At 41.7% G+C, this 1,094,518-nt stretch overlaps 9 protein-coding genes and 1 long non-coding RNA gene across 15 annotated transcripts; 4 read left to right on the forward strand and 6 right to left on the reverse strand.

The window, feature by feature from the left end:
- Window positions 1-3,319: 3,319 nt before the first annotated feature.
- On the reverse strand, window positions 3,320-79,182 carry blk (BLK proto-oncogene, Src family tyrosine kinase). Its single transcript, XM_059981644.1, has 13 exons — window positions 78,380-79,182; window positions 47,928-48,016; window positions 47,393-47,435; window positions 40,646-40,736; window positions 37,460-37,558; window positions 35,486-35,589; window positions 34,191-34,340; window positions 33,951-34,103; window positions 22,629-22,808; window positions 21,561-21,637; window positions 13,206-13,356; window positions 5,523-5,654; window positions 3,320-4,542 (listed from the first exon to the last, which is right to left on the reverse strand). The coding sequence occupies exons 2-13, from the start codon at window positions 48,009-48,011 to the stop codon at window positions 4,343-4,345; spliced, it is 1,464 nt and encodes a 487-aa protein (XP_059837627.1). The 5' UTR covers window positions 48,012-48,016; window positions 78,380-79,182; the 3' UTR covers window positions 3,320-4,342.
- Window positions 79,183-85,007: 5,825 nt separating this feature from the next.
- On the forward strand, window positions 85,008-88,978 carry mpg (N-methylpurine DNA glycosylase). Its single transcript, XM_059981645.1, has one exon. It carries the CDS (start codon window positions 85,897-85,899, stop codon window positions 86,680-86,682), a length of 786 nt encoding a protein of 261 aa, XP_059837628.1. The 5' UTR covers window positions 85,008-85,896; the 3' UTR covers window positions 86,683-88,978.
- A 16,626-nt stretch (window positions 88,979-105,604) lies between these two features.
- Window positions 105,605-120,751, forward strand: fam167ab (family with sequence similarity 167 member Ab). Of its 3 annotated transcripts, XM_059981647.1 has the most exons (4): window positions 105,605-105,815; window positions 105,970-106,184; window positions 111,241-111,631; window positions 114,022-120,751. In XM_059981647.1, exons 3-4 carry the CDS (start codon window positions 111,269-111,271, stop codon window positions 114,283-114,285), a joined length of 627 nt encoding a protein of 208 aa, XP_059837630.1. In that variant the 5' UTR covers window positions 105,605-105,815; window positions 105,970-106,184; window positions 111,241-111,268; the 3' UTR covers window positions 114,286-120,751. The 3 variants fall into 3 exon arrangements, with proteins under 3 accessions (XP_059837630.1, XP_059837631.1, XP_059837632.1); XM_059981648.1 differs by lacking the exon at window positions 105,970-106,184; XM_059981649.1 differs by lacking the exons at window positions 105,605-105,815; window positions 105,970-106,184 and adding an exon at window positions 110,672-110,690.
- Window positions 120,752-197,813: 77,062 nt separating this feature from the next.
- ccm2 (CCM2 scaffold protein) lies at window positions 197,814-292,583 on the reverse strand. Of its 3 annotated transcripts, XM_059981650.1 has the most exons (11): window positions 292,264-292,583; window positions 272,223-272,270; window positions 248,508-248,684; window positions 245,023-245,106; window positions 243,906-244,089; window positions 241,631-241,752; window positions 234,035-234,170; window positions 231,762-231,816; window positions 208,369-208,498; window positions 206,737-206,875; window positions 197,814-201,723 (listed from the first exon to the last, which is right to left on the reverse strand). In XM_059981650.1, the coding sequence occupies exons 1-11, from the start codon at window positions 292,291-292,293 to the stop codon at window positions 201,443-201,445; spliced, it is 1,386 nt and encodes a 461-aa protein (XP_059837633.1). In that variant the 5' UTR covers window positions 292,294-292,583; the 3' UTR covers window positions 197,814-201,442. The 3 variants fall into 3 exon arrangements, with proteins under 3 accessions (XP_059837633.1, XP_059837635.1, XP_059837634.1); XM_059981652.1 differs by lacking the exon at window positions 272,223-272,270 and having other exon boundaries at window positions 292,272-292,582; XM_059981651.1 differs by lacking the exon at window positions 272,223-272,270 and having other exon boundaries at window positions 292,264-292,581.
- Window positions 292,584-310,741: 18,158 nt separating this feature from the next.
- LOC132400275 (uncharacterized) lies at window positions 310,742-314,371 on the reverse strand. Its single transcript, XM_059981244.1, has 2 exons — window positions 314,068-314,371; window positions 310,742-313,972 (listed from the first exon to the last, which is right to left on the reverse strand). Exons 1-2 carry the CDS (start codon window positions 314,317-314,319, stop codon window positions 313,562-313,564), a joined length of 663 nt encoding a protein of 220 aa, XP_059837227.1. The 5' UTR covers window positions 314,320-314,371; the 3' UTR covers window positions 310,742-313,561.
- A 59,695-nt stretch (window positions 314,372-374,066) lies between these two features.
- Window positions 374,067-872,336, reverse strand: xkr6b (XK, Kell blood group complex subunit-related family, member 6b). Its single transcript, XM_059981653.1, has 3 exons — window positions 871,634-872,336; window positions 440,943-441,139; window positions 374,067-375,031 (listed from the first exon to the last, which is right to left on the reverse strand). Exons 1-3 carry the CDS (start codon window positions 872,185-872,187, stop codon window positions 374,067-374,069), a joined length of 1,716 nt encoding a protein of 571 aa, XP_059837636.1. The 5' UTR covers window positions 872,188-872,336.
- Window positions 819,047-828,725, reverse strand: LOC132400571 (uncharacterized). The gene is made up of 2 exons (XR_009514293.1): window positions 824,646-828,725; window positions 819,047-823,695 (listed from the first exon to the last, which is right to left on the reverse strand). It is a non-coding gene; the product is annotated as an uncharacterized LOC132400571 (long non-coding RNA).
- A 37,949-nt stretch (window positions 872,337-910,285) lies between the features above and the next one.
- Window positions 910,286-920,456, reverse strand: LOC132400422 (repulsive guidance molecule A-like). The gene is made up of 3 exons (XM_059981360.1): window positions 920,365-920,456; window positions 913,417-913,916; window positions 910,286-910,918 (listed from the first exon to the last, which is right to left on the reverse strand). The coding sequence occupies exons 1-3, from the start codon at window positions 920,444-920,446 to the stop codon at window positions 910,286-910,288; spliced, it is 1,215 nt and encodes a 404-aa protein (XP_059837343.1). The 5' UTR covers window positions 920,447-920,456.
- A 25,130-nt stretch (window positions 920,457-945,586) lies between these two features.
- On the forward strand, window positions 945,587-1,034,911 carry mtmr9 (myotubularin related protein 9). The gene is made up of 10 exons (XM_059981654.1): window positions 945,587-945,854; window positions 950,138-950,246; window positions 987,093-987,218; window positions 989,664-989,837; window positions 1,006,221-1,006,438; window positions 1,015,884-1,016,045; window positions 1,021,237-1,021,378; window positions 1,024,532-1,024,752; window positions 1,029,228-1,029,379; window positions 1,032,053-1,034,911. Exons 1-10 carry the CDS (start codon window positions 945,673-945,675, stop codon window positions 1,032,214-1,032,216), a joined length of 1,650 nt encoding a protein of 549 aa, XP_059837637.1. The 5' UTR covers window positions 945,587-945,672; the 3' UTR covers window positions 1,032,217-1,034,911.
- A 13,962-nt stretch (window positions 1,034,912-1,048,873) lies between these two features.
- tdh (L-threonine dehydrogenase) lies at window positions 1,048,874-1,066,131 on the forward strand. 2 transcript variants are annotated; one of them, XM_059981657.1, is made up of 10 exons: window positions 1,048,953-1,048,972; window positions 1,051,363-1,051,449; window positions 1,052,083-1,052,275; window positions 1,053,712-1,053,754; window positions 1,054,114-1,054,184; window positions 1,054,267-1,054,416; window positions 1,054,615-1,054,787; window positions 1,058,156-1,058,246; window positions 1,063,800-1,064,069; window positions 1,064,615-1,066,131. In XM_059981657.1, the coding sequence occupies exons 3-10, from the start codon at window positions 1,052,089-1,052,091 to the stop codon at window positions 1,064,752-1,064,754; spliced, it is 1,125 nt and encodes a 374-aa protein (XP_059837640.1). In that variant the 5' UTR covers window positions 1,048,953-1,048,972; window positions 1,051,363-1,051,449; window positions 1,052,083-1,052,088; the 3' UTR covers window positions 1,064,755-1,066,131. The 2 variants fall into 2 exon arrangements, with proteins under 2 accessions (XP_059837639.1, XP_059837640.1); XM_059981656.1 differs by lacking the exon at window positions 1,051,363-1,051,449 and having other exon boundaries at window positions 1,048,874-1,048,972.
- Window positions 1,066,132-1,094,518: the final 28,387 nt, after the last annotated feature.

Below are 1,094,518 nucleotides of genomic sequence, written 5' to 3' on the forward strand. Positions count from 1 at the left end.
CCAGGCTTGGGCTGACAAGTGGCAAATAACATTCAAGCCATCTAAGTGCCAGACAATGACCATCTTCAACAAGAGAGGTTCGGACCATCATCCCCTGACACTCAGTGGCATCATCATCACTGAATCTCCTACTATCAACATCCTGGGTGTTACCATCAACAGGAAACTGAACTGGTCTAGCCATAAAAATACCGTGGCTTCCAGATCAAGTCAAAGGCTAGGAATCCTGCAGTGTGTAACTCACCTCCTGACTCCCCAAAGCCTGTCCACCATCTACAGGGCTCAGGTCAGGAGTGTAATGGAATACTCACCACTCACCCGGATGACAGCAGCTCCATCAACACTCAGGAACTTGACATCATCCAGTACAAGGCAGCCCACTTGACAGGTACCCCTTCCACAAGCACCCAATCCCCTCCACCATTGACAAATAGGTACAGCAGTGTGTACTATCTACAAGATGCACTGCAACAACACACCGAAGTTCCTAAGGCAGCACCTTCCAGACCCACAACCACTACTGTCTAGAAAGACAAGAACAGGTACCTGGGAACACCACCACTTGGAAGTCCTTGTCCAAGTCACTCCCCATCCTGACCTTGAAACAAATCACTGTTCCTTCATTGTCGTTGAGCCAATTATGGAATCCCCTCCCTAACATCACTGTGGTTATAACTACAGCTCAGAGACTGCAGTGGTTCAAGAGGGCAGCTCATCACCACCTTCTCAAGGGCAGCTAGGGATGGTCAATAAATGCTAGCTCAGCTGGTGATGCCCACATCCCATAAATGAATAAATTGAAAAAGAGCTACTGAGAGCTTTAAGATTAGTCAGCTCCATCATGGGTGCTGGACTCCGTAGTATCCAAGACATCTTAGGAAGGCGGCATTCATCATTAAGGAGCCCCACCACCCAGGACATGCCCTCCTCTCATTGTTACCATCAGGATGGAGGTACACATTCAATGATTCAGGAACAGCTTCTTCCCCTCTGCATAAGAAATAGGAGCAGGAGTAGGCCATTCAGCCCATTCCATAAGATCATGGCTGATCTGTCAGTAAACTTAGCTCCATCTACCTGCCTTTCCCCCATAACCCTTAATCCCCTTACTATGTAAAATTCTATCTAACTGTTTCTTAAATATATTTAGTGAGAAAGCCTCAACTACCTCCCTGGGCAGAGTATTTCACAGATTCATCACTCTCTGGGAATAAGTTTCTCCTCATATCCGTCCTAAATCTTTTCATCTTTTCCCCTGAATCCTGAGGCAAAGTTCCTTAGTTCTAGTCTCACCTGCCAATGAAAACAACTTTCCTAATTCTATCTTATCTATCCTTTTCAAAATGTTGTATGTTTCTATAAGATCCCCTCTCATTTTTCTGAATTCCAGAGAGTATAGTCCCAAGGGACTCAATCTCCCCTGATAGGTTAACCCCTTCATCTCTGGAATCAACCTGGTGAACCTCCTCTGCACTGCCTCCAAAGCCAGTATATTTTTCCTCAAGTATGGAGACCAGAACCGCACACAGTACTCCAGGTGCAGCCTCATCAGTACCCTGCATAGTTGCAGCATGACCTCCCTGCTCTTGAATTCAATCCCTCTAGCAATGGCCAACATTCCGTTTACCTTCTTAATAACCTGTTGTACCTGCAAGCCAACTTTTTGTGATTCATGTACAAGCACTCCCAAGTCCCTCTGCACAACAGCATGCAGCAGTCTTTCACCATTTAAATAACAATCTGCTCTTCTATTATTCCTTCCAAAGTGGATGATCTCACATTTACCAACATTGTATTCCATCTTCCAGACCTTGCCCCACTCACTTAACCTATCTATATCCCTCTGCAGACTCTCCACATCCTCTGTACAATTTGCTTTTCCACTCAGTTTAGTGTCATCAGCAAATTTTGCTACACTACACTCAGCCCTCTTCCAAATCATCAATGTAAATTTTAAACAGCTGCAGGCCCAGCACCAACCCCTGCGGCATCCCACTCACAACTGACTGCCAACCAGGGAAACACCCATTTATACAAACTCTCTGCCTTCTATCAGTTAACCAATCCACCATCCATGCCAATACACTTCTTCCGACTCCATGCATCCATATCTTATTTATAAGTCTCTTGTGCGGCACCTTATCGAACACCTTCTGGAAATCCAAGTATACGACATCCACCTGTATCCTCTACATTCATTTTGTCCTCAAAGAACTCCAGTAAGTTTGTAAAACAGGACCTGCCCTTTCTGAATCTGTGCTGAGTCTATCTAATGGAACCACTCCTTTCTAAATGTTTCGCTATTTCTTCCTTAATGAGAGCTTCAAGCATTTTCATTACTATAGACGTTGTTAACTGGCCTATAGTTACCTGTCTTTTGCCTACATCCTTTTTTAAAAAGTGGCATGACATTTGCTGTCTTCCAATCTGCCAGAACCTCGCAGAGTCTAGAGAGTTTTGATAAATGATTACCAACGCATCTACTATAACCTCCGCCAATTCTCTGCCATTCAATTTTCTCATCACTGAACCATGAACACAACCTCACTACTTTTTACTTCTGTTTTTACACTCCTTATTTAATATGACCATTATACATTTTTCTATATTGTAAAGTATTGCATTGTACTGCTGCCACCAAGTTTACAAATTTCACAACATAATATCAAACCTGATTCTATATGTGAACTTACATTTGATCATATTTGAAAGAACCCTTTAAAGAAAGGTGTATCATACATAAATGCTGATTCAGCCACAAATGAGGAAAGACAGGTTGCTATCCTTGCCCTGCAAAGATACCTCCTTGCCACTATCCTTGGAATTACCATCCAATTGTCTTCCATCAGTACTGGCTTTAACTGTCTGCAAAGAGAAGTACTGATGCCAAATCTGGAAAAGAGAGACTTTATTTCATCAACCAACAATATTTAAATGAAGTAATGAAAATGCCTCCGATGAACAAGGTACAATCTGACACCACTTGATTTGACTTCTTGCAGCAAGCATATTTCACCAATCAGTAACTTCGGACATGTGACACGTAGGAATGTGCAAACTACCTTGCAAAGATTGCAAACGCCAGTTTGAAATGGAAAGAGTGCCCAGCTCAGGTGAGTACATCACTGTATTTCTCAGTCCTAAATGTGTTGCTTCCACTGATCTTCAGTCAAGTAAAGAAATGCAGACACTGGAAATCTGAAGTAAAAAGAGAAAATGCTGGAAAAACCAGCAGATCAGATAGTTTCTGTGGAAAAAGGAACAGTTAATTTTGAAGTTTGAAAACACTTCTTCAATAAATTCTTTATTTATAGCAGGACAATAATTTCAAATCACGTGGTTCCTTCTTATCATACATGAACTGCAAAATACCAAACCACAAGTCTTTTAAAAGGATGAATCCTCAACCCTTACTGCAAATCATATTTTGGTTCAATGTTGAACGAAAGTTCTTAAATAAACTTCTGCTCTGTAAACTGATGGTAATCAAAGAGCTTGAGCTAGAGTCAAGGTTAAGCTCTCATGATCTGCATCACTCAACAGTTGGAAAATCAGCAAACCACTGAATTGGAATTGCACCGTACAGTCTCTAAGCAATATGTTTAGATGTGAACAATTGTGCATATTCAAGTAAAAAGCAAGATCATTTTAACATGAGTTCAATGATGATTTAAACTTCAGAAAAATCTGTAGCTTTGAAAAATTTTGGCTTACATCTTGTAATACATTAACAAGCCAGAACAGCCAATATAGCTTCAGGAAAACTTCCAGCATAAGCAATAATGGTTTCATATGAAATTGTTCAGATACTCTCTATAAAATATAGAACATAATAAAAATGAAATTTAAAAAACTCTCAATGTTTCTAGCATTCAGTCAGTGAACTGACATAGCTAGACAGCTACAAAACATAATGTGAAGGTTTCAAGATGACAAGCTTGGAATGAGTTTCCCAAGTCAGCATGAAAAGTGTACACAAATTTTATCTAAACCAGCCAAAGATCCCAAGGAGAAGGAGCTGTCAAAAATGCTGGCAAGGTACTTAATCAGGAACGACATTTTTCTATGCTCACAAGAGTTTGTGGAAGGCACTTCCAATGAAACGTGCTCAATAGTTTCTTCTGCAGGCACATGTTTCTATTAACACTGAGTCTTCAGAACATCAGCCCAAAATGTGGCTTGTTTACGGTTAAAACCAAACGATTATGGCAAACCAATTAGGACAAAACACATAAGAAGCTGGTTTTCTTTGAATTGTTTTCAGCAACACATGAATGAAAACAAAGTGTTTAATTTGAGGTCTGGTGGCAAAGCACCTGCTTCTTTCACTAGGTGCCTGGAGCTAAGCAGAATGATAGAGCCCTTCTGTGGCTGTGAAGAAGTCCTCCAGAATACTCTGTAAGTATTCAAATGTGGGTCTGTCGTCTGGAGCAGTTTTCCAGCAGTTCAACATGATATCATAGAGTTCATTTGAGCAGTTGTCGGGGCGAGGCATTCGATACCCGCGTTCTAGACTCCGGATTACTTCAGGGTTACTCATCCCTGCAGAACACAAGTGGTAACCAACAAATAATCAGCAAAGTTACTTGTCTATGATTTCACATGAGAAATAGTCAATTACATGAAATTCACATATACCTACAGGAGAAATTCGTGTGGAGGTTTTCAGCCTCTACCTGCCTACTGAACGTCATCTTAATCCTTACTCTTACCATTGCATCAAGTTACTTGAATATCAGCAGCTAATACCTTGCTGAGGCAAATAGGTTCAGGGCAAGGGTCAGGGGATTTTTTTTCTTGAGTGACGGCAGGGGATACCAGAACATGAGGGAAGCAGCCATGCCAAATTGCCCTAGGCCTCTAATCTCACAACTCTGAAGCTCAATACAAACAAGTCTCCAGAAGTGTCAATTAGGATAACTGAAACCTTGGTAATATAGAAGTCATAATAGAAGATGTTGAAGACTCTTATCCAATCATATTTTGTGTGAATCATGATCCACCTAGTGGTTCTTTTTCCCCTCCCTCCACCTTTTAAATCACCTCCTCAGCTTTTTTTCTCTCCAGTCCTACCAAAGAGTTCCAGCCCAAAACATCAGCTGTTCTTTTTTCCATTGATGATGCCTGGTCTGATGAGTTCCTCCAGCATTTTGTGTGTGTTACTCAGAGCTCCAGCAAGCTTGGTGTGTTGCAAAATGTTATATGCATTCAGTAATACACTACGTCAAGCACTATTTACTTGGCATTTCACATTTGCCAATATAGCCAGAGGATACAATCCAGTTTCTCACTTTGGCCCATGGCCTAAGGGATCATGGTAAAATTACCATCATATCAAATTATGCACATATTCTAAGGGAGGAGTGGGGTCATGTTAAGTTAACTATTTCACTGCTACAACATTGTGTCACTGATTTAATGGGTCCTTCTTGGAGTGTCATGGGACTGCCTTTAATATCAACTATATGAAATTATTCTACAGACTATGAGTAAAAGAGCATAAATTTCTCGATCCATATTACCTGGATATGGTACTCTCCCATACGTTGTAATTTCCGTTAAAAGTACACCAAAGGACCAGACATCAGACTTGATTGTGAAGGTACCGTAATTAATAGCCTCTGGAGCTGTCCATTTGATAGGGAATTTAGCACCTGCAAAGAAAAATAACAAAAAAACCTATTATTTTCCTTCCAATTTCCCCACTTTTTCCTTCTGAATGCCTTGATTTATTAGATATTCAATATCTGTGGATCCGGAAAGCTAGTTCTGAGAGCTTGTAACATGCAAATATTGTGGTACTGTGCAGAGAGTGAAGGTCATTGCCTCTTTATCAGGTTGTCCAATGTAGTTGAGTGTAATTAATACAGCACCAACCTGGAACATGGAACCCAGCTGGACTACACAGATCCATGATGAACAGAGCCACTGAAACATTGAGCAGCTGATCTTTCAGTTAACGAAGACTGATAGCCAAATAACAATCTGCTTTTAGGAATGTAAAATAGCAATCTTCTTTTTAACGATACATACTTTTCTTTGATTAGAATTAGAATCCAAAAACCCTGTTGACTCATTACCCAGAGCAAAGCATTAAAGCTATTGAAGATTTATCTATATTAAGAACAGCCTACATTTTTCACATCTGTCCCAATCCTAGAATGATTATGAGTGGTTAATTATTTATTATAATAATACAGTAATCTTCTGAAAATAGTTATTATACTCTGTCTTTTAAGCTTCATTTCAGAGGATAAATTTTAGGGAAATGCTCTTTCAATGAAAGGTTCTGCTCCGTGATTGAAGGATAGAATATGTTCACCACACACAGTTGTATTTATCATTCATTTAACATGACACTGGAGGCCAATCAGACATGTCAACTCCAAGAAAAGTAGTCTCATCAGTTCAGATCTCCTTCCTGTTATTGCTCAGCACTCAGCAATATTCGTTAACGTGCCCACCAACTTGCCTTTTTAATGTTTTTGCCACTTGTCCTCACTAAGAAGTAATTGATAGTGGCCATCCACAGTATTTTTTGTTAGATTGGGTAGGATTTCTAAAGATTAATTCAAACTGTTGGTCTTTACTACATCTCAGATCTGAAGGAAAGTTGCACTGGAGTCAGCTGAACTATTCCTGACCATTTTCCTACTGAAAAATACAATTAACCCCCAGGCCTGAATAATGTCATTTCTCCCTACAGTAGATGTATTTATACCCTCTCAGTGCATTATGAATTGCCTTTCAAATTCATTTAAACCATCAAGAACTTATTCTTATCTACTTTTACCAATGTTTAAAAATGGCATCATGCTACTCAATGTTCTGAAGAAGGGTCTCAGCCTAAAACATTGACTGTTTATTCATTTCCATAGTTGCTGCCTGATTTGCTGTTGCGTTCCTCCAGCACCTTGAGTGTGTTGTTCTGGATTTCCAGCACCCGCAGAATTTCTCGTGTTTATAATGTTATATTCCCACTATTGAAACAATCAGGGCTTATGCTTTCACTTAAGAACAAGTGGCCAATGCTGGGCAATTTTGTGCCTAAATCCAGAACCAAATAATGACATCCGCCATATAGGACCCTCAATGACTATTAACAATTATGTATTCAACCATGATGTTGTAAAGGAAATTGCACTATTTTTCCCTGCATTATGCAGGCATATAGATGAATGCATCCCTTTCTCACATTAAAACCCTAAATCTGAGCCACAACCTCAATGGAGCCAGCTAAGGTCCACACCATCTTGGAATACAGGTGAAGATTAATGCAGATATAGTCTAATGCATCCTATCTTACATTAGGTGGTATCTTTGGTGATTTCTGTCCCTTAAATTCAGTTCTATTTTCTCAATCCAATCAATCTTACGTGATTGGACAGCACGTGTCCCAGGTTCACCATGAAACATTGAACCTGATTCAAATGTCTTCTCCTTAATCTGCCCCTCAGAGATGAGGATGACTCACTTCCACTCCAGGTTCATAGGCTCTGAGAGATCTGATGAGACCAATATAGCTTTTCCAGACTCCCACACAACAGGTATAGGAGCTGCTTGACAGAAATGTTGGATGTGTTAGTTGGAATGTTTAGGACTACTGCTATTTTTCACTGCAATGCTTTCCCAGATACTCCTTTTCCATATTGACCAGCCACAGGCAAAATATTCCCATGAGTTGATATGGATGGTACCCTTTAACCAAGTAGGTTTTGAGAAGAACCACTTTTTTGTGTTCCAGGGAATTCCCTGTGTGACAGGGTGCCTATCTCATGAGTCTGGTGTTGGGAAAACTAACCTGTGGCTCATCCGGCAGTAAAAATTAGTTTTATTTGCCACACCTCGTGTGTCCACAACTGAATAGCAGATGAATTGAATAAGTATTTTGCATCAGTCTTCACTATGGAAGATACTAGCAGTATGGCGAAAGTTCCAGAGTGTCAGGGGCATGAAGTTTGTTAAGTTACCATAACTAGAGAGAAGGAAATTAGAAGGCCTGAAGTTGGATAAGTCACCTGGATCAAATGGTATACACACCAGAGTTCTGAAAGTGGTAGCTGAAGAGATTGTGGCGGCATTAGCAATGATCTTTCAAGAATCATTAGATTCTGGAATAATTCCGGAAGACTGGAAACCTGCAAATGTCACTCCACTCTTCAAGAAGAGAGAAAGATAGACAAAAGGAAATTATGGCCAGTTGGTCTCACCTCAGTGGTTGGGAAGATGTTGGAGTCAATTATTATGGATCAGATCTCAGGGTACTTGGAGGCCCATGATAAAAGAGACTACAGTCAGCATGGTTTCCTCAAGGGAAAATCTTGCCTGTGTGGTAAGCCATGTATATAGGTTGTAACTGGGTTATCTGCCTGGACAAGCCTGGACAGGCCCCTCTGTGACTGCTCCTGTGCCTCCTTCCACAGACCCCTGGATAAAGACGATTATGTCACTGCTCCTCCCACAGTCCAGGACAGACATACAGCATGGACGTGGATCCATTTTACTGTTAATAAAAGCCTTTCAGTATTTACTCTACTTACAGTCTTTTGGAGTAATTGATAGTGCACCAGCCTGACAAATCTGTTGGAATTCTTTGAAGAAATAACAACGAAGATAGACAAAGGAGAATCAGTTGATATTGTACACTTGGATTTTCAGAAGGCCTTTGACAAGGTGCCACACATGAGGCTGCTTAACAAGCTATGAGCCCATAATATTACTGGAAATATTCTAGCATGGACAAAGCAGTGACAGACTGGCAGGGGGTAAAGAGTGGGAATAAAGGGAGTCTTTCCTGCTTTGCTACTGGTGACTAGTGGTGTTCCACAGGGGACTGACCCTTTTTATTATATGTCAATGATTTGGATGATGGAATTGATGGCTTTGTTGCAAAGTTTGCAGATGAGATGAAGATAGGTGGAGGGGAAGGTAGTTTTGAGGAAGTAGAGAAGCAACAGAATGACTTAGATAATAGGAGAATGGGTAAAGAAATGGCAGATGGGAAGTATATGGCATTGTTGGAAAGTGTATGTTCAACACTTTGATGGAAGAAATGAAAGGGTTTTGACCTTTTTCTAAATGGAGAGAAAATACAAAAATCTGAAGTGCAATGGATCTTGGGAGTCCTTGTGCAGGATTCCCTAAAGGATGGTTTGCAAGTTGAGTCTGCGATGAGGAAGGCAAATGCAGTGTTCGTATTCATTTCAAGAGGACTAGAATACTGGATAAAAGCAAAGGTACAATGTTAAGACTTTATAAATCACTGATGATGCCTCAGTTGGAGTATTGTGAGCAGTTTTGTGACCCTTATCTTAGAAAGGATGTGCTAAAACTGAAGAGGGTTCAAAGGAGGTTCACGAAAATGATTCCAGGATTGAACAGCTTGTCAAATGAGGAGTGCTTGGTAGCTCTAAGGCTGTATTCACTAGAATTCAGAAGAATGAGGGATGACCTTATTGAAACCTTTTGAATGGTGAAAGGCCTTGATAGAGTGGATGTGCAGTGAATATTTCCTAAGATGAGAGAATCTAAGACCAGAGGACACAGTCTCAGAATTTCTTTGGCCAGAGAGTGGTGAATCTGTAGAGCTGTTTGCCACAGGCAACGGTGAATGCCAAGTCTTTATGTGTAATTAAGGCAGAGATTGGTAGATTCTTGACTGATCAGAAAATGAAGGAACACAGAGAGAAGGCAGGAGACTGGGGCTGAGAGGAAAATTGGATCATGATGAAATGGCAGAGCAGGCTCAATGAGCCACATGGCCTAATTCTACTCCTGTATTTTATGGCCTTATGGGCTAGCTCAGTAACAACAACCCATACATCCTTGGAATGTGGAGGAGACTGGAGAAGCAGTGGGAAACTCACTTAGTAATGGGGAGAACGCTACAAATTCCAAACAGACATCGGTAGGAATCGAAGCCCATTAGTGACAGTTGGCGCTGTAATAGTGTTATGCTGTTATACTACCATGCACAATTACAGCCTCAGTACGGAGGATGTTGGGCTAGGAGTCCGGCAGTTTGGTTACACTGCTAGTATATGTGGAGGATTTCGTGAATACAATCGCTATTGCTCTGATGTGCCTAAGCTGGCTAGTCAAAATATTAAAAGCATACAAGAGGTTGGCAATCATTATTGTCTATTGACTGTGACCTTTGCTCCAGGCCTGAGGTCTGTCATCATAGGATGGCAGTGTGCACAGTCACAGTGGCCTCTCCAGCTCCAATCAACGGTGAAATTTCTTGTCCTGTTCATCTTTTCTATGATTATAAAACACAGCTGACCATGAAGAATACTATAATCTGCAGGTCTACTGCACTAGGGAGTGGGATAACGAGAGAGTTGCACAGTTACAGCCTAGAGAGTGCAGCAGGCTCTCGCTGCACATTAGGGCCTACTACAGCTACTCAGGAAAGCAGACATCAGAAGTGGTGCGCAGGTACAAAATGATAAAATTTTGCGGTGGAGAATAGAACTCTCCACCTACAACTATGACATCCTGTACTAGCCTGGCAGACTCAATGAGCCCCCTGATGCCCTATCCCGGGGAGCGTGTGCCAGCGCACAGCTCGACCAGCTATACACCCTCCATGCACATCTTTGCCATCAGGGGGTCACACGATTTTACCATTTCGTGAAAGCCCAGAGCCTGCCGTACTCCCTGGAGGACATCAGGACGATGACCAGGGACTGCCAAATCTGCGCTGAGAGCAAACCGCACTTCTACCATCCTGAAACGGCGCAACTTGTGAAAGCCACCCGCCCTTTTGAGCGACTGAGTGTCGACTTTAAGGGCCCCCTTCCCTCCAACGACCGCAATGTCTATTTTCTCAATATTATCGACGAGTACTCGCGGTTCCCCTTTGCCATCCCCTACCCCGACACCACTACTACGTCCGTCATAAAAGCCCTGCGCCAGCTCTTCACTCTGTTCGGATATCCCTGCTATATCCACAGTGATAGAGGGTCCTCCTTTATGAGTGACGAGCTGCGCCGGTACCTGCTAGCTAGGGGCATTGCTACTGGTAGGACTACGAGTTATAATCCCCAGGGAAATGGACAGGTGGAGAGGGAGAATGCCACAGTGTGGAAGGCCACACTTTTAGCCCTCAAGTCAAAAGGGTTGCCGGTCTGTCGATGGCAGGAGGTCCTCACTGAGGCACTCCACTCTATCCGCTCCCTGTTATGTACGTCCACCAATGCCACCCCTCACGAGCGCCTATTCTCTTTTCCCAGGAAGTCTGTCACTGGGACCACCCTACCGGCTTGGCTGACGTCCCCAGGGCCAGTGCTGCTCCGGAAACATGTGAGGAGCAATAAATACTCCCCGCTGGTCGAGAGGGTTCACCTTCTACATGTGAACCCCCAGTATGCCTACGTGGTTTTACCTGATGGGCGGGAGGACACGGTCTCTGTCCGCGACCTGGCGCCTTCAGGAGCAGCAGACCACTACCCCGAACACTCCACGGTAACTATGAACCCTGCACCCGAAGTGAGACCGCGCACACCGAGCCCTTCACAGACTCCTCACGACACTCCTATACTGGGCGTCTCGTACGCGTATATACCAGGCGCCTCGCACAGGCATGAGGGATCACTGACGCCTAGGGGCTGACACCTCCAGTTAGGCCGGAACCAGCACAACCTCCGACTCCGGTGCAAGCACCACCGGCATCTGTGCAATCCCAGCCGGTGCTACGTAGATCGCAGCAACAGATTCGACCAACTGATAGACTTAACCTGTAAATGTAAGAAACTTTGCCACATGGGGACTTTTTTTTTAAAAAACAAAGGGGGGTGAATGTGGTGAACTACATATACCTGTCTGGACAAGCCCCCTGCTGACTGCTCCTGTGGCTCCTCCCACAGACCCCTGTATAAAGGCGATTGAGGCCTGAGCCCGGCTTCTCAGTCTCCAGGATGTAGTATGGTGGTCAACCACTGCTTGTTCCTTCTTCCAGTCAATAAAAGCCGATATCTCGCCTTTACGTCTCAGAGAGAGTTATTGATGGTGCATCACACAGAAACGCAGTATTCAAGTGAAAGTGATTCCCATTCTCCCAACAAGCGTGCAAGACTCATCTGTGCACAGTGATTCAATGGCTGATGTAGGAGTGACTGCATTTCTGGAACAAGCTTCCTGCTTATCCTGTAGATTCACTCCCCCAGCACTGTGACATAATGCTGATACTGCAATGCACCCATTGGCTAGAAATATAATTTGTTTGCTTGCTTGTTATCATGTAGAAGCCACAGAAATGGAGATGATTGCCTCAGGGTGCAGAGAAATTCATAATATCTCTATTGACAGAATCAAAGACTCTGTGAGATATTGTGTTGATACTGTTCCTCATCATTCTATGCTCTGGTCCCATTCTGATGCAGCCTGTGTGGAACTTGCCTATTCTCCCACAAACTCATGGGTTTCCCTCAGCTGCTCTGGTTTTCTCCTGCATCCCAAACACCTTCTAATTTGGTTCACTGACTACTGCAAATCATGACTTTGTACAGGCAAGTGCCCAAAGAAGCAAAGGGAGGTTGTTTGTAGATCATTGTGTGAAGATAATCAACTTCAGGGTTAAGGTGGAGAAGAGAGGGAGGAGAGCGATAGATTGTTTTGTTGGGAGGAGGCGGAGGTCCACCGTCCTGAATGGTATTCTTCTGTGCCAGAATAATAAGTAACTAATGAAAATGATTTCTCCTGGATTTATATCATAGTGAAGAATGTGCTCATTATCCCTCTAGACTAGGGGCTCCCAACCTGGGGCCCATGGATCCCTTGCTTAATGATATTGATCATGGCATAAAAAAGTTAGGAACCCCTGCTCTAGACAATGTGAATCCATAGAGTGATTCTGGCTACACCTCTTCAGCCACCGTGAGGAAGCAGCCCAGGACGTTTGGAAAGGAGAGACTCTTCCATTCTCATAGCAATCAGATTCGTCTCCTTTGTTGGTGATAGTTGCAATTACAGAATTTTGCAGGATCCCGGAATGGTCCTTCTTCCCAGATAAGAGAATTGAGAAATACATTTACTCTATTGGAAAGTAGCAAATGGCTCAACGTCAAAATGAAACAGCTTGGTCATCCTTGCACAGCCTTTTGACTTAATGGAAATGAGGCCGCAGGGCTAAAGTATTTAAAAAAAAAAAAATGTGTCAGGTATGTCTTGGCGCTCAAAGCAAGAGCTTAGCAAAGGCTTACCTTCACGTGCTGTGTATTCATGATCTATAAGTCGGGCAAGACCAAAATCTGCAATCTTGCAGACCAACGAATCAGATACCAATATATTGGCAGCTCGCAGATCCCTGTGGATGTATTTTTTCTGTTCAATATACGCCATGCCCTCTGCCACCTGAAAAAAAAATACATTCCATATATAAAATTTGCCAGTATGTGGTTATTTAAATAATTTGCTGTTCATCTTTTTCATGATAAACTGTTAGACTTGCATATGCAGTTGATTCCTTTCCCTGAGCCAGGTACATCCTCATCCTATTTCACTCGGTATTTAGAAACAAGAACCACAGCAGTATGCTAAACACTATATTCCAATTCTATTAAAGCTAAGTACTTCCTTCACAGGGAAGTCTGATCAAAATTCAGTTCTCAACATTACTCAAGGACAATTCCTGCTGCATTTATGTGAGATGTTATCGGAAATATTCCTACTCTTGCAGAAATATGGCTATAGGACATCATCACATGCACTATCAACTTTCAGGTCGTGCCAATAAGGGACCTGTGGCAACACACATACACGCACACACCAGGCAGCAGCTATGGAAAAAAGTACAGTCAAGTTTTCGGGCCAAAAACCTTCGGCAGTCCTTCCTGGCCTGCTGAATTCCTCCAGCATTTTGTGTGTGTGTTGCTCGGATTTCCAGCATCTGCAGATTTTCTCGTTTGTGACTTATGGTAACATTATTTTTGCGACTGTATGTGCTGCGTTTTGCACCTTGGCCCTGGAGGAGTGTTGTTTTGTTTGACTGTATACATGTGAATTGTTGAATGACAATCAAATATAATAAAGGTGTATTTTATTCTACAAATTCTTCTATATAAATTTGTAAAATCCTTCTGTAACTTCTTCCAGAGATTTTCATACAAGCTGACTTAGGTGGTCAAGTCTACAGTCTCTCACTGTGCCTTGATGATCCGAACCACTTCCTCCACTACAAAATCCTTTATTGTTCTGTTTCACCAGCTTTTAACTAATTATTAATAATAACTTCAGTATGTCACGTTCAGCCCTTTCAAGGGCAACTTTTTTTCCCTGAAACTAGCCCAGACAAGCTACAGGAATTCCGACAGACCTATCTCCTCTTTCAACTTCATTGATGACCATCTTTCTGCAGGGTGTGTTCTTGTATCCAGACTCAACTCTGTACTTCTGCAAATGCTATGGAAGTATATAGTTATCCCAACATCCACAAATAAGCAAAATAACTCTTAAAAGAATACTTAGATCTAGATAGAACATAGAAAACCTACAGCACAATACAGGCCCTTTGGCCCACAAAGTTGTGCCAAACATGTCCCTACCTTAGAAATTACTAGGCTTACCTATAGCCCTCTGTTTTACTAAGCTCCATGTACCTATCCAAAAGTCTCTTAAAAGACCCTATTGTTTCTCCCTGCACCACTAGTCACTTCTCATCCTCCTTCACTCCAAGGAGAAAAGGCCAAGCTCACTCAACCTATTCTCGTAAGGCATGCTCCCCAATCCAGGCAACTTCCTTGTAAATCTCCTTTGCACCTTTTCTATGGCTTCCACATCCTTCCTGTAGTGAGGAGACCAGAACTGAGCACAGTACTCCAAGTGGGGTCTGACCAGGGTCCTATATAGCTGCAACATTACCACTCGGCTCCTAAATTCAATTCTACGATTGATGAAGGCCAATACACCGTACGCCTTCTTAACCACAGAATCAATCTGCGCAGCTGCTTTGAGTGTCCTATGGACTCAGACCCCAAGATCCCTCTGATCCTCCACACTGCCAAGAGTCTTACCATATTCTGCCATCATATTTGACCTACCAAAATGAACCACTTCACACTTATCTAGGTTAAACTCCATCTGCCACTTCTCAGCCCAGTTTTGCATCTTATCAATGTTCTGCTGTAACCTCTGGCAGCCCTCCACACTATCCAAAACACCTCCAACCTTTGTGTCATCAGCAGACTTACTAACCCATCCCTCCACTTCCTCATTCAGGTCATTTATAAAAATCATGAAGAGTCAGGGTCCCAGAACAGATCCCTGAGGCACACCACTGGTGACTGACCTCCATGCAGAATATGACCCGTCTACAACCCCTCTTTGCCTTCTGTGGGCAACCCAGTTCTGGATCCACAAAGCAATGTCCCCATGGATCCCATGCCTCCTTACTTTCTCAATAAGCCTTGCATGGGGTACCTTGTCAAATGCCTTGCTGAAATCCATATACACTACATCTACTGCCCTTCCTTCATCAATGTGTTTAGTCATATCCTCCAAAAATTTAATCAGGCTATAAGGCACAACCTGCCCTTGACAAAGTCATGCTGACCTCTCCAAATGTTCATAAATCCTGCATCTCAGGATCTTCTCCATCAACTTACCAACCACTGAGGTAAGACTCACTGGTCTATAAATTCCTGGGCTATCTCTACTCCCTTTCCTGAATAAAGGAACAACATCTGCAATTCTCCAATCCTCCGTAACCTCTCCCGTCCCCATTGATGATACAAAGATCATTGCTAGAGGCTCAGCAATCTCCTCCCTCGCCTCCCACAGTAGCCTGGGGTACATCTCATCTGGTCCTGGCAACTTATTCAACTTGATGCTTTCCAAAAGCTCCAGTACATCCTCTTCCTTAATATCTACATGCTCAAGCTTTTCAGTCTGCTGCAAGTCATCACTACAATCAACAAGATCCTTTTCCAAAGTGAATACTGAAGTAAAGTATTAATTAAGTAGCTCTGCTATTTCCTCCAGTTCCATACACATTTTCCCACTGTCACACTTGATAGGTCCTATTCTTTCACATCTTATCCTCTTGCTCTTCACATACATGTAGAATGTCTTGGGGTTTTCCTTAATCCTGCCCAACAAGGCATTCTCACGGCCCCTTCTGGCTCTCCTAATTTCCTTCTTAAGCTCCTTCCTATTAGCCTTATATTCCTCTAGATCTCTAACATTACCTAGCTCTCTGAACCTTTCGTAAGCTTTTCTTTACTTCTTGACTAGATTTATTACAGCCTTTGTACACCACGGTTCCTGTACCCTACTATAATTTCCCTGTCTCATTGGAATGTAACTATGCAGAACTCCACACAAATATTCCCTGAACTTTTGCCACATTTCTTCCATACTTTTCCTTGAGAACATCTGTGTCCAATTTAAGCTTCCAATTTTCTACCTGAGAGCCTCATAATTCCCCTTACTCCAATTAAACATTTTTCAAACTTGTCTGTTCCTATCTCTCTCTAATGCTATTGTAAAGGAGATAGAATTGTGAACATTATCTCCAAAATGCTCTCCCACAGAGAGATCTGACAACTGACCAGGTTCATTTCCGAGTACCAAATCAAGTACAGTCTCTTCTCTTGTAAGCTTATCTACATATTGTGTTGAGAAACCTTCCTGTTGTTTTAAAGATGTTGCTTTAAAGGGGCTGCTTTAAAATCTTTTCTTCCCAAGAGGGAGATGTCTAGCTGCCACACAACATCGCGAAGCCAATACATCAAAGAATAATGTATTACGTTGGTGCTCAAAAGAACAGGGCACCTTAGGAGTTTAAAGAGAGGATGCCAGACAGCAAGTTCTTAAGCTGGTAATGATCAAAGAGGGAAAAAAAGAGAGAAAGTATAAAAGGCCGGTGTTCATAAAAAAAAGATCCCAGGATAACATTCACTGAATTTATCAGGTTATAGAGGTCTGGATGAAAATGAGTACAGTTATGGCCAGCCAGAAAAACAAATAACTCAAAGATGGACAGAGGGCTCAGTGGAAAATTACCAAAAGCAAGAGAAAAGAAGTCAGCGATGCAAGGGGTGTACAGTTAGAGGCTCTCGATGAAGGCTGAATGATATACCTGAGCCAAGTACTGCTAATTACGTCAGACTGAGGTCACTCTATATTGACACAAACTGGTTTTTTCCCTTGGTGAGGGGATTTCAAAACCACTAAAATCAAATGAACTGGACCTTTACTTCAGCACAGTTTGTGAAAATGAGGCACTGTGGTATCTTTGCCTAGATTGTTATTTCTCCTTCTAATTAAGGCTTTTTTGTGTTGTTGTTCGAGCCTCACTGTGGTCTTTTCTAACAGCATCCTGTAAGATTGGCTGCCTTTTAACTTCTTTCTGTAGATTTGGAGCAAACATTACATTTGCCAGTTAAATCCAAAACTCGCGGTAACTTATAACATTTTCCTGTCTCCCATGGTCCCACTGTCTTCTCCTATCAGATTCCTTCTTCAAAGTTTTAAGTAAAGTTACATATATGTCAACCCTGGGATTCTTTTTCTTCTTCAGCCCTTTGTCTTTTTCACCCATTACCTCTCTGCTTCTCACTTTATCCCCCCCCCTTCCCCTTTTCATAGCTTCACCTACTTCTTCACCTTGCCCCACCTTCTTATTCTGGCTTCTTCTCCCTTCCTTTCCTCACCAGATGAACAGTCTAGCCCCAAAAAGGTTGATTCTTTGTTCCTCTCCATAGATGCTCCCTGACCTGCTGATTCCATCCTGCATTTTTTGTGTATTGCTTTGCAGCAACTCTTCTTGGATTGTAAAATCTTGGCCTGAGCTCTCCAGGTTTTGTTTTGCTGTCACAATAAACAATTTTGACAGCACAATGGAGCTACACTTTTTGAACTGTCATCTCTAAGAAGTCTGCCACTCAACACAAATAAAACAAACTATTCCAATCTATAATGGACAGATGTCTGCTGTATTTCATTTCCTCAATTCGGGCCAATTTTTTTTAAAAAAAAACCTGCTTATCACAGTGGAAAATAGAGGCAATGAAATCATTTCCTCTACTGATCTCAAAGTTGATAAGAAGTAAAAGTAAAGCAACAACAGGTTTCTCTGATAGGCCACCTATCTTCCTAAATTAGCATTTTCTCCTGCTAAGAGCATGTGTCTCTAATTTTAGCAACATTGAAGACTATACACAGGTTAACTCTCTTTTTGTATCTGTTTCAGAAAACGATTGAAATTAATCAACTTTGTATTTTGCAGACCAGGCAGTATCTATGGGAAAGTGCACACTCAACCTTCCAGGCCAAGAGCCTTTATCAGCACTCAGAAAAAAAATATGAGCAGTTACTCTGACTGCTCATCGTTTTCCCCAGTCCTGATGAAGGACCTCGGACCGAAACGTAGACTGTACTCTTTTCCATAGATGCAGCCTGGTCTGCTGAGTTCCTCCACCATTTTGTGTGTGTTGCTAGGATTTTCAGCATCTGCAGATTTTCTCTTGTCTGGGATTCAGCTTTGTAGTTTAGTAGATTCAGGGGGGAAAAAACAGTAGAAATGTTTTTCTTTAAGATTTCAAACTAAATTATCTTGTTTGATTCTACCAATTGTAGAGGTCTACCATACTCTGAGCCTCTGTCATCTGCGATTACTGACAGCTGTAAAAGATCATTGATACTAACAGATACTCAACCCACCGCCCCCAGAAACTGGCAACAGCTGTAACATGTTGCAAATGTGAGCTGTATTGAATGTGTTGAGTTAAAGGTATGGCTGACTTATAGCTGCAGCAAATGTTTACAAATGCAAATTAAGTATCTTATCACAGATTACACCAGTGATTCAGGAGAGCAGCCATGAAAAAATAGGCTAGGAGACTAACCTAAATTTTAAGATCTATCAAAACCATCTCTAAAACCTGTCAAAACATTTCCTTCTAGCTTTTTGTTATTTGTACTTTGTTGAAATGGCTATTTGCCATTTGGCCACATTGATTTTAACTCATTATCTTCTGAACACATGTTCCCCGTTGTGTTTAGTTGCATTTACTTCACATTTAGTGGGATGTTGGACCCAGTACCGCAACCTAACCATCTAATTGTTTTTCTTGCAATCACCCCATACTTTATAAGCACCTTCATTGGTAACAAACTATTCTGGTTAGTGTTTCCATTACATCAACACACAGGACTAGAGTACCAGCACACCGAACACATGCAGCATCTGGCCACATGAAAAGATTCTGGGCTTATTCTTTTAACTGGTCAGTATTTCACATTTCCGTATGGAGATCCATATCATTTTTGTCAAAAACTGAGTTTTTAACTAACTTCAACAAAGTTCAACAACTCCCACAACTGACAAGCCAGACTCGAGTCTGCCCAGGTGCTGCCTGACCCGCTGAGTGATTTCCCACCTATTTGGTATTTCTTGTGCTCTTGGATTTTAATTTATTTATTTTTAAGTATAATTTCAGTCACAGGGCACAGGTTTCCCTCATAAATAGTGAAAAACCAATTCTTTTGTGCACAGGTTACCAGGAAAATGGATGAAGACAAGACAATGGATGTTATCTACATGGACGGTAGCAAGGCATTTGACAAGGTCCCACATGGGAGGTTGATCAAGAAGGTTCAGTCGCTTGGTATTCGTGATGAGGTAGCAAATTGGATTAGATGTTGGCTTTGTGGGAGAAGCCATAGAGTGGTAGTAAACAGTTGCCCCTCTGACTGAAGCCCTGTGACTAGTGGTGTGCCACGGGGATTACTGCTATTGTTGTTTGTCGACTATATTAACGACCTAGATAATGTGATTAACTGGATCAACAAATTTGTGGATGACACCAAGACCGGAGGAGGAGTGGACAACAAGGAAGATTATCATGGCTTGCTGAGAGATCTGCATAAGCCAAAAAAAATGGGCTGAAAAACGGCAGATGGAATTTAAGGCAGACAGGTGCGAGGGTTTGTACTTCTGTAGAAGGGTAAATCTTACACAGTGAACGGTAGGGCACTGAGGAGTATGGTAGAACAAAGGAATCTGGGAATACAGGTCCATAATTCATTGAATGTGGCATCACAGATAGATAGGATCATAAAGAAAGCTTCTGGCACGTTGGCCTTCATTAATCAATGTAATGGGTATAGAAGATGGGATGTTATGTTGAAGTTGTATAAGACATTGATAAGGCCTAACTTGGAGTAGTGTGTGCAGGTTTGGTCACCTACCTCCAGGAAAAATGTAAATAAGATTGAAAGTGCATAGAAAACGTACATTGGGTAAATACAAGCAGGCTTTTTCCACCGAGGTTGGGTAGGACTACAACCAGAGGTCATGGCTTAAGATGAAAGGTGAAAAGTTTACAGGAAACATGAGGAGAACTTCTTCAATCAGAGGTCCATTGAGAGTGTGGAATGAGCTCTCAGCACAAGTGGTGCATGTAAACTCAATTTCAGCATTCAAGAGAATTTTTGGATAGGTATATGGATGGCAGTTTAAATGTTTTTGGCATTGGCTAGATGGGCCAAAGGGCCTGTTTCTGTGCTGTACTTCTCTATGACTCTCTGCCACCTCAGCTTTGAGCCAACCTGTCCCACAATTAGGCCCCACTTCTGCCAAGGGTCGGAGTGCCGCTGCTCGTTAGAAAAGCAGGAGGAAATGAAAGGTAATTTGCAGATTCTGGAAATGCAAAACAAAAAGAGGAAATCCTGGGAACTCTCAGCAGGTCAGGCAGCATCTGCAGAAAGAGACCTGAAACATTGACTCTGTTTCTATTTAACCAAGATATGGCAATTCCAACCAACAGGGGTGACCATCGTAGACCGTATCTTCCAGACAATAAAATTGCTTAATCTCTCCTCTACAGAATAAGCAACTTCATACTTATCTTGATGTATCTGGTCACACCAAGTTCATGAAACGTTCACCTGAAAGGTGAAATTGTTCACCCTTGTCTGTTTTGCTTCCGTTTCACACTTAGTCATCATCATAACTCTGTCTGCTCTCAGTGGTAATCATTATGGGCAAAAGATTACTGGTTTGTAAAGAAGCACAGCTGTCATGCAAGAAATAAAAATAATAAGAATGGCCACAAGACCATGCTGTTTATTTGGAATTTCTGCCAAATTCATGGCAGATAACTATAGACTCTGCACAGAAATCCAAAAGAAACGGCAGGAATTTGTATTTTTTGCCCCAGTGCAGGATCAGTATAAACTCTGTTTCCTAGTTTGGGATTTGCGTCAACAATGCAATTAGAGTTGCCATTTAGGAGAACACCAATTAAGAATGAAATGGTATTTATTTCACTCAGATCCATTTCCGGTGACATTGATAATGAGAAGGGATGAAATTTTGTCAGAGCTCTGGGGAAGGACAAGGGCATTCATTGCAGAGAGCTGAACAGTCTCATTCAGTCTGCATGATTTTAACCCAGTCATTCCTCCTAAAACTTAGTTTCCTTCAGAATCGTTCCAGGCAACACACTGAAATGTCAGCAAAAACTTAAAGCATCCCAGTCCAGTCCGAGGGAGTCAGTTCACAGTGAACCGAAGGAAACAGGAAAAGGAATTTAAATCAATCCCAGAAGACCAACCTGAGCCGACATGTCAATTAATTTTGTTAGCTCTAACTTCCCTCCTTCGTTGGTCTTTAGAAAATCCAGCAAACTACCTGAAAAAAGAAGAAATGAACAGTCAAATCACCTTAAACCCACAACCACTAATGAAAAATAAAAACAGAGAAGAGTAGCACTGTGCAGACCCATTGGCCCACAATATTGTGCTGACCTATATAAACCTAACCCACAATCATTCTAACCCCTCCCTCCTACACAACTCATAATCCTCTATTTTACTTTCCGCCACATGCCTATATATGAACCTCCTAAAGGTCCGGTTGTATTGCTCTCAGCAATGTATTCTAGGCACCTACCACTTCCTGTGTAAAAGTACTCTCTCTGACATCTCCCCTGAACTCCTGTCCACCTGCCTCAAACGCATGTTTTCTAGTATTTGCCTTTGCCACCATATGACAAGGTGCTGGTTATCCGCTCTATTTATGTCTCTCATAATCTTGTACACCTCTATCAAGTCACTCCTCATCCTTCTTCACTCCAAAGAGAAAAGCCCTAGCTTGCTCAACCTTTCCACACAAGGTATGTCCACGCAGGATCTCTAAAACTTCTACATCCTTCCCATAACGATGCAACTAGAACTGATCACAATACTCCAAGTGTGGCCTCATCAGAGATTTATAGAACTGCAACTGTAACTCACTGCTCTAGAACTCAATCCCCCTGACTAATAAAGGTCATTATATAAACATTATATAAACCCCTCCCTCCTACACAACCCATAATCCTCCATGTCTTCTTAACCACCCTACAAACTTATGTGACAACTTGAGAGATTAATGGGCTTGGACTCCATTTGTTCCTCCACAGTGCTAAGAATCCTGCTATTAATCTTGTATTCTGTCTTCAATTTCAATCTCCCAAAGTGCATCTCTTCACACTTTTCTGGAGTAAACTCCATCTGGCTCTTCTCTGCTAGCTTTGCAACCTGTCTGTAACTCTTTGTAACCTATGACTACCCTCTTCACTACAACACCACCAACGTTCATGTTATCTGCGAACTTACAATCCACACCTTAATTACTGTACCTTTTGCCATAAATTCAGTCACTATGTATATGGGCTCCTTTGTCACAACTGCATACAGCTGCACCAGCTTGTCATGTTGAAGTGTCTTCATAAGGTTGGCTTCTTCCAGAAAAGCCTGTGGAGACATGCTGCCCTCCTTCAACATTTTAATGGCAACTTTGGTATTGTTCTTATAGTAACCTGCATGGAGAATTAAATGAGACAGCACTGAAAATCAAATCCCGTATTGTAACACTATTTATTTCATCCCCAAGGATTTTCAAATCATCTCCTTTAAACATTACACAAACAGAAACAGATCTTGTCAAAATAGTGCACAGCATTTGTGATGGAGTTAAAGCAGTACAGCGCCGCCACTAGATGCCAGGTTTGAATGTGATCCCAACCAGATGGAATATTGGTGCCGTATGCTCCTGCAAGAGACTCAGGCAAAACAGGAGTGCAGTCCCAATATGCTCCAACTCATTGGGAGTCCAGAGATTGTTCAGAGATTATACAAAGTTTTAAAAAACCTTGGGGGCTGTTCAAAGTTCAAAATAAGTTTATTATCAACGTACACATAGGTCACCATGTGTATTCCTGAGATTCATTTTCTTCTGGATATACTCGATAAATCCATAATTGAATGATAACCGTAGTAGAGTCAACAATGAAAGACTGCACCAATTAGGTGTTCAACCAGTGTACAAAAGACAACAAACTGTGCAAATACAAAAAAGGAAGAAATAATAGTAATAAATAAACAAGCAATAAATATTGAGAACACGAGATGAAGAGTCTTTGAAAGTGAGCCCATAGGTTGTGGGAACATTTCAGTAATGGGACAAGTGAAGTTATCCCCTTTGATTTGAGGGGAAATAATGCTTCCTGAACCTGGTGGTTTGAGTCATGAGGCTCTTTTACCACCTTCCTGATGGCAGCAGCAAGAGCAGAACATGACCTGAACAGTGGGGGTCCTTGATGATGGATGCTGTCTTCCTGCGACAGCGCTCAATGGTGAGGAGAGCTTTACCCATGGTGGACTGGGCTGTTTCCACAACATTTTGTGGTGAAACGTGAAGTAGGAGATTGTAAGGTTTGTGAAAAGCAATAAGTTCATTGTATAGATTAGAATAGAGCACAGAGTGGTTCAACAGGAAAAATGGAGAGCTCTGTAAGAGGGAAGGATTAGATTGATCTCAGAGTGCGCTTGTAAGGCTACATCATGGGCCAAGTGGCCTGCACTCAGCTGAAATGTTCAATGTCCTATGTTCTTGAGTCTAATCAATACTGAATCTGATCTGTGGCAACAGAGCATTTTTATGAGGCAGAAAGAGCTAACAAACTAATGACAAGTGAAACTTACAGAACTATTTAAAATTACACAGAATATACAGCACATTACAGGCTATTGGTATCTTATAGCTTTACTTCCATTTCAGTTTTTCAACAGTTTTTTTTTTCCATTTCTTTGTCTCTCCAACAATTACAGGAACATCTTTCTCAAAGTATCAATGTATCTGAAACTTTTCATGACAGTACCAAGGTCCATAACTTAGCAGCAATTGAAAGTCAACAACTATGATGTCAGAAGTATGAAATAAAAGACCAAAAATATAGGGAAGATTCAGTATGCCAGGCAGCATCTATGGAAAGAGAAACAGACTGAATGTTTCAGTTCCATCACTTCGCACCAAAAGCATCGAGCCAGATTAAAGCATTGAGTCCTGAGAATGGGAAACAAGCCAATGTTCAGCTCTGTCTGCTGGTAGTTTGACCCATCTCCCTCTCTTCTCTCTACTACCGTTGGGTGGGAGGTGCAGGAGTCTTGGGTCTCAAACCCCAGGTTTGGGCACAGTTATTGCCCTGCAGCTCTTGGGCTCCTAGACTGGTTTCCCTTGCCTCAGTGCTGAACTGACTTTGCAGCTCATGTTCTACATGTTAATTGCTTAGCATTTCTTCCCTCCACCCTTCCTGCAAACCTAAGGAGACAAACTGTTAGACAACATATTCTATAAACCTATTGATTCCCATGACAATTCCTCTTCCCATACTGTCTCCTGCAAACATGGTAATCCCTTTTCTCAGTTCCTTCATCCCTGCCACAAATATCGATTGGCATCTCCCAAGGGGTTTAGATGGGGTGGAGCTTGTTAGGTGTGTTCAGGAAAGTTTCCTGACACAGTATGTAGATAAGCCTACAAGAGGAGAGGCTGTACTTGATCTGGTATTGGGAAATGAACCTGGTCAAGTGTCAGGTCTCTCAGTGGGAGAGCATTTTGGAGATAGTGATCACAATGCTATCTCCTTTACCATAGCATTGGAGAGGGATAGGAACAGACAAGTTAGGAAAGTGTTTAATTGATGTTAGGGGAATATGAAGCTATCAGGCAGGAACTTGGAAGCATAAATTGGGAACAGATGTTCTCAGGGAAATGTACAGCAGAAACGTGGCAAACGTTCAAGGGATATTTGCATGGTGTTCTGCATAGGTACATTCCAATGAGACAGAGAAAGAATGGTAGGGTACAGGAACCGTGGTGCACAAAGGTTGTTGAAAATCTAGTCAAGAAGAAAAGCTTACAAAAGGTTCAAAAAACTAGGTAATGATAGAGATCAAGAAGATTACAAGGATAGCAGGAAGGAGCTTAAGAATGAAACTACGAGAGCCAGAAGGGACCATGAGAAAGCCTTGGCGAGCAGAATGAAGGAAAACCCCAAGGCATTCTATAAGTATGTGAAGAGCAAGAGGATCAGACGTGACAGAATAAGACCAATCAAGTGTGACAGTGGAAAACTGTGTATGGAACCAAAGGAGATAGCAGAGATACTTAATGAAATCTTTGCTTCAGTTTTCACTACAGAAAAGGATCTTGGCAATTGTAGGGATGACTTACAGTGGATTGAAAAGTTTAAGCATGTAGATATTAAGAAAGAACCCACCTCACATTTATCTGGGTTGAATTCCATCTGCCACTTCTCAGCCCAGTTTTGCATCTTATCAATGTCCCGCTGTAACCTCTGACAGCCCTCCACACTATCCACAACACCCCCAACCTTTGTGTCATCAGCAAATTTACTAACTCATCCTTCCACTTCCTCATCCAGGTCGTTTATAAAAATCATGAAGAGAAGGGGTCCCTGAACAGATCCCTGAGGCACTCCACTGGTGACCGACCTCCATGCAGAATATGACCCGTTTACAACCACTCTGCCTTCTGTGAGCAAGCCAGTTCTGGATCCACAAAGCTATGTCCCCTTGGATCCCATGTCTCCTTACTTTCTCAATAATCCTTGCATGGGGTACCTTTTCAAATGCCTTACTGAAATCCATAGACACTACATCTACGGCTCTACCTTCATCAATGTATTCAGTCACATCCTCAAAAAATTCAATCAGGCTTGATCTGCCTTTGACAAAGCCATGCTGACTATTCTGAAACATATTATACCTCTCCAAATGTTCATAAATCCTGCCTCTCAGGATCTTTTCCATCAACTTACTTACCACTGAGGTAAGACTCACTGGTCTATTATTTCCCAGGTTATCTCTACTTCCTTTCTTGAATAAGGGAACAACGTCTGCAACCCTCCAATCCTCTGGAACTTCTCCTGTCCCCAATAAAGATGCAAACATCATTGCCAGAGGCTCAGCAATCTCCTCCCTCACTGCCCACACTAGCCTGGGTGCATCTCTTAGCCTGGGAGACTTATCCAACTTGATGCTTTCCAAAACTCCAGCACATCCTCTTTCTTAATATCTACACGCTCAAGCTTTTCAATCCACTGTAAGTCATCCCTACAATCGCCAAGATCCTTTTTCCGTAGTGAATAATGAAGCCAAGCATCTCTCCTATCTCAAAGTATCTTTCTCAGCTGTTTATTTAGTTTGCTTGGTATTCGTACATCTGTACCCTAAAATTAACTGAAATATTGGAATTAAATCTGCTCACCAGTTTTGACACCCAGAAGAACCCCAAGGATCGGTAAATAAACAGGGATCTAACAGAGGTAACACTGTTAATTGCTTAGGCTTGGTTTTCCCCACATAGTTAAAAGGGTTAGATTCACAGGCATGATGAGAAAGTTAAAACATTGATAAAAATTGTTTAGAATCACCAAAGAGATTTTAAAAAAGATATTAATCTCTGGACTCAACCATTTCAAGTCTACATTTGCAAATCCAGCCAAGTAAACATTTCATTTTAACTGTCACTCACTGGCGATAACAACAAACTTTGTGCTGCATCCTGTCCATCAAAAGTGCCAGGCAGCCGAGCACTTCCTTTGCTTTCCATCGTGGAAATACTTGAATCAACTACCACATAGGCGAGGTAAATATCTGGCACTCGGGCCAAGACACCACAAATGATACTCATTCATTTGTGACAGAGATGTGGTTTTTGAGATCTCAAATTTCCAGGCACATGCTTAAAAAAAAGACACACCACACTGTTGAGCACAGGAAATAATATCAGACACAAAAGGATAAAGGGTGGTATTTGATTTTAAAAATGGTCAAAGCTATAACTACGTAAGTAGTTATATAGAGCTCTTTCTCCTCTCAGTTGTTTACTAGCTGGTTATAATGTCCCCCTCAGCAGGACAACAGCAGCAGCCTAAGAGTATTTATGTCACAAGAAGTGTTGTAAGGTAGGTATGAAGTGCATCTTGATCTTTCCTTACTGCAACCAAATCAGCTTGAAATTTCTTATTATGACCATCAGCTGTGTGTACGGTTTCCCCCGTTTGGTGTTATAGACCATCATTGCTCGGGCAGCAAGGTTTGGTATTCGGCTCTTCAGATCATCCACCTTAGCTCTGGCAGAGTCCAAAGCCAAGCCTTCAAAGGCCACTTACACTGGGTGAAACAAGGCTGGCAGTTTTAAAAGGAACTAGCAGAATTCAGTGTGCTTGCCAGTAGGTACTGGACTGAGGTGTACTTCTGTATATCCAGGACAAACAGTGTGACAGGCGCATGTGACACTTCATCTGGTATTTAACTCCCTCACTTGTTCCACACAATGATGAACAACAGAACCTGAACGTACTTGGATTCTCAGATTGAAATAGTGATTGGAAGTATGATTCCCAACATGGAAATCAGGAAGTCCAGGTGAGTGTAGAGGTGGGAGCCACGGATAGTGAGTCCAGGCAACTTACCAATTCAGCCCCTCAGTCTTTGCTGACCTACTGCACCCTGTTTTTTTTTTTAATTTCTGATTTCCAGAATCTGTGTTATTTTGCATTTCGACCAGATGAATTTTTCCAATGGTGGGGAGGGCATTTCCTGTGATGGACTGGGTTGTGCCCAACATCTTTTGTAGGCTTTTTCCATTTTGGAGCATTGGTGTTCCATACTAGGCTGTGATGCAATCAGTCGATATACTCTCCACTGTGTGCCTTTGTCAAAATTTTAGATGAGGACGAATCCGTGGAAGCTTCTAAGAAAGTAGAGTTCATTTGACATCTCCATTTTGCCCTTCAGTGTCTTTTATCATCACCCGTCATACAGGTTATTCTGATATCTGCCCCTTGTTTTTTGCCCTCTCTGCCATCTTGCAGCTTAAAACTTAAGTCTCATTTTCCAGATCTGATGAAAATTTCGCCAGCCCGAAAATGCATTGTTTCTTTTTCCACAGATTCTATCTAACCTATAAAGTATATTCAACATTTTCTTTTATTAACAGTAATTTCTTGATCTGAAAAAGATAATTCCAATCTTTCTACCCAGGTCTAGTGTATAAATAAGGAATGCAGACTTCTCTTTCAATATCTATTAAATAAAGCTTTTATCAAATGTACCAATTGTAATTACTTATTAGATTTGATGATCCCTCTGGACAAATAATTTTAAATATTCATTATCCTTTTTGAAAATCTAGTTACAGTATATCGAACTCATCATTAATCAAACTAATGTGATTTTTTAGGTAAATTAATAAATAATAACTTATGGGCTAAAGGAAAAAAAATTGGAAACTTTAAAATAGAACATCCATGTAAGCATAGATTCATCAAAATTCGTGCTCTAGTTTATTTTTTCATAATATGCTGCAAAAATAATAGCTTGTGGAAATACTGTACATGGCAACATCAGAGTGGCAAAATGTCCCAAGATTTTTGGATAACGCACAACAGTACATTATCCAATGAAATGTGATATTGAACCACAAAGAAATACTGGAATGAGTAAAAGTGTTTGGATATTAAGAATGTCTAATATGAGACAGAGTAGCAAGGGGTGAGGTTTAGAAGGGAATCACAAAACTCCTGGTTGTTATCAGCTAATCTCAGCTGCCAGTGATGGAGAAATGAAAACTGGGAAGGTGCAAGAGGGCAGTGTTGGAAGAGTGTACAGACCCTTGGGGGTTATATTACTGAGAAGATTCCCAATTTCGAGAGGGGCAAGGATTTGAAGGAACTCACAGATAAAGATGAGGATCTTAATGCTGAGATAATACTAGGTTTGGTGCCAATGTAGTTAAATTAGCATGGGTTTTATGAGCAGCAGAGTTCTGGGTGGGAGGGCAGCCAAAAGAGCATTAAAATACTTGAACATAGAGGTAGACAGACATAGATGGACATTTCAGCAGCAAAGCTGCTTCAGAGTTAGTGTTGCTCGCAGACACTTAATTTTTCTAACGAATTGAAATAACTTTGAATAAAAACTGTCATGTCAAAAACCATGATTTTAATTACCTAAATAATATTTTAAGCATAGTGCAATTCACACTTTTAAGAGTTAGTAATCAAACATGTTTCTTGAAGTTAAGTGAGTGGACAAAGATCTGTCAGTTGGGGTATGATGTGGAGAGGATGCTTCCTCTTGTGAAAGAGTGCAGAACCAGGGGAAACTGTTCCAAAGTCTGAGTTATCAATTAAGATAACATTTTTCATGCAAAATCAGCGGGTTATTTTTCTTTCAATGGGAGACTTTGGAACTTTGTCTTCAAACGGTGGTAGAAACAGTTTTTGAACTATTTGTCAGACACAGATAAATAGATTCTTGATATTCAAGGGGGTGAAAACTTATGTGGGTAGTCAGAATCACTACGATCTTATTAAATGGAAGAACAATGTGAATGGCTAACTGGTATAACCCTGCTTCCAATTCACATGCTTCTATGTCTAGATAATTCCATTTAGCTCACAATGAGTTTTCCAACTGCTGCTACATCCTATAAACTGCATACTTTAACCTAGACACAAGAGGTACTGCAGATGCTGGAAATCTAGAGAGATGCACACAATGTTCTGGAGGAGCTCAGCTGACCAGGCAGCATCTATGGATGGGAATAAACAGTTGACGTTTTGAGCCAAGGCCTTTCATCAGGACTGGAAAGGATGGGGAGAATTCAGAGTAAGAGGGCAGAGGGAAGAAGTACAAGGTGTCAGGTGATAGGTTGAACTGGAAGATGGGAGGGGTGAAGTAATGAGCTGGAAATTTGAATGGTGAAAGAGATAAAGGGCTGGAGAAGAGAGGATCTGATAGGCGATGACAGAAGACCATGAAAGGGAAGGGGAGGAGATGGGCAGGTAAGAAGAGAAGCTGTGAGAGGGGAACAAGGATGGGGAGTGGTGAAAGAGAGGTGTGTGGGGTGGGGGGGGACAATTACCTGAAGTTCAAAAACTCATGTAGGATACATGGTGTTACTTCTCCAACCAGAGTGAGGCCTCATCATGGCAGTAAAGCAGACCATGGGCTGACATAGCGGAATGGAAATGGGAAGTAGAATTGAAATTGGTGGCCACTGGGAAATCCCGCTTTTTTGTGGTGGGCAGAGTGAAGGTGCTCGACGAAGCTATCTCCCAATCCACTTCGAGTCTCACTTACATTGAGAGCACCGAATACAGTACGCGACTCCAACAGACTCATAAGTGAAGTGTCACTCACCTGGAAGGACTGTTTAGGATCCTGAGTGGTAGTGAGGGAGGAGGTGTAGGGGCAGGTGTGGCACTTGGTCCACTTGCAAGGATAAATGCCAGGAGGGAGATCAGTGGGGAGGGACGAGTGGGCAAGGGAGTTGCGCAGGGAGCAACCACTGTGGAAATTGGAATGTGGGGGGAGGGAAAGATGTGCTTGGTGGTGGGATCCCATTGGAGATGACAGAAGTTATGGAGAATTATGTGCCAATGCAGAGGCTGTGGGTGATAGGTGAGGACAAGATGAACCCTATCCCTGATGTGACAGCAGGAGGATGGGATGAAGGCAGATGAGCACAAAATGAAAGAGATGTGGGTGAGGCCAGTGTTGGTGGTGGAGGAAGCAAAGCCTTTTTCTTTAAAGTAGAACACAGTTGTTCTGGAATGAGAAGCCTCATCCAGAGAACAGATGTAGCGGAGACGGAGGGACTGAGGAAAAGGAATGGCATTTTTGCAAATGACTGGGTGGGAGGAAGTATATTCAAGACAACTGTGACAGTCAGTGGATTTATAAAAGATATCAGTAGATAGACTGTCTCCAAAGAGAGCTTGAGAGGGAACTTTATCAGTTTGCAGATCACACATATGGCTGTCTGTAACCAATATATTACATATTACACGTGACTGAAAGTCATTAGTCAACAGCATCAAAGATTGTGAGATTGTTTGTGAAACATCTGCAACTCTCAGCCCTTGTCAAAGACCATCTGATTTCTCCCTGGTCTAGTATGTTTAGTAACAACTGCTATGTTAAAATTCTGCCTCTACAATTTCTCCCATTGACTATGGAATGAATTTCAAAGTTAGACTGCAATGAAATTCAGTAGTCCTTAGCGCTATTGACTTTGAATGAGTTTATAGACAATTTTTTTTAAACACTCCTTGCAGTTATAAGCCCACTGTTACCTCATTCCTTTTTTCCTTGCTGGTCAGTTTCCAATATTGTGTTCCTTTTAGAAAGCTTCTTGGAGCAGGGAAATCACAAGAGAGCATACGGGGACAAGGGGTCCACAGCCCCAGTGAGTACTCCCAGAAGCTGCAACTTCCCAGCCACAACTGCACTTTAATGAGATCATCCCCATTACATGCTGAAGCGTAAGTTGATCTATCATTAATCAGAAAGTTTAATCAAAACTATTATCTGCTGACTACAATTATCACTACTACCCTTGTCAATTATTCCACAAGTTGACCAGAAACAGAATTGGATTCGGGTTTATACTCAGATACATGTCGTGAAATTTCTTGTTTAGTGGCTGCGGTACAGCACCATACATTTTTAAAAAATTACTGCAAGTTACAGTTAGATAGATATAAATTTTAAAAATTGATAAATAGTACAACAAGAAAACAAAATAGTGAGGCAGCATTCATGAACCTTTCAAAATATGATGGCGGAGGGGTAGAAGTTGTTCCAGATTAAAGATATATCAATTTATCTATTTGCTGTTCCTAAAACTTTGTGAGTGGGCCTACAAGCTCCTGTACCTCCTTCCTGATGGGTAGCAATGAGAAGACCCAAATGTTGAGGGTCCTTAATGATGGCTGTCAGCTTCTGGAGACACCGCCTCTTGAAGGTGTCCTTAATGGTTGGGATGCTGGTGCTCATGGTGGAGTTGTCCAAGTCTGCAATCCTCTGCAGCTTTTTTCATATCTTTTTGTTTATGATAGATAGATAGATAAAAATGAAAATGTATTTAGATGACTGTTTCTGTCCTGTTCAGAGGAACAGCAAGGTTCCATTCCTGGGGATTTGGTATGCTGAGCCATTCTTCAGATCGAATGGGTTGCAAAATATTGGAGACAAATACACTCCTCGTGTGATCTGCACCACTGATTTTGCATGAAAAATGTTATCTTAATTGATAACTCAGACTTTGGAACAGTTTCCCCTGGTTCTGCACTCTTTCACAAGAGGAAGCATCCTCTCCACATCATACCCCAACTGACAGATCTTTGTCCACTCACTGAACTTCGAGAAACATGCTTGATTACTAACTCTTAAAAGTATGAATTGCACTATGCTTAAAATATTATTTAGGTAATTAAAATCATGGTTTTTGACATGACAGTTTTTATTCCAAATTATTTCAATTCGTTAGAAAAATTAAGTGTCTGTGAGCAACGCTAACTCTGAAGCTGCTTTGCTGCTGAGATGGTTTTATCCAGACAGCTTTGGTGATACCTCTCCAGTGATCTGGGATTCTGCTGGGGCTAGCTGAAGCCTCAGAAGCAGATAATGGGCTTTCTACTTGTTTGAACGTGAAACGTAGACCAGTACAGCACTGGGACAGGCCATTCGGCCCACAATGTTGTGGCGAACCAGGTAAAAAGCAAAAACACCCAAACACAAACCCACTACCTACACAATGTCCATATGCCTTCATCTTCCTCACATCCATGCGTCTATTCAAACATCTCTTAAAAGCCTCTAAAGTATTTACCTCTACCACCATACTGGGCAATGCATTCCAGCCATCCACCATTCTCTGAATAAAAACCATACCACTCACATCCCCCTTGAACCTACACCCCTCACCTTCAATGCGTGTCCTTTGGTATTAGGCATTTCATCCCTGGGAAACAGATACTCCCTGTCTACTCTTATAAACCTCTGTCAGATCTCCCCTCAGCCTCAGTAGCACCAGAGAAAACAACCCAAGTTTACCTAGCCTCTCGTGATAGCACAGGCCCTCTAAGCCAGGCAGCCTCTCCAAAGGGCGCAGGAAAAGCATCATGTTCAAGTGCTAATTCCCTCAGAGGGCTGAAGGCTCTGGTGGTTTTCTGCAGTTGATGTGATTATAGTTATGGTGTGCAAGGTTGATCCTAAATACCGTTTCCACTATACATCCAGTCTCAATGCAGATTAGTGTCCAGCACAACAATCTAGCACCATCCAGGCTCTCTTCTCAAGAAGGCCCAACACCACCAGGTTCAGGCACAGTTATTACCCCTCAACCATCAGGTTCACTCACCTCAACTCTGACCTGATTCCACAACCAATGGACTCACTTTCAACAACTCTACAACTCATTTTCTCAATATGTATTGCTTTTTTTTTGCATTTGCTTAATTTGTCATCTTTTGCACATTGGTTGTTTGTCCATTTTTGTTGTGCAGTTTTTCATTGACTCTATCGTGTTTCTTTGCAGTTAATGCAAATGTCTGCAAGAATTGAATCTCAGGGTTATATACGGTGACATATATTTACTTTGATAATAAACTTACTTTGAATTTTGTCCCAATGCTTGTATCAATCTTTACCATCACATTGCTGCAGGCCTCTGATAGCTATTGGCAGAATAGAACGAGAGGGACTCCTACCCACTGAATCTGAAAACAGCACTCTTCAACACTAGAAGCCAGTGAGGAGCTGAAGTTTTGTCACCAAATAATCTTGCTGATTTCAGTACTCACCCATCCAAACTTCCCCAAACTGCCCAGCTCCAAGTTTAGCTCCAAGCTTGAGGGCGTCTCTTGGGATTTCCCATTCATCCGGCCACCAGGGCTTTCGAGGAACCTGCATGGGGCATGGCTTAGTCAGACGCTGGCACAGTCCATCTGAACTTTCTGAAGACATAATGTAAAATTACAAACATATACGGCAATCAATTATGACTAAAATGGAATTCTTTTACTAATGTTGCTCATACTTACTTGAATAATGATGAACCAATTTCTGTAAATTGGGGAATGTGGCTCTCGGAGTGATATAATGACCCCCATCATCAAGTAGTCTTATCTTGTAGTGCTTCACTACAGAACCATATTTAGGGTCATTGTCCTTCACAGACAGCGAAAAGGAACCTCAAAAAAAGAGTAAAAGAAACTGTTAAAGGTCACAGATAGGCAGCAAAGCTTTAGAAACTGAAGGAGCTAGAGCTTGCCCACACTGTATACAGTAATCCACTTTCTGTCAGCTGACGGCACCCAGATATCATTGGTGGGAGAGACCCTGCCTGAGCTGTCGAAGTGTTTGGGATGGACAGTAGATTTTTTGGAAACACAGAAAGCCTACAGCACAATACAGGCCCTTCGGCCCAAAAAGCTGTGCCGAACAATTCTTTTGATGGACTCTAGATCATGGTCTCCTTGGGGGCTTTGCTGTTGCTTGCATGGCGGCATGGGGGCTTGGCGCTTGTATTGGGGCAAGTGGGTGGAGGGTTGTACCTTAGCTGCTGCTTGTGTGTGGGAGGGGGAGCAGGTGGGTCTTTGGGATTCTAATATTTCTCTCATTCATTCTCTGAGTTTTTTTTTCTGTTTTGTGGATGTCTGCAAAGATCAAGAATTTCAGGTTGTATACTATATACGTTCTCTGCTATTAAATTGAAGCATTTGAACCAGAGCATTTGAAACTACTTTTCAACTATATTAACACTGAAATTTTGCACTTAGTCAAACCAGCACAAGTGACCTGAATTACCAACTCATGTCACTGGAATGTTTCAAACCAACAAGCTACACATTTCAGTTCTACAACTTTTAAATAAAGTTGACTGTGCACAACCATGGTTAACGGACATTCATAAAAACTTTTGTGACTATTTGTTTCCATCCATAAGAAAGACGCAGTAAATTGCTTAGTTTCCCGTAATCTCTTTAACGATTCTAATTCAAGAGGTTTGAAAAGATTCCTTTTTAATAATTTCAAAGAAAATCACCAAGTAGTTTAATTTTATAATAGGAGAAAAGAAATTGTAATTCTGTAAAAATAGAATGACAGAAAGGTAAAAGATCCCAAACAATTACATATCTTTCATTCTCAAGGAGTTAAAGCTTTTTCATTTTATTCTTCAGCATCTAATCAGCATGATCTAGTATGACAGAATTCATAAGCTCCCTTTTTCAGCTGCATCCTGTAAAACAAAATTCACCCTGTGGCACTCTTTCTGAAGTAAATCTCACATCAAAGGGTCACCTGTTAATCTCCGAAGACAGATTCGTACACCAACCTTTACTAGTTTCACTCTCCCGGATTAGGAACGTTCCCGATTTATTGCCTGAAGCCAACAACTGCCTCTCAGCATCCTTCCGGCTTATTCCTTTGAAGAACCAACTGCAAGTTTGTAAATAATAAAAAATATTAGTAGCTGTTTAATTTGCCTCATCTGGGCCAGTACCTACATTCTGCAATGGAAAACGTTCAGCTTGATCACCAGTATTCATATAGGTAACTGCTTGCATTAACAATCTCTGCAGACAACAGGAGTTTTCACAAAGGTTATGAACAGCCTGGGCTTGGCATTTGCCAGAAGGCATATGAAAAGGTGCCACATCAAAGATCACTACAGGAAACAAAACCCCATGGTGTAGGAGGTAAAACGTTGGTATGGATAGGTGTTTGCCTGGCTAGCAGGAGAAGAGTGTAGGCGCAAACCAAGCTTTTTTAGTCGCCAAGATATAATGAGAGGTGCGCCAAAACAATCAGTGTTAGTGCCTCAGCTTTTTACAACTTGTATAAAAAACTTGGATGAAAGGCGTTAAGGGGTACAAAAGCAGGTAGGAAAGCAAATTGCAAAGAAGTCATAAAGTGGTTGTAAAGGGATCTAGACAGTGGGAGAAGTTTGAGTGAAAGGAGAATGATTTGGGAAATGTGGAACAGTCCATTTTGGTGTAAAAGTTAAAAAAGACCATATTACACAAGTGATGAGAGACTGCAGAGATCTGATGTGCAGAGAGCTCCATGTGACCCTGAACACATTTTACAAAAGGCTTGCTTGTGTACGTGTGCAGCAAGAAGTTAGAAAAGGGCGAGAGGAGATCTTATAGAAACATAAAATTATGAAAGGGATAAATAAGATAGAGGCAGGAAAGTTGTTTCCACTGGTATGTGAGACTAGAGCTAGAGGGCTACTTGCCACAAAGCTTGGGCAAGTAAATTTAGGATGGAGTTGAAGAGGAGCTGCTTTTCCCAGAGTGTGGTGAATCTGTGAAATTCTCTGCCCAATGGGGCAGTGGAGGCTACCTCAGTAAACATACTTAAGACAAGGTTGGATAGATTTTTGCATAGTAGGGGAATTAAGGCTTATGGGGGAAAGCAGGTAGGTGGAGATGAGTCCATGGTCAGATTAGTCATGATTTTATTGAAGGGCTGAGCAGGCTCGATGGGTTAGATGGCCTACACATGCTCCTATTTCTTATGTTCTTATGTTAAAGACTGATGCTACTGATTGCTGGGGGAATACAAAAGGTCCACTTCTTGTCAGTGACCATGACTGAGGCATAACCTCAGTTGAAAAGATTATGGAGACATTAATAGTCATCTTTCAAGAAGCACCGTGATTCTGGAAAACTGGAAAATTGCAACTATCATTCCACTCTTTAAGAAGGGAGGGAGGCAAAGGATAGAAAATTATAGGCAGTTAGCCTGATTTCAATATTGAGAAGCTGTTAGAGTCCATTATTAAGGATGAGGTTTTGCGATACTTGGAGGCACATGAAAAATAAGGCCGAAGTCAGCATGGGTTCCTTAAGGGGATATTGTGCCTTACATATCTGTTGGAATTCTCCAAAGAAATGGACAATGGAGAGTCCATGGATGTTGTTTACTTGGATTTTCAGAAAGCCTTTGACAAGATGCTGCACACCAGGCTACTAAACAAGATAAGAATCTATGGCATTACAGTAAAGATACTAGCACAGTCAGAAGATTGGCTGACTGACAGGAGACAAAGAATGGGAATAAAGGGTGTCTTTTCTGTTTGGTTGCCAGTAAAAAGTGGTGTTCTGAAGGGGTTGGTGTTGGTGTTGGGACTGCTTCTTTACAAATTATATGTCAGTGATCTGGATGATAGAATTGATCGTTTTATGGCCAAGCTTATGGACAGTACAAAGATAGGTGGAGGGTCAGGTAGTTTTGTGAAAGCACGGAATAAACATGAAGAACTAAAAGTCTGGAATATGAATATTAATAAAATTTGAATTACCTTTCAACTTCTATTGTGTCCACTCTTGCCATGAAGTTACCGGGAACATAACCTTCTTTGCCAGAGACCAAGGACTTTGCCTTCCACCATTCTCCTTTTCTAGAAATTAAATGTTATTTAATTGAATTAAATAATTCAATAAGAACCGGTCAGTTATCAGGCAACTGTAAAAATACTGACAGTTATTACTAGATTATCTATCAACATACAATCACTGTGTGCTGCTCTTACACTTGCTACAGAAGAACTTTCTGTAGATGGCTGTGGTTGTGCGAAAATAACCCAGCGGCATCATTTTCAAACACTTTAAGTGTCTGACACAGGCTATATTTGGAACATTAAATCAACTCTGTTGTACAAAATTCTCCTTATAAGGCAATTTTCCCTTCCACTGGACTGAATTGTGAGCTGCTCTGTAAACTGTTGTTTTGTAAACTTCCTCACACAAGGCAAGTTCATGCTCATGTAAATTTCAAGTTAGGTGTGAAATTTCATGTCTTTCTTCCTCCATTTATTATTTCAAGTCCAGTCACAGTTTACAATTTTATATGTATGATCTCAGAAGTTAGGTTTTCTTTGTACTTATTCTACATAAGGAAATAATGTATTAAAGTACAGTAAAATGAATCATCATTGATTTACATTTTCACATCAGCCATTACTGTCTGGTTTGGTACAGCATCCTTTTCCAATATATGAAAACGACAGCAATCTGTCAAGTCAGCAGAAAAGGACATTAGTGTAGTTTAACCACCACTGCAGGACTTGTATGTGTCCAGGACAAAGAAACAGGCAGGAAAAATCACTGCAGATACCAGTGGTGATGATGATGGAGGTGACAATGACTGGTTCGTTGCTTGTGAAGATCAGGAGGAAAGAAGAGTCTTCAGGAGCGACGGCACAATTGTTGGTGACTATAGAGGCCCCCCTCCTCCAATGCTGTAAGATATTTGTGTCTTCCTGGCTGCGCTGCCTAGATTTATCAGTGTGCCAGAACCGATTCCACTCTTTAAGCCAGAGGATGTTTCACAACGGCATAGCGAGCTGTGATGACTGCAAGGCTGTAGGTCGAATATTGGAGCTTTTTTTCCTAGACAGTCTGCCTGGCAAGGCTAATGAGTCCCATCTAACCAGATTTGGAATCAGAGTCGTCCTTCTCCTAGGCTGACTGCCAACCAAGGCTGATGAGCCCAACCTACCCACCCAGTTATACTGCTGGACACTCGGTCACACCATGACATAGCAAACTCAGTAAGAACAGGCACACCATGTTAAGGCGTTGCCATGGGCACAGTAGTGTAGGAGAGGCCATATGCAAGTGACCTCCTGAAAGAAAAGCCAAACAATGGTCCTGTGGTGATCACTACACCCGGAAAGGAGAGGCTATGGGAGAAGCTTCACCTTCCTTAAGTGAGCAGGGCATCCAGACCAGGATACTACATTAAGTTTTCCAAAAGCTCTCTTCTGGGAAGTGGTATAGAGGTTTAAAAACAAAACAAAAAACTTAATGCCATCTTAAGAATTTCTACCCCTGCCAGTTAATCTGATCAACCATTCTAGTTAGCAACCCCCCCCCCCATTCCTGTCTACACTGCACTGTAACACTGTAAACACTTTAAGCCACTCCTTATAATGCTGCTTACATTGTAAATGCATGCTGGTATTTCCATATTTGGTTCCTTAAGGTTGTTATAGCCAGGGGTAGTGATGCGGAGAAGCTCCCACTGCCTATTAAATGCTCCCAATGCCCTGAGCCCTAAATCGCCTCTGACAACCAAGACGAGCTCCTGGCCTTTATGTGTGGCTTAGCTACTAAGCCCAGTGGAACCATTTCTACTGACAGGTCAAGGATGGGTTACTGGCGACTTCAAACTAGTCGCTTCAGGCCACTGGGGCTTATCAGCTGTGGCTGGCAGCTCATCTAGGAGATTTCAAACCTCCTCTGCCTTGTGGCTATACCCACTCATAAGGGAGGCTTAAGGAGTAAACCCTGAGGGAAAAAGCTGGAGCTGGAGTCCCTAAGATACTCCTACATTGACTGGCAACTCCTGCAACGCTGCTGGTACCAAACTGTATGGGTCTCTGTCGTTCCTTTGGGTTCATCAGATGTGTGGAGAGGGGGAGCTTGCTACATGGGCAACAGCTTGCTCACCATATCGTACTACCCAGGCTTGCGTATCTAGACAGCTAGGATGCAATAACCATGACCAATGGAAGCCTCAGACCCAGGTGTGTCCTTATTTAAGCATATTTTATTCCAGCTGTACTTCAGCCTCCAACTTCATTTTTATATAATTTTTTTATTCTTTATAATTGTTGAATTGTTGACCGTTGGTGATTTTGTTGCATGTTGCACCCGAACCAACACACCACAGCAAATACTTGGCATACGTAGCAATTCTGTGTACTTCCTCCATGTATCGGGAATACATGACGGAAATGGCGAATCAAGTTGATCATTAACAGAAATAAAACTAACTACAAGTACTCAACTTTGAAAAGTTTTACTGACTACAACTTGATGTAGCAAGGGATTAAGCTACTAGTCCAGTGGTTCAGACCACCGGTCTAGACCAGAGACATGAGAGCAATCCTACGAGAGAATTTACATTCAAGTACAGGTAATTAAATAGAAGCGGAATTAAAGTAATGATCAGCATGACACTGCTGGACCTTCCGGTTCACTAATGACCTGGTCTTCCTTTTATGAGGTTTCAGACTCACCAATATGATTGACTTGAATCTATCTTCTAAGTGGATGGATAATAAGTGATTTGATCCCTAGCAATGTCCACATTTCAAAGATAAATAAATAAAAATGGAATAACATCTGTTGACATAGTGAATTAAAGCAGCATCAAACATGTGTATAGGAGGCAGGGGTTCCCACCTGGGGTCCACAGACCCCTTGTCTAAAGGCATTGGTCCATGGCATATGGAACCCCTGACGTAAGGTGACCACTATGAAATCAGCAGTTCTATACTGGCACAGACTGCCCACATCAGGCTTCATGCACAATGTTGTAACTGAGTTTGAGGGCATTATCACAGGCTTGAATTTTCTGTAACTAAGTCTACTTAGCTAATGTCAATAAAAGTGAATAAGAAATATAACTTTAATACTGAGTGCATATCTGGAAGCAGATGCTTCAAGTTAATGTGAAAGAGCAATTGGTATTTACTTACTCTGATATCACAATAAGGCGTTCACCTTTCTTAAATCCCAGATCACGTTCGCTTGCTGGTTCATAGTCATATAATGCAACAAATGTCTTTGCTGCTGGAAGAAAAGGCATTACATAATGAGTTAAAGTAAGTATTTGGAAAATTAGCCCAGCTTGTAGTTAGCAGCTCTAGTTTCTAGTTTACTAAAAAGGCAGCCTCATCTTAGTTGTTTGCCTGCATATGGAGACAGCTCCACAGTCAGCCCGTGAGAGATAATCGGTTATTGTCACCCATGCTTGGTATCCAAACCGCTGAGGCAGGTTTTTGGGAAGTAATTTATATAAACTATCCTTCATTCACCGCAAGTTTTCTAGAAAATTGACCATGTTTCAATGAGGAAAACTTTAATTTCAGTTTCCTTTGCTTACTAAAACAGAACTTTTAATTGTGTGAATTGATTTTATTTGGTAAACATTAATCCTCATGAAACATTCATCCTCATGAAACAGCCAGTTCATTGGTTGAAACAAGTGTTGACAATATTGACAATAAATTCACTGTTAGACTAGATTGTCCTGGGTTTAGGCCTCTGCAGTGCCGGCCCGCTTGTCTGCACTCAGTTTTGGATGTGGAAAATTGTGCATGAGGTGTCCTGTAAGGCAGGATAGGCCACTAAAAGAAACTAGGCCTCAGACTCCAGATTCCAAGCCTCCACTTCAGAATGACTAGAAGGCCTTTGACAGCTCAGAGCTATTAAAGGCTGCTGGAACTCTTTTTACCAATCACAGATGATCAGAGAGAAATGAAAAAAACAGTTCAAATAGATTTAAATCTATGTTTAGTACAGAACTTTTAAAAACATTACAATACTTCATTGTGACCAAAAACTAAAATAATGTTAAAACAAAGATGTGGTCACCTCATTGTAGAAAGAATGTGGAGACTTTAGAAAGGTACAGAGGAGACTTAGCAGGATTGGAAAGCATGTCTTATGAGGATAGGTTGGGCTTTTCTCTTTGGAACGAAGGAGGTTCAGCGGGACCTGATAGAGCTGTACAAGACCTGATAGGCATAGATTGAGTGGACAGCCAGAGACTTTTCCCAGGGCAGGAATTAGGCTTAAAATCGCTAGCATTTGTCATGAAATTTATTGTTTTGCAACATCTGTAAATTGTAATACCTGATCTTAAAATTCACAAATTACAATAAATATTTATAAAAATATTAAATTATATAATCCATGCAAAAAGAGAGGAAAAAATAGTGAGGCAGTGTTCATGGATTCATTGTCCATTCAGAAATCTGACGGCGGAGGGGAAGACGCTATTCTTAAAACATTAAGTGTGATCCTTCAGGCTCCAGTAACACCTCCTTGATGGTAGCAATGAGAAAAGGCCACATCCTAGGTGATAGGAGTCCTTAATGATGGGTGCTGTCTTTTTGAGGCATTGCTTTTTGAAGGTCCTTCAATACTGGGGAGGCAAGTGCCCATGATGGAGCTGGCTGAGTCTACAACTTCCTCATCCTGCGCAGTGGCCCCTCCATACAAGATGGTGATGCAACCAGAACGCTCTCCAAGGTACACCTGTAGAAATTTGCACTTGTCTTTGATTCTCCCCAATCTCCAAATGAAATAAAGCTGCTGTTGTTTCTTCTTTGTAATTGCATCAATATGTTTGACCCAGGATGGAGCTTTAGCGATGTTGACACTCAGGAACCTGAAGGTGCTCGCTCCTTCCACTGCTGATTGCTTGATGAAGACAGGTGTGTGTTCCCTTGACTTCCCCCACCTGAAGACCACAATTAATTCCTTGGCCTTACTGACATTGACTGCAAGTTTGTTGTTGCAATATCACTCAACCAGCTGATCTACCTCACTCCTGTACGCCTCCTCATCACCAGCTGAAATTCTGCCAACAATAGTTGTGTTGTTGGCATTTATTTATTTATTTGTGGTCCTGTGCAAAAGTCTTAGACACATGTATATAGCTAGGGCACCTAGAACTTTTACATAGTACTGTAGTAATTTTATGTATTGCACTGTACTGCTGCCATTAAAAAAAACAAACTTCATGACATGTGAGTGATGATAAACTTGAATCTGATGCGTCTCTATTGAGGGCTGAGAGTGAGAAGGGGGCAGGGAGAGGGGGATCATGGTTGGGAAAAGGGGGAGGGAGTGGGAAGCACTGGAAACATTCTGTAATGATCAATACACCAACTGTTTGGAATCAAATGACGTTGCCTGGTGTCTCAGGGTGGGGTGTGTCTGCCACCACACTCCCCCCTCCACTCCTGGCACTCCTTCTCTGCCACTGCCACATGTCCCACACCCCTCCTACGCTTGCTATTCCCAATATCCCATCAGATTTACAAACTCACTCTCTGCTCCACACTGACAAATAAAGTACTGTGCAGAAGTCTTAGTTACCTCTCCATGACTTTTGCACAGTACTGTACTTATTTAGCAATACAGTGCGGAGGAGGCCCTTCAGGCCCTTGGAGCCACATCGCCACGTTAACCCCATAACTCTGATTAACTCTAGCTAATCCACAGGACAATCAACCTACCCAGCATACCTTTGGACTGTGAGGGGAAAACCGGAGCACCCAGGGAAAACACATGCATTCCAGAGGGAACATGTACAGAGACTCCCTACAGAACAGCGCTGGAACTGAACTCTAAACTCTGGAACACCTGAACTGTAGTGGCATCACATTAACTGCCACGCCACCTTGGCAACGTCAGTATCATAACAGCTATAGATGGTTCGAACTGGGCCTAGCCGCAGAATCGTGGGTGTAGAGAGAGTACAGCAGTGGGCTAAGCATGCTTCCTTGAGGAGTGCCAGTGTTGATTGTCAGCGAGGAGGAGACGTTATTTCCAATCCATGTAATTTAAAAGTGATTGTAGGAAAGTACAGGTGGATATAAGAGGTAAGTTTTTTTCTTGCCCAGAGTGGGGAGTGCATGGGGTGGTGGCAGAGGCAGATACGTTCGGGACATTTAAAAGACTCTTAGATAGGCACGTGGATGACAGCAAAAGAGAAGGGTGTGTGGGAAGGGTTAGAATGATCTGAGAGTACGTTAAAAGGTCAGCAGAGCATTGTGGGTTGAAGGGCTTGCAATGTGCTGTGATGTTCTATGTGACTCTGTTCAACTCTATGGTGTTGAGTCTATTTTACCATCATGTGAAGAGCAAGCAGCTCCTGTACTTACACGCAGGGAAGCCCTAGACATGTTAAGCTGAAGGCTGCAGGCCTATGGAACCACTGGTTGACGGAAAGTGCAAACCCAGCCAGAACTTTTAACCTCTTTCTGTATCCTTTAGATTGGACTCTGGATGTGTACAGTTACATGGGAAAAATTGTATCTGGATTAACAACATGAAGATGTGATAGTGTTAGATTAACAAAAGTATCAGTCACAAAAGTCTAACTTGAAATACATATTATTTCAAATGAACAGAACGTTTAGTTTAAAAAGAAGAATGCATAGCAGGGAAGTACAACTGACATCCAGACAATCTGGTATGTTATTAAGATGAAGTGTGAAAAGACTTTCTTTGAACCAGTATTTTTATGATGTTCATAAAATTAAGTTTATTGTCAATTCTCCTCATAGACCATTAAGAATCTTCCTCACTTTTGACAATTTATTTGTTATATTTGCCCACAACCCAAAGATTATGATTCATTGTATTGCTAATGGATTGTGAGGGCATGTTCTCTCTGATGGTATCAAGACTATTCTGAGCGTAGTGCTTACCCACATTTTTGCAAAGGGTTTATGACAAAAATTATGCAGAATCAGAATCAAAATCAGGTTTAACATCACTGACATATGCTGTGAAATTTGTTGTTCCATGGCAAATTACTTAATAATAAAAAACTAATGAGAGAGAGAGAGAGAGAGACAGACACACACAGAGACAGAGACAGAGAGAAAAAAACACTGAGGTAGTGTTCATGGGTTCATTGTCCATTCAGAAATCTCATAGCAGAGAGGAAGAAGCTGCTCCTGAAATGTTGAGGGTGTATCTTCAGGTTCCTGTACCTCCTCCTAGATGGCAGCAATGAGAAGAGGGCAATGTCCTGGGTGAATGGGTCCTTAATAATGGACGCCGTCTTTTTGAGGCATCACCTTGTGAAGGTGCCCTGGATGCTGGCTGAGTTTAAAACTTCCTGCAGCTTTTTCCAATCCTGTGCAGTGGCCCCTCCATACTAGACAGTGATGCAAGCAGTTAGAACGCTCTCCATGGTATATTTGTAGACATTTGCAAATGTCCTTGACATTATATGAATTCTTCTCAAACTCCTAATGAAATATAACTGCTGTCAGACCTTCTGTGTAATTGCAACAACATATTCAGCATGGGATAGATTTTCAAAGACGTTCCCACCCAGGAACTTAAAACTGCTCACCCTTTTCAATAAGTTCAGTCTTCCCCCTGTAACTACTTTACTGTATATCACCGAAAATTACTTTTAAAATAGCCACAAATTATTTCTTAGCTTAACTTATTTCATAATATATTAACAATGTATTGACAAGAATAAACTTTGAAAATGTTTTCCTAATAAATTAGATCATGCTGAAAAGCTTGCCAAAAATAAAACTACCTTTAAGTAGTAGATTCATTTAACCTCAATCTGGCTGTGTACTCAGTTTTGTAAAGGGCACAACTTGAGCAAACTGTGAAAGCCTTGAACTATATATATGCACAGGTGGCTTTGCCCACGTTTTAAATACCACAATTATTTGCAAACTTTTTGCCTAGTTATGATTGATAGGAACCTGAGAGAAGTGAATTCTATAATGTGTAACGCTGCCAGTCAGTTTGCACACTTCAAACGAATTCAAACATCTCTAGTGCCCGCATTTATCACTTTGTCCCTCTGTATCTTTCTCCACCCCCCACCCTCCACAACCACTAGCTCCATATAGCCCATTTTTAATGTTTTTTTTTCATTACTTATCCATTTCTATCACCCCAATCTCCCACGTTCAGCCCTCCCCATCGTACACCTGGCTCCACCTGTCCATCGTGCCCCTCCACACCTGGTTCCACCTATCACCTGCCAGTCACAGCCCTCTCACCAGTTTATACTGGCCTTCTTTCCTCTGCACTCTCAATCTTGACCTAAAATATTCACTTTCCCTTTGCCTCCACAGATACGTCCTGAGCATTCCTCCGGCAGTTTGTAATTTTGCAAAGGAATTCCATTAGTTGGAACTAAGTAAGCTGGATCGTAGCATAGTGTAGGAGATCACCCATCGTATAGTAGAAGATAAGATGGATGTGGGTCACCAACATCACAGTCATGGCATTACCCGACAGGCTGCTAAGTGGGAAAGGAAACCCAGTTGAAAGTACTGCATGTACCCTTGTTTCAACAGAAGCCCTGAGGAGGTGCCTCCAGGTGTCTTCAGTATCTGATTCCTTGCACTGTCACTCCTTGGGCAACATAGACTCACAGACAGTAACTTCTGGCAGCATCAGAAATGTCGGTTCCAGGTTTTCACCCTGGGACTTACATTTTACATCGCACACGTGAATATTTTATGTCACATTTCAATTTTTATTAAGGGTAGATCAGACAAAAAGTAACAAACCAGAAAAAGCCAAAGGCTGGCAAAATAAACATGGAAAGAAGAACCTGGGACCAAATGGTGGAGCCTCACATCAACCAACAATACCCTCCCACCTTATTTCTAAGCATTTATTTGGCAGATAAAAATCCAGAAGCTTTAACATAACACTATCAATAGTTATTACATACTAAACATTATGGCATCCTGTAATTTCCCTCTATTTTTACAGTGTTGGTAAAATTGATTTTATTGTTAAATTTCTTCACAAACCATTAACAAATGCCCTCACTTTGACAACTTATTTGTAAAGTTTGCGCGTTTTGATTCATAGGAAGAGAAACCCTACAGCACAATACAGGCCTTTCGGCCCACAATGCTGTGCCAAACATGTACTTACTTTTAGAAATTACCCATAACCCTCTATTTTTCCAAGCTATCCAGGAGCCTCTTAAAAGACCCTATTGTATGCTGTGCTAGTGGATTCTGCAGGTTTGTTCTCTCTGGCAATATCAAAGTTAAACTGGACACGGTGATTGCTCACATTTTTGCAAAGGGTTTACTACAAAAAATTATGTATTTTAAATGTTTTGTCTTCCATCTGGACATTAATTTTAAATCACTGAAAATTACTTCTAAAATAGCCGTTTTGTTGATTTCACTCATTAACCTTCTTCACTGCTACATTTTCTAATTCAATTAAATACACAAGTATACACTATGTAAAACAGAAAACTGCCTCATCAGTTAAAGAAAGATCTGTAGGAAAATATTAGCAAACAACTTTATGCAATCTATCCTTCTCTAATGAAAACTCACTAATTGCTTCGGGAACAAAGTACATTTCTGAGATGGGTCTTTGCCAGGGTTGCAGCGGGTTCCACTGAGGTAACATAATACCAACATCATCAGAAAACACAAGCCCGACACTTACGTTAGCCCACAAAGTTAAAAAGTCAGAAAAAAAAGAGCAATAGACATAGGAAATTATTTAACACCTGTGTAAAGTGTATTTGTATATTTAAGTTCAATATGTTTGGATGGGAAAACACTGACAATTAATTTAAAGCATAATCTTAAAAGCAATGCTTATTCATCAAGGTTAGAGTTCACTATTGTGAAGTACGTGGGAATGCCAAAGCCATGGTAAGAAAGAAAAACAGAAGAATTGCTTACCCTGGGAGTGTTCAAATGATGTCGCTTGATCTTCAAAATGAACCTACAAAATAAGGGGAAGTAGTATTATGGTAAACTAATTTCATAACTAACAGATGACACCGGGCTATTCCCTCTGAGAAGCTGAAATATGAAGACTGGTGCTTTAAAGATTTTGGGCAACCCATAATAATCTAGAAGCAGCCATCAGAGTTGAAATCTAACAACTAATGCTGAAAAGTGTATGTGTAAGGAGTAACCTAGCTATCAGAAAGAAAAGGAACTTACACTTAGTATGTTATCTTAATGGTACAAAAATACTTTCTAAGTCCTTTACACCTAATGAAGAACTTTTGACATTTAGCTCTTCATCACAACTATCCAAGTTAAACTTTAGTTTGTTTTTCGAACATTTGTTGGCCAGGCTATTAATTACTTCCAGGATATCATGCGTTATTATTATTTTTAAAAATCAGTCATTAGTATTAAGTGCCCAGATAAAAGGATAACGTGAGTAACCTTCAGCTGTACTCACCAGGCAAGGGAAAAGACTAACCTGTTGCCCAGCTTCAACGCCATTGGCCCGGTTCCGATGGACAAGACTGTTTACTCTCGGTTTGGTGCTTATTGCACAGCCCATCCTTGCTGAAAAAGGAAGAAATTAATTAATTCAGAAAGGAATGTTTGATATCTGCCTCAGATCACCATGGAACCCAGTAGGTCAGGCAGCATCTATGGAGGGAAATGGATAGTCAATGTTTCAGGCCAAGACCCTTCATCTGGATTCATGAAGCATCGTGTGTGTGTTGCTCCAGATTACCAGCTTCTGCAGTCTCTCTCTTGTGCCTCTAATCATGGGTCAGATTCTTTAATTAAACAAAATTATCTATTTTCTGCAAGCACATTGCGTGCGGACATCTGTGGGCAACATTCCTTCTGCCAGCTGTGAATGTGACGAGTGAAAAATCAACCAAACCAAACTACATTCTGAATACCGCACCGAGACCAATTTAAACTGGTACCAGATCGATGAGTGTGTCATTTGTCATCGTGGCTAAACTGAGTCACAATCCAGCAGAGGATGTTACCCATTAACTGCACTCTTGCGATGAGACAGACCAGATCACACAAGCCAGCATGCACTATTTTTAGTGAATGGAGTGTAGTCTCTTTCTTCACCTCAGTTTCTCCTCCCTTCTCGTGTCTGATTAAGGTAACTCCATGCACGAGCATTAACATAAACAGTGCAGCACAGGGAATGGCCCACAATATCTGTGCTGATCATGATGCTAATCTAAACTAATCTCATCTACCTGTACTTGCTCTATATTCCTTCATTCCTTGCTTGTTCACAAGCCTGTCCAAATCCCTTTTGAACACTGATGGTATCTCTTCTCCAACCACTTCCCTGGCAGTATTTTCTAGCCCAACCACACTTTGAATCAATCATGACCCTTGCCAGGCTACGTGATCATATCGGTGATCATAGCTGGCTTTTATCATCTGAAGCCAACACCCAGAGCCAAGACTAAATGAGGGAAATCAAATAGGAAGACTGCTCATATTTCCTATCACCAAACAGGCTGCTGAGGCCATCTTACAGCATCAGTTTCACTTCAGCATAGTCCACTGTTTACCAACAGGATTTTCCTAGACTATAAAACAGAGTTATTCCTGGGTGGCATGGTAGTGTAGTGGTTAGCAGTACAGTTTATGGTACCAGCGACCCAGGTTCAATTCCCACCACCGTCTGTAAGAAGTGGTGACCGCGTGGGCTTCCTCCAGTTTCCTCACAGTCCACAGGTAGGTTAATTGCTCATTGTAAGATTGTCCCATGTTTCGGCTAGGGTTAATTTGGGAGCTGCTGGGTGACACAACTTTTCTGTGTTGTAACACAGCGAACAGATAGAAGTGACAGTGCTGTAACTAGATAGATGGATGGATGGATAGATGTGACAGGACTGCACAGCGAGCCTTTGGATTCACCTTCACACCCTTATTGTCCAAATATTGTGGATTCCTATACTCGCTGATTGAAAGCTGGAGGAAAAACTGCCTCACTGAAAAGGCGGGGAATCTTTGGGATTTTCTACCCTGAGGGGGAGCGAAGGCTCAGTCATGGATGAAATCAAAGATCAATCGATGTCCAAACACAAGTAGAATCTAGGAATAGTGCAGGAAAACAATGTTGAGGTGAAAGGTCAGCCGTGAAATTGAAGAATAGCAGATATGGCTCGGGTAGAATGGCCCCTTTTACTTGTGGTTTTATTAATGGTGCCATTTTCTGAAAGTTACGCAGTTAGGAGGCAGGGCTACAAAACTGTGAACACTGAATCACTGAATTTATGTTGGTACCCAAACCTGTCAGGTAATTGGTCTTAAGTAAAGGTGTATGTTTTCTAAAATTACAATACCCAGAGCTCACCAAGAGCTGGAACTCACCACCTACAAGGGAGGAGAAGACAAAGACAACAAGTGATTTGAAAAGGAAGGTAATCAGACCCCTTGATAGAAACTTGTAGGGTTACTGGAAGAGTGAAACAACCTAGGCTTTTCAAGAATGCATGGAAAATGGCCTCTTCCTAAGCTGTGATAAACCTTTAACATAGAGATTTTCATTTTACAACAAACTACCCCAGACCAAAAAAAATTCTTGCACTAAACCAAGCCCCAGTCTGTGCTAATCTCAGGCATGGTGGTATAAGAGATGTGATAACATACCTCAAGAACCCTAGTGATGGAAGAGAAACTTGTTGCTCATGGACAACATGCAATGGAACTGGCCTTGCAAAATGGAGGAGAGGTCAACCTCAGGCACGAGCCCTCTTCCCAATGCTGCTTGATGATTATAAAACATGTTAATTCAGAAAATGTGGCAAAGCGATCACAGTCCACTGTAAACCCAAGCGGGTCAGAAATTAAAGAAAACCTGCAGATGCTGGAGATCTGAGCAACACACACAAAATGCTGGAGAAACTCAGCAGGCCAGGCACCATTTGTGGAAAAGAGTACAGCCGACACTTCAGGCCAAGATCCTTCATCAGAACCGGCAGGGTAGAAGGAAAATTGGAGTGGAAAAAGACTGAGACTGAATTGGTAAGTAATCTGCTTTCCATTCAAGTACTCATTTCCTGACTTTTGATTCCACTGTAGTCCATCATATCTACGGAATTGCACTGCACATCTGAAGGTGGTTATAGTCAGCATCAGACACACACCTACACATCTAGTGTTACCAATGATGATGAATTTCTTCCTCCACATCACTTGTATGATATTAGTATTGCCAAAAAATACTGAACATAAAGATATATCACTAAATATTCCTTTAATATAGTTGATAACGTGGCTTTCACAGCCATCTATGGCAATGAATTCCTATAGAGGTCACCACTCTCTAGCTAGGGAAATTTTTCAAAATCTCTATTCTAAATTGACAACCCTCTATTCTGATGCTGTGCTCTCTATAGGAAACATCCTCTCCAATTCCACTCTATCTAGGCCTTTCAATATTTGATAGGATTCAATGAGAGTTCTAATTCTTCTAAACTCCAGTAAGTACAGGCTCAGAGCTATTAAACATTTCTCATACATCAACTCTTTCATTCTCAGAATAATTCTTGTGAATCTCCTCTGGATCTTCTCTAATGCTAGCATATCATCCCTTAGACAAGGGGCCCAAAACTGCTCACGATAGTCCAAGTGTGCTCTAACCAATCACTTATAAAGCCTTGTTCTTATATTCTAGTCCTCTCAAAATGAATGCTAACATTGCATTTGCCTTCCTCACCATCGATTCAAACTGCAAGTTAACCTTTAGGAAACCCAGCACAAGGACTCCCAAGTCCCTTTGCACCTCAGTTTTTTTCTTTCTGCTAAAGTGCATGAACATACAATTCCTTACACTAAGTTCCCATTTGCCACTATTTTGCCCATTCTCATAATCTAAGTTTTTCTGCAGACTCCTTGCTTCCACAAGACCACCTGCCCCTGAACCTATCACTTTATCTGCAAAACTGGCCACAAGGCCATCAATTCCATCATTCAAATCATTGGCATATATTGGAAACACCACTAGTCACCAGCAGTCAACCAGAAAAGGCTCCTTTTATTCCCATTCTTTGACTCCCGCCAGTCAGTTGACCTTATATTTATACTACTATCATTACAGTAACACCATGGGCTTTTATCTTGTTAAGCAGCCTCATGTGCGATATTTTGTCAAAGACTTTCTGAAAATCCAAGTAAACAACATCCACTGACTCTCCTGAAACATCATCTGTACTTTTTCCATAGATGCTGCCTGGCCTTCTGAGTTCCTCCAGCATTTTGTGCGTGTTGCTCAGATTTCCAGCTTTTCTCTTGTTTGTGTCCACTGACGCTCCAATATCTCTTCTGCCTGTTATTTCCTCAAAGAATTTCAACAGAAACCATGATAGCTTTGGCATATTTTATCATCTGCCTCCAAGTACCCCAAAATCTTATCCTTAATAATGGACTCCAACATTTTCCCAACCACTGAAGTCAGGCTAAGTGGTCTATAATTTCCTTCCTGATGCACCTCCCCCTTCTTAAATTATGAAGTGAAATTTGCCATTTTCTAGTCCTCCAGAACCATTCCTGAATCTAGTGATACCACAAAGATCATTACTAATGTCTGCACAATCTCTTCAGCTACCTGTTTCAAAAAACTGAGGTGAAGTCCATCTGGTCCAGGTGACTTACTATATCTACCTTCAGACTTTTCGGTTTCACAAGCATCTTCTCCTTAGTAATAGTAACTACACTCACTTCTGTCACCAACACCCCCGACACTCTGGAATTTCTGGCATTCTGCTAGGGCTTTCCACAGTGAAGACTTACAAAAAATACTCATTAAGTTCATCTGCCATTTCCTTGTCCCCACTACTACCTCTCTGGCATCATTATCCAGCAGCCTAATATTCACTCTCACCTCTATTTTACTATATATACACACACACACACATCAGAAAAAAAAATCTTTTGGTATCCTCTTTTATATTATTGGCTAGTTTACTCTCATATTTCATCTATTCTCTCCTTATGGCCGTTTAGTTGTCTTCTGTTATTTTTAAAAGCTTCTAGATCCTCTAACTTCCCACTAAGTTTTGTTATACTATATGCCTTCTCGTTTCCTTTTCTGCTATCTTTGACTTCCCTTGTCAGCCACGGTTGCCTCATCATCCCTTAGAATATTTCTTCACCTTTGGGGTGTATCTATGCTGCACCTTCCGATTTGCCCCCAGAAACTCCAGCTGTTGTCATTCTGCCATCATCACTGCTAGTGCCCCCAATCCAGTCAACTTTGGCCAGCTTTTCTCTCAATCCTTTGTGGCTACCCTTACTCCATTCTAATATTGATGGATCTGCCTTCATCTCCTCCCTCTCAAAATGCTGGGTGAATTCTATCATATTAGGGTCACTCTCTCCTATGGATTCCTTTACCTAAGCTCACTAATTAACTCTGGTTCACTAAACAGCACCCAACGCAGAATTGCTTTTTCCATAGTAGGCTCAACCACAAGCTGCCCAAAGAAGCAAATTTCCTGTCTTGGGATCTAGCACCAAGCCGATTTCCCCAAACTATCTATTGAATCCCCCATGACTATAATATTGTCCTTTACACATGCCTTTTCACTCGCCTGTCCTAATTTGTATCCCACAACATAACTACTGTTTGGAGGCTAGTATATAACTTCCATTAGTGTCTTTTTACCCTTGCAGTTTCTTAACTTTACCTACATGGACACAACATCTTCCAATCCTACGTCACCTCTAAGGATTTGATTTCATTTTTTAACAACAAGAGCCACTCCACCCCATCTGTCTACCTGCATGTCCTTTCTACACAATGTGCATCCTAGGATATTAAGGTCCCAACTATGATCTTCTTTCAGCCACGACTACTGAGTGCCCACAATGCCCACAATGTCATACCTGCCAATCTCTAACAGCACTACAAGATCATTCCCTTATTCTGTACACTGAGTGCATTCAAATATAACACCTTCAGTCCTGTCCTCATCACCTTTTTCAATTTTCTCTCATGTTACACTTCAACTCATCCCACTGACTGTGACTTTTCTCTGTCATCTGCCTGTCCTTCCTTGCAGTGTCACTACCAACTGCCCCATTCTGACTCTGGTTTCCATTCCCCTACCAAATTATTTTAAACCCTTGCCAACAGCTCTAGCAGACTTGCCCACAAGGATCGTAGTCAGCTCAGGGTCAGGTGCAACTCATCCATTTTATATGGTCATACCTTCCCTGGAAGAGATCCCAATGATCCAGAAATCCAAAACTTTGCCCCTGCACCAATTCACCTGCTAAATCATCCTATTCTTATCTTCACCAGCAGCAATCCTGGAGATCCCGCTTTTCAACTTTCTACCTAACTCCCTATAGTCTCTCTTAAGGACAACCTCCCTGGCTAAAGAAATTCCTCCTCATCTCCTTTCTAAATGAACATCCCTCATTCTGAAGCTGAATTCTCTAGTCATCGGCTCCCCCAGCAGAGGAAACATCCTCTCCACATCCACTCTATTGAGACCTTTCAACATTCAAAAAGTTTCAATGAAATCCACCCCCATCATTCTTCTGAATTCCAGTGAGAACAGGCCCAGAGCCAATAAACGTTCCTCATTCGATAAAGCCTTTCAATCCTGGAATCTTCGTGAACTTCCTTCGAATGCTCTTCAATGTCAGCACATCCTTTTTTGGATTATTTTTATCCCATTCCAAATGTACTTCATAACATACTTTAAAATATGAATCATCACAATCAAGTGTGATCTAATGTAGACTAAGTCTATCCTGAATACTGAATGACTAACAAGGTGGTCTAAATTGCCTTTTTTTTATCATTCAGGACACTTCCTACTTGTCCCAATGAATTTACTGCTCTAAATCCTCAAACCTATCCATTTTAACTGACAGATGGTGTTATAATATGAATTTATCATCAGACTAAAACTCTGAAACTATTGAGTATTTAAATTTGCCTTGAATTGTTTCTTTACAATGGGAATACATAAGAGACTAAGAAAACAGAAACCAATTCAATAACGAATCTCTGCAACTCGATTCACAATTTACCCTTTAACTTAAATCACTTAAGGATCTAAAATAGCTTGGTCACAGGCAGTTGTGATTCTCAATTATCCACATTTCAGAGCTATGCTCTTGTTTTATTTTCTATTTCAGCCTCTGGCCAACAAGCTGTTTTTTTTTAAGGTTGGTTTCCTGTTTTGTTCGTAATATTTATAAAATGCTTGTTGTGCTCTGCATGACAGAAAGACCTTAGGTAGACCTTGCCTGAAAGAAAGTTTCCATTTCAGTGACTATTTTTATCAAATGACAGTAGTGAAAAGTTTACACCAAGTAAACTTTTCCTCTTGTTCTTTAGGAAACCAAGCATCCTTGCAGTAAGGTGGATTGATGTGATTTCTCAGTTGAGGAGTTCTCAGTCGATATGTCATGTTTTGGGGAAAAATAACTGAAAGAAAACATTCATTAAAATAGTCGCTTGTCGAGCATCTAAAATTCACATTAAAGGAACAGCTGCACCACAGCAAAATGGGCTGACTTTCCGGTATAACCTTTCCTCAGATCATTTCAAACCAAAACTAAGCCAGTTTCACTGCTGAAAAGTTCATCCTCAGTACAGTAAGTGGAGAATATCTCCCTCAGACATTCCACAACAACAACGTGCTCTCGGCCATTTTGATGAAAGCCTGTGCATTGAGGTCTACGGCCCACCCCTGAAATCATGTGAAACTAGGACACCTCTGACTAAGTACACCCTCAGTAATGTACTGAATACACAGCCTCGTTCATGTGCTCCTTTTTCTGGGGAAGCTACCAATTACTTCCCCAGCCGCAGTAATAATATCCCCATACACCCTAGTATTATTAATAAAGGTAATATTATTTCATTTAATTGTTCTTTATAATAATTGACAAGTTTATTAATACCCCACACTTAACTCAAAATATTTCAAAATGAGAGAAGAATTCACGCAAATGAAGTAACAGTAAATCAATCAGAAAATATCAGGCTCTCTCCCTTCCCCCATAAATTAAGGTTGCAAAGGAGATCTAAAAAGCATTTCAGTCAGTTTTTCACAGACCTGAAGTTTTGCTTTCGTATAGCAAAGAAAGGAGAGTCACAGTATGGTGGCCTTGAATGAGATATTTCTACATAATTGGAAGAGTTGCAGACAGTGAAGGAAGCCAAAAAGAACACAGCAGGGCAGAGATAAATTACAGATATGCATATGAGGAATGACAAATAAAGTTTAATCTGGGCAAGTGCTGCACCTTCGGAGATTAAATGCAAGGCAAAGTACACAGTTAATGGCAGGACCAATGTACAGAGGGTTCTTGGGATCCAAGTCAATACTTCCCTGAACGTGGCAATGCAAGCATTTCGAGTGGTAAAGAAGACACGTGGCATGCTTGTCTTCATGCTACGCAAATCAGAAAGTCATGACAGAGTTATATAAAGCGTTGGTTATGCCACACAAAGTATCACATGCAATTCTGGTCACCCTGTTACAGGAAGGATGTGGAGGTTTCAGAGAGGGTCCAGATTAAAGATAATGAGAATCTTTTTCTCAGGGTGAAAATGCCAAGGTAAGGGAAAATATGTAAAAGGGAGGGGCAGGACAAGAGTTGGCTGCTTTGAACACACTACCGGGGAGGAACTGGAAGCAGATACAATTGTGATATTCAAGATACTTTAAGATAAACACCTGAATACACAGGGAATAGAGTGATATAGATCATGCTCTGGCAAAAGGGATTAGTTTAGTTTTGTGTCATGCTCAACACAGAAATCGAGGACCAAAGGGCCCACAATGAGCAGATTTTTGTAGATTTAAAGAGGTTCAGAATACAAATTAAAGAAAGGCAGATTTACAACCTTGACAACAGAGATGAATAAGATTCAGTCTTTGCAGGTGTGTCAGAAGAGCGCCAAGCAAACAAAAATTAAAACCAGAAGCAGAATGATTTCTATCAAGTACAAGAGCAGATGGCATGATCAGTGCCAAGAGAACAAGCTGAAGGCACTGAAGAGAATCTCAACAATAAAACCTTTTTAAATCCAACAGAATAAATATCGACAATGAACCTATAATTTTCTCTGGTGGTATTTGGTTATAAGTTGTGTGCTAAGAATATTCCATGGCTAAAGGACTGATAATCCTCTGGGTTGTCTCAATACAGTGGCAGTGATACTCAGAGACAACTCAGCGTATATTGTTTGATGTTCAGTGGTTGAAAATTACAAGAGTGACTACACAGCAACAGCAATTCATTAACTATTAAGTGAATATTGTGTTAAAGGCATCATGTTTGGTAAGCCTTTCTTATATATACAGTGGATTCCGGTTAATTGGGACACGTTGAGACCAATACATTTTGGCCCAGTTGTGCAGTTGCCCCAATTAAATGAAGTTTCATGAAAATGGTCTAAAAGGTATATTTTAGGGTCAGAGTCAATACTGCTTATTGAAAAAAAGCACACAACTGACGCCATTTTAAAAACCATTTGCTTTAAGCACAGTATGATGTCTAAAGGTCATGCACACATGTATGCATAACTGACACAAGTTAGAAACTATCTGGCAACAGTCTCCTATCCCAATTAAGCAGCATAGTGTCCCAAACAAACAGAAATTCCAGCTATTTTGTCGATTAGTTTTGTTCTTTGTAACCTGTCCCAAATAAGAGGCTGCCCAAGTACCAGTTAACCAGAATCCACTATTTCATAAAATATTAAACTCACCCTTACAGTACAAATATCCACAGTGTCAGAATGCAGTTTATTGACCATAACTCAGCATTTAACACCATCATTCCTACAGTCCTGATTGAAAAACTACAGAATCTAGGCTTCTGTACTTCCCTCTGCAACTGGATGCTGGACTTCCTAACCAGAAGACCACAATCTGTGCAGATTGGAAATACCATCTCCACTTCACTGACAATCACTGGCGCACCACAGGGATGTGTGCTTAGCCCACTGATCTACTCTCCACACCCACATGGCTAGGTGCAGCTCAAATGCCATTTATAAATTTGCTGATGATACAACCATTGTTGGCAGAATTTCAGATGGTGGTGAAAGGATGTACAGGAGTGAGATATGCCAGTTAGTTGAGTGGTGTCACGGCAACAACCTAGCAGTCAACATCAGCAAGACTTCAGGAAGGGTAAAATGAGGGAACTCATACCAATCATCGTAGAGGGATCATAAGTGAAGAGAGTGAGCAGTTTCAAGTTCCTGGGTGTCAATATCTCTGAGGACCCCTAACCTGGGTGCAACATATTGATGCAGTTATAAAGAAAGTGTTTAAGGAGATTTGGTTTGTCAACCAAAACCCTCAAGGACTTTGACAAATGGACCATGGAGAGCATTCTGACTGGCTGTGTCACCGTGTGGTATGGAGCGTTGAGGGTGGGGGGGCTACTGCACAAGGTCAAAATAATTTGCAGAAACCTGTAAAATTAGATCCATCATGGATACTAGCCTCCATAGTATCCCAGACATCTTCAAGTACCAGTGCCTAAGGAAGGCAGCGTGCATCATTCAGGATCCCCAGCACCCAGGACATGCCCTCTTCACACTGATACCTCTGGGAAGGAGGTTCAAAAGCCTGAAGGCACACACTCAACAATAACAGCTCCTTCCCCTCTGCCATCTGATTTCTAAATAGACATTGAACCCATGAACACTACCTCACTACTTTTATTTCTTTTTTTTTTGGCACTACTTCATTTAACTTAACAATTTAATAGACATTTATAAACTTAATGTAACTGAGCTTTTCTGTATATTTATTATGTATTTCATTGTACTGCTATTGTAAAGTTAACAAATTTCACGACAGATGCCAGTGACATTGAGTCTGATTCCAATTCTGAAATAGAAACAGGGAAACTATTCAACACTTAACTTTTCACATCTTAGCACCAATTACTTTTCAAAGAACACAAGTAATATCTAAGCAATAACTAATTAATTCTGTCCCCAGTGTATGGGTAGATTAGATGCCCATTTGTGAGATGTCCAGATGTTGTGGTACAGATGTACCTGAGCAACTAAATCAATAAATAATTTAAAAACTGGTTCTGCAAAGCATTACTGACAAATACTTTGTGTTATTAAGCACTAGTTATCATCTCAAGATCTGTGTAATGCTTGAAAAGAAATAGTTTTCAGGATTATTTTGCAGACAAGCCAGTTGTAGTAGACTAACATGCTATAAATATTAAATTACCATTGAAAAGTAATTTCCCTTAAAAAGATATTTATATTTAAAACAGCACTTACATTTATGTTGCTCAAGAAAAGCTAAGTCAGTTCTATTCATATTAGATGCAGAAATATCCTTTCCATGCCATCAAATTATTTTTTTAAAACAAAGTTTGAATTGATCATCACAATAATCGCATGATTTTTTCTATACCCAATATACTGGTCATAGAGGTTAAAATCAACTATCCCAGAAATGAAGAATGGACAGTGTTCACAGTTTGAACCAACATTTGGAGGTTACCACATACAAGGATGCTTAATGGTTCGTGATGTTCTCTAGAAAGTTAAAGGAGATATTAACAAGGAGATTGATAACAATGTAACTGAAGGAGTGAACTTCCAGGACAAATTAACCTAAGTAAGGGACTATAGTCAGCTTCACTAAGTCGTAATGATGAGTTTGCAAGTGACTTGCTTTACTAAGATTCAAGGTCTCAGAGGATAACCAGATGTTTGAAGTGGGATAAAAAACAATACATCCACCTCAAGGCATCTCTGACAGCATCTAAGGCCTCAAGATGGGCAGAAGAGCTGGCTGTTACTATGACAGTAAGAGATAATTAGATGCCTCAAGAAAATAAAATACCTGTTTGGTGAGACATGGTCATGAGTTCCACATGGTGAATGAAGGAAAAACAGACAGCAGATGCAGGAATCCGATACAAAATACAGACCTCTAGAAAAATTTGGTGGGCCAAGCAGCCATCGTGGAAAGAAGAGCAAAAGCTGGTGTTTCACCTCAGGACTTGAGAAGAAACAGGAATGATTGCCAGTGCATAACAGTATGAAAGGGTTGTGGTGTTTGGAATGAAAGCTAGCAGATGAAAGGTAGAACCAGCAACATATACTTTCACCAACACAAGAGGTTCTGCAGATACTTTCACCAATGGTCAATAGTTTGTCTCTAACATAACTACAAGTTCAGGACAACAGCAGAGATATGAAATGCATTTTCTCTACTGACACTTTCTTAATTAATGTCAACCTTGGCTGTAATTTTGATATTAGAAGTAATAAGTTAGAAGGAATAAAAAATACAGTTAGATACCCCTCCCTCTCCCTGAGTCTTCTCCTTTAACTTAATAGACTTTTAAATTGTAGGCTTGGTTCACTATTTTTTTGATTTACCTTGTAAGTTATTCAATTTCACAAAGGCAAAATGGCAAAAACCCCACAAGAAAATGGAACATGACAGATATCAAAGCAGTTTATCCATATTTTAATTCATTGTGACTGACAACCTAGTGCATTTAATTTCCCATTATTTTCACATCAGCAAGCCTTGAAGAATGGCCTAGCTGTTGCACATCATTTAAATAGAGGAAAAAATAATTTTATTGTTTATGATGTAATAGGTATCATAGGAATAAATTTTAAGGATTAAAATTGACTCTTTTATTGCACACTTTGAAACATTCAATTGCTTATCCCTGAGCTTGCCCTTCATGTACCTACCAACTGCTTCTTAAATTATATTACAACAACTGCCTCAACAACTTCCTCTGGTAGTTCATTCCATATACTCACCACCCTCTGTGTGAAAAAGCTGTCCCACAAGGTCCTTTTTAAATCTTTCCCTTCTCACCCTAAATCTAGACCTCTTAGTTTTGGACTCCTCTACCTTTGGGAAAAGACAGCTAACATCCACTTAATCTATGGCTCTCATAGTTTGAAACATTTTTATTAAAATCATCCCTCATTCTTCAAGTTATAATGATCTAGCCTGGCCAATCCCTCCCTATAACTCAGACCCTCTAGTCCTGGCAACATCCTCATAACTCTTCTCTGCACCGTTTCCAATTTAACCACATCTTTCCAAGAAAGGAGTGACCAAAACTGCGTGGAGCCTCACCAATGAGTTATACTGTCTATCTGAATGTACTGTCCCAGCTACAACACTTAGCATGCTGGCCTTAATCAGAGTACTATGTGCTTTATTCACCACCTTGTCTACCTTTGATGCCAGTTTCAAGAACTACGTACCTGCATTCCTCAGTTCCTCTGTTTTATTACACTCCCCCATGCCTTGCTATCTATTGTACAAGTCCTACACTGGCTGGCTGAACTGTAAAAAGTTAATCACCTCATACATATCTGTATGGAAATCCATTTTCCTCTCCTTGACCCCCGTAACCGATGATAAACTTCCTCACTATCAACATTTCTTAATTTTGTGTCATCCACAAAAGTACTGATCAAGTCTTATGCATTTTCATCCAAATCATTTCTATAAATAAATAATAACAAAGGTCCCAACACCACTAGTCACCAACCAGCCTTCTTTCTGAGAAACAACTTTTGACCAGTACTTTCTGCTTCTGTAAATCTAAATGCTGGCACTTTTCCTGTTCTTCAGAATTCTCTCCAGTAGCTTCCCCACCACAAATGTCAGGCTAACCAGTCTGTAATTCCCTGGCTTGTCCTTGCTACCCTTCTTAAACTACATAATAATTTAGCCACCTTCCAGTCTTAGGGAACTTCACCTATAGCTAATGGTGAAGCATTATCTCGACACGGGCCTCCAGAAATTTCTCCATTAGCCTCCCACAAAGTCTGAGGATACACTCAGTCAGTCCTAGAGATTTATCCACCTTAAAACACTGCAAGACTGCAAATGCCTCCCACTGAGTAAAATGAATGTTATCCAGAATAATTCCACTTGTTTCCCTCATCTCTTCCACAGTAAAAAAAAAACAGAATTAATATTTTTGAAAAATCCCACCTTTGGCTGAAGACCTAAGGGGACCTATTCTTTCCCTAGGCACCTTTTAACCCCAGAACTATAGAACCTTTTGAGATTTTCCTTAACCTTAGCTGCCATATCCATCTCATACCCTTTCTTTGCCCTCCTGATTTCCCTCCTAAGGGTATTCATCATCTTTATAGTCATCAAGGAAATTACTCATCCCCAATCTTCTAAACCCAATGTATGCTTCCTTCTTTTTCTTTACCAGAACCTCAAAATCTCTCATCAGCTAAGATTCTCTAAACTTGCCGGGTTTACCCTTCTCTCTTACAGGAACATGCTGCTGCTGGAATCTTGATATCATACCCTTAAAAGCCTTCAATCAGGTCTGCCCAATTGATGTCTGGTAGACCCTCCCTAATTTTCCCAAAATTAACTCAGTTCCAGTGCAGAAATCTAACCTGTGGATATGTCCTACCCTTTCCAATCACTATGTATGCAGGTGTTTCCAACAAGTGGACAGTCGCAAGGCAGCGGGACTGGATGGTGTCCCAGGGGAGTACTCAGAGTGTGCGCAGCACAACTGGCAGGTGTGTTTCCAGACATTTTTAATCTCTCCCTCTCCCAGTGTAGAGTACCCTCCTGCTTCAAAACATCCATCATTGTTCCCGTACCTGAAAGGACCAAGGTAACATGTCTGAACAACTGGCGTCCTGTCGCATTCGCTTCAATAATAAGCAAATGCTTTGAGAGGCTGGTCAAGGACTAGATCTACAGCATAATACCTACAAGTCGTCTACCGACACAACCAATTGACTGACAACACAATAGCTACAGCTCTACACATCGTCCTTACTCATCTGGAGAAGAAGGATGCTTATGTGAAAATGCTGTTAGAAACAGAGAAAACCTACAGCACAATACAGGCCCTTCGGCCCACCAAGTTGTGCCAAACATGTCCTTACCTTAGAATTACCTAGAGTTACCCATAGCCCTCTATTTTTCTAAGCTCCATGTACCTGTCCAGGAGTCTCTTAAAAGACCCTATCGTTTCTGCCTCCACCACTGCTGCCAGCAGCCCATTCCACACACTCACCACTCTCTGCATAAAAAACTTACCCCTGACATCTCCTCTGTACCTACTTCCAAACACCTTAAAACTGTGCCCTCCCATGCTAGCCATTTCAGCCCCAGGAAAAAGCCTCTGACTATCCACACAATCAATGCCTCTCATTACCTTATACACCTCTATCAGGTCACCTCTCATCCTTTGCTGCTCCAAGGAGAAAATGCTGAGTTCACTCGAACTATTCTCTTAAGGCATGCTCCCCAATCCAGGTAACTAGAACTGAGCACAGTACTCCAAGTGGGGTCTGAACAGGGTTCTATATAGCTGCCACATTACCTCTCAGCTCATAAAATCCCACGACTGATGAAGGCCAATGCACTGTATGACTTCTTAATCACAGAGTCAACCAGTGCAGCAGCTTTGACTGTCCTATGGACTCGGACCCCAAGATCCCTCTGATCCTCCACACTGCCAAGAGTCTTACCATTCTATACTATATTCTATACTATACCATACTATATTCTGCCATCATATTTGACCTACAATAATTAACCACCTCACTTATCTGGGTTGAACTCCATCTGCCACTTCTCAGCCCAGTTTTACATCCTATCAATGTCCTGCTGTAACCTCTGACACCCCTTCACACTATCCACAACACCCCCAATCTTTGTGTCATCAGCAAATTTACTAACCCATCCCTTCACTTCCTCATCCAGGTCATTTATAAAAATTACAAAGAGCAGGGATCCCAGAACAGATCCCTGAGGCACACCACTGTTGTCCGACCTCCATGCAGAATTTGATCCATCTACAACCATTCTTTGCCTTCTGTGGGCAAGCCAGTTCTGGATCTACAAAGCAATGTCCCCTTGGACTCCGTGCCTCCTTACTTTCTCAATAAGCCTTGCTGAATGTTCTTGGACTACAGTTCAGCATTCAACACCATAATTCCCTTCAGGCTTAACAAGAATCTCAGTGACCTCGGCCTTCACCCTGCCTTGTGCAGCTGGATCGTGGACTTCCTGTCAGATTGCCAACAGGTGATAAGAGTGGGCTCCCTCACCTCTGTCCCTCTGACCCTCAACATAGGTGCCCCTCAGGGCTGTGTATTTAGTCCCCCCTTTCCTCTCTGTATACCCATGACTGTGTTGTCACACACAGCTCCAATCTGCTGATTAAATTTGCTGATGACACTACACTTATTGGCCTAATCTCAAATAATGATGAGACAGCCTTTAGAGAGGAAGTCATCACCCTGACACAGTGGTGTCAAGAAAACAACCTCTCCCTCAATGTTGCAAAAACAAAGGAGCTGGTTGTTGACTACAGGAGGAATGGAGACAGGCTAACCCCTATTAACATCAATGGATCTGGGGTTAAGAAAGTTAACAGCTTTAAGTTCCTTAGCATAAACATCACCGAAGATCTCACGTGGTCTTTCACCTCAGACTGTTGAACAATTTGATATGGCTCCCCAAATCCTAAGAACTTTCTATAGACAGACAGACAAACATACTTTATTGATCCCGAGGTAAATCGGGTTTCATTACAGCCACACCAACCAAGAATAGTGTAGAAATATAGCAATATAAACCATAAATAATTAAATAATAATAAGTAAATTATGCCAAGTGGAAAATAAGTCCAGGACCAGCCTATTGGCTCAGGGTGTCTGACACTCTGAGGGAGGAGTTGTAAAGTTTGATGGCCACAGGCAGGAATGACTTACTATGACGCTCAGTGTTACATCTCGGTGGAATGAGTCTCTGGCTGAATGTACTCCTGTACCTAACCAGTACATTATGGAGTGGATGGGAGTCATTGTCCAAGATGGCATGCAACTTGGACAGCATCCTCTTTTCAGACACCACCGTCAGAGAGTCCAGTTCCACCCCCGCAACATCACTGGCCTTACGAATGAGTTTGTTGATTCTGTTGGTGTCTGCTACCCTCAGCCTGCTGCCCCGGCACACAACAGTGAACATGATAGCACTGGCCACCACAGACTCGTAGAACATCCTCAGCATTGTCCGGCAGATGTTACAGGACCTCAGTCTCCTCAGGAAATAGAGATGCAATTGAGAGCATCCTGACTGGCTGCATCACTACCTGGTATGGGAACTGTACTTCCCTCAGTCGCAGGACTCTGCAGAGAGTGGTGTGGACAGCCCAGCACATCTGTAGATGTGAACTTCCCACTACTCAAGACAGGTGTGTAAAAAGGGCCCAAAGGATCATTGGGGACCTGAGTCACCCCAACCACAAACTGTTCCAGCTGCAACCAACCAGGAAACAGTAACGCAGCATAAAAGCCAGGACCAACAGGCTCCAGGAGGGCTTCTTCCGCCAGGCCATCAGACTGATTAATTCATGCTGATACAATTGTATTTCTATGCTATATTGACTGTACTGTTGTACATACTATTTATTCTAAATTACTATCAATTGCACATTTAGACAGAGACGTAATGTAAAGATTTTTACTTCACATATATGAAGGATGTAAGTAATAAAGTCAATTTAATTCAATGTAAAAACTAATAGAATTATGGCCACCAGAGCCAAAGTGCTCTGTGTCTGCACCATCAGTTACTTGTCCTGCCTCGATCTCTAACAGAAGGTCGCTTTCGTACTCCCGAGTAGGACCCTCTCCCTTACTCAAGTACAACCTGGCCCTCTTGTACAGGTTGCATCTTCCCCAGAAGAGATCCCCAGTCATCCAAGAACCCAAGTCCCTGCCCTTTGTACCAACTCCTCATCCACAAATTCATTTGGCCTTTCTATTTCTGACCTTGTTTACACATAGTACTACTCCGGAGGTCCTGCTTCTTAATGTTTCACCTCACTCCCTATATTCATTCTGCAAGACCTCATCCCTTCTTCTACCCAAGTCATAATTTCCTCCCCCCTCACTAATCTCCTTCAGCCACTCAAAGAGATCCTTGACCCTAGCACCTGGGAGGCAGCATCTCCTGTCTCAGTTTCCTGAGACCGATTTTCTAAGTAGATTACATTTGCGGTACAAGTTGCTTTGACATTGTTTATTGCAGATATCTGGTCATCATGTTGCACTTTTAAGAGCTCAGATGACAAATTTGGAGATGGCAGTGAAAACCGCAGTGGACAGAGCAGCGTAACTACGGATTCAGAAAATAATAACTATTTCTCCATTTTGAAATCTGATTTATAAAATTAGAAATGTTGTGTTTAGCTGATATCTGGAAGCAGCCACTGAAGCTTGAAATCAGAATTTGTCAGAATGCTAACTAACTATTACAATTTGTGACCATGATGTTTTCGTGGAGTTTAAGTTAAAAATGGTGTAGGTTAGTTGCAACCCTGATTTTTATGCAGTGTTTTGAAGAAACAAACCAGCGATCTTTGATTTATTGAGGAAAAATAAGACAGGCAGCTGCGGAGTATCTTGGTAAATAAGCAATTCACTGTTCTAAACATCTAATTTTCCAAGACAGGAGGGCTTTTATGAAAATTGAAAGTAAGCTGTTCAAATGCTCTAGCGATTGGTTAAATTGGTCCCAGATTCTAGCGAGCACATACATCATGAAACAGTATTGTGATGAACAGAAACAGGTTTAGGATTTTTTTCTCCCACACAGGGAGAAAAACTTTACATGGTAGGTGCTTCTTGCTTCACATTGCTTCAAGGGCCATTTGTTGCAAAGATCCTTCACATGCTAGGGTTCAGGTACAAACCGCATTTCCAGAAAAGTTGGGATATTTTCCAAAGTGCAATAAAGACAAAACTCTGTGATATGTTAATTCATGTGAACCTTTATTTAACTGACAAGAGTACAAAGAAAAGATTTTCAATAGTTTTACTGACCAACTTAATTGTATTTTGTAAATATACACAAATTTAGAATTTGATGGCTACAACACACTCAACAAAAGTTGGGACAGAGGCATGTTTACCATTGTGTTACATCACCTTTCCTTTTAATAACACTTTTTAATCGTTTTGGAACTGAGGATACTAATTGTAGTAGATTTGCAATTGGAAATTTTGTCCATTCTTGCTTGATATAAGACTTCAGCTGCTCAACAGTCCGTGGTCTCCGTTGTCTGATTCTCCTCTTCATGATGCGCCATACATTTTCAATAGAAGATAGATCTGGACTGGCAGCAGGCCAGTCAGGCACATGCACTCTGTGTCTACAAAGCCACGCTGTTGTAGCCCGTGCAGAATGTGGTCTGGCATTGTCCTGCTGAAATAAGCATGGACGTCCCGGGAAGAGACGTTGCCTTGATGGCAACATATGTCTCTGTAAAATCGTAATATACTCCTCCCAGTCAATGGTACCTTCACATACATGCAACTCACCCATGCCGTAGGCACTGATGCACCCCCATACCACCACAGATGCTGGCTTTTGCACCTTTCACTGTTAACAATCAGGATGGGCGTTTTCATCTTTGGCACGGAGAACTCGACGCCCGTTTTTTCCAAAAACTAGCTGAAATGTGGACTCATCTGACCACAGCACACGGTTCCACAGTCTTTCGGTCCATCTGAGATGAGCTCGGACCCAGAGAACTTGCTGGCTTTTCTGCATAGAGTTGATGTATGTCTTCCTCCTTGCGTAATACAGTTTCAATTTGCATTTCTGGATGCAGCGACAGACTGTGTTAAGTGGCAATGATTTTCCAAAGTACTCCCAAGCCCAGGTGGCTATAATTGTCACAGTAGCATGACGGTTTCTTAGGCAGTGCCGCCTGAGGGCTCGAAGATCACGCGCATTCAATAGTGGTTTCCGACCTTGTCCTTTACGCACTGAGATGTCTCTGAGTTCTCTGAATCTTTTCACAATATTATGTACTGTAGATGTTGAAAGACCTAAATTCTCTGCAATCTTGCATTGGGAGATGTTCCTTTTGAACTGACTAACAATTCTCTCACGAATTTTGGCACAAAGGGGTGAGTCACGACCCATCCTTGTTTGCAAAGATTGAGCCTTTGATGGACGCTACTTTTATACCCAGTCATGATACCTCACCTGCTACCAATTAGCCTGCTTAATGTGGAGTCTTCCAAACCGGGTGTTACTTGAATATTCTGGGCACTTTTCAATCTTATTTTAAAAGTCCCAACTTTTGTTGAGTGTGTTGCAGCCATCAAATTCTAAGTTTGTGTATATTTACAAAATACAATTAAGTTGGTCAGTAAAACTATTGAAAATCTTTTCTTTGTACTTTTGTCAGTTAAATAAGGGTTCATGTGAATTAACATATCACAGATTTTTGTCTTTATTGCATTTTGGAAAATATCCCAACTTTTCTGGAAATGGGGTTTGTACAATAGAGCACAGTCTGTTCATGTTTAACTTGCAGTAAGACCTTGAAGCCACTCACTCCACTACTGCAGACTAGAGGTATTGTCAGAAAGATAGACAGAGGCTTCCCTATCACATGTCACAGTGAAGGTGGGACGTGGTGGAAGCAGGTATCGGCACTGTGAGCTTCGTATGGTGGGTGGGGTCATGGTGAGAAGAGCAAGCCAGTGAAGCTGGGACACCTACAGAAAGTAGCATGTTTTACCAAAAAAGGCAGCAAATTGTAACAAGCCCTAAACAAGAGACTCCGTGATTTGGGATCTGGTCGGGCAAGACACCTTTCAGCGTCACCAAGATGTACTTCAAATTCAAGTTTATTGTTAAAATTCCACACAGGAATGTCGTACTACATGATAAATTTCTAGGATAAGCAGTTTGGATTGTCAGTCATTGAGGTAATTCCATTTTACTAGACCTATTCCAGTCCAATGAGTTTCATGTCCTATTGAAAAACTGATAATTATCTTCATCATGGAAAAAGAATAATTCCCCAGTTTTCTCCCGTGTGCTCAGGTTTCCTCCCACAGTCCAAAGGTGTACCGGGAAGGTTAATTAGTCATTGTGAATTGTTCTATCATTAGGTGGGTTGATCGGAGTTGTGGGGTTGCTGCGGTGGTGTGGTTTGAAGGGATCCACACTGTATTGCTAAATAAATAAAAATCACTTATTGCTCTCAGACTGAGCTAGCTCTTTAACTGAGCAAAGAATCCTTTGGCTTCAGACTATGACATTTCCATCTACTTTTGATTGGGACATCATTTGAAAGCAATATTGCTGAATTTGTCTCAGCCAGAATTCAGTTAGCAATTTCACACCCAGATAGCATATTACAGAACAACAGCTATCATAAGCAGAAAAAGCGCAGTTTGCATTTAAAGTTAGACCAGTATAAGACTGACACTGTCAATGGAGGGGCACGGGGAGCATAAGAACAAAGGGACTTAACAGTACAAGCACATAGTTCATTGAAAGCAGTCAAGAGAGGTCATTAGAAATGGAAGTTCAAGTTGAAGTTTAATCATCATTCAACTACTCATGAATACAGCCGAACGAAGTAGCGTTCCTCCGGGGCAAAAGTGAAAACATGCGCAGCACATGGCACTCATAACACATTCAAGATCGGAAGCAAACATACAATCATGCAAAAAAAATGTACACACACATACACACATACATATACACACACACACTCTCACACTCTTCTTCGGTTGTCCATCGGAATCCAATGACGACGTCCACTCCTTTAACGGTGAGATCTTTCATGACTATACAGTCCTATCCTGGACCCACAAGTTCTATTGCAGGTGGGACATGTATATGTGGTAGTGCTGGGGGTAGTGATGGCAACCATGGCTGCATTTCTTCCTGCTCTCTTCTGCTGTCTTCTGGTTGTTCTTTCCATGTCCAGAATACAAACCTCATCCCAACGCAGCTGTCGCCAAGTGTTATGGACAGCAGCAACATCCTCCAGGTCCTCAGGTCTGATCTTGCACTTCCTTAAAGGATTCTTTATACACACACACACCTTTGGCTTTCCCTCAAGAGGATGCTGAGTAGGAGCACGCTGCCATGTTACAGCAAGTCTTATATGACTTGACAATACCAATTTCAAATAAAAACTATTTTTATTGCAATTTGAATGAAGGGTCCCGATGAAGGGTCTCGGCCCGAAACGTCGACAGTGCTTCTCCTTATAGATGCTGCCTGACCTGCTATGTTCCACCAGCATTTTGTGTGTATGTTTGTTTGTTTATTGCAATTTACCAGTTTGTGTGTCTGGTGTTCAATAAATTCTTGCCTGACAAACCTGTTGGAATTTTTTGAAGAAATAACAAGCAGGATAGACAAAGGAGAATCAGTTGATGTTGTGTACTTGGATTTTCAGAAGGCCTTTGACAAGGTGCCACACATGCGGTCCATGCTATTGCAGGAAAGATTCTGGCATGGATAATGCAGTGGCTGATTGGCAGGAAGCAAAGAGTGGGAATAAACGGAGCCTTCTCTGGCTGGCTGCCAGTGACTAGTGGTGTTCCACAGGTGTCTGTACTGGGACTGATTCCTTTTACATTATATGTTAATGATTGGGATGATGGAATTGATGGCTTTGTTGCAAAGTTTGCAGACAATATGGAGATAGTTGGAGGGACAGGTAGTTTTGAGGAAGTAGAGAGGCTAGAGATGGACAGACAAATTAGGAGAATGGGCAAAGAAATGACAGATGGGATATAATGTCAGGATGTGTATGATCATGCAGCTTGGTAGAAGAAATGAAAAGGTTGAATTTTTTCTAACTGCAGACAAGTTACCAAAAACTGAGGCACAAAGAGACTGGGAGTCCTTGTGCAGGATTCCCTAAAGGTTATTTTGCAGGTTGAATCTGTGGTGAAGACGGCAAATGCAATGTTAGCATTCATGTCAAGAGGACTAGAATACAAAAGCAAGGATGTAATGTCGAGACTTCATAAAGCACTGGTGAGGCCTCACTTGGAGTATTGTGAGCAGTTTGGGGCCATTTATCTTAGAAAGGATGTGCTGATACTGTTGGGGGCTCAAAGGAGTTTCATGAAAATGATTTCACGTTTGAACGTCTTGTCATATGAAGAGTGTCTGATGGCTCTGGGCCTGTATTGGTTATAATTCAGAAGAATGAGAGGTGACCTCATTGAAACCTGTCAATGGTGAAAGGCCTTGATAGATTGAAAGTGGAGTGGATGTTTCCTGTGGTGGGAGAGTCTAAGACCAGAGGACATAGTCTCAAAATAGAGGGGTGTCCTCTTAGAACGAAGACGAGATGGAATTTCATGAGCTTCAGAGTGGTGAATCTGTGGAATTCTTTGCCACAGGCAGCTGTGGAGGCCCAGTCTGTATGTTATTTAAGGCAGAAGTTTATTCTTGATTGGTCAGGGCATGAAGGGATATGGGGAGAAAGCAGGAGATTGGGGCTGAGAGGAAAAATGGGTCAGCCATAATGAAATAGTGGAGCAGACTCGATGGGCCAAATGGCTTAAATCTGCTCCTATATCTTACGGTCTTATCCATCATACAAAATAGGAAGGTAGTAAGCCATTGAGCCCCTTGAGCCTGCTTCTCCGTTCAACAAGATCAAAACTAATCTAATAATACATCTATTCTTCATTCCAATCTACCCCGGTAGCCTTCACTTAACAATTCATCTAGTTGAGCTAAAAGACTTTAAGAAGAAAATTCCAAACAGTTGCAAGTATCTGAGAGGGAAAAAATCTTATCTCCATCTAAAATGGGCAACCACTCATTGTAAAACTGTGACCTTTAGTTCTAGGTCCCCACATGGGAAAGCATTCTTGCAAACATTCATGAAGAAACCTCTCAGAATCTTTTATATTTTAATCCAATCCCCTTTCACTCTTCTAAAGATACAATGGTAAATGAAAGTCAGAAAGATTGCAGAAGCTGGAAATCTCTCATAAAAACAGAAAATTTTAGAAACAAAAGTTCTGATGAAGAGTCGTCTACATAAACATCATACATGTCTCCCTCCACAAATGTTTCCTGAGCCTGGTGAGAGCTTCCGACATTTTACGCTTTTACTTCATCATTGTTAACTGATCCTTACAGCTAAGATAACCCACTTATTCCAAATACTGGTTCAGTAAAGCTTCTCTAAAATGCCTCCAGCGTGTTAGCATACTTACCTAAAAAAGGCGAATACTGTGCTCAATACTCTAAATATGGTTTTACCATAGCCCAATACAATGGAAGTACAACTTCTCTAATTTTATACCCATAACATTTAAGTACTTTAAAAATCAGATTAATACTTTAACTGAAATGTGACAAGGCCCCACAATGTAAGCTAAGAATAATCTCTTTTATGATTTTTAAAACGTACCACTCAAATAAGGGCTATCTGCAGATAACAGCAGTTGCTGTCAATAGTGATCTTCCAGATTAGAGGGCGAGGTCCATAGTTTCCTAACTTCTAAAGGAAAGGCTGAAATTAATAGAAACCACTTCGAATTCCACAACATTCATACCTATATTGTGAATATTCTGTGTTACTTTATCAGGTCCAAACAAAGAATATGTTTAAACCAAACTTCCATGAAGTCACTCTTTGCTCATAAACAGAGAAAAAAATAAATCTCCCAGATGCACCACAGCTTGGTACGACAACAGTTCTGCGCGAGACCGCAAGAAATTGCAGAGTTGAAAACATAGCCTATTTTATCATGCAAATCAGCCTCCCACTATTAACTCTGTTTACATTTCTTCCTGCCTCAGGAAAGTGGCCAACATCATCAAGGATCGTTCGCAGCCTGGTCATTCTCTCTTCACACACCCAATCAGGCAGAGGACGCAAAAGCTTGAACACATGTACCATCAGGCTCAAGGACAATTTATCCTGCTATCATAAGACTCTGGGATGGCTGTGATCTCTCAATCAGCTTCATCGTGGCCCTTGCACTTTATTTGCCTACTTGCACCTTTTCTGGGACTCCGCGATATATTCTGTCTTCCTTAGGTACTGCCTCGATGCATCCATGGATAGAATGATCTGTCTGGATGGTACGCAAACAAAGCTTTTCATCTTAACTCAGTACATCTGACAACAATAAACTGATGATCAATCACCAATGCGTTTCAAAATATTAAGCATTCATTTTGATGTCCTCCTTGAATCTATTAAGGTGTTTTAAGAGCAAAGTTTGAAAAAGTTAATGCTTAATAAGTTGTTAAACTGCCTATTTTTAAACAAATAAACTTTATTCATAATTTTTAAATTATTTACAAGAATAACCATTCAATGGCTTTTCATTCTTTACGCTCCTTTCCGTATGCATTCCGTATTCCTCTATTACATTGATATAGATCTCTGCTGCCATTCATGTGGGACTCTGGGGTAGTATACCATCTATTAAAATAATTGAGGGGAAAACACAAGGAAATCTGCAGATGCTGGAAATTCAAGCAACACACACAAAATGCTGGTGGAACGCAGCAGGCCAGGCAGCATCTATAGGGAGAAGTGCTGTCGACGTTTCGGGCCGAGACCCTTCGTCAGGACTAACTGAAAGGAAAGATAGTAAGAGATTTGAAAGTAGGAGGGGGAGGGGAAAAATAATTGAGGGGCTTCCTTTCCCCAACCAGACCCTTTCCTCTCCGGGAGAAAAAACCTACACTGTGGTCCTTCTTCACCGAGCCCTTGCGGTGGCTACAGTGCGTTCCGCAGCAGGTCCTGCTGTAGTCTGGAATGAGCCAGTTGGCTGCATTCCTCCACGGACATCTGAACGTGCTGACAGACCAACAACTTTCAGGTAGACGAAAGGGTTGATGATCTGTCAACAGCATTTGATGCTCGTCTCCACATGCGAACTGCCCACAGATAATAAAACCAACAAATATATGTTTCCTCAGACATTAAAGCGGAGCATGTTCACCTAAAAGTACAATAACAGGAATACAACATAAATCAGTCTAGGTGGCCAAGCCAAACTTCTTTATCAAAATTAACAAATTAGTTTGCAGGTGAGTGGTCAAGAAACTAAAAGAGATAAAAGCTGTAAATGGATCTACCTCAATCTACACGATAAATAGATCTTCAGCATTGTGTTTCCCTTCTAGCCACTGACATATTCTCTAGCTTTTCTAAAATTTTTGAGATTTCCCATACTCTTGAATTTGTTTCCTCATCTCCATGTGAAAATATATTTTCCTTTATACAAAGTTAATTGCCAGTGCAACTAACGTAAGTATGCACTTAGCAATGGACTTGGCCACTGCGACATTTTCAGCAAAATCCTGAAAACGGCTATTAGTGAAATGGAGAGGTGATAAATGGCTGCACATAAAATACAAAATGCATTTACTTTGATCTCTCACACTTTTGGTCTGAGACTTAATGAAACTGGCGACCTTATTAAGATGTTATGCTTGCCGAGTGTTGTCAGCTGCTCATTAATCTGAAAGGCCAAATCAGTATTTTAGTGAGTTACAGTATTTTTTATTGGGCTACTTGCCCAAGAGAAATAGAATATATCATGTCAGAAGTGTGATCAAATGGTAAGTAAACTGCAGTTTGAAAAATTTTATAATAATGAAAGATTGAGTTTATTTGTGCCACATGTGACACTGGTTTGAAGTTTTTATCGTCCACATCTAGTCACCTCGAACTTATTAAGAGACAAATTGTTAAGAGATTCTGTGGTGTCACACAGATCATACCAGAAATGTAGGCGGATTTCTTCCTTAAGTGTTAGTAAAACATATATGACAGGTGGTCATAGGGTGTAAATGGAAAGGGTAATTCTTCCTGAGGGCACCATCTGAAAATAAAGTGCTCTCCATTTCACAAACTGTTGAGGGTTCCTGTTATTTCGCTCTGAGGGTCATGAGTCGTTGCACCTCGCAACCTCAAAGGACATGGGAAGCAGTCTTTTTAAATATGTTTAAGGCAGGGTAGATTGATTTTTGATAAGTAAGGGGGTAGAAAGAAATACAAAATTTGTGTTTTGTGTTTTGATCCACCAAGGGCTCATAGACTGGTGAAACATGTCTGACGGGCTTAACAACCAGCTCCTGTTTCTGATTTTGCTCAATAACAATCTTCAGGAGCATTACAAAGGGTTTCTTGTAAGAATATGACAAAACCCGTCTTCATTTTTATTTGCTGCAAAAATCAGCACACAAATATGAACGTTCACACAGAGGATTGCAGATTTGATAAATATTACTAACAATAATAATCAGTTTTATTAATAAAGCACATTTACAGCCCAGATTCCAAATTATTTTTAAAGAGTTCTGCTCTTAAACTCAGTTCAAACAGCTGCCAAAAAACAACTCTGTGGAATACCGATATTTCTAAAGATTAATTACAAACAAGACACTTTTCTCCTTGAGATATCACAGCATTCTGTTTCTACTTCCTACCATTAGCAGAATTTAGTATTATATTTTGTCCTCTTAAAAATCCCAATTACTTATATTATGTCATCAGCATTCTTTAGTTTAAATATATTTATTTAAATTGCTCAAACTTAAATGGTCAGCCACCCCAAATACCCTGCAAAACCATTTGCAATCTTTGCATCTTATCACTGAAGATAAATATTAAACATTCAAAGCTTTGGGATGCAAATGATGTGAGTTCAGGAACAGATTTTAGTTCTAGAAATAGATTTAGAAACAACCTATGAAAAGTTGTTCTTCAAAGCTTCACTGACTTTAAAACCTTCTGTTATTCTGAAGACATAGTGTTCAATGAATCAATCTTCTAGAATATTACATTGAGAAAACTTCCACTTAAGTTGGCTAGAGCTTATTTACTGCTGAATAGTCTAACTCCATAGCACAGATCAAGGTCTGAGAGATCTTGTATGTGCATCACTTGAAGCTAATACGCAAGCATATCAATTAGGAAGATACATAGTATATTGTCCTTTATTTAAAGAAGAGTTGAGTACAAGAATAAAGATGTCTTAATACAGATTCATGAAGGGTGATTGCTCCTTCAATACTGTGTACAGTTCTATGTTTGATATTCAGCAAGAATGGGTGTGTAATAGAGGGAATGCTGCACAGTTTCACTGGATTAATTCCTGTGATAATACATTTATTATATGAGGAGAGATTATATAATCTGTGGCTGTGTACTCTAGAGTAGAGAAGAATGAGAAATGATCTTAATTCTGGGCTTGATAATGCAGGCATGATCATCTATTGGTTGGGATATCCAGAAAAAGGGGAGGCAATTACATAATAAAGGATCAGCCATTCAGGGACTTCTTCACCCAGAATGTAAGTTATGTTTAGTTACAGCATTAGTACAGGAAAGTGATGCTAAGATAATGTGTCAGTATCTTGTTGCTGGTTTGAGGCACTGAATGATCTGATCTTGTCCTACTTCAGCCTCAGAATAGAAGGATGTCTCGTTAGAACAGAGATAGGGAGGAAGTTCTTTAGCCAGAGGGTGGTAAATCTGTGGAATTCATTGCCACAGATGGCCATGGAGGTCAAGTCGTTGGGTATATTTAAAGCGGAGGTGGATAGGTTCCTGATTAGTAAAGGCATCAAAGGTGACAGGGAGAAGGCAGGAGATGAGCTTGAGAAGGAAAATAAATCAGATGAAGAAGACTCAATAAGCCAAATGGTCTAATTCTGCTCCTATGTCTTATCTTCATAAGGCTCATTGTGCCTGTGTGTCCTGTTGGATGAGCAATCCAATTAACCCTGTAACTTTGTCCTCTTCATGGGGCCCTACAAAAATCTCTTCTCTAAGTAGTTGCCCAGTTTCTTGGTAACATGAATTTGTCAGAAAATTCTGTGTGAAAACAAACCATACATCTCAATTCAATTATACCTAGATACCACCTCTCCAAAATTCCCTCTGTATTTTTTTACAGCTGCGAGAAAAACCAACCACTTCTCTGAGCTGGAATTTTTTTTTAAAAAACACAGACTGAAAAATACGCAGCACTTTAAATCTTTTTGTAATTTGCATACTATGAATATTTAGAATGAAAATTTTAAAATCACATATGCTCTATTTTATTTATTAATTGCAGGGTATAATGAAATACAGTGCAACAAAGAAAATCTTTCATGTTTCATAAACTTTTTCTAGCTGAGTCCAATTTCAGCTGTGTGGTTACAAATGCAATCTGCTCGGGAGCATTTCAGTTACTGCCTGTACCTCCCTGTCCTTTTCTAATGCTTTCATCAAATCCCCTGTATTCCTTTCTCTCATGTGTTTGTCTAGCCCAGTTCTGTGATAAGATACAGGTACATTGCACTTACCATAGTACTGTTGTTTCCAGTACTAATGGAATGCAAAGCAACATAAAATAAATGTGCTCTTGCTATTTTGATCCTATAATTAAATATATAAATAGGAGCAAGGCACAGAATTCCACTATGGGCTGGGAATGACCAGAGCCTGGGTACATTCATATAGAGACATAGAAAACCTACAGCACAATACAGGCCCGTCAGCCCACAAAGCTGTGCGGAACATGTCCTTACCTTAGAACTACCTCGGCTTTACCCATAGCCCTCTAGTTTTCTAAGCTCCATGTAGCCTTCCAGGAGTCTCTTAAAAGACCCTATCATTTCCCCCTGCACCACCACTGCCGGCAGCCCATTCCATGCACTCACCACTCTCTGTGTAAAAAAACTTACCTCTGACATCTCCTCTGTACCGACTTCCAAGCGCTTTAAAACTATGACCTCTCATGCTAGGCATTTCAGCCCTGGGGAAAAGCCTCTGACTATCCACACGATCAATGCCTCTCATTATCTTGTACACCCCTATCAGGTCACCTCTCGTCCTCCATCACTCCAAGGAGAAAAGGCCAAGATCATTCAATCTAGAAGGCATGCTCCCCAATCCAGGCAACATCCCTGTAAATCTCCTCTGCACCCTTTCTATGGTTTCCACGTCCTTCCTATAGTGAGGCGACCAGAATTGAGCACAGTACTCCAAGTGGGATCTGACAACATTACCTCGCGGCTCTTAAACTCAATCCCACGATTGATGAAGACCAATGCACTGTACACCTTCTTAACCACAGAGTCAACTTGCACAGTTGATTTGAGTGTCCTATGGACTCAGACCCCAAGATCCCTCCGATCCTCCACACTGCCAAGAGTCTTAACATTCTGCAAAATATTTGACCAACCAAAATGAACCACCTCACATTTATCTGGGTTGAACTCCATCTGCCATTAGTCCACAAACTTACTTCCAGGCTTTGCAATGCAAGTTGCAGAAGGCTGCAGCCACTGCAGGACACCTGTGGCAAGCAGGCAAAACTACTTTACCAAATGAACTTCAGAACCGTGTTGAAAAGCAGGAAGTGCCTGTGAGAATACCGGTTTTAATTTCAGAGCAGGAATAGAAAGCGAAATAAAAGCCAAAAGATCCAAGTAGGAGTGAAAAAGGAAAAAAAAATTAAATTAAAATCACTTATCATAAATGAAATCTGAAAGAGTGGGAATCGGCAATTGCTGCTGCTAATTTTCAGTACCAAAGAGATTGTTCGGAAGTAATTACCAATTATTATGTCTTTAAGGTTAATTTGAAATTAATTGACTTTGTGCCTTTGTGTAATCCAGCGATTCATGATGTTCCGAGTATTTGAGGGGTGGGGGGGGGGGGGGGTGCAGGTGGCTTTAGTTGAATTAAAAAGTGAGGGACGAGGGCTTCGGGGTTTTCGCTGTTGGCAATATCCCATCTAACAGTAATAATAAACGACAGTTGTAAAACACGGCGAGCGATCTGAGAAAGTTCACCTCACTTAAGTACAAAGTTAACTCTATCATGGCGATATCCCGTCCCCGTACTGATGTTAAACGATATTATCATCCTGTCACCCTCGGAAAGATTTGACTTTCTCCTGGTTGGATTCCATTCATCTTCTGAAAGACTGTACCCCTCACTTTAAATATTGGCGATTACAAATAGACAACCTTTATCATACAGATACATCTCACTGATCGTCTTAATCTTTTCCTTTGAAAAGAACTATTTTACTTAACTGAATCTTTATACGAAAGTTCAACTTCATTGTATAGTTACCTGAAATGTAGTCTATTTACATTAAGTCTCAATCGGTAAAAATGGCAACGGCTTCATCTGATTCTGCGGAAGGTAACATGAGGGGACGTCCTTTACAACCCGGCTGAGAGGCGCAAGTTTGTTCTATTTTCCTGGCTGTCTAATCAAGTTGGACATCGAGAATAATCGGAAACCATCGGATCGGAAATGGCCACAACACACCTTGTTTTGTTTTGGTCTAGTTTCCACAGAAAATGATCGGCGGTAATACAGCCCTTCGACCACGCTGGCCCGGCACCAGAGAGGATGCAGGCGAAGAATTGGGGTGCCTCAGCGCTGAGGGGAACTCAGGTCAGTCAGTCACATCAGCCGCATGAAAGGCTTGCATTGCGCGCTGCTTCCTCGACGCAGGGGCTTCGGCTGCGGGTACGCCGAGCCGAGTCCGACCTCCCTCCCTTCAGCTCGCGTCCGCTCTCGTCTGGCACCCCTGTCCACCCTACGCCGTGGGTTGGACGGACTTCTCAGCTGGACTAGCCACGGGTGGAGTCAAGCCTTGGCTCTTCCGTGTCATTTTGTTTATTAGTTATTTCTCCAACAAAAAGGAAGCGTCGCTCTGAGATGCCAGGAGCAAATTTTATGAATCAAGGGGTGTTGCTGCACCGCATGCGAGCTGCTGAGCGGCTAAATGGGAACTGCCTTCTGGACTCACCATGGTCCCACACTGTCGGTAAAATTTAACCCTTTGTAAACCCAGGTGACATTGAAGTCCAGCCGCGGTAGATAAGTAACGTTTACTTAAGTAAATTTACAAGAGCCTCAAGACCCACACCATCAGGCTCTTGAACCAGAGGCCATAACTTCCCTCCACAATCATTCAAGGACTCTTCATCTCACCTTCTCGATATTTATTACATTATTAGTGTTATATTTTTCTCTGGTAAAACTGAGGTCCAAGCATAGCCATGCATACATATTTCTCAATTGCTAGGAACTTTGCAACTATTCTAGTCGAGTTTATTATCGTGACTTTCTGGAGATTTATATAAATATTGCTGTATAGGCTTAATTGGTTAATACTACTGTGCATTAACCTGTCGTAGTTATTGCTATTGGGACAATGTTCATGTTCCATAGTCTTTCAATTTCATCTTTTAATTTCTAATATGCCTGGTGTTTTTTTCACGTTATATGTGTATGTTACGTTTGTTTGGAATGGCTATATCTATTAACTAAGTTGTTGTTCCTTGTTTGGAGTCATAGAAAAGTACAGCACAGAAACAGGCCGTTCTGCCCATCTAGTGTGTGCCGAGCTAAGTAAACTGCCTACTCCCATTGACCTGCACCAGCATCATAGCCTTCCATACCTGTACCATCAACGTACCTACGCAAACTTCTCTTAAGCGTTCAAATGGAGCTCGCATGAACCACTTGCGCTGGCAGTTCATTCCACACTCTCACGACCCTCTGAGTGAAGATGTTTCCCCTATGTTTTCCTTAAAATTTTCGCCTTTCACCCTTAACCCATGACCTCTAGTTGTAGTCCCACCAAACCTCAATGGGAAAAGCCATTTTATAAAAAACATTATCTATACACCTCATAATTTTGTATACCTCTATCTCATCTCCTCTCAATCTTCAGCATTACAAGGAGTAAATTCCTAAACTATTTAATCTTTCCTTATAACTCAGGTCCTCCAGATCTGGCAACATCCTGGTAATTTTTCTCTGTACGTTTTCAACCTTATTTATATCTTTCCTGTAGGAAGGTGACCAAACCTGCACACAATACTCCAAAACAGGCCTCAACAACATCTTATACAACTTCAACATAACATCCCATCTCCTATACTCAATACTTTGATTTATGAAGGCCAATGTGACAAAAGCTTTCTGTATGACCCTCTCTATCTTTGACCCCATTTTTAATGAATTATGGACCTGTATTCCCAAATCCCTTTGATCTGCCACACTGAACAGAAATGTACTAGAAAGCTGGTATCTTGAATTCTTAACAGGAATTCGCAATTTTTATGCAGTCACATGTAACTTCTGTCAGTGATTACGGAACCTGGAAATAGTGAGCAAGGACCATGAACAGAGCCATACTGACTACCCTTAATGAATCCATGTCTCTCCAAATACTTATATATCCAGTCACTTAGATCCCTTCCAATAAGTTTCCCACTACCGATGTCAGGCTCACCAGCCTATAATTTCCTGGGTTATCTTTAGAACTTTTCTTAAACAGTGGAATAACATTAGCTATCCTCTAATCCTCTGCTACCTCTCCTGTCACCAAGGATGATTTAAATATCTCTGCTAGGGCTCTGGCAATTACTGTTCTTGCCTCCCCCAGTGTCTGAGGGAACACCATGTCAGGCCCAAGCAAGCTATCCACACTAATTTGCCTCAAGACGAAGAACAGCTCCTCCTCTGTGATCTGTGTAGGGTTCATAAAGTTGCTGCCTCTTTGCCTCACTTCAATACACTCTGTGTCCTGTAATATGATATGTGGATGGTTATTATGGATTGAAGTAATGTAATTTGTGGGACTCAAAAACTGGATCAGGCTTGTATTTATAGTAAAGTATGGAGTTTGTATTCTAAAGCAAGATTTTGATGAATGATATTTGCCATTTTGATTGTGCCTGTGTCAGTAATCAGATTGAGTTAAAATGGTGCAGGATTCTGTAATATGCTGGATTGTTTCTGGTTTCTTTTGATATTTTCTGCTTTTATTGTCTTCAATCTGTTGGCCTTTTATTGTGTTTTTTTATATTTTTGTATTAACCACCTGGTCCTGTGTTGCCACAAGGAGCCCGTCCGTTTCTGGGAAGAGGAGTCCCAATCTGAGCCAGGAGTTCAACACTTCCTTGTCAACATCTAGTCTGCTCAGATTGTGGGGATGTCTTCCATGAAGGGTCAGGTTCTTCCATTGGTTAACTTTTTCTTCTGCAGTGATAATTTCTTAATTTGGGGGTGGGGGGGGGAGTTGTGGTTTCATTTAGGTTTACTGGCATGTACCACTAAGGATCAGAATTACATATGCTTGCAGGAGGTACTAAATCCTGTCCTCGTTGATGAAAATATATGTTTTTATATGACTGTTATGTAATTATTTCTGCCTGTTTTTCTTTTCCTCTTTCTGTCCCGGGTAGTGCTATTCTAAATGTTTTCTAAAATTTGTCATTTCAGTTCTTATTTTTCTTTGTAAATTTTCCAGGTCAGTTTCAGACCAAGATATTTTGCCAAAAGAATACGTTAATATGGGTACAGGGAAAGTATTTATTGCCTTTGTTATATTTTTACTATTGAGTTCTATTTGGCAGATCTTCTTAAGCCTTGAAACAAATCCCTTTATTGCACTATGTAGTTTATCTGGGATAAATATCCAAGATATTTATGTTTCGCATTCTATCCTGTATACATAGTATACTGCTGCTCTATTTTATATTCCACTAGCTCTGCTGCACCTTCCTTTATGTTTAATGTTTTGCACTTATCTAGTCCAAAGTTCATATTTTCGTCTTTAGAATATAGCTCTACTATTTGAATTTGCTTTAGCGTTACCGATTAATATTAATTATGGGTTTTTTTTATTCTATTTGTATCGTTTGTTGTCTTTTGTTTGACTAATCTGCAGATGCTGGAAATCCGAGCGACACACAAAAAATACTGGAGGAACTCAGCAGGCCAGGCAGCATCAGTGGAAAATAGTAAAGAATCGACGATTCGGGCTGAGATCCTTCATCATTTAATCCTGGTGAAAGGCCTCGGTTCGAAATGCCGGCTGTTCACTCTTTTCCCCCGCACGTTAAATTGCTGGGTGACATCTTCTGACTGTTCCTCCCGCACTTTGTGCGTGTTGTCCTTTGTGTGTCCGTTTTCATTGATTCTATTATGTTCCTTTGTATTTACTGTGCATGCTCGCAAGAAAATGCCTCTCAGGTGACATATGTACTTTGATAATAAATTTAGTTTAAACTTTCTGAAGGCTGCAGGTGAAACTGTGACATTTTTCCATGAAATTGTATCAAATCAAACCTGCCATTTAGCCTACAATAACGAAATGATAATATTACATAGTGGCCCCGAGAGAGGGATCTAGTGTTCGTCTCCAAAAGGACATATATAAGTATAAAAAGTCCAGCAAACACTGAACAAATGAATGGTAAAGAAAAAGCATGGAAAAACACCAAGTAAATACGTCTATTTTAACGAGTAAATATTTCCCGCAGAGCCGATCGACAGTATTCCCAGTCACTCGGATTGTTAGACTGTCTTCAGATTTGATGGGAAGAAATTCTACATTATTCAAAAGGTTTTTTTTGGATCACTGAACTCGCTGCATTATCGGGCTTTTTGGCAGTCTATGTGGCTGCTACTCCAATCATGATGGCGCTACGCGACCTCCACGCCCGAATTCCGCCGGGTGAGCATCAGAAGAATCTCTCACTTGGGCTGTCCAAGTTTCTGTGGAGGCTTTCAACCCAGCTACCCCTCAGCATTTCGTCATCCACACCTGAACCTGGCGTTTCTTGGAATTCACTGCCGTCAAAGACTTGGCAAAATACAGGCAGCGCAAAATAAAAACATTCCAATTTTGCTGTCGCCGTCAAAACGTGCCTGCATTAAATACAGTAAAAGTAAGACATTAAAATCAATCGTTTGCTTCCGAATACTTGGTGTTATTTATAATAGAGCACATTCTTCAATTTTAAGTATGTGAAGATATCGGGGCATCCTCGCTTTCTGATTAACAGCAAACAAAAAGATAGATCCAGTTATAAGCAAACATGCTGTGCAGTTGAGTGTAGCGTACATCTGAGATCTGCAAAAACATTCTGAGAAACCGAATCAGAATGAGGTTTATTATCACTGATATATGGAGTGAAATTGCGTGTTGGCAGCAAAGTGTAAGACATAAAATTATTACTTACAGTAAGTTGCTACATGACTAAAACTTTCAAATAATGTGCGAGGTGGCACTCATGGGCTCGAGGACTATTCAAAAATCTGATGGCAGAGGGGACGAATCTGATCCTAACAGGTAAAGTGTGGGTTTTCGGGCTCCTGTACCTCCTCCCCAATGGCAGTAATGAGAAGAGGGCAAGCACCCGTTCAGCAATGAGGATCGTATTAAGCACGCTTTCTCATGCTGACCGCTGTCATTTATGGCACAATACTGTTACAATGGTAATTTATTGACGATCAGCTACACATTTCATTGTACAGAGTATTCCATACATAAAAGAGTGGCAATTTACGGGACATCGTGATGTCACTCAGCAATTCATTATTTTCAGTGTGGTTACAAAGTAGGATTCTTTCTACAGTTTTCAATAAAAGCAAACTGCTGGAGAAACTCAGCGGGACGGGCAGCATCTGGATAGTCGAGGTTCTCTGCAGACTGTTCCTGGCGCTCTCAGTTGCTCTGGTAAATTGCGCTTCTTTTGCTTCCGATACCAGCATCTGCAGCCTTTTATGGATTCCTTTTTATTTTGTCGTGACTGTGGATTTTAATTCAGATTTAATGGATCGCAGATAGGAACACGTTCTAATCAAACTCCCCGGCTAACTTCGGGCCATAGCCACTACATTGTCCACCGCACGCCGACCCTGCAGTTACGTCATTGAATGTTTACAGGAGTCTGTGATGATAGGTATTTTTATACAGCACTGTATTTTGTTGCAGTGAAGTAATGGCGATTTCTTCCATTCCGTCTCTTCCCTGCTTCCAGCTTGCTACCCACCACCCATTTACATGACAGAAAGAAGTCGTTGCGATGATCCATCTACTCGCGGTGGTGGTGATGCCCATTTAGCGGGCGCCGCGGCCGTCCGCCAATGTAAAGACTTGGAGCTGGTGACTCCAGTGGAACACCGGACTTTCTACAGACAGGCATCCTCCGACGTGATGAACCAGCCAGTGTAGGAGGGTACTGCCAGCTCTGCCTCATGCCTCAGCGCCTCTTTTACATCTCACCACTCCTACGCAAAGGCCCAGTCATGACTGGGTGTTCAGCAGGGCCCTCTCTCCCCGGAATAACAAACCCACTGAAGTAAAGCGTGGCTTTGGGAACAAGGGATTCATTCCATCCATCCAAATTTAACATCCCCATGGAGGGAAAGGGTCAGCCGGTGAATTGAATCAGTCGCCTTGCCAGGGTGGGCAGGTGCTGAGTGACGATATGATGCCAAGCACTGCAGAGCCTTTAACACTGAGGATGGAAAAAACAAAGCCCTGAGCTTAGAGTTCGAGGTTGCTTTGGAAAAAAACTGAACAGAAATTTACTAGGAAGCTGGCATCTTGAATTCTTAACAGGAATTCGCAATTTTTATGCAGGCACGTGTAACTTCTGTCAGTGATTACGGAACCTGGAAATAGTGAGCAAGGACACTTAAATCTGAAAACATACAGAACTTTCCTGTATGTCATGAGCTGTTTTGTCGCGGTTTCCATCGTTGAAGAGCCGGTTGTCCCAAGAGCTGACTTTTCCTAGTGATTTCCTCAGATACTCCTGAGTTGTCTCGGTTCTGCCCAACGTCATTCCCAGATGTGCGGACTACGTCGTGCTTTAACCTTAGACGAGGTATATAGATATTAATTTCTGATTTAGTATTGGCATTGAAAGAGGCGGAGTGAATCTATGTGGTTCACCCATTCGTAATTATTCAATATACTTTATACCATTTAAAAATACCACAGTGAGTAACATCAAATGAACAAAATTGATGCCTTGTTTTTTTTCCCGACCGACTTGAAGCTCTCGGCGTTGGGACGCTCGGGGTAGATTGATGTGAGAGTAGTCAGGATCAGCATTTACTTGAGGTGAATTGGCCAGATGATATAGAAAAACCCGAGAAGCAGCTTTGGATTTGGACTGGCTGAAAAACCTAACTGGTAATGATGAGGATTCAGGGGGCGTAATGTGAGGAATTGAGATCATCTATATTAATGTAATCGCTTGGGTTCGGGAAACCTTCGGAGCGAGTAACTTGATCTTTCTTTTGAATGTACTACCGAAGATCTGTGAGACACTGACTGGAATTTATTGCCGATTCCAAATTCAGAGCCAATCATGCTGCTGGGTCTGGACTCACACCTAATGGCAGATTTCCTCCCCTAGGGGCATCAGTGAACAGGATTCTTTTTACAATCCAGTACTGTAGTCAGGAGATTTTGATTCTTAATAGTTAGTTGCTCTTTAATTTTGAAACCGTGGATTGCTGAATTTAATTTCCATCACGGCCGCGGGGGGATTTGAATTTCTAAAAGAGTCTCTTGACAAAGAAGGGCACACAGACTGTAGGTAAATTAACAGGGTTAAATAGCGAGAACGTTGTAGCTCTTTTAACTTGCTCGGCTGAAGGCAAAACCGCTAAAGTGTGCTGTGGCAGCAGAGTGTTTGAATTGGGACACACCAGCCAAGGTGCTGGGGGTGACCCCGGACGCCCGGAGTGGTCGTCTGTCGGGACTGGCTCCTACTTCCTGTTCCGCGGGTGAGGAGCGGCAGCGGCGGCGGCTTCTGCTTGGAATGGCATCGAGGAGAAGGGGGCTGGTGCACACCGCAAGCCCGGGGCCATCCAGCCTACTGCAGGCGGCTGCTGAAAAGGCAGAGGAGACCCGGGAGGGCGGCGCGGCCTGCACCGAGCAACGTCCCGCTGGCCTGTCGCACCCTGGCAGGCTTCTGTGGGACTTCTTCGACCGGCCCTGCGTGGCTTTGGCCCGGCAGTTCCTGGGGCAGGTGATGGTGCGCAAGCTGGCCGACGGCACCGAGCTGAGGGGCAGGATCGTGGAGACCGAAGCTTACCTGGGCGGGGAGGATGAGGCCTCGCACTCCCGCGGCGGCAGGCGGAGCCTCAGGAATGAGGCGATGTTCATGAGCCCGGGCACGCTGTACGTTTACCAGATCTACGGCGTTTACTTCTGCCTCAACGTGTCGAGCCAGGGCGATGGAGCAGCCGTGCTGGTGCGCTCGCTGGAGCCTCTGCAAGGGCTGGACGCAATGAGGGGGCTCCGCGGCCAGCGGAGGAGGGCAGGGGGCAAACCCCTCAAAGACCACCAGCTGTGTAACGGCCCCTCCAAACTGTGCCAAGCGCTGGACATCACCAAGAGCTTCAACAAGGAGCACTTAGCCACGGACACGGGTCTCTGGATGGAACGAGGTCCCGCAGCCATTGTCGGAGCTGATATAATCTCCACGAGCCGAATTGGTATAGGGTATGCAGGGGAGTGGGTTAGCAAACCTCTCCGGTTTTACATCAAAGGCAACAAGTGTGTCAGCGTTATAGATAGGAAAGCAGAGACGTTGAACGACTGATCGTGCTGGGGTTGTGTCCATAAAATCTCATCCTTTTCGATGCCCTCGTTATACTGTTAGTGGTTCTGTAATGTAATTTTGTGTGTGACATTCCAGGAATTGAAGTGTTCTGATTCCGTCCTTATAATGGCCATATTGAAATAGCGCATAGCTTGACAAAAAAGAAAGGAAACACAATTTTAAATCTCTGAAGTAATGTAAAACGATTATTTACTAAAATACAAGAAAATCAGTATTAAGGTGTAATAGATGTAAGATGGTCTCAGCGTTTTAAAATTGCACAGGTACAGGTAGATAAGTACCTTAAGTACACCATAAACATGTTTGTATAATGTACATTTCAATTAACTGTTCACAATAAATTTTTTATATTTGTTATAGTAGGTTATAAATACCATATAATACAGAAACCAATCAGTCATTGGGTCCGGACCAGCTGTTTATCTAACATTTAACAAAAATCCCACAGCTCTGGTCCTCCACAAAACATAGCGTTCTCCTTGGTTTATAGACACAATTCCATTTGAGATGTGTGCTTTTGCCTAAAGATGAGTGATTGTAATCTATGTCATTATACATATTCCTCCCAATTTTTCTCCTCATTCCCTGTGTGGTAATTTTTAACATTTTAGTTGCTGACTTCTCCAAATGAGAAACATTTCCTCCCTCACTATCAAAATACTTAATCATTTTAAACATTTCTCAGTTTATCAGTTCCAGTATCTCAACTCTCTTCACATAATTAGAACCATCCACATCTAGAGATATCCTATACATATATGCCACGGACAACGTATCCAAAAGAGGTAGAGGAACATAGGGTTCAGAGGCACAGATACATTGTGTTAATGGTGTATTGTAATATGACACATCCTACGACTTGGACCGTAAGACAGAGAAGCAGAATTGGGACATTCGGCTCATTGAGTCTGCTTCACCATTCCTCATGGCTGCTCTATTATTCTTCTCAACCCCATTCTCCTGCTTCTTCCTGTAACATTTACGCCTTGATGAATCAAGAATCTATCATCCTCAGCTTTAAATATACACAATGACTTGTCTCCACAGCCATCTGTGGCAATGAATTCCACAAATTCAGTAACATTTGACCAAACAAATTCATCTTAGTGTTTGTGCTAAATGGAGGTCCCTCTAGTCTGAGGCCATGCCCCTTGATCCTTGACTCACTCACTATAGGAAATATCCTCTCCACTTCCACTTTATTTCTGGCTTTACAATATTCAATAGGTTTCAATAAGATCCCCTCTCAGTCTTCTAAATGCCAGTGTGTACAGGCTCTGAGCCATCAAATGCTCCTCATACATTAACCATTTCATCCCTGGAATAATTCTCTTGAACCTCCTCCTGAACCTATCCAATTCCAGCACACATTTTCTTAAATAAGGGGCCCAAAAGTGCTCATAATATTTAAAGTGTAGTCTGACCAATGCCTTATAAAGCCTCAGTATTACATTGTTGCTCTTATATTCTAGTCTTCTCAAAATGAATGCTAACATTCCATTTGCCTTCCTTAGCACCAACTCAATCTGCAAGTTAATCTTTAGGGAATCCTACACAAGAACTCCCATGTCCCTTTCACCTCTAATTTTTGAATTTTCTCCCTGTTTAGAAAATAGTCTACACCTTTATTGCATGCACCATGACCACGCACTTCACTACACTATATTCCATCTGCCACTTCTTTGCCCATTCTCCCAATCTGTAATGTCCTTCTGCAAACTCTCTGCTTATTCAACACTACCTACCCCTCCACCTATCTTTGTGTCACCCAAAAAGCCATCAATTCTGTCATCCAAATCATTGACATATAACTTGTCCTGACACTGCAGTCCTGACACTGACCCTTGTAAGACACCACCAATTACTAATAGCTAGTATCTTCCCTGTAACATCATGAGCTCTTATCTTGTTAAGCTGCCAAAGGCCTTCTGAAAATCCAAGTAAACAAGATTACTGACTCTCCTTTGTTTATCCTGCCTGTTATTTCCTCAAAGAATTCAACAGACAAGGATTCCCCTAAAGCGGGGGTCGGCAACCCGCGGCTCCAGAGCCACATGTGGCTCTTTTACGTCTGTGCTGCGGCTCCCTGTTGCTTTGGGAAATAATTGGTTGTGGCGACCCTTTTCCTGGCACATCCGAACCGACTCACAAATTAGATAGCCTACGGGGGTTTGCGAGCACAGAGCTTTGGAGCCTCTGCGCCATGGGGGGCAGGTTGAGGGAGGCTTAAAAGTGAGGCTGAAGATTTCGAATAAAGTTTTTTCCTTCGACTGCAGTTACCGACTCCGTGTCGTAATTTTAGCGCTGCGTGTAGCACACCGCTACATGGTCAGTATTTAATTAAAATGTATTTTATGTTAGTTTGTTAGTTTTTGAAATGTAAATCTAAATTTGAAGATTATGGTGATCTTGTACAATCTAAATAAGACGTTGTGGCGACCCATTTCCTGACACATCCGAACCGGCTCACAATTAGCCAGCGTTCAGGCTAAGGGAGATAGCCTACGGGGGTTTGTGAGTACGTGTCTTTTGCAGCATCCGCGCCCATGGGGGGGCGGGTTGAGGGAGGCTTAAAAGCAAGGCTGTTTAGTTCGAATAAAGCTATCTTTGACTGCAGTTTACTGACTGCGTGTAGCACACTGCTACAACGTGTTTTTATCGCTGGCTGTCCAGAGGGAAGGTGCTGAAACGCTTTGTCGCGTGTCTGGAAGAAGTGAAAACTTTCCTGGGCAGCAAAGGGCTCACCTTTCCTGAGCTGGAACAGCCAGAGTGGCTGGAAAAGCTACACTTCATGGTAGACATGACAGCGCACCTGAACACGCTGAACACAGCTCTTCAACGGGGTAAGGACGTACAGCCCTGCACATGTTGGAGGATGTTTTGGCATTCGAGCGCAACTTGACGTTGCTTGCCAGAGATTTACAGAAAAGCACATTGTCTCACTTCCCCAATTTGAGAGAGTTCAAACAAGGTCACGACATGATAAATTCGGAGTATTTACATTCTGCAATCATCGCAATGCAAACATCGTTTGGGAAACGCTTCTGTGAGTTCAGAGAGGAAAAAAACACATTATCCTTCCCGGTCACTCCCCTAAGCATCGATCCATCCCTACTGAATACGACTGCATTGTCAGGTGTGAGTCAACCTGACCAAGTATGATAAATATTTTAATTGCCTATTATTTTACGTATATGAATATGTTTTCATTGTTCAGTGAAATAGTCCTTTTATTTTTCAGGTTGACAGCTGGCTGACGTTATTTTTGCTGCTGGCGGCAAATTTAAGTTTGGCATTTTTCATAAATACAAGGAGGACTCAAATAGACGTTGAGTATTTTACTTAAAAGTAACCTTCAACCCAACGTCTTTTTTTCTGAGTTCAAAATGTTTTTGTTGCATGCAGAAATGTAATTTTGTTTTCTCTGCAGGAGTTCATCAATTTCATAAATGCAACACATTATAGTTTGTTTATACATAGCATAAAGGCAAAACAAAACGTTGTATGCAGTGTTATTTCATTTTAAATGTCAAACGGGTTTTGCGGCTCCCAGTGTTTTCTTTTCTGTGGGAAACGGGTCCAAGTGGCTCTTTCAGTGGTAAAGGTTGCTGACCCCTGCCCTAAAGGAACCCATTCTGATTTTCACTACTTTATCATGTATTTCTGAGTACCCTGAAACATCATATATAATGGACTCAACTTTTAGGCCAGACTAACTGGCCTATAATTTCCTTTCTTTTGGCTCCTTCCTTTCATAACAAGGGGAGTGACATTTACAGTTCTCCAGTCCTCAGGAGCCATTCTGGAATCCAGTGATTCTTGAACGATCATCACTAATGCCTGCACAATTTCTCCTGCTATCTCTTTCAGAGAACCCTGAGGGTTCATCTGGTCCAGGTAACTTACCTACTTTCAAACCTTTCAGCTTCCCAAGAATTTTCTTTGTTACAGCAACTACAATCACTTCTGCCCCCGACACACTCAAATTTCTGGCATACTGCGAGTGTCTTTCACAGTAAAGATTGATACAAAATACATATTGTTCATTCTCCATTTCTTTTCTCCCATTACCACCTCTCCAATGGCCCAATATCCACTCCCATCTCTTACTGTAGATCTGCAAAACAGTTTTTGTATCGTCTTTGATATTATTGGCCAGCTAACCATATTTCATCTTTTCTCTCCTTATGACATTTTTATTTAGTTGCCTTCTGTTGGTTTTTAAAAAGCATCCAGATCCACTAACCTCCCACCAAATTTTGCTCTGTTATATGCCTTCTCATTTCCTTTCATGCTGCCTTTGACTTCCCTTGTCAACTACAGTTAACTCACCCTCTCTTTGGAATACCTCTTCATGTTTGGGATGCATCTATCCTGCATTTTTCGAATCTCCCCAAGAAACTCCAGCCATTGCTGTTCTCCCATCATCCCCACTAGTGTCCCCTTCCAAATCAACTTTGACCAGCTACTCTCTCATGCCTCTATAATTCTCTTTACTACACTGTAATATTGATGCACCTGACTTTATTTTCTCTATCATAAACTGCAGAGTGGTTTTTATCATATTATGATCACTGCTACCTAAGAGTTCGTTAACCTTTATCAAATCTGGTTCGTTACACAAAACCCAAGCCAGAATTACCTTTCCCCTAGTGGGCTCAACCAAATGCTATCTCGTATGCATTCTACAAATCCCCCATGACTTTTGTAATATTGTTTTTTTTACATGCCTTTTCTACTTCCCTTATAATTTGGGTTCCACATCCTAGCAACTGTTCAGAGGCCTGTATATAATTCCCATTTGGTTCCCTTGCAGTTTCTTAACTCAACCCAGAAGTATTCTATATCTTCCAATTCTATGTCACTTCTTTCTACAAATTTGATTTCATGTTTTGTTTTTAACCAGCAGAGCCACCCTTCCTCCTTTGCCTACCTGCCTGTCTTTTCAATACAATGTTTATCCTTGGCTCCCAATTATGATCTTCTTTCAGCCACAACTCAGTAATGCCCACAACGTCATCCCTGCAATTCTACAATTGTGCTACAAGATCATCTACCTTATTCTGTATACTGCGTGCATTCATATATACCACCTACAGTCGAGTATTCATCACCTTTTTCGATTTTGCCCTCATGTTACAATTCAACTCATCCCGCTGACTGCAATTGTGCCTGCCCTTCCTCACAGTCTCAATGCACATTACATTATCTTGTATAGTTTCTGCCCCATCCTCAGCTTTATCACTCTGGTTCTCATCCCCATGCCAAGTTAGTTTAAACCCTGCAAACAGTGCGAGGAAATTGCCCACGAGGATATTGGTCTCCCTTGGGTTCAGGTGCAACTCGTTCCTTTTGTATTTGTCATAACTCACCCAGAAGAGGTCTCAATGATCTAGAAATCTGAAACCCTGCTCCCTGCACCAATTCCTCAGCCACGCACTCACATGCCAAATCACCCCATTCTTACCCTCACTGGCAGCAATCCAGTGATTACTACCCTAGTGGACTGCTTTTCAGCTTTCTACCTAAATCCCTATACTCTCTCTTCGGGACCATCCCCTTTTCCTACCTATGTCTTTTGAACCAATATGTACCACAACTTCTGGCTGCTCTCCATTCCTCTTTAGAATGTCCCTAGAGACTCAGTTGCTGCAGTTTCCTTCTGATAGGTTGTCTCCCCCTAAAAGTATCAAATCAGATCAAGTTTAATTATCATTCAAACTATACATATAGTTGAACGAGACAGTGTTCCTCTGGAGCCAAGGTGCAAAACATTCAAAATAGCAAGCAAACATTAAAAAAAACAAGTAACATAATTAAAAATATTGAGCAAAGAAGTATGTTCACTTGAAAAATAACATATATGGTCCAAGACCTAAGCGACAATGCCCAGCAGTCAATGGTGCAGTCTCCCAGTAGTGCAAAGACGCATGGAGTTCAGCCTGTTATTCCACTTCTGGAACATAAGAGGATACTTCCAATGAGAGAGGCCAGGCCCCAGCCAAACTCACAACACTAGTGCTTTTGTGTCATTCACCTGGTCTGTAACTGCAAGCAAGCCCAAGGCTTGAAGCGTGGTCTTCACTACATCTGAGGCTACTAGCTCCCACGTCACTCCAACAGATGAAGGTATAACGTGCCTTAGGCAACTTACATCCAGAGTCTTGGCATTGCAAGTGCAATATCTGAGACAATCTCCCAGTATCCAAAGCAATATACCTATTGAGCAGACACAAAAGTACTCTGCATTTGCTGCCTATTCCGTTCCCCAATCCTGAATTATCATACTTGCCTCCTGCAAATTATTGGCGACTATCTACCTGTATCACCTCATTCTCCTGTAGGGCCCAAAGGTCAATGACCTGCAGCTCTCGTTAACACAAGAGGTTCTGCATTTGTCAGAAATCTTGCCAACACGTGTAAAATGATGGAGGAACTCAGCAAGTCAGGGAGCATCTGTGGGCCAAGAAGAGAAGGTATGACAGAATAACCAGGGTGGAGAATAGAAAAGAGGGAAGGGGGAGAGATTTCCAGAAGTTGGAGATATCGAAATTAACAGGCTGGAGGAGCAATATCTTGTATTCTGTCTGGGTAACTCCAATTTGTTGGAATGAACATCGATTTTTTCAACTTATGGTCATCTCTCCTCTCCCTCCCCTCTCTTTCTAATTTCCATTCTGATTCTCCTCTCACCCCTTTTCCTCTTCTCTGGTGTCCATTACCTCCACACGGTTCCCCTCCTCGTTACCTTTCTTCCATGGTCCACTGTCTCCTATCAGGTTCCTTTTTCTTCAGGCCTTTATCTTTCTACCTATCTTCTCCCAGTATCTTACAACATTTCATTCCCCATCTTCCACCCAGCTACCTTTCCCCTCACCTACTCCCATCTATTACCTGCCAGCTTGTATTCCTTCCCCTCACCACCCCCCCAAACTTTGATCTTTTAGTTCTGATGAAGGATCTCAGTCTAAAACGCCAACTGTCTATTCCTCTCCGCAGAAGCTGCCTGACTTGCTGAGTCCTTCAGCATTTTGTGTGTGTTGCAAAAATTAATTTATTGAGAACATAACTGATGTAGCACTGCCTATCAATCCTTCTCCCAATTCAATGAATGTAGGCAGCACTAACTAACTCTAATTTGTTTCTGATTAGTGACCAAATTTCTACTCAGGGTGCTATATTTAATCTTCATCATTCTAAACTACCTACAACATTTCAAACAATTTATCAACCCTTATTATATCCTCTTCACATGATTATTTATCATCTCTCTAAAATGGTGACTAATTTGACAAATGCTAATGCCAAACATGTATTCTAATCTTTCTTTTGAGAGCTTTTGCTGTAACTGCTCTGTTTAGTTTTTCTATTCATCTGCCATTTTCTGGAAATGGAGCACAATTACTCTGTAAGCTTACACTTAATTGTATTGATCTGGGAAGACCTCGAATTTTCTGCTGTGGATCTCAGCAGTCCCACCGAAGGGTTTCGGCTCGAAATGTCAACTGTACTTTTTTCCATGGATGCTACCTGGCCTGATGAGTTGCTCCAGCATTTTGTGTGTGTTGCTCGGATTTCCAGCATCTGCAGATTTTCTCTTGTTAGTCATTTAATCTGCTCTGGCAGTCCCTCAGGGTGTGAATGAAGGGCACTGAGCCAAGAAAATCACAGGCTGCAAAGGAATTTGACCTAATATCCATGCTCATATTCAGTGGCAAAGTAGACCAGTGTTAAATATCAAGGCTGCTGCCAAGAAATTAGCCATTCACCTGCAATATTGCATGTATTCAGCTCCAAGTAAAATGGACTTTAATGAAATGAAACCTCTTTCGTTAAAGAATGACCACAAAGCCATAAAACATAGGAGCAGAATTAGGCCATTCAGCTCATCAAGTCTGCTCCACCATACTGTCATGGCTGAATCCTAGGATAATAAATCAACCATGAGAGATTGGCAGATTGGAACTGATGAGCCAAATAGCCTGATTATGAAACTTAGTCGGCCAGGCAGCATCTATGGAAACAAGTATAGTCAATGTTTCAATACACTCTTAGTTCCTCCAGCATTTTGTCTGTGTTTTATAGTCTTTATTATCCCTCTCAACCCCATATTCCTGCCTTCTCCCCAGAACATTTGACAGCCATGCTGATCAAAAACCTGTCATCCTCCATTTTAAATATATCCAACGGCTTGCATTCCATGGCCATCTGTGGCGATGAATTCCACAGATTCACCATCCTCTGACAAAAGAATTTCTCCTTCCTCTCTTTTCTATAGGGGCTCCCTTGTATTCTGAGGCTGTGGCCTCTGCTCCTAAATTTCCGCCCACTCTCAGAAGTGTCCTCACCACACCCATTCAATAGGTTTCTGCGAGATCCCCTCATTCTCCTAAAGCCCAGCGAGTACAGGCCCAGAGCCACCAAATGATCCACATACATTAACCTTTTCGTTGCGGGATCAGTCTCATGAACCTCCTCTGGACCCTCTCCAATGGGGTATTCCCGTGTGTAAGACCAAATAGTGACACATTGGAGCTCTTTGGGGAATATAGTTATTTTATAACATTTCAGGATTTCATTTTGCTCTCTCACTCACAGGACAGATGATACTTCTGCTTCTATAAACGAAGCACAGCTAAGTTGCATTATTTGCAAATATATTAGTGCCAAAAAATGGATGTTGTTTGTGCTCCCAGCTTCTTGACTCAGGCAAAAAGAATCAACAACTTCCCTGAGCACAGGCTGGGATCTTCTTACTGCAGCTTACTCAACTCACCCGACATCTCTTGTGAATCAGAACTTGATGATATGGGTCATGGAATTCTGCTTTACTGAGTTGCTCTCGAAGCAATAGTCAATTTGTGGGACTCTGGAGCAGGAACATTGCCCTCCCTAAATACATGCAGAGATCCTGACAATATTTATTCTACTCAAGTGCTCAAGGACAAAAAAAATGTCATCTGTTAGGGAAAGGAGAGGATGAAGGAGAGCAAACATAGAAAATCTACAGCACAATACAGGCCCCTCAGCCCACAAAGCTGTGCCGAACATGTCCTTACCTGAGAAATTACCTCGGGTTACCCATAGCCCTCTATTTTTCTAGGCTCCGTGTACCTATCCAGGAGTCTCTTAAGAAACCCTATTATTTCTGCCTCCATCATCGTGTCAGGCAGCCCATTCCACTCTCACCACTCACCACTTGTACCTCTTCCAAGCTGCTTAAACCTGTGCCCTCTCGTGCCAGCCATTTCAGCCCTGGGGAAAAGCCCCTGACTATCCACAAATATTCAATGCCTCTCTTCATATATAAGAGAAAATAATAAATCGAGTAAACCATTCGGTCCCACCCACCTGCCTAATCAATTAATGATTGGATGCAGAGAATGTGAGTGAGGTACTTAATGAGTACTTGCCTCAGGATTTACCAAGGGAAAGGACATGGATCAGTGCTGAGTGATAGGGCATTTTGAGGTCAAGGAGGAGGATACTTGTTAGGCTTCCTAATAAGTATTAAGATGGATAATTCCCCAGGGCCAGATGGGATTTATTCTAGTTTATGGAGAGAGGTAAGAGGTGAGATTGCTGGGGCCTTGACCAGTATCTTCATATCCCCTCTTAAGCACAGGTGAGGCCCCGGAGAACTGGCAAGTGGCTAATGTTGAACCTCTATTTAAGAAGAAAACCAGGGAAAATCCTGGGAACGTTGGGCCAATGAGTCTCACATCAGTTGAAGGGAAATTGCTGGAGAAAATTCACAGGGATAGGATATTGGAGCATTTGGAAATCTATGGTCTAATTAGGAAGGACCAGCATGGCTTAATGCAGGCCAGGTCGTGTCTGATCAATGTGATTGAGTTTTTTGAAAAGGTGATGACAGAGATTGATAAAGGTAAGGATGTTGTCTATATGGGTTTTAGTGAGGCATTTGACAAGGTCCCTCATGGGAGGCCAATCTAGAAGATTAAGATGCATTGAGTCGACGGTGAATTGACTGCTTGGATTCTGAACTGGCTTGTAATGAGGGTAATGGCCAAAGGGACTTAGTCAAGCTGGAGATCTGCAATCAGTGGAGTGCTGCAGGGATCTCTCCTGGGACCTCTGCTGTTTTGACGTATATCAATGACCTGAATGAAAATGTAGATGGGTGGGTTAGTAAGTTTGCAAATGATACCACAGTTGTGGGAGTTGTGGATAGTGTAGAAGACTGACAATGAATAGAGCGTAATAAAGATCATTGCAGGTATGGGCAGATGGAAATAAATGTGAGGTGCTGCACCTTGGTAGGGCAAATGTTGCTGAGCAGAGAGATTTTGGTGTCCAATTTCATAGCTCCTTGAAAGTGGGTACACAAGTCAATAGGGTGGTTAAAAAGTCTTATAGAATGCTTATTTTTATTTGTCAAGGCACTGAAGTCAAAAGTCAAGAGGTTATGTTGCAACTTTATAAAAATCTGGTGAGGCCACATCTGGAGTATTGCATACAGTTCTGGTCACCACACCACAGGAAGGATGTCGAGGCTTTGGAGAGGCTGCAGAAGAGGTTCACCAGTATACTCTCTGGTTTGAAGGGCATGTGCTATCATGAGAGGCTGGACAAACTTGGGCTGTTTTCTATGGAATGGTGGAGGCTGAGGGGAGATCTGATAGATTATGAGAGGCATAGATACAGGGAGTATCTTTTCCCTGGGATAGAAATGTCTAATACCAGAGAGCATGCATTGAAGATTAGACGGAGTGGAGACCTGGGATGTGCTGCCTGCTACGGTGATACAGGCTAATACATTAGAGGCGTTTAAGGGACATTTAGATAGGCACATGAATGTGAGGAGGATGGAGGGATATGGACATTGTGCAGTTGGAAGATAGTAGTTTTAGATTTTTTAGTTGGTTCAGCACAACATTGAGGGCCGAAGGGCCTGTTCTTGTGCAGTACTGTTCTATATTCTATCAAACTGGGCCTCTTGTACCTCAGTGCCACTTTCCTGCGCTAATTCTTCACCCTCTGACTCCTCGAATATCTAGGATTATAACCATCAGCTGCAGCCTCCAGCTCACTCACATAGAGAATTTTAAGGACATGTCAAAGAAATTTCATCTCAGTTCTGCCATGAATGGTCAGTTTACTCATTCTGAAACATGATTTCTAGACACCCCAACCAAGGTAAGCGTCAACTCTATCTACGTCTATCCTTTCTAATGTTGTACATTTCTGATAGATGAGATCACTTCCCTTTCTAAGCTTTTGAAAGATCCAATGTCCTGTCATTCGACAAACCTAACATTGGAGGCATCAATCTGGCAAACCTCGTTTTGGGGTATGCAGACCAGACCAGTACACAGTCTTCCACTTGCAACCTCTGCACAGCCAAATATCCTTTATTATCAAATTATCTGCATAAAGGCCAACAAACCATTTGCCTGCCTGATTGCTTGCAGAACCTGCATGATAATTTTCAATACTTTCTATGTAAAGACACCTGGTTACATCTGAATACCTTTCAATATCTCACCATTTTTCCTTTCCTCTGTCTTCCTTTTTTACCAAAAATTCATGATCTTATTTTTTTACATATTTAACTACATCTTGGAGCATCAGTAGAACCAAAGACAAAAGGCATAAGGTCGCAGATTAAACTTTACACAGGCCGATGATAGTACATTCTCAAATAGTTCATGCCTTTTATAATTTGCTTTATGCAGGTTTATGATGATAGAATCAGATTGAATGAAAAAAATTCCAATATTTATATACATGTTATGATCAATATTCCCTTAAAGGCTTCATAACTACCAGATTATTGATTAAATATTTCTCTTTACTCAATGCGAGAGCTAAAATAGCCCATTCTCTGCTTGGTGCCTTGTTAGATTTATCCAGAGAGCCAGCATTTAGAAATTAATCATTGAGATTATTAATGCTTATTTGTCCATCAAACAGATAGGGTTACCCTAATGATGGCTCTTATCCTTTATTTAATATATTTGTATATTAGTTTTGTCACCATAGTGCCATACTCCTGTAAAATCTCATTAACCAATCAGATCCAGAACTTCCAAATACAACAGACAGTGGTAACCAATCTACTTAAAACCATAAACAATAATATGAAATGCCAATTAGCACAATCTAAGTTACTTAGATTTTTTAGATGGTCAACAGTAATTAACACGTTAGTTGACATTTACAAAAAGTAAAGTTGCAATCTGAATAAACTTGTTTTTTCTCCAGCAAGAATTTATTGGCATAGAAATTAATGGTGAAAATATCAACTCAGAGTATATATCTATGTTGAATCTTATCTAATATATTGTGAAGTAAAGTGCATTCATTAGTGATGTTATAGTGATGTCATAAGCAGAGAGCCCAAGTTAAAAGAGAGCAAATTCCAGTATATAGAAATGCTGGCACCTTGAGGACTGTTAAGTATATTATTCTAACACAGTTAAATACTTTCAACAAATCAGTTGTGTAACACTGAGTTTTTCCTGCAAATGCGATAATCAGCAGTTTAGATACGTAACACACAACTTCACAGCAATCGTACTCTGTATTTGCTTAGTTATAGTTATAATATCACTGTGAACAAAATAACAAATCAGAAACAGTGGGGTCATTTATTCAGTGTGCATTTGATTGGCCCGCTGAATGGAATGTGCAGAGCGTTTGCAAGGAGGTCCTTCTCATCTCTGAGTTGGTTCAAACCTGAAGGAACTCTTCAGAGATAAGCAGCATAACATTGCTCCTGGAAAATAGATTCATAACCAATGAAATTGTGAGTGAATCTTCCACATGATTCAAAAGTAGAGTGTTCTGTTGTGATTGGGCTCACTGGCAGAAAACAAGGTCAAGGAAACTCTCTAAATAGGCTAACTTAGGAGCAAATTCCACTTCTGCCCATATGAGTCTGGAATTAGGTTATTGGTAAATCAATTGAATTTTTACAGCTATCCAGCATTGTCCTGGATTTGTTTACGGATATTGGCTCTTTATTTCAGATTCAGATTTACAAACTACCATGATGCAAATTGAATGTCTTTGTGGCTGCCTCAAGATTATTAGCCCAACAATATAACCATCCCACTCCCTTTATATCCAAAATATAAGCTATTGATCATAAGTCATGGTAGTTGGCTGGCAAGTCACCTGGAACTTTCAGCAGCATACCCATACCTCCTTCAGCTTGCGTCAGTGACCTGCTGGTGTAAAGGTAGCTCGAAGTATCGATGAAGGTGGCATCCAATATGCCAAAGGCAATTTCTACCAGCAACCTGGTAAAACCTTGGGAGCGCTTTGGGGGCATTGAGGGTGATAGGTTCTTGAATCTATTTTGAAACGATTAATTTTTTTTTTTGGAAAATTATGTTCTAGTCAAATGGTTTCCACAGAATAAAATTTGTGCTGCAGATGTTAGTGTGATCCTACCATAGGACTTGCTGTCATAAATGGGTAAGTTACAATGCTGGAAGAGGAAGACATCACATTCATACATGGAGCTTAGAAAAATAGAGGGCTATGGGTAAGCCTAGTAATTTCTAAGGTAGGGACATGTTCAGCACAACTTTGTGGGCTGAAGGGCCTGTATTGTGCTGTAGGTTTTTTCTATTACTGTAATCAAGTTTTAGGATCTGTTGGGCCAATGTTAACCATACCATTTTAGTGATAGGTCCACGGGCCTCCAGAGGAGGGTGTTAAATCCAGATTGCAGTATATTTACTGCCTTCGCAATTGACATTCTTAAATCGCCACTTGGTGGCAGTAGGATTAACTGGGTTTTCCATGTGAGGTCAGGTTGTTTGACTGATCATTTTCACCAAGTGGCAGTCTCCTCCATTTAAACATTCAAAAAGAAACCCATTGGCTTTGTTCTTCACCAAAAGTTCTCTAGTCAGAGAGTCATAGAGCACAAAACCGTGCCCTCCACGTCAACTTTTTCATGCCAACCAAGCTTCCTGAGCTAATCACATCTGTCTACATTTGGCCCATAACCCTCTAAACCTTTCCCATCCACGAACCTGTCCAACTTCCTTTTTAACGCCGTAACTATAACCAACTCTATCACTTGCACTGGCTCTCTTCAACCTTACCAGTACTTATTTCAGTTTGAAGCTGGTTATACAAAACCTCAACATTCCATCCAGCCATCAAGTTCATATTCTCATACTGTTACAAAAACTTACAGTGGTGTTCAGCTGTTCATGTCCTCGGCTGTCAAAGCAGATTGTGTTCATCGTCCAGCCTTTGGTCCTTGGTCCTTGGTCCTGTGCTCATCCATGAACTTTGAAAATGTGGGCAGGATTTCAGCAGTAGTTTTCCATTGCCCTGCCACTCACATAGCTTCCCCCCCATCCCCACTTCTAATTTTGCAACACCACCCGACTCTGTCTATGGCTCAGCCCCTCTGTTTCTCTGAGCACCCCCAGATTCTAGAAGTCTCCTGATCCTCCTTTATAAGCCACACTTGCCAATGTGATCACCCACTTCCATCAGCTTGTCTGCACTGAACTGACCAGGTCTACAAGATAAGTTATCCAACATGTGAAGCTTTCAGTTATAATGTTTTGTTCAGTTCTCTGACCCTTAATCTTTATACTCATTCTTCAGATGAGAAGGATAGTCTTGCAGCTCTTACCTGGACTACCTCCAATGTGTGAGAATATCTCTTGCTTTTGATGGTTAATAATAGACATCATACTTAAGATATGCATCAAATGAATTCTCCTTCCTTGAACAGTGACTACCTCAAAGATAAAATATGGGCGGCAGCAAATGGCTTAAGATGGAGTTTATTTAATAAAATGATTATAATACTTCCCAGGAGAGCATTGTAATAGTCAAATTTTGAGTGACAGGACTCAGGATGATAGTTATAATGGCTAATGAGCTGACATAAAGTTGAGTTGTAACATATATGAATGTAAATGGTTTGCTGTGATGGAAAATGCATCAGACTGGAAGTTCACCTCATGTTTTAAAAATAAGATGATAAGAATGCAAATACGCCAAGCAGAGTAATGGAACTGTTGCAAGAGCTTAATGAAGGATTTCATCAAGGAAATTGTTACAGCCCATTTGAGACTCAATATCCAAAATCACATACAAAATGCTGGAGGAACTCAGCAAGTGAGGCAGCATCTATGGAAATGAATAAATAGTTGGCATTTTGGGCCGAGTCCCTTCATCAGGGCAAAAAGAAGAAGCCAAATTAAGAAGGAGTATAAGCTGGAAGCCAGGTGGGTCGGGGGAGGAAGGGGATGAAGTACGATGCTGGCAGGTGATAGGTGGAAAAGGCGAAGGGCTGGAGAAGTAGGAATCTGATAGAAAGGGAGAGTGAACCATGGGAGAAAGGGAAGTGGAAGGACTCCAGGGGTAGATGACAGGCAGGTGAGGCGAAGAGAAGAGGTATGAGTGGGGAATTTGCCATTGGGATTCAAGAGGAGTGTCAGAGAAAATGAGCCAGATATTTTCAGCATACATGAGGAACAGGGCTTCCCGGCTTTTTTTTCATGCTATGGACAAATGCCATTAAGCAAGGGGCCTGTGGTTCCTAGCTTGGAAACCCCTGATGAAGCAGATGACCCCCATGGCTGCAGATGATGCCTGGTTTTGCATTACATCCTTGTTATTAAACAGCAAAATTGGTAACAACCTTTGTAGTACATTTTACATGGTTAATCATGGTAATCCAGACAGTACTAATACTGATTTGCTGCTTCTCAATAGGAAATCCTATTTTGCAATCTATACCACTTTGATTTTCCAAATTCCAGAATCTGATGAAAATCTAAGGTATTTATTGCTACTGTAAAAGTATTAAACTTTGTTGCATGGGATTTTAATAGTACACTGGTTATAATCACTGCTTAATAGTTTTCTGGTGCTCAAATGTTAGTTTTATATTTGTGGATTTTTATTCCGTCACACTAAATATTACAGCATTCAACAGGTTCTTCTGAATTTGTGGTTTATTTAAAAAGTTAATTATATTGCAATATCACTTTAACATTGTAATTACGAATCAATTGTCATTTCCTTTTATTTTTCTATGTACAAAGTGTTTCTTTAAAATTGTGCCTTTTACTCCCAGGTTTACAGCTTGTGAGAATATTTCCATGTGATGTCGTCTATGCAGTTTGACACAAAGAATACAATGGGCGGCGGAGCCCATTGACGGGAAGAGCGAAATCCAGACCAAGCTGATTCCATATTTATGGGTGGCTGTTTTCGTGGTTCAGCCCAGGCAATTAACTGCAAGGTCTCAGCCAGTGTCACCAATGGGGAATGTGAAATAGGAAGCAAAGAGAGAGAGAGAGATCATCTGGCTGCAGTGTTCACTAAGATCTTTAACCTCTCACTTCAGCAATCTGAGGTACCCATCTGCTTCAAGCAGGCTTCAATTATATCATTGCCGAAGAAGAATGTGGTAACTTGCCTCAATGATTATCATCCAGTAGCACTTACATCCAGAGTGGTGAAGTGTTTTGAGAGGTTGATGATGAAACATATCAACTCCTGCCCAAGAAGTAACTTGGATCTGTCAAATTTGCCTACCAGAGTAACAGGTCCATAGCAGATGTCATCTTACTGGTTCTCTTCTCAAACCTAGAACATGTAGACAAAAAAGATGAATACATCAGGATGACTACAGCTCAGCATTCAATACCATCATCCCCTCAAAGCTAATCAATAAGCTTCAAGACCTTGGCCTCAATACAGCCTTGCGCAATTCAATCCTCAATTTTCTCACCTGCAGACCCCAGTCAGTGTGGATTAGTAACAACATCTCCTGCACAATCTCCATCAACACAGGTGCACTACAAGGCTGTATGCTTAGCTTCCTGCTCTACTCACTTTACACTTACGACAGTGTGGCTAAGCACAGTTCCAGTGCCATATTCAAATTTGCTGACAACACTTCTGTCAATGGCTGACTCGAAGGTGGTGACACATCAGCATACAGGAAGGAGGTTGAAAATCTAGCTGAGTGATGCCATTACAACAATCTCTTACTCCTTTTCAACAAGACCAAGGAGCTGATTATTGGCTTCAGGAGGAGGAAACCAGAGATCTATTATTAACTTTAAGTGCCTCAGTGTTATTATTTTGGAGGACCTGTCCTGGGCCCAGCATGTAAGTGCAGTTATGAAGAAAACATCTCAGTGTCTCTACTTCCTTAGGAGTTTGCAAAGATTTGCTATGAGATCTAAAACTCTGACAAACGCCTGTAGATGTGCAGTGGGGAGTATATTGACTGGCTGCATCACAGCCTGGCAGGGGAACACCAATGCCCTTGAATGGAAAATCCTACAAGAAGTGGTGGATATGCTACAGTCCATCACAGGTAAAGCCCTCCCCAACATTGAGCACATCTACATGATATGTTTTCACAGAAAAGCAGCATCCATCATCAGGAACACTATCACCCAGGACATGTTCTCTTCTCATTGTGCCACCAGGAAGAAGGTACAGGAGCCTCAGGATTCACACCACCAGCTTCAGGAGTAGTTATTACCCCTCAACCATCAAACTCCTGATTCTATTATAATCATTATTCCATTGTGGATTATTGAGTATGCCCACAAGAAAATGAATCTCAGGTTTATATATGGTGTGATATATGAACTTAGATAATTATTTTACTTTGTACTTCGGAATAGTTAAAAATAGGAATCAAGCAAACTGATCCTAGGCAGCTGCAGAGATACAACATTTGTAATGAACCATAGAATATTATTACAGCACAAAAACAGGCCTTTTGGCCTTTCTTGGCTGTGCTGAACCATTTTTCTGCCTAGTTTCACTGACCTGCACCTGGACCATACCCCTCCATACACCTCTCATCCATGTACCTGTCCAAGTTTTTCTGAAATGTTAAAAGTGAGTCCACATTTACCACTTCATCTGGCAGCTCATTCCACACTCCCACCACTCTCTGCGTGAAGCAGCCCCCCCCCCTCCCCCATGTTCCCTTTAAACTTTTCCCTCTTCACCCTTAACCCATGTCCTCTGGGTTTTTTTTCTCCCCTAACCTCAGTGGAAAAAGCCTGCTTGCATTCACTCTATCTATACCCATCATAATTTTATATACCTCTAACAAATCACCCCTCATTCTCCTACGCTCCAGGGAATAATGCCACGTCAAGCATCCAAGAGCAAGGTTTAACTTTAACGAAACATTCATTATTTTGAGCAACAAATTCAGTTTATTTCCAGGTGTGTAGCTATCCCTTCATTATCGGCTCCATCCACTGGTAAATTAGTGCTTTCTGCAGGATGGTGTTGAATTACATTACAGAACATATTCCATCCATTAAAAGAACGTGTCATTTAGAAAAAGAAGATAAACATTCCCACTACAGTTAAGCGAATGATCCAGACACTTAGGCTTATTCTCAGAAAGTACAGTACGGTATTCGTTAACGTTAGGCAGGGCAGCAATTCGGGAACTTCATCAGATTCAGATCCAACTTGGGATAAGTCAGGGTCACGGTTCCACTTCCTTCTGTATAAATCTGTGAAAGTGGGAAATGGAGGTGATTGTATAAATTGTTACCTACTTAATATCGTCCATTTCACTCTTCCGCCAAGCCGCTTATAAAGGACGAAAACATGGCAAAATTTCAGAGCAGAACCGGACAGAAATTTGTATGGAAATATATAGGTCCAAGTGAATAGGATGAAAACTTAAGGAAGATAAAAAGAAAATCGGGAACTAAATTTAACTAATTTAACAAGGCATTAAAATCAAGAATCTAAGCTGTTCTTTATTGCCTGCCGAGACCTGCCCTGAAAACCGTTCTTGTGCGCACTGACTCGCCACAACTGGGACAGGCAGTAACATGAAGGCGCTAGGACCTGGGCAGCTGGTGCTGCAATCCCTGCCGGAGTGAGACAGATAGGAGTCTGCACCGCACACACGCAGACGAGGAGCTGAGGAATAACTGGAGCTAAATACCCTCTGCGGTCTCCCGGCAACGGCCCTGACGCAGAAATCCCGGCTCTTTCCCAGGGACTCGTGCTGAGAAGAAGCTCTGGCCGCCGGCTGCAGGTAGTTGGTGCAATCAGAAAGGGGCAACATGGACCCTGGGCACCTCTCCTTCCCTCAGTAAAAGCAGGTGAGCACACCTTCTGTCTCAGTGCATTCGGAGGGACGCCGGCTTTCTGGCTCTTGTGAACAGAATGGTAAATGTGAGAAATGAAGGGGTAGTCCGTTTGTTTCCGTATGCTTTTGTTTTAACCTGCCTAAACAAAACCTTTCCCGTTTTACAGGATCTAAAGGAGGGGGCAGAGTGAAGGAGTGAGAATTTGCGGGCAGTTTCACCCATGAAACTGTCATACCACCAGATTCTGACATTTCTGATCCATGCCATGTGGGGGCTCACTACAAAGGATTGCCTCCCGCTTTTGCAATAATTGAATCTTAATATCAACCAGCACTCAAAACGAAATATATCTTTGCCAACCGTTTAAGATAGTATTAGCATGTGAGTACAAATATTTCCATGTTAAAGAAAACGAACAAGGACGATTCATGCCAGTCCTAAATCTTAATAATCTATTTGTACCTAGTTATAGATGTCTGATTGTAAAATTAGATTTAAGTACGTATACCATTCTGGAGGTAGAACATTCTGTACTTTAAGATTAGAAGAAAATGGCTAAAACGTTAAACAAAGATTTTGTTTTGCTTCATGGTAGAAGACACAATACAATAAACCAAAAATAGAGAGAAGCCAATGAACTTAATTGAGAAACTTGAAGTAATTAACATTAGCAAAGTGCAAATAAATGCTCTGTAACTCATGATTTCTAAAAATCGCTGTATAAATTGGTGATGATCTTCAGGGGAAAAAAAATTCTGGGATTCTTGAATGATTCCAGTAGAATGAAAATCAGTAAACATAATGATGCTTTTCCGGAAAGAAAATAAACCAGAGTCTGACATCGGTTATCGGAAAGTGCTAGAAATCGCTATACACAAGTGGTCACGGCTGTTTTAGAGCATTTTACTGTGTTTGGGTGGAGAAGGCATATTTCATAAAATGAAAATATTTTCATGTTTTGCTGCATCTGGCACCTTTAACGAGGAGGCCAATAAGTGCTGGGTGTTGTTCAAAAGTATTTAACAAATAAGGCTTGTGATTTGGAGTAGTAAGACCAGTGGACTGATTGGTAGAAAACAAAAGTATGAATAATGCATCATCCTTCGGTTGGCCCATTTTTGCCATATGAATCAGTCTACATGGAATTGGCCACAGTGAAAATCTGAAAAATGAAAGATAAGTAAGTTTGAGATTAACCCAGCTGTGAGAAAGATGTAGAGCTTGACGAACAAACTAGACAGAAACTTCTGTGGGAAGAAGATGGCATTTGGTGTATAATGTGATGAAAAGTAAGATTGTTCTTTTTAGAAAGAAGATTAGAAAAAAACATATTTTAGAAATCATGACAAGCTGTTAAATTGTTTAAAGAGGGATCTGAATGTGTTTACAAATGTATAGATAGGTAGGTGCCACAACAGCTGGGAAGGATGCTGGAACTCTGATGCAATGTTAGAACCTTGCTGTTTTTGTACAAAGCTTTACATGGAATCTTGTGTGCGGTTTCTTCTCTTACCCATGGAAAGATGTTGTTCCTTGTTGATGATACACTATAGATTAATTACTGAGATGGAAAGGTTGTTCTGAGGGGAGCAAAAGTGTGGGAATGCCCTTCACTCACTTGAATATAGACAAATAAGTAATGATCTCTGTTAAAAAAAATTCATTAAGTGGAATACAGAGATTTATAAGCAGAAAATTGTTTTCATATACTGTATACCTTATTTCAAAAACAATCAATCAGTATTAGTGACTGTACCAGAAAATATTTAAAGTGATTACTTCTGTAGTGTATAAAATCGCGTAGAGGTCATTCAGTCCTTCTTACTTATACTAACCCCCCCCCCCCAGCTGGAACAATTTGACTATTTTTCTGCCTTTTCACTCTTTCTTTTCATACTATTTAAATGTAAATCCTTGTCTAATTGCCTTTTGAGAATCATTCTATTTTACCATTTGTGAAAATGGAATTAAAAATGTTCCAGGGTCTTTTTCTGTCTGTTATATATGATGTTGATTGAAGCGCCTGGCTAATTCAGGTCTAGACACACATTATGAATGAAGGTGAGGAACTGAAGCAATGTGAAGCACAGATTGCAGATCCCTTCGGGAAACAAATTGGCGAGAAACCTCAATTTATTATTTGAGAGCAAAATTGACACATGTTGGAACTCTGAAGTAAAAGCAAGAAGTGCTGAAAATACTCAGGAGTGTTCCTGTCTGCACATATGGCATTCTTGCCTTCATTGGTCAGGCTTTTAAGCATAAGAATAATAGAGTTATTCTGCAGCTATATAAACTTTAGTCAGACTTCACTTGGAGTGTACTGTTAATTCTGGTCATAGGAAAGATGTGGAGAGGGTGCAGAAGAGTCTGTCTGGTATAACTGGTCAGAGCTACGGGTATAAGGAATGATAGGACAGACTCCCTAGATCTTCAGAGGTTGATGGGAGACCTAACAGAGGTTTTTTTTTTACGAATTACGAGAGGCATGAATAATGTAGACAGAATTCTCCCCCCCCCCCCCCGGATGGAAATGGCAAAACTAGAGGGCGTACTTTTAATGTTAGAGGAGGGAAGTTTAAAGGTGATGTGCGGGGTAAGTTTTTAAGCAGAGAATGGTAGATGTTTAGAGTGGGTTTCCAAGTTTAGAAGTGAAATTGGGAAGTTTTGGTTGAATTTAAGAGACTTTTAGATAGTCGTAAGAATATGAAGGGCCTGGAGGAATATGAATGATACACAGGAAGAGGATATGTAATATAAGTTGGCATCAAGATAGGCTGTAGGTAGTTTGAAAGAGGGGATAAAGAAGCCATATATGTCAATCTGGAAAACCCATCCCTGAACAGAGGGGGTGGGGTACGACACCAGCTATCAGCTACTTACAATGCAGTTCTAACATCTCTACACCAGCGTCTCCACAACAGTTCACACCTCCTTTCATGCAAAGATGAGACTAATGACCCTCTCATTACCTCTACGACTCTTAACACAACCCTCATGTGATTGCTGTACCATTAAACAAGTCACAGAGTTTATAAGCCAGAAAACTACCCGCCATGGATCAGAGCTGAAGGAGCCTCTCAGATGAGTGGCGAAACATCTTCTAGACAACCAGCAAGTCCAGTTATCTTGATTTACTGCTGAATGACCTGGATGACTGAGAACTTTCATAGACAAGTGAGGACATAATTAGTGCATTAGACTGGTAGGAGTGGATGCCATTCAATATGCAAAAGCATGAAATAACATTTTTCAGATCAAAAATATTAAAAATGATACTGTAAAGGGTAATACCCCCAACAGAGGACAGACTAAATAAATCAAAGATAAATGTTTACAAATTTTAAACTGATTAAGCCACTAAAATTCAACAAACCAAGGTCTATCAGCAAATCATAAGCACAAGAAAGTCTGCTGAGGCTGGAAATCCTGAATAACACACAAAATGCTGGAGGAACTCAGCAGGTCAGGAAATGAATAAATAGTTTTGGGCCGAGACCCCTCTTCAGGACTGAAAAGGAAGGGGGAAGATGGCAGAATGAAAGGTGGGGGGAGGGGAAGGAGGCTAGCTAGAAGGTGATGGGTGAAGGCAGGTATAATCAACCTCTTAACCAGTGACCTCCAATCCTAACCTGAGCACCTCTGTTTTCAGTGGACTAATGGAAGCCTATTAAAAGCCTACTTAAAACTGAACCTGCGCTAAGTACAGGAGTATCTGAAGCAAAGGGGCTATCTTCAGCCGATTTCAGGCGTGGGTTGACAGCAGACAGTCCCGCAAGTCTCATTCCAGATAATGGATAATATTTAATTGCAGAACAAAGAATTATATGGCAGGCAAACTAGATAGTCAAATAGTGGCCATCTGTTAGAAAAGTAATCAAAAGTGAATGATGCTTTTGTTCTCCAAGGAGCTTGGTCGTTGCAACACCCAATTCTGTAACTCTGACTGCATGATTCCTCCAATCACTAACAGGGTTCGGGGAGCTATTGCCAATGGAAAGCTGATATTGAAGCAGCATTATCAGAACAGGTTTGAAAGATAATTCGGCTGCCCTAGAAAATATGGGATTCCACTTTAGGGAGAGGCTCAGGACCAACCCCACCACAACCGCTAAAAACTGTTGCTGAAGTTTATCTGCCAGTCATTCACAAATCATTCCTCACCCTCAAATTTATTGAAGCTATGCTCAAGAGATTCAGTGGCAGATTAATTATCTATGCACGCTAAGCATTTAAAACTTTCTCTGTACTTTGTCACCTTGCCTTAAGCTACCAGGTGAATGTATTGTTCACAACCTTACAGGTGGAATATTATTACAAATCACCGTTCAGCAAGAAAGGAATCTAGAAGATGTTGGCCACCTTTAGTTGTCGAGTATTAAATCTGCTTTATGCTTCCTCATGAGTTTTCTTGCTAACAGGTAAATGATGAAAAACCCCAGCTGAGATGAAAGGTCTTTTTCTCAATCCTACATCGAAGTTACATCAGCTAATTAACAAAACACCCCAATAAGTCCCAGTGATGATCTTGTTAATGTATTCTTCTCTTTACATGATTTAAAATAAAACTTCATTTATTTCTAAATTCCGCCAACTTGTTCTCTTTTAAGTATTCCTACATTTGTCACTGGAAATTTCCTTGGCGACTCTCAATTGTCCAGCAAGTCCGGATAGTCATTAATCAGAGCTTCTGTTGACCTTTAGATAAAGTCAGTGTGCTTAATGGGAGGGTGCTCAAGTAAATTCCTGGCATCCATAAACGTCCTGGTGTTTTTTATTCCAACGTAATGGCATCACAGCTTCCTGGCAGGAATACTCAGCCACATGGAAGGCATTTGCTGCCCGTAGAGCCCAGGTTTGCTATTGCAATCACATCAACAATGACAGGTGGTAAACAAGTGTGCTGAGTCAAACAACAGAATATTCAGTTTACTGTTAGGACTATTACAATGATGAATGAATTCTGTCCACGGTGGATTTTGTTGTTCGGTTAAGACAGGCAACCTGCAGCTGAGTGTTTGTGTGCTGAGTCTGTGGCCTGCTGGGCACTAAAGGAAGCAGGCAGAAACAGCAGCCATCTGTGTGTAGGTTCAAAAATTGGAATGTGTTTCCATTACTCATGACTATCAGAACTTGATGTCAGAAAACAATCTTCAAAAACGGAAAGGTGTCACTATAAAAAAGGTTATGTTATTTAACATCTTTAGATTTTTTGAGTTTTCTTTATATTGAGCATTATAAAAATATTTATACACTGAATGATCATTATTAATGCTATATTTTATGATTCTTTACAATCCAATTAAAATTAGTTCTTAAGGTAATCTTGCTTACTTCAATAATAATCCCATAAATTGAGGAATTTTAACGTTGGAACTTCTGAAATGTCTTAATGAGTTAGTTTTTTAAAAAAGTGAGGTTCTGTTCTCTGTTACAGATAACAGCTACGCTGTAAATAAGGCACAATGGCCTCCTGGTCTGTGCCAAAACTTGAAGTAAGTCTTTTCGAAGACGAACAGGACAACCCAGAGAGTCAGACTGATGATCACCTGAGGAGTTTAAAAGCACTGACCCAGAAACTGAGGCTTGAAACCAGGAGGCCTTCTTACCTAGAGTGGAAAGCCAATCTGGAAGGGAAAGACTGGAAAAGCACAAAGCCATTGGATGACCCAGATGACCCAAAGAAGCCCAGTGAGGACCCCAGCAACTTCAAGCAAGCACAAAAGCAACTCAGTGAGAATTCTGACAAGGATAGGAGCTTGACTCCAGGGAAATTCAGTGACTTTGAAAATATTGACCAGGCATTGAACTGGCTCAGGAAGGAATTGGTAAGCTTAAATACATTCTCTTTCATTTTCCTTTTCTGTTTCTCCTCAAGGTTATTTATTACTGAAATTTGAATAATACTTGGGCAAATTGATTTTCTTACTTTTTTTTTGTAAATGGCAAACTCCAAATGTTGGCAGTTTAAATTTTTACCTGAACAACTTGTTTACTGTGAGATCAACTGTAAAGCAGGCTTCTGTGTCTTGGGCATAATGCACGTGCCTTAAGCCAGCTCAGGATTCAATCCCCGCTTTAAAATAAAGCTCACTTTGCCGAAGAGATATCACATCAAAGGTGCTTATCCAGTGGCATCATGGAAGGGATGATAGTTTTAACAGAGTGTCACCACACACTCTCACACACCTTGTGATCAAGAGCAGTTCTTTTCACAGCAATTGATTGCTACTGGCAATAGCCATTTCTTTAAAGCACAATACTGTCAATTACCAAAAGGGGAAGTGGATAAAGTTTTAACCCACGGGGAAATAGAGTTACAGGATTACAGGAAGGCAATATGAGGCCAGTGATGAGAACAGCTGTGATCATACTGAATGGGTGAAGACTCCAGGGCCATCTAACCTGATCCTCCTCTTTATTTACCTGAAAATTTACACAATAAATGCAAACCATTTAGTAGAAAGAAGGTGTCTTTCTCCCGGACAGAGCTGTGATCTTTTATTTGCTGATATTAGCTATCTTATTTTATTGCAGTTGTGGGGGCTGAATTATTTTTATATTCAGTTTTTAGTCACCTTCATTTTCTTCAACCACCCCCTTTGTCATCTTGTTTATTTCAATAATAATCTCATAAACTGAAGAATTTTAATATTGGAACTTCTGAAACGTCTTAACAAATTAGTTTTTTCAAAAAACTACTATCTCTTCATATCTTTGACTGGTGCTAGGGAAAGTTGAGAGAGAAGCTGCAATTATGATGCTTGTGAAGGGGAAAAACAGAATAATATTTGAAAGCTAGAACTTGGGGCAGCACAGTCACGTAGTGATTAACATAACGCTCTAACAGCGCCAACGATGCTGGTTCATTTCATCCTGCTGTTTGTGAGGAGTTTGCACACGCTCACTGTGACTGTGTGGATTTCCTCCCACATCCCAAAGACATATGGGGTTAGGGGGTTTATTTTTCACACAGGCGTAATTGGGCAGCATGGGCTCGTTCAACTGTAAGGGCCTGACATTGTGCTGTATCCCTGAATGAAAATAAAAGCTGGTGGTAGGTGACAAGAGTAGCAATGGCTAACTCTGACAAGTGAAAAATCAAAAATGAAGAAAGAAAAAAGTATTGAGAGCGAAGAAAGTATCCGTAAAGCACATAGAAGTACACCATTTAGAATCGCAGCCTTCTGTACAGTATACCGGAGCATTGACCATTAACATCACATCTGTCGGTTACAATCAGATATCAACAAACGACTGAAATGGGTAGCAATATAACTGAGTTTGCATATTATACTGATGCAAATTTTAGTCTAAAGTAATACATCCTATTTAATGACATCGTTAATTTGACATTGTAATTAGTTTCTGTGGAATTCTTTGCCACAGGCAGCTGCGGAAGCCAAGTCTTTGTGAATATTTAAGGGAGAGGTTAATAGATTCTTGATTGGTTGGGGCATGAGAGGACAAAGGGAGAAGGTAGGAGATTGGGACTGAGAGGTAAAATGGATCAGCCATAATGAAATGGCAGAGCAGACTCGATGGGCCAAATGGCCTAATTCTGTTCCAATATCTTATTGTTTATGGTCTTATTTGATTACATTTTTGGTAATAGACAGTAAATACAATTGCAATTCAGTTACATTCCTAAAGTTAAATATCTAAAAAGATAAGTTGTTGATCTGTGAAACTTAGTTATCTTCACCAACAAGAAGTCAGCTAGACAGAGAGGCATGGAACAAGAAATCAATGCTTTTAAGAAGGTATTTGCTACGAAGCAATTGTTTGCTGAGTGAATAATATCGGTGGGCTAGGCAAGAAGGTTTCACGTTGTTATAATTACTCCGGCTTCAATTCCATCTGTCCTTAAATTTGACATAAGAAAATATACAAAGGCCATCAGCCTTTTTTTGATGACATATTTATTAAGAGTGAAAAGTTAAATTATTTCTGGGCATACTTACCAATTTTTTTTGTCAGTTACTGCATGTAAACTAGAATTTACTATGTAAATTATGGAAAATCTTCAACCCCCCTCAGACCTGTCTTCAGTGATGTAGTGTAACTATGCTATCGTGGCAGCTAACATTGTAATGACTGTTTTGCCAAGTACACCAAGCCAGAAAATGTGCCTGTTTCCTAATGCAGTATTGATGTGTTTTTGCTGCTTGTTACAATAATAATCCACAGAGTTTTTGTTTAAAACAAAAAAAAACAGACAGAAATGCGTCTGCAAGACCAACAGCTGGCCAGGCAACTGATGCGCCTTCGCAATGAAATCAGCAAGCTGAAGATTGAGCAGACCTGCCACTTGCATCAGCGGATGCTTAACGATGCCACCTATGAGCTGGAGGAGCGGGATGAACTGTCGGATCTGCTCTGTGACTTCCCAGTGACCAATGCCTTCTCTCTGTCGGCTCCTCTCAAGCTCATCGGCGTGACTAAAATGAACATCAATTCTAGGCGGTTTTCTTTGTGCTAAGAGCACCGTGTATTGTTTAACTGTGTTTAACAGCTGAATAAGACTGAATAGTTTTACCTTTTCTGATTCTTTCCCCAATGTTTTGCTTTCCCCTTTACTCTATTTCCCCGTTTCCTCCAAGCTTCTCCCGATGACAGCAATTCTTGGTGTGGTATTTCTCCGTGAGTAACAGGAATGACCTTTGCAGGGTGAGTATCAGCAGGTTACGTGGTTCAGTCCTCTCCTTGTAATCGAGGTGCAGATCAGAAACATGGGGAGCTCAAAAAGATTATCATACTCTTTTTATCCAGGCATGCTACAGAAAGTCACTTTGCCTTATTTGGGGATCCCTTGATCAAACACAGGACTCTGTTGGTCATCAGACCTGACGAGAGTTTCCCAACCTAAGGTTCATGGACCCCTTGCTGAATGGGATTGGTCAATGGCATAAAAAAGGGTTGCGAACCCCTGGTCTAAAAGCACTTTGACTTCAATGGGGCACCACCGAGGATTCTTCTCAACTTCAGCAACTTAGGAAATCATGTGTTATACTTCCTCCCTTTAGTTGTTACCAATTCCTGTCAGCTGGAAAGGTTACCTGCCGTGACCAATGCTGTGCCACTACCACTGGAAAATAATTCACCCAACCTGAGACTGTCAATCCAGTTACAAAAACAGAACATTCTGGAGCCACTCTGTGCATCAGGCAGCATCTGCGGAAAGATACTCTTCAAATCAGACCCGGGAAGAGGGAAAAACAAATTTGCTTTAATTTGCAGAGAAGGCAAGGAGAGCGGGGTAAATGGAGTAAAATAAGTATCTGTGATTGGCTGACACTGGAAAACTCAAATGCAGATTCGGTGAACACTCTGTGGAATATCTGTATTCGGTCCACAGGCGTAATCCTCGGTTTCCTGTTGTGTGGCACTATTGCCTGTGGTTTTCTGCACTATTTGGAGCAAGGCCCACTGGAAAATTAGAACAACACCTCAGCTCTGGAACGTGCACACTGGGTAGCCTTTCACACTCAGTATCGAATTGCTTAATTGTAGGTAGCTTGCTTTCACTGTCCACATCAGAACCGCTATTTCTGTTCTAAGTCATCAATCAGTGACAATGGCTCCATTTCTCCTCTCTCCATGGTCACCTCCTGACTTGCTGAGCATGTCCAACAAACCTGCAACATTTTATTCTCCATTGCTTGTCCTGTCACTGTCTGACTACTGCCATTAACTGACTGGCCATTACTCATCTCCATGGCAACCCTGACCTCACCCTTTCACAATTATTCTCTTACTTCTATCTATTCCCACCCCCATGTGCCACTGCAACTTCAGACCTGTGTTTCTCTATTTCCTGGTCCTCGGGTAGGGCATTGGACCTGAAATGTTAATCCTGTTCATAATTTCACCGATTCTGCCTGACTTTTCGAGTGATTCAGCAGTTTCTGTTTTTATTTTAGATTCCCCATATTTGCATTTTTCCATTATCCAGTTTGTTATTGTTTCAGCTACATTTGCCTCTCAATTAAGGTATAGGACACCTAAAGGCAGCTGAAGCGCCACCAGTGCCTTATGAAGCCTTACTTTTATAAGGCCTTACCAGTGCTGAAGCTTTATAACGTACTGGTGAAGCTTCACGAAGCGTTGTTAGCAGTTTTGGACCCCTTATTAAAAAAGGATGTGCTGACAGTGGAGACGGTTCAGAGGAGGTCACGAGAATGATTCTGGTTTATCGTATGAGGAGCCATTCATGGCTCTGGGCCTTTACTTGCTGGAATTAAGAAGAATGAAGGGGGATCCCATTGAATCCTATCATGCTGAAAGGTCTGGATAGAGTGGATGTGGAGAGGATGTTTCCTTTGGTGGGGGGTTTAAGACCAGAGGGCACAGCATTAGCATAGAGAGGGGCATCCATTTAGAACAGAGATGAGGAGGAATTTCTGTACCAGAAGATGGAGAATCTGTGGAATTTGTTGCCTCAGGTGGCTGTGGAGGCCAGGTCACTGGGTGTATTTCAGACAGAGGTTGATAGGTTCTTGATTAGTCATGGCGTGAAAGGTTACAGGGAGGAGGCAGGAGAATAGGGTTGAGAGGGAAATGGATCAGCCATGATAAACAGGGGAGCAGACTCAATGGGCAGAATGGTCTAATTTTGCTGCAATGTCTTGATATCCATGAAGAGTTAGGCTTTTAGTGAGCATGTAGCCAGTGGGACAAATCCTAATGAATTGTTGCATTTTGAAGATTCTGATGCCCCATCCTATATGAGTCTCCTTTGAAATTCTTGCAGAGTTGTTCATATCTCTCCTCCACTGATAGGAGAAACACGGCTTGGAAACTGGGTAACATAGTGCTTTATTTTCCACCGGTATTCAAACCGAGGTTTGAATCAGTTCAAAGTTCCAAACATTTCCAGGTTAAGTCATGGCAGTTCATGAACATGGATTCAACACTTCTTGTTGTTAAGTCAACCTTACAACCCCAACGCAAGTTCCACACCATGTCCCCGTGACCTATTGAAATGGCAGGCAAACCCTGGACTTCTTGTCTTGAGTGAGCTTGTCATAGGGGTACACAGACCCAGGGGGCCTTGAGTTAAAATATATAACCCACTCCTCAGATTACCCTCAAAGCCTACAATGTTAGCCCAGTGCTTAATGTAATGGTTTACAGTCACCCCCAGGTTCAGTTCCGCTACAATCTGTAAGGAGTCTGCACATTCTCCTCATGGCCGTGTGTGTTTCCTCTGGGTGCTCTGGTTTCCTTCCGCATTCCAAAGATGTACAGGTTAGTAGTTTAATTGGTCATATGTGTGCAATTGAGCAGAGTGGGCTCATTGCCATATCCCTAAGTAAATAAACTCCTCCAAATGCTGCCGTCACTCCCTGAACCCTACATCTCTACCCAAACCCTTGCTGAAATGCCCCCTTTCTCTTCCCCACTTCTACTACTGCTGCCGTCACTCCCTCTCCAAGAACATGTAGTCTCCCTGGTCTCAGCAGCCCTTCCCAAACACCAAGTCGACCTCCTCCCCATCCCCCACCCAGTCCCCATAAACAGATGGAAGGGGCAATGGAGCACCATTGGCAGTGGAGAATGCCAGCCTCCCCGCTCCTCCTCCCTGTGCGCCTGTAGCCAACCTCCAAAGAACAGACTATCAGCTTGCACAAATACAAATTCAGTCCAAAATAGTCAATAGTAATTTGCATGGTGAACAAGGTAAAGTCCCTTGACAGTTCGCTGAAAATCCTCCACACGCTTTTAAAAGCCTGGTAAGAAACAGCAGCATGACATACAACACTTTGGACCAATCGTGTGATAGGTCACTGCTCCGTTCAGCTACCACAATCCTGCGCAGTGAGTTCCTGATTGCCAGTATGGCAACCCTGGGAAGACTGCAAGTTGAGATTTTAATTTTTTTTCAACTATTCATTTTTGGTGATGTGGGGTATCACTGGCAAAGCCAATTTTTATTGCCCATCCTTCATTGCTCGGGAGAAGGTGGTGGCGTGTTGCCTCCTTGATGGACTGCAGTCCTGAGGAAATTGCTGTTGTGGAGGGAATTCTGGGACTTAGACCCAGCAATGACATCGGAACTCCTACATTTCCAAGTCAGAATGGTGTGTAAATTGGAGAGGGAAGTAGATTTGCTGCCGTTTCTATGTGGTTGATGTTCCTGTCCTTCTTGTTGGTAGGGGTCAGAGAAAACCATGGGAAATCCTAGGATATAGTCATATGACTGCTGGTATGAATTTTGTAGTCATGTGACTGCTGGTATGTTATTTAAGACCATGTTTAATCAATGACTAGAAGTCATTTGCTTATCCTAAAGTAATCTCTGATTACACATAGTAAAACTGTCATGGGGAGTCCAATAATGGGGCAACTACTTTTATACATGTCCCATCCCCAACAACCTTATTAGCTTTAACCCTTTAAAGACAATCACATTCAATTTCAAAGTAAACATTTTTTTTAATTGAAATTTAACAAAGTTGATGCACTACAATTATTTAAAAAGGAATACTGTATATGTAAACTTCTGAGCTGCTGGAAAATGATCCCAGGAGATATGCAGTCAGGAAGAGGTTACAGCCTAAATACAGCACTATGAAATAGTGGGTTCATGCTCCCAATTCCCCAAAGAGAGAGATTCTCAAACTGATCACGTCTTTGATATCAGATGCTAGGTGGAAGGAAGACATAGCTATCTGAACAGAGTGAAAATCAGAGGTGGATTATTCAACAATTGCATTTGTTTTAATTAATACTTCTGCCTCTCTTACTGTTCCCACATCTGCTGATTGAAAACAATGCCCGCTGCAATCTGAGGGAACTTCAGTGTGCTAAAATGCTATGGCCACTGTGTCTAAATGTAAATATTAAAGCTATTGTTGTGGGACATTGTAAAACCCATAATGACAACTAAAGTACTTATTTATAGTTTTAATATTGCTGCAAAACAAGATGGGGAGCGATTTGTGCACTGTTCTTGTGACAATCACCCTCCCTGAGTCAGAAGGCAAAGCCCAAAACAATAGCTGGAGACAAGACAACATCGGCCAAGGCTAAGAGGGTTTATGTGATACTTTAAATCGCCTGTAGAATGGGATTTAGATTTGATATGAAGGTGGGAAGGAAAGGAAACATGAAGTACTTTAAGACCAAACATTGGTCCTTTGACTTAGTTGATATTCTCTGAACCGTTAAAGGACCTCGATGTGGTTAGAATTTTCACTTTCACCTGCCAGGGTTAGGGAAATAAATTTGCCTGGAAAAATGGACCCATTGTTCTGAAATCTATCTTTAGGATATTGTAATCAAAGATATGGGAACAGTGTTTGTCAGTAACACCAAAAGAAAACAACCCTCACAGATCCTTCAGTGGGTCTCCTCTGTTTGATACTATTTGACAACAAGGAAGACATCAGGCAAGCTGATTAACCAATTATATAGTGGGTTTCTCAGATGCAATGAAGCAAAATCATTGCAGCAGTCACAAACTAAATAATACAATGCCTGTCTGAATGGAAGAGTAGGAAATCTGACCGAAGTTTTACAAGACCAGGGAGAATGGGAATCAGATTCTTCAATAGCTAAAACAGAAAAAAGAAATCTGTAAAATAATTAGAGTATTTGCATATCAATCCTGAAAGAACAAGTCACCACTTTAGTTAATCACTATTGTTTTGTTGTTTTGCTGATAAGGCCATCTGTAATTTCTCTTCCTGGGATATTGAACATGTTCTTTTAAAATTTAGGGAAATATGTTTAATTCCATTTAGGATCCACCCCCACTCCACCTATAGTTTTCTCCCTGCTTCTAACAACAGCCAGTTATCCCAGAAGTGGTTCCATTGTTGCCAACAGCCATCCATTCCCTTACAACCAGCTTTGCATCATCCATTGACCTTGGCAGACTACTGAGCAATCTAGGCAAGTCCAATCCTCTTGTGCAATATCAATCAGAACTTCCAGCAGCAGCATTTAAAGCTTATTAGAAAACAATGAGATTTTAAAAGAATTCTGTCTTTCCTGAAGTTTATGGCTTGGTACCACACCACTGAAACCCTGGCAGAAAGAACTCACACACTGAATTCTGGAGAAACTCTACAGGGCAGGCAATGGAGAGAAATGAGCAGTCGATGCTTTAGGGCTGAGATCCTTCATCAGGTCTTGGCCTGGAATGTTAACTGCTCTTTTCCTTCTGTAGATGCTGCCTGACCTGTTCAGTTCCTCCAGCATTTTGTGGGAGTGTGTTGCCCCAGAATTCCAGTATTTGCAGAATCTCTTGTGTCTCCATGGTAGAAACAAAACTGAATAGCTGCTGATTAATGCTTGCCTTCTGCAGTCAATCTAGTTTTGTGCCTTTGCATTCTTTTATTGTCAGGATGAAAGTGGACAGACGCACAGATGGTCTTTTTCCAAGTTGGAAGAAGCTGATGCCAGCCTTATCTGTCATTGCCAAAGAGGAGAAAGTGTGAGTGAATGAAGCCAACTAGATTTCTCCCACTCCTTTGGAAGGGATGCCTTGTGTATATAACTATTCCTGGAACTAGACTGGGGTGGGAGGGGCTTCCTCTGAATTACAGATTTTAAAAAATCCAAAGGAACTCAGCAAGTCAGTGCAGGTATTACAGAAATAATGTAATTCAAAGAAATTCAAAGGACTGGTGTTGTTTTAACAGAAGAATGTCAAGAAGTGCCCAATAGCAAACACAGTCTGACTGATCATGTTGTAGCATTATACCAAGCTGCTGGGTGTGTGCAGCTGCAATATTATATGAGAGATGGTATTTGTTTGCTTGAAGACTGGATAGATGCCCAGCAGCATTGTCTCACAGCTGCTTCTGTTTTTCTGATAACACTAATAACCATTGGCTGTGTGTCGGAAGAATATGAATGTGGATTAGGCAGAATATGATCATGTTATTAATTTCTGAATGGGAGCAGGATACTGCCCTTGACAGTAGCTATTGCTTTGTTGTGGCAGTTTCAAAATTAATAAAAATGTAAAAAGGGAAAACCGAGGAGTTGTCTTCATTGATTTAAGAACACTAGTGATCATGTTCTTCATAAATGGGGAAAAACGAGGGGTGATGTCAGCGGATTGCTGTCCCTTGTTGGACACTTCACAAGATCCAGGGTCGAACCAGCAGTTGCTCTCGCACTGCTTGTTGGTCCTGCTGGAGTTATCAGAGGAACATCGACAGTACTCTTGGTTCACTCACCCGGCACCTTCAACATGTTCCCCAATCCATAGAGTCTTCCTGAATGCAAGTTCTTCAGGATCTCTCTGTTGGAGATTTTGTGGATTCACGTTCCCACCTTAGTTTTCATTACTCAGGTATTGAGATTGTTCAAAGGTTCATTTATTATCAAAGTATGCAACTCTGAAATTCTTCTTCTCCAGATAGCCATGAAACCAAGAAAGAAAAGAATGGCAGCATTGTCATCAACCCCCAAATCCCTCCTCCCTGCACAAAAAAACAAACAAAAATGCAACAGGCACATCAATCCCCAAACCCCCCTCCCCCGCACACAAAATCCCTCCTCCCCGCAGGTGAAAAATACAGAATATAAAAAAACTATAAGACTGGAAAAAAACGTCTATAGTCCGAGTCCACATCCAAAACACAGAAAACCTGGGTAACATTCTCCGGGCACAGCAGCAGGCCTTTCCTTCTCCAATAGTGATTGATCCCACCAATGACCAAAAGACAGTTTCTCCTCTCCGTAGCAGATTGATCCCAGCAGCAATCAAAAGGCAGTCTCCCCTCTCTGTAGTAGAGCAATCTCTCCCCTCTCTGCAACTTCTGAGCTGTGTTCCACAAGAAAAAGGTCATTGTAATGGGTCATTGCAGCAATAGGTCATTGTACTAATTGTTTAGCTCATCTCCACATTCCCACACTCAGACCATACTTGCATTAATATTAAAAAATCTATGAGTTCCAAAGATTCACAATTCTCTGGGTGAGGAAACTTCTTTGTCCTGAATGCCCAACCCTTATTTTAACTTTATGACCCCATGCCCTTGGTTCTTAGATCCTCAGCCAAAGGAAATATCATTTGCGTATCTACATCCTTGCCAATACGAATTTTTTTGTTTAACTTGGCTGCATTTCATGTCAAAGATTAACACCAATTCACTGAAAACAATGCCAAAAGCATAAACTAAAGTCTTTTGTGAGAGGTTTCAAGGAGGGTTCTGGGAGAAAAAGAGGTTGCTGGAGGGACAGAAACTTAGTGAGAACATTTTGGAGCTCAGGCCAAGGGCCTAGTTGCCATAGCTACAGTGGTCACTATTGAAATGAAGGACTCGGAGGATACCAATAGGAAGAATGAAATTGTTTAACAACCTTTTCAATCTGCCAAAATATTGTGCAGAATTGACCCCAGATCAGGCCACCCCCATCCTTCCCCCCAACACACATAAGATGACGCAAGTAGCTGAAGTCAGAGTGTAATAGCTCCAGTGTAGCTTCTACCTGAAGAGATTGTTTCAGGCAGCAGTGTTTGCAGTTTATTGCAAGAAACACATTTAATCCATAAGCAGGAAGGATATCCTGGGCGTCAGCCTGGTGAGGTGCTGACCCAGAGAGGTCAACCAGCCAGGCCAGGTTCATCCTCCATCACCAGTTCACAGAAACATGAAAAAGACACCCACCCTTAAAAATTGACTCCCCGTGACAGATTTATAAAATTCTTCCACTGAGAACAAAAACCTCCACTCTTAGCAGGGAAGTTCAAAAGCTTTTCTAAATGTTCTCTTCGGCCTTCTCACACCAGTTGTTAACGTCTGTCGAAGCAGGGGAAGACTGGAATGGATGTGGGGAAAGCATTAAGTTTCTTGAGAGGAATAAAATAAATCCCAGAAGGGGGAAACCATCATGCTATGGAACAATGCCAGAAAAAAATGTTATGTTTTTGCAAGGTAACTCAAGATAACCTCTCCATAATGATAAATATCCACTCCTCAATGCTGGTACACACCCCCCTACATTCACCCCTTCCACAACCCCACTGACTGTTACCAGCCCCATTCTCCAACAGCATCCACACAGATCAAGCGTAAAACCTTTTTACTACACGCAATTCACTTCATCTCCTCCAGTGGGCTGGCGAGTTGTCCTCTCGGGGTCAGGCTGACACTGAGGATATACTTCCTGCTTATGGATAACGTACACTGAATTAAATGAGTTTTACTTGTTAAATTCTCCAAAAAGCACACTACTGGTCTGAGCACTTTGGTAGATGGGTTGACAGCCTCCTGTGAGCCTAGACCATCAGGTGCAGTGAGATTGTGCCCTTAGTGGCCACACAAGTGACACCTAACTGATGGGCTCTGGGTAATGCTCTGCATTTTGTACGACGGCCTCATGGCAGCCACGCACTGGGAAGGACTTAAATTACAGTTCAGGCTGAGTTAATCATTAGGTGCACATCTGGCAAGGAAGGAAGTGTCTGGCCCATTTGTGAGGATCCCCACCAGAACTGTTTGATCTGGTTTGGAGATTGGTGCAAATTTACATGGAAATGATTGTTAATATGATTTAATCCAGATTACGGCTCTTAGGTTGCACAGCTCTGAAAAAAAACTAAGAGTACGTGAGAAAGAAGAATATGCATTCCCAGGGTGACATGCACAAAAATTTTGTTGGCATGTAGTCCTATCCCTCAATTCTTGAAACCACTCCCATAATAACAAGATACATAATCCTTACTGCTAAATAAAACAGCATTTTGCTTTACAACCCGAGAGCAGTGAGTTGGGAGATACATATTAAAATTCACACAGACCTGGAGTACACATCAGTATCTGAAGAGTAAGCAGTTACAATAACAGTACTATTTAGAAATTGTTATTTTTCATTTGTTCTTTTATAAGTCTAATATTAATATTTTTTGAAAATGATTAATTTATTTCCAACCTGTCTCTATTATACATACTTTAATTAATAGGTAAAACAATGATGCAACAAATGCACAAATATGCAACATGACTCAACATGTTTCCTTAAAGTTCATAATTATTGTTACTAGTTTATTAATCAATGATAATCTCTGCTGAAATCTACGTTTGTACAATGGCATGCAAGAGAATATTTTTAGAAGATTATTGTCAATCTGGGCACATGCTGTCTGAAAGGTTTGCCACCCCTGTATCTAGGTGATCGTGTAACATTTCTTCGTGCAGCTTGGTGGGACAAACTCACAAGCATTAATACAAAATGCAAATACAAACACGATCCTTGACTTCCTGAAGATTGATGTGCGCCCATGACAATGAATGGAGTGGAAACGTGGGCCTGATCTTCCATGGCATGTTAACATGGAGTCATTACACTGCTCTCTCTGCTTTGTCAGTCCTTAAGATGTGAGTTCTGTCGGGGTAATGTCAAGTGTCACTAATCAATTCAAGTCACTTTTTATTGTCACTTCATCCATAACTGCAGGTACAGTACACAGTAAAAACAAGACAATGTTTTTCAGGACCTTGGTGCTACATGAAACAATACAAAAACTACGTAAAACAACATAAAAACTACACTAGGCTACAGACCTACACATGGCTGCATAAAGTGCACAAAACAGTACAGGCAGTACAATAAATAATAGGCAGTCCAATGAAGCCAATAGGCACTGTAGAGAGCAGTAGATTGGTGTCAGTCCAGGCTCTGGGTATTGAGGAGTCTGATAGCTTGGGGGAAGAAACTGTTAGACAGTCTGGTTGTGAGAGCCTGAATGCTTCGGAGCCTTTTCCCAAACGGCGGGAGGGAGAAGAGTTTGTATGAGGGGTGCATGGGGTCCTTCACAATGCTGTTTGCGGATGCATTTACTGCAGGTTACATTGATTTGGGATTACATGGTATTAAAATAAGATGTGTTTATGCATTTTATTCCTAGACAGCAGTTCTTGGGGGGGGGGGGGGGGGGGTAAAATTCTTGTGAGGAAGGATTGAGCAAAGGAGGAATTTAAAAACCATAACACATAGGACATTAGGCTACTCAGCTCATCCAGTCTGCTCCATCGTTTCATCATGGCTGATTTATTATCCCTCTCAACCCCATTCTCCAGCCTTCTCCCTGTAATCCTTGGATGCCCTGACCAATCAAGATCTTATCAACCTCTGCTTTAAATATATTCAATGACGTGGCCTCCACAGCCATCCATGGCAATGAATTCCACAAATTCATTAGTCACTGGCTGAAGGAATTCTTCCTCATCTCTGTTCTAAATGGATGTCCCTATATTCTGAGGCTGTGCCCTCTGGTCCTAGTCTCTTACACAAGAGGAAAATGTCCTCTTCACATTCACCCTGTCTGAACCTTTCAATATTCGATAGGTTTCCAATGAGATTCCATTCACCCTCCCTCCAGTGAGTACAAGCCCAGAGCCATCAAATGCACCTCATATGTTAACCCCTTCATTCCCAGAATCATTCTCGTGGAACTCCTCTGGACCCTCTCCAATGTCAGCACATCTTTTCTTAAATAAGGGGCCCAAAACAGCTCACAATACTCCAAGCGTAATCTGACCAATGCCTTACAAAGTCCCAGCATCTCATCCTTACTCTTACATTTTAGTCCTCTTGCAATGAATGTTAACATTGCATTTGCCTCCCTTTCCATTGACTCAACTTGCAAGATAACCTTTAGGGAATCCTGCACAAAGACTCCTAAGTCCCTTTGCATCTCTAATTTTTGAATTTTCTCCCTGTTTAGAAAATAGTTCAAGCCTTTACTCCAAAAAGCTGCATGACCAAGAACTTCCCTATACTATAGTCCATCTGCCACTTTGCCCATTCTCACAACATGTCCTAGTTCTTCTGCAGACACCCTGCTTCCTCAACACTACCTGCCCCTCCACCTATCTTTGTATTGTATGAAAACGTAGCCACAAAGCCATTAATTCTGTTATCAAATCGTTGACATACAGCCTCTTCCTTTCCCCGTAAGGAAACGATGTTGGCTTTGGCCTACTTTGTCATCTGCCTCCAAGTACTCTGTAACCTCATCCTTAATAATGGATTCTCACATGTTCCCATTAACTGAAGCCAGGCTAACCGGCTTACAATTCCCTTTCCTCTGTCTCCTTCCCTTCTCTCAGTTACAAAGAAGACATGACAGCACTATACTTGATTAGGAGATTGAGGAGATTTGGTATGTCACTTGCAAATCTCTACAGATGTACCATGGAATGGATGGTACCATTGGAATAAGCTGCAGAAAATTGTAAACTCAGTCAGCTCCATCATGGGCACTTAAATACTCAGCATTTGGGACATCTTCAAGTAGCAAAGCCGCAAAAAGGCAGCATCCATCATTAAGGACCCCCACCACCTAGGACATACCCTCTTCTCATAGTTACCATCAGGAAGGAGGTACAGGAGCCGCCTGCAGGCACACCCTCAACAATTCAGAAACAGCTTCTTTCCCTCTGCCATCAGATTTCTTAAACCCATGAACACTACCTCAGTACATTTTTTCTCTTTTTTGCACTACTTATTTAATTTAACATTTTTAATATATATACTTCTTACTGTAATTTAGTTTTATTATTACATTTTGCAATGTACTGTTGCTGCATAACATTAAATTTAATGATATATGTCAGTGATATTTTTTTAACTTTTTTTTTACACTATTGAACAAACACATATCTATAAACAAGCATCGGCTATCCTCAATTCACTGCACAATGGTAAATACTTATATTAACAATACCAGGGGTGGAAGAGAGTAGGAGCAAGAAGAAATAAAAAGCAATTACCTGCAATTACATCTTCTTTGGCTGTCCATCGATTTTCGATGATGACTGAGGCCTGGGCAAGGTTATATGGATGACCGGCAGTTTCCCACGTCACCGATGTTGTCCAAGGGAAGGGCATTAGGACTCATACAGCTTGGCACCGGTGTCGTCGCAGAGCAATGTGTGGTTAAGTGCCTTGCTCAAGGACACAACACACTGCCTCAGCTAAGTCTTGAACTAGCAACCTTCACGATCGCTAGACCGACGCCTTAACCACTTGGCCACGTGCCACACTACAATTACATACATACACAAACATACACATGATCTACATACTTTACAACACCCCTCAATGTAGATTTACATCTATTTTAAATAAAATCACAGTCCTCAGTAAATCAACTCAAGTCCCACATTTTGCAAGGCCTATATGGGCCAAGTCAGTGATGTTAAACCTGAATCTGATCCTAGTCCTCCAGAACCATACCAGAATCTAGGGATTCCTGAAAGATCATTACTAATGCCTCCACTATTTCTTTGGCTACCTCTTTCAGAACCCTGGGGTGTAGCCCAACTGGTCCAGGTGACTTATCTACCTTCAGACCTTTCAACTTCCCAAGCACCTTCTCTATATCAATGACAACTACACTCACTTCAGCCCCCTGACACTCTTAGTGATGGATATTTTAAATAGGAGCCACTTAGTAGCTAGAAGTCAATGTATTTCTCTATGCACAGAATTATCTTTGAGCATAGTGGGATATGTGGAGAAGGCTGGACAAGATTACATGTAACCCTCTCAATGTGGCACACAACAAACTAGGCTCGTTAGCTAACTCAGTCTAACAGCCACGTGACTCAACATTGCATGGGTAATAGTGGGAAGCCATCTTCAATCAGCAACACACATCTTGGGTCGGAATGATTCTGATTCAACCAAACAGGAGGGTTGGAACATTCCAATAAGGGGACAGAAGTTATGGTGAATCCTGTATAAGTGCTGCTCCATGCAGTTATCGCTCACCAGGAACTAATGGACTTTACAGCAGCAGAAACTTAAAGTCAAAGTATATTTGCAGATATTACAGCTTTAACAAACAGTTATTAGAAAAATAAAAGGGCCCATTACAGTAAAACCAGATGAAATGTGCGCATAAACATTGGAGCTCGTTTCTGGCTAGTCCGCTTTAATTACTCACACACTGAACCCATGTCACCAACCCGGTTTGAACTTCCCTCAAAGACCATTATGAACGAAATGGCTAACTCAGGAGTATTGGCACTTCCTCCTTGGAAGCATCCGGCTGCACAAAGCACTTCTTACAACAGGGTCTCTCCCTGGGGCAGGATTCTGTGAGCATCTTCCCTTGTGCTCTTCTCTGCCTTCTCCTTCCCACCTGCCAACAGAAGACCCACCGTCTCCTAGGAAACTGATGCTGCCAAGCTCTCTCGAATGTTGTATGGCATCCCACTGGACAGAATGGTACCAAGACACACCCGATTGGCTGACACAACATTCCGAAACTGAGCAAACAACTCCTGATTTTAGCAACAGCCAAAATACTGAGCTGTGAAGCTTAATTAACAGAACATACTGTGTTTTACAGAAAAGCTGCAGAAAATAAAACACATAACAGCATGACAGTAGTAATAGTAACCAGGGCATTACATATGGTTCAATCCTAAACATCAGGCAAGCAATCCAACCACACCCAGAGTAAGTATATTTTAGCAAACGTTACTGGATTGGTGCCAGGAGTGGAACTAATCCTTACCTGGCTCAGAATAGTCAGCAATGCCAGTGGATCCCACATCGCTATGACTGAATTGGCAACGTTACCATTTCCTTTTTGCTAATGATGTGCATCCCATATGCTGAATAAAACTGTTGTTTATATTTCTGCCAGTGATACGCTAGGGTAAGTCACAAGCTGCAAGTGTAGAAAGTGTAATCTCTGCATTTCATTGTAATGGCATTCACTCTAGTGCTTAATCCAGAAATTAAACCACCCCTCAATTTAACTTGAGAATTTAGTTTAAGTTCATATAATTATCCTCAAGTGACAATGCCCTTTCTGTTAAAAACTACAGTACGCGTGAATAGTAATCCTGTTGGTTGGTCATTCAAGTGCCCCAGCTCTCAAAGTTTTTCTTGTTAAGGGATGTTACCATGCATTCCTACCCACTACAAAGCTTGCTTCTGCCTTCAGACCGCAGTGGTTATGCCTTTTGGGTGTGGATCTAAATCAGAGGGATTTGAAAGCGGGGATAGGAAACTGTCTGCATTTGCTTTATCAAATCTTCACCCTGTCTCAGTGCGGTAAGCATAGGTGTTTATCATTGTAAAGAAAACTACTTCATTATCAAGACAAAACATACTGGAAATACTTTGCAAGTCATGTCACTTTTGTGGGAAGAGAGAAACTTTACAGGTTGAAGACCTTTCATTGCAATCAGGAAGGAGAGAAAAGAACCTCATGAAACTCCTGGGCGATGTGGGGAGGGAGTGTATGACTGGTAGGATAAAACTGGGACGACCATGGGGATAAGGTGGAAGGTTAGTGAGTCAATGGGAACAGTTAGGGAGTGAGAACTTTGAAAAGAATGCAGGAGTTGCAAAATGTGAAGCAGGACAATCCCAGTATATCAGGGCAGGGTACACCCTCCACACCCAGAGGGAAGAAGGGGAAAAACAAGCAAGTTGAGCTAATAAACTATCACCTTGCTTCTTCCATCTATTTTCACGTTTTCTTTCCACCCAATTTCCAGCCTAAATGGGTCATGTAATCCAGCTATATAGGTTCTGGCGATACCTTGGAATTTACTTTCAGGTTCCATTCATAGAACATAGAAGATAGAAATTACAGCACATTACAGGCCCTTTGGCCCACAATGTTGTGCCGACCATGTAACCTACTCTAGAAACAGCCTAGAATCTCCCTAGTGCACTGTCCTCTATTTTTCTAAGCTCCATGTACTTCTCAAAGAAGCTGTTAATAGACCCTATTGTATCCACTTCCACCACCACTGCCGGCAGTGCATTCTACACACCCACCACTCTCTGCGTGAAAAACCTACCCCTGACATCCCCTCGGTACCTATTTCCAAGCACCTTAAAATTATGCCCCCTCGTGTTAGCCATTTCAGCCCTGGGAAAAAGCCTTGGGCTATCCACACGATTCATTGGCATCAACAGATTTCCACGGCCGCACTCCCTGTATTAAAGGAAGAGAGCAGAGACTGCCTGATGGAGTTTTCTTGCAGTGCCACGATTATCAGCACAATGTCTGTCTGTGACAGTGCTTGGGCTAAATCAGAAATTTCAACTGGAAACTGGTAAGAAAATCTGCTGATTACCAGGATTTATTTCAGCTTTCTTCGTATGCTGCGCTTATAGCAGGTCTGTCATTGTAGAGAATTGTACATAAGCGTATTCCTTAATGCTAAGAACTGAAGCTGAAAATCAAATAAAGATGCATATGCTAGAAAACACTCAGTAGGTCAGACTGCATCTCATAGAGTCAGAATAGCACAGAGTTAGAAAGCAAGCTTCCCAAGTTTGTCACACTTGTCTATATCTGGCCCTTTCCCCTCTTATCCTTTCCTATCCATGAACCTGTCCAGCTTTAGGTGCACTAAACACTAAGAATTAGTGGAGAACGAATGGACCAGCACAAATGAGGCAATAAAACATATGATTATTAATAAAGTAACACTACTAGAGAAGTCAATAAGCTGGACAACTGATAACCCCGATGACCTAAAGCAGGCATTTCCAACCTTTCTATATACCATGGACCAATACCAATAAACAAGGAGCCTGTGGACCCCAGGTAGGGAACCCCTGAAATACATTAATTTTTTAAATGGCTAGAGATAATGAATTCTCCTGCAAAATTCAATAAATTCTAGAATGGTTTACTGCAGTTTGGAGAGTACTTACCTGGGGAGAGAGAAAGCAAAGAAGAGAATAACTGAGCTGCAAACCTAGCATACAGAAACATAGAAAACCTACAACACAAGACAGGCCCTTCAGCCCACAAAGTTGTGCCAAACATGTCCTACTTTAGGCTTACCCATAGCTCTCTAATTTTCTAAGCTCCATGTACCTATCTAAAAGTCTCTTAAAAGACCTCCACCACTGTTGCCGGCAGCCCATTCCATGCACTCGCCACTCGCTGAGTAAAATACTTACCCCTGACATCTCCTCTGCTCCTACTCCCCAATACCTTAAACCTGTGACCTCTTGTGGCAACGATTTCAGCCATGGGAAAAAGCCTCTGACTATCCACACAATCAATGCCTCTCATCATCTTATACACCTCTATCAGGTCACCTCCATGTGAAAGGAAAATGGCTGGAATCTATAATAAAAGATGTGATATCAAGACAGAAAAATAATTTGGTTGAGCAGAGGCAATGTTGATTTATGAAAGGGTCATGTTCATCTAGTCTAGTATAGTTGCCTGGTGAAGCTCCAGAGGAGTAAGTGACGGGGAAATGGTGGATCTGAGATACGTATTTGGATTTCTAGAAGGTTGAACTCAGGACAGAATGATGTTAGAGCAAATGGCCTGGGAATAATATATCAATGTTGATTGAAAGTAGGTTAGAGTTAATAAAGCACAGTAGAACTCAAAGCATCCTTCTCAGCTGGTAGGAAGTGACTCGCTGCTTGGGCCGCAGTTATTCACAATCTATTTCAATGATTTTCCTGGGAGAACCAAGCAGAATGTTTCTAAGTTTGCAGGTGACATGAAACTATGTGGGAATGTGAACAGTGATGAGAATGTGAGGTGGTTGCCAGGGGATACAGACCAGCCTAGTGAGCAACAGCACTGGAATAGCATATGGAGTACAGTGAGACTATCTACTTTAGTAACAAAAGACAGGAATAGGGAGTATTGTTTAAATGATGAAAGACTGGGAACCCCTACTGATCAAGGGGACCAGAATCCTTATAGACAAGCCACTGAAAACTAACATGCAAGTTTAGCAGGCTAGTTAGGAGAGAAATAGTCTATTGCCATTCATTACAAGAGGATTTGATACAAGGGTAAAAATTTTTACCTCATTTAGACTTGTATTCTAGAGATTTTAAACCTCATTGAAATGTACAAGATTCCATTTGAGCTTGACAGAGTGGATGGAGGAAGGAGATTTCCGACTAAGGCTACGTCCACACTAGACCGGATAATCATGAAAATGCTGGTTCCGCGTAAAAACAATAGGCGTCCACATCAAGCATTTTTGAAAATACCTCCATCCACATTAAAACAGGTATTTGGGTGAATCTCCTCCTACTGGGCATGCGTAGGACACATCTACAGAAAACAAGTAACATGTTTGATGTCGAATCTCACTGTGAAAGTGCGCGTTTGTGCATTTTCAGACTAAAAAAACTTAAAAGGATATTGTCAAACGACAGACAGCTGTTGGCTCTCACGCAGGAGGACTTAAAACTAAAAAAACGGATACTGGAGCATATGGAGGCAAATGTCAGGGAGTTCATGGGCCGTATGACCCAGCCTATGACGAACATTGAAAAACTGACTCTGTTGCATTAATAAAGCACCTTGTTAAATCTATAAAACATGTCTACATTAGTGTTATCTTGTATTTCCATACAACGTTACATTAGACTGTTACACATCTATTGTCAGAGAAGTATTTGCATAAATAATTAAACCACCTTCATACAAGCAAGGACAGAAAACAGGGCAAAGTGAGTATACTTATTTATTCAGTAAGTTATGGGTCAAAGTATTTGGTGAGTACATTTCTAACTCTTCTGGCTTCAGTCCTGTTGCCATCTGTTCTGAAATTGTTAGGTTGTATGGGGGGTTGCGTTCAAGAAAAGGATGAAATACCACCATCTGTTCCAGCATGTCACAACAGCGTTTCTAGATATTTCCAGTTACCCTGTCCACACTGCTCTTGCCCAAGTGGCATTTTCAAGTTTACACACTCTGGAAGGCATTTTAGAAAAGCTTTGTTTTTGGGGGAGGAAAACGTTATTTCAGTGGAGAGAAAAAACTTCAGTTACAGATTTATCTGGTCTTGTGCGGATGTAGCCTAAGGAGTCTAGAATCAGTGTCATAATCTCAGTCTACATCCACAGTAGATGGGATAATTTTGAAAACGTCGGTTTCACATAAAAACAATAAGTGACCACACTATGCGTTTTTGAAAATATCTCTACCCACGTTGAAACGGAGATTTCGGCGAATCTCCTCCTACTGGGCATGTACAGGACAAATCTACCGAAAGCAAGCAACATGTTTGGTGTTGAATCTTGCCGTAAAAGTGCGTGTTTGTGTAGTTATAGACTAGAAAAACTTAAAACGACAGGCAGCTGTTGGCTCTCATGCAGGAGAAATTAAAACTAAAAAAAAACAAATACTGGAGCGTACAGAGGCAATTGACGGGGAGTTCATGGGCAGATTGACCCGGCTGACAATGAGCATTGAAAAACTGACGAATTCTGTTGCATTAATAAAGTACCTTGTTAAATGTATAAAACATGTCTGCATCAGTGTTAACTTGTATTTCCATACAATGTTACATTAGGCTGTTACACATCTATTGTCAGAGAAGTACTTGCATGAATAGGTAAACCACCTTCATACGAGCAAGGACAGAAAACAGGACAAAGTGAGTATACTTACTTATTCAGTGAGTTATGGGTCAAAGTATTTGGTGAGTACATTTCTAACTCTTCTGGCTTCAGTCTTGTTGCCGTCTGTTCTGAAATTGTTAGGCTGCGTTCAAGAAAACAATGAAATGGCGCGCTGCCGTCTGACAGCGTTTTCAGAAGTTCTCCGGCTACCCCATCCACACTGATCTGCCCGAGCAGCATTTTCAAAAATACCCACCCTGGAAAGCATTTCTGAAAAGCTCTGGTTTCAGGGGACAAAAACGCCGTTTTAGTGTGGACGGAGGGTAAAAACGAAGAGAAAAAGCTTCAGTTACGGATTTATCTGGTGTAGTGTGGACACAGTTTCAGAATAAAGGTAAGTCATTTAGGATTGAAGTGGGGAGAAATTTCTTCATTGAGATGCAGATAGTCTTGTTTCCTGGCCGGGCAAGAAGCTCAGTCATCAATTGTACTCAAAGCAGAGACTGTATATTTAGAGAAGCAAACAATGAAACAGGTAAATGGTGTTTAAACTGGAAGATCAGCCATGATGTTGTAAAGAGACCAAGAGGCTTCAGGCCTATTCCTGCTTCTGTTTCTTATGCTCCTGTGTTCCATTTCTTCAGACTAGATCACTTGTTGAATTTTTATTCTTCAAGAAAATGCATAATTATTAAAAATTATGCACTGGTTGTTATCATATTGTCTAGATTAAACTGGCCTGTTTTAAATCATACTATTATTTATTACTATTTGTTATTTAAATAGTAGAAAAATCACTACTATAATTTGCTTTGTTTAGATTCACTACCCTAGAATTAGAAAGCCGACAGCCATCATGTTTTCAAACTTAGGGAATTATATTACATTATAAAAGTGATATATACCAGAAATTCTCAGGAGTTTAGGCAGCATCTGCAGAGAAAGAAACGTGAGTTAACGTTTTCATGTCACCAGCACATTCAAAAAATTTTAATGCAAGACTTTTTACCCTTCCCTTCTAAATGTCAAAAAATATCAGCCTAATTGTAGTCATTGACTTAGAGTGTTAACAGTAGTTCAGTAGTTAAGTTACTGGCAAGGCTATTGGATCAATGATCCAGAGAAGCAAGTTCAAATCCTACAGTGGTAACTGGGATATTTTAATTCAAGTGATTCAATAAATCTGGAATCACTTTTTCTTTAGCAAAGAAAAAGAAACAACTGGATTCATTAATTATAAACCTGAAACTACAAGATGGCAAATAGTCCTCCTTTATCCTTCAAGGAAGGACTGCTGTCATTCTGACTCTAGACCAATCAATGTGTTGGATCCATATTTACCTTCTCGGTTCAGAGGCAAGTATGGCTGAATAATAAATGTTGGCTTTACCAGGAATGTCCAAATTGGGAGGATAAAACAAAAAATTAAAAAAAGGAATAAAAAACACAAAATGCTGGCAGAACTCAGCAGGCCAGACAGCATCTATGGGAGGAGGTAGTTCAGGAGTTAATAAAAACGGATGCTTGCTTAATTTTTTCCAGTATTTTGTTTCAAATTCCCAACATTTGCAGTATTTTCTTTTTGAATCACTGTTAAATTACTGGCTCTTCTTTTCCAGGAATTCCTACATATTCTCTAAATATACAGTCTCTGCTTTGAGTACAATTGATGACTGAGCTTCTTGCCCGGCCAGGAAACAAGACTATCTGCATCTCAATGAAGAAATTTCTCCCCACTTCATTCCTCTATCGCATGCAATTTGCGTTTCTCTCTTATTAATGCTCGCTTTCCATTGGTTTCTGTTTTCTCCCTTGTTGTTGATAAGATATTTACTAAACTTGATTCCGTTGATGCATCTCTTGTCTTACTGAATGCCTCACTGAATTTTTCCACTTAGATTCCAGCTGAAGTTGCAGCCTCATGAAGCCCACACTCAGAGTCATGCATCGGTACACACAGGCTGTTGCACTCTCTCTACGGCAGCAGTGACATAGCCTGTCTCAGAGCTAAATCCTCAGAGTCTTTCATCCTTCGTCACATCCATCATTTCAACAAAAGACCATTTCCTTAACATTCATGTGTCAAAAGTAATATGAAAGGTCATTTACGACCATAAAAACATAGAAGCAGAATTAGGCCACTCAATAAATCTGGAGTTAGCAATAAAAATCAACTGGGTTCATTAATTATAAACATGAAACTACCAAAAGGCTAGTAGTTCACGTTTATTCTTCAAGGAGGGCATGCTGGTGATGCACCATCAATAACTCACTCCGAGACGTAAAGGCGAGGTATCGGCTTTTATTGACTGGAAGAAGGAACCAGCAGTGCGTGACCACCATACTACATCCTGGAGACTGAGAGGCCGGGCTCAGGCCTTGATCGCCTTTATACAGGGGTCTGTGGGAGGAGCCACAGGAGCAGTCAGCGGGGGGGGGCGTGTCCAGACAGGTATATGTAGTTCACCACATTGTCCTTCTGGCCTGTCTGACTCCAGACCAATCAATGTGCTGGACTCATAATTACCCTCTCAGGACAAATAATAAACTCAAGCTTCAGCAGGAATGTCCAAATCAGGAGGATAAAACAAAATTTAAAAAAGGATGCTTGCTGAGTACTTCCGGGTTCATCCCTCCCCCTCCCAGTTTCACCTATCAGCTTGCGTTCCTCTCTCCCCTCCCCCGACCTTTTAAATCTATTCCTCATCTCTTTTTCTCCAGTCCTGACTAAGGTTCTCAGCCTGAAACGTTGACTGTACTTTTTCCCCATAAATGCTGCCTGGCCTGCTGAGGTCCTCCAGCATTTTGTTTCAAATTCCCAAGTCTGTTCTGTATTCCACCGTGTGATTTATTATCCCTCTCAATGCCATTCTTCACCCTTCTCCCCATAACCTTTGATGCCCTGACTAATCAAGAACCCATCAACCTCTGCTTTAAATATACCTAGTGACCTGGCCACAACAGATGTTTGTGGCAATGAATTCCACCCTCTGGCTAAGTAAACTCCCCCTCATCTCTGCTCTAAGTGGATGTCTCTCTATTCTGAGTATGTGCACTCTGGTCCTGGGTTCCCCCACTATAGAAAACCTCCTCCCCACATTCACTCTATTCAGGCCTTTCAAAATTCGATAGGTTTCAATGAGACCTCATTCTTCTAAACTCCAGCATGTAAAGCCCTGGAGCCATCAAACACTACACATACGTAAACCTTTCACTCTCAGAATCATTCTCATAAACCTCTGCATAAGGACTCCCAAGTCCCTTTGCACCTCTCACTTCTGATATTTCTCATATATAAATATATTCCATTTGCCACTTTTCCCCCATTCTCCCAATCTGTTTAAATCCTTTTGCAGACTCCCTGCTATCTCAATACTACGTACCCCTCCATCTATCCCTGTATCATCTGCAAACTTGGCCACAAAGCTATCAAATCCATTATTGAATCATTAACCTACTGTAAAAGAAGCGGTCCTGACACTGACTCCTGCAGAACACTGAAAGCCAACAAGTAAAGACCCCCTTTATTCTCACATTTTGGCTCCTGCCAGTCAGCCAAACTTCTGTCCATGCCAGTTCCTTTCCTGTAATACCACGGGCTCTTATCTTGTTAAGGAGCCTCACGTGTCAAAGGCTTTCAGAAAATCCACCAATTCTCCTTTGTCCATCTTGCCTGTTAATTCCTCAAAGATTTCCAGCTGACTTGTCAGGCAAAATATCCATCTAAGACCCAATTTATTGTGTGCCTCCAAATATTCTGAGACTTTGTCCTTAAAAATGGACTCCAATACCTTCCCTAACTGGCCTGTGATTTCTTTTTTTTCTGTCTCTTAAAGCACGGAGTGACATTTGCAATTTTCCAGTCCTCTCATAGTATGGTTACTGCTTCCTAAGCTTCTGAATCAAAACTGGGCTATTACATAAGACACATTGCCATTCCCCTAGTGAGCTCAACCGCAAGCTGCTCTGAAAAGCCGTCTTGTCGGCACTCTACAAACTCCCTCTCTTGGGATCCAGCACCAACCTGATTTACCCAGTCTACCTGCATATTGAAAGCCCCCATGACTATTGCCCTTTTTATATGCCTTTTCTATGTCCCGTTGTAATTTGTATTCCACATCCTGGCTACTGTTTGGAGGCCTGTATATAATCCCATCAGGGTCATTTTCCCTTTGCAGTTTCTTAACTCAACCCACAGGGATTTGACACCTTCCGATCCTATGTCACCTCCTTCTTAGGATTTGATTTCATTTTTTAACAAACAAAGCCACCCCACTCCCTCTGCCTGTCCTTTTGATATAATGTGTATCCTTGGACATAAAGCTCCCAACTAGGATCTTTCAGCCATGACTCAGCGATACTCAAACATTATCGTATCTACCAATCTCTAATAGTGCTACAAGATCATTACCTTACTCCGTATTTTGTGTGCATTCAAATATAACACCTTCAGTCCTGTATTTGTCACTTTTTCAATTTTGCCTCCAAGTTACGCTTCAACTGATTCCACCGACTGCAATTTTGACTGCAATATGTCTATTACTGGGCTTCGGCCCTCTCTTCCCCACCATTCCTGATGAAGGGTCTCGGCCCGAAACGTTGGCTACTCTTTTCTCATGGATGCTGCCTGACCTGCTGAGTTCTTCCAGCGTTGTGTACGTATTCTTTGATCCACAGCATCTGCAGTTGTATTTTTGTGCAATTTTGACCTGTTCTTCCTCACAGTCTCACTACACACTGCATCTGCTTTTACCTATACCAACTACCCTCACAGCCCTATCATTCCAGTTCCTATTCTCCTGCCAGATTAATTTAAACCCTTCCCATCAGTTCTAACAAATCTGCCCATGAGGATATTGGTCTTCCCCACCCCCCCCCCCCCCCCACCGGTTCAGGTGTAACCAATCCTTTTCATACAGATCATACCTTCCCTAGAAGAGATCCCAATGATCCCAAAATTTGAAACCCTGCCCGCCCCCCAAACTAGTTCCACAAACACACATTCATCTTTCAAATCATCCTCTTCTTCCCTCACTGGGGTCTGCACAAACAGTAATCCAGAGATTCCGACCCTGGAGGACCTGATTTTCAGTTTTCTACCTAACTCCCTATGTTCTGTCTTCAGGATTTCCTCCCTGAAGAGGTAACCTCCATTTCTCTCCCCACAGAGATTGGTTTTCCTGATGAGTTTTCACAACATTTGCAGTTTTTATGTCTAGTTTCCAACATCTACCGTATTTTGACTTTAAATTGTATTATGTTTTGACTTCCACAGATAAAGTATAAAATTACTAACCAACCCTGATATTACATAGTACCACAGTCAGTGGCCACCTTATTCGCTACACCTGAACAGCTGCTTATTAATGCAAATATCTAGTCAGCCAGTCATGTAGCAGCAACTAATGCATAAAAGCATGCAGACATGGTCAAGAGGTTCAGTTGCTGTTAAGACCAAACATCAGAATGGGGAAGAAATGTGATTGAAGTGACTTTGACCGTTGAATGATTGTTGGTGCCAAGCAGAGTTGCCTGAGGAGCTCAGAAATTGTAGACCTAGCACTACCTTCCACTTAATTTCAAAATATCCTTTCACATTAGCATGCCCCAGTTCGACTTCACTGTCCTCCAAATCCTTCTCCAATACACACAAAGTACTCATTTAGTACCTCGCCCATTAGCTCTGACCCAAAGTATAAATTTATTATCCTTGAGTGAACCAATCCCCTTCTTACTTAGCCTCTCTTTCTTACTAAGTCCAAAATGCCTTGGTATTCTCTTTGACCCTGCTTTTCAAGAACATCTCTTGACCTACTTTGACATTCCTAATTGCCTGCTTGAGCACTTCACTGCTAACTTTTATTCCACAAGAGCCCAATCTGACTTTAGCTAACGTATGCTTCCTTTTCTCTTCAGGACATCCCCGATCGTGTGAGGTTTCATTACCTTCCCGTCCTTGCCCTATCTCCTCACTGGAATCCTTAACTCCCACATGTCAGATATGGACTTGGCAGACAGCAAGTCTCCCAATCAACACCCCTTAGCTCCTGTGTTATCCTGTCATAATTTGTTCCACACAAATTTAGTACCTTCCCTCAAGTTCCAATTTTATCCTTACTCATAACTAACTGTCTTATTTGTATTTCACCAACTAATCAACATATTAAGGAACTCAATGCACATAAAAACTACAGGGTTTAATCATTATTCACTGTGTAGAACTAAACCAAATAAACCACAAAGGTGAGAAACATGGGGCATCATGGTAGTGTAGTGGTTAGCACGATGCTATTACATTGCAGGGTGTTGGAGTTCGGCATTCATTTCTGGCGCTGTCTGTACGCAGTTTGTACTTTCTCACCGTGACCGCACAGGTTTCCTCCAGCTACTCTGGGTTCCTCCCCCAGTCCAAGGAAGGAGTGATTAGTTGGCTAATTTGTCATTGTAAATTGCCTTGTGTTTATGTTAGGGTTAAATAGGTAAATCGCTGAATGGCATGGCTTGTTAGGCCTGTTCCACGCCTTATTTCTAAATACTGTAAATAAAAAGAGATAAATAGAACAGCTTGTGGTAATTTCCAGTAGTAGTTATGAAGCTGCTGATCATGCACAGTGATAATACAGGATCTAAGACCAGTCTGATAGCCCTCCATTGCCTAAAATAACAGACTCGGTTATTGGATATTGCCAGCTTCATTTTCTCATTTTATTTACTCACACCAATCGTTAAGGCTACACTATTACCCTGAAACCCAATCCTAAGTGTCCCTGTTTAATGCTGTTGCTGGCATAGATGATGATAGCACAATTGCTGACAGTTAACTTTGATTAATGACTTTTCAAATTCTATTATTAATAATTAATTATAGAACTTAAAGGGGTCAAATGATCAGAAATACAGAAATAACGCCTTCAATGAAGGTTTCACAGGAAGATTTTATGGGATAAGCGCAGATGAGTCTCAAATTTACAAAGGAATATTGATCAAAAGATCTTATGTTGAGATTTTTGTCTGCAACATTAATTATTAAAAATTATGGCAAATATTTTCGATTAAAGGTAACATCAGAAACAAGAAACCTTGCATTATTTTTATCAAGATATTACCTGTTTCTAGTATCTTTTATCCAAAAATTCCAATGAAAATTCACTAATATGAAATATTATCTTTGCTCCCTGAGCTGCTGAATGTTCTGTTATGTTCTGAATTAATTCCAACACGTTTAAGGTTGATTTTGTACAATATACAACCGTGGACAAAATGTAGCTAGTTTGATAATCCTGTCTTGGCTGTTCCAAAGTCTTTGATGTAGATTAGACAGTAGCACATTCAGCTAACTTAAACATTCACCCATCAAACCCCAACAAGCCAATATTACTGAACTCTTCACTGAACTTTATCCAGAAATTCTTACCGAGGGCTGAGCTGCACAGTGTGGAGGATGAGGCTTCATGGGTTATCAAAAATTGCCAGACTTTGTTTTTTGGCAAGTTATGGTCACCTATTATCACTCATTAAGTGACATAACTTAGAAATTAAGACTGGCACATTTTTGATAACCCAATCCAATCCAGTGTGTTCTGCTGTTGTCTATTGGATCTATGGATTTTGGCAATGACGCTGACTCCTTTGCTCATCCTCAACATCTTTTAATTCCTCTTGAGAGGCCAGACAAAGTAATGCTTTCCATTTCCACTCATGCATAGGTGTATGAGTCCTGCATTGTTATATGAGATTACAAAAATGATTCCTGGATTGAAAGGCTTGGCACACAAAGAGTGCTTGATGGCTCTGGGCCTGTACTCCCCGCAATTCAGAAGAACGAGGGATAGTCTTATTGAAACCTATGGAATGTTGACAGGCCTCAATAAAGTGGATGTGGAGAAGATGTTTCCTGTGGTGGGAGAGTCTATGGTGGGACACAGTCTCAGAATAGAGGGGTGTCCTTTTAGAATGGAGATGAGAAGGAATTTCCTTAGCCAGAGGTGATGAATCTATGGAAATCATTGCCACAGTAAGCTGTGGAGGCCACGTCTTTATGTATATTTAAGGCAGAAGTTGATAGATTCTTGGTCAGTCAAGGCATGAAGAGATACGGGGACAAGGTAAGAGATTGGGGCTGAGAGGAAAATAGTATCAGCCATGACAAAATGCCAGAGCAGACTCGATGGGTCAAATGGCCTAATTTTTCTCCTGTATCTTATGTCTTATGGTCTATGGTCTTATTGATCTTCTAGACTATGGAATACAGCTTGAAACTGTGTCCTTCTGATTCAGAAGCAACTGTCTCCAACAGATTGATAAAATAAAATTAATACACAGGAAAAAAGCTTTGTTAATGTCTCTCACATTGGTTGAAGATCTAAATAACAAGCATAACCAAAGGAGCTAGGTTAATTAACCACACTATTTCCAAGCTGGTTATCACTCAGTTAGTAGAATGTACAATAACTGGTAACCTTAGATCACAAGAACATAAGACATAGGCCATTTGGCCCATTGAGTCTGTTCTGCCAATTCAGCATCACTGATCTATTTTTTCCCTTTCAGCCCCTACCTCCTTGCTTCTCCCCATATCTCTTCATGGCCTGACTGATCAAGAATCTATCAACCTCTGCCCTCCATGGCTGCCTTTGGCAAAGATTTCCACAGATTCATCACTCTTGCAAGCAGAAAGTGATTATTTCCCAATGCTGCACTTCTATGACCATACTTGCAATCTTGTCTTACGTCGGCAATAGAGCAAGAAAGACAAGGGCAACAGCTGTATGGGAGCACCACCATCACTACACCAGGGACTCCTCTTACATAACCTCCATTCTGACTTGGAATATATATTGCTATCCTCTCACTGGGGCTGAGTCCTGAGCTAGCACTCCAGCAGTTCTATGTGAGTACCGTCACCAGAGGGAGTGCAGGTGATTCAACGAGATAGCTCACTACCACCAACATTAAATAGATGAGGGAAATTAATACCAGCCTTGTCAACAAAATCTGTATTCCCTAACTGAACAAATAAAGACACTTGCTTTCTACAAAAGAATGGACCTACCGTACATATCAGGGCTGTGACAATCACACTTAAATATACTATTGTGTGGACGGTGGTTCGTTGGCTTTGGAGGAGGCAGACGGATTAGAGGAAGAATCAGAAGTTACTGCACACATATTATAGATACAGTGCCTATAAAAATATTCACCCCCCCCCCCACCCCCGGAAGTTTCCGTGTTCCAACACAACACCTGCAGTAATGAATTCCACAAATACACTACCATTTGGCTTAAGAAATTCCTCCTCATCTCTGTACTAAATGGACATCCCTATTTTCTGAGGCTGTGCTCTCTGATCCTAGACTCCCTCACCATAGGAAACATTCTCTCCAAATCCACTCTACCTGGGTCTTTAATACTGATACATCTGCTTTAGCTTCTCCTGAATTTTATCATATTATGAACACTGTCTCCTAAGTGGCCACACATGTTAATTCCACATCCCATTCCCATTCTGATATGTCTATCCATGGCGTCCACTACTGTCAAGATGAAGCCACACTCAGGTTGGAAGAACAAAACCTTATATACCGGCTGGATAGCCTCCAACCTGATGGCATGAACATTATGAACATTGACTTCTCTAACTTCCGTTAATGCCCCTCCTCCCCTTCTTATCCCATCCCTGATATATTTAGGTTTTTTTTCTCTCTCTGCCCATCACTCTGCCTGTTCTCCATCTCCCTCTGGTGCTCCCCTCCCCCTTTCTTTCTCCGTAGGCCTCCCGTCACATGATCCTTTCCCTTCTCCAGCTCTGTATCCCTTTTGCCAATCACCTGTCTGGCTCTCAGCTTCACCCCATCCCCTCCGGTCTTCTCCTATCTTTCGCATTTCTTCCCCCCCACCCCTCCACTTTCAAATCTCTTACTATCTTTCCTTTCAGTTAGTCCTGACGAAGGGTCTCAGCCCAAAAGTCGACAGTGCTTCTCCCTATAGATGCTGCCTGGCCTGCTACGTTCCACCAGCATTTTGTGTGTGTTACTGTCTCCTAAGTGTTTCTTTCCCTTAAGCTCTCTAATCAAATCTGGTTCACTACAAAACACCCAATCCAGAACTGCCATTCCTCCAGTAGACTCAACCAAAAGCTGCTCTAAAAAGCCTTCTCATTGGCATTCTACAAATTGCATCTCTCAGGATCCAGCACCAACCTCATTAACCCAATCTACCTGCGTATTGATATCCCTATCACCATCCTAACATCACCCACTTTACGTGTGTTTTCTAACTCCCTTTGTAATTTGTACCCCACACCCTGGCTACTGTTCAGAAGCCTGTATGTAATACCCATCATGGTCTTTTTTGCTTTGCTCTTTCTTAACTCAACCCACAAAGATTCTACATCTTCTGATTCTGCGTCACCTCTTCCTAAGGATTTAATTTCATTTTTTACCAACAGAGACACCTTACCTCTCCGCCTACTTCCTGTTCCCTTTTCTCAGTTGCTTCATTTCCACTGCATCTATTCCCAGGATCTGGCTTTCCTTTCAGGACATCAGAGATGTTGTCCTCCTTCAAACAATAGAGTTTCTTTTCCTCTGCACTGATTATGTCCTCACCCACATCTCCTCCATTTTCCAGACATCCACTCTTACTCCATCTTTCCTCTGCCTTAACAGGGATAAAGTTCCTCTTGTCCTTACCAACCAGCCCATGAGATTCCACATCCAACACATCATTCACCGCAACTTCCACCATCTCCAAAGGGATCCTCCCACCAAACACGTCCTTACCTCCCTCCGACTCTCCATTTTCCACAGGGATCACTCCTTCCATGATTCCCTTGTTCATTCATCCCTCCCCACTAATCTCCCTCCCAGCACTTATCCCTGCAAGTGATTAGACAGCTATTCCTGCCCCTCCACCTCCTCCCTCAGCTCCATTCAGGGCCCTAAACAGTCCTTCCAAGTGAGGCAATACATCACCTGCGAATCTGCAGGGGCTGTCTGTTGTATCTGGTGCTCCCAATGAAGCAACCTCTACATTGGTGAGACACTTTGTAAATTAAGGGACCGTTTCATTAAGCACCACCGTTCCATCTGCCAAAAACAGAACTTCACGTGGCTCAACATTTTAATTCAGATTCTCATTCCTGTTCTGACATGTCAGTCCGTGGCCTCCTCTTGTGCCACAATGAGATAATCCTCAGGCGTGACACCTTATATTCTGCCTGGGAAGCCTCCATCCTAATGGCATGAACATTGATTTCACCTTCCAGTAAAAAAATTTCTCTCACCATCCCCTCTTCTTCTATTCCCAACTCATGCCTCTTACCTCTTCCTATGTGCCTATCACATCTCCCCTGGCTTGTCTCCTCCTTCCCTTTCTCCTATGGTCCACTTTCATAGAATCATAGAGAGGTACAGCACAGAAACTGGCCCTTCAACCCATCTGGTCCATGTCAAAAACATTTATAATGCCTACTCCCATCGACCTGCGCTGGGACTATAGCCGCCATATCCCGATAATCCATGTGCTGATTCAGAGATCTCTTAAATGATGAAATCAAGCTCGCCTGCACTACTTGTGCTGACAGCTCATTCCACATCCTCACAACCCTCTGAGTGAAGAGGATTCCCCTCATGTTCCCCTTAAACTTCTGACCTTTCACCCTTAACCCATGACCTCTGGTTGTAGTCCCACCAAACCTCAGTGGAAAAACCCTGCTTGCATTAACCCTATCTATACCCCTTGCAATCCCTTTGTTCTCAACATATCTGTAGAATCCCATAGGATTTTCCATTACCTTGACTGCTAGGGCAACCTCATGTCTTCTTTTAGCCTTCCTGATTTCTTTCTTAAGTATTCTCTTGCATTTTTATACTCCATAAGCACCTCTTGTGTTCCTTCCTGCTTATACCTGCTATGCACGTCCTTTTTTCTCTTAACTAGGGCTTCAATATTTCTTGAAAACTAAGGTTCCCTGCACTTGTATATCTTTACCTTTTATTCTGACAGACACATACAAGCTTTGTACTCTCAAAGTTTTACCTTTGAAGGCACTTCTCCAATTTGGAATATCAATCTGTAGACCAGACCTATCTCTTTGCAGAGTTACTTTGAAATTAATGGCATTGTGATCACTGGATCAAAGTGCTCCCTACACAAACTTCTGTCAACTGGTCTCTCTCATTCGCAAATACCAGATTCCAGTATTACACACTCTCCCATTGGGACAACTACATACTGATGAAGTAAACTTTCCTGAACACATTTGACAAGCTCTAGACGTTTCAAAGCATGGGATTTCCAATCAATATGTGGAAAGTTAAAATCATCTACTAAAACAACCTTATGTTTCTTGAAAATAAAAATACAAAATGCTGGCAGAACTCAGCAGGCCAGACAGCATCTATGGGAGGAGGTAGTGACGATGTTTCAGGCCGAAACCCTTCATCAGGCCTGCTGAGTTCTGCCAGCATTTTGTGTTTTTATTTATTTCCAGCATCTGCAGATTCACTCGTGTTGCCTTATGTTTCTTGAAACAGTTTGCAATCTCTCTACAAATTTGTTCTTCTAAATCCCATGGACTGTAACAGAGCTCCATTAACGTAACGTCAAGACAAGTCAAGTCACTTTTTATTGCCATTTTGACCATAACTGCTGGTACTGTACACAATAAAAACAAGACAATGTTTTTCAGGACCATGGTGCTACATGAAACAGTACAAAAACTGCACTGAACTAAGTAAACACAATACAGAAAAAAACCTACACTAGACTACAGACCTACCCAGGACTGCATAAAGTGAACAAAACAGTGCAGGCATTACATTAAATAATAAACAAGACAATAGGCACAGTAGAGGGTAGTAAGTTGGTGTCAGTCCAGGCTCTGGGTATTGAGGGGTCTGATGGCTTGGAGGAAGAAACTGTTACATAGTCTGGTTGTGAGAGCCGGAATGCTTCGATGCCTTTTCCCAGATGGCAGGAGGGAGAAAAGTTTGTATGAGGGGTGCGTGGGGTCCTTCACAATACTGTTTCCTTTGTGAATGCAGCATGTAGTGTAAATGTCCTTGATGGCGGGAAGAGAGACCCCGATGATCTTTTCAGTTGACCTCACTATCCGCTGCAGGGTCTTGCGATCCGAGATGGTGCAATTTCCAAACCAGACAGTGATGCAGTTGCTCAGGATGCTCTCAATACAACCCCTGTAGAATGTGGTGAGGATGGGGGGTGGGAGATGGACTTTCCTCAGCCTTCGCAGAAAGTAGAGACGCTGCTGGGCTTTCTTTGTTATGGACCTGGTGTTGAGGGACCAGGTGAGATTCTCTGCCAGGTGAACACCAAGAAATTTGATGCTCTTAATGATCTCTACCGAGGAGCCGTCGATGTTCAGCGGGGAGTGTTTGCTCCGTGCCCACCTGAAGTCAACAACCATCTCTTTTGTTTTGTTCACTTTCAGAGACAGGTTGTTGGCTCTGCACCAGTTCGTTAGTGGCTGCACCTCCTCTCTGTATGCTGACTCGTTGTTCTTGCTGATGAGACCCGCCACAGTCATGTCATCCGCGAACTTTATGATATGGTTCAAGTTGTGTGTTGCAGCACAGTTGTGGGTCAGCAGAGTGAACAACAGTGGACTGAGCTCACAGCCCTGGGTGGCCTCCGTGCTCAGTGTGATGGTGTTGGAGATGCTGCCTGCAGTTCAGACTGACTGAGGTCTCCCAGCCAGTACAGAGTACACACGTGGCTATCCCCCTCGTGTCTAGGATCCAGTTCCAGAGGGAGGTGTTGCCCAGTAGGCTCAGCTTTCCAATCAGTTTCTGAGGGATGATTGTGTTGAATGCTGAACTGAAGTCTATGAACAGCATTCGAACGTATGTGTCTTTTTTGTTCAGGTGGGTTAGGGCTAGGTGGAGGGTGATGGGAATGGTATTATCTGTTGAACGGTTGGGATGGTACGCGAATTGCAGGGGGTCCAGTGAGGGGGGCAGCAGGGTCTTGATGTATGATGGTCATACCTTTCTTATTTCTCAATTCCACCCACAATATGTCACTAAGCAATTTCTAGGTCCTGTCCCTCCAGCAACCAAGTCTCACTACTGGCTACTAACGGGTCAATTCGAGGTGTTGATCTGAGCCCATCAACCTTTCCCACAATACTTCTTGCATTGAAGTATATGTAGTTCAGGACACTAGTTCACACCAGGCTCACCCTTTTGATTCCTGACTTTGTGTAGGGTCTTACAAACATCTGCCTCCACAACCTTTCCAGTAACCATTCCTGCACTCTCCCCCTGCAACTCTAATTTAAACCCCACTGTACAGCACTAACAAACCTTCCCGTAGGATGTTGGTCCCTCTCCAGTTCAGGTGCAATCTGTCTCTTCTGTACAACCCCAATCTTCCCTGAAAGAGAGCCAACAAACCTTACACCCTTACTCCTAACTAACAAATCCCCTATCACCACAGCTCACCTCTTCTTCCCCCTTCCCTTCTGAATCACAGTGCCAGAGACCCAGCTGTTGTGACTTTCCTCCTCTTGGTTATTCCCCACTCCCCCCTGCCAACCATATCCAAACACCTGTCATTGAGGGGGATGGCCACAGGGGTACTCTGTACTGGCCGTATAACCCCTTTTCCCTTCCTGACTGTCACTTAGTTTCCTGTGTCCTGTACCTTGGGTGTAACTACCCCTCTATATGTCCCATCTATCACCTTCTAAGCCTCTCAAATGATCCGAAGTCCTCCAATTCTAAATCAAACTCCTTAACACAGGGTGTTAGAAGTTGCAGCTGGATGAGTTTCTTGTGGCTGTAGTTGTCAGGGGCACTGGATGTCTCTGCTTTCCCACATCCTGTACATGGAGCATTCCACTGTCCTGCCTGGCATGTCTACTGTCCTAAATGCAGAGAAAGAGGTGAGCCAATCACTCCCAAATGTGAATTGGTCACTAGTCAAACCTCCAAAAAATTGCTGTGAGTGGCAGCCTTTAATACTCAGTCAGCAAACCTGAGTGAAATTCCATAAGACATAGGAGCAGACTAGGCCATTTGGCCCATCAAGTCTGCTCCACCATTCAGTCATATGGCTGATCCTTTTTTTACCCCTCCTCAGCCCTACTCCCTGGACTTGTCCCCATAACCTTTGATGGTGTGGCCGATCAAGAACCTATCAATCTGCGCCTTAAATACACCCAACGACCTGGCCTCCATAGCTGCATGTGATAACAAATCCCACAAATTAACCACCCTCTGTTTAAAGAAAGTTCCCCACATCTCTGTTCTGAATGGACACCTCTCTATCCTGAGGCTGTGCCCTCTTGTCCTAGGCTCTCCCACAATAGGAAACATCCTTTCCACATCTACTCTGTCTAGGCCTTTCAACATACGAAAGTTTTCAATTAAATCCCCCTCATCCTTCTGAACTCCAGCGAGTACAAACCATCAAACGTTCCGTGTATGAAAACCCTTTCATTCCTGGAATCATCTTTGTAAGCCTCCTCGGGAACCTCCCCAATGCCAACACATCTCTTCTAAGATAATGAGCCCAAAACTGTTCACAACACTCAAGGTGAGGCCTCACCACTGCCTTATAAAGCCTCAGCATCACATCATTGCTCTTGTATTCAAGACCTTTTGAAATAAATACATATTTGCTTTTTCCTTGCTCACCACCGACTCTACCTGCAAGTTAACCTTTAGGGTGTTCTGCACAAGGACTCCCAAGTGCCTTTGCATCTTGGGTTTTTGGAATTTCTCCATGTTTAGAAAATAGCCCGTACATTTATTTCTTCTAACATTGTATTTCATTTACCAGTTTATTTTCCATTCTCCTAATCTGTCTAAGTTCCTCTGCAGCCTTTATGTTTCCTCAGCACTACCTGCCCCTCCAACAATCTTTGTATCATTTGCAAACCTGGCAACAAAGCCATCTATTCCATCATCTACATCATGTATGTAAAAGAAGTGGTCCCAACACCAACCCCAGCAGAACACCACTAGTCACTGGCAGCTAGCCAGAAAAATATCCTTTTATTCCCACTCACTGCCTCCTACCATTCAGCCAATGCTCTAACCATGCCAGTAACTTTCCTGTTATATCATGGGCTCTTAACTTTGTAAGCAGACTCATGTGTGGCACCTTGTCAAACACTTTCTGAAAATCCAGATATACAACATCCACTACACCCCCTTTATCTATCCTACTTGTAATTTCCTCAAAGAATTCCAACAAGTTCGTCAGGCAGGATTTTTTCTTAAGGAAACTATGCTGACTTTGTCCTATCTTGGCCTATGTCACCAAGTACTCCATCACCTCATCCTTAACAATTGACCCCAACATCTTCCCAACCACTGAGGTCAGGCTAATTAGTCTATAACTTCCTTTCTGCTGCTTCCTTCCTTTCTTAAAGAGTGGAGTGACATTTGCAACGTTCCTGTCCTCCAAAATCATGGCAGAGTCCAATGATTCTTGAAAGATCATTTCTACTGTCTCCACAATCTCTACCACTGCCTCTTTCAGAACCCTAGGGTGCAGTTCATCTGGTCCGGGTGACTTGTGTACCCTTAGGTCTTTCAGCTTTATGAGCACCTTCTCCCCTGTAATAGTAACTGTAATCACTTCTCTTCCTTCACACTCTTCCACATATGACCCACTGCTAATGTATTTCACGGTGAGGACTGATGCAAAATGCTCATCTAGTTCATCTGCCATCCCTTTGTCTACCGTCATTATTTCTCCAGCCTCAATTTCTAGCGGAATTACATCCACTCTCATCTCTCTTTTATATAATTGAATAAGCTATTTTTATCCATCTTGATGTTGTTTGCAAGCTTGCTTTCATATTTCACCTTCTCCTTCCTAATGATTCTTGTAGTTGCTTTCTGTAGGTTTTTAAAAGCTTCCCAATATCTTCCCATTAATTTTTGCTTTGCTGTATGTCCTCTCTTTTGTTTTTATATTCGCTTTGACTTCCCTTGCACTAATTTTCCATTTGACTTCTCTCACATTATTTTTCCATTAGACTATTTCTTCATTTTTGGAACACATCTATCCTATCCTTCCTCATTTATCCCAGATGCTCTTAGTAGGGCCTGTATTGTGCTGTAGCTTTTCTATGTTTCTTTAAGCTCAAGTCATTGCTGCTCTGCTCTCATTCTTGCCAGCATCTCCTTCCAATTTACTTTAGCCAACTCCTCTCTCGTACTACTGTAATTTCCTTTACTCCACAGAAATACTGCTCCATCAATCTTTACTTTCTCCCTGTCAAATTTCAAGTTGAACTCAATCATATTGTGATCATTGTCTCCTAGGGGTTCCTTTACCTTAAGCTCCCTAATCACCTCCATTTCATTACCTAGCACCCAATCCAGTATAGCTGATCCCCTAGTAGACTCAATGACAAACTGCTCTAAAAAGCCACCTCGTAAGCATTCAACAAATTCACAGTCTTGAGATCCATTTCCAGCCTGATTTTCCCAACTGACCTGTATGTTGAAAACTCTGATGACTATCATAACATTGCCCATTTGGCTTTTTTATTTCCCATTGTAATCCGTGGTCCACATCCCAGGCTGTTGGGAGGTCTGTATATAATTGCCATGAGTTTCTTATCTCAACCCAGAAGGATTCAACATCTTCCGATCTTATGTCAAATCTTTCTGATGATTTGATGCCAGTCTTTACCAGTAGGGCCACACCACCCCTCTGCCGACCTTCCTATACCTCCAATACAATGTGTAACCTTGGACATTCAGCTCCCAACTGCAACCATCCTTCAGCCATGATTCAGTGATGGCCACAACATTATACCTGACGATCTTTATAAGTGCCACAAGATCAACCACCTTATTTCTTATACTCCCTGCACTGAGATATAAAACTTTGAGAACTGTATTTGCTACCTTTTTTGATTCTGCATCCCAAATAACTGATACTCATGCTGCTGGTTGCAATTTTGTCCTATCATCTGCTTGCCTTTCCTAACAGTCTGACTTTACCTTATCTTTGCTTTTTCAACATCCTTCCTACCCACCCTGAGTCCCTTTACTCTGGTTCCCACCCCCTGCCGAATTAGTTTCAACACTCCCCTACAGCTCTAACAAACCTGCCTTTGAGAATATTGGTCCCCCCTCGGGTTCAGGTGCAACCCATCGCTTTTGAACAGGTTATACCTCCCCCAGAAGAGATCCCAATAATCCAAGAACCTGAAGCCCTGCCCCCTGCACCATCTTCTCAGCCACACATTTATCTGCCAAATCATCCTGTTTCTACCTTCACTAGTGTGTGGCACAGGCAGCAATCCAGAAATTCTATCCTCTCAAGCTTCTGTTCTCTCAATTGGTTGCTGGTAAAAACTCCTCTCCAAACAGATTCCTTCAACTCCAGCTCTTTACCTTTCCCACCCACCTGGCTTCACCTATCACCTTCCAGCTATCCTTCTTCCCCTCCCCCCCACCTTTTTATTCTGAAGTCCTTCCCTTGTTTTCCAGTCCTGAAGAAGGATCTCAGCCCAAAATATCTTTTTGCTCATTTCCATGGATGCTGCCTCACCTGCTGAGTTCCTCAAGCATTTTGTGTGTGATGTTCTCTGCCTGTCCTTTCATTAAAAGGTGTATCCTTGGATGTTAAGCTTCCAACGCTGATCTTCTTTCAGCCATGACTCAGTAATGCCCACAATATCATACCTCTAAAATTGCAAGATCATCTACCTTATTCTGTATCCTGTGTGCATTCAAATATAGCACCTACCGTCCCATATTCATCACCCTTCTTGATTTTGCTTCCATGTTACATCTTCATCTTCTCCATCTACACATTCATCTTGCAGATCATTCTGTTCTTACCCCTACTGGTGTGTGGCACAGGCAAGAGTCCAGAGATTGTTACGCTAGAGCACTTGCATTTCTGCTTTCTACTATATTTTATCTTCAGGACCTTCTCCCTTTTCCTACCTATGGAATTGGTACCAATATATACCATGACTTCCAGCTGCTCACTCTCCCCCTTTAGCATGCTATGGACCCAATCTGAGACATCCCACGTGTCTCTCTACGTGCACATTATCTCCTTTCTGCTCCTCTAACTATGAAATCCATCATTTCTAAAGTTTGGCACAGCATTGTGGGCCAAAGGGCCTGTATTGTTCTGCAGTTTCTCTATGTTTCTATGTGACTTCTACTGCAATCCTCTTCTCTTCCTCCCCTTTTGAGCCACAGAGCCAGACTCCATCAGAGCTGACTACCGTGGCTTTGTTATGCTAGGTCATCCCTTCAACCGTATTCAAACCTGCTGTTGAGGGGTTCTCTGCATTGACTGCCTATCCCCTTTCCCCCTCCTGATGGTCACCCAGTTACCTGTGTCCTGCACCTAGGGTGAAACTACCTTCCTGCACGTCCTGATAATCAGCCCTTCAGTCTCCCAAATAATCAGGAGTTCATCCAGTTTCAGCTCCAAATCCTTAACACGACCTGTAAGAAGCTGCAGCTGGATTCATGTCATGCAGGTGTAGTTGTTAGGGACCCTGGAGGCTTTCCTGCCTTCCTAAGTCCCGCAAGAGGACCATTCTGCTATCCTGCCCGGCACCCCACTGCTTGAAGAAAGAAGGAACAAAAAATAAAATGAAAACTCCACCTACAGCCTTTGCCTTTCCTTGCCAAAGCCTGAGCTCCCCCACTGGGATACTCACATAATGGCTGCTCCACTTAAACCCAATTTCTTTTTATTGATCCTTGCCAAGTGCCTAATTATGCACATTCCAATGTCTCCTCGGGAACTCTGATGCACACAATGTCCCCTACTCGCTTCTTTTGAACTCACTCTGCTGCTACACAACCCAGCCTTTCCTTGGGAGCTGTGGTGTGCAGAATGTGAAGCTGGGAGGTGCCACCACCCCCACATGCATTCAATTGTCACCTGCCAGCTTCTACTCCTTCCTCTTCTCCCTACTTCTTATTGTGACTTCTGCCCCCCTCCTGTCCAATCCTGATGAAGGGTCTTGGCCCAAACCATCAGGGGTTTATTCACCTCCATATTTGCTGCCTGACCTGCTCAGTTCCTCCAGATTTTGAGTGTGTTGCTCTGGATTTGGAGCATCTGCAGAATCTTTTGTGTTTACCAACTCATTTTTGTGAGACCTTGCAGATGCAGTATCGTCTACAGGTCGAAATTAACAAATTCCACAACACATGCCAGTGAAAATTAACCTGATTCTGAGCCTCTGTGCATAGAGAAAGATATACTTGGGATAGAGGGAACGCAATGAAAGCTTACTGTGTTATAATAATAATAAAGTCTTTGAGCATAGAAAGAGGTCCCTGAGCCCAACTGGTCAATGCCAATTATCTCGTAATGGGTTTTGTTGTAAATGAAGCAAACTGACTCTAAACTCTCAATAGTTCAGAAGAATGAGAGGTAGAGGCACAACATTTTTAAGGAACTGGACAGCAGAGACGCAGTGCTGATGTTTTCTCAAGATGTTTAGATGATGTTGTCAATAGGTGATGGTGTCAAAATGGCATTGTCAATATTGTGGAAGGTTCAAAGTTCACATTTACTATCAAAGTATGTAGCTTGAGATTTGGCTTTCAGCAGGCAGCCACAAAACAAAGAAACACAAAATACGCCATCTGACAAAGATTATCAAACATCTAATATGCAAAAAAAGAACAAATCGTGCAATCAATGAAAAGAATAAACAAATAACACACAGAAGATTAACGGCAGAGCCCCCGAGAGTGAGGGTACAGCCACGGAGACAGCTTGATGCACCATCAATAACTCACACTGAGACGTAGGCGAGATATCGGCTTTTATTGACTGGAAGAAGGAACCAGGAGTGAGTGTCTATCATACAAGGTCCTGGAGACTGACGCCGATCTTCAGGCCGCAGGTCTCCTTTATACAGGGGCCTGTGGGAGGAGCCACAGGAGCAGTCAGCAGGGGCGTGTCCCGACAGGCACATAGTTCACCACACAGCTCAGCACTGAGATGAGTGCAGCTGGTTCAGGAATCGATGGCTGTGAGCGCCAACAGTTGCAAGCTGCAGCCGCAGAGTCAGTTCAGCTCTGAAACCAGCAAACTTCATGGAGTAGTGAGCGGAACGCCGGTTCGCTGTTTTCCCTCGGCCTTGATGCCTTTATCAGGTTGCATAGGTAGTAAAAACTAGTAAAGAAAAACGCACGGAGCATGAACAGCGGAGTGAAGCCCCTCCAGGAGCCCCATGGCTACAGGGCAACAACTACTCCTGAACCTGGCGGTGTGGGACTCAAGATTGCTGTACCTCCCGCCCAACGGTAGTAGTGAGGAGAGAGGGAGACCGGTCAAACACAGGCATGTCTATTTTTACACTTTAATCCTCGACGCTTTAATTGGCACAGAGTAATGGAGCCAGCCACAGGTTCGCCTTCTGCCATCAGGTCTTGACGTAGGGAGTTATGTTGCAGTTATACAAGACATTGGTGAGGCTACTGTTGGAGTAGTGTGAATAGTTTTGGTCACCCAGTTAAAGGGAAAATCTTATTAACTTAGAAAAGAATTGCAGAATAGATTTACCAGGACATTGTCTGAACTTGGGGGCTGAGTTACAGGGAGAGTAACTAAGACTTTATTCCCTGGATCATAGGGGATTGAAAAGTGATCTGACAGAGGTAGCTAAGAGGGGTGTAGATAGGGTGAAAGCACGAAATCCTTTTTTCCATGGAGTGGGTGCCAGAAACCAGAGGGCTTAGATCAGAGTCATTAGTTTTAAAAGGAGATCAGGGACATGCAAAAGGTGTGGGGTACAGTATTTGGAATAACCAGCCAGAAATAGTAGCTGAGGCAGATACATTGAACAGCCATCTGGATAAGTACATGGATCAGAATCAGGTTTAGTATCACCACAGATGTTGTGAAAACTGTTGCCTTTGCAGCAGCGGTACAATGCAATACATAACTAAAGAAAAAAAGTGAATTACAGTAAATATATATAAAATAGCTCAATTAAATAAGTAGTGCAAAAATAGAAATTTAAAAAGTAGTGTAGTAATGTTCATGGGTTCAATATCCATTCAGAGATCGGGTAACAGGGGAAGAAGCTTTTTCTGAATCACCGAGTGTGTGTCTTAAGGCTTCTGTACCTCCTTCCTGATGGTAGCAATGAGAACAAGGTATGATCTGGGGGTCCTTAATGTTGGATGCCAACTTTTTGAGACATCACTCTTTGAAAATGTCCTGGATACTATAGGGTCCAGTGCCCACGATGGAGCTTATTTCGATCCTCCACGGTAGCCCTGCCCCACCATAGTAGAGGGCGTTGCAGCCATTAGAACGCTCTGCATGGTACACCTGTAGAAATCTGCAAGTGTCTTTGGTGATCTAACAAATCTCTTCAAGCACCTAATAAAACATAGCCACTATCATGCCTTCTTTGTAGCTGCATTAATACATTGGGTACAGTTTCGATCTTCAGAGATATTGACACCCAGGAACTTGAAATTCCTCACTCTTTCCACTTCCGATCCCTCCTTGAGGACTGGTGTGAGTTCCCTTATCTTACCCTTTCTGAAGTCCACAGTCAGTTTGTTCTTTGGTCTTACTGATGTTGAGTGCAAGGTTGTTGCTGCGACACCACTCAGCTAGCTGATCTGTCTCACTCCAGCACGCCTTCCCGTCACCATCGGAAATTCTGCCATAAGTAGTTGTGTCATCAGCAAAGTTATAGATGGCATTTGAGCTGTGCCGAGCCACACAGTCACAGGTGTAGAGTGAGTAGAGCAGTGGGCTAAGCATACATCCTTAAGGTGTGGCAATGTTTATTGTCAGCAAGGTGGAGATGTTATTTACGATCAACACAGACTGTAGTCTTCCAGTGAGGAAGTTGAAGATCCAGTTGCAGAGGGAGGTACAGAGGCCCAGGTTCTGGAGTTTTTTGATCAGAACTGATGGAATGATTGTGTTAAGCACTGAGCTATAGTCAATAGACAGTATCCTGAGATAGGCATTTGTATCGTCCAGATGATCCAAGGCTGCATGAAGAGCCAATGAGATCACATCTGCCATAGACCTATTGGAGCAATAGGCAAATCGCAGTGGTTCCAGGTCCTTGCCGAGACAGGAGTTAATTCAAGCTTTATCTTCCCCAAATCTTGGTGTCATCCACAAATTTGCTGATCCTGTTTACCACATTATCTAGAAGATCATTGATGTAGATTAGTGGTCACCAACCTGTTTGAGCCCAAGATCCCCTACCTCAGCCTTAGTGCAAGGCGAGATCGAATCCAAATTGATTAGTTACACGTATGTGCACTGGGGCAGAAAAGACCAGAAGTAAAACCTGCAGCCTGGAAGTAGAAATAATGCATAAACACCAGGGGTACCCACCCTTCTTTGCATTGCAGACCGGTTTAATATTGACAATATTATTGCGGACCGGCCGATGGGGGGAGGCCGGTGTTAAACACGATGGGAATACAGTGATACTTGAAGTAGGTTCCTTATGTCCAGTCTATTCCACAATTTAGTCTTCACGGCTCTCGGCACTTAGCTTCTGTCCCCTGCTGCTCATGCTCTTTCTGCTGAAAAAACTCAGTAGATTCGTCTTTAAGTGCAGGGTGCTTGGATTCAAGGTACCGAAGTAGTTTTGAGGGCTTCATTGCCTCATCAGACAGCCTCTGGGCCTGAGCTCCAGACTCCCCCCCTCACCCCCCCCGCCCGTCGCCAGACACCTTGGCCAGGTGTGGCTGGTTGTGGGTGGGGTGAGAGGACAAGATCAGGGCCGGAGGTCCCCGTCCTGGGGCCGCAGTGGTCGCAGTCCGGAGAGAGCGACCGAGCGAGGAAGACGACAGGCCCGCGCCCGCACCCCTTGTAGGATCTATCAGCCAACAGAAATATTTTTGCTATTAATATACCTTTAGAGGTCTTTAGGATTTTCCTTCACCTTGTCTACTAGAACAGTCACATGCCTTCTTTTAACTCCCCTGATTTCCTTCTTAAGTGTTTCCTTGCTTTTGTTATACTCCTCAAGTACCTCATTTGTTCCTACCTACCTATTCCTGCTATGCTTCTCCTTCATTTTCTCAACCAGGGTCTCAAAACTATACCTCTCAAAACCAAGGCTCCCTAATCCTGTTGTTCCTGCCTTTTATTCTGACGGGCACAAACAAACTCAATACTTTGAAAATTTCACTTTTGAAGGCCTCCCACTTAGCTTCGCCAGAAAACCACCTGTCTAAACCTGTACTTGCCAGCTCCTGTCTGATACTATCAAAATTGGCCCTTCTCCAATGAAGAATCTCACTCAAGGACCAGACCTAACCTTTTCCATAATTACCTCGAATCTAATGGCATTATGATCACCAGGTGCAAAGCGTGTCCTTACACAAACATCTGTCACACGCCCTGTCTCATTCCATAATGGGAGATCGAGTATTGCGCTCTCTGTAGTTTGAACTTCTATGTACTGAATAAGGAAACTTGCTTGAACACATTTAACAAACTCTTCCCCATCCAGCCCTTTTACAGTATGGGAGTCCCAGTCAATATGTGGAAAGTTAAAATGAACTACTATCACAACCTTCTGTTTGTACAAATTTGCTCCTCTAAATCCCGTGGGCTATAGGGTGGTCTATAGTATATTCTCTATAACGTGGTCATACCTTTCTTATTCCTCAGTTCTACCCACAAAGCCTCACCAAATGTGCTCTCCAGTCTGCCCTGACTGAGCACTGCCGTGACATTTTCCCTGTCTAGTAATGCTACCTCTCCCTCTTTAATCCCTCCCACTCAATCACGCTATTAGTGTTGGTGCGTGGCCTAGTGGATAAGGCATCGATCTAGTGATCTGAAGGTCACTGGTTCGAGCCTCAGTTGAGGCAGCGTGTTGTGTCCTTGAGCAAGGCACTTAACTCTGTGACAACACCGGTGCCAAGCTGCTTGAATCCTAGTGCCCTTCCCTTGGACAACATCGGTGGTGTGGAGAGGGGAAGGCTTGCAGCTTGGGCAACTGCCGGTCTCCCATACAACCCTGCCCAGGCCTGCGCCCTGGAAAAACCTTTCAAGATGCAAATCCATGGTCTCACGAGACTAATGGATGCCTATACTCTATCATGCCTAAAACAACAGAACCTCGGAATATTGAGCTGTCAATCCTGCCCCTCCCATAACCAAGTCTCACTAATGGCTACAATGTTATAAATCCACATGCTGATCCATCTTTTCCTTGTAATGAAATATACGCATCTCAGAACATGCAAGTTGCACCATGCTGAACCTTTTGATTTCTGACTTTGTACGTAGGCTTAACAACATCTTTCTCCACAACCACTCCACTATCTGTTCTGACACTCTGGTTGCCATACCCCTACAAATCTAGTTTAAACACTCCAGTGCAGCATTTGCAAACTTTCCTGCTCGGATATTAGTCCCCCTCTAGTTCAGGAGTAAACCATCCCTTCTGTACGAAATCCCCTCTTCTCTCCCTTCCCCTCTGAACCACAGAGCCAGACTCAGTGCCAGAAACCTGACCACTCTGGGTTTCCTCTGCTAATCTTCCCCCCACCCCATCAGTAAACCTGTTGTTGAGAGGAACAGCCACAGGGGTACTCTGTGCAGACTGCTTATCACCTTTCCCCCTCCCAATGGTCACCCAGTTAACTGTGTCCTGTTCATTTTGTCTATCAACCCCTCAGCTTCCGGAATGATCCGGAGTTCATCCAGTTCCAGCTCCAACTCCTTAACTGCTTAGAAACTTCAGCTGGATGCACTTTGTCACTGTGTATTTGTCAGGGCCACTGGAGGTCTCCCAATCTTCCCACATCCCACAAGAGGAGCATTCCAGTATCCTGTCTGGCATTCCCACTGTTCTAAATGTCCAATAAAGAATAAATAATGAAGAAAACCTATCGACGGCTTATGCCTCTACTTGGGGAAGCCACGACGAGCCAAAGCCTTAACTCCCCATTCTAACACTAGGCCACTCACACATGTCGTTAGACATATATTCACGTGTCTGTACATTGCAACAGAGCCATAACACGAAGATTTTTACATGCTTACGCTGTGGGATGGATGTAAGATTTAAATAAATTGAATGACCACTCTCACATTGGCTGCTCTGCTCAGTTCTAACTTCTTTTTATTGGACTTTGCCAAGTGTCTAATTACATGCTTGCAAGGTGACAGGACCAGGCAGGATAATAGAAACATAGAAAATAGATGCAGGAGAAGGCCATTCAGCCCTTCGAGCCTGCACCGCCATTCAGTATGATCATGGCTGATCATCCAACTCAGAACCCTGTACCTGCTTTAATAATAGCTCGGCATGGACTAGATAGGCCGAAAAGCCTGCCTCTGTACTCTTATGCCCCATGACTCTTTGAGCTCTTTTACCCAAACTCCCCTTGGGAACTGTGGTGTGCAAAATGTGCCAACTACTCCTTCTTGCTTCTTTTAAACTGTCTTCCCTTCTACACAGAACAGCAGCATGCAAAATGTGCCCATTATCCCGCATTCTTCTTCTAAACTCACCCTGCCTCTAAGCAATCCTCTGGCGAGTCTCAGTCCAAAGACTCGAAATGATCCTGCCTCTGTCATTCCTCTGCCTCCCGCAGCCACCTCTTTGTTGTCCTTACCTCTGATCGTGATCATTTCTTCTATTTCCCAAGGGTGAATTGTGATTATAAATATCTTACTCTGTATAATTTGTTCTTAAAGAATTATGAATGACTCCTCAAAAACCATCTTCAACTGGACATAACTGAATGAAACCATATCTGTGAATACACAAATTACTCTTTCAATAGGGTTTGCAAGACAGAAAGCTCAAACAGCAACCTTGCATGTTCCTGATCACCATGTAGAGAACGTCACCCAGGAGAAATTATGCTGCCATAACACTCTGGACGTTGAACTAATCCAACATTCTCAAATGCACCAATGTGCCATATAGCAAAATACCTTGAAGTATAGACTACAAAAATACTGGATAAACAGGAAATCCGAGCATATTGTTCCACACAATATAGTGTTTATGTGTTGAACTGAATTTTCTCTTACCCATTACTGGTGAAATGGATGCCAGCTGGAAGTCCACATTATATTGCACAAAGCTGATTAGTCCATAAAGAAAGATTGCTTTCCTGGAATTTGTGACTTGCTGCAGTGCTACAGAGAGAAATTACAAATTAGCTGGTTACTCAGTGAGCAAAATGGACACACATTTTCCCAATGTAGGATGGTTGACCTGTGACATACTGTAATTACTGAGGACTATAGAATTAATCACAAGGATGTTGCCACAGATTTTGATGTAGAGATGACAAAGAGAGTTTATTCATAATAATTCCAAAAGAACATTAGTGCCTTGGCCGAGCAACACCAGGACCCTACGATTAGTGTGAATTGGGCATCCACTTAAACAATACAAGTAACACAGAACCCCCGAGCCTATCAAAATAAAGTTAACAAGCTTCAACAGAAGGAACAGGAGGCTGCATTACAAAGGGTGAGTCACTCCAGAAAAACACAAGGAACTATGAACGGTTAACAACTCTTGTTAAAAAACAAACCAATTCAGGTGCTCTAAAAGCCTTGGAGTCCATTGCTCCCTGGTGCCCTGCACAAGCCTGAAAACTCATTACACCTGAGTTACAGGGAAAGGTTGACTAGGTTCAGACTTTATTCCCTGGAGTGTAGGAGAATGAGGGGAGATTTGTGAGGGACAGAGATAGAGTAAATGCAATCAGTCTTTTTCCATTGAGACTGGGTGAGACTAGAGCTAGAGGTCATGGGATTAAGGGTGAAAGGTGAAAAGCTTACAGGGAATATGATGGGGAATCTCTTTACGCAGAAGGTGGTGGGAGTGCAGAAGTGGTAGATGCAGGTCCAACTCCAAAATTTAAGAGAAGTTTGGATAAGTACATGGATGGGATTAGTGTAGAGGGCTATGGTCCAGGTGCAGGTTGATGGGAGCAAATGGAATAACAGTATGGTATGGACTAGATGGGCCAAAGAGCCTGCTTTTGCACTCCCAATTTCTATGACTTTTTGAGCTCTTGTTCCCAATAATATTAATTTGTAAAATAATTCATTAAATGTCATAAAAACAATTGAAGGACTTTTTAATGAATTGTGTTATAAATCAATAAATTTGGGAGCAAGAGCTCTGTGATTATAGAAGACTATTTTATAGGTCAACAATCCTACTTTGGGAAAGTCTGTGACCACTTTGTTCATCGAGGCTCTCTGTGACAGCTGAGGTGTTTGTCAGGATTGCTGAAAATGCCATTCAATAACTGACTTGACAGAGCAACTAATGCCACGACCTGATATTAACCTTCAATGCAGTTCTCCCATTAACTGGTCAAAAAGTGATTTTCTCATCAGTATGGATAGTAACCATATAATGGGCACTCTCTTCTCCAGTCTATCCACTCCACAGAATCAGAAACGGCCTATTACTCTCATGAATAGATGGTGGATTACAGTACTGAATTGTTGATTTTCATAAATAAGTTTTACCAATGGTCATAAAAAATAGCGAGACTTGTGGAATAATCAGGCTTTGATTATTGGTTTAAGATTTGATATAGCTGCACTTCTTTCCAATCAGCCAATTCTATTTAAATACTTAATAAGTGATTTTTTATGAGAATAGAATAGAAATTGGTACAGTAGTCATTGCAGCTAATAGATGTAGTTCATTTTTTAGCATTTTGCACATTTTTATTTCTCTTTCGAATCCCCATACCATGCTGTTGCAATTGGTCCTTCATTAGATTCAAGAATGGCTTGATTTATAAGTCATAATCTGGCTAAAATTACCCTTCCTTAAATGTGTACCATAAGTATTAAGATCTTTCAGCAATTGTCAATAGAAATCATTGGCATATCAATAGAAAGACTAAAATCACAGTTCCAGAAACCTGAAACAGGCAGATTTAGCAGAGCAGGATTTCACTTACAAGGTTACTTTGCTGCACCATGTGGTGCCGTTGCTCTGGGTAACTGCACATTTTTTCTAGGCTGTTGGCACACAACTCAATCAAATTTTCAAACAAGTGGGAAGAAAATCTGCCTCTTTTCTCAAAGTATTGCATAGTTCTCAAGTAAAGCTTGACTTTACAAGGATGTAAGATTGTACAGTACTTTTCAAGATGTAATCGCTGACTTGAAGTGTGCAACAGGATATCAGATACCTTGGTGCCCTGCTGGAAATGTTACATTATGAGGTCTTTTCAGGGGTTTCTGGGGCAGTAAAATACAAATTTCTGCACAATCATGTCACTATATTTTAAACTATCACAAACGTAACTCAGCACAATTTTCCCAGGGCACTCTGACAGAACTAAGAATAGTACTGTCAGTATGAATGAGTAATTGAAGCTAATTTAAGAGCTGATTGACTGAACGGGAGAAAGGGTGGCAAAGGAAACATTGGAGTCTTGACCTAATGTCGCTCTCCATTTTATCCTCAGCTTGTGGTGAATCATTCTCATTGTGAATGCCTTTCATACTCTGTTATGTTCCTGTTTACCACCCCAGCCCCTTCCCCCAACACTACATTTGCTCTCATTTATATGTGTCGCTGATTCCATTTCTTTCTATTGACTGTCCTCCAACATCAAAAGCAAAATACAGTAGACAGCGGAAATTTGAAGCACAACATTAAAGTGCAGTCTGCAAGTGCATGAATTGCTAATGGTCTTGTTGCTTCTTTCCAGCATTTTCTGTTTCAGGTTTCTACAACGCTGAAATTCATTCGGTTGGCTCTGCATCAAACTGTTTTTGTTTTGCTTTTCACGGCACAAGCCTTTTGCAGTGAAGACCTGGAGGGATTTACCACATCGCATTGGTTTTATGAAGACAGATAAGACTTCGGTTCTTTGAAGGCTTTGTTAATAATGTTTAACATGACAATGCTTTCCCCAATGACATGAATCATTATTGGCTAACAACTTAAAAGAAAAATAATGCTCTAAAAACAGTATGTGACATTAATCTTATATTACTGAAGGCTATTGGCTCAATTTGGTCTTGCCATTTCTTCTACAATAATATAGGAATGAAGATTGCAGATATCAAATTGCAGAGCTCTAGAAACTATTTAAGAAATCTTGTAAGTTATTTTATTCAGCAATAAGGTACAGAATAAGCTCTGGTCATCATGTGCGTTGAAACTTACTTAGTGTCATTGTACAGTAATAAGGATGATCTCACTCTCCCTGGTGCTATTATCCACAAAGCATCCTCAGCTAACAGAAAGAGCCCCAGTCTTCCACCACTAACCAATTTTTGCAGGAACACCACTGACAGTGTCCTGCCCAGCTGCATCACTGTCAGGGACATCTGACCTACAAAGGATTGTGAAGACTGCTGGGGGGGATCATCTCTCGCTCCCACTTGAGTTATTTATCAGGAGCGCCGTATTCGCAGGGCCCTTAGCATTGTGAGTGATGCCTCCTATTCCACTCAACAATCTCTTTGACCCCCCCTACTATAAGGCAAGAGGCACTGTAGCAATAGAGAAGAACCATTAGGAAGGGAAATAGCTTTTATCCCCAGGCTGTAAGACTACTGAACTCCCTACCACCGTGCATGAAACTCATCGTACAGTATCATCGTGTATGAAGTGCCAGTAGCATGATACAGTATTATTACATTTTAATTTGTATCATATATTCACCTTATTATTTATTAATTTATTTGTGGTAATATTATTTTATGTGCTATGTGTGTGAGTTATATGTACAGTGTTGTGCACCTTGGTCCGGAGGAATGTTGTTTCATTTAGTGGTATATATGTGCACAGTTGAATGACAATAAACTTGAACTTGTAAAACCAATCACCCAGCTCTCCAACCCCAGCGAACACTTAGAGCAAAACTCAGCAAATAAGAAATGGATACATTGATTTCAAAAGAAAGTTCACTGATTAAGCTACAATAGAATTAGGCCAACACAACATTCTAATGAATTACAAAGGTTAATAGCTCTTACAAAATTCAGGATAAGAAAACCCATCTTACAAACAATGTTAAATATTTAAAACAACCACATAAAATCTCTTGACATCTATCTCATTACCAATATGTTCAAAGGCTAAAAACTACAGCAAAAATGAATAGCTAACAAATGCCTAATAAAGAGCACTGGACAAAAATTATAATTATATTTGTCATTGGATGCATACCACATCTGTATGATATCCACATTATGGATTCTGTTACCTAAGAGATACAATTCATCAACAGATAAAATTAAAAATTGTAGAGGCATGCAGGAAGTGAAATATCCTTGGATAGAAACGACCACAATAATTCTTCCACAAAACATAAGTAACACAGAAAATTCTAAACAATTTGATGAGTGAAATGAATAAATGGGCTAAGAGCATTTTGAGTTTCTACACTCACTTACTTCAATTTAAACAATTCCACACATGCATTCTTACTAAATGCAAACCTCAGATTTAGAGAAACAAAGAGCCCGGACTTCAAAAGTGCTGGATTTTCCTAAGCATACCACTTACAACAGTACTTGGTTCTGTCTCTCAGAGTGAGATAATTTGCTATCTGATAGTGCTTGTTCTGCAGGAGTGCTTATTCCAGTTACAACAGAAGGGAAGAAAAAGCAGGGATGATTTGAAAATCACAATGGTGTTATCTTCTGTAGAATGTCAAGGAAAAATGTCCATCAAAAATTGCAGATGGTGTAAACCTGAAATCAGATTGAACACACTTCATCAAATCTACATCTTGCATCCTGCTTAATGCTTGGTGTACATCACACAAAAGGTGTATGAAGGTTCTGATATAAAATAATTTTGAATCAATTCATCAGAAGGAGTTGACATTGACTTTTAAGGCAACAAGAGTGAATCTGCAGATGCTGGAAATTAAAAAACACAAAATGCTGGCAGAACTCAGCAGGCCAGACCGCATCAATGGGAGGAGGTAATAACAACGTTTCGGGCCAAAACCCTTCATCAAGAGTGAAGTAACATGGGATGGTCAAGGGGGGATAAGAAGTGGGGGGAGGGATAAAGTAGAGAGCTGGGAAGTGATAGGCTGGAGGGAAATGGGCTAGGGGGAAGGTGGAGAATTATGGGAAATAAAAGAGAAAGAAAGGTAGGGCTGGGGGGAGAGATTATAGTGAGGGGGGAAAAGAGAGAGAAAGAGAACCAGACTGAAATAATAGATAGGGATGGGGGTAAGGGGGGTCAGGGGTATCAACGGAGGTCAGTGAGTTGGATGTTCATGCCGGCAGGAAGGAAGCTACCTAGGCGGGAGATAAGGTATTGCTCCATCAACCTGCGCGTGGCCTCAACTTGATGGTAGAGGAGGCCATGGACAGACATGTCGGAGTGGGAGTGGTATGTGGAATTGAAGTGTGTGGCCACAGGGAGATCCAGCCACTGCTGGAAGACCAAGCGCTGGTGTTCAGTGAAACGATCTCCCAGTCTGTGGCGGGTCTCCCCAATGTATAAATGGCCCATTGGGAGCACCGGATACAGTATATCACCCCAGCTGACTCGCAGGTGAAGTGATGCCTCACCTGTAAGGACTGTCCACCACTGGGATGGTGGTGAGGGAAGAAGTGTGGGGGCAGGTGTAGCACTTCTTCTGTTTGCAGGGATGAGTGCCCGGAGGGAGGTCCGTGGGGAGGGACGGGGGGGGGGGGGGATGAATGGACAAGGAAGTCACGTAGGGAGCGATCCCTGCGGAAAGCCGAGAGTGGGGGGGAGGGGAAGATGTGGCTGGTGGTGGGATCACGTAGGAGGTGGCGGAAGTTACGGAGGATTATACGTTGGATCTGTAGGCTGGTAGGGTGATAGGTGAGGACCAGGGGGACTCTATCCCTGGTGGGCTGGCTGGGGGGGATGGGGTGAGGGCAGAGGTGTGTGAAATATGGGAGACGCGATGGAGGGCAGAGTTGATAGTGGATAGTTTACTCTGGGAGTTTATTAATGAGATGCAAACCTTTAAAAGGTATAACTATAACTACTATTAGAAATAAAACCAGACTACAAGATGTGATACAGAACAAATTTCCTTTAATCTTGATGACATATAATTTGATATTAAAAATCTCCTCACCTAGTGTCTACCAATGTTACAAAAGATGTAAAGAGTGAAAGCAAACATAGCTTCAAAATTTAGATGAGCAGCCTACAAGGTTGGTCTGCAAGGGATGACTCCAATCATGCTATAGGAGAAATCTGCACCGTTACTCCCTTCATTGTCATTATTACTCATGTGAAGGTGACATAATAACAAACATGTTGGGTGATAGAGTTCAAGTGCTGTGAGGTAATGTTACAGCTTGATAAAACCCTGGTTAGACCACACTTGGAATATTGTGTTCGGTTCTGGTCACCTCATTATAGGAAGGGTGTAGAAGTTTTAGAGAGGATACAGAAGAGATTTACCAGGATGCTGTCTGGATTAGAGAGCATAATTTATGAGGATAGGTTGAGCAAGCTAGGGCTTTTCTCTTTGGAACAAAGAAGGATGAGAGATGACTTTCTAGAGATGTAAAAGATGATAAGAGGCATACGGTAGACCAAGCAGATAGCAAGGGACTTCAGGCCAGTGCAGAAATAACTAACATGAGGGAGCATAATTTTAAGGTTATTGCAGGAAAGTGTAAAAGAGCACTCAGAGATAAGTTTTCTACGTGGAGAGTGGTGAGTGCGTGGAATATCCTGGTGGTAGAGGCAGGTACATTTAGGGCATTTTCTAGACTCTTAGATAAGCACAAGGAGGGCTATGTAGGAGGCAAAGGTTAGATTGACCTTAAAGTAGGTCAGCACAAGGTCACGGGAAAAGGTGCATGTCTTGTTTTATGTTTATGCCCTAGTGAGTCCACAGCTCAATTTTGTTAATATTGGCAGATTTGTTCAACATAACCTCTAGAATGATAGGAAAGAATAAAATACATGGACTTCACGGTATCTAATATACTTGGCTTAATGCTAATGATGACCTGATCTGCAGAATGTTTCTAGCATTTTCTCTTTTTATTTCAGATTTACAACATCAGTAGTACTTTTTTCACATGGCAAGAACACAGTAATACCAATTACAGTAAAATGGAAGGGATACATGAGTGGATGATCAGTAAAAGGGTAGATGACTGGGAAGAAGGAAGGCTTACAGGATGTAAAACCAAGCTGGGTGGAACATGTCACCTTGCTCTATCATCCCCTTGGTCATTTAATTTCTCATCCTTGCCACCATCTCGGATCTTTCCCTCTTATATACTTTTCCTTCTCTATCTTTTTTATTGTACTTATTTATTTTTTACTTACCCTCCATCTTATAAATAGTTTTATTCTAATTTTTTGCTTCAGATCATTGACCTGAACCATCAACTCTATTTCCTTGTCCACAGGTACAACCTAGCCAGGTAGGTATCTTTAGTATTTGCTGCTTTATTTGATAATGAGCACAATTTCAGACTTCACTAGTGGTGTAAAAGTCCAGTGTACCAGTGAGAATACACAAGGCTGTAGATCGACATGGTATGAGCAGCTGTAAGTTAGATTAAGCCTTAGGAGAATTAATAATTAATAAAACAAGAAACAGTATAATCTAAATTGCACAATTTTAACTGTGATTGAGATAGAGGAACCAGTGTGCACATATGAGGACAAGTTGAGAAAAGGCTTTATTTCATTACAAGAAACAGAGAGTTCAAGAGCAAGTTAGTTGTAGAAATATTTATAAGACACTTGGTGAGTATTACGTTCAGCTCTGGGCACTACATTTTATTGAAGATAAAAAGGATATGAAAAGAATGAAGAAGGGAATTGGAGAATGAGGTCAAGAATGAGGGGCTTCAGATATCAGAATCAGATTTAATATCACTGTCACTAAATTGGTTGCTGTGCAACAATGAAGTGTAAAAACAAAAATTACTATAAATTACAAAATAAGTATTGCAAAAATCGGAATAATGGTAGATTTCATGGACCATTCAGAAATCTGATAGCAGAGGGGAAGAAGTTGTTCCTAAGTCATTGATGAGGGTCTTCAGGGTTCTCAAAGTCCTCCGCTAATGTAGCAACAAGAAGGTGATATGATGATGCGCGTCCTAAATGATAGCTGCTGCCTTCTTGGGGCACTGAGACTTGAAGATATCCTCGATAGTGGAGAGGAATGTGCCTTTTCTGGAGCTGGTTGCCTACAACCCTTTGTAGCCTCTTTAAATCCTGTGCATTAGAGGCTCCATACCGAACAGTAAGAGCGTTCTCCACCATACATCTATAGAAATGTTCTGGGGTCTTTGGTGACATACCAAATCACCTCAAAATTCAGATTCAGATTCAGTTTATTGTCATTTAGAAACCACAAATGCAATGCAGTTAAAAAATGAGACAACATTCCTCCAGAATGATATCACAAAAGCATATGACAAACCAGACTATACTAGGAAATCCACATAACGTTTGGCAATCCCCAATCCAGAGTCCGGAGAGGCTGCAGCATATTAATATCGCGCTACCGTCTTAGCGCGTTCCCCGGAAAGGAGCTCCAAATCCACCAGACAAACAAGCCCAAAAACTAAAGCTACAAGACCTGCACAAAACCACATAGTTACAACATATAGTTACAACAACAACAATAGCATAATTGATAAAAAACAGACTATGGAGACAGTAAAAATAATCCAAAGATGTTAAAGGACTATAAGTTGAAAAGAAATCACCACACAGTTTCCACAAGTCCCCAGGGTCCCGACAGACTCACCATCCCTCGCAGGCGGCAGAAGGGAATACCCCCGCTATGGACTTCCACGACACCGCCCGACTCAGCCTCTCAGACGCAGCACACAACGAAAGCAACCTGACCACAGCGGATTCCGAGTCCGTTGAACCTCCGACACAGTTTCTCTGAGCACCATCCTCTGCTGAGCGTATTAAGACGGCCCCGCCAACAGCCATCAGCAATGCGACCCCGAGGACTGGGGGCCTGTTCTTCCCAGCAGAGTCTCAGACCTCACAGCAGCAGCAGCAACAAAGGTCTTCCTGGAGATTTCCAGATGTTCCTCCGTGCTCCCACATCCGTTTTCAATCAATTATGATTGCGCACGGCACCCCGCTTCACAAATAACAGATAATCAGCTCTGGAGTGGCCGCTGTAAGCTGCGTTGCATCGCCATCTTGGATCAGAATTTTTCCAAGTATCTTAATGAAGTGGAGCAATTGGTGTGCTTTCTTTATGATTGCATCAAGGATAGACCTTCCAAGACGTTGATGCTCAAGACCTTGAAGCTGCTCACCCTTTCCACTGCTGAACCCTGGTGTGTTTTCTCCTGCCTTCCCCTTCCTGAAGTCCACAATACATTTATTGGTCTTGCTGATGTTGAGGGCAAGGTTGTTGTTGTGACTCCACTCAACCAACTGATCTATCTCACTCTTGTATGCCTTCTTTCACCATCACTAACAGTGGTGTCATCTGCAAAAGGGGGAGGGGGAGGGGGAGGGGGAGAGACCAAAGAAGCTGTAACTTAGAATTTTAAAAAGATGTTTGATAAAAATGTTCAAAATCAGGAATGGAATTGGTAATTATTGACCCAGTGTATACATAAGGGAATTTTTCTTAACCCCATTCTCCTGCCTTCTCCCCATAATCTTTGACATCCTTTCTAATCAAGAACCTATCCATCTTGGTTTTAATTATACCCAATGACCTGGCCTCCACGGTGAATTCCCCACATTGATGACCCCTTCCCCCATCTTCAACCCTCCTCCTCTTCCTGGACACCCCACCCTGGTCTTCTGTCTGCTCTGGACCTCTTATTGCCAACTGCCAATGTGACATCAACCATCTCGACTTCAACACTCCTCTCTCCAATTCCAACCTCACTCCTTCCGAATGCGCTGCTCTCCACTCCCTCCGTACTAATCCTCACCATCAAACTTGTAGTAGTCTGGCATACTGACCTCTAACTTGCTGAGGGTCAGCGACAACTCTCAGACACCTCCTCTTACTTACTGCTCGAACAGGCCCCACAAGGGAGCACCTGGCCATTGTCTCCCACACCATCACTGACCTTATTAGCTCTGGGTATCTCCCAACCTCACAATTGCTGCACCCCGCATCTCCCATTTCTACCTTCCACCTGAGGTCCACAAACCTGCTTATCCAGACAGACCTACTGTTTCAGCTTGTTCCTGCCCCACTGCACTCATATCTGCATACCTCAACTCTGTCTAGCCCCCCAGTTCAGTCCCTTCCCACCTACCTCTTCACACTTCACACTTCACACAATCTTGATCTTTCAATGATTTCAAGTTCCCTGGCCCCATCATCTTATTTTTACCATCGATGGCCAGTGCCAATACAGCTCCATCCCCCACCAGGAAGGCCTTAAAGCTCTCCATTTCTTTTTGGACACCAGACCCAACCAGTTCCCCTCCACCACCACTCTCTTCCATCTGGCAGAACTTGGCCTCACTCTTAATAATTTCACCATTGGCTCCTCCCACTTCCTTGAAACAAAAGGTGTGGCCATGGGCACTCACATGGGTCCAAGTTGTGCCATCCTGTTTGGTGGCTATGTGGAACAGTCTATGTTCCAAGACTATCCTGGTGTCTGAACCCCACTTTTCGTATGCTACATCAAAAACTGCTTTCTGCACCCATGTGGAGCTTGTCGACTTCATCCACTTTGCCTCCAATTTCCACCCTGCCCTCAAATCCACCTGGTCCATTTCTGACTCCTTCCCTCCCTTTTTTCGCTCTCACTGTCTCAGTCTCTGGAGACAGTTTATCTACTGATGGCTATTATAAACCCACGGACTCTCACAACTACCTGGACTATACCTCTTCCCACTCCGTTACTTGTAAAAACGTCATCCCCTTCTGTCAATTCCTCCGTCTCCACTGCATTTGCTCTCAGGATGAAGCTTTTCATTTCCATGTCCAACTCATAATTCCCCAGAATTTCTGTCATCACCAATGGGATCCCACCACCAAGCATATCTTTCCCTCTCCCCATTTTCTGCTTTCCACAAGGATCGCTCCCTACATGACTCCCTTGTCCATTCGTCCTTCCCCACTGATCTCCCTCTTGCCACTTATCCCTGAAAGTGGAACAAATGCCACACCTGCCCCTACACCTCCTCCCTCACTACCAGTCAGGGCCCCAAACAGTCTTTCCAGGTGAGGCAACACTTCGCCTGTGAGACTGTTGGGCTCATATACTATATACATTGCTCCTGGTGTGGCCACCTGGATATTGGTGAGACCCAACTAGATTGGGAGACCACTTCACCAGATATCCATCCACCAAAAAAAGTGGGTTTTCCCAGTGGGCACCCATTTCAATTCCACTTCCCATTCCCATTCCAATATGTTAATCCATGGTCTCCTCTGTATCACAATGAGGCCACATTTAGGTTGGAGGAACAACACCTCATATTTCGTCTGGGTAGCCTCCAAACTGATGGCACGAGCATCGATTTCTTGAACTTCCAGTAATGTTCCTCCCACCCCACCATACCCCATCACCTTTTCCCTTTCTCATCTCATCTCCTTGCTTCTGGTACTCCTCTCCCCCTTTTCTTTCTTCCATGGCCTTCTTACATTTCCTCTTCTCCAGCCCAGTATCTCTTTCACCAATCGACTTCCCAGCTCTTTACTTCACCCCCTTCTCTTTCCGGTTTCACCCAACATCTTGAGTTTCTCTCTCCTCTCCCCCTACCTTTTAAATCTACTCCTTGTCTTGTTTTTCTCCAGTCCTGCTGAAGGGTCTCAGTCCGAATTGTCGACTGTTTACTCTTTTTCATAGATGCTGCCTGGCCTGCTGAGTTCCTCCAGCATTTTGTGTGCGTTCCACAAATTTATCACCCCCTTGCTAAAGAAATTCCTCCTCATCTGTATTCTAAAAGGGTGTCCTTCTATTCCGAGGCTGTGCCCTCTGGTCCTAGACTCCCCCACTATGGGAAACATCCTTTCAACATTCAGTCTATCGAGGCCTTCATTAATAGGCTTCAATGAGATCTTTCTTTTCTTCTCTCACTACAGTCGTCTCTTGGTATCTGCAGGGGATTGGTTCCTGGACCCCCCACGGATACCAAAATCCGCGGATGCTCAAGTCCCTTATATAAAATGGCGTAGTATTTGCATATAACTTACTCACATCCTCCCGTATATTTAAAATCAACTCTAGATTACTTATAATACCTAATACAATGTAAATGTTATGTAAATAGTTGTTATACTGTATTGTTTAGGGAATAATGACAAGAAAACAAAGTCTGTACACGTTAAGTACAGACGCAACCATTGTAGCATCAGCTGATGCCGATTCTCCCGTGATCTTTAAGTTCATGAGGCTGTAGTGCTTTACATAGCTAGCCAGCCATCCCTTACTAGCCTTAAACTCCATCCTCTCACTCACAACACAAGTAGCGAACGAACGAGACGTGAGGTGAACAATGCTCAAACGAGTGCTAGAGAGAGACTGAGGATCTGTGAAATGGTGGGAGGCTACAGCAGGGTATGCTTACACATCACTTCATTTGCGTGGATTCAGCGTAGTGCTCGGCGCGCAGCAAATTCAAGTTTTGCTTTTTGGAACTTTCTGGAATTTTTTTTTCAAATACTTTCGATCCACAGTTGGTTGAATCCGTGGATGCGGAGCCCACTGATACAGAGGGCCGACTGTATAATAATCTTCATTGTTACCTAAATCAAAATGTTAGGAGTTTTATACATCAGTCCAAGTGTAAAATTGATCACAGTTGGAAGTAAACTTAAAATCTTTGCATATTATATAAAAATGTTCATGTATCTGTGTCCTAAATGCAGTTAATTATTATTGGGGAGAGAACTCGACTCGAGTGCATACACACAGACCTTTTTATTTTACCCTATTTATTCAGAGATACTGTGCAGAAGGCCCTTACAACTCAGTGAGCCATGCCAGCCAGCAACCCACCTATTTAATCCTCGCCTAATCACAGGACAATTTGCAATGACTAATTAAGTACTAATTAGTACATGTTTAGACTGTGGGAGGAAGCCAAAGCACCAAGGAAAATGAGGTGAGAGAATGTACAGTACAAGCTCCTTACAGATAGTGCCAGAACTGAACTCTGAACTCTGACACCCTGACCTGTGATAGTGTCAGTCTAATGCTTCTGTGGAGCCTTATCGGTCTCATTCCAAACCTAAATATATGATCAAGTTAGGCAGGGCTGCATTGCTTTGCATTAAAAAGAAGCCTTTGTTATTTACTGACCTGTTCTATAAAATCTTTTACGCGACCTCTTTGTAAAGATAAGACTCCTTTCCTGAAGTCTAGGCCAATTTGTCTTTCAAAGTCAACAAATATGATAAGATCCATTTGTTTGAGAGCCCTGTGCGTGTAAATTAATTAGCTCACTTAACAATGGTATCTTTTATGCCATGAGAAATACTCTAATTGACATAGAAATTCAGACCTGTAGAAGCACCCAGCCCTGTCAAATAGCCATCTAGTGTTCAGTTTAAGGATTTCCAAATCCCTCAATTATGGCTGTATTTCAGAAAATCCTTTAATATGTAAAAATGCTTAATAGATTTATTATTAAAAGTGAATTTTCAATTAAGATCAGAACTCAAATAAATCTAGAAATAATATGGAATATATACAGGATTTTTGAAGTCAGTAAGCATGCGTACGAATACATGAAAACCTCTTGTAATTTCCATTTACAGTTTTAGCTTAACTGAAAATAATTAAATCCATGTAAAATTCTACATCTTAAAATAAATAGAGGCAATTCACCTGAATTTACAGCAATTGAAATAAGAAAAAGATCAGAAACAAAATTTTACATTGATCTAGAATTTCAAAAATTCTGAATGAAAAGCTAAGAAAAACCTTCTTAGGCATAGAGAACCTCTGTAGTTACCCCTCTTTAGTTTGACTTTTCCACGATTACCTTGATTTAAGGAAAATTCTTTTAGATTGGGAAAAAAAGGTAACTGTAACTCCTTTATCCAAAAATAAGAGAGAATAGAAGGCACGAAAAAATAGGACAGTTAGCCTGACATCTGACATGGGGAATGTTAGTCCATTATTTGTGAGGTGATGGCAGAGTTCAAAAATTCAAGGTGATTATGCAAAGTCAGCACGTCTTTATAAAAGGGAATAATATTTGATCAATTTATTGAGGTTCTTTGCAGAAGTAACATGAATAAGTTAAAGGGGAACATTTGGATTTATTTTATTCAGATTTACAGAAGGCATTTGACAAGATGCCACATTGAAGGTTATTGCAGAACAAATCAGCATCAATAGTAATCAAAGAATGGGCATTAGTAGGTCTTTTTCTGCTTGGCAAGGTGGAATGAGTCATGTGCTAACAAGGCCATCAAAGGAAAACATGCCAGATTTGCAGATCACACAAAATTCGGTTGGGAAGTAAGATGTGTAGAGGACAGAAGAATATGATAATGGAATACAGATCGGTTAGTTGGCAGAGATCTGGTAAGCATAAAATAACGCAGGAAAACGTGAAATTGTCCCTGTTGGAAGTGAAAACAAAGTGCATACATACTGTTTCAGTGGGAAGAATCTGAGATGCAGAGGAAGCTGAGTTCCATTACATACCTTGCAAATGTCTGGCATCTGAAATAACTATTAATTAAGAAATCTACAGGGGATGTGCAGTGAGACTAAATGACACCACATACTACAATGTCATTAGCACAAAATATATTTCTTTGTTCAATGCCTCCGAGTGATTTTGCCAATGAGCAGTAAAGCTGGTTTTAAACGAGAGGACTATTGGCAGTTCCACCACCGGTGAAAGGGACTATGCCCATCTGTCCACTGTTAGCAAATAGGTTTACCTTTCATTTATTATAGAATTCACACCTCCCATCTCCTCAGCTCACTGCTGAATGATGTTTTGACTGCATTTGGGTGCAGGGAAGTCAGGCATATAATTGTGTTTTGTGGAGATAAATCAGACTCTCCAGTGGGCATTAGTGGCATTTGGACAGAAGCAGTGAAGTCAGAGCCAAAGTAAAAGCAAAAGAGAGAGCATACATGGAAACTAAGCTAGTGGGAAGGTAGAGGATAAGGAAGCTTTTAAAAATGCAGAAGGAAACTAAGAAGGTCATTAAGAAGGAAAAGATGAATTATGAAAGGAAGCTGGTGACTAATATCAAAGAAGATACTAAAAGCTTTCTTAAGTATATAAAGGGTAAAAGGGAGTTGAGGGTAGATATAGGACCAACAGAAAATGACACTGGAGATATTGTAAAGAGACATGCAGAGATGGCAGAGGAACTGAATGTGTATTTTGCATCAGTCGTCACAGTGGAAGACATCTGCAGTATACTGGATATTCAAGAGTGTCAGGGAAGTGCAGTATGTGCAGTGAAAATTATGACTGAGAAGGTGCTCAGGAAGCTTAACAGTCTGAGGTTGGATAAATCTCCTGGACCTGAAGGAATGCACCCTCAGGTTCTGAAGGAAGTAGCTGGAGAGATTGCGGAGGCATTAACAATGATCTTTCAAGAGTCGATAGATTCTGGCATTGTACCAGATGACTGGAAAATTGCAAATGTTACTCTGCTATTTAAGAAGGGTGGGAGGCAACAGAAAGGAAACAATAGACCTGTTAGCCTGACATCAGTGGTTGGGAAGTCGTTGGAATCGATTGTTAGGGATGAGATTACAGAATACCTGGAGGCACATGACAAGATAGACCAAAGCCAGCATGGTTTCCTGATAGGAAAACCCTGCCTGGCTAACCTACTGCAATTCTTTGAGGAAATTGGAAGCAGGGTAGACAAAGGAAATGCAGTAGACATGGTATACTTGGATTTTCAGAAGGTCTTTGACAAGGTGCAGCACATAAGGCTGCTTAGCAAGTTAAAAGACCATGGAGTCACAGGAAAGTTACTAGCATGGGTGGAGTATCATATGATCGGCAGAAAACAGAGAGTGGGAATAAAGGGATCCTATTCTGGCTGGCTGCCGGTTACCAGTGGAGTTCCACAGGGATCGGCGTTGGGACTGCTGCTTTTTACGCTGTATGTCAATGATTTGGACTATGGGATTAACGGATTTGTGGCTAAATTTGCTGATGATACAAAGATAGGTGGAGGAGCAGGTAGCGTTGAGGAAACAGAGAACCTGCAGAGAGAATTAGGTAGCTTAGGAGAATGGGCAAAGACGTGGCAAATGAAATACAATGTTGGAAAGTGTATGGTCATGCACTTTGGTGGAAGAAATAAACAGGCAGACTATTATTTAGATGGGGAGAGAATTCAAAATGCAGAGGTGCAAAGGGACTTGGGAGTCCTTGTGCAGGACACCCTAAAGGTTAATCTCCAGGTTGAGTCGGTGGTGAAGAAGGCAAATGCAATGTTGGCATTCATTTCTAGAGGTATAAAATATAAGAGCAGGGATGTGATGTTGAGGCTCTATAAGGCACTCGTGAGACCACACTTGGATTATTGTGGGCAGTTTTGGGCTGCTTATTTTAGAAAGGTTACACCGACATTGGAGAGGGTTCAGAGAAGATTCACAAGTAAGATTCCAGGAGTGAGAGAGTTACCATATGAGGAACATCTGGCAGCTCTTGGGCTGTTTTCCCTGGAGTTCAGGAGAATGGGGGGGTGGGGGGGGATCTCATAAAAGCATTCTAAATGTTAACAGGCCTGAACAGATAAGATATAGCAAAGTTATTTCCCATCCTAAGGGATCTAGGACAAGAGGGCAAAACTTCAGGATTGAAGGACATCCATTTAGAACAGAGATGTGGAGAAATTACTTTAGTCAGAGTGTGTTAAATCTATGGAATTTGTTGCCACGAGTGGCTGTGGAGGCCAAGTCATTGGGTGTATCTAAAGCAGAGATAGATAGGTTGTTGATTAGCCAGGGCATCAAAGGGTATGGGGAGAAGGCAGGGGAGTGGAGATGTCCGGAAGAATTGGATCAGCCCATGATTGAATGGAGGAGCAGGCTCGATGGGCCAAATGGCCTACTTCTGCTCTTCTGTCTTGAGGTGTTATGGAAATTTGAGAAGGAGAAGCTAAAGTCAGATGTATCAGTACTACTGTGGAGTGAAGAGAATTACAGAGGCAGGAGAGAGGAGTCCGCCAGAATTGATTGGAAAAGAAAACTGGCAGGGATGATAGCAGAGCAGTAATGGCTTGAATTTCTGGAGGATAGATACATCCCATAGAGAGAGAAGTATGACTGGAAGAATTGGATCAGCCCATGATTGAATGGCAGATCAGACACGATGGGCCAAATGGCCTACATCTGCTCTTATATCTTCTATTTGGAAATGTCAGAGATATGATTAGGCATTCTAGGGAGATGTGCTTTAGCATTGAGTAGATGGGTCAATTGGCCTCCTTCTATGTTGTATTAAAATACAGAAAATGCCAATGGGTCAGACACTCAAATAGGTGTTATACACAACTCTGTGATGGAGTTGATAAGACTCTCAGTTGGGGTTTGGAGGTCAGATAACCAATTAGGTCTTGGGAACTATTAGACATGTGATTCTGTGTTGTAGGACATGGCAGCCTGGAGCATTGCACACACATTGTGAGAGTTGACTGTTCAGGGCTGGAGTACTGAACACAACACTGAGCATTTCAGGGAATCAGACTGTAACTGGATGCCAAAAGGAAGGATTGGACCTGTGATTGGGGTATCAACAAGGACAAGCATGATGAGGTGGAACGGTCACACACTCAATGTCAAAGTCACAAGCAGATGTCAGCAGTGCAGTATTGTGGTGAACTACATATACCTGTCTGGACACGCTCCCCCCCCCCCACCCGGCTGACTGCTCCTGTGGCTCCTCCCACAGACCCCTGTATAAGGGCGATTGGAGGCACTGCTCCTCCCTCAGTCTCCAGGATGCTGTGGTCACTTTTGCTGCTAATAAAAGCCTATCGTTCGCCTCCCATCTCCGAGAGTTATTGATGGTGCATCAATTTTATTAGCAGCAATTTTAAAACATGGGGAGCATTTTACGACCAGACAGGTTGGATATTGACTCTCAATCTCCAGAAGCCAGCATTGCTTTTGAACTCTGGCTTGCACGCTTCCAATCGTACCTGGAGGAGATTCGTGCGACCGAGCCGGCAACGATACACAAAATTCTCCTCTCCAGGGTCAGTCCGCGGGTCTACTCCCTGATCAGGGACCTGCCAACCTACCAAGGGGTACTGGACGCCCTCAAAAGACAATATCTGCGTCCAGTGAACACCGTCTACGCAAGACATCGCTTAGCGACACAGCGGCAGTGGGCTGGAGAGTTGAGCACTGAGTTTGTCCGGGCCCTACGGACACTCGTGTGGGCCTGCGACTGCAGGGGACTGACGGCGGAGCAGCATTCAGAGTTCCTGGTAAGAGACGCCCTCGTTTTGGGCATCAGGTCAATGTACGTGCACCAGCGACTGCTGGAACACACCGTTCTTACCTTACATTTGGCGATCGAGCTGGCTGACATGCTGGAGGCCGCTCTGCACGATGCTGACGCTGTCCAGGCATGCGTTCTCCTGCCAGCCCTGTGGACGCTGCAGACCCCGCAACCCGCCAGCGAATCAACCTCGGCTGCTGCCAGTCACGAGTCCGTGCAGTGTTACTTCTGAGGACTCGAAAAGCACCCCCGAAAACGCTGCCCGGCCTGAAAAGCTACCTGCTCCAGCTGCAGAAAGAAGGGCCACTTCGCCAAGGCCTGTAAGTCCAAACCACGAGCAGGGTCGAGCGCCGCGTGTGAGGCATGGGGGCAGCCATCTTTGTCAGCGCCACCTTGCCCCGCCTCCGACCCATGGGTGCTTACCGGGCACCAAGACACCGTGACCCTCGACCAAAGCACCCCACACCAGCTTGCAAAGTCAATGATGGACATCCTGGTGGAGGGGCACAGGACTAGCTGCCTGTTTGACACGGGCAGCACTGAGAGTTTTATTCACCCAGACACAGTGCAATGCTGCGGACTCGTGACACAGCCAGTAAGCCAGAAGGTCACCATGGCTTCTGGGTCGCATTCCACAGACATCCAGGAAGGGGTTGTGTCGCGACACTGGTGGTGCAGGGCACAGAATATCGGGACTTTGCATTACTGGTCATGCCTCAACTGTGCGCGCCTGTGCTATTGGAGCTCGAGTTCCAGAGCCACCTGAAAAGTGTGACTGTCAGAAATCCTCAGTTTTCTGGGACTTTATCATATACCCCGCTACTGACCACACACACGCCGACCCACACATCCCACCCAGCACCATGCCAATGGCCGCGCTACTGACACCACTTGCAGCCTCTCCACCCTCAAGATCCCTCCCCCACTGCTTTTCGCCAAACTGACCCCCGACTGTAAACCCGTGGCAACTAAAAGCAGGAGGTACAGCGCGGGGGACAGGGCCTTCATTCAGTCAGAGGTACAGCAGCTGCTCGGGGAGGGGATCATTGAGTCAAGCACAAGTCCTTGGAGGGCCCAGGTGGTCGTTATTCAGACCGGGCAGAAAAATAGGATGGTCGTGGACTATAGCCAGACCATCAATAGGTTCACGCAGCTTGACGCATACCCCCTACTCCGCATCGTGAATATGGTCAACCAGATAGCTCAGTACAAGGTGTACTCGACAATAGATCTGAAATCCGCTTATCACCAGCTCCCCATCCGCCCCTACACCGCCTTCGAAGCGGGCGGCAGGCTCTATCACTTCCTGCGCATCCCCTTCGGTGTCACGAATGGTGTCTCTGTCTTCCAGAGGGAAATGGACCGGATAGTGGACCAGTGCCAACTGAAGGCCACATTCCCATATTTGGATAACATCACCATCTGCGGTCACGACTGGCAGGATCACGACGCCAACCTCCAATGATTTTTCCAAGCAGCCAAAGCTCTTAACCTCACCTATAACAGGGACAAGTGTGTGTTCGGAACCACCCGACTTGCTATCCTTGGGTATGTCGTGGAAAACGGGGTTATTGGTCCTGATCCCGAACGTATGCGCCCCCTGTTGGAACTCCCTCTTCTCAACACACTCAGAGCCCTCAGACGGTGCCTGGGCTTCTTTTCCTATTACACCCAATGGGTCCCTCACTACGCAGACAAGGCCCGCCCCCAGTCAAGTCTACCACTTTTCCCCTCTCTGCCGAGGACTGCACGGCCTTCAGCTGCATTAAAGGGGACATTGCCAAAGCAACGATGCATGCGGTGGACGAGACCATTCCCTTTCAAGTAGAGAGTGATGCCTCCATCTTCGCACTGGTTGCTACCCTCAATCAGGCAGGCAGGCCAGTAGCATTCTTTTCTCGTACCCTTCAGGGCCCTGAAATTTGGCACTCTGCGGTGGAGAAAGAAGCCCAGGCCATAGTGGAAGCTATTAGGCACTGGAGGAACTATCTCGCCAGCAAAAGGTTCACCTTGCTGACTGACCAGTGCTCAGTTGCGTTCATGTTCAGCAACCAACAGCAGGGCAAAATCAAAAATTATAAAATTTTGAGGTGGAGAATCGAACTCTCCACCTACAACTATGATATCCTGTACCGGCCTGGAAGGCTCAATGAGCCCCCTGATGCCCTATCCTGGGGAGCATGTGCCAGCGTGCAGCTCGACCGGCTATACGCCCTCCATGCACATCTTTGCCACCTGGGGGTCACCTGACTTTACCATTTCGTGAAAGCCCGGAACCTGCCTTACTCCCTTGAGGAAATCAGGACGATGACCAGGGACTGTCAAGTCTGTGCTGAGTAGAAACCGCACTTCTAGCGTCCTGAAAAGGCACAACTTATCAAGGCCACCCGCCCCTTTGAGCGACTGAGTGTCGATTTTAAGGGCCCCCTTCCCTCCACTGACTGCAATGTCTACTTTCTCAACATAATCGACGAGTACTCGCAGTTCCCCTTTGCCATCCCCTGCCCCGATACCACTGCCATGTTCGTCATAAAAGCCCTGCGCCAGCTCTTCACTCTGTTCGGATATCCCTGCTATATCCACAGTGATAGAGGGTCCTCCTTTATGAGTGATGAGCTGCACTAATACCTGCTGGCTAGGGGCATTGCTACTAGTAGGACCACGAGCTATAATCCCCGGGGGAATGGACAGGTGAAGAGGGGGAATGCCACAGTGTGGAAGGCCACACTCTTAGCCCTTAGGTCAAAGGGATTGCCGGTCTCCCGCTGGCAGGAGGTCCTCCCCGAGGCACTCCACTCCATCTGCTCCCTGTTATGTACGTCCACCAATGCCACCCCTCATGAGCACCTCTTTTCTTTTCCCCAGGAAGTCTGCCACTGGGACCACCCTACCGGCTTGGCTGACATCCCCAGGGCCAGTGCTGCTCTGGAAACATGCGAGGAGCAATAAATACTCGTTATTGTCAAGAGGGTTCACCTACTTCATGCGAACCCCCAGTATGCCTATGTGGTCTTACCTGATGGGCGGAAGGACACGGTCTCCATCCGCGACCTGGCGCCCGCAGGAGCACCAGACCCCTACCCCGAACACTCCACGGTGACTATGAACCCCATACCCACCGATGTATATACCCACAAGACACCATGCACACCAAGCCCTACACAGACTCCTCATAACACTCCCATACCGGGCGCTAGGCACACGCCTGAGGGATTACTGACGCTTAACTGGCACCTCAAGTCAGGCCAGAGACAGCACAACCACTAGTGCTAGGTAGATCACAGTGACAGACCCGACCACCTGATAAACTTAACCTGTAAATATACTTGTGAGAAACTTCGCCACATGGGGACCCTCTTTTAAAACAAAGGAGGGGTGAATGTGGTAAACTATGTGTATACCTGTCTGGACACGCCCCTCTGCTGACTGCTCCTGTGGCTCCTCCCACAGACTCCTGGATAAAGGCGATTGGAGGCACTGCTCCTCCCTCAGTCTCCGAGATGTTGTGGTCACTTTTGCTGCTAATAAAAGCCCATCGTTCACCTCCCGTCTCCGAGAGTTATCGATGGTGCATCAAGTATGTAATGTGAAACATTGTGTTTCAGACAGAGGCCACATGTTTAACACATGAAATTTTTTAATTGTTCAAAGAATTGTGGAAGAGAATTGCTGGTTGCTTTAATTATCTTTATCACTTTTATATTTTAATTTAATTCATTGCTTCTTGGGCTGTAGATGTGATGGATCTACATGTGGAACAGTATTCGTGAAAAATTCTGTAGATTATCTTTGAAATCCAGTTCTAATGTATGATTTGTTTGTCCTTCCATATAATACAGGCACAGCTTTATTGTAGAAACATGAAAGCAGCTGCTGCCAGTGCTGAATACTAATGGCCAGTGCGTCTTTCTGTTCCTCACATGGGTTAAGTTGACATAGTAACCTATTCATCCTGAATGAACACCCACTGAAAGAGAGTGACAACTAAACCAGTAGGAAGTTCCTCTTCACAGCCCTGTCTGAATGGAGATAATCTGGATAAAATGAAGCACAATAAGATATGCTTTGGTTTACATATTAGAAAGATACTCGACATCATGGGTCCTCAAGCTTCTGTTGGACTAGCAGTACTTCATCTAACAAAACTCATACATTTGAGTTCCCTTCACTCAACCAGTTCAATCATTTAGAATCAGTACAACCTGAAATAAAATTGCAATTTCCTTTCTGTTTAGGTTAAGAATTTTTCTACTCATCAATATTCTTATGAATATTGCACCTACGATTTTAAAATTTTCTCTCCTTTAGAAAATAGTCTTATGATTTTATTCCTTCTACCAAAGTGCATGACCATACACTTCCCCACATTGCATTCCATCTGCCTCTTCTTGCCATCTCCTAATCTGTGCAAGTCCTTCCACAGCCTTTCTGCTTCGTCAACACTACCTGCTCCTCTACCTATCTTTGTATCTTCCTCTAACTTAGCCATAAAGCCAAGTTGTCTCAACGTTGACGCCTGTGGATCAACACTGGCTACCAAAAGCCAATCAGTAAGGGCTCCCTTTATTCCCACTCTTTGCCCCCCCCCCCCCCGCCAATCAGCCAGTGCTCTATCTATACTGTAATATCATGCACTCTTGCTAAGTAGCCTCATGTGTACCACTTTGTCAAAAGCCTTCTGAAAATCCAAGTAAGCAACACCCACCGATACTCTTATCATTCCTGCTCGTTATTTCCTCAAAAATACCAAAACTCCAGCTATTGCTGTCCTGCTGTCATCTCAGCTAGTGTCGCCTTCCAATCAACTTTGGCCAGCTCCTCGCTGTGCCTCTGATTCCCTTTACTCCACTGTAATACTGATAAATCTGACTTTATCTTCTCTCTCTCAAACTGCAGAGTGATTTCTGTCATATTATTTTAATGCCCTGCTAAAGATTTTACTACCAATGTTGTAGGGTTTTTCGTGGAATGGTTTTCTGTAAAAGCAGTGTGTTGCGCTGGCCGTGTTTGGGTTACTGTTAAAAGATAAGGGATGCTTAGGAATGTTGTGTCATCCAATCAGGATGGTGGAACTGGGAGAAGGTTCTAGACAATGCTGAGGGAGAGGTTTTTTGACAGACACTGAGGTGGGTCGAGGTCTTTTTCAGCAGGAGGTGGAGAGAGAAGAGATTGAGAGAACCGGCAGGAAATAGGATTTGATCTGGAGGGAATGCACGATTTGGTAGTGCCCAAGAGGCGGAAGTCTAGTGGAGATTTGTAAATATGGAGTTGGCGCTGTGAGTACGTCTAACTTATCGGCTTTTGGAAGATTTGAGCTCCACCCTGTACAGATTTGACAGTTTTAATTATAACGGGCCCTTTTGTTTCTTTTCTTTCTTTTCTTTAATAACTGTTAACATTCATAAATGTACTTTCTTTATAATTATATGCAGTGTACAGTCTGTTATTCCTTGCAGATGGGTGATTACATGGGACAGAAATGATACAGTATTCACTCGGATCAGGGTTTGGGTGGGTAAGATATCCTAACCTCCTGGGTTTGGTGGGACCCAAATCATATCTACCCTAGACACACGGAGTCTGGTGAAAGTAGTTTTCACACCACTGAATCCGGTAGCTGTTGGCAAGGGGCTAAAAGGCACATCTCTAGAAATATCCAGTAAAAAGGGAGTTCATTATGATCACTGCCTCCTAAGAGTCTTTTACCTTAAACTCCCTAAGCGAAACTGGTTCATTACACTGCACCCAATCCAGAATTGCTTTTCCCCATGTGAGATCAACCATAAGCTGCTCTAAAAATCCATCTCAGACTTTCTACAAATTCCCTCCCTTGGGATCCGGCACTGGTAATAAGGAAGATGCAGGATAGATGTATTCCAAAAACAAAGCAATTCTCAAATAGTAAAATATTAGAAGGGAAGTCAAAGCTAAAGTAAAAGCAAAAGAGAGGGCATACAACAGAACAAAAATCAGCGGAAAAATAGAGGGTTGGGAAGCTTTTAAAAACCTACAGAGAGCAAATAAAAGAATCATCAAGAGGGAAAAACTGAAATATGAAATCAAGTCAGCAAACAATATGAAAGCAGATAGTAAAAGCTTTTTCTAGTATGTAAAAATTAAAGGAGAGGTGAGAATGGATATAGGACCGCTAGAAAATGAGGATGGATACATGATAATGGGGGACAGGGGGCAAAGAGATGGCAGATGAATGAAATGAGTATATTGTATCATTCTTCACTGTGGAATACACTAGCAGTGTGCCAGGAGTTGAAGGGTGTGAGGGAAGAGAAGCGAGTGCAGTTACTATTACAAGGGAGAAAATGCTCAAAAAGCTGAAAGACTTAAGGGTACATAAGTCACCAGACCAGATGAACCGGCCCCTAGGGTTCTGAAAGAGGTAGAAGTTGCGATTGAAGAGGCATTTGTAATGATGTCTCAAGAATCATTAGACACTGGTATGGTGCCAGAGGACTGGAAAATTGCAAATGTCACTCCATTATTTAAGAAAGGAGGAAGGCAGCAGAAAAGAAATTATTTGTTGGAATTCTTTGAGTTGATCATAAGTAGAATAGAAAAAGGGGATGCAGTGGATGCTGTATATTTGGATTTTCAGAAGGCCTTTGACAAGGTGCACACGAGGCTGCTTACAAAGTTAAGAGGTATTGCAGGAAAGTTACTGGCATGGTTAGATCACTGGCTGATTGGTAGGAGGCAGTGAGTAGGAATAAAAGGATCCTTTTCTGGTTGGCTGCCGGTGACCTGCGATGTTCCGAAGGGGTTGGTGTTGGGACCACTTCTTTTTATGATGTATATCGAAGATTTAGGTGATGGAATAGATGGCTTTATTGCCAAATTTGCAGATCATATGAAGATTGGTGGAGGGGCAGGTAGTGTTGAGGAAACAGGTAGGCTTCAGAAGGACTTAGACAGATTATGTAAATGGGCAAGAAAATGGCACAGTGTTGGAAATTGCATGGTCATGTGCTTAGGTAGTAGAAATAAATGTGCAGACTATTTTCTAAACAGGAAGAAAATCCAAAATTCTGAGATGCAAAGGCACTTGGTAGTCTTTGTGCAGAACATCCTGAAGGTTAACTTGCGGTTTGAGTTGGTTGTGAGGAAGGCAAATGCAATGTTAGCATTCATTTCAAGAGGTCTAGAATACAAGAGCAGGGATGTGATGCTGAGGCTTTATGAGGCACTGGTGAGGCTTCACCTTGTACTGTGAACCGTTTTGGGCTCTTCATCTCAGAAAAGATGTGCTGGCATTGGAGAGGGTCCAGAGGTTGACAAGGAATGATTCCAGGAATGAAAAGGTTATCGTATGAGGTACGTTTGATGTCTCTGGGTCAGCGCTAGATAGAATTTAGAAGTATGCGGGGGGATCTGATTGAAACCCTTTGAATGTTGAAAGGCCTAGACAGAGCAGATGTGGAAAGGATGATTCCCATGGTGGGGGAGTCTAGGACAAGTGGGCACAGCCTCAGGAGAAAGGAGCATCCATTTGAAACAGAGACGTGGGGAAATTTCTTAAACCAGAGGGTAGTGAATTTGTGGCATTTGTTACCAGAGGCAGCTGTGGAGGCCAGGTCATTGGGTGTATTTAATGCAGATTGATAGGTTCTTGATTGAACATGGCATCAAAGGTTACGGGGAGAAGAACAGGGGGTGGGGAAGAAAAGGGGAAAAAAGGATCAGTTGTGGCTGAATGGCAGAACAGACTCGATTGGACCAATGGCCTGATTCTGCTCTTCTCTCTTATGGTCTAAACTAACCTCATGTGTTGCATCTTGTCAAAGGCCTTCTGAAAATGTAAGTAGACAATATCCACCGATACTCCCTTATCTATCCTGCTTGTAATTCCCTCAAAAAAAAAACAAATTCCAGTTATTGCTGCACTGTTGTCATCTCTGCTAGCGTCCCCTTCTGATCAACCCTGGCCAGCTCCTCGCTTTACCTCTCTGATTCCCTTTATTAATCATTGTAATACTGATAAATTGGACTTTATCTTCACGCTCTCAAACTGCAGGGTGAATTCTATCACATTATGATCACTACCTCTTCAGAGTCTTTTACCTTAAATTCCCTAAGCAAATCTGGTACGTTACAGCACACTCAATCCAGGATTGCTTTTCCCCAAGTGGGCTCAACCACAAGTTGCTCTAAAAATCAGATAACCATATAATAATTACAGCACTGAAACAGGCCATCTCAGCCCTTCTACTCCGTGCCGAACGCTTACAGATCGCAGCCGTTCTACAAATTCCTTCTCTTGGGATCCTGCACCAAACCAACCTGATTTTTTCAACCTACCTGCTCATTGAGATTCCCCATGACTATTGTAATGTTGCCCTTTTTACATGCTGTTTTTATCTCCTGCTGTAATTTATATCCCACGTCCTGGCTATCATTTGGATGCCTGAATATAACTCCAATAAAGTATTATTTTTACCCTTGCAGTTTCTTAACTCTACCCACAAGGATTCTACATCTTCTAATCCCATGTCACCTCTAAAGATTTGATGTCATTTACCAACCATTGGAGCCATCCCACCCCCTCTGCCTACTGGCATATCTTTTCATACAATATGCATCCTTGGATGTTATAATCTCCTTTCTGGCTAAACTCTGATGCCCACGATATCACACCTGCCAATCTCTAACTACACTACAAGATCACCCACTGTATTCTGTATGCTGCGCACTTGAAATCTATCACATTCAATCCTGTATTTATCACCCTTTTTGATTTTCCCTCCATGTTACACTTCAACTAACTGCAAGTTTGTCCTGTCACCTGCCTGCCTTTCCTCCATCTCACTTCACACTGCATCTACTTGTGTATCAACTGCCCTATCATCAGTCCTATTACATCGTTTCCCATCCCCTGGCAAATTAGTTTAAATCTTCTCCAACTGCTCAAGCAAACCTACCCACAAGGATTTTGGACCCCCTTGGGTTCAGGTGTAACCTATTCTTCTATTACAGATCAAACCTTACCCAGAAGAGATCCAATGATCCAGAAATATGCCCCCTGCACCAATTTCTCAACCACACATCCACCTGCCAAATTATCCTCTGTCTACCCTCACTGGTGTGTGGCACAGGAAGCAGTTCAGAGTTTACTGACTGGGGGGTCCTGCTTTTTTCAGCTTTCTACATGACCCTCTACCTGTCCTCATATTGTCTGCAAAATTCGAACTTGAGTGTATGGAACATAAGGAATCTCTGATTATGGGACAGGGCAAACTAAAAAGTCAGGACTATACAACAGTGCTGCACAACAATTATCCAATCTATATACATTTGGAGTCTTCAATGCAGAGGAGACCAGATTTGTGAACACAATGCAGTAGGCTAGACTAAAAGTGCAAGAAAATTGTTGCTTTACCCTTAAAGGCTATTTGGGTCCCTGGATTGTAGAAAGAAATGAAGGAGTAGGTACTGTAAGTCCTATGCCTATTTTCCAAATAAATCCTGGGCACATTTCTTCCTAGTGCAGAATGGTAACAGGCACTTCCAGCTCAATGAGCATGCGGTCACCAATTACACAAGACCAATTAACTTACTAACCAGTATGTCTTTGGAGTGTAGGAAGAAACCAGAGCACTCAAAGGAAGTCCACGTGGTCATAGTGAACACACACAAATTCCTTACAGACAGCAGCAGGCATTGAACACCAGTGGCTGGCAGTATAAAGCAATGTTCTAAACACTATTCTGCCATGCCAGAAGTTTTAAGTTAGATAAGCTTCCCCTATGACATCCTTAATTGGGATCAATTCACTAACCATGGTTTGTTTTGGGAGCTGTCACACAAGATGTGACACTTCTCTATTGAACTAGAGTGGTGGAGTTGCACTAGGTGTAGAGAATTAAAAACTTTAATTTACACATTGCAAAACTAATATACAGTAGGAAATAGTTTTTACTGTATGTATATTTTTTCTTTGAAGAGAAAGGAGAGGATAAAAATTTGAGTGGATTTTAAGTATATGGATCTTCAGAATACTACAAGAATACTATTAATAAGAGACGTAGAGATAATGGTAGATATAATTCTGCCACAACTGCTGAGGTTAAATGTTCTACTTCAGCACCCTTACTTATGTTTTTTTTAAAACAACTCATAGTGGAGGTCTGATCATACTCTGATCACAATTAGAATCAGAGTTAAGTTTATTGTCATTGGGACGTGACGTGAAATTTGTTAACTTAGCAGCAGCAGTTCAATGCAATACATAATCTAGCAGAGAGAGAAAAAATAAAATAAAATAAACAAATTACAAATGTTTGTAATTACTTACATTGAATAGATTAAAAACATATGCAAATCTGAAATACTGTACAGTATATTTAAAAAAAGTGATGTAGTTTCCAAAACTTCAATGTCCAGAGGGAAAGAAGCTGTTCCTGAACCTGAATCGCTGAGTGTGTGCCTTCAGGCTTCTGTACCTGCTACCTGATGGTAACAGTGAGAAAAGGGCATGCCCTGGGTGCTGAAGGTCCCTAACAATGTATGCTGCCTTTCTGAGACACCACTCCCTAAAGGTGTCCTGTGTACTTTGTAGACTAGTGCCCAAGATGGAGCTGATTTTAGAAGATTATGAGTGCATTTGTTGACATGCCTAATTTCTTCAAATTCCTAATAAAGTATAAGCTGCTGTCTTGCCTTCTTTATAACTACATCGATATGTTGGGACCAGGTTAGATCCTCAAAGATCTTGACACCCAGGAACACAAATGACAATAATTACTGTTATTCAATAGCAGCACAGGCTACTGATACTGGGACATGGTGATATTTTAATGTTTTGATTTTTCAGAAATATAAAGCATGCACCATACACCAACAATTAAAAAGCAAAACCTGACTTCAAAATATCCTCATGAAAGCTGCCAAGGACCCTCAGTGGTGCCAATATGTTTGTGTACCCTGTAGATTTTCTCTACTTCTGCATAAATATGAACTGAGACCAGATCTTCACATAAATTCTAGAACTAGAGAAAGAGATCCCAATTAAATAACTTACCTGAAAACATTAACTTGTTTATTTATTTATTGAAAAAAATGATCCAATATTATTTGTATTTGTTGGAAAAAGTATGTGAATGTTTGCTTTCAGTAACTGGTGTGATCCCCCTGTGCAGCAATAACTTCAACCGAATGTTTTCAGTAACTGTGAATTGGTCCTGCACATTGGCTTGGAAGAATTTTAGGCCACTCCACCTTATAAAATTGCTTCAACTTTGGGATTTTGGTGGGCTTCTTTACATGAACTGCTTGTTTCAGGTCCTACCACAACATTTCTATAGGATTAAGGATTTAGCCATTCCAAAGCACAAATTTTCTTCTTTTTAAACCATTTTGTTATTGACTTACGCTTGTTTTTCTGATCACTGTCTTGTTGCATTTTCCAATTTATATTAAGCTTCAGGAGACAGACTGCTGTCCTGACATTCTCCTCTAAAATGACTTGATACAATTTTCAATTCATTGTTCTCTCAGTGATTGCAAGCTGTCCAGGCCCTGAGGCAGTAAAGAAGCCACAACGAGGCTCCCACCATGCTTCACAATTGGGATGAGGTTTTGGTGCTGGTGTGTAATGCCCTTTTTCCTCCAAACATAGCAACTTGCATTTCTGCCAGTAAGTTCAATTTTTGGCTCATCTGTGCACAGAACATTGTCCCAGAAGTGTGGTAGAATATCCAGGTGGTCTTTTGCAAACTTGAGACTTGCAGCAATGTTTTATTTGGAGGCAGTGGTTTCCTCCGTGGTGTCCTTCCGTGAACACCATCCTTGTTCAGTGTTTTTCTTATAGTGGACACATGAACAGAGACTTTAGCAAGTTCTAGAGATTTCTGCAGCTCTTTTTCACCTCCTTCAACACTGCATGTTGTGCTCTTGGCATGATCTTTGCAGGATGCCCATTCGTGGGAAGAGCAGCAACAGTACTGAGTTTCCTCCATGTGTAGCCAATTTCTCTTATTGTGGACTGATGAACACTCAGGTCTTTAGAAGTGTTCTTGTAACCTTTTCCAGTTTCATGCATCTCTATAATACTTCTAAAGTCCTATGAAAGTTGCTTTGATCAAGGCAAGGTGCCCATAAACAGAGCAGGCTCTGTCAGTATCCTGACTCCACAACCCACACCTCCAATCCCATCTCACTGATTGGTACAGCTGACTGCAAATAACTTTTGTAGAAGGCATTATCTGAGGTTCACATACTTTTTCCAGCAATAGTGGATCATTTTTCTCAATAAATAAATGAACAAGTATAATTTTTTGTGTTATTTATTTAATTGAATTCTCTATCTAGCTTTGGGACCAACATGAAGATCTCATCACATTTTAGGTCATATTTATGCAGAAATAGAGAAAATTCTTCAGTGTTCACAAACTTTCTAGCACCACTGTATATGACCTGTAAAAATACAAACTTGCCAATAAAGGTTAGATAACATTAAATTTCTGTTCTTATATATACAGTAGCTACAGAAGGTGATTATTGGTTTCAACTTTACTGGATATTTTAAACACATATTATGGAGAATGCCTCATTTTCAATTGTTATACCACTGAACATTAAAGAATTCCAGCCTATAATCACAATTCAGCTGCTTCTCTGCTGCACTCAACTGGATGTGCCCTTACACTGCAACCTATTCTTAAAGTCTGTTGACCAGCCTTTGTAATATTCCCTCAAAAGGAAAATATTCAAAGTTCATAGTTTTACAATAAGAATGTTCATAATGGAAATGCTCATCATAAATTATTCTTCTAAAGATCTTCAAGATATCATCTTTGAGTTCTATGGAAACTGTCGTTCTTTGGGGAATTGTGGAATTTGTGGCATGGTTAGATGCTCATCAAGTCTTTGCTAACGACTGAAGTCGTGCCTATCCAATTTCCAGCTCTGTCCGCAAACGTAGCACACAGTCACACACTTCAAATTATGAAAGAGCAACAGAACCTTAGGATTTAAGGTTGAAGTATTTGATTTAAGCTAAGATGATGCAGAGGGAATTTGTAGAATGGGAGGTTGGGATGCAGAAAAATAAATTAACTGGGAAAACTAGAGGTTGCGCGAGTATCAGCCACACTGCAGGAAGAAGTATAAATCAAGGGAAAATATGGCATGCAAAAAAGTGAAGTGTTTCAATCAGAAACAATTTAAATCTTCAAGGATATTCTGTTAATCAAATTGGAAATGAGATCCACGAGAATGCATTTGAAGTAGTTGCCCAGAGAAATTCAAGGTTTAAAGTTTAAAGTAAATTTATTATCAAAGTACATATATGTCACCATACAAAATCCTGAGATTCCTTTTCTTGTGGGCATTCTCAATAAATCCATTATAGGCAATGATAATATAATCAATGAAAGGCTGCAGCAATTTGAGTGTTCAACCAGTGTGCAAATACAAGAAAAATAATAATACTACAAATAAATAAACAAAGAATAACTATTGAGAATGATGAAGAGTCCTTGAAAGTGAGTCCAAAGGATGTGGGAACAGTTCAATGACAGGGCAAGTGAAGTTATCCCTTTTGATTCAGAAGCCTGATGTTTGAGGGGTTATAACTGAGTCCTGAGGCTCTTGTACTTTCTTCCTTATGGCAGCAGCAAGAAGAGAGCATGTCCTGGGTGGTGGGGGTCCCTGATGATGGATGTTATAGTGGAGAGGGCTTTAGCTATGATGGACTGGACCATATCTACTACTTTTTGTAAGATTTTCCATTCAAGGGCAATGGTGTTTCCATACCAGGCTGTGATGCAGCCAGTCAATACATACACTTACACTACTGTCAAAGTTTTGTATGTCATGCTGATCTTCATAAACTCCTAGAAAGTAGAGGAGCTGCTATGCTTTCTTGGTAACTGTAGTTACATTCTGGGCTCAGGACAGGTGCTCTGAAATAGCAACACTGAGGACTTCAAGACTGCTAATCCTCTTCACCTCTGATGAGCATTGGCTCATGGTCCTCTGGTTTCCTCCACACAAAGTCAATAATCAGCTCCTTGGTCTTGCTGAGATTGGAAAAGAGGTTGTTGTTATGGCACCACTCAGCCAGATTTTCAAACTCACTCCTATATGCTGATTCGTTACCATTTTTGATTCGGCCATGACAGTGGTGTCGTCAGCAAACTTGAATATGTCTTTGGATCTGTGCTTAGCGACACAGTCATAAGTGTAAGTAGAGCAGAGGGCTAAGCACACAGCCTTGCAGTGCACCTGTGCTGACAGAGACCACAGAGGAAATGTTGTTCCCAATCCGAACGGATTGGGCTTGCAAGTTAGGAAATCGAGGATCCAAATTGCACAAGGAGGTATTGAGGCCAAGGTCTTAAAGGTTATTGACTAGCTTTCAGAGGATGATGGTATTGAATGCTGAGTTTTGGTCAATAGAGAGCACCCTACTATATGCATTTTTGCTGTGCAGATGTTCCATGATTGAGATAAGGGCCAATCAGATAGCATCTACTATGGACCTGTTGTGCTAGTAGGCAAATTGGAACAGATCAAAGTTGCTTCTCAAGCAGTTTTTGATGTATTTCATCACCAACCTCTCAAAGCACTTTATCAATGAGGACGCAAGTACTATTGGATGATAGTCATTAAGTCAAGTTCCCACATTCTTCTGAGGCAGCAGTATAATTGAAGCCTGCTTGAAGCAGGTGGGTAACTCAGACTGCTCAAAGGAGAGATTCAGGATCTCAGTGAGCACTCCAGCAGTTAATCAGCAGCACAGGCTTTTAGTACTTGGCCAGGTACTTAGTCTGGGTTGGATGCTTTCCGTGGTTTGACCCTCCTGAAGGCTGCTCATATGCTGGCCTCAGAGACTGAAATCACAGGATTATCAGAGGCTGTTGGAGTTCCTGATGGTTCCACCATGTTTCGATGGTCAAAGCAAGCATAATACAGCCAAGCGGAGAACAGATTCTTTTGGATCTGGTAACGTGCAACCAGCAGGTTTAATAAATTATCTCCAAGTTAAAACATACCTGAAGTAGTGACCACAGCGTGATATAATTTAGCATTCAGACTGAGTGTCAAAATCTTGGATATAAAGCAATTGCATTAAGAGGAATTTCAAGAATAAAGACAGGGTAGTGTAAAGTGAGCTGACCAAGAAGACCATCAGGTAGCTAGCTGAAAACAGATCGGGATAAGAGGCTAATGTCCAAGCTGGAAACCTGTTAGCAACATAATACAGCAAGGAAACAAACTAGTGTAAAAGCAAAAGAGAGGACATACAACAATGCAAAAATTAGCAGGATGATAGAGTATTGGGAAGCTTTTAAAACCTACAGAAAGCAACTAAAAGAATCATTAGGAGGGAAAAGATGAAATATGAAAACAAGCTAGCAATCAATATCAAAGTAGATAGCAAAAGTTCTTTCAATTAAGTAAAAAAAAAGATGAGTGGATATAGGACTCCTTGAAAATAAGGCCAGAGAAATAATAACAGGGTTCAAGGAGATGGCTGATGAACTAAATTAGTATTTTGCATCAGTCTTCACTGTGGAAGACACTAGCAGTATGTCAGATGTTGGAAGGTGTGAGGGGAGAGAAGTGAGTGCAGTTACTATTACAGGGGAGAAAGTGCTCAAAAAGCTGAAAGACCTAATGGCACATAAGTCACCCTGAACAGATGAACTGCACCCTGGGGTTCTGAAAGACGTAGCAGTAGAGATTGTGAAGGCATCAGTAATGATCTTTCAAAAATTATTGGACTCCGGTATGGTGCCAGAGGACTATAAAATTGCAAATGCTACTGCACTCTTTAAAGAGGAAGGCAGCAGAAAGATTAGCCCGACCTCAGTCATTGGGAAGTGTTGGAGTGAATTGTTAAGGAGGTGGTTATGGAGTATTGATGACAAAGGACAAGCTCAGCATAAGGGGAACCTATTGGAATTTTTTGAGGAGATTATAAGTAGGATAAAGGGGATGCAGTGGATGCTGTATATTTTGACTTTCAGAAGGCCTTTGACAAGGTGCAACACATGAGACTGCTTACCAAGTTAAGAGCCCATTACTAACATGGTTAGAGCATTGTCTGATTGGTAGGAAGCAGTGAGTGGAATGAAAGGATCCTTTTCTGGCTGGCTGCCAGTGACTTGTGGTGTTCCGCAGGGATTGATGTTGGGACCGCTTCCTTTTATCCTGTATATCAATGGTTTGCTTTGTTGCCAAGTTTGCAGATAATACAAAGATTGCTGGAGGGGTAGGTAGTGTTGAGGAAACATGTAGGGTGCAGAAGGACTTAAGACAGATTAGGAGAATGGGCAAGAATGTGGCAAGTGAAATACAATGTTGGAAAAAGCATGGTCATGCACTTTGGTGGTAGAATTAAATGGGCAGACTATTTTCTAAAATGGGGAGAAAATCCAAAAATCTGAGATGTGAAGGGACTTAGGAGTCCTTGTGCAGAACACCTTAAAGGTTAACTTGCAGGTTGAGTCAGTGGTGAGGAAGGCAAATGCTATATTAGCATTCATTTCAAGAGGTCCAGAATACAAGAGCAGGAATGTGATGCTGAGTCTTTATAAGGTACTGATGAGGCCTCACTTTGAATATTGTTAACAGTTTGGGCTCCTCATCTAAGAAAGGATGTGCTATCATTGGAGAGGGCTCAGAGTAGGTTCACAAGGATGATTCTAGAAATGAAAGAGCTATCATATGAGGAACATTTGATGGCTCTGGGTCTGTACTCATTGACATTTAGAAGGATGAGCAGATATCTCATTGAAAGCTTTTGAATGTTTTAAGGCCTGAACAGAGTAGATGTGGAAAGGATGTTTCCCATGGTGGGAGAGTGCACAGCCTCATTTTTGAGGGGCATCCATTTAAAACAGAAATGTGGAGAAATTTATTTGGCTAGAGGATGGTGAATGTTACTACAAGCTGCTCTGGAAGCTAGGTCATTGGGTGTATTGATAGGTTCTTGACTGGACATGGCATCAAAGGTTACAGGGAGAAGGCCAAGGAGTGAGGCTGAGACATTGATTGACTGCTAGCATAATCCTTGGGTGCGTTGGTTGTTAAAGCAAATGGCGCATTTTAATGTATGAATCTAAATCTAACGTCACCAAGTTTGCAGAAGATACAAAAAGTAGACAGAAAGGCAGACTGTGAGTAGGATATGGTTTATGGAGAAAGTAGGTTGAGCAAGTAGTCATAAAGTTGACAAATTGAGTACGACACTGGAAAAAGTGCAGTTGATTACTTCAAAAAGAATGAGAAACATTGATATTTAAATGGCCAAAGACTGCATGAAATTAAAAAATGATTTGGAAGATCTTTGTACTGTACATGAAAGTCTTCGCAGAAGTGCAGCAGGTAATCAGGAAATGTAATGGAATGCTTGCCTTTAGTTCATGGAAACTTGGGAGTATGAAGGAACTAGTGAGACATCTACTGTTCTAGTCTCTTTCATGATCAGAGTCAGTTCACTCAGACAATCCTAGGTATGGAATGACTAACTTCAGATCGGTTAAACATATTTGATCTATGTTCAATGGAGTTTAGAAAAATGGAAGGAGCTCTTTTGAATAATTATTAATGGTCTGGACTAAATGTTCAAAGGATGTTTCCAGAACCACAAAGAGGGTGCCCATTTCAGAATGAGATGAAGAAGAACTTCTTCTCTCAAAGCTAAATCCTTAGAAACATTTGACATATCAAATGCAACACACAAAATGAGGAACTCAGCAGACCAAGCAGCATCTATGGAAAAGAGAATAGTCGACATTTCGAGCCAAAACCCTTCAGCAGGAGGGTTGATTCCTCCAGCATTTTGTACATTGCTTGGATTTTCAGCATCTGCAGATTTTCTTTTCATTGTGACCTGTCAAATGATTCCCTGAAGTGAAAAAAATAATTTTGAAATTACAAGGATCATGTTTCATTACTTTCTTGCTGATTTTGCCAACAATTATGTTAACTCATTTGTAACTTTCCATTTTCCCTTACCGATTTTGTTTTGCAGTATTACACATTTTCCAATAGAACCATGGAAGATTTTAATTCTAGTTCTATCATGAGAACTATATGATTTGATCTACCAGGTCAATTTGTCTGCTTATAATCTCTTTAAGGTTCTCCAGTATTTACCCATTATTAAAAATGATGGAAACATTTCTACCATTGTTGTGTTCTCAGTTCCCTTCCATTTCTGCTATATTGAGTCTTCTGGAATAAGGCAAACCATATCATGCCAATATTTCTTTACTGAATTAACATTCCAGGACTGCTCTGAAAATTGCTTTAAAATCTGCAAAATATTTCAAACAGGGAGTGGAGTTAAAAAGTACAGAATAATGGCAATTTCTAGTTTTTAAATTTGTCAAAGAGGAGCAAGACAAAGGTAATGGAATAAAAGATCCGTCTGGATAAAATACTGGAAACACTAAAATCAGGATTGTTGGTCGAAAACATTAATGCAAAATCGTTACCAGCAGCTACCACCCAAAAAAAACTTGGACTAATGGTAAACCAAAATTTAAATTACATCCCATTACTTCACTTTCAAGGACTCTACATCTCATGTTTACTGTATTGCTTATTTTTCTCTTTTTGCATTTGTATTGGTGTTTTTTTTTTAAACATACATGGCTGTTGTCTGTCCTGTTGGTTGTGATCGTTCATTGATTCTATTGTTTCTTGTATTTTCTGTGTATTCCTGCAAGGAAATGGGTATCAGGATTGCAAATGGTGACATATATGTACTTTGATGATAAACTTAATTTGAAGATATTCTGCAGATCTTGAGTAACAGTAAAGATGAAAACCTGTTCCAAGAGTGTCTATTCAGCTTTCATGAAGTGACAGAGAAAGGACACATCAGACTAGGATGTGGGTAAAACAAAATGATTTTCAATTGAAAGCTCAGAGCTACAGTATGCCTGCATTATGAACATTCATTCAAAAGGCTGGATATGCATTTCCTGCTCTTGCAATGGGAAGGCGAGTGGGTATTGGGTGATCTGCAACATCCAGGGGTACAGGCCCTTAAAGAATATTGAGAAGAGGTCAATGAAGGTTTGATGGGAGTGTTACACAAACTAAAATAAATAGAACGCAAAGACAAGCATACCCTTAGTAACGTGACACAAGGAAAGCAGTGAGCATCCAGAATTGAATTTATCAATTGAAGGGAATCCTTGGCTAATCATGTTAGAAACTATTTCAAAGACGGCTATAAATATTGCTGATAATATGGTAATGTCAGAGAAAACAGAAGTTGAAAATTGTTAAGAGGCCAAAGATGGTTGAAGCTAGTCAATGTGTACACTCTAGCCAGGAAGTAGCAGCACAGATAATGTATTCAAAAACATAATTAAGACAAGACTGAGGCAAAATGTTCCATGTATTCCATGAAAAAAGAAACAGGTATAGGAGGGGCCACAACTTGTTTGCACAGAAATATCTTAATTTGGAAATGGGGAATAGAGTTCAGACAATTTATCAGTAGAATGGATCCAACTATCAAGATGGATTTTGTTTAGCTGCAGATAATTTTTGGACAGCTCAGATGCAAAATAACTATTCTCATAAAATTGCATATCACAAATTGCAAAGTGAAATCTTTTTAATCTTTGTCAGTGTACATGATATATTTGATTTATGACAACCTTCATCTCAGTTGTGAATGTGTGCAATTAATATCTGAACTGAAATGTAAAGCAATTACTGCAAAAACATCACACCAAAAACTATGCTATGGATGTACAATACACATCAATACTGACCATTAACACAAACTAAATCATGAGACAGAAAATTTAGAGGTAAGAATTCTTCTTTAAAATGGAGCAATGTTAACAACATGGATTAAAAATGTTTTAATAAAAGGCAAAATATGCAGTTGAAACAATTCCTACACAGGAATACTGCAAAGATGAAAAATTTATTAAAATAATTTGACATAAATAGACCCCAAAATAAATATGCATTCGACCTAAACTAGAATATAGCATTGCTATATGCTGAAAGGAATTATGCTCTCCATGGTCAGATAATTTTTTTTTACCTGAATATTGTGCTAAATGGATAATGGATGTTGCAGCTAAATGCATAGGAAATAAAAGTTTGAATTAAGACATATTTGTATGCATCACTGACCAAAGTGTACATTTCAAAACAACTTAGTTTCTGGTGTCATCCAAAGGACATACCTTGCAATGACTGCAACTATAATACTGCTAATCTTGGAAACATCAAGAAAACTCAACTTCAGTTGCCAAGTCGTCATACTTCTCTACAGTGGTTCCATTTCTAACTGGTAAGAAGTAAAATTACACGTAAAGCATCGCTTTGTAGCACATATTTCAAAACAAAAATTTGTGACATGGCTTTTATTTCTTCCTTGCCCACCAATTAATTGAATTGGGACATGTGTAGTAGATGTTTGCTGGAAAAATAAAAGAAAGCAAGTGAATTACTGTAGCCCATGCAAAAGGACTAAAACTGGCATGGAAGTAGATGTATGATCAAGCTATAATACAAATACCATGAGTGACTACAGAAAGGAGGTTTTGGTGAGTGCTATTATACTGCATTTCCATGATGCATATCTGGGTCAGAATCCTGAACTTAACTTTAAATTTCAGTACCATCAGACAATTCAGCTGACAGTGCACAAATAGACCAAATGTTTGATCCATGTAACTAATAACAGATTGCAGCACTTTTCACTCAAATGGCCAATCATTCCCTCTATCATAGTTCAGTCTACAGATTGAAAACAATGGCTAAAACTTCATAAAACTACATGGGATTTGTTTAGTGCCTCATCAAGCTTAAAATTTAAACACAATGTATAAAAGATCATAACTTTTTAAATACAGTTCTTATACATAAAGGACCAGTTTCTGTGACAGCAAATGATGGGCCAACTCCTCAGAACTGGCATTTTGGAATTTCTACCTATTTTTGATTGAGAATGCAAACCTCCAATGCAGCTGCCAATAATCAAGTACATTTTTACAGACTTCAATAATGTATCTATGAGATAATTTGGCTGCTTACTTATCAGAAGGTTTTAGGTCAGGTCTTGCTGCAAAATTCTGGCCAATATAATTTGGCAAGTATTGTGCAAGTTTAAGATTACAAGTGATTTCAACCTCAATGTAGCCAAAGTAGTATCTCAATGTCATTTGATGAGGACAAAAACTAACTCTAATATTCTTAGAGTGGGCTATGTGCTTGATTACTCCTGTCACATCCCACAACATTCCCTACATTTCCCTATATTTGATATCTTTCACTAAGACACAGCTGTACTTCCCCAATTCCCTTTCAAAATTTAATAGAAGGTGATTGCTGCAATTATACTGTACACCCCCCTCCACACACACACACCTCAGACTTCCACTATCTTGGGTACATGCAATTAATGTTTAACATCTAGACTGGGAACCAAAAATACAGTTTACCAGAACAAATGTCACTGGCATTGAACTCAAAATTTTAAACATGACACTAATTATAGGACAATAACTCCAAAAACAATTATACTGATATAGTAGCATATTGCAATTGAGCTTACAACTCAGGAATACAATTAAAATACTACTAAATGACTTCATGCCAAAACAACAGATGGGCTATTGAAACATCCACAACCAGTCCTTACAAGAAAGCAAGTGGCTCCAAGGACCATTATACTGGTTTTACTTGTAAAACCCATTAATTCAGATTGAGGTTTACTGGGATTACATGCTACACAAAGATTTCACACAGTCTGTCCACTGCACAATGTCACATACAATTAACAATACAATACATGCAATGGTATAAAATCCTGGAGGATTCCAATAAATAAATTTGCAGAATTAAAATGGGTGAAGGCATCATTCATATGCAATCTATATACAGCACCCAAAAGGACAACTATCCAAGTTTTAAAGTTATTTGCTGTAGTTTCATGACAAATTTATTCTTCACTTCAGTTTTCATTAGATGACAACAAAGCAGCATGTAACAGATCAGTCATGATTGAATAGTCGTTTTTAGAATGTCATTTTGACTTTTAAAAATATTTGCATTGGGTGTGCATAAATATACAGGACAGTTTAAAAAAGTATCAATATGCAGACACACCACTGTGGTGTACCCTATTATTTTTGTGTTGAAGAAAATGAGTCCTAATGTAATATCACAATAACAATTTCCTTTTAAAAATCGGGAGATAAATATTGATATTGAAGGAAAATACACTTTTGCAGAAATTCTTAAAGCACCTGACTAGCAGCAGAATGCCAAGTCTACTGCAACATCCTGGCACCTCCCAAAAAAACTTAGCTAATTGAAGATTTTAAAAAAAGTCGTACGCACTAATGATAATGCATTGCAGCAGTGTGCAAGTACAAATCATTTTTCCCTTAATGGTACGCCAACTCTCTTGCATCTTCCCCAAGGAAATAATACATTGCCTATTTTGGTCACACTCAGACAAATTTATAGTTACGTTTTATGTGCAGTCATATGCAGATGAAGTGTACAGTTTAAAAGCTGACACAGGGAGCATCAAGCTGCATATATGCTATAAAGTAGGGACATTCAAATTGTTAGAGTGACAGAAGAAAAACTGGAATTCTGTTCAGAATGGTATTGAATCATCCCTGACATCACAGTATACTGTACTATGTAACCTTGTGCAGATGGGGTACAAAACCGTGTGATAGGACCAGGAAGGTCTTGCCCACTAGTGGAACAATCAAGCCTAACAACTACTGTTACAAAAAGGTTTGAATACAAATATGCAATATTATCTACAATAAAAAAGTTATATGGCATGATTTCATGTTCTTCATTTTGTAGAAATGTTTTAACAATTCATTTAAATATTCACATTGTAGTAAACTTCATTAACACATCTGTATAAGAAAGAAGTCTTGAAGGCCATTAACAGGATGTGCAAATATTTCATTTTTCAAGATGAATCATGATCCATACTGCAACCAAGGGCCTCAATATCATGGCTAATGTCAGAGATCATTTTGTCCCATTCATCACCTTCGGAAGGCACTGATTGATCATCTGAGCCTGCAGTTGCTCCATTGCCATTGGTGGTTGAATTGGATGCATTACTTAAAGTCCTTCTGCATCGGCCAAAACTGTCTGTAATAATGCCCCGTCCATCTTTGACACCAATGGTTTCTAGAAAGTTTTCAAAGTGTAAGCTGTCTTTTTCTGGAATGAAAGGTCGGAGCCCTAGAAAACATAATGTGAGTATTTAAAAATAATTAAAATGCTGCCATCAGAAATTAAAACAATTTAGAGTAAATCAGAGCCTAATAACCAGATGCTTGGATATTCTAAATACACCTGATTTACGGGAATTGATGGTTGTTCATAGTTTTTAATCATAAATAAATAAGTAATAAATATCTAGAACATGAGATAAAGAGTCCTTGAAAGTGAATCCATAGGTTGTGGGCACATTTCAATGATGGGGCAAATGAAATTGAGTAATGTTATCCCTTTTGGTTCAAGAGCCTGATGATCAAAGGGGTAATAACTGTTCCTGAATGTAGTGGTGTGAGTCCTGAAGCTCCTGGACTGTCTTACTGATGGTAGTACTGAGAAGAGACCATGTCCTGGGTGGTGGTGGGGGGGTGGGGTCACTGATGATGTATGCTGCTTTCCTGCAACATTTCATGTAGATGTGCTCAATAGTAGGGAGGGCTTTACTGTAATAGACTGAGCTGTATCTATTACTTTTTGTAGAATTTTCTGTTTAAGGGCAATGGTGTTTCCCTACCAGGCTGCAATGCAGTCAGTCAATATACTCTCCACTACACATCTATAGAAGTTTATCAAGGTTTTAGATGTCATGCCAAATCGAAGTAGAAATGTTGCTGTGCTTTCTTCATAATTGCACTTACGCACTAGGCCCAGGACTGGTCCTGCAAAGTAATAACACCAAGGTATCTGAAGTGCTGACTTCCTTCACCTCTAATCTTCTGATGAGAACTGTCTCATGGACCTCTGGTTTCTTTTTCCCGAAGTCAATAATCGGTTCCTTGGTCTTGCTGACATTGAGTAAGAGATTGTCGCTGTTATGGTACCACAGCCAGATTTTCAATCTCCTTCCTATATTCCTGACTTTTCACCACCTTTGTTTCAGCCTGCAACAGTGGGGCCATCAGCAAACTTGAATACAGTACTGGAGCTCTGCTTAACCACAGTCTTAAGTGTAAAGCAAGTAAAGCAAGGGTTGAAGCACACAGTTTTGTGGTGCACATCTGTGCTGATAGGAGATCGTGGAGATGTTGTTGTTAATCCAAACTGATTGGGGTTTGCAAGCGAGGAAATCAAGGATCAACTGCACAGGGACATATTGAGACCAATGTCTTGGAGCCTATTGATTAGTTTTGAGGGGATGATGGTATTGAATACTAAACTGTAGTGGATAAAGAGCATCCTGATGCATCTTGGCTTTGCAAGTGTTCCAGCGTTGAATGAAGAGCCAATAAGACAAAGGAGCAGAAGTTGGCCATTCAGCCCATTGAGTCTGATCTGCCATTTCATCATGAGCTGATCCAATCTCCCCCTTAGTCCCATTCCCCCGCCTTCTCACCATAACCTTTCATGCCATGACTACTCAGATACCTATTAATCTCTGCCTTAAATACACCCAATGACTTGACCTCCACTGCCGCCCGTGGCAATAAATTCCATAGATTTACCACCCTCTGGCTAAAAAATTTTTTCGCATCTCTGTTCTGAATGGGTGCCCTGCAATCCTCAAGTCATGTCCGCTCATACTAGACTCCCCCATCATGGGAAACAACTTGGCCACATCCACTCTGTCCATGCCTTTCAACATTCGAAATGTTTCTGAGGTCCTTTCACATTCTTCTAAACTCCAAGTACAATCCAAGAGCGGTCAAACATTCCTCATATGTTAACCCTCTCATTCCTGGAATCATTCTAGTGAATCTTCTCTGAACCCACTCCAATGTCAGCACATCTTTTCTTAAATAAGGAGCCCAAAACTGCACACAAGTATTCCAAGTGTATTCCAAGTGAGGTCTTAACAGTGCCTTATAGAGCCTCAACATCACATCCCTGCTCCTATATTCTATTCCTCTAGAAATGAATGCCAACATGGCATTCACCTTCTTCACCACCAACTCAACCAGAAGGTTAACCTTAAGGGTATCCTGCACGAGGACTCCCATGTCCCGTTACATCTCAGAATTTTGAATTCTCTCTCCATTTAAATAATAGTCTGCCCATTTATCTCTTCTACCAAAGTGCATGACCGTACACTTTCCAACACTGTAATTCATTTGCCACTTCTTTGCCCATTCCCCCAATCTATCCAAGTCTCTCTGCAGACTCTGTTTCCTCAGCACTACCGGCCCCTCCACCTATCTTTGTATCATCAGCAAACTTAGCCACAAAGCCATCTATTCCATAATCCAAATCGTTCATATACAACGTAAAAAGCGGCCCTAAAACGGACCCCTGTGGAACACCACTGGTAACCGGCAGTCAACCAGAATGGGATCCCTTTAGTCCCACTCTCTGTTTCCTGCCAATCAGCCAACGTTCTATCCACGTATGTAACTTTCCCGTAATTCCATGGGTTCTTATCTTGTTTCGCAGCCTCATGTGTGGAACCTTGTCAAAGGCCTTCTGAAAATCCAAATACACAACATCCACTGCATCTCTCTTGTCTAGCCAACTTGTAATTTCCTCAAAAAATTGCACTAGATTTGTCAGGCAGGATTTTCCTGTAAGGAAACCATGCTGAGTTCTACCTATCTTGTCATATGCCTCCAGGTACTTCATAACCTCATCCTTGACAATCGACTCCAACAACTTCCCAACCTCCGATGTCAAGCTCACAGGTCCATAATTTCCTTTTTGCTTCCTTGCCCCCTTTTTAAATAGCAGAGTGACATTTGCAATCTTCCAATCCACCGGAACCAGGCCAGAATCTATAGACTTTTGAAAGATCATTGCTAAAGTCTCCGCAATCTCCGCTGCTACTTCCTTCAGAACATGAAGGTGCATTCCATCTGGTCCAGGAGATTTATCTACCTTTAGACTATTCAGCTTCCTGAGTACTTTCTCTGTCGTAATTGTGACTGCACATATTTCCCTTCCCTGACATCCTTGCTGATGTCTTCCTCAGTAAAGACTGATGCAAAATACTCATTCAGCTCCTCCGCCATCTCCTTATCTCTTGTTACAATTTCTCCAGCATAATTTTCTATCGGTCCTATATCTACTCTCACCTGTCTTTTACTCCTTTATATACTTGAAAAAGCTTTTAATATCCTCTTTGCTAGCTTCCTTTCATAGTAGGCAGGTGAGAAGTGGAAGTTCAGAATGGGGAATGGGGCGGGGGGAGGAGAATCATGTTCACTGGAAGAAGAAATCGATATTTATACCATCAAGTGGAATATAAAGTGTAGCTCCTCCACTCTGAGGGTGGCCTTGACTTGGCGTAAGAGGAGGCCATAGAATCAACAGTGGAGCAGGAATGGGAACTAAAATATTTTGCCATAATCTGCTTGTGGCAGATGGTGCAGAAGTGTTTGATGAAGCAGTCACCCAATTTACGGCGAGTCTCACCTATGTAAAAGAGGCAGCCTTGGGAGCACTGGACACAATAGACAACGCCAACCGTTTCACAGGTGAAGTGTAGCCTCACTGCAAGGTCCATTTGAGGCCCTGAATGGAGGTGAGGGAGTTGGTGTACGGGCAGGTATAGAACTTTGCCACTTGCAGGGATAAGTGCCTGGAGGGAAATTAGTGGAGAGGGATGAATGGACACAGGAATCATGGAGGAAGCTATCCCTGCAGAAAGCAGAGGGTGGGGCGAGGTAAAGATAAGTTTAGTGGTAGGATCCCTTTGGAGATGGTGGATCTGTATGGGAAATTTATGGGAAATGGAGGCAAGGGCAGCATCAATAGCTCTGTTCTTTAAAGGAGGGGGACACCTCTGATGCCCTGAAGTGGAAAGGCACGTCCTGAGAACAGATGCAATAGAGATGAAGAAACTGGGAAAGGGGAATATCATTTTAACAGGAGATAGGGTAGGAAGAGGTAGAATCCAGATAACTATGGTTTATAAAAGATATCGGTTGACAGTTTGCACCCTAGTGAATTTAAGGGCAGGGTTGAAATTAGAGGCAAAATTGATGAAATTGACGAGCTCAGCATGGGTGCATGAGGCAGTGCCAATGCAGATGTCAATGTAGCGGAGGAACAGGTGGGTAGCATACCCAGGGAAGTTTTTGAACACAGAATGTTTTACATAGCTGAAGAGGCAGGCATAGCTGGGCCCCATGTGTATACCCGTCAGGTTTGGAGAAAGTGGGAGGAGCCAAAGGAAAAATTGTTCACGGTGATCACCTTCAAAAGGCGATGCTTCAAAAAGGTAGCATCCATCATTAAGAACCCACAGCACCCAGAACATGCTGCCTTCTCAATGCTACCATCAAGGTGGTGGTGCTGGAGTCTGAAGAGACACATTCAATATTTCAGGAACAGCTTCTTTTGCTCCACCATCAGATTTCTAAATGGATAATGAACTCATATGCACCTCCTCACCTTTCCTTCTCTTTCTGTGCTACTTATTTTATATTGCAATTTATAGTTTTTATCATCATGTATAGTAATACCACGGCTGCAAAATAACAAATTTCACAATATTTGCCAGTGATATTAAACCTGATTCTGATTGTGTTTCCATTGAAAAAAATACTAATGCCAGTCTTAGGTAGTAACAGAAAAGTGGGGACTCTTTCCAGTAACAGAGGGCCCAAAATCAAAATCAATTTAAGACAAATCAATAAATAAGCACAGTTAACAGATAATATGGCAGTTCTAAGTTAGAAATGTAGTGCATTGTTAAAATCATTAAGATGCAATTTATAAAAATTTGAAGGCATAGGAATTAGTTAATCTTCATAATCAAGCAACATATTCAGTATCAGTTTAAAGGTTAGTTTTGCAGAAAAGCTCCTTCATAGATCAAAAACAATATACCCACCAAAAGTATATTTGCAATATCTGATCATAGTCTAACCCCCTCATCTCTGGAATCAACCTGGTGAACCTCCTTTGCGAGGCCCTTTAAGAGCTAAATCAGAAAACTACTGACAAAAGGCTGTGGAAATTTGTAACATAATAGATGCTACATCAACTGAAACTTTCAAGCTTTAGAAAACCTCAAATAATCCTGGAATTTAATCGGTAACCTACCAAGTAATAGAAATTTTCTACCGTCACCGTACAATTGTCGAAGACTAATGCAAAATTCATGAATTGAAGCACCATTTCGATATTCATGCAGAAGCGTAGCAAACTTTTGGATTTCTTCAGAAGTCAGCTTTGTTCTCAACTACAAAAACACAGTTCACAATTATTACAGTAATGGATTAGAGTTAACAATCAGAAGCAATCTGAATAAATGCTATTCTAATACTATACAATACATCTTCAAAGAATTAGGCAATAAAGAGGTTTTACATAATTCACAGCAACTTAATTCTCAAGTACATAATCATATATGCAGGTAACTATCAGATTGTTCCTGAACATATTACTTGAATCTGCTGTATTTCTTACCAAGCTGTCAAATTTTTAAATTCAGAATTTAATAAAAGAATGACAGCTGATCTAGTGTCACCCTTGAACATTCACCAGATCATCTGTTTCCCCTTTACTACAAAATTGTGCAGCTAACAGTTTAGGATAGCAACAGAAATGAAATCCAGACTACGCCGTGCTGTTGGAGCTACAATTAAAACTCTGTACATCTATTTACATCGATATTTTCAAACATTTGTAAATTCCACACAATGTTAAATATTTCAAGTAAATTTTACAAGATAAAACAGTATTTTGGGTAGTGAATAAAACTATGAATGCCTTTCAACCTGGAGTTTACAGAGTGGAGATCTGCTATCAAATGGTACTTTCCTATAATTATAAAATTAGAGAAAATATGGGTGTGGGTAGTGATATTTTTCAATCTAGAAAACCAAGGACTTTAAAACTTATAATTTGCTTCAATGTTGATTGAAAGAACAATCAAGCTTCTGAGCTACTGCCAAAGGTCAAATTTATCAATTAGCAGCAGCGTAAATTCTGGAATATCTGTGGTTGTTTGGTCACTATTTCAAAAGGTTGTGTATTTCCAAACTTTCTGCATTCCTACCCTCAAACTACCACCACCCTATGCACATCAACCCAAAAGAAAATTAGTGCACATGGAATTCTTTAAATTAAATGTTCACCATGTTTTGCAAGTACAATAGCAGAACATGTAACAAATATTTGTACATAGTTACAGCCATTTGGTCAATATATCAAGAAAATTAATAATTTAAAAGTTTTGTTTTGTCAATGAAATTGCATTTTCAGTACATTTATGTGTACCCAATTGATAATTACAAATTGAACGCTGTGGTTATACTCATGCTGTCAATAAAATGATTGTTAAAAAAAGTTTTAAAGGGCTCAGATCACTTACGATTCATATCAATTTCTAGGATTATAATGTCTAGACAGCACTAGAAGTCAGAATTGAACCCAGATTGCAGGAGCTAAGCCAACAACTCAAATAGCTACGCCACTTTTCTGCACCCTGCTTACCTATACATATTCAAGACAAGCATTCCATGTTTATTTCTGTAAGGTATATTCCAGGGATGATGTTCAATTTTAAGCATTTCTACTGGCCTTAACAGAGGTCAAGCACGAATAGAACAGAACTGAATAGAACTTTATTATCATTGCTGAAGACAATGAGATTATGGATTACAAAGTGAGATTACTATGAAAAAACACCATTACAAAGCCTGTGTTCTGATGCTTCGAACAGTAACTTACTGTCATCATATAATCCTGCAGGAGTTCAGCTGCAGAAGCACTCAGTTCACTTTCACTGACATTTTTTATCTGAGGAGATGGTAGAGTTGAAGATGGTGAATTTCCTCCAGTATCAGATCCCTGAAAAGACCTGCAGGAATAAAAGAAAATAGTTTAATTCTATGCAAGTTGCAACAGCCAAAAGTAATCAACTCAGAAATTAATTTATATATTGAATGTTACATTTGATAATGCAAAGTGAATGTTATCAATTTCTTCATTTATTTTCAACAAGGTGCATACAATTGCATGGCTAGTATTTATTGCCTGTTCTTAATTGCACATAGGACCCCAAGACAGGAGCAGGATTAGGCCAAGGCCATTCAACCCATCAAAACTGCTCTGCTCTTGATCATGGCTGATTTAGTTACTTTCTCAATCCCATTTTCCCGCCTTCTCTCCATAACCTTTGACGTTCTTATCAAAAACCTATCAAACTTCACCTTAGATACACCCAACAATTTGGCCTCAACAGCCATTTATAGCAATGAATTCCACAGACTTGCTACTCTCAAGCGAGAAAGTCCTCATCGCTCTACAGTGATGTTCTTCCATTCTAAGGCTGTGCCCTCTAGTGCTTTTATAAGGTAATGTAATGGGTGACAGAAAACGCACATTATTTATAGAAACTATTCTACATAATTCACAAACACCTACACTGAGTCGTTGTGTTTACTTTAAGAAACTGTGTCTGATGTAATGACGTCCATATAAGACAAGTGCTTTTGGTTTGTTCGTAATGGAAGGAAAGGGCTGCAGCTTTTGCTGAACACATAAAATGACTCTCACGTTTTATTCACAAAAAGTTACTACAAAGGCATATGGTGTGTTGGCCTTCATTAACCGTGGGATTGAGTTCAAGAGCTGTGAGGTAATGTTACAGCTATACAAGACCTTAGTTAGACGCCTTTTGGAGGACTGTGTTCAGTTCTGGTCACATTAAAGGAAGAATGTGGATACTATACAGACAGTGCAGAGAAGATTTACAAGGATGTTGCCTGGATTGGGGAGCATACCTCATGAAAATAGGTCGAGTGAACTTAGCCTTTTCTCCTTGGATCGACACAGGATGAAAGGTGACCTGATAGAGGTGTATAAGATGATGAAAGGCATTGATTGTGTGGGATAGTTAGAGGCTTTTTCCCCAGGGCTGAGATGGCTAACATGAGGGGAGGGTCATAATGTTAAGGTGCTTGGAAGTAGGTACAAGGGGGATATCAGATGTAAGTTTTCCCCACACAGAGAGTGGTGTGTGCATGGAATACACTATAAGAGACTTTTAGATCACTACATGGAGCTTAGTAAAGTAGAGGGCTATGCAGTAAGGAAATTCAAGGCAGTTTCTAGAGTAGGTTACATGGCCAGCACAATATTGTGGGCCAAAGGGCCTGGAACGCTCTGAGATTTCTACGTTTCTAAAATCCTACACCAGACTCTCCTACAATTGGAAACATCCTCTGCACATGTACTCTTATCTAGTCCTTTTGATATTTGGTAGGGATCAATGAGATCCCCCTCATTCTTCTAAACTCCAGCAAGTACAGGCCAAGAGCCGTCAAATGCATGTTATACTCTCATTCTCGACTCTTGTGAACCTCCTCTGGACTTTCCCCAGTGCCAGCATATCTTCTTGGACAGGGGGCCAAAAACCACTCAATGCTCCAATTCTGGTGTGACCACAATTAAGCATTATTACGTCTTTGCTTTTATATTATAATACACTTGAAATGCATGCCAACATTGCATTTGCCTTCCTGACTACCGACTCAACCTGCAAGTAAACCTTTATGGAATCTTGCACTAGGATTCTGATGTCTCTCTGTACCTCTCAGAGTTCACTCCCCACTTAGAAAATAGTCTATGCATTCTTTCTAGCAAAGTGCACAACCATATTCCTCCCTACAAAGCATTCCATTTGCCACTTCTTTGCCCATTCTCCTAATCTGTCAATACTCTCTGCAGACTCAGCTTCCTTACCACGGTCTGCCTCTCCACCTTTGTATCGTCCATAAACTTGGCCACACAGACATTAGCTAGATTATTAACCTATATGAAAAGTAGCACAACAAAACCAAACCCTGCGGAACACCATTTATCACTCAAGGCCAAACAGAAATAGGCCCCTATATTCCTACTCTTTGTTTTCTGTCAGCCAATTTTCTATCTATGCTAGGATCTTTCCTGAAATACCATGAGCTCTTATCTTGTTTAGCAGCCTCATGATCAGCACCTTGTCAAGAGCCTTCTGAAAATCCAAGTAAATCCACTGATTTACCTTTGACTATCCTACCTGTTATTTCCTCAAATAATCCCAACAGCTCTGTCAGGCAAGATTTCCCCTTACGGAAACCATGCTGACTTCAGCCTATTTTATTGTTTGACTCTTAGTACCCCGAAACCCCATCCTTAATAATCAACTCTAAAATCTTGGCAACCACTGAGGTCAGGATGACTGATCTTTAATTTCCTGCCTTTTGCTTCCCTCCCTTCTTAAGACTGGAGTGTCATTTGCAATTTTCCAATTCTCCAGAACCATTCCAGGATCTAGTGGTTTTTGAAAATCACTAATAATGTCTCCACAATCTTTACAGCCACTTCTTTCGGAACCCTGGGTGTGCCGGCCATCAGCTGTCAGCACAAGGAGCTGCAGCTAAGCTGTCAAGGTAAACTGCTGTGGTCCTTTTTGTGAAGGAGCTCCCACAGAACTGCTAAGGAATTCTAGGTTTTAGCAAAAATATTTTAACACTTCACTAGATTTAAGTTATGGTGTGTGGAAAGCAGCAGGTGGCAGTATTTTCATGCTCCTCTTTCACTTCTCATTTTTAAGTAAAAGATTTGAGAGTGTTTGATAATTTAGTATACTTTATGAATGTACAGATTTTAGCCAACGGCGTACCAATACAGGAAGAAACAAATGAGGCGTGTAACAGCATGCCTTGGACTATGTTAGCTTTCAGTCAACGCATTTTATACCGTAAGACAGAGCAGAATTAGGCCATTTAGCCCAATGAGTCTGCTCCACCATTCCACCATTGCTGATTTATTATCCCTGTCAACCCCCATTCTCCTGCCTTCTCTCTGTAACCTTTGATACCCTGACTAATCAAGAACCTATCAACCTCCACTTGAAATATATTTAATGATTTGGCCTCCACAGCCATCCGTGGCAATAAATTCCACAGATTCACTACTCTCTGGCTAAAGAAATTCCTACTCATCTCTGGTCTAAATGGATGCCCCTCTATTCAGAGGCTCTACACTCTGGTCCTAGACTCACCCACTATAGGAAACATTCACTCCATATCCACTCTATCTAGGCTGTTCAATACTTGATAAGTTTCAATAAGATCCCACCTCATCCTTCAGAACTCCAGTGAGTAGAGGCCCAGAGCCAAACACTGCTCCCACATTAACCCTTTCATTCCCGGAACCATTCCTGTGAACCTCCCCTGGACCCTCTCCAATGGCCGCACATCTTTTCTTGGATAAAAGGCCCAAAACGGCTCACAATACTCCAAGTGCAGTCTACCATTGTCTTTTATAAAGCCTCAGCATTACATCCTTGCTCTTATATTCTAGTCCTCAAAATGAATGCTAATCAAGCAGCATAGGTGACAACAAGGCTTCAATGCTCGCTTTGACTGTCGAAACATGGTGGTACCTTCACGAACTCCCACAGTCCCCGATGACCCTGTGACTTCAGTCTCTGAGGCTGACCTGAGAGCATCCTTCAGGAGGGTGTACCCACAGAAAGCATCAGGCCCAGATGGGATACCTGGCTGAATACTAAAGACTTGTACTGAACAAGTGGCCGGATTGTTCAGCAACTTCTTTAACCTCTTGCTTCGGCTGTTTGAGGCACACACCCACCTGCTTCAAGCAGGTTTCAATTATATCATTGCCAAAGAAAATGGTAATCTGCCTCAATTACTATAGCCCAGTAGCATAGACATCCACTGTGATGAAGTGCTTTGAGGGGTTGGTGATGAAACATTAACTCTTCCCTGAGAAGTGATTTGGATCCACTCCATTTTGACTACCGTCATAACAGTCCCACAGGAGATGCCATTTCCTTGGCTCTTAACTGAACCCTTAAACATAGAGAACATTTGGACAGTGAAGGTGCATATATCAGTATGCTCTTCATCAACTACAGTTCAGCATTTAATACTATCACCCGCTCAAAGCTAATCAATAGGTTTCAAGACCTTGGCCTCAATACCTCCTTGAGCAACTGGATCCTCAATGTCATGACTAGCCAACCTTGGCCAGTCTGGACTGGCAAAAGTATCTCCATCAGCACAGGAGCATCCCAAGGCGGTGTGCTTAGCCCTCTGCTCTACTTGCTTTACATTTATGACTGTTGATTAAGGACAGCCCCAATGCCATATTTAAGTTTGCTGACACCACTGGTATTGGTCGACTCAAAGGTGGTAATTCATGGGAGGGGGATTGAAAATCTGGGTGAGTGGTGCCACAACAACCACCTCTCACTCAATGTCAACAAGACTAAAGAGCTGATTATTGACTTCAGGAGGAAACCGGAGGCCCATGAACCAGTCCTCATTGGAGTATCAGAGCTGGATAAGGTCAAGAACTTTAAACTCTTCAGGGCTATCATCTCAGAGGATCTGTCCTGGGCCCAGCAAGTGCCATTTCTAAGAAAGCAATGCAGGACCTCTACCTTGTTAGTATGCTGAATCTTTGCAAACCTATCTAAAACTTTGAAATATTTCCATAGATATGTAGAGTATATTGATTGGTTGAATGGAAAATCCAACAAATAGTAGTAGATACAGCCCGGTTTATCACAGATAAAGTCATCCCTACTACTGAGCACATCTACACAGAGTGCTGCTGTAGGAAAGCACCATTCATTATCAAGGACTCCCACTATCCAGGCTCTGCTCTCTTCTTCTCTGCTGCCATCAGAAAGGTTATATTGGATCCTCAGGACCCACACCAGGTTCAGGAACAGTAAATACCTCAACTTTAAAAACTATGGGGATAACTTCACAGACCTACAACCTATAGAAGCCCTTTTAAGGGCTCTTCATCTCATGATCCTGATATTTATTGCTTATTTATTGTTTTATTTTTTTTCCTTGGGGCGAGCTATTAAAACCTGAGGTACAGGCTTAATCAAGCACATTCATTTAAAAAAACTGCAAGGAGTCTTTGGGCTATTTAGTGGTATTTAGTATCACATACACACAAGACTGGAGAAACTCAACAGGTCAGGCAGCACCTATGGAAAAGCATAAACAATTGACCTAATGGGCCAAGACCATTCATCAGGACTGTACAGTGGCAAGTTGACTGTTTACACTTTTCCACATATGCTGCCTGGCCCGCTGAGTTCCTCCAGCATTGTGTACATGTTGCTTTGGATTCCAATATCTGTAGATTTTCTCATGTCTGTGGTGTTTAGCATTATGGCTTTCTGGAGATTTACATAAATATTTCTGTGTCAGCCTAGTTGTTTAATGCTATTGTGTAGTGACTTTTGGGTGATACCAGTGGTAGATATTACTGCTGGAAGATGTTTATGTTCTATAATCTTTCAAACTCCTCCTAATTCAGCATATTTCCGGTGATTTCACTTATTGATTTTTGTATGTAATGTGCATTTGGATAGTTATAGCTATCAAGTTGTCTTGCTTACTTATCCTGTAATATTATATCCAGATAGTTATGACAGATCATCTTATATGTAATAATGAAATCAGTTGTAGTCCGATTTGTGGGACTCTAACCCTAAAACTGGATCAGGCTTGTATTTACAGTAAGATATGATGTATTTTATAAGTTTGTATTTTAAAGCAAGGTTTTTCTTTCTTTCTAAATCTTTTTATTAATATTAGTAATATGGACAGAATACAAATGATATATTGATAAAGAAATTACCAACATACAAATTCCATTACAGATGAAAAAAAACATACATAATAGTTACAAAATAAATGAGTTTACCAAGACGTAAGCCATACAATATATGTATGAACATGGTAAGTCTAAATATTTCGTAATATATGATATAAAGAAAACAGAAAAAAGAAAAAAATATATAATGCAAAACTAGCTAATCTAATAACTAATATAGAAGAAAAAAGAAGCAAAAAAAAGAAAGAGAGAAAAAAAAGGGGCTGTTTATAATATCTCACAAAAATAAATATTCATCAATGCCGTCACTTCCGGTCCTCTCAACATACATAAGCTAAAAGCTGGGAAATCAAATGAACTTGGCACAGGGTCATATTACATCATATGAAAATGTTGAATAAATGGTCTCCATAACTTTTCAAATTTAATAGAAGTCTCAAAAGTACCACTTCTAATTTTTTCTAAATTTAAACATAACATAGTTTGAGAGAACCAATTAAATACAGTGGGAGGATTAATTTCCTTCCAATTCAACAATATAGATCTTCTAGCCATCAGAGTTAGAAATGCAATCATTCGACGGGCAGAAGATAAATGCAGTGAGTCTAACATTGGTAAACCAAAAATTGAGGTAATAGGATGAGGTTGTAAATCAATATTCAAAACCGCAGAAATAATATCAAAAATATCTTTCCAATATTTCTCCAAAAATGAACAAGACCAAAACATACGAGTTAAAGACACAATTTCAGAATGACATCTATCACAAATAGGACTAATATGAGAGTAAAAATGAGCTAATTTATCCTTGGACATATGGGCCCTATGTACGACCTTAAATTGTATTAATGAATGCTTGGCACATAACGATGATGTATTAACTAATTGAAGAATTCTATCCCAATTCTCACTAGAAATACTAAGACTAAGCTCTCTTTCCCAATCCTTTTTAGTCTTATAAAAAGGCTCTGAACGTATCTTCATAATTATATTATAAAGTTTTGAAATAAGCCCTTCTTGAAAAGGGTCTAATTCAAATAAACTCTCCAAAATATCTGAAGGCACAAAATTTGGAAACGTAGGGAGTACAGAACTTAAAAAATGTCTAATCTGTAAGTATCTAAACAAATGAAATCTAGGCAAGTTATATTTGTTGGATAATTGCTCAAAAGACATGAAACAATTGTCTAAAAATAAATCAGAAAATCTTAGTAATCCCTTAGTTTTCCAAGCCGAATAAGCTTGATCTATAATGGAAGGGTGGAAAAAACAATTAAATACAATAGGACTATTTAAAACGAATTGAGTCAACCCAAAAAATCTCCGAAATTGAAACCATATACGCAAAGTATGTTTAACTATCGAGTTGTCAATTCGTTTTGGCAATTTAGAAAGAGCAAAAGGGAGAGAAGTCCCTAAAATAGAACCCAGTTTCCTCTGAATAAATGGGTCCCAATTTATGGAAATTTACCTTTTAAATTAGTTAATGATTCTTTTACTTATTTAGGGATCAAAATCACAAAAAACCATAAAGATTTATTTAGATTTAATTTTTTACCCTTAATTGATCAGATTAAAGGTTTGTTTACTAAGTGGTCACCTTTATCTTTATCCCTAATAGGTAGGATTAATGCTATTAAGATGGTTATTTTACCTAAGTTTTTATATATTTTTCAAGCGAAACCAATTTTTATCCCGAAATCTTTTTTTTTTACTAATGTTGACTCTAAAATTTCTTCATATATATGGCAGAATAAAAATCCCAGGTTAGGTAAAATATATTTACAGAAGACAAAAAAGGAAGGCGGGTTAGCATTACCTAATTTCAGATTTTACTATTGGGCAGTTAATATTAGATATTTGTTATGTTGGTTGAAAGATGGGGTGGATCTTTCGGCCCTTGTTGGGTCAGTTTAGAAACTAAATCGGTATCAGCTTAAGCAAGGTTTTGATGAATGATGTTTGCCATTTCATTGCACCTGTGTAAATAATCAGATTGAGTTAAAACTGCTGCAGGATCCTGCAATGCGTTGGATTGTTCCTTGATTCTCTTGGCATATTCTGCATTTATTGTCTTGAATTTGTTGATCTTTTATCATGTATTTCTGATTTTTTTTGTGTTAACCACCGGTTCCTGTATTGCCATAAGGAACCTCTGTTTATGGGAGGAAATCTCCAACTCTGAGCCAGGTATTTGATGCTTCCTTATCAACAAATAGTCTGCTCAGATTGTGGGGATGTCATCTATGGAGGGTCATGTCCTTCTTCTAGAAGAACTTCTCTTCTAGTGTGATAATTTCTTCATTTTTCTGGGTTGTATATTCATTTACATTTAGTAGTGAGTACTTGTTAGAATTGCATATGCTCACATGGAGTGCTGAATCTTTTTTTCTCTTTGATGAAAATGTAACCTTAGAAGTGCTATCTGACTGTGGTGTAAACTTATGTCTGTAATTCCTCTTCCTACTGCTGTCCTAGGTAGTGTTAATCTAAGTGTGTTTGAGTGTACACTCTGTCTTCTAAAATCTGTCATTTCAGTTCTTAATTTTCTTTGTAAGTTTTCAAGATTGGTTTTGGACCAAGATATTATACCAAAAGAATACGGAAATATGGTATAGCAAAATTGTTTATTGTACTTGTTGTAGATTTTACTATTGAGCTCTGCTTGGCAGATTTTTTAAAAGTTTTTTTGAAGTAAATTCTGCTGCAAGTTTTCCCTTTATCACACAGATCTATTTTCTTTGTTTTGCTGACATCCCAAATACTTGTTTCATATTTATCCACTGCTTGTCATATCCTGCTGCTGTTTTATATTCTACTAGCTCTATTGCACTTTCATGTTTAATGTTCTGCACTTATCTAGTCCAAAGTTATTATTTTCTTTAGTACTTGCAGCTCGTCATCTTTTGCACATTGGTTGTTCATCCATCCTGCTGAGTGCAGTCTTTCATGGATTCTATTCTGTTACTTGGATTTACTGTGTCTGCCCGCAAAAAAATCACAAGGTTGTATACAGTGACATATGTACTTGATAATAAATTTACTTTGAACATGGTATTTGCTCTCCTAACCACCAACTCAACCTGTAAGTTAACTTGTAGAGAATCCTGCATGAGTACTCCCAAGCACCTATGCACATCTGATTTTTGAGTTTTCTCCCTATCTACACAGTTACTGCTTCTACCAAAGTGCATGACTACACATTTCCCTACACTATATTCCATCTGCTACTTCTTTGCCCATTCTCCCAATCCAAGTCCTTCTGCAGTCTACCCTTCCCTCCATCCATCTTCATATCATCCACAAAATTGGCCACAAAGCCATCAATTCTGTCATTCAGGTCAACTAACTTAAGGTGAAAAGAAGCTGTCCCGACATCGACCCCTGTGGAACACTACTAGTCACTGGTAGCCAACCAGAAAAGTACCCCCTTTATTCCCACTCTGCCTCCTGCCAGTCAGCTAATCTTCTCTACATGAGTATTTTTTCCATGGGCTCTCATTAAGCAGCCTCATGTTTAGCGCCTTGTCAAAGGCCTGAAAATACAAGTAAAAATATCCAATGACTTAATCTACCCTGCCTGGTATTTCCCCAATAGAATTCCAACAGTTTATCAGTCAGGATTTCCCTTTAAGGAAACGATGCTGACTTTGTCCTATTTTATCATGTGCCTCCAATTACCCCGAAACCTAATCCTTAGTTATGGACTCCCAACATCTTCCCAATCATTGGTCAGGCTAACTGGCCTACAATTTCCTTTTTTCTACCTCTCACCCTTCTTAATGAGTGGAGAGGCATCTGTAAACTAATTTGCAAGGGGGATGGGACCCAGAGCAATAGAGCAGTGCAAGTAGTGCATGGAGTAAAGCCAGATCTAACATATAGAGAGGCTTTGAGGAAAGAGAAGCAGAATAAAGGGTATAAAGGTAGTAAGGTAGAAGGGCTAAAGTGTGTGTACTTCAATGCAAGAAGCATCAGGAACAAAAGTGATGAACTGAGAGCTTGGATACATACATGGAATTATGATGCAGTGGCCATTACAGAGACTTGGCTGACACCAAGGCAGGAATGGATTCTCAAAATTCTTCGATTTCAGTGCTTTAAAAGGGATAGGGAGGGGGGAGAAAGGGGAGGAGGGGTGGCATTACTGGTCAGGGATACTACTAGAGCTAATGTAGCAGCATCCTCTTTTGAGTCAGTATGGGTGGAAGTCAGGAACAGGAAAGGAGCAGTTACTCTACTGGGGGTATTCTATAGGCTCCCTGGCAGCAGCAGAGATACCAAGGAGCAGATTGGGAGGCAGATTTTGGAAAGGTGCAAAAATAACAGGGTTGTTATCATGGGTGACATTAACTTTCCTAATATTGATTGGCACCTGATTAGTTCTAAGGGTTTGGATGGGACAGTGTTTGTTAAGTGCTTCCAGGACGGATTCCTGTCACAGTATGTTGACGGGCTGACTAGGGAGAATGCCATGCTAGATCTAGTATTAGGTAACGAACCGGGTCAGGTCACAGATCTCTCAGTGGGTGAGTATCTGGGGGACAGTGATCACTGCTCCCTGGCCTTTAGCATTATCATGGAAAAGGATAGAATCAGAAAGGACAGGAACATTTTCAACTGGGGAAGGGCAAATTATGAGGCTATAAGGCTAGAACTTGCGGGTGTGAATTAGGATGATGTTTTTGCAGGGAAATGTACTAAGGACAAGTGGTCAATGTTTAAGGATCTCTTGCAGGATGTTAGAGATAAATTTGTCCCGGTGAGGAAGATAAAGAAAGGTAGGGTGAAGGAACCATGGGTGACAAGTGAGGTGGAAAATCTAGTCAGGTGGAAGAAGACAGTATACATGAGGTTTAGGAAGCAAGGATCAGATGGGTCTATTGAGGAATATAGGGTAGCAAGAAAGGAGCTTAAGGGGCTAGGAAGAGCAAGAAGGGGGCATAAGAAGGCTTTGGCGAGTAGGGTAAAGGAAAACCCTAAGGCATTCTTCAATTATGTGAAGGACAAAGGGATGACAGGAGTGAAGGTAGGACCGATTAGAAATAAAAGTGGGAAGATGTGCCTGGAGGCTCTGGAAGTGAGTGAGGTCCTCAATGAATACTTCTCTTCGGTATTCACCAATGAGAGGGAACTTGATGACGGTGAGGACGATATGAGTGAGGTTGATGTTCTGGAGCATGTTGATTTTAAGGGAGAGGAGGTGTTGGAGCTGTTAAAATATATTAGGATGAATAAGTCCCCGGGGCCTGACGGTATATTCCCCAAGCTGTTCCACGAGGCAAGGGAAAAGATTGCTGAACCTCTGGCTAGGATCCTTATGTCCTCGTTATCCACGGGAATGGTACCGGAGGATTGGAGGGAGGCGAATGTTGTCCCCTTGTTCAAAAAAAGGTAGTAGGGATATTCCAGGTAATTACAGACCAGTGAGCCTTAGGTCTGTGGTGGGAAAGCTGTTGGAAATGATTCTTAGAGATAGGATCTATGGGCATTTGGAGAATCATGGTCTGATCAGGGATAGTCAGCATGGCTTTGTAAAGGGCAGATCGCGTCTAACAAGCCTGATAGAGCTCTTTGAGGAGGTGACCAGGCATATAGCTGAGGGTAGTGAAGTGGACGTGATCTACATGGATTTTAGCAAGGCATTTGACAAGGTTCCACATGGTAGGCTTATTCAGAATGCCAGAAGGCATGGAATCCAGGGAAGATGGCCAGGTGGATTCAGAATTGGCTTGCCTGCAGAAGGCAGAGGGTCGTGCTGAAGGGAGTACATTCAGATTGGAGAGCTATGACTAGTGGTGTCCCACAAGGATCTGTTCTGGGACCTCTACTTCTCACTATTTTTATTAACAACCTAGATGTGGGGGTAGAAGGGTGGGTTGGCAAGTTTGCAGATGATACAAAGGTTGGTGATGTTGTAGATAGTGTAGAGGATTGTCAGATTGCAGAGAAACATTGATAGGATGCAGAAGTGGGCTGAGAAATGGCAGATGGAGATCAACCCGGAGAAATGTGAGGTGGTACACCTAGAAAGGACAAACTCCAAGGCAAAGTACAAAGTAAATGGTAGGATACTTGTGAGTGTGGAGCACAGGGATCTGGGGGTACATGTCCACAGATCCCTGAAAGTTGCCTCACAGGTAGATAGGGTAGCTAAGAAAGCTTATGGGGTGTTAGTTTTCATAAGTCGAGGGATAGAGTTTAAGAGTCGCGATGTAATGATGCAACTCTATAAAACACTAGTTAGGCCACACTTGGGAGTACTGTGTCCAGTTCTGGTCGCCTCACTATAGGAAGGATGTGGAAGCATTGGAAAGGGTACAGAGGAGATTTACCAGGATGCTGCCTGGTTTAGAGAGTATGAATTATGATCAGAGATTAAGGCAGCAATGGCTTTACTTTGGAGAGAAGGAGGATGACAGGAGACATGATAAAGGTGCACAAGATATTAAGAGGAATAGATAGGGTGGATAGCCAGTGCCTCTTCCCCAGGGCACCACTGCTAAGTACAACAGGACATGGCTTTAAGGTAAGGGGAGGGAAGTTCGAAGGGATTATTAGAGGAAGGTTTTTCACTCAAGAGAGTGGTTGGTGCGTGGAATGCACTGCCTGAGTCAGTGGTGAAGGCAGATACACTAGTGAAGTTTAAGAGACTACTAGACAGGTATATATATGGAGGAATTTAAGGTGGGGGTTATATGGGAGGCAGGGTTTGAGGGTTGGCACATTGTGGGCCGAAGGGCCTGTAATGTGCTGTACTATTCTATGTTCTGTGTAATTCACCAGTACTCCAGAACCATTCAAGAATCTAGAGGCTCTTGAAAGATATTACTAATACCTCCAGAATCTCTTCAGCTAAACACTTCAGAACAATGAGGAGCAGTTCATCTAGGCCAGGTGATATATCTATCTTCAGACCTTTCAGCTTCCCAAATGCCTTGTCCTTAGTAATAGCAACTACACTCACTTTGGCTTCCTGACACTCCGGAATTTCTGGCATACTACTAGACTCCTCCACCGTGATACCGATGAAAAACACAAGTTCATCCGCCATTTCTTTGTTCCCCATTACTACTTCTCCAGCATCATTTTCCAGTGGTCCAATATAGACTCTCATCTCTCTTTATAGATCTAAAAAACTTTTTGGTATCCTCTTACTTTATTGGTCAGCTTACCTTCCTATTTCATCTTTTCTCTCCTTAATGCCTTTTTAGTTGCCATCTGTTAGTTTTTAAAAGCTTCCCAATCTTCTAAGTTCCCAATTTATTTTGCTATATTATATGCCTTCTCTTCTGCTTTTATGTTGTCTTTGACTTCCCTTGTGATCCACAGTTGCCTCAACCTCCCATTAGCATACTTCATCTTTGGGATGGACCTGTCCTGTCTTCCAAAATGCCCCCAGAAACACCAACCACTGCAGTACTGACATCATCCCTGTTAGTGTCCCTTCCAATCAACTTTGACTAGCTTCTCTCTCATACCTCTAATTCCATTTACTCCTCGGTATTATTGATACATCTGACTAGCTTTTAACTTTTAAACTCCAGGGTGAATTCTAACATATGATCATTGCCACCCAAGGGTTCTTTTACTTAAACTCCCTAATTGAATCTTTTCATTACAGAACAATCCAGAATTGCCTTACCTCTAGTGGGCTCAATCATAATCTGCTCTCAGATAAGATTTTTGCTATTATTTTATAATCGGTGTTTAATAAAGAAATAGGTCTATATGATGCTGGTTTTAAAAGGTCTCTGTCTTTTTTTGGCAATACTATTAAAATAGCTGTTGAAAAAGATTCTGGAAGTTTATGCGTTCTTTCCGCTTGATATATTAACTCCATAAAAGGAGGAATTAATAAATCTTTAAACTTTTTATAAAATTCAGGTGGAAAACCATCTTCTCCTGGCGATTTATTACTTTGAAGTGATCCCAAAGCTTCTTCAACTTCTTTCAATGTAAAAGGCGTACCTAATCCCTTCTGTTCTTCTGTATTTAATTTTGGAAGAGTTATTTGTGATAAAAATTCTTCTATCTTAACGTCATCATTCTTTGATTCTGATTTATACAACTCAGAATAAAAATTCTTAAAAGCCTCATTAATTTCTAGAGGTTTATAAGTAATTTCATTCACTTTTGTTCGAATTGCATTTATTGTTTTAAAAATCTGATCAGTTTTTAACTGCCATGCAAGAACTTTGTGATCTTTCACCTAATTCATAATATCTCTGTTTAGTTCTCATAATTGCTTTTTCTGTTCGATATGTCTGGATTTCAACTTCTTATTAATAAGTTGTCTTCGTTTTTCTTCTGTCATATTTCTTTGAGATTCTTTTTCTAATTTTATAATCTCTTTTTCCAATTGATCTATTTCTATCATATATTCCTTCTTAATTTTAGAAGTATAACTTATTATCTGGCCTCTCAAATATGCTTTCATTGCTTCCCACAATATGAATTTATCATCAACTGATTGTGAATTTGTATCTAAAAAGAACTGAATCTGCTTTTTCATAAAATCACAAAAATCTTGACGTTTTAGTAACATTGAATTAAATCTCCATCTATAAATTGATTCCTCTTTATCTGTCATTATCATTGTCATTAGCAAAGGAGAATGATCTGACAATATTCTTGCTTTATATTCCACATTTTTCACTCTATCTTGAATATTTGTTGATAATAGGAAAAAATCTATCCTTGAATATGTTTTATGTCTATTTGAATAAAATGAGTAATCTCTTTCTTTTGGATTAATTCTTCTCCATATATCAATCAAATTTAAATCTTTCATCAATGATAGTTAATTTTGCTACTTTTGATTTTGTAATAGCCTTTAAAATTGGATCTAAACAAAAATTAAAATCTCCACCTATTAATATTTTATCATGTGCATTAGCCAAATTCAAAAAACCTCCTGTATAAATTTTACATCATTTTCATTTGGTGCATAAATATTCATAAGAGTCCATAGTTCTGAAAAAATTTTACAATGTATAATTAAATATCTTCCTGCCGAATCAATTAATACATTTTGTATTTTAATTGGTAAATTTTTATTAACCAAAATTGCAACTCCTCTTGCCTTTGAGTTAAACGAAGCTGCAATAACATTTCCAACCCAGTTTCTTTTTAATTTCTGATGTTCTATATCCGTTAAATGAGTTTCTTGTAAGAAAGCTATATCTATTTTCATTTTTTTAATATATGTTAAAATTCTTTTTCTTTTTATTGGTCTATTAAGCCCATTAACATTAAAACTTAAAAAATCCAATAAATTAGTCATTATTTTTATTTATGTTACTCCAATCTATAATAATACCTAATCTTTCAACTTTCATTGTATCCTGGGAAATCTTTTTAAAAGTCTCCATGTTGCTATGTGTGTCCCCACCAATCATCCAGGCAAAAGAATAGAAGAAAAATAGAAAATAGAGAATATATGGATCAAACAGGATTTATCAAAAATAGACAATCGGCAGATAATGTAACTTGCTTATTTAGTATAATCCATTTAGCACAAAAGAGGGAGGAAATGAGTGTGGCAGTTGCTTTAGATGCAGAAAAAGCATTTGATAGATTGGAATGGGATTTTTTATTTAAGGTATTGGAAAAATATGGACTAGGAACATCATTTATAAAATGGATTAAAACCTTAAATACTAATCCCAAAGCTAAAGTAGTGACAAATGGTCAAATTTCAACATCATTTCAGTTAACAAGATCAACTCGGCAAGGTTGCCCACTATCACCTGCTTTATTTGTGTTGGCAATAGAACCACTAGCTGAATTAATTAGAATGGACCCAGATATTAAGGGTTTCAGAGTTAATCAGGAAGAATACAAGATTAACTTATTTGCTGATAATGTTTTACTTTATTTAACAGATCCATTACATTCACTACGCAAATTATCTTATAGACGAAGAATATGGGAAAATATCGGGTTATAAAATAAATTGGGATAAAAGTGAAATTTTACCTCTTACTAAAGGAGATTATAATCAATGTCGATTAATAACTCAATTTAGATGGCCAGCAAATGGTATAAAATATTTAGGTATAAGAGTTGATAATGATATAAAAAACTTATACAAATTAAATTACTTACCACTTTTGAAAAAAATTCAGGAAGATCTTGAAAAATGGATGGCATTACCAATAACATTAGTAGGTAGAGTAAATACTATAAAAATGAATATATTCCCTAGATTACAATATTTATTTCAATCATTACCAATACAATTACTCCAGAAGTTTTTTCAAGAGTTAAACAAATATGTGAGGAAATTCCTTTGGAAAGGTAAGATGTCAAGAATATCGTTGGAAAAATTGACATGGAAATTTGATCTAGGAGGATTACAACTTCCAAATTTTAAGAATTATTATAAAGCAAATCAACTTAGATTTATTGCATCTTTTTTCGAGAAAGATAAACCGGCATGGATTAGAATAGAATTAGATAAAATAGGAGAAAACGTACCAGAAGATTTTATATACAAATGGGAATCTAAATGGATACGGGAAAAGAAAGAATCTCCTATATTAAAACATTTGATTGATTTATGGAATAAGATAAATGTTGATGATGAGACAAAAAAATCTTTATTAGCAAAGAGATCTTTAATTCAAAATAGACTTATTCCTTTCACTATGGACAATCAACTTTTATATAATTGGATTCAAAATGGGATTAGATATATAGGGAATTGTTTTGAAGGAGGTATATTAATGTCATTTGATCAATTAAAGAATAAATATAAAATATCAAACAACACTTTATTTTGTTACTTTCAATTAAGGGCTTATTTAAGAGAAAAATTAGGTCAAACAATGTTATTGCCGATATCTAATGAAATAGAAATTTTAATTCAAAAAAGAAATATCAAAAAATTTATATCTTGCATGTATAACGTGATTCAAAGACAGGTAATTAAACAAGGAGTCCATAAGTCAAGACAAAAATGGGAAAGTGATTTGAATATTAAAATTGAAGAAACAAATTGGTCAAGACTATGTCTTGATAGTATGACAAATACAATAAATGTTCGGTTAAGATTAGTGCAGTATAATTTTCTACATCAATTATATATTACACCACAAAAAATAAAAAAATTAAATCCAAATTTATCAGATCAGTGTTTCCGATGTAACCAGGAAACTGGTACTTTTTTACATTCGACATGGTCTTGCTCTAAAATTCAACCTTTTTGGACAAATTTAAGACTTTTACTGGAACAAATTACAGGAACGCAATTTCCTCATAATCCAATATTATTTTTACTAGGTGATATTGAAGGGATAAAACCGAAACTCAAACTAAATAAGTATCAGAAAGAATTTATAAAAATTGCACTGGCAGTAGCCAAAAAAGCTATTGCAGTTACTTGGAAATCGGATACACATTTAAGTATAGATTCTTGGAAGAAAGAAATCTATGGTTGTATTCCATTAGAAAAAATTACATAATTTAAGAGATAAATATGAAACATTTCTGAAAATTTGGAGACCTTATTTACAAAAGACAGGATTAAATATATAGATGCTCTGAAGATGAAACAATTGGTTATTAGGGGAAAGAAATAAATATACATATTAAAGTTATTACGAATTCCATGGAGCATGTGGAGATCTTCCAACAACCAGGCATTCTTTCTTTCTTTCTTTTTTTTCTATAGGGCAGTTAGGGGGGAGGGGTTAAGGGGAGGGGGTAAGGGTTATATACATTGTTTTTTCATACTTTGTAACCATTTAAAAATGTAATAAAAAAAGTTTTAAAAAAAATCATAATCTGCTCTCAAAAGCCACCTCACAGGCATTCTACAAATTCCCTCTCTTGGGATCTATCAACCTGATTTTCCCATCATTATTTCCATCTACCTTCATATTGAAATCCCCATGACTATTGTCACAATGCCTTTTTTTATCCCCAATTTTAATTTATTTCCCATAACCTGGCTATTGTTCAGAGGCCTGCATGCAATTCTCATCAGGGTCTTTTTAACCTTTCTGATCCTTAACTCTACCTATAAGGATCTTCCAATGCTTGTTACCTATATCTAAGGATTTGATTGCATTTTTAAACTAACAGAACCACCCCACCTCCTCTGCCTTCCTGCTTGTCCTTTTGATACAAGGTATATCCTTGGATATTAAGGTCCCAACTACAATCATCTTTCAGCCATGACTCAGTGATGCCTACATTATACTTGCCAACCTTTAACTGCACAGCAAGATCATCTTATTCTGTATACTGTGTACAGTCAAGTGTAACATCTTCAATCCTATATTCACCCTTTTCAATTTTGTCCCCATATTACACTTCAATTCATCCCAATGACTAAATCTGACCAAACACCTGCCTGTCCTTTCTTATAGTTTCACTACACACTGCATCTACTCGTCATTTTCAGCCCCATCACTCCAGCTCCCTCCTCCTTGCCAAATTAGTTTAAATAGTCCCCAACACCTCTAACTAACCTGCCCGCAAGGATGTTGGTCCCCACAGGTTGAAGTGTAACTCATTTTCGCACAGGTCATACCTTCCTCAGAAGAGATCCCAATAATCCAGAAATCTAAAAGCTTGCCCCAAATCAGATCCTCAGCCACGTATTCACCTGTATTATCATCCTATTTCTGTCCTGACCAGCACGTGGCATTGGGAATAATCCAGGTATTACTACCTTGGAGGTCCTACTCTTCACTTTCTTCCCTATAACCCCCTACACTTACTGTGCAGCTCTTCTGCTTTTGGCTGCTCACTCTCCCTCTTGAGAATATCCTGTAGCCACTGAGCCATCCTTGACCGTAGCACCTGGGAGGCAACACACCACCCTGGCATCTTTTTGGCTGCCACAATATCTCCTGTCCACTCCCTAATTATCCAGTCTTCTATCACTATCACAGTACCTGACTTTATCTTTTTCTTCAGAGTCAGTGCTGTTCCTTCTGTGCCCTGATAGGACACTTCCACTAGCAGTATCCCAAGGCATATAATTGTTGAAGAAAATGGCCATAGGGAGACACTACACTAACTACTTACTCCCTTTACTTCTCCTGGTGGTGACACATTTGCTAACAGAAGTTTGGACCCTGGGTGTGACCACCTCAGTAAGAATCTCATCTAAGGTTTTCAGCTTCACAGATGGTGATGAATACATTCAGCTCCAGTTCCTTGACCTTGTAGGTCAGGAGCTGAAGCTGGATGCACTTCCTGCAGGAGTAGTCATCAGGGAGACTGTTGGGTACTCTGCAATCTCGCATCTTACAGGAGGCACATTCCACTGCCTTAACTAACATCCTGCCTACTTGTTACAACTTTTGGCTCTAACTTCTTAAGTTTAAGTTCCACAATCAACTAAATTACTCCAAGTGACTCAGCACCTTTAGCCTACACCTAAGTTTGAGCCAAGCCTTGCCACTTCCATGCTGAGCTGCTTTGTTTACACCTCCTTTCTTTTTTCTCAAATTGGCCACTCTCACTCTTGACCAGTGTTTGATGGCTCTGGGCCTGTACTCAATGGAATTCAGATGAGAGATGACCTCATTGAAACCTATTGACAGAGTGGATGTGGAGAGTATGTTTCCCATGGTGGGGGAGTCTAGTCTAGTCTCACAGAACACAGAATAGAGGGACATCTTTTAGAACAGAGATGAGGAGGAATCCCTTTAGCAAGAGAGTGGTGAATCAGTGGAATTCATAGCCACAGGCGGCTAGGGAGGCCAAATTATTGGGTATATTTAAGGGAAAGGTTGATAGTCAGGGAGAAGGATACATGGAGAAGGCTGGAGATTGGGGCTGAGAGGGAAAATGGATCAGCCACGATGAATTAGCAGTGCAGACTCGAAGGCCAAATTGCCTAATTCTGCTCCTATATCTTATAGCTTTATGGAGACTTGCAGTTTTCAAATGGCCCTAGCCCTGCAAGATGTCGCTCTTACTCACTCCTGAGTTCTGCAATATAGGTGAAATGGTTTTGCAGAGTTAAAAAGGTGAGTTATTACTGCAGAAAACAAATCTCTGACACATACACAACTGGTCCAGTAAAGTTTCAGTTCTACAGTGATGTCCATAATGCTGCTGGTATGATAAGAATATCTTACTACAATTAAACAAGGTAATGGCGAGGTCGCACTTCAAGTAGTGTATAAAATTGATTTTTGTACAGAAATGTCCATGACGAAAAGTTATTAGGAAAGGGCCTGCATTCCCTTGTCATGTTACACAGGTATTTTTGTTTTTAAATAAAGGACACAAGGAGCACCTTCATGATGGTGAGTATTTGGAATGAGCTGCAAAAAGAGAGGTTTAGGTACACAGATAAGCAATGTTTAAAAGCCATCTAGGTAAGTACAACCACACACAAGATGCTGCAAATGCAAGCAACATACACAAAATGCCGGAGGAACTCATCAGGCTGAGCAGCATCTATGGAAAAGACATTTCAGGCCTAGACTCATCAACTACATTGATAAGAGAGGTTTAAAAGGCTACGGGCCGAACATAGCTAGCAAAGAGTAGCTCACTCAGCAACAGTCTGTATGGATGAATTGAGCTGAAGGCCTGTTTCCATTCTGCAAGTTGCTAAGACTATGACAAGTCATATGATACAAAAATTCTGAAGGAGGTTACTAGGGTTTGTCTGAGGAAGTAATTCCCCTTGGCTAGACAATCAAAAATTAAGAAACAAAGCCCTAGGACAAGGAGTACGAAATTTACAGTTTGGAGAAAGTTCCTCACTCAGAATTGCAATGATCCTCAACTCCATGTCCTGAAATACTGTGGAATGTTCTTTGTTTTTTTTTTAAACTTCCTTGATACTTTGTTTTTACTAGTCAATGGTTTTAAATGAGATGTTGCAGAACGCTTCAAAAGAAAGCTTTCAAAACTAGTTTTGCTGTCTTTTAAGGAACCATAATTTCTGAATTTCAAAGAATATGAATACTGTACCAGACATTACTGTTGTGCAAGAGGGCTGCAGCCGTATAGGCTGTTGTTTTGAAGACAACAATGGATTGCTAGGAGCTACCCATCTTAAGATCAACAACACCTGTCACCCAGAAACTACTATCAAGGATGATTGCAACGTTGCCACATTACGCTTTTAAAAAAAAAGTTTTTTCTTTTTAGCATAGAAATCTCCAGCACATTACAGGTCCTTCAGTCCACAATGTTCTGCCAACCTTGTAACCTACTCTAGAAACTGCCTAGAATTACCCTACCGCATAGACCACTATTTTTCTAAGTTCCATGTACCTATCCAAGTCTTGTGATTTATAACAATCACAATGAGGAGGGGGTCCCAGAACAGATCCCTGTGAACCACCACTGGTCATTGACCTCCATGCAGAATACTAACCATCTACAACCACCCTTTGCTTTCTGTGGGCAAGCTAATTCTGGATCCACAAAGCAAGGTCTCCTTGGATCCCATGTCTCATTACTTTCTGAACGAGCCTTGTACAGGAAACCTTATCAAATGCCTTACTGAAATCCATATACACGACATCCACTGCTCCACCTTCATCATTGTATTTTGTTACATCCTCAAAGAATTCATTCAGGCTCGTAAAGCATGACCTGCCCTTGACAAAGCCATGCCGACTATCCCTAATCAGATTACGTCCCTCCAAATGCTCATAAATCCTGCCTCTCAGGATCTTCAATAACTTACCCACCACTGAAGTAAGACTCACTAGTCTATAATTTCCAGGGTCATCTCTACTCCCTTTCTTGAACAATGGAACAATATTTGCAACCCTCCAATCCTCCCCGTCCTAAAGCTGGGTACATTCAACAGCCATTCCTGCCCGAGACATCCAAGCCTCTAATGGCTACAACGTAACAGTTCCACGCTCTAAGTTCATCCATCTTTTTTTGTGATACTCCTTGTATTAAAATATACACATCTCAAACCATCAGGCCGAGTGTATCTTTGCTCTATCATCTGCCTATTCTTCTTCACAAACTCCCTACAAGCTGTCTCTGCTTGTGCGCTAACCGCCCCATCCTCTGCCTCTTCACTTCAGTTCCCACCTTCCTGCAAATCTACTTTAAACTTTCTCCAATTGCACTAGCAAATCTCTTCGCCAGGATATTGCTCCCACTCAGATTCAAGTGCAATCCATCATCCTTTTTGTACAGGTCAAATCTGCCACAGAAGAGGTGCCAATAATCCAGAAATCTGAATCCCTGCCCTTTGCTCCACTCCAAAAGTGGGGATAATTCACAGTCAACTACAGAATGACTGGTTTCCTTCTCAACTCCATAACCACATACAGCTAAGATCTCAGAAAGAATTCAGACAGATTGATGTGGAACAATCTGACATCAGATAAATGCAGGACAATGACCATTTTCAAATAGAGTTCAAACACCTGTCACTAATATTCAAAGGGATTTCTATGAATGAACCTTCCACTACCATTATCTAACAGGTTGCCGAAAACCCAGAAACTTACAGGGTTACAATAAATAGCTTTGCCACAAGAACTGGTCAAAGAATGAGTATTGTCCACCTAATGATGATCTGCACACCTCCCAAAGGCTTCCTAAAATCTGCATGGGATAGAACTGTAGCAAAGTCATGATGTTACCGTCACCTACTTCAAATCATCTATCATCCCAACTAAGAAATATTACGTTGAAATCCTAAAATTGCTTGCTTCATACAAAATGGGGGTGGACTGCTTCTCAAGATAGCTTCTCACTAATCCTTTGAAAAGGCAGATACAAGCAAATATTTAATCACAAACTATACTGCAAAGTCACAGAATTTAAAAAGTGCAGAAATCATCAGTTAATTTGAAATCGGAAGCAAAACAGCCGAGGATCTTATTACCTTATTCCTCAAAGTACAAGCAGCACAATTTTCTTTTAAAATTGTCAGAGTGACAAACACATTACTTAGGATAAAACAACTTGACAATTTAAATAATTAATGTAATTTTAATGGGATGGCAGCATCCATTATCAAGGACCCACACCACCTAGGACATGCTCTCTTCTCACTGCTATCAGAAAAATGGTACAAGAGTTTAGGACTTGCACCATCAGGTTCAGGAAGAGCTACCCTCAACCATCAGGCTCTTGAACAAAGAGGATAACTTCACTCAACTTCACTTGCCTCATCACTGAAATGTTCCTACAACCAGTGGACTCAATTTCAAGGACACTCTTTCTCATGTTCTTGATATTCATTGATTATGTTATTGTTTTTCCTTTTGGACTTGCACAGTTTATCTTCTGCACTCTGGTTAAAAGCTTTGGCGATCATTGGTTCTGTTAGTTACTATTCTATAGATTTGTTGAGTCTGTCCACAAAAGAAAAATAATCTCAGGGATGTATATAGTGATGCGTATGTACTTTGAAAATAAAATTTACTTTGAACTTTTGATTTTAAATGCAGAAACATGAAATTACACTTATTTCTCATGTTATTAAAAAGTTGAAAGCCAAAGCAAATACTTACAAATTACTAATTTCTGCATCATACGGCTCTTTAACATCTGCTTTACTTGAATCATCTGTTCCAAAAGAAATATTAAACTGAATGCAAGGAAGTTGAAACTTTTAAATTAGAGCTTCGTAAACTGCAGTTATGAGTACTAAAACAAACCTTATGACTGACCGAAGTAGTAAATTTACAAATGATAAAATACAAAATTGAAAAAAGTAACATCCTTACAAAATAATAACATTTGGTTTGATCTGCCAGATAAGACAAAGATATTTGAAGTACAGCTACAACTTGCTATGTTGAAAATGTTTGCTGGATTATAGCCAGTAACAAGCCACACACAAAATGCTGGGGGAACGCAGCAGGCCAGGCAGCATCTATAGGAAGAAGCACTGTCAACGTTTCCGGCCGAGACCCTTCGTCAGGACTAACTGAAAGGAAAGATAGTAAGAGATTTGAAAGTGGGAGGGGGAAATCCGAAATGATAGAAGACAGGAGGGGGTGGGGTGAAGCTAAGAGCTGGAAAGATGATTGGCAAAAGGGATACAGAGCTGGAGAAGGGAAAGGATCATGGGATAAGAGGCCTAGGGAGAAAGAAAGGGGGAGGGGAGCACCAGAGGGAGATGAAGAACAGGCAAAGAGTGATGGGCAGAGAGAAAAAAAAGGGGAGGGGGAAAATAAAGGGGAGGGTAAGAAGGGGAGGAGGAGCATTAACTGAAGTTAGAGAATTCAACCTGAGTGTGGCTTCATCTTGACAGTAGAGGCAGTCATGGATAGACATATCAGAATGGGAATGGGACGTGGAATTAAAATGCGTGGCCACTGGGAGATCCGGCTTTCTCTGAGACGGACAGAGCGTAGGTGTTCAGTGAAACGGTCTCCCAGTCTGCGTCGGGTCTCACCAATATATAAAAGGCCGCACCGGGAGCACCAGACACAGTATACCACACCAGCCGACTCACAGGTGAAGTGTCCCCTCACCTGGAAGAACTGTCTGGAGCCCTGAATGGTGGTAAGGAAGGAAGTGTAAGGGCAGATGTAGCACTTGTTCCACCACACTCAGGTTGGAGGAACAACACCTTATATTTCGTCTGGGTAGCCTCCAAACTGATGGCATGAATATTGATTTCTCTAACTTCCTTTAATGCCCCTCATTCCCCCTTCTTTCCCCATCCCTGATTTATTTTCCGCCCCCTTTTTTTTTCTCAGCCCATCACCCTTTGCCTGTTCTCCAGCTCCCTCTGGTGCTCTCCTCCCCCTTTCTTTCTCCCTAGGCCTCCCATCCCATGATCCTTTCCCTTCTCCAGCTCTGTATCCCCTTTGCCAATCACCTTTCCAGCTCTTAGCTTCACCCCACCCCCTCCGGTCTTCTCCTATCATTTCAGATTTCCCCCTCCCACTTTCAAATCTCTTACTATCTTTTCTTTCATTTGGTCCTGACGAAGGGTCTCTGTCTGAAACGTTGACAGTGCTTCTCCCTATAGATGCTGCCTGGCCTGCTGCGTTCCACCAGCATTTTGTGTGTGTTGCCTGAATTTCCAGCATCTGCAGATTTCCTTGTGTGAAGCCAGTAACAAGTTACTTTTCTTTGTCATTGCAGTGATCTTTTTGCTTTACAAAGTGGCTCTATGAAGGCTCACCAAGGGTTAGGAGATTAATTTTTGTCTCATTGTTGATTTTCTACCAGGTTCTGATCTGGTCCACACAATGCATAAGCTATCAATCAAGAGAAATACTTCTCAGCTGTAGGACAAGCTGGCAAGCAGAGATAAAATAAATAGGGATAGATTCAAAGAGCATTGAATTGCTCATTAACTACTTACTTTGCAAACTAGGAGAAAACAAAGGTTTAGTTTCAAGACGTTGGAGAGACCTGACTTCACTATAAAGGTAAGACAGGACAGAACACACTGAATGCTAATGAAATGGGAAGGAACCATTTTGCAAGGATGCCAAGTCAACCAGATAGTCATCAGTTGAGAATAAAGGCAGAGTTGGCAGACTTTATACTTAAACTAACCAGCTTCTCACATTTGTTACACAATAGTTCCCAAAAATTATGCCCCATTAAGAGTTAGGGCTCTTAGAAACTGATACTTGAAAGTGATTCTACACAAGTCAAAACATCTTTCTTAGCTTTCATCATCCAATTACATTTGCTTTCAATGGATTAAGCTTGGGTAAAATCGAAATTTCAATCAAGCAGGTAGAATTACATTGAAAAAGATCAGAATAAAAAGCCTGAAGTTACTACCACCTTCCCCCAATGAAGCAATGTTACCTACCACTGTATATGGACATGGGCTTAGTTGGTGTAGAAGCACCATCGAATATTGCTCTATCCAAAAAGTCTATTGTGGACTCTGTGTAAACAACTTGGAAGACTTGACTAAGAAGAGAACAGAGTTCTTCGGCAGCTGCCTACAAGAAAAATTCTGAGTTAATTCAAAAGCAGGGGTGTTGAAAGGTTGTAGAATATTACTCTCCTCCCACATCCCATGATGCAAACTTATTCTTTATTCTAGCATGGAGGAAAATAACGTGCTGAGAGAATGATTTTATCTAAAGTTCTAGGAATGAGTAGATATAAAAGGTGTTTTGCTTCATCATCAAAAGGAGCCTATTCAGCTATCAGAAACTAGTTTCAGGCTCCCAAGTTTAATTTCATACAAAATTCTTCAGCAAAATTTAAGTGTTGTATACATTCACTGGATTTAAACCCAAATCCCAAGATAATGGCACAATCTAGTAAGGTTTTATGGGTAGACTGAGAAATAAGAACTATATGACCACCTTAATGCGATTATATTATAGACCACTCAATAGTTTGTGGGATATAGAGGAGCAAATGTGTAGAGATTGTACACTGTTGCAAGAAACACAAGGTTGCAACAGCAGACAATCTTAACTTTCCACATATTGACTAGAATTCCCATATTGTAAATGGATTGGATGGGAAAGAGTTTGTCAAACATGTTCAGGAAAGGACTCTTAATCAGTATAAGTCTGAAAGAGAGAGAATGTGATACCAGATCTCCTATTAGGGAATGAGACAGTGCAGGTGACAGAAGGCTGTGTAGGGGAACACTTTGTATCTAGTGATCGTAATGTCAATATTTTCAAAGTATTTATGGAAAGGAATCTGGCAGTATGGATTGAGATAGGTTGTTTTCTGGCAAAGGGAGGCCTTGAAAAGTGACATTTTGCGACTACAGTGTTTGTATGTTACTTTCAGAATAAAAGTTAGGGATAACAGGTTTAAAAACCTTGGTTTTCAAGATATTGAGATCCTGGTTAAGAAAAAGGAGGTGCATAGCAGGTATAGACAGGTTGGAACAAATGAGATAACTTGAGTACAAGAAATGCAAGAGAACACTTGAGGAGAAAATCAGGACAGCTAATATAAGAACAACGCACACAAAATGCTGGTGGAACACAGCAGGCCAGGCAGCATCTATAGGGAGAAGCACTGTCGACGTTTCGGGCCGAGACCCTTCGTCAGGATCAGGTCAAGTTCTTCATCAGAACCGGCGACCCCAATGTCCACAGTCTGGGTCGGACTCTGTTTGGGAGGTCTGCCTCTGCGCCACGATGCCTGAATCTCGACTGGCTGTGCCAAGTCCACACAGGCCAGTCTGAGTCAGTCCACCGTGAAAACCTCCTCTCTCCCCCCAATGTCCAGCACGAATGTGGACCCATTGTTTCTGATCACCGTAAACTGCAGCTGTAGTGGTGCCCGATGTCCGCCCTGTCGTACAAAAACGAACTTAGTTTTGCAGGTCTTTGGGTAGGCAGGTCGGGTTCTGCCCATGCTGTGAAGTAGGTATGGGGGCCAGGTCACTGAGCCTCTCGTGTAGTCTTCCCAGGACTGCTGTGGGTTCTTCCTCTTGCCCCCTTGCTGGTATGAACTCTCCTGGGACAACCAGGGGTGCGCCGTACACCAACTCGGCCAACGAGGTGTGCAGATCCTCTTTGGGCGCCGTGTGGATTCCGAGCAGGACCCAAGGAAGCTCGTCCACCCAGTTAGGCCCTTTGAGGCGGGCCATGAGAGCCGACTTCAGGTGACAATGGAAACACTCCACTACTCCGTTCAACTGTGGGTGGTAGGCAGTTGTGTGGTGCAGCTGTGTCCCAAAAAGGCTGGCCACAGCTGACCACAGGCTGGAGGTGAATTGGGCGCCTCCGTCGGAGGTAATGTGGGCCGGTACACCAAAGCGAGATACCCAGGTGGCAATCAGTGCCCAGGCGCAAGATTCGGAAGTGGTGTCGGTGAGCCGGACCGCCTCTGGCCATCTTGTGAACCGGTCCAGGAGAGTCAGAAGGTGCCACGCTCCTTGTGACACTGGCAGGGGGCCCATGATATCCACATGAATGTGGTCGAAACGCCGGCAGGTGGGGTGGAACTGCTGCGGCAGAACTTTGATGTGCTGCTGCACCTTGGCTGTTTGGCAGTGCATGCACGTTTTGGCCCATTCACTGACCTGCTTGCGGAGTCTGTGCCAAACGAACCTGTTGGCTACCATCCGGACGGTTGTCCTGATGGAGGGGTGCGCTAAGTTGTGAATGGAGTTGAAAATGCGCCGCCACCAGGCTGCTGGAACGACGGGGCGGGGTTGGCCAGTGGTGACATCATAGAGTAGGGACTACTCACCTGGGCTTACTGGGAGGTTCTGGAGCTGCAAACTGGAGACTGCTTTATAGTCTAGCCCCGGGACAGGGCTTGGATGTTAGGGCGGGAGAGGGCGTCCACCACGACATTGTCCTTTCCCGAGACATGCCGGACATCCGTCGTGTATTCGGAGATGTAGGACAGATGTCGCTGCTGGCGGGAAGACCAGTGGTCCGATGCTTTCGTGAACGCAAAGGTGAGCAGTTTATGGTCCGTGAACGCGGTGAAGTACCTGAAATGCCGGATTGCCAGGTATAGCGCCAACAGTTCCCGGTCGAAAGCATTGTATTTGAGCTCGGGTGTCGTAGGTGCTTGCTGAAAAACGCCAGGAGTTTCCAGCGACCCTCGATGAGTTGTTCCAGCACTCCACCGACTGCTGTGTTGGATGCGTCCACTGTGAGGGTGGTAGGGACGTCCCTTCTGGGGTGCATTAGCATTGTGGCGTTTGCCAAGGCTTCTTTGGTTTTAATGAAAGTGGCAGCGGACTCCTCGTCCCAGGTAATGTCCTTGCCCTTACCTGACATCAGAGCGAACAGGGGGCACATGATTTGGGCAGTTGAAGGGAGGAAGCTGTGGTAGAAATTCACCATACCCACGAATTCCTGAAGGCCTTTGATTGTGTTAGGTCGGGGGAAATGGCGGACTGCGTCTACCTTAGCGGGCAGAGGGGTTGCCCCGTCTTTAGTGATCCTGTGGCCCAGGAAGTCGATGGTGTCGAGCCCAAACTGGCATTTGGTCAGGTTGATTGTCAGGCCGTATTCACTCAGTCGGGTGTAGAGTTGACGGAGGTGGGACAGATGCTCCTGATGATTGCTGCTGGCTATGAGGATGTCGTTCAAATAGATGAAAATGAAGTCCAGGTCACATCCCACCGCGTCCATTAACCGCTGAAACATCTGTGCTGCATTCTTTAGGCCAAACGGCATGTGGAGGAACTCGAAAAGGCCGAAAGGGGTGATGAATGCCATTTTGGGGACGTCATCCAAATGCATCGGGATTTGATGGTATCCCTGGACGAGGTCTACCTTGGAGAAGATCCGTGCGCCATGCAGGTTTGCTGCAAAGTCCTGGATGTGTGGCACAGGGTAGCTGTCTGGTGTTGTAGCCTTGTTCAGCCTGCGATAGTCATCGCATGGTCTTCAGCCCCCTGTTGCTTTGGGCACCATGTGCAGGGGGGAGGCCCATGGGCTGTCAGACCGCCATATGATCCCCAATTCCTCCATCCTCTTGAACTCCTCCTTCGCCAGCCGGAACTCGTCCAGGGGAAGCCTTCGAGCACGGGCGTGGAGGGGTGGTCCTTGTGTCAGGATGTGGTGCTGTACGCCGTGTCTGGGCATGGCTGCCGTGAACTGCAGTGTCAGAACCGATGGGAAATCCGCCAGGACTCTGGTGAAGTCATTGTCAGACAGCGTGATGGAGTCTAGGTGTGGGGCCAGCAACTGGGCTTCACCCAGTGAGAACGTTTGAAAGGTCTCGGTGCAGACCAGTCTCTTCCTGGGCAGGTCAACCAGTAGGCTGTGAGCTCGCAAAAAATCCACTCCCAGGAGCAGTTGGGCTACGGCAGCCAGTGTGAAGTCCCACGTGAACCGGCTGGAGCCGAACTGTAGCCGCACCGTACAGGTGCTGTAGGTCCTTACTGTGCTGCCGTTCGTGGCCCTCAGGGTGGGACCTGGTTCTCTGTTGTGGGTGTCGTAACTCGTCGGTGGTAAGATGCTGATCTCAGCTACGGTGTTGACCAAAAAGCGGCGTCCTGACTGCTTGTCCCAGACATACAGGAAGCTATCCCGATGGCCAGCCGCCATAGCCATCAGCGGCGGCTGGCCCTGGCGCTTCCCGGGAACTTGCAGGGCGGGCTACAGTGGCGGGTTTCTACGCCCCACTGCTGGTGGCAGAAGCACCATTGTTCGTTGGTTTCCTCACCCCTGCATCTGGGGTTAGCAGGCTCTGCGGCCGGGCCTGGTCTGGTTTGCTGCTGGGAGCGTGGCCTGGTGATCTGTGCGATGGATGCCCCACTCTCCTTCTTGGCGTTCCACAGCGCGTCCGCCCGGGCCGCCACCTTCCGGGCGTATGTCCTCGGGTAGCAACTCCAGTAACGCCTGCTCAAACATGAGGCAGGGCTTGTGACCTCCGGCCAGGGACAGCACCTCATTCATCAAAGCCGACGGTGGCCTGTCCCCCAAACCATCCAGGTGCAGTAAGTAGGCAGCTTGCTTGCACCGTGAGAGTCCGAAAGTCCTTATGAGCAAGGCTTTGAATTCTGTGTATTTGCCATCCGCTGGGGGCGATTGTATGAACTCCTCAACCTGGGCGGCTCTCTCCTGGTGGAGGGAGCTCACCACGTAGTAGTAACGTGTGGCATCCGAGGTTATCTGCTGAATGTGGAATTGGGCTTCTGTTTGCTGGAACCATAGGTGAGGTCGTAGCGTCCAGAAGCTTGGCAGTTTTAACGAAACTGCATGAACAGATGCAGCGTCGTTCATCTCCAGTCCAAATATCGTTTGGGCCATCGGGGTCACCAATTGTTGCGGTGTGCTACACGCAGCACTGCAATAACAACACAGAGTCGATAAGCTGCAGCTGCAAAAGAGGTTTATTATTCAAACTTCGTGTCCTTGCTTTAAAGCCTTCCTGATCCCACCCTCCCCGGGCGGGAATGCAGTAGGTGGCGTGTATTCACAGTCCCATCCCGCGCACAGGCTTTTCCTGGTGAAGCAGGCTTGGCGCCCTCTTTGGGACCTGCCTCAATGCTGGCGCGCGCCACTTTGTGAGCCGGTTCGAGTGCGCTGGGGAGTGGGTCGCCACAGCATCTGCATTTACTCAAGAGATGGACACTCTCTATGGAAGTGAGGCAAAGCAGCAGCAGGGTCATGGACCCTACACAGATTAAGGAGGTGGTGTTTGGTGTCTTGAAGCAAAGTAGGGTGGATAAAATCCACTGGGCCTGACAAGGTTCTCTCCAACCCTGTGAGAGGCTAGTACAGAAATTTCAGGGGCCCTAACAGGGATGTTAAAACATCTTCAGCCAGAAGACTGGAAGTTAGCTAATATTGTTTCATTGTTTAGGAATGGCTAAGAATAGGCCAGAAAACTATAGGCTGATGAGCATGACATCAGCAGTGGGAAAGGTACTGGAAGGTATTCTAAGGGACCAGATATGTAAATATTGGAGAGACAGGGACTGGTTAGGGACAGTCAACCTGGCTTGGTAAATCGTATCTATCGAATCTTACCAAATTTTTCGTGGAAATTACCAAGGAAGTTGATGTAGGCAAGGATGTTGCCTATATGGACTTTAACAAGGCCTTTGACTTTAACAAGGCCTTTGACTTTAACAAGGCCTTTGACTTTAACAAGGCCTTTGACTTTAACAAGGCCTTTGACTTTAACAAGGCCTTTGACTTTAACAAGGCCTTTGACTTTAACAAGATCCAGCAAGGGAGGTTGCTCGAGGTGGTTCAGTCATTTGGCATTAAGGATGAAGTAGCTTCTGGGGAGCAGCCAGAGATTGGTAGTAAACGGTTGCCTCTCTGACTGGAAGCCTGTAACCAAGGGTGTGCTGCAGGAGTTAGTGCTAAATCCATTGTGTTTGTTATCTATAACAATCTGGATGATAATGTGATAAACTGGATTAGCAAATTTGCAGATGACACCAAGAATGGGGATGTGGTGGACCGTGAGGAAGACCAAAGATTGCAGCGGGATCTGGACCAGCTAGAAAAATAACTTATTAATGTAATCCCAATCTCTAAGTACCATTATCAATATTGATATGTTTATTAATTTGAAATTTAATAAAGATTGAAAAAGAAAAATGGGCTGGAAAAAAAAATAGCAGTTGGAAGCTAATAAAGACAAGTATGAGGGGCTGCACTTGGGTGCACCAAACAGGGTAGGTCTAACACGGTGAGCAGTAGGGCACTGAGAAGTGTAGTAGAACAGAGGGATCTGGGAATACAGATCCATAATTCCTTGAAAGTGGTGTCCCAGGTAGATAGAGTGATAACAAAAGCTTTGGCACACTGGCCTTTATAATACAATGTATTAAGTACAAGAGTTGGGATGTTATGTTGAAATTGTACAATATCCTGGTGAGGTGTTATTTGGAATAGTGTCCACTTTAGGTCACCTACCTACAGGAAAGATTTAAATCATTGACTTGAGGACCTGAGTTTATAGGGAAATGTTGAATAGGTTAAGAGTTTATTCCCTAGAACGTAGATGACTAAGGGGAGATTTGATAGAAGTATACAAAATTATGAAGGGCACAGATAGGGTAAATACAAGCAGGTTTTTTCCAGAGATTGGGTGGGATTCTGAAAGGTGAAATGCTCAAGTGGAACATGAGGGGTAGTGTCTTCAAAGAGTCATGAGAGTGAGGAACAAGCTGCTAGCACGTGGTGGATGCAGCATCAATATCAACATTTAAAGAGAAATTTGGATAGGTAACGTGGATGATAGGGTCATGGCTGGCTATGGTCTGGGTGCAGTTTGATGGGTATGTTTGTGCTGTAGTGTTCTATGACTGTACACTAATGTTATAAGTCATGGCAGATTTATTAGGGACATCAAAAAAACAGATAGACACATGGATGATAGAAAAAATGAGAACTATGTAGGAGGTAAATGTTAGATTAATCTTATAGTTAAAAGTTTGGTACAACATTGTGGGCCAAAGGGACTGTGCTGTGCTGTATTGTCCTATGTTATAAATCAAGAACTTCAACACAGTTTGCATGGCCTGATGAACCAGACCCAAATCAGCAGTTTTCTTAGGACTAGCCAAGTACCAAATGGGCTTACAACCTTCAAATGATTAAGAGTAAGTGTCCACGAAATAATCTCCCAATTGTGAGATGCAAACCTCTTCAGGAATCTACTATAACTGATCTTTTTGCTTTCTATGGACTGCTGGTTAGAATGCATGCAGCCTTTTAAACAAGAGGAAACTTTACAAATAAAAATGTCCTCTTTTCTCCTCTCTTTGAGACGGGTATGTTTGTAAAGACTGAATGAAATAAATCGATTATAATTTCAGAAAATTATAATAAATAGTTGGCCATGGAACAAAGCTGAATTACCAACCACTGTGAACCAAAATTGTACCAGCCATTTTTTTTTTAAAAGAGTGTATTACTGCAGAGTTTAAGTGTTATTTAATCATTAACTCATTTCCATGCAATTCATCAGGTTCATTAAACTGAAAACTTCTTACTTTGTTCTCTACGACAACAACGATTAGACTACATGCTTCCATGGTTCCAGCTCTACTTTCTGATGTCTGTATTTTAGTGAAACCTTCAGTGCTCTGATTGGTTGAATTTCCGGAGTCGCTGGCTGAAAGAAAACATCAACAATGAAATAGTTTTATGTCTGTCCCAGCCTTAAGATGTTGGAATGCAACTGAATTGCAGTATATATTGAACAGGATCACTGTTACTTTTAAGACAAGGAATTCACAGCTTGGACTAATGATACAGAGACTGGAGTACAAATCTTTCGATGGCATTTGAAATTTAAATTCATGAACCTTGACAGAAAAGTCAACATTCATTGGTGACCATGAAACTACATTTCGTTAAATATTCTTCAATACTTTTACTTAAAGTGTCTACCAATGACCTCAAATCCACAGCAAAAAGGTCAGCTCTTAACGCACTACAAAATAGCCCAGCAAGTTCTTCTAGTTCAAGACAATTAAAATAAATGCTGTTCTTGCCAGAAACATGCAATTAATTTGCAAAGACAGTATGGTGACAATAGTTTGATATCACTTTCCTTTAAAAATTACACTGATAGAGAAATGTTGACAAAGTCACCAGAACTCTGAGTTTTTGAAAAGTGCAAGAGAATGTGAAAGATAAGAAGGTAGAAAGAATCTCTGTTCAACACCTAGATCTGAAAAGTAGATCTTTTGATTCAACACTACAGAATTCTCTGGATTTTTGACTCAAGTCCCTGTGTAGAGTTGATATCTATACTCCCGATGAGGTTATGCATATTAATATCTTGCCTCCAAATCAGAAAGTTCTACTTTTGGAGGGTCAGGGTGGGAATGTGAGCTCACCTGGAGAGCACAGTCCAGGCTGGCACTCTATTACAGTACTCAGTGAACATTTCACTTGCTCACTATGTGCCATGTCATATGATGTGGGTAATCATGGTCCTTACATGATTCTTTGCAAATTTTCCTACAGAAATGGCTTGCCTTTGCATTCTTCTGGGCAGTATCTGTACAAAATGAGCAACCGCAGCCATTATCAATACTCTTCAGGGATTGCCTGCCTGGCATCAGTGGACGCATAACCAGGACTTGTGATATGCACCAGCTGCTCATACAATCATCCACCACCTGCTCCCTTGGCTTGGTGGGGGGGAGGGGGCAACAGGTGCTACACCTTGCCTCAGGGTGATCTGCAAGCTAATGGAGGGAAGGACCGCCTTACACCTCCTTAGGCAAAGACACATCTCTACCCCACCACTCTCGGTGAACATTAGTCTTGAGTAAAACCAGATCAGACAGTATCTATGGAAACAGCAACAATTCAAGACAATGACCCTTGTACAGGCATTGTATCCAGACATAAAGACAAAATTACAGAGCTTAAATGAGAAAGCATCAATGGACACAAATCAATGTCTGAGTTGTTTATGCGATCAGCATTTTTAAGGCTTACATATTAATTTTCTATTCACAGACACAGTTTCAATTAAAGCTTGTCTAAATGGTGGAATATATTCTGTCCACTTATTCATATTCTGTTCAAGATCCAATACTCATTTCATCTAAAATAAACATGTCATTTATCACCAATTAATACACAGTAGTTTGATTATTTCTTCTACTATTAAAATCTTGGAGACTGAGATGAGTACACAACTTAAGTGCCCCTCTCCAAATTAGTGCCACTTAACCCTTTCTGCACCCATTGACTACCACCAAAATCAACCTTTGCTGAACGATTAGACAAATCTAAATCTAATGCTCTGAAGAATATCTACTCTAATCAATAGTTCTTGGCCTTTAGAAAATGTGTGAAGTTTCAAGTATTTCTTATTCCAGAAAAAAAAAACAAATCAACCCTATTCATTTGCACATATCAATAACTTGTTCACTGATGTTTTTGCTTAATCCGTACTATTACAGACAAAAAGGTGAGAATAACTTGACAAATGCTGCCTTGATGCCAGTATCACAAATTGGCTCTTTTAAAAACTCATTTGGGTCCAGTAGAAAACTTTGATGATGGAATTAAACAATCAGGAAAACATATATAGTATTGAATTAGGTCAAAAATTGTTAACAAGAATGCTAAGTGAGGTTTCCTTAAAATGCTCGTTCCATTTACTTTTACTATTTGACTCACCACAACAAACCTTAAGCTATACATGAAAAAACAAAACAAACCTTGACATTTTATTATGCTACGTTACAAAAGCTGTACCAAACAGTTTGAACCGAGGATTTCATCCAAAAACATAGGACTTACCGGTTTTAAAAATAACCAGATGAAGGGAATCATCTCGAATATAAGAGACTGCTGCAATATCATGGATTGGAACTCTAAGGATGATATCTTCTCCATCCCGCCATACCAATTTAATATTGTATGCAGACACAGTAATTACTGCATCTTGTTCTTGTGTTAGTGGTCCTGGGATTTGATGTGCCCTCTAAATGAAATTGTAAATGAAGGTTGTTTTTTTTTAAACTTGCAGCTATTTTCTTAGTAGGTATACAAAAACTTGAGTGATTTTTCACAGTTAAGCACAGACATTTATAAAATCTGACTTTAATACAAATTTAAACCAGCCTAATTTTAAAACCACATAACACTGAAACTCCAATAAATGGCAAATGTGGATTTCAATGGATAGCCACAATAAAAATTACACCTTTTATAATCAGTGCCTAAAACAGTTAACAGGCAATGAAGTACAATTCATAGGAAGTAATATTGAGGTGAAATACATGAACAGTGCTCATTAAGGCCTTGAAAGTAGCTGAAAGAAACAAAAGGAAATCCAGTGGAAACTCTACAGATACAAGGAGTATGGAAAGATAAAAGCTTCTGACAGAGGATACTGACAGGGCTACAGTCTGTAATATTACAAGACTGGCAGTGTGGTATCAGAATGCATGCACAGGAATCAAACATGCATCAGAAATAGCACAGGAAGGTTTCATTTTCATAATGGAAACAGAATTGACCAGCGTAAAGAAATGTTTTTAATCTTCACAAATTAATTTTGACATTTTAATGCATTAAGTAAATTTTTTAAGTGGCTGCTCCCCTTCTGAAGAAAACTTGGACAGCAGCTAATTTTCACAACTTTGGGATGTTTCATGATCTTCCTTAATTCACTAAGAAAAAATATACCATTTTTAAAAAATCAGCATTCTATCTGCTATTTAAAGAATTTTTACTACTTTTACAACATCCCTGTTCATGTTACTTCTGGATTGTATTAGTTTTGATTACTTGATAGAGAAGTTGTAAATTTGACCATGAGCTCACTCAGCATTAAATATTCCAAGTCTCAGTTTTATGAAAAAAATTTAAATAAAAACCTCCTCAAACATATCATGAAAACAGCATTACTCACCCTTGCATTATCTAACAAGTGCAATATTTCGGTTCGACTAGATGGATTCAGATACCCAGGCACTGATGTGAGCTGTCCTAAATACTAAAATTTAATGGATGTAACTGTTAGGATATTGAACTAGACAAGAATTACAAAATAAACACATTTTATAGATGTTAACAAAGATTTTACACTAAAATCTAATATATTCAATTAACTACAAGATATTCATCAAAAACAAAATCTTACCTAATTTTCTACATGGCAACAACTCTCAGAAGACCTTGCTTTGGCAAAATGATTTCTGATGCGGCAAACCAAAGAAGCAAACTTGTTGAATATGGATCATGAAAATTAAGAGCTGCAGATGCTGAACAGTCCAGAATCTGAAACTTTCCACAAATGCTACCTGACTAGTTGACTGTTCCGGCATTCTGTTTTCACATCTGCTGAACACAGACTACAATGTGCTGGGTATCTACCATTCATTAATTGTCCTTGAAGCTTCAGCACTAACACTAACCTCCTGAAAGTGCAAGCTGATGTCAAGGAACTGAAAGCACAAAGGGAAGATGGAACAACGAGGTAATTTTCTATTTGTAAAATACAGAGATTGGAAAGTAACATGGGAATCTGAGGTAGATGATTTGGAGGTTAAATGGCATATCAGCTAGAACTGACGGAGGCAAAGAGATTTGATTCAGACACAGCAAACAAAATATCCATATACTAGAACAACTTAAAACTAGTAGTGGAACTCCAAACTGGTTAGTCAACTACAATCCCTGGAATTCAGATGAGCAAATGAAAATAGCTGTTAAAAGGATCCCTATATCCATAGTATTGGCCTTCAAATGCAGAGCAGAGGCCTGGACTTAAGCATGACTTCCAGTTCATCCACAACCCTATCCCTGAACCCTAACCTGATCCCCAACTCCTGTCCACCCCCAAATCCATCCCTAGGAACCTAAACAACAACTAAGACCGTAAGATCATAACACATCAGACTCTTCCAATTAGTTCAAGTCTTTCTGCAATCACATTGCTTCCTCAGCACTACCTATCCCCCCACCTATCTTTGTATCATCCACAAACTTTGCCATAAAACCATTAATTCCATTATCTAAATCATTAACAATGTGAAAAGCAGCAGTCCTAATACTGACCCCTGAGGAACACCACTAGTCACTGGCAGCCAATTCCATTATCTAAATCATTGACAAACAATGTGAAAATGTACATGCAGGTCAACTCTTTGAGTGATTATGCAGAAAGTTTTAATTAATAAAGCATCTCCTTCTATCATAGGGTGATTGATAAGTTCGTGGCCTGAGTTATTAACTTCAAGCTTTCTGCATAATCACTCAGAGTTGACCTGCATGTGCATGTAACGAGAGCTGTATAACTCATCTCCTTCTACCTTAGGCCACAAATTTATCAATCACCCCTGCTGTGGACACTTTCTGGAAGTCCAAGATCCGTATGCTCCACGACTGCTGGACTAAGTGTGTAAATGTAGGAGGGGATTATGTTGAAAAATAAATGAGCTAGGTTTTTAAAAATTGACTTTCTATTTTAGGCCACAAACTTATCACCCCTCGTACTTTGATAATAAATTTACTCCAAAACTTCGGAAGGAACAAAATGTTTAAAGTAGTGCATAAGGTACCAATCAAGCCTAGAAGCTACCTAGATTTTTTTTTAAAGATGAAGTTGTTGGAGTTGCAATCAGACAAATAGATCTCCTTAATTGTGCCTTGAAGAGGGTGGAAAGGCATGGGGCATCATCAGCAAATCATAGGCTTCTCACTTGCACTTCCAAAATATTTCATTCAGCCTCTTGAACAAGTTGTTCTACAAGTACAAGTATCAGTTTTTTCATCATTTTTTCCTTTCATTCAATTCCATTTTTGTAGTAAATCTTCAGGGCATGGAAATTCAGCAGTCACTCTTAGTACAACTTAATGCCACTTCCAAGAAAAATGCCAACTAAGAGCATCTCCATTGCCCAATGTACATGAATTGCTGATTTGTATTCATGAAATATCTGCCTGCTGACCCACGATTTTCATTAAAAATAAAAGTAGCTAACGAGATTGTCCTCCACAAACAAGAGAAAATCTGCAGATGCTGGAAATCCAAGCCACACACAAAATGCTGGAGGAGAGTAAGCAGACTATGTTTTTTGGCCAAGAGCCAACTCATGAAGGGTCTTGGCCCAAAATGTCAACTGTTTACTCTTTTCCACAGACACTGCCTGGCCTATTGAGTTCCTCCAGCATTTTTGTGTGTTGTTCCCCCTAAGTTGAAATTATAAAGAGCCAGGATCACAAAGGATCAACATTTTTAATACAAACTCAGCCTAAGAATCAAACATTCAAAATTCTCCATACTTTCAATCTTCCTGTGTTAACACTGCTGTGTAGGGAGTATATTTATCCCATAACTATGCATCACAGTGTAGTCTTCAATATCGTTTAGAAACCAGAATTAGCAGAAGGGCACAGCTAAGAATGTGCCAACATCTTCCAAGTCACTGATGCTCATTAAAATAAAAAATTCATCTGAAAATAATCCATATTCACATAGTTCCATTCCCTAAAAGATCCACAGGCAGTAGAAAAAATACTGTTAATTACACAAGCTGAAAACTATTTAAGAGACAGCATATGCCCCAATAAGCTGTTCTTTAGTTCCCAAAGCTAAATAAAAGGGGGAAATCCACAAGATTACATGATTTATTGTGCCCTCTCTTAGAGATATTGCACACTTCTTTCCAAGCTTTATCCCTGCTTCCAACTTACTATGTCTACTGGGTTGCTGCTCGGTCAATTGCACTTGTCACCTCAAAAGTTTACAGAATCACCTTATCCGAACGCTTCCAATTTATGTAGTGACCCACACATCAACTGTGGTCAGATCTCATCAATGCAGACAAAAAGATACCATCAAAGAAAAATAAGTGGTTATCCATATGGTTAAAAACTGCAATTAGTTGAATTTAGTGTGTGCAAATGTGATCTACAATTTAATGCAGAGTTTTATCCTGCTGTAGAGGTTTTTGTTTGGAGAATTCTACAATTTGCTTCAATTGCCCAGGTCATGGAGGGGAGAAACTGAAAACCATCCAAAGTCAAATCTCCATTCACTGTAGTAATCTGTTCTAGGCGATGAACAAAAACATAGTACTGCTGATAAATACATTCGAAAATGGCCACCCATACTGGACAACAAATATGCAACCATAATAAAGATTCAAACATGTTGAAAGAAGGCAAGAAAAATTACCTTGAAAGATCAGCAAATTCAAAAATCTATACATTTAGTGATTACAGTAGATCTAAAACAACCATCAAAACTATTGATTATGAAATGTTCCACCATTGTTGTAAGTTAGAATAACGTTATTACATCCTTTAAATGCATATGCATCAAATGCAATTTCAACTAATGCAAAAATCACAGATACAAATCCATAAAAATTATAGTAAAAATAAAAATACCTTTACTTCCTTTTCAATGTAATCATTCAAAAGAATCTCTGGGTCAACTCTATGATCTGGCAAGGCCAGTGTAACTGTATGCAAGGGTCTTCGCTCAGTGACCTTTTCTTGTGCCTTCTTATCACGCCCTTTCTCTCCTTTCAGGAATACCCGCTTAAATGGTGACACGATTCCAGGCTACAAATAAAAAACAGATTTAGATAAATCCAACTTTTGGAAAAAAAAATACTCTGCCAACCATGTAAAAATTTTATTGATGACTAAATAAAAAGCAAATAAGACCAGTAGACAGCAACTAGATTATTTTGGCTCCTTATGCAATTGAGTGATTTTGATCTAACACGAGTTTTAAAATGATAAAGAATCAAAATGCTGGTGGAACTCAGCAGGCCAGGCCACATCTATGGAAAAGAGCAAAAATCAATGCTTCCGGCAGAGACCCTTCATCAGGACCTAGTATCCTGATGAAGGATCTCAGCCCCAAATATCGACTATTTACTCTTTTCCATAATAAGCACGCTGCACACGCTGTGGTCAAAGCAACACGTACAACACGCTGGAGGAACTCAGGTGGTCAGGCAGCATCCGTGGAAACAAGCAGGCAATGTTTCAGGCCAAGACCCTTCGTCAGGACTGAAGAGGGAGGGGGCAGGGGCCCTATAAAGAAGGTGGGAGGAGAGTGGGAAGAAGGGTGGTAGGTGCAAGGTGAAAAACCAGTTAAGAGGAAAGATAGAGGGGATAGGCAGGAAAGGTGAAGGAGGAATGGAAAGGGAAAGCACTAGGTGTAGTAGAAGGCAAAATCATGAGAGAGGTGATAGGCAGCTAGAAGAGGAGGCAGAGTGAAACTGGGATGGGGGAAGGGAGAGGGAGGGAATTACTGGAAGTTGGAGAATTTGAAGTTCATACCAAGGGGCTGGACACTACCCAGATGGTATATGAGGTGTTGCTCCTTCAACCTGAGATTGGCCTCATCATGGCAGTAGAGGAGGCCATGTATGGACATATTCGAATGGGAATGTGAAGCAGAGTTGAAGTGGGTGACAACCAGGAGATCCTGTCTGTTGTTTTGGATGAAGCGGAGGTGCTCAACGAAGTGGTCCCTCAATCTGCGTCGGGTCTCGCTGATGTAGAGGAGGCCGCATTGGGAGCATTGGATGCAATAGACAACCCCAACAGACTCACAAATGCTGCCTCACCTGCAAGGACTGTTTGGGGCCCTGAATGGTGGTGAGAGAGGAGGTGTAGGGACAGGTGTAGCACTTACACTTGCAGGCTTAAGTACCAGTTGGGAGATCTGTGGGGAGGGACGTGTGGACCAGGCAGTCGCAGATGGAACGATCCCTGCGGAAAGCAGAGAGGGGTAGAGAGGGAAAGATGTGCTTAGTGGTGGGGTCCTGTTGAAGGTGGCGGAAGTTGTGGAGGATAATATGCTGGATCTGGAGACTGGGGGGGTGGTAGGTGAGGACAAAGGGAACTCAGTCCCTGCTGTGGTGATGGGAGGATGGGGTGAGGGCCAAAGTGCGGGAAATGGAAGAGATGTGGGTGAAGGCATCATTGATGGCTGCAAATTAAATCACTACCACAAAATGGAATCCGTAGCCAGAAATTTGAGTAATATGCCTTGTCAAAAGGAGCACTAAATACCAGATGACATCCATCTGTTGTAAGCACTGGAAAATAGAGCTTCAAAATGTGAAAGCACAGGGAAAACAAATAAAACAAGCAGCTATGTAGCATTTCTTGTACTAGTCAGGCAGATTCTTCAAGCAAGACAGAGCCTACAGCTGGAGTAAAAGGTGAAGATTAATAATCAGTCAATCCACATTAACAGATGCATACATTTTCATAAGGAAGCTACCTTCAAAGTTCAGGTCTAGACCCAAAATTAATCTCCAAGTATGGCAACATAGGAAGAAAAACAAGTCCTTTACCTAATCAAAATTTTGATACTAGGCATCTTAAAATCAGAGCACTTATGTCAGACACTACCTGTCAAGAGCGAAAAGTCATGGACCCAAAAATGTAACCAACATCCATCTTGATCCTCTGCAGAGCTTGATTTGAATACATCAAATGCTTGGCTTGATTTGATGTCCAGACAAATGAAAAATACTGTTGTGATTTATTTAATTGGACCACCCTCAAGGACAACCAGAGCAGTCAATGTTCAAAAGCAAGCTGGAATGCAATGATATTGCTGGCAGACTTAAACATCAGATAACTTCCAGAGCAGAGCACATTCACGAATGTGAAGGAGCCCATTTGGTGGTAACATCGAGAGGAAGGGCAGCACATTGTAATGGACATTACCAGTAGCAAAGTTTAAACCATATAGATCAATAAACTGAATGCTGTGAAGGGGCATCAAGAAGATATTGGAAGTTATAATGGATACTGGACAGGAAAAATACGTGGCAAAATTGGCTTTGACTTGAGAATTTCTAAGTGGAATTTGCTTGAAAGCTGCAAGCCTAGCCTTTAACGGGAGAGAGAATGGCATCCAGTTTATATACGCAGACACAAAAAAGTTTGTAACATCTTTGCCAATGTCTTTCTGCTTATCATATCCAGAAAATTGATTAAGGTCAACAGCTCAAGTTGGCAGACCCTTTATTCTTACATTATCAGTATATTTTGTTTCCTCCTTCAACTGTTCCCTCAGATATCTTTTCCTACTCTCTAAACATCTGTCTAGTTGCATTGTTCTCAATTGAAGACCATTTCCCAATTATGCACTCCACCCACTAACTTGTTTTTCAACAAAGTACAAATGTATATTGAATGGCAATGTTATTCAAATGATTCATTTCAAAAGGACTATCTTCTAAATTGGCTGAGGGGAAAATAGGAATTAATCAGCAAAATCATTCATGAACTTGTCAAAATAGTTCTTCAGTAAACTAGCTTCATTAGCAGATAAAGAACCAATGCAAGTGTTTCCCTTAAACTTGGAGTCATTAACATTAACAAGAAACAGGCTGCACAATAAAATGTAAAACCTCCTTGGTTTGGAGTTAATTGTCTTGCACTGTAGATTAAATGAGAATCAGGAATACCTCTGAGCTCCCATGGCAGTAAAGAACAAGAAATTTTGCCACCAGTTTCCTTCTCTCACTGGTAATAGAACCATCCTACATTTTGATATACTGTAATATGCACTTCACACATAAGAAAAATCAGCATGATCACCAAAGGAATGCATTTTTATATTGTTAAAGCTCCATGTTCAAGGTGTGAAAACATTTCCTAAAAGTTTGGACAATGTTAGCGCTGTTGAATTTATTTCAGTGAAAGAATAAAGTGAAATACTTTATTACAGTTGACTGGTAAACTTTTCATAGTTCATTTGTCTATCATATTGTTGATTCAATTCTTTAAAAACTGCTATAAACTTTCACCTGTATCAACTGAATTATACTACTGATGACAGTGAATGACTTATGCTCAAATATCCAATGTGCAAGTCATTAGGTTTAAAACGTGTGTTCCATTCCACATCACACGTTATAGGTGGTTCAATTAATTGGCAGAAACATCAGGTTTTATCACTAATAAAAGAGATTCTGCAGGTGCTAGAAATGTATTTATTTAGAGATACAGTACAGAATAGGCCCTTCAAGCTACACTGCCCAGCAACCCCAAAATTTAATCCTTGCCTAATCACAGGACAATTTACAATGACCAATTAACCTACCAACCAGTACATCTTTGGACTGTGGAAGGAAACAAGAGCACACAGAAGAAACACACACTGTCACAGGAAGAAAGTAGAAACTCCCCTCAGTGATGGGAAATGAAGCTAGATCCCCTGTACTGTGAAGTATTATACTAACCCCCATGCTACCATAGCATCCTATCTTGAGAAACACAAAATGCTGGAGGAACTCAGGTCAGGACACATACGCATATGCAGGGGAATACCAGGTGAAGGGGATGTGGCAGCATAAGTTACTGAACTGACATCCAGACACTTAGTTCACAGATATAAACAACACATTAACAGTTGCTCATATACAAGAGGCTAATTTCTGTCACGCACACAAAATGAAGGAGCTCAGCAGGTCAGGCAGCATCTTTGTAAATGAATAAACAGGCAACATTTTGGGCCGAGACCCTTCATCTGTACTTATTTTCCAGTACAGATGCCAGAACAAAAAGGTGGGGAGAGGGGGAGGACAGCTAAAAAGTAATAGATGAACAGGAAAGATAGAAGGGCTGGAAATGAAGGAATCTGATTGGAGAGGAGAGTGGATCAATCGTAGGAGAAAGGGAAGGAGGGGTAGACCCAGGGGAGTCAAAAGGCAGGTGAGAAGATGTAAAAGGCTAGCATGGGGAATAGAAGAGGTGAGGGGAAGAGCATTTTTTAAAAACCGGAATGAAATCGATATTCGTGCCATCAGGTTGGTGGCTACCCAAACACAAGAAAAGGTGTTCCTCCTTCATCCTTAAGAATGAAAAAGAATTAAAATGTTTGGCCACCGGGAAGTTCCACTTTTGGTGGATGGAGTGGAGGTACTTGACTAAGCTGTCCTAATTTAGGACGGGTCTCACCAATGTAGAGCAGGCCACATCTGGAGCACTGGAAACAATGGATGACCCCAGTAGATTTTCAGGTTAAGTGTTGCCTTACCTGGAAGAACAGTTTGAGCCCTGAATAGAGGTGAGGGAAGAAATCGATAAGCAGGTATAAGTGCCGGGAAGGAGATTAGTAAGGATGGACGATTAGACAAGGTAATTGCAGAAAAAGCGATCCCTGCCTGCAGAAAGTGGAGGTGGGGGGGGGGGGGAAGAGGAACTAAAGATATATTTGACGGTAGGATCTCTTTGGAGATGGCAGGAGTTGCGGAGGATGTTGAGTTGTTGCAGACTCAACAACTGTCACTGTTAAGGCAGCAGGAAGATGGAATGAGTGCAGATATTCAGGAAATGAAGATGCAGGTGAGGGCAGCATAAATGATGGGGGAAAGTAAACCCTATTATTTGAAGCAGGAGAACATCTCTGATGTCCTGGAAAGAAAAGCTGCATCCTGGGAACAGATGTGGTGGAGATGAAGGAACTGATAAAAGTGAATAGCATTTTTACATGTGACAGGGTGGGAAGAGGTACAGTGAGAATCAGCAGGTATGTAAAAGTAGTTTACAATGTCTCCACAGATGGAGACAGATGAGAAAGGAGAGGGAAGTGTCAAAAGTGGACCAAGGGAATCTAAGGGCAGGGTGGAATCAGTTCAAAGTTGATTAAACTGAGTGCATGAAGCAGCAGCAACACAGTTGTCAACATAGTGGAGGAAGAGTTTAAGAGCACTACCAGGGAAGACTTGGAACATGGACTGTTCTATGTAACCAATGAAGAGGCAGGCACAGCTGGGACCCATGCAGGTGCCCATGGAAAAATGAGAGGAGCTGAAGGAAAAATTGTTGAGGGTGAGGACCAGTTCTACCAGATGGAGGAGGGTGGTGGTGGAAGGAAACTGGATGGTTTGTTTGTAGAGAAAGAAGCAGAGAGCTTTAAGGACTTCTTGATGGGGGATAGGGGCGTATAGGGACCGGACATCCATGGTGAAAATGAAGCTGTCAGGGCCAGGGAATTAAAAGTTACTGAGGAGACAGTGAGCATGAGATGTGTTGTGGATGAGGTGGGAAGGGAATGAACCAAGGGGATCAGAATGGAGTTGAGGTACAAAGACACGAGTTCAGAGGGCAGGAGCAGCCAGAGACAACATGCCTACCCGGAGAGCCAGGTTTGTGGATCTTGGGTAGGAGGTAGAAGCAAGCAGTGCAGGATAAAGGAAAGTTTGGTGACAATGGATGGGAGTTCTCCAGAGTTAAGGAGGTCAGTAATGGTACTGGGAGACAATTTTCTGATGGTTTATAGAGTTGAGTCCTCTTCAAAGGGATGGTATGAGGTGTCTGAGAGTTGCCGCCTGGCCTCAGCAAGGTAGTGGTCAATCCACCACACTACAACAGCACCCCCTTTGATGGTAAATTTGGGATGAATGGAGAATAATTTCTGTAATTTTTATCTCAAACTACCCGACTCTTGCTAAAAAGACATCTGGTTCACTAATGCTCTTCTGGGAAGGAAATGCCAAGATTCACTAATATGGCTTACATGCATCTTCAAATCCATCAATATGGTGACTACTGGCTCAATTCATGGCTAATTAGAGATGACAAATGTATACCAGCCACCAGTGACATCACACAAACAAATTTCCTTAAGATAAAAGGCCATTAATTCAACTATATAGTGGTAAGAAACTACTCTCTCAAGCGATCCATTCCTTTTTTTCATAGACTTAAGCACATTTGATGATTCTAGCAGCACTGTGTAATGAAGCCCTCAATGTGTAATCACTGACAATGCAGGAAATTGAAGCAACTTCCACACAGCAAGCTCCCCAAGGTATAATTTTGGTCAAGACACCAGGAACAATACCCTGGGGTTTCCAAAAAAAAAACAAGATGGTATCTTTTTACAACTACCAGAACAACAGTTAAGCCATTTAGTTTGTTCCATCCAAATCAAGTCAGGCCACAGGAGAAACCAGACTGGGTTCAAAAGAGCTGATCTGGCTGCAGACTATGGCGATGCTTGCTACTCGAAGGTGGTGCCTTTCTGTTGGCACAAAGGTACCATTTAATGACTATCTTGGATGTTTCTTCTGCGATCGCATGACCCTGTTGGACACCTATTGCCACAGGTCTGCTTCCCTTGGCTGGTGACAAGACAGACAGTGAGGCAGACAGCAAGGCAGCAGTGTCGCCTCAGTTAGGGGGTGGCTGCTCCCACTGGTGCTGCCCCCAGTGTTCAATTGGTAGAATTACAGGCTGGACTGCCAGGAACCAACAATTTGCGGGACTTGCCGCTCAGGGTCTTGGACTAAAAATGTGTTTCCATACATGACTATGCTCTTTTGCTTTTTTCCTTTTTTGTTATTTTGAATGTGTATATATTTCTGCATCTTGGCAGAGGAACACCATCTCATTCAGCTGTATCCATACATGGTTTGAATGACAATTAAACTTTATTTGATTTGATTTTATTCTATCCAAAACCTACAGGTCTAACATGAGAATGCCAACTGAAATAATTCACAAAATTTCTTATCCTAATGCAAGTGCTAAAACTGAGCCACCTTGGATTACATTTTATACAGTCTAGGTACAATGAGAGAAATTCCAAGCAACAATTTAAAAGACTGTCTTCACTGTTGGAAATGACCAAGAACCAACATGAAAACAACGTAAAATCAAAAATGCATATGATGCAAATCTAAAAGCAGAATATGCTGGAAACACAAGATCAGGCAGCATCAGCGAAGAGAAACAATGCCTAGGTTAACAACCTTTTATTGGAATTAAACAGTCCCCCTCTATTTAACATGGAATGTGGGAGGGAACCAGAGCACCCGCAGGTAACCCATACAGTCACAGAGAAAACGTACTAATTCCTTACAGACAGTGTGAGAATTAAACCCTGTTCACACAGCAGAGCTCTGTAAAGCAGTACTCTAACCACTATGCTACCATGCTTTTACACGAGTAACACACATATAGGAATGATTTTTATTTTCTAACAGTAGATCAACAGCTGATTTAAAAAGGTACCAGAAAGGAAAAATACAAATTTTGCTGAAGAGTACAAGTTCAGACTCGAGTTCTAAGGAAGGTCTTCTAGGAGACAGAACCAAAAGGAAAATTTTCTACTTTTTCTTCAAAATTCTTTAGCTTTTCGGAATTTTAGACAAACAATTAATCCATACTAACTTCACATTTCACTTTGTAGTAGCCCTCTCTCAAATACTCAAATATGGATGGGAAAGATATGAAAGAAAGAAATTTACTACATGCTAACACAATCTGAGGTAGAATCTATGTCCCCAGATCCAGAGGAATCTCTTTCCCAAGTATTTTTTCAAACACTCTCACTGAAGGTCTCTTGTACTAATCAGTGGAAATACAATTAATGACGTAACACAAGGTATATGTTGTTTAGGATTTTTTGTGCACTTTTAATCAATGGATAGGCACACTTCTTGGAGCCTATACAATATTAAAATGTGTTATGCAACATTTTAGATACGTGCTTTAGAATAAAGCCAAAGAGACTTTTAATACTTTTACTGAAGTAGTAATACAGATTTTTTTGATTGGTGTACAGGTTGAGTGCTGGAATACAGATGATAGATTAGGGGAATGGCAAATTCACACACAATCTATATCAAGAAAATAACATGGTTAATAAGATTATACCAATTAGTGAAAAATTAAGAGCCTTCATCTTAGATACTGGCAAGGATTTAAAGCACATTAAATGTAATCAATTCGAGAGACTGAGAATGTTCAAGTTCTGTATTAGATTTTGTATTAGAGTTTGCAACCAATGAAAAGTAGAATATTTTGGAAAAACAGTTCAGCTGCACAATTACCAATTCTGATCTTAGCATTCTGCACTGACTAAAACCCAAGCTAATGTATAAATAATGAAAACAAATGTAAGTAAAAATAACAGTTTTCTTACAATGAAATTGAAGGTGTATACTTACAACTTAAGTGAAACTAATCATAGCTGAAAAAACTCTAGGGCTGCTACATTTTCATATCCAATCTTTAGTACAGGTAGCCCCGAGTTACGAACATCCGACTTACGGACAACTCGCATTTGCGAACCAAGGGAGAAGAACGCCGTCCGCCATTTTAAGTCATTGCCGTTGACACTGCGTTGAGTGTTTAACTTTGTATTTGGCTTAAATTTTTTCTTAGTAAGATTCACCCTGACTCCACTCCCCCCCCCCCCCCCCCACCATTCCGGTCTGCTGGTGACGCAGTGAGATCAGTGCCGGGCTCAAGAACGGAGTTTCCCCAAGTTTGATGCAGTGACAGACCGCTTCCGCGCCTGGTTGATGTCAATCCAGTGACACCCATACCATCCGTGCCAGGTTGATATCAAGCTCGCAACTCGACCTCGTAAAAAAAGAACACTGCCACCTCCAGTTGAAATTCCCACATGGAACATTGTGGAGGATCAAATACCCAAACTCAGCACATTGTCCCATTTAGCCTACCTCAGTGTGGTGTTCCTTAGGACCCAGCGGACCTTGGGACCCGCCACCCGCAGTGTTTCTGTGATTGCAGACGGGAAGTGATTGCAATTGAAAATATAGTGGAAATAATAAACCGTTTGGAAAGAGGTGAATCGCCATCGGTCATTGGAAAAGCGTTAGGCTACAGTCGGTTAATGATTGGAACAATTTTAAAGGATAATGGATGAAGTGAGAATAATGGAGCATGTGAAAGGCCCTGCCCCAATGAAAGCTACAATTATTACTAAGTAACACAGTGGTTTAATTATTGGAATACATACGTTTCTTAAATGTTTTATATGCATGGAAAGGTAAAATATATACCATATACTAAGACAAACGTTTGACTGACGCTAAATAATACCAGATGTACTTGTTCTGACTTACGTACAAATCCAACTTAAAGACGGACTCAGGAATGGAACTCGTACGTAACCCGGGGACTGTCTGTATTGAAATAACATCTAAAGCTGCACCACTAAAATGATGCAAGACTTCTCAGAGAAATCACTTGAAATGAACATTTGCAGAAATTCAGCAAACTGTATTCAATTCTTTCTACGTAGGCTGCAGAAGGAACAAGCCTTTGCTTTGCATGTCTCATGAACAATTTGTGCACCCCATGGTTTAAATACAAGATATTACATCTACAGTGGATTAACCATTTTAAATCTGATCAAATTTCAAGAATAAGTTTAGCAAAGTGAATAAGTGAGGAAGCTATCCAAAGCTCTCTCAATAACATGTCAGTGTTCCTATTGACAGTTTCCCAACAGATGCTCATAAATGGGCATCAAACATGTTGTGGAATGCATCTGACTGGCTGCTGGTGTTTCACAGGGGTTGGTATTAGAACTCATTTTCACGCACATCAATGACAGAATTGGTGGCTTTGTGGCCAAGCTTGCAGACAATACGAAGGCAGGTGGAGGGAAAGAATGTTGAGTAATCAGGGAGTCTGCAGGATTTAGAGATTAAGAGAACGGGTAAAGAAGTGAAAGATGGAATATAGTATAGGGAAGCGTAAGGTCATGCACTTTGGTAGTAGAAATAAAGGAATAGACAGGGAGAAAATTTAAAAATCAGATGTGCAAATGCACTTGGGAGACCTTGTGTAGGATTCCCTAAAAGTTAACATGCCGGTTGAGTTAGTGGTAAGCAAGGCTCAGTGAAAAAAAGCATGATCTTCATGGTAGGTAGGGGTCCTTGATAAAACTGCATTCCTGCGACAGTGCTCCATCTAGATGTCCTCAATGGCAGGGCAGGCTTTATCCATGATGGATTGAGCAATATCCACTCTTTTTTGTAGTGCAGAAGAACAGAGTTAAAAGGGAATAATAGATCAGCCAAAATCAAATGGTAGAGCAGCCAAAAAGCCCAATTCTGATCAGCACAAATGGCTTTCCCATAGGAGTTAGGGTCAAGTATTAAAAAAAATACTCTATTGACTTTCATCATACTGTATTCCAAAACAATATACACACATTAATATGTACTCCAAGTCAATATATAACCAGGATATATAACACAAGACCCTCTGTTGGTCAGAGGTCGACCATAGATGTTGCGTCCCAGTTGTCTAAATGATATACAAACCAGTATGCAGGCTAGGACAGTATGATAAGGAGAGCAAGCTGTTGCCCATGCAACACACACAAAATGCTGGAGGAAATCAGCAGGCCAGGCAACATCTATAGAAAAAAGTAAATAATCAACGTTTCAGGCAGAGACTTCACCATAACTGGATAAAAAGATCAAGATGGGGAGGGGAGGAAATAATACAAGGTGATAGGTAAAACTGGGAGAGGGACAGGGGTGAAGTAAAGAGATGGGAAGTTGATAGGTGAAAGAGATAAAGGGCTGAAGAGGCAATCTGATAGGGGAGGGTAGAAGACTATGGAAGGGAAGGGGAGGAGCACCAGAGGGAGGTGTTGCCCATGTAGATGCTCCCCCCACCACACAGCTGATGAATCAAAGAGACTAGCATGCCTTCAGGGCGCTAGATTTTCATGGCTCTGGAAGCAAGGTTGTTGCCGCCGCGGATGACTGGTGCGTCACGGGAGAACAAGGAAGATTGAAAGCAGTGGGCTTGCTGTTGGCAAAACAGGAAAAGCAAAGCAACAGACCTTTAACACCACAGATCAGTGAGTTGTTTTGTTATGTCTCCCTTGTCATTATGAAAACGGGGATACCTCTCTTTCCCAGTAAGTCAAATACCGGGTGAATGAGTAGTCTTTGGGGTTTTGCCAGTCTGTGTCCTTATTGATGGTTTGCTGCATGCTTGAGTGCTCGGTGAGGGGCACTGATGCTTTTTCCCTGGTTTGGGGGGGGGGGTCATTGTCTTACTGCTGCTTGTGACTAGGTGGGGGTTGTTGGGGGGCTTTGGGGTTCTGTCATTCATTCTTTGGGGCACTCCCTTGTTTAAGTGGATGTTTGTGAAGAACAAGAATTTCAGGATGTATACTGTATATATTTCTCTGACATTAAATGTACCTATTGAGACCAATACAGTTTGACACCAAAGTGTTGCAGACTTCCCATTCAGTGTTGCACTACCAAAGGAATTCCATCTCCAGGTTTTTCCTCAGGGTTTACGCCCACAGCCTTTCCGATGAGTGAGTATAGCTGCAAGGAAGCAGTGGTTTCAGACCACAGTTTTCCTTCTCCTAAATGAGCTGCCAGCCACAGCTGACGAGCCCTACGTGGCTGAAGCAACTGGTTTTACATGCTAGAAACCCGACTTTGCCATTTCTCCTGTCAGTAGAAACTCTTCTAAAGGGCTTAGTAGCTAAGCCACACATGAAGGCCAAGTGCTGGACTTGGTTGTCAGAGGCTATTTCAGACATATGCCTAGCAGACAGCAATTTTTAAACAAAATATCCTAATGCTTCACTGAAGTGTTACCGTAATTTGGTTATCTTACATGACCTCATATCAAAAGAGATAATTAATGGTCAAAAAGCTGTTTTAAGGAGACAGCTGGAGGTGCAGGAGGATACATAGATGAAATTCCCACAAAGTGATCAGAGGCAAATTAGGTAGAGCAATATCAATCATACTTATAAACACTAAACTTTAAAATCAAAGTACCAGTTAGACTACAGGCAATTGAAGACAATACACATAGCAGCAATGGGTACAAGTGTCCCCCGTTTTTCGAACGTTCACTTTACGACACCTTGCTGTTATGAAAGACGTACTTTAGTTACCCGTTTTCACTAACAGGTGTTTTCACTGTTACGAAAGAAAACAGCGCACGCCCCAAACAGCCAGCCGGCATTGCTTAAACACATGCCTGTGAGCATCTGTGCTTTATGTCGATTTATTTTGTGCATCCATTAGCAAGATGAGCTCTAAGGTATTGGAAAAGCCTAAAAGGGCTCGTAAGGGTGTCACACTTAGTGCAAAACTAGACATAATTAAGCGTTTCGATTGTGGTGAACGATGTAAGGACATAGTGAGTTTGGCTAAGGAGGCTGGGTTTGTGGAAGCTGATGAAGATGGTGTTGGAGGTTTTGGCATCCCATGACCAAGAACTGACAGCCGAAGAGTTGATGAAGAGGAAAGGATAACAATTGAAACCGAACGTAGTAGCAAACGGCCCGAAAGTGAAGTCGTCCAAGAAGTGAACGTGAACCAATTGCATGAGATTTTTGCTGCGATTGACAACACTGCAATGATTACAGAAAAGAATGACTTTAATTTTGAAAGGGTACATAGGTTTAGGGCATATTTGCAGGATGGTTTGAGTGCTTATAAAGAACTGTACGGCAGAAAAATGCGCGAGGCTAAGCAATCAAGCATACTGTCGTTTTTCAAGCCTTCCATATCAGCCACAACAGCCGACGAACCTCGACCTTTGACATTGAGGCAGGCAGACATAGAAGGTGACCTGCCTGCCCTGATGGAAACAGACGACGATGACGAGGTGACACCTCAGTCTCCTCTACCTCCCACCACCCCAACCTCCGACGACTCAGCCTAACACATCATCAGTGTGCAAACTGTCTTCCCCATTCCGTTATGTGAAACTATACTGTACATACATTTCTACTTTATGTAGGCTGTGTATTTTTATGTGTTATTTGGTATAATTTGGCAGCTTCCTAGCTTAAAGCTTACTGGAAAGAGTGCTTCTGCCAAGAGCGCTTGCACTGAGTGCTTCTGTCGAGAGCGCTTGCTTGACATTTTCGCTATGGTGAACAGTGCTGCAATGATTGCAGAAAAGTATTTCTATTTTATATAGGCTGTGTATTTATCATATTCTGCTTTTGCTATATGTTAGTGTTATTTTAGGTTTCATGTGTTATTTGACATGATTTGGTAGGTTATTTTGTTGGATCTGCGAACGTTCACAAATTTTTTCCCATATAAAATAATGGTAATTGCTTCTTCACTTTACAACATTCCCGCTTACGAACCATTTCATAGGAGCGCTCTACTTTCAGGTAGCAGGGGAAACCTGTATATGGAACTTGGGAAGATTGGAAATTGAGCAGAATCCTGGAAGAGATTGTAAAAGTTAACCAAGAGTGCCAGAAGTCTAATGGTTACAATTCAAGCCCAACTATGAGGAATTCAGAAGGCTTAGAAAATACACTCAGTAGCCACTAAGTATCTTTGTGGTCTTCAGCTGCTGTAGCCAATCCACTTCAAGGCTTGACACGTTGTATGCTTCGAGACACAACTGTGGTAACACAGTTATTTGAGCTACTGACCCCTTCCGGTCAGCTTGAACCAGTCTGGCCATTCTCCTCTGACCTCTCTCATTAGAAAGGCATTTTTGCCTCAGTGGATTTTTTTTGTTTTTTTTTTAAACACCCTTCTTTATACAGTCCAGAGACCGGTGTGTGAAAATCTCAGATCAGCAGTTTGAGATACTCAAACCACCCCATCCAGCACCAACAATCATTCCGCGGTCAAAGTCACATAGATCATAGTTTTTCCTGATTTTGATGCTTAGTCCCATGAGGCGGCGCGGCACGGCAGCAGCGGCCTTTCAGACTTGGTGTTACTTTAATTTAATTTTCTATCTTAAGTTTGATACACAATTTTCCATTAGGGCACATGGATAACAGAGCGGCTAACTACCATCGCCAGATACTACTACAATACAGAGATCGCCTAAAAACAAACCTCCACAAAGACCTGCTGGCTGAATTATGCAACGTCAGCTTGCTGAGGGGAATGGGCCTATAATCCTCGGATTTGCCTGATGCTGGGAGCCGGAGATGGAGACATTGAAAGCGATGTGCAAGGAAGCAGAAGCGAGGCAAACAGGCAAGGGTCCATGCCAGGCTAAAAGCAAACCCTAGCCGGTCAGCTCTCCCTCCCATTCTGCTCTCCAATGTCCACTCCCTGGACAATAAAATGGACTACATTCGGCGGGAGTACAGAGTTTGCTCCGCACATGTCTTCACAGAGACATGGCTCACTGATGGGATTTCGGACGCTGCCATCCAGCTAGACGGGCTAGCTTTGTTTTGTTCGGACAGAGATGCAGCTGTCTCCGGTAAGGTTCGCGGTGGCGGTGTCTGTGTTTACGACGACACAGAATGGTGTAAGAACTCTGTGCTGGTTTCCAGACACTGCTCATTGTTAGTGGAGTTTGTGGCAGTACTGTATGGGGCTTTTAGCAAACTGCAGAACACACATCCTGATGGTCTGTTTATTGTCGCCGGTGATTTTAACCACGCGAACCTTAAGTCAGTGCTCCCCAATTTCCATCAGTATGTGGACTTTGCAACGAGGGGGGAGAACGCATTGAACCTGGTTTACACAAACATTTCCGACACATACCGGGCAGAGCCCCACCCCCACCTCAGATACTCAGACCACATCTCTTCCTGACTGGGAGATCTCTGTCAGTCCGGATCGGATGCAGCATCTCCAACATCAACACACTGAGCACAGGGGCCCCCCGGGACTGTGTGCTCAGTCCACTGCTGTTCACTCTGCTGACCCACGACTGTGCTGCAACACACAACTCGAACCATATCATCAAGTTCGCCAATGACACCACCGTGGTGTGTCTCATCAGCAAGAACAACGAGTCAGCTTACAGAGAGGAGGTGCAGCGGCTAACGGATTGGTGCAGAGCCAACAACCTGTCTCTTAATGTGAACAAAACAAAAGAGATGGTTGTTGACTTCAGGAGGGCACGGAGCGACCACTCCCTGCTGAACATTGACGGCTCCTTGGTAGAGCTCGTAAACAGCACCAAATTTCTTGATGTTCACCTGACAGAGAATCTCACCTGGCCCCTCAACACCAGCTCCATAGCAAAGAAAGCCCAGCAGCGTCTCTACTTTCTGCGAAGGCTGAGGAAAGTCCATCTCCCACCCCCCATCTTCATCACATTCTACAGGGGTTGTATTGAGAGCGTCTGAGCAACTGCATTACTATCTGGTTCGGAAATTGCACAATCTCGAATCGCAAGACCCTGCAGCAGATAGTGCGGTCAGCTGAGAAGATCATCGGGGTCTCTCTTCCCACCATCATGGACATTTACACTACATCCACAAAGGTAACAGCATTATGTAGGACCCCATGCACCCCTCATACAATCTCTTCTCCCTCCTGCCATCTGGGAAAAGGCTCCAAAGCATTCGGGCTCTCACAACCAGACTATGTAACAGTTTCTTCCCCCAAGCTATCAGACTCCTCAATACTCGAAGCCTGGACCGACACATTGCCCTACAGTCCTCTTTATTATTTATTGTAATGCCTGCACTGTTTTTGTGCACTTTATGCAGTCCAGTGTAGGTCTGTAGTCTAGTGTAGCTTTCTCTGTTTTTTTTTTAAATTGCGTAGTTCAGTCTAGTTTTTTGTAAACCATGGTCCTGAAAAACGTTCTCATTTTTGCTATGCACTGTACCAGCAGTTATGGTCAAAATGACAATAAAAGTTGACTTGATTTAGTCTGAACAGTCTGACTCTCCCTTGATCAGCCAGCAGGCAAAGATTTACAAGTGGGAAAACAAGATACGTTTACAGAGAGGCAAACACAAGGAAATCTGCAGATGCTGGAAACTCAAGTAACACACAAAATGCTGTGGAATGCAGCAGGCCAGGCAGCATCTAACGTCGACAGCGCTTCTTCCCATAAATGCTGCCTGGCCTGCTACATTCCACCAGCATTTTGTGTGTGTTGCTTACATTTACACAGCATTTGTTTGGAAGAAATTTTTGATTTTCACTAATTTGAAGTAGTCTAATTATAGACATTGCAAAGTTAAAATAATGTCACCTAGTTGAAAAATTGGTAATCACGGACAGCTGAAGTGGCAATGTTCAGACAAGAGAAGCTATTGCTGATACTTCTTTAGCTGTACCAGATAAATGCATATCAACCAACAAATTTTTTGAGGGCTGTCAAAGATTGCAGTAATCAGAACCTTGTCATGTTTAACCAGTTTAGATGAATAATGTTGACAATTTCAAAGACCCCTTGAAATGGCTCAGAAAGCCAGTTGTATCAGGCCACTGGCATTTAAACTCATATCAAAAGTTCACACATTACACCTAGATATGGAAAAAGGTACTTCTCAGCTCATTGAAATTCTCAGACATCAGTGGCTGATCCCAGATATGTTCCAAATGATAGTCAAGCAAAAGCCCAATAGTTATGCTCATAAAAATCACCTGTTTCAGACAGTACCCTAATCACATGATTGACATTGAACACACTATCAGAAGAGAATCCTCAACCTTAACTTCTGAGTCCTTGAAGTTTCATGGTATCAGAGCTAACACATACAAGGAAAAACAAAGAAACTGCCTACTAGTCATTAATCAGCTGTCCTCCACGTTGAGTAACACTTGGAAGAGAAAAGCAAGGGCACCATGTACATTATAAACACAAGAGATTCTGCAGATGCTCGGAATCTAAAGTAACACAGAAAATGCTGAAGGAACTCAGCAAGTCAAGCAGTACTGAAGGAGGAGAATAAACAGTCAATATTTTGGACTGAGACACTTTATCAGGTCTCAGTTTGTGCTGTGTTTTCATGATTGGCAAGGAGAGGAAATAAAAATTCAAAATTCATGAATGGCTCAGTAGCACCAGCACCATAAAAAAGGTTGATACTGAAGGTGATACCTGCCAGATTCTTCCATCAGAGCTAAATCTCTTGTTCAGAAAGGGAGTAGTGATAACCCAGGAAACTATAGACCAGTGAGTCTGACTTCAATGGTGAGTAAGTTGTTGAAGATCCCGAGAGGTAGTATTTATGGCATTTGGAGAGACATATTCTGATTAGGGATAATCAACGTGGCTTTGTCAAGGGTAGGTCATGCCTTACGAGCATGACTGAATTCTTTGAGGACGTAAAAATCACATTGATGAAGACAGAGCAGTGGTTGTAGTGTATATGGATTTCAGTAAGGCATTTGATAAGGCTCCCCATACAAAGCCCCTCAGAAAGTAAGGAGGCATGGGATCCAACAGAAGGCAAAGGGTGGTTGTAGATGGTTCATATTTTGCATGGAGGTCAGTGACCACTGGTGTTCTGCAGTGATCTGTTCTGGGACACCTCCTCGTTGTGATTTTTATAAATGACCTGGATGAAGTTGAAGGGTGAGTTAGTAAGTTTGCTGATGACACAAAGGTTGGGGGTGTTGTGAATAGTCTGGAGGGTTGTCAGAGGTTACAGCAGGGCATCAATAAGATGCAGAACTGAGCTGAGAAGTGACAGATGGACTTCAACCCAGATTAAGTGTGAAATGGCTCATTTTGGTAGGTCAAATTTGAAGACAAAATATAACATAACCGGTAAGACTCTTGGCAGTGTGGAGGATCTCAGAGATCTTGGGGTCCTTGTCCATCAGACACTCAAAGCTGCTGCACAGGTTTACAGCTTTGTTAAGAAGGTGTATGGCGTGTTGGCATTCATCAACCGTGGGACAGAGTTCAAGAATCGTGAGCTAATGTTACAGCTATACAAGGCCTTGGTTAGACCCCTCTTGGAGTACTGTGTTCAGTTCTGGTCACCTCACTACAGGAAGGATGTGGATACTATAGAGAGTGCAGAAGAGATTTACAAGGATATTGCATGGATTGGAGGGAGTACCTTAAGAGAATAGGTTGAGTGTACCTGGCTTTTTCCTCCTTGGAGCGATTGGAGGATGAGAGGTGACCTGACAGAGGTGTATAATATCCTGAGGAGCACTGATCATGTATATAATCAGAGGCTGTTTCCCATGGCTGAAATGGGTAACATGAGGAGGCAAAGCTTAAAGGTACTGGAAATGGGTACCGAGGGGATGTCACACAAGTTTTTCCACAGAGTGGTGGGTGCGCGGAATACACTGCCAGCAACAGTGGTGGTGGTGGTGGATACAATAGGGTCTTTTAAGAGACTTAGATAGGTACATGGAGCTTAGAAAAAGAGAGGGCTATGTGCTAGGGAAATCCTACTAGGCAGTTTCTAGAGTAGGTTACATGGCCGGCACAACATTGTGGGCCGAAGGGCCTGTCATGTGCTGTAGACTTCTATGTTCCAAGTTCTCAGAAGACCAACGTTTCCCTCACCATTTTCAAGCTGGAGTCCAATACGTGTAATGAGAATTGGGAGTCACACCAAGCATTGCTAAAAATGGAAAAGCCAGGGCAAGTGGCAGAGGACTACATGTTTAAATAGTAAGGCAACATAAAACGTAGAGCAAGATAATCACATGACCAGTAGAACAGAAAATAGCTTGGGAACATATAGTCTTGAATTGCCGTGGATAATTAATCAAATAGAAAGCAGGCACTTTCCAGTCTTCCACAGGAAAGCCTAGCATGAGCCAAACATAAATGAAAAGAATTTGCAACCATCCTTAACCAGAGATTTCAAGTCAATAATACACATTTCATCATGGCATCTCTACTATCACAAAAATTGGCCTTCAGCTAATTTGATTCATGCTACTGAGTAATGACTGAGAAATCCATTCTAATGTCTCAGCACCTTCAAGAGCAATATACAGTCGGCCCTCCTTATCCACGGGTTCTGCATGCGTGGATTCAACCAACTGCGGATCGGGAAAACCCAGAAGTTCTCTCTCCAGCACTTGTTGTTTGAGCATGTACAGACTTTTTTCTTGTCATTATTCCCTAAACAATACAGTATAACAACCATTTACACAGCAATTACATTGTATTAGGTATTATAAGTAATCTAGAGATGATTTAAAGTATGCAGGAGGATGTGCGTAGGTTACCACGGATTGGGAATATAAAAAACAGAAGTTCTCTAAGTCGGAACAGGTACATCTAGTATTATTTAGCGTCAGTTAGTCAAACGTTTGTCTTAGTATATAGTATAATAATTAAATCACTGTGTTGCTTAGTAATAATTGTAGCTTTCATTGGGGCAGGGACTGCAAATGCTCCATTATTCTCACTTTATCCTTTAAAATTGTTCCGATCGTTGACTGACTGCAGCCTAACACTTTTCCAGTGACCAATGACATTTTATCTTTCCAATCGCTTTATTATTTCCACTTTATTTTCGATTGTGATCATTTTCCAGAACAGAAACAATGCGGGTGGTGGGTCCCAAGCTCCGCCAGGTCCTAAAGTCCACTGCACCGAGACAGGTTAAATAAGCTCCTGTGTTCCGCTGGGTCCTAAAGTTTACCAACTTAAGCATCTGTGTTTTTTGGTATCCGACAGGGTTCCTGGAACAAATCCCCGCGAATAACGAGGGCTGACAGTATAGCAGTCTTGCTAGCAATGTCTAAACCATAATTACATGAGCATTTTGTTAAACAAGTTTGATCTATTTAAACACTGATTCTACATCGTTGCTCTTCTGAATACAAAGAGTGTGTGTATATACTTGGGATATGTTCTGTTTCTTTGAAATTGTTATGTTCAGTTGGTGACAAAGGTTCTAATAGTTCTTTTCTGCAAAGAGGGGTAGATTCAATGGCTTATTAATCTTTCACAAAATTGAAGGTGGAAGCAGGGAAAAAGAAAGAGATCATCTTCCGTACCAGCTGTATGAGGTAAATGCAAAGTAATGAGAACAGACTTCCAAAGAGTAGTCAAAAGGCTGCCTGTAAGATGAATCTCAATTGTATATAGTATACATACTTGGATAATAAATGTACTTTAAACTTTGAAATACCCGAACATACTCTAAAGAATGCTTAGAATCAGCCAATAAACCTCATCACCTTCAAATTACTCTATTAGAATAGAGACAGCTGAAATCTAGATTCTCAGTGTATCAATGTAAGAAGCATTTCTAACAATAGTCATATGCTTGTGACCCACAATACATGACAGTGCACAATTCAATAACATTCACAATACCGGCATTTACTCATGCAAGTGCAAGGTATTGACATCACTTCAAACATCTTATAACCATAAAGGTCTATGATGAACCCTGGAAAATACAAATCATTTCCCCTATCTCAGCATCTGTCAGAGGCAGACATGATCATGAGGTTGACCAGTCGCTCCACCAGCACAACCTCCAGCCATCTGACACAGAGGATGTTTGAAGATCTCAAAATGGGCACAAAGCTCATGATAGAAAGCAATGACCCCCTTCCACCTGTACAGTTGAGTCAAGATGATGACAGCAAGCACCAGAGTGATAACATCAATTTTAACTCTGCAAAATTTTCCAAACCTTACACACTATTCTGAGCTCTTTTGTGGCAAGGTTACCAGCTGGAAAAGGTTTGTATAATCCCAAAGCCTCCTTTCAAAAAGCTAACATTCCCATCAATTCCTGGGAAATGTTGGCATGACTGCTCAAAATATGTAACATCTGGGTTGGCATTGCATGAGCTCATCAGGAATATACAGAAGCCCAGCACAGTTGGAAAAAGTGCTGGAGAACTACCCAAATGCCTCACATGACAGAATGTGTCAGCCTGCAAACTGCCTCCAGCTACCACAGAAGAGAAACAAATCATCCGGTCCTGAAGTACTGCCTTTAGAAAGAAATCAAATGCATTGGCTGCTTCATTTGCTGAGAAGATTCTAATTGAACAGCATGCAGTCAACAGGCATCTTCATTTTGTGCACAACTGATCACTGGAGTACTTTCACTTTGGACAGCCACTTAGTTTTACAAGGCTACAAAAAGCTGAACAACATGTGATGTCATTTTAATTTTTGTTTAGGATCCTTGGAAAAGTTTGAAAGGCCAAACATGCCCAAGTTTGGCTAAACAATGCATTTGAGAAAAGAACAAACGTCAAATAGATTAGTAATCTACTCTGTGATCAGTCAGTCCAAAGCAGGGCCACACCACTAAACAGGAAATGAGCTGGGGATTATCCCTCTGGCAATATGCATTTTTCCTTGTGGAATCAGATTGGAAGGTTACTGCAAATGGACCAATCATGATCAAGGGGAGTCTTGATTAAAGGTTGAGGAATTAAGTTTGTAATAGAAAAACAAAAACAGCAAATACTGAAAGAAACAACATAACAAATGAGATACTAAGCATTTGTGAAAGGGAAAATAGTTAATGTTTCAGATCAATAACTTAACAACAGAAATAGAAAAGTATAAAAGTACAACATGTTTTAAGGCATAGAGGAAAGAGCAGAGGCAAGAACAGAGGGAATGTCTATGAAAGAATGGAGAAAAAGATTACACAGTGACAAATATAGTTAATGATTTGGAAATGAGGCAAGTAACACAAGAAAGAAATCAAAACCTACTGGAAAACAGAGCACAGCAGAAAATATGAAATAAAAAGAAATCTTGAAATTCTAATAATTGAAATTGTTGAGTATGTACATAGCATAGTTAAGTTTACCAACAACTCTAAACTAACTGGCATTAACACTGAAGTTCAAAGAAAACTTATTATCAAAGTATATACAAGTCACCATATACAACCTGAGATTAATTTTCTTGCAGGCATACTCAATAAAACCATAATAGAAACCAGCCTGGGCATTCCACCAAGGTGCAAATGACAACAGACTGCAAATATAGAAAGAAAAATAATAAATGTCAAGAATAGGAGATTATAGAGGCCTTGAAATTGAGTTCATAGGTTGTGGGAACCTTTCATTGATGGGGCAAGTGAAGTTGAGTGAAATTATCCCCTTTTGGTTCTAAAGCTTGATGGTTGACTGTTCCTAAATTTGGTGGTATGAGTCCCGAGGCTCCTGTACCACCTTTTTGATGGCAGCAGCAAGAAGAGAGCACATGTGGTGGTGGGAGTCCCTGATGATGAATGCTGCTCTGATAACAGTAAAGTTTATCAAAAGTTATGAGTGCACATTGATGAGGCAGACAAGTGGTCTGAGCAATGACAAAAAGAGTTTAGATACATTTTGAAAAGTCAAATCTAAGAAGGAATAGCAAGATTCCGAGGTGTATTGTAGATCAGAGGGACCTTAAGAGTTCAGGTACATGGTTCCCTGAATCTGGAGTCATGAGCAGACTCCAATTTCAGGAAACATCTTGTTCTCATCACCTCTTCAATTTAAATGATGCAAATACTCTAACCTTTCCAATTTTAAGTGTTATTGACCTGAACCTGAACTCTCCATTGCATTTTACCTTCACCATTTCTCATTTTAATGTTCTTTACCTGGATGCAAGCAGATAGAAATTTCACTCTAGTGATAGAACACAGGTATGCACAGCCAGAGAGCTGTCATATTTTTCATGGAACTTGCATCGCAGTGGATCATACAACTGAGCTGAGATAGTGAAGTTAAAAAAAAAGATCTCTTTAATGCAAGTATATAGTACAGGAGTTCCCCCCCCCCCTTTTTACAAAGGTACAGCGTTCCAATGAAACCTTTCTTAAGCCGAAATGGTGTAAAGTGAAGAACCATTAATTTATATGGGAAAATTTTTTGTAAAAGTGAAAATCCTCTTTGTAATGCGAAAACAGGTTACTAACAGGTCTTTTGTAAAAGCGAAGTGGCGTAAAGCGAACATTAGTAAAGCGGAGGTCACCTGTAGCTCCAAATGGCAAAATAAATACTAGATGGAACTGTACAGAATTTAGCCTTGAAAGTATTATTTTAATTACCATTTTTATACATGAAAGGCTTTAGAGAGTGTTGCACGAAAATGACATGCATGTGAGCCCTAACAAATCCATCCACACTGAAGGCAACATGAAAGAAAAAGGAGACCAGAACTTTAGAAACAAATAATTAGGGCAAGAAGATCATATCACCCTTCCAGAAAGGAGCTTGTGAATCTTTCATGTGAAGGTTTTCAAACTTTCATGAATTTAGGTAGAACATACAATGGAAAACTGTATATAATCAAGACTGAGACAAGTAAGAATGAGTGTATTCATCCATGTATGATTCTTGCTCCAGGGCCCTTATAGAAAGGAAAAAAAACTTCCTAAATGTTTTTGTGCTCAACACTAGAAACAACAGCATGAACAGCATGAACCTTCCACTAATCTGCAGACTATATAAAATTGCTTGCACCTCATCTCCAAAAACCACACTACCATGGAATAGAATTTTGTGAGCTTTTAATTTGAACCAACCTGATCTACAAAATTGACAAGCTCTGCACCAAAGTTATTTTGAGCGTCAGGCAAGTCTTCTTTAACCACTCAATGAGGTCAAAATTTGATCAATCACAAGCAATCAAGACTCAAACTAAAGATACTAAAATAATACGACTCACTTGCTGGAGGCAGTTCTTTCCATTAAAATGACTGGACCCACTCCTTTTCTAATTGAAATAAAACCAATGTTAACTGACATTTCGAGCCTTTTATCTGAATTTCATTACAAGTTAATTTACTACTGAAAATTTTACTAACAGGAACTAAACAATAAAAAACCAAAAATACCGAGGATTAAAACCAATCTTTCCTGTTAACAATACAACCTCAAATAATGCTGTGAACATCCGTTTCTTTTTCATGCCCTATAGATCTGATGCACTTACATATGGTCACCATGTCACTTTCTCTTACATAACCTAATGCTCATTAAGGCAGCAGCTATACTACTGTTCTCAATCTGATTGTAAAAAGACTCAATCTAGACAAAGGGGGGAAATAAGAATATGACGGTGTTATCCAAATTTGCTGCATATCCAGAAGGGGAGGACATCAGTTTTCTACGCAGATCAAAATTCAATGTAACTAACACAGAAGTGCACAAATATGAAAAACAAAAACTTGACAGTACTTCCCTAGAGCAATAAAACTTAAATGATCCACTATCAGACTATTTGGAAGTTGCAGGTACTGTAGGTTATATCCCTTTTCCTTTCACCAAGTTTCTGATTCTCATGCTCCCTTAAAATTACCCGGTTCACTAGAAAAATACAACACCACCTATTACACAGAAAAAGAGGAATTTAAAATAGAACATCCAATAGTCCAGGAAATCTGCTAATGCAGCAAAGCTTAGAATTTACAGGACTGTGGCGACCCATTTCCTAGGTTATGTGGTGACCCATTTCCTAGCGTATCCGAACCGACTCACAATTAGATAGCCTACGGGGGTTTGCGAGCACAGAGCTTTGGAGCCTCCGCGCCATGGGGGGCCGGTTGACAGAGGCTTAAAAGTGAGGCTGAAGTTTTCGAATAAAGTTTTTTCCTTCGACTGCAGTTACCGACTCCGTGTCGTAATTTTAGCGCTGCGTGTAGCACACCGCTACAGGACTAAGTTTTCCTGTGACTCCCCAATACGCTCTATTTTGACAGAGTAGTATTATATTGCTAACTGCTGATAGGAAAATAATTTGCAGTAGATAGATTCAGAATTCAGCAGGGAAACCAATATCCATTACCAGGGACAATAGATTTCCAGAACCAAATAAGCATCTGCAACTTTGTTCTTAGTATTTTATACTCCATGCCCAAATATATTTAAAGATCTTACTGCCAGTATGAATACTGCTTAAAAAGAGACTTGCTTAAACACAACCAGGGTCCACTGACTAAATTCTGAATATAACTAGAAGCTCAAACAATAAATGGAAGAATACCTGAAATTATTCATCACAGCTTTCCTTTCAGAGCTACTGCAAATTGAATTCCCCCAGTTCCTCCACCTGCTTTGCATTCAGTCCGATGATGAGAAGTCACTGATATACACCTTCTGGTTCCTGAATTGTACCTTCAGAGCTCTTTGTCGCAACTCATCTGAAGTCCCACAAGTATCAGTGTCTGTCATCATGGGCAGAGCAAGAACAGAGCTCCCCTGCTCCTCACCTTCCACCCCACCAGTCTCCACATACATCTTTAGTAAATTTGCCAGGTCCAACAAGATACAACTTCCAGCCATGTAGACTCTTCCCTTTGGGATTTTGATGGGATCACAAGCATTACACCTTCCAAGTTCATTCCCCTGCCCTTAATCATTCCCCATCTTACTGCACTTTCCCATGAAACTCCTGCCATCCTTTTAACTCTTCCCTTTATCATACAGGAAGCTAAACAATCCTTCAGGTGAATTTCCAATCTATATGCACTTCTCCCAATCTACTGTCGAAGTTGCCCCAAGCTACAACGGTCCAATCCAGTGAATAGTTTGGAAATATGGTCATGAACCGAGTTCACATGCAGCGGATGTCTGCAGTCTCAACAGCTAAAAATTCCATCCTGCCGATCTCCCAAACACTTCCCTGTATGTACAGTCTGTACACTAATCAAGCTTTCACAAGCTGGAGTTGGGGGCGGGGGGGGGAGGGAGAACCTGTACTGCATTCGGCATTTGTTTGTGATCTCCTCTATAACAAGGATCCAAAAATAGTTTGGGTGATTACTTTGCTGAGTATTTCCATTCAACCCACCTGACCAATCAAAAACTCCTTCACATTTGCCACCAATTCCCAAGAAATCAAGGAATGACTGCGCAAGTGCGTGGACATCAGCGAGGTAGAACAGCAGGGAGAGTTTAAAAAAGACAGCTTTATAGAGCGGGTGACAGTGTAGATGTAGACAGAGTAGGAGGGTTTTGTTTCAATGGGGCTTAGGCGATAGCAGGTCGAGGCGAAGTCAGTTACTTGTGAAGAATAGAAACAGGAAGTACATGTGCAAGGCCAGTGCTCTGTACTGGGTGTAAGATGTGCGAAGTCCAGGAGACTCCCAGCCTCCAGAACAGCCAGATCTGCACCAGGTGCGTCAAGCTGCAGCTTCTTAGGGACTGCATTAGGACTGGAGATGCAGCTTGATGACCTTCATCCGGTCAGGGAGAGTGAGGAGGTGATAGAGAGGAGCTATAGACAACTAGTCACACCGGGACCTCAGGAGACAGATAAGTGGGTAACAGGAGAGGGAAGGGCAAGAGCCAGATATTGAGAGCACCCCTGTGTCTATCCCCCTTAACAATAAGGACAACTGTTTGAGTACTGTTGGGTGGGGGGAGTGGGGAGAAAACAGCCTATCTGGGGGAAGCAACAGTGGGCATGCCTCTGGCGCAGAGTCTGGCCCTGCAGCTCATAAGGGTAGGTAAAGGAGGAGGATGGCAGCAGTGATAGGGGACTCTGTAGTTAGGGAGTCAGACAGGCAACTCTGTGGACACAGGAAAGAAACACAGATGGTAGTTTGCCTCCCAGGTGCCAGGGTCCGGGATGTTTCTGATCACGTCCATGATATACTGAAGTGGGAAGGAGAACAGACAGAGGTCATGGTTAATACTGGTACCAACAACATAAGTAGGAAAAGGGAGAGGACCTGAAAACACATCACAGGGAGTTATGAAGGAAGTTGAGAAGCTGGACCTCAAAGGTAGTAATCTCAGAATTACTGCCTGTGCCACATGACAGTAAATATAGGAATAGAATGAGGTGGAGGATAAATGTATGGCTGAGGGATTAGACCAGGGTGCAGGGATTCAGATTTCTGGATTATTGGGACCTCTTTTGGGGCAGGCGTGACCTGCACAAAAAGGACAGGTTGCACTTGAATCCGAGGGGACCAATATCCTGGCAGGGAGGCTTGCAAAAGCTATTGGGAAGAGCTTAAACTAGATTTGCTGGGGTGTGGGGGGGGGGGGGGGGGCGGTGGGAACCGAACTGAAGAGAGAGTAAGGGGCGGTTGGCTCACAAATAGAGAAAGCTTGTTGACAGTGCAAGAGGGAGGATAGGCAGGTAATAGAGACAGGATGTGCTCAGTCCAATGGTTTGAGACTTGAGTATTTTAATGCAAGGAGTATTATGAACAAAGCGGATCAGTACTTGGAGCTATAATGCTACGGCCATTACAGAGACTTGGATGGCCCAGGGGCAGGAATGGTTATTTTGAGTGCCAGGCTTTAGATGTTTCAGAAAGGACAGGCAGGGAGGCAAAAGAGGTGGGGGCACATCACAGCTGCAGAAGAGGAAGTCATGAAGTGATTGTCTACGGTGTCTCTGTGGGTGAAAGTTAGGAGCAGAAAGGGGTCAATATCTCTAATGGGTGTTTTTTTTTTATATTGACTGCCCAATAGTAACAGGGACATCGAGCAGCAGATAGGGAGACAGATTCTGTAAACGTAATAATAACAACAGGGTTGTTGTGGTGGGTGATTTTAATTTCCTAAATATTGATTGGCATCTCCCTAGAGCAAGGGGTTTAGATGAGGTGGAGTTTGTTAGGTGTGTTCAGGAAGGTTTCTTGACACAATATATAGATAAGCCTACAAGGAGAGGCTGTACCTGATCCGGTACTGGGAAATGAACCTGGTCAGGTCTCTCAGTGGCAGAGCATTTTAGAGATAGTGATGATAGTTCTATCTCCTTTACCATAGCATTGGAGAAGGATTGGAGCAGACAAGTTAGGAAAGTGTTTAAATGGAGTAAGGGGAACTATGAGGCTATCAGGCAGGAACTTGGAAGCATAAATTGGGACCAGATGTTCTCAGGGAAACGTACAGCAGAAATATGGCAAATGTTCAGGGGATATTTGCGTGGAGTTCTACATAGGAATGTAACAATGAGACAGGGAAAGGGCGGTAGGGTACAGGAACTGTGGTGTACAAAGACTGCTGAAAATCTAGTCAAGAAGAAAAGCTTATGAAAGGTTCAAAAAACTAGGTAATGATAGAGATCTATAAGATTATAAGGCTAGCAGAAAGGAGCTTAAGAATGAAATTAGGAGAGCAGACAGGATTAAGGAAAACCCTAAGGCATTCTACAAATATGTGAAGAGCAAGAGGATAAGACGTAAGAGAATAGGACCAATCAAGTGTGACAGTGGAGACGTGTATGGAACTGGGGGAGATAGCAGAGGTACTTAATGAACACTTGGCTTCAGTATTCACTACAGAAAAGGATCTGTGTCCATAGGAAACTGCTGCACAGGTTGACACTGTGGTTAAGAAGTCAGACAGTGCATAGGCCTTCATCAACCGTGGGATTGAGTTTAGGAGCTGAGAGGTAATGTTGCAGCTATATAGGACCCTGGTCAGACACCACTTGGAGTACTGTGCTCAGTTCTGGTCGTCTCACTACAGGAAGGATGTGGAAACCACAAAGGGTGCAGAGGAGATTTACAAGGATGTTGCCAGGATTAGGGAGCAGGCCTTATGAGGATAGGTTGAGTGAACTCTGCTTTTTCTCTTCGGAGTGACAGAGGATGAGAGGTGACCTAATAGAGGTGTACAAAATGATGAGAGGCATTGATCATGTGGATAGTCAGAGGCTTTTTCCCCAGGGCTAAAATGGCTAGCACAAGAGGGCATAGTTTTATGATGCTTGGAAGTAGGCACAGAGGAGATGTCAGGGGTAGTGTTTTTTCTTAAAAAAAAAGTGGTGGAGGCGGATTCGATAGGGTCTTTTAAGAGACTCCTGGATAGGTACATGGAGCTCAGAAAAATAGAGCACTATGGGTAACCTTAGGTAATTTCTGAAGTACATGTTTGGCACAGCATTGTGGGCCAAAGGGCCTGTATTGTGCTGCAGGGTTTCTGTGTTTTTATGTTCTACGTTAAAATAACAAATGATTTATTATGCTAAATGCTTTGTGGACTTGGTTATCAACATATTTTTAAGAATAGGTTACCTGTAAATAGCTGATGAGCCCTCATCTACAGCTTGTCACAAGTTACCCTTAACAATTAGCTTCAAAGACAGTCAACAGGAGGAATTAGTACCATCTTTTAAAATGGTTACTGTTACCTTGTAACCTGGATACCTCTGATGGATTTTTGCTTTAAAGCAATGTACAAGAACAGCATTGCCAATTTCTTTGCCAAGCAGATTACTACAGCTATATGGTCCAAATTTTGTAAAAGTACTAATACTAAATAATGAAAGAGTCAATGGTTTGTATTGCAATCCTGTTGACATATAGCACTGTCATAAAGTGCACTGTTTGCAGACTTCTCCATAGCACTAAAGGAAACCACAAACTGACCTGAATTTCCTGCACTTATCACCACCTTAAGATATCTTCAAAACACAAGAACTGAGTATTTAAATGGCACATAATACTCCTTCACCACTTATTGAATAATTAAATTTTACCAATCCAGTAACAACCTTCATCATACCTTTATGTTCTGAACTTTACGTGGATGAACCTAGCACATTTATTTTTGAGTGATTATGCAGAAAGTTTGAAGTTAATAAATCAGTTAATAACTCATTGGAGTGATTGATAAGTTTGTGGCCTAAGGTAGAAGGAGATGAGTTATTAACTTCAAACTTTCTGCATAATCACTCAAAGAGTTGAACTGCATGTGCATGTAACGAGAGCTGTATAACTCATCTCCTTCTACCTTAGGCCACGAACTTATCAATCACCCCTGCTATGGACACTTTCTGGAGATCCAAGATCCATATGCTCCACGACCGCTAGACTAAGTGTGTAAATATAGGAGAGGATGATGTTGAAAAATAAATGTGCTAGGTTTTCTAAAATTGACTCCTTCTACCTTAGGCCACAAACTTATCAATCACCTCTCGTATTCCACTTAAGTGCTTGGAAAAGTGATTAAGAACTTCATGCCAAGTGATAACTTCTGTTCTTCGCTGCTGACCAATTTTGACCCAATATTCACTAACTGCATTACCATGCTGAAGCAAGCACTGGAAGATGGTAGAGTGCAACGCATTCCAAAAGCACTTCCCTACTTTGGTCTCCTCCAGAGTAGAAGCATCAAGAACAGTACAGCTCTAGGACCATCATTAGCATAAAACAACAAACATGGCCTTGACAGTATTGTTCATATGCTTGATAAAGGTCACCAAGCTGATTTATGGCATTGAGCAATACTGTCTCAAAACAAGTGACTGACCCAGAACTTTGTGTATACCAAACTAGTTGGAGAGTGGGGGTGAGGGGGGAAAGTTTTAAAAGTGGACTGGCCAACAATGATTGCCAAAGACCAAAGAAAGATGAAACAAAAATACACTAGTCAAAAATGCAACTTGATGTGGTCTTAAGGCAGAGGTTTGACATGGGCAGACTACTTGATGAAAATGCTTTAATATTGAGATTATGGAGAAAACAAATATAGAAACTGAGTATTGAAATTACCAAGGTCAGGAGAGATGTGGGATAAAATTGAGGAAATAACCTGGGATTAGAGTTTTTGGAACAAGTTCGAGCAATGGTGTCAACAGAATTGCACTTTCAGACTCCCCAAGCGATTCCTGGACAAGAAGGGTTAAATTCTGTTACTGTAAAATAAAAATCAGAGCTTAAAGGAAATGAGTTTCAAGTCATACACTTTCTACTCCCATCAGTCTGTGCGAATAGCTCTCTCAAGGCGTCAGAACCTGATGGTGTACCTGGTAGGGCTTTGTCAACCAACTTGGGGGGGGGGGGGGGTAGAAAAGTATTCAGGGATATCTTCAATCTCTCTCTACTGAGATAGAGGTTCCACCTGATGCAAAAGGCTGCCAATCATAGCAGTGCCCAACAGAAAGGTAAGCTGTCTCAATGACCATCACCCAATGACACTCATATCTACTGTGAAGTGCTTTGAGAAGTTGGTCATAGACTTCAACTTCTGCCTAAGAATCTGGACCGCTACAATTTGTCTCTTGCCACATTAGCTCTACAGCGGATGAAATCACACTGGCTCTCCTTTCAGCCTTGGGTCACCCGGACAATAATGACACCACTGTTTATTGACCACAGCTCAGCAGTCAACACAATTATACCTTCCACTCCAATCAACAAGCTCAAAACCTAGGCCTCTGTACCTTCCTTTGCAATTGGATTCTTGACGTCCTCACCTGGAGACCAGAGTCAGTGTGGATCGGAAATAACTTCTCTGCCTGACAATCAATACTGCTGCACCTCAAGGATGCGTACTTAGCCCACTGCTCTACCTTCCCTACACCCACAATCGTGTTGCTAGGCACAACTCAAACACAATCTATAAATTTGACGATGACACAACTATTATTGGCAGAATTCCAGATGGTGACGAGAAGCTGCACAGGAGCAAGATAGATCAGCTGGTTGAATGGTATCATAGTAACAACCTGGCACTCGTCATCAGTAAGAACAAGGAACTGATTGTGGACTTCAGGAAGGGGAAGTCTACGGAACACACATCAATCCTCGAGGGAACAGAAATGGAAAGGCTGAGCAGTTTCAAGTTCCTGGGTGTCAGCATATCAGAATCTATCCTGGGCCCAACATATTGATGCAGTTACAAAGAAAGCACAACAGCTGCTGGATTTCATTAGGAGTTTGAGAAGAAATGGTACATCACCAAAGACACTCGTAAATTTCTAGATATACCATGGAGGGCATCACCATCTGGTATGGAAGGATGGGAAAAGCTCCAGAAAGTCGTAAGTTCATCCAGCTCCATTATGGGAACTAGCTTTCTCAGCATCCAGAACACCTTCAAAAGATGCTGCCTTTACTATACTTTATCGTTACCAAACAATTAATACAATCATCAGAGTGATATTTGATCTTGCACTTCGCGCTCCCTAAAGTACAAATCAAAGTAAATATAATAAAAATTTAAATTATAAATCATAATTAGAAAATAGAAAAGGGAAAGTAAGGTAGTGCAAGTCAGGTCTGGATATTTGGAAGGTACGGCCCAGATCCAGGTCAGGATCTGTTCATCAGTCCTATCACAGTTGGAAAGAAGCTGTTCCCAAATATGGCCATATGAATCTTCATGCTCCTGAACCTTCTCCTGGAGGGAAGTGGGACAAAAGTTGTGTTGGCTGGGTGGGTTGTGTCCTTGATTATCCTGGCAGCACTGCTCCGACAGCGTGCGGTGTAAAGTGAGTCCAAGGATGGAAGATTGGTTTGTGTGATGTGCTGGGCTATGTTCACGATCTTCTGCAGCTTCTTTTGGTCTTGGACAGGACAATTTCCATACCAGGTTGTGATGCACCCTAGAAGAATGCTTTCTACAGTGCACCTATAAAAATTAGTGAGGGTTTTAGGGGACAGGCCAAATTTCTTCAGCTTTCTCAGGAAGTAAAGGCGCTAGTGGGCCTTCTTGGCAGTGGACTCTGCTTGGTTAAACCAAGTCAGGTCATTTGTGATATTCACCCCGAGGAACTTAAAGCTCAAAGATGCAACATCATTAAGGACCCATTCACCCTCTTCACATTGCTATCACCTAGGTTGTTATGCAGAAGCATGAAGACATGTATTTATTTCAAAACTCATGAACACTACCTCAGTTTTTTCCACTCTCTTTCTGCAATACTAACTTTATCTCTCTCTCTATATCTATACACTTACAAACTTATTGTAATTCTAGTATAGTTTTAATCATTGTTTACTGCTGTCGCAAATCAACAAATTTCACGAAATGCTAGTGATATTAAACCCAATTCTATGAGACAGCATTTTCATAAGAGTTAATTTGCATTCATGCACAAGTTCCCCAGTTTAGGGCTACCACAGTACTGCACCTTCTCATTCTAAATGTTTCTGGTCACCAAACCAAACTAAATTGGTTACTTTGTGCTTTTCTGAAAGTATCTGTCGTTTGAAGAGGAGTGCAACCTGGCAGGTGATAGGTGAGGAGGAAGACAACAGAGGTGATAGGTGGAAGACTGAAGAAGGAATTTAATAGGAAAGGACAGTAGAGAAGGGGAGGTGGGAAACTGGAGCTAGGTGATGGGCAGGTCATAAGGGCAGGCAGGAAAATGAGGGAGAGGGCACAGGAATGGAGGGAGAAAACAAAATTTTACGGGAAGAAAATAGAGGAGAGTTGTTATGAGAAATTAGCCTAATCAACAGTAAACAACAGGTTGGAGACTACCTAGATGGAAGGAGGTGGTGCTCCTCCAAAATGTCCTTAGCTTCCAGATGACAATAGAGGCTATGGACCAACACATCAGTGTGGGAATACAAAGTCGAATAGAAATGATCCTGTCTTTTACAGTGCACAGAGTGACAAAACAATTCCTCAATCTTCGTCAGGTCTCACTGGGAGCACTGGATGCAATAGAAGACTCTGGCAGATTCACTTGTGCTGTGCCACCTCACCTAGAAAGACAGTTTAGGACACTAATTTGGTGAGGGAAGAGGTGCAGGCCTCCCTCAGACCTTGACTGCATTTTATCAACTTTGGTTCAGTCCCTTCCCACATATATCCGTGACGGTTCACATGCTCTCTATCCCTTCAACAACTTCCAGTTCCCTGGTCCTGACTTTCGTATTTTCACTATGAATGCCCAGTCCCTGTACACTTCCATCCCCCAAGAAGGAAGGCCTTAAGACTCTCAGATTCTTCCTGGACAACAGACATAACCAGTTCCCCTCCAATACCACTCTCCTCTGTCTGGCGGAACTGCTACTTACCCTCAACAATTTCTCTTTTGGCTCCTCCCACTTTCTGCAAACCAAAAGGTGTTGCCATGGGCATCAGATAAGTTTGCCTTTTCGACGGCTACGTGGTACAGTCCATGCTCCAAGCCTACACTGGTAATGTTCTAAACTCTTCCTCCCTAAATTGACAGCTGTATTGGTGCTGCTTCTTGCACCCATCCTGAGCTTATTAATTTCATCAACTTTGCCTCCAACTTCCACCCAACCCTCAAATTTACTTGGCCCATTTCTTGACACCTCTCACCCCGTTTCTTCATCTGTCTCCATCTCCAAAGACAGATTATCTGCAGATTTTTTTTTTTGGAAACAACCCCATTAACTCGCAAGTATTTTGTCTATTTTGTCAAATAAAATTGCTATTCCCTTCTGTTACACCAGTTCCACTATATCGGTTCTCAGAACGGGGCTTTTCAGTCTAGAACATTCAAGGTGCCCTATTCTTTCAGAAAACAGGGTTTCCTTTCAACTAGTATTAATAATGCCCTCACCCCATCTCCTCCACTTTCTGTATGGCTGCACGATGCATACTTCAGGGTGCTATCATCAACTACAGCTCAACATTCAATACTATCATCCCCTCAAAACTAATCAATAAGCTTCCACGATCTTGACCTTAAAACCTCCTTGTACAATTGGATTCTTGATTTCTTCATTTGGAGACCTCAGTCAATCTGGATTGGCAACAGCATCTTCTTCACGATCTCCATCAGTATAGGTGCTCAAGGTTGTGCGCTTAGTCCCCTGCCCTTCTCTTTATACTAATGACTGCTAGACTAAACACAGCTCCAAAACCATATTTAAGTTTGCTAATGACACCACTGTTTTTAGCCAAATCAAAAGTGCAGATGAATCAGCATGTAGGAGGGAGACTGGAAATCTGGCTGACCACTGAGGCCATGCTCTCTTCTCGCTGCTGCCATCAGAAAGGTGGTACAGGAGCCTCAGGATCCACACCACCAGGTTCAGGAACAGTTATTACTCCTCAGCCATCAGGCTCTTGAACCAGTGGGGATAACCTCACTCAATTTCAATAGCCCCATCACTGAACTGTTTTCACAAACTTTCAAGTGACTCACTTTCAAGCACTCTTTATCTAATCTTCCTGATATTTATTGCTTATTATCTTTCCTTTGTATTGCACTGTTTGTCTTCATTTGCACATCGGCTATTTGTCTGTCCTGTTGGGTACAGCCTTTCATTAATTCCATCATATTTCTTGTATTTACTGAGTGTGCCTGCAAGAAAACAAATCTCTGGGTTGTATGTGATGATATATGTACTTCGATTAAAAAGAATTACTTTTAACTTGCCCCTTTCCCACTTCGTCATTACAGGGATAGGATTCCCCTTGGCCTCACCCAACACCCCCTCGAGCCTCCATATCCAGCACATAATTCACTGCAACTTCTGCCATATCCAAATGGATCCTACCACCATATACATCTCTCACTCAACCCCCACCCCCCAAACTTTCCACAGGGATCAGTTTCTACATGACCCCCTGTTCACTCATTTCTCCCCACAGATCTCCCTCCAGCACTTACCCCTGCAACTAAGTCCTACACATGCCCCTACATGCATATTGGGGGACCGCTCAATCGAGCACTTTCACTCCATTGTGCTGAGAAAAAGAAGCATTGCCTAGAGACCTCCCATTCAATTTGACTTCTGTCTTCTTCTCTACTGCCACGATGAGGCCAAAGGCAAGTTGGGAATAGAAGCACCTCATTTCATCTGGATAATCTCCAAGCTGATGGCATGAACATCAGCTTCGCTAACATTAGCTTCCATAACAACCACTTATTTATCTGCTTGAGGGATTTTTCACCCACATTCTCCTCTTCTGCCCTTATCTCCATCCCTTTACTCCACTGTTCTCTCCCATCATATTCCTCCTCCTTTAGCCCTTTTCCACCTCTTACCTTTGGCTCTTCACATCATTCTAACACCCACCCCACCCACCTTAGCCTACACCTATACCTGACAGCTTGTACTACTCTCCCTCCCATTAAGGGGACAAGGAGATGGCAAATGAACTAAATGAGTACTTTGCATTAGTCTTCACTGTGGAAGACACTAGCAGTGTGCCAGATGCTGAAGAGTGTGAGGAAAGTACTGAGTGCAGTTACTGTTACAAGGGAAAAGGTGCTCAAACAGCTGAAAGACCTGAGGGTACACAAGTCACCCTGATCAGATGAACTGCACCCTACGGATCTGAAAGAGTTAGCAGTAGAGATTGTGGAGGCATTGGTAATCTTTCAAAAATCATTGGACTCTGGCATGGTGCCAGAGGACTGGAAAATTGCAAATGTCACTTCACTCTTTAAGAAAGGAGAAAGGCAGCAGAAAGGAAATTATAGACCAGTTAGCCTCACCCCAGTGGGTGGGAAGATGTTGGAGTCAATTGCTAACGATGAGGTGATGGCATTAAGGAGATTACAAGTAGGATAGATAAAGGGGATGCAGTGGATGTTGCATACTTGGCCTTTCAGAAGGCCCTTGAAAAGATGCCACACGAGGCTGCTTAACAAGTTAAAAACCCGTGGCATTACAGGAAAGTTACTGGCAAGGTTAGAGGATTGCTGATTGGTAGAGGTAGAGAGTGGGAACAGAGGGTCCTTCTTCTGATTGGCTGCCTCATGGTGCACTTGTGGTCTGCAGGGAGTCTTTTTATGCTGTATATCATAGATTTAGATGAGGGAACAGATAGCTTTATTGCCAAGTTTGCCAGTGATACGAAGATTGATGGAGGGGCAGATAGTGTTGAGGAAACAGGTAGGCTGCAGAAGGACTTACTTAGGACAACAGGTAAGAGAGTGGCAAATGAAATACAATATTGGAAAATGCATGGACATGCACTTTGGTAGTAGAAATAAATGTGCAGACTATTTTTTAAAATGGGAAGAAAATCTAAAAATCTGAGTTGCAAAGGGACTTTGGGAGTCCTTGTGCAGAACACCCTGAAGGTTAACTTGTAGGTAGAGTCAGTGGCAAGGAAAGCAAATGCAACGTTAGCATCCATTTCAAGAGGTCTAGAATACAAGAGCAGGGATGTGATGCTGAGGTTTTACAAGACACTGGTAAGGCCTCACCTTGAGTACTGTGAACAGTTTTGGGCTCCTCATCTAAAGTGTTCAAAAAGCTGGCTTTGGAGAGGGCTCAGAGGAGGTTCACAAGAATGATTCCAGGAACGAAAGGGTTATCATATGAGGAACGTTTGATAGCCTGGAAATTTAAAATGATAAGTGAGGATCTCATTGAAACCTTTCAAATGTTGAAAGACCTGGACAGAGTAGATGTGGAAATGATTTTCACATGATGGTGGATTCTAGGACAAGAAGGCACAGCCTCAGGATAGAGGGGTGTCCATTTAAAACAGATGTGGAGTAATTTATTTTGCAATGGCAGTAAAGTGGTGGAATTTGTTACCACAGGCACTTGTGGAGGTCAGGTCATTAGGCGTATTTAAGGCAGAGTTTGACAGGTTTTTGATTGAACATGGTATCAAAGGTTATGGGCAGAAGGCTGGGGAGAGCGGTTGAGGAAGGGAAAAAAGCATCGGCCATGAGTGAATTGTGGAACAGACTCAGTAGGCCCAATATCCTAACTCTGCTCCTATGCTTTATGGTCTCCCCGTGTTCTTAATCTCCCTTCCTTTCCAGCTCTGATGAAGGGTCTTGGCCTAGAACATTGACTGCTAATTCACTTCCACATCTGCTGAGTTCTAGCATTTTGTGCATGGTGCTCAATTTTCAGCATCTGCAGAATCTCGTGCAACCACCCTACAAGTTAGCATGGGGAAAAGTAACCCAAGTGCAGTCATTTTAACTTGTTTTAATTTATGTTGTGTTCATATTTTTTTGTGACCTAGATTTTGAATATCAAACATTTAAACAGTCTTAAAACTTTGGCAGATTTAGTTAGACAAGGATCCAAACTTAATATGCAGAGGCCTATTCACCAAGCTTAGGTACATTAGGGAACAGTTTAAACATACCTGGGCTTGAGTCTTTGCAGTCTTAAAGGATGAAAAAAGGGGCTTTCAATTTAATAGGGGATTGAAAACATAAGATATACCGTTAGGATGAGGAGCTAAAGTGCAGTCAAATATAATATCAAAACCAAGTAAATCCGGCCATTTCTACAGATGCTGGAGAACATTCTGATTAGTTGCATCACTGCCTGATTGAGGCTCAAATGAGCCAGATTGAAAGATTGCAATTTATAGACTCAGCAAGCTCCATAGGCGCAACCCTCCCTGCTGTCGAGGACATCTTCAAAAGTGTGCCTCAAAGTAGTGGCATCCATTATTAAAGACCTTCACCATCTGGGAAATGTCCTCTCCATTACTATCATAAGGGAAGAGGTACAAAAGCCTGCAGACCCACACAACATTTTAGGAACAGCTTTTCCCCCCCTCTCTGCCATCTGATTCCTGAATGGCCCACAAACTACCTCATTATTCCTTATTTACACTATTTTGTAACTTATATAGATTTTGCATCTCTGCACTTTGCTTCTGAAAAACAAATTTCACAGGGATCAGCCATAAACTGACATGGACACGATGAGGCATATAGGAATGTATGGTTAAACTGTATATGTTTTAATACAAGAAGCCCAAATGGTGAAGCACTATTCCTTAGACAGCATGCTTTAAGCTCCCACCAGCTAGAAGAATAAGGGCAAAAGCAGAGGAACACCACCATATGGAGGTTGTCCTACCAGCCACACACTTTCCGGACTTATAAAATACTGCTGTTGCTTCACGACTAGGTCAAAATCCCAGAACTGTCTTCCAAGCATACACACATCTCAAGGACTACAGTAGTTCAAAGCAATTTATCACCATTTTCTCGATAGCTCAGCTTGCGAATCCCAGACTCCTTAAATGAACTTGTATGTAAATAATGAACTCTAATCTCCACATGGAATTACTGACAAACAAGAGAAAACCTGCAGATGCTGGAAATCCAAGCAATACACACAAAGGCCCAGAGGAACTCAGCAAGCCAGATGGCATCTATGTACAGCCGATGTTTCGGGCTGAGTTTACTTATCAACAACAACCCAAGTGCGGCCTGATTAGTGTCTTATAAAGCTTCAGCATCATCTCCTTGTTTTTATATTCTATTCTCCTTGAAATAAATGCCAACATTGCATTTGCCTTCTTTACCACAGACTCAACATGTGAATTAACCTTCTTGGAGTCTTGCACCTCTGATATCTGAATTTTCTCCTCATTTAGATAATTGTTCCTTTTACCAAAATGCATTATCATATATTTCCAGCACTGTTCTTACAATTTGTCTAAGTCCTGCTCCAATCACATTACATCCTCAGCACTACCTATCTTCATCAGCAAACTTTGCCACAAAGCCATCAACTCCATTATTGAAATCATTGACAAACAACGAGAAAAGTAGTGGCGCCAATACTTACCCCTGACGAACATCAGCCAGCCAGAAGAGGCCCCCTTTATTCCCACTCACTGACTCCAGCCTGTAAGCCATTCCTCTAACCATGCCAGTACATTTCCCATAATGCCATAGGATTTTATTTTGTTAATAAGCCTTACGTGAGGCATCTTATCAAATGCCTTCTGAAAATCTTAGTAAATCACATCCACTGCCTCTCTTTGGTTCACCCTGCTTGTTACTTCTTCAAAGAACTCTAACAGATTTGTCAGGCAAGTTTTCCTTTTACAGAAACCATGCTGACCTTGACTTATTTTATCATTAGTCTCCAAGTACCCTGAAACCTCATCCTTAGTAGTGGACTCCAAAACATTCCCAACCACTAAGGTTAGGCTAACTGGCCTATAATTTCCTCTCTTTTTTTCTTCCTCCCTTCTTAAAGAGTGGATTGGTATTTGCAATTTTCCAGTCCGCCGGGATAATGCCAGAATCAAGTAACTGTTGAAAAATAATGACCAATGCATCTGATATCTCGTCAGCAAACTCTCTCAGGACTCTGGGATGTAGTCCAACTGGTTCAGGTGACTTATCCACCTTAAGACCTTTCAGTTTGCCTAGCACTTTTTCCTTTGTAATAGCAATGGCAATCACCCCTGCTCCCTGACACTCAGACCTCTGGCATACTGCTAGTATTTACCACAGTAAAGACTGAAACAAAGTACTTAACTTCATCTGCCATTTCTTTGTCCCCATTACTACCTCACCAGCAACATTTTTCAGTGGTCCAATATCAACTTTTATCTCCGTTTTACTTTTTAAATAATGAAAAAAAAACTTTCAGTATCCATTATCGGCTAGTTTGCCCTCAAATTTTATCTTTTCCCTTCTTATAGCTTTTTTAGTTGCCTTTTGTCAGATTTTCAAAGCCTCCCAATCATCCAATAGGGAATATTGGAGGAAAATAGGTAATTACAACTTTCTGAATATTAACTGGGATTCCTTCAGTGTGGAAAGGATAGGGCAAAAAGAAATTCTTTAAGAAGTGTATCAGAGGACTTTTGTGAGCCAGTACAGTTAGCCCTGGAGGGAAGGGACAATACCAAACCTAACTTTAGGAAACAAAGCCAAGCACATGTTTGAAATATTAGTGGCAGAAAGACTTTGACTAGAACCAAGTTTCCAAGTAAATGATAATTTTAATCTGTAGAAATTGGAATTTTGAAACATGCTGAAAAACTCATATCAGGCAAACTCTGAAGGTAAAACATTCAATTCAGATCCTAAGTTCTGTCAGAACTAGGTAAGAGAAATCAAGTTAATTTTTAAATAGCAAAAGGATGGGGGAAGAATGGGTTGAACAAAGGGACTGCTCCAGAGCAAGATGAAATGAGATAAATGTAGAAGTACAGTGGTCACGGTAACAAACAGAAGGACTTAATACCTGTTTGCTTATGCAATGCATTAACAGCAAAACTGAAATATATGCAACAGGTCAAAATGAAGTTCAGAAAAAAAAAATCTTAAAATTATGACAAGTGAAATGTCCAGCTGGGAAACAAAGAAATAATGAAGTTCAGAGTACATTTACATTCAAGTGTGTATACTTTGTAACAACCTTGAAACTAGTCTCTTTAAAGGCAGCCACAAAACAAAGAAACCCAACATAACACATAAAAAACCTGTGAAAGTGAGCGAGTAACATTCAGAACTGAGGCTCATGGAAGTGAAGCCAACTATCACTGCAGCCAATTCAGGAGCCCATTAGTTGCAGGCCACAGACTCAGAGCAGCAAGCTGAACATCATCTACCCCTCTCCTCTGGTCTTGACACCTCTGACCTTTTCAATCTGGCCTGACACTTAAAATCGGTCATTTCTCATTCTCACTGCTTTGATCCCAGACCCCACTGCCATGATTCAGCTGATACCCAACTTTTCCAATTCCGCCTGGTGCTTAAATTGGTCAAACCTCATGCCTTTCCTAACTCTCGAGCCCAGGCCCTGTCACCCCAACTCTGTTCTACCACTTCGAATCACCTCCAAGTCTTCTCCAGCAACAGCCAAGCATTGGCTCATTCCCCAGTCTAAGGCACTAGTGTGGGGAAAAAAAACCAAGTAAGCACTAATCTGCCATTGCAGAAAAGAGATGGTGTGCACTGAATGCAATCACTAGAGGGGAACTGCAGATGAACTGTGACTTCATCTGGAGTGTTTGGATCCCTGGATGGCAGAAGGAAGAAATGAGTAAGTTGCATGGGAAAGCACAAAGTGAGTGGTTGCTGGGGACAGAAGAGCAAGTCAGGAAGTCTTGATGACAGCAATCCCTTCAAAATACTGAAATGGGGAGGGGAAAATAAAGTGGTGGAATCGTGAAAGAGCTGGCAAAAACTGCAAAGCTTGATCTGTTGACATGAAAATTGTTAGTGCTATTTTCATAGTGAAAAGGACAGTTTTTGCTGTAGGATGATCAATAGGCAAGAATGTCAGGTGGAAATTAATCTTGATAAGTATGAGGTAATACACTTTGAGAACTGCCAAGTGTAGGACATGCAATAAATGGTAGGTTCATAGACTTGTGGAAGAGAGATCTTAGTGGGCAAAGATCGCAGAAGGTAGTCACACAGGTAGACAAGGTCCTTGTTTTTGTCAGCCAGTGCACACACAAAAAAAGAGCTGTCTGTTTATATTACAACTTGATGGAACATTAATTGGGCTATGCTATGCAATTCATTCAGATCATTACATGAGAGAACAGTAGATTGCCTGCAGTAGAGCATGGAGAGAATGCTTGTTTGCCGTTATTGCAGGAAAGACAAGTGAAGGGGGTAATTGATGGAGATATACAAAATTTGAGCGGCAAAGGTTAATCATCACAAAATATTTCTCCATGGGGGTGGGGGGGGCAATGTTAGTAGGCATAACTTACAGGATAAAGGACATGAGATTTCCTCCCTCCCAGACTCAGAGGTTAGTTGGAATCTACATCACACTGAAAAGATGGCAAACACTAGAACAGAATCACAAAGGCATAGAACGCCATTAATCAAATGCTGATAAATGGAATAAGTACAGATGGGTACTTATCTATCCAGAATAAATAGAAGTATCCTTAGTATTTGTTCTGCGATATGATTTTGATTTAAAGGGCAAAAGCAAAACCATGCATACACAATCCCTACAAGAATTCTGACAACTGGCAGGATATTGCTGTAGTTTTGGGCACCCAACTATGGGAAGTAGGGCAAAAACATGTTGTAGATTGATACCGATCAGATGGTATTCAAAGATATACGGAGATCATTAAATTAGAACACTTTTTTGTTAATCACCTGGAGTTAAACACCAAAGATTTATGAGAGGTAGCATTATTGGCAGGACTATAAAAGTAGAAATAAAAGGATACAAGAAAAGCTTTAAAATGGGTGTGGTTAGAATGAGCTTCTTTGTCAACGCCAGAATTCTGTTAAACAGGAATTTAAGAACTGGCCAAAACTAAGCCTTTTAAACTGGCCAGCAAACAGTATGTTAAGATTGGGCCATGAAACTGACGTGTTGTAGGAGTCTATGCGTATACTGAATACTGTATTACAGAAATTCGCTGAAACTGAAACCTATTTACCGTTCGTACATGCCACGCTTCATGAAACAGCAGATAAAATTTGACAATTGGAGATTACCAAATATCGGGTATGTGTCTAACCAACTTGCCTGTAAAAGATTAAAGTAGCTTTTATAAGCATCCCACTTTTAAATAAACAAGAACAAATAATTTCCGAGCAAAACATCTCACTATTAGATTTATGCGCCGTATTTACGTTAATGGACCAACGAAATGCCAAGTATGAAGCAAAACACTGCAGCCTCTGAAAATAATGCAGAATGTACTGAAAACTACACGTTTACATTTCGAGTACGAACCCTTCTTTAACTAGGATGGCAGCATAAGGGTCAGAAGACTTGCAGTCATCACCCACTGAAGTACCCACGCCTAAAGCTCCTGAACGGACGTTAAGAAAATCTCAATTGAAAACAACTCAACCCAAAACAAGCGACAGAAACGCCCTTCAGTGCACAGCACGTTTTAAGTTTACCCAACTGTGTCTGGTACTTAAAAAAAAAATCTCGTTTCTATTTTCGGTACATCCTCTCAGCTCCAAACAATCTGCATTACAGCCGCGCACATCGTCCCTCCGAAGTACGATCATTTTCGGTGCAAAGACAAGTTTCCAGAAACAGGTTTAATCTTTTTTTCGTTTTTAAAAGAACCCAACCTGTACACCCGCCCACCCCCCCCCCCCCGAACCACTCCCAGGTCAGTAACTACACATCATCCACCTTCCTCCATCCCTACACACTCCGAGCTCCCTATAGTCAGGCTGACGGCCGGAGGGAGGGTAAAGGTACCTACGGACACACACACATACACACACCCAGCGGTCGGGGGTGAGGGTGGTGGGGGGTGGTGGGGGGTGGGGGGGGGGGGTAGGGCGACAGTTACTGAACAACCATCACTTGCTCACAGTAGATTACGCCCAACCCAGAGCTCACCTTTTTACCTTTCTTCGCATCATCCTCCATCTCTAGCGACAACTCCTCGCAACCCGGGCAACGACGGCGACAGACCCCCCGACTCCTGCCCACAATGACATTACTGCAACGACAGCCGACGGATGTCTCAACAGACGGCTGCGAGAGCGGGCGGCAGCCGCCAGCCGGTCGGCCGCTCCCCAACGGACGGACGGACAGACAGATGGTTGGTTGGTCGGTCGGTCACCTACCCACCCACCGGCCGGCCGCTCACAGCACTCTCCTCCGAGCGCAACTTTTCAATCCTGCCGCCATCTTGGGCGTGTCTTCCCAACTCGCACCGGGCTGGCTGCCGGAACCTCCTCCTAGCCGACAGGGGGCAGCACCTGCAGGAGCTGACGGGTTGCTGCAGCCGCCACTGCGTCTGCCGTCCCCAGCGGCCCTGGGCGACTGCAGCAGCAGGTGGGAAGGACCTCCCGGCAAACTTCGTGCTCTTGAGCGCCATCTCCAGGAGGACCTTTACTTCCATTCATTCTGCCCGCAGACCAAAACCGCTAATCACGAAAGTCTGTCCTAGACAGCAGGAACCCGCACTGTTTTGGAACAAAATATCACCGAGAAGAGGCTGAAAAAGACGCAGAGAGTACAAAAGTTTCGACTAGATTTTAGGTTTTATATTTTTTATCTATCTCAAAGGGCTTATATATAGCTTCAGTTTCTCAAAGTCTTAATCAATAACCTCCAACTGCTCTCTACCTTTCTCGTCACAACTCTGATCCCCTGACGTGCTCATGCTCCGAATATAATGCCTTCCCTCATTAACGAGAAAGCTCTTAAAGTGATAGCAACCCTGCCACCCTTGAAGTGAACATCACCTTTACAGCTTTTGGGTATATACCAACCACACTGCTTCCCCCTTTAATAAGAAAAAAAAGTTAACAAGGCTCTCTGTATAAGCAGATAATGTGATCGTATAGCAGATGTGGTAAATTAAACAGATCATTGGAAACTTTACTTTTAGTTAGAGTCAAAGACATCAATTTGCAAATCTATTCACTTTCCAGAAAATAAGTGCATGGTAACAACTCTTGAACACACGGAATGTTTCAGGAAGTTATGTTGCTGATTACAATACTGTATTTAGGTGGATAGACTCTTCTCTAAATGGGCACTGCATATGTGACTCTCATTTCTTAGGCCACCACTGGAGAAATCAGCTTTCCCAAGGCAGTTACTGCACTCTCTCTGCTTACCAATATTGCTGCTATGCTCAGTCTGGCATGGACTAGATAGGTCTGTTTCTGCGTGGCATTACTCTATGACTCTACTACAATTGTTTACTCCTTTTTCTACTCTTCCACACCTGTGCTCTCACTGTTTCCTGTTTGAAGCTTTTATTTGCAACCTACATTGCTTTTCGTTTCAGTGATCTTCTACTGAGTTGGTTTTAAAAAAAAATAAAGAAAGCCAACTGGGTCATTGGCAGATTGAGCTGACATTATCAGTGTTCAACCAGTCTCCAACTCATTGTAATGATACTGCTTATATCCCAGTGCTGTTGTTATGGTGCTACGTATTCTTCTTTCATTTGATCCGTGCACCATCTGCAACCGGTTAATCCATATTGGAAGGTTCATTATTAATTAATTAATTACATGCTGGCTGAGATCAAGTCTCTTTCAATAGTACTGTACCTGTACCTGTTTCAGGACTTACTCAGACCATGCTCTCACTTCAGGCTTCAAGAATGCTTTCAGTCAGTCATGGAACTTGAATTCACATAGGTGATGCAGGAAATTTACATCTGTTAAGCATTTCAGGCAGTATTGACGGAGAGCATAACGAACTAATATTTCAATTGGGCAACCTTTCTTCAGAACTGAGCTCAGTTCAGGTAAAGCTTCTCCTAATGATACAGTTTCTCAGTGTTGGTTCTGACGCCAATGTTCATAAAATAAAATCTGTATTTCCCGTATTGCTACTTCAACAACATGTCTATCATTACTCTTGGTCAGTGGGGCACAATATTTTGTAAGGAGGACCAGAACAAGGACAAATTCATTTCTCAGGGCCACTCACATGACCTCAGAAGATGCAAATATTCTAGTAGCTCCATTCAGACGGCCCTTTTATTTATTCTAGTGAACTGGATTGGCTAGGATGAGTGGCAAGTTTCAGATAATTTACAGCTTTTGGAATTATTTGAATTACTATGGTTAACTTACTGTACTTGTAGTTAACAAATTAAAATGCTTTTCAACATTTTGGTACTTTTGTTCAGAATGAATACTTTTTAACATTACTAGTAATTTTCAGATCGAGTTAATGGTTTATTAATTTTTAATAGTTTTTTGGATATTTTTCATTGTGTCTGAGAAAAGGACTTTGGCAATTTCAAAAGGCAGTAAGATTTAGACTATAATATAACATGGTGACAAAGTATTTCTGGGGCCAATCAGGAGCTTGCTTCTGTTGCCATAGAAAACCCACTTCTGATAAGTGATTTGGGAAACAACAAGCATATCTAGTTTGCCATTCGCTGAGGTAAGCTTTTAGTCCATTAGTATCCTATGCTGATTTGCACTTGGGCCAGGTAGGAATCCAGAGATTACGGCCTAGAAGTTCAGTCTCAAAGCTTGTGTTCTTTATGATTGGCTCATTCTGTAAAATCAACGGTTAAATACAATTGATAGCTCATAGGAAACTCATCTGTGTGGTTCTGTGTGCATTACATACAGAAACCTGAAGCAAACTGGGCATGTGTTTGTAGAATCATACAGCCTAGAAACAGGGCCCAATGTCAAGCATCTAATCCACATCCTGTACTTCTCTCATGTGACCCCATCAACTCCTGCCATTCATGTACCCAATCAATCTGCCAGCCAGCATGGGTATGGCTTGTGAGAGGAAACCAGAGCACACAGACCTTCACAGGGAGGACATGCAAACTCCACATCAACTGCATCCAAGGTCAAGTGTCTGGAACTGAGGCACCGTTATTAACCATTGTGCCATTGTGCCACAGTAATGACAATTGTCACCAAGTGTTCTCTTAAAGTGCTTCTAACATTAAGAGGCCTGCTCTGAATGTGAGAGGGGGCAAGATTTATTTTTGCACTGAGTGGTAGGTGTTTGCAATGCCAGTGGAGGCAAATGTGACAGGGACATTTAAAAGACCCTTAGATAGGCATGTGAATGTGCGGAGAATGGAGGGATATGGGCATTGTGTAGCAGAAGGGATTAGCTTATTTATGTAACACACACAAAATGCTGGTGGAACACAGCAGGCCAGGCAGCATCTACAGGAAGAAGTACAGTTGATGTTTCGGGCTGAGACCCTTCGTCAGGACTAACTGAAAGAAGAGATTTGAAAGTGGGAGGGGGAGAGGGAAATCTGAAATGATAGGAGAAGACAGGAGGGGGAGGGATGAAGCCTAGAGCTGGGAAGTTGATTGGCAAAAGGGATAGAGAGCTGGAGAAGGGAGAGGATCATGGGACGGGAGGCCTAGGGAGAAAGAAAGGGGGAGGGGAGCACCAGAGGGAGATGGAGAGCAGGCAAGGAGTGATTGTGAGAGGGACAGAGAGAGAGAAAAAAAGAAAAAGGGGGTGGGTAAATAAATAGATAGACAGGTAGGTAGGTAAATAAATAAATAAGGGATAGGGTAAGAAGGGGAGGAGGGGCATTAACAGCATTAAATCAATGTTCATGCCATCAGGTTGGAGGCTAATTGTTCCTCCAACCTAAGTGTGGCTTTGTGTTGACAATAGAGGAGGCCATGGATAGACAATTAAAATGTGTGGCCACTGGGAGATCCTGGTTTCTCTGGCAGACCGAGCGTAGGTGTTCAGCGAAACGGTCTCCCAGTCTGCGTCGGGTCTCACCAATATATAGAAGGCCACACCGGGAGCACCGGACGTAGTATACCACACCAGCCGACTCACAGGTGAAGTGTCGCCTCACCTGGAAGGACATTTATGTGCTTAATTAGTTTGGGCCAAAGTGATTCTCTCTCTCTCTCTGTCTCACACACACACACACTTTCTGTGGACGTACAGTAAAGCATGTTTGGTCTTGACAGAAAAGTATTGTTATAGTTGTTAACTCCAAAACATAAAAACTAATTGAAAGCAAAAAAAAAGCTGGGAATAGCATGATCTAGTTTTAATTTTACTTTAAGCAAGGCACACGCTCTTATAACATAATAGTGTAATAACGTATGCCATTCATAAACTTTTATGTATAACCCATAATGAATTATGTAAACAACAAAGAATGCTTAATTAAACAATATGTTTACAATATTATTCAAATATTATTGAAATATTAAATATGAACAGAACAAAACAATGCCACTCAGATATTTACGGTATCATTACATGCATCACCTATACCAGAGGTCGGCAACCTGCGGCTCCAGAGCCACATGCGGCTCTTTGATCTCTGTGATGCGGCTCCCCGTGGTTTGTTAGCTTTTGAAATGTAATTCGAAATTTGAAGATTATGGTGATCTTGTACAATCTGAAAACTTTGCGGAGACACCGTTTCCTGGCACATCCGAACCGGCTCACAATTAGCCACCGTTCCGACTAAGGGAGATAGCCTACGGGGGTTTGTGAGTACGTGTCTTTTGGAGCATCCGCGCCCACGGGGACGGGTTGAGGGAGGCTTTAAAGCAAGGCTGTTTAGTTCGAATAAAGTTACCTTTGACTGCAGTGTCTTTATTTTAGCGCTGCGTGTAGCACACCGCTACAACGTGTTTTTTATCGCTATTAATATACATCACCACTGCCAATGCCTGACACCCGCCAGTGCGCGCATTCTTTTAATTCTTCGATCCAAGGTAGGCTACCTACGGAGTAACCTTCAACCCAACGTCTTTTTTTCGGAGTTCAAAATGTCTTTGTTGCATGCAGAAATGTAATTTTGTTTTCTCTGCAGGAGTTCATCAATTTCATAAATGCAACACATTATAGTTTGTTTATACATAGCATAAAGGCAAAAAAAACCCGTTGTATGCAGTGTTATTTCATTTTGTGGCTCCCAGTGTTTTCTTTTCTGTGGGAAATGGGTCCATATTGGCTCTTTCAGTGGTAAACGTTGCCGACCCCTGACCTATACACATGAATCCTTGTTGGAAAGTTCTTTAGACTGACAAAGATAGTCAATTGAGCTGCAAAGATAAAAAGGACTTCTGCTCATTAATGAGTTTTGGCCATCAGCCTGCTCTGTAACTTTGCTATTACATTCTCAAAGTCATTGTCGGAAAACAGGGAAGATTGTTCTTTGTTTGTCTTGGCACTCTTCCAACTAATACACCCAAAACTGCCCGGTTATTTAGATGGTAACTAAAGTTGAACACATCTGCTTTAAGAGATTTGGGGTTTATTTCAAATAGGAACTGTCTGTTGTGTTGTGCATAATACGATTAATGTACTGAATCATGCCATTCACCTAGCTGATGGCTCTGTGGGTTTTCACAAGTAAAACAAATTGAGGCATTTTATGCTTAAGGAAAACCATAAAACATTTTATTGAACTTCAAGACCTGAACACAAAAGCATGCTAAAAAACCTTTGTGTAATTACGTCATCATGTCAGACCAGCCTCTTAAAGTGAAACCCCACCTCAATGTCAGTGGCTGTGAGTTACCACCAACTGCGTTACCCTGCAGCCCTGGAAACAAGCATTGGCTAACTGCAGTGCATTGCTTGGCTTGTTTCTTGGTTTCTTTACCCATTATTGAAAGACTGAGCCGGGCAGATGTTGGTGCCAGACGATCTCCTCCTTTTCTGTGAGGTCAGCATTTTATTCTGGAGGCAGAATTCACCAGTGCTGAACTGCAGGGTCAGATGCCAGGGCTCATAATTGTAGCATCATGGTTGGCAAGTGGGTGTTCTCATAATAATTTTTGCTTAAATTAATTTTAATTATTACAGGCATTTTAAAGTAATTTTGTTATATTTGTTTAACTTTTGAACTATTTAAATCTATTTAACTGCCTTTGAATGTCTCTGACCAATAGAGTTAAAAACTGTTAAATAATTAAAAAGACCTTTGAAACAGGGAGTCCCAGGATTCATTAGTGCTCTGATCTGCTCCGCTTTGCAGGGAAGGCTCAACAGTCATTCTTGGAGTTCAATTGGACCCACAGAATCACAATAAGTAAATACAGCTGCAGAAATATTGGACTTGAGCCCAAGGGGCACATTAGATTGGGCATGACCTAATGTAAAATATACAGCTACAGAGAGAGTTACACCAGTTGTTTCAGATTCAGAATAGTTTATAGAGTATAATGAACTTCTTTTCTTGCGTGAAGTTCGCAGAGTAACTTGTCGACATGGCCATAATAAGTGCAGCCACAAATGCAAAACAATGGTCTGGTGCAAAGCATCACTCACAGAATGATGGAGGAACTAAGCAGGTTAGGCAGCATCTGTGAAAATGAATGAAGAGTTGATACTTCAGGCCGGGGCCCTTCTTCAGGTCCAGAAAGGCAGGGGGAATGCTAGAATGCAGTTAGAGGAGGGGAAAGCTAGCTGGGAGGTGATAGGTGAAGAGGGCAAAGGCTGGAGAGGAAGGAATCTGAAAGGAGAGGAGAATGGGATGGAGGAGGGGACCGAGGGGAAGTAATAGTCAGGTGAGAAGGAGTGAAAGGTCAGAGTGGGGAAAAGAGGAAGGGGGAAATGGGGATGAGTGGAATTGGTTTACCAGAAGGAGAAATTGATATTCATGCCATTGGGTTGGAGAGTATAATATAAGGTGTTATACAGACAGAATATAAGGTGTTGCTCCTCCACCCTGATGGTTGCCTCATCTTGGCACAAGAGGAGGCCATGGATTGACATGTCTGAGTGGGAATTAAACTGTTCAGTCACTGGGAAGTCACACTTGGTATAGTAGTGCAAATTAAAGAAATGCCAAGTGACAGTGTAGATAGAATTAAGGGTTCGAGAACATGACAGCAACTGTGAAGGAAATTCAAGGTTTGAAGTTAATTGTAAAAGTTTGCATACGTTACCATTTACAAACCATGATTCATTTTATTTCAAGCATTTGCAGGAAAAAGGAAATGGAATAGATTTTTTTGGTAAATTATACATAAACAAAGACTGACAAATACCAATGTTCAATGCGCAAAAAGAAGACAAGTAAAAATAATACTGAGAACAGGAGTTGTAAAGAGCCCTTGAAACTGTACCTGTGGGTTGTAGTCTCCGCCCTGAGTAGCGGGGAATCAAGCTTCGCGCCTGATGGTTGTAATGTAATAACTGTTAATAGGTGAATGTGAAATAGGAAATTGGTTCAGAAGGTTGATTACAGTGGGGAAGAAGCTGTACTTGAGCCTGGTCCTCCAGGCTTTTTCCTGTATCTTCTGCTGGAAGTCTGAAGAGAGAAAAGGTAATGGCCAAGATGGCAGGCATCCTTAATGATACCGTCACCTTCCCTAAATTAACACGCCTGGAGAATGGATTGGATGGATTGACCACTGCACAAGATCAGAAAAAAGCTGCAGCAAGTTGGAAACTTAGTCAACTCTATCATGGGTACGAGCCTCATTATCTATCTTCAAAAAGTGATACCTCAAAAAGGCAGCAAATCATGAAGGACCCCCATGCCTTCTTCTCATTACTACCATCAGGGAGCAGGTACAGGAGTCTGAAGGCACACACTCAATGCTTCAGGAACAGATTCCTGAATGGACTGTGATTCCATGAACACTACCTCACTATTTTGCATTACTTATTTAACTTAATTGTTTTATATACTTCTTATTGTTATTCCTCTTTACTGTTGCTGCAAATTTCTCCACATATGCCAGTGATATCAAACCTGATTCTACGGATGAAATGAGACTGTGAAGGATTGGACAATATTTTCCACTCTCTGCGGGTTCTGATGGCCCCGAGCAGAAGTGGTACCAACCCAGACTGGCCAAGATACTTTATGTAGTGATGCACACAAAATGCTAGAAGAACTCAGCAGGTCAGGCAGCATCTATAGAAAAGATTACAGTTGACATTTCGGGCCGAGACCCTTCAACAGGACTGCTGAAGCTTCTCGGCCCAAAACATCAACTGTACTCTTTTCCACAGATGTTGACTGACCTGCTCAGTCCTTCCAACATGTTGTGTGTGTTGCTTGGATTTCCAGCATCTGCAGATTTTCTTCACTTTATATAGTGCATCCGTTTGAGAGAACCCTCCTGGATCGGCTGATTCTTCCCAGCTGCCAAAGAAAGTAAATTCACTGATGTACTTCCTTGATCATCATATAAATATGGAGGGTGCAGGAGAGCTTGCGAGTAATATCGATGCTGAGAAACTTGAAGCTGTCAACCATACCTAAAGCAGCTTCACTCCCACCAGTGTTTCTTCAGGTCAACAGCCTGCTCTCTTATCTTGCTGGTGTTAAGGGCTAGGTTTAAGAGTTTTATTGGAACAAATTATTGGAATACTACTTCCACATAATCCAATATTATTTTTACTAGGTGATATTGAAGGGATAAAACCGATACCCAAATTGAATAAATATCAGAAAGAATTTATAAAAATTGCATTGGCAGTAGCCAAAAAGGCTATTGGTTACTTGGAAATCGGATACATATTTAAGTATAGATAGTTGGAAGAAAGAAATTTATAGCTGTATTCCACTTGAAAAAAATACATAATTTGAGAGATAAATATGAAACATTTTTGAAAATTTGGCGCCCTTATTTACAAAAGACAGGATTAAATATATAGGTGCTCCGAAGATGAAATAATTGGTTATTTGAGGAAAGAAATAACTAAAGTTATTACGAACTCCATGGAGCATGTGGGGATCTTCCAATATCCAGGCACTCTTTCTTTCTTTTTTTTTCTTTCTTTCTCTTTTTTTTCTATAGGGATGCTAGGGGGGAGGGGTTAAGGGGAGGGGGGATGGGTAATATACATTTTTTTACACACTTTTATTTTGTAACTACTTGAAATACAATTTAAAAAAGTTTTTAAAAAAGGGCTAGGTTGTTGTTCTAGCACCAAGGCACAAGGTTCGCAATCTCTTTTGCTGTACTCTTATCTAATCATTATTGGTGATCTGGTCTATAGCTGTGGTGTCATTAGTGAACGAGCATCAGGTTAGCACTATATTTGGCTATATAGTCAAGAGGATGCAGCACATAGAGGCAGGGTCTGAACACACAAAATCTGAAGAACAACAGTGTTGAGGTGTAAGTGAGTGAAATGGTATGACTAACTATAACTGACTGTCATCTACTGACCAGAAAGACTATAAGATAGAGGGCTGCAAAGCTAAGTACCAAGAGCTTATTGATGAGCTTATTAAGTACTATGGTATTGAAGGCTGAGCTGTAACCAATTAATAATATCCAGACAACATTTGTGATCTTATCATCTATGTGATCCAGAGCTGAATAGTTAACATATGGATGAAACCTTGGACAGAGTGGGCTGATTAAAATCCTTCAGCCTGTACATCAGAGGAAATCAGTGCTGATCCCTGCTCAGTGCCATTTTCATGCATGTTCTCATAAATTTGTGTCTATAATACTCCGAGTACCCTGCTCTTTAGATTCCAGCATCTGTTATTCTTCAAAGAAGCTACTATCTCCTCTTCTTCATTGCTTGCAACATGCACCATGATGGACTCCCCCTCTCCCTCTACAATATATTTTAAAAGTCATTCAAGAAGTCTCTTGTGCCTGGCATCAGGAATGAAATGTACTATGTAAGAATATAGATTTTGCTATGTATTTAATATTTCAGTAATATTGTAAATATATTGTTTGGTTAAGCATTCTGTGCTGTTTGCATAAATGGTTATATGTAAAAGTACGTGAATGGCATGTGGCATTATGACACCGTATCATATGGGTTTGCCTCACTAAAGAAAATATAAGTAAAGAACAAGATAGACCCATTATTGTTACATTTTGCAACTCCAAAATATAAAACTAACTGGCAGAAAAATAAGACTGCCCAAAATGTGAGCCACTTCGACTTTAAGTGAGACAGGCACGTATCACAAGGTAACGCAGAATGCCTTTACATGCACTTACATATAACATGTAATTAATTATGTAAGAACAAAGAATGCTTAATCAAACAATATAATTACAATATTAGTTAAATATTACTGACATACAGTTAAATATGCTTACCTATAATCTCTAACTTTATATAGAATGCATTTCAACTTATACACACACATATATCTGTGTGTGTGTATGTATGTATACAGTACAATATATAATATGACTACTGTATAGTTATCCACAGCATAGTAAATATTAAATTGGCCCACTCAGGCCTAAAGATTTAATTGCTGTGGAGGATTTCTTTTTTCAGTAAGCAGGATCATGACAAGAAGATACATTTTCACTTAGATTTGCTGCTGAGGATAAAAACGACAGTGCTTTGTGGTATTTTTTCAGAGTTTGACTGCAAACAGGATGCATTAGAGTGAATAAAAATAAGGCAGGGGCAAGCAGAGTGGTCATTGTTGGAGTGGATTTGGCTCAACAGGCTTCCGTTAGGTAAGTATCTGGTAAGTTTCTTCATCATCTTCTTTATTCCTCATTCCTCATCTGTTAGGGCATAGTTGGCGCAGTGAGAATGGCTCCAGGCGTAGAGTTGTGTTCTGTATGTGTCACAGTCCAGACTGTGATGTCTGCATTCTGGTTCATGGTCAAGTCCGTGGATTCCATATTTGGCTTTTTTTTTCCTTGTTCCGTTGGGCACCTTAATTGAGACACCTGATTCTTGTTTCGGGCTGGCAACATAAATAGCTCTGGGGTCCAGTGATTCCTTGCCAGACGGTCCTCATCAGTATCCTTGTCAGCAACCCCATCAGAATCCCCGTCAAGTTAACCCACCAGAGTGTGACTAGAGCCGCTGTCTGTAGTAGCTGGGGCGTGTCAAGGACTTGCTGCTACTTGGAGCCTTTTCATGTCAAGATAAAGAACAGTCTATCATTGTGTGGTTTTGTCTCTCTGTGGTCTCTCCTCCGCTGGGTAGATCTGGCCGTTTGCCACTACCCTGAGTGGGGAATGGTCTCAGTGTTCCGTGTCCTGGGTCTAAGAAGAGTCTTGGCTCTATGTCCTGTGTCCAAGGAGGAGCCCTGGCTCAGTGTTCTGTTTCCTGTGTCTAAGTCATGTCTATTCCAACTCCAGAGTCAAGTTCCAAGTCCGGTTCGAGTCAAGTCCAAGCCAGGTCCGAGTTCTAGTCAAGAGCCAAGTCTAGACCCAGGAACCGAGTCCCCGCCAAGAACAGAGTTCCGATTCATGACCTGAATTCCCTGTCAAGTTCAAGTCCAGGTTTTCCGGTTTGTCACTCTACATCTACGTTCTTGTTATCATTTTGTCCTCGCTCCTTGGCTTCCCTAATAAACATAGTCCAGTTCCTAGTACTTCAGTGTCTGGGTCTGCCGCCAACACCCCCACGTGACAGTATGTGAGATGTGGAAATTCTGGGAGACATCTAGATGTCTGCACCAGGTCACCAAGCTGTAGCTCTTCAGAGAATGCGTTAAGGACCTGGAGCTGCAGCCTGATAGCCTTTAGCTCATACAGGGAGGAACTCAACCCCAAGTTGGCAGGAGGCAGGTAACTAGGTGACTCTCAGGAGAAGGAAGGGGAATGCACAGCCTGTGCAGAGTACCCCAGTGGCCATTCCCCTCGATAGGACTTTGAATACTGTTGGGGGAGGAAGACTTAGCGGGGGGAGCCACAGTGGTTGAGTCTCTGGCACTGAGTCCGGTGCTGTGGCTGAGAAGCAAAGAGAGGTGAAGAGGACAGCAGTGGTGACAGGAGATTCCACTGTCAGAGGAACAGAGAAGAGATTCTGTAGGCGTGATAGATGTCCAGATGGTACATTGCCTCTCAGGTGCCAGGGACAGGGATGTCTTTAATTAAACCCAAAGTTGTAATGTTAGAAAGTTCTACCTGCGGAGGGATGAAAATGGGTTTTACCAATTAAAAAGAAGAATTTGAAAAAAATGCTATGCGAGGGAAGGGTAGGCTGGACACAGGACAGACAAGGAGAGAAACGCAGCAACGATTAGAAGCTGAAGTCATGAATTGTTAAGAGTGGAATTAGTAGTGAGTATCTTTACCCTACTAACCTGAAAACCTCAGGGTGAAACCTCCGGAGGAGAGACAATAGTGATAAAAGATTTATTGAAGCTACAGCTGGAATGAGGCAATATCGGCAGAGACCAGTGTCCAAAATCCCTACCGTGCAGTCAGGAATCAGTTCTGCAAAATCATACCAAGGCATTTGGTCAAGTTTTGTACAAGTTTGTGAATTGACTTACTGTGGATGATCAACTATTTCATCCAAGATGGCGAGCCACGCAGATGAGGAACCAGCGCGGGAACGAAATGTGTAATGACGCAGAGGATTTAACACAGTTAGCTGTATAAGTATTATTTTCATACGAAGTATCCGAATTTGATTTTCTGCGAGAACTGATTATTTTTGCACAGACTTTGATAAGTTACTGAATGAGGTTTACTTTGTTTAAGAGTTGTGATGTTGGAGAATTGTAGTTAAAGATGTTAAACCTTGTATATATAATTTTTGAATTTGAATTTAAACTTGTAGATATACTGCCTGGAACTGAAACTGAAGTTAACTATAATAGTTGAGAATAGGAATTATATTTGGTTTTCTAACTAACTGGGGATGTAAAGAGGAAAGTTTAGCCTGTAAGCTTCTAAATAGGGAATAACACTAAATCTAATTAGTTAGAGAAACTGGCGTGACAAAGGTTATTCTAATGAATATCACTGATTCTAACCAAACAAGAATTTGTCTTTTGTTGAAATCTAAGATTTGGAATGTAAACAGAATGTTTGAATTTTGAATTGTTCTTGCTCATGTAAATATTTTGTACATATATATTTTTTAATAAACAAAACTTTATTTCCAGAAGAGTGTGTTTCTATTCACTACCTCTTTCCAATACCTGGAAACTTCTGATGGCCTATTAGCATCTAGTGAAATTTGATTTTCTCTGAAGAGTGAGACAACTAGTCACACATAATAAGACTGGCGCTACACAGGTGTTACATCTTGCATTGTGTCCATAGCATTCTTAAGGGGGAGGGGGAGCGTCCAGAAGACTTGGTACATAGTGGAAACAATGACATAGGTAGGAAAGGTGAAGCAGTCCTGAAGAAAATTTTTAGGAAGCTTGGTAGAAAGCTGAAAAACAGGACCTCCAGGGTATAATTTCTGGACTGCTGCCTGTGTGATGTGCCAGTGGGGGCAAGAATAGGATGATTTAGCAGATGAATGTGTAGCTGAGGAACTGGTGCAGGATTTCAGATTTATGGATCACTGGGATCACTTCTGGGGAAGGTACAACCTATACAAATGAGGGAATATTCTTGTGGGCAGGTTTGCTAGAGCTGGTCAGGAGGGTTTAAACTAATTTGGCAGGGGGATGGGGACCAGAGCGATAGTGCTGAGGATGGGGTGTAATGAGACTGCTTGCAAGAAGAGGCTGATGTTGGACAAAATTGCAGTCCAATGATGAGTTGCAATGTAAAAAGCAGATCAAATTGAAATGAGTAAGTACAGGACTGAAGGTGTTATATTTGAATGTGTACAGTATAAGCAATAACGTAAATGAATTTGTAGCACAATTATAGATTGGCATTTATGATATTGTGGACATCACTGAATCATGGCTGAAAGAAGATTATAGCTGGGAACAATGTACAAAGATACGTATTGTATTGAAAGGACAGGCAGGTGGGGGGGATGTGGCTCTGTTGGTAAAAATTGAAATCAAATCATGAGAAAGAGGTGACACAGGATTGGTAGGTGTAAACTCATTGTGGGTGGAGCAAAGGAACTGCAGGGGTAAAAAGTCTGATGGGAGTTATATACAGACCTCCAAACAGTAGTAATGATGTTGTGTACAAATTACAATGGGAGATAGAAAATGCATGTCAAAAGGGCAATGTCTGGTGTAAACGATATTGCTTGTTAATTTTCGTATGGTTAATCTCAAGGCTACCTCCTGCGTCTCTCTCAACATTATCAGATTTCTCGACAGCAGCATTCAGTGCTCCCAAATCTCAAGAGAGTGTCAAAGGGTTTAGAAGGTTATGGGCTCAGAGCACAACACCACAAGTGTGAATTCTTTAAACCAAGCATTACTTACTGTAGTCACACCAATTACACAAGTGCACTGAGAAAAATAAAGCAGTGGTGGATGCCCCAAGGTCATAAGACGTGTCACAGTTTTGGTCCTTTTTAGGATTTGTCAATTAATATAACAGGTTCCTGCCAAACTCTGGGTACCCTTGAACTGATTACTACACATCCAGAAGAAATGTAGTTGTGGTACTTGTAGGTGCCAATGGCATGGCTAGGATAAGAGACAAGGTTCTGCAGAGGGATTTCAGGGAGATAGGTGCTAAGTTAAAAGGCAGGACCTCCAGGGTTGTGATCTCAGGATTGCTACCTGTGCCACGTGCTAGTGAGGCCAGAACTAGGAAAATTATACAGTTTAACAAGTGGCTAAGGAGTTGGTGTCAGAGGGAGGGCATAAGATTTTTGGATCATTGAGCTCTCTTCCAGGGAAGGTGGACCTGTGCAGAAGGAACCGTTCGCACCTGAACTGGAGAGGGACTAATATCCTAGCAGGAAGATTTGTTAATGCAAAACTAGAGTTGCAGGGCGATGGGAACCAGAGTGCCAGAAGAGTTGGTGGAGAGGTTGTGGCGGCAGATGTTGGTAGGACCTCAGTTAGGAATCAAAAGGTTGAACATGGTGCAACTAGTGTCCTGTACTTCAATGCAAGAAGTATCGTAGGAAAGGCAGATAATGTTGCTGAAGGTGAGGGAGCTGGTTTACAGACAGAGGCAATGTATAGTGAGTAGGGGCTGCTGATAGGGCAAAGATACACTCTGTATTGAAAGGACAGGCAGGATGGCAGAGGGGGCAGTGCTGCTCTGTTGGTAAAAGATGAAATTAAATCATTAGAAAGAGGTGACAAAGGATCTGAAGGTGTTGAAACATTGTGGATAGAGCTAAGGAACTGAAAGGGTAAAAAGACCCTGTTGAGAGTTGTACACAGACCCTTAAACAGTAGTAAGGATGTGGCCTACAAATTACAATGGAGATTAAAAAATGCATGTCAAAAGGGCAATGTTACAATGTCAAGGAGGGCTTCAATATGCAGGTAGATTGGGAAAACTGGGTTGGTGCTGGATTACGGGGGGGGGGGGAGGAATTTCTATAGTGCCTATGAGATGGCTTGTTAGAGCAGCTCGTGGCTGAGCCCCCAGAGGATCAGCTATTCTGGATTGGGTGTTGTCCAATGAACCATAATTGATAAGTGAGCTTAAGGTAAAAGAACCCTTAGGGGAAATGATCATAATATCAATTTCATCCTGAAATTCATCCTGATGCCAACAGACTTGTGAGTCCTTGTGCAGTATATCCTAAAGGTTAACCTCCAGGTTGAGCTGGTCGTAAAGAAAGCAAATCCAATGTTGGCATTCATTTCTAGAGGTATGAACTATAAGAGCAGGGATGTGATGTTGAGGCTCTATAAGGCACTCCTGAGACCACACTTGGAGTATTGTGTGCAGTTTTGGACTCCTTATTTTAGAAAGGATATACTGACATTGAAGAAGATTCAGAGAAGAGTCACGAGAATGATTCCAGGAATGAAAGGGTTACTGTATGAGGAACATCTGGCAGCTCGTGGGCTGTATTCCCTGGAGTTCAGGAGAATGAGGGAGGCTCTCCAAATGTTAAAAGACCTGAACAGATCAGATATGGCAAAGTTATTCCCCAAGGTAGGGGAGTCTAGAACAAGAGAGATCAACTTCAGGATTGAAGGACATCCATTTAGAACAGAGATGCAGAGAAATGACTTCAGTCAGAGCATGGTAAATCTGTGGAATTTGTTGCCACGAGCAGCTGTGGAGGCCAAGTCATTGGGTACATTTAAGGCAGAGATAAGTTACATAGGTTCTTGATTAGCCAGGGTATCAAAGGGTATGGGGAGAAGGCAGGGGAATGGGGATGACTGGAAGAATTGGATCAGCCCATGATTAAATGGCAGAGCAGACTTGATAGGCTGAATGGCCTACTTCTGCTCCTCTATTTTATGGTCTCATGGAAATTTGATAAGAGGCTAAAGTCAGGTGTATCAGTAGTACAGTGGAGTAAAGAGAATTACAGAGGCAGGAGAGAGGAGTTGGCCAGAATTGATTGGAAAAGAACACTGGCAGGGATGATGGCAGAGTAGTAATGGCTAGAATTTCTGGAAGCAATTCGGAAGGCAGAGGATAGATACCATCCCATAGAGAGAGAAATATTCTAAAGGAAAGGTGATACAACCATGGCTTACAAAAGAAGTCAAAGCCAACATATGAGCCAAAGGGAAGGCATATAATAGAGCAAAGATTGGTGGATAGTTAAGGGATTGGAAATCTTTTACAAACTAACAGAAGGCAACTAAAACGTCATTAAGATGGCAAAGATGGAGTACAAAGGTATGCTGGTCAATAATATTAAAGAGGACACCAAAAGTTTCTTCAGATACACAGAGTATAAAAAAGAGGCTAGAATGGATACTGAACAGCTGGAAAATGATGCTGGAGAGGTAGTAATGGGGGACAATAAAATGGTGGATGATCTGAATAAATATCTTCCATCAGTGTTCATTGTGGAAGGCACTAGCAGTATGGTGGAAGCTCCAGGTGTCAGGGGCATGAAGTATGTGAAGTTACCATAACTAGAGAGAATGTTCTTAGGAAACTGAAAGGTCTGAAGGTAGATAATTCTCCTGGACAACATGGTGTTAACCCAAGAGTTCTGAAAGAGGAGGCTGAAGAAATCGAGGAAGCATTAGTAATGACCTTTCAGGAATGACTACATACTGGAATGATTCCAAAAGACTGGAAAATTGCAAATGTCACTCCATTCTTCAAGAAGGGAGAGAGACAAAAGAAAGGAAACTATAAGCCAGTTAGTCTGACCTCAGTGGTTGGGAAGATGTTGGAGTCGATTATTAAGGATGAGGTCTCAGGGTACTTGGAGGCACATGATAAAATAGGCTGTAGTCAGCATGGTTTCCTCAAGGGAAAACCTTCCCTGACATTCTGTTGGAATTCTTGGAAGAAATAACAAGCAGGATAAACAAAGGAGAATCGGTTGATGGATTTTCAGAAGGCCTTTGACAAGGTGCCACACATGAGGCCACTTAACAAGCTACAAGCCCATGGTATTACAGGAAAGAGCCTAGCATAGATAAAGATGTGGCTGATTGGCAGGAGGCAAGGAATGGGAATAAAGGGAGCCTTTTCTTACAGGCTGCCAGTAACTAATGATGTTTCACGGGAGTCTGTGTTAGGAGCAATTCTTTTTATGTTGTGTCAGTGATTTGGAGGATGAAATTGATGGCTTTGTGGAAAAGTTTGCAACAAATTTCTTGTAGCAGTAGATACAAAGTGACCAGAAGTGTTGTCAACAGCCTCTACTACAGCCTCGGACACTGTTGAGAAGCCTCTTCTCAAAAGCTGGTGTTCTAGAACACTTGGTCAGTAACAATGGACAACTGTTTATTGTGGAACAGTTTCAGTAATCCCTGGAAATAAGTGGAATAAGACATATCTGAACAGTACCAGTTAGCTACAAATGCTTTTGTGGAAGGGTTCTGATGAATGTTGAGGGTTGTCTAATGTTTTATGTGGGGATTGCGAGTTGTTGTACAATCCAAGCAAAGAGCCTTTCCAGAGTCTGAAGAATGCACTGTGAACAATGCCAGCAAAACACACTGCACTGATATTGAATCAGAAAGTGCCAATTTCCTCCCTGAATATCAGAATGCAGCACACTGCACAACCAACAACTCACCAGCTATGCTGCGCTCACACTTGGATCTCCTCAAACCCCATCTCAGCAGGACCAACGGCTGAGACAAATTGAGGTCTCCTCCAACGAGAAGGTTTGATACTCCTGGACAGGCAGACAGGCAGTCTTGGTGAAGGATGCAGTAGTGACGAGAAGTTGCTGTGTGGGCGTCCAGAGCAGTCAAAACCACTTCCTGCAGTCTCAGAGTCAACCACCATGGAGGAGGCACCAGAACCTGAGATAGTTTCACAGCCACCAGATTCTCCTGCCTAGCAGAGTGACCACCCTCCCCTGTCAGGAAAGATGCTATTCCACGAGACTAAGAAATCCTCCACAGTGATTAAATCTTTAGGCCTAAATGGGACAATTTAAAATATACTATGCAGAGGATGTCTGCATAGTAGTTGCATTATATAATACACTCTGTGTGTGTGTGTGTGTGTGTGTGTGTGTGTGTGTGTGTGTATATATTGTAATATATTATAATTATGTATATATGTACATTCTATATTGAGTTGGTGTTGAAGTTTATAGCTACACAGGGAGGAGTATAGTGTATTCAATATTTGAGTAATATTGTAAATTTTTTGTTTTATTAAGCATTCTGTGTTGTTTTCATAATTCATTACATGGGTTATATGTAAAGGATGGGTATGGTACACATCATTATGCCGCCACGTCATATGTGCACGCCTGACTAAGGTAAATTAAAGTAAAGAATGAAGTAGACATGTTATCCCCAGCTCCACGTTTTTCTTTTGATTAGTTTTATGTTTTGAAGTTACAAAGCATAACAGACTCAACTTTCAAAAGATGGCCTCCGTTCTCTAATTATTCAAACCTCCAAAATGATCAGTTATGCTTCCAATCCTCATTCACAGAGTTTCCTGCTTCAAAGTCCCATAATTAGCCTTCCGATTAATCCAGGTTTACACAAGTAGCACAGACATTACCCTCCTTTTCCCTCTAAACATCTCACTTTCTTTCCTCATTTGTCCTATCTTACACCCGTTTCTGCCATAATAAAACTTGCAGTGTTCGGCAGATGCATCTCTTATAGCTATTTTTTTTAGTCCTGGCAAGTTCTAAATGTACTACATGATTCTGTCTCTGGGAATGTTTTGCAGTTGTAGATTGTTTGCTGAGCATATACTGTGAGCTGTGTGGTATGCGCCGCAGCATGAACATTGACTTGAGATACTGACCTCAGAGGAAGCCGTCCTCAAACCTCGAACAATTACACTGACATGGATTTCCCTTTGCATAACTCTGGTTACGGAGAATTATACGTTGGATCCGAAGGCTGGTGGGGTGATAGGTGAGGACAAGTGGAACCCTACCCCAAGTGGGGTGGTGGGCGGATGGGGTGAGGGCAGATGTGTGGGAAATGGGAGAGATGCATTTGAGAGCAGAGTTGATGGTAGACGAAAGGAAGCCCCTTTGTTTAAAAAAGGAAGACATCTCCTTCATCCTGGAATAAAAAGCCTCAATGAAAAGAGCAGATGAGGTAAATTTGAGGGCTGGGTGAAAGTAGGAGTCAAAGTTAATGAAGTCAGTTAGCTCAGCATACGTGCAGGAGGCAGCGCCAATGCAGTCGTTGATGTAGTGAAGGAAAAGAGGGGGACGGATACCCATATAGGCTTGGAACATGGACTGTTCCACAAAGCCAATAAAAAGGCAGGCATAACTGGACCCATGCAGGTGCCCATGGCTACACCTTTGGTTTGGAGGAAGAGGGAGAAGCCAAAGGAGAAATTATTGAGAGTAAGAACCAATTTGGCTAGACAGAGGAGAGTTGTGGTAGAGGGGAATTGGTTAGGTCTGGAATCCAAAAAGAAGCTGAGAGCTTTGAGACCTTCCAGGTGGGGGATGGAGGTATATACGGACTGGACATTCATGGTGAAAATAAAGCAGTGGGGGCCAGGGAACTTAAAATCATTGAAAAAATTCAAAGTGTGAGAAGTGTCATGAACATAGGTGGGAAGGGATTCAACAAAGGGAAATAAAACAGAGTCGAGATAGGCAGAAATGAGTTCGGTGGGGCAGGAGCAAGCTGAGACAATGGGTCTACCTGGACAGGCAGGTTTGTGGATCTTGGGTAGGAGGTAGAAACGGGAAGTGCGGGGTGTGGGATCTTGAGTAGGATCTTGGGTAGGAGGACAAGACGTCGCTACCAGACGAGGAGAGGCACAGGACTGGACGTGAGACTCCTGGACCGGACAAGGGAACCCCAGCACCAGGCTGGGTAAGGTACTCCTGGGCTAGGCGAAGCACATCAACAAGACGAGAACACAGAGCCTTGGTCAAGGGAGAACAGGAACTTGGAACACCGAGCCGGGACCCCTCCTTGGATACAGGACGTAGGGTCAGGACTCATGACACAGAACACTGAACACGACAAGAAGTTCCCAACACTAGGTAGCGGCAAAACGGCTGGACCCACCTAGCAACGGCAAGGCCAGGCCCTGGGCCAAGGCAGAGTGAGGTGAGGCTCCAAGCAAGGCTCCAGTCACAGATTGCAGGGCAGTGCTTCAGGGTAGGTTGCAGGCAGGGCTTTGGAGGGAAGGAAGGGAACAGTCCTGCCTCAGAGTAATGGCAATGATAGCCTGACTTACCCCACAGAGGTAAGGACAGGACAAACCCACACAGAGGCAAGGACATGATACTGACAAGACCCAGGGCCACTTATATTCCTGCCCCAAGATGAGAATCAGGTGCCTACGATTAAGCCCAAATTGAGACAAGAGAACACCGGAAGACCCAGAGCCTGGAGTCCATAGACCGGACCGTGAGCTGGAACGCGGACTTCACAGACCGGACCATGACAAGGTTAGATTCTCAGAGATCTTGACACCCAGGAACTTGAAGCTGCTCACTCTCTCTACTTCTGATCCCTCTATGAAAATTGGTATGTGTTCCTTCGTCTTACGCTTCCTGAATCAGCTCTTTCGTCTTACTGATGTTGAGTGCCAGGTTGTTGCTGCGGCACCATTCCACTAGTTGGCATATCTCACTCCTGTACACCCTCTCATCTCCATCTGAGATTCTACCAACAATGGTTGTATCATCAGCAAATTTGTAGATGGTATTTGAGCTATGCCTAGCCTCACTCATGTGTTTAGAGAATAGAGCAGTGGGCTAAGCACACACCCCTGAGGTGCACCAGTGTTGATCGTTAGCAATCAGGATATGTTATCACCAATCCACACAGATTGTGGTCTTCCAGTTAGGAAGTCAAGGATCCAATTGCAAAAGGAGGTACAGAGGCCCAGGTTCTGCAACTTCTCAGTCAGGATTGTGGGAATGATGGTATTAAGTGCTGAGCTGTAGTCGATGAACTGCGTCCTGACGTGGGTGTTTGTGTTGTCCAGGTGGTCTAGACGTGTGGAGCCATTAAGACTGTGTCTGCCATTGACCTGTTGTAATGATAGGCAACTTAAAATAGGTCCAGGTCCTTGCTGAGACAGGAGTTCAGTCTGGTCATGATCAACCTCTCAAAGCGTTTCATCACTGCTGGTGTGAGTGCTACCGGGCGGCAGTCATTAAGGCAGCTCACGTTATTCTTCTTAGGCACTGGTGTAATTGTTGCCTTTTTGAGGCAAGTGGGAACTTCTGCCCGTAGCAGTGAGAGGTTGAAAATGTCCTTGAATACTCCCACCAGTTGGTTGGCACAGGTTTTCAGAGCCTTACCAGGTACTCCATCAGGACCTTCCGGGTTGCGAGTGTTCACTCTCGTTAAAGACAGCCTAACATCAGCCTCTGAGTCAGAGATCACAGGGTCATCAGGTGCAGCAGGGATCTTCACAGCTGTAGTTGTGTTCTCCCTTTCAAAGTGGGCATAAACAATCTACAGAAACCAAAATAAACATTAGTATAATCATATTAAACTTACATAAAAATAAATCTTACAAGGCCAAAGAGATTGTTCTTTACTCTCCTTACATATCTCAGTATGTCAGCACTGCTTGCAAGACCAGCATTTAATGGCCTCCTTATTTGTCCTTGGACAGGTGGTGATGAGGCATCTTCTTTTACTGTTGGGATCCATTTGATGAACATGCTCTCACAATGCTGTTTGTCAAGGCTGAGAAAGGAAGTGGTTTCCAGCATTTCGATCTTGGAATAATGAAGGAATGCTGATATACAATATTTCCAGATCAGGATTGTGTGTGACTTGGAGGGGATTTGGAGCATGTTAATGTTAACAAGCTCCTACTGTGCTCATTCTTCTTGGTGAAGTTGCAGGTTTGTGAATTCTGGGTGAATAACCACAGTGCTCAGTAAACACAGCAGAGTAACTGCGATTTAATAATTAGTAAGCCATTAAATATTCACTCCACCTCCCATGCAATATGAGGTAAACATTCAGAATACTTTGTAACAAGAAATATTGGTCCATTCCAATTCCAATTCAAATTAATTTTCTGAATTCTACTGAAGAAAGCTGTAAACACCCACAATCACAAAAATCAGTTTGGGATTCATGAGTTAAACTATAAATGCATTAAACATTTTCAAGTCAGTATCATGTGATGCCAGATATTCTATCTTTACAACCATTCTGGACCTTTTTTTTGTGAAAGTGCCACTATATTTTAAGAAGTACTTTATTAATTGTGAATTATTTTGGAACACATGAAAGTGGTATGCAAATCACCATTATTCCCGTTAAATTAAGTTAAGAATTTATTTTAGAAAGAGATCAGGAAAGCACCTTTTTATAACCTGTAAGATGATGGATACATTGCTACCTCTGCTGGCTGTGTAAGACATTTGGTTTCTGAATACTGTCATGTTCTGTGTTTTTCAGCATCTTGTTTTCACCTCTTACTGCAGCCTGCACAGATTTGTGCAGATTTCTTTTGCTGCTGCTCTTCCTTCTCGAATGGCAGGTCCAAACAAAGCCCCAGTAGCAAACCCACCTTGCGCAGTTTGGCCAAACCCAGTGTCAGCAGAGATTGAAGTGTTTCCTGAAGTGGGGGAATGACTGCCCCCACTATCCCCTTAAAACCCATAAGTACACTTTGTGACCTTGCTATGAATAACAGGGACGATTGCCAAGTTTTGTAATTGAAAGGGGAAAAGGTCTGGATAAGCGTGTTTAACTGTTTCCTGTGTTTAACAAAATCATCATAAACCAGCAAGCTTTATTTTCAATAACCTGAAATCAATGGCTAGGTTTTAGGTAAAGATAAAGTGGACATTAATAGTCTCAAAGTGGGGTCGGTTGACTTCTGCTGATTCTAGTTTTTACAGCATTTATTGTTTATCCCAACTTCAAGGTCATTTAAGGGGTAGTTAAGAATCAACCACATTCATGTGTCACGGGCCAGAGCAACTATAAATGATAAGATTACTTCCTTGACGTTTAGCAAACCAGTTAATTTTTTTTTAGAAAAACTGAGTCATTTCATGGTTACTATTTTTGATATAAGTTTTCTAATATCAGATTTATAGTTAGTTGACTAGGTTTATATGTTTAACTATTATACGTAGGATATTAATTGGCATTTTTATACAGAACTAGCAACACTGTGCACACTGCTTCTAATATAGAGTACTGATAGCATATAAAACAACTCCCGTTAAGGTCAATTTTAACTTCCATTGGAGTGTTCAAAATGTAGTCATTTCCTTTATGATTGTAAACAGCTTTCCCAAGGTCTACTCTGCTTCTGTTGATACAACCATGGGTCGTTTCATCTGCATGGAGTTGACAATGTGCAATTGGTTTTACAACGTTTGCCATTTCTGTTTAGATCCAGATCTTGCAAGGAACCTGGGCACCTCACTGTTAGAACAAATGTCAGCAAAAAAAATATTGACACCCAGGATCCGTAGCTTCCATTCATTCTTTATGTCATAGTTAACAAGATTATTGACACTATTGTAAATGCTCAATTATAAAGAATTGGTACATTAGTAATCATACAATATTTGTACGCTATCTTAGAATGGAAGGCAGACTACTGAAATAAAGTGACTTATTGTTATGAGTAATGTGCAATCTAACTTTGCAAGAGAATATGCGGGTGAGACTGCTAAACAAAAAAATTCAGATAGATTTTTGAAACTCTGGATACAATGGGATTATAAGAGGCATAGGTAGTGTAGGTCATCTGTATCATTCTCCATTGCGTTTTTACACAGAGGGTGGTTGATATCTGGAATATGATGCCAGAGGAGGAGGTGGAATCAATCCCCTTTTAAGTGGTATTTGGAGAGGCACCTGAATAGGCAAGGCATAAAGGGATAGAGTTAATGCAGATTGGTGAAGGTGTGCAAAAGGCTTGGCATGGACATGGTGATGTGCTGCATGACTTTGTAAATCTATGGCTTTCGTGGGAGGCTGCCTTTCATTGCCAGGAAAGTCATCCCTAAACCGCTCAACACTTCCCTTTGCAACCAGATCTTTGACACCCTGACCAACAGATTGCAATCAATAAGGGTAAGCAGCAAGACTCTGCCACGATTATCCTCAACACTGGTGCTCCACAAGTAGAGCTCCCTTCTCCACTACCATACTCATAACTGTATGGTCATATCCTGCTCTATCTCCAACAACAGGTCTGCAGTCGCTGCCAGTATAGTGGGCCATATCTCAAATAATGATGAGTTGGAGTACAGGAAGGAGATACAGAGCTTACAGACATGGTGTTACAACATTTCCCACTATTTCAGTCACACTTCAGCATGGGAGATGGTGCACATGTCCCTGTTTACATCAGTGGTGCTGAGGTTGAGTGGTTTGAGAGTTTCAAGTTCCTAGGAGAGAAGAATACCAATAGGTTGTCCTAGTCCAGCCATGCTGACACCACAGCCACGATAGATCAACAGTGCCTCTACTTCCTCAGGAAGCTAAAGGAATTTGGCATGTCCCCTTTGACCCTCACTAATTTTTATCAATGCATCATATCCGTGATCCATATCTGAATGCATCACAGCTTGGTATAACAATTGCATTGCTGATGTCTGCAAGAAACTGCGGAGAGTTGCAGACAAATCTCAATACATCATAGCCTGCACTCCAGAGGCTCACTGGGGACTGTGGGAGTTCATGAAGGTGCCACCATGTTTTGTCAATCAAGGCGAGCATAAAAGGCATTGAGTTCACTTGGGAGTGAAGCCTTGTTGCCACCTATGTCGCTTGGTTTTACTTTATAGGAGGTGATAGCATTGAAACCCTGTCACAGCGGTCAAGCATCCTCTGTGATTCACGTTTGTTCTGGAATTGCCATTTCACATGTGTGATATCTTTCTGGAGATCGTATCTGGTACTCTGGTATTTCACTTGATCGCCAGACTTGAACACCACTGATGTAGTCCTTGGCAGATTGCAGATCTCTTTGTTTATCCAGGATTTCCTGCTGGAGAAGACTCTGAATGATTTTGTGACGACACACTCGTTCACGACTGACTTTATAAAGCCTGTGACGTCATGGCGTATTCATTCAGGTATACTGATGAGTCCTAGTAATGGGCAGCCCTGATGGTAGTGTAGCAGTGGTCAAGTATATTGGGATCCCTGGTGCTGCAGGTCATATTTTGATGATAATTGGACAACGATTTCTTCAAGCTAGCTTGATTGAAGTTTTTGGCAGACTTGAAAGACATTGGGTTCAGTTGTTTTTTACTTTGCTAATGGTGGCAAACAGTACATCGAGTACTTGCTTGCCATCTGCCTTTGGCATTATGTAAACTTCAGTCAGGATCATGGCAGAAAACTCCCTTAGTAAGCAGAACGAATGGTACTTAATCATTAGATGGTCCAATTCGGGAGAATAAGAGTGTGATAAGACCATGACATCCAAGCATCTCTTGCCTTGCCCAAATATTCTGTGGATTGATCCATCTGGAAGATAGTGAACCCCTTGGACATAATCACTATATCCAGCATGTCTTGAGTGAACCAAGTCCCAGTGAAGCAGAAACTGCAGCAATTCCTCATTTCTCTTTGATCCAGTAATCTTGCCCTTGGATCCTCTATCTTGTTCTCCGGTGCCTGTAAACTTGTAATCAAGATACTGTACTGGGTATAAGAAGTTTTACACCCCACCATTTTAGTCTGGATTGGAGTTCTCCCGCCAAACTCTCTTCTGGCCATGTTGATGTACCTTCATACACTTAAAGCTGCTGTACCTACCTAATTCCTAAGAGTTGAGTCCACTGAATCCATCAGAAGATTGTAAAGTCACCACTTCATTTAGCCGGTTTAAAATTATGTTACTTAAAAAGAAATTACATGCTTCAGACTGCAATGGTCGTCATTCAAAAGAATCATATCTAGAAGTTTTGTTAGGTGTCCACAAAATATCGCCATGTTTCTCCTGCACCATCTTGGAGAACAGCAAGTCATTTGGAGGTAGCAAAATAAAGTGACAAAGTACATTCTGGCTTTCTGCTGTTCATCCATATGCAGATAAATAGTAAAAAAAAACAGGCTTCTAATAAAATTTGCTGTAAATATGAGATAAGGGATATAAGCAGGTATAAGCGAAAAGCATCCAACCTAATTCACCAGAATGCTACGGGAATGACAAATGTATTTCAATACAGTGTAAGTATTTTATTAAATTTGAATATGTGTGGGGTCAGAAAGCAACATTATGCACAAGATGATTTGACGAACAGTAAAGCTGGACATGGAAAATAATTTAAGAGTGATGAATGTGCAATCACTTACATTTTCAATCCATGTAAAGCAGTTGTGAACAGAGCCAAGTAAATCATGCAATGCACATCACGTATCTTTACGATAAGATGAAGAATGGTATCGTGGATGTCTATAGATCATCAAGCAATACCAATGTATCACCTGGTTTAATATTGGATTGCTCAGAGGAGACACATACCATACACGTACACACTTCCTTGAGGATTCTGGGAGAGGTGGGTAGCGTGGATTGATGGTTAGAGTTTGAATGCAAAAAAGGTTTGTTAGTTTTGTTAGCCTTTTTTCTGTTTCTCTCCAAAACACATCTCCTTAAATCTTGAGACTTTGGAATTGTTATGTATTTGGTTGTTTGACTCTGTTTATTGTTGGTTCTATATAACTAGTTCTGCATTACATCCAGTCCTCTTTAACTGGTGCATTCTCAACAAGGTGATCATTCAGCACAGAACTGACCCAAGATGGTTTCTGACAACAACTGCAAAGCATGAGCACTCCATTGACTCATGCTATCTGTAAATCTTAAATAAATCAATTTAAATGCTTTATTTACCTTTCTACAGGCAGCTGATTTCTCACATTCTTCGCAATGGGCTTCCTGTAACTGTGCCAAGTGAACTAAGGTCTGGGAGATCCATGGAAGTTGATCTTGCTCTCTAAGACTCCATGAAGAGTCCAGAGTATCCTATGGCTAGCTCTCTATGATCTCATTTACTTCGAGAGACAGTGCAGTAGGCCCTTTTGAACCCCTTACACGCATGTGGTCAATTAACCTACTAAATCATCTGTATGTCTTTTGGAATTCTCCCACCAGAATAATGAAAACAGAGTCTATTATTAAGTTATAAGCTGTGAAGCAGGGAAATGGACGCTTTGGCCTAACTAATGTAAGCCAACCATGATATCTATCTATCCCCCCTAATCTCAATTCCCTGCCCACAACCTTCTGCTCCTTTCATATCCCAGTACCTATCCAATTGGCTTTTGAACGTCGTAAATGTATCTGTTCTGCCATCTCAATTGGCAGCTCGTTTCATATCTTCATACCTTCTGTGTGAAGAATCTGCTCCTCTGCTGAAGAGAAGGCTGGGATCCAGCCTCTCGCCAGGAAGAGCCCAGTGGTTCCTTGTGGGTCAAAACAATAAAAAAGATCACATCATTGAACCTATGTCGACAAGGCATGGGAATGCTGGAAATGAGCTTTTAGTACACATCAGACTGGTTTTCGAAGCACCATGGAGTGCTGCAAAATACACAATATTGTGCAGGAGGTAGAAGTGGATATAGTGGAGGAATAAGACTCATCACGAGGAATAAGACCTCCTCAGGCATTGATAAAGAAATGAAAGAGAAAGTTGATCCAGGAGAAGCAGTGCATATTGCTGACCAAGATAAACCGGATCCATCGTTGTTGTAAGATTCCATCAGTCCATCCTTCGGAATTGTAACCCACCCTCTTGCCGTTTCAGCATTCCACGTGCTAATAAGCTACTTACCAAGATTCAAAGGTTCAAAATAAATTTATTATCAAAGTACATATATGCCACTATATGCAGCCCTGAGATTCATTTTCTTTTGGACATAATCAATAAATCTGTAGAATAATAACTATAACAGAATCAGTGAAAGATCGCACCAACTTGGGCGTTCAACCAGTGTGCAGAAGATAAATTGTACAAGTACAGAAAGAAAGAAATAATGATACTAAATAAATAAGCAATAAATCCTGAGAGAATGAGATGAAGAGTCCTTCAAAGGGCTTGTGGGAACATTTCAATGATGAGGCAACTGAAGTTGAGTGGAGTTATCCCCATTGGTTCAAGAGCCTGATGGTTGAGGGATAGTGACTGTTCCTGAACACGGTGGAGTGAATCCTTCTTCCTGATGGCAGGAACGAGAAGTGAACATGATCTGGATGGTGGGGGACCGTGATGATGGATACTGCTTTCCTCAGACAACGCTCTGTGTAGATGTGCTCAATGGTGGGGAGGGCTTTACCCGTGAAGGTCTGAGCCATATCTGTTTCTCTTCGTATGATTTTCTATTCAAGGGGATTGGTGTTTCCAAACCAGGCTGTGATGCAGCCAGTCAATACACCCTCCACCACATATCTACAGATGTTTGTCAAAGCTTTGAGTTCTTGGAGCTCTGGTTTCTTTTTTCTGATGGCAATAATTAGCTCCTTGGTCTTGCTGACGTTGAGTAAAAGGTTATTGTTATGGCATCACTCAGCCAGATTTTCAATCTCCCTCCTAAATGCTGTTTCTTCACCACCTTTGATTCTGCCTACAACAGTGGTGTCGTCAGCAAATTTGAATGTGGCATTGGAGCTGTGCTTAGCCTCACGGTTATGAGTGTCAAGTTAAGCCAGAATTGCCTCTTTGCCCATGGGATGGCTTTTTGGAGATCGTACCTAGACCACTTGTAACGTTCTTGGTCACCAGACTTGAATGACTCTGACCTGGTCCTCAGCAGACAGCAGACTGCAGATCTCATGGTTTGTCCACTTCTTCTGGTTGGAGAAGACGCTGAACGATTTTGTGGGGAACACAGTTGTCTACAGCTGTTTTAATGAAGTCCATGACAACCATTCAGATCCACAGATGTGTCTTTAAACACAGCTCTGTTCACTGACTTGAAGCAATCTCACAGTCGCTTCTCTGTCTCCAGCAGCCACACCTTTGTTGTCCTAACCTAACTTATTTTCTCTTTAGCCTCTGCCTGTATGCAGGTAGGAGAAGGACAGCCAGGTGATTTGATTTACCGAAAGTGGTCTTGGCATAGAATGGCGGGCATTCCTTACCAGTACAGGAGACCAGGAAATGCAGTTAATAAATATATTTTATGGAACATTACAATACTGAGCAGAATATTTGTATGCCAGAAATCATTACTCACCTTCTTTCTCTCATATATTCTTGGTTGAAATTCTCTGCCAAAATCTTCAAGAGAGCTTCTTTGTCATCGAACACAAAGCAATGTGCTGTTTACTGAAAGGGAGGGAACAGGAACAGTTGACAAAGGGAAGTGCTTTCAATGTTAACTTTCACCTCTCCTTTTGTCTCTCCTTTGTCTCTCCTGTGGTTCCCTTACAGTGAAGAGCTGCAGAGTACTTCACTGCAGATCAATGGGCTACTCAAAGACTAAAACTCCAGGATATCAAGTAGCATAATCAAGCTAGTATTGACGGTGTGCAACCCTTTGTCAATCTGCATGCACTTACTTAATTGTCATTTTTAAGGCTGTGGTCACAAATTTTATGGATCAAGGCCTGGAATATCAGGGTTAACATGCTTATGATACATTCTCCAATTGTAAGCAATACAGTGCAATTAGCAAGCCCATTAATATACCCATTGACTCTTCTTGCTGCTCCCAAAATAACCTGCTCTCTGATTACCTCAGCGTCATCTGCAGTATTCAAACTGCTGTACATCTGGGAGTTTTTTTGTAATTTCAGAAGCCTTATTTCATGCCAATGTCTTTTTTTCCCCATTTATGAATAGATCATTTTAAGTGAGTAAGCCACTTATCTGAGTAAGTATGGTAAGTATGATGGTATATGGTCAGATAAAGAGTCCAGAAGAAGATGATGCCAGCAAACAGCGCTACTGAAGGCGACATCCTCAAGGAAGGACATGAAGCAATTCCCTTCACTTCTTTTCCATCATTTTATTTCAGATGTGGTTCTGCTACTGTTGGAGACTGTATTCTGGCAGTGTGATTATGGGCTGATCAGGCAATTTGGTGTTTTACTGTCTCCGAGAGGGCACCACAAGACAGTGAACAAAGCGTGCGGAGTGGAGGCCAAGAAGCCTGGAGTTGGGCAACTCCATGCCTTGCGGATCTCCCCAATTAAACTATTTATTAACTATTATTTAATTTCTCTTACATTGGTTTTTTTCTCTTAAATGTGTCTCTGGAACTGTTAGACCCTGCGACTTACAGTTTGGAGATCGATTGGGAGACTCAGTGCTTTGCTGTCTCTGGGAAGATTCTGGGAAGCAGCAAGCATGAGCCTCAGGGCGAGGGAACGACGAGACGGGATGCAAGCTGATGTTCCACTCCATTTCATATATCAAAGCTTCCAGTCTTTGCTGCTTAAAGCAACAAGGAAGACTGAATCATCGAGATGAATGTGGTAGGCGAGCATCGACAAGCTGCCTTCTGTTTGCTGATGGAGGAGAAGGAGAAGGAGTCTGTGATACCTATCGCCACTCTTCCACCAGAAAGGAGCCTGTCTGGCCTATTGCTATGCCTAGAGGGTAGGCCTCTGCATAATCTCTCTGTTTTGTTGATGTTGCAGGATGTTACCGATGTTCTGGTATTCTGCGTTTATGAATATGGACTATAGACTTTTTCGGTGTTATGTTTTTCATATTGTATGTTTTCACCCGTTCTTTCTCATTTTTTTGTGCAGGGGGTGGGGGATTTTTGGAGCCAATGTACCTGTTGCATTTTGTATGGAGGGAAGGGGTCTTGGTGTTAATGTTCTTGTTGTATTTTTGCTTTTTTGTGTGAACTGAGGAGATGCAGGGTGCAATTGTGTTTTGTGCAAGGGGAGGGGAAGTTGTGGGCCAATGTTCATGCTGCATTTCATGTGAGGGGAGGTGGGTTTGGGGGGAGGCATTGATGGTCGTGTTGCCGTTCTTTATTTGTGTGTTGGGGGAGGGTGGATTTGCTGTCTCTCTTCGAACTGACTTCTAAGGTTTTCTTTGTTTCGTGGCTATCCGGAGGAGAAGAATCTCAGAGTTGTATACTTTGAGGATAAATGAACCTTTGAACCTTTAAAGGACCAGGGAAGATTGAAATCCTTGAGCAGGGTGTGGAGGCGAGTGAATGTTCAGTGGTGTCTACCAGCCTCTTGCTCGCTGCTGCTGGAGGAGGTGTCTGCATGTGGCAGTCTCTCGCTCGCTGTTCCCGAGGGAAGGAACCTGCATTCGAATTATCTCTCTCTCCCTCAACGCTGTTAGCAGGTGGTGCTGGTGCAAGGTCCACTCAATGCAGATTGTAGATTTTATGATGTGTTCCAGTTCAAGTTCTAGTTAACTCGCTTTTCTGGGCGAGTTTTGAATTGATTAACCAAAAGAGCCTGCAGATGACGAACACTGAGCTGAATTGCACTGAAATGTGGTGGTTCCTTTCTGCATCTTGTGGTGCATCGGGCGGCAACCTTGTCATTTCTTTAGCGTTTTTTTGTCTGTTTTTTACAAGGCCGAGTTGCCAGCTCGATGCTCAACCCAGCTTGGATGGAAAGCGTGCAGGGAGCCAGCTGGATTTGAACCTGGGACCACTCGCCTTGGAGTCCTGTGCAGATGCCGCTACTCTACCGCCCAGCTATGCTTTTTTCATTTTGTGTTTTTATATTCTGTGCCTCAAACTGATTACTGCTTGCCACTTACATTTTAGGAACTGATGACTGGCTCCCATTTACAGCCTGAAGCTAAACAAAGAAATATTAATTGGAAGATTTCTGACAACTCTTTGTGATCTTACATGTAGCAGCTGCTGTGTCTAGAAAACAGGCTCAGCACACAACTAAAAGAAAGAGGCCACTGGCCTAGGAAGTGAGTATCCATCACACACTCCCCTTGCTAAGTGAAGGTTTCTAACCCAGCTTCTTCCTACAGACATCAGCTTCGAGATGAAGACTCCTCTTGGGAAAAGAATATCACACCTCCAATTGTTTCAGTAGTTTATCAGTGCTAAAAAGGCTCTCTTCACTCCAATGCTCAGAGAACTCAGCAAGTACTTCCCAATGTAGGGCTTTCTGTGTGATTTTCTCTCTAATGTCAGCTGCACATATTTCCCAAATCTCAAAGGAATATCTCCATTATAATTTTCCATAAACACACAACTTTGACACATTAATCTCCATATTATAAGTCCATTTTAGTCCATTTTTTAAATCTTCCCACAAAACAGTTCTTGACACTTCTTGGTGCAAGTTTGAATCACTGTCTCTGTCGCCATTAGTTCATCAGGTCAGCTGGCAATGCCTCTCATTGAGCTGGAGATAGTTCATGTCTTTCACAGGGTTTTGGCATCGATTTCAATGTGGTACATGACTCATATCTTTTGAAAACGAGTCGTGTAAACAAGTTACTGATTGTGTATTGCTGTCTCCTTTCATGGAAGGATTAGTAATCTCACATCTTAGTTATAGAAAATTATATTCATTGGCTGCACGATTTCACACCAATGCCCTCTGTTAGTCAGGGTCAACGGCAGATGTTGTGTCCCGGCTGTCTACATGATATGTAAGCCTGGGCAGTGCGATATGGAGTGCAAGCTGGTGGCCATGTGAGAAGCTCCCCTACTCCATGCTGCTTCTGAATCCAAAGTAATGGCAGAGTCCAATGCAGTTTGGCACCAACACCTTCACAGGAGTTGCCAGTCAGTGTTGAACTCAATGTAGACTGCCTTAGGAAATCCAGCTCCAGATTTTTCCTGAGTTTACTCCTGAAGCCTTCCCTATGAGTAGGTATAGCCACAAGGGAGCGAAGGTTTGAGGTCAGAATTTTGTTCATCGAGATGAGCTGCCAATCGTGGCTGATCCATCTGCATGAAGAAGCTGGATTTAAGGCACCAGTAACCCACCTTCTCCCCTTCTCCTGTCATTTGCAGCAGGTGAAAAGTTTTTTTGTCTATTGTTTCAGTTAGGGGAAACTTGTGAAAGTAGATGCTTCACTTATCTATTTATGTTGGATCAGTTACCTTCGTAATAGAGAAATATTTTTTAATTTGATTAAGTTTCTTCTATTCATTGTTGATGAATACCAAGTCCTTCTAGAGCATTCTTTGTTGAATTTAGGTGATATTATTGATGCTGAGCTAAATTTCAAATCACATTTTAACCATATTACTAAGATTGCATTGTTTCATTTTAGGAACACTGCGAGGGTTCAATTTCTTAAAACCTCTCTAGATACAAAAAAAATGATACATGCTGTTGCTTTTTAGCCAATTAGGCTACTGTAATGCACTCTTTTCAGGACTGCCTAAGAAAAATATAGACTGGCTGCAGCTTGTTTAAAATGCAACAGCATGAATCTTAATCAAATAGAGAAAATCTGTGCATATTTCACCTGTTTTGTTATCATTACACTGGCTGGCTGTGTCCTTCAGGATCAATTTTAAAATACTTTCAATTGTATGTAAGGCCTTAAATAATTTAGCTTCTTCATATATTTTGGGGTATCTATCTCCTTACATCCCCAATTGTAATCTTCAATTCATTAATATTGGTTTTCATAGTGTTCCTAGAGCTAAGCATGGGTGAACTGGTGATATGGACTTTTGCTCTTATGCACGAAAAATCTGGAGTGCTCTACGGACTGAGATACTCCAGACTAGTACTGTAGAACTTTTCAAAACACTTAGAAAACCTACTTTTAAAATCTGGCCTACTTGTGGGATTACTTAATACCTAATGCCTGTTGATATTGAATATAATAATCTAGCATATTTGATTACACTGTTTGTCTTTATGATTTTTAATTTTGTTTCATAATTTTATGACTATTGATTTATCTTTACAATCTATGTAACACACTTTGAGCATGCATCTTAATGTATGAAATGTGCTGTATAAATGAAGTTATTATTATTAATATTAAAATTAATATTATTACCATCAGAAATTTCTACTTTTTGAGTGAGCTAAGGGATCACATCAGTGCAATTATGAGAGTGTGCACTGTCAAATCATGGCTTTAAAGGCAGTTTTACTCCAATATATTTCTGTTAAAAATCATGAAAATTGTTTAGGTTCAAAAGGTATTTTTTCTCTTCCAGTTGGTGACAACACCATGTGACTGGATATACAGCAATAACACCGGACAAAGAAGATTTTGCTTCCTGAATACTTTTGGGTGTATCTTATAGATTTCGAGCTGCTGATTGCAAAAATCATCATGAAATTTCTCAATCCGGCACTTTTTTTTAATCGACGATATTTATTATTTCAATTCATAATTCAAGTCAATAAAAATGTTGTAAGCAGAAACCATGAAGTGAAACATGCCATTAAAAATTCATTCTGCATCCCATTTCAAATTCTTCCCTGCAAATCTTAGTGCTGTCAGTGACAAGTATGGTGAAAGTTTTCACCAGGCCATTGCGGTCATGGAGGAATGGTATCAGGGCAACTGTGTTGGCTGATTATTGTTGGACGTTTAAGGAAGACACTGAGGGCAAATGAAAATTATCAACAAAACATTTTTAGCTTAGCTGAACTATTGCAAAGTGTCAGCACCGTTTTGCAATTAAATTCATTATATTCAAGAAAAGTTAATTTCTTGTTTCTACAAATTCCTACATGATACAAGTAGTCTGAAATTATATTTTTGTTCAGCTTCAAGCAGTCTATCATAAACAAAAAATAATTCTGAGGAAGCAAAACTTCTGAAAAAATTGTTGTCCAGTGTAATTGGAGACTTGTCTATATATGTAACATTGTCTATTGGAAGTAATGTTGTCAGTTTAAGACCAAAATTTAATATTATCGATTGGTCTCCAACAGTAAAATTTAGTATTGGCTTGTTTTCCCATTTTTCAGCTTGTAGCAATTGAAATATAATTGAATTTGTAAGGACACCAGTAATTCTGAACTAATTTTCATTGTAAGGTATTATTCACACCACAGGATCAACTATTCATTACTCTTTGATTAAGAGCAAATAGAAAATCTGGGTAGATATTCTAGTCTATGGGACTAAAATCTCAAAAAATCTTATTGGATTTATCAGTTTCAGTTGATCATGGTGGAAAATGCTTTGTTTTATCTTAACTTCTGCTTCAGTGCATTTTTCCATCTTATCTTCCCATACAAAAACCTGAATCAAGGACTTCACTGAACAAATCAAGAACATGACCCAGAAATGCAGAAAATTGTCATGTTACTTCAATGTTTAACAATGGAGTGGAACAGTAGCCATAATCAGAGATACGTAAACTTTTAAAATCTTTGTTGTAAGTATGTTCATATACTTGTCGGCCATAAAGGGGAAGTGAGATAAGATATCTGTCTAATGGAGAAGTCTTCATTAAAAACATTGGGTATACTCAAAGTGTTCTAGTCTAACGGTTTCAGTATCATAATCCCATGAATGGGGGCATCCAATGACATAACAACGTCTACTTTTCTTTAAGTGTAGAGGTTTCCATGTCAAGGGATTCCTCTATTAGCTTACCTTCAATATCTGGGCTGGTCATATCTATGTTTATTCCACCTGCAATGTGCTCAGAGTGAATGTTTACATGAATGGAAGCAATTACTTTACAGAACCATGTACCAGTATAAAACAAGGGTTTCAATAATTCTAGTGGAATAAATCCTGCTGGGGCAGATTTCATGTCATTTATTGAGCTAGGTTTACCTACTGTCTTGTTTCCCCTCCTGGTCTCGATTACCACAGTCCTATCACTGATAAACTGGGTAATGAGATAAGAATGTTCCATCTAGGACAGAAACTAGGGTCAAAATAATTTTCACGGAATTTATTTTCTTGGGAACCCCCCCCCCGTCCTCTCCATGTGATCACCAAATTGTCTTGTCAGGTCATTTTGCCTTTTTCTTGAATTCCCATAAATCTCTCCATTCCTTGAAGACAGTTGTATTGGGTGGAGGTGATGGTTAGCCTGTGTTAGTGATCAGTGGTGGATTTAGGTGGACATGAGTGGTACCACATCAACAAATTCTTACTCAATGCCAGCAACACCAAGGAGCTGATTATTGACTTCAGGAGGAGGAAACCAAAGGTCCATGAACTTACCTTCATTGGAGGATCAGAACTGGAGAGGGTCAGCAACTTTAAATTCCTTGGTGTTTTTATTTCAGAAGACCTGTCCTTGGACCAGAAGTGCAATTATGAAGAAAGCACAACAGCACCTCTACTTCTTTAGAAGTTTGTGAAGATTCAGCATGACATCTAAAACTATTACAAACTTCTATAGATGTGTAATGGAGTGTATTTTGGATTGTAATGGAGTGGTTAAGGCATCGATCTAGAGATCTGAAGGTTGCTAGTTTGAGCCTCAGCTAAGGTAGTGTGTTGTGTCTTTGAGCAAGGCACTTAACCACACATTACTCTGCAACGACACCAGTGCCAAGCTGTATCGGACTTTGCCCTTCCCTTGGACAATATCGGTGTGGAGGAGGAGACCTGCAGCATGGGCAACTGCTGGTCTCCATACAACCCTGTCCTGGCGCAAATCCATGGTCTCTTGAGACTAACGGATGCCTATATATATAACAGGTTATCTTGTGATTGCTCTTTTATTATAGGCCAGACATTCTTTACTATTTGCAATGAATCGCTTACGATCACTCAACATGTAAGGCTACCAATAAAACATGGCTAATTTTGCTTGAGTGGCTTGTCTGCCACCATGATTGTGTCAGAATTTTTGTTGGGCTTCATCAATCAGTGCATCATGTAGGGGGCAGGTAGAATTTGCTTCTTGTCTTTTACTTAGGATGGCATACCCAAACCTTACCTTCATCATCAACTTCATATTTGCACTGCTTTGGAATTGGTTTTAGTATTGTAGGAGAATTATCCAAACATCACCTGGTTATTTTTATTTGTTGGTTAGTTACTACCAAGACCCTGGTCTTTCTTAATCATAGTTAGGTCCATCCCAACAAATTGTTTTGCTTATTTATTACCATCGCTGTGTAAAAGGCTTGCAGTATGTCCTGGGTTGTGTAACTCCTGTATTAATAGTCTGGTCAAGAATAATTCTTAAATATTCTTCCACATGGGTATATGTGGAAGTGATCTACCAGTGATGTGTGTTTCAGAGAGAGATGAATCTTCCATTTTACTCCAGGTCCCTGATCCAATGGACTTGTTAAATCACATACAGCATTGAGGGATGGACTTCTCTTCCTCACTTCCAATCTTCATAGTCTTGCAGTGGGTCTTTTGTTCTTCATTTCTCTACTCTGGTGGCTTTGATAAAAATAACTCCATAGTGCTGCCTGTGTTCCACACAGTGGAAATGAAATTGAATCATGCACAAAGTACCTGTTTGGTTGGGAACCCAGGAGTGGTGAGCGCCAATGCTGACCATGTCTTTAGCTACTCCATTCAGCAACATCAGTGCAGGATTGTTGAGTACAATAGCATATTCACCCACATCCCACATGTAAAAAAGGCACCTGTACTTAATTAGGAGTTTGAGGAGATGTCACCAAAGATTAGCAATTTTCTATTAGATGTACAGTGGAGAGCTTTCTACCTGGTTTCATCATTGTCTAACACAACAGCTCCAGAGGCCACAGAGGGTTATAAATTCAGCAAGTCCATCATGGGCCAAATCCTTCCCATCATTGAGGACATCTTCAAAAGTTGGCTTCTCCATCATTAAGGAGTCTCCCCATCTGGGGCATGTCCTCTTCTCATCACTACCATCAGGAGACTGAAGATCCACACTCACTTTAAGAATGCTTTAAGAATCACTTCTTCCCCTCTGCCATCAGATGTCTGAACAGTCCATGAACCCACTTGCTCTTCCTCTTTCACACTTATTTATGTGAATGTATTCAATTACTTCTTTACCGCAACTTATAGCGATTTTTATGCCTTGCACCGTACTGTTACCATGAAACAAACAAATTTCATGGTATATGTTAGTGATAATAAATGATTCTAAAGCTGTAAACACATCTGAAAACAAAATTTTAAAATGTCATTAAAAATTTTTAAAAGTCAGAGAAGTTAGATGCTGGCATTACTCAGAATAATCTGTCATTAAATTAATGCAGTTGCTGCTTTAAAAAGACCTCCGATAAAATGGTGTCTTTACATGCATTACTAGCGTTCTTACACCCTCAGTTTGCTGAAATATTAGAAATCACCCCTCCCTCTGCCCAGCACCAGCACATCAGTTCTGCTGGTCCTGAAGATATCTGATTTGGCTGAATGTGCTTTATGAGTGAGGCTAGTATTGAAAATCCAACTAGTGATGAGATTTTATCTTAATGATCACTGCATTGTACTTCTAGATAATTATATAATTTAATGCAACCATTAGTGACATTTGCAACATTTGTCAATCACTATCCTACAGTGCTTCAGGGAGTAGGCCTGTTATTCAAGGAAATGGGATTTGTGAAAGAGAAAATATAGTTACTCTTTTCCACAGACGCTGTCTGGCCTGCTGAGTTCCTCCAGCATTTTGTGTGTGTTGCTTGGATTTCCAGCATCTGCAGATTTTCTCTTATTTGTGACAAATCATTGGATTTCTTTTTTAACCATAACCATATAACCATATAACAATTACAGCATGGAAACAGGCCATCTCGGCCCTTCTAGTCCATACCGAACGCTTACTTCACCTAATCCCACCGACCGGCACTCAGCCCATAACCCTCCATTCCTTTCCTGTCCATATACCTATCCAATTTTTTTTTAAATGACAAAATCAAACCTGCCTCTACCACTTCTACTGGCTCGTTCCACACAGCTACCACTCTCTGAGTAAAGAAGCTCCCCCTCGTGTTACCCCTAAACTTTTGCCCCTTAACTCTCAACTCATGTCCAATTGTTTGAATCTCCCCTACTCTCAATGGAAAAAGCCTATCCACATCAACTCTATCTATCCCCTTCATAATTTTAAATACCTCACTCAAGTCCCCCCTCAACCTTCTACGCTCGAAAGAATAAAGACCTAACTTGTTCAACCTTTCTCTGTAACTTAGGTGCTGAAACCCAGGTAACACTCTAGTAAATCTCCTTTGTACTGTCTCTATTTTGTTGACATCTTTCCTATAATTCAGTGACCAGAACTGTACTATACTCCAAATTTGGCCTCACCAATGCCTTGCACAATTTTAACATTACATCCCAACTCCTATACTCAATGCTCTGATTTATAAAGGCCAGCATACCAAAAGCTTTCTTCACCACCCTATCCACATAAGATTCCACCTTCAGGGAACTATGCAACATTATTCCTAGATCACTCTGTTCTACTGCATTCTTCAATGCCCTACTATTTGCCATGTATGTCCTATTTTGATTAGTCCTACCAAAATGTAGCACCTCACACTAATCAGCATTAAACTCCATCTGCCATCTTTTAGCCCACTCTTCTAACTGGCCTAAATCTCTCTGCAAGCTTTGAAAACCTTCTTCATTATCCACAACGCCACCTATCTTTTGAAATTTTTTCAAATTTCAATTAAGTGAACAATTTAAGGGGGAATCAGTGATTGTGCCTTTGATAAAGTACTGCACAAAAAGTACCAAACAGAAGTTAAGCATATGAGCTTGGGTTTAATATACTAGTATAGATTGAGGATTGATTAACTGACAGAAAATCAAGAGTAAGAATAAAACATCCATTTTGGGATTGAGAATCTGTGACTAGTGAGCTGCTATTTCCCAGATCCTAGTCAATTGTAATCTATATCAATCACTTGATTGGAGAAAAACAAGTTTGTTTAACCGATTTTGCTGTTAATATTAAATTGGGTGACAGTTCAACATGTCAGAAGGGTGCAATGAGCCTTTAAGATTATAAAAATAGGCTGGGTGAGTAGATGGAATATAATGTAGAGAAAAAGTGAGGTTGTCCACATAAGGAAGGGAGGTATAGAAGGGAGATTGAAAATCTGACTGTGTGGTGCCATAACCACAATCTCTTACTCAATGTCAGCAAGACCCACGGGCTTCAGGAGGAGAAAACCAGAGGTCGGTGAGCCAGTCCTCATCGGAGGGTCAGCAGCTTTAAATTCCTCGGTGTTATTATTTCAGAGGACCTGTCCTGGGCCCAGCATGTAAGTGTAATTACAAAGAAAATTACAACGGCGCCTCTGCTTCCTAAGAAAGTGGAATATATTACTGGCTGCATCACAGCCTTGTATAGAAATACAAAAGCTCCTTAACGGAAAGTCCTACAAAAAGTAGTGGATATGGCCCAGTCTATCATGGGTAAAGACTTCTCCACCATTGAGCGCATCTACATGGTGCATTGTTGCAGGAAGGCAGCATCCATCTTCAGAAAACCCCACCACCTAGGTCATGCTCTCTTCTCACTACTGTCATCAGGACAAAGATATAGGAGTCTAAGGACTCACACCACCAGGTTCAGGAACAGTCATTACCCCTCAACCATCAGGCTCTTGAACCAAAGGGGATAATTTCATTCAACTTCACTCACCCATCACTGAACTGTTCCCACAACCGATGGATTCACTTTCGAGGACTCTTCATCTCATGTTCTCAATTTTTTTTGCTTATTTATTATTATTATTATCATTATTTCTTTTTGTATCTGCACCATTTTGCACACTGGCTGAACACACAAGTAGGTGCAGTCTTATATGCCCACAAGAAAATGAAACTCAGAGTCATCTATGGTGATATATCTGTACTTTGATAAGTTTACTTTTGAACTTCTTTGAACTTTTTTAAGTAGAGAAAACAGTAAGTCAATGTTTTTAATATATTGGGAGATTGAGTCATCGGTGTTCAGAGGGACCAAGGTGAAATGAATTTAATATGTTGGTCAGCAAGAAGAAGATTTCAATATAGGATTAAAAACATGTCACTGCATTATAAGCCAGAATATTGTGTAAAGGTCTGGACAAGGATATACTTGTGATTAAGAGAGCGCAACAGTCATTCTCTTTGACTCTTAGACTAGAAAATTAATTACAGGTGAAGTAATTAACCCAGAGTGGACCTGTAGTATCTTGAATTTAGAAAAACTGTAAGTGATCTCATTATTAATTTCACAGGGACTAATGAGGTAGACGCAGGCATAATACTTCTCTAACTCAGGTATCAAGAACAGGGATGGTGGTGGTGGCAGTCATACATTTAGCATTATGACCAACATTGCACAATAACGATATAAAAATGCCTTGAGTATGCATCCCCAAATCCTGCTATATAAGTCCATCTGCACAGAATAAAATATGAATAAGACCTAGCTGGTTATTTTTTAGCATGCTAACAGGCTCTTCTGTTCTGTCCTAATGAGACTGTGGTGTTCATTTACACCATGGGACTAATTAACTTACTAACACATACGTCTTTGGAGAGTGGGAGGAAACTGGTGCATGTAGAGGAAACCCTCATAGTCAGAATATAGGCAGAATATGCAGACTCCTTGGTGACAGCCATGCAATTTAACCCAGGTCACTGGTGCAGGAACAGCAGTGCATTCACCACTACCCTGCCATGCTTCCATATATACCGTAGAAACGACCCTTCAAGTTTGACGACTTGAAGCATCATTTCTATATCCCAATGAATAGCACCTTGCTAAAAGAACTCAGACCTCCTTACACTAATCGGTGTGCTCAAAAGTGAGCAGATCATTTTATGAGATATTGAAATTTCTCTCAACATTGCACCATTGCATGAAAATTCCTACTCCTAGCAGAGACTCTTATAACCATGTCTTACCAGGTGTTTACAGTCAGTCTTCAGGTCCCTTGGCACACAGGGCCTTCCTGCTGGTGTGTTATTGACTCAGATTTGTATGGATAAATCTATTGTGTTGAGAGATGAGCTGGCTCTCCCTTTCCTTTAGTCTCTGTATTCTACAAGACAGCCACAGTGTGTTGCTGCTGTGTGGCTGCCATCCTGTGCACGTGTTCAATGGAGGGTGATGCTCTTTTATGAATCCTGCACATTGTTTGAAGGTGCACAATATTGGGTGAGATCCTGTCAAGAAATGCTCTGGGAGCTAACCACCATAATTTTGGCATAATTTTCTTTGCAAGGAATCCAGTTAGATGTTTTTGCCAAACAAAGCCATGTTGTGAAGTAGGTGCAGTTTCACTTCTGCACAACAAAACACAGGATTACACCAGGATGTTGAGGGCCGTGAGGATTAGCTTCTTTCCTTCATAATCTGAGAAGGAAGGATAGAGCCAAGAGTTGTTTCGGCCTTCCAATTTAAGAGTAAAAGAACATCTTCAATAAGTCCAAGTAATGGCTGTGAGAGAGCTATCTGTTGCTGAATGGGGAAGAATTACATCATTTTGCTTGTTCAAATTTCATTCATTTTTGTAGGTTTTTCCCTGATAACATTTTCTGTTATAAATCTTGTTGTCTGTTATTGAATTAGCAACTTTAATAACAAAAAGTAGACAACTGAGCATCTCAAATGAACCCCCTCAAATCCTCAAATCTCAATAAAGTTTATGATAGAGAACTAAGCAAACTGCACAAGTCCTGAAGGGGAAGAACTCCCTGGGCACTCTTTCAGTACCCACTCATACTCAGACTTTGTAGACCTTCTTGGTCAGATTTCAGCAAACAAGCCTACAAAGTGTCTCTTCCTTCCAGAGGGTGCTGTAAATTTACATCCAGGGACATCCTCTGTCTTAAATATACATGAAGACTTGGATTCCACAGATTCACCACTCTCTAGCTAAAGAAATTCCTCTCATCTCCTCTGTAAAAGGTCACCCCTCTATTCTGAGGCTGTGTCCTCTGGTCTGAGGCTCTCCCAGCAAAGGAAACATCCTCTCCACATCCACTCTACCTAGGCCTTTCACCATTCAATACATTTCAATGAGGTCACTCCTTATTCTTCTGAATTCTAGTGAATACAGGCCCAGAGCCATCAAACACTCTTCATATGACAAGGCATTTGATCCTGGATTCATTTTCCTGAACCTTCTTTGACCCTTCTCCAGTTTCATCACATCCTTTCAAAGAACAGGGACCCAAAACTTCTTACAATACTGCAAGTGATGCCTCGCCTGTGCTTTATAAAGTCTCAACATTACATTCTTGCTTTTATATTCTAGTTTGCTTGAAATGAATGCCAACATTGCAATTACTTTCCTCACCACAGACTCAACTGACAAATTATCCTTTAGGGAATCCTGCACAAGGACTCCCAAGTCCCTTTGCACCTCAGTTTTTTTTTGTATTTTCTCTCTATTTAGAAAATAGTCAACCCTTTCATTTCTTCTACCAAAGTGCATGACCTTTCTAGACACTGTATTCCATCTGCCATTTCTTAGTCCTTTCTCCTTGTAATGCCTCGATCAAGATTTCTACTGCTATACTGTGAGATATGTTATTTTAATATTTTTCTGTGAAAGCAGTTTGTCCTGCTGGAAAAATGTCTTGGTTTTGGCTTCGGCTAAAGATAGGAGCCACCTTATTCTACTTAGGAATGCTGTGTCAGCCAAACAGGTTGGTGGGTTCGGGAGAAGTTTCCACAGAGAGCTCGGCAGAGAGTAATCTATGATGGACAGTTCCGGGTTCATCGTCTCTTGGCAGGAGATGCAGAGAGGAGAGGGTCCGAGAGGAGACCTGGAGGATTTGATCCAAGTTGGAGACTCTAGTACAAGCAGTGCTTCACGACATGATGGAGTTAAGCAGGGAAGTTCTACCTGCGATTGGTGATAAGAATTCAGTGCTATGAGTAAATGGTATAACCGACCATTACAGATGCGGTATGTTTTTGTGTACATGCAGACTGGTTTAACTGTGATGGGCCCTTTTATTATTTTTCATTTATTTTTCCTATTAACTGTTCAATACAGCTGAAATTGGTAAATATACATTCTTTATCATTTTATACAGTGTACGATATGTTATTTTGTGCCAATAAGTTGTTGTGTATGGGCAGTTGTTACGTACTCGTGACACGTGACAGTGGTACTTGTCATGTGACTGGGGTTGAAACTGTACTGGACTTGAGGTGATGGTCCTGTGATGGTGGAGTGACGTCATTTTCCCGCCAGTAGAGGTCATGTGACAGGTTTTTTTTTTACAGGGTATAAAAGGAGGACCCCTCCCTGTGAGGAGGGGCAGTTCGTGGCTGGATTTGCCATGTTGACTTCATGCCACTGCGTGATTTAATGTGATGACGCAGTTTAGTTGAAAGATGAAGTTTTATCTAATGCCTAAAGTTTAAAAGGTCATTTCCAGCAGTTTCTTTACAATGCTGCTAGTTAAGAATCAGTGGAGAGTGAAGATTGGAATTCGGGAGATAGAAGATCGAGGAGAATCGATTTCGACGGTGGAACGGGTTCGACCTTGTTTGATCCTTATTCGGAAGGAATTTGTTGACTGTTCTCATGTTAACCTCTGTGAAATAGCAGAAAGGATTGAGAAAGGTTCTGTAAAGGAAAGGTCAGTGCCTTTAAGCCGTTTCATTTCGTAAATTCTTCGTGGGAAAAAGTTCGATTTGGGAACCAAAGCAATACGACGTGAAAGAGAATTTAAATCGTCTTAAAAAGTCTCTCTCTTAAATGGACTGTGAGCATTTTGAACTTTTGGCAATACTACTTTGAAGAACTGTTTTTGCAACATCACTTTAAGAACTGTTTAAGCTTCATCGCTTTAAGAACTGTTTAAGCTGCCGCACAGCAACTGATTTCCGGTTACGTTAGTGATTTGTTTACTTTTGGGGGGTTTGTTTTCAGTGTTTAATAAACGTGTTATTTGTTATAAAAACCCTTGCCTAACTCATTATATTTATTGTTGCCTGAATCCATAACACAGTATTTACACAGAATTCACTCAGAGGTTTCTGTAATCAGAATTCCCAATGTTCCTATTGGTTGAATCCCAAATCATACCAACACTAGACATATCTTGTTTATGAAAGGTGGCCTTCTCTCCACTGAATTACGTGGCTGTTAGCATAGTTAGCTACTGAGCCGAGTTTGTATACTAGCCCCAATGAGAGGGTTACACCTTTTGGGGGGCTTGGTCCAGGTTTTCTGATGCTTTGTGAATACTGTTTTAGGATTGATTAAGTGGTTTATGTGTTTAAGCTACCAGTTAAACTAGTGTTGGAGAAAGTGACTCAGGTGTTTTATTATGGATGCCTCACCGATTAACACTTGGTGCGATTCGAAGTGGTTATCCACACATAATGGTATTTGAAGTCCTGATGAACTGTTACTCAGAGTGCTGAGTACTGTAAAAGTATTGGGTAAAGTTACGCTGGTTGATCAGTATTTTAATCAATCAGATGATAAGGATGTCATTGCACAGACTAGCAATGACATAACTGCAGTTGCACAGACAGTTACGTTGGGAGGACGTGGAGAGGTGGGGCCATGTGCATCCATATTTTGAGAGAAGTGGAGAATGTAGTTGAGAGTGAAGTCAGAATACAAAACTTGGGCTGAGCAGACATCTCAGTAACGAGATGAATGGCAGTGCTCAGATGATGTGAAAAAGTCTAAAAGCTGAGGTGAAGGCAGGGAACCCGTTGGTCACGTTCATGAACTACATGCAAACATGCAAACTTCTTTGGCTCGAGAGACAGCCCAGCTGAGCTCATGCTGAGGTTGAGGCACACATTCCAGTAGAAAGGGGAGACACTCTCTGCCTACATTTTAAGGCTAGGGAGTCTGCTGAATTGCTTGTGGCGTACAGGGGCCACTCAACTGGCTGAGATAAATTGGTTAAGGTTGGGGCAAGTGGTGAAGGGCACCAACGTGATTGCCCTAAACCTTTGAATGATTCAAAAGACATGCCCCCTCCCTTGTTTATTGAACTGATCAGAAAAGTGAGAGGAGAGGCATGGGAGGCCTACACCAGTAGGGCAAAGTCCTCTGTAGTAGGCTCTTGATAAAGCAACCCCTGACGTCACAGATGCAGAGATTTTGCAGGATACAGTGAAAGACCTGCAAGACGAGGTATCTCAGTTGGTGTCGGCCACTGCTGCCACCAAGCGTGACAAGTCTGACAGGACACCGGACCCACCGGTAGGACATACTAAGCAGAGTGCTGCTTGCTGCTAACAGAGGTCTTTTGACAAGGGAAGGGACCGGTATCTTCAGTTACAACTGTGGTAAGGCTGGACGTTTCGATCAGGAGTGTGAAGGACAGTAAAACCTTCAGGAACTAACCCAACAGTTATTTGAACAAAGAAGGAAATCAGAAAACTTTGGAGGGAGTCAGTAAGGGAACAGCTTGGCTTCTCGGAAAGAACATGGGAAACACTAAAGTGCAAAACCCTATTTCTGAAGGCTTTTTGGGACCGTTTGGGTGTATCCATATGGATACTTTCAAGATGCTTTCAAGAAGGAGCTAGATAGGTATCTTATGGATAGGGAAATCAAGGGATATGGGGACAAGGCAGGAACCGGGTATTGATAGTAGATGATCAGCCATGATCTCAAAATGGCGGTGCAGGCGCGAAAGGCCGAATGGTCTACTTCTGCACCTATTGTCTATTGTCTATTGACTGAGGGTACTTAGCCAGAGGCATACTTGACACAGGTTCTCAGGTTACTCTACTCTACAGATTGTTTTATAACTGGTATTTGATGCATTTAGCATTGATGCCACTCAGTGCCCTAGAAATTTGGAGCTTGATACCATAACAAGACCGTAAGACATAGGAGCAGAATTAGGCCATCTGGCCCATCGAGTCTGCTCCACCATTCAATCAAGGCTGATCCTTTTTTTTCTCATCCTCAACCCCAGGTCCCTGTAATCCTGTTACAGGTTCTCCCTGTAACCTTTAATGTCACAAACAATCAATAAATACACCCAATGACCTGGCCTCCACAGCTGAACGTGGCAACCAATTCCACAAATTTACCACCTTTTTGCTGAAGAAATTTCTCAGCATCTCTGTTTTGAAAGGGTGCCCCTCTATCCTGAGGCAGTGCCCTCTTGTCCTAAACTCTCCCACCATGGGAAACATCCTTTCTACATCTACTCTGTCTAGGTCTTTCAACATTCGAAAGGTTTCAATGAGATCTCCCCTCATCCTTCTGAATTCAGCAAGTACAGACCCTGAGCTATCAAATGTCCCTCATTATGACAACCTTTTCATTCCTGGAATCATCCTTGTGAGCTCCTCTGGACCCTCTCCAATGCCAGCACATCTCTTCTAAAATAAGGGGCCCAAAACTGTTCACAACACTCAAGCTGAGACCTCACCGGTGCCTTATAAAGCCTCAGTATCACATCCTTGCTCTTATATTCTAGACCTCTTGAAATGAATGCTAACATTGCATTTGCCTTCCTTACCATCGACTCAACCTGCAAGTTAACCTTTAGGGTGTTCTACACAAGGATCTGCATCACAGATTTTTAGATTTTCTCCCCGTTTAGAAAATAGTCCTCGCATTTATTTCTACTACCAAAGTTTATGATCATGCATTTTCCAACTTGTATTTCATTTGCCACTTTCTTGCCCATTCTCCTAATCTGTATAAATTGTTCTGCACCCTACCTGTTTCCTCAACACTACCTGCCCCACTGGTACAACTACCAGTATGATGGTTAGTTGTCATTGAAGTCGGAATTTTCGGAAGCAGACGTTGGAGTAGCTGAGACCCTTGATAGACCAGTGTTGGTCTGTCTGGATCCAATTGAAAGTGGTGAAGCTTCCATTATCGAGGGAACAAATACTCCCACTGTGAGTTGGGAGTATGCAAAGAGAGAATTGGAGAGAATTTTCTAAAAACCTTGTCCATTCACACAGTGTTTCAGATCTAATTTTGAGAAGGTATAAATTCCTCCTAAGCAGGATGATGAGCAGAAATGAGGAACTGTGTGGTACACCCAGGATGTCGTTTTACATCCTGGACAGACAGCTGGAGTGACTGGAAACCCCAAATTCCCTGGAATGCCCAATGCTGAGGTCCTCCTGGTGAATGCAATGGAGGATCTTGACGAAGAGCCTTGCTTACCTGCTGGAGTGCTGGTGAGGCCTGAACTGCAGAAATCTTTGGTGATAGTGATAGTCAGGAGAGAGAGGTCACCCTCAGAAGTGGAATGCCAATGGCACATCTTTTCCCAGTGACTATAATGTCTAGTATTCTTTCATTTTTTTAAAAAAAAATTATTGAATTTTCAAATAGGTTACAGAAAGAAAAAAACTATCAACCCTTCCCCCCTCCCCTTAAACCCTCCCCCCTAACATATCCCTATAGAAAAAAAAACGAAGAAAAAAGAAAGAAAAAAAGAAAGAAAGAAAGAATGCCTGGATACTGGAAGATCCCCACATGCTCCATAGAGTTCATAGTAGCTTTAATATGTATATTTATTTCTTTCCCCAGATAACCAATAATTTTATCTTCGGAGCACCTATATATTTAATCCTATTTTTGTAAATAAGGGCACCAAATTTTCAGAAATATTTCATATTTATCTCTTAAATTATAAGTAATTTTTTCAAGTGGAATGCAGTTTCATTCTTCCAATGATCTATACTTAAGTATGAATCTGATTTCCAAGTAACTGCAATAGCCTTTTTGGCTACTGTCAATGCAATTTTTATGAACTCTTTCTGATATTTATTCAATTTGGATTTCAATTTTATCCCTTCAATATCGCTTAGTAAAAATAATATTGGATTACATGGAAATTGTATTCCAATAATTTGTTCCAGTAAAACTCTTAAATTTGTCCAAAAAGGTTGAATTTTAAAACAAGACCAAGTAGAGTGTAAAAAAGTACCAATTTCTTGATTACATTGATCAGATAAATTTGAGTTTAATCTATTTATTTTTTGTGGTGTAATATATATTTGATGTAAAAGGTTATATTGTACTAATCTTAGTCGAACATTTATTGTATTCGTCATACTGTCAAGACATAATCTTGACTAACTTGTTTCATCAATTTTAATATTCAAATCAGTTTCCCATTTTTGTCTTGACTTATGAATTCCTTGTTTAATTGCCTGTTTTTGAATCAAATTATACATACCAGAAATAATTTTCTAAATTTTTCCTTTATGAATTAAAGTTTCGATTTCATTAGGTTTCGGCAATAACATTGTTCGACCCATTTTATCTCTTAAATAAGCCCATAATTGGAAATAACAGAAAAGAGTGTTATTTGATATTTTATATTTATTCTTTAATTGGTCAAATGACATTAATATACCTCCTTCAAAACAGTCTCCTATATATCTAATCCCTTTGTGAAGCCAGTTATATAAAAGTTGATTATCCATTGTAAAAGGGATAAGTTTATTTTGAATTAAAGGTCTCTTTGCTAATAAAGATTTATTTATCTCATCATCAACATTTATCTTATTCCATAAATCAATCAAATGTTTTAGTATAGGAGATTCTTTCTTTTCCCGTATCCATTTAGATTCCCATTTATATATAAAATCTTCTGGTATATTTTCTCCTATTTTATCTAATTCTATTCTAATCCATGCCGGTTTATCATCAAAAAAAGATGCAATTAATCTAAGTTGATTTGCTTTATAATAATTCTTAAAATTAGGTAATTATAACCCTCCTAGGTCAAATTTCCATGTCAATTTTTCCAAAGATATTCTTGACATCTTACCTTTCCAAAGGAATTTCCTCACACATTTATTTAACTCTTGAAAAAACTTCTGCTGTAATTGTATTGGTAGTGTTTGGAATAAATATTGTAATCTAGAGAATATATTCATTTTTACAGCATTGACTCTACCTATTAATGTTATTGGTAACATCATCCATTTATCAACATCCTCTTGAATTTTTTTCAATAATGGCAAATAATTTAATTTATATAAATTCTTTATATAATTATCAACTATTATACCTAAATACTTTATACCATTTATCGGCCATCTAAATTGAGTTATTAATCGACATTGACTATAATCTCCTTTAGTAAGGGATAGAATTTCACTCTTATCCCAATTTATTTTATACCCTGATATTTTCCCATATTCTTCTAAACTAGAAGATAATTTACACAACAAATGCAATGGATTAGTTAGATAAATCAGAACATCACCAGCAAATAAGTTAATCTAATATACCTCCTGATTAACTCTGAAACCCATAATATCTAAATCAGTTCTAATTAATTCAGCTAATGGTTCTATCGCCAACACAAATAAAGCAGGTGATAATGGACAACCTTGTCTAGTTGACCTTGTTAACTGAAATGATGTTGAAATTTGGCCATTTGTCACCACTTTAGCTTTGGGGTTAGTATTTATGATTTTAATCCATTTTATAAAAGATACTCCTAATCCATATTTTTCCAATACCTTAAATAAAAAATCCTATTCCAATCTATCAAATGCTTTTTCTGCATCCAAAGCAACTGCCATACTCATTTCTTCCCTCTTTTGTGCCAAATGAATTATGCTAAGTAACCAAGTTACATTATCTGCCAATTGTCCATTTTTAATAAATCCTGTTTGGTCTATGTGTATTAACTTTGGTAAGTATTTAGATAATCTATTAGATAAAATATTTGCTATTATTTTGCAGTCCATGTTCAATAAAGAAATAGGTCTATATGATGTTGGCTTTAAAAGATCTCTGTCTTTTTTTGGCAGTACTATTAAAATAGCTGTCAAAAAAGATTCTGGAAGTTTAAGCGTTCTTTCCGCTTGGTATATTAGCTCCATAAAAGGAGGAATTAATAAATCTTTAAACTTTCTGTAAAATTCAGGCGGAAAACCATCTTCTCCTGGAGATTTATTACTCTGAAGTGATCCTAGAGCTTCTGCGACCTCTTTTAATGTAAAAGCCACATCTAATCCCTTCTGTTCTTCCAAATTCAATTTTGGGAGAGTTATTAATAAAAGAAAGTCTAGTATGTCTAGTATTCTTGTGAGAAAACTGAGAGAGAGACAATTTCCTGGCTCAGGAGAGTTAACAGTAGAGCCATTCAACTTTGGTGACTCCCCAGTAGCTGAGGAATGGAAAAAGAGACCAATTTGGAAGATTTGAACCTCGAAGGTGTCTTTTCATCTGCCAAGTTCGATGTTGGTTGCTCCAAGAGTACTCACCACACTATTCAAATGACAGAGGACACTCCTTTGCGAGAGACGTCTCGACGATTACCACCACTGAAGGCAGAAGATGTTCCTGCTGAAAGTGAAGAAACTAGAATTATCACTGAGTTAAGGAGTCCTTATGCATCACCCATAGTGGTGGTGAGGAAGAAGAATGGGAAGGTACAAATGTCTGTTGATTATCGGGCTCTGAAGAGGGGTACAGTCCCGACAAATATACTGTTCAATGGATTGAGGTGCTCCGGCCAGTCTGCATGGAGCAAAATGGTTTAGTGTGTTGGATCTAAGGAGCAGGTTTTATCAGGTACCCATGAGCGAAGCCAATAAAATGAAGACAGTATTTATGTGTCCACTTGGATCCTTTCAGTTTGAAAGACTGCCCCATGGCATATCAGAGCACCGGCTACTTTTTAATGTGTCATGGAGAAGATTGTTGGTGTCATAAACTTGCTTGAGGTGCTGAGGCACTTGGATGATCTCATGGTGTTTGGGTCTACACTGGAGGAGCAGGTGGAAAGACCACTGAAGGTGCTAGACCGGCTGAAAGCTAAAGGGTTAAAACTGTCACTGGACAAGTGCCAGTTCTGTAAGACATTGGTCAGCTATGTCAGACACACAGTCTCATTATTGGGGTAGCTACCGATACATCCAAGATAGAGGCAGTGACCATATGGCCAAGGCTCAAGAATGGAGTACTCTACGCTCATTCCTTGGATTCTATGGGTAATACTGGAGATTTGTGAAGGAGTACGCTGGAGAAAGCCACCCTTTAAATCAACTTCTGTGTGGTTACCACCCCCCAACCCCCTTGGGGATGAGAGGGAGGAGAACAAAAGAAGAAGGCAAGCCTTATCTCAGTCCTTCGAAGCCTTTTGGAGAATGATGGGATGCAAAATGTGAAGAGGCCTTTCAGCTGCTGAAAGAGTTGCTGACACCTGTGCTGGCCTTTGCAAATCCCCATTTGTCATATATTCTGCATACTGATACCAACCGTGAGGGTTTACGTTATCAGGACCAAGGTAAAGGGTTGCTTTCCTCAGCTGGAGTCTATCAAGCTCTGAATGAAATTACCCTACACACAAATTGGAGTTTCTGGCATTGAAATGGAGAGTAGTGGATAAGTTAAATGACTATCTATAAGGTGCCAAGTTTGAGGTGAGGACTGACAACAATCCACTGACTTATATTCTGACCTCAGCAAAGTTGGATACAACTGGGCATTGCTGGTTAGTAGCATTGTCCTCTTATGAATTCAGCCTGAAACATCAGCTGGTAAGACGGAACGTTGATATGGATGTGTTCTCCTGACAATCGCATGAGGTGCTGGAAATGGAAGTGGGAGGACGTTCTTGCTTCTGGTGTTAAAGCGATGTGCCAATTTTTTGCAGCAGGGAAATCAGAGGCAAGTCTATGACCTGATAGAGCTATGGATCATTTTGGAGCTTCTAGTCATGCCATTCCACAAGCATATTGCTACTTGATTGCTCTGGATGCAAGTCAGTTACCTGGCTTGAGTCATGCAGAAAGGGCAGCAGCCTAGTGAGCTGACTCTTGTGTAAGTGCCCTTTGATCATCCATTGGAAAGGGGTAATGCCCAAGTTGAGAAGACAAAACACCCTACCATACTCCTACTGATGAGGGAATGGAACAAACTGGAGCTGAGGGACATAGTTTTATACAGGGTATGTCTCCTCCAGTCAGACCTTGGCATTTCCAGTTGGTTTTACCTGAGAAGTACCGGAGGATGTTACTAAAATTATTTCATGATGATGCAGGTTATTTGGGATTTAACAAGACCTACGGATTAGTCAAAGATCGGTACTACTTGCCCCAAATGAAACCTAAGGTTAAAGAGTTGTGCATCAGATATATTCAGAGGAAGGTACTGCCTATGAGAGTTGCTCCATTATCTCACTTACAAAGTACATGATCACCTGATTAGTGTGTATGGATTTCCTTCGATAGATTCTGATTCCAGCAACACTGCAAATGACTTGGTCATCACTGATCACTGCACCAGATATGCTCGAGCCTTCCCCACAAAGGATCAGAGAGCATCCACAGTCGCCAAAGCATTATGGGAGCATAGCCTCCTAAGAAGAATGCACAGTAATCAGGGAGGGGATTTTGGAGAGTCAGCTCATACATGAGTTATTGGACATGCTTGGAGTTGAGAAGTCAAGGGCTATGCCATATCCCCCCTCTGGGTGATGCTCAGCCTGTAAGGTTCAACCAGACATTGCCAGACATGCTTGGAGCCCTGGATGCCAATAAAAAGAACAAATGGACTCAATATATTGAGCATTTGGTCCACTGTACACAGAATGGATCTACTAGATATTCGCCATACTATTCGAGGTTCAGATGCAAAGTGATATTACCTGTAGATCTGTGTTTTCAAGTTGACGGTGACGACTTGCCACAGAAGACGTATCTCAAGTCTGACACGAGGAAGGAACAGCAAAAAGCTTCTGAACTAGCAGTGGCTTCTGCTACCAAGCAAGGCCAAGGAAACAAGAGGAGATACAATATGATCAGAAGACTAGGTTTCTCAACTGATGACTGGAGACAGAGTTTTAGTAAGACATTTTTGCAGGGAAGGATAATTTGGCCTAACACTAGGTATCTACACCCTACATAGTAGAGAGCCAGATGCTGGTGATGGTCCTGTCAACATTCCCCATTTGAATCACCTTCTACCCCAAGGGCAGGAAGTACAAGCTGACCCAGAGCCTGACACAGAACTTACACTGAGTAGGAGAACTCTGTGCAGAAGAACAGAAAGGCAATCAGCTGACAGCAGTGCAATTTCAGTGGAAAGACCTGAAGAGTGATCAACCCACTGAGTGGTACACAGACTCTGAGGATGAGGAAATGGGAGCATGGTATGGTTTACCTTACGTGAACTCCCCGAGAATTGATGAAGAGATTTCTGAATCTCCGAGTCCTGAGTAACAGGGAGGACTACCAGTGGGCAGGCAAATGTGATAATAGGTGGCGAGGGGAAACTGGGCTCCAATATAATTGGGGATGAAGCTGTGTTCAGTCAGGTGGCCAGGCACAAGGGATTTACAGAGGGTAGCATCCCCTAGTAAACAGGAACACATGAAGTGCCTGAGGCTGAAGAAGCCGATGATGAGATAGAAGGTCTCAGAGAGTCAGAAAACCCCAGATAGGCTGGCATATGAAGCAACAGGGAAACAGTGTGTTACTGTTGCACAAAGCGACTGAGGAGAACCCAAGTGCAGGACATAGGCACAGAGATTGAGTTGGGATGCTTGCGCAGACGTGAACGTTGAACAGCAAACAGGAGGAATCTTGACATGGAGCTCTGATATGGAGTCTTGACATGGAGACGGGGCTTTCATGGAATATCTTGAAACTGGAGCTGAACTTAGAACTAATGGTTCTAAGCAGTTGGGAAAGGAAGTTATCACACGGGAAAACCGACGAACTGGCAACCAGTGGTTGTGACGATAGGGTTCTTATACTGCAGTTCTTGATGGAGACCAGCTGTGCTGTCATCAAGCGAATTAGCAGTAAATGGGAAATTAACGATTGGAATTAAGGCATAATCAAAGGAGATTAGGGGCAAAATAGGGGATTAACAATCAGGACTATGACAGTTACGTCTATCCCAATAGTGAGATATGTTACTGCCATTTCCAAATGGATTGGGTGGGGGGGGGGGTCCTGAAATCACAAAATTTATTTTAATATGGTGTCATTAAAATTAGTTTAATAAGTTCCAAGGTCATGAGGACATGACTATTTTTGGTGGAGAAAAAATGTAATGCTCTGCTATGCTGTGAAGTATTTCATTTTAACAGTTTTCTGTGCATCCTGCTAGTAGAATGTTTTGGTTTTGACTAAAAATAAGGAGCCATGTTGTTCAATTTAGGAATGTATTGTCAGCCAATCAGGATGGTGGAATTGAGAGAAGGTTCTAGAGACAGCTGGGTAAAGAGAGATTTCTGACGGACCGTAGTCAGGTCTGTGGTCTTTTGCCGGGAGATTCAGAGAGGAGAGGATCCGGGAGGACACCTGGAGGATTCGATCTAAAGGGGAGACTCCAATGCAAGGAGTGCTTTACAGGACAAGGGAGGCCAAGAAGGGAAGCTCCACCTGTGATTGGTGATGAGAATTCTGCGCCGTGAGTAACCAACCATTATAGGCACGATACGTTTTTGTGTACATATAGACTAGTTTAACTGTAGTGGGCCCTTTTATTATCTTTCATTTATTTTTCTTATTAACTGATACAGCTGAAATTGGTAAATATATTTTCTTTATAATTTTATACTGAGTATGATCTGTTATTTCTTGCCAATTGATTATTGTGTATGGACAGTATACAGCATTTACTCAATTCATGGTTTCTGTAATTGGAATCCCCAATGTTCCTTTTGATTGAACCCCAGATCATACTGACCCTAAACGTATATTGCTTATGAAAGATGGCCTTCTCACCTCTGAGTCATGTGACATCAGTAGAATTAGCTAACGAGACAAGTTTGTATATGAGCCCCAGTGAGGGGGTTACATCCTAATCTGTCTGAGTCCTTCTGTAGCCTCTCTACTTCCCCATAACTACCTGCCCCTCCACCTGTCTTCCTATCATCTCCAAACTTTACAATAAAGCCATCAATTCCATTATCCAAATCATTGACATATAACATTAAAAGAATTGGTGCCAACACAGACAATCCCTGTGGAGCACCACTAGTCACCAGCAGTCAACTATAAAAGACTCCCTTTATTCCCACTCTTTGCCTCCTGCCAATCAGCACTGCTTTATCTATGCTAGAATCTTTCCCATAACACCATGGTTCTGAAAGAGGCGGATGAAGGCATCAGTTGTTTGTAGGCAGCCTCATGTGTGACACCTTGTCAAACTGCTTGTTATTTCTTCAAAGAATTCCAACAGATTTGTTAAGCAAGATATTTCCTTGAGAAAACCATGCTGACTTTGGCCTATTTTATCATGTGCCTCATGAGACCTCATCTTTAATAATCAACTTTAACATCTTCCCAACCACTGAGGTCAGACGAACTGGCCTATGGTATCCTTTCTTCTGCCTTTCTCCCTTCTTGAAGAGTGGAGTGACATTTGCAATTTTCTAGTCTTCTGGAACTATTCCAGAAACCAGTGATTCTTGTAAGATCATTACTGATGCCTTCATGATCTTTTTATCCGCCTCTTTCAGAACCCTGGGGTGTCCACCATCTGGTCCAGGTAACCTATCTACCTTCACTGTTCAGTTTCCCAAGAACCTTCTCTCTAGTTATGATAACTTCACACACTTCATGACCCCTGACACCTGGAACTTCCACCATACTGCTGGTGTCATCCACAGTGAAGACTGATGCAAAGTTGTTATTCAGTTCATCCACCATTTTGTTGTCCCCCATTCCTACCACTCCAGCATCATTTTCCAGTAGTCCGATATCCACTCTCATCTCTCTTTTACACTTTATGTATCTGAAGAAACTTTTGGTATCTTTTTTAATATTATTGGTTAGCTTGCTTTCGTATTCCATCTTTACCCTAATGACTTTTTTAGTTGCTTTCCTAATCCTCTAACTTCCCACTAATATTTGTTCTATTAATTGCCTTTTCTTTAGTTTTTATGTTGCCTTTGACTTCTCTTGTTAGCCATGGTTGTATTATTTTTTCTTTAGAATATTTCTTCCTCTTTGGGATGTATATTTCCTGTGCCTTCCGAACTGCTTCCAGAAATTCCAACCATTGCTGCTCTGCCATCATCCCTGCCAGTGTTCTTTTCCAATCAACTCTGGAGCACCACACAACACAGGAGGAAAACTATGCTGCACAGATGACCAATGACTGCTGCTCATTTTAGTGATTCATCACTGAACGTCATGCTCGGGAGTGTTAAGCCTACAGGAGATACTGTTGTCTGCTGACATGTGAAAGAGACCTGTCAGTAATATTTAAAAAATGGCTGTAGATATCTGCAAAAGTTACTAGAAAGAGCCTTGTGTTAAATTCTTGGATTCACCACTAAATTGATTTTCAACATCTGCAGACTTTCCTGTGTTTGTAAAATGATGAAATGTTACCATAAATAGAGAGAAGGTGAGAAAGTGGCATGTTTTTATATTCCAATTTGCTCCCACTTAACATTGTATGCAAACTTACCTTCACATGTTGTTTCACCTCCTATTGTTATTAAACTTCATCATCGTCTGTCCTCAATCTAATCTTCATGCAATGTTTTATCTTTTCCTTGTAGTCAATAGAGAAAAGCAGAAGTGGTTGTTCCAGATATCAGTTCTTACCTCTACAGTGGAGGGATCTTAGAGATAACTGAAATGTCTGAATGCAAAGTCAATATGGTCTTATGGTTACCTGGTGACAAATTTCAATATCATCCAGCTGCACCGCTTTGCCCCATTCAATCAAGGGGTTGAAGCCAGTTGTTGAAAATGAATAAATACATAATGAGAAATAATTTTGCTGCTCAAACGAAGTCATTCACTGTGAAGATGGGCTGTCACAGGAATTATCCAGACCATGCACCGGATCAGACACTTACACTTCAGAGGGACTAGTGAAATCATTGATTTTCTTCTGGTGACTTGCACGTCACAGTTGATCTAGAACTGAAAGTAGAGGAAGGAATAGTGGTGAAGGGTTAATATCAGAGATTGCAGCAATATAGGTATAGCTGATAAAGCCAATCCATCACAGTGTACAGATGCAGAGAGCTAAGCCTCTGGAGCTTGTGCTTTCTTGATGTGGCCATGTGGGTTTCCTCCAAGTGCTCTGCTTTATTCCTGAAGGAGCTGGTAAGTTGATTGGCCACTGTCAATGCCCCCCCCCCCCATTACGTCGGTAAGTGTGGAATCTGGGGAGAACTTATGTGAATTAGAAGAGCATAAACGTGGGATTAATGTAAATAGGGTGGCTGATACATCTGTTTCTGTGCTGTATAAATCTGTGAGTCCCAAGCTCAGCTCAGCTTTAAACAAATGTTGTAATGTGGGGCTATTGACAGACAGGATTGGTCTGGGACTAGAGCAGTGGTTGTTGGATGGACTGGCAGGTATCCCAGCTGCACAGGAAGAATTCATTGCAAGCACAAACAGAATAAGGTCATCTTCCTTCAGAGAATGAGTGGCCAATTATATGGGAATCAAACATGAAAGCAAGCTTTCCCTTTCCCTCCACTAATCCATGGCGAAATCTTCACTGACTCATTGCTGTCAAGGGCCAGCTTATGACTAAAATGTAGAAATGTGGTCTCTTATTAAATTATTCTTACTCTTACCCTCCTACGTCGGTCAATACTCCACTTACTATCTTTCCTTTCAGTTTCTCTTACTATCTTTCCTTTCAGTTAGTCCTGACGAAGGGTCTTGGCCTGAAACATTGACAGTACTTCTCCCTATAGATGCTGCCTGGCCTGCTGCGTTCCACCAGCATTTTGTGTGTGTTGCTTGAATTTCCAGCATCTGCGGATTTCCTCATGTCTCCACATACCATGCTGTGACTCTTTGTCTCAGTCTGTCTCTGCAGGGTATAGAAGTAGCAGTCTATTGGACTTGCTTCACAAGCTCTAGAACCGGAGCATTTATGCAGAAAACTCAATAGTTTACCATTGTCTTTTCTGGTGACAGAGGAGTTGCAACACAAGAAGTTCTATATAGAGATAGAGGTATACAAAATTACGAGGGGTATAGATAAAATAGATACAAGCAGGCTTTTTTCATGAAATTTGGGTGGAACTACAACTCGAGGTCATGGGTTAATGGCGCACAGTGAAAAGTTTAAGAGGAACATGAGGGGCAACTTCTTCATGATAGGCAATCATCTTCTCATTTTATTTGGGATATCTCTTGTATTCAAAAAGTCAGTCAACAAGGCTGTTCCAGTGGGGCTGACCTGGCACCAGAGAAAGGCATCATGCTAAGTCCCTGTGATTCCTGTGTACATCTGCATGATGATTTTTTTGTAACTACACACCAGTCACGCGTTGAGAGACTGGAAATATTTGCAACTAATATTTATTTCTGGGTGAATTAAAAGTGTTTTTATTGCCTGATTCACCTTACATCTGTGGGAAGCTGGTGAAACCTTCAGATCAAATTACCTTCTAGTACTGGTTAGCTTCATAGCTGTCAAAGTTGATGCAACTTCCAGCTTTGTCAAGGAGCCCATCGGTCTTTTGCATTTATGTAAGACTAATTGGAAGAAGCTGCAAAAGTCTTCAGCATAATTTTGGAAGGGGTAATGATTTTGCAAACCACCAACAAATAATGGCAATGAAATTGCTGATTCATCTTGAGTTCTTGGACGTTTCCTAAAATGAATCAGCTGGGTATTAGCATTTATAACTTCGGGAGCTAACTAGAGTGCAAAGAATTGTGCCTAGAAATTGGAGCCATTATGCCTGTTTGTTTTCAATAACTCTCTCACACCCTCTTTCCCTCTCCTGCTGAAGGTGAATCAAATGGGTTAGCTTCTATTACCTTTAAAGGGAGCCAGCAAAATTATTTCTTGAAGCAGGTACGTTACATTTTGTGATATTTTTGTGACTTTGGACAAGATGCTAAATCCACATGCCACATTTATTTAACATGCCATAATACCTAAATTCCAGTTTCCTGACATGAAAGGAGGCACAAGAGACCACAGATGCTGGATTTGCCCACACATTCCTCCCACTGGTTCCTTTCTTCCACCAGTCCCTCGTTTCCTGGTCCACCTTCCTATCCTATCAGAATACATTATTGTCAACTCTGTAACGTCCACCTCCCAGCTTCTGACTTTCCCACTCTCCCCTCCCCATCTACCTGTCAACCCTCCTCACCCATGTCTGCATAATGCCTGCCAGCACTTGCTCCACCCCCTTTCCAGATAAAGGGTTTTAGCCTGAGATGTCAACTGTCAACTTTCCTCCTCCGATACTGCCTGACCTGCAGAGTTTTTCCACACTTGCTGAGCATTGATGTTCACTGTGAGGAGGAGCTTAGGAGGATTAATGGCACCTAACGGTGACTCCTTTGCTTGAATCTTCAGAAACAGCTCTAGTTCCATCTTTAATGTCTCTATTTTTGCCTTTCAGGGTTCTTTTGACGATCCTAACCTGGAGTTACACGCTGACTACTGTTCTTTGCGGGAATGGGACCTGCTCTCAGGATTTCACGACTGGTTGTTATTCGGCACGGCCAAGGCGCGGCTTAAGAGCTCTGCTCGCCTTCGGAGGACTGAGAGTTCGTGGCTCTGGAGACGGGGGGATCGAAGGTCAGTGCCTCTGCAGGGGATCGGTGTGTCATCGGAGATGGAAGATCTCTAGCTGTGTGCTCAGGGACCCGAGATCTTTGGGCACAGAGCTCGGAAAAAGCGACGCAGCAGACTTTTGACATCGTAAGTCAGAGAGTTGTTTGTTATGTCTCCCCTCTCACTGTGAAACAGAGAGACCTCTTTCACCTTTATTAGGGAGAGCGAGAGCCTGTGGTATGTCGAATGCTGGGTGAACGAGTGGTCTTCGGGTTACTGCAAGTCTGTGTCTTTGCTGTTGCTTTGCTCACGCTTGAGCGCTCGGTGGCGGGTACTGGTGGTTTGCCAGTGGTGGGAAGGGTTTCGTTCTTGCTGCCGCTTAGGTGCAGGAGGGAGGGAAGCTGGAGGGGGGTAGCTTTGGGGTTCTAACATTTAACTGTCATTAATTCTTTGAGGGCACTCCTCCGTTTTTGTGGATGTTTGCGAAGGAAAAGCATTTCAGGATGTATATGTATACACTTCACTGACATTAAATGTACTTTTGAAACCCTTGAAACTTTGATCATTGGCTACAGGTACTTGAATTTGCTTGATTGAGAATGGCATTGTTAGACAAACCTCCACTTTTCACTAATTTTATGCTTGCATGTGACCATTCTTCATTCAATGATGAAAAGCAAGTGTTTGTGAAAACGAAGGGTTTCGGCCCGAAACGTCAACTGTGGTTTTTTTCCATGGATGCTGCCTGGCCTGCTGAGCTCCTCCAGCATGTTATGTTTGTTTGTAGAAATGTTATATCAGGCTACCTTTGTTGTTTACCACGCAAATTTGCCTGATGTAACATCAAATTTGGTGCTTCATTCTCTGATATTCCCAATATTGCTTCTTGCTTATCATTTGAGGAAATCTGACAGAAGGTATAATAGGCAATCGTGTTTGTATTTATTACTGCCAGCGTTACTGGTCCATTGTGCCTCAAGAATATCATTTTGGGCTGTAAACTCTGTGTTTACTCTTTTGCACACCATAAAAGTGTGTTCACTGTGACAACATTCTTAACATTTCCAGGCTTAAGGTAGTTACATCAATCGTGAAAAAAACAGGCTTGCAAAACATAAATTAGTAAAGCCAATTTTAATGTTGATTCCTCATCACTGGTCAATAACCTGTGGTGCCTGTCAGGGCCATTACAATCGACATAGACATTGTTGCACCAGAGGTAAATCCAGTTGCTGACTCGTATGTTAGGTCATTCCCAACAGAAGACTAAGTGAATTCAGAACTTCCTAACTGGTTTATTGGGAAAGTTACATTGATCACCTTTCAAAGATGGAAGTTGATTTTTCATACTGTTAATACTCAATAGAATATAGATTGTGTTTTGGTACGGATAAGGTTAGAGCATAGCAGACAACTATGATGTAAATTGTTATTGTGCAGTTTCTATTCCAGATAATGACAAAATGTAAAAAATGTAAAAAAAAATGTAAAAATGTAAAAAAGACAGTTGCAGCATGAATCGAGTGCACCCTTGTGTTTCACCACACTGCACCTTCCTGTAAATAGTCTGAGACTTGAATGCAAAAGCAGAGTGGTGAAAGGACAATATCTAAGCACTTGATTATTACTTAAGAAAGCAACTAATTTGCTACATATTCCAAGGGAAGTAATATTGTATTGTGGACGGGGACTGAACATCCTTAGTGTATATAAAATATCAGCAACAAAAAATTGAGACGATCATGGTTGTCCTAATTGGTAATTTTTCAGAGGTCTCTTTCTTTGGATTGGAAAATGGTATGTATCAGTTTGCTATAAAGAAGGTAAGAGGGATAAACCAGGTGTAGAAGAACTAGTTAGCCTTACAACTGCTAACAAATTCGCAAGAGTTTGAACAGCATGACTAAATGCATTAAACTTTTGATAAGGCAGAATTAATATGGATTTGTAAAGAACGGATTGTTTCCTATTCTGTTTTTGTGTACTCTGAAGATGTGACTAAAGTAATTAATTTCTATGAGGCTTTCAATGAAAAACCTTATAAAAATCTGTTAACTGAAGTTAGAGCTCATGCAACTTGTGGCTTTTTAAAACTTTATCAACAAGTACTTGTTTGCAAAGTAAGTCAGAAGCTTATGCCGCCGTGAGCCAGCCATACTCAATGTTGACATACATTGGACATATGTACCTTCCATTCTGCAGATGTAATCATGCAACTTGCACTCCTCAGCCAGGCCTTGTTGCCAAATGTTTGTTTTTCAGTTTGTGGTTGTGGGTCTGTGTGGTGGGGAGTGGGGTTTGGAGGTTAGTCCAGAAGAAGCCCCACCCATGTAAATATCTTTGGCATTCCACTAAACCATGACCCTGGCTTAGCTGGTTGTCAAATTTTCCAGAAACAAGGGGTTTCTGAGCCCTCTTAAGTGAAAAAAAGTGAAACGTTAAGAGCCAACTCTCAAAACATGGAAGGAATAATTGTTGGCTTGGCACAGCTTACACAGGAAGACTGCCCTCTGCAACTGAACTCCACTAGCAGTTTGATGTCAGAGAACAATTGGAAAATGACAGGCATGAAGTGGCCAGCAAATATGGGACTTGGGTGTTAACAGAGGTGTCCCGTAGTTGGTGATTCTGCTGAAAAATATGCAGATAGTTTGGTGCAGAATTGTTGGTAATTCACTTCAAGAATCTGCCAAATATTAGATAAAGCTAAAGGGTAGAATTGTACACATGGATTTTCACATGAGCAAGTGTGGGGCTATTTAATTAGGAGCTAGAAAAGATAGAACTGTGGCTTCTGTGTTCTGGGAGAATCATTAAAATGTCATTGATGGGCAATTAAAATAGCCATTGGAATCGTGGATCCAGTATATCTTCTGTGGGGATAGAATTTGTGCAGCAGCCTCCTGATCTCTCCTGAGATCGAACCATGGAGCAACTGTCGATGCCACCTCTGAGGAGAGATGCATATTGGCCTTGAAGTGAATACAGAACACGTTTGATGGAATGATATCCATATTCCAAAGGGCAGGTCACAAATAGAGATTATATAAACAAAGGTTGTACTCCATTGAATTTAGAAGATTGGCTATGGGACATTTGATCAAAGATGGAGGGCCTGTACTGAGCTGTACTGCTCTGTATAATAGTCACTTTGCTCTATCAAAAGGTCAAACAGCAATAAAGGACGTTAATGACCTATTGCTAGCCACATGTTTCCATAATCAGCGCACTTGTTAAAGCGTCAAAGTTCCAAGATTGTTATATTCGTGTAGGAAAAGGCACAAGAACAAGTTGATATAAAATGAAAACTGTTTATATATATTTTTCATTTCAATCAATACATCATATAATGTATTAAAATGGAAAGGTACAAAATTTGAAATAAATATTTTCTGATTCATGTATAAACCTTTTGTCCCGATGATTTTATCTGTTCATGTTACAATAAAACATTTTAAATGGCATTTCACTTTTTGTTTTAAATGTGCTCTGCGAAAACAGAACATTAACAAATACAACAAAAAAAATTGTTTTGGCGTGATGTCTTGACACACTACGTTCCCCAAAACCATGTAAATAGTGGTGAAAACAGTAGAATTTGAATTTGTTAAATAAATATATTTTTAAAACTGCAATTTCCAATCAGTCTAAATAAGCAAGCCATGTTCTGCACTTAGGATACATACATTCATTAATGTCCAAGGGAAGACAGCCACAGAGATTGAAAGTGTTGGTGAAGGTCAAAAGACTTTTTGTTATGGCTGCAGTAACTTTACACACAAAGAAGAACATTTTTAAGGTGAATAATTAAAAAAAGCTTAAAAATATTGAATTAAACCAAATCTGAAAGGTCACTTGCCTACTTATACTGATACTTGGGCTTGATCAGAATACAGATTGCACTATGGGTGACCGGGAATTTAGATGATGGCATTCTCAATTCTGGTTATTAAAAATCAAAACTTGTATATTGGCATACCTAATATATGTGAACTCATACCATGCTAAATTTGAGGGGGTTTTTTTATGGTTGGCACCACAGACACTAGATCCTATTTATTGTGGTTACCAAAAGACTGCAAATTTCATTTACTTTTAAACTGTTTATATAGGACCAGTAGGAGCAGAGGTACTTCACTACAGGAACTGCAGTAGCCCATACCTCCACCTTTCCCTGCAGCCAATTCTAATCTGTACACCTGGCTGCACAAGGCAAATTAAATATTACTCTTTTGGCTAGTTTTGAATGTGAGGCCCAATCAGTTTAAATTGCTTCAGAACAATGTTATCCACTGATTAGTGTGTTCTAAGAACAACAGGTGAACACGGAGCCCAAAAAGTTGTAATCTGGATAAGAAATTGTCTCTAATGATATTAGGGGACAAATACTGAACACATTCAAATAATACTCTTCTGCCCACTATTTGTAGCACATCATTAACAGTTTATTTTAAATAAATTAACATCTCCAGCAGAATAATGTAAGAAAAATGGAACTGGAACATGTTAAGTGTTTATCCGCTAATATTGGCAACAGTAATTTTAGGGTTTAGAAAACTAGGATACAGGATATGGAGTGATCAAATGATTAGTAAAACATACCTCAAATAAAAAAGTTTGTGATGTCAGAACACAATACATGAAGAGTATTATCACACTACATAATTTTATAACATTATTACCTCGTTTTGTAAAATTATACTATAGAAATGTGATGCCATGCAAAACTTTTTTAAAGAAGGCAATTTTAAAATGCAATTCTTACTTTTGCAAACCATTTCTCCAAAACGAAACTCTTTACAGATCTGCATGGTCTGCTGAATGACTACAATGACCTCTAATCCAAGATGACCCTTGCATGCTTGATTAGAATTATCTTTAAATAATTCACCATCTTCCAAGGGATAATCCAGTGTTTTTTTTTAGTCAAAATATCCTGTAGGATAGTGTGGAAATTTATCCTTGGGCACCTGTATTAATTGTAAACAGTATTTTGGAAAATGTGTGTAATGTGGAGCCATTACCGTAAATGAACTTGTGAAATCAAGGAATTAATTCTAATTCAATAATTTCTCTGTGTGTTATACGCATGTCTCCTTTTTGCTGTATACGGTGTGGTACCTTTACATTTCAATTAAATAAAAGACCTTTTTAAAATTTGGTTTAACTCAGTTTACCAGTCATTAAAAAATGTTGCTATTGAACACAACAGAAAAAAATACTGTGGTTCTTGGACAATAATTTGCCAAAGACCGCTTTAATTTCCACAACCTGGTTTTAAGGAACAGTATTAAAGTACAGTGAACTTAAGAAAAATCCTAGTTGGAAACAAGATGCAATTAAACAATAAAAGAGTTATTTTCTGATCAACAACCAATCACCATTATAGTCAAAATGAAACCGTCCTGTGCACTGAAGACCTCAACAACATTTCTCAACATTTCACTAAGTACATCTGACCATGCAAGATTACACAAACATCTTAACTAGTTTTAAACTTTTAAACACTGACATTATGCAATTCTTCATAATTATACTGGTTAAAGTAACAGCCAACAGCTGTCAGATATCAGATACATCATATACATATATTTTTTGTTTTTTGTATATAGAATCTGGACAACACAACATTACATATATTATAGAAAACACTTCTTTCTCAAAGAATAGGAAAAGTATTTACTATCAACTTAAGTTTACATGAAATTATACAAAATACAGTACAATAAGGATCAACTTGCTCAAAACAATATACATCCACATTGCTTAGTGGCTTTTAAAAAGCTAATAAAGGACTGGACAATGACACAGCACATATAAGGCATATTCTCAAAATATAGAAGCATTAACATCATGCTGTCTGATTCCTATTAACATTTCTGACTTTTGAGGGCAAGTTATTAACATGGAGCCTGTTCATCATGATGCATTGTTCACTAATATCACCCTGGGCAATACCAATCAGCACAGTATAAAACACTATCAGTCCTTTTAAGTATTTGGGCATTTTATTTGGATTTACTTTTCCCACACCGCAAGATTTGGAGAGAACAAATTGTATAACATGACAGTTGGTAAACTCTGGAATATTTTCTAAAAAGATTTCCTTTTTGTGTTTCAAGTTTAAAGTTTTCAATTTGATCTCAGTAAATCCAGAGATTGGTATTAAGTTTGGTTCATGTTCATTAACTGACAACCTTACAGTTGGTTTGCTCCAGATGTCTTCCTGAAACTATTTTCAAACCAAACTTGAATCAGACCTGCATGCCACTGTTTGATGCTGAGATAAAACCAATGCCAAAGTAGATGCCAGTCATAAATTTGCCAATCAGGTTAATTTTGGAAGGATCTTGAAAAGCAGATATAATTTTTATAGCCAGTCTGAAATATGAATTCGTTTTTCTACAATATTAATATTTTCAATTAACTTTTATGAGAAATAATTAAATGGATTAAATTGAGCTTGCAGTCAAAATAAAAGCCATTTTAATTCTTTTATATTAGTAGCCCACTTTAATAGATAACTTTAGAACTTCATGATCAATATTCATACACATAATCCCATGTTGTCTCAGTTTTTTTACATATTATAATTAAACATGAGTGTTGCCCAGACTGACAATACTTGAAACAATGCTCATGGTTATTGTGAATACAAAATCCTTTTCGAATGTATTATTCTTTTATTTAAACAGGGTCTGTTCCCGCTGTTTCCAAAGCTGTAGATACTGGGGTCAAATTACTGTACACCATACAAATATTTTCTTTGAAGATTACTGAAAAGTAACTTTACAGTCAATAGACAGGCTTTACATTTTAACCATTATTATGCAGTTACCATCTTATTAGATTGAAGGAAAGTTTCACATAATCCATCTGCTGTTGTAAATGTTATACAGAATATCTCTAACATATGCACCAATTATTGAGAAATTCAGCACAATAAAGGTTTGAAGAACAAATGCATTGTTTTACATTTATAAAATGATACATTACAATTACTTTTTACAAACATCTTGTTAATTAATATAGTAATTTCTAAATACAAAGAAAGGAGATAAAAAATCACATATTAGCCAAATACCCCATTTAATTAAAGCTTTGTATTTCTCCATTGTGCGCCACTACTTTAAATCATTGATCCAGAACCTTCATTAAACCTTATTAAGAGTTTATTAAATTATGGGACAGTTTATTAGAAATAGATAGTGTACTCTTTAATGACGATTAGCTTGTACCAGAATAATCAACAAACAATAAACAGGAAATCCAGATAACCGAATCACCTACACTTGGATACAGCTGCACTAATATACTTAACATATTGAATGCAATTTCAGATAATGTTTGGTATTAATGTTCAAATAATTTTGATACACTGCTTCCCTTTTTTTCTATAACTTCTGTTTAGTTGGAAAGAACAGATGCACTAATTAGTATTGCCAGATGATGAAGAATGCTTCTAATAGAAACTAGGAATGGTATCATTCCATCTTCATTGTGCTATTATCAATAAATCAAAAAGCTTTTAAGTAAGTCAATTAGAAGGTTTTTGTTAAAACCAGTTTGGTTCTGCGCATACTTCCACATTTAATTTTACTCACAGGTTCGTATTCTGTAATTGCGGTCAATTAGGGCTACAAATTGGTATATGTATTATTGAAAGCATCAGTATGTATTTTTCTTTGAATTATTGGAAACAAAATGCTTTTTTAAGTTTGCAATTTCCATTCTAAATTCCACTCTAAATTTTCACGATTCATAAATAATAGAACATTAACCTCTTTGCAGGCACATTTTAAATATGCAAGCTATTAAAAGGGAAATGGATATGACAAAGCATATACAGTATTATGTTTTATTTGTGATTAGGAAACTGTCGAGTCCTTTTACAGTTGTCATTACAAACACATTTCCCTTTTGCAATTTGAGTATATCCTAGACTATTTTGTTACAACAGCAGTCTTAGAAAATTGAACAATTCCTTAAGGAAGTTCAAATAATTGCAGGTGGGTGGCAACTTTTGAAAACTAGCCCATACTATTTGGAGTAGTTATCAGGAGTAAAACAGCAACAATTAACAGTTTTTAAGCACTAGCCCTTGTTAAAATAGCACTTTAACCTAAAGAAAAGTATATCCAGGGATAGCTCTGTGGATATTTTCTCACACGTTAAAATACGCATAGAGCATTTGCCTGATAACTGGTTGTACCTGAGTTAGTCCAACTCATCATACTTTCTGTGGTGGAAATGCATAACTTAGAGTAAGCAGAAGGGTGTACACGTCTCTGCGCACGTGACCTAGCCATCTCAATGAAACATTTGCAATTTATTATCTCAAATGAGTTCCTTCCTAGCATCAATAGCATATCCATTATGACTTTACTTTGAAACATGTAGAAGTCTAAATATAGACATACAGATTGAACTTTAATTTAGCTCTGTGTTTTTTTTTTGTGATGCTGCTAAGGCAATTGACTTCACAACTGATTTTGGTAATTTGGTTACTGCTGGTTTGCAGAGTACACTTTGGTTAGATTCTGATTTAAACTGCAACCATTTTAGGAGTTATATTAGAGGACAGTAAAAATAGAGTAAATATGGAAAATTCAATGGATATATGAACACTCCAGCCCAGAAGACATGGCTACAAAGCCTTTCACTGTTTTAAATACCCTGGTGAATTGCACATGACTGAAAGAATAATATTTTCATGTTATATACAGTAGGCAGTCCGGGTAAATGTAATTAGAAGGATGTGTCGCAAATTAGCTGGATGAAAAAGTATTTTTAAGTATTTTGTTCATATGCATTTCTATGATCGCTTTAATCACACTTGTGTAAAATGTAATTTAAATTTAATTCACGTTTCAGGTATGAAGATGTTATAAATCAAAAGGGAATCCTTTGGATGCCCAACTTTGCTTGTGGAGTCAGCAGCACCAGTGGCTAGGTCAGTGATTCAAGCTTTTTTAGGAAAATTCATTCATTTTGTGGCTTATATGCAAAAGCATCGTTCAACAAGAATCAAAGAGTTAAAAAATACTTTTCATCTTTTCTTTATGATAAATCTTTATCATGAACTTTCTTTCTTTTGGAAAAGAAAGGGCAGAATGAGCTGAGAATATCTTAATAATTTCTGATGGCATTAACTGATATGATTATAGATAATTTTAGCAAACTAAAACATTTATTAGAGCATCATACTGCTGGATTCAATGAACTCCATAACTGGTCCCTAATTCAAACTGTTATTTAAACTGGGTCTGTTTAGTGATATTTGGTTTGCAGAATGAAAGAAAAAACAAAATCAAACCAACAATTCAGAACAATGTTGAAGGAATCCAAAAAATGTGTATGCTAGTAAATTAATTGTTGCTTGTATAATTATCCTAATGTGTAACTGAATTGTAGAATCTGAGAGTGTTGAGAACAATGTGGGGAAAATAAACAGATTAGGATGATTTTATTTTATTTAGAGACACAGTGCAGACTCGGCCCTTCCACCCCACAATAACTCCACAATTTATCTCTAGCCTAATCAAAGGAATGATCAATTATCTTGCTAATGATTACATCTTTAGACGGTGGGAGGAAACCCATGAACCTGGAGAAAACCCACCCATTCCCTGGGGAGGACGTGGAGACTCCTGACAGATGAAGTTGGAATTGAGCACTGAACTCCGACCCCGGAGCTGTAATAAAGTCATGCTAAATGTTATACTACGATGGCACCCCCCAGTTAGTGTAAATAGTGCTTGACAGTTTGCAAGGAAGCAATGGGCCAAGCAGTGTGGATGACTTTATGACCCAATGAATGCAATACCATCTGTTATGCCATCTTCTGTTCCTATGACTTACGGTCTTTTGTCAAAACCGGGTCTGCTTTCCTTTGTATAACATTACTTTGAAGAGAAAGGAGTTACTTCAGTACTATTCCAACAGTTGCTTCCTCCAATGACATGACAAAAACAAATTATCAGGATATTTTCATATCACTGATATTCTGATGGGCAGAAATTGGCTGGCTTGCTCTCAACGACAGCCATTACAATTCATTAGCTGTCAAATGATTTGATGTCATGAAAAGACAAATACATAAAATTCTATAAGTTTCCTTTTTAGATTATGCTGGATGCAAGATCAGGTAAAGTATTATCATATCATGGAGCTCTGTTTGTCAACTAGGTCTCGTTGATCTGTATTAATCTGCAAGCAGGATGTAACCGAATCATAGTCTGTGATACTTGTTATTTTAATAAGAGTGAAGTGCAAACTGCAGTGAGCATTAAAAAAATTGTCATTATTAGTTAAATTATCCTTTCAAATGATTGTTCTGGAAAGTAGTTTTAAAATATTATTTATTTCTTTTGAAAGCTTATGAATAATCAATTGAAAGTTAAATAAATTAAATAAGTTAAAGAAAACATCGGGAATTTTATGAATTTCTCAGATTAATTTTCAGACTTGTAAAATTATTATATAAAAGGTCATAACATGCTCATCTGCCTTGTCAAAGATTTCTGTTTCTCTGCGGCTGAACAAGAATCCACATAAATTGAGGGACTTGGTAAATCTAAAGTGAAGTTAAATCTTGATTTCCAGCCCTGAATTGTACATTCTGTTGCTCATTATCCCATAAACAATAACAATTAAAATGGGGTTGGATTTTGAACATACTTTAATGATTATCTATACTTGGCCATTTTTCTAAATTATTTTAAACACAGAGATATATAAGCAGTCACATGCTGGTGGTGCAATGGTTAAATCACCAGACTGATAATTCTGAGATTTGAGTTCAAATCCCACCAGGGATACGACAGTGGAATTTGAATATAGTTAATAATATGGAATCTTAAAAACATGACAGAAAACCTACTGGATTGTTGCAAAAACTCACTGGTTCATTAGTCCTTACAGAAATGAAAATCCACAAACTTTAACCAGTCTGGCCGATAAGTGACTACAAATCCATCAGTCTAGTTGGCTTTTAAACAGAGCATGCCAGTCAGCTGAAGGACAATTAGGAATTGACAATAAACGTTGTCCTTACTATTGATGCCCAATATACCCCAAAAATGAATAGCTCACTTTTCATTTAATTCATAATAACTAGTTTTTGCAGCACTTCCATTTTGATATACAGTGATCTATATTATTTGCATACGTATCATGATTGGATTGTAGCAGCCTGAAGTTTGTGTTATTTTGGTTATAATATTTCTCTCCCTACTGTTGAAAACATACACACAAATGCTCCTTAACTAAAATTCCTTCAGGGAATGATCGGTAAAGTTAATTTTGAGCACAACAGGAATTTATTAAAATACGAAGCCAAATCAATTGTAAAGGTGCCGATCTCAGACGTAAGCACTTGAGAGAGATTAAACCTAAGCAGTTTAAATTTGTTACCTCAATTAGAAAATGATCTAATAAAAAATGCCTTTTACTTTTATGATGTTTTGAATTAAATTTGTCATGTTTCAGTTACAATAATGCAATGGTAGAAAAGTGTATATTTTATCAGCAATGTTCCTTGTACTGAAAGGGAGCATATTAAATTAAACATCTCATTAAACATCACAAAAATTTAAAAAAATTCTAATATTAATTTAATCCTGTGAGTAGTGCACAAGGGAGTGACATTGCTTCAATTAAATGAAATATTTGGAAGCTTATTTTCAAGTATTCACAACTTTTTCAGATATCTTTTTGATTCCAGGTTCCATCTACAATCTACTACCTGATTCACAATTCTACCTTCTGCAGACAGTTAATGTAGTACACAAGAAGAACTGACAAAAAAACTTCATTTGTCCACAGTAATAGAGATCACTTACTTAATTTATTGATACCACATCCCAATACAAGTTCTTTGTGAAAAACACTAACATTGCTTAACTTTGTTTTGGATGTTACTCTATATGCTATTATAGTTATATATTACTGTATATACTGATTGGATTGTTGAGTTTAAGGACATGAAATATGACATTCCAAAAGACATTTCAAAATTATTTAACACTATAATGTACTGTTAGTAATGTAATTTTTTATAGAACATACTGGACAATGTGCTTCAAGAAAAAATAAAGTAGGCAAAACGGTTTCAGCATATATAATGTAAAGGACGCCACAGAAGAAAATGTGGTATAGGCTACAGGATTTTTTTTCTATATAGTAAGTATCTAGGTGATTGGAGCTGCCTACACGAAACAGCCCATCAAAACATGAATAACTGGTGCAGTTACTTGGCGCCATTTGTCTTTTCCTAGCACACACTAGAAAACTGATGCAAAATTGCAGTTATTTAAAGCAGGAACATAATTTCTTGTTTCTAATACTAATAATTCTGGTCATCTTTTCTATACAGAGCTGTAATATTCATATAATTGATCATAATTATAGCAGGGACTAGTCAAGGCTGTGATCAGTGATTATTAAACAAAAAGCAATTTTATTTGCCTACTATCTACCATTGAACAAATTTTGAAATCTAAAGAAAATGCTAAATCCACAGGAAATCAGAGAAATTATAATGAGGTAGATACTACTACAGTAAGATAAAACTGAAGCAATATTAATTTGGAAAGAAATCTGGTTTTGTTAGAAGATGCCATTTTATTTTTCAAGATCACATTAATTCACCATAACTATGTATTTAAAGAAGTGTTTTCACCTTGTTGATACGAAGTATTGTAAGAAAAACTGCTTGAGAATGGGAAAAACTATTTTGAATTTGGAAATTGGAGTAGCTGGAAGTTTGCATAGTTGGGATCTGTGCTTCGTATCAAGGTGAAAAGAGCACTGCCGGAAAAAAAAAACATCCTTTGAAAATTATTTCTGTTTATTTTTTTCACTGATTAATTTTAACTGTATATCTCACACAGGAAATGTATGTACAGTACACACATGCTCACAAACTCCTAACATTTATAGCCTTATAAATATCCTTCCTTAATTACTTCATGCACATCTTTTAAATAAATTTGTTATCATTTTTAAGTCTATGAATTTAACTCACAGACACATCTCTTCCTCAGAAAGAAGGGAAAAGCACCTGGGCAAAGTTCAGCTTCAAATGGATTGCTGCAACTTGAAAAAGGAAACAAAATAACTACAAACTTCTCAACTGTCTTGAGGTAAGAGTAGTTCACTAACCAAACATACATTTGAACATATACATTACATTATAGGAGATAGCAAAGTTTTTCTTCGGTACATTATTTACAGATTCTTTGTGTTGTTTTTGGATAAACAGCTATATCATTCTACAGTAAGGCTTCACAGGAAGTATTCGGTTTATTTTTTGTTTTCTTAAAAACCACACTATAAAATTGAGGTTCGATGTTAGCACCTTTGATTATTGATGTTGCTCCCATTAACACAGTAACTATTTCCTGTTTAGAACCTTATCTTTTGAAACAATTTTGTTACTACAGGAGAAAATTTCTCCATGCAGCTGAATGAGAACCTCACAAGTTGTATATATTATATACATTATACTTATATAAATATATATTATATATATTTATATATAATATATATACATACATACATATAATATATATAATACAGTGATTATTTTGTATTTTACTGCACTGGCACATAAATGTAAAGGTACTGGCATTGTTGTTTGCTGTGTGGCTGCCTTGATAGGAGTACCATAAGCACCTAGAAAAAAGGCACCACAAGGTTGAGAAGCAGTGTTTTTCTTTCATTCATTTACAATTTCCTTCTAAGCTAAGATCATTTAAGAATATAGGGCTTTCACGGTCAGCGGAATAAATAATAGTTTACTTTCATCGACATAGATATGACTTCCAAAGACTTCAACACTTAATGGTGAATCCACAGTTTGAAAGAGGGAGTTTTAAGGTCAAGGCTTTTTCAAAACAACGGGATTTTAGTTTCAACCATTTTCATGGTAATCTCCTTAATAAGAAATACTTCACTCAGGGTTTCCCCAGTAGAACAAAACAGGTAAAAATGATGAAGAGGTTAAAGAGGATTGAAAATTATTATATATTAGTTCATGCAAGCTGAATGTATTTGCTTAAAATGTATTTTATAATGATTAATTAAAGTAAGATAATGCTTTTTACTGAATTTAGACTCTTAGCCCAATTTAATTGATTAGAACTACCGTTCCTTTCAGATAATGACACAAAAGTTCTAGGATTCCTTTCTTTTTTACTATTGTTAATTCTTGATATTTATTACACTTGCATTAAAACGCACTGGTCCAAATTTGATGATTGGAAGAAGACCAGCCAGTGTAACTTTAATTACCACATAATCTGTGTCATTAACTGATATAGAAAGGCAGCTACCCATCAGAAGGATTTTGATCTGTGAGACAGTGTTATTGAATGCTGTCAGTGCTACTGAAGATATATATTTTGTTTAGAAATACAGGCGACCCCAGTCTTATGGGGAAAGGTTTTGCCTGTGTTCTTAGTAAACATTGCAATTCTCTGTAATGCGAAGCTATGTCTACTGCACATGCAAGTTGAAACTAAAATTGTGTTTATTTATTTGCCTTTTTTCACATAAAGTTGAAGAGAGCAAATTGAATTTTCAATCTCAGACTTTTGGGTAATGAATTGTAAACTCTGTAAGGACAAATTTCTGTTACCCAAAAGGGCGTGACACAATGGCTGCCTATAAAAGGAACTTGCTAAACTATAAACACAAGCTTCGACTGTATTTCTGTTAGTCCTGTAGTAATCAATGACTTATTTAAAGGAACAAAATAACTGGTGGGCATCTTGTACCTTTCCAATTCAGATTTTCACATTGACGGTTTAACACATTAGTTTATCTGATGACAAGTTCTTGTTACCATAGATTGTAAAATACAACCTGCAAATTTGCAAGTCGCTAGCACCAGTGTGAAATGTTTTGCTTTGGCCCACTGCTGTTAAAAAGATTTCCAGCTTGTTGTCATTGAAAAACTCAAAACCTGATTGACTGTCTACTTCAAGAAATCACTCTCAAATGCTTATTTCCTGGGAAGACCAACCTAAGCAATTACTATCTGTATGTCGATTAAAATAGCAAATATATTTATTAATATTTTATGATGAATATAGTCCAGAGAGTTAAACTAGAAAACTAGCTAACCTTGAAAGCCCTTTAGGTGATTCATGGTGTACTAACTAGGTCCTCTCAGTGGTGTAAAATTACAATTGCTTGCGTCTTTTACATCATGCAAATGCTGCAGCACATTTTCTTATATGTATAAAGGTACAATGGTATTACATATGATGAAATACAATGACACAAAATACTAATTTGCTTCAGTGATAAGGAACAGAAATCTGGTGATTATCAGATGGTAATGTGTGCCAGAGTTAGATTATCTTAAAGTGCAAATTACCAACCAATAATACATACCATATTGTTCATTACCACTATTATATAACGCCTCAAAGCATTAAACGTCAGTTTATAAAAATAAATCATACTATTTCTGTTATTAAAAAAGTACATCAATTTAGTGTGTTTGGAAATTTAGCACCCTTACAATTTGTTGTTTCAGGGAAGGTATGCTTTTTTTTTGTTTGCTAATACATACCTATCAGCCAATCACACTAGGCGACATAGACGTTGGCATTATATAATGAAATTAAATTATTGTAACCCTTTGAGTGCTGAAGAGACATTTACTGTATCATCTAACTGATAGATTACTTTCAATATGGCATCAATACTTCGGCTTCTTTTTACAGTCACGAGATACCACAGTCTTTTGTGGCATGTAGTCTAAGAAGAAGTGAATCTATCTTCTCAGTACACAAAGGGTTCATTGACTAACATTGAGTAAAGATATAATACTAAGTATTCTAGTATAACAAATAATGACTATTGTGCTAGGCAGTCCAGAAATTAAAAGGCAGATTTTTTTTTCGTTGTTAGCAATAAGCTTCATCTAGCTTGAGTTCATTAGACTCCCCAGCAAACAACAGTGCACCACAGTCTGAATTAAAAAAATATTCCTTAGTAATGTGGATAGGTATTTCACTATACTTACACAATGATGTAGCAGAACATTTAGAAATTCCTATAAGCTATGCCTTCTATAATGGATATTTCCTACCAGAAGAGAAGATACAGCTATCTGAGACAGAAGAGTTGTTGAATCTTATTGTTCTGGCATGCTAGCACCTTTTATTGGCTGGAACAATGATACTATTTTAAAAGAAAATGCAGAAAGTTTATTGACTTAATCTGTCTCATTTCATGTGCTTTTTATAAGGATTGTAGTTGTGGTCAATGACCCCAGAATTACTGCAATTTGAAAAATATATTTTTTCAATATATAATGATTACACAATTAAGGTACTCTGTGTTTTACTGATTCTTGCATTCTTTAGAAGGATGAAATGATACAAAGCTCTTGAATCAACATTCAAAATTGCATTTCTCACTGAATTCACTGAACACTTTAAAGAAAACACAGAACAGAAACAGGTTATTTAACATAAACAGTCAATACAGGCTCTCTTCCAAACTTCTCCTACTCGTCCTCATCTAACTTCAGCATGAATAGTTCATCATTGAAAATATGCATCTGCAAGGTGGAGATAAATAGATTTCTACTCAGTAAGGGAATCAAGAGTTATAAGGATAGGGTGAAAAGTGGACTTGAGGAAAGTCAGATCATTTGTGATCTTATTGAAAAATGGAGCACAGTTGAAGAGCTAAATAGCTACAGCTGCTCGGTATTTCTATGGTTACGGTCTTATGATAGTCTAATTTGCTGAGGAAAAATATACTCTCGGATACGACTTCATGGGCTTCTGTTGCCTTAGTCATCACATTGGTTTGGATTAAACTTTATCACCCAATGCATTTTGAGCTCTTTTGGGCAAAGGTCCAATGATATAAAAGTGAATGTGAAGATTGGTTATACTTAAGTACCTAACCCCTTTTCTATGTGCAACTATGAAAGGGAAAAAGTAAAGAGCAGGGAATAAATAGATAAGTGCACAGATTAGTAAGATATGAGAAGCTGTTTCCCGAAGAATCAATGCTGGACCATCTGTTGCTTAAACAATTTGTATGTAGGCATGAGGGAGTAGACATGAGGCCTAAGCTTGAGGGGCATTTCTAATTTCCAGCATGTCCAGCATTCCCGTGCAAGTGCATGTACTTTGTGTTGTTTGTAGCTATTTACCAGCTTCAGATTGACATCAGGCTCTTCAATGAGCACCTACCAGGTAAAGAACAGTATATTCAGTGCGCTTTTGAAAAGGACCATGAAAACATAAATGGAATTGAGTTGTTGTATATAATGTTGCATGATTGATTAGAGGGTATTTGAGGTATGAGAAACAGATCATTGGAATAATATCAGGTGGAAAAAGGCTCATAAAACAGAGAGTGAAAAGGTTTAATTACAAAAGAGATTTAAAATAGTGAAAGACAACGTGTTTATGACTCTAAAACATTGAATGGTGAAAGATAGCATCTACTTGTAGGTATATCAGTAATGACACCACACTTTCATTATCAGAATGATGCAGGTCAAACAATCGCTTATTCCAGACAAATGGTTATTAGTACTGAGAGTTATACACTACAATTAGCTGTACGAGCGGACCATATCAAAATTTAAAATTAACTGGGAAATATTTAGCTTAAAGGGGTTGCATTAATGTAGGCTGATGTCGATTGAAGAGATTAAGAAAGGTCAGAGGACAAACTGATTTCTTCAAAGTTGCAACTTTTTTTTATTGTGCACAGCAGGTGACAAGAGTCTTCCCATGCCAACTATCATGAAAAAAAGAAGAATCTTTCAGGAATAAAACTACAAGTATTTTTTACTTTTGTATAACAAGAATAGCTCATTATTAATGGTGTCTTAGAATGGTGGGTGAGAAAATGAGTTGTCTCCTTCTCGGAATCAATAGGAACTGGAATAGAAGCTCTAAAGTAGAAGTTTAGGTCATCGGGTGAACCTCCTCACTGAATTACATTTCTTTCTTGCTAAACATCACTAACTACTTCACCTGAAATGTGCAATGCAGTAACTGATGACTGCCAAGAATTACAAACAATGCCAGGAGAAATAGGAAGAGATGGCCTTGCATAAAATAATCTCTGGAAAATGTGTTATGCAATAATACGTGTGCTGTGCAATCAATATATGAAGCACCAACGATCATTTCAGTCAAAGGTTTGCTAAATAATGCCCAAGGCCTTACCCTGAGCTCTCAAAGACATTTTCCTATGTAGCTAAAGAGTTGATGAAGCTTATATTCTGGCATGCTAGCTAGTTTTATTTGCTATAACAATGAATCTGTTTTAAAAGCCTATAGTGGAGGTTTATTGACTTAATCTGTCTCATTTAATGAGCTCAAAAATGGCCATAGCTATGGTCGATGAGTGTCAGGGCTGGTGGTGCTTAAAGCATGCCATTGGCAGTAGGTGATGAAGCAATCAGCCTTTGCAGAATCAGGATCTTACTGGAGACTGTGTGAGTTGGAGAATTTAAGGCTTGGAGCCATCAGGTAGTTAGAGGCTGGAGCAAATGGCACATGGGAATCATGTTATGAGATTAGTGTTGATGAGAGTTCAAAGAACTCTAGGGACAATTGAGACTTACCTTAGTGATGAGTGAAAACAGTCAGTATGATCATTCCCCAGAACTAGTAGTCTCATTGCCCAAGCAATGTTCCACCAAAAATAACTTAACTGAGGAGAGCATGACATGGAAAGCGAAATGGTGATTCACACAGGAAAGTTGCATGTAAAATGTTTAATGTGAGGGGAAACAACCCAGAAATGGTTGATCAATCACAGACAAGAGAAAATCTGCAGGTGCTGGAAATCTAGTTAAAATCTGGAATGGCTGTTAACCCATATCACTCTGAGAAGATGAATAGCTACATGAGTTCTTGGCCAATTAATTCATTTTTCGCTGCCTGTATTCAAATTGATTACTTAACTGCTGCACTAGTGGATTGGGAATGTAGGTAAATATATTTGTCCCATAGAATCTGCTAAGACATTCCTTGTAACAAAAATTTAGGGGTAACATGAGGGGCAACTTCTTTACTCAGAGCGTGGTAGCTGTGTGGAACGAGCCAGTGGAAGTGGTAGAGGCAGGTTCGGTATTGCCATTTAAAGTAAAATTGGATAGGTATATGGACAGGAAAGGAATGGAGGGTTATGGGCTGAGTGCGGGTCAGTGGGACTGGGTGAGAGTAAGCGTTCGGTGCAGACTAGAAGGGCTGAGATGGCCTGTTTCTGTGCTGTAATTGTTGTATGGTTATATAAATACAAAATAACTTACTTGGTCATTAATTGATCTGGCTTATTAAATGACAAAACACAGAACAGGCATTTGAAGCTTAAAGCAATGCAATCTATTAAGTATTGCTCACTTTTATGCAGACAGTTTTGTACCATTGATCATCGGTGGCTGAGTCTGCATATTATTTCTCAGTAGGTGATTACTGTCTGACTCATGGATAAGGGCATTGTTTGATTTTGAAGGAAGGCAAATTCTGAATTATTTGCAAGTTTCTGACAGGCCAGTAGATTATAAGGCATAAAACATCATCTGCTTGATAAAAGCATAAATAGTGGATGAATTGTTTTGGAAGAAATTTACAAACCTGTTGTTAGGACCTAGGAGTTTTAGCTATGTGGAAAGAATGGAAGAGCAGGTTGCATTAATGTTTTTGGAGCAGTGGTGACTGAAATTGAATTTAGCCGAGGTGTTAAAACAATGAGAGGCCTGGTTGGAGAAGATTGGAAGAATCAGTTATCCTTAGTAATGGATTTTAGGTAAAAATACTAGCAGGGAAGTGAAGGTAGTGGGAACTCACTGCCTGAAAGGCTGGAAGACAAATAAACCATCATCATATTTTTAAAAAGGACAATGTGTTCAATGATTGGGTAATTATGTAAGCTTTACATGAAGCAAAGATTCAAATGGGTTGGAGATTTACAATGTCTGACAATATGAACATACTTTTACTAAATGTTCACACTAAGTTAAAACAAATTTGCCTTATGGATAAGTTAACCTATTTTGATACATACAGTTTGAGTTACACTTGGCTACAAACTGTAAAAAAATCAAATACCCAAGTTGTATCTTTCCTGCACAGTGAAAAATATTAGCAATAGTTAGATAACTGATCATTGTCTCCTAACAGTAAAATCTCTATCCACATTATTCAAGGAAGCCTTTAGTCTCCTAACTCAAAGCTTTCTGGAAATCTCTGCACCAGAATACACCTGAGCTGCACCAGGAAGTCAAAAGGTTAACCCTTTTTTCAGTGGTCTGCACGTGTTTGTCACGCAAAGGCCTGATTAGGCACACAAGTGCTAAAAAGAAAGCTATTCTGTGGGTAGGTTGTAAATTGGCTTATTGAATTGCACCAGATGGCTTTGGCCAGAGTACTTTGGCCTCTCCCTGTATGGCAGACAGAGTTGATGGATCTATCAAGGATACAAACCTCCTGTATAACACCGTTATTATAACCACTTAAAATTCAGGTATATTCAGGTAAAGAAAAACTCCAGTTTTTTTTTCCCATGCTGCAAGTTATAAAATTGATACTTTTTCTGCAACTATTTAAATTAAAAAAGAACTCTGTAAATTACAAAATCAAACAGTAATATTCCATTTTAAAAAAACTATATGTCAAGAATCTGATGTGGTGTGCTTGACATATGGTTGCACCTTGAACTGTAATAACAGATTGTTATTACTTGAATAAAAAGCTCACACAGACAAAGAAACACACAGTATATACTTAGAAACATTTTTTTTGCCAAGGATGGGATTGTGGAACTGAAAAAACCCCACATGCTCACAAAACCCTGAAAGGGATTTAAAATTGCACCACTTTGAAGTTTTCTAGTTAATTGATGTTGTATGACTTGCTTTTTCAGTCCCACTTATCATCAGTCCTTTAATGCTCTGCATACAGATAAACTGAGTGAATGTATATGTGTATTTTGTCTGTGATATCTGTGTTTGCATGTGAATGAATATGCACCTCTATTTGTGATTCCTTGTAATAACAATTGGAAATTCTCAATGAAATTTTCTGCCATTTAATATACAGTATAAGCACTGTATTTTGCTGTGTAAAAAGATTTTTTTTCACTTTTTTGTTACGTACAAAACATATAGAATATCTTTATATACAGACAGCTACCAGGAAAACAAAAACATATCTGTGAGTTTTGTGTTTTGAGAGTTGCGTGACAGTGTCTGAGTGCCTGACGTAAACATAATTACTTCTTTTGTCAGTGTCAATGGGTGAAGCTTTAAAGTGAAGATTCATACTGTAGCAGCTCATATACAAGTGGTCCATCTCTATACCTTATACCGACAGACGTGGGAGTTACATACTGTAATATATTAACAGTTCTCCTCAGCCTTCTGTCTACAAAGTGGGCATCCCAGGCAGGGTATCGTTTCCTTGGCATGTCAATCTTGATGAATGGTCCCTCTGGTATGTAGGGTCGGCCGGATGGTGTAAGTGGCACTGTGGATCGCACTTGGAAAACAGGCAGGCAGGTCTCGGCTGCATCCTCCTCCTCCTGATCGCCTGCTACTCTGGTCGGGGTAGTCTGGGATCCTCGAGGTGCCGCTGGCGTAGCTGCCATAGCCTCGAGCTCTGGGGGCAGAGGGATCCCCCAGAGCAGTTCAGCACAGCAAGAACTGGCAAGGATCTTTGTCCTTGGTCCCATGGGATGAAGTAAACCATAATACAAGAACATAAATGCTGCCCCAGCAATAAAACAAATAAAAACTGTACATAGTGCTGTAATGGCATAAAAGTCAGTGGTTGTGGGATCTCTGTAAAGATACCAAAGAAAAGTCAAGGCAGCATTTTCTGTCAAAATTACAGTATAATAGGCAAACATTCGATATCGTGTCCGTCCTTCTTTGACATTAAACCAGCAGAATATGTACACGATTCCTATCACCATATTGAACAGAATTTCCTCCCACTTGGACATGCAGAAATCTGTTCCTCCATGAATAATCCAAAATGCCATGGCACACCAGTGCACAACCACAAATATTCCAAAATATAACTGAAAAATAGATGCAAATAATGCAAACGAAATGACTCTGGATGATATGGTAAACAAACGCCAAAAGATGTGGATTAGGGCACCTCTGTAGCTCATGCTTTTTTTGTCGTCCCTGGAGTCCCGCAGCAGTTTGTGATATGAGGCTAGCACCCAGGCAAGGGACATCAGAGAGGCCACAGAAGACAAACCTGGTGTGACAGAGAGAGAAATACAGTAAGAGTAGTAATTACAATATCACGTTACATTAGCTCAAGCAGGCCTCAGGACAAAGGAAGGAACTATAATAAAAATCTGGACTCAAGTAGCCCATCGCTGGCCAATGTGTTGTGCTTTTGGTTAATGCAGATTCTCAATGTAATATAATTTCAAGATTACGTTATGAACCTGCCTGTTTCTTAGTAGATTCAAAGTTTCTTAACAAGATAGGTAAAAATGCACTACTTTGACATTTTGTTAAATTAAGTTCTAAGATTTGTTTTTTCTATCCCAACTAACTTCAGTCCTTAATACAGAAAGTATGCTTATCTGCATATGGGCTACATTTCTGGTATCAATTTAATATTTCAATCAGTAAATATGTCTTATTATTTGCCTTCCACAGCAATTGCACAAAAATAGTAAACTGGATAAATATAAACATCATTTATAAAACATTTTTTTCATTGAAATATATTCTATAATTCATAAGACAGAGCGGCAGAATTAGGCCATTCAGCCTATCGAATCTGCTTGGCCACTCCATCATGGCTGATCCCGGATTCCACTCAACCCCCTACCCTTTTCTTCTTGCCATATCCTTTGGTGCCCTGATTATGTGAACTTCTTGCTAAATTGACTTGGGGAAAGAGATTATAAAGTAATGACATATATAAAACAGCATCATGAACCTATATTTTGTAACTTAGATACTTCTTATACCTTATATAAGTTTACTAGATAAATGATTAAAAATAAACATCTTCTTTACCATCCTGAGCAAAGCAAGAGTGAAAACTATAATCCGTTTTAAGAAATGTAGAGAAGGTGTTGCCAGTATAAAAGATAATAATTTTCAAAAAATTAGGAGTAGTTCAACAAAGTTTAAGAAAACTAAGTACTACTAGAAAACTTTATTATCCTTGATGTCTCAAAATGTTTCATACTGTAACCAAGTAATACATTTAAATTCTTTGCTTGTTAACCATCTAGTTATGAATTTTATCAGAAAGCTCCTATAGTCCATTTTTTTCCTCAAAGACTTGCTCACCCATCAAAGTATTTAACAATAATAGCCTTGCTGGGTAGTCATTAAAAAACAAACTTGTTCAAACAAACACAGACTGGTTACTTACCATCCTTGAGAAATGACAACTAAAGAACTGGCAAGACATCCACCCAATGTTTTGTTCACACAATGTTCTTTTAACTAAGTAACCTGAACAGAGAGCACATTATATTTTCCACAAAAGAAAAAATGCAGCTGGGACGTGGATTTGTGCAAATAAGTGTCCAAAACTATTTGTTTAAAAATTCTCTTTTATTTTTTGATATATAAGTCCAGAAGAAGTAGGATTGACATGTGGAAAGTTTTGTGTTTCTGAAATAGTCTACAGTTGGGATGTATATGAGGCTGTGCAATTAAAATAATCATTCTGGATATCACTTCACTGACTCTGAGTGAATATTTGATTTTGTGGGTTTGAAATCAGTGGTGTGAAAGATACAAGTTCGAGCTCATAGGTCTAAATGTTTCAATCCCTTTGATAAGCAGATCCTAACTCAGGTCACAGCATAAAGATCTTGAGGTGGGGCTTGGTGGGTGGCAAATGTTTTCCAAGGGTCATCAGGTGGGCACCCCTTTCTTAGATGTTTTATCAATTTAAGCCCACTACATCTCCAGAGGGCCCAGGTGCACCCCTCTTCACATTTTTTGGCCCAGCTGTCGTCACTCCTCTTCATCCATATCCAGAGGCTGCTTCATTCGGCTGCCTCCGAGGGCTCTTTTATAGTTCGTCGCTGGCCCTGGACTTCCAATCCCTTCAGCAATCTGCCATGGAAGCAGCCAGACGCTACTGGGAAGATCCACACCTTCCATCCACGCAGCTTAGCGTCTGTGGCCAGCTCAGTGTCTCCTGCATGTTTCCATTCATATGTCTCGCAGACGGCATCTTCCCAGGGCACTGTGAGCTCTGAGATTACAACAGGCTTCAGACTGTGGGACCACAGGACCAAGGGTGATAGTTGCTATCTCCGGAGGGAACACCGGCCCATCGTCACGTTCGACAGCGATGTTCCAGTCGTGAGCAGGCTCCAATGTGCCTGACACCAAGCATGTCACTGAGTGTAGCACTGTCTATCCTTGCTGGTGGTTCTTCCACCCACATGAGCTTTAGAGTTATCATTCAGCCTTTGCAAGATGAGAGGATGTTCTTGAAGTTTGCTGTTCTTCCACAGAGAGGACAAACCACAGGTTCAGATTTTTGGGTGTTGGGAGAGCATCATAAACTGCTCTGATAAGGAAGCTAATCTTTCTTCCTTCCTTTTCCCATGTCTTTCCAGCTCAATTTTCTCTTCTCAATGTTTTCCCACCTTGTCCTCTGACCCTGTTTTGCCTGAGATACAGCTCTGGCACACCTCATCCGCTCCTCCTGTTGCTGTACTCCCTCCACCACCACAGCTCGCCTTTGCTTTTGTGTTGTGCCAAGGCCCCTCTTCCAGATTGCACCTGGCCCACCATGACTGCAAACCTGAGTGCTGCTCTTGCCTGTTTCACTGACTCTGCGGGACACCACTTTCTCCCTGTTCAGGTCCTGGGTGCAGTATCCTGGACAACACTGGCATGAGATCCTCATCTCAAGCCTCACCTCGGCACACTTGAACTCTCCAGTGACAGACAACTCCAGATCTCCTTTGCCATACAGGTAGATGTTACTTAGCCATCTTGGTAGGCCTGTCCACTTCTTAATGAAGGAACTAACTGTCCTCTCCATCTTTTCAACATGAGTGATCAGGACTTCATACAGAGTCAGTGGCCACAACACCTGAGGGAGCAATCCAAGCTGAAGGCGCCAGAGCTTGAGGTTTCCTGGCAGCAAGGTTTTATCGATGGCTTTAAGCTCTTTGATGATTTCTTCTTTCAGCAGTTTCACTTACTTTGTATCACTGAGGTTTACATCATACAACACCCCAAGCTTTTAACATGCTTTTCTGACACAGTAGGAATTACTTTCCCATTCACACAGAACTTATAGTGCACCAGCCCACCCCTGACTATAGAAATGCTCTGAAATTTCTTTGTTTTAATTGTCATTTGAGCCTATTGGATGTTTGAATGGAGTTACTCAAGCAACTGTTTGGTACATGGGATGGTGGTTGTCGGGATAGTCAAATCATCCATCAATGCCTGGATTGGTGGTAGACGTAGTCCTGACTTCAGTCGTTCTCCTCCTACTACTCATTTAGAAGCTCTAATGATTACCTCCATTGCCACAGTAAAGGCCAGCGGGGAGATGGTGCAGCCTGCCATTACGCTTATGTTGACATATCCAATCTCTTGCCCGTTCTTTGTGAATTAGACCAACTCCAAAACCACTGCATGAAATAATCATTAAGGAAGCATGAGAATATGAAACTTTGGTACAGTTTTTTATTGTACTTTAAAAGGTTACAATTAATTTTAAAATTCAATCAACTAAGAAAGAAACTGTGTAAAGTTCCAAATGATTTGAAGTTGTTGATAGGGATACTGGTAAGACCTCATGGAAGAACATTTTGTATTGATGTGTAAATAATACTTCATTCACAATAGTAATAAATAGCAAGCTTTCTCGTGGAGTGTGTTAGTCTGTCATTGTGTAATGCTGAACCCCCAGCTTGGGGCCGGATCTGTGGGGGGGCACAGGTTACTAAATAAATCAAAGCCCAGTCACATTTGTGCCAGATTGTGATCTGTTCAGGCAGGCTCCCTTTAACACAAGGGAATGTTCCATAACAAAACAAAAGAAAGGAGACTCTCCATTTAACACTAGTTCACACATTCTAGTGTCCATGGTCCTACAGACTGAATATTCGATGATACACACTGCCATACTTCAGAAAAGAAACATCAGCCTTAGCAGAGAGTTAAACCCAGGTTGAGTTTATTACCGTATGTACCAGCACAAGCCTGAACAGGTGAAATGAGAAGCTTACTTGCAGCAACAACACAGGCACATTGCATCAGATAAGCAACGTTCACAAGAGAAACATAAACCAAGCACAGATTATGCACAACTTTTTCACGTAAACACAATTAAAACTAAATATTAAGTCTGTTTTAGTCGGATGTTGTAATCCTTGCCTTCTACTGGTGCTCTCATGAAACTGAATCTCTTGGTGAATTTGGTGTGGAGGAGATTTGTGATGGTTGGTGCGGCCAGGTCAGGGCCAGCAGTGCAGCCTCTCAGGCTGGGACATGGGTCTCAGGGCTACATCCTGGACGAGGCCATTGGTGTGGACTGCCAGCACCAGGACAGGTCTGTGTTCAATGGTTTCTCTCTGCACGTCCAACTGGATGTAATGGAAGCTGCTGCCTGCTGCCTTGTGAGTTCATACCCCCGTCTGGGCATTTATTTTTGACAACAAGGTTAATGGTGGTCACATCTAACAGGAGATGGTGAGATCATAGGATTCAGGCAGTCTCTTACCACCGTTGCCAGTTGCCTGTGCTGAACAACACTCGCATTCCGGCCAGGTTATCATTCTGAACCCTATACCTCTCACCCTTAGCATCCACATTGCTTATCCCTGACCTGTCTCTCACAATCAGCCTCTCCACACTGAGCCACAGTCGTCCATAACTGCTGGAGAGCAAGTGGAGGCCAGAGAATTGCACCTGCTTTGCATCACAACATTGCTGCCAGTAACAAATCAGTATAGTTTATGCCGTAATGATTTTATTGATGCTGGTTCCATCAGAGCACAGTGACCCTTGTAATGATTTTGGGACTTTGTAATATGAGGCAATATCCTTGTGAAAAATTATTTTAAAACAAATTAAATTAGTTATAATAAACTAAAAATATAAAAACAGTGTGTAAAATACAAAAGTCATAATTAAGGTTTCCTTTTAAATAATGAAGATTCACGGCTTTACGAAGCTGGTGTGTTACTGATGAACCTGACATTACAGAGCATTGAAATGTCTGCACTCATTTCACACCCAGCTCATTACGTGCTTTGGCACTGCAGAAGGCAGGCTGCGAAGACTGTAATGCTCTGATTACACATTGCAGCTCATTGTCATGGTCTTGTCTGTTAGTCTTCTTGCTCATCAGCAGTATCTAGCCCATTAACTCTCCTTCGATCACACCAGGTGCTGCCAGAGCTGCAGATTTTTTCTGATATTTATCACACTATTAAATCCTTCCTGTTCTGAGAATGCCCAGAAAAGCATGACAAAAGTTGCCAACAATATTCGGGCAACATTGCAAAGATAATAATGCCATTAGATATACAAAAATATATATATTGGCAGCTCAAAAGCAATTCAGGACTATAAACACCAGGTCAAATTTCTGAATTGGGTCGTTCTTCCTTAAAACAGTACAAATTTCATTACAAATTTCAAACACTCCACATACCTTAACTATTCCATTCATGTATTCATTCTCATGAACCTCCTCTGGACCCTCACCAATACCAGCACATCTTTTCTTAGATAAGAGCTCGCAATGCTCCAAGTGCAGACTGACCAATATCTTAACAAGTCTCAGCATTATATCCTTGCTTTTATATTCTAGTCCTCTTGAAATGAATGCTAACATTGTATTTGCCTTCCTTACCACAGACTCAAACTACAAGTTAATCTTTAGGGACTCACAAGTTCCCTTCCTTTGACTTCTGAAAATGCTCCACATTTAGAAGATAGTCTACACCTTCATTCATTCTACCAAAGTGTATGACCATACACTTCACTATACTATATTTCATCTGCCACTTCTTTACTCATTCTCCCAATCTGTCTCGGTGCTTCTGCAGTCTCCCTGTTTCCTAAACACTACCTGCCCCTCCACCTATACTTGCATTGTCTGCAAACTTTGCCACAAAGGCAATAATTCCAACATCCAAGTCATTGGCATATAATGTGAGAAGTGGTTCAAACAAACTCCTGCAGAACACCACTAGTCACCAGCAGTTCTCTCACTCTTTGCATTCTGCCAGTCAGCCAATCGTCTCTCCCTGCTAGTGAATTTCCTTTAATACCAGGGGTTTTATCTTGTTAAGCAGCCTCATGTGTGGCATGTTGTCAAAAGCCCTCTGAAAATCTAAGTAAACAACATCCTTCGACTCTCCTTTGTCCACCATGCTTGTTATTTTCTCAAAGAATTCCAACAAATTTGTCAGGCAAGATTTTGCCTTAAGAAAACATGCTGACTTTGGTCTACTTTAATCATGTGCCTCTAAATATCCCAAAACCCCATTCTTAATAATGGACTTCAACATATTTCCAACCATTGAGGTCTTGATAACCGGCCTAAAATTTCATTTCTTCTGCGTCCCTCCCGTCTTAAAGAGTGGAGTGACATTTGCAATTTTCCAGTCTTCTGGAACAATTCTGGAATCTAGTGATTCTTGAAAGATCATTACTAATGCCTCCATAATCTCTTCAGCCACCTCTTTCAGATCCCTGGTATGTAGTCGAGGTGACTTACTTACCTTCAGACCTTTCAGTTTCCCAAGCACTTGCTCTTTAGTAATAGCAACTGCATTCACTTCTGCCCATGGGTTGAATATATAGCTTACTGCTAGTGCCCTACAGTGAAGATTCATCCAAAGTACTTAACAAATTCATCCAATATTCCTTTTCCCTCTATTACCACTTCTCCAATGTCATCTTCCAGTGATCTGAAATTCACTCTCACTTCTCTTTTCACTCTTTATATATTTGAAAAATTATTTTGGTATCCTCTTTTATATTATGGACTAGCTTACCTTCATATTTCATCTTTTTGCTTTTTATGACTTTTGTAGTTGCTTCTGTTGGGTTTTAAAAGCTTCCAAATCCTCCAACCTCCCACAAATTTTTGCTATATCATATGCCCTCTCTTTCCTTCTATGGTGTTTTTGACTTCCCTTAACAACCACAGTTCGGTTATCCTACCTTTAGAATAATTCTTCATCTTTGGGATGTATCTATCTTGTGCCTCTGAATTGCTTCCAGAGGCTTCTGTCATTGTTTTCTGTTCTGTCGTCAGCACTACTAGTGTCTCCTTCCAATCAGCTCCTCTCTCATGCCTCTGTAATTCCGTTTACACTGTAATACTGACTTCAGCTTCTCCCTCTCAAACTGAAGGCTGAATTCTACCATATTATAATCATTGCTTCCTAAGGGTTCCTTTACCTTTAGCTCCGTAATCAAATCTGGCTCATTACACAACACTTAATCCAGAATTGCTCTTCCCCTAGTGGGCTCGACCCGACATATTACATTTCAGATTTATTGAAGTTAATTCTCTGGTAAGTCTCAAATCTTTCTAACTAATTAGATTAAGGCTAATGGGCTCGGTCAACAAGTAGCTAACAACATTGTTGTTTCACTTTCACTGAACATCCATTATGTCATCTAGATTCCTTTTACCAAAATGTAAACCCCTTGACTATAGGAAGTATATAGAGTCAGGTTTTGAGCTAGCCTATTTAGTTTAACCCAATAGAATTGATAGCCACTACCAAGGAGCCATTTGTTGATTATATCCCAAGTTTTTTAATGTAGTTGTTAATCTATTTGCCCCCATTGGGTTTCTGGCAGAAACAAAGTAGTTGTTAAATGCTGGAAATCCAAGCAACACACACAAAATGCTGGAGGAAGTCAGCAGGCCAAACAACTCTTTAACATAGATGCTGCCTGACCTGTTGACTTCCTCCAGCATTTTGTGTGTGAGGTTTGTTATACGTTGAATCTGGATGCTTTCAGGAATGCAGATTGAATGAGTGGCTGAGCTAACAGCATCACATTTAGTTCTTGTGGAGGAAATGGAAGGCAAATACGCAGTTCCTGGCACCAGAAGACAAAGCTTTAGCTCTAGACCACCTCCATCTGGCCAAGAAGCTTATTGCAGCCAGACAGAAGGGGTGACCTTAAAGCTGGCATCAATCAGATTGGTATAAATTCATGTTTTTCAAGTCAGGCAGGTGACTCTGTCATCCAGCTTGAAGATAACCACAGGACAGAAAAAGACCAGCACTTGGACTTGTTACGCCCGTGGCCCCCTCCTTTTTGAGAATCGCAAGATCACTATTGAGTCAGTTCAGGAGACCCAGGAAATGAGAGAAAGACATGCAGAATCCACAAAGAGTTTGGAATGTGTCCTGGCCTCCGAAAGGTGGAACCATTGATACCGGCTATTGTCTCTTGGAGACGGAGTTGTGTATTGAATCCGGTACGATGCATCGAAGCCCCCAGGCAATGAACTGAGGGGGAGGTTGGTGGAGAGATTGCATCATCCCAACATGATTGACATCTGAGACCCTGTGAGTCAGGATAAAAGAGGGTCTGTGGGAACAGCCCCTTCAGACGCACCAGAAGAAACGCTAGCGATCCCGTAATAGTGAAAGCCGGTGGGAAGGCCACATGCGTCCATTTCCATTTGCCCCGGAATCGGTGGTCCTTTACCATGGAAGAACGGTTTGTAGCTAACAACGGGGAAATCAACTCCCAACGACTCTCAAAGTATTGACATCATAAAAGGAATGGGCAAGTTTTAACCCACCTTTCTCTCCAACCAAAAAAAGCTGCGGCTTGAATGAACTAAAGTGACTTCTATATTTCCATCGGACAATACATTATCCCCTAGACAATGACAGAGCTATTTCTTATTGATTATTATTATACTCACGCTTTTAGATTTAGTATTGACGATGTATATTATCTGTATGTTTGCATTGATATTATTTTTGTGTATTTTTATCAATAAGTACTGTTAAAAATAGTACCATCAGACTTCAACGGACCTCTCTATCTTTGCTGGTAAGTGACCCAGTTACGGGGTACGTAACAATTGGGGTTCTTGTCTCGGGATTTGACACCAAATTGGGAGGCCAGTGAATCGGGCTTGTAAGTCCAAACTTGGATCTGGTTACGCGGGTAGCCAGACGGGAAACCAGCAAAGATGGGCGTGGGTGAATTTATAGAAAACCCGACTCTGGAGGCGCTAGAGGTGGCCACCAAATCAGACCTGATAAATTTGGCGAAGGGGTTAAACCTCGCAGAGGTGAGGTTGTCAATGAAAAAGCGGAAGGTGTGAAGGGCAATAACTCAGTATTATATTGGGAAGAATGTGTTTGCAGCTGAGGTATTGGAAAATATTCCTGAAAAGGTACCAGCTAATGGGACAGCTCAGTTAGAGTTGGAGAAATTATGGTTGGAACATGCAATTAAGTTAAAGCAGCTGAAAGCAGCTGAGAAGGAGAATGAAAGAGCCGAGAGAGAGAGAGAGAGAGAGAGAGAGAGAGAGAGAGAGAGAGAGAGAGAGAGAGAGAGAGAGAGAGAGAGAGAGAGAGAGAGAGAGAGAGAGAGAGAGAGAGAGAGAGAGAGAGAGAGAGAGAGAGAGAGAGAGAGAGAGAGAGAGGGAGAAAGAAAGGGCCGAGAGAGAAAGGAAGCATGCGCTCCAGCTAAAGGAGTTAGAGGTGAAATGGGAGCAGGAAAGAGCTGAGAAACAAAGAGAGCATGAAATTCAGTTAAAACAGCTGGAAGCAGCTGAGAAAGAGAAAAAGAGAGAGAGAGCCGAGAAGGAGAGAGAGTAAGGGGAGGCAGAGAAACAAAGGAAACATGACTTGGAGATGGAGAAGTTAAAGCAAGGGCGAAGAGATCAAGGGTCAGACCGAGAGGAGCGGTTTAATGTTAGTTGGGAGTTGAGGTTAGTACCTCCGTTCGAGGAGACGGATGTTGATAGTTATTTCTTGCTTTTTGAAAAAGTGGCAGTGAATCAGAAGTGGCCCAGAGATCAGTGGGTGGCACTGTTACAAAGTGTGTTAAAAGGGAAGGCACAACGAGCATATACGGCGTTGTCCATGGAGGAGGAAGAGGAGGAGAGTTATGACAAAGTAAAAGCGGCCATTCTCCGGAGTTACGAGTTAGTACCTGAAGCGTATAGACAACAGTTCAGAAATTTAAAGAAAGGGAGGAATCAGACGTATACTGAGTTTGCCTATGAGAAGGGTGTGCTTTTGGACTGTTGGTGCACAGCAGAGATAGTGGAAGAGGATTATTGGTGTCTCAGGGAGTTAATTCTGATTGAGGAATTTAAAGGTTGTGTTTCGGAGGATATCTGGATGTATTTGAACGAGAAGCCGAATAAGTCCATCTCAGAATTTGCTAGGTTCGCAGATGAATATGCCCTAACCCACAAGAATAAAAGAATAAAAGTTCCCAGAGAGACCATGGGAACGATCGAGAAAGCCCGCCGGCTGAGGCAGGACCCGCCGGGAACTAGTGGTAAGATTGAGGGGGAAAGGCCAGTCGGCCAGAGATTTCTGGGATTGACCTGTTTTAATTGTGGAAAGGGGGGGCATATTGCATCTAGGTGCTTTGCTCTGAGGAAAGAGACAGGAAAAGGGAAAGCAGCAGTCCCTATTGGATGTGCCGTGGTAATCAGTAAATCGACAAGAGAGCCCCAGGTAGTCAGAGTACGAGAAGGATCTGAGACTTGTATGTCAAACTGAACCGTGTCTGTGAGGGAGGGAGACACCCCAGTTCCAGTACGGATCTGGAGAGACACGGGGGCTGAACTATCATTGATCAGCAGTAAGGTACTAGATTTTGGTCGCAAGATGGGAATGGTAGCTGTGAAAGGAATAGGCAAAGGGGTAGAAATGGTTGACTTGCATAGGGTCATTATGAATTGTGAGCTAGTCTCTGGACCAGTTGAAATGGGGGGGGGGGTGCAGTCAGAATTCCCAAGAACTGACGCGGACGTCCTTCTGGGTAATGATTTAGTCGGTGGTAAGGTTTGGGCAGCAATGACGCTGACAAAATAGCCTGTGAGTGTTGAGGCTCCGTCCCTAGATTCCCAGATATATCCCACATGCGCGATCACTCACAGCATGTCGAAAAAGCCAACTGAGACAGAGAGCAGTTTAAATCAGGCCAGTATCGATTTGGCTGAGACGTTCTTACCGACCCTGTACCAGGAGGGTTTAGAGGGTGGTAAAACGAAGAGTAGTAAAGTGAAAGAGAGTAAGGGAGAGGAGGTAGACCTGCCCTTAGCGAGGAGAAAAATTCTAGAGGCAGGAGATAAAGTTGAGAAACAGATAGAGCTGTTAAAAGGTCCAGAGTTGGACATGGATGATCTGTCTGGTTTGGCAGAACTGTTTGAAGAAGCTGAAAATTCTAAAGGTGTTCCCGATAATGAAATCAGGGCAGTCCTAGATGAAAAGGGTGCCCTTACCTTGAAGAAGTCTGTTGGGTTGGCAGATGAGGTTGTTTCAGCCCGTGGGGTTGAGTTTACTCCAGAAGGGAGTTGCCCAGAGAGTAGCTGGGAGAATCAGGGGAATTTAGAATTTGGACTGGGTACGGGTATTAAAAGCCTGGAAGAGGCAAATGTCTCGTTTGAGTGTGTCCAAGAAGTGGAAGCACGTGGTACTGAACCTAGTAATGGAGCTCAGAAAAAGTCTGAGGTATTTGATTCAGTTGAAAAGGAAGGCAGTCCTTGTGGGTCAGATAGACTTGGTTCAATGAAGAAAGGGTTAACCTTGGTAATAGTGGGAAGTGAGAGTTCTCAGGTGTTTGTGCTCGAAGGTGTGTTAAAAGTTAATGCGGAGATCAAAAGTGGGGAGAAGAATATTATTATTGAAGGAAAAGGGAAATATGTAGTTCCCAAATCGAATGAAGAAAATTTAAAGGCTGGATTAATATCAAATGCAGCAACCAGGCTCCAGTCATTTCAATGGCGTGGTACCACAAAGCCTGTGGATCACTTACAGGTTGAGTTGGAAGGTGACGGGGTCCCACACGCTATTGTTATTCCAGAGTGTGGTGCGAAAAGGCAGAATTTGAAATGCTGCTTGAACAAAGAGTTCGAACTGAAAACTAATAGCTTGAAGGGTCCTGAAGAGAAAACTAGCAACTTGCGTAAAATTAAAGAATTGGGTGGAAATTCAGAAGATGGTCTAAGTTTGGGACACAGTGTTGATAAAACAACTCCTATGGAAGGAGCGGACGAAAGCCTATTTCGCCAGGTGCCCAAGCTCCCCACGTGGGAATTAACTGGAAAAGAGGCGAGGGTTAATGGGGACGCCATTTTTAAATAGCAAAAGCCGGTTTTACGGGATTTCGTCAAAGCATGTGAATAATAAAGACAACCCCATGGAAGCATGCCTGTTAAGTTTGAAAGCAACATTAAGATTAGTATTTGCATGAACTTTTGTAGTATACATGTAAGCTAAGATCACAACTCTTTAGTTTTTGTTTGCTGAAGGAAAGAAATAAAAATAGGTGGTTATTAAATTGAAGTCTGATGCTACAAGACTTTAGTAAGGTACAAGACGTTAAGATATTAAAGGAAGTTACACTGTAATTGTTAATTGTTTAGATGCTGAATTGAATGTATACCTGTATTACTCTGTAGAAAAACTTTGGTGTTGTGTTAGACTCTAAAATCCTATAAGACTCTGTATTACTCCGTTTTTACTGATGGTAAAAACGCGTTGAAGAAAGGGGGCGTTACACCCATGGCCCCCTCCTTTTTGAGAATCGCAAGATCACTACTAAGTCAGTTCAGGAGACCCAGGAAATGAGAGAAAGACATGCAGAATCCACAAAGAGTTTGGAATGTGTCCTGGCTTCCGAAAAGGCGGAACCATTGATACCGGCTATTGTCTCTTGGAGACAGAATTGTGTATTGAATCCGGTACGATGCATCGAAGCCCCCAGGTAATGAACTGAGGGGGAGGTTGGTGGAGGGATTGCATCATCCCAACATGATTGACATCTGAGACCCTGTGAGTCAGGATAAAAGAGGGTCGGGGGAACAGCCCCTTCAGACACACCAGAAGAAACGCTAGCGATCCTGTAATAGCGAAAGCCAGTGGGAAGGCCACGTGCGTCCATTTCCATTTGCCCCGGAATCGGTGGGCCTTTACCACGGAAGAACGGTTTGTAGCTAACAACGGGGAAATCAACTCCCAACGACTCTCAAAGTATTGACATCATAAAAGGAATGGGCAAGTTTTAACCCATCTTTCTCTCCAACCAAAAAAAGCTGCGGCTTGAATGAACTAAAGTGACTTCTATATTTCCATCGGACAATACATTATCCCCTAGACAAAGACAGAGCTTTTCCTTATTGATTATTATTATACCCGCACTTTTAGATTTAGTATTGACGACATATATTATCTGTATGTTTGCATTGATATTATTTTTGTGTATTTTTATCAATAAATACTGTTAAAAATAGTACCATCAGACTTCAACGGACTTCTCTATCTTTGCTGGTAAGTGACCCAGTTACGGGGTACGTAACAGACTGCTTCGCTTTTAGTATAGGAGATTTCTCTAGGATAACAGGGACTAAAGATTCACAATCCTAGTACCAACAGTAACTCACAATATTCTCTGAAAAATATCTGTTGATCTTGTTATTTCACAGTACACTAGTAACAAAAAGTTCCAGAATTATTTATAAAGTTAAAGAATTTCAGATTTCCAGCAGCTCCAATATTTTCTTTTAGTGTCAGTTGATGAGTTTTGTGTATAAAATGACTTGTCAAAAATATGACTCAGAAATTAAAACAAATGCACAGTAGCTTTTACATCACTTAATGATAAGCTCACCCCTGGTTTTCTTTTCACTTACATACTAACCTTCAGCTGCTGATTTGCAGTAATTGCAAAGATATATGCTAAGATTTTCTCAGATGTTATCAGAATTGAAAAGCATGAAAAGCATCCAGTCTACAAAACCACAGAGGCCACAATTGTGTAATATAAGAAAATAATTACTTTGCATTCTAATCCTTTCTTTTGAGTGATCATTATGTTTTTACAATGACAAATATAAAAGATGGCATTTCCAATGAGATGAAATCTTGCAGCAATTTCATTCATTGTAGGGAATAGGCTAAATAAAAATAATATTTTTATAATAGCAGATAGATAACCTTGAACTGCTAGTACAGATGGTAATAGGAAAAGGTCTATTAAAGAGCTTGTTAAGATAATGAAGTATCCATTTTTGTTGCAGAAAAAGAATCTTCTGGTAAGATGGTGGAGCAGTGGCTTCTATAGAGTCAACGAAGATTGCTACTGTCATTTTTAAACGTACTGTTAATGATCGCAAGACCATGCTAGAAATTATGGAGTTGAAGTACTGCAGGTCTACCCGTTGCTGGTTGGCAGAGAAAGTGAAGGCGCTGCACTTGGTGCAGACAGTGCTCCTGCTTCCCGCAGAGCGCAGAAGGCATGCAGTCCAGTAGCGAGTCCTGGTCACTTTCCTTGTGATTGCGAGACCCTTTTGGATGTTGTTAATGTGGAGTGCTGCAAGCCCGATGCACCGACTTATTGGTGGACAGCAGGGGAACTGCATGGCCTCAGTCATAGCGAGGAGTAGGCCTCAAACCACGGTGTATCTTGTTTACAGCGGTCAGGAGAGAGGCATCAGAGAGGGTGTGCTCCACCGGGGTGATGTGGTGCCGCCCCCCAGTGTTCACTTGGCAGAAGATAAGCTGTATTGTGGTCGACTGCAAGTTTCTGTGGCATTAACGCACTCAGGGTCTGGACTTCTTTTTCTATGGCTGTATTTAACTTAAGTGTGCTTCCTACCTTGTATGAACTATGTGTGCTTTGTGCTGTGTAAGTGTTGGTACTGTGTTTTGCAGCTTGGCCCTGGAATAACGCTGTCCAGTTTGGCTGTCTTCACGGGTACTCACGTATGATTGATTGACAATTAAACTTGAATTAGTACAATTGAATCTTCCAGTTCTGAAGAAGAATCTCGGCCTGAAACATTGACTGTATATCCATTTTCGTGGATGCTGAGTTCCTCCAGCTTTTCTCTGTGTGTTGCTTTCGATTTCCAGCTTCTGCAGAATTTCTTGTGTTTAGAAGTTCTTGCAGCAGATTTTCATAAGATTCATGGCAGATGAAAAGTAACTGTCCTGCTACAGAATTCAACAACTGAAATGTGAAACATCTCACAGCATTCATATCATCATACAAGTTGAGTATATCACATTACCGTTAAATCTAAAAGCATAAGAACTAAAAGCATGAGAGGCATTATATGATTAGGAATAGTCAGCATGGCTTTGTCAAAGGCAGGTCATGCCTTATGAGCCTGATTGAATTTTTTGAGGATGTGACTAAACGCATTGATGAAGGAAGAGCAGTAGTGTATCTGGATTTCAGCAAGGCATTTGATAAGGTACCCCATGCAAGGCTTATTGAGAAAGTAAGGAACTATGGGATCCAAGGGGACATTGCTTTGTGGATTCAGAACTGGCTTGCCCACAGAAGGTAAAGAGTGGTTGTAGACGGGTCATATTCTGCATGGAGGTCGGTCACCAGTGGTGTGCTTCAGGGATCTGTTCTGGGACCCCGCCTCTTGGTGATTTTTATAAATGACCTGGATGAGGAAGTGAAGGGATGGGTTCGTAGATTTGCTGATGACACAAAGGTTGGGGGTGTTATTTATAGCGTGAAGGGCTGTCAGAGGTTACAGCGAGACATTGGTAGGATGCAAAACTGGGCTGAGAAGTGGCAGATGGAGTTCAACCCAGATAAGTGTGAAGTGGTTCATTTTGGTAGGTCAAATATGATGGCAGAATATAGTATTAATGGTAAGACTCTTGGCAGTATGGAGGATCAGAGGGACCTTGGGGTCCAAGTCCATAGGATACTCAAAGCTGCTGTGCAGGTTGACTCAATACATATGGTTTATTGGCCTTCATCAACCATGGGATTGAGTTAGGAGCCAAGAGGTAATGTTGCAGCTATATAGGACCCTGGTCAGACCCCGCTTGGGGTACTGTGCTCATTTCTGGATGCCTCACTACAGGAAGGATATAGAACCCATAGAAAGGGTGCAGAGAAGATTTACAAGGATGTTGTCTAGATTGGGGAGCATGCCTTACGAGAATAGGTTGAGTGAACTTGGCCTTTTCTCCTTGAAGCGACAGAGGATGAGAGATGACCTGATAGAGGTGTATAAGATGATGAGGGGCATTGATTGTGTGGATAATCAGAGGCTTTTTCCCAGGGCTGAAATGGCTAGCATGAGAGGGCATAGTTTTAAGGTGCCTGGAAGTAGGTACAGAGGAGATGTCAGGGGCAAGTTTTTATGCAGAAAGTGGTGAGAGTGTGGAATGGACTGCCGGCGACGGTGGTGGAGGCAGATACGATAGGGTATTTAAAGAGACGAGTACACGGAGCTTAGAAAAATAGAGGGCTATGGGTAACCCTAGGTAATTTCTAAGAAAGGACATGTTCGGCACAGCATTGTGGGCCGAAGGGCCTTTATTGTGCTGGATGTTTTCTACGTTTCTATGTGACTTCACAGCTAAAGACCTCTATGTGATAAATGAAATTCAATACGAAGTGGAACACAGCAGGCCAGGCAGCATCTACAGGGAGAAGCACTGTCGACGTATAGGGAGAAGGACTGACGAAGCATCTCAGCTGGAAATGTCAACAGTGCTTCTCCCTATAGATGCTGCCTGGCCTGCTGTGTTCCACCAGCATTTTGTGCGTGTTGTTTGAATTTCCAGCATCTGCAGATTTCCTCGTGTTTGCTCTTCAATACAAGGTGACGCATTTCGGAAAGTCAAACCAGCGTAGGACTTTTATTATAAATGGTATGGCATCATGGTGTGTAATAGAACAGAGGGATGGAAGATTACAAATGCATAGTTTATTAGAAGCTTCATTACTGGTGAAAATATTGTTTAGCATGCTGGTATTAGTTGCAGCATTGAGTATAAGAAATGGGGCATCATATTGCTGTTGTATACTTCTGGAAAGATACAAGCAATGGTTTCTCAGGAGCCAACCAAAGGTGCTTTTTAACTTGTTAAATGTGTTTTTATATAGAGTAAGATTATTCTTGACTCCAATAACTACCTGTACAGTAGGTCCATCTCTGGTCATTGTTCAGAATAGCCGGCCAGCAGTTTGAAGAAGGTGAGTCGGCGCTTTGGGCCAGGGAGGTCAAATCAGCCCATTGGGCTGGGGACCACAAGGCAAGCAGTCAGGCCGGTGATGATGAAATGGGCTATTGGGCCAATGATGACATGGTGGGCCATCAGGCCTTGAGATTTGTGCCGAGTTGTCGGGCCTGGGGATTCAATCCTGGAAATTCGGGCTGTCTCATGGGGCTGGGAGATTCAAGTGGGCCGTCGGGCCGCAGGAGAAGCCGGATTGGGTTCAGATGAGCTGTCCTGGGTGCAGACCATGCTGCTGCTTGCCACTCGGAGTCACTGGAGTTGGTGCCTTCAAATTAGTGTGAAGGCAGCGTGCAGTAAAACCATGAGATTCTTGGACATTTCTTTTGCAATCGCAAGACTCTGTTGGACATTGATTGCCACAGGCCTGCTTCCCTTACTTGGTGGCAAGGCAGCAGTATGGCCTCAGATGTAGCTTTGGCTAGGCCTCAATCCTCGAGCTCAAGTTGTAATGTGGCATCTGGGCTGGGTCAAGGGTGGCCTCTCCTGTCGGTGCTGCCCTCCACTGTTAGATTGGTGGAATTACAGGCCAGACTGCCAGCAACCATCAATTTGCAGAACTTGTCACTCAGGGACTTCAACCAAAACTTTGTTTTCTTATGTCACTACATCCTTTTCTCCCCCTTCTCAATACTTTGAATGCGTGTGTATATTTTTTCACCTTGGCCTCAGTGGAATGCTGTCTCATTCCGCTGTGTCCATCTATCGTTTGAATGACAATTAAACTTGAATGGTCACCCTGTTATACGAAAGATGTGGTTAAACTGGAAAGGGTGCAAAAATGATTTACAAGGAAGTTACCAGGACAAGATGGCTTGTGTAACAGCTTGGTTGGCTAGGCTAGGTTGTAATTCCTTGGAGCATAAGAGAATAAGGGGCAACCTTATAGAAATGTTCAAAAATATGAGAGGCCTAGATAAGCCTGGTAAGGATAGTAACAATGTTTTCCCCAGGGTAGGGGAGACCAGTGTTAGGGGACATTGATTATGCATGACAAGGGAAAGATTTAAAAGGGGCCTGCGGGGCAATCTCCTCACACAGAAGATAGTGAGTATATGGAATGAGCTGCTAGAAGAAATGGTTGAGGCAGGTACAATATTATCATTTAAGAAGCACTTAGAAAGATAAGAGCATTGATCATGTGGATAGTCAGAGGTTTCGTCCCAGGGCTGAAATGGTTGCCACAAGAGGACACAGGTGCTGAGGAGTGGGTACAGAGGAGATGTCAGGGATAAGTTTTTTACTCAGAGAGTGGTGAGTGTGTGGAATGGGCTGCCAGCAATGGTGGTGGAGGCGGATACGATAGGGTCTTTTAAGAGACTTTTAGATACAGCAATTCATATTTAAAGCATGAACAGCAGGTGCATTCACTTGCATGTCTCTGATTCACGTTTTAGACTGAGGTCTCCAGGGGCGGAATGGATGAAATTTAGGACCATTCTGAAGTGGGTCACTCATTTTATAGGGTACGGACAAGAAAGTGGAATCCATTACTAAATCTGAATCAGACGCTAGACTCCTGTCCATTCCATTCAGATGAGTAATCCCACTAACAGGGCTCTGCTGAAACAAGGGCTCTCCCTAATGTAACTAATGCAACAAATATTGTTCACATTCAAATATTATATTCCTTACCATAATGGCCATTTTGAATACCGTTACCATTGGACCCAAAATCCTGTTTTTCAATGTTTTTCTTATTATGCAATATTTCTAATTTTTCATTAGTGAATGTGCTTTAAATATATTTAATTGGCCTTAAAGTGGCTTGGCGTTATTTGATAGTAGTAATAATGGCATAACAATATGACTTTTTTTTCCAAGAAGTGTGATTTGGGTAGATTTTGTTGTAGACAGAAGATGTCAATGTAAGTAATGAGAGTGCAAGCAAAGCCGCCGATGCAGAAATTCCGTAATTCTTGATCTGAATTATAAAGCCGCTTTTTCAGAAATGTGTAACTCATTCACCAGCTTTGAATGAAACAGCTATTCTTAGGCGTGCAAAGATCTTTTTGCCGCAAACTGCTGCAAGAGAAATTTGAAAAAATTAATCCGCAGATGCTGGGAATCTGAAGTAAAAACAGAAAATGCTGCAGCTCCTCAGGGAGTGTGGCGGCATTTGTGGAACAGAAGAGGAAGCTGACGTTTCAGGATTGATGGATTTCGAGAGCCACCATTTAACAGAATGCCGGAAGAGGAATCTTGCAACACGTACAACAAGCTGGGGGAACTCAGCAGGTCGGGCAGTGACCGTGGAAACGAGCAGTCAATGTTTTGGACCCTTCGTCAGGAAGAGGAATCTGTTCCTTCCATCATGGACACATTATTAGACACTCTCTGGTCTCAATTCGTGCAATGACTGACCAGGAAGAGGAGGAAAATGAGAAGAGAGTATGAGAATCATATAGCAATAGCAAAAGAAAAGATAACCATTCTGACCTTCCATGAGAATCAATGCCAAATGGCACCCTTTTCTTGTGCTTCAGAAACGTTCACTTGAGGAGCTGACGTTTGTTAATTAGCCATGCAAGGAGTACTTGTCTGGAGATTGAATCACATGATGCTGTTTCTTTCAGTAGCACTCTGTTGATCTTGGCAGGCTCACTCTAATTTAACTGGAGGCTTCTGAATGTGACACATGCTCGTGCCAATGATGCATTTTGCACATTAAAACTGTTCCTAATTACATCAATCCTTGCGTAAATACTGATAGAAGTTAGATGATGTTGGTCCAACATGTTACTGGTGTTGGGCAGACAGAGATCAGCCATATTTCATAGAACATAGAACATAGAACACTACAGCACAGTACAGGCCCTTCAGCCCTCCATGTTGTGCTGACCCATATAATCCTTAAAAAAAAGTACTAAACCCACACTACCCCATAAGCCTCCATTTTTCTTTCATCCATGTGCTTGTCCAAGAGGCTCTTAAATACCCCTAATGTTTTAGCCTCCGCCACCATCCCTGGCAAGTCATTCCAGGCACTCACAACCCTCTGTGTAAAAAACTTTCCCCTGATGTCTCCCATAAACTTCCCTCCCTTAATTTTGTACATATGCCCTCTGGTGTTTGCAACTGAGCTCAATTTTCATTGAGCTCCGTATGCACACTCTCATTATGGCCTCTTCAAGGAGCTATTACTCTGTGATAAGGTAAGCTCTAGAATCAGAGTTCCATGATGGCATGAGGAATGAGTTTGATGTCCCCCAGGGTTCACGAATTGATGAGGCTGGAGTTCAAGGCCTAACGTCTGGTATGCTGCCATTGGTGATTCTGGATTTTGAGGCCTGATGTTCGGTGATCAACGTGTCATGGGTTTGATGACAAGGACTGAGGCCCAAGGATGAATTGGCCAGAGACGAATCTTTGTGAGTCCGCTGGGAAGGTCAAAACTCGAGGTCATGTCTCCTGGAGGCTGGAGCGAGAGGCCTGTCCTGGGGTCAAAGGACTGTGTTTGTGCACAGCTAGGAGAAAGAGCAAGGCTTGTTTTTGCTTTTGATGTTTGTTGCAAGTTGATGCACCATCAATAACTCTCTGAGACGTGAGGCAAGATATCTGCTTTTATTGACTGGAAGAAAGAACAAGCAGCAAATGACCACCATACTACATCCTGGAGACTGAGGGCAGGGCTCAGGCCCCAGTCGCCTTTATACCAGGGTCAGTGGGAGGAGCCACAGGAGCAGTCAGCAGGGGGGTGGGGGGGGCGTGTCCAGACAGGTATATGTAGTTCACCACACAAGTTGTGTATTGTGTAGTTATGCTGAGCATTGTGGGCATGCTACATTGGCTCTGGATCAGTAACAGGCCTTCCACAGAACCCCCTCCTAATAGTTTGCTAATGCTAACAGCGTATTTTATTTTATGTTTCCATGTACACGTGACAAACAATCTCGAATCTTGAAAACTTAAACCTTTATAAATTAAATAAATCTGAACTGCGATTCAACAGAGCACCACCTTCAATCCGTGGCCTTTTTCATTGATATTCTACATTCTATGGGTAATTCTCCAACGATGCATCCAGGTTGGATTTTTTTTAGCTTAAATATCAAGGTCACCAGCCAATTCAATTTTCTTTTTATCCATTCCCAATAACTAATCAATGCAGCGGGACCCCACCACCAAGCACATCTTCCCCTCTCCCTCACTTTCTGCTTTCTGCAGGGATCGCTCCCTACGTGACTCCCTTGTCCACTCATCCCTCCCCACTGATCTCCCACCTGGCACTTATCCTTGCAAGCGGAACAAGTGCTACACCTTCTCCCTTGCTACTATTCAGGGCCCCAAACAGTCCTTCCAGCTGAGGCGACATTTCACCTGCAAGTCTGCTGGGGTCATCCACTGTATTTGCTGTTCCTGGTGTGGCTCCTGTGAGACTCGACATAGACTGGGAGACCGCTTCGCTGAGCACCTCTGCTCCATCCACCAGAACAAGCCGGATCTCCCAGTGGCCACCCATTTTAATTCCACTTCCCATTCCCTTTCCAATATGCCCATCCATGGCCTCCTGTACTGTTGTGATGAGGCCACACTCAGGTTGGAGGAACAACACCTTATGTTCCATCTGGGTAGCCTCCAACATGATTGCACGAACATTGATTTATCGAACTTTTGGTAATGCCCCTCTCCTCACCATTCTCCATTCCCATTTCCCTCTTTCACCTTATCTCTTTACCTGCTTGGAACCTCCATCTGGTGCTTTGCCAGATTTCTTCATGGCCTTCTGTCCTCTCCCATCTGATTCCCTCTTCTCCACCCCTTTCACTAATCACCTCCCCAGCTCTTTACTTCACCCCTCTCCCCGGTTTCACCTATCACCTTGAGGTTCTTCCTCCCCTCCTACTTTCTTACTCTGACTCTTTTTCTCCAGCACGATGAAGGGCCTTGGCCCGAAACATTGACTGTACTCTTTTTCATGGAAGCTGCCTGTCCTGCAGAGTTCCTCCAGCATCTTGTGTGTGTTCCCAAGAAACTCATGCGAGTTCCACTTTGCCAGATATCTTCTGGTCCCAGCACTGGCTCAATATCCAAAGCTTGGGAGATAAGGGCTAGCCCCTCTTTGGCTTGCCATCTTTATTGATGCGCCACCAATTCCAGCAAAACGATACTCCAGTGAAAGCCATGGCATCAATCTATTGGGCAATTCCATCAACCTAATCAAAGTGAGATCCCTGGTCCTGCACCAGAACACACCTGACAGGTCTTGATAGCGTGTCATCATCAGCTGTCACATAATCAACAGGAGAGCTCAGAACCTGTCTAGAGGACCAGATGTGAAGCCAAAAGACAAGGAGAACATGTTTAATGAGAGGAGAAGGATTAATATAACGAGGTGATTCCCAAACTTTGTCGAGTTACCGCCTCCTTGGCTCACAGACCACACCCCATTACATAAAAAATACTAAAAGTTTTGATTTACAATGCACAGTAAAAGAAAATAGCAACTGCAACTTTAAAGCATTGACAAATAATAGCAAAATTATTCAAATCTATTTAAGCTACAAATAAAATTATTCCTTTATTACAGTAAAAACGATTTTCATCAACAATCTTAGAGCATACATAAGTAGTCCAAATATTCACTACTCCATTGCTTTTTCACCTTTCAGTGAGATGGTGCTGTGATATCAGCTTCTCGACATCAGGCTGAATGTCACTCAGAAGGAGTCTCAGATCCCCACGTTCAGTAACTTGCAGTCTGTACAATTTCTTTGAAAGAAGTTGGGCGACTGCACTGAAACTGCCTGCCACTAAATATGATGTTGGAAAGGCAATAAAGGACATAAAACATAAAACCAAAGGTCATAGGAGTAGAATTAGGTCATTCAGCCCATCAAGTCTACTCTGCCATTCCATCGTTGCTGATTTATTCTCCCTCACAATCCCATTCTCCTGCCTTCTCACTGTAACTTTTGATAGCCTGGCTAACTGTGAACCTATCAACCTCTGCTTTAACTATACTTAATGACTTGGCCTCCACCGCCATCTTTGGCAATGAATTCCAGAGATTCAGCACCCTCTGGCTAAAGGAATCCCTCCATATCTCTGTTGTAAATTTATGTCCCTCTATTCTGAGCTGTGCCCTCTGGTCCAGGACTGACCCACTACAGGAAACACCGTCACCACATCCACTCTATCTAGACCTTTCAATAAGTTTAGTGAAATCCCGTTCATTCTTCTGAACCTCAGCAAGTACAGGCCCAGAGCCATCAAACAGTCCTCATATGTTAACCCTTTCATTCCTGGAATCATTATCAAAAAGCTCCCTGGACTCTCTCCAATACTAGCACATCTTTTCTTAGATAAGGGGCCCAAAAGGGGGACTTCTTTTCAGAGCGGGCAGCGGAGTCCGTGGAAGCAGAGTCCTGGGCTTTGGCTAAGTGGGCTTTGGTGTAAGGGGACTTCGGTAAGCCTGTGTGATTGCTCGCTGAGGGGAAGAAGGTAAGGTCGCTAGGAGCTTTTTAGACATTCTATTAATCCAGTTCAGGTATGGGGGAGACTGTCAGAGCAGTGGTGTGCTCCGTATGCAGTATGTGGGAAGTCAGGGTCAACACAGTTGTCCCTGATGACCACACCTGCAAAAGGTGCATCCAGCTGCAGCTCCTATCAGCCCGAGTTAGGGAGTTGGAGCGGGAGCTGGATGAACTACGGATCATTTGGGAGGCAGAGGCAGAGATAGATAGGAGTTATCAGGAGGTAGTCACACTAAAAAACCTAGAAGTAGGCAGATGGGTGACGGTCCAGAGAGGCAGGGGGAGCAGGCAGAGAGAGCAGAGCACCCCTGCGGCCATTCCCATTAACAATAAGTATACCGTACTGGATACTGTTGATGGCGATGACCTACCAGGAATGAGTTGTAGTGGTCCTGCCTCTGGGACAGAGGTTGAACCCTCAACTAGAAAGGGGAGGAGGGAAGAGAAGAGAGCAATAGTTTTAGGGGATTCTATAGTCAGGGGGGCAGATAGGAGATTTTGTGGGGCAGATCGGGAGTCTCGGATGGTATGTTGCCTCCCTGGTGCCAGGGTCCGGGACATCTCAGATCGGGTGCAGGCTATTCTTGAGAACGAGGGCATGAACCCAGATGCAGTGGACCATGTAGGGACCAACGATGTAGGTAAGGTGAGTGAGGGGGTCCTACTTAGAGAGTTCAGGGAGTGAGGAGTGAAGCTGAAAGGCAGGACCTCCAGGGTGACAATCTCAGGATTGCTACCTGTGCCACGTGCGAGTGAGGTGAAGAATAGAATGATTATGCACATTAATACGAGGCTGAGAGCATGGTGCAGGAAGGAAGGGTTCAGGTTTTTGGATAATTGGTCTTTGTTCCAGGGACACTGGGATCTGTTTCGAAGGGATGGTCTACATCTGAACCGGAGGGGTACTAACATTCTTGCAGGAGTGTTTGCCAGTGCTGCTTGGGGGGGGGTTTAAACTAGATGTGCAGGGGGCAGGGATCCAGATCCAGAGGGTTGGTCAGAAGGTTCATGGGGTTAAATGTGTAGAAGGTTTGGGTGATCTTGAGAAGGTCATCAAAATTCAAGGTGCAATTAGCCAGATGGAAGTTCAAGGAGTTGGGTTAGGTACAATAGACAGTGTTTTAAGCAAAGAGAGGAGGAATGGGCTAAGAATTCTATACTTGAATGCGCGTAGTGTCAGAAATAAGACAGATGAGCTTGAAGCTCAGATGAAAATGGGGAACTACGATATTGTTGGGATAATGTAGACATGGCTGCAAGGGGATCAGGCCTGGGAATTGAGTGTACCAGGGTATACATGCTATCGTAGAGACAGAAATATGGGAAGAGGGGGTGGGGTGGCCCTGTTGGTGAGGAATGAGATTCAGTCCTTAGCAAGAGGTGACTTGGGAACAGGGGAAGTAGAGTCTGTGTGGATTGAGCTGAGGAACAGTAAGGGTAAAAAGACCCTAATGGGTGTTGTGTACAGGCCCCCAAACAGTAGCGTGGATATTGGGTACAAGTTGATTAGGGAGTTAACATTGGCATGTGCTAAAGGTAATGCAGTCGTTATGGGAGATTTCAACATGCAGGTGAACTGGGAGAATCAGGTAGGTGCTGGACCCCAGGATAGGGAGTTTGTGGAGTGTCTAAGGGATGTATTTTTAGAACAGCTTGTGCTTGAGCCAACCAGGAACGAGGCTATTTTGGACTTGGTGATGTGTAATGAACAGGAATTGATAAGTGATCTTGAAGTAAAGGAGCCATTAGGAAGTAGTGATCATAACATGATAAGTTTTTATCTACAATTTGAGAGGGATAGGGGCAGATCAGAGGTGTCAGTTTTGCAATTAAATAAAGGAGACTACGGAGCCATGAGGGAAGAGCTGGCCAAAGTTAAATGGGCGGATGCCCTGGCAGGAAAGACAGTGGATCAGCAGTGGCAGATATTCTTGGGCATAATACAAAAGATGCAAATGCAGTTCATTCCATTGAGAAGGAAGGATTCAAAGAGGGGAAAGGGGCCACAGTGGTTGACAAAGGAAGTCAGAGATTGTATAGCATTAAAGAAAAAGAAGTATGACAGGGCTAAGATGAGTGGGAATACAGATGATTGGGAAAGTTTTAAGGAACAGCAGATCTTAACTAAAAAAACAATACGGAGAGAAAAAAATCAGGAATGAGCTCAGTCTAGCCAGGAATATAAAAGGGGATAGCAAAAGCTTTTTTAGCTATGTGAAGAGAAAGAAGATAGTTAAGAACAATGTTGGCCCCTTGAAGAATGAATTGGGAGAAATTGTTATGGGAAACAGGGAAATAGCAACAGAATTTAATGCGTACTTTAGATCTGTCTTCACCAGGGAGGACACAAGCAATCTCCCAGATGTATGGATGGGCCAGGGTCATAAGATATCAGAGGAATTGAGACAGATTGACATTAGGAAAGAAACTGTGATGAGTAGACTGGTAGGACTGAAGGCTAATAAAACCCCGGGTCCAGATGGTCTGCATCCGAGGGTTCTAAAAGAGGTGGCTCAGGAAATTGCGGATGCATTGGTAATCATTTTCCAATGTTCCTTAGATTCAGGATCAGTTCCTGAAGATTGGAGAGTGGCTAATGTTATCCCACTTTTCAAGAAGGGAGGGAAGGAGAAAACGGAGAACTATCGTCAGTCGTGGGGAAGATGCTTGAGTCCATTATTAAGGACAAAATAGTGGCACATCTTGATGGCAGTAATAGGATTAGGCCGAGCCAGCATGGATTTACCAAGGGTAAATCATGCTTGACTAATCTGTTGGAGTTTTTTGAGGGTGTAGCAGGGATGTTAGACGAGGGTAAGCCAGTGGATGTTGTGTACCTAGATTTTCAGAAGGCATTCGATAAGGTGCCACATAGGAGATTGGTGAGTAAAATCAGAGCTCATGGCATTGGGGGCAGGGTTTCAACATGGATAGAAAACTGGTTGGCAGATAGAAAGCAAAGGGTAGCAGTGAATGGGTGTTTCTCGGACTGGCTGGAGGTGACTAGTGGGGTACCACAGGGCTCTGTATTGGGACCACAGCTCTTTACGATTTATGTCAACGATTTAGATGAGGGCATTGAAAACTATATCAGCAAGTTTGCTGACGATACTAAACTGGGTGGCAGTGTGACATGCGAAGAGGACATTAGGAGAATACAGGGAGACTTGGATAGGCTGGGTGAGTGGGCAGATACTTGGCAGATGTCATTCAATGTGAATAAATGTGAAGTTATCCACTTTGGAAGCAGGAACAAGAGGGCAGAGTATTGTCTGAACGGTGTAGAGTTAGGTAAGGGAGAAATGCAAAGAGACCTAGGAGTCCTAGTTCATCAGTCAATGAAGGTGAATGAGCAAGTGCAACAGGCAGTGAAGAGGGCAAATGGAATGTTGGCCTTTGTTACATGGGGAATTCAGTACAAGAGCAAGGATGTCCTTTTGCATTTGTACAGGGCCCTGGTGAGACCACACCTGGAATATTGTGTACAGTTTTGGTCTCCAGGTTTAAGGAAGGACATTCTGGCAATTGAGGAAGTGCAGCGTAGATTCACTAGGTTGGTTCCTGGGATGGCAGGGCTGTCTTACGCAGAGAGATTGGAGAGATTGGGCTTGTACACACTGGAATTGAGGAGATTGAGAGGGGATCTGATTGAAATGTTTAAGATAATTAAAGGATTTGATAGGATTGAGGCAGGAAATATGTTCCAGATGTTGGGAGAGTCCAGTACCAGAGGGCATGGATTGAGAATAAGAGGTCAGTTATTTAAAACAGAGTTGAGGAAGAGCTTCTTCTCCCAGAGAGTTGTGGAGGTGTGGAATGCACTGCCTCGGAAGACGGTGGAGGCCAATTCTCTGGATGCTTTCAAGAAGGAGCTGGATAGATATCTGATGGATAGGGGAATCAAGGGATATGGGGACAAGGCAGGGACTGGGTATTGATAGTGAATGATCAGCCATGATCTCAGAATGGTGGTGCAGACTCGAGGGGCCGAATGGTCTACTTCTGAACCTATTGTCTATTGTCTATTGTCTATTGTCAAACCACTCACACAACTCCAAGTGCAGTCTGACCAATTACTTACAAAGCCTCAGCATTACATTCCTGCACTTGTATTCTAGTCCTCTTGAAATGAATGTTGGCATTGTATTTGCCTTCCTCACCACTGACTCAACCTTCAAGTTATCTTTAGGAAATCCTGCAGAAGGTGTTTTGTTATTTCACTTCTGCAACTGGAGGAACAAAAAGAATGGGACAAATATCAAAGCATGCAATTATTGCTTCAAATCGTGAATTCTGGCATGTTCCTGGGATCAAAGTGCACTGTTTATTACAATGAATCTTGCAAAGTTCAAAGTTGAAAGTAAAATAAATATCGAAGTACGTGTATGTCACGACATTCAGCCCTGAGATTAATCACAGTAAATATAAGAATTACAAAAGAACCATTGAAGGACACACTCAACAGACCAAGCAAACAATCAGCATGCAAAAAAAAACACAACACAGTGTGCAAATACAAAAAGAAAGAGAAAAAAGAAATCACAATCATAATAAATAAATAAGCAATAAATATCCAGAACAAGAGAAGAAGAGCCCATAGGTTGAGGGAACAGTTCAGTGGAGGGGTGAGTAAAGTTGAATGAAGTTGTCCACTTTTCTTCTCGAATTTCTTCCACAGTGCAGGTAGCAATCAGAGGTTTCTTTCTGCAGTCAGAAGTTTTTTTTGATCCTTGGTTTTAGCTCAAAGGTATTTTGTAACAAAATCAGTTCTTCTTCCATCCTTCCTGTTAAGTCCTCATTACAAATGCTCAAAAATGGATTTATTACCCAATCTGGAATTTGGATCAAGTGAAGAAACTGAAGTCTCTCTGGCACATCTTTATGCAGCCTACCCAGGTGGACACAGTAAACTTAAAAATCAACATTCTTTCTCTTTCGGAAATTGGAAAGAGTTGCGATGGTCAATGTTATGCTTAAATGGAGTAAACTTGGACAGAAGTGTATAAGTTTTGTTTATTGCTTATTCATTTATTTAGTATTACTATTATTAACAAACAACAGTTTGTTGTCTTTTGTGCACTGGTTGTCTGCCCTGTTGGGTTCAATCTTTCATTGATTCTATCATGGTTATTTGATTTATTAACTATACCCCCAGGAAAACGAATCTCAGGGTTGTATATGGTGACATATCTGTACTTTGAACTTTGCTAACATTCACATCGTTTCCTTGCAATTAAAGACTGATTTCATTGAACTTTGCAAGTAATTATGACAAATAAGCAATGTCATTCCTAACATTCTTGAGTTGATTACAGAATGAAGCATTCGAGTCCTTAAAGAATTTTATCACAGTTTCGAAAAGTGCATAAACGCATCTCAAGCAGTTTCCTTTTGAGGACCATCTGACTTCTTGTGTGAACAGCAATCATTCAAATTATTCATCAATCTCAGTACAAAGCTCTCTAAATAGTCAAGAATTGAGAGCATGAGACTTAGGTTTTTTGTGACAAGATGGTGCCTGTGAATTACACAATGAATAGTAAATATGTTAGGAATAGTTTTTTTTTCAAGAAAGCAACAACCCCCATGATGTCGTCCTGTCATTGATGGTGCTCCATCTGTTGCACAAGCAAGAATGTTAGTGAAAATAATGTCCTTCTCTGAAAAATTGCTCAATAACCTGAAATATTAACTCTCCCTTCATATCTGTTTCTAGTCCCCTTGCAAATAACAACTCTTAAACCATGCATTCATCTTTTATGAAGTGAACATAACCAAGAAGCAAAGATTCATTGCCTGATTCAGTGATTCATCCAAATCCAGAGTAAAGTCTATTGTCTTAAGTTTGTTGCACAATGTGTCTTCTACATTCATAGACAGTTCATCTATTCATCTTTGAACAAAGTTGTTGTTGGTGGAATTGCTTTAATTATTTGGGCTGGAGAATTATGCAAAACCTTACTCAACCTCCTTACTGCTGGCAGAATCAGTCCTTCTCCAATTGAAAGGAGAGGACAGAACATAGATGTCATACCAGACTACATAAGGTTGGGAGCAAAGCCAATGAAGTTCCCGAACATTTTAATGAACCAAACAAACCTTGAGTCAAAAGTGCTACATGTAGCAAGTGTCTTAGATGGGATGATCCTTAAAAAGATCATCAAAAGGCGATGATCAAATGGGATGTTCAAAAGGCGACTGTGATTATTGATACTGTATTGTTCTACATGGAAGGAATATTACCTCATATAAGTACGACATTGCCTGTAAGATTTTTTTACCATTTAAATCATCCATTTCACTAATTAGTTCTAGAGTTAACTCAACAGATGGATGTTCATCATGCAACCTTTGCAACAACCTATTCTTTATAAAGTATATTGTGAAATTAACTTCAGATAATTGTTTGAGTTAGTAGCAAGTCTAAATATAATGTGTAACAATCTTTTGTTTAACTGCATAATCCATGCAATGATTACACTTCTCAAATCAGCCAGGAGAGGCCAGTTTTCTAAAATTGTTATGCCTTAAGGGGTGAAATGTACCAAGAAGGAAGATGAGATGCTCTTCCTTAAATTTCCATTGGGCTTCTTGGGAGCAGTGCAGCGGACAAATCTCACTGAATCTCATTGAAGAGTTGGTGTGACTTGCAGAAATAAATTGGTCAGAGTTGCCTTTGTGTATTGAATGGAGGTCCAATGCAAAGCAGACATGTAACCTGCATTTAATTTCCTTAATGGGGACAAGAATATATCACAAGCTCTAATATGGTACTCTAAATTGGAAAAGTTATAAGTGTGTTTTGACCTTATCTTCTTCACCCAACTTCCTGTAGAGCCTCCCAATCTCCCAGTTTCACTGGCTTCGCCACTTCTAATTATGAAACATTCCACTCTGGAGTCTTCCAAGATACTTGCTATTTTTCTTAATCATGCTTCTCCCCAGCATTATTGATGAGGGTGAAGTGCTGGAAGACTGGAGGATGGCCAATGTTGTGCCTTTATTTGAGAAGGACTGCAAAGAAATACCTGGGAAATATAGACAAGTGGGCTTTACTTCTGTGGTAGGTAAGTTACTAGTAGAGATTCTGAGGGTTAAGCTACACAGGCATTTCGAAAGACAGGGTTTGCTTGGGGATAGTCAGCCTGTCATTGTGCACAGAAGATTATGTCTCAAGGATTTGATTGAATTTTTTGAAGAAGTAACCAGAAAAGTCAAAGAGGGTGGGGCGGCAGACGTGGTCTGTATGGACTTCAGTAGAGTCTTTGATAAGGTTCTGCATGATAAACTGTGTAACCCTCAGGGTTAGCCGGCGGTGTTAGTCTGGGGAAGACAGTCTCTGGCCCCACCAAAATGTGTGAAATCTGAAGTGGAAAACCTCTTGTCTGGATACTGTGTGATGTGTTCCCCTGTTACAGATCAGTACCATGAAATAACAGATAGTGCACCATATGCAATTAAATGATTTAGCTCTATAATTCTTAATTTGACCAGAGGGTCAGTAAAGAAAAACAAAAAGAAAAGGGGCCCATTTTAATGAACCAGTCTACTGTGAATGTTGGGGCTCATGGTTTCCAGTGCATTAATCCTCCATCGATTTCCCCCCTGGGTATCGTCGACTCCCAGCCCCACTCCAGTCAGGCATCTTCTCTCTATCTCCCGCTGAACAAAATACCCAGATCACCTCGGCACGCAATAAGAAAAAATACTCCCTTCATTGGACAGCTCACATTCCAAAGTCCCCGTTATCTCTAACCATACTCAAACACTGCTGCTACGGAACAACCATTACATCAGCAGTGAAACCTTTCCCAGGGTATTACACTCTCCCCCCATCAAATTTAGACATGTCCTCATGACTTTGAGATAACTTGCCAACCCTTTCTGCATGGCACAAAGTCCAACCCAGATGTAAAAGGCAGTGTCATAGCTCCCCAAAGCAGTAGGCCACACTCATTTCCCCCGGCGCTACATAGGCCAGCCTATCCGCTGGTCTCCTAATTCTTTGAGACCTCCATACCCCAATCTACCTCTTCATGTTCCGACACTACTGGGGATATTTCTGGTCTACTTGGCGAGGCCTCCCCAGCCTATCACTCGTGCCCACCTGCAACTTGAACCCCTCTGTCCCTTGGCCAAGCCCCGCTTCATCTTGTGCAGGGTCCCGCTGCAACCCAGGCTGTCCCCCCACTTCACCTGACTCAGCGTGAGAAAGGTTGGGAGTTTCTTCCTCTGTCAGTGGGGAATTAGCGAAAGGCAGCATATACCACACCCTCATCTTCTGAATCAGTATCCCATTCAGAGGCAGGGGCCGGTCCAATCTCTCCTGCCGTTGGTCCTTCAATTGCCCCACATCGCTGCAGTCCCCTTACTAGGTGTAGGCTCCAGGTTGGGCTCTGGGTCAACCCGCAGCTCTTGTCCCAGAGGCAGAAGGTGGTTCCATTGGAGAATCTTCACAGACCCATTCCCATCCTCTGGTTTCACCCACAAAACTGCATCTGACTCTCCACTACATAGGGCATAGCCACCCAGCCATTGGCCAACTTCTGCTTCCCTGGTAGCCCCAAATTCCTTGCTGGAGTTGGGAGAACCTCACCTTTTGATCATTCCTCCTCTCATTCCTTGATTCTGCTTGGCAGCCGCAACCTCGAGTGATTCATAAGCCATTTTCAGCTCCTACTCATATCAGACACATACTTGAGATAAGTCTTCGGTGGTAGATCACCTTTGTCAGTCCCAAAACAAAGGTAGATGCATAACCTCGCCTCACGCCCAAACATCAGATAATACCCAGTAGTTTCATTTCAGGTACAGTTGTAGCAGTGGACCAGATGTTCAATATGTTGTCTCCACCGGCTCTTCTTGCTGATCTCCAAGGTCCCAAGCATGTCTAGCAAGGTCCAATTAATCCTCCCAGGCTGGGGATCACCCTGCGGGTGATAGGGCGTGGTCCTCGACTTCTCGACTTCAAATGTGCTCAGTAACTCATGGATGAACCTACTCTCAAAATCCCATCCTTGATCACTATGTATCTGCCTGGGAAGGCCATAATAAATGAAATACTTCTCCTATAACACTTCGGCCACCATATACGCCCTCTGGTCCTTGGTAGGGAAAGCCTGTGCATATCTGGTGTCGTGGTCCGTGATGACTAAGACATTCACCATGTTGCTGGCATCTGGCTTTATTGACAGAATATCCATACACACCAGGTCAAGGGGTCCTGCACTTTGCAAGTGGGATGAGGAGCTGCCCTCATAGGCAGAATCTTCCGCTGTATGCATAGATTGCACAACTTGCAGTATTCTTTGAACTCCGGCTTCATTCAGGACCAGTAGAACTGGTCTCTGAGAAATCCATAGGTCTTCTCAACCCCCAGATGTCCAGAATCATCATGAAGTGACTTCAATACAATCCTCCGATACTTCTCAGGCAGAACTGACTGGGAACACTGAGGTCAGTCTGGAGGCGATGTGACCCGGTATAGAATCTGGTTCCTCAACTCCAGCCAAGGCCATTCTCTCAGTAGCAGAGGCACAACAGCGTATTTCATCTTCTCCGCCTGAGCCATGTCTCCCTTTTCGACCGCTGACCAAATGGTATCAATGCCTGGAGCAGCTGCCACTTCCCCAGAACTCAATTCCAGTAATTGGTTTGTCTTCAGAGCAGTCAGATTACAGTAAACTTGTGGAATGGCATCATCAGAAGCTCCCAATTCATCTACTGCTCGATCCTGCCCTTGCCTTCCATCAGCCTTCATCGTGGTGGCAAACTGGCACATTGTTTTCATTCCCGGAGCAGGAACACTCTCCCACTCTTCGTCCCTGTCCAGCACGTCGGGACGTAGTATCAGCATCAATGTTCCTACTTCCCGACCGGTACTTCAGGCTAAAATCATAGGCAATCAACACCGCCAACCACCGATGGCCTGTGGCATCCAATTTCGCCAAGATCAGGATATAACTTAGGTTATTGTTGTCCCTCCTCACCTCAAACTTGGCACTATAGAGGTAGTCACTCAACCTATCCATTACAGCCCATTTCAACATCAGAAATTCCAACTTGTGTGTGGGATAGTTTTTCTCACAGAGCGACAGACTCCAGCTGACAAACACAATGGGTCTCAACCCAGTGCTCTGATCCTGATACAGGATACCCCCTAAGCCTTCTGAACTGGCATCCATATGCAATACGTATGGCAAAAGCCAGCACAGATGCCTGGGTCAGCAGCTCCTTCAATGACTGAAAGGCCTCTTCACAGTTTGCATCCCACTTCAGTTCAAAAAGCTCTGAAGGGCTAAGATACTCTCTACCCTCCCTCTCCTTTTGTCCTCCTACCTTTCTTCCCCAAGGGAACCTGATCTAAGAGTGACACTGTTGCATAGCCCTTCACGAACCTCTGATAGTAACCACAGAACCCGAGGAACGAGCGCAAAGTGCTTACAGTCTGAGGCCTTGGCCATGTGGTCACCGCCTCTATCTCAGACAGATCTGATACTACTCCATACAGTGAGACTATGTGCCGAACGTAGCTGACAGATGTCTTGCAGAACTGGCCCTTGTCCTGGGAAAGTTTTAACCCTTCAGCTTTCAGGCATCCCAGCACCCAACACTTCATGCTCTTCCAAACTCTATGAGGTCATCCAGATACACCAATACCTCAAGCAAGTTCATATCCTCCACCATTTTCTCCATGACCCTCTGAAAGGTTGCAGGAGCTTCGGATATGCCCTGGGGCATCCTTTCAAACCAGAGGAATCTCAATGGACATATAAATGTCGTCTTCTCTTTGTCAGCCTCACTCATGGGGATCCGGTAATATCCAGTCCTCAAATCCAGCACACTGAACCACTTTACACCACTGAGACAGGCCAGCACATCTTTGATCCTTGAGACCATATACTGGTCAGGGACAATACACCCATCCAGAGTCTTATAGTCCACACATCTGTATCTTCCCATGCTTCTTTCTGGCTACTACTATTGGGGACGCAGAGGGGCTTCTGGACTCAGTGATGATCTCAGCTTTCTTCAACTTGCACAGATGTTGCTGAACGTCCTCCACCTCTGTGGGGGTCAGTTGCCGTGACCTCTTTCTGAACGGGGTGTCCTTGGTCACCCGGATAGTGTGACGAGTGCTCTTGGAACAACCCACATCAAACTAGTCAGTGGAAAAGACACCGTCCAGCTTCAACATCTTCTCTACAACCTCCTCTTCCAACCTGCAGGTACTGGGGAGTCAACTGGATTCAACTGGTCTCAGTGGTCAACTTTCCCCTTCTCAGATAGTTTCTCCCTGGCTTGTCTCACAGGGACATTAAACATTACTGGCACTGGGAAAAGATGCACCGGGGCACCCCCCACTTGAAGGTGACCTCCCTCTTTGTAGCGTTCTGGACAATCACTGCCATCCTGTTCGCCTGTACAGCCCAGGGCTTCTGCAGTTCGGGCCTCACCAGTACCCCAGCAGAAAATCCCAACTCCTCTTTGGAGCATCCGGAGCATCCACTCAGAGGACCTTGCCCTCAGGCATTCTGGGAAATTTGGGGGTCCCCATCACTCTCTCTACTTCCCTGGGCCGTACCACCATTGGCTTCGACGGGATGAACCACACAGTCCCTCGTCTAAACTCGGTATCCAGCCCAGTGCAGCCACGCACTTCCTCAAAAGCAGCTCGAAACACCGTGTGAACGGAAATGTTCTCAGGAAGCTCCCTCCAGCTTTCACCTTGTAAGCTCCCATTTTAAAGGTGGGGGGGGTGGTCACACCCACTGATAACAACCAGGCCGTCTCACTTCTGAACTCTGCCACAGTCTCCTCTACCGCTCCCGGGGCAGGCTATCCGTGGTCATTTCACTGCAGGGGACCACTACTGAGGACTATACCCTGCTGACAGTGGCCTCCCATGCCTCCGATGCATTCTCTTCCTCTTGTACTTCTCTGATCAGCTCGACAAGTGAGGGAGGGGGACACGTCTTACAAGACAGTCGGAGACCCCAAGCAATCAGGTCCTGGGACTGGGTACCCTTTGTTTTCTGGTCCATTTTAACTGATCCACCTCAGCCGCCTGAATGGCCCCTCTGCACCACAAGAAATTTAGCTGCTTCTCTAGCCGAAAGATGTAGGCAGACAGCTTCTCCCCCTTCTCCTGACACATGTTCTGAGACCCCATCATGAGCTCCATTGGGCTTCCTGTCGTGCCAAATGCATTTTCCAGTGCTCGCATGTAAGCGGTAGTAGTGGTAAGCGGGTACTGCGACTTTACGGCTCTCACAATGTCAGCAGCCTGCCCCCTCAAACTTTCAACCAATCTCTGTCATTTTACATCATTGGAGCACTGTCTGCTCTGCCCAAGTCTTCCGTAACGATACCCCATAATTGTAACTCTCAGGTACAGCCAGCAGTGTTATTCGAGGGAAGACAGTCTCTGGCCCCACCAGACAATAGACAATAGGAGCAGGAGTAGGCCATTCGGCCCTTCTAGCCAGCACCACCATTCACTGTGATCATGGATGATCATACACAATCAGTACCCCGTTCCTGCCCTCTCCCCATGTCCCTTGACCCTGCTATCTGTAAGAGCTCTATCTAACTCTAACCTGTGAAATCTGAGGTGCACAGCCTCTTGTTTGTGTGGATGTTGCGTGATGTGTTCCCCTGTTACAAATCAGTACCATGAAATAACAGACAGCATACCGCATGCAATTAAATGATTTAGCTTTATAATTCTTAATTTGACTAGAGGGTTAGTGAAGCAAAACAAAAAGAAAAGGGCCAATTTTAATGAAACAATCTAATGTGCACATTGGGTCCATTTCCCCCTCCCCCCCCATCCTCATCACATTCTACAGGGGTTGTATTGAGAGCATCCTGAGCAGCTGCATCACTGTCTGGTTCGGAAATTGCACCATCTTGGATTTCGCGACCCTGCAGCGGATAGTGAGGTCAGCTGAGAAGATCATCAGGGTCTCTCTTCCCGCCTTCATGGACATTTACACTACACGCTGCATCCATAAAGGAAACAGCATTATGAAGGACCCCATGCACCTCTCATGCAATCTCTTCTCCCTCCTGCCGTCTGGGAAAAGGCTCCGAAGCATTCGGGCTCTCACAACCAGACTATGTAACAGTTTCTTCCCCCAAGCTATCAGACTCCTCAATACCCAGTGCCTGGCCTGAAACCTTGCCCTATTGTCCTGTTTATTATTTATTGTAATGCCTGCACTGTTTTGTGCACTTTATGCAGTCCTGGTCTGTAGTCTAGTGTATTTGTTGTGTGTTTTTTTTACTCTGTGTTGTTTTTTTTACGTAGTTTAGCCTAGTTTTTGTACTGTGTCATGTGACACCATGGTTCTGAAAAACGTTGTCTCATTTTTATTATGTACTGTACCAGCAGTTATGGTCGAAATGACAATAAAACTGACTTGACTTGAGCTCACAGTTTTCCTGTCCATTCATTCTCAATCAACTTCCCCCGGGCGCCATCAACTCCCGGCCCCATTCTATGTTCACTCCATCCTGCGGTCTATGAACTCTCACTTCTGGCGTCTTCTCTCTCCACCTTCTGCCAAACAAAAGTCCACGAATCACTCGCTCTCGGACACATAAGAAAGACTTAGCACTGAACCCAGATGACAGGTCTCCAGTCCAAAAAATAACCTGTCACCAGCACCCTGTTTCCTACCATCATGCCAATTCTATATAGTCAGTTAGCCAGTTCTCCCTGAATCTGATGCAATCTAATTTTCTGTGACACTGTCGTGCCCTGGGAAAGGTTTCACTGCTAACGTAATGTTTTTTCTGTAGTGCAATGTTTGGGTTATGACTATAGATAACGAGGGCTTTGGAATGTGTGCTGATGAGTGGCTGTGTTTGATTTCTCCAAATCTAGAGGAGGCCATGTTCTGAATACCAAATACAATATACTAGCTCAGAAGAAGTGTGAGTGAACCTGAAAAGACTATTTGGGAAAGAAGAAACAAAAGGGCAGATATTATTACATCTCCTGGCGTTGCATTGGAAAGTACAATGTGGAGCAGTAGTTGCAGACTGAAAAGATAAATCTGTTTGAAATGCTTAAAGGGGAAAGGGAGTGGAATCATGTTTTGACTGATGGAAATCTTGAAGGATGATTCTTTGATTGCAGTGGCTGGTGGGGTAGAAGATGAGGACAAGGGAAACTGTTCTTGCACTGTCGAGGAGGAGAAGGGGTGAAAGTAGAGTTGCAGGAGTGGGATGACTGAAGATGCTGGAGAGCTAAAACATAAATGGAAAATTCTGGAAATATTAATAGGTTAATTAATACTAATATTAATGTAACATCTGTGGGAAATCAAACAGAGTTAATATTTCAGAGTGAGAGCTCTGTACAATGTGATAGAGAGGAGCACTACAGTTAAGAAAGAAGGATGGCATTTCAAAAGCACCTTTGTGGAATATCTCATCATCGAAGCAAATATGATGGAGATAGAGGAATCAAAATAATATGAAAAAGTACTACATGTAGTTTTGTTTGCCTTAAGTTAAATTTGTACCACAGTATTGGAGGCAGTCTAAAAAACTGGGATAAGGGTATTGTCCTACCAAGAGAGGATAAATATGTTGGGTCTATATTCTTTTGACTTCTGAAAAAAAAAATTATCTTATTGAGACGTAAGATTCTAAGGTGATATGATAGATTGGTCATCCTCTTCCTTTCTATAACTGGATGTTGACAGCCATAAGGTGATGTGCTAACAGATCCTTCCACATCAGTCACAGGGATTAATGAAAGAAATCATTGGCTGAGAAAAGATCAATGACATAAATTCCCTCTGCAGCACACAAAACATTTAATTTACCATGCTATACCATGCACTTTTATTCAGTAACTTGACAAAAACACAGGGAAGACCAAATTCCAGCTCTTGGAAGTATATTTAAAATCCTAATGGTTAGGAAAATAGCATTTGATACAGAAGATACACAAATTTCTCCCTCAGAACCTGCAAGAGAAATATAGACAACACACACAAAGTGCTGGTGGAATGCAGCAGGCCAGGCAGCATCTATAGGGAGAAGCACTGTCGACAGTGACACTGTCAGCTTCTCCCTATAGATGCTGCCTGGCCTGCTGCATTCCACCAGCATTTTGTGTATTTTGCCTGAATTTCCAGCATCTGCAGATTTCCTCGTGTTTGCGAGAGAAATATAGAGGAAATTTTTCCTGTGTTTGTACATAGCCACAGTGGGTCCTCTAAATATTGGAACTTTGAGCAGTTTGTAATGTGATTCTGATCTCTCTTCAACCTCATGCAGTGATCTTAGTTGGGTTTTCCTCAAGCAATCTTGTTTAAGGAATTAAGAAATGGTTTTTGTTTCTGTGCAGATTGGCTGCTATGTTTTTCAGAGTTTCATGAGCTGATTCTTTCTGACTGCCAGTCCTTCGTGGCTGGAGACTGACTTCTGCTCCAGGAATATGGGTTCTGAGCTGGCTGATGAATCTGCTGAATGGGTGTCAGGAGGTACACACCTTCCACCGATTTCACTCAGCTTTTCCTTTCTCCTGTAAAGGGACTACACGCTTCTTCTCCATGGTCCACAGATTTCCATGAGTTAGTGAGGATATTACAGTTTTTCTCAGAAGCAATTACTTAGGAAGAAACTTGTAGAGACATCACAGACTGTTGCAAGAAACATAAGGTTGTTGATTTCAAATTTCCACATATTGACTAGGTCACCCATACTGTAAAAGGACAGGATGGGATAGAGTTTGTTAAATGTGTTCAGGCAAGTTTCCATAATCACTACATAGAAGTCCCAAGGAGATGGTATGTAACACTAGATCTCCGGTTATGGAGTGAGACAGGGCAGGTGACAGAAGTTTGTGTAGGGGAACACTTTGCATCCAGTGATCATAATGCCAGTAGTTTCAAAGTAAATATGGAAAAAATATGTCTGGCACACGGGTTGGGATTCTAAATTGGAGAAAGGCCAACTTTAATGGTATCATAGAAACATAGAAAACCTACTGCACAATACAGGCCCTTTGGCCCGCAAAGCTGTGCCGAACATGTCTTTGCCTTAGAAGTTACCTAGGGTCACCTATAGCTGTCTATTTTTTTGAGCTCCATGTACCTGTCCAGGAGTCTCTTAAAAGACCCTATCGTACCCGCCGCCACACAGTTGCCAGCAGCCCATTTCACGCACTCACCACTCTCTGCGTAAAAAGCTTACCCCAACATCTCCTCTGTACCTTCCTCCAAACACCTTAAAACTATGTCCTCCCATGCAAGCCATTTCAGCCCTGGGAAAAAACCTCTGATTATCCACACGATCAATGCCTCTCATCATCTTATAGACCTCTATCAGGTCACCTCTCATCCTCCATCGCTCCAAGGAAAAAAGGCCGAGTTCAGTCAACCTATTCTCATGAGACATGCTCCCCAATCCTTGTAAATCTCATCCGCATCCTTTCTATGGTTTCCACATCCTTCCTGTAGTGAGGCGACTAGAACTGAGCACAGTACTCCAAGTGGGGTCTGACCAGGGTCCTATATAGCTGCAACATTACCTCTCGGCTCTTAAACTCAATCCCACGATTGATGAAGCCCAATGCACCGTATGCCTTCATAACCACAGAGTAAACCTGTGCAGCAGCTTTGAGTGTCCTATGGACTCAGACCCCAAGATCCCTCTGATCCTCCACACTGCCAAGAGTCTTACCATTAATTCAATATTCCGCCATCAAATTTGACCTACCAAAATAAACCACCTCATACTTATCTGGGTTGAACTCCATCTGCCACTTCTCAGCCCAGTTTTGCATCCTATTGATGTCCTGCTGTCACCTCTGACAGCCCTCCACACTATCCACAACAGCCCCAACCTTTGTGTCATCAGCAGACTTACTAACCCATCCCTCCACTTCCTCATCCAGGTCATTTATAAAAATCACGAAGAGTAAGGGTCCCAGAACAGATCCAGAAAGAATATTTTCCAAAATATTCTTCAGTGCCAGGCTTTAGATGTTTCAGAAAGAACAGGGAGGGAGGCAAAAGAGGTGGGAGCATGGCACTGTTGATCAGAAATTGTGTCATGGCTGCTGGAAAGGAGGAAGACATGGACGGATTATTTACGGAGTCCCTGTGGGGGAAATTAGGAACAGGAAGGGGTCAATAACTATACTGGCCGTTTTTTATAGACCACCCAATAGTAACAGGGACTTCGAGGAGCAAATAGGGAGACAGATTCTGGAAAGTTGTAATAATAACAGGGTTATTGTGGTAGGAGATTTTTAATTTCCCAAATATCAATTGGCATGTCCCTAGATCGAGGGGTTTAGATGGGTTGGAGTTTGTTAGGTGTGTTCAGGGAGGTATATTGACACAATATGTAGATAAGCCTACAAGAGGAGAGGCTGTACTTGATCTGGTATTGGGAAATGAACCTGGTCAGGTGTCAGGTCTTTCAGTGGGAGAACATTTTGGAGATAGTGATCACAATTCTATCTGCTTTAGCATAGCACTGGAGAGGGACAGGAACAGACAAGTTTGGAAAGCAATGTTTAAGAGAAGTTTGTGTAGATACGTGGATGGTAGGGATGTTCCCGGTCCTGGTCAATGGGTGTAGGCAGTTTAAATGGTTTGGCATGGACTAGATGGGCTGAAGGGCCTGTTTCTGTGCTGTACTTTTCTATGGCTCTGGGAATTGTGAATTTTTGTGTATTTGCAACGGTTGCCCACTTAATTGTGGTGGTATTGGTCAACTGAAATGAACCTTCTTACAAATGCATACCCAAGTATGACTGCATTATGGCTAGCATGACGTTTAATGGGTCGTGATAATGACCATGCTACCCTTCTGGATTAATAACTGAAATCTAATTTGTAGCAGAAATTCCGGTGATTGAAACCATTTCAGATTAGGAAGACCACTTTAGTATATATTAACTCCAAATCTACAAAGGAATCCTCATAGTATATCACACACAAAATGCTGGTGGAACACAGCAGGCCAGGCAGCATCTATAAGGAGAAGCACTATTGACGTTTTGGGCCAAGACCCTTTGTCAGGACTAACTGAAAGGAAAGAAAGTAAGAGAAATTGAAAGGAAAGATAGTAAGTGGAGTATTGACCAAGGTAGGGGGGTAAGAGTAAGAATAATTTAACTTACTATCTTTCCTTTCAGTTAGTCCTGACGAAGGGTCTCGGCCCAAAACGTCGACAGCGCTTCTCCTTACAGATGCTGCCTGGCCTGCTGTGTTCCACCAGCATTTTGTGTGTATTGTTTGAATTTCCAGCGTCTGCAGGTTTCCTCGTGTTTCCTCATAGTATATACTTTCTAACAACTGTAATGTTAGCTAGAATATATCCATAGCTCTAGGAGATTAATCGAAGTCAGGAGATTGATGACTAGGAATTCTAGTGGTCTGGAAAGGTGAATATACAGTCTTTCAGTTGTTGCTGCACATCATGGAACTTCAGTTGGAGCCTCGGGTTAGGGTTCAGAAAATGCATACTTACCTGCGATGAAATGTTTCACATGGACTTCCTCATCTGAGGCTGAGGGATCAAAGGCTTAGGGATTGAAGGTGAACAGGGGATCACAAACTGCCATATTCTAGTGGGGGAGAAGGATGGGTGGACATTGTTCAGAGGTCAACATTCAAGCTAATATTGTCTTGTTTACAGAAGTCTTTGAGAGAGCAGGTCATGCACCAACCAAGTGCCAAACAGAGGTCCTTTACCAGCCTAACACATGGCAAAACACTGTTGAAGGTCATAGCTGTCTATCTTGGATTTCAAGAGACCACTCCGATATTTATTTAGTGATGATAATAGGCCTTTCCAGAACAAACAGGTCTCCCGTTGGACTGTAACCTACGATGGGTTCTCCCCAGCATCTTCTCCCTTCGTCTCCTGCTGAACCAAACCACTCCCACCCTTCTGAAACCAACCTTAGTGCCTCTCGCCAAGAAAGCCTCCCCCTAATTCTACCATCCTAATTGTATGGCGTACATTCCTCATCATCCATTACCTTTAACAATAACCCAAACAGGCTGACAGCAGAACAGACCACTCTTACAGAACTGCTAAATGAAATACACACAGCATAACAGTAAAAGTATGAACCAGGGCTTTGCATCTGTATTTGCAGTTTGCTGTCCGTTGATCCTATTTACAGTTACTGTTCTATAGATTTACTAAGAATGCCTGCAGAAAAGGAATATCAGGGTTGTCTGTGGTGACATGTGATGTACTCTGGATGACATGCAGCGGACTGAAACACTTGAGTGTATAAACATTATGAAGGAGGATGCACTGGAGCTTTTGAAAGATAATAAGTTAGCTAAGTCACTATTTTCTATTTTCTCAGTGCCCTAACTTATACAGTAATTTCACCTGCATCTCCGGAGACAAATGCACAGAAATCCAAGCAACACACACAAAATGCTGGAGAAACTCAGCAGGCTAGGCACCATCTACGGAAAAGAGTACAGTTGACATTTTTGGCCAAGACCCTTCGGCAGGACTGAAGAAAAAAGGCTGTGGAGTAGAATTAAAAGGTGGGGGGAGGGGAGAGAGAAACACAAGGTGTTAGGTGAAACCTGGAAGGGGAGGGATGAAGTAATGAGCTAGGAAGTTGATTGGTGAAAGATACAGAAGGCCATGGAAGAAAGAAAATGGGGAAGGAGCACCAGATGGAGGTGATGGAGGGAGGCAAGGAGATAAGGTGAGGGAGGGAAAACAGGATGGGAAATAGTGAAGGAGGGCAGCACTGAGAGTTGGATGCTCATAGCATTAGGTTGGAAGCTACCGAAACAGAATATAAGGTGTTGTTCCTCCAACCTAAGTGTGGCCTTATCACGACAGTGGGGAAGGCCATGGATGGACATATCGAAATAGGAATATGAAGTATAATTGAAATGGGTGGCCACTGGGAGAACCTGCTTTTTCTGGTGGATGGAGTATAGGTGCTCGATGAAGCGGCCTCCCAATTTACATCAGGTCTAACCAATATACAGGAGGCCACACTGGGAGCACTGGATACAGTATATGACATCAACACACTCACAGGTGAATTGTCACCTCAGCTGGAAGGACTGTTTAAGACCCTGAATGGTGGTGAGGGATGAAGTGTAGGGGCAGGTGTAGCACTTGTTCTGCTTGCAAAGATAAGTGCCAGGTGGGAGATCAGCGGGGAGGGACAGATTGACAAGGAAATCACGTAGGGAGTGATCTCTGTGGAAAACAGAAGTGTGAGGGGAAGGAAAAGATGTGCTTGGTTGTGGGATTCCTTTGGAGGTGGCGGTAGTTTCAGAGAATTACGTGCTAGGCATGAAGGCTGGTGGAGTGGTAGGTGAAGACAAGAGCAACCCTATCCCTGGTGGGGTGGCCAGAGGATGGGTAAGACCAGACGTGTGTGAAATGGAAGAGATGCATTTGGGGGCAGAGTTGATGGTGTTGAAAGCGAAGCCCCTTTCTTTGAAAAAGGAGGACATCTCCTTCTTCTAGCATGAGAAACCTCATCCTGAGAGTAGATGCGGTGGAGACAGAGGAATTGAGAGAAGAGGATGGGATATCCAGTGCAATATTGAGGAAGCGATACATTCCAATGAATGTTGTCTTTCCAATGGGGCATTGAATGATAGCCTGTTCTGCCTATCAATTAAAATCTTTATTATGTTTCTGCATAACGTTTTGTGATCTCAGGATATCCCAGCTATTAAGTACTTCACATCTATTACCTAATGGCTGGGATGATTTGAGATCATGAAAAGTGTTGCAGAAACACAATAAAGATGTTTAAAGATTAGCTTTTATTTGTTGCACGTCCATCAAAATATTGTGTGTGTGTGTGTGTGTGTGTGTGTGTGTGTGTGTGTGTGTGTGTGTGTGTGTGTGTGTGTGAGAGAGAGAGAGAGATAGTCTCTATTCTCATTCATATTCTTGCAAATTACTAGGCAAAGAAGAACATTTATTTTTTGAAATGATTGGCTCTTTGTACTGGCATACATTTTCATCAGTTTTCTATAGGAAATGGTTGTTGCAGAATGTGATTGCATCATGTAAAGTTTCTTTATACTAAGCATCTCAATTTAAATACAGTTAAGATTTTAACAGAAACTGTGAGAAATATTTAGCAGATGAGCATTAGAGTTCCAGCAAGCAGTATTTTGTACCTCACAATTCTATACTGTACATTCTTAATTCACTCTCATCCGTGCTGAATCACCGTCTATTTTCATTTCTTCCAGACAGATCAGTGTGATTCATCAGCATCAACACTGGAATCATTAATTCCCCTCTGGCCTCCCCTGACATCAAGTTTTCTCAACCCTGTTGCTACTTCCTGCAAATTAGAACATCTTTGATATCTGATTTTTCCTGGTTTTCATGAATGGCCACTGACCTAAAGCAATTGCAATTCAAAAAACTGCACTTATTGAAAATCTGAAATGAAACAGAATGTGCTGGTAACACTGATTTCTGATGAAGGGTCACAGACTTCAAATATCAATTATATCTATTTCTTCAGATGCTGCCTGACCAGCTGAGTGTTTCAGCATTTTTGGTTTTTATTTTATACCTGAAGAATAACTTTGTTTCCCTCTCCACAGATGCCGCCTGATGTGTTGGGCATTCTCAGCATTTTCTATTTAGATTTCAGATTTCCAGCTTCTTGCATTTTTTGCATTTTGATTCAAGTGAAGATTTGCTGCTACGATTTCTGGAATGTGGGAATTCATTTATGGAAATGTACAGAGAACCTTCCCTCAGTCCTTCCTGCTGAATACCTTTGTTTTCCTCCAGCATAAAATTTGAGAGGGGATTTGAAAGTGGTATAGGGAGCAATTGTTTGCATTGGTGAAAAGGTCAAAGAGCATCTTTCAGAGATTTGAAAGGATTGCCAAATAATTTCAGAGTGATATACTGAAAATCTTTTTGTGCGCAGTGAATGGTTATGATCTAGATTGCACGGTCAGATGCTGCATAAATTCAACCTTTGAAAAGGAATTAAATAAATATTTGATGCCCTGGAGAGTAGAACCATTCAGATTGCCTTCCACTTGACTTATATAGAGTTGCTAACTGAGCTGTCACCTGTATCGTATTAACTCTATGATCCCTCCCAAGTCCTCTGCATACCTCAAGGCCACTTCTGTGATGTTATTTGACCCCTTTGTGGTCCACGAAAGGTTGAAAAGCCTGCTTCATCATAACCAAGAAAAGATCAGCTTGAACAGGTACCAGAAAAATCTTGGGAGACCAATCTTTTAAATAGGTCTTCTAAATAAAAGCCATTATTATTGTGGTATCTTCCCCTGGTGCCACCAACAAACCTCAACCCTCAACATTCACACTCTTCTACTTATCTCCCAAAATGAACCTTACTCCCCACAAATCCAACTACCAAATCCACTTGCTCACCCAACCCTCTACCAATCGCTGACCCCAGCATGCCAATCAAAATTCAACCCTAATACCCAAATATTTTTGCAGCTCCCAACACCCACACCAACATAATCTAAGCATTACATCCATCTGAAGATCTAAATCCTGTTTATTATTTCCTCTGAAATATGTTTTTTTAAACAACATTCTGAACATTTTTTATATATAGAATATGTTACTATTCATTACTTTTATGTTTTGGTGCTTTTTAATTTACTACATGTGCGTAAATAGAATTACCAAGAATAGTAACAGCCATCAATTAAAAACAAAATCAAGAAATAAAGTGAATTAAATCCAACTGGTGGGCCAGAGAGAGCAAAGTATTTGCTAGCACTTTTGGTTCTTATTCTATTAGGAAAAGGCTTCCAAAAGCTTCTAATTCTAGTTATTAGAAGAAAAAGGTTTCCTTACAGAGATCGCTGCCGAGAAGTGGGAAGAAAAACTCCCAAGCTGCAACAGGCTTTATGTGACCTGAAATTCTGTATTTGGGTTTATACGACAAGCCTTCCAGTTTAGTGTCCGAATATCCCTACATGGGGTATAAGGACAAAGCAGTAGAAAATGGGGTCTCATGTGCCAACCTGCTGCTTATAGACTAGTTTGGTGTCCAACCCCAGCAAATGGTGGGGAAACTGTCCTTGCTGGGTCTCAACACCTCCCTCTAAAATTAGACACTGGATTCTTCACAGTCAGTTTTGTACGGCCAGCAATGTCTCTCCTCCCATTTCACTGAGCTCTAATGCTCTCCAGGGCTGTGAACTCAGCCGGCTGCTGACGCATGAACTGTGTCGCAGGATCCAGCTCAAACCGTGTCATTGAGTTTGCAGATGACACAGTAGTGGTTGGACTTATCAAGAAGGAAGACGAGGCAGAGTATAGAGAGACAGTGGAGCAGCTTGTGGACAACCTGAGCCTGAACGTGGAGAAGACAAAGGAAACCACGGTGGACTTCAGGAAGGTGCAGATGAACCATCCCCCTCTGCGAATACATGACACCTCTGTAGAGAGAGTTAAGTGCTCCAAGTTCCTGGGAGTTCACATCATGTGTGACCTCACCTGGTCCTTTAATATCACGTTCCTGAACAAGAAGGCACAGCAGCACCTCCACTTCCTAAGAAGATTGAGGCAAGCAAGGCTTCCCACCCCCTCCCCATCTTAACTGCATCTTAGCACTATTGAGAGCATTCTGACAGGTTGCATCTCCATCTGGTAGGGGAGCAGTCGAGCATCGGACCTGAACATCCTACAAAGGACTGTGAGAACAGCTGAGAGGATCATAGGGGGTCTCACTACCTTCCATTGGAGACATTTATCAGGAGCACTGTATACGCAGGGCCCTTAATGTTATTAAGTATCCCACACAACCATCCAGCATCCTCTTTGACTTTCTACCATCAGGCTTAATAAAAGAACGGTCAGGATGGGAAACAGTTTCTTCCCGCAGGCTTATGAACCCCTGGCCACATCGTATTCAAAACATCACTGGTTAATTTATTCTGTAGCTTACAACATTTAATATTAATGCACTTTAGTTTGTTATTTATGTGTGATTCCTCTAAAGGTTTTGTCCTTAACTTCATAGGTTATCATGTTTATGTGTGTTAAGTCCTTTACACCCGGGTTTGAAGAAACATTGTCTCATTTCTCTATACATTATATACATTATTTACATATATGCAGTTAAATGGCAATGAACTTGACGAGTCCTAGAGCATGTCCAAAAATGCCCTGTGTGAACATAAAGTGATGTATGAAGTCATCATTCCATCTTCCCTTCACCACATTAGTCTGAAATGATGTGGATGTGAGGACAGCTCTTTGTTACTATGCAGTCTAAATTCAAAATGACAGAATCTGAACATCTACTCAGCTTTCTAGATAAAGCTTTGGGTAAACTTGTTATCAAGTAAAGCATGTTTATTTTTTGGAATGAATTTCACCCTGCATCAAGATAGCAGGGAGCTTTTTTTCTGTCTAAACAAAGTAATTCTCCAGATAAGATATCACCTTGTTCTAAGTGTGCTCATTTTAACTGTGCTAGTTGTAAGTGTGCTAGCATTAAGTGTGTTCCTTGTGAATGAGCATTCCTCTTATTATGAACAACCAGCATCATTACAATTGGCTATGAAAAATAGACAAGCAATTTGCAGAGTTAAATTTATCTTTGCTTTTTATTCTGAACCAACATCTCCTGCCAAAAAGATATTGCTTCAGGAAAATGGCCCTTGCAAATAGAAATCTGGAAAAATGTAAATAGCATCATGGATTAATCTTCTTTACTTGAAATATTTCTTTTTCTTCAAATGGTTATCCTCCATTAAGCAAATTTAATACCTGTATCCCATCTGAATGCAGCCGAAATTCAAACTTGTTTCCAGTTTTTATTTCTGCATTATGATTAAATGCTCATGCCACTTACTAAAAACGTGAGAATTCTGATCTCACCAATGTTACTGTACTCTTTAAAACTTCTGTTAGACCATAGGTAAAGAAAAGTTGAAGTGTTACATACTATATTAGAAAGCCAGAACATAATACCAGTATTTTCCCAATAGATATGCTTAATGTAAAATATGTCAACCAATCTCCAAATCTATGGATTAAAAGCAGGACCTCGAAGGTAATCAGTTCTTGATTAATCCAGGTCAAGGCAGAAATCAAAAGTCAGAACAGGTACATTGGTGTCTAAGGAGTTGGTGCATGGGGCAAGGTTTCAGGTTCTTTGATCACTGGAACTTCTTTGGGCAACCTTCACAAGACAGACAGGTCACACCTTAACAGGAGGGGAACCAATATCCTGCCTGAAAGTTCGCTAGTGCTACGCAGGAGGATTTAAACTAGCTTGGCAGGGGAGTAAGAACCAGAACACCAGGGCAGAAAGAGGAAGAACTGGGAGGAAGGTGGATGACCGGTAGGTCTGTAAGGAAGGACAAGTAGCAGCATGGTGGTAGACACAATGGGATGGACGGTTGAAGTGTAAAAGTAATAGATGAGCTTAGAGTATAGATCAGTATGTGGAACTATGACAGAGACTTGGTATGGAGAGGAACAGGACTAATTGCTTAATATTCCAGTGCTTCGATATTTTGGAAAGGATAAAGAGGGAGTTGGGGGCGGGGATGAAAGAGTTACATGATTAATCAGGAACAATATCATAGCTGCACTCAGAGGTGATGTGATGGAGAGCTCCTCTACTGAGTTTATATGGGTAAAACTCGAAACCAAGAAAGGTGAAATTACTCTGATGGTGTCATGGTACAAACCCCCAAATAGCTACTGAGACTTTCAGCAACAGGCGCGCAGGCAGATCAGGGAAAGGTGTAAAAACAATACCATGCCATGAATGACATCAATCTCCCCAGTATAGACTGGGACCTCCTTAGCGCAAGAGGGTTAGATGGGACAGAATTTGTTACATGCATCTAGGAAGGTTTCTTAAATCAGTATGCAAGTAATCCAGTGAGACGGCAGGTCCATACTAGACCAAGTATTGGGAAATGACCTTTCAGTGTTAGAACATTAGGGAAAAGTGGTCACAACTCCATAAGTTTTAAGACAGCTATAAATAAGTGTAAGTGTGGAACTTGGAAGAGAGTATTGAATTGGTGCAGGACAAATTATGAGTAGATTAGACAGGAACTAGATAAAGTTAATTGGAACAGCTGTTCTTAGGCAAGTCTACATCTGACCTGTGTAGGGTGTTTAAAGACCAACTGCACAGAATTCAAGGCAGATAAGTTCCAGTAAGAAGGAAGGAAAAGGGTGGCAAGGTAGGGGAACTTTGGTAGTCAAGAGAGGTAATGGATCTGGTCCAGAAGAAGAAGGAAATATATGTAAGGAAGCAAAAATCAAATACACCCTTGAAGAAGAACTCTTCAAGGATTAGGAGACACAGGAAAGACCATGTAAAGAAAATGGCAAGTAAGATTAAAGAAAATCCCAAGGTATTCTGTACATACATCATTACACTCTTTTGCAATATCCTCAGTACATAGTGATGGTATCCAGGCATCTAATGGACCTGGAAATGGGCAGGCAGGTGATGGGACTTAGTTGTAGTGAACAGGCTAAGTATCAAATCATTAGGGATGCAGAATTAAAAAGGATAGCAAATATGGTACTCAAAGTTTTGTACCTAAATGGGCGTAGTATAAGTAATAAGGTGACTGATCTCATTGCAATATAACAGATTGCCAGTTATGATGTTGTGGCCATCACTGAACCATGGCTGAAGGATGGTTGTAGTTGGGAGCTGAATGTCCAAGATTACATGTTGTATTGGAGTGATAGGAAGGTAGGCAGAGGGGGTGGTGTGGCTGTACTGGTAAAGAATGGTTTCAAATTAGTAGAAAGATGTGACATAGGATCAGAAGATGTTGAATCCTTGTGGGTTGAGTTAAGAAACTGCAAGGGTAAAAGGACATTGATGACAGTTATATACAGGCCTCCCAACAGTGGCTGGGAGGTGGACCACAGGCTACAACAGGAAATAGAAAAGGCGAGTCAAAAGGGTGATGTTATAGTAGTCATGAGAAATGTTAACACGCAAGTCGTTTGGAAAAATCAGGTTGGTCATGGATCTCAAGAGAGTGAGTTTGTTGAATGCCTAAGACATAGCTTTTTAGAACAGTTTGTCATTGAGCCTACCAGGGGATCAGCTATATCGGATTGGGTGTTATGTAATGGTGATTAGGGAGCTTAAGGTAAAAGAACCTTTAGGAACCAGTGATCACAATATGATTGTGTTCAACTTGAAGTTTGATATGGGAGAAAATAAAGTCTGATGTAGCAGTATTTCAGTGGAGTAAGGGAAATCACAGTGGTATGAGAGATCAGTTGACCAAAGTAAATTGGAAGGAGCTGCTTGGGGGGACCGCTTCGTCGAGCACCTACGCTCTATCCGCCACAACAGACAGGATCTCCCGGTTGCCACTCGCTTCAACTCTCCTTCACATTCCCATTTGGATATGTCCATACATGGCCTCCTCCACTGCCATGATGAGGCCAAACTCAGGTTGGAGGAACAACATCTCATATACTGTCTGGGTAGTCTCCAGCATCTTGGTATGAACATCAAATTCTCCATCTTCCAGTAATTCCCTCCCTTTCCCTTCCCCCATCCCACCTTCACTGTCTCCTCTTCCAGCTGCCTTCTTCCACTACCCATAGTGCTTTCCCCTTAGATTCCTTCTTCACCTCTCCTGCCCATCCCCTCCCTGTTTCAACCTCCCTCACCCCTTGATCTTTCCTCTGATTGGTTTTCCACTCTCCCCGCACCTTCTTTATAGGGCCCCTGCCCCCTCCTTCTTTGGTCCTGACGAAGGGTCTCGACCCGAAAGGATACTGCTCAACCTGCTGAGTTCAAAGAGTGGTTGTAGATGGATCATATTCTGCATGGCAGCCGGTGACCGGTGGTATGCCTCAGGGATCTGTTCTGGGATCCCTACTCTTGGTGATTTTTATAAATGACCTGGACGAGGAAGTGGAGGGATGGATTAGTAAATTTGCTGATGACACAAACGTTGGGGGTATTGTAGATAGTGTGGAGGGCTGTCAGAGGTTACAGCAGGGCATTGATAGGATGCAAAACTGGGCTGAGAAGTGGCAGATGGAGTTCAACCCAGGTAAGTGTGATGTGGTTCATTTTGCTAGGTCAAATCTGATGGCAGAATATAGTATTAATGGTAAGACTCTTGTCAGTGTGGTCAGACTTCACTTGGAGTACTGTGCTCATTTCTGGTCACCTCATTACAGGAAGGATGTGGAAACCATAGAAAGGGTACAGAGGAGATTTACAAGGATGTTGCCTGGATTGGGGAGCATGCCTAATGAGAATAGCTTGAGTGAACTTGGCCTTTTTTCCTTGGAGCGACAGAGGATGAGAGGTGACCTGATAGAGGTGCACAAGACGATGAGAGGCATTGATCTTGTGGATAGTCAGAGGCTTTTTCCCAGGGTTGAAATGGTTAGTACGAGAGGGTACAGTTTTAAAGTGCTTGGAAGTAGGTCCAGAGGAGATGTCAGGGGTAAGTTTTTTACACAGAGACTGGTGAGTGTGTGGAATGGGCTGCCAGTGACAGTGGTGGAGGCAGATATGATAGGGTATTTTAAGAGATTCCTGGATAGATACATGCAGCTTAGAAAAACAGAGAGCTATGGGTAACCCTGGGTAATTTCTAAGGTAAGGACATGTTCGGCACAGCTTTGTGGACCGAAGAGCCTATATTGTGCTGTAGGTTTTCAATGTTTCTATAACATGTAACCTTGGACATACAGCTCCCAACTACAACCATCTTTCAGCCAGCTCCTACTGCCATCTACTACTTGACATTTCCACCCTGGGAGCAAGACTCTATCAGGATCAGCATTAGGTTTATTTTTACTGACATACAGCACGTCACAAAATTTGTTTTGCTGAAGCAGTGTAGTCCATTACCCGAAAAAAATTACTACAGGTTAGAATAAGAAATATAAATGTACGTATATATAAATAGTGCAAAATATTGAGGTAGTGTTCATGGGTCATGGATGATGATACCAGAGGGGACGAAGCATTACTGTTACTGAAGCATTGAGTGAGCATCTTCAGGCCCTCATTCCTCTGCCTTGATGGTAGTAATAAGAAGCGCACATGTCTGGGATGGTGATGGTCCTTAATGATGGATGATATTTTGCACCGATCTTTTGAAGATCTTTTTGAAGATATCCTCAGTTGTGGGGAGGATAGTGTGGAGCTGACTGTGTCTACAATCCTCTGTAGCTTTTTTCAATCCTGTTAATTAGAGCCTCAGTTAGTGATGTAACCAGTCATAATGCTCTCCGTGATACCTCTGTAGAATTTGCTAGAGACTTTGATGACATACCAAATCTCCTCAAACTCTTAATAAAGTAGAGACACTAGAGAGCCTTCTTCATGATTCCATCAATAGGTTGGGCCTAGGATAGAACCTCTGAGATGTTGACATCCAGGAACTTGAAGCTGCTCACCCTTTCTACTGCTAACCCATCATTAAGGATCATATGTGTTCTCCCGGCTCTCCCTTCCTAAAGTCCACAGTCAATTCCTTGGTCTTACCTGTGCTGGATGTACAGTTGTTCAAAGTTCAAACTTGAAAGTAAATTTATTATCAAAGTACATATATGTCCGGCTGGTGGCATAGTGGCATCAGTGGAGTTCAGGGTGAGAGGTCCTGAGTTCGAATCTGGCCGGCTCTCTTGCTCTCCATCTGTGCCTGTGTTGGGTGTCTACCTCATAAAAAAAAACCTGGAGAGGGATGGGCTCCGCCAGGTTTCAGATGCACAATCACCAAAAAGATCGGTGCAAAATGCTTGTTGTGATGTCACCCCGACGACTCCACCAGGAGTTAAGGTCACACACACACACACACACACACACACACACACACACACAACCCCGAGATTTTCTTGCAAACATTCACAGTAAGTACAAGAAATACAATAGAATCAATGAAATATCACCACCCAACCAATGTGTGAAAGACAACAAACTGTGCATGTACAAACAAGAAAAAAAGATGAAATCATAATGATAGTAATTAATAAATAAGCAATAAATATTGAGAACCTGAGATGTAGAGTCCTTGAAAGTGAGTCCATAGGTTGTGGAAACTGTTCAGTGATGAAGTGAGTGAAGTTGATCCTTTCTGGTTTAAGGGCCTGGTGGTTGAGGGGTAATAATGTTTGCTGAACCTGATGTAATGGGTCCTGAGGCTCCTGTACCTCTTCTCAGCAGTAATAAGACAGCATAGCCTGCATGTTGGGTGTCCTTGATCATGGATGCTGCTTTCCTACAATAGCACTACATTTGAATTCTGTTGGAATTCTTTGAGGAAATAACAGGCAAGATAGACAAAGGAGAGTCAGTTCATGTTGTTTATTTGGATTTTCAGAAGGCCTTTGACAAAGTCTGCACATGAGGCCACTTAACAAGATAAGAGCCTATGGTGTTAAAGGAATGATACTAGCATGGGTAGGAGATTAGCTGACTGTTGGAATAAAGGGGGCCTATTCTAGTTGTCTGCTAGTGACTAATGGTATTCCACAGGTGTCGATGTTGGGACTGCTTCTTAGTATGTTAGATTTCTATGATTTGAATAATGTAATTAATAGTTTTTGGCCAAGTTTGCAGATGATACGAAGATAGGTGGAGGGGCAGGTGGTGTTGAGGAACCAGAGAGTCTACAGAAAGACCTGGACAAATGAGAAGAATGTCAAAGAAGTAGCAGGTGGAATGTAGTGCAAGTAAATGTATGGTCAGGCACTTTGGTAGAAGTAAGAAAGAGATAGACTATTTTCTAAATGGGGAGAAAATTCAAAAGTCAGAAGTGCAAAGGTTCTTCGGTGACTTGTGCAGGGTATAACCATATAACAATTACAGCATGTAAACAGGCCATCTCAGCCCTTCTAGTCCATGCCGAACGCTTACTCTCACCTAATCCCACTGGCCCACACTCAGCCCATAAACCTCCATTCCTTTCCTGTCCATATACCTATCCAATTTTACTTTAAATGACAATACCAAACCTGCCTCTACCACTTCTACTGGAAGCTCGTTCCACACAGCTACCACTCTCTGAGTAAAGAAATTCCCTCTCATGTTACCCTTAAACTTTTGCCCCCTAACTCTCAACTCATGTCCTCTTGTTTGAATCTCCCCTACTCTCAATGGAAAAAGCCTATCCATGTCAACTCTATCTATCCCCCTCATAATTTAAAATACCTCTATCAAGTTCCCCCTCAACCTTCTATGCTCCAAAGAATAAAGACCTAACTTGTTCAACCTTTCCCTGTAACTTAGGTGCTGAAACCCAGGTAACATTCTAGTATATCTTCTCTGTACTCTCTCTATTTTGTTGACATCTTTCCTATAATTCGGTGACCAGAACTTTACACAATACTCCAAATTCGGCCTCACCAATGCCTTGCACAATTTAACATTACATCCCAACTCCTGTACTCAATGCTCTGATTTATAAAGGCCAGCATACCAAAAGCTTTCTTCTCCACCCTATCCACATGAGATTCCACCTTCAGGGAACTATGCACCATTATTCCTATACCACTCTGTTCTACTGCATTCTTCAATGCCCTACCATTTACCATGCATGTCCTATTTGGATTATTCCTACTTCACAGTTAACAGCATTAAACTCCATCTGCCATCGTTCAGCCCACTAAATCTACTTCATTATCCACAACGTCACCTACCTTAGTATCATCTGCATACTTACTAATCCAATTTACCACCCCATCATCCAGATCATTAATGTATATGACAAACAACTTTGGACCCAGTACAGATCCCTGAGGCACACCACTAGTCACTGGCCTCCAACCTGATAAACAGTTATCCACCACTACTCTCTGGCATCTCCCATCCAGCCACTGTTGAATCCATTTTACTACTTCAATATTAATAACTAACTACTGAACCTTCATAATTAACCTTCCATGCGAAACCTTGTCAAAGGCCTTACTGAAGTCCATATAGACAACATCCACTGCTTTACTCTCGTCAACTTTCCTTGTAACCTCTTCAAAAAATTCAATAAGATTTGTCAAACATGGCCTTCCACGCACAAATTCATGCTGACTGTTCCTAATCTACCCTGTCTACACCATCTCAAAGAATACTTTCCATTAATTTACCCACCACTGACGTCAAACTGACAGGCCTATAATTGCTAGGTTTACTCTTAGAACCCTTTTTAAACAATGGAACCACATGAGCAATACGCCAATCCTCCAGCACTATCCCTGTTTCTAATGACGTTTGAAATATTTCTGTTAGAGCCCCTGCTATTTCTACACTAACTTCCCTGAAGGTCCTAGGGAATATCCTGTCAGGGTATTTATCCACTTTTATATTCCTTAAAAGTGCCAGTACTTCCTCCTCTTTAATCGTCATAGTTTCCATAACTTCCCTACTTGTTTCCCTTACCTTACACAATTCAATATCCTTCTCCTTAGTGAATACCGAAGAAAATAAATTTTTCAAAATCTCCCCTATCTCTTTCAGCTCCACACATACCTGTCCACTCTGATTCTCTAAGGGTCCAATTTTATCCCTCACTATCCTTTTGCTATTAATATAACTGTAGAAGCCCTTTGGATTTATTTTCACCTTACTTGCCAAAGCAACTTTGTATCTTATTTTAGCTTTTCTAATTTCTTTCTTAAGATTCTTCTTTCATTCTTTATATTCCTCGAGCACCTCATTTACTCCATGCTGCCTATATTTATTGTAGATATCTCTCTTTTTCCTAACCAAGTTTCCAATATCCCTTGAAAACCATGGCTCTCTCAAACTTTTAATCTTTCCTTTCAACCTAACAGGAACATAAAGATTCTGTACCCTCAAAATTTCACCTTTAAATGACCTCCATTTCTCTATTACATCCTTCCCATAAAACAATTGTCCCAATCCACTCCTTCTAAATCCTTTCTCATCTCCTCAAAGTTAGCCTTTCTCCAATCAAAAATTTCAACCCTGGGTCCAGTCCGATCCTTCTCCATAATTATATTGAAACTAATGGCATTGTGATCACTGGGCCTGACGTGTTCCCCAACCCATACCTCCGTCACCTGACCAATTTCATTCCCTAACAGAAGATCCAATACTGCCCCTTCTCTAGTCGGTATGTTACGTACCCCGTAACTGGGTAACTTACCAGCAAAGATAGAGAGGTCTGTTAAAGTCTGATGGTACTATTTTAACAGTATTTATTGGTAAAAATACATAAAAATAATATCAATGCAAACATACAGATACTATACGTCATCAATACTAAATCTAAAAGCACGGATATAATAATAATCAATAAGGAAAAGCTCTATCGTTGTCTAGGGGAAAATGTATTGTCCGATGGAAATATAGAAGTCACTTTAGTTCATTCAAGCTGCAGCTTTTTAGGTTGGAGAGAAAGGTGGGTTAAAACTTGCCCATTCCTTTTATGATGTCAATCCTTTGAGAGTCGCTGGGAGTTGATTTCCCCGTTGTTAGCTAAAAACCATTCTTCCGTGGTAAAGGCCCACCGATTCCGGGGCAAATGGAAACGGATGCACGTGGCCTTCCCACCGGCTTTCGCTATTACGGGATCGCTAGCGTTTCTTCTGGTGCATCTGAGGGGCTGTTCCCCCGACCCTCTTTTATCCTTACTCACGGGGTCTCAGATGTCAATCAGGTTGGGATGATGCAATCCCTCAACCAGCCCCCTCTGATCATTCTCTGAGGGCTTCCATGAAGTACAGTACTCAATACACAATTCCGTCTCCAAGAGACAATGGCCGTTATCCGTGGCTTTGTATCGCAGAGGCCAGGACACATTCCAAACGTCTCTCTCTCATTTCCTGGGTCTCCTGACCTGAATTAATAGCGATCTTGCGATTCTCAAAAAGGAGGGGGCTACTTTGTACCCTTCGGCCCCTCAGAGTTGGGGCACAGTCGTAACAGGTACCTCTATGTATTGCTGCAATAAACTATCCTGCACACATTTTACAAACTCCAAACCATCCTGCCCTTTTACAGAATGGACTTCCCAGTCTATGTGTGGAAAATTAAAATCTCCCACAATCACAACCCTGTGCTTACTACAAATATCTGCTATCTCCTTGCAAATTTGCTCCTTCAATTCTCACTCCCCATTAGGTGGTGTATAATACAGCCCTATAAGTGTTACTACACCTTTCCCATTCCTCAATTCCACCCAAATAATCTCCCTAGACGAGCCCTCTAATCTATCCTGCCAGAGCACCACTGTAATATTTTCTCTGACTAGCAATGCAACACCTCCCCCTCTTGTCCCTCTGATTCTATCACACCTGAAGCAACAAAATCCAGGAATATTTAGTTGCCAATCATACCCCTCCTACAACCATGTTTCAATAATAGCTACAATCTTAAAGGTTAACTTGTAGGTTGGGTTGGTGGTAAGGAAGACAAATGCAAGGTTAGCATTCATTTCAAGAGGGCCGTATTGTCTACTTTTTGTAGGCTTTTCTGTGCAAGGGCATTGGTGTTTCCATACCAGGCTATGATGCGACAAGTCAATAAACCCTCCACCAAGCATCTGTTGAGATTTGTCAAAGTTTTTGATGACATGCTGAATCTTTCCTAACCTAATAAATTAGAGGCACTGCTGTGCTTTCTTCGTAATGGCACTTATGTGTAGGACCCAGGACAGGTCCTCTAAAATGATAATACTGAGAAATGCAAAGTTGCTGATCATCTCCACCTCTGATTCCCCAATGAGGACTGGCTCATGGATCTCCGGTTTCCTTCTCCTTAAGTCAACACTCAGCTCCTTTGTCTTGCTGACATTGAATGAGAAGCTGTTGTGGCACCACTCTGCCGGATTTTCAATCTCCCTCCTAAATGCTGATTCTTCACCACCTTTGATTCAACCAATGGCAGTGGTGTCAGCAAACTTAAATATGGCATTGGAATTGTGCTTAGCCTCACAGTCATAAGTGTAAAGAGAGTAGTGCAAGGGGCTAAACACACAGCCCTGTGGTGCCCCTGTACTGATGGAGATCGTGGAGGAGATGTTGTTGCCGATCAGAACTGACTGGGGTCTGCAAGTGAGGAAATTGAGGAGTCAGTTGTACAAGGAAGTATTAAGGCTTATTGATTAGTTTTGGGGGATGATAGTATTAAAATGATATCTCTTGTTGACCTGTTGTGGCAGTGGGCAAATTGGAGTGGATCATAGGGAGGAATTGATAAGTTTTATTACCAGCTTCTCAGAGCACTTCATCACAGTGAATGTAAATGCTACTGGACGATAGTCATTGAGGCACGTCACCATCTTCTTCTTAGGCACTGGCATAACGGAAGCCTGCTTCAAGTAGGTGGTTATCCCAAACTGCCAAAGCAGCAGGTTAAAGGTATTGGAGACCATTTGATCATCTTCGGATTTTAGTACTAGGGCAGGTATCCGGTCTGGGCCAGATGTGTTCCATGGCTTTACCCTCCTAAAGGATGCTCTCATGCCAGCCTCAAAGATTGAAATCACAGGGTCATTGTAGAGTGTGGGAGTTTGTGAAGGCTCCACCATGTTTTGACAGTCAGAGTGAGCATAAAAGGCACTGAGCTCTCTGGAAGTGAAGTTTTGTTGTCACATATGTCACTTGGTTTTACTTTATATCAGGTGTTAGCATTCAAGCCTGCTCACAGCTGTTGAGCATCCCCCTGTGATTCAAGTTTGGTCCAGCATGTGAGATGGCTTTCAGGGAATGGTAGGTAGACTTGTTGTATTTTATTTGGTTGCCAGATCTGAAAGCCACAGACCTTATGGTTGTGGATTGTGGATCTTATGGTTTAACCAGGGCTTCTGGTTGGGGACACTGGGATGATTATGTGGGAGCACACTCATCTATGATTGTCCTTATCAAGTCTGTGACAACTTTTGTCCCACTTCCCTCCGGGAGAAGGTTCAGGAGCATGAAGATTCGTATGGCCAGATTTGGAAACAGCTTCTTTCCAACTGTGATAAGACTGATGAACAGATCTTGACCCGGATCTGGGCTGTAACTTCCAAATATCGGGACCTGACTTGCACTACATTACTTTCCCTTTTCTATTTTCTAATTATGAATTATAATTTAAATTTTTATTATATCTACTTTGATTTGTACTTTAGGGAGCGCAAAGCACAGAATCAAATATCGCTGTGATGATTGTATGCTCTAGTATCAATTGTTTGGTGACAATAAAGTAAAGTAACTGTGACGTATTCATTCAGATCCTATGAACCCTTGAAGCTGAGCCAGTTCACCTACTTAAAGCAATCCCTTAGCCGCTCCTCTGTCTCCTTCCTGTTGTCCTTGTCTCTGAAGCCTTTGCCTGTATGCAAGTAGGAGGAGAACAGCCAAGCGATCAGATTTTCCAAAATGTGGTCTAGGAATGGCATGGTAGGCATTCCTCATTATAGTTAACAGTGGTCAAGTGAGCTGGGACCCCTGGTGCTGCAGGTAATATGTTGGTAACTGGGCAGAAATTTCTGTGAACAGGTCTGATTGAAGTCCCTGACAATGATTTGAATGGTGTCCAGGTAGGCTGTTTCTAGTTTGCTGATGGTGGCACTCAGTACTTCGAGGGCTCACTTAATGTCCGCCTTTAACAGTATGCAAGCTGCAGTCAGGATCACAGAGGACAACTTTCTTGGTAGGTAGATTGATTGGAACTTAATCATGAGATGCTCCAGGCTAGGGGAGCAAGGGTGTGCCAAAACCGCTGCGTCTGAACACCACAAAGAGTTTATCATGAAACGCACACACCCACCTTTTGCTTTATCAGAATCAGTAGTTCAGTCCATCCTGTGTATTGAGAAGCCCTCAGATTTTACCAACTTATCCAGCATATCTGGAGTGAGCTATGTCTCCATGAAACAGAGAATGCAGCAATTCCTAAGTTGCCTCTAATACAGCAAACTTTCTGTTAGGTAGCCAGTCTTGTTCTCTAACAACTGTATATTTGCTAACAAGGTGCTGGGCAGAGGAACTGTCATACCTCAGTGTTCCAGTCTGACTTCCTCTTCTTTGGCCATGGCAATGTACCTTTGTCCACTTAAGGGTGCTGTATCTGCATACCAAAGAGTTAAGTCCACTGAGTCCTTCAGAAGATCATGAAATCACTACTTTATTAAAACAGTTCAAAATTGCATCACTTAAAGGGAAATTACAAGCTGCAGATTGCAGTGAGAGTAGTTCAGAAGAAGTATATTTGGAAGTTTTGGATGATGCCCGCAACACGTTGCCCTAGTTCACTTTGTGATACCACTCAACCAGCTGATCTGTCTCACTCCTGTATGCCTCCTCGTTACCATCTGAGATTCTGCCAACAACAGTTGGGTCATCAGCCAAACGTATAGATGGTACTTGAGCTGTGCCTGGCCACAGCCGGGGGAGTAGAGAGAGCAGAGTCATGAGCTTTAGCACACGTTGCTGAGGTGCTCTGGTGTTGATTGTCAGTGAGGTGGAGGCAAGGAAAACAAAGAAAATGGTTGGTGCCTTGTTTGATCCTGTCTTCACTGAGATCAACTGGTGAGAATCACAGCTTGCAAATCATCATGGAGCAGAGAGACAGAGAGTGTAACAAATTTGTGGGGACAGCTAAAAAAGCAGCCTTTGGAATGGATACTCCATAAACCTTCTTGGCTTATAGTACTAAACACTTTTGAGAGGTTAAAGAAGACAACTTTCGATGGTTGATGCCATGCCCTGCACACCTCTTTATGGACTGTTCTAAGATGAAAATCATGTCATTGAACCTCTTGATATGTGTAATGCTCAGTAAAACTATGAGAAGATTCTTCACTACTGTAAGGACGAGGTTCTGGATGGAAAAATGATGAATTTCCCTGAGGCAGACAAAGTGGATCACACATCTAAAAGATGCGCTTGCCCTCACAGAGGCTCTACCCTGCTAATTCAACATGGATCTCTTCCGATAACTTGGAAGTAACCCTGTTAGCAAGAGAAAACCCCAAACGAAAAACGTCCATCTCCACCTACAGTGCACTATCAAAGTCTTTGACCACCTGCAGAAAAAACATTGGAAGATCAAGACCTCAAAGCTGGCACCTAACCCATGATTTACTGAGCAGCAGAGATCCATTTCTTGCTGTAAGCATCAGAGCCATGAGCAAATCATAACAGACATCTCAAAGCATTTGGAAAATATCACCAATTCTGCCTCGGTAAAACACTCCAATACTGCTGGCAGCTTATGCATCCTCTCTCAAGCTTAAGTCGCCAGACTGAGTTAAAAATAAGTCTCAAAAAGCTTGGCTACATCATGCCAAACTACCAAAGAAAGTACTTTACTCTAACGTTAGTCACGAAAATGATGCTCAGGAAGACTTAGAAAATTCTCCTTGGACTCTGGCTGTCAGAGTGTGGGTGGGAAACGGCTTCCAATTTTCATTGTGGGAAGTAAGAGGATGTAACTGCAGAGAAGTCAAAGAACTCCTTCAGTGACTTGAAAGAAGCCCTTTTGATCTTCTCAGCTCACTAAATCCATAGAAAAACAAAGTTTTCAATTGCACACAGGCCTCTTTTGCAGCTGCCTGCCAACAGATATCAAGAGATGCCCTTTTCATGGACTTTATAAATTCAGTGGCATGCAAAAAGTCTGGGCACCCCTGGTCAAAACTTTTGTTACTGTGAATAGCTAAGTGAGTAAAAGATGACCTCATTTCCGAAAGGTATAAAGTTAAAGATGACAAATTTCTTTAAATATTTTAAGCAAGATTACGTTTTTATTTCTATCTTTTACAGTTACAAAGTAACAAAAAAGGAAAAGGGCCTGAAGCAAAAGTTTGGGCACCCTGCATGGTCAGTACTTAGTAACACCCCCTCTGGCAAGTATCACACCTTGTAAATGCTTTCTGCAGCCTTTCAATTCTCGTTTGGGGGATCTTCACCCATTCTTCCTTGCAAAAGGCTTCTAGTTCTGTGAGATTCTTGGGCCATCTTGCATGCACTGCTCTTTTGAGGTCTATCCACAGATTTTCGATGATGTTTAGGTCGGGGGACTGTGAGGGCCATGGCAAAACCTTCAGCTTGCACCTCTTGAGGTGGTCCATTGTGGATTTTGAGGTGTGTTTAGGATCATTATCCTGTTGTAGAAGCCATCCTCTTTTCACCTTCAGCTTTTTTACAGACAGTATAATGTTATTTGCTGGTATTTAATCAAATTCATTCTTCCCTCTACCAGTGAAATGTTCCCCGTGCCACTGGCTGCAACACAAGCCCAAAGCATGATCAATCTACTCCCATGCTTAACAATTGGAGAGGTGTTCTTTTCATGAAATTCTGCACCCTTTTTTCTCCTAACATACCTTTGCTCATTGTGGCCAAAAAGTTCTATTTTAACTTCATCAGTCCAGAGGACTTGTTTCCAAAATGCATCAGGCTTGTTTAGATGTTCCTTTGCAAACTACTGATGCTGAATTTTGTGATGTGGATGCAGGAAAGGTTTTCTTCTGATGACTCTTCCATGAAGGTCATATTTGTGCAGGTGTCGCTGCACAGTACAACAGTGCACCAGCACTCCAGAGTCTGCTAAATCTTCCTGAAGGTCTTTTGCAGTCAAACGGGGATTCTGATTTGCCTTTCTAGCAATCCTGCAAGCAGTTCTCTGGGAAAGTTTTCATGGTCTTCCAGACCTCAACTTGACCTCCACCATTCCTGTTAACTGCCATTTCTTAATTACATTACGAACTGAGGAAATGGCTAACTGAAACACTTTGCTATCTTCTTATAGCCTTCTCCTGTTTTCTGGGCATCATTTATTTTAACTTTCAGAGTGCTAGGCAGATGCTTAGAGAGAGGAGCCCATGGCTGCTGATTGTTGAGACAAGGTTTGAGGAGTCAGGGTATTTATAAAGGTTTGAAATTTGCATCACCTGGCCTTTCCTAATGATGACTGTGAACAAGCCACAGTCCTAACAAGCTAATTAAGGTCTGAGACCTTGGTAAATGTTATCTGAGAGCTCAAATCTCTTGGGGTGCCCAAACTTTTGTATGGTGTTCCTTTCCTTTTTTCACTCTAAAATTGTACACTAATCTTGTTTAAAATGTTGAAAAGAATGTTTCATCTTTAACATCATGACCCTTGGAGATCAGTTCATCTTCTACTCACTTAACTATTCACAGTAACAGAAATTTTGACTAGGGGTGTCCAAACTTTTGCATACCACTGTAGGTGGGATCGCTGCTGTTATCATTAGCATGTAAACTTGGCCTCATAAACTGATAATCATCAACTTCACTTTCTCAAAAGTCCAAATCAGTTTTCTAAATACTACAAAGGCCAGAAATGAGTCAACTTGCTATGATATCTCGATTTTTAGTGTTTGACTTCTTGCTTAACCCTTTATTGGTATTGGGGTAGATATTAAAATTGAGACTGTACATTAAGTATATTGCAAATAATTAACACTTGACAGTGTGATTTCACCCAAGATTATCCATCATTACTTTCTTAGCAATATTGGGTACAAGAAGTACAAGCATACATGAAGTAGCCAGCAATGCTAAAGAGAAAGAACAGCTCTTGGGCATAAAGTAAGAACTTGCTCTTGAAATGTAATGAAACAGGAATATCATATGTGAACATACTGCCATTCTCCAGAAACATTAATGACTAAGAGCACACAAAATGCTGGAGGAACTCAGCAGGCCAGGCAGCATCTATGGAAAATGTACAGCCAACATTTCAGGCCAAAACCCTTTGGGAGGACTACGGGTCTCGGCCAGAAACATCAACTGTACTTTTTTCCATAGATGATGCCTGGCCTGCTGAGTTCCTCCAGCATTTTGTTACTCAGATTTCCAGCAGCTGAAGATTTTCTCCTGTTAATGATTAATAGCATTGACTTTTTGTTATTTGGTTTTATTTATCTCTCTTCACCCATAGTCCATTTTTCCAAACTTAATTTTGTATTTAAATAAATTATTCAGAACAGATGATTATTCTCATTTGAAAATTAAAGGGCCAGTGGTTGTCAACAGAAATTTTGAGTCTTAAGATATGAGAATGGTCAATTTTGAAGCTCAGTTAAAAATGGGACAAGTCCCAATCTTCAAAAGAAAGTTTCTTGCCTTCCTAAACACAAGAAAGTCTGTTGGAAATCCGGAGCAGCACACACAAAATGCTGGTTAAGCAGCACTTAAGGAGAGTTGGTGTTTCAGGTCGAGAGCCTTTATCAGGAATTAGACCCTTCTTGCCTTTCGATTGCATTCACAATTATCTCCTGAAATATATCTGGTTATTTACAAACCCTATTTAATTTTCTCTTGACAACCATTCTAGAGGAATGTTCCTTGCTGTATAAAGGAATATTCATGATTTCTCTCTCAACTTGTGTTCATGAACATTTGACTCCCTAATCAAAGAAAGTTATTTGCCTTCATTAACTTTCACAATAGCATTTGTGGTTAAGAAAACTTTGTTAACTCCATCACCTTTTCCGATGAGCACTTTATGCATAGAATTCTGATACTTTGATTATTTTCTCTATTTCTCCACATAGCAAGGTCAACTTTATCCTTTCTAGCTGAAAAACCGTATTCACTACTTTTTGATCATTATCTCATACATGAATAGCATAACATTTTTGATTTACAATTTCAATGTTGGAATCCTATACACAAGATGGTTGGGTACATTTTACATGCACAGCAGGTATAAAATGACAAACTCTTTCTAAAAAAAATTGCCTTTCAACTGTGTGAATCACAACCTACAGCTTTGAATATGACTTTCAAACAAGAATCCAAGGTTCATTTAAAATGTTTCCTAAAAATGTTCAGAGTTCACAAGATACTTCAGCTGCATCAAAGTTCTTGTCAATACCTTTTTACAGAAAAAAGTTAAACACACCCAAGTTGATACAATATATATATATCATTTATTTTGCAGTTACGTGCAGTTTCTAATTTGGAACTGTTATGTCAAATGCTTCCAACTAAAGTGAACAAAAGCCTCAATTTGCTTGCAGATTAAACTGCAATATCTGCAAAAAATTACAATATTTGCCAAATATATATTTGCAAGTTAAGGTGGAATACATATCATAACATTGTCATTATGCACAAAACACAAATGCTTTAGTACTATAGAAGTACTATGACGTTTTTGATTTACAATTTCAATGTTGGAATCCTAAACACAGAAGGGTTGAGTACCACATTTTACAAGCACAACAGGTATAAAATGACAAATTCTTTCTAAAACAATTTCTAAGAAGTACTGTAACTTTCATGTTATAGTACTTCTACTATAACATGAAAGTTAAGTTCCTAAAAAATTAACCACACTATAATCAATGCATTTTGTGTAAAGTAAATAATATTCCCTAATCCATCAATAAGCAATTCACATAATGGAAGTCTCTGCTTGTGTCATGGGATTTGCTGTAAACAAGGGAACTTCATAAAATGGGTATCAAGACAAGCACGTGCATGCAACATTGAGACTTACATGGTAAAGTTTCTGCCCGGTTTTTCTGGATCATTATGCAGAGTTGTAGCACCAGTTGTGGCGCACTCTCCAGGAAGGTTTCCAGAAGGCGCAGCATATTCACATCTGCATACTCATACATCATGGCCCAGTAAAATCGGCGCTGGTGTTCGTTCTTCCTCCTGCTCTGAATGCCCAAGTACATTGTACGAATATACCTGAAATAAACACAAGATTGAAACACTTCAGAAATATTAGTATTCCAAATTAGACTAATTGATACATTCGGAATATGTGGGCTTTGGACAGTACTCTACCAAACTTGAATCAGTTATTGATCATGAACATTGTTGGAGGTTAATGGCGGGAATATGGGAGAGCAATGCGTGGAATTCCAATCATTTTTCCTGTCCTGAATGGTTGAGCAGCAGAAGAAAGCCCTGGAAAACATGGTGCCCATACAAAGTGAAGACTACTTGATGCACCATCAATAACTCTCGGAGACGTGAGGCGAGATAGGCTTTTATTAGCTGGAAGAAAGCACTGTCAGCAACAAGAGACCATCATACAACATCCTGGAGACTGAGGGAGGAGCAGTGCCTCCAATCGCCTTTATACAGGGGTCTGTGGGAGGAGCCACAGGAGCAGTCAGTGGGGGGGGGGGGCATGTCCAGACAGGTACATGTAGTTCACCACACTAATTAAATATTACCTTTAATAGTACCGTGGTTGTGAACCCACATTTGCAATTTTAACAAAGAGGAAAGAATAGACTTCTTATGTTAGCCCCAGACACTGAGCAGCCTAATCAGTACTCTTAGGGACCACTTAGATAAGATGCATTCATCCTATAACGTCTACAGGCAGTGTCTTTTTATCATTCATCCCTCCCCACTTAAGATCTCTTTCCAGAACAACTCAATGTAGAAAGCACTAAGCATCTCAGACACCATAGTCGATGAACTGTTGAAGAGCCTCAGTTTGGAATTGCATTGTCCAGCAATATTCACATGATTGTTGTTTAAATATTATGGGTGAATTATCCATTCTGAACCAAAGTTGAACATTTCTAATGCAAGATTAATCATGCAAGTTTTTCTGTGATTAGCCAGTGTTCACTTCTGCCCTCTGAAAAAGCATCACATAATTAACTAGTACTCATCCTCACCACCACTTAGACTGCCTACATTTTTGTGACAAATAATTTACATCAGGCAATTTCTCATAATCATTTGCCATCTCCTAATCAATTACGAAGGTGGTATTTACAAGATGCTGATTGAAGGTATTTCATTAGGTTTCTTGCATCTCATTAAGGTGTGATTAACTTAATGACTCTGCATTTAGCATTTTCAAAGCTTTGTTGAATTCAGATAAATTGAAGCATTTATTAAATGTATTTTGGGAGCAAAGGAACTTAAGAGTCAGGAATAGGTCCTTCATCCCTTTGATTTCCTCCATTCTTCTGTTGCATTGGACATAAACTGCACATCAGCTTCACGGAGTAGATTTGCCTCAAAGTCTTATACAGCAAAACTGTCAGGCAAGAAAGTTTTAATTGTCTCAGGATCCAATGCATTTTCAGGAAATGATTTTTCCTCTGCTTTACTTGAAAAAAGTACTCTTGTTCCTAAATGGCTGAGCAATAATTTTTAAGAATACATTCCTCATTCCTGATTTCTCCATCAAAGATAAATTCTTTGCATCTACCCTGCCAAATCCTGTAACATTTTAAACATATGTCAAATAAGCCATCAGTCTTATCTACACATAGTCTTTGGTAAGAAAGTACGACAGACAATTTATGCAATATTTTCAGTTGATTTGTGCCTGCTCGAGATGGCCTCAGGAAGGTTCTGCATCTTGTCATGACGAAGTAATGGGGAACAAAGAAATAGCAGATGAACTTAATGGATACTTTGCATCAGTCTTCACTGTGGAAGACACTAGCAGCGTGTCAGGGGCAGGAGTGAATATTGTTGCTATTACAAAGGTAAAAATACGATGCAAACTAAAAGGTCTTAAGGTGGATAAGTCAACTGAACAAGATGGACTACATTCAGGGAGCCAAGAAAAATTGCTGAAGAGATAACAGATGCCTTAGTCATGATCTTTCAAGAATCACTTGATTCCGGCATGGTACCGGAGGACTGGCATATTGCAAATGTCACTCCACTCTTTAAGAACAGAGGAGGGCAAAAGAAAGGAAATTATAGGCCAGTTAGCCTAACCTTAGTGGCTGGGTAAGAGATGGAGTCTATTATTAAGGATGAGGTTTCAGGGTTCTTGGAGACTAATGATAAAATAAGTCAAAGTCAGCATGGTTTCTGTGAAGGGAAATCTTGCCTGACAAATCTGTCGGAGTTCCTTGAGGAAGTAACAAGCAGGTGGACAAAGGAGAGGCAGCGGATGTCATTGACTTGGATTTTTAGAAGACATTTGATAAGGTGCCACACATGAGGCTGCTTAACAAGATAAAATCCTATGCCGTGACAGGGAAGATACTGGCATGGATCGAGGTATTGCTGACAGGCCGGAGGTAGCGAGTGGGAATAACAGGGCCTCTTCTGTTGGCAGCCGGTGACTAGTGGTGTTCCTCTGGATCAGTATTGGGACCAATACTCTTTGCATTATTTGCCAGTGAGTTGGATAATGGAATTGATGGATTTAGCAAAGTTAGCGGATGATACAAAGATAGTGGAGAGGTAAGTAGTGCTGAGGAAGCAATGTGATTGGAGCAGGACTTAGACGAATTAAAAGAATGGACAAAAAAGTGGCAGAAGGAATACTGTATGATAACGCATTTGGGTAAGAGGAACATTAGTGCTGGTTATTAACTAAATGGGAAAAGTTTCAAACATCAGAGGTGCAGAGGGACTTAGGAGACCTCGTGCAAGACTCCCTGAAGGTTAATTTACAGGTTGAGTCTGTGGTTGAGGTTGAAGGCAAATGCAATGTTGGCATTTATTTCAAGTGGAATAGAATATAAAAGCAAGGAGATAATAAGACACTAGTCAGGGCACTGTATTGTCAACAGTTTTGGACCCCATAACTCAGAAATAAAGTGTGGTCATCGGAGATGGTGCCGAGGAAGTTCACAAGGATGATTCCAGGAATGAAGGGGTTAACATAAGAGGAGTGCTTGGCTGCTATGGGCCTGTACCCACTGGAACTTAGGAGAATACAGGGGGATCTCATTGAATCCTACTGAATGTTAAAATGACTAGACAGGGTGGATGTGGAGAGAATGTTTCGTATGGTGGGGGTATCCAGAACTAGAGGGCACAGCCTCAAAATTGAGGGGTGACCTTTTAGAACAGAGGTAAGGAGGATTTTTTTTTTAGCCGAAGAGTGGTGAATCTGTGGAATTCTCTGCCACACGCTGCAGTGGAGTCCACGTCCATGGGTATATTTAAGGGAGAAGTTGATCGTTTCCTAATTGGTCAGGCATCAGAGGATATGGTGAGAAGGCAGGTGTACGAGGTTTGATCTGGGATCAGCCGTAATGGAATGGCAGAGCTAACTCGATGGGTTGAAATGCCTAATTCTGCTCCTATGTCTTATGATTTTATCGTCTTATGGTCATACATTGTTCAGTAAATGTGTGAAATTACACCAAAATCTCATGTGTGAAAGTGTGAAGATTTCTGAGCTGTTGACACATTGGATCTTAAAGCTGTTCACCTTTTCCACATCAATGAGGACTGGTGCATACTCACTGATTTCCCCTTCTTAAATGCCAGAGTAAAACACCACTCAACCCACTCCTGTATGTCTCTTCATCACCATCTGTGATTCTGCTAACAACAGTAACATTTGCATAGAGTGATCACGATGCCATTAACTTCAAAGTAAATATGGAAAAAGATAGGTCTCGACCCACAGGTCGAGATTCTAAATTGGAGAAAGACCATTTTGGATGGTATCAAAAAGGATCCGGTTAGTGTGCATTGGGACAAGCTGTTTTTTGGCAAAGGTTTACTTAGTAATTGGAAGGCCAAAAGTGAAACTTTGAGAGTACAAAGCTTATATGTCCCTGTCATAATAAAAGATAAAGACAATAGGTTTAGGGAACTCGAGGTGCAGACTCGAGGGGCCGAATGGTCTACTTCTGCACCTATTGTCTATTGGAACCTTGGTTTTCAGGAGGTACTGATGCTCTGTTTAAGAGAAAAAAAGGCGGTGCATAACAGGTATGGGCACTAGGAACAAAAGAGATATTTATGGAGTATAAGAAATGCAAAAGAGATGGGAGAGATCTCAAATGGATCTTCCATTGATTTTTTGCATCTGTGCTTACTCAGGAGATGGACACTGAGTCTACTGAAGTGAGGCAAAGCAGCATCAACTTCATGGACCTTATGCAGATTGCATAGGAGGTGTTTGCTGTCTTGAGGCAAATTCGGGTAGGTAACTCCCCAGAGCCTGACAAGGTTCCCTCGGAAACAAGTGCAAAGTTTGCAGGGACCTGAGCAGAGATATTTATATCATCCTTAGCAACAGGTGAGGTACTGGAGGATTGGAGAATAGTTAATGTTGTTCTGCTGTTTAAGAAATGATCTAAAAATAAACCAGGAGAATATAGGCTGGTGAGCCTGACATCAGTATTGGGAAAGTTATTGGAAGGTATTCTGAGGGACCAGATATTTGAGTATTTGGTTAGACATGGACTAATTAGGGATAGTCAGCATGGCTTTGTGTGTGTGGTAGGTAGTGTCTAACCAAGCTCATAAAGATTTTTGAGGAAGTTACCAGGCAAATTGATGAAGGCAGGTCAGTGGATGTTGTCTACATGTGCTTTAGCAAGGCATTTGACGAGGTCCCACATGGGAGGTTGTTGAGTAGTTTCAGTTGTTCAGCATTCAAGAAGAAGTAGTAAATTGGATTAGACATTGGCCTTGTTGGTGAAGCCAGTGAGTGGTTGTAGATGGTTGCCTCTCTAATGGGAGGCCTGTGACTAGTGGAGTGTCATAGTGTTCAGTGCTGGGCCTGTTGCTGTTTGACATCTATATCAATGATTCAGATGATAATGGGGTTAACTTGATCAGCAAACTTGCGGATGACACCAAGATTAAGGCTGTCGTGGAGTAGTGGACAGTGAAGCCTATCAGAGCTTGCAGTGGGAACCATCTGGAAAAATAGGGTAGAAAATGGCAGATGGAAGTTAATGCAGAGAAGTGTGAAGTGTTGCACTTTGGGAGGACCAGCTAGGGTAGTCTTACATGGTGAGAGGTTGGGCACAGAGGAGTGTGGTAGAAAACACAGATCTGGAATACAGGACCATAATTTATTAAAAGTGGTAGCACAGGTAGACAGGGACATAAAGAAAGTTTCTGGCACGTTGGCTTCATAAACCGAAGTATTGAGTACAGGAGATGGGACGTTGAAGTTGTATAAGACATTGGTGAGGCCTAATTTAGAATATTGTGTGCAGTTTTGGTCACCTACCTACAGAAAAAAATGTAAATAAGGTTGAAAGAGTACAGAGAAAATTCACAAGGATGTTGTGGGGTCTGGAGGATCTGAGTCATAAGGAAAGATTGAACATGTTAGGACTTTATTCCTTGGAATGTAGAAGACTGAAGGGAGATTTGATAGAGATATACAAAATTATGAAGGGTATAGATAGGGTAAGTGCAAGCAGGTTTTTCTGCTGTGGTTGGGTGGGACTACAATGAGAGTTGATAGGTTAAGGGTGAAAGGTGAAAAGTTTAAGGGAACATGGGGTAAAATGCCTTCACTCAGAGGGTTGTGAGTGTGTGGAATGAGCTGGCAACACGAGTGGTGCATGCGAGCTCGATTTCAATGTTTAAGAAAAGTTTCAATAGATACATGGATGGCAGGGGTATGGAAAGTTATGGTTCCCTGTGCAGGTTGATTGGAGTAGGCAGTTTAAATGATTCAGCATGAACTAGATGGGCTGAATGGCCTGATTCCATGCTGTACTTTTCTATAATTCTATGACCCATTGGAAAATTTGTAGATCTGTTGGACATATGCTGTCATGTAGTCACAGCAACAGAGAGAGTAGAGCAGGATGTTAAACACACACCCTAAGGTGTGCCTATGCTGATGGTCATTGAGGAGGATATTCTTCTGCCTGCTGATTAGCCTGACACTTCTGATCCCAAAGCACTAATCCACCCAGCCAACTTCTGATCTACCTCAGTTCAGATATCTCCATCACAGGGCACCCAGCACCCATACTCACTGTTCTGGATGACAGGATTTTCACAGGGCAATGCCTACTCATTAGTACATCAAACTTTTCAAACATTGGGCATCAAGGAAAATGTTTGTTGGTCTGCTGATTAAAGTCAGGAAATCCCTGCCTTAGTAAGGCTGGGCCGGCGTGTAGAAGTACTGAGGTAAGGTTGTTGGTGGTTGGGTGTTCTGGGTTCTCGGAATCTCTTTTGACAGCTGCCATTTGTTCTGTGCGGCACAGCAGAAGTCACTTCCATGTAGCACAGCTCCCTCTTGAACAGATTTCCTCCAGGTCTATCTACTGGGTGCACTGTCTTCCCAGTTTTTAGATGTAAAGTTGAATTTCTTCAGGCTGATTTTAATGTTGTCCTTTGCCCACCAGGGGCTCGCAGACCTTCCTTCAACTGAATGACATGACCTATCCAGCGGAGTTGTTACCGTGGTGGAGATGCTGCTCACGTTGGCCTCCTCCAGTACACTGGTGTTAGTGCGTCTGTCCTTCCAGCTGATCCTCAAACCTTCTGTAAAGCTCCTGTGCTCCAGGGCTTTCAGGTATCTACTGTAGGTGATCCATGAGTCTGCTCCATACAATACTGTAGGAAGGCTGGCTGCTCTGTAGACCAAAAGTTTTGTTTGAACCCATAGGTCATGGTCTTCAAAGCCTCTTTTCCTCAATCCTGCATAGGTTCCACTAATACTACTTAGCCAGTGGGTTGATCTCTGAGTCAATGTCTGCTTTTGAGAAGGGAATGCTGCCAAGATTAGGAAAATGCTTTACACTTTCAAGGGGGCTATCATCAACCTTTATGGAGGGCTGGGTAAAGAGTTGGTTGGGCAGTTGCTGATATGGGTCCTGTCTTTTTCAATAGTCAAAACAAAACCCAGGGCTCTATGTGTCTGGGCAAAGGCGTTCAGGGTACAATGAAGGTCTTCTTCACAGTTGCACTGTGTCAGCTGCCTACTGAAGCTCCATCAGAGTGGTGGTGCTGACCTTGCTCTTGGCCTTGAACCAGTTGAGTTTGAAAAACCCGTTGTCCGTTCTATACACAATTGGGATTTCTTGCAGCAGGTCCTGGCCACTGAGGTGAAATATGTCAGCAATAAAAAAAACATCCCTTGATAGCATATGCCAGAGAGCTTGGCAAACTGCTGTACCGAATGCTGTTGTCAAATCCATGAAACCCAAGTACAGGCAGTACATGGGTTACGAACGAGTTCCGTTCCTGAGTCCGTCGTTAACCCTGATTTGTACTAAGTCAGAACAAGTACATCCGGTATTATTTAGCGTTGGGTAGTCAAATGTTTGTCATAGTATGTAGCATATATTTTACCCTACTATGCATATAAAACACTTAAGAAACGTACGTATTTCAATCATTAAGCCACTGCGTTGCTAAGTAATAATTGTAGCTTTCTTCGGGTCAGGGCCTTTCACATGCGCCATTATTCTCACTTTATCCTTTACCTGTATCCTTTAAAGTTGTTCCGATCGTTGACCGACTATAACCTAAAGCTTTTCCAATGACCGATGGCATTTCACTTCTTTCCAATCACTTTATTTTTTCCATTTTATTTTCAATAGCGATCATTTTATGTGAACAGAACAGAAAACTGTGGATTTTATGTTCTATCGCTGAGCAGCAGTGAACCGTCTGATTGGCCTGTCAGAGTTCTCTTTAGGAACTAGTTGACATGCTCAGCATTTCTGATCTGGCTTCTGGCTATTGTTCAGGATCTCACTTAATAAAAAAAATACAGCAGCAGTCATGGGCGGCGGGTCTTGTGCTGCTCTGGGTCCTAAAATCCACCTGCACTGAGACAGGTTAAATGGGACAAGTTGCTGACTGGAAAAGGGTGGGGTGGGGGGAGGTCAGGGTGAATCTTGCTAAGAAATATTTAAGCCAAGTCCAAAGTTACCCACTCAGCACAGCGTTAACGGCAATGACTTAAAGTGGAGGACGGCGTCGTGATCTGACTTAAAATGGCGGACAGCGTTCTCTTCCCTCCGTTCGTAAGTATGAGTTGTCTGTGAGTCAGACGTTCGTAACTTGGGGACTGCCTGTACAAGGGTTGCCTTTGTTCACAGCAGGTTGTACAGGAGCCTAAAGACCCACACACAATGTCTTAGGAACAGCTTACTCCCCTCTGCCCTCAGATTTCTGAATGGTCCATGATCCCATGAGCAGTTCCTCACTATTCCTCTTTTGCACTATTTAGTTATTCGTTTAATTGTAGTGTTTCTATGTCTTGCACTGTATTGCTTGCCACAAAACAACAAATTTCATGACATATGTCAGTGATAATGAATCTGATTCTGCTTCTGGTTTGTATTCAATAGCTTGTCCTGGTCCACACAGATGTCCCAGCCAAGAAAGCACACCAGCATCTTTACTTCATTAGGAGACTTTTGTATGTACCCATTGATATACACCTCAGAAAGCATCCTATCTGTATGGCAACTGCTTCAAAAAGGATAGCAATCATACTAGTGCCTCAGCGACTGTCACCCATTAGCATTCACATTTACTGTAACGAGGTGATGTGAGAAGCTTGGCATGGGCAGTGTAAACTTCTGCCTGAGGAAGAAGCTGAACCCATTGCAATTCATTACCACTGTAACAGACCTACGGCAGGCACAATCTCACAGGGTCTTCAGTCAGTTTCAGAGCACCTAGATAAGCACAAATTTGTCATGCTGCTGTCTATCAATTACAGCTCCATATTCAGTACCATCATCAGCAAACCCCCCCCCAGCCCCCAGTACTAATCATCAAGCTTCAGACCCTGTGCCTCTGTACCTCTCTCTGCAAGTAGATCCTCAATTTCTTTACTGAAAAACCACAGTCAGTGTGTATCAGTCATAACATCTCCACTTAGCTGACAATCAACAAAAGGCCATCTCAAGGATGCATGCTTAGCTCATTGCCTTACTCTACATCGTGACAGTGCAGCTGAAGTGCCCTCTATGGATTCACAGATGACATCTCTGTTGTTGGTAGGATCTCAGATGACGATGGGAGTGAATGAGATTGATTGGTTAAGTAGTGTTGTGACTACAACCTTGCATTCAATGTCAGAACAACCAAGGAGTTGATTGTGGAAAGCAAAGTTGGGAGTACACACTCCAGTCAGCGGTGGAAAGGGTGAGCAGCCTGAAGCTCCCGAGCACTAGCATCTCAGGGGATCTATCTTGGGTCCCAATCACAAAGTCGACAGTCCAGCGGTTCTACTTCATTAGAAGTTTGGGGAGATTTAGTATGTAACCAAAGACTCTTTACAAATTTCTATAGCTGTAGAGCGGAGAGCATTTTGACTGGTTGGATCACAGCTTGGTATAGAGGCTCCAATGCATAGGATTACAAAAGGTGCAAACAGCTTCATCACGGACACAACCCCCTCCCCCATGGCACCACTGAGTACCTCTTCAAGAGGTAGTGGTTCTGGAAGTGGACCATCACCAAGAACCTTCACCACCTGGGACATGCCCTCTTCTCATCACTACTGACAGGGAGGAGGTACAGCAGTCTGAAGACCTTCCCAATAATTCAAAAATAGCTTCTTCCTTTCTGCCATCAGAGTTCTCAATGATCCATGAGCCCATGAACAATACCTTATTATTATTATTATTGTCCATACATGGCCTCCTCTACTGCCATGATGAGGCCAAACTCAGGTTGGAGGAGCAACACCTCATATACCGTCTGGGTAGTCTCCAGCTCCTTGGTATGAACACTGAATTCTCCAACTTCTGGTAATTCCCTCCCTCTCCCTTCCCCCATCCCAGTTTCACTCTGTCTCCTCTTCCAGCTGCTTATCACCTCTCTCATGATTCTGCCTTCTTCTACTACACATAGTGCTTTCCCCTTACATTCCTTCTTCACCTCTCCTGCCTATCCCCTCCGTGCTTCCCCTCCCCCAACCCTTGATCTTTCCTCTGATTGGTTTTTCACCAGGCACCTTCCATCCTCCCCCCACCTTCTTTATAGGGCCCCTGCCCCCTCCTTCTTCAGTCCTGACAAAGGGTCAGCCCGAAACATTGGCTGTTCATTTCAACGGATGCTGCCTGACCTGCTGAGTTCATCCAGCTTGTTTGTACATCTTGATTTGACCACAGTATCTGCAGTGTACTTTGTGTTTACTATACCTTAGTATTAGCTTTTGCCTGCACCATGTTTATTTTTGAAATTCATAGTAATTTTATACCTTTACACTGCACTGATGCTGCAGACCAACACATTTCATGTCTTGCAAGACTGTGATAATTCATCTGACTCTGATTTTGATTTGGATTTGCCCAAGAATGCAGGAAACTACAGAAAACTGTGGACACACTGTTCAGTGATAACAGGTTTGGTACATGTCACCTAATTCTGGAATGCTTCATTTTCAACATTTATCCCATATCCCCACATGACCAACCTCTCATTTGAATTGCCATTTGAAACATCACTGCATTTGCTTGCCTAGGCTACACCAACAGCAACTCAAATTTTCAGCCTCTACTGCAAAGAAAGACAAGGACTACAAGTGGGGTGCGCAGCACAGCATTGCTTGCAGATTACCCCCCCATTTACACATCGTCCCAATTTAGAAAAGCATCCTTCACCAAGGGAGGGTGTGTCTCCAGCGTTTAAAGAAGGTAATTTACCACCACTTTCCCAAATAGTTCGGGTTGTCCGCTTTCACAAGGTGCATGAATGAGCTCACATTGTCAAGCTAGCCTCACTTGTCTGCAGTCTTCGGTTTCAATAAAATTGTGCAGGTAATCAATTGGAATACTACTTCAATATATTTTGCATTTATTTGTATGTTGGTGGTTGAAGTAATTAGATTCATTCTAACCCTATTCAGTTAGTAGTTTCTGCTCCAGGATACTGAGACAGATCTTTGTATTAATGATGGCTCTTTGTTAATTATTGACAATTTTATTTCACACGTGAGTTAACGCACTGTTCTGTGTGTGAAAGATGTAACGCGTTACTAACAATAGAATAAATTTGACATACCATTACTTAAAGGGAACCAATAACAGCGGTGGGCTGAGATGAAACGTGGTGTGATGGTGGAATCTAGGATTTCTTCTGGCATATAGAGCATTGAAACAATGAACGAATCAGCTGATTGAGTATCTAAGATACAGGAATCTACTTGGAGTACACAAACTGCTTTCTCCATGGATTTGCAAAAGCAGATGGAGTTCTCAATGGGGATAATTGAAGGGTGTAATCCTTTTTGTTGACTTACTAGCCAAAACTTTTCAGTCGCCAAATATCTAAGTGAGGCCAATGACAACATACTTTTCATTGATATAGACAGACATATTTTCTAAAAGTAGCGCTGTATTTAAAGAAGAGGTAAGAAAATTAAAATATGACAAAACATGATACATTTCAATTCTCTTGTCATTTTTAAAATGCATTTTATCAACTGAGTATTTTCAGTTAATTAATTAATATTCTTATTTATTTAGGTGCATGCATAGTCATTTAGAGTAATTAATATGGCATGCATTGCAAAAGTAATTACTACATGGAAATCCCCCCAATTACATCTGCTGATCTCATTGGGATAACTAAAGCCACTTTCAGTCTCTTTGCTCTGTGATCTTTGCCACAGTGCAGCAATGGAAAATAAATTATGCCCCACATCTGGAAGACAGGTTGATGGCTAATTGTCATACTTACTTCAGCAGCTAATGTCAATAGCCCCACTAATAGGTCTTTATCAAACTGCGCGTAGAGATATACTATTTACTTCCATTGGGACGCGCAGCCCTAGGAAATGGTATGTTAATCTCTATCTCAGGAATTCCAACTCCTCCGGTACAAATGAATGGAACAGAGGTGCCCATAGTCTGTCTGCACTCCAGCTTAACAAAAAGACAGGAGTAAATTCATTAGACCAATAAATTCATCTGTACATCAATAGCATTAAACCCAGAAGACATGGGGATCCAATGTGTGTCCATGCAGCGCACCTGGGAAGTGGCATTCAGTTTTGACTGTAAACAATATCTTGTCTGTATGCGGTCTTTTTTTTTAAGTTTGGTGCTGATTGAATAGTGATTATTAATACTACAGCACCTTCTGACTCACTCATTAAATGTCATGACACATGCCCTCAGAGGGTGCCCAACAGTATGCCCGGAAGTCTCTGGTGCATTCTGGACAGAGAGCTGCAAAATAAACTCAGCTGTGCATGGATGCTATCTGCTCCTCCCTCCCTTCCCCCACAACCTCAGCCTTTCACTGGACACAGCAGGTGGGAAGGTGGAAGTCTGTTCTCTGTGCCAGGATCAAAGTGTAGCTCCAGCGACACGGTGGCAACAGAAATCTTAGTCAGCAGTGAGCCATGTAAGCTGGGAAAGGCGGAGGAAAAATATTCCGTTTTCTCACATGTTCGGTCAAGGTGAATGTTATAACTCTGTCTGTCAACTGCAGCCTTGCAAAACATGCATCATTCTCCTAGGAGCTGTTCTTAGCTCACAAAGATCGCAATTCGCAACTCTCAGACACACACTCACACCATGTACCTGGCCACAAATAAGACACAAACAAATTATACAGGCATGGACACATCATGTCGACTAAGGCAGGCATGTCAATTAGGAGCAGGAAATGGTCAGCTCTCATCTATTTTTACTATTCAAAACTACTCTCATTGTAACCTCAACTCTCCATTCCTCACTACCTCTGCTAATCCCCTTGTTTATCAAGAATGTAACTTTGCCTTACAAATATTCTGAGATTATTATTCCATTTTTCGAAGAGAAAGTGAGGTTCAAAGAGATACACAACATTAGAGAGAGAAAAATATGCCTCATCTGTTGTTAACAGATAACTGCTTTTTTAAAACAGATTTCTCTTGTAGGAGAATCTAGATGTGGTCCTAGATTCTGATTCGAGAAAGCATCCTCTTAATGTCCACATCAGATCATGTGTTTCAATCAAGTTCTCTCTTTTCTAAATTTCAACAGATAAGAGACTGGCCTATCCAACCTTTCATCAAGGACAACACATCTTTCAAGGCAATCTCTAAACTGCTTCCAATGCATTATCTTTCATCCTTAAACAGGGAGTCCAGTCTGTGAAGGTTCTTTGCATGAAGTCTCATCAGTATCCCAATTAACTGAATCATAACTTCCTTACTTTTATTTTCAATTTCTCTCACAATAAACGACATTCTGTAAGCTTTCATAATGACTTACTTCACCCACATTATTGCTTTTTGTGACTTGTGGATCCCTCTGTACCTCTGAGATCTGCATCCTCAGACTATTTATATAAGACAAATTATTCAGCCAAGATGGGCCATTGACAACAAGCATGAGAGAAGGTTTTATTTTCAACCCCAACCTCATGTGGAGGATGTTAGCAGGAAGGGCTGGTGTGCTTCAATCTTCGCTAACCATAATTGATGAGTAGATATTGTCTACTTGAAAACTCTCTGACAATGTTACAGTCAATGTTGATCACTTCATAAGAGACGGCTATGTGTATAGAGCGCACCAAAGTCTATTAGCCTTGTAAACATTCTTTTTGTAGAACTAAAATGTCTTGGACAAACTGTTGCATGGTCCATGGAAGAAAGAAAAGGAGGAGAGTATCCAGAGAGACATGATGGTCAGGTGCATGAGAAATGGAAAATAGAGAGAGTGGACGGGGGTGGGGAAAATGAAAGAAATCGATGTCCATGCTCTCACATTAGATTATTAGAGGCTACCCAGACAGAATATCAGAATATGAGGAGTTGCTCTTTCAACTCGAGTTTGGCTTCATCACAGCAGTAGAAGAGGCCATGGACGGACATTTCAGTATGGGAATGGGAAGTGTGTGTAGGCCTCTGTTAGTCTCGATAGACCATGGTTTTGCGCCTTGAAAAGTTTCCAGACCGCAAGCCTGGGCAAGGTTTTTTTTATGGAAGACCGGCAGTTGCCCAAGCTGCAAGTCTCCCCTCTCCACACCACCGATGTTGTCCAAGGGAAGGGCATTAGGACCCATACAGCTTGGCACCGGTGTCGTCGCAGAGCAATGTGTGGTTAAGTGCCTTGCTCAAGGACAGACACGCAGCCTCAGCCAAGGATCGAACTAGTGACCTTCAGATCACCAGACGAACGCCTTAACCACTCGGCCATATGCTAATAGGAATGGGAAATATCGCCGGTATGAATCAAATGTTAATGCCAAAGTTAAATACCTGAGGATAGCTGTACTTGTCCTTAAAAGTTTCATATTAAGTGTCATATTTTTAATATGAAAAAGTAACATCCCCACGCTGATGTCAATGGGTAATCAAAGCAAAACCTATTAAGTGGATGATACTTCCAGAATCCCAACAATGAAATTCTTTACAGAGTGCAAGAGCACTTGGACAATACACTCAGTATTAGCTATCTGCTGTCCCTTATAAAGTGGCCACTGGCCTTCTGCTGCTGTAGTCCATCCACTTCAACTATTGTTTGTTCAAATGCTCTTCTGCACGTCACTATTGTAACATGTAGTTACTTGAGTTACTGTCAACTTCCTGTCAGTTTGAATTAGTTTGGCCTCTGACTTCTCTCATTAACAATTCATTTTCGCCCACAGAACCAACACTCACTAAGTGATTTTTTCATCTTTCACACCATTCTCTGTAAACTCTAGAGAATGTTGTGCAGTGGCAGGAGATCAGCAGTTTCTGAGACACTCAAGCCATCCCGTCTGGCGCCAACAGTCATTTCTTAGCAGGCTGAGGAATCCTAGTCAAAGAAGCTGGCTTAGAGATGGAGGCAGCAGAAGGAGAGAACAGCATTGTGGCGTGTGCGGAACGCACAGAGGTTCGGCTGAAGGGGGTCAAAGGTAAAGGCCTTGCTGTGGACAGAATGTTCCAGCTCAAAGAAGAGGAAGTTCAGAGGGAAATGTAAAGCCACGATAGGGATCAGAGCTGCGATGAGAGGGGAGAAGGAAGTTGGTGGTATCAGAGGAGGAGGGAGTTCTGGGATGTTCAGGAAAGGTAGGGTGGGAGGAAAATGGAGGCTACTAGGACCCGAGTGATGATGGGGGAGCATGAGAGACCTGGGGTTAAGGAAAGTGGAACCCAGGGTCTCAGCAGCTGTGGGAAAAGTCACAGCCTGGAGGTGGGTAGCTGAGATCGGTACAGGAGGGTGGATAATTCGGGGTCGTTGGAACTGGAGTTGTTGAAGGTGGGATCTGCAGTCTGCAGTCATTGGAGCTGGAATTGGGAATGGTGTCTAGAGGTGTCCAGAGCTGTAGAAGTCTGTGGGCTGGAGCCAACTGATCGAATCCAGTTCTGAGCAGGAGGCAGCAGGTTTGTGATCTGGAGACATGTGATCTTCTGATCCTGCCTGGATGCAAGGAAGGAGAAGAACCGGCAGTTTAAGACGTGGATCCAGTGGAGGGTGAAATATCAGACAGGTCCGTGGCAGGTGAGGCCTGGAGCAGAGAGGGTGGTGTGTAGAATACAGAGGGAGATGCAGATATCTGGACTCCTCAGAGGGTCCAAAGCAGGAGGTCTGGAAACAGAGCTGGAAGCCATATGGAACAAGATGACAGCAAAGACAATTCCCCGTGAAAGACGTGGCTAAGGTAGCAAGTCTGGGTAAGAACATAGTTAAAGAATTGAAGAGCGACCGAGATCACAGAAGGGGAGTAGTGAGAAAAGGGTCTCATGGAGCTCCAGTTGAAGAGAAGATTTAAACTTCTTCAAGGTAGGCATCCCTTAAAGAGATCGCAATGGAGTAGCAAATCAAAAACACAATAGATCCTACGAATGCTGGGAATCTGGAGCAACACACACAAAATGCAGGAGGAACTCAGCAGGTCAGGCAGCACCTATGGGAATAAATAAACAGTTAATGTTTTAGGCCAAGACCTTTACTTAGATATGGAAAGGAAGGGGATAGATGCCAGAAGGTGAAGGGAGGGGAAGGTGTCATGGTCCGGATCGGTTCCCCTTTAAATTTAGTTAGGTTGTGATCCGGACCATTGACGCCTTGTTCCCTTTTAATTTCGTTTTACGCCTCCCTTGAGCTTGGCAATCTAGGTAATCTACCCTTGGTCCAAACCAGCAGCTTATAAACCCTTGGCTTTAGCCGTTCGGGGTGAGAGTGTTAAAGAAGCCTTCGCAAGTCGCCGCCGCTGCCATTACAACAAGCCAGAGTGATGCAGCCCACATCGGAGTTCCAGCAATTCGCCTTCCGTCGCCAGAGTGGGTCCGGGCAAGGTCAATCTACCAGGGGTGAGTGGAAGGCGGAATCCCGACTCGACGTTTATGCCCCTTGTCCATGTCTACCCTTCGAAGGAGTCCTGGCTCGGTGGCCAAGTTGAAGGCGGAGTTCCAGCTCGATGTCATGCTCAGTGTCTGTGTCTACCCTCCTCGAAGAGTCCCGGCTCGGTGCCTGATCTGAAGGAGGAGTCCTGGTTCAAGATTCCTTGTCTTGTGTTTTGGTGTCCACGTTTCTGGCTGCAGCGATCCATGGTATCCAAGTGTCTGGTGGCGGTGAATCAAGGTCCCAGTCTCCAAGTCCAAGGGCCATGGCGTTTCTAGTCCCCAGGGTCGCAGTCTTGGCCGCGGTTGTCCATGCTCCCCCTTGTCCAAGTCCCAGGTCCGTGGCGATCCAAGTCCCTAGACCCCTAGTCCAAGGTTCGTGTTCTTCTTTGTCCTTAATTTCCCGATCTGCTGTGTGTGGGTCCTTTCCCAGCACCCTTGTCCCCACCTCGTCACAGAAGGAGGACAAGATGGAAGTTGATCGGTAAAGCCAGGTGGGTGGGGGAGGGGGGGATGAAGTCATAAACTTGTAGGTGATGTGGAAAAGGCAAAGGACTGGAAAAGGAATCTGATAGGAGAGAATAATGGACCATGGGAGGTTATAGGCAGGTGAGGAGTAGAGGTAAGTCGCCAGAGTGGGGAAATGAAGAAGAGGGAAGGGGAAGGGAAACATATACTGGAAGTTGAATAAATTGATGTTCATGCCATCAGGATGGAGGCTACCTAGACAAAATATGAGATGTTGCTCCTCCAACATGAATTGGGCAGAAGAGGAGACATACACCAAATATCCACATTTGCAGTTCCATTCATACCTATAGAATGCCCAAAGCACGAGCAATTTCTGATTGTTTCTTCCCTTGTGTGTCTGGATTCATGCTGAGGCAAAAACTGTTTGAAGCACAAGGCAAAGCTCCGGATCTTGATGAACCCTGCTGTGCGTCACTGCAGCTGGCCACTTTTCCAAGAACGCCACAGATTAACTTAGCATTTACAGTGAAATCACAACAGCTTATAGCGTTCATCTGGTCTTTTGTTGCTTTTTCCCTTGACTGCAGATGAAGCTTTTCCTAAACAATGTACTGTATCTTTTGCACACTTGAATGTAGATGAACTGAACCTCCACAAAGAAAGCAGTCACGGCAAACTTGTGAAATTGTGTTTGAGGTTGCACAGATATCAAAGCATACAGTTTTAATGTCAGTCCTTCAATGCCACAGAATCAAGATGAGTGAAACCTGTCAGCACGTAAGGATGGTTCTCTTTACAAGGCTGTGACATTGAAATTACGCTGGAGATAAATATTGCATTTTGCGTTACTGTGGACATAATCTTGGGAGCTTGCTGTGGAAAAGCCTTGCTCCAGGAAATGAAAATCCCACCAGAGTGCTTGAGCCAAGTTTCCTGATGGGTGCCAAGAAATCCAGAAATGAGCACAATATTGCTGTAATCTGACTTGAGCCAATTTTCACCAGCACCACTCGGTGTACATACAAGGAGGGAAGAGAGAAAAGTTTGAGTGATGTATCCGAATGCTGTTTGGCATCCTGGGGCTTGACACCTTTGTATCAAGTGTAAATACTATAAGATTCAAAATGTGCTGCCTCTCAATTTTCAAGAAGTACAACTATCAGGTTCATAGAATAGGCAACGGAAGAGATCTATCAGCCGCTGTTAACCATAAAAAGTGTTTACAATTGAATCACCACCTTTCTCATTGTCATTCAAATGGTTCTGTTTATTGCCAGAGAATGCATACAGTACACCACCTGAAATACTTAATCTTTGCACTTATAAAGAAATATTAATATGTTTGCCATGGAACTAAATACACGATTTTGTGGAATAAGATTCATATGTTACAATTCTGCTTGGCTCTTTGAATACAGTCATTATAAATCATTTTCTTTCACCCACTAGAGGGTGCACATGTATTTCAAATTCTGTTTTAATCTTGTGCTGTAACATTGGCTAATTTAATTACCTAAGGAACAATTATTCCCAAGTCCTTTCCTCATGCTTGGATAAATCAGCCATCGCTCTGCCCAGTGTAGAAGTTCCAATGCACAGGATCAAAGCAATCTGCAGAGGACGATAGACTCAGCCAGCACCCTCATGGACACTAACCATTGTGGACATCTTCAAAAGGCCGTGTCTCAAGAAGGCGGAATCCATCTTCTAGGACCTTCATCATCCAGGACATGCCCTCTTCGCATTGCTGTCATTAAGGAAGAGGCATAGGAGCCTGAAGATTCACAGTCAACATTTCAGCAACAGCATCCTCCCCATTGCCATCAGATTTCTGAACGGTCCACATACCTCAGAACACTACCTCACTATTCTGCTCACTTTTTGCATTACTTATTTATGTAATATTTCTTATTGTAACTTACCATAAATTTATGTGTTACACTGTACTGCTGCTGCAAAACAACAAATTTCATGACATAAACTGTGTGGCCACTTTATCAGCTACACCTGCTCGTTAATGCAAATATCTAATCAGCCAAACATGTGGCAGCAACTCAATGCATAAAAGCATGCAGACAGGGTCAAGACGTTCATTTATTGTTCAGACCAAGCATCAGAAACAGAGGTGACCTAAGTGACTTTGACCATGGAATATTTGTTGGTGCCAGGTGGGCAGGTTTAAATATCTCAGAAACTGCTGATCTCCAAGGCTTTTCACACAAAACAGTCTCTAGAGTTTACAGAGAATGGTGTGAAAAATAAAAAAATATCCAGTGAGTGGCAGTTCTTTGGGCAAAAATGCCTTGTTAATGTATGACATCAGAGGAGAATGGCCAGACTGGTTCCAACTAACAGGAAGGCAACAGTAACTCAAATAATCACACATTTAAGTTAATAATGTGCAGAAGAGCATCTCTGAACACATAATACGTTGAACCTTGAAGTGGATGGGCTACAGCAGCAGAAGACCGCAAACACACAGAAATTCACTCAAGTACCTCCTCCACCAAGTAAAGTGCCACTAAATATATGTTAGTGATAATAAACCTGATTCTGATACCGTTTTATTTTTCGCCTTATTCTTATTGTGACCAAGTTGCCTTTCTCATCCTCATGCTCCCTCTGCTTCTGAGCTCTTTAAACGTGTTTCATCACAATTTTCCATATTTTCCTCTCCTCCACTTTTCATCTACCTGACACAGTCCTTCAGGTGTTTCATTACTAACTATTTAGATTTTAGAAAGCATCCCTGCCAGTTGCTTTCCTCCCCAGTAAAAGCTCCACAAGGGTCTGCCATGAACCCATCATCAATATACAGTACTTCATCTTTACAGTATCATCCAGAGGCACTGCCATTTCTCTTTGTTGTTTAACCATTTATCTGGCATCCAGGCTCAAATGAACTTCATGTGGAGAGTGGGAAGAGTTTTGCCCCCAGCAAAACTTCTCATGGGTACTCCACATTTTTCTGCTAATTGAAATGTTCTTATTTTCGCTGACATTTGATTCCCAGTTCTCGTCATCATCTCCACCACAAGCAACTGCCCCCGTAACAATACACATCTTCACTGCTACCTCAGCCTCATCTTCCTCCTCAATGCAATCTTCAGAATCAGGTTTATTATGACTGACATATGTTCTGAAATTTGCTCTTTTGTGACAGCAGTACAGTGCAATACATTAAAAAGCTACTGCAAGTTATAATAAAAAGTATAAAACAATAAATAAGTAGTGAAAAAGAGAGGAAAATTGAGGTAGAATTAATGGATTCACGTTCCATTAAGAAATCATATGGTGGAGGGGAATAAATTGTTCCTATAATGTTGAGTGTGTGTCTTCAGGCTCTTGTATCTTTTCCCTGATGGAGCATTGAGAAGGCTTGTCCTAGAATGTGAGGGTCCTTGATGGATGCCTCTTTCTTGAGGCATTGCCTATTGATCATGTAGACAGTCAGAGGCTTTTTCCCAGGGCTGAAAATGTTGCCACAAGAGGACACAGGTTTAAGGTCCTGGGGAGTAGGGACAGAGGAGATGTCAGGGGTAAGTTTTTTACTCAGAGAGTGGTGAGTGTGTGGAATGGGCTGCTGGCAACGGTGGTGGTGGAGGCGGATGTGATAGGATCTTTTCAGAGACTTTTAGATAGGTACATAGAGCTTAGAAAAATAAAGGGCTAAGCCTAGTCATTTCTAAGGTAGGGACATGTTAAGCACAACTTTGTGGGCCGAAGGGCCTGTATTGTGCTGTAGGTTTTCTATGTTTCTATGAAAATGCCCTTGATGGTGGGGAAGTTAGTATCCATAATGGAGCTGGCTAAATCTACAACCTTAGAAACATAGAAAACTTACAGCACAATACAGGCCCTTCTGTGGCTTTTTCTGATCCTGTGCATTGGTGCCTTCATACCTAATGTTGATGCAGCTCATCAGAATGCTCTCCAGGTATCTGTAGAAATTTGCCAAAATCCTCCAAGCCACTCCATTCTATCCTTCTCTATGGTCCTGTTATCATTAACATTTATTGCCTCCCAATTCTACAGTAGATTAAATTTTAATGTTTGTTTTTGAATCCTTTCATGGTTTCTGTATAGTTTCCCAACGTTATGACCGTCATCTGATCCGTTGCACTTCCTGTTTGTCCCACCGCTGATTCAGACGCATTCTACAGAACATAGAATAGTACAGCACGTTACAGGCCTTTCGGTCCACAATGTTGTGCTGACCCTCAAACCCTGCCTCACATATAATCCCCCAACTTAAATTCCTCCATATACTTGTCTAGTAGTCTGTTAAACTTCACTAGTGTATCTGCCTCCACCACTGACTCAGGCAGTGCATTCCATGCAACAACCACTCTCTGAGTAAAAAAAACCTTCCTCTAATATCCCCCTTGAACTTCCCTCCCCTTACCTTAAAGCCATGTCCTCTTGTACTGAGCAATGGTGCCCTGGGGAAGAGGCGCCGGCTGTCCACTCTGTCTATTCCTCTTAATATCTTGTACAACTCTATCATGTCTCCTCTCATCCTCCTTCTCTCCAAAGAGTAAAGCCCTAGCTCCCTTAATCTCTGATCATAATCCATACTCTCTAAACCAGGCAGCATCCTGGTAAATCTCCTCTGTTACCTTTCCAATGCTTCCACATCCTTCCTATAGTGAGGCGACCAGAACTGGACACAGTACTCCAAGTGTGGCCTAACTAGAGTTTTATAGAGCTGCATCATTAAATCGTGTCTCTTAAACTCTATCCCTCGACTTATGAAAGCTAACATCCAATAAGCTTTCTTAACTACCCTATCTACCTGTGAGGCAACTTTCAGGGATCTGTGGACATGTACCCCCAGATCCCTCTGCTCCTCCACACTACCAAGTATCCTATCATTTGCTTTGTACTCTACCTTGGAGTTTGTCCTTCCAAAGTGTACCACCTCACACTTCTCCGGATTGAAATCCATCTGCCACTGCTCAGCCCACTTCTGCATCCTAACAATATCTCTCTGCAATCTTCGACAATCCTCTACACTATCTACAACACCACTAACCTTTGTGTCATCTGCAAACTTGCCAACCCAACCTTCTACCCCCCACATCCAGGTCATTAATAAAAATCACAAAAAGTAGAGGTCTCAGAACAGATCCTTTGGGACACCACTAGTCACAGCCCTCCCATCTGAATGTATTCCCTCCACCATGACCCTCTGCCTTCTGCAGGCAAGCTAATTCTGAATCCACCTGGCCAAACTTCCCTGGATCCCATGCCTTCTGTCTTTCTGAATAAGCCTAACGTGTGGAACCTTGTCAAGTGCCTTACTAAAATCGATGTAGATCACATCCACTTCACTACCCTCATCTATATGCCTGGTCACCTCCTCAAAGAACTCTATCAGGCTTGTTAGGCATGATCTGTCCTTCACAAAGCCATGCTGACTGTCCCTGATCAGACCGTGATTCTCTAAATGCCCATAGATCCTATCTCTAAGAATCTTTTCCAACAGCTTTCCCACCACAGACGTAAGGATCACTGGTCTATAATTACCCAGACTATCCCTACTACCTTTTTTGAATAAGGGGACAACATTCACCTCCCTCCAATCCTCTGGTACCATTCCTGTGGACAACGAGGACATAAAGATCCTAGTCAGAGGCTCAGCAATCTCTTCCCTCGTCTCGTGGAGCAGCCTCGGGAATATACCGTCAGGCCCCAGGGACTTATCCATCCTAATGTAGTTTAACAACTCCATCACCTCCTGTCCCTTAATATCAACATGCTCCAGAACATCAACTTCACTCATATTGTCCTCACCATCATCATTCCTTCCCTAAATCCTTCTATCTGCCTTTTGCTCCCTCCTCGTACAAGACTCTTTCTGAAGTAAACATTTTGGCCCAAAATTTTTGTTTTTTTCCCCGTTTTTATAGACAATAGACAATAGGTGCAGAAGTAGACCATTTGGCCCTTCGAGCCTGCACTGCCATTCTGAGATCATGGCTGATCAACTACTATCAATACCCGGTTCCTGCCTTGTCCCCATATCCCTTGATTTCCCTATCCATAAGATACCTATCTAGCTCCTTCTTGAAAGCATCCAGAGAATTGGCCTCCACTGCCTTCCGAGGCAGTGCATTCCAGACCCCCACAACTCTCTGGGAGAAGAAGTTTTTCCTTAACTCTGTCCTAAATGACCTACCCCTTATTCTCAAACCGTGCCCTCTGGTACTGGACTCTCCCAGCATCTGGAACATATTTCCTGCCTCTATCTTGTCCAATCCCTTAATAATCTTATATGTTTCAATCAGATCCCCTCTCAATCTCCTTAATTCCAGTGTGTACAAACCCAGTCTCTCTAACCTCTCTGTGTAAGACAGTCCTGACATCCCAGGAATTAACCTCATGAATCTACGCTGCACTTCCTCTACAGCCAGGATGTCCTTCCTTAACCCTGGAGACCAAAACTGTACACAATACTCCAGGTGTGGTCTCACCAGGGCTCTGTACAAATGCAAGAGGATTTCCTTGCTCTTGTACTCAATTCCCTTTGTAATAAAGGCCAACATTCCATTAGCCTTCTTCACTGCCTGCTGCACTTGCTCATTCACCTTCAGTGACTGATGAACAAGGACTCCTAGATCTGTTTGTATTTCTCCCTTACTTAACTCTACACCATTCAGATATTAATCTGTCTTCCTGTTCTTACTCCCAAAGTGGATAACCTCACACTTATTCGCATTAAACGTCATCTGCCAAGTATCTGCCCACTCACCCAGCCTATCCAAGTCACCCTGAATTCTCCTAACATCCTCATCACATGTCACACTGCCACCCACATTAGCATCATCTGCAAATTTGCTGATTTTATTCTCAATGCCTTCATCTAAATCGTTGACGTAAATTGTAAGCAGCTGTGGTCCCAATACCGAACCCTGTGGCACTCCACTAGTCACTACCTGCCATTCCGAGAAACACCCATTCACCGCTACCCTTTGCTTTCTATCTGCCAACCAGTTTTCTATCCATGTCAATGTCTTCCCCCCGATGCCCTGAGCTTTGATTTTACCCACCAATCTTCTATGTGGGACCTTATCAAATGCCTTCTAAAAATCGAGGTACACTACATCCACTGGATCTTCCTTGACTAACTTCCTGGTTACATCCTCGAAAAACTCCAATAGATTAGTCAAGCATGATTTACCCTTGGTAAATCCATGCTGGCTCGGCCCAATCTTATCACTGCTATCTAGATATGCCACTATTTCTTCCTTAATAATGGACTCTAGCATCTTCCCCACCACCGATGTCAGGCTGACAGATCGATAGTTCTCTGTTTTCTCCCTCCTTCCTTTCTTAAAAAGTGGGATAACATTAGCCATTCTCCAATCCTCAAGAACTGATCCTGAATCTAAGGAACATTGGAAAATGATTACCAATGCATCCGCAATTTCCAGGGCCACCTCCTTTAGTACCCTAGGATGCAGACCATCTGGACCTGGGGATTTGTCAGCCTTCAGTCCCATCAGTCTACTCATCACTGTTTCCTTCCTAATGTCAATCTGTTTCATTTCCTCTGTTACCCTCTGTCCTTGGCCCATCCATACATCTGGGAGATTGCTTGTGTCTTCCTTAGTGAAAACAGATCTAAAGTACTCATTAAATTCTTCTGCCATTTCTCTGTTTCCCATAACAATTTCACCCAATTCATTCTTCAAGGGCCCAACATTGTTCTTAGCTATCTTCTTTCTCTTCACATACCTAAAAAAGCTTTTGCTATCTTCCTTTATATTCCTGGCTAGCTTGTGTTCGTACCTCATTTTTTCTCCCCGTATTGCCTTTTTAGTTAAGTTCTGTTGTTCCTTAAAAACTTCCCAATCATGTCCTCCCACTCACCTTAGCTCTGTCATATTTCTTTTTTTTTAATGCTATCCAGTCTCTGACTTCCTTTGTCAACCACTGTGGCCCCTTTCCCCCCTTTGAATCCTTCCTTCTCCGGGGGATGAACTGATTTTGCACCTTGTGCATTATTCCCAAGAATACCTGCCATTGCTGTTCCACTGTCTTTTCTGCTAGGATATCCATCTAGTTAACTTTGGCCAGCTCCTCCCTCATGGCTCCATAGTTTCCCCTGTTCAACTGAAACACTGACATCTCCGAGCTGCCCTTATCCTTCTCAAATTGCAGATAAAAACTTATCTTATTATGATCAATACCTCCTAATGGCTCCTTTACTGCAAGATCGCTTATCAAATCCTGTTCATTACATAACACTAAATCCAGAATAGTCTTGTCACTGGTCGGCTCTCGTACAAGCTATTCCGTAGGCACTCTACAAACTCCCTATCCTGTGGTCCAGCACCAACCTGATTCTCCCAGTTCACCTGCATGTTGAAATCCCCCATAACTACTGCGACATTACCTTTGCCACATGCCAATGTTAACTCCCTATTCAACTTGCATCCAATATCCATGCTACTGTTTGGTGGCCTGTAGACAACACCCTTTAGGGTCTTTTTGCCCTTACTGTTCCTCAGTTCTATCCACACAGACTCTACTTCTCCTTATCCTATGTCCCCCCTTGCAAAGGACTGAATTTCATTCCTCACCAACAGGGCCACCCCACCCCCTCTGCCCACATTTCTGACCCTACGATAGCATGTATACCCTTGTACATTCATTTCCCAGGTCTGATCTCCCTGCAGCCATGTCTCCGTTACCCTAACAACATCATAGTTACCCATTCGTACCTGAGCTTCAAGCTCATCCACCTTATTTCTGACACTTCGTGCATTCAGATATAGAATTTTTAACCCATTTCTCCTCTCTCTGTTTGAATCGCTGCCTATTGTGCTTAACCCAGCTCCCCGAACTCCCATCGGGCTATACACCCCTAGAATTTTGTTGTCCTTCCTAAATTTACTTATTCTTTCAACACATTTAACTTCATGTTCCGTCAGACCATCCCTCTGTACATGTGTCTTCCTTATCACTTGTTCCTCCTCACCTTTCTCTACTACACACTTAATATTCATGTAGTCCCCACCTGTCCTTTATTCTTCCTCTTGCTATCCTCTCTCACATTCTGGATCCCTGGCCCCTGCAAATTTAGTTTAAACCCCCCCCCCCAAGAAGCACTAGCAAACTTCCCTGCAAGAATGTTAGTACTGCTCCAGTTCAGGTGTAAACCGTCCCTTCGGAACAGATCCCACCTCCAATGAAAATTTTTATCATTCTTTTAAAAGATGGTGAGGATGTTCTATATGCAAAAGATCCCGTGTTAATGCAGATGGTTGCACTTTCTATCAAGCTAACTCCTACGGCATGTTTTTTTGTTGATGCTGTCATGTCCCTGCAGTTTTTGATTGCCTGACAGCCAGAGCTGACAATTTTGAAGTGGAACATTGTGTTGGCTCTTATTTTCCCTAAAAGTAATACATGTATAAATTACTGTATTTTGAAAACCCTGTGAAATATAAATCTCTTTTTTTGGCACATTCACAGATCCACTCCAACTCTCAAAAATGTTTAATTAGCTGGAAAGAAAACATTGAAAGAAAGAAGTCTAATAATATTTCTCTTACCTGCTGCACTTTAGTTTGAATAGGTGCTGATATAGGGTATAATAGAAGCCTTAGTTAAAAATGGTCAGATTGTTAGGGCTAACTAGCAACGTTTTGTGGAGCTTCTGTGGTTTCTGTGGTGAATTTGCACACTCTAATCAAATAATTTAGCACTGAAGAGTGAAGGGCTGCCTACAACATCTAGAAAATTCAGAAATTTGCATAAAAATCATCTAATCTTGCCGATTTATTTCCCTATTCTACATATGTATTTCTGTTCCCTGATATACTTCAACTCTGAAGGTAAAGAACTCTTTAAGTAAGAAAGCTGAGAATCAACCTTGCATGTCCTCTTGAGCACAAGTTCCACTTCAACTCAAGCTGAATGTTGTGGAAGCACTGCATTATCAGTGGTACCATTCTTACTATTACACCAAGGGCTGTACCTGAAAAGACTCAGAAAATTCTTTTATTGATTTGATGGCAGTACTTGAAGAATATAGGACTGTTGGAATGCAGAAGCTGAATGTTTTTCTCTCAGACCCGAATGACATTGAAGAGTCCAATGCAGCCCAATACAAGGCTACACACTGTCATGCTATATACCTTACTCAAATGGGTCAATATTCCCTTCTATTGCAAGTGTACTATTACACACACTACCCAGGATAACTAAACACCCAAGTAGTATTCTTAACAGGTATAAACAGATAATATTGTTGTTTAAACAGGTCAAAGAGGAAATAGCAAAGATTCTGGCAGTTTCCCATTTCTTGTTAAATCTGCAGTCAAGAAGAAAGTAGTAACCTGTCTCACTGACTTTTGTCCAGTAGCACTAACATCCATTGTAATGAAGTGCTTTGATAGGTTGGTCATGAAGCATATCAACTCCAGCCTGAAGAGTGACCTGGATCTGCTCCAATTTGCCAAATGTCACAACAGATTAAGAGCAGATGCCACTTCATTAGCTCTTCACTCTACCCTGGAACGTTTGCAAAATGAAGATGCATACATCCAGATTCTCCTCATTGACTACAGACCAGTATTCAATGCTATCGTTCCCTCAAAGTGAATCACTAAGCTCAAAGACCTGGGACTTGATACCACCCTGTGAAACTACATCTTATTTCCTCATTTACAGATCCCAGTTAGTTCAGATTGGCAACAATATCTCCTCCACAATCTCCATCAGCACAGGTGCACCACAAGACTGTGTGCTTAGACACCCTGCTCTACTCGCTATATATATACCTATGATTATGTCATAGTGATAGAAAAGTACAGAACAGAAACAGGCATTTACTCTATCTATACCCCTCATAATTTTTTATACCATTGTCAATCCCTCAGTCTTTTATGCTTCAAGGAATAAAGGCCTAACCTATTCAATCTTTCCTTATAACTTAGGTCCTCTAGCCCAGGCAACATCCTTGTAAACTTTCTCTGTACTCTTTCAACCTTGTTTACATCTTTCCTGTAGGTAGGTGACCAAAACTGCACAAAATGCTCCAAATTAGGTCTCACCAATGTCTTATACAACTTCAATATAACATCCCATCTCCTGCATTCAATATTGGATTTATGAAGGCCAATGCACAAAAGCTTTCTTTACGACCCTCTCTATCTGTGACAGAACTTTCAATGAATTATGGTCCTGTATTCCTAGATCCTTTTGTTTTACCACACTCCTCAGTGCCCTTCCATTCAATGTGTAAGACCTACCTTGGTTGGCACTACTGAAGTGCAAAACCTCACACCTGTTTGCATTAAATTCCATCTGCCATTTTTCAACCCATTTTTCCAGCTGATTCAGATCCAACTGCAAATCATGATAGTCTTCCTCTTTGTTTATTACATCGCCAATCTTGGTGTCATCTGCAAACTTACTGATCCAGATATTATCACTCAGATCATCCATATAGATGACAAACAATAATGGACCCAGCGTCAATCCCTGTGGCACTTCACTAGTCACAGGTTTCCAGTCAGAGAGGCAACCATCTACTATCACTTCTGGCTTCTCCCACAAAGCCAATGTCTAACAAATATACCACCACACCTTGAATGCTGAAAGACTGAATCTTCTTAACCAACCTCCCATGCAGGACTTTGTCAGATGCCTTGCTAAAGTCCACTTAGACCAAACTCCATTGTCTGCATCCACTTTTCTGGCAACTTCCTCAAAAAACTCTAAGATTGGTTAGACACGACCTACCACACATGAAGTCACGCTGACTATTCCTAATCGGTCCATGTCTATCCAAATTCTCATATATCTGGTCCCTTAGAATACCTTCCAATAACTTTTGCACTACTGACGTCAGGCTCACCGGCCTGGTTCATTTTTAGAGCCTTTCTTAAACAGTGGAACAACTTTGGCTATTATCCAGTCCTCTGGTACTTTACCTGTCACTAAGGATGATTTAAATATCCAAGCTAGGGCCCTGGCAATTTCTGCAGTGTCCTATAGTGTCCAAGGGAATACTTTGTCAGGCTTTGGGGATTTATCCACCCTAATTTGCCTCAAGGCAGCAGCTAAATACAGCTTCAATGCCATATCTAAGTCAGCTGATGACACAAGTCAAAGGTAGTGACAAATCAGCATAAAGGAGGGAGATTGGAAATCTGGTTGCCACAACAACTTCTAACTCAAAATCAGCAAAACCAAAGAGATGATTACCAACTAGAGGAGGAAGAAGCTAAAGATGCATGATCCAGTCCTTATTAGGGGATTGGAGATAGAGAGAGTCAATAAATTTAACTTACCTTGTGTTATCATATCAGAGGATCTGTCCTGGGACCAGCATGTAAGTACCGTCAGAAAAATAGGAACAACAGCACTTCTATTTTCTTCAAAGTTTGCGTAGATTCCTCATATCCCCAAAAACTTTGACAAACTTCTGTAGACGCACAGTGGAGAGTATCTTGACTGGTTGCATGACAGTCTGTATGGAAATACCAATGCCCAGGACTGGAAAAGTCTACAGAGTGTGCTGGACAGAACTCAATCCGTTCTAGGCAAAGCCCTCCACACCAGTGGGCACATTTACAAGAAGTGCTGCTACAAGAAACAAGCATCCATCATCAAGGACCACCCAGGCCATGCTATCTTCTTCCTACGCCCATCAGGTAGGATACAGGAGTCTTAAGTTGCACACCACGAGGTTCAGGGACGGCTACTACACTGCAGTCATCAGGCTTCTGAACCAATGTGGATAACTTCACTCACCTCAACCTGAGCAGATTCCACAACTTTCAACTGTTGACTTTTCAGGCTGAGACCCTTCAGCAGGACTGGTGAAGGATCTCAGCCCGAAATGTCAACTGTTTACTCTTTTCCACAGATGCTGCCTGGCCTGCTGAGCTCCTCCAGCATTTTGTGTGTGTTGTTACGTTGTAAGAGGAATTATAATAACATAAATTGAAAGTTGGTTGGTTGACAGAATTTGGATGAATATATGCTCATCAGGTGCAGAATAATGTTAGAGTTGCACTTATACTAGACAGCACATGGACAATTTGTACTTGGGCAGCCTGGTATTTTCCAAATTTGCTGATAGCACAGTTTTTGATTAACTGTGAAAAAGGCTGTACAGATCTTCAGGAAGATATGCAAATTAATGAAAGCGAAAACACATGGCAAACACAACTTAATATTGCTAGGTGTGAAGTAATGACACTATTTCCTTTCAACAGAAGGTTGGCAATTTGAGAGGTTGAAAGTATGGCTTATAGATTCAATTATCAACCTCCCTGAAATCATTCGTAGATGAAGATAACACCATAAAATAGGCTATGAACTTTGACTGATTTATCCCTCATGCCTCTGATTAATTATAAGGATTTGTTTCAACTGTTGCTTCACTTGAGCTACCTGGCATAACATTTATGTCCTATGTCCTGTGTTCCATGATTATACAATGCATACTCAATGACAGAATACACATAGTGCTCTTAAAGAGGAAATACATAAAATAAAATAATAATACCATAGCGACACTACATGGGCAATTGTCAGTACCTTTTAAATGGATGCTAACGTGTAAGATGCAAATGTTAACAATAAGCTTATTGATTACTACATACAGGCCTGACCAGCAAATTAGGGACAGAAGAGTATACAATATAGTAATGGTGAAAAATAATGGTTAGACAGAAAGAATTGGGTTGCTGAAGTAAAGGGGATAACATTAAGATGTTAAGGACTGAAATGCACTTACCTCTACCCATAGTCTCATAGAGAACTGCCAGCTACATCCTCCTCATAAGTCAGGCTATCTTATTTTTGTGCCTACATTTTGAAGTGTGGACATCAGAAACAAACTGGAGGGCAGATATTGATGTATCTGAACTCCCAAACCATGTCAATGCTCAACAAAGCTGAGGGGCTGGAATGCACATATGGTCTTACCCCTTGGCTTCACAACAACTAGGATTAAAAACATAGAAGCACAGAAAACCTACAGCACAATACAGGCCCTTCGGCCCACAAAGCTGTGTCGAACATGTCCTTACTTTAGAAATTATCTAGAGTTACCCATGGCACTCTATTTTTCTAAGCTCCATGTACTTATCCAGAAGTCTCTTAAAAGACCCTATCATTTCCACCTCCACCACCATCACTGGCAGCCCACTGCATGCACTCACCACCCTCTGCATAAAAAACTTACCCTGACATCTCCCCTGTACCTACTTCCAAGCACCTTAAAACTGTGCCCTCTCACTGCAACCCTGGGAAAAATCCTCTGACTATCCACACGATCAATGCCTCTCATCACCTTATCCACCTCTATCAGGTCACATCTCATCCTTCGTTGCTCCGAGGAGAAAAGGCCAAGTTCACTCAACCTGTTCTCATAAGGCATGCTCCCCAATCCAGGCAACATCTTTGTAAATCTCCTCTGCACCGTTTCTATGGTTTCCACATCCTACCTGTGGTGAGGCACTGAGCACAGGACGTACTCCAAGTGGGGTCTGACCAGGGTCCTATATAGCTGCAACATTACTTCTCAGCTCTTAAACTCAATCCCATGACTGATGAAGGCCAATACACTGTACGCCTTCTTAACCTTAGTAACATTGAACAGAATAGGAAGTACAATCAAGTGGGTTGGTTAGTTCTCTTTTATTTTACCTTTGTTTTTAGTTCATATTTTTAATTGTTATATAATTTCAAAGCATCTTTTCCATTTATAAATATTATGCCTTTTTTCTGTATTTAGAGTTAAAACGTATCTGAGTTTGAGGTATGTGATATAGCCAAAGGGTTTTTAATCACAGTAAACTGTCAGAAAGCCATCAGGCTGACCTGGCGTCAGGTGCAAAGGATCCAGCTCCACTCACCACCGGGGACGGCTACAGAACCAAATATGGCGGGTGACTGATAGTGTAAACCTATCACAATTAAATATAACTGGGAGAGGCAAATCCATGCATCACAAATAATTAAACCTAACCCCAGGGCTGAAGTGGTTGCCACAAGAGGACATGGGTTTAAGGTCCTGGCGAGTGGGTACAGAGGAGATGTCAGGGGTAAGTTTTTTCACTCAGGGAGTGGTGAGTGTGTGGAATGGGCTGCCAGTGACAGTGGTGGAGGCGGATACGGTAGGGTCTTTTAAGAGACTTTTGGATAGGTACATAGAGCTTAGTAAAACAGAGGGCTATAGGTAAGCCTAGTAATTTCTAAGGTAGGGACATGTTCGGCACAACTTTGTGGGCCGAAGGGCTTGTATTGTGCTGTAGGTTTTCTATGTTTCTGTTTTCTATGTTTAATTGGTTTTTTAAGCAGTGAAAAGTTTTGATTGTGAAACAAGAAATACTATTTTCTTTAATTGTGGAATCAGTGACAAGGAATCATCAATTTGCAGTTAACACCATCAGAATGGGAAGGTAATTTAGCATTTTTTATCAATAAAAGATTACTGTAATGAGATACACTTTGCTACAAAGAGATGGAGCCAAGTATATCTTTTAAGGGAAAAGTTGGGTATATCTTTAAAGCACAGAAAATGTAGGACTTAGAGGATCATTTTGAATCCTGTTGCTTCTATACATTATAAGCAAGCGGTTATTATCCCTTTAGAGCATTTGTTAGTGCAAAGTATTGCTGGCTTCTCCGCTTTTTTGGTTTGCAGACTGGTTGGTGCAGGGCTCCTTGATAATACTCAATCTATCCGAGGTATTAACAATCGAACCTGCAGCCAGCGTGGTTGTCATTATCACATTGCTAACTGCTTTTTGGAAGTAGGTCAGTTCTCCCGTGGCAGGACAGCACTACGGTCCTCCAATTTGCCCTTCAGGAAAATATCCACCCTCATGACTTCACTATTTTTGGGTTTTACCAGATGGTACCCGAATCTGTAAGCAGTCTCAAATCTTCATCAGGCACAGCAAAATTAATTATAAATAGCAAGGTCGTTTAAATATAATGTTTCCATAAGCATATACTGTATAACTAGAAAGTGGATTTCACCTTCTTTTAGAGAGTTAAGCGTGTGCTGCTTTCCCCAATTTACAGATCTCCTATCTCACCAATTCTCGCTGTAATGCATTTGAATCTTTGCATTAGTTTCTACTATTTGTGGATCTAATTTTCACTCCAAGAAATACTCCACCACTCTCCACCATAGGGACAGAGATCAAAATATTCTTCACGCAATTCACCCAGCCTTTTTAATTCACAAAAAAATTGCTTAACAAAATGTGTTCAAGTACACCTCCAATTTATAAATCAAGGAATAGTCATAGCATTAATGTTTAGTAAAAAAAATGAAAGAAAACGGGCATGGATCAGCAGAAGCTTCAGGGGCAACACGGTGGTGACTGGCTAGGTTAACGTTATTTCAGCGCCAAATGACCAAGGTTCAATTTCCACCATTGCCTGTAAGGAGTTCATATGTTTTCCCTGTGACCACATGGGTTTCCTTCGGGAGCTTCCAAAGACATTTGGGTTAGTAGGTTAATTGCTCACATTGAATTGACCTTATTTCTCACATTCTTCATGTACATGAGGAGTAATAATCTGTCTAAATGTGCAATGTGCAATCATAGTAATTTATAATAAATAGAACAGTCAATGTAACATAGAAATATGCTCAGATCAGGGTGAGTTAATCAGTCTGATGGCCTGGTGGAAGAAGCTGTCCTGGAGCCTGTTGGTCCTGACTTTTATGCTGTGGTACTGTTTCCCAGATGGTAGCAGCTGGAACAGGTTTGTGGTTGGGGTGACTCCGGGCCCCACTGATCCTACGGGCCTTTTTCACACACCTGTCTTTGTAAATGTTCTGAATCACAGGAAGTTCACGTCTACAGATGTGCTGGGCTGTCTGCACCATTCCCTGCAGAGTCCTGTGATTGAGGGAATTACAGTTCCCATACCAGGCAGTGATGCAGCCCAGTTAGGGTGCTCTCAATTGTGCCCCCGTAGAAAGTTCTTGGGATTTGAGGGCCCACACCAAACTTCCTCGTTGTGCCTTGCCTTTTTTACCACACAGCTGGTGTGTACAGACCACGTGAGGTCCTTGGTAATGTGGATGCCAAGGAACTTAAAGCTGCTCACTCTCTCAACCCCAGATCCATTGATGGCAATAGGGGTTAGCCCATCTCCATTCCTCCTGTAGTCCACAACCAGTTCCTTTGTTTTTGCAACATTGGGGGAGAGGTTGTTTTCTTGACACCACTCTGACTTGTTGTAGGGCCGGTCACTGTGCTGTATCTCTGAAAAAACAGCAGCGCACAGAATCTAGTTTTCTGCATTCTGCACAGAACTCGCAGCTGCTGGGCTATTACAGCACTCATCAGTGGGTTTAATGCAGTCACACCATGACACAAGGCCACTCAAGACACAGAACTACAGTAGGTCAGGGCAGAACATTGTGTGAGAGGTCGAAGGCCACGAAAAGGAGAGAGAAAACACAATGGGAGCAAGAACACCACAACCTCTTGTGCGGCCGGAACTCACCCCACAATAGTCAGCTCCAATCAAGTGCCATTCCTTCAGGAGCCTTGTGCCACACTGAGATGCAGACATATCAGTAACAGTGATCACAAAACAGGACGATATAGAAAGACTGTGAACAATGAGGCAGATTCTATAAACCTGACTATTTAAAACTGAGCAAACACGAGGAAATCTGCAGATGCTGGAAATTCAAACAACAACACACACAAAGTGCTGGTAGAACACAGCAGGTTAGGCAGCATCCTGACGAAGGGTCTCGGCCCGAAACGTCGACTGCGCTTCTCACTATAGATGCTGCCTGACCTGCTGTATTCTACCAGCATTTTGTATGTGTTGTTATTTAAAACGGAGACAGGCAGATGCTGTGTATAAGAGGTTAATGTCTCTGTGATGACCTCCCATTACCAATCTCTGCCCCTGATCACTTAAGGTCATAGGATACACTGAAAAGTTATGCCAGAAGTCATGGAATTGCTTTGGCCAATTTTCTGATTGGCACAATTACGCCCAGAAATGATTATTGCTGTTCCTGTCACACATTCAGTGCAACGCAGACCATATTACCACCTCACACACACTCACACATCACAACGCAGGCCTTCATCCAGTCACACTCACTTCACTACAACTCAGGCCTTCATCCTTTAAGGTACAGCTTCAGCTAACTAGTACGAGCATGATCTTTGATGACAAGCTGTTTGTCATGTTCCTGTGTGGGAGCTGGTCCAATTATCAGTGGATACACTACTGAGTGCCACAAAGAATGATGGCCATTAATTTACTGAGACAAGCAAATATGAATCTGGGCCATTTAACAATGTAAATTATTTCCACAGACCTCTGAGGATAATAATGTATGCTTTTAAATAAAAGAGCTGCAAATCAGAGGCCTTTTACTTTACAAGCCTTCACGTAAATTTTTGGTACACCATTAAAAAATGGTTATAGACCAATAAATACAATGATAATTTATCATTTGAGTTGAGATCTGTGCATTCAATGAAATAAGTAGAGCTTGATATTCCTTTAGCTAGTATATTTACTTCACAGCTTACCTGTTGTCCACCAAAACCACTCAGCTCCCTGATTGTGATCAACCAGGTCCCAGTCAGGCAAACTCCTTACTTGTACAAGAGATAATAAAACTGAAACCAGATGCATTATTTGTCAGTAACCTGGATATCACATTCAGGCACCCAGTCCAGGAAACCATTCTGACTGTCTCCCTGGAGATTTGTGCCAAAATTCAGCAGGCTACCCCACAGACTAACCAAGCAACAGTGTGATATCGCCATTCACATAGATTCGTAGTTTTCATCCAATGCCCCACACTCGTCTTTCACTCCCTCTCCCCCTACAACAGGACCACATCTCCAGAGGTGACAGTAGGATGATATCCAGTCAGGAAACCATAGCCCTTGGAGCCCTCGACAGTGACCCTGACCTCCATGGAATCTCATGGTGTCTAGTCAAATGTCCACCCTCAATGGATGCATCTTCACTCAACAGCGAACAGCACTCGGAAGTACAAAGGGAAGCAAAGGCCCAGAATGTACTCTGTCTGAGGAAGGTTGATGACCAATACTGTATTATAGGTGGAGCTGGCCATTGCTGATTAATGCTATTTCCTGAATGAGCTTGTAACAGGTGGTGGGAGGACAGACATCAAGGGAACTATTTTACCTTGTCCTCGCCACATTACTACGTGTGTCCTGTCTTTGGCAGTGTCCACAACACACGCCCAACAGAGACAATGTATTTAAATTAGGTGCACTTCCACACCACGGGCCCCAACAATGTCTTCACCATGCCACTGAACACATGTTCCAAAACCTGTCACGGGACCCATCAGGTTAACTCAGCAGAGCTCCTAATACGTTTAGAAAGCCACATACTATGACCCTGTTAAAAAAAAGCAGATAAAATTCAATATAGCTCATTACCACATATTAATCTGCTCTCAATCATTAGCACATTGAAGGAAGATGTTTCTGGCAATCCTTTCAAGCAAATCTTAGTTATGAATAATCCTGCTCATTGGTACCTACCTTTGTAGATTGGTTCCAGAGTTTAGCACAACATGGTCCAAATGTTGAAAAAGAGGCTAATTACTGAGGTGATAGCAACAGCCCTGGGCATCAAGGCAAAATCTGACTAAGTGTGGCTTCAAACAGTCTAAGTAATTTTGAAGTCAATGAAAGTGAAGGACTCCACTAGTTGGAGTTTGCCAAGCACCACAGGTGATGGTTGAAGTTTAATCCCATCCAATATTGGTGAGTTCCTCAAAATAGTTCCGCAATCCTTTTCAGCTGCTTTAACAATGACCTTCCAAACACCTAAAGATCAGAAATGGGGACATCCATTGAGGATTCAAGTACTCAGTTTCATTAGTAACTTTAGATAAAGCTGTAACAGTCCTTGATCTCAAGAGGTAAGACTGGAGCAATAGTGAAGCTTTGGGTATTTTGTGTGATATATCATCTATGTGCCAAGTAATGAACATTGACAAACCAAATTCCTTAGCCATGTGACAGAATGACCACCATCAATACTCTGAAGGTCTGATTCAGGATCAGGTTTAATATCACCAGCATATGTGGTGAAATTTGTTAACTCTGAGGCAGCAGTACAATGCAATGCTTGATAATATAGGAAAAAAACAGAACTACAGTAAATATATATACAAGAAAGTATTGAGTTAGTGTTCATGGGTTCGGATGGCAGAGAGGAAGAAGCTGTTCCTGATTTGTTGAGTGTGTGCCTTCAGGCTTCTGTACTTCCTTCCTGGTGGTAACAATGAGAAGAGGGCATGCACTGAGTGATGGGCACCATCTTTTCGAAGATGTCTTGGCTAGTGCCCATGATGAAGCTAACTGACTTCACAACTCTTCTGCAGATTATTTCAATCCTGTGCAGTAGCCCTGCCCCCCGCATCCCACCAATACCAGACGGTGATGCAGCCAGTTGTAAAGGTCTGCACAGTACATCTGTAGACATATGCGAGAGTTTCAGATGACAAATCTTCTCAAACTCCAAAGGAGATATAGCCACTGTCTTGCTGTCTTTATAGCTGATATGTTGGGACCAGGTTAGGTTCTCAGAGAGCAGGAACCTGTCATGCAGGTGGTCACCATTAATATAAACTTTACTGAGCCAGCCACATGATTGGATATCAGTGGCTGCATTTGTGAATGAACTCCTCCACTGGTTCTTTGCTCCTCCAATAACATAGACATTGCAATGCCATTCATGACTTTCATTAACAAGCCACTAAAAGCACTCAGCCATATACCAGTATATAGCTGTAGCTGCTGCAAGCTGTACTTGTAAAATACACTCCTCTGGGGGGTTTTTAGGTTTAAAGTGAGAGGAAGGAGTTTAAAAGTGGATTTAAGGGGAAAGTTTTTACACAGAAAATGGTTGATATCTGGAACTCACTGCCAGAGGAGTTGGTGGAGTCAGAAACAATCACCATGTTTCTGAGACATTTAAACAGGCTTTTAAATGGGTAAGATATAAAAAGATATTGACCCAGCGCTACAACAACAAGGGCAGCTGGTACATATGGTATCAAGTTCACTTTCTAGACAACTAAAATTAGTATTTTCACACAATCAGACATAAGGATTCCATGTTCAAAGTTCAAACTAAATGTTATTATCAAAGTACTTGTATGTCACCACATCAACCCTGAGATTAATTTTCCTGTGGCATACTCAGCAAATCCATAGAATAGTAACTATAACAGGATCAATGAAAGATCAACTCCAGCGCAAAAGACAGCAAACTATGTGAACACAAATATAAATGAATAATAAGCACATGAGATAATGAGATAAAGAGTCCTTGAAAGTGAGATTACAGGTTGTGGGGACATTCCAATGACGGGGCAAGTGAGTGTAGTTATCCTCTTTTAGGCAAGAGCATGGTGGCTGAGGGGTAGAAACTGTTCTTGAACCTGGTGGTGTCAGCCCTAAGTACTATATAAAGGAACTATATCAATAAAAGTTGAAATAATTTGTTCTATGCCAAAACTTGTAGTAAAAATACTCTCAGGCCACTTACTCTCTTTCACTGTTGGTGAAGTTAATATAAAGTTCCTGCAGTATTTAACCCAAAGCCTTTCCACAGAGAAATAAATGCTCTATGATTATACATTTTTCTTGTGACCAATTTTCCTTCCTTCATCACAGCAGTACACAGTTCTACAGGCAACAGTAGCAATCTCAGAGTCCACCCAGCCAGCCCATCTTCATGTGTGCCCAGTGACAGGGTATGTCAGCACACTGTACACTGAGTAAGTAATAGGACATCATCCAATTGAATTCAGTATTGGTGAAAATAAAAGGGTTCTGTATTCAGATGCAGGATAGTGAAATGCCATACAAATGTGTTAAATGTTCATATGCTAATATTGTCGCAAATGATTTCTAGGTTAATGGGTTCTGTGCTGCTGGGACCATGGATATGATGTCTGTGGAAGTAAGCTTGCCATCCTTGAATAATGAGGTATACATTTTGTAGAGCTTTGCTTAGCTACATTTAGAGATTAGGGAAATTTATGTGCAGATTTTTCCCTTAAGAGTTTAAGCAGAATGGTTGGAGATTATGATGGAATGGAGTGCACACGAATGGTGCAACTTTTTTATTTGATGGCCTTCATACATATGGTCTCTCTCATTCCATACGTCCCTTTACAGGTGGCTAAACCTCTTCTACTCTTTGCTCTCACAAAGAAAACCCTGTTTTTTTTTAAATTTTAGTTGTATGACACTTACCTTTTGATAGCTAGTTAGGATACAGCGGATGCAGTATAGTACAAGGTGTAGCCTGTCCATCCGTTGCTTTGCTCTTCCAGCTCTCCATCTACCAAAGGGAGCTCAAAATAGCACTCTTTCTTTTCCAGACTGTAAGCAAGGTACCTAAACAGTGGCCCAGCACAATATCCACTCAAACTACATTCTGCAGCCACTTTATTCAATACCTCCTGTCTCTCATAAACTGGCCACTGAGTGTATGCCCATTGTATTCTGCTCTGTAGCCCATCCACTTCAATATGTTGCCTGGCCAGAGATGCTCTTCTGCACACCACTGTTATAACGCATGCTTATGTGAGTTACCGTCGCTTGAACCAGTCTGGCCATTCTCCTCTGAGCTCTCTCATTAGCAAAGCATTTTCATCCAAAGAAATGCTACTCACTGGATGTTCTTTTTTTGCATTTGCACCATTCTCTCAAAGCTCTAGATCAGGGGTTCCCAATCTCTTTTGTGCCATGGGCCCCTACCATTAACCGAGGGATCTTTGGACCTCAGGTTGGGAACTCCTGCTGGAGACTGTGGTGTGTGAAAATCCCAGGAGCTCAGCAATTTCTGGGGTGAACAAATCACACCCCACCTGGCAGCAACATTCATTGCACAGTCAAGTCACTTAGATTACATTTCTTCCCTATTCTGATGTTTGGTCTGAACAACAACTGAACCTCTTGACCATGTCTGCATGCTTTTACGCATTAAGTTGCTGCCACGTAATTGGTTGATTAGTATTTGCATTAACAATCAAGTGTACAGGAGCACCCAATAAAGTGACCGCTGAGCCAATGTTAGAAAAGCAGAACTGATAAGACTAAAGAAATCAGCAAATTGGTTTTATTGCAGGATGTTTGTGGGCTTGTACCTCTGAACATGCAGGCAGGTTTTCTTGTTCCTTTGCTTGTGATTATTGAAAAACCGGGGTTTTCACAGAAACAAATAATAAAATGAGGTGGATGGTGGAGATCTGAAACAGACACAAAAATACAGCAAATGCTCAGAAGGTCAGGCTATATCTATAGGGGCTCAGAGTGTTAGCATTTCAGATCAATAAGCTATCTCCAGACACTCCTAAAATTTATGGAAGTTAATTGATAGAGTTAACATTAATTGCTAGCTTGAATCTGAGTCATGGAACCAATTGGGGATCTTGCAGTTTTGATCTTGTCACAAGGAGCAAGCCAGTATGCAGAAGTGAGTTGAGGGCTCAGCTACGTGCAAATACAGACACTAAAAACCAAACAAAGATGGTTCACAGGCATGCCACAGAAGAGTTGAATCAGGCGAACATGCTTTATCAGGGGATGGCAGTGCCTAAAACAGTTCTGATGCAGAGACTCAGACTGAAACGTGAACTGTTTATTTCACTCCATCGATGCTGCCTGACCTGCTGATCTCCTTCAGCATCTTATGTGCATTGCTCAAGACTTTCAGCATCTGCAGAATTTCTAATCTCCATTCTTTGTTGTTGTTCTTTTTTTTTGAGTAAGTAACACTTGGAAATATCTAAGTGTAACTACGCAGTTCGGTGCAGAACAAAAATTCAGAAATTTCTACCACTGGACTCTGGCTGTCTGTATAGAAGCAGACCTAACTAACTAATGGGCAGAACTACTGACAGGCCTAGTTGAGGTCAATTACTGTTGGCGTCACTTGAATGATCTAATAATTCCAAGTACAAGAATAAGCAAATTAATGCAAATGAGTGCCTCCTTAACCAAGGGGAAGTCTGCAGGCAAAAAATATCCAACAATCTGTTATCAGTAGACACCCATTTCAATTCTACTTCTCATTCCCATTCCGACATGTCAGTCCATGGCCTCCGTCTGGGTAGCCTCCAACCTGCTGGCATAAACATCAATCTCTTGAATGTCTAGTAATTGCCCCTCACCCCTACTTCACCATTTCCAGTACCTGCTTCCCTCCTTCACCTATCTCCATACCTGCCCATCACCTCCCTCTGGTGTTCTTCCTTCTTCCCTTGCTTCCATGGTCTTCTACCCTCTCCTGTCAGATACCCCTTTCTCCAGCCCTTTATCTCTCTTTCCAATCGACTTTGCAGCTCTCTACTTCACACCCTCCCTCGTCCCATTTCCACCTATCACCTACCATCTTGTAATTTTTCCTACCCTCCCCCCATCTTATTACTCTGACTTCTCATCTTTATTTCCAGTCCTGATGAAGGGTCTCGGCCTGAAGAGCCAACGGTTTACTCTTCTCCGTAGATGCTGCCTGGCCTGCTGAGTTCCTCAGCATTGTGAGTGTGTTGCTTTGGATTTCTAGCATCGGCAGATTCTCTCATGTTTGTTAACCTATTATCTGGGTAAATTATCTCCATGAAATTTCTCTCCTATAAATTGCTCGTCTATATTAATGTGTCAATGTGTAACAGATAACAGCGCTTAAGTAGGGATGTAAATGAAGATTCAAGAAATCCAAGTAACAAATTGGAAAGCACACAATTTGTTTTCATATGAGCAGACGATGCCAGATGGCACAAGCGTTCGAAGAACTCTTGCCTACGTTTGAGCATTCAGGTAAACACAAATGCAAATTTAGACCAATTTAGATTATTTAGAACTTGGCTGTGTTTCAGATGGTCTGTCTCTTTAAAAGGGCATTCACATGCAGAGAAAAGCTTCATTCTGCCAAATGTTTCTGTGCCACCGGCACGGCAAGCATCTGTGCCGGGCAATGCCATCCAAATATAGATGAGAGTGGGTCTAAAATGTGGGTACAGCATTTGATATTTACACTCAATATCACCATTGGTCAGAACACAAATAATTAACTTTTTAATTTAATAACAAGATTATTTAATGAAAGATAATTTGCTATCAATATCAATGCATAGTGTTTTATAAGCTGAAACCTTAAAGGAAAATAATTTGGAGGCTGGGCATCTGAAATAACAGACAGAGACTGAAAATTCCTTTCAAGTTAAACAGCATCTCTGGAGCAACAAAGTTAATGTTTCAGCTGGATGACCTTTCAGAAATCCAGCCAAATGGTTCCCATCTCCATAGCTGCCGAAATTTCCAGTACTCTCTATGTACAGAGTAAGTTCCCAGCATCCACGCTTCTTGCATTTACAGTTGTCTTGAAACTCTGCCATAGTAAACGAGGCATAGCAATTTAACTTAATTGTTCCTTTGAAAGAATACTCTTGCAAGTTTACTTGATTATCTCCCACTTGTGATTTTCCAGAACTTTTTCTTCTCATTAATTAAAAACTTGCAAAGAAGTGGATTAAAACTAAATTCACATTTAAAACTGATTCAATTTTAAAGATTGGAATGCAGTTGAAATAATTCTTCTTCGTATTGGCCCAAATATAGAATCCAGAAGGCCTTTGTTTAAGCTTCACTATGGATATAAAACGAGAAAGTATAGTCATTATGACATTGCACTTTGCAGGGTGTGGCTGCATACAGATCTGATCATTTGTTTCTCCACAATAGCCTTCACCAGGTGTGAAACAGCACATTATGAAATCCTGAGGCTCTAGTTTGTAATATAAATACAAAACCTACTAGGATTTTAGACATGTATCTCTTTAGATTGTTGTTTTGGACATCTTAGCTAATCTTTCATAATAAAGTTATGAACAAGAAATTGTGCAATTTGTACAATGTAATCCCACCAGTTGAATGAGAATCAGGTTTAGTATCACCAGCATACGTCATGGAATTTGTTAACTGTGCGGCAGCAGTACAATGCAATATAAGTATGGGTGGTGAGAGTACTTAATGATATACATTGCCTTTCTGAGGCATCGCTCCTTGAAGATGTCCTGGATACTACAGAGGCTAGTGCTCATGATGGCGCTGATTAATTTTACAACCCTCTGCAGCTTACTTTGTAGCACCCCCATACCAGACGATAATGAAGTTAGAATGCTCTCCACAGTACATCTATAAAAATTTGTGAGTATTTTTGGAGACATACCAAGTCTCCTCTAACACTTATTGAAGTATAACCGTTGTCTTGCCTCCTTTATAGCTGCATCAATATGTTGGGTCTATGTTAGCTCCTCAGAGGTATTGACACCCAGGAACTTGAAATTGCTCACTCTTCCCACTTCTGATCCCTCTATGTGGACTGGTGTGTGTTCCCTCATCTTACCCTTCCTGAAGTCCACAGTCAGTTCTTTGGTCTTACTGACATTGAGTGCAACGTTGTTGAATGCACAATGTAACAATACTAAGCTGTCATCAAGATATTTTCCGCACACTTATCCAGTGATTATGAAGAGTAAATCCTGGAAGTGAGATTTTCAAAAGCTTAAAGTCAGTCCAGATCAAAAATGTAAATAATATTCGAATGAGGCATAGCCCATTTGTGAAATGGGATGCAAAGGAATGTTGAATAGCTTATGTTATTTTTGTTCCCTCCACCCAAAGCTTCATGCCCCACCTTATAATTCCTTTTTTTCTATTTCCTTTGCCTTTCTCTTTACAGACTACAGCTCCAGAATTTCTAATACTTTGTCTTAATTTCACATACGGAAGAGCAAATGAAGGCCACAAGATGTAAAGTATGGGTATCCTGACACCGAGTGATGGAAGTTTTCCCTGTCACTGTGGATACTATATACACACTGGCTCTGGTGTATTTTCCTTTCATTCAACCGAAAAAAGTCAGCATTTAATGTGAGGAACATAGAGCCCAGCCCAAATATCCTGTTGAGATTAAAATCCTTAAATGAGAGGGCGCAAGATCACAACTTTTGCATGAAACTCACGTCAAAAAGGAGGAATTTTTGGACTCAGTATCACTTTTGTTCCTGCCGCAAAATCTGTACATTCCCAGCGGTTCCGTTCCCCCAGTCTTTTACCAGCTTCACTCAACATCTGGCAGTCACTTAACCTCAGAGTATCATTATAGAAAGTGATTGTTCCAGCTCCATCACAACAAATCCTTCAGTCCTGAAATCTGCCTCCATACACATTTTATCTGATATAAGTTATGCTCTCATAGCTGGCTTCCATAACCATCAGCATTAAACAAGCCAAGGTTCCACCACCATGTGTATTCAATGCTCCTTAGTTCCTAAGCTCCTGGTTTCTCAAATTCAAGATTCTTTGTGAAATAGTGTAGTCCAGAGTTTAATGACCAGGTAAAATAAACTGCAGACCACAATTCTAGGAGATATTCATGGCACCAAACTTGAAATAAAATACTGAACTTGAGCCAAGTGTCACAATAAAAATCTTAAAACAATGGAAAAGAATTAAAAATCAGAGTGAGAATTATAATTCTTCCTCTTGTGAGCTATTACTGTACTAAAAAGTTTATATCATTACAACATATGGAGCGACTTCAATAAATCATGATCATAATTTCATAATGTGAAATTACATACAACAATAAAGAAATTATATGTGATTCTCTTGTTGAGATATCACAAAGAAAATATGAATTCAAAATAACAATTTAATAATGTTCCAAAAAAAATTAGACCTCACATACATGACAGCTTGGCTATGTTACAAATATGGTATGATATTGAATGGAGTCCTGCCTTTTCTAAGAGAGACCTTTTAAAGTGTCAGTGGCTCACAGCATTTAGCTGCCATGCAGTAAAATGCCATCCCAAGTGTAAATGACACCATCTGCAGTGTGTTCTGGCTGCAGATGCATCCATTTTAGTTTTCAGATTTGTTGCTGAAATTGCCCCCTCCGTGAATGCAAAGGAGATGCAGAATACTGACAGCAGACTTTAAATGAAAACAAATATCAAAACTCCAACGCTTGTTTCACAATCTACATGACCTTTACTCTTGACAAGCACCTTCAGCTAGCCCAAGCATCATGTTATTTTGACCTTGATCTCTGTATTTGCTTTAGATATATTTTACTTCATCTGTTGCTGCTCAGGTGGATTATAATTTGTAATGCTGCATTTAGTAAAGTATACACTTTGCGTGAAAATCAAACAAATGATGCAAAAGTTGGAAATCAGAAACAATAAAGAGCATTGGAAACACTCAGCAGGTCAGGCAGCATCTGTAGGAAGGTGAACAGAGTTTATTTGTTGATTTATTATTTAGGTAACAAGGCACAGTAAAAGGCCCTTCAAGCCCAACAACCCTACACCACCCAATTACACCATGCAACCAATTAATCTACTAACGCATGTGTTCAAAGTTGAAGATTATTTGACCATCCCCATACCTGTTCCTATCTACTCAGAAGCTGCCTGACATGCTGCGACCAGTATTCCATTTTAACCCTTACTCTGCTTCTGTGGGTTGTAATAATAATGCTTATAGAAGCTATATTAGTTTGTTCTATTAGTTATTAGTTTATAATGATCTTCCATCATTATAAAATTATAAATGTATACAACAAATCCTGCTTATAAGTCTGCATCCTACTCACTATTGCTATTTTGAATTCATGTTTTCTTTGTGATGCCTTAACATGATAATCACATATAATTTCTTTATTACTGTGGGTATCTTCACATCTTCATTTTCTAAAGGGGAAATTGTGCAAGCCAAATCTGTTGGACTTCAGAAGAATTAATAGGAGAATCAGTCAATTCTGTTTATTTAAATTTTCCTAAGGCCTTTGACAAGCTCTCTCACATGAGGCTGCCTAACAAAGTAAGAGCCCACGGTATACGGGAAAGGTACTAGAAGGAATAGAAGATTGGCTGACTGGAAGAAGGTAAAGAGTGGGAATAAAGTGGACCTTTTCTGTGTTTGATGGCTCTGGGCCTGTCCTCCCTGGAGTTTAGAAGAAGAAAGGAAAGGGGATCTCATTGAAACCTATCAAATATTGAAAGGTCTGGATAGAGTGGATGAGGAAAGTATATTTCATATAATGGAGGAGTCTAGGACCAGAGAGCACAGCCTCAGAATCGAGGGGCATCTGTTTAGAACAGAGAAGAATGATTTTTTTTTAGCCAGAGGGTGGTGAATCTATGGAATTCTTTGCTACAGACAGCTATGCAGGCTAACTTATTGGATATATTTAAGAGGAAGTTGGTAGTTTCGTGATTAATTAGGGTTTTCAAGGTTATGGGGAGAAGGCAGGAGAATGGGGTTGAGAGGCATAATAAATGATATATGACTGAATGGTGGAACAGACTGAATGGGTTGAATGGCCTAATTCTGCTCCTGGTCTTATTATGAAACTATGGTCATGATCAAAGATGTAAGGGGTTTCTTCTTTTATGTTACTGCTAAGGCTAATAAAATGGCTTCTTTATTATGGTAAAAATAAAAATAGCTTTGTTGTTATGTTAACTGCTGAGAAAGTGCTTCTCTTTCGCAGCTTGTTTGGGTTATAATTACTGATAGAGAGAATTGTATTCATTTGCTAACCAATTGAGATAGATGTTACTCTTTCTTGTGTGTCTGTAAGTTATTGTTTTCAAAGGCTTTGGGGAGAAGGTGCGATGGGGACAGAGAGAAGAGATGCGATGCTGTATGCTGGGTGATGGGACGGACCCCGAGCAGGAGTCCAAGGCCCAGGGTCTTCGGCGAGGAAAGGAGATGAGGACAGACTCATGTAGAGTGTCTGGGCGACCACAGTTGTTGGTCCCAGGCGGCGGGTCGAGGAGGTCAGAGGGGATCGAATGCTGGAAAGAAGACTCCATTGATTGAGCTCCAATGGTTGTGCACGAAGAGGTTGAACTTTGATAAGTTTGGCGCCTTTCACTTCTTCCTTTTATATTGTATCTCTATTAATTACATAGTTCCAGCATGATCTATAAAGTGTAATCATTTAATCGCATATGGTGTACTGTCTGTTATTGGCATGGTGGGGACATCACACAGCATCCACAAAAACTGATTACCCAGTTTGGCGGGGCTGAAGGCTGCTCCCCCTACACGGAAGCGAGCTGAGCGAGCCTGAGGCAACCCAGGGGGCTACATAGATTTAATTTGTGTTGCTTTTCCAGGAACAATGGCCTGATCAATAATAGAGTTTCGTGGAACCAGACCTGGCACAGTGATTTTATGTCTGCGGTAGAAGGACAAGGATTGGCGTATTAGAGCATTAGTATATTCAATATTAAGTAATTGTGGCATGTCGTCTGATAATTTGTGAAGCCAGACTTAAATGGAGGTCTGGGAAACTATGTTTGATGAGTCTTTCAGGAAGTCCATGGAACCACAAGACACAGGAGCAGTATCAGGCCAGTCATCCCAGCAAGTCCACTCTGCCATTCCATCATGGCTAATTTATTAATTTATCATCTTTCCTAACTCCATTTCCTGCCCTCTCCCTGACTAATCAAGAACCTATCAACCTCCGCTTTAAATATACTCAAATACTTGGCCTGCACAGCCATCCATGACATAAAGATCTTCCACTCCATCCCTGTTCTAAATGTTCAATTTCTAGAATGGTAAGCCCAGATCCAAAACGCACAGCGGCATGTATGTATTTTGGTGGTTATGTGGGTGTTCACAATATGCCTTGCTCAAAAAAAGCCCAAAAGATGCTGACAAGTAGCAAAAGCCATCTGTCAAAGCAGTCAGGGTTTCTCAGTAACCAGAAATGGCCAATAAGTTCTCAGTAACTCAGCAAGTTTGTGTGTTACCATTGCACTCCATGCAGAACCAGTTCAGAAATAGTCAGCAGAGCTTGGAATGCCGTCCAGAATTCCCAAATTTGCAACTACAAGGGTGAATACTGGCAGTCTAGCAAGGAACGTCGGGAACTTCCATCGAGTAGTAGGCCCCTGCTTCGCTTTTCACAGGTGCTGCCAGACCTCCAGAATATCCCTGGCATTTCTGTTTATGTATCAGAGATTCATCCCTGGATTCTTGACGAGTAGTGTGCAGTATAGGAGCCTCAACACATTGTGCTGAGCTTCCTGAACTCGAGCTTCTTGAGCAGAGCAGCAGGGGATGATGACGTTAGCATTTCAGAATGAGTCAGTCTCTCTGATGACGAGTTAATAGATGATTCATGCAGAGACGCTGCAGTTAAGATACTGGCGAGCTGGTGCAACGTACATTAGGGGTAATGAGGATCGTAACCAGGTGACTCATATACATCGTACTGGGTGAGCCAAAGCAGATGGCAAAACTAGACGGCAGTAGAGAGAACACATTAATGGGTGCGGGGCAGTTTCCTGCTCCATCCAGCTGCTGCAAATGCACTTCAGGGATTGTCAGTGAATAGGACACACCTGAGTGACAGGATACAATGTACGAGAGGCTGGCAAGCTTCCCAAGCTCTCTGTGCATTCCTGCAGAGATCAGAGGACCCTCTCAAGCATGGCACTGATGGTTCTATCCATGGGAAAAATGCCCACCTGCAGCATTGAAGGACAAGTGAATGCAGATAGGCTTTAATAGGAGTTCGCTCATCTCCAGCCAGTCTGAAACCCATCTCCAGCCAGCCTGAAACCCATCTCCAGCCAGTCTGAACCCCATCTCCAGCCAGCCCGAAACCCATCTCCAGTCAGTCTGAAACCCATCTCCAGCCAGTCTGAACCCCGTCTCCAGCCAGCCTGAAACTCATCTCCAGTCAGTCTGAAACCCATCTCCAGTCAGTCTGAAACCCATCTCCAGCCATTCTGAACCCCATCTCCAGCCAGCCTGAAACCCATCTCCAGTCAGTCTGAAACCCATCTCCAGCCAGTCTGAACCCCGTCTCCAGCCAGCCTGAAACCCATCTCCAGTCAGTCTGAAACCCATCTCCAGTCAGTCTGAAACCCATCTCCAGCCAGTCTGAACCCCGTCTCCAGCCAGTCTGAACCCCGTCTCCAGCCAGCCTGAAACCCGTCTCCAGTCAGTCTGAAACCCATCTCCAGTTAGTCTGAAACCCATCTCCAGCCAGTCTGAACCCCGTCTCCAGCCAGCCTGAAACCCATCTCCAGCCAGTCTGAACCCCATCTCCAGCCAGCCCGAAACCCATCTCCAGCCACTGAAACCCATCTCCAGCCAGTCAGAAACCCATCTCCAGCCAGTCTGAAACCCATCTCCAGCCAATCTGAAACCAATATCCAGCCAGTCTGAACCCCATCTCCAGCCACTGAAACCCATCTCCAGCCAATGAAACCCATCTCCAGGCAGTCTGAAACACATCTCCAGCCAGTCAAAAACCAATCTCCAGCCAGTCTGAAACACATCTCCAGCCAGTCAAAAACCCATCTCCAGCCAGTCTGAAACACATCTCCAGCCAGTCTGAAACCCATCTCCAGCCAGCCTGAAACCCATCTCCAGCCAGTCTGAACCCCATCTCCAGCCAGTCTGAAACACATCTCCAGCCAGTCTGAAACACATCTCCAGCCAGTCTGAACCACATCTCCAGCCAGTCTGAAACCCATCTCCAGCCAGTCTGAACCCCATCTCCAGCCAGTCTGAAACACATCTCCAGCCAGTCTGAATCCCATCTCCAGCCAGTCTGAAACACATCTCCAGCCAGTCCGAAACCCATCTCCAGCCAGCCCGAAACCCATCTCCAGTCAGTCTGAAACCCATCTCCAGCCAGTCCGAAACACATCTCCAGCCAGTCTGAAACCCATCTCCAGCCAGCCCGAAACCCATCTCCAGCCAGCCCGAAACCCATCTCCAGCCAGTCTGAAACCCATCTCCAGCCAGCCCGAAACCCATCTCCAGCCAGTCTGAACCCCATCTCCAGCCAGTCTGAAACCCATCTCCAGCCAGTCTGAAACCCATCTCCAGCCAGTCTGAACCCCATCTCCAGCCAGTCTGAAACCCATCTCCAGCTAGTCTGAAACCCATCTCCAGCCAGTCTGAAACCCATCTCCAGCCAGACTGAAACCCATCTCCAGCCAGCCCAAAACCCATCTCCAGCCAGTCTGAAACCCATCTCCAGCCAGTGTGAAACCCATCTCCAGCCAGTCCGAAACCCATCTCCAGCCAGTCTGAAACCCATCTCCAGCCAGTCTGAAACCCATCTCCAGCCAGACTGAAACCCATCTCCAGCCAGCCCAAAACCCATCTCCAGCCAGTCTGAAACCCATCTCCAGCCAGTGTGAAACCCATCTCCAGCCAGTCCGTAACCCATCTCCAGCCAGCCCGAAACACATCTCCAGCCAGTCTGAAACCCATCTCCAGCCAGCCCGAAACCCATCTCCAGCCAGTGTGAAACCCATCTCCAGCCAGTCTGAAACCCATCTCCAGCCAGTCTGAACCCCATCTCCAGCCAGTCTGAAACCCATCGCCAGCCAGTCTGAAACCCATCTCCAGCCAGTCTGAAACCCATCTCCAGCCAGTCTGAAACCATCTCCAGCCAATCTGAAACCCATCTCCAGCCAGTCTGAACCCCATCTCCAGCCAGTCTGAAACCCATCTCCAGCCAGTCTGAACCCCATCTCCAGCCACTGAAACCCATCGCCAGCCAGTCTGAACCCCATCTCCAGCCAGTCTGAAACCCATCTCCAGCCAGTCTGAAACCCATCTCTAGCCAGTCTGAAACCCATCTCCAGCTAGTCTGAAACCCATCTCCAGCCAGCCCGAAACCCATCTCCAGCCAGTCCGTAATCCATCTCCAGCCAGTCTGAACCCCATCTCCAGCCAGTCTGAAACCCATCTCCAGCTAGTCTGAAACCCATCTCCAGCCAGCCCGAAACCCATCTCCAGCCAGTCTGAACCCCATCTCCAGCCAGTCTGAACCCCATCTCCAGCCAGTCTGAAACCCATCTCCAGCCAGTCTGAAACCCATCTCCAGCCAGTCTGAACCCCATCTCCAGCCAGTGTGAAACCCATCTCCAGCCAGTCTGAAACCCATCTCCAGCCAGTCTGAACCCCATCTCCAGCCAGTCTGAAACCCATCTCCAGCCAGTCTAAACCCCATCTCCAGCCAGTCTGAAACCCATCTCCAGCCAGTCTGAAACCCATCTCCAGCCAGTCTGAAACCCATCTCCAGCCAGTCTGAAAACCATCTCCAGCCAGTCTGAACCCCATCTCCAGCCAGTCTGAAACCCATCTCCAGCCAGTCTGAACCCCATCTCCAGCCAGTGAAACCCATCGCCAGCCAGTCTGAACCCCATCTCCAGCCAGTCTGAAACCCATCTCCAGCCAGTCTGAAACCCATCTCCAGCCAGTCTGAAACCCATCTCCAGCCAGTCTGAAACCCATCTCCAGCCAGTCTGAAACCCATCTCCAGCCAATCTGAAACCCTTCTGCAGCCAGCCCGAAACCCATCTCCAGCCAGTCTGAACCCCGTCTCCAGCCAGTCTGAACCCCGTCTCCAGCCAGCCTGAAACTCATCTCCAGTCAGTCTGAAACCCATCTCCAGTCAGTCTGAAACCCATCTCCAGCCATTCTGAACCCCATCTCCAGCCAGCCTGAAACCCATCTCCAGTCAGTCTGAAACCCATCTCCAGCCAGTCTGAACCCCGTCTCCAGCCAGCCTGAAACCCATCTCCAGTCAGTCTGAAACCCATCTCCAGTCAGTCTGAAACCCATCTCCAGCCAGTCTGAACCCCGTCTCCAGCCAGTCTGAACCCCGTCTCCAGCCAGCCTGAAACCCGTCTCCAGTCAGTCTGAAACCCATCTCCAGTTAGTCTGAAACCCATCTCCAGCCAGTCTGAACCCCGTCTCCAGCCAGCCTGAAACCGATCTCCAGCCAGTCTGAACCCCATCTCCAGCCAGCCCGAAACCCATCTCCAGCCACTGAAACCCATCTCCAGCCAGTCAGAAACCCATCTCCAGCCAGTCTGAAACCCATCTCCAGCCAGTCTGAAACCAATATCCAGCCAGTCTGAACCCCATCTCCAGCCACTGAAACCCATCTCCAGCCAATGAAACCCATCTCCAGGCAGTCTGAAACACATCTCCAGCCAGTCAAAAACCAATCTCCAGCCAGTCTGAAACACATCTCCAGCCAGTCAAAAACCCATCTCCAGCCAGTCTGAAACACATCTCCAGCCAGTCTGAAACCCATCTCCAGCCAGCCTGAAACCCATCTCCAGCCAGTCTGAACCCCATCTCCAGCCAGTCTGAAACACATCTCCAGCCAGTCTGAAACACATCTCCAGCCAGTCTGAACCACATCTCCAGCCAGTCTGAAACCCATCTCCAGCCAGTCTGAACCCCATCTCCAGCCAGTCTGAAACACATCTCCAGCCAGTCTGAATCCCATCTCCAGCCAGTCTGAAACACATCTCCAGCCAGTCCGAAACCCATCTCCAGCCAGCCCGAAACCCATCTCCAGTCAGTCTGAAACCCATCTCCAGCCAGTCCGAAACACATCTCCAGCCAGTCTGAAACCCATCTCCAGCCAGCCCGAAACCCATCTCCAGCCAGCCCGAAACCCATCTCCAGCCAGTCTGAAACCCATCTCCAGCCAGCCCGAAACCCATCTCCAGCCAGTCTGAACCCCATCTCCAGCCAGTCTGAAACCCATCTCCAGCCAGTCTGAAACCCATCTCCAGCCAGTCTGAACCCCATCTCCAGCCAGTCTGAAACCCATCTCCAGCTAGTCTGAAACCCATCTCCAGCCAGTCTGAAACCCATCTCCAGCCAGACTGAAACACATCTCCAGCCAGTCTGAAACACATCTCCAGCCAGTCTGAACCACATCTCCAGCCAGTCTGAAACCCATCTCCAGCCAGTCTGAACCCCATCTCCAGCCAGTCTGAAACACATCTCCAGCCAGTCCGAAACCCATCTCCAGCCAGCCCGAAACCCATCTCCAGTCAGTCTGAAACCCATCTCCAGCCAGTCCGAAACACATCTCCAGCCAGTCTGAAACCCATCTCCAGCCAGCCCGAAACCCATCTCCAGCCAGCCCGAAACCCATCTCCAGCCAGTCTGAAACCCATCTCCAGCCAGCCCGAAACCCATCTCCAGCCAGTCTGAACCCCATCTCCAGCCAGTCTGAAACCCATCTCCAGCCAGTCTGAAACCCATCTCCAGCCAGTCTGAACCCCATCTCCAGCCAGTCTGAAACCCATCTCCAGCTAGTCTGAAACCCATCTCCAGCCAGTCTGAAACCCATCTCCAGCCAGACTGAAACCCATCTCCAGCCAGCCCAAAACCCATCTCCAGCCAGTCTGAAACCCATCTCCAGCCAGTGTGAAACCCATCTCCAGCCAGTCCGAAACCCATCTCCAGCCAGTCTGAAACCCATCTCCAGCCAGTCTGAAACCCATCTCCAGCCAGACTGAAACCCATCTCCAGCCAGCCCAAAACCCATCTCCAGCCAGTCTGAAACCCATCTCCAGCCAGTGTGAAACCCATCTCCAGCCAGTCCGTAACCCATCTCCAGCCAGCCCGAAACACATCTCCAGCCAGTCTGAAACCCATCTCCAGCCAGCCCGAAACCCATCTCCAGCCAGTGTGAAACCCATCTCCAGCCAGTCTGAAACCCATCTCCAGCCAGTCTGAACCCCATCTCCAGCCAGTCTGAAACCCATCTCCAGCCAGTCTGAAACCCATCTCCAGCCAGTCTGAAACCCATCTCCAGCCAGTCTGAAACCCATCTCCAGCCAATCTGAAACCCATCTCCAGCCAGTCTGAACCCCATCTCCAGCCAGTCTGAAACCCATCTCCAGCCAGTCTGAACCCCATCTCCAGCCACTGAAACCCATCGCCAGCCAGTCTGAACCCCATCTCCAGCCAGTCTGAAACCCATCTCCAGCCAGTCTGAAACCCATCTCTAGCCAGTCTGAAACCCATCTCCAGCTAGTCTGAAACCCATCTCCAGCCAGCCCGAAACCCATCTCCAGCCAGTCCGTAATCCATCTCCAGCCAGTCTGAACCCCATCTCCAGCCAGTCTGAAACCCATCTCCAGCTAGTCTGAAACCCATCTCCAGCCAGCCCGAAACCCATCTCCAGCCAGTCTGAACCCCATCTCCAGCCAGTCTGAACCCCATCTCCAGCCAGTCTGAAACCCATCTCCAGCCAGTCTGAAACCCATCTCCAGCCAGTCTGAACCCCATCTCCAGCCAGTGTGAAACCCATCTCCAGCCAGTCTGAAACCCATCTCCAGCCAGTCTGAACCCCATCTCCAGCCAGTCTGAAACCCATCTCCAGCCAGTCTAAACCCCATCTCCAGCCAGTCTGAAACCCATCTCCAGCCAGTCTGAAACCCATCTCCAGCCAGTCTGAAACCCATCTCCAGCCAGTCTGAAAACCATCTCCAGCCAGTCTGAACCCCACCTCCAGCCAGTCTGAAACCCATCTCCAGCCAGTCTGAACCCCATCTCCAGCCAGTGAAACCCATCGCCAGCCAGTCTGAACCCCATCTCCAGCCAGTCTGAAACCCATCTCCAGCCAGTCTGAAACCCATCTCCAGCCAGTCTGAAACCCATCTCCAGCCAGTCTGAAACCCATCTCCAGCCAGTCTGAAACCCTTCTGCAGCCAGCCCGAAACCCATCTCCAGCCAGTCTGAACCCCGTCTCCAGCCAGTCTGAACCCCGTCTCCAGCCAGCCTGAAACTCATCTCCAGTCAGTCTGAAACCCATCTCCAGTCAGTCTGAAACCCATCTCCAGCCATTCTGAACCCCATCTCCAGCCAGCCTGAAACCCATCTCCAGTCAGTCTGAAACCCATCTCCAGCCAGTCTGAACCCCGTCTCCAGCCAGCCTGAAACCCATCTCCAGTCAGTCTGAAACCCATCTCCAGTCAGTCTGAAACCCATCTCCAGCCAGTCTGAACCCCGTCTCCAGCCAGTCTGAACCCCGTCTCCAGCCAGCCTGAAACCCGTCTCCAGTCAGTCTGAAACCCATCTCCAGTTAGTCTGAAACCCATCTCCAGCCAGTCTGAACCCCGTCTCCAGCCAGCCTGAAACCGATCTCCAGCCAGTCTGAACCCCATCTCCAGCCAGCCCGAAACCCATCTCCAGCCACTGAAACCCATCTCCAGCCAGTCAGAAACCCATCTCCAGCCAGTCTGAAACCCATCTCCAGCCAGTCTGAAACCAATATCCAGCCAGTCTGAACCCCATCTCCAGCCACTGAAACCCATCTCCAGCCAATGAAACCCATCTCCAGGCAGTCTGAAACACATCTCCAGCCAGTCAAAAACCAATCTCCAGCCAGTCTGAAACACATCTCCAGCCAGTCAAAAACCCATCTCCAGCCAGTCTGAAACACATCTCCAGCCAGTCTGAAACCCATCTCCAGCCAGCCTGAAACCCATCTCCAGCCAGTCTGAACCCCATCTCCAGCCAGTCTGAAACACATCTCCAGCCAGTCTGAAACACATCTCCAGCCAGTCTGAACCACATCTCCAGCCAGTCTGAAACCCATCTCCAGCCAGTCTGAACCCCATCTCCAGCCAGTCTGAAACACATCTCCAGCCAGTCTGAATCCCATCTCCAGCCAGTCTGAAACACATCTCCAGCCAGTCCGAAACCCATCTCCAGCCAGCCCGAAACCCATCTCCAGTCAGTCTGAAACCCATCTCCAGCCAGTCCGAAACACATCTCCAGCCAGTCTGAAACCCATCTCCAGCCAGCCCGAAACCCATCTCCAGCCAGCCCGAAACCCATCTCCAGCCAGTCTGAAACCCATCTCCAGCCAGCCCGAAACCCATCTCCAGCCAGTCTGAACCCCATCTCCAGCCAGTCTGAAACCCATCTCCAGCCAGTCTGAAACCCATCTCCAGCCAGTCTGAACCCCATCTCCAGCCAGTCTGAAACCCATCTCCAGCTAGTCTGAAACCCATCTCCAGCCAGTCTGAAACCCATCTCCAGCCAGACTGAAACCCATCTCCAGCCAGCCCAAAACCCATCTCCAGCCAGTCTGAAACCCATTTCCAGCCAGTGTGAAACCCATCTCCAGCCAGTCCGAAACCCATCTCCAGCCAGTCTGAAACCCATCTCCAGCCAGTCTGAAACCCATCTCCAGCCAGACTGAAACCCATCTCCAGCCAGCCCAAAACCCATCTCCAGCCAGTCTGAAACCCATCTCCAGCCAGTGTGAAACCCATCTCCAGCCAGTCCGTAACCCATCTCCAGCCAGCCCGAAACACATCTCCAGCCAGTCTGAAACCCATCTCCAGCCAGCCCGAAACCCATCTCCAGCCAGTGTGAAACCCATCTCCAGCCAGTCTGAAACCCATCTCCAGCCAGTCTGAACCCCATCTCCAGCCAGTCTGAAACCCATCTCCAGCCAGTCTGAAACCCATCTCCAGCCAGTCTGAAACCCATCTCCAGCCAGTCTGAAACCCATCTCCAGCCAATCTGAACCCCATCTCCAGCCAGTCTGAAACCCATCTCCAGCCAGTCTGAACCCCATCTCCAGCCACTGAAACCCATCGCCAGCCAGTCTGAACCCCATCTCCAGCCAGTCTGAAACCCATCTCCAGCCAGTCTGAAACCCATCTCTAGCCAGTCTGAAACCCATCTCCAGCTAGTCTGAAACCCATCTCCAGCCAGCCCGAAACCCATCTCCAGCCAGTCCGTAACCCATCTCCAGCCAGTCTGAACCCCATCTCCAGCCAGTCTGAAACCCATCTCCAGCTAGTCTGAAACCCATCTCCAGCCAGCCCGAAACCCATCTCCAGCCAGTCTGAACCCCATCTCCAGCCAGTCTGAACCCCATCTCCAGCCAGTCTGAAACCCATCTCCAGCCAGTCTGAAACCCATCTCCAGCCAGTCTGAACCCCATCTCCAGCCAGTGTGAAACCCATCTCCAGCCAGTCTGAAACCCATCTCCAGCCAGTCTGAACCCCATCTCCAGCCAGTCTGAAACCCATCTCCAGCCAGTCTGAACCCCATCTCCAGCCAGTCTGAAACCCATCTCCAGCCAGTCTGAAACCCATCTCCAGCCAGTCTGAAACCCATCTCCAGCCAGTCTGAAAACCATCTCCAGCCAGTCTGAACCCCATCTCCAGCCAGTCTGAAACCCATCTCCAGCCAGTCTGAACCCCATCTCCAGCCAGTGAAACCCATCGCCAGCCAGTCTGAACCCCATCTCCAGCCAGTCTGAAACCCATCTCCAGCCAGTCTGAAACCCATCTCCAGCCAGTCTGAAACCCATCTCCAGCCAGTCTGAAACCCATCTCCAGCCAGTCTGAAACCCATCTCCAGCCAATCTGAAACCCTTCTGCAGCCAGCCCGAAACCCATCTCCAGTCAGTCTGAAACCCATCTCCAGCCAGTCCAAAACACATCTCCAGCCAGTCTGAAACCCATCTCCAGCCAGCCCGAAACCCATCTCCAGCCAGCCCGAAACCCATCTCCAGCCAGTCTGAAACCCATCTCCAGCCAGTCTGAACCCCATCTCCAGCCAGTGTGAAACCCATCTCCAGCCAGTCTGAAACCCATCTCCAGCCAGTCTGAACCCCATCTCCAGCCAGTCTGAAACACATCTCCAGCCAGTCTGAACCCCATCTCCAGCCAGTCTGAAACCCATCTCCAGCCAGTCTGAAACCCATCTCCAGCCAGTCCGAAACCCATCTCCAGCCAGTCTGAACCCCATCTCCAGCCAGTCTGAAACCCATCTCCAGCTAGCCCGAAACCCATCTCCAGCCAGCCCGAAACCCATCTCCAGCCAGTCTGAAACCCATCTCCAGCCAGTCTGAAACCCATCTCCAGCCAGACTGAAACCCATCTCCAGCCAGTCTGAACCCCATCTCCAGCCAGTCTGAAACCCATCTCCAGCCAGTCTGTAACCCATCTCCAGCCAGTCTGAACCCCATCTCCAGCCAGTCTGAAACCCATCTCCAGCCAGTCTGAAACCCATCTCCAGCCAGTGTGAAACCCATCTCCAGCCAGTCCGTAACCCATCTCCAGCCAGTCTGAACCCCATCTCCAGCCAGTCTGAAACCCATCTCCAGCCAGTCCGTAACCCATCACAAGCCAGTCTGAACCCCATCTCCAGCCAGTCTGAAACCCATCTCCAGCCAGTCTGAAACCCATCTCCAGCCAGTCTGAAACCCATCTCCAGCCAATCTGAAACCCATCTCCAGCCAGTCTGAACCCCATCTCGAGCCAGTCTGAAACCCATATCCAGCCAGTCTGAAACCCATCTCCAGCCAGTCTGAAACCCATCTCCAGCCAGCCAGAAACCCATCTCCAGCCAGTCTGAAACCCATCTCCAGCCAGTCTGAACCCCATCTCCAGCCACTGAACCCCATCTCCAGCCACTGAAACCCATCTCCAGCCAGTCTGATCCCCATCTCCAGCCAGTCTGAAACACATCTCCAGTCAGTCTGAAACCCATCTCCAGCCAGTCAGAAACCCATCTCCAGCCAGCCCGAAGCCCATCTCCAGCCAGTCTGAAACCCATCTCCAGCCACTCTGAAACCAATCTCCAGCCAGTCTGAACCCCATCTCCAGCCAGTCTGAAACCCATCTCCAGCCAGTCAAAAACCCATCTCCAGCCAGACTGAAACACATCTCCAGCCAGTCAAAAACCCATCTCCAGCCAGTCTGAAACCCATCTCCAGCCAGCCTGAAACCCATCTCCAGCCAGTCTGAACCCCATCTCCAGCCAGTCTGAAACACATCTCCAGCCAGTCTGAAACACATCTCCAGCCAGTCTGAACCCCATCTCCAGCCAGTCTGAAACCCATCTCCAGCCAGTCTGAACCCCATCTCCAACCAGTCTGAAACACATCTCCAGCCAGTCTGAATCCCATCTCCAGCCAGTCTGAAACACATCTCCAGCCAGTCTGAAACCCGTCTCCAGCCAGTCTGAAACCCATCTCCAGCCAGCCCGAAACCCATCTCCAGTCAGTCTGAAACCCATCTCCAGCCAGTCCGAAACACATCTCCAGCCAGTCTGAAACCCATCTCCAGCCAGCCCGAAACCCATCTCCAGCCAGTCTGAAACCCATCTCCAGCCAGTCTGAAACCCATCTCCAGCCAGCCCGAAACCCATCTCCAGCCAGTCTGAACCCCATCTCCAGCCAGTCTGAAACCCATCTCCAGCCAGTCTGAAACCCATCTCCAGCCAGTCTGAACCCCATCTCCAGCCAGTCTGAAACCCATCTCCAGCTAGTCTGAAACCCATCTCCAGCCAGTCTGAAACCCATCTCCAGCCAGACTGAAACCCATCTCCAGCCAGCCCAAAACCCATCTCCAGCCAGTCTGAAACCCATCTCCAGCCAGTGTGAAACCCATCTCCAGCCAGTCCGAAACCCATCTCCAGCCAGTCTGAAACCCATCTCCAGTCAGTCTGAAACCCATCTCCAGCCAGACTGAAACCCATCTCCAGCCAGCCCAAAACCCATCTCCAGCCAGTCTGAAACCCATCTCCAGCCAGTGTGAAACCCATCTCCAGCCAGTCCGTAACCCATCTCCAGCCAGCCCGAAACACATCTCCAGCCAGTCTGAAACCCATCTCCAGCCAGCCCGAAACCCATCTCCAGCCAGTGTGAAACCCATCTCCAGCCAGTCTGAAACCCATCTCCAGCCAGTCTGAACCCCATCTCCAGCCAGTCTGAAACCCATCTCCAGCCAGTCTGAAACCCATCTCCAGCCAGTCTGAACCCCATCTCCAGCCAGTCTGAAACCCATCTCCAGCCAGTCTGAAACCCATCTCCAGCCAGTCTGAAACCCATCTCCAGCCAGTCTGAACCCCATCTCCAGCCAGTCTGAAACCCATCTCCAGCTAGCCCGAAACCCATCTCCAGCCAGCCCGAAACCCATCTCCAGCCAGTCTGAAACCCATCTCCAGCCAGTCTGAAACCCATCTCCAGCCAGACTGAAACCCATCTCCAGCCAGCCCAAAACCCATCTCCAGCCAGTCTGAAACCCATCTCCAGCCAGTGTGAAACCCATCTCCAGCCAGTCCGTAACCCATCTCCAGCCAGTCTGAACCCCATCTCCAGCCAGTCTGAAACCCATCTCCAGCCAGTCTGAAACCCATCTCCAGCCAGTCTGAAACCCATCTCCAGCCAATCTGAAACCCATCTCCAGCCAGTCTGAACCCCGTCTCCAGCCAGTCTGAAACCCATCTCCAGCCAGTCTGAACCCCATCTCCAGCCACTGAAACCCATCGCCAGCCAGTCTGAACCCCATCTCCAGCCAGTCTGAAACCCATCTCCAGCCAGTCTGAAACCCATCTCCAGCCAGTCTGAAACCCATCTCCAGCCAGCCCGAAACCCATCTCCAGCCAGTCTGAACCCCATCTCCAGCCAGTCTGAAACCCATCTCCAGCCAGTCTGAAACCCATCTCCAGCCAGTCTGAACCCCATCTCCAGCCAGTCTGAAACCCATCTCCAGCTAGTCTGAAACCCATCTCCAGCCAGTCTGAAACCCATCTCCAGCCAGACTGAAACCCATCTCCAGCCAGCCCAAAACCCATCTCCAGCCAGTCTGAAACCCATCTCCAGCCAGTGTGAAACCCATCTCCAGCCAGTCCGAAACCCATCTCCAGCCAGTCTGAAACCCATCTCCAGCCAGTCTGAAACCCATCTCCAGCCAGACTGAAACCCATCTCCAGCCAGCCCAAAACCCATCTCCAGCCAGTCTGAAACCCATCTCCAGCCAGTGTGAAACCCATCTCCAGCCAGTCCGTAACCCATCTCCAGCCAGCCCGAAACACATCTCCAGCCAGTCTGAAACCCGTCTCCAGCCAGTCTGAAACCCATCTCCAGCCAGCCCGAAACCCATCTCCAGTCAGTCTGAAACCCATCTCCAGCCAGTCCGAAACACATCTCCAGCCAGTCTGAAACCCATCTCCAGCCAGCCCGAAACCCATCTCCAGCCAGTCTGAAACCCATCTCCAGCCAGTCTGAAACCCATCTCCAGCCAGCCCGAAACCCATCTCCAGCCAGTCTGAACCCCATCTCCAGCCAGTCTGAAACCCATCTCCAGCCAGTCTGAAACCCATCTCCAGCCAGTCTGAACCCCATCTCCAGCCAGTCTGAAACCCATCTCCAGCTAGTCTGAAACCCATCTCCAGCCAGTCTGAAACCCATCTCCAGCCAGACTGAAACCCATCTCCAGCCAGCCCAAAACCCATCTCCAGCCAGTCTGAAACCCATCTCCAGCCAGTGTGAAACCCATCTCCAGCCAGTCCGAAACCCATCTCCAGCCAGTCTGAAACCCATCTCCAGTCAGTCTGAAACCCATCTCCAGCCAGACTGAAACCCATCTCCAGCCAGCCCAAAACCCATCTCCAGCCAGTCTGAAACCCATCTCCAGCCAGTGTGAAACCCATCTCCAGCCAGTCCGTAACCCATCTCCAGCCAGCCCGAAACACATCTCCAGCCAGTCTGAAACCCATCTCCAGCCAGCCCGAAACCCATCTCCAGCCAGTGTGAAACCCATCTCCAGCCAGTCTGAAACCCATCTCCAGCCAGTCTGAACCCCATCTCCAGCCAATCTGAAACCCATCTCCAGCCAGTCTGAAACCCATCTCCAGCCAGTCTGAACCCCATCTCCAGCCAGTCTGAAACCCATCTCCAGCCAGTCTGAAACCCATCTCCAGCCAGTCTGAAACCCATCTCCAGCCAGTCTGAACCCCATCTCCAGCCAGTCTGAAACCCATCTCCAGCTAGCCCGAAACCCATCTCCAGCCAGCCCGAAACCCATCTCCAGCCAGTCTGAAACCCATCTCCAGCCAGTCTGAAACCCATCTCCAGCCAGACTGAAACCCATCTCCAGCCAGCCCAAAACCCATCTCCAGCCAGTCTGAAACCCATCTCCAGCCAGTGTGAAACCCATCTCCAGCCAGTCCGTAACCCATCTCCAGCCAGTCTGAACCCCATCTCCAGCCAGTCTGAAACCCATCTCCAGCCAGTCTGAAACCCATCTCCAGCCAGTCTGAAACCCATCTCCAGCCAATCTGAAACCCATCTCCAGCCAGTCTGAACCCCATCTCCAGCCAGTCTGAAACCCATCTCCAGCCAGTCTGAACCCCATCTCCAGCCACTGAAACCCATCGCCAGCCAGTCTGAACCCCATCTCCAGCCAGTCTGAAACCCATCTCCAGCCAGTCTGAAACCCATCTCCAGCCAGTCTGAAACCCATCTCCAGCCAGCCCGAAACCCATCTCCAGCCAGTCTGAACCCCATCTCCAGCCAGTCTGAAACCCATCTCCAGCCACTGAAACCCATCTCCAGCCAGTCTGAACCCCATCTCCAGCCAGTCTGAAACCCATCTCCAGCTAGTCTGAAACCCATCTCCAGCCAGTCTGAAACCCATCTCCAGCCAGACTGAAACCCATCTCCAGCCAGCCCAAAACCCATCTCCAGCCAGTCTGAAACCCATCTCCAGCCAGTGTGAAACCCATCTCCAGCCAGTCTGAAACCCATCTCCAGCCAGTCTGAAACCCATCTCCAGCCAGACTGAAACCCATCTCCAGCCAGCCCAAAACCCATCTCCAGCCAGTCTGAAACCCATCTCCAGCCAGTGTGAAACCCATCTCCAGCCAGTCCGTAACCCATCTCCAGCCAGCCCGAAACACATCTCCAGCCAGTCTGAAACCCATCTCCAGCCAGCCCGAAACCCATCTCCAGCCAGTGTGAAACCCATCTCCAGCCAGTCTGAAACCCATCTCCAGCCAGTCTGAACCCCATCTCCAGCCAGTCTGAAACCCATCTCCAGCCAGTCTGAAACCCATCTCCAGCCAGTCTGAACCCCATCTCCAGCCAGTCTGAAACCCATCTCCAGCCAGTCTGAAACCCATCTCCAGCCAGTCTGAAACCCATCTCCAGCCAGTCTGAACCCCATCTCCAGCCAGTCTGAAACCCATCTCCAGCTAGCCCGAAACCCATCTCCAGCCAGCCCGAAACCCATCTCCAGCCAGTCTGAAACCCATCTCCAGCCAGTCTGAAACCCATCTCCAGCCAGACTGAAACCCATCTCCAGCCAGCCCAAAACCCATCTCCAGCCAGTCTGAAACCCATCTCCAGCCAGTGAAACCCATCTCCAGCCAGTCCGTAACCCATCTCCAGCCAGTCTGAACCCCATCTCCAGCCAGTCTGAAACCCATCTCCAGCCAGTCTGAAACCCATCTCCAGCCAGTCTGAAACCCATCTCCAGCCAATCTGAAACCCATCTCCAGCCAGTCTGAACCCCATCTCCAGCCAGTCTGAAACCCATCTCCAGCCAGTCTGAACCCCATCTCCAGCCACTGAAACCCATCGCCAGCCAGTCTGAACCCCATCTCCAGCCAGTCTGAAACCCATCTCCAGCCAGTCTGAAACCCCTCCAGCCAGTCTGAAACCCATCTCCAGTCAGTCTGAACCCCATCTCCAGCCAGTCTGAAACCCATCTCCAGCTAGTCTGAAACCCATCTCCAGCCAGCCCGAAACCCATCTCCAGCCAGTCTGAACCCCATCTCCAGCCAGTCTGAAACCCATCTCCAGCCAGTCTGAAACCCATCTCCAGCCAGTCTGAAACCCATCTCCAGCCAATCTGAAACCCATCTCCAGCCAGTCTGAACCCCATCTCCAGCCAGTCTGAAACCCATCTCCAGCCGGTCTGAACCCCATCTCCAGCCGGTTTGAAACATATCTCCAGCCAGTCTGAACCCCATCTCCAGCCAGTCTGAAACCCATCTCCAGCCAGTCTGAACCCCATCTCCAGCCAGTCTGAAACACATCTCCAGCCAGTCTGAATCCCATCTCCAGGCAGTCTGAAACACATCTCCAGCCAGTCTGAAACCCATCTCCAGCCAGCCCGAAACCCATCTCCAGCCAGTCTGAAACCCATCTCCAGCCAGTCTGAAACCCATCTCCAGCCAGCCCAAAACCCATCTCCAGTTAGTCTGAAACCCATCTCCAGCCAGTCCGAAACACATCTCCAGCCAGTCTGAAACCCATCTCCAGCCAGCCTGAAACCCATCTCCAGCCAGCCCGAAACCCATCTCCAGCCAGTCTGAAACCCATCTCCAGCCAGCCTGAAACCCATCTCCAGCCAGCCCGAAACCCATCTCCAGCCAGTCTGAAACCCATCTCCAGCCAGCCCGAAACCCATCTCCAGCCAGTCTGAATCCCATCCCCAGCCAGTCTGAACCCCATCTCCAGCCAGTCTGAAACCCATCTCCAGCCAGTCTGAACCCCATCTCCAGCCACTGAAACCCATCGCCAGCCAGTCTGAACCCCATCTCCAGCCAGTCTGAAACCCATCTCCAGCCAGTCTGAAACCCATGTCCAGCCAGTCTGAAACCCATCTCCAACCAGTCTGAACCCCATCTCCAGCCAGTCTGAAACCCATCTCCAGCTAGTCTGAAACCCATCTCCAGCCAGCCCGAAACCCATCTCCAGCCAGTCTGAAACCCATCTCCAGCCAGTCTGAAACCCATCTCCAGCCAGACTGAAACCCATCTCCAGCCAGCCCAAAACCCATCTCCAGCCAGTCTGAAACCCATCTCCATCCAGTCTGAACCCCATCTCCAGCCAGTCTGAACCCCATCTCCAGCCAGTCTGAAACCCATCTCCAGCCAGTCTGAACCCCATCTCCAGCCAGTCTGAAACCCATCTCCAGCCAGTCTGAACCCTATCTCCAGCCAGTCTGAAACCCATCTCCAGCCAGTCTGAAACCCATCTCCAGCCAGTCTGAAACCCATCTCCAGCCAGTCTGAACCCCATCTCCAGCCAGTCTGAAACCCATCTCCAGCTAGTCTGAAACCCATCTCCAGCCAGCCCGAAACCCATCTCCAGCCAGTCTGAAACTCATCTCCAGCCAGTCTGAACCCCATCTCCAGCCAGTCTGAACCCCATCTCCAGCCAGTCTGAAACCCATCTCCAGCCAGTCTGAACCCCATCTCCAGCCAGTCTGAAACCCATCTCCAGCTACTCTGAAACCCATCTCCAGCCAGCCCGAAACCCATCTCCAGCCAGTCTGAAACCCATCTCCAGCTAGCCCGAAACCCATCTCCAGCCAGCCCAAAACCCATCTCCACCCAGTCTGAAACCCATCTCCAGCCAGTGTGAAACCCATCTCCAGCCAGTCCGTAACCCATCTCCAGCCAGTCTGAACCCCATCTCCAGCCAGTCTGAAACCCATCTCCAGCCAGTCTGAAACCCATCTCCAGCCAGTCTGAAACCCATCTCCAGCCAATCTGAAACCCATCTCCAGCCAGTCTGAACCCCATCTCCAGCCAGTCTGAAACCCATCGCCAGCCAGTCTGAACCCCATCTCCAGCCAGTCTGAAACCCATCTCCAGCCAGTCTGAAACCCCTCCAGCCAGTCTGAAACCCATCTCCAGCCAGTCTGAACCCCATCTCCAGCCAGTCTGAAACCCATCTCCAGCTAGTCTGAAACCCATCTCCAGCCAGCCCGAAACCCATCTCCAGCCAGTCTGAACCCCATCTCCAGCCAGTCTGAAATCCATCTCCAGCCAGTCTGAAACCCATCTCCAGCCAGTCTGAAACCCATCTCCAGCCAATCTGAAACCCATCTCCAGCCAGTCTGAACCCCATCTCCAGCCAGTCTGAAACCCATCTCCAGCCGGTCTGAACCCCATCTCCAGCCGGTCTGAAACACATCTCCAGCCAGTCTGAACCCCATCTCCAGCCAGTCTGAAACCCATCTCCAGCCAGTCTGAACCCCATCTCCAGCCAGTCTGAAACACATCTCCAGCCAGTCTGAATCCCATCTCCAGGCAGTCTGAAACACATCTCCAGCCAGTCTGAAACCCATCTCCAGCCAGCCCGAAACCCATCTCCAGCCAGTCTGAAACCCATCTCCAGCCAGTCTGAAACCCATCTCCAGCCAGCCCAAAACCCATCTCCAGTCAGTCTGAAACTCATCTCCAGCCAGTCCGAAACACATCTCCAGCCAGTCTGAAACCCATCTCCAGCCAGCCCGAAACCCATCTCCAGCCAGCCCGAAACCCATCTCCAGCCAGTCTGAAACCCATCTCCAGCCAGCCCGAAACCCATCTCCAGCCAGTCTGAATCCCATCCCCAGCCAGTCTGAACCCCATCTCCAGCCAGTCTGAAACCCATCTCCAGCCAGTCTGAACCCCACCTCCAGCCACTGAAACCCATCGCCAGCCAGTCTGAACCCCATCTCCAGCCAGTCTGAAACCCATCTCCAGCCAGTCTGAAACCCATCTCCAGCCAGTCTGAAACCCATCTCCAACCAGTCTGAACCCCATCTCCAGCCAGTCTGAAACCCATCTCCAGCCAGTCTGAACCCCATCTCCAGCCAGTCTGAAACACATCTCCAGCCAGTCTGAATCCCATCTCCAGGCAGTCTGAAACACATCTCCAGCCAGTCTGAAACCCATCTCCAGCCAGCCCGAAACCCATCTCCAGCCAGTCTGAAACCCATCTCCAGCCAGTCTGAAACCCATCTCCAGCCAGCCCAAAACCCATCTCCAGTCAGTCTGAAACCCATCTCCAGCCAGTCCGAAACACATCTCCAGCCAGTCTGAAACCCATCTCCAGCCAGCCCGAAACCCATCTCCAGCCAGCCCGAAACCCATCTCCAGCCAGTCTGAAACCCATCTCCAGCCAGCCCGAAACCCATCTCCAGCCAGTCTGAATCCCATCCCCAGCCAGTCTGAACCCCATCTCCAGCCAGTCTGAAACCCATCTCCAGCCAGTCTGAACCCCATCTCCAGCCACTGAAACCCATCGCCAGCCAGTCTGAACCCCATCTCCAGCCAGTCTGAAACCCATCTCCAGCCAGTCTGAAACCCATCTCCAGCCAATCTGAAACCCATCTCCAACCAGTCTGAACCCCATCTCCAGCCAGTCTGAAACCCATCTCCAGCTAGTCTGAAACCCATCTCCAGCCAGCCCGAAACCCATCTCCAGCCAGTCTGAAACCCATCTCCAGCCAGTCTGAAACCCATCTCCAGCCAGACTGAAGCCCATCTCCAGCCAGCCCAAAACCCATCTCCAGCCAGTCTGAAACCCATCTCCATCCAGTCTGAACCCCATCTCCAGCCAGTCTGAACCCCATCTCCAGCCAGTCTGAAACCCATCTCCAGCCAGTCTGAACCCCATCTCCAGCCAGTCTGAAACCCATCTCCAGCCAGTCTGAACCCTATCTCCAGCCAGTCTGAAACCCATCTCCAGCCAGTCTGAAACCCATCTCCAGCCAGTCTGAAACCCATCTCCAGCCAGTCTGAACCCCATCTCCAGCCAGTCTGAAACCCATCTCCAGCTAGTCTGAAACCCATCTCCAGCCAGCCCGAAACCCATCTCCAGCCAGTCTGAAACCCATCTCCAGCCAGTCTGAACCCCATCTCCAGCCAGTCTGAACCCCATCTCCAGCCAGTCTGAAACCCATCTCCAGCCAGTCTGAACCCCATCTCCAGCCAGTCTGAAACCCATCTCCAGCTTCTCTGAAACCCATCTCCAGCCAGCCCGAAACCCATCTCCAGCCAGTCTGAAACCCATCTCCAGCCAGTCTGAACCCCATCTCCAGCCAGTCTGAACCCCATCTCCAGCCAGTCTGAAACCCATCTCCAGCCAGCTTTCTCATTGCTCCTTAGATTATTTTGCTTCTAATGTCCTTGGGCCTTATTCATTGTCCATCTTGCTGGCGCTGCCAACCATGTTTTAGAAGAGTAATTCTCATCTCTGCGCTACCAGTCTGAAGGTCTGCTTCAAGATGCTAAGAAATCATGAAAGCTAGACTGCCTGAGAGGGAAATAAGGCATCGTTTCAACAGTGCAGGAGCCATTCACGTTTCTCTGTGAAGATTTACGTCAGTTTGTACGCCGGATGCATGTTAATGAGGTAGGCCTCAGCAGCTGGGTGCACCCACAATAAATCACCCAGCACCACAAAACAAACTACCCACCCATTCTAAGTGACCTAAGGGTGTTTAATTGGTGGCTCTAATGCAGGGAGATAGAACTTGAGTAGCTGGGATATTGGTCAGCCTGGGTGCGGCCTAAAGGGCCTGGTTCTGTGAGGTGAAACTCTACAGCTATAACCTGATGTTACGTACTTGTGTCCAAACAACTGCAAGGTCCCACACACATCTCCAGTAGACCCCTGACAGGATACCAAAGTAATGTGACAGAGTGCCACTGGTTTTGCACAGCTATCAGATCTCTACATTGTCACCATTTCTCTTCAACACACATGCAAAATGCTGGAGGAACTCAGCAAGCCAGGCAGCATCTGTGGAAAAAAGGTCAGTTTCAAAATATTGACTGTACTTTTTTTCCATAGGTGCCACCTGGCCTGCTGATTTCCTCCAGCATTTTGTGTGTGTTGCTCGGATTTTCACTTGTTTGTTCACCATTCCTGTTGCTTCTTCTCTGATCCATAGGAAGGCAGAATCAGCAGCACCCTACTAATGTGGCAGTTTAGAGCTTCAATGTGCAAGTCACACCAAGAAATGTCTAAAGTAAACTGCAAACTCTAAGGTTTGTTACTGTTAGCTCTCATTATCAGTTCAGTGAATAGCCCTTAACAAATTATTCAAGGAAGCAGCTGTGATGTTACAATATTGTTAACAATCCTTATACACTTCAGTTCCCCATCAAGAAGGCCTCAAAGCCCTCCGCTACTTTCTTGACAATAGACCTCACCAGTTCCCCATCACCACCACACTCCTCCGGTTGGCCGAACTGGTACTCACACTTAATAACTTCTCCTTTGGCTCTTCCCACTTTCTTCAGACCAAGGGTGTAGCTATGGGCACTCGCATGGGCCCCAGCTATACCTGCCCCTTCGTGGGTTATGTGGAACAGTCTATGCTCCAAATCTATACTGGTACTGCTCCCCAACTTTTCCTTCACTACATTGACGACTACATTGGTGCTACTTCCTGCACCCATGCTGAGCTCATCAATTTCATCGACTTTGAAATACTTTCATGACTTTCACCCAGCCCTCAAATTCACTTGGTCCATCTCGGACACTTCTCTCCCCTTTCTCGATCTCTCGGTCTCAATCTCTGGAGACAGACTGTCCACTGACATCTTCTACAAACCCACTGACTCCCATAACTACCTTGATTATACCTCCTCCCACCCTGCCAAATGTAAAAATGCTATTCCCTATTCCCAGTTCCTCCGTCTCCACCGCATCTGCTCCAAGGATGAGGTTTTCCATTCCAGGACATCTCAAATGTGTTCTTTCTTTAAGAATCGTGGTTTCCCTTCTGCCATCATCAATGATGCCCTCACCCGCATCTCCTCCATTTCTTGCACTTCGACCCTCACCCCATTCTCCTGTCACCACAACAGGGACCATGTTCCCCTTGTCCTCACCTACCACCCCACCAACCTCCAGATCAAACATATTATCCTCCGCAACTTCCGCCACCTTCAACAGGACCCCACCACCCAGCACATCATTCCCTCTCTACCCCTCTCTGCTTTTCACAGGGATCGTTCCCTCCACGACTGCCTGGTCCACACATCCCTTCCCACAGATCTCCCACCTGGTACTTATCCCTGCAAGCGTAAGTGCTACACTTGTCCCTACACCTCCTCTCTTACCACCATTCAGGGCCCCAACAGTCCTTCCAGGTGAGGCAACACTTCACTTGTGAGTCTGTTGGGGTAATCTATTGCATCCGGTGCTCCCAGTGCAACATCGGCGAGACTCGACGCAGATTGGGGGACCGCTTCGTCGAGCACCTCCGCTCCATCCGCCACAACAGACAGGATCTCCCGGTTGCCATCCACTTCAACTCTGCTTCACATTCCCATTTGGATATGTCCATACATGGCCTCCTCTACTGCCATGATGAGGCCAAACTCCGGTTGAAGGAGCAACACCTCATATACCGTCTGGGTAGTCTCCAGCCCCTTGGTATGAATATCAAATTCTTCAACTTCCAGTAATTCCCTCCCTCTCCCTTCCCCCATCCCACTTTTACTTTGCCTGCTCTTCCAGCTGCCTATCACCTCTCATGGTTCTGCCGCCTTCTACTACCCATAGTGCTTTCCCCTTTCATTCCTTCTTCACCTCTCCTGCCTATCCCCTCCCCCACCCCTTGATCTTTCCTCTGATTGTTTTTTCACCTGCACCTTCCCCCTCCCCCTACCTTCTTTAAGGGCCCCTGCCCCCTCTTTCTTCAGCCCTGACAAGGGTCTCGGTCCGAAACGTTGACTGCTCCTTTCAACGGATGCTGCCCGACCTGCTGAGTTCACCTGTGTTGATTTGACCCCAGCATCTGCAGTGTACTTTGTGTTTACTGGTTGTTAACAGTCTTGCCTGTCCTTTCTGTAGAACCAGCCAATGATGCTGCATGCTCACTTAGCTTTCAGTGGTGAGTGTCCAGGAAGCCAATCCTACAAACCTGCATTAATATCACTCGAACTGAATGATTAACATATTGAAAGTGCCAACCTGCCCCTCTCAGGGGGAATTGCTCAGCTGGACACGCTTGGGTTAATTGAAAAGTTGTCAGGTTGGAGATAACTTCCTAAAGCATTGACGTTGTCAATGGTTTTAATCTCACTCATGCTCCAAAGCCCATTTATTCATACAAGCTAAAGTTTAGCCCCAAGTTCCAAAAGACTCACAATGTTGATGGTCAACAATAAAGTGATTATTTAGGAGCAAATTACAGACTTATAGAATTGCAATAATAATCGTTGGATCTGGTGATATTAATCCTGAAGTTGTTCAGAAGATAAGAAAGAGACAAGAGTGGTCATTTTATGAAGTGTTACAAGAACAAAGAAGAAACAAAGAAAAGAAGTTGTGGTCATTTCATACAAAGACTAGCGTTAATCACATTTCAACCTTAAAATATCCAGATTCAAGTGGTATTACACCAACTGCTGAAAAACTGAGAAGCTTCTGTAAAATACAGAATTAGCTGTACTGCAGTTACTAGAAAACTAACTGAACAACTCCACATAGAAAGTTAATTATATAAATTTAAAATCAAACATAGAAAAGATTAAACTACAGGAAAAATATAAGAAAAATAACAATTCTGCACCCTAATCCAACTATCACTTTGATGCCTGCCCGATCATTCCTTTCTGCTTAATTGTGCACAGTTTACCCAGGGCCACCATTTGGGCCTACTGGCACATTGTGAGGATCAAACTGAATTCCCTTATCATTGCAATAGCCTGGCTCTGTGTTAGTTTTGCTAAATCACACCACATATCCAGAAACTAGTATTGGGACAATAAGTTTTTAAATCCTTAAGGAGAATTTCAGGAAGTTGAGGCTTTGAAAACCTAGCAAGGAATGAGTTAGGGGTTAGGGGGCAAAGATGCTGGAAACCAGAAATTAGACCATAGAGGAGAGAATACCAAACCCTGACTGGAGAGATCCTGCCAACTGCACCGATATCTTTTCCTTGTAGATTGTTCAGATTTTTGTAAAAAAAAAGTGGAGGCTGTCCTCATTAACAATGCTTCCTTCCCCATGTCCTCCAAAATTAATCTCTTCCTTTGAGCAGGAAGTGAACAGGCCTTGCTGTAAGTTGCAGTCTGGGCCTACTGATGTCATTAGGACCCAATTCGTAATTTAAGGTTGAGAAAGTCAGTGGTATCAGTGGCTGCTGTGCTGGTTCCACATCAGATCAAACTGTTGAATCTAATCAGAGAAAGCACAGATTGTCAAGCTTTATTTATTTTAGGTTTCCGTGCAGACAGGACAAGGGGATCATGAGTTATAGCCATGGTCTGATCACACGCATTTCCTTTTCCCAGCCTATGTCATAGACAAACGTCATCCCACTCCTTAATCTACCAGCTACCCACTGCTTGACTATAGAAGGCTGATGATAGTTTATACTCCAGTCTGTTGGCCAAACTGTCAATCTAATCAGCAAGAGATTACAATGTTTTACTTAATTGACTTCCCTGCAACAGCTCCAAACAGTTTCAGCACTATTTCAGAAGGAAGACAGACAGTGAAACTATGAATGTTGACAATCAAAGAACTAATCATGAAATCACCAGTTGTATTAGGAGGTGTGGTTGGGTGGGCAATGAAAAGAATAAATTCATAAAAAGTGGGGGGGTGTCAAACTGATTCCTGGGATGGCAGGACTGATGTGTAAAGCAAGATCAGAATCGAATCATGTATTATCACAGGCATGTAACGTTTAATTTAACTTAGTAGCAGCAGTTCAATACAATGCATAATATAGAAGAGAAAAAAATAAAATAAAAAAATGAACAAATAAATCAATTGCGTATATTGAATAGATTCTTTAAAATGTGCAAAAAAACAGAAATACTGTGAATTAAAAAAAGTGAGGAAGGTGTCCAAAGCTTCAAAGTCCATTTAGGAATCGATGGCAGAGGGGAAGAAGCTGTTCTTGAATCGCTGAGTGTGTGCCTTCAGGCTTCTGGACCTCTTACCTGATAGTAACAGAGAGAAAAGGGCATGCCCTGGGTGCTGGACGTCTTTAACAATGTACGCTGCCTTTCTAAGACACCACTCCCTAAAGATGTCCTGGGTATTCAAGATGGAGCTGACTAGATCTACAACCTTCTGTAGCTTCTTTTGGTCCTGTGCAGTTGCCCCCCCACCCCATACCAGACAATGATGCAGCCTGTCAGAATGCTCTCTATGGTACAACTATAGAAGTTTTTGAGTGTACTTGTTGACATGCCAAATCTCATCAAACTCCTAATAAAGTATAGCCACTGTCTTGCCTTCTTCATAACTACATCGATATGTTGGGCCAGGTTAGATCCTCAGAGATCTTGACACCCAGGAACTTGAAACTGCTCACTCTCTCCACTTCTGATCCCTCTGTGAGGATTGGTATGTGTTCCTTCGTCTTACTCTTCCTGAAGTCCACAATCAGCTCTTTCATCTTACTGACGCTGAGTGCCAGGTTGTTGCTGTGACACCACTCCTCTAGTTGGAATATCTCACTCCTTTACGCCCTCTTGTCACCACCTGAGAGTCTACCAACAATGGTTGTATCGTCAGAGCACTGGGTCAATATAGACCGTAGGACCATAAGAAATAGGAACAGAATTAGCCATTTGGGCCATTGAGTCAGCTCTGCCATTTGATCATGGATGACCTATTTCCCCCTCTATCCCATTCTTCTGCTTTCTTCCCATAATATTTCACGCCCTGACTTATCAAGAATCTGTCAACCTCTACCTTAAATACACCCAATGACTTGGCCTCCATAGCTGCCTATAGCAATGAATTTCACAGATTCACCGCCCTCCAGCTAAATAAATTTCTTCTCATCTCTGTTCTGAGGTTGTGCTCTATGGTCCTAGACTCCCCCACTGTAGGAAACATCCTTTCCACATCCACCTTAAACATTGAAACATTCAACAGGCTTGAATAAGTTCCTGCTCGTTCTTCTAAATTCCAGAGAGTACAGGCCGAGAGCCATTGAACGCTCCTCTTATGATCTTTTCATTCTCATGATTATCTTCTGAACCCTTCCTTTGCTCTATTATATGCCTTCACTTTTGCTTTTATGTTGGCTTTGACTTCTCACATCAGCCACAATTGTGTCATCCTGCCTTTAGACTAGTTCTTCTTCTTTGTGATGTATATATTCTGCACCTTCCAAGTTGCCCCCAGAAACTTCAGCAATTGCTGTGCTGGTGTTTTCCTTTCCAATCAACTGTGCCCAGCTCCTCTCTCATGCCACTGTAATTCCCTTTACTCCTCTGTAACTACTGATACATTTGACTTCAGCTTCTCCTTCTCAAAATGCATGCTGAATTCTATCATACTGTGATCACTGTCTCCTGACGATTCTTTTACCTTAAGATCCCTAGTCAAATCTGGTTCATTGGAGCTATAAGCAGGTAGTCACTCCAGGGCCTAGGAAGACAGATAAGTGGGTAACAGTCAGGAGAGGGAAGGGCAAGAGACAGATAATAGAGAGTACCCCTGTGGTTGTCCCCCTTGACAACAAGTAATCCTGTTTGAGTACTGTTCGGGGAGACGGCCAACCTGGGGGAAGCAACAGTGGCCGTGCCTCTGGCACAGAGTCTGACCCTGTGGCTCAGAAGGGTAGGGAAAGGAAGAGAAGGTAGTAGTGATAGGAGACTCTATAGTTAGGGGGTCAGCAGGCGATTTTGTGGACGCAGGAAAGAAACACGAATGGTAGTTTGCCTCCCAGGTGCCAGGGTCCGGGATGTTTCTGATCGTGTCCACGATATCCTGAAGAGGGAAGGAGAACAGCCAGAGGTCGTGGAACATATTGGTACCAATGGCATAGGTAGGAAAAGGGAAGAGGTCCTGAAAGCAGACTACAGGGAGTGAGAAAGGAATTTGAGAAGCAGGACCTCAAATGTAGGAATCTCTGGATTACTGCCTATGCCACATTTCAGTGAGTATAGGAAGAGAATGAGGTGGAGGATAAATATGTGACTGAGGGATTGGAGCAGGGGGCAGGGATTCAGATTTCTGGATCATTGTGACCTCTTTTGGGGTAGGTGTGACCTGTACAAAATGGACGGGTTGCACTTGAATCCCAGGGGGACCAATATCCTGGCAGGGAGGTCTGCTAAGGCTACTGGGGAGATTTTAACTCGAATTGCTGGGGGGGAGGATTGGGAAGAGATGGAGGAAGGGGAGGTTGGCTCACAAATAGAGAAAGCTTGGAGACAGTACAAGAGGCAGGTGATAGAGAAGGTACGTGCTCAGACTGATGGTTTGAGATGTGTCTATTAATGCAAGGACTATCATGAACAGAGCAGATGAGCTTAGAGCATGGATCAGTACTTGGGACTATGATGTTGTGGCCATTACAGAGAATTGGATGGTGCAGGGGCAGGAATGGCTACTTCAAGTGCCAGGCTTTAGATGTTTCAGAAAAGACAGGGAGGGAGGCAAAAGAGGTGGGGGTGTGGCACTGTTGATCAGAGATAGTGTCACGGCTGCAGAAAAGGCTGAAGTCATGGAGGGGTTGTCAATGGAGTCTCTGTGGTGGAAGTTAGGAACAGGAAGGGGTCAATAACTCTACTGGTTATTTTTTATAGACCACCCAATAGTAACAGGGACATCGAGCAGCAGATAGGGAGACAGATTCTGGAAAGATGGAATAATAACAGGGTTGTTGTGGTGGGAGATTTTAATTTCCCAAATATTGATTGGCATCTCCCTAGAGTGAGGGGTTTAGATGGGTGGAGTTTGTTATGTGTGTTCAGGAAGGTTTCTTGACACAATATGTAGATAAGCCTACAAGAGGAGAGGCTGTACATGATTTGGTATTGGGAAATAAACTTAGTCAGCTGTCAGATCTCTCAGTGGGAGAGCATCTTGGAGATAGTGATCACAATTCTATCTCCTTTACCATAGCATTGGAGAGAGATAGGAACAGACAAGTTAGGACAGCATTTAATTGATGTAAGGGGAAATATGAGGCTATCAGGCAGGAACTTGGAAGTATAAATTGGAAACAGATGTTCTCAGGGAAACATATGGAAAAAATGTGGCAGATGTTCAGGGGATATTTGCGTGGGGTTCTGCATAGGTTCATTCCAATGAGACAGGGAAAAGATGGTAGGGTACAGGAACTGTAGTGTAAAAACACTGTTCTAAATCTAGTCAAGAAGAACAGAAGAACTTATGAAAGGTTCAAAAAAACTAGGCAACGATAGAGATTTAGAAGATTATAAGGCTAGCAGGAAGGAGCTTAAGAATGAAATTAGGAGAGCCAGAAGGGGCCACGAGAAGGGCTTGGTGGACAGGATTAAGGAAAACTCCAAGGCATTCTACAAGTATGTGAACAGCAAGAGGATAAGACTTGAGAGAATAGGACCAATCAAGTGTGACAGTGGAAAAGTGTGTATAGAACCGGAAGAGATAGCAGAGATACCTAATGCATACTTTGTTTCAGTATTCACTATGGAAAAGGCTCTTGGTGATTGTAGGAATGACTTGCAGTGGAGTGAAAAGCTTGAGCATGTAGATATTAAAGAAAAGGATGTGCTGGAGCTTTTGGAAAGCATCAAATTGGATAAATCATCGGGATTAGACTGGATGTATCCAGGCTACTGTGGGAAGCAAGTGAAGAGATTGCTGAGCCTCTGGCAATGATCTTTGCATCATCAATGAGGATGGGAGAGGTTCTGGAGGATTGGAGGGTTGCGGATGTTGTTCCCTTATTCAAGAGAGGGAGTGGAGATAGCCCAGGAAATTATAGACTAGTGAGTCTTACTTCAGTGGTTGGTAAGTTGATGGAGAAGATCTTTAGAAGCTGGATTTATAAACATTTGGAGAGGCCTAATATGATTAGTAATAGTCAGCATGGCTTTGTCAAAGGCAGGTTATGCCTTATGAGCCTGATTGAATTTTTTGAGGATGTGACTAAATGCATTGATGAAGGAAGAGCAGTAGAGTATCTGGATTTCAGCAAGGCATTTGATAAGGTACCCCATGCAAGGCTTATTGAGAAAGTAAGGAACTATGGGATCCAAGAGGACATTGCTTTGTGGATCTAGAATTGCCTTGCCCACAGAAGGCAAAGAGTGGCTGTAGATGGGTCATTTTCTGCATGGAGGTCGGTCACCAGTGGTGTGCCTCAGGGATCTGTTCTGGGACCCCTACTCTTCGTGATTTTTATAAATGACCTGGATGAGGAAGTGGATGGATGGGTTAGTAAATTTGCTGATGACACAAAGGTTAGGGGTGTTGTGGATAGTGTGGAGGGCTGTCAGAGGTTACTGTGGGACATTCATAGGATGCAAAAGTAGCTGAGAAGTAGCAGATGGAGTTCAACCCAGATAAGTGTGAAGTGGTTCATTCTGGTAGGTCAAATATGATGGCAGAATATAGCATTAATAGTAAGATTTTTGGCAGTGTGGAGGATCAGAGGGATCTTGGGGTCCAAGTCCATAGGACACTCAAAGCTACTGTGCAAGTTGACTATGTGGTCAAGAAGGCATACAGTACATTGGCCTTCATCAACCTTGGGGTTGAGTTTAAGAGCCAAGAGGTAATGTTGCAGCTATATAGGACCCTGGTCAGACCCCACTTGGAGTACTGTGCTCAGTTCTGGTCGCCTCACTACAGGAAGGATGTGGAAACCTTAGAAGGGTGCAGAGGAGATTTACAAGGATGTTGCCTGGATTGGGGAGCATGCCTAATGAGAATAGGTTGAGTGATTTCAGCCTTTTGTCCTTAGACTGGCGGAGGATGAGAGGTGACCTGATAGAGGTGTACAAGATAATGAGAGGCATTGGTCATGTGGATAGTCAGAAGCTTTTACCCAGGGCTGCGATGGCTAGTACAAGAGGGCATAGTTTTAAGATGCTTGGAAGTAGGACAGAGGAGATGTCAGGGGAAAATTTTTCACACAGGAAGTGGTGAGAGTGTGGAAAGGGCTGCCAGTGGCGGTTGTGGAGGCAGGAACAATAGGGTCTTTTAAGAGACTCCTGGATAGGTACATGGAGCTCAGAAAAATAGAGGGCAATGGGTAACCCTAGGTAATTTCTGAGGTAAGGACACGTTCGGCACAGCTTTGCGGGCCGAAGGGCCTGTATTGTGCTGTAGTTTTTCTATGTTTCCTTTGCACAACACCCAATCCGGAATAGACTTTCCCCAGGAGAGCTCAAACACAAGGTACTCGAAAAGCCATCTTGTAGGCATTCTACTAATTCTCACTCTTGAAATCCAAAATCAGCACCAACCTAATTTTCCCAATCTACCTGCAGATTGAAATCCGCCATGACTACTTCCCATTTGACATTCATTTTCTATCTCCCATGGTAATTTGTAGCCCACCTCCTGACTACTGTTCAGAGACCCATACATAACTCCAATCAGGGTAATTTTAACCTTGCAGTTTCTTAACTCTACCTACAATGATTCTACATCTTCAATCCTATGTCACCTCTTTCTAAGAATTTGATTTCATTTTTTACCAGCCGAGCCTCATCACCCCCAATGCTTTCTGTCCTGTCCTTTCAATACAATGTGTATCCTTGGATTTTAAGGTCACAACTATAATCTTTCAGCCATGACTCACTGACGTCCACAACAACATACTTGCTAATCTCTAACTATGCTACAAGATCAATTACCTGATTCCATATATTGCGCGCATTCAAATATAACACTTTCAGTTCTGTATTCATCACCCATTTTGATCTTGTCTCCCTGTTGCGCTGTAGCTCGTCCCACTGACTGTAACTTTGCCCTGTCACCTACCTGACCTTCCTCACAGTCTTATTGCACACTTCCTCTTGTATACCAATTGCCCCATTCTCATCCTAAGCTTCCCATCCCCCTGCCAAATTAGTTTAAACCCTCCCCAATAGTTCTTGCAAGGATATTTGTCCCCCTCAGGTTCAGGTGTAACTTGTCCCTTTTGCACAGGTTATACCTTCCCCAGAGGAGATCCCACTGATCCAGAAATCTGAAACGCTGCCCTCTCACCAGTTCCTCAGCCACGCATTCATCTGCAGTATCATCCTGTCACGCGCCACGAACAGCAAACCAGAGGTCCCTCGAAATCCCATTTTTCAGCTTTCCACCTAGCTCCCTAAATTCTTCCTTCAGGACCTCCTCCCTTTTCCTACCTATGTCATTGGTGCCAATATGTCCCATGCTTTCTGGCTGCTCACACTCCCCCCTTTAGAAAATACTTAATACTAACTAAAGATCAGGGATACAAACAAAACCAGGAACAGGGTACTGAATTAGATGATCGCGTTGACGAGGGTGAGCAGGCCAAAAGGGCTCCAGCTCCTGGTTTCTGTTTCCACGTCACTGCAATTCCAGCAATTAATGCATACAGCTTGCTGCCCCTCCTTCCCTCCGCCTCCACAATTAGCATTAGCTGGTGCCTTGGCACCAGACTGCTACAGTACTTTAACTCACAGAGATCTAGAACCTGCTCTGGCATCTCATGCATTGTCTACAGAGAATACTGTTCTAGAAGAAACATACAGGTTTCATCCCCCAGAACATTATGGCACAACGGACATTGGCTCAAATCAGCCAAGTGAACAGAACAGAATTATGACGTTAGTGTTTTGAACTATGCATAGATAAAATATTGATCCTCAGCTATGCCTGCATATTGAATCTGGATTCTTGATTCAGGTAATTAGAATGCATTATTTGGGCTGCATTCTTCATGGTTTCTATATTCATTCGAACTTCTGACCAGGATTGTTTTCCCACTTGATTCTGTAATAATTAAATTGAGAGACTATGATGACATGAAATTGCAAAGGAGAGTCTGAAGTTTGAGGCCTAGTGTTTGGGGTCCTTGTCTAGGGTTTTTATTCATCAACTCCGGTGAGTTCCTGGTTGATACTGAAGATCGAAGCCTGAAATTCTGGAAGTCTGGAAGTCTGCAGAAGCCACGGTCTATGACCCTCTACAAGTTTGCTAGGGGTGTGAATGCCCAATGTCTGCGAATCCATGAGTCCGCTGGAGGCTGAAGACAGCCTGCTTGGGGTTGGAGGTCTGTGTTTGTGCGTGGGTGGGTGGGAGGCAGAACGAGGACTGTTTCCCTGTTGTTGTTTTGTTGCTTGTTGTGTTCTACGTTCTGACACTCCCCGTCACATTGTTCGGTTTGGCTTGTGGCATTTCATTGTATGTGTGGTAACTTCTATTCTTAAAAAAGCCCACTCATCAATTTGATGGCCAAAAGAACACCTTTATCTGGGATGGCAAATGATATTTACAATACAGAGGCTTCCAGGTACCCCGTGCAGCGCGGGTGGATGAACTATATACAATGCATACTGGGAGTAAAAACCCCGCCAACCCCAGAACCCGCCTCTTGTTACCAACAGCTTCCAGATTAGTATTAACTTACTTTTAATAACACTCACATTACAACAGTACGCGTCAATATACATGAAATAAATAAACAAATCTAAATCTGGGAGGTCTGACTCATAGTGTAGAACAATCTGTTCAAGAACATACTTGGGGAATGAGGTTGAAGTAGTCATTAACCAACACCCTCTCAACCTCAGTCTCAGGGTAGTATTCTCAGGATTGCTGCCTGTACCATGTGACAGTGAGGACAGGAATAGAGTGAGGTGGCAGATAAATGCATGGCTGAAAAATTGTAGCAGGAGGCAGGAATTCAGATTTCTGGATCATTGGGACCTGTACAAAAGGGAGAGGTTGCACTTAAATCCCAGCTGGACCAATATCCTTGGAGGTAGGTTTGCTAAGGCTTTTGGGAGTGGTTTAAACTATTATGGCAGGTGGATGGGAACCAGGATGATAGAGCTGAGGATGAGCCAGCAGGTTTACACGTAGATGATAGGTGTAACATGAATGTAAGGAACGACAAGCCAATGACTGGGTACAAAGACAGTCAGAGCAAAGAGTTAAATTGTACCATAGAAGCAAAATTCAAAAGGGTGAAGAATACAGGACTGAAGGTGGGTTTGAGAGTGCAAAGGAACCTGGAAAAGGCATATAATAAGGGTAATGTAACATTGTAATAGGGAACGTCAATATGCAAGGGGGCCAGGAAAATCAGATTGGAGTTGGATCGCATGAGACGGAATTTGGTGAAAGCGTACGAGCTAGCTTTTTAGAGCAGCTTATGCTTCAGCCTACTCGGGGAAAGGCTATCTTAGATTGGGTGTTCTGTAATAACCTGGATTCTATTAGGGACTTAATGTAAAGGAACCCTGAGGAGGCAGTGATTGAATTCATACTGCAATTTGAAAGGGAGCAGCACAAGTCAGATGTACCAGTATCACAATGGAATAAAGGGAATTACAGAGGTGTGAGAGAGGAGCTTGCCCAGGTGGATTGGAGAAGGATACTGGCAGGGATGACGGCAGAGCAGGGATGGCTAAAGTTTCTGGGAATAGTTCACAAGGTGAAGGATAAAGATGTCCCACAGAGAAGTTGTTCTCAAATGGCAAGGGTAAACAAGGGAAGTTAAAGACTGCATAAAAACCAAGGAAAGGGCATATAATGTAGCAAAAGTGATTGCGAAGTTGGATGATTGGTAAGTTTATAAAATTGAACAAAAGGCAACTAAAAAGCTATAAGAAGAAAGAAGGTTAAATATGAGGGCAAACTAGCTGATAGTATAAAGCAGGATACTAAAAGTTTTTTCAGATATAAAAGAGTAAAAGGGAGATGAAATTTGATATTGGACCACCAGAAAATGATGCTGGTGAGGTTGTAATGGGGGATGAACTTAATGAGTACTTTGCATCAGACTTCACTGTGGAAGATATGAGCAGTGTGCCAGAGGACCCTGAGTGTCAGGGAGCAGGAATGGGTGCCATTGCTATTACAAAGGAAAAAGTGCTAGGTATACTAAAAGGTCTTGAGGTGGATAAGTCACCTGGGTCAGATGGGCTACATCCAGAGTTCTGAAATTGGATGGTGAAGAGATAACAGATGCATTGGTTATGATCTTTCAAGTATCACTTGATTCTGGCATGGTTCCGGAGGATGGAAAGATTGCAAATGTCACTCCACTCTTTAAGAAAAGGGAAAGGCAAAAGAAAGGAAATTATAGGCCAGTTTGCCTAACCTCTGTCAATGGGAAAGTGTTAGAGTCTATTATTAGGGATGAGGTTTCAAGGTACCTGGAGACTTATGATAAAATTAGTCAAAGTCAGCATGGTTTCTGTCAAGAGAAATCTTGCCTGACAAATTGGTTAGAGTTGTTTGAGAAAGTAACAAGCAGGTGGACAAAGGAGAGGCAGTGGATGTCATTTACTTGGATTTTCAGAAGGCATTTGATAAGTGGCCACACATGAGGCTGCTTAACAAAATAACATTCCATGGCATTTTAGGAATGATACTGGCATGGATAGAGGAATAGCCGACAGGCAGGACACTGCAAGTGGGAATAAAAAGGGTCTTTTCTAGTTGGCTGCCAGTGACTAGTGGTGTTCCTCAGGGGTCAGTATTGGAACGGCTACTTTCCACAATGTTTGTCAATGATTTGGATAGTGGAATTGATGGCTTTGTGGCAAAGATTGTGGATGATAGGAAGATAGGTAGAAGGGTAGGTGGTGCTGAGGAAGCAATGTGATTGCAGAAGGACTTAGACAAGTTGGAAGAATGGGCAAAAAAGTGGCAGATGGAATATGGTGTTGGGAAATGTAAGATAATGCATTTTGGTGAAAGGAACAAACGTGCAGACTATTATCTAAATGGGGAGAAAATTCAAAATATCAAGCGTGCAAAGGGACTTGGGAGTACTTGTGCAAGACCCCTAGAAGGTTAATCTGCAGTTTGAGTCTGTGGTAAGGAAGGCAAATGCAAAGTTGGCATTTATTTCAAGGGGAATAGAATATAAAAGCAAGGAGATAATGCTGAGCCTTTACAAGACACTAGTCAGGCCGCACTTGGATTATGGTCAACAGAGACTGTGGGCCTCTCATCTCAGAAAGGATGTGTTGTCATTGGAGACAGTCCAGAGGAGGTTCACAAAGATGATTTCAGGAATGAAGGGGTTATCATATGAGGAGCATTTGGCAACTTTGGGCCAGAACTCATTGGAATGTAGAAGAATGCAGGGAATCTCATTGAAACCTATTAAATTTTGAAAGGACTAGGTAAGGTGGATGTAGAGAGGATGTTTACTATGGTGGGGGAACTAGAGGGCACAGCCTCAAAATTGAGGAGCGTCCCTTTAGAACAGAGATAAGGAGGAATTTTTGTAGCCAGAGGGCAGCAAATCTGTGGGATGCTCTGCCATAGACAGCTGTGGAGGCCAAGACTGTGGGTATATTTAAAGTGAAAATTGATAGTTTCCTGATTGGTCAGGGAATCAAAGATTATGGCGAGAAGGCAGGTGTCTGGGGGTTAGTGGGATCCAGGATCAAACATGATGGAATGGTAGAGCGGACTCAATGGGCTGAATGGCCTAATCCTGCTCCTTTGTCTTATGATCTAACCCTTCCTCATGCACCTCCTGCTTTACACATCACAGCTCCTGAAATAGTTTTAGTTCATGGTTTCAATGATTCAGATAGCAATTGCACATCTTTGCTCAGGAGAACTGGGAAATGATTGATAGCTTATCACAATCTTAATTACTCCAAAGGTTGTCATCATTAATTGCACAAGCTACGTAGTGTTAATATATTTGCACAATTTGTGAATTGGTGTAAACAGAGAATTTAAAACAGATGTCAGCAAATGTTAGATATAGTGCATGTTATATCATCTTTTTTGTGCTCATTACTATTTTGAAGGATAATGGAATTAAATGTTTTTTTAAATGACAATTTTAGCCCTTCCAACTGTGAACCAATTTATGTTGAGTTCATATTGAACGTCCTTCATTAATAATCGGAATCTGTAAAATTATGCTTTTAAATTCTTTAAGCTCACCTACCTATTCATACACACGACACTTCTAATATTTATTGGTGCACTAAAATAAATTTTATTCTAAAGGTACGCAAGTGTAGACAACCAATTTGAAGTGTACAATTATAAATTTTATAAATCATTTATAGAAACGAAGAAGTCTGAATTTAAAAACTAGGTTTATTTCATTTTAGAACCCCAAATAATTCTACAATTCCAATACTTGCCTTTTACTCATAACTCTTCAGGAGCAACTCTTTAGTTCATCCATAGTTGATAACAACTATATTTCCAGGCATGGGACCATTGATTTATGGGTAATGGATTCCTGGTCTGGGCGACAAAATGCCCTAGTGATAAATATTTGATGTAACAATTCTTGAGGTAACTTATGAGTAAGGAAGAAGGTCCCTTCCGATTAGTAACTATGCATGGACACCCCCTGAGAGTGCCTGGACAGTGCTCTGGCCTCTTTAGTTGAAGGTCCCATCTGAGGATAGCTGAAGGATGAATGCCATCATCTGAAGGGTAGTTCTGAAATCTCAGTTCGTTGAGGTACCGCCAGATCGCGATATGGATGGCCATCCAGAAGTGGGACAGGGGGTCTGGACAGGACATTTCGTGAAACATGGCGATAATATGAAGTCACACCACAACAGCCTTCTCCCTTTGTTTCATACAGTTTTACATTGATTATAACATATTAGCTAATTTGTATTCAACAGAGAACTGGAAATGGAAATGAGACAAATAACCAGATATCTATTTCAGTGAATTAGGGATATTGGTACAGAAGTAAGCCAATCAGTTCTTCACAACTATTCCCCATTCCATTAGTTCACGGCCGGCCTGAATTTAACCACTTTAAACTCTCGCTTATGGGAATCTACCAGCCTCAGGGTTGATTCATATTCAGCAGAGTTTAGGTGGGAGCTGCAGATCTCTACCTGGTGCAAAGAAATGCTCCCAGGTATCATTCTTTGAAGGGTTTGCCTCCAGTTTTAAGAGTGTTGCTTCCTGTTCTAGACTGTTCAACAGAGGAAATTGATCCTCTTATCTACACTATTAAAACATCAATTTAAGTAATTCAGTTACATCACTCTTAATCATCCATGCCCAGTGGAACATAACCTTTCAGTGAAAGATAATATTGGCTATGCTGAATTTCCACCCAAATAGTCAAAGTGGAAATTTACTCTATTGTAAAAATTTTTACAGGGCCTTCTTTCCCCAGGCAGTTAATCTGATCAACCATTCTAGTTAGCCACTCCCACCCCTTCTTTCTATCACTCTAATCACATCGTAAACACTTTAAAACACTTTTCATAATGCTCTTTACATTGTAAATACATTATGGTATTTATGCATTTATTCCATGTTTGTACTTTAACCTCTAAGTTTTTTTAATACAATTCTTTTTTCTTATAACACCAGATAACAAATTTTTTAGAAAGTGTTGCTCCCTCAGAAGTTTTTTTGTTTATGATAGACCACTTGAAGCTGAATGCGAATAGGATTTCAGAATACTTGTCTCTCGGAGGAACTGGAGAGCAAGAAATTAACTTTTTTTGAATGTAATGGGTTTAATTGCATAACGGTGCTGATGCTTTACAATAGTTCAAATAAGCTAAAACTGTTTTGTTGATGATTTTCATTTGTACTCAGTGACTGAGACGGCTTGCTGAAGTGTCCAATGATAATCAGCCAGTGCTGATGGGTTCCAGATGTGCTGACACTATTTCTCCAGGATTGCAATGTGCTGGTGAAACCTTTCGCCATGCTCGTCACTGACAGTGCCCAGATTTGCAAGGAAGAAGTCTAAATGGGAATGCAGAAGATGAATCTTTCATGAGATGTTGCAGTTCATGGTTTTGTATGCTTGAAGCATGTTGTCAACCAACTGCACAGAGTTGGGTGCTCTGTAGTTGCCAAGACAATTTTCAACAAAATCCTTCAATGCCTTCCATGCAGTTTCCTCCAGTCCCACAAGAAGTTCTTCATATTGCCTGTCATTGATGGCCTGTTTGATTTGTGGACCAATGAAAATGCCTTCCTTAATCTTGGTATCAGTTATTCTGACTTGAATTCTGAAGTGAAATAACAAATGTAGGCGATTTTTGAAAAACGGTGCATGAGAGGAAAAGTTCATGGTGATTTACATGATCAGCAACCCAAAATCCAGAAGATACTCCCAAAAGTATTCAGGAAGCAAAATCTTTGCTATCTTGTGTAATTGTTGAATGCTGTTGTTTTTTGTTGCATTATACACTAACACACCACAGCAAATTCCCAACAAATGTAAATATATATGGCAAATAAAATTGATCCCTAATCCTATAAGCTGCCCTGAAACCTCTGTTTTCCACTAACTGAAGAGATTTAAAACCATTTTCCTTTTTCTGCAACATAACAGTGACATTGGTACACTTGTAGTTTGTTTTCAGCATCCATGGTAAACCAGCCCGTACACCACACAGAAGCACTCATCATAAAGTCAGCCTGACAGGCGTGAAACTGAAACCACAACTGTTCAAGGGGAATAAAATTCATAAATCAAAACATTCTGCCTCTTCAAATCAAATCCAGTCACCTGTTACTGTGTGAAATAAAATCATGTCAAATCAATATTAACAAAAAGCTTTAGTAGCAGTTTTGGTGCAGAAGTAATGAGGCAGGTATGCCCGAATAACAGTAGCAAGCCGTTTCTGCCTGCTATATCCACACTGCACACTGCAAAGACACGACATGCACTGCTGATGACAATGGACAAAATCACTGAACAGCTTATCCTACACTTCCTAACAGGGATGCGTATTGATTTGGCGACCTGAGCTACGAGTAAAATCATTTTATTTCCTCACTGACGCTCAAGTGCATCAAGTTATGAAACTAGATTGCCTGAAGCTTCAGGGTATTAAAACATGTTTATTAGAGCGAGGATACACTATGCCTTCTGTGATTTGTGAACTTTCTTCTAGCACAGTACAACAGCTGGTTTAGTTAGTAAATCTGATCAAGTAACACCATTACTGTATTCACAAGATGCTGAAGCAGAAAGAAAACTGATGGACAAATTCAGTGGGTCAGGCAGCTTGGTGAATGGTCAATATTTTGGGTTGAGACCCTGGATCAGGACTAAGAGTGAATATGATGGGCAGATAGTGCCAGGTAGGGAAGAAAGAGTTTTTTTTTGTACAGAGGCTGGGGTGATAGGTGGAAGCAGATAGGGACGCTAAAAACATGAGCTCCATCCATCTATTATCCCCTGCCTCACCTTGTCCCATCTATTACCTACTAGCCTCTGTCTTATCCCTCCCTCCCGCCTCTCTGTACGAGCTACCTTCCCTGATGTGGGGTCTTGACCAGAAACATTTGTCTCCACGGTGCACTGAGTTTGACCAGCGGTTTTTGTTTTTATTTCTGCTCCATAAATTGATTAGTTTTTACAGGAGGTTCGAGGATCATGACTATCATTTACATGGCCATTTGTTTCATACATTTTACCTCTTCATTCATTCTCTAATTTTAATTTGACAACCAGCAATCTCCAGTCAAGAGTGGTTTTCAGACCCTAGAGAGATTCTTTGCACAAGAGTTATTAGTCAGTGTTCCACAATGTCAAAGGAAAGGAGAATATCAGGTTTTTGCCAAGGTGAGTTGATCCATCTGACTAAACAGCAGGAGCCTTGGAGAATGTGACAAGCAGGAAAATAAAGAGAAACTAATGGATGAAGTGGACTTAAAATTAGGAGAGGCTACTGATAAAGCAGCACATGGGAATTTGATTAACAAGCTTGGAGCATGTGCAATTCTGGATAATATTCTGTCTTGGATTGAGGATTGGTTATTAAGCAAATACAGAAAGTGAGAATAAACAGATCCTTCTTAGGTTGCCAGGCTGGGATGAATGGAGTACCACAATTATCAGTGCTTTGGATCCCACTTTTCACCATTTATACTAATTATTTAGCTATAATCAAGCAATTGTGACACCGCATGATGCTGACTGCAAACAAGAAACAGTCCATCCCAATTCATTTCAAACCAGGCCTCATCCAGACACATCTGAAGAAAACTCTGCCTGTTTTCCATAAGCATATAACCTGTATCTCCAGAGGACCTAACACTCAAGACCACTGTTATACTAAAATAAAGAATGCCTACCGTTCCGTGCCCCGACCACATTTTGGCAACTCTTATCACTTGACTGTCCTTCTCCTACCTACACACAGGCAGAGGCCAAACAGCAAAGCGTCAGAGACTAGGACAACAAGGAGATGGTCACGGGAGGCAAAAGAGCGGCTACCGGAATGATTCGAGTCGGTGGGCTGTGCTGTGTTCAAGGACTCAACTGTGGATCTGAATGAATACACCACAGTTGTCACAGACTTTATTAAAAGAGTTGTAGAAGATTATGTCCCACAAAATCGTTCAGAGTCTTCCCCAACCAAAAGCCCTGGATGAACCATGAGATCTGAGATCCGCTGAGGGCCAGATCAGAGGTGTTCAAGTCCAGTGACCAAGAAAGTTACAAGAGGTCCAGGTATGATCTCCAGAATGCCATCCCACAGGTGAAGCGGCAATTCCCAACTCAACTTGAATCAACGAAGGATACTTGACAGTTGTGGCAGGGCATGAACACTACCTCTTATACAGTAAATTCAAGCCACATTGGTGACAACAGGATTTCACTTCCAGATGTGCTCAATGTTATTTCTTCTCACTTCGACTGTCAAAACATGAAGAAACTCCCACAGTCCCCAATGACTATGTGATTTCAGTCTCTGAAGCCAACATGCGAGCAGCCATCAAGAGGGTGAAAAGCATTCAGCCCAGACAGGATACCTGGCCAAGAACTAAAGACCTGGCTGGAGTGTTCACTGAGATCTTTAACCTCTCACTTCAGCAGTCTGAGGTATCCACCTGCTTCAAGCAGGCTTCTCTTCTATCAAAGCCTAAGAAGAATGTGGTAATATGCCTCAATGGCTATTGTCCAGTAGCACTTATATCCACAGCAATGAAGTGTTTTGAAACATTGGTGATGAAATATACAAGTTCCTGCCAGACAAGCAACTTGAATCCACTCCAATTTGCCTACTGGAATAACAGGTCCACAGCAAGTACCATCTCATTGGCTCCTCACTCACTTGGAACATCTGGACTGCAAAAATGCATACATCAGGATCCCCTTTATACTACAGCTCGGCATTCAATACCACCATCCCCTCAAAACTAATCAATAAACTTCAAGACCTTGGCCTCAGTCCCTCATTGTATAATTAGATCCTCGATTTCCTCACTTGCATACCCCAATCATTTCCGATTGGCAACAATCTCCTCTCCATAATTTACAGGTTGAGTCTGTGGTAAAGAAGGTAAATGCAATGTTGGCATTTATCTCAAGGGGAATAGAATATAAAAGCAAGCAGATAATGCTGAGTCCTTATAAGACATTAGCCCAGCCACACTTGGATTATTGTCAGAAAGGATGTGTTGTCGTTGGAGAGAGTCCAGAGGAGGTTCACAAGGATGATTCTGGGAATGAAGGGATTAACATTGGCAGCTTTGGGCCTGTGCTCACCGGAATTCAGAAGAATGCGGGAGGAGCTCATTGGAACCTACCAAATGTTGAAAGGACTGGACAGGGCGGAGGTGGAGAGGATGTTTCCTGTGGTTGGGGTATACAGAACTAGAGGGCATAGCCTCAAAATTTAGATCAGAGGTAAGGAAGAATATTTTTAGCCAGAGAGTAGTAAATTTGTGGAATGCACTGCCACAGACTGCAGTGAAGACCAAGGCCGTGGATATACTTAAGGCAGAAATTGATTGTTTCCTGATCAGTCAGGGCATCAAAGGATAAGGCAAGGCAGATGTATGGGGTTGAGTGGGATCTGGGATCAGCCGTGACGGAATGGTGGAGCAGACTTGATGGGCAGAATGGCCTAATTCTGCTCGTTTGTCTTATGGTCTAATGGTCTTATAATCTCCATCAGCACATGTGCACCTCAAACTGTGTGGTTAGCCTTCTACTCTACTCACTTTACACGTACGCCTGTGTAGCTAAGTACAGCTCCAATGCCGTATTCAAGTTTGCTGATGACACCATCCCGAATCATAGGTGCTAATGGAATCAGCATATGTAGAGAGAGATTGAAAATCTAGCTGAGTGGTGCCACAGCAACAACCTCTTACCCAATGTCAGCAAGATGAAGGAGCTGATTACTGACTTCAGGAAGAGGAAACCAGAGGTCCACGAGCCAGTCCTCATCGGACTGTCAGAGGTGGAGACTATCAGCAACTTCAAATTCCTCAATGTTATCATTTTGGAGAACTTGTTCTGGGCCCAGCACATGTGCAATTATGAAGAAAGCATGACAGTGCCTCTACTTCCTTAGGAGTTTGCAGAGATTCAGCAATGACATAGTGATTGCCTCACAGCCTAGTATGGAAACGCGAATGTCCTTGAATGGAAAATCCTACAAAATGTCATGGATATGGTCCATCCATCACAGGGAAAGCCCTCCCCATCATTGACAATATCGACCTGAAGCATTTTAGCAGCATCCATCATCAGGGAACCCCACTACCCGAGTCACGCTCCCTTCTCGCTGCTGTCATCAGGAAGAAGGTTCAGGAGCCTTAAGAGTCACACCACCAGGTTCACGAACAGTTATTACCCCTCAACCATCAGGCTCTTGAAACAAAGGGGATAACTTTACTCAACTTCACTTGCTCCATCACTTAATTTTTCTCACAACCTATGGACTTACTTTCAAGAACTCTCTATCTCATGTTCTTGATATTTATTGCTTATTTATTCATTTTTACTATTTCTTTCTTTTTATACTTGCAAAGTTTGTTGTCTTTTGCACATTGGTTGAACACCCATGTTGGTGTGGTCTTTCATTAATTCTATTATGGTTATTATTCTATTATGGATTTATTGAGTATGTTAAATTAATATTAGAGTTGTATATGGTGACATATATGTACTTCGATCATAAATTTATGTTGAACTTTGAATAGAGAAAATGTCATACCTATTTCCAGACTTACTAGTGGTACCAAACAACAGTAAGTGGGATTGTGAGATCACAAGAAAATGTAGATGTGGGCAACACAGTGGTCTATCTCGTGCATCTCCAGCAACTTGGGTTCAATCTTGACCTTCCGTGCTGTCTACAGACAATTAGCATGTTCACCCAATTGTTTCCTCCAGATGCTCTGGTTTCCTCCTTCATCCCAGTCACTACGTTAATTAGGCTAATTAACAGGATGTTTATTAGCCACTGTAAATTCTCCCTAGTTTCAGCTGATGAGTTGAGATGATGGGCATGTGGAGAAAAACGTGAAACATTTGTGAGGTATGTAACCTTCAGGTTCGGCAAGCATGCATTTGTCTAGGGGAAGACAGCCTCTGGCCCGGCCAAACTGAGAAATCTCATTTGTGTGGATGCCGCGTGATGTGTTGCCCAGTTACAAATCCGAACCGCAAAATATCAAACAGTACACCGTATGCAATTAAATGATTGAACTTCATAAATCTTGATCTGACTATAGGGATAGTAAAGAAAATAAAAAGAAAAATGGCCATTTTAACAGTCTAAGGTGCACGTTGGAGCTCACAGATTCGTCTATTTGTTCCACATCGACCTCCTCCAAGCGTCGCTGACCGTCAGACCCTCGCTCCGAGTCCACTCCATCCGCCAGTCTACCAACTCTTTCCATTCGCGTCTTCTCTCTTCATCTATCACCGACAAAAAGACCATGAAATCCCTGCTCCCAGTCCCACAAGAAAGAACAACACGTCTCTCATTGGATGGCACACATTCCAAAGCCCTGTTATCTCCAGTCATAACCCAAACACTGCTGCTGCAGAGAAACCATTACATTAGCAGGGAAACATTTCAGAGCGGCCATTACCTTAGCAGTGAAACCTTACAACACGTTACATTCTCCCCCCCACCAAATTTAGTCATGTCCTGACGACATTGAAATAATTCGCCACCCCTTCCTGCAAAGCACAAAGTCCAACCTAGGTGTAAAGGGCAGTAACATAGCTCCGCAAAATGGTAGAGGTCACACTCTATTCCCCCAGTGTTATGTAGGCCAGCCTATCTGGTGGTCTCCTAATTCTCTGAGACCTCAGTACTGCCTCACCTAACTCTTCAGGTTCAAACACGATTGGGGATACTTCTGGTCTACCTGTCGAGGCCTCCCCCGGCCTATCACTCGTGCCCATCTGCAACTCGAACCCCTCTGTCCCATGGACAAGCCCCGCCTCATCACTTGCAGGGTCCCTCTGCAATCCAGGCTGTCCCCCCACTTCACCTCACTCAACGGGAGAAGGGCTGGAGGTCTCTTCCTCAATCAATGGGGAGTTAGTAAAAGGTAGCATATACCTCACATCCAGGTCCTCATCCTCTGAATCAGTATCCCTCTCAGGGGTGGGGACCGGCCTAACCTCACCTGTTGGGGGCCATGTAATTGCCCCGCATTTCTGCAGAGTCCTCTTACTAGGTGTAGTCTCCAAGCCGGGCTCTGGGTCTACCTGCACCTCCTGCCCCAGGGGCAGCAGATGGTTCCGATGGAGAATCTTGACAGGCCCATTCCCATCCTCTGGTTTCACCTGGAAAACTAGTAGGTTTGGCATCTTGCTGTCCACCACATAGGGCGTAGCTATCCAGCGGTCAGCCAACTTATGTTTCCCAGGTAGCCCCATATTCTTTATGAGGACCCGACCTCCAGGGAGGAGTTGGGAGAACCTCACCTTTTGATCATTCCTCCTCTCATTCCTTGATTCTGCTTGGCAGCTGCAACCCCAGCTAATTCATAAGCTCTTTTCAGCTACTTTCTCATGTCAGACACATTCTTCAGATAAGTCTTCAGTGGTAAGTCACCCTCGTCAGTCTCAAAGCAAAGGTCAATGGGCAACCTCGTCTTGCGCCCCAACATCAGATAATATGGTGAGTACCCAGTAGCTTCATTTTGTGTACAGTTGTAACTGTGAACCAGGTGTCCAATATGTTGATTCCAGCTGCTCTTCTTGCTGATCTCCAGGGTCCTGACCATGTCCAGCAAGGTCTGATTAAACCTCACGGGATCACCATGTGGGTATTAGGATGTGGTCCTCAACTTCTCGACTCCAGTAATTCATGGATGAGTCTGCTCTCGAAACCCCATCCCTGATCACTATGTATCTGCCTGGGAAGGCCATAATAAATGAAATACTTCTCCCATAACACTTTGGCCACCGTTGACACCGTCTGGTCCTTGGTAGGAAAAGCCTGCACGTATCTGGTCCCTGATGACTAAGACATTCACTGTGTTACTGGCATCGGGTTCTAGGGACAGGGTCCCCAGCTGATTTGTCTTCAGAGCAGTCAGGTTATAGTAAACTTGGGGATGGCGTCGTCAGAAGCTCCCAATTGATCCACCGCTCGATCCTGCCCCTCCTTTCCCTCTGCCTTCATGGTGATGGCAAACTTACACAGGGCCTTCACCCACCGGGGCAGGAACGCTCTCCCACTCCTTGTCCCTGACCAATTCCTCATGCACCCATCGGGACAAAGCATCAGCATCAATGTTCCTGCTTCTCAGCTGGTACTTCAGGCTGAAATCATAGGCAGACAACGCCACCATCCACTGATGGCCTGTGGCATCCAGTTTCATCGAAGTCAGGATATAAGTTAGGGGCTTGTTGTCCATCCTCGCCTCAAACTTGGCCCCATAGAGGTAGTCACTCAGTTTATCTACCACAGCCCATTTCAACGCCAGAAATTCTAAACTGTGTGGGATAGTTTTTCTCAGAGCGCGACAAACTCTGACTGACAAACACATCGGGTCTCAACCCAATGCCCTGATCCTGACACAGGATGCCCGCCAAGCCTTCTCAGCTGGCATCCGTATGCAATACGTAAGGCAATCAGGGGGTCTGCAAAAGCCAGCACCAGCACCTGGGTCAGCAGCTCCTTCAATGTCTGAAAGGCTTTTTCATATTTTGCATCCCACCTTGGTCCAAATTGCTCCGATGAGTTAAGATACTCTCCACCCTCCTGTCCTTTTTTCCCCCCTCCCTTTCTACCCCAAGGGAGGGTAACCACACAGAAGTTGATTCATTGGGTGACTCACTTTGCGTAGCCCTTTACAAACCTCCGATAGTAACCACAGAACCCAAGGAACGAGCGCAGAGCGCTCCCAGTCTGGGGTCTTGGCCAAGTGGTCACCGCGACTATCTTAGCTGGGTCTGTACCTACGCCATACCATGAGACGATGTGCTCAACATAGTTAACAGACTTTTTGCAGAACTGACACTTGTCCATGGAAAGTCTTAACCCTTCAGCTTTCAAGCGACTGATAACCTTCAGCAGCCTGGCTTCATGCTCCTCCAAGGTGGATCCAAACACTATGAGGTCATCCAGATACATCAATGCCTCAAGCAAGTTCATATCCCCCACAACCTTCTCCATGACCCGCTGAAAGGTTGCAGGAGCTCCCGAGATGCTCTGGGGCATCCTTTCAAACTGGAAAAATCCCAGAGGACATATAAATACCATCTTCTCTTTGTCAGCCTCATTCGTGGGGATCGGGTAATATCCACTCCTCAAATCCAGCACACTGAACCACTTTGCACCACTGAGACAGGCCAACGCATCTTCAATCCTTACGACAGTATACTGGTCAGGGACGGTGTGCCAGTTCAGAGTCCTATAGTCCACTTACATCCGTACTTTCCCAGTCTTCTTTCTGGCTACTGCTATTGGGGACGCATAGGCGCTTTGGGACTCAGTGATGATCCCAGCCTCCTTCAACTTACACAAATGCTGCTGAATGTCTTCCACTTCTGTAGGGGCCAGTCTCCATGACCTCTCTCTGAACGGGCTGTCCTCGGTCACCCCAATAGTGTGATGAGTGCTCTTGGAACAACCCACATCAAACTCGTCAGTGGAAAAGACACTGTACAGCTTCAACATCTTCTCTACAACCTCCTCTTCCAACCCGCAGGAACCGGGGAGTCCCTGAAATTGAATGACTCAGCAGTCAACTTCCCCACTTTTTCCAATAGTTTCTTCCCGGCTTGTCTCACAGGGACACCAGACATTACCGTCACCAGGAACAGATGCTCCAGGGGCACCCCCCTCTTGAAGGTGACCTCTCTCTTTGTAGTGTTCCTGTCAATCACTGCAATCCTGCTCGCCTGTACAGCTGAGGGCTTCTGCATTTAGGCCTCACCAGTACCCCAGCAGGAAATCCCAACTCCCCCTCGTGGTCTTCCAGGGTGTCCACTAAGAAGGTCTCCGTGAAATTTGGGAGTCCCATCACTCTCGCTACTTCCCCGGGCCGTACCACCAGTGGCTTCGTCTGAGTGAACTACACAGTCCCTCATCTAAACTCAGTATCCAGCCCGATGCTGCCACGTGCTTCCTCAAAAGCAGCTCAAAACCCCAGGAGCACGGTCAATGTTCCCAGAAAGCTCTCGCCAACCTTCTCCTCGCAGGCCCCCCTGAGCCTCCTCACAAGAGGGGTGTTGGTCCCCACTAGAATTGAAGTCTCAATAGGGTCCAGACAAACCAGCAATAATGTATCAAGAAGCTCAGACACTCCCACATCGGCCTCCGAAAACAACAGTTTCACTGACAAATAGCCATCGTACGGATAATCACCTACACTAAGACCCCAGGTCTCCAGTTCACTGAACAGTAAATGCTTCAGATACCAGTTGTAAAATGATTGGTACAGCAACGTGACCTGTGATCTGTGTCCAGTATGGCTTTAGCATAAATACACTCTATCTGTAGCCACACACTGGAGCATGGTCTCATTAAGCTTTCAGGAATTGGGCTTTTGCTTTCAGGAGTTCCTTGGTACATTGCTGGGAATGTGCTCCCCCACAGACACCGGGCTGTTCCCTCACTGGGTCTCCTCTAAGTTTTCCCAACGACTCTCCCTGCTGAGGTACCCGGGGGCTCACTCTCCTTCTGGTGTGACACCTGCTGCCAGCAGCCTTCTGCATTGTTCGTCCCATTGGCGATCTGCCACCCCCCCATCACCTCCATAATATGGGGGAGGGGTCACACCCACTAGTAACAGCCGACATACCTCAGGTCTCAACTCTGTCACAATCTCCTCTACCGCTTCCCGAGGTAGGCTCTCTGTGGTCACTTCACCGCAGGGGACCACTACCGAGGACTGTACCCTGCCTCTAACACATTCTCCTCTTCCCGTACCTCTCTGATCAGCTCAACAAAAGATGGAGGGGGGGGGGCGCATCTCACGAGACTGTCAGAGACCACACACAATCTGGCCATGGGACTGGCTGTCTGGTCCATTCTTATCTGATCCACCTCTGCCGCCTGAATGACCCCCCCCCCCACCGCGCTGCAACAATTTAGCTGCCTCTCTAGTCAGAAAATAAAAGCAGAAAGCTTCTCCCCCTTCTGACACATGTTCTGAAACCTCACTATGTGCTCCAGTGGGCTCCCTGTCGTACCAAAGGCACTCTCCAATGTGCACATATAATCGACAAGTTTAGCTAAAGGTTGGCATGTTTTCACAGCTCTCACCACATCAGCGGCTCGCCCACTCAAACTCTCAACCAATCTATGTTGCTTTACATCATCAGAGTGTTGCCAGTCATCTAACAATTAAGAGGTCTGCTCTGCCCAGGTCTCACACTCCTCTTCCCCCTCGGCGGTGGCCATTATTCCAGAGAATAGGCGGAGCATACCAGAGCAGGCACTTTGAACCTGGGTATTTTTCCATTCATTCGCCAGAGAGGTAAGGACAGATATTACCTCAGAATTCTCACTCTTCCCTGTGGGACAGGGACTAATTAGACATTCCAAATCCGACCACTCTTCCCCCTCACTCCTCCGAAACGGAAGAACCCTGTCTCTGAAGTCGCCCACCCACAGCTACAGGAAACTCCACTTGTGACTCAGCCCGCTCCGTTACGTTCCTCTCCTCCCTGACAGTACGGACAGGACACGGCCCCACCTCACCTGGGGCACCGATAGATGCCGGCAGTCCACTACCATTACATCAGTGCTAGTCTGAACCAATACAAGGTCTGAACCTGCCATTTTATCAAACCTCAACATTGCCAACAACTTTAACCGTACACAAACATCAAACATCGAACAATTCATCCAGGGTACGAATTTCCACCCCACTCAACATGCACACATTAGTTACCAGTACTCCACCCTGACAGCATCCATACCAGCACAGATTTAAACACACAATGCACAGGGCAATCTCACAGCATCCAAAAGAATCAATCCTGGAATGATACCCCCACAATCGTGACCTCAGGTTCGGCTAGCATGCATTTATCTAGGACAAGACAGCCTCTAACCCGGCCAAACTGAGAACTCTCGTTGTGTGGATGCCACCTGATGCATTGCACACTTACAAATCTGGCTATAGGGTTAGTAAAGAAAATAAAAAGAAAAATGTTAATGAAATTGTCTAAGGGGCACGTTGGAGCTCACAGGTTCATCCATTCGTTCCCCATCAACCTCCTCCGATCGTCGCTGACCTTCAGACCCTCGTTCCGAGTCCACTCCATCCGCCAGTCTACCAACTCTTTCCATTCGCGTCTTCTCTCTTCATCTCTCGCTGACTAAAAGACCATGGAATCCCTGCTTCCAACCCCACAAGAAAAAACAACATGCCTCTCAATGGATAGCACACATTCCAAAGCCCCGTTATCTCCAGTCATAACCCAAACATTGCTGCTGCAGAGAAACCATTACCTTAGCAGTGAAACATTACAGAGAGTTGCAGGTAATTAATGGGATGATCAGTGAGTAGGCATAGACTTAAATGCCAAAATAGATCTCCTTCTGGGCTTTAAGGATTTACAAAAATATGTTTTCAGCCTGAGTGAGAAGGAGAGAAGCAGGATATATGCTAGATGAGGAGATTCTGATTAGAAAAAGAAAGTTAACAAAATTCAAAAAGGGCATAAAGGGGTAAGTGTAGAAAGAATGATTCCGTTGACTGAGGACCATGGGTTTGAAGATAGTAAGTCTCTCACTGAGGACTGAGAGAAGATGGTAAAGCTCTGGAGTTTTCTGTTAGAGATAGAACCAAAGGCTTAGACTTTGTTCATTTAAAACAGAACTTGATAAATTTCTATCTATTCGGTCATCAAAGAACATGGGGAAAGTGCAGATCAGTTATGTTCTTGATGAATAGCAGACTAGGTCAATCCTTCTCCTATTTCATATGTCCTTACATTCTTAATTAAATTTGATTGTTTCTTTTTAATATTTGTTACATTATTTTAATTATTGAAACTCTTATTATCAATATAACTCAGAGACGTTCCAGAACAATGTCTAAACTGACAAGGTACATTTGGGACCTGGTATCAGTTCTGTCAGCTAAGGCCTATAATAGTACAGAGGACACCCCATTTCACGGGACAGCTGGCAGTTGGCCCTGCATGTTGCAAAGTGGTTAGCGCAGACAGCTAGAAATTCCAGGTGCAAGGTTTGGGCATTAGGTCAACAACTGGAGCATGAGAAGCAAGTAAAAATGGGTTGACATTGGATGTCAGAATTGTCACCTAGTGACCCAATCACAAGGAAATTGACATGTGTCCAGAGAGAATGTACAAGCATGTCAGGATCTTTGCAGAGCTGCGATTTACAGAGTTTTCCTTTTGTCTGAAGCCACACTCCCATTTGAAGTATTGGGGCTTTTTTGTTTGTTGGAGTGCACCTGACTTCACCCCATTTCAGCCTTGATTGTTGTGCACAGCATAACTCAAGGAGACACACTATATCAAAGTTCAAAGTAAATGTTATCAAGCAACATATATGTCACCATTTTCAACCCTGAGATTCATTTTCCTGTGGGCATACCTATAGAATAGTAACTATAACAGGATCAATGAAAGATCAACCAGAGTGCAGAAAACAACAATCTGTGCAAATGACAATGTAAATAAATCTTAATAAATAATAACATGAAATAACAAGGTACTGAGTCCTTAAAGTGAACCATTGATTTTGGGAACTTCTCAGTGCTTGGGCAAATTAACCCCTTTTGTTCAAGATCCTGATGGTTGTGGGGTAGGAATTAGACTTGAACCTGGTGGTGTGAGTCCTGAGGTTCTTCTACCTTCTACTTGATGGCAGGTGACTGGGGTCACTGGTGATGGATGCTGCTTTCTTATGACTGTGTTTCATGTAGGTATGCTCAATGGTTGGGACAGCTTTACCAGTGAGGCACTGGGCCAAATCCACTACTCTTTTTAGGATTTTCCATTCAAAGGCAATGGTGATTCCATACCAGGCAGTGATGCAGACAGTCAATACTCTCGACTACACATCTATAGAAGTTTGTCAAAGTTTTTGATGTCATGCCAAATCTTTACAGACTCTTAAGGAAGTAGAGACACTGCCATGCTTTCTTCCTAATTGCAATTATATACTGGATCCCAGACAGGTCCTCTGAAATAGTGACACCCAGGAATTTAAAGTTGCTAACCCTCTCCACCTCTGATCCTCCAATGAGGACTGGCTTATGGACCTCTGGTTTTGATCTCCTGGTCTACAATCAGTTCCTTAGTCTTCCTGACATTGAGTAAGAGGATGTTGTTACGGCACCACTCAGTCAAGTTTCAATCTCCCTCCTGTTTGCGGATTCATCACCCCATTTGACTCAGCCCACAACAGTGGTGTCATCGGCAAACTTGTGAAGAAACTTAGCATTTTTTTGTGGAAGAACCAGGAGTTATCAGCAACCTACACGTCCATCAGCACATTATGTGACTCAGACTCTCCCAGGGTTTGATTCTGTTATGAAAGTGCACAAGTCCCAAACCTCACAAGGGTTTAACCTCAGGAAAATGACTTTCAGATGGATATCTGTGAAGCCCCAGCTAGTTTGTGGACTCTAACTTGCACCCATTTCCAATCTATTCACAGCCTTCACAGTGAAAGTTTAACTATAACAGATCACCATCTTTATACTTATGGCTGCTTCTTTTCCTTAACTGGGTCTTTGCTGACAAAAGATATGCCTGAGATCACAAGGAGCCATTGGATAGTGCAATGTGGGAGCAAGGTTTGAAGAAGTGATCGGTACCATTTGGGACATTCTGCCTGCCTGAAATCGCAATTAGGCAGTTGAAAAGGACTGATAAGAAGTAGTTAGCTTTAAATGGAGCAGCCATTGTGAATGTGGGCCTGTGTTAGAGAGGGAAGCTTGAGGCTCAAGCAGCTTTGGCGAGGAGAGGTGGCAGCCACTAACGTAGGTTTCTGGTAAGTTCCCTTCTTTCTTCCTCTATTACTCCCTAGCAAGTGTAGTGAGAATGGGTTCAAGGTCAGTGGTGTGTTCTTCATGTCCGATGTAGTAGATCTGGGAGACCTCTAGACTTCCAGATAATTATACCTGCATGAAGTGCATCCAGTTGCAGCTGCATACAAACCATGTTAGGGAACTGGAGCTGCAGTTGAATGCAGTTTGGCTCATACAGGAGAAGAAGGAGCTGCTGGGAGGTAAGTTGCAGGAAGCACATAGATGGGTGACTGTCAGGAGAATGACAGGGTATAGATAGACAGTGCAGAGTAGCCCTGTTTATACTGGTTTGGACACTGTTGGAGGGACGACCTACCAGGGAAAAACTGCAGCAACCAGTTTCTGGCACTGTCACACTCTGTGGCTCAGAAGGGAAGGGGGGAGGAGAAGAGTGCGGTGGTGGACAGTGGATTCAATAGTTAGGGAAGCAGACAGCAGATTCTGTGGACATGAAAGAGCAACACACGTGGCATGTTGCCTCCCAATTGTCAGGGTCAGGAAAATCTCACAAGGTAAAATTGCAGTCAGTGGGATAGGTTGAAGTGCTTTTATTTTAATGCAAGAAATATTAGGGACAAGAATTATGAACTTAGAGCATGAGTCAGTACATGGAACTACGACATTGTGGTCATGATGGAGACTTGGCTGTCACAGAAGCTGGAATGGTTGCTAAATGGTCTGGGGCTTAGATGTTTCAAAAAAGACAAGGAGGGAGGTAAAAAGAGATGGGGGAGAGGCACTGTTAATTAGGGATAGTATCACAGCTCCAGAAAGGGAGGACGTTGTGGACAGATTGCCTGCTGAGACAGTGTGGGTGGAAGTCAGAATCAGGAAGGGAGCAATCACTCTATGGGCCTATTCTACAGAAGTCCCAACAGTAACAGATACACCGAGGAGCTGATCGGGAAGCAAGATTTGGAAAGTAAAATAATAGATTTGCTGTCAAGGGTGAATTCAACTTCCCTAATATTGATTGGCACCTCCTTAGTGCAAAATGTTTAGTTGGGCTAGAATTTTTTAGGTTTTTCCAGGAAGGAATCCTGACACAAAAAGTAGATAGGCCAACTAGCAAAGAGGCCATACCTAGATCTGGTGCAAGGCAAATCTCTTGGTTGGCGAGCATCTTGGAAATAGTGACCATAACACCACCCCCCACCCCCCCACCATAACTTTGGAGAGGGAGAGAAGGAGATCGTAGGGGCAAGTATTTAATTGGGGGAGGGGGAGTTATGATGCTATTAGGCAGGAACTTGGGAGCATAAATTGGGAATAGATCTATTCAGGGAAATATAAAATAGAAATGTGGAGGTTGCTTAGATAGATACTTTATTGATCCCAAAGGAAATGACACTGTCAGACTAGCATTACAGGTGAAGAGAAGTAGAAAGAATAAAAAAAAGTAAGTTACCACAAACAGTTAACAGGAGGGGTTCATCACTTCCTCAACTCATTATAGAGCCTAGTGGCCAAGGGTAAGAATGACCTCATATAGCACTCTTTGGAGCAGCGCAGTTGTTTAGTGAGCACTTGCATGAGGTTCTGAACAGGATTGTTCCAAAGAGGCAGGGAAAGAGTGATAAGGCGAAGGATCATCTTGTCAAGAGGAAGAAAGAAGCTTACTTAAGGTTTAGGAAGCAACGATCAGGAAGAGGTATAGAAGCTTACCCGAAAGGAGCTGAAGACTGTACTGAGGAGAGCAAGAAGGGCATATGAGAAGGCCTTAGTGAGCAAAATTAGAGAAAACTCCAAGTCATTCTTCACGTATGTGAAAAACAGAAAGATGACTAATCAGGGATAAAAGAAGAAACTGGAGTTGGAGGGTAGGGGAGGTAGAGAATACTGAATACTTTGCTTCAGCATTCACCAGTGAGAGGGGCCATGACATTTGTGAAGACTGCATAAAACAGGCTGATATGTTAGAACATTTCGGTGTCAAGAAAGAGGAGGTGCTTGAACCTCTGAAAATGATTACCTTAGATATTAGTGTGGATCAGTACCTGGAGCTATTATGTGGTGGCCATCACAGAGACTTGGATGGCTCAGGGGCAGGAATGGTTACTTCGAGTGCCAGGCTTTAGATATTTCAGAAAGGACGGGGATGGAGGCAAAAGAGGTGGGGGTGTGGCACTGTTGATCAGAGATAGTGTCACGCTGCAAAAAAGGAGGAAGTCATGGAGGGGTTGTCTACCGAGTCTCTGTGAGTGGAAGTTAGGAACAGGAAGGGGTCAATAACTCTACTGGGTGTATTTTATACACCACCCAATAGTAACAGGGGCATCAAGGATTGGAAAGGGGGACAGATTCTGGAAAGGTGCAATAATAACAGGGTTGTCGTGGTGGGAGATTTTAATTTCCCAAATATCGATTGGTATCTTCCTAGAGCAAGCGGTTTAGATGGGGTGGAGTTTGTTAGGTGTACCTACTTCCAAGCACCTTAAAACTGTGCCCTTTCATGCTAGCCATTTCAGCACTGGGAAAAAGTCTCTATCCACACGATCAATGCCTCTCATCATCTTATACACTTCTATCAGGACACCTCTCATCCTCTGTTGCTCCAAGGAAAAAAGACCGAGTTCACTCAACCTATTCTCAGAAGGCATGCTCCACAATCCAGGCATCCTTGTAAATCTCCTCTGCACCCTTTCTATGGTTTCCACATCCTTCCTGTCGTGAGGTGACCAGAACTGAGCACAGTACTCCAAGAGGGATCTGGCTAGGGTCCCATATAGCTGCAATATTACCTCTCAGCTCCTAAACTCTATTGTACTGTTGATGAAGGCCAATGCACTGTACGCCTTCTTAACCACAGAGTCAATCTGCATAGCAGCTTCTAGTGTCCAATGGACTCTGACCCCAAGGTCCCTCTGATCCTCCACACTGCCAACTTGCTGTTACAGTGGATGTTGAAGTATGTATAGCACCCTCCTAGAGAGAGTATAGAGGAGTTCTTCCAGCATGTTGCCTGGATGAGAGAACATAGCTTATGAAGTTAGGCTGAGCAAGCTAGGGCTTCTCTCCTTGAAGTGAAGAAGAATGAGGACTTGATAGAGGTGCACAAGATGATCAGAGGCTTTGATCAAGACTTTTTACCATGGTGGAAATGGCTAATACAAAGGGCATAATTTTAAGGTGATTGGAGGAAAGTATAGGGTGAACGTATAGGGTGCAATTTTTTTTTTACACAGTGGTGAGTGCATGGAACATCCTGCCAGGGGTGGTGGTAGAAGCAGCTACATTATGGGCATTTAAGCAACTTTTAGATAGGCACATAGATGATAGAAAAATGGAGGGTTGTGTAGGCGGGAAGGGTTAAATTGATTTTAGAGTAGTTTTGAAGGTTGACACAACATCCATCATGTGAAAGGAGGAGGTTTAGGCAAGGGGTTATAACCCCCTCCCATAAAACCCAGAGCTACAGAAACTTCAAAGACCTCATCCCTGGGAGAGGAAGGATCTTCGTTTAGAGGCCGTGTGGTGAAAGCAGATGGCCCACGACCGATCAAACCGGCACAGGACAGAGAGTTCAGGAAGTTGCTGTCATCGGCCAATGCACCAGTAGATGATGGGCTAAAGAAGAAGAAATGAAATGACATTATGGGCTAAAGGGCCTGTACTGTGCTGTAATATTCTATGTCCTATAACCTGGTAACTGTTCATTTTTCGGAGAAATCAAAAGGAGGCTGATGCAACTGAGAAAATGCCTATAGTCCAGATTGATAGAATCTTTTAACAGCATCATAGCTGAATAAACTGCGTGAGATAAATTTGATTTGACGGTTTAGAGCCCGAGGGTTCAACAGACCTTAGGAAAGAGTAGGTCTCTTCCAATTAGGGGAATAACCTGTATTCTCTGTGAAGAACAGAATATTTGAATCTGAACATTTTTAGCTATTTATACTATTTCTCCTGGGGCTTCAGCAATCTTCCACTGGATAATCCATGCAGAAATTCCTGGTACAGGTTTAATGGTACTGTTTTCCCTTCATAAAAAATGTGCAGTGATTTCCATAAATAAACATTTTAGATGGAGTACAAATTCTGAAATCTGCTTTTGCCGAGGAGCACAATGAAAAAACTCACAACCACCTTACCTGCATTGATCTGTTTCCTGCAGGTTAGTTCCTATCAAACACAGTTTTAATTCCATGGGCTAAAATAAACAACGTATTGAGTTGTAAGTAAACAGAAAGGTGAAGCACAATAAATACAAGGGTGTATAACATAATGCATAAATAAAAAGCTGAAATTAAATGATGTCACTGAGGAAACATATATGAATAAATCTGCTGAGTCTTGAAATAGTATTTCCAGCTTATTTCTCTATACCTGTGTTGACAGTAGGATGTTTTCAATTATACCATGATGGTCACAAGACTGCTAATATCACTATCCCTATTAGTGATCCCAACCAATCAACTCTGGCCAGCTCTGCTCTCATGCCTCTATAGTTACCTTTACTCAACTGTAATACCAATACATCCAGTTTTAGCTTATCCCTGTCAAACCACAGAGTGAATTCTATCATATTATTTATCAATGTCTCCTAAGGGTTCCTTTACCTTAAGCTCCCTAATAAAATCAGATTCATAACACAACACCCAACCCAGAATCGCCTTTTTTCTAGTAGACTCAGTCACAATCTACTCTAAAAAGCCATCTGGTAGGCATTCTACAAATTCCTTTTCCTATACTCCAACACTTTAGATTAGATGAGATTAGATATATATTTATTAGTCACATGTGCATCGGAACATTCAGTGAAATGCATTTACATCAGCACAACCTGATTTCCCCAAACTACTTGCATATTGAAATACCCCACAACCATCATAATACTGCCCCTTTTACATGCCTTTTCCATTATAATCTGTACCCCATACCCTGGCTACCAGCAGCATACCCAGAAATTCGAGAGTGTCAGGGAGATGAAGTGTGTGTAATGGCTATTACTAAGGAGAAGTTGTTTGGGAAGCTAAAAGGTCTGAAGTAAGTAAGTCAGCTGGACCAGATGGACTGCACGCCACTGCTCTGAAAGAGGTAGCTGAAGAAATTGTGAAGGCGTAGGTAGTGATCTTTCAGAAATGACTAGATCCTAGAGTAGTTCCAGAAGTCACTCCAAATGTCACTCCACTCTTTAAGGAGGAAGAGAGATAATAAGGAAGAAATTAAAGGCCAGTTAATTTGACTTCAATGATCGGCAAGATATTAGAGTCCATTATTCAGAAAGAGGTTTCAAGGTACTTTGAGACAAAATGTAAAATAGGTCAAAGTCAGCATTGTTTCCTTAAGGCAAAATCTTGCCTGACAAATCTTTATGGAAGTAACAGGCAGGATTGACAAAGAGTCTCTAGATTTTGTTTACTTGGATTTTCAAAATGTCTTTGACAACAGTCTTTGACTTAAACAAGGCTAGAGCCCATGATATTACAGGAGAGATACTAGCATGGTTAGAAGATTGGCTGATTGGCAAAAGGCAAAGAGTGGGAATAAAGGGGGCCATTACTGGCTGATTGCTGATGACTAAGTTGGGTTCGATGTCCGATCCGTAATTTCACGTTACAGTATATGTTAATGATCTAGATGATGCAATAGATAGCTTTGTTGACAAGTTTGTGGATGACACAAAGATAGATGGAGGGGCAGGTAGTTTGAGAAAGTAATGAATTTGCTGGAGGACTTGGACAGATCAGGGGAGTGGAGAAAGAAGTGGCAGATGGAATACAGTGTGGGGAAGTGTATGATCATGCAGCTTGGTAGAAGGAATAAAGGCATAGACTGTTTTCAAACCAGGAGTGAATTCAGAAATTTGAAGTGCAAAGAGGACTTGGGAATCCAGTGCAGGATTTTCTGAAGGTTGACTTGCAGTAATGCGATGTTAGCATTCATTTTGAGAGAACTACAACATCAAGAAGATATAATGCTGAGGCTTTTTAAGGTATTAGTCAGACCACAGTTAGAGTATTGTGAACAGTTTTGGTCCCATATCTAAGAAAGGACAGCATGGAGAGGGTTCAGAGGACATTTATGAGAGTGATCTCAGAATGAAAGATTAACGTATGAGGAGCATTTGTTGGTTTGGGGTTTGTACTTTCTGGAGTTTAAAGGAATGAGGAGGCATCTTATTGAAACCTATTGAATGTTAAAAGTTAGAATGGATATGAAGAGGATACCTCCGATAGTGGAAGAGTCTAGGACCAGAGGGCACAGCCTTGGAATAGGACGTCCCTTTAGAACAGAGATGAGGAGGAATTTCCTTAGCTAGAAGGTGGTGAATCTGTGGAATTCAATGCCACAGAAAACCTCAGAGTCCAAGTCATTGTCTATTTTTAAAGATGAAGTTGATAGGTTACTGATTAGTAAGGGTGTCAAAGGTTACATCAAGAAGTCAGGAGAGGGAAAATAAATCAGCCATGATCGAATGATGTAGCAGTCTCAGTGGGCTAAATGGCCTATTTCTGTCTCTACATAGGAAAGGAAGTATACTCAAAGACCAGATATTTCTATTCATTGTCATGCTATTAACTATTCAATCTATTTATAGTCAGATTAGCAGATACATTTAGAAATATTACAATACATAAATAAATTGAATTAATTGAAATCCTTTAAATTGTGCAACCAAGACCTAATAGTATTCATCCCATCTTATAAGGAAAACCAATATTAGTCTATGAGGAATAAATACATGCTCCACATACATATCCTTATACCAAGCGTTGGCATGTGGCCAAGTGGTTCGTCTAGTGATCTGAAAGTCGCTAGTTCGAGCCTTGGTTGAGGCTGCGTGTGTGTCCTTGAGCAAGGCACTTAACTACACATTGCTCTGGGACAACATCAGTGCCAAGCTGTATGGGTCCTAATGCCCTTCCCTTGGACAACATCAGAGGCATGGAGAGGGAAGACTTGCAGCTTGGGCAACTGCCGGTCTTCCATAAAAGAAAACTTTGCCAAGGCTTGTGCCCTGGAAACTTTCCTAGGCACTGATCTATCTGCATACACATTCCTTATACCAAAAAAAAAACAGAATTATTATTTAAAAAATTATAGAAAAGTTCAGTGATGGAAGCATTATCAATTTAAGTCAATTGGATCAGTGATGCCAAGAAGGTAAAGACTGTCATGTCAGACACAACATAGACTGGCAAAATTCCAAACTTCTGGCAGTAATAAGTAATGATATTCTCATCATCAATATAAATCCATAAGATATAGAAGGAGAAGTAGGCCATTTGGCCCATTGTCTACTCTGCCATTTCATCATGGCTGATCCATTTTCCTTCTCAGCTCCAATCTCCTGCCTTTTCCCAGTAGCCCTTTATGCTCTAACTAATCAAGAATCTATTAATCTCTGTCTTAACATACCAAATGACTTGGCCTCCACAAGTGCCTGTGACAAAGAATTTCACAGATTCACCACTCTCTACCTAAAGAATTTCTCCTCAGCTCCACTCTAAAAGGATGTCCCTCTATTCTGAGGCTGTGTCCTCTGGTCATAGACTCCCCCATTATAGGAAACATCCTCTCCACATCCACTCTGTCGAGGCCTTTCAACATTCGATAGGTTTCAAAGAGTTCACCCCACTTTCTCCTGAATTCTAGTGAGTACAGGCCCAGAGCCACTAAATACTCTTCATATAACAAGCCTTTCAATCTCAGAAGCATTTTCACAAACCTCCTTTGAACCCTGTCTGTGGTAACTTCGACTTTACAAAAGGACCACTCAACAATTTACTGGCCAAAAGAACAACTTTATCTGGGACGGCAAATGATATTTACAATACAGAGGCTTCCAGGTACCTCGTGCGGCATGGGTGGAGAAACTATATGCAATGCATACTGGGAGTAAAAACCCCGCTAACCCTGGAACCCGCCTCTTGTTACCAACATCTTCCCGATTAGTATTAACTTACTTTTAATAATACTCACATTACAACATTTCTCCCCCTTTAAAATACAACATTCCCCAAGTACAGAAGAACTGGGAAATAAAAACAGTGGTATCATTAGCAACAGGTTACCAACACCTAAAAACATGGCAAATTCAACATTCAATCTAACAACAGAAGAAACCATCCAATCAAAGATTCAGTCTGTCAGGAGATTTGCGAGGACGCTGCGATCTGTGCACTACCCCCGGTAACCCAGCAGGCACCACTGGTGAGGATGTTGTGGGTGGATCTGGTGTTGGGGACACGAGAGGGGTCTGTGTGTCTTCATGAGAATGTCCATCCTCCTCAGGGGACCCTGACCCCTCTCGTCATCTCTCCCTCTGGCAAAGCATCTGGTGGACATGCTTCCCCAGTAGTCTGTCCCACCATTGGAAACTCCATGGAGCTGTCTACCTCTGAGCCTGTATCATGACGCAGGCGCACATGGTCCTGATGTCTGCGGGAAAACACGCCCATCGGTCAGCTTAACAACACTGGAGACTGGACCACTCTGCTCAAGAATAACCCTAGGTAGCCATTGCTAATTGTTGCTACTGCTAAAGTTTCTCACATAGACACTGTCATCCGGTTCTAACTGTCTGCCTCGCGCATGTTGATCGTGTCCCTCCTTCTGCTTTTCCTGCTTTCTCTCCACTTTTGCCTTCATGTCCGGATGCAGCAGGTCCAATCTTGACTTAGGCCTACGCACCATCAGCATCTCTGCTGGAGAGCGTGCAGTCGTAGTCCGTGGCATGAGGCGGTATTTAAACAGGAAACGTGAAAGCCAGGTACCAAGAGAGTCCCCTGTCATCCACTTCAGGCCTTCCTTCACTATCTGAACAGCCCGCTCAGCCAAACCATTTGAGGCTGGGTGGAAAGGGGTTGTCCGAATGTGACGAACGCCATTCTGCCGCATGAACTCACTGAACAGCTCACTGGTGAACGTTGGGCTATTATCAGTGACCAGAGTGTCAGGCAACACGTGGACTGCGAACACTTGCCTGAGTTTGTCTATGGTTGAGGGGGCTGTGATGTTGCTCATGATGTGAGCTTCTATCCATCTGGAGTGCGCATCTACCATTACAAGAAATATATACCATTACAAGAAATACAGGGCATGGGTGCAAAGGAGCTAGTGGTGGCATGTTCTGATTGGTCTGACGTTGCATGCATGATTTTACCTTGCTCTTCAGATCCTGATCCATTCTTGGCCACCAGACGTAGGGTCTTGCAAGGCTATTTTTTTTCGAGACACCCCTGGTTGAGTCTCATGAATTTCCTCCACAGTCTGTGAATGGCCAGGGGAGGCACGATGACCCTCGCCCCCCAGAAAATGCGGCCATCCTACAGACTCAGCTCGATCTTGCGTTTGGTATAAGGTCTCCGTTCCTCTCCTTGCATGACTCTGGGCCAACCTTGTAAAAAGAAAGTCTTGACTTTAGACAGGACTGGGTCCCTCTCTGTCCATTGCTTGATCTGGGTCACCTTTACAGGTGTCACAAACAGCCTCTCCAATGAAAACACAGTCTCTGGAGGCACACATGTAGTAACAGGTGTCTCAGGTAAAGGGAGTCGACTCAGAGCATCGGCGTTTACATTATCCCCGCCCGCTCTGTACACGATAGTATACTGGTAGGCTGACAATGTGAGAGCCCAATGCTGTATCCTGGCTGAGGCTAGCGGTGGGATGCATCTGATCTCCCTAAAAAGGCTCAGCAGTGGTTTATGGTCCATATAAATTGTGAATACTCGTCCATAGAGGTACTGATGAAAGTGCTTGACCGCAAAACCAACGGCCAGACCACTTTTGTCTAGCTGTGAATATCCCTTCTGAGCAGCCGTCAGGGTACATGAAGCAAAACCAACAGGCTTCTCTGAATAGTCCTCCATTATGTGTGAGAGAACTGCCCCGACTCCATAGGGCGAAGCGTCGCATGAAAGGGTGATCTCCTTGTCTGGGTCACAGTGAACGAGCAGCTTCACTGAGTGCAGGAGTTCTTTCACTTTCTTGAAAGCTTCCTCCTGCTCTTCACCCCACCGCCACTTAGTGTCATTGTGAAGCAGCTTACACAGTGGGGCCAAAACCTCTGAGAGGTTGGGAAGAAACTTGCCATAATAATTCACCATGCCCAAAAATGATCTGAGTTCAGTGACGTTCTTGGGGCTTGGGGCCTCCTTGATAGCTCTCACTTTGTCCTCCGCTGGGCAAAGCTCCTCAGGTGTGATCTTGTGTCCCGGGTAGGTCACACTCGGAGCCAGGAACACATATTTTCCGCATTTCAAATGCAGCCTGTGTCTGAGAGCCTCTTCAGCACCTGTTCTAAGTTAGCCAGATGCTCCCCCTCCATGGCTCCTGTGATCAAGATATCATCAAGATACACTGCTACATGCAGAATCCCCTGCAGCAAACAGTCCATTGTCCTTTGGAAAATGGCGGGGCTAGACGCAACTCCAAGCACCAGGTAATTGTATTTGAATAATCCCTTGTGCGTGTTGATGGTGACGTACTCCTTTGAATCCTCGTTGGCAGCAGCTGTTGGTAGGCATGGCTCATGTCCAGCTTTGTGAACAGCTTACCCCCTGACAGGGTCGCAAACAGGTCATCCACCTGTGGCAATGGGTACTTAGAGACCTGATTCACCGTAAGCTTGTAGTCCCCTCATATCCTCACTGTTTTATCTGCCTTCAAAACCGGAACAATAGGAGCCGCCCAACTTGAAAACTGGACGGGCTCAATGATGCCCAGCCCCTGTAAACATTGTAGCTCCTCCTCGACTTTGCCTTTCCTGGCATTGGGCACTGACCTGGGCTTAAAAAAAGTGGTGTGGCCTCATGGTCAACGTGGAGTTTCACGGTCACGCCCTTCAGTGTGCCCAGCTCGTCCCTGAAAACGTCACTATACCGCTGCAGAATGTCCTCCGTCATGCGTGCATACTTAATCTCATGCCAGTTGAGCCGGATTTTGCAAAGCCAATCACGGCCCAGAAAGACTGGACCCACTGCCGTTAGCTATCACCAGCCTGGCTTCAGCCTTCTGGCCCCCGGCCAAAATATCCACATATACCACCCCTAAATGAGGTATGGGCTGCCCCTTATAGGTCCTGAGTTTGAGTTTAGACAGTCTGATAGGAGGCAGGTTGGATCCCCATGTCCTCCTGTAGGTCTCCTCACTAATGACCGATGCAGTAGCCCCTGAATTAATCAAACACTTAATGTACTTTCCCCTGACAGTGACTGTGGCATAATATGGTTCAGGTGGTCCCTCATCCGTTTCCACCCCAGACATGCTGTAGGCACACGCTGCCTCCTCGTCTGCTTCTCCTAGGTGGTGTGAGGCTGCCTGAGCCTGTTGAGCTTTCCCCTGCACTTTTTAGCTAAATGTCCTTTTTTGCCACAAGCATGACAGACAGTATCTTTGAATTTACCAACATTTGCATAGTGTGTTCCTCCACACCAAAAACATTCCACCCGCTTTGCCTATTTACCAGACTCCCTCCTGACTTGGAGCACTGCTGCTGACTGCGACCCCCGATGTCCTTTCTGTATATCCTTGGCGTTATTAGCAGCCATCTCCATGCCTTGGGCAATCTCTAGGGCTGTCTTGAAAGTCAATGGTGGGGTTTCCCCCAACAAGCGGCGTTGTACGGTGTCATTATTAATGTCGCATACTAATCTATAACGGAGCTTGTCATCTAACAGGGCTCCGAAATCGCAAAGCTCGGCCACAAAATTAGCCACAGACTGACCTGGCTTCCTGAAATGGCTGTGAAATGTGAACCAAAGGCTTCGGATTGTAATGGTTCCCCATGAGCTTGACCAGTTCATCATATGGAATTTCTCCCGGTTTCTGCGGTGTAGCTAAGTTCCTTATCAGCTTGTACATCTTTGCCTCACACACACAGAGGAGAATAGAGTGCTTCTTTCGCCTCCTCAGTAATTCCATTAGCACAGAAAAAGTGTCCAACCTTTCCTCATACTTCAGCCAGTCCTCATTTCCCTTCACAAATTCACCGAAAGTCCCGAAAGTAGCCATCCAAACTCAAGGCTCCTCATCCTCTCACAGCTCCTGTTCGAAATGGGCCGACACGTCCACAAAACCAGTTCACCTCATCGCCAAATATGAGGTAACTTCTACTTTACAAAAGGACAACTTGATGGCCAAAAGAGCATCTTTATCTGGGACGGCAAACGATATTTACAATACAGAGGCTTCCAGGTACCCAATGTGGCATGACTATATACAATGCATACTGGAAGTAAAAACCCCGCCAACCCCGGAATCCGCCCCTTGTTACCAACAGCTTCCCGATTAGTATTAACTTACTTTTAATAACACTCACATTACAACAGTCTCTAATGTCAGCACATCCTTTCTTAGATAAGGGGCCCTAAATTGCTCAAAATTCTGCAAGTGGGGCCTCACCACTGCTTTATAAAGCCTCAACATTACATCCTTGCTTTTATATTCTGGTTCTTAGCGTACTTGTTAAACTTTTGTCCTATGTAAAAGAAGATATTTACCAACTCTAATTCATGAGTCACTTTAAGAAGATTGAACAAAATACTCAGCACGAGGTACTTGTGTAGGAAAGGCCTGTTGTTGAGAGTATCTAGCTTCTTAAAATACCGATGGAAGCCTTTACCCACATGGGGAAGATATATTTATTGACCTCAAAAACAAACTTGATGAAGGGAATAAAGCACAAATATTCGATCATATACTGTATTTTTAATTGATAATTGTTTGAATATATACTCATTACAAAACTTTTCTTTGTAACATCATTCAACATAATTAATTTTTGAACTTCAATAAGTCCTATCCTTATGATACACAGTGCTTCAAACTTGAAGGCATAATTCCATTATTTAGATCCTGGGAATAGTGTTATTCCTAGGGACCCTCCGGCATCACATTGAGGCAGCTATTCGTCATGGAACAGTGGCACAGCATTCCATTTACCACATCTGACAGGCTTTCTGGTAAGAGGAATGGATTCAGTTAGGAGCTGTAACTTTGTCTTATTCCGTTTCTGAAGGTTCTCTGAGTGAGATGTGATGCTCTGAATGACATAATTAAGTTCAATATTGCTCAAAGACCCAGCTCTGAGTTTTATTGTACAGTCTGTCAGTCCATTCACAACTTGAACATCAGTGGAAAGGCAAAAATAAAGAACAGGGACCATAAAACAATCGTTGGGACTAATGGTCCATTCCTCCTCCCCTCACTCTTTCTGCTGCTCTGCATTTTGACTTTACTGGCTTCCTAATGAATTATTTTACATCTTTGCAAGTTTCCTCAACTTATCTTCTTAAACCCAACTTGCTAAATTCCCTTGTATTTTAGTTTTGAGTTATGAGATAAGGAGAAAAATTGAAATATACTTGACAACACATTTTAAAAGAATATTATAAATTCAATATAATTGTCAAAATATTAATTATGCATTCTATGATAAATCCATGTTATGAAAATGGTCAAACGCACCTTGTAAACAAATATTGTTAGTGGCATACTATCTGATGATATATAAGTATTGAACAGTAATTCTTCTTAAATATTATATTACCTTAAAATGTTGATACTAGAACAGGGGAAGGTAGACAACATTTGTAAACTCCACAACACAAAAATGAAAATAGAACTATGCAAGGGAATAGGTGTCCCCTCGGGAAGGAAGATTGGATAAAACTTTAATTTTCTACCAGAAATTCAGCCCTAGTCCTTATTGATAAATATGTTATTGGCTTTATCTCTTGCTCTGATTCCAGAGTTCAATGACACAGTGTTCTGGATATGCAGTTGAATTAACTGCCACTGCAATGGAATGCATTTAGCGATAGGGAGGAAGTACTAGTCACTTTTTGTTGAAATTGGCATAGTTAGAATCAAGAACCCCTTTTTTAGGAGACTGAAAATTCACAAAGAATAACTAAAGTCAAAATCATCAATACCAAGGTACAGATTTACCTCTTCAGCACTTGGACAGAAAGCATTGGCTTCAGAATACAAATTTGAAAAGTGTATGCAGGGAATTTCATCTCTTGAGCAGAATGTCTGCCTTTTTATCTACAAGATGTACAATTTTCCCTACTCAATTTCTTCTTTTGCCTTGAGCCTAGGCATGTTTTGTGTCCAAAACTTAAAGATGAAAATTTACCTTGAGATGTGAAGTGCTAAAGCCTATACTGAATTCAGCCCGGATAGATACTTAACTTCATTTTAATGAACTGCATTTCCTTCTGGGCATCTGAGCAGATTTCCCTTTGAGACATCCAAAGCTAGATAGCTGAATTAATATCTTGCATGAATACACATTAACGCTGGAGCCAAACATCTCCTCAATTAAGCAGTGATACAACCTAGGTCATCTCCATTTCTTTCGCTGAAAATAAAGCAGTGGCAGGAATTCTTCAGCTGATTTGCAGTGAAAATGAAGTTTCTTCATGCGAGAGACAGTAATAAACTTGGCTCCAAACTCAGTAACAGCCACTAAAAATATCTTTATTACAAACTGAGTTTAAGATTATAGCATAAAGGAATGTAGCAGTTGATGACACAGATCTGGCACAGGTTTCCAATTCCTCGGTAAATTAATGTTTATTTATATAAAGCCTGACTAAACAAAATTAACAATTGAAGGAGTAGCTAGGAAACTAAGGAAGCAGGGTGAAATGAGAGCGAAGACATTGCCACCAGTACCTTCGGGTTCTCATTTCCTATTGTGCAAGTTTTGGTGAGCTGGTTTTGCAAATTTTGCAAGTTTTCCTATTGTTCTCATTGTGCAAGTTTTGGTGAGCTGGACCCCAAGTCTGCAAGAGCACTGGTAAATTATATAATTAAGCCAAGAAGCTCTTTGAATATGTGACTGTGACAAGGCTATCAAAAGAACACTGCATCTTGACTTGGAAAGGGAGCCACACGTAAGCACTACAACTTGTGAACCTTCAGCACTGTTACACATGGTAACCACCGGCAACTTCAGAAAACACGCAAGATGTCAAAACTCCCACAATGGACGGAGCTGTTAAGTTGGAGCTCTCAGTGAGAACAACCGCTTCAGACAGTAGGATTGATTAATTACTATGGGAGTTCTGGGATAGGACTGAATTGGGCATCCAGCTTTTCAATGGGATGTCGAACACCACGGGAATCTGATGCACCATCAATAACTCTCTCTGAGACATGAAGTCGAGATATTGACTGGAAGAAAGAACAAGCAGTGGTTGACAACCATACTACATCCAGGAGAATGAGGGCCAGGCTCAGGCCTCAATCACCTTTATACCGGGGTCTGTGGGAGGAGCCACAGGAGCAGTCAGCAGGGGGCGTGGCCGGACAGGTATATGTAGTTCACCACAGAATCACGGCACCCCTTCGAGAGCAACATCAGAGATATTTAATCTATCAATGAAGACCCAATGTCTGACTTTGGCAATAAACTATCCAGTGGCAGCACATCAAGGACTGCCTGCTTAACTTAAAAAAAATGCTCTTTCTTTCAGAACTTTTTTACCTTCTTTTTTCCCATCAGGTTCCATTAGACATAGGAGCAGAATTAGGCCATTCAGCCCATTAGGTCTGCTCTTCCATTCAGTAATGGGTGATTTACTTCCTCTCAACTCCATTCTCCTGCTTTCTCCCCTTAGCCTTTGACACCCTTACTAATGAAGTAACTATCAACCTCCACTTTAAAAATACTCAATAACCTTGCTACCACAACCTCCTGTGGCAATGAATTCCATGGATTTACCATTCTCTAGCTAAAGAAATTCCCCCTCATCTCTGTTCTAAAAGGGTGTCCTTCAATTCTGAGGTGGTGCCTTCAGGTCCTAGGCTCTCCCACTATTGGAAACATCCTCTGCATATCCACGCCATCTAGGCCTTTCAATGTTCAGTAGGTTTCATTAAGATTCTCTCTCATTCGTTAGCAAATATTCAAGGTTGGAAAAGTCACATTAAATTTGAACAACACACACAAAATGCTGGTGGAACACAGCAGGTCAGGCAGCATCTATAAGGAGAAGCACCGTCGACGTTTCGGGCCGAGTATTTCTGCACACCAGTCAGCTTGATGTGCTGGTGTGTCTCATTTAATGTTTAATGAATTTAGCAGAATATTTTTGTTTTTAATTTATACTTTTACTTGGATCCTATATGCGTTGAAATGGGCCAGCGACTACGCAGTGGTGCGGGGTATCCTCTTCCTGCGAGTTATCGTTTGAGGCAAAACCTTTCACCTGTTCCTTCTTGTGAGGGTTGGGGTTTGTATAATTTTATAAGAGAATCAAAGTACAGAAATGAGATAGCTGGTTGGGCAATCAACCTTACACTCAAGGTCAGTAAGACCAAGGAATTGATTGTGGACATCATGAAGGAGAAGTCAAGGCAACACACAGCAGTGCTCATTAAGGGATCACCAGTGGAAAGGGCGAGCAGTTTCAGGTTCCTGAGTGTCAACATCTGAAGGTCTATCCTGGACCCAACATATTGATGCAATTACCAAGAAACATACCAGTGGCAAGATTTCATTATGGTTTTGAGGATATTTGATAGTCACCAAAGACTCCAGCAAATTTCTAAGAGGTACTGTGGGGAGCATTCTTATGGAAAGCACCACCATCTGTCATGGAGGGGCTACTGCACAGGATTGGAAAAAGCTGCAAAGTGTTGCAAACCCAGGCAGCTCTGTCACTAATCACCCCAGCAGAAGACCATAATTCATAGGAGCAAAATTATGCCATTTGGCCAATCGAGTCTGCTCTGCCATTTCATCATGGCTAAAACATTTCCCTCTCATCCCCAATTTCCTACCTTCTCCCCGTATCCCTTCATGCTCTGACTAATCAAGAATCAATGAAACTTGGCCTCAAGTATACCTGCTGTCTCAGCCTGCCCCACCACCTGTGGCAATGAATTCCACAGCTTCAAGGACATCTTCAAAAGTTGATACCTCAAAAGGGAGGCATACATAATTAAGGACCTCCATTACCCAGGACATTCTGTCTTGTTACTACCATCAAGGAGTAGGTACAGGAACCTGAAGACACACACTCAATGTTGTAGGAACAGCTTCTTCCCCTCCACCATCAGATTTCTTAATGGACATTGAACCAACCACTAGTTATTTATTTTAACTTTTATATATTGTATATATTTCTTGTAAATTGTAGTTATTTTGTGTATTGCACTGTACTGCTGCTGCTAACAGCAAATTTCACAACATAGAGCAGTGGTTTAAGCCTGATTCTGATTCTGAAGACTGGGAGCATCTGAACAACAACAAAAACATGTTGCTAGACACAAACTCTGTTCTTCCACAAAATTGTAAATTTTTCCATATTGTATGGCTCCTTGGAGTAGAATGACTTTTGCTGTTCAAAACTACCAAGGCTGAAATGAGGCAACGCTATGGATAAATTTTCTCTTAAACTTATTGAAACAAAAGATAGAATTTCTAGCTCAAATTGTTTTTCCAAAAGAATGACGATGGCAAAAGGCATCACTGACAGTGAAGTGAAAGGAGGAGGACTTAGACTGTGCAGGGTGTCGTCTTGAATTTAGCTTCTTCCTGAGCTGTCAGGACTAGGAGTCAGATGTAAGCAGAACAAATTGTGTACCTTCAGCATAGCTACATCTGGACAGAATTCCATAACTTCCGCCACCTCCAATGGGATCCCACTACCAAGCACATCTTTTCCTCCCCCCCTCTTTCTGCTTTCAGCAGAGATTGCTCCCTACGTGACTCCCTTGTCCATTCATCCCCCCCCCCCCATCCCTTCCCACCAATCTCCCTCCTGGCACTTAACCTTGCAAGCTGAACAAGTGCTACACCTGCCCTTACACTTCCTCCCTCACCACCATTCAGGGCCCCAGACAGTCCTTCCAGGTGAGGGGACACCTCACCTGTGAGTCAGCTGGTGTGGTATACTGCGTCTGGTGCTCCCGGTGTGGCCTTTTATATATTGGTGAGACCCGACGCAGACTGGGAGATAATTTCGCTGAACACCTATGCTCTGTCTGCCAGAGAAAGCACGATCTCCCAGTGGCCACACATTTTTAATTCCACGTCCCATTCCCATTCTGATATGTCTATCCATGGCCTCCTCTACTGTCAAGATGAAGCCACGCTCAGGTTGGAGGAACAACACCTTATATACTGGCTGGGTAGTCTCCAACCTGATGGCATGAACATTGACTTCTCTAACTTCCATTAATGCTCCTGCCCTTCTTACCCCATCCCTGATATATTTAGTTTTTTTCTCTCTCTCTCTGCCCATCACTCTGCCTGTTCTCCATCTCCCTCTGGTGCTCCCCTCCCCCTTTCTTTCTCCCTAGGCCTCCCGTCCCATGATCCTTTCCCTTCTCCAGCTCTGTATTCCTTTTGCCAAACACATTTCCAGCTCTCAGCTTCACCGTATCCCCTCCGGTCCTCTCCAACCATTTCGCATTTTCCCCTCCCCCCCTACTTTCAAATCCCTTACTATCTTTCCTTTCAGTTAGTCCTGACGAAGGGTCTCGGCCCAGAAACGTCGACAGCGCTTCTCCATATAGATGCTACCTGGCCTGCTGCGTTCCACCAGCATTTTGTGTGTGTTGCTTGCATTTCCAGCATCTGCAGAATTCCTCGTGTATGGACAGAATTGTCCAGTAGGGTCTCAATGCTGCAGTAGGATTTGAAATCAAGAAGAAAACCATTCAGGTACTGGAAATCAAATCTCTTTCCCGTGTCAGAGTACATGCAGAAAGAAATGTTCTGTAATTTCACATTACTAGGTATGAGTTTGATTTGCCTTTGAGTGCTTGTAAGTCATCTGTAGAGAAGCTACCTAAAAAATATTAGCCCTCAACTATGCTGATTTTTATTCCAAATCAGGTGGGAATACCAGTGTCAAAAGCACAACCAAGATTGTGAGAGATTATTTCATTTACGACTTATGTACAGCCAATTCCCATAAAATTACATAATTTATGAATAGCGCATGGGAGATAATTAAGAATGTGAAAATGGTGGAAAATGGAGGGTAAATGCAAGTAATTAATCACCCACAAACATCTGTGGCCATTTCCTTCCTCCTTGATCATAGACATTACCCTGCATTTTACAACGTACATTGTGCAAACTTCAGAATGAGAAAGGCAGCTGCCACACATATTGTAACACTTGCTAGTCAGCGTATAAAATTTTACCTCCAAAAACTGGTTTTTAACATGCCTGCATTTTAATGATTTAAGTTTAACAGCAAGCTTCAACCAGAGATATATTTACTCAAAACCCCATCAAATAGATGGTTACTATGTACACTTTCTTGTATCTGAAAACAACTTCCCATTCCTGACAAAGGGTCTCGGCCCGAAACATCGACAGCGCTTCTCCCTATAGATGCTGCCTGGCCTGCTGTGTTCCCCCAGCATTTTGTGTGTGTTGTTGTTTTAATTTCCAGCATCTGCAGATTTCCTCGTGTTTGCTCCCATTCAGAAGACCAGTTTGCCTACTACAGCAAAAGAATGTTCCAGAATACAGCAAAGTATTCCTGAAAAGAATCAGACATCGCTCGGCACAGTCTGCATGAAAGTTTTAATGAGCGACTCAGTCAAAATTAACTGTACCCAAATGTTAGTGTATAAAGAAAGGGCATCTGCTTGTGTAGAGGAATGTTGTTTCTTTCTCTGTTGCAGAATATACACATTTCTACTAAAATCCCACATCCTGGTACCATGTGAAATTTTGTTGTAAGTAGCAGTCAATATCCTTACTAGGTAAACAGTTCAATTGTTGCGGTTTGACGTTATTAAGGCACCCACCCCCCCCCCCCCACCCGCCATTCATCTGAGACTGCTCCTATAAGCTGAGACTTCTTTGCATCGTGCTGTATCTAAAATGCCTGGTGACAAAAGTCATCAATTAGGACATTATTCTGTGGCACCCAAAGTTGGAATCTAAGAAGCATTCTCCAGGGACGACTGGCAATTGCTCTGGAATGAAAGCCACCGCAGTCGCAGTGTTATAGAAGTTCTTAATTGGAAAGGCAACAGCAACAGGGCTTTCATGCAACTCGCATCTCATTTTTCTCCGAAATTGCTTGAGGCATGGTATTATCAAACTGTTGCTCTAGGCAAGTGGGAAATGGCCCTAACCTTGGAGAACAAGCAAGGATCTCAATTACTGCTGAGTACAGACTGGTAAATACATATCCTCAATCTTCCAGAGTTCAATAAGTAATTTCGATCTGGAGAGCTGACAATTGCAGCAAGCCTGAAGGCTACATGAAATCTCACAATCAGTGGCCTGTAAAGGTTTCTCTGGGTCATTGTACCATGAATATCAGCTGCTTTGAAGGCTCATTAGATAGAAATTGGCTGTGTTTGCTCTCACAGGAAACGTGTGAGTGGATTGAGATTTATACAAAGATTGTGCAGTGTCATGCAGCTCAGGAAAGTCTATTCCACACCCTTCGCTGGCTCCCGACACATGAATTACTTTAACCCAAGATCCTGAAAGAGATGTTGACAGCAATAGAATATTAGATTTAATCCAAAACATGTCCTCAATATTGAGCCGAAAGCTTAAATTCTGATGGCACATAGTCCAGAATTTTGATCAAAAGTCTTGGGGTTTTCTAATATATTTAATTGGAATGAAATCATGATATTAAATAAATTTCTTCTTATGCTGCATGAACAGCGATTTAGCTTTGAATGTAAATAACTTGATAGTCATAGTTTGACGCAACAAACCTCGGAACAAGATGGTGCCAGCAAACAACAGGACCCAGGGCAACGTCCTCCAGACGGTTCATGAAACTACTTTTTTCACTTCTTTTTCATCTTCTTTTTCTTTCAAAAGTAGCTCTGATATGCTTGGAGGTGTGTTTTTGGGCTGATTGAGCGATCTGGCACTTTGCTGTCTCTGATGGCATTCTGTGAGGCTAAGAAACTTGGAAACAGGGGGCGAGCCCAGGATTTCTCACCGATTAAAGCACCAAGGAAGTTTGAAATTATCAAGGCAAGGGAGTGCTCAGTGCCGTCTACCAGCCTCACATTCACTACTGCCGAAGGACGGTGTCTACGTGTGACTGCTTCTCCTCCCTCTCGCTCCTTGCTCCCAGAGAAGGTCCCTGCAACTGGATGTTCACTGGCTCTCACTCTCTCTCACTCGATGCTGAACAAGGATGGTGCTAGAGTTGTTCTGGGTCTTGAGCAAGGTCTAATCAATGTGGTTTAAGGGTTGGACTCTTCAGTTCACGTTATGATGTGTTCCTGGTCGCTCCTTTTTATGTCGCTGTTTTGGGCGATTTTAATTCAGGGCAGCTTGCAGATAACAAACACCGAGCTGAACTGAATATGTCTGGACTCTTTCGATTTTGTTTTACATTCTGCATTTTTTGTTCTTTTTTTGTTGCTGTGTGTGTGATTTCTTTCTGCGCGCGGGGGTTGATGTTTTTCTTTGAACAGGTTCCATGGTTTTCTTTGTTCATGGCTGTCTGTGGGGAAGACTAATCTCAGCGTTCTGTACGGCAAACACACTTTGATAATAAGCTTACTTTAAATCTTCGAATTTCTGAATCTATTGCAAGAAATAGTTTGAATAAATTTCCTAATTAGAATAGTATTAACCACTGTTCAACATTTCTATGCCTATTGTCTATAACATAATTTTTTATTTAAATAGAATTTAAATTTTACAAGACAGAAAAATATTTTTGGCCAAGTGATTCCATACTGACTACTTCTGCCTTATTCTCCACATCAACTCCAGTCAGATTGTACGAATCACCTACACACACCAGAGAACAATTTACATATAAGGTAAGTTCAGATATGTCACATGTATGTCAAAACATTGAAACATATGGTGAAATGCGTCGTTTGCGTCAACAACCAACATAGTCAGAGGATGTGCTGGGGGTGCAGTCTGCAAGTGTCGCTATGCTTTCAGTGCCAACATAGAAATATAGAAAACCTACAGCACAATACAGGCACTTGAGCCCACAAAGTTGTGCCAAACATGTCCCTACCTTAGAAATTACTAGGCTTACTTATAGCCCTCTATTTTGCTAAGCTCCATGCATCTATCTAAAAGTCTCTTAAAAGACCCTATCGTATCCGTCTCCACCATCGTTGCCAGCAGCCCATTCTACGCACTCACCACTCTCTGAGTAAAAAACTTATCCCTGACATCTCCTCTGTACCTACTCCCCAGCACCTTAAACCTGAGTCCTCTTGTGGCAACCATTTCAGCCCTGGGAAAAAGCCTCTGACTATCCACATAATCAATGCCTCTCATCATCTTATACACCTCTATCAGGTCACCTCTTATCCTCCGTCGCTCTAAGGAGAAAAGGCCGAGTTCACTCAACCTATTCTCATAAGGCATGCTCCCCAATCCAGGCAACATCCTTGTAAAACTACTCTGCAGCCTTTCAATGGCTTCCTTATCCTTCCTGTAGTGAGGCGATCAGAACTGAGCACAGTACTCTAAGTGGAGTCTGACCAGAGTGTCCTATATAGCTGCAACATTACCTCTCGGCTCCTAAATTCAATTCCATGATTGATGAAGGCCAATACACCATACGCCTTGTTAACCACAGAGTCAACTTGTGCAGCTGCTTTGAGTGTCCTATGGACCCAAACCCCAAGATCCCTCTGATCCTCCACACTGCCAAGAGTCTTACCATTAATACTATATTCTGCCATCATATTTGACCTACCAAATTGAACCATTTCACACGTATCTGGGTTGAACTCCATCTGCCACTTCTCAGCCCAGTTTTGAATCTTATCAATGTCTCACTGTAACCTCTAACAGCCCTCCACACTATCCACAACACCTCCAAACTTCGTGTCATCAGCAAACTTACTAACACATTCCTCCACTTCCTCATCCAGGTTATTATAAAAATCACAAAGAGTAAGGGTCCAAGAACAGATCCCTGAGGCACACAACTGGTGACTGACCTCCATGCAGAATATGACCTCTCTATAACCACTCTTTGCCTTCTGTGGGCAACCCAGTGCTCGATCCACAAAGCAAAGTCCCCTTGGATCCCATGCCTCGTTACTTTCTCAATAAGCCTTGCATGGAGTACCATATCAAATGCCTTGCTGAAATCCTTAGACACTACATCTACTGCTCTTCTTTCATCAATGTGTTTAGTCATATCCTCAAAAAATTCAATCAGGCTTGTAAGGCACGACTGCTGACTATTCCCAATCATATTATACCTCTCCAAATGTTCATAAATCCTGCCTCTCAGGATCTCCTCCATCAACTTACTAACCACTGAGGTAAGACTCACTGGTCTATAACTTCCTGGGCTATCTCTACTCCCTTTCTTGAATAAAGAAACAATATTCACAACCCTCCAATCCTCCGAAACCTCTCCCATCCCCATTGATAATGCAATGGCCATAAGTCCATAAGATATAGGAGCAGAATTAGGCCATTTGGTTCATTGAGTCTGCTACACCACTTCATCCTTGCTTTTACATTCTTGTCCCCTTGAAATGAATGCTAACATTGTATTTGTCTTCCTCATATCTGACTCAACCTGCAAATTAGACTTTAGGAAATCCTGCACAAGAACTCACATGTCCCTTTGATCCTCAGATTTTTGAATTTTCTCTCCATTGAGAAAATAGTCTACCTTTTTTTCTTCTACCAAATTACATGACCATATACTTCCCAACACTGTATTCTATCTGCCGCTTCTTTGCCTATTCTCCTAGCACATCTGTCCTTCTGTAGTCTCTCTTCTTCAAAACCACCTGCCTCTCCTTCTAGCTTCATATCATCTGCAAACTTTGCAACAAAGCCAGCAATTCTGTCATTCAAGTCATTGATATATAACATAAGAATATTTGGTCCTAGTACAGACCCCTCTAGAACACCACCAGCCAACGGCAACCAACCGGAAAAGGCTCCCATTATTCCCATTCTTTTTCTCCTGCCGATCAGCCACTACTCTATCCATGCTAGTATCTTTCCTATAATGCCATGGCCTCTTAACTCATTAAGCAGCCTCATGTCTGGCACCATGTCAAAGGCCTTCTGAAAATCCAGGTACGCAACATCAACTGATTCTCCTTTGTCTATCCTGCTTGTTATTTTTTCAAAGAATTCCAACCCATTTGTGAAGCAAGATTTTCCCTTGAGGAAACCATGCTGACTTAGGCCTATTTTATCGTGTGCCTCCAAGTATTCCAAAACCACATCCTTAACAATCAACTCCAATTTCTTCCCTGCCATTGAGGTCAGAGTAACTGGTCTATAGTTTCCTGATGACTCCTGATGAAGGGTTTCGGCCCGAAACGTTGTCACTATCTCCTCCCATAGATGCTGTCTGGCCTGCTGAGTTCTGCCAGCATTTTGTGTTTTTATTTATTTCCAGCATCTGCAGATTCACTCGTGTTGCCTTTGAATTCACTACTGCGAAGCCTCTTCCAGTGATGCCGACACTGAAGAAGTTCAGATCTTCTCTCCGACGGGAGTTCAGCGAGAGCCTCTCTCTCTGCTCCCAACCTACTATTTCTTAGGCCCTGAAACTTTTGGACCACACACTCACCCAGACCCAGTATTATAGTCACATATCCTTCCGTGGTGCGTGTCTCCGCAACCAACTAACTCCAACGGGCTTCAGAATCTGATCCAAGCCTCCCGATTTGGACCTTCGGAGGATCACAGGTACTCACAGGTACTCACATGTAATTGACTCTGCCTCCCGCCGGGCTGTGAGAGCGACCATCTCTGTGATGAGGAGATACCTGGCCTCAGTCTCCTCGTACCTCCCGCACCTCCGGGACACCTTCTTCGCCGTGTGTCATGGACCCACCCACTATTTTATCTTTCGACGGATTCATGCATGCAATCGTCATTTTTTTGACTTTGTTTCGTCCGTTAAACACCGCAAAATCACCCATCTGCGGCCCCCAGAGCCCGTCGGCTCCAACGCCAGCACGCATGGATCTCGGATCGCGACCCCCGCTGCCAATCACGGCACGGACAGACTCCGAACCCTGACTCCAGTACCACCAACGCGGGTTCCTATGGCCATGGACATCCCCCTCAGAGACTCCGGCCTTGAACTTCCAGTCGGACCTCCACGCCTGCCGTCTCCCCCTCCCCCTATCAGCATGCTGGATCCCAGCCTTGACCTCCCAGCTGGACCTCCACACGCTGCCGTCTCCCCCCTCCCCCACCAGCACGCTGGATCCCAGCCTTGACCTCCGAGCTCGACTTCCACACGCTGCCGTCTCCCCCTCCCCCCACCAGCACGCTGGACCCCAGCCTTGACCTCCCAGCTGGACCTCCAGGCCTGCTGTCTCCCCACCCCACCCCCACCAGCACGCTGGATCCCAGCCTTGCCCTCCGAGCTCGACCTCCATCTCAACCTCCACACGCTGCCGTCTCCCCCCTCCTCACCACCAGCACGCTGGACTCCAGCCTTGACCTCCGAGCTGGACCTCCAGGCCTGCCGTCTCCCCCCCCCCACCCCCACCAGCACGCTGGACCCCAGCCTTGACCTCCGAGCTCGACTTCCACACGCTGCCGTCTCCCCCTCCCCCCACCAGCACGCTGGACCCCAGCCTTGACCTCCCAGCTGGACCTCCAGGCCTGCTGTCTCCCCACCCCACCCCCACCAGCACGCTGGATCCCAGCCTTGCCCTCCGAGCTCGACCTCCATCTCAACCTCCACACGCTGCCGTCTCCCCCCTCCTCACCACCAGCACGCTGGACTCCAGCCTTGACCTCCGAGCTGGACCTCCAGGCCTGCCGTCTCCCCCCCCCCACCCCCACCAGCACGCTGGACCCCAGCCTTGACCTCCGAGCTGGACCTCCATCTCGACCTCCACACGCTGCCGTCTCCCCCCTCCTCACCACCAGCACGCTGTCATCGGATCTTTCGGAGACAGAGGTTCAATTACCAGTTCCCGGACCCTCGGGGGCTTCAGCTTCCTCTCACCCCCACCCCTTCCCCGCTGACTCAACCAACCTTCCACCCCCCTCGGACCAGAGCTCTCAACCCTGCCGGGTCTTCACCATCCCCTCCGACCTTCCTCTCTCTGAGGCTGAGCACTCTGTCCTTAGTAAGGGCCTCACCTTTGTCCCCCTTCGCCCTCACCTCAGTGAGTTCCGCGTGCACCAGGACGTGGAGCTCTTCTTCCGCCGGCTCTATCTTCGAGCCCACTTCTTTGGCAAGGACTCTCCCACCCCCACCGATGACTCGTTCTCCCGCCTCCAAACCTCCTCCTCCTCATGGACTACCAGCCCTGGATATGTTCATCTCTAATTGCCGTCGGGACATTAACTGTCTCGACTTCACCACCCCTTGCTCCAATTCCAACCTTACCCCCTCTCCTGATGAAGGGTTTCGGCCCGAAACATCGTCACTACCTCCTCCCAGAGATGCTGTCTGGCCTGCTGAGTTCTGCAAGCATTTTGCGTTTTTATTTTGGTCTATAGTTTCATTTCTTCTCCCCCACTCCCTCCTTGAAGAGTGGAGTGACATTTGTAATTTTGCAGTCTTCTGGAACCATTCCAGCATCTTGTGATTCTTGAAAGATCATTACTAATGCCTCCACAATCTCTTCAGCCACCTCTTTCAGAACCCTGGGGTGTACACCATCTGCTCCAGGTGAATTATCTACCTTCAGACCTTTCAGTTTCCCAAGAACCTTCTCCCTAGTAATGGCAACTTCATGCACTTCTGCCCCCTGACACCTGGAGCTTCCACCATACTGTTAGTGTCTTCCACAACGAAGACTGATGCAAAATACTTATTCAATTTGTTCACCGTTTCTTGTCCCCAATACTAACCCTCCAGCATCATTTTCCAGCAGTCTGATATTCACTCTCGCTGCTCTTTATGCATCTGAGGAAACATTTAGTACCCTTTTGAATATTATTGACTAGCTTACTTCTGTATTCTATCTTTTCCTTCTTAATGACTTTCTTAGTTGCCTTCTGGTGGTTTTTAAAAGCTTCCAATCCTTTAATTTCCCACTGATTTTTGCTCCATTTTATGCCCCTCTCTGGCTTTTATGTTGACGTTGACTTCTTTTGGTACCCACGGTTGTGTCATACTGCCTCGAGAGTACATCTTCCACTTTGTGATGTATATATCTTGCACCATCTGAATTACTTTCAGAAATTCCAGCCACTGCTGCTCAGCTGACATCCCTGCCAGTACTTTTATCCCCCATCAAATTTGGGCACCTCCTTTCTCCTGCCTCTGCAATTCCTTTTCCTCCACGATAATACTGATACATCTGACTTTAGCTTCTCCTTTTCAAATTTCAGGGTGAATTTCATCATATTATGATCACTTACCCTGAAGGGTTCTTTTATCTTAAGCTCTCTGATCAACTCCAGTCCACTGAACAACTCCCAATCCAGAATAGCCGATTACCTAGTGCGTTCATCCACGAGCTGCTCTAAAAAGCCGTCTCATCGGCATTCTAGAAATTCCTTCTCTTGGGATTCAACATCAACCTGATTTTCCCAATCTACCTACATATTGAAATCTCCCATGACTATTGTAACATTGCCCTTTTAGCATCCATTTTCTGTCTCCTGTTGTAATTTGTAGACCACATCCTTACTACTGTTTGCGGCCTCTGTACATAACTCCCGTCAGGGTCTTTCTACCCTTGCAGTTCCTTAGCTCTACCCACAATAATTCAACACCTTCAAGTCCTAAGTCACCTCTTTCTAATGATTTGATTTCATTTTTATCAACAAGGTCATGCCACCCCCTCTGCCTTCCTGCCTGTCCTTTTGGTACAATGTGTATCCTGGACATTCCGTTCCCAGCTATAATTTTCTTTCAGCCATGATTCAGTGATGCCTACAACATGCCAATCTGTGACTGTGCTATGTGTTCATTTACCCTATTCTGTATACTGCACACATTCAAATATAACACCTTCAGTCCTGTTTTCACACCTCGATTTTGTCCACCTTTTACATTGCAACTCATCCCAATGCCCAATCACCAGCCTCTCCGTGCCAGGTGTCTCACTACACATTTCCATTGATTATAAACCAACAACTACCTCATCTTCAGCCTATCACTACGTTCCCATTCCCCTGCCAAATTAGTTTAAAGCTTCCCAAGCAAACCTGCCTGCAAGGGCATTGGTCCATCTTGGGTTCAGATGTAACCTGACCCTTTTGAACAGGTCATACCTTCCTCAGAAGAGATCCCAGTGATTTATAAATCTGAACCCTGGCCCCTGCACCAGTTCCTCAACCAAACATTCACCTCTCAAATCATCTTATTCTTACCCTCACTGGCGCATGGCACAGACAGCAACCCAGAGATGACTACCTTGGAGGTCCCATTTCTCAGCTTTTTCCCTAGCTCCTTAAAATCCAGAGCCACTCCTGATTAACCCCCGAAACCTAGATCTACCTGCCCAACTGAGGATGATCACAGGCATTTCCAAACAAAAAACTTCCAAAGTGTTCCCCATACAACCAAAACTTTCAATCTAGCCTAGGGTGGCTCCCCTCCTTAAAATTTATATCATCACTTATTCTACATTTAATATATATAGGCTAAAGATAACACAGGTCAAGCAAAGCATTAAAAACAAAAACTAGGAAACTAAATGCCAGAGATGCAAATCCCAAATATTTACATTTTGCTGGTTGAAAGATTTTGTAAATCAGATTCTGCAACATAACAGTTTGACCCGATTGCATTCCACAAATTACAGGTAAACTGGAAAAATGAACGAAGAAGTGAATTGCGACAATTAACAGTTTGCCTTGGCAGGAGGACCCTTCAATGCTGCGTGAATAACCTAAAAATATCGTTGGTCTTCTCGTTCTTCTTCTCCCCAGCGCGAATGGTAAAACTCTTTGGCCGCCTCTCATGTATTGAAATAATTCTTTTTACCTTTATGGATGACCCGGAGCTGGGCAGGATACAAGAGGCCGAACCTGACCCCTTTCCTGTAAAGCAGGGATTTCACCTCCTTGAAAGCTGCTTGTTTTTTCCTTAGCTCCGCACTAAAATCTTCATGAAAGAACACCCAATGCCCGTGGAAATACAGCTCCTGCTTCCGTCTACTGATGATGCGCTGCTTATCTTGAAAGTGAAAGAGAACCAGGAACGTTCTTGGTCTCGTTTGCTTGGCTTCAGGGACGCTGGATGGTTTAGGCCCGACTCGGTGAGCGTGCAAAAGCACGAGAGGCCTCGGGAAGAAATTTGTCCCCAGCACTTCGTCAAAAAAAACTCAGTCATAAATTTAACAGAGTCTGAACCTTCCAAGTTTTCAGGAATGCTGACTACTCTCAAATTGGATCTCTGTGACTGATTTTTGTGGTCATCTAGCTTCCCTTCAGAAATGCGTTTTCGCTCTGCAGCGCTGCAATGGCGGCTTCGGTGCTCGACAGTCGGTCACTATAATCATTCAGGCCATCTTCAACCTCACGAATGCGTTCGTCGTGCGACTGGTAATAAGACGTAATTTGTTCCATGGTAGCATTCACTGGTGGCAAAGCACCTTCAAGTTCTCTTTTTAGGGCAGGATGCACCGCTTGCATCAGGTCAGTAAGAAGTACTAAGCGAAGCCTCTCCAAGTCATCAGGTAGCGCAGGTCCAGCAGCGTGCAATGGCGCCATTACTGTAACATCAGCTTTCTTACTCAAGGCTTTGCTATCTTTTTCCCCAGTTTTACTTTGAAGGTGTGTTTTGTTTGCCATATCAGTGTCCAGCAACGTCCCGGGTTGTTCACAATGTTGAACATTCAGTTATCTCGCGCATACGGCAAGATAAACAGGTAGATTTTCAATAAAGATCGGGAGCCACACTCACACACACCTACTCACTCCATGCTCAACCCAGAAGTCCAGTGCCAACTATCTTAATTCCAATCCCCACTCCCATTCCAACATGTTGGTCCATGGCTTCCTCTTCTGCCATGAAGAGGCCACACTCAAGTTTGAGGAGCAACAGTTTACATTTTGTCTAACTAGCTTCCAACCTGATGCCTGAACATCAACTTCTTCAACTTCAGGTAACTTTTCCCCCTCCACCTCCCCTCTTCTTCAATTTTCCATTCGGGCCTCTTCTCTTCTTCCTGCTTATCACCTCCCCTGGTGCCCCTCCTTCTCCCCTTTCTCTAATGGTCCACTCATCTCTCCTATCTGATTTCCTCTTCTGCATCCTTTTACCTTTTCCACCTATCACCTCTCAGCTTCTTACTTCATCCCTCTTCCTGCACCCACCTAGCTTCACCTATCACCTTCTGGTTTGTAGTCTTTCCCCTCCCCCCACCTTTTTATTCTGGCATCTTTCCCCTTACTTTCCAATCTTGATGATGGGACTCAGCCTGAAACGTTGACTGTTCCCTTCCATGGATGCTGCCTGACCTGCTGAGTTCCTCCAGTGTTTTGTGTGTGTTGCTCCCAATGGACTAAATAAGAATATCTTTCTTATTTATTTTCTTTCTTATTATCATAAAGAGATTGATAACCATAGGGCACAGGTGGTGTTTGTCATCTGAAAGGCAATTGTTTACAGAGGTCTACCAAAGATCCACCACAGACATAAGGGGCCAAAGGATCCATTTCTGCACCATATCCTTCTATGATTCAATAATTAATTGAATTCAATTATATTTATATTCAATTATATTCCAGCATTAATAAGGCAGACATGAATTGGAATATGTCATATATGATGCAACACAAGCAAAATGCTGGAGGAATTCAGCAGGCCAGATGGCATCCATGTAAATTGTAAACAGCCATCATTTTGGGCTGAGACCATTCATCAGGACTGATGAAGGATCCCAGCCCAAAACATCAACAGTTTACTCTTTTTGATAGATGTTGCCTGGTTTGCTGAGTTCCTCCAGCATTTTGCTTTGGAGTTCCAGCATCTGCAGATTTTCTCTTTTAAAACTGCATTATTTTAGACTAGTTCATAGTTTGCCTTAATCCAAGATGGGACCACCCTTTCTCAGCCCTACTCCAAATCCTGCTCCAACCATCCAGATAAAGGGTCCTGGCGAAATCAGTGCAACTCCCGCTACATGTATGACAAGTAAGCATTCAAGCTTCACAAGGAGATCTGCAGATGCTGGAAATTCAAGCAACACACTCAAAATGCTGGTGAAATGCAGCAGGCCGGGCAGCATCTATAGTATCACCTCACCTGGAAGGACTGTCTGGGGCCCTGAATGGTGGTGAGGGAGGAAGTGTAAGGGCAGGTGTAGCACTTGTTCCACTTATAAGGATAAGTGCCAGGAGGAAGATTGATGGGAAGGGATGGGCACAAATGGACCAGGGAGTCGCGTTGAGAGCGATCCCTGCTGAAAGCAGAAAGGGGGGGGGGGAGGAAAAGATGTGCTTGGTAGTGGGAATCCAGGTGAGGCGACACCTCACCTGTGAGTCGGCTGGTGTGGTATACTGTGCCTGGTATAAACACCTACGCTCTGTCCGCCAGAGAAAGCAGGATCTCCCAGTGGCCACACCTTTTAATTCCACGTCCCATTCCCATTCTGATATGTCTATCCACGGCCTCCTCTACTGTCAAGATGAAGCCACACTCAGGTTGGAGGAACAACACCTTATATACCAGCTGGGTAGCCTCCAACCTGATGGCATGAACATTGATTTCTCTAACTTTCGTTAATTCCCCTCCTCCCCTTCTTATCCCATCCCTGATTTATTTATTGCCGCCCTCTTTTTTTTTTCTCTTTGCCCATCACTCTTTGCCTGCTCTCCATCTCCCTCTGGTGCTCCCCTCCCCCCTTCTTTCTCCCAAGGCCTCCCGTCCCATGATCCTTTCCCTTCTCCAGCTCCGTATCCCTTTTGCCAATCACCTTTCCAGCTCTTAGCTTCACCCCACTCCCTCTGGTCTTCTCTTATCATTTCAGATTTCTCCCTCCCCCTCCTACTTTCAAATCTCTTACTACCTTTTCTTTCAGTTAGTCCTGACGAAGGGTCTTGGCCTGAAATGTCGACAGTGCTTCTTCCTCTAGATGCTGCCAAGCATTCAAGCTTGCCAGCTCTGGAGGGCTCTGTAATGACTTGTAAGGTAAATGGGAAGCTGACTTGCAAGCTTTCAGGCCAGTGTGCACTTTAGTAAAACTGACAAGAGGCTGGCATTCAATCTGCTCAGCATGTATGTCCAGCTAACATTAGAATGAAGACTCTATACTGTCTGAGGAATTGATGGGAATTGAGTATTATCCTTTTGTTGTCTGCCAACTAAATTAGGACCTGTAGGCTCCTATAACTACAGTTCCATTAGGATAGGTACACCTGTTTTTAAATGAGGACTATCTAGTCAAAATTGAGCTTGTTGCAATTGCAACTTCATGGAAAAAAAAATCCTTTGAAGTGACCAGAAAGCAAGTTAGCCTCCCATGAGAAGCAGAAGCCTAGGGATCTCTGAGGCAAAACCAATGGCATAGTTGGTGGTACTAGGCCAGCTGCCACTTCCAGTACACAAGTCTCACCACAGAATTGGACACAACAGATCCAACCCCAAGACAACTTGCCCTTGAAATACAAAAAGATCAAAGTGAAACTAACTCAGTACAAAGAAAGGCAGGAAGAACTCTCAGTTACAAACACAAAACCCAAAATGCAAACATCCATTTTAACCAAGTAGTTTGATATCTTTTTATAGTGACTATCCTACTGACTTGATATTATACATCACTACTGTTCTGATTTTTAGATCAATTGTGACAAAGCAGCAATGATCTCAAAGAAAATTATCAGGCAGAGAGAGGTTCAGCCCAAGGTTTCCCTTTCCCTGGCGTGAGTTAAAGTTTGGCAGCTTCTATGTGGGATCAAAGGATCAAGATATAGTGATGTACAAGGACATCCCTTCAGAACAGCTCAGGAGGAATTTCTTTAGCCAGAGGGCAGAGAATCTGTGGAATTCATTACCACAGATGGCTGTAGAGGCCAAGTCACTGGGTATATTTAAAGCGAAGGGTGATGGGTTCTTGATTAGTCATGGCATCAAAGGTTATGGGGAAAAGGCAGGAGAGTGGGGATGAGAGGGATAGTAAATTAGCCAAGATTGAATGACAGACAGGCTTGATGGGCCAAATGGCCTAATTCTGCCCCCATATATATGGTCTTATGTCATTAAGTTTGCTGATCTGCCCCCAATTGGAATGAAGGGTTTTGAATGAATGCAAATCAAGAAAAAACATGATCAGATGTTTTTAATGTTGAAATTATTTTTCAGAAAGCAAATTAAGATTTGGCGTAAATATTAATGGCTTATTGCAGAATATTACAGGTATAAAGAACATGCCATTATGTAGCAACCCAATGATTTTTACAGCAAGAATAAATTGTGTTGATGTTCTCATCAAATCAATGACTGTGTGATAATAATAGGTGGGAAATAAAACAGGGCAAACAATGATGTCATACAACAGTCTAGCATAGAAATAGACCATTCAGCCCATCAAGCCCACGCCGAACCATTAATCTGCCACGTCCCACAGACCTGCACCCAGACCATAGCCCTCCATACGCCTCCCATCCATGTACTGCACCTATTTAAATTTCTATTAAATTTTGAAATCGATCCTGTATCCACCACTCTTTCCACCCTCTGAGTGAAGATGTTTTCCCTCATGTTCTCCTTAAACATTTCACCTTTCACCCTTAACCCATAACCTCAACTTGTTGCTTCACCCAACCTTGGTAATAAAAGTCTGCTTACATTTATCCTATCTATACCCCTCATAATTTTGTATACAGTATCTCCACCAGCCTCCTCTCAATCTTCTACATTCTAGGGAGTAAAGTCATAACCTATTCAACCTTTCCCTATAACTCATGTCCCCAAGTCCTGGCAACATCATTATAAACTTTCTCTGTAGTCTTTCAAGCTTATTTTCATCCTTCCTGTAGGTAAATGACCAAAACTGGGCACAATACTCCAAATTAGTCCTCACCAACATATTGTACAATTCCAACATAACACCCCAACTCCTGTACACTGAACATTGACTTATGAAGGCCAATGTGCCAAAAGCTTTCTTTATGACCCTATCTACAGCAGCTGTGATGCCACTTTCAAGGAATTATGTATCTCTTTTCCCAGATCCCTCTGCTCTACCACACTTCTCAGTGCCCTACCACTCACTGCACGAGACTTATCCTGGTTGGTCCTCCCTAAGGGCAACATCTCATACTAGTCTGAATTAAATTTCATCTGCCTTTTTTCAGCCCATTTTTCCTGTTGCTCTAGATCTTGCTGCAAGCTTTGGTGGTCTTCCTCGCTATCCACTATGGCCCCACTCTTGGTGTCATTGGCAAATTTGTTGATCCAGTTCACCACGTTGTCATCTAGATCATTGATATAGGCGACAAACAACAACGAACACAGCATCAGTCCCTGTGGCACAGTACTAGTCACTGGCCTCCTGTCAGAGATGCAACTAGCCATCTACTACAACTCTCTGGCTTCTCCCACTAAGCCAATGTTTAATTCAAGGGAGAGGGAGATTTTGATTTACATGTTTAAATGTGCACTTTTGTTTGCCAGTAGCTGCTATCAGTTTCATCTAGTAATGGCAGAAAATGCTGACAGTTTCAATGTCAATACAAGTAAAAACACTGGGCAATGATTTTTGCTTTAGGCTTTCTCTTTCATATTGGCTGGACAATGCAAATACATGGCTCCTCCATAGAGAGAGCTAAGTACACCATGCTTCTGGGAGTTCATATCACGGATGACCTCACCTTGTCCCTTAATATCACCTCACTGACCAAGAAGGCACAGCAGCACCTCCACTTCCTTAGAAAATTGAGGCAAGTAAGGTTCCCACAACCCCGTCTTACCTGCATGTTACAGGAGCACCACTGGGAGCTTCTTGACAAGTTGCATCTCCATCTGGTAGGGGAGCAGTCGAGCATTGGACCAGAAGTCCCTACGAAGGACTGTGAGAACAGCTGACAGGATCATAGAGGTCGGAGACATTTATCAGGAATACTCTGCACACAGAGACCTTAATATTATTAAGGATCCCACCCATCCATCCAGCATCCTGTTTGACATTTTACCATCAGACAGGAGACTACGATGCATAAAAATATGAATGGTCAGGATGAGAAACAGTTTTTTCCCTTAGGCCATTAGGCTTCTGAATTCCCTGCCACATCGTATTTGAAATGTCACTGGTTAATATGTTCTGTACCTTACAATATTTAATTTATGCACTTTACCTTGTTTATTTATGCATGTTTCATCTGTAGATTTTATCCTTACCTTCACAAGTTATCATGTGCAATGTGTGTTATGTGCACTACTGTACTTTGCACCCTGGTTCAGAGAAATGCTGTCTCATTTCTATATACATTATATGTTTATATACGTTATATACATGTCTATACTTAAATGACAATAAATGTAACATGCTGTTTGCTAAATTAGGAGTTTACACATTCTCCCTATGACAAACTACCCAGGTAGTTCAGCCTCCTCCCACATCCCAAAGATGTCCCACTTGGTTGGTTACTTTGATACTGTAACCAGCCCCTAGTGCGATTCATTGAATTAGAGTGAATTTGATTGGCGTATCGTAGAGAATGAGTTATCGAAAATAAGAAGGGGAATGAGAGTAATGTGTTCACTCTGAAAGTCAGCAAAGATTCAATGAGCTAAATGAAATCATGGAAAGTATAGAATATCATAAAGACAGAGATATGAACAAGCCATGACCTTTACCCAGGCAGTATGGTTGACAATTATATTCTCTCTGCTTATGTTCTCTCCATTCTCAAATCACCCTAATATGGAATTTAATTGATTCTCTGCTTTCCTCCCTCACACCACCCTCTCCATTAATGTTCTTCATGGCTCCCAGTAATTCCTTCTGGAGTTCATGCAGTTTCCAGGTTTCATTAAGTGAACACTATCTCCAAATATTTGTTTTATTTGTAATAGTAACAAGATGACTAGGAATTAAAGCAGGTAAAGGTTACATGGAATTTTTGACACTGCTCCAACTTCAAAAAGAACTTGGTCAATCCTGCAGTTCATCTCAATCCCCTAATTTCAGTATCCAAGCTTCTTTTGACCTTGGACTTCAATCTGGACTCTCCATCAAGAGAAGCCAACATCGGGCAAATACCCTATTAATGTCTTGAAGAATCTTATTTGTTTCAATTATAATGAACTTAGAACAAGCTTCACAATCACTCTTTGCAGGGTAACATTTTCACTGATGAATCGTATTATAAATATGTGCCACACAAGCTCCCAGAGCAAAATATTCTATATACAGAGCAGAGAACAAAGTGACAGATACTCCTCCAAATCTGGTCAGAATGGGCACTGTAAAATCTCAGCAAGACTTCTAACCATTCTTTTACTAGTCTGTGTCAATTATTTTTGATAAACTCATCTGCTTTACACTGAGTATTGCATTTACTTGGAACTCTGTTGTTCTTTCCATGTTCCCTAACCTGTGTGGAAAGTTTCCTCTCTTCCTTACTTCAATTTCCTTTCTAATCCGCTAGAGCCTACTACCAAGAGCAGAACCCCAAACTGCAGCAATAGTTCACCTCGTGGTATTAATTTGTCTCATCAATTAATTCCATACTGTCGCCATTTATGTCAGTACCACTGTATCTCCTTCACTGTCAATTTTATAAACTGATTTGTTCCTACATTGGGTATCTAATCCAGTCCATATGTTAAATTTGAACTGTTGCAATTAAATTAGATTTAGGTATCAGCACAAGATACATGTTGCTTTGGGCTCCTTTAGTCTTCCAATATGGGGTCAGTGTTTTACTTTTTGAGTAGAAACTTGCTTTTTTTTTCCCTACTTCAATCCATCCAATATCACTAACTTCCTTTCTAATCTGTTATTGTTATTGTTATGTTATTGAATGGTAATCCCATGATTGCAATATATAGATCCCGGCCCAGAAGATAGTGAACTTGGTGAAAGTTGAGCAATCTTGCCAGTCATTCTTCTTTTCAATTTCTCTAGCTAGCAATTATGTCCAAAGCAAACATTTAATTCATATGAATTTTAACTCTAAAGAAGAACAGAAGCAATAAATCAGATACTTAAAATTTGGTTCCATTGCATCTTTTAACACAAAGGGAGTCTAAACAATGCAAAGAATTATCCTTCCAAGTTTGTATCAAGAGTGAACTGATCCTGAATGGATTTACTTTAATTGTGTACATGCAGATATTAAAGACCATGGGCAACTGTGGCAACATTAGGAATAGCACCAAATAGTTTCATTATAATTGGTTAATTGCCAGTCACGTTTCTGGATGCAACAATTCCTAGTTAAACCATTTATAATGTAATCGTTCTTAATGGAAACTTCCTTCATGAAACTTCTTTGTTGGGAGGGGAGAGGTATCTGCTTAATGGCATCTATTGGGTTCCTGCAGCTTTTAATTGTGTGTTTCTAAAAAAAAACGTATTTTAGACGATGCAAGTCTGAAGTAGGAGGAAATATGTTCAAATATTTAAACAAAATTTTAAGCTGGTTGTGATGACTCATAAATTCAAACAGACTCATCTTGTTCCAAAGGTAGTCAAACTGAAGAAAACACTATCACACAGATAAAAGCAGATATCAGTTGTCATTAACCTGTTCCCACATAGTGATTTCTTCAAAGACCTCCCAGGATTTACACTGAGCTCACTGCAGTTCATATCTGCCAGCGTCAAGCAAAAAAAACCCTCACTTTTGTTATTGTAATTGCCAGCACTTAAAATAGCTATATATATGTATATTTTAAAATTCAATAAAACATTGAAACTGCATAGTAATTATTTTAAAAAATGCATATTGCTGTTTTAAACCCCATCAATCAACTCGGAAAAATCATTTCATGGTCTTGTTCAGCTATTCTTAGTGGAACAAAGATAAAATGGAAACATTGGCTCAAATGAGAAAGTTGTCATAGTAGGACAAGTATTTTCAATATAAGATACTGACTAGTCCAATGGGCTAAATTCTATTGCAAAATGCCTGAAGCAATTTTACTTTGCAAGCTATGCACTTTGTATTATATTTAATGTATTGTTTTCGACAGTGAGTTCTTTGCCAACATGCGTTTCCTTTGCAATAGACAGGTTTTATATCTATGCAATTTAGATGTTTTAGGAGGTTTGTGATCTAAATCAGTTTTAAAAAAAAGACCCTGGAGTATTAATGTTCACACAGCATTTACTTCAATCTTCATGGTATGAATGATACCACATGATGTAAATGCTAGATTCTAGTATGATGAGTTAAACTTGGATTTTGGTTTGGTTAATATTTGTCAAGCCTTCCTATTGCCAATGAAGGCAGTAGCCATAACAATCTTTGATGTCAATTCAGCATGTTTTATTAAAACAACCAGGGACATCAAGGCAATCATGCTTTCTTCACAATCCTCATGCTTTCTCAGGAGGACACCTCACTTCAACAGCTTCTCCAGATTACTTACTGCTGCTCCTGGGGCTCCTGGGATTTATCAGCAGCTGTACCAGAAACCTACATTTGCATTTGACGAGGATGCACATTTTCTCTGTGAGGAAGAAAATGGTAAAAGGCTAACTATATTTTCATAGTTATGAACATGAATCAACCTAACCACACAAATTATTGATAAATACTTTGGCTGAAAGCATGAAGATCAATAATCTCCATTAATGTATAGAGAACTGCAGTGCCTCATGTTTCAGATCTTGCTGAGTGTTACGGACTGACCCCAGCACATCTTTAAGTGTTAGTTTTTAACACATTTGCACATTTGGCTGTGCTGGATTGGGTGCTGTGCAATGATCCAGAGGTAATAAAAGAGCTTAAGGTTAAGGAACCCTTACAGAACAGTGATCACAATATGATCGAATTCACTTTGAAATCTGAGAAGGAGAAACTAAAATCCAATGTGTTGGTATTTCAGTGGAATAAAGGAAATTACAATGACATAAGAGGGGAACTGGCCGAAGTTGACTGGAAAGGAACATTTGCAGGAAGGACAGCAGAGCAGCAATGGCCGGAGTTCCTGCCAAAAATGAGGGAAGTGCAGGACAGATATATTCCAAATAAGAAGAAATTTTCAAAGGGAAGAAGGACACTACCATGGCTGACAAGTGAAGTCAGAGCCAAAGTAAAAGCAAAAGAAAGGGCATACAAGGAAGCCAAAGCTAGAGGGAAGATAGAGGATTGGGAAGCTTTTAAAACTTGCAGAATGAAACTAAGAAGGTCATTAGGAAGGAAAAGATGAATTATGAAAGGAAGCTGGAGACTAATATCAAAGAAGATACTAAAAGCTTTCTTAAGTATATAAAGGGTAAAAGAGAGTCGAGAGTAGATATAGGACAATACAAAATGATGCTGGAGATATAATGAGAGATGCAAAGATGGCAGAGGAATTGAATGTGTATTTCACATCAGTCTTCACAGTGGAAAATGTCTGCAGTATACCAGACATTCAAGAGTGTCAGGGAAGTGAAGTTTCTGCAGTGAAAATTATGACTGAGAAGGCGCTTAGGAAGCTACACGGTCTGAGGGTGGATAAATCTCCTGGACCTGATGGAATGCACCCTCAGGTTCTGAAGGAAGTAGCTGGAGAGATTGCAGAGGCATTAACAATGATCCTTCAAGAATTGATAGATTCTGGCATTGTACCGGATGACTGGAAAATTGCAAATGTTACTCCGCTATTTAAGAAGGGTGGGAGGCAGCAGAAAGGAAACGATAGACCTGTTAGCCTGACATCAGTGGTTGGGAAGATGTTGGAATCGATTGTTAGGGATGAGATTACAGAATACCTGGAGGCACATGACAAGATAGGCCAAAGCCAGCATGGTTTCCTGAAAGGGAAAATCCTACCTGATAAACCCACTGAAATACTTTGAGGAAATTACAAGCAGGGTAGACAAAGGAGATGCAGTAGACATGGTGTACTTGGATTTTCAGAAGGCCTTTGACAAGGTGCTGTACATGAGGCTGCTTAGCAAGGTAAGAGCCCATGGAATTACAGGGAAGTTACTAGCATGGATGCAGCATTGGCTGATCAGCAGAAAACAGCAAGTGGGAATAAAGGTCCCCTATTCTGGCTGGCTGCCGGTTACCAGTGGAGTTCCACAGGGATCGGCGTTGGGACTGCTGCTTTTTACGCTGTATGTCAATGATTTGGACTATGGTATTAATGGATTTGTGGCTAAATTTGCTGATGATACCAAGATAGGTGGAGGAGAGGGTAGTGTTGAGGAAACAGAGAGCCTGCAGAGAGACTTAGATAGTTTAGGGGAATAGGCAAAGAAGTGGCAAATGAAATACAATGTTGGAAAATGTATGGTCATGCACTTTGGTGGGAGAAATAAATGGGCAGACTATTATTTAGATGGGGAGAGAATTCAAATAGCAGAGATTCAAAGGGATTTGAAAGTCTTTGTGCAGGATACCCTAAAAGTTAACCTCTAGGTTGAGACAGTGGTGAAGAAGGCAAATGCAATGTTGGCATTCATTTCTATAGGCATAGAATATAAGAGCAGGGATGTGATGTTGAAGCTCTATAAGGCACTCGTGAGACCACACTTGGAGTATTGCGTACAGTTCTGGGCTCCTTATTTTAGAAAGGATATACTGGCATTGGAGAGGGTTCAGAGAAGATTCACAAGAATGATTCCAGGAATGAAAGGGTTACCGTAGGAGGAATATCTGGCAGCTCTTGAACTGTATTCCCTGGAGTTCAGGAGAATGAGGGGAAATCTCATAGAAACATTCTGAATGTTAAAAGGCCTGAACAGATCAGATATGACAATGTTATTTCCCATGGTAGGGGAGTCTATGATAAGAGGGCATGACTTCTGCATTGAAGGACATCCATTTGGAACAGAGATTCAGAGAAATTAATTTTTAACCATATAACAATTACAGCACAGAAACAGGCCATCTCGGCCCTTCTAGTCTGTGCCAAACGCTTACGCTCACCTGATCCCACTGACCCGCACTCAGCCCATAACCCTCCATTCGTTTCCTGTCCATATACCTATCCAATTTTACTTTAAATGACAATACCGAACCTGCCTTTACCTCTTCTACTGGAAGCTCATTCCACACAGCTACCACTCTCTGAGTAAAGAAATTCCCCCTTATGTTACCCTTGAACTTTTGCCCCCTAAGTCTCAACTCAAGTCCTCTTGTTTGAATCTCCCCTACTCTCAATGGAAAAAGCCTATCCACCTCAACTCTATCTATCCCCCTCATAATTTTAAATACCTCTGTCAAGTCCCCCCTGAATCTTCTATGCTCCAAAGAATAAAGACCTAACTTGTTCAACCTTTCCCTGTAACTTAGGTGCTGAAACCCAGGTAACATTCTAGTAAATCTTCTCTGTACTCTCTCTATTTTGTTGACATCTTTCCTATAATTTGGTGACCAGAACTGTATACAATACTCCAAATTCGGCCTTACCAATGCCTCGTACAATTTTAACATTACATCCCAACTCCTATACTCAATGTTCTGATTTATAAATGCCAGCATACCAAAAGCTTTCTTCACCACCCTATCCACATGAGATTCAGGGAACTATGTAGCATTATTCCTAGATCACTCTGTTCTACTGCATTCCTCAATGCCCTACCATTTAGTCAGAAGGTGGTAAATCTGTGGAACTTGCTGCCATAAGCGGCTGGGGAGGCTCAGTCATTGGGTGTATTTAAGGCAGAGATAGATAGGTTCTTGATTAGCCAGGGCATCAAAGGGTATGACAGACCCATGCGGCAAATTAAACTACTAACCCATATGCTTTTGGAAAATGGGAGGAAACCAGAGAAGCCGGAGGAAGCCCACACAGTCATGGGGAGAACGTACAAACCCCCTACAGACACCGGCAGGAACTGAACCCGGGTTGCTGCTGCATTACTGATGATATGCTAACCACTACGCAACTATGCTGTGCTGCCTTCTTACAAAAATACCTGATGCATGGGTGTGACAGGAACACCTTCCTCTGATCTGTGATCTTTTATCCTTTGCATATGTCTGCAGCGATACTTCAGTCGATGGACTGAAAAAAACTAATTGAGAAGCCGGATACAGATTGTTAAATTACTCTGTCTAGCACTTGTATGTGAGTATGCAGAGGAAATGTCCAAAATTAAAAGTCATTCAGTTGTTTTGATATTCAACAATTGCTAATAAATGAGGGCAATGATAAACCACTAGAACTTTCTATACTGATGGGCCTCCTTTATGATAGCCTCTCATTTCTGTGCAAATTCTGTCTTAAACTTCTCTCGTGCTAATGTGGATTGCTAAAGACTAAGATTTTCATGGAATGACAGACCTCAAGCATTTTTTTGTTTTTTACCTATTGAAAAGAGCGGCTTCTCTCCTCTATCCCTGTTGAGAAATTCACCAGTAAGTCTGTCAATACAGCTTTCTCCCTACAAGTCTGGGTTCTGGCCAGGCATCTTTATTTGTGTTCAAAATAAATACATGCCTTTAGACAGCTTGCAATGAAATAATTGACTACTTTTCTTTATTAAGTTAAACACGTGACATTAAGAACTGAGAAAATTGGCATTCATCACATTTGGGTTTATTTATGCTATTAGTGTGATAAACACATGCACCTTTGATGTTTTTAAGAGAACAAATGTTACTCCGGTTTGATAGATGCCCTGCACATTTCCGAAGATTTGTGTCACTCCTGCAACAAGCAGAAAGGTGACCTGCTTAACCAGTCCAGTTAAGATGTAAAAGAGGAGCAGATCAGCTGCGAAGTGACCATTGTCACTCACTGATTACTGGAGATGACTCGAGAGCTGGTTGTGTTTCTTTTCTGGCGCTTGTCCTAGAGTGTGGGTCTGTGGGTACCAAAGTAAGAATGAAGGTGGCATTCATTCCACCCTGCTGTTTGGTAAAAGCTTCCATGGAACCTGTCCCCTTCCCTTTCACTAATTCCCCACTCCCACTTCCCTCGCTCACCTCTCTATTTACCTGCCCGTCACCTCCCTCTGGTGCTCCTCCCCGTTCCCTTTCTTCCACGGCCTTCTGTCCTCTCCTATCAGATTCCCCATTCTCCTGCTCTTTATCTCTTTCACCAATCGACTTCCCAGCTCTTTATTTCACCCCTCCCCTTCTCCTGGTTTCACCTATCACCTACGGTAGCACTTCCTCCTCTCCTCCCCACCTTCTTACTCGGACTTCTCATCTCTTTTTTCTCCCAGTCCTTGTGAAGTCTCGGCCTGAAACATCGACTGTTTACTCTTTTCCATACCTGCTGCCTGGCCTGCTGAGTTCCTCCAACATTTTGTATGTATTACTTTGATCTCCAGTACCTGCAGATTTTCTCTTGTTTATGGAATCTGCTTGCTTTGTACTCTGCAGTCAGTTCTGAATTACCAGGCTGCTTCTGTAAGGTGTAAGAGTGCTCACGTTGCTCTTGTGTATGAGGGATGGGAGGAGTTGCATAGTTTCAGTGTGAAATGATACAGCCTATTTCCAGGCATGGATGATCACTATATACCCCAGTTACTCCTTACGCCCCTGTAGACCACGAAGAGCTCTCCAGCCACAAATGGATGTTAACAGAAGAGGAAAGCCAATCTAAAAACAGCCTCTCTTTGAAGTGATGCATTAACAAATACACACGCTATTAATTTAACTGTGAGTTATGCTGAGGGTATGGAGAGCAACAAACAGCTACTAGAACACATTCATCTCCAGTTCCAGTATGCACATACATTATACATCAGGCATTTAGACTTTTCTTTTTGACTCTTGCATTCATGTTATTTATAAATTTAACCTTTTCACAGATCCTCTGAGCTACTTGGATCTTCTCAAATGAACTTGTGTTGCATCCACTTCCTGACTTAATAGTATGATTTCTTGAGTCAATTCAGTCAGTTATTGTCAATTCTTTCAGCATCTCCTCTGAATTCACTCTCGAAAAACCCTCATGATCAATAACTCTGATATTCCCTTATGTACCTCTTACTGGAATTGTGTGAAACCAGTCTGATAATCAGAAAGGGAGGTTTGAGTGATGATCAAAGTATGATCATCACTTCTGATTTCAGCTCTTACTTTCACAAAGCATCTCATTGTATCTCATACTTTTGATCATCACTCCAAAATACCTTTCTGAGTGTCAGATTGATTGGGTGATATTAACAGAACTATCATAAACACAAGAGATTTCTTGTGTTCATAATTGAGGCAACTATCATGAACAAATGAACACAATGTTCCTCTCCCTGACTTGAATCAAAATCTCACATCTGTCTTTTCTTCTTTCAAGGCTTTACTAAATTAAGGTAAATATTAAACAAAATAAGGAACTTCTTATTAGACTTTGTGACATTTTCTGAAATTTGACAAGTTTGCTAATCAAATATCTCATCATTAAACTTGAACACACAAGTAATAGCTGTCTGTTCCAAGGCACTTCAGCTTCTGTCCCTGATCTACTGACACTAGTGAAATTGCATTTTGTCTCATAAGAAACAAACTGGGTAATCTAGCTCTAGTTGGAAATAACACCAAAAATGTGTAGCTCAGATGGTTGGGATGCTGACCAATCTTGGAAATCCACTTGCAAACATTTCATCACAATATGAGGAGACATTATCAATACACTGTTCACTTGTGGTGTGTTCTCTGAATGTCTTTACATACTCATCAACCCACTGTGGTGAACTATGTGCCTGCCTGGACACGCCCCCTGCTGACTGCTCCTGTGGCTCCTCCCACAGGCCCCTGTATAAAGGCGATCTGAGGCCTGACGCTCGGCCTCAGTCTCCAGGACATAGTATGATGGACACTCACTCCTGGTTCCTTCTTCCAGTCAATAAAAGCCGATATCTCGCCTTACGTCTCAGTGTGAGTTATTGATGGTGCATCACCCACTGACTGGTTGAAACTCAATTGTCACATAGGGAGGGACTCTCATTGCTGATTGGTTGTGTGGCGAATTCTGTACGCTGTGATCTGGAATTTTGCCAGCATTGGCTTGTGAATAGTTTCGAGGTCTGCATGTCTGTTTACAGAATTCTTTGCAGAAAACCATCCAGCTAGGAATTCTCCTGCCTGCCGCTTGTTTGCTACATCACATTTGAGTTTCCACAATGACGAGCCATCAGCTGATTGATAAGTATATAAAGGGCAAGCATTCATAGAAATGCCACAAATGAACAGAGCATTCTTATCCCTGCAAGCGTAAGTGCTACACTTGTCCCTACACCTCCTCTCTTACCACCATTCAGGGCCCCAAACAGTCCTTCCAGGTGAGGCAACACTTCACTTGTGAGTCTGTTGGGGGTAATCTATTGCATCAGGTGCTCCTGGTGCAGCCTCCTCTACATCGGCGAGACCCGACGCAGATTGGGGGACCACTTCGTCGAGCACCTACGCTCCGTCCGCCACAATAGACAGGATCTCCCGGTTGCCACTCGCTTCAACTCTGCTTCATATTCCCATTTGGATATGTCCATACATGGCCTCCTCTACTGCCATGATGAGGCCAAACTCCGGTTGGAGGAACAACATCTCGTATACCGTCTGGGTAGTCTCCAGCCCCTTGATATGAACATCAAATTCTCCAGCTTCCGGTTATTCCTGTCCTCTCCCTTCCCCCATCCCACCTTCACTCTGTCTCCTCTTCCAGCTGCCTATCAACTCTCATGACTCTGCCTTCTTCTACTACCCATAGTGCTTTCCCCTTAGATTCTTTCTTCACCTCTCCTGCCTATCCCATCCCTGCTTCCTCTCCTCCACCCCTTGATCTTTCCTCTGATTGGTTTTCCACCCTCTCCCCACCTTCTTTATAGGGCCCCTGCCCCCCTCCTTTAGTCCTGACGAAGTGTCTCGATCCGAAACGCTGACTGCCTCTTTCAATGGATGCTGCCCGACCTGCTGAGTTCATCCAGCTTTTTTGTACATCTTGATTTGACAAAAGAAGTTTTTTGCCTTATACCCACTGAACTATGGGAGAAAATTTTACAATTAGTCAATTCTTTTATTTGTGATAAGCATGCCCTAATACAATTTAAGGTTGTACATAGGGCTCACATATCCAAGTATAAACTTGCTCGATTTTTTTCTTATGTTAATCCAACCTGTCATTCTGAAGTTGCTTCATTGACCCACATGTTTTGGCCTTGCCCTTACTTGCAAAATTATTGGGAAGATATTTTCGGTATTATTTCAGCAGTTCTGAATATTAAATTGCAACTGCATCCTATTACTGCAATTTTTGGTTTACCAATGGTGGATAATAGTTGTTTATCCCCCTCAGCCCGATGGATGATTGCATTTGTTACACTAATGGCTAGAAGATCTATCCTATTGAACTGGAAAGAAATTAATCCTCCAACTATATTTCAGTGGTTTTCTCAAACTATTTCTCGTTTGAGTTTAGAAAAAATTATAAGTGTTGTCTTTGACCCTTCAGTTAAATTTGAAGAAACTTGGAGACCATTTATTCAACATTTTCATATGAGCTAAACTGACTATACCTAAACCTTACTTTTATTATCCTTAATTATCTGGATGGAGGTACGGAGTTATTGACGTTACTGTGTGTATTTGACATAATGCAGTGGCCCATGTTGGTTAGTGTTTTTTTTTCTTTTTTGGGTTTTTTTTCCTTATTTACTCCATTTTTCATAATTACTGTGAGTTTGGGAGGTTATTATATATGGATTATCATCTACTTGTATTTATACCTTAACCTATTAATTATGTACTCTTAAGCTCTCTATATTCATGTTTCATTTATGTTTGTTTAAAATTAATAAAAAGATTTAAAAAGAATGATTTGACCACAGCATCTGCAGGATACTTTGTGTTAACAGAGCTTTGATGATGTATCCTCATATGGTGACAAAATGTTTGTAAATGGATTTCCAAGATCAGAGAACAACTCAACTTAACCCAACCCGACTGTAGTTCTTCTGCCAAGCCCCAGTATCAGAATGTGGATCTTATCTTTCCGATAGCATGTTCAGTTGTAATATTGGACCAAGTTGTGGCATCTCAATCTATTTCAAGCAGCAACATGTTATCAATCTCCACATAATAATTAGTGTGGACTCCGAAAAGATTTTGTTTGTCATTGATTTACAACAGTCTTTCAGTTCTTCAGTAGCTTATCCCAGACAATAAAAAAACTCCTGTAATTAAATTTATTATCAAAGTACATATATGTCACCATATATTACCCTGAGAATCACTTCCTCGCTGGTATTCACAGCAAAGCAAAGAAATACAATAGAATCAAGGAAAAGTTATGCACAAAGACTTGATAAACAACCAACATGCAAAAGCATGCTCCCTATTCCAAAATATTCAATATCAAACTTCGATAAAATTTCTCTTTGCAATGCACTTGGCATGAAACCCCATATCCATGTTTAATATAATATTCACCCATCAGCAACTGACAACGGCATCTGCTCTAATTCAGGATAAACCACTGTTATGCTGTAGAAATGCACAAATGTATTTTAACATTGTACTTCAAAGGCAACACGAGTGAATCTGCAGAATCTGCAGATGCTGGAAATAAATAAAAACACAAAATGCTGGCAGAACTCAGCAGGCCAGACAACATCTATGGGAGGAGGTAGTGACGACGTTTCAGGCCGAAACCCTTCATCAGGAGTATTGATGAAGGAGCATTGATGCAACCCTCCTGATGAAGGGTTTCGGCCCGAAACGTCGTCACTACCTCCCCCCATAGATGCTGTCTGGCCTGCTGAGTTCTGCCAGCATTTTGTGTTTTTAACATTGTACTTGCCTAGTTATTCAAATATTCCTCATATCCACATTAGTGTCACACTGAACATACGTTCAGTGGCCACTTTATCAGCTACACTCATACACCTGCACGGTAAAGCAAATATCTAATCAGCCAATCATGTGGTAGCAACTCAGTGCATAAGAGCATGAAGACATGGTCAAGAGTTTCAGTTGTTGTTCAGACCAAACATCAGAATGAGGAAGAAATGTGACCTAAGTGACTGACCATAGAATAAACATGAGGAAATCTGCAGATGCTGGAAATTCAAACAACACACACAAAATGCTGGTGGAACAGAGCAGGCCAGGCAGCATCTATAAAGAGAAGCACTGTCGATGTTTCGGGCCGAGACCCTTCGTCAGGACTTCCTTACATCCTGACGAAGGGTCTCTGCCCGGAACATCGACGGTGCTTCTCCTTATAGATGCTGCCTGGTCTGCTGTGTTCCACCAGCATTTTGTGTGTGTTGTTTGACCATGGAATGATCATTGGTGCCAGACAGTGTGGCTTGAATATCTCAGAAAGTGCTGATCACCTGGGATTGAATTCAATTAACTTTATTGCTTAAATCCTTCATATATATGAGGAGTAAAAATCTTTATGTTACATCTCCGTCTAAATGTTTCATGAGCAATTTATAGTCATTTATAATAAATATTATGTACAACAGGATAGTCAATATAACATAGAAATACAGTTGTATCAGCATGAATTAATCAGTCTGATGGCCTGGCGGAAGAAGCTGTCCTGGTGCCTGTTGGTCTTGGCTTTTATGCTGTGGTACTGTTTCCCAGATGGTAACAGCCGGAACAGTTTGTGGTTGGGATGACTCAGGTCCCCAATGATCCTTCAGGCCCTTTTTACACACCTGTCTTTGTAAATGTCCTGAATAGCGGGAAGTTTACAAGTACAGATGTGCTGGGCTGTCCTCACCACTCTCTGCAGAATCCTGTAATTGAGGGAAGTACAGTTCCCATACCAGGCAGTGATGCAACCAGTCAGGATGTTCTCAATTGTGCCCTTATAGAAAGTTCTTAGGATTTGGAGGCTCACACCAAAGTTCTTCAACTGTCTGAGGTGAAAAAGGCACTGTTGTCAACCCCAGGTCCATTGATGGCAATAGGGGTGAGCCTGTCTCCATTCCTCCTGTAGTCCACAACCAGCTCCTTTGTTTTTGCGACATTGAGGGAGGGGTTGTTTTCTTGACACCACTGTGTCAGGATGATGACTTCTCTGTAGGCTGCCTCATTATTATTTGAGATGGGGCCAATCAGTGTAGTGTTGTCTGCAAATTTAATTAGCCGATTGGAGCTGTGGGTGATGACATAGTCATTGGTATACAGAGAGTAAAGGGATTTTCACACTCTACATTGTCTAGAATTTGTAGAGAAAAGTGCAAAAAACAAAAAAAGCATTCAGTGAGTGGCTGTTCTCAGGATGAAAACATCCTGTTAATGAGGGAGGTTGGAGGGAAATGGCCAGACTGGTTCAAGCTGACAGGAAGGTGACAATAACTCAAATGACCACCTGCTACAACAGTGCTGTGTAAAAGAGCATTTCTGAATGCACAACATGTTGGCCTTTGAAGTGGATAGCTACAGCAGAAGACCAGAAACATACTCTCAATGGCCATTTTATTAGGTACCAGAGGTATTTTGAAACAAATTATTTTGTTAAACAAGAAAATCTGCAGATGCTGAAAATCCAAATCAAAGTATACAAAATGCTGGAAGGTCAGTAGACAAAGTTTTCAGGATCTGAGAAGGGTTTTGGCCTGAAATGTTGACTGTTCATTTCCATGGATGCTGCCTTACCTGCTGAGTTCCTCGAGGATTTTGTGTAAATCATTCAGTAGTCTCCATTGCTGTAGGTGGAATGTCACATTTTCAGTGTGAAGATCTGCTTTCATTCCTGAAATCTGTTTAATGGCCCATTGCTGCATTCAGCATTGTCAATTTTGGACTAAGAACAGAACAGCTGATGGGATAAAAGATCTAAGCAATAGGGATCAATTAAACCTTTTTATTCAGAGCAGATTTTCTCTCTCTTTGTCAATGTATACATTGTGAACATGAATGGCTTTCCCTTGACCATCTCTGTATGTAATTTACGAGATCCCTTTCTCCATTGTTTGAAGTATTACACCTAAATTCCCATATTCATATTGCAAAGTAGCAAAGGCTCATTTTTCAGAACTTCTGGCCTAAGTCATATGGTAGTCTTTTATTGCCAGAAATCAACTTATTGTCTTTTTAGAGTAACTGCTACAATAATGTCAAACTATTGTAAGATCAGGAAGACATGAGACATCAACTGGACCATCCTAGAAACAACCAGCAATAATATCTCCAGCTCTCTCGTCATCACAATTACTTACACCTTTTTGATGTTGCAATCTGCTCTGTATCTGCTGAACCCACAATTGTCCATGCACAATTAGAACAGGCATGAGAGGAAATTTCTTTAACCAGAGAATCTATAGAATCCATTGCTGCAGAACAGTTGCAGAGGCCGAGTAATTGGGTATACATATATAGCAGAGTTTCATAGGTTCTTGATTAGTAAGGTTAAAAAGTTACGGAGAAAAGCAGAAGGATGGGGTTCAGAGGGACAATAAATCAGCCATGATGGAATGGCAGAGCCGACTTGATTCTGCTTCTATGTATTATGGCCTTTTTCTTTTCAAATGGACACTTGTACCTTAACATTGTATTTGCATATCCACTCAAACATTTCTAATATTTGAATATATTTTTCTTTGGGGACTGTGGCTTCTGGTACACGTTACTTATTGCATTGGCAATGATCCATAGCTTGTAGTATCTTGTCTATTCTCATTTGAAAGATTTAAAAATTGATTTTGCACTGGATTAAAACTTATGTGTGTTAATTACTGAATGTGGCTGACTCTCCGTAGCCTACTTGTACAATGTGATGATCTAATTTGCTGAAAACTTGTCTCCTACCAACTTTATTGTGGCCTCTACATCCCTACATCCAATCCTACATCCCCATTGTGAGAGGTAATCCATACAATAGATTACAGAAATATTGATGAACTCCAATAACTCCATTGACTTTGGACTGTGGAGCTGGGAGGTCATCAATGGCCTGTGTTCCACCAGAAGCTAAAGGCCCAAGAAGAAGAAGAATGCCGCTGTGAATCCAGGCAATGAATACCAACCAGAATCAACTGCAGATGAACAAGAATAGCTAACATTGCTCATCAGTTGCCCATTAGGGTCTTGTGTTATTTTGGTACCAACATTCAGCTATTGCAGTCACGATATCTTAGGTCATGATGCATATATACACTGTTGATAGCTTGGTCTTTGTAGTTGGTTTCATCAAAACCAGAACACCAGAACCCAAAGAGGGCGTAGGCCTACACTCTTACACAGAAACAACTTCTTCACGATGGAACGCTCTCCCCGATAAGACTAGGTAGTCTAATGCAGATCTTTAATATGTAATGCATCAGTGACTGAATTTTTTCAGCACCGTTGACCTCTATGAAGTAACTGAAGCCAAAAATAGAAACATACAGTTCATCTGATGGTACTTAATTAATGGGCCACAAATGGGCCATATTAATATTTAAAAGGAAATTCAACATCACTGCAGAAATCATTGTCAGAAAGTAGACATAACAGACATATTGAATGGCAGTTCTTTATCATGAGTTCTGAATAAAAACTGTACAGTCAACTCTAACAGTCAACCAGGGACATATCACTGAATGACTATTACAGTCAATGAGATTAGAGTTGTAACCTTCAAGGATCACATAGCAAGGCAGGGCTTTGTACAACAGCCTGGCTTTCTTCAACACCATTCTTCATGCCATGGACCTGGCCCAACTACTTTCACAGTGATTTACTTTGTAATGTAATATATTTGCACTTTAATTTCCTCCTCACCCCCTCCCTCAGCTTATGTGCAGCCCATGAATACAAATGAGCGTTTTTGAGTCTGGCGGGATGAACTTACCAACTAATACAGGGCGGCAGGGACCTTCTGCCATGAGATAACACCAGTTTCAGCTGCATTTCCATTTGGCTATGGACAGTTCACAGGAAATGGGGTGGATCTGTAAAGCCACACTTCACAGGTACTGCCTGCCACAAGAATAAGGTAAGAAGAATTGTGGCTGCACTATTTGTACATAAAAAGCAGCAATCACCAAAAGTAAATTCATACTGTGAGAAAGTCTTCTTCCTCCTCCTTCCCTCTCATCTTCAATACAACATCCTTCCTGATTACCTCTCCACTACCAGGGGAATGCACATCCTTATCCAGCAGATCACCAGCAGCTGCTTCTCTTCCAGTTTCAGCATCGCTATCTTTGCTGTTTCCCCACAGATTTATTCTTGGGCCCTAATTCTCATATACTTGTTATCTCTCAGCAACAGCATTTGGAAGCATCTTGACCCTTGCATTATGCCAGCAAAACAAAAGAGCTGGACACTGACTTCAGGAAGTGGGGCAAAATACGTGCCCCGCTATGGTGCTATGGTGGAGATGGTTGAGAGCTTCAGGTTCCTAGGTGTAAATATCACCAGTATACTCTCCTGATGTAACCACATGGATGATATGGCAAAGAAAGCTCACCAATGCCTGTACTTCCTCAGAATGCTAAGGAAATTCGACATGTCCTCATTTCCTGTCACTAAATTACATTCACCATTACAGGTTTTGCCAAAGACTCCAGAAATTTGCAGAGACGTGGACTCAGCTTAATTCATCAGGAAAATCAACTTCTGCTCCGTGGATTCAAGAGGACTAGAATATAAAAGCAAGAATGTTATGTTGAGATTTTATAAAGCACTGGTGAGGCCTCGCTTGGAGTACTGTGAGCATTTTTGGGTCCCTTATCTTAGAAAGAATGTGCTGAAACTGGAGAAGCTTCAAAGGAGGTTCACAAAAATGAATCTAGGATTGAACTGCTTGTTGTATGAAGACCATTTGACGGCTCTGGGCCTGCATTCACTGGAATTCAGAAGAATGAGGGATTACCTAATTAAAACCTATTGAATGTTGAAAGTCCTTTATAGAGTGGTTGTAGAGAGGATGTTTTCTAAGGTGGGGTTGTCTAAGACCACAGGACACAACCTCAGAATAAAAGGATGTCCTTTTAGAATGGAGATGAGAATTGCTTTAGCCAGACTGGTGAAACTGTGGAATTTTTTGCCACAGGCAGCTATGGAGGCCAAGTTTTTATGTATGTTTAAGGCAGAGGTTGATAGATTCTTGATTGGTCAGGGCATAAAAGGATATGGGGGGAAGGTAGGAGATTGAGGCTGAGAGGGAAATGGATCAGCCATGATAAAATGGCGTAGTAGACTCAATGGGCCAAATGGCCTAATTCTGCTCCTATATTTTATGGTTTTTCCATTGGACAAAGATACAACAGTTTGAAAATACACACTGCCCATGATCAAGAACAGTTTCTGTCCCCGATACAGGATTCTTGAATGTAACTCTTGTATGATAAAGCTGAACTCTTGATTTCACAAGAGTGAGATATTCACGGTAACTGTACTTTTAACTATTATTCTGCATTCTATTATTGTTTTTCCCTCTGTAATAGCTCAATAACTTTAAGTTTGAATGTTATCTGTATGAATGGCTTGCAAAACAATGTTTTTCACTGTATCTTGATACAGGTGACAATATTAAATTAATAACCAATAAATTGTCAGTCTGATTAATCAATATACAATATGGATGGAAAAACATTTCTTTCATCCAAATATGGGAAGACACTCTTTGGTTAACATTAAATGGTACCTTATTTCCTTGTAGTACTTAATTCAAAATCACTTGTAAATTAGTTGAGAACTTCACATATTTCTTTGATTGTGTGTAATTGCTCTTTTAGTGTTGCGCCTTTCCCTAATCCAACTTATCCAGCTCTCTTCATTCCTCTTTAATCGGCTTTATTTAAGTTTTGGACTTTAATTATGGATTTAAGAATGCAGTATCAAATTCAACATGGAACTCAAGGATATTATGATCACATTTTTCCCCGGAGGATCCTTTCTTAAGAGATTACTAATTAACACCAATCGCTTTATGCACAATGAGATCTAAACTAACCTGTTCCTTGCTTGGTTAAATTCTAGGAAACTGTCTCATATACATTCTATGGATTTATCCTCTTGACTGCCTCATTACTTCAGATTAAAGTGCCCTAATGTTCCCTTTGTTACAAGCTTTTCTTATTTCTTAATTAATTCCCTGTCCGATGTTACGTGCAAAGCCAATGACGTATCCCAACTCATGTCACCTTCTTTACCTTTCATGTTTCTGTTCATCGTGATTCTACTTTCTGATCTCTGAGTTTGTTTTATTCTTGACTTATGTCCTTACTTTATCTTACATTTGTCAAGGCTATCCACCGCACCCCTCCCAAAAGTGCTTCCCCCCCACCCCCATTTTTCCAAGTAGTAAGCATTGTCTTCAGACTGGATGATCACATCAACTTTATCACATCAATGATACTACAATTTTACTGTTTTTCTGGAATATAATCTCAGGAGTAAACCCTTTTACCATCTTGTTCCCAAATTCTAGATTGCTTAAAAGGCCTCCAGCATTATCTTATCACAAAAGAGGTCCACAATGTGATTGTGATGCTTGATCCCAGCATCTCAAATCAAGGGGAATATTTAGCTCCTATTCAAACCCACTTATCTCTTTTTACAGCATGAATTCAATCATCTTGTTACAACGGTTCTTTGCATTGAGAAATGCTGCCCTTAATTTAGACCTCTCAATTTTCCCAACTTGGACCCTTTTTTGACACACTACTGAATTCTCTCCCTCTGAAACAGTTTGCTTATTCTTACTGAAGTCACTGCAATACACTCTTTTGAATGCTCATGCAAGCAACATTTCTCATTTGCTGTCTTACCAAAAAACTCAAATTAGTAAGACACAATATGTCTTTAATAAATCCATAATGACTTTTTTAAAATTCATCTATTCTTGGTCAGTTGGACTTGTTCTGACTCGTTTCCTGTGGATATGAATCAGCAGCCTCATTCCATCTTGTGCAACCTCTGGCTACTGAGCTAAATCAGAACTTCTTAATACTTCCCATGACATGACATGAACATAACAGGTTCCTGCTTGCCAGCCATTGACCACAACCTGCTAAAATGTTGGAAATTCAAAAATCTATAGAGAATTCATGTGAACAGGAGCCCATTAGCTGGTTTCTGAACCAATATATCCACTTAAAGCAGACTGTGTCAAATAATTACACTAAATTCAACTGGATGTACCAGTGCTCATTGGTGTTAATTATATGTCAACGTACTGCAGTATGATATCTGCGGAAAAATAATTAAGTAAAAAGATAGTAATTGACAGCCAGTGTATTTTTTGGGGGATGTGGATATTGTCGGTATGGCCACCATTTATTGTCCATCCCTCATCACCCCCAAGCAGAAGATTTGCTAGGACTTTTCAAAAGGCAAATAGTTTTAGAGCTAATTGCAGTGCTGGAGTCCCACATAAGATAATAGCAGCAGATTTCCAGGCCCAGAAGTTCAGGAACAGGGATGTGTGATTTGCGTTTGGGTCCCAGGGTTCTGGAAGTGAGTGGGCTTGTAGTCAGACTGATATACCTGGAGAGAATATAACTGAGAAATCAGATCCAATATCTGATTGAGAGCCAGGTGTGGAGGAGATCGAACAAGTATGACACATGGAGGGCTTTCAGAGAGATTGGACATTAGGACAAGTGGTCAGAAGTTGAGTTTGAGCCTTGGGAGCTTGGGGCATCTGGGGTAGAGGGTCAGGAGGGTCAGGGGTTGTGGCCTAAGAGTCCTTGCTATGTAAATTAAAAGAGTCATGGATGAGCGTCCCCCCCACAAAATCATTCAGAGTCTTCCCCAAACAGAAGCCCTGGAAAAACCATGAGATCCATAATCTGCTGAAGGCCAGATCAGTGGCATTCAGGTCTGGTGACCAAGTAAGATGCAAGGGTCCAGGTATGATTTCAGGAAAGCCATCCCACATGAGAAATGGCAATTCTAGACCAAACATGAGTTCAACAGCTGTGACAGGGCTTGAATGGATTACCTCTTACAAAGTGAAATCAAGTGTCAGATGAGTTCAATGCCTTTTATGTTCGCTTTGACCTTCAAAACGGAGGGAACTTTATTAACTCCCACAAACCCCCCAATGACCCTGTGTTTTCAGTCTTTGAGACTGAAGTGAGAGCATACTTCAGGAGGGAACCCATGGGAAGCATCCGGCCCAGATGGAGTACCTGGGTGAGCACTAAAGACCTGTGCTGATCAATTGGCTGGAGTGTTTACCAATATCTTTAACCTCTCACTTCAGCGATCTGAGGTAACCACCAGCTTCAATTATACCGGTGCCAAAGAAGACTGTGGTAACCTGCCTCAGTGGCTATTGTCCAGCAGCATTTACATCCACTGTGTTTTTAGGAGTTGGTGATAAAACATACTGAGTAATGATTTGGATCAGGTCCGCAGCAAATGCCATTTCATTGGCTGTTCACCCAACCCTGGAACATCTGGACAGCAAAGGTGCATACATCAGGATGCTCTTTATTGACAACAGCCTTCAAGGCTAAGCACAGCTTCAATGCAATATTTAAGTTTGCTAACAACACCATTGATATTGGCCAAATCAAAGGTGGTGACAAATCAGCAATGAAACCTGGCTAAGTGGTGCTACAGCAGTGAACTCTCCCTCAAGGTCAGCAAGACTAAGAAGCTGATTGCTGGCGTTGGGAGAAGGAAGATTGAGGTCCATGAGCCAAGAAGATCAGAGGTGGAGGGGCTCAGCAACTTTAAACCCTTGGCATTATCATATCAGTGGATCTGTCTTTAAATTTCTTGGTGTTATCATTTCAGAGATCCTGTCCTGAGCCCAACACATAGTTGCAATTACGACAAATGCACGCAGCATCTCAACTTCCTTGGAAGCTTGCGAAGATTCAGCATGACATCTAGAACTTTGACAAACTTCTACAGGTATGCATTGGAGAATCTATTGACTGTTTGCATCACAGCCTGGCATGGAAACAACAGTGCCCTTGAACAGAAAATAGTGTATACAGCCCAGTCCTTCACGGGTAAAGCCCTTCCTACCATTGAGCACATCTACAGTATACGAAGTGCTGTCACAAAAAAAGCAGTATCCATCATCAGGGACCTCCACCACCCAGGCCATGCTCTCTTCTCACTGCAGCTGTTGGGAAGAGGTACAGGAGCCTCAAGACCACACCACCAAGTTCATGAACAGTTATTAGGCTCTTGAGTCAGAGGGGGTAACTTCACTTGCCCATCACTGAATTGTTCCCACAACATATGGAGTCACTTTCAAAGACTCTTCATCTCATGTTCTTGATATTTATTGCTTATTTATTTATTTGTGCCATTTTCTATTTCATATTTGCATATTTTGCTGTCCTTTGCACATTGGCTGTCTGTCCATCCTGTTGGCATTATGTTTCATTGACTTATCATGTATGCCCAGAAGAAAATGAATCTCAAGTTTGTTTATGATGACATATATGTACATTGAAGTTTGAACTTTGAAATCGGGGTAAGATAGTGTTAAGAGGTAAATTTCATACATTCGAGGGGCGATTGATAAGTTCGTGGCCTAAGGTAGAAGGAGTCAATTTTAGAAAACCAAGCACATTTATTTATCAACATAATCCCCTCCTACATTTACACACTTAGTCCAGTGGTCGTTGAGCATACGGATCTCAGACCTCCAGAAAGTATCCACAGCAGGAGTGATTGATAAGTTCGAGGCCTAAGGTAGAAGGAGATGAGTTATTAACTTTCTGCATAATCACTCAGAGTTGACCTGCATGTGCATGTAATGAGAGCAGTATAACTCATCTCCTTCTAACTTAGTGTGCCAGCTGATGGAATAGTCCATACTTCACTGATCTCTTTGACTTTCCCCATCCTCCAACTCACGGGCTTCTCCTCTTCTATGCCGAAATTTCCATGTTCTCACTCATTGTAAGTCAGCTATGGTCATTGACAGCCACATTGGCCTCATATTTCCATGGTTTATAAGTATATTGCCATTCTTGTACCAACATCCCATTTGCCTTTTAATTTCTCAGCACTTCCACCCAATTGTATTTCCCTTTTGTCCTCTTCAATGTTCCCAGCTTTGCACCAGTTTACAGGCGTTTCACCTTTAATAATTTCCAGCTCTAATGAAAGGTCATTGAACCAAAACATTAACTTCTGACAAGAAAGCTGGGAGTTTTCCAAAATTTTCCATTTCTGTTGCACTGGAAATAATACATAGCTGAAACTCCCAGGTGGTGATCAAATGGCATTGAACAAGATCGAAATAATTACAGATTCAAGTTCTCTGGCATTGAATATGAAGAGTGATTTTATGCTTCTAAGATTCAAGATTCAAGTTTACTTATCACATGTACATTGAAACATACAGTGAAATGAGTTGCTTTCAATAACAACCAACACACCAGCAGACTTGGGTTCTGACTCATACGTACAGACATTGAAGCTATGACTACCTCAGAGATTCATAGATCCTAGTGCTCCTGCCAAAGGGCCTTCCAGACCTCCAATTCAACCCTCAGGCCTCAATCCTCAGCATCAGCCCCAGGAGCCACTGATTTCTGATCGCCAGGCCTCGAACTCCAGACTCACCAGTGATGACACCCCGATCACTAGGCCTGGAACTCCAATCCCACCAATTCATGAACACAGAGGTCATCGAACCTCATTCCTCCTACTGCACAGAACTCCATCTCTGGAGCACACGGACAACTCGCTGACCCTGCGAGGGTCTACCAGCCTTTGCCCACACTGGTCTGCCAGCCCAACGTCCAATGAGGAGTGATGCTCAAAGGGTCAGTGATGAGTCAGTGATTGTGTGCTTGTGGTTTCCCAGGCTGTGCTGCTTGTGACAGCAATGGCCAGTTGAAAAATAATCTCTGTTACCTTTATGTTACATTACCAAGTGACGGACATTGGGGTACGGTTCATCATCTTAATTTAATGCTTTATAAGGTAAGGAGTATTTCCAATGACTGGACAGTCGCAAGGCCGTGAGACCAGATGGCGTCCCAGGGGAGTACTCAGAATGTGCACAGCACAACTGGCAGGTGTGTTTCCAGACATTTTTAATTTCTCCCTCTCCCAGTGTAGAGTGCCCTCCTGCTTCAAAACATCCATCATTGTTCCTGTACCTAAAAAGACCAAGGTAACATGTCTGAACAATTGGCGTCCTGTTGTACTCACCTCAGTAATAAGCAAATGCTTTGAGAGGCTGGTCAAGGACTCCATCTACAGCTTGCTGCCACCCACACTGGACCCCCAACAATTCACCTACTGACGCAACCCGTCAACAGATGTCGCAACAATCACAGCTCTACACACCGTCCTTACACATCTGGAGAAGACCATAAGACCATAAGACAAAGGAGCAGAAGTCAGCCATTTGGCCCATCGTTGGTTCCGCCATTTCATCATGAGCTGATCCAATCTCCCCTTTAGTCCCACTCCCCCGCCTTTTCACCATAACCTTTAATGCCCTGACTACTCAGAAACCTATCAATCTCTGCCTTAAATAGACCCAATGACTCGGCCTCCACTGCCACCCGTGGCAACAAATTCCAGAGATTCACCACCCTCTGGCTAAAAAAAATTTTTCGCATCTCTGTTCTGAATGGGCACCCTGCAATCCTCAAGTCATGTCCTCTCGTACTAGACTCCCCCACCATGGGAAACAACTTTGCCACATCCACTCTGTCCATGCCTTTCAACATTCGAAATGTTTCTACGAGGTCCCCCCTCATTCTTCTAAACTCCAAGGAGTACAGTCCAAGAGCCGTCAAACGTTTCTCATATGTTAACCCTCTCATTCCAGGAATCATTCTACTGAATCTTCTCTGAACTCTCTCCAATGTCAGCACATCTTTTCTTAAATAAGGAGCCCAAAACTGCACACAGTATTCCAAGTGATGTCTTACCAGCACCTCATAGAGTCTCAACATCACATCCCTGCTCCTATACTCTATTCTTCTAGAAATGAATGCCAACATTGCATTCGCCTTCTTCACCACCAACTCAACCTGGAGGTTAACCTTAGGGGTATCCTGCATGAGGATTCCCAATTCCTGTTGCATCTCTGCAATTTGAATTCTCTCCCCATTTAAATAATAGTCCTCCCATTTATTTCTTCTACCAAAGTGCATGACCGTACACTTTCCGACATTCTATTTCATTTGCCACTTCTTTGCCCATTCCCCCAATCTATCCAAGTCTCTCTGCAGACTCTCTGTTTCCTCAGTACTACCGCCCCCTCCACCTATCTTTGTATCATCAGCAAACTTAGCCACAAAGCCATCTATTCCATAATCCAAATCATTGATATACAACGTAAGAAGAAGCGGCCCCAACACAGACCCCTGTGGAACACCACTGGTAACCGGCAGCCAACCAGAATGGGATCCCTTTATTCCCACTCTCTGTTTCCTGCCAATCAACCAATGGTCTATCCATGTATGTAACTTTCCCATAACTCCATGGGCTCTTACCTTGTCAAAGGCCTTCTGAAAATCCAAATACACAACATCCACTGCATCTCCCTTGTCTAGCCTACTTGTAATTTCCTCAAAAAATTGCACTAGGTTTGTCAGGCAGGATTTTCCTTTAAGGAAACCATGCTGAGTTCTGCCGATCTTGTCGTATGCCTCCAGGTATTCCGTAACCTCATCCTTGACAATTGACTCCAACAACTTCCCAACCACCGATGTCAAGCTAACAGCTCTATAATTTCCTTTTTGCTTCCTTGTCCCCTTCTTAAATAGCAGAGTGACATTTGCAATCCTCCAGTCCTCCGGAACCAGGCCAGAATCTATCAACTTTTGAAAGATCATTGCCAATGCCTCCACAATCTCCACTGCTATTTCCTTCAGAATACGAGGGTGCATTCCATCTAGTCCAGGAGATTTATCTACCCTTAGACAATTCAGCTTCCTGAGTACTTTGTCTGTCGTAATTGTGACTGCGCATATTTCTCTTCCCTGACACCCTTGGATGTCTGGTATATTGCTGATGTCTTCCTCAGTGAAGACTGATGCAAAATACTCCTTCAGTTCCTCCGCCATTTCCTTATCTCCCATTCCAATTTCTCCAGCATCATTTTCTATCGGTTCTTTATCTACTCTCACCTGTCTTTTACTCTTTATATATTTGAAAAAGCTTTTTAATATCCTCTTTGATATTATTTGCTAGCTTCCTTTCATAGTTCATCTTTTCCCTCTTAATGACTTTCTTAGTTTCCTTTTGTAAGCTTTTAAAAACTTCCCAATCCTCTGTCTTCCCACTAATTTTTGCTTCCTTGTATGCCCTCTGCTTTGCCTTTACTTTGGCTTTGACTTCTCTTGTCAGCCACGGTTGCATCCTTTTTCCATTCAAAAATTTCTTCTTCTTTGGAATATATCTGTCTTGTACCTTACTCACTTCTCGCATAAACTCCAGCCACTGCTGCTCTGCCGTCCTTCCCGTTAGTGTCCCTTTCCAGTCAACCTTGGCCGCCTCCTCTCTCATGCCACTGTAATTTCCTTTACTCCACTGAAGTACCGACCCATCGGATTTCGGCTTCTCTTTCTCGAGTTTCACAGTGAACTCAATCATGTTGTGATCACTGCCTCCTAAGGGTTCCTTCACTTCCATCTCTCTAATCACCTCTGGTTCATTACACAATACCCAATCCAGTACAGCCGATCCTCTAGTGGGCTCAACAACAAGCTGGTCTAAAAAGCCATCTCGTAGACATTCTACAAATTCTCTCTCTTGAGATCCAGTGCTGGCCTGATTTTCCCAATCCACTCGCATGTTAAACTCCCCCACAATTATCATAACACTGCCCTTCTGGCAAGCCTTTTCTATTTCCTGTTGTAATTTGTAGTCCACATCACTGCAGCTATTTGGAGGCCTGTAGATAACTGCCATCAGGGTCCTTTTATCCCTACGATTTCTTAGCTCAACCCATAAAGATTCTGTACCTTCCGATCCTATGTCAACTCTTTCTAAAGATTTAATGTCATTTCTTACCATTAAAGCCAGGCCACCCCCTCTACCTACCTGCCTATCCTTCTGATACACCGTGTATCCTTGGACGTTCAGCTCCCAGAGACATGCATCCTTTAGCCACGTCTCAGTGATGGCCACAATATCATACCTGCCAATCTGTAACTGTACAACAAGATCATCCACTTTATTCCTTATACTGTGTGCATTTAAGTAAAACACCTTAAGTCCAGTATTTGGTACTTTTTGCATTGATTGCACTGCAACCTTATTGTACTGCAACTCATCCCAATGGCTGCAAATTTGCTCCATCACCTGCCTGTCCTTCCTGACATCCTTACTGCTCACTACCTTAGATCTATTTCTGTTTTCCTTCTCCTCCACTCCATCATTCCAGTTCCCATCCCCCTGCCAAATTAGTTTAAACCCTCCCTATCAGCTCTATTAAACCTTCCCGCCAGGATATTGGTCCCCCTAGGATTCAAGTGTAACCCGTTCTTTTTGTACAGGTCACAAATGCCCCAAAAGAGGTCCCAATGATCCAGAAACTTGAATCCCTGCCCCCTGCTCCAATCCCTCAGCCATGCATTTATCCTCCACCTCATTCCATTCCTACTCTCATTGTCGCGTGGCACGGGCAGTAATCCCGAGATTACTACCTTTGTGGTCCTTCTTCTCAACTGCCTTCCTAACTCCCTATATTCTCCTTTCAGGACCTCTTCCCTTTTCCTACCTATGTTGTTGATACCTATATGTACCACGATCTCTGGCTCCTCACCCTCCCACTTCAGGATATCTTGGATGCGATCAGAAACATCCCAGACCCTGGCACCAGGGAGGCAAACTACCATCCGGGTCTCCTGACTGTGTCCACAGAATCGCCTATCTGACCCCCTAACTATCGAGTCCCCTATCACTACTGCCTTCCTCTTCCTTTCCCTACCCTTCTGAGCTACAGGGCCGGACTCTGTGCTGGAGGCATGGCCACTGTTGCTTCCCCCAGGTAGGCTGTCCCCCCCAACAGTACTCAAACAGGAGTACTTATTGTCAAGGGGTACAACCACTCTGCTGGCCGTTGTTTAATGCTGTGTCCTTTTTAGATCTTCCCCGCTTCACTGCCCGACGTCACATGCCTGCGCAGTCCCGCCTCTCTTAACTCTGATGAGAATAAGAAAAATTCAAAATGGCTCCTGCCGCACTCCCGTTCTGATCCTCCGACTTCCTTCTCCAAATGAAACCTGATTTAGAATTTCTGCCCTTTTTAAATCTTCCCCGCTTCATTGTCCAATGTCACACACCTGCGCAGTCCTGCAGAAGAAGGATGCTTAGGTGAAAATGCTGCTCTTGGACTACAGTACATCATTCAACACCATAATTCCATCCAGGCTTGACAAGAAACTCAGAGACCTCGGCCTTCACCCTGTTTTGTGCAGCTGGATCCTGGACTTCCTGTCAGATCATCAGCAGGTGGTAAGAGTGGGCTCCCTCACCTCTGCCCCTCTGACCCTCAACACTGGTGCCCCTCAGGACTGTATGCTAAGTCCCTCCTTTCCTCAATCGCAGGACTCTGCAAAGAGTGGTGTAGACAGCCCAGCACATCTGTTGATGTGAACTTCCCATGATTCAGGACATTTACAAAGACAGGCGTGTAAAAAGGGCTGAAGGATCATTGAGTCACCCCAACCACAAACTGTTCCAGCTGCTACCATTTGGGAAACGGTACCGCAACGTAAATGCCAGGACCAACAGGCTCCAGGACAGCTTCTTCCACCAGGCCATCAGACTGATTAATTCATGCTGATACAACTGTATTTCTATGTGATATTGACTGTACTGCTGCACATACTGTTTATTATAACTTACTATAAAGTGCACATTGCTCACTTGCTAAGTTAACAAATTTCATGTGACATGCCGGTGATAATAAGCCTGATTCTGGTTCTGATTCTGTTTCCGATTTAGACGGAGATGTAACGTAAAGGTGTTTACTCTTCATGTATATTAAGGATAATAAAGTCAATTCAGTTTTGTTTTTCTCCTCCATAAGCTTCTTGCACCTGTGAATTTATGGCGTTTAAAGTACATGTTCAGTTTTTGAAGACTACAATTCAGGAAAGCAAAACTGACCTTGGACCAGCACAGATTCACAGTCATAATATTAGGGCAGCTGACCCAGACTGACACTGATTTTATGAAACATCAACATTTTACACTCATGCAATACCTTTCTGTAGTTAAAACACCTCAAGGCACTTCACTGCATGGTATCAGACACTGAGCCATGTAGGAAAGTATGACATATGATCAAAATCATGTTCAAACAGATTTTAAAGAAGGAAAGGGTGGCAGACAAGTAACTACGTTTGGAGAGGGAATCCTAAGCCAAGTGCCTTGGGTGATGAAGGTACAACTAAGCATGGAGCAATCAAGACCAGGGATGGTTAAGAGGCAAAAACTGGAAGAACACAAATTGCATGGACTGTGGGAGAGAACGGAAGAGCGATGGGTGTGTGGCAATGCTAAGGAAAGATTTTAAATCACAATGGAGAATTTTAAAATCAAGCCTTTCCTCAATCTGAAGCCAATGTAGTCAACAAAGATCATAGAATTCTAGCAGCTTGGAAGAAGACCGTTTGTCCAATCAGGCTTATGTTGGCTCTTAGCAAAGCAATCCTATTGGTCACATTCCACTGCTCTTTTCCCTAAGTCCTTCAAGTTATTCTCCGTGCAGGTTAAAGATGTTGAATTCTATATCAAAACATGTTTCAGAGTAAGAAGGTTTCTCTTTACATACCCCTTGTATCTTTCGTCCAACTGTGTTCCCTGCTCCTTGAATCACTCAGTAAATGGAATGGATGACCTGTGTTTGCCCTATAATGAGCATATGCACCACTAGCCAAGGAAACAGAAATATCCTGTCCTCAATTGGGAATTGAAATTTCTCATCCTTAAAACCATACTGGCAAATCTTCTCTGCACTCCCTCTAGCCTGCACATTCTTCTCAAAGTCTAGAGATCAGAATGAGATTCAATACTCTAACTGGCCCAACAAGACTGTTTGACAAAAAATTATTCATTCTGTTTATGAATTCCAGGATCCCACAAGGCCATAAGATATAGGAGCAGAATTAGGCCATTTGTCCCAACGAGTTGCCTCCACCATTTCATCATGGCTGATCCATTTCCCTCTCAGCCCCAATCTCCCGCCTTCTCTTCACATCCCATCATGCCCTGACTAACCAAGAATCTAAATTTCAAAGCTCAAAGTAAAATTTATTATCAGAGTACATACATGTCACCATAGACAACCCTGAGATTCTTTTCCTGCGGACAAACTTAGCAAATCTATAGAACAGTAACTGTAAACAGTAAACATCAGGAACTGTTAACTGTAAACAAACAATGCAAATACAACTATAAATAAACAGCAATAAATAATGAGTATTAAATAACAATTTAATGGAGTCCTTAAATGAGTGTAGCTACTTGCTTTTCTGATGGTTGGGGGAGTAGTAACTGTTCTTGAACCCGGTGGTGCGAGTCCTGAGGCACCTGGTGGCAGCAGAGAGAAAAGAGCATGGCCTAGGTCAGGGGTCGGCAACGTTTACCACTGAAAGAGCCAATATGGACCCATTTCCCACAGAAAAGAAAACACTGGGAGCCATAAAACCCATTTGATATTTAAAATGAAATAACACTGCATACAACGGTTTTTTTTGCATTTATGCTATGTATAAACAAACTATAATGTGTTGCATTTATGAAATTGATGAACTCCTGCAGAGAAAATGAAATTACATTTCTGCATGCAACAAAAACATTTTGAACTCCGAAAAAAAGACGTTGGGTTGAAGGTTACTCCATAGTTAGCCTACCTTGGATCGAAGAATTAAAAGAAGGCGCGCACTGGCGGGTGTCAGGCATTGGCAGTGGTGATGTATATTAATAGCGATAAAAAACACGTTGTAGCGGTGTGCTACACGCAGCGCTAAAATAAAGACACTGCAGTCAAAGGTAACTTTATTCAAACTAAACAGCCTTGCTTTAAAGCCTCCCTCAACCCGTCCCCGTGGGCGCAGATGCTCCAAAAGACACGTACTCACAAACCCCCGTAGGCTATCTCCCTTAGCCGGAATGGTGGCTAATTGTGAGCCGGTTCGGATGTGCCAAGAAATGGGGTCTCCACAAAGTTTTTAGATTGTACAAGATCACCATAATCTTCAAATTTCGAATTACATTTCAAAAACTAACAAACCACGGGGAGCCGCATCACAGAGATGAAAGAGTCGCATGCGGCTCCGGAGCCACGGGTTGCCGACCTCTGGCCTAGGTTCTGAGGATCTTTGACAATGGATAATGCTTTTCCATGGCAAAGTTTCATGTCGATGTGCTCAGTAGTTGGGAGGGTTTTATCCATGATGTACTGGGCTAAATCCACTACCTTTTGTAGGATTTTCCATTCATAGGCATTGGTGTTCCTATACCAGGCCGTAATGCAGCCAGTCAGCACACTTTCCACCACACATCCATAGAAATTTGCCAAGATTTTTGATGACATGCCAAATCTCCACAGACTCCCAAGGAAGTAGAGGTGTTGTTGTGCTTTCTTTGCAATAATGCTTAAATGATGGGTCCAGGACAGATCATCTGAAACAGCAACACCCAGGAGTTTAAAGTTACTGACCCTCTCCACATCTGATCCTCCAACGATTACTGGCTCATGGACCTCTGCTTTCCCTCTTCTGAAGTCTACAATCAGTCTTAACAACATTGAATGAGAGTTTGTTGTTATTACACCTCTCAGCCAAATATTTAATCTCCCTCCTGTATGCTGATTCATCACCAACTTTGATACAGCCCACAACAGTGGTGTCATCAGCAAACTTGTATATGGTGTTGGAGCTGTATATAGGCACACAGTCATAGGAGTAAAGCGAGTAGAGCAGGGGGCTAAGTACACATCCCTGTGGTGCTCTCTGTGCTGATTGTGGAGGAGATGTTTTTTTTTGTCATCAGAACTGACTGGGGTCTCGGAGTAAGGAAATCCATAAATGCTGTGCTGTAATTGATAAAGAGCATCCTGATGTATGCATCTTTGGTGTTCAGATGTTCCAGGGTTGTGTGAAGAGTCAACGAGATAGCATCTGCTGTGGACCTGTTGCTTCAGTAGGTGAATTGGAGCAGATCCAAATCAACATTCAGGCAGGAGCTGATATGCTTCAACACTAAAACACTCTATCACTGATATAAGTGCCACTGGGTGATAGCTATTTAGACAAGCTACCAAGCTCTTCTTGGGCACCAGTACAATTGAAGTCTGCTTGGAGCAGGTGGGTACCACACACTGCTGGAGCGAGAGGTTGAAGATATCCATGAACACACCAGCCACTTGGTCGGCACAGGTCTTCAGTACTCAGCCAGTACTGGATGCTTTCCTTGGATTCACTCTCTTGAAGGCAGTCCGCACTTCATCTTCAGATATTGAGACCAAATTATCATCAGGAGACATGATAGTTCCTCCCTATTCTGGAGGTCAAAGCAAGCATAGAAGGCATTGCATTGAGCTCATCTGGAAGCGAAGCTCTGCTGTTCCCTATGTCACAAGATTTAGCTTTGTAGGCTATCAACCTCTGCCTTAAACATACCCCACATGCCTCATTAATGTATCTCTCAACACACCCTTCCTCTTTCAAGAATTCAATTGTACAGGCTCTAAATTTCTAGTTCCTCATCATGCTTTAGGACTATGCCATCCAATCTATTTGTCTCAAGTTGTCCCTTCTGCCAAAATGTATCTCTTCCCTCTTCTTCGCATTTCATCAATAGCTTTTCCCTAGCAACACACACCAGGAACTCACCAGGTAAGGCAACATCCACTCAGATGAACAGTCGATGTCTTGGGCTGAAACCTTTCTTCAGGACTGGAAAGGAAGGGGGAAGACTATCTACAAAAATTACTCAGCTGTGTAGCTTCTTTCCCTACCTCACTATTATTCCCTTTTTGTACTTAATTTGTATATATTTATTTCTGTAACTTATAGCAGTTTTTTTACGTGTTCGACTGTACTGCTGCCTCAAAACAACAAAAATCACAACGTATGTCAGTCTGATTATAATTCTGATTAAATCTCATCTTCCACTCACCTAGACCATAAGACCATAAGATATAGGAGCAGAGGTAGGCTATTCGGCCCATTGAGTCTGCTCCGTCATTCAATCGTGGGCTGATCCAGTTCTTCCAGTCATCCTCACTCCCCTGCCTTCACCCCATACCCTTGGTTAATCAAGAACTTATCTATCTCTCCCTTAAATACACCCAATGGCGGCCTCCACAGCCTCTCGTGGCAACAACTTCCACAGATTTACCACCCTCTGACTAAAGTAATTTCTCTGTATCTCAGTTCTAAAAGGACATCCTTCAATCCTGAAGTTGTGCCCTCTTGTCCTAGGATCCCCTAATATGGGAAATAACTCTGCCATATCAAATCTGTTTAGGCCTTTTAACATTTGGAATGTTTCTATGAAATCCCCCCTCAGAGAAAACCTACAGCACAATACAGGCCCTTCGGCCCACAAAGCTGTGCCGAACAAGTCCATACCTTAGAAATTACGCAGGGCTACCCATAGCCCTCTATTTTTCGAAGCTCCATTTACCTATCCAGGTGTCTCTTAAAATACCCTATCATATAGGCCTCCACCACCATCGCTGACAGCCCACACCACACACTCACCACTCTCAGTGTAAAAAACTTACCCCTGACATCTCCTCTGTACCTACTTCCAAGCACCTTAAAACTGTGCCCTCTCATGTTAGCCATTTCAGCTCTGGGAAAAAAATCTCTGACTATCCACACGATCAATGCCTCTCATCATCATGTACACCTCTATCAGGTCACCTCTTATCCCCCTTCCATTCAAGGAGAAAAGGCTGAGTTCACTCAACCTATTCTCAGAAGGCATGCTCCCCAATCCAGGCAACATCCTTGTAAATCTCCTCTGCATCCTTTCTATGGTTTCCATATCCTTCCTGAGGTGAGGCGACCAGAACTGAGCACAGTACTCCAAATGGGGTCTATATAGCTGCAACATTACCTCTTGGCTCCTAAACTCAGTCCCATGACTGATGAATGCCAAGGCCCCATACACCTTCTTTACCACAGAGTCAACCTATGTAGCAGCTTTGAGTGTCCCTCTGATCCTCCACACTGCCAAGAGTCTTACCATTAATACTATATTCTGCCATCATATTTGACCTACCAAAATGAACCACTTCACACTTAACTGGATTGAACTCCATCTGCCACTTTTCATCCCAGTTTTGCATCCTATCAATGTCCCACTGTAAGCTCTGACAGCCCTACACACTATCCACAACACCCCCAGCCTTTGTATCATCAGCAAACTTACTAACCCATCCCTCCACTTCCTCATCCAGGCCATTTATAAAAATCATGAAGAGTAAGGGTCCAAGAACAGATCCCTGAGGCACACAACTGGTGACTGACCTCCATGCAGAATATGACCTGTCTATAACCACTCTTTGCCTTCTGTGGGCAAGCCAGTTCCGCATCCACAAAGCAATGTCCCCTTGGATCCCATGCCTCTTTACTTTCTCAATAAGCCTTGCATGGGGTACCCAGTTGAAATCCATATATCCTACATCTACTGCTCTACCTTCATCAATGTGTTCAATCATATCCTCAAAAGATTCAATCAGGTTCATAAGGCATGACCTGCCTTTGACAAAGCCATGCTGACTATTCCTAATCATATTATGCCTCTCCAAATCTTCATAAATCCTGCCTCACAGGATCTTCTCCATCAACTTACCAACCACTGAAGTTAGTATAATTTCCTGGGCTATCTCTATTCCCTTTCGTGAATAATGGAACAATATCTGCAACCCTCCAATCCTCTGGAACCTCTCCTGACCCCATTGATGATGCAAAGATCATCACCAGTGGCTCAGCAAACTCCTCCCTCGCCTCCCACAGTAGCCCGGGGTACATCCTGTCTGGTTCTGACGACTTATCCAACTTGATGCTTTCCAAAAGCTCCAGTACATCCTCTTTCTCAATATCTACATGCTCAAGCTTTTCTGTCTGCTATTAGTCATTCTTACAATCACCAAAATCCTTTTCCATAGTGAATACTGAAGCAAAGTACTCATTAAGTACCTCTGCTTTCTCCTCCAGTTCCATACACACTTTTCCACTGTCACACTTGATTGGACCTCATCTCTTACGTCTTTATCTTGTTCTTCACATACTTGTAGGTTGCTTTGGGGTTTTCCTTAATCCTGTCCGCCAAGGCCTTCTCATAGCCCCTTCTGGCTCTCCTAATTTCATTCTCCTGAACTCCAGGGAATACAGCCCAAGACCTGCCAGACTTCTTCATATAGTAACCCTTTCATTCCTGGAATCATTCCTGTAAATCTCTGAACCCTCTCCAACGTCAGTATATCTTTTCTAAAATAAGGAGCCCAAAACTACAATACTTTAAGTGTGGTGTCACAAGTGCCTTATAGAGCCTCAACATCACATCACTGGTCTTATATTCTATACCTCTTATATTTGCCTTCTTCACAACTGAGTCAACCTGGAGGTTAACCTTTCGGGTATCCTCCATAAGGACTCCCAAGTGCCTTTGCATCTCTGCAATTTGAATTCTCTCCCCATCTAAATAAATGTTTGCCTGTTTATTTCTTCCACCAAAGTGCATGACCGTACACTTTCCAACATTATATTTCATTTGTCACTTCTTTGCCCATTCCCCTAAACTATCTAAGTCTCTCTGTTTCCTCAACACTACCCGCTCCTCCACCTATCTTTGTATCCTTGGCAAATTTAGCCACAAATCCATTAATACCATAGTCCAAATCATTGACATACATCATAAAAAGCAGCAGTCCCAACACTGACCCCTGTGGAACTCCACTGGTAACTAGCAGCCAGCCAGAATAGGATCCCTTTATTCCCACTCTCTGTTTTCTGCTGATCAGCCAATGCTGCATCCATGCTAGTAACTTCCCTGTAATTCCATGGGGTCTTACCTTGCTAAGCAGCCTCATGTGCAGCACCTTGTCAAAGGCCTTCTGAAAATCCAAGTACACCATGTCTACTGCATCTGCTTTGTCTACCCTGCTTGTAATTTCCTCAAAGTATTTCAGTGGGTTTATCAGGTAGGATTTTCCTTTCAGGAAACCATGCTGGCTTTGGCCTATCTTGTCATGTGCCTCCAGGTATTCTGTAATCTCATCCCTAACAATCGATTCCAACAACTTCCCAACCACTGATGTCAGGCTAACAGGTCTATAGTTTCCTTTCTGCTGCCTCCCACCCTTCTTAAATAGCGGAGTAACATTTGCAATTTTCCAGTCATCCAGTCTATCGATTCCAAAAAGTTCATCATTTTTGCCTCTGCAATCTCTCCAGCTACTTCCGTCAGAACCTGAGGGTGCATTCCATCAGGTCCAGTAGATTTATCCACACTCACACTTCACATCCCTAACACTCCTGAATATCCGGTATATTGCAGACATCTTCCACTGTGAAGACTGATGCAAAATACACATTCAGTTCTGCATCTCTCATTGCAATGTCTCCAGCGTTATTTTCTATTGGTCCTATTTCTACCCTCGACTCTCTTTTACCCTTTATATACTTAAAAAAGCTTTTCATATCTTCTTTGATATTAGTCACCAGCTTCCTTTCATAATTCATCTTTTCCTTCCTAATGACCTTCTTAGTTTCCTTCTGCAAGATTTTAAAAGCTTCTCAATCCTCTGTCTTCCCACTAGCTCTGGCTCCCTTGTATGCCCTCTCTTTCGCTTTTACTTTGACTCTGACTTCATCTGTCAGCCACGGTAGTGTCGTTCCCTTTAAAAATTTCTTCTTATTTGGAATATATCTATCCAACCAGCCAGCACATCTAATTTTCTTGCAGTTTAACACTATTCTCCTCAATGTTTATCATACCAGTGGTATCATTCACCATTTGGAAATGGTATCATAAATCCTAATACCACTCTCATGGTGCAAGTTAGGAAAGCAGCGGCAGACCTCAAAACTACAGGTTGTAGAATGAGGAACAGCAATGTGAAGGTGACCCCTTTGACACTCAGTGGCATCACCAGCACTGAATCCCCTACTATCAACATCGGGGGAACTGCACTGGTCTCACCATATAAACCATATAACAATCACAGCACAGAAACAGGCCATCTCGGCCCTCCTAGTCCGTGCCGAACTCTTAATCTCACCTAGTCCCACCTACCCGCACTCAGCCCATAACCCTCCACTCCTTTCCTGTCCATATACCTATCCAATTTTACCTTAAATGACACAACTGAACTGGCCTCTACTACTTCTACAGGAAGCTCATTCCACACAGCTATCACTCTCTGAGTAAAGAAATACCCCCTCGTGTTTCCCTTAAACTTCTGCCCCCTAACTCTCAAATCATGTCCTCTCGTTTGAAACTCCCCTACTCTCAATGGAAACAGCCTATTCACGTCAACTCTATCTATCCCTCTCAAAATTTTAAATACCTCGATCAAATCCCCCTTCAACCTTCTACGCTCCAATGAATAGAGACCTAACTTGTTCAACCTTTCTCTGTAACTTAAGTGCTGAAACCCAGGTAACATCCTAGTAAATCGTCTCTGCACTCTCTCTAATTTATTGATATCTTTCCTATAATTCAGTGACCAGAACTGTACACAATATTCCAAATTTGGCCTTACCAATGCCTTGTACAATTTTAACATTACATCCCAACTTCTGTACTCAGTGCTCTGATTTATAAAGGCCAGCGTTCCAAAAGCCTTCTTCACCACCCTATCTACTTGAGATGCCACCTTCAGGGAACTATGAACTGTTATTCCTAGATCTCTCTGTTCCACTGCATTTCTCAATGCCCTATCATTTACCCTGTATGTTCTATTTGGATTATTCCTGCCAAAATGTAGAACCTCACACTTCTCAGCATTAAACTCCATCTGCCAACATTCAGCCCATTCTTCTAACTGGCATAAATCTCCCTGCAAGCTTTGAAAACCCACTTCATTATCCACAACACCTCCTACCTTAGTGTCATCGGCATACTTACTAATCCAATTTACCACCCCATCATCCAGATCATTTATGTATATTACAAACAACATTGGGCCCAAAACAGATCCCTGAGGCACCCCGCTAGTCACCGGCCTCCATCCCGATAAACAATTATCCACCACTACTCTCTGACATCTCCCATCTAGCCACTGTTGAATCCATTTTATTACTCCAGCATTAATACCTAACGACTGAACCTTCTTAACTAACCTTCCATGTGGAACTTTGTCAAAGGCCTTGCTGAAGTCCATATAGACTACATCCACTGCCTTACCCTCGTCAACATTCCTCATAACTTCTTCAAAAAATTCAATAACATTTGTCAAACATGACCTTCCACGCACAAATCCATGCTGGCTACTCCTAATCAGATCCTGTCTATCCAGATAATTATGTAAACATGTAGCTACCCGAGCTAGGAATCCTGTGGTGTGTAACTCACCTCCTGACTCCCCAAAGCTTGTCCGCCATCTACAAGGCTCAGGTCAGGAGTGTAATGGAATACTCATCACTCACTTGGATGATTACAGCTCCATCAACACTCAAGAAGCTTGACAGCATCCAGTAGAAGGCATCCAACTTGATTGGTACCCCTTCCACAAGCATCCAATCCCCCCACCATCGATGAACAGTTGCAGCAGTGTGTGCTATCTACAAGATGTACTGCAACAACACACCGAAGTTCCTAAGGCAGCACTTTCCAGACCCATGACCACTACCATCTAGAACAGGCATGGGCAAACTACGGCCCGCGGGCCATATGCGGCCCGTTAAGCTTTTTAATCCGGCCTGCAGAACTTGATGAAATTATATTAATAAACCTTGTTAACGTTTTTTCCCCGCAATTCTGGCGTTTTCCCCAATAGATGACGCACTCTGTATACATTTGTGGCGACCCATTTCCTGGCACATCCGAACCGGATCACAATTAGCCAGCATTCCGGCTAAGGGAGATAGCCTGCGGGGATTTGCGAGCACAGAGCTTTGGAGCCTCTGCGCGGGGGGGGGGGGGGGGGGGGGCAGGTTGAGGGAGGCTTAAAAGTGAGGCTGGGGATTTCGAATAAAGTTTTTTTCTTCGACTGACTGCAGTTACCAACTCTGTGTCGTAATTTTAGCACTGCATGTAGCACACTGCTACACATTGACCTTTGTTGAGGTGCAGCGTATTACTCCACATTTGCGCTTTACTCTTTGTTCGGCTCGACCTATTTGTGTGAACAGGCGTTCAGCGTCATGAACATCAACAAAGCCAGCCACAGATCCAAGTTAACTGACCAACACCTCAGATCCATCCTGAGAATCGCCACAACAAAACTAAATCCAGACTTTGATGCGCTGGCTAAAAAGGGAGACCAACAACACTGTTCCCACTGAAATTAAAAATAAGTTTCTTCATTGTATTATGTAAAAAATGCATTTGAAAATATTTTTTTCAATAAGCCTGACATGTTACATGTCATTTCTGTTAAGTGATGGACATGAGTAGTGCGCAGGTGCACGTACGTTCTCAAAATAAAAAATGCGCTCCAGATCAAATAACGCGCTCCGCATACTGGCGCATTCTCACTGTTCTGTCATTCTGCGGGTCGTTGTTGAGTTTTGGCACAGGGGACAATTGAATAAGAAGGAGCAGGACAAGTAGACCTGCATCTCCTACCGTTTTTGAAATAAAGACAGTCAGGAGGAGAGTGATGATGATAATATCTTGAAGGATAACAGAATTTTCAGTGCTTTAAAATAATAACTGTTACTATTTTAAAAAGCTGTATTTTATTCATTTAATTTTCAGTGTTTTAAAAGTCATTTCAATAAATAGCTAAATACCATGGGACTTCAAAGACAGATATTTTGTTGTAATGCATTTGTTCATTTTCAATTGAAATTAAAGCACATGTTTTCGACATATCCCATGATATTTTATTTTCTCATATGAGGTGTATTACCAAAACACTCAGTCCATCTGCTCCTGGTCCGGCCCCCACTGTCAAATTTTAGAACCCTTTGTGGCCCTCAAGTCAAAAAGTTTGCCCACCCCTGATCTAGAAGGACGAGAACAGCAGATACCTGGGAACATCACCACTTGGAAATCCTCCTCCAAGTCACTCACCATCCTGACTTGGAAACGTATTGCCATTCCTTCATTGTCGCTGGGTCAATATCATGGATTCCCCTCCCTAACAGCACTGTGGGTGTACCTACTCCTCAGGGACTGCAGCGGTTCAAGAAGGCAGCTCATCACCACCCTCTCAAGGGCAACTAGGGATGGGCAATAAATGCTGGCTTAGCTGCGACACCCACATCCCGTAAATGAATAAATAAAAAAATAAAATTACAAAAAAAGTCAAGCTCAGTTCTTGTAACCATGGCTGAGAGTTCTACCAGTAAAATAATTGAACTTGGCACAGATTCATATAGTGCACAAAGTGGACAAAATATTCTTTCTTATCAGTCTTGTGTGCTTTGATGCCATTCATTACAATAATGTGGAAAGTGTGGTTACCATGTTCACTTAATTTTGTGAACCCAATCGATAGGAAAGAGATGCAGTCCAAAGCTCATCGTGGAGTCAAGAATAACAAACATGAAGTCTGCAAGCAGTCTGGTTGAAAGTTGGACAGGTGCCAGAGAAAAGAGTAGATCTGAGAGCTACTGGCCGGATAAAGACAAGAACCAAAGGGAGGCCACAGTTCCATAGTGGTTATCTCGTTGCCATTACAGCTCGGGGGCGGCAGAGTTCATAGTTCAATCCTGGCGTTCTCTGTAAGGAGTTTGTATGTCCTCCCTGTGGAATGCATGGGTTTTCCTCCAGGTGCTCCAGTTTCCTCCCACAGTCCAAAGATGTACCAGTCCTGTCATTAAACTAGGGTTAAATTGGGGTTGCTGGCGGTGTGGCTTGAAAGGCCTAATCCGTGCTATACCGCTACGTAAATAAATCAATGATTACTGAGTGGTTAGGAGGAAGAAAACTGACCTGTGCCAAGCTGAGCATCGAGACTGCCATTAGGGGGAACATTCTCTCAGTTTATTAGTAAGGCCATGTAATCTCCAATAGTAATAGCGATAATAATCACCAATTGTGGGTAGCAAAGTACAAGTGAAGGAACTCCATGAAGGGTGAAATGGAGGTGGAAGAGGCTGAAAATTTACTCTGTGGTGTCGTCCAGGAGGAAGTTCGGGTCATGAAGAAGGATGATTGGTTGAGTTTGTTGTTCCTTCAACAAATAGGAAAGCTACAGGCCTATTGAAAATGCAATAAAACCGGGAGAGCTTTAGGAAGATTGGTCAGCGAGTATTGAATGGACATAAGGAATACCACACCAAAAAGTAGAAATAAAAGAAAGCATAATAATAAGAACGAAATGAAAGGTTGAGATAATAAAATGGCAATAAAAATCTAGGACTCAGCACTGAAGGAGCAGATAAAACACACACCTGAACAGGCAAAGCTGCAGCTATTCTTGCCCCCTCACATAGAAATGATCAGAATACTTACAAATCATTCCTGGGGTTTGAACTTGACTGATGGACACCTGCATATGATCAAACTCCCATACTATTAGTAAATTCAAAAGTCAAATGCACAGACAGAAATTCATTTCTTTGAGTCACAGAACTAGTTTCCTCTCTCTCTCTCCACTTTTCAAAAATATTCTTTCTTAATAGTCTTGTGTGCTTTGATGTTGTTCATTACAATAACGTGGAACGTGTGGCTACTATGTTCAGTTAATTTTGTGAAATTTCTGAATTAGGGACAAAATCGACTTAAGGACATGTGTGCAGGAAGATTCATTACCTGGGACTGTCTGTAAAGTCAAAGAGTCATGGAGCATGGACACAGGTGCAACAGCTCACAAGCCAAGCAACTTGACTAGCTGCATTGCTGTTTCACCCACATAAGGAATAAGATTTCTTAGCAGAGAATGGGAAATAATGAGGGATAATAGCATGGAGTGAAAAATTCAGTAGCTGGGTAAAGTTAACATGTGCAGGGTGCAGTGTGCAGGAGTAAAAGTTTTCAATGGAGTACATGCAGAGGTGGTTGCTTCATTTGGAATTGCAAGTCAAAAGAAGAGGTTAGAATCTTGGGGTTTGGGTATTTGATCCTCCACAATATTCCGTGTGGGAATTTAGACTGGAGGCGGCAGTGTTTTTTTTACGAGGCCGAGTTGCGAGCTCGACGTCGACCTGGATGGAGAGCGCACTCGGGAGCAGTCTGTCACTGGATCGAACTCGGGAACCTCCGTTCTCAAGCCCGGCGCCAATCTCACTGCGCCACCAGCTGCACAGCTAGGCTAGAACTAGGTCAGTTAAGAGAAAAATCAAGACTGGATATTGCCTCAACCAAAATTTTCAAGATTGAGATTGAAAGAGTTTAATTAGGCAATGGTATCAAAGGGTGTGGATCAAAGGAGGGTAAGTAGAGGTGCCGTTCGGATCCAATTGAAATACAGAACAGGCTCAAAGTGTTGACTGCTTCTATTCTTAGCTTGCCTCTGATATTTTTAAGTAATTCACCCTCTTTGATGCTCATAAATAGACATGCCTTGGTGCTTTGAGAGATGATCTGGATCTCCTGATTGATTTAAACACTTCTAATCTACTTTTAGATAGTTAATAATTATCTATATGGGGGACAAATAAGTGGAGAACACACAAATAAACCATGAGCACCTGCTGCCTTCTGAATGATTGTAAAGCTGCGCATTCAATTGGCAGCACAACTTTGTTAATTCGTAGAATCATAGGAAAGTACAGGACAGACACAGGCCCTTCAGCCCAACTAATCCATGCCAAAACCATTTAAATTGTGTACTCCCATTGACCTGCACCAGGACCATAGCCCTCCATGCCACTACCATCTATGTACCTATCCAAACTTCTCCTAAATATTGAAACCGAGCTTGAATGGACCATTTGTGCTGGCAGCTCATGCACACTCTCACAACCCACTGAGTGTAAAGGTTTCCCCTCATGTTCCTCTTAACCTTCTCACCTTTCACCCTTAAGCCATGACCTCTGTTTGTAGTCCTGCCCAACCTCAGTGGAAAAAGCCTGCTTGCATTTACTCTATCTATACCCCTCATAATTTTGTACACCTCGATCAAATCTCCTTTCAATTTTCTACATGCTGAAGAATACAGTCCTAACCTATTCGATCCTTCTTTATAACTCAGGTCCTCCAGACCCGGCAACATCCTTGTGAATTTCCTCTGCACTCTTTCAGCCTTGCTTACATCTTCCCTGTAGGGTAGGTTCAAAGGAAAATAAATTCCAGTTGGTTTCTTACCTGAAAAGGAAAGCCTTTGAGATTTGCCATTGCCTTCAGTATCGGGGGCTTATAGATGCAAAGTCACACTGGGAACCAATTGTGGCACTGTGGTAATCATTTCCATATTCTTACAAATGTATATTCTCAGCAATATACCATATTATCAATACACATTGATCTAATTGCATATCTGACTGTACATGTATGTTACAAGACAGTGATGTATACAATCTTAGTGTTTGGGAAATATCGTCCCACATTTCCCTTCCTTATGCTTTGTACATAGTGATGGAGACACAACATAAAGATTTTTACTCCCTCGTGCTATGAGATGGATGTAAGAAATATAATTTTGATTCTAATATATTACCATAAATTACCTTCTGTACCCCTATTCCATTTCTCTTTGGGAAAATGTCTTTCCAATTGCGAGCTCCTCCTTACCAAAATGAGAGATTCCTAAACTATGGCTTTAGGACAAGCAGTGTCTCCACCATGACTGGCTTATATAGTCGACACGATCCTGTTTGCACAAACAGTTTTCCTTCCTGAGTTTGTTCTACCTGAAACTTGTGAGTCTGGAGTCGTACAGAGGTTTTGTTGCCTCGTTGTTAGTTAAATTCTTAGCAGAGCAGCGAAATGATTGCATTAGCAAGTTAAAATTTATATAAGTTTGTTGAACCTTCATTTAAACATGACCTGTGGGTCCTGGTTTCCATGATGTACAACCATTAGGCTGAGAAACCTGAAACCCCTTGCTTCAGATGCTGAGCTCTCAAAGATAGTCTAATTGTGGGGAATCTTACAATACTTATCTACATTTAAAATATGATAGAAATGAAAATTTTCAATGTCATACACATTTTTCAAGTTCACTCCTCAAAATTCTTTTTCATATAACTATTAATAATAAGTAAAAGATAAACAATTGAAACAATCTTCAGAAATAAGAATAAATTATCAGCCTTCTTAACCAATATGTTATGCTGTTCAACATCAACGGTTAATATGGATGGAAAATCAAAATTGTGAACTGTATAAATGAAACAAAACAGGCAGTCTGGAGAGAGAAACAGATATATATTCTTGTTGATGAACTTTCCCCACAGCTGGGGCTCCACAGGGGACTGTCCTGTCTCCCTTTCTCTTCACCATCTACACCTCGGAATTCAACTACTGCACAGAGTCTTGCCATCTTCAGAAGTTTTCTGATGACTCTGCCATAGTTGGAAGCATCAGCAAGGGAGATGAGGCTGAGTACAGGGCTACGGTGGGAAACTTTGTCACATGATGTGAGCAGAAACATTTGCAGCTTAATGTAAAAAAGACTAAGGAGTTGTTGGTGGACCTGAGGAGGGCTAAGGCACCGTTGACCCCTGTTTCCATCCAAGGGGTCAGTGTGGACATGGTGGAGGATTACAAATACCTGGGGATACGAATTGACAATAAACTGGACTGGTCAAAGAACACTGAGGCTGTCTACAAGAAGGGTCAGAGCCGTCTCTATTTCCTGAGGAGACTGAGGTCCTTTAACATCTGCTGGACGATGCTGAGGATATTCTACGAGTCTGTGGTGACCAGTGCTATCATGTTTGCTGTTGTGTGTTGGGGCAGCAGGCTGAGGGTAGCAGACACCAACAGAATCAACAAGCTCATTCGTAAGGCCAGTGATGTTGTGGGGGTGGAACTGGACTCTCTGACGGTGGTGTCTGAAAAGAGGATGCCGTCCAAGTTGCATGCCATCTTGGACAATGACTCCCATCCACTCCATAATGTACTGGTTAGGCACAGGAGTACATTCAGCCAGAGACTCATTCCACTGAGATGTAACACTGAGCGTCATAGGAAGTCATTCCTGCCTTTGACCATCAAACTTTACAACTCCTCCCTCGGAGTGTCAGACACCCTAAGCAAATAGCCTGGTCCTGGACTAATTTCCACTTGGCATTATTTACTTATGATTATTTAATTATTTATATCGGCAGACATATCGGAGTGGGAATTGTCTGTGGAATTGTGGAATTGAATTCAACCATTTTCAATTCCACAGACCACTCCCACTCCAACATCTCTGTCCATGGCCTCCTCTATCGTCAAGGTGATGGCACACGCAGGTCGATGGAGCAATACCTTATCTCCCGCCTAGGTAGCCTCCTACCTGCCGGCATGAACATTCAACTCACTGACCTCCTTTGATACCCCTGACCCCCCTTACCCCATCCCTATCTATAATTTTAGTCTGGTTCTCTTTCCCTCTCTTTTTCCCCCCTCACTGTAATCTCCCCCCAGCCCTACCTTTCTCTCTCTTCTATTTCCCCTAATTCTCCACCTTCCCCCTAGCCCATTCCCCTTCAGCCTATCACTTCCCAGCTCTCTACTTCATCCCTCCCCCCACTTCTTATACCCCCTCGACCATCCCATGTTACTTCACTCCTGATGAAGTGTTTCGGCCCAAAACATTGTCACTACCTCCTCCCATAGATGCTGTCTGGCCTGCTGAGTTCTGCCAGCACTTTGTGTTTTTAATCATATGTAATACAGGTCCTACATGGCATTTTCACTTCAATATCTTCCCACTAGTTTATCCAAGTAATTTCATTCACTGTCTTTCTTTGCTATGATACACAATCTTACAAAACCACTCTAACCTTGACATGACTCCCCCATGTTGTGGCACTGCCTTTTCAGTAGGTCAGATTTTTGCAGCCATGTTGTCAGTAAATAAGTTTGCACGTATGTGAGAAGCAGACATAAGACATAATTTCCTCCGAGTTCCTCCTGAGTTACCAGTCCACAGAGCATAAACTGAGATACTGCTGCTGTTGCCGGTCAAGGAACATTTTCCAACAATGTGAACTGCTGTTAAAATTAGAGGCTATTTTCCTTACCACCTTTGGTCATAAGGAATTTTAGCAAGTGGAAGGAAGAGCTAAGCCTGCCAAACACCTGGACGCCTTTCGCCATTGTTAAGAGACAGCTTCATATCTGTAGGATATCATAGAACCTGTTCTGGCGGAGGCAGTCAGGGGTGTAAGATATAGGAGTAGAATTAGGCCATTTGGTCCATCGAGTCTGCTTCACCATTTCCTCATGGCTGATTTATATTTCTTTCAGTCCCAGTCTCCTGACTTCTCCCCGTATCCCTGCATGCCCTGACTAATTAAGAAACTATCAACCTCTGCCCTAAATATACCCAATGACTTGGCTCCACAGCTGCCTGTAGCAATGAATTCCACAGAGTCACCACTCTCTGGCTAAAGAAATTCTTCCTCATCTCTGTTCTAAATGGGCATCCCTTTATTCTGAGGCTGTGCCCTCTGGTCTTAGACCTCCTCCACCGTAGGAAACACCCTCTCCACATCCACCCTATCGAGGCCTTTCAACATTCGACAGATCGAAAGGCTTCGACTGAGTGGGTATGGAGGGAATGTTTACTGTGGTGGGGGGGGTCTGACAGCTAATAGTTAAAGATTGCACATATACTGTAAATTTGTTTCACAACTACTTAGGCCTACAAAGGCACTCCAAACTCAACAGATCTTATGCCTGTGGTGTGAGTTTACTGATAGCAGCCTGCTTCAGACGCTTCTCACAATGCTGCTATAACACTGCTAATGACAGTACTTTAGTACTTATAGAACATACCAGACTCAAAGTAAATAGAAACAGTGGGAAGGAGACTGCAACAGAAACTGAGGGGTAATAATGGTAGGTTGATAACTCTGACTAGGATAGTGCTCTATTCTCGATTAAAGTGCTTTCTGATGTGTTTAAAATGTATTAGCTTCTACCCTGGATCTCATGTTAAGTGGTTGAGTAGTTCAGGTGAGTAGTTTCCTATAAGTTATATTGGTAACACAACTATGCATTTAACTCAGCTTCATCACCTGTACATTATTGGAGGCTACACCTGCAGACAAGATCCTGCAGAGAAAATTTATAACCGTTTATTGAACACTCTGATTCAAATATTAAAAATAGGTCCAACATTTCAAGGAAGAAAGCAGCTGGTCTTCTGACAGCCCAACTCCGGAAAATTGGAATCGTTCAAATGACAATGTTGGATAGCCCACTTCCTGCCCAAAGTACTCTGTGAAGAATCGTAGAAGAAAACCACAGACCTGAACAGCAAGTAAAAAATTCTCTATGATTCCCCCCACCTCCAGAAGAAACACTAATTGGTAAATTGATTGGTGTTTTCCACATATATTCAAATGAATAGAACTTGAAAAGAACTGATACCTCTCCCAAGCACCATAGTGATTTCCAGAATAATGCTGGACAGCTACCTGTCTCGTTTTTGACAGTGGAATGACTGTTTGTACCAGACAAGGTGCTTTGATCATCTTAGAAATTGCTGATCTCCTGGGATTTTCTAGAGTTTACAAAGAATGGAACAAAAAGCAAAAAAAAAACATCCAGTGAGCAGCAGTTCAGAGTAGATGTTGACAGAACCGTTGGCTCAATAATGTGCTTATCCATGCAGATTCATGCCATGTACTTTGGTAAGTGAAACAATCTATTTTCTTCATACAGAATATAATGCCATAGACAGTAATGTGGTACAAGTACAAAATAGCATACTGGCACTTAACGATATTATTCTTTATTTATTCTTATAAAACATAACATTGTGTTTTCTATTGATGAAAAATATCCTTTTTCATTCTTGACACAAAATGTCTCGCTATTGCTTAGGAAGTTAAATATTATATCTCTAGTCTTGTGAGTTGGATGCTATTTCTTTCTGTGCTGAGTTGATGCATAGTTTTGCTGATCTGCTTTCAGCTATTCTTGCTGCTGCTGAAGTAACGTTTAACGGTGTTGCAAACCTGCTGATGTTCCTGGTGTTATTGTGGAAAATTTCAAAAATGGAAAATGCTGGAAGTACCTAATACCTATTGGAGAAGGAAAAGTTAAATTCGGGTCTGTTTCTCTCTTCACAGATGTGGTCTGACCCTCCAAGCATTTCAAGCATTATCTGTTTTAGCTTAAGGTATCCCCCCCTACCACCTTTTACAAAGATAGAGAGTTCCTCTGAAACCTTCCTTAAGCTGAAAAGGTGTAAAGCGAAGAACCATTAATTTATATGGGAAAAATTTTCATAAAAGCGAAAATCCTCTTTGTAATGCGAAAACAGGTTACTAATGCAGGTCTTTTGTAAAAGCGAAGTGGCATAAAGCGAACATTCACAAAGCAGGGAGACACCTGTATCTGCATCTCTTTGCCTTTTGATTATTACTGATGCTTGCTCCTCCATCATCTCAGGTCCAGATTGAAGATTAATCTGGTTCTTTCTCATCTGTTGATCAATTGTAATCTTGCTGATGCATGGTCCTTGCATATTGACTTTATCAATAACATTAACCTGATCCATATTTCCATAAATTCCATAAACATGTGCTGCTGATCATCTCCACAGTCCAATAATGATTTAACATGGTTGTTGAACAGTTAGCTTCTTCTTATGTGTGTGTCAGTCAATCATTTGTTTATTTCTTCTTGGTCTTAAGGAGGATGGATTATAATGGTGTTTGCTTTGAACTTCTGAAATGCAGTAGTTTGACTGATGATTCCATGTTGGTCTGAAGAAGTGTGACTCGGCAGACAGCAAGGCAATTTCTAGCTCTCTCTTTGTCTCACTGTGATGGATTAGGATTTTCTTGACTACTTGAACACATCTTTCCATAGAATGATGTCCTCTTAGATAAAATGGGCAGAGGTCACAATGTTTGAATACCTTTACTCTTATTTTCGATCATTTGGTTTATTGTTGTAGCTCTTACATTTCTTGCCTTTCTGAAGAATGGAAATGAGGCACTAATCTACAATAATGAGGTGTTGTTCTGGATTATATTTGACCAAACAGCCCTATGGCATGCTGTGATCTTGGCCATATGCTGCGGTCATCATCTCTTCTTTTTCCATTCCGTTTCTATACTTCCGGTATTTTGTGCATGATAACACCATTTTGTAGATCTGTGCAGATGGCAAGTCAGTACGTAGTTGGTGTCCTTCTCCAAACCCATATGGCTTTTGTACATCTTCTGAAGTATTCCTTCTTGCGCCTTTTTTTGGGGGGGTATGACGATTCCAGACCTAGCTAGCATGACATTAACCTGTAGTGAATTGTTATCTCTGTTTGACCAATAACATCTCATTTCTGGCTTTGTGTCACCTTTACAGGTCACCCCTGAATCGGTTGTTAAGAAATCACATGCAGATTTTCTTGGATTTTACTCAGATTCATAGGTGTTACATTTATTCATTCGTGAATTTGTCAGATCCAATCTCCCATCTTGTGCAGCAGTCGAGATATTGCTTCTGCTAGCAACATTTCTCTCCCTCATTTGTATCTGAGAGCAAAGTGAAGCCTCGAGTGTGATCTCTGCATATCTCGCTGGCATCTACATTGGTTGTTCTTGTAGATTTGGGTGGTACAGTAGTTCGAATTGCAGCCGGCCTCATGGCTGCACCGACACAGGTTTAATCCTGAGCTCCATTACTGTTTGTATGGAGATTTCTCATTCTTTCATTGACCAAAGTCAAAGTCACAGTAAATTTTATTATCAGGGTACATGTATGTCACCACATACAGCCCTGAGGTTCATTTTCCTGCAGGCAATTCTGCAGCATAGTATCAATGAAAGATCAAGTAGAGTGCAGAAGATAACAAACTGTGCAAAAGCAGATATAAATAAATAGCAATTAATAACGAGAACTTGAAATAACAAGACAAAAAGTCCTTAAAGTAAGATAATGGTTGTGGAAGCATATCAATAGTTGAGTAAGTGAGAGTAGTTATCCCCTTTGTTCAAGAGCCTGACAGTTGAAGGGTAGTAGCTGTTCTTGAACCTGATGATGCAAGTGCTGAGGCTCTTGTGTCTTCTACGTGATTTCAGCGGTGGGAATAGAGGAAAAGAGCATGGCCTGGGTGGTGAAGATCTCTGACGATGTGTGTTTCTTCAGTGTGTTACTATTTCCTCCCTGCTAACTGACATATTAGGACAGACAATATTGATCCAAGAGATACATAGACTCGATGGGCTGAGTGATTTTCTTCTACATTGCAGGGAAATAAGAGAGATTTGCTCCACAGAAATATGCCTACCTATCGTCAGACTGTCAATGCTGCTCTTATGCCGTTTGCGAATCTCATTTCAGCTGACGTGAGTGCTCTCACTGCAAATGCGATCAGCTTGCTGTTTTGTGCCAGAGCTGCTACCTGATCTTTAGTAGGAGTACCTTTTTCTGTGTTATAATGTGACAGACTTGTCTCAGTGCACACCATTTCTGTGAGCTTATTGAAACTCACTTCATAGTATCGTGACTATTTGTATTCTGCATTTTCTTTCCTCAGTTCTCCCACGTGTGCCACTTATTCCGACCAGTAAGGGGCAAAAGAATCAGGGTGTCAGTTCTTTCACACCTCTTGATGATTCCGTCTTAATCATTGCTTGACGATATTTGGAATTGACTTAACTCTGCCTTCTGTTCTTTGATCGTTTTTGCGTTCTTTGTTTTATTCTTTTACTTGGTGCAGATAATGGTCATCTACTGCATAAGTGTGGATATTAATTGTGTTCATTATTTGCTTATTTTATTTACTTTTATGATGTGGGCTTTGCTGGTAAGGCGAGTATTTATTGCCTAACTGCATTTGCTCCTGAGAAGGTGGTGGTAAGTCTGCTTACTGGACCATTGTAGACCTGCTGGCGAATTTATCCCCATGGTGTTGTTGGTAGGCAATGGAACCCAATCAGGCTGAAAGAACACATATCTATTTCAAAATCAGGGAGGTGTGTGGCGAGGAGGGGAACCTTCTGACAGATCCACTTTCTTTGACTGTTTTGCTCGCCATGGTTGTGGGATTAGGAGATGCTCTACGTTGCATTAATCATTGCACGAATCCAACTGTTCTGCTTTGTTCTTTGGCTTCATGGAGATAATAGTCTTTTGTATTGTCATTTACCCTAAAAGTCTGGATGTTATCCTCTCTGAGGCTCATCAACTTCTGCTGCAACATATCCTGGCCTTATCCTATGATTAATAGCAAGACATTATTAATACTTTGAAGTTTGCTCATCAAGCTTCATACTTCTTTATGTATTTCTGGCATCAAGTTTGCCAACATCTCTGGTCATGCAATATTCAAGATCTTCAATAGCATAAGACTTTTTGATTAAAATATGCTGAGTACATTTGCACTAGGCCGGGTTTGTCTCTGATTGGACAGTGCATCTTACATTCAGTTTCACTGTTGCCTCCACACACTACATTTGGCATGAATCCCAACGAGTTATGAGTAATATTTAGTTCAATATTTTGCATCAGATTCAGGATCTCAGGCAGGCACAATTAAATTAAGAATAGCACAATAAGAATATATAATTTAAAAATTGCAGCCTCGTAAGAAACTGACTCTTGCACTTTCCTTCCAAATACCAAATTGTGCGGCTCCCATTATTGCAGCTTCTTCCAGGCCACCCAGCGGGGAAAATAGTCCCATAAAGTTACCCGGTTAAGAAGGTGAGGCTTTTCAAGTGAAATCAAGTTCAATTTTATTGTCATTCAACTGTATACATATATATTACCAAATGAAACAATGTTCCTCCACTCTAAGGTGCACAACCCAATACAACACATTCCAGAATTCTGCATTCTGCTTTTGCTTTCCTTGGTTACTACTTTGATGTACTTATGAATGTCATGATTTGTTTAAACAGCATGCCAACAGAGCTTTTTAGTGTATCTTGGTACATGCGACAATAATATATCAATAACTAATTAACAAATATAATTTTTGCCAGCTCAAGAAATTTGGGCCTGAGGAGCTTTGAATTCACATGCCTACATCTTTTACCCTGAATTTTGACCTGTGCTGCCATGTACTAGACATGGACCACAGAAATCTACAGCGTAGAGAAGGCCTCTCCATCCATTGTGTCCATGCTAGTTCAAAGAGCTGTTTGGACTAATCATACATTCCAACTCCAAGCACGTACAACTGTATAGAATGCCCATCAAAGGCTCATCTAGCTGTCTTTTAGACATTTAAGGGCTTCAACTGTGGCTGCCTTTTCAGGCTGTGAATCCGAAAATTCCACCAACCACTGAATACAAAATTTTGCGTCCATTCCCATGAAACCTGTTGTTCATCTACCTGAGTCCACATGCTTTAGTTACAACCTCTCTACTGAGCAAAGAAGAAACTTCCTATTCAGCCTTGGAACTCTGAAACTGTTCACTGCTGAGTCTGTATAACCACAAAGACTAACTGGGCTCCTCATCAAGTGTAACAGAGCTCCTGTTTGTTGAGCATGCAAATAGCATTTTCCAGCAAGAGCCACAAAGTTCATGAAGAAAAGTTCAGATAAGAAAGGTCAATCAGTTGATCCCTTACTGAAACCTACGTTTGTAAATCTAATCCTTAACGTTACTCAATCTGTCTACAGACACCTCAAATACGTCATATTTCCAGAGGCAACAGTACCAATGTACAGTATCATAAGACATACAGCAGAATTAGGCCATTCAGCCCATCAAACCTGCTGTACTATTCAATCATGGTTGATTTACTTTCCCTCTCAATGCGATTCAACTGACTTCTCTGCATTACAGTGATGCCCTTACTGATCAAGAACTTAACAATTCCACAGATTTTCTACCCTCTGGCTAAAGAAATTTCTCTTGACATCTGTCCTAAAAGGTGTCCATCTATGCCTTCTGGTCTTAGACTCTCCCACTATTGGAAACATCATATCTACTCTGTCTTGGCCTTTCAATATTTGGTAGAATTCAATGAATTCCCATCCCTCTAAACTCTGGTGATTACAGGCCCAGAGCTATTATTCCAGGGATCATTGTCATAAACCTCTTCTGGACCCTCTCCTATGCCAGAACATCCTTTCTTAGATAAGGGGCACAAGTCAGCTCTCAGTTCTCTGAATGTGGTCTGCCCAAAGCCTTATAAAGCCTCAGTATTACATCCTTGCTTTTATAGAACATTGAATAGCAGAGCAAAGGAACAAGCCATTTGGCCCACAATTTTGTGGCAAACCAATTAAATTAGAAATCAAATGGTTCACTAAATTAATTCGTCCTGCCTACACAATGTCCATATCCTTCCATTTTTCTCACATTCATGTGACTATCTAAATGTCTCTTGAAAGTCCCCAATGTATCTGCCTCTACCACTAAATCAGGCAGTACCTTTGAAGCACCCACCACTCCCTGTGTAAAAAATGTGCCCCTCACATCTCCTTTAAAATTACCCCCTCTCATCTTAACTGGATGTCCTCATGGTATTAGACATTTCAACCCTGGGAAAAAGATACTGGCTGTCTACTGTCATAATCTTACAAGCCTCTAACAGATTTTACCTCAGCCTCTGCTGCTCCAGAAAAAACAACTCAAGTTTGTCCAACCTCTTGTTATAGCACATCTCTTCTAATCCAGACAGCATCCTGGAAACCATCTTTTGTACCCCATCCAAAGCCTCGATATGCTTCTGATAATGGGAGAAGCAAGACTGTAAGCAATAGTAAACATGAGAAAATTTGCAGATGCTGGAAACATATGCAATACTCCAAATGCAGCCTGACTGGAGTTTGATAAAGCTGCAATATAACTTTTGAACTCAATGCCTTGACCAATAAAGGCAAGGATGCCATGTGCCTTTTAACCTGTGTAGCCACTTTCAGGGAACTATGAACTTAGATCCAAGATCCCTCTGCTCATCAACGCTATCAAGGGTTTATTCCCTTAACAGTGTACTACTCTTTCTTTATGTTTGAGTTTATATGCTAGTTCTCTTGAAATGAATGTTAATGTTGCCTTTGCCTTCCTTACTACCAACTCAACCTGCAAGTTTACCTTCAGGGGATCTTGTACCAGAATTCCCGATTTCTGATTTCATCTTCCTTATTTTTCTGTCTCCAAACCTGGCAGCCTTCAGCTTCCTGCTTATCACCTTCCAGCAGGCTCACCCTCCTCTCTCCCCCCACCCCACCCTCCCCTACCTGGTTCCATCTGCCTCCGTCTAACATTCACTGGCTCAATCTCCCAACTCCACCTTTCACCCCCACCCTCCCCTACCTGGTTCCATCTGCCTCCGCCTAACATCCACTGGCTCAATCTCCCAACTCCACCTTTCACCCCCACCCTCCCCTACCTGGTTCCATCTGCCTCCGTCTAACATCCACTGGCTCAATCTCCCAACTCCACCTTTCACCCCCACCCTCCCCTACCGTCATCCTTCACCCATCCTCGGTCCATCCACCAATCAGTTCTGACCCCTTTGTCACACCACCTCTCTGTATTGGCTATCTCCTCCATCCACTCTTTGCCCTCATGCAGGATTTCAAGACATATGCCAGTGATATTAAACCTGATTCTAATTTTTCAATCCAAAATATCAACAATTCCTTCCCCAACCCCCCCCCCCCCCCCCACTTGACCCACTGAGTTCCTTCAACAATTTGTTTGTCAATGCTGATAGATCTTTATGGGCAGAAATGGTAATAGAAAAAAAAGCTTTAATAAAAATTCATACAACTTATATCATATAATACAGAATTTGAAAAGGACACATTAATGTTAATTATTACAAAACACCGGCTATAAAAAAGCTTACAAGAACTGAATGCAATTTTGGCCTGTCCGTTCAATGAAGCATGGGGAAACTATGGGGGGGTGATAGGGCATGCGTTACGAGGAGATAGGAACTAATAATTATGATAAAAACCTTTCATTCAGCAAAAAAATTAGCTATTCATTAGAACAGAGACAGATAATACAAATCTAACGGAAGATTTTTCAGTTTTGAAAGGGTATGAGAGTGCAATTATTGAAAGATTATTACCACCGGCAGAAGTTCTAATATAACAAACATAAATTTAGGATCAATATTTAAAATGCAGAAGATGAGATGAGAAGGGTTTTTTTCCGGAACAGACTTACTGGAACATGGGGAAGTAATGACTGTCAAAGCTGAGTCAAGTACACTGGAGTCAGCACTTCCACAACAGGTTTAATTGCCTCCTTCTGCGCTCAAATCCCTAACAGCAATCAGATAACAGTAATTGAACTACAGTATTAATGGAGCTAACATCACATTTCCCCTGCCACCATGATATCTGGAAGACTGAAGTGTCAGGCTGCCCTCAGTTCTAATCCATACCCTGCCGTCTGTAAAGTGTGCAGTTGGAATTCCAGTCCCAATGTCAATTTTTATTTAATTGGGATTGAATTTCAATGGTCATAGTGTCATAGAGCACTACAGCTCAGAAACAGGCCCTTTGGCCCATTTAGTCCATGCTGAACTATTATTCTGTCTAGTCCCATCAACTTGCACCTGGACCATATCCCTTCATACCTCTCCCATCCATGTATTTATCCAACTTTCTCTTGACCGTTGGAATCAAACCCACATTAAATGTTGGCATCCACCACTTCTATTGACAGCTCATTCTACACTCTCACCACCATGTGAGCGAAGAAATTCCTCCTCATATTCATCTTAAATATTTTAACTTTCTCATTTAACCCATGACCTCTAGTTCTAGTCTCACCCCAGCTCAGTGGAAAAAAACTTGCTTGCATTTACCCTATCTATACCCCTCATAATTTTGTCTTCCTCTATCATATCACCCTTCATTCTCCCACACTCCAATGAATAAAGTACTAACCTATTCAACCTTCCCCTATAACTCAGGTCCTCAATTCCCGGCACAACCCTGGTCTAAGGGGTGGAATTTATTTATCTGAGAAGCCACTCTGTTCATGAACACAGAATTATAAGTTTTCTCCACATGATGTGTAATAAAGATGTTGTGATGTGCTTTATGCTACAGAAACAAAGTTTAATTCATTGTAACCTACATGGATTTGTCCGCATTTGCCTAAAGCCCAATATTTACCCTTGTGTTCAGCTTGCCACAGGCACCGCTTTAGCAAATGAAAGAAGAAACTGCTCTAGCAGCTCGTGGCAGTCTTCTGCCATTTCTGAGACTTTCCACTGCAAATCTTCAGTTACAATAAATCACCTGAGCCCCTACTTGGATGACTGCACATGACAGTAACAAAAGATTCTGGATATATTTTCACAATTACAATGTTGGTCATTAGGAGGCGCCTGGAGATGTCCACACTGGGCTTTGCCCTATTTCCCAAGGGACAAGGGGCTTGTACAACTGAATGCAGCCGATGGAGGAATGGAGCTGAACAATGTCAGTAGTTCGCCTTTGACCTCCTCAAGTTTTGGCTACCATTCAATGACATTACAAGGGAACTGTGATCTAGCTCCACGTGCCTACTCTTGCAGCTGTAGGTGCAATTGACGGCTTTGGCTAAAGCTGCATTTAATTTAACTTGAAAATTATCAATGATGGCACAAAGATTGTTGCCCATACTCTTTAGCAAATCCCCCACTACAGGAGGGCTACCTCAGCAAACGGTGAGGAGTACAACCTCAAAAAGACCACAAACTCAGGAAAGCAGTGTTCGGAGAAACCACCCTTCAGCTGTGCAGAGGAGATATGAAACTGAACACCTTCTGCCACCTTCCCAGTACAGTGGAAAACCCACACCTTGGTGCCACACACATCTTCCAACCTAAATGCTGTTGACTTTAATGCAGGAAGCCTCATAGATAAGACAAATAAATGCAAAGCATAAATCAACACATGTGATATTGTGGCTATTATGGAAACAGGTTTAAAAGACACTGGGACAGATATATGGATAGGAACAACCTGCACGGAGATGAGACAAACTCTGGCAAATGGACTCAATCAGATTGGGAAGTTCTCAGCGTAGATGAATTGGGCCGAAGGGCCTGCTTCTGAGATGCATGACCTTATGACTAACCTGAAGATTCTCAGTTTAGACCTGGCAAAGAAAGCCTGTAACTGAGTGAGCTGAAGATATGAGAACTGTAGATATGAGGACTGCCAGGGTTCTGGGATACCATGGATCATTGTAAGTACTTAACAAACACTTAGCTTATTTTTGTCTGTCATAAGATACACCAAAAAATTCAAGCAATGACTACATGCTGTGGACAAAGTGGGGATGAGTTCAGAGACAGAAGCATGTTTGTGGACTGACTCAAGGCCTCTAAAAGCCACGATACCATGTTTTTTTTTTCTTATTTACTTTTGTCAATGGGAAGGATTTTGTTTTACACCCTGGGAACTGTAATTTCGCAGGTGGAAATACACTTAACAACCTGCAATAGCAATCAGTATTCACTTCCATGTGGACTTGATAAAGTGCTGATGACATTGTACAAACTGAACCAACACCACTTTTTTCAGTCTCTCTTTGTTTCCAGGTATCCTTTCACATGTGCAGCAGAGTGTCATAATTCACTTGTAGAGGTGTTACTTGGATCTCCCAGACTCAAGCAAGCACAAGCGTAACCCATAAGATTCCTTGAAACACTTGCAATAGATATATTTCACAGAACAGCGCCAGCTTAGCAGTTATAGTGCTCTCTCCTAGTCATATTCCACTTCATCTCAAAGGCTGAACAAAGAATAACAATGATTCAGCTCAGGTCCCAGGATCTGCCCGGTCCCAGTGGCAGGAAGATGGATGATATGCACAATTATAGTGCTTTTTTAAGAAAGGGTATCCACTCAAGGATAAAAGGGGGAATGTTTACTCGGATGCGGAGGATGGGGGTGAGGTCCTTAATGAGTACTTTACATCAGTACTTACCAAGGAGAAGGATATGGAGAATAAAGAGATCAGTGCTGAGTGTACTGATATGCTAGGTAAAGGAGGAAATAGTGTTGGGTCTCTTAAAAGAGCCCCAGGGATAGGTCCCCAGGGCCTGATGTGATAAAAACCCGGGTTATTGAGAGAGGCAAGAGAAGAGGTTGCTGGGATACCTTCTTATTGTTCCTAGTTCCCAGAGGACTGGTAAGTAGCTAATATTGTTCCTTTATTTAAGAAGGAAACCAGAGATAATTATGTAAGCTAATGGTCACCAACCCGTCGATCGCCATCGACTGGTTGATCTTCGAGACTTTCCCAGTAGATCCCAAAAAAAAGAAAAATAAATACACAAATACTGTTGAGAGATTGTTTCCGGGTTGCGGGGTTTTAGTTCCGTTCTTTCTGCCCAGTGCGCACGCGTGTAGCTCCCCTGCGCTACACAGTGTACTTCAGTGGTCCCCAACCACTGGGCCGCGAGGAAACGATATGAATCAGCTGCACCTTTCCTCATTCCCTGTCACGCCCATTGTTGAACTTGAACACACGTGAGGTCATCACCCGCCTAAGCGCAGTGACACCCTTGCAGAGATCACTGGTTGGCCTTGGGCGGCCAGCAGGAAATGCCGTTGCTACTGGCCTGGAGTACGGACAGATGGGCGCGGCCTCTGAACCTGTTTAGCACACCGAATGTTCGTGGGGAATCCGGTGCTAAGATATTCACAGATGACCTAATTCAGGCTCAGGGTTTCATAAGTAGCAGAGCAGCTACCTCACTGCGATCTACTGAGACAAACTTTTGTCAGCTGATAGATCCTACAAAGGGGGGCGGGCGCGTCCTGTTGCACTCCTCGCTCGGTTGGTCGCTCTGTCCAGACTGTGACCGCCGCGGCCCCGGCACGGGGACCTCCGGCTCTGACCTCCTCCTCTCACCCCACCCACGACCAACTGTGCCTGGCCAAGGTTAGTGGCACAGGTTAGTGCACCTGTGCCAGGAGGCTGTGGAAGTGAGCGAGGTCCTCAATGAATACTTCCCTTCGGTATTCACCAATGAGAGGGAACTTGATGACGGTGAGGACAATATGAGTGAGGTTGATGTTCTGGAGCATGTTGATATTAAGGGAGAGGAGGTGTTGGAGTTGTTAAAATATATTAGGACAGATAAGTCCCCCGGGCCTGACGGAATATTCCCCAGACTGCTCCACGAGGCAAGGCAAGGGATCCTCTGGCTAGGATCTTTATGTCCTCGTTGTCCACAGGAATGGTACCGGAGGATTGGAGGGAGGCAAATGTTGTCCCCTTGTTCAAAAAAGGTAGTAGGGATAGTCCGGGTAATTATAGACCAGTGAGCATTACGTCTGTGGTGGGAAAGCTGTTGGAAAAGATTCTTAGAGATCTTTTGGCATTTATGGATCTATGGGCATTTAGAGAATCATGGTCTGATCAGGGACAGTCAGCATGGCTTTGTGAAGGGCAGATTGTGCCTAACAAGCCTGATAGAGTTCTTTGAGGAGGTGACCAGGCATATAGATGAGGGTAGTGCAATGGATGTGATCTACATGGATTTTAGTAAAGCATTTGACAAGGTTCCACATGGTAGGCTTATTCAGAAAGTCAGAAAGCATGGGATCCAGGGAAGTTTGGCCAAGTGGATTCAGAATTGGCTTGCCTGCAGAAGGCAGAGGGTTGTGGTGGAGGGAGTACATTCAGATGGGAGGGCTGTGACTAGTGGTGTCCCACAAAGATCTGTTCTGGGACATCAACTTTTCGTGATTTTTATAAACGACCTGGATGTGGGGATAGAAGGTTGGGTTGGCAAGTTTGCAGACGACACAAAGGTTGGTGGTGTTGTAGATAGTGTAGTGGATTGTTGAAGCTTGCAGAGAGACATTGATAGGATGCAGAAGTGGGCTGAGAAGTGGCAGATGGAGTTCAACCCAGAGAAGTGTGAGGTGGTACACTTTGGAAGGACAGACTCCAAGGTAGAGTACAAAGTAAATGACAGGATACTTGGTAGTGTGGAGCAGCAGAGGGATCTGGGGGTACATGTCCACAGATCCCTGAAAGTTGCCTCACAGGTAGATAGGATAGTTAAGAAAGCTGATGGGGTGTTAGCTTTCATAAGTCAAGGGATAGAGTTTAAGAGATGCGATGTAATGATGCAGCTCTATAAAACTCTAGTTAGGCCACACTTGGAGTACTGTGTCCAGTTCTGGTCACCTCACTATAGGAAGGATGTGGAAGCATTGGAAAGGGTACAGAGGAGATTTACCAGGATGCTGCCTGGTTTAGAGAGTATGGATTATGATCAGAGATTAAGGGAGCTAGGGCTTTACTCTCTAGAAGGAGGATGAGAGGAGATATGATCGAGGTGTACAAGATATTAAGAGGAATAGACAGAGTGGACAGCCAGTGCCTCTTCCCCAGGGCACCACTGCTCAGTACAAGAGGACACGGCTTTAAGGTAAGGGGAGGGAAGTTCAAGGGGAATATTAGAGGAAGGTTTTTCACTCAGAGAGTGGTTGGTGCGTGGAATGCACTGCCTGAGTCAGTGGTGGAGGCAGATACACTAGTGAAGTTTAAGAGACTACTAGACAGGTATATGGAGGAATTTAAGGTGGGGGGTTATATGTGAGGCAGGGTTTGAGGGTCAGCACAACAATTTGGGCCAAAGGGCCTGTAATGTGCTGTACTATTCTATGTATAGCAGCTGGCGGCAGGCGGGAGGCTGGAGCTCAGACCCGGAGGCTGTCTAATGAGGCAATGAAGCCCTCAAAGCTACTTCGGTACCTTGGGTCCAAGAACCCTGCACTTAAAGACAAACCCCTTGAGTTTTTTCAGCGGAAAAAACGTGAGCAGCGTGGGACAGCAGTTAAGTGCCGAGAGCCGCGAAAACTAAATTGCGGAATAGACTGGACATAAGGAACTTGCTTCGAGTATCACTGTATTCCTGTTGTGTTTAACACCCCCCCACCCCCCCGTCAGCCGACCCGAAAGTATATTGTCGATATTAAACTGGTCTGCGGTGCAAAAAAAAAGGGTGGGTACCCCTGGTGTTTATACATTATTTCTACTTCCGGGTTGCAGGGTTTTACTTCCGTTTTTTTTCTGCCCCAGTGCGCATGCATGTAACTAATTGATCTGGGGTCAATCTTGCCTTTTACTAAGGCTGAGGTAGGGGATCTTGGGCTTTAAAAGGTTGGTGACCACTAATGTAAACTATAGACCGGTGAGTCTCACAAGTGTAGTAGGGAAGTTACTGGAGAGGATTCTTAGGAATAGGATTTACGAGCATTTGGAAAACCATGGCCTAATTACAAAGAGTCGGCATGGCTTTGTACAGGGTAAGTTGTGTCTTACCAACTTGATTGAGTTTCTGACAAGGTGATGAGAGTGATTGGTGAAGAAAGAGCTGTGAATGTCATCTTCATGGATTTTAGTAAGGTGTTTGGCAAGGACCACACAAGAGGCTTATCCAGAAAGTTAAAATGAATAGGCTCTAGGGTGAATTCACCATTTGCATTCAGAACAGGCTTGCTTATAGAAAATAGAAGGTAGTGGTTGAAGTGACTTAGAGCTAGAGTTCTGTGATTAGTGGTGTTCTTCCGGGATCAATGTTGGGACCTCTGCTGTTTGTCATAGATGAAAATGTAGATGGGTGGGTTATTAAGCTTGAAGATGATACAAAGATTGATGGCATTGTGGAAAGCATCAAAGACTGGTAAAGAATATAGTGGGATATAGGACAGTTGCAGATATGGGTAGAGAAATGGCATATGGGGTGAAACCCAGCCAAATGTGAAGTGTTGCATCTTGGGAGGCCAATGCAAAGTGACAGTACACTGTTAAGAGTAAGATCTTTAACAGTGTTCAATCACAAACAAAAAAATTTGCAGATGCTGGAAATCCAAGCAACATACTCAAAATGTTGGAGGAACTCAACAGGCCAGGCAGCATCTATAGAAAAGAGTAAACTGTCAACATTTCGGGCCAACCTTAACAGTGTTGATATGCAGAGAGATCTTTGGGTCTAAGTTCAAAGCACCCCAAAAATGGCTACACAGGTTGATAGCTAAAAGGCATACTAGTCAAGTATACGTATTAGTCAAGGCATTGAGATCCAGAATTGGGACGTTATCTTGCAGCTTCATAAAACTCCATTTAGGCTGTATCTGGAGTATTGCACACAGTTCTGCTCACCCCATTAAAGGAAGGAGGCTTTGAGAAGGTGCAGAAGAGGTTTACCAGGATGTTGCCTGGATATGAGGTTGGACAAACATGTTTTTTTCTCTGAAGCAGCAGAGGCTGTGGGGAGATCTTATAGAGTTTATAAGATTATGAGAGGCACAGATAGAATAGACAGAAAAAATAGCTTTTTCCAAGGATCGTAATGCCTAATACCAGAGGACATATATTTCAGGTGAGAGGGGGTAATTTCAAAGGAGATGCAAGGGGCACATTTTCTTACACAGAGAATGGTGTTTGCTGTGATGGTGGTGGAGGCAGAAACATCAGACACACTTGAATATGAACATAAATGTGAGGGAAATGGAAGGATATGGACATTGTGTAGGCAGAAGAGATTAATTATACATTTAATTATGAATTTTGGAAGAACATGGTGGGTGGAAGGGCCTGGTCTTGAGCTGTGCTGCTCTATGTTCTATAGAACTCAGATCTGTTCCTTTACAAGCATTGCTGACGAAATCAACATTAATTACTAATCACTAACTGTCACACAGATGTTGATGGAGAGTCACCCGTAGCACAAACCTTTTTAAGTACATTTGCTTAATCAGTTATACTGTACTTCAGAATGTTTTACCATTAGCTGCTCTTGGACCTTCTTAAGGTTGTGAAAGGAACAAACCTATTTCATTTCATAATGCTTTTTACATTATTGAGATCATTTTCAAAAGTATATTTTTATTCCAAAAAGGGTGATAGATTCTTCAGAGAGAAACCTTCATTTCAACAGCAGCTTACACAGGCCATACTGGGGGATCTTAGCAGGTCAGGTAGCGTCAATGATGGGACATGACCAGTGCGTATTCTGGGCAGGGATCCGTCATCAGGACTGGAAAGGTAGGGGGCCAAAGCCAGAATATAAAGGTGAGGCAGTGGGGGGAGGGGGAGAAGGAGGAGCACAAGCTGGCAGGTGGGGGAAAAGTAGGTAGGTGGGGAAGGGGATGGAAGGGGATGAAGTGAGAAGCTAGGAGATGATAGGGTAAGGGCTGAAGAAGAAGGAATCTGATAGGAAACATTTCAATTCTCTAAGATGCTTAAGGAAGGTATCCAGAAAGTGGAACACAAGGTTTGTTTGCAGAGATGATAATATTTCAGTCAGATGGATCTGTTTCATTCTTGCGCACAACTATACATGGATTTAGAAAGTCAGAGCAACCAGACCATAGAAACTATGTGATGTTATCTGCACCATGTCAGCCAGGAATATTTTTCAGTTTGTAATGGACAAAATGTTGTACGGTATTGCTCAATATATGTACAGCAAAGGTGACATTCTCTTTGACAAGGAGACCTAACAGGAGCACTTGAAATATTGATGGAGGTGCGTGCCACATTGCATAACCATAATGTACATCTGATCGAGAGCAAAGGTACTTTCCTGCAGCCTGGAATTGTTAGTTTGGCCTTCAGAACAGACCAGAATGGGCAGAGACCCTCCCAGGAGATGGTGGTGATGGCAATAGCCCCTATAGAGCTAGTTAATGCAACTGAGCTCTTTTTTCCCCCACATTCCTTGCTGGTTTTGACCACCACCTTGTGTTCTCTTCACAAATACTTAGGCAAACAGCAGCCCTGGCTCTGAGTGAGGAGTGATGACAGGGGCATGAACTACATACTCTATCTGGAGCAAATTTTAGAAGTTAATCATTCCTGGTACATCATGACCATTACAGAACTGAGTGATACCTCCAGCCGTCTTCACCCATGTTATGCGAGGAGGATATGAGTAACCAAATAGCTCCACTTCTCCCACCAAAGAGAAAATTTGCTTCACACAATGGAAAGGAAATGTTGGGCCATTAATTCTGCGGTCACTCAATTTCCGATTGGCAGCAAGCACACACAAACACACACGCAAGCACAGACACGCACAAATACACGCACACACATGTACACACACACACAACCACGCGTGCGCACACACACATGCACACACGCACACACATGATAAACCTTCCATAAGCTATAATTTTTCTTTTATCCAGCCTTCAACATCCCTTGACTCGCTAACCTTGCCCTTCTCCTTGCGGAAGCATTTTGACCTTGAACTCTTTCATTTTTGACTGTTTCTCATTTGTCACCTGGAGAGTTACCGTACCTACACCAACCATCAAAATGCTCTATAGTTCCTCGCCGTTAGTCTACAAGATGATCTGACATTTCTTCTCAAATAAAAGAAGAGGGTCTGAAGCACCTCAATGGCTGCAAGATAAAGAATGTGATTCACAAGTACAAGGTCGTCTGACTACCCCCAACCACTAGTGAACTTGTCAAGTTGTACTTATCCCAACCATAGAATAGAATAGAACTTTATTGTCATTGCTCAAGATAATGAAATTCCAGCGCTTCTCCACTCCTTGCATAACAGATATTTACAATGCACATGGTACAACTTAATTTAAAGAAAAAGCTCCTCTATTTACATGCAAGAAGTGCTTTGATAGTCCATGACCCTCTAAGGCCATTGGCAAGCCAGGGTGTAGCGTTATTCAGCTGCACAACAACCCTCAGAAAGAAGCTGTTTTTCAGCATCTTTGTCTGGGCTAAGATGTTTCTTTATCTCCGACCAAATGGCAAGATATTGAATAGACAGTGTCTGGTATGGGACGGGTCTTTAATGATATTACGACTGTGCCATAGGCATCGAGAGTTGTTGATAGTTGGCTCCGGCTCTGGTAGTTGAGTCACAGTGATGTGCTGAGCCATCCTAATCACCCATTGGAGAGCTTTGTGATCTGTCTTGCTGCAGCTGGAGTACCACACTGTCAGTCCGTATGTCAGTTTGCTCTCTATCACACATCACTAAAAGCTGGCCAGCAATTTTTGGAGCAGATTAGTTCCCCATAAGCACCTCAGGCAGTATAGTCACAGTTGTGCATTCCCTGTTTTTGAGGTTGTGTTGACGGACCAAGAGAGCTCCACAGCGATGTTCATCCCCAAAAACTTGAAACTGGAGGCCCTTTCCACTACCTCAACATTTATGAATAGTTGGACTTGTTCGGGACCTCTTGCCTTCATGAAGTCAATTATCATTTCTCTTCTCTTCTCAATATTGAGTGATAGGTTGTGGTTCCTGCACCAATCAGACAGTTTCAGCAACTCCTCTCTATATGCAGATTAATTATTGCTTGTGATTAGGTCAATCACAAATGTGTCATCTCCAAATCTGATGATTAAGTACATACGCCTAGGGGGCACCAGTATTCAGGAAGGTGGGTGGGTGTGTGTGGGGGGGGTGGGGGTTGATGTACAGTTCCCTAGTGTCACTGTCTAGGTATGATTCGTGGGGAAATCCAAGATACAATTACAAGTAAACAGTCCATAAATGGATTGTCCAATTAACCATATTTTTGCGGGGCCTTGTTGAAACCAAAAGCTGACTTAGGTGCCCAGCTCAAATGGCACCAAAGCCTATCTCTAAAGCTCATTCCTCACTTCAGAGCAGATCTTCACCAAATCTACTCACCAAATGAAGTGCGGTTCGACTTTTAAAGTACTCACAGCCTGTGCTTGTGCAGCAAAGATTGTATTTGTCATTCATCGGATATAACAGAGCATTTATTTGCAATTGTGAATGGAGCATTTGGGGCTTACAGTTTACAAAACAAGACCCACATTGAATTCCTTTAATATATTATCATCCTTAAAATAAATCCAATAAGGAACTCTTGTTTCACCAGAAAGTGAGACATCCTGCCACGAGCTGTGACTACGATGAGTTGCTCTTGAGTGAAGCTAGACACAGTCTTGCAAAATGCAGCCAGGGTCAAAAGGCTGAAGAGGCATGATGGCTGGTACTTGGCATTAAAGCATATTGAAGAGTTCAGGCAAAGCGAGATCTGGGCAACTCAGTAAACAATAGTCAGGATGCAAACTCTTAAGATTAAGATTAGCTCTGTTTGTCACATGTACATCGAAACATACAGCGAAGTGCATCATCATATCAGCAAGGACTGCACTGAGCAGCCTGCAAGTGTTGCTTCCCCTCCAGCGCCAATGTAACATGCACACAATTCTCTAAACCTAACCATACATCTCTGGAATCTGGGAGGAAACTGGAGCACCTGGAGGAAACCCACACAATTCAAAGTTCAAAGTAAATTTATTATCAAAGTACATATATATTACCATTTACAACCCTGAGATTCATTGTCCTGTGGGCATACTCAATAAGTCTATAAAACAGTAACTATAACAGGGTAAATAAAAGATCAACCAGAGCGCAGAAGACAATAAACTGTGCTAATTCAAATAGAAATAAATAACAAGAACATGAAATAACTAGATAAAGAGTGAGATTATTGGTTGCGAGAACGTTTCAATGGATGGGCAAGTGAATGCAGTTATCCCCCGTTGTTCAGAAGCCTGATAGTCGTTGGGTAGGAACCATTTTTGAACCTGGTGGTGCCAGTCCTGAGGCGTTTACCTTCTACCTGGTGGCAGCAGAGAGGGAAGAGCATGGCCTGGGTGGTGGGGATCTCTGGTGACTGATGTTGCTTGCCTGCAACAGCAGTTCATGTAGATGTGCTCAGTGGTTGGCAGGGCTTTACCAGTGATGGTCTGGACCGAATTCACTTCCTTTTGTAGGTTTTTCCGTTCAAAGGCAACGGTGCTTCAATGCCAGACGGTGATGCAGCCAGTCAATAGACTCTCCACTACACATCCATAGAAGCTGGTCAAAGTTTCTGATGTCATGCCAAATCTCCGCAGACTCCTAAGGAAGCAGAGGTGCCGTTGTGCTTTCTCCGCAATTGCATTTACATGCCAGGTCCAGGACAGATCTTTTGAAGTAGTAGCACCCAGGAATTTAAAGTTGCTAACCCTCTGCATCTCTGATCCCGCGATGAGGACAGGCTCATCGACCTCTAGTTTCCCTCCCCTGAAGTCCACAATCAATTCCATGGTCTTGCCGACATTGAGTAACAGGTTCTTGTTATGACACCACTCAGCAAATTTTCACTCTCTCTCATGTATGCTGATTCATCACACCCTTTGATACAGCCCACAACAGTGGTGTCATCAACAACCTTCGACATGGTGTAGGAGCTGTGCTTAGTCACACTGTCATAAGTGTAAAGTGAGTAGAGCAGGGGCTCAGCACACAGCCCTGTGGTGCAACTGTGCTGATGGAGATTGTAGAAGAGATGTTGATGCCAATCTGAACTGATGAGGGTCTACAAATGAGGAAAGCCAGGCTCCAATTACACAAGGAGGTATTGAGGTCAAGGTCTCGGAGCTTATTGATTCTTTTTGAAAGGATGATGGTATTAAATGCTGAGCTGTAATCCTGATGTATGCAGCTTTACAGTCCAGATGTTCCAAGGTTGTTGGAAGAGCCAATAAGATGGCATCAACTGTGGACCTGCTGTTCTGGTAGGCAAATTGGAGTGGATCCAAATCACCTCTCAGGCAGAAGCTGATATGCTTTATCACCAGCCTCTCAAAATACTTCATCACGGTGGATGTAAGTGTAACTGGCCGATAATCATTGAGGCAGGATACCATGTTCTTCTGGGGAACTGGTATAATTGAAGCCTGATTGAAGCAAGTGAGAACCCCAGACAGCCAAAGTGAGAGATTAAAGATATCAGTGAACTCGCCAGCCAGTTGGTCAGCACAGGTCTTTAGAACACGGTCAGGTACCCCATCCAGTCCGATACAGACAGACAGACATACTTTATTGATCCCGAGGGAAATTGGGTTTTGTTACAGCCGCACCAACTAAGAATAGTGTAGAAATATAGCAATATAAAACCATAAATAATTAAATAATAATAAGTTAATCATGCCAAGTGGGAATAAGTCCAGGACCAGCCTATTGGCTCAGGGTGTCTGATACTCCGAGGGAGGAGTTGTAAAGTTTGATGGCCACAGGTAGGAATGACTTCCTATGATGCTCAGTGTTACATCTCAGTGGAATGAGTCTCTGGCTGAATGTACTCCTGTGCCTAACCAGTACATTATGGAGTGGATGGGAGTCATTGTCCAAGATGGCATGCAACTTGGACAGCATCCTCTTTTCAGATACCACCGTCAGAGAGTCCAGTTCCACCCCCACAACATCACTGGCCTTACGAATGAATTTGTTGATTCTGTTGGTGTCTGCTACCCTCAGCCTGCTGCCCCAGCACACAACAGCAAACATGACAGCACTGGCCACCACAGACTCATAGAACATCCTCAGCATTGTCCGGCAGATGTTACAGGACCTCAGTCTCCTCAGGAAATAGAGACAGCTCTGACTCTTCTTGTAGACAGCCTCAGTGTTCTTTGACCAGTTCCAGTTTATTGTCAATTCATATCCCCAGGTATTTGTAATCCTCCACCATGTCCACACTGACCCCTTGGATGGAAACAGGGGTCACTGGTGCCTTAGCCCTCCTCAGGTCCACCACCAACTCCTTAGTCTTTTTCACATTAAGCTGCAGATGATTCTGCTCACACCATGTGACAAAGTTTCCCACCGTAGCCCTGTACTCAGCCTCATCTCCCTTGCTGATGCTTCCAACTATGGCAGAGTCCTCAGAAAACTTCTGGAAATGGCAAGACTCTGTGCAGTAGTTGAAGTCCGAGGTGTAGATGGTGAAGAGAGTACTTCCCTCGGATTCACCCTCCTGGAGGTAGTCACAAGGAAAGTGTACAAATGCCTCACAGACAGTGGTGGGAATCGAACCCCGATCTTACAGCTAGCGCTGTAAAGCATTGCACTAACCGCTATCCCATTGAGCGGCCATATTCCAACCCTTGAGGAAATTCAGTCAAAACTCAACTTACCCATTCTTCTCAAGCCTTGATTTAACTAATCACAAATGTGACTGCAGGTAGATCATCTATATACATGTAATCTAACTCCGATCAACTTCTGGTTCGGATAACAAAGGTATTTATTAAAATATATTTTGATAATTATTGGAGCATTGTGAGCAGTTCTGCACCCCTTATCTTAGACAGGATGTGCTGAAACTGGAGAGGGTTCAAAGGAAGTTCACAAAAATGAATCCAGGCTTTAATGGCATGTCATATGAAGAGTGTCTGATGGCTCTGGGCCTGTATTCACAAGAATGCAGAAGAATGAGGGGTGACCTAATTAAACCTATCGAATAGTGAAAGTCCTTGATTGAGTTAATGTGGAGAGGATGTTTCCTTTAATGAGAGAGTCTAAGACCAGAGGACACAGCCTCAGAATAGAGGGGTGTCTTTTTATAACGGAGAGTAGGAGGAATTTCTTTAGCCAGAGAGTGGTGAATCTGTGGAATTCTTTGCCACAAGTAGCTGTAGAACCCAAGTCTGTCTGTATATTTAAGGGAGAGGTTGATTGATTCTTGATTGGTCAGGGCATGAAGGGATAAGGAGAGAAGGCAGGAGATTGGGGCTGAGAGGAAAAGTGGATCAGCCATGATGAAATGGTGGAGCAGATTCGATGGGCCAAATGGCCTAATTCTGCTTTTATGTCTTATGGTCTAATGGTATAGCTAGAAGTCTGAATGCCTGAGGACTGGATTTTTCCCTTAGCTGAACGTGTGACACAACAGAGAGCAGAAACTAGGTGAAATTGTGTATTTATATCCAACTATGGCAGAGTCATCAGAAAACTTCTGGAAATGGCAATTTATATCACGATTTACCACGATTTATATCGTGGTAGAATTCAGTTTTATTTCACTCCAGATTACAGGGAAATTGTTTGTTCTGTGAGTGAAGATGGATTGATGGCACTTGAAAGAACTGAATTCAGAGGAAAGGCCTTTATTGCAAGGAGCACAAAAGTAGGGATATACATTTTGATATACATTGTCACAGTGCTGGTGAATTTGTATTTAGAGGGCCATGTACAGTTTTGGTTTCTGTAGTTAAGAGTGATGTATTTGTATTGGAGACTATGCAGAAGACGCTCAATAGGTATGAAGGGAGGTTCGGCCAATGCTCACTGAGAACAGAGAAGTCTTATAGAAACAAACAAGAGTCTGGAGGTTGTTTTTGCAATCAGGAGCATCTGGAACAAGGGGGAATAGTTGCAGGATAAGTCGTTATCCATTTCAGCCAGAGATGAAAAGGAATATTTTCTCTCAAAGGTCATGTATTTCTGGAATGTTTTAATCTGGAAGACTGTGATGATGACATCATTGATTATGTTCGATGTAAAGAAAAGCATTACATAGAAAACAAGTAGCGTAGAGTATGGAAGGAGGGCAGGAAAGTGATGTTAGGCTATTATTGGATCCGCCTTTTTAATAATACAGCAGGTTACTGTGTTTCCTACAAAAAGTGATCCTGGACAGCAGCTTCTAATATAATGGGAAGAAAGGGAGAAAGAAGAGGAGAAATACTGTCAGTGAAGGTATCATCAATTGTGACAGCAAATCATGCCCTCTGTGGCTGATTTATCATTCAGAGGAGTGTGTCCTCCATAGCATGCTAAAGAAGTGACATTGTGTTGAGTAATTATAGTTGCTTGTTTGCATACAACTAAACAGCAAGTAATGACAAAATTGCAGTCTTGTCACTTCACTTTGTGCTAGGCTTATTACATAATTAGAACACTTACTGCCTCCATAGGATCCCACAAAGACTGGGTAAATTATCTTAATTAAGCGTTTGGTTCTTCAGCAGCCTGTATTTCATACAGCTGATGGAACGAAAAGTAAAAGATATACAGAACTTAAATTCCACGAATTGTTGAACTGAAGTAAACAACATCAGTTTTTAGGGTCCTTCATATGAGGATTCAAATTCATAGTTCTTGCTTTCCTTTTGTTTCTGTTCTTCTCCACAAAAGACAAGAGTTGCCAAAAACATGTCAATAAAAACCCAGGGTAATTTCAACACGGGGCTTGTGATACGTTGCCGATCCCGCCCGGAAAACTTGACTGCAAATGAGAGCAAACCCAGGAGAGACGCCAGAAACATTCTCTTCAGAATTTCAGGCATTCCTGTGGGCCAGGGGGAGGGAGGCCACTCACAGTGGGTTTATAACACCCGCTATGGTCAACATTGATGCCAGGACACTTTCTGATAACTCCTCATGAGCCATGACAATCAGGAGTGCCCTCTCAATGTTTCTCAAAGAAGCCTAGGGTGCACCAACCACCAGCCACAGTGGTGCAATCTCCAACCAATTCCCCTACCCCTCCCCATCCCTCCTCAACCTCTGGCCCACACTGATCCTGACTGTCAACTTTTCTTTCTCCACGCTCCACAGAGCTGCTGATCCATCACTAAGATGCCTTGGCTACAGTATTTTGACACTGGTCAGACTCTAGCTAAGTTATCAATTTGAAAAGAGACTGCCTGGAAAAGTACAGCAAAAACAAACCGATAAGGTCCTGCTGTTCATTTCTGTAGAACTTCCCTGTCCACCAACTTGCTATGCCTTTTAATCCTTTTCAGCCTTGCCTGATGTTTTCCCATTTCATGGCTTCATTGGCCTCTAATAGTTCACTGTTAGCCTTTTTTTTTCTCAAGAGAATGTAGACCCAGCCTATTCATCCTTGCCCTGATGATTATATCCTTTCATTTCTGGTATTATCCTCGTAAATTTTCACTGGATCCTCCCCATCCCCTCTGTAAGTCTGTTATAATGTGGCAACCAGAACAATGAGCAACACTCTAAATGCAGAATAAGCATGGGGCCCATTCAGTTTTCCACCCCTATTGGTCAATTCTGTAACTTTAGAAGTCCCAAAGACTTGTCAACCTGCAGCACAAATTTTGGTGAATTGTACATAGACTCTGAGATCACTTTGTACTTCAGCTGGTTTCACAGCTTGCAAGTAATAAGTGATCACCCTTTTCTTCGCACTAAATCTCACATCCTCCAGCTCCTTGTCCACTCCCTAGAACATAGGCGAAAACATTTAGGACGCTCCAATAGTGTAGCGGTTGGCTCAGGGTATACCGGAGTTCAGAGTTCAATTGCAGAGCCATCTGTAAGGAGTTTCTATGTTCTCCCGATGAACGCGTGCGTTTCCTTCGGTTTCTTCCCGTAGTCCAAAGACATATCGGTTAGGAAGTCAATTGGTCATGGTCAATTGTGCTGTGATTAAGCTGGTAGTAAGTATGTGGGTTGCTGGGCAGCGCAGCTCGCTGAACCAGGGCCGGTTCTATGCTCTATCTCCAAATAAGTAGTACAGAATAAAGAAAGTGCTCCAGCATTTTTACTTTCTTCAGAGATGAAAGACATCAAGAGCTTGTTACGGAGCACCCAAACTTCCATGGAAGTCCTGTTGAAAGTATCCTGACTGGTTGCATCGTGGTCTGGTACGGCAGATGGAATTCACAAGAATGGAAGAAGCCGCAGCGAGAGGCCGACTCAGTCCAATACATCGCAGGCACATTATAGACAGTATCTATACGAGGCACTGCCTCAAAAAGGCAACATCTATCATTAACGATCCCCATCATCCAGGCCATGCCATCCTCTCACACCTACCATTGGGCACGAGGTAGAGAAGCCTTAAGTCCAACACCACCAGGTTCAGGAACAGCCACTTCCCTTCAACCATTCGGTTCTGAAACCAACCAGCAGAAGCTTAATTACTAGAGTTTAGCAAAACAATGATAATTGTGATCACTTCACACCAAAATGGACTTCGTTGCCATTTTGTTCTAAATGCATTCTTCCCTAAAAAATCATGCATAATTCATCTTTAATTTATGTTTTTCTTGTAAATGCTTATGTCCCCGTGATACTGCTGCAAGCAAGTTTTTTATTGCATCTGTCATACACATGAAACCCCTTTCTCCGGGGCGTCTCTGGAAATGTGGCTTGTTAGCCTCTCATTAACAGGCACTGGACTCCGTGGCGAGAAACACACCTTTCTCGGGCTCTGTACGTCTAGGGTGTATACGACTTCAGTCCCGCCAAGCCCATGAGGTTGGGTTGTCTCACCCACCCAAACCCTGGTTTGTGTGAATGCTGTGCAATCGTCCATTGGCAAGAAATAACAGATTGTAGATTTCATACAGTTATAAAGAAAGTATATTTATGAACATTAACTTAACCAAAGAACTATTTTGAAAAGAAAAAACAAAAAGGACGCATTATAAATAAACAGTAAAACACACACGTAAGTTGGAGTTCATCTTGAAGTTGTCTATAACTCACATGCTGGAGCCTTGCTGTGCATGAAAACACACACTACATTCTGAATGTCGCTCACAATTCACCTCCCCCACTGGAGGTCCTTCCTCCTCGAAGCCCTTCAACTGCTCAAAGCACCTTGTGCATCAGGGGCGGCATCCTCAGCCATCTTCCCTGCTGTCTTCTCAAAGCTCCCACCAAAAAGACTTCAACCCACAGCAGTGTCCACCACAAAAAACTCTCCCAATTCCACCATCTTGATTGACTGACACCACATTCCTAAGCTGAACAACAAAGCCCCTTATCTCAGCTCAAACCCAAACAGGCTGAAAGCAGAACAGGCTGCTAAAATCAAATCCCTACAGCATGGTAGTAAAACTCTTAACCAGCGTATTACACATGTACTTATGCAATGACAGTAAACTCAAATTTGACTTTGAAGCAGCATGTTCTTCAATTTATTGAAATCCTGCGACTACAATCCTAGACTCTGCAGCACCCCTAATAATTTTGTATCATTTACGAAATTAGAAACTGTATTCTGGATTCTAGAGTCAAATTAGTTAATAAAAGATGTGAACAGCAATATACCTGCATTGATGCTTGTTGGTAAGCACCAGCACCTGCCTTTTCCATTGTAAAGAGCAACCCTCTACTCCCGTTCTCTCCTTCCGGTACTGAATCTATTCTGCTTATTCTCCTCCAACCCTGCTTCCTCAGAACTAACTCTTTAGTTAATTTTGGATTTTCTCTTCAGAAGCCTTTTGAATATTTGATAAATTATGTCTACTGCATTACCAATATCTATTATTGCTGTTAGCTTTTCCAAAAATATCAATGTAAGGTTGATCAGGCAGTATTTCTCCATTTAACTCTATTACATTTTTATTATTTAGTAATACATTTTATTTTGCTTCTGAGTATTTATTTTTATTCTCATTTTTTTAGGGATGCCTTTATTTTCCTTACAATGAAGTTAACTGAATTGTCTATAAGTGTTTTATCTTCTTTGTTAACTTTGACTCGGTCTCTTTTTTAACTAATGTCTACATTAAGCAATGCTTCTGTTACCAATCCACAAGATGGCTTTTGAATGTGTAATTGCAGTCCATCCAAGCTGGAAAATCTACCTACTTTGAATATGATTAATTTATTTAAAGATTCAAAGTATATTTTTTTTAATCAAAGAATGTATAAATTACACACCTTGAGATTTGCTTGCTTACAGGAACCCACTGAGCAAGAAACCCAAAGAACCCAGTTTAAAAAAAGAAAGATCATAACGACTGCACTGAGGAAGGAAAAAAAACACACACACGCACATCATGCAACAGGAACAAACAACACATTCCAAACCAGATTGAGTCCCTAGATCCGTTACCCTTCTATCTTAAATATCCTGTCTCCTTACTCATCTCGTCATCTTATGCCATGTCCACCTTGACGGAGGACCTTGGCAGCTGTTGACATAGACATCAGAAGTGGAGCGATTGCATTCAGGAATGATGGCTCAAAAATCCGGAAGCAGAACAGCCCAGGACAAAAAAGATCAACAGGAGTGGAACTGATCAAGAAGGACTGGGATATTTGTTCCAAGCCAGGTGAAGCTGTGTAGAGGTGTCTAAAATTATAACAGGAATTATTAAGGTAGACCAGACAACACACCTGCTCAGGAGAGACCAAACCATAGTTCATAAAAGTAACGGACACCAAGAAATCCAAAAGGGAATTTAGGACAGCCTCTCTTCTCAAAGAATGGCTGGGATGTGAAAGCTGCTTTCACTGAGAGTAGCTGAAAACAGTGCAGATGCACGTGTGAGAAAGCCAAATAAAGCAGAAGAAGAAAGGAAGAGATTTATATGCTGAGAAAGGAAAGGAATGTGCACTGACATAGGCCAGTTGTGCTAAATGATCTGCATATGTGCTGTAGCCTCTATGTAGTTCTATATCAAATGACTGAATCAACTTGCACTTTAGAATTATAATGAATTTAGCTGAACCAGGACATCACTGGAATGAATTTAACATGGATATGTTGCTTACAAAACTAATGGAACATGAAAATTGCCTGAAGTTTTAAAAATGGTGAGTCTGAGTGGTATAAAGTAGATATGAACATTGGGGAAGCTGTTTGTGAGGGAAGTGAATTACTTTCTCAAAGTAATTACCTTCACCATGACCTTCTCATTTTGATCCAGTGTTTTCAAAAGCATATTTAAATGCATAAACATATTTTCTAGTGTTTATCTTTGTGTGCATGGACATATTGTGACCATGTTTACAGGAACATATGGTGTCCCTGCTTTGTGACAGATTGGGACACATTCTGTTACAGGAGTTCCAAGACTTCACCAGCATATAGGTCAGGTTCTTTTTCACTGGTAAACCTCGACCTCTTTTATATATAATATGATGATGAACTTATGAAGACGTTTGGGGTGACAATGAGAATGCTGAGGATGGGAACAGCTGAGGATTCTCATGTATTTTTCCATTTGGGATTATTGAACAGCATTGAATGATGTGCACAAAACAATTTTTAATGAGTTTATAGCACCAAAACTGGTGTGTTTTCCTGCATCCATTTGCACAGGATCTCTGCTTGTCTATGGTCTTTCTGCTTTCCTGTTAAAGTGCACACCACAGCTGAACCTTCATAAAACAATGCCTTGGCCTCAGCTGGGGTATTGTGTTCAATTCTGGCTGTGACATTACACAGGTGATGTGAAAGCATTACAGGGGTACCAGAAAAGATTATTGAGATGAGTTCAAAAGATGAAGGACTACAGTTATAAGGATATATTAGAAGGCTAGGACTGTTTTCTTTGGAGAAGAGAAAGGGAGATTTTATAGAGATATATAAACGATCAGATGTCAGGACGAAGTGGTGAATGGAAGGCTGTTGAGGAGTACAAGTCATACATACAAACCACTGGGGAAGTGAATTAACTGAAAGGCAATCATAGAGTCAGACAGAAAAGAAACAGGCCCTTTTTTGGCCCACCATGCCTCCGCTGACCATCGTGTACTTATTATAAGGAAATACTTTACTTCAGGTATGTGCAGAGCAGGGGTCACCAAGCCGAAGACTGGGAACACCTGGTGTAGGAGAAGGTCTCCTTGTGGCTTTGTAGGGGAGATTGGTAAGAACATGATGAAGGAAAATTTGATCGGCTTCAAAGAGCTGATGGGTGCAAACTCCTGGTAGTGCACATCTCACAGAATCTCTCATGGCCCCAGAACACATTCTACACAATCAGGAAAGGTCACAAATGCCTCTACTTTCTGAGGAGACTGAAGGGACTATGCACATCAGTACTCATGTCATTCTACGGGTGCCCAGTAGAAAGTGTCCCAACATGCTGTATCACTGCATGGTACAGGAACTGCACTGCAGCAGGTGGAAAGGGGCAACAAGGAGTTGTCAAAACTGCCCAACACATCACCAGTGCCACCCTACCTGCAGTCAAGGACATCGATACAGAAAGGAGTCAGAAAGAGGCCAGTAAAATCCTGAAGGATCCCACCCACCCTGCTCATGGACTACTTGTCCCATTCCCATCAGAGAGGAAGCTACATAGCATCTATGTCAAGACTACCAAATTCAAAAACAGTTACTTTCCTCAAGCAGTAAGGCTGATCAACACCTCCACCCACTAACCCAGCCCTCCACAACCCCAACCACCATTACTTTATCATTTCCTGTCAGAAACCCCTGCCTAGTATTACTTTATAGACACACAATCAATCTATATATATATATATGTACAATGTCCTGTGTATGGCCTCTTTGGTTTGTTACAAGTAGGAATGCTTCTTTGTCGGATAAGTGTCTGTCTCGCCGTTGTTTCACTTTAGAATGGCGATATGGTAATTGTATTCATTTGTTAATCAATGGGGAATGTTATTATGTCTTGTGATGCTGGGAACTTGGGGGAGGGATTTTTGCGGGTTTTTTGGTGGGAGGGGAGTGCGGGAGGAAGACGTCGAGGAAGGTGGACGTGCGCTGCACTGCTCGGAAGACCCCCGGGCGTGGTCCTCGGTGCGAAGACGTGGAGGTCGGAGGCAAGCGACGAGGGGTCGAATGGTTCATTGATTGAGCTCCAACGAGTGCACTAAACAGACTGAACTTTGATAAGTTGGCGCCTTTTGTTTTTTTCCTTGTATATATATATATATTGTATTGCCTACTACTCTTTTAATTTTAGTAAACTCTTTAAAGTGTATGTCATAACGGTATTTGTTGTGGGTTTGATACTGTTGGCGGGCGCGAGGCATAAAACTCGATTCTCACAGCACCTGCGTGTACGGGAGGTGGGAGGTGGCTGGATCTCCTTTTTCCCCTAGACCAGGGGTCAGCAACCTTTACCACTGAAAGAGCCACTTGGACCCGTTTCCCACAGAAAAGAAAACACTGGGAGCCGCAAAACCCGTTTGACATTTAAAATGAAATAACACTGCATACAAAGTTTTTTTTGCCTTTATGCTATGTATAAACAAACTATAATGTGTTGCATTTATGAAATTGATGAACTCCTGCAGAGAAAACGAAATTACATTTCTGCATGCAACAAAAACATTTTGAACTCCGAAAAAAAGACGTTGGGTTGAAAGTTACTTTTAAGTAAAATATTCAATGTCTATTTGAGTCCTTCTTGTATTTATGAAAAACGCCGAACTTAAATTTTCCGCCAGCAGCAAACCAAAAATAACGTCAGCCAGCTGTCATCCTGAAAAATGAAAGGACTATTTCACTGAACAATGAAAAAATATGAATATAAGTAAAATAATAGGCAATTAAAATATTTATCATACTTGGTTAATGGGATTTCTGCTCCTGGACCTCAGCGCACAGCGTCTGCACATCAGGGCTGTATGATGTCACCTTCATCTTTACACAGGATCGCAAGCTGTCATCTGTGAGGTTTTCAATATCACTCCATTTGTGTTTCTGAGCAAGAACGGCCTTCTGACGGGCAACATCTTCAAGGTCTGCTGTCAAGCGTCTAAACTTGGACACCCATATGTCTTTGTCGGCTATGTCGGCCAGTTCCATCTCAAGATCAGGTTGACTCACACCTGCCAATGCAGTCGTATTCAGTAGGGAAGGATCGATGCTTAAGGGAGTGACCGGGAAGGATAATGTGTTTTTTTCCTCTCTGAACTCACAGAAGCGTTTCCCAAACGATGTTTGCATTGCGATGATTGCAGAATGTAAATACTCCGAAATTATCATGTCGTGACCTTGTTTGAACTCTCTCAAATTGGGGAAGTGAGACAAAGTGCCTTTCTGTAAATCTCTGGCAAGCAACGTCAACTTGCGCTCGAATGCCAAAACTCCTCCAACATGTGCAGGGCTGTACGTCCTTTCCCCTGAAGAGCTGTGTTCAGCATGTTCAGGTGCGCTGTCAAGTCTACCATGAAGTGTAGCTTTTCCAGCCACTCTGGCTGTTCCAGCTCAGGAAAGTTGAGCCCTTTGCTGCCCAGGAAAGTTTTCACTTCTTCCAGACACGCGACAAAGCGTTTCAGCACCTTCCGTCTGGACAGCCAGCGATAAAAACACGTTGTAGTGGTGTCAGTAAACTGCAGTCAAAGATAGCTTTATTCGAACTAAACAGCCTTGCTTTTAAGCCTCCCTCAACCCAGCCCCCATGGACGCAGATGCTGCAAAAGACGCGTACTCACAAACCCCCGTAGGCTATCTCCCTTAGCCGGAATGCTGGCTAATTGTGAGCCGTTTCGGATGTGGCAGGAAATGTGTCGCTACACTTAGGTTGTACAAGATCACCATAACTACATTTCAAAAGCTAACAAACTAACATAAAATACATTTTAATTAAATACTGACCAATTATTTCCCAAAGCCACAGGGAGCCGCAGCACAGAAGTGAAAGAGCCACAAATGGCTCGGGAGCCGCAGGTTGCCGACCCCCGCCCTAGACATATACCAGCCTGTTGGGTAAGTGTTACATATATATCTATATATATATATAAGCATTGTCAGGATGGTGCCAGCAGATATTGCGGCCAACGGCAACATCCTGCCGATGGTTTATGAAGCTACTTCTATTCTTCTTTCAAATATAATTCTACTGCTAAGCTGTGTGTGATTGGATCCTGTGATTTATATTTTTGGGCCAATTGAGCAAACTAGCACTCTGCTGTCTCCGAGGAAGTTCTAAAAGACCATAAGATATTGGAGCAGAATTAGGCCATGTGGCCTATCGAGTCTGCTCTGCCATTTCATCATGGCTGTTCCAATTTCCTTCTCAGCTCCAATCTCCTGCCTTCTCCCCATATCCCTTCATGCCAATCAAGGACCTTTCAATGGCTGCCTTAAATATACATAAAGACTCAGCCTCCGCAGCTGCCTAAGGCAAAGAATTCCATAGATTCACCACTCTCTGGCTGAAGAAATTCCTCCTCATCTCCGTTCTAAAAGGAGGCCTTCTATTTTGAGGCTGTACCCTCTGGTTTAGAATCTCTCAACACAGGAAGCATCCTCTCCACATCCACTCTATCAAGGCCTTTCACTATTTCATAAGTTTCAATGATAGGTCTCACCACTCATGCTTCTAATGAAGTAGGTATTGTAATACCTCGGTGACAGTGAAGAGAACCAAATCGCTTTCACTTCAAAGGATGAGAAAACAATGTGCAAATTGAGAATAAATTTCGTGGAGTAGTGTCAATCAAAAAACAAAATCCACCAGTTTTTATTTTGCCAGTCCTCTACTATAACAAATCATTAACCGTAAGTAAGTATATCAGGATATAAACTAGTTAAGGCATAAACTAGTTAATGAGCCTTCTACTACAGAACGACTAAAACGCCGGGTACAGAAATTTCAAGTATAATGTCATTACTCTATCTCCGCAACTTCTCGTGAAATCTGATGCCGGAAGTAAAAATATGATACACATGTTTAAAAGCGGTCAATGAGGACTTTACAGTGATTGCATCTGAAATTCCAGACAGTTCAGAAAGTGTCAAAAAAGACTCCACTGAAAGAATGGACAGAATTCGACCAATGTATAAGTGAGGAATTAAGCCTGCTCCACATTTGTTACAATGAGAGCCCATGTGCCCAGAGGTATACTAAGTGGGTGATGGCATGTGAGACTTTTCTTAATGAATACTGTAGATGTGAAAAAGGAATTGACAGTTTCCTGGTATTGAGCAATAGTCCCTCAAAGTGGAGTGAAGTGACACTTGTGGGCTCATCTTTAGATGAGCTGAGCTCAATATCTCCATCTCATGGATTACCTGAAAGGTTTATGATAATGGCCACTGGTTTGATAGACTGTTTCCACAAACAATGGAAGTGGCATCAAGCATACTTTTATTCCTTCACATCACTGAGCTTCAAATAGAACAGCCAAGAGGTCAGTCAGAATGGTTTTTCATGAAGCAAGTGAAAATGCAGAATATCTGGATGCTATGTTGGGTTTAACAAAACAGATCTCTTTCTAAAGAGAAGATTGAGAAGTTAAGTTTCACTCTACCTATTAGAGCAGAAGTAAAAGTTACTACCACTCTTATTAAAAGGAATGCAGTTTCAAGCTACACAAGTGCAGTCTTGTTCTTAGCGCAACTAACGTCTTGACCTCACACAAATTGGAGGTAGGAACCAATTAAGATGAAATTGGTGACAAAATGCAAGGTGATCCTTTTGACCAAGTGACCTCATCAAAGCTGAGCCAAGTCTGGATGTTAAACCCCTTGATCTTGCAGTTATATCCAAGTCGGATCCCATGCAGACTTCAGGAAGTGAAGTATCAAATCCAGGCAAAACCTTTTTTTTTGTAATTTATTTTTTATTGAAGTTCATCATCAAACAAACATTTCCATGAGATGTATTTCAGACATTGTACATTGTACAGTCCAAAAGTTAAATCAACTCCCGAGATAACAGGATGACTCCAGAAACCAGATACTAGACCAGGTTTGTTTATTTGAAATGGAACACAATATGTGAGGTATGCTGATATTATTGACATCACGGGTAACCTCAATATACTGCAGAAAGTAAAAGAATAATTGTCATAAAAATATCTTTAGTTTCCTAAGAAGGAATGAGCAATATAGTGTATCTATATACATGGACTTATGTAACTCTCTCTATAGATATATATCTGTTTTTGGACATACCATGATCCTGTTGAGCAGGAGAGTCATGTGGTTTGCTTGCTTTGTAACAATGCAACTCTGAGTGGAAGTCTGGCTTCAGCAGGAGCTTAGAAACAACTTGTACATCGGTAAGATGTTCTGTGTTGCAAATAAACCTCTCTTTCTTGTTCTACCTAGACGCCCTGTTGTAAAGCATGTGTGGAGTTCCTCTGTAAAACTCAGGAGGAAACCAGCATATCTAGAAACATGGATAATCTTGCTATCTGCAAACCAGGCCAAAGGTTTTGGAACAGCACTGGACACGTGGGTTTAGAGGTTGGAAACTAGGCAGCGGGCGTTCAGTTCCTGCTCACGACCCGGTCACAGGCTGCATGTAAGGGGTTGCTTATCCTCACTTGAGTTATGAGGGAAGACAAAGTCTTAACAAATGGAGCTTCCTGTATTGGGCTTGGTCTATAGCAGACAAATATTAATCTAGGGTTACAGGTGCCTCTGCATCACAGTTGCTACACAATGGTACGTTCTAATCACACTTGCACCAGAACTTGGAGATGTCACCTCATGGATAGGAACAGAACACTTGCTCTAAAAGACTGGGGAATGTTTGAGTGCATGACTCGAATAGCCCATAGCCGAGATAATTTACAGCAGAGAGACCGGGCCAACACCAGGGAGTTCTGCTTTCATTTTGACCACTCACTGCAGTTGAATTAAGTGGGCAAAACAAGAGCAAAGAAATATATCCTGTATAAAATGGCCAACCTGAAGATTTTTACTTTAGTCCACAGAAGGCAGTCAAAGAGCGGTACTAAGTATGTTCTTCACACTTCTAGTTGGCAATTCATGCCAGTTTTCTTTGCTCTTATATCACAGAAATTCTAAGGTGCTCTTTTTCACCATAAACCCTGGTTAGGACTGGGTCAGCCTCCCTCTTTCCACCAGCCCATGTCCCCTCTCCTTCTACCCTCTCAATCCATTATAGATCACATGTCTACCTCCCTTCTTTCCAGTTGATATGTCCATAGAGTCACAGTCCATTCATTCACGGAGTCTCTGTCAGCTCTACGTAATGTTTTGTAACTCCAAAACATAAAACAAATGGAAAAGCACAGAGCTAGGGATAGCCTGTCTACTTTGTTCTTAATTTAGTGAGCTGCCCACATGTGACTTGGGGATGTAAAGACATGAGCCATTCACGTACTTCTTACATATAACTGGTTATGAATTATGTAATCAACAAAGAATGCTTAATCAAACAATACAGTATATTTACAATATTACTAAAATATTGTTGTAATAGTAAATACGCAACACTCCTTCCGTTAGCTATAAACGCCAACTCAATAGAGAACCATATATTGTTATATATATATATAGCAATATATATACTCAACTATATACATTGTATACTGTATAATACAGCTACTACATCTATATCATAGTGCATTTAAAGTTGTCCCATTCAGGCTTAAATATTTAATCACTGTGGAGGATTTCTTACTCTTGTGGGATGCTGTATTTCCTGACCAAGTTGGGGGGGGGGGGGGTGTCACGGCTCGGCTGGTGACAATTATGGCTGTGAAACAATCTCATGTTCTTGGGCCTCCTCCATAGTGGTGGTAGGAGTTGACTCTGGGACTGCAGGAAGAAGTTCTGACAGCTCTGGACACCTTTCTTCTCCAACAGTTGGCTATGCTCTACTCAGCTGATTGATGTGTCATCTCCAGATGACATCAGAGACACAATCTCCACTGTGCAGGAGAGTAATCCAGTTCTGTCCTCAACCTCGCCAGGTACCCACTTGCGATCAACTCTGAAATCTCTCTCCAGGACTGCTTGTCCGAGAATGAAACATCCAAACTGCTTGTTTGAGGAGCCCTCAACTTGTCGCAGCTGTTTCTCCTTCTGCGGTTGGGTCTGAGGAGATTCAAGTGGGAATGCAAGGGATGACTCGGGAACAGCACAGCTGGTGAATTGCTAGCTGTGGAGTGTGCTGCATTGTGATATGAAGGGAGGAAGTTGGCATCTTTCTGACTCGTCGTCAGTGTAGTGTGTTGGGCTCATTGTGTATACTTGAGACTTTGGACAAACCTTTCCGCCAAACCATTTGCATCAGGATGGCACGGTGCAGATGGAATATGTCTTCTTCTATTCAGTTTTCAGGAATTAAGGAAACTGTTTCGCAACAAATTGTGGTTCATTGTTACTGACGAACCCAGAATCAAGACCTCTCTGTCAATCTGTGTATAATGCTCCTCTGCAGCAGTAAGGGAACATGATGCAAAGGCAATGGGCACTCACCTCCATCGCTCATAACATGTGAAATTAACCTATACCACACGGCCAGGCATCAGGTAAGCTTTACCGGACAAGGTGGATCATAATGTGCAAGTACAGTGTCTGACATCACCACGTCACACAGCTTTGTCCATTGCCAGTTCTTCCATATCTGTAATAATGATTTCAAGGAGGGGAACATTATAGCCATGTTTGTAATTGACAAATCCTAAAAAGGACAGCAACTGTGACACATCCTTTGGCCTTGGGGCATCCTCCACTGCTTGAATTTTCTCAGCACACTTGTGTAAAGCTCGTGCGTCAATGGTGCGACCACAGCAAGTGATGCTTTATTTAAAGAATTCACACTTGCGTCATGCTCTGAACCCAGAATCTTCTCATATTTTTAACACCGTCTTGAGATTTTAGAGATGTTCTTTGTGATCCTAACCAGTAACAATGGTGTCATCTGGGTAACACTGAGTGGCTGGACAGCCTTGCAGTACCTGATCTATACCTTTCTGCAAGAATGCAGGTGTAGATGCTGCTTCAAAAATAAGCCGATTATAGTGATAAACCCTCTTGTAAGTGTTTATGGACTCTTCTTCCATTTCCATCCATAGGTAGGCCTCAGTCCATTTTCAAGTCCACTTTGCTGAAGTGTTTGCCTCCAAAAAGGTTTGCAAAGATATCCTTTATCCTCACAAAGGATATTGATCTGCTTTCAGTAATGAGTCAGTGGTGTCCTTAAAATCACACAAATCCTGACAGACCCATCCTTCTTGGCCACTGGGACCATTGGCATTCTTGGAGAGAATCTTGGAAAGAATTTCTTGAGCCTCCATGCAATCTAGTTCACTGACTATTTTATCATGGATGATATAAGGAACTGGTCAGGCTTTGTAAAACTTGGGTTTGGCATTTTCATATTAACATTATTTTACCCTTGATATGTTTGAGTTTTCCAATGCCATCTTTGATCACTGCTGTAGCATCATCCAGTACCTTTCTTAATTTCCTTTAGCTGACCCTATTGCAGGGAATGCGGCATGCAAATTGCAGATAACTCCAGTCAAGTTGTCATCATCTCAGCCAATCATGGCCCCACGTTGGGCCCCGTCTTTACCACATAAAATCTTAATATGGCTTTTTGGCTGTTGTATCCCACTTTTCTGAATGCCATTCTCACAGGAATTATTTTTTCTCCAGTATAAGTTCTTAGCTGGAAACCTACAGGTTTCAGTTCATTATCTTTAAAATACAATTGAAACTCATTTTGTGGAATGATTGAAACAGCCGAGCCAGAGTCCAATTTCATTTTAATTAATTTGACGTTCACTTCCAGAGTAAGCCATAAACAGGTAGCCCTGTTAATTTTCACATTCTAAGTCTCAAGGCCACTCGGTGTCACTCCCATCTTCATCAGATTTTTCACCAAAGCGTGCCAATTGGTGCTCTTTTTGAATCTGCAGCTTGGCTTTTTATCCTTCTCCCTTCTCTGTACAGACCGTTTATTTTTGCCTGTCCAACCTACTCTACTTTGTCCTACTTTGTTGCATTTTCTGCAAATTTTACCCTTAAACCTGCATTAGCCTGATGTATGTGAGCCCCTGCCATAATGGTAACACAATTTGTCTGGCCAAAGAGGTTTCTTTGTAGACGTTGCAATTGCATTCACACTCACTTCCATTCCTGACTGCAACTTAATTGCATCTCTGGCTATGCTTTCCATTCATACGCTGATTTCAACTGTTTTTCTAAATGAAAGTTGTGCCTCAGTTAGGAGCCATTTTTGTATGTTTTCTTGTAAGATTCCACAAACTAAATTATCTCTCAGTGTATCATTAAGCCCATCAGTGAATACTCAGACAATCTCTTTGATTCAGTCATGTATGCTGAAATAGACTCCCTTTCCATTTGATTCCACTTAGGAAACTTGCAATCAACAATGGTTTCGGTTCTAAATCTTCCTGCATTACTTTCATAGTATTAGCAAAGCTTATTTTGACTGGTTTGGTTGGAGCAGTCAAATTTCTAAGCAAACTGTATTCATTTCCACCTATTATACTCAGCAAAATTGGCACTGTCTTTGCATTGGCTGTTTCATTTGCTTTAAAATTCTGCTCAATTCGTTCAGTATACAATAACCAGTTATCTGTAGTACAATCAAACACATCTATCTTTCTGATGTAGACAGCCATTTCTGTTTTGTTAAATGTATTATTATCACCCAATGCCCACTGTTTATGGAACCATGAATTTCAACCATTTTTTACCTTTTTCTAACTCAAACATCTCACTGTGCATCCAAAAAAAGGTCACGTGTTTTTCTTTTTAACTCAAACGTATTACTCTCCCCCTTCCATAGAAAATACTTGCCGCACTTCAACAGGTAGCTAGTCATCTCGGGTTCATTTTAAAACTACCTCAGCACCACTTTTATGATTTGTAACTCCAAAACATAAAAGTAATCAAAAGAAAAACACGGAGACAGGGATGACGTGTTTACTTCATTCTTACACGCACATATGATTTCCTGGCATAATGATGTGTTGCATTCACTTACTTCTTACATGAATTATGTAAACAACAAAGAATGCTTAATCAAGCAATATATTTACAATATTACTCAAGTATTACTGAAATATTAAGTACACAATAACCTACAGCTTATATAGAGCAACTTCCACCTATCTCCCCCATATCTGGCCTCCAGCCCTGTTCTTCATCCTCTGCTCTGTCAGTCCTGAGTGCCATTTTAAGTTTCTGTCTCCTGTTGTCCAGGACAGTGAGTAGTGCCTCAAACTATGGAATGTAAATCTTGACTGCAGAGGAATTCCTACCCAGTGTGTGCTCTTTGTGGTATTTAATCCTCGGAGCAGTGGCAGGCGGAGGAAAGATGGGTGCTGAGGTGAAGAACTGGAGGAATGGAAACAAAACCAGTTCTGCAGGCAGAGAAAGCCTGATTTGACAAACAGGCACTGACTCGCTGCTAGCCAACTGCCTGGGCTGTAGTATTGTACCACTTTGCAGTGTCCAGTTGCCATAGCAACATTAATGTCATTTCATGGTGTGCTACACTTAGACTTTAAATACCCCCTTTAAAAGCCAATCAACACTGTTACTATAAGATGACAGTTGGGAAAGGACACTATGCCATAGACAGTTTGGGAGCCGCCATGAACGAAGGGCAGTTGGATTTTTAAATTAATTTTTTGAAATGACAATATCAAAGACAGAACATTGCTGTCAGTATGACATGCTAAAAAAATACAATTCATTATTCCCAGCATTTGCTATAACAAAGGGGGAGATTTAGATGATCTTGTGGTTTTGCTCCCTCCTATTTCATAGACAAAAGACAAAGACAACAAATAAATTTACATTGAGGAAATATTATTTTGATGACACTGGCTTCTGTAAATATCTTTCAGCAAAACACAGCTAAAAATTGCTTTTCATTGAAACATAAAAATTAAAATTTAGCCAAAGGTTTTTAACTGGAGTAAAATGATATCAGTACAAACTGTAACACACCATGGCATGACATTTAACTGATGTTCTTCAACGTGATTTTTCATTAAGCACAATTGCCACACAGGCTTGCCTTCCCAGTTTCACTGCAGGCAATGAGCTTGTTCCAGCATTATGAAATTATCTCTAAGAGCCACAACTTACAGAATGGCCATGGTCACATGCAATGTTTCAGATTTGCTAAAGGTTCCCGATGCAAATGCGGAGACCGCCATGAAAAGGCGGTCAATGTCATGATTTTGTATTATTGTTGGCTGTGCCTTTTTCAAACTGGAGCTTCGATTTCTCCAGGGTCTCTGTGGCTGTGACCGCTGTTGAAGCAGTTGAGTAGCAGCCAGTGAGAGCATTACAATCACAGGAGGCAATCTGAAGAAATCATGGCAAAAAAAAATAGCAACAATGTCAAAGACAGGAACAAGGAGAGAAGAGAAAAAATAAGAAGCACCCCAGGAAAAGGAAATATGTGACACCTAGAACATTAGAGGCCAAGAGAATTAATCATCACCACTGAAGTTAGTGCTGTGGTTGTATTCTCTCAGTTCTTCCCTGGACATATGGCTTTGGTCAACTTTGCTGATCACAAATGAATGAAACAAAAATAAATATAAAATATAGAAAAGGAAATTCTAGTCTACAGGATCTGAAAGCAATGAGGGCAACCTTGAGAGATTTCAACTTAATCCTTATTGCAATTTTGCACAGACTGTCTGGGGCTTGAGGCCACCTCTGCAGTGCTCACAAGGCGGTGCCTATAACTCTTAGTAAATACTACCTGGGTCTGAGATGCATCATGATCAATCCTGGACATCGCACATTGGCAAGCATGTTACAGGCGCAGTGGTGGTGCAGAGACCGCAGTGGCTCAGAGGCAGAATCTCAGTTAAGCGGAGTGAATGGATTTGACAAACCTCTTCTCTTTGGAGCAGAAGAAGTTGAGAGAAAACTTGTTATTTGTATTCAAAACCACAAGTGAGCATCAGACAGTTGAAAGAAGAACTAGCTTCCATTCCTTCCATCCATGCCAAGAGTTAGTGACCAGGAATACCGATTTAAGATCATTGACAACCCAACCTCAGGGTACACCAGGAAATGGATCAAAGTTTATAAATTGGATTTACTTGTCACCTGTATGTCAATACATCGAAACCTATAAGTGAAATGCAACATTTATGTCAATGACCAACACAGTTGAAGATGTGCTGGGGGCAGCCTGCAAGTGTTGCCATGGCACCAATGCCAACATAGCATCTCTACAACTTACTAACCCATAAGTCTTTCAAATATGGGAGGAAACCAGAGAAACCCATGCAGTTATGGGGAGAACTCTTTACAGGCAGCGACGGGAATTGAACCCTCATCACTAGCAATATAAAGAATTACACTAACTGCTACATTACCATGCTCCTACCACGCAACCATCTTGAAATCATGGTCGAAAAGGAGGATCAAACAGATTATGCAGCTGTAACATTCAAGTGGGAATTAGATAAGCAATTGATGGAAATTGTTATCAGGGCTGTGGGGAAAGAGGACAGGATTGACTGGGTGGATGGAATGAAAAAATGACAAACACACAGGTAGCATCTTTCAATGGTGTATCATATTGACTGAAATAGCACTGCTTGCAACAATACAACCAAATGATTCGCCTGGAGCAGCTGTTTTTAAAATCGTTATGATGTTCTTCACCTTGTTTAGTTACCGCTGGTTATTACAAGGGAACTTTGTAGAGCTCTTTCCTACAGTATATTGGCTTAACAAAGTTCTACCTCTTTAATTTGTACCAGGACTGTGATAATTCAGCTTGCAATTTGAATGGCTGGGATCAGTTTGATTCATCAGTTACTTTGATCATTTGTTCATATGTATTTTCTTCAGCACAATCTCCTTTCATTTGAACTTGTGTTTTAGAAATCCCAGCTCCCAGTTCTCATTCTCCATGACTTAAACAGCAGCAAAGCACTAATCACTTGGGCCTCAACAACTTTTGATTCTGTAAATGCTTGGACAATTGCTGATATCTAGGACAAGTTGGCCTGGTGAATCTGACTACTTGCTCCACTGCTGAACTCTCCAGTGAGCCCGGTGTTGGAGCACTAAGGAGAGAGGTTAAACACAAACTTTAGATTAACCCCAGGAATGATGGGAAAACAAATGGGAACTTGGTTGCTGACATTGTAGAGTACAATACGTTTTTAATTATTTTGTTTAAAATTAATTATTTGTTAATATTTAAAGATTTTAAATAAATATTTTAAATATCTATATTTTCTAAATTTTTAGATATATATAAATAGCTTTTAATGGTCCATGACTGAAAGACCTTTGAAATCAGATTGCAAGCCCTTGTCATAAACTGGAGCAAAAAAAACTGCTGGAGAAACACAGCAAGTCAGCCAGCATATGTGGGCAAAGTCTTTCTTTTTTTTTCAATCTTTTTATTAAATTTTCAAAAACAAATACATAGCAGTCATAATAATACAAAGGGAGTGGGAGTACGTTGTTGGTAATTAATACATGTGAGTAGAAACTTTGAGTATCACCAATATAATTGACCTCCCAAACTCTTAATATAGACAAAATACAAAGAAATCAAAAGATTGGAAAAAAAACCCAAATGAAAAATCAAAAACAAAGTAAACTAAACTAAACTAAAACTAAATTAAACAAAGCTGGGCTATTCTATTATATCGGATAAAGTCATTAACGTCGTCAACTCTGTTCCTCTACTCAAATTAATAAATAATATAAAGGAATCAGAGAAGGGAAAATTACATTCTATGAAAGTATTGAATAAACAGCCTCCAAGTTTCCTCAGATGTAACCGAGGGATCAAAGGTACCACTTCTAATTTTTTCTAAGTTTAAACAGGATATGGTTTGGGAAAACCATTGAGATGTAGTTGGGGGATTCATCGCTTTCCAATTCAATAGAATAGATCTTCTAACCATTAAAGTAGCAAATGCTACATCCGCCGAGCTGAAGAGGGCAGATCACCCATTGGTAAACCGAAAATTGCAGTAATAGGGTGAGGTTGTAAATCATTGTCAACATTATGTGAAAAGGCTATGCATCAGGCCGGGGAATATTTAGGGGTATAACTCCACCAAAGTACTGATGGCAGAGTGGGGAAAAAGCAAGAGGAAGCTCACCTGCTAATTCTTTTTAATTTATTTTGCATTACAAATATCCAATTTGGTAAAACATGACTGTGTATGTACCCAAGGAAACAAAACTTCTCAACAGGAGACCAAACTGAAAACTCTCAGAAAATGTGTCAACCGTGGCTCCAAAACTATATCTAGTTTTTCATTGATTCTATTCTATTTCTTTGTTTGAGTATCTACAAGAAACTGAATATCAGGGTAGTAAATGGTGACATATATGTACTTTGATGATAAATTTACTTTGAACATTAAACTCCATGGCCAGGAAGGTCCAAAATCCATCTTAGAGATATGAGCTCTTGAAGCTAGCTAAGAAACTTGATCTGCAATCATTCAACTAAGTTGTTACTCCAAAGCTCTCTCTCTGGATCAGGTCCAAGTCATTCACCTCAAGGTTCTCCCCCTACTCATCTAAGTCAATGCTGATCCTTAACTGCACTCTTTTATCCACCTGTGTTGCTTACCTCAGGACATTATTTGAGAAACTCTGGAAGCTTTCCCTGAGATCATCCTCAACATTTATCTCCTAGCCAATATTGGTAATTCAGATTATCGTGCATTAAGTCATTGTTGTTTGTGGGATCTTATTCAACTCATAGTAGTTATAGTAAACCAGGTGCTGCTCAAAACTATGGCAGACAGAGCTCGATGAGGCCAAGATAACTTTCAACCTGACAAAAATAATTCAAATTATTTAGCTAATGAAGGATCTGTGAAGGATTTAGATTCTGAGTATACAGCTTTGGTACTCATTCATGAGAAGTGTTTCAGGTGAGGTTCATTCCATTTTGCCTCCATTTTGCTGGTTATTTTCAGAAGGCAGTTTAGACTTAACAATATTTTTGTAGGACTAGATTACATGCAGGACTAATTCAGAGAAGGATGACACTTTTTATGGATATTAGTGAATTAGTTGGGCAATGGTGGTGATCAATCTGCCAATAATTTTGTGGTCACCATTACTGATTGAAGCTTTTTATTCCTGATGTATTTGATTGCTTGAGTTTAAGCTCCTCAGCTATTCAAATGGGATTCAAATTCTAGATCAATAGTGTAGGCCTCTGGGTGCATTCCATAAACTTAGTCTGTAATATCGCAGTCAGCCCACAGATATAAAATGTTGGCTTTATCTCAGGAGATGGAATTTAAAACATGGGAAAGTAGTGCTTCAGTAGAACAGAACTTGAGTCAGATTCCACCTGGGGCATTTTATTCAGAGTGGTGCCAACTCCCTGCTGCCTAACTGCCAAGCTCTTGTGAACTTCAGGTTTTCGGCATCTGCAGGATTTGCTTTCTCTTGTTGAAGTCATATTGACTTTAGCATAATATAATTAAAAAAATACTTCATTGATCCTGAGTGGAAAGATTTTTTCGTTACAGCAGCAACATTTAAAAATGCACTTAGCAGTGTGCAGACTTAACTAACAATAAAGTGCAGATTAATAATATACACAATAGTGTACCAATATGCAATAAAGTACAATAATGTGCAATAATAACATATGAAATAATAAAACAGAGACTATTGCACTATGTGTGTTCTCCTGTCGCACAGAGATGAACTGTTGTATATGCTTATTGCATTTGGTAGGAAAGATTTTCTGTAACATTCCTTGTGATGGTGGAGCTGAATGAGTCTGTTCATAAGGATGCTTCACTGCTTATTCCCTAGATCATGAAGGGGATGTGCCTGATTGTCCATAATGGATAACAGTTTGTTTAGTGACCTCCTGTTGTTTCTGGAAGGATTATAGTATTGCGAAGGATGCCTGTCATCCTGACCATTTCCTTTTCTCTCTTCTATTTACTAGGAGAAGATAGAGGAAGAAGTCACAGGACCAGACTCAAGCACTGTCTCTTCCACACTGTTATTAGACATCCAATCACTTCTTCCACATTCCCTTCTCGGTGGTTGTGTTAGTCCTTTCTCTTCCATTATTGTCACTTCAGCATTTCTTCTTTCACTAATTCAGGTCCCACTGTCGAACATTGCTCCAATCCATTGTTTTTGTTCTCAGCACTGTATTCATTGATATGCTTTTATTACCGTTTATACTGTTAACTCTGTGAACTTCATGAATGCAGGAGATACATTGCACTCTGGTGTGCATGGCAATAATCTAATCTTCACCAGGTAACTAGGCCTTAAACAGTTTTGGTAACAAGATTATTTAGGCCTAGTTTTATATTCCATAAAGTTTAACAAGTTGGGAGAGGGAGGAAGGCGGAAGCAAGGTATTGATACAGATTAATGGAATGAACAACATAAATTCATGGAAACTATTTCATCTGCTGAGAGCATTCAGAATAAAGAGGTACACTGTTAATTTTAAAAACACCTGTAAGATCAGGAAGGACTTTTACCTACAAAGAGAAATCCAATTTTGCAACTTATTCTCCAGAACACTGGGGCTGTTGGTTCAAATAAGACTTTCAAGATCCAGACTGGTCAGTTTGGAGGAACAGAAGCAGCTTGAGGTACAGATGTTCTTTCAGAATATTGCACCATGCTTGAGAAACAAAATGTTTCCTAAATCAATGTGCTTCCGAGTCCTTATGGTAGTTGTGTTTCACCAGCTGGGACAATGAGAACCCTTTCAGTATGAACCCGACCTGGAACATCTAGTGATTATGTGTGGTTCATTTTATCTGTTGTGGGAGTTGGAAGGTTTGAACCAGGCCAGCTCGAAAAAGTCCCTAAATAATTATCACCAACATATCACTTGCAGAACCAGAGGAGCCAACACAGTGGAATACTGCTATACCATCATGAAGTATGTTTACTGTGCCATCTCACACCCACACATTGGAAGGTCTGATACTTGGCTGTACTTCTACTCCTTGAGAATTGACAGAAACTGAGGATCGCAGCACCAGTAGAGAGGACCAAGAGGGTATGGCCAAGGGAGGCAGAGAAGCACTTACAGGACTGCTTGTGTTGGTGGACTGGACATCTTCGAGTCGGAATGAATACGCCACAGTTGTCACTGGCTTCATTAAAACCTGTGTGGATGAGTGTGTGCCTAAGAGAGCATACCATTCATAAGCTGGGGATGACCCAGGAGACTGATAGTCTGCTGAAGGCCAGGTCTGATGATCCAGATCTGTACAAGAAAGCCAGGTATGACCAATGGAGGGCTACCTCATGAGCAAAGGAACTATTCCAATTGAGGTTGGAGGTGGAAATGGATGCATGTCAACTCTGGCAGGGTTTGCAGACCATTATGTCCTACAAGATGAAACCTAACATCATGAATAGCTCTGATGCTTCACTCCTAGATGAACTCAAAGCCTTTTATGCGTGGTTTGATAGGAAGAATAATACTATGGCTACGAAGATCCCTGCAGCATCCAGTGACCCAGTGATCTCTGTCTCAGAGGCAGACATCAGAATGCCTTTCAGGAGGGTGAACCCTTGCAAGACAGGCCTCAATAGTGGCCTGATAACTTCATAAGCCACAAAATAACCTCATAGTTCCCACACCCGGCACCTCCCATTTCTACCTCCTACCCAAGGTCCACAGACCTGCTTGTCCAGGTAGACCCATTGTTGCAACTTCCTCAAGCCCCACTGAACACATACCTGCATACCTCAAATCTGTTTTACCCCCTGGTTCAGTCCCTTCCCACCTACATCCATGACACCTCTCATGCTCTGGATCTCTTCAATGATTTCAAGTTCCCTGCCCTGATCATCATATTCTCACTATGGATGTCCAGTCCCTATACAAGTCTATCCCCAATCAGGAAGGCCTCAAAGCTCTCCATTTCCTTCTGGACACCGGACCCAACCAGTTTCCCTCCACCACTCTCTTCCATCACTCTTAATAATTTACTTTTCACTTTGTCCTCAATCTTAATAATTTCTCCTTTGGCTCCTCCCACCTCCTTCAAACAAAAGGTTAGCTATGGGCACTCACATAGGTCCCAGCTATGCCTGTCTTTTTGTCGGCTACGTGGAACAGTCTGTGTTCCAAGCCGACACTGGCATCACTCCCCAACTTTTCCTACACTACATCGATATCTGCACTGGTGCTTCTTCCTGCACCCATGTGGACTTCATCAACATTGCCTCCAGCTTCCAGCCTGCCCTCAGATTTACCAGGACCATTTCCAACACCTCCTTCCCCTTTCTCGATTTCTCTATCGCTATCTTTGGAGACACCTAATGTTCTGATGTTTATTATAAATCCACGGACTCTCACAGCTACCTGGACTATACCTCTTCCCACCCTGTTACTTTTAAAAGTCCATACCCTTCTCTCAATTCCTCCGTCTCCACTGCTTCTGTTCTAAGGTAGAGGCTTTTCATTCCAGAACGAAGGAGATATCCTCCATTTTCAAAGAAAGGGGCTTCCCTTCCTCCACCACCAACACTGCCCTCAACCACATCTCTTCCATTTCACGCATGTCTGTTCTCACCCCCATCCTCCCTCCACCCTACCAGGGGTAGGGTTCCTCTTGTCCTCACCTACCACCCCAACAGTCTCTGCGTCCAGCACATAATTCTCCATAACTTCTGCCGTCTCCAACAGGATCCCACCACCAAGTACAACTTTCCCTCCCCCCCACTTTCACAGTGATCACTCCCTACATGACTCCCTTGTCCTTTCATTCCTCCCCACTGATCTACCTCCTGCACTAATCCTTGAATGCGGAACAAGTGCCACACCTGTCCCAACTTCCACCCTATCCCTCACTACCATTCGGGGGTCCAAACAGTCCTTCCAGATAAGGCAAACCTTCCCCTGTGAGTCTGTTGGAGTCAGATACTGTGTCTGGTGCTCCCGGTGTGGCCTCCTGTATATCAGTGAGACCCGACATAGATTGGGAGACCACTTCACCGAGCATCTACACTCCATCCACCGGAAAAAGCCGGATCTCTCAGTGGCCACCCGGTTTAATGCCACTTCCCATTCCCATTCCAATATGTCCATCCATGGCCTCCTCCACTGTCACAATGAGGCCACTCTCAGGTCAGAGGAACAACACCTTATATTCCATCTGGATAGCTTCCAACCTGATGGCATGAACATCGATTTCTCAAACTTCCAGTTAAGCCCCCCCCCCCCCACTCCACCACTCTCCATCCCCTTTTCTCTCTCTCACTTTATCTCCTTACTATGCCCATCACCTCCCTCTGGTGCTCTTCCCCCATTTTCTTTCTTCCAAGGCCTTCTGTCATCTCCTATTAGATTTCCAACCCTGTACCTCTTTCATCAATCAACTTCCCAGCTCTTTACTTCACCCCTTCCCCTCCCGGTCTCACCTATCACCTTTCGTGTCTCGCTCCCCTGTGCCCCCCCACCTTTTAACTCTACCCCTCATTTTTTTTCTTTCAGTCCTGCTGAGGGGCCTCAGCCCGAAATGCTGACTGTACTCTTCAATGGCTGCTGCCTGGTCTGCTGGGTTGCCCCGGTGGTGTACCTGGCAGGGTTCTTAAAACCTGTGCCAACCCACTGTACTCATAGACACTTTCAGTCTCTCATTGCCAGTACCTGCAAGGACCAGGATGAGCTGCCTGAATGACTATCTCACATGTAGCACTCACATCTGTGGTCCTGAGAGGTGGGTTATGGTTAGAATCAACTCCTGCCCAGGCAAGAACCTGGACCCGTTGCAGTTTGCCTATCACCACTATAGGGTCTACAGTGGATATGATTGCACAGGATTTTCACATAGACTTGGATCACCTAGACAATAGTAACACTTACATCAGGCTGCTGCTTATTGACCACAGCTCAGTACTTAACACAATTGCTTCTACAGTTCTGATCAAAAAGCTCCAAAACTTGGCTCTCTGCAACTGGATCCTCGGCTTCCTCACCGGAAGACAGTAGTCTGTGAGGTTCAGAAATAACGTCTCCGCCTCCGTGGCGCACCTCAAGGACGTGTGCTGAGCCCACTGCTCTACTCTCCTTGCACTTGCGACTGCGTGCCGAGACACAGCTCAAATGCATCTATAAATGTGCTGAACATACAACAGTCATTGGCAGAGTTACAGATGGCAACGAGAAGATGTACAGAAGTGAGAGTGATCAGCTGCTTGAGTGGTATAGCAGCAACAACCTTCTACTCAACGTCAGCTGAGACCCAAAGAATTGATTGTGAACTTCAGAAAGGACAAGGTGAGGGAAATCCTCATTGGGAGATCAGAAGTGGACAGAGTGAGCAATTTCAGGTTCCTGGGTATTAAAGTCTCTGAGGATTTATACTGGGCCCAACATATCAGTTACAAAGAAAGCAAGACAGCAGCTATATTTCATCAGGAGTTTCAGGAGATTTGATATGTCACCAAAAGGCACTCACAGATTTCTACAGATGTACCATGGAAAGCATTCTAACTGGCTGAATCATTGTCTGGCATGGGGAGTGGGGGGGGAGGGGCTACAGTCAAGGTTAAAATAAGCTACAGAGTTGTAAATGCAGTCAGCTCTGTCAATGGGCACCAGCCTCCCCAGCATCCAGCTCATCCTCAAAGTGTGATGCTTCAAAAAGGCAGCATCCATCATTAAGGACTCCCTCCACCCAGGACATATCCTCTTCTCATTGCTACCATCAGGAAGGAGGTACAGGAGCCTGAAGGTACACACTCAACGTTTCAGGAACAGCTTATTCCCCCCTGCCATCAGATTTCTGAATGGACACTGAACCCATAAACACTCCCTCACTATTCCTCTTTTGCAGTACTTATTTAATTTAACTTTTTAAATGTATATATACTTCTTGTCGTAATTTATAGTTATTATTACTTATTGCAATGAACTGCTGCTGCATAACAACAGATTTCATGACATATGCTGGTGGTATTAAAACTGATTCTGACTGATATATAAGCAGAACATATTCATTTTAGCTTAATAATATCTGCTTCGTAGCACTCAACACTTTTTGTACGAAATGAAGATAAAAGTTACTTCATTTGTCACCTGTCCATCAAAGCATTGAAACACACAGTGCTATTCATCATTTTGTTTCACACCATGAAGAACACGGACTGAGCATTGTGCTGGGTGTCAGCATGCATCTCGCATTAACAGAACATACCCACAATTTACTCATCTTAAGTCATGCATCTTCAGAACGTGGGAGAATACCAGAGCACCTAGATGAAATCCATTGGTCACTGGGAAAATGTCCAAAGTCCCTACAGAGCGTGGCAGCAATTGAACCATGATCAGTAATTGCTGGCACTGTAAAGCATTGCGCTAAGGGAATGGGAGGAGTCAGAGGCTAGAGAATATCCATGTGGCTGTCCCCCTTGACAATAAGTACTCCTGTTTGAGTACTGTTGGGGAGGGGTTTCGGCCTACCTGGGGGAAGCAACAGTGGCTGTGCCTCTGGCACAAAGTCTGTCCCTGTGGATCAGAAGGGTAGGGAAAGGAAGAGGAAGGCAGTAGTGATAGGGGACCCTATAGTTAAGGGGATAGACAGGCGATTCTGTGGATGCAGAAAAGAAACACAGATGGTAGTTTGCCTCACAGGTGCCAGGGTCCAGGGTGTTTCTGATCGCATCCACGATATCCTGAAGAGGGAAGGATTATAGCCAGAGGTCATGGTCCATATTGGTACCAATGACCTAGGCAGGAAAAGGGAGGAGGTCCTGAAAGCAGACTAGAGAGAGTTAGGAAGGAAGTTGAGAAGCAAGACCACAAAGGTAGTAATCTCGGGATTACTGCCTGTGACACGTGACAGTGAGAGTAGGAATGGAATGAGGTGGAGGATAAATGCGTGGCTGAGGGATTGGAGTGGGGGCAGGGATTCAGATTTCTAGATCATTGGGACCTCTTTTGGGGCAGGGGTGACCTATACAAAAAGGACGGGTTGCACCTGAATCCCAGGGGGACCAATATACAGGCAGGGAGGTTTGCTGAGGCTATTGGGGAGAGTTTAAAACAGGATTGCAGGGTGGTAGGAACCAAACTGAAGAGATGGAGGAAGAGGCGGTTGGCTCTCAGATAGAGAAAGCTTGGAGACAGTGTGAGAGGGAGGATAGGCAGGTGATAGAGAAGGGACATGCTCAGACGTATGTTGGAGATGTGTCTACTTTAACGCAAGGATTATGAACAAAGCCAATGAGCTTAGAGTTTGGATCAGTACTTGGAGATATGATGTTGTGGCCATTACAAAGACTTGGATGGCTCAGGGGCAGGAATGGTTACTTTGAGTGCCAGGCTTTAGATGTTTCAAAAAGGACAGGGAGGGAGGCAAAAAAGGTGGGACATAGCACGGTTGATCAGAGATAGCGTCACGGCTGCAGAAAAGGAAGAAGACATGGAGGGACTGTCTATGGAGTCTCTGTTGTTGGAAGTTAGGAACAGAAAGGGGTCAATGACTCTACTGAGTGTTTTTTATAGACCACCCAATATTAACAAGGACATCAAGGAGCCGATAGGGAGACAGATTCTGAGAAGATGTAATAATGACAGGGTTGTCATGGTGGGAGATTTTAATTTCCCAAATATCGATTGGCATGTCCCTAGAGTGAGTGGTCTGGATGGGTGGAGTTTGTTAGGTGTGTTCAAGAAGGTTTCTTGACACAATATGTAGACAAGCCTACAGGAGGCAAATCTGTACTTGATCTGGTATTGGGAAATGAACCTGGTCAGGTGTCAGATCTCTCAGTGGGAGAGCACTTTGGAGGCAGTGATCACAATTCTATCTCCTTTACCATAGCATTGGAGAGGGACAGGAACAGACAAGTTAGGAAAGTGTTTAATCGGAGTAAGATGAAATATGAGGCTATCAGGCTGGAACTTGGAAGTATAAATTCAGAACAGATGTTCTCAGGAAAATGTATGGCAGAAATGTGGCAAATGTTCAGGGGATATTTGCGTGGAGTTCTGCATAGGTACATTCCAATGAGAAAGGATGGTAGGGTACAGGAACCATGGTGTACAAAGGCTGTTGTAAATCTAGTCAAGAAGAAAAGAGCTTCAGCTAGCAGGAAGGAGCTTAAGAATGAAATTAGGAGGGCCTGAAGGGGCCAGGAAAAGGCCTTGGTGGACAGGATTAAGGAAAACCCCAAGGCATTCTACAAGTACGTGAAGAGCAGGAGAAGAATATATTCAAGATGGTGGCGCGACACAGCTTGCAGTGGCCACTCCGGAGCTGATATGTTATTTGTTAAGCAGGGGTGCCGTGCGCAATCCTAATCTAATGAAAGCACAGAGCATGGAGGAACATCTGGAAGTCTCAAGGAAGGCCCTCTTCGTTGCTGCTGCTGCTGTGAGGTCCGGGTCTCTGCTGAGAAGAACAGGTCCCCAGTCCTCGGGGTCGCATTGCCGGTAGCCGTTGGCAGGAACGTCTTAATACGCTCGGCAGAGGATGGTGCTCGGAGAAGCTGTGCCAGAGGGGATGGTCAGAGGCTCGGAGGTTCGATGGACTCAGAGTATGCTGCGGTCAGATCGCTTTCAGTGTGTGCTGTGTCTGCGAGGCTGGGTCCAACGGAGCTTTCATTGTCTGCTGCGTCAGCGAGGCTGAGTCAGGCGGTGCCATGGAAGTCCATAGCGGGTGTATTTCCTTCTGCCACTGGCATGGGATGACAAGTCTATCGGGACCCTGAGGACTTGTGGAAACTGTGTGGTGGTTTCTTTCGAACTTATAGTCTTTTAACATCTTTGGACTATTTTTACTGTGCCCATGGTCTGTTTTTTTTAATCAAATTATGGTATTACTTACACTGTTGTAACTACATGTTGTGACTATGTGATTTTGTGCAGGTCTTGTAGCTTTAGTTTTTGGTCTTGTTTTGTCTGGTGGGTTTGGAGCTCCTTTCCGGAGATCGCGCTAAGATAGAAGCACAATATTAATATGCAGCAGCCTCTCCGGACTCTGGATTGGGGATTGCCAAACATTACGTGGATTTTCTGGTGTAGTCGGTTTTGTCATGTGCTTTGTTGATATCATTCTGGAGGAACGTTGTCTCATTTTTGAACTGCATTGCATTTGTGGTTTTTAAATGACAATAAATTGAATCTGAATCTGATAAGACGTGAGAGAATAGGACCAATCAAGTGCGACAGTAGAAAAGTGTGTGTGGAACTGGAGGAGATAGCAGAGATACTTAATGAGTACTTTTTTCAGTATTCACTACAGAAAAGGATGTTGGCGATTGTAGGGATGATTTACAGCGGACTGAAAAGCTTGAGCATGTAGATATTAAGTAAGAAGATGTGCTGGAGATTTTGGAAAGCATCATGTTGGATAAGTCACTGGGACCGGATGGATGTACCCCAGGCTATTGTGGGAAGCGTGGGAGGAGATTGCTGAGCCTCTGGTGATGATCTTTGCATCATCAACGGAGACGGGAGAGGTTCCAGAGGATTGGAGGGTTGTGGATGCTGTTCCATTATTCAAGAAAGGGAATAGAGATAGCCCAGGAAATTATAGACCAATGAGTCTTACTTCAGTGGTTGGTAAGCTGGTGAAGAAGATCCTGAGAGGAAGGATTTATGAACATTTGGAGAGGCTTAATGTGATTAGGAATAGTCAGCAAGGCTTTGTCAAAGGCAGGTCATGCCTTACGAGCCTGATTGAATTTTTTGAGGATGTGACCTAACACATTGATGAAAGTAGAGCAGTAGATGTAGGATATATGGATTTCAGCAAGGCATTTGACAAAGTACCCCATGCAAGGCTTATTAAGAAAGTAAGGAGGCATGAGATCCAAGGGGGCATAGCTTTGTGGATCCAGAACTGGTTTGCCTACAAAAGGCAAAGAGTGGTTGTAGATGGGTCATATTCTGCATGGAGGTCAGTCATCAGTGGTGTTCCTCAGGGATCTGTTCTGGGACCCCTACTCTTCGTGGTTTTTATAAATGACCTGGATGAAGAAGTGAAGGGATGGGTTAGTAAATTTGCTGATGACACAAAGGATGGGGGTGTTGTGGATAGTGTGGAGGGCAGTCAGAGGTTACAGCAGGACACTGACAGGATGCAAAACTGGGCCAAGAAGTGGCAGATGGAGTTCAACCCAGTGTGAGGTGCTTCATTTTGGGAGGTCAAATATGATGGCAGAATATAGTATTAATAGTAAGACTGTTGGCAGTGTGGAGGATCAGAGGGATCTTGGGGTCCAAGTTCATAGGACACTCAAAGTTGCTGCGCAGGTTGACTCTGTGGTTAAGAAGGCGTACGGTGCATTGGCCTTCATCAATCGTGGGATTGAGTTTAGGAGCCGAGAGGTAATGTTGCAGCAATATAGGACCCTGGTCGGACCCCACTTGGAGTACTGTGCTCAATTTTGGTTGCCTCACTATAGGAAGGATGTGGAAACAATAGAAAGGGTGCAGAGGAGATTTACAAGGATGTTGCCTGGATTGGGGAGCATGCCTTTTGAAAATAGGTTGAGTGAACTTGGCCTTTATCCTTGGAGCGACAGAGGATGAGGGGTGACCGGATAGAGGTGTATAAGATGATGAGAGGCATTGATCGTGTGGATAGTCAGAGGCTTTTTTCCAGGGCTGAAATGGCTAATATGAGAAGACACAGTTTGAAGGTGCTTGTAAGTAGATAGAGAGGACATGTCGGGAGTAAGTCTTTTACGCAGAGAGTGGTGAGTACGTGGAGTGGGCTGCCAGCAACAGTGGTGAAGGTGGATATGATAGGGTCTTTTAAGAGACTCCTGGACAGATACATAGAGCTTAGAAAAATAGAGGGCAATGGGTAACCCTAGGTGATTTCTGAGATAAGGACATGTTCGGCACCGCTTTGTGGGCCGAAGGACCCGTATTGTGCTGCAGGTTTTCTATATTTCTATGTTTCTATGTAACTGCTTTGCTATGCAAAGATTTATCTATGCAAAGAAAAATCAGTACTTCAGTATTTATTCAGAACACACACATTTTCCCTGGCTCCCTGCAAAGACATATCTTTTGGTCCCTGTGGGAAAATCTTTCCTTAGCTACCCTTTTGCTTCTAATATAATTATGAAAGGTTTTGGAATTCTCTGTAGTTCTGTTGACTGTGGCTCTTTCTCGTTCTTTTTTTGTAATGCCCTCTTAACAGCTATCTTAAAATCTGTCCTTTATCCTTTATAAACTTCAAAGCACTTACTTAATAATAATTCCCTACTTCTGGCATGTGCTTCATTCCTTTTCCTGTTCAAAGCCTCAATTTCCTTTGTTAACTAAGGTTATAATGATTGGCAGAGTAGTGTAGAGCAAGAACGGTTCTCAAAGGATACAGCGGAGTGTGGAGCAGTTGGAAACATGGGCAAACAAGAGACAGGTGGAGTTGGCTGGAGATGTTTCACTTAGTAAGATGAACATGCAGATTAAATGGCAGGACCCTTGGGAGCATTGACATACAGAAGTTAGAAGGTTAAGTATAACCTCCTAAAAACTTAAAAACTTATTCAACTTTGAAAGATCTCCAGAGCTGATCCTGAGGACCACTTATGACAGTCTTTCTGAGGGAAAGATTATTGCAACAGGCTTTGTGATGGATATTCACATACCAGGGCCCAAAAGGCTTACTGCTAACCTCAGCTATCTAACACAGTGGCATGGCCTCCTTTCCAAAGGGTTAAATACTGTTGGTGATAAAGTTTTAACAAATACTCTTTGCTCAGCTTTTTATGGTAAACAAGAGCCAGCCTTTAATGTAAATTACAAGCAGCAATCAGTTTGAAATTGGAGGCACAAATGGCTGTTAAGAAATGTGGTTTGCAATATGGAGTGACCAGGAGACTTCTTGTCTACATTAGTGAAACAACAAGACAATGGAGTCATGTCACTTAGCACATCAAACATGATTGCAGGTTAGAATGTTTGTGCTCTCAGAGGGTCAGCCTCAGCATTAATTGTGCATGCTTGAGATCTCTGTCATCAGGAGCTTTTAAGACCATCTGTGTGAGTTACTTGGTCCCAGTAAAAGTATCTGGAAAATATCACATGCAAATAATGTCATCTAGCAGCAAAAACTCTATAAATATTAGAATGTATTGAGGATTGTTAGGAACGACAAGGAAAATGACAGAAAGACTGTGACGGACAACTTGTTCAGCTCAACTCATTGGTATGTTCTTTTAGTTCATAAAAATTGTACCCATGTTTGAAAACCCTTTGTAGTTTGTAAACCTTTTGTATTTTGGAAATCATTCTATAAATCAGAATTCATTTGTGAGCATTAAATGTGTATTAAGAAATATTTGTCTAAATTTAAACTATCATTAAAAATAAAATAGCTGTTTAAACTACTTTGTTCTCTGGAAGCATCTTCACTACTCAGGCAGTGATTATTGGCAGCTAGAATTCACCACAGAGGCTAGACGGGGAAGTAAGCTAGTCCTTGAAGAGTCAGTGGATACCCTGTAGTGAGGGTACCTGTAGATATCTATGCTGGATAGGGTTTAAAATCCTCTTTTGAGTTAATGGTTTTGCAGGCAGGAAACACAATACTACCACAGTTTTCAGATAAATTGTCATTTGTGTCCTTCCCAGTTGCATTTCCTCCCCTCTGTGTTCCCGTTTTCCTTGAACTCTGAGCTTAATAACTGATCAAAGAAAACCAGCATAAAGTTTCAACCCTGCTCAGCTGTGTATTGCCAGACTTCTCCAGGGATGTCCTGGCAGTGGATGCGGCACGCTAATGGTGTGCAGTGTTGTTGCAGAGTGGCTCTGTGCATGTCGTGTAGGGTTGATAAGTGCTGTAATGAGGTTTGAAAGCAAATCAGGCCAGCAAGTAGGAATGGAGTGAAGTCAATAAACTAGCAAGAATGAATGCATAAGTACAGAGGCAACCTGAGTAAAGGTGCACCAGGAAAGAAGAGCTTAAACTTTATCACATGATGTAAACTGTGAAAGGTACAAATGGATGAAATTGGACACATTTAATGGATCTTTTAAATAATCCTGTCTAAATTTAAGAAATTTCTAATTTAAGAAGACAAATATGTTACATGACACTGATGGCTCCGATGTGATAGATGATATCCTCAGAGAATATTACACAGTCAGTAAAAGTAATGGGAAACTGAATATGAATGAGTGCAAGGTCAAGGGGTCAGAGTGCAAGATGTTGGTCTCACACTTTATGGCTGCAGAACAAAAATCTAACGGAATATGGGTGACTCAATGCAAAAATAAAACAGAAGTAGTGGCAACAGAAGAGAAATGCAGTATCATGGCATTTAAATTTGCACAAAACTGATAAGAAAGCCATTTGGATGGATGATTTTTATGGAAAAATACCATAAAAAGCAACAGAACCCAAATTCTGAAATACTATGATTTGAAGCTACAGCAAGCCACTGCATGAAATCACATTAAGAGCACATTGCATCTATGACTTGACAGAAATCAAATGAATGGTGCAAAGCTGAAATGGATATTGTACCAAATCAGAAGTAGCTAACTAAAACCAACAGGATAGATGGCATAGGTGACCAAGTAACCGCATGAAACAAATCTGTCGTCTTACGTATCACGTGAGGCAACAGAAACCGAGTAAAATTTAAATTACTGTCCTTAGAGAAATTTCTGGAAGCTGGTTTTGAGAGCCACTTGCACTAGCATTTCTGATTATTGCAGGGGGTTTAAGACCAAATGCTGCAAACATTACCAGACTAAACATTGTACTGTTCTGGTGGAAACACATAATGTGCTTGTTGTGTGCCATCCCAATGCTTTATCCCATCCCAACTACAGAACTGTTGTTACACTCTTTCCTGCCATGCTGATTTACAATACTGGCCAACCATTTTGACAATTTGCGCCGACACACTGGAACAATATGGCAACCCTTATAGATTTTCAGCTTCTTTATGTTTTTTTTTTCAAAGCAAATTTCTTCCCACTGACAGGCCTGGAAATTACATCATGCCCTGCTGTTCATTTCAGCTCCATGCATTTAAGAATAAAATCCACCAGAATATAAACTAATATTTGTCAGTTTCCTAGAATGGGAATCACAGATAAAGTTATTTCAGAGAAAGGTTTTCATTTCTTGAGCATAGAGTTCAGAAATTTAGCGAAGCCTTGAAATCAAACAATGTCTCATTTTCAAAATATTCAGAGTACAGTGAGAAGACTCTTTAAATTGCACAGCAATAAGTAGTTGTCGGCAGTAAAAGGTCAAACCAGCTTGATTACCATACGCTGCTGGAAGCTGCTATAGCAGTACCAATCCAATTACTGATAGGCTGTGGGCACTTCGCTCCTCAATGACTGCTGAAACTATAAATAATCAAAGGATTTACACACTAACCTACGCAAGAACAAGCAGATCCTGCTTGACCAAAGATCGCATCCTTTCAATCACCGTCACTGAAAAATTCTGTGAGAATCCATGCAATTACAGAAAATAAATGCAAATCAGTGACTGTTTCTGCATAAGAGATGAGCCAAGTACCTATGTCATGAGAGCAGGTGATCTTCCATCAAGGCAGTGCAGAACAAATCTCATCAAATGTACAAAAGCTGGAACCAAAACAAGAAAAGGTGACTGAAGTAAACAAAATATTGGCCCAGCAAGCTAAGTCAAACTGAGCAAGTGAACCAGAACAGAGGCATCCAATCACAGTCCAAAAGCCAAACAGTGAAAATAGAAAGGTCGATTTTTTTTCCATCACAATGCAGATGAGAGGGTAGAAAATATAAACAATACACTCAGCCGTTACTTTACTGAGCACAGGAGGTCCCTAATAAAGCGTGGTCTACTGCTGCTGTAACCCGTCTACTTCACATTAAAACATGTTGTGCATTCAGAGACGCTCTTTACTGTTGTAACGTGGTTATCCAAGTTACTGTTTCCTTCCTGTCAACTTGAACCAGTCTGGCCATTCTCCTCTGACCTCACTTATTAACAAGGCATTTTTGTTCACGAACTGCCACTCACTAGATGCTTTTTTTAAATTTTTCACACCATTCTCTGTAAACTCTAGAGGCTGTTGTGTGTGAAACTCCAGGAAATCAGCAGTTTCTGAGATACTCAAACCACCCTGTATGGCACCAACAACTATTTCACAGTCAAAATCACTTACCTTACTTTTCTTCCTCATTTTCTGTCATGGTCCGGTCCGTGAAGACCACGTTCCAGTTCACGGTCCAGTCTATGGACACCCGACTCCGGGTCTTCTGGCTGTCCGTTGTTGCAGTTAGGCTTAATCACAGGCACCTGATTCTCATATTCAGGCTGGAATATAAGTGGCCCTGGGTTTGAGTGTGGTGGCTGGTTTGTCTCATTGGTATCCTGTCCTTTCCTCTGTTGGGTAAGTCAGGCTGTCTTTGCCATTACCCTGTGGTGGGATCTGTCCCTTCCTGTCCTTGCCTCTGCTGGGTAAGTCAGACTGTCCTTGCTGTTACCCTGAGGCAGGACTGTTCCTTTCCGTCTCTCTGAAGCCTGGCCTGTAGCCCTGCCGGCTACCTATGCCTGCATCCTCACTTGTATCGCCGTCAAATTCAGCTGCTGGAGTGAGACCAGAGCCTTGCCATGCCAACAGAAGTCTATTGTTGAGCTTGGAACTGTCTCTTTGTGACCCTGTGTTTAGTGTCCATGTATGAGACCCAGCCTTAAGTTCCATTCCCAAGGAGGGGTCCCACCTCTGTTCTGAGCTCCAGTACAAGGCTCTGAGGAGGTTCCAGTCTGTGCCCAAGTCCAAGCTGTAGCCTAGGCCCTGAGACCTGGTCTTGTCCAGGGCTAGTGTCTGTGTTCAGCTATGCCTCTCCCTGCTTCTGCTTTTCTCTCCCTCAACCTTGGCTATGTGTTCCTACTCTCCCTTGACCTCAGCTCTTCATTCCTTCTCTCCCTCGATCAAGACCAAGTCTGGAGCTTCACGTCCTCGTCCAAGTCTGAGCTTCTTGTCTTCGTCCAGCCCTGGAGCCCCGTGTCCTGCCCCCATGTCCAGTCCTGTTGCCTTGCCATGTTCAGTCCTCGCCTGGATCCGGAGTCCGAGCCCGAGTCAAGACCCAGGTTCCGGGTCCCTGTCCAGTCTCTGGCTCGGAGTCTTTGTCCAGGTTCCTGGCTCCTCATTCCCAGTTGCTAGTTCCTCATCCAGGTCCCACTTTTCTACTCTAGCCCTGTCTCCTGGTCTTGTCTAGGCTTGTGTCTTGTCCAGTGTCATTTCTTCCCCACTTCCCTTGCTTTCTTGACACACCTGGTCCTCTCCCTAGTACCTCTGTGACTTGCATCTGGGTCCATTCCCAATGCCCACCTTATGACATTTTCATGTTTAATCTGAACAATTGAACCTCCTGACCATGTCTGCATGCTTTTATTCATTGAGTTACTGCAACATGATTGGCTATTTAGATATTTCATTAGTAGGCAGTGTACTGGTGTATCTAATAAATTGGCCGCTGAGTGTATATTGCCACTCTGGTGATGAAGAAAATGATTGATTCCCAGGGCTGAAATGGCTAACACGAGGGGGCATAGTTTTAGGGTGCTTGGAAATAGGTACAAGGGGGATGTCAGGGGTAAGTTTTTCAGAGTGGTGGGTGCATGGACTACACTGCTGGTGGTAGTGGTGGCGGATACAATAGGGTCTTTTAAGAGCCTCTTGGGTAGGTACATAGAGCTTAGAAAAATAGAGGGCAAGCACTAGGGAAATTCTAGGCAGTCTATAGAGCAGGTTACATGGTCTGCACAACATTGTGGGCTGAAGGGCCTGTAATGTGCTGTAAATTTCTGTCGTATGTTCAATTCCCAATGAAATTCCACATTGGATCACCACATTTCCCACATTAAATCGCTAAGTTCCTCTGCTGTAATTGTTCTCCCAGTAAAGTTGCAATGGGAGAGAGGATAACTTCTCACAACACTTCAGAGCCAGAGTAATCCAAGAGACCAAATAATATTTTTAAAAGATGTGTGAGTAGCTCCAGAGTTATTAAAATAGACATGTCGTGACAAACCTGGTGCAAATCATGAGAAAGCATAACATCTTAAAATGACAAAGTTTCCACAATTCTGTGTTTTTGCATGTAATAAGTAGGGCAGCAAAATTGTGGATTAGAAATTCTTCCATATTTTGTACAGTGCACAAAGGAACTTGAAGAAGAACGGTCATTGAACTTGGCTGAGGCCTTGGTGTGCAGGCTGTGCAGTTTCGGAGATTTGTTCCTAGTTTTCTATCGAGCACTTACCCTGTACGTACGTGATCACTGATGCACAAGGTGGGCATGTGAGGTAACTCCAAATCAACAAAGTGGGATTTGCATACTTGTGCAAAACTACTTAAGAGATTTTAAGGTCATAAAAATCTAGGCCACCCACAAAACATCTGAGATGGAAAGATGGGACTTTTTGCTGCACCCCTTAAAGGATGCAGCATCACCAATTTCAGTACCATGTCGACCAAGCCATTGATTATCTAATGGTTTGGACTGCTTTAAGAATTTTGCATCGCAATTTTTCTTAGCTCCTGCTCTCCCCCCAATCCCCACTACCAGTTCACTGACTGTTGTCTCTAATCTTGTCCCAAACCATTCCCAGAACCCAAACACTCATCAAGAGATCCCTGTCTCCAGTATCTTTTCCTTTAATTTCCCACCTCACAACGTTATTGTGTCCTGTCCTCCCCACCTTACCCCTGAAGCCAGCTCCAATCCTCTCCATCATCTCCCTCACCCACACGACAAGCCAACATCAGGGTAACATCCCCAACTTCAGAAATACCCAAAGAAGGGTCTTTTTGAAAAAAAAACTATTATTGCCTTCTGAACCTTTATTTTTATCTTTGTTCATATGAGAAAATAGAAAACTCTGCAAACAGGTCACACTATTTACGTAATACACTGCTTTACCACTCCTCCTTCACTACCCCTCTTCTCTGAGTGCAAAACACTTTTATAACTATAAAGCAACCTTGGATCTGTACAACTTTTACCAAAAGCAACTGAATTCCAGAGCAAAGTTTATTACTATACTTGATTTTTTTTATCTGCTCACTATTCTGTTTTTTATTTATTGACATGTCTTTATTTAGAATGCTGTTATCATTTGAAACCTTAGTAATAGCTTGTTATTTGAGTTGGTTTCTCAATAGTACACAATCTTCCTGAAATGATAAATGAGTGGCTTTATTCCACACTTATGAGGTAACCATAGATATAAAAAATGGGCACTGTACATTCCATTCCTTTTATATTATCAGTACTTCACAGAACTTGAGACTCTGTACAATAAAGCGATCAAAAGCAGATAAAGTTTTTACAAAAGTTGAAAGGGAACTTCAAAGTCAGTTTGCCAAATACGGCTTAAAGCAACAAGGGACAGAATGAGGAATGAATATATGCTGTAGACACAGATGATTATCTTTCTGACCGCAAAGCCTTCCGCATGCCAATTTTTGGTGCATTCGCATTAAGTTCCACTGCACGCAGGTCAGCACACTTGGTGAAGTCACATCCCACATGAAGCATGCTCTACACTCAGTGCCATTAATTATGTAGTTTCTGTACCTTATAAAGAGGCCACTCTGTATGTTTGTGATCTTCTGCTGCTGTAGTCCATCCACTTCAAAGTTCAACATGTTGTGCATTCACAGATGCTCTTTTGTACACCACTGTGGTATTGCAATGGTTATTTGAGATACTGTCACCTTCCTGTCAGCTTGAACCAGCCTGGCCATTCTCCTGTGACCTCTCTCATTAACTAGACATTTTTGCCCACAGAACTGCTGCTCACTGAATGTCATTTTTTGTACACCATTTCCTGTAAACTTGCTGTAAGAGATGGTTGTGCTTGAAAATCCCTGGGGATCAGCAGTTTCTGAGATACTCGAACCACCCTGTCTGACACCAACAATCATTCCACAATCAAAGTCACTTAGGTCACATTTCTTCCCCATTCTGATGTTTGGTCGAACAACAACTGAACCTCCTGACCATGTCTGCATGCTTTTATGCACTGAGTTGCTGCCACATGATTGTCTGATTAGACTTTTGCACTAACGAGCAGGTGTAAGGTGTACCTAATAAAGTGGCCACTGAGTGTCTATTCATCATTATATTATGCACTGTGCCATATAACATGGTCTCCACGACCATGATTGTTCTTGTCAAATTTTTCTGCAGAAGTGGTTTGCCATTGGCTTCTTCTGGACAGTGTCTTCCAGGATAGGTGACCCCAGCCATTGTCAATACTCTTCAAGATATTGTCTTCCTGACATCAGTAGTCACATAACCAGGACTTGCGAAATGCACCACATGCCCATACAACCATCCACCATCTACACCATCTTCACGTGACCCTGATCGAGTCTAAGCAGGTACTACCATTTACCCAAGGTGACCTGCAGGCTTGTGATGGGAAAGACAGCCTAACCTTCCTTTGGTAGAGACGTATCTCCACCCCACCATCCAAAAGCATCTATTAGGTTTTTAAAATGTTACTGTTGTTCGCAGTTGGACATGTCAGGAATCTTTTCCTGTGATTATAAAAGGAATAAGAAAGAAATATCATTCAGGGTGTGATGTATACCTTTTCTTGCAAGTACAGATAGTGCCTCTTGGTGTTTCTTGATGCCTCATCTAGAAAATCTAAATTCTATTTTTTCAATGGGATTTTTGTTCTCAGTTTCTTCTTTTCTCCAGTGTAAATCTCTCCCAAATGATGTCAAAAATAATGCAATGTGTAAAATTTGCTTCCAGTGAAAATTTAAACTTCACAGTCCAAGAAATGACAGTTTGCAGGTTCTGGCAGAACAACTAGATTATATTAACCTATTTCCATTGGAAGTGTGCTACGTGACACCATATTCAATCATGCTCTTTGCTTTTGGTGAGCTCCTGCAGTCTCAAACACAGCCTCGCATTCGTGCCTGGTCTGCTCTGACTTGGCTGTCAGGATGCTGGTCCCTCTAATCTTTCATTGCTGTCGATCTCTGTCATATTCTACAGTTTGCTGCTCACTTTTTGTTACATAAGTGAACTCTCCCTAAAGCTATTCTCAAGAATAGCGTTTATGTAGGCATTTCCTTCTGCCTACATGAACTTTCAGGGGAGGCACACGTGTCTGCACTGATACCATTACAAAGACCTCGCTGTTAATGTCCTGACAGAAACAACTGTCTATACCCATGTCTCACAAACACTCCAGCACCAAGCAATTGCATCCTGCACACACTAAATTTCTCTACCTTATGGAGCTTTCTCTGCCCTCCTGGAAGCATTCTCACAAACTCTCCTGACATTGCTGAAGGAGTCTGCCGGCATTGTGGGACGTCCCTTTCAAACAAACAGCAGTGAGAACCTGCAATGGATCAGAATCAGGTTTAATATGTCATGAAATTTGCTGTCCTTGCAGCGGCAGTACAATGCAATACCTAATAATAGAAAAAACATTTATTACAATATGTATTTATTATTTATTGAGTTACAGCATGGAGTAGGCCCTTGGATCCCTGCTGCCCCAATTTAGCCCTAGACTAATCACAAGAACAATTTACAAAGACCGATTAACCTACCAACTGGTACATCTTTTGGAAGGTGGGAGGAAACCAGAGCACCCAGAGGAAACCCACACGGTCACAGGGAGAATGTTCAAACTCCTCACAGGCAGTGGCGGGAATTGAACCCAGGTCACAGGTACTGTAAAGCGTATGTGCTAACCACTACACTACCGTGCTGCCCCAGAAAGTATATGTATATTAAGTAGCTAATTTAAATAAGTAGTGCAAAAATAGAAATTAGAGAAGTAGTGAGGTAGTGTTCACGGGTTCAATTTCCATTTGTTAATCGGATGGCAGAGGGGAAGAAGCTCTTCCTGAATTGTTAAGCGTGGGCCTTCGGGCTTCTGTAGCTCCTCTTTGACGGTAGCAATGAGAACAAGGCATGACCCAGGTGATGGGGGTCCTTAATGATGAATGCCGCTTTTTTGAAGCATCACTCCTTAAAGATCCTAGCGAGGCTAGTGCCCGTGGTGAAGCTGATTAAATTTACAACTCTCTGCAGCTTATTTCACTACTGTGCAATATCCCCCCACCCATGCCAGATGATGATGCAGCCAGTTAGAATGATCTCCACGGTACACCTGCAGAAATTTGCAAGACCACTGTTGCCAGCTTCAGTTGGATAACAACCTGGTGAAGATCGTGGTTTTTGTGCAAGGTTACTACATCTTAGTGCCAACAACAGATGGAAGAGCAATTTCTACTCAGAAATATCCTTGGCCCATCAAATGCAAGCTCCTGGGAAATTGCTCCAGTCCCCATCTATTGATAATGATGTAAGTGTGTGGGCCCAGGAAATGTACGCCATCTCTCCACAGTCATTGACAAAACTCGTGTAGCAGCAGAGCAGAATCATTCATACAACATCCAATACAGGCATTGTGTGAACTCACAGGCAGTTCTGCAATGATTAATATTTTGACATATGTGAGCCTAGATAATGGATTTCACCCTAATTGGCATACTAAAGAATTGCTGTATTTATCACTAAAATTCAATTGAGGGACCCAAAAAATATATAGAAATTGGGAATATCAAGCCTTGAAAGAAAAGTCCGAGGGTGGTTTTCTAATGCAATTGCTGCCAGAGATCATGGGAAATGTCTCAACCTTAAAGACTTCTTTTCGTGGCAGTCACATTGCAACAGCATGAAATGGTACCATGAAAGTGAAGGGAGACTGAAGATATGTGCGTCCGCTGTCCTGTAACTCAACCTCTCTCCCATCACCCACCTCTCCATACAGTCAAGACAGATCTCTTCTAACGCCAGGGGTGGCCCATACCAGTGTGACTCACAGCCTGCGCACCCAGCAGGGATGTGGCAGGTGTTCTTCTGGGCACAGCTGCAGTAACTGATGTCAGACCCAGCACTGATGTGAGAAATATGTGGAACAATAAAACCTCCAGTGGATAGACGCAGGCAGCCACCTATTTGATGTCCAGGCGGGGAGGCATTTTAACTCTTGTCTCCTCACTGCAGGGCTTGCCTCTTGTTTACTGGGAATTTTTTAAAAAAAAGGTCATAAATTGCAGGCTGTTGCTTCAATTTCTGTTGTTAAGGCGAAGTGGAGCATTACACTAATTGTTGATGTCATTAATTGCGCCCAGATTCACAGTGGGCAAGATTTCAACAGGAAATAGTTGCAATTGCATTAAAGACAAATGAAACAATTTTTTACATAAAATATGAGGACAAATGGGCCCAATTTCTGGATGTTATTTCTTGAGTATTAAGTTGCCACAGGCAGCATATAAAATAGTTAGACCCATGTGTATGTGTTTAACGCAGAAGGCTCCCTCCTGAGTCATTCGATCTCATTTTCATTTAACACTTGGACTGATATATAATGTTTTGTCCAAATGTAGAACAACTTGGGAAGTGGAGAAAGTTGGGGCATTTGAGTTGATTACAAGTGCAACCTATGAGATGCACAAGTGAGATATCACAACATCATGTGTGATGGTAAAATGCTTAGATGGCCTACTCTTGCTCCTATTCCTTGTGTTGTTATGTTCACACTCTCACGACCCTCTGAGTGAAGACCTTCCCCCTCATGTTCTCCTTAAACATTTCATTTATCACCCTGAACCAAGATCCAACCAATAAGTATCTAATATTGTATCAAATTATTTACATAATATAAAAATATAACTGAGCTTCCAGCCCTTGAACGCTTAAACTGGCAAAGTTAAGTTCATCAGGGTTGTAGTTTTAATTTTTATCTCTATAATAACAGAATGGTAATTATTTGTATGTTTTCCATGTATATATAAATGACTTCCAATTGTTGACGCAAATATGTCATCCTTTTCTGATCCATCTAACCCATCGAGCCAGCTCTACCATTCGATAAATTCATGGCTGATCTGACCATAGACTGATCTCCCACTGCCTGCCATTTCCCCTAACCCTTAATTCCCCTACTATGCAAAAATTATCTGAACTTGTCTTAAATATATTCACTGAGGTAGCCTCCACTGCTTCGCTGGGCAGAGAATTCCACAGATTCACCACTCTCTGAGAATAGTAGTTCATCCTCATCTCTGTCCTAAATCTATTCCCTCAAATCTTGAGGCTATGTTCCCTAGTTTCTCACCTACCAGAGTTACCAACTTTCCTGCCTCTGTCTTATCAATCCCTTTCATAATTTTATATGTTTCTATAAGCTGTCCTCTCATTCTTCCGAATTCCATTGAGTACAGTCCCAGACAACTCAATTTCTCCTCATAGTCTAACCCCCCTCATCTCTGATATCAACCTGGTGAACCTCCTCTGCACCACCTCCAAAGTCAGTATATCCTTCCTCAAGGAGCCCAGAACTACATGTAGTACTCCAGGTGCGGCCTCACCAGTACCCTGTACAGTTGCAGCCTAACCTCCCTGCTCTTGAATTCAATCCCTCTAGCAATGAAGGACAACATTCCAATTGCCTTCCTGATAGCCTGCTGCATCTACAAACCAACCTTTTGCGATTCATGCACAAGCCCTCGCAAGTCCCTCTGCACAGCAGCATGCTGCAATTTTTTTACCATTTAATTAATACTGCTCTTTTATTGTTCCTTCCAAAGTGAATGACCTCACATTTACCAATATTGCACTCCATCTGCCAGATCCTTGCCCATTCACTTAACCTATATATATCTCTGTGTATAATGAGCAAATGGTGGATGTGGGCTTGATTTCAGCATTTTAGAGAAATTTGGATAGGTACATGGATGGGAGGGGTATGGAGGACTATAGTCCCAGTGCAGGTTGATGGGGCTTGGCAGAATAATAGTTTGGCATGGACTTGATGGGTCGAATGGCCCGTTTGTGTGCTGTAGTGTTCCATGACTCTAAAAATAGTTTTATTTTCTAATACTGCCTAACTCTTTATGTATGTTTATGAATATCAGACATTTGATTCCTGTGACATCTTTGACAAGCAGCGAGCTTGGGGGACAGGACCCTATTACTGCATGGGGCCATGTCAGTTACTTGGGGCTATGCTCTTTTCACACCTTAGAGTGCAACAGAGAAAATCAGGTGACTAGCAATCTCTTATGCGGTAACCAATTTCCCTTCTCTGCTTTCATAAGTTGTGCAAGTTTATATAAAAAGATCATTAGCCAGAAATATTAGCTCTGTCTCCCACCACGGATGCTGCCTGATCTGTGCATTTTCGGGATTCAATTCAGATATCCAACATTCGCCATTCAGATTTCAATTTAAATGAACAAAAACTTGGATTTCCATCAAAAATACTGTTGATTCTTTTCTGAGCTACCAACTTCTACCTGTTTAAATGTTGGCATCTCCAGTATGTCCATGCAGACACTGTCATAAAGGAAAATCCCAACTGTATGCTGGCGGCATATGCTCCGCGTCCTTTGTAGTTAATCTCCCTATGGAATTGAGAGACAGAGCTCTGTCTTAGTGAGATTACCCATAATTACACTGGGGAACTGACTCTCACATCTTGTACTACGTTAGACCTGCCCAGCATCTGTGACTTGATTTCACTTGGGGATTGTTGGTCTGCTGGGAAGGTAAGTATTGAGAAGACAAGCTTCTTTTTGAAAATTATTTGCATTTCATTTAATTTTTTTAATTATTTGAAAACCTTTTGAGCTTTGATTGATTTCAATCCATTTAAAAATGGAAGCTACAGTACAGCACAGGAGCAGACCATTCAGCCCATGATGACCATAATGTAAATGAAACATAACCTTCCATGCCTGTTCACATGCCTCTTAACTGTCACTTTCGCATCTCCTTTCACCGCCGCCTCTGGCAGCAATCTCCAGGTAAAAGCTGCCTGTGCAAAAATTTTCTCCTTCTCACCTGAAAGCTATACCCCTTACTATTTGAAATTCATACCCTGAGAGAAAGACTCTGACCATCTACCCTACCTAAACTTCAATCAAGTCACTCCCTCTACCTCCTACACTCCAGGGAGAACAATCCAAGTTTCTCCAATCTTTCATTGTAGCTGGTTCCCTCTGACCCAGGCAGCATCCTAGTAAATCTCTACTGATCCCTCACCTTCCTAAAATGGAGTGACCGGAATGGCACACAACATTCTAAATCCAACATTCAAGATTCAAGACTGTTTAATGTCATTTCCTGTAGACAAGTGTAAGGGGAACAAAATAATTGTTACCCTGGATACGGTGCAGCACAAAAAAAATGCAAAATATAAAGAACATAATAAAAATACTAAACAAACACACAATAAATATAAATACATATGTAACCTTCAGGCTCACCCAGCTCATGTTCCTCTAGGGAATCAGCCTCTGGCCTCACCAAACTGGGTAATCACGTTTGTGTGGATGCTGTGTGAAGTACCCCCAGTTACAAACCCACAATGCAAAATATCAGACAGTGCACCATATGCAATTAAATGAGTGAACTTTATGAATCTTAATCTGAATATAGGATTAGTAATGAAAATAAAAAGAGGACCCAATTCAAGGAAAAGTCAGAAGTTCATATCAGAGCTCACTCAGTGGTTATTCTTCCACCATCGGTCTCCTCCTCCGAGCATTGCCAACCTTTGAACCCTCAGATCTCTGTCTACACGTGAGCTCTGTCTAGCAGATCTCACCACACGTGTCTTCCTCTTCATCTCCTCGACAAAAGACCGCGAAAACAACATCCTTTCAGATACACAAGGCAGAGCAACAATCTCCAATTGGCTAACATGCATACCACAGTCCTGGTATCTCCAGCCATTGCTGCTACAAAGAAACCGTTACCTCAACAGTGAACATTGCAGAGAAGCCATTACATTAGCAGTGAATCCTTACAGCGCGTTACATGTAAGACAGTTTACAAAAACACAGACTGATTGTATGTCCAGAAAATGATACTGGGCTGTACATAAGGTGACTGATGGGAAGTAATAAAGTAGTGGTGGAGGTGTTGATCAGAATTACAGCTTGGGGAAAGTAACTTTTTTTGAGTCTAGTGGTCCTGGTGAGGATGTTACGTAGCCTCTTTCCTAATTGGAACGGGACAAACAGTCCATGAGCAGGTTGGGCAAGATCCTTCCTGATGTTACGGGCTCTCTTTTAGCACCTTTCTGTATATACATCCTTGATTGCGAGTAGGCTGCTGCTGAATGCAGCCTAACCAAGGTTCATATAAATGTAATTCTTTAAAAAAGGCTAAACGTACATTTTCATTTTGCTGTTAAATAATGTTTAAATGTTTCTGAATTCTTGACAAAAACATTAAAAGATCATGTCAACTTTGAAAGGTAAAAATGCTGTAAGTGAGGCATTGCAGTTTTCAATGCTGCTCGGGAGAGCTTGGAAACAAGTCTTCCGCAGTGGGACTCTTAGATTCTTCTATCCCTGGAGTCCAGGACACCCCAGACTAGTAAGATTATCTGCACCAGGCAAACACAAATAGGGAGGTGAGGGTAAGAGAGAGGAGCTGTGGCCCATGTGCAAGCCCTGTGTCAATTTTATTTCTTTGGTTACTCCAGATTTAAGATGGTGCAACTAGTAAAATACTTGGTTGCTTAGCATTGTTGTGGTAATGGGGCCAAGCTCCCACTACCTATTAAATGCTCCCAATGACGTGCACCTGAAATAGCCTCTGACAACCAAATTGAGTTGCTGGCCTTCACATGTGGCTTGGTTGTTGAGCCCATTTCTACTGACAGGAGAAGGGGCAAAGGTGAGCTACTGCCACCTTAAAACCAGTCACTTCCGGCAGATGGGGTTTGTCAGCGGTGGTAGGCCATTCATCAAGGAGAAGGGAAACTCTAAACTCGACCCTCCACTACCTCGTGGCTATATCCACTTGAGCAAAGTCCGAGGAAAAAATCCAGAGCTGGAATCCTTAAGGCAGCCCTACATTGAGTTCAATGCCGACTGGCAACTCCTGCGATGCAGCTGGTGTCAAACTGCATTGGTCTCTGCCATTCCATTGTGTGGAAAGGGGGAGCTTGCTATATGGGCAATAGTTTGCTCTCCATATGCTGACCAGACTTGCACATCTCGACAGCTAGGATGTAGCATCCACATTTAATCCTGACCAACAGAGTCCTCACTCAATACAATGCCTACAGTAGAATTAGCATGAATCCCAATAGCTTTCAGTTCTTTGCATTTATTTGTTCTCATCACAGTTTAAAGTGTTCATAAATTCAGTTCTGCTTCTGTCCTACTTTCTTAATCCAGTCGGAATGTTCAGAAGATTTTCTTAAGCAAGGTAGAGTAACCACATTAAATAATTCACAGTTTTGGACATGCTTAAGAAGCTTGCCACACAGAAAAACTTAAAATGGTTACGCACTCTCAATGGTCACTTTATCAGATGTACCTGAACACCTACTCATTAATACAAATGTCTAATCAGCCAATCATGTGGCAGCAACTCAGTGCATAACAGAATGTAAATATGGTCAAGAGGTGCTGTTATTATTCAAAACAAATGTCAGAATGGGGGGAGAAATGTGATCTAAGTGACTTTGACTGTGGAATGATTTGGTGCCAGATGGGGTGGTTTGAGTATCTCAGAAGCTGCTGATCTCCTGGGATTTAAACACACGGCAGTCTCTAGAGTTTAAAGAGAACGGTACAACAAACAAAAACATCCAGTGAGTGACAATTCTGTGGGCAAAAATGCCTTGTTAATGACAGAGGTCAGAGGAGAATGCCCAGACTAATTCTGGCTGACAGAAAGGCGGTAGTAACTGTAACCACGCATTACAAAAGTAGTGTGCAGAAGAGCATCTCTGAATGCACAACGCATGGAAACTTGAAGTGGATGGGCTACAGCAGAAGGTCATGGACGCACACTTAGTGGCCAATTTATTAAGTACAGGAAGTACCTAATAAAGTGGCCACTGAGAGTATATCCAGATACCATGACTGAATATAACAGTGCAAAATGTTTCTGCATGATAAATTTCTTAACAATTTAACACTTTCCAAAATGTGACTCTTTAAATTTACACCTTTATACTGTACAAATGCAAGTTATATCTTTGAATGGATGGCACTGATTATTTGCAAGTTTCTATAGTAGATCCTTCAAGGTATTTTGAAAAATTGCATATTCTTGGTATAAGATAACAAAGACTTCCAAACAAGAGAAAATCTGCAGATGCTGGAAATCCAGGCAACACACACAAAATGCTGGAGGAACTCAGCAGACCTGGCAGCATCTATGGAAAAGAGTAACGGTCGACTTTTCGGTCTGAGACGACCTGTCAAAGGGTCTTGACCCAAAATGTTGACTGTACTCTTTTCCATAGGTGCTGCCTGGCCTGCTGAGTTCCTCCAGCATTTTGTGCGTGTTGCTGGAACAACTAAAGACTGCTGTGTTGTAGAACAAAATGCTTTTTTTTCTGGCTTCATGCCCACGTCAGCATGCAAATTGCTGATGTTCCCTATTCCAGTCACGGCTCCCACTCCTTGCCAATATATCCATCAGAGGCCGTACGCAGAATCGTATTGACAAAACAGTACGTTGTAGGAAACGTTGCTTAAAACAAGTGCAGAAATTAATAAATAGCAGCAGATAAGGGCATCTTTAATATAATCACAGCAGGTCCAGCAGCTTCAGTGGGTTTATATTGTTCAACGAATGAAGAAGCTGTGGTCTCACACACCGTGGTGCATAATTTCTCACTTTGGCACTCTTTATCGAAAGCTGCATCCCCCTGAAGGAGCCATTTGCACAGCTAACACCATCCGCTTTTTTACGTTTCATCCAAGTCTTTGAAACATTGATGAGTAAACACTTTAAATATATTCACATTTCAATCATTCTGCACCCCACCCCCCATAACCCCACACTAAGCCAAATAAAAGCAGTATATTTTATTGTTCGGGTGCATTGTAAGATATTTGATCTTCATATGGCAAAGAAAATCATTAGCTCGGAACACCTTCCAGGAGTACAAATCTATCAGAGCAAAACAAGGAGAATTATAATTCTGAAATTAGCTGGTCCCTCAAGTCCATCGTTTTGCAGCAAAATGCAATTTCCATGTCATCTCTGTGATCACAGTCCTAAAGCTGAATACCCACTCTGGGGACTAACCAACACTGAATTGTGGAAAACATCAACAAACTCCATAGTAAAATTTCTAACATGATTCAGCATTTTAAAGTGGTACTGACATTCCTACAGTGAACAATATCATAATATAATTAATTGCTCTTTTCCTCTCATATAGTAGCACGCAGGTTTTGTTATGTGACCAAATCTTCCTCAACCTTAGAATGTCAGAAAACCACTGTAAAAATTAATCAGAATGGCTTGGTTAATGCAACAATAGGTGATTTTAAACAATATTAAACCTAGGGCAAGAGGGCACGACTTCAGGACTGAAGGCCGTCCATTTAAGACAAAGATGCGGAGGAATTACTTTAGTCAGAGGATGGTAAATCTGTGGAATTTGTTGCCACAAGCAGCTGTGGAGGCCAAGTCATTGGGTGTATTTAAGGCAGAGATAGATATGTTCTTGATTGGACATGGCATCAAAGGGTATGGAGGGAAAGCAGGGGAGTGGGGATGACTGGAAGAATTGGATCAGCCCATGTTTAAATGGCTCCTATATCTTATGGCCTTATGGTTTAAATTATTTATGTTCTTAAAAAATGGCAGCAATGTCCTCAATATTTCCTTCTAATTATCTTAATGTACCTGTCAGATAGTCTAGCTTTTTATTTGGGAAGAGCTGAAGCTATGTAAGTGCCTCATGGTTCATTGTCTAAATGATCATTCTATGAGAGTTTTGAAGTTGCACAATGGTAGTATAAGGTTATTTCATTGAAAAGCGCCATATTAGAGCTCAGTCCTATTATCACTCAGCACCCTTACCAAAAGATAGAAACACAGAAAACCTACAGCACAATACAGGCCCTTTGGCCCACAAAGCTATACCAAACATTTCCTTACCTTAGAACTACCTAGGCTTAAACATAACCCTCGATTTTTCTAAGCTGCATGTATCTATCCAGGAGTCTCTTAAAAAACCCTATTGTTTCTGCCTCCAACACCACCTCTGGCAGCCCATTCCATGCACTCACCACCTCCTGCATAAAAAAACTTAACCCTGACATCTCCTCTGTACCTGTTTCCAAGCACCTAAAAACTATGCCCTCGTGCTAGCCATTTCAACCCTGGGAAATAGCCTCTAACTATCCACATGATCAAGGCCTCTCATTATCTTGTACGCTTCTATCTGGTCATCTCTCATCCTCCGTCACTCCAAAGAGAAAAGGCCGAGTTCACTCAACCTATTCTCATGAGGCCTGCTCCTCAATCCAGGCAACATCCTTGTAAATCTCCTCGGCATCCTTTCTATGGTTTCCACATCCTTCCTGTAGTGAGGTGACCAGAACTGAGCACAGTACTCCAAGTGGGGTCAGACTAGTGTCCTAAATAGTTGCAACATTACCTCTCGGCTCCTAAATTCAATTCCACGATTGATGAAGGCCAATGCTCCGTATGACTTCTTAACCACAGAGTCAAACTGCGTGGCAGCATTGAGTGTCCTATGGACTCAGACCCCAAGATCCCTCTGATCCTCCACACTGCCAAGAGTCTTACTATTAATACTATATTCTGCCATCATATTTGACCTACCAAACTGACGCTGATCTGGGTTGAACTCCATCTGCCACATCTCAGCCCAGTTTTGCATTCTATCAATGTCCCGCTGTAACCTCTGACAGCCCTCCACGCTATCCACAACACCCTCAACCTTTGTGTCATCAGCAAATTTACTAACACACCCCTCCACTTCCTCATCCAGGTAATGACGAGTTTTCGGGAACGTAGAGGCTCCAGGTAGTTTTCCTCATTATAACCCAGAAGGTAGAGAGTCCTTTTCTACACTCCTAACTGTGATGAGTTATATAATGGCCAAAAAGCTCCAAGTCTAAATTCGCTATCTCTCTGAGTCATGTACTGAACAGCTGAGTAATACATGCTGGCATGCGAACTTCTTGCTAGAATATATTTTTAAACAGAATGCCAGCCAGTACCGCATAGCGAGAAAAAAAATACCCATTTCAAAAGTGCTCCTCTGAAATAGCCTGACAAATTAACAGAATACAGCAGCAAAGCTGCTAATTACTACTGTTGCACTGTTCTCACATTTTTGTATTGCTTTGGAATATTACTGCATTCATGAACATGAATAAATTCTTTCTGAAACAGTCTAAATTAATAATGTTTGTATTATCAATGTAGCACCAGAATCCAATTAATTATGTGAAGGCATGACAGATTGAGTTCATGTTAAAAGGTGGTCCATTTGGACTGTAAAATAGTCTTGAAAGCCTCAGGTGTTGTTACTTCCCTGGAGATTCCCATATTAAGGTTTGTCTTTGCTAGTCTTCTGACCTACTTCTTTATTCTGAACTAGTATTCCCCACCTACAATTTTGACTCCCAAGAGGATTCAATTTTGATTTATGGTAACAGCAAATGATACAAACCATCTTTCATCAGTCTGAAGTTTTGTCTCCTGTGATCATATTTACTTCAGGTGTTTCATGAGGTTATTTTGAAGGACCTGCATTTTTTTTGGCGAGTAAAACAGTACAGATACAAAGATCCAGAATTTCACACCACCTGTGATTGCAGCTGGCAAGTGTGCCAAAACCAGAGTGGTCTTTAACAGATTCCTCTGTGTTAGTTTTCTTCAGTGTCAGCCAGCTCTTCACTGGCAAGGACCTCTCTGACAGCAGGACGTTGCACAGATATATTCCCAGGAAAAGGCTTAAAGCAGCTTTGAAAGCTGGCTGAGCCATGGCCTCCAGCTAAGGAGGCTGTCAAACTGATGATTATTTTTAATGATCCTGACTGTCTCTGACACTCTATAAATTACAAAAGCATTCAAAAGTTATTAAAAATTTAATCAATTTTTGAAAACTGCCAAATTATTAAAAACAAAATCTATAAAGTAATTACTACTTAAGAACCATAAAAAATTAAAAGCTATCTAAAGTCAATTTATTAAAAAAATAAATGTGAACTTAAACAGCCTCTCCTCTCCATCTCCATCAAGTAAAAGGTAATGCTGTTTCAGGCTAACTACTGGAGAATTATTGCAACCTGGATGCAGTAGTGGTGAGTTATTGTTCATCTGGATGATGTCTTATATCTTAAGCATTGCTCTAAGTGAGTGGTGAGTTATCTTCCTGGGTCAAGTCTGTGATGTAGCGGAATGACCTTGGGCACGTGAACCATTTACTGGCACGTTCTCAACCTACACACAACACAATGTCAAAAGAGATAGTGGGAAGCACCATAGGGCAATTCTTTTGATGTTTACTCACTTGAAGCTATTACTTCTGCAGAGTGCATAATTACCTGATTTGCAATCTTAAATTGGGAGCTGAGAAGACTCAATCTGAGATAAGTATACAGCATATACAGCAGAAGGTTACATTTTTAAACCTTACAAGCAAGGAAGATAAAAATAGGATAACAGAAATAGCATGGGACATGTTCTAGGGAATGCACCTTATAGACAGCAGTTTTAATAAATGGGTATTAGTGGAAAGATTAATATACAGTTCCACTGAGATTATATGATACAGCTCCAATGGAAGGGCAGTATTGTTTTACAACCTATATCAGATGTCCTTACCAATGTAGCTAATGTGAGATGGGTAACATCACTGGGCCTTAACTAGGTTACTAGGCCAGGCAGCCCCATTATGAGGAGAAATTCTCTGACAGTGTACTGATCTCAGAGAGGCTATAGTAACATCACTGCAGCGTTTTAGTCAGTATCAATGAAAATGAGAGCAAAGATAGCAAAGAAGACATAGTAACCTTCAATACCTTGCAGCCAAAGGCAGAAGATATCAACTATCTTTAATACAATCTTTAAAACTCGTGGAAGTAAGACCCTGGAGTGCCTCCAGAAATCTCAGACTACATGCTAAAAGTTACCAATAGTGCTTGAAAGCTTTCTCACAGAAAGGAGTAGTTGAAAAATCATCAAATTGAACATTGGTTGGCTCTGTGATTTAAAAGATCACTGATACTCAAAAATGGACTCGGTGATTGGCATTGGAAAAATGTTGTAACTAGTGAAGATATCACTGGATTAGTCATATTGGGAAGAAAGTTCCAAGATGAAGTCAGAGAGAAGTACAATCAGTACATGTCATTTTCTTGCAGGCATTCACAGTAAATAAAGAAACACAAAGAATCGATGAAAGACTGCATACCACAGGATGGACAAGCAATCAACATATAAAAGGCAACAAACTGTGCAAATACAAAAAGAAAAAAAAAGGAAATAATAATAGATGAAGAATCCTTGAAAATGATTCCATAAGTTGTGGAGAAGTTCAGTGATGGGGCAGTGAAGTTACCCCCTCTGCTCCAAGAGCCTAATGATTGAGGGGTAATAACTGTTCCTGAACCTAGTGGTGTGTGTCCTGAAGCCCCGTACCCTGAGGTGGTAGGACGGTAGTTGAAAAGGCATATAAATTCTTCAATAGCCAATTCACAGAGTGTTAACAGCAAACAAGTTGGAAATGTGTAAGACTCATATAAAACCTGAGATTCAGTTACTTGTGGGCAATCACAGTAAATCTGAAGAAGCAAAAAAAAAGCAAAATAATAATAACAGCAAGTAAGATAAGAAATAAATATTGAGAACATGTCATGAGGAGTCCTTTAAATTGAGTCCAAAGGTTATGGGAACAGTTCAGTGTTGGGTGCATAAAGTTGAGTGAAGTCATCCCTTCTGGTTCAAGAACCTGATGATTGAGGGGTAATAACTGTTCCTTAAACTGGTGGTGTGGGTCCTGAGGCTCCTGTACCTCCTACCTAATGGCTGCAGCAAAAAGAGACTGTAGCCTGAATAGTGAGGGTCTATGATGATGGATACTGCTTTCCTGTGAAAGCAAGCACTCCATGTAGATGTGCTTTTCTCATTGTCACCATCAAGGATGAGCCTGACAGCTCTTCCCTTCTGCCATCAAATTTCAGAATGGACAATGAACTCATGACCACTACCTCAGCATTTTTCCCTCTCTTTTTGCACAACTTATTTAATTTGTTTTTTTTTCTTTTTTCACATATACGTATTGCAATTGATAGCTTTTATTATTAGTTTTTAATATTGCAATGTACTGCTTTTCCAATCAAGTGCATTGGTGTTTCCATACCAGTCAATATTCTCTCCACCACACATCTATACAAATTTGTCAAAGTTTAAGATGACATGCCGAATCTTCTCAAACTTAAAGAAAGTGATAAAGTGTCTAAAAGTGCTTTCCAATGTATATGACACATAAACACTTCTCGGGCTTCCAGCCAGGTCTAGGCATCAATTTTAACCAAAGTTTTTGATGACAAACTTCACCATCTTCATCAAGGATGATGACTCGGCATGTCTAGTCCGGTGGTATATATACTCAATCATCCATCCCTTCTGATTGGTTAGCCCTCAACCAATCAGGTTTCCATTTGCCACCTAGTTTAAAGTCATGTATCAATTCTTACTCAGAGCAAGACCTTCACCATTGTTGAAATTCTTATTCTCTGGTCGTATTTCAATGGTTTTCTTCACCAGGCAGTCCCAAAAGCCATCGGTGCAGCACAGTATTTCTGAGTATATATGCTGCCTATGTACGGCAGTTAAAATTGACACTTGGACCCGGCTGGAAGCCTGAGAAGAGTTCATGCGTTCTAGGAAAGTAGTGGTGCTGCTGTGCCTTCTTTGTAATAGTACTTTTGTGCTGAACCAGGACAGGCCCTCTGAAATGATAACACCAAAGAACATAAAGTCGCTGACCCTCTCCGTCTCTGATCTGGCCTGGCACATGGGCCACCGGTTTCTTCCCCCTGTAATCAGTACTCAGCTCCTTGGTCTCGCTGACACTGAGTGAGAGGCCTCATTCCTCACAGAAGCAGAAGACCATGGCTACTTGCCATTAACTTTTTGGAACCTCACTGTATGTATCAGGTGCAGATCATGTCAGTTTTATTTTCTGATGAGCACGCAAGTTGGGTTATCACTGTGTGTGCCCTCTGTTATTGATCAACAACAATATATCTACAGCAAAGAAAATCTTCTTGTCTTGCTTCATTTTGCAAGTCATCTCCAGCTCATGTCAGAATTGTAAGTACTTAGCTGTGGGTGAGGTTCTGAGGGAGTTTTAACTTTATACCCACACAGAACTCTATAATGGAGGACGTTCTCTCTGAATTGCAAGACTCTCTAATGTGACGATGCTCCCATATTGGCGTTAGCTCAGGGTGTTAATACAACCTGAGAATTCATTGAGAATACAAGGGTGAGAATGGTGTGTTGGTTGAAGGATCGCTTTGAACTGCTAATGGTTCCATGATACTCTTGTAATTTAGAGTAAGAGATGATGGGATTAGGAACTGACATCAAATTGCTGCAATAGCAAATCTTCCCTAAATAAACCAGTTTTCAGAGCAGCGCAGAGGTATTTTCATTTTTGGATTATTCTATTAGAACAGATGGCAGTGTGCTAGAGAACAAGTATTTAAAGGACCAAGTATTTAAGGTTTAACAAAATCATTTCAAACAAGAATGTACATATACACTTTTCTCATGATTCACATTCTGATGAAAAGTCATCTCTGTACAGATGTTGTCCGACCAGAGAATTTACTGTTTTTGTTTTCAGTAGCAAATTTTCAGTGACATAATTTCTCTAAGTTATCCCCAATTTTGTATTTATCTTACTATTTATTTTTGACAGTGATATTCAACAGCAACAAAGACCTTTGACAATTGCTTCACTGTCTATAAAATTCAGTTTAACAGAATTTGTAGACTGAAAGATGAAAACATGAATGGTTCTTCATCCATTGTAAAGTTTCAACACTGGCAACTAATCAATGTATATTCTTGGAATGATAGGTGTGACATAACATTTTCAACATCAGAGATTGTAAGTTAAAGGCCACTGGGATCATAAGGGGAAAGATAATAATGCTAAGAGTAGTGACTGCTGTTCTAATAGCTTAGCAGAACTATATATATATAGTTTAGCCCTTAAGAAACTTTCTAAAAACCTATTTCTGACTATCATGAAGGATTGAGTTGCTGAAACCAGAATGATTTTAGTATCAGTTGGGAGGTCCTACTTGGATACCTCAGTAGACAGAGTCAGGATGAAGTAAAAGAGTAGAAGTGGGGTGGGAGTATTCAATTCACTCAAAGCACTGCCCTGATTTCAGGAATCATTTCAGTGTGGGCATGTCAGATTTCTTGGCTTTGATCCTGGACTTCCTTATGGAAAATGTTTTTAGATTTATTTGAAGAAATGAAACAGAAAAGGGGCAGCTATCACAAGTTTGTTAATGGATTATTCCAGTCTGCTGTAATATGCACTCTACAACAACAGTAACATACAACCCACCATATCCTTACACAGAACTGACACTCTGAGTCAAGTGTGATTAACTAGCAAGAAAGTAAGATACAATATTTTTATAGTGGCATTCACATCACTTATGGACCTCCCAGCACACTGCACCCCGTGATCTTCGTCTGAAATGTAGAACCTCGCGATAGACTGGCGCCCTATCCGGGGGGTGGGGGGGAGTCTCGTGCTCTCCGTTGCTTCACACCACGGAAACCGGCATAAGCACCAGCCTGATGAGCCTATGAGGCTCGGGACAGACTTTAACTTTTTAACTTTGAAGTAGAAAACATAACATCTGACTTGGTGCCCAGCAAACATCCACCAGCAGCTACATGATAATGACCATGCAACCTGTTTTAGAAATGGGATAACTGTCAGCTGAGATGCCAGAGATAACTCTCCTTCACTGATGGAGGCAGCGGAGCCTCGGACTGATGTCCGTGTGCCAGACTCCCCCAGTGCTGCAACGCGCTGTCAGCCTATATTTCTCTGCTCAAGTCTCCTGAGGGAGACTTGCCATGGTGAAATACTGTAATGGAAATCAGGCTAATTCCCAAAGTCGCATTTCAATTTACTGATGAATAGAAATTAAATCTGAAGCGTTCAAAGCAGCATTTCTACATATTCAGCTGGAATGTTTAAGAAATGACAATTGTGGAAGTTTGTTCTTCAATCTGATGGGCTCTAGCATCACAAAAACAGAGCATTTACAGAAACAGTGTAGATCTCAGTAAGCATTTTGCAAATATGACAGTAAAATGTTACCAAACACCAGTAATTGTCAGATCAGGTCCTATAACAACTAACATTTTGAGACAAAGGATGTCCAATTAGAAACACGGGTCCTTAGATATTTTGCCAAGTTTGAGAAGTGTAAGCAAGCTAAAGAAGGGATTAGAACACCATTAATGACTGGGGATCTTTACATGTAAAAGTATCTGAATAAATGATTTATGTGTGAATTTATTGGAGATACAGGTGCCATCTTCCCCCATGATGTTCCAAAAGATTTTGGCCTCTGAACATAACAAATTGATAATGAGAGTAACATGATGTACATCTGCAATCAATTCCTTCAGGGGAAAGGGAATACAGTAGTTCTAACTTTTTTTAAAAAGCAATGCTGATGGTTTATTGAGGCCCTAATGGGCTCGCAAATGCTACGGTACAAGTGGATGATTCGCTGATAAGAGGAACCTAATGTTCACAGTGAAGCCAAAATGGGAAACAGTAGAAAGGTAATTTCCCTACAGAACAAAGAACACCTTTTTTCTTCCCCGGATTCCAGCAATTTACAGCTTTTCTTAAAAACCAATTCAAATTCCCCATCTGGTGGAATTTAAACTCCAGATTTTAGATTAGTTGAATAACGTGATCAATGCATCACAACTCAGCCAAGACAGCTGAACAACTGAGAGATCTGGAGTCAGCGAAGTCGAAGAACACTGCTCTGCTGTGCAAAGAGTCACACAGATGGTGCTGAAGAATTGGTCTCTCTCATGGCTTCCATGAGGACAACACACAGCTGGAGCTCAGCACTTTAATAGTCTAAAGTATAGATGGTAGTTCATTAACCCACCCACTAAAGCCGCACTTCTATATAGCACCAGGTGTGCCAAAACAATATCTTTATATAGGTGATTCCAACTAAGTGAATAGCTTTCAACCTATTGGTGTGTCTGTGTGGGATATGTGAACAAAAATTAAAATGCCAATAAAATTTCCCACAGCCTCTGAAATCATTAGACGCTATCTACTGGATCGTAAGGTGGTGCTGAAGATGCTTCCTCACAAGCAATTCTGATCCCACAGAGTATCATGTTATGACAACCGGAACAGATCGTGTGGCACGTGTTTGATGATATCGTACAGTGAACACAAGGAAGGAAAAAAAAGCAAGTTGGTTTATTTTAAAAGCAGAATGCTGTAGGGCAAATTTTCACCGAGCACAGGAGTAGAACGCAGAATAGTGGAGAGGATTTAAATTGTTTAATTTAAGCAATGTGAGACACTAATATGGAAAGCATGGCATGTAAGGTTTTTTAAGAGATGGTTACACCATTGTATAGAATCAGAATCAGGTTGGATATACTCACATGCTGTATGTCATGTGGCAGCAGTACAGTGTAATACATCAAAAAACTATAAATTACACTAAGAGATGTATACAAAAACAAAATTAAATTAAATAATTAGTGCAAAACAAGACCAAAAGAATTAATGTATTGTTTATGGGTTGGTTTAGAAATCTGGTGGCAGAGGGGAAGAAGCTGTTCCTAAAACTTTGAGTGTGTGTCTTCAGGCTCCAGTGCTTCCTCTCTGGCAGTAGTACTGTAATAAGAAGAGAGCATGTCCTGGGTGACGGGGGACGTTGGTGATGGATGGAGCCTTTTTGAGACATCAGATTTTGAAGATGTTCTCAATGCTGGGGATGTTAGTGCCCATGATAGAGCTGGCAGAGTTTGCAACCCTCTGCAGCTTTTTTCTGTTCCTGTGCAGTGGCCTCTCCACACCAGGTGGTGATGCAACCTAGCATGATAATGTGTTAGCATATTGGATCATAACAGCTGCCCTGCAGTGTTTTAGAAAGGCTGTGATTAAGGATTAGGAGGGTCCATTGGACCAAAAGATATGTTTACAGATAGATTATCAGAGGAAACTCTTTCATCCATGAAACAGACTGTTTCAATATTAATTGGGCAGTTTGGACTGGCTCTGATGAGTTGGGGTTGTGGAGTCCATTTCTAAGAACAAAGAGCTGAACATGGAATCATTCGCAGTCCCATATGAAACAAGGTCATTATCTGACCTTTGGCAAATATAAGTACTAAGCAACACTTTCACTTTTAAAATGAGAAGCCTCTATTTTTAATAAACTCTTACAATAAAAACAATGCTTTTCCTCATGGCATTTCAATGTTTTCACCGCTTAAACCCTGATGCACCATCAATAACTCTCTCTGAGACGTGAAGCCGAGATATCGGCTTTTATTGACTGGAAGAAAGAACAAGCAGTAGTTGACCACCATACTACATCCTGGAGACTGAGGGCTGGGCTCAGGCCTCAATCGCCTTTATTGGGAGGGGCCACAGGAGCAGTCAGCAAGGGGCGTGTCCAGACAGGTATATGTAGTTCACCACAAACCCAAAGCCTAAGAAGATGGGTGAGAGAATCAGGAACACTCCAACCTCATAATCTCTTTATTTGCCACTTCCTTTCTGAGACCATTGGGTTTTTTTTCCTGAAGAAAGCACAACAGTTGCCTCTACTTCCTCGGGAGTCTGCCGAGATTCAGAATGACATCTGAAACTTTGACAAACTTCTATATATGTGTAGTGGAGAGCGTATTGGCTGGCTGCATCATGGCCTAGTATAGAAACACCAATGCCTTTGAACAGAAAATCCTACAGAAGTCAGTGGATTCGGCCCAGTACTTCATGGGTAAAGCCCTCCCAACCTGAGGGAGCACTGTCACAGGAAAGCAGCACCCATCATCAGGGGCCCCCGCCACCCAGTTTCTGCTCTCTCTCGCTGCTGCCATCAGGTAGAGGAGATAAGAGCCTCAGGGCTGACACCACCAGGTTCAAGAAAATTTTCTGCCCCTCAGCTATCAGGCTCTGGAATAAAAGGGGGATAATGACACTCACTTGCATCATCATTGAAATGCTCCCATGACCAATGATCTCACGTTTCAGGACTCTTTACTTATTATCTCATGTTCTCGTTATTTATTGCTATTTATTTGTAGTCACATTTGCACAGTTTGTTGTCTTCAGCACACTGGTTTCTGTTTCATTGATCCTATTATAGTTACTACTCTATAGAATGGCGGATACCCACAGGAAGATGAATCTCAGATTCATATATGGTGACAAATAAAAAGCTGCACTATTTGCTTACTTGTATTGTTTGCATATTATTTTCTCTTCTTTTCTCTGTTTCTTTTGTTTCAATGGGTTCTATTGGGTTTCTTTGTTTTGTGGCTGCCTGTAAGGAAAAAAATCTCAAGGTTGTATAAAGTATACATACTTTGATAATATATGTACTTTGACTTTGATAATAAATTTATTTTGAACTTTACTAAAAACCCTAAGAATTCATCATTTTCATTTCATAACTTCTGTGGCATTCCTCGTCCAACCTTAAATCTGTAGGAAGCAAGAGAATTTTTTTTTTAAAAGATGGAAGATCCTGGAAATCTGTAGACAGGCAGCATCTGTGAAGGGTGCAGCAATGTAAATGTTTCAGGTTGCCAACTTCTTAGGAACTAGGAAAATGTCAAAACTTTTCATCTGGAAACATTAAGAGAAAAGCAGGGAGGTGGAAAGAACAAAATGAATACCAATGATAAGGTGGAGAACAAGAAAAGGCACAGATTGTTGTCTGCATTAAGAGGATGTAATGGCAGCTAACTTGCCTGGAGAACATGGGACATAGAACTATACAGCAGAGAACAAGCCTGTCAGAAGATGGAAAGGGAGGTCAGAGATGGGCAAGAGCACACCTGCTGAAACTGGGAGGTACAGCAACCTGAAATAAAGGAAATTGGAAACCCCAGTAGTCGGGCAGCATCTGTGGAGAGAAAAACTAAGTTACATCCAAAATGACAAAGGCAAAGTTGGGGTCAAGGAAGTGGTCAGGGAAGGGACAGTTGATACCTAAAACAGAGCCAAATGCTAGAAATATTTACCAGGTCTGACATCATCTATAAAGAGATAAAAAGGATCTCTGAGGCGGGCATCATGAAATGTTATTAACCCGAAACGCCACTCCCATACCTTTCCTCACAGACACAGCTCAACCCATAGAGCGGGGGTCGGCAACCTGCGGCTCCCGAGCCATTTGTGGCTCTTTCACCTCTGTGCTGCGGCTCCCTGTGGCTTTGGGAAATAATTGGTCAGTATTTAATTAAAATGTATTTTATGTTAGTTTGTTAGCTTTTGAAATGTAATTCTAAATTTGAAGATTATGGTGATCTTGTACAATCTAAGTGTGGCGACACATATCCTGGCACATCCGAAACGGCTCACAATTAGCCAGCATTCCGGCTAAGGGAGATAGCCTACGGGGGTTTGTGAGTACGCGTCTTTTGCAGCATCTGCGTCCATGGGGGCTGGGTTGAGGGAGGCTTAAAAGCAAGGCTGTTTAGTTCGAATAAAGCTATCTTTGACTGCAGTTTACTGACACCGCTACAACGTGTTTTTATCGCTGGCTGTCCAGACGGAAGGTGCTGAAACGCTTTGTCGCGTGTCTGGAAGAAGTGAAAACTTTCCTGGGCAGCAAAGGGCTCACCTTTCCTGAGCTGGAACAGCCAGAGTGGCTGGAAAAGCTACACTTCATGGTAGACATGACAGCGCACCTGAACACGCTGAACACAGCTCTTCAGGGGTAAGGACGTACAGCCCTGCACATGTTGGAGGATGTTTTGGCATTCGAGCGCAAGTTGACAGTGCTTGCCAAAGATTTACAGAAAGGCACTTTGTCTCACTTCCCCAATTTGAGAGAGTTCAAACAAGGTCACGACATGATAATTTCGGAGTATTTACATTCTGCAATCATCGCAATGCAAACATCGTTTGGGAAACGCTTCTGTGAGTTCAGAGAGGAAAAAAACACATTATCCTTCCCGGTCCACTCCCTTAAGCATCGATCCTTCCCTACTGAATACGACTGCATTGGCAGGTGTGAGTCAACCTGATCTTGAGATGGAACTGGCCGACATAGCCGACAAAGACATATGGGTGTCCAAGTTTAGACGCTTGACAGCAGACCTTGAAGATGTTGCCCGTCAGAAGGCCGTTCTTGCTCAGAAACACAAATGGAGTGATATTGAAAACCTTCCAAAACCGGACAAACTTGTGTTCGAAACATGGAATGCTATGCCCGACATTTATGTAAACATTAAAAAGTATGCGCTTTGAGTCCTGTCGATCTTTGGATCCACATATGTAAGTGAGCAGGTGTTCTCCAACATGAACTTTATTAAAAACAAACATCGCACACGCCTCACAGATGACAGCTTGCGATCCTGTGTAAAGATGAAGGTGACGTCATACAGCCCTGATGTGCAGACGCTGTGTGCTGAGGTCCAGGAGCAGAAATCCCATTAACCAAGTATGATAAATATTTTAATTGCCTATTATTTTATGTATATTCATATTTTTTCATTGTTCAGTGAAATAGTCCTTTTATTTTTCAGGCTGACAGCTGGCTGATGTTATTTTTGGTTTGCTGCTGGCGGAAAATTTAAGTTCGGCGTTTTTCATAAATACAAGAAGGACTCAAATAGACATTGAGTATTTTACTTAAAAGTAACTTTCAACCCAACGTCTTTTTTTCGGAGTTCAAAATGTTTTTGTTGCATGCAGAAATGTAATTTCGTTTTCTCTGCAGGAGTTCATCAATTTCATAAATGCAACACATTATAGTTTGTTTATACATAGCATAAAGGCAAAAAAAAACGTTGTATGCAGTGTTATTTCATTTTAAATGTCAAACGGGTTTTGCGGCTCCCAGTGTTTTCTTTTCTGTGGGAAACGGGTCCAAGTGGCTCTTTCAGTGGTAAAGGTTGCTGACCCCTGCCATAGAGTATCCCCAGTATTCCCAGCTCTTATACCAGATGTGTTTGGATCTGACATAAACTTGGAAGGATAGTTATATAAGATTGTTGACTTTGATGATAAGCCCCAAGGGTGAAGTGAACTGAAATGGCTGATGACACTTTGCTCTCCAAGTTTACTTGACTTGACTTTGAACATAGAATACTAAAGGTTATGGTCTACCACAAGTTCTTCGGCCCATGATGTTGTGCCAACCTTTTAGCCTATTCTAAGATCAATCCAACCCTTCCCTTCTACATACCCCTCCATTTTTCTATCATCCGTGTGCCTATCTAACAGTTTCTTAAATGCTCCTATGTATCTGCCTCTTCCACCACCCCTGGCAGGATGTTCCATGCACTCACCGCTCCTCATGTGTAAAAAATGTACATCTGACATTCCTCCCCCCCATACTTTCCTCCAATCATCTTAAAATTATGACCCCTCGTATTAGCCATTTCCACTCCGGGAAGAAGCCCTGGCTATCCACTCAATCTAGGCCTCATATCATCTTGTGCATCTCTATCAGGTCACCTCTCATCCTCCTTCTCTCCAAAGAGCTCACAAAACCTCTCCTCATAAGACATGACCTAAAATCTAGGCAGCGTCCTGATAAACCTCCTCTGCACCCTCACTAAAGCATCAGTTGAACCCTGCAAGAGGCCAAAGGCAGAAGGGTTAGAGTAAGAATGAGATGGAGAATTAAAATGAAGTTCACAGCCATCCTTTTGGACTATACAGAGATTCTCTGCAAGGCACCCAACAGTCTGGAGTTTCTCCATTGAAGGGTGCACACCTGCCCTCCCCTTCACTCCGTCCAAGGTCCCAAGTACCCTTGTGTGAACCAGCAGTTTATTTTCAGTTTTTTCCAATTGAGTGTGCTCCTGGAGTGGCATCCAGCATCCTGCATTATTTCTTACTGAAACTTCACTCACTCTACCATTGAACTGTTCCCACAACCTATGGGCTCACTTTCAAGGACTCTTCATCTCATCTTCTCAATATTTATTCCTTATTAATTTATTATTATTATCGTTTCTATTTTTCTCTTTCTTTCTGTATATGCACATTTTGTTGTTTTTTTTTTCACATTGGTTTTGCCCATCCTGTTGGGTACAATTTTTTTTGATCCTTCTTGTATTAACCATGCTTGCCTGCAAGAAAATGAATCTCAGGGTTGTATATGGTGACATACGCATGTGTGTTCTTCAATAATAAATTTCAACATTGAACTTTGAAAATAAGATTATGTTACTGTAGATCCTAGTCCCCAGAAATCACTTTCTTTTCCAATAATAAGTGAATCAAAATGCTAAGCTTTTGAGAATCAAAGCTTTTCTAGGCACATCTCAGTAGCAAGTAAATAAAATCAAGCCCACAATACAACTTTGCATGAAGAGGCACACATGAAATTGATATATTAAAGTTGGTATATGGTTTCATTTTCCGGGTGCCTGGAGAATTTTATCTGTGAAACTAGTTGACCAAAGGAAGCACGGCAGAAAATTTTGCCCTGAAGATAAACTCATCAAGTTTCATTTTCACTGACATTTTCTGAATTTAATACAATGAAAAAGAATCAAGTCTTATCAGCAGACCTTTCCTTATCTTTAAGCTCTGAAGCCAAGTAAAGGAAGAGGACATTGTAAAATTGAAGAAACACACACAAAATACTTTAGGAACCCAGCAGGCCAGGCAGCATCTATGGAAAGGAGTACAGTTGATGTTTTGAGCCGAGACCCTTCAGCAGGACCTTATCCACAGGTGTTGCCTGGCCTGCTGAGTTCCTCTGGCATCTAATTACTTAATTTTTACTTAATTATTAAGTAACTTAATAGTTTACTTAATAGTTACTTAAGTTTCTGTCTGCATATTTTCTCATGTTTGTGATTGTAAAATTGAAACTTATTTTCAGTGCATGTCAACGTAGAAGCAAAAGAGAAAGATATTCTGCCAGATTAAGTAATCAATATCATTTGCAGTACAAAGGAGATAAAAACATGTCTTTGTGTGATAACTTCAGCACAGATGCGTAAAACTGGTTGCACAAATAAATGCAACCATAGATAACGTACTGCATGAGGAGGGGGATGTTCAGCTCCCATTGGAAACAAGGTTAGGGATTGGAAGGCAGGCATAATGAAAAATAATTCCAGTGGATTTCTTTTAAACAGTTGGGATACAAAATGAAGGCTGTTCTCTTTTCAAAATGGAACACAGAAGACACTCATTCAACAAGCAATGCAGTTTTGTGTTTCATTCAAAAATCAATTGCAAGAAAGATACATGAATAACTAACCAGAACAGGCAGAATGTATTGTTCAATTCCTGTCAGGCATCAAAACAGGAAAGCCATTAAGCATTAGGAAGCCAGCAGTTACAAGACATTATGACTTCTGTCTTTCAGGGAATAAAGACTGCTCACAATTTGCTAGCTTACCTTGTGCAAAACAAATATTTGTAAATCTGAAAAATCAACACAAGATAAGTATTGTCCCGAGTTATACTAAGAAGTTTTGGCAGTTCCACATGAAATTGTTGCATCGTATTGCGGTAATCATCAAAAAATTCAGAACACCTGCACAATTGTGCACACACACAGAAATCTCAAATTTCCAGGAAGGTGTTGGCTAGGAAATTCTCAGTTGTACTCTTGTGTAATCCAATGATATAACAACATTAGAATCCAATACAACATCCAATGGGAAGCTTCTCAAACAGCATGGATAACTTCACTCACATCAACTAGTTCTACAACCCACAGACTCACTTTCAAGGACTCCACAACTCATGCTCTCAGTGTTATTTATTTACTGATTTTACTATTAGTTGCTTTTGTATTCACATAGTTTGTCTTCTTTTGCACATTGGTTGTTTGTAGTTTTTCATTGATTTAATTGTATTTTCTGATCTTCTGTGAATGCCTGCAAGAAAATGAATTCCAGAATAATAAACGTATGGTAACATTGATAATAAATTTACTTAGAAATTTGAACAATGTCCTTCTGTATCCAGCATTTAAGACAAAAATATAATTGGTAAAATTGTAGCAAGGAGCAGTGCCTCAGAAAGGCAGCATCTATTACTAAGGACCTCCAGCACCCAGGGCATTCCCTTTTCTCACTGTTACCATCAGGTAGGAGGTACAGAAGCCTGAAGGCACACACTCAGCGATTCAGAACCAGCTTCTTCCCCTCTGCCATCCATTTCCTAAATGGACATTGAACCTGTGAACACTACCTCACTTTTTTCATATGCAATTATTTCTGTTTTTTGCACGATTTTAATCTATTCAGTATATGTATACTCTAAATTGATTTATTTATTTATTCTTCTTCTTCTTCTAGATTATGTATTGCATTGAACTGCTATGTTAACAAATTTCACGACACATGTCAGTGATAATAAACCTGATTCCGATTCAGATTCAGATTAGACCTGGCCCATTACTAGTGAACCTATTATCTGAACAGAATAGTGAGCCTTGTGAAAAACTGCAAGGGGGAGAAGCCTTCAGGTAAGTTACATTTCTTTTAAGCAACTAAATTTACATATATGTTTATGTGTTACAAATAATTTGAATATTGATTCATTTGTGCTGAATTCCTTTGAATCTAAGACATATTCTCAAATATTAGAAATGCTTTAGTTTTAAGAGTTGGTTCATGCTGGAGGCAGAACTTGTTAAGCTATCAAATCATACAGATGGGGAGTTTGTTTATATGCCAATATGTAGTGTCATTTACAGATGAAAGCCCTCAGCTCTAAGTGAAAGCTGGTTTTGTGCATGATGCTGTGACCTAAAATTACACACAAGTCCTACTAGGCAGGAGAATACTGCATATGGGCAGCTGGCTACTCCCAGGAAATTATAAGCCAATGCTAGCAAATAGCCCTCATAGTAAAAACTCTGTCAATGGGCATTATACTTCCAACTACAACCTCTGAGTTGCTCCAACCCCATTCTTTAGCCCATCCCTTAATTTAATCTCTCCACTAATGGCATCCTTGCCTCCAGCTAGTGTGGTGAACTACATATACCTGTCTGGACATGCCCCCCTGCTGACTGCACCTGTGGGTCTTCCCACGGACCCCAGTATAAAGACAATTGGAGACACAGCCCCGGCCTCAGTCTCCAGGATGTAGTGTGGTGGTCAATTGCTGCTTGTTCTTTCTTCCAGCCAATAAAAGCCTATATCTCGCCTCACATCTCTGAGAGTTATTGATGGTGCATCAGCTAGTAAGAACTTGAACTCTGGAATGCCTTTCTTAACCCTTACCACTTCAGTCCCAGACTTCTCCATTTTAGAATGTACTGTTTTAAACACTCTCTGTGACCAAACTTGGGGTTATCTGTCCTCATATTTCATGTTACTCAGGGTCATAATTCATTTGAAAATACAGGCTGTTTCTTTGAGTAAATAGAAGAGCCCGGTGGAGTCTTGTGGAACAGATACCTAGGTCCTTGAAAGAGGCAAAACAGGAAGAGGGAGGAGGAAGGCATTTGGCACACTTGTCACCTTTGGTCAGAATATTGAGCGTAGGTGATGGGATATCATGTTACAGCTGCAGAAGATGTTGGTAAGATGTTGGAGTGCTTTGTACAATTCTAGTCACCATGCTATAGCAAGAATTTCATTAAACTAAAGAGGTACAAAAATTATTCACGTTAGTAGGGCAAGAGGAACTTGGTTATCAGGAAAGCTACAGAAGCTCGACCTTTTTTGCCCCGGAGCGTAGGAGGCTGAAAAGTAACCTTAGAGAAAGTTACAAGATCACGAAGGGCATAGAACTGTGAAGAGCCAAACTCCTTTCCCCAGGGTGGAGGAAAAACCAAAGGACAGGTGAGAGGGAAAATTTTTAAAAGAGACATGGGGGCAACTTTTTCACGCAGAGGTGGTGGGTGAATGGAATGAGCTGCCAGAGGAAGAGGTAGAGACAGGTCCAATTATAACAAAAAAGATAGTTGGACAGTTACTTAGAAAGGATAGAAGCATATAGGACCTGTTACTCTGCAGTATAGTTCTGTGACTACAAATATAGAATATTCCTGTCTACATTTGCAACATTTCATTCTGGACTCGTGAAAAGATACCTTTTCATTCATGCCGGCATCTCTACTGATGGAGCTTACAGGAACAGCTTTTGGGGAAAGGGCATATTAACCCTTCGGGGACTTGAGCATTGTGGAGGACAGTTGATCGCTGGTTTTCCTAACTCAGCACGTTGACACGTCTATAAAAAGAATCAGGTGCCATGCTCTTTTTCCATAATTTAAGAAATAGCAGAAGTCATGAATGAGTGTGGGTGTGTAGGTCAGCCCAAAGAGACTCAAGGAGGGCTCTGGCAAAATTGCCGTAAGTTGGGAGCCACACTGATCCCCCTGCATTCGTTATTTAGTGAAATGATGTGAGGTCATTTATTAACGAGCTAAAGAAATAAAAAAAAACCCAATCAATTGTGGGAAGCATAGATAAAAGTGAATTTCTAATGGGTGATAGAGAAATAGCAGGGGACTATAGAAAATAATTATTTTCTGTCTGTCTTCACAAAACCAAAACTTCCCACAGATACTTAAGAACCAAATGCTCCGTGCAAGTGAAGGAAAAATACCTCAAGGGAGTTATTATCTGAAATCTGAGAATTACCAAGGTCTGATGATCTAATCCCAGAAATCTAAAAAGTTGTGACTATGGGGACTCATGTTATCAGCTTCCAGGATTCTATAAACTGGCAAACGTTCCTGCAAGGATACTAAATGAGTTATTTCTAATTCAGTAATTAGTAAACTACAGGAATTTATAAAGATCAAAGTTCAAAATAAGTTTAATATCGAAGTACATATATATTCATTTTCATTTTCTTGAACGCATTCACAGTAAATACAAATAAGCACAATAAAATCCATGAAGAACACAGACAGACAAACAACTAAGGTGCAAATACAAAAAAGAAAAAAAGAAAGCAAAATAAGAATAAATAAATAAATAAATAAATAAATAAATAAATAGATAATGTTGAGGCGATGAGTTGTAGAGTCCTTGAATGTGAGTACATAGATTGTGGAATCAGTTCCGTGTTGTGGTGTGTGAAGTTCTCTACTCTGGTTCAAGAGCCTGATGGTTGAAGAGTAATAACTGTTCCTGAACTAGTTGGTGTGGGTTCTGAGGCTCCTGTGCCTCCTTCCTGGTGGCAGAGTTGAGAAGAGAACATGGCCTGGGCGGCAGAGATCCTTGATGATGGAGTTGGGAGCAAAGATGGATATAATAACAGGTAATTTAGAAAAGAATAATAGGTTTGAGCTGAATCAGCATAGATTAATGCACAGGAAATCAGCTTTTAATAATCTATTGGTATTCTTTAAGGACATGGCTGCTTAAGAAAGAGCTGGAATCTGTAATTAAGGATATAATATCAAAACAAAAGAGCAGATTCAACATGGATTTCTGAAAGATAAATCATGTTTGACTAATTTATTGGCTTTTTTTTTGAGTATGTACCTAGTTAAGTAGGTGAGAGAGAGCCAGTAAATGGGGTGTGCTTGCATTTACAGAAGGTTTTCGGTGAGGTCCCACTCAAAATGACATATTTGAATTGTGAAACTCAGTGTGTGGGAGGCTCATTAGTGTATGTTCATTCCCTGGAGCACCAAGTTGTCCATTTTTTCTGTTTTATCAAGAGGTCTTTGTGAAAATCCTTGAAAGCTTTTGTGACTAATACTTTGAAAGTTTCTCATTCCATTATAACCAGTTAAAGTATAAAAGTTTTTTTTTCACCCCCTCAAAAACAGTGTCATTGTTGGACAGATTTTGTAAAACAAGTCATGTTTGACCAGTAGATTCATCATGACAGGGAAATCATATTTTACTTATATATCGAGGCTTCAGAATGTAATTAGTAGGGTAGATAATAGGAAAGCAATATTTCAAAGAACAAGTGGGATCTCATTGAATCTACTGAATATTGAAAGGCCTAGATAGAGTGGATCTGGAGAGGATGTTTCGTATAGAGGGGGAGTCTATGACCAGTAGGCTCAGTCTCAGAATACAAGGATATCCCTTGAGTACAAAGATGAAGAAGGATTTCTTTAGCAAGGGGGTGGTGAATCCATGGAATTCATTGCCACAGACAGCTGTGGAAGATAAGGCACTGGGTATATTTAAAGTGGAAGTTGATAGGTTCTAGATTAGTAAGGGTGTCAAGGGTTATGGGGAAAAGACCGAAGAATGGGGTTGAGAGGAATAAAAAAAACCCATGGCAGAGCAGACTTAATGGACCAAATGGCCAAAGTCTTATGTCCAAAAGAGAACTGTGTGTCACTGAAATCTAATATGCAGACACAAAAGTTAAGTTGGCCTTGATTGCACGAGACTATGAGTACCAAAGTAAAGATTTCTGAACAGAATTCTTTCGACTTTACTGAGACCACACTTGGAATGATGAATGGTGAAAAGGATATACTTGTCAAGTAAGGAGCTCGGCAAGGATTCAGTTAGGCCAGTGGCTCTGGCATTAAGGAATGGATTGAGTCCGCAACGCCTCTGTCCCTTGAAGTTAGAAGAATGAGGGATGACCTCACTGAAATGTGCAGGATTCTTAGACAGGTTAACTGTGTAGATACAGGAAAGATCTTTCCCTTTGCAAGGAGTATGTGCCATTCAGAACCTAACTAGTACACACTCCTTGCCAAAGCTGCAGAAGGCACTGGTGAGTCCTCACTCATGAGCAGCTTTGAGCCACTTATTTAAGAACCCTCTCCTAACATTGGAAAGAGTTCAGAGGAGGTTTACCAGAATGATTCCGGGAATGAAAGGGAATCGAATGTTGAAAGGCCTAGATAGAGTGGATGTGAAGAGGATGATTCCTTTGGTGGGGGAGTTCAGCCTCAGAACAGAGGAGAGTCCTTTTATAATGGAGATGAGGAGGAATTTCTTTAGCAAGAGAGTGAAGAATCTGTGGAATTTATTGCCACAGGCAGCTGTAGAAACAAGGTGCATTTAAAGTGGAGGATGATAGATTCTTGATTTGTCAGGGCTTGAAAGGTTACACGGAGAAGGCAGGAGGGCAGGGTTGAGAGGAAAATGCATCAGCTATGATGAAGTGGTGGAGCAGACTCAATAGGCCAAATGGACTAAATTCTGCTCCTATGTCATATGGTCTAAATGAGGAGAAGTATCTTCGTTCAGAAGGCAACCAAATCTTTAAAAGTCTGTATTCTTTAGATTTGTGAAGGTTTGGTCATTCATTGTGTTCACTAGAGAAATCTTTTTGAATGGCAGAGGACAGTCAAGAGGATACCTGGCCTCAGTTCATTATTCACCAGATTTTAGGTAGGCATAATCTGAATATTTAAATAGTCCTCAAAGGGTTCTCTAGAACCACTGGGCAAGGTGTTTGTTGTACACCCTTCTGATACCTGTGTACAAAGGCTTCTTCTCCCTCATATCTTACCACCAACACAGCTTCAAAAACGTTGTACATTTGTGGGGCCAAAAGAGAAGCAAACAATCTCCACCATGAGATTCTAACAACCATAGCAAGCTTTCAATTAAAAACAAGAACATAACCTCCAGTAGCCCGTGTACAATGTCTTTATGAAATTAATATCATTAATGTCAAACTATGATTTTGATCACACTATTGGTAACAGTCTTAATCTGACTATTTTGCATAGTTAGAAGTTTGGAATTACGTGGCTAATTGCTTACTTATGGAACACAGCAGTGGAGATCCATGTTTAGATGCCATTGATGCAGCTTAATTTGGGTATGCTGAACTTGTAAGCTGCTTTAATCTTTGATTTATAGGCTTATCTTAAACTCCATGAATAACTGATTTATTAAAGTCCATTCATCTGAGTTTATAGGGATTTGCATTTCTTTCATAAGTCTGTATACCTTTACATACTTTGGCAAAATATCGATAGTCGAAGGGCCCATACTGTGGTGTGATGTTCTATGTTCTAAGCACAATTTTCAATGTCAGTGCCTCTTCTGTAAGATATTATACATTTGGTAGCATTTTCTGGTTTTAGTCCTCTGCAAATCCACCTGAAGCAAAACATCTCCATCATGGGCTTGTACATTTGCATGTTTCTCGAACTTTGGCCATCCTGCTAACAGATTGCTTTCTAAAGATTGCTCATTGTCTGCCTTTGTCTCACTTCAAGTCTTAAAAAAAGAAAACACACTTATATTTCTTTAGCATTTCTACAGACATGCCTGAATAAAGTCATCAGTTTGAAACAATGACTCTCTCTCTCTCTCTCTCTCTCTCTCTCCCTCTCTCTCCCTCTCCAGAGCTGCCTGACCTGTTGTATATCAGTAGCATTTTCTGTTTTCACTCCTCTGCAAACCTGCCTGAAATAAAACATCTTCATAGTGTAAATGGGTAGAGAACTCCTACCTTTTTTTTAATGTGGTAAAGGAAAAGTTTGATAAAGGGAAAAGACGTGGATTTTCAGAAAGCGTTTGATTAAGTCTCACATAAAATAAAGCTGGGAGTGTGAAGCAAAGTTCTTCTCAATGCAGGGAATGGTTTTGATTTTGAATTCTCAGCATTTAGGGATGGTGGATACAGAAACAATCAGTACCTTCATAGAGAAATGGTAAGTACTGGAAAGGAAATAATTATTTGTAAAGAGTGAGGGAATGGACTCGATAATTAATTTGCTCGATAAGGAGCTGGCATAGATTTCAAGGGCCATCTTGAGTCAGAGAGTCATAGGTAACTACAGTACATAAAGAGGCACTTCACATTGGCCCATCTAGTGGTTTCCTCCAGTGAACCAACTGAACAAACACATGCAAGATGGCACCACCGACCAACGCGACTAACGGCGACGTCCTGCAGGTGGTTCACAAGAGCACTTCTTCTCCTTATTATTTTAAATATACTTCTACTACTAATCTGTGTACGATTGGAGCCTGTAATTTACACTCTGATAATGTCCTTTTTATGCCGACTAAGCAATCTGGTGCCTTTGCTGTCTCTGAGGGAATTCGGTGTGGTTGAGAATGGAATGTGTGGCCTAATGGCGGAGCACGAACACATGATCGGTTCCAATTCTTGCCAATTAATGTGTTGAGCAAGATTGAAATCAATGAGGACAAAAGCAAAAGGTGAGCAGACGTCCAGTGCCAACGACCTGCATCTGACTGGTTTCCCTCTCCCTCTTGGTCACTGCTGTAGGAGTCTTGGGGGCTTGGACAAGGTTTGAGCGGTGGATTGGACTTTGCAGTTCACGTTATGACGTGTTTCTGGCTTCAGGTTAATCCTTTCTTATTGCTATTCTCTGCGATTTTGATTGGGTCAGACTGGCTCTGCAGCCTGCAGTCAACGAACAATGAACGACTGAACTAAACTAAGCTATTTGTCTTTCTCATTTTTCTGTGTGTGGAGGGTTGGAGGAATTGGGGGTCAATGTGCCTGTTCCATTTTTGTTTGTTTCTTGTGTGAGCAGGAGGGATTTGTGGGATGTTGACTGCACTACCTTTCTCTTCTTTCTTGGTTTCATGGCTATCAGGAGAAGAAGAATTTCTGAGTTGTACACTTTGATAATAAATGAACCTTTGAACCTTTGATTTGTTTTTTTTTGCACGGTGGGTATTTCATATTTTCTTTGAATGGGTGTTTCTTTGTTTCATGGCCATCAGTAGGAAGACATATCTCAAGGTTGGATACTGCTAATAAATGTACTTTGAATCTTTGAACCTTTGGCCTCCATCAGTGTGCCAAAAATTCTATGATTACATAATGCCCTGGTAAGGGTTTCACTGCTATCATAATGCTCTTTCTGTAGAAGTAATGTTTGGGTTATGGTTAGAAATAGCGGGTGCTTTGGAATGTAAGCCATGCAATCAAGGGAGTGGGTTTTTTTTAGCATGTGCCAGACACCAGTGTGATCTGGGTCTTTGTTCAGCGGGAGATGAAGAGAGAACCGGTGGGGGACCGTGATTCAATGGAGCAAGGAACCCGGGTCTACTGAGGACTGGTGGATATGTGTGATGTTTGGAAGAGTTGAGCTCCAACTTGTGTTTAATTATAACGGGCTCTTTTTGTTTTTTCCTTTTTTTTCTTTACTAACCCTTTAGTTAAGATTCATCAATATAATTTCTTTAATTGTCTGCAGCGTGCTGTCTGTTGTTTCTTGGCACTGAGTTATAACAGGGTAGCAAACTACACAGCATCCACACAGACCGGGGTTTGGGGTGGGAGAGCTGTCCGAATCTCACAAATTTGGTGGTACTGGATTGTGTATTTCCTAGACTTATGCCGCCCAAGAAAAATGGGATTTCAATTATATGATCAAGCATACCCACCACCTCATTGCCCCCTTTTAACCTCACTTTTGACTCTTTCATTAATTGAAAACTTAACTTTATCAGTCCTATCCATAACATGGGGGCAAGAGCAGGAGCAAGACTTGGTGCTCTGCGAGGGGCAGTTCACCTCATATCCCCAAAGTCATTCTATCATCAATGAGGTTCAACTGTGAAATAAACTAACCATTTAGTTGGTAAGGTGCATTAACAGTTTCCCAGCTTGCATCCTTGACTATAGAATAGGATAAGATCAGCAAATGATGAAGCCAATCACTCACAACTTCCTGTTCAAATGATAGAATCATAAGATAGACGTGCTTTGATGGACTGACATTATAAAGACACTCATTGATGAGTGTGTGGCACAAAATCATTCAAAGTGTTACCCAATCATAGTCCCTGGTTGAACCAAGAGATCCACTGACTGGTGAGTAGCATTCAGGACTGGTGGTCCAGGAGAGTACAAGAGGTCCAGGCACAATCTCCAGAAAGCCATCGCACATGCAAAGTGGCAATTCTGAACCAAACGTGAATCGCAGAGGGACGCTTGGCAACTCAGACAGGGCTTGAATGCCATCACAACCTCCGAAGCAAAGCCAAGTATCATAATTGACAATAAGGTTTCTCTCCCAAATGAGCTCAATGCCTTTTATGACCAGCAGAACATGGAGGCGCCTTGAGAAGCCCCAGATGACCCTCTGAGTTCAGTTCAGTGTCTGAGGCCGATGTGAGAGCCCAAGAAAACCACCAGGCCCACACTGTGCACTTGGGTGAGTACTGAGATTCTGTGCTAATCAACTGTCTGGAGTGTTTACTCACATCTTCAACCTCTCACTTCGTCCCTGCTTCAAGGAGGCTTCAACCATAGCAGTGCCAAAGAAGAATGAGGTAACCTGCCTCAACAAGCATCACTCAGTACCACCTACGTCTACTGTGATGAAGTGCTTTGAGAGTGGTTATGAAGCATATCAACTCCTGTCTGAGGAGTGACCTGGATCCCTCCGATTTACTTACCATCACAACAAGTCAGGTTCAGAATCAGGTTTAATTACACTGGCATATGTCATGAAATTTGATCACTTTACAGCAGCAGCAGTACAATGAAATACATGATAATAGAGATAGAAAATATACTGGATTGCAATAAGTATATATATATATATATATATATATATATATATTTGACTATTAAATAGTTAAGTTAAAAATAATTAGTGTAAAACAAACAGAAGTAAAAAAAAAAGTAGAGGACCTGTCAAAGGATTTCAGCCCGAAACATCGACTGTACTTTTTTCCTATCGATGCTGCCTGGCCTGACGAGTTCCTCCAGCATTTTGTGTGTGTTGCTCTGATTTCCAGCATCTGCAGACTTTCTCTTGTTAGTGAGTTAGTGTTCATGGGTTCAATGCCCATTTAGAAATTGGATGGCAGATGGGAAGAAGCTGTTCCTGAATTGCTGAGTGTGTGCCTTCAGGCTTCTGTACCTCCTTCCTGGGTGGTAGGAGTCCTTAATGATGAAGATGCTACCTTCCCAAGGCACTGCTCCACAGGGAATGCCATTTTGCTGGATCTTCACTCAGTTTGGGAACATCAGGGCAATGAAGATGCATATGTTAGGATGGTCTTCAATGAATACAGCACAGCATGCAACACTATCATCCCCTCAAAACTAACCACTAAGCTTATAGACCTAGTCCTTGGTAGCACCCTGTGCAACTGGATCCTTGACTTCCTCTCTTGCAGAGTCCAGGGAGTACCGTCTGGCAGGGCACCTGTGCACCACAATAAGCATCAGTACAGTTACACCCCAAGACTCTGAGCTCCCCCCCACCCCACCACCACCCCATTCACTTTGGTTGTGTGGCTACTGTGGGTACAACCCAATGCCACATTTAAGTTTGCTGATGACACTGCTGTCGCTAGCCGAATCAAAGTTGGTGACAAATCAACATATAGGAGGGAGGTCAAAAATCTGGTTGAACGGTGCCATAATAATAATCTCTCACTGAACGTCAGCAAGATCAAAGAGCTGATTATTGACTGCAGGAGGAAGAAGCCAGAGATTCTGAGATTCATGAGCTAGTCCTCATTCGGAGATCAGAGATGGAGATGGTCAGTAACTTTAAATTGCTTGGCATTGCCCTATCAGATGATCTATCTTGGACCCAGCACAAAAGTGCCATCACAAAGAAGGCTTGACAGCGTCTCTGCTTTCTTAGAAGTTTGTGCAGATTCAGCATATCATCTAAAACTTTGACAAACACAGTGGAGAGTGTCCTGACTGATTGTTCCATGGCCCGGTGTGGAAACAGCAATGCCAAGGGGTGGAAAAGTCCAGAAAAAGTGGTGGAGACACACCAGTCCATCACAGGCAAAGCCTTCCACATCATTGTGAACATTTACAAGGAACACTGCCGCAAGAAAGCAGCATCCTTCAACAAGGACCCTCACCATCTAGACCATGCCTTCTTCTTGTTGCTGCCATCAGAAAGGAAGTACAGGAGCCTTAGGTCCCACACCACCAGTTCAGGAACAGTTATTACCCGACAACCATCAGGTTCCTAAACCAGCGTGGGCAACCGCACTCAACTCCACTCCAAACTGATTGCACAACCTGCAGACCCACTTTCAGGCACTCTACGTTACTTATTTACTTTTTATTAGTACTTGCACAGTTGGTTTGCTATTCACGGTTTTTCATAAATTCTAATGTATTTTTTTATTTTCCCATAAATGTCTGCAAGAAAATGAATCTTAAGGATATGGTGACATACACGTACGTGCTTTGATGATAGATTTATTTTGAACTTTGATGTATCATAGTTCTTCCATTGTTTATAAGTAGAAGGTCTGGGAAACCTTCCTCAGCATCACCGTAGAATTATCATCAACGCAGGACACCATAATCTAGGCAGCTAGAGATGGGTAGTAAATATGACTTTTCCAACAATACCCTCAGTTTCTGAATAAAACTGTACCATATGCATATCTGGAAGTGGATTTACTGTAACAATAACATGATCAATACAAAAGACACGTCCTTGAAACAAAAACCATTAGCATTGCTTCCATAAATAACTGTCACTGCCAAATTTCAGACTTCTTTTTGAAGTCAGTGTTATACTGAGCGCTGAGTTACACTGAAACCAGACCAGGACACTGACTCTGTCATTTGTCTGGATCTCTGTCCTGCCTTGGTAGATTTGAATACAGATATCGGACCTCCATATGAAAATAGGAATGGTAAATTGATTGCATAAATATTAACATATTAAAGACATGCACGCACATATTCAACAAAAGGCGAAAATACCATTAGACCATTCAAAAACTATCACTATCATAATCACTTTTCAAACTTCAGAACAGATCAATTGCTCTCACTGTTGACAAAGGTACATCAATACTCTTCACTGAACTGCTGACACCAGACACACAAATTAATTTGGGGGGCAAATACTGAAATAAAGTGAATAATTGCAATGATCCAGAGGTTTCCATAAGGTTTATGTGCGAATTAAATTTATTGAGGTTGGAAATGATGCTAGTGCAAAATGAGAAGTGCTTTGCTCTTTACAGTCAATGACAACTTCCATATTGTTTGGCACAGGTCCATAAGACCATATGACATAAGAGCAGAATTGGGTCATCCAACCCATTGAGTCTACTCTGCTATCCCATCCTGGCTAAGTTATCCCTCTCAACCCATTCTTCTGCCTTCTCTCTATAACCTTTGACTAACCAAGGCCTATCAACCTCTGCTTTAAGTATACCCAATGAATTGGCCTCCACATTTATCTGTATCAATGAATTTCATAGATTCACCACCCTCTTAAAGAAATTCCTCCTCATATCTGGTCTAAATTGACGTCCCTCTATTCTGAGGCTGTGTCCTCTTATCCTAGACTCCCCTACTGTAGGAAACATCCTTTCTACTCCACTCTATCGAGGCCTTTCATTCAATATTTGGTAGGTTTCAACGAGATCACACCCCCCCCCCACCCTTATTCTTCTAAACTCCAATAAGTACAGGCCCACAGCCAAGAAGTGCCCTCATAAGTTAGTCCTTTAATTCCTGGGAACTCATTCTCATGAATCTCCCCTGGACCCTCTCCACATCCTTTGTTAGATAAATGGCCCAAAACTGCTCATAATGCTCCAAGTGTGGTCTGACCAATGCCTAATAAAGTTTCAACATTATATTATTGCTTTTATACTCTAGTGTGCTTGAAAGGAATGTTAACAATGCATCTGCCTTCCTTATCACCGACTCAACCTGCAAATTAACCTTCAGGGAATCCTGCACAAGAACTCCCAAGTCAGATCTAGACCTGGAGTAAGAGTACATCTGATCACTTTAGCAAGGTAAACCATGAAATGTTTTGAGAAGTTAAATAAATTTATTTTGTTATTTATTTGTTCACAAGAGGTGAACATCACATGTGGCCAGTATGTACAGTCCTTCACTGATTGGCTTCGAATTGCTGGGCCATTTCTCAGGAAAGCAGGTGGATCTGGAGTCACGAATAGGTCAAGCTCTAAAGATGGCAGATTTTCTTCCCGAAAAGGCACTGGTGAACTAGAAGTGCTCTTACTTCTGACCAGTATGTTCAAGGTTATAAATATCCATACAGCCCACTTTTTTTAATTGCAAGAATTTAAACTTCCCAGCGGATTTTAAACTCTGATTTCTGAATCAATACAAATACCTCTGTCAGGATGCTGTTTATTGACTATGCTCAGCACTTAACACCATCAATCCTGCAGTCCTGATTGAAAAGCTACAGAGTCTAGGCCTGTGTACCTCCTGGACCTCCTAACCAGAAAACCACAATCTGAGGGGATTGGTAATAACATCTCCACCTCACTGACATTCAACAGTAGCACACTTCAGGGATGTATGCTTAGCGTACTGCTCTACTCTATTTTCACCCATAACTGTGTGGCTAGGTGCAGCTCAAATGCCATCTATAAGTTTGCCAATGAAACAATCATTTTTGTCAGATTCTCTGATGGTGTCGAGAAGGCGTTCAGGAGCAGGATATACCAGCCAGTTGAGTGGTGTCACAGTAGCAACCCAGCACTCAATGACAGTGAGATCAAGGAGATGATTATGGATTTCAGGAAGGGTAAGATCAGGGAACACACACCAGTCCTCATAGAGGGACCAGAAATGGAGAGAGTGAGCAATTTAAAGTTCCTGAATATGGTGTTAATATCTCTGAGGACCTAACTTTGTCCCAACATAACAATGCAGCTATAAAAAAGGCAAGACAGAAGACAGATTTCTTTAGGACTTTGAGGAGACTTCGCATGTCACCTAAAACACTTGCAGATTTCTACAGTTGTACCATGGAGAACATTCTAACTGGCTGCATCACTGTTGGTACAGGGGTTGGGGGGGGTGGGGGCGGTGAAATACTGCACAGGATCAAAGTAAGCTGCAGGAAGTTGTAAAATTAGTCAACTCCATCATGGTCTCTAGCCTCCATAGTATCCAAAACATCTTCAAGGAACAATATCCCTCATAGGATCATCACAAGGACGATTCCAGGAATGAAAGAGTTATCATACGAGTAACGTTTGATGGCTCTGGATCTATACGATGGAATTTAGAAGGATGAGAAGGAATCTCATTGAAACCTTTCAAATGTTAATAGGCCTAGACAAAGCAAATGTGGAAAGGATGCTTCCCATGGTGGAGGAGTCCAGCACAAGAGGAGCGTCCATGTAAAACTGAGATGTAGAGAAATTTCTTTAGCCAGAGAGTGATGAATTTGTTAACACAGGTAGCTGTGGAGGCCAGGTCATTAGGAATATTTAAGGCAGAGATAGCTAGTTTCTTTCTTACTTTTCTTTCTTTCTTTTCAAACTTTTTATTGATTTAAAATAAAGTGTGTATACAAACAGGAGGAGAATATCTCTGGGATATCTGTCAACAGCAGCACACACAGAAGGTAAATAAACAATATCAGAATCACGCATTGTGTTCATCTACTAAGTATAAATTTGATATAGAATGTATAATTCTCCTCTTATCAATTTATGAAGAAAGGAAGAACTATTAGAAATTTTTATAAAAGAAAAGAAGACTATTCTAAACAAAAAAAAGGACTGGGCAGTCCATCCTGAGAAAAAAACCAAGAAAAAGAGAGACTCTCTAATCAGTACAAGGTTATGAAAAAAATAGCTAGAAGAAAATCAGTACAAAAATCAGATCAAATGAAAATATTGAATAAAGGGTCGCCAGATTTCTTCAAATTTAAAGGATGTATCCAATGTCCGACTTCCTATTTTCTCTAGACTTAAACAGGACACGATAGAAGAAAGCCAATAAAAGGCAGTGGGAGGGTTAGGGTCCTTCCATTTAAGCAAAATGGCTTTCCTAGCCAATAAGGTTAGGTTCTTAAATAAGGTTCTGCTATTTATCTATTTAATACTGTTTTTTATTACTGTCTTATTTTTATCTAACCCTTTATTTAATTGCCTGAGAGGAAGCCAAACAGAGTTTCATTGTACCTATGTATAATGATAATAAAGATCATTCAATTCAATAAGGTTGAGAACGCTATCATCCGCTGAGCGGAAGCAGGAATATATCCTGCTTCCAAATGGAATAATCCCAAAAATAGCTGTAAATAAGTTTGGTTGTAAATCCAGATCCAGCACTTTTGATAAGGTTTTAAAAACATATTTCCAAAAATTCTCCAACTTTATGCAAGACCAAAACATGTGAGTTAAAATGGCCACCTGAATATTACATCTATCACAAGTAGGATTAATATTGGGAAAAATATGGGCTAATTTATCCTTTAACATATGTGCCCGATGCACTACCCTGAACTGTATCAAGTAAAGACGGACACAAATAGATGAAGTATTTACCAGACGAAAAATTTTACTCCATTAATTATCTGAAAGTAACTCTTGAAATTCCAATTCCTAGGCAACTTTAATTTTATCCTTAGATATCATTCATAAATTCAATAACCATTTATAAATTGTAGCTATTGATAGTTTCTTGATTGAACATGGCATTAAAGGTTATGGGGAGAAGGCCGGGAACTGGGGTTGAGGAAGAGGAAAAAGGATCAGCCATGATTGAATGGTGGAGCAGACCCGATATGCCAAATGGCCTAACTCTATTCCTATGTCTTATGGAAAAAAAATCCTTAGCAACAGGTAAGGTACCAGAGGATTGTATGATAGTGCCAATGTTGTTCCGCTGTTTAAAAAAGGCTCTAAAAATAAACCAGGAAATTATAGATCAGTGAGCCTTTCATCAATAGTAGGAAAGTTATTGGAAGGTATTCTAAGGGACTGGATATATAAGTAACTGGATAGACATGGACTGTTTAAGCAAGTTTTTTGCTTCGGTATTTACTAAGGAAACTGACATGGAGTCCATGGAAATAAGTCAAACAAGTAGTAAGGGCATGGAACCTATACAGATTGAAGAGGAGGAGGTGCTTGCTATCTTGAGGCAAATCAGAGTAGATAAATCCCCAGGACCTGACAGGGTATTCCCTCGAACCTTGAAGGAGACTAGTGTTGAAATTGCAGGGGCCCTGGCAGATATGTTTAAAATGTCGGTATCTACGGGTGAGGTGCCAGAGGATTGGAGGATAGCTCATGTTGTTCCATTGTTTAAAAAAGGCTCTAAAAGTAATCCAGGAAATTATAGGCCGGTAAGTTTGACGTCAGTAGTGGGTAAATTATTGGAAGGAGAACTAAGAGATAGGATGTACAAGTATTTAGATAGACAGGGACTTATTAGGGAGAGTCAACACGGCTTTGTGCGTAGTAGGTCATGTTTAACATATCTACTAGAGTTTTTTGAGGAGGTTACCAGGAAAGTGGATGAAGGAAAGGCAGTGGATGTTGTTTACATAGACTTCAGTAAGGCCTTTGACAAGGTCCCACATGGGAGGTTAGTTAGGAAAATTCAGTCGCTAGGTATACATGGTGAGGTAGTAAATTGGATTAGACATTGGTTCAATGGGAGAAGCCAGAGAGTGGAAGTGGAAGATTGCTTCTCTGACTGCAGGCCTGTGACTAGAGGTGTGCCACAGAGATCGGTGCTGGGTCCTTCGTTGTTTGCCATCTGTATCAACAGTCTGGATGATAATGTGGTAAACTGGATTAGCAAATTTGTGGATGACACCATGGTGTAGTGGATGAAGGGAAGGCAGTGGATGTTGTCTACATAGACTTCAGTAAGGCTAGTAGTGGACAACGAGGAAGACTTCCTGGCTTGCAGCAGGATCTGGACCAGCTAGAAAAATGGGCTGAAAAATGACAGATGGAATTTAATGCTGACAAGTGTGAGGTTTTGCACTTCAGTCAGACCTATTAGGTTAGAGAAATTATTCAGAGAACGGTAGGGCCCTGAGGAGTGTGGTAAAACAAAGGGATCTGCGAATACGCATTCATAATTCATTGAAAGTGGCATCACAGCTAGATAGGGTCATAAAGAATGCTTTTGGCACATAGGTCTTCATAAATCAATTTACTGAGTACAGGAGATGTGATGTTATGTTGAAGTTATATAAGGCATTGGTGAGGCCTAATTTGGAGAATTGTGTGCAGCTTTGGTCACCTATCTTCAGAAAAGATGTAAATAAGTTTGAAAGAGTACAAGAGTACAAATTTACAAGGATGTTGCTGGGTCTAGAGGACCTGAATTATAAGGAAAGATTGATTAGATTAATACTTTATTCCTTGGAACATGGATTGATAGGAGATTTGATAGAGGTATACAAAATTATAAGGGGTACACATAGGGTAAATATAAGCAGGCTTTTTCCACTGAGGTTGGGTGGGACCACAACTGGAGGTAATGGATTAAGGGTGAAATGTGAAAAATTTAAGGGAAACTTAAGGAGAAACTTCTTCACTCAGTGGTTCATGAGAGTGTGGAAAGAGCTACCAACACAACTGGTGCATGCAAGCTCGACGTCAATGTTTAAAAGTAGTTTGGATAGGTACATGGATGGTAGGGATATGGAGGACTATGGTGCAGGAGTAGGCAGCTTAAATGGTTTGGCACGGGCTAGAAGGGCTGAAAGGCCTATCTGTGTGCTGTACTTCACAGAAAACTCCAGACTGTGTAATGAGGACTGGAGAAGCCAAGTACTACTCATTTGAGCTGTGGTCAGAACAAATCAACCCCACAAATCCCCCAACACCCTGGAAGGAAGTCTTGACAACTGTGTGTACAAAACTGAACCACAGATTATACTGCCCATAACTTTCCATAATTATGTTGAAAATCTTTGGGATTTTTGGTGCATTTTCAGCAAGACTCCCAGAACTACATGATAAAAATCACTCCTTGGATCTTATGGTTATCTTGAATTTGCATTTAATTCATTTTGAATCACTATGAAATTTATTTCAAAAACAAGCAATTTTTTTTTGCACCTGTTTTATTGGCAATTCATAAAATCTAAATTTTGTACAATAACTTCAAACAATGATCAGTTGATTACATGCCAGAAAAACCACCCTTTAAATTTTTTATATGAACTTATTAAATGTGAATTTGTAACACAGGAACAGCTGACTATTCAGAATCAGAATCAAGTTTATTATCACTGACATATGACATGAAATGTGTTGTTTTGTGGCATCAGTACACTGCAATACATAACATATTCTATAAATTACAATAAAATATGTATAAATTCAGTAGTGCAAAAAGAAAGCAAAAGTAGTGTGGTAGTGTTTATGGGTTCATTAAGGTGGAGGGGAAGAAGCTGGACAGAAAACGTTGAGCATGTAGGCTCCCGCTCAACACTCCTGCTCAACGTTGCCTCGCAAGACCAATGTAGTCATTACTATTGCAGGAAGCGTGAGGAGAAGCTGTCACTAAAATATCTTAAGTTCTTAAGATAGCCTGTTCCACGTTACAGTGACTTCAGAGATTCTATATGGCAGCAAAATGTCTTGGAGTGCCAAAGTCATGAAGGACACAGCATAAAAACACAGTTTCCAGAGTTTGCATGAGAGAGAAGTGGCTCACTTCCTTCTACTGTATATGAGCAGTGGGACACAAAGTTATTATTCAGGTTTTGTCAGTTTCAGTCACTCAAGCATTCATTAAACACGTTTTTTTTATTGTTACTTGCTATCCGTGCAGCAAATTTGGATGAGCCTAATGAGGCAAGATAGCCAAAAAGTAAACCTAAGTCCATAAGACCATAATACAACAGCATGCAATAAGGGATTATAGTTTCAGGAAGTCTGAGTCTTCCAAAGTAATTGAAAAGCAAATGGGTATAGATGCAGGAAATCTGAAGTAAAACAGGAAATGGTGGGGTTACTCAGTGCATCAGGCAGCATATGTGGAGCAAAAAGCAGCATTAATACTTCAGTTAAATGTCCCTTTGACAGAATGTTACCAGCATCTTCTGTTACTATTAAGATTTTGAGGTTGAATCCTCTCACCACTCAGGAAGTTTATCCTTGTCTAATGGTTGTGATTTTCAAGCAGGGAATCTGAACCTGGTTGCTTCATCAAGTTTGAAACCAAACAGTCTGACAGTAGCATTATTCATGTGGGGAAGTGTATGGTCAAACATAAATGGATGAAGACTCGATATACACTTCTAAAAGGGTGGATTTACCTTGGAATTATTTCTGCATACCTATCATCTTCACCTTAAAATGAAGTTGGAATTGTCGCATCTCTTTCATTCTTCATAGATATATATGGTTGATCTACTTTAAAGCGAACTCCGCAATGGACGATCCCGAGCCCGGTGGTGAAAGGCTGGGTATGGAACCAGCAACCCTATCATATAAAAACACCAACAGAAGTTCCAAAGATCTCATTCCTGGGAGAGGAAGCCACTTCAAAGAAGGGCTACTTCTGGCTACAACTGGAAAGACCGGTCCAGGACGAAGACTCTGGTGAGCAGCTGTCAACGGTCAATGCCCAGTAGGGGTGATAGGCCTAAGTTAGCTCTACTTCAAAAGACTTACGTGTTTTAGACCATAAGAACATAAGATATAGGAACAGAATTGAGCCACTTGGTCCATTGAGTCTGCTCCACCATTTCATCATGACAAATCCATTTTTCCTCTCAGCTCCAATCCTATGTTTTCTCCCCTCATCCCTTTATGCCCTGACCAATCAAGAATCTATCAAACTCTACCTTAAATACACATACAGATGGCCTCCACAGCCACAGCCACCTATGGTAACAAGTTCCACATATTCACTACTCTCTGGCTAAACAAATTCCTCCACATCTCTATTCTAAAAGGACGCCCCTCAATTCTGAGGTGTCCTCTGGTCCTAGGTTCACCCACCATTGGAAACATCCTCTACACATCCACTCTTTCAAGGCCATTCACCATTCACCACTCTTCATATGACAAGCCGTTCAATCCAGGAATCATTTTCGTAAACCTCCTTTGAACCCTCGCCAATCACAGCATATCCTTTCTAAGATAAAGGGCCTAAATCTACTTACAATCCTCCAAGTGAGGCCTTACCAGTGATTTATAAAGCCTCAACATTACAACCAAGTCAATGACATATAATGTAAAAGGAATTGGTCCCAACACAGACCCCTATGGAACACTACTAGTGACCGACAGCCAACCAAAAAGGCTCCCTTTATGCCAACTCTTTGCCTCCTGCCATACAGCCACTGCTTTATCCTTGCTAGTATCTTTCCTGTAATCCAAAAACACATCAACCAATTCTCCTTTGACTATCATGCTTGTCATTGTTTCAAAAAATTCCAACAGATTCGTTGTACAAGATTTTCCCTTAAGGAAACGATGCTGACTAGAGCCTATTTTATCATGTGCCTCCAAGTACCCCAAAACCACATCTTATACAATTGGCTCCAACATCTTCCCAACCACTGAGGTCAGACTAAACGGTGTATAATTTCCTTTCTTCTACCTCCCTCTCTTCTTAAAGAGTAGAGGGGTATTCGCAATTTTCCAGTCTTCCTGAACAGTTCCAGAATCTAGTGATTATTGAAAGACCATTACTAATGCTTCAATAATCTTTTCAGCCACCTCATTCAAAACCCTAGGATGTACAACATCTGGTCCAGGTGAGTTATCTAACTTCAGACCTTTCAGTTTCCCAAGAACCTTTCCCTAGTAATGGCAACTCATACACTTCTGACTCCTGACACTCTGGAACTTCCACCATGCTACTAATATCTTCCACAGTAAAGACTGATGCAAAATACTTATTCAGTTTGTCTGCCATTTCTTTGTCCTCCATAACTACTTATCCATCGCCTTTTTGAGAGGTCTGATATCCAATCCCACCTCCCTTTTACACTTTATCTGAAGAATCTTCTGATATCTTCTTTAATATTTTTGGTTAGCTTACTTTCACATTCCATCTTTTCCTTCTTAATTATTTTTTTTTAGTTACATTCTGCTGGTTTTTAAAAGTTTCCAATCCTCTAGCTTCCCACTAATTTTTACTGTATAACATACCCTTTCTTTGGCATTTATGTCGGCTTTGACTTCTCTTGTTAGCTACAGTTGTAGCATCTTGCCTTTAGAATAATTCTTCCTCTTCGGGATGTATTTATCCTCTGCTTTCCAAATTGCTTCCAGAAATTCCAGCCGTTACAGCTCTACCATTATTCCTATCAGTGTTCTTTTCCAATCAATTTTGACTAACTCCTCTCTCATACCTCTGTAATTCCCTGTACTCTACTGTAATACTGATACATCGGACTATAGCTTCTCCTTCTCAAATTTCAGAGTGAATTCAATCACATTATAAGCAAGAGAAAATCTCCAGATGCTGAAAATACAAGCAACGCACACGAAATGCTGAAGGAACTCAGCAGGCCAGGCAACATCTACGGAAAAAAGTTTCAGGCTGAGATCTCCATCATGATCACTTTCTCCAAGAGTCCTTTTATCATAAGCTCTCTAATCAATTCTGGTTCACTGCAAAACACTCAATCCAGGACTGCTGATCCCTTAATGAGTTCAACCACAAACTGCTCTAAAAAGCCAACTTGTACACATTCTAGAAGCTCCCCCTCCTGGAATCCAGCACTAACCTATTTTTCCCAATCTGCCTGCCTATTGAAGTCCCCCATGACTACTGTAACTTTGTCCATTCAGCATGCATTTTCCAACTCCTGTTGTAACTTATAGACAACATTCTTACTACTGTTTGGGGGCCTGCATGTAACTCCCATCAGGGTCTCCCCACCTTCGCAATTTCTTAGCTCTACCAATACCTTCCGACCCTATGTCACCTCTTTCTAATGATTAGATTTAATTTTTTACCAACTGACCCATGCCACCCGCTTTGCCAACTTGCATGTCCTTTCGATACAATGTGTATCCTTGGATGTTCAACTCCCAGCTATAATCTTCTTTCAGCAATAATTCAGTGACGCCTACAACATCATGCATGCCAGTCTGTAACAGTGCTTCAAGTTCATCTACCATATTCCATATACTGCGTGCATTCAAATATAACACCTTCAGTCCTGTATTCACCCTTTGCGATTTTGTCCACCTTTCACATTGCAGCACATCCTGTTGACTGTAATTTTGCCCTATCATTGGCCTCTCCTTGCAGGAGTCACACTACACATTCCTTTGTTTGTAAACCAACTACCTCATCCTCAGCCCTATCACTCTGGTTTCCTTTCCTCTGCCTGATTAGTTTAAACACTCCCGAACAACTCTAGCAAACCTGCCTGCAAGGATATTGGACCCCTTCGGGTTCGGATGTAACCCGACCAACATTCAATTAATGAGGAATGTGTGGTGAACTACATATACCTGTCTGGACACGCCCCCCCCCCCCACTGCTAACTGCTCCTGTGGCTCCTCCCACTGACCCCTGTATAAAGGCAATCAAGGCCTGAGCCCGGCCTCTCAGTCTCCAGGATGTAGTAGGGTGGTCAACCACTGCTTGTTCCTTCTTCCAGACAATAAAAGCCGATATCTCACCTTTACGTCTCAGAGTGAGTTATTGATGGTGCATCAGAATGTAAGGAAAAAAGCAAAGGTTAGAATAAAAGAAGCTTGGGAATGGTTGTAGGACAGAGATATCAAAATGTAAAGAATTACCTGAAAGAGCAGAAAAATCCGAAGTGTAGGATTCCATCTCAGATGATGTATCTCCGACAGTACTACACAATGGAGTCAGTCTTATTTTCATTGCTGAACTGGACTTGAACCCGCAACCTCCTTCCTCAGAGGCACAATACAATCAACTGAGCCTGCACCATTGTCAACTAAGTGCTGGACCTAACTTGATCAGATAGCAAGCAGCTGCCTCCATTGGAACAATACTCGTCCGAGGTTCAATGAACCCTTTCTAGTTATGGAGCTATGGAAGCTATGACAAATGTAGCGAATTTGACAGAGACAAGAAAATGTTGACCGACTCTGCTCCCGACCTGTAATGGCACTCTCGACAGAAAGAAAAAACTGAAAGATTACCTCAGTATACAAAGAGCAAGAGCAAAATGCCTTGTTGCCCAATTTCCTACTTCTAGGATCCTTCACCAAGATCAAAGAGGAAATTTTGCCTTTAGAAATAAATACATTAAAGGATGATTTCCTTATGAATCAATACAGGATTACTCAGTGACAAATAGCCATTAATTACTGTGGACTAATGGGTAAAGAGGCTTTTCACCATAAAACTTCAGTAAATTAATATTAGTTGGATAAGAGCTCCCAAGTGAATTAACAGAGCACTGTAGCCACTGTTCACATTCCAGGGACTGATATTCACAGCAAGGCCATGGGTTAAGAGGTACAGCATGTTTAGACATGTTACTGAAACATCGCCTTACTTGATACATGAGTCTCTAAAAGAGAATTCTCAGTAGAATAAGAAATACAGAAAAATAGCATTTTTGTATGTCCATGTACATTGTTGCTTAAGAATCTGATGACTTCTGAATCTGTTCTTGCTATAAGCAAAAAAAATAAGTTTATATGATATCAATTGTGAAAGGATAAATAAATTTTAAAAATTAAAAACAAAAGGTTACAACTGGAAATACTCAACGAATCAAGCAGCATCTGAGAAGAGAGAAGAGATAACCTTTTGACCTTTCATCAGGGCCAGGAAAGGTTGGAAGTGAAGTATATTTTAAATTGCACAGGAAGAGGAAGAGGCACAAAGATCAAAATATTGTGACGAGACTAGGAGAGATTGAATGAGCCAAGCAGGGATCATATACACAGGAGAACATAAATGAAATGCAAAATTATAAGATGATGCAAAGATTTCCAACCTCTGCAATATTTTCCTTTCCGGATTAACAAATACAACCAAAAACAATCCACTGTCAAAATTCCAGCACTCACAGTATAACCTGTTGACCATTAATGTTTGAAAAAAATATATACCAGTAAATCAATATAAACTCTGTTGCAAGCTCAGCAAAAGATGCCCCTCACTGAGAACACAAAACTGGAAGCGTAATTTGCAGAAACAGAAACTTGGTTGTGCCTTGCATTCACTTCAGTCAGTAGCATTACAACTTAAGAATATAAGAATTAGGGGCCCTATGAACCTTCTCCATTGTTTGTTAAAATCTCCTGCCTCATTTCCTCTTTAGTTCACTAAGCCAAGCTCCTTAGCTTCCCAAAATATCCAGAAATCCATAAATCTCCGTTCCAAATGAATTCAATGGCTGATACTCCACCACACTAAGGGTTACAGAATTCTAAGGATTCATTGCTCTCTGAGTGAAGTGCTTTCTCCACTGTGATGGTGCTGAGTTTACTGACTGTGAAGTTCTAAACTCAAAGAAAGATCTTAAGCCCTATCTGATAAAAGGGATGTTATATTGTAACTACCAAACCTTCAAAGTTCACTTTCCTGTTTACCCTCCACAGTGGGCTTAGCTACCAATACTTTTTTTGAGAGGTGGGTATGCCCCTACAGTGGAAGTTGCAGTAGTGCAGGGGTTAAAGACAACATCTGGACAACTATAGCCCGAGGCAATTGTAGTCAATTAAAACCTTTGAAGTTTAACCACTGGAGATGCCTCTGCTTACTACAGATGAGGCAAGCAGTGTGTACTCAACAAGACCTCTGCAGTGAGACTTTTCCAAAAAGGTCTTCCTAAAGCATAGCATCCCTTTACACAAAAGGGGTGCTGGAGACAGACAAGATAGGAATAACAGAAGGATGTGAAGCACACCCAAGGACTAAGCGACACTGCGAGATATCACTGGTTGTCAGCTTGAAGTTTTGATTGACTTTGAATGTGAATGACAATTAATCTTGCAAGTAGGGAATTCAAACAAGTGCCCATAACTGATCAGCCAATTCTGTGTAAAAATAAAAAACACAAAATGCTGGCAGAACTCAGCAGGCCAGACAGCATCTATGGGAGGAGGTAATAACGAAGGGCCGAAACCCTTCAAGACTCCTGATGAAGGGTTTTGGCCCGAAACGTCGTCACTACCTCCTCCCATAGATGTTGTCTTGCCTGCTGAGTTCTGCCAGCACTTTGTGTTTTTTATTTATTTCCAGCATCTGCAGATTCACTCGTGTTGCCTGTGTAAAAATAATAGTTTTCTGTCCTGGCTTCAGAACGGTGTGGGTGACAGGGGCCCATGCTGTTCTGCTCATGCACAAGTGAAAAAAAAAGAATATTTGAGGCATAATAGTGTGTGTCTTCTGAGCCCAGTTACTTGGTTGTTTTAGTTATTATATTTTATTATCAGTGACAAAACTACCGAGGAGGAGATACCTCCAGCTACCAAAGTAATTTAAACACAGTTCATCTATTTTAGTGATAAACATTTAAATCCAGACAAAATTCTTAAAACACATCCAAAACTCACAGAGGATTTCTATTTTGTAAAATATTTCCAAATTACAAATGATTTCTAAAACACAAAGGAATTCCAAATCACAGATACAATTCTGATAAGCAAAAAAGACATACCAACAAGTTGCAAGTGAACCAATTGTCCATTGAAGAAATCAAAGGTCGAGGAATTGGTTCTAGTCACTCCATCTTTCTGTCATTCTTCTTGCTGTTCTTTACGATTTCTAACAAGTCCGAATGTTCTCTAAACTTGGATGTTTCCACATACATGATATTTTTCAGATACCTTTTTACACAAATTGCCTAAAAGTTTCTGGAGACAGAGCTCCCAGAGTACAGAAACCTTCCAACTATTAACAGATCAGGGAAATGCAAGGCAGATATATTCCAAATAAAAAGAAATTTTTGAATGGAAGAAGGACACTACCGTGGCTGACAAGTGAGCCAAAGTAAAAGCAAAAAAGAGGGCATACAAGGAAGCCAAAGCTAGTGGGAAGACAAAGGATTGGGAAGCTATTAAAACTTGCAGAATGAAACTAAGAAGGTCATTAGGAAGGAAAAGATGAATAATGAAAGGAAGCTGGAGACTAATATCAAAGAAGATACTAAAAGCTTTTATAAGTATATAAAGGGTAAAAGAGAGTCGAGGGTAGATATGGGACCAATAGAAAATGATGCTTGAAATATTGTAATGAGAGACACAGAGATGGCAAGGAACTGAATGTGTATTTTGCATCAGTCTTCACAGTGTAAAACGTCTGTAGTATACTGGACATTCAAGAGTGTCATGGAAGTGAAGTTTGTGCAGTGAAAATTACAACTGAGAAGGTACTCAGAAAGCTTTGAGGGTGGATAAATCTCCTGGACCTGATGGAATGCACCCTCAGGTTCTGAAGGAAGTAGCTGGAGAGATTGCGGAGGCATTAACAATGATCTTTCAAGAATCGATAGATTCCGGCATTGTACCGGATGACTAGAAAATTGCAAATGTTACTCCGCTATTTAAGAAGGGTGGGAGGCAGCAGAAAAGAAGCTATAAACCTGTTAGCCTGACATCAGTGGTTGGGAAGTTGTTGGTATCGATTGTTAGGGATGAGATTATGGAGTACCTGGAGACACGTGACAAGATAGGCCAAAGTCAGCATGGTTTCCTGAAAATCCTGCCTGACAAACCCACTGCAATTCTTTGAGGAAATTACAAGCAGGGTAGACAAAGGAGATGCAGTAGATGTGGTGTACTTGGATTTTCAGAAGGCCTTTGATAAGGTGCCATACATGAGGCTGCTTAGCAAGATAAGAGCCCATAGAATTACAAGGAAATTACTAGCATGGGTGGAGCATTGGCTGGTTGGCAGAAAACAGAGAGTGGGAATAAAAGGATCCTATTCTGGCTGGCTGCCGGTTACCAGTGGAGTTCCACAGGGGTCGGTGTTGGGACCGCTGCTTTTTACAATGTATGTCAATGATTTGGACTATGGGATTAATGGATTTGTGGCTAAATTTGTCAATGATATGAAGATAGGTGGAGGAGCAAGTAGTGTTGAGGAAACAGAGAGTCTGCAGAAAGATATAGATAGTTTAGGGAAATGGGTAAAGAAGTGGCAAATGAAATACAATGCTGGAAAGTGTAAGGTCATGCACTTTGGCGGAAGAAATAAACGGGCTATTTTTTAGATGGGGAGAGAATTCAAAATGCAGAAATGCAAAATGATTTGGGAGTCCTTGTACAGGATACCCTAAAAGTTAACCTCCAGGTTGAGTTGGTGGTGAAGAAGGCAAATTCAATGTTGGCATTCATTTCTAGAAGTATAGAATATAAGAGCAGGAATGTGATGTTCAGGCTCTATAAGGCACTCGTGAGACCACACGGAGTATTGTGTGCAGTTTTGGGCTCCTTATTTTAGAAAAGGAATACTGACTTTGGAGAGGGTTCAGAGAATGATTCCAGGAATGAAAGGGTTACCTTATGAGGAACATCTGGCAAATCTTGGGCTGTATTCCCTGGAGTTCAGGAGAATGAGGGGAGATCACATAGAAACACTCCAAATGTTAAAAGGCCTGAACAGATTAGATATGGCAAAGTTATTTCCCATGGTAGGGGATTCTAGAACAAGAGGGCATGACTTCAGGATTGAAGGCAGAGGTAGACGGGTTCTTGATTAGCCAGGGCATCAAAGGGTATGGGGAGAAGGCAGGGGAGTGGGGATGATTGGAAGAATTGGATCAGCCCATGATTGAATGGCGGAACAGAGTCAATGGGCCAAATAGTCTACTTCTGCTCCTATATTTTATGGTCTATTTGCTGTGTTACATAATAGTATCAATCTGGTATTCAAGCTTCCTTGAACTAAATACCTTATGCAGTGTTGTCAGGTTTTAAACAAGCCAATTAAAATAATCTACTGTCTTACACAGTACTGTATCTCTTGAGCAGTCAGCCCAGGTGGCTGTGAGCCAGCATTCTATGTTCTAAAGACAGTGCTGTTTGTTTAGCTTCTTGGTATAAATGGCAGCCAGTCTTCAGTTCTTAGTGTAAAAGTCATGCAAAGCTAAAAGCTTTGCAAACAGACAGCACTGTCTTTAGAACGCAGGATATTAGTTGGAAGTTTAACTTATTTAAAAACAATTCTTTGAGTGCTAGACGTTTCAACTGCTGTGTTGGAAGTGAGCTTGGAAGGTAATAAAAGGGCGCAGCTCTGGACAATGATTATCAATAACTCTGCATCTCAGTCTGAAAACATCCTCTTCTCCTTTCTGAGCTGTGACCCATGATTCTAGCCTCCACACCCAGGGAAGCCATCTTCCTTGCTTTCAATTGGTTGAGATTTGCAAGGGTTTTCATTAAGGTTGCCTGCCATTCTTCCTCTGAACTCCAGAGAAGGCAGATAGAGTTCAATCAGTCACTCCACATGAAACCCCGTATGCACTGAAATGCTAACTAATATTTCTCAAGTACAAAAGCACAAGCACTTTCTGTAAAGGAAATCAAGAATGAATGTTCTCAGACATTTCAGTAGAAATACAGTACTCTCTGAACAAGGTCCCAAAGGCACTCAGGAAGGAGAATTTCACAGTGTCAAACGACACTGGCTTGGGTTGAAGAGTTGAGAGCATTGATGAATTCCAGGATGACTTCTTTGATAAATTACATTAACTGAAAGCAATCTGATCTTTCAGCAACTGCATCAAACAATCAACTTAAAAACAACTGGGCCAATTGATAAAAGCTCAGAGACGCTATAGTATCTGGCAAACAGCCAATCATTTCATTCCATTGAGAAAACAGAGATACGACAGCCAAATCCTGGTATCCACTCAGAATATATAGTTCTCACAATCATCCAGATAACAATCAAGAAACCAAGTTTAAGATATTCAGTTGCACATAAACAACTTATAGAAATCTAATTCCAATTAATTTGGGAAAGGAATATTAAAATGAGCTAAGTTAATTGAAATTTTAACTTCTTTTGATGTAATAGATACTTCCATTTATGCTCTAAACTTAACATAACACCTGCCATGGTGCTTCACAAGAGCTTCAGCAAATGTAATTGGTCACTGAGTCACACAAGGATGTACCAGGGCAAATAACCAAAAGTTAGATCAAAGAGACAGGTATTGATAAGTGTCTGCAACGAGGGACTAGGGAACTTAAGTTTAGAGAAGACATCCCAGAAATTACAACCTTGGCAACTGAGGAACACAGTGTCTAATGCTGGGATAATTGTGAGGTTATAAATGGATGGGCATTACTTGGAGAAGATTACAGAAGCTGAGTGAAATGTGGCCATGGACAGATTAGAAAAATGAGTGTTAAGGAATGCTTTGAGAGGCTTGTCAAGGATTACACCTGCAGCATGCTACCACCCACACTGGACCCTCTACAATTTACCTACCGACACAACTGATTGACAGACAACGCAATAGTCACTGCTCTACGTACTTTCCTTACACAGCTAGAGAAGAAGGATGCTTTTGTGAGAATGCTGTTCTCGGACTACAGTTCAGCATTCAACGCCATAATTCCATCCAGGGTCAACAAGAACCTCAGAGACCTCAGCCTTGACCCTGCCTTGTGCAACTGGATCCTAGACTTCCTGTCAGATCAGTGGCAAGTGGTAAGGGTGGGCTCCCTCACCTCCACCCCTCTGACTCTCAACACAAATGCCCCTCAGGGCTGTGTACTAAGTCTCCTCCTTTACTCCCTGTATACCCATGACTGTGTCACCACCCACAGCTCTAATCTGCTAATTAAATTTGCCAATGACAGTACATTGATTGGCCTTATCTGAAACAATAACAAGGTGGTTTACAGGGAAGAAGTCATCTCTCTGACACAGTGGTGTCAAGAAAACAACCTCTCCCTCAAAGTTGCCAAAACAAAGGAGCTGGTTGTGGACTACAAGAGGAATGGAGACGGGCTGACCCCTATTGATATCAAGGGATCTGGGTTGAGAGGGTAAACAGCTTTAAGTTCCTCGGCATACACATCATTGAGGGCCTCACATGGTCTGTACACACCAGCTGTGTGGTGAGAAAGGCACAACAGCGTCTCTTTCACCTCAGACGGTTGAGAAAGGTTAGTATGAGCCCCCAGATCATAAGAACTTTCTACAGCTTTACAATTGAGAGGATCCTGACTGGCTGCATCACTGCCTGGTATGGGAACTGTACTTCCTTTAATCGCAGGACTCTGCAGAGAGTGTTGCGGACAGCCCTGCACATCTGTAGTTGTGAACTTCCCATGATTCAGGACATTTACAAAGACAGATGTGTAAAAAGGGGTTTGTAGGATCATTGGGGACCTGAGTCACCCCAACCACAATCTATTCCAGCTTCTACCATCCAGAAAACATTACCGCAGCATAAAAGCCAGGACCAACAGGCTTCGGGACAGCTTCTTCCACCAGGCCATCAGACTGATTAACTCACACAGATTTGAGTGCATTTCTATGTTACGTTGGCTGTTCTATTTATTATAAATCACTATGATCGCACGTTGCACATTTAGACAGAGACGTAACGTAAAGTTTATCTCCTCCTGTATGTGAAGGATGTAAAAAATAAAGTCAATTCTAATGGGAGTATTGCTTAAATGTAAATCATTAGGTACTGGATTGATGGGAGAATGGGATTGTGGGTAATCTAGGACTTGGAAAGAGTGGTATACGCGAAGAAGGGGCAGCAAAGTTAACAATATGGGAGTAGGAACCAAAACTGGTCCATGAGATTAAGAGTGGAAAAGCAAAAGACATCAGGTGCTTGAAATCTGGAATCTGGAATCTGGAATCTGGAATCTGGAACAGCTCGGGCAGCATCACTGGACAGAGAAAAGAGCTAGTTCTTTAGATCAATGGCCTTTCACAAGAATGGAACCAGGTGAGTACAGTGGCATGAAGAGGAGGAAGTTGAAGGTTTGGTCAGTCATGTTGAAGGTGGCTCAAAAGGTCAAAGCAAATGAGAGAGGATAGATTAATAAATTTGTTGCATTCATAAACAATGCCATTTGTAACCTTGAAAACAACAATCAAACATTTGTGATAGGCAATTAACCAGAAGTGTTGGACTCGAACAGGAGGAAAAAGTGGTCAGAAACTTAGTGGGAAGGAGGGGAAGGATTTTTAGTGGACCTTCAAGGTCGAAGCAGGAGTGGTGGTGGAGTTGGAGGATCAGGTGTTAACAAGACAGCTTGAGAGTTAGGACATTTTTGCAGAATGATAAAGAAACACTTATCAGAGGAGAACAATCATGTTTGATGTGGTCAAGATCCAACAGTAATGGATAAAGCCAATTGTATTCAAGACTGCATTTGTTTCAAGATTCATAGAGAAATATAGAAAACCTCCAGCACAATATAGGCTCTTCAGCCCACAAAGCTGTGCCAAACATGTACTTGCTGTAGAAATTACCTAGGGTTACCCATAGCCCTCCACTTCTCTAAATTCTATGTACCTGGCCAAGAGTCTCTTAAAAGACCTTATTGCATCCGCCTCCACCACAGTCGCCGGCAGCCCATTCCACACACTCACCACTCTGCATAAAAAACACCCTGACATCTCCTCTGTACCTACTTCCAAGCAACTTAAAACTGTGCCCTCTCGTGCTAGCCATTTCAGCCCTGGGAAAAAGCCTCTGACTACCCACATAATCAATGCCTCTCATCATCTTGTACACCTCTATCAGGTCACATCTCATCCTCTGTCACTCCAAGGAGAAAAGGCCGAGTTCACTCAACCTATTCTCATAAGGCATGCTCCCCAATCCAGACAACATCCTTGTAAATCTCCTCTGCATCCTTTCTATGTTTTCCACATCCTTCCTCTAGTGAGGCGACCAGAACTGAGCACAATACTCCAAGTGGGGTCTGACCAGGGTCCTAAGAAACTGTAACATTACCTCTCAGCTCTTGAACTCAATCCCATGGTTGATGAATGCCAATGCACCGTATGATTTCTTAACCACACAAATCAACCTGTGCAGGAGTTTTGAGTGTCCTATGGACACGGACCCCAAGATCCCTCTGATCCTCCACACTGCCAAGAGTCTTACCATTAATGCTATATTCTGCCATCATATTTGACCTACCAAAATGAACCACCTCACACTTATCTAGGTTGAACTCCACCTGCCACTTCCCAGCCCAGTTTTGCATCCTGTCAATGTCCCGCTGTAACCTCTGACAGCCCTACACACTATGCACAACACCTCCAACCTTTATGTCATCAGCAAACTTACTAACCCATCCCTCCACTTCCTCATCCAGTTCACTTATAAAAATCATGAAGAGAAGGGGTCCCAGAACAGATCCCTGAGGCACACCACTGGTCACCAACCTACATGCAGAATATGTCCCGTCTACAACCGTTTGCCTTCAGTGAGCAAGCCAATTCTTGATCCACAAAGCAACGTCTCCTTGGATCCCAAACCTCCATACTTTCTCAATAAGCCTTGCATTGGTTACCTTATCAAATGCCTTGCTGAACATCAATGTGTTCAATCACATCCTCAAAAAATTCAATCAGGTTCGTAAGGCATGACCTGCCTTTGACAAAGCCATGCTGACTATTCCTAATCATAATATGCCTCTCCAAACGTTCATGAATCCTTCCTCTCAGGATCTTCTCCATCAATTTACCAACCACTGAAGTAAGACTCACTGGTCTATAATTTCCTGGGCTATCTCTACTCCCTTTCTTGAATAAGAGAACAACATCCAGAACCCTCCAATCCTCTGCAATCTCACCAAGGATCATCACCAGAGGCTTAGCAATCTCCTCCCTCACCTCCCACAGTAGCCTGGGGTATATCTCGTCTTGGTTCCAGTGACTTATCCAACTTGATGCATTCTAAAAGCTCCAGCCCATCCTCTTTCTTAATGTCTATATGCTCAAGCTTTTCAGTCCACTGTAACTCATCCCTACAATCGCCAAGATCCTTTTCCATAGTGAATACTGAAGCAAAGTATTCATTAAGTACCTCCGCTATCTCCTCCGGTTCTATACACACTTTTCCACTGTCACACTTGACTCTCATGTCTTATCCTCTTGCTCTTCACATACTTGTAGAATGCCTTAGGGTTTTCCTTAATCCTGTCCACCAAGCCCTTCTCATGGCCCCTTCTGGCACTCCTAATTTCATTCCTAAACTCCTTCCTGCCAGCCTTATAATTTTCTAGATCTCTATCATTACCTAGTTTTTTGAACCTTTCGTAAGCTTTTCTTTTCTTCTTGACTAGATTTTATTCAGCCTTTGTACACCATGGTCCTACACCCTACCATCCTTCCCGTCTGATTGGAACATACCTATGCAGAACCTCACGCAAATATCCCCTGAACATTTGCCACATTTTTGCTGTACATTTCCCTGAGAACATCTGTTCCCAATTTATGTTTCCAGTTTCCTGCCTGATAGCTTCATATTTCCCCTTACTCGAATTAAACGCTTCCCTAACTTGTTTGTGTCATGGTCTGGATCAGGTTCTCTTTAAATTTCCTTTGTTTGTGTTACGATCAGGACCGTTGACTCCTTGTTTCCCTTTAATTCCCTGTTGTCCCGTGTCCCTCGGGCTTGGTGATTAAAGGCAACTTACTCTCGACTGAACCGGCAGTTTATAAGTCTCCGGCTTTCAGCCGTTCAGTGAGAGAGCATTATGGAGTACTGACAAAGTCACCAAAGCTAGTGCAAGCCAAAGTCATCTTGCCAGAGCCAACTAAGTTTCTTGCAGGAGCAAGCCAAGTTTCCTCCCCGAAGCAAGTGCCAGAAAGCCACCTTCCCTCGCCAGAGCAGGTCTGTCAAAGTTAACCCACTGGGGTGAGTCAAGAGCTCACCGCTGCTTGGAGCAAGCTTGTGTCCAGGTAAAGGACTGTCTATCGTTGTGTGGTCTCCATCTCCATGTCCCGTGTCAAAAAGAGTCCCGAGTCCACCTTGTGTCCAAGGAAGAGCCCTGGCTCAGTGTTTCTTGTCCTCGCCTCGACAGTGTAGTCTCAACCGTCTGCCGCTACACTGAGTTAGGATCTGTTTCTTCGTGTCCAAGTCCAGGTTTCATGGATCAAGTCCAGTCTCCGAGGTCCAAGAATCAAGGCCAAGCTCTGAGGTCCAAGTATCAAGGCCAAGCTCTGAGGTCCAAGTATCAAGTCCAGGGTCCTGAGTTCCAAGTCCTAGCCGAGACCCTGAGTCCCAGCCTAAGTCCAGGGCCTGAGTCCTAGTCCATTATGCTTATTCCCACTTCTGCTTTGCTCTCTCCTTGATTTCTCTCTGTTCTATCCTTGCGTCAGGGCTTTCCTTGTAACTATTAATAAACTCTATTTAGTTAAACCTACAAAACATGTTTGTGTCCTGCATTTGGTTCCACCCTTGCTCTGCACTTGTTACAGTCTTTTCTTGTCCCTCTCCAGTGCTATGGTAAAGGAGATAGAATTGTGATCACTATCTCCAAAATGCTCTCCCACTGAGAGACCTGACACCTGATCAGGTTCATTTCCCAATACCAGATCAAGTACAGCCTCTCCCCTTGTAGGCTTATCTACATACTGTGTCAGGAAACTTTCCTGAACACACCTAACAAACTCTACCCCATCTAAACCCCTCACTCTAGGGAGATGCTAATTGATATTTGGGAAATTATAATATCCCACCATAAAAACACTGCTATTATTGCACCTTTCCAGAATCTGTCTGCCTATCTGCTCCTTGATGTCCCTGTTACCACTGGGTGGTCTATAAAAAACACCCAGTCAAGTTATTGACCCCCTTCCTGTTCGTAACTACCACCCAGATTCCGTAGACAACCCCTCCATGACTTCCTCCTTTTCTGCAGCCATGACGTTATGTCTGATCAGCAGTGCCTCGCCACCACCTCTTTTGCCTCCCTCCCTGTCCTTTCTGAAACATCTAAAGCCTGGCACTCTAGGTAGTCATTCCTGCCCCTGAGCCATCCAAGTCTCTTCTGTAATGGCCACAACAACACAGCTCCAAGTACTGATCCATGTTCTAAGCTCATCAGCTTTGTTCATGATATTCCTTGCATTAAAATAGACACATCTCAAACCATCAGTCTGAGCACATCCTTTCTCTATCACCTGCCTTCCTCCCTCTCACACTGTCTACAAGCTTCCTCTATTTGTGAGCCAACTGCCCCTTCCTCCATCTCTTCAGTTCAGTTCCCACCCCCCAGCAATTCAAGTTTAAACTCTCCCCAATAGCCTTAGCAAACCTCCCCGCTAGGATATTGGTCCCCCTTGGATACAAGTACAACCCATCCCTTTTGTACAGGTCACTCCTGCCCCAAAAGAGATCCCTATGATTCAGAAATCTGAATCCCTAACCCCTGCTCCAATCCCTCCGCCACACATTTATCCTCCACCTCGCTCTATTCCTATACTCATTGTCACATGGCAGAGGCAGTAATCCTGAGATAACTACCTTTGAAGTCCTGCTTCTCAACTTCCTTCCTAACTCCCTGTAGTCTGTTTTCAGGATCTCCTCCCTTTTTCCTATCTATGTCATTGGTATCACTATGTACCACGACCTCTGTTGTTCACCTTCCCACTGCAGGATATCTTAGGCATGATCAGAAACATCCCAGACCCTGGAACCTGGGAGGCAAACTACCATCTGTACTTGTTTCCTGCATCCACAGAATTGTCTGTCTGACCCCCTAACTATAGGGTCCCCTATCACTGCTGCCATCCTCTTCCTTTCCCTACCCTTCTGATCCACAGGGACAGACTCTGTGCCAAAGGCACAACCACTGTTGCTTCGCTCAGGTAGGTTATCCCCCACAACAGTACTCAAACAGGAGTACATATTGTTAAGGGGGTCATCCACAACAGTACTCTCTAGTATTTGACTCTTGCACTTCCCTTTTCTGACTGTTACCCATTTTTTATGTTTCCCAAGGCCCTGGCATGACTACTTGCCTATAGCTCCTCTCTATCGCCTCCTCACTTTCCCGGACCAGACGAAGGTCATCAAGCTACGGCTCCAGTTCCCTAACCTGGTCCCCAGGGAGCTGCAGCTCAATGCACCTGCTGCAATGTGGCCGTCTGAGAGTCTCCCAGATATCCCACATCCAACACCCAGTATGGAACACTGGCCTCACAGACATACTTCCTATTCCTATTCTTCACAAGTAACTTACCTCACCTCGACCCGCTATCGCCAAAGCCCCGTTGAGCCAAAGCCCTCCTGCCCTGACACTCGCTCTATAAAGCTGTCCTCCTTTTAAACTCTTCCCGCTGGTCTAACTCGCTGATGTCCATGCGCCTGCACAGTCGTGCCTCGATCAAACAGCTGAAGGAAAAATTGTTAGTTGTCATTTTGAGATTGTTTATTGTCATTTCAGGTACAAAGAGTAAAGAAGAGTGAAATAATTGTTGCTGTGGATCTGATGCAGCAAAACGACACAACAAAATAAAGAACACAGTAAAAATTTTAAAAAACATGACAAATATAAATACATAAGATTGCATGTTTTCTTGTTTTCTAGGTGTGTCAGGGCCAAGTGCATTCTGTCCGTAAGCTGATTGATGAGAGTCCAATGTGGTAAGAATGGAATTTTTGATATTGCCATCACCAGCCCATTGAAGCACTTCATGATGATTGGTGTCGGTACAATCAGGCGGCAGTTATCTATTTCTGAATGTGTAGAGGTCTTCAGTGCAGTGGTGATGGTGTCTGCGGCTGGTTCGAAGGCAGTGTGGACAGCAGCCTGGATAAGTGATGTGTTGAAGATGTCCATCAAGATGTCAGTGAGCTGGTGTGCACGCTCCCTGCATTTCTGGCCTGGGACATTGTCTGGCCTGGCTGCCTTACGGCGGTTGAACCCCTGCAGAGCCCTTCTCACCTCTGCTGTTGTTACATACAGTGTATGCTCACCTGGGAAAGGGAAGGCCTCAAAGCGTGCATAAGTCATTGAGAGTATCAGGGAGGAAGGTTTCACTGGTACAATCAATGCAGTTTTTCCTTGTAACATTACCCTTGATGCCCAGCTACATATGCCAGGGAACATTATCAGACAGGTACTCCTATTTTGAGTATGGGTGGTCTTAGCCCTCTTGATGTCTAAGATGAGTTTTCTGAGAGCTGTTCTGTCACTACAGGCTTGAAGGCAGCTCCCAGGCGTTTAGTCGGGGGGGGAAGCTCAGTGTCCAGCCAGGGCTTCTGGTCGAACTGTGATGTGACCATTCCTGAGATGCCAACGTCATCAACACACAAACCGATGTAGGCCATGACAAAGGAGGCACAATCCTCGAGGTCTGTGTCTTCTCTGTTTGTGGCACCACCTTGGATAACTGCCAGTTAGTCCATGCAAAGCAGTCATGAAGCATAGAGATTCCCTCATTAGGCCACACAGTGGCCTCTTGACTGGTTTCTCCATTTTTAACAGTGATCAATATGTTAGGATTAATATTATGGAGATGTGGTCAGAGAGGCCAAGATGAGGGCATGGGACGGCTTTGTAAGTACTGCATCTGTTTGTATAAACATGGTTGAGTCTATTTGTTCCCCAGTAGCCACAGTGATGAGTTGGTAGAATTTGGGTAAAATGTCCTGTAGGTTAGCATGGCTGAAGTCCCTTGCAATTATGAAGCAACCATTTGGATGCTTGTTTTGTAGAGGGCTGATGATAAAGCTCTCCCAGTGCACCCTCAGCGTTTGCATAGGGGGGATGTAGACAGTGACGATGAACACAACAGTAACCTCCTTGAGCAGGTAATGTGGCCTGCATTTATTTGGAAGATGTTCAGAACAGTTGCTACTACTAACAGATGAGCTTGAGCTCCAGCCTTTGTTAATGTACACCCAGAGTCCTCCCCCTTTGGATTTCCCCAACAGGGAGTTTCCATCTGCACGGAACAGAATCATTCCGTTGAGTTGAAATGCCAAGTTTGGCACGTTGTTGTTTAGCCACGTTTCAATGAAAGCCAGAAGTCAGCAGGTTCTCAGGTCTTTCCGTGTGTTCACTCTAACTCTCAGTCAGTCCATTTTATGTTCCAGCGAGCAGACGCTGGCCTGAAAAACTACAGTACCACCAATCTGGTTAGCTTAGCTCCCAACCTAGGTAGTGGCCTGGCTCTCTTGCCACATTGCTTCCTCCTACATCTGCTGCTTCCTCGGGTGAGCCACCTGGGCAAAGTTGCTGTCACCAAGTCATTGGGCTGTTTGACTCAGAGATGAGCAGTGTGACAGAGACTACTGATCTTAATGGAGTCTGGACCATCAAAAGTAGAGGTATGTTTGTGATTCTGATCAGTTGCTGTGGAAGTGTTACAGCAAATGCCTAAAAACAGGGATTTTGAAAGTGCAGCTGCAATGTGTTGCAAAAGAGCTTTTTCTCCAGTGGTAATTTGAGAAGGAAGAATAAAGGTGGAAGGGGATATGGAAGAAGAGGGATACAAAAGGAATGATCAGAGTTGGCTGTTTATTGATTGAGGTGATACGGACAGTAGGGCCAATTGAGATAGTGAGGCTAGGGATGCATAGATATGGATTGGAGACTTTATAAAGGAGTGAAGATTAAGGAGGTCTGAGATGGTTATGAATTCCCCAACACTGTGGAAAGCTGCCTGTTCACAAAATGCAGCACTAATTCATCCCAACTAATTACCATCCAGTCAGTCTGTTCTCAGTAATCAGCAAGGTGATCAACAGTTGAGTCTAGCAGCATTAACATCCAATTTTGGTTTCACCAGGATTAAATAGCTGGAAACCTCATTTTAGACAATGACTGAAGAGATGAATTCCTGAAGTGAGGCTGGAGTGAATGCTCACATCTGTGACTGAGTTGCATCAACCGTGCAGAACCAGCGACATTGTGAGAAGAGCTGCCCTGCCAGCTCGGGCAGGACAGCTGCAGAGAGGCCTTACCGGTCAAAGGCCACAATAAGCTCATACTGCCCAGGAGCCCATTCACGTGAGGAGACATGCAGAAGGGGTGAGGGAAAGGGTGATGGTAGGAGGAAGGCAAGAGCAGCGAAGATGAACTGTGCAATTATTTAGAGTTTAAATGCATATAAGATCAGTACCTCATTACATTCATTTGTTATTTATTTTGCAATACAACATGGCCCTAAACCTTCCAGTCCAATGAGCCTGCACTGCCCAATTGCAGTCAATTAATCTGCGAACCTGCATGTTTTTGGATCATAGGAGGAAACCGGACCATCTGAAGGAAACATGGTCACGGGCAGAATGTGCACAAGACTGAAGAGGACGTCTGTAGTGACAGCCCAATCTGCCAGGAACAAACAAGAAGCATAATTCCAGTGATACCATTATATATTATCCCCTGCTATGAAGGAAAAATGTGGTCAGCCTATCAGTGGCCCTTGGTTTACCCCTAGTCATCTGTTGTACACTACAGAACTACTGACTGGAAGCATCCTGCAAGAGACTGATTTTTTTTTTAATCATGGAAGTTCCCCTTATTTAATGTCACAAGGTCCCTGATGAAATGTTGTCAACCTGAATTAGTCCTGCACTGGGTTTCAATATCCACCTGCCCTGTAACTTCCTGCAAACCCCAGTCATTGCTTTAGTCATTGCCTCCCAGGTGCCAGGATCCGGGATGTTTTGGATCACAGCCAAGATATTCTGTGGTGGGAGGGATAACAGCCAGAGGTCATGGTACATATTGGTAACAATGACATAGGTAGGAAAAGGGAAGAGGTCCTGAAAAAAGACTACAGGGAGTTAGGAAGGAAGTTGAGAAGCAGGACCGCAAAGGTAGTAATCTCAGGATTACTGGCTATGCCACGCGACAGTGAGAATAGGAATAGAGTGAGGTGGAGGATAAATGCGTGGCTGAGGGATTGGAGCAGGGGGCAGGGATTCAGATTTCTGGATCATTGGGACCTCTTCTGGGGCAGGTGTGACCTGTACAAAAAAGACAGGTTGCACTTGAATCCCAGGGGGACCAGTATCCTAGAGGGGAGGTTTGCTAAGGCTACTGGGCAGAGTTTAAACCAGAATTGTTGGGTGGGAACCAAACTGAAGAGACTGAGGAAGAGGAGGTTGGCTCACAAATAGAGAAAGCTTGTAGACAGTGCGAGAGGGAGGATAGACAGATGATAGAGAAGGGACACGCTCAGACCGAAGGTTTGATATGTGTCTATTTTAACGCAAGAAGTGTTGTGAACAAAGCAGATGAGCTTAGAGCATGAATCAGTACTGGGAGATATGATGTGGTGGTCATTACCGAGACTTGGATGGCTCGGGGACAGGAATGGTTACTTCAAGTGCCAGGCTTTAGATGTTTCAGAAAGGACAGGGAGGGAGGCAAAGGAGGTGGAGGCGTGGCACTGTTGATCAGAGGTAGTGTCATGGCTGCTGAAAAGGTGGACGTCATAGAGGGATTGTCCACGGAGTCTCTGTGGGTGGGGGTTAGGAAGAGAAAGGGGTCAATAAATTTAATGGGGGTTTTTTATAGGCCGCCCAATAGTAACAGGGATACCGAGGAGCAGATAGGGAAACAGATCCTGGAAAGGTGTAATAATAACAGAGTTGTCATGATGGGAGATTTTAATTTCCCAAATATTGATTGGCATCTCCCTAGAGCAAAGGGTTTAGATGGGGTGGAGTTTGTTAGGTGTGTTCAGGAAGGTTTCCTGACACAATATGTAGATAAGCCTACAAGAGGAGAGACTGCACTTGATTTGGTATTGGGAAATGAACCTGGTCAGGTAGCAGATCTCTCAGTGGGTGAGCATTTTGGAGATAGTGATTATAATTCTGTCTCCTTTACAATAGCATTGGAGAGAGTTAGGAACAGACAAGTTAGAAAAAGCGTTTAAGTGGAGTAAGGAGAATTATGAGGCTTTCAGGCAGGAAATTGGAGGCTTAAATTGGAAACAGATGTTCTCAGGGAACAGGGCGGAAGTAACGTGGCAAATATTCAGGGGATATTTGTGTGGAGTTCTGTATAGGTACGTCCAATGAGACAGGGAAGTTATGGTAGGGTACAGGAACTGTGGTGAACAACGGCTGTAGTAAATCTAGTCAAGAAGAAAAGAAAAGCTTACAAAAGGTTCAGAGTGCTGGGTAATATTAGAGATCTAGAAGGTTATAAGGGTCTATAAAGAAGGTTATAAAGATTATCTAGAAAGGAGCTTAAGAAGGAAATTAGGAGAGCCAGAAGGGGCCATGAGAAGGCCTTGGCAGGCAGAATTAAGGAAAACTCCAAGGCATTCTACAAGTATGTGAAGAGCAAGAGGATAAGACGTGAAAGAATAGGACTTATCAAGTGTGACAGTGGGAAAGTGTGTGTGGAATGGGTAGAAATAGCAGAGGAACTTAATGAATACTTTACTTCAGTATTCACTACGGGAAAGGATTTTGTTGATTGTAGTGATGACTTTCAGCAGACTGAAAAGCTTGAGCATGTAGATACTGTGGCTACTGTGGGAGGCAAGGTATTGATTGCTGAGCCTCCGGCGATAACCTTTGCATCATCATTGGGGACGTGACTAGTTCCCGAGGACTGGAGGGTTGTGATTGTTGTTCAAGAAAGGGAGTAGAGATAGCCCAGGAAACTATAGACCAGTGAGTCTTACCTCAGTGGTTGTTAAGTTGATGGAGAAGATCCTGAGAGGCAGGATCTATGAACATTTGAAGAGGTATAATATGAGGAGTAGTCAGTATAGCTTTGTCAAGGGCAGATCGTGCCTTACAAGCCTGATTGAAATTCTTGAGGATGTGACTAAACACATTGATGAAGGTAGAGCAGTAGATGTAGTGTATATGGATTTTAGCAAGGCATTTGATAAGGTACCCTACGCAAGGCTTATTGAGAAAGTAAAGAGGCATGGGATTCAAGGGGACATTGCTTTGTGGATCCAGAACTGGCTTGCCCACAGAAGGCAAACAGTGGTTGTAAATGGGTCATATTCTGCATGGAGGTCAGTCACCAGTGGTGTGCCTCAGGGATCTGTCTTTGGATCCTTACTCTTCATGATTTTTATAAATGACCTGGATGAGAAAGTGGAGGGATGGGTTAGTAAGTTTGCTGATGACATAAAGGTTGGAGGTGTTGTGCGTAGTGTGTAGGGCTGTCAGAGGTTACAGCGGGACATTGACAGGATGCAAAACTGGGCTGAGAAGTGGCAGATGGAGTTCGACCCAGGTAAGTGTGAATTGGTTCATTTTGGTAGGACAAGTATGATGGCAGAATATAGTATTAATGGTAAGACTCTTGGCAGTGTGGAGGATCAGAGGGATCTTGGGGTCTGAGTCCAAAGGATGCTCAAAGCAGCTGCGCAGGTTGATTCTGTGGTTAAGAAGGCGTATGGTGTATTGGCCTTCATCAATTGTGTAATCAAATTTAGGAGCTGAGAGGTAATGTTGCAGCTATATAGGCCACTGGACAGATGCCACTTGGAGTTTTGTGCTCAGTTCTGGTCGCCTCATTACAGGAAGGATGTGGAATCCATAGAAAGGGTGCAGAGGAGATTTACAAGGATGTTGCCTGGATTGGGAGCATGCCTAATGAGAATAGGTTGAGTGAAACCGGACTTTTCTCCTTGAAGCAACGGAGGTGACCTGATAGAGGTGCATAAGATGATGAGAGGCATTGATCGTGTGGATAGTCAGAGGCTTTTCCCCAGGGCTGAAATAGTTGCCACAAGAGGACACAGGTTTAAGGTGCTGGGGAGTTGGTACAGAGGAGATGTCAGGGGTAAGTTTTTTTACTCAGAGAGTGGTGAATGCATGGAATAGGCTGCCGGTAACAGTGGTAGAGGCAGCTAAAATAGGATCTTTTAAGAGACCTTTAGATAGGTACATGGAGCTTAGTAAAATAAAGGGCTATGGGTAAGCCTAGTAATTTCTAAGGTAGGGACATGTTTGGCACAACTTTGTGGGCTGAAAGGCCTGTATTGTGCTGTAGGTTTTCTATGAAATCTGCCAAAGTCAGAGTAAATTTATTATCAAAGTATCAATTTGTCACTATGTATTACCTTGAGATTCAATGTCTTGTAAGCATTTACAGAAAAATAAAAAAATACAAAAAATTCATGAAAAACTGTACATAAAGAGAGACTTATGTGCGAAAGAAGATAAATTGTGTAAAAAACATACATTCAATATAAAATATTCCAAGGATAATACAGCCTGAACTTCACTGAACATATGGTGATCATCATTAAAATGAGGGATTCCATTGTTACTTTGGTCTACAAAAGCACTGATATGGTAAAACTTAGAGCTTTTGGAAAGCCACAAAAAAATTGTCATTTTATCATGCATACGCAATGACAATAATATTTTATTCCATGTCTACAAACTGCAAACTAAATAAAGCTTCATCAAACAGATTTAAATTCAGCCACTTGCAAATACTTAGCTAACAAATCGAAGCGAGGTTTCGCCCTAGTTTTTAAAGCCTGAATTTAGACTTGACGAATACTCTCTCCTACACGGATGGATTTCATTCATAGAAATTATCTTCATGAATAATTTATGAACATCCGATACTACACTTAAGAGTCAGCAGACAGGCTGCTGCCCAGACAGTGGTAAGGAAGATATCCGGTAAAGTCATATGTTCCTGTCAGAGAACCCAACTATTTTAAAAGCAACATAAGTCTATAGTGCCATTAGGGAGGACTTTTTAACAAGTATTTGGCAAAGATCCTTTTCCCAGTCATTCGCAAACGTGGCCAGATATTTCAGCTCATGCTTACAAGATGCTTTCCCATTTGCATGTAAAGTAGTAACTTCTTATGCAATTCATGATGTATCATTCTGTCTTAAGATTAAACCGAGTATAATAAATAGTAAGTGGCAGACATCTTCATTTTTCATAAACATTCACATATACGTGCACAGGTAACGATGGTTGAGATTTTGCACTAGTTAATGACAGCAAGTACTCACCAGATCAAATATTATAATGTGCCTTTCCTCTCTGTGTTATGGTGCACATATGGTCACATTTCCAGAAGCAGACGTGATCACACTCATCTGTGGAGGATCTGGACTACAAAGCCACCTTCACTGGATGAGCTCACAAAATGATGGAGGACCTCAGAAGATCAGGCAGCATCTACAGTATTGTGCAAAAGTCTTCAGCTCATATATAGATAGATAGCTAGGGTGCCTAAGACACTTGCCCAGTACTGTACTAATTTTGTGAATTGCACTGTACTGTTGCCGCAAAATAAACACATTCATGACACATGAGTGATGATAAACTTGATTCTGATATGATAATGTTCTATGGTTCTATAGGTGCAGGTCAGTGGGACTAGGTAGAAAAATGGTTTGGCACAGCCAAGAGGGGCTGAAGGGCTTGTTTCTGTGCTGTAATGCTCTATGCTTCTATGAGTTGCTATTGTGGACAGAGAGTGGGAAGGGAGAGGGGAGAGGGGAACCATGGTTGGGAAAAGGGGAAGGGAGAGGAGAGGGAATGGGAAGCACCAGAGAGACGTTCTGTAATGATCAATAACCAATTGTTTGGAGTCAAATGGCCTTGCTTGGTGTCTCAGGACTGGGTGTGTCTGCACCCATGCCACCCCTCAGCCCTGGTACTCCTCTCTCTGCCAACTGTAACACAACCCTCCCGCAGCGCGACACCCTCGCCATTCCCAACATCCTTTCCTCCCACCAGATTTACAAACTTGCTCTCTACGTTGACAAATACAGTGCAAAAGTCTTAGGCACCCAAGCTATAAATACTGTACGTGCCTGAGACTTTTGTACTGTATGGTATGTCCTAATGAAGGGTCTCAGCCTGTTCATTCCCCTCTTTTGATAGTGCTAGCATTTTGAGACCTGCTCCAAATTTCCAGCATCTGCAGTCCCTCTTGTACCTATGTTAGACTATTGTTTTTTGACTACACTTCTGCCTTCAATACTATAACTCCACGCAAACCCATCTCCAAACTCCTAGACCTGGGACTCAACAGCTCCATTTGCAACTGCATCCTTAGCTTCCTGACCAACAGATTGCAATCAGTAAGGATGGGCAGCCACACCCCCAGCAGAATTATCCTCAACACTGGCATTGCGCAAGGCTGCTCTACCTAAACACTCACAACTGTGTGGCCAGACTTTGCTCTAACTCCACCAACAAGTTTGCAGGTGATACCACCATAGGAGTACAGGACGGAGAGAGAGAGCCTGGTGACATGGTTTCATGATAACAACCATCCCGTCAATCTCAGCAAATCAAATGAGATGATCACTGACTTCTGGCAGGGAGGTGATGCACATGCTCCCATTCACATCAGTGGGGCTGAGGTTGTGAAGATTGAGGTCCTCAAGATTCTTGAAGAGGACCAATAACCTGCCCTGGTCCAACCACGTAGTCAAGAAAGCTCACCACTGCCTCTACTTCCGAAAGAAATTTATCATGTCTACTTTGACCCTCACCAGTTTTTAAAACCATCCCATCTAGATGTATCATGGCTTGGTATAGCTATTGCCCTGCCTGCGCCCACAAGAAACTGCAGAGACAGCTCAGTATAGGCTCAATCAACACTTTTCGCTGGCTCAGTAAAGTACCCAAAGGTGATCATGGACCCCACCTTCCCCAGACATTCTTTCTTTTCTCATTTCCAATGGGCAGAGAACACAAAAGCCTGAAACCAGACTCAAGGATAGCTTCTATCCTGCTGTTGTAAGACCATTTGATTGGCCCTCTAGTATGATAGGAGGGACTCTCAACCTCTCTATTTACCTGGTTATAACATTGCACATTGTCTAACTGAACAGCACTTTCTCAGCAACTATAACACTTTATTATGCAGTCTATTATGGCTTAACCTTGTACCACCTCAGTGAAATGATTTGCATGAACAGTACACATGGTTTTCACTGTCCCTTGGTACATGTGTCAATAATAAAGTTGTCAAAGCATTCTGACACTGGCAGATCTCTCAAACTCCCTTTCAGATTTCTTCTGCATCCACCTCTGCTGTTGGATTTTCATCTCCCTCCTTGTGGAAAATGGTTAACAGCAGCCCAAGGCATGTTTAGTAATGCCTCTGGTAACTAATGAGCATGTCCACATTCAGTGCCCAGATTGACACATAAGCAGTGGGCATTCTGGCAAAGTACCAAAGACCAACCAGCACACCAGGAATCATGAGGCAGGAAGCACATAAGATATGTGCAGAGAGTGAGAGAAAAGCAGATGAATAAAATAAGCAAGGATATTTCAGAAGTATACACATATCTACTCTCCCACTACTTTGTTTGCAATTTCTGCTGCCATTAAGCAGCAGTCACCTGACCTTTGGCTTTTCAAGGGTCTGTCATTTCCTCCATAAAGAAAAAAGGGGCAGTTTTCGGTCCAAATTTCATCGGCTACCTGCTCTAACTTCAATGGATGCCTACTAGAAGCTCTTAAGAGATGGTTCAAGCCAAGTTTCTATCTTACTGGCTGAGCTTTTGCCACCCGTACTCCAGGTTGTAACAGAGCAGAAAAGAGAACCTGCACTGCAAGACCCCCAAATCCCTTTAGGTTACCTTGAGAGGAACCAAATTTAAAATTAATCTAATAAATGCAATGTTGCTTCTGTGAATAAAAGCACTCCGTGGAAAGATAAAGAACTTCAACTTTATTTTTGCTGAAGAATTCATCTGCAGCCTCGAGCAAAGTATAATGCTCTTTTTCATTTTGTTCCCATCTCGAAGACAAATGGTCCTTTTTTTTTTATACATATTGAAATTTTGCTCCACAACATATGGCAATGTATGACTGACTTGGTTTCACTTTCATAGGCACATTTGCTTTTTTTCCCACATTCAGCAAGTTAAAGACACACATCTATTAGATTCCAGACAACTGCACGCATTGATGATTTTTATGTGGTTTCCTTAAATATTGGGGCTGCCCTTCTTTAGCACTGCATACACATTCCCTATTTACATTGAACTTATTAATCCTAATTTTCCCAACCATGTGCACTTGTGTACAAAATGACAGAATTTCAGCGTGAATGCATGGTTTCATTTCATGGCAAGGTGCATAATGTTCACTGACTTATTGGGCATATCAGGAAAGCCACTGTGGGTAGCCATGGAAAACAATCACAAAGGCCGAATGTGTTAACATAGAGAGAGCATGTAGGGAACCAGGCAGGAGAAAATCAACGAGTTGAACCAAAAGCAAATCATGGTTCTCATTTTAGAAGACACGTTGGGAAAGTTTAATTTGGTTTGGAAGGGGCTGAGCAAGTGCCAGAGAAGTCTGGCTCAGACTGTGAAGCTTTATTCATTAATTGATTCTTGAGCTCAGGGACTTGAGCTATGTATATTGTTTTTGCGTGTGGCTGTACATTTATATATATGTGCTATATGTGTCTTGTGCTGCGTATGACTATTGGTACCTTGGCTCCAAAGGAACACTGTTTCATTCATGGGTAGTCATGTATGGTTGAATAATAATTAAACTTGAACTTGGAATGCATTGCTAATATCCAAACCAGTCCTCACTGGTCGAACTAATTAGCAAATAGATATACTGGAATGAATTAGAGTGAATCATAAATCTGAGTGAAATGACCTTGAGAATGATTGTTGGTGCCAGACAGGGTGGTTTGAGTATCTCAGAATCAACTGATCTCCTGGGATTTTCAAACACAGCATCTATTGAGAGTTTATAGAAAATGATTTACAGAAAAGCAAAAAAAAAAAATCCAGTAAGCAGCATTTCTGTGGGAGAAAACACCTTGTTAACAAGAGAAGTCAGAGTTTAATGGTCAGACTGGTTCAAGCTGACGGGAAGGCAACAGCAACTCAAATAACCACGAGTCACGACAGTGGCGTGCTGAAGAGCATCTCTGAATGCACATAATTCAAACCTTGAAGTGGATGGACTACAGCAGCAGAAGACCACGACCAAATAGGAATACACTCAGTGGCCACTTTATTAGGTACTTATAAATTGGCTACAGAGCGTATTTGATCTGGGAATAAAGAACAGGAACACCAGCAATTTTGCATCACAAACCTTTGTAATCAATAATTTTCACCTCAACTTTAAATTGACTTCTTTCTTCCTTTGCCTTAAAAGAGCACAATTGTTGTTGCACTAGTCAAATCAATGAGAAACTGGTATTGGCTGCTTAACAGAGAAAATTACAAAAAGATACATAATGGGATTGCGGAGGATCAATCTTACTCTAAACCTATTTACTGCAAAGTAAACCACATTCTTCAAAGTAACATTCCTCATAGACGTTTGGTAAAATAAAATGGAACGTCACAGAAAAGACAACAGCAATATGTTAAGCTATTAAAATTGTCAGGGGATGTATCACTTTGATTTGTGTATATCCATTTTTGTCTGGTATATTATATCTAAATCACCCAAAGGCATAAAACTACAGTACATAATTGTTTAAACATAACCAAATCATATATAAATACCTCAAATACATAGCTCTTTTTATCTTGTTTTAACTTGAGTAGATTATCAGAGCTTCTTATTCAACATCTCTAAAACAGTGCTGTTTCAATGGAATACTTATTTGCAATATACTGAGTGTTGAATATCCGAATCCATTTTGGACTAAAAAAAATCTTTGATGTTTTTAATGCTTAAACAGCTATTTGTGATTTGCAACTGAACTGTGTAGATCAGATCCTCATCTTTGCTGAGTTATTTTGAGTCTGATAGAGGCATCACAATTGGTTTTGACATTATCAACTGGATGGGAGTGAAGATTTTTTGTTGCAGTTGCTGATCCCAGTTGTTGTGCAGTAACATCCACTTGAAAATAACAGCCAAGGAAACACCACGTTTACCGCATTTACTATCCATATTCATATTTAATTATATTTAATTAACCCTGCCATTGTAAAGGCCTCACAAGGGTAAGGTCAAGACTGATCACTGTCCAAGTTACATTCATTTTTCTCTCCACACATATAAAGAGCATTCGGTTAAACAAAGTACAAAGGGCAGTCAACATGCATGAAATTAAATTCCCGATAGAAATACAGATCTAATATTTTATTCCTACTATCTGTTATGCAAATGCAGACTGGCAATATTCTTGATAGACATTTATATACAACCTTCTATTTAAATCAGAACTAGATATGAATTTATTCCCAATGCAAAGGAGATAAATTATATTTATTGATGTAAATGGAAGCTTACTTGGCCTAGTAGCTCTGACATCCACCATCATTAAGTGCTTCGAGAAGCTGGTCATGGCATACATTAACTCCAGCCTCCCCGGCTACTTCAAACCACTGCAATTTGCTTACCAACCAAACAAATCTAAATTTAGGAACCATCCTCCTAAATGCACTCTTTACTGAAGCATCTGAAACTGAAAATACTTATGCTAGAATATGGTTTATTGACTTTGGCTCCATCTTCCAAACCATGAGTGGCACGCTCATGTAGTGGTTGACAGTACAGGTGACCAGGGTTCAAGTCCCGCCACTGTGTTCTTCAATTACTGCGTTCGATTCCTCCGGGTGCACCGATTTCCTCCCACAGTCCAAAGATGTATCATTGGTAGTTTAATTGGTCATTATTAATTGTCCAATGATCAGGTTATGATTAAATCAGGTGATTGCTGGGCTGTGTGGCTCAGAGGGCTGGGCCAATTCGACACTACATCTCAATATATAAAAGCAATAAATAATTCCAAGTGAACTCAAATTCAAACTCCAAGACCTGGGACTCAACATCTCCCTTTGCAGCTAGATACATGAATTCCTAACCAACAGACTGCAACACAGGCAGCATCAGCACCAGAGGAAACATCTTCTCCACATCCACTTGATCAAGGCCTTTCAATATTCAATAGGTTACAATGAGATCCCCACAGACTCTTCTAAATTCCAGTGAGTATAGGACCAGCACTATCAAACACCCCTTATATGATAAGCCTTTCAATCCTGGAATCATATTCATGAACCTCATTTAAACCCTCTCCAATGTCAGTACATCATTGCTTAGATAAGGGTCCACTGCTGACAATACAAGTGAGGTCTCACCAGTGCTTTATAAAGCCTCAGCATTATATCCTTGCTTTTAAATTCTAGTCCTCTCGAAATGAATGCTAATGTTGCATTTGCCTTCCTCACCACCAACTCAACCTGCAACTCAACCTTTAGAAAATCCTGCATACGGACTCCCAAGTCTCTTTGCACCTCAGGTTTTTGAATTTCCTTTCCCTTTACAAAGTAGTCGACGCTTTTATTTCTTCGACCAAAGTGCATGACCAAACGCTTCCCAACATTTTATTCCATCTTCTGATCTGTGTAAGTCCTTCTGTAGCCTCACTGCTTCCTCAAAACGTAAAAAGAAATGGTCCCAACATAGAACCCTGTGGAACACCACTAGTCACTTACAGACAACCAGAAAAGTCTCCCTTTATTCCCATTCTTTGCTTCCTACAAATCAGCCAATGTTCTGTCCTTTCCAGTATCTTTCTGGTAATACCATAGGTCTTAACAAGTTAAGCAGCCTCATATGTGGCACTTTGTCAAAGACCTTCTAAAAATCCAAGTACACAACATCCACTGATTCTCCTTTGTCTATCCTGCTTGTTATTTCTTCAAAGAATTCCAACAGATTTGTCAGGCAAGATTTTCCCTTAAGGAAACCATGCTGGCTATGGCCTATTTTATCATGTGCCTCCAAGTAACCCAAAACCACATCCTTAAAAATCAACTCCAACATCTTCCCAACCACTGAGGTCAGGCTGACTGGCCTATAATTTCCTTTCTTCTGCCTCTCTTCCTTCTTGAAGAGTGGAGTGACATTTGCAATTTCTAGTCCTCCGGAACCATGCTTGAAAGATAATTACTAAGGCCACCACAATCTCTTCAGCCACCTCTTTCAGAACCCTGAGGTGTAGACCATCTGGTTCAGGTGAATTACTTACCTTGAGATCTTTCAGTTTGCAAGTTCCTTCTCCCTAGTAATAGCAACATCACATACCTCTGACCCTTGACACTCTCAAACTTCCAACATACTGCTCATGTCTTCTACAGTGATACAAGATGTTTATTCAGTTCATCCATCATTTCCTTGTCCCCCATTTCTATCTCTCCAGCATCATTTTCCAGTGGTCCGATATCTACTCTCACCTCTCTTTTACACTTTATGTATCTGAAGAAACTTTTGGTATCTCTTTAATATTACTGGCTAGCTTATCTTCATATTCCTGGAATAGTGAATGGCAGTTGGGTATTCTTCATGCTGATGTTGGTGTCCTGGGAGACCCAGAGTCACCCAGGGAACTACATATCCGTGAAGTGCATCCAGCTGCAGCTCCTTGAAGACTGTGTTAGGGATCTGGAGCAGCAGCTGGATGACCTTAGGTGTGTACGGGAGAGTGAGGAGGTAATCGATCGGAGTTACAGGGAAGTAATCACTCCAAGGTTACAGGAGGCATGTAGCTGGGTGGCTGCCAAGAGGAATGGAAATATAAAATGGCAGGTAGAGCAGAGCACACCTGTGGCCATTCCCCTCAAAAATAAGTATACCGCTTTGGACACTTTTGTGGGGGATGACCTCCCAGGGGAATGCCACGCCAACCAGGTTACAGGCACTGAGCATATGTCCACGGTGTAGAAGAGAAAAAGAAAAAAGGATAAGCTGTAGTGATAGGGGACTCAATAGTGAGGGGAACAGACAGGTGATTCTGTGGACATGAACAGGACACCCAAATGGTATGTTGCCTTCCAAGTGCCAGGGTCAGGGACATCTCAGATCACATCCAGAACATTTTGGAGAGGGAGGGAGTGCAGCCAGATGTCTCTGTACATATTGGTACCAATGACAGAAGAAGGAAAAGCAAAGAGGTCCTGTAAAGAGACAAGAGAGCTAGGTGGAAAGCTGAGAAGCAGGACCTCCCGGGTAGTAATTTCTGGATTGCTGCCTGTGGCATGCACCAGTGAGGGTAGAAACAGGATGATTTGGCAAATAAATGCGTGGCTGAGAAGCTGGTGCAGGGGGCAGGGCTTCAGGTTCTTGGATCATTGGGATCTCTTCTGGGGGAGGTATGACCTGTTCAAAAGTGATGGGTTGCACCTGATCCCGAGGGGGTACCAATATTCTCCTGGGCAGGTTTGTTAGAGTTTTTGGGGAGGGTTTAAACTAATTTGGCCGGGGAGTGGGAACCAGAGTGAAGGGACTCAGGATAGGACGGATGGTAAAAAAGTAAAGATAGCGTGCAGTCTGACTGTCAGGAAGGGCAGGCAGGTGATCGAACATTGTCACTGCCAACAGGGTGAATATCAGTACATTAGGGATGCAAAATCAAAAAGGGTAGCAAATGCGGTACTCTGCTGTCATCCATGTTCCCTTCCAATCAATTTTGGCCAGCTTCTGTTATTCCCTTTACTCCACTGTAACACTCATACAACTGACTTTAGCTTCTCCTTCTCCAATTGTAGGGTGAATTCTATCATATTATGATCAATATCCCCAAGGGTTCCTTTACCTTAAGCCAGGGGTCAGCAACCTTTACCACTGAAAGAGCCACTTGGACCCGTTTCCCACAGAAAAGAAAACACTGGGAGCCGCAAAACCCGTTTGACATTTAAAATGAAATAACACTGCATGCAACGTTTTGTTTTGCTATGTATAAACAAACTATAATGTGTTGCATTTATGAAATTGATGAACTCCTGCAGAGAAAACGAAATTACATTTCTGCATGCAACAGAAACATTTTGAACTCCGAAAAAAAGACGTTCGGTTAAAGGTTACTTTTAAGTAAAATACTCAACGTCTATTTGAGTCCTTCTTGTATTTATGAAAAACGCCAAACTTAAATTTGCCGTCAGCAGCAAATCAAAAATAACATCAGCCAGCTGTCAGCCTGAAAAATAAAAGGACTATTTCACTGAACAATGAAAACATATGAATATACGTAAAATAATAGGCAATTAAAATATTTATCATACTTGTTCAGGTTGACTCACACCTGACAATGCAGTCGTATTCAGTAGGGATGGATCGATGCTTAGGGGAGTGACCGGGAAGGATAATGTGTTTTTTTCCTCTCTGAACTCACAGAAGCGTTTCCCAAACGATGTTTGCATTGCGATGATTGCAGAATGTAAATACTCCGAATTTATCATGTCGTGACATTGTTTGAACTCTCTCAAATTGGGCAAGTGAGACAATGTGCCTTTCTGTAAATCTCTGGCAAGCAACGTCAACTTGCGCTCGAATGCCAAAACATCCTCCAACATGTGCAGGGCTGTACGTCCTTACCCCGTTGAAGACCTGTGTTCAGCGTGTTCAGGTGCGCTGTCATGTCTACCATGAAGTGTAGCTTTTCCAGCCACTCTGGCTGTTCCAGCTCAGGAAAGTTGAGCCCTTTGCTGCCCAGGAAAGTTTTCACTTCTTCCAGACACGCGACAAAGCGTTTCAGCACCTCCCCTCTGGACAGCCAGCGATAAAAACACGTAGCGGTTGCTACACGCAGTCAGTAAACTGCAGTCAAAGATAGCTTTATTCGAACTAAACAGCCTTGCTTTTAAGCCTCCCTCAACCCGCCCCCCATGGGCGCGGATGCTGCAAAAGACACGTACTCACAAACCCCCGTAGGCTATCTCCCTTAGCCTGAACGCTGGCTAATTGTGAGCCGGTTCGGATGTGTCAGGAAATGGGTCGCCACACATCTTATTTAGATTGTACAAGATCACCATAATCTTCAAATTTAGATTTACATTTCAAAAACTAACAAACTAACATAAAATACATTTTAATTAAATACTGACCATGTAGCGGTGTGCTACACGCAGCGCTAAAATTACGACACGGAGTCGGTAACTGCAGTCGAAGGATAAAACTTTATTCGAAATCTTCAGCCTCACTTTTAAGCCTCCCTCAACCTGCCCCCCATGGCGCAGAGGCTCCAAAGCTCTGTGCTCGCAAACCCCCGTAGGCTATCTAATTGTGAGTCGGTTCGGATGTGCCAGGAAAAGGGTCGCCACAACCAATTATTTCCCAAAGTAACAGGGAGCCGCAGCACAGACGTAAAAGAGCCACATGTGGCTCCGGAGCCGCGGGTTGCCGACCCCCGCCTTAAGCCCTCAGTTCCAGATCATTACACAACACCCAGTCCTGAATAATTGATCCCCTAGTGGGCTCAACCACAAGATATTCTAAAAAGCCATCTCACAAGTACCCTACAAACTCCTCCTCTTGGGATCCAACACCAGCCTGCTTTTCCCAATCTGCCTGCATATTGAAAGCCCCCATGAAAATCATGGAGATGCATTTTTATCTCCTATTGTAGTTTGTAGACCACATCTTTAAAACTGTTTGGAGGTCCATATATAACTCCCATCAGGGTCTTTTTATGCTTGCAGTTTCCTAGCTCTACCCACAACGATTCTACGCTTTCCAATCCTACATCATCTTTTTCTAAGGATTTGATTTCATTTTTTACCAACAGAGCCACCCTACCCTCTCAGCCTACCTGCCTATCCTTTCAATACATATTTGGATGTTAAGCTCCCAGCTATAATATTCTTTCAGCCACAGTTCCATGACGCCCATTAATGCCTATCTGTAACTGTGCTACAAATTCATCTACCTTATTCCATATACAGCGTGCATTCAAATATAACACCTTCAGTCCTGTATTCATCACCCTTTTCAATTTTGTCCCTTTTTTGCATTACAACTCATCTCATTCACTGCAATGTTGCCCTGTCATCAGCCTCTCCTTGCTCACAGTCTCACTACACACTGCCTCTGTTTGTACATCAACTATCTCATCCTCAGCCCTATCACTCCTGTCCCTATGCCCTGCCAATTTAGCTTAAATCCTCCCAAACACATCTAGCAACCTAGCCACAAGGATATTGTTCCCCTTGTACAGGTCATACCTTCCCCAGAAGAGATCCCAATGATCCAGAAATCTGGAGCCCTGCCCCCTGCAATAGGGTGGATAGTCAGTAACTGTTTCCCAGGGCACAAATAGCAAACACCAGAGAGCATATGTACAAAATTAAGGGAGGGAAGTTAGGGGAGACATCAGGGGTAAGTTTTTTACACAGAGGGTTGTGAGTGCCTGGTGTGACTTGCCAGGGATGGTGGTGGAGGATAAAATATTAGGGGTATTTAAGAGCGTCTTGGACAGGCACATGGATGAAAGAAAAATGGAGGGTTATGGGGTAGAGTGGGTTTAGTACTTTTTTTTAAGGATTATATGGGTCGGCACAACATGGAGAGCTGAAGGGCCGGTACTGTGCTGTAGTGTTCTATGGTTCTATGGTCCCTCAGTCATGCATTCATCAGCCAAATCATCCTATTCTTTCCCTCACTGGTGCGTGGCATGGGCAGCAATCCAGAGACTACTACCCTGGAGGTCCTTATTTTCAGCTTTCTACCTAGCTCCCTAAAATTTGTCTTCAGGACCTCCTCACCTTTCCTACCTATGTCATAGGGAGTTCCCTACCTATTTCCTACCTACCTGTGCCAATATATACCAAGATTTCTGGCTGCTCACCCTTTCTCTTGAGAGTGCCATGGACCTGATTGAGACATCCCTGCCCCCTAGCACCTGGGAAGCAACATACCATCCATCTATCATGTCCACAGAATCTCACCTCTATTCCTCAAACTATAGAACTACTGCAGCCTTCTTCATCTCTCTTCTCTTCTGAGCCACAGGACAAGAGACCCGGTCATTGCAGCTACCCCCTGATAGGTCAACCCCCTCAACAAAGTGGTAATATTTATTGAGGGGTACGGCCACAGGGGTGCTCTGAACTGACTGCCTTTCCCTCTCCTCACAGTCACCCAGTTATCTGCCTCCTACAGAATATGTAACCATATGCTATCTTGGCATCTGTTTTCTTGCAGGCATTTACAGAAGTACAAGGAAATACAAAAGAATTTATGAAAAAAAAACATCAATAAACAAGACTAACAAACAACCAACATACAAAAAAAGGCAAATCATGCAAATAATTAAAATATGTAAAGAACACTGAGGTGTAGAGTAATTGAAATAGAGCCTGTAGGTTGTAGAGGTAGTTCAGAGTTGAGGTGAGTGATGTTATCAACGCTGGTTCAGGAGCCTGATGGCTGTAGGGTAATAACTGTTCCTGAACCTGGTGGTGTGGGATGTGAGGCTCCTGCACCTCCTGACTGATGGTAGTAGCGAGAAGAGAGCATAGTTAGTACGATGGGGCTCCTTGATGATGGGGAGGGCTTTCCCTGTGATGAGCTGAGCTGCAAACGCCAAGTTTGTCAAAGTTTTAGACAGCATTCTACGCAAATTTCTATGACAGAAGAGGTGCTGTGATTTATGATGGCACTCACATGTTGGTCCCTTGTCAGGAAGCAAAAATAGCTGCTTATTGGCTTCAGAAAGAGAAACAGCCCACGTGCTCCTGCATATCAATGGTGCTGAGGTCATGAGCTTCAGGGTCCCAGGAGGAAACATCATCAACAGTCTATTGGGATCCAACCAACTTGACTTCATGACCAAGATTCAGCAGCACCTCTACTTCCTCAGCAGGGTAAATAAAATTGACATATTTCCTTTCACCATAACCAATTTTTAATGCACTTCAGTAATAGTCCTATCTAGATGCATCACCACTCGGCATGGCAGTGGGTCTGCAAGAACCTTGTAGACAAAAAGTTCAAAGTTCAAGTTTATTATCCGAGTACATACACGTCACCACGTACAACCCTGAGATTCTCTTTCCTGCGGGCATACTTAGCAAATCTATAGAACCGTAACTGTAAGCAGGATCTATGAACAACAAACTGTGCAAATGCAAATATAGATAAATAACGACTGTATGAAATAATAAGATAAACAGTCCTTAAAATGAGGCCATAGGTTGTGTGAACACCAGAAGTAGAATGAGTGTAGTTATCCCCTTTTGGCTGAGGGGTAGTATCTGGTGGTGCAAGTCTGGAGGCTTTTGTAGCTTCTATCTGATGGCAGTAATGAGAAAAAAGTATGGTGAGGATCTTTGATGATGGATGCTGCTTTTCTATGACAATGTCCATGTAGATGTTTTCAGGGGTTGTGAGGGCTTTACCCGTGATGTACTGGGCCGAATCCACTACCTATTGTAGGATTTCCCACTCAAAGGCATTGGTTTTCCCATACCAGGACATGATGCAGCCAGTCAACACACTTTCAACCACACATCTATAGAGATTTGTCAAGATTGTTGATGGCATGTCCAGTCTCTGCAGTCTCCTGAGGAAGTAAAAGCCGTCATGCTTTCTTCTCATTTACGCAGCTCAGCACAGCACAGAAAGTAGCTAGCACTCCACAGATTCTGACTGTACTTCTGAGTGCCTCAGTAAAGCAACCAACATAATCATACATCCCACACACCCTGGACATTCGCCCTTGCAGAAAACGCATTGCACTGGGCTCAAGGACAGCTTCTACCCTGCTATTATAAGACTAATGAATGGTTCCCTAGTACAATAAGATGGACTCTTGACCTCACAATTAACCTCATTGTGATATTGCACCTTACTTTCTACCTGCACTGCACTTTCTCCACAACTATAACACTTCTATTCTGCACTGTGTTACTGTTTTATCTTGGACTACCATGCTGGGATGCACATACCACTAGCCACAGACAAGAGAGAGACACAGAAAGACAGAAACAACTGGGGGCAAGGGGGACCTGCAAATGGAAAGTTCAGCATTCATATGATTGGGTTGTAGACTGTACAGGCAGAATATGAGATGATGTTCCCCTAGCCTGTATTGGGTCTCATCCTGGCGGTGGAGATCTCTGAGGATGGACAGGCCAGTGTGGTAATGGGAATGGAAACAGTAAAGGGAATTGAAATGCCATGCAGTTGAGAATTCAGGATGTTAGCTACAGACAGAGCACACTTTGTTGCCACTTTGTCTCACCAAGATAGAGGCGACCCTGTCAGGAGCATCAAATGCAGTAGATAAGGTTTTAACAAAATGCCAATATACTGTGTACTGTAAGTTCTTAGATGCAGCTTTGGTATATTGAAACAATTAAATTTAATAATTTGATTTAAACTTAAATATAGAAAAAGCTGTTCAGAGATTTATCAAATAAAATGTGACCCCAGACCACTTAACGATTTTTGGGTAGATGACAGAAGGCTTGCTCAAATCTCTTGGTTTTAAGGGATGTCTTAAGGAAGAAAAAGCAAGAAAGAGGTGAAGCGAGGGAATTCCACATCGCAGGGCTCTGGCAACTGAACGCACGACTGCTCATGGTGGAGCCACGATGACTAAGGATGCACGTAATCGCATATCTGGTGTAGTGGAACATTTAAAACTAGGCAGCAGCTGTTTAGTTATGAACATAACCTTGCATCTTGCAATTAATTGGATGATTTTGAGATAAAAGGGATCACTTCACTTAAATCAAGGCAAGGTTTCAATTTTGCTTATCACAAAACTTTCAGTCACTTATGAGGTAAAATAGATAATTTTAAAAAGGCTAAAATCATATTTATTTATTTATTCTGTTGGTGGGGAACGAAGCTAAGATGTTACCAGATGGTGGTTTCTTCAAGCTCATCTGTGATAACAGCTTAAATTCTTCTCTTTAACGTCTCTTTTTTCCTTTTCAGGGTGGCTGGGGTTCTGCCAGAGTCTGTGATCTGCAGCTGCACTCAAACTGAGGCTTTTCACAGCGAATGAGTTCCCACCCCAGGAGCTCGGTGATCAGCTGTTCTCAACATACCCAGGAGCAGCCTGGAAGATGCGCGCCTTCAGAGTGCAACCTTGTGCAGGGCGGTGGGATGACCAACTCCAAGCCAGTGTCGCCAACTGAGGCATCGCGGGAGAAATGGAAGATCGCAATGGCTGATGCGGCTGTCGAAGGCCTCTGTACTCGGGCCATCGCTCACTCTCCCTCCCTTTCTCTTGATGGTATGGGAGTACTTGCTGCCGATTCTCAAGTCAGAGAACCTCGGAATAAAAGGTGACGCGGCAGGCTGTAACATCGTAACAGCAATGGTTTGTTGGCCTCGCTCTTGCTGTGGAATGGATGACACTTGTCCCTTCCTTGTTAGTGAGAAAGAGAGGGCCTGTAACAGGTCAAATTATCGGGTGAACAATGCTTTTCGCTGGACTGCAGATCGTGATCTTTCTGCAGGGTTTTCTTTTGCTTGGTGGTGGGGGCACTGCCGAAATGGGTGAGGGAGGGGCAGGGAGGAATGCTGATGCTTTGTGCGTGGGAGGGGGGAGGGGGGCTGCGGGGTTCTCATCTTCATTCTTTGGGGTTCTCTTCTGATTTTGTGCCTGTCTGTGAAGAGTAAGAATTTCAGGTTGTATGTACATGCTCTGATATTAAATGAAACCACTGAACCATTTTCTCATTGTACTCTTGGAATACAAATACTAATCAAAGGCTAAAATCTCTTAAGTTGGATGTGCTTGGTGAACAGGTCCAGATTCCAGAAATTATTCCTTTTGCATTTCAGGATCAAATAGTGCAGAAGCCTGGAAGATCAACACTCAATGATTTAAGAGCAGCTTCTTCCCCTCTGCCATCATACTTCTGAATGGTCCATGCACCCATTAATACGAACTCACTATTTCTTTTTTGCACTATGTATCTAGCAATTACAACAAATCCTATTTCTTTTATATTTTGCACTGTACTGCTGCCTCAAAACAACAAATTTCACAACAGGTTCATGATAATAACCCTGCTTCTCATTCTGAGAGCCTAATATGACAAGAGCACTTGAGTTAGAATATTTTCTAGACATACGTAATAAATGAAAGGTCATCAACCTGAAATGTTAACTTTACTTCTCTCTCCACAGAAGTTGCCTGCTGAACATTTCCAACATTTGTGGCTTTTATATAAATAATGCGGAATTTATTCCATATCTGCAATGATCAGAAATATTTCTCAGTCACCGGCGCTTTGAGAGCAAAACAGCTGTGTGCTCATTCTCACCACGCTGCACAATGAGTGCCAGCTGTAACCATGGCAACTTCCTCGCTATGATTGCCCCTGAGCACATTGAACTGTCAATACCCACAGATCCTACACGGCTGCTGCAGAGGTGAAACAATGCACAAAACACACCTAATGAAAGAAAAGCATCCATCCCAAAAAGGTAATGTACACTCCCCATCATTGCATGCTCCCAAGCGCTGAATGGAAAATAATAATGAGAACTGTTGAGTCTGCGATGCCACATGACACTTTCTATTGAGCACAACACCGGAGAACTATCCTGTTGCACTTTGTACATAACATTTCTGTTCAATATTTGTATTTCTTATCCCCTAGCCTTTCATTTTAATCCTCCTAATATAAAGCAGATGATTCATTTATCCTGGGGAATAACAGCCCATAGAAAATCACCCAAAGATCAAATCTTCAAGGAGGTCCCAGATTTTGACCTGACTACCCAGTATATTTGTACCTTCAGTCAGCACTTCAATAGATGTGTTGATAGAGTGCAGACAGTGGTGAGTGACAGGAGTGGAACCCACTGTGGTCTTCTGCTGCTGAAGCCCATCCACTTCAAAGTCCAATGTGATGTACATTCAGAGATGCTGTTCTGCACACCACTGCTGTAATGTTATTTGAGTTACTGTCGCCTTCTCGTCAGTTTCCACTAGTCTGGCCATTCTCCCCTAGCCTCTCTCATTAACGAGGCATTTTCACCTGCAGAACTGACTGGATCTTTTTTTTACTTTTCTCCATTCTCTGCAAACTCTAGAGACTGTTGTGTGTGAAAAGCCCAGGAGATCGGCAGTTTCTGAGGTGCTCACACCACCCCATCTGGCACCAGTAACCATTCCATGCTCAAAGTCACTTAGATCACAGTCCTTCCCTATTCTGATGTTTGGTCTGAACAACAACTGATCCTCTTGACCATGTCTGCATGCTTTTATGTTGCTGCCATATGATTGGCTGATTAGATACGCATTAATAAGCAGGTGTTTAGGCATATCTAATAAAGTGGCCACTGAGTGTAAGATTTAGAGGTAGGATAATATTTAAGATAGGACTGGGCAGATAACAAGAGAAGTATTTGATACTGATTTATTAATTATTTTGCATATATTTTCTATGAAGTTATTTTTTAAATTCGATTTCAATGAAGGCACCAATCTGACAAATCTCCAGGATCTGACTGATTCCACCCTTTTAAATAAAGTGGATAAGATCTTTACAGGTACTTAATCTTCCAAAGTTCTCTTGATTTAGGAATTTTCTCTTTAGCTGATAAACAATATATGCAAAGGGAGAAGGAATGAAAGGCCAATCTAACAACTGTCTGGTTTACTAAGAAAATTACTAATGCACGCAAAGATACCTAATAAATATCTCAGCAAAGTTTTTGTGTCATTTTCAGTCATTCAAGATAAAGTTTCACATTGATCAAGGGCTGTGCAGTTAATAAAATGTTTATATTTGAGAAATTAATTTTCAATTGTAATAATGAAACTGCCCCAAGTTACCACTCTTAAACACACCAGGGGCTGTTTTAATGAAAAGGGAAAATAAATGATCACATTCCAATAAAGTTAGACTGAAGAATTTACATCTGTCCTTGTGCCTATTCACCTGTGCAGAAATTTGTACTGCAATTTGCTACAAGATTTCCAATTATGCTCAAAGTGAAAACTCGTCCCCATAATGCTGCAAGGTTTGAACTGGGCTTGAGATTTCAGAGCCACTGAGTCAGAGAAGAACACTGAACTGCCAAAAACACCAACTTGTGCCAACAAAAAGTAGTTGTTGAATCTACTGGCTGCATCTGATATCGGAAAATGCTGGCAAAATAGAAGATGACTACATATGCACATAACTTGCAAGAAGCTTTTCCCCTGGTTTATAAGTTGCATGGATAAAGACATATACGTGCATCTGACAGATGAGCATGAGTAAGTTTATGGGCTTGTTAACATTTATAATTATGCCCAAGTGAATATTTTGCTAATCCTGTTTCCGTAAGACCATAAGACATAGGACCAGATTTAGGCCATTTGCCTCATCAAGTCTGTTGTGCCATTTCATCATGACTGATTCATTTTGCCTCTCAGCCCCAATTCCCTGCCTTCTTGCCATACCCCTTCTTGCCCTGACCAATCAAAAATCTATCAACCTCGGCCTTAAATATATATACAGATGTGGCCTCCACAGCTGCCTGTGGCAGCGAATTCCACAGATTCACCACCCTCTGGCTAAAGAAATACCCCCGTTCTAAAGTGACACCCCTCTGAAACTCTGTCCTCTGGTCCTAGACTTTCTCAGCACAGGAAACATCCTCTCCACATCCACTCATCAAGGACTTTCACCATTCAATAGGTTTCAATGAAGCCACCCTAATTCTTCTGAATTCTGGTGAATACAGGCCCAGAGCCAAAAAAAAAAAGTGCACTTCATATGACAAGCCATTCAAACCAGGAATCAGTTTCGTGAACCTCCTTTGAACCTTCTCCAGTTTCAGCATATCCTTTCTAAGATAAGGAGCCCAGACTTGCTCACAATAGTCCAAGTGAGGCCTCACCAGTGCTTCATAAACATTTTCAACCTTACATCCTTGCTGTTATATTCTAGTCCTCTTCAAATGAATGCTAAACCTCATTGGAGAGGGTTCAGAGAAGATTCACGAGAATAATTCCAGGAATGAAAGGGTTACCATATGAGGAACGTCTGGCAGCTCTTGGGCTGTATTCCCCGGAATTCAGGAGAATGAGGGAGGATCTCATAGGAAAATTCAGAATTTTAAAAGGTCCGAACAGATTAGGTATGACAAAGTTATTTCCCATGGTAGGGGATTCTAGGACAAGACGGCACAACTTCGGGATTGAAGGACATCCTCTTAGAACTGAGATGCAGAGAATTTACTTTAGTCAGATGGTGGTAAAACTGAGGAATATGGTGCCACGAGTGGCTGTGGAGATAGATGAGTTCTTGATTAGTCAGGGCATCAAAGGGTATGGGGTGAAAGCAGGGGAGTGGGAATGACTGGAAGAATTGGATCAGCCCATTATTGAATGGTGGAACAGACTTGATGGGCTGAATGGTCTACTTCTGTTCCTATATCTTATGGACATGGTCTAAAATTAGTTTCCAAACTATTCTGAAATTAATTTCCAAGACAAAAGATGCTTTTCTATATGTTTCAACTGCATATTTTGTGTGTTATCTAATAATTTGGTCATATTATTCAGGTAGATAACACTACTGGAAATCAGAACAAATGCAGATGCTGAAAATCTGAAATTTTTTAAAAAATGCTGGAAACACTCAGCAGATCAGGCTGTATCTATGGAAAGAGAAGCAATTAATGTTTCAGATTAACTTTACTTCCCTTAGCAAACTAGGATCCAGATGATTTATCACCTCAAGTGTGACTAACCTGCCAACACTTCTTCATCAGGCCATCAAGAATCTTAATCACATTTTCCTTTGCCAGGCATCCAAAAGCACTTCCTTTCTTGATGAAGACTGATGTGAAATATTCATTTCGAATCTCAGCCACACCCTCTGCCTCCAGAAATAGATTTCTCTTTTGATCTTTGTCAGGCTCCACCATTTGCCTCCCATTTCAAACTTTCCTAATTCACATGCTTATGGAGTATTTTTGCATTTTCTTTTGAGATTGCTGCCACGTGTGTTCATGATCTTTCTTTTCCTTCTGTTTGACATTGCCCCACTGATACCTACTTCACCTGACCTGGCTCATTTCCTGAAAATAAGTCCAGCAATGTCTCCGTCCACAACGGGGCAGAAACAAACTGACCAGGAAGGTTCCTCCAGGTAACCAAGAGAAACTGTTCTCTTTCTCTGCATCTAACATGACTGCTCTTTTCCACTTCCCGTCTATATCTGGGTAACTGAAGTTCCTCCTATCCCCCCCCCCCTCTCTGACACATATATACACACGCACACACGCACGCACTCAATCCCTCTGCCTCCTGGTTTGAGGGGGTGACCTTTCAAAGCTGAGGTAAGGAGGAATTTTTTTAGCCAGAGAGTAATGAGCCACTGACTACGGTGGAGGCCGAGTCTGTGGGTATATTTAAGGCAGAAGTTGATCATTTCTAGATTGGTCATGGCATCAAAGGATATGGCAAGAAGGCAGGTGTATGGGGTTGAGTGGAATCTGAGATCAGCCACGATGGAATGGCGGAGCAGACTCAATGGGCTGAATGGCCTATTTCTGCTCCTGTGTCTTATGGTCTTATTGTGGAGCAGACTCGATGGGCTGAATGGCCTAATTCTGTTCCTATGTCTTATGGTCTTATGTTTCTGCACCTCTCTGCAAATTCCATGCAACTTTGTATCTTTCTTTGGTTGGCAGCCAAGACAGCTGCCCCAGCAGTGTAACTGCATCTCTGTTGTTTCTTGACTTGTCCTTGACTTTTCAAGGCATCTTGTCTCTTCAGCACTGCGATATTCTTTGAAACTAAAATTGCCCCTCCAGCTCCTTTTTGCCATTCTCTATTTTCCCCCACACTTTCCTGTCATTTTCTTCAGCCACAGCATCACAATTCCACGAGGGCGTGCCAGCAGCTCAACAAGCTTGTAACATGCACTTCTAGAAACTCTCCTTGGATAGCCTTGTCCTCTCACTTCAGCTGGTTCTGTCTCAAAACATTCTAACGCTAGAGTTGATGCTATTTATCTCTCTGAATCCTTTCTTCGTCTTTTTTTTAATTTTCACTGATAGCTGTGACTTTGCATAATCCCACTAACATCATCAGCACCTTTTAAACCTTCCCATCAGGTGACGTGCTTCCAGTCCATATAGCAATCTATTGGATCTGTACAGATCTCACTTCCCACAGAACTGATTACAGTGAATCTTAGACCCTCCCTGCTTCACTGTCCCTTCAGCCACCCAGTTGGCTAAGCTTTCTTGCTGTTTCTATATTCACTAGCACATGTAACATTGAGTAACCTGGAAATTATACAACCGAGGTTCAGATTTTTAACAACACACACAAAATGCTGGTGGAACACAGCAGGCCAGGCAGCATCTATAGGAGGAGCACTGTCGATGTTTCAGGCCAGGACTCTTCGTCAGGACTAACCGAAAGGAAAGGTAGTAAGAGATTTGAAAGTAGTGGGAGGAGGGGGAAATGCGAAATGATAGGAGAAGACCAGAGGGGGTGGGATGAAGCTAAGAGCTGAAAAGGTGATTGGCGAAAGTGATACAGAGCTGGAGAAGGGAAAGGATCATGAGACGGGAGGCCTCGGGAGAAAGAAAGGGGGGAGAAGCATCAGAGGGAGATGGAGAACAGGCAAACAATTAAATATGTCAGGGATGGGGTAAGAAGGGGAGGAGGGGCATTAATAGAAGTGAGAGAAATCAATGTTCATGCCATCAGGTTGGAGGCTACCCAGCCGGTATATAAGGTGTTGTTCCTCCAACCTGAGTTTGGATTCATTTTGACAGTGGAGGAGGCCATGGATAGTCATATCTGAATGGGAATGGGACGTGGAATTAAAATGTGTGGCCACTGGGAGATCCTGTTTTTTCTGGCAGACCGAGCGTAGGTGTTCAGCGAAACAGTCTCCCGGTCTGCGTTGGGTCTCACCAATATATAAAAGGCCGCACCGGGAGCATTGGATGCAGTATACCACACCAGCCGACTCACAGGTGAAGTGTCGCCTCACCTGGAAGGACTGTCTGGGGCCCTGAATGGTGGTGAGGTTCAGATTTTTAAATTTCTTTAACTCCTTAAAATCTGCTTGAACAGTTTCTTCTCTGTTCCTTTCTCAGCCAAGACCTCTGTCTGTTCAGGAAGTCCCTCAGTGTTTGCAGCAGCTGTTCAGCAATATTCTTCACTCTAGCACCAGGGAGTCAATATTCAATTCTGTAATCACCCCTGCAATTGCAAAAATGACCATTTGCTCCCCTTTGGAATCTAGATTTATAATCCTCAATAACTATTCGCATTGTGTTATTGTTTTCATTTCTCCTACCTCAACACACTGTATATGATTTGATCTGTATGAACAGTATGCATGACAAGTTTTTCACTGTATGTGTGACAATAATAAACCAATTCCAATTCCATAACGTTAACGTTTTGGCTCTGTGGAAAAGGGTCCCTCTGCAATACTCAGAACTCCAATATATTCAGGGGTTTTTCTTGAGCCATTTCAAGTCAAGTCAAGTCCAGTTTATTGTCATTTTGACCATAGGCTGCTGGTACAGTACACAGTAAAAACGAAACAACGTTCCTCCAGGACCCTGGTGCTACATGAAACAACACAAAACTACACTAGACTATGTGAGACAGCACAAGGCTGCACTAGACTACGTAAAACAACATAAAAACTGCACTAAACTGCAGACCTGCACAAGACTACATAAAGTGCACAAAACAGTGCAGAGCAGTACAATAATTAATAAACAAGACAATAGGCACAGTAGAGATATATTTGCCTCTCACTCCCTTTCTGCTCACAATCCTTTGATCTTCTTCTGAAACACGCATACCATGTAACACTCCACATCGTGTTCTCATCAGTATGAACACTTAGCGTGTGCTATTACAGTTCCCTATCTCCAGTTCTTTTCAGGCTGAGAATGTCAGCTCCCAGAACCTTTTCAATAACTGTAAGGCTTTAAATCCTAGTTCTCATTTGCACTAGCAGAGGCAACAGCTGTCAGAATCAGAATCAGAATAAGGAGAATAAGGTGTGTTATCGCGGACACATGTTGTGACATTTGTTGTTTTAATGCAGCAGTACAGTGCATGACATAAAAATTACTGTAAGTTACAAATAAAAAAATAGTGTAAAAGATGAACAGTGATGCAGTTTTCAAGGACTATTTAGAAACCTGATGGTGGAGTAAAAGGAGCTGTTCCTAAAATGCTGAGTGTGGGTCATCAGACTCCTGACCTGCTCCCCCACGGTAGTAATGAAAAGAGGGCATGCATGTCCCAGATAGCAAGGTCCTTAATGATGGACTCTTCCTATGTGAGGCTCTGCTCTTTGAAAATGTCCTTGATGATGGGGAGGCTTGTACCCATGATGGAGCTGGCAACTCCCTGCAGCCCCATTCAATCTTGCACGTTGGAGCCTCCACGCCAGACGGTAGTACAGACAGTTGAATACTCTTCATGGTACATCTGTTGAAACTTGCTGGAGTCTTTGTTGACGTACTAAATCTCCTCAGACTCCTAATGAAATATAGCTATTGTGACAGGCCTTCATCAAGATTGCGTCAACGTATGGGGCCCAGGATAGATCCTCTGAGATTTTGGTGCCCAGGAAACTGAAGTTGCTGACCCCTTACTGGGGACTGGTGTGTGTTCTCTGAACTTGAAAGTACTTGCACAAAGATTACCTAACCTTGTGCTGTAAAATGCTTCTTTCAAGGAAATCACTATGTGTAGATAAATGTGGCATTAATTGGGGAGAAGGAGCCAAGAGGTAGATGAAGGAAATAAAGAAGGAAGAATGTGTTACTGTGGAATGTCCTGCTTAAAATCACTTGGGAGTGAGAGAAGAATGTCATAATTGTTCCATTAGTAGCTCTGTGTTAATCTCATGGATTTTTTCCCTCTGGGATAGCTATGGCATAATTGCTTCAGGGGGCAATTTTGTCCAAGTGATCAGGATAGCTTTTCCAATGAGTATTACAGAAGTTGAATAAGTACACACTCAGGAATACAGAGGCGTTGAAATGTAACTTTGTCATTTGGACTAAATACGTATATATAGACAGCAGTGTCTGTACAGCATACTCCACTTTCTTGGTTTCGTTCTACTTAAATTAATGGCATGAATTTCAGAAGTGGAGTACCACATGCTGTGACGCTGTATTCCCTCAGCAAGATCTCAAAACAAAGAGGAATTTAGTGCTAATGTGCAACATTTTTAAAATAAATGTGCTAATTTAAGAGAACATATATAAAGATATGAAATCTGTTTTAATCAATCTAACGCACTAACTATATACAATTATGATAATAAAGTCATGTAGTGTGTGGGCATGAAAGAGGAAATCAATTTGTCATTTCTTCAAATGGAAAGAAGGATTCTTCTATTATAATTACACATCAATACAATATGTTGATTATTCAAGGAACCAAAAAAAATGAAATTACTTCAGATTATTTTTAGAATAATTTTAAGTAAAGAAAATACACCCAATAAAGGCTACCACAGCTAATTCAAAGCATGGAAAGAAAGTTATTCATATAAGACTATAAAACCATGTGACATAGGAACAGAATTAGGCTACTTGGCCCATCAAGATCACATCAATAGTCAATCATGAGTGATTTGCTTTTCCCTCTCAACCCCATTGTACTGCCTCCCCTCCCTTTGACACTCTTACTACCAAGAACCCATCAACCTCTGGTCTCAATATACCTGCATCCTCTCCATAGATGTTGCCTGGCCTGCTGAGTCCCTCCAACATATTGTGTGTATTATTTTCGATATACCCAATGACTTGGCTTCCACAGCTGACTGTGGAAATGAATTCCACAGATTCACCACCTTCTGGCTAAAGAAAATCTTCTTCATAGTTTTGAAAGAGATTCCCAGCTTCACCCTTCCAAATTCCAGCAAGTACATACTCAGAACCATCACATGCTCCTCAAGCATTTCAACCCTAAAATCATTCTTGTAAACATCCTCTGAATTCCCTCCACATTCATTATTAGATATTCTAGTCCTCTCAAATTGAGTGTTAACATTGTATTTACCTTCCTTACTTCTAATTCAACCTGCAAGTTAACCTTTAGAGAATCCTGCATTAGGATTCCCAAGTCCCCTTGTATCTCCGACTTCTGAATCTTCTCCCCAATTAGAAACGAGTCTATGCCTTTATTTCATACTCTTCTCTATGCTGTAATTCCATCTGCCAATTCTTTGCTCATTTTCCCAACTAGTCCATCTGTAGACTCCCTGCTTCTAACACCACTTGCCCCTCCACCTATCTTTGGATCATCTACAAATATGGCCACAAAGACATCAACTACACCATCCAGGTTATTAGCTATACTGTCACATGAAAAACCATCGACCAACCACCAACCCCTATGAAAGACTAATAGTCACTGGTTGTCAACCAGATAATGCCCCCTTTATTTGCGTTCTTTGCCTTTTGCCAGTCAACCGATCTTTTATCAATACTGTTATGTTCCTCTAATAATAAAGGCTCCTATCTTAGTTAACAGCCCCACGTGCACAGCTTGCTACAGGCCTTCTGAAACCGCAAGTGAACAACGTCCATTGCCTCCCCTTCGTCTATCTGCTCGTTACTTCAAAGGTTCATTTATTATCAAAGCAGGTATCCATATACGATTCTGAAATCTGTATTTCTCAAGACGCCATGAAACGAAGGAAGAGCATGAAAGTCATTCAGAGAGATCCATCAACCCCACCCCCCAGACAAAAACGGAAATGGAACCCCCCAAAAAACAATCTCTCCTCCACACAAAAAAGTGATAGAACATCGAATCCCAAAGACCCTCCTCCTGCACAATAAAATGGAAAAGGAACTGGTGATAAAAACGCAGAACATAAAAGCGATAATTCGGAAAAAGTCTACAGTCCAGAAACACAATAGTCCAATCCATAAACACAGAGCCTTGCTACCATCCTCCGATATCACCGACATCCATTGAAAGAGAGGGACTCCACACGAGGCAGAGAGGCCTACCCGCCAGCCACAGTGAGCCACACAGTGATAGGCCACTCAAGACTCTTTCTCCAGCAGCAGTCAAAAGGAAGGCAGTCGGCTCTGAACTCTTGCTCGCCTTCTGCATTCGCCTCAATGTCTCAATCTCCCTCAATGCTTTAATCTGCGATTAATGGACACTTTAACTTCCTCAAAGAATTCCAACAGTTTTGTCAAGCAAGATCCCTCCCCCTTTAAGGAAACTATGCTAACTTTGTACTATATTAACATGAGCTTCTAAGTACCTCAAAATCTTAATTATGAACTCAAAAACCCTACCATCCATTGAGGTCGGACTAATCAACCTTAAATTTTTTGTCTTTTCCTCCTTCCATTCTTAAAGAACGGAGTGACATTTGCAATTTTCAAATCCTATGGAACTATTCGTGACTCTAATGATTTTGAAAAATACCTTCACAATCTTTTCAGTTTTCTCTTTCAGAATCCTCTGATGTAGTCCATCTGGTCCATGTGACTTATCCATCTCCAGATCTTTCAACTCCCCAAGCACCTTCTCCTTAATAATAGTGACTACACTCAGTTCCTCCCTGACTCTTTGTGACTTTTATAAATGACCTGGATGAGGGAGTGGAGGGATGGGTTAGTAAGTTTGCTGATGACACAAAGGTTGGAGGTGTTGTGGATAGTGTGGAGGGCTGTCAGAGATTACAGCAGGACATTAATAGGATGCAAAACTGGGCTAAGAAGTGGCAGATGGAGTTCAACCCAGATAAGTGTGAAGTAGTTCATTTTGGTAGGTCAAATATGACAGGAGAATATAGTATTAATGGTAAGACTCTTGGCAGTGTGGAGGATCAGAGGAAACTTGGGGTCCAAGTCCATAGGATGCTCAAAGCAGCTGCGCAGGTTGACTCTGGTTAAGAGGTGTATGGTGTATTGGCCTTCATCAATCATGGAATTGAATTTAGTTGCTGAGAGGTAATGTTGCAACTTTATAGGACCCTGGTCAGACCCCACTTGGAGTACTGTGCTCAGGTTTGGTCGCCTCACTTCAGGAAGGATGTGGAATCCATAGAAAGTGTGCAGAGGAGATTTACAAGGATGTTGCCTGGATTGGGGAGCATGCCTTATGAGAACAGGTTGAGTGAACTTGGCCTTTTCTCCTTGGAGCGATGGAGGATGAGAGGTGACCTGATAGAGGTGTATAAGATGTCGAGAGTTATTGATTGTGTGGATAGTCAGAGGCTTTTTCCCAGGGCTGAAATGGTTGCAACAAGAGGACACAGTTTTAAGGTGCTTGGAAGTAGGTACAGAGGAAATGTCAGGGGTAAGTATTTTATGCAGAGAGTGGTGAGTGCGTGGAATGGGCTGCTGGCAAAGGTGGTGAGGCAGATACGATCAGGTCTTTTAAGAGACCTTTGGATAGGTATATGAAGCTCAGAAAAATAGAGGGCTATAGGCAAGCCTAGTAATTTCTAGGTTAGGGACATGTTCGGCACAACTTTGTGGGCCAAAGGGCCTGGATTGTGCTGTAGGTTTTCTATGTTTCTATATTTCAAAACCAAATGGAATGCTACATTATACCTCACTGTTATTCAGATTTTGCTCTCTCTATATATGGTACATCTTCCTTATCTATCCCTAGACAGTGCATCATATTTGATCATTTTAGTCTAAATCTATCACTCAAATATTTACCTCACTTTTTTTAAAACTGCCAGAACCAATTACTCTTGCAAGAAAATAATACTCAATTTACAGCCAAGTACATGTCAGCATTTAACTAATTCTTTGATAAAAGCTGTACATTGACTTTAAACATATAGTACATGGATCCATAATTATATTCAAATCCTTTCTCATCTCTGCTAATGGACTCTGCTTTATCATATGCACACTTCCTGTTCCAAAGTACAGTTTCCTATATGTAGCAAACATTAAAATCTATTTGCATTCTTAGCCTATCTCCCTAATTGGTCCAGATGCTTCTGAATGCTGGTTATTTTTCTCTGTGTCTGTCACAGGCCAGAGCACATTTTGAAAAAGCACATTGCAATTAAACATAATGTACTTCCTTTACAATACAGCTGTTACTAGCTTTTTTCTAAGACAACCAATGAGTAAAATATCAAAGATAAAAAGGTTTCTGCACAAAATATTCATTTGCTTAAACTAGCCATTTTGTGACTTTTATCTCTCAGTCTGATTATGTATTTTTATTTCTCTCTAACTTTATCATTTTGTTTTACATTAATTTTTACATTGCAAAATTTTCTTACTTATTTTCAAAATGTAGGTGCTGTGGAAAGAGCTATGATCTACTGTCCATCGCCAACTGTTCATATTGAACAATGGAGTTGGTACACCCAGAGATGTACTTCAGCCTGAGAAAATGGCAATGAATTGGGAGCGTGGATGTCATGGCTCAGAACAGAATGGTGGAAATGCTATGCCCACATCCAATCATAGATCCAGGAGATGAAATCAAAAAGAGTAGTGGTTACCAGAGACTATCAAGTCAGGGGAGCAAATAATAATTTCTGTGGTTGCTAAAGTGATGCGACTGCCCTACTCTTTTCCGCTGTGGAAGTGCGTTTGCTCTGAAGTCCTTGAACTCCCATTGCACTGACACTGATTAATCAGCAATCCACCTTCACTAAATCATATCTCAGTCTAAAGCAATTCTGAGCCTTAACACCTATATTTCATGTTTTCCACCACAATGCTAAATTGAGCAGAATTATGGTCACTCCCTCAAGTTACCAGAAACACTGGTCACTTCCTCGCCCTTGTGCTAATTTCAACCAGTCACTCACTTCTTTGCTTTCTTGTGATGTCACAGTTCAGTTTTATTCTTTAAATTCTGTTTTCTTTCTTTGTTTTATTTTTCTGTTTACATCAGTTCTCAATCACCATGTATTGCAAGAAACCAGCAAAAGTGGTGGCACTGAGGAGAAGTGCACTGACCCTCAACCTGCAATCAGCATTCACATCAGGCTGTAATTAATCCGTGCAAAATCTGTTCCTGGGTCACAGTGCCATCAAAATGATACTAATTTCATCACCTTACTCGGAAATGACATTGGCAACTTTGAAGACAGGAAGAAAAATGGTGTAGGGCAAAGGGCGGGATAACCTATTATACTCTACATTCTTTATCTCAATGAACATTTCAGCTGGCCAAATACTTGATCCGGACACCAAAATAATTGCTCCTTTGGCAGCCTTTTTTTTTGGCAATATATGAATGGACTGAGAAAAACATTTAAAAGGGCCTCAGTGCAAAAGGAAATTCTTTTTCAAGTTACTACTGAGAATCCTGGATTGTACGCCATCTCCCATTTACTGGGGAAGATTTTAAGTGTGTCAATCTTAAAGATTGGGAGGTAAGGGGAACAGGAGAAATTGTGATTAATGTTGAAACTGATAACATTATAAGGTATTGAATTGAAATATCACAAAATGTTTTTTTTTAGTTTGGAAGAGATAGATTGAAGGGAAAGGCAGTAATTGAGGAATCAGCTATCAACTAGAATCATTGGCTCTTCACTCAACCCTGGAACATCTGGATAGCAAAGATGTATACACAAGGATGCTCTTTAATGGCTACAGCTCAGCATTCAATACCAACATCCCCTCAAAACTAATCAATAAGCTTCAAGACCTTGGCCTCAATACCTCCTTGTGCAATTGAATCCTTGATTTCCACACTTGCAGACCCCAGTCAGTTCAGGTTAGCAACAACATCTCCTCCACCATATCAATCAGCACAGGTGCACCGCAGGCTATGTGTTTAGCTCCCTGCTCTACTCGCTTTACATTTAAAACTGTGTGACTAAGCACAGTTCCAATGCAATATTTAAGTTTTCTGATGACACCACTGTCGTTGGCCAACTCAAAGGTGGGGACAAATCACCACATAGGAGGGAGATTGAAAATCTGCTGAGTGGTGCCACAACAACAACTTTTTACCCAATGTTAGCAAACCCAAGGAGTAGATTAATAACTAGAGCTAAAGTTTGTTAATGCTGCACAGTGGGGTTTAAACTAGAGATGCAGGGGGATAGGAACCTAATTGCCAGAACAGTTAGTGGAGGCGTTGTGGGGACAGATGTTGGAAAGACCTCAGACAAAGTTAGGAATGAAAAGGTTGAGTGTGGTGTGACTAGTGTCCTGAGATGCATATATCTCAATGCAAAAGTTCCTCTGCCTTTCCTACAATGCTTCCTGCATTGAGATATATGCATCTCAGGACACTAAAGAGTCTATAGAAGTGAGGCAAAATGGCATCAACATGGATTACACGCAGAGGCAAATCAGGGTGGATAAATACCCAGGACCTGACAAGGTCCCTCGGACCCTACGGGAGGCAAGTGCAGAAATTGCTGGGGCCCTAGCAGAGATGTCTAAAACATTCTTAGCAACAGGAGGGATACCAGAGTATTGGAGGATAGTCAATGTTGTTCCGCTGTTTAAAAAAGGCCCTAAACATAAACCAGGAAATTATGGGCTGCTGAGTCTGACATCAATTGTGGGAAAGTTATTGGAAGGTATTCTAGGGGACCAGATATATAATTATTTGAATAGAAATGGACTGATTAAAGATAATCAGCATGGATTTGTGCGTGGTAGGTCATGTCTATCAATCTTGCTCAGTTTTTTGAGGAAGTTACCAGGAAAGTGGATGAAGGCAAGGCAACTCATGCTGTCTACATGGACTTTAGTGAGACATTTGACAAGGTCCCGAATGGGAGGTTGGTCATCCGATGTTCAGGATGAGGTAGTAAATTGGATTAGATATTAGCTTTATGGGAGAGGCCAGAGAGTGGTAATACAGGGTACCACAGGGATTGGTGCTGGATTCTTTGTTGTTTATCATCCACGTTTATCAGTGATCTGGATGATTACATGGTTAACTGGATCAGCAAATTTGTGGATGACACCAAGATTGGGTGTGCAGTGGACAGTGAGGAAGGCTATCATGGCTTGCAGAGGAATCTGCATCAGCTGGAAAAATGGACAGAAAAATGCCAGATGGAATTTAATGCAGACAAGTGCAAGGCTTTGCACTTCAGTAGGACCAACAAGGATAGGTCTTAGATGGTGAATGGTAGAGCACCAAGGAGTGTGGTAGAACAAAGGAATTTGGGAATACAGATCCACAATTCATTGAAAGTGACATCACCGGTAGTTCTACGACTCTTCCTCCTGATTCTACGACTTCAGGAGGAAGAAACCGGAGGCTCATGAGACAGTCCTTATCGGGGATCAGAGGTGGAGAGGGTTAGTAACTTGTGCATCTAACAAAGCATGCCAGCGCCTCTACTTATTTAAAAGTTTGCAAAGATTCAGCATGACATCTAAAACTCTGACGAATTTGTGTAGATGTGTGGTGGAGAGTATATCGACTGGCTGCATCACAGCCTGCTATGGAAACACCAATGCCCTTGAATGGAAAATCCTACAAAAGGAAGTGGATGCGGCCCAGTCTATCACAGGTAAAGACATTGAGCACATCTACAAAGAGCGTTTTCCAGGAGGACAGCATCCATCATCAGGGATCCTCACTAACCTGGAGCCTCAGGCCTCACACCACCAGGTTCAGAATCAGCTATTACTCTCCAACAATCAGGCTCTTGAACCAGAGGTTATAACTTCACTCAACTTCACCTGCCACACTTTGGAACTCTTCTCATAACCTATGGACTCACTTTCAAAGACTCTTCATCTCATGCTCTTATTGCTTATTTATTTATTATTATTATTTAATTTTTTCTTTTGTATTTTCAGTTTTTCATATTTCGCTCACTGGTTGTCCGCCCTGTTGGTGTGGTCTTTCATTGATTCTATTATGGCCATTGGATTTATTGAGTATGCCTGTAAGAAAATTAATCTTGGGGTTGAATATGGTGATGTATATGTACTTTGATAATAAATTTACTTTGAACTTTTGAAACAGTGTCTGCACGGTTGAATATATGGTAGGAAAGAAATTCCTGAAACATTTGGTTCACTTCAGGGCAGCATGCCATGTTTGAGCAGGCCATGTCTATTAGTATAATGTATAAAATTAAAGATCAGGTGGAACAACTACTTGTGGAAAAGTTTGATCTAACAGCAGAAATACGGCTCAAATTAGTGGAGGAGTGAATGTGCTTTGCATCAGAGCAAAGCAGGAAGAGGAGAGTAACAACGAGAATTAACTCAAAAATAAAGGTAATGTATGTTGGATGGTAAAAGGATGTCCAGTAGTCAACAATCTTTCTGTCACTAGAACGTAGTTTCTCCTTAGTAATTCCAGCAAGTTCCTCTTGCCTTCAAAACTTCCTTGCTCTAAGGAGAACAAACACAACTTCTCCAGTCTCTTCTCAATAAATGAAGTAATCCATGTCTGGTATAATAGCAGTAAATTTCTTCCTCATCCTGTAGAAGGCCTGGTATCTTTCCTGAAACCTGGTACCCAAAATTGACACAGTTCTCCTAATACAGGTACATGTTTTAAAAATAGTGGCATAATCTCCTCATTTCTGGACTCCACATATATCAATAAAGACAATGGTTTCTCTTTTCCACTTGCCCTATCACTTTCAATGATTTGTGTGCATTCGCTCTCATTAAAGTTTGACTATTTACTTTTTATAGATTTCATTACCTCCATCAAAATTAATTGCTAGCTGTGTGCCAAATGACATCTCCCAAGTGTCTGCCTATTGCATTAGCCTGTCAAAATCCTCCCATAGACTGCTGTTATCCACCTCTGCCTACAAATTCATAAGCTTTAAGATTCAGGATTGTTTAATGTCATTTCCTGGACACAAGTGTAAAGGAGAACAAAATAATTTTTACTCCAGATCTGATGAAGCACAAAAAAGCACAAAAAATAAAAAACATAATGATAATAAAAAATATAATTAATATAAATACATGGTAGCTTATGTACTGTAGATAGAGTGACTGTGTGCCTATTAATGACACTGGGCTGTACATGAGGTGACTGACAGGAAAGTGTTGGTAGAATGAGTGGGTGGAGGTGCTTGGGGAAAGTGTCTGTTTCTGAGTCTGGTGGTTCTGGTGTGAATGCTGCATAGCCACCTTCCTGATGGGAGTGGGACATACAGTCCATGAGTAGGGTGGGGGGAATTCTTCATCGTGTTACTGGCCCTTTATCAACACTTTTCTGTATATATGTCCTTGGTGGTGGGTAAGCTGCTGCTAGTGATGATTTGACTGCCCCTAGAAGAGCTTTCCTACTCTGTGCAGTGGAATTTCTGTAACAAGCAGTGTTGTAGCTCTCTACTGTGCATCTGCAGAAGGATGCGAGTATGGAAACAAAGTCCAGCTCCCTTCAACCTCCTCAGAAAGTAGAGGCATTGATGAGCTTTCCTGATTGTGTAGGATATGTTCTGGGTCCATGAAAGGTTGTGTGTGAGATGCGCACTGCCAGGAGTTTGAAACTGCTTGCGGTTTCCACTGCTATGCTGGCAATGTAAAGGGGGGAGTTGTAGGCAGTGAGAGTTCTCCTGAAGTTGATACCCATCTCCTTTGTCTTGTTGACATTGAGGAAGAGGTTATTTTCCTGGCACCAGGCCTCAAACTCTTCCACCTCCTCTCTGTAGGCAGTTTCATTGCTGTTGGTGATGAGCCCCACCACTGTTGTATCATGGGCAAACTTGACAATGTGTTGCTTGGGTGTTTGGCTGAGTGAGCAGAGTGTACAGCAGAGGGCTCAGCACACAGCCCTGGAGGCAACCGTGTGGCGGATGATGGGGAGGGAGGAGTAGATGTGCATTCTTACTATATGAGGTCTGATGGTTAGAAAGTCCATCACCTAGTTGCACTGTTGTATCAAGCAGCAGAGTTTGTTCACCGAGGTCTGTGGGGTAAGAGTGTAGAATGCTGAACTGAAATCCATAAAGAGCATTCCAGCATCCTGTTTCTCCAGGGCCAGTCATCGAAATTATATCAGAAATATGGCTCTGGCCTGTACTCACCGGAATTCAGAAGAATGAGGGGGGATCTCATTGCATTCATTGTGTTTCCATTTTGTTGGGTTTTTTTTGTGGGGGGAGGAGGGATTTGGGGGTCGATGATTATGCGGCCTTTCTTTACTTTCTTGGTTTCATGGCTATGCGGAGAAGAAGAATTTCAGAGTTGTATACACTGATGATAAATGAACCTTTGAACTTTGAACCTATTGAATGTTCAAAAGCTTCGATGGAGTGGGTGTGGAGAGGATGTTTCCGATGGTGGGAGAGTCTAGGACCAGAGGGAACAGCCTCAGAATAGAGGGGCACCCATTTAGAACAGAGATGAGGAGGAATTTCTTAAGCCAGAGGGTAGTCAATCAATGGAATTTGTTGCCTCAGGCAGCTGTGGGGGCCAAGTTATTGGGTATCTTTAAGGCAGAGATTGATAGATTCTTGATTAGTCAGGGCATGATATATTACAGGGGGAAGGCAGGAGACTGGGGCTGAGAGGTAAATGGATCAGACATAGTGAAATGGCAGAGCAGACTTCTTGGATAAAATGGTCCAATTCTGCCCCTGTATCTTATGGTTTTACTAACACTATTCCCTTTAATCTCTTGATTTAGCTGATATGTGATACTTAAACATCTTTTGAAAATCCAAAACATCAAAATTATCACAACAAACTTGTTAACTCTTCCCATTACTTCTTCAAAGAACTATTATGAGAGCTATCAATCTGGGTTAATTTTGACATTTGTATAATGCGTGTGCATAAAGTGATCCCAAGATAGATCAATATTATATTCAATGTTCCCTTCATTTTTCCACTTGTGACAAAAATAAATTTAATTTATAGAGGTATAATAAGGAAGAATATTAGAAAAAACTTTAATAAAGTCTTGAATATTTTTATAAACCTGTAAGGAAAAGGATATTTGATGGAAGAAATAAGTTAAGGATAGAAAATAAAATGTTCTCATTAAAACATAGAAGTCAGTCTTTTATCTTAGAGTTTAGTAAAGTAATAATGGTATAAAGATAGAGAAGTAGCTGGAGAATTAGGATAGTCACGACTAATGTAGAATTGCAAAAATACTATTGCACCCAAAGAAGAAAATACTCTCAGCTCTACAGTACTTACAATACTGAGAAAGAACAAAGGAAAGAGCAAAAGTTGATCACAACCTTTCAAATTGACTTGGCTATGGGACTTGCGCTATTACAACACTACAGTTCATAAAGAAGGGAAAAATACAAGTAACCATGAACCAGTCACCTAGTGTCAGTACAATATACAAATAAAAACACTTCCTTAAAACTGTGGCTTCAGGTCAGTCATTATTTTAGGGAAGGGAGGACATGGTTGATTTAGGAAACATAGTCATCCATAGCCAAAACTACCATTGAAATTTTACAGATACTGTCTCCAACAGGAAAAACCTACTTGTCTTAGGACTGGGTCTTCAAGTAAAAGGATACAGGTGGCAGAGACCCAGTTAAAAGAGCATGGGAATCTGATGACATTGGACAACAAAGATTTTTCTTCCTGAATACCTTTGAGTGTATCTTATAGATTTGCAGCTGCTGATCATGAAAATCACCATGAAATTTCCCTATCATGCACCACTTTTTAAAAAAATCACCTATATTTTTTATTTCGTCAATTAAAATGTTGCCCAAAATGTAAGCTGAAAAGTTTTCTATCCTGTCCAGTCATGCCTGGGCATACTTTGACAGGGTGGAAGCTGCTTGCAAGACAGGTTTGAGAAAAATATAAATTTCTGTGAAGGATTTCAATGTTTGATTCTGATGTTTCCAGCATAATGCTGAGAATGTTCTACGAGGCTGTGGTGGCCAGTGCTATCATGTTTGCTGTTGTGTGCTGGAGCAGCAGGCTGAGGGTAGCAGACACCAACAGAATCAACAATCTCATTCGTAAGGCCAGTGATGTTGTGGGGGTGGAACTGGACTCTCTGACGGTGGTGTCTGAAAAGAGGATGCTGTCCAAGTTGCATACCATCTTGGACAATGTCTCCCATCCACTCCATAATGTACTGGTTAGGCACAGGAGTTCATTCAGCCAGAGACTCATTCCACCGGGATGTAACACTGAGCAGCATAGGAAGTCATTCCTACCTGTGGCCATCAAACTTCACAACTCCTCCCTAGGAGGAGTTGGCTCAGACACCCTGAGCCAATAGGCTGGTCCTGGACTTATTTCCACTGGGCATGATTAACTTTTTAATTATTTATGGTTTTATATTGCTATATTTCTTCACTATTCTTGGTTGGTGTGGCTGTAATGAAACCCGATTTCCCTCGGGATCAATAAAGTATGTCTGTCTGTATAACTGATGCCAAGATTAAGGAAGACATTTTTGTTGGTCCACACATCAAACAAGTCATCAATGATAGGCAAGTCAAAAAGCTTCTAGTGGGACCAGAGAAAATCACATGGAAGGCACTCAAGGATGTTGCTGGAATTTTCTTGGCAACTACAGAGCACCAAATTATGTGCAGCTGGTTGAGAACATACTTCAAGCATACAAAACCATGAAGAGCAACATGTCACTGAATATTCATTTTCTGTATTCTCATTTAGACTTCTTCCCTGAAATCTTGGCTCTGTCAGTGATGAGCATGGTGAAAGGTTTCACCAAGACATCGCCGTCATGAAGAAACAGTATTAGGGCAACTGGTATCCATCAATGCTGGCCAATTATTGTTGGATACCTAAGTGAGAAGCCTCAGACACTGAGCACAAATGAAAATCATCAACAAAACCTTTTAGCTTAGTTAAAATATTGCAAAGTGTCAGCTCCATTATGCAATTAAATGCATTATATTCAATAAAAGATAATTTCTTGTTTCTCTAAATTCATGTGTGATACAAGTGGTCTGAAATTATATTTTTGTTCAGCTTCAAGTGGTAATGGCCTTCATCAACCATGGAATTGAGTTCAAGAGCCAGGAGGCAATATTAAAGCTATATAAGACCTTAGTTAGATTCCACTTGGAGTACTGTGTTCAGTTCTGGTCACCTCAGTACAGGAAAGAAGTGGATACTATAGAGAGAGTGCAGAGGAGATTTACAAGGATGTTGCCTGGATTGGAGAGCATACCTTATGAGAACAGGTTGTCTGTACTTGATCTTTTTTCCTTGGATCGACAGAGGATGAGAGGTGACCTGACAGAGGTGTAAAAGATGATGAGAGGCATTGATCATGTGGAGAGTCAGAGGCTTTTTCCCAGGGCTGAAATGGCTGCCACAAGGGGGCATAGTATAAGGGGAATGTCAGAGCTAAGTCTTTTACACAGAGAGTGGTGAGTGCATGGAATGCACTGCCGGCGATGGTGGTAGAGGCAGATACAATAATGTCTTTTAAGACACTCTTAGATAGGTACAAGGAGCTTAGAAAAATAGAGGACCATGCGGTATGGAAATTCTAAGCAATTTCTTAGTGGTTGGCACAACATTGTGGGCCAACCACTTATGTTTTATCATAAGAAAAAAATTGAGGAAACAAAACTTTCAAAAGAACTTGTTGTCCAGTGTGATTAGAAATACAGTAATTATTAAACTATTTTGAATAGATTCACAGAAAGACAGCCCTACTGATGCATTCCTCTTATGCCATAAAGTTTCAACAGTAATGTCCCTCATGTGTCACCACCAGGGTCATTGCTTATAAAATATAGGAACGGCCAGAACTCAGATAAAAGAAGCACATTAGTCATGCAGGCAGACGGACTAAAAATTGTCAACTTTGAGAAAACCACAATCAAATTCAGAAAAGAAACAAGTTACCAGATTAGCAGATAGTAGATTAAACTTTATTGAAAGGAATGTAGCATGATACACTTTAGCAAGAATGAAGTGGGTGTATACTAAATTACAAGCGGGAATGCACTATCAGGCATTTTGGCAGATGTTGGAGAAACCAGGATTAGAATCAGGTTTATTATCATTGATACATGTTCTGAAATTTAGTGCTTTTGTGACAGCAGTATAATGCAAGACTTTAAAAAGTTATAAGTTCAATTAAGAATAAAATAAATAGTGCAAAAGAGGAATAGTGAGGTAGTGTTCATGGGTTCATGGACCATTCAGAAATGTGGTAGTGGAGGGGAAGAAGCTGTTCCTAAAATGTTGAGGGTGCACTCTGCCCCCTGTACATCTTCCCTGATGATGGTAATGAGAAGAGAGATGTTCTGGGTAGTGAGGGTCCTTAATGATGGACACCTCCTTCTTGAGGCACTGCCTTTTGAAGATGCCCTCGATGATGAGGAGGGTTGGACCCATGGTGCAACTAGTTGCATTGGAGCCTCCAGACCAGACAGTGATGCAACCAATCTGAATTTGCTCGATGGTACATCAGTAGGAATTTGCTGGAGTCTTCAGTGACATTCCAAATCTCCTCACATTCCTAATGAAGTATAGCCACTGACAAACCTTATTTGCGATGTGTTTGGCCAGGATTGATCCTCTGAGATGTTGACACCCAGAAACTTGAAACTGCTGACCTCCCAATGAGGACTGGCATGTGTTCCTTCAACTTCTCCATCCTGAAGACCACAAACAATTCCTTGGTCTTACTAATGTTGAGACACCACTCAACCAGCTGACCTATCTCACTCCTCTACACCTCCCTGTCGCCATCTGAGATTTTGCCAACAGTTGTGACATCAGCAAATGTATAGACGGTGTTCGAGTTGTTTCTAGCCACATGGTCATGAGTGCAGAAGAGAGAGTGGATAGTGGGCTAAGCACGCATCCTTTAGGCCCTTTAACAAGTAAATAAGATGCTCAATGCCCCAAAGAATTCTCTCCAAAAATGGTTTGCCTCAAGGGAGTCCTCGGGACTCTGGCATTCTGGGATACCCTACATTGGATGGCAATGACCAAAGGTTGGCATAAGTGTTGACCAGATGAAATATTCATAAGTTGGAATTCAAGTAGTCTCAAAAGATGAACCAATAGTGCCTGCTGAAACCTTAAAATATGTTGTGTAAAATGCCAATCCACATTTACTTATTTTAATACAATGCATATTGCAAGGTCCAGCAAGTTTTCCAGTTGTGTTTTGTATAAATATACACATATTTATAATAAACATTTTGACCATTTTAAATTTGTTATACAATTATTAAATGCATGCAGTCTTGCAATGGATTGTTCAGTTTGTGATAGCGAAGAGCCTCAACAAGAAAGTATATTATTATTCAAAATCATGTTTTTTTTTCTCCTCAGACCATTTCTAGGAAGATTTCATATAGAGTCTGCATGTCATGAGAAGCCAAAAGTACACTAATATTCAAAAGCTCACAACTGAATGCATTGAATATCACTGATGAACAAGTGTTGTTAAGTGTTACAAGAGAAAGATTTATAGAATGAATGCTACATACGTATATGCCTTTTATTCTGAACTAAGATTTGCTGTTTCTCCTGAGAGTCTCTTAAAGTCAAGAGCAGTCATTTTAGTTGAAATTTTACAGTTATCTTAAGTGTCAAAACTATCATTGAAATCTTAAAGGCACCTCCAGAAGTAATAAAAATAAGATATTCATCTACTTAAACCATAAGATCATAAAACATCGGAGCAGAGCTAAGCCACTTGGCCCATCGAGTCTGCTGATATGCCTGATTTATTACCCTTTCAACCCTGTCTCCTGCATCTGCCCAGTAACCTTTGATGTCTTAATTTCAGATTAAGTCTTCAAATAAAAGGATACAGGAGGCAGAGATGCGGAGAGCAAGGGAAACAGAGACCGGGGAGCAGGGGAAACAGAGACCGGGGAGAAGGGGAAACAGAGACCGGGGAGAAGGGGAAACAGAGACCGGGGAGAAGGGGAAACAGAGACCGGGGAGAAGGGGTAACAGAGACCGGGGAGAAGGGGAAACAGAGACCGGGGAGAAGGGGAAACGGAGTCCGGAGAGCAAGGGAAACGGAGACGGGAGAGCAAGGGAAACGGAGACGGGAGAGCAAGGGAAACGGAGACGGGAGAGCAAGGGAAACGGAGACGGGAGAGCAAGGGAAACGGAGACGGGAGAGCAAGGGAAACGGAGACGGGAGAGCAAGGGAAACGGAGACGGGAGAGCAAGGGAAACGGAGACGGGAGAGCAAGGGAAACGGAGACGGGAGAGCAAGGGAAACGGAGACGGGAGAGCAAGGGAAACGGAGACGGGAGAGCAAGGGAAACGGAGACGGGAGAGCAAGGGAAACGGAGACGGGAGAGCAAGGGAAACGGAGACGGGAGAGCAAGGGAAACGGAGACGGGAGAGCAAGGGAAACGGAGACGGGAGAGCAAGGGAAACGGAGACGGGAGAGCAAGGGAAACGGAGACGGGAGAGCAAGGGAAACGGAGACGGGAGAGCAAGGGAAACGGAGACGGGAGAGCAAGGGAAACGGAGACGGGAGAGCAAGGGAAACGGAGACGGGAGAGCAAGGGAAACGGAGACGGGAGAGCAAGGGAAACGGAGACGGGAGAGCAAGGGAAACGGAGACGGGAGAGCAAGGGAAACGGAGACGGGAGAGCAAGGGAAACGGAGACGGGAGAGCAAGGGAAACGGAGACGGGAGAGCAAGGGAAACGGAGACGGGAGAGCAAGGGAAACGGAGACGGGAGAGCAAGGGAAACGGAGACGGGAGAGCAAGGGAAACGGAGACGGGAGAGCAAGGGAAACGGAGACGGGAGAGCAAGGGAAACAGAGACGGGAGTCCGGAGAGTAAGGGATACGGAGTCCGGAGAGCAAGGGATACGGAGTCCGGAGAGCAAGGGATACGGAGTCCGGAGAGCAAGGGATACGGAGTCCGGAGAGCAAGGGATACGGAGTCCGGAGAGCAAGGGATACGGAGTCCGGAGAGCAAGGGAAACAGAGTCCGGAGAGCAAGGGAAACGGAGACGGGAGAGCAAGGGAAACGGAGACGGGAGAGCAAGGGAAACGGAGACGGGAGAGCAAGGGAAACAGAGACGGGAGTCCGGAGAGCAAGGGATACGGAGTCCGGAGAGCAAGGGAAACAGAGTCCGGAGAGCAAGGGAAACAGAGTCCGGAGAGCAAGGGAAACAGAGTCCGGAGAGCAAGGGAAACAGAGACCGGGGAGCAAGGGAAACAGAGTCCGGAGAGCAGGGGAAACAGAGACCGGAGAGCAGGGGAAACAGAGACCGGAGAGCAGGGGAAACAGAGACCGGAGAGCAGGGGAAACAGAGACCGGAGAGCAAGGGAAACAGAGACGGGAGAGCAAGGGAAACAGAGACGGGAGAGCAAGGGAAACAGAGACGGGAGAGCAAGGGAAACAGAGACGGGAGAGCAAGGGAAACAGAGACGGGAGAGCAAGGGAAACAGAGACGGGAGAGCAAGGGAAACAGAGACGGGAGAGCAAGGGAAACAGAGACGGGAGAGCAAGGGAAACAGAGACGGGAGAGCAAGGGATACAGAGTCCGGAGAGCAAGGGATACAGAGTCCGGAGAGCAAGGGATACAGAGTCCGGAGAGCAAGGGATACAGAGTCCGGAGAGCAAGGGATACAGAGTCCGGAGAGCAAGGGATACAGAGTCCGGAGAGCAAGGGATACAGAGTCCGGAGAGCAAGGGATACAGAGTCCGGAGAGCAAGGGATACAGAGTCCGGAGAGCAAGGGATACAGAGTCCGGAGAGCAAGGGATACAGAGTCCGGAGAGCAAGGGATACAGAGTCCGGAGAGCAAGGGATACAGAGTCCGGAGAGCAAGGGATACAGAGTCCGGAGAGCAAGGGATACAGAGTCCGGAGAGCAAGGGATACAGAGTCCGGAGAGCAAGGGATACAGAGTCCGGAGAGCAAGGGATACAGAGTCCGGAGAGCAAGGGATACAGAGTCCGGAGAGCAAGGGATACAGAGTCCGGAGAGCAAGGGATACAGAGTCCGGAGAGCAAGGGATACAGAGTCCGGAGAGCAAGGGATACAGAGTCCGGAGAGCAAGGGATACAGAGTCCGGAGAGCAAGGGATACAGAGTCCGGAGAGCAAGGGATACAGAGTCCGGAGAGCAAGGGGAACAGAGACCGGAGAGCAAGGGGAACAGAGAGCGGAGAGCAAGGGGAACAGAGAGCGGAGAGCAAGGGGAACAGAGAGCGGAGAGCAAGGGGAACAGAGAGCGGAGAGCAAGGGGAACAGAGAGCGGAGAGCAAGGGGAACAGAGAGCGGAGAGCAAGGGAAACAGACCGGAGAGCAAGGGAAACAGACCGGAGAGCAAGGGGAACAGACCGGAGAGCAAGGGGAACAGAGACCAGAGAGCAAGGGGAACAGAGACCGGAGAACAAGGGGAACAGAGACCGGAGAACAAGGGGAACAGAGACCGGAGAACAAGGGGAACAGAGACCGGAGAACAAGGGAAACAGAGAATGGAGTTTCACCAGTGAATACACCATTAAATAAATGGAAAATAAATTATCACATTCCAATAAATTTAGATTGAAGAACTTACATCTGTCCTTGTGCCTATTTACCTGTGCAGAAATTCGTACTGCAATTTGCTACAAGATTTCCAATTATGCTCAAAGTGAAAACTCGTCCCCATAATGCTGCAAGCAACCGGTGCATGAAGGGATATGGGCCAGGTGCAGGTCAGTGGGACTAGGCAGAAAAATGGTTCAGCACAGCCAAGAAGGGCCAAAAGGCCTGTTTCTCTGCTGTAATGTTCCGTGGTTCTATGGTTCTAATGATAGATTGTATGCCCGGTCATTATTGGCATCAATGACATAGAACATAACAGCACAGTACAGCCCCTTCAGCCCACAATGTTGCGTCGACCTTTTAACGTACTCCAATGTCAATCTAATGCTTCCCTCTGGCACATTCTTTTATTTTTCTTTCATCAGTGTTCCCAGAGTCTCTTAAATGCCCCAATACCATTATACACCCCTAGCAGTATATTCCACATACAAATCACTCCTTGTGTGTAAAAAAGAACTACCTCTGACATCTGCCCAATACTTTCCTCCAATTACCTTAAAATTATACCCTCTCATATATCCTCTCATTGCGGCCCTGGAAAACAAACACTGGCTGTCCACTGTATCTATGATTCTTATCATCTTGTATACCTCCATCATGCCACCTCTCATCCTCCTTCACTCCAAAAAGCAAAGATCTAGCTCATTCAACCTTTCCCCATAAGACATGCTCTCTAATCCTTGTAACACTCCTCTGCACCTTCTATAAAGTTTCCACATCATTCTCACAATGAGGCAACCAGACTTCAATACTCCAAGTGTGGTCTAATCAGAGTTTTATACAGCTGCATTATTGCAACACTTGAACTCAATTCCCCAACTAACGAAGGCCAACACAGCATATGTCTTTTTAACTACCTTATCAACTTATGCGGATAAATGGACAAGGATCCCAAGGTCCCTCTGTTCCTCCACACTGCTAGGAAACATGCCATTAGCCTTGTAATCTGCCTTCAGGTACTCGATGAAAATATAGCACATATTTAATATAATAGATGGAAAAATAATTGTGTCCTGCAGGAACATTTTAAGGGATTAAATGAAGATAATTTACAAGCAGGATCTCAAAAGTGTTGAGCTCCAAAATATTACCTGTATGAAGATGACAGGAGGATAGGCACATACAGTGGTTGATACGATGATGCAGGAGGGAGGGCTTTAGGTTCCTGAAACATTGGTACTATGGATAGTAGGTGCTACACATTCCATTTGCATTTCGATGCAGCTGAGACCAATGTCCTCATGGGTAAGTTCACAATTACTGGGCTGGTAAGAGGATAAGCAGAGGAAAATTGAAATGAAAGAAACACAGAAATTAGGAAACTAAACACAACCCTCTCCACCACTGAAAACATCTTCAAAAGGCGGTGCCTTAAGTGAAGCATCTTTCACTAAGTATGCTCACCAGCCAGGATATACCCTCTTCTAATTCAGAAAGTAGCCCAAAGACCCACAAGTCAATGATTTTGAAGTAGCTTCTTCCCCTATGCCGTCAGCTTTCTGAAGTCCATGGAACCATGAATAATACCTTATTATTCCTGTTTTTTGCATAATGTATGGTAATGTCTTTGCATTGAACTACTGCTGCAAAATAACAAATTTCACATCAGAGATAACAATTCTGATTCCAAACTACTTATTGAAAGAGAAAAAAAAATCAGACAGACCAGAATAAGCAAAGGTACAAAGTCTACAAGAAGTTTACAATGTACATTCAAACAAATTTGAGAAATGCATTACAGAAGACTGCCAGGTGCAATTATGAACATGAAATTATGATTTTATGGTATTAAAGACACGAGGCTAAAAAATATAGGCAGAAATGGGTTCTAAATACTCCAAGTAGCAGCAAAAGTGGCATTATTGATTCAGGAAAATACTGCAGTGCTGGAGAGACAGGATGTCCTGGAAGAATTAAGGACAGAACCTATACATTTTGAGTTAAGAAACCAGAGATCAATTACATCACTGAGACTATTCTCTTGGCTGCCAATGTGTGAAAATGAGTATATTGCAGGAAACGTGTGCAGAAGCAATTGAACATTGATAATCGTGCCTTCTATTATTCAAATATAAACTGAAACAAAGGGATAGGAATGGGAGACAGACAGGGAGAAAAGTTTCTTTCATGTAACAACTTTTCTGATCCATAGGTTTCCGTCCAGTGAGGAAGGATGATTTGCTGGAATCGGTTCTGGGAAATGGACCAGGTCAAGTGGGGAACTGGAGAAAAAGGAGTGAGTTTTAGAATCATTATGTGGGAGAATATGGAACACTCCATGTAAAATTATTCAATCAAAGAAGGGCCAGTTTCGCTGAGATGGGAACAGATTTGGATGGGTTCAATAGGAATGAACCTGGCTCAATAAACATGGAAACAATTATATATGTTGGAGGCCAAAACTAATGCATACATTAATTCAATGAACTGCTTCTTCTACCAATCTGAATACTCACACAGCAGAATAAAGAGACATTATTCTGTAGACAGAATAAGTAGACAGTTAAGGAAAGTTACGCATAGGTAAAGTCAGATGTTGAGAGGCTAATATAAAAGTGGAACCTGGTTCCCAAGCCTACTGCTAATATCATGAGGGACAGCGGGTAGAAAATAAAGAATACAGAGGCAAAAACAAGCTATGCTGAAATATATAAAGCAATGTGCAGAAAAGGGAAGATCCATTTCTGGTGATGCTGTAGAGAAATAGATATGTCAGAGTGGAATCAAGGAAAAGCTTTGCCACTGGGCAGTAAACCATTGAATGATAATGGTTTTGTCTCTGTGGCTAAGAACAAAAAACAAAAAAGAAATCATATCGAAACAAGTTTTAAGAACTGTCTGCAGGCATTATAGAAATTGTATCCAAATTAAGTGAACAGGAGCAGAAGAGATGAATGAGTGACAATTCTCTGGCTACAGAGAATGATAAGGGAAAGTCATGGCACACTCCGAAAAATATCCTGTTACCTTGGCTATGTCAGTTTCTTTGCTACAGCAGGATTCAAACACGGGATCCAAGCAATGAATTTGGAAGCAGCAACACATGGAAGAGCTTTGACCAAGCGAGTAAGAGAAATGAGGAAGCAACAGTGGCACCTCAGTAGATGGTCTCAGTGAGAAGGAAACACATAAGCCCTTCACATTTGTTGAAGGAAATGAGAAGGAGAAGGATGATTAAGGAGTCAGTTGGTGACTGAGGAATAAAGCTCAAATAAGTGAGTCTTAAAACAGGAAGACTTTAATAGGCTTTAGTGTTCTCTTCACCTCCAGTATAACACTTACTTCTCAAAACTGAAAACTGCAAAATTAAGTCAGAATTTCATTATAATTGTGCATTTGAAAACCATAATGTTCAAGGATGCACTGGGTAAGTAATTTTAACCATGGGAATGAACCGATTTTTGATCCTCTGTTATATTTACTGAAGCCATGTAATTCGAAATGAAATATATTAAAAGTGTGGCAAAACCTGTATTCTTAACATTCATATTTAATGGAACTTTTTACCAATCTTTGCACTCACTGAAAGGTTATTTACTAAACATCTTTTCATAAATTTTCACTTGTATGAAGTGAAAGTACCATGTTGTTATCCAGTCACTGCGTTGTTTGAACACGCAGTAATTAAGCATTTGCACCAAGGGATAATTAAATCTTAAATTAGTTGAGAAGATATGGTTAATTTCAGTGCAGGAAATCCTCCCCTCTAATCCTACTTTTCATGTGTTCCCATTATTAAACAATTACCTGCTTATTTTGCCTCCACTCAGAAAGAGAACAAGGATGACAATTAAGGTGCCATTGAACTGGTAATTCAGAATCAACTGCTGCAGACCAAGCACAGTTGCTCCATGAAGCAGTCATTCAATCTGGGTTTGGTTTCTGCAATGTCATACTGTGAACACGAAATGCAGTCTGGATGATGGGCAAGTGAATTGTTGCTTGACCTGAAATGATTGGGCTGACGAGAAGGGAAGAGGTGACTTGACAGATCTGGTTGCGTGGGATAATGCCACAGCATGGGGCAGGGACAGAAGAAAGGACGAGGGATTCAGAAGGTGAGAAGTCCCTGCACAATGCAGAAAGGGAAGGCAAGGGCAAGTGTGTCTGGGGATGGGAGCATGTTGTGAAGCTGATGAAAAGTGCAAAAGCTAATGTGTTGAATGCAAAAGCCTGTCGGATGGAAGGCAAATAATTGGTTTAATATATCAAGTGCTAGAGGAATTCAGCAGGTCAGGCAACATCTAAGAAGAGAAATGGGCCAACAACATTTTGGATTGTGGTATTGGAAATTGATTTATTTATCGGTTTATTATTATTGTTCATCATTTTATCACAACATTACATTGAGGTAATACAAGGGGGAAGCAATAACAGAATGCAGAACACAATGTTACTCTATTTTTGTTCTGCCCTGGGGCAGGGGTTTGAGAACAGATGTGCAGGCAATAGATATAATTTGGACGAGAACTCCACCTACTATTGCAGAGAAGCCACAGTCGAGGAAGGAGCAGAATGCATCACAACCACCTGGATGGAAAGACTCACCATTAAAACAAATGCAATGGTGTCAAAGAAAACAGGGAAAGGAAAGGTATGTAGTCAAGGTTGCTGCAGAACTCTATGGGATTGTTAAAGATGTTTCGTCTTGAGGAGGAGATGGAGAGATCCAGAAAGGGAAGAGAACTGTCAGAGACAGACCGGATAAATGTAAGAGCAGGGCAGAAATTGTCAGTAAACATGATGAAATTTGGGATATGGCAGCAACACAGTTGACAATGTATTGGAGAAGGAGTTGGTCCACACTAGTCTGGAACAAGACCTGTTCCACATATCCAGCAAAAAGATCGGTATAATTGGAATCCAATCAAATTCTCATAGCTACTCCAACAATCTGGAGAAAGAGAATGAAATCAAAGTAGAAGTTGTTCCACCAGTTAAATAAACATTTTGGCAGAGGGGAACTAGTTGGGACTCCATTCGAGGAAATAAAAGAGGGCATTCAGACCTTCCTGATGTGGATGGAGGTATAAAGGGAATAACCATTCACGGTGAAGATGAGCCAAGGAAATGGAAATTGTCAAAATGGCAGACAGCATCAGAATTGTCACAGCGGCAAGTAGAATGCAACTAGATTGAATTAAAATCAGGAGAAATTAATTCACAACAGTATCTCCCCTTGTCAGTGGGTCCTGTGCGTAGATCTTGGATAGGAGGCAGAAGCAGGCCGTACAAAGTTGGGGCATAACCAGCCTGGAGGCTATTAAAGGAAAATCTTCTGATGAAATGAGATCTGTGACAATCTGGGAGGCAATAGCCTAATACGTATTAGTGGCTGGGTTCATGGTTCAGAGGGAGCTACGAGGATGTGCCTGTTACACCATGTGAGCATTGCAGTTAACACGACATTATCACAGCCCAGGCCTTCTGAAGGTCGGAGTTCAATTCCAGCACCATTCTGTGAGGAGTCTCTGTACATCCTCTCTGTGGAATGCATGGGCTTTCCCTAGGGGCTCTGCTTTCCTCCCACAGTCCAAAGACATACCAGGTAAGTTCACTGGTCATTGTAAATTGCCCCACCAACAGGTTTGGATTAATCGGGGTTGTGTGGTTAGCTGGGGTGGTGCAGATCAAAGGGCTGGAAGGTCCCACTCTGCATTGTATCGCTAAGTAAATAGATAATATTTGGTTTCTGCAAGGCAGAGATCGTTTCATCAGAAAAACAACAGTCTCTCCCCTTGTCAGTGGGTTTAATAATGAAATCAGCATTGGTTTGCAGTGAACAGGCTGCTATTAGGTTAGAGGAGGTGAGGAGTGAAGAAATCAAGGTGATTTCAAGCCCAATCATTTCTGCCAAGCTGGATTCAGGGGATTCTGGAACAGTTAGGGAAGTAGACTATGGATTGGAAAATCAAATTCAATAAAGAAAAGTGCAAGGTAATGTATTTTGGAAGAAAAACCACGGTAGGATTTGTACCATGAACAGGGAGACTCTAGGGGGTGTAAAGGGACAAAGGGACCTAGGAGCACACGTTTGCTTTATGTGCAGTGTGTGATATATGTATTGTGAGTGCACTGTAGTCCAAAGGAACATTGTTTCATTTGGTTGTGTACATGTACATCAAATGACAATAAACTTGAAGACATCACTGATAGGGCAGTGAAAACAGTGTCAGGGCATTGAGTATGGGAGGTGAGACATTATGTTGCAGTTGTGTAAGTCATTGATAAGGCCTCACTTGGATAACCATACAGTTTTGGTCACCGTTATTGTGAAGAAGTGATTAAACCAGAAAGAGGGCAGAAAAGGTTTACGAGGATGTTGCCAGGACTGGCGGGCTGGAGTAATAAGGAGAGGTTCGGCAATTGGGGTCTTTATTACTTGGAACATAATAGAATGAAGGGAGACCTTATGGAAATGTTTGTAGTTATGAGAGGCATAGATAGGTGGATGGCAACAGTATCCTCTACACAGTAGGGGAATCCAAAACTAGAGGAGCATAGACCTAGGGTGAGAGAGGAAAGATTTAAAAGGGACAACTATTTCATGTAGATGGTGGTGAGTATGTGAAATGAGCTGCCAGTGGAAGATGTTCGATAGGTAGATGGAAGGACAGTGCCTAGAGGATATTTGGGACTAGCTGAATGGACATGGAGATAGGCATGGACTTGTTAGGCTGAATGGCTTCTATGTGATGTGTTGCTCTGTGACTCTAAATGGACAAGCTAGATTATGTGTTTCTAAGCTACACATTCACTGGATAACATAAACATTGGAGGTGGACTCCAAAAAGCACAAAACAAGATTGAAAGTATAACCAATATTTCATTTTAGGTTCACAAACTGCACTAAAGATTGAGTCAAGTGAGGGGAAAGATTGCTGGGCATTGTCCAATTCCATTTCACTTTGCTGCCTGGAGCCTTTCTCTAAAGACAAATCATTCCCTTTTAGGAACGCTGGTCTGCAGTGATTTCAAACCATCATCATCCTGTAAATGAACTTGTTTGGTCGACTCCATCCCAGAAATATGACATTTTCAAAATGGAATAACTTTGAAAATCAAAAGCAAGTCAACAACATCATGTTGAGTAACAGATTCAGGTCCAATGATAGAGCTTAAAAACATAACATTCAGCTGATATTAATAAAACGCCATTTTTAAAAAGCCACTTCTGATTTAAAAGATGAAGCCCAATTGAGATTCAAGATCATTTGGATTAGTAGTCTGTTTCAAACAGAAGGTAATAAAATGTTCATATTACGTTTGTGCATGGATCTAACTATAGTGATGCTGCCGCATTTCATATTCAAACTTGTAAATAGAGACATAAAAATCTTACATTAGTAAATATTAACATAATTCATGAATTGCACCAGGAAGCATCATTGATAACCAGTACATGTGATTTCACTCCCAGTTTCTAACTTGTAGATGATGAAAGAAGTATGGATATCAATATGAAGATTATCCAAATAAGTTGTAAAAGAAAGCATAGGATATACAGTAAATCACTCATAGCAACCCACATCAACACCCTAACAAAGGAATTTACTGCACTCTGATTTTTGTAGGAGGGCAAATCTGGGCCATTTTCCAGTAGATGCCAGTATTTTAGTTATACTGGAACATCTAGTTTTAAGCCACAAATAGTTCTGAGGCACATGCTTTCAGTTTCATACTGGATTGTCATTAGCTTCTGTAGTCTTCACTCTACCCGGTCTTCTTTAACTATAGAATGTGAATCAAATTGGTTGAAGGTGAACTTCTGTGATGGAGACACTCAGGAGATGGCCAAAAGACCTATCATTTTAGAATGCTTTGAATATTTGTATCAGGACTTTACATATAGGCAGGCTCCATCCCCAAATTCAACATGCTCCATCACAGAATCCTCCTCAAACTTCAGTCCTTAACTGTGCATCTCCAAGAGGATCTTTGATACATTGGCCATGGGAATCGCTTAGCACTATTTTTAAATGCACAAAACAAACTACTGAGAGAATTCAGCAGTTGAAGCAACATCTGTGGAGGCAAATGGATGGTTGACATTTTCAGTTAAGACCTCACACTTGGACCAAGTGTATAGAAGATGAAGTGAGAGGAAAGCAGCTACACCCAATGGCAGTAGAATCTATTGCATGCTCCTTCTGACAGTTAGAACAAGTATCTCTATTTAGTAACCACATGTGCACGATTGGTAGCTCATTTTAAGGTAGACTTTGTGCTGCTCCCAGCATATGCTTGCTTACACCCTGTTGAATTAGGTTGGTTCCCTGCGTTCAGAGCAATTGATAGAATTAAGAGTATTCTGGACAATGATGATACAGAATGTGGTGCAATAAAATTCTGATGCTGCTGATGGCAGAGTCACCAGATTTGACTGCTGGATGTCTTCTGAGCAAACCTCAATTAACACAAGGGCACTGCTACACTTGATGGAGATAGCACTCTATGATAAAATTCCATCCTGCCTGCATGTAAAGTCCAAGAGAAATAACTGTAACAGGTAGATTGGTGAGGATCAGGTGAAGTTGGTCTGGCTATCATATTGATTATTGTGCCAATTACCACAGATTCATTGTGAAAACCATAACCTTCAGAACTCAGCTGCCTAAGCAATTGCAATACAAATGTGAAAGTTTTAGTAATGAGCATGAAATATATTGTTCTCTTTCTACACTCTACTTTTCCAAAATGTTATTCAATTGGTGTGGACTGATACACCTGAAGGGTCTCGGCCCGAAACGTTGGCTACTCTTTTCTCACGGATGCTGCCTGACCTGCTGAGTTCTTCCAGCATTGTGTAAGTAATCAGTGGGTTGCCCTGCCTTTGTTTTTATGAATGTCTTGAAATTTCATACACTTTGGACTTGACATTAAGGTGAGATGCTGAGGGAAGAGCTATCTCAAAGATAAGCACGATGCAGCATTGATAAGATTGGTGACCCTGAATCTCCAGCTGGATTTAGCCCTTAAACTGCTGGAGAACAGTGCGGAAAGATCAGGTGCTGTTTTCTCCTGGTTGGGATTAGTTTTTAGTTCCGTGCTCCTGTCATGTTTTGTCACCCTATAACCTTATCTTTCAATCTCTCTGAATTACAGAGGACAGCATGTGTATAAATGTCTCTCTCCAGCAGACTTCACCATTATCATCATGACTCCAGTATTGCTACTATTTTTTTAAAGTTTTTAATTGTACATATGATTTTTTTTTATGTTCTATCGCTGAGCAGCAGTGAACCATCTGATTGGCCCATCAGAGTTCTCTTTGGGAACTAGTTGACTTAATCAGCATTTCTGATCTGGCTACTGTTCACGATTGCACTTAATAATAAAAAAAAAATTCAACTTGCAAAGCAATGTTGCTGGGGAAGACAGTTTGGAGGTGAATGCAGGCTTGTGCATTATTTAAACTATAAATGGGATTGTCAAGAGAAAATATTAAGCCATTAAATATACAATCTCGGCAACTGAAACTCAAAGTGACTACTTAAACTTGGGTCAGAAAACAACTTACAAAAGTATAACATAACGATATGAAGGCTGGATGCTTGTGAGTTCCTCACTGTCACTGCCATACAAGACAGAGCACAAGTCTCGTATTCCACTTATTGCATCAAAGCGTGCTATTCCATAACCAATTACTTAATTATAGCAAATAAACCCAGTTGGTTAATTTGGAATTTGAACCCAGCTGAAGTGCTTTGTGCTAAAATCACTTCAGAAGTGCCTTTTTCAGATTCAGGCGACAGTAGATGTGAGCAGGTTGAGATGACGCAAGTCCTGAAGGGTACAAAGACTGCAACAAGAGTAGAAAATCATTGCACTGCAGCTTTGAGTTTGTGGCAGAAACAAAATCTGCTGACATGAAGTCAGCCAAGACTTTTGTAAAAGGAAACTCATTAAAGTATTCCACAATGCCAGCACACCAAAGACAGCCAGATGTGAATGATAAGCTGCTGCTTTGGAGGTTATGATAACATGGCAGATGCTGATTCTACTGCATCAGGTTCAAGAAGTTCTACAATTATCTTTCAAAGTCTGGAGGAATCTCAAAACACTGAACATCCTACAAGCTACATTATGAAGTTAAACTTCATGCAAAGGCAAGAAATTAATGGCATTATTTTCTTGAAAGTTATAAGCATTACCGCAAATATATATGTTGTTATGAAATAGGTCTGGTTGCATTAATGCAATGACTTTTTTCAAGCACACCCAAGTCAACAGTGTACAAAAACATACACTGTAGTGTACAAAACATATACAAGAAAAGATGAAGTCATATTATATAGAAATATCAATTTGGGAACAAACATTTTAAAAATATGAAACAGAAGAGACCACTAGAAGGAAGTAAACATTGAAGGAAAACAGAAATCAAACACAGATAAAGTTAAGGAAGAAACTCAATGAATTTCTTAATAGAGGAGTTAGTAGGAATCAGAATCAGGTTTATTATCAATGGCATGTGAGTGACGTAAATTTGTTACCTTAGCAGCAGCAGTTCAATGCGATGCATAATATAGAAGAAAAAATAAATAAGTAAATTACAGTATATGTATATTAAATAGATTAAAAATCATGCAAAAACATAAATACTGTATATTTAAAAAGTGAGGTAGTGTTCATGGGTTCAATGTTCATTTAGGAATCAGATGTCAGAGGGGAAGCAGCTGTTCCTGAAACACTGAGTGTGTGCCCTCAGGCTTCTGTACCTCCTACCTGATGCTGATAATGAGAAAATGGCATGCTCTTATGCTGGGGATCCTTAATAATGGACACCGCCTTTTTGAGACTCCGCTCCTTGAAGATGTTCTGGGTACTTTGTAGTCTAGTACACAAGATGGAGCGGACTAAATTTACAACCCACGGCAGCTTCTTCGAGTCCTGTCCAGTAGCCCCCCCCCCCCCCCCGCCATACCAAACAGTGATGCAGCCTGTCAGAATGCTCTCCACTGTACATCTCTAGAAGTTTTGAGGTGTGTTTGTTGACATACTGATGCACCATCAATAACCCTCAGAGACGGGAGGCGAATGATAGGCTTTTATTAGCAGCAAGAGACATCCTGGAGACTGAGGGAGGAGCAGTGCCTCCAATCGCCTTTGTACAGGGGTCTGTGGGAGGAGCCACAGGAGCAGTCAGCAGAGGGGCGTGTCCAGACAGGTATATGTAGTTTACCACACATACCAAATCTCTTCAAACTCCTAATGAAGTACAGTCACTGTCTTGCCTTCTTTATAACTACATCGATGTTAGGAGTAGGTTAAATCCTCAGAGATCTTGACACCTAGGAACTTGAAACTGCTCACTCTCTCCACTTCTGATCCCTCTACAAGGATTGGTATGTGTTCCTTCATCTTACCCTTCCTGAAGTCCACAATCAGCCCTTTTGTCTTACTGACGTTGAGTGCCAGGTTGTTGCTGCGACTCCACTCCACTAGTTGGTATATCTCGCTCCTGTATCCCTCTCGTCTCCATCTGAGATTCTACCAACAATGGTTATGTCATCAGCAAATTTATAGATGGAACTTGAGCCATGTCTAGCCACATAGCCATGAGTATAGAGAGAGTAGAGCAGTGGGCTAAGCACACACCCTTGAGGTGCACCAGCAAGGAGGAGATATTATCACCAATCCACACAGATTGTGGTCTTCTGGTTAGGAAGTTGAGGATCCAATGCCTGGCAATTGATAAATTGAGGACTCCTGTAAGGCAAAGGTGTTCATATTTCTTGAGAACGACAATACATCTTCTTCTCAATAGATAGCATTGAGACAGCGAGAGAAAGAGAGAAGGGATGTGTTAATGTCTCAATCCCACATGACAGGGAGTGCTTGTAGCCACACAATTCCTTCCTTTCCATCATGCTTACCTTCCAAATGCTTGTTCATATTAGGTTTGTTTTAGCTCAGGGGATAATACAAAACATTCCTCCTGAAGACAAAGGACTTAAAAGGTCCACACATAAATACAGGATTACCTGAAAGTTTTTTGTTTCACATGGATTATGGTCAGCAAGTTTTCTTCTCCATTATTTTAGACAATAGAGTCTTCGGACATGCCATTATCATTCAGAAGCATATTTAAATACAAGGTCTGGAACGAACAGAGTAAATTCAGTTGTCAACTATGTTTTATTTTAAATTTTGCATTCTAACTACTTAATCTTTCATTTCTATTTTGCTTTTCAATGGCTTCGTTTTCGTTCTTAGTTTATTTTTAAACATAAAACCAGGAGTTTTCAAAGGCAATAAAACAAAACAAAGAAACAATGTGCCAGGAACATTTTATTTCTAAAGTATTCAGCACAGTAATCCATCTCAAAATCTATTTCAACGCCCCAATAATGAAAAATTTCACAGTATTTTTCCTCTGATAAGATGATGGTGTACAAGGTGTATAAGATAATGAGAGGCATTGATCATGTGGATAGTCAGAGGCTTTTTCCCAGGGCTGAAATGGCTAACACGAGGGGGCATAGTTTTAAGAAGCTTGGAAGTAGATAGAGGCGATGGCAGGGGTAAGTTCTTTACACAGAGTGATAGGTCCATGGAATGCACTGCCAGCGACAATGGTGGAAGTGTTTTTTTAAGAGACTCTTAGATAGGAACATGGAGCTCAGAAATGTAGAGGGCTATGTGGCTCGGTAATTCTAGGCAGTTTATAGAGTAAGTTACTTGGTCAGCACAACATTGTGGGCCGAAGGGCTTGTAATGTGCTGTAGACTTCTATGTTCTATGTTCTATGAATGAGTATTTATTGAATTCTTGATAAACAATTCTGATCTGAAAATAACAATTTTTATGCAAGTTACCTATACATCTAGAATTTTGGTCAAATAATGTCATATTTCCCACATAGCTCCATCTACATAGACCTTCTTGTTTTACATTTGTTCAGCAAAGCTTCAACCTCAAAAACCAAATATGTTTAGACAAAAGATTTAGAATAATCCAATTTTAACCTCCCTTGTTCCCACTCGATATCTTGATTCCCAAACTTCTCAAAAATAACACTTGAATTAATACTGAGCATTTCTCATCTATTAGATTATTCCTAAGTTTACGATTTTATTTGCTCCTACTTACTCTCATCTAATCTACAACATGCTGGCAAGATCCATCTGAAATTCCCCAATTTTGTTTTAACTGAGTACCACTGGTGAGAGAAATAAGAGGTGTAGGGTAAAATTAACAGTCAATGACTTATACGAACAGTTAAGGCCTTAAGACAGTCATACATACTGTAGAAGCAGCATTAAGCTATCCAGCCTATCAAGTCTGCTCCCCATTCCATCATGGCCGATTTATTACCCCCCCCCCACCCCTCATTATAACCACATAACAATTACAGCACGGGAACAGGCCATCTCGGCCCTTCTAGTCCGTGCCGAACGCTTACTCTCACCTAGTCCCACCGACCAGCACTCAGCCCATAACCCTCCATTCCTTTCCTGCCCATATACCTATCCAATTTTACTTTAAATGACAATACCGAACCTGCCTCTACCACTTCTACTGGAAGTTCATTCCACACAGCCACCACTCTCTGAATAAAGAAGTTCCCCCTCGTGTTACCCCTAATCTTTTGCCCCTTAACTCTCAATTCATGTCCTCTTATTTGAATCTCCCCTACTCTCAATGGAAAAAGCCTATCCATGTCAACTCTATCTATCCCCCTCATAATTTTAAATACCTCTATCAAATTCCCCCTCCACCTTCTACGCTCCAAAGAATAAAGACCTAACTTGTTCAACCGTTTTCTGTAACTTAGGTCCTGAAACCCAGGCAACATTCTAGTAAATCTATGTTGAACCATTTATGGTTATGCTATGTTGAACCATTTGAAATTTTAGCTTGAAATATTAGTTGACCATTTGAAATACTAGTTGATGGTACAGCTTCAGTGCTAAATCCCATTCTCTTGATTAAACTTTGGAAAAGTCATAACGGCTGTAGAGAGGGTACAGAATTAATATACTAGAATGGTTCTAGAGATGAGTAGTTTCACTTGCCATGATAAACTAAAACAAAACTGGGGCATTTAGCATTGGAGCAGAGAATATTGAGAATGGATTTAAGAGGTACGCAAAATCTGATAAATAGAAAGGAACTGTTCCCATTCACACAGCAATGCAGAGTAAATGCTTGATGTGATTAGTACAAGAATTAATGGTAACAAGAGGAAATACAGCAGTTACTTTTTTAATGCTTCCAAATGTGAGGTGCATTCAGGCTCAATCAGATCCAACACTCATTTGAACACCAGACAATGTAGTTTGCTCCAGGGACAAGGAAAGAGTGGACCCTATTGTAAGCATGACCAAAATTGAAGATAAGGAGTATAATATCCTCCCAGTCCTGATGAAGTGTCTTGACCCAAAACATCAATTGTTCCATAGATCTTTTCCATCGACGCTGCCTCGCCTGCTGAGTTCCTCTTGCATTCTGTGTGTGTTGCTTTGGATTTCTAGCATCTGCAGATTTTCTCATTTGTGGAGGCAGTTAAATGGGTTGTCTGTTGAGCACCTGCCACAATGAAACCTTGATAATATGAGTAGAATTCTGCCGTTCAGCCCAGTGAATCTGCTCCGCTATGCAACTGCGGCTGATTAATTATCCTGCTTTCTCCCCATAACTCTTAACATATTTACAAATCAAGAACCTATTAATTTCTGTCTTAAATACACCCAATGATGTGGCCTCCAAACTGGCAACAAATTCATGACTCTCTAGCTGAAGAAACTGTTCCTCATCTTGGTTTTAAAGGGAAATCCTTTCTTTCTAAAGCTGTTTTCTCACAGCCTAGATTCTCCCACAAAAGGAAACATCCTCTCCACCTCCACTCTATTCAAACCTTTCAGTATTTGATAGGTTTCAATGAGATCCCTCACTCATCTTTCTGCACTGATCAAGATCCATCAAACACTCTTTATCTGTTAAGAATTTCATTCCTGTGAACCTTCTGCAGACTCTCACCAAGGCTGGACCATCTTTTGTTAGATACAGGGCCCAAAAGTCAGCTGCTTGAGTCTACCCGAAGGGGTGCCAAGGTCAACATCTTGGAACGTAACTGTGATTTTTCACTGAAATTGATGAGACAGTATTAGAGCTGTAATTAAGGAGGGAGAAAGGCAACTCAAAGGAAGTTATCAGAGATGAGGAATTTAAACTGAGCATGATACTCAAGGAGCAACTTGGAAATGAGGGCCACATTTTTTCTCGTGCAACTTTGTAGCAAGAAGTGTCATCAAAACTTGAAGACTTTTGGATCAGTGCCAATATTATTGTACAAACTGACCAAATTATATAACAATATAATATGGTTATTATTTCTTTTTTTACTTAGAGATACAATGCAGAATTGGGCATTCCGGCCAAACAAGCAACACACTCCAACAACATACCTATTTAACACTAGCTTAATCACATGACAATTTACAATGACCACTTAACCTACTAACCAGCACATCGTTGGACTCTGGAAGGAAACCCATGTAGTCATGGGGAGAACGTACAAACTCCTTGCAGAAGGTGCCGAAATTGAACTGCAACCTGCAGAACGCCCCAAGCTGTAATAACATCACACTAAACACTCTTGTGCATCACCATAATCTTGTGCTTCAGTGGTCTTACTCATGTGAGAACAAATTAGTAATGTTAGTTAGTAATTGACTTGCAGCAATGTTGCTCAAAAAGAGCCAATAAGTAGAAGAGCACAGTTAATAGATAAACTTCACAAAATTTAAAAAGACAAAGCCTTTCTAACTGCATACATAAAAGTAAATTGGAGAAATTATAACATAGTCAATATCCCAGAAGTACCCACCCAACAGAGCGTCAAGGCATTTTCACCAAAGGACTGCAGCAATTCATTTTCTCAGTAAGGACAATAAATGCTGGCATTGTCCAGATCCAGAAAAAAGAATAATGGAGAGTCCAGTAAAGGATTTGGTGTCACAGTTGTGGTGCACATTATAGTTTATTTAAAAATAGAAATAAAGCAAAAGATAAAAAATGAAATAAATGGAATAAAAAAGGAAAGAAATTAATTAAATCCTAATTTAGAAAGTTACCAGGAAAAACAGAAATCCAATAAAGAAATTTCAACAGATTTGAAAAGGTCCAATTTGACCATTCCTAGTTAATTCACCGGATTAAGTAACATAACAGCCAAGACTGCAAATTGCAGGAAATACAAGACATCTGGATTTTCAAATAATCCTGAATGAATGCCACACAGTAGATATATGTGCAGTCAGGGAACAAGTAAAACAGAATTAGAATAAAGGTTTTAAGAGTACATGGATGCTGAGAATGAAAAAGCCAGAAATGGTGATGCCACACTGACTGATACTGGGATTTTATATTTATAATTTAAATATATACCAAATTCAGAAATGCAATTTTATAATCACCCAAATTGGTTTGATGGAGAGAGGTCTAATTAAAGACCAAAGAAAGATCGCAACAAAATACAAAAGAACATTTTCAAGTTTATAGAACTGGGAGTGTTGGCAATTTACACTCAGTGGCCACTTTATTTACCTGCTCGTTAATGCAAATATCTAATCAGCCAATCATGTGATAGCAACTTAATGCACAAAAGCATGCAAACATGATCAAGAGGTTCATTAGTTGATCATATTGAACATCAGAATGGGGAAGAAATATGAACCAAGTAACTTTGATTGCAGAATGAATGCTGGTGCCAGACGGGATGGTTTGTGTATCTCAGGAACTGCTGATCTGGAATTTTCATGCATAAGTCTCAGAGAATGGTGTAAAAAGCAAAAAAAATAAAATAAAATCCAGTAAGCAGCAGTTCTGTGGGCAAAAATGTCTTGTTAATGAGAGAGGTCAGAGGAGAATGGCGACTGATTCAAGCTGACAGGAAGGCATCAGAAACTCTGATAACCACCATGCAGAAGAGCATCTCTGAATGCACAACACATCAAATCTTGAAGTGGATGGGCTAAACTAACAGAAGTCCATGTACACTCAGTTACCACTTTATTAGGTAGAGGATGTACCTAATAAAATGGTCACTGGATGTAGATTAGTGGTGAAAAAATAAGCAAATAGATGAATTAGAAGATGCAAGGATTTAGGGACCTGCAAAATACTGATAAAAGTTAAGATAAGCCACAAATGCAAAGCATGGTAGTCCTTAAGGGAGAAAACTGAGGAGAAAATAAGTTATATTGAACTACCAGGAATGACTACACAGACTGGTTCCTTCTCAGAATGCAAGGCAGAGGCTGAACTAATAAAGATTTTGAAAAAAATGCAGATCACTCGACAGAAGACAGGGAAGACAGAAAATATTTCTGTATATTGTCAAACAGAGCAATGCTAGCTGTCAAAGTGTACAAATAAATTCAGGATGAGAAAATTCAGAACTCCTTTTTTTGAGGCAAATTAACTGAATATATTTTAGTGGATGGTAGATAATGGCATAAAAATAAGAGATATGTTAATGTCTCACTATGAAGAGAGTATGTTTAAATACAGACATTGACCAGTCAGGCTGAAGTGTCTGCCTGTTCTGATTATTCTACATCATAGGGAAGGCTAAGGAAGGAACAAATGCAATCTGCACATTTATCATGAGGAATTTGAATAGGCCCAAAGCGGAAAGTATCTAAAGAATAACAAAGGAACAAAGATTGAGAAAAAGCTTATTTGGTGAAAGTGAAAGATGGTACAGCCACAAGAAGGAACGCCTACTGTTGCTTGCCCAGGCCACACTTTGATAAATCTGATTACTTAGCTACCCTCCTCCTTGAACAGAGGGAGAACCTAAAGAGCAAGGCTCCAGAGATTGGGTCAACTAAGAGGTGGTCATGGAGGCACAGGAACAATTACAGGATTGCATTGATTTAGTGGTCTGGGCTGTGTTCAAGCACTCATCTGTGCATCTAAATGAATACACCAGGGTTGTAACAGACTTTAAACAGCTGTAGATCAGTGTGTCCCCATTAAATCAGTCAGTCTTCCCCAATCAGAAGGCCAGGATGAACCATGAGTTCCAAAATTTGCTGAGGGCCAGATCAGAGGCATTCAAGTCTGGAGACCAAGAACGCTACAAGATGTGCAGGTATTATCTCCAGAAAGCCATCTCACAGGCAAAGAGGAGATTCCAGACGAAATTGGTATCAACGAGGGATGCTCGACAGCTGTGGCAGGGTTTGAATGCCATCACCTCAAAGATAGCAGAGTTTGTCATTGAAAGGCCAGTTATAATTGATACCTGTACCTGGCTTGAAGCCCGAGAAGAGTTTATTCGTCATGTACATCGGAAAGCTTTAAATCCTTTTTTTAACCTCTTACAAGCTTAAATCAAGTGACACGGGGTAGAGCAGGCCTTCACTTCACTTCTGAAGCTGACATGAGGGCTGTGTTTAGAAGGGTGAATCCAAAGTATCCAATCCAAAGCATCCAGACTGGACGAGGCACCTGGCCATGTACGAGAGACCTGAGCTGACCAACTGGCTGGTGTGTTCACTGAGATCTTTAACCTTCAACTTCGGCAGTGTATGATACCCAGCTATTTCAAGCAGGCTTCAGTTATACCGGTGCCCAAGAAGAGTACATTGACATGCCTCAATGACTATTGCCCGATTGCCCTTACATCCAGAGTGATGAAGTGTTTTGAGAGGCTGGTGATGAAATACATCAGCTCCTGCCTGATACGTCTGCCTACTGGAACAAGAAGTACACACAGCAGATGCCATGTCATTGGCTCGTAACACAACACTGGAATAACTGGATAGCAAAGATGCAAACATCAAGATGCTCTTTATTGATAATACAGTAGCTCAGCATTTAATACCATCATCCCCTCAACACTAATCAGTAAGATTATGCCTCAATACCCCTTGTACAATTGGATCCTAGATTTCCTCACTTGCAGACCCCAGTCAGTGAGGATTGGCAACATCTCCTCCACCATTTCCATCAGGTGCACCACAGGGTTGTGTGCTCAGTTCCCCGCTCTACTCACTTTACACTTATGATTGTGTGGCCAAGTACAGCTCAAACACCATTTACAAGTTTGCTGATGTTGTGGGCCATAACAAAGGTGGTGATAAATCAGCATACAGAAGGGACATTGAAAATTTGGCTGAGCGGTGTCATGACAATCTCTCACTCAATTTCAGCAAGACCAAAGAACTTATTGTAGACTTCAGGAGAGGGAAACCAGAGGATCAGAGGTGGAGAAAGTCAGTAACTTTAAATTCCTGGGTGTTACTATACCAGAGGAACTGTCTTGGGCCCATCATATAAGTGCAATTGTGAAGAAAGCACATCAGTGCCTCTACTTCCTTTGGAGTCTGCGGAGATTCAACATGACATCAAAAACTTTAACAAACTACTATTGATGTGTAGTGGAGAGTGTGTTGACTGCCTACATCACACACTACAGCACACCAGTGCCTTTGAATGGAAAACCCTACAAAAGGTAACGGATTCAGCCCAGTACATCACAGGTAAAGCCTCCCCATCCATTGAGCACATCCACATTAAACGATGTTGTAGAAAAGCAGCATCCACCATCAGAGATCTCCAACACCCAGACCATACTCGATTCTTGCTGCTGCCATCAGGTAGAAGGTACAAGAGCTTCAGGAGTTGCACCACCAGGTTCAAGGACAATTACTGCCCCTCCATCAGGCTATTGAACAAAAGGGAACAACTACCACTACACTCAGAAATGGTCCCACAACCAATGGTCTCACTTTAAGGAACCTTCATTTTGTTATTTCATGTTCTCATTTTTTACTACTATTTATTTAGATTTGCATTTGCACAATTTGTCTTCTGCACTCTTCTTGATCTTGATCTCTCACTCATCCTGTTGTAGTTACTATCCTATAGATTAGCTATGTCTGCGATCAGGAAAATGAATCTCAGGTTTGTATGTGGTGACATTTTATGTACTCCGATAATAAAACTTACTTTGAACTTTTGAGTAAACTACAAAAATGAAGAGAATTAGAAATACTAGTCATTAAGTCACTGAAAAATAAGCACAGAAACAGGCCCTTTAGCCCTTCTAGTCTATGCTGAACCATTTAAACTGTCTACTCCATCAACCTGCACCTGGACCAAAGCCCTCCATACCATCCATGTACCTGTCCAAACTTCTCTTAATCGTTGAAATCAAGTTTACATGCACCACTTGCGCTGGCAGCATGTTCCACATTCTCACAACCCTTTGAATGAAGAAGTTCCCCCCTCAGGTTCCCCTTTAACTTTTCACCTTCCAGCATTAATCTATAACCTCTAGTTGTGGCCCCACCTAACATCAGTGGAAAAAGCCTGCTTGCATTTACCCTATCCATACCCCTCATAATTTTACATACCTCCATCAAATCTCCCCTCAATCTCCCCTACCCTTAATCAGTATGGTTATACAGAGCCACTAAAAGCAAAGAACATAGGGGAAAGCCAGAGTTGCATGAACCTATCAAAAGATTCAAGCAAAATAATTGAGGGTGTTAAAAGGTAGATTAACACTGTCGTGAAGTGCCGTTGTGTACAAAGCTAAAACAACGTGGCATTCATATTGTCAACTGCATAATGCACCAGATAATGTGAAAATTAACCTTGGAAACTTGAACTCTTGATATTGGCTGTGTGAAATTGCAATTCTAATATTTTTGCCATCAGGTCAGCACCCTAACAGTTTAAAGAGAATTATAATCTTTATTGATTTATCTTTAATATACACAAAACAACTGTGTAGATGCAACAAATGTGAAATGCCTCTAAAACAGTGTAAATGATCATAAAATAGTTTTTTAAACCAAAAATCAGAGGAACATACATACAAGTTAAAATTTAGCTGAAGAAATACATCTCCCAATTAATCACTGTAATAGATAACAAACACCAAATCAACTAACCAAAGCAAAGACCTGTACATTCGAGATTCAATATAAGCATTCTAGTGGACCAGTTGAGAAGCAGTGGAAAGGATATACTCAGAAGCATTTCACTTATTTTTAAATTAACAAAACTGTCCAAGAGGAGGAGAACAGGTGGTTTTTCAGGAAGAAAGTAAATTAAATTATTTAAAAATGCAAGTCATATAGAAGAACAGCATCCAGTTAAGTTTCTTCATTTACGGGCATCTGTCTCTGGTATCGCTGACAAAAATATAGTCGACATCAACAAGCATCTATCGAATTTGCTTTCAATTCCCTTCACCATTTTTCTTGTGATTGCCAACAACTTATCAAAGAAAGCCAAGTTTTACATTTCTCCACTGGACAGAAAACATCTCTTCAGATGTGATTAAATGGCTGTTATTAAAGTTAAATGCCTATAGTACTTCATATTTCTCATTGAACATGGCAATTTTGATCATGTTTAGGACTAATTCTGCAAATTATAATGTCTTACAGAACTAGTGATTCAATTGAAGGGCATTTTTTAGATGTATAGAGTCACTTCAAAATCACCTGGTATACCCTATGCCTTTTCAACCACTTTCTCAACCTGCCCTGCCACTTTAAATGAATAATCTCTCCAATCTAAAACTTTTTTGGAGTTATGATTTCTTTTTTAAATTGTTTCTGTTCATTCTTTCTATCAAAATATAAAACTTTAATTAAAGCATTAAATTTTATTTATCATTTTTTCTGCCATACTACCCATATCTACTTGAAGTCTTTTTCAGTATACCTAATTTTGTGTTATCTGCACAAAATTGTGGTCCATATACTGCATTCAACTCTGACCTTTCACAACTACTACTACCTGGTTCTTAACAAATGTTCTGCAGACCCTCAAATTCCATTGCCTTCAATCTTAATGACAAGTACACTATGTTGCACCTTGTAGAAGTCAATATATACCTCACCAAATTCCATCATTGACCTTCTCTGTCAAAACACAATCACATTAGTTAGACACATTTGCCTTTTTAAAAAATCCATGCTTATTTTCTCAAATCAATCCAGCTGTCCAAGTAACTGCTTGTACAGTCTCTGGTTATTGCTTCTACAACTTTCCTCACCACTGATTTATTCTGACTGGTCTCTATGTATTGGGTATATCTTTACACAGGGTGAGTAACGTTTGTAATTTTTAATCCTCAGGCAGCCTGAATCTATCAGCATTTGGAAAATTATAACCATATAAACCATATAACAATCACAGCACGGAAACAGGCCATCTCCACCCTCCTAGTCCATGCCGAACTCTTAATCTCACCTAGTCCCACCTACCCGCACTCAGCCCATAACCCTCCACTCCTTTCCTGTCCATATACCTATCCAATTTTACCTTAAATTACACAACTGAACTGGCCTATACTACTTCTACAAGAAGCTCATTCCACACAGCTATCACTGTCTGAGTAAAGAAATACCCCCCCCCCGTGTTTCCCTTAAACTTCTGCCCCCTAACTCTCAAATCATGTCCTCTCGTTTGAATCTCCCCTACTCTCAATGGAAACAGCCTATTCACGTCAACTCTATCTATCCCTCTCAAAATTTTAAATACCTCGATCAAATCCCCCCTCAACCTTCTACGCTCCAATGAATAGAGACCTAACTTGTTCAACCAGGATCTCTGCAATTTCTTCTCATATTTTCATTATATGCTTCCCTATAAACAAGGATACAGACCCATCAAGTGCAGTTAGTCTATTCATAATCTCAATTATAATGAGCGACACCTTCTTCAATGAAGAAATGCAAAACACTCATTTACCACCTCATTTATGCAATATGCCTCCATAAACAAAAGTTTTTTTGATCTTTGATCAATCTCACCTCTCTACCTACAACCCTCTTAATTTTAAATGTCTATAGAAAATTGTTGGATTTCCTTCTATGTTTGCTACTATTCTAATACTCTACTTTTGCTTTCTAATCTTTTTTTAAGCTTTGCCTCTGAAACTTCTGTTATCAACCTGACTCTACCTTGCATTAACAACTTGTCCTCTGTCATATGCTTTTGACAGTTCTATTTTACTCTTACTTTTTGGCCATCCAGTGTTTTAACCTGCATATTATTCTCACTCTTTATAAGGCTGTCTTGTGAAAATTAGCAATGAAAATGAACCAGAGGCAATTTCTTTCAAACCAGTCCTTGCACACTTTAACCAATCAAATTTTCTTTAATATAGGCTGCAAACCTGTACAAAACTGTCTGAATTTTCAATATGGAGATTCTGAGCAATGAAAAAAAAAACACAATAATCTCATTTCAAGTTAAAAGATGCCATCCAAATAATTTCCAAAAGAGGAAACAAAACTTTGAATCAACTGATCGTCCATGCTAAATAACAGAATCAATTCAGCATGGAAGGAAGCCATTGGTCGCCACATCTCCCTATTTTGTTGCTTTAGTAACATGTAAATCAGTGCACTCCAACCCAAATAACTCATTCACAAGGTCTTGGAGTTATACACCATGGAAATAGGCTCTTCGCTTTATTGTTTTGTCCATCTATACTATACTAATCACAGTAATGCTCACATTAGGTCCATATCCTAAACTTCTAAGCTTGCATCTATTTCCATTGCCCCTTCTGGCTGTGAGCATTCTCTATATATCGTTCCATCAAATCTCATTTAAAACTCCTACTTTAAACATTTGCCCTCATTTTAAAGACCAGCCTACCCTCAGACTGTGCATAAATACATAAAAGATTCTCACTGTTCCCCTATCTTTGCCTCTTATAATTTTATATACCTCAATCGGATCACCTCTTCGCTCCAGGGAAAATTGGCCTGGCCTATGCAATCTCTCCCCATAACTAAAGTCTTCCATTCCAAGTAACAATGTTCCTTGAATGTAACCAAAACTAAACAGAATTCGTTAAATATAGTCCAACCAGTATTTTGTACAATCGCAACACAAGTCCCAACTTTCATATTCTATCCTCCAGCCCACGTAGATAAGCATGCCTTTACCATCCAGCTACCTACCCATGTCACCACTATCAAGGAACCCCAAGATACCTCTTCTAATCAGCATTCCTTAGAACCCTCACCTTTACTGCACTTGACTTCTCAAAATGCATCAACTTGCACCAATCAGGAATAAATTCCAACTGGCAACAATCTGTCCAATTTTCTATCTGTATGACATCTGCTGTATCATCTTAGACAACCTACCATGCTATCCACAACACCATCAATTTTTGGGTCATTTACAAGCATGTTATTTATTCCTCCTACGTTCATATCAGAGTCTTTAATATACTGTATATCACAAGCAAAAAGAGACGCATAGATCCCTACAATGCACCACTGGTTACAGATTTCCAACCAAAAAAGTATCCTTCTGCCACTATCCTCTGCCTTCTGTCACCACGCCATTTTCAGATCAAATTAACCAGTTTGCCTTGGATTCACTGTGCCTTAACTTTCCAGACAAGCACACCAACTGGGGTCACATCAAGCATCTTTCTAGAGTTCCTATCAACAATGTCTTCTATACTACCTTCATCAATATTCTTAGCTACCTGCTCAAAAATCTCTATCAAATTAGTGAGACAAGACTTTCACCACATGAAGCCTGGCTGACTACCCCCATTCAGTCCCTGCCTTTCTAAATGTACATAAATTCTATCCCATAGTTTCTCCACCATTAACATAACATGCACCAGCCTGTAAGTTACTTTTCCTACATCATTTATGGTTCTTTAGTCATTGTCTTCATTTTAAACACCCTCATTCTTCTTGTCTCCACAACTGGGAACAATTTCTCCCAATCTACTCTGTCCATACATTTAATTTTTTAAATGGAAGAGGAAGAATCAAAATTCAGAGTGTGTGTTGGGGTACTGTGGGGGAGACAGGGGACAGCAATCATAATCCATATTGAAATAACAAACTGGTAGGGCTTTGAATTTATATTTTGAACACTTAATTAGTAAAAGCATGCTGGTGCTATCATTCTTTACAATGTTGAAAGCTAGGATAGTTTTGTACATACATCATATTTCCAGCTGATAGTTAAAAAAATGATTGGTGCCAACACTCTTAAAATGCTTGGGTACGATGAAAAAGCGAAATTAAATTAACAACGTTGACAAACTGAAATAAGTAGCTGAATCATGAAGTTATTTATACCTCTGAACTAATAGACCGAAACTCATTAGGGATTGTTACATTATTTTGTCGGTAGAATGTAAAAGAATACAATTTCTGATTGTTCAGTATTTATATTGCTTCTGTTACAGATCACACAAGCACTACATGTTCATGTTGCAGAGAAACATTACTATAATTTTAATCAGTCAATAATACTTGTACTTTTAAAATAAATATAGCCATCATGTTCTTATGAGTGGACATCACTGAAATTCTGCAAAACCTACAAGGAGATAAAAGGAAAAACAAAAACATTAATTAAAATGAATTCAGTGCAGAAAAACAAAACAAAGATGAATTTAACAAAATTAATAAAACTAAAGTTAAAATTAAGATTTACGGATGTATATACTTAAGTCATAAAATGTTTCTAATGGAATCAGTTGCCATTTCTTAAAAATGAAAACCATTTCAGAGCAGCTGTTAGAATTATTCTTATCTTTGGTGCCAAATCAAACCTACAATATTTTGTCTTGAAGTAAGCAAGCAAGACCAGTGCCTTCAGCTTTGACTCCTTGGTCTGTTTCTCTGGATACAAGGACCCCATCATAAATGGCTTAATGACCAACTCAAAAATGGATAAATTAAAAAAAAACTTTATATTGTTATTAAGTCAATTATTTACACAAATATCCCAAATAAATACTTAGGACACTAAGACTATCTAGTTATAAAACTCTCAATCAATTTTTTAATCCACCCAATGTATACATCCCCTCTATACCACATTCTAAGTAATCTAGCTGAACAAAAACATGCAAGTTCTAAAGTTTTACACATAAGTCACATCATAATCTGCCAAGTTAAAGCATGCTCTAACACAGCTGCCTCTGAAACAAATCTGTTTACTTTTAAGTCCTCTCTCTCCATCCCATGCTCCCTCCCCAAACCCACTTCTCACACCCAATCAATGCAGGATAGGACACTCTGCTACCAACAAAGCATGACACCCAACAAGATCAGGATCCAAAATCCAATTTATGTAAAAAAAATTCAACTTTCCACCAGAGGGGTGAATTCTGTACCTTAATTTAATGAACTATAGTGGGGGTTACATCTCAAGACAGTACTGACATGAGAAACTGGAAAAGCCAGGCACACTGGTGTGAGGTATTCAGGGGATGAGAAAAATGCCACATGTTGATCTGGACTCTTTAGTATTTTCTCCATTACCATTGATATTGTAGACTTCATCTCCCACTCCCGGGCATCTCAGAGACTGCTAGACTTCAGCTTCTTTTAGACTACAGACACTGACCATTATATCGCTGCCATCACTCCTCTGATGAGCTACTGTAGAAAAACAAATGGATGAATTATGACACCACTTAATAACACCTCCAAATAACAAAGAAGCCTCTCTCTATAACATTCAACATAACATAGCTTCTTTATAACACACATGCCTTAAAAGGTCTGCCATGCTATATTCTCAAAAGCTAACAATGCAGAGCTTACTATCTATATATTCTGTAGCTTTGAATGGATACAATCTGAAAAATCTTACAGCATCTTGTGAGTAAACATTATATTCAATGGGAAAAACAAATTTTATAAGAGTTTTAGTCTTTAATCAATTATATCTCAGGAGAGGTTTATTATAAATTCACCAGAATATTGGATAAATATATAAAATATCTGAAATAACAAAAGATAATCATATCAAAAACATCTTTGCCACATTAACACTTGCACCTACAACGTTAAAATGACTCCATGGAGGTCTGAAGAAATATAGATGCGGTAACAGATAAAAATGTCATTAAAATTAAAATATGGCAAAAATGTGAGATAGGACAAGGAGAATTTCAAGCAGTACTATCTCAATAGATGTTTAAACAGAACTTGGAGCATTCCCCCTTAAGAAAAAGTATTCTAAAAGCAAAGAAGCTTGCAAAGGCTGAAATTAGAACAAAAATGCAGAAATACTGAGTAGGTCAAGCAGTAATGGTGGAGAGAGAAACTTTTAATAGTCAGCAACCTATTTCTCTCTCCATAGATGCTGCACAACCCATAGAACTTTCCTTGTTTTTTAACTTGAAAACATACGTTCAATCTACCGGCCAAATCCAAATCCATTAGCTGACAAATGCTACAATTTTTCAGGGAATGGAAACACTAAGATTCATTCCCTTATATTTTAAATCTTATTGGAAAGTCCGAGTGAGAATGGGAATAGTGGGATTGGGGTATTGAAAAGAGCACTATTGTAGAACTCCCTGCAGAAACTACAAATGATAATTAACCAGCAAGATTAACAAAAATAACTGACAGCCGCAGCTATCCATCAAACAAAAATACTAACAATCTTCCTTTTCCACCCTTAGACTTGATGCAGGGTTTCAACCCAAAGCATCAACAATTGTTTTCGTCACATAACGCAGCTCAACCTACTGAATTCCTCCAAGAGCTTGTTTGAAACCATTGTAACTAGCTGTTAGTCAACTGCATGGAGAAATAAGTCAACAGCACAAACTACATTTGATAACCTAGAATACACAGAAAATGTAGCTCTTGATATTTTTCTTCATTTAAGATCTCAGTGAGCTATAAATTCTCTCTCACTACTCCAGGTCATCAAATGGAAACTGATAACATTAGACCAAAGCTTAAAATGGTGTGTATGAGGCTCATTCAGCTTCTCTACAGAAAAGTTAAATGGGACATACTGACAGATCACTTTACTTCCTACAGACAAGACTAATATTCCTGCAACCATGAAAAGTCAAATTCAACTGCAATGATATACAATCAAAATCATGGTTCAAATCATGCATTACTTTATGAATTAAGAATAATATTTCCTCAATATTTCTTAAGTCCCATCGGTCCTAAGTTCTTAAAGTATTTTGACAGTAAGAAAATGTTTTAGGTTCCACTTACTGGTTACATTTTTGAGGTTTTCTATTTATCGTCTTCAGAAATGAGGTGGGAAAGAGTATTTGAGTTGAAGTGGATAATGGAAAACAAGAGGTGGTTGGATCTGTGTTGATCAAACAGCAAATACCAGAATTTTCTGATGAAATTAAAAAAATGCTCATCATGCTTTAACATTAGAGTCTGTTAATAATTATTAAAAACGCAGAAACCAAATTGGATTATGAAAGACTCCTTATTTTCAGTTCCACATTTTCAACAGAGGTGGTAAATATCCAGACAGGAAGGAAGCATTATTTTTCAAATTTGTAGTAATGTTTATCATTCTGTGTCTCAAGCAAACCACAGAAAAGGGGCAGCCCCAAGGCAAACAGATATTTTCATTTTCCTTCAGCATCTACACTGAACAGCTCATGCTTAACACATCCTTCCCAAATATTTGTTATCTATTCAATGAGCTGTTAGGAATTAGTACACCAAGATTTGAAATGCTGCTAATAAAATTGCCATACACCAGAATCCGAAAGTGACATCCTACAAAGTCAATTTGCACCAGAAATTAATTTTAGTGACAATGGGTAAACAAAAAATGTAAATGTCTTAGCAAAAGTGCATTTCTTATCCTGGTTCAAAGCTTTAACATACAAAAATTTCAAATTCTTGCACCTTCAAGCATCTTTACAACCCAACAGCCAAACTCACCCTCACTTGCTCATCTTTTCTTGATCAACAAAAGTAACTGATCAAGAATTGAAAACACTAAATGCTGCAAGCACTCAAGGTCAAACAGCATCTCTGGAGAAAGTAAATGTTTCAGGTCAATGACCTTTCATCAGTATGTCCAGCTCTTTGATTTTATTTTAGGTTTTCAGTATCCATAGCCTTTTTGCTTTGAGTGTTCAGCAAAACGCCAGGCACTGCAGACCTCATTGTTTTTAAAATGGCTTGAAGCCTTCACAAAATGGAAGACAGAAATCTTTTGAATATGTTAATATACACTCAACTGTGCTGACAGATGGTTATGAACATAGATTTTGCACTTCAGTCCTAAAGACTTAAATCATTATAGGCTCTTGCTATTCATCCTGTTACAATTGCCAAACTGATTAACTAAACTGCTAAGTTGCTGAAAATTAGATCCTAATATAATGTCTCATCCAAAAAGTTAAAGATATCTCAATGACCCAAGACATGTCCAAACTTCACTAATGAGTAAAGAAGAAATCATAGCTTGGATTCCAGAATATTGTTTACAGAATTAGACTGACAGAATCATAGCAAACACTTGTGAAAGTGTGTAATATAACATTTAAGAACCCAAATAGAACTATCAATACAGTATCGATGCGCATCACTTGTCTTTTAAGGGATTAAGCTCATTTAATTGTGTCTGCCACAATTTTGAGCCATTTGGAATTAGCAACCAGAGAGGGATGTGAAACACACTGCAATGAGACTGGCAACATATAGCAGAAGAGTTTACCTTTATTCAGTTTTACGTACCCCGTAACTGGGTCACTTACCAGCAAAGATAGAGAGGTCCGTTGAAGTCTGATGGTACTATTTTTAACAGTATTTATTGATAAAAACACACAAAAATAATATCAATGCAAACATACAGATAATATACATCATCAATACTAAATCTAATAGCGCAGGTATAATAATAATCAATAAGAAATAGCTCTATCGTTGTCTAGGGGATAATGTATTGTCCGATGGAAATATAAAAGTCACTCAAGTTCATTCAAGCTGCAGCTTTTTGGTTGAAGAGAAAGACGGAGGTTTAACTTGCCCATTCCTTTTATGATGTCAATCCTTCAAGAGTCGTTGGGGACTGATTTCCCCGTTGTGGTTAGCTAAAGCCGTGGTAAAGGCCCACCGATTCCGAGGCAAATGGAAAAGGACGCATGTGGGCTTTTCCACCGGCTTTCGCTATTACGCTGTTACAGGAGTTCTAGCATTTCTTCTGGTGCGTCTGAAGGGGCTGTTCCCCAGACCCTCTTTTATCCTGACTCACAGGGTCTCAGATGTCAATCAGGTTGGGATGATGCAATCCCTCCATCAACCCCCCCCCCCCCCCCGGTTCATTGCCTGGGGCTTCGACGAATCGTACAGTATTCAATACACAATTCCGTCTCCAAGAGACAATAGCCGTTATCAATGGTTCCGCCTTTCGGAGGCCAGGACACATTCCAAACTCTTTGTGGATTCTGCATGTCTTTCTCTCATTTCCTGGGTCTTCCTGACCTGACTTAATAGTGATCTTGCGATTCTCAAAAAGGAGGGGGCCACAGACGTAACACCCCCTTTCTTCAATGCGTTTTTTACCATCGAAAAAAACGAAGTAATACAAAGTCTTACAGGATTTTAGAATCTAACACAACACCAAAGTTTTTTTTTCCTACAGAGTAATACAGTTATACATTCAATTCAGTATCTAGATGGTTACCGATTGCATTGTCACTTCCTTTAATACCTTAACATCTTGTACCTTACTAAAGTCTTGTAGCATCTGTCTCCAATTTAGTAACCAACTATTTGTAGGTCTTATTTTTCTTTAGCAAACAAAAACTAAAGAGCTGTGATCTTAGCTTACGGGTATACTACAAAAGTTCATGCAAATACTAATCTTTATGTTGCTTTCAAACTTAACAGGCATGCTTCCATGGGGTTGTCTTTATTATTCACATGCTTTGACGAAATCCCGTAAAACCGGCTTTTGCTATTTAAAAATGGCGTCCCCATTAACCCTCGCCTCTTTTCCAGTTAATTCCCACGTGGGGAGCTTGGGCACCCTGGCGAAATAGGCTTTCATCCGCTCCTTCCATAGGAGTTATTTTATCAACAATGCATCCCAAACTTAGACCATCTTCTGAATTTCCACCCAATTCTTTAATTTTACGCAAGTTGCTAGTTTTCTCTTCAGGACCCTTCAGGCTATTAGTTTTCAGTTCGAACTCTTTGTTCAAACAGCATTTCAAATTCTGCCTTTTCGCACCACACTCTGGAATAACAATAGCGTGTGGGACCCCGTCACCTTCCAACTCAACCTGTAAGTGATCCACAGGCTTTGTGGTACCACGCCATTGTCTCTGTAGCCTGGCAGCTGCCTTTGATATCAATCCAGCCTTTAAATTTTCTTCATTCAATTTGGAAACTACATATTTCCCTTTTCCTTCAATAATAATATTCATCTCCCCACTTTTGATCTCCACATTAACTTTTAACACACCTTCGAGCACAAACACCTGAGAACTCTCACTTCCCACTATTACCAAGGTTAACCCTTTCTTCACTGAACCAAGTCTATCTGACCCACAAGGACTGCCTTCCTTTTCAACTGAATCAAATACCTCAGACTTTTTCTGAGCTCCATTACTAGGTTCAGTACCACGTGCTTCCACTTCTTGGACACACTCAAACGAGACATTTGCCTCTTCCAGGCTTTTCATACCCGTACCCAGTCCAAATTCTAAATCCCCCTGATTCTCCCAGCTACTCTCTGGGCAACTCCCTTCTGGAGTAAACTCAACCCCGCGGCTGAAACAACCTCATCTGCCAACCCAACAGACTTCTTCAAGGTAAGGGCACCCTTTTCATCTAGGACTGCCCTCATTTCATTATCCAGAACACCTTTAGAATTTTCAACTTCTTCAAACAGTTCTGCCAAACCAGACAGATCATCCATGTCCAACTCTGGACCTTTTAACAGCTCTATCTGTTTCTCATCTTTATTTCCTGCCTCTAGAACGTTTTTTCTCGCTAAGGGAAGGTCTACTTCCTCTCCCTTACTCTCTTTCACTTTACTACTCTTCGTTTTACCACCCTCTAAACCCTCGTGGTACAGGGTCGGTAAAAAGGTCTTGGCCAAATCGATACTGGCCGGATTTAAAATGCTCCCTTTCTCGACATGCTGCGAGTGATTGCGCATGCCGGAAAGATCTTGGAATCTAGGGGCGGAGCCTCCACCGGCTGTCTGGTCAGCGTCATTGCTGACCAAACCTTACCACCAGCTAAATCATTACCCAGAAGGACATCCGCGTCAGTTCTCGGGAATTCTGATCGCACCCCCATTTCAACTGGTCCAGAAACGAGCTCACAATTCAGAATGACCCTACGCAAGGGTACCATTTCCATCCCTTTTCCTATTCCTTTCACAGCTACCATTCCCGTCTTGCGACCAAAATCTAGTATCTTACTGCTAATCAATGATAGTTCAGCCCCCGTGTCTCTCCAGATCCGTACTGGAACTGGTGTGTCTCCCTCCCTCACAGACATGGTTCCGTTTGACATACAAGTCTCAGATCCTTCTCGTACTCTGTCTACCCGAGGCTCTCTTGTCGATTTACTGATTACCACGGCACATCCAATAGGGACTGCTGCTTTCCCTTTTCCTGTCTCTTTCCTCGGGGCAAAGCACCTAGATGCAATATGCCCCCCCCCCCCCCTTTCCACAATTAAAACAGGTCAAGCCCGGAAATCTCTGGCTGTCTGGCCTTTCCCCCTCAATCTTACCACTAGCTCCCGGCGGGACCTCTGCCTCAGCCCAGCAGGCTTTCTCTATCGTTCCCAAGGTCTCTCTGGGAAATTTTATTCGAGGAAAACTTTGTCTTGTGGGTTAGGGCATATTCATCTGCGAACCTAGCAAATTCTGAGATGGACTTATTCGGCTTGTCATTCAAATACATCCGGATATCCTCCGAAACACAACCTTTAAATTCCTCAATCAGAATTAACTCCGAGACACCAATAATCCTCGTCCACTATTTCCGCTGTACACCAATGGTCCAAGAGCATACCCTTCTCATAGGCAAACTCAGTATACGTCTGATTCCACCCTTTCTTTAAATTCCTGACCTTTTGCCTATACGCTTCAGGTACTAACTCATAACTCCGGAGAATGGCCGCCTTTACTTTGACATAACTCTCCTCCTCTTCCTCCTCCATGGACAACGTCGTATATGCTTGTTGTGCCTTCCCTTTTAACACACTTTGTAACAGCACCACCCACTGCTCTTCGGGCCACTTCTGATTCACTGCCACCTTTTCAAAAAGCAAGAAATAACCATCAACATCCATCTCCTCGAACGGAGGTACTAACCTCAACTCCCGACTAACATTAAACCGCTCTTCTCGGTCTGACCCTTGATCTCTTCGCCCTTGCCTTAACTTCTCCATCTCCAAGTCATGTTCCCTCTGTTTCTCTGCCTCCCTATACTCTCTCTCCTTCTCGGCTCTCTCCTTCTCTTTCTTAGCTGCTTCCAGCTGCTTTAACTTAATTGCACGTTCCAACCTTAATTTCTCCAACTCTAACTGAGCCGTCCCATTAGCTGGTACCTTTTCAGGAATATTTTCCAATACCTCAGCTGCAAACACATTCTTCCCAATATAATACTGAGTTATTGCCCTTCGCACCTTCCGCTTTTTCATGGACAACCTCACCTCTGCGAGGTTTAGCCCTTTTGCCAGATTTATCACGTCCGATTTGGTGGCCGCCTCTAGAGACGGGTTTTCTATAAATTCATCCACGTCCATCTTTGCTGGTTTCCCGTCTGGCTACCCGCGTAACCAGATCCAAGTTTGGACTTACAAGCCCGATTCACTGGCCTCCCAATTTGGTGTCAAATCCCGAGACAAGAACCCCAATTGTTACGTACCCCGTAACTGGGTCACTTACCAGCAAAGATAGAGAGGTCCGTTGAAGTCTGATGGTACTATTTTTAACAGTATTTATTGATAAAAATACACAAAAATAATATCAATGCAAACATACAGATAATATACATCGTCTATACTTAATCTAAAAGCACGGGTATAATAATAATCAATAAGAAATAGTTCTATCATTGTCTAGGGGTTAATGTATTGTCCGATAGAAATATAAAAGTCACTCAAGTTCATTCAAGCTGCAGCTTTTTGGTTGGAGAGAAAGATGGAGGTTTAACTTGCCCATTCCTTTTATGATGTCAATCCTTCGAGAGTCGTTGGGGACTGATTTCCCCGTTGTGGTTAGCTAAAGCCGTGGTAAAGGCCCACCGATTCCGAGGCAAATGGAAAAGGACGCACGTGGGCTTTTCCACCGGCTTTCGCTATTACGCTGTTACAGGAGTTCTAGCATTTCTTCTGGTGCGTCTGAAGGGGCAGTTCCCCAGACCCTCTTTTATCCTGACTCACAGGGTCTCAGATGTCAATCAGGTTGGGATGATGCAATCCCTCCACCAACCCCCTCTCCCCCCCCCCTCCCCCGGTTCATTGCCTAGGGCTACAGTATTCAATACACAACTCCGTCTCCAAGAGACAATAGCCCGTATCAATGGTTCCGCCTTTCAGAGGCCAGGACACATTCCAAACTCTTTGTGGATTCTGCACGTCTTTCTCTCATTTCCTGGGTCTTCCTGAACTGACTTAATAGTGATCTTGCGATTCTCAAAAAGGAGGGGGTCACGGACGTAACATCAGAAAAAATAAAAAATTACTTACTTTTCAATCTACCTATACTGCAACTCTCAGAGGGGGAACAGCCAAGCCTTCCACAAGTCCAATACTACTACGATTACAATGATAACTATTGTACAGAATACTAGATCATGCATTTTCATACCAACGCATTAGTTGAATGTCTCCAAAATTCAGCAGCTATGTTACCTTGAGCAACAAACATCAAGGGTGGTAGCAGAATCTGCAGTGATACCAGCTCTTCTTATGCACCATGAATCTGACCCAAATCAAGTCTAATTTTCAAGTAATGCAAATCTATATGGAAATAGATCACACTTGTGTAATATGTCCACAAATCAGGTGCAACTAACGAAATGGTTGAGCCATGTGGGTGCAAAATTAGAATGTGGCATGTTCCAGAGAGAAACATGGTCCGAGACAGCACTGGAGTTGGAACAAGCGAATTGGGGAGTCGTCGGTGTAGAGGAGGTCAGGTCCCAGAGAATATCAATGCAGCAAGGCCCAGGTCCTAGTGCTTGGACGATTTTACTGCCGACTCAGATAGGCTGAAAAGGCAGGATGTCAGGACAGGAGGCGAGGTTTGGACTAATACCACTCATTTTTCCATGACATTTACTCCTCTCTCCATGACACTGAGGCTGTGAGACTGCTCCAGCTGCTACTCATTTTGTATCTGCCAGCTTTGTGGTGATTTGCTCCACTGTGTGATGAACTGGGCCTACTCAGGCTGCTCTGGGCTCCGGGTCTATGGACTCAATTTGGTTCCGAATATTGTTGCCTGCTTGTGCTGTTTGCATTATGTGTTTTTCCCTCTTACTCTGCACATTGGGTGTTGGGTCTTTTTTTTAAATTGGGGTTCTTTTGCATTTCTTGCTTTATGGCAGCCTGTAAGTAGATGAATCTCAATGTTGTAAAATCTATACAGCGTTTGATAATAAATGTACTTTGAATCCTTAATATTGCAACAATAGGCTATCTGGTGCATAATTACTCGTCTTGTTGAGCAAACTATCAAGCTTAAATTTTATGAAATCCCATTATTTTGGAGGTAACATTTGAAGTTACCTGTTGACAATAGTTTGCACAAAGATCATTACAGATCAGAGAGAAGATGTTGGAATATGATCTTTTATTCCCAAACTGAATGAAGACAATAAATTATTGCTATACTGACGCAAAAAAAAGTGGAAAATCAGTCAGCAGTACAGGCAGCTTCTCAAGGAAAGATGTTAAACATTAACATCATCAGTGCATTAATTCCCAACATCTCATTTACTACTGAAATTAAGCCACCAATTTCATTCCTTTTGAAATAATAAGACAACTTCAATCCACTATTTCAACCATGGGAACAATTACAGAAAGAAAAAAAAAGGGTAAAAACATTGCTGTTTATTGGTGTCATTTCATGTGCTTTTCCAAGTCTGGAAAGCTCCATCGGTCATTTACCAATTTTTACCCTTCCCTCATCTTCAGATGGTCCATTTCTAATTCTTCTAATCCCAAGCCAATGATCTGATGAATCTCCAGAATACTACCAGATCTGTTGAATATTTCCAGTATATTGCACTTCTGATCTTCTGCATACACGGGGATTTGCTTTAGTACTTTAGTCTTTCTAACAGTTTATCTGACCTGTAAATAAGTATACAAAAAAGGAAATAGACCATTCTCCAATAGCCAATGTCAAAATGGTATGGTACGATATTTCCATAACTTTGTCTATATTCACATTATTTCCCCTCCACTAGAAAGAAAACAATGTCTTGAAATACAAGGGGAAAAATATTTTGCCAATTTTTTTGAATACAAAAGACAACAAAAATTCCACTAATATGCAGGTTGTCACCAAATGTGGTTACATTTTAATATCCAGTGATTCTGCCTTCACTGCTCAAAGTAATATTTTGTACCACAAAATATCAACAATATCCAAAATACATGTCCCTTCTACACAGATCAAAAAGAATTCTTTATCTTCATGATTAAGATAAAATCAAAGTCCAAACTTTTCCATTTGCTCCTCTCCACCCCTTCTTTATACTTCCTTCACTCTACTCAGTATGGTTTGTCTATTTATTGAAACAGGATATGTTGTAATCTACACTTTTCAATGAAAACTCTAAAGTCATAAATCTAGAAACTTGAAAATTGTTTCCTGACTTCTTTATCAGAATTAAATTTTAAATCCACCATCAAAAAGATTTACATTCTCAAGAACTTAAGGGTTTGGTGAATTCATTTATCTACATGAAGAGTTTTTTTATGGGGAGGATTGCTTATCAAGGACCCTTTTTTAAAAAAGAAAATAAATGAATCGTGAAATTTTGAAAAAATATCTAAAAATTTAGAAATATTCTGCTAATTGGGCAACACCTGCAAAGAGCAAGAAGCACGTTTTTTTTAAATGACATTTCTTTATAAATTAGGAATTTTAATGGGTTTATAGCAATAAAGAGTCACACAATGTGACAAAACAGAAGACAAGAAGATTATCCAGCAAAGGGGATAATGACAGAAGGCCAAAGGAGGAAATACTGAAGCATTAATTAAAACTTGCATCAAAGAAAAATTGAAAATGCAGAATCATTATTTAGAATTATTAAACTCAACATAGAATCCAGAGAATCAAGTAACACCTTGTATGGTGAAGTGTCATTTGTCTGCACAGCACAGTAAAATGAGAGTGAAGCATAGAATTACTGGAAACCTTAGTCATATGCCATCTGAAATGAAATGTTTTGCAAAGCAACCATCCAGTTTGTACTTGCTCTCCTCAATGAAGATACAATAACATTGTGAGAAATTAACAGAACTAAATAAATTAACAGGAGTCTTTTTCCCCTTGAGAGGAACAAGAGAAATAAGACATTTTGCCCTAATGAACTGGCATGTAACAATGGAGTGAAAAAGGAAAAGGATACCAAAGAATTCCCAAAATTTCAAAGAAGGAATGGTCCTTTCATGCAGGTGTTGGGGGTGGGGGGGCATGTGAGATTTGTGGACGAGGTCTGAGATATGTTTGGTAATGGATTTATACAAATATGAGAAACAGCAGAGAACTACCAGTTGAATATGGAAATAGATTTCCTGCTGAGGCAAATCCTGTCATTGTTGAGGGCAAATGGAAAGAAAGCATGAATAAAGAATTTAGTTCAAACACAGCAGTGGAAAAGAATCTTCAGATGAACAAAAAAAGGGGGGGGGGAGACAAATCAAATCCACTCATGTGGATATGCTAACACTGAAAAATATGCCATTCCTTTAAGCTATTTGACCATTGAGGATATTTGGAAAGAGGGCAATAAATGCTCTTACTGGAAGTGGGAGAAGAGCAAGTACAACAGAGGTAGCAATGGCAGTATGCTTCCACAAAATATTAGTCTGTTTCCAAAAATGGAAATAAGAATAAAAATAAAAAATAGAAGGGATAGGAAGAGTCAGAGATGGACCATCTGATGATGAGGAAAGCTTAGAAACTGGAAGCATGCTAGATGAAGCTTTATGGTCCTGGACAAGTACAGGAAGTTACTTCAATAACATCAATATTTTTAAATTTCCTTTCTGGATTTCTTCTCATGAAGAGAATAGTAAGTTCAAGATACCCTATTATTTCAGAAAAGTATGAAATTGGTGGCTGGAAATTTAACCCACATTTAATTTTAGCCACAGACAGGTAGCTGGCAAGCAACATACTGATGATGCTTAAGGAGGCATAGCCACCAGGCTGAGCTGTGGATAAAACTGAAACACAGAGCCTTCAGGCCCCCACTCCTGACTAATGTACAGTCTTTGGAAAATAAAACTGAAGACCTCAGAGCAAGATTGCAGTTCCAGAGGGACATCAAGGACTGCTGCATATTTTGCTTCACGGAGACAGGGCTCACTCCCAACATTCTGGACACATACTCCAGCCTGAGAGCTTCATCTTCCACCGCTCGGTCCAGACAGTGGGGTCAGGTAAAGACAGAGGCAGCAGTGTTTACTTCATGATTAACTCAGTGTGGTGCATAGACATGGCAGTTCCATCTCAGTCCTACTCCCCTGAGCCGGAATATCTGGTGGTCAAGTGTCTCTGTTCTATCTGCAGTGAAAGTTTTCCACTGTCATCCTGGCTGCAATGTACATTCCACCCTGGTCATTGAGGGGTACTTCAGTCAGGCCAGCTTGAAGTCTCTGCCAAAGTACCACCAACATGTCACCTGTGGAACAGGAAGTGCCAACACCACCATAAGAACGTGCGAACCGTGCTTTTCCACACCTGCACTTTGGTAAGTGTGACCACATAGCTGTACCTCTACCCCCGGTGTAGAGGTAGGCAGAGACCGAGGGCTGCAGCACCACTGGTGAGGAACCACGAAGGAAAGGTCAAGGGAGTAGGAGGATTGCTTAGTGGACCATATTCAAAGATTTATCTTCTGATGTGAATGAATATGCCACAATTGTCACTTACTTCATCAAGATCTGTGTGGATGAGTGACTTACCAAACCCAGAAGCGTGGAAGGAGGGGGCTTGTGTGTGCAGGATCAGTGCGAGGAAAGTTTCTTTCTACACACTAAGAAACATCATAGAAGCAACACCGTAAGTTCATAAGATAATCAATATATTGATGTAAAAATGTTAACGCTGATTCTGTTAAAAGTAATGACGGTTGATAAAGTTTATTTTCTTGTGCTATTGAAAGAGTTGCTGGATAGTTTGTGTTGAAGTGTATTTAAAGCCAGTTGATGGTGTCGGTAGATTCTGACTCTATGATGTACTTTAATGTAATATAGTTTGTTGTAGTTTTACTTTTGCAAGTATTTATGACGTAAATGTGATGCCAAGAAGGAAATAAATATTGTATATATTTTGAATTGTTTTATCAACAGTTTTCACCATACATTAATGTGGAAAAGTGAACAGTAAAAGGTTAATCTTACTGTGATCTTGCCTCATTGACTACAGTTTACCTCGGTGTTTAGTTCAGAGCTTTTACACCTGAATGAGAACACTACATTAGTCTTGAAAGTCTTGAAAGTTAGTCTTGAAAGACCATCGATTTGCGCCTTGGAAAGTTTCCAGGGCGCGAGCCTAAGCAAGGTTTTTTTTAAATGGAAGACCAGCAGTTGCCCAACCTGCAAGTCTCCCCTCTCCACGCCACCAATGTTGTCCAAGGGAAGGGCAGTCAACAGGGATAGAGCTGAATTGAATTGACTTTATTACTTACATCCTTCATATACATGAGGAGTAAAAATCTTTACAGTACACCTCTGTCGAAATGTGCAATGTGCAATTTATAGTAACTTATAATAAATAGTATGTACAACAGGACAGTCAATATAACATAAAAATACAGTTGTGTCAGCATGAATTAAGCAGTCTGATGGCCTGGCGGAAGAAGCTGTCTCGGGGCCTATTGGTCCTGGCTTTTACTCCATGCTTCCCGAATGGCAGCAGCTGGAACAGTTTGTGGTTAGAGTGACTCGAGTCCCCAATGATCCTTCGGGCCCTTTTTACACCTATCCTTGTAAATGCCCTGAATAGTGGGAAGTTCACATCTACAGATGCACTGGGCTGTCCGCACCACTCTTTGCAGTCCTGTGATTGAGGGAAATACAGTGCCCATATCAGGCAGTGATGCAGCCAGTCAAGATGCTCTCAATTGTACCCCTGTAGAAAGTTCTTAGGATTTAGGGGCCTATACCAAACTTCTTCAACCATCTGAAGTGAAAGAGGTGCTGTTGGGCTTTTTCACCACACAGCCAGTATGTACAGACCATGTGAGGTTCTCGGTGATGTTTATGCCAAAGAATTTAAAGCTGTTCACCCTCTCAACCCCAGATCCATTGATGTCAATAGGGGCTAGCCTGTCTCTATTCTTCCTGTAGTTTACAACCAGCTCCTTTTGTTTTTGCAACATTGAGGGAGAGGTTGTTTTCTTGACACCACTGTGTCAGGGTGATGACTTCTTCTCTGTAGGCCTCTTGTCCTCACCTAACACACCACAAGCTTACGCATCCAACACATCATTCTCCGCAACTTACACCAATTTCAACGGGCCTCTACCATTAAACACATCTTTACCTCTTTCTACCACTCTCGGCTTTCCACAGGGATCCTCCCTCCATGATTTCATTGCCCATTCGTCCCTCCCCACTAATCTCCCTCCAGGCACTTCTCCCTGCAAGCAGCAGAAGTGCTACACCCACCCATTCACCTCCTCCCTCACCTGCAGATCTGTTGAGGTCATCTAGATGTGGCCTCCCCCACATTGATGAGACCTGGCGTAAATAGTGGGACTGCCCTGTCAAGCCCCTCCGCTCCATCTGCGAAAAGGAGAATTACCCAGTGGCCAGCCACTTTAATTTCTATCCCCATTCCCGTTCTACCTTTTTGGTCCATAACCTCCTCTTTTGTCACGATAAGGCCACTCTCAAGTTGGCGGAGCAACATCTCATATTCTTTCTACTTAGCCTCCAACCTAATGGCATGAACATTGATTTCTCCAACTTCCAGTAATTCATCCCCCATCTCCCCCTGCCTTCCTCTTCAATTCCCTACACTGGCCTCTTACCATTTCTCCTAACCTGCCTAACACTTTCCCCTGGTGCCCCTCCTCCTACTCTCCTCTCCTATCAGATTCCTTCTTCTCCAACCTGTCACCTTCCAGCTTCTTCCAGTCCACCTGGTACGGAGTCCTTAAATCACATGGTCAAAAGAAAAAGCTCTACAGGGTTGTAGACTCAGCCAGTTTCATTATGGACACTAAGACTCACTAATATCAAGGACACCTTCAAAAGGAGATACATTGCATCAAGGTGGCAGCATGCATCATCAAGGACCCTCACCATCCAGGATATGCCCTCTTCTCATTATTACCATCAGGGAGGAGGTACAGGAGCCTGATGATGCACACTCAATGCTTTAGCAACAGCTTCTTTCATCCCACCATCATGAACACTATTTCACTATTTTGATCTCTTTTGGCACTTTTTATATACCTAATTGTAATTTATAGTATTTTTTTAATATATTTCATGTCTGTGATAATAAATGTGATCCTGATTCTGATGTTATTGATCACTTTGTGCTTCTGGTGTTAGTGAAAATCATCTAGTATTCCTAAAGATACACAAGTTATACTTCACTGGATTTTTCAAGAAAATCATGGATGACGATGGTTGATCTGGTACACTGACATCTTAGAATTCTTCCACAAAATGCTGCATAAACATTCATTAGAAGCAATTAGACCATATGCAGATTACAGAGCAGCTGTTGTGGTTAATAATTAGCTGGATGAAAGCACATAAGCAGAAACCCGTTACTAATGGGAATGCAAGAGACTGGGGTCTGGTTACAAGTCAAATTCCATTCGGCTCTGTTCTGGGAACTGATCATCGTTTGCATGAAAGATTTAAACAGATCTATGTTAAAAAAAACATGCACAATACATGCATGCAAGCTATGAATACTTCTAAACTGTAAGCTGCTGACCTATTCAGATAGGTTGGGTCAACAGACCCAGGGTATAAGATGACAACTCATGTTAACAAGTGTAGTACTGTGCATTTGAAATTGTAACTCTCCAAGTACATTTACACCTGCATGGGAACCTGTTAGTAGTAACAGATCAAAAATTTAATTAACGATTATTGTTAAGAGTGCCTGAGAGTAAAGCAAATTACATCTAGGCTGCCAAGCCAACATTGAATATAAAAAGAATGTAACTGTCAGCCATGAAGCATAGTGCTATGCTGGTATTTGCTATATTTGGAGTCATTCTACAAGGCCTTCTTCTGGGAGACGGAATACTTTGCTGCAGAAATGTAGATTTACAATGCATATCATGGCTGATCTTCCGCTTCACAATTTTCCAGCACTATGCACTTCCTCTGATATCCAGAAATTTAAAACCATTAGATTTAGGATCAGAATTAGACCAAACTGGCCCATCAAGTCTGTTCTGCCATTTCATTATGGCTGATCCATTTTCTCTCTCAGCCCCAATCTCCTGCCTTCTCCCCATATCCCTTCATGCCTTGACCAATCAAAAAACTATCAATTCTGCCTTAAGTATATGTAAAGACTTGGCCTCCACGAATGCCTGCGGCAATGGATTCCACAAATTCACCACCAACAAAAATGTATCAACTTCTGTTCTCAACACAATCATTCACTGAACTTCCAGAACTGAGAACACCAAAAGTACATCAGACTTAAGTGAAGAAATTACTCATTTCAATCCTAGATTATTGCCCTCTTTTTTCCAAGATAAATCAGGAAAAACATTCTCCCAGTATCTAATCTACCAAGACCTCATTATGGCAAAAATTCTTGAAACTTTTAAAAGATTAGCTATAATTTAATTTATACATTTATTTGAGAAAGACGGTGAAAAACATATGACATCAGTAGGTAAATTATTAAATAAATACACAATATCTAAAAAAAAATCAACTCTGGAAGAAGCCTTAGTCTGATAGGAAGGTAGCCTGGAATACATACAGAAATCAATGTATTTTTCCAATTAAGGTGGTAAACTAGTCATTATACAGAAATTTTATGCTATCGTGCTTCCCCCAGAACTAACTTGCTTGCTTGGTTTACACGAAGGGAACTCCCACAGTCAACACAATATATTCAATTTTGTTAGATCAACTGATTTTTGGAAACACTGCATAGCACACACTTACATGCAAAAGTCTCAGAATGAATATGGGAAACAAAACCTTTCATTCTTTCAAGTGGATTTAATGCTTAAAAAACAAGCCCTCAAATTATTTCCCTAATTATAAACAATCATAACCAAAACTGAAAATTTACATTGGGATTAATACGTTCCACTACAGCTCCCACCCAAGGGTATTCAGAATATTGAGTGAAACAACATAATGGATTCAATAAGCCTTACTCTCATTACTAAAAATCTGTATTTTATCCAAAATGCCCTTCAGTAGATGCTCCTTTCCCAATATGTTGGTAACTTTGCTTAAGTCATCTACCAAAGTGTGTCATATATACCTCTGATACATGTTTTTCTTTTCCTTTTAAAACTGGTTCCACACAGTTAACCGAGTTTATTGCCATTTGTTTGGCAATAAGCTGCTCCAAGCTGATAGGTGTATGGCAAGGAAATGGACATCAATCTGTCAATTAAAAGAAAGAGAGCACTCAGACATGATTAGGGCTTTTTTTATTTACAGTGTGAGAATTTTCTTTTTTTATTAGTGTTCGGTGAAATCAGATATTTGTCATTATTAAAATAGACCATTAAAATTCATAAAGCACAATTTAATTGAAATCTGTAATAATAACAATTACAGACTAGTTCAAGCTTTACCTTAATTAGTTTCTAGATAATATCTTTTTTCTTTCACCTAATCATGAATACTTTTGTTTGCAATTATTTCTCCTTTTTGCATCACCACTAACCAGTCCCACAAAATATGTAATTGCTCTGTAGTTTCTATCAACACTGAAAACCCCAGACTATTATTAAATTACTTGTTAGAAAGACAGATAGTTAAGTATTGAGAAACTCACTATTCCAAAGCTTTGTTGCCTGAAGTTATATAATTTGTGCTCGCTTAGTTCTTGAACAGAATTGTACTGCATTTGCAAATATCAGACTACTGACATCACTTGATATCCAAGGATACTTAAAACGCCAGAGCTCCTGTCATCTCCTTTTTAACATTTTTTATTCCTGAATCCATGCAACCAATTTTTGCTTTCCACTAAATTCCTGATCAGAAGTTATTCTACATGAGCTTCTCTATTCTCTTGTCATAACAATCTGTAAAAATCAAACTGAGTTTTTCATGTTGTAATGTTCAGTTGGTTTGGTGGTCACCATGGAGAAAGAACCAGAACTTATGCTTTATGATGATGACGACTTTTATCTGATTTTTATTTCAAATTTCCAGTATCTCAGTTTTGCTTTTGGTTTTATTATTTAGAATCCCTACCAAAGCTACATTCTCCCTGCCATACAAGATGAAATATACAAATTTAATGTGAAATGAGAGAAAATATGTTTTCTCAGTTTATTAGGGGATTTCATTATATGTTCTGTGGCATAAACTAAGTATTAAAATAAATGCAAAGACACATTAGTATAAAAACTATAAATTACACATCAGACACCACAATATAGTAAAACAAAAGATGATCATCACTTACAAGGAAAGATGATTATAAAGAAAAGATACACAGCAAAACAGAAATAGCACAGAGCAGTGAACTAGAGCAAATATTCATCAAATATCCTTGCTCTCAAAGAAACTTATCACAATAGTTCATCCCGAACATTTCACAAGGCTGGTAACTTAAGTACAAGTGACGAAAAGTTACTGTAATCCAAAATTCTGCTAATCACAGAAAAGAGAATTTCACCAGCAGATTTAACATTACAATGCAGATCAAGCCTGCTAGTGAGTGCAGTGGCTATGACCTACGTTAACTTGTTTTATTTTATGATTTGTTCACATAGAACCTACTGACCCACTGCCCCAAATGTGTCATATGTTTCCCCTGAAGTGCCAGTATAAAACATTCTGTTGAGGTCTTCCGAGCTAATACTAGTTTGCAGTATATCATTAAGCAGCTGTAACTTCAAAGTAGCAGCATCTTATTTCCAGTGGTTCTCTGGTGCTCAGTTCACCTTGCTTCAAATATTACAGCTACATATCCACTTCAGGAATAAAATACACCCTATACAACAAAATAGTTGGTTTTGCTTCCTCGAAGACTGCAAAACCAACACATATCATTTTGCAAAATTTGATACGGTGGATGAAGAAAATTTCAGTGGCAATTTTTATCTCTGACATCGAAAGTCCACAATATCACATGCTTCTGATCTCCAAATGTGGAGGTTAGACATAGTTGATTCACAACCTATACTTTAAAAGAATAAATAAAGTAAAATCACTTTAGCATGGTTGGCCCCATATCAACAGTCACTTTTGCGAATGTTTGGAACCACCACAATCTAGTCAAATGCACCCAATACACACAGCAATCTGCCCATTCAAATAAGGGCCAGAAATAAGACTTGAAAGATTTCCTCATTGTATATATAAAACAATATTGCCACAGCATATTTCATATTTTGCAATACACAAAAATCATACTCACAAAAAATAGATTGCATAGGAGGCAAACATATATCCCACCATACACGCTGGTCAAAAAGATTTTGCTCTTTTGAACAAGAGAATTCATTAGTAATATTTCAAAAGTAGTTTAAAGCTTGGATTACCTCTTAAAAGAACAGGAGGTCACAGGGCTTGATTTGTCTGCAGTAGCAAAACAAAATCTATACCCCCAGTTGTTGCACATACTTTCCCCTGCGATGTTACCTAAATGTGCCAATCACTAAATAAATGTAATTACATTAGTCAACACACACAAAATGGTGGAGGAACTCAGCAGGCCAGGCAGCATCTATGGAAAAAGAGTACAGTCGACATATCGGGCCGAGACCCTTCGGCAAGATACATAGATGCTGCCTGACCTGCTGAGTTCCTCCAGTATTTTATGTGTGTTACTTGGATTTCCAGCATCTGCAGACTTTCTCTTAAATGTAATTATACAGAGGTTTTCAACTCCTGAAGAGGCACTTAAGTACTTTTGAAAGATGTAGAAACATTTCAAATCAGCGATACCCAGCTGTTTTTAATAAATTGCCAATGAGAGATAAATTACTTTCACCTACAAGTGTAACTTCCTTATACACATCATGTTTGAATACTTGATACTGCAACTATAATTTAACAACATGAAGCATATCAAAATACCTTCTATATTGCATCAACATCAAATAGTATTCTGTAAAAACCAATAACATGGCCCAAAACAAATGAGAAACTTGGATCACAAATAGCATTGGAATAACGTTGTCTACTTACTCTTTGAAAAGAAATCTGACTGCTTGCAGAAGAAGATAATGCCAGGCCTCTTGTACAGCAGTAGCTGTGATTCCAAAGGATTCATCTTTATATGCTAAATTGCATAGCACTGGATTACAATTAGACAGCATGATTAATGCATGAAAAAGTTGGAAATCCTCAACAGGTCAAGGCAGCATCATGGAGAGGGAGACACGGGGATAACATTTCAATTGACTGTCTCTCCTCAGAAAATTTATGACACAGGAGGCAGCCATCATGACCGAGGCCAGTCAAAAAACAGCTGCCCAACCCAATCCCAACATCTGGCATTTGGCTAGACTGCTGGTCACAACTCTTGCAGAACATTGAACTAAAAGATTAACTGTGTTCTTTCTTCAAGATACTGTATGACATAAGAACAAAAGAAATAGAATTTACTTGGGACTGTTATTGTGATGGTGGGAATTTCAAAAGAAAGTCAAGATAGATTATCTACTTCATACTGGTGCCTGAACACAGTTGCCAATGTTTCAGCCTTGAATGTAGTGCAAACATTCCACTGATGAGGATGTTCTCGGAGAAGTCTAGAAAAGTGAATACTTGAATGATTGGAGGCTATTGTGAACTCAACCCATACAAAATGAGCAGCTAACCTTCATCATTACTGGAATCAGTGTTAGCAGAAAAACATAGCACAGAAACTCACCAGGCAACAGAAAAATCTTCACGGGGTCTTGTGTCACAAGCAAAGATGTGCAGGGAAGTACCCGCTGAGAGTAACTGCTAAGAAACAGTCACAACTCAATAGGATAACACAGACATGCTGGTTTCTGTGACATTGCCTAAAGAGCTGAGAATCAGATAAAGATCATACAAGGATGTCCAGATCTACTAACTCCTCTTTAATCCATTGAAATAGAATTACTTTCTCCATCTGGGCATTTTCCAACAATGTTTGCATAAGTGATCTGAATCATATATTCTTTCAGTCATATGTCACATTAAACCTCAGCTCAAAGTGACCTTTCCAATAAGGAGGGTAGGTAGAGATGACACTATCTTACAAGATACCTACTTAAGATTAGAATGGTCATCCAAGGTAATAACTACAGAAAAAAAAAATCACTTCAATGTTACTCCAATTTGACACAATCATTCACTAAATTCATAAACAATATTCAGGTATAAATCATTATATGAGCAGACCAAAGCAAGCATGTGATTAAAACTCCTTGGAAAGTGGGAAATTATTGCATTGCATTACTGACCATTTCTCTTGTCTTGCAATACTTATGTAGAAAGTCAGCAGCACAAATGGAACTCAGTTTATAATCAGTCATAAGGAATAAGTCACAACTTTGTAACTTATCAATTCTTCCTTCCAAGTTGAAAAATCTACATTATGTGCATTTTGTATTATGAAGCAATTACATTGAGAAAACATTATTCTATAATGCACTTGCAACATCGCTATCATAGCTTTCTTTTCTCTATTTATATTTACCATTACTTTCAGAATTTCCCCGACGTATGACATCTATGAAAATGTACTGAAAGCATAAACTTTGTTTACCAAAAGGGTCTGTGGTAAGAAATGTAATATTCGATCTTGGAATTAAAATGTAAATTGACCCACCTACCATGCCAATGGTAAAAAGATGAATAGGCTCCAATTATAACAGAATTTTCCGAGAGTAGATATGATGCTGCCAGATAAATAACATGGCTAATGAAGAGGTTTTTCTGCACTATTTAACTATTTTGTGTATATATGTTACTGTATTTCACAGTTGTTACTATGTATTGTGATGTACAAATGCCACACAGCAAACTTCACATCATCTGCCAGTGATATTAAACCTGATTCTGGTTCTGAATATGATCTGAATTTAGAAGGCAGTAGGAAGTTAGATGAAAGCAACTTCAATCCACCTTCCTTCATAATGTGCAGATGGTCAAAGAGGATGTTAAGCAGTCAACAGCAAAAAACCAAGGCACAGTAGTAAATAAAACACTTTAGAACATACTTCAAGTGCTCTTAGCTGTAAGGAAGTGATCCAAATACAAAAGATATCATGTGAAACTAAAAGCACTAGAGAATAATAGGAATAAAAGACAGTGTCCAGGCAATAACATCCCTTTTAATCAGACGAAAGATAACCAAGCATAATGAACTTCAAAACAACACCGAGGAAGAAAGAGTAGAACCAAAAAAAATCTGCAACAGGAAGATGACAGACAACTAAGAAAATCACTTCAAACTTAATGATGAGCAATATTATACAATATTCATATACATACTGCACATTATATTGAATCACACTCCATCAAGCACTTTCATTGCAAACTCAAGTAATTTAAAGAAAATTAGACAAGTTGTCATATATCAGTGTTCCTGAAAATTGCCTATTGCATAAACTAACACCTATATAATATAGAATCTCTAACTTCATGATATCCTGAAGCAATATGCAGCCAGTGAAGTCTCAGCAACACACATCATTCCCTTGTAATGCAAAAGTTTACCTACAAATATTATGCTTGCTACCTATTCACTTCCATTGCACTTAAGCAAATAAGTGTATCTGCAATTAATTTAGCCCTGTGATTCACAGCAGCATACTTGCTATCCATACATTGCTACATCTTCACTTTTCCCAAATTTAATTTCTACCATATCCACAGCTCATCCATCCAGATCTGACCAATCCCTATCAGCAGTTCCCTCTTTCAAATATGATCTTTCACTTAGAACTTCTGCTACTGAAATTCCACATATCTTCTGCATCCCCCTCACTACAAAAATTACATGGTCCAAGTCGGCATATAAGCAACTTTCATAGCTACTTCTGTATGGCTACGTTGCCAGCACTTTTCCAATGAAGCAATGAACAGATAATATACAGGTATAAAATTGATTTGACGGATTACAGAGGATCCCACCATAGGCTGGGAATTCCTCCAGTCTAATTTTTTCTCATTCAACCTTTTCCAAACAGGAATAAGTGTTTTGCATTTCCATTGTTTATTTTTTTTTAGAGACATTCTTTGGAAAACTAGTTGCAACAGTGCAGAGCAAAATTCACTGGTCATAAAATGCTTCGGAACACCCTAGTGAGTGAGACCTTTAATTTTAATCACCCAGCTTGCAGTTAATCAAAGTTGGCAGGTCACCAAACCATACAACCTCGCAACATTCAAACCTCAAATAAACCCCTTACTGCACAACATTACCAGACCATACTTCTCCACTCTATCCAACACCATGACACCAATCAGCACAATACTCTAAAATACTTTGAATCTAAACCCCAAAATACCTGTACTCCTGTTCTGGATGGAGATAGTATTTGGATATGTTATATTTGGGAGTCAAATATAAGCCCCAACACATCTGCATGCACAGTAGTATTTATGACCCCAACCACTTAGTGGATAATAAAAGTAATCTATGTAACCTTCAAGTTCAGCCAGTGGTGTTAATCTAGGGGAAGACAGCTCCCGGCCTGGCCAAACTTGAGAAATCTTATTTGGGTGGATACTGTGTGGTGTGTTCCCCTGTTACAAATCAGTACCACGTAATAACAGTACACAATGTGCAATTAAATGATTGAACTTTATAATTCTTAATTTGACTATAGGGTTAGTAAAGGAAACAAAAAGAAAAAGGGCCCATTCTCATGAAACAGTCTAATGCTCAATGTTGGAGATCACTGTTTTCCTGTCTGTTCGTTCTCCATCGATTTCCCCTCAGGCGTCACTGACTACCGACCCCACTTCAAGTCCGCTCAATCCACAACTTCCCCTTTCTGGCATCTTTTCTCTCCATCTTCTTCCGAACAAAGGCCTGCAAATCCCTCGCTCTCAGACACACAAGAAAGAAAACCACTCCCCTCATGGGACACCACACATTCCAAAGCCCCCATTATCTCTAGTCATAACCCAAACACACTGCTGCTGCAGGGAAACCATCATATTAGCAGTGAAACCTTCCCCCAGGGTATTACAACTTCACGTCACTCTTAATTCTTTTCCTATGTAATAATTATGGCCTGCTCAACCAAAGGGACTAGATTCCTGCTATCCATTCTATTCAGACCCCTCTATTTCTATCAAATCTCCTTTCAGCCTTCTCTCCAAAGAAAACAGCCTCAAAATCTCTATAATTTTAACTGCAGTCCCTCATTCCAGAAGCCTCTTATAAATCTTTTTTGATCTCACTAATGTTCACATTCCTCCAAAAACGTGGCAACTATAAATTGAACATAATACTCCAGCTAATGCCAGACCCCTAATTTATATAACTCATGATAACTTTATACCATATTTTTTCCTTTCTTCTTACAGAATGAATTTCCTCACATTTCTCTGTTTTGTGCCACGTACCAGCCATTCCAATGGCCCATTTAAATTCTGCTGCAATCACTATCTTCTTTGAAATTCCAATACTGTCAATTTTTATTTCATTCAAATTAGAGATTACAAGTTCAGAAATTCTGACTTGTATTCCCAAATTCAGATTAATATAATACAAAATAAAACAATGGCCCTATCATCAATCACTGGAGAAAACCTTACTCCAGTCCAAAAATGTAGCCATTTACTAACATTCTTTGTTAGCCATTTTAAGGTTTTATGATCTATTTTTAATGTTTTTCTTAATACCTTACTTACAGTATCCATTGCCTTAATTATCTCCGCTTTCAATGCTCCCTGAGAAGTACCCTCTTCTTGATGAAGATAAATACAATGTACTCATTTATTACCTTCCAGGATCCCTCAGCAATATGTGCATGTTCACTTTTGGCCTTAATAGGTCAACATCTCTTTGGCTGTCTACAGAACATTATTCTTCAGAACTAATATGTGTTACATAAAGTGACAGGTTTATAATGGTCAAGATATTATAAATGCATCCGTGGTGATGTTATGCAGTGCGTTTTATCACTTCTGGAAATATATATAATGCCAGTGAAAGTAAATAATCCTACAACATCCTGTCCTCCATCTGCATAGACTATAACAGTTGGATGTCGTAGTTCATAATCACCTTCTTTAAGATAGCTTTGCCAATTTAAAGATAAAATTGCCAATATTCTCCTCAAAAAACAGCTAGAACTGTTCATTAAGTACTCTGCTGTCGTGAAATAATGTGGTCTGCAGATGGTGACTGAGTGTCTTACATTACAACGATGATTACACTTCAAAAGTTAACAAGTGCTTTGGGATGACTTGACGTCACAAAAAGAATTAAATGTTAATCCACCTCACTGTATAAATCCCATTAAAGCACAAAGATTTTTGATTCTTTGAAATCTAGCTTGTTCCTACATTTTGACAATATAACATCAGGTTAACATGCTGACAGTTAAATTTCCATTGTGTATGGGGAAGCAGAAGGTGTGATTTGAAGCCATTGCCAATCAAGTCTGAATGCATTGACAAAGCAATAAGGTACACTGGCTGCAGTGCAATTTATTGTGCAATATATTGTACATTAGAAGTGCTAACAGTCAATTGTTTTGCTGCTGCTGAATCCTGTGCAAACCAAAACTGCAATATATAGAGCTTAGTTTCTAAAAGGCCTACGACAATATGACAAAAATAATTCTTGAACATCAGACAATATAAAAGGATATTGACCTGATCAAATGTTTAACCTCTATAGGTGCACACTGAAGCTTCTGTCTAGGTGTATGTTAATGCAGGTCACAAGTACAAGATGTTTTGTAGCAGATCACCAAAGCTTTTACAATATCATCTCCAAAAGCTGAATGTTTACAACCTAGATGGACAAAAGAGATTGGTGCACTGGAAAATAATGATCTCCAACTTCCTCACAAAACAACACAGCATTTTAATAGAATGGTACAACACTATTCTCTCATCCTTGCCACATCAAAAAGGATTTCAGTGCAGGACTACAGTGTTGGACCATAGCAATCTAGAACAATAGTGATCTTCTGCAAAATAACATTCTGATCTACATCACTCCAGAGGCAACTTACAGAAAGCAAATTCAAGTACTGAGACTACATTGCTTTGTACTATACAGAGCACATCAGCAATTCTAACCCAGCAGCTAATGCCAGAGGAAAAGCAGTGCACAAATCCAAAGACCAAAGCCAGAAAGCACAGGCTAAAAAAGTAGCAAGGGCAAGATTAAGGAGAATCCACAGATTTTTTTTTTAAAATTGTCTTATGGGGAAAAGCACATTTAGAAAGAGGCCTCTCAAAGGCCAAACTGGACAGGAAACTTGCTAGGTCCTCAATGTTTTTCTCATGGAGAAAGATATGAACACTTGGAAACCAGGGAAAGTTAATGGGAGTTAATTTCTTGGAGTTAGTCCACATTACAGTAGGGTAGGTGCTGGATGTCTTAAGATGTATGAAGGTAGAGAAATCACTATGACTTGACCGAGCATATCCAAGAACACCATGGAAGCCCCCTGAAATATCTGCATCAGAGTGTGAGATGCCAGAAATCTGGAAGTTAGCAAATATTGAGCATTTAATTGAGAAGCACTGCAAAGAAAATCCTGGAAACGACAGACTAGTAAGCCTCACACAAGGAAATCTGCAGATGCTGGAAATTCAAACAACACACACAAAATGCTGGTGGAACACAGCAGGCCAGGCAGCATCTATAGGAGAAGCACTGTCGACGTTTCAGGCCCAGACCCTTCGTCAGACTAGTAAGCTGATATCCTGAGAGATAAGAAATATTTAGTTCAGGAAAGACAGGTTGACTAGGAGTAGTTAGCATGGCTTTGAGCAGATCATATCTTATGAATCTGATTGCATTTTTTTGATTAAATGACCAAGAAGATTGCTGAGGACAGGACAATAGATGTGATGAATATGAACAAGCAACATTTTTGATTAAAATACTTGGTAGGATACTCTGGAAGGCTAGATATCAGAGAATCCAAGGAAAACTGGCTAAATGGATAGTGATAGTAGAAGGATGTTTCTCAGACTAGAGGCCCGTGACAGTAAAGAAGGTTACCAATTATTATACATGGATCTTGATCAGCTGGATAAGTGGGCCGAGGAATGGAGTTTTATTCAAAGTGGAGCATTTTGGGAAATCAAATCAAGATTGGAATTTCACAGTAAATGATAGGGCCCTGGTGGATGCTGAAGAACAGAGAGACCTTGGAATTCAGGCATATGGTTCCCTGAAAGTGGAGTCAAAAGTAGACAGAATGGTGAAAAAGGCTTCCTGCACACTGGCATTTGTTAATCAGCACATTGTTCACAGGCTACAGCGGAGTTGTAGAAAATGATGATGAGACTACACTTGGAGTATTGTGCTCCGTTTTAGTAATTCTATTACAGGAAAGATGTCATTAAACACATTGGACAAACATGAATAGTCTTCTCTGGATCGGTGGCTGAACTGGAAGTTTATAAAATTATCAGAGGCATAGATCAGGTAGTCAGCCAAAATCCTTTTTTCCTGCGTTAGAATGCCAAATACTATAGGGAATGCAGATGCTTTAAGGTGAGGGGGAAGTTGAAAGAGGAGATATTGGAGTTTTTTCTTTTTTTTAAAACGAAGTGGTAGGGGCTGGAACCTGGAACACACTCCCAGGGGTGGTTGTGGGAACAGATAGAATATTAGCGTTCAAAAAGCTTTTAGACAGGAACATGAAAATGCATGAAATGGGGTGGGGAGATATGGATCAAGCACAGGCATAAGGATTACTTCAATTTGGCATCATGGGCCAAAAAAGCAGTCCATGTGCTGTACTATTCTATGTTCCATAAACTGGGAAATGTACAGAAAAGATACACAACAATGTTGGCAAGACTCAAGGTATTGCAATACAGGGGAAAGTTGGTCAGGTTAGGACTTTTTCCTTGGAATGTAGAAGGCTGAGAGCTGATTTTACTAAGGTGTATAAAATCATACGGGGCATGGATAGGGCAAATGCACATAGTCTTTTTCCTTCGGTTAGAATTCAAGATCTAAGAGGCAAAGAGTTAAGGTGAGAGAGGAAAGATTTAATAGGAACTTGAGGGACAAATTTAAAAAGAAATGCAGAGTGGTACATATATAGATTGAACTGCCAGAGAGGACAAGGCAGGCACTATACCAACTTTTAAAAGGCAGTTGGATGTGTTCGTGGATAGGAAAGGTTTAGAAGGTGTGATAACAAATGCAGGCACATGGGATTAGCATCTTGATCAGCATGGACCAACTGCGTCAAAGGGACTGTTTCTGTGCTGTAGAAGTACTTAAATCAATGCAATTGGGCTACAAGGATAAATCTAGAAGATGATCAGCCTCAACTCCCAGCAGATTCTTCTAAATTTATTAGTTCACAGATTGTAAATTTCCTTAGCAATGATGGCAATCTTATACCGATCCTTAATTGCACACAATTAGAAAGATAAAGAAAATACAATCAAACTGTGTATGAAAAGCACTAAATAGTTAAAACCCTACTACACTGGTGGATCAGAATCATACTTATGTCAGACCAAATAAGGTTAGGAGATTTCTTTCTCTGGAGGACATTAGTAAAGCAGATTGCATTTTAAAATAATCTGGTAGTCTCATGGTTACCAGTACAAGCGCCAGCTTTTAATTCCACAATTTTTTAAATTTAATTATTTTAATTTAAATTCCTGAGCTACCATAGTGGGATTCAAACTCATGCCAATTGATTAATGATCTGGGTCTGGCTGTTAGTCCAGTAATTTATCTACTAAACCACCATATCCATTCCCTGGCTCGGAACTCCCACATAAGAAACAACTTCACTACATCTTCTCTATCAAATCCTTTAATCATCTTTAGCACTTCAATTAGAGGCTCAAAAGAAACATAAGCATAGGCAAGAATTGGCATGATAGTTACCAAGAAGCAAATAGCTAATTACTCCTTTGTATTTACAACCCCAGGAAAACCCAATATGCATTTGACCGGGCTTTTGCAGCTTCCACTACACAAAAAGATTCTCAACCATCCTTTAAATGGAACCTACTGGGAAATGCGGCCAGGCATTCTCTTTGCATATGCCACTTCACTGAAACCATATGAAGGACAAGTAGCTGAGGCAAAGTAATATTATTTCAAATGCCAACCCCTCGGTCTTAATAACAGCAGCTCGGTAAATTTGTAATGGACAATTACTGGGGTTGACTGCAAAAGACTTTTACTGATGCAAAATGCATACTCAGTATGCTAAAATTAGAAACACCTCTAATACAAAAAGTATTTCATATATGGATCAGTGCAATTTGAAATCTCAGTATGTTTGTTTTACACTGTGTTTGAAAATTGGCAATCCTATTCGACTACTACTCATCTCATGAAGGGTTGTTAAATGCATAGTCCTAGAGCAATTAAAGTAAATAATATGAACACCTTTTATTAGCAGCGAGTTTATTTTCCCTCTGAAAAAAATATTGAACAGAACAAGCTTAAGGACAACAAAGTGAAACAAAGCTAATACTATTATAAAGTTCCCTAGTACAGTAAGTTGGATTCTTGGCCTCACAATCTACCTTATTATGATCTTACACCTTATTGTTACCTCCACGGCACTTTCTCGATAGCCATTACACTTTATTCTACACTGTTATTGTTTTAACTTGTTCTACCTCAATGCACTATATCCTGATCTGATCTGTATGAAGAGTACACAAGCCAAGCTTTTCACTGTATCTATGTGTGTATTTATTTATCTAATTTATTGAAATAGTGTGGAATAAAACATTAGAATATAAGAAATAGAAGCAGGTCTAAGCCATCTGGCCCAACGAGCCTGCTCCACATTCAAAAAGATCATGGCTGTTAATTTTATATGTTTCTATAAGATCTCCTCTCATTCTTCTGAATTCCAGTGAGTATAGTCCCCGCGACTCAATCTCTCCTCATAGTCTAACCCCTTCATCTCTGAAAACAACCTGGTGAAACTCCTCTGCACTGTCACCAAAGCCAGTATGTCCAGTAAAACCTGGTGAGGCAACCAGAACTACATGTAGTACTCCAGGTGCGGCCTCACCAGTACCCTGTATAGTTGCAGCCTAACCTCCCTGCTCTTTAATTCAATCCCTCCAGCAATGAAGGCCAACATTCCATTTGCCTTCCTGCACCTACAAACCAACCTTTTGTGATTCATTCCCAAGTCCACCTGCACAGCAGCATGTTGGAATTTATTACCATTTAAATAATAAAAAGACAGAGCTTAGGAAGGTTACTGGCACCTAACGGCGACTCCTTTGCTTGCACCTTCAGAAACAGCTCTATTTCCATCTTTAATATCCGTGTTTTTCCCTTTCAGGGTTCTTTGGAAGACCCTGACCTGGAGTTACAGGCTGACTACAGTTCTTTGCGGGAATTACTGGCGCTTAACGGCCACTATGCCTCTGTGCCGCCCAGTACAGTAGACAACTATAAACTAATTCCAATTCACTGTTACTGCTAGTCAAAATAATTCATCACTAATACCATTTCCCTGAAAATTAAAATGTTAGCAGAGAAAGAAAAATATACATCATAAACATAACAAACTGGAATAAAACTATTTGCTAAAAACACAAAATGCTGGCAGAACTCAGCAGGACAGACAGCATCTATGGGAGGAGGTAGTGACGACGTTTCGGGCCGAAACCCTTCATCAGGAGGGTTTCATCAATGCTCCTTCATCAATACTCCTGATGAAGGGTTTCGGCCCGAAATGTCGTCACTACCTCCTCCCATAGATGTTGTCTGGCCTGCTGAGTTCTGCCAGCATTTTGTGTTTTTATTTATTTCCAACATCTGCAGATTCACTCGTATGCCTTAAAATAATTTGCTAACTTTATTGATAAATATCTTTATTAATTGCACCACACACAATACTGGAGGAAATCAGCAGGCCCAGGCAGTATCTATGGAAAAGAGCAAACACGAGGAAATCTGCAGATAAAAACATAGAAAATAGGTGCAGGAGTAGGCTGGAAATTCAAACAACAACACACACAAAATGCTGGTGGAACACAGCAGACCAGGCAGCATCTATAGGAGAAGCACTGTCGAAGTTTCGGGCCGAGACCCTTCGTCAGGACTAACCGAAAGGAAAGACAGTAAGAGATTTGAAAGTAGTGGGGGGAGGGGGAAATGCGAAATGATAGGAGAAGACCGGAGGGGGTGGGATGAAGCTAAGAGCTGGAAAGGTGATTGGTGAAAGGTGATACTGAGCTGGAGAAGGGAATCAGGGATGGGGTAAGAAGGGAATTAACGGAAGTTACAGAAGTCAATGTTCATGCCATCAGGTTGGAGGCTACCCAGCTGGTATATAAGGTGTTGTTCCTCCAACCTGAGTTTGGATTCATTTTGACAGTAGAGGAGGCCATGGATAGACATATCAGAATGGGAATGGAACGTGGAATTAAAATGTGTGGCCACTGGGAGATCCTGCTTTCTCTGGCGGACCGAGCGTAGGTGTTCAGTGAAACGGTCTCCCAGTCTGCGTCAGGTCTCACCAATCTATAAAAGGCCACACCGGGAGCACCGGACGCAGAATACCACACCAGCCGACTCACAGATGAAGTGTCGCCTCACCTGGAAGGACTGTCTGGGGTCCTGAATGGTGGTGAGGGAGGAAGTGTAAGGGCAGGTGTAGCACTTGTTCCGCTTACAAGGATAAGTGCCAGGAGGGAGATCGGTGGGAAGGGATGGGGGGGACGAGTGGACAAGGGAGTCGCGTAGGGAGCGATCCCTGCGGAAAGCAGAAAGTGGGGGGGGGGGGGGGGGAAGATGTGCTTGGTAGTGGGATCCCGTTGGAGATGGCGGAAGTTACGGAGAATTATACGTTGGACCTGGAGGCTGGTGGGGTGGTAGGTGAGGACAAGGGGAACCCTCTCCCAAGTGGGGTGGCGGGCGGATGGGGTGCGCACAGTTTACATTTCGGGAGGAGACCCTTCAAAAGTGTGTAATGTATATAGAGTCACAGAACACTACAGCACAGAAAGAGGCCCTTCAGGCCATCTAGTCCATGCCAAACCATTACCCTGCCTTGTCCCATTCATCTACACCTGGACCATAGCCCTCCATACCTCTCCCATACATGTACTTACCCAAATTTCTCAAGTGCTGGAATCGAACCCACATTCATCACTTGCACTGCCAGCTTGCTCCACTTTTACCACCCTCTGAGTGAAGTTCCCCCTCATGTTCCCCTTAAACATTTCACCTTTCACTGTTAACCGATGACCTCTAGTCTGCTCTAGCACTTACCCTATCTATACCCCTCATAATTTTGTATTCCTCTATCTAATCTCCCTTCAACCTTCTAAACACCAGGGAACCTATTCAACTTTTCTCTACAACTATGGTCCTCAGGTCCCAACAACATACTTGAAAATTTTCCCTGAACTCTTTCAATCTTATTTATATCTTTTCTGTCAGAAGGTTACCAAAACAGCACACAATTCTCCAATATAGGCATCAATAATGTCTTACACAATTTCACCATAAAATTCCATCTCCTGTACTCAATACTTTGATGAAGGCTAATGCACCAAAAGCTTTCTTTATGACCCTATCTACCTGTGCCACCACTATTCAATGAATTATGGGCCTGTATTCTCAGATCCCTCTGTTCTACCACACTCCACAGTGCCCTACTGCTCACCATATAGGTCCTATCATATAACCATATCACCATATAACAATTACAGCATGGAAACAGGCCATCTTGGTCCTTCTAGTCCATACCGAACGCTTACTCTCACCCAGTCCCACTGACCCGCACTCAGCCCATAACCTTCCATTCCTTTCCTGTCCATATACCTATCCAATTTTACTTTAAATGACAATACCGAACCTGCCTCTACCACTTCTACTGGAAGCTCCTTCCACACTCTCTGCTCTGCTCCAGTTTACCACATTATCATCCAGTTCATTGATATAGATAACTAACACCAACAGACCCAGCACCGATTCCTGCCGCACACTACTTGTCACAAGCCTCCAGTCAGAGATTTAACAAAACACTACCACTATCTGAGTTCTTCTGCAAAGGCAATGCTTAATCCAATTTGTTAACTCATCTTGTAAACCAAGCAAATGAACCTTTTTGCCAAATCTCCCATGCAGGACCTTGTCAATGGATGGCCTTGCTAAAGTCCATGTAGAGACAACATCCACTGCCTTGCCTTCATCAACTTTCCGGGTAAATTCTTCAAAAAACTTGATAAAATTGGTTACTCAAGACTTAACATGCACAAAGCCATGTTGACCATCCCTATCGGTCCCTGTCTTTCCAAATACTAATATATCAGGTGCCTTAGAATACCTTCCAATAACATTCCCATGACTGATATCAGACTCACTGACCTATAATTTCCTGACTTATCCTTACAGCCTTTCTTAAATGACGAAACCTTAGCTATCCTCTAATCCTCCAGTACCTCACCTGTGACAAAGGATGTTTTAAATATCTCTGCACTAGCCTCCCACAGAATTCAAGGGAACACACTGACAAACCAGGGGAATTTATCTACCCTAATTTGCCTAAAGACACTAAACACCTCCTCCTCTGTAATTAGTGTAGGGTCCATGACCTCGCTGGTGTATCGCCTCACATCTATACACTCTGTGTTTGTCTCACGAGTTAATACTGATGCCAAAAATCTATTCTGCCCTATCTCTTTCAGCTTCATGCCTAGATTACCACTCTGAATTTCCAGGGCAAATTTTGCTCTTAATATCTCTGTAGAAGCCCTTAGGATTGCCCTTCACTTTGTCCGCTAGAGCAACCTCATGTCTTCTTTTAGCCTTCCTGATTTCCTTAAGTGTTCTTGTGCATTTCTCATACTCTTCAAATACCTCACTTGCGAGAAACTTTGTCACAGTGTGTGAGCAGAATTATCTGCAGCTTAATGTGAAAAAGACTAAGGTGCTGGTGGTGGACCTGAGGAGGGCTAAGGCACCGGTGACCCCTGTTTCCATCCAAAGGGTCAGTGTGGACATAGTGAAGGATTACAGATACCTGGGGATACAAATGGACAATAAACTGGACTGGTCAAAGAACACCGAGGCTGTTTACAAGAAGGGTCAGAGCCGTCTCTATTTCCTGAGGAGACTGAGGTCCTGTAACATCTGCCGGACAATGCTGAGGATGTTCTACAAGGCTGTGGCGGCCAGTGCTTTCACGTTTGCTGTTGTGTGCTGGGGCAGCAGGCTGAGGGTAGCAGACACCAACAGAATCAACTAACTCATTCGTAAGGCCAGTGATGTTGTGGGGGCGGAACTGGACTCTCTGACGGTGGTGTCTGAAAAGAGGATGCTGTCTAAGTTGCATGCCATCTTGGACTGACTCCCATCCACTCCATAATGTACTGGTTAGGCACAGGAGTACATTCAGCCAGAGACTCATTCCACCGAGATGTAACACTGAGCATCACAGGAAGTCATTCCTACCTGTGGCCATCAAACTTTACAACTTCTCCCTCGGAGTATCAGACACCCTGAGCCAATAGGCTGGTCCTGGACTTAATTCCACTTGGCATGATTAACTTATTATTATTTAATTATTTATGGTTTTATATTGCTATATTTCTTCACTATTCTTGGTTGGTGCGGCTGTAACGAAACCCAATTTCCCTCGGGATCAATAAAGTATGTCTGTCTGTCTGTTCCTACCTACCAAAAACTGCTATGCACCTCCTCCTTGTTCTTAAAAAGGGCTTCAATATCTCTCAAAAACGAAGGTTCCCTAAACCTGTTATCCTTGCCTTTTATTCTGACAGGAACATACAAACGCTGTACTCTCAAAATTTCACTTCTGAAGGCCTCCCATTACCAAGTAACCCTTTGCCAGAAAACAACCTGTCAATCCATGCTTGACAGATCCTGAAACCATCCAAATTGGCCTTTCTCCAACATGGAATCTGAAACAGAGGACCACACCTATCCTTTTCCATAATTTCCTGGAAACTAATGGCAATATGATCATTATATGCAAAGTGTTCCCTTACACAAACTTCTGTCATCTACCCTTTCTCATTCCTTAATAGGAGATCTCTCTTTGGGACTTCTATGATTAAAGAGATTTTCCTGAACAAACTTTTTCCCATCCTGCCCTTTTACGTATGGGAGCCCCAGTTAATATGTGGAAAGTTAAAATCACCTACTATCACAGCCTCATGTCTTTTGCAACAGTCTACAAACTTTCACAAATTTGCTCTTCTAAATCCCACAAATTGTTGGGTGGTCTATAACATAATCAGATAAATGTGATCATATCTTTCTTATTCCTCATTTCTACCCATAAAGCCTCAGTCAAGTTCTCCAGACTGCCCTGTCATTTTTCCTGACTAGTAACACCACCTCTCCCACTCTATCACATCTAAAACAATCCCCAGAATACTGAGTTGCCAGTCCTGCAACTAAATCACACAAATTGCTACAAAGTCATAATTCTACATGCTGATCCATGCCCTAAGCTCATTGACCTTTCATAGAAACCTAGAATAGTACAGCACATTATAGGCCCTCGACCCACAATATTGTACTGACCCTCAAACCCTGCCTCCCATATAACCCCCCACCTTAAATTCCTCCATATACTTGTCTAGTAGTCTCTTAAACTTCACTAGTGTATTTGCCTCTACCACTGACTCAGGCAGTGCATTCCACATACCAACCACTCTCTGAGTGAAAAACCTTCCTCTAATATCCCCCTTGAACTTTCCTCCCCTTACCTTAAAGCCATGTCCTCTTGTACTGAGCAGTGGTGCCCTGGGGAAGAGGCGCTGGCTGTCCACTCTGTCTATTCCTCTTAATATCTTGTACACCTCTATCATATCTCCTCTCATCCTCCTCCTCTCCAAAGAGTAAAGCCCTAGCTCCCTTAATCTCTGATCATAATCCATACTCTGTAAACCAGATTTACAGAGCAGGTAAATCTCCTCTGTACCCTTTCCAATGAGAATCATAATAATTATTTGCAATAATCCACACAGCTCAGAACATTGGTCCCACCATGTTCGATCTTTCAATTCCTGTTATGTATGTAGACTTCCACTCTCTGTTCAGGTGCTCTATCCCCCTTCCTCTCTAGCTTAAACTCACTCCCCACCCCGCACACCCATGCAGCACTGCATTAGCAAACTTTCCCACTAGGATATCAGTCCCCTTCCAGTTTAAGTGCAAACTATCCCTTCTTTACAGGTCCCACCTTCTATGGTAGGGAGCCCAATGATCCAAAAATCCGAAGTCCTCTTTCCTGCACCAACTTCTTAGCCACGTATTAAACTCTATGATCTTCCTATTCCTGGCCTTACTAGCACATGGCATGGATAGTAATCCTGTGATCACAACCTCAAGGTCCTGTCCTTTAATTTAGGACCCAACTCTCTGAACTCACTTTGCAGGACCTCATCAACCCTCCTACTCATCAATGGTACAGATGCAGACTACAATCTCTGGTTGCTCACGCTCCCACTTAAGAATGCTGAGGACTCAATCCCAGATGTCCTGGACCCTGGCACCTGGGATGCAACAAACCATCCAGGAATTTTGTTCTCATCCACAGAATCTCCTTTCTGTTCCCCTAACAAACAAATCCCCTACTTCTATAGCGCAAACACAAGGAAATCTGCAGATGCTGGAAATTCAAACAACAACACACACAAAATGCTGATGGAACACAGCAGGCCAGGCAGCATCTATAGGGAGAAGTGCTGTCGACGTTTTGGGCCGAGACCCTTCATCAGAGCTACTTCTATAGCTCGTTTCTTCTCTCCTCTTTCCCTTTAGAGCCACAGAGCTGATCACTGTGGCATTCCTTTGCTAGGTCATTCCCCCAAAAAGTATTCAAAGCAGATTACCTGCTGTTGAGAGGAACAGCCCCAGGTACCGTGCATTGGCTGCCAATCCGCTTCTCCATTGCTGATGGTGTATCTACCTCTCTGTATATCAACCCCTCAACCTCCTGAATGATCTGGAGTTCATCCAATTCCAGCTCCAACTCCTAACAACTCAGTTTGTTAGAAACTGCAGCTGGATGTAGTTCCACCACCACCATCCTGCCTGGCGTCCCCACTGCTCTAGACGCGCAATAAGAAATACAAAGTAAAGAAAGAATAAATAACAAAAAAATACTACTTGCGGCTTAGTCTCTCCGCACTAAAGCCTCAACTCCCAACTCCAACACTGGCCCACTCACAATGGTTGCTCCACCTAAATGTAACTTCTTTTTATTGGACCTTGCCACGTGCCTAATTATGCACAATCCAATGTCTCCTGGGGATTCTGGAATCCAAAATGTGCCACATGAACCTGCTCACTTCTTTTAAATTCTCTCTCCCTCCAAGCAATCTGGTGTCTCTTCAGGATGGTGGCTTGCAATATGTACAGAAATCAATCACCACAATTCTATGCATGGAAAAAACAAAAAGAATCATTTATACCATAAAAAACAATGCTGTATATGTTATTTAACACAGTAACAATGTTTATCACAGTGGAATATCATGAGCAACCTAATTCACATAATTACTGTAATTAAAACTAATTGCAGTAATACTAACAAACTCTTTCAGCATTTACATACAAGAATAACCTTTGTTGACATGACCCCCATATAACATGACACTGGATTGTTACAAAACATATTGTGAAAGTAATTGCTTACCTTGGAATATAAAAATGTCTTGTATTTACTTAAAATATAATAATCTAACTATGATCGGTTCCCAATTCTGAAGTGCAAAACCCTAATTCATACTAATCTTTAAAATTTTCTGCTTTCCCTAATTATGTCCAGCAGCACCAATGAAATGAATATTAAAGGTACACATGGAGATTCAGGCTGAGTTTAAACATTTCTGGTAAGCAGAGTCTGAAACTATAAACACTATGCCAATTTTCCACAGAATAATGGATTATCTTGAGATTATACAAAAAAGTCATATTTGCAAATTTCCACAATCAGTAACAAACTAATCAACATTAATTGTTCAAGGAACTCTGCACAAGGGAATAAACATTTGACCTACTGGGCCAAGACTCTTCATCAAGACTAGAAAGGAAGGGGGCAGAAGCCAGAAAAAGGTGGTGGGGGGGGGGAAGAGAGAGGAAGGTGCACAAGTTGGGAGGTGATAGGTGAAAGCAGATAAGGAGGAAGGTGGGTGAGTGGAGGAGAGGGATGAAATAAGAAGCTGGGAGATGATAGGTGGAAGGAGTCTAACTAGAAAAGATTGTGGACCATGGAAGAACGAGAAGAAGAGGCACCAAAGGGAGAAGATGGGCAGGTGAGGTTAAGAGGTGAGGGGGGAACCAGAATGGGGAATGAAAAAAGAGAGAAGAGGGAAGAATTTACTAGAAGTTAGAGAAACTAATGTTTATGCCATCAGGTTGGAATTTACTCAGACAGAATATAAGCTGTTGCTGCTCCAACTTGAGTATGGGCTCATCATGGCAGTAGAGGAGTCCATGCACAGACATGTCGGAATGGGTCATCCAATCTGAGTATGGTCTCACTTTGTTATCCTGGCTTCTGCTCACTTCTTTTCCAGTCCTGATGAAGGATCTGTCTGAAACCATAGATACTGCCTGACTTGCTGAGTTCCTCCAGCATTTTGTATGCGTTACTCAAGATTTCCAGCATCTGCAGAATCTCTTGAGTTTCTAATCAACATCAATGATACTTCAGTATCAATTAATAATTACAACTTCTAGGAACAGAAAAATCATGGGCACAGGAGAAGAATCCAAGTAGCTAATCAATAAAACAGAATCACTCAAGATTACGTTGATGCAAGAGACTTTTCAACAAAAAAAAAACAATTATAGCCCTAGAAATGGCCCAGTGCACTGAAGAACTCAGTGGCCACTTTATTAGGTACACCTGTTCCTTAAAGGTACTATCTAAAGATAGAATCATTTGGCAGCAACTCAATGCATAGAAATATCCAAACATGGTCAAGAAGTTCAGCTGTTGTTGTGACCAAGCATCAGTATGGGAGAAGAAATGTGATCTAAATGACTTTGACCACGGAATGATGGTTGGTGCCAAATGGGGTGGTTTGAGTATCTCCAAAACTGCTGCTCTCCTGGAATTCTTATGCACAACAGTCTCTAGAGTTTACAGAGAATGGTGCGAAGAAACAAAAAATATTCAGTGAGTGGTAGGTCTGTGGGCGAAAATGCCTTGTTCAGAGGAGAATGGCCAGACTAGTTTGAGCTAACAAAAAGGCGACAGTAACTCAAATAATCAACAGTGGTGTGCAGAAGCATACACTTTATTAGGTACAGGAGAGACATTGTGTTCTGTACAAAAAAATGCTACCATTGTAATTGAACATTGCAGCACAGCCTGTCACCACATATATGACCTTAGACAGATTTAGTTTCAAAATTTAACAGAATATCCTTTAAACATATTTTCCAAAATAACATCTTCAGCACTACTATTTGGCTTCAATGTCAACATAATACGTGACTGCATAAGAGTTTCAATACACACTATTTGTCAGTGCATTGACAGCAAAACCCTAAAACAAGCTCTACAGTCTTCAAAGTTAAGCTTGGAGAAAAGTTAACAACTACAGAAAGGTGATAGTGATTCATAAGATCCTGTAATGGAACATGTACAATTTTAAGCCCAAGGCAAGAATAGACTGCAAAAGGCTGTTACAAGCAGAATACTTGTGACAAAAAAAGTTACAATGACATAGAAGCCTCATCATTTCAATGTTATATGCTAATAAAAGAAGAACAATACAGCCACTGGCATTCCTTAAATGAGACATCCAATGATTTGCAGGAACGTTTTTGTGCGAATCAAACCGAGCCACAAAATAAGCTATTACAAGAAAAACCACTAGCTTAGTAAAATCAGTAGGTTTTAAAAAAACAGTATAAAAGGGGGTGGGGGAGACTGACAGAGAAGTTTAGAGAGGAGACTCCAGAGTTTAGAGTCATGCCAGCTTAAGACGCAACGGCATTAGGTAAACCAGCGAGCACAGGAGATATGCTTGAGATCGCTGATGGCAAGAAAAATATTACTAATGCAAGTTATGACACAAGCACCTCAGAATGGAAAATTTACAACATATTCAAAAGGATTCACCTTCTATTTTTGTCCCTTAATATGAAAAATTAACTTCACTTGATACCTACTTTCTTCAACATAGCACAACTGTGACCATGTCCTTAGCTATAAATAATAGTAAGGACAAACATACTCCATAGAATGGCATAGGATAGTGAACTTCCATAAGCAAAGAATCCTAATTGCTGCATCAACTGTATCAAAAATCTGTACATTAAGCCACAAAACTACAGAGGAGGACATCAACAATCTCTGACTCATCATAAAACACCAGTCCAAAATATTTTGGATGCAATGCTGCCTCCCAAATTACTGTGCATCTTTTATTCAATGTTTGAAACTCTCCAACAAAGCTTCACTCCTGCCACAGTAGTCAAGCATCCTGATCGAAGTTATTCTTGCTGATGTAATCTTCATCATTGACTCTCCAAGTCTACAACATCCTCATTCACTGAGGTCCCCATTGAATTGGATGATCCTCACTAGGTTCAGTTCTTGTTTCTCTGAACTGATGGGAGTTCCTTCAATTACATACTGAGAAAACCAAAAAGGTCTGAATTTAAAATTTTCTTCCTCTTTAGCCAAAACATATATCCTTGTTCATAGTCCATCTTACTGCAAAATCTTCCTCCAAACTCTACAGCTATACATTTCCTCAACATTGACTATCAGTAATTTCCCCCATCAATGCTCTTACTTCTACAATTAATCACCAGATAACCTCAGCTGGACTTTCCAGTTCTCAACCTCTTCATCTTCAGAGTGTCTTATTAGCCATGTTTTAGTCACCCAAATACAGTACTGTGCAAAAGTCTTAGGCACCCTGGATTTTTTTATATAATTTTTGTTTTAGATGTTTAGTTTTTGTCTTCTACATTGGTGTGTCAGTAGAAAAGAGCAAATTTTAGATTTCCAAATTAAATGTTAGAGAAGTTTTTGTATTTCATTAAAGAAAGTAGATATTAAGTAATAGACCACTTTTCAAATAAAAATTTGATTATTTTGCAGGTGCATGATTAAACAAAGATAACAAACAGTATGTTAATGACCAATGATATAATGAGTTGAGTAAACCAAGCTGATTAACTGAAAAAGAAACAGGTGTAGAAGGAATAAAATTGGGCGAAGGACAGCCGAACTAAAAGGTGAGTGTGTGTTGCAGATGTGATAGTTTAACCTTCAAACCATCAGTTTTTACACCATGGCAAGAGTGACTATAGCACCAAGGCACAAGGACCTGCATCAGCAAGGTCTCTCCCAAGCAAAAATTTTGTGGCAGACGGGGGTTTCAAGATGTGCTGTCCAAGCTCTTCTGAAGAAGCAGAAAGGTATGGGCAAAGTTAAGCGCTGAAGATGGACATGGAAACTGAGTGCAGCAGATGAGAGATACATCAAACTGACTTCCCATCTAAATCGGAAAAAGTCCAGCACCACTATCAGCCCTGAACTCACAGAAACCACTGGAATCCAAGTACACACCCCTCCACAGCCCAGAGAAGTCTTGTCAGAAGTGATCTTCAGGGAAGAATTCCTGCCAAAAAGCCATTTTTCCAAAGTGGAAACAAAGCCAAGAGACTCACCTACACAGAAAAAACACAAGGAGTGGGGTGCTGAACCAATGGCAGCAAGTGCTCTGAATTGATGTCAAAATTTGAAATTTTTGCCTCAAACAGAAGGCAGTTTGTAGAAGAGCTGGAGAGTGCAACGTAGTTAAGTGTCTGCAGCCAACAGTGAAACACGGTGGACGTTTCCTGCAGGTTTGTGGCTACATTTCTGCAAATGGAGTTGGTGATCTGGTCAGAATTAATTGAATTCTCCATGCTGAAAAGTACAAGCAGGTTCTCATCCATCACACAATACTATCAAGGAGGTATCTGATCAGTCCCAACTTCATTCTGCAACAGGACAATCACCCCCACTGCACGGTCAAGGTCATAAAGAACCATCTTCAGCAAAAAGAAAAACATGGATTCTGCAACAGATGGTATGGCCTCCACAGAGCCCTGATCTCAACATCATTAAAGCTGTCTGGGATTACCTGGACAGACAGATTGAAAGCACGGCAGCCAAAGTTTGCAGAATAACTGTGGCAAGTTCTCCAAGATACTTGGAACAACCTATCAGCCGATTTTCTTACAAAACAGCATGACAGTGTATCTAACAGAATTGATGCAGTTTTAAAGGCAAAGGGTGGTTACACCAAATATAGATTTGATATAGTTTTACTATTAAATATTGTAAATATTTTGATATTTATACACTTCATTTCATTATTTTTGCAAGTATTTTTGCTTTATAGAATTTTTTCACGTGCCTAAAACTTTTACACAGAACGTATATCCTTCAGCTCAGTCAATTTTCATGTGATTGATTCATTAAAAAGTTATTCAATCACATTTTAAATACTGAAAATAACATTAGAACTCATTTAAGTTTGAAAAAAAAATGCATACACAACTTTCCTTTGTAGACGGAGAGATACCAAGCCAAAACTATTTGTAGTTAAGACTAATGTGGACAAAATGAATATCAGATTTGTATAGAAACCAAAATATGGCACAAAGAACATTATATATACACAACCATTTCTCTGCATTTTCTCACCAAGATGGTACTTTAAAAAATATTTCAGCACACTGTAATACAAAACCATTAAGATATTACAAAATCATTCTGTACAGTGAAGATGAATTCTACTTCCTAATTTTCAATAACTCTAAGTGAAGACATTGAGTGAATTTGCAAGTAAAGTCAGTAATTTGTAATTTTTGGGGGGACATGGGGATGATTGCCTGATGAGAAAAATGTCAATTCATCCTTTGAATTAGAGCATTTTCCCTTCTTAAGGCATAAGGAACTTCACAAATAAAATATTACTGAGACGTGTGATGATTATCGATAGTTCTCTATCTAGTGTCATGACAACAAGATTTCCTCATGTCAGCAAAACAGAAGACCTGGTCATTGACTTCAAAGTGGGGACAGTGTACGCGCTTCTGTTTATGTCAACGGTACTGATATCAAGAGGATTAAGAGTTTCAAGTTCCAAGCAATGAACACCATGAGTAGCCTGTCCTGGTCCAGCCATGTAGACGCCACAGCCAATGAGGCTCAGCAGCGCCTCTGTTCCACAGTAGGCTAAAAAAATTTGGCATGTCCCCTTTGACCCTCACCAAATTTTATTGATGCCTCATAGAAAGCATCCTATCCAGATGCATCATATCTTGTCACAACAGTTGCTCTGTACATGAGCACAGGAAACTACAGAGTTATGGACACAGTTCAGCACATCATGGAAACCAACTGGTTGCTTCACTCAGGCAGCAAAAAGTGTAGTCAGAATCCATGGAGGGGTGATCCCACAAACCCTAGACATTCTTTTTTCTCCCCATCCCATCAGACAGAAGATCTAAAAGCCTGAAAGCACGTACCACCAGGCTCAAGAAAAGCTGTTATGAGACTACTGAATGGCTCCTTACTATGATGAAATGGACTGGAGACTACATAATCTATGTTGTTATTTCCTTGCGCCTTACCGACTACCCACACTGCACTCTGTACTGTAACACTTTATTCCACACTCTTATTATTTCACCTTGCACTTCCTCAGTGCTTCCCTGTAGTGAATAGATCTGTATAACAGCATACAAAACTAATGTGTCAGTATATCTGACAAATAAACCAATTTATTTACCAATTTAAAAGAAGCTGAAACTACTCAAAGGAATTAAAAGGGTTGGGAAGTAGGAAAGACCTAACATGACCAAACAAACTTAATCTCTGAAGGAGTGGAAAATTTACAGTTTGAGGCAGCTGCTTAGTTGGAACAACTTCTAAAGAACAAAAGCTAATTCAGGAAATAGCCGGGATTCCCTCTGTTTATTTGGGACACTATGCCGCTTAGTTGGGACAGCAGAGTGTTGCCACACGGTTTCTAACAACTGACAGTTGCATTCATTTGTGAGCTTGTTAGACACTACACCATGTAAACAGTTTTTAAATGTTGTCAGTTATGTGTGTAAGCAGTGATTTTTGTTACTGATATTTGACAAGAAATAAGCAGGAAGACAATTCAGAACTGTTTTTCTCACTGTGGTTTCAAGCATTCAGGCTTGGAAATGTCAAAAACAGCAAAAATAAAACTATTTCACTACTTCAACAAGTTAGGAACTGTGAAGAATTTGAAGCTATTGAAGATATTGACAATCATCTTGAATGTTACAAAGAAAATGAAGGTTTGGAGGACGCATTCAATGTATAAAGGCAGTCCATAATCTGCACTAAGTGTCTGTGCTGATTTTGTTCATTTACAATCAATCAAAAGAACACAGCAGTGTACACTGGATGAACTCCCCTATCGATAACTAATAAAGTTTTATAACACAGTAGTAGTATTGGTACCATTCTAATTTCTTCTGTATTTCATTTAAATACATAATTTGTTACTCAGTTAAACGGTATTTTGTCTTTTTTATACCTTTTCAACTATTTCCATGAAACCTTGTCTAATTGGATGAAATGTACTGGTTGTGATGTGTCCCAATTAACTGGAATTCACTGTATATCGGCAGCTTTGTTAAAAGATTTGCAGAACTATCAGCATGGAGCAGAGATTGCTAAAAATGCCAAGAGAAGGGAACCTGATTGTCACATTAAGTCAGAATACAATGCATTCACCAAAATTCATCAACAATGAAAGGGGGAGAAGGAGGAAAAGCCTAAGAGGAATTCCCTTGAAGAACAATAGTCTTGATCACACAAGAGATGACAAAGATAATTCTAGCAAACCAATATCATTCAAGATGATATCATGATCTATCAACTTGAAAACAATACGCTGCTATAAGAAGTTAAATTATGAACAAGGTTTAAAAATACTTTACTGGAAAGTGATATATTTTATGTAATCTCAACTGTACTGGAAAATCTACAAACAATAACATGAGTGGATGTATAAACAATCATTAAACCCACATCCAGTAGGCCTACAATCTAAGAGAAATGGCAAAAATGATGATGCTCATTATCAGACTCAAGCTGCTCTTAACAGTATTTGTCAGATATTAGAGAATAAGATGTCCGCCATGTCTATCTCCAAGGCCAATGGAAATTACAGTATATATCACAAAATTGTATACTTTACTTTGTATTTTAAGACAATCAAAGAAAACTCTTCTGCAAATAGCCACAGGAACAATGATTGATCCACCCTAATGGAGAAAAGGAGCAAATATGCTGCCCACCCAGCTAAAAGAAATTGCTTTACCAACAGCATTGTTTTATTAATGTGCAGTTGTTAAAATGGTGAGAAAATATGCAGATTCTCAAAAAAAATCATGATGATTATTCTTTCTCCGCACGTGGTGCACAATCCAACTTTTGATTTTAGCACAAATTGACTGACAATATCATATCACTCAATGAAAGCAGGTTCATTTCAGAAATATACATGAGAAATGCAACACTTTCACTAAATTTAGCTATATATATGACGTTCGGCCATTAATGCTCAATACACTTGCAATTAGGATGTTAACTGTCCTGTCTAGGTACTATGTAAATGATACACCTGTTTTACACCATCAATTACACCAAGTATGATCGCCTTACACCATTTGTTAGATAAAAATGACCATTACTTCTGGAAGCAGTTTGACAACTTAAGCATTTATACCAGAGACTTTCTAATCACTATACAATATATACGTAACTTAACAAGTGGGTATCACAACTCTCCTTCAAAGAGGTGACCTTGATTTTTTTTCAACTATTATGTGCTACTACATTTTGTTAGATTTACCAAAATCTTCCCACATACTCATTCTGCAAATATGATGAATTTTTCAAAGAACATAACAGCAGTGCTCTTTCATTTTGTCTAAATGGCTGCGCCACCCACACTTTCAAAAAAATCAACCAGAATTAATACATTCGCACACTTTCATAAAACCTTAACAACTCTGATATAATTTCTGTGCACAATGATTACCTTTGATGCAAATTTCAATATTATGCGTTATGGTTCTCCAAATATGCAGCAAGGAATTCTGTTCTTCAAAGTTATTTTTGCTCTATTAGTATGCTGTCAACCACCACTGCAATTATGACAGTAAATACGTTAACATGATCATTGACTTTTTAGTCTCTGTCCAACTCGTCCACAAAATAACTATTCGTGTTTCAAATGAATATATCCAGAAGGACCATTTGAAATATAGACGCTCCATTTTCTAAAAAACAGACCAACACTGTATTACATATGTAATATTTCAAATTTATCACACCTGCAGAATTTATTAAAACCCACCTACAGTAAAGTCAATTAATATTTCATGGATCAATGAGCATTTCTCAATGGAGGTCACCCCCACACTACTCAAAAAGCTGGTACGGGAACCACGAATCATCTTCTGTGATTCGCTCTCACCGCTGCGCCATTTTTCCGCTTTCCGCAGACCGTACAACACCTGTAGTGATAACTGATCAACTACAAACTCGAATACCAATTCTGATACCCAAGGAATTCGCAGACCGACTCCCTAAAACATATCTCTGAATGGGGGGGGGCAGAGGGAAAGATGTTTTAAAATATGTCATTTTTCACTGGACCCTTACACTTGCTCCAACTGCAGGACACGAATGCCTAAAGATCCTGCCAGGCAACCTTACAATTTCTTGACTCCGATTTCGATGGAGATGACCCTCCAACGAAAATTTTAACCCAGAGGACTAGCCAGGGAGAGGGGAAGGGGGACACTTAGCATCGCCCTCGCCCGCCGGTGCGCACATACGCTCTCTCTCTCTCTCTCTCTCTCTCTCTCTCTCGCTCTCTCACTCTCTCTCTCTCTCTCTCTCTCTCTCACACACACACACACTAAATACCTCCACACTTGTCCCAGCTGCAAGATGTGAATGATCGACTGCCAGATCCATACCGAGGTCCTGCAGCAGCGGTTGTAGCCGGTGACGCCGGGCCGCCTGCTGCTGAGACCCTCCACACCCCCGAGCCCCCCGCCGGCGTAATCCTGCATGAACCACCTGAAGCTGAGAATCTGCACCAGCACGGACGGCACTAGCACGAAGAACAGCGTCAAGCCGAACCACCAGTAGTCCTGCTTCAGATAGTAGTCGGCCGCCAGCCAGAGGTCGGTCCCCACGTCCGAGAAGAAGATGAGCAGCGCGATCACGATCCAGAGGCAATCGAGCACCGGATGGTCGCCCCCCTTCAGGCTGCACAGCGATCTCCTCAGGCAGGCGCTCCGGCAGCCCCAGTAACATGAGGAGGTGTTGCAGCAGTGGCAAATGTGGAAAGAGCTGCTTGCCTCCGGTTCCCCGTCCAGCTGCTGCTGCTCGTCGCCCCCTTCGGTCACCGACTCGTCCAGATTGTGGAGCTGGGCGAAACCGGTAACCCCAACGCCGTCAGATTTCGCGGCCATCTTGGCGGGTGCCTGGCACGCTCAGCTTCCGGGGTTACGGCGGCCGCGCGGAACTGTTGAGGGGGGCGGGGCGGGGGTGGTTGGTGGAGAGATGGGGGGGTGTGGAGCGGAGCGGAGGGGGGACGACGCGGAGAGCTGGAGACGATGACCTCACTTCCTGGATGCCGCAGGGAGGAGGCGGGGCAGGGCACGGAGGGGTGTGGCCAGTGACGCCCCGCCCCTCCGCCCACCCGCCCTGGTGACTCTGCCCGGCATGTGCACCCGCTCGGAGGGGGCGCAAATCGGGGTGGGAGCCGGGGGTGTGCACCGGTGGCACGGCCCCTTGGTCGGCGGGCACACCTGCAGTGAGCACGGCCGTGCCCCGGCACCGTTCAAAGCACTCCAGTGCCAAGTCAAACTACCAATTGCCCTGGCAAGTGTGGACGCTGACAGCTCGCCTGCCGCAGCAGATCGTTCGCTGCTGTTCGAAGAGTGCTCCACTCCAACCTAAAGCACTTCCGTCACGAAACCCGGGAAAATGCGGACTTTTAACACAAAAACTCCGAACCCCTTCAGTAGAAGGTGCTCTGCTAAAAATTGCAAGTAGTGCTCATTTTACACCTAAAGTAAACAAGACTTGACAGGTGTAGTCGTGACCATTATGTTGCAGTCACAAATTTCCAAGTAGTGACAGTTCAAATTCTTAATTTGAAGTAATGATTAACCCCGCTTAACCATAGCACAATCAGATAAAATCACATTAGAAAAGAGGGAAGTGGCACAGAAGTCGAATGCCATCGGGTTTAGCTTTGAAAAATACAACCAACTGCTTAAAGTGCCGACGAACGCTCGGGGATTTCCACGCATTTTTTCTGATCTCAGCTTCTATATCTCGCAATTGGTTAGAAGATAACTATGAGAGGCCATTGAAGTCTTGGCAGCTTTGATGGGAATAGTGAAGAGTAAAGAACAAGGATATGAAATAAAACATCTCTACGATTGTTCCCACTGTTGTAGTACTTTACATTGAAATATTTCAGGATTTTCTACACTCTCACAGTGGTCTCCAGACGTTATACCCGAAATATCCAACAACACAATTGCCACCCAAATTGTTATTTTACCAATTATATGAAAATACAAGAAATATTGCAAAATACTGCAAGTGCTGGAAATCCAAAATAAAAACAGATAATGCTGGATACCATGCCTTCTGTATTGAGAAAATAAATATGTGCTTACAGAATCACTTTATTAACACTAAATAATTCTTCAGTCAATGAAAGTGGATATTGACATGCCTCTTTTTTTCATTTCAGATGGTATCTGATCTGTTTAAACATATCCAACATTTACTGTTATCGTCCAAATGGCTCTTCATCATTTAGATGAACAGAATAAATTTCAGCTTGTTTGAGACTAGATGATACAATCATAACTAAAAGAACACAAAGATCATTTGATTCCACATCTGTGAGATCACTGGCCATCTTCCACCCCAGTGAAACTATCAGCTTGTCTTTGATAATGTGGTTTGACTTTTCCTAAAGTATGCAGGTCAGCTTCCCTATCTTGTCACTCCACAAATCTAAGCTCATTCCAAACTCTGTTGTCTAGATTTTACACAACAGTTACTTGTCTTCCCCACATTCCCAAAGTCAAAGCTTCAAAGTCTTAGCCATGTATTTAGATTTGTTCATTATCTTGGTCTTCCAGCCCAATTAACTCTTCCAGCCCCGCACTTTATGATTTCTACACATCGATTATCTTTTGATCTAAGTTTGCCCGTGCTCTGAATTTCTTGCCTAAACTTGCTCCTTGCATTGGGATACCTTTCACAATTTCATATCCAACCATTTGTCTATGTTAAATTTGCAGTATAAATGCAATTTGTTGTTAAATCTGTCATCAAGATCTTAGTTCCATCACTAAGATCATACGAAATGTATTATCACTCCTCTCTCAACACACACTGTACTCATTTACTGCTGAATTCACAGATGCTTCTGTCCACAATCGGTTGTGAAACAGTTCACAAAACAATAAACTGTGCCTGTAAAGAATCAATACATAGACTGGCAATACTTCTTTTAATTAAAAACACTAGGGGAAAAACTTGTAATCCCCTTCTTTCTCAGGGGAAAAACAGAGGGAATTGAGACTGCGAAACATTGTATATACAGAATTTGGTCAGTTTTCTCTTACTGTTTTTGTTTATTATTCTATTTAGATAGAAAATGGCTGAGAAAAGGGAAAATGAAGCTAAGCCACAGACAGATAAACAAATCAAAGAGTGAGGCAAAAGCTGAGAATACAAACACAAAACTGTTCCAAGGAAAAGGCATATAAGTGAGAAATAGGAGCAGATGGATCACCATGGAAGCTTACTAATCTGGAGGTTGATTTTTAAGCATAATTTGGCACTGACATTTTCTTGGTGAATACTAATTATTGAATATATTCACAAATTGTCACTTGACAGTGACAATTCTAATTTAATGGCTAAATCCTCCATTTCAAAATGTTGAAGACACCAGCTACTAAACAGAAATACTCTTACTCTTTCATTGCTGGGAATGACACTGAACCAATTTGTTTTAAAGAATACATGTACTGATAAGCAACAAGTATTATTCATCCCAAAGAAGTACAATCTCCAGCAAAAGAGCACAAGAACATAATAGAGAAAAAAAGTTAATTACAGTAAATATATATAATAGTTAAATTAAATAATGCAAAAGTAGAACTAAAGAAGTAGTGAGGTAGTGTTCATGGGTTCAATGCCCATTCGGAAATCAGATGGTAAAGCGGAAGAAGTTGAGCCTGTGTTTTCAGGCTTCTGTATCTCCTTCCTGACAGTAGCAATAAGAAGAGACATGACCGGGGTGTTAGGGGTCCTTAATGATGGATGCTGCCTTTTTGATGCATCACTCCTTGAAGATGTCCTGGATACTACAGAGGCTAGTGCCCATTATGGAGCTGACTAAGTTTACAACTCTGCCGTTTATTTCCTTTGGACATATATTGCCAATCTGATTTCAGTACTAGGAAAAATGTTGGAATCTGTAAAGAAAGTGGAAATAAGAGAGTGTTATAATAATAGGACTGGGCAATATCAATATAGATTTATGAGAAGGAAATCAAGTTTGGCAAATCATTCTTCTCATTGCTACCATTAGGAAGGAGATACAGGAGCCTGAAGACACACACTCAGTGTTTTAGGAATATCTTCTTCCCCTCCACCGTCAGATTTCTGAATGGAAAATGAACCCATGCACACTACCTCACTTTATTTTTGCTCTCTTCTTACACCACCTGTTTTATTTAATTTAATAGTTAATGGGCTGAACACAGAGTGGGAACAAAAAGGAAATTTAAAGTTAATGAACAGTGCTTACCACAGGCATTGGTGCTGAGACTCCAACTTCTCACAAATTGTATTAATGATTTAGACAATGGGTGGCGGGGTGGAGTTAAATCTCTACCAAAGGAGGTGGAAGGTGCCCCTTCCCTTCACTAGCCTGTAGGTCACCCTTCAGCCAGATGTAGCACCTGCCTAGTCCTTCCCACACCACCACCCCCACCCCCCACCAATCTGGGTCACTTTAGCCATGGGAGCAGGTGGTGGACGGTCGTATGAGCAGCTGGTGCAGATCACGTCCTGGTTATGTGACCACTGATGCCAAGCAGACAATCTCTGAAGAGCAACACACACAAAGTGCTGGTGGAACGCAGCAGGCCAGGCAGCATCTGTAGGGAGAAGCGCTGTCGACGTTTTGGGCCGAGACCCTTCATCAGATTCCTGATGAAGGCTCTCAGCCTGAAACGTCGACAGTGCTTCTCCTTATAGATGCTGCCTGGCCTGCTGTGTTCCACCAGCATTTTGTGTGTGTTGCTTGAATTTCCAGCATCTGCGGATTTCCTTGTGATAACCTCTGAAGAGATGGGGGTCACTGCCCAGAACAAGACAATGGCAGACAAATTCTTTAGAAAAATTTGTCTAGAACTGTTAATGTCATGGATAGAGCAACAGCATGAAAGGTGTCTTCCCCACTGGCAACAACCCCTCACACGGTGGACAGATCAAAGACAGATGGAAGAGCATGATCACCCGTGTCATACAACATGTGACGAATGGAACCACACATGATATATCCAAGTTCTGTGCGAGGAGGGTGCTAAGTGACAGTAAATAGCCAATTAAATACAATGTGGAAAAATATGAAGTTACGTATTTTGACTGAGAAACAGTGAGAATTTTTTTCAGTGAATCTTTGGAATTCTTTACCCAAAGAACAGTGGAGGTTCAGTCTCTGAATGCAGTTGGCATAGAGAACAATTTTTAGATATTAATAGATACCTGGGTTAGTGCCAGTAAAGAAAAGTTGAAAGGTCAGCCGTGATCTTGAATGCTGGGGAAGAAGGGGCTAATAGTCTCCTATTACTTCTGTTTGTCATGTTCTAAACTTGCCTCGGAAATGCAATCACCTAGGTGACTGGGATCAGTTGTAAGCACATAAATTATTAATCACTTTGTATTATTTGATTTTCCTCCATTTACTGATCTTGTGATTGTCTTTCTTCCCATCAGCAGTATAGCTGGTGCTTTATTGGTCAATGCTCCAGACTGAATAGGCTTCATTAAAGTTTGTTCCTGTATTGGCTGATCGGATAGGCTTGGTTTGCTAAGTAACTAAATATGCTTCACCATGGAAAGGAATCCCTCGCTTTCAATTCATTGGCCGAGCAAGTGGTGTCAATTCTGGATTTGATCAGCTACAAAAACAGTTTACTACTTGTTGAATCAATAAACTCTGACCACATGAATGACAATGCTGCTTTTATCAATAAGATTAATACTTCAGCACCAGACTCAGTGTCAAGCGTAGAACCAAATTCACGCTACAGCAAATAAATGAAATGGTATAGATTTTGGGGTATTAAAATTCCTCAGAAGTTTTCATTTGTTAACTGGCTTTTCTGACCCTATGTGTTTCTTTCCCTGGATAATTCTTTTAAACCAACCCTATGTTTAATACAATATCAATAGGACAAAGCATAAACTATTGTGCTGTAGGTGGTATCTCCAGCAATTAATTTTGAATTGGCAAACTGAAGCTGACAGAATGTGAATCAGTGTCATGCCTTACCAAGTAAACTGATGTACGACTTGAAATATTTTTTAAAAACATGCATTGTTAACCATGCATTTGCTCTTCACAAATTTCCCAGAAATGTCCTTATGGGAATAGCATTTCCAATGGCTGCCCAATTGAAGGAACTGTATGAAAGTTCCCTAAAGCAGTATGTACTGAGACCTAAATAAGACTATAATATGCAGTAATGATGCCAAGTACCATCAAGTCTTTCTTATGATCTTAATGCTGATACCTTTTTAATAAGAGTTTTAAAGTGGGCTAACAACATTGTATATCTTTTAAGTATTAATACGTTTTCATTAAGAAATATCTTTGAATAATGCCTTTTGGATTGGAGACAACTGAGACCTTCCTGGTACTTGTAGCCCATATGAGCAACTACCATAATAAATTCCAAAGTGCAACAATTTTTTGTAATCAGACAGCATGCATTGTCACAGCATCAGTACCTACAACAAAGATTCTTTCCATAATTCAGAAGGCCGTCAGACATCTTGTAATGCTTATGACAAATAGATTAATCTGGAATATTCAGTATTCAAGGACATTTTGCTATACAAGTTTAACTTCTAACATTTGAGGTAACAAAAGGAATAATCCCAATGATACCAAAGCTGGTATGAAATCTGTTCCTTTACTAATTGACTTCCTGCATAATTGTAAGTCAAATAAATACTAGAATAAAACACATATTTGCTCGTTTTGTTTGCTAAAATAGCAGACCTCAAGCTGGAGTTTCCTATTTAAAATGTTGGCATTATGACTGGCAGCGGATACAACTGTACAAACATTAAAGGATTTATCCCAATATTTTCTACAGCAATGAACTGGAACATACCAATGTAACATTAGAAATACTTATCAAAAATGCTATGTCACTTAACTCTTGTTCATGCAAGGTTTTTCTGCTTAAAATGGGTTATTGAGAGCTAAATTGACAGACTTGGTGATTCTGTTATTAAGAATGCTTCTGAACTTTGGTTATTGCATGTAGCATTCCTAGATTCTGCATTATATTTTGCAAGGCGAATATTATTTAAATTTAAAACAAATCTTGTTGAACCATATAATTCATTGCCTTTTAGTTAAAGCAAACCATTTGTTTGACTGCTGTGGCTGCAGTGGTAGGTTTTTGTTAATGATGATATTACTGAAACAATTTCACAGTTGGCAATTTTATCAACTGTAATTGAAATGGTGTCAAACATTAGATATCTGCACCCTATCTAATCCCTGTTTCTCCATGTTAGGCAAACACACCCAGTGGCCAGTTTATTAGGTATACCTGTACACCTGCTCATTAATGCAAACATCCAGTCTGCCAATCGTGTGGCAGCAACTTAATGCATAAAAGCCTGCAGATGTGGTCAAGCAGTTCAGTTGTCATTCAGACCAAACATCAGAATGCGGAAGAAGTGTATTCTAAGTAACTGTAACCATAAAATGATTGTTCAATGTTCAAAATTCAAAGTAAATTTATTTTTAAAGTACATATATGTCACCATATACAGTACAACCCTGAGATCTGTTTTCTTGCGGGCATACATGGTAAATTCAAGATACCCAACAGAATGGATAAATGGCTACGCCCAATAGGAAAGACAAACAACCAATTTGGGAAAGATACAAATTATGCAAATACAGAAAGAAAATAATAAATAAACAAATACATACATACATACATAAGCAAGCAAGCAATAAACATAGAGAAGTCCTTAAGAGTGAATGCACAGGTTATGGGAACATTTCAATGATGGGGCAGAGGAAGTTGAGTGAAGTTATACCCTTTGGTTCAAGAGCCTGATGGTTGACGGTAATAACTGTTCCTGAAGCTGGTGGTGTAGGTCCTGTGGCTCCAGTACTTTCTTCCTGATGGTAGCAGTGAGAACAGAGCATGGTGTGGGCGGTGCGGGGTGTGTGTGGGGTGGGGGGAGGGACGTTGGTTAAGGGTGCTGCTTTCTTGGGATTGTGTTCACTGTGGACTGGGCTACATCTACCACTTTTTGCAGGCTTTTCCGCTCAAGAGCTTTGGTGTTTGCATACCAGGTTGCCATGAGGCCAGTCAATACACTTTCCACCACACTTTGTCAAAGTTTTAGATTCATGCCGGACTTTCGCAAGCTCCTAAGGAAGTAGAGTCGCACTGGTACTCCTCGTAATTGCGTTGTCTAGGACAGATCCTCTGAAATGATAGCATGGAGCACGTTAAAACTGCTGGCCCACCGATGATGACTGACTCCAGGTTTCTCCTCCTGAAGTCAGTAATCGGTTCCTTGGTCTTGCTGACATTGAGGGAAAGACGGAGTGGTTTGAGTAGCTCAGAAATTCTCCCGGGATTTTCACGCACAATAGTCCCCAGAGTTTGCAAAGACTTGCGAAAAGTCAAAAAAAAAAGGTCAGCGGTAGTCCAGAGGGTGAAGATGCTTCCTAAAAGAGAGAGGTCAGAGGAGAAACCTGTAAGCTTGGCCAGCCTGTTTCAAAGTTCCAGAAAGGCAGCATTAACTCAAATAACCACGCGTGACAACAGTGGTGTGCAGAAGCGCGTCTCTGAACGCACAGCACAGTTGAAGTGGATGTACCACAGCAGGTTCAACTCGTGTACAGTACCTGTTAAACTGAGCACTGAGTATCAACGCCCAACAGCCATATGAAGACAACACATAATTTACTCTTTATATTAAACGCTTTTGACTTCAATGGATTTCACAAAGCCTCTACTTCTACAAATGATTTGAGTTGGATCACAAAGTCATTTCGCTTGATTGATTTCCCAACGACCAGAATTTTACATTGTACTTTTTACCGCGTTAAATCAATATTGGGTCAACTGGCAAAGAAATTACAGCGAGTGCCTTGTACTAACAACGTTTATCCCGTACGTACAACATTTGGGGGGAAAAAACTTAATCGTATAGCGAGTATACCGATTGTGTGCAGTCTACAAAATTTATGAAGCTAATGAGAATGAAATATTATTTGTCCTAAGTAATTTCAAAACATAGAGAATTTTGGAAGACAGACACATATGAATGAACAGCATTCCCATAATTAATCCCGCGCTGACGCGTAACGGTACAAGTTTTGTTCAATCTTTGCCTGGTCGCATAATTGATTACAAAGAAGTCTTCCCTCTTGTGGCAGTGTTCGGTGCAACATTAAAGAGCCCGATTTTTATGAAGTTTGCTAATAGCTCCATGTAGAACTCATAACATTCTTTTCCTGTCAAGTACGGGTAAATTCAGGAATTCTCCCACTATTGCGGATGTCTCGAACCTACTGAATAAGTTCTGCTCGTGATTTGCTGGCTGCCTGTATACCCGGAGTATCCAGAAATTCGCTTATACCTTTCGTTCGAGGTTAGACCCATCGCGGGATCCGCCAAATCAATTCATTTAAATGGAGATTTTATGCGAGTGAAGAAGAATTAATTGCTATTTTCTAATGTATTTGGTTTGCAGATGTGCTTGAGATTTTTCAAAATGTTTATGTTTCATTTTATCTTTTAAAAAATATTAAAATTATTTTAAAAATACAGATTTCAGGAATGTTGAAAACGGCAGCTTGCCGTGTGCCGCCCATTTCACCCACATGGTCTTACACGGAGACGTGCGCGCTTCAGGGCGTTCGTTCTGATCGTCGTTTGGGGCGAATTGTGACCGCTCGCCGGATTTATTCCAGCAGTGAGAGCGGGTGCGTCTCACTCAGTAAAATCTGATGCAAAGCTCGTTCGACGCTTAGTTTCAGTGGAGGGACAATTACAGGGTTGATGCCCAAGTAAGAGTTGTTACAGTTAGTGGCCTAATGTCCTTAAACGAGTGCAAACGCGAATTTTCAATTCCACTCTTTCTCGGGATGGTTGGAATTCTGGATGGGTGCCCCTCGAAATAGTTCCAATGGTGACTCTACTGGAGAGCTGATACCTAAATCGATAACGGTTGGATTACTTTTAATGGATTAAGGCAGGGCCCTCGTTCAAGTTTTGTGTGGTATTGTGTTCAGTTCTGGTCACCTCATTATAGGAAGGATGTGGAAGAGGGTGCAGAGGAGATTTACCAGGATGTTGCCTGGATTGGAAAACAAGTCTTATGAGGCAAGGTTAGCAGAGCTGGGACTTTTTTCTTTGGAGCATAGAAGAATGAGAGGGGACTTAATAGAGGTCTACAAGATTATGAGAGGCATAGATAGGGTGGATAGCCTGTACCTGTTTCCCAGGGCACCAATAGCAAACACCAAAGGGCATATGTACAAAGTTAAGGGAGGGAAGTTTAGGGGAGATATCAGGGGTAATTTTTTTTACACAGAGGGTTGTGAGTGCCTGGAATGACTTGTCAGGGATGGTGGTGGAGGCTAAAACATTAGGGGTATTTAAGAGCCTCTTGGACAGGCACATGGATGAAAGAAAAATAGAGGGTTGTGAGGTAATGTGGGTTTAGTACTTTTTAGGAATATATGGGTAGGCACAACATCAATGGCTGAAGGGCCTATACTGTGCTGTAGTGTTCTAGTGTCTAGTGTCAGTCAGAAGTCATGGTACCATTGACGTAGGTAGGAAAATGAAGGTGGCCTTGAAGAGATAATATAGGGAGTTAGGTAGAAGCTGAAAAGTAATTGGCCCAGGGTAGTAATCTCTGGATTGCTGCCTGTGCCTTGTGCCAGTGTGGGTAAGAATATGACAATAAGGCTGAGGAATTGGTGCAGTGGGCAAAGTTTCAGTTTCTGGGTCTTTGGGATGGATCTCTTCTGAGGAAGGTATGACCTGCACTAAAGGGACGGCTTACACCTGAATCCAAGGAGGACCAGTATACTTGCAGGCAGCTTTGCTAGAGCTGTTGAGGAGGGTTTAAACTAATTTGACAGGGGGATATGAACAGGAGTAATAGAACTGGAGTAATAGGATGAGGCAGTTGGTATACAAACAGATGCAGTGCGTAGTGAGACTGTGAGGAAGGCCAGGCAGTTAACAGAGTAAAATTGCAGTCTGTAGGATGAGTTGAAAAGGATCAATTTTGATGAGCTCAAAATTGAAAAGGGTGATGAATACAGGACTGAGGGTGTTTTATTTGAATGCACGCAGTATACGGAAGAAGGTCGATGATTTTGTACCGCAGTTAGAGATTGATAGGTATGACGTTGCAGGCATCGCTGAGTCATAGCTGAAAGAAGATAACAGTTGGGAGCTTAACATCCAAGGATACACCTTGCATTGAAAGGACAGACCGATAGGCTGAGGGTGTGAGGTAGCTCTGTTTGTAAAGAAAAGGCTGAAAGCAAATCCTTAGAAAGAGGTGATCTGGGATTAGAAGATGTGGAATCCTTGTGGGTAGAGTTAGGAAATGGCAAAGAATAAAAGACCTTAATGGGAGTTAAATTACAACAGGAGATAGAAAAGGCACTTAGCTCGATGACCTCATGGTTTGAGACAAAAGGGGCAGTATAACAATAGTCATGGGGGATTACTATATGCAGCATATTGGGAAAATCAGGTTGGTGCTGGATCCTAAGAGCAGGAATTTGCAGAATGCCTACAAAATGGCTTTTTAGAGCAACTTGTGGTTGAGCCCACTAGAGGATCAGCTTTTCTGGATTAGGTTTTGTGTAATGAATGAGATTTGATTGGAGGACTTAAGGTAAAGGGACTCTTAGGAGGCAGTGAGCATAGTATGATAGAATTCACCCTGTAGTATCAGAGAGAGAAGATGAAGCAGCTGTATCAGTATTACAGTGGAGTAAAGGGAATTACAGAATCATAAGAGAGGAGCTGGACAAAATTGATTGGAAGGGGACACTAGTAGGCATGACGACAATGGATCAACAGCTGAAGTTTCTGAGGGTAAGTTGGAAGATGCAGGAAAGATATATCCTAAAGGTGAAGATGTATTCTAAGGATAGATGAGGCAACTATGGCTGACAAGGGAAGTCAGGGACAGCATAAAACCAAAAGAGAGGGCATGAAATACAGCAAGAATTAATGGTAAGTTAGAGAACTGGGAAACTTTTAAAAAGCAACAGATAGCAACTAAAAAGCCATAAGGAGAGAAAAGAAGGGAGGCTAGTTGATAATATAAAAGAGGTGCCAAAAAATTTCAGATATTTAAAGAGAGACGATGGTGGATATTGGACCTTGGGAAAATTACGCTGAACAGTTAGTAATGGGGGACAAAGAAATGGCAGTCAAATTTAATGAGCACTTTGCATCAGTCTTCACTATGAAAGACACGAGCAGTATGCCAGAAATTTGAGAGTGTCGGGGCAGAAGTGAGTCTAGTTGTTTTTACTAAGTAGGAGGTGTCTGAAAGGTTTGAAGGTAAATAAGTCACCTGGACCATATAGGCTACAATCCAAGGTGCCAAAAGAAGCGGCTGAAGAGATTTTGGGACAGTAGTGATGATCTTTCAAGAACCACTAGATTCTGGATTAGTTCTGGAGGATTGGTAAGTTGGAAATGTCACTCCACTCTGTAAGAAGAGAGGGAGGCAGAAGAAAGGAAATTATAGGCCAGTTAGCTTGGAAAGATGTTCGAGTCCATTATTAAGTATGAGGTTTTGGGATAGTTGGCACACATGATAAAATAGACAGAAGTCAGCATGGTTTCCTTAAGGGGAAATCTTGCCTGGCAAATCTGTAGGAATTCTTTGAGGAAGTAACAGGCAGGATAGACAAAGTTGAGTCAGTAGCACCAGGAACAATGCAACCAATGGTGATGTCCTGCAGACGGTTCACAAAACAACAACTTAACCTCTTCTTCCAAATATGATACTACTACTAATCTGTGTGCAATTAGAACCTGTGATTTACATTTTGATGACAAGTTTTTGGGGTGATTGAGTGATCTGGCACTTTGCTGTCTCCAAGGGAGTTCAGTGAGGTTTGGAGTGGAGTGGGCAGCCTGACGGCCTGGAAACCTGGATTTGGGTGTGAGTTCATGATCGACTCCATTGCTTCTCTCCGATTGGTGTATTGAGCAAAATCAACGAGGATGGGCGGTTGATTGGCGCCACTTGCCTGCGTATGACCGGTCTTCCTTTCCTTCTTGAAAGCTGCATTCAGAGGGAAGTCTAGGAGTCTTGGGATTCACAATGCAGGGATTGATCCGGGAAGCTATGGACTCATTTTTGTGGACTTCGAGGTTCATGTTGCATGTGTTCCTGGATTCTGTTTACTCTTTTGCTGTTTTAATTGGTTTGATCTGGACAATCAATGCAGACTGGGTGAAGAATGGCCCAGTGGCCTGTGGCACGGTGCTGAACTGAACTAAACTGATTACTACTGGACTCCCGGTTTGATGTTTGATATTCCCCGTGTTGTTCACTAGACTTTTGCTGTTTGTGTAATGTGTTCTTTATTTCTCACATTGAGAGTTTGATGTTTTATTGAATAGGTTCCATGCTATTTCTTTGTTTCATGGCTGCTTGCAAGGGGATGAATCTCAGAGCCGTATTCTGTATACATACTTCGATAATTACTGTACTTTGAAGATTTATTTACTGGGATTTTCAGAAGGTCTTTGACAAGGTGCGGCACATGAGGCTGCTTAACAAGACAAGAGCTCATGGTATTACAGGAAAGATACCAGCATGGATGGAAGATTGGGTGACTGGCAAGAGGCAAAGACTGGGAATAAAGGGAGCCTTTTCTGGTTGGCTTCTGGTAGCTAGTGGTGTTCTACAGGGGTTGGTGTTGGGACTGTTTCTTTTCCCATTATATGTCTATGATTTGGATGACATATGATGGCTTTGTGACCACATTTTCAGATGATGTGAAGATAGATGGAGGGGCACATAGTGTTAAGGGTTGAGGAAAAAGGGAGTCTGCAGGCAGATTTAGACAGGAGAATGGGGTTCAGAGGTATAATAAATAAACCATGATGGAATAGTGGAGCAGACTCGATGGGTGGACAGATGGATGTGAACAGAACTAATTCTGTTCTGTCTTAATAGACATCCTGAGCCAAATGTTAAAAAATTCCAATTTAGAAACAGAAAAACCTGAAAACATTCAGCAAGTCGGAAGGTATATGCAGAAAGCAAAGCAGTTAATATTTCAGTGTAACCTTTTATCAGAAATGGGAACAAGAGGAAATGGTTGTTTTCAGTAGCAGTGAAAATGGGAGAGCGATGGGTAGAGCAAAGGAAGCATCTCTGGTATGGTGAGACCTATTAACGGGGCAGTTAGGATCTTTTCTTTTACAATATTTTTATTAATTTTCACTTAGAAGAATACAGAGTACATGAGAATATATATCATGAATCAACAAAAGATATAATAGTACCAAATGCATTATATTTAAATCACACTTGCAATCACAGTACCCTGTACTCATAATCAAACACATACATTAATTAAATTGTAATTTGAATTGCAATAATTTTATTATAAAAAAAAAAGAATCTAAACCCCCACCAAAGTCAAAGCTGTATGGTAAAGAAAGAAAGATGGAAAATAGTGATTTATGTTATTAGCCAACATCTGTACTATAACACCAAATCAAAGGTTTTGAAAGTAATTCAAGAATGTTTGGAAGTCTTGGTTAGCATCAGAAATTGAACAATGAACCTTCTCAAAATTTAAGCATGACATAACAACACGTAACCATTGAGCGTGAGTAGGTTGAACAACATCCTTCCATTTAAGCAACACTACCCTCCTAGCTAAAAGAGAAATAAAAGCCAATATATACAAAACAGATGTCTCCAAAGTTATGCCTTTTTCTTCAACAATAACAAAGAGGGCAGTCAAAGGGTTAGGCTTAAAATTTACTTTAAAAAGTACAGAAAAAGTTTGGAATACTTCCTTCCAGTATTTTTCAAGACTCGGACATGTCCAAAATATATGGATTAGTGAAGCCTCTCCATTGTTACATCTATCATTAGGGAAATATATCTGGATAAAAACCAGATGTCTTTAGACATGTGGGCCCTGTGGACCACTTTAAATTGTAGGAGGGAGTGGCGAGCACATAGTGATGAAGTGTTAACCAATTTTAAAATTTCATTCCAAGTCTCCTCAGAAACTGAAATCTGTAAATCTTGGCATTTTTTAATTTTGTCTAAAGGAGCCTCTCTTATTCCCAACAACATACCATAAATATTGGATATTGAGCCATCATGAAAAGGTTTCAAATTAGAAATTACATCTAATAAGTTCTTATCAGGACTCATAGGAAATGTATGTAATTGAGATCACAGAAAGTATCTAATTTGTAGATATTGAAAAAAGTGGGGTTTTTTGTAAGCTATATTTAGCTGACAGTTGTTCAAACAAAAAGAGACTTCCTCCAACAAACAGATCCTGGAAGCATTTAATACCCAATCTATCCCATTCTTTAAAAACTACGTCGGTCATAGAAGGTTTAAAAAAACAATTAGAAAAAATGGGACTAGAAAGAGAAAATCTCAATAAACCAAAGTATTTTCTAAATTGTAACCAGATCCTCAAATTATGTTTAATTACCAAATTGTCAGTTAGTTTATTTAAAGATAAAGGAAGTGAGGATCATGAAAGAGAAATAATAGCAATTTTTTTAACAGAGTTAGCCTCTAAGAGACTCATACTGGACAGTCCTCACGGTTAATGCAATATGACCAAAACGTAAGATTTCATATATAGACTGCCCAGAAATAAAACCTAAACTTTGGTAAAACTAAACCTCCATTCTTTTTAACTTTTTGAAAGTGAACTTTATTTAATTAAGAATGTTTGTTTTTCCATATATATGAAGATAGAATTGAATCAAGAGAATCAAAAAAGGACTTAGGAATAAAAATGGGTAAGGCCTGAAAAAGGTATATAAATTTGGACAGGATATTCATTTTAATAGAGTTAATTCTACCAATCAACGATAGAGAGAAGGGTGACCAGTTTGATAGTGCCCTTTTCACATAATTCATTGGAGTAAGAAAATTTTCTTGAAGTTGGTGTCTTTAATTCTTAGTAATTATTACACCCAAATAGGTAAATTGATTTCTTACAATTTTAAAAGGAAGGTTAGTATTAATTGATACCAGATTATTCAAGGAGAAAAGTTCACTCTTATGTAAATTCAATTTATATCCTGAAAACTGTCTAAAACAGGAGAGTAAAGAAGGCATAGGAGGTAACGAGGTCTCAACATTAGAAATAAAAAGCAATAGATCATCAGCATAGAGCGAAACTTTATGGGTAGAACCTCTCCTTAAAATACTAGTGATATCACTGGATTCTCGAAAAGCAATGGCTAAGGGTTCTAAAGCCAGATCAAGGAGCAAAGAGCTCAAAGGACATCCTTGTCTGGTTCCATGTTGGAGTTTAAAAGGTTTAGAGTTCTGAAAATTAGTAAGAACCCAAGCAGAAGGAGATAAATAAAGTAACTTAATCCATTGAATGAAATTGGGCCCAAAGTTAAATTTTTCTAAGGTTTTAAATAAATAATTCCATCCAACCCAATCAAAAGCCTTCTCAGCATCTAGAGATATCACACATTCTGATATCTCCTTAGAAGGAGAATTTTAAGTAAATGACGAATATTAAAATGGGAATAGTGTTTTTAATAAATCCAGTCTGATCATCAGATATGATAGATGGTAAAATATTATCAAGTCTACGGAGCCAAAACTTTGGATAGAATTTTAGTGTCAACATTAAGTAAAGAAATTGGTCTATATGAAGAGCATTCAGTTGGGTTTTTTTTTAAGAATAAGCAAAATGGAAGCTTCATAAGAAGATTGTGGCAGCCTACCCAACTTAAAGGAATCCAAAAAGACAGAACATAAATGGGGTATAAGCAATGAGGAAAGAGCCTCGTTAAATTCTCCAGAAAATCCATCAGGACCCGGAGTCTTCCCGGAGTGCAATGAATGTATAGCCTCGGCAATTTCCTCATAAGAAATAGGTTGATTCAACTGCTTTCAATTATCAACATAAAGTACAGGGATGTTTAATTGCTCTAAAAATTATTCATTACAGTATTATCTTTAGGAGAGTCAGAACTATAAAGTTTAGAATAAAAGTCTCTAAAGGTATAATTTATTTCTAAGTGACCAGTTGTCCTATCACCATTAGCTTTACAAATTTCTTTAATTTGCCCTTTAGCTATAAAGGTTTTTAATTGGTTAGCCAATAATTTACCTGTTTTGTCTCTATGAATATACAATTGACTTTTATCTTTTAGGAGTTGACTTTCAATTGGATATGTTAAAAGAAGATCATATTTAGTTTTAATTTCAACATGTCTTTAATATAAAGCAGGATCTGGAGCCAAAGCATATTTTTGGTCTAATTGTTTCAACTGACTAGCTAAATCAATTCACTTTTTATTAGCTTTTTTCTTAATACTTGCAGTATAAGAAATAATTTGTCCTTTAATATAGGCCTTAAAAGCATATCATATAATAAGAATAGACATCTCTTTTAGCATATTATCTTCAAGAAAAGAATCATTTGTTTCTCCAGAAACTTAAAAAACCTTTATCAGATAGCAAAGTTACATTAAAATGCCAAAATCTATTTGTTTGAGGGAGATCAGGAAGGCTTAAAGATAAAAGCACAGGAGCATGATCTGTAACAGCAATCACTTTATATTCACAGGATTGAACTAATGGTATCATTTGACTATCAATAAAAAAAAACAATCCTGGAATATGTACAGTGAACATGAAAAAAATGAGTACTCCCTATCTTCTTGATGTAAAAAATGCCAAATTTCAACAATACCACATTTCATTAGGAAAGATTGAATAAATAAAGCTGATTTGTTAAAGGTAGCTGGTTTGGAAGATGACCAATCTAAAAACTGGATCTACCCAGCAATTAAAGTCCTCCCAAAATTAATGAATAAAGACTCAAATCCGGCAAGTGTGAAAAAAATGCTCAAAGAATCCTGGGTCATCTATATTTGGGGCATACAGATCAGTGAATACCATTAACTAATTATCTAATTTTCCTGACACTATAACAAAACACCTATTAATATCAGACACTACTTTATGTTGAACAAAAGGAACAGTATTATCTATAAAGATTGAAACTCCCCTAGATTTATCTCAAAAAGAGGAATGAAAATGTAGCTCTTTCCACCTGCTAAAAGGTGGATTGTAACATTTACGTACATAAGTTTCTTGTAAAAATATATTTGAGACCTTAAGTTTTTTAATATAGGCAAAAATTTTATTCCGTTTCACAGGGTGATTTAACCCTTTTCATGTTAAGACTGAGAATATTAATAGTTTGATCCATTTTTAATGCTATTTAAAAGAATGGTTAAGATAATGACCATGCTGGAATGTATATTAAAACCAGACATCGAACCTTGAGCAGATTTGACTGCTTCCAGAAAATACAGCTTCCAATACAGTTCCAATACAGCTTCCAGAAAAAAAATCCCTTCCTCCCCAAGCCAGAAAGCCAACCAATAGATAGCCAGCAGCTACTACTAGTAACGTCACTCCCCCCCAAAAAAAAAAGAATCCTGCTGATTTATTTCCAATCTATATCAAGGTTAGCAGTATTCCAACCTAGACAAAACAAGAGAGAAAAAAACTTAAACCTCATACCAAAAAACACAGAGAGATTAATTATTGCAATTTCAAAATGATAAAATAATAAATACCCATACTAAGCATTATTAATAGAAGAAAAATCCTCAAAAAATATGTATAATATAAAATATCAAAAAATATCAAAAATCAAAATACATGAACACTCAAAGTATTAGCTCATTAAAACCTTATTCTCTTAGTAAAACACTAAAAGGGTCAAAAAAAAAGAGTTAGCTACAAAGGGTTACCAAGAGTAAGAGAGGAAAATCTTCTGATTCCAAGAATTCTTGAGTATCTTGAACTGAACGGAACTACTTCTTCGAGCCATCCTTCAATATAATTCTGAGCCATGCGGGATAACGAAGAGAAGGCTTGAAACCTTTTTTTAAAAAGCTCCAACATAGCCTTTTAAACTTAGCATGCTCATTCATGACCTCAGATGAAAAATCCTCAACGATTCTAATCTTTTGGCCTTTATAATCAATCATTCCTCTTTGACAGGATTCACGAATTAAAAGCTCTTTAGTTTTGAAATTCATATAAACAGACTATGACCGATCTGGGTCTTTCTCCTGGAGCGGGCTTAGGAACCAATGATCTATGCACTCGATCAACCATAGGCAAAAACAAAAACATTTTAGGAAATAATTGTGCCAAAAAACTTGCAAAGAATTTTGTAGGCTGATCACCTTTAGTTAACTCTTCAAGGCCCAGAATTCGTAGGTTGTTTCTTCTGCTTCTGTTTTCTAAGTCAATAATCTTCTCATTCATTTTTCATTAGACTTTGATTGCTTTGTACAAAGCTTTTGTAAGTCATCATTTTTCGCATCCAAAATCATCAGAGTTGCTTCATTATCTTCAATTCGTTTATCATGTTCTACTAAGGTTTTTTACGGAGAATCCAATTTTGCATCCACCTGTTTAATTTCAGATCTGAGCTGCTGAAATTGTTGCTGGAACCCCTCTGAGGATTCCTTTCTGTGTCTTCAAAGCAAATCCATAATAGATTCCAAAGATGCAGGAGGATCCTCTTCTTTTCTCATACCTTTGGCACTCCTTGCAGCCATGGTGAAGCAATATTAAGTTTAAGAATAAGGTTTCAAAACAGGTTGGAAACAGTAAAGTAAGTAAAATAGGAGCAACTTCAGAAAGCTGCTGCTCCATCAGCGACCAGCAGGAACTCTCTCAGTTAGGATCAAATTATGTCTCTTTGTATATTGTGTTGCTAACTACACCTGTGGGACATACGGCAGACCAAGGTATGCAAATAGAAAAGTGGGAGCAAATTGTGCCAAAATGTGAATTAGCTTGTGAGATCAGGATTTGTGATCGCTCCTGCAGACTAAATATAGACCATAAGACGTAGAAGCAGAACTTGGCCCATCGAGTCTGCTCCACCATTCAATCATGATTCTGATCCCTTTTTCCCTTCCTCAGCCCCCAATCCCAGCCTTGTCCTTGTAACCTTTGATGCCATGTCCAATCAAGAACCGATCAAGCTCTGCCTTAAATACATCCAACAACCTGGCCTCCACAGCTGCCTGTGCTAATGTATTCCACAAATTCACCACCCTTTGGCTAAAAAAATTTCTCTGTATCTCTGTTTTAAATGGCTACCCCTCTATCCTGAGGTTGTGTCCTCTTATCCTAGACTCCCCCACCATGGGAAACATCCTTTCCACAATTACTCTGTCTAGGCCTTTCAACATTTGAAAGGTTTCAACGAGATTCCCCCCCCCCATCCTTCTAAATTCCAGTGATTACAGACCCAGAGCCATCAAATGTTACTCATATGATAACCCTTCCATTCCAGAATCATCCTTGTGAACCTCCTCTGAACACTCTCCAATGCCAACTCAACTTTTCTTAGATGAGAAGCCCAAAACTGTTCATGATACTCAAGGTAAGGCCTCACCATTGCCTTATAAAGCCTCAGCATCACATTCCTGCTGTTGTAATCTAGACCTCTTGAAATAAATGCTAACATTGCATTTGCCTTCCTCACCACCAACCCTACCTGCTGGTTAACCTTTATGGTGTTCTGCACAAGGACTCCCAACTCCCTATGCATCCCAGATTTTTGGATTTTCTCCTCATTTAAAAAATAGTCTGCACATTGATTTCTGCTACCAAAGTGCATGACCATGCATTATCCAATATTAATTTAATTTGCCATTTTCTTGCCTATTCCCCTAATCTGTCTTTCTGCATCCTACCTGTTTCTTCAACAGTACCTGCTCCTCCACCAATCTCCATATCATCTGCAAACTTGGCAACAAAGCCATCTATTCCATCATCTAAATCATTGATATTACAGCATAAAAAGAAATGGTCCAATCACCAACCACTGCGGAACACCACGAGTCACCGGCAGCCAACCAGAAAAGGATCCTTTTATTCCCACTTGCTGCCTCCTACCAATCAGCCAATGCTCTAACCATGCCAGTAGCTTTCCTGTAATGCCAAGGGCTCTTAACTTGGTAAGCAGCCTCACGTGTGGCACCTTGTCAAAGACCATCTGGAAGTCCAAACTTACAACATCCACTGCATTACCTTTATCTATCCTACATATAATATCCTCAAATAATTCCAATAGGTTTGTCTGTCAAGATTTTCCCTTAAGGAAACCATGCTGACTTTGTACCATCTTGTCCTGTGTCACCAAGTACTCCATAATTTCATCCTTAACAATTGACTCCCAAATCTTCCCAACCACTGAGGTCATGCTAACTGGTCTATGATTTCCTTTCTGATGCCTTCCTCCTTTCTTAAAGAGTGGAGTGACATTTGCAATTTTCCAGTCCTCTGTCTTCCCAGTAATTTTTGCTTTGTTGTATGCCCTCTCTTTTGCTTTTACATGAGCTCTGACTTCCCTTGTCAGCCATGGTTGTACTATTTTGCCATTTGAGAATTTCTTTGTTTTTGGAATACATCTATCCTGCATCTTCCTCATTTTTCCCAGAAACTCACACCACTGCTACACTGCTGTCATCCCTGCCAGCATCTCCTTCCAGTTTACTTTGGCCAACTCCTCTCTCAGCCCTCTGTAATTTTCTTTATTCCACTAACATACTGTTACATCAGACTTACTTTCTCCCTACCAAATTTCAAGCTGAATGCAATCATATTGAGATCACTGCCTCCTAAGGGTTATTTTACTCTCTAATCAAGCTCTCTAATCACTTCCAGTTCATTGCATAACACCCAATCCAGTATAGCTGATCCCCAGGTAGGCTCAATGACAAACTGCTCTGAAAAGCCATCTTGTCGACATTCTACAAACTCACTCTCTTGAGATCCATTACCAACCTGATTTACCAATCTACCTGCAAGTTGAAATCTCCCATGCCTACCATAAAATTGCCCTTTTAACATGCCTATTCTATTTCCTCTTGTAATCTGTAGTCCACATCCCAGCAACTGTTGGGAGTCCTGTATATAGCTGCCAACAGGGTCCTTCTACCCTTGAAATTTCTTAACTCAACCCATAAGGATTCAATATCTTCCAATCCTATGTCACATCTTTCTACTGACTTGATGCCATAATTTACCAGCAGACCTATGCCACCCCCTCTGCCGACCTTCCTATCCTTCTGATACAATGTGTAACCTTGAACATTCAGCTCTCAACTACAACCATCCTACAGCCATGGTTCAGTGACGGCCACAACATCATACCCAACAATCTGTAAAGGAACATCCACCTTTATAGATGGTCTATAAAGATATCACCCAGTGCTTCGTTCTCCACTTTCTATACTACTTTCTACACTGTAGAAGTAGTGCAAATACCTCATTGCCTCATCTAGAAAGATGATTTTGATTCCAGGAAAATAGGAAAGGTAAAGGTAAATGGATAAGTGTTGTATCTCTTGTTAGTGCACGTGGAAGTGCCATTTGATGGAGGTGACCGATCGGTACAGAGTGCAGAACAAGGAATTGTGAAGGGAATGATTTCTTTTCCACTACCGAAAGGGGAGGGGAAATGTGTCTGGTGATGATTCTTGGTGAAGCACTGTCGGATGTAGAGTCTGGTGGTGGAACATGAGGGCCTGCAGGAGACTGCTATTACACTGTCCGGGAGGAGAGGGGTGAGGGAATTGATGTGGAAATGTGATGAGTTGCAGAGTAGAGGAGAATCCGCCGTTCAGAAAGAAGACTTTCCTGAGGCACCTGTGCAGAATGTCACCGGAGTAAGTATGATGGAAATAGAGGGACTGGAGTCTTTGCAGATGGTAGGGTAAATAGAAATAAAATAAGTTGTATAGAACAAATCAGAAAAAATACCCAAACATAAAGATATTAGATTCATCTTAACAGTCTTAGAGGGGAAATAATGCCTGTAACTTCATTATTTAGGTTACCATTACACAAACTTCAGTACAAAGTAGCATCTCTTTTGTAAAGTCTTGCAGATAGATGACCACTACCGTCCTCCATCGGCTGATGAATCAGTACTTCTGCATGTTGAGCAGCACTTGGAGGAGACATTGAGGGCCCAGAATGGACTCTGGGTGGGGGGCTTCAATGTCCATCACCAAGAGTGGCTCGGTAGTCCCACCACAGAGGACACAGCTACTAGACTGGAGCTGGGGCAGGCGGTGAGGGAACCAACAAGAGGAAAAACCGCACTCGACCTCATTGTCAGCAACCCGCCCGCCGCGGAAGCACCCACCCCATGACAGCATTGGTTGTGACAACCACGGATTCGGCAGCACAGTAGATACGGCAATGGCGGTTGTGAATTTGCACGTGTCAGCTAATTACTTTTTAATCGTGATAGTATTGGACTCCATACTTGTCGTCGTAGTGTTTGTCGAGACTTGGACAGAGCACAACACTTCGCTTCTGTTTTGCATCGGCCTTGCCTGAGAAATTGGACTCTGGCGTCAACTGACTCCAGGTTTTTCCCGTTTGAGGGTTTTAGCGTTTATTGTTTTATTTTCCCTTGAACACTTCGCATGTGAACTATCGACCCGCTTCAGTGTCTCTCACTCCGCACTCGGGCCATCTCCGAACCGTGGTGACAGCAAGTCTCGAACTCACACAAAGATGGACCCAGCAGCGAGAGAGGAGCTGACCTTGGCCGTGACATTCATTGGTCAGGTAGGAGACAAGCTACGAGCAATGCAATCTGTTCTCAATGAAGTTACGGAGGCAATGAGGCAGATAACCTCACTTGGAGGAACAGGTATTGTCCGCAGCCACAACTGTGCAACTGCTCACCGCAGACGACCAGACTCAGGTGTCTGCGATTTCTGCATTCACAGCCGCCGTCCACGAACTTACTGCCAGCAGCCAACATCACCAGACAGCCATTAACGTTCTTGCCAACGCAATTCGGCCGCCTCAGTCCCACTCCCAGCATCTCGCAAGCCCCACAGTCGCTGCTAATAATGCTCAGAGCTGACTCCCGCATTTGGACCTCCAGAGACACCCGCGTCTGTACAGAAACCGAGAACTCCACTTCCAGGCAGGTATTCTGGTGATCCCGAAGGTTGCAGGAATTTTATTACCCAATGCGAGCTGACATTCCAAGCCCAGCCTTGTCATTTTGGTGATGATGCGCGAAAACTGGCGTACATGGTCATCTTCCTGACGGACCTCCACTCAGCCTGTTCAACGCTTTACGCGAGCAAGGATACCCCGCAGCCCAGTTGTTCCGACATTTCGTGACGGAGTTAAAGAAGGTTTTTGATCTTCCAGTACGGGGTCAGGAGGCTGCCCACGGACTCTTGGACCTGCGCCAAGGCTTACAGTAGAGACGGGTTGGAATGAGAGATCTCTTATCACTGCCTTCCAGCGTGGACTGAACGCAGGGGACCGGCGTGAGATCGCTGTCCGGGACGAGCAGGATAGTCTGGATGACCTGATTAATCTGGCTATTCGAGTTGACGACCGGGTAACTGAGTGTCGCTATGTTTCAAACGCCTGATCACCATCTTTCCTCGCCCTCTCCCCCTCCCTCAGCACCCAGCCCACAGAGGAGCCTATGCAATTGGGGCGCATACACCTGTCTCAGGAGGAACGAGAGCGGCGCTGATGATCCAGGACACTTCCGGGCGGAATACCCGTCAGCAGGGAGGGGAATCCGGACGGGTCGGTTCTCTCTTCAGTCAGCTTCCCCTAATTCTGTAATGCTCGCAGCTTCCTTGTGGAGCTCTCAGACCCGTGGACTTCAGGCCTTTATTAACTCCGGTGCAGCCGGGAATCTTACGGACAACTCTCTCGCTCAAAGATGGGGAGTTCCAACTCCGGAATTAAGAGAAAAGATCAGTGTCAAGGAGCTGGGCGGTTGACCTCTGGAAACCGTCAGATCCACCTTTCCACCCAACCCCTCCAACGGGTGCTCGAAGGCAACCAGCATGAAGAACTATCTTTCTACCTGGTGAATTCGCCTGAACTGCCACTGGTACTGGTCTGCCCTGGTTACCCAACATTATTGGATCGTTTGGTCTCTGACGGTACCGGCATGCTTGTCTACCTGTCTGGGTCCAGCTCAAGCTCCATCCCATGAATCCCTTCCCGTGTCAGCTAAGGATGCGGACTTGCCTGGGATTCCGGCTGAATATGCGGAGCTCTTTGAGGCTTTCAGTAAAAGAAAGGCCACCGCTCTGCCCTCACACCGGCCATACGACTGTGCTGTAGACCTTCCACCCGGCACTAGTCCTCCCCGTGGCCGGCTCTTTCCCCTCCCTCGTCCTGAGACGGTGGCCATGGAGGAATACATTAAGGAGGCATTGAGCATGAGGTTTGTCCATCCGTCACCTCGCCGGTAGGAGCAGGCTTCTTTTTTGAGAGCAAGAAAGATGGCAAACTCCATCCCCGCATCAATTATCGGCCCCTGAATAACATCACTGTGAAGAACCGCTACCCACTTCCCTTCCAGGCGTCTGCGTTTGAACATCTCCAGGGGGCAACAATACTGACCTGCGCAATGCTTACAATCTGATTCGCATAAGAGAAGGGGATGAGTGGAAAACGGCTTTCAGCACCTCTAATAGCCGCTATGAATAGCCGGTGATGCCTTTTGGTCTGGCCAACCCCCCTGCTGTATCCCAGGGCTTGGTTAACCCGCTCTAATCAGGAGCACGTCCACCATGTCCGGAGAATACTCAGACAGCATCTTGAAAATAACCTGTACGCCATGACCGAAAAATGTGATTTCCATAAAGACCAGGTGTTGTTTTTGGGCTATATACTTACCCATTCACTGTTCAAATGGACCCTAGTAAAGTTCAGGCAGTTGTAGAGTGGCCCAAACCGTCTACAGTCAAACAGGAACGGCACTCCATGGGGTTTGCAAACTTTTATCGCCGCTTCATCCGTAATTTCGGCTCCATTGTGACTCCAAATAATGCACTCAGCAAGAAGACCTCGGCAGGATTTCACCGGATGGAAGATGCTGACCAAGTATTTTCTGAGCTAAAGCCACGTTTCACCACTGCCCCGCTGCTGTAGCATCCAGACCCATCTCAGCCATTCATTATCGAGGTGGATGCATCCGATGTAGGCATTGGAGATGTCCTCTCTCAGCACTCGGCTGCGGATAGCCCGCTGCACCCTTGTGCCTTTCCTTCCCATCGCTTGACTCCAGCCAAGAGGAATTATGACATCGGGAACCGGGAGCTTCTGGCTGTCAAGGAGGCCCTGGAGGAATGGCGACACTGGTTGGAGGGGGCAGAACATCTATTCTTGGTCTGGACAGATCACAAGAACCTCTCCTATGTTCAGGATGCTAACAGACTCAACTCTCGTCAAGCCCGGTGGGCTCTCTTCTTCACACGGTACAATTAAATCCTCACTTATCGTCCCGGCAGCAAGAATACAAAGGCTGACGTTCTCTCCCGGCAGTTCGACAGATCTGAGGACAATGCTGATCCAGAGCCCATTCTTCCTCGCTCATGTATCGCTGCTCCAGTGACCTGGGCAATAGAGGCAGAGGTACGGAGCTTGCCGGATGCCCTCATCCTGTCGAAGTGGGGTAGGGCAGTGTGGCCGCTGTCACATGCAAACAGCTACTTGGAGACACAGGTGAGAGCTGAGTGTCCTGTGGGGATCAAAGATAACATTCAGAACGATTGTCCATGAACTCAAATTCTTTGTGATTTCTAACTTGTTGGAGTCGTGAAGTCATTTCATTTTCACTCCTGGCTAACTAGCCAGTGGTGCCAGGGGCAATAATGAATATTTTGAAGTGGCTGTTCTTCCAAAAATGTTGCCCTTCAGAATATGTTGTCACTGAAAACAACATAATACATTGAAAAATTGTACTTGAAACGTATAACACTGTTACATTAAATTTCTGAGATTTCAATTAAAATCGACAATAACTATTACTCACTTTAGCAAGACATCATACACTCTGCAGAGTAAATGTGAATTAATTTGAAGCACAATGCTAATTCACGTTCAGATTAATTTATTCATTTATTTATCATATGTACATTAAAACAGAGTGAAATGTGTCATTTATGTTAACAGTCACCACAGCCTAAGGATGTGCTGGCGGTGGCCCATAAATGTCGCCACACATTCCAACGCCGACATAATGTGCACACAATGCTTACAAAACAACACAAGCAACAGCAAACAAGCACTGTCCCTCCCTCCCACGCATCCTCCAACCTCAGGCCTCCAGCCTCCAGTGGACTCATAGGGCATTGTGGGCATGATATGTTGACGTCGGGATAAGTGGCGACACTCGCAGGATGCTGCCAGCACAACCCCTAACACACATGACACACTTCACTGTATGCTTCAGCGTGCATGTTTTGATGCAAATGGCTTTTAACTTCAGCAGTTGGGTTGCAGACTCACCGATTCAGGGCTTTGGCCATTGGGCCTCAACTTCGGGCCTTCTGATTAACTTTTCGGCTGCAATCTTTGGTATAAACCCCAATATTCGCCAATGATGATGGAAGAGGACCCCAACCTCCAGGCCTGGAACTAAGATAACCAGCAGTCCAAACACTAGGCCTCAAACTCCAGTCTCGCTGACTCACATACCTTGGGAGGGATCACAATCATCAAATGATGAATTAACCTGTGGGGCCAAATTGCCCTCATCTTCACTGGTCTACCAGCCCAACACCCAGCCAAGGATGTCCTTTATTCCACAAATGCAGAGCAGAAGCCCAGACTGTGACCTGACCTCTAACTTCACCACATCCCTGTCCCTGAACTCCAATCTGACCCTTAACCTCTCTCTGTCCCCAAAACTATCCCTACAAACCCTAAAAGCCATACAAACCATTTTCCACTTTGCTTCTACTCTGTACTTTGCCTTGTTAAAAGCAAAAAGGATTAACATATTTCAATTTTAAACCAACAATTATTTGCACTACAACAAGCCCACTTGAAATGGCAACTCTTTGTTTCTCTCCAGAGATGCTGCCTGACCTGTTGAGTTTCTCCAGCATTCTCTGTGTGTGTTATTTTGGATTTCCAACATCTGCAGAATCTTAACTGTTTATCTCTCAAGTTCAAGTTTAATGTTCATTCAACCTTACATGAATATAGTCAATTTAAACAGTGCTTCTCTGTGTCAAGGTGCAAAAGAAATTACCAACAGAACAAAGCACACAGTACAATTAAGAACATACGACCTTACAATATAAGAGCAGAATTAGGCCAGTTGGCCTACCAAGTCTGCAATATGGCTGATCCATTTCTCTTACCTTCTCCCCATAACCAATCATGCCCTGACTAATCAAGAAACTATCAACACTAACTTAAATATACCCAATGACATCCTCCACAGCTGTCTATGGCAATGAATTCCACAGATTCACCACTCTTTAGCGGAGGAAATTCCTTCTCATTGGTTCTAAATTGTCAGCCTTCTATTCTGAGGCCCATTCGTCCTAGACTCATCCATCATAGAAAACATCCTCTCCATGTCCACCCTATTGAGGCCTTTCAATAGTTAATAGGTTTCAATAAGATCCCCCTCATTCATCTGAATTCCAGTGACTACAGGCCCAGAGGCATCAAACACTCCTCATATGACACGCCTTTCAATCCTGGAATCATTTTTGTAAACCTCCTTTGAACCCTCTCCAGTTTCAATGCATCCTCTTCAAAATAAGGGGCTCAAAACTGCTCACAGTACTCCAAGTGAGGCCTCATCAGTGTTTTATAAAGCCTCAGCATTACACCCTTGTATTTTTATATTCTAGCCCTCTCCAAATGAATGCAAACATTCCATTTGCCCTCCTCACTGTGAACTCAACCTGTAAATTAGCCTTTAGGGAATCCTGTGTGAGGACTCCCAAGTCCATTTGCACCTCAGATTTTTGATTTTTCTCTCCATTTAGAAAATAGTCTATGTTTTATTTCTTCTACCAAAGTGCATGTCCATACACTTCCCGTCACTGTACCCGATTTGCCACTTCTTTGCCCCTTCTCCTATTCTGTCTAAGTCCTTTAGTGGCCTCCCTGCTTCCTCAACACTACCTGTCCCTCTGTCTGTCTTGGCATTGTCTGAAAACTTGGCCACAAAACCATAAATTCCATCATCCAAATCATTGACATACAATGTAAAAAAACAGAGGCCCCTGTTGAACACCACGAGTCACTGGCAGCCAACCAGAAAAAGCTCCATTTATTCACGTTCTTTGCCTCCTGGCAATCAGCTAATGCTTTATCCATGCTAGTATCTTTCTTCTAATATCATGGTTTCTAGTTAAGCAGCCTCATGTGTGGCACCTTGTCAAAGGCCTTCTGAAAATCTAAATACACAACATCCACCAATTCTTCTTTGTCTATCATGCCTGTTAATTCTTCAAAGAATTCCACCAGATTTGTCAGGCAAGATTTTCCCTTGTGGAAACCATGCTGACTACAGCCTATTTTATCATGTGCATCCAAGTACCACAAAACTAAATACTTAACAATCAACTCCAGCATCTTCCCAACCACTGAAGTCAGACTACTTGGCCTATGATTTTATTCCTTCTGCCTCTCTCCCTTCTTGAAAAATGGAGTGACAACAGAACATATGATTACGATTTCAGAAAAACATTACTACATTTATGGGATGTTGTCCTAGCCCAGGCTGTTTTTCCACTGGACGCAACACGGGAGGACAGAACTGACTGAATGAACATCAATACCAAGCGAACACCCCCAGATCAGCGTTTAGTAGACACTGGACGGCAGGACTGAAGGAGGGGCCAGCCCAACCAATTATGGATTCCAGCATGCCCCACAGAGGCCCCTCCCACACTGCCTTGGTCTCTCATCTCCTGGACAACTGCAATGGGTGACCACATGGCCTAGGGCTTGACCAAGGCATAGCCGAAGCAACACAGCTCCCTGCCATCGGTCTTGCCAATGATCCAGCGAACTGGACTCCTACTGTTCCGCTTTACCAATATCCAATAGGTTCTTGTGATCCCAATAAAAATGTCCAAGATCCCAAATGTCAAATGTCAATCACTCACACCGATTGATGGACTGTGCAATTTCTCAGCACTGCAGCATGCAATGAGTCCGGGCGCCATCACGACAACAGTCGCAATAATCCAGCTCCATCACTATCGAGCAACTCGCTGATGGGATAGTCCTGCAGTACTTGATGTTAGAAGTATCCAGCAGTGACTTGTGATCATAAAAAGTCACAAGAAAACCCACCATTTATTGGACCCAAAGTGGTCTCTGTGCCCGAGCGTGCCATCATCTTACGGGAACATGTGTTAAACCTACTCTACAAATCTCTATACAAACCTATTTGTATCCCACATTACATTAAAATTTTTAAAAGTATTAGGTGAGGCCTGCCCTGTTTTAATATAAAAGTTATTGTAAGCTTTCAGTATATGCTACTGCATTTGTTCTCAGTGTATTGTAAAACAAAATGATCACTAATTTAAGTGAAATGTTGCCAAGTGTTAAAAGAGCATCTTGCATGTACTTGATATATTCATGCATTAATCTACCTGTTCCTTTTGGTTACTTTAATATTAACCTACTGTGCAGATCAAACATTTGTCTTTTCAACATACAATATTTGTATAACGAGCTGAGAAGTCTGCAATTTGTCACCATGTGATTGTAATTGTAATGCAAGATTTTATAAAGGAACAGCCAGATGACTGAAGATTTACTGAATGGAACTTGCACAAGATTACATTGGTTATACACTCAGTGGCCACTTTATTAGGTGCACCAGTACACCTGCTTGGTAATGCAAATATCCAATCAGCCAATCATGTGGCAGCAACTCAAAGCATAAAGCATGCAAACATTGTCAAGAAATTCATTTGTTGTTCAGACCAAACATCAGAATGGGAAAGAAATGTGATCTAAGTAACTCCGACTGTGGAATGATTGTTGGTGCCAGATGGGGTGGTTTGAGTTTCTCAGAAACTGCTGACCTCCTGGGATTTTCATGCACAAAAGTCTCCAGAGTTTACGGAGATCGGTGTGGAAGATGAAAAGCATCCAGTGAGTGGCAGTTCTGTGGGTAAAGATGCCTCGTTTTTGAGGGAGTTTCGAGGAAAATGGCCAGACTGGTTCATGCTGACAGGAAGGGGACAGTAACTCAAACAGCCATGCATTACAACAACAGTGTGTAGAAGAGCATCTCTAAGACCAAGGAACTAATCATTGACTTCAAGAGAGGAAAACCAGAGGTCTATGAGCCTGTCCACATCAGAGAAGGTCAGTAACTTTAAATTCTCGGGTGTTCCTATCTCAGAGGCCCAATGCCTTTCTGTGGAAAACCCTACAAAGTAGTGGATTCAGCCCTGTACATCACAGGTAAAAGCACTCCCAACCATTGAGCACATCTACATGAAACGTTGCCGTCATCAGAAATCCTCACCAAGCAGGCAATGCTCTTTTCTCGCCACTGCCATCAGGTAAAAGGTACAAGAACCTCAGGACCATAAGGCTCTTGAACTAAAGGGGATAATTCACTCACTTTCCCATCCATTGAAATGTTCCCACAACCAATGATCTCAGTTTAAGGACTCTTTATCTCATTATCTCATGTTCTTGTTACCTATTGCTATATATTTACAGTATATTTGCATTTGCACAGTTTGTTGTCTTCTGCACTCTGGTCGATCTTTCATTGATCCTGTTATAGTTACTCTTTGATAGATTTGCTGAGAATGCCCACAGGAAAATGATCTCGGGGTTGTATATGGTAATAAATGTACTTTCACTTTTTGACTGACTTTCAATGCACAAGACGTTGAACCTTGAAGCAGATGGGCTGCAGCAGTAGAAGACCATGAACATATACTCAGTGGCCACATTATTATCTCAGGTACCTAATAAAGTGGCCACTGGGCGGACAGCTCAGGAACAGGTGATTTAGCATCGCCATTCCTTTCCAGCACTTATGCTCCATGAGTTCAGACATTTCTGCTGAAACTAGAAAGAACATCTGATGGATAAGAGGGAACTTATTCCCCGTTTACCAGGACTTATTTCAAAAGTAATATTAGCCATATTTTAACTATGTCAATGAACAATGTGTTGGGGCAGTATTTAAAAAAAGACTTTCAAAAGATTTAAGTCAACGAGCTTTGTCACACGTGCATCAAAACATACGATGAAATGTGTTGTTTTGCATCAGTAACCAACACAATCCAAATATGTGCCGAGAGCAGCCCACAAGTGTTGTCATACTTCTAATGCCAACATAGCACGCCCTAACCCATACTCCTTTGGAATGTGGAACTGTATGCATGCCAAGATAGTTTGGTAATTCACTAAGCAACTGATGATAAGAGGTTCAATATCCCCATTTTAAGGGATTTTATTTTAGTTTACTGCTGTGTATCAATATTTAAAATATACCTAAACTATTCTGAATTTTAGCTAACTCCAGTCTAATCTTCTGAATCATTATTGTAATGGAAGAGTCACTTCCTATGTTTTTTCAGAAAAGAGGAAAATAATTATTATGATATAATTAATTTGTTTCCAAACATGATTATGCAATTGTCCATTTCTTCTTGGGCTGTTCTTCAGGATTAATGATGTCCTGTTTGCTCTCTGTGAGTCTGAGCTGATTGATGAGACCACACTCTATTATAGATGCAGAGGGCAGAAATTATTTCACGCCCATGCTGTTAATGATAGGCTTCTGTGTGCTCCCAGTCCATGACCCCGAGGTCCTCAGTGCTATACTGAATTCTTTGTTTCCACTTTGAGTGATTATGGGCCATAGATTTCCAGGAAATGGTGGGAATGTTGCACTGTTTTCAAGGAAATTAAAGAACATTGTGGAATCTTTTCCTTTGAATATCCATTAATCTCATTCCTTTGTCAAAGCTCAGAATGGAATGTCTACTTCGGGATTTTGATATCAGGTATGCAATCGATGGGGCCAGCCCAATGGAAACTATTTGGTGGAAAGACATCACTGCTTATTGCTTGGGAAGGATGCTGAGACTGATTTGCATAGTCTTCCAGTGGATTTGGGGAAATTGTACAAACGTTTGTAGATATGGTGTCGTCGTTATTGCTCCAGAGCTTTGAATTGTCTGCTTAAGGTAGGTTTACATTGCAGAAACACAGAGGAGGGCAGCACCATGAGAATTTTGCTTGCTGCTCCATGAGAGCCTTGATGTTTAAATGCTCTGCTTCTGAAATGGCCAAAAATTGAGCTGGCATCCTGACTGTGATGAATTCCAATGTCAGCCTTCCCACATATTGGAAAGCATGAAATTATGGACTGATAACTAGAAATATTAGATTTTTTTTGCAAATAATCCATGCTGGTGTGAAACAACAAGCTTCACGTCATCTAAGTCAGTGATAATAAATCTGATTCTGATATGCAGCTTAGAAATTAAAACGTACTTTTCGAAGTTACGGTGGTGCAATTCCAACCACAGAAGTATGAAATTGTGGGAGTGAATTAGGGTGAATTGCGGTGCTTTTATAAATGAGAGAACACCAATTCCTGCCTGTAGTCTGGGGATCATTTACAAGTGAGCATATTTACATAGGAAGTTAGCAGTGACTGGCATTAATCCCTGGAAAACGGGTGTAATCCATTGCTGTGAATAGAAATGTGAAGGCAGCTGTTAAAAGGATAATACTGCTGCAATAGCTTGGAAGACGACTAGAAATTGAAGGAGCATTTAATGAATCAGTAGTTGGATTATCATTCATTTTTTCAAAATGAATCAAAAAGCGAAGGAACATTTATGAACTCCCACAGCTCCTAATGACCCTGTAATTACAATTAGCGAGGCTAACACGAGAGCCTTCTTCGCAGGAAGGTGGAACCATGAAAAGAATCCGGCCAAGATGGGATTCCTAGTCGAGTGCTAAAAACCTGTTGATCAACTGGCTGGAGTGTTCACCAACATCTTTAACCTTGCACTTGGGTAGTCTGAGGTACCTACCTGCTTTAAGCAGGCTTCAATTATATTGGTGCCTAAGAAGAAAGTGGTAACCTGCCTCAATGACTATCACCCAGTAGCACTTACATCCACTGTGATGACGTGCTTTGAGAGGTTGGTGATGAAACATATCAACTCCTGCTGAGAAGTGACTTGGATCTGCTCCAACAGGTCTGCAGCAGATGTCATCTCATTGGCTCTTCACTCAACCCTGGAACATCTGGACAGCAAAGGTGCAGATATCAGGATGCTCTTTATCAACTAGATTCGGCATGACATCTAAAAATTTGACAAGCTTCAATAGATGTGTGGTGGGGAGTTTCTTGGATTTACTGTGTATGACCTGGTTCAATGTTCCCTCTAATTTACAATGACCAGTCTATATAAAAATTTTGTGCGCACGCGCGCACACACACACACACACACACACACACACACACACACACACACACACACACACACACACACAGTTATGGAAACACCAATGCCATTGAACGGAAAATCCGACAAAAAAAGTAGTGGCTACAGCCCAGTACATCACAGATAAAGCCCTTCCCACCTCTGAGCATGACTACATGGAGTGCTGACACAGGAAAGCAGCATCCATCATTAATGACCCCCACTGCCCAGACCATGCTCTCTTCTCACTGCTGCCATCTGGAAGAAGGTGCAGGAACCTCAGGACCCACACCACCAGGTTCTGGAACAGTTATTACCCCTCAACCATCAGGCTCTTGAACCAGTAGGCTGGACTTCACTCGCCCCATCATTGAATTCTTCCCACAATCTACGGGATCACTTTCCAGGGCTCTTCATCTCATTTTTTTGATATTTATTGTTTTATTTTTCCTTTTGTCTTTGCACAGTTTGCTGAATTTGCACACTGCTTATTTGTTTGCCCTGTTGACTGTGGTCTGTCATTGGCTCTATTATGCTTATTGAATTTACTGTATGTGCTTGCAAGTAAACGAATCTCAGGGCTGTACATGGTGACGTACAGTATATGTACTTTGATAATAAATTTACTTTGAATGGTGATAGATACAACTGGGGAAACCCAGTTAGAGCAAGCAGAGACAGAAAAGGATGAGTTGTTTTTCTTTCGCACACTTGAGGCTATATGTCTTCTTGAAGGTAGTTAAGGGTAGTTAAGGATTGCTGGATTTCTGGCAGCAAATCTGCCGAACCCTCAGTTTACATCAGTGAAGATGAGGGAGGCAGCCAACACTGACCAACGTTTTCCTGCGGGAAACAGCCGGCTTGCCTCGTTGGCCCAAGTGAAAATCAGAATCTGCATTTCCTTAGTAAGGTTCATAATGTCACCATTGTTACATCCCCTGGTGAATAATATCTAATTTACAACCTCTCCATTAATACAGTCTGATTCTACCATGCTGTCGTGCATTATAGTGAATTTCAAAGGTATAGGCAAAGGGAAAGTGATATCTGCTGCTAGCAGGTAAGGTTAGTGATGAGAGGAGAGGACATTTTTTGATGGTCGGACCCTATGATGAGCACTGAGAAGCAAATGCAGATTTCAGACAGAACTGCATTTTAATACATTACTTTCTCAAGGACATCAGCCCAAACAGACTAATTTTAATTAAAATGAAAAGCTGGAGAAGGAAAATTGAAAGTGATTGAAAATTCTAAACTTAAGCTAGATAACAAACTCTGATAAAGGTGTTCAAATAGGTTTAAATAATTACAAAGTATAATTCTTAAAATCAAAATGACAAAGATTGATTTGAGCTTAAAGTACAAGTAATTAAAAAACATGATTATGTAAAGTAAGTAAACCATGTGCCTGCTCCTACCTTTTTAATAAGGTCAGCAAGCCTATGCAGATGAACGGGATATAATTCTTATACAATTATTCAGCTGCTTTGCTTGCTACAGTGGTGCTGTACCACTGGACCCTGGTGAAACCATCAGAGTGGAAAGTCAGATGCAAGAGGAAGAAGCTGAGGAGCCAGTGGAGGATACCTAGTGGTTCTCTAAGGATCATCGGCTAGCGACAAACGTGCAGTATAACGTACAGACAATTTGCCGGAGGAACTCAGCAGACTGAGCAGCATCTGTGGGGGAAAAGAGTTGAAACCCGTCATCAGTCAATTAACAAGGCTAGTGATGCAATGACACAGGTTGCCAGGTAATTCATGGGGATTTATAACTTGCATCAGTTGCCCATGTTACTCCATTCTTTTGAATTCTACCTTATTTTCTATTGGTCAGGTGTGGCGCAATTTACCATCACTTACCTGGAAAAATATTGGCCAAGATATACGATTAGATAATGTGAAGAGAATTGCTTCAGCAGGAATGGTCCACAGTCAGTGAAACTTTTAATTGCGTTTTCAATGATCATGACTCTATTATCACAAATTCACCACTGAGTTAGAAGGTACAGGGATGAGCTGTGCCTTGTGCAGTCCTACAAAGTGGAAGTGGAAGTTCCATCTTTGAATTATTAGGATATTTGTGTTTGTGGCTAGATAGAGGCAATGAAAGGCTATAAAAACCTTCCATTTGATTAATCATCTTAAAAAGATGGTCACAGTCATTGAAAGCTTTTCTTTTTGTTGCTGCTCTTTAAACAGCCTGAAAATGTTATTAACTGAGGGAAGAACATACAACGCAAAGCATGTGGTGTTGTAGAGTGCTTTTGCTTGGGATACCAAATTGATGGAGAATACATTCTGAACTATCTGCAGTGCTACAGAAGTTGCTGCAATTTTTATTACGAATAAATGACGAGAGTATACTTTAAAAAGTTTGCACCCATGTAAAATCTTCTTTTCTCTCTGCAACCCTATGTCTAATATTCTCTCATGCATTCTGGATTTGTCAGAGTAACCCCTGGTATTGCAGGCTATTGAGTTTGTTGGGACGCATGTTAGAATGTTAAATTGCTGAGGAGAAATTACACAAACATTCTTCAAACTGTGTGTTCATTGTATGAAAGATCTTGTTAAAAGTAGCAGATTTATTTAAAATAAGACACAAGATTTGGTAATAGAACTAATGTATATATGCCATGAAAGTCATTCCCCACCCCCCGCCCCCCGCATCATCACAAACAATCTGTATGGAAGGGGGCTTAGTTAAAATGGGAAGCACAACATGTTACATTCACAACAATTTTCCAGTCAGTAATTAGGTGAATTTCACCTTCTGCTAGCATGCTAATTTGGTGAATGTTACTGTCCAGTTGTGCTAATGGAGTCCCCAGAATCATGCCTACTTTGTGAAACAGTTTAATCACAGTTGATTTCCACCATGTCAAAAAGTCACTCAGGTGAAAGAAAGGGTTTCATACATCTCTATTGAAGTCACCTCAGCCACACTATTTGTACATCATCATCATTTGTGCCGTGCTGTATGACATGGGTGATCATGGTCTTCCATCTGTCTTTTATCTGAGAAGTTCTAAAAAGCTCTTCAAAACTTTTTCCTGCCCGTTCCTTGATGTAACTCATGAACGTCACACACTGTCGATTGTGACTTTCTTCCATCAATTTTTCCTGTCACTGCAAGATGTTTGAGCTTCTCTTTCCTCAGTACATGTCCCAGAAATTCCATCCGCCATTTCCTGATTGATATCAGCTCTCTTCTTATTCAGGTTTTTTGCAACATTTCCTCATTTGTTACTCTGTCCTTCCATAATATTTTCATCATCCTTCTCAAAAAACACATTTCTGCAGCTTTGAGTCTTCCCTCATTTTGCTTTGATACTGTCCAACAGTTGCTTCTATATGTTAGTGTAGAATGGTACACCATCCTTTCTTGTGGCTTTTGCACAAAGTTTTCTTTTGCCTGAGTGAAATCTACCAGCTGCAGTTGGCTGAATCAAGGTTCCTTCAATGCTATTTATTGATCTAGCTTTCATTTAAAACAGTTCTGATTGTGTGCTCTTGAAATTATCCTGTCATGTTTGGACATGTTCTACTCCATAAATAACAAATAGAAAAAAAAAGTCAGGATACCCTTGGTTCTGAAGAGCTATCTACAAAAGAATGTCTCATGGCCACATACGCTATCTGAACCAATGTGTCCATATGTCTCAATGTGGCTTGGATTCTCACTCATTCAACTGACAACTTATGGAATTGCAGCAGTTTTATTGCAATGGATCTTACTGGTTGATGTAATTGGTTCTGAATGGCCTAGGACTTCCACACTGCTCAACACAGTTGTTCATTTTCTTCCCTCCGCAGATGCCACTCGACCTGACGAGCATTTCTAGCATTTTTTAACTTTATTTTGGGTTTTCACCTTCTATGATATTTTGGTTGCTCCACTCTTACCTCTGTGGCCTTCGTTGCTTTGATGCAAGGCTGATTTTACAGATTTGTAAATCTGAGAGAGAGTAATTTCATGGACTGGATAAATATCTGACATTACAAGTGAACACCTATCTTACATTGAGTATAAATAGGTACTTAATTATACAGTAACCTAACGGTTGGCAGAATGCTATTACAGCAAAGTGACCCAGGTTCAATTCCGCCATTGTCTGTAAGTTGTTTATATTTCCTCCCCGTGCCCACATGGGTTTCCTCCCAGGTTCCAAAGATGTGCGGTTTGGTAGGTTATTTGATCACAAGGGTGTAATTGGGCAGTGTGTGCTGGTTTGGTCAGGACTACCTGTGCCATGTTGTATCTCTACATAAGGTAAACAGTGCTGCGTACTAGACAGGAGTCTCTGAGGCAAAATTATGCCAGTACAGTGATTATGCAGTGACGATTGCCTGGCATGAGATAGAACTCTATAGGACTGTATCTTTGAGCAAAAAATAGGCACTGGAAAGCATTTGATTGGACTATATGGATGGATACTGGACAGAGTGGATATCTGACAAGACTGAGAAGTGGATATAGCAGCCGAACTAACTACACCAGCATGGCAATGTTCACGACTATCTGCTGCAATTGAGTATTTATGGGTTGAACATCAGAGGCCAAACAGCATTACACTGATTTCAACAGGCTGCAATGCTGGGTCACTTCTCAGAATGGTTTTCATTATAGGTAAGTACAACAGGTTCCTGTGCAGCATCATGCACCAACGCAGTGTTTAAAAACCCAGGATCTGGAAGAAAATGTTCTTGCTGCAGAAGAGCATCCACAGCACAGAAGCAAACGGTAGAAGGTGGTCAGTGATTGTCCTACCAGGCACACAGTTCCTGAAAACATGAAGCAGCTCCTTATCTGGGTATAAAGCTTTTGCGTCTTCCACAGCCTTGAATGCTGCTATTGAAATATTAGGATTACCAGTCACCAGGATATCAAAGACACAACACTCGAAATAGGCGTCTTCGACTGGGAGACCCTCCTTGCACTTGGCTTTGGCCCTTTGTGCATTGTGGAGGAGGGAGCTCCAGGGAAGCCTCTCTGTTAGCGGACATCCTGATAAGCAAAGCTGCAGGTCCTGCTCCTCTGTGTGTGAACTGGCCACTTCCTCTGGCATGAGGATGGCAAAGCTCAGCTGTTGTCCCACCTGCCGCACGATCAGAGTTGTGCCAATGTAACTTGCCTGGATCTCCACGTGGCTGGCCTTTAACTTTCTTTTGATAACCAGACTGTTCGCCCCATTTCTATCACCACCATTTACAGAGCCATCAACAAACGCAGCAGGAACATTACCAATTTCAGCTTGATACACTTTCTGGTCTATGCATTCCTTGGAGTTCTTAAAAATAGCTGTGACCTGTAAACCAATGAAAGAAAAAGTCAATCATCTCTGTAATTTACATTCTCTGTCACTCACATTTACTGAAACAGTCCAATATTATTCTCCTTTATTCTGTTCCTCTGCATCTTCAGTGCCTCTCGCATATTGAATGCTCTTCATCTGTGTTGCTTTCCCTTTGTAATACTCTAGTGGCAGTCAATGCTCTGGAACTCTTTGGGAAACACCTGCAATTCTATACCAAGCTGCTAGGATTTACTTCCTGCCCAGGTCATGGCTCTCACTGTCCCCAAGAGGGTGGTAGTGGGGGACGCGGGGGTCACTGACCTCATTCCAGGTCATTGGTATACAAGGAGGGTGTGGAGAAAGATACAAGGGCCTGTGTCACAGTTGCGTGACGGATGACCCTTTGATCTATGGACATCAAGTGCTGCTGGAAGATCATCAACTCGGTAAAAGGTGCCCTTTGGTCTGCCAGCACATCGAGATGTCCATAGAGGAATGCTGCTGACTGCCACACTCCAGGCTGCAGGATTATGTGTTGAGGGACTAGTGTAGCCACTGCAAAGCTGAGTGGAGGAAGTCCACAGAATAGGGTTCTTTCTCTCATGGATTGGGTGAGGAAGTTCTTCAACTATTGTAGCACTCTACCATCCCGGGGCCACAGGAGTGGCAACATTATAAACTATGTAATTTAACACTAAGCACATTGTCTACGAGTGTAAGAATGAAAAGGCGTTGCATGGTTTATTCTTGTAAATGTAGTTTATTATGAATTAAATTTATTTTGGAAGAAATGTGCCGAATTTGCTGGACAAACAATTCACACAAAATGCTGGAGGAAATCAGCAGGCCGGGCAGCATGGATGGAAAAGAATAAACTGCTGATATTTCTGGCTCAGCACCCTTTATCGTGACTGGAAAGGAAGGGGGAAGATGGCAGAATAAAAAGGTGGAGGGTGGGAATGGAGGATCAGATAGAAGGTGAAGCCATGTGGATGGGAAAGGCAAAGGGCTGGAGAAGAAGGAATCTGACAGGAGAGGAAAATGGACTATAGAAGAAAGGGTAAAAGGAGGGGCACTGGGGGGAGGTGATAGGCAGGTGAGGAGAAGAGATAAGAGGCCAGAGTGGGGAATAGAAAACGATAGAAGGGGAAGGGGAAAACATTTTACTGGAAGAAGAAATCAATGTTCATGCCATCAGGTTGGAGAGTCCCTCAGTGAAGTGTTGCCTGACCTGGTTGGGGTCCTGAATGGAGATAAGAAAGGAGGTAACTGGGCAAATAGAGCATACCTGTCACTTGCAGACATATGTGCCAAGAGGGAGCGACAAAGGGTCAAGGGAATTGCAGAGGGAGCGATAAAGGGGAGAAAGTAAAGGTGTGCTTGGTGGTAGGATCCCGTTGAAGATGGCAGCAGTTGTGGAGATGTTGCATTGGATATAGAGACTCGTGGGGTGGTAGGAGAGGCCAAGTGGAACTGGCCCTGTTAGGGAGGTGGGAAGATGGGGTGCTGCACTCCTTGACTGCACCTCACCTGGATTCACAGAACACCAAGTGAATTGTCTCGTAATTATGCTGGGAAAGCCATCTGTCGATGGAACTGCTGCAAAAGCTGCGTGCCTGCTCTGTGGAATGAAGGGTTAAGAAGGATACAGGAAGGGAAAAAAGGTGATGTACAATATTGAATTTATTGTTAGCTATTTTTAGCTTTTCAGCGATCTTAATCTTTGAACTGAAAGGGTAGCCTGATAAGCAGTTATTAATTCCCCAGTCGTTTGCTGTAAACACACTTGTCATGTCAGCACTGATGCAACTTTAAAAAAAAATCATCTAACTGACTTTTCATCCCTTTTATATATTTGTGAACCGCAGGGACACTCAGAAGCATTCAATTCCCTTGACTGTTTCAACAGCCGGTAATGCTTGCAGCAAAGGCCTTGCAGACTGGGGAAGCATTTTTCAAGTTGTTGCAGTGGGATAACTTATTCTGCTCTGCCCACATGCCTCACAGGACCTCACTCTTTAGGATGGTGTTTATAAGCAAATTGACTTTGTAACAGGCACCTTCATCCTTCTATCTGAATGTCAGTGACTTTGCACAGTCACCTTCCTATTGGGAAACAATTTCATTCATCATTAGTACCATATCAATGGAAATTAACATCTGTGGTGATAATTAATGCCATTCTTTTAATGAGTATTTGCAACATTCTGCTTTACACTATTAACAACATTATTTGTCAACATTTTAACTTATTGGTAGGATGTGGGTATCACTGACAGTAATACAGTAAATGTTACTGAACATTAATACCATTCCTTTAGAGATTGTTAATGCAACTTAATTTGCGAACGTTGAAGTAAAGCAAATTTGAAATTAATTAAATCAACTTTCTGGTGCACTATACCAGCAGTAGTGATGACTATAGTACACTGGAAAGTTAGTTCATTTATTTAATCAATGAACCAATTCATTCATTTATTAAATCTGTCAGCTACACCAAAGGATATTACCTTACTGATTGCTGATATGTTATGATGTGATGAGATTGGTGCATTAGTCAATTGCAGAGATAAGTAATTGTTGTCAATCACTGGCCATGCTCCCTGAACTCGGCATGTCTGAAAATCATTGTGAAATGTGCGGATGTGGAGGTTCCCAAAGATGCCACAGAAGAGGTAGGTTGGCTTTTGGCGCTGCTTGAAGAAGAAACTCTTCTCGTACGTGCAAGTGTCCGGCAGGTGTGGATTTTCCTGGTTCTCTGCCGGCTCCCGTCGCCGTGGCAATGTGACTTCTCCCTCTTTGGAACAGTTATGCTGGATCATTAAATCCTCAATTCCTTGCACAGCAGAGTGGTAGGCCAGGTCCCCGCGGCAGAACCAAGCAGTTCGTTGGGTACAGCGTGAGTAAGATCGTAAGGCAATGCAGTAGTCTTCATTCAAAGAAGCTTCGAGACGGGACGTAGCAGAAACAAACTGAGAATTGCATCTGAGAATCCTGCACTGTGACATCACTGCAAAATGGCATTAAACATTGTATTAACTTAGCGAGTTAATCATTAGTAAGCAACAGACAAGATACTAGAGGGACTCAGCTGATCAGGCAGCATCTGTAGAGCGAAAGTCAACATTTCGGATCAAGACCCTTAATCTGATGAGTTCCTTAGCATTCACTTATGACAACCTGTTAATCATTAGCATCACCAAATGTATTATTTTACTACAATTAAAACTCATCATTAATGTTGCGTGTACAAGCGGTGAATAGAGGCAAAAAACATCTCCTCAGGCACATTGGGACCAAAGGCAAAAATCATTAACAAATCCACCATTGATATTACAAGCAGAGCTCATGAAGACACCACAGACATGGTAGAAGCAACAGTAAAAAAATTATAAACACCATGGGCACGTTATGGCCAGGGAACACTAGAAAAACATGTAAGAATAGGAAAAAGAAAAGCAGATGTTGGAAATAACAGGTAAGGCAACTTGTGGAGAGAAAAGCAAAGAGTGCAGGTAATTAACTGCAAATTTATGCTCTCTTGCTCTCTCTGTCCCCACAGATCCTGATTTGCTGAGTACTTCCAGCAGATTTCTGTTTCTGTTCAAGATTTTCAGATCTGTAATCTTTTAATTCCACCCACAGGAACAGAAGTGAAAAATTTCTCATTATTTTCCTTCCAGTTCCTCTCCTCCCCTTTCAGCCAAAACTGCTCTTGAGACCAGGGCCGATCTGTGACCAAGATCCATGTATTCACATTTGCTTTGTATTTCTCAATATATCTGTTTCATAAAAAATAATCTCAGATTTAACATGAACCATTGATTATCAAAAGCCATTTGCTGCTTTAGACATGTTCCCTAGCACTAGATATCCGAACCAATTACACCTCAAACTGCCCTATTCATATGGTTTACTACGTTAAACGTTTAATTTCAGGAAATATGAACTAACTCTATGTAATCTCTTATTTTTATTCCTTGGTAATCAGATATCTAATCAACTCTATACTGTACATCTTTCCAAAGGTAAAGTGCCTAGATCTGACTGTGGTGCTCCAAATCTATTTTAATCTGCATTTTATATTGGGATTTTTAACCCCTGCAATATTCTGTAGGTGTAACGATCAGGATTCCATTAGTCTTTTATTACTAATTGTGTTTGACCATGAGACCTTTGAATATGGTCTCCAAAGTTTTTGTTCGGAGTTCTACTCCCTCAGTTATTTTACTGTTTATGGAGTACATTGTTCTGGTACAAAGTAAGTGATCACCTTCGCTAGTACAGTTGTGACAATGCTCTCTTATTTTATCATTTCCATTCACACTTCTTATATTGCCACCTACACTTGTCCTGTAATCCGAGTTGTTTATACTTAAAATGAATAGTTGAGGCCCTAATAGATCCTGAAATATTGAATTCCTACCCATGATCCCTTACTTCTGCTTCCTAACCAAGGGAACTTCACTGGATACCACCTAATAAATGATACGCGTAGACATTTTCCTGTCCATTATAATTCACAACTTCAAGAAAATCAATTGGGTCCATCTGGCTTCATTTACTCTTCACATATCTACTCTAGCTCTTTGTGAATAAATTAAGCTTTTTAAGGTATTTAGTGATTTCCTAACAACAGCTATTAGGATAACTAATCTACATTCTCAAATTCTTTTCTATTATACTTACTAAGCAGTGGAGTAACAAGCACAAATTTCCAATTTAAGGAAATGGTTTTCAAAATAAGGGAATTTGGAAAGGCTACAAAGGGGATCAACAGCATTTTTGGCATGCTCTGATGAACATCACTGGATCCTGGCAACTTGTCACTCTTCAGAGTATTCTTAACACCAGGGTATTGATACAGAGAGGAAGAAATGTTAACAACTCAATTGGACAGAGACTAAATCGTTAGTAATTCTGGTACATCTGTCTCTCACCATCACAGGCATTCTCCAGTCAGCTTCCCTTTATGTACTGCTTATTAGAATTTTATACTCCAATGTGTTTATACTCCACATGGTTTTTATAGACTCTATTTCTGCAGTTGATTTCCTCTGTGAGACATACAGTAAAATAGTAAGACGTTTGCATTATTTACATGTAATGTGCATACAAGACATCTTTCTGCGAGGTACTGTGATCAAATCTCATTGCAGTATTACGTAGCCTTTCTCGTGTATGCAGGTTTTGATTTAGTACTGTTGTGTAAAATGGGTGAAAAGTGCAAGCAGTTTGTTTTCATAAGACCATATGATGTGGGAGCAAAGATAAGCCATTTAGGCCCATCAAGTTTGCTCTGCCATTTCATCATGGCTAATCCATTTTCTCTCTCAGCCCCAATCTCCTGCCCTCTCCCTGTATCCCTTCATACCTTGACCAATCAAGAATCTATCAACCTCTGCCTTAAGTATACCCAATGGTTTGGCCTCCACTGTCGTCTGTGTCAACCTGTTCCACAGATACACCACTCTTTGGCTAAAGAAATTCTTCTTCATTGCTGTTCTAAAAGGATACCCCTCTATTCTGAGGCTGTGTCCTCTGGTCTTAGACTCCCCAAAAATACAAGACATCTACTCTATTGAGACCTTTCAACAAATTTGATAGGTTTCAGTGAGATCACCTCTCTTTCTTCTGAATTCTAGTGAATACAGGCCCACAGCCATCAAATGCTCTTCATATGACAAGCCATTCAATCCTGGGATGAACCTCCTCCCTCTCCAATGTCAGCACATCCTCTCTTAGATAAGAAGCCCAAAACTGCACACAATATTCCAACTGGGGCCTTACTTGCATGATAAAGCCTCAAAATTACACCCTTGCTTTTATATTCCAGTCCTCTCAAAATGAATGCTAACATTGCATTTGCCTTCCTCACCACAGACTCAACCTGCAAATTAACCTTTAGGGAATTGATGCACCATCAATAACTCACTCTGAGACGTAAAGGCGAGATATCGGCTTTTATTGACTGGAAGAAGGAACCAGCAGTGAGTGACCACCATACTACATCCTGGAGACTGAGAGGCCGGGCCCTGGCTCTGATCGCCTTTATACAGGGATCTGTGGGAGGAGCCACAGGAGTAGTCAGCAGGGGGCGTGTCCAGACAGGCACACGTAGTTCACCACAGGAATCCTGCACAAGGACTCCCAAGTCCCTTTACACCTCAGATTTTTGAATTTTCTTTCCATGTAGAAAATAACCTTCACTTTTATTTCTTCTACTGAAGTGCATGACCATACACTTCCTGACACTGTATTCCATCTGCCACTTTTTTGCCCATTCTCCTATTCTGTCCTAATCCACCAGTAACCTCTCTACTTCCTCAAAACTACATAGCCCCTCCACCTATCTTTGTATCAGCTGCAAAATTGACCACAAAGCCATCAATTCCATCATCCAAGTCATTGATATCTAATGTAAAAAGAAGCAATGCTAACATAGACCCCTGTGGAACACCACTCGTCACCAGCAGCCAAACAAAAAAGACTCCCTTTATTCCCACTCATTGCCTCCTGCCAATCAGCCTCTGCTCTATCCATGCTGGTATCTTTCCTGTAATACCAGGGGCTCTTAACTTGTTAAGCAGCCTTGTGTGCAGCACCTTGTCAAAGGTCTTCTGATAGTCCAAATGCACAACATGCACAGAGCCTCCTTTGTATATCCTGCCTGTTATTTCTTCAAAGAGTTCCAACAGATTTGTCAGGCAAGATTTTCCATGAAGAAACTATGTTGACTATGGCTTACTTTATCATGTGCTTCCAAGTACCTGGAAACCACATCCTTAACAACCAATTCCAACACCTTCTCAACCACTGAGGTTAGACTAACTAGCCTATAATTTCCTTACTTCTCTCCCTTGAAGAGTGGAGTGACACTTGCAAGTTTTCATTCCTCCAAAACCAGGCCAGAATAAATTAATTATTGAAGGATCACTTCAACCACCTCTTTCAGAACCCTGGGCCATACACCATCTGGTCCAGATGACTTACCTACCTTCAGATTTTACAGTTTCCTAAGAACCTTCTCCCTAATAATGGGAACTGTACACACTTCTGCCCCCTGACTCTCTCAAACTTCCAGCATACTTCTTGTGTCTTCCACAGTGAAGACTGATGCAAAATACTTATTCAGGTCATCTGCCATTTCTTTGTTCCCCTTTACTACCTATCCAGCATCATTGTCCAGTAGTCCAATGTTTTTTCTCACCTCTCTTTCACACTTAATGTATCAGAAGAAATGTTTGGTATCCTCTTTAATGTTATTGGTCAGCCTACCTTCACATTCCATCTATTCCTTCTTTATTACTTTTTTAGCTGCCTTCTGTTGGTTTTTAAAAGCTTCCCAATCCTCTAACTCCCCACTAATTTTTGCTTGATTGTATTTCCTCTCTTTGGCTTTTATGTTGGTTTTGACTTCTCTTGTCAGCCATGGTTGCATCATCTTGCCTTTAGAATACTTGGGATGTGTATATCCTGTGCCTCAGGAATTGCTTCCAGAAATTCCAGCCATTGCTGCTCTGCTGCCATCTGTGCCAGTGTTCTTTTCCAATCAATCATGTCTCTCTAATTCCCTTTAATCCACTGCAATACTGATACATCTGACTTTAGCTTCTCCTTCTCAAATTGCAGGATGAATTCTATCATATTATGATCACTTGTCCCTAAAGGTTCCTTTACCTCAAGTCTTCGGAATACCTGACCCCCAGTGGGCTTAGCCACAAGCTACACCAAAAAACCATCTCATCGGCATTCCAGAAATTCCCCCTCTTGGGATCCATCGTCAACCTGATTTTCCCAATCAACCTGCATATTGAAATCCCTCATGACCATGACATTGCCCTTTTTGCATGCATTTTCTAACTCCTGTTGTAATTTGCAGACCACTGTTTGGGCACCTGTATATAACTCCCATCAGGGTCTTTCCCACCCTTACAGTTCCTTAGCTCTAATCTTCTTTCAGCTGCAATTCAGTGATGCCCACAACATCATTTACTACGTTCATCTACCTTATTCCATATACCGCATGCTTTGAAATATAGCACCTTCAGTCCTGTATTCACCCTTATCGATTTTGTCCTCCTCCTACGTTGCAACTCATCCTGTTGCCCGCAATTTTGCCCTATCAGCCTCTCCTTGCTAGCAGGCTCACTACGCACTGCCTCTATTTGTAAACCAACTACATCATCCTCAGCACTATTCCCCCTGCCAAGTTAGTTTAAAGCCTCCCGAACAGTTCCAGCAAACCTAGCCACAAGGATAGGGTTCAGGTGTATCCCAACCCTTCTGTACAGGTCATACCTTCCCCGGAAGAGATCCCAATGATCCATGAATCTAAAACCCTGCCCCCTGCACCAGTTCCTCAGCTATGTATTCACCTACCAAATCATCCTATTCTTACCCTCACTGCCGTGTTGCACAGGCAACAATCCAGAGATTACTACCCTGGAGGTCCTGCTTTTCAGCTTTCTACCTAGCTTCCTAAAATCTCTCTTTAAGACCTCCTCACCTTTCCTACCTAGGTCATCGGTGCCAATATGCACTAAGATTTCTAGCTCCTCCCCCTCCCCCTTGAGAGTATCATGGATGCAATCCAGGACATCCCTAACCCTGGTACCTGGGAGGTAATATATCATCCATGTCCACAGAATCTCATCTTTGTTCCTCTGTCTATGGAATCTCCTATCGCCATTGCAGTTCTCTTCACCTCTCTTATCTTCTGAGCCACAGCACTAGAATCAGGGCCAGAGGCCCAGTCGCTGCAGCTTGCCCCTAGGAGGCCATCCCCCTCAACAGAATCCAAAGTGGTATATTTATTATTGAGGGGAATGGCCACAGGAATACTCTGCTCCTGCTGCGCATTTTAAATTAAAAGAAGTGGATGCTAGAAATTCAGCAGGAAACATTAAAAATAATGCAGATACTCAGCAGGCCACACCTTTCTGAAACCCACTAAATACAAGATTTCAACCTGAACTGTCAACTATTCCTTTCCTCCCACAGATGCTGCTCAGCCTGTTATGTTCCTCCAGCAGTTTGTTTATGTTAAACTAATAAGCAACTGAATCAGCTGTTGTTAACAACTCTTCACTTTCTTCTCTCAGCTGGTACGTCTGTCATTCAGTCCCACTTTGCCTCCACCATATCACTGATGTTCCCTTTGCTCGCTCCTCATTTTTCCGCTACTTAGTGTATGTTTATTTCTCTATTTTGGTACTTTTCCTGGTTTTGCTGAAAGATTAAAGATTATCAAATGTTAACTATGCTTCTCTCTCAACCTGCACGGCTGGTTTTCCAGCACATTCACATTTTGTTTCGCACCTCTCCCAGAATTCATTTTGGCTGATGTCATGAAAGGGAAGAGCTGGACAGTTAAGCCTTTGAATGAGCAAGCACATTTGGGAAACAACGTGTCTGTGAATGATGATTAGTGTTGTGTATGAAATGTAGATACTTACCCGCATTACAGAACTGGTAAACCAGCATGACTCTCAGCACAGTAAGTTGCGGCTGCTGTGAAGTAAGGGAGCTGGATTTCATCTTGGGTATCAACCTGTTTCTCTGATCAAACAACAAAGAGAATTATCCAGCATACAATGTTGTCCCCCAAATACGTCATTACTGCTCGCCACCCCAGCCCAGTGCAAAATTATTATTCCCCATTGTCTCAGCCCATTACACCAATATTACATCTCAGCCCACTAGTGTCTCTCCATCCCACAGCCACATTACTTCTCATAACCCTTCCCATTTTGCTATTATTACTTGTCTCTAGCCCATTCTTTTTCACATTCCTTCATTACCACGAACTCCATTCCAATTGCACTACCATCACTCTCATATTACAATCCATTCCACCATCATTGCCACCCAGACCATCCCATTACACTGTCACTACCATGCACTCCATTCCATTCCATGGTCATCACTATACCTTCCGTTCCATTACACTATCATTACTCTTGTATTCCACTCCATTGCACCATTGTTACCACACATTCTGCCCATTACACCATCATTGCTGTGCATTGCATCTATTACACTGTCATTACACATCATTTGTACCCATAATAACATTATTACTCCTCACTCCCCAGGTCAATAAACTAGCTCCTGCATATCCATCCAACTGCCCATCATTATGATCACACACCGTCCCATTACAACATTACCTGCCACATTCTACTCACTTTCATTGGATATCAGAGTGTATCAAATCCAAACCCATCACATTATTACACCCTCACAACCAATCACATTACTCCATCACCCTTCTTCACATTCCACTCGTTATAGCATCATGACCCCTTGCAGGACCACTTGCTATGTGTGTGATAGTTACATGCATCAGCAAATTTGATCCTTAACTGCATTACATGTTCAAATAGTTTTATACTTACCAGCAGTTTATTGTGCTTGCTTTAAATTCCTATTGTGTGCATATATTATTTTCCATAAAACTGCTGTCTGATCTGAACATCCATAAAATATCAAAGTAGCATGTAAATTCTTCAAAGAAATTAATATTATCAATTCCTGGTTCAGCACTAGCCGACATTCTCTGCATCCCATGTATCCCTGGACTTTATCTGTTTAGAGACAGTGATCTGCCTACTTCAATGTAAATTTGCAGAATAGATAATAATTAATCTGTGAAGCACTTTTTGTACCGTTGTGAAAGAAAATTGAATAAGCTAAAGTCCAGAGTACCAAACAGCACCATGGCTGAGAAAAAGAAGGACTGGATAAATCAGCAAGTATTGGAAAAGGCTTGGATTGCTTATACAGTCTGAAGGGGCTATGGCGGCCCATTACACGGGTTCATGGAAACCAATTAGTTGCAGTAGAAACCTTTGCAATGGGTCTTGATTTTTGGTTGGAGAGGGGAAGATGAGAAGAAAGAATTAGTCTGAACAAGCTATACCAAGTCTAAAAAGAAATGCATGCCTTACCACCTGCAAGTCCTCAGAGGATCAGACATCCAATGGCCTCCTCGGATGGGGATTAGTGGGAATTAAGGTAGAGTGCTCTGATGAATTACCGGCCACCTCAAAAGGTCAAGGTTATTGTAGGCTACCTATACTGTATACAGAATGAGATTTCAGTCTTGAAAATATTGGTACTTTATGCACCAATGTATCTGGTACACCAGGAAGCGTTTAGTCCTTTGTCAAGAAGCATAGAGGAATGCCACACCAACAGTACAAAGAGTTGGAGTCCTTCCATTCTAACTTGAAACAAGTTTGGTACTGGTTAGGTTTAGGAAATAATTCGGGCACCATTACACCACAATGTGTTTTCTCTGAGCTAGCAAATGGAGGGAAAGAGGCTGAGGAGGAAGTTAGAGAACTACGAGAACCATAGTGAGCAAACACGAGGAAATCTGCAGATGCTGGAAATTCAAGCAACCCACACAAAATGCTGGTGGAACACAGCAGGCCAGGCAGCATCTATAGGGAGAAGTGCTGTCGACGTTTCAGGCCGAGAGTTGAGTTTAGGGGATTCCAAAAATTGAAATACTGTACTGACTAAAGCAGTATCAGAGTAAGGGGCAAAGAGTGTAAGGGTTATCAAATGTGTGTTTAAGAGAATTTTAGGCTTGTCTACAAACAAACAAAATATAGCTGGTTCTGAGCAAAGAGGTGAATAGACCAAGCAGTCTCTGTGTTAGCAGTGTTTAAGGGGATAGGGATTACAGTATCGTAACGTTTAGATTTGTAACGGAAAAGGGCAATGAGCAACCTAAAGTAAAACATGTTGATTGGACAAGAGCTCATTTCAAAGTGATGGGAAGGGATCTGGATCAGATTTTAAAACCGTATTTGAACAATGGGTAGCGTTTAAAGAGGAGCATGTGGCATGGCTCAAAGGGTCTATTCTGCGCCGCATCTCAAAAAATAAAAAAACAACAGAAGGATGTGAAACATACCCAACAACAAGGCTCACTGACTTCAAAATATTGTCTGCTCTCTGCTCAAAGTTTCAATTGACTTTTAATATCTCTGCAGCACAAAATGCTGGAGGAACTCAATAGGTCAGGCAGCATCAATGGAAATGAAAAAAAGGAGTCAACGTTTCGGCCTGAGACCCTTCATCAGGACTGAAAAGGAAGTGAGAAGATGCCAGAATAAAAGGCCTGGGGGCAGGGAAGGAAGATAGCTGAAAGGAGGATAGCTGGAAGGTGATAGGTGAAGCCAGGTGGGTTAGAAAGAAAAAAGGGCTGAAGAAGAAGGAATCTGATAGGAGAGAGTGGACCTTAGGATAAAGGGAAGGAGGAGAGGATCCAAGGGGAGGTGATAGGCAGCTGAGAAGAGGTAAGAGGCCAGAGTAGGAAGAGGGAGAGAAATTGATATTCATGCCATCAGGTTGGAAGCTACCCAGACAGAATATAAAGTGGTTCTCCTCCACCCTGAGGGTGCCCTCATCTTGGCACGAGAGGAAGCCGTCAACCACTGTGTCGGAAAGGGACTGGGAATTGGAATTCAAGTGTTTGGCCACAGGGAAGCTCTGCTTTTGGCGGATGGAGCAGTAGTGCTTGACAAAACATTCCCCCAATTGACAACAGGTATCTTAAGTATAGAGGAGGTGGCATCAGGAGCACCAGATCAGGACAACCCCGGCAGATTGACAGGTGAATGGGCAGGTGTAGCACTTCTGCTGCTTGCAGGGAGAAGTGCCTGGAGGGAGATTAGTGGGGAGGGATGAATGGACAAAGAAATCATGGAGGGAGGATCCCTGTGGAAAGCAGAGAGAGTGGAGGAGGAAAGAGGTATGTTTAATGGTAGGACCCCTTTGGAGATGGTGGAAGTTGCAGTGGATGACATGTTAGATGCGGAGACTCATGGGATAGTAGGTAAGGACAAGAGGAACTGTCACTATTAAGGCAGCAGGAAGATAGGGTAAGTGTGGATATTTGGGAAATGGAGGAGATGTGGGTGAGGACAGCATCAACAGTGGAGGAAAGGAAACCACGTTCTTTGAAGAAGGAGAGCATCTCTGATGTCCTGGAAAATAAGCTTCATCCTGGGAGCAGATGCAGCAAAGACGAAGGAACTGAGAAAACGGGATGGGATTTTTACAGGAGACGGTATGGGAAGAGTTATAGTCAGGATAACCATGGGAATCGGTAGATTTTTAAAAGACATCAGTTTGTTTCCAGAGATGGAGAAAGGGGAGACAGGTGTCAGAAATGAATTTAAGGGCAGGACGGAAGTTAGAGGCAAAGTTGATGAAATTGACAAAATTAGCATGGGTGCATGAAGCAATGCCAATGCAGTTGTCAACGTAGTGGAGGAAGAGTTTGGGAGCATTATGAGGGAAGACTTGGAACATGGACTGTTCTATGTAACCAATTTGAAGAGGCAGGCACAGCTGGGGCCCATGTAGGTGCCCATGGCTAAGCCCAGAGTCTGGAAAAAGTGGGAGGAACTGAAGGAAAAATTGTTGAGGGTGAGGACCAGTTCTGCCAGATGGAGGAGGGTGGTAGTGGAAGGGAACTGGCTGATTCTTTTATTGAGAAAGAAGCAGAGAACTTCGAAGCCTTCTTGATGGGGGATAGAGGGGTATAGGAACTGAACATTCATGGTGAAAATGAGTCAAGTCAAGTCACTTTTTATTGTCATTTCGACCATAACAGTACACAGTAAAAACGAGATGTTTTTCAGGACCATGGTGTTACATGAAACAATACAAAAATTACACTGAACTACGTAAAAACAACACAGAAAAATCTACAGACCTACCCAGGACTGCATAAAGTGCACAAAACTGTGCAGGTATTACAATAAATAATAAACAAGACAATAGGCACAGTAGAGGGCAGTAAGGTGTCAGTCCAGGCTCTGGGTATTGAGTCTGATGGCTCGGGGGAAGGAACTGTTACAAACTCTGGTCTTGACAGCCCGAATGCTTCAGTGTCTTTTCCCAGACGGCAGGAGGGAGAAGAGTTTGTATGAGGGGTGCGTGGGGCCTTCACAATGCTGTTGCTTTGCAAATGCAGCATGTGGTGTAAATGTCTGTAATGGCGGGAAGAGAGACCCCGATGATCTTCTCAGCTGACCTCACTGTCTGCTGCTGGGTCTTGCGATCCCAGGTGGTGCAATTTCCGAACCAGGCAGTGATGCAGCTGCTCAGGATGCTCTCAATACAACCCCTGTAGAATGTGATGAGGATGGGGGGGTAGGAGATGGACTTTCCTCAGCCTTCGCAGAAAGTAGAGACGCTGCTGGGCTTTCTTTGCTATGGAGCTGGTGTTGAGGGGCCAGGTGAGATTCTCCGCCAGGTGAACACCAAGAAATTTGGTGCTCTTAACGATCTCTACCGAGGAGCCGTCAATGTTCAGCAGGGAGTGGTTGCTCCATGCCCTCCTGAAATCAACAACCATCTCTTTTGTTTTGTTCACATTCACAGACAGGTTGTTGGCTCTGCACCAGTCCGTTAGCCGCTGCACCCCCTCTCTGTAAGCTGACTCATCTTTCTTGCTGATGAGACCCACCACGGTCGTGTCATTGGCGAACTTGATTATATGGTTTGAGCTGTGTGTTGCAGCACAGTCGTGGGTCAGCAGAGTGAACAGCAGTGGACTGAGCACTCAGCCCTGGGGAGCCCCCGTTCTCAGTGTGATGGTGTTGGAGATGCTGCTTCCAATCCGGACTGGCTGAGATCTCCCAGTCAGGAAGTCTAGGATCCAGTTGCAGACGGAGGTGTTCAGGCCCAGTAGGATCAGCTTTCCAATCAGTTTCTGAGGAGTGATTGTGTTGAATGCTGAACTGGTCTATTAAACAGCATTCGAACGTATGTGTCTTTTTTGTCCAGGTGGGTTAGGGCCAGGTGGAGGGTGATGGCAATGGTGTCATCTGTTGAACAGTTGGGACAGTAGGGTGTCCAGTGAGGGGGGCAGCAGGGTCTTGATATGCCTCATGACAAGCCTCTTGAAACACTTTATGATGCTGGATGTGAGTGCAACGGGACGGTAGTCATTTAGGCAGGACACGGAAGACTTCTTCGGCACGGGGACGATGGTGGCGGCCTTGAAACATGTTGGAACAGTGGCACTGCTCAGGGAGATGTTGAAGATGTCAGTGAGAACATCTGCTAGCAGGTCTGCACATCCTCTGAGCACTCTACCAGGAATATTGTCTGGTCCAGCAGCCTTCCGTGGGTTGACCCTCGCATCAGCCATGGTGACACACAGAACCTGGTCATTTGGAGGAGGGGTGGACTTGCTCACCACCACATCATTTTCCACCTCAAACCGGGCATAGAAGTTGGTTAGGGCTAAGGAATTGAAAGTTACGGAGGAGATTGAGACTTTGAGAAGTGTTGTGGATGTAGGAGGGAATGGACTGAACTAAGGGGAATAGAATGGAGTGGGGCAGGAGCAGGCAGGGACAATAGGCTTACCCGGACAGTCAGGCTTTATTACCTCTGTTGTGAATGGCATATGGTCTTGCGAATAAGGAATTCAAACATATACAACTTACAATAATCAATACCCTGAACTGTATAAAATACAGCCAATTCTGTATAAAAGTATCAATTTTGTATTCAGTCTGCAGAAGAGTGTGGGTGAGAGGGGCCATGCCATTCTCTTGGAGCACAAGTAAAATAAAAGGATTGCTTAAATCGTAAAAGTGCATGTGTTCTGGGCCCAGTTACTTCCGTTATTCTATTATCAGTGCTGACAAGTTACTTTAATATTGTTACTAGTCCTCACTGTCTGAGGTACCCCAATGACAACATCAAGTATCTAGTTGCAGAAGAAGATACAGAGTCACAGGTCCTGAGTTTGTGTGGAATGATTGTGTGAAATGTTGAACTGTAATTGATCAACGGCAACCCAGCATATGAGCTCCTGTTGTCCAGGTAGTTCAGAGCAGAGTGAAGAGCCAGAGAAATCACATCTACTGTTGACCTACTGTGGCGGCAGAGAAATTGGAACAGATCCAGGACATTTCTGAGGCAAAATTGATTCATGCCATAACCAATCTCTCAAAGCACTTCATTACGGCTGATGTAAGTGCCTCTGCAGGGTAGTCATGGAGACACCGTACCACAGTCTTCTTGGTCTTTTTGAAGCAGGTGGAAATCTCAGAGCGCAGAAGCACAGAGGTGAATGTGCCCAATAATACGCTGGTCCGCACAGATCTCTAGAACTTGGCCAGGTTCATCATTTGGATCAGGTGCCTTTCATGGATTCACTCTCTTGAAGGATGCCCAGATGTTGGCCTTGGAGACTCAAATTACAGGACCATCCAGAAATGTGGGGTTACTTGTGGGTATATATTAGCTCTGCCTATCAATGGCATTGCATCTGTGAGAAGTGCTTGCTGCCACTCATGTTGCCCAATCTCGCCTTGTAGGAGGTTATATTGTGCAAGCTCTGCTACCACCATTGAGCATCCATCTGTTATTCCAGTTTAGTCCAAACTTGCCTCTGTACACCAGCAATGGCCTTCTGGAGGTCACACCTGGACTTCTTATAACCCTAATTGTCACAGATCAAGTGTTCAGCAGATTACAGATCTCCTCGTTCACCCAGTGCTTCTGGTTGGAGAAGGCTCAACATGTCTTGGTGGGTATACACTTGTCTACACATGTCCTTATGAAACTGGTGATGACTATGGCATATTCGTGTAGATCTGCTGATGCATCCTTGAACATGGTCCAGTCCACCAATTTGAAACAATCCTGAACAATGTCCTTCACCTCTTCCATCCAGCTCTTAGTATCCCCCTTCACTGGTGCCACACTCTTCGGTCTCTGTCTGCATACAGGCAGAAAAAGGGCAGCCACCTCCTGGGTATACCAACATGCAGTGAGGGATAGAGTGCTAGGCACACTTGGTGGTGGGGCAGCAGTGGTCAAATGTGTTGGATCCTCCAATATTACCGATAATGTGTTGACAGTAGTTAGGCAGATTTCATCAAACTAACCTGATTAAAGTCTCACACTGCAATGTGACAGGCATCGGGATACGCTGTTTCATTCTTGTAGATCGCAACACTTAGTTCCTTCCGTGCCAGCTTGATACCTGCTTGAGATGAGATGTTGACTGCAGTCAGGATTATGGTTCAGGATTCCTGTTGAAGGTAGAATGGTCAGTACTTCACTGCCAGATGTTCCTGGTCAAGGCAACAGGAATGATACGAGACTGTCACGTCCGTGCACCATGATGATTTTTTCATAAAGCAGATGCTGTCCCTATTCCCCTTATCACTGTTGTTCAGTCCATTCAGTGGATTGTAAAATCCTCAGACTGGAGTTCTGTGTCAGGAGAGTTGGGAGTGAGCAATATTTCTGTGAAACAGAATACACAGTAGTCCCTCTAATAAAGCAATCTTACTCTGAGGTCCTCAATCTTGTTTTCTAATGACTGAACATTAGCCTGCCTCAGCCCCAACCAGACTGCATTTTGTTCTGTCCCAAATGTTGGTACTTCATCCCAGTCAAAGTGGAGGAGCAGTGACACTTCAGTTCAGAAACAGCGGTAGGTGATCAGGGGTAAGTTTCCAGCCACAATAAAAACAGTTGATTCATGCAGAGAATTCCGTTTTTTGTTTCAATCTGAAGGCACAGAAGGTGGCTTTTCCAGCAACTCTGTTGACAGGCTTAATAATAGATTAGAGATTTGTTTCCCAATTACATGTCTGCGCTACTATTAATTCTCTCTTTTCACTGCAAGGCACGTACTGGTAATTGCATGGGTGGTTCACTTGTATGTACCAATGTTTCTTTGAATACAGTTCATATATAAAAGCAGCTTAATTAACAAATAAGTACGCATGCAGTCCTGATGGAGAAACCAAGAATTAAATTCCAGAAATAAATAGCAGTCTGCAGTGAACAGAAAAAAAAAACAAATCATGTCAGCACAGTAAAAATAACTAAGTGACACTGCTTTACTGATTTGGGAATGGTTGATGTTACCACTTGACATTAAGAAAAAATTAGCTTTCTTTCTAGTGAGTACCTTAGTGCTATCATAATGAATACAGAATTCACAGCAAATGAATAAGTACAGGTATGTGTCGCTTGATATCCACGATACGTTCTGTGAAATCAGATGTTGTGTGATTGTGCGAACACCATATTATATACTTAGCAAACCTATATGGAGTACTGTAGTGTACCTGTATTGACTAAATAGCCAAGAACTTACACTAAAACTGTACACTGTACACTATAATACATACACTATAATTTTCTATTTCATTTTAAACTTTTTAATTTTTTTCACTTTTTAAACTGCTGCTGTCACTAGGAGTGGTTTTGCTGCATTTGGAAGCCATGATGCACTTTACGGTAATATTTTCAAAAGAAAATTAAACAGAGAGATAAAGCTGCTACACTCAAGAGACATGCAAAACACAAGATTGGTTATGTCCACTACGTCACGTTCTCCAATTGGGACTACAGACGTATATGCAATCGGACGTCGTCTGGACGGACATTAAGTGGCGCACACCTATAAATAATCATCAGAATATAATCTAAATGCCATTGTTTCATTATAAGGCAAGCAGACACCCCACCTGTCCTGGAAGTTCCAGGAGTCTCCCGCATATTTATAGCGGCTCCCTGATGCCCACATATTATATACAATATCCCGGAAATCGATTTTTTTGAGAGCGAGTGAGCGAGAGGGAGAGAGAGAGAGTGAGTGACAGATGTAGCGAGAAATTGACCGAGAGAGCATCCTGATTGGTCTCTCTTCATGCTAAGTAGACCTATCAGCTTTCTCTGTGGGCGGGCTTTACAATTGACCTCTCTCTCTCTCTCTTTCATTGTCCATAAGTTCAGTTTAGTGTCCTGCAGCACCAAGGCAGAGTGTTCCAAAAAAAGAAAATATAAAACATACCTCACCTCAGACTACACTAAAGTGTACCCCTGCCTAATAGGGTTCAAAAATAATGACAGTGTTGCTCGCTGCACTGTTTGCAACAGTGAATTTTCTACTGCCCATGGTGAGTTAAAATGTAAAAGACATGTTGAGGTGAGTTTAATAGGTGTCATTTGTTCATTAGCATAGCTAACATTATTTAAACTAGCTGGCTAGCTGCTAAGGTGCTATTCTATTTTTGTCCTAAGTGATGAGGCCAAACTCCCTGTAGACTTGCTTAAAGTTGTAATAGAATAAAAAAAATTACTCCGTGATAATAGAATATAAGCTCAAGAGATCCCCCCTCTTACAAGACAAAGCAGTTCTTCAAAGATGCGAGTGCATTCTACAGCAGGTGCTTTCAAAAAATCTTGGAGAAGTTCCCAATGAGACCAAATCTTGAAAAATCTGTCAGTGGTCAATGCAAAGAGCCAAGGTGAGGTGAATCCAGAGCAGATTTTGACTTTGGCAGAGAGATTTCCAAATGTGATCAAGGCAGATGCAAGAGAACAGCTCCACTTGTAAGTCCTGGATTATGTCTCAACTAAACTTGAAGGACTGGTGCCAAACTACAAAAGTTTGCCAGTTGATGAGTTCTGGGGGAAGCTGTCCAAAGTAAAATCTATGAGCACAGGGCAGCTGAGATTCAAAGAGCTCTAACAGTTGGTGAAGCTGCTTCTGGTGCTGCCAAATTCTAATTGTGATGTAGAAAGGGCATTCAGCATGGTGCGTCACATTAAAGACAGAATTCAGGAGTCAGCTGTCTCACAAAACACTTGAGAATCTGATGTCTGGCAAAATTAACAAATTCATTGGCAGAGACTGCTATGAGGTTGAGACTTCCGGCAAAATGCTCAAATCTGCCAAGCAAGCCACATCACAGTACAAGGAAAGTTTGCAAAAGAAATAGAAAAGCTATTTGCATTAGCATTTAGCTATTAGCATTGAGACTGCCAACAAAATACTCAACAAGGAATATATATATGTATGTGTGTGTCTGTGTAAATAGTTTCAATATGTGATCAAATAAATTGTTGTGTTCTTTCATAATCAAATGACCTGTATGCATACACCCTCAGAGGTCGACCGGTGGGGGGATATGGGGTTGCGGGGGGCAGAGGTGGTGGCGCTACCTCCCTGAAATGAGTTTTTGCAGGGTGGGATATCTGGGCAAGGTTAATACAAGGTCCTAGAAATGGAAGAATGCTGAAAGACAATAAAGGCTTGAGGTGCACAAAACATTGAACCTCAGATCTTATTATCAGGACAGTGGACTGCATTCACCTAATATCAATATCAACCGAGTCATCAGGAAAATCTCAGAGAGCAAACCACTCTGACATGATCAGAAGCTCACATAGGAAGAATTGAATTGAATTACATAAGTAAGATTGGGATCCAGGCAAAGCTGAATGAAGATTTTGGTCTGAAGGTGATGAAGAGATTGAATAATTCCAAATCCAGAGCAGAATGTGGTGCCAGCTGAATGAGTATGGGCTATAGATGGCGGGACTTTGTAGCAGTTGGTGGTTAAGAAGAAACCCAGTTCTTTGTGTTATTAAGAGACACTGTTCTGGGTGAAACCAAAGGAACAGGGTGAGCTGGTGCCAAGAGCTCACTATGAACTGTTAAGAACCATTGAAGTAACAAGTAATCAAAACCACCTATAAAATTTCGAGCAAGTCAGTTGCAGGGGACAAGGGATGGAGGCAGCAAGGGTACCAGTGGTGGTGAGCAGAATGAGAATGAGATTTAAGATTCAAGATTCAAATCTATTGATCACGTGAACATCGAAACAAGCACACAGAGAAATGTGCCATTTGTGTTAATGACCAACATACCCGTGGATGTGCTGCAGGCAGCCCACAAGTGACGCCACACATTTCAGCGCCTACGTAGTCTGCCCACAGTGCTTGGCAGGAGAACACAGAACACAACGAGCAACAAGAGGAAAACAGCAGAATAAGGCCTGATCCTCCCACCCACGTACACACACACTCTTACAATGCCAGGACAGGACCTCCAGCTTCCAGCAGAGCAGGGTTTAGTCAAGGTTAGGAGACTAAAGGTCAACAGTTCAAAACCCAGGAGCAATAGACTGTAATTTTCAACTGCATGGTCTTTCTCCAGAGGCTCGTGAATGTGGAGTGCCACGAGTGATTCGGACATTTATTGCTAATATTATTATTATTATTTTATTATTATTTACTCAGTTCTCACTGAGTGGAACATAAAGAAATCCATTCTCCAGACATCTATGAAAGTGAGATATATAAGCATAAAAATCAATACATCTCATAGCGTCCTTTTGTCTGCTGGATGCCAGTTACTGGTCCTGTCCATTCATTTGCTGTATTCGCAGGGGGGTTGGGAGTAAGCTCCACACTATAAAAAGAAAGTTATGATGTTGTCAAGGACTGAAATTCCCTGACATTACTTTATCAACTTTTCTACCTAACACCAACAACACAACCATCAGCCCACCCACCTCAATCATTTCTCCCAAAAACTTGTTTCCTGCTGAAGATGATTATGGAATTTTTTTTTCATTTCCTCTTAATTCCCTCTGATTGCTTCCATTAGTGGGAGCAACACCTGCAAAGGGACATCCCTATAGAATAATGGACCAGTCATTTAAAACCCAAAGGGTAGTGAAATTCTGTAATTCTCTGCCCCCAAAGATGGTGTCAGCCAGATCATCAGCTAAATTCATGAGAGAGCTAGATGAATATTTGAAGGATTGAGGAATTGAGGATTATAAGGAATTAGCACAGAACAGGAGTTGAGGTCAGTGTAGATCGGACATCATTGTATGGAATGGTGAGGCAGGCTTGAGAGACCTTGTGCTCTATTCTTGCTTCTATTTCCTCATGTTCTGTCTTAACCTTTCTTGGCGCCAATAGATTGCACTGAACTGCATGATTTTCAATTGTGCTGAAATTAATGAGCTGTTTCTTTCCACCTCATTTGGACAGGTTGATTGACAGTAGGTTATAAATTAATCATTACTATTAAAATCACCAAGGCCTCTTCCGGAGACCAGTAGCTGCAGAAGATCTTTGGCTCCCTCTGGCTTCCCACTCGGGAGTTAAAATGCACCCTCATGAATCAGGCGTGCTGACATTTATTTACATGTACTCTACAAATGGAAAGTTTGAAGAGTTGGTTTTGCATTAAGATACAGTACTGACCTTCATGCTTAATCTCAGGTTTTGAGATATGACACGCACAACAATTGCTTTCTGTGTGTGTTATTATCATAAACCAAACAGCACAGAAATAGAACCTTCAACCCAATGAATCCATGCTGAACACAGTGCCCACAATGCTGATCCAAATTTTCTAAGCCTCATTTTCCATGTACCTATGCAAATGCTTCATAAATGATAATACTGTACCTTCCTCTACCACTTCCTTTGGCAGCTTATTCCATATAATCTCCCCACACTACGTGAAAAAGATCTTTTTAACTCTTGCCTCTCACCTTGTCTATGCCCCATGGTTTTGGACTCCCCTATCCTGCTGAAAAGATTATTACCATCCACCTTTCTATGCCTCAATTTTAAATATTTCTACAAGGTTGTCCCTCAGTTTCCTATGTTCCAAAGAATAAAGACCCAGCCTACCAACTTCTGTCAATAACTTAGACCCTCTAGATTTGGCAATGTCCTTGTAAATATTTTCTACACTATTTCCTGTTCATCCACATCTTTCTCATAACAGGGTGACTAAAACTGTACACAGTATTCTAAGTGTGGCCTCACCTATCTGGATTTACCACTGCTCAGTTTGTAACCACAAGAAACTGAAGAGAGTTGTAGACACAGCTTGGCAGGCTCAGAAACCAGCCAGAGCTCCACGGATTCTGTCTCAGTAAAACAGCGACCCCACTCACCATGCTCATTCTCTTTTCTCCTCTCTCCCAATAGACAGAAGATGCAAAAGCTTGAAAACTTGTACCACCAGGTTTAAGGATAGCTTCTACCCTACTGTTATATGACAGACTCTTGACTTCACTATCTACCTCATTATGATCTTTGTGTACTATCACCTACCTGCACCGCACTTGCTCTGTAGCTGCCTCTGCGTTCTGTTACTGTTTTACCTTGAGCTGCCTCAATGCATTGTGTAATGAATTGATCCGTATAAACAACAGGCAAGGCAAGTTTCTGGGTATTTGTGACAACGATACACCCAATTCCAATTACTTATACAACTGCAGCAGAAAGGAGTGGCGTGTGAAATAGTTTCTACAGCATCAGTGACCCAGGTTCAAACCTGCCACTGTCTGGAAGGAGTTTGGAGGTTCTCCCCATGACACTCTGTTTTCCTCCCACATTCCAAAGGTGAAAAGGTTAGTAGGTTAATAGGTCACATGGGTGTAATTGGGCAGCACAGATTCGTTGGGCCAAGAGGGACTGTTAAGTACTGTACCTCTAAATAATATTAAATAATTAAATGATGTTCCATCTCCTAGTCTCGGTGCCCTGGCCAATGACGAACAGCCTTGTCTCCTCATTCAATGAACTGTGCATTTATGCATCCAGAACCCTTTGTCCCAGTACACTCCCTTATGCTCTACCATTCATAATGTAAATGCTACACTGATCTGACTTTCAAAAATGCACCATCTGACAAGTATATTGGCAAAACACTTTTGAAGGAAAATTTGCCAAGAACAATCATGGTGAAGTCCATGATTCCCCATGTTATACAACACGGCATGTTAATAATGATGATGATGATGATTATCATTATCCAAATATTGATAGATTTTGTTCCTCAGAATTCCCTCCTGTAACTTCTCTACAACTGATGTCAGGCTGACCAGCATATAGTTCTCTAACTTGTCCTTGCTACCCTTTTAAATGACAGAACAACATTTGCCAACTTCCAGCCTTTGGGAATTTCACTAGCTAGTGATAAAGGAAATATCACTGCAAGATTGAAAAAGTCATAGTCCAATGCATAGATGCAGAACCTCAGTAGAACCTCCAACATCGTTGAAAGAGAGAGACTCCACTTGAACACATAGGCACCATGAGCTGCCATACTGTCTCCCCTTCTAACAGAAGAGGGATCCCACCAGTGATCAAAAGGCCAGCAGTTGACACATTCACCTGAAAGTTTCAATCTTTCTTGTGTTCTAATCTGCGATTAATTGATGCTTCAGCTGGTGAAATGGAGTTGAACGTCTCGAAGTTTCTTCACCTCGAGGGTGTTTGAACTCATCATCGCTTCCCAGAATCTTCCTGGAGACAGCAAAACACTGGATCACTTAAACAATCTCCAAACTGTAAAAAGTTACGGAGAGAAAGCAGAAGAATAGAGTTTAGAGAGGGAAATAAACCTGCCATGGTCGAATAGGTGAATTCTGCTCCTATGTCATTATGCTCTTAAGAAAACTCCTCCAGCTCACTGGAAGGATAAACAAACCAACTTCAGCATCCCAGTCCAATATCCCCAGCATGCAGGCCCTGGTAACTCTCAATTGGCTGCTGGGACTGACTATGTAATTTGCTTAAATGACTGGAGACTTCTGAAACAGAAACACTCCATGGTGGGAGGAAATTACTACAAAGATAGAGAAAAATATTCATGGATGTGCTCAATGCTTTCATGAGGGTACAACAACCCACTGACCCATGGGAACATTTAGCCCGGATATATTAAAAGTGGAGAAAGTTTATTCAGGCTGGCATAAACAAATGGAGGATCAGACTCGATGGGCTAAATGACAATATTCTGCATATATGATCTTATATTATTGAGGGCCTTGATGCCATGCGCCTGTAATGCTTGGCAGCCCTGCATAAACAGCGTAGCCTTGCAAAGTACACGCAAGCTCACACCATCTGTCACCTCCTGGCTGACCTGTGGAAGGGTCTGAGGTTCCTACATTGGCTTCTTTTAGCAGTTGAGAACCCTCAAGACCAGAGTGGGAACAAGATATCCCTGATACCAGGAAACAGTCTAAAAAACAGAAAAGAAATAATAATATATTGTGTACTCGTCGAGTCCAAAAGTATGCACTTTAAACTCTTAATATATACTATGTTTAGTAATCATTCCCTTTAGACCCTGAGAGGCAAGAGGCAGAGCAGAAGCAGGAAGATTAAGGAAAATCATTTCTGATTGGCGAATAGTACTTTTCAGAAAAGCATTTCCTATTGGTTAATCGTGAGATACGTCAGCCAATAAAAGGAATGTTAGCTGTACCAGAGAAGTCATTGAGAATGGGCTGGTGTTTTGAGCTTAAGACATAGGAGCAGATTCAGGACATTTGGTCCATACAGTAGGCTCATGTGGTAAGTTAAGAGGCTTTGGCAAAAAGAATCTCAGGAAGGTTCCTTGAATTTTCTTTTAAATTTTAGGAGTATTCAGGTGGCAGTTAGAGCAGTGACATACTCCTCCTGTAAGATGTGGGAGTCCCTGGTGGAAGTGTGTCCAGCTGTAACTCCTGACCGACGGCGTGAAGGAGCTGGGTTTGGAACTAGATGCACTCAGGATCCTGTGAGATGCTGAGACTATTGCAGAATTGAGTTTTAGTGAGGTGATCTCACCTGAGGCACAGACAGAAAGTAGCTGGGTGATTGTCAGGAGACGGCAGATCGTGCAAGAACCCCTGTAGCCATTCCCCTTAAGAACAATAATATTGCCTTTGATACTGATGGTAAGGGGGCGGGGAGGAGCAGTGGTCAGGTGTTTAGCACCAGTGCTGTAGCTCTTGGGCACAGCAGGAAAGGGTGAAGGCAGCACGTACATGATGCACCATCAATAACTCTCTCTGAGACTGATGCACCATCAATAACTCACTCTGAGACGTAAAGGCGAGATATCGTCTTTTATTGACTGGAAAAAGGAACAAGCAGTGAGTGAACACCATACTACATCCTGGAGACTGAGGCCGGGCTCAGGCCTCAATCGCCTTTATACCGGGGTCTGTGGGAGGAGCCACAGGAGCAGTCAGCAGGGGGCGTGTCCAGACAGGTATATGTAGTTCACCACAGAGACATGAGGCGAGATATCAGCTTTTATTGACTGGAAGAAAGAACAAGCAGTGGTTGACCACCATACTACATCCTGAAGACTGAAGGCCGGGCTCAGGCCTCAATCGCCTTTATACCAGGGTCCGTGGGAGGAGCCACAGGAGCAGTCAACTGGGGGGGGTGGGGGCGTGTCCAGGCAGGTATATGTAGTTCACCACAGTACAATGCGCTGGAGGAACTCAGCAGGTTGGGCAGCATCCGTGGAAACAAGCAGACGGTGAAGGCAGAGCTGACTATAGTAACTGGGAATTCAATTAGTTGGGGGGTGGGGGGGGATGAACAAGAGATTCTGTCCCCAAAAAAGGGACTCTATACTGGTCTGTTGCCTCTCTGGAGCCAGGGTCCACAGAGTGTACAATAACATACACAAAGGGAGAGGGTGAGCAGCTAGAAATCAGTGAGCAAGCTGACACAAATTTCGTGGGTAGAGAAAGGACTGGGGTACTGCAGAGTGACTACAGAGGGCCAGGGAAGAACTTCATAAGAAGGACCTTGACGGTAGTTGTTCTGTTTTGTAACTTCAAAACATAAAAACTAATTGGAATAAAAAGACAGGAGTTGAAAATGATGCGAGACTTAGTTTGTAATTACTTTAAATGAGGCAATCACGTATCACATGGTAGTGTCATGATGTATGCAATTCATTTATTTTTACATGTAACCTGTAATGAATTATTTAAATGAACAAGATTGCTTAATTAAACAATATTTACAATATTACCTCATTGCTAAATGATCACCACTCCTCCCTGCTTAGCTATAAACTCTAGCTCAATGTAGAATTCATCTCAACTACTTACACAGTATACTATATAATGCAGCAACTATATACAAACATCTACAGAATAGTAAATTTTTAAATTGTCCCATACAGACCTAAAGGTTTGACCATAACGTCGTTCCTTACAAGGGTCACTCTGCCTAGTAGGTGAGTCTCGTGGCTGTGAAACAATCTCAGGCGCCTCCTCATGGTGGCTGTAGGATTTGACTCAGATGGCAGGAAGTGGTTCTGACAGCTCTGTGCACCTTTCTTCTTCCTTTTTCTTCTTCTAGTTTGTACATCTTGATTATGACAAGGTGCATTTATTCACAGGAGTATTCTCTTATTAATCCTTTTATTATTCCCTTTACAATCTGATCTCCCCTCTTGGTTTCCTCATTCACAACATTATTTGTGGATCTCTTGTTTTTTTGGCCTTCCATTCATCCAGCTGTACCTTTGTCTTTGCATCTTTCGGCCTCTCACTGGAAGGTTATGCCATAACCTTAATGCAGGCTGTGGCCAGAATGAACGCAAGTCATTGAACAGGAATGGAGGTGGCCATTTTGTGAGACTGTCCTTGGGTTTGCCATTCTGTGAACTGTTGGATGAACTGGTTCTTGTTCTGAGATAATTTAATCAGAGCAATTGAATATGGGCACAAAAACTTTCTGCTAATGATCTGCTAAACCTGGGACCATTCTCAAATAAGAAACTGTTCATTGCGTAAAATGGCAGATTTGCAGAAGTATCGTAGTCATCTGGGCCCAGCATTTGAGGCTACGTCCACACTAGACCGGATAATTTTGAAAACGCTAGTTTTGCGTAAAAACGATAGGCGTCCACACTATGTGTTTTTGAAAATATCTCTATCCGCATTGAAACGGAGATTTTGGCAAACCTCCTCCTCCTGCGCATGTGCAGGACACATGTACCGAAAACAAGCGACGTGTTTGGTGTCAAATCTCGCCGTAAAAGTGCGCGTTACAGACTAGAAAAACTTAAAACGACGGACAGCTGTTGGCTCTCATGCAGGAGAACTTAAAACTAAAAAAAAACAAATACTGGAGCATACGGCGGCAACTGACAGGGAGTTCATAGACAGTATAATCCAGCTGACGATGAACATTGAAAAACTGACTAACTCTGTTGCATTAATAAAGCACCTTGTTAAATGTATAAAACATGTCTGCATCAGTATATTCTTGTATTTCCATACAATGTTACATTAGGCTGTTACACATCTACTGTCAGAGAAGTACTTGCAAAAATAGGTAAACCACCTTCATACGAGCAAGGACAGAAAACAGGGCAAAGTGAGTACAGTATACTTATTTATTTAGTAAGTTATGGGTCAAAGTATTTGGTGAGTACATTTCTAACTCTTCTGGCTTCAGTCTCGTTGCCGTCTGTTCTGAAATTGTTAGGTTGCGTTCAAGAAAACAATGAAATAGTGAGCTGCCGTCTGACAGTGTTTTCAGAAGTCTCTGGTTACCCCATCCACACTGATCTGCCTGAGCAGCGTTTTCAAAAATATCCAGCCTGGAAAGCGTTTCTGAAAAGCTCCGGTTTCGGGAGCTGAAAACGCCGTTTTAGTGTGGACGGAGCGTAAAAACGAAGAGAAAAAGCTTCGGTTATGGATTTATCCGGCGTAGTGTGGATGTAGCCTGAGTGACCTAGTTTGACTGGTTTGAACCAGTTGAACCAGTAAGAGTTGAATAGAATAAAAGAAGCCACATAAGGCACCAAGTTGAAAGTGAAGGCTATAAAACAACACAGCTTGTAGTCCTGGGCTACATCCATAGAAAACTGACGCAGGTCAGTCAAATGACTTAGAGAAACAAAACTGAAACATCAGAGATTGATCTGATAAGAGAAAAAATAAAAATGAAAGGATTTCTGAGCACAGGCAATGAAAATGCTCCAGAGACCAACCAGCGAGTATGTGGAAGACTCCACGTCAGACATGTGGAGGTTCACGTGCTTGTGAACTGAGACACTAAAAGTACTTGTCAGTAAATATAGATCCTCTCTGTGCCAAACTGATCACTATTACTAAGGGGTAATCCTTGTAACAACGCAGAGTAGATCCTGGATCTTTATACTCACAAAAGCCGAATGCTTGCAGCTTTCCTGAAGCTCCTTGAACTCTCTTCTGCCTTAAAGCTAAGGCACGTTTTGCAAGTAACTTCCCAATTAACAGATCAAAAGCTTTCTCAGATATGTTACCTACAAAGGCTGCTGTAGTTGCACCCGTGCTTTCGTCACTTTCATAATTCCTCCGAGTAGCATGGTCGTTCCTTGTTCCAATTTGCTTTCCAACCAGAGGCACATAAGTTAGAGGTTGGCACCAACACCTGCTTTTCCTCCTGTATACCATGACCTGGCAATTGTTCATGGTGTACAGCATGGAGACATACGTGGCACCATCCAGTACCTTTCTTAATTCACTTTCATTTGACCCTATTGCAGGGGATGTGGCATGCAAATGGTGGATGGATCTCCAATCAAGATGCAGTTGTCTCAGCCAATCACACCTCCAAAATGCTGAACCTCCTTTTTTTTAACCACATACAAGCCTAATTTAGCTTATTGGTTGTTGTATTTCACTGTTACAAATGTTATTCCCAAGGAGTTAACTTTTCTCCAGTATAGGTTCTTAGTTGGATATTTGCAGGCTTCAGTTTAGTACCTCTGAAATAACATTCAAACTCATTTTGTGGAATGACTGAAACAGTCGAGCCAATATCCAATTCCATTTTACAGTAATTAATTTGTCATCACTTCTGGTGTAATCCATAGTGCTTGTCTCTTGATAGTTTTCACATTGTAAACCTTAAAACTACCCAGTCCTGTGTCACTCACATCATTATCAGAGTTTTCATCGACAGCACATAGATTGGTGCTCTTTTGAAAACTCGATTTATCTTTATTCTTCCCCATGCAGTCCATTTACTTTTGTCTGCCTGGCATGTTCTTTGTAGTATCCTACTTTTTTGCACTTTCTGCAAGTTTCACCTTTAAACCTGCAGTAGTTTGGTGTATGTGAGCCCCTGCCACAAGACGGGTAACACAGTTTGTTTGGCCAGGCTGGCCTTGTCTAGAATGTGGCAACTACAATGTCATTATTTCTCTGACTGTAATTTCCATTGATTTCAATTGCTCTTTTAAATATAAGTTGTGCTTCAGTTAGGAGCCATTTTTGAACGCTTTCTCATAAGTTTCCACAGATTAAACAATCTTGGTGTATCATTGAACTAACAATGCTCAGACAATCTCTTCAATTCTGTCACGTATGCTGAAATGGACTCTCCTTTTTGATTCCATTTATGAAATCTAAAGCATTCGGCAATCAACATTGGTTTAAGTTTTAAATGCTCCCACATTACTTTCACGATATCGGCAAAGTTCATTTCATCTGATTTGGTTGGAGCAGTTAAACTTCTAAGCAAACTGTATGCTTTTCCACCCAATTCTCTCAACAAAACTGGCGTTTGTTTTTCATTGGCTACTTCATTTGCTTCAAAATACAGCTTAACCTGCTCAGTATACTATATCCAGTTATCATTTGTGCAATCAAAAACATCTATCTTTCTGACGTAGCCGGCCATTTCTGCTCCTGTATTTGTGATTTTAATCACCCAGTAATCGCTGTTTATGAACCCAAGAATTCATCCATTTCTGCCTTTTTTAAGACTCTTTCGCTTCCCCTTGTGAAAAAAAACAAACGTTGTGCTTTTTAGAAATGCAAACTTCTTGCCGTATTTCAACTGGTAGGTAGTCATCTCGGGTCTGTTTTAAAAGTCCCTTGTCACCACTGTTATGTTTTTTAACATAAAAGTATTTGAAAGAAAAACACAGAGCTGGGAAATGCGAATCGTGGCTTTGTTTTACTTTTAGCAAGGCACACATTTATGGTGGAGTAATTTTATACAGTGTGTCATTCACATACTTCTACATATAACCCATAACGAATTGTGTAAACTACAAAGAATGTTTATCAAACAATATATTATATATCAATATTATGGAAATATGAAATATAACATCAGAGGTGAACGGTACATGAGCAACAGGTTACATCTGAACCAGAGGGGGACCAAGATCCTGACAGGCAGATTTGCTAGTTCCGCTGGAGTGGATTTAAACTAGGTTGGCAAGGTCTTGAGGGGAGGGGGTTGGCAGTGGGATCCCAAGTATCAAGCAGGCAAATGCGAGGTAGAAAGTGATGTAGAAGTAAGTGACTGCAGATTAAATAGGCATGACAGACAGGAGAATAGCCAAGAATGACAAAAGTCAATCGCATTAAAGTGCCTATATTTCACTGCAAGAGGTCCAATAGGTAAGGCGGATGAACTTGGGGCTTGAATGGCTACATGGGAATGTCATATTATAGTCATTATGGAAATATAATAGAGGGAGGGACAGCTTAATGTTCCAGGGGACAGGTTCTTTAAGCAGAATAGAGGCTGAAGGAAGAGGGGAGAGACAGATGCATTTTTAAGTAAGCGTAACGTTACTGCAGCAGCGAGAGATGAAATTACTGAAGGATAATCCGGAGAGGCTTTATGGGTAAAGCTGAGGAATAATAAGGGCTTGATCATATCATTTTGATTGTACTATCAATCCCCCAAATAGGCAACAGGAATTAGAAGAACAAATATACAGAGAGATTGTGAGAATAATGAGATTGTCAGATTGTCATAGTAAGAAATTTTCACTTTTCTAATAGAAACAGGCACTCTCCTACTGTAAAGGGCTAAGATGGGGTGGAACTTAAGTGCATTCAGGAAAATTTTCTTGGGCAATATAAAAAGGAGAGGACAAAACTCAATGGGTAATAGGTCAGATAAAGAGACTGAGGTGTCAGTTTGGGGAGAAGTTCAGAACCAATGACCATCAATCTATTAGCTTTAAAATAGGTGTGGGAAGGGACAGCAACACACACAAAGTGCTGGAGAAACTCAGTGGGCCAGGCAGCATCTATGGAAATGTGTACTGTCAATGTTTTGGTCTGAGACCGTTCAGCAGGACTAGAGAAAAAAAGATAAGGAGAAGAGTTAAAAGGTGGGGGGACAGCAGGGAGAAACACAAGGGTATAGGTGAAACTGGGAGAGAGAGGGGTGAAGTAAGAGCTGGGAAGTGGATTGGTGGAAGAGATACAGGGCTCAAGAAGAGGAAATCTGATAGGGGAGGACAGAAGGCTGGAAGAAAAAAATGGGGAGGAGCACCAGAGGGAAGCAAACATGAGAAAATCTGCAGATGCTGGAAATTCAAGCCACACACACAAAATGCTGGTGGAATGCAGCAGGCCAGGCAGCATCTATAGGAAGAAGCACTGTCGATGTTTTGGGCTGAGACCCTTGGTCAGGACTAACTGAAAGGAAAGATAGTAAGAGATTTAAAAGTGTGTGGGGGGGGGGGGAATCCAAAATGATAGGAGAAGACCAGAGGGGGTGGGGTGAAGCTGAGAGCAGGAAAGGTGATTGGCAAAAGGGATACAGAGCTAGAGAAGGGAAAGGATCTTGGGACGGGAGGTCTAGGGAGAAAGAAAGGGGGAGGAGAGCACCGGAGGGAGATGGAGAACAAGCAGAGTGATGGGCAGAAAGAGAGAAAAAAAGGGGGGAGGGAGGAAAAAACTAAATATATCAGGGATGGGGTAAGAAGGGGAGGAGGGACATTAATAGAAGTTAGAGAAGTCAATGTTCATGCCATCAGGTTGGAGGCTACCCAACTGGTATATAAGGTGTTGTTCCTCCAACCTGAGTATGGCTTCATCTTGACAGTAGAGGAGGCCATGGACAGACATATCAGAATGGGAATGGGACATGGAATTAAAATGTGTAGCTACTGGGAGATCCTGCTTTCTCTGGCAGACAGAGCGTAGGTGTTTAGCAAAATGGTCTCCCAGTCTGCATCGGGTCTCACCAATATATAAAAGGCCTCACCGGGAGCAATGGAAGTAGTATACCAAACCAGCCGACTCACAGGTGAAGTGTCGCCTCTACTGGAAGGACAGCCTGTGAAAGAGATGATGGATAGGTTAAAAAGTATGAAGGTAAACAAATTTCCAGGGCCTGAATAGAGAAGCAATTGCAAGAACACTGGTTGAATTATTTGCAACATCATTCGACATGGCAGAGGTGCTACTTGTCTGGAGTGTAATGAATATCATGTCTTTACTTAAGGGTGGCCGGAACTATATGCCAGGTACCCTCATATTTTGTGGTAGGTTACAGGAGAAGGTTCTGAAGGCTAAGATATACATACACTTGGAAAGGCAGGTTGATAGCTTTGTGCATGGGACCTCATGTCTTACAGACTTGATTGATTATTTTAATGAGGTGAACAAGAAAACTGATTATTTAACTTTCTAAAATGCAACACCATGCAGTTATCCGTTCCTCGGTGCACTTACTCAGCTGATCCAGATCCCACTATAATTTTTTATAACCCCCTTCATTGTCCACTACTCAAATTTTCCTGGGCAGGGCAACAGGAATGATACGAGACTGTCACGTCCGTGCACCATGATGATTTTTTCATAAAGCAGGCGCTGTCCCTATTCCCCTTATCACTGTTGTTCAGTCCATTCAGTGGATTGTAAAATCCTCAGACTGGAGTTCTGTGTCAGGAGAGTTGGGAGTGAAACAGAATACACAGTAGTCCCTCTAATAAAGCAATCTTACTCTGAGGTCCTCAATCTTGTTTTCTAATGACTGAACATTAGCCTGCCTCAGCCCCAACCAAACTGCATTTTGTTCTGTCCCAAATGTTGGCACTTTATCCCAGTCAAAGTGGAGGAACAGTGACACTTCCGTTCAGAAACAGCAGTAGGTGATCAGGGGTAAGTTTCCAGCCACCATAAAAACAGTTGATTCATGCAGACTGATGCACCATCAATAACTCTCTCTGAGACGTGAAGTCGAGATATTGGCTTTTATTGACTGGAAGAAAGAACAAGCAGTAGTTGACCACCATACTACATCCTGGAGAATGAGGGCTGGGCTCAGGCCTCAATCGCCTTTATACCAGGGACTGTAGGAGGAGCCACAGGAGCAGTCAGCAGTGGGAATAGTGGACAATGAAGGGGGTTATCAAAAATTATAGTGGGATCTTGATCAGCTGAGTAAGTGCACCGAAGAATGGATAACTGGATGGCATTGCATTTTAGAAAGTTAAATCCAGGCATGACTTTCACAGTGAATGACAAGGCCCAGGCGAGTGTTGTAGAACAGGGTCTTTGGAGCACAGGTACTGTACCTTATTCACTGAAAGTGGAGTCTTAGACAGAGTGGGGAAAAAGACCTGTTAAGGCATACCAGCCTTGAGCAAATGCATTCCGTATAAAAGTTGGGAGGTCTTGGTGCAGTTACTCTGGTAAGGTTGCGCTGGAGGGTTGTGTTCAGTTATCACCAAGCTGCTATAGTTAAGATGTTATCAAACTAGAAAGAGTGCAAAAAAGTGTGAGGACGTTGCCAGGATGTAAGGGATGCATGAAGAGGTTTTGACTGGTTAGGACTTTATTTCTTTGAGTGTAGGAGACTAAGAGATGATCTCGTGTAAAATCATGAGAGCAGCGCATACAGTAACTGGGTCAAAAGAAGTGGCACTGAAAATGCACCGTTTCCTTCTAATACACCAACTCTCCGGCCCGTCCCAGAGCGGGGAGTCTTCGCACTCGTCGGACAGTCTGCTGCTGGTGGTGGGGATACCGGTGCGGTTCTGCCTCTTGTTATGCATCAATTTAGAGGCTGAATTATGAAGAGAACGCGCTTTTGGTATAGTCTTATCACCCTTTGCTCTCCGCATTGATAGGAGAGAATAACAAAAATCGTTACAAAAAAATCGTGTCAAAGCAGTACGTGGACGGTGACCATCAACCCATCTGCAATAGATTCAGCCAGAGCACGTCTGGCTGAACGGGTGCAGAGCGGAACGAATCCCCTCGTATCTCGTAGCTGGGGGAGCCATTGGGCGCGTTGCACAGGTGGCCATTTCTTCGAGTTGGTTGGTACGCGGCTTGTTTTGGTCCGGTCCGGTCTGGCCTGGCGTGGATTTTGACAGCGTCCCGGAGATGGAGTTCGCCGAGCTGATTAAGACTCCGCGGGTTGATGGTGCCGTCCTTCATCGACCCTTCCAGCCAAGGGTAGAGGGCACACTCTGCCTGACTGGTCACCACCTTATACTCTCGTCCCGACAGGACAACAATGAAGAGCTGTGGCTGCTACTTAGCAATATCGATGTCATCGAGAAGAGGTTGGTCCGTGATTCATACTGTCGGCACCTAACTGGAATCTGTTATGTACCCTTCCCTGTCGCAACCCCCCCCCCCCCCCTCAACACACACACAAACACTCAGGCAGGAATTAGTTCGACTCAAACAAGGGATACTTTCGTTAAACTAATCTTAAATCTGGGATTGATAATTAAACGCCATGTGGAATTGGGTTCCAAATCAGCCTCAATCCTTTGAATAGCCGGACACGGAACGAATGACTGACTCCTGTTTCTGTTTCTTTCTTGCTTTTAAGAGACCCCTACCGAAAGGAACGAATCCCTTCTGCAAAAGTGTTTTTGTTGCATTAATTCTACCTCTCTGTGTAATTACTACCTTATTGTGCGATGATTTGATCTGTATGAACAGTATGCACCGGTTTTCCACTGTATCTCGGAATATGAGATAAAAATAAAGCAATTTCACTTTTGACCACATTATTGGGATTTAGAAAATTCCCTTGCCTACTAAGGTTACCGTTGTTATTCCCCAGGTTTTGAGGAATAAAGCTGAAATATGTTGAGTGCAATTTAAACATAATTCATTGCCTACCACCTCCCAGGAGAAAAGTGGTCTATTGGCACCCTTACACCACTGACTATCTACAGGTCTGTATGTCATCTATAAAATATTTAAGATCAATTCACCAACACGTTTTTGCCTGTACCTCATCAACCCATGTAGTTAACTGTTGGAGTGACACAGCTGATGCACATGTGAAGAAAATGCCTGGCAAGTTTCTTGCTGCTGTTGAAGTATTTCCTAATCCTTGCTTTTTGGTTCAAATGAGCTTTATTTCATCGTTGGGGTACTTTCACTATATACGTTGAAGTTCAAAGTTCTTAAAAGATAGCTTGCCACAATGTTGAATTGATTTAGGTATGTTCCATAGGTGCTGGCAGTGCTGGAAACATTCACAGTGATGAAGTGGTTTTGAGAAGCTGGTGATGAAATGTATCAGCTCTGGCCTGAGAGGCAACTTGGATGTGCTCCAGTCTGCCTACCGACATGACAGGTCCACAGCAGATGCCATCGCTTTGGCTCTTCACCCAACCCTGGAACATCTGGACAGCAAAGATGCCATACATCAGGATGCTCTTTATCGATCATAGCTCGGCAGTTAATACCATCATCCCCTCAAAACTAATCAATAAGCTCCAAGACCTTGGCCTTAATACCTCCTTATGCAATTTGATCTTGGATTTCCTCACTTGTAGACCACAGTAAGTTCAGATTGGCAAAAACATCTTCTCTACAATGTCCATCATCACAGTAGCACCACGGGGCTGGGTACTTAGCCCCTTGCTTTACTCACTTTATACCTATGACTGTGTGGCTAAATACAGCTCCAATGCCATATTCAAGTTTGCTTGTTGTGGGCCATATCAAAGGGGGTGATGAATCAGCATACTGGAGTAGAGATTGGAAATTTGGCTGAGTGGTGTAATAACAAGCTCTTACTCAATATCGGCAAGACCATGGAACTGATTGTAGACTTCAGGAGAGTGAAACCAGGGATCCATGAGCCAGTCGTCATCAGAGGTGGAGAGGGTCAGCAACTTTAAATTTCTGGGTGTTACTATTTCAGAGGATTAGTCCTGGACCCAAAATGTAAATGCAAACACGAAGAAAGCACGACAGCACTTTTACTTCCTTAGGAGTCTGCAGAGATACAGCATGACATCAAAAACTTTGACAAACTTCCATAGGTGCGTAGTGGAGAGTGAATTACTGGCTGCATAATGGCCTGATATGGAAACACCAATGCCCTTGAACAGACAGTTCTACAAAAGGTAGTGAATTCAACCTAGTACATCACTGGTAAAGCCCTCCCGATGACTGAGCACAAGTACATGAAATGCTGTTGTAGGAAAACAACATTCATCATCAGAGATCCCCACCACGCAGGCCATATTCTTTTCTCGCAGCTGCCATCAAGTAGAAGTTACAAGAGTCTCAGGACTCACACCACCAGATTCAAGAACAATTACTACCCTATAATGATCCCCTAAACAAAAAGAGATTAACTGCACTCACTTGTCCATCCATTGAGATGATTCCACTTTAAGAGCTCTTTTATCTTGTTATTTTATGTTTTTGTTATGTATTGCTATTTATTTATATCTGCATTTGTGCAGTTTGTTATCTTCCTAAAACTCTGGTTGATCTTTCATTGATAGTCTTCTAGTTACCATTCTGTAGATTTGCTGAGTATGTTCACAGTAAAACTAATTAATTAATTTAAAAATAATTAAAAATTAATTAATGTACTTGGTGACATGTTTGTACTCTGATAATAGAAAAATACTTTGAACTGTGTCCTGTGCATAGATTTTAACCTAATTCCTCTTTGTAGTGAATTGGTAAATAAACTGGTTTGTTTTGTCATATGTATTGAAGTTTGTGTAAAACCTTGTCTTGCATACTGTTCACACAGGTTGGGTCACTTCATTCCAAGAGTGTTTTGAAGTAGTACAAGATGAACAAGAGTCCAGAATGAAGTGTTATAGTTACTGAGAAAGTCCAGTGCAGGTTCCTAACAAGGTAGATTGTGAAGTCAAAAGTCCTTTTTATTATACTAGATAGCTATTCAATAGTCTTGTACAGCAAGATAAAAACTGTTTCTAAGTTGGGTGATATGTGCTTTTAGGCTTTTGTATCTTCTGATAATGGGAGAGGAGAGAAGCGAGAATGTCTGGGCTGGTGGGCTCTTTGATTATGCTGACTGCTTTACTGAGGCAGTGAGAAGTATAGACAGAGTCCATGGAGGGGAAGCTGGTTTCTGTGATGGGCTGAACCACGTCAACAGTTCTTTGCAGTTTCTTGCCATCATAGGTAGAGCAGTTGCATCACTAAAAATTAGTGAGGGCCAAAGGGGATATGTCAGATTTCTTTAGCCTCTTGAGGAAGAAGAGGCATTGGTGAACTTTCTTGGCGTGATGTCGATGAGGTTGGACCTGGACAGGCTACAGATGATGTTCACTCCTAGGAACTTAAAGCTCTTAACCCTCTTGACATCAGTCTTGTTGATGTAAACAGGTGCTATGCACTGCCCCCTCCTGAAGCCAACGACTAGCTCTTTTGTTTTGCTGACATTGAGGAAAAGGTTGTTTTAAAGATACCATGCCACTAGGCTCTCTTATCTCCTTCCTGTATCTGACTAACTGTCATTTGAGATACAGCTTTTTATGCTGATATCTGCAAACTTGTAGATCAAGTTTGAGCAGAATCTGGTCATGCCATTATAAGTGACTTAAGTAGGGGGTTGAGGGTGTAGCCTTGTGGGACACCAATATTGAGGTTAACCATGTAGGGTTGTTGCTGCCTATCCTTACTGACTGCATTCTGTTGGTTAGGAAGTGAAAGATGTAGTTGCAGGAGGAGTGGTTGAGTCCCAGGTCTAGGCATTTGAAGATGAGTTTACTTGGAATTATAGTATTGTAGGCAGAGCTATAGTCAATAATCAAGTTTATTCTAGGTGTCTTTACTGCCCAGGTGCTCTAAGATGACTGTTGTGCCAGAGAGACAGCAGTAGGTGAATTGTAACAAGACAAGGCTGAAAGCAGGTGCGAACCTCAGATTGAAGCTGGGAGAGGTTAACACAATGGTGACTGTGGATTCAGGTGCATTGGAGGCTGTCAGGATAAGTGGTGATCCTCTTCTGTTCAAAACATGTTTATTGAAACAATTATTTTTGTCTATCAACAAATCTTGAATTTTAAACGTAAAAAAAAATGAAACCAGTATTTTCATCTGTGTAGACCTTTGGCAAATCTTTCCAGTTTTGCCTCCAGCCCATTGCTTTATTCATGTTCCTCGATTTATGCTTATACAGTGCACATAAACTGTGCAATGTGTATCTACACTATCTGAAAATCTATAAATTTTTCATTGAATGTCACTTTTGGAAAGATGCATTTTAAAAGTGGATAGTGACATATGTCTTGCTCCTTTTTTTTCAGAAGCAATTTCTTTGCCTAATCTAATTTTAATTCGGGCTTGAGAGTCCTGACCTAAAATCACAATTGCTCTGCCACTTTTCCCTATATTATAGATAGCGTACACAAGGAGCAGTGGGACAGATAAGTGGATGATATTGGTATGTAAGGTCACTAACATTGTTCAAAATAAATCTTGCAGTCTTTAATTCTAGAACCAAGGATACTAGTGCTCTTGAGATCTAATAGCTAAAAATACATTATTTAAAAACAGTGAAAAATTACAAGACGTTTTTTTTCTAGTAAATGTGTATGTTTATCTTTAGGTTTATAGGAACATTGGGTACCATTACAATTAAATGTAAAGATCTCCGTATTATCCAACTGGACATTCCTGGCATGGATGAATGTTTAAACATTGCTAGTTCTATTGAGGTGAGATTTATTCTTATTTTTGTGTTCCAATTATTATTGATACCTTATTTCTCTGATATGATTTTATATAAAGGATTAGTTTTAGTACCTGTAGTTTTAGTGGTCAATGTAGTATGTAATTGATGAAAGATATTATTTCTTTCTGGTCCAACGTTTACCTTAAATCTAACTTCAGCTCACCCTTATTGCTATTATTAAATATTTCATGGTCTGTTTTAAGTCTGTTTAAGTAATGGCCTCAATATTATGGATAGATTTGGTTAAATTTTGAATGTACCAAGTTGGATTGGGAAAGCTGAAGCTTTTTCATTTCGGATTTGAGTGGCTTAGATTCATTGATCTTGCTAGAATTTAGATTTTAAGTTCCACTCAATAATATTAAATTGGACTCTGACATTTCATGAGAGTGAAAATGTGAGCAACAATTAAGAGTTAAAGAATACACTAATTGAATATACTGGAAAATGAAGATATTCAGTAGTTGTACAAGTATTTACAAAGTTTTCTGTGGATAAATAGTTAAAATATTCCAAATGAGTAGAAATCCAATGTTGCAAAAAGAACTTCCAAGTTCAGTTTAACATCTGTACTATTCATTGATCCTACCATAACAGGGCACCTATTATGTTGCCCTAATTGTCACAGCACTTCTGTTCCAACTTTCTTCCAATACTTCACCTGTCACCAAAACACAGAAAAATCAAAATTCTTTTGTAGCTGTAGCCTTCTGGCGTTTATTAAATTTTTGAGGGCAGTCAATTTGTGTTAACGTCAATACAAAATACTTAGCATCAACGCAATAGAACTTTTAAGTTGGGTAGATTGTTCATAAGGATACCTGCATGATAGTTTTTAAAAGGAATTGTGTAAACATATTGAGGTTAAAAAATAAGTTGGATATGGTTGAAGAACTAGATACTGCTTTGAAAATTGATAGGCTAGTGATTTTACTAGATTGACGGACTAGTTTGCTCATTTTCACTGTTAAAATGATGCAAGTGCAGTATTAAATTCCATATTGTAATTCTAAGGCCATTGAGAATTGTTCTTGCTTTTGTGGGAATTGATGCAAATTAGTTAAATGTGTCAGTCCTGAAAAGGGAAAATAACTTTGAAGGTGCTGACTATCATTTTTAACTGACGATGGTCTCCTACCCTCTCTTAAGTATTCACTCTGAAAATGTAAGAAGATTTCTCCCATTTCCTATCTGCATGCCTCTGTTTTTGGACACTTTTCCGTCTTCTTTTGGAGCAGCACTTCAGGCAGAACATTCTAGACCCTAAGGTCTTGCTTTGTAAAGAAAAATAAATCTTCATGTCACTTTGAGCTTACTTGTCAATCACTTTTATTCTGGTTTTTGACCCAAACACCACTGGGAGCAGATGCTCTATATTCACTTTTTTAATGATTTTAAATTTAGGTAGTGCTGCTATAATATAATAACTAGATATGTGCCATATGTATAAGCAATGGTGAATAAGGTAACACTATTTAACACAATCATTATTACAGTGGAGTAAGTAGAATTACAGAGGCAGGAGAAGTACTGGCCAAAGTTAATTGAAAGGAAACACTAGCAAAGATAACTTACTTAAGCCCATCACCTGTACTGGAGCATAACCGCCGACAGCAGCTCAATGGAGTTCTCTGTCCTGGGCCAGTGTTTCAAGTTCTCCCCAGGTGTAGCCGATCTTCTTGGTGTATCTTTCCTCGCCCAGGGATGAGGTCTTCGGAACATCTGAGGTTTCTGTATCACTGGGTTTTATGGGATGGGGTTGCTAGCCCCTGCAAACCTTCCTCCTTTTGTAGCTGGGCTTGGGACCATACATAGTGAAGTTAGCAAAACAGCAATGGCTGGAGTTTCTGAGAGCGATTCAGAGAGTATAGGTTTGGAGGTGGCATGGTTCCGGAGGATTGGAGAGCTGCAAATGTTACACCACTCTTTATACGGGAAAGGAGGCAGAAGAAATGAAATTATAGGCCAGTTAGCCTGTCTTCAGTGGTTGGGAGGTATTGGAGTCCATTATTGAGAGTGAGGTTTTGGGGTACTTGGAAGCAAGTGATAAAATAGGCCAAAGTCAGCAAGGTTTTCAGGAGGGAAATCTTGTCCAACAGATCTGTTGGAATTCTTTGAGGAAATAACGGGCAGGATAGACAAAGGAGAGTCAGTGGATGTTTACTTGGATTTTCAGAAGGCCCTTGACAGGGTGCCACACTTGAGGCTACAAGCATGGATAAAGCAGTGGCTGATTGGCAGGAGGCAAAGAGTGAGAATAAAGCATGTGGACCTTTTCTGGTTAATAGTGGTGTCCTGTAGGGGTCAGTGGTGGAACCACTTCTTTTCACATTGTATGTCAATGATTTAAATGACTGAATTGATAGCTTTGTGGCCAAGGTTGCAGATGATGCGAAGATGGTTTGAGGAGTGGGTAGTGTTGAAGAAGCAGGTAGTCTGCAGAAGGACTTAGACTCATTAGCAGGATGGTCAGAGAAGCAGCAGATGGAATACAGTGTAGGGAACTGTATTTAGCGAAAGGAATAAAAGCAAGGGTTATTTTCTAAACGGGGAGAAGTTAGAGTTGCGAAGTGACTTGAGAGTCCTTGTGCAGATTCCTAAAGGTTTACTCGCAGGTTGAGCCAGGAAAATGCAAAAGGGAAATGCAGTGTCAGCATTCATTTTTAGAAGACTAGAATATAAAAACATAATTTTGATTGAGTTGAGAGTTACTTTGGAAATTGACAAACATAGAAAAAGTTGTCTGGGAGGTGGGAACAGTTTTGGAGAAAAGCAACTTTTTTCCATGTAACCGCCCCACAGTAATCTGACAGCACTGTCTCTTAAAAACATGGGCTGCTAGTTTCACCACGGGAGGCCATTGATAACTGACCAGGATTTGCTTCAGCTAACTCTTGTATGAGAATGCTTTATCAAACAATCAGACATACAATTATATTTAGCTTACGGTAACAAGATAAACTTGCAATTTAAAAAAATGCTTTTATTTTTTTAAAAATCTTGCAGGAAAAAAATAACTTTTTAAAATTGTGGATCTCAAGCTCTAGCCTCCAACTTTGTTTTTCTCATTTGTTGTAACGTGGTTTCCTATAACATAAAGTTTTTTTAGGAATGCAACTATCACATCCTTGAAGTCTTTCGCTCTGCTTTTCATAGTTCATTGTGCTCCTGAGAACTGAAAATTATGCCCTATGAAGTGGTAGTGACCTTCCCATCAATACCTGGGGATCTCCATAACATAATTCCCCACAATCCGGAGGAAAACAACCTTTGAATACAGCTTTGCCAGTTTTTTTTAATCTGTACTGCTGCAGTACATTGACTTTTGCCTTGATAACAAGGTTATTACATGAAACCTTTTTGGATGTCTTTTGGAGGTTCTTGTATGCTTCATTATATGCAAACATCAAGTCCTTGTATGTCATATTTTCCTCTTCATCTTTATCTAATTTTGATTCACCTTTTACCAAACCTATGCTGGCTTTCTGTAACAATTTCACACTTCTACAAATATCTGCTATTTCCATCCCTGAGTATTCTTTCCTAAACACTCCCGAGCACGTACATTAAACTGATCAGTGGCAACCACGTTTATCCCTGTCACCCTTGTGATACAGCAGAGTGTGGGGGGGTGGTGTTTGGTTCCTAGAAAACAGTCCATGTTCTGTAATTTTAGGTAATGTGAAACTGTAGTATCTGTGCATGCATCATTAAATAAGTTGCAAAGTTGTCTTTATGTACTTTTTATGGCTCATAACTAAGCATGAACTTTATTCAAAACCTCATATTTTTGAATTCTCTGAAGGTGAATTTGTTACACTAGTAGGCTAATGCAGTGCTTTCCTATACCTTTTTAAAAGAAGTGTCTTAGTTTTTACAGTTTTCCAGTCATTGAGTACCTTGACTATATAGATGTCCAGAAGATAATTTCTGTAACAGCCCTCCTCTCTCTCCCTACTTATTCCTAGTTTGTCTGTATTCACTTTTTCAATACTCTTAATGATCTTGGCCCTCCTGTCATTCAGGATGCAGTTTGCTTAGAACTGGTGTTTTATCCACAAGTGCATCAGGCCTTTCCAGGATCATTTTTTCTACCTCCTTGTACTATTTGAATTGCAGCTTCTTTTACTCGGTCTCTGGTATTATCATCATTATGCCGATGTTAAGCAATCACTCGAGCAGTGCAGTGATTAGAAAACAAGGGACAGCTTACCTCGATGCCTTTCTAATCATTCTCAGGGACATCACTCAGGGTTGTTTGAAGAAATCTCTGCCCCATTATCATCACTATATCACCTGCAGCACACTCGACCACTGTTATACTACGATTAGGAGTGCTTACTGTCTGTTCCTTAGACCACGTTTCAGAAAATCTGTCCTACCTATATACAGGCTGTGGATAAAGAGCAAGCCTCCAGAGATAACAGGTGCTCACAGGAGGCAGAGAATTGGCTGTGGGATTGTGGACTGGGCCAAGGACTTATCAGATGATCTGAACAAATCTACCATGGTTGACACGGAGTTTACAGAAGCAGTCGTGGACGAGTGTGTCCCCACAAAGTCCTGGATGAACCAAGAGATCTGCAACCTGCTGAGGGTCATTCAGGTTTAATGACCAAGTAAAATACAACAGGTCCAGGTACGACCTCTGGAAAGCCATCCCATGTGTGAAATAGCAATTTCAGTCAAACTTGAATCACTGAAGAACGCTCAACAGCTTTCACTCCTCCAAAGTGAAAACAATCGACAGAGATAACAGGAACATTGCAGTGCCAGATGAGCTCAGTGGTTTTTATGCTCATTTTGACTGTCAAAGCATGAAGAATATTTATAAACCACGGTCCCCAATGACCTTGTGATTTCAGTCTGAGGTTGATGTGAAAACATCCTTCAGGAGGGTGAACCTACAGAAAGCACCTGGACAGGGCTCCTGGCCGAGGACTCCAGACCCGTGCTGATCAGCTGGCTGAGTGTTCACTGATATCTTTAACTCTCACTTTGGCAATCTGAGGTGCTCATCTGCCTCATTGACTATTGACTTCATAACAGTTTACATTCACTGTGATGAAATTTAAGAGACTAATAGACAGGTGTATGGAGGAATTTAAGATGGAGATTATATGGGAGGCAGGGTTTAAGCATCGGCCCAACATTGTTGCTGAAGGGCCTGTACTTTGCTGTACTGTTCTCTGCTCTGTGTTCTATGTTTGAGAGATTAGGATGAAACATATCGGCTCCTGCTGAGGAGTGACTTGGATCTGCTCCAATTTGCCTACTATCACAATAGGTCAACAACAGATGCCATTTCATTGGCTCTTCACTCAACCCTGGAATAGCAGGACAGTGAAGGTGCATACATCAGGATGCTCTTCATTGAATACGACTCTGCATTTAATACTGTCATCCCCTCAAAACTAATCAGTAAGCTCCAAGACCTAGGCCTCAATATCTCCTAGTGCTGTTAAATCCTTGATTTCCTCATTTGCAGACCCTAGTCATTTTGGATTGGTAACAGCCTCTCCTCCAAATAGCAGTCAGCACAGGTGCACCGTGAAGTTATGTCCTTCATCCCTTGCTCTACTTGCTTTATACTTAGGACTGAGAGGCTAAGCACAGTCCAGTGCCACAAGTTTGCAGGCAATACCACTGCCGCTGGCTGAATCAAATCAGCATTTAGGAGGGAGATTAAAATCTGGCTGAGTGCTGCCACAACAACAAACTCTCACTCAATAAAAGACTAAGCTGATTATTGACTACAGGAGGAAAAAACTGGAGGTCCATGAGCCAGTCCTCATCAGGGGATCAGAGGTGGAGAGAGGTCAGCAATTTAAAATTCATCAGTGTTATCATTTCAGAGGATCTGTCCTGGGTCTGGCACGTAAGTGCAATTATGAAGTAAGTTCAAGCTGCAACGCCTAAGGCTATCAGCTTCTGTTTGTCTAGGGGAAAATCCGTCCTCCTGCCAAATTGTGTCTCCTGTTTGCGTAGATGTTGTGTAATGCACACTGGCACAAACTCGCACACACAATATCAGACAGCACACAATGTACATTTTACAGAGTACACTTTGTAAATCTTACTGGAACTAGGTAATTAATAGCTATACAATATAAAAATAAAAGAAAAAGGCGCCAAAACTTATCAGAGTTCAATCAATTCATGCACGACCGTTGGAGCTCAATTATCGAAGCCTTCGGTCCACCATTCTATCTTCCTCGATCTGCTGCCTGGGACCACCCTCAGTGGTCGACCAGAGCGGGTCCAGCACATCCTTCCTCTTCGGTTCTCCTCCCGAAAAGCCCACCACTGACTCCAGGTCCCCACACATACAGATAGAATAACGTTGCTTCCATTGGTTAGTTCCTCCGTTATCAATAATTATAACCCAAACATTTCAACTAAACAGAGCATTAACTTATCAGTTACCCACAAAGAAGCCATTTCATTATAACGCTACAGAGAAGCCATTTTAAATATGCAGTTAATAGTTAACATTACAGTTAACTTTGCACTAGAAGTTCGTAAAGATTTGGCATGTTATTTAAAACTATCAAACTTGCAGAATATGCAGTGGAGAGTATATTGACTGGTTGTATCACGGCCTGGTATAAGCACCAATGGACTTGAATGAAAAATCCTACAAAAAGTAGTGGATGTGGCCTAGTCCATCACGGGTAAAACCCTCCCCACCATTGAGCACTGTTGCAGGAAAGCAGTATCTATCATCAGAGACCCTCACCATCTAGGCCATGCACTCTGCTCCATATTCATCAGGAAGGAGACACATGAGTCTCGGGACCCACACCAGCAAATTCAGGAACAGTTATTATCCCTTAACTATCAGGCTCTCGAACCAGTGGGGATAATTTCACTCAGCCCAACACTAAACTGTTCCCACAGTTGATGGACTCACTTTCTCATGTTCTTGATGATTATTATTGTTTGTTTGTCTGTCTGTCTGTCTATCTGTCTGTCTGTCTATCTATCTATCTATCTATCTATCATTTTAGATAGATGCTTTATTGATCCCAAAGGAAATTACAGTGTCACAGTAGCATTACAAGTGTACAGATATAAAAATATTAGAAGACAAATAGAGAGACTAAAAAATAAGTTACCTCAAACAGTCTAACGGGAGAAAGTCATCACTTCCCTGGCTATAGGTTGACTCATTATAGAGCCTAATGGCTGAGGGTAAGAATGACCTCATATAGCAGTGCAGTTGTCTTACTAAGAAAGTTTTCCTCTACTCAGCCAAGTTGGCATGCAGAGGGTGAGAAACCTTTTCCAGAATTGCCAGGATTTTCCGGAGGGTCCTTTGTTCTACCATAGCCTCCAGTGTGTCCAGTTTGACTCCTATAACAGATCTACCCTTTCTAATTAGTTTATTGAACGTGTTGGCATCACTTGTGTTGATGCCATTGCCCCAGCACACAGCCTCTTTCTTGGTGCTCCACTCATCCAGGTGCACCTCCAGCTACTTGTAGGTCCACACCATCAGGGAGCAGTGCAGGCTTAGTTCTCCTAAAGTCTTCCTAAATTTTGCAAGGAGGAATGGGCAAACCTAATAGAGACTTATTCAAAAAGACCACTGGCTGTAATAGCTGTGAGAAGTGGTTCAACTAAGTACTGAGTAAAGGGGGATGAATGCTTTTGAAGTTTTGACATTTCAATTTTGAATTTTTACTTTTTCATGCTTTACAATTTTCCCCATTTTTTTTGTGCTCTGCTGTGGGGGAAAAAAAAAATGTGATTCACAAATAAAAAAATTCTCAGTTAAATTGACCAAAATCCCTGGTCGTTTTTCTCATTTATGTTAGCAAAGGGTTAGGGGCTGAATGCTTTTACAAAACATTGTAGATGCTGCCTTTCTTGCTGAATTCTCCAGAATTTTGTGTGTGTTACTCTGGAATATGGAATACTTAAGCAGGTAAAACAACAAAGCAGAGTATTGGTTAAAAGTGAGGCTGCTGAATGCTGGTGTACATAGCTATCATTATGCTTGAACAAGTAATACATAAAGTTTGCCTATAGTTAACATATCTTGCATAGTAATAGGGAGTAGAATAGGTTGTTGCAAGGTGAGTGCCTTCAAGATTGAGAAATTTTGTTGCAATTATACAGAGTGCTAGTAGGACCATACCTGGAATACTATGGGCAATTTTACTCTCTTTTATAAGGGTAAATATACTGAACTGGCAGCAGTTCAGAGAGGGTTCTTTGAATTTCCTGGGACAAAGGCTTTAGCTTGCGAAGGAGGGCTGAGAAGGTTTGCTACATTCCTTGGAGTTTAGGAAAATGAGTGGAAATTCTGTTTAAATTGCGAAGGTTTGAAAACGAGTTTGGCAGGATTGATTCTGAGAGTGTTTTCTGTAGGGTGGGCATGTTCAGCTAGGAGACAAAGTTTGAGAATAAGGAGTTGCCCATTTAAGATGTGCAAGGAGCATAGAGCAGACAGCACAGTGCAGGCTCTTCAGCCCACAATGCTCTACTAATCTTTCAGTGTAATCCTTTGTATGCTTAGTCTTCCTAAAGTCCATCACCATCTCCTTTGTCTTCCTGATGTTGAGCTGCAGATGATTCAGCTTGCACCATTTGACAAAGTCCTCCAACAGGCCCTGTATTCCTCCTCCCGTCCTCCCTTTACGCACCCAACTATTGCTGAGTCATCAGAGAATTTCTGCAGATGACATGGCTCAGTGTTGTATCTAAAGTCCAAGGTGTACAGGGTAAACAGGAAGGGAGCCAATACAGTCCCTCATGAGACCCCTGTGCTGCTTATAGCCATTTCTGAAGCCGCACTAACTGTTAGGTAGTCCGTTATCCAGGATGCAATGGAAGTGTCATCTTGTATTGAATGGAGTTTTACCACCAGTAATGAGGACTGGATGGCATTGAAGGCACCTGAGAAATCAAAAACCATGATCCTCACAGTGCTGCCCTGCTTATCCAAATGGCTCTGTTCAGCAGGTAGCTGAGAGCATTGTCGACTCTAGTGTGTCCTGGTAGACAAACTGCAGGGGATTGAGGGCTGATCTGACTAGGGTTCAGAGGAGAGCCAGCACCAGCCTTTCTAGGATCTCCATGATGTGTGAGGTCAGGGCCACTGGACTGTAGTCATTCAAGATTTTGGTTGACCCTTCTTGGGTACTGGGACCACACATGATGTTTTCCACATAGTCGGGACCCTTTCCAGGCTGAGAGTCACACACATCCCTCCCCACAGATCTCCCACCTGGTACTTATCCCTGCAAGTGTAAGTGCTACACCTGTCTCTACACCTCCTCTCTTACCACCATTCAGGGCCCCAAACAGTCCTTCCAGGTGAGGCAACACTTCACTTGTGAGTCTGTTGGGGTCATCTATTGCATCCAGTGCTCCCGGTGTGGTCTCCTCTACATCGGCGAGACCCGACGCAGATTGGGGGACTGTTTCATCGAGTACCTCAGCTCCATCCACCCCAACAGACAGGATCTCCCGGTTGCCACCCACTTCAACTCTGCTTCACATTCCCATTCAGATATGCCCATACATGGCCTCTTAACTGCCAAAATGTGGCCAAACTCAGGTTGGAGGAGCAACACCTCATATACCGTCTGGGTAGTCTCCAGCCCCTTGGTATGAACATCGAATTCTCCAACTTCCGGTAATTCCCTCCCTCTCCCTTCCCCCATCCCAGTTTCACTCTGTCTCCTCTTCTAGCCGGCTATCACCTCTCTCATGATTCTGCCTTCTTCTACTACACATAGTGCTTTCCCCTTACATTCCTTCTTCACCTGTCCTGCCTATCCCCTCCCTGCTTCCCCTCCCCCACCCCTTGATCTTTCCTCTGGTTTTTCACCTGGCACTTACTAGCCCACCTTCCCCCCACCAGCCTTCTCCTTCCCACTTTCCCCCCACCTTCTTTATAGGGCCCCCTGCCCCCTCCTTCAGTCCTGACGAACGGTCTCGGCTGGAAACGTTGACTGCTTGTTTCCATGGATGCTGCCCAAACTGCTGAGTTCCTCCAGCTTGTTGTACGTGTTGATCTCTAATTATGGAGTTTCCCTAAAACTACTCCACTCCTTTTCTTTCCCCCCCTCCCCCCCACCGTAACTGCCCATGCAGGCAGTGCATGCAAGCTAGATTTCAACATTGAAGAGAAGTTTGGATAGGTACATGGAGGGTAGGGGCATGGGGAACTATGGTCCATGTTATAGATCGATGAGAGTAGACAGCATAAGTGGTTTGGCATGGACTAGATGGGTTGAAGGGTTTGTTTCTATGACTCTTCCCTTCTAAACCACAGAGACAGACTCCGTGCTGGAGGTCAGGTTGCTGTGACTTTCCCCGGTAGATCATTCTCATCCCTGCCCTACCCCCACCCCAAAGTAATCAAAATGGTATACTTATTATTGAGGGAATGACCATAAGGGTGCTCTGCACTGGCTGCCTATTGCTTTTCCCTCTCCTGAGGGTTACCCAGGTACCTGTCTCCTGCAAGAGACTATCTCCCGGTACCTCCTATCACCATCTATCATTTTTCCGTACGTCAAAGCTTATCCAACTGCAGCTCCAGTTCCTTCTTAACACAGTCTCTAAGGAGCTGCAGCATGGTGAACTGTGTGCAGATGTAGTTATAAGGGAGACTGGAGTTCTTCAAAAGTTCTCATATCTCACACACGTTATGATTGCAGCCTGTCGAAAAGTCCCAAAAGCACCCAAACAGTTTTTAAACCTCAAAGTACACAGCAGATGCTGTGGTCAAATCAACACATACAAAAGCTGGATGAACTCAGCAGGTCAGGCAGCATCCGTTGTTTTTAAAACTTGCACCGTGTCATCAGTGAACAACTTCTCATGATGTTTATAGCCCATTGAAATTTACTTAGACCTTTGATGCAAACTGATTTTCCATTTCAGTATTTGATCAGCCCCAAATGCCTCGCAACCTTTTCCTGTTGATGTGCATTTAGAGTATACCTTTTATATTTGCTGATGGCCCTTTTGTATGCTGGCTTTATTTCTCATTTCCTTTTCTTGCCACTAACATACCACTGACTCTGGACACAGTCTCAGTGCACTAGTTATGTACTAACAGGACAAAAAAAACTTACTAGAAATTTACTTAAAACCTTCGCCTGTGCTCACCCAAGCGTGCTCTTACCTCAGCATTGTGAGCTGAAGCCTGACCACTCTAACAGTGTCCTTTCACACAATGACCACTCTGCTGACACATTGCTTTTATTTATTAGCCCTTGTGGAGTGCCTGAATTGTTAATGATTGCAGCCTACTGAACAGTCCCAAAAGTACCTAAACTCTTTTTAAACCTCAAATTGTGTCACCAATGAACAACTTCTCACAGTGATCTTAGCCCATTTAAATTTACTTTGAAATTTGATGATGATTGATGCAAGGTGCTTAAAATCTTATTGCGTCCTTTGTTTTTCAAACTAATCTTCCATTTTGGTGTCTGATCAGCCCCAAATACTTCACAACCTTTTCCCGTTGATGTGCATTTAGAGTATTTCTACATTTCCTTTTAAATTTGCTGACTGCCCTTTTCTGAGCTTGCTTTATCTCTCATTTCCTTTTCTTTTCACTTCCTCTCCTCTGCTTTCTACATACTGCATTTGGTTGTATGTAAACAACCTGCCATATGTTATTGTTTTCTGCCTCATTTTACATTTTGTCATCATGGCTTCTAATTTCCTTTCTATTCTTCCTTATATAAATTTAACTAGACTGTACTTGGAACACCACTTATGGTTGTGTTATTATTCAATTACATTTTTACCTGCCAGGCTGATTCTAATTACCCAGACCAGGTCTATTCATATTGAAATTGGCCCTTCTTCAAATGACTACCTTTACTTTGGAGTGATCTGTAGCTGAACATATAGTTATACTAATAAAAACATAATTACTCTTTCTAGATGTTTCTCTATAGATACTTGTTCCACAAAATCTAGTCCAATGTTTAGCCAGAAATGTACTGATGAACATGGATTCACCATATAAATATAATTGCGAAGAAAGCATGACAGCACTTCTACTTCCTCAGGAGTCTGCGGAGGTTTGGCATGTCATCAAAAACGTTCGCAAACTTCTATAGATGTGCCGTGGAAAGTGCGTTGACTGGCTGTATTATGGCTTGGTATGGGAACACCCGATGCCTTTGAGTGAAAATCCTGCAGAAGGTAGTGGATTGACCCAGTTCATCAAGGGTAAAAACATCCAAACCATTGAGCACATCTACATGAAACATTGCTATAGAAAAGCAGCATCAATCATCAAAGATCTTCACCACTCAGGCCATGCTCTTTTCTCACTGCTGGTATTAGGTAGAAGGTGCAGTTACCTCAGGACTTGCACTGCCTGGTTCAAGAACAGTTACTACCCCTCAACCATCAGGATCTTGAAGAATAACTACACTCATTTAAGGACTCTTTTATCTTGTTATTTCATGCTCTTTATTTATTGCTATTTATTTATATCTGCTTTTTTACAGTTTTTTTTTACAATTCACAGTTACTGTTCTGTAGATTTGCTTAGTATGCCTGCAGAAAAAGAATCTCAAGATTGTGGTGACATATATATACTTTGATTAAAAATTTTGCTTTGAACTTTGAAGGAAGTTTCTATAAGCTGCTTCAGAAACTCACCATCTTAGCCCATATATTATTGCATATTTCTGCAATTTCCTTGCATATTGGTTCCTCAAAATTCCTGGAAAATATTTTAAGTAAATTTTTGCTATGTGGAATGCTTATGGTTGATTTGGTATTGTTTATTTACCAAAAATGAGTGGAAAGTAGCATACTGTACATGTAGTCCTGTAAGTCAGACACAAATGTAAACATCAGTGATGTAGTAACAAAAATTTATAAATCAAATAATGTTAAGTCAAAGAGTGCTCTTATCCCAGAGTGTAAAAGAACATTTTGTCAAAACTCTAATCAGATTGATTTTACATTTGGTTGTTCCAAGGCACCTTGTCTCTCAAACCCTTCAATAATCTTGATGAAAACAGAATGTCCTTTCCTTTTCTTTGATCTTTTTGAATTGCCTTGTGTTGAGGAATATTTAAAACATATTCCTGTCCTTGGATCTGTTACTGCCACAGGATCATAATCCCACATAGTTAATTGCAATTGCAATTCATCAGCCTTACTAAATACACTTCTTAGTATTTATAAACTTGACTTCTTGTGGTTCTGCTATAGTGCAATTTCTGTCACTCATCCCTATTTGCCCAGTTTTTCTTTTTTCTGTGTTGGCTTCTGGCAAATTAGTTTAAAATAGCTCTATAGCACTACCAAACCTTGTGGCAAGGATATTGGTCTTGGGGCCAATGTGTAATCTGTCTTGATGAAGCAGATCCCTTCTCAATGGTCTGCATCCCAGGTATCTAAAGCCTTCCTGCACCATTTTTGGAGCCATGCAATTATCAGTGTGCTCCTTCTACTTTTAAACCTGTTTGCATGTAGTGTATGATTAATACCTTTTGACCTTGTGCTTTCCTTAGTCCAGTTCTGAACATTTTATTCTTTATTCTGTCGGTGACGTTAATACTGACATAGACCATGACTCGTGTCTGATCATTCACTTCCACCAGTATTTTGAGTAAGTATTTAGTGAAATGTTTACTTTTGGCACCAAGGTTAGTTTAGATCCATTGGGCCAAAGGGTCTGTTTCCATGCAGTATAACTGTATGACTCTAATCCTGTTGACCACCCACCTGTGTAGGACATCATTGAAAGAGTGTTTATGTATTTTAAGCTGTTTGGAATCACTTTGTGGAAATGCTTCCTTAATTATGAATCTTCTGCTCCTTTTCTGTATGGTTGGTGCTATGGTCTTGACTCTGGCTTTACTTTGGACAAAATACTCTGTATTTGATGACTTTGGGATTTCTTGTGTTATGAATGTACCATAGCTCTGAGGGGCCGAAGGGGCGGGAGCAGGCCCCTCCTTCCGGAGAATCGCAAAATCACTATTAATTTGGGTCTCGGACCCAGGAAATGAGAGTCAATGCAACGGTTTTGACCATTGTTCTTAGAGACACCTGTGTGAATTGCAACTCCGTGCTACGTGCCAGCTACCAGGGACATGGACACCCTCGGGCAATGTGGGGGTGGGGATTGCATCACCCTACTTTGATGGACATCTACAACTCTGCAAGTCAAGATAAAAGGGGACTGCAGGAGGCGGTACGCCAGTGACGCACCAGAAGGACACACCATCGCTCAGCGCTCCCGTGCTAGCGGGAAGCCATTCAAAGCCACGTGCGTTCCGTTCTCCTTTGCCTGGGGAGTGGGTGGCTGATAACACCGAAAAGGACTTCGAACTAACAACGAGGAACCAACGCTCCCCTGATTCAACGGAGTTGCTTCATAAAGACCCGGGCAAGTTTTCCTTTTCTCACCAATCTCTCTCTCTCTCTCTCTCTCTCTCTCAAACACGTGAAACCCAGCGATTCCCAAAAGGCTGAAGCCTGCAGACTTCTGAGTGACTTTTATATTCCCAACGGACAATATATTATCCCTTAGACAACAGTAGAGCTTATTTCTTAATGATGATTATTACTATACCTGCGCTTTAGATTGAGTATTGACGACGTATATTATCTGAATGTTTGTATTAACCTTACTTTTGTGCCCCCCTTTATAAATAAAAACATTTGAAAATAGTGCCATCAGACTTCAATGGACCTCTCTATCTTTGCTGGTAAGTGATCCAGCTACGGGATACGTAACACTTGAATTATCAGCTAACTTGCCTGTCTTAGTTCCTTCTTTGTCTGATTTTTGACCTACAGGATAAGCATCGCCTTAATTGTGCAGTTCGTATTGGACTGCACTGACACCAGCTACTGTTCAAATTTTAAAACTATGAATTCCCTCCTTAAAGTTGCACAAGACAGATTGAAGTATATTGGAGTTCCCACATGGTGCAAGTTATGCACTCCATGAATCTGAGAGGCTGTGCTATGCCTCTATTAAATTGACTCAACTAATAGAGAAAATACTAAAGTGCCTTTACCATTATATGCCTTATTATTTTACATGCTGTGAAAGTTTTTTTTTTAAGTGCTTCTTTAAACTCTGCAGCACCTCTGCTTTCCAATTTCCTTTCAAGTTCTTGCACTCCTGTCGAATTCACTTTGTCTCTGTCTCCCAAAACTCTTTCCAATTCACTTAGCCTCTGTTCGCAAGTTTGACTTATTGTGACTAAATCTACACATAGATGCTTTTACTTATAGGGCAAGTTAATTGGAGAATTTTTTCAAAGAATTTTAATTTATTCCTGGTATTTTGACATTACAGTCATGTCCAGTATTCATTGCTTCTCTCCGATTCTGCTCCATAGATGGTACTGGACAGCCTCTTGATAGCAGGAATACCAAGAAGTCCAAGTCAGAGCCATGGTATATCCATCCACATGTTGCCCATCTAGGCTGCAGATTCAAAGGAAGCAGGAAAGTTCTAACCTTCTCAAAAGAAACAGGATTGTATTCTTGTCCTTCGGAAAAATAATCAATTTTTAAAAAGACTTTATCTTGATTATATCTTGACTAGTTAAACGACCCTTCAAAATTGGGTAGATAATTCTACAGAAGGCTGCTAATGAAGATAGAATTATCACTAACAGATGTGGAATTAAAGAGAACCTTTCAAAAGCTTGACCAGGCAATGTTTTAGGGGGTATACCTCAAATTCAGAGGTAAATCTATCAGGCAGATTGATTGAATATGTAATATGAATATTTCATGTTTTGCTGACAATTATATCTTATGAAAATGTTAAACTTCGTAAACCATGGAGAGTAAGGTAATTTAATTTTATGATTAACCCTTGAATTCAGTTTGCTTTATAGCAATATTTTTATGGAGAACTAGTTGGTGTATAGTTTCACTTGGCATATAGCAAGTTATTCTTGGGATCGGTTCTTAATACTGCATTTCTGACTGAGATATTTGTAAATATCTCAGTCAGAAAGGGATTAGTTGGTAGGGATTAGTTTTAAGTTCCAAGTGCTCCTATCACATTTTGTCACTGTAACCTTATCTTTCAATCTTTCTGAATTATGGAGGACAGCATGTGTATAAATGTCTCTCTCCAGCAGACTTCATCATGATTATCGTGACTCCAGTATTTCTACTATTTTTTAATGTTTCTTAATTATACATATGATTTTTTAATGTTCTATTGCTGAGCAGCAGTGAACCCTCTGATTAGCCTATCGTAGTTCTCTTTGGGAACTAGTTGACTTGATCAGCATTTCTGATTTGGCTATTGCACTTAATAATTTTCTTTAGAAGTCCCAAATATCTTTGTTCAGGATATTTACAGGCTTGGAGTTTTTATTGTTCTATACTTGAGTTTGTCGTCTACTTGTATTATTGTGTGAAGCTGTTGGCATCTGATTAGGGCAGAGATTCCCAACCTGGGGTCCTTGGATCCCTTGGTTAATGGTAAAGATCCATGGCATCACAAAGGGTGGGAACATTGTCCTGTGAGTTGTCAGGATTACTTAGAGAGATTTCTGGACGTTTAGGATAGAATGTGTATTTGTCAAAAATGTGTGTGCTTCTTAGGCTATATTACACATCCTAATGCTTTTTGAAAATTGGTGTTTCCAGCATCTAAGATGAACAGAGAAAATAAAATGTATAATCAAGACCCAAACTATAAACCCCATTTCCAGAAAAGTTGGGATATTTTCCAAAATGCAATAAAAACAAAAATCTGTGATATGTTAATTCATGTGAACCTTTATTTAACTGACAAAAGTACAAAGAAAAGATTTTCAATAGTTTTACTGACCAACTTAATTGTATTTTGTAAATATACACAAATTTAGAATTTGATGGCTGCAACACTCAACAAAAGTTGGGACTGAGTTAAAATAAAATTGAAAGGTGCACAGAATATTCAAGTACCACCGGTTTGGAAGACTCCACATTAAGCAGGCTAATTGGTAGCAAGTGAGGTATCATGACTGGGTATAAAAGTAGCATCCATCAGAGGCTCAATCTTTACAAGCAAGGATGGGTCCTGGCTCACCCCTTTGTGCCAAAATTCATGAGAGAATTGTTAGTCAGTTCAAAAGGAAGATTTCTCAATGCAAGATTGCAGTGAATTTAGGTCTGTCAACATCTACAGTTCATAATATTGTGAAAAGATTCAGAGAATTCAGAGACATCTCAGTGCGTAAAGGACAAGGTCAGAAACCACTTGAATGCGAGTGATCTTTGAGCCCTCAGGCAGCACTGCCTAAGAAACCGTCATGCTACTGTGACAATTATAGCCACCTGGGCTCAGGAGTACTTCGGAAAACCATTGTCACTTAACAGTCCGTTGCTGCATCCAGAAATGCAACTTGAAACTGTATAACGCAAGGAGGAAGCCATACATCAACTCTATGCAGAAACGTCGGTGAGTTCTCTGGGCCCGAGCTCATCTCAGATGGACCAAAAGACTGTGGAACCGTGTGCTGTGGTCAGATGAGTCCGCATTTCAGCTAGTTTTCGGAAAAAACGGGCATTGAGTTCTCTGTGCCAAAGATGGCAACCATCCTGATTGTTATCAGCGAAAGGTGCAAAAGCCAGCTTCTGTGATGGTATGGGGGTGTATCAGTGCCCATGGCATGGGTGAGTTGCATGTATGTGAAGGTACCATTGACTCTGAGGCGTATATTAGGATTCTAGAGAGACATATGTTGCCATCAAGGTGACGTCTCTTCCCGGGACATCCATGCTTATTTCAGCAGGACAATGCCAGACCACATTCTGCATGGGCTACAACAGCGTGGCTTTGTAGACACAGAGTGCGTGTGCTTGATTGGCCTGCTGCCAGTCCAGATCTATCTCCTATTGAAAATGTATGGCGCATCATGAAGAGGAGAATCAGACAACAGAGACCACGGACTGTTGAGCAGCTGAAGTCTTAGATCAAGCAAGAATGGACAAAATTTCCAATTGCAAATCTACTAAAATTAGTATCCTCAGTTCCAAAACGATTAAAAAGTGTTATTAAAAGGAAAGGTGATGTAACACAATGGTAAACATGCCTCTGTCCCAACTTTTGTTAAGTGTGTTGCAGCCATCAAATTCTAAATTTCTGTATATTTACAAAATACAATTAAGTTGGTCAGTAAAACTATTGAAAATCTTTTCTTTGTACTTTTGTCAGTTAAATAAAGGTTCACGTGAATTAACATATCACAGATTTTTCTTTTTATTGCATTTTGGAAAATATCCCAACTTTTCTGGAAATGGGGTTTGTAAATGGTTTCAGGAACTTTAAAAAAAAATAGTGCCTGTGAAAGAGACAAACTTACAGAAATTTTCAACAAGTCATTAGGCATATTTCTTTCTATACTGGTGAGGGGTAAACAACCTAAAATACATAAACACTCTTTCAATAAAGAGCCTCACAGATGGGTGGTCAACAAGATTAGATCATAGGAACAGTCCTGGCCCAAGTGGTCTATGCTGACCAAGATACTCCGTCTAAATTCCTTGCTGTAATACACAGACCCTGTTGTATCAATAAGCTCTGGGCCTGGACCCCATTGACACATTTTGCCCTGTACCTGACCTTTCCAAATTGGCTCGGTGCTTAGATCAATCGAACCTTGCTCAGGTGGACGGGCCGTGAATCTGCTCCGACTTTGCTCTGCTCCGTCCGCCCCGACTTCTCGAGCGTGCCTCGACGTAGCCTCAGCTTTGTTTTGCATCCACGTGCGTCAACCCTCAACTTAGCCTTGCTTTTGCTCGCCTCTTCATTGAGTTCATTCACCATATTTTTTTTACAGAGAAGCTGTTATTAATGATTTGGCTGTATTTCTTGTTTTGTTAACCACCAGTAAAATCACTCACCTTCAGCAGCACCATCTTAAACCAATGTATAAAAAAAATGAAACCATTCCCCACATCCTTTGCTCCCATCTGAATTACAAGCTGGCTCTCAGCTCCAGATTGACAGATACAGTACTGTGCATAAGTCTTAGCCACATAGATATAGCTAGGGTGCCTATGTGGCTAAGACTTTTGCACAGTATTATATCCAAGTTGGTGCTCATGACATTAGCATGACTGTGAGCAGGGCATAAAAATGCTTCATGAGGATAAGCTGTGTAAGTAGACATCATCATGGAAGATGAAATATAAATTAAGGTCATCCACTTTGGTGCAGAAAACAGAAAAAAGGAATTTTTTGAATGCTGATGATTTTGGAAATATCGATGTTCAAAAAGACTTGGGTATTCTTGAATGAAGCTCACTGAATGGAAATGCAGTAAGGAGTCAAAATGCCTTTTGTTCTGAGAGGATTTGAGTGTAGGAGTAAAGAGATGCTACTGTGATTACATAGAGCTTCAGTGGACATTGTCGACAGAGTATTGCGAGCGATTTTGGTTTACTTTTTTTCAAAGACAGGATGTCATGGAAGAAGTGCAATAAAAATTCCCCAGAATGTTCATTTTATCAACATGTGGACTTTGCTACCAGCAGAGAGAACACATTAGATCTGGTTTACAGTAACATCCATGGACTTTCAAGGCTGCCCTGGCCTGCCATGCTCCCACCTTGGATACTCTGATCTCTTATCTGTTATGCTAATTCCTGCATAAAGTCTACTGCCAAAATGAGTCAAACCAGTGCACAAAGAAATCAGGATCTGGCCAGTAGGATCAGCTTCAACATTACAGGACAGTTTTGAAAGCATGGACTGGAGTATGTTCAGAGAGGTGGCTAGCTATGATCAACATAGATGAACATACAGGATCTGTGACCAGTTCTATAGTGAAGTGCATCAAAGATGTCACTGTCATTAACTCCTTAACCATTTGGTCCAGTCTGAAGTCGTGGCTGACAGCAGAGGCACTGCTGAAAGAACAGGATGCTGCCTTCAGTTTGGGTGACAGGATATCTCTCGAATCAGTAAGAGCTGTGCTGTACGTGTCATCAGGAAGGTGAAACTCTCACTCGGTTCAGCGCACAGTGGAGTAAACGTCTCATCCCACCACTGCCTATAAGGAGTTTAAACATTCTCCCCGTGACTGCATGGGTTTCCTCTCACAGTCCAAAGACCATTTGGTAGGTTAATTGGTCTTGACAATTGTCCCCTGATTAGGCTAGGATTAAATTGAGTATTTGCTGGCCAGTGCATCTAGAAGGGCCTATTCTGCTCTGTACTCCAATAAATAAATTTTTAAAATTTCCAGCCTTTTCTGTGATACCAGAGACACGTGGTGAATGTGGCAGGACATCCAGACCAACAGAGTATAAGACTGCACTGTGCTTCATTTACTGCAATACCCCTCTTCCTGATAAGTTGAATGTCTACTACGCACAGTTTGATGCATTGAATGATGTGCCGGCTAGGAAGATGCATCTTCCTTGAGGAGCGGGCACTCTGTCTGACCACTGCTGATGTGAGGAGGACCATAGTTAGGGTCAACCATGCAAAGCTGCGGGACCTAACAACGTACTTAGTCACGTGCTGAGAGATTGTGCAGCTCAGCTAGCAGATAGCTCACAGACATTTTGAACAACTCTCTGAAACAATTCAATCTCCCTGCAGGCTTCAAGGCCGCCACCATCATCCCTGTGCCCAGTAGGTTAATGGTAACATGCTTAATGACTGCTGTTCAGTGGCACTGACCTCAGTAATAATGAAGTGCTTGGAGCAGCTGGTCATGAACTGCATTAAATCCTGCCTTCCCATTGCATTGGACCTTTACCAGTTTGCATATCACCTGATATGTATTCACAGACGTACAATAGTCTCTGCTCTCTACTCAGGCCTGTCCCTTTTAGAAAATAGTGTTTAGCATTCCAGATGATTATGCCTCAGAAGTTGTTTTTATTGAGTCTCAGCAATTCTCTATAACTGGAATTTGGGATTGTTGACTGAGAGATCTTGTACAGTCCATGTTGGCAGTAACATCTCTGTGTGCTTAGTCTGCTGTTGTGCGCAGTGTTGGCGCACGACTGTAATGTTAGATCCACCTCTCACCACATCATTAAGTTCAGAGATGAAACAGCAGTGGTTGGCCTCATCAGCAACAATGATGAGTCAGCATATAGAGAGAAGGTATAGCAGCTTGTAGATTAGTGTGAACACAACAACATGGACAAAACTAAAGAGATTATTGTGGACTTCAGCACTGCTCCCTACTGCACATCAACGGCTCCTCTGCGGAGAGAGTCGATGCACCAAGTTTTTTGAAGTGCACATCATGGGTGATCTTAACTGGTCCCTCAACTCTACCTCTTTAGTCAAGAAAGCAGGGAAATTGAGGGAGTGAGTCTTCCCACCCCCATTTTAACCATATTCTCCTGGAGCAGCGTTGAGAGTATCCTGACCTAGTATGGAATTGCAAGGCTGGTGTGACTGCAAGACACTGTAATAGATTGTGAGGACTGTTGAGAGAATCATCAGTGTCTCTCTCCACACCCCCATTGAAGACAGGGCCCTCAGCATCGTCAAGGGCCCCTTCCATCCGTCCCACAATCTCTTTGACCTCCTACCATCAGGCAGAGGGTACCACAGTACAAGAACAAGGACTGTTTGGCTGGGTAACAGCTTCTTTGCACAGGCTGTGAGACATCTACCCTGCTAGTACTCTGCTCACATTATTTATGACAGTGCTAGTAACAGTAATACAATAATATAAGTGAATATGTATTTAACTGTGCATCATATATGTACTTTATGTCTACTTCTACATCTACAGAATACTTCTATTTGTGAATATTATTTTATGTGCTGTATGTGATAAATGTACTGTGTTCTGCACGTTGGTCCCCGAGGAGAACTTGAATGCTTTATGCCTGTATTCCGCTGAATTTAGAAAAATAAGTGAAGATGCTGTTGAAATTTACAAACTGTTTAGAGGTTAAAGTTAAAAACTAGAGCAGTCTCAGAATGAGGGGTAGGTCATTTAGCAAAGGGAAAGAGGAATTAATTCTTTATCTCAGACGAATGTGAAAGCCGAGTCATTTGGATCATTCAAAACGAAAGAATGTTCAATTCAGAATTCTATGACATAAAGCAGACCATTCATCCCCCTAAGGCTGAGCATTAATCCTAATTCCATGTATTCTATCCCTATACCGTTAATTTGGGGTGCCATAGTAGTGTAGCGGTTACTGCAATACTATTACAGCTTGTGGCATTCTAGTGTCATCTGTACGCAAGCTAGTGCATTCCTTCCCATGTACGTGTGGGTTTCCCCTGGATTTTCCAGTTTCCTCCTGCCATCCAAAGATGTACTGGTTAGTAGGTTAATTGGTCATTGTAAATTGTCCTGTGACTAGGCCAGGGTTAAATCGGTGGGTTGTTGGGTGGGATGGCTCTAAGGATCAAAGTGCCTATTCTGCACTGTATCCCAAAATAAAAATAATAACTATTACCACCACCACCCCCCCCCCCCCCGACCCTCCATGTTCTACCATTTGCCTAAGCACTAGTGACTGATTAATTTGCCAGCCCGCATTTCTTTGGGATGTGGGAAGAAACCAAAGTACAGAAAGCCTATATGGTTACATGTGTTACATTAAACGTCAGATGGGCAACACATAAGATCAGAATTGAACACTGAACCTTGATCACTATGTGCATTCCTCCAGTTGTGTCTCTCCTTTCTGGGCTGTGTGTCTGTATCAGAGGCTGGCTGTTTTGCTGCTGCTGTTGTGTTTTGTTGTCATTGCTTGAATCACTCTGCTGCACATCGTGAGTATGCCATGTTGATGCCAGAATGTTTGGTGACACTTGCAGACTGCCCCCAGCACATCCTTAGGTTGTTTTGGCTATTAACGCAAACAAGGCATTTCACTGTACATTTTGATGTACATGTGATAAATCAATAAATCTGAATCTGAAGGAGTGTTGATGTGTGACAGAGTGAGCAGGGCAGCACGTGGTATGGATGGCCTTAGTCAAAAAAGTCCATGTTTCCATGAAAACATAATTCAGTTGGTTTGTATGTGTTAAAATAAATGTGTTAAAGCAAAAAGTAAAGACATTACTTTGTTAAAGATAACTTTCTAGTACGACAATCACTGTACATGTATATTTCAATAAAATCTTAATTTGGAACGAGTTGATGTCGATTCAACAAAAATTATTGCTCTGTTTTATGTTGCTTTATTCAGGCAAACGACTAAACTGAGCAACAAAGCAACATCAGTCTTTTGTTTATCCTTTGGTTTTTAAGATGAGCTTAGCCTACTTCAATTTTAGAAAATATTATTGCCAAATGCAGTGAATTAATCTTACATTCTTCATTTTCTGTGGACAGCCTCAGGGATTTGGCAAGGAGCAGGCTCATCTGACAGGATCGTCTTTAATTTAAGACCAGTTCTGGATGATTGTCCCTGTGTATTTCCTAAAACAAGAGGTTGCCTTGCATGAAACCCAACTGAATGGTCGTGAGGGAAGATTATATGTGAAAATAGAATAGCAACAGCAGTACGTGAGCCATTTTTTAAAAATCAGAAATTTGTGAGTATTATATGATTTAAAGTAATAGACTTTAAAATATTGATATTGGTTACTAAGAAACTCAATTCCTAGTCATGCTGGGCTAGGATATCAGCTGACCTGGAATCATTTTCAGGTTGGTGCTCATGGAGATCAGTGCTGAGGCCTGGCATGGATATAATGGGCTGAATAGTCTCTTGTAACATAATTTCTATGATAACGCTTTGGTTGCTTAGGCTTTGCTGCCAATAGAAAGAAAAGTGTGAAAGTTATCAGGACACAGGCTGTTCAGAGAGAGGTTAAGTGAGTAGACAGAACATCAACAGATGGAATTTGGAATATATTCCTGCAGATGCTGGAAATCCAGAATAACACATACAAAATGCTAGAGGAACTTGGCAGATCAGCCATCATCTATGGACAGGAATAAAGAGTCAAGATTTGGAGCCAAGACACTTCATCAACTTGTTATTCCTCTTCATACGGTGCCCTGAAAATGTATTCAGTCCCTACAACTATTTTAACATTTTAGTATCTCCTTTTCTAAATTTAAAATGCATTGATGTGGGATTTTTTTTGAGCTAATCTACAAAACATCATGTCAAATCAAAAGAAAAATTCCAAAACCTGTCAAAAATTTTTAAAATTAAAAACCAAAATTGTGAGTCTGAAAAAGTATTCGTCCCCTTTGTAATTACTACACTAACTTTCCTCAGATGCAATGTTGTATATTATCTTACCAACTCACCCACTTGGTTGATAAACAACATTGGAGAATTTTCAATGCATTCATAAGAATAAATACCTCCTCTGTGTGTAAGATCCAACAGCATGGTAAATTTTCAACAGACCAAACCAAAATGAAGACGAAAGAGCATTTAAGACAAAACAGGGAAATTACAATAGAAAAGCACGAATCTGTGGAAGGGTACATGACCATCTGAAAGTCACTGAACATACCTTGGAGCTCAGTGCAGTTTATCTTGAAGAAGTGGGAAAAAAGTATGAAAGTACAGAGATACTTCCTAGGTCAGGCCATCCCTCTAAAATTTAGTCGTTGGAGAAGAATTGTACTTGTAAGAGAGGCTACTGTGACGCAACAGTCATTCGGAGCGAGCTGTGGAAGTCAGTGGCTACAACTGGAGAAGTTCATGGCTCTACAATCTCTAAGGCGTTCCTCAAAAAGGGTATTTATTTATGGAATATTGGCAAGAAAGACATCCTGGCGTAAAAAAAATGGCATCTTTGCCCGTAAAGGTTTTACAAAGCGTTGCTTAGAAGATACTGTAAAGATGTGAAAAGGGTCTTGTGGTTGGTTGAGACTAAATGGAACTTTTTTGCCTCAATACTAAATGGTACATGTAGCATAAATCTAATACTGCACATCAACTAGGTAACACCATCCCGACTAAAGTGTGGTGGAGGTAGCATCATGCAATGGGGATGCTTTTCAGCAGTAAGGACTGGAAGTCAGGTCAGGATTGATTGGAAAATGAATGCTGATAAATACAGAATGATCCTGGATAAAAACCTTTGCTTCTGCTAGAAAGCTTAAACTGGGGAGGAAGCTCATCTTTCAGCATCGTTCTACCACCACTCCCCAACTAAGCTGGCACAGCTTAAGCAATTTTACAAGGAGGAATGGGCAAACCTTGATCCATCACATTGTACAAACCTAATAGAGACTTATTCAAAAAGACCACTGGCTGTAATTGCTGTGAGAAGTGGTTCAACTAAGTACTGAGTAAAGGGGGATGAATAAAAACACAAAAATACAACTGCAGATGCTGTGGATCAAAGAATATGTACACAACGCTGGAAGAACTCTGCAGGTCAGGCAGCATCCATGAGAAATGAGTAGCCAACGTTTCGGGCCGAGACCCTTCATCAGGAATAGAGGGGGAGAGAGGGTCGAAGGCCAGTAATAGAGATAGGGGAGGGGGAAGGGCTAGAGGCGCCAGGTGGAGAACCAGTCAGAGGAAGGATAAAGCGGGGAGGGGATAAGCATGAAAGAACTGTAGAGATAAAGGAGCAGAAAGTTGAAAGGGGAGAGGGGCAGGGGGAGGGGGATGAATACTTTTGAAGTTTTGACATTTCAATTTTGAATTTTTACTTTTTCATGCTTTACAATTTTCCTAATTTTTTTGTGCTCTACTTTCTACATGTGATTCACAAATAAAAAATTCTCAGTTAAATTGACCACAATCCCTGGTCGTAGTACTCATTGATGTTAGCAAAGGGTTAGGGGCTGAATGCTTTTACAAAACATTGTAGATGCTGCCTTTCTTGCTGAATTCTCCAGAATTTTGTGTGTGTTACTCTGGAATATGGAATACTTAAGCAGGTAAAACAACAAAGCAGAGTATTGGTTAAAAGTGAGACTGCTGAATGCTGTCATAGCTATCATTATGCTTGAACAAGTAATACAGAAAGTTTGCCTATAGTTAGCATATCTTGCATAATAATAGGGAGTAGAATAGGTTGTTGCAAGGTGAGTGCCTTCAAGATTGAGAAATTTTGTTGCAATTATACAGAGTGCTAGTAGGACCATACCTGGAATACTATGGGCAATTTTACTCTCTTTTATAAGGATAAGTATACTGAACTGGCAGCAGTTCAGAGAGGGTTCTTTGAGTTTCCTGGGACGAAGGCTTTAGCTTGTGAAGGAGGGCTGGGAGGGTATGCTACACGCCATGGAGTTTAGGAAAATGAGTGGAAATTCTGTTGAAATTGTGAAGGTTTGAAAATGGGTTTGGCAGGATTGATTCTGAGAGTGTTTTCTGTAGGGTGGGCGTGTTCAGCTAGGAGACAAAGTTTGAGAATAAGGAGTTGCCCATTTAAGATGTGCAAGGAGCATAGAGCAGACAGCACAGTGCAGGCTCTTCAGTCCACAATGCTCTACTAATCTTTCAATGTAATCCTTTGTCATGAAGATGAGGAATTTCTTGATGATAAGGATGTTGCCAGGATGCGAGGGACTATGTTATAGGGAGAGGTTGGACTGGCTAAGAGTTTTTCATTGGAATATAGGAGACTGTGAGGTGTTCTTATAGAGTCAAGGATGTGATGTATGCAGTCAGTCCTTTTCAAGAGTTGGGGAACTAAGAATTGGAGAGCTTAGGTTTAAGATGAGAGGGGAAATATTTAATAGGCACTTGAGGGTTGACTTTTACACACAGGATGGCATGTATATGGAATGAGCTGCTCAGGGAAGTGGCTGAGGTAGGTACAATAAAAATTGTCGTAATACAGTCAGACAGGTACATGGATAGGAAAACTTCAGAAGGTTCTGGGCCAAACATGGGCAAATGAAACAAGTTTGTATGGGTCATCTTTGTCAACATGGAGCAGCTGAGCTGAAAGGCCTGTTTTAATACTGTATGGTTCTGACTCCAATAAATATTTCAAATTCTCTAACCCAGAGTACTGGAGAGCCAGATTCATTGACTGTATTTAAGGATAAATTAGACATTCTTGTTCTATGTATTAGGCTAGCTTTATGGGATCAGGTAGAAAATTGGACTTTTGTCTTATTGAATGACTCAGCAGACTTGAGGGGCACGTGGCTTCCAAATCAAATTAAATTTACGAAATATATCTTTTTTTAGGGAAAGTGTGATAGGTCCAAGCTAAAGGAGACTTAACCTGTTTTTATCATAATATGTAATAAACTTATTTCATTGTCAGTGTCTGGCAACAATCAAAATTAGCAAGTTATGTTAGTGAAGCATTAATAAGAATTAAGTTTTGTGGTTTGAAGTACCTTGTCTAGATGGCTCAAATGCAAACTCATTTGCCTTAGCATTGTAGAATGTTGTGATTTTTTTTATACATTTAAGGTAATTATTTACTGCCACTTCCATTCAAAGGGATCGCTGCAGTATTTAAGTTGCATGAGTCAGATGAGATATTAAGCAGGTTACAATTAAGTAGACATGATGGTTAATAAATAACTAACACCAATGTTATCTTTAATGCAAGATCAGGTCACCAGAGAAATGTTATCAAAAGATGTAGCAGGTATTTTAAAATTTTATTTAGAGATACAGCACAGTATCCGGTCCTTCCAGCCCAAAAAGCCTCACCGCCCGATTACATGATGCTACTAACCTGTATGAATTTGGGATGTGGGAGGAAATCCACATGGTCAGGGGAAAATGCACAAACTCCTTAGAGACAGTAGTGGGAATTAAACCCCAGTCACTGGCACTGGAATAGCGTTACATGAACTGCTACGCTACCGCGCTGCCCACAGTGTATCACATGTTGATATTGCATAACTAGGGCTGTGGATTGGGCTTTAAACTAAATAGCAGGGGGTTGGGGTTCAACAGATTAGAGAAGTATGGATAAAGTAAAAAAGAAAAGTGTGGATAAAGATAGAGTAAAAGCAAAAGATTAAAAAAATAAAAGTGGAGTGAAGAAAAGTCAAGTGCAAAAGAGTAAAAGATTACAAGATTTTAAAAGCGCCATGAGTGTAAGGGCACTTTATTTGAATGCCCTTGGTATTTGAAACAAGGTCAGTGAACTTGTAGCACAAATCAGTACAAAGTAGTATGATTAAGTGGCCATTACAGAGACATTGTTGCCAGGGTGGAGAAGATTGGGAAATATCTAAGGATATCAGGTAATATGGAAGGATAGGCAGGAAGGTAAGGGAGGTGAGATAGCACTTATTAAAGATGAGATAGTGAGAGACAATATAAGATCTAAGGAGCAGAATTTTGAATCCATCTAGGTAGAGATTAGGAATATTAAAGGGAAAAAAGTCGCTGGTGGAAGTTGTCTATCATCCACCGAATAATAACATTACAATGGCACAGGCAATAAACAGAGAAATAAATATCTGAGGCATGTAACAATGGAATGGCAGTTATGGCGGACTTTAATTTGGGTTACAGATTGGGTGAATCAAGTTGATCGAGGCAGTCTTGAGGAGGATTTCATAGAATGCATCCATGATGGCTTTCTTGAACAGCATGTTACTGACCCTACAAGGGCACATGCTATCTTTGATCTGGTCCTTTGATAGACAGACATACTTTATTGATCCCGAGGGAAATTGGGTTTCGTTACAGTCGCACCAACCAAGAATAGTGTAGAAATATAGCAATATAAAACCATAAATAATTAAATAATAGTAAGTACATTATGCCAAGTGGAAGTAAGTCCAGGACCAGCCTTTTGGCTCACAGTGTCTGACACTCCAAGGAGGAGATGTAAAGTTTGATGGCCACAGGCAGGAATGACTTCCTATGACGCTCAGTGTTGCATCTCGGTGGAATGAGTCTCTGGTTGAATGAACTGTGCCTAACCAGTACATTATGGAGTGGATGGGAGACATTGTCCAAGATGGCATGCAACTTAGACAGCAACCTCTTTTCAATCACCACCATCAGAGAGTCCAGTTCCACCCCCACAACATCACTGGCCTTACGAATGAGTTTGTTGATTCTGTTGGTGTCTGCTACCCTCAGCCTGTTGCCCCAGCACACAACTGCAAACATGATAGCACTGGCCACCACAGACTCGTAGAACATCCTCAGCATCATCTGGCAGATGTTAAAGGATCTCAGTTTCCTCAGGAAGTAGAGGTGGCTCTGACCCTTCTTGTAGACAGCTTCAGTGTTCTTTGACCGGTCCAGTTTATTGTCAATTCGTATTGTTACGCACCCCGTAACTGGGTCACTTACCAGCAAAGATAGAGAGGTCCGTTGAAGTCTGATGGTACTATTTTTAACAGTATTTATTGATAAAGATACACAAAAATAATATCAATGCAAACATACAGATAATATATGTCGTCAATACTAAATCTAAAAGCGCGGGTATAATAATAATCAATAAGGAATAGCTCTATCGTTGTCTAGGGGATAATGTATTGTCCGATGGAAATATAAAAGTCACTTCAGTTCATTCAAGCTGCAGCTTTTTGGTTGGAGAGAAAGACGGGTTAAAACTTACCCATTCCTTTTATGATGTCAATCCTTCGAGAGTCGTTGGGAGTTGATTTCCCCGTTGTTAGCTAAAAACCATTCTTTCGTGGTAAAAGCTCACCGATTCCGGGGCAAATGGAAATGGACGCACGTGGTCTTCTCACCAGCTTTTGCTATTATGGGATCGCTAGCATTTCTTCTGGTGCGTCTGAGGGGCTGTTCCCACAGACCCTCTTTTATCCTGACTCACAGGGTCTCAGATGTCAATCATATTGGGATGATGCAATCCCTCCACCAACCTCCCCCTCAGTTCATTGCCTGGGGGTTTCGATGCATCGTACCGGATTCAATACACAATTCTGTCTCCAAGAGACAATAGCCGGTAACAATGGCTCCGCTTTTCGGAGGCCAGGACACATTCCAAACTCTTTGTGGATTCTGCATGTCTTTCTCTCATTTCCTGGGTCTCCTGAACTGACTTAATAGTGATCTTGCGATTCTCACAAAGGAGGGGGCTACCCCACACCCTTTGGCCCCTTAGAGCTGTGGTGCATTCGTTACAGTATCCCCAGGTATTTGTGATCCTCCACCATGTCCACACTGACCCCTTGGATGGAAATGGGTCACTGGTGCCTTAGCCCTCCTCAGCTCCACCACCAGCTCCTTAGTCTTTTTCACGTTAAGCTGCACATGATTCAGCTCACACCATGTGACAAAGCTTCCCACCGTAGCCCTGTACTCAGCCTCATCTCCCTTGCTGATGCATCCAACTATGGCAGAGTCATCAGAAAACTTATGAAGATGGCAAGACTCTGTGCAGTAGTTGAAGTCTGAGGTGTAGGTGGTGAAAAGAAAGGGAGACAGGACAGTCCCCCGTGGAGCCCCAGTGCTGCTGACCACTCTGTCTGACACACAGTGTTGAAAACGCACGTACTGTGGTCTGCCAGTCAGGTAATCAATAATCCATGACACCAGGGAAGCATCCACCTGCATCACTGTCGGCTTCTCACCCAGCAGAGCAGGGTGCAATGAGACAGGTAAAATTAGCAATCTTGTAGTTGGGAATCCTCTTGGAAAGAGTGATCACAGTATGATTGAGTTTTTCATACAAATGGAAGGTGCGATAGTTTGATCTAAGACCAAAGTATTATGCCTAAACAGTGAAGATTACAATGGGATGAGGGAGGGTTTGGGTAGTGTAAACTGGGAACACAAGCAATATGGTGAGACAGTTGAACAATGGAAGACTTTCAAAGAGATTTTGCATGGGGCTCAGCAAAAGTATATCCCAGTTAAAAGCAAGGACAGTAAGGGTGGGGAGAGCCAGCCTTGGATAACTGAGGAAATAAAAGAAGACACCAAACTAAAAGCTCGTGCATACAAAGTCACCGAGTAGTGGGAAACTGGAAGATTAGGAAAACTTTAAAAAGCAGCAACGAACCACAAAGCGAGTGATAAAGAATGGAACGATAGACTATGAAAATAAACTAGTACAAAATATAAAAACAGATAGAAGTTTTTGTCATTATACTAAGCAGAAAACGGTGGCTAAAGTGATCATAAGCCCCTTGGAGGACGAGGAGGGGGAATTGATATTGGGTAATGAGGAAATGGCAGAGGCCTTGAATGACTATTTTGTGTCGGTCCTCACAGTGGGGGGCACGTCTAATATGCCAGAGCGAGATGTTATGGATGTGATGGGAGGTGAGGACCTCAATACAATAGCTATCACTAAAGAGGTAGTGCTGAGCAAACTTGTGGGCCTGAAGATAGATAAGTCCCCTGGTCCTGATGGAATGCATCCCAGCATACTGAAAGAAATGGCAGAAGTTATAGCGAGGCTTTGGTGATAATTTACCAAAATTCTCTAGACTCTGGACAGGACCTGGCAGATTGGAAGACAATGAATGTCATGCTACTGTTCAAAAAAAGGATGTAGGCAAAAGGCAGGTAACAAGAGGCCAGTTAGTTAAACATCTATAGTTGAGAAAATGCTTAAAGCTATCATTAAAGAAGTAATAGCAAAGCATGTGAAAAGAAATGGATCCATCGAGCAGATGCAGCATGGATTCGGGAAAGGCAGGTCCTGTTTGACAAACTTACTGGAGTTCTTTGAAGATATAATGAGCACAGTAGATAGAGGGGAACAGATGGATGTTATTTACTTGGATTTTCAGCAGGCGTTTGATAAGGTGCTGTATAAAAGACTTATCCATAAGATAAGGATGCATAGAGTTGTGAGTGATGTATTAGCCTGGGTAGCGGATTGGTTACCTAATAGAAAGCAGAGAGTTGGAATACATGGGTGCTAACATGGTTGGCAATCAGTGGTGTGCAGTGTGCTGGGCTGTAACTGTTCATGACGTTTGTTAACGATCTGGAAAAGGGGACTGAGTGTAATGTGATGTGTAATGTTCAATGATGATACTACATTGAGTGGAAAAGTTGTGCAACAGATACGGAGAGTCTGCAGAGAGATATAGATAGGCCAGGGGTCAGCAACCTTTACCACTGAAAGAGCCACTTGGACCCGTTTCCCACAGAAAAGAAAACACTGGGAGCCGCAAAACCCGCTTGACATTTAAAATGAAATAACACTGCATACAACGTTTTGTTTTGCCTTTATGCTATGTATAAACAAACTATAATGTGTTGCATTTATGAAATTGATGAACTCCTGCAGAGAAAATGAAATTACATTTCTGCATGCAACAAAAACATTTTGAACTCCGAAAAAAAGACGTTGGGTTGAAGGTTACTTTTAAGTAAAATACTCAACGTCTATTTGAGTCCTTCTTGTATTTATGAAAAAACGCCAAACTTAAATTTGCCGCCAGCAGCAAACCAAAAATAACGTCAGCCAGCTGTCAACCTGAAAAATAAAAGGACTATTTCACTGAACAATGAAAACATATGAATATACGTAAAATAATAGGCAATTAAAATATTTATCATACTTGTTCAGGTTGACTCACACCTGACAATGCAGTCGTATTTAGTAGGGATGGATCGATGCTTAGGGGAGTGACCGTGAAGGATAATGTGTTTTTTTCCTCTCTGAACTCACAGAAGCGTTTCCCAAACGATGTTTGCATTGCGATGATTGCAGAATGTAAATACTCCGAATTTATCATGTCGTGACCTTGTTTGAACTCTCTCAAATTGGGGAAGTGAGACAATGTGCCTTTCTGTAAATCTCTGGCAAGCAACGTCAACTTGCGCTCGAATGCCAAAACATCCTCCAACATGTGCAGGGCTGTACGTCCTTACCCCGTTGAAGAGCTGTGTTCAGCGTGTTCAGGTGCGCTGTCATGTCTACCATGAAGTGTAGCTTTTCCAGCCACTCTGGCTGTTCCAGCTCAAGAAAGTTGAGCCCTTTGCTGCCCAGGAAAGTTTTCACTTCTTCCAGACACGCGACAAAGCGTTTCAGCACCTCCCCTTTGGACAGCCACTGGACTTTGTTGTGCAGCAGGAGATCAGAATATGCGCTTTCCAGCTCGTCCAGTAACAAACGGAATTGACGGTGATTTAAACTTTTTGCCATTATTTTATTGACAATCTGAATGACAACATCCATTACTTCTGTGCATTCCGGAGGAAATGTTTGAGCGCACAGTGCCTCTTGGTGCAAGATGCAGTGAAAAGTCAGCAGCTTTCTGTCCAGCGACTTCTGCAGTAAAGCCACAAATCCCTTGTGCGTTCCCGTCATATTCGGTGCCCCATCAGTAGCTACTGACACCAGATGGGTGGTCTTTATTCCTTTGGCTCTTAAACAATTCAAGACAGCCTCACAGATGTCCTCCCCCCGTGTTTGGTCTTTTAGAGGTATCAACTCAATCAGTTCTTCCTGTGGCCCGGCAGAGTTTACATACCGGCAGAACAACGCTATTTGTTCAATATCACCTTTGTCTTTAGACTCGTCACAGGCAATCGAGTAGGCCACAGCTGAATTGATGTCTTTAATTTGCTGTCTTGTGATGTCTTCTGCCATTTTTATGGTTCTGTCTTTGACAGTCTTTGCAGAGAGGGGCATATCCCTGATTTTCTGCACAATTTCACTCTTGTTTTTAAAGTCCGTGAATAGATGTTCTGAAATCTTAATGAAAGATTCTTTTATATATTCACCATCTGTAAACTGCTTCCCGTGCCTGACTATTTCCTGAGCGGCAATATAACTGGCGTATGTCGTTGATTTTCCAGACTTCATCCATTTCTGGAAATGATTTTTGCTCAGATCAACCTTCCGCATCAGTTCCGAAACGGCTTTTTTTCTCTCATCTCCATCCGGATATTTTTGAGCAAAGGCTGCGTGTTTATTCTGGAAATGCCTTGCGACATTTGACTTTTTGTTGTTTGCTAGTTTCTCATTGCATATTAAGCATACCGGTAAACCAGTCTCGTCAACAGTGAAAGCAAATGAATCTGTCCACGTATCATTAAACGTTCTGTTTTCTTCAGTCACTTTTCTTTTTTTAGAATTCTCCATAGTTGGCTTACCTTGGATCGAAAAATTAAAGAAATCGCGCACTGGCGGGTGTCAGGTATTGGCAGTGGTGACGTATATTAATAGCGATAAAAACACGTTGTAGCGGTGTGCTCACACAGTCAGTAAACTGCAGTCGAATAACTTTATTCGAACTAAACAGCCTTGCTTTTAAGCCTCCCTCAACCCAGCCCCCATGGACGCAGATGCTGCAAAAGACGCGTACTCACAAACCCCCGTAGGCTATCTCCCTTAGCCGGAATGCTGGCTAATTGTGAGCCGTTTCGGATGTGCCAGGAAATGTGTCGCCACACTTAGATTGTACAAGATCACCATAATCTTCAAATTTAGAATTACATTTCAAAAGCTAACAAACTAACATAAAATACATTTTAATTAAATACTGACCAATTATTTCCCAAAGCCACAGGGAGCCGCAGCACAGAGGTGAAAGAGCCACAAATGGCTCGGGAGCCGCAGGTTGCCGACCCCCGAGATAGGCTAAGTGAGTGGAGAGGGGTTTGGCAGATGCTGGTAAATGTGAAATCATCCATTTTGGAAGCAAAAATGAAAGAGTGGATTATTATTTAAATGGTAAAATTTGCAGCTTGATGGGCCAGATGGGCCTGCTCTTATTTCTTATGTTCTTACATTAGGTCAGAAGGCCACAGATAAACAATGCTTCAGTCTTAAATGTGGAAAGCTAAATAAGCAGAGGTTCAGGGAAAGGATTCCAAGACTAAATATCTGAAAGTATGGCTGCTTATAGTGGGATAATTCAAATGTGGAGTGATCATTCAACCAGACTCAGAAAAATGTTGTTATCTTGGGTTCAGAATTGGAATTTTTTTTTAGAGAAAACAATCTAAAAACTGGAATGAGAACTCTAACTTTGAAGCTTTTTTAACTGAGGTGGAAGAAGTGGTCACGTGTTTTTGCTTGTGATAACTTGTAGCAAGATGGCGATGGTGAACCATGGCGACATTCTGCAAGATTTGTACCATACTTCTAAATTAGCTCTTGAATTACTCTCACTGCAATCTGTAGCGTGTAAATATCCTTTAAGCTCAAATTAATGATCTACAGATTTCACAATCTTCTGAAAGATTCAGAACCAATCAGGTATGGCACCTTTAAGTGGATGAAGATTCATCGTCACAGTAAGAAGGAAGGCAGGAAGGGGGATTCCAAGCCATTCTGAAATACAGAGGGGTAAGATCCCCTTTACCCAGCATTTTCTTAACAAATTTGCAGTTGCTGGAGAACAAAATTGAGGACCTGAGGGCAAGATTGCTGTTATCGTAGGGAAGTGAGAGACTGTTGTGTCCTATGGTTGAATGAGAAGTAGCTTCCTCCTAGCACACCAGACAGTTGATAAGACCCAAAGGCTTCTTGATTGACAAATGGACCAAACTGCTGATTTGGAAAAGGCAAAAGGTGAAGGTGTGTGTATTGTGTTAAAAACTTAATGGTGGTTTCAATTAGACCAGTGCCCATGAAGAATGTGGTAACCTGCCTCAATAACTATCATGCAGTAGCACTTATATCCACAATGATATAAACAGAGGTTATCAATTAAACATATTAACTCCTGTCAGAGATGTGACTTGGATCCAGTCCAATTTGCCTACAGGAGCAATGGGTCCACAGCAGATGTCATCTCATTGGCTCTTCACTCAACTCTGGATATTTAAACAGCAAAGGTGCTCTTTAGAATCATCAGGATGCTCTTTATTGACTACAGCTTGGCATTCAATACTATCATCCCCTCAACACTAATCAATAAGCTTCATGCTCTTGGCCTCAATACCACCATGTGCAATTGGATCCTCGATTTTCCCCACTTACAGACCCCAGTCACTTCAGATTGGCAGCAACGTCTCCTCCTGAATCTCCATCAGCACAGGTGCACCGCAAGGCTGTGTGCTTAGCCCCCTGCTCTACTCACTTTACACTTACGACTGTGTGGTCATACTTATGTCAGCTTATGACTTATGACACTTATGTCAGCAAGGCAGAGAAGCTGATTGTTGTCTTCAGCAGCAGGAAACAAGAGATCCATGAGCCAGTCTTCATCAGTGGTGGAGAGGGTCATCAACTTCAAATTATTCAATGTTATTTCGGAGGGCCAGTCCAGGGCAAATACGAAGAAAGCATGGCAGTGCCTCTACTTTCATCAGAATCGGTATAGATTTGGCATGACATCTAAAACTTTGACAAACTTCTATAGATGTGTAGTGAAGAGTATATGGACTGGCAGCATCACACCCATAGGTTCCCACAACTTAAAAACTCACTTTCAAGGATTCTTTACTCATGTTCTTGATATTATTGACTATTTTTTAAACTATTTATTTCTTTTTGTACTTGCACAGTTTGTTGTTTTTTGCACACTGGTTGAACACCCAGTTGGTGCAGTATTTCATTGATTCTATCAAGGTCATTATTCTATTATGGAGTATGCCGCAAGAAGATGAGTTGTATGTTGTGACATGGATATATACTTTGAACTTTTAAACTTGAAGTTTCAAACTAAGTGCAATCAGAAAATATTTTCTAGGTGGAATCAGTACAGGTAAGTGGGCTGAAACTCAACCCTGTGAGAAAACTCTTGGTATGCTCTTTATTCTTGGGTTTCTTGTTCCTACTTGCTAACAAATGAAGGCAAGGTATTTCGTGTTGAAATGCAGCAGCTAGCTTGCAAGCTTCAGGGCTCATTGGCTAGGCCTCAGTTCCTGGTTAACCTGTAGTGACACCTGTGGAGATAATGCAAGTGCTCTAAGTGAACCTAAACAAAAAGCTTGTAGAGAATGGAATAGAATTGTAAGCTTTGTGTACAACTGTTTATTAAAAAAAATGATGCAAAAATGTTATGGAATTATTTTGCTGATTGAATTTGTGATTTTTTTTTCCCCCTTATTTTCCTTTATTCAGGCTTTATCCACTCTGGATTCCACTACATTAATGTATCCTTTCTTTTTTCGACCGATGTTTGAGGTCTTAGAAGATGGATGGCATTCCTTTCTTCCAGAGCACGAATTCACTTTGCTTTCTGCAATGGTGAGTCCACACTGTCAAAAGAAGATTGGTTGCAAATTCAGTGTATATATACTCAGCAGGTCAGGCAGCATCCGTTGAAAGAAGCAGTCAACGTTTCGGGTCGAGACCCTTCGTCAGGACTACAGAAGGAGGGGGCAGGGGCCCTATAAAGAAGTTGGGGGGAGGGTGGAAAACCAATCAGAGGAAAGATCAAGGGGTGGGGGAGGGGAATCACGGAGGGTATAGGCAGGAGAGGTGAAGAAGAAATCTAAGGGGAAAGCACTATGGGTAGTAGAAGAAGGCAGAGTCATGAGAGGTGATAGGCAGCTAGAAGAGGAGACAGAGTGAAGGTGGGATGGGGGAAGGGAGAGGGAGGGAATTACCGCAAGTTGGAGAATTCGATGTTCATCCCAAGGGGCAGGAGACTACCCAGAAGATATATGAGGTGTTGTTCCTCCAACCGAAATTTGGCATCATGGCAGTAGAGGAGGCCATGTATGGACGTATCCAAATGGGAATGTGAAGCAGAGTTGAAGTGGGTGGCAACAAGAAGCCCTGAATGGTGGTAAGAGATGAGGTGTAGGGACAGGTGTAGCACTTACGCTTGCAGGGATAAGTACCAAGTGGGAGATCTGTGGGGCGGGACGTGTGGACCAGGCAGTCGCGGAGGGAATGATCCCTGCGAAAAGCAGAGGGGTAGAGAGGGAAAGATGTCCTTAGTGGTGGAGTCCTGTTGAAGGTGGCGGAAGTTGCGGAGGATGATGTGCTGGATCCGGAGGCTGGTGGGGTGGTAGGTGAGGACAAGGGGGACACGGTCCCTGTTGTGGTGACTGGAGGATGGGGTGAGGGCTGAAGTGTGGGAAATGGAGGAGATGAGCTGTCCACTGACATTTTCTATAAACCCACTGACTCCCATAACTACCTGATTATACCTCTTCCCACCCTGCCAAATGCAAACATTCTATTCCCTATTCCCAGTTCCTCCATCTCTGCTGCATCTGCTCCAAGGATGAGGCTTTCTGTTCCAGGACATCCCAAATGTCCTCTTTCTTTAAGAATCATGGTTTCCCTTCTGCCGTCATCAATGATGCCCTCACCCGCATCGCCTCCATTTCTTGCACTTCGACCCTTACCCCATTGCAGTCATTTGAGGTACCACCATATAAATTTGAGAAAACTGTCATTCTCAACTATTGTTTATTCTCTGCTAGCTGCTAAGTTGGCTTTTATGTAATTATAACCAGCCGAACAAAGTCTGTAAAAATTGTCCTGGATTTATTATAGATTTGTTAAGAATTTATTTATCACCAGTGAAAGATGTAAATTTCCTGGTCACTATCAGAATATTTATATATTCAAAAAACTATTGTACTAACTGAGGATTGTTCATTCTATTTATTCAATAGTGAATAAACAGTGAGAGGTCAAAGATGTCTGGGAATCTTAAGCAAAGAATGTAGAAATGTACAGCATAGCTGGTATAAGATGTTGGTCCTTTGTGGAAGATGAAAATTGGCAAAGACATGGTGGATTGAGTTTTTGGGTTCTAGGACCTTGTGGACGAAGGTGATGGTTTGGCTCTTGGACAGAGCTGGCTAGAGAGTCAGCTGAATAACTAGACTAATGTGGAAATGAATAACAGGTATTTGGACTGATGTGGAAAAAAATTATTGTGAGGATCTTCCCTTGAAAGAATGAGAGCAACATGTATTCTGTAGGCAGTAGTAAATATAATAACTGGCCAAAGGCATTTGAGTTGGGAGATGTGAGTGAGATATTGGGATGGAAAATAAAGGAAGACTTAAAATGGAATCTAGTTCCAGGCCATTTTATTGGATCAAAAGAAATTTAAGTGCTTTCACTGTCATTTCAGCATTTACCTGGCTGTCTGGCTCAGACAAAAAAGATGCTCCAAAAATGCCTGAATTGCACATGCCCTGCTCTGAAGCTGTGATATAAAATCCATGCTGCCAAATATGGAAAGAGAATTCTTCTGTCCAGCTATTCTGTATGCCTTAAATAGATTAAACTTTGCTGTCTTCTGAAAACATACATTCTCAAACACTTTTGTTTGCACTCAGCATGCTATTATAAGCAGTTAGTCATGAAATTTGTTGTTTTTAGCAAGAAATAAGATCTTGGGAATAGAACAGGATCTTTTCTTTGTTGGATTGTCCAAGTTTGGTTTGATTCTTTATTTTGAAAAAAACATTATTACATTTGGGTTAAGGAAAATCCTGTACAATATTTAAGCTATAAATAATATGAATTTTTCTACATGAATTCAAAGCTGTTTCTTTGAAATCATGCATTCGTCAAAAAAAATCACTGCGAAATGTAAGATTATATAATCTTTCAAAAATACAAAGAGTCTGCTGTGAATCTCCTTAAGTGTTTCAAATGAATTGTTTAATTTGAAAATGAGCATTTTGATTTTAAAAATAACTTTGCTCTTTCTAATATCAGACTGATGAATGGCGACTTAGTTACGTTAACAAAGATTTCGCTGTCTGCCGTTCCTACCCTCCCATTGTCACGGTGCCAAAGTCAATTGATGATGAGGTTCTGAAAAAGGTTGCTACGTTTCGTCAAGGTGGTCGCTTCCCTGTCCTCAGCTACTATCATAAAAAGAATGGAATGGTGAGCATCTAAGATGGTTGTAGCTTTTTATAGAGAAGCAGGCTTGAAAGCACACAAGGTGCTGTCATTTTCTAACTATACTTAACTATATTCTTGCATCTATCCACAGACTTGGGATCTGCAAACATTTCCTATTTTCATAAGATAATGTCACACTGAGAGAAGTTTTCTTTAATCTGATTTCCAAATTGCTTTCATAAGTTCCCTTGACTTACTCCAGGCAAATGTTTACTGTATTGCTGAATATATTGTATTTTAGCCTAAGCTGTTATAAATTTTACCTGTTATTACAAATTCTTTAAATATATGAAACCAGTCATCTATTTATGGAGTTTCTTCACTAATTCTACTTAATTAAACATTTGACTTTTCTAAAGGTGTTTGCAGTTAGAAGCATTCCAAATTACAGTGCAGTACTAAATCAATATTTTATGTTCTGTTACTATTAGTGTGCACCTCCTTTACATCTATGTCATTGCGAGGTAGGGAAAAGGCTGAAGAACAGGACCTCCAAGGTAGTAATCTGAATTACTCTCCATACTACGTACAGATGAATGAGTGGCTGAGGAACTGGTGCAGAGAACAGGGTTTCAGATTTCTGGATCATCAGGATCTCTTCTGAGGAAGGTATGACCTGTACAAAAAAGACAGGTTACACTTGAACCTGAGGGGGACTGATATCCTTGCGTGTAGATTTGCTAGAGCTGGTGTGGAGGGGTTAAACTATTTTGATGGGGGATGAGAACTGGAGTGATAGGGCTGAGGATGGAGATGTTGGTATACGTCTTGATGCAGTGTGTAATGAGTCTGTGAGGAAGGACAGGCAGATGACAGGGCAAAATTGCATTCAGTGGGATGAAATTAACTGTGACCTGGAGGCAAAATAATAATAAGTATACCATTTTGGATACAGTTGAGGGAGGGCAACCTACCAGGGAGGGAGGCGGGGGAAGGAGCCACACTGACTGGCTTCTGGAAGGGTAAGGGAGAGGAGTGCAGTTGTGATAGTGGATTAAAGGAATAGGTGGACGTGATAGAGACACACAGATAGTTTGTTGCCTTCCAGGTGCCAGGATCAAAGACTTCTCAGATGGGTCCGTGACATTCTAACGGAGGAGGGTGAGCAGCCAGAAGTCTTGGTACATATTAGCACCAGTTAAAAATGTAGAAATAATGAGGAGGTCCTGAAGAGAGAATTTAGCAAGCTAGGTAGAAAGCTGAAAAGCAGGACATCCAGGGTAGCAGACTCAGGGTTGCTGTCTGTGCCATGTGCTAGTGAGGACAAGAATAAGATGAGTTAGCAGATAAATGCGTGGCTGCCAAAATTTGGACACCCGGATGGTATGTTGCCTCCCAGGCGCTCAGTATGAAGATTAGTGGAGGGGCATGTAGAGTGTTGAGGAAAGAGGTAGGCTGCAGAAGGACTTAGATCGATTTAGTGAATGGGCAAGAAAGTGGCAAATGAAATACAATGTTGGAAAATGCATGGTCATGCACTTTGGTAGCAGAGATAAATGAGCAGAGTATTTTCTAAACAGGGAGAAAATCCAAAAATCTGAAATGCAAAGGGACTTTGGAGTCCTTGTGTAGAACACCCTAAGGGTTAACTTGCAGGTTGAGTCAGTTGTGACGAAAGCAAATGCAATGTTAGCATTCATTTCCAGAGGTCTAGAGCACAAGAGCTGTAGTGTGATGCTGAGACTTTATAAGGCAGTGGTGAGGCCTCAGTTTTGGGCTCCTTATCTAAGAAGTGAAATGCTGGCATTGGAGCGGCTTCAGAGGAGGTTCACAAAAATGGTTCTGGTAATGAAAGGGTTTTCACATGAAGAATGTTATGATGGCTCTGGGCCTGTACCCACTGGAATTTCGAAGGCTGAGGTGGGATCTCAATGAATCCTTTTGAATGTTGAAAGGCCTAGACAGAGTAGATATGGAAAGGATATTTCCCATGGTGAGGGAGTCTAAAACGAGAGCACAGCCTCAGGATAGAGGGGTGTCCATTTAAAACAGAGTTGTGGAGAGTTTTCTTTAGCCAGAGGGAGTTGAATTTGTGGAATTCGTTACCACAGGCAGCTGTGGAGGCTAGGTGTTTCTACGGTGGAGATTGATAGATTCTTGATTGGCCACAGCATCAAAGGTTACAGAGGGAAGGCTGAGAAGTGGAGCTGAGGAAGGGGAACAGAAAAATATCAGCCGTGATTACATGGTGGAGCAGGCTCAATTAAAACCTATTGAATATTGAAAGACCCAAATGTTGTGAATGTGGAGAGGATGCTTACTATAGTAAGTAAGTCTAGGACCAGAAGACACAGCCTCGAAATAGAGGGGCATCCATTTAGGACAGAGATGAGAAGGAATTTCTTTAGGCAGAAGGTAGTGAATCTGTAGAGGCCAGGTCATTGAGTATATTTAAAGAAGAAGTTGATAGGTTCTTGGTTAACTAAGGCATCAAAACTTAAGAGGAGAAGGCAAGAGAACAGTTTTGAGAGGGATGATCAATCAACCATGATGGAATGGTGGAGCAGAATCAATGGGCAAATGGCATTATTCTGCTCCGGGGTCTTATGATCTCTTCCAGTATACTTTTCCAGATTATACACTATTCTATGATTGAATTCTTTCCAGCATATTTATCACTTGTGTAAAATGTAGTTTGTTAGTTAGACCTTTATGTGCCAAGGAGTTTTATCTAGGTTGCTAAAAAAGTGTTCAGGCATGTATCAGATTTTCAGAAATTAAAACTTGATTTCAAAGTCTCTGATATGAGAAGTCATAACAATGGAACACATTGTGTTTGCTCAACAGAAGCTAGGTGTATTCACCTTTTAAAAGATATGTGCACTTCAACAGAAATTACTGCACTTGTGAAGTTCCATAAATGTTTCATCTGACTGAACTTTAGTATTCAGTAGTTAAGTTAAGAATTATCAATCTTACAAAATGTTTGTAAATCCATTCTAATTAGAGTTAATGCTAAAATTTGAAGTAAGTTCCAGTGTTGTTACAAGAATATTGGATTTCACAAGTCCCTTGGTCCGACCTAGATTTTGTTTTACGAGATGATGTCTAAAGCCTCTTGTAGGTTTTATCGTCAGTTATTGATCAATAACTTGGGCAATAAATATAAGATGATCAAGCTGTGATGCCTACTGCCTTTTTATCTTCTTTCTTGCTTTCCACACAGCCACTTTGGTACTTGCCCTAGAATTCATTTATTTATCTGCTTATTTTGTCAGTGATGTCTTGATTTGTTTTTCCTGTCTCCAGTGTTCAATCGTTTATCTGTTAAAGTTAACTGGATAAATTTACGTTATGTTTGAATTTGAGTAAGAACTCGGTATTGCAATTGTATTAGGTTTAAAATGAACTCCAGAGCATTTAAATGTGAAATACAGGTTGATCTTTTGCAAAATTTTTTAGGAAACTGCAAATTTTTAATGTAAAAGCTTTACATTACATTTTATGTTTTTAATGTTGTAACATTTTATGTTGTAAGATCCCTGTTTTCAGGGATTGATCTTTGAACCTGGATGAGTATGCTGTAATTGTTACTGACTTAATTAAAACCTGTGTGGATGAGTGTGTGCCTACAAAGACTTACTGTACGTTCAATTCCTAAATGGACATTGAACCTTTGAACACTACCTCACTTTTTTAATATGTTTTTGCACAAATTTTAATCTATTCAATATACATATACTGTAATTGATCTATAATTATTTTTTTCTCTTCTATGTTATGTATTGCATTGAACTGCTGCTGCTAAGTTAACCAATTTCACATCACATGCTGGTGATAATAAACCTGATTCTGATTCTGAAAGCTTGAAAAAAAATGTAATTCCATTATTGCTGGGGTGTTTTTCGCTAAGTGCTCTGCAGGCTAGTAGCTGGACTGGTGGTTCAGCAAACATTAAACAAGAAGAATGAGGATGCTTTCTCTTGCTGAGAATTGTGAAGAATTTTTGCCTCCAGATATTAATTGGATAGCTGGTCTGCAAAGGGCAGATAATACTTCTGCCCAGAATCAGCAAAAGTCAGCTTAAATAGACAAGAATTGAAGAGCTGTTGTCTGCGCAGAGGGGTAGGGCGGTGTAGTTTCCATGCAGATTAGTGGGAGAGTTCCTTTGTGGAATGAATGCCAAAGTTAATGGGGAGCAACTACATGACCCTGTTATGTCTAAATCTCTGTTTCCAAATACTGTACTTCCAGAACTTGCATCACAGTCATTCATCTGGTTGTGCCATTATTTGCTAAAACTCCAAGCTCTGAAATTTCCACCCTAAATCTCCCTAACTTTGTTTTCTTTTTTGGTCCTTAAAGCTTGTTTATTTAACCAAGATGTTCATCTGCTGTCCAAAGAGACATTTAGAAAGGTACATGAATAGGTTGGTGAATTTGAGAAATTTCTTTCTTTCTTTCTTTTTCAATCTTTTTATTGAATTTCATATATAAAAAAAAATAACATAACATAATATTGAATAGGTTGTAAATACACTAGGCTTGAAGTTAAATTAGTAATAAGATATCAATATCTTATTAAAATATCAGCAAAAAAAACATCATACAATAATCAGTCAAACCTATATTGATTATACATGAAAAAGGATAATCACTAAAAGAGAGAAAAGAAAAAAAATATAAAAAAATAAAAAATATAAGAAAAAATATATATTGGGAAAAAAATAAACCTAGACTAACATGGGCGAGGAATTTCTTACCACAGGCAGCTGTGGATGCCAGGTTGTTGGGATTAAGACAGAGCCTGAAAGTTTCTTGATTGGACATGATATCAGAGGTTACAGGGAGAAGGCTGGGTTGGGGCTGAGGAGAGGAGCAAAACGGATCACTCATGATTGAATGGCAGAGCAGACTCAATAGGCCAAATGGCCAAATTCTGAGCCAATGTCTTGTGGTCTTAAATATCTCCTCTAATAAAAAGGATGTACTAAGCAGGTCAGGGAACATTTGTAGTTTGAGAAACAGGAATTTCTTATGCTTAGACTTTGATCAGAACAAAGAAAAGTTAGAAATTAATAATATTAACTTGCTGAGAAATCAAGAGAATATAAGGAATGTCATTGGTGTTGTAGATTCTGTATGTTTAATAATCTGTGAATACAGCAAAGCTCAGATATTTCCAAACTTTCAGTTTTGGTTCCTTGCACAAGAGGATTGTTGTTCTTTACTTCATGGCTATCAGTGTCAAAGAGTTCAAATATGCAGTTAAAGAGGGAGGACTGAGAACACTAAATAAAGGAAATGTCTCTGAACAATTCTAACTTAAGCAGATTAAGTATTTAATAATTGCAGATTTTCTCAGAATCTTTCATTTTAAAATTTGAATTTGTAAGAAGTTTTAAGTATTTAAGTAATTGCTTTAAATTTTTGCTTTATAAATCAGGAGAATATCATATTTCTTTTGATTTCAGCAGAATTTTGATCTGTAGACCACTCAGAAATACTTTTTTAAACAAATATATCAAACATTCAGTTTTCAGTGACCCTTAAGTAAAACTTCCCTTGTTAAACTGCAGGAGACTCATTTCAAAAGTGTTTTTATTTCTGCAGGATACTTGCTAAGGTTATATGTGATTCAATTATTAACAGTGATTTAGTTGTTCTAAGCAATTGGGTTAGTTTCCTTCAGACGATTTTATTTCTGTTTTCTTTTGATCTTACTACTCATTAACATAAACCTGAAATTGAAAAGTGGAAATGCAGTGTAAACGTTCAGGATGAAGAGAGTACCAGGCTAAAGACCATGTATTCCTTTAACCTCTGAATCATATATATTAAGAAGAGAATGTTGAAAAATGCATGCAAAGAAGCACCTCCATTTTTCAAGTAACTCAAACTCTGAAAAAATAACTTAAGGGAACAAAATACAGTATAAGTCTCAAAGAAAGTAAAAGTGCTTAAGTATCAGGAGATAAAATAACTGTTTATTGCAACACTGAGTACTCTCAGTTTAATTATACACATTATAAATTTATATAATTACATGCAATACAACTACAGCTTCTTAGCCTGGGGCAAATCCATTGTGATGAACTGGAATGTAGTCACCGGCAGAAATTGATAGATGGGTAGAGCATGAAAATAGCATCATCACATTTGCAGAACAGCAGTGTTATTAGCAGTGCTGTAATTATGATGTGCTATCATAACAATAAGAAGCCACATTTAAAATTAGTTACAAAGTCATAGTTATAGAGCTGGACACTTCAGCACAACGTGATCAAGATGTTTGAGCTAATTTCTTTTAGATTCTTTTCTCTTCATGTACTTGTCTAAATGTCTTTTAAATACTGTAATTTTACCTGCTTCTGCTTCTTCTCCCTAGCAGCTTATTCCACACAGCTATCACCCTCTATGTGGAACCCTTGGGTTCCTTTCAAAATTTTCTCCCTCAACACTGTTCAAAGTTCAAAGTAAATTTATTACCTCTGTGTGTGTGTGTGTGTGTGTGTGTACATACACACACACATACAGCCCTGAGATTCATTTTCTTGTAGAAATTCACAGTAAGTACAAGAAGCACAATAAAACTAATGAAGACCGCATCCAACAGGACGAGAAACAACTAATGTGCATAAGACAATAACTATGCAAGATGTGCAAAAAGAACAAAAAGTTCGATCCATGCTGTGTATTGACAAACCCTAAGGTCTTACTGATATATCTGACATGTCTTGAGTTAGCCATGTCTCCGTGAAACACAGAACACAGCAATCCTTCATTTCCCTCTAATGCAGCATTCATGCCATTAACAACTCATTCATGTTCTTCAGTGACTTTATGTTTGCTATTAAGATACAGGCAAGAGGATTTTTTATACCCCAGTGTTTCAGTCTGGCTTGGAGTCCTCCCCCTCCTAAGATCATAAGATACAGGAGCAGAATTGAGCCTTTTGGCCCATCAAGACTGTTCCACCATTTCATCATGGCTGATCCATTTTCCCTCAGCCCAATCTCATGCCTCCTCCCTGTATTCCTTCATGCCCTGCCCAATCAAGAATCTATCAACCTCTGCCTTAAATATACATAAAAACTTGACCTTGGCAGCTGGCCGTGGCAAAGAATTCCACAGGTTCACAACTCTCTGGCTAAAGAAATTCCTCTTCATTTCTGTTCCAACAGGGCACCCCTCTATTCTGAGGCTGTGTCCTCGGTATTTAGACTCTCCCACCATAGATAACATTTTCTCCACATCCACTCTATCAAGGCCTATCATCCTTCATGGTTCTGAATTCTAGTGAATACAGGCCCAGAATCATCAAATGCACTTCATATGACATTCTGGAATTATTTTCATGAACCTCCTTTGACCCTTCTCCAATTTCAGCACATGCCAGCTTCCTGGACGGCCACATCTGCACCAGGTGTGTCATGCTGCAGCTCCTTAGGGACCAGGTTAGGGAAATGGAAATGCAGCTCGATGCCCTTCGTCTGGTCAGGGTAAGTGAGGAGGTGATAGAGAGGAGTTATAGGCAATTAGTCACACTGGGGCCTTGGGAGACAGATAGGTGGGTAACAAGTCAGGAGAGGGAAGGGCAAGAGTCAGACACTATAGAGTCCCCCTGTGGCTGTCCCCCTTAACAATAATTACTCCTGTTTGAGTACTGTTGGAGGGGTTCGGCCTGTCTGGGTGAAGCAACAGTGGCTGTGCCTCTGGCACAGAGTCTGTCCCTGTCACTCAGAAGGGTAGGGAAAGGAAGAGGATGGCAGCAGTGATAGGGGACTCTATAGGGGGTCAGACAGGCAATAATGTGGATGCAGGAAGGGAACACAGATGGTAGTCTGCCTCTCAGGTGCTAGGATCTGCGATGTTTCTAATCGCGTCTATGAAATCCTGAAGTAGGAAGGAGAACAGCCAGAGGTCGTGGTACATATTGGTACCAACGACATAGGCAGGAAAAGGAAGGAGGTCCTGAGACCAGACTAGAGAGAGTTAGGAAGGAAGTTGTGAAGCAGAACCTCAAAAGTAGTAATCTCGGGTTTACTTCCTGTGCCATGTGACAGTGAGTATAGGAATAGAATGAGGTAGAAGATACATGTGTGGCTGATGGATTGGAGCAGGGGCCAGGGATTCAGATTTCTGGATCATTGGACCTCTTTTGGGGCAGGAGTGACCTATACAAAAAGGATGGGTTACACTTGAATCCGAGGGGGACCAATATCCTGGTTGGGAGGTTTGCTAAGGTTATTGGGGAGAATTTAAACTAGAATTGCTGGGGGGTGGGAACCAAACTGAAGAGATGGAGGAAAGGGCAGTTGGCTCACAAATAGAGAAAACTTGGAGACAGTGCGAGAGGGAGGATAGGCAAGTGATAGAGAAGGGACGCACTCAGACTGATGGTTTGAAATGTGTCTATTTTAATGCAAGGAGTATTATGAACAAAGCAGATGAGTTTAGAGTGTGGATTAGTACTTTGAGCTATGATGTTGTGACCATTACAGAGACTTGAATTGTTCAGGGGCAGGCAGGAATGGTTACTCAGAGTGCCATGCTTTTGATGTTTCGGAAAGGCCGGGGTGGGGGCGTGGCACTGTTGATCAGAAATAGTATCATGATTGCAGAAAAGGAGGAAGATGGAGGGATTGTCTACCAAGCCCCAGTGGGTGGAAGTTAGAAACAGGAAGGGGTCAGTCACTCTACTGGCTGTTTTTTATAGACCACTCGATAGTAACAGACCTTGAGGAGCAGATAGGGAGGCAGATTCTGGAAAGATGTAATAATAACAGGGTTCTCGTGGTGGGAGATTTTAATTTTCCAAATATCGATTGGCATCTCCCTAGGGTGAAGGGTTTAGATAGGGTGGAGTTTGTTAGGTGTGTTCAGGAAGGTTTCTTGACACAATATGTAGATAAGCCTACAAGAGGAGAGGCTGTACTTGATCTGGTATTGGGAAATGAACCTGGTCAGGTGTCAGATCTCTCCGTGGGTGAGCATTTTGGAGATAGTGATCACAATTCTATCTCCTTTACCATAGCATTGGAGAGGGATAGGAACAGACTAGATAGGAAAGCGTTTAACTAGTGGAGTAAGGGGAAATATGAGGCTATCAAGGCAGGAACGGAAGCATAAATTGTGAACAGATATTCTCAGGGAAATGTACAGCAGAAATGTGGCAAATGTTCAGGGGATATTTGTGTGGCGTTCTGTACAGATACATATCAAAGAGACGGAAATGTAGTGTGGTAGGGTACAAGAACCGTGGTGTACAAATGCTGTTGTAAATCTAGTCAAGAAGAAACAAAAAGTTTACGAAAGGTTTTAAAAAAAACTAGGTAATGATAGAGATTTAGAAGATTATAAGACTAGCAGGAAGGAGCTCAAGAATGAAATTAGGAGAGCCGGAAGGGGCCATGAGAAGGCCTTGGCGGACAGCACCAAGGAAAACCCCAAGGCATTCTACAAGTATGTGAAGAGCAAGAGGATAAGATGTGAGAGAATAGGACCAATCAAATGTGACAGTGGAAAAGTGTGTATGAAACTGGAGGAGGTATCAGAGGTACTTAATGGGTACTTTGCTTCAGTATTCACTATGGAAAAGGATCTTGGTGATTATAGGGATGACTTACAGCGGACTGAAAAGCTTGACTATATAGATATTAAGAAAGAGGATGTGCTGGAACTTCTGGAAAGCATCCAGTTGGACAAGTCACCGGGACCGGACAAGATCTACCCAGGCTACTGTGGGAGGGGAGGGAAAAGATTGCTGAATCTCTGGCGATGATCCTTGCATCATCATTGGGGATAGGAGAGGTTCTGGAGGATTGGAGGGTTGTGGGTGGTGTTCCCTTCTTCAAGAAGGGAAGAAGATAGCTCAGCACATTATAGACCAGTGATTCTTAATTCAGTGGTTGGTAAAATTGATGGAAAAGATCCTGTGAGAGGCAGGATTTATGAAGATTTGGGGAGGAGTAATATGGTTAGGAATAGTCAGCATGGCTTTGTCAAAGGCAGGCCATGCTTTACGATCCTGATTGAATTTTTTGAGGATGTGACTAAACACATTGAAGGTAGAGCAGTAGATGTAGTGTATATGGATTTCAGCAAGGCATTTGACAAGGTACCCTGTGGAAGGCTTATTGAGAAAGTAAAGAGGCATGGGATCCAAGGGGACATTGCTTTGTGGATTCAGAATTGGTTTGCCCACGGCAGATAAAGAGTGGTTGTAGACGGGTCATATTCTGCATGGAGATCAGTCACCAGTGGTGTGCCTCAGGGATCTGTTCTGGGACCCCTTCTCTTTATGATTTTTATAAATGACCTGGATGAGGGATGGGTTAGTAAATTTGCTGATGACACAAAGATTGGGGGTATTGTGGATAGTGTGGAGGGTTGTCAGAGGTTACAACGGGACATCGATAGGATGCAAAACAGGGCTGAGAATTGGCAGATGGAGTTCAACCAAGATAAGTGTGAGGTGGTTCATTTTGGTAGGTCAAATATGATTTCAAAATATAGTATTAATGGTAAGACACTTGGCACTGTAGAGGATCAGAGGGATCTAAAGGTTTGAATCCATAGCAAACTCAATGCTGCTACAGAGGTTGACTCTGTGGTTAAGAAGGCATGTGATGCATTGGCCTTCATCAACTGGGATTGAGTTTTGGAGCTGAGAGGTAATGTTACAGCTATATAGGACCCAGGTCAGACCCCACTTGGAACACTGTGCTCATTTGTTGTCTCCTCACTACAGGAGGGATGTGGAAACCGTAGAAATAATGCAGAGGAGATCTACAAGGATGTTGCCTGGATTGGGAAGCGTGCCTTATGAGAATAGGTTGAGTTAACTTGGCCTTTTTTGCTTGGAGTGACGGAGGATGAGAGGTGACCTGATAGAAGTGTATAAGATGATGAGAGGCATTGGTCATGTGGATAGTCAGAGGCTTTTTCCCAGGGCTGAAATGGCTGGCATGAGAGCACACAGTTTTAAGGTGCTTGGATGTAGGTACAGAGGAGATATCAGGGGTAAGTTTTTTTACACAGAGAGTGGTGAGTGCGTGGAATGGGCTGCCGGTGACGGTGGTGGAGGCGGATACGATAGGGTCTTTTAAGAGACTCCTTGATTGCTACATGGAGCTCAGAAAAATAGAGGGCTATGGGTAACCCTAGGTAATTTATAAAGTATGGGCAAGTTCGGTGCAGCATTGTGGGCCGAAGGGCCTGTATTGAGCTGTAGGTTTTCAATGTTTTATCCTTTCTAAGATAAGGAGCCCAGAATTGCTCAAAATACACCAAGTGAGGCCTCACTAGTGCTTTCTGAAATCTCAGCATTATATCCTTGCTTTTATATTCTAGTCTTCTTGAAATGAATGCTAACATTGCTTTTACCTTCTTCGACTCAGACTTGATCTGCAAATTAACCTTTAGGGAATCTTGCATAAGGAATCCCAAGTCCATTTGTACTTCAGCTTTTTGTATTTTCTCTCCATTTAGAAAACAGTCAACCCTTTCATTTCTTCTACCATACACTTCCCAATACTGTATTCCATCTGCCATTTCTTTGCCCATTCTCCTAAAATGTCTAAGTCCTTCTGTGGCCTCTCTACTTCCTAAAAACTACCAGCTCCTCCATCTATCTTCATATCTTCTGCAAACTTTGCAACAAATCCATCAATTCCATCATCCAAATCACTGACAATATAACCTAAATTGAATCAGTCCCAACACAGCTCCCTGTGGAACATTACTAGTTATCGGCAGGTAGCCAGAAATGAAGCCCTTTATTCCCACTCTATGCCTCCTCCCTCTCTTATGGCTATGGTGATGTAACTTGCAGAACAAGCAGCGTTGAGAATTAAATCCACCGAGTCCTTCATCAGATCGTAAAATGGCTAGTTCATTAAGTACGCTACTTAAAGGGAAATTACATCCTGTAGATTGCAGTGAGAGTAGTTCAGAAGAGTATATTTGGACCCACAAACATGAGAAAATCTGCAGATGCTGGAAATCCAAAGCAATACACACAGGATCTCAGCAGGCCAGGCAGCAACTATGAAAAAGAGTAAACAGTCAGTGTTTTGGACCGAGACCCTTCATCAGGACTATATATTTAGAAGTTTTTTAAGCTGCCTGCAAAGTGGTGCCATTTTTCACCAGCACCATTGTTTTTGACTCCCCTACTCCAGGGTGAAAAAAAAAAGATGGTGACAATCCACTTTATCTACACCCCTCATGATTTGATACACCTCTGTAAGGTCACCCCTATGCCTCAGGGAAACAGCAGTCTCTCCTTGTAGCTCAAGCCCTCCAGTCCTGGCAATAATTGAAATTTAATGCTCTCCAAAATCTGTGCAATTGTAGTTAGTCCTATCATTGCACTATTTTCTATCTACATGAGAATTTTTTTTAAATACACTGAAATTTTCTTGACGACATTTTTGGGGAATTCCTTAACTATCATGTCTGGCTTAGTATGACATGTTTGATTGCAGTGAGAAGTGCATCAGCTTGGTGGAAGCATCTGATAATGTCTGTCTCATGTAAGTGCCTTTAGTCTCCTTGGAAGCTCAGTTTTCAAGTGGAGGGTTATGTCTGCCAAACTTGCAATTTTAATTTTGTAGCCAAAAATACACAGTGAAAGATGATACTGCTAGAAATATTTAATCTAATGGCAGATTGTATTGCCATGTTGGCTTTGCAAAGTGTCTGCAAAGCCCGTGAGAGAAATTTATATTTTGCTACGCAGCTGTTTACATCTGTTTCTCTGTTTAGAGTTCATATTTCATTGTCTATAAAATTTTAATTTCAAATTGAAATGTCTGTTTGTGAATAATAAATTTTGTAGGACCAAAAACCAATTCTCCAGGGTTAGAAATGGGATTTTACAGTAGTCATCTAATTTTAAAATTTGAGATTCTCATTTGCTTACACTCCAGCAAATGACATAGGAGTGGCTATGACAGAAAACAACAGGTTAATTTATTGGGAAGTGTTGAGAAAAAACAGTTGTGGTTAGATTACTTGGTAAAAATATAAACAATCAGTTACCTGTGCAGGGAAATATTACATTAAGACTTTTTCAGGTTTTTACTTTGGAAATAGTTACAGTTTTCAAGTGAAGGAGCTTCAAATGCTGGGAGCTAATTGGATAAGGGTACACATATGCAGTTAAGTAGCCATTTTAAAGTTGCAGTAACACAAGAGATTCTGTAGATGCTGGAAATCTTGAGGAACATACACAAAATGCTGATGGAACTCAACAGGTCAGAAAGTATCTATGAAAATGAATAAACAGTCGGCATTTTGGGCCAAGACCCTTCATCTGGACTGGAAAGGAAAGGGAAGGCACCAGAATAAAAAGGTGGAGGGAGGGGAAGGAGGGTAGTTAGAAGTTGATAGGTGAAGCCAAGTGGGTGGGAAAGGTAAAGGGCTGGAGATGAAGGAATCTAATAGGTAAGGAACTGAACCATAGGAAAAAGGAAGGAGGGAGGGATACTGAGGGGTGGGGGTTGATAGGCAGGTGAGGAGAAGAGGTAGGAAACCAGAGTGGAGAATAGAAGAGGGAGGGGGAGGAAATAAGTACTAGAGAGAGAAATCGATGTTCAATGCCATCAATTTGGAGGCTACCTAGACAGAATGTGAGGTGTTGCTCCTCGACATTGTGACAGAAGAAGAGGCCATAGAGTGACATGTTGGAATGGGGATAGGAATTAAAGTGGCTGGCCACTGGGAAATTCGGCTTTTGGTGGATGGAGCGGAGGTGCTTGTCAAAACGGTCCCTTTGGGTCTCACCAATGTATAGGAGGCCACATCGAAAGCACTGGAGACAACACTAACAGATTTGCAGGCAAAGTGTTGCCTCACCTGAGGCAATTCATTGGAGGTAAGGGGGAAGGTGTAGCCTTTCTGTTGCTTGTGGGGATATGTGCTAGGATGGAGATCAGTGGGGAGGGATGAATGGGCAAGACAATCATGGAGGATGCACTCCCTGCAGAAAGCAGAGAGTTGGTGGGGGTTGGGGGAGGGAAGATGAAGATGATTTTGGTGGTAGGATCCCGCTGAAGATGGGTGGAAGTTGTGGGAAATGATGTGTTGTATGTGGAGGCTCATGGGGTGGTAGGTGAGGACGAGGAACTCCATCCTTGTTAGAGCAGCAGGAAGTTGCACTATCATTTTAACATTTTCCCCAATGGATAGAGGTAATTTGTGGGAGAGGAAATGGACTGACTGCAGTGGTAGCTGAGGGCAAAAAAAAAATGAAATGGAGATGTAAAGATAGAAGTGTATGGATTGGAAGAAGTAGGACAAAAATTAGATTGGCTGCAACCAAATAGGAAAGAAAAGGCTGTGTAGATATAGTAGCAGACACCTTTGCTGTAAAGCTGAGATATTGGGTATTTTTAGGTATTTAGAGCAGAACTTGACATCGGCATTCCAGGGTCACTTGCTGCCATTTGTTTTGCTTCATCAGGATCGTGTCAGTTGCACTTCTAAAAGTTCAGAGTTGACTGCACTCACCCAGCTGGAATGAGAAACTTTAGTCATGAAGGGCTGCTTGTTAATTTGCATTTCAAAGTGCAACTAAACTGGAACTGTAATGTTCTCACTTAGGATTGCTTCTCAGTATGGGCAAAGGAATGGGTCAGAGATTGGTCAAACTGCTGATTTTATTTCTTAATTGTAAATGGTGCATTGAGTTGATAGAATTTCTGGGCACATAATGTATAGCTTTTGAGGAAACAGTTTTGAGGCTTCAGCTAAAATTTTAAGATGATAACTAAGACAAGATGGCAGAAAGTTTCTAATACACTTATTGGGCATTTTAAAATTATATAATGCAATAACTATAGCACCTATATTGGGCTTTAGACACTGAGCACCTTAGGACACTTAGAAGAGGAGTCTCACAGACTGAGAGACCTGACCATTGGAAAATGTCAAGAAATCTGGAGCAATAGCCAGTGGAAAGGGGTCACTTGATTATGGTATGAAAGAACAGTTATTTAAAGTCTGTTGGGTTAGAGAAGGTCTAATTTTTTTCTTTCACTTTCTTTTTTATTGTGGGGAAGGGGGTGGATTGCATTGGTAGACCATCAACTTCACAAGTTTTTGAGAGGCAGTGAAATCAATGCAGCAACATTTTCTTCAGATCATTACACGAACACGTTAGAATTAAGAGTAATGAGAACACAGAAATGAGAGGAATTTGTAGGATGGCCACGTAAGCACCCTTCTTGAAAATGTGTTGGCTGTGTTGGTGTTATTGGATGTAGGCCCTTTTTCAATGCTTTGGATATCTGAAACTAAGTACTTATTTTAAAAAAACATGTTCTGTGGAAACCAAGCCATCCTACTTTAGTCAACCTTGTAGGAAATTTTGGAGAGAGCACGGTGCTTGTGGTAGAGCGTGGCTGTGAAATGTGACTGAAGGATTGTGATCTGTATCAGCATTTGTCTGCTGATGTATTTAGTTAAAAATAACTTTTAATGTTGCAGTGGTGGCTTCATTGAAATTATGAACCACACTAAATAGCAACCTGACATTCATAGATATACGAGTGTTCCTCAGTTACTTTTTTCATAATGTTAGTAAATTAAAAACAGATCGGGAAACATCTGGAATTATTTAAATTGGTCTGTAATTTACAGTGAAATTATCAAGAGGCTACAAAAATTTACAAATGTCAGAGTTTACATGTGCAGTTACTGCTTAATCCAGAATTTGCAGTTAGTAGTTCACTACAGCTTCAGAGTATGCAGTGTTGTAATTATGCTTAGTATACTTGAGAGAAACTGACAAACTTGATTCATGAACTGTGCCTCCTGTTTAAGAGAAAATGCTATCAAATAATGCCTTTTGAATGTGAAGTAACGTAGCTTTTAATGGCATACTAATCATAATTATGGCATAATTACCCTTTTGGCCCTAAAACTCTTTATTAAAAAAATGTTGATTGTTATTCCCATAGTTTATTTTTAAATTACTTGCTTTTTACAAATCTAGTATTTTTAACCTGACATTTTAGCTTCTCCCTTAATTACTTGATGGTCTCAATTATTTCATTTTCCTCTTAATTACGTTTAAACAGTCACTTAAAGTTAGTGCTTATTTACTTCTTGCTTTACGGTCTGTGAAACTATAGTGATTAACTATGCAGCCAACATGGCACATTCCAACTTGCATTTACTAAGCAGATTTTGTTAAGATCAATAGCAAGCTTCAACGCTACTGACTATAAAATCTGAGGTCTCATCACGTATTTTGTTTCATGTGCAGGAAAAATAGTTTCTGCAACACTGGGGCAAATGTATCTTTAACAAATTGAATCAAGTTCATGATTTTACTTCTAATTAACGGTCTTAAAATAAAAAATATTTGTTGAACTATAGCCGGGTTTTTCAATTTTTAAATTTAATAATACTTAGGTAATGATGCGCAGTGCACAGCCATTGACTGGAACCAATGGAAGAAGGTGCAAGGAAGATGAAAGATTGATCAATGCCACTCTACGAGCAGGAAAACGTGGTTATATAATTGACACCAGACCACTTACTGCTGCTCAGCAAGCCAGAGCCAAAGGCGGTGGCTTTGAACAGGAGGCACACTATCCTCAGTGGCGACGTATTCACAAGTCCATTGAAAGGTGAGTAAGAGCCACAGCTGTTCACTCTATACTGCTGTCATAAGTGTTTGTTTATGTTGCATGGCTTGCAGACAGATGTTCATCTTTTTCTCGAAATATTTAGCGAAAACATTTCAAAATGAAAACTTAGAATCAAAATCAAATGTTTAATTATATCCAAATTATTTTTGTCTGAATTCCCTTAAAACAAAAGGTCCACTAAATAAAGCATTGCCTTCTAAGCTTTGGAAACTAGAATCCACTTGAAGATTTTAATGAAGGAAAATTATGTAATCAGAACAGAATTTCAGCCTGCTTTATTCCATATAGTACATAAGGCATTTAATACTTACAGAAAGTCATTTGATGCATTTGGACCAGAGCATCCTTCGTGCTAGTCCCATTTGCCTTTGTTCAGTCCATAACCCTCCAAGACACTTCCATTCACTTACCTATCCAAATGCCTTGTAAATTTTGCCTTTGCATCCGCCTCAACCACTTTGTCTGGAAGTTAATTCCAGGTACTCTGTACCCTCTGTAAAGAAGCTATCCCTCGGATATCTTTTCAATATCTCCCCGCTTGTATCTGTGTCCTTTAGTTTTGGACTCTACAACCTTGAGGAAAAGACTATGGCTGTCAACTTTATCCATGCTTCTCATAATTTTATGAACTTTTATGAGGTCACCTCTCATCCTCCTATGCTCCAAGGAATAATGATCCAGCATGACCAACCTCTCCCTATAATTCAGGCCCTCTAGTCCAGGCAGCATCCTCTTAAATCTCTTGCATGCTTTCCAATTTGAAATGTCTTTCCAAAAACAGTATAACTAAAACTGCTCACGATACACCAAGTGCAGTTTCACCCACAATTTGTATAACTGCAACACACTGTCCCTTCTCCTAAACTCAGTGCCCTGACTCATGAAAGCCAGCATGCAAAATGTCCTCTTCGCTACCCTATCTATTTGCATGGTTGTTTTCAGCGAACTCTGCTCTTGTACTCCCAGGTCCCTCTGTTCCCCAATGTTCATCAATGCCTTTCCATTCACTGAATAGGTCCTACTCAGGTTTGAGAGTGAAAAATGCCTCACAGTTACCCAAGTTGAAATCCATTTGTCATTCCTCAGCCCTTCTCTTTGTAATTGATTGAAAACAGGTTCACTGTCAACAACAGCCTATAATTTAATCTCATTAGTGTTACAAATGTGCCACAACTCTGAGGGGCCGAAGGGTACAAAGTAGTCCCCTCCTTCTTGAGAATCGTAAGATCGCTATTAATTCGGGTCTGGGACCCAGGAAATGAGAGAGAATCCTCATGGTTTTGGAATGTGTCCTGGCCTCAACAAGACAAAGCCACGGATAACGGCCATTGTCTCTTGGAGACGGAATTGTGTATTGAGTACTGTACTATTCATTGAAGCCCTCAGGGGATGACCAGAGTGGGCTGGTTGAGGGATTTCATCATCCCAACCTGATTGACATCTGAGACCCCGTGAGTAAGGATAAAAGAGGGTCTGGGGAACAACCCCTTTAGGCGCACCAGGAGAAACGCTAGAAATCCCGTGACAGCGTTTAATAGCGACAGCCGGTGGGGGGAGCTCGCGTGCGTCCTTTTCCCTTGCCTGGGGAATTGGTAGGCTCGCCACGGAAGAACGGCTTTAGCTAAAGGAGAGGCCACAAGTGACCGGCCACACCAACGGAACTCTCGAAGGATCAACATCATAAAAGGAAAAGCCGGCAAGTTTCTAAAAAGCTCTCTCTTGACTCCAACCAAAGGCTGCAGCCTGAATGAACTGAGTGACTTTTATTTTTCCATCAGACAATACATTATCCCCTAGACAACGATAGAGCTATTTCTTATTGATTATTATTATACCCGCGCTTTTAGATTTAGTATTGACGATGTATAGTATCTGTATGTTTGCATTGATATTATTTTTGTGTATTTTTACCAATAAATACTGTTAAAAATAGTACCATCAGACTTCAACGGACCTCTCTATCTTTGCTGGTAAGCGACCCAGTTACAGGGTTCGTAACGTTAGTAGCATGATAAATTTTCCATTATACAGAATGAGTTTAAAGGGAGTGTGAGAAACAAAACATGGTGTTTTTAAGGAGCTTGGTTAAAAGGCCTTGGTGTATTTAAAAAGAGTGGGAAGAAGGCCTTGATGAGCCACATCCTGAACCATTGAAATTTTTGTATAATAGCAGAATATTTTTTGCAGTATGTATGACATTTAGACTATAGAACCATAAGACATTGGAGCAGAATTAGGCCATTTGGCCCATCAAGTCTGCTCCACCATTCAATCATGGCTGATTTATTATTCCTCTCAATCTCATTCCCCTGCCTTTTCCCCATAACCTTTAATGCCATGACTAATCAAGGACCTATCAAACTCCACTTTAAATATACTCAATGACTGGCCTCCACAGCTGTCTGTGGTAATGAATTCCACAGATTCACCATCCTCTGGCTAAAGAAATTCCTTCTCATCTCTATTCTTCTATCCTGAGGCTGTGCCCTTTGGTTCTAGACTTACCCACTATCGGAATCATCCTCTCCACGTCCATTCTGTCTAAACTGCTTAATATTCAGTTAGTTTCAATGAGATTCCCTCCCCCCACAATTGTTCTAAACTTCAGCAGGTATAGGCCCAGAGCTATATAACAGTCCTCATAGGAAAACCCTTTCATTCCCAGGATTATTCTTGTGAACCTCCTCTGGACCCTTTCCAATGCCAGCACATCGTTTCTTAGATAAAGGGCTGCTGCGCAGGTTGACTCTGTGGTTAAGAAAGCATACAGTACATTGGCCTTCATCAATCATGGGATTGAGTTTAGGAGCCAAGAGGTAATGTTGCAGTTATATAGGACGCTGGTGAGACCCCTCTTGGAGTACTGTGCTCAGTTCTGGTTGCCTCACTATAGGAAGGATGTGGAAACCATAGAAAGTGTGTAGAGGAGATTTACAAGGATGTAGCCTGAATTGGAGAGCATGTCTCATGAGAATAGGTTGAGAGAACTCAGCCTTTTTTCTTTGAAGTGACGGAGGATGAGAGGTGACCAGCTAGAGGTGTATAAGATGATGATAGGCATTGAATGTGTGGATAGTCAGAGGCTTTTTCTCAGGGCTGAAATGGCTAGCATGAGAGGGCACAATTTTAAGGTGCTTGGAAGCAGGTACAGAGGAGATGTCAGGGTTAAGTTTTTTATGCAGAGCATGGTGAGTGCATGGAATGAGCTGCCGGCGATGGTGGTTGAGACGGATACAATAGGGTCTTTTTAGAGACTCCTGGACAGGTACATGGAGCTCAGAAAAATGGAGGGCTATGGGTAACCCTAGATAATTTCTAAGGTAAGGACATGTTCGGCACAGCATTGTGAGCCGAAGGGCCTTTATTGTGCTGAGGGTTTTCTATGTTTCTGAAACTGCACACAGTTCTCCAAGTGTGGTCTAACCAATGTGTTGTAAACTCTTGTATTCTAACCCTCTCCAAATAAACTGCTAATATTGCATTGGCATTCTTTACCACCCATACAACCTGCACAAGGACTCACAAGTCCCTTTGCACATCTGGTTCTTGGATTTTCTCCCTGTTTAGAAAATAGACTATGCCACCATTTCTCTAGGAAGCTGAGATCCTTCAATGTGTGCAGCAGGATGTTGGAGATCTTTTACCGGTCTGATGTAGTGAGTGCGGTCTTCTGTACAGCTTTATGTTGGGGGAGCAGCATCGGTGCTGACGATGCAAAAAGACTAAACAAACTCATCAAAAAGGCTGGATCTGCCCTTGGCTACAACCCAAACTCCCAAAACATGGTGGGGAGGAGGTCACTAAACAAACTGTTATCCATTATGGACAATCAGGCACATCTTCTCCATGATCTAGTGAATAAGCTGTGGAGCACCCTTACAAACAGGCTTATTCAGCTCCACCATCACAAGGATCATTACAGAAAATCTTTCCCACCAAATGCAATAAGCATATATAGCATTTCATCTCTGTGTGACAGGAGAACATACATCATAGAACATTAGCAAACAAGAGAAAATATCTGTTTTATTGTGTACATTACTATTTTTTATTTTTATTATTAATATTAGAATGTTTATTATTATTATTATTGTTGTTCTACCAAGTACATGACCATACATTTCCCTACACTATATTCCATCTGCCACTTCTTCGCCCATTCTCCCAACCCATCTGTCCTTCCACAGACTCTCTGCTTCCTCAGTACTACTTGCCCCTCTAACCAATTATCTGCAAACTTGGCTACAAAGCCATCAATTCTGTCATCCAAATCATTGACAGATATTGCGAAAAGGAGCAGTCCCAATACCAATCACTGTGGAACACCGCTAGTCACAGCCATTCTGACTCTTTGCCTACTGCCAGTTAGCCGATCTTCTAACCATGCTAGTATCTTTCCTGTAATACTGTGGGCTCTTATTTTGTTAAGCAGCCTCCCGTGCAGCAGTTTATCAAAGGCCTTCTGAAAATCCAAATAAATAACAACCACTGATTCTCCTTTGTCTATACTGTTCTTCAAAGAATTCCAACAGATTTGTCAGGCAAGATTTTCCCGTTGAGGTAACCGTGCAGATTTTGACTTTATCATGTCGGCAACATCTCATCCTTGATAATGCACTCCAACATCTTCCCAACCACTGAAGTCAAGCTAATTGGTCTGTATTTTGTTTTCTTCTGCCTCCCTCCCTTCATGAAGAGTGGAGTGACATTTGCAATTTTCCAGTCTTTCAGAACCATTCCAGAATCTCGTCATTCTTGAAAGATTACTAATGCCTCCCTAATCTCCTCAGCTATCTTTGTGGCCCATGTGACTTTTTTACTTTTAGACCTTTCTACTTCTCAAGCACCTTCTCCTTAGTTATAGCAACTACACTCACTGTTGCCCTTGATGCTCCCACATTTCTGGCACACTGTTTGTGCCTTTCACAGTGAAGACTAATGCAAAATACTTACTCACTTTGTCTACCGTTTATTTGTCTCCCATTACCACCTCCTTTAGCGTTATCTACCAGCAGTCCAATATCCACTCTTGCCTCTCTTTTACTCTTTATATATCTAAAAAATATTTTGGTAAACTCTTTTATGTTATTAGCTAGTTTACCTTCGTATTCTGTAATTTCCTCTTTTTATGGCTTTTTTAGTTGCCTTCTGTTGGTTTCTGAAAACTTCCTCATCCACTAACTTTCCACAAATTTTTGCTACATTTTATACCCTTTCTTTTGCTTTAATGTTGTCTTTGACTTCATTTGTCAGCTACAGTTACTTTGTCCTCCCCTTAGAATGACTTCTTCATCTTGGCAACCCGGGCCTTTTATATTGTCCAAGGAAACTGCAGCTGTTCTGCCATCGTCCCTGCAAATGTCTCTTTACAATACCTTTGGCCAGCTCCTCTCTCATGCTTCTGTCATTCCTTTTACTGTAATACTGATATATCTGATTTATCTTCTCCCTCTCAAACTGTAGGCTGACTTCTATCACATTATGACCACCATATCCTAAGGGCTCTGTAATCAAATCTAGTTCATTACACAACACCCAATCCAGAAGTGCCTTTTTCCTGGTGAGCTCACACACACTGGATACATTTACGCCTAAAAGATTTCTCACTAGCTGAAGAGAAGACATAAAAGAAAACCAATGGCATGGCTGGTTTAGGAGGAGCACTGTAAACTGCCTGCTGAGCCTTCGAGATTTCCAGATGGTTCTCTGAGTTTGACTGTACTTATTCCAAGCAAAATTCCTCCTTTGCTGCTCAAATGATACTTGCATTTTTTTAAAAAACCTGGTTACACTTAGTAATAAAAAAGGATGCTTTTGCAGTATTTGAAACCTAGTATTATAGGTTTTCATAAGAATGTAAGAAATAGGAGCAGGAGTAGGCCATCTGGCCCATAAAGCCTGCCCCGCCTTTCCATTAGATCATGGCTGATCTGTCCGTAAACTCAGCTCCATCTACCTGCCTTTTCCCCCATAATCCTTAATTCCCCTACTATGTAAAAATCTAGCTAACTGTATCTTAAATATATTTAGTGAAGAAGCCTCAACTGCTTCCCTGGGCAGAGAATTCCACAGATTCATCACTCTCTGGGAAAACCAGTTTCTCCTCATATCCGTCCTAAATCTTCTCCCCTGAATCTTGAGGCAATGTCCCCTAGTTCTAGTCTCAACTACCAATGGAAACAACTTTCCTACTTCTATCTTATCTATCCCTTTAAAATTTTGTATGTTTCTATAAGATCCCCTCTCATTCTTCTGAATTCCAGAGAGTATAGTCTCAGGTGACTCAATCGCTCCTCATAGGTTAACCCCTTCATCTCTGGAATCAACCTGGTGAACCTCCTGTGCACTGCCTCCAAAGCCAGTATATCCTGAGCAGAATATAGCATTAATGGTAAGACTCTTGGCAGTGTGGAGGGTCAGAAAGATCTTGGGGTCTGAGTCCATAGGATGCTCAAAGCTGCTGCACAGATTGACTCTGGTTAAGAAGGTATACAGTGCCTTGGCCTTGATCAATCGTGGGATTGAGTTAAGAGCCGAGAGGTAATATTGCAGCTATACAGGATCCTGGTCAGACCCCACTTGGAGTACTGTGCTCAATTCTGGTCGCCTCACTACAGGAAGGATGTAGAAACCATAGAAATAATGCAGAGGAGATTTACAAGGATGTTGCCTGGATTGGGAAGCGTGCCTTATGAGAATAGGTTGAGTTAACTTGGCCTTTTTTGCTTGGAGTGACGGAGGATGAGAGGTGACCTGATAGAAGTGTATAAGGTGATGAGAGGCATTGGTCGTGTGGATAGTCAGAGGCTTTTTCCCAGGGCTGAAATGGCTGGCATGAGAGGACACAGTGTTAAGGTGCTTGGATATAGGTACAGAGGTGATGTCAGCGGTAAGTTTTTTACGCAGAGAGTGGTGAGTGCGTGGAATGGGCTGCCGGTGGCGGCGGTGGAGGCGGAAACGATAGGGTCTTTTAAGAGATTCCTGTATAGGTACATGGAGCTTAGAAAAATAGAGGGCTATGGGTAAAGCCTAGGTAGTTCTAAGATAGGGACATGTTCGGCATAGCTTTGTGGGCCGAAGGGCCTGTATTTGCTGTATGTTTTCTATGTTTGTATCCTTTCTCAAGTAAGGAGACCAGAACTGCACACAGTACTCCGGGTGCGGCCTCGCCTGAACCCTGTATAGTTGCAAAATGACTTCCCTGCTCTTTAATTCAATCCCTCTAGCAATGAAGGCCAACATTCCGTTTGCCTTCTTAATAACCTGTTTTATTTGCAAGCCAACTTTTTGCGATTCATACACAAGCACTCCCAAGTCCCATTGCACAACAGCATGCTGCAATCTTTCACCATTTAAATAATAATCTGCTCTTCTATTATTCCTTCCAAAGTGGATGATCTCACATTTACCAACATTGTATTCCATCTTCCAGACCTTGCCCCACTCACTTAACTATCTATATCCCTCTGCAGACTCTCCACCTCCTCTACAATTTGCTTTTCCACTCAGTTTAGTGTCATCAGTAAATTTTGTTATGCTGTACTCAGTCCCATCTTCCAGATCATCAATGTAAATTGTAAACAGCTGCGGGCCCAGCACCAACCTCTGCGGCACCCCACTCACCACTCACTGTCAACTGGATAAACACCCATTTATACCAACTCTCTGCCTTCTATTGGTTAATCAATCCACTATCCATGTCAATACACTTCCTCTGACTCCATGCATCAGTATCTTACTTATAAGTCTCTTTTGCGCTCTGGAAATCCAAGTAGATCCAAGTAAATCCAAGCATTTGTTCCCCTCTATCCACTGCACTCATTATGTCCTTAAAGAACTTCAGTAAGTTTGTCAAACAGGACCTGCCCTTTCTGAATCCATGCTGCGTCTGTCTAATGGAACCACTCATTTCTAAATGTTTCGCTATTTCTTCCTTAATGACAGCTTCAAGCATTTTTCCGACTATAGATGTTAAGCTAACTGGCCTGTAGTTGCCTGTCTTTTGGCTACATCCTTTTTTAAAAAGTGGCTTAATATTTGCTGTCTTCCAATGTGCTGGGACCTGTCCAGAGACCAGAGAATTTTGGTAAATGTTTACCAACATGTCTGCTATAACCTCCGCCAATTTCCACAGCACCCTGGGATGATACCCACCAGGACCAGGGGACTTATCTACCTTCAGGTCTTCTAGTTTGCTTATCAATATCTTTTTAGAGACAGTGATTTTATCGAGGTCCTCACCTCCCACTTCGTCCATAACATCATTCGCTGGCATATTAGACACGTCCTCCACCGTGAAGACTGACACAAAATAGTTGTTCAATGCCTCAGCCATTTCCTTATCACCCAGTATTAATTTCCCCTTCTCGTCATCCAAGGGACCTACGTTGACTTTAGCCACCCTCTTCCGTTTTATATATTTATAAAAACCTTTGCTATCTGTTTTTATAATTTGTGCTGATTTACTTTCATACTCTATCTTCCCTTTCCTTATTTCTTGTTTAGTTGTTCTTGGTTGCTTTTTGAAGTTTTCTCAATCCTCCAGTCTCCCACTACTCTTTGCGACTTTGAACACGAGCTTTTAATTTGATACTATCTTTTATTTCCTTAGTTATTCAAGGCTGGCTCTCTCCACACTTACTGTCCATACTTTTGACTAGAATATAGTCTGAGCACTGTGAAAAATCTCTTTGAAAGTATTCCACTGTTCCTCAACTGTCCTACCAAATAACCTGTGTTCCCAATCCATATTAGCCAACTCCTCCCTCATCCTGTTGTAGTCTCCCTTGTTCAAGCATAACACACTAGTTTCAGATCTAACTATTTCATCCTCCATCTGAATGCGAAATTCAATCATACTATGATCACTCTTTCCAAGAGGATCCCTGACTACAAGATCGTTAATCTTACCCATCTCATTGCACAGGACTAGATCTAAGACAGCATTAGCCAGTAACCAAACCATATCTGCTAAGTATCTGTCGAAAGGTGATGACATTTTTTTTATTTAAAATTTGAATTTAAAAACTGCAAATATAAAGCAACAGGCAATGTGTTGCTGATCTGCTCGACCTGCTGAACTCCTCCAGCAGATTATTGCTCCAGTTTCCAACATCAGTAGTCTCTTTATGTTTCCATTGTGCAAAAATAAAGGCTGACACTTAACTCCGGCCCTGAAGCCTGGCTAAAATTGTATATTATTGTAAGGGAAAAGTTGGGAGTTCTAATGTCTAGCACTGGTACATGTTAGAGTAGGGTCTTGCAACAAAAAATGAAACATGTATAGTGTATCTATATTGTTGATTGTTTTGCGACTGTGCAAAAATATTTGGTTACACAGATCGTTGAAAGCCTTCCATGTTGCTGTTATATATCTTAAGTAGAAGAATCTTTCATGGTTACATATTCTGTTTCTTTTAATTAGGTACCACATTCTTCAGGAAAGTTTAATTAAACTGGTTGAAGCTTCTAATGACCAATCCCACAACATGGATAGGTGGCTGAGTAAATTGGAGGCTTCTAGCTGGTTGTCACACATAAAAGAAATATTAACCACTGCTTGCCTAGCTGCACAGTGTATTGACAGGTAAGACCTTGTTCACAAAGGCATGGAATGAAACACTCACATCATGCTAGGAACTTACTCCTGCAGTTAATCTGTCTTTGTATTTTCAGCCATTGATTAACACCACAACGTTTTCAAGTGGTGCATTTCAGATCAGAACTCCTCAGTGGATTAATAGAAACAAAATGTTCCATTTTGGATTTCTGTGCAGATATCCCCGTGTCATATTCCTTTTATCATTCTTCCAAGTAAATGGTTCTAAATTGCTTCTGACATGTGTCAGCCTTTTCAGGAAATACTCTTTTCGTCTCTTATCTCACTATGTCACAACTACCTTGGCAACAAATTGGACAGCCATAGTAGCTTAATCCTATCCCACCTACTCCAAGAATATCGGGAACTGCAGGACTCCTCCGTCAGTGAGCTGTTGACAGTTGACATGGGAGCTGTGTAGCCTCAGTTGTAGTGAGAACTAGGCCTCAAGCCTCTGGCTGTTGCAGATCATTCGAGAAACGTGGAAGCGCTGCAGCGTGGTTGAGCTCAGCTGGGGCCTGGCCTTGCCCATCAGTGCTGCCCTCTCGTGTTCAAGCAGTGGAATGACAGGCTGGAGTGCATGCGTCTGTATACCATCGATTGGTGGACATTCTCACTTAGGGTCTTGGACTATATATGTTTTTTTTTCTCCCAGTGAATATGCTTCTTTACTTGATATTTTGAATCATGATACTTGCTATTTTTGAATGTTTATTTGCTATTTTGTATGTTTTGCACCTTGGTTTGTTTCGTTCAGCTATGTCTATGTATGACTTGACTGATCAGTAGACTTGATTTGATTTCAAACAAGAGAAAGGGTCTCAGCCCAAAACATTGACTGTTCTCTTTTCCATGGATGCTGCTTGGCCTGCTGAGTTCCTCCAGCATTTTGTGTGTGTTGCTTGATTTGATTTGATTCAATGTGATTTCATTGTTTCTCTTGATTTCACCCATTTTGCTGTGAGCTAAACAAAATTATTTTTCTCTTTCTCATGTCTGCTATTCGTCTGAAATGTTAACTGTTTGTATTTCTGCTGATGCTATCTGACATGTTTTTCCAGCATTTCCCATTTTTTGCCTTTTTATTGGTTTGTTTTTATCCTACTCATTAAATCTAGCTACCAACAGATCCCACCATCATACTGCATGTGTTGTACACATCCCTTCTCACCTTCTCTCTGAACGAAAGTTAACTTGCATCTTTGTTTCCTGGTACTGCCAATGCATCGCTGACCTGTACCAGCACCTTTTGTTGTTTCAGATCTTCAGCATCTACAGTTTTCTTGTTTATAACAAAGCATTTTGATAGCAGACAAACATTTATTATCATGTTTTAATTGGAACTATTGGTTGATAAATTTGCTTATGTCCTATAACTGTTCTTAATACATTACTTTCTCTCGTGATTCTGCTATTTTTCTCATTCTCAAGTTATCAGTGCTATTATTGCTTTCCAATACTGGTTCATCTGCAAAATGTTTAAAAATACACTTTACTACTCCTAACTTAGTTAATTATTCAAAAAATGCCCTGTAGGTTATAATTTGAGTTTATGAAATCCAATACTTAAAGTATCATTTGCATTTCTAGCATCTTGTATAACGGCTAAGTTCGGCTAAATCTTCTAATATACAGGGAAAAAACTACAAAAAATTCAGAGTGGATCACATTATACCACATTTATTACTCACTTATACGGGAAACTACCTCCAGACATACGATCAGAATCAGGTTTACTAACACCGGCATGTGACGTGAAATTTGTTAATTTAGCAGCAGCAATTCAATGCAGTACATAGTCGAGCAGAGAGAGAGAAAAAATAAAAATAATTAAAATAAAACATAATAAATAAACAAGTAAATCAATTACATGTATTGAGTAGATTTTTAAAAATGTGCAAAAACAGAAATATTGTATATTTTTTTTATAAGTGTCCACAATTAGCCATTTCTTTGTGTTGGGGAAGGGGACAGGGATAACTTCCTTGCAGGGGTTTAAAAAAAATAGTTGGATGGTCAGTATTCCAGCTTCCAAATGGGTGGGAAGGGGAAGGTGAGAGGTATAATATTACCAAGCTAGCCCTTAACCTGTGGCTTGTGCCGTTAATTCATTTTATTTCCTTTTTTTTTATCCTTTTTAAAAAGTTCCGCAGAACATTCAGAAAGAATTTAAAATATCGCTTGTCACTGCATTCACTTACACATACACACAAAAAAATGCTTACTTAACTTATCAAAAACATATTTATTGCAAAACATATGCATTTTTGTTTGTATTTATCACAAAGACGAACTATAGAAATATATTTTTCTTTTAAGTTTAAATTATGATCTGATTAATCTTAAAATTGTGAGGTTTTTCCTTTTCTTATTTTCGTTTTGACAGTTTAATATATTATACTACAATGACGAGGGTTTTTGTAACTTTACTGTTCAGTTATTTTATTTAATAAAAAAGTAATTTAAAAACACAAAAACATTTGAATTTATTTATTTTTTAGTTTCCCCTCCCTGCTCCTTCCTTTCTAAAATGGTTTTTCTCATGTAGTTTTATGTCAGCCTTGTGCTTACTGCCTTTTCATTCTTGTTGCCAACGATGGCCTTTATTTTAGGATTTTGGGTCAGCTTCCACAATGCAAGAGACTGATTCAGTACTGTGACACAAAAGTGCCTGTTGAATACATTCCAAGCATTGATGTATGCTTTCCGTGTAATTAGTACTTGTATTGATACAATACAATATTGATACTTGACTGTCCAATGGCTGTCCCTCTTTTAGAGGGAAACAAGCAGGACTTGGCACAAAGAGAAATTGAATGTATTTTTTTTCTCAGTTGTTCACTACATTTGTTTTTTTTTAATGTCTGTTTATACAGAATGCTTTTGTAATGACTGGTTCTGATGTAAACAAGTAAACCCCAATGTTCTTTTTCCAAAAAAAAAAGTGTCCAAGGGTTCAAAGTCCATTTAGGAATCAGATGGCAGAGGGGAAGAAGCTGTTCCTGAATCGCTGAGTGTGTGCCTTCAGTTCTTCTGTACCTCTTACCTGATGGTAACAGTGAGAAAAGGGCATGCCCTGGGTGCTAGAGGTCCTTAACAATGTATGCTGCCTTTCTGAGACACCGCTCCCTAAAGATATCCTGGGTACTTTGTAGGCTAGTGCCCAAGATGGAGCTGACTAGATTTACAACTCTCTGCAGCTTCTTTCAGTCCTGCGCAGCAGCCCCTCTATCCCAGACAGTCATGCAGCCTGTCAGAATGCTCTCCACGGTCCAGCTATAGAAGATTTTGAGTGTATTTGTTGATATGCCAAATGTTTTCAAACTCCAAATGAAGTATAGCCACTGTCTTGCCTTCTTTATGACCACATCAATATGTTGGGACCAGGTTAGATCTTCAGAGATCTTGACACCCAGGAACTTGAAGCTGCTCACTCTCTCCACTTCTGATCCCTCTGAGGATTGGTATGTGTTCCTTCGTCTTACCCTTCCTGAAGTTCACAGTCAGCTCTTTCGTCTTACTGACGTTGAGTGCCAGGTTGTTGCTGCAGCACCATTCCACCAGTTGGCTTATCTCATTCCTGTACGCACTCTCATCACCGCCTCAGATTCTACCAACAATGGCTGTATTGTCAGCAAATTTGTATTGGGTATTTGGGCTATGCCTAGCCACAAGTCACATGTATACAGAGAGTAGAGCAGTGGGCTAAGCACACACCCCTAAGGTGCGCTAGTATTGATCGTTAGCAGGGAGGATATGTTATCACCAATCCGCACAGACTGTGGTCTTCCAGTTAGGAAATTGAGGATTCAATTGCAGAGGAAGGTACAGAGGCCTAGGTTCTGCAATTTATTAATCAGGATTGTGGGAATGATGGTATTAAATGCTGAGCTATAGTCGATGAACTGCATCCTGACATAGATGTTTGTGTTGTCCAAGTGGTCTAAAGCCATGTGGAGAGCCATTGATATTGTGTCTGCCATTGACCTATTGTGGCGACAGGCAAATTGCAAAGGGTCCAGGTTCTTCCTGAGGCAGGAGTTCAGTCTAGTCATGACCAACTTCTGAAAGCATTTAATCACTGTCAATGTGAGTGCTACTGGGTGATAGTCATTAAGGCAGCCCCCATTATTCTTCGTTGGCACTGGTATAATTGTTGCCTTTTTGAAGCAAGTGGGAACTTCTGCCTGTAGCAGTGAGAGGTTGATAATGTCCTTGAATACTTCTGCAGGTTTTCAGAGCTTTACCGGGTACTCCATCAGGACCTTCTGCCTTGCGAGGGTTCACTCTTTAAAGACAGTCTAACATTGGCCTCTGAGACAGAGATCACAGGATCATCAGGCACAGCAGGGATCTTCACAGCTGTAGTTGTGTTCTCCCTTTCAAAGCCGGCATATAAGGCGTTGAGTTCAGCTGGTAATGAAGTATCGCTGCCATTCATGCTATTGGGTTTCGCTTTGTAGGAAGTAATGTCTTGCAGTCCCTGCCAGAGTTGCTGTGCATCTGATCTAGCCTCCAACTTCATTTGAAATTGTCTCTTCACCCTGTTGGTTAATAGCTTCGAGCTTGCTGTATATCTCAAACAAAGCACTTTTATACTTTTTACAGAGAAGAGTAATTGGGTTGCTGCATTGCATAACATTCCTCCATTGTCTTATTCTGGCATCTGTTTGTTTGAAACTCTGTCTGTTTATCTCTATTGCCCAAACTTCCCCTGTCATAAAAAAACATGCAGCTTCTTATAAAACACACACACACCTTCCTATTATAAAACATACACACATACAGCTTCTTATCATAAAACACACAAACAGACTTGTAAGCCTTGCATCCAAACCAGCAAAAACACCTTGGGAGTTCGTGGGTTCCGTTTTGTCACTTTACATTTTTACAAAAGTAACAAATTCATAAAGACTTCAGGGTTGCAGATATATTTCCAGAATCTGCAGAATTGCCTGTTTATGATTTGAATTTCTCATTTTGTTTGCAATCAATACTAGTAGAGATTAAAACAAAGTTTCAACAGCAGAAACATTTTATTTGGAATTGTAACATTGGGAGAAGTAATTTTTTGGGGTGCTTCGTGATCCGTGGAGGTCAAATTTGTATTTTTCTTGAGGTTATTCTTAGTACAACCTTCCTTTTTTCCAAATAATTCTTTCTGTTCCTCCTGTTTTAGAGAAGGTGCATCTGTATTGGTTCATGGCAGTGAAGGAATTGACTCCACTTTGCAAGTCACCTCTCTTGCCCACATTATCCTAGATCCACAATCAAGAACAATTAATGGATTTGAAGCCTTAATTGAACGTGAATGGTTGCAGGTATGATGGATCTAATTTGGCAAACTAAAGTGAAGAGATGGAGGAAAGAGGCAGTTGGCTCACAAATAGAGAAAGCTTGGAGACAGTGCAGGAGGGAGGGTAGGCAGGTGATAGAGAAGGGACGCACTCAGGCTGATGGTTTGAGATGTGTCTATTTTAATGCAAGGAATATTATGAACAAAGCGGATGAGCTTAGAGTGTGGATCAGCACTTGTAGCTATGATGTTGTGGCCATTACAGAGACTTGGATGGCTCGAGCAGGAATGGTTATTTAGAGTGCCAGGCTTTAGATGTTTCAGAAAGGACAGGGAGGGAGGCAAAAGAGATGGGGGCGTGGCACTGTTGATCAGAGATAGTGTCATGGCTGCAGAAAAGGAGGAAGACATGGAGGGATTGTTTATGGAGTCTCTGTGTGGGTGGAAGTTAGGAACAGGAAGGGGTCAATATCTCTACTGGGTGTTTCTCATAGACCACCCAATAGTAACAGGGACATCGAGCAGCAGATAGAGAGACAGATTCTGGAAAGGTGTAGTAGTAACATGGTTGTTGTGGTGGGAGATTTTAATTTTCCAAGTATCAATTAGCATGTCCCTAGAGCGAGGGTTTTAGCTGGGGTGAAGTTTGTTAGGTGTATTCAGGGAGGTTTCTTGACACAATATGTAGATAAGCCTATGAGAGGAGAGACTGTACTTGATCTGGTATTGGGAAATGAACCTGGTCAGGTGTCCGGCATCTCAGTGGGAGAGCATTTTGGAGATAGTGATCATAATTCTGTCTCCCTTACCATAGCATTGGAGAGGGATAGGATCAGACAAGTTAGGAAAGCGTTTAATTGGAGTAAGGGGAATTATGAGGCTATCAGGCAAGAACTTGGAAGCATAAATTCGAAACAGATGTTCTCGGGGAAACATACAGAAGAAATGTGGCAAACGTTCAGGGGATATTTGCAAGGAGTTCTGCATAGATACATTCCAGTGAGAGGATGGTAGGTACAGGAATTGTGGTGTACAAAGGTTGTTGTAAATCTAGTCAAGTAGAAAAGAAAAGCTTACTAAGGGTTTAAAAGACCCTTAATGATAGAGATCTAGAAGATTATAAGGCTAGCAGGAAGGAGCTTAAGAATGAAACTAGGAGAGCCAGAAGGGGCCATGAGAAGCCCTTGGCGGACAGCATTAAGGAAAACCCCAGGGCATTCTACAAGTAAGTTAAGAGCAAGAGGATAAGATGTGAGAGAATAGGAACAATCAAGTGTGACAGTGGAGATAGCAGAGGTACTAAATGAATACTTTGCTTCAGTATTCACTACGGAAAAGGATTTTGGCAATCGTAGGGATGGCTTACAGAGGACTGAAAAGCTTGAGCATGTAGATAAAGAAAGAGGATGTGCTGGAGCTTTTGGAAAGCATTAAGTCGGATAAGTCACCGGGACCGGACATGATGTATCCTGGCTTCTGTGGGAGGTGAGGGAGGAGATTGCTGGGCCTCTGGCAATGATCTTTGCATCATCAATGGGGACGGGAGAGGTTCGGAGGATTGGAGGGTTGTGGATGTTGTTCCATTATTCAAGAAAGGGAGTAGAGATAGTCCAGGAAATTATAGGCCAGTGAGTCTTACTTCACTGGTTGGTAAGTTGCTGGAGAAGATCCTGAGAGGCACGATTTATGAACATTTGGAGAGGTATAATATGATTAGGAATAGTCAGCATGGCTTTGTCAAAGGTGGGTTGTGCCTTACAAGCCTGATTGAAGTTTTTTGAGGATGTGACTAAACACATTGATAAAGGTAGAGCAGTAGATGTAGTGTATATGGATTTCAGCAAGGCATTTGACAAGTTACCCCATGTACGGTTTATTGAGAAAGTAAGCAGGCATGGGATCCAAGGGGACATTACTTTGTGGATCCAGAACTGGCTTGCCCACAGATGGCAAAGAGTGGTTGTAGACGGATCATATTCTGCATGGAGGTCAGTCACCAGTGGTGTGCCTCAGGGATCTGTTCTGGGGCTCCTACTCTTCGTGATTTTTATAAATGACCTGGGTGAGGAAGTGGAGGGATGGGTTAGTAAACTTGCTAACACAAAGGTTGGAGGTGTTGTAGATAGTGTAAAGGGCTATCAGAGGTTACAGCGGGACATTGATAGGATGCAAAACTGGGCTGAGAAGTGGCAGATGGAGTTCAACCCAGATAAGTGTGAGGTGGTTCATTTTGGTGGATCAAATAAGATGACAGAATATAGTATTAATGGTAAGACTCTTGGCAGTGTGGAGGATCAGAGGGATCTTGGGGTCCAAGTTCATAGGACACTCAAAGTTGCTGCGCAGGTTGATTTTTGTGGTTAAGAAAGCATACGGTGCATTGGCCTTCATCAATCATGAAACTGAGTTTAGGAGCTGAGAGGTAATGTTGCAGCTATATAGAACCCTGGTCAGACCCCACTTGGAGTACTGTGCTCAGTTTTGGTCACCTCACTATAGAAGGATGTGGAAACCATAGAAAGTGTGCAGAGGAGATTTACAAGGATATTGCCTGGATTCGGGAACATGTCTTATGAGAATAGGTTGAGCCTTTTTCCTTGAAGTGATGGAAGATGAGAGGTGACCTGATAGAGGTGTATAAGATGATGAGAGGCATTGGTCGTGTTGATAGAAGCTTTTTCCCAGGGCTGAAATGGCTAGCATGAGAGGGCACTGTTTTAAGGTGCCTGGAAGTAGGTACAGAGGAGATGTCAGGGGTATGTTTTTTAATGCAGAGTGGTGATTGCGTGGAATGGGTTGCTAGCAACGGTGGTGGAGGCTGATACGATAGGGTCTTTTAAGAGATTGCTGGACAGGTACATGGAGTTCAGAAAAATAGAGGGCTAGGGGTAACCCTAGGTAATTTTTAAAGTAAGGATATGTTCGGCACAGCTTTGTGGGCCAAAGGGCCTGTATTGTGTTGTAGGTTTTCTATGTTTCTATGAAAGGCAGACCTGATTTGTACTACTACTTTGTTCTCATGAATGTTGGTTGCTCGAGTGAATCTGCAGATGCTGGAAATAAATAAAAACACAAAATGCTGGCAGAACTTGGCTTGATGTCCTTATTACCTTCTGCATTTAAGAGAAGATTTTTTAATACCTGAAATAATTATACTGATATTGCTTATTTGTTTTAGGCTGGCCATCCATTCCAGCAACGGTGTGCTCAGTCTGCCTATTCTAATTCCAAGCAGAAGAATGAAGCTCCTACATTTCTCCTCTTTTTGGATTGCTGCTGGCAGATCCAGCACCAATTTCCATGTTCATTTGAGTTTAATGAACAGTTCCTAATTGTGTTATTTGAACACGCTTATGCCTCCCAGTTTGGGACCTTTTTGGGTAACAATGAAAATGAAAGGTGAGTGGCCCTTGAGATGGAAATAATTTGTTGCATTCCTCAAAGAGTAGCTGTTCCCCACAACCTGGAATCGTCCCGTTTCCTATTTTCATATATTTCTTTTAACTATGAGAACAAGAAAGTCCAACTTCACCATTGTTGGTGGCCAAGTGATCAATGTATCTTTGTGGAGTGGGTTTGCTGTTTACAGTTCTCTTTTTCACCTTTTGTTTCTTCCTTTGTGAATTGTGAGCATTGCTAACATTACATTTATTATCTGTCCTTGACTCTACCTTGAGTTTTGTTGCACATAATCCATTCCTCCCCTGGATGTATTTAAAGTGATTGGATACCACTTTAGTTCAGGCTTCAGAGTTGCAATAATGGCATTCAGTCCATTGGTTTACTGGAGACACTATATTTTAATTCTGATCGGATCATTAATGTGTATGGTTTTCTAAAGTTAACCCAAAATGAGCGTATCTTTGCAGTATTCGGGGTTTTTTTGTAGCAACTAATTAATGTTTTGAGTAGTTTGTTGATAGCTGTAGATTTTAATGGTAAGTATTTACATTTTGTAGTGGATACTATATTAACTAAGGTGTGTTAGGCAAATCATTTAAAAGAGTAAGTTATCTTGAGTTTTAATAGGTGTTACCTGTGGTTTAGTTAGTGAAATTTGTTTGGGTTTGAAGTTGGTAAAGAAATTGAACGAGTCCCGTGAAGGAGAGGATAGCAGTGTCCTTGATGCCATCTTTCAGAGGAGCATGGTTTTCGCACAACACTCCCTGATTGCAGTATTGGTAGTGTATTGTTTGGCACAATGCTGGAAATGTAATAGCGACCCAGGTTCGATTCTATCGCCCTCTGTAAGGAATTTGTACAATTTTCCCTTTGACTGTATGGGTTTCTGCTGGGTATTGCGGTTTCCTTCCATGTTCCAAAGACCTACTGTAGTTGGTAGGTTAATTGGACACATGAGTATGATTGAGCAAATTATTATAGTATAGGAGGTCATTTGAATTAGGGAAGTGAAAAGGAATGTGGTGGTAATAAGAAACAGTATACTTGGAGAGGCACAATATGTTTATTTCCAGGCACAATTAAGTCTGAAGGCCTTGTTGCTTGGCAGACGCTGGGGTTAAGAACATCTCTGCACTCCCATTTACTGAAGTCCATGTGGGAACAGACTTTATAGTCGAAGGAAGGAAATACTTTTCAAGTGAAGGATTAGCTGTGATCTTATTGAATAGTAAATCAGGCAAATAAAATTAAATCCTTGAACTTGTCAGCATTGAGAAAGGCCATTTCACCCTTTCTCTTTGAGAGAATTCTGCTATCCCATTGCCCTGCCATTATCACCATTCCTTTCTTAAAACTGTATTATTCTACTGGGGGCACATTCCCTTCCACGTATTTTTTTCACATGATCATCATACTTGACCTTCCATTTTGATTCCTTTTCCAGGTCATTCAATCATAATTAAACTGACCTTGTAACAGGGATAATTAAAATATTATGAATTCAAGATCACAGATCACATCTACTTAAGAAACTTTGGGCAATGTTTTTTTTCTTACAATTGTTACGTACCCGTAACTGATTTAACAGACCAGCAGAAATGGAAGGATACGTTGAAGTCTGGTGGTACTGTAACCAAAGGTGTTTATTAGTAAACTAAGCAATACAGTATCAATAATGTAAATATACATATAAAACAGGTTAGCAATAATAAAAACAAGTGTAGGAATAAGAATCAAAAGTAAAAAAACAAGCTCTATCAAAGTCTAGGGGTAAATGAATAGTCATAAGGGAATATAGAGTTCAGTTCGTTCTGAGGTAGTTGTGTTGCAATTGTTAGAGAGAGAGAGCGCGAGTGAGAGTTGAGAAGCTGCAGCAGGCAAACCTTCTGTCGTCTTGTTCCGTTGTACCGTTGGGGTAATTGGTTATGACCCTTCTGCTCTAGGCTAGACTGTTCTTCGGTGGTGGACTTGTCACCCAGGCCAGGGTGGACACACACACAAGTCCCCACCGGTCTGCCTTCATCCACTGTACACCGGACCGATTCTTCTGAACCGATCTTCTAGGCCCCCACCTTTGTGTGGGTGCACAACACTTTTTCAGTGTCCACTGGTGTGTGTAAGGGTGTCTCCCCAGACCTGTCTTTTATCCCCACTGACGGGGTATCAGCCATTCATCAACTCAATATATCCATGTCCATCCAACTAGGCCACTCCTGCTGTCTCGTTAGGAATGTTAACGAGCAAAGAAGCGTCCTCTTATCAAAAGGTAAATAATCAGTGAAGAAGCCATAATACATAAATCATCCGTCTCTCTCTCTCTCTCTCTCTCTTATCTGTAGCATCTCTCTCTCTCATTAGCAGCATAGTTCCCAGGGGGGTGGGGGGGCGCAGCTCTGGACCCCATTTCCACAGGTCTGTTCAGCACACATACCACAATGTAGTCTAAGCTGATGAAGTGGTTCTAGTATTTGACTGTAATTTTTCACAGTTGAAACGAGAAGTATTGGTACAGGTCTAGAGATTTTTAGACTAAGCACTATGATAGCATGTTACCCTTACTAGTAAATGGTATTCCAATAAAAACACTAAATATGTATATGATTCAGTTCCTTGAGTTAATTAGAGAGGAGGAATGTGATGAATATTAGCATTTACCATGCTAAATTTTCTCTCTGATTTTGGGTTTTGAAGTTTATTAGGTCAGTGGAAGAAAATGTGATTATTTCCTTCCTCCACAGGGAGTCATTTTTTTTTAGAGATTTAGAAGCTGCTATAAAACTAATTTACCTAAAATGTCCAAGAAAATTCTACAACTACAGTAATTATCTAGTAATCCATCAAAAGTAATATTTATTATCTTCATGTTGTGTATGTATCTTCAGCTAAGATCAGTCTCTAATTTTATGACATGATGTCCTGGATTTTGTTAATCCAGCAACAGCACAGGTTGCTGACCTCAAACAGGTGGCTACGGCAATTTTGCATTTGGTTTGGTCTGGACATCCTTTTCTCACATGTCAGTTGCTCTCAGACTTCAGCTCAAGAAATTCACTGACCTGCAGCAGAAGATATTTAAATTGGCTTATCAGGCAATCACATTAAAGAATGCCACATAGTGGAAGGAAACTAAAATGTAGTTGTGCATACTATACATAAAGATGGGGAATACATTTAAGATTAAGGTAGAAGCTTTTTAATTTTCATTTTAAATAAAGTTCCAGTTGGCAGTTGAATAGGCTGTCACATCCTCATTTTTAGGTAAGCTTGGTGTTGCCCTCGGCTGGTCTTTCTACACTCCCCTTTGAACCAGGGTTGATCTGTGGACTTGGTAGAAGTAGTAGTGAGGAACTGAAGTATACAGGTTACGGTGGTATTCATTCCTACTACTTTTGATGGTTAACTATCTTGGATGCCCGTTTTTAACCAGCTCCATTCTAAGTCTATTCCATTTGATACAATATCAGTATAACACAATAGAAGAACGTTCTGAGTGTGATGCTGAGACTTTATCTTCACAAAGATTACATGATGATCCCTTCCTCTGTAGATGGATAAATCCATTATAGGTGGAATGAAGTCAAGACGGTTTAACCCTTATGCTGTATTGCTTGCTATTTGCTACATACCCTGATAGATAACAAAGGTCTTCAGGAGTCTGCCAGTATTGAGTCTGTCAAACCATTCTTTGTAGTAAACAATGCATTTTCATCCCTCTGCTGCTCCATGCTTCCAAGTGTTGTCCGACATGGAGCACTGGCTCATTAGTTGAGGAAGGACTGTACCGATAATCAGGAGGTATATGTGCTCATGTTTGGCCTGATGCAGTGAGTCTAGAATCATTATTGAGAACTCTCAAGGCTATTTCTTCCCATAGGGTGGATAGTCAGTACCTGTTTTCCAGGGCACCAATAGCAAACACAAGAGGGCATATGTACAAAATTAAGGGAAGGAGGTTTAGGGGAGACATCAGGGGTAAGTTTTTTACACAAAGGGTTGTGAGTGCCTGGAATGACTTGCCAGGGATGGTGGTGGAGGCTAAAACATTAGGGGTATTTAAGAACCTCTTGGACAGGCACATGGATGAAAGAAAAATGGAGGGTTATGGGGTAGTGTGGGCTTAGTACTTTTTTTTAAGGATTATATGGGTCGGCACAACATGGAGGGCTGAAGGGCCTGTACTGTGCTGTATGTTCTATTGGTGTACCAAATTCTGAGGAATTTCTATGGATTGTTCATCCAGGCTTCCAGATTATTTTTGGTAACTTAAATGCAAGCCATAAGAGGTTGTGACAGAGAACAGTTTCAGATGTCAGAGTTAAGATGTGCTGTCTTGCGATATGAGTGAGATTATATTGGAACACCAAATAATTTGATTTGTGTTACTTAAAGCTAGGTGCTGGTAAATATGAATTTATATTACTTGATTACTTACACAGAAAGATGCTGAAACTTATTTTTCTTTATTGGTCCAGGCGCAAACTGAAGCTTCAGCAGAAAACTGTCTCTCTATGGTCTTGGGTGAATAGACCAAAAGAGCTGGAAAAGTACTTAAACCCTCTCTACGAAGCAAACAGCTTAGTCATCTGGCCTTCAGTGGCACCACAAAGTTTACAGCTTTGGGAAGGTGATTTTATTCTTCTCCAGATTGTGATTTCCTCAGTTTGTTTGTTTTTAAGGATTGCCCACTTCCTGGGAGTGTTCAGCAGATACTCTTACTTCACACACCAATAGTCGTGTTAACACAATATTGTACTGTTATATATATTTCTGATGACTTTGTAGAGGTTAAACATAGTCACTCACTTCTTTATGTACACCCACTTGTTTTAAAGTTAGTTGTATGGCATTGCATTTATTCTGGATTCATTGGGACATAGGATTAAATTTGCTTAATTAGGGTGTTGATATTTGCAAATGTAATGCACTTTAAGCAGATTTCTTGCCAGGTTAATTCATTAATAAAAGTAAATATTTATAATTAATAATTAGTAATACTGTTCTGGTAAACCAGAATCCTGGAGGATCAGTCCAGAAACACATTCAGTTCCCACCATGGACTACTAGTGGTGGCATCCGTCGGTCTCGAGAGACCATGGATCTACGCTTGGAGTTTCCAGGGCGCAGGCCTGGGCAGGGTTGTATGGGAGACCAGCAGTTGCCCAAGCTGCAGACCTTCCCCTCTCCACGCCACCAATGTTGTCCAAGGGAAGGGCACTAGGACCCATGCAGCTTGAGCTTTAGCTGAGGCTCGAACCAGTGACCTTCAGGTTACTAGGCCCACTAGGCCATGCGCCAACACATTACTACATTAAGGATTTTAAATAGTTTGGATTCTTAAAAGTGTATTACCAGTGGTAAATTGAAAAATGCTGGAAATTAGAAATACAAATAAAAATGGTAAAAAAAAACTCAGCAGGCTATCAGCATATATATCTAGCCTTTCTAGAGGAACAGAATAAACTCAGTGCGACCTAAGTGGTTCCACTATTTTCTATTCTTTTTAAAACTCAGTGGCCACTATATTAGATAATTAGATATACCTGTATACCTGCTCATTAAGGCAAATATCTAATTAGCCAATCACATAGCAGTAACAATGCATAAAAGCCTGAAGGCATGGTCAAGAGGTTCAGTGGTTGTTGAGACCAAACATCAGAATGGGGAAGAAATGTGATCTTTGACCATGGAATAATTATTGCTGCCAGACAGGATGGTGTGATTATCTCAGAAACTGCTGTTCTCCTGGGATTTTCACATGTAACAGTCACTATAGATTATAGAGAATGGTGTGAAATTAAAAAAACATTCAGTGAACAATCATTCTGTAGGTAAAAATCCCTTGTTAATGTGAGGGATCAGAGGAGAGTGGCCAGACTGGGAGCGGCTACCAAACAGGAAGGTAACATTAACCACGTGTTACAATAGAGGTGTGCAGAAGAACACGTCAAACCTTGAATTGGATGGGCTACAGCAGCAGTAAAGGAGATGCCTAATAAAGTGGCTACTGAGTATTATCAGCAACTAAGTACAGACAGGATTGCTCCTAGATTATAGAATTGCTATCAGCATTATTTGTTGCACGCAGAGCTGAAAGGATTTAAATAAAGAATTAATTAATTATATCATGGTGCAGAGGTTATATTTTTGATTTACTTTCAATTATCTTCATTGTAATTTACCTGTTAGTTATCACTTGAATTGTATTCTGATGCAGTCCTGGGTTACTAGTAAAAGGTGAGAGAAGCACACCTAATATTAATTGACTTTGTCAGTAATCTACCTTTCAGAGTTGTGGCTATCTTGGACAGTATATAGGTGAAATCACCACCCAGTCCTTCAGGAAAGAATGCACTTTTTCATACTGAGATCATTCCCTATTGTTTTGAATGGCATTTCCTGTGTGTTAGAACAGGACAGAATCAAAACAGTTGGAGCAGCTTTCCAAAAGCAGTATCTCAGTTCAAATCTGAAACAGTGAGGTTGTCAATCCTGGTTTAGCAAGTCCTTTATTAGCAAGGTATAGACACACCCAGGGACAGGCCAGTTGGGAGATGAAAGGCCATTGTAACATCTATCAGTAGTACTGATATCTCGGTAAATTAGGGGGGAAAACTGACATCACTTACAGATCAGTTTATACAATGAAATCTTTTGCAAATTTTTGTACATTATTCCAAAGTACTCTTGGCCAGGTACTTGTTTTATACTCCAAGGATATCCAAAATTCTTCCTGCATTCTAACATTCACCATAACCTAATCAATTTTACTTGCTGGCCTTTAGCTCTATTTTTAAACAATTCAACCTTTTAAGTCCTTTTGTGATCTTGTGGATGAAGCTCTTTCATTTGGTAGAAGACTATTTATCAGATAATCTGGTTAACTCAACAGCAGTATGTCTGCTTCCTCAAGACTGCTCCAATATCAGCCCCCTTGTTTCCTTTGAAATAACAGTTAGTAAAATGCCAGATAACTGAATTGTTTTACTATTTGTGGCCAATAATCTCTTTTTGTTAAATCTCCCATGAAGTACCTTGAACGTGTACAGTAATTCCACATGGCCAAAGGAAGTGTACATCACCTGCCTGTAGCAGAAGCATCACTAAGATGTGGAAAGGTGTTGTTTAGTCTTTCGGAGAAGACAGAAAAAAAAGTCTATCCAGATTAAAATGGTTCGGCTCTGTGTAGTCATTTATAGTTTGTACTCTCATGATGTAATTGCTGTAGATATTTGAACCGGAATTTACAAAGAAGATTGGGTATATCTTAAAGGATATTTATCTAAATTTTCAATTCTAGGTGTATTTCTCCGATGGAGTCGTTCGTCAAAATATTTGGATGAAGCCTGGGATGAAATAATTCATATTATTGAGTACAATAAGGATTTACAGGCAAAAGTAAATGTACTTCGACGTCAGTTAGCTGAACTACAAACAGAAGATGGAGAACTTGAAAGTCCTTGAAAAATATTTATCAATTATTGCATTTTACTCAATTGAAAAAAGTAATACTTTGTATATAATGCTGCATATGGGTTAATCCTTAAATATATTTAAACATCAACTTATCTACAGGAAGAGGACATTTAGATAAACCCTAACTTTTAGTTACATGGTAATAATTCAATTGCCCTGAAAACTACTCTTGAGGAGGAATATTTTTCAATATGGTTTTAAAGTAAGATTTGCAAATAGAGCTGCTAACCATCAAGTTTCAGGATAAATTATTTAGATAAATAATGTATAAGTATTTACTAGGCCCTATCCTTACGGAAAGTATGAGCAAATCATTGATTATGGGAACAGTTAAACAATGAAATTATTGAATCAGAAGGATGAATGAATTATGGAAATATTAACACATTGAGAACTTGTTAAACTAAACTATTGTTTAATTTTAAAATTAACTTTCAGAAGCAGCATCTTTTTAGAGACATATTTTGACATGAGGTAATATGTATCTCAAAGGGGGAGTATAATTTAAGGTAGGTAATGTACTTCAGGCTGCAAATCTTTGGCCAATGCAGAGAAAATTACTAATTTGAGTTTGATACTTCTGTTAGCTATTGTGCTTAAACCTATCTCTACTTTGGTTGGGGGAAAAAAATGACTTCTTTGGAAATAATGTTTTCACCAGTAACTGAAACTTACTCATGTAGAAATATTGCACATACTGTATGTCGCAGGTAATGATTTCTGCCAACGGTTGCTATTGATGGATGTTCAGACTCATTTGCTGGATATCATACTAAAATAGGGAACAAATCGGAGGCAATGATGAGCTCTATTCTGATTCTTTTCAATGACAAATAAGATTTTTCAGACTGAGGTGAATTATGTAAATTATTCCTGTAAGTCCACTTATAATGAAATGGTTAGCTTATTTTAGTTTGAAATGGAAGAGGACCAAGCTAGCTGCAAAGATGGAAAGTTTTTGTATTCAGCAGATGACAATAACAGTAAAATTAGACACCAAAAGTTCCTCTCAAGAATATTAAGAATTGCTCTTCAAAGGGCAAGGCATCAATACATGGATGTAATCTATTTCTGGATTGTGAAACCGTTGTTTGCACTTTATGAAGAATATACTTCAGTTATATCATCATATGGTGGTAACTTGCTCTATGAACTTGACATAGTAAATGTTAAATGAATTCCAGGACTATTCTAAGTAGAATATCTTCATAAAATTTAGTGGCTGCTTTTTTGTAACAGACCACCAAGTTGCACAATTCAAGTATATCATTTTGCTGAAGAAACTGTAGTTAAGAGGATTTGAAAATACACTATATGCATCATTTCCTGTCTTTAGTTGGACTCGCACTTTAACCTTCCACCTGCAAAGTCGCTGAAATTTTAACCTGCGTTTGCTTGTTATTCTTTGGCGTTGTTCCTTTGCAAATTATCATTTGAAATGATCTTGAAGTAATTGTTGCTGATAAAGTTCAGAAATCAATGTAGGAAATCATGACACAATACATCTTTCCATCTCTATGCAAATACTTGTTTAGATACTTTGACAGCTTTTTAAAAGTATATTTCTGTCTTTGTTACACTACATTATAAAAACTGGATATTTTAGAGGGGAACACAAAGTCCAATATATCAGAGATGTCCTTTGAGGTTTTTGAAATTGTTTTGACCGCTATGTCAAATTACTATTTTTCAATATTCTGAAAATAGTGTAATTAAATAAATGCTTATAGTTCTAGAAAGTTTGGATCCAGAAAGTATGAGAGAATATGGTCACATTAATAGAACAATGAGATACTAATAACATTTTCAAACCTCTTTCTTGTAAAGTGAGTGTTTTTTTATATGTTACAACCCATTACCCTTCAACTTGAAATCCCATCTCATCCAAGAGGGGAAACAGTGGCCTCTTCCTTTGTGGGGCCAGTTCAATTTATGCCAGTTTTGAGCTTACAGTAGAGTCTATGGTCAGGTAACTTTTAAAGTTAGTGTGACTATTGCTGATACAATTTTGCAATATGAACCACATTAAATGTTTTTACAAAATAACTTCACATTCTGCATTTATATTCCATTAAAGATGGATGCATTTCAAGAACAGTTGGGAATATATTTTTTTCCCAGTGGCAGCATGATTTTGAAATAGATGATGTGAATGCTAATTCATTTAGATTGTATCAGGAAAGTATGACTTGCTGTTCTGATAGTTGCCTCTGACCTTCTGTAGTAGGAACTTGCTTATTAGAGACAGTAGAGAATCTTGAAATGGGTGTAATTTTTCTCAATAATTAATCTCTCATGGACTGGAGTAATTAGCATTAAAATGTTCTGTCAATGTTTATGGTTATGAAACATTTTATGCTAAAACCAGAAATACTGTTAAATCATTTAATAATACTGTATGACCAATGTAGTGCATGTATATAAAAACAGCTGATTTCAATCTATGATTATGTGATCCAGATGATATGTAGGTGATGCAATAGTTGAAGTTAATGCAACTTCAGTCTTTCTGCAAATTTAACCAGATGTTTACTTGTATGAACATACAATACATAAGAGGATGAAAATTTTCAAAGTACAATCTATGCTGTGTGAACTGTTATCTTTAATTAAGTACTGTCTAAATTATGCATGCATTGACTTGAAATGTAATTTTTTGGCATTAAATGTTTTAAATACATGACCCTAGCTGTTGTGTTCATTCATATTTATTTTCAACAAAATCATTTGCGTTACTTTGACTCTTTGAAATGAAATTTAAAATCACGATCAGGGGTTACATTTCTTGTTTAAAATTCTGGGTCCCATGACTCCCCGTCTATCAGTATGGGAATTCTCAGTCCTATTAATAATTAAACAACTAATTCTTAATTATTGCATTCTGATCTGTAAATCTGATGTACTGTAATTTCAACTATATGGCACTGAAGTTTAAGATGGTCTACAATAAGTTAGACACCTGATTTAACTTGTTCTTCATATGAACTAACGTGCACGACATATCAACTAACAGGATCACTGAGGACTTAATTTCACTCTGGTTTTGCAGGCTCTGAGCTACCTGATAAGGCCACTGTGTGAACTACAGACACTTGCACAGATGGGAGAGGTAAGTAATTTAGGAGGTTGTCTTCTGTTTCTGCTACTCACAATGGATTTTGTGTGCTTATGATGCATGGTTTCAGCATTTGTCTCCTCTCAAATGCTTCTCTGCTTTGAGTACTCATTGGCATTAGATTTCCAGAAGTCACAGTGGATGAGGCATTTCTTTGACAATGCTTTGCACATATCCTTGAATCTTCTGCCTGCCTGGCTTCTCTTGACTGAATAAACTATAATGCCTATTATTAACCATGTTATAAAATTAAATGTCTCAAGGTTATACTAAGGAAGAGAAGCAATAACTAAAAGCTTTGTTAATTTAATGCAAAAATTGAATTAATATTTTCATAAGTTATACTGTAATTAGTCATTTTAATATTCTGCTTGTAAATTACAATAGTATTCATTCAATAAGGTCCTCCCTACATTGGCTTTATAGAGTGTGCCTCCATCAGATTTCTGAACATACCTTAAAATTTCCCAACGTGTATCAGTGGTAATAAACCTGATTTTGATTCTTCTCTCTCCTTCTCACATTGACTAACTCTGCCAGCTGTCATTCGTCAAAAAGGGGAGAGAGAAATGGCAGTGAGACACCAATGGTAACACGAGGTGGAAGTGCATGTTATTTAAAGTGTGGGGCTGTGAAACCATCATTGTGTGTTGGGGGGAAGTAATGTACAGCTTATGGGGAAGGGCGACCCTACGACTCCTGTGAGTGGCAGGTAACAGATGGATGACACTTGCTCCCAGGACTGAAGTAAGTTGTGTTTGCACCTCCCCCAAGTTTAATTGTCATTGAGTACTACAGCACAGAAATGGGTCTTTTAGTCCATCTAGTTCATGCCAAACTGTTTTCTAGCTAATTCCATCAACACACATGTACCACTGCCCTCCATGTCCCTCCCAGATGTACCTGGCCAAACTTCCTTAAATGTTGTAATTGAACACACAATCACCACTTCTGCTGGCAGCTCTTCCACATTGGGACCACCCTCTGAATGAAGAGGGCCCTTAAACATTTCACCTTTAGCCCTAAACCTATGATACCTAGGTCTGGTCCCATGCAACATCAGTGGGAAAAGCCTGCTTGCATTTATCCTATGTGTACGTCCCTCAATTTTTCCTTATTCTCCTATGACTAGCATTGATTTCTAAGTGTTAACTTTAATTAGTCTAATTTGAAGATAGCACTATGAGAAAAATCCTGAGTGATAAGACATCCCAGATATAAAGGACTATATAATAACACAACATTTCACATCACAAAATGTGGCTATTCAGCCTAATAGATCAGAATCAGGTTTATAGTCACTGACTTGTATGACATAAAATTTGTTGTATTGTGATAGCAGCATAGTGCAAAGACATAAAATTACTAAATTACACAATCGATAAATAGCACACAAAAAGAAACAGAATAACAAGATAGTGTTTATGGGTTTGGGGAAGCATTTAAAAAATCTGATGATAGAAGCTGTTTCTATCTATACTAACCTAAGTGTCCTCTGTGTGTTTTTTCTGCCTCCTATATTTACTAGCTTCCTCCTAAATTAACATCAATTAGTCACTTCTCTATGACATCGACTGAGAGACCAACCAGCTCCTGAGTAGTGCTAGTGGTGACTATGCAAAATTAAGGAAAGGAGTCTTTCAAGACCGTAACCTATAGGTATAATGTTCAATGTCTAGCAAGCGAGACAAGGAAATGCACTGACCTTGAATAGGTGTATTAATAATTTATTTACAAACAAAAGTTAGACCAAACATTCAAGTTCCCCCAAGTCACACACTACAAAGCTGAATACTCAACAAACATACATACATTCAAGAAATGTACTTGTTTAAAAGTGCACCCAGAGCATGCTTTCCCAATGGTCTCACCCAAAACAAAGGAAGAAGAGAGCAAGCCCCTTCCATGTACTATTTTATTTACCCAGGACATTTAAAATTGGACACTAGGCATCTTATCAAATGGGAAAAGCAGCTACACCTTCTAAACTAACCAATCACAACGGAAGTGGCTTTCAACAATCAGAATAAAGCATGCCCCCACAGGAGAATAGGTCCAAACGAAACTTTGGTCTATAGAACAGTCATCCTTCCTACATCAATGTATGGGGCTGATTTCCAATCAGTAGAGGCCCCAGAGACATCAAACACTTCTTATACATTAACCTTTTCGTCCCAGGATCTTGGCCAGCCTTCACCAATGCATTAATCAGAAAGATGATTTGAAGAACTATCATAAAAAGTAAATTTCTAGGAGAAAAACTTTGCTTATGGAACCTTTGGCATCTGAAGACATGTATGATGAGTGCTGGTTATATTCAAGGTTTGTGAGAGACTAGAATTGGAGGAGTGATGAATTCTTGGAGGTTGTGGAGCTGGAGAAGGTTACAGAATCAGGAGGGAGCTGGGCATAGGGCAAACTAGTGCTGTCATTAATTAGTAATCCAGATGCCTAAACCAAAGTCGCACTGTTAGGAATTAGGGATTAGGAATGATTACCACAATACAACACTGAGGTTTTATATTTTTAAAAAACACCATATTCATTCATACCCTTCAGGGGAGGCAATGTGCTGTCCTTCTATTCATTCAGCATCAAAACAGGCTCCAGCCCACTGTGTCATGTGTTGACCATCAATAATCCTATTTTATTCTCCCCCATCCCATCAATGTTTTACTTCAGAATGTAGCAACTCACACATATTTGGAATGTGGGAGGAAATTCATCCAATCACAGGGAGAGTGTGCAAACTCCACACAGACAGCAGCAAAGGTCAGAAATGACTCTCACTGCAGTTGTGAAGCAGTATCAGCTTCAGCTGCATCTCTGCCCTGACAGTGTGACTCCAGACCTATCCCATGTGGCTGATCTTTAACGTCTTGTAAGTGACTTACAGTTGTTTGCTCAAATAGAGAAGCACATCAAATATTTCACTAGCATGGCCAGAGTGACCTACAAAAGGTAGTGGATACAGCTCAGTCCATCACAGGTAAAGCCCTCCCCACCAATGAGCATACTTACAACGAGCACTGCCACAAGAAAGCGTTATCCAACATCAAGGACCCCCACCATCCAGGTCATGCTTTCTTCTTGCTGTTGCCATCAGGAAGGTGGTACAGGAGCCTCAAGGCCTACATCACCAGGTTCAGGAACAGTTTTTACTCCTCAACCATCAGACTGTTGAACCAGAGGGGAGAACTTTACTCACCCTAAAACTGAACTGATTCTTCAACCAATCAAGTCACTTTTAGGGACTCTACAGCTCACATTCTTGATGTTTATTATTTATTTATTCTCCTTATTTTGTATTTGCAGTGTTTGTTGTGTTTGCCTTTGTCCTGTGCAGTTTATCATTGATTCTATTGTGTTTCTATTTACTGTGAATGCCCACAAGAAATGACTCTCAGGATCATATATGGTGACATATATGTACTTTGATAATAAATTTACTTTGAACTTTCAACTTTGAATTGTGGACAACCTACAGTTGGCACCTGAAAGCCCTGAAACAATACCACCAGCAATCCTTATGAAAGATTTTAGCATCAAATGGAAGGATAAATGCACTGACACCAGCATACTGAAGGAGGCCAACATGAATGACATATCCACCACAATAAAGCAAAACCAACTCCAATGGTTAGGTCATGCCATCCAGACTATTTAACTCACTTCTCCCCAAACAGATCCCTGCCCTCGCTGGGCTTCAAGGATAACAACAAAGTCAGCCCAAAGAAATTTAACTTTACATCCAAAAACTGGGAAGATATTGCACATAATAGATATACTTGGAGGAAATCTGTTCAAAGAGGAGCTGTCTTACTTGACAGTGACCTCCACAGTTCTACAGAGAACAAGTAGCAGCTGCAAAAGGAAAAACAACAACCAAAAGACCCAACCACTTTCTCTTGCCCCCAATACACCAGAATATGTGGATCCCAGAAAGACCTCCATAGCCACCTGAGGACCCACCAATAGACAACCCCTTTAGAACATCTTACTGTAGTGATTGCACTACACTTCTATCAATAAAGAAATGTCTAATTTGTTCAGAATCCCCCATCAAACCAATATGAAAATATTTTTCTACACGCAATTTTATCGAACCTTTTCATGAATTTGAAGATCTCCATCATGTCATCTCTTTATATGGATGATTGGTTCAATGTTTATTCTTCTATCAACATCACAGGCAGCAGAAAATCACGTCCTCATCATAGTGCTCTCTGCAGTGTTACCAGATCAGAGGATCTGTCTATAGGAAATGGATCAGTAAATATAAAATCTTTCACATCAAGGAAATGTTTAGAATACATTCAGCAGTGAAATTTGACACCTCTCTCCATTTTCTGAATCCTATTTTCATCTCAGGAGACAAACTGTCTACTGACATTTACCACAACCCCATTGATTCCCTACATCTCCTCCCACACAGTGTCTTGTAAGTTCCTCAAAATCTGACACATCTTTTCCAAATGAGGCTTTCTATATTCCAATACCAGTTACATCTTCCTTTCGCACACCTTTCTGTTTATGTTTTTTGCAGGGACCACTATCTCCATGCCTCTCTTGTCTGCTAATCCTTAACTGCCCAACCATTCTCCCCCACCCGCCTTCCCCTGTATCTGCAGGAGTTGCAGCATATATTCCAACATTGCCTCCCTCACCACCATCCAGGGACCTAAACAGTCCTTCCAGGTCACGGAAAGATTCATTTTAAAATAATTTTCAATTAAAAAAACAGTTGAGCATTTGAATAGCATTTACAGCTATGATTACATTTCATTTCCAGAAAATGGATTGATAAATAAATTTTTTCACACCAAAACATACATAAAATGCATTCGTATTAGAGCAAGAAAGTCATGGCTTGATAAAATGGAAGTAATGAAATGAAAGTCAAACTATGTAGAAAAGCCTTGGCAAGGGATATAACAGACTTGATTGACTGTACACTGTATCATCAAAATACTTGACAAGAATATGAAAAGTAAAATCAGTTGCTGCCTGCTTGCTAGTAATTTGGAGTTATTACAACATGGAAACAGGTTATTTAAAATCAAGAACCCAACAAACAAAATGTATTGGAATGTATAGCAGAGCTAAATAAAAGAGGTAGAGTTATAGAGCACTACAGCACAGATGCAGGTCTATGGTCTGTGGTGAACTACATATACCTGTCTGGACACGCCCCCTGCTGACTGCTCCTGTGGCTCCTCCCACAGACCCCGGTATAAAGGCGATTGAGGTCTGAGCCCGGCCTCTCAGTCTCCAAGATGTAGTATAGTGGTCAACCACTGCTTGTTCCTCCTTCCAGTCAATAAAAGCCGATATCTCACCTTTACGTCTCACAGAGAGTTATTGATGGTGCATCATGGTCCATCTAATTTCTGCCAGTTTGGTCTTCTGCCTATTGCCATTTACCTGCACCTGGACCATAGCCCTTCTTACCCTTTTCATCCATGTACCTATCCAAACTTCTCTTAAAGTTACAATTGACATTGCATTTGCCAATTCTTCTGCCAGCTCGTTCCACGTTTGTACCACCTTCTGAGTGGAGAAGTTTCCCCCAAGTTCCCCTTAAATATTTCACCTGTCATCTCAGCTCCTGTACTCACTGCCCTGATTTATGAAGGACAATGTGCTAAAAGCTTTCTTTACAACCCTATCTACTTATGACCCCTAGTTTAAATTTCACTCAATCTCTGTAAAAGCCTGCAAGCATTCACCCTGTCTACACCCCTCATCATTTTTTATGACTATAATATCAAGAAGTGTGAATTCTGCTCTGTTGTTGATCACTCATATTTACTTATTTCCTGCACTTCTGCTATGACCCGGCTCTCCTCCAGACAGATCTACTGTTGAGAGCATACTGACAGGCTGCATCACTGTCTGGTATGGGGGAAGGGGGGGGGGGGTGAACTGCACAGGACTGAAAGAAGCTGAAGAAGGTTGTAAATTTAGTCAGCGCCATCTTGGGCACCAGCCTGCAAAGTACCCAGGACATCTTCAGGGAGAGGTGTCTCAGTAAGGCGGTGTCCATTATTAAGGACCTCCAGCACCCAGGGCATGCCTTTTTCTCACTGTCACCATCAGGTAGGAGGTATAGAAGCCTGAAGGCACACACTCAGCGATTCAGGAAAGCTTCTTCCCCTCTGACATCCGATTCCTAAATGAACATTGAATCCTTGGACACGACCTCACCTTTTTTTTTAATATGCAGTATTTTTGATTTTTGCACATTTTTAATCTACTCAATATATGTATACTGTAATTGATTTACTTATTTATTATTATTTTATTTATTGTTTTCTCTTCTATATTATGTATTGCATTGAACTGCTGCTGCTAAGTTAACAAATTTCACATCACGTGCCGGTTATAATAAACCCGATTCTGGTATGTAGAAGTCCTTGTGATTTACCTTCACCTTGTCTGCCATAGCAACTTCATGCCTTTTTTTAAGCACTCCTGATTTCCCTCTTAAGTGTTCTCTTGCATTTCTTATACTCCTCATGTCTCATTTGTTTCTTGCTGCCTATACCTGCCGTGCAACTCCTCCTTCTTCCTAACCAGGCCTTAATATCCTTTGAAAACCAAGGTCTCCTAAATCTGTTAGCCTTGTCTTTTATTCTGACAGGCACATACAAACACTTTTGAAGGCCTCCCACTTACCAAGTAAACCTTTACCAGAAAACAACCTATTACAATCTAGGCTTCCCGTCAGAATTAGCCTTTCTCCAATTTAGAATTTCAACCTGAAGACCAGACCTATCCTTATCCATAACTATATTGAAACTAATAATGATCAGTTGCTCCAAAGTGTTCCCCTACACACACTTCTGTTACCTACCCAGTCTTGTTTCCTAAAAGGAGATCCAGTATCACACTGTCTCTAGTTGGGACTTCTGTATATTGATTAAATAAACTTCCCTGAACACACTTGACAATCTCTATCCCCTCCAGTCCTTTAATTGTGTGGGTCCCAGACAATATGTGGAAAGTTAAGATCACCTACTATCACAAACTTGTTTCCTTCAACAGTCTACTGTCTCCCTACAACTTCTCTCCCCCAAATCCCACTGACTATTTCTGTGTGTGGGGGGGGGGGGAGGGGGTGTCTGTAATATTATCCCAATAGTGTGATCGTCTCTTTCTAAGTCTTCAGTCCACACATTTACCCTCAGCAAACGGAACCTCCAGCCTGTACTGTCTGAGTACTGCTGTTTCATTTTCCCTGATGTGTAATGCCTTGCCCTTTAATATATCCCCCTCTATCATGTCAAAAACAACGGAACCCTGGAACATTGAGCTGCTAGTCCTGCCCCTCCTGCAACGGTCTCTAATGGCTACAATATCATAATTCCACGAGCTGGTCCATGCTCTAAGCTCACCTGCCTTGCCTACAATATTACTTGTATTGAAATGGGCACAGTCATTAGTCACACTATGCTCAGCTATCAGTTCCTGTCTTTATGCGCAGGTTTATTATCTACTTTCCTCACAACCTTTCTACTGGAGCCCCATCCCTCCTGCATCTCTCGTTTAATTCTCCTGGAGCAGCACTAACAAAATCTACTGCAAAGATATTGGTCCCCCTCCAGCTCAGGTGCAAACTGTCACATTTGTACATGTCCCACCTTTCCTAATGATCCAAAAATCTGAAGCCGCCCTTCCTGTACCATCTCTTTTAGAATGTATTAAATTGTATTACCTTCCTATTTCTAGCCTCACAAGCACGTGCACAGATACTAATCCCAAGATCACCATTTGGGAGATCCCGTCCTTCAACTTGCACTTAACTCCTTGAACTCACTTTGCAGGATCTCAACACCCTTCTTGCCTGTATCATTTGTGTGATGGAATGGATCATTGGTTGAAAAACATTGGCTGCTGGCAGAGGAGTGATAGCTGTCAGTAGTCAATGGAAAATAGAAGATATAAAATATCTTCCCCAATAAACAAATGTATGCTCACTTTTACAAAATTACTGCCACATTATTGTCATGTTAACAATTCAGGGGTCATAGTTTTTTTTCAAAGGTTCATCCTGCAATTTAGGGACTTGCCAGTATAAATCTGCACACAACTACACAATGTGCCCTTTTATGTAATTTGTTAATGATTTGGATGATGGAATTGATAGATTTGTTGAAAGGTTTGCAGATGATATGCAGATAGTTGGAGGGGCAGGTAGTTTTGAGTAAATAGAGAGGCTACAGAAGGATTTAGGCATTTTTGGAGAATGGGCAAAGAAATGGCAGACAGAATACAATGTCAGGAAGTGTATGGTCATGCACTTGCAATGTTGGCATTTATTTCAAGGGGATTAGAAAACAAAAGCAAGGAGATGATGCTGAGCCTTTATAAGACACTGGCCAGGCCACACTTGGAGTATTGTCAAGAGTTTTGAGCAACGTATCTTGGAAAGGATAGAACCATAGAACACTACAGCACAGTGCAGGCCCTTCAGCCCTCCATGTTGTGCTGACCCATATAATCCTTAAAAAAAGTACTAAACCCATACTACCCCATAACCCTCAATTTTTCTTTCCTCCATGTGCCTGTCCAAGAGATTCTTAAATACCCCTAATGTTTTAGCCTCCACCACCATCCCTGGTAACTCACAACCCTCTGTGTAAAAAAGCTTACCCCTGATGTCTCCCCTAAACTTCCTTCCCTTAATTTTGTACATGTGCCCTCTGGTGTTTGTTATTGGTGCCCTGGGAAACAGGTACTGACTATCCACCCTGTCTATGCCTCTCATAATCTTGTAGACCTCTATCAAGTCCCCTCTCATTCTTCTACACTCCAAAGAGAAAAGTCCCAGCTCTGCTAACCTTGCTTCATATGACTTGTTCTCCAAACCAGGCAACATCCTGGTAAATCTCCTCTGCACCCTCTTCCACATCCTTCCTATAATGAGGTGACCAGAATTGGACACAATACTCGGTAAGTGCGGCTCACCAGAGATTTGTGGAGTTGTAACATGACCTCTCTACTCTTGAACTCAGTGATGTGTTGTCATTGGACAGAGTCCAGAGGAGGTTCACAAGGATGATTCCAGGAATAATGGGGTTAACATATTTTAGGAGTGTTTGGCAGCTTGGGCCTCTACTTACTGGGATTTAGAAGAATGCGGGGGTGGGGAGGGTGATCTCATTGAAACCTACTGAATGTTGAAAGGTCTCGATAGGGTGGATGTAGAGAGGATGTTTCCTATGGTGAGGGTATCCAGAACCAGAGGGCACATTCTCAAAATTGAGGGGCAACCTTTTAGAACACAGGTAAGGAGGTATTTTTTTAGCCAAAAAGTAGTGAATCTGTGGAATGCTCTGCTACATACTGTGGTGGAGGCAAAGTCCATGGGTATATTTAAAGAGAAAGTTGATAGTTTCCTGATTGGTTGTGGTATTAAAGGATATGGTCAAAAGGTGAGAAGGTAGGTGTATAGGGTTGAGTGGGATCTGGGATCAGCCATGATAAGAATGGCAGAGCAGACTTGATAGGCTGAATTCTGTTCCTATGTCTTATGGTCTTATAAAAGCAAGGTTGTATTGTTGAGACTTTATGAAAACACTGGTGAAGCCTTATTTGGAGTTTTGTGAGCAGTTTTGGGCCCCTTATCTTAGAAAGGATGTGCTGAAACTGGAGAGGATTAAAAAGAGGTTTGTGAAAATGATTCCACGATTGAATGGCTTGTCAGATGAAGAGCATTTGATGGCTCTGGGCCTGTATGTGCTGGAATTCAGAAGAATGAGGGTGACTTCATTGAAACCTATCGAGTAGTGAAAGGGCTTGATAGAGTGGATGTGGAGAGGATGCTTCCTATGCTGGGAGAATCTAAGACCCAAAGAAACAGTCTTAGAATACAGGGTGTTCATTTAGAACAGAGATTAAGGAATTTTTTTAGCCAGAGCATGGTGAATCTGTGAAATTCTTTGCCACAGGCACCTGTGGAGGCCAAGTCTTATTATATATTTAAAACAGAGATTGATAGATTCTTGATTGATTAAAGAATGACGGGATACAGGGAGAAGGCAGAATATAGGGGCTGAGGGGAAAATTGGATCAGCCATGATGAAGTGGTGGAGCAGACACGATGGGCCAAATGGCCTAATTCTGTTCCTGTATCTTATGGCCTTATGGTTTATACTGTAACTACTGAATGTTCAAAGTTACTTTTTAATAATCGCATGATTTTATATAGAAACATAGAACGCCAACTGCGCAATGCAGGCCATTCGGCCCACATTGTTCTGCCACAACATTTCCTTACCTTAGAAATTACCTAGGCTTACCCATTGCCCTCTATTTTTCTGAGCTCCATGTACCTATCCAGAAGTCTCTTAAAAGACCCTATCGTTTCCGCCTCCACCACCGATGCCGGCAGCCCATTCCACACACTCTGAGTAAAAGACTTACCCCTGACATCTCCTCTGTACCTGCTTCCAAGCACCTTATAACTGCCCTCTTGTGCTTGCTATTTCAGCCCTGGGAAAAAGGCCTCTGACTATCCACACAATCAATGCCTGTCATTATCTTGTACAGCTCTATCAGGTCACCTCTCATCCTCCGTCGCTCCAAGGAGAAAAGGCCGAGTTCACTCAACCTATTCTCATAAGGCATGCTCCCCAATCCAGGCAACATCCTTGTAAATCTCCTCTGCACCCCTTCTATGGTTTCCATGTCCTTCCTGTAGTGAGGCGACCAGAATTGAGCACAGTACTCCAAATGGGGTCAGACCAGGGTCCTATATAGCTGCAACATTACCTCTTGGCTCTTAAACTCAATCCCATGGTTGATGAAGGCCAATGCACTATATGCCTTCTTAAACACAGATTCAACATGCGTAGGAGCTTTGAGTGTCCTATGGACTTGGACCCCAAGATCCCTCTGATCCTCCACACTGTCAAGATTCTTACCATTAATGCTGTATTCAGCCATCATATCTGACCTACCAAAATGGACCACCTCACACTTATCTGGGTTGAACTCCATCTGCCACTTCTCAGCCCAGTTTTGCATCCTATTAATGTTCCGCTGTAACTTCTGACAGCCCTCCACACTATCCATAACATCCCCAACCTTCGTGTCATCAGCTAATTTACTAACCCATCCCTCCACTTCCTCATCCAGGTCATTTATAAAAATCATGAAGAGAAGGGGTCCCAGAACAGATCCCTGAGGCACACCACTGGTCACCAAACTCCATGCAGAATATGACTCTTCTACAACTACTCTTTGCCTTCTTTGGGCAAGCCAGTTCTGGATCCACAAAGCAATATTCCCTTGGATCCCATGTTTCGTTACTTTCTCAATAAGCCTTGCATGGGGTACCTTGTCAAATGGCTTGCTGAAATCCATATACACTACATCTATGACTTTACCTTCATCAACGTGTTTAGTTACATCCTCAAAAAACTTCAAACTTAAATCAGCAAACTAATTCCTGAGTTATAAGGAAAGACTGAATAGGTCCCTGGAAGAAGAATGAGGGGATATTTGATAGATGTATATAAAATTATGATGGATATAGATAGAGTGAATGCAAGCAGGCTTTTTCCACTGAGGCTAGGGGAGAAAAAATACAGAGGACATGGGTTAAGGGTGAAGGGGGAAAAGTTTAAAGGAAACATGGGGGGGGCTTCTTTACACAGAGAGTGGTGGGAGTGTGGAATGAGCTGCCAGATGAAGTTGTAAATGAAGGCTCACTCTTAACATTTAAGAAAAACTTGGACAGGTACATGGATGAGAGGTGTATGGAGGGATATGGGTCAGGTGCAGGTCAGTGGGACTAGACAGAAAAATGGTTAGGCACAGCCAAGAAGGGCCAAAAGACCTGTTTCTGCCTGTAGTAACTCATTTAAAAAATAAATGATTTTTAGTTTCTGAGTCTTCATGTGAAGTTTCAAGAGTTATCAACTTCAAAAATATTACATTTCAAGTTGTCTTGATGAGCCAGTAATAAATTCCTCCTGTTTGATATTTAATAGACATTTTAAAATTCTTCACTTCTAACTTTAAATGAGAACATTATTAAGGAACCTAATGGATGGTGGTTTTGTAAGGAAGTGGTGTTGCAAAGCCATATTGTTGACTTGAATTGCCAACATTCTCTCTCTAAATGCCGTTGGACTTGTATTTCCTGTATTCTATTTTGTATTTCAGACTTGTATTTGCAGTATTTAACTTTACAGAATTACTTTTCTCTTTATCCTTGTCATTATTTTATTGTCTTAATTATTGAATTAATGTTGTCTTAATTGTAAGAATATTTAACAATCACCTTTTTCTGTGTTGTAGTACTCTGACCAACTGACTTAAATCTGGTGTGATAGTTTCCAATTACATATGGGAAAGACATTTTCCAAATCTTTAAGCTGTTGTGATAATATTTATATCATAATACAAACATTTTTTTAGAATTTCAAGATCTTGAAGTGATTTAATTTACATGTGTATATTAGGTACTTCCCCTTTCTTAATCTTGCTCTGTTTCTGAGCTGTTTTACCCCAGCCAAATGCTACCCTTCATTTTGTTAGTGCTGCTAACATTCAAAAGGCTGAATCCCGCATGAATAAAGCCCGGCTCTCCTGCTTTGTTTTCCGCTGGGTTTTATTTGTTTTGACAAATCCAGTCTAAAGTATCTATGGCTGGATTTTCAATCTCTAAAGTTGACATGAAAAAAAATCCGACCTCTCCTACAACCTCTACGTCTTGTCGCATTGCTGAATTATGTTCGCCTCCTCCACTCTGGAATTCTCGCGTGTTTAAAGAGTACATACTGGAATTTTGTGCTTCCGATTCAAGCACGACCCTTTCCTTTCCTGCTATACCACAGGGTTGAAGTTGTGCTTGATCTGACGACCCTTTGCCCATGTGGTTTGTGGTTAATGTACAATGGTCGATGACATGCTTTTTCAAGCCGATTAGCTTTATTGGTGCCATGTAGAAAATAAAAGATGTACAGTAGATGGCATTGGGACGGAAAATCAACAGAACAGGCAACTTCAAAGTGGATCATTCTGAGTTTTTAAGATTTTAATCCAACCTTCGGCAAGTTCTCCAAGCGCAGAGCAAATCACTTTCGAGAAGTTCTTAAAATCTTCCTTGATGACGAGTTTGTTAAACTTAGGTTAATATTACGCTTTTGCGCTGACAGAAACCAGCTACATACCGCGGTCTTTTTCAAACGAATGCTGATTAAAAACCTCACGCTTTTCTTCTACCCAGCTGCGATGTGAAACGGCATCTCTGTTCAGTGTATCTGCACGCAGTCAAATTTATTAGGTCTTGCTCAGCGCGGCGGACCAATTTCCCTGCCGCAGCAGCTGGAATGCAATTTGATACACATGAAAGCAATCTGGCAAATCCATCAACCTGCGCCACGTGGGGACCCGCCCCTGGGTTGCTAGGAGACTGCTGGAGCGGATCGAGATCGCCGGGCACGGCAAGATGATCGACAGCAATACTCCTACAGCGAGACCAATGGGAATTGAGGTGTCGGCAGCAGTAGCCAATCATAGTTCATTCGGGCTCCCGGTTCTCCGACATAAAAGAGGCGGCTGACGCAATCTGAATGGTAAGGCGTGTGGAGGGCAGTTGGCGGACGGCGGAGCCAGGTAAGATGAAACCCCGGGCAGTAGGCTGGGCTGTTGCGGGATTAAGAATAACACACATTGTAAACAACTCTTTCGCTGGGTGGGAAAATAAACAGAAGTGGAAAAACGGAAATCCGAAACATAGTGGCTGGTAGATGGGGCAACATCTGTGGGGAAGGGAGATAACGTTTTGGGCTTGAGCTGCGCTGGTGCTTCAGCGAGTTAAAGTGCGCCCGGCTCTCACGGCGATGGATGACATGGCAGATCGCGGCGAGTGTGTAACGTGCTCGGCTCGGGTTCTGCTGGGGCTCATCCGTAATCATGTTGTTTCCTTGATACCATGTTCGGCGCACGTGTTTGTCCCCGAGATTCCCGTCGTTTCGTCCTGTTTAAGTCGCCGGTTATTTTCAAAATCCGCTGTTCGGGCATTGAACTGGATGGGCATTGTCATAGGCTGGGGTAGGGGGACCTTATCAGTAACTTTATACGTTAAGCAACTTCTATCGCAACTAAACTCGGGGCGTAGACTTTGAAGATCAAGTGAAAGACATGAATGTGTGTGACGCAGGAATATATGCCTGGAGTGTGGCCAAAATGTCAGCAACACGATTCCCTACCCCCATCCACTCTCGTTATAGAGCAACGCAAAAAATATTAACCAGCAGGGCAGCAGCGTCTGTGAGGAGGCAAACGGTAAAAGTTTTAGAACGATATAAGCAACCTGATGAAAAGTCAACTATCTTAAAATCAGTTTCTCTTTACAGAAATGACGTCAAACCTATTTTCCCCTCATGTTTTTAGTTAGATTTCTGGATCTGCAATCTTGCGATTTTCATTTCGATTAGTACAAATTTGCTTAGGTATGCGTATAAACTGGCCCTTGCAGTGAAGCTTTTTTTTTAGAACAATAAATTGTGAGAATGACAAATACTAGTATAGGAGGCTTCATTCTGTGGAATGATACCTACCCTGCAGGGTATTGTTGATGCTTATAAAATCACAATTTCTTGGGTCTCACTGACTACCTTGTGCTATTGAAAGATCTTTTTAACATAAAAAATCTACAGCACAATACAGGCCCTTTGTCCCACAAAGCTGTGACGAACATGTCCTTGCCTGAGAAATTACTGAGGGTTACCCATAGCCCTCTATTTTTGAGCTCCATATACCTGCCCAGGATTCTCTTAAAAGACCACCATTGCCGGCAGGCCATTCGATGCACTCGCCACTCTCTGCGCTTTAGAAAAAACTTGCCCCATATCTCCTCTACCTACTTTCAAGCACCTTAAAACTATGCCCACTCATGCTAGCCATTTCAGCTCTTGGGGGAAAATCCTCTGACTATCCACATGATCAATGCCTCATCATTTTATACACCCCTATCAGGTCACGTCTCATCCTCTTTTGCTTCAAGGAGAAAAGGCGGAGTTCACTCAACCTATTCTCATAAGAAACATCCTTGTAAATCTCCTCTGCACTGTTTTTATGGTTTCCACATCACAGATGAGAATGTGCTGCAGAAACTGCTTTATCTCAAAAGTCCAGAAATACTAGCAGAAGTGAGCTGTGAAAGGAATTAGAGGAAAGGTGTTTGAAATGGAAATTTGGTGAAAGCGGAGGGCGAATAGTTGGATTTCAAGACATATAGAATTATGTAAAAACAGAAAATGCTGAAATCATTTAACCTGCTTTATGATTGGTTTGTGTTCCCTTGTCTTGCCCTTCCTTCAGTCCACAAGTAACTCTTTGATCTTGCTGATGAGTGCAAGGTTGTTGTTGCAACACCACTCAACTAACTGGTATATCACTATCATATGCCCTTTCATCTCCATCTGGAAAATGGTATTGTCAACAAGTTTATAGATGGCATTTGAGCTGTGCATAGTCATGGGTGTAGAGGGAGTTGAGTAATGTGCTAAGCACGCATCCCTGAGGTGCACCAGTTTTAGTTGTCAGTGAGGTGATGTTATTTACAATCTGCACAAATTGTGTACTGAAAGAAATTTAGAATAGATTCTTGTCCAGGATATTTCCAATGACTTTGCTTTGTTTACTGTGCTTAAGTCATTAAAAGGTATAGCCAAACTGTTGCCAATTATTTCCAGTTTGATCTGGCTGTTTGTATTTTGGCTGAAAAAGTTTTGGAAAAATCAGTATGGTTGTGGGGGTGGGTGGTTTGCATTTTACGTAGTAAAGATTCCAATTTGAAATATTGGTAGCTCAGGTTGGCTTTTTGTAAGTTTGGTTGATCGGCAAGCTTGCAAAATGCTCGCACACTTTGCCAAGCTCGGTAATCAACCCAACTTCCAAAGGATGCTGTTTTTATAACGTGTGCATGACATAGTTTGATCTGCTTATTTTGGTTTTGCTCCTTAAAATAATTTGCTACAACTGGAATTGTATTGCATTAGGAATAATTGGATGACCATTCAAAAAGTCAGGAAAGAGGGCGTAAGCTTGCAGTGACATAGCCTTATCTCAGTTGGCAGTAAAGTGAGGTAAATATTGGTTTTTCTGTAACAAATCATTCATTGATGTTTTCATCTTGAATATTCTTGCATCATTATTTTTGCAATTTTTTACCGGTCCATTAAATGTTTTCATAATCCTGATTGACAGTTTGTATGCACCATTTATAGCTTACTGATAGTGTAGTTGAATCAAATGGAGGGTTATGTATGCTTTTGCCAGAGATTTTAGTTTTAATGCCCAATTACACAGCCATATGGGAATAAAATTTAATGTCATTAAAGTGGAGATAAACAGGCAAAGGAAAACGTACTGCCTAGATTGTTCTGACTGAGAGTACAATTTCAATTTAAAAGCGTAGTCCAAAATCAGTTTATTCAAGGAACTCGGTAATTAGAATGTGAAATTTAATAAGTAGTTGAGGTAATAGATGTTTAGTGCAGGAGAACCAGCTTAGGTATTCATTGTGGAAAGGCATGGAAGGGTATAATAATGGATGAAGAGGAGTGGATCCTGTGAAACAAAACAAACAAAAACCAGTGTGTTTGAATATCTGGCTTTCTGTTTGCAAATTCAGATAGGAGTGTGCTACTGAAGATTATTTTAGAATTTAATGAGCATATTTGGGATAAGTGTCTAGTTACTCATTATTTCTTATTTAGGTGTGAATGATGCCACTCTTTAGGAACTTGACCAAGATTGCCAAACAGGCACTGCTGAGCAATGGTTGCAGTTGCCAAATTGCTGCTGTGACTGTCAGACCTATGAGCTGGAGCCCCAGACAAGTCAATGTAGATGCTAGCTTTCACTCCGTGTCTTTTGCTGAATCAGATCACCCCCGTGTTCTTATCACTGGTATGTATCTTCAGTCTTTCTGTAGTCATTTGAAATATTTGTGTAAAATGTCTCCATGTACAATTAGCCACTTCAATTTACTTGTTGACACGATCTTATAGGAAAGAAACTCCCAAAGCTCTTAAATTAATACAACAAAACAAATTTAAAACTGTACAAGTTTAGATCCATTTTCTAACTTTTTTTTCTCCCTAAAGACCTTTAACTTTCATGATAGTTAGCACCATCTGACAACTATCAAGATTGTTCAGGTATGAATGATAGTTATGAATTCCATTAGGATATTTGACTCTAATATTTCGCAAAGCTACATAATTGATGTGCCAGCTCCTCGTGCGCACATATGGTATGAGTTACTGAATAAGTGAGGCCAAAGCTCCCATAGTATTTTGAACATGTCCCAGTGACACTTCAGTGCAGTGGAAGACTCGGAACAGAAATGGCTACAGCAGTGTCAATGAGCTATTAACTGTACAGTTTTAATCAGGTATCTACTGCTGTCGTTCTAAGTCTGTAAAATCATGGCCACAGTAAGAGATCAATATCATGGCTAACGGCACTGGCATGTAGAATACTGCTACCAATACAAAATCAAAAGATGAGAGCGGTCACATCTATTTAAATAAAAGCCAATAACATCTTAAAAGGCAGGACAGGCTTCAGAGAACTGGTTGTTTTCCTGCTATCTTCCTGTGGTTTTTATTGTATGTTTCACATTTAAAATGCAACCATTCATAAAGTGCAAAACAATTTTGCACAAGTCACCATGATGCTTCCCTTACATTAAATTACTATTATAGAGGGGTTATGCATGTGTTTTTAGTTTTTAAAAAAAAAATCGTGTTTAACCAATTTAAAACATTGTATGAAAGTCAATTTGTTTTCACTGCTCTTGAACAAAGCAGTAGGTTTCCAGAATAATTTTCATGTCTTTTCTGACCAACAGGTGTGACTGCACGTACTGGTTAAAAAGTTGACTTGTTTACAAAAGACTCATTTGGCATTGTGTAATGTTGGTGACATGACTAGGTTATTATCCCATAGTAATGTTCAAATAATTCTTTTGTATTTGACAAATTGTTTTGTTGCCCAGCAACCTGTAAAATGTTCACAGCCAAATTATTTGTTATGGTCTGGATGCTCTGTTGCACTATTGGGCAAATAAAATACTTCTGTTATTAACAATTTAACTAATGGTATTTCAATAGTGTGTTGGCTTTTATTTATAGATGTTCTATCAAGATGTTGAATGTTTTATGTACTCACTTTTTTTCCACTTGTGTGGGGATGGGAAAAAAGTGCTCAGCAAAAACTTGCTAGGAGTTTCTTATTTATATGTGGTAAACAGGACCAAGCTGGATTTGTGGCGTTTGCCTTTTACTTTTGGAAAACAGTTCAATATTTCAGCCTGATCCTCATAACGTTTTGCTTTTCAGGTGGGTTAGGCCAGCTTGGTGTGGGGCTTGCTAAATTGCTCAGGTACGTAACTGTAACAATTACATTTGAATGATAAATGGACTAAATTATGTATATAATGAATAATTAAATGTCAAAACTGATGTGAGTTGCTCACTTGCAAAATAATGAAAGAATTAACAAACTTTTTAAAACCATTGAAAGTTTTATGTGCAAGCAAAGTGTTAAGTATCACTAGTTTGTTGAATACACATTTAGCTCGTAAGTACATATTTTACTCAACCAAGTGTGATCTTCTGGGTAGAAAAAAACATTTTAATCCAGATAATTTTTGAGTAGGCGGCAGGAGGGATCTTTGTACTAACTAAGCTTGAGTCTCTTTTGCAACTTCGGTCAAAAAAGTTTCCCAATTCCTTTCACAGGAAACACTTTGGTAAAAACAATGTAATACTATCTGACATCAGAAAACCACCAGATAATGTATTTCACAGTGGTAAGCACTCAATTATTTAAATTGTTTGTCTTTCAGCAGGAGAAAAATAATGTAAATATTTAGGAATCTTTGTTTTGTTTAGGGCCATTTATATATTCTGATATTTTGGACTACAAGAACCTACGTGAAATTGTTGTCAATAATCGTATTACATGGCTGATTCACTACAGTGCCTTGCTAAGTGCTGTTGGGGAAGCAAATGTACCTCTAGCACGCAGTGTCAATATTACAGGTGAGAAATGTGTGACATTTGTTTGTGCAAAGTTTCCATGTGTATACAATTATTTTTAGTTGCCTAATGAGATTCAGTGTAACTGAAGCCATAATTATGGACACATTTGCCATTCTAATCCTGGGTTTTGCTTTAACATAATAATAATACTTCATTAATTGTGATGTTCAGATTTTTAGAAATGCCTTTATTTTGCAGGTCTACACAATGTCTTGGATATTGCAGCTGAACATAATCTTCGCCTGTTTGTTCCCAGTACAATTGGTGCATTTGGGCCAACTTCACCAAGAAATCCAACTCCTGATCTCTGTATACAGCGACCTAGGACTATCTATGGAGTCTCTAAGGTTCACGCAGAGTTAATGGGTGAGGTATGTGGCCTTTCAAGATAGAATTTTAATTTTTGAAAATATAATTTTTGCCCATTTTTAGAAAAAAAATCCTGTTAATAGAATACAAAATAGTTTACTTTTAATTATTTTACTTGAATCTAACTGCTGACTGCATCATAAGTCATTCTACGACTGTATTCTAATTGTGACCAGAACAAAAAAGATCATCGATTCATTAACCTTACAGTATATCTTCCTCCATTGTCCTCTTTCAACTTTGAAAGTATTGTTGCATGAGCCAGTTTGCCAGAATGATGGTCACAGTCGTACATATAACTTTATCTGTGGCTTGATAATTTTTTTTACTTGATTGAAGAGGCTGGGTTTCTGCATGAAACAAAGGACTGAGAGGACTCTAAAGAGGGTGTGTAAAATAAGTATCTGGAGGTAGATGGAGAGAAACGGTTTCTAGTAGTGGTAGGTCGAGAACAGGAGGAAAACGAATTAAGACCATATGACACAGCAGAATTGGGCCATTCAGCCAGTCAAGTCTGCTCCATCATTCCAATGTGGCAGATGTATATTCCTCTCTGCTCCATTCTCCAGCCTTCTGGTATCTGTTGGCACCCTTATAAAGGAAATTAGTTTCAAAAATAACATGAGCTTTGTGTGGAGCAGGTAATAAGATAATAGAGATTCTTTACTTTTTCAATAAAGACAGTGGATAACTACTCAAGGGGGGGGGGGAAATTACAGGCTTTTGGGGAAAAGAGCATTGGGGTTAGCCAGATTTCTTTTGTTATAGGTTCAGTGGGCTGAGTGGTCTCTTACCATGCTATAATCATGTTGGTTTGTTGACCCCCTGCAGTTGTCTATTTTGACTGTTGTGACTAAGTTTAGTCAGCTGCTCATGGATTCTTTCGATTTTACTTGTTGCTTGTAATTTAAAATATCTTGGCCAAAAACTGCATTTGTGAGGAAGCTTTATTTATGGAACTGCATTAGTTTTGAGATACCGTAATTATGAAGGAGAGGACTGATCCTTGAGATTCTAAATTGGATAAAGGCAAATTTTGATGGTATCAAGAAAGATCTGTCAAGTGTGGTTTGGAATAGGTCGTTTTCAGGCAAAGGGATGCTTGGTAAATGTGAGGTGGATGCTGGTTAAGAAGGAGGCACATATAGGCAGTTAGGATCAAATGAGGCACTTGAGTTTACGAAATGCAGGAGAACACTCGAGGGGAAATCAGAAGAACTAAAAGAGGACATGAGGTATGTAGAAGCAAACTGAAAGGCAACACAGTTTGTGTCTGAAATCATGGGCAATTTATTTTAAAACTGGTGCAACCAGTTGGTACAGCTTTTACTGTTGATGAGATTATCAGTAAAACTACATTTTAATAACAGAATAGTGGCTTCAGGAAGCAACACACGAGGTCCTAATTACAGAATAAGATGATTATCCAGTCTAACAGCAAATCTAATTTTCTATCACAACAATGGGTGTATGCCATAACATAATTAGTGAAGTTCCTGAAACTTGGGTGTTGCTGCTGCATTCCATGTCTCTATTTCTATACTTGGTTGTTCCCTGTTATCACATTAGCACAATCTACATCTGTATTTACTAGTTATTAGCCCTCACTTTCCCCGATGACAAGATAGTTCCAGCAGAGAAAGTGAAAGAGACTCTTAAAAGCTTCTACAGATATACTAACAAAAAAGGTAATGGGGATGGAATTATTCCTCTTGAAGATCGGAGTGCTTATTTAGGAGTGAAGCTGGAGGAGATGTTAAATAGATTTTTTTTACATCAATATATACTCGGTAGCCATACAGGGTCTATAGGATGAGGCAAAGGACTTGTGAGTTCATGGGCTGTATCCTGATTACAGAAAAGAGGAGGTGCTTGCTGCCTTGCCATAATAGGGTAGATAAATCCACAGGGTCTGATAAAATGTCCCCTTGAGCTTGTGGGAGGCTAGTGTAGAATTTGCAGGGACAAGGATGAGATGCTGAGGCTTTACAAGGCGTTAGACCACGTTTGGAATATTGTAAGCAGTTTTTGGCCCCTTGTGTAAGAAAGAATGTGCTGTCATTGGAGAGGGTTCAGAGGAGGTTCACAAGAATGAGCCCACGAATTAAAGGGTTAATGTATGAGAATGCATGTGATGGCCCTGAGCCAGTTCTTAGTAGGGAATTGAAGCATAAGAAATTCCTCCAAAGAATGGAATTAAAAGAATGAGTTTAGAAGCTGAAAGAAATTATTGCTGACTCCACTTAACTCGGCAGTCACCTATTCACCAAATTGACATTAAGTAGATGCTACAAGTCCATTGTCACCAGGACTACATGTAATCTTTGAAGCTTCTTTCCTGTAGCTGTCTAATTAACAAGTTACCTGACAAGATTTAGAAATAAATTAGCAATGGTGCACAGGAAGGGGACAATAAAAGTATGTAGGAATTATTTAGAGCAGTTTTCTGACACTTGTAATTCATAAATTAGTCAATGCAAATTGTGTGGAAGAAAATTGGAGGGGTTGCAAGAACTTGGAGGGGTTGATTGGTTTAAGAGTGTAGAAAAACTGAACTATGTGAAGAAATGTTTTTTTTAAAAAAAAGTAACTTGGTTATGTTGGTTACACAAGAATTCTTAGTTTGTTGTTTTGCATTGCTTAGGAGGAAGGATTTGATAGTTTAATATTTATATATGGTACATTTAAGTACCACACAATCTTGAGGTAACCAGCTTGTGTGTATTAAGGAAGGTATAGCAGAATAACCTCTAAAACCCATCTCATCCTGTAATTTTGTTTACCTGTTCAATCTCTCAATTCTGAAATATCCTTCATATTTTTCATCTAACATTTAACTTTCTCATTTACTAATAACGGAAAACATTTGCAAATTGTCACAAGGTATAAATTTTTTAGTGTTTGGAAGATAAACTTAACAAGTATCCTAGATTCCAGAGACTGTAGCAACAGAAACTGGAATAGTCAGGAGTGCATCCATAGCAGCTTTAATCAAATGTCATACAATATTTCTCACCCTCTGCATGCCACAATGACTGAACGGAGGAGCTTTCTCAGTAATAGACTAAGATATCTGCACTACTCCAAAGAGTTCTATATGAGGTCATTCTTGCCCTTGGCCATTAGGCTTTATAATGAGTCCATCTGTCACCAGGGAAGTGATGATCCCTTCCTGTTAGACTGTGGTAACTTTTTTTTATATTCTTTCTACTTCCCTTCTAATATTTATGTCTGTGCACTTCTAATGCTACTGTGACACTAATTCCTTTGGGATCAATAAAGTATCCATCTAAATTTCAGAGCTTATTTAATTTTTTGGTACTTGACTAAATACTGATTTTATATAATGTCTTGTGTGTTTGCTCATTAGTACTACCACCATAGGTATGGCCTGGACTTCCGATGTCTGAGGTACCCTGGCATAATTTCGGCAGACACCCAGCCTGGTGGGGGTACAACAGGTTTGTTGATTATGTAGCTTGCACATCGGTGTATATTGTGGAATGCCAATGCTCAAATTGTGCGCCATGATGTTAGGAGGGGCGAAAATGAGTTGAAATTTGATAATACTCTCCACATATTCTATATGACTTGTTAACTGGTTCCAATATTTTGTCTGTCTTCCAATTTCCAGCATTTGCAGCAATTTTCTGTTGAATGGCAGAGCAGACTCGATGGGCCAAATGGCTTAATTCTGCTCTTATGACTTGTGGTCTTTCTCTTGATTGTTTGACTTCAAGAAAATAGAATGTCATTGGTGAGTCAAGTCACTAATTGTCAGAAACCCAGCCTCTGACTTGTTCTCTGAACCACAGTGTTTATTTGGATTGTTCAGCTGGAACCTCTGGTCAGCTGTAACATCAAGAAATGTTGGAATATGTCTGTAATCATCCCTTTAAGTTTCAGAGGAAGGTGGTCTTTCAGTACACTACTTCAGTTTTCAAAGAGTTCAAAACAAAATTGAACAACCTGCAATCTTCAGTGACTAACTCCACATCTGAAGGTTGTTTGCAACTCTTGCAGCTGGGATAACTCGATTGTCACCCCAGCTAATGCTGAGTTTGCTCTTGATTTCCAGACTCCTTGATATCACCCCTCATTATATTCTGATTATTATGAGCAGTCAGTCACATCACTCCATTTGAATTCTGCTCTTTACTCAATATTTGTTCAAGTCTGGAGTTGGGTGATCCTGGCAAAAGCCAAATTGAGCATTGGTATGCAGACTATTGTCTGTGCCACTTGATAGTATTTGTAAATTGTTTTGCTAATGGTTGAAAACAGGAGCAGTGATTAACTAGATTGGAGTAGTACTAATTTTTGTAGATATGGATATATTCTGGCAATTTTCCATGTGGTTGAGTGGGTGTCAACAATATAACTATGCTTTTACAGTTTAGCTAGAGGTAAAGCTGGTTTTGTAAGTTTTCAGCATCACAGCAGGATGTTGCTTGGCCCAAAAGACTTGTATTTTCATTTGTTGTGAACAGCAAATTAAATTAGCTTACTAGTTAGATGGTGAGGACTTCGGGACAAAACAGATAAATTGTCCACTACACTTCTGGCAAATTGCTGCAAATATTTTTGGTCTTTAGCAATTGCTTGGTAGACTATACTGTTTGATGATGGGTATGTTCTTAAAGTTCTTCCATCTATCTGTTATAATTGTCACTGGTAATGTTTGTTCTTGATGCATGCACGTTGACTATTATGTTGGGGGCAATCTTATAAAGCAAAATATAAATGTAAGATCCAGGATTGATTCAGGGACAGCTTCTTCCCCTCAGCCATTTGATTTCTAAATGAACATTGAATACTACCATGTTTTAATTATTTGTTTTTGCATTACTATTTTTAATTTAATGTATACTTGCTGTTACTTCTATATTTATCATGCATTTCATTGTACTGCTGCTGCTAAGTTAACAAATTTCTCGACATACGCCAGTGATATTCAATCTGATTCTGGTAGCGGCAAGTTTAAACTTTTTATATGTTGATTGTGGAGTTACTTGACTGTGTCAGTCTTCCTTTACAGTTTTAGGTACAGCTGGTATGTTTTCCACCTTGCCCTTCTACTCTGCTTATAAACTGGAATCTGAGTGAATATTACAGTAAACAGATGAGTATAATAGTATTGTGAACAATGGCTTCCATTTCCCTTGCATTATTCCAGGTTCCAAGAATCCCTCGGTCTTTTATCCACATTTTGCTTTATAAGATTGTCCACAACATGCATGTATCAAGAACAAACATTACCATTTCTAATGTACTTCACAGCCTAAATGATATGTATTTCAGTTCAACATTATAGAGAAAATAGTTATTTTCAGCCACCTAACAGACCTGGCTGTAGGCTGAAACAAATGATGTCCCTTGAGAAGCTGATGTTAATTCTGATAACACTGCCTTCATTAACTTGCCTATTGTTTGAGCAATATACATGCTATTTTTTTTAAATGTTTGAGGCTAACCAGTTTCCTAAATGTCCTCAACTTTAAGATTGTGTTTAGTTTGCAGCCTTCTGACACACTTCATAGTTTATTTCCAGATCTGTAGGTCTTTTCCTTTCTTAAAAGCTCCCTGTATCTGACCACAAGCTGCTGTGCAAACAGTGCGTCATTTAGTGATTAGGTGCAGACCAACTTGTTACACTTTCTGGGACTTCTACTGCTCTTCTCTCCAAAACATTCATTGCTTCTGTGCTTTTTGGTATACAGTGGGATTGAGGATGGTTTAATTTCATTGTCATTGGATGTCATCAGTGAATTAATTGAATGAGTCCTTGGTTCACTGGTAAGGAGGTCCATGTTTAGAGATTAGGCTTTGCTGTGTCTACTTGGCTGTGCTGGTGCACTCTGCTCTACTCTTTCCCACACCTCTACCTCATCTCCATTTAATCTTAATCGCAATGTGCAGCCAGAATTTGAAATAAATGAGGCTGTATATTCTTGCATCTCAGATACTGGTAAACCCTTGATTGGGCAGCAGAAAGGAGTATTAATTGTTCTGTTACTGTACCAAACAAAGCAGTTTAGGTAAAAGTTGACTTCAATAAAAGCTCTTCAGAAATCCATTTTTAAAACAAAACTGGGTAAGTTCTTTCAGCAAGACAAAAACACAGGATCTTTTTAATATACAGATATTACTTATTTTTCCCCCATAAACGAAGCATATTGTCCTAAACTGCCCTCTATTAAGTTGGTGTTGACCATTTGTTCAATTGCTAAAGGAAATTAATTTGAACCAGTAGTTTGTGAAGTCAGGTTCTGTCTGCGTACAAAAGTTCGACTCACTCCAATGCAATACTGTTTCATTGCTGGAGAATGCTAAGTCAAGGCCTTCTCCATTTTTTTTTTAAAAAGGAGAATGTAACATACATAAACAGGGGTTAGTTCTACACTCTGTTTCTCCTGCCACCTCTTGGCCAATAATTAGACCTGCAATTACAGTAGTCATTATTAATTTGAAGGAACTCGGACATGCATTCTGCAGCATTTCCAATAAAAGGTGATCAAGCTTAAGAGCCAGGAGCTGCAAAGCCCTTTGTGAATGTGCCTTGCAGTTTGAATGTCTCCTTTCAGTTCATCTTGCAGTTTAAAAATAGTCAACCCTTATTTTTCAATTATACTTAGTCAATCTTAAGTGGTTTCTGGCCTGCTTTATTTGTCCTGATTTGTAAACTTCCTTGGGTCCTTGCAATGAAAGTGCGGAGTATAAGATTGTCAATCACTATCAGCATGTGTAATTATTGTAATTGTTTGATGGCTTCTATTGCAATAAAAAATGCAGCTATTCTTTAGTAAAATGCTGCATAACTGCATGGAACCTAGATTTTTTATTGGGTTTTTCAGAAAAATTATAGGAATATTATGGAGTTCAATGCTCAAATAATTGCATTCAGCTAAGGTTGCAGCAGACATTATGAAATAGATACACAAAATCTACATACAAGTGACCATATGGCCATTAGCTATTTTTGAACACTGCAAATCTAAAATTGCTACATAATTTCAGGTTCACTAGGTTTCCGAAGAAGGCACAGTACGTTTTAGTTATTTTGGGGATTTATTATAAAAGCATTATTTTTGTAGAAACTTCAGTTGTAGTGCTTTGTTGTTGTATAATTTTACTGTCATCAATTTTTGTCCTTTGTACCATTTTACTTGTAGTTTCTGAAAAGGTTATACAACATGTGAAACTGAACTTTTACTCATTTTAAATGAACCACCACCTTTCTCTTGCACTTCTGCCTCTTAATTCCACCTTTTCATTAGTTGAGTGCTTGTTGTTCTTCAGTGCTCAATAGTCATTCCATGGTAATCTTAACTGTAAGAAGTAGTAGTAGACGATTCCAACAGGTTAAACCAGATTAGTGAGGCAGGTGTAAGATAGGAACATAGTGAGGGTTTAGTTGAGGAAGTCTTGGAAGGACTTGGCTTGCTAGCAATCCAAAAAAGAGGAAACCAGGCTCCTCTTCCCCAATTGCACATGATACAGAACCCAAATGTACCTCCTAGCCCACAGAAGTCAATATGCTGTTTGAAGATTGCATTTAGGACTTGTCTGATTTTTATTTCTGGGAAACAGTTTGGTGCATATTGTATTTAATATACTAAAAAATATTAGGTAACTAATGCAGTGTAAATGAACACCAAGGAAAAGTGAAACAAAATCACTAGGTTTTTTTTAGTAACTTTTCAGAAAAGAAGGTTTTGAGGCTTGTTTTCTACAGGCAGGTGTTTTCAAAGTGCCATAATTTGGAGAGGAAACTATTACTATTTTCATTAATTTTGGTTTCTATTCTGCTGAAATTGGAGTTGCAATTTCAACTTGGCAAACTATTCTAAAGAGCTTCACAGCTTTTTCTTGCAAAGGCTTTCTGCATTTTTCTTTGTATATTTGAGGGAGATGTGAATGCATTTTTTACTTTAAGAATTTGACATACAACTTCTAATGTGATGTTTAATTTTTGCCTTTTTGTACATCCCATGTTGGCTTCTTAATAGATGATGGTAGAAAGTTATTGTGAAGTCTGTGACCAGTTAAATATGACTACAATTTGGAAATGTAGTAAGATGGATTACATAAAAAATTGGTGTATAATTTGGTGAGTAAAATAGCTTTAGATATTAAATCAGTTAAGATGGCAGAGCATTTTTAGATGGAATTTAACTTAATATAATGTTGGGATAATTAGGCAATGTATGCCCAATAAATGATGGGTCTCTCTTAGTGAGAAACGAAGTCCTTGATGTATAATGCCAAGGATCTGGGAAGGTGGCAGCACAGGCAGATAATCCAGTGAAAAAGGCATAAGGGATTCTTGCGTTAATTATCTGGGGCATTGAATATAAGACCAGGGAATTATAGTACAACTTTATAAAAATATTAAGTCTCATTTTGGAGTGTTGTGTGTAGTTCTGGTCACAAAGACATGATTGCAGTGGAGGGGTACAGAGGATATTCGCCAAGAAATTGCCTGACTTGAAGCCCATCTATTCAGAGTAGTGGATTTGTTTTCCTTGATGGGAGAGGCTGAGGGAAACTGATAGAGAGATATATAAAATGATAAAGGGTATGTATACTGTGAATATTTGGAAAGAGTTTTAGAATGGATATGAAAAATATTTTTAGGGTGGTTATTTTCCATAATTTGCCTGAGAAGGATACAGAGGCAGGTATTCACACTAAACTTGGTCCATAGCATTCTATATTTTAACAATTCACATGCTCCTTTAGAAGTATAGAATGCTATGGACCAAGTTCTGAAAATGGAATTAAAGTAGAAGGGTACTTTATCATTAGCATGGACATGATAGACTACCTGTTGTGTTGTATGCCTTTAATTCAAGTTTAGAGATATTTTGAAATGTACTTGGATTTGCATTCAGAAAAAATTAAGCAGCTTGAGTACAACAGGTAGAATATTTTACAAAATCAAATCCATACATGTTTTGCAGTTTAACTGAAGAAAGGTAGCTAGCTTTGCCCAATTACTCTTTATTTTTCAGACTACGCTGTTCAGATTTTTCACGATGGTATAAAAACAGGAAAATTTGAATGCTACCTGAGGCCCGACACAAAGCTCCCCATGATGTATATTGATGACTGTCTGCGTGCAACACTGGAAATCTTAGAAGCACCAGCAGAGCAGCTCAGAATGAGAACCTATAATATCAATGCCATGAGTTTTACTCCTGAAGAGCTGGTAGCTGAAGTCCAAAAGCATCTGACTGACTTGAAGGTTACTTACAAAGTTGATAATGTACGCCAGGAAATTGGTAAGTCTATGGACAGAACCATCATTGCATAGCCTGTCAAATAACTGGATTGCTTAAGCTTGACAATTTGGTAATTAACTGTACTTTTGCTTATTTTGAAAGTGCCTTAATAAAACTGCTTTTAGCCTCACTGAAACTCTCAGTACCAAATCTGGGCCAATGTTTATCATGGTTCAGTGTCTTGCAACAAATTGGTTGTCTGTCACCCCTAGCTGATTCAAGCAAATCAGGAAACTTGAGAGAAAATTCTGAAGGACCATAATCTTCAAGAGAAACCAATGTACCAACTTCTAGTTTGCTCTGAAGTCTGAGTATATAAAGTACAAATATATAAAGGTTCAGGAAATACTTGGCTTCTAAGAGTTTTTGTACTTCTGAAGTTTGTAGTTTCAGTCCTGTGCTTCAAAAATAGTTTCTATAATGCATGTCACTTAAAAGATTAATCTTGTTGCATTGGTAAGATATGAATGCTCTAACCTTGTTGTAAGATTTTTACTGATAATAGTTTTTAAACATTTTAATATTATTGATACTATTTCTCTTAGCTGATAGCTGGCCAATGGAATTTGATGACCATAATGCTCGGCAAGACTGGGGCTGGAAGCATGAATATGATCTTCCTGAGCTGGTGTTTACCATGTTGAATTTCAGCACAACTTATAGACAGCTGATGCAAGCAAATTAGGAAATGAAGAGTGAAATTTTTGAAGGACCAGTATTTTCAAGGGAGCCAATGTACATAGAACTTTGTGCAGGAGTTACTTTGTAAAACTTTAATCATTTTGTATAAATATTTCTTTATCTGTACTTGAACTGACCTGACAGCTATGATTTGATGTATATCTTGTGGATAGAAAATTCAATTTATGATTGGTGTTGATAATCTGACTTGACTGGTTCAAAATGCATCAATGTTGAAGTGTTTGATCTACTTTTACCAAAAGTAAGAAGTGTCAGCATTTAGGTCAAAATCTTTTTACTTTTAGTTTTATTTCTAAAATTACTTTCACTTTATGCTGGAATGTGGAGGAAGGGAGGTAGTGATTAGGGTAAGATGAAGTGAAGATGCAGTCAATCTTCAAAAAAAAAAGCACCTGTCACAAAATCCATGTTTGGGACTTGATCTTGAGCCATTGATAATATTTTAATAGTATTGAATGAGTTGAGTTCATGGTTACTTTGGTTGCAGTTTCTTTATTTAATTCTGTTGAAGATGTTATTAAAAAATGTACACTGTTTCCAAAAATGTAGTTTTATATATACTATATATAGTATATATAGTATTTGATAGAATTTTTGAACTCTGGCCATTGCTTACAACAACAGTATTTCTCACTACAGTGATCATCAGCAGGTAGTGCACATACTTCTGAATATTCTTGGTGCTGAGGTTGTAATATTCCTGTGTCATTACATTTCATAACAAACTGTTTTTGCAGTGGCTGCTGAGATGCCTTGGCATGAATTTGCTTGAATTTAGCCAGTGTTTTTTGTTGTTCTAAAGTAGTGAAAGAGGAGCATGAGGATATAAAGGTTGGATACTGGATTCCATTTCTGATGGCAAAGAATCCATAGTTAGCTTTAGTGTAAAAATTATGTCTGGTTTTTAGCTTGCAAGAAATTAATAAATAATACCTGTATTAAATTTCATTTGAAGTTTACAGATTTACTGGATTTGCTAATTTATGACAATTCTTAATAAACATAGAAAATGTGATTTTAAAAATCATGCATTTAAATTTGCATTCACAAAACCTGCAATGTTAACAGATATGAGAACAGCAAGAGAAATTAAAATAGAAATATTAGGAAAATAGGATTGTATTATACAGCCCTAAGTAAGGGAAATTCATTAGATGTTCAAAAAAAACTGCTACACTGGTTTCAGATTACCATCCATTATCATTATACCTTTTTATTGGAAGAATGCAGTATTCAAATAGAGGCATGATGATAATGGTTGGTGCTGGGATCTTTGCTGTTCATGATAGTTAATTGCTTTATTCTTTACAATCATATGTTAATTCTGATGTATGCATGACAAATAAATATCAAAACATCAGTGAAATGTGTTTGAAACAAATGAACAAGAATTGTGCTGGGGGCAAGTATCACTACATTTCCTGCACCAAAATACCATGCCATAACGCAGGAGGCTACCGGTCAGTAAGTTCACGGATTACATGAAAATTTGTAGTGTGGATAAGGAAGGAAGGTTATCCAAGGCTAAAGATAATTTGGAAATCTAGGCTGATTATTATATTGATAATCTGATAATTCTGAAGGTTGAGGTGATGCATTTTGGAAAGTCTAGTAGGGGTAGGATGTTACAGTAAACGGTACTACAGAATGTTGATGACCAGAGTCCTAAGAATCCAAAGCAGACTTCAACAAAACTGGTGATGTGGGTGGATTGGATGATGATGATGATGGCTTATAAGATGTCTGCCTTCATAGGCAGGGCATAGCATATATGAAATGGGACAATAATGCTTCAACTTTATGAAAAAGTTATATCATACTGGGCATATTATGTGCAGTTCTGATCACCAGAATGTTGCCTGGTTTGGATGGTTTTGTAGGAACAGACTAGAGAAGTAGGTTTATTTACCAATGATGACCTGACAGAATTATGTAAGATTAAGAGGCACACTTTCAACAAAGCAATGCTCCAATAGTCACACTAAAAGAGCAACCACTGCCACCTGTGACAATGAATTCCACAGGTGCACCACCCTCTGGCCAAATAAATTCCTGGTCATCTCTTTTCTAAATGTAAATCATAAGGAGCTGAACAACACACAAAATGCTGGTAGAACACAGCAGGCTAGGCAGCATCTGTAGGGAGAAGCGCTGTTGACATTTTGGGCCGAGACCCTTTGTCAGGACTAACCAAAAGGAAAGATAGTAAGAGATTTGAAAGTAGTGGGGGGAGGGGGAAATGTGAAATGATAGAAGACCGGAGGGGGTGGGATGAAGCTAAGAGCTGGAAAGCTGATAGGCGAAAGTGATACAGAGCTGGAGAAGGGAAAGGATCATGGGATGGGAGGCCCCAGGAGAAAGAAAGGAGGAGGGGGGAGCACCAGAGGGAGATGGAGAACAGGAGCTGAAGATGATTTTGCCACAGGTGTTGCAGTTTACTGAAAGGACACAGGTTGGTAAGTTTATTGGCCACTAAATTGCCCAATATATGGGCGAGTGGGAGAATCTCAAGAAAGTTGATTGGAATTTGAGGAAAATAAAACAGAATAAATGTAAGATTGGTGTAAATATATGTCTACTGATTGTCCTGGAACTGGTGGACCAAAGGGGTTGTTTTTTGCTACATGAATTATGGCACATTCAAGATTGTAAGTAACGTGTCATCTTTACTGTTCATATCATAAACTTACTAAACGTGATGAACTTCAAAGTCATGTTTATTGTCATTCACAGAAGTACACGTATGCACAGATGCAACAAAGAACTGACAAGCAGCAACATCACATGCACGTAGCATCAGATTAAAAAAACACAACGAGGCATTTGCCAGACCAATTAGAATAAACTAGGTACAATATAACCTTTTTAGGGAGATCTGTGCTTCCATTCTGTTGTGGGTTATGAAGTGGCTGATCAGGCTGACGTGGCAACCACAGACTCGGCCATGAGAGGGTTGGAAGTTACCAAGCAAAAGGTCAATAACAAACGAGAAAATCAGCACATGCTGGAAATCCAAGCAACACACACAAAATGCTGGAGAAACTCAGCAGGCCAGGCAGCATCTATGGTAAAGAGTACAGTTGATTTTTCGGGCCAAGACCCTGCAGCAGGACTGGGGAAAAAATGATGATTAGATTTAAAAGGTGGGGGAGGGGTGGGAGAAACACAAGGTGATAGTTGAAACCAGGAGAAGGAGGGATGAAATAAAGAGCTGGGAAGTTGATTGGTGAAAAAGATACAGGGCTGGAGAAGGGAGAATCTAATAGGAGAGGACAGATCATGGATGAAAGAAGAGGGAGGCGAAGGGCTGTCATGCAATGTTAACAGATATGAGAACAGCAAGAGAAATTAAAATAGAAATATTAGGAAAATAGGATTGTATTATACAGCCCTAAGTAAGGGAAATTCATTAGATGTTCAAAAAAAAACTGCTACACTGGTTTCAGATTACCATCCATTATCATTATACCTTTTTATTGGAAGAATGCAGTATTCAAATAGAGGCATGATGATAATGGTTGGTGCTGGGATCTTTGCTGTTCATGATAGTTAATTGCTTTATTCTTTACAATCATATGTTAATTCTGATGTATGCATGACAAATAAATATCAAAACATCAGTGAAATGTGTTTGAAACAAATGAACAAGAATTGTGCTGGGGGCAAGTATCACTACATTTCCTGCACCAAAATACCATGCCATAACGCAGGAGGCTACCGGTCAGTAAGTTCACGGATTACATGAAAATTTGTAGTGTGGATAAGGAAGGAAGGTTATCCAAGGCTAAAGATAATTTGGAAATCTAGGCTGATTATTATATTGATAATCTGATAATTCTGAAGGTTGAGGTGATGCATTTTGGAAAGTCTAGTAGGGGTAGGATGTTACAGTAAACGGTACTACAGAATGTTGATGACCAGAGTCCTAAGAATCCAAAGCAGACTTCAACAAAACTGGTGATGTGGGTGGATTGGATGATGATGATGATGGCTTATAAGATGTCTGCCTTCATAGGCAGGGCATAGCATATATGAAATGGGACAATAATGCTTCAACTTTATGAAAAAGTTATATCATACTGGGCATATTATGTGCAGTTCTGATCACCAGAATGTTGCCTGGTTTGGATGGTTTTGTAGGAACAGACTAGAGAAGTAGGTTTATTTACCAATGATGACCTGACAGAATTATGTAAGATTAAGAGGCTGTCAAGGAGATGAGGTGAGAGAAGGAAAAGGGGATGGGGAATGGTGAAGGAGGTGGGGGGGCATTACCAGAGGTTTTGAGAAATCGATGTTCATGCCATCAGGTTGGAGGCTACCCAGACAGAATATAAAGTGTTGTTCCTCCAACCTGAGTGTGGCCTCATCATGACAGTAGAGGAGGCCATGGATACACATATTGGAATGGAAATGGGAAGTGGAATTAAAATGGGTGGCCACTGGGAAAGTCTGCTTTTTCTGGCGGAAAGAGCATAGATGCTCGGTGACATAGTATCCCAATTTACATTTGGTCTCACTGATATGCAGGTGCACCAAACACAGTAAATTGCCCCAATTGACTCATGGGTCAATTGGAGCCTCACCTGGAAGGCCTGTTGGGGCCCTGAATGGTAGTGAGACAGAAGGTGTAGAGGTAGATGTAGCACTTGTTCCACATGCAAGGATAAGTGCCAGGAGGGAGATCAGTCGAGAGGAATGAATGGACAAGGGAGTCACTTAGGAAACAATTCCTGTGGAAAGCAGAAAGTGGGTGGGATGGAAAGATGTGTTTGGTGATGGGATCCCATTGGAGATGACAGAAGCTGTAGAGAATTATGTGCTGGATGCGGAAGCCGGTCAGGTGGTACGTGAGGACAAGAGGAACCCTATCCTTGGTAGGGTGGCGGGAGGATGAGGTGAGAGCAGATGTGTGAAATGCAAGAGATGCAGTTGAGGGCAGCCCCTTTCCTAGAAGAATGAGAACATCTCCTTTGTCCTGGAATAAAAAGCCTCATCCTGAGAGCAGATGCAGCAGAGACAGAGGAATTGAGAGAAGGGGATGGTGTTTTTACAAATAACAGGGTGGGAAGAGGTATAGTCCAGGTAGCTGTGAGAGTCTATGGATTTATAATAGACATCAGTGGTAAAGCTGTCTCCCAAAGATAGAGACAGAAAGTTTGAGAAAGATGAGGGAGGTGTCAGAAATGGACCAAGTAAATTTGGGTGCACAGTGGAAGTTGTAGGCAAAGTGGATGAAGTTGATGAGTTCTGCATGGGTGCAGGAAGTAGCACCAATGCAGCCATCAATGTAGTGTAGGACATGTTGAGGACGGTCACCAGTGTTGGCTTGGAACACAGACTGTTCCATGTAGCTGACAGAAAGGCAGGCATAGCTGGGACCCATGCAAGTCCCCATGTTTGAAGTAAGTGGGAGGAGCCAAAGGAGAAATTATTAAAAGTGAGGACGTTCTGCCAGATGGAGGAGGGTGGTGGTGGAGGGGAACTGGTGGGTCTAGTGTCCAGAAAGAAATTGAGAGCTTTGAGGCCTTCCTGGTGGGGATGGAAGTGTACAGAAACTGGACATTCATAGCAGAAATAAGATGATGGAGGCCAGGGAATTTGAAATCATTGTGAGGATCCAGAGAGTGTGAAGTGTCATGGATGTAGGTAGGAAGGACCTGAGCTGGGGGGGGATAAAACAGTGTTTAGGTTTGCAGATATGAGTTCAGTGAGGCAGGAACAAGTTGAAACAAAGGGTCTAGCTGGACAAACGGAATTGTGGTAGGAGGTAGAAATGGGAGATGTGGGGTGCAGAAACTATGAGGTTGGTGGCAGCGGATGGGAGATCCCAAGAGCTAATAAGATCAGAGATGGTGAGGGGGACAATGGCCTGGTGCTCGCCAGTGGGGTCCTGTTTGAGTAGTAGGTAAGAGGAGGTGTCTGAGAGTTGTCACTGGTCCTCAGCAAGGTAGAGGTCACTATGCCAGACTACTACAGTACCCCCCACCCCCATTATTTGCAGGTTTGATGGTGAGGTTAGGATCAGTGGAGAGCAGAATGGTCAGAAGGAGTGAGGTTGGAATTGGAGAAAGGAGTGTTGAAGTCGAGATGGTTGATGTCCTGTTGGCAGTTGACAATGAAAACTTCCAGAGCTGGCAGAAGACCAGGGCGGGGTGGCCAGGAAGAGGAGGAGGGTTGAAGACGAGAGAAGGGTCATCAGTGTGGAGTAGAGTGTCCTTGCCAAAGTAAACTCAGAGATGGAAGTGGCAGAAGAGTGGTAGAATAGAATGGAAGTGGTACAGGCAGGTTCGGTATTGTCATTTAAAGTAAAATTGGATAGGTATATGGACAGGAAAGGAATGGAGGGTTATGGGCTGAGTGCGGGTCAGTGGGACTAGATGAGAGTAAGCGTTAGGCACGGACTAGAAGGGCTGAGATGCCTGTTTCCATGCTGTAATTGTTATATGGTTATAAGAAAAGCTCAGCATCACGGCGGGTACAGAACTCACTAATGTGTAGGTGGAGGGGGACAAAAGTGAGGCCCTTACTGAGGACAGAATATTCTGCCTCAGAGAGGGAAAGGTCAGAAGGAATGGTGAAGACCTGGCACGGATGAGAGCTGGGAAGAGCAATATATCACTTGCCTTCTTTATTGTTTCATCCGCTTGCTTGCTTTGTGCTCCATGCACAAGAACATCTAGATCCCTCTCCATAATTTGTAGTCTCTTTCCATTTTAGGTAATAGTCTGCTTTTTGAATCTTCCGACCAAAGTGCATTGACCTCACACTTCTCTTCATCAACGGAATGTGTTCTGTTGCCTTCAAATAGAGTGTGTCAATGATGTTTCTCCTTCATTAATGGATGATAAGCAGCAAGGTACTTAAAATGTTTCAACTCAAGACTGGGATATCTAGATGTATAAAATTCAAATGGCATTACACATAGGCTGCACTTCTGAGTCTGCTGCAGTGCAGTTGCGGCTCAAACAAGACAGGTTTTTTGAAGAACACTAATGTCTCTCACATATATTTCCTCATTGAGATTTAAGTCAGATAATTACTCCAGAAGCAACGAACAATCTGTTGGAGGAACACTGTGTTGAGCACCATCTGTGGGAGGAAAAGAATTGCCGATGTTCTAGGTTGAAATCTTGCATTAAGACTCCAGTAGATTATTTGCGTCCATTATGGCAAATGGATCAGCCGTAATGAAATGGTGGAGCAGACTCAATGGGCCAAATGGCCTAATTCTGATCTTAAATCTCATGGTCTTATAAGGAGCCCAAAACTACTCATAATACTCCAAATGTGATCTGATGAATGTCTTATATAGCCTCAACATTATACCCTTGCTTTTACATTCTAGTCCTCTAGAAATGAATGCTAGCATTGCATTTGCCTTCCCCACTATCTTCAGAGAATCCTGTACTAGAACTCCCAAGTCCCTTTGCATCTGATTTCTGAATTTGCTTCCAGTTTAGAAAATAATTTACATCTTTATTTTTTCTACTGAAGTGTATGTCCATACATTTCTCTACACTATACTCCATCTGCTACTTCTTTACCCATTCTCATAATCTGTCCAAGCTCTTCTGAAGACTACCTCAACACTGCCTGCTCTTCTACCTATCTTTGTACCATCTGTAAACTTGGTCACAAAGCCATCAATTCCGTAATCTAGATCATTAACATACAACATGAAAAGGAGTGGTCTCAAAGCTGACCCCTGTGGAACAACACTAGTCACTGGCAGTCAATCAGAAAAGGCCCCCTTTATTCCCCCTCTTTGTCTCTTCTGTCCATGCTGGTATCTTCACTGTAATAGATGGGCTCTTACTTTGTTTAGCAGCCTCACATGTGGCACCTTGAAAATCCATTAAACGATATCCATTGACTCTCCTTTGTCTATCCTGCCTGTTGTTTTCTCAGGGAATCCCAACAGATATGTCAGGTAAGATTTCCCCTTATGGAGACCAAGTGACTTTGGCCTATTTTATTATGTGCCTCCAAGTACCCCGAAACCTCATCCATAATAATGGATTATAATATCTTGCCAATCACTGAAGTCCAGCTAACTAGCCTATAATCTCCTGTCTTTTTCGTCCCTCTCTTCTTAAAGAGTGGAATGTCATTTGCAATTTTCCACTCCTCCAGAACCTTTCCAGAATCTTGTAATTTTTGAAAGATCATTACTAATGCCTCCACAATCTCTTCAGCTACCTTTTTCAGAACCCTGGGGTGTAGTCTATCAGGTCCAGGTGACTTACCTACCTTCAGACCTTTCAGCTTCCCAAGCACTTCTTCTTAGTAATAGTGACTGAAGAAGGTGCTTGGGAAGCTGAATTATCTGAAGTTAGACTTATACACATTATTCCCAGATATTGAACAAGTTCCGTATTTATAGACATCCTCAAGATAAATTTGTCCACGCACTGAAAACTACACAAAAATCTCTCAATATGGCAGCTATACCTCCACAGTCTGGTAATTGAATGGCATCAAAAATATTGGGCTAATAAGAACAAGTACTAAAATTGGATAGAGAGAGATGAAACTAGTTCTGTTGTTCATATATACAACAGACTTTGAATTTAACAATGTTATAGGAATTCATTCATATATATGTGTCTGTAAGTTGTATGTTCATAACCCAGAGATGGCTTGTACTCCAGTCACACTGTATTCTTGGAGTTTTGTGAGCTAATATGCTCATATCTTATTTAGTGCTACAGCTTCAAGTGCAGCAAACAATCCTTCAGCCCCACTACATAACTCTGTGTAGATCTCTGCAAACTGAAACAACTCTGGAAATTACCAAACACATGGGATAACAGCAATAGTCAGAAGAAATCCAACACCAGCTGATCTGCGAGTAATAAATTATAGTAGAGCTGGTGGGAGTTGCTGTCCAGCCATGCATGTTTAAAAAAGGGCATTAGTTTCAGGGTCGAGTCTGTGAAGTCAGAATTTAGATCCTTAAGACTTTAATTCGTATTAAATTTTTCAACAATTATTTCTTACAGTTTGTGTGGTGAAATAATTCAGTGTAGTATAACATATTTTATCTTCATTCACTCAGTGTACACTACTGTTAGTTTTCCTTGGATAAAATTATCAACACTGAATGACAGCCAATATGTAAGAGGGCAGGATTACATTCCTCGCTTGCTATTGCACAGTCCGTAGGGGTGGGTACAGAGTTTTGCTATTCAATCATAACCAAAACATTCTGTGCTTCCCATGGTACATCTGATTTTAGAAAGATCAGCTCTCACGGCTACATATTTAGTTCAGATAAAGGATACTCATATTTACAACATACATTTTCTTTATTTGTTTTGATAGACAAGTTTTATCTAGCAAAGATCAATATGAAAAAGTTCGTGGAATGTTGAAAGGTTGACATAACAGATTAGTATGCTTTTATGTCACATTGAAGAGAACCGGTCGCTAAAGGTCAGAGACAGTGTGCACACAATTCCATGTTGCAATTCAAATAACACCAGTGAACCATTCTGTTGTTTCCTGACAAATGCAGCATATTGTTTACCTCATCAAAAGTAACCTTCTGCAGCTACATAATTGCCACATCATAACGTTTGAAATAAATTGATAATAAAAGTGGAACAGAACTGCACGGTATTTGTGCTCATTTAACCATTATGGATTAATTCAAAGAACAGTAACAGGCAACATCCATACTTTTGCATTCAGGCTGAAAAATAATACAATTCATTCAGGTTCCTTAATATGTGACACCTTGTTAACCTGTATTTTCTGATGCTATCAGCTGGGAGTCTGTTGTATTCCTACACACTATTTGGTACAATGAAGTGTTTGTGGTACAATGAATTATTTGTGGTCATATCGGGATATCAAGACCAACTAACCTTCTGGTCTATAAAGCTATAGTTCTTCCCTCCTTGCTATATGGAGCAGAGTCTTGGACAACATACAGCAGGCACATAACATCCCTAGAAACTTATTATCAAAGCTGCCTTTGAAAGATTCTACAAGTTAGCTGAAAGAACAGGTGTACTAACTCCAGCATCCTGGAGGAAGCTAACATTTAATTCCATAGCCACAATCGCGACTCAACACTAATTGCAATGATTTGGCCTGACTCTCACCTCCCTAAACAACTCCTGTTCAGCCAACTCAAGGATGCAAAGTGCACTCCTGGAGGGCTGAAAAAGTGGTTCAAGGACAAAATCAAGACCCAACTGAGGAAGTGGCACATCAACCTGAACTGATGGGAGAAATTAGCACAGGATGTGGAAAACTGGAGAAGGACAGTCTATGAGGGGACTGCACAGCTCAAAGAATATTTCCACTGTGCTGGTGAGACTAAGTGGTTTCAATGTAAGGAGAGAATGAGAAAGGCCCAACCAGCTACATCCACTACCACTTCAGTGACCTGCACCGTCCAACACTGCAACAAGACCTGTGGATCATGGATCAGTCTCTTCAGTCATTTCAAGACCCACAAGTGACCAGATCAACCACCAGCAGAAGAGTCATACTTGACTTCAAGTGAGTTGGGGGGTTGTTATTTGAGTTCCTATCACATTCTTAACAGCTTGAACCAGTCTGGCCGTTCTCCTCTGACCTCTCTCATTATCAAGGTGTTGTCACCCACAGAACTGCTGTTCACTGGATGTTTTTTGCTTCTTGCACCATTCTCTGTAAACACTAAAGACTGTTGTGTGAAAATCCCAGGAGTTCAGCACTTCCTGAGATCCTCAAATCACCCTGTATCAATAATCTGCTATCAATAATCATTGCAAGGTCAAAGCCACTTTAAATCACATATCTTCTCCATCCTGATGTTTAGTCTGAACAGCAAATGAACCTGTTAACCTTGTCGGCATGTCACTGCCACATTACTGGCTGAATAGATACAAGTTGATCACTCATTATCCAAAAATCCAAAATCAAAAAAACATGTGAAATCTGTGAAAAATGTGAAAATTTTTTGCGGCACTGACATGACACCACAAATGGAAAATTCCACCAGGTTCCCAGGTGAAATGCAGGTCCCTGCATACCGCGGGTAGTTCTGAGAAGTGACCTCATGTATGCTGAGTGGGGCCCTGTTGCTGCCGTTTTGTTTTCAGCAGTCATCACAGCCAGACCCTTGTGTATTACTCAGTGATTACCATGTGTTTTATTGTTATTCTCTGCTCTGTGCTGCAAAGTTATCTTTGAAAATATTAAAAAGGCCTGCAGTTACCCCTATAAGTAATAGTGAAAGTAAAAAGAGAAGTATTCATGCTTATCTACAACACAGAAAGTCAAGTTCTTGGAAAAACTTGACAATGGTGTATGTGTGAAGCATCTGACAGAGGGGCATTGTGTTAGAACGATTCCCATCCACGACCTGAAGAAATAGGACAAACTGTTAAAGTTCAGTGCTGAAGGTAATGAACAGAAACACATGAAAGGCAAAGCAGGCAGATTAAAAGATAAGAACAGTTCAGAAAATTAGTCAAAGGTAACAGAGCTTTGCAGAGAATTATGGCACTAACAGGGTTAAGACTGTATGTGTAGTGTATGAGTGCACAGCAAGGGAACAAACATAGAAATCTACAGCACATTACAAGCCCTTCAGCCCACATTGTTGTGCTGACCATGTAACATACTCTAGAAACTGCCTCAAATTTCCCTATTGCATAGCCCTTGATTTTTTTCTAAGCTCCATGTACCTTTCCAGGAGTCTCTTAAAAGACCCTATCATATCCGCCTCTACTACTTTTGCTGGCAGTACATTCCATGTAATCACCACTCTGTGTGAAAAACTTACCTCTGACATCCCCCTTGTATCTGCTTCCAAGTACCTTCAAACTGTGCCCTCGCGTGTTAGCCATTTCAGCGCTGGGAAAAAGCCTCTGGCTATCTACACGACTACTGCCTCTCAACTTATACACCTCTAATCCTCCGTCGCTCCAAAGAGAAAAGGTCAAGTTCACTCAACCTATGCTCGTAAGGCATGCTCTCCAATGCAGGCAACACCCTGGATGAGGGGCAATGTCATTCTTCAACTGCCTGTTCTCATTATTTTCATGTTGCCATGGATCAATAGTTCCCTTTCCTATCACCCACCATAAAGGAAAGCCAATGCAGACAAAGAGAAACAAGTGAGAAAAAAAATAGAGCCCAATAACCACAAATGCAAGGGGAAACACAGAAACACAATGGTGCAGAAACAGAAAAGTGGCAGTATAACAAAGACAACTGCCAGGTAAGAGAGACACCACTGCATCTACTGACTTGTCATATTCAAAAAATAAGATGTTGCAGATGCAGGAAATGTGAAATCAAAATACAAAATTCTGAACATACTGAGCAAGTCAAACAGCATCTGTGAAGAGAAAGAAATAGTTAATGGTTCGGACTGAAAATCTTTCATCATCTGTTTCTCTTCCACAGATGTTATGCCACATGTCGAGTATCTCCAGCATTTCACATTTTTAATTTTAACTCAGTATGTTCTGACATCTAAAGTTGACTAACAATCTATCCATTTATTTATTTATTTATTTATTTATTTATTTATTTAGAGATTGGTCCTTAGAGCCAGGCTGCCCAGTAAACCACCTATTTAACCCTAGCCTAATCATAGGACAATTTACAATGACCAATTAGTCTACTACCTGCTAGGTTTTTGGTTTGAGGAAGGAAACCAGAGCATCTGGAGGAAAAATAATGGTCACTAAAGGTTCCAGGAAGAAAGGATTCTGTTAAAACAACTATCAAAGAGACGATAACCTGAACACCATTAGTTTACTTAAGGCATGCTTAAGAAAATATTCGTATGTTGGAAAATATCTATTGTGGCTGTTATAAACTCCTGATGAAGGATTAACAGGAGCAATTCTGTAGATATTAGAAATCCAGGACAACGCTTACACTAAATTCTGGAGGAACTCAGCAGGTCAGGCAGTATCCATGAAAATAAAAAAACAAACAAAGCTGTCACAGTTTGGGCCAAGATCCTTCTTTGGGACTGGAAAGGAATGGGGAAGACACCAGAATAAAAATGTGCGGTTTGATGTGTGATGAGCAAACCAGGCGGAGATGGGGTCCAGAGTTGACCCCCCTGTGAATTATGCTGCTAACGAGAGAGAGAGAAGAGGGGGGGAGGCCTCCTGCTGCAGATGCTGATGATGAGAGAGCGAGAGAAAATGATTTAGTATTATGGCTTCTTCGATAATTGTTTACTTTTGCTCCAAGGACACTTTTGTCTGCTTGTGTAGATTCCTGCTGAGACAGCAAGGCGGTGCCAGGTGATGTGCGTGATGGACGGCTGGTACCCCAGCAGGGGAGATAAAAAAGCAGGTCTGCTGAGACATGGGCAGACGTGCCACGGGACACTGAAAGAGCGTTGTGTACCCACAGGAAGGTGGGGGTTTGGAGGATCGATTCGGGGGGAATCGATCAAAGGCTCACAGTGTGTGAAGGCAGACCGATGGGGGCTTGTGTGTTTGTGTCCACCCTCGCCTGGGTGACAGGCTCACCACTGAAGAATGGTCTGGCCTGGTACAGAAGGGTCACAGTCGGTGACGACAACAGGACAAGAAGACAACGGAAGGTTTGCCTGCAACTGCATCATCTCTCACTCTCTCTCTCTCCCCCCAACGGTACAACAGTAACTACCTTGACTTAAACTAAACTGAACTCTGCATCATCATAAGACTATTCATTTACCCCTCGACTTCGATAGAGCTTGGTTTTGATTCCTATTTCCACACTTCTGTATACATCATTGCTAACCTGTTTTATATCTATATTTGCATTTTATAGTACTGTATTACTTAATTTACTAATAAACACCTTTAGTTCAGGTAATACCAGACTCCAACGTATTATTCCATTTCTGCTGGTTTGGTAACCCGGTCATAGGGTACGTGACAGCAGGGTGGAGAAGAAGGGCACCAGGGGAGGGTGACAGGTAGGTGTCAAGAAGTAAGAGTCCAGAGTGGGGAAAAGAAGAACAAGTGAGAGAGACAGAATTTTTTTTTATCAGATGGAGAAATCAATATTCACATCATCAGGTTGGAGGCTACCCAGACAGGTTGCTCCTCAACCCTGAGGATAGCCTCATTGTGCAGCAAGAGGAGGCCATGGATGGACATGTCAAAATATGAATTAGTGATAACCATTTCCTAGTCTTTTTACCAGCCAACAACAGCATATTCATTAAATATTTATCTCTTTTCAACCTTTCTTGAGGTATATATCCAAAATATATGGTCTTTCTCTCCAAGGCTATTTCACATTTAAAGATGTCTTGTAGGGCATTGTGTATCCCCCTCCAATACTGCCCTGTTATCAAAAACTATTGGATTCGCAGATTCGCACCTGATAAAGCAGATTCGCAGGTGAAGTGTTGCCTCACCTGGGGCCCTGAATAGGGGTGAGGGGGGAGGTGAGTGGACAGGTGTAGCATTTTGGCTGCTTGCAGGGATGTGCTGTGAGAGATTAGTGAGGAGGGACAAATAGACAAGGGAATCATGAAGGGAGTGATCCCTGCAAAAAGTAGAGAGGGTGTTGAGGTAAAGGATCTCTTTGGAGATGGTGGAAGTTGCAAAGAATACTGTGTTGGATGTGGAGGCTCATGGGCTGGTTGGTAAGGGCAAGATCACTCTATCACTGTTAAGGCGGCGGGAAGATGGTCAGTGCGAAATTCAGGTTTGGGAAATGGAAGAAATGCGGGTGAGGGCAACATCAATTGTGGAGAAGGGAAACTCCATTCTTAGAAGAGGGAGGACATTTCTGATGTTCTGGAAAGGAAAGCCTCATTCTGGGAACCGATGTGGTGGGGATGAAGGAACTGAGAAAACTGAAATAGCATTTTTACAGGAAAAAGGGTGGGAAGTGATCCCAATCCGAAACATTAACTACTTATTCTTCTCCATAGATGCTGCCTGACTGGCTGAATTCTTTGAGCACCTTGTGTGCGTTTCTCATTGTGATCTACTGACTCATCGTCTCTGCATTCACTGATCTTCAATGGCTCAAAACATATTGATTTTAAATTCCTGAAATAAAACAAAGTGTTGCAAATAAGATTCTTGTCCTTAGTTTTCATATCACTTTGACCTTGCTTCTTCTTATCATTGTTAACTTCTTACAACTCTCTGAGATAGTTTTGTTCATGTTTGGGTGAGGCCAAAACATAAATGTCAGTTTTGATAAAGTGCATTGATTTCAACATTATTTCTCTCCCCCCCCCCCCCCCTCCCCGTTATCTGATTCTGCTGTCTGAATCACTGGCAATTTGACACCTCTCTCCATTTTCTGGATCTTTCTGTCCATCTCAGTAGAGAGGCCATCTACTGATATTTGCTACAAATCCACTGTTTCCCACAGATAACTTAACTACATCTCCTCCCACCCAGGTGCCACCCTTTCTCTTAGTTTCTCTAAATCTAGCACATCCATTTTCAAAGTGAGGCTTTCTATTCCTGGACGTCTACTTCCCCAAGAACTGGGAGCTTGCTCTGTGATTCATGGATCAATCACTTGCTTTTCATCATTTCCTGTCCATCTGCTCTCACCCCATCTTCCCATGGACAGAACAGAGATAAATCCCCTCTGTCCTCAGATGTTACTCTGGCAGCCTGCAATGGGATTCCATCATCCCTTCCCATTCCTTTCTGATTTTTCCAGGGGCCACTATCTCCATGGTGCCAGAATTTGCTGATCCCTAATCACCAAATCTTCTCTTCCTCCTGTAATCATGGCAGATGCAGCACTTGCTACCATCAGGGGCCAAAAAAGCACTTCCAGGTCAGGGAAAGATTCATTTTAATATAACAAAAAAGTCAACATCTTGATAATTTTAAAATTAGAAAAAACAGCTAGGCATTTGAAAACATTTGCAGTTATGAATACATTTCATTTCCGTAAAATGGATTGGCAAATACAAACTTTTTCACATCATTTCCAGAAAATGGATTGGTAAATACTAACTTTCACATCAAGGAAATGCATGGAATTCATTTGTATGTGAGCAAGACAGTCACAACATGATCAAATGGACTTAAGTTTTATTTCCGTTATTTTAAACTGTATTTTATGTAGAAAGAACTGTGGCAAGTGAGATGACAGACTTAAATGACTGTATATTATATCATCAAAATACTTAACAAAAATATGAAAAGTAAGATCAGTTGCTGCCTGCTAGTAACTTGGAGATATTGCAACATGTCATTATCACATGATCTTTAAAATGGATTGGTAAATGTAAACACTTTTACGTCATGGAAATGTTTGGAATATATTTATACATGAGTAAGAAAGCCAAATATATTCAAGCAGACTTAATTTTCAGATTATTATTTCCATTATTTTGGGTCATATATTATGTAGGAATGTCTGTCTCAAGGGAGCTAACTGATTATTGATTGTATACTATATCATTAAATTACTTGACAAAAACATGAAAAATAAAACCTGTCCATTAGTAATCTGGAGTTATTACAGCATATTTAAAATAAAGAACCTAACAAAGACAATGCATTAGAATTTATGGAACTAAATGGAAGAGGTAATGTCATGGAGAACTACAACAAATGTACAGGTCCTTTGATCCATTTAGTCCATGCTAGCTTGGTCTTCCGCCCAGTTCCGACTATTTGCACCTGGACCACAGTCCTCTGTACCTCTCTCATCCTTATACTAACCAAACTTCTCTTAGAAGTTACAAAAGGCCTTGCATTTACCACTTCAGCTGACAACCTGTTTCAGCTGACAATCTGAGTGATGAAGTTATTTATTTATTGAGATACAGTGTGGGATAGGGCCTTCGAGCCATGCTACTCAGCAATCCCGATTTAATCTGAGCCTAATCATGGGACAATTTTACAATAACCACTTAACCTACAGCTGGTACATCTTTGGATTGTGACAAGAAACCGGAGCACCAGATGGAAACCCACACAGTCACGAGAGAGCATACAAACTCTTTACAGAAAGTGGTGGGAAATGAACCCGGGTCACTGGAACTTAAAAGTGGCATGCTCACCATAAAGTTACAGTGGTTCCACTTAAATATTTCACCTTGCATCCTTGAACTATAAGCTCTAGTTCTAGGTTCACCCACCCTCTGTGGAAAAAGCCTGCAAGCATTCACACTTGTTATACCTCTCATAATTTTTTTTATCATTCTATAATATCTCCCTTTTTCCAAGTAGTATAACTTGTGCTCTGTGGTCAATGGAGACATATATCATTCACATTTATTCATTTCCTGTACTTCTGCTCTGATGTCACCTTCCCCCAGAAATTTTTCTGCACTCGTGTCAATAAACTCCTACCCTATTCAACCTTTTCCTATAACTCAAATCCACAAGTCTCAGCAACATCCTTGTAGTTTATTTCCACAGTCTTTCAAATTTATTGATTAACTTTCCTGTAGGTACTGTAGGTGACCAGAACTACACACAATACTCCAAATTTGGCCTTACCAATATCTTACACAATTTCAACATAACATCCCAATTGCTCTGCTCAATGCCCTGATTAATGATGGGCAATGTGCCAAAAGCTCTCTTTAGAACCCTGTCTACCTGTGATGCAACTTTGAATGAACTGGGAATCTGTATTCCCAGGTCCACACCTCAGTACCCTACCATTCGTTATGTAACTCCTACCCTGGGTTGACCTCACAAAGTGTAACATCTCACTCTTGTCTGCATTAAATTCCATCTGCCATTTTTCAGCCCATTTTCCAGCTGGTTCAGATCACGCTGCAAGTTTCGATAGTCTTCCTCATTGTCCACTATGCTCCAATCTTGGTGTCATTTGCTGATCCAATTTACCACATCTGAATCAATTTCATCTGAATCACTAACATAAGTGATAAACAACGTCGAACTCAGCATCGATCCCTGCGGCATACCACTAGTCAGAGGACTCCACTAAGATAGAAAACCATCTACTACTACTCACTGGCTTCTCCTCCTAAGCCAATGTCAAATCCATTGGACTACTTCATCTAACCTTCTGGACTAGCCTCCTACGTGGGAATTTGTTAAAGGCCTTCATAAAGAACTCTTTAAACATGGCTAGCATTGATTTTTAGGTGTTAGCTTTAATTAGTCTAAATTGAACATAGTGCTGTGAGAAAAAGCTGAGTAGCAGAGATCCCAGATATAAGGGATTATATTGTTACACAGCATTTTACATCACTGAAGAAGGCCATTCAGCCTAATAAACAAGAATCAAGTTTATTATCACTGTTTATATGGTATGAAATTTGTTGTTTTGGGGGAGCAGTACAGTGCTAAGACATAAAATTACTATGAATTACAAAGTCAATAAATAGCCACCAAAAACCCTGAAAATAATAAGTTAGTGTTCATGGCTGCAAGGTCTATTCAGAAATCTACCCCTATCAGCAGAGTTTAATAGCAATTATTTATGATCTGATTACGAAAATATATCTAGGTACATCTGATAAAATTAAGAATGAATGGGAAAGAGAACTTCAGGTATCTTTACCTATAGAGAAATGGGAGAAAATTCTCCAACCAGTTAACACTTCGTCAATGTGTGCTAGACACACTTTGATACAATTTAAGGTGGCTCATAGGGCCCATATATCCAAGGATAAGTTATCTCGTTCTTACTGCCATATAAATCCTGACTGTGACACATGTAAGTCTGAGGTAACTTCCTTGACACATATGTTCTGGTTTTGCCCTCTTTTGGAAAAATATTGGAAAGATATGTTTGATATTATTTCAGCAGTTTTGCATATAGATTTACAACCTCATCCCATTACTGCAATTTTTGGATTACCAGTGATGGACTCTAGTCAATTATCCCCTTCAGCTTGCCGTTTGATTGCATTTGTTACATTAATAGCCGGAAAATCCATTTTATTTAAATGAAAAGATTCTAATCCCCTACTATATTTCAATGGTTTTCCTAAACTATAACATGTTTAAACTTGGAAAAAATTAGGAGTGGCACGATCGACCCTTCGGTTAAATTTGAAGAAACTTGGAGGCCATTTATTCAACATTTTCATATGATGTAAGCTGACCTTTTCCAAATCCTTCTCAATAACTTTTAGTTTGTGTTTAGAGGAGCAAAGTTAATCACAAATAATGATTTTAAACTGATGAAACATGGCAACCCAGCTTTTGTTTTGTTTTTATTTTGGTTTTTATTAGTTTAGAGGGACTTTTTTTCTCTTGTAAAAAAAATTTTTTTTGAATCTTTTTCATGTTTAGTTACTAAGAGATTGGGAGGCTTAGATTACGTATGTTACTTGGAGTCTGTTTCTGTGTACATTAACTGTTATGAATGTAATCCCAATCTTTTTGTATCATTATCATTGTTATGTTTGTCTACTCGAAACTCAATAAAAAAGATTGAGAAAGGACTATTCAGAAATCTGATGGCAGAGGGGAAGAAACCATTTCTACCTATGCTCACATAAGTATACTTTATGTTTCTTTTCCGCTCTTGAACTTACCTATCTTCCATGTAAATCTATGGTATTTAGACCAATTAGTCACCTCTCTATGAATAAAGGAATTTCTAAATTTCTAATTTGACTATGTGATAGTTATGGCCTCAACTCTCAGAATCCCAAATCCAACCTCTGTAAAAATATTTTCTCTACACCCAATTTCATTGAACCCTTTCATAAGTTTAAAAATCTTCATCAGATCACCTCTCTTTTCTAGAATTACACTACTGAATAGTTCAATTCTCATCTGTCAATCAACAACCAAAAATCTGGCCCTCATCACAGTGCTCTCTGTGGTATTATTATTTTAGAGGATCTGTTCTGTGAGCAACACAGAAGTGCCATTACAAACAAGGAACAACAACACCTCTACATTCTTAGAAGTTTACGCAGATTTGGCACGTTACCTAAAATTTTGACAAATTTCTATACATGCACAATGCAGTGTCCTAATCTGGTTACATCACAGCCAGGTATGGAAACACAAATGCCCAGGAACAAATAAGTCTGCAGAAAGCTGTGGTATAGCCCAGTTTATCATAGGCAATGCCCTCCCCACCATTGACAGACAGACAGACATACTTAATTGATCCCGAGGGATCATTGAGCACATTTACAAGATGGGCTGCCACAAGAAAGCAGCATCCATCATGAAGGAACCACCATCCAAACTAAGCCCTCTTCTGGTTACTACCATTGGGGTACAGGAGCCTTTAAGTTTCACATGGACAAGTTCAGGTGCAATTATTACACTACAACCACCAGTCTGCTAAACTGGTGTGGATAACTTCACTCATCTCAACCCTTAACTCATGCCACAACCTGCAGACTCAGTTTCAAGGATGCTACAACTCAAGTATTATTTTTTAGTTGCACAATTTGTCTCCTTTTGCACATTGGTTCTTTGTTAATCTTTACTTAAGTTTTGTTTTTCATAAATTGTATTGTATTTCCTTCATTTTCCTGAAATGCCAGCAAAAAAAAGAATCTCGAGGTAGTATATGGTGACATATGTACTTTGATAATAGATTTATTTTGACTTTGAACTGTTTCTGAAATTTCTTTCTTGTAAATGATTTTATTTATTCAAGGAACAGGACTTGAATCCAAACTTAGGACAGGTGCAGAGCTACAGCGCGAAAAGTCAACTATCGTTTTGCATCCACAAACGTTGCTTGATCCTCAGAGTTCGTCAAGCAGATTTTTTTTGTCCCAGATTGGAGAATCTGCATTTTCTTGCACCTCACCTCTGTACCAGCATAGCTGCTGAGTTGATAGGCTGCTCTGCAGCAGCATCTTGTGGCCAAGTGTGGACCTGCATTTAATACTCATTGGTATTGTTTAACTTTACGGTATGTCAATAATTGACATCACTCTTGATTATCTTTGAAAGTTTGTTAAATTGACATCTACACACAAGAGATTCTACAGGTAAAGACCGACACCCACCTGTGCCCTGAAAATGTGTTGCAAGACTAGTAAGAAAAGTGAATGTGTTGTGTTACAGTCTAACCTGACAGAATGGATAGATGAAAAGGATAGTCAGAAAGGACAGCACAAGCTGTAAAATTGAGAGGGACAGTTTCAGCTGGGGGAAGGGGAGATTACAAGAATATTCTGAGCATCTGAGCTGGAGGAACATCAAGAGGGAGCTGTGAGAGATTTTGTAGAAATCTTGTAAGTAATGACCTACACTGTAAATTCAGACAAGTGCAAGCTGTTGCATTTTGGTCAGTTAAATCAGGACATGTTAAATGGTTGGACCCAGAAGAAAACTGTAGAACAGAGAGACCTAGGGTATAGATACATGGTTCCTGGAAACAGCGACTCAGGTGGACAGGGTGATGAAGTTATTTGGTAGCATTGGAATACAGCAGTTAGGAACATCATGCTACAAATATCATAAAGTTGTTGATCAGACCATACTTGGGAGTATTGTGTGCAGTCCCAGTTGCACAGCCATAGGAAGGATGCATTAATGCATTATGCTGGAAAGGATGTAGAAAAGATTAACAAGGATGTTACCAGGACTGAAGTGCCAGAGTTATAAGGGTTTGGTCTGCTTCTCCTGGAGAATAAGTCGTTGAAGAGTGACTTAACTGGGGTACATAAAATCATTAGAGCAGTAGATAATGCAGATGGTCACAGTCTTTTTTCCATGATAGGGGAATCTAAAACACAAATTTAAGGTAAGAAGGGAAACATTTAAGTGGGAGGGACAACAGTGGGATGAGCTGCCAAAGGAAACTGTAAACACAGGTAAAATTACAAAGGTTGAAAGACATTTAGACATACATATAGCAGTAGAGAACCTAGAACAATACAGCACAGTACAAGCCTTTCGGCCCACAATGTTGTGCCGACCCTTAAACCTTGCCTCCCATATAACTCTCCACCTTAAATTCCTCTATACCTGTCTAGTAGACTCTTAAATTTCACTAGTGTATCTGCCTCCACCACTGACTCAGGCAGTGCAACCACTCTCTGAGTAAAAAGCCTTCCTCTAATATCCCCCTTGAACTTCCCTCCCCTTACCTTAAAGCCATGTCCTCTTGTACTGAGCAGTGGTGCCCTGGGGAAGAGGCACTGGCTGTCAACTCCATCTATTCCTCTTAATATCCTGTATACCTCTATCATGTTTCCTCTCATCCTCCTTCTCTCCAGAGAGTAAAGCCCTAGCTCCCTCAATCTCTGATCATAATCCATACTCTCTAAACCAGGCAGCATCCTGGTAAATCTCCTCTGTACCCTCTCCAATGCTTCCACATCCTACCAGAACTGGACACAGTACTCCAAGTGTGGCCTAACCAGAGTTTTATAGAACTGCATCATTACCCCAGGACTCTTAAACTCTATCCCTCGACTTATGAAAGCTAACACTCCATAAGCTTTCTTAACTACCCTATCTACCTGTGAGGCAACTTTCAGGGATCTGTGGACATGTACCCCCAGATCCCTCTGCTCCTCCACATTCCCAAGTATCCTGCCATTTACTTTGTACTTTGCCTTGGAGTTTGTCCTTCCAAAGCGTACCACCTCACACTTCTCTGGGTTGAACGCCATCTGCCACTTCTCAGCCCACTTTTGCATCCTATCAATGTCTCTCTGCAATCTTTGACAATTCTCAACACTATCCACACCACCACCAACCTTTGTGTCGTCTGCAAACTTGCCAACCCACCCTTCTACCCCCACATCCAGGTTGTTAATAAAAATCATGAAAAGTAGAGGACCCAGAACCAATTCTTATGGGACACCACTAGTCACAACCCTCCAATCCGAATGTACTCCCTCCACCATGACCCTCTACTTTCTCCAGGCAAGCCAATTCGGAATCCACCTGGCCAAACTTCCCTGGATCCCATGCCTTCTGACTTTCTGAATAAGCCTACCGTGTGGTACCTTGTTAAATGCCTTACTAAAATCCATGTAGATCACATCCACTGCACTACCCTCATCTATACTGCTTCAACTACTTCACAATCAATCTAACCCTTCATTCCTACATAGCTCATTGCCCTCCATTTTTCTTACAATGTGCCTATCTCAGAGTTTCTGAAATGTCTCTCTTATATCAGCCTCTACTACCACCCCGGCAGTTCATTCCAGGCACCTATCTCTTATTGCGTAAAAAACCTGCTTCCGAAATCTCCCCTAAATTTTTCTCCGCTCATTTAAATGGATGTCCTCGGATACTATTCCTGCCCTGGCTCTGGGAAAATATTGTTGGCTGTCACTCTATCTATGTCTCTCATAATCTTAAATGGTGGTTGTCCATTGTGTCCAACGATGACAGGAAACCTGTGTGAGAGTTTTTAAGGTGAAAAAGTCTTTGTGCTGGGGCAGTTCCACTCTCTTGACCTCAGAAGTCCAGGTCCAATGGAAAGAACAGTCGTCACAAACTGGGGTCTTCCTTGGATGCAGTGGAGGATAATGGCGCCTTCTGCGCCTTGTCATGCCCTTCAGTCTCCATGGAGTGTTGCAGTACTGCCTTCCTGACCACTGAATCACTGACTGTAGATCTCATCTGTCCAGTCCACCGGAGCTGACTTTGCATCCTAGGACAGACATGTCCCTACCTCACCTGGGTATGAGGCCGCTGGATATGTTCACCTGGTTAGTCCACTTGTTGAAGTAGTGTGCTGGAGTGTAGCCGCTGTCGCATGCAAATGGCTACTTTGAGCTACAGGTGAGAGCTGAGTGTCCGGCGGGGACCAAAGGTAAGTGAGCTATCCTGCAACGGACATGACAACAGAGATGCTGTCCCTCCCTGGGCATCCCTATGCACAATTTTAGATATGCCTTTATCAAATCACCTGTCATCTTCATTTGCTCCAAAGAGGATAGCCCTGGCTCGCTCAACATTTCTGCATAAGGCATGTTCTCTAATCCGGGCAGTATCCTGGTGAGTCTCCTCTGCATCCTCTCTAAAGCCTCTACATCTTTCCTATAATGAGGCAACCACATTAGGGCATAATACGCTGAGAGATCTAACCAGAATTTTGAAGATCTGCAAGATTACCTGGAAGCTTTTGAACTTAATCTCCTGACTAATGAAGGCCAGCATATCATATACCTTCTTAACCACCCTATCAACTTGTGCGGCAACTTTGAGGAATCCAGGGACTTTATAGGCCTAAAGGGTTAAGGGTCAAATGAACACAAGTGGTATTATGGACATCTTGGAGAGCAAAAATGAATTGAATGGAAAAAGTCCCCTGCTGTGTGACTCTAAGGATGACAGATGCTGAAAGTTGCAAGTCCATCAGCTGATGCACAGAAATTGAGAACATAATGCACAAAATAATCTCAAGTTTGAATTTCGATTGGTTCTACGATATATCATCTTGCTAAACAAAAATTATCCATTTCTTTGGAGATTGCAGAGGTCAATAAAACACATTGATTGGTCATATCTATTAATGCTCACTGTACGCTTATAGTTTAACATTCAGAACTATTATAATTAGGTAAGTGATTCTTGACAATATGCTGTAATGTACAGATTGTTATTCTGAACAGTGTGGAAATTTCATGAGAGAAAAGTAGTGGTGTATGTTATGTATATTAAGTGTATGGTGACGTCAGCGGCGAGCGCGGGGTTTAAAAAGAGGCCCACTTTTAGGAGCGGGCAGCGGAGGGCATGGGAGCAGAGTGCTGGGCTTTGGCGCAAGGGGACTTCAGTGAGAGGAAATCAGTGAGCCTGAGTATGTGCTTGCTGAGGTCAAAAAGGGAAGGTCAGTAGGTACTTTTTTCATTTATTCTGACTGATCTGGGATCAGGTAATGGGGGAGACAGTTAGAGCAGTGGTGTGCTCTATGTGCAGTATGTGGGAGGTCAGGGACAACTGTGATGACCACACCTGCAAAAGGTGCATCCAGCTGCAGCTCCTATCAGACTGAGTTAGGGAATTGGAGCAGGAGCTGGATGAACTACAGATCATTCGGGAGGCAGAGATAGATAAGAGTTATCGGGAGGTAGTCACACCAAAAAGACTGGAGGTAGGCAAATGGGTGACAGTCAAGAGAGGCAGGGGGAGCAGACAGAGAGAGCAGAGCACCCCTGTGGCCATTCCCATCAACAATAAGCATACCGTTTTGGATACTGTTGGTGGGGATGACCTACCAGGAACAAGTTGCAGTGGTCCTGTCTCTGGCACTGAGGTTGGATCCTTGACTAGGAAGGGGAGGAGGGAAGAGAAGAGAGTGGTAGTGATAGGGGACTCTATAGTCGGGGGGGGGCGGATGGGAGATTTTGTGGGGAAGATCGGGAGTCTCGGATGGTATGTGGCTTCCCTGGTGCCGGGGTCCGAGACATCTCAGACCGGTGCAGGTTATTCTTGAGAGGGAGGGCAATAACCCGGATGTTGTGGTCCATGCAGGGACCAACGACGTGGGTAGGATGAGTGAGGGAGTCCTGTGTAGTGAGTTCAGGGAGTTAGGTGCAAAGCTGAAGGGCAGGACCTCCAGGGTAACAATCTTAGGATTGCCACGTGCGAGTGAAGCAAGGAACAGAAGGATTATACAGATTAATACGTGGCTGAGAGGATGGTGCAGGAGGGAGGGCTTCAGGTTTTTAGATAATTGAGCTTTGTTCCAGGGAAGGTGGGATCTGTTCCGACGGGACGGTTTACACCTGAACTGGAGCAGTACTAACATTCTTGCAGGAAAATTTGCTAGTGCTTCTTGGGGGGGTTTAAACTATATTTGCAGGGGGCAGGGATCCAGAATGTGAGAGAAGATAGCGAGATGAAGAATAAAGGACAGGTGGGGACTACATGGTTCAGGAATATTAAGTGTGTAGTAGAGAAAGGTGAGGAGGAACAAGTGATAAGGAGGACACATGTACAGAGGGATGGTCTGATAGAACATGGAGATAAATGTGCAGAAAGAATAAGTAAATTTAGAAAGGACAACAAAATTCAAGGGGCGTATAGCCCGATGGGAGTTCGGGGAGCTGGGTTAAGCACAATAGGCAGCGATTTAAACAGAGAGAGGAGAAATAGGCTAAAAATTCTATATCTGAATGCATGAAGTGCCAGAAATAAGACGGATGAGCTTGAAGCTCAGGTGTGAATGGGCAACTATGATGTTATTGGGATAACTGAGACATGGCTACAGGGAGATCAGACCTGGGAAATGAATGTACAAGGGTATACGTGCTATCGTAGGGACAGAAATGTGGGCAGAGGGAGTGAGGTGGCCCTGTTGGTGAGGAATGAAATTCAGTCCTTTGCAAGGGGGGGACATAGGATAAGGAGAAGTAGAGTCTGTATGGATAGAACTGAGGAACAGTAAGGGCAAAAAGACCCTAATGGGTGTTGTCTACAGGCCCCCAGACAGTAGCATGGATATTGGGTGCAAGTTGAATAGGGAGTTAACATTGGCATGTGGCAAAAGTAATGTTGCAGTAGTTATGGGGGATTTCAACATGCAGGTGAACTGGGAGAATCTGCTGGACCCCAGGATAGGGAATTTGCAGAGTGCCTACGGGATGCATTCTTGGAACAGCTTGTACGAGAGCCGACAAGGGACAAGGCTATTCGGGATTTAGTGTTGTGTAATGAACAGGATTTGATAAGCGATCTTGAAGTAAAGGAGCCATTAGGAGGTAGTGACCATAATATAATAAGTTTTTATCTGCAATTTGAGAAGGATAAGGGCAGATAAGGGAGGTGTCAGTGTTGCAGTTGAACAAAGGAGACTATGGAGCCATGAGGGAGGAACTGCCCAAAGTTAACTGGACGGATATCCTAGCAGAAAAGACAGTGGAACAGCAATGGCAGGTATTCTTGGGAATAATGCACAAGGTGCGAAATCAGTTCATCCCCCGGAGAAGGAAGGATTCAAAGGGGGGAAAGGGGCCACAGTGGTTGACAAAGGAAGTCAGAGATTGCATAGCGTTAAAAAGAAGGAAGTATGACAGAGCTAAGGTGAGTGGGAGGACAGATGATTGGGAAATTTTTAAGGAACAACAGAATTTAACTAAAAAGGCAATACAGGGAGAAAAAATGAGGTACGAACGCAAGCTAGCCAGGAATATCAAGGAGGATAGCAAAAACTTTTTTAGGTATGTGCAGAGAAAGAAGATAGTTAAAAACAATGTTGGGCCCTTGAAGAATGAATTGGGTGAAATTGTTATGGGAAACAGAGAAATGGCAGAAGAACTTAATAAGTACTTTAGATCTGTCTTCACTAGGGAAGACACAAGCAATCTCCCAGATGTATGGATGGGCCAAGGACATAGGGTAACAGAGGAAATGAAACAGATTGACATTAGGAAGGAAATGGTGATGAGTAGACTGATGGGACTGAAGGCTGACAAATCCCCAGGTCTAGATGGTCTGCATCCTAGGGTACGAAAGGAGGTGGCTCTGGAAATTGCGGATGCATTGGTAATCATTTTCCAATGTTCCTGAGATACAGGATCAGTTCCCGAGGATTGGAGAATGGCTAATGTTATCCCACTTTTTAAGAAAGGAGGGAAGGAGAAAACAGAGAACTATTGTCCTGTCAGCCTAACATCAGTAGTGTGGAAGATGCTTGAGTCCATTATTAAAGATGAAATAGTGGCATATCTAGATAGGAGTGATAGGATTGGGCCGAGCTGGCATGGATTTACCAAGGGCAAATCATGCTTGACTAATCTATTGGAGTTTTTCGAGGATGTAACCAGGAAGTTAGACAAGGGAGATCCAGTGGATGTAGCGTACCTTGACTTTCAGAAGGCATTTGATAAGGTCCCACATAGGAGATTGGTGGGTAAAATCAGAGCTCATAGCATTGGGGGGAAGATATTGACATGGATAGAAAACTGATTGGCAGATAGAAAGCAAAGGGTAACGGTGAATGGGTGTTTCTCGGAATGGCAGGTGGTGACTAGTGGGGTGCCACAGGGCTCGGTATTGGGACCACAGCTGTTTACGATTTACATCAACGATTTAGATGAAGGCGTTGAGAATAACATCAGCAAGTTTGCTGATGATACTAAACTGGGTGGCAATGTGACATGTGATGAGGATGTTAGGAGAATTCAGGGTGACTTGGATAGGCTGGGTGAGTGGGCAGATACTTGGCAGATGACGTTTAGTGTGAATAAGTGTGAGGTTATCCACTATGGGAGTAAGAACAGGAAGGCAGATTATTATCTGAACGGTGTAGAGTTAGGTAAGGGAGAAATACAAAGAGATCTAGGAGTCCTTGTTCATCAGTCACTGAAGGTGAATGAGCAAGTGCAGCAGGCAGTGAAGAAGGCTAATGGAATGTTGGCCTTTATTACAAAGAGAATTGAGTACAAGAGCAAGGAAATCCTTTTGCATTTGTACAGGGCCCTGGTGAGCCCACACCTGGAGTACTGTGTACAGTTTTGGTCTCCAGGGTTAAGGAAGGGCATCCTGGCTGTAGAGGAAGTGCAGTGTAGATTCACAAGGTTAATTCCTGGGATGTCCGGACTGTCTTACGCAGAGAGATTAGAGAGACTGGGCTTGTACACGCTGGAATTAAGGAGATTGAGAGGGGATCTGATTGCAACATATAAGATTATTAAGGGATTGGACAAGATAGAGGCAGGAAATATGTTCCAGATGCTGGGAGAGTCCAGTACCATAGAGCATGGTTTGAGAATAAGGGGTAGGTCATTTAGGACAGAGTTAAGGAAAAACTTCTTCTCCCAGAGAGTTGTAGGGGTCTGGAAAGCACTGCCTCAGAAGGCAGTGGAGGCCAATTCTCTGGATGCTTTCAAGGAGGAGCTAGATAGGTATCTTATGGATAGGGGAATCAAGGGATATGGGGCCAAGGCAGGAACTGGGTATTGATAGTAGATGATCAGCCATGATCTCAGAATGATGGTGCAGGCTCAAAGGGCCGAATGGTCTACTTCTGCACCTATTGTCTATTGTGTATAGAGTATATATTAAAGATATCATTAAGATAGATATTTTTTCAAGTGTGTATAAGGGTTTGTCAAAACTTAAAACACATTTGACTTCATACATTAAAACAAAATGGGAGAAGGAAGGAGGGATAATTATATATGAGGAAGAATGGACAATAATATGGAGGTATCAATGGAAGTGTACCAGTTCACAGAAATGGAGGGAGTTCGGATGGAAAAACTTGATATTTTGTTGCACCCTCTCAGAAATCCCATTATGATAGTAACCTCCCTGTTTGCTGGAGAAATTGTGGAAATCAGAATGCAAACTATTATATTTTCCGGGAATGCCCCATTATCAGATTATTGGAGGGGGATACACAATACTCTACAAGACATCTTGAAATGTGAAATATGCTTAGAAAGTAAGACCATATATTTTGGGTATATACCTTAAGAATGGTTGAAAAGAGATAAGTATTTAATGAATATACTACTCGTGGCTGGTAAAAGGACTCTTACACAGGAGAGTCCAATCTTAAACGCATGGATGGAAATTACAATGGACATTTACAAAATGGAGAATATAACAGCATCCATTAATCATAAGTTGGAACAACTTGATTCATACTGGGAAAAATGATTTAACTACATAACACCTCTTACGCCTGATTTTATTCTCTCAAATCAATGAATATATTGTAAAAAAAGATAATTCCCTACTTGTACATAGTTTTCTCCTTTCGCTTGTTCTTTCCTCTCTTTTCTATAAATGTATACCTCAGATAAATATTACATGGAGATTTGGGATATATGACTATATGATATATATGTACAATATCTGAAATACATCTTACCGAAGTGTTTGTTTAATGATGAACTTCAATAAAAAATTACAAAAAATTCG

This window comes from Hypanus sabinus, chromosome 10, assembly GCF_030144855.1.
Source record: "Hypanus sabinus isolate sHypSab1 chromosome 10, sHypSab1.hap1, whole genome shotgun sequence".
Taxonomy (NCBI): Eukaryota; Metazoa; Chordata; class Chondrichthyes; order Myliobatiformes; family Dasyatidae; genus Hypanus; species Hypanus sabinus.

Coding starts and splice junctions, on each gene's coding strand:
- xkr6b (XM_059981653.1), bottom strand. CDS start 872,187: ATGGCCGCGAAATCTGACGGCGTTGGGGTTACCGGTTTCGCCCAGCTC. Junction 441,140..871,633: donor CAGCTGGGACAAGTGTGGAG/GTATTTAGTGTG, acceptor TGTTTATTTCAG/GTATATTCGTACAATGTACT. Junction 375,032..440,942: donor CCGGGCAGAAACTTTACCAT/GTAAGTCTCAAT, acceptor CTGTCACACCAG/GTTTGTCTTCTGTGGCCTCT.
- LOC132400275 (XM_059981244.1), bottom strand. CDS start 314,319: ATGCTCCAAATCCCCTCCAAGTCACACACAATCCTGATCTGGAAATAT. Junction 313,973..314,067: donor GTGCTGACATACTGAGATAT/GTAAGGAGAGTA, acceptor TGGTTTCTGTAG/ATTGTTTATGCCCACTTTGA.
- tdh (XM_059981656.1), top strand. CDS start 1,052,089: ATGATGCCACTCTTTAGGAACTTGACCAAGATTGCCAAACAGGCACTG. Junction 1,052,276..1,053,711: donor CCCCCGTGTTCTTATCACTG/GTATGTATCTTC, acceptor TTTGCTTTTCAG/GTGGGTTAGGCCAGCTTGGT. Junction 1,054,185..1,054,266: donor AGATAATGTATTTCACAGTG/GTAAGCACTCAA, acceptor TGTTTTGTTTAG/GGCCATTTATATATTCTGAT.
- fam167ab (XM_059981647.1), top strand. CDS start 111,269: ATGGCCTCCTGGTCTGTGCCAAAACTTGAAGTAAGTCTTTTCGAAGAC. Junction 111,632..114,021: donor ACTGGCTCAGGAAGGAATTG/GTAAGCTTAAAT, acceptor AAAAAAAAACAG/ACAGAAATGCGTCTGCAAGA.
- mpg (XM_059981645.1), top strand. CDS start 85,897: ATGGCATCGAGGAGAAGGGGGCTGGTGCACACCGCAAGCCCGGGGCCA.
- LOC132400422 (XM_059981360.1), bottom strand. CDS start 920,446: ATGAAATCCAGCTCCCTTACTTCACAGCAGCCGCAACTTACTGTGCTG. Junction 913,917..920,364: donor TTACCAGTTCTGTAATGCGG/GTAAGTATCTAC, acceptor GCCATTTTGCAG/TGATGTCACAGTGCAGGATT. Junction 910,919..913,416: donor ACATATCAGCAATCAGTAAG/GTAATATCCTTT, acceptor ATTGGTTTACAG/GTCACAGCTATTTTTAAGAA.
- blk (XM_059981644.1), bottom strand. CDS start 48,011: ATGGGCTGTGCAATAAGCACCAAACCGAGAGTAAACAGTCTTGTCCAT. Junction 21,638..22,628: donor GACTGAATTTATGGCAAAAG/GTACAGTAATTA, acceptor TTCTTTTTTCAG/GTAGTTTGCTGGATTTTCTA. Junction 13,357..21,560: donor TAATTGACATGTCGGCTCAG/GTTGGTCTTCTG, acceptor TTTTTTTTTCAG/GTGGCAGAGGGCATGGCGTA.
- ccm2 (XM_059981650.1), bottom strand. CDS start 292,293: ATGGAGGATGATGCGAAGAAAGGTAAAAAG. Junction 241,753..243,905: donor TCTGGTTATTTTTAAAACCG/GTAAGTCCTATG, acceptor GTTTTCTTTCAG/CCAGCGACTCCGGAAATTCA. Junction 201,724..206,736: donor TAGAAAATTTCTATTACTTG/GTAGGTTACCGA, acceptor TATGTTTTCTAG/GGCTCCGACCTTTCATTCCA.
- mtmr9 (XM_059981654.1), top strand. CDS start 945,673: ATGGAGTTCGCCGAGCTGATTAAGACTCCGCGGGTTGATGGTGCCGTC. Junction 1,006,439..1,015,883: donor ATTCACAAGTCCATTGAAAG/GTGAGTAAGAGC, acceptor TCTTTTAATTAG/GTACCACATTCTTCAGGAAA. Junction 1,021,379..1,024,531: donor TTGAACGTGAATGGTTGCAG/GTATGATGGATC, acceptor TATTTGTTTTAG/GCTGGCCATCCATTCCAGCA.